Raw genomic sequence first — 1,060,491 nt, 5'->3', positions numbered from 1 at the left:
TTCTTTATTTTTTAAAAATATTTTTTGTTGGGCTGGGGAGATAGCTCAGTCGGTAGAGTGCTTGCCTTGTAAGCACAAGGCCCTAGGTTCGATCCCCAGAACCCAAAAAAACAAATTTTTTTTTGTTGTAGATGGACATGATACCATTATTTTATTTTTATGCCATGCTGAGGATCGAACCCAGTGCCTCACGCATGCTAGGCAAGCGCCCTACCTCTGAGCCCCAGTCCCAGCCCTACTTCCTCTATTTTAATACTGTTTTTCAAACTACACTGGTGCATGCTTTTCAAGTCTAGGTTCAGATCAGAGAACTGTAGCTGGCTCAACAAGCTAATTAGCAGGCATTTTACAAATAGCATGTGACTTCATTAGGGGACATCAGCAAATCTCTAAGAGATCATAATGCTTCTCCACTGGGAAGCAACTTAACCCTAGAGAATGCTGTCATAGGTCTGTAATGGCATCTTCTCTCAGACCCAGTTTGATGAATAACAACAGTTATACTTTGGTCATTTCAACAGCTCTGAGTCTGTTAGACCTTTCTATTGTGCTTTCATGACATCTTGGACTTGGGCAGTACTTTCCAAATTGGTCTCTCTGTCATTAATCTTGCCACCCTCCAATCCACTCTATACATTGCTGCCAAAACCAACTTTCAAAATGAGTTAAGTTCAGGGAGGAGAGGAAAAGGAAATACTGGGAATGATACTGGCCAAATCATATGGTTATACTGTGTACATATGCAAATATGTAACAATGAATCTCACCAACTATCATAATATGGGAGAAAAATAAAAATACGAGAGAAAATACCAAAAGTATGTCAGTAAGCTAAAAACAACAACAATAACAAAATGAGTTGAGTTCAAAAAACCCTCAAAGGCTCTCAAAGTCCAAATTCCCTTAAGCTAAAATCTAAGGCCCTCCACAATCTGTCCCTAATACACTACTTACATTATTCCATGTGCCATGAACTTTCATCCAACCAAACCAACTATTCACTATTCTCAGAATGTGTCATTCACTTTCTACCTCTTTCATTCCTTAGAAATCCTTTGCTTCTTATTAGCCAGTTAAGAAGTCTTTTCCAAAGCTACAACAAAAATGGGCCCTCATTTTTCAACTTTACCCATCCTATTAAATGTTAACATTTTTATAGTATGTGTATTGTGCCACAATTAGAAATATTTTATTTATTTTTTTATTAAAATATTTTTAATTTTTGCAGACACATTTTGATTCTTGTACACAAACGGGTTACAACTTTTCATTTCTATGGTTGTACACAATGTATATTCACACCATTCATGTAATAACACATATATAAGGTAATACTGTCTGTTTAATTCTACTGTTTTTCCATTCCCACCCCCTCCCACCCCTTTTTCCTCTACACCATCCAAAGTTCCTTCATTCTTCTCTTCCCCCCTTCCATAGTTATATGTTGTCATGCAATTCTCAAAGAAAACATTCAGCCTTTTGTTTTTTTGGGCTTGACCTATTTCACTTAGCATGATATTTTCCAACTTCATACATTTACCAGCAAACGTCATAATTTTATTCTTCTTTATGACTGAGTAATATTCCATTGTGTATATATACCATAGTTTCTTTATCCATTCGTCAATTGAAGGGCATCTAGGTTATTTTCACAACCTAGCTATTGTGAATTGAGCTGCTATGAACATTGATATGGCTGCATCACTGTAGTATGCTGATTTTAAGTCCTTGGGGTATAAACCAAGGTGTGGGATAACTGGGTCAAATGGTGAGTCCATTTCAAGCTTTCTAAGGAATCTCCATACTGCTTTCTAGAGTGGCTGTAACAATTTGCAACTCCACCAGCAATGTACAAGTGTGCCTTTTTCCCACATCCACGCCAACACTTACTATTGCTTGTGTTCTTGATAATAGCCATTCTAATTGGAAATGATATCTTAGGGTGGTTTTAATTTGCATTTCTAAATTACTAGGGATGACGAGCACTTTTTCATATATTTGTTGATCACCTGTATATCTTCTTCTGTGAAGTGTCTGCCCATTTCCTTAGCCCATTTGTTGATTGGGTTCTTTGTATTTTGGGTGTAAAGTTTTTTAACTTCTTTATAAACTTTGGAGATGAGTGCTCTGTCTGAAGAGTGTGTGGAAAAGATTTTCTCCCACTCTGTAGGCTCTCTTTTCACATTATTAATTGTTTCCTGTGCTGAGAAAAAACTTTTTAGTTTGAATCTATCCAATTTATTGATTCTTGCTTTTATTTCTTGCACTATGGGGGTCTTGTTAGGAAAGTGTGGTCCTAAGCCAATATGATGGAGATTCAGGCCTACTTTTTCTTCTATTTGGTGAAGGGTCTCAGGTCTAATTCCTAGATCCTTGATCCATTTTGAGTTGAGTTTTGTACAGGGTGAGAGATAGAGGTTTCATTTCATTTTACTGCATATGAATTTCCAGTTTTCCCAGCACCATTTGTTGAACAAGCTATCTTTTCTCCATTGTAAGTTTTTGGCACCTTTGTCTAGTATGAGGTTACTATACTTATGTAAGTATGTCTCCGTGTCTTCTATCCTGTACCATTGATCTGCCTGTCTGTTTTGGTGCCAGTACCATGCCATTTTTGTTACTACTGCCCTATAGTACAGTTTAAGGTCTGGTATAGTGATACCTCCTGCACCACTCTTCCTGCCCAGGATTGTTTTGGCTATTCTGGGTCTTTTGTTCTTTCAGATGAATTTCATGGTTGCTTTTTCTGTATCTATGAGAAATGTCATAGGGATTTTAATTGGAATTGTGTTAAATCTGTATAGGGCCTTTGGAAGTATGGCCATTTTGATAATATTAATTCTGCCTATCCAAGAACATGGGAGATCTTTCTATCTTCTAAGATCTTCTTCAATTTCTTTCTTCAATGTTTTGTTGTTTTCATTGTAGATCTTTTACCTCTTTGGTTACATTGATTGCCAAGTAATTTTTTTTTTTTTTTTTTGAGGCTATTGCGAATGGAGTTGTTTTCCTCATTTCCCTTTCAGATGTTTCATTGCTTATGTATAAAAATGCCTTAGATGTATGCGTGTTGCTTTTATAACCTTCTATTTTGCTGAATTCATCTATGAGGTCTAGAAGTTTTCTGGAGGAGTTTTTTGGATCCTCTAAATAGAGAATCATGTCATCAGTAAATAGTGACAGCTCTTTTTCTATTCGTATCCCTTTAATTTCTTTAGTCTGTCTAATTGCTCTGGCTAGTATTTCAAGTACAATGTTGAATAGAAGTGGTGAAAGAGGACATCCCTGTCTTGTTCCAGTTTTTAAAGGGAAGGCTTTCAGTTTTTCTCCATTAAGAATGATGTTGGCTGTGGGCCTAGCATAAATAGCCTTTACAATGTTCAGGTATGTTCCTACTATCCCTATTTTTTCTAGCGTTTTGAGCATGAAGGAGTGTTGTATTTTGTTGAACACTTTTTCTGCGTCAATTGAAATAGCTATATGATTCTTATCCTTAAATCTATTGACATGATGGATTACATTTATTGATTTATAGATGTTAGACCAACCTTGCATTCCGGGGATGAATCCCACTTGATTATGGTGCACAATTTTCTTAATATGTTTTTGGATACAGTTTGCCAGTATTTTGTTAAGAATCTTTGTGTCTATATTCATCAAGGATATCGGTCTAAATTTTTCTTTCCTTGATATGTCTTTTCCTGGTTTGAGTATGAGGGTGATATTAGCTTCATAGAATGAGTTTGGTAGGGTTCCCTCCTTTTCTATTTCCTGGAATACTTTGAGAAGTATTGGAATGAGTTTTTCTTTGAAGGTCTTGTAGAACTCAACTGAGAATCCATCTGGTCCTGGGCTTTTCTTGGATGGTAGGCTTTTGATGTCTTCTTCTATTTCATTCCTTGATATTGATCTGTTTAAATTGTGTATGTCCTCCTGGTTCAGTTTGGGAGGAGCATATGTCTCTAGAAATCTGTTGATGTCTTCAGTATTTTCTATTTTGTTGGAATATAGATTTTCAAAGTAACTTCTCATTATGTTATGCATTTCAGTGGTGTCTGTCATGATATTTCCTTTTTCAGCATGAATTTTAGTAATTTGAGTTTTCTCTCTCCTTGTCTTTGTTAGTGTGGCTAAGGGTTTGTCCATTTTGTTTACTTTTGCAAAGAACCAACTTTTTGTTTTTCAATTTATTGAATTGTTTCTTTTGTTTCAATTTCATTGATTTCAACTCTGATTTTAGTTATTTTCTCTCTTCTACTACCTTTGCTGTTATTCTGTTCTTCTTTTTCTAGGGCTTTGAGCTGTAACGTTAGGTCATTTAGTTGACTTTTTATTATTTTCTTGAATGCACTCCATGCAATGAATTTTTCTCTTGGTACAGCTTTCATAGTGTCCCAGAGATTTTGATATGTTATATCTTTGTTCTCGTTTACCTCTAAGAATTTTTTATTTCCCCCCGATGTCTTCTGTTATCCATGCATCATTCAATAGCCTATTATTTAATATCCAGGTGTTGGAGTAGTTTCTGCTTTTTATTTTGTCATTGATTTCTAATTTCATTCCATTATGATCTGATAGAATACAAGATAGTATGTCTGTCTTTTTGTATTTGCTAACAGTAGCTTTGTGGCATAACATATGGTCTATTTTAGAGAAGGTTCCATGTACTGCTGAGAAGAAAGTGAATTTGCTCATTGATGGATGGAATATTCTATATATGTCTGTTAAGTCTAGGTTATTGATTGTGTTATTGAGTTCTATGGTTTCTTTGTTTAGTTTTTGTTTGGAAGATCTATCCAGTGGTGACAGTGGTGTGTTAAAGTCACCAAGAATTATTGTATTGTGGTCTATTTGATTCCTGGAATTGAGAAGGATTTGTTTGTGTACATGGATGCACCGTTGTTTGGGGCATAAATATTTACGATCCTTATGTCTTCCTGATTTATGGTTCCCTTAAGCAGTATGAAATCTTTCTTTATCCCTTCTGAATAACTCTGGCTCAAAGTCCACTTTATCTGATATAAGGATGGAAACCCCTGATTTTTTACTGAGTCCATGTGCATGGTAGGTTTTTTTCCCATCCTTTCATCTTTAGTCTGTGGATGTCTTTTTCTATGAGATGAGTCTCTTGCAGGCAGCATATTGTTGGGTCTTTCTTTTTAATCCATTCTGCCAGTCTATGTCTTTTGATTGATGAGTTTAGGCCATTAACGTTCAGGGTTATTATTGAGATATGATTTGTATTCCCAGTCATTTGGGCTTATTTTTGGTTTTTAACTTGACTTGGTTTCTCCTTTGAATGGATTTTTCTTTAAGGTAGTTCCTCCCTTTACTGACCTACATTGTTGTTTTTCATTTCCTCCTCATGGATTATTTTGTTGAGAATATCCTGTAGCATAGGCTTTCTATTTGTAAATTCTTTTAACTTTTGTTTATCATGGAAGGATTTTATTTCATCTTCAAATCTGAAGGTTAGTTTTGCTGGGTATAGGACTCTTGGTTGGCAACCATGTTCCTTCAGAGCTTGAAATATGTTGTTCCAGGCCCTTTTAGCTTTTAGAATCTGGGCTGAGAAATCTGCTGCTATTCGTATTGGTTTCCCCCTATATGTAATCTGATGCTTTTCTCTCGCAGCCTTCAAAATCCTATCTTTATTTTGAATGTTAGGCATTTTCATTATAATGTGCTTTGTTGTGGATCTGTTGTGATTTTGTGCATTTGGTGTTCTGTAAGTCTCTTGTATTCAATTTTCCATTTCATTCTTCAGGCTTGGAAAATTTTCTGATATTATTTCATTGAATAGGTTGTTCATTCCTTTGGTTTATATCTCTGTGCCTTTCTCAATTCCAATAATTCTTAAATTTGGTCTTTTTATGATTTCCCATAGTTCTTGGAGATTCTGTTCATGATTTCTTACCATCTTCTCCGTTTGGGCAACTTTGTTTTCAAGATTAAATATTTTGTCTTCATTGCCTGAGGTTCTGTCTTCCAAGTGGTCTAATCTGTTGGTGATGCTTTCCATTGAGTTTTTTTATTTGGTTTATTGTTACCTTCATTTCAAGGATTTCTGTTTTGTTTTGTTTGTTTGTTTTGAGAATCTCTATCTCTTTGTTGAAATGGTCTTTTGCTTCCTGTAGTTGCTCTTTCAACTGCTTATTGGTATGATTATTCATTGCCTGCATTTGCTCTCTTATCTCATCCTTTGCTTCATGAATCATCTTTTTTTTTTTTTTTTTTTTTTTTGTGGTGCTGGGGATCGAACCCAGGGCCTTGTGCTTGCAAGGCAAGCACTCTACCAACTGAGCTATATCCCCAGCCCATGAATCATCTTAATCACGTATAATCTGAAGTCCTTTTCTGACATTTGTTCTACCGTACTGTGACTGGATTCTATTAATATAGAATCTAGATTTGTTTGGGTCATTTTCTTCCCTTGTTTTTTCATGTTATTCATGTATCTTCCCCTCTAGCAGTGCAGATCTGGGGTATTGAAGTTTTCCGCCTATAGGTTTATAGTGACCTTATAGGTTAGCAGTGCCCAGTTCAGACAGCATGCAACCCGAAACCAAATAGCCCTTATGAAGATGTTTACAATACTGTCATAATAAACAGAATGAGTTCAATTATTATCTTCAGTAAAACAAATAGATTTGCAATAAGGTCTGCAGTTTCTAATGGAGGACAAAGAGGATGTGGAGGGGTATAGGATGTAGCTGTTAATGGGATAAGAAAAGAATATATAGAAGTTCTAGATAATAGAGTGAGAGAGTAATCAAAAGAAGTTGGTTGTTAGCATGGGAAAAGGGAGAAAGAGACTCTGAGGGAACAGATAAACAAAAGGAAAAGAGAATGAGAAAAGTAAAGAAATAAAAACTTAAAATTTTTCAATAAGGAGAAAAAAGAAAATCTATACTATAACAGTCATATAGTATTCAAACATCCCAGTCTTCAGTGGTCTGATGTATGAGAGGTACCTGACAATGAGCTTCAAGTCTCTAGCAGGTGTCTCAGGATGGGATTTGCACCACCTAAAGATCGGAGCTCTGGCTTCCAGGATTATCCAAGATGGCCGCTCTGGCTTCCAAATGTGTTGGCAAATGGGGAGCTACAGCTTCGGGTGTGGGTGTGGTCAGCTGGAGGTCCTGGAGGTGGGGTGTGGTTGGTCATACAGGGATCCTGGTGGTGGGGTATGGTCAGTCTGGTTGTGGATTCCTGGATGCAGGGTGCAATCAGTCCGTCTGGGGGGTCCTGGTGATAGGGTGCAGTCAGTCGGTTTTGGGGTCCTGGTGGCAGGAAGCAGTCAGTCAATGTGAGGGCCCCGGAGGCAGGGAATGACTAGTCAGGCTGAGGGATTCTGGAGATAGGGCTCTGTCAGTCTGGCCAGGGGTCCTATGGGGCCTGGCTGTTGTCTCAAAATGGCGGCAGCCACGTTTAATCAAACCTGCGGGTACTGTGACAGTGAACTTGCAGGCAACAGCAGGCAGCTGGCACTTCACTAGTGGACTGCGGTCAGTTTGCTGACCGCTGTCAGATGATCAGGAGGTGAATCTCAGGTGGTGGGTGATGGATAGGTGAAAGGTAGGTGATGGACAGGCAAGAGGCAGGCAATAGTCGGATGACAGGTTCCTGACAGTGAGCAATCTGCACTCAAAAAGGTGTCAATATGCTGGCAGACTGCAGGTGATCGAGTAGACAAATGGGGTAAACAGCAGGGGATCGATAAGCCACAAAAACTGCCTCACCAAGAAACAGATATCCTCTGCTTGAAACCTGAGTTACAGAGTGACAAGGAACGCAGCCTTCCTTTAGTCTGCCATCTTGGATCCTCTAGAAATATTTTAATGAAAAAAAAATGAATAGACTTCAAGTTTGCCAAGTTGGCAGGTTAGATTGTTAGGGGCAATTTTGTTTCGTCGATAACTCCCAGAAAAATGCTCCTCAGATACAGGTCCCACACGAGGAACTTTTTATTTTATGCGGACAAATCATGCCCGCTCGGGGAAAGGGAAAAGGAAAAAGAAAGATGGCGGCGCAGGGTTTCTTCTCAGATATTGGAATTTCGCGGGCTGGGAGGAACCAATCGCGGAGGAGAATTACTACAGACTGACTGATGGACCAATGACATATTAGAACGTAATGTGTGAGGCAGGAAGGTTACAGCAACGTAAGCCGGAAATTCCTGTAACGGGAGAGGCGGGCGTAACGGCAGATTGACAGGTGGGTTGGGAGGCTGGGTTCCTGTAACGGGAGAGAAAGGTGGCTTTATACCTAACATTCCCCCATTTCCTTTTTTATAAAAAAAATTTTTTTTTTTTTGGGTACATGGATGAAGGTCAGTCTTCTGTAATTACTTCCTGCTGGGTATGGACGTAGAGCTGGTATCATTGTGACAGGAAGAACTGGAGACTTGATAGTTTCTCTGGAGGCACATCTGCAGCCAGGCTCCAATTCTGGAGGTACATCTGCAGCCAGGCTCCAATTTTTTGTGAGATCCTGATATTTCTGCAATACAAGTTGATTAATTGACATGGAAGTAAAGACAGGGGATGGAAGAACTGAGAAGTTGTTCCCATAACAAGGCCTAGCAAAGGCTGGAGAGGACAGGCCTTCATTTGGGAGCTTTAACATTGTCTAGGTTATCAGGAAGTGAACACAACATTTAGTAGAGATCTCTATACTTAAGCTGTTACTAGCAAACATAGATTAAGCCTACCTGTGTCTGTAGGCCTTAAACTGATTAAAAACTTCTGACTCTAGCAGTTTCTCTTGATAGTTACTATTATTTTTAAATGCCCAAGAATGGCTATACTTTGGTTTTAACTGATTTGCTAGGTGTTTAAGATCAAACTGGTCAAAGTGACCTGTTCCTGTCTGTTAAAGAGTCAGCTAAGTTTCCACAGGGGTAACTCATAGAGAACTTAATAGCAGTTTCTTAGCTCCATTAGTGCAATTGGTTAGGCAGGGTGTTCTTGATGACATGACCTTCTTTGAAAGCGTTAGGGATGTCTCCCTTTTTTCCATGACCCTCCTCTGCAGCAGATGCACTGAGTGGCTTTTTCTCTAGCAGTCTCATCAATCTCCTTGCTCAGGAGGTTGTGTGACCCAGAGTTGCAAAGCTCCTTGGAGAAGTCCTCTTGTTCCCTGGGTTCAGGCTGACTTTGAGGGCAAGACCCAAATATGGAGTTTTCTTGGCCTCTGTATTTAATCTCTAAGTTTGATCTTAACCATCAAGCAAGTCAGTCTCACCAGTCATAAAGTAAGAGTACTGGGCTTTAGCTTTAATGTCTACAACTTTACAGTTATTTACCCCCTTTTATCTAATTGGGGTTTACATTATCTGTTCTATAGGTGATGGCTTACTGTTCCAAGTTAATTTACGGTGTTCACTCTTGAAGCAGTACTTCTGCAAAATATTGATCAGGCAACAATTAGAGTTTACAAGGAAAATACAAAATGGAATTACCAACAGTAAAACATTCAGTTTGTGCAATAGCTATCTTGAATTTTGGCTGAGTTCCATTTTTGCTACTGCATATTATACTCTTTCTTAAATGTCATTTTACATATACCCTATTGATGACAGGTCCTATAATAGAATATTAAATGATAGGGTTACCATTACAGACAAGTTTAATTTGGAGAACAGCACCTTGATAAATTTTCTGCTTTAAAGGCTTGTATACCTGGAAAATATGAACACATTTAATATACAAAGAATAATGTTTTTAAGTATGTTACTCCATGGAATAACCTTATAAATTAATCAGATGTCTCTAACAAACACATTTGAGTAATCCCATACATGTTGACTCCAATTCACTCATCTTATTGTAGAAAAACCAAGATATTAGACAAGTGTACCAATAGTATTTGCTGTCTCTTTTCTGTTGAAGAAAATTCCTAGAAAAATTGATGTTAGACATTTTATAAACATTAATATTTTATTAGTTTGATCACTTAGAGACTTGTGAGTTAATTTTAAGGACATTTTACTTTTATTAGTATACCCAATTTAAATTGAACCTCATTAAATCACGTGAATTTAAAAATATTTGGATCCATTTTTAAAAACTTAATTTTTATGCACGCTTATATTTAACACAAAAGCAAAGGCCTTGTAATATTTATCTCCATTGCAATGTAATGGATGTTCAAAAATAACTCCAGAGTTGAATAAAAAGAACTGATCAAAAATCACTAACCTAGGTCTGTAGGATCAAAATTGTGAGCTCAAAAATACAGTATTTAAGTAAAACAAAGTCCTAGAAGAAAAATGATAATGGTTATTAATTAAGGCATGAGAAAATGAGAATGAGAGAAAAGTTGAAAGGGAGAAAAGTATTCTGAGTTGCAGCCCAGGAGAAATTTAAAATGGACACTTTTTTTCTTGGGTTTGAACCTGATCTCCTACTGAGCCTCTCTTCATTTACATTTCAATGTAACCCTTGACTGAGATCTGAATCTGAAAGGGGCTAATATGTTCTAGCAGAGACTTGATGCTTAGGTCCTTTTAATTTCTTAAGTCTGCAGGGAGAGCTAAGATAAGAAAGAAAAGATTTGAAAATAAGGAATTAGCCAAGAGAATGTGTTCAGGTTTTACTCCCTCCATGTCAGCCACCTCCAGTAAAGGAGCTAGAATGTGTGCACGAGACCACGTGGTTGGGGGACTTGGTGGGCTGAATGGAGGAGTGGAAGGAGAAACAGAATGAGGTGAACTCACAGAATGAGGTGAACTCGGAAGGGAAAGAAGGGTTAAAAGGTGGGGGAGAAGCCAAGAGAGGTTTAGCAAGAAAGAAAGGAAAAACAAGAAGGGGAAAAGTTCCTTTCCATTCACCAGGTTGCCCACATATGTACTTAATTATAACTAGCATAATTAGGCATATAATTTTACCTAGAATAAAGCTAGAATTTAGTGTGTCGTAAATAGACCATTCTGACTTACTATCTAAAGGACAATTTAGCTCTGATTCAGGGAATAGGTGAAGGGGTTTGAGATGATTTAATAAGCATCTCAGGGGCGAGTTTGCTGGGTTGGATGTTTTGAATTCCATGGTAATCTGAGACCCACCTGGCTAGTGGATTTGGCGTCCCAGAAACCACAGTGCCAGGCAACGAGAGGTTAGAACAATGATTTGGTCGTCACCTGAAATCAATGTTTAACCGGGCAAAGAAGCCGAGAGAGAGTTTGAAGACCTGGCCAGGATTTCGAGCAAGAGCCGCGAGGGGGCGGGGGAGCCGCAGGGTGGCGAGAGGGACGAGCAGCAGCAGAAGAGAACGAGCTTCAAACCCTGAGAAAGAATCTCAGCACCATAAAATTTAGACATCCACCCAACAACTAAGACCAATTATGAGGACCAAGGAGGTACCCCCACACCTCGGCAGTTGAGCTGCGGGAGCTGCTAGGGGTGAAGCCGCAGGGCAGCGAGAGGGAAGTGCGGGCGAGCGGAAGGCCGCAAGCTGGCGGAGGGAACTGTGGGGGCAGCCACTTCTTAAATAAGGAGGGGACTGCAGCGGGAGCTGCGGGTGGCTGAGATGTATTTAAATGGTCAGGGGCCTGCCTAAGGGGAACCCACCAATTTTGGAGTCCGGTGTTGTATGTAGAAAACTGGGCATCCAGGTAAATGGAAGGTGAGCCTGAATCTGCGGGCACAGGAGCAATCGGATGGGATTCCGCTTGCTTAGCGGAAAAAAAACCCATCCCGGGTCTTTCGGCACCAGATGTTAGCCTAGATGTTAGGCCAGATGGTAGGGGCAGTTTTGGTTCATCGATAACTCCCAGAAAAATGCTCCGCAGATACAGGTCCCACACGAGGAACTTTTTATTTTATGCGGACAAATCGTGCCCGCTCGGGGAAAGGGGAAAGGAAAAAGAAAGAAGATGGCGCAGGGTTTCTTCTCAGATATTGGAATTTCGCGGGCTGGGAGGAACCAATCGCGGAGGAGAATTATTACAGACTGACTGATGGACCAATGACATATTAGAACGTAATGTGGGAGGCAGGAAGGTTATGGCAACGTAAGCCGGAAATTCCTGTAACGGGAGAGAAAGGTGGCTTTATACCTAACATAGATGACCTCAAAATTCTCCTGCTGCAGATACCTAGAATTGCTGAATAAACATAATTACTTTCTTTTAAATGCAAAGCTGAATACTCAAGAAATAAAGCTAGACTGGGTGCCATGGTGTGGGCCTGTAATCCCAGCAACTCTGGAGGCTGAGTGAGGAGGATCACAAATTCAAGTTCAGCATCATTAATTTAGTGAAACTGTCAGCAACTTAACAAGATCCTGTTTCAAAATTAAAAAAAATAAAAAGGAATGGGGTTGTAGGTCAGTGGTAAAGTGCCCCTGAGTTCAGTCCCCAGTACATATGTAGGTACATACATATATACAATCATACAAGTTGTTGGTGTAGCTCAGTGGTGAAGCACCCCTGGATTTAATCTGTAATACTATGAAAGAAAAGAAAGAAAAGCAGGGGGAGTAAAAAGAGGAAGGAAGGGAGGGAGGGAGGGAAAATTAAATCCCTAGATGTCAGAAAAAAACACCAAAAAAACCCACTGCAATGAAAGCCTTATTTGCCTTTGGAAGTTAGACATAAGGGAAAGAAAAAATCCTTCCATGAAGAATTAATGACAAAAAAAAAAAAAAAAAAGAATTAATGACCATTGGCCTGTACTTCTTTGAGTCTAGGTTTTTAATTTAGAACTAATATGATTGAGGCTATAAAATAAGTATTTTAAAATTATAAAGCATCTAAAGGAAACATATAAGAAAAAACAAGTCATTGAAACATTAACAGGTAGAAATGCAAAACAATCAGACTTTTGGGAATCATAAATGAAAACCTACTAAGCTAAATAGCTGATTAGATATAACTAAAGAGAAAATTAATGAACTGAATGAATTTCCCAGAAGGTAGGACAAAATGTGAAGGAGAAAATATAGAAAATGATATGTTTATTGTAACTCAAATAGAGCCAGAAGATAAAGAGGGAGAGATTAAAAGATAGCCATTCAAAGAAATAATCATCGATAATTTCCCAAAAATGATGAAAGATATGAATCCTCAGATTCAAATTCAGGAATCACAATGAATGCCACACAAAATAAACAAAAAGAAATTTATACCTTTACACATCATGGTGAAATTACAGTTACCACAAAGATAATAAAATTCACCAGAGACAAAAGATAAAGAAACTACAATTAGATGAAACAATAAAGGCCTAAAGACAACAGAATAATATTTTCAAAGTGTTGAGAGAATTACAAAGCACATTTCCAACTTAGATTTCTATATTCAGATAAATTTTCATTCAAGAGTGCAGGCAAAATAAAAACATTTTCAATTTTCAAAGATTAGGAAGACTGGGGAGATAGCTCAAGAGTAAAGTCCTTGCCTTGCCTAGCATGCATGAAACTCTGAGTTCAATCCCCAGCACCAAAAAAAGTTTAAATTGGTTTATCATAGCAGAGGTCTAGGATTAGCCTGGCATAGTGGCATACACCTGAAATCCCATCAACTTGGGAGGCTGAGGCAGGAGGCTCACAGGTTCAAAGTCAGCCTCAGCAACTTAGTAAGGCTATAAGCAACCTAGTGAGACCCTGTCTCGAAATAAAAAATAAAAAGGACCAGGGATGTGACTCAGTGGTTAAGTGTTCCTGGGTTAAATCCACAGTACCAAAAAAAAAAAAAAAAAAAAAGAAAAAAAGCATAGGAAAAAAAAAACATATGGATAAATAAAGTGCTATATATTTATTCAATAAAATGCCAAGCAGTGAAAATTAATGATCAACTACATGTATAAGCATGAATAAATCTCCAAACATATTTTTTGAAATAAACAAGTTACAAAAGAGAGCATGCAACATTGTTTCACTTATAAAACATCAAGTTTTCCTTTTTAATTATTTTTGTTTTGAGACAAGTCTTGTTAAATTGCTTAGGACCTCAATAAATTCCTAAGGCTGGCCTCCAATTTGCAATCTTCCAGCCTCAGGTTCCCAACTTGCTGGGGTTATAGGCATGTGCCACCGTGCCTGGCACTGAACATTGTAAATAGGCAAAACTAGCCAAAGTATTGTTCAGGGCTACATACAGAAAGTGTCTTTTAAAGAATAATAGTATTCCATTTCATGGCTTGAGTTTTTTTTTTTTTTTTTTTTTTATTGTACTGGGGATTGAATTCAGTAGTGCTCCACCAGAGCTACATCCCCAGACCTTTTTAATTAAAAAAAAAATTTTTTATTGTAGGTGGCACAATACCTTTTATTTTATTTATTTATTTTTATGTGGTGCTGAGGCTAAAACCCAATGCCTACATGTGCTAGGCAGGCACTCTACCACTGAGCTACTACCACAGCCCTTTAATTTTTTTTTTTTTTTTTTTTTTTAGACAGTGTCTCACTGAAGTTGCTAAGGCAAGCCTAGAACTTTTAGTCCTCTTGCTTCAGCCTCCCAAGTCACTGGGATTGCATGTGGACCGCTGCCCCTGTCTTAGGTTGGGTACATTTTACTGCTGCTCTTAAAATTGTAGGGTTTTTTTTTTTTTTTTTCCACTAAATATTGAGCTTATTCTAAGTCAGGTGTGTACTGGGCTTTGGAGATATAACATGACCAAGTTAGACAAGGTACCAGTCCTCATAAATGATATTTTAGTGGGGAGTTTGGTATGAATTAAAGATTTATGATTTCCAGCTATCTTTTCTACAGAAATGGATAAACTGATACTAAAACTCATGTAGAAAAGCAAGGAATACTGAATAGCCAAAACAATCTTGAAAAACAAAACAAAACAAAAGACTCAGCCAGGCATAGTGGTGCATACTTGTAATCCCATTTCTCAGAAGGCTGAGGCAGGAGGATCACAAATTCAAGGCCAGCCTCAACAATTTAGAAAGACTCTGTCTAAAAAAAATAAATAAAAGTGGGGGGAACTAGATCAGTGGCACAACCCATGGGTCTAACATCCCTCACTCCACCAAAAAAAAAAAAAAATAGGACAAAAGATTTTAATAGGCATTTCTCCAAAGATCTAAAAGTAATCAATAAACATGAGAAATGCGCACTCATTAGTCATTAGGGGACTGCAAGTCAAAGTCATAATGAGTTACCACTTCATAACCCACTAGAATGACTATAATTTGAAAAACACAGAAAATAACAAGTGTTGGCAAGGATGTGGAAAAATTGAAACCTTCATATATTGCTGGTGGGAATGTAGAACAGTGCAGCTGCTATGGAAAACCATCTGGCAGTTCCTTAAAAAATTAAACATAGAGTTACCATATGACCCAGCAATATCTATAGGTGTGTGTGTGTGTATATATATGTGTGTGTGTGTGTGTGTATATATATATATATGTATACACATATACATATATATATATCTTTATATATATATTTCTCTCTCTTCAAGAGAATATGCTCACACAAAAACACATACATGAATGTTCATTGCAGCATCATTCATAAGAGCCCCAAAGTGAGAACAATGCAAATACCCATCAACTGATAAACCAAATGCACTAGCCATAAAAACAAATGAAGTACTAATGCATGTCACAACATGGATGGACCTTGAAAACTTCATTCTAAGTAAAAGAACTCAGACTTATTAGGCCACATATGATGGTATGACCCCAATTATAGGAAATGTCCAGAATAGGTAGATTCATAGAGACAGAGACAGAAAGTATATTAGTGGTTGCTAGGGAATGGGGTAAGAAGAAAATGGAGCATGACTGCTAACCCATATAGGGTTTCTTTAAGGGGGAGATAAAAATGTTCTAAAGTTACATAGTGGTGATGTTTGCACTGTCTTGTGGAAATACCCAAAACACTGAACTATACATACACTTTAAAATAGTAAATTATAGCCAGGAGTGGTAGCACACACCTGTAATCCCAGCTACTCAGGAGGCTGAGGGAAGAGGATCACTTGAGGCCAGGAGTTCAAGGCCAGTCTGGGTCACATAGTGAGATCCGATCTTGATAAAACAAAACAGAACATGGGGACTAAAAACAAGATGCAAAACAACAAGAAGAGTAAAATGACTTTTACTGGAACTAAAAAGAAAAAAACATGTCAATTTGTAGGGCTTTCTCATCTTGCAAGATGGTGGGTGCAAAGGCTGAAAAGCTCAACACTAAGGAGAAGAAACCTGGAGCCAAGAAGGCTGATGCTGTTGACAAGGTTAAAAAGGGAGACCCTAAGGATAAGAAACCCAAGAAAGGGAAGCCCCACTGCAGCCGAAACCCTGTCCTGGTTAGAGGAATTGGCAGATACTCCCAGTCTGCTATGTATTCCCAAAAGGCCATGTACAAGAGGAAGTACTTGGCTGCTAAATCCAAGGTTGAGAAGAAGAAGGAGAAAGTTCTTGCTACTGTCACAAAACCAGTTGGTGGTGACAAGAACGGTGGAACCAGAGTGGTTAAGCTTCGCAAAATGCCTAGATACTCTCCGACTGAAGATGTGCCACGAAAGCTGTTGAGCCACGGCAAAAAGTCCTTCAGTCAGCATGTGCGAAAACTGTGAGCCAGCATCACTCCGGGGACCATCTTGATCATCCTCACTGGGCGCCACAGAGGCAAGAGAGTGAAGCAGCTGAGCAGTGACTTGCCACTTGTGACAGGACCTCTTTTCCTTAATCGAGTTCCTCTGCATAGAACACACCAGAAATTTGTTATTGCCACCTCCACAAAGATTGATATCAGCAATGTGAAAATCCCAAAACACCTTACTGATGCTTACTTCAAGAAGAAGTTGAGGAAGCCCAGACACCAGGAAGGTGAAATCTTCGACACAGAGAAAGAGAAATATGAGATTATGAGATTACAGAGCAGCGCAAGGTTGATCAGAAAGCTGTGGACTCACACATTTTACCCAAAATCAAAGCTATTCCTCAGCTCCAGGGCTACATGCGATCTGTTGTTGCTCTAACAAATGGAATTTACCCTCACAAATTGGGGTTCTAAATTTCTTACCAAGAACCTAAATTAAATAATTGATACATTTAAAAAAAATTTGTAGGATGAAGCTGGAGAGGGAATAGGACTAAGAATGGTGGTTTAAGGCATTTTTTTAGATACATTCATAGTGTTTTATATCTTTGGGAAATAAAAAAATTAAGCACATGTGATAAAATCATAATAATTATGAAGTCTGGATTGTGAGACTAGAGTTGTTATATAATTTGTGTTGTCTATATTATTGATTAAATTTTAAAATATAAATTTATAAAAATTATAAACCTAGCATACACATATATTTATATATATTTACATGTGAATATAGCATACACATATTTATAATTTTATGTATTTTATAAATATAAGCTTATGTATATGTATATGTACATGAAAGTGTATATATAATATATACACATACATCATGTATATATCATATTATATATACTTTTTAAGGAGAATTAAGGAGTCTAAGAGCAATTTAAAATTTGGCCTAAAGTCATCTATGTTATATAAATAATCCTTGCTTAAATAGGTACTTTCTTGGAACTATAACTCCGTCTCATGCATGGATACCTACCACTTGACTCTGTTTTCCCATTTCAAGATTCTGACAATAAATTGATCCACATTTTCAGATTACCTGTCCTCAAGAGTATAACTCCAGAACAGGTTGGAACATTCTATTTGAAATAAAGTCAAAGTCCATTTGCAGTAAAGAGAAAATTTTTTCTTGTATTTGGTTGTTTAATATTTACTGTATTAATATTGTCATAGTAGGACTCAATTCTGTTTGAGATATGTAGGCTTGTGGCCAGGACTGCAGCCAAATACTAAGTAGACCAAAGGAACTGAAGAAAGAGACCTGTATAAAGACTGGACCTGAAAAGTTCAGCTATAGTTAGGGCAGATGTCATCCTGAGAATGAAGGTCAGGTGGTCTATTTGGCAGTTTGGTAAGAGTATTGGATTTGGGTTGAGATTAAAAGCCAGGCTGTGGCAACGGTACAAAAGCAGATGATCTGACCGTTTATAGATGAACCTCAGGAGTCATGCAGAGCAAGTATTCTGGAGGGAGGGAATTGTTACTAACTATTAAGATATTATGACTACATCCCAGGAGGTTAGAAAAGTTTTTTTGCATTGGTCAGGCCTTGTTTGGTTCCTAATAACAGAAATTTGCCCCCTTATAATTGGGTAACTTTGATGTTGGATGCAAGGAGATCCAGGATTTAAATTATATAATCATAACTCTTTTCTCAGTTCAGGTTTGCTGTAATCATGCTGTGTAACCAGTAGCACCAAAATTTCAATGTTGTATAACAAGTAACTTCAAAATCTCAGTAGCCTACTATAGTGATAAACTTTTATCTTATGTTCATGGGTTCACAAGTTGGCTGTGAGTAAACAACTTTTGGTTGGGCTTGGCTGGGCTCACCTGGACTCCACATTTTAGGCTAGCTACAGATCTGCTCAATGTCTTTATCCTGAAACCAGGCAGAAAGATGAGCAACTACTTGGGCATGTTTTTATTTTGTTTTGTTGTACCAGGGACTGAATCCAGGGGTGCTTTACCACTGAACTGCATTCCCAAGCCCTTTAAATTTTCTATTTTGAGCCAGGTGCGGTGGCGCAGGCCTGTAATCCCAGCAGCTCAGGAGGCTGGGGCAGGAGGATCTCGAGTTCAGAGCCAGCCCCAGCAAAAGCAAGGCGCTAAGCAATTCAGTGAGACCCTGACTCTAAATAAAATACAAAATAGGGTTGGGGATGTGGCTCAGTGGTCAAGTGCCCCTGAGTTCAATCCCAAGTACAAAAAAAAAAAAAAAAAAAAAAAAAAAAAATATATATATATATATATATATATATATATATATATTCTATTTTGATACAGGGTCTCACTAAGTTGCTCCAATTTCAGCCTCCTGAGTCACTAGGATTACAGGCATGAACCACCATGCCCAGCGAGCATATTCTTTTCATGGCAGAAAACAGAAGGTTCAAAATGATTGGTGGAAACTCTTTAGGTCTCATCTTAGAACCAGTACTCGGCCAGGCATAGTGGTGCACACCTGTAATCCCAGAAACTTGGGAGGCTGAGATAGGGGGATCGCAAGTTTGAGGACAGCCTTAGCAACTTAGTAAGGTCACTAACAACTTTGCAAAAACCTGACTCAAAATAAAAAATAAATAAAAGAACTGGGGGCTCAGTGACAAAGTACCCCTGGATTCAATTCCCAGTACCAAAAAAAGAACTGGTACACTGATCTGAGGATTCAGAAGAAAAAACCAACTCAAACTTAGTTCTTCCTACAGTGCACTCACAATACAAATCACTTCTGACACCAGATGTACGGGATTTTCTCCCACATCCATTGAAGCAGTTCTGTAGCAGATACCAGCTGGGTGTCCTCTATTCTAGTTCTGTTCTGATACTAGCCAGCTGGGTGTCCTCTATTCTAGTTCTGTTCTGATACTAGCCACCTGGAGATCCCAAAGGTTGAGGGCTTAGTCCAAGATTGTCCACCACCCCCCACTTCAGATATCAACTAACAAGACTCAGGTTGTTTTACCTGTGCTTCTGACGGACCGGCTATAAATGGGAGTTCTCACAACTCTCTCCCTGGGTTTGATTAATTTGCTTGAGCAGCTCACAGAACTCGGGGAAATACATTTATTAGTGTTTTAGTCAGCTTTTTCTCTGCTGTGATTTAAAGACCCGACCAGAATAACTGCAGAGGAGAAAAAGTATGTTTGGGGGCTCACAGTTTCAGAGGTCTCAAATAGGTCCATAGACAGCTGGATCCATTCCTCAGAGCTCAAGATGCGCTGAACATCATGGCGGAAGAATATGGCAGAAGGAAGCAGCTCACTTGAGGATCAGGAAGCAGAGAGAGATCACCACTTGCCAGATACAAAAATATACCCCCAGTGCCCCATCCCCTCCAGCCACACCCCACCTGCCTTCAGTAATTCAATTCATCCCATTAGATGATTAATTCACTGATTGGGTTAAAGCTGTGGTAACCCAATCATTTCTCCTCTGAACCCTCTTGAATTGTCTCACAGGTGAGCTTTTGGGGGACACCTCACATCTAAACTATAACAATTAGTCTACTGTAAAGGATATTACAAAGGATACAGATGAAGAGAAGCACAGGGCAAGGTATGAGGGAAGGGCATGGAGTTTCCAGCCCCTATGCAAGTGCGCCACCCTCTAGGCAGCTCCACATACTTAGCTATCTGGAAAACTCTCAAAACTCTGTCCTGAGATACCAGGATACCAGCTGTGGCCCGTTTCTTCCTCCTGGGAGAAGTATGTGTTACTATTAATTAAATAAAACTTGCTTTCTTTAAAAAACAAAAAAAAAAAAACAAAAAAACCCTGTCCTAGGAGGTTTTCATGGAGCCTGTACTACATAGGCATGAATGCTAATAGACTGGCTGGGGACACCCAGCAAGGTCTGTGTGTTCTCATTCTTCTTAGCTTCTCTGTGTAGCATTCCCACTTTCAGGGTATGAGACAGGACTGCTGGAATGAGAAAGGACTTGACTCTTTTGCTGCCTTTTCAAGGGCCTCCCTTGGAGAAGGTATTATGAGCCAGGAACTGTGAATAAAAACCAAAATATGTATTTCAATATCACACTGATCAGTCAAGTCATGAAGCCAAGGCCAGAGTAAAGGGGCAGGAATATGAATTCCTAGTGGCAGACACTACAAAGTCATATGGCAAAATATATAAAGATAGAGACACACACAAATACACAGACACCGGGGGGAATGAAGAACTGAGAATGATAATCCAACCCACCATACTATTTCTAAACTTTGCTTGTATTTGCTTAGTTCATACTGCATGCGGGGAAGGCTCTGTTACCAAAGGCAAAATGGCCATTAGTTGTCCCTGTCTCACTTTCTCCAAGCTTAGCAGTCCTAATGGGCAAAGGCCATCTTTCTAGGAAACTTTATTTTAAGGAAAAAAAAAAAAAAAATCTAAGAAGAATTCTGATTGGACTGGTATGGGTCTATACCTATCCCTGAAACAATCACCACAGTTAGGGAGACTGGAGGCCTCTGATTGACCCATCTCCACACATAATTATCTGGGGATGGGAAGGAAATGAGGTCAACATTGACAGCCTCACCACGAACACACAGAATTGTAGAGGAGCCAGGCACAGTGGCACATGCCTGTAATCCCAGCAACTCTGGAGGCTGAGGCAGGAGGATCACAAATTTGAGGCCAGAGTCCACAATTTAGTGAGACCCTCAGCAATTTAGTGAGACTCTGTCTCAAAATAAACAATAAAAAGGGCTGGGGGTACAGCTCAGTGGTAAAGCACCCCTGGGTTAAATCCTCAGTACAAAAAAAAAAAAAATTGTAGAGGACACCTAAAGGAGCCAGTGCTGGGCAGACATGGCACTGCATGCAGTATCGAGGTCTAGGCAGGGAAACCAAGTAAAAAATGCTGGAGAGCCAATATGTGGGCAGCAGGAAGGAATGCCAGGCCCTGGGCACCTGAGTTACAGCAATGGGACTTTGACTGAAGTTGTCGATGTGTTTCTTATCCACATCCACACTGTGAACTTAAGCAGCAACTGGTGGAAACATGGCCTCTGAATATCCAGATTTAAGAACTAGAAAAAAGTCAGGCATGGTGGTGCATGCCTATAATCCCTGCGGCTCTGTAGCCTGAGGCAGGAGGATCTCAAGTTCAAAGCCAGCCTCAGCAATTTATCCAGGCCCTAAGCAATTTAGCAAGACCCTGTCTCAAAATAAAAAAATAAAAAGGGCTGGGAATGTGGCTTAGTGGTTAAGCACCCCTGGGCACAAAAAAAAAAAAAAACTAGAGAAAAGTAATTGGAGGAGACACAATGTCTGTTTTGTTGAACTAATAAAAAAAGATTTTAAGGTGAAAGAATAAGTGGAGCCGAATCTCAGGGAAAAGTTATTCTATTCTAACTTCAAGATTAAGGTATCAATCATAGAGTAAATAAAGGAGCACTGCATTTGCAAAGGTATAATCACAGAGCGAGGGCCACAAGGCTGACCTTTCACCAGGCTCCAGGAAACTCATGACTCAGAACACAGTGTGTGGCATCTTTTGGGAACACATCAACAACTTTATATTGGGGAAAATATTTTTTTTTCTTACACAGGTAAAGTGAGAAACTTACATTTACGTCTTTTCAAACGAGGTATAAATGAGGGAGGGGGAGGGGTGCCAGTCTGAGGGGCATTGTGGAGAACTGCTGCTTGCCAGTATAACAAATACCTGAGATGATCAACTTATAAAATAAGAAAAGGTTTATTTTGGTTTTAGAGTTTCCAGGCCATGTTAAGGCAGATCTATTGCTTTTAGGACTCTGATGGGAGTATGGGGTGGCAGAGCAAATTGCTCGCCTCAAGGCCAGGGTCCCACAATCCCCTTCAAGGGCATCTCCCAGTGACCTAAGGACTTCCCACTAGCCACTTCCCTCTCAAAGAATCCTCCACCTCCTGATAGATCCACCTTGGTATCAATTCAGCACCCAAACTCTAGCAACACCATATAGTGAAAATGTGAAAGCAGGTACCATTAAGCTGGGCACAGTGGTTCAGACCCATGATCCCAGCTACTTGGGAGGCTGAGGCAGGAGGATCACAAGTTCAAGGCCAGCTTGGACAACTTAGTGAGGCTCTGAGCAACTTAGAACTTGTCTCAAAATAAAAAGGGCTGCAGAAGTAACTCAATGGTAAAGTACCACTGGGTTCAATCCTCTGTACCCACCCCTCACTGACAAAAAAAAGAAAAAGAAAAAGAAAGAAACAAGGAAAGCAAGAAAGTTACCATTAAGGTTGAGAGCCTAGTGAGGAGAAGGGGCATACGTGGTTTCTCCCAGGTGAAGACATTTTACAGGCAGACATCCAAGGAAAGCTGTAAAAGACCTCAGAGACCATTCTCGGTTTGGTTTATTCTCTCTCCTTCAGGAGCCTATTTCCCTCCAATACTTGGCCTCAGAAAGCACTCATCTTTCCAAATTCTTCCAAAAAAAGAGTCAGATTAGAGTGTGGGAGAAGCCAACTACTGCTTGTGGCCTGAGATTTGGGAGACATGTCAGACTCTAGAAGGTTCTGGGGGGGTGAGGCCCTGGGTGGGTTCAATCCCCAGCACAGTTGTTGAGGGGCGTGGTGGGCCAGGGGACTCTAGAATTAGTCCTCTTGTTTTTCACAAGGAAAAAAGAAAAAAAATGTGTTGAGGGATCTGTGGTCTGTGAAAGGACTATATCCCAGCAGCAACTTGTAACATGTCCAGCGACTTATTAGTTTATTTGAGGGGAATAATAATAATAATGACAGCATGTAGAGGATTCAAGTCATTCCCCATTATAATGGTCTACTTCTCTCTAAGCCAGAGCTCCTATTTACCTGTCAGATGAGCTACAATTGAAATAAGAGCACTTCTTAGATAAGTATCAAGCCAGATCAGGAATTTTTTTTTTCTTTCTTCCTTTTTTTTTTTTTTAGCTAAGCTTCCCAATCAATATCATGTTTCAATTCCGCTGAGTACCATAACATTTGCACTTCTAGGCCATTCAGACCCTGGTGCTGATTTCATGGGGCTGCTCTGGGTCCAGAGGACAGTCCCCTGCCAGGGCAGACTGGAAGGCTTCTCTCAGTAGTAGAGGCCATATAGGGTGACTTGGCCATGGGATACCTTGGCTCTCACCCAGACTGTTTCAAAAGCAAGAATATAAAAAAGTGGGTTGATCTGAGTCAGGGCCAGCAGTGATTGGGTCATGGCTACAAAGAGTTACAAAACCTGTACTTGGATGGAGAAAGGCAATTGCAGTATCTCCTCTAGATACCAGAGTCCCTCTGCCCTAGTTCTGTTCAAACTCCAAAGACCAGGACTGTCTCTAAAATCCAGAACTCAAGATAGACTCACTTGTGATACAGTCTTAGGAAAGATATTCAGGTAGGATTCTGGTTAAAAGGTCAAAAAAGCAATAAGCACCATCCACCTGAAACTTAGCAAGGGGGTAAGCTTTGGGTGGAAGGAGGTGGGTGAAGGTTTCCTGTGAGGTCTTGGGTTGTTTGTTTGGGTTTTTTGTTTTGTTTTTTTTATAGCATGAATTATTTATAAAATGCTATGCCTGTTCCCAGGTGGAAGTATTGAAGTATGCATGTGGTTTTGTGATTCTCACAGCGGCAACTTTTCTCTCTCGGCCAGCACAGAGAACAAGATAGTTTTATTGGACATTTCCATGTCCTAAGGAGAAAATTTGAGACTTGATGCCTTCATCACTTAACAGTGGTTTGGTTCTGTTGCTGTGTTTAGGTACTTTTAAATATATAAGAGTGTGTCACAGGATTTCTGTCTTGCTTTTGGTTGAAAATTTATAGGGAAAAGAATAAAGGAGGGCTTAGTTCCAGAAAATGAGGTAATAAGTCAGGTTAAGCACTGCACTTTCAAATGTCTAGCTAAAAGGTTTTAGGTGTGTCAGGTTTCTCAGTCAACTGGGTGTGTAACTTTTTTTTTTATTGTGGTAAAAAATATATAACATAATATTTACCATTCTAACCATTTTCAGTTGATAAGTTCTGTGACACAGAGCGCATTCATATTGGTGTGCCACCATTGCCCCATCCATCATCCATCTCCAGAATATTTTTTTCTTCCCCAACTGAATCTCTGTACCCACTAACTCCAGCCCCAGCCCCTGGCAACCATGTTTCTACTTTCTGTCTTTGTCTCTCAGTTTGACATCTCGAGGTATCCAGGAATATCCAGGATCTCTCCATACAAGTAGAACCATAGAGTTTTGTCCTTTCCTGACTAGCTCATTTCACCTAGCATAACAAAGTTCACCCATGGTTATTATTAGTTTTGTAACCAAACCAGGCCAATTTTCCCTTCTACTCACTATGCTAGTCACTGAAACAATGAGTTTGGCAATAGAGAAAGTTTATTCACAAGGCAGCCAAGTGTGCCATGGTGGTCTGAGGCATGGGGAAAAGTGACTGGAGTGAAGTAATCAGTGGCCTGTTTGTGCATAATTAATCTTCATGGCTCACCTCAGGATACATCCAGAAAAAGGCAGGTTAGTATAATAGAGGATGGAGTTTTTGGACTCCTGATGACAAAAAGTCACTTAAAAAAAAATTCTGCACCGATCCAAGTAAAAAGTTGATGGTTTTAACAAAAAAAGTTCTTCAAGTCCCTGAAAAGCAACCTAGGCAACTGTTATTATCATTATAACCCACAAGTCAGGTGATATCTACAGCAAAGTTAGTGGGAGACTTAATGTACAGCTCAGCTCATGACCTCCAGAATTAAGGAGTGTGTGTGTGTGTGTGTGTGTGTGTGTGTGTGTGTGTGTGTTTGTGTGTGTGTGGTGCTGGGGATGAAACCCAGGGCCTCCTGCATCCTAGGCAATCTCTCTATTACTAAACTACACCTCAGTCCCTTGGGGATTTCTAAAGTCAACTAAAAACAAGTAATAAAAGCAAGTGACACTAGAGGGCTTTTTCAGGTTTTCCCTGGGTTTCAGTTTTCTATATTTTGTTTTCCATTATTTAGACTGTTTCTATATTTTGTTTTTCTAGTTGAGGACTCCTGACCCTGAAAACAGGAAAGCAGATGGAAAGTTTGCTTCCTTCTCATTATCTTAAAATGTACTTACCTTGGCCACCCTGGACATTCTTCAGTGTTCAGTGTTTTTTCCTGCCTTGTCCACTGGTGTGGTAACACCAGCCCACACTCTTCCTCTCAGAGATTTTCCTCTCTCTGTCTTTGTCTGTCTCTCTCTTTCTCTCATCAAAGATCTCAACCTCAGTATTTACCCACCAGCCTCAGGCAAAGACTTCAGAGAAGAAGCCCTTTCTTACCCCCAGAACAGTTCTCTGCTTATTCCCCTCCCCCCTTTATCTTCTTCTTTTTCTTCTTCTTCTTCTTCTTTTTTTTTTTTTTTTTTTTTTTTTTTTTGTAGCAGGGATTGAACCCAGCAGTATTTAATCACTGAGCCACATCCCCAGCCCTTTCAAATATTTTATTTAGAGACAGGGTCTTGCTGAGTTGCTTTAGGACCTCACTAAGTTGCTGAGGCTGATACTACCTAAAGTGCTATACAGATTCAATGCAATTCCAATTAAAGTCCCAAAGATGTGCCTTACAGAAATAGAGCAAGCAATTATGAAATTCATCTGGAAGAATAAAAAACCCAGAATAGCTAAAGCAATCCTCAGTAGAAAGAGCGAAGCAGGGGGTATCACAATACCAGATCTTCAACTCTATTACAAAGCAATAGTAACAAAAACGGCATGGTATTGGCACCAAAATAGACAGGTAGATCAATGGTACAGAATAGAGGACATGGACACAAACCCAAATAAATACAATTTTCTCATACTAGACAAAGGGGCCAAAAATATGCAATGGAGAAAAGATAGCCTCTTCAACAAATGGTGCTGGGAAAACTGGAAAACCATATACAACAGAATGAAATTAAACCCCTATCTCTCACCCTGCACAAAACTCAACTCAAAATGGGTCAAGGATCTTGGAATCAGACCAGAGACCCTGCATCTTATAGAAGAAAAAGTAGGTCCAAATCTTCAACTTGTTGGCTTAGGATCAGACTTCCTTAACAGGACTCCCATAGCACAAGAAATAAAAGCAAGAATCATTAACTGGGATAGACTCAAACTAAAAAGCTTTCTCTCAGCAAATGAAACTATCAGTAATGTGAAGAGAGAGCCTACAGAGTGGGAGAATATCTTTGCCACTCATACTTCAGATAGAGCGCTAATTTCCAGAATCTATAAAGAACTCAAAAAACTCTACACCAAGAATACAAATAATCCAATCAACAAATGGGCTAAGGAAATGAACAGACACTTCACAGAAGAAGATGTACAAGCAATCAACAGATATATGAAAAAATGTTCAACATCTCTAGTAATAAGAGAAATGCAAATCAAAACTACCCTAAGATTCCATCTCACCCCAATTAGAATGGCGATTATCAAGAACACAAGCAACAATAGGTGTTGGCGAGGATGTGGGGAAAAAGGTACACTCATACACTTCTGGTGGGGTTGCAAATTAGTGCAGTCACTCTGGAAAGCAGTATGGAGATTCCTCAGAAAGCTTGGAATGGAACCACCATTTGACCCAGCTATCCCACTCCTTGGCCTATACCCAAAAATCAGCATACTACAGAGATACAGCCACATCAATGTTCATTGCTGCTCAATTCACCATAGCCAGATTGTGGAACCAACCTAGATGTCCTTCAGTTGATGAATGGATAAAAAAAACTGTGGCATATATATACAATGGAATATTACTTCGTCATGAAGAATGATAGAATTATGGTATTTGCAGGCAAATGGATGAAATTGGAGAATATCATGCTAAGTGAGATAAGCCAATCTCAAAAAACTAAAGGACAAATGATCTCGCTGATAAGCGGAAGAGGACATATAATGAGGGGTGGGAGGGGTTAGCGTTAGGGTTAGGGTTAGGTTTAGGGTTAGGGTTAAGGAGGGTGGTAAGAATGGAGGAAGGAAGGACTGTATAGAGGGAAAAGAGGGGTGGGAGGGGTTGGGGGAGGGAAAAAATAACAGAATGAATCAAACAACATTATCCTTTGTAAATTTATGATTACACAAATGGTACGCCTTGACTCCATGTACAAACAGAGAAACGACATGTATCCCATTTGTTTACAATAAAAAAAAAAAAGTTGCTGAGGCTGACTTTTTCCTCCTGCCTCGCGCTCTTGAGACCCTGAGATTACAGGTGTGCACCACCACACCCAGCTGCTGCTGCTGCTGCTGCTGCTGCTTCTCCTTCTTTTTCTTCTTCTTCTTCTTTTTTTTTTTTTCTAGTACTGGGTTGGAACCCAGGGCCTTGCTCATGCTAGGCAAGTGTTATGCCACTGAGCCATATCACCAATCCCTTGCTCTGTATTATTTTAAAGTAGTACATTCAAATGGCTAAACATATGAGCAGTAAGAATATACAATGAACAGTCAGTCTCCCTCCTACCCTGACCAGCTCGTCCTTGCTGCCCTTCTCTGTAGTCAACTGCAGTTACCTTGTTGATCTTCCCAGGGGCAGTTCACATGTGAGCAAGCACGCCCTGCCTTTCCAGATACCATCTTATACCCACTCATCTGAATCATGCTTTGTGGAAAAACACAGTAAAGAGTGAAAAATATGAAGTTCCACTGTCCAGCCTTGATAAGAACATTTAATCACAACGGTTTCCTTCCTTTAGCTTCCTTACATAAAAGAAGTCAGATGTTACAAATGAGGTGGAACTATTCTGTGGCCTTCCTAGCCACTCCTGTTCACCTTCTCCCGTTCCCAGAGGTGAGCATAGCATGGATGCACTACATTCTTTTGGTAGATATCTCATGTACATCTCATGTATCTCATCTGCCTCTAAACAACATATAGTATCATTGTCGGTGAATCGTCAACTTATGCAATAACTGTGTTTAAAATTCCTTCCCTATAGACAACCATTCAGGTTCTTTCAGATTTTGCTCGCCAAATAATGCTGCAGGAAATTTCTTGCCAATACATCTTTGTGCACACATGTTAGTGTATCTGTAGGATAATTTTGTAGAAAGTTTTCTAGATTAAAAGATGTATATATTTCTTTTTGAAACAAGGTCTCACTATATTGCCCAGGCTAGCCCTTAACACTTGTGCCCAAGTAATTCTCTTGCCTTAGCCTCCCAAGTAGCCAGGACTATAGGCTCACACCACCACACCCAACTCTTACACTTTTTATTTTGATAGATTAGAAGAAGTGGTACCAGTTTTTACTCTTACTAACAATGTATAGATATTAAACAAAAAAATGTATGGAGTACCTATTTCTCCACATCTTCCTTCACACAGTAATCACAAATTTTCATCTTTACTCATAAACAACTGAAAAATTGCTTGTCTTACAGGTTGAACTTACATTTCTTTTATTATGTGTTAGTCAGTTTTTTGTTGCTGTGACCAAAATAACCTGACAAGAACAATTTGGAGGAGGAGGAAATGTTTATTTTGGCTCATGATTTCAGAGGTTTCAGTGCATGGTCCTCTGATTCCATTGCTGGGGACAGAGGTGAGGCAGAACATGATGGCAGAAGGTCACGGAGGAGAAAAGCTGCTCAACTCAAGGCAGCCGGAAAGCAGAGAAAGAGTATGAGGAGCCAGGGACAATATATAATCCCAAAGCATATCCCCAGTGGCCCACTTCCTCCAGCCATACCCCACCTGCCTACAGATACCACCCAGAAATCCATTCAAGTTATTCATCCATCAAATGAATTCATCCACTGATTCAGTTAGAGCTTTCATATTCTAATCATTTAACCTCTGAACATTGTTCCATTGTCTAACATGAGCTTTCTGGGGGGATATCTCATAACCAACCCATATATTATAAATGAGGTTGAGTATCTTTGATGTGCTTAAAAGTCATGCATGTTTCTTCTATGATCTTTTTAAGTTCCTTTGCCCATTTTTCTTTTGCACTGGTGATCTTACCTTTTTTTTTTTTTTTTGGTACTGGGAATTGAATCCAAGGGCATTTTACTCCTCAGCTACGTCTCCAGCTTTTTTCATTTTTTATTTTGAAACAGATTCTCGCTAAGTTGCTTAGGGCCTCACTAAATTGCTGAGGCTGGCCATAAACTTGCAATCCTCCTGCCTCAGCATCCCAAATCACTGGGATTACAGGCATGCACCACTGAGCCAAGCAAATTTACTGTTTGCTCTTCTTTCCTTCTTTTTCTGTGTTTGTCAGTTTTCCATTACATAACAAGTACCTGAGACAGATCAACTCATAAAAAGGGAAGGTTTGTTTTGCTCAAAGTTTTGAAGGTTTCAGTTCATGATTGGGTGACCCCATTGCCTTCCACCTGTGTTGGGGCAGTACATCATGTGGGATCATGTGGTGGAGAAAAGCATTCATCTCATGGTGGCCAGGATGCCAAAGAAAGAAAGAAAGAGGAAGAGGAAGAGGAAGAGGGATACCAATATATTCTAGGAAGGCATGCCCTGAGTGACCTAACTTCCTCTTACTAGGCCCTACCTCACCAAGGTTCCACCACCTTCCAAGAGCAAAGTCTTGAACATATGGGTCAAACTATAGCACTTCCCATTTCTTTTATAAACCAAAATTAATCTGATACCATTTTAATCCAAACCATACCTCAGCTTTTTGTGTCCAGGGTCAGATCAACAGGGGGAAGCCAGTCCAGAATTAACTCAGCTGATCCTGGGGGTTCATCATAACCCCCAAGGCACCAGAGCCCTTGACTCAGCTTCATACTGCTGTGTGTCTCTAGAGTATCCTAAATCTGTAACAGTACTTCCTTCAACCTGAGGGAAACTTCTGGTTCCAGGCTAGTCTCCTTAAATTGAATCTGCCCTCTTCTGACCTAAACTCTTGGAGGCAGCACCTGTACTCCTCGTGGGACTGGTACAGGCTCCTTAATAAACTCCCCATTAGCCAGCCGCAGTGGTGCACACCTATAATCCCAGCAACTTGAGAAGCTGAGGCAGGAAGATCTCAAGTTTGAGACCAGCCTCAGCAAATTAGTGATACCCTATCTCAAAAAATAAGGATTAGGGAAAATAGTTCCATGGTAAAGTGCCTGTGTGTTCAATTCCCAGTTAAAAACCAAAAACCAAAAACCTCACCACCATACCTAAGTTTCTTACTGTTATAGTAGGGAAAGGAAAGAGAACAAGAACGGAATCTGGTGCCATGGCACACGCCTGTAATCCAGTGACTCAGAAGGCTGAGGCAGGAAGATCAAGAGTTCAGAAGCCAGCCTCAGCAACTTAGCAAGGCCCTAAGCAACCCTAAGTAAGACCTTATGTTTAAATATAATATTTTTTAAAAATGACTGGGTGGAGCTAAGAAAGAGCTCCTTTTGGAGAGCGCTCGCCTAGCATGCGCAAGGACCACGGTTCATATCCCTGGCCGCTCAAATGAGAAAAAAAAAAAAAAATTGACCGGGTATGTGACTTAGTGGTTAAGCACCCCTGGATTCAATCCCCAGTACCAAAAAAAGAACCAGAATGGACTTCATGGTGTTGCATTGGAATTGGAGGTTCATCATTGTGAACTCATGGTTTTGCTAATTGACTTTCTTTCTTCTTTCTTTCTTTCTTTCTTTCTTTCTTTCTCTTTCTTTTAAATAACGGAACCGTCTTATTTAACATTTCTTTCTCTCCTCCACCCTATGATGCCAGCACCCTAAACCTCATGTTCACATAAACCCACCTTCAGCAGCAGACCAGGCAAGAAGGGGAAGGAAAGTGCAATTTCGAAAGCAACACCACAGAACCAGAGTGGGAAACAAAACAGACAGAGGGCAGTGGGTTCCTTGGCTGGTGCTCTGCCTACAGACCCTCATCTTGCTCACTGTCTCTGAACAGGAAACATTCAAGAACAGAAACTCCCAGGTATTAAGTAACTGCCCAACTCTCTTGGTAGGGTCACAAGCCTAATCCCATCCATCTATCCTGGTGTCATAATGAGCTTACTATAAAACTTAAAAAATTCCACCCTGGTTTATATCCTTGTCAATTGTCCATCTCCCTTTGAGCTTCGAAACCACAAAATACAAAAACAGAAAAGCAGTCAGTAAGTTTCAAGTCAGCTGAAACCCTTTACAGATGAATCTCTTCCTTGAAGTCATCTGGCCAAACATATGCACAGCTGGAGGCAAGAGACCATGCAAACAGATCCAGGTACCCAGTGAGATCCAGTTATTCTGTGTCTGTGGATTTAAGTGATCATAATCCACCATACAATAGATGTGCCCCTTGTTGCCAAGAAAATCCATAGCTTGCTTGATTGAAGCTATAGGCATGTGTTGGAGCTGGGTCCCAAGATCCTGAAAGTTCAGGTCTTGAACAAGCCTTAATCAAATTCAGCACCTTTTTTTGGGCCACAGTGAGACTATTTGCTGGTATGAAGCTATTCCCACTGAAGTTTCCTGCTTCCTCCATTCCTGAATTGCTGATAGATGCTCTCCCTACTGAGGGCTCAGCACCTTGTGAACGTTGACTACTTCCAGGTCTGGGGTATGATCTTAAAGGCTCCCAGGCTGAACCTCCAATTCCAATTCAACACCATGAAGTCCATTCTTGTTCTTTTTTTTGGTACTGGGGACTGAATCCAGGTGTGCTTTGTTCTGAAAGGACCTCAGGTGGCCAGCCACTTTCACATGTTTCAGGAGGAACCACGGTATTTTCACCACTGGTGTCATCTGTGTCCACCCACTGATGAACATCCATGGGTGCAGCTGTCATGTCATCTGTTGTGTAAACAGTATTGGTTGGAGCCTTCTCTGCATGTCTGATTATTCCCACAATAGTGACCTGTGAAATTTCAACATTCCCAATTTTGAACACTTCATCAACCAGAGTAGCAGAAAGCAGCTGAGATATGGTACAATATGCTGGGCTCAGGCTCTTATTTCATATATCAGTTGCGATTTCTTTGGGAAAGAAATCCAGAAAGTTCCGGTCTGCTGGGCTCACCAAATGCCTCAGAACCCTGCTGCTATGACAGCATTGTTTCTACTTTTCTCTAGTGCCATAAACTCCTTCTTTCCTTTCTTCCTTCTTTCTTTCATTCTTTCTTTTATTGCTGGGGATGGAACCCCGGACCTCATGCATGCTAGGCAAGTGTCCTACCACTGAACCCCCAGTCCCATAATACATACATAGAGTTTTCAATACGTACAGGGAGATGTAGCAATACATAGGTATATATAGGGGCAAGTCATGGTTTTAATTTGCTTTTGTGTGTGCTTTAAACATTTTCCACACACATTTAGCTCATTATTCTTCCCTAGTTCATAAGGGCAGGGGTATGGCCCAGCCACTCCCTGTGTTCTTTCCCCATCTCTTCTACCCAAATACAAAGGTCTGCACAAAATAACACTATTTAAGCATTGGGAATTAAAAATAAGACTGAGAAAAAGCTAAACAAAAACAGGATCATTATTTGTTTTGGGGGACTAAGTGGCTCACCTCTCATTCTTCAGATATTCTGCACCTTCTGCTGGCTCTTAGCACAGTGGCATCCTCCCTGGAAACATTCTAGCCCTAAGCACCTTCCTGCCCTCCATGCCTGTCTTTCTCCTTCCTTTTGCCCCCCTCCCTTCCTCCTTCCATAAAGGCTAGCACATGTCAGAACTCTGCCAGGCACTGACAGTTCAGCAGTGAACCATCTGACAGGTGCAAGGGCTGTCTTCAGCAAGGGGACAATGCAGTAGGCATGATAGGTTGACATGGTCACTAAATAGCTCTGCGCCTCTTTCTCCTCCTTCCAGCATCAAACTGTCCTCAGGGAAAGCACTGTTCTTTCTCCCACTGCAGGAGAGGGCTGTTAAGTCCTCTGGTGTGGGGCTTGGGATTGGCTCGTGGGTGATGTTTTTTTTTTTTTTTTTTTTTTTTTTTTTTTTTTTTTTTTTGCGGTGCTGGGGATCGAACCCAGGGCCTTGTGCTTGCAAGGCAAGCACTCTACCAACTGAGCTATCTCCCCAGCCCGTGGGTGATGTGTTTGATTGGCATGCATGAGGCCCTGGGTTCAACCCCAGTATTAAAAAGAAAAAAAAAAAAAAGTATTCCTTGCTTCTAGCAATTTGATGAAAATAGAGGATTTTTGTGACTTCACATGCATTGACTCCCTTATCCTCATGGGATAGGGGGGAGAGGGGAGATATCATATCTTGATTTGTACTTTACAGAGAGGTGGGGACTTGCCTAAGATCATAGAGCAGGTTAGTGCCCAGCTAGTGGGAAAAGAGACTCTCAAGAGCTGGGAGGGATATTAAAGGCCATTTTACCTGACCGATCATTTGCCTCTTCAATTTCTTTCTTCCCTGGGTCCCCTGACACCTGGACCCTTTTCCCAGACAAGGGACCAGGCTGGTGGTGGTCCTGATGTAAAGATGATCATTCTGGGAACTGATTGCATTCCTCTCACATGGCCACCTCTTTTGTACTTTGCTTCCAGGGACACTTCTGGCTCTTCACATTCATCAAAGCAGATGCAGCAGGAGATATGGAGCAATTGGGCAACTACTACCTGTTGGCTGGTAGACTAGGTCTTGTGACACAAAAGGATAGGAAGACATGGTCTCCATCCCTAAAAAGTTCATGATTCAGTAAGCTAAACACACATGCAGACAGCCCTATGGTGTGTGGTAAGGGCATCACACTGGAAAGAAGCAACAAATCCCCACACCATAGGCTTCTGGAATTCTCTCTTCTCCACAAGGAAGATCTCAGGAAGGAAAGAACAAATTTAGAGGAAAAGGGGTGAAAAGTAACAGAAATTTAGGATTTTTTTTGGTACTGGGTGTTGAACCCAGGGATGCTTAACTATTAAGCCACATCCCCAGCCCTTTTTATATTTTTATTTAGAAACAGGGTCTCACCGAGTTGCTTAGGGCCTCACTAAGTTGCTGAGGCTGGCTTTGAACTCACGAACCTCCATGCCTCAGCCTCCTAAGCCACCAGGATCATAGGTGTGCACCACCATGCCTGGCTAAAACTTCAGGATTTTTGAGCCAGAATGGAATGAGGTCCACCAGCAAGACATCAGGTGTGTCACAAAGGCCAGAAGGAGTCAAAGAAGGGAAAGGAAGACAGTCATGAGCAGGGTTGTGGAGCTGCCCGGGTCAGGAGTCATGAATTTGTAATATGCTAATTGGCCCAGGTATGGGATTTTCTTTGTCCAGTTCTACATGGTTGGAAAGCTGCAGAGAGAAAGCAGCCAGTGGTGGATCAAGGGGAGGAGGGAATCAGATGAGATAATGTGTGCTTAACCGCTGAGGATGCTCCAAATGAGGAGTGCCACGGTGTAAGATGTTATCACTGCCCTGTGGTGGGCAGGAATTAGTTTGCTTATGAGTTCTGAGAAGGGTTTGCCCCAGTGAGAGAGAAAGAAAAGTGCATTTCCTGAGTGGCTCAGTTCTGCCAGCTTCACCGTGGGAACTCACATGCTGCTGAGGGCTGCTTCTTTTAACAAGGAGGTGAAGGGCAAAGCAGGATTTGCATGTGCTGGGGAGGTGGGTTCAAAATGCTTGGCCATGAGAGGCTCCAGGCAGGGGTGAGAAGGACATGAAATCACAGGAGGTCAGAAAGTTGGCGAGAATTATCCTGAGGAGGTCATAGCCAGGTTTGGGGACAAGGAATGGAATGGCAGTGGAGGAGGGTTATGGTAAGGTTGGAGAGGGGAAATGAGCATTGGGTTTTCCCATAATAAATGATGGGGTGTCAAAAAAACAAAGATCAAATGTTCTCTCTGATATTCGGATGCTAGCACACAACAAGGGGGAGGGGAGGGAAGAATAGAAGCCACTGGATTAGATAAGGGGAATACAGGGAAAGGAGGGGGGATGGGAATGGAAAAGACAGTAGAGTGAATCGGACATAACTTTCCTATGTTCATATACGAATACACAACCAGTGAAATTCCATATCATGTACAACCACAGGAATGGAAGTTATATTCCACCTAAGTATAGTATATCAAAATACACTGTACTGTCATGTAGAACTAAAAAGAACAAATAAAATTTTAAAAAATTTAAATAATAAATGATGGGGTCTGACAGTTTCCAGGGTGTGGTCAGTCTGATGAATTGCTGTCAGGAGATGGACTAATAGAAAGGAAGATAATGGTTTCCTCCATGGACCCTGTACCTTCCTCCCTTTGCAGAGGTGGTTGATGGAGATTAGGAACCAAAACATCCCTGGAGAGATGACTGAGCACAGGACAGTGGTGTGTAGAGACCTGGAGAGAGCCCCCAGCCTGGGGGTACTGGGGAGGAGGAGCCTTTAACCCAGTTATGCCAAATGACTAGGTGGGGCTCAGAGGTGCTTATAGCCCCAGTTACAGAGGTGAGAGGATCACTTGAATCCAGGAGTTAGGGCAGCCTGGGCAATAGAGCAAGACCCTGTCTCTTAAACAAACTAATTAAACCAAACTACATTGTCAGAAAAAATCAAGAATTCAGTTAAGGAAAGGAGTAGTAGGAGTATTTTACAGAAAGTAATTTAAAACTTTATAAAGTTGCCTTTTCATGGAATAGACTTGAGATAGGAATTTGGGGATACAGAAAAGATAGACTGAGTTTCAAGAGAAAGGTCCATGAACCATGGAAATGCAGAAAATATCCCTGGATCATTGCAACACCCAAGCAAACCAGCCTGTGCCCTTGCCTGCAAAAAGTAACTTGAGGACAGGGAAAACTGACACATAATTGTGTAACTCTGCACCGGCTCCACCTCTAGTCCAGCCCCTAGCAACTGTTCTATAAATATTAACACCCCACACTAAGCAGTTGCTGTTCCTCCCTCTGGAGTTATTCCGAATTCTTCCTTGCTTTACCCCAAAGCTTCTCACTCTCGAGATAGCCCACATTCTCCCTTGAATGGGTCTGCTTTCCTAAATAAACCTTTGTCTGTGTCTCTGGCACATGCTAAAATTTTTTGTCATCATGTAAGCCACCAACTCCACTGGTCCTGAGTCAAGGTGACCTCTCTGGGAACTCCTTGGACGTCCGGTGACACACACTCTTTCTCTTTTTTTGCAGTACTTGGAACTGAACCCCAGAGGTACTTTGCCACTGAGCTATATCTTCAGTCTTTTTACTTTTTTTATTTTGAGACAGGGTCCTGCTACATCACTGAGGCCAGCCTCCAACTTTAGATCCTTCTGTCTCAGCCTCCCAAGTTGCTGGGATTACAGGTGTGCACTACTGCACCTACAGATTCTTCTCTTTTAGAAACAGTTACATTCTCCAGGAAGAAAATGAAGCTTAAGTTTCAGGGCCTCTCCCTTGCCTTGTGAGACCCTGTTCAATTTGTATAGAAAATATTAAAAATTGCCCCCACCCTGATTATATAAATTTAGGCCTCCTAAGCTTAATTTGCCTCTGCTTGAATTCTATAAGTTAGGGACATGAGAGAACCTCATTGTCCTGATTTCCCAACCAAGTTCCTACCCCTGAACTGTTAGACAATAAGCAGGAGAAATGATAAGTATTTTACCAGGGAATGATTTTTTTTTTTTTGTGGGGGGTGCTAGGGATTGAAGCCAGGGCCTTGTGCTTACAAGGCAAGCACTCTACTGACTGAGCTATCTCCCCAGCCCCTACCAGGGAATGATTTTTTTTCCTCAACGTTTTTTGGCCTGCATGATACCTGAAGGTGTATTACTGTGACCTTAGTTGAGGACACAGTTACCTAATGTTCTTCAGCTCAGAGTGAAGGTTAAGTGACACGCTGGCAGGATGCATGACAGTCACATGCACAGGTGCGCTCCTCCAAGCAGGTTAGGACCAGTCACCTCCGTGTGCTCATGAATTTCTGGCAAACACTGGAACCTGGGTATCTAAGCACAGACCAGATTTGGAGGGTTGACACACCACTAGTGTTTCTCTTTCCTGAAACTTGTGAGTGCCCAGCCAGAAGTCACTGGGACAGAATGTCCCCAACTCATGAATAGCTATTGTTCTCAAAGAATTTGTAAGTCAATTGTTTTCAACGGGAGGCGGAGGCATTTTCCCAGATAAACAAGGCTATGTGTGATCTTTATTATTCAGGACAGCCCAAAAGAACTTCTTGTGTGGCTGAAATCAAAGGCTGTACAAATGGTAACAGAAACCCCACCCTGTGTAAACCCCACCCTGTGATTAGAAAGCAGGGGAGGTCCCCAACCCTATGCCCTTGATGTGCCTGCCACCCACAGCCTGGGGTGGAGGCCAGTGGAAAGAAAGAGCTGGGAGTGGGGTGACCAGACCCAGAGGACATTCATCCCAGAACTTGCAGAATCCAGCTCCATGTCCAGTCTTCAGAGGGCCCCTGGGACAGACCTGCTGCTTCTTTGCCCTTTTGAAGTTTCCTAAGGTCTTCATCCTATAGAAACAATGGCAAACAGATTGAGGACTTAAAAAAAAGAAAAAGAAAAAGAAAAAAAAATACCACATTTGAGGAAGGTGGAATGCACATTTTCCAGTTTATGGCCCTCGCAGGAAAGACCAAGGTAAAGTCAGGAAGAATGGTGGATTTCTGGATTTGTTTGGTCTTTTGTAGACCCAGAAATCCACCATTCTTCCTGACTGGATAGATCCCTTGCATTTGTGGTTATCCTTGAAGCCAGAATTAAAGGCAGGCAATTAATGTAGAGTAGGTGATCAGAGTGAGAAAATGGAGAACGATTTGAGGCCAGGAAGTTGGAAACTGCCCCTGGGAGTTTGGAATGTTCTTGTCTCCAGGGCCCTTTGATACTACCCCTCCCCAAAAGGCTGTTAATGAAACAAGCCTTGACCAGATGGATAGCTACTAATCAATGTCTCTGGGTTGCCACTCCCTTCCTATCTAGCACCCTATCTTGGCCCTCCAGCCCACCTGCCCACTGCCCCCCCCATTCCACCAACATCCCCCATTTACTATGCAGGATGGGGGGCAATGAACAAGATAAGGGAGAAGAATGCAGGAGAACAAAGGAAACTTTAGTCTATAAAAGGGGCAGGACACTCTCACTTCTTGGGATATTAAAATACCCACTATGGCCCCTTTCTCCCTCAGGGGAGAAGTCTGTTACTACTACCTTTAAATAAAACCTGCTTTATATGCCTGCCCTGGTGTGCTTCTCTAATGTTCAAACTTCAACATTTGAAGAAGCAGAACTTGTCACCAATAACGAGTGGTATTATCCTCAGTCAAAAGACATGATTCTCCAGATCTTACACGTCATGAACTTGAACTTTTTAAAGAACCGTGTTTTCTGAGCTGGGATGGAGAAAGCTCAGTGATAGAGCACTTGCCCAGTATTCACGAGACTCTGGTTTTCAGCACCAGCCCTGAAAACACAAACAACAAAACAAAACAAACCATTTTTTTTTTTAAATCTTGCCAGGATACAAGCTCTATGTACATATACTGGCATTTTAATTCTTTTCTTTTCCTTTCCTTTTCTTTCCTTTCCCTTTCTCTCTTTCTCTCTCTCTCTCTCTCTCTCTCTCTCTCTCTCTCTCTCTCTCTCTCTCTCTTTCTTTCTTTCTTTCGGTGCTGGAAATAGAACCAGGGCCTCCTGCATACTAGGCAAGCAATCTACCATTGGACTACACCCCCCAGCCTGGTATTTCAATTTTTAAAAGGCAATATTGTGCAAAAGGGTTTCACATTCATTATCTTATTTTAGGCAAAGACATTATTATCCCTGTTTTCTTGCTGAGAAACACCCGCCCCTCATCCTGGGATCACTTAGCTAATTGGTTGGGAAGCCAGGTCTGCACCAAATCCTGCATCTTTGCTGATGTTTGAGAGCCTGGTTAGTTCCCCAAAGGAGCCCAGGACTCTCATAGTCCTTGAATAGAAATGAACCTCCAGAGAATATCTGGTTTTCTCCCTGGTTCTAGACCCTACTAAATATCCTAAACATCTAAATACCTCTAATTTTCTTAAACTTCTCTAGGGAATGAAATCTGTAATTCTCAGCTACCTGTCTTGGTAACAAATAGTCACTCTGCTTAGAAAAACATTCTTTATTTCCGTCTTGGGTCTTTTTGTTTCAAAACGGAGGAGGAGGAGGGAGAAGAAAAAGGAAAGAAAGAAGTTTGGCAGAGAAAGTGTTTTTCACTACTTTGTTGGAAAAAAAAAGCATTAAAGGGCTTAAAAAAAAAAAAAAAAGAACAAGGGACTTGCCTTTGGTTACTAGGTCAATTCACAACAGTCCACAGCAGAACTGACATGACTCATGTAAGACTAGGACCATATACATTCTCCAAAGTTATTTCTCATCTTCTATGGCAGCTAAGCTTCACACAAACCCAGAGGGGCAGGTGGAGCTGGCATCAGTGCCAAGAGCTGATGAGCAAATGGAAGCCTAGGAATTTCTACCAGTGCTCCCAGGCAAATCCACAGCTGAACCAGGGCTAGAATTCTGGTCTCCTAACCCTGGGATTATAAAGTTAAATCTCTGTGTCCATCAAAAACTCATGTTGACTTTAAAAGCATAACAGGCTTTTATTCGGATCTGTTCTTAATTCAGTGCCCAAGCTGAGTTCCCAAGTACAGGATTGCTAGAGGCAGCATGATCCCTGGGGACTGCCTTAAGAGAACACAAAGTCCCAGTTGGTTTCTGCAGCTGGTCCTGGGGCAGAGTCAGCAGAGCATCTGCAACTGTACAGTAGCTGGCTTTGCCCTGCTCAGGCCTACATGGGAACCAGCAACACTCAGATGCTTCCACTGAGATATTGTCCTTCAGGTCTGTCCAGATCTGGGAGCTGTGTGATTTTCTTCAATCTGAGCATGATGCTGCTTTTGTTGCAGGGTGTATATGCAACTCTCCAGAGCTAGAGGAGCAGATCAAAGAAGCAGGCCAAGTTTAGGACTTGGGGAGGCAAATCTCCAAATCCCCCTCCTCATCTGATGATCTGATGCAGGCCCTGCTGACTTCCGTGGAGATGAGACACAGGTCCGGGAAGCTAAGTCTACACATTTTGTCATATATGAGGATTTAGAAACAGAGTTTCCTGCTTTGGGTGTGTCAGGGTATGCTAATCCAGAACAATTACCATTTCCTCTCCTAAGTGCAATCATATTTGACTTACTCTGGATCCCCATCCTCAGACCTCTAACAGCCTGAGGCCCTGGCTGCACTTCCTCTGTTAACCCAACTCTCTCTGCAAACAGTCCTCCCTCCCTGGCACCCCATAACTCTGGAGGCTTGGTGATTTCGGGGTATAGTAACCTGTCCGCAATTTCCAAACCTATCTTCTGATCAGAGTCACTCAAGGCATTTTTACCTTTTTTTTTTTTTTTTTTGGCATGTTGAGGGATCTAACCCAGGGCCTCCTACATGCTAGGCAAGCTCCTAGACCCTTTTCTAGAGGCACTGAGTCAGAATTTCTATGAGTCTCATAAATCTGAATTCTTTAATTTCCTTGTGAGACTTGTTTGTCATTCGGTTGGTTTGGTGGACTGGAGATCCACCCCAGAGCTATCACACGCTGGGCAAGCACTCTACTGCTGAATTACACCCCCAGCCTTCCCCAGGCAATTTTAATTCAGCCAGATCACAGACAAGCATTTAGCAGCTAGGGCTCACTCAGTACTGGTCTTCGGGTCCGTGAGTTCCTGCAATCCACTCTGCTCAGTTTGTTTCAAGCTTCCTCTCCCATAACATGCAAACAACTCCCTTTGACCTAGGCTTATTTCTCCCAATTGGAGAATTGGGATAAGGAGTCTTGGATACCTTCCTTCCACCTCTCTCTTTTGAGACCTTTATGCCTTCATAAACCCTGCACTGAGCACTGTGTGACAACTCTGAGTTAGGCAGACGCTGAGCTATTTTCTCTGCTCTTATGCTCCCAGTGGCCATACTTGGGAAGTGCTCGCTCACTGGGAATCACAAATAATGGTTGTGCTTTCACTTTCTACCTCTTGTCCCCTCCTGGCCCTCATTACCCAACATGCAGCAGCTCTGCCTGCCAGGAAGCCGACCTGCCAGCATGACAGCATGCCATGGCCACAATGAACCTTTGAGTGGCTGAAAATATGTTTAAAATATTTTAAATATTTTCTTGTGATAAAAATTATGTATTTGTGATGATAGAGACTTGGCTGGAAGAGTAAATTAGAAAAGGGAGTTCAGAAGCTCAGTTTGTGGCTCCATCTGCTTAACAGCAAACATGTTCAGAGCACTTCTGCTTTTTTGTCTTGTTTTGTTTGGGTGCTGTGGATGGAACCCAGGGCCCCATGCAAGCTGGGCAAACAGTCTACCACTGAGCCACACCCCAGCTGGCACTTCTTTTTTCTTTCCCTCCACATTTTGCACTTCCGAATTTTAAGTCTATGTCATTATTTTTCAAAACCTCAGACTCCTAACATCCAAGAAAGGCAATGGAAAGATGATTTCCCTTTCCCTCAGGGGAAGCTACACAGAGAACACCCTTGGCTCTCCTGTAAAACCATCCCACTATGAGGCAGCTGTGGATTTCATGCTGAATGGGAGTTAACTATTTACTGTAAATAAATAGACATGTAATTTCCCAAACTCTGTCTCCCATCAGTTTCTCTTTGCTTCAAACTATTTCATATTTTATTTAGAGACAGGGTCTCACTGAGTTGCTTAGGCCTCGCTTTTGCCGAGGCTGGCTTTGAACTCACAATCCTCCGGCCTCAGCTTTCTGAGCCGCTGGGATTACAGGCATGTGCCACTTCATCCAGCACTATCTCAGGTTATAGATTTCCCACATCATTAGCCCTCTGCTTTGCTGTTGACTTTCAATTTGCAATCTGCAAGTTCCCTCAACCAGATGCCCTATCAAGTGAAATTTCTTTGTCATTCTTCCCATTCAAGATTCATGGTTGGGCCAGGTGATGTGGTGCACGTGAATACCTGTAATCCCAGCTACTTAAGAGTTCTGAGTCAAGAGGATCACAAGTTTGAGGAAACATGGGCAACTTAGAGAGACCCTGTCTCAAAATAAAAATAAAAAGGGTTGGGGATATAGCTCAGTGGAAAAACACTTGCCTAGCATCCACAGGGCCCTGGTTTCCATCTCTAGTACTACAAAAGAGAAAGAAAGAAAAAAAAAATTTGTGGTGGCAAGATAGAAATGATCATTGATCATATCTTGAGACTTATCAGTAAATGAGTACCTCTTACTTCAGATAACTACGTTTGCAGTGGGGGAGGGTGTTTACCAGGGATTGAACTCAGGGGCACTTGATCACTGAGTTACATCACCAGCCCTATTTTGTATTTTATTTAAAGATATGGTCTCAATGAGTTGCTTAACACCTTGCTTTTGCTGAAGCTGGCTTTGAACTTGTGATCCTCTTGCCTCAGCCTCCCAAGTCACTGGAATACCAGGCATGTACCACGGTGCCTGGCTACTTTCTTTTTGTGTGTGTGGGGGGGGAAGGTGGGGAGTACCAACATAATCCTCCACTACCACGAATTATGCAGTCAGATTTCCCATATTTGGGGAAATTACAAGGGTCAGCACATCCCTAGTACAATGGTTAGACTTCACCCTAGGAAAACCACCTTCATGATCATGTGATCTCCTCTGCCAGGTAACTATGACTACATTCTTTAATTACCCTGAAATCCACTGAAGAGCCAAAAAAGGGTCTGGGGTCAGTATCAATTACTGTGTGAGGCAAAGGATGTTACTTAATCTCTCTGAGTCTTAAATTCCCCATCTGAAATATGTGGATAATAATGCCTAGGTATTGAGAGAATTATACATAATGTATGTAAAGCAGCTAGCATAAAATAAGTACTAGATAAATGGTAGCTATAATTTACACACTTCTTTAATGATAACCTTCAAGTATGCAAAATATCCAGCTGCTTGGAAGTGAGGAGCATAAACATAGCCATGACTAAGCACGTGCCTAATACACAGATGCTTCCCAGGCAAGTGCTCCACTGTGATCTTGATGTTAGCCAAACAGAATCAAGAGTTTCCCCTAATTGCATTACACTCTACACTCGATTTTTAACAAATAAGTAAAATAATGTTGATATAATTATTCTCCAATCCATCCAAGGGAAAAATCTAGAACCCAACTTCACTAAGGTCCTGCCTTCATTTTCTGCCACCAATTCGCAAGAATCCACTGCCCAATTTTTGCACTAGGCTGTGAGCTGCAGAATTCTCACTGGAACTGATGAGATAGTGACCTCATGTGACTGAATGAGGAACTGCAGACTAGACTAGTCCCGCAAGAGTGTGGGAATGTTCGGAAAGTCTGGACCCAGACCTGGTGGGGCCCGAGTATGTTCTGGTTCATGGTCTTTGTCACATAAGCAGTTAGTTCAATTCGAAAAACATTTTTCCCCAGGCATGGTGGCGTAGGCTTGTAATCCCAGTGACTGGGGAAGCGGAGGCAGGAGGATTGTGCTTTCAAAACTGAGCAACTAAGGAGGCCCTGAGCAACTCAGGGAGACCCTGCTTCAAAATAAAAATTAAAAATGGCTGGGAATGTGACTCAGTGGTTGAGCACCCCTGGATTCAGTCCCCCATACACACACACACACACACACACACACACACACACACACACACAAACGAAAAAACCCTAATTTTTCAAGTTAGAAAATAAAATGAGGTGAGGAAAGAAATAACAATGAGTGGAATTATTTCTTACTTTACAAATATGTCCTTCTTGTCCACTGGCTAAGATTCGAGGGCTAGATGGAGTGTACTCTCAAATTAAAAAGGACAAAAGAAAGCTAGCTAGAGGGCATAAGCAAGTTTTCAAATGCTTGCTCCGTTGCTCCTCAAGAGCTGTGGAAGATTCACAGAAAAATCTTTGCAATGCTTATCATCTCAGATACCCGCCAAACCCCAACCCCTACCGCCTTCCCCATCCCTCCTGCACTGGGAATTGAATTCAGGGGCACTTAACCACTGAGTCGCATCCCCAGTCCTTTTCTTTTTTTGTTTTGAGACAAGGTCTAGCTAAGGTGCTGAGGCTGTCTTTGAACTTGTAATCCACCTGCCTGAGCCTTTCAAGTCGCTGGAATTACAGGTATGAGCAAACATGTCCAGCAGATATATCTATTTGGTGGACTCAGACCTTGAAATACGAGGAAAAGTATGAAGAAACCAATTGATACTGCAGAATTATGCTGTCAAAGGGAAAAATGTTCTAAAATCATTAATGAGAATGACTGGTCCTTTGACTAGAGCACAGTATTTATCTATAGAATTTATCCCATTCTCAAAGTTTTTTAGGGAACAGGGCCTCCACACTAGTGGGCTCAGAGCTTTCTTTTTTTTTCTTTCTTTTTTTTTTTTTTTTTTGTATAAAGGATATTGAAACCAGAGGCACTTAACTACTGGGCCACATTCCCAGTCCTTTTTATTTTTCATTTTGATACAGGGTCTCACTAAGTTGCTGAGGCTGGCTTTGAGCTTGGGATCTTCCTGCCTGAGCCTCCTGAGCTGCTGGGGTTACCAGCCTGCATCACCAAGCCCAGCTTTTCAATTCTTTTTAAAACTTTCAGGACTTCTATAACTATGCACTTTCACAAATGAAGGACCCCTCAGTAAACATGAGAAATTACATAGTAAATACTTAGGAGTCTCCTTTCTTACCAACAAGCTGGATTATCTCATCTCTGGATCTAACCAGATAAATTAATAGGAACAGGAGTAGCTCCTCCCTCCCTGATTATTTATTTATTTATTTATTGGTACCAGGAATTGAACCTAGAGGTGCTTAACCACTGAGCCACATCACCAGTCCATTTTATATTTTATTTTGAGATAGGATCTCACTAAATTGCTTAGGACCCTGCTGAATTGCTGAGGCTGGCCTTGGACTTGTGATCTGCTTCAGCCTTCTGGGATTACAGGCATATACCACCCACCCTCAGCCCTCTAGCCCCTCAGCCCCTAGATAAAATCTTAAGCCCCTCTGCTCCATTGACTTGAACTGCTGCAAAATTATGGAATGGTGGAAAGAGCGCTGGACCAGCAACCCCTCCTTCGAAATTTGGAATAAGAATTTTCTTGCTATAGATGGAAATATAGTCTATTAACTCAGAGGCTGTCAGTTACCATGTTTCCCACCATGGTGGACAGAGGAAGTTGGTCCACAAAGAAAGAGAGATGGAGATGGAGGTGGAGAAAGAGAGAAGTGACCTCCGAGAAGAGAGAAGAGAAAGGGAGGAAGATACAGAGGTGTCCAGGTCAGCTCCTAAAGATTCCAGAGTCAGGGGTTGTGGGCTGGGGTTGTGGCTCAGTGGTGGAGCGCTTGCCTAGCATGTGCGAGGCACTGGGTTTGATCCTCAGCACTATATATAAATGAATAAAATAAAGATCTATCAACATCTAAAAAAGTAAAAAAAAAAAAAATTCCAGAGCCCTTAGACCCACCTCCTTCTCATCTGGCTCAAATGGATTTGTTACTTGCAACTTTGAGAGAACAAACTACACAGTGGCCTGTGAAGTTATTCTCATTGTACTTCAACTTCCTCATCTATTCAGTGAGAATCATCATTATTCATTCATTCAGCGAGTATTTATTGGGTGCTTTCTATGTACTAAGCAGTATTTTAGGTTCTAGGAGATGATGCAAGGAACATAGGAATTTTTTAAATTCCTTAATGAAACTTCTAAAAAGGATCTAGAAATAAAGTAAATATATGAAAGACATAACTTTCAAATCAGTTACCAACCACAGAGCTGGTTGACCCAACTAACAGTGTAAGTGCCAAACCTTAGAACCATGTATTCTTCAGGGCCAGGACCACTGTTCCTTTGGACTTTAAACTAATATTGGATTAAAAGGGTCTGGGGATGCAACTCTGGCAGAGTGCTTGCAGGGCACACGTGAGACCCTGGGTTTGATGCCCGGTACTAGGGAAAAAAAATCAGATTAAAAGGGTTCATCCTTTCTTTCTTTTTTGGTCCTGAATATTTAACCTAGTGGTGCTCTACCACTGAGCTACATCCCTACCCACTTTTACTTTTTATTTTGAGACAGGATCTTACTAAATTGCTGAGTCTGGCCTCAAAATTTTGATTCTCCTGCATCAGCCTCCCAAGTATCTAGGATTGCTGGCACATCCTTTCTTTGACATCTTTTCTTGACGCTTCTGCTGAAAGTCCCTCCAGATACTCTTCTTTTCATACTTAAGTAAATCCTCTTTTTTCCCCAGGGATATGACTGTGCTTCCACTCTAACACTGTAGTTTCCTGCTTGCTTTGACTGTGAGCAGATATCAATCTATTTTCAATTATCTGGGGAGCAGTAGATAATACACATAGGTGACACATTAAATTCACAGAGTTTTTTAACCACCCTTCCTCCCATGGGGTTATTTATCAAAACTACTTGGGAAGCCTTAATGAGCTGATGTGATTCCATCTTCCCTTGCTGCCTCTGGTGGAATTGCTAATGAACAGAGTGGAGAGCAAAAGGCAAGCAGCAGGAGGCAGGCAGAAAAAGACGTGGCGAGTCTACCTGATAAACGCCCAACTCTGGAACAATCTAGAAAATGTACTCGTAGGACCAACCTTCTTACTTTAAGGGAATAGGGCAAACTACCCATACTCCTTAGGTCAAACCAGGAATCAGAACATCCTTTACTTTTTCTTTTTGGGATATCCACAGTGCAGAAACTCTTATATGATAAAGAACTACAAAATTTTGCAACCATGGCTCACATGGCCCTCCTCTGCCCCTGACGTTCCTTCTAGAGAAATGAAGTTTTTCATCACCGGATAATCAGAGGATAGGGGTTTCCAATAAAGACCGTCCGTATTCATCAGCTTCTCAGCCAGAAGCAAGGAGTTACTTCTAATTTTTTACATATTCCAGGCCTCCAGTGCCTCTCCACTCCGCCCCCAAGATTAATTAAAAAAATCATTCCTGTGCACATGGGTGTACATGAGTGACAAGCACTTCTCTGCATGCATACACACATGCATGCATACACACTCAGATTCTCCAAAAACACACGTGCCAGTATAAGTAGCATCTGGCAAAGTACTGGAGCCTGTTTTAAGATGGAAACAGTTATTTGCTTCCAGCCTCTTGGGATGGTGTGGCTTTCTGCCCAAGGAAACAGGCTTCTTTCCTGATAAGCTACTGCAGCTGTAAGCTGTCTATCTCAAGGAGCAATCTCAAGCACAGGATGTCTCACTGGCTTCTAAAACTCCAGGAGATGACAGAGTTAAATAAGATGCTGATGATTAAAGAGAGGTAGGGCCAGAATTTCAAAGGCAATAACCAATTTGGGGTTCAATGCAACTAGCAACTTTTGTTTCTCACCTCAAAGAATGGAGGGTGGAAAACTAAATGAGCTCTCCAAAGTAGGCCTTGGAATCCAAGTTCTTGCAAGGCTTTGCTCAGGGTGGTTTTGTGAATGGAGTCTTACTCCAACCCTAACCTTAACCTTGGCTGAGTCTGCTTTCCTCCCTGCTCATCTACTACCTGTCCATCCTGTCTTTTAAATGGAAACAGTCAGGCATACTTTTCTCCTAATTTCAACTTGAAGGTAAGGTGAAGACCAATGGCTAGATGAATATTGCCCTGGTACATTCATATAGGAATTGGATGGATAGGCTTTCCCTGACCCATTCCAGGCAGAGGAGGGAGGTGGGATGGCTAGGACTGCTTGGTCCAGGCTGTATAATGATCTTTCCATTAAACTCCACGTTGGAGATATATATATAAAACCGAGGATTAACCCAGGGGCACTTAACCACTGAGCCATATCCCCAACCCTTTTTATTTTTTATTTTGAAATGGAGTCTTGCTAAATTGCTTAGGGTCTCACTAAGTTGCTGAAGCTGGCTTTGAACTCACAATCTTCCTGCCTCAGCCTCTTGAGTTTCTGAGATTACAGGCATGTGTCACTGGCCCAGTTTGGCTCTTTTTTTTTAAGATGTCGATAGACCTTTATTTTATTCATTTATTTATATGTAGTGCTGAGAATCAAACCCAGTGCTTCGCACATGCTGACTAGCACTTTACCACTGGGCCACAACCCCAGCCCCCGGCTTAGCTCTTAAGGACTGGAAATCCAGTGGTAATCATTGTATGCCAGCATAGGATCTCCTCAGGTTTTGGGGGAAGGTGTATCTGTCACAGGTTCTGCCCTAGAACAACTGGATTACAATTTCTGGTGCTGGAGACCTAGGATTCTGTTTTTACAAGTATACGAAGGTTTGGCCTCTGATCAAGATTTGGACGTCCTTATCTGGAATCCCTGAGGCTGGAGCTCAAATTTCCATGTCCCCTTCCTGTTCTAATCATGTACAGTTCTTGGCAGAATTCATTTTCTTCCAGCTTGGTCAATCACATTTCTATAGCCTTACTGGTCACTTCACAGACAGCTGCTACTCCACCAGGACTCAAACAAGCACCTGACAGTAGTTATAAATTCGTAGGTCAGAGGATGCAACAGTCACACTGGTATATGCACATATGTCCTCCTCCATGCCATAAAGAGAACACTGACTTACTCCACCCACTTGTCATGACTATGTAGAAATACCTCCATATAAAAGGAACTTTTTCAGTCAGGCATTGTGGTCCATGTAATCCCAGTGACTCAGGAGGCCGAGGTGGAAGGATTACAAGTTTGAGATCAGCCTCACCAACTTGGTGAGACTGTTTCGAAATTTAAAAATCTGGGGATAATGTGGTTCAGTGGTAAAGTGCCCCTGGGTTCAGTCCCCAGTACCAGAAAAAAATAAAGGGATTTTCTATCTTTGATAAATATGGAAATGACTTTCAAGGACTGTAGACAAGTCTGCCAACTAATTCCCCAGTATTTGTAAGGATGGCTTGGATTTCAACTCTTAAATACTTTGAGCCCTCTATATAAGCAACTCCCCAGAACTCTAGAACAGTGATGTAGGAAAGAATAATATGTAGCTGGGGGCGTGTAACTCAACGGTAGAGCATGCTTATCATGCACAAAGTCCTGGGTTCAATCCCCAGCACATATACACATGAAAGTCAGTATTTCAAGACCCTTATTATTGTAGTTGATATGTAACTGGTTAGTTATGATTAAGTATGGTTAAGATGGCTAAATGGCTATTAATGAAGCCAAGGGCATGGTTTTGAACTTTTATAGACCAATTAACTTCAATCACTTTCTTTTGTGGATGTTCACCATGAAAATGTGGACCAAAGGAATCTGAATAACAGTGTGAGTTTGTTCCTGGTAAAATCACCCTTTGTTGGCCTGTCATTAGGTCCCTCTTTAGCTACCACAGATGCAAGTGGCCTTCGTGGCCATGCACATCCTCAGGCAGAATTGTTAGACGGTTTTGCAATATCATTTGCTCATTAAAACCCAAGTTAATCCTTAATTCCATTATTTCCCCAGAAATAAACTTTTCAGGAAGGAAATCAATATTTATGTAGTTTCTAGCTCACCTGCAGGCTGGTTACTCTGGGGCAGCCTGGCTCCATGTCCTTCTCAATAGCTCCTTCCTCCCTTTTTGATTGATTTATTTTATTTTAGTGGTGCTGGGAATTGAACCCAGGGCCTCATGCATACTAGGCAAGCACTCTGCAACTGAGCCACATTCCTTTGTTTCTAGATTAATAACATCTTTCTCTCTGTATCCCTGAGTTATATCTTTCTCTCTTTCTCTTCTGGTCCTAGATACTGGGGTCCAAAGCTGCAGACGGCAATACAAAGAAGGCTGCAGAGAGTCTCCCCACTGCCTGGGCTTTACCAAGGATCTGGGAACACACCGGCATTAACTCAGGAAGCTGCAAAATGCAAGGAGGGAAAATGGTAGGCACAGGTGAGACTTACACTAACATTTCAGAATTCTTATGTTCATAACAGTAATAGTAATGGCTACCATTGATTGTTTACCTTTGTGCTAGCCCTGGGGGAGAATGCTTTAATGTATTACCTTATTTAATGCTCACAATATTTTCTCTCTCTCTAATCACTAGACTAGAACTCTATAAAAAGGCTCAATTTCATTACCCTCTTTTACACCATGCAGCAGGGTTCTAAAACTCAAATCAAAACTCAAAGAGGGCTGGGGGTATAGCTCAGTGGTAAAGCGCTTGTCTAGTATGCATATGGCCCTGTGGTAGATCCCCAGCACCATTAAAAAAAAAAAAAAAAAAAAAAAAAAGAATGACATTGAATCATACCACTTGAAGAGATCTGCACAAAATAGTGAGAAAAGCAATAATCAGAGAAATAAGGGTAATATTAATCTCTTAAGAAAAGATCTGGGGCTGGGGTTGTGGCTCAGTGGTAGAGCGCTTGCCTTGCATGTGTGGGGCACTGGGTTCACTCCTCAGCACCACATAAATAAATAAAATAAAGGTATTGTATCTATCTACAACTAAAATTAAAAAAAAAAAAAGAAAGAGAAAAGAAACAACCTATCATGGGTTGGGGGTGTGGCTCAGTGGTAGCAAGCACACTTGTATAGCATGCCTGGGTTCCATCCTAGCACCAAAAATAAAATAAAATATAAAAGAAGACTCATGAAAGATGATTGTGTGTCCAAATAAGGAGAGGGAGAGAAACCTCAGTGAAGGATATTTAATGTCAGAGGGAAACTGTACATCTGGGCAGAGATGAAGAGAACATGCCAGGCCATCTGGGCCTGACCTGCCCACATGTCCTGTTGTCCATGAGGCCTCCCAGCCTCCCTTGATGGATGACAGCAGCAGCAGTACAAGTTTCCTCTCCCTGTGAGGGAGGTCAGTGCAAGGTTCGCTCGGTCCCATGTTGCACCTGGGTTTCCGCAGCCCAGGCATACAGATTCAGTTAATGTCTTTCCTGACATGGTAGGTCACGTGACCCACTTTCCTCCTGGGGCAGAAATTCATAGCAAGAGCTAGTGAACTGTGGAGGAAGGGTGATTCTTCCTGGAAAGACAGGCCCCAAGGGCTCTCAAGAGGTGCAGATCCCTTTGTGGTCACCAGGGTCCAGGTGACATCAGACCTCTCTTTGTGTTGGAGAGGAATCCAGTCTTGCAAGTGTGGATTCTTAAGTGTGCACACAGAAAAACAAGGAAGCATTGGGCCCCTTACCAAACCAATCTATATTCTGGACAAGACCCTGCAGCCATCAGGATTTATGCTGAGGTCCTGTCACCTTCCACAGGGCCTCTTGGCCTTGTGGCTGGGGTAATAGGGTACTTATCTACCCAACAGACTCCAGACTTCCAGACAGGATCATCTCCATCTAACCACTGCCTCTCTCCTCAAGGCCATGATGGATAGACAGTAAATATTTCCACATCCCTACATCCTGAGAGTCCTCACCAGGGGAAGGAAAGAAGCCTGTTCTCTCTCCCACTGGAAGCAGAGAACCAGTAAAGCCCAGTCCTCAAAGATCGCCAGCGTCTCTTAAATAAGCTTTTCCTTTCCATTTTCTTCTTTTAATTATTTATCATCCATCCATTTATTTATACAAATATAAAATATATTTATATAGATTTATATAATATAGACTTTTGTGAGGCAGAGTGGAGGAGAGGGTCAGGAGAGCAGCTCCCTCCCGGGTTATTTACAGACATACTGGTCGATGATTTCGGTGCACTTTTTGCACTTGACAAAGCAGCACCAGTGGAACTTGCAGTGGCAGCGCTCCACCTGAACGCTCTTGAACTGGTCGTAGCCACGGCCACAGCACATGAGCTCACAGCCGTCCATGCCCTCTGAGGTCTTGTTGCAGAGGCGGCCCTGGGTGCCCAGGGAACCTGTGGTCTCATTGCGTAGGCAGTAGTCAGGGCTGGGGTCTACGTAGACAAGGTCCTCTGGGGTGGGCTGGTTGAAGCGGCTGTTGACCAGCTCCAGCTTGCCCTTTCGGGTGATGCGCATGGCAGCTGCGCTGTCGTACTTCTCCTTCAGCTGGTCCCCCACCTTGCGGAACTCAGCCAGCTGAAGCCAACAGGTCTTGAGGCTGCAGGAGCCTGAGACGCCGTGGCATTTGCAGGCTACATCTGCCATCTTATACACAGCCTGCAGGGAGAAAGAAAGAAAAGAATAAGGAGATTCCCTGAGGGATGAGGTCAAGAGGGTGGTGAGGGCCGGGTGCTATGGTGCATGCCTGTAATCCCAGTGACTCGTGAGGCTGAGACCAGAGGATTGCAAGTTCGAGGCCATCCTAAGTAACTTAGTGGGGCCCTCAGCAACTTAGTAAGACCCTGTCTCAAAATAAAAAATAAAAAGGGGCTGGGGATGTGTCTCTGTGGTAAAGTGCAAAAAAAAAAAAAAAAAAAAAAAAAAAAAAAAAAAAAGGATTACATAGAACACTAGAGAGGCAACACAAGACATTCTTATCCACTTACAAGAATAGCATTTGGGACACTTCCCCTGTTTACTTTATCAATTTTCGTGTTCTATGAAATGCATTACAACACATGTCATTTTTATAATCAGGGGAAAAAAAAAAAAAAAAAACTTCCTTCCTTTCTTTCTGTTTTGTTTTGCAGTGCTGGTTACCAAACCCAGGACCTTGCACATGCAAGGCAGGCACTCCACCACTGACCTACATTTCCAAAAGAATTCCATTTTTTTTTCTTCTTCTTTTTTTCTTTTTCCCTTTTTCAGTGCTGGGGGGATTGAACCAGGGCCTCATGCATGCTAGGCTTTTTTTTTTGACATGGAGTCTCACTGTGTTGCCCAGGCTGATCTTGAACTCCTGGGATCAAGCAATCCTCCCACCTCAGCCTCTCAAGTGCTGGGACTACAGGTAGGTACTGTCATGCCCAGTTCAAAATTTCCATCAAGGTCAAGGTCTCAAACAAATAAATAAAACCCCCCAAAATATGTTCAGCTTTTCCACAATCTGGAGCACAAGTCAGAAAAGAATTGAGAAAGAATTAAATGGTCCCTTTTCCTAGGTTGGTATTTGGTCACTGAGTCCATAGCCATCAGAAGTCTCCCATGAACCATCATGTCTGTAAGCAAGGTCACTGTCTTCCACCCCAGCATCTCCTAGACACTCCCTGAAAAAGCCTGTGAGTATAGAGGAAGGCAGCAGATCACGTGCAATGGGAGAGCAAGTCAGTGGGCCTACCTATGGGGTAATTCATATGAAAACAAATCTACTCCAGAAGTCACTGAACTTCAACAATGTGGCATGAATTTAAAATTGGGTTATCCCAAGTCAAAATTTAAAACCAAGAGTAGACCAGAAAGCTGCTTACAAAGTGCTTTTCAATGAAAGCATACTGATGCATTGTGTCAAATAACCCTGGCAGCAGGCCCAGAGTGCAGATGGCAGGATAAAAATGCACGTCTGCTTCGGAACATTTTCTTATGCCACAGCTATTGTCACCAACTGAGTCGGGATTCGTTTTTCAAGGGTTTCTCTTAGCTTTCTTTTCAAGAGTCCCCAGATTGTGTCTTTATTCAGTGCTAAGCAGAGACCACTGCAGGTGCAAGAATCTGCATAACCATCACCAACTCATAGGACTATTGGCAAAACTCTTCCTGATTTTTTTTTTTTCTTGGTAGGGAATTATTCCCACTATTTTATGGTGGAGAAACTGAAGCTCTAGGGAATCTCAATAATCTGTCCAGGGCCACCCAGAAGGGAGCCAAAATGGTGATGACTTCTGCACTCTAATTTTGGGACTAAAACGCGGCTTAGGGTAGGGAAGGGAAGAAACCCCGCCCCAAGGTTAAAGGCAAGCAGCCCCAGGCCCAGGGCACAAAGGAACTGACACCCATCCCAACAGGCACTTCAAAGACAGGGACTTCAATTATCCTCTGGCCCAAATCCCCTGGGCCTGAGCTGCAGTCTGACATTCCTCTGGAAATGGTCCCTGGTTTAGAGAGGGATGGCAGGCGCCTGGTGCTGCAGAAAGGAGGAAGCATTAAGGGTCTAAAACTGTGTACCTTACCACTAAGTCACTAGGGGAATCGGATAAGCATCTCTAATGGGAATAAACTCTCAGGAGACCTGGGGAAAGAGAGTCAAAGGCAGACTTTACAGAGCAAGGACAGGAATTTCAGCAAAACAAATTGGAGAGGAAGAATGTCACTCCTTCACTATTTGAACATTCATTCCAACCTTGCTCTACTACAAAGACATTGTAGCAACTGCAATATTTGTATTTTTTCATGTTTTACTATTAATCATATATAAAGCCCTTCTGTAGGAGAAGGAGTCGGGGGAATCTCAATTTTTGGCCTTCTTGCTTGCTGACAAAAAAAAAAAAAAAAAAAAATGTGGGGCTGGGGATGTAGCTCGGTGGTAAAGTGCTTGCCTGGCATATGAAAGGCTCTGGGTTCAAGTGCCAGCACTGTGATCATAAAAATAGTGATAGCTGTAGCAAATGCTTTTAAAAATGTTTTAGTCTTACTTTTTGTCCTCTGGCAATGCCTTAAGTTCCTCTCCCACATCTGTCTACCTAATGGCATGGCAACAAGCTTGGAATATGATAGGAATATGATAGGAATGTCACAAGGATTACCCATAGGCTTTTTATCTGGAAAATGCTTAGAAACCTTTGAATGGTCAAGCAATACCAACCCACTAGTCTTGCCATCAGTGTCTAAGAGGGAGCTACCAGAGACTTTCAAAGGCCAAGAGAAATTTCTGACAGAGTATACCCAAGATGTCAGATTACAGATTTTTTTTTTTTTTAAATCTGGCCATAAAATACTAGTCCAGGATATTTTTCAATCCCTGCTCCACTTAGTCCCTCCTGGAGAATCTTCTGTGTAGGTGTGAGGAGGTGGGAGGTGAAATCCCTTTGGCCTCAGATGGTGATTGATGGAAGAGGCCTGTTTCTTGAAGAAGGGATAAAAAATAGAAAGGGACAAGAATTCCCAACTGAGAGCAGACAGAGGCAAAGAGAGAGATAAAGGGCTAGGGAAGAGGTGTGGAGACTGGAGGAAAGAGCCCCCACAAGCCTGGGAGACAGACAGAGGAAGCTGGGGAAGGTGTGTAAGCGAGAAACAGGGCAGATGGAAGGGAAGGCGCTGCCCAGATAAGGCCCAGTGCAAACAAACAAACAATTAAGGGCCATAAAGTGAGGAGCCAGCAGAAGTGGGGTCAAGACTGTGACTGAAAGGGGAAGAGCTGATGTCTCCCCCTATCCCTCCAGGGCCACCTCAGCATCTGCCACAATGCCACATGGGAACTTAGCAGAGACTGCAAGTGGCCTCCGTGAATTTGACCTCTTACTAGGAAGCAATATGAGAACTTCTCTTTGCATAATCACATGTGCTCATCAAAAGATGAGCAAAGAAATATGGATGGCCATCCCTATCCTCGAACAAGATAAAAATAAATAGAGTGAGTGATACCAAGATTGTTTTATAAACAATCTACTGAGCTTCCAATGTGAGAGCCTATGGAAAATGCAAAAGATGTTAAGGACTAGGTGGTATTTGAGCTAGGAAAGACTGGCAGCTCAAAAGATACCCAGAGAAGTTATCTAGGACAATTCCAGTCTCTATGCTCTAGCTTACTCCATAATAACCACGTATCAAAGCCAGGACCAGAACTCTAAGTGCCACAGACCAACTCCCCATCCACATACCCATTTCTGACTGAAAAAAAAAAAAAAAAAACCTAGCCTTTGGATATGGGACAAATAACCAACTCTAATTTCTACTTGATGTCACACAGTGGATGATGTTAGGTCTACACAGATACTGAGTCCTGACAAGCCAACATTATAACATCCAGACTCATAGAAAAGACATATCCAATTCCATTTATTTGACATGTACTCCTATAAAACATCAGTTGATGTTTTGAACTTTCGACATAAAAAGACATTTTGAGACACATATCTATATCCTGATACTGAATCATCAGTGAACCAACATTAAACTTCTGACCTTATTTCTTCTCAAAAAATTGCTGTTCTCTTCTTTAGTTTTTCTGGTTTTGCTGTAGCATCTCACTGGGGACCCAGAGTCAGCTGGCTGGACACATCCCAAGGAAGAAGTATGTGTTGCTTCCTGAGAGGCCCTTTGCCAGCGCTCAGACATTTGCACTTTCTAAGGGGAAACCTAGAGGCACAGTCACATTGCCCTCCAGTGCCTGTCAACATCCACCACACTGAACTAGCAAAAGGCAGAGCTTCCTGCCTGCAGGTTTCCTGTGGCAAAGGCAGACCATGGCGCAGCCAGACATGTGCTTGGAGAGGGATGCTCATGAATTAGGTGCAGGCAGATAAGGAGTATGCTCTCGGCACTCCACAAAGGAAACTGTCCGAGTAAACTGCACAAATGAGAAGCCAAGCTCCCTTAATCCTGTGTTTCAGTTTCTACTAATATTGAGGCTTAAAGAAAATGGCTGTTTTAGGTGAAATTGACAAGACAGGGTGAAAGAGCCTTAAAAAGATGGCTGTCTTTTCTCACTTCCACTCATGTTAAGAAACTCCTAGCAGAGGCCGGGCACACCTGTACTGCTCTGGAGGCTGAGGCAGGAGGACTGCAAATTCAGGCCACTCTCAGCAATTCAGGGAGACTCTGTCTCAAGATAAAAAATACAAAGGGTTGGGGATGTAGCTTAGTTGTATGGTGCCCCTGGGTTTGATCCCTAGGAACACACACACACACACACACACACACACACACACAAACTTCCATCAGAAACGTGTTTGCTTGAATGTGCTTTTCAATTGGTGTTCTGGATATGTATAGTAGCAGGTCTTAAAAGTCAGCTCTTGGGAAAACCTGAGCCTTTAACAAATCATAAATCCCAGACCAGGTCTCATGGCCTAAACTGCTAATCGTCTTCTCTGTTTTAATTGCAAGGAGGATGGATCAAGCTCTGTAAGTCTGGAGACCTGTTCCAAACATTGCACCTAAGTCATACAGGACAGATGTCCTATGAAGTGACAAATGATGTTTCAAAAATGAGATCGGGACCCAGGCATGAGATTTGGCCCACACCTGTCCTCCCAGCTACTCAGGAGGCTGAGGAAAGAGGATCGTTTGAGTTCAGAAGTTTGAAGACCAGCCTGAGCAACATAGCAAGACTCTGCCTCAAAAAACAAGCAAAACAATAACAACAAAAAGTGACAATTGAATGTGCCGACAGGGAAATAGAGCCTTTGGAGAGGGATTTGTTCAATAATGGTATCTAGGTCAGCAACCATAGAACCTCCACAGCTGGATTCCTTGATAGCCAAGTCACAGCTCCTGGCTCAGCCCAGGGAGGGTCAACTGGCCTGCGGTGTGTGGGGAGGGGAGGGTAGAGGTCCTTCTTACCCTTCGACCTGCCTCGTTGTTCTGCAAGTTCATGAGCACTCGGCCCTGCTCCTCTGATCCCTTGGCAAAGTTCTTCTCCCGCTCCCGGGCATCCACAAACTCTTTAGCAAAGCGGTAGCCATACTCCACATTGTCCCCACAGCCACCCCACAGCCAGTCCCGGGGGAGGTCCTTGGGCCGTGCTGTCCGGCTGCAGCCACATGTAGAAAGCTCACCCTCACGGCAAGCACGGCTGATGGCATTTACCACCCCGGCGGCGCTCACAGCGTAGGTGAAGGCGGTCTCCCGGCTGCCTGCAAGAGGAGACAAGAGGGGTGTCAAAGGATGTCATCCTCCTTTATCGGAGGCCTTTCCTTCTTTCTACTTTCTCTTGATCCTTCCTCATGAGCCTTTCTCTGCTGTGACCCTCCCAGGGGTGGGAAACACTGTCTGGAGGGGCACCTTCTATTCCCACAGCTCTAACAGTTGGAAACTCCTCTTCACAATGGGCTGAATTTGCCTCTTTTTTACCCCTGCCTCTTGCCCTTAGTTCAACCCTATGAAGCCACACAGAATCAAAGGAATCCCTCCATGCCTGGCCTCCACTCATATTCATTACAGAGCAGTCTATAGGACCTGAAGTTTCCCAGGAGAAGACCTAAATTGAGGGAGAGTGGCATCCAGAAATTTATGCACCATGTGGGACTAACAGAATGAGACTGAGAAAGAAATCATGGAATCAATAGTAGAACTCTGCATCCTAGCAAAAATTTCTCCCTCACAGATGCAATTTCTCACCACTCTATGAGCTACACATCTGTCTTTTTTATTGCTGTCATTATCTAGCAAGGTAGTGGCAGAGACCAGAAATGGAAAGTGAACTAGAATCACAATGTCCAAGCTATCTTCCTCTCTTTTCCACAGTATCCACACTGCCTAACTCAAGAGCAGTGGGGGACCACACCCCAAGGGCAACTACAATTTCAGACACCGAGAATGGTCCCTCTAAATATCCAGATCATTTCCAATAGAAAATTCCAACTATGTTCCTTTTGATTTCTATAGCAAATCACTTAACTCATATGATTTATGTTCTACTTCAATGCAATGTTTATAAAAATAATGCTCAACCTCCAATATGCATATCAAAAATAAAAACGAGACTTCACATCCACTGGAGTAGCCATCATCGAAGATACAGCTGATAACAAGCTAGTAAGGTTATGGTACCCTTCTGTACCATTAATGGGAATGTTAAATGGTGCAGCTGGTTTGGGAAACAGTCTGGCAGTTCCTCAAAAGGCTAAACATAGAGTTGCCATATGGCCCAGCAATTCCACTCCTAAGACTGTACCCAAAGGACATGAAAACATGTCCATACAAAAACACATGAATGCTCATGTGGCATCATTCATAATAGCCAGAAAGTAGAAACAACCCAAATATCCATCTATGGATGAATGGATAAACAAAACAGGGTATTAGCCATACAATGAAATATGGGATATTATTCAGCCATAAAAGGAATAAAGTCCTGACACATGTTACAACATGGTGAACCTTTAAATCATTATACTACGTGAAAGAAGCCAGTCACCACAGGCCTCATATAATCCAGACTAGGCAAATCCATAGAGACAGATTAGTGGTTGCCTAGGGCTGGGAGTTAGGGAATGGTGAGTGACAGTTAAAGGGTGTGCAGTTTTTCCACGGGGTGCTGAAAATGTTCCAGAATTACTGGTGATGGTTGCAAGCCTTGTGAATATACTAAAAACCATTGAATTGTATACTTTAAATGATGAATTGTAAAAACAAATCAACAACAAGAATAAATAGTAAACTGTAAGATATTGTGAATTACACCTCACAGAGTTGTGATAAATAATAAGTAATACCCATGCAGACACAGATGTGGAGGTAGGGAGTGGTTCTTAGCAGGAAACACTCAGTCCTGGTCTCTAAGACAGCACTGGGCAGAACTTTCTACTCTCCCTTTCCTCCTTTCCTGTGTCCCCATGATGAGAAGTAGACGTCCCACAGTCCTGTCTTGGCAGATGAAGAGGGCAGCAGTCTCCATCAATTAACAGGTCTGCAGTGATCCCCCACTTGGCCCTACGTCTTCATTACCTCAGCACCACAGTGACATATACAACCAGACTACACTAGGTGAGTCAGTTTTTCTTAATTAGCCAGGGGTCAGCTTCTAGTCAATTGTGGAATAGGAATGCCCCAAGAAAAACCCCAATGATGGCAGGAAGTTCCACTCATGATTCAGCCAGGACTGATGTTTGAACCAGTACTGAACCACAGCCGGAGTTGAGGGATCTGATCTAGGGGCGTCAGACTGTGACACTGACGACCTATTTGGCAAGAAGACCAAAGAGGCTCTTGGTGATGCAGGTTGAGTCCCACTTTGAGGGATTTATCCCTAAGAAATCTTCCTGTAATGTAACCTCAACCCCTGACATGGTGTCCTGGGAAGGAGTCTTTGAAGCTACAGCCCATCCACTGGGAACACTCCTGTTCAGCATTCCTCAGGGAAGCCAGAGGGGCTTTCAAAGCAAACTTGTATCTTTTTTTGTATCTGATACCAGGAATTAAACCCAGGGGCACTTTACCACTGAGCTACACCCCCAGTCCTTTTTATTATTTATTTTGAGACAGGGTCTTCCTAAATTGCTTAGAGTCTCACTAAGTTGCTGAGGCTGGCCTCACACTTGGTGTTCCTCCAGATTCAGCCTCTGAGTCCCTGGGATTACAGGCATGTGCCACCACACTCAGCCTGCATCTTTTTAAAATGACTCTCATCACCAGAATGTTCTTCATATTAAAAAAACAAAATCTGCCTCCTGACAACTTCTGCCTGCTGGAACGACACTGTCTAATCCCTTTTCCATTTGACAGTTCTTCAGTGTTTGAAAACAAGTAATATGCCTTTTATGCTTTCCTTTCGCAAGTTACATATGTCTGATTTCTTCCACCATTCTTTAGCTAAATGTTTTTCAGAGTTGAATCAGCCCTCTCAGAATTGCCTTTTAAAATAATGTACTTGCAGGTGAATGTCATACACTCTCACAGTGCATATACTATGCACTCTGACAGTTCCAGTCTCTCAAGATGGTTTGGGATCTGTACATGCCCTCAGGTTCATTAGCTGTCACTTGTAGTCACTCTGCTTCTGTTGGTCCAGGAGGGGCAACATCATTAGACACTGACTGTGGGTAACTCTGCCTGTATGGGGCTGCATTTGGATTTCTGGAAGCAAAGCACTAGAGCTACTTTCAGCAAGAAGAACATGAGGCTTTAGAATGGATAAGCAATGTGGGGGGAGAGAGCTTATATCTACTTGTGAAACAACTCAGAGTGACAACTCAAACCACCTCAAATATATAAGGCTAATAAACCATCAACCATACAGCTACTGGATAGACCCTGCATCTTCTCCTTTCAGGCAGAGAGCAGAATAACATCCCTCTGTCCTCTCACTACCACAGCAGTCAGCTGCCAGGAAGGTGCCTTGGGTCTCCTCAGGGGCCAGGTGAAGTGCCAAGACTCTTCCGAGCAACTGCTGCCCTCTGGTGATGGACTTTTGCAGCAGCTTCAAAGAAGGAAGAAACCTTTGGAAGTTCCAGACCAGACAGTGAGAATTTTTCACCAGGAGCTACCCTGGGACCAGTGGGAGAAAGGGAGGACAGCTTCCCAGGAAGTATGAGCCTTCAGGAAAGCTACAAAAAGGAGTGGGGAAAAGCATCCAGTTTGTTTTAGAAGAGGGGGCAGTGAGATGTGCTTTCTTCCATGGGGTCACCTTCCACCAGTCATTCGGCCATGCAGTCTGAAAAGAAGATCATCTAGTGCTGTCACACTTTATTTCCTAGATAAAACTTCACCCACTGACCTTCACCTGAATGAAATAACACATGAAAAGGACCCAGTTAGTGGCAGGCACACATCAGGGCCTCAATAATTGTATGCTCCCTTGAGGTGATTAGAGGATGCCTCTGTATACGCAGGGATCACACTAGTGTCGTCGCCCCAAAGAAAGGACAGGAAATGCTGCTGAGACTTTCACCGGGAAGAAGGGACGAATACCAAGGGACTGCTAGAAGAATCTACAAATTGTGAGTAAATCCCACTTAACCCCAAGTCTACTCTTTCAGAGAAGTTGTCTCCTAAGACTGTTCTCAGAACACAGGAGCATTCCGTTTTATGTACCTTAGGTTGATCCCCAAAAAGAGAGCAGTAAAGTTCAAAGTGTACTTTCCCCCTGTTTTTACTTCTCAACATGAGATAGAGGAAAGAAGTCTGGAGTAAGTGGGAGTACAGCAGGCCCGCCAAGCATCCTTGGTAATACAGGGTTTCAAATCACTGGCTCCCCAAGCTCCCTGCCAAAGGGAAAGCCCAGCTCCAGGTAACTCCAGAATGTGACCTTCTGATGGGAAGCTGTCCTGGGAGAATGTGAGACAGGACAGAATACAGTGCTCCAACACCTTCCTTTTATGGCCCTGGGGATAAGACCCAGTAGGATAGGGCGGATTTCTCGATTTCTTGCCACGGAGGGGAGGATTGCATTTCAAAAGAACCTAAAACAATTAGACCTCAGATCACACCTCTATCTAAGCAATAGGGCAGCCAAAGAATCCTAGACCAGCAGTGGGAGAGAAAGGAAGGGACAGGAATCCAGGAAGACTTGGCCCTCTCATCTTTCTTCTTTAGTCTGTTCCCTTCCCCCACTTTCCCTGTCTGTCTGTCTGTCTGTCTCTCTGTCTCTCTCTCTCTCTCTCACACACACACACACGCACGCACACATGCACACACCCTTTCAAATGAAAAAGCTAACACTAGATCTGAGCTGGGTTAATGACAACTATCACTAATTTGGCCCAAAGTTTCTAACTGTCCTTGGAGGGTCCAAGTGAAAGAGGCAAACATCTCACAGATATTCAGGGCTGTAATTTTGGATTCTCTACCCAAGACTCTAAAAAGACTAAAAGGGAGGCCCTTTTTGTCTTGAGACAAAGGCAGCATGATGGGCAGATCTCCTAAGCCACTCTAACTCAACTCAGATGTTCCACCATGGGTGAGTCACATAGGGCCTGCCAGGGTGAAGTTGGAAAGCAGAGGCTATAGGGACATGGAGGATTATCCAGGATGCTGCTACTTTATATACCCGCCTCTTTCCCTTCTTGAATGCTGCTGCCAAGCCTAGAAAAAACCCAAAAGGCCCCCATCTGGGCTCTTATTTTGCCAGTCCTGGAACAGCTTAAATGAACCCAGTCAATATGAGCACAGTTTCTGTGGCCAAGCCATATTTTAGTGGCCTCTTACCTATCTGCATGACTCTGCCAAAGACAGATGTGTTGTCCACAGTGCTGCAATTCCATCGCCTCTGCCGGAATTGGTACTGGCACTCCTTAATACCCGTCTTGGCTCCCTCCCCGATGTAGGCCATGTGTTCCTGGTACAACTGGCACAATTTTCTCTGGCCAGGGGAGAGCCCAGGAAGCTGACTGCACACAGGCTGTGCACCGATGATAAACATCTCTGGTCTCTGCACCGGGTTCATAGCTAATGACCTACAACAGCAATCCAGAAAGCGGGGTGGGGGTGGGGAGAACAAGGAATGAGTGTGTGCCTGTGAGCAGTGTTAAGTCATTCATTTAACACATTTATGGGATGCTTTCTTGTACAAGGCCCTGAAGGACCAAGGACTTGTAAGGGTGAATTAGTAAAAGAGAGTTCATGTCTTAAAAGGACATATGGAAAGCTAGGCAAATGATACTTGAGATGCCAAATGCCTAAGACAAACAAGATTCTGGATCCACAGTGATCAGATAGGGAAAGCTCTTCCCCCAAGGAGAAGCCTGTATAAGGAGATGACCAGAATTTGTACTGGTCTTAAAGGTGGGGAGAAGACAGAGAAGGAGGTGGGGTGGGCAGGGCAGCTGTTCATGCAGCTGTTCATTTGAGGCAGAGGGCAAAAAAAGCCAAATTTGACACATGCCTGTTTGTGGAGTAGGAATGATTAGTTCAGTTTCGCCCTAGTGCAGGGTATGTGGTGGAAAGCATTTCCCTTCAGTGGAAATGCCTTCAAAATAGAATCCCAAGTACACACATCATAATATATTCCAAACATTTTCACTTCCATATCTCACTCCACACATGCCCTAACCCACTGTCAATCAGTTCAGGGATCTCCTTTTTTCTCATCATCTACCAGACATAATCAAGTGTTAAGTTAGATGAGAAGGCTACAGATTTGCCATCCAAATAAAAATGCAGGTGGGACACAGACCATGCAAAATAAGTAGTGATTGCCTGCCATTTCCATGTCAACTTGGCAATGATGGTGTGGTCTTAAAAACACAGAAAGACAAGCATGGTCCTGCAAATCCTTCATTTGGTCTTCAGAGGGTTCAAATAAAGGAATTTTACTCTCTGCCTCTGCTGGCAAAAATTGAAAACAAAAAGTTTTAAAACCCAGATATCAACATATATGTTTTTGAGATGGGGTCTTGCTGTGTTGCTCAGGCTGGCTTTGAACTTCTGGGCTCAAGTAATCCTCCTGTTTCAGTTTCCTGAGTAGCTGGGACTACAGGCATGTGCCATTGGAATTTTTTCTCCCTCTTTTTCCTTTCTTTCTCCCCCACCCAGTTCTGGGGATCAAACCCAGGGTCTCATGCATGCTATCAATATTTTTATTAACTCAATAAAAATAAAAAAGCTATTTCTAACAATTCATGAGGATAGGGAAAGGTCCAGGAAAAAGGGATTGTGAACAGGATCAGAGAAAAAAGCAAATGAACAAATCTTTTATGTTCAGGGAATTCTTACCTCTAGGGACTAGAGAGAGAAAAGGAGCTCTCCAACTTTGCCTGGGATGCAAGAGGCCCTTCATATTCCTATGGATAGGGTGTGATCACAACCCTTGGTGCCCCCTGTCCACGCCTTTATTACCCAAGAAGCCTTAGTGTGCAGAGCAGGACCAAAGTCCCTCTCACTCACCACCAGGAGTTGGCATCCGTCAGCAGCTGGGCCCAGCTGGAAAGCAGAGCCGCAGTGAACAGCAACAGCAGGCTGGGCATGGTTGGCCTCAGTCCGCCCCAGTACCCTGGGACGGACAGCTTCCAAAGTGGGGCTTCCTGGAGAAATGAAGGGAAAATCAGGCTGCAAATGCAACAGACAAAGAAGACTAAGAGGGAGCAGAGGGATGCAGAAAAGAGCAAAGGATGGGCTCTGGGGTGAACCTGAGTCAAATTCTCCTGAAGGAAATTCAGCCCTTTCCAACTTCTACCTCTTACTGCTTATCCTCTCATGAGAGGGCTTTTAGGACTCCTAACCCAAACTGTGGGAGCCCTACTCAGGACCTAATTCCAACGGAGATAATGAGCTGAGAAACCAAAAAAGAGGAAAGAAAACATCATTTCAAGAACAGAGTGTGCACAGTGCTGCACATAGGAAGCTGCTTTGACTATTGCAAAGCACACCTCCCCATCTTCTACAACTTCCAGTAAAAGGAGGAACATCCCCTCCACCTCTCACCCTAGTCCAGAGATCTACTTCTCTGAACTTCAGATTTTTCTTCGTAGGGGTTAAAGAACAACTGGTGAATTGGATTTAACCTATACCCAATAGGAGTCTTCCCTTTCCATCTGTATCCTTCTCTCTCCAAACAAGTTTTCTAAATCCCAACCCTTGTTTACCCTTAAAGAAGGGAGGAAGAGCGAGCACTTTCCACTTTCTCAAGGCAACTTCTCTGAGAAATGTAAAAGCCATTTAGCCAACAGGAAGCCGGTGCCCGTGCCCAAAAAGATTGGCCACCCCTACCCCTTATGCTCACTGTGTGGCGGTGGAGGAGTCGCACAGAACACCTTTCCCAGTTGCCGGCAAGGGACCCTGGACTGCGTCTCTTGCATCCAATGCCTGTTGTGAGGACGTATCTACCAAAAGCCACCACCCGTCCCGTGTAGCATCAGAGAGCCCCACATCTTTGCCTTGCGCTTTAACTAACGCCTTTAACTAACGCCTGCGCCCCAGGACCTCAAAGCCTTTGCAAACATATGAAAAATCCATGCTTCTGTATCCTGGAGCGAGCAGATAAACACACACTCCCTCCTGCTCACCTCCACCTCGCTTCTCCCTTAGCTTCCATCTGAGGCGGGACCCCATATTTCCAATGAGTCTTCTTCCCAGGACCCCTTACACCTCCAACCCTACACACACAAACACACAGCACTGCTCCAGGCTGCCCCCGCCCCCATCTCACCACGCCGGTCTCTGGGTTCTGGGTCACCAGGCTCTCCGGGAGGGGGCGGCAGGTGCTTTGGGTCATCAGCTTAGGAAATATTTTTGTCCTGGGGCCACCAGGAGAGAAAGGTGGTTTGAGCAGGATCCAGGAGTGCTGAGACAAGGCCTTTTCCCCACCCCCTTTTGGTTTTTCTTTTCGAGGTCTCATCTGGGGCGGGGGCACCAACAGGCAGGTGTGTGGGGCCAGCAGGGGGCAGATCAAAGAAGAGGCTCGCTCCTTCCCTTTGTCATGCAGAGCCAGCTCGGAAATGATCCGGCCTCTAGGCCGACTAACAGCTCCCCACACCCTACTTTCCTAACAGACCTCTCTTGCCTCTAAAGGATGCCCCCTCCCCCTCCTCTCGACCCCCCATAAATCCTCCCCCGTCCCTCAGGGCAGGAGGTCTGTGAATGCATCCACTGGAACCAAGAGAGATGGAGCAGAGATAGGGCTGGCACCAGAAGCTAATGGCTTTATGGAGGGGAGGGGACCTGGTCCAGGGTAGGGAGGACGAGAGAAAAGCTTCAAAGAGTTTCCTTGTCCAAACATCCCCAACTCCACCTACCAGTCCTTCATGGGGACTAATTCCCTCCTGCTTCTCCAATCACCACCCTGTGCCCTTCTCTCTTGCCCACCCATCATACCCCACCATAGTGGGGGAGAACATCCATCTCCCCCACTATGCTCCTCAAACACTCTACTCCCCAAACACCCTATTCCCTGGGCCAGCCCCAACTGATATCTATCCTCACACATTCCAATCACCAGATAGCTCAGTTTTCTCCCAACTGGTGACACTTCCTATCCCTCTGGTCTCCCCTCACACCAGTGTCTCTCACCTCCCTCACACCCCTCCAACAGGCTCCAGTGAAATCTTACTGGCCCCACATGTCTTAGGTTCAACTGAGGCCACACTGAGGGCCCACTGAGTCTGAGCCAAGGACAGAAGCAAAGTACCTGCTAACCGTCACTGTGGCTTTGACTGCTCCAGTGACAAGCTGTCAGACCAACAAGGGTCAGACTTCCTAAGAGCTGCTAATCCCTCTCTGACATGCCTTATAAACATGTAGGGATACAGGAATCACTCCCAGCAGCTATTCCCACCACCCTGGTCATTCTATCAAAGTCTCAGCCCGGGATATGTTATATTTTAAAAATTACCAATTAGAAAAAAAAAAAAAAGGATCTAGCATAAGTGGTAGCTTCTTTCACTGCCTTCCAGATGTGTGGTACCTGCAACTGAACATACACACACACACACACACACACACACACACATATCACACTAATCCAAGGGCACATGTACACAACATACCAATGCTCTCAAGATGCTCTGTCCTGTCCTGTCACACAAATATGAGTCACCCCATCAAGGGCCCCAGAACTGAAGCTGGGCAGCTGTTTGCGGGGCGGGGGGGGCGGGGATGTTACATTCTTGAGCAGGGTGGAAGGCGAAAGGATATCTTAGAAAGGTAAATGTTGTGATTGGTTTGTTAGTGTGGGCAGAAGGACGCTTCTTGCCTCAAGCCCACTGGGGAGGAAGGAAGCTGTGTAGGGACTGATGGTTTGGATTTAATGAGCAGGACATATGGAAAGCCTCATGTGTGGGTCACTGGTGAGATTTACAGCAGGATTCAGCCTGTGGTGGTTCTCTGTTGTGCAGGAAGAAAGATCTGGTAAATACCCAAAAGGCAGGGAAGCTGAATGCCTTCTGCTGCCTTTGTCATAACTACAGATGTCCTGGGAGATCTAAAAATTCCTCCTTCTGAAGAGGCCAACGTCATTCCATACACACCAGACCAAGTGTTTGAGTATGTGGGAATCAGGGGTCCCTATTCTTTATTAGTGTCTAAGAGACTGGGACTGGGGGAAAGGAAGATGAAGATGAAGAAAAGAAGATGAATGCTCAGTCAGTATCCTTTGGTGGGGAGGCGGGGCGGAATGGGCTGCTCAGACATCCTCTCTGCTCTATTTCATTCATTTGTTCACACATTCAGTAAATTCATTACTCAAATATGCAGTGAGGGTCAGGCACAGTGGCCAACCACTGTAATTCCAGCAACTCAGGGCACTGAGGCAGAAGGCCAGCCTCAGAAATTTAGTAAGACCCTGTCTCAAACTAAAACATCAAAAGGGCTGGGGATTCAGTGTCTCTGATTCAATCCCCAGTTCCAAAAATATATATATGCATTGAGGGGTGTGGGGATGTGATTCGGTGGTAGAGTACTTGCTTAGCATATGTGAGACCCTGGATTCTCTGCAGAGAGAGAGAGAGAGAGAGAGAGAGAGAGAGAAAGGAGAGAGAGAGAGAGAGAGAGAGAGAGAGAGAGAGAGAGAGAGAGAGAGAAGAAAGGAGAGAGAGAGAGATTATTCTTTGAAACACCTGCCCAACTCACCCTTCTCCACACCACTGTGGATGGGATGGGATAGTGGCAGGGGCTGTAACCCCCCTACACTATCCAAGTGGCATGTCCAAGGTTCCTAAAGAGATCACACTGCCCTTCTCTACCCTTGCAACCACAGGAGCACAAATTCGAAATCAGGAATTCCAGGCTCTCTTCCTTTTTCTGCTAGGACTTGGTCACCAATTTTCATTCCCTTAAGGGGTCATATCCATCCAGCCAAGATTGAAGCCATTGGCAGAAGGGAACATAGGAGCAGTTATGTGAAAGTTTAGGAGAAAGTGCGAAAAAGTTTCAGATAAGTCATAACAGTGAAACAACCAGTGTCTCCGGTAAGAGAAGATTCTATGTTGACAACATAAAATTCTGTTTAACCTAATGTGGAATCATTTGGCATACTAATCTGTTTGTTTTTGTTTCTTGCCCTCATAAGCTCTGGAAATGGTCTTGTTCATCATTCTCTCCAGCGGTTAGGATGGTGCACAATCTAGTAAGTGCTAGATAAATATTTGTTGACTGAGAGAACAGAAAAGTCCTCTTTTGGTTCTCAGGGAAATAAGAAGCAGACGGTGAAGGCCAGCCTCTCACAGAGACAGAGTCCTTTTGACCTCTCAAAGACCTGACACCATTTGTCAGCAAGAAAGCTGCTTCTATCATATCCCCTTATTTCAGAATCTCTGCTAGCAGAGATCTTAGAGATTCGAGGTCCCAGCTTTGTCTATGTCCTTTTCTCAAAGACACGAGTAACATTCAGCTTCTAGTGTAAAGTACCCTGCCGCTTGACAAGATAATGTGAAGATGTCTGATATGTTGCTCCCTGAGCTGCTTTGGTCTAACTAGGGAAAACAAAACCCACTCCGAAAGGCAGGCAGGACACAGAAGTGCCAGAGGAGTCCAAGGAGCAATTGCAGTCAGGATGTGGGATTTACATAGGGCCTGAAGAATGTGTGGGCTTTAAACAGAAGGAAAAGAACAGGAAGGATTTCACATGATGACGTGGTTTGGTCAAAGAAGGAACATTTCAAGGTATTTTGGAAGGGGAGGAGAGAGGCTGCAATAAAGGAAGACTTCAGCCATTCCCAATGTTTTCAGAGTCACTCGTTATGAAATGTAGGTAGTCCCTCCACAATCTGATATGGGTCATTCAAGAGCAATTACCCAGGAACATTCCCGTGATGATATGCCTCTAGTTTCTGGGGGCAATGCTGCAGGAACAGGGCCCAAAACTTATGGGATCAGTTACTCTGGGTGATGCTGTTTTTGATCAGGAATGGATGGTTGAATGAATAGTCTTAGAGAGCCAAAAAGTAGAGAAGTAAAGATACTAATTGATCACGCCATCTTTCCAATCCTGTTTGTTCCCTGTGCTCCAATTCTTTCTCTGGATCCAGACCTGAGATCTTGGTGTCCTTTTGGAGTCCTCACTCTCCTTAACCCTCTAAGTCAAATCAATTGCCAAAGCCCTGTGTCTCCATAGGATTATTATTATGATTATTTTCTGTGCTCAGGATGGAACCCAGGGCTTCAAGCATATTAAGCAAGTGATCTATTACTGAGCTAGACCACAGCTCTCTACAGTATTTAAAAAGTTTATTTCCTACTCTTCATTCTTATTGCCATACTCTGAGCTACCACAAGAGTCTGCTACCTGACCTCTTTTCACTCCAACAAATTGTGTCTTATGTACTCTGTGTGTGTGTGTGTGTGTGTGTGTGTGTGTGTGTGTATGTGTGTGTGTGTGATGTTGGGGATCAAACATAGGGCCTCTCAAATAGTAGGCAAGCACTCTACCACTGAGCTACACCCTCAGTCATGTCTTATTCTTATCTCTTGAATGACTAAATGGATTCCCCTACATCCATTTCTGTAATTGTCAAGGAAATATCAAGTTCCAGATTTCTCAAAGTGTGGTCCCCAAGCTAACAGCATCAGCATCACTTGAAAACCTGTTAGAAACACAAATTCTCAAGCCCCACCCAGACCAACTAAATCAGAAATTTTTGCAGGTAGTGCCTAGCAATCTATTTTAACAAGCCTTCAGGGTGATATTGGTGCACAAGAAAACTATAGAGAACCACTGTCATAAAACCATCCACAGTAATATGTAAGGAATTAATGCACCAAGTCTTTCTAGTAGCATGCGTATTTAAATGGAAATTTCTACATGCCATTGCCTTAAGTCAATGGCTCTGAACCTGGGGGCCAAGGACCTCTGGGAGTGGGGTGGGGGCAGTTTGTCACAGAATCAAAGAACTATGCAAACCAAACTTTGTCTCTAGAATGAATAAATATGTCACCCATTTCTACTCTGATAGTAGTATGTATGTGGACCCTTGAAATTGACTTATATATGTCAGGTAGTATGTCAAGAGTAGAATCTCCGAGCTGGGGATAGACTCCTGGTACAGCATGAGTTTAGCATGCACAAGCTCCTGGATTCAATTCCCAGCACCACACAAACAAACAAACAAAAAGTAGTACTGTTAACCTCTGGCTGAAAATAACACCAATGCCCACCAACAGTAGGATGGATGGATTAACTAATTGTGCTCTTTTACTATAATGAAATATTTTACACAAGTGAAAATGAATATATAATTAACATGCAATCACACGCCTGAATCTTATCAACACAATGTTGAGAAGATGGGAGTCAAAAAAGAATATATTAACCATGATGCCATTCACAGCAAAACAGTTATATTTAGGGATCCATAAATAGGTGGATAAGCCATAAAAAAAGAGCAAGGAACTGCTCACCATAAATGTCAGGGAGTGGTTTCCTCAAGGATTGGAGGAAGGGGGTCATGATGAGGAAGGGACTTGAAGAGTTTCGGGGTGCCAGCAGCATTCTATTGTTCAACCTGGGTAATGGATATGAGGTGATTCACTTTATAACAATTTATGCCCCTGTGCATATATATGCTTTATGCTATTTCTCTGCATTATGTTGCATGATACAACAAAAAAAAATTAAAACAGAAAAAGAGCTTTTGGGCGTCTTTAAACATACTTTCTCAGTGGAAAGTATAACTATCATTTCATGGGGCTTATGACCTTTGTGTGGGGCGGGGGGATTACAAAAAGGGTCCTCATACTCAAAGAGAAACCTCTGCCTTAAAGGAATGTTAGAAAATTTAGGTAGAGAGAATCAAGTGGGATAACTACTGGAGGGAGGTGGGAGGATATTGGGGACCACGCGGACCACACAGTATCCTGTGATTAGTGCCAGGCCTGAATGAACTATATACAAACTAGCAGCTACCATGCCAGGAGCATTTTGTTTTCTCTCTTTTTCTCTCCAGGAAACCAGGCTATGGCAAAACCACCTTCTGTCTCACTTTTTTTTTTTTTTTTTTCCTGTCAATGATTACTATTTAGTTCTGTAACCAGTTATTCCTTTTGCATGAGTTTCTTTTGGGTGTGTGTGCATACCCTTCTCCCTTAAAGGACATTTTTTATAGTGACCAAAGATTAATGCAATAATGTACCGAAGACTTTATCAGAAAATTCCACAGCCTCTTAAAAGAATCCCCAGATGCTCATCTTTCTGCTCAGCTCAATTAACAAAGCCTTTCCCTGCCAGCCTTAATTATTTCTCCCAAGGGTTGCTCTCTGCCTCTAGGTCTCCCCCCACCTCTTCCTCTTTCTCTCTCTCTCTTTCATATTTTCTCTCTCTCTCTCTTCACCCCTACCATGCTTTCCTGAGTGAATCTTCTTAGCCCTAAGGCATGGCAATCCTTTGTGTGATCTACTTTCCAGACAGTTGGTGGATATGAATATTAAAACCTGCCAGGGGTAGGGGTGACTTTGGAGTTTACCAGCTCCACCATATTATTTTCTTCAAGAAGTCTCATCTTTCAAATATTGTATCTTTTCTCATTGTCTTTCTAAATTGAAGGAGAAGTAATACCTTAAGGGTGTGGGGAGGTGGATAGTAGTGATGAGATCTAAATTCTGGCCCTCAAGAAAAATGCTAAACCAGAAATGTGTTGACATTCCCAGTGCTAATATATATGGTTTGGGAAGCATGGGAGGACAGCATGTCCAATCACAGGGCAGGGGGCGGGGGCACAGAAATTGATCCTGAGACCTCCACACTAAAACCAATTCTTGATGTTTCCAAGAACAGAGATTCCCCAAGCCTCTTAGTGTCTCAAGAAGTCTGAAAAGTGATCAACTCATTTTCAGACAGTAGAGCGAACCCCAAGACCCCAGCATCCTGTGCAGTTCCTGCAAGTGGCAGACCCTGGCAATTCCTCCTTGTCTTGAAAAAGCACAACTCTCTCCCAGGTGCCAAGCAAAAGTCCATTGGGAGGAGATAAAAGGAATTTTCCTTCTCCTAAATCCTGATAAATTAAAACAATTTAAAAAGATGCTCTACCAAATAATGCAGCAATGTATGACCTGTATGTAAGTCAGTGTGGTTTAGGAAATTATTCTGAGGAGCATAGTAGTCAAAGCTGTGGGCTTTGTTTTCAAGAGCTTGCAGGGGACAAGGGGGAAGGTGTTTGGATACTCTCATGTCTCTCTCTTTTTTTTTTTAAGAGAGTAAGAGGTTTTTTTAAAATATTTTTTAGTTGTCAATGGATATTTATTTATTTATATTGATATGTGGTGCTGAGAATAAAACCCAGTGCCTCACACATGCTAGGCAAGTGCTCTACCACTGACCCACCACCTAACCCTAGATGCTCTCATCTTGCAAGTAATCTAATTTTCCCTGCTCTGAAGTTCTGAGGTCTTATACTAAAGAGGAAAGCATGGATCTGAGTATGTGCCACCCTGTTCTACAAATTCCCACATATATTACACTTTACTCTTTGCGGTGCTGGGGTTGAAATCCAGTGTTTGTGCATGCAGGTAAGTGCTGTACCACTGAGCTATGCCCCAGCGCCCCCCACCTCCACCAAATTCCCAAGTTCAGATAGAGGTAGTGGAATAAGTAAATCAAGTCCTGGTCCCCTGCCAAAGGCAGGTTGACAACCTCGATCTATGCCATGGACTAATTAGAATAAAAGTATATCTTGTGCTACCAAGTAGATGTATTCCTGATTTTGCAAACTAGAGCATATTTTAAAAGGACCTGGGGAAATCATTCTATTTTTAAAAGCAGAGATCACCAAGTGGCAGACAGCCAAATCTCTTTGACTAACGCAGTGTTTTACAATTTTTGGAACATGAATGCCTTGGTGTGCAGGAGAGGGGACATGCAGGCTTTCTCATTTCCCCAAACCCCACTGCTCTCTGTCGCTGTTCTCCCAGCTGCTTCCCACATCCATTTTGCTTGGCAGGTTCCCAAAGGCTTTGGAGTTTGCTACTCTGTTCTTTAAAGAGAAAGACAGAGATACAGATAGAGATATGACAGTCATTTTTCTATACACATACTCCAAGTTTGTAACTTGTAACTCTGTCCTTTAAAGAAGGAATCCCCCCCATTTCTCTCCCTCCCTCACTCTCTCCCTCTCTCTCTCTCTCTCTATTTTTATTTTATTTGTTGGTGCTGGAGATCAATCCCAGGGCCCCCAGGGCCTTGCACAAGTTAGACAAGTGCTCTATCATTGAGCTACATTCCCAGTCCAATATATATAACAGATCAAATAGTAATTTTATTAAATGCATACTTACCCTTAATTGTTTGTAAATCTGAACTTTCATGCATGGGTTTTTTTGTTTGTTTGTTTTTTGCTTTGCCAAAAAATTGTTCTAATTAGTTATAAATCACATTAGAATGCATTTTGACATATTGTACACAAATGGAGCACAACTTTTATTTATTCTTGAAGGGTGTGAACTCTAGATAGCAGGTAGTACTAAATACATTGATACACACCAATCTGAACAGCACAGACCTCATCATGGAAGTCGACCTCTGTTTCTCCTTGTTCATCTTCCTGTTCGTATTAAGCATCAGTGCTGCCCAGGGATCTTCTGCTACAGCTCAGATCTTTATATTTTGTTGTTGTTGTTGTTCTAATTGGTTATACATGAGAGCATGCATTTTGACACATTGCACACAAATGGAGCATAACTTCTCATTACTCTGGCTGTACCTGGTGCTGAGTCACAACAGTAGTGTAATCATACATGTATATATGGGAATAACATCTATCTCATTCTATCATCCTTCCCCTCCCCACCGGCCTTCCCCTCTCCTCATTCCCCTCTGCATAATCTAAAGTTCCTTCGTTCTTCCCTACCCCCTCCCCACTATGGATCATCATCCACTTATCAGAGAAAACATTCGGACTTTGGTTTTGGGGACTGGCTTATTTCACTTAGCATGATCATGTATGGGGTTTTATGAAAGTAGTTATACTAAATTTCTTTTTTTCTAAACAATTCAGTCACTCCTTTTTCTTTTTTCCTTTGGTGCTGGGGATTGAACACAGGGCCTTGCACATGTTAAGCAGGTGCTCTGCCACTAAGCCACATCCTCAGTCCAACATTTCTATAATTCTCCTTGAAAGAGAAGTGATTGCCTCATCTACTCTAGTTTTCTTGCTTTCTAGAAATCTTCCTGAAGCTGCCAGCCTTCTGCTTTAAAAAGTAGCAATTTCCATTTGGAAAAATAGGACAGTTATTTATTTTGGTAAACAAGTGAGAGATGAACATTGCAGTGAAAGGGATGGTGGAAGGACAGCAGCCTTGGGTCCACAAAGTCTTAAATAACCAGCCCCAGCACCTGTCTTATGGCCTTTACCAGTCAGGACACATGGAAAACAGGGAATTTAGGGCTGGGCCAGGCAGATTCTAACCATAGGGTGGGAAAAGACAGACTACAAACTAGTTCTCCTCATAACTTCCTGCTTATGCAGAAATGACACCTGGTTTTTAAATTCCAGGGGGAGCGTAGGAGCTCTAAGTATGTTGGTCCTCCTAATGCCAGCCCCAGCTACTGCCCATGAGTCTCAAACCAATCCTTAGGTTGTACTACCTGCTTCTCAGAGAGAAGTACCAAGCAGCTGTGGAATGAAACCCACAGGTGAAAGGCATTCAGTTCCACTCAGGCAGCTCACCTCTCCTCATGTCCCTCTCAGATGCTGTGCACTCACATTTCCTTTGCCAAAACTAAAACCCTTGCCAGCAGTCTTCAGAGGAGGTTTGTGGGTCCCACTGGACCCTGACTTTTGAAATTAAAAGGCTTCTGTGGCTGTTTCAGGAAAAAGTATGGTCACCAGTTTAGGCCCAGGTAGGTTAAAGAGGCTTTTGGTTCACCACTGAGATTCTTTAATTTCATGGAGGCCTCTGCCAGGCTTCTCTTCCCCAGGTTCCCAACCCTCTTGCTAAATTGCTCCCTTGGCTGCCTGATTCCTTGGAAAGGGCTGTGATGGTGGGGGCGGGGGGGGGGGGCAAGCCTTGTGCTCTGTGCTGCCCCAACAAGGGGCTCAGCCAAAATGAAGGTGACACAAAGACAGCCTCTGGAAAGCACCTAGCATTCAGCAGGCACTTGATAAATTCTTAACTGCTCATTATTAACAAATATTTATTTTCAGTACTAAGGATTGAACCCAGGGGCACTTTACCACTGAGCCACATCCCCAGTCCTTTTTATTTTTCATTTTGAAACAGAGTCTCACTAAGTTGCTTAGGACCTTACTAAGTTGCTGAGACTGGCCTCAAACCTTCAATCCTCCTGCTTCAGCCTCCTGAGTCACTGTGATTACAGGTGTGTGCTACTGCACCCAGTTTAACATGTTTATTGAGAGTCTATGAGTAACTAGCATTGTATGAGTAATTAAAATAAAGTAATAAGATGTTACTCTCTTAGAACTCAATGTTACTGTGCTGTGCAATATGGTATAGCCACTGGCCACAAGTGCTTATTTAAATAAAAAATGAGTTATACATTCAGTTCCTAGTTGCAGTAGTCGCATTTCAAGTACTCAACAGCCACAGGTGGATAGTGGCTGTCATTTTGGATGGCGTGGCTTATAGATCATTTCCATGATCACAAAGAATATATGAACAGTGCTGGCTAGAGTGGAAGCCAGACAAGAAAACAAATCATCACTCATACAAAGTCAGAAGTGTCATTTGAAATCTATAGTTTAAATCTGGTGCAGTAGGGGCTATGACAGAGGTAGGTGGAAAGGACCATTAGTATGCAGGATAGGGGTAACTAACTTTAACTCACAGTCACTCTAACTCGTGGACCAGCCACAGAGATAAAACCTTTTTTCTACTCCAGTGACAACCTCTACTTCTCATCTTTATAGACAATCGTTAGGAAAAACTGACACCCTGTGATGAAGCCAATAGCAAGTTTCCATTATCAGAACTAAATGAGCACCTATTTTGTATTTGCTACTTAGAATCAAGGAAGAAATTCAGACCCAGTGGAAATGCCAGAAAGTAGTTTTCTGTGACTTGTTCAAATCAACTAGTATTATTGAGCATGTGTTAGATCTTACTCAAGGATGAGCTACAGACATTCTCTGTTATAGAGGTAAGACAAACACTGTACGAGATCATAATATTTAGCATAGAGATATTACATAGGTACACAACACCTACAACTTAATTCCAAACGAAGGGAAACTTCATAGGGAAGATAGTATGTGAACTTGTCCCTAAGTGGATACTCAGCATTCCCATAGGTAGGGACAGAGGCCTGAAAACCACATGACACATTTTGAGAATGACAAGGATACCATGCACACAGTTTCATGTCTGAAGTTCAACTATAGAAACAGAGCAAGAGCGAGAGAAGCAAAGTAAAAATCCAAAGACAGAAAAAAGCCATTAATTATTGGTGAAGCAAAGCTTTCATACTGGGGCCTCTCGTGGAGGTCTCAGAGGCCACACCAAGGAGTTTACGCTTTGTTCTGTAGCCTGCAAGAGCTGTCCAAGGCATTTAAAAAAGAGCGAGGCATCATCGGGTCTGTATGTAGGAGAACCCTGGTGATCCTGTGATGGCAATAATGATTGATGGAGTGTAGAGAGTGAGGGTCTGGGGTCGAGAGCCCAGCTCAGAGACTCATTCAATAGAAACATTTGGGGCAGAATGAGGACACAGCCTGAGTGGAAAGGAGGCGTGGCTTGTGTGTCATCCAGCCATGGAAATGACAAATGTAGGCTCTAGGAAGTAACCACCAGTACAGCATTCTATTATCCACAGAGCAGTCCTCAGATGGTTTGCGTTTGGTCACTACTGAACTGATATAAAGAGGATAGGGCTGGGGATGTAGCTCAATGGTGGAGTGTTTGCCTAGCATGCCTGAGAACTGGGTTTCATCCCCAGGACTGCAAAAGAAAAAAAAGAAAGAAAAGAGACAGTCTCTATTATCTGCATGTGGCTATAAGGAGAGTCCACTATTTCTTGCTCATCTCCAAGGTCACATTAGGCAGATGGAGAAGATTTGACCTCCATGGGATCTGGTCGTCTTACAAAAACATGCCATTAATCAGAGTCACCACTCCTGAAAAAGCAAACAGCTTGAAGTATACATACTACTGTAAGGTTTGGATATAAGGTAAATGTATCCCCCCAAATTTCCTGTGTTAATGCAGAAGGTGAAAATGTCTTCACCTTTTGGAACCTCAAAGCTATTTGTGCTGGAGAGCACTTAATAGCCACTAAAATTGCACACAGCTTGACTTTAGTGTCCGTTGCACTAAGATGTAGTCATATGACTGAATTCTACCTAATGGAATGTTAGAAGAAATGACATCTGCAACTTCCAGGTCTGGCCCATGAAAACCTCCGATGCTTTCTTTCCTTTTTGACGCAGGCAAGCATGTTGGATCTTGCATGTCCCTCAAAGGCCCATGTGTTAAAGGTTTGGCTCCCAGTCTGTGGTGCTATTAAGAGGTGGTAGAACCTCTAGGAGGTGGGGTCTAGTACAAGGAAGTTAGGTCACTGGGGGAGGGTTGTGCCCTGGAAGAAGATATTGAGACCCCTGCCTCTTCCTTTCTTTTTTTCATGTTGGAGCCATGAGATGAACAGTTTCTTCTACCACATGTTCGTGCCATGATGTACTGCTTAACCACAGATCCTAAATCAATAGAGCAAACTGCCCATAGATTGACACCTCTGAAATCATGAGCCAAAATAAACCTTTCCTCCTTATAAGTTGTTTCTCTCAAGATTTTTGTTGCAGAGACAGAAAACTGACAAATACAGCAGCCTTCAATGCCAAAGATAGAGTCATAAGACAGAAAGAAGCCCAGATCCCAAAATGACCACTTGGAGAACTGCCTGACAATAGGAACATCCATTTGGGTATTTACACAGGCTAGAAATAAACTTCTACAGTTTTAGAGCCAATTTATATTTGTTACAGGAACCAGCATGACCTTAACTAACACAAACTCTTTTAACACTTGCTCTATTTTGTATTAGACTTATCTACACACTTTTTTAAATGCCCCCTTTAGAATATAAACACTTTATTTTTCCATGTAGTTGCTGCAGTGGCTTTTAAGACTATCAAAGAGACTTTAGTTTGCAAGAATTGCTATCCCCATTGAGAAGATGTAGAAGTATCCAGCTACTTGCTCCTCTACAGACAGAGAGTCAATGAGGGAACAATACTTGCATTCCAGTTCTTTGAGGTCTATGACATCTTGTCTCTCTGAAAAGACAGAAGTCCAACATCCTTGAGGTATTAAAAAAAAAAAAATCACATGTTAAGGGCCAGCCTGGGTAACATAGCAAGACCCAATTAAAAAAAAAAAAAAAAAAAAAAAGAGTTTAATCCTAAATGAAGCTATTTACCAATAGCAAGATCTAAATAACAGCACATCATAATTTACAAATGCAATTCCAACTCTACATTACTGTGTGACCCAAGACAAAAACATACAACTTTTCTAGGTTCAAGACTTCTCAATTAGAAAATGAGGGAAGGGACTGGAGGAGTAGCTCAATAGTAGAGCGCTTGCCTAGCATGCACAAGACCTGGGTTTGAACCCCAGCACCACAACAACAAAAGAAAGATCTAAACCATAAAACCCCTACAGTCATTTCTGGTTTTAACATCTCTGGCATCTATTTACCAGTCAACCAATCTGTTAAATTGGATCATTAAGTTTATTGGAAAATTCATTACTCTTTCAAGATAAGTTATTTTTAGAATTTTCAACCTTTAATGAAAGTAAATCTTAATAAAACACTAAACTTGGTGTTAGTTTAAAAGGACAAAGCTAATTAAGATGTTTGAATACCATCATTTAAAAAAAACCTTTTCTTACGACAATTTTTCCCCCAGTGCAGGGATAAGGGCTTAACCACTGAGCTACACTCCCAGTCCAATGCTATTGTATTTTAAACTACATTTCATGGGTTATCAGTGAGGGCACATATTTTTAAGGTGTCTATTAGCCATCCGTATTTCTTTTTCATAGGTCATTTAGTTTTAAAATGAGGACATTGCAGTAGGAAAACAGGAGGAAGCATTTCTGCCTGTGTCTGTTAGCTAGCAGCCAACTCAAGGAGACTAAAGTAACTTGATCAGAAATGTCGCCAGCTCAGCCTACTTGGAATTATAGGATCCTAGCCTTGGTTCGGCCCTGTGCCTCCCAGAGTATGCCTGCCTTTCATTATGTGCTAAATTCAATGGAATAAAAGTGGCTGCAAGCATAGCATTGTGGGGTTCCATATTTATTCTCTTTCTGTGACAGCCGCATCCAATTTTCTCAGTTGAGAAGTCAAAGGGGTTACAAATTCCACCCAGGACCTGGAAATCCAGCTGGGCTGTTTGAGTTTCTTTCTGCTTCTCCATGAATAAAGATTCTACAGAGGAGCCCTAAACAAACAATGCTGCTAATGATGTGTGAGGCAGAAGGGTCCTCAAACTCAACTGGCTGGGGAGATACTGGCTTTGCCTGGCTAACTCTAGCACAAAAATTTGTTTTTGCCAAAAAAACTCTGTAACTAGATATGCACTTAAAGCACATGGACAGCGGAAGTGTTGAATCAGAAGGCTTTTTTTTTTTTTTCCCCCTCCCTGCTGTGTTTCCAAACCTAACCATGCTTTGCAGCCACAGTACTGTCCTGAAATCACCCTCTGCATCTAGGTGATATGGTGCTTGTGCAATGACTCAAATGATGGGAAAACAACAACAACCATCTTCTGCCATCTGGGTTCTATCAGCAAAATAAAACAACATTGCTGATTTCAAAAGCATTTAGAAATTCAGTTAAAAAAAAAAAAAAAAACTTTAAGAAACTGACATGGAAATTCTAATGAGGAACCTTTGCAAAACATGGTCACTAGCCAGTGCCCCATAGTTCAAGTCTAGGAAATATTAGTAGAAGTGCCTCAACAGATCACAACTAGTGGAACAAGAACAGGGAGAAAGGAGTGTTCTCAATCCTGTGCAGAAAAGCGGCTCCCTCGTGGAGGTTGCCATCTGGGATGGCTAAGCCTGAAGCTCTGATGCACCACAAACAAATGTGTGCTGATGGCACACAGCATTACCATGGTTTCCTCGTCTCTCTGGCTGCATTCAAGTAGCCTCATTTCTTTCTACTCATATGTGCCCCATTTGCTTCACCACAGAAAGCCTAGGCTATGGGTGGCACCCACAGATGAAAGCAAGAACGGGAATGTAAAAATGCATCCTGATGACAGTTTCCAGTTTGAAATGCTTGGGCCCCTAGGAAAATTTCAGTGGTAAGAAATGTGTTCATGTTTGTGTGGAGAGAAACCACACGCCCAACACTAAAAGCCAATATCAACAACCGAAAAGTCAATGGAAAACAGCACAGTATCACGAGCAAGTATAATATGACCTGATTCAGTTAAGTAGGGAGCAACCGGGGATGTGTGGGGCAGATGATAAAATGACTGCATTTTTCCAACATTAAGAAAACACTGGCAAAGGCTGAGGAAAAAGCAGAGGTACCTGTATAGCTGGGACTATAGGCACTGCCACAACATCCTCCTTACTTAAAGTCACTATTTATTGAGTGCTGACTGAATATACTGAACCAGGGGTTGAAGGATGAGGTGAGCAGAGGCCAGGACAGGTGAAAAACAACAAGAAAAGGAAGACAAAAATCTTGTTCTAGTTCAGCAGTGAGAGCAGCCAGGCCAGAAATATCCAGGGAAGGAGAGGTAATCATAGGCCAGAGAGCACTGTGGGGTTGAGGAGCAGGGCCAAGTAACCATTCCTGTTAAATTCTGGGCAGCAGCTGCTACCCAGAATCTGTACCTGTTTGGTTACCCTGTTAAAACAAACAGAACTTGTATGCAAAGAAGTAAACTTTCCTTGACCCATTAAACCTCCTCTGACAGAAACAAACAACTATTTTATTGAAACAAAACATACAGAAAGTAAAATGCACAAACCTTAAATATACAGCATGATGGATTTCTCCATATGCACATACCCATGAAACTACCACCCAGCTCAAGAACCATATGACCTGGGGCAAACCAAACTGGTATGATATAGAAAAATGTAGGAGCTGAATTCAATAGGATCTCTAAAATGCCTTTTAAAAGTTGTTTCAGGTTGGGGTGTAGCTCAGTGCAGAGCGCATGCTCAGTGTGCACAGGCTCTGGGCTCTATTCCTAGCAACAATGAATAAATACGTAAGTTGTTTTACTGTTGTTGTTGATTTGATTCTGATATTTACAAGTAGTTTGCTCTTTCCAGGGGCTAAGATATGGGAAATCAACTCAAGAAGAATCTAGGAAACAATTCTTTCCTCACTTTAGGGATCCCTCATGCCTTGGTGGCATGCATACTCCCTCTGTTTGAAATTTCTAATTTTCCTTCCTGATTGCAGTTAAATCAGTGAGTAATTCTAATCATCTGGTGCCTCTATAAGTGATCAAATGTCTATGTGCTGATCTCCATTACCATTCCAGCTCAAAGGAATTTATAGCAACTTTGAGCACAAAGGTAACATCAACAGGTGACTCCTACCCTAGGAGTGCACCTGTGTGAGAAGACTCAAAGGTGCTCTGCAGATCAGAAGAAAGATGAATTCAACCCTGACGGTCCCATGATCCCACGAAAGGGAAATTTTATCCTATGCCTTATTTTCTTCATTTGTAAACAACAACAAGCATCATCATTAAATGTCTGCACAGTGCTTTCAGAGCTTTACCAAGAAGTTGTCGCCTAATTACCAAGATTTATTATGCCAGAACATGGGCAACTCTAATTTAGGTTCCCTCAATCAGTGACAGTGAGGAATCCTCTAGCTGGGGGTGTACCTCAGTGGTAGAGAACTTTCCTAGCGTGAGCAAGGCTTTGGGCTGGTTCCCATGCTCTCCAACCCCAAAGAGAACAAACTGAGAATTTTTTGTAGGGTGAGTGGTATTAGGGAGTGAACTCAGGGTCACTCGAACATTGAAACACATCCCCAGCCCTATTTCGTATTTTATTTAGAGACAGGGTCTCACTGAGTTGCTTAGCACTTCGCTTTTGCTGAGGCTGGCTTTGAACTTGCAATCCTCCTGTCTCAGCCTCCTAAGCCTCTGGGATTATAGGCATGCACAACCGCTCCTGGCAAAGTGAGAAATTCTAATGGTTACGGTGGTAGCACTGATTATTTGAGTAAATTACGTGACCTCTTTGGCCTTAAGTGATAAGTTTAAAAATAAAAAGGAAACAACAAATATGAACCTCACTGAATTTCAGATCTGAAGATTGAGACAAGTTGTTCCAATTTTAGAAAAATTTGGATTGGATTTTCATACAAAATTACCCCCACACAACAGTGGGAACTACTGGGATTCAGGCAAGCAGAGGCACCACATGATATCAAAAAAGATGCGATTTTGATCTCTACACATGTTTTCCAGAGTGTGTGGAGTTAACATTAGCAAGGCTGAGATTCTGGCTATTTTTTAAAAAACCTTTAACTCTCTCTTCTTGGCAGAGCAGGAGACCTGGCTGTGAACTTTGCAACAGGGCCCATCCCCAAGACTCCTCTGGGTCTGACATTATGTAAGAAATGCAAATGCTCTGGTTCATCCAAATAGGTCTTTCCAGCAAACTGGCTGGGTGCCAGCACCTTTTCAAAAAGAGAATAACCTTCAAGCTCTGCTCAGTCAGGCTCTAGACAGCGGGGTCCCACGCATGCTCTGGAGTCACAAGCCAGTCTGAGGAAGATTGATCTTGACCCTCCCTTCCCCCACCTTGCCTTTTGAAATATTTATCAAGATATGACAAGCCCAGGAGGATCCTCATACAAATGACCTTTGCAGGCTGAGAGAACACAGCCTCTGGCAATGGGGAAGCAGCAGGGTCAGCTGTCCACTCCAGGGTGCTGCAAGTTTGGAATTTAGTCAGTTCTGAGTTGTCTCACAGCCTGTGCCTACTTCCCTTGGAAAACAGAATTGAAACTGGTTGAAAATATTGCTTCTTCACTCCCACTTCAGTCCTCAGAACTGACATTCCAGAAAGAGCTCAAGATGCGGGAACCATTCTATCCCACAAATATTAAGTGCATAAAACTGCACTTAATAAAAATGGGTATGCAAGACTCAGGGTGTGGCTCAGCGGTAGAGCACTTGCCTAGCATGTGTGAGGCCCTGGGTTCATCCACTTCAAAAAAAGTTAAAAAAAAAAAAAAAAGAGAGAGAGAAAGAAAACAGAAAGAGAATGTAAGAGCCTGGTCTTGCTAGAGAACTTTGCTTCTCTCCTCCTCCAGATATTCTGCCTTCCCCCATTTTCTCTGCCAGGAGTACACTAATAATTATTCCTAGAGGTCATTTCACTCTGCTCAGATTCTGCACTCTCTTCTGGCCCACATCACACTACTCTTCTCAGTGCTGTCCTTAGCTTCTGCTCACTGACTTCGTTTGCAAGAGAGGTCACCAACACCAAGAGTGGGCTGTTTCACAGGTAAAGGGCTAACAGGGAAGCAACCACTAGAGGGTGACATAATGACAGACAAGTACATTTCCTTCTGTTCAAAGTCAGAGCCAGTCACCGATCCAGATGTGGGTCAGAAGGTGTAAAAATGGGTATCAGCTTATTTACCTGCAGTATGTATGCACACGCATGCAATTGCACGCTCTCACTCTCCAGCTTTCTCTCTTTACACACACACACACACACACACATACACACACTGTTATGCTCATATATGAATACATGACCAGTGTAACTGCACATCATGTACAACCACAAAAATGGGAAGTTACAATCCATGTTTGTATAGTATGTCAAAGTACACTCTACGTATAACTAAAAAGAACAAATAAAAAATTAAAAAAAAAAAAAAACCTCACCTACTTTGGCTAGCAAACCAACCTGAGCCTTCAAAAAGTATTTCTCATAAAAGTTACACTTTACTGTGGCCAGATCTGCTCAAAAAAGAATCAACATCTCATCCAGCACCAACCATGCCTTGTATGGACCCCTCTTTATTTGGTGTCACAGTGACTGCATCCTAGCAAGCTGGAAAGCTAAGCTACTGTTAATGCAGCAAAGCACTGTGGGGTTTGTTATTGTTGTTGTTTTTGTTGTTATAGATGGACACAATATCTTTATTTATTTTTCATTTTCATGTGGTGCTGAGGATGGAACCCAGTGCCTCACATGTATGAGGCAAGCGCTCTACCACTGAGCCACAACCCCAGCCCCAACACAGTGTTTTAGAATGTGGGCTCTCAATCTAGTCCACAGAGTTCAGACACCAGTTCTATTAACCATCAGGTCTTGAGCTGGCTACTCCCTTGTGCTCATCTGTAAAATGGAGATGATAATGAACCTTCTGCATAGCTGGTGAAGATTTGCTGTCATGATGGTTAGATAAGCAGATAAATGAATCTACATAAAGAGTTTTAAAAAATGCGTGCTGCACAGTCAGGACTCAATAAACACTAACTGGTTTTTATTATGGTCTGGGATTGTACTAGGAAATTTCATGTATTGCCCCGTTCACCTTCTCAAAACTCCCAAGATATGAAAGTCATTAGACCCATCTTACAGATGAGAAAAATAAGACTCCTTGTGGCTTAAATAATTTGTCTGAAGTCACAGAATTGGTTAGTGACAGAGTCAAGATTTTAATCTGACATCTTTCTGACTAAAAAAAAAAGAATTATTTTCTCTTGCTACACTGGGGGCAGGAGCTGGGGAATTCAAATTCAGTCTTACAACCAAAGGAGCTTAAGGTTTTGTTTTGTTTTGCAGTGCTAGGGGGCCTCAACATGCTAGACAAGCACTTTACCCCTGAGCTACATCCCCAGCCCTAAAGGAGTTTATGATCTAAAGGACAAAACTGGGTGAGAGGGGAGCCATAAGCTTTTTTATATATCATTTTTAGTTTACTAAAAAGGGAGACCCTTTAAGAGGTGTATATGTGCATGTGTACATATTTGTTTGGTGCTGAGGATTGAACCTAGGGCCTCATGCGTACTAAGCACAAGCTCTACAAAGGAATTATAATTCCACAAATTTTAAAGCAGGAGAAAAAAAGCTGGATTCTGGGAGGTTGTCTTGCCAGGTGTTCTCAGCACTGGGGTCTTCAAGCCAGCAGCATCTACATCACGTGGGGACTGTCCCGGAAGCAACTTCTTGGGCCCTAATCCAGACATCCTGAGTCAGAAGGTTTCCAGGTTTATTTGGAAGCCTAATCAAGTTTGAGAACCACTGCTCTAAGCCGAAGAAAGTGTAAGAGCTGGTAGTGAAAACCTAAGCCGGCAGCACAGGACCGTTTCTTTACGGGTGAATGGAACATGCTGTTCCTGAGGTGCAGACAGATGGTTTGCTCTGACCCAAAGCTCACTGTACCAAGAGTTGAGCTTTTGCTGCCTTTCCGCTCCTCTAACCTGTACTTTACTTAAAAACAGGAAATAAGGTTTAAGAATGGTTTAAATGTCAGCAAATGTATATCTATATAATTTAGAGGCACATCTGTGCAAGGTATTTTCCCCCCACCCACAGCGCATTTATAAAAAAAAAAAAAAAAAATGGCACTTATTAGGTCCCGACTATGTGCCAGTTCTATATTAGGCCCTTCCTTTCTTGTGGATTTTTTTTTCTCTGAATGAATTCTCAGAACAGTTCTGGGAACAGAAATTACTTTCATTTCATAGATGAGGAAATTGCAGCTCAAAAAATTTAAGTCACTTTGCTGTAGGTCATGCAATGAACTATAATGAGAGAGCTAGGATTCAAACACACAGCTTCAGGCTTCAAGTTCACAGCTTTGGACTTCAAATGTGAATTTAGCTGGAAATGCTGCCTTGGGGACAGACCTGTACTGAGGAGCCCTCCATGTCACCTGGAGACTCACACAGGGAAACCACTGGACTTTCCCCCAGGAGCCAGGCAAGACACACTGAAGGGCTCCCTTCTGCCCTTCTTGCCTTGATGGCGTCACTACACTCTGTTGTCAGAGAGGGGCTCACAGTGCAAATGGGAAGAAAGCTGATTAAAATCACCGCCCCCTCCCCAAGGCAATCTTGGTTGTAAAAACAGAAGCAAAGTGCAAATCATGAACTAAAATTTTCTGACTTCAGACACTGAATACTAATTTAAGATAAATCAGGGTTAAAATAAAGATTACTTATTCTTGTACAATAAAGCTAAGAATTCCTTGAGAAGGTGATTTTTTAAAATTAACCTGATGCCTCAATGTGTCAGTGTAGGACAATATATGCTATTATATTTTTATCTTTTTCCAAATGAGGAAATAATAACATTTTCACTATATGTAATGCCCTTCCTTCCATTCAAACTTCAGGCTTTACTGTGGAGCCTCTGAACTGAAAACATTTTGTTTCTATCCTTCTGTTGGCACCTGTAACACTAACAAATACTGTCATTGTCAGCAGGTATTTTCTAGCTCAGCCGCTGGATCCTCAGTACTTGCAGGCAGAAACATCATCTTCAACATCTTTGTTTACTTCGCAGCACAGAAAATGCTGTAATTTGTATCACTATTTCCTGAATGAGTAAACACATTGGAAACCAATTTTCTAAGTGTTCAGTGCCTTGGAAATGGCTACATTTCCCACATATATTATTTTTCTGAGGTTGTCCTACTTACCTCTTTTGTGATAAGTACCCAAGGTGTTTGTCAATATTAACAATTAATAGTTGATACTTGGGATTGTTCTATTACTGCATTTCTAATCCTTTGGGTGACTGATAATATAACAAAGAGTTAACACTCAAAAGTTGCAAATTACAAAAATAAATCTAATTTCAAGAATAGAAGGGTGTGACCACTCATCTGGGCATGATTTTATTTTATTTTTTATTTGTTCTAATTGGTTATTTTATATTTTATTTTATTTTATTTATTATTATTCTTCATGGTGCTAAGGAAGGAACCCAGTGTCCTACACATGCTAGGCAAGCACTCTACCACCAAGCCACTTCCCCAATCATAGGGATGGTTCTTAACACCACCAGCTTTTGATGTCATGAGTTTTCCCATGTAGACAATACAGTTAGTGCACAGTCATCCTAATGAAAGGGCTCTAGCTGCCCAGGACTCAAACCCTATTTTTATGGTGGTGGATACAGATGATGTTGAGCCTGTCTTCACAGGATATAGCAAACTAACAATTTGAAAGAGAGTAATCAAATATTTGGGGGGATATTCCTGGCAATCTATTGATGAGAGAACACTTTGCACGCTTTTTTCTTTTATTTATATCTTTATTTCGAAACTTTTGGTTTTCTTAAAACTTTTCATTTTTATTATGTATGTATGTATTTTTTGTGTTTTTTTCTTTTTTTAAAAATGAATGTATGTATTTTTGAGACAGGATCTCACCATGTTGTCCAAATTGGTCTCAAACTCCTGGGCTCAAGTGATTCTCCTGCCTCTGCCTCTGAGCAGCTTGGGACTACAGGTGCATGCCACCACCCAGCTGAATCTTTGATTTTTTTTTTTTATTGTGGTAAAATACACATAATATAAAAATTATCATCTTAACCATTTTTAAGAGTATGGTTCAGTAGTGTTGGGCATATTTACATTATTGTGCAACCAATTTCCTGAACTTTTTTGTCTTGTAAAACTGAAACTTCATACCCATTAAAAAGCAACTCCCCACTCCCCCACCCCCAGCCCTTGGGCAACCAAGGTTGTCATTCTACTGTTTCATGATTTTGACTTCCATAGATTGCTCCTGTAAGTGGAATCATACAATATTTGTCCTTTGGTGACTAGTTTATTTGACTAAGCACAATGTCCTCAAAGTTCATCTATGTTGCTGCAAGTGTCCGAATCTCTTTCCATCTTATGCTGAATAATATTCCATTGTATGTATATACCACACTTCTCAATCTATTCATATGCTGGTGAGCATGAGGATGGCTACCTTTTGGTATTGTGAATAATGCTACTATGAACATTACTGCACAAATATTTTTAGAGACCCTGTTTTAAATTCTTTGGGGCACATACTCAGAAGTGGAATTGGGGAATCATATGGTAATTCTATGTTTACTTTTGAGGAGTGGTCATACTTTTTTCCATAGTGGTTGCTCAGTTTTTACATTCTCACCAACAGTGATGCAGAGTTCTACTTTCTCCACACTCTCACCAACACTTCCTTTCTGTTTTATTAACAGTAGTCATTCTAACAAATATAAAGTGGTATTTGATTATTTTCTTTGCATTTCCATAATAAAGAGATGTTGAATATCTTTTTACACACTTGCTGGCCATTTGTATATCTTTTTTAGAGATGTGTCTAATAAAGTCGTTTACTCAATTTTTTTTTTTGAGAAAAAGGGAAAAGAAGATTTATTGCTTTGCTAGCAAAGAAGGAACACAGGGGACTCCTGTCCCAGGGGTTCTGATTCTGACCATTAGCAGGAACAGAGGGCTTTTAAAGAGGTGACTCAAAGGTTACATTCCATGTATTCTCTGTCTGGAGTTGTAATTCATTTGTTAATTTGGGAGATAGTTATTTCTGAGATCTTCTGGTACCATCCCCAAAGTCTGGATTACTTCTTTCCTATGATGGGTGTATATTCAGGGATAGATAACTGCCTAGGATGGGGGAAAAGGGTAATTCGGTTGCTCCTGAGATTAGAAAGGGGAGAGGTTAGGGAGGAGCAGGGAGAGATGAGATGTTTATTTGTTAATAGGGTTATTTGGGGTTTTGTTTTGTTTGTTTTTGCTAAATCTTTCATTTGTAGTCAGTGAATCAAAACCTTGACCTCTCTTTTCTTTAATATATTCTAACCAAGAGGTACCCCAAGATATTCTCCAACTTCAAAAGACTTAGGAACAGAGAACATTGCTCTCAAGAAATCATGAAGTTAGAAAGGCAGCATTTTATAATCCTCGGATATCCATTTCTCTCAGTTATCCATAAATCTTAGAGAAATTTTGATATATATGAAGTCTTTCATAAGGCCATTATTATTACTGATATTAATTTCATTCATTTTGTTTCAGCAGTAATGAAGCACCTACTATGTATCAGGCATTGTGTCATGCCTGCATTAAAGAGAAAATAAACACAAAATATCTTAACTCCTTTGACCCAACCCATAAGGTAGACTCTGGGCCACTGTTTTTGGATTGATTGATTGATTGATTGATTTGAACGAAGCACTGAGAGCTACAAATCTCTTCTGAACTTTCTTGTGGGATCTTTCCTCTTAGAATGGGGAAGTGTGCATTTGTAAGGAGGCCTGATCTTTGGGCTGGGCACCTCAATTTTCCCAGGTCACACCCAGGTGACAAACACATTCTATCTTAGAATTTAGTTTTCTTTAAAATTCTTGGTAAGGATTTGGAGAAACTCCCCATACAAGACTATCGTTTCTAAATTAAACAGAAGTTCATAGTTTGTTCAGAAAATAACTTCTGGTTGCAATTTGCTGAATCATATACAACAAAATCTCAGCCTATCTTAAACAATGAACAGTTCTGCAGCATTTCCTACCTTGGTATACCTCTTTTCCAGACAGAGTCTCTCGCCCATACATATCCTCCATATATTTCTGTGTCCCAAATCTGAGGAGAAACTGGAACTCCTAAGAAGCTACTTCACGAGAAACTATCCTTAATTTGGAACCTGCATTAGGAACTATGTATAATCCCAGAGTTAAGGAAACAGCAGGACTCATTCAAAGTTCATGGTCTCACAGGGTCTTCCTACTGGACAGTTCTTTAAGATTTTATAGTCAAATCTCACTGGTTTTAGATGAGCAAACTGAGACCCATAAAGGGGTCTTTTCCCTAATGCCAAAATAAGTCACCAGGTTTCCAGATTCAGCATGGGGTTCATTTAATGCCATGCTTCTTCTTTCGCCCTAATATTAATTTCCTAAGATGTTTCTTTTTTTAAATATATATTTTTTCTTAATATATATATATATAAATATTTTTTCTTATAGTTGTCAATGAATCTTTATTTATTTATTAATATGTGGTGCTGAGGATCGAACCCAGGGCCTCACACATGCAAGTGCTCTACCACTGAGCCATGACCCCAGCCCCTAAGATGTTTCTTGATGTTGTATTTTCTTATTTATTCAATGTGAAATAGGAAATATGGTATTGCTGAAAATCCTTGTAATTTATACTTGAATACCTTAAATAAAAGGCTGGATATCAATATCTTAACTTAAACTGCAGAAAGTTTTGCTAGAACTAAGACCAAGAGGCAAGTTCTGAAGAAAGTACTTCCAGGCACCTCCAAAAGACTTTTCAGACAACAATGGCCTTTCTAGAAAAGGAAAACCACAAAGTGCCTTCTCTACAGGTCTGACTCCAATCTGCAAATTCACTCCCCTCCCCATCCTGGCCATGTGTGGTCTGGCACAATGTTTTGTGTTAAGTAGGATTAAGGTATATTAAGGTGCTTTGGATTTAGACCATGACATTTACATAAACATATCTACACCCATGTAACATAAAAAAAGTGACTTTCATGTACATTTTAAGGTAAAAATTTAAGCAGAAGTGACTGTGAAGAATATAAACCTAAATAACTCCCAGAAGAATGTAACTCTAGGTATACCCCAGAATTGTGACACTTTTTGTCACTGCTCATCTAGAATCTGATGACTCAAGGTACAGTCTATTATTTCAGTAAAGTTATAAAAAATCTATGGGCCTCCCTGGGCGTGGTTGGTGCACACCTGTAATCCTAGTGGCTCCCAGTGGCTTGGTAGACGGAGGCAGGAGGATCACAAGTTCAAAGTCAGCCTCGGCCATATAGCAGGGGCCCTAAGCAACTAAGACCCTGTTTCAAAATAATATATTTAAAAGGTCTGTGGATGTGACTTAATGGTTTAGTAAGTGCTCCTGGATTCAATCCCTGGTACAAAAAAAAAAAAAAAATCTATGGATCTATGGGTCTCATACTATATGTAATATGGATAAGATAAAAGCTTGTAAGAATTTTTTCTTCTACATTTCCTGATTTAAGAAGGAGGACTGGGTGGGGGTATAAAATATACAGTATGGCTACTAGTGAATCTGCATGTACTTGTGTTTAGTATTGGTGGCCTAGGCAAAAGACCAAAAAATCTTGTTCGGGTCGCCAAAGGATCAATGAAATCATTCTCCTTTTCTTCTAGATAAATCAGATTGTCTTGTATGTAGTTATGTGAATTCATAACTTAATTAAAAATATACAGGATCATTTTCTCTGATTCAAAAATTCTTGACTTGGGAATAATTAAATGAAACTCTGAAATCCTATCCTCTGCATGAGCATTTAAGACCCAGGGGCTGCATTCTAGAATGGAGCATTGCCCTGGTTCCATAAAACACAGTTCATAAACCAACAGACATTTGCTGGGGCATCTTCCATCAACTTGAACAGTCGTTCCATTTTACTAATAAGTATATTTGAATCAACACATACAGATACATCAGCTATCAGTACAATTGGGCCATGGAATTTATAGTCTGAGGATGCCGAGAAAGACTGATAAAACAAAGCATAGAGAAGGGTGCTCCCTTTTAGCAGCAAAGCAGACCGAGGGCATAGGGTGGCAGCAAAGTGCGGAAGTGGAAGGAAGTTTTGATGCACGAAGTACTGAGGAAAACACACGGTAGTGTCTACAAACAACCAGAAGGTGCTAGGAGGAAGTAGCGATGGATAATTCTAGAAAATTCTAAAACGAGGACTGGAACGGGTCAGCATTACACTCAACTGCATAATACCCAATTTCTTCCCAATTTAAGGCGAAAGGCTGGTGATAAAGGAACTATAGAAAACCATCCCAGCGGAGGAAACTGGAGTGTGAGAAGAGATGTGTTAAGGTGCATTAGGGACAGCAAATAAAGGAAGGCGAGCTGGGTGATGATTACTAAGTACTGATGTTGCAAGAAAAATAAAGGGAGAAGGGTGTAAAGTAAGGGTCAGGAATTGTAGGGTAACTGGGAAGGGGCTGCACCAAAGAAAAGAAGGAAGAGTGCTGGGGCGTGGCTCGGAGAGGGACTGGCTCAATAACGGGCTACGGGGTGAAAAGACTAAGGGGTGGGGAAGCGCGTTGCTGACAGCTGCTCTCGGATGGCGCCTACAGGGTTAAACCTCAGGGGCGACCAGACTGGGAAGAACTCGGTTTCCAGGGTAACGGCTCCGACAGTTCCGGCAGCGCAGGCTCGTACCATTGCGCGGGCGCACGCGGGGGGAGCCAGAAAGGGAGGAGGGGACGCGTGAAGGAACAGTCGAGCCGAGGGGTCGGTGCCGGACTCTACCAAACGCGCGGCCCGCCTGCTAGCCCCGGGGTCTGCGCCGAGCCGTGCTCGGGCAGCCGGTCGCGCGGCGTCTTCCGTGCGGGGGCCGGCAGCTCCCAAGTGCCCGCGGACGGCGGGGGGAGAAGGAACGTGCGCCCGGTGGCCCGGATTGGCCTCCTGGTCCCCCCGCCTGGGCGGCCGAGTGCGGGCGGCCCGGGGCTGGGAGGTTTGAAAAGCGGGCGAGAGACAAAGGCAGCAGGAAGCCTCCCCAGCGCCCGGAGCCCGAGCGCCCGGCCCCGGGCCCCCTCGCCGGCCCGCCGGCCCGCGCAGCAGCGGCGGCGGCCGGAGGCGGCGGCGTCGGGAGGCGGAGGATGCAGCAGGGGGCGTGGGAGCGGCGGCGGCCGAGCAGGCAGAGCGGCGCGGCCGGAGCGCGGCGTGCTTAGAGCCAAGGCAGCGGCGGCAGGCGCCGGGAGTGAGAGGCGCCTTCCCCGCCCGGGATGTGAGGACCAGCGGAGCCCGGGGCGGGGGGAGGGAAGGGCAGGGAGGCGAAGCCGACAGGAAGGAAGGAAGGACGGACGGACCAGGAGGAGGAGCGGCGGCGGCGGCCGGAGCCGGAAGGCGGGGAGGGGCCGTTCGTTGGGCCCGAGGCGGCAGCCGGGGCGGACCGCTCTCGTCGCCTCCGCGGGGCAGGAGCGGCGGGGCCCGCGCCTCCTCCCCCCAGCGCCGCGGAGGGGGGAGGAGGAAGATGGAGACCCACATCTCATGTTTGTTCCCCGAGCTGCTGGCTATGATCTTCGGCTACCTGGACGTGCGGGACAAGGGGCGCGCGGCGCAGGTGTGTACGGCCTGGCGGGACGCCGCCTACCACAAGTCGGTATGGCGGGGGGTGGAGGCCAAGCTGCACCTGCGCCGGGCCAACCCGTCGCTGTTCCCCAGCCTGCAGGCCCGGGGCATCCGCCGTGTGCAGATCCTGAGCCTCCGCCGCAGCCTCAGCTACGTGATCCAGGGCATGGCCAACATCGAGAGCCTCAACCTCAGCGGATGCTACAACCTCACCGACAACGGGCTGGGCCACGCATTTGTGCAGGAAATCGGCTCCTTGCGCGCCCTCAATCTGAGCCTCTGCAAGCAGATCACCGACAGCAGTCTGGGCCGCATAGCCCAGTACCTCAAGGGCCTGGAGGTGCTGGAGCTGGGGGGTTGCAGCAACATTACCAACACCGGCCTTCTGCTCATCGCTTGGGGTTTGCAGCGCCTCAAGAGCCTTAACCTTCGCAGCTGCCGCCACCTCTCGGACGTGGGCATCGGGCACCTGGCCGGCATGACGCGCAGTGCGGCGGAGGGCTGCCTGGGCCTGGAGCAGCTCACGCTGCAGGACTGCCAGAAGCTCACGGATCTTTCTCTAAAGCACATCTCCCGAGGGCTGACAGGCCTGAGGCTCCTCAATCTCAGCTTCTGCGGGGGCATCTCAGACGCAGGCCTCCTGCACCTGTCGCACATGGGCAGCCTACGCAGCCTTAACCTGCGCTCCTGCGACAATATCAGTGACACAGGCATCATGCATCTAGCCATGGGCAGCCTACGCCTCTCGGGGCTAGATGTGTCCTTCTGTGACAAAGTGGGAGACCAGAGTCTGGCCTACATAGCCCAGGGGCTGGACGGCCTCAAGTCCCTCTCCCTCTGCTCCTGCCACATCAGTGATGATGGCATCAACCGCATGGTGCGGCAGATGCACGGGCTGCGCACGCTCAACATTGGACAGTGTGTACGCATCACGGACAAGGGCCTGGAGCTGATTGCTGAGCACCTGAGCCAGCTTACTGGCATAGACCTATACGGCTGTACCCGGATCACCAAGCGCGGCCTGGAGCGCATCACGCAGCTGCCCTGCCTCAAGGTACTCAACCTGGGACTCTGGCAGATGACGGACAGTGAGAAGGTCAGGTGAGGGCGGCAGCACCAGCTCCCCCTGTCCTGCCCTGTTCACCCTCCCTTCACCACCACCGACCCGCACACACTCACTCGTACATTTAGACATAGTTCATGGCGATGGCTGAGATAGGGCAATGACATGAAGCCCAAGCCCATTTCTCCTCCTCCGGCGCCCCTCCTTGCTACCAGCCCCTTCCGGTTGCCTCAGGGGCTCCTCTTCTGCCACTGCCCTATTTCCCTCTCCTTTTCCCTGCGGATGGAGAAATGGACTCTGCTACTTACCCACCCACTCCTCTCTGCAGGGGATGGAGGACTGTTTTCAGCTACTGTATCCCCACTGCTTGGCATTTGTAAATGGGGTGGGGGTGGGGAGTGACTAGTCCTCTCAACACTGAGGAGTTGAGGAAAATGTCTGCCTTCACTTAAGCTTTCATTTGAATACTGTGATCTGGTTTTTATTTTGAAATGTATAAAAAGCAAACCCAACTACAACGGCCTTTTCACCCTTCTTCCACTTTGTAACTAATCCCAGTCTCTTCTCATCACTTCTCCTTTTACAGTACTCTGCTATTAACACTCATTTCATTTTTATCTGCTTTCCTTTTTTATTTTTTGAAGAAATTGGAAATCATGGTCTTTTTTTTCTGCTGAATATATTCTATATATTATATATATATAAATTATATATATATATTATATATATATGTCTGGCTACCTCGTTTTAGTTTACTTTTTTCTCTGAAGCCCTGGAATTCTACAAGAGAGATATTTTGAGACTGAAACGTTTTTGTGCCTAGACTGGAAAGATGCCCATTGGGTTTGTATGTCTTTTTGTTTTGGCTTTTTCCCAACCTCCATCCACCCAGTGTGTCCTTCTACATTCTGGCTGTAATTTTCTTTTTCTCCTTGTCCATTGGGATTTGAGGACCCAACTGTGTTCCTAAATCTTGACTTAATTTATAGCACAAATGTGTGGGAGAAATGAGAGTTGAACTGCTTTTTTGTTTGTTTGAGATGCAGATTGTGTCTTGAAAATGATTATTATATATGCAAATTATGCCCTACCCTCACCCTCTTCCAAGTTTCTTCACAAAAAGGTCACACAGTGAGGCTTCCTGTTGGAAGTACAGAGCAAAGTTGGCCTACAGAGACCCTGGGGCCCACAATGTGAAGGGGAGGAGACTGAAATTCACGTCTTATCTGTGTTCTGTTAATAAAATGGGAATTTGTGGGTTTTAAAAAGATCTGTTTCTAAATGGAGGAATAGATGACTTTATTTTGGTGGGGGTTGGGACTTGTGGCTTTAAAAAAAATCGCTTTTGAGTAGGATGTATATTTTTGTTGGATTTTGTTTGTTTGTTTATTTTTTTAGAATCCTCCACAGCAACATGCGAGAACATGGAGTTAAAGAAACCCAGAGACCTTTATCATTTAATTGTACTGTTTGTGAATTTGTATAAATAATAACAAAGATCCTCTTAAAACGTTTATATTCTTACATTAAAAGGTTAAACTGATATTTATATAATAAAGAGGAAATATGAAGTATGTTTTTAAAAAAAAAAGCACAAAAAAACCCTTGTATCTGTGAATTATTTTTAAGGCATTGTGTGTTTGGGTACATGCCAAAGTAGGAGGTGTTTGTACAATCTAAGGTAGAAAGAAAGAAGGTATAGAGTGTGGTGCATCCTATATGAGTGAGCAAGCTCATGGTTAAAAATTTATTCTGTGTAAGGTTTACCAGTGACACCCAAATAATGTTTGGTTTCTAAAATTGTGATTAGACTGGAGAATTCTATAGTTTTGGTTTTAAACTGTCAACATGGAAATTTAAAGAAACTGAACAAAATGAAACTTTTTTAAAAATTCGACTTGTAAGAGTCACAATTGCCCCCAAACTACCAGTTTTTCTTTGGGTGGAATTAGATCTAGGGGTAACACTGAAAAAATGGGTCATGAGATATGGAAGTGGCCAAGTAAGATGGGTGTCTTTACTCTTAGAGCGGGTGTGGGGAGGATGTGAAGGGTGGAGGGAGCTGAAGCCATTGTTCAGAAAAGTTAAAAGAGCGCTGCTGTCCTTGCCTGCTCCTCGCTCAGTCATGCATACTGAATCTCACAGTGTGAGCGAGGGTCTCAGTGGAAAGGAGGAGGGCAGTTCTACCCCTCTTTTTAACATTCCCCTCCAGTCCTGGCTGCATTGAAGCACTTTCCTGGGGGTTGGGGAGGTTGGCCAGGAGTTCTTGCACATTTGCATTTTAAGCACTTACAACACGGAGGCTGGCCACTCGAGCCACTCAGTTGAGGGTTCTTAGACTGAATTCGTGCAGATAAATGAATACCAACAATTCTAGCAAAGAGTTCCCTTTGGAAGACAATAACCAAATAATCTGACACCCAGTGATTGAGCCATGGAAACTGGTGACTATAAATGCTCTCAGTTGCACAGTAATTCATATCCCTGCTTTCACATAGGTTTGTCTTAGTTGTTTCGGAGGTTACTTTTTTTCCTTAACAACAAAAAAGCACTGATCCCAGTGAGTGCTGATAAGAGCAGTATCAAACTTTCCTGGATCAGCAGCTCTTTCCAGGAAGAGGGCTAGAACCCAGATTTCTCTTGGGTTAAGATTGTTTTGTAAAATTTCCAAGCCTTCGACTTGAGCATATCACAAAAGCTGCATTGTTCCTTTTTGGAGAGCCATCACAATTGGGTCTAATTGAGCCTGACACTAGATCCATCTTCCTTTTCTGTGGGGAAGGTGTGGATCTTTTTCTTCCCACTTAGGTTACAGTGCTTATTGCCTGAAGGGGAAAAAAAATGTGTGAACCCTAGAAGAAGTAGGGACTTTGAATTAGGGCCAGGTTTTTAATTTAGCATTTGACACAATTCCCAAAGGTTACACAAGCCATAGGTTCCTAGCCTATTTTTCTTCCAAAAGACTGCGTGGCTGTACAGATTCATTCAGTCAATAAAAATTTGAGCACCTCCTTAGTCTGACGGCTCACATTCTTCATTTTCATATGCAAAATAATCCTACTACCACATGTAACCTGAATCATTTTCTATTTTGTTTCCTTTTTTTTAATGTTAAAGGTTAAATATAAGATAGACTAACAGTTGGTAAATTAATGTTGAAAGTTAAGATCACGGGTCTCATGTCCTTATCCTGAACTAGGCATACTTTATATCTAGACCTTCTCAGGAAAAGATGAATAAACCACTTGTTGTCAGCAATGAAGTTCAACTGCTTATCTCAACCATTTTGGATGGAAAGAAATTATAATTATGTATAGAGAACATATGTGGGCTTTGCATAATTCTTTTTTTTTTTTTTTTTTTGGTACCAGGGATTGAAACCAGGGCACTTTATCACCAGGCTACATCCCCAGTCCTTTATTTTTATTTTGAGACAGGGCCTTGCTTAGTTGTTGAGGCTGGCCTAGAACTTGTGATCCTGCCTCAGCTTCCAAAGTCACTGGGATTACAGGCATGTGCCAGGTGCCCAGTAGTACTTGTAAATTTTAATCCTCAAAGCACCCTTCTAAAATAGGTCTCCCCATTTTCCAGATAAGGCATAATACCTGCCTTATGTTATTCAACCAGAAAGTGAAGGATTCCAGCAGGTCCACTTCTAAAGTTCAGCTCTCTTCTGCTCTGAGAAGGTTCAGTTACTGAGCAGATGTTGGTTTCCAGTGAGGTGTACCCCCAGAAAGAGCAGGAACTGTGAACAAGCTTATGCCACAGGTGCTGCTTCAAAGCAGGTCAGGATAAATTCGGGGCGTACGAGGGCTTGATCCCCACTATACCTATAGTACAGAAATGGAAGAATGTGTTTAGGAGCACCAAAGAAAGTTGCTAGCCAGGTGTGGCGCACGCCTGTAATCCCAGCATCTGAGGCAGGAGGATTACAAGTTCAAAGCCAGCCTCAGTAAGACCCTAAGCAACTCAGACCCTGTCTCTAAATAAAATACAAAAAAGATGGAAAAAAAAAAAAAAAAAAGCAGGGCTGGGGATGTGGCTCAGTGGTTAAGTGACCCTGGGTTCAATCCCCAGTACCAAAAAAAAAAAAAAAAAAGAAAGTGAGTTGCTTTGTGGGTGGTACAAAAGTTAAAAGGCACTTTCGTGAAACTTTTAGATAACTAAACGTGGTTCAGGTATTTGCTGAAACTTAAGATGTGGAAAAAATATGTAAATTTAGTGTGAACCTTACCATTTAGTAGTAATAAACCTCAACAGGAACTGTTTGGGTAGTAGTCAAGAAAAATCTTCATGTATTTTCTTACTAATTCTCAAGGGGCAACTGTAGGGTTCAGACAACTTTGCAGCCTCCTAAGGGCCATGATGGGCCTCTAGCTAAGAGTGCGGGGTGCTGCTGCGTAATTCCTGCTGAATTCCTTAGTCCTAACTGGTGGGGGAGGAGGGAAAAGCCCACTTGATTTATTCCACATTTGTCAACAGGGACAAGGATGCTTGCCTAACTTATATTTATTGAAATTCAAAGCCAGTATCAGTACAGCCTTAAATGGTGGAAGAAAACTCAAACTGATCTTTTTTTTTTTTTTTTATGGTTCAAATCAATAATAAAGATCTGCAAAAGCAAATATTCCTTTTGCTGGATATCTTTTTAAAGGTAAGAACTCTAAATAAGGACATACAGGATGTGAACTGAAGTATGGCCTGTCCCCCCAGACTGGTGCTTTCCTGAGTGGTTACTACATACATGCTGGTCTTGGCAGATAAGTTAAACCTTTCAGTTTTTTACTTAGAGAATTTGAACTTAGGTTTTCAAAGGGGAAAGGGGTTTTGGCCCCAGGGGACCACTGTGTTTCCAAAGAATAAGATCCTCTTGATTAAAAGATCAGATTTGTAAAACAAAACCAAGACGTCATGCAGCTTCTGACAACTGTCTCTTCCCAGTCCTCTGAAAAGAGAAGCCCCTGGCCTCTGATCTTTGCTCTGTTCTGCTGGGGAAAGGGAGGGACTGGAGTAGGTCATCTACTGGCCCCTTCTCTGTTCTCTTTCTCTTGCCTGCACCAAACATCACCCCTTTTAAAAGTTAATTCTGTCCCTTTAGTAGAGGGCAAGACCTAAATTTTGTGCCATTATAAACCCCTGAGGAGCCAGAGGGGTGAGGCTTTTTGATGAAATAATGTGTTATCATGAGGAAAACATAGGATTAGAAATTAGAACACTGCATTTAAACCTAAGCTCACGTTTGGGCCACATAGTTACCTCATTTTTGTCGATGTTCTTATTGCAATATTAAGTAGCAAGTTAAATTTTTCTAAAAGCAAATATGGTAAAGTAGAGGAAACTTTGGTATTCAGATCAGGAACTATTCATAATTCATAACTAATCAAAGGTATGTGCATGACTTGGTGAAGAGCAGTTCTCAGGTCTTATATGGAAATAGTGTTTCTAGACAATTAGCAAATATTTTTAAATGTCCACTGATGATCAGTGTTAGTCTTTTCCTTTCTTCCAGGGATTGCTCTGAGTTGCCTTTACCAACCCAGAATACTTGGTACTAAGTAAAGCCAAGTATTCCAGTTGAGGCACAAGATACAGTAAGCTTCCCATATTAACTGCAGCAGTCCTGGAGCAGGATGTGTTCGACGCCCCCGCTCAGTAAAGTGACAAAAGTGTGCATCCTCTGCCTGCTGTTTGTTAGCCCAGAAAAGGATACTTATTTTCCTAAAAAGGACTTAAGATCTTATTCTCTCATTACCCTCCTATTTTAATTGTTTAAGGAACAAATGCTACATGTCCTTATAAAAAACTTAAAAGAGGGCTGTTGGTGTAGTATAGCCCAGTGGTAGAGCACTTTCCTAGCATGTTCCAGGCCCTGGGTTCGATCCCCAGCATTACAAAAACAAACAAGGATTCTTATATTTGTGATTGTGAAAAATAATGAGTCTCAATTACAAAGAAGGGAACTGGATCAGTAGCAGCAGGAAAGAAACCCAAGTAAGACAGTGTTAGGAAGGCAAATGTGATCTACTGGAGGAATTTAGTTATAATAGCATGTTCAAGTTCTCTGTCTTGAAATTTTTGTTTTCTCAGATGTGTACATTTAACTTTATTAAGGGTGAAAGAAGCTTGACACGGTCAAAAAGATTTTACATAGATGACACAAGGATTCAGTCTCGAAGCCAAGGCTGCTCCAGATTTTACTGAGCATCAGAAGGTGTTTGACTTGCAGGTGGGACACTATAAAACACCACCCCTCTGTTCAGAAATGTCCAGCACTAGAGCATATTATTTTCATCAGGAGTAGAAAAACAAAAATACCCCCAAACACCGAAAGTTGTTGCTTTTTTTTTTGGTGCTGGGGATCAAACCCAGGGCCTTAGTGCTTACTGAGCTATCTCCCCAGCCCCAAGTTGTTGCTTTTTTAAATGCTTTTTTAAATGCATTATAGTTTGTAAACTTTAGATGTGTTGTGCAAGCATTACACACAGGGTTATTCAAGAAGCTGAGAAATCAGGGCAGATTGGCAAATAGTCTAAAAGGGTCTAAAGTGGTTAGTCGTATCAAATCTGTTACCTGTTGCCTGCAAAGGATTTGAGCCAGTTTTAAAAACACTGGGTTGCCTTAAATAGTAATATGCAGTACAAATCCTGGAAGTTTGTGCTTGTGATAGCCTCAAAGCCAAGAACTTACATACATTTAATATACTATGAATGTGTGTCACATCCTTTTATAAAGTAGAATTGAGTTGTAGGAACCCTAGCTTTTTTCTTTTCCTCAAGGGTAAAAAGGCTTAATTAACTTCACAAATGTTTTAGTTACAAATCCCTCTTGTCCAGAAAGAGTAAAAGGGTCTAATTTGATAGTAGGAGGCACCTTCTCACATTTATTCCTCCTCCATTTCCACTCCAGAAGGATCAAGCCTACCACACAGCTGCCTTTCAATAATTACTACTCATCACAGATCCAGGATACTGGAATTGGATCATGGGAAAATAGTTCTTTTAAGACCAGATTAATTTTTCAACAAAAGTGGGGAGTTATTCAGTATTGGTTTGGGAAGCATTATAGCTCTCATCTAAAAAGGATATGAGAAAATATTTACCACAAACATCTTTAATAATATTTCTCCTCAGGAAATCTTAACCCCAAACTGGCATTATTTATGTATACATCTGCTTCCACCTTCTAGCCCAGGGCAAGGTTCTTTGAGAACTGGTCTCTAAATAGGGAGGAACCACAAAAATTAGTCCTGATAGTCTTTAGACTTTTAAGTCACGGAGGCTAAACTTTGATAAATAGCTAATGTAAGGGAGAAATCATCAGTTAAGGCACTCGAATAAATAAATTTTTATGTTCTTAGATGAAAGACAATATATTTAGTGCCTTCCTTTTCTACTTCCAATATTTTAAATCTTAATTTCATTGCTCAAAAACCTGCTGCTGTTAACTATCAGAAAGAAACAAAGAGAGAAGGATGGATGGATGGATGGATGGATGGACAGACAAATGGACGGTAGGTGTCTCTTAAGCAAACAAGAAGAAAGTGACAATTTCTAGCTCTTCTAGCTCATTTCAAATGTACAAAATTTAGCCAGTCAGGAATCTATAAAATGATGGGGCCAGGTTCTATGGCCTCCTGAACTTTGTGGGACTCACAGCTGGCTGGTACAGGGAGCAGAGAGGGTTGTCAAGTTTCCAGAGTCTGGTACAGGAAGCAGACAGGTGAGGACTCTGCCAACCCTCCTTGACATCTATACACTTGAGACAGATGCCTAGTCATTGTGCTCAGAGTCAGATCATAACAATCAGAACCGTGTGACCCACAGAAAGGCAGCTGGTCTTTTTTCCGCCATAGAGAGGGTCTAATTTTCAATGGAATCACAAGAGGAGCTGCGGAAATGCACTACTATGACACAGGATTTAACAACCAAAGATTTCATCACTGCATGCTGTAGAAACAAAAATGTGAGTTAGGAGGCAGAAGTCAAGCACTACATGTTATTGAAAGGTAGGGATGGAAAACTGTTCTCTTTCTGAACTGTTCCTTGAAACAATGAAACAAACAAACAAAAGATTTATGGTTCTCCATTGTGATGAAGCTATAGATTACATCCAAATAGTATCGAAGTATCAAAGGAATCCAACACTATGTTTTACTTTGCCCTAAGTTTATGAAAATGATCTCAGGATCTAATATAAGGCAGTAAAAATAAGTAGGGCTGATTCAAAACTAAATATTTGTTCTTCACTGGGGAAGCCAGAAAGTGGAGAAATTAATTTTTCAGCACTTCTGCAAGCCCTGTATTTGACCAGCAGGCGGCAGCATTGTCTGGGAGTTGGAGGCTACTTCAGAGGATGTGAACCTCCTCACAGCTGTCAGATCCAGGCTGGTCATTGTCCTTCTATGAGATGACCATGTCCTCGCCTCCCCTGTAGAATTTCCCCAGGGTGTGAGAGTTGACAAGAGGAATCTCACTTTCTCCAAAAGATGACATTGAATCTTAAGGTATCAGTGAAGTAACTCCCAGGAGCAGGATGCTGAGAACTGCTTTTGGAGTAGTGTGACTATCCCACAAAGGCTCCCTGAACTATCCAGCAGCTCTCTGCTTTTGGAGCCTAGGGAAATCAAATGTCTTCCTCTAAGTCTTCAAGACCATGTCATACAATCTATGGCTACAATGTTGTATTAGGGAATTTTGGCAAATGGGAAATTTACAGTCATACTTGGAGATGAAAATTTTAAAAGAGAAAATGAGTTGGCTGTTTTATTATTATTACAGAAGAAAAATAGGAAACATTGTCTGTGATGAACATTCTAGAGATCCTTTAGGAAAAAATTTGTTAAATTTTAGGAGTATCTATTTTTCTTTTTTAGTTATTAAAAGGAATATAGTATGTTTATTGCTCAGATGAAGATATTTTCATAAAACCTAAAGGAGTTTATGAAACTGTTAAAGAAGTTGCTTGCATGATATGATTTCAGAAAACAGACATTAGGAAAGGGTAGCAGGAATTAAAACAAAGAAAAAGAATTTCTCTAACTTGGCCAGATTCCATAAAATGTCACAATAAGGGACAGGCTGAGGGCAGGAGAGGCCTCAGGGGTCTTGTTCTTTCAGCACACAATAGTCTGGCCTCAGGGAATCAAAGCATGGGTCTGAAGGGCAGCTGGCACAAATGCGGAATTAAAAGGTGGAAGACAGAAGGTGGCCATCCCCTAAGGCTGCATCTACCAAGCTGTGTTAGCCAGGTGATCCCCCAGCTGATTAACTCAGTGAGACAGTGGTCATTTCTGGTTAGAGAAAAAACAAAAAAAGAAGAAAGGAAGGAAGGAAGAAAAAGCTTCTGGCACTCAGGGGCTAGTCATGAAACACATTAGTATTCCTGGCACCATTCACACCAGTCTTACAAAAACAGAAAATCTGCCTGGGCAACTTTATGGAAACCATAGCTGAAGTATCCCATTAGTGAGTGACCATATCGAATGAACACAGATTCAGGGGAAACAACCCAAATAAAGAAAAGACATTGCAGGGGAAAGAGAAGAGAATGTATCACTGCATATAAAGCCAAGAAGCAGGAAATACAGCTGGCTGAGGACCCAGGAAGACAGACACATTGTAAATTCACACAGCCCAAATACTCTTTTGCAGACTAGAAAGTCCCGCTAGTGTGACACAATTAAATGAGGGAACAGTGTAGACCTTAACTACTAGCAGCTCCTAGAGGTGGTCCTACGGATGACCTGGGAGGGTTGCTCTTTGATCAGCTGCCCTGGCCTAGCATATGTTTTCAGTATGGGGGGCCCTCTCCATGGTGGTTTGACTTTGACTTGACACAAAAATGCCCATAGGGCCTCAAGGGCAACCCCACTACAAGCCAGAAAATGTCCTGCTCAAAGATGTGCAACTATGGGGCATGGTGGCACACACCTGTAATTCCAGTGGCTCGGGAGGCTGAGGCAAAAGGATGGTGAGTTCAAAGTCAACCTCAGAAAAAGCGAGGCACTAAGCAACTCAGTGAGACCCTATCTCTAAATAAAATACAAAATAGGGCTGGAGATGTGGCTCAGTGGCTGAGTACCCATGAGTTCAAACCCTGCCACCAAAAATAAAGAAAACATGTGCGGCTGGTATTCTAGGTGCACCCTCCCAGCAGTCAGAACAAACATTGCTTTATCCATCATCCTATTTTCACAGGAAAAGCACGCTAGAAAGGTGTGCATACATGGAAGAGTAGAAAAGTGTTTCTAGGGCAGGCTGACTATGTGGCATCCCTCAGGTAGGCCCTCCAGGTGGCAGGTGGCTTCTGTGGTCTGAACATTCCCCCTCCAACCTGCAGAACTTGGACTTCTCATATTCCATTTTATCCAAGTTATAGCTAAGGGCTCCGGCAATCCCAGGAAGACAGAACTCTGTATTTTAGATAACTTTTACCAAACTCTCACCCTGAGGGTTCCCATAGCTAGCTCAGTTTGTAAATTCACACAGCCCAAATACTCTCTTGCAGACTAGACACTCATGGCTACTGTGATCTTAACCTTCCCGATATCCATCTTATGCCCCAAATAGAGGTGTCCATTTGCCCATTAAAGGGATCCAGCATGACCACTTCCCACTTTCTTGATTTCTTCTTGGCACCTCTGCAGATTGTCAAGAGGGACACAGCATTGCTGGTGGGAGGATTTCAGGTGATGTGATGTACATAACCAGTAAAGAAGCAAGACCCATGGCTGCTACCAAGCAGGCGGTAAGCACAACTTTGCAATCCTCTGCCACTTGCATCGCCCTCCTACTCTATGCCCCAGAGTTAAAGGCTCCATGTGCCATTTTCAAGCCCGTTAGTTCTCACTCCTGTGTGCAAGTGGTTGCAAACACCTTCCCACCCTTCCACCAGGCCCAAAACAAGCCCGCTAATGCTAATCTACCCCCTCACTTGCAGCTCAACAGCTTTTCTCCTCTAAGCCCCTGATAATGGTTTTACTAAAATCCCCTTTTGATGGAAAAAAATCCCAGCTGGACATTTCAGGCCCCAGCACAATGTACAAGTCTGCAGGTCCCTTTCCCTACCTCACAAAGGCCTCTAATCAAGTGGAAAATGTGCTGGAGGCCAGAGGTTTGGGTCTGCAATTATTTTTTAAGGGATTACTAGAGAAGAATAGGGGGCAGCAAGGACCTCCCCCCACTCTGTTTTCCATTTGTTTCTGCCTTCAGATATACTGAGCCCGGAGTACTGGTCCATCTCTCCAAGCATAAGAGCCTCTCCTCTCCCTTCTCTGGTGGAAGGATATCATTTTTGAACATTATATCAAAAAGATTTGGAGACTTTGGAAGCAATATGCAGGTCCTGTTTTGACCCCATTTAAGCCCTTGTGTATAAAACCACTATTGATCAGGATCCCAAGTGTGGGGAAAGCTCTCATTCATTAACCTCTAACCTCAGCTCTGTGTGCAAAGGGGAGAGTTCACACGGTGTCCATACACTGCTGAGATTGGGAGCATTCACTGGGGCTTCCCAGGCTTTGGAGGGCAAGAGGTCATGTTCCCAACCTTGCCAGATATCCTCCTCCTTATTTATACACATTGACCCTTCCCCTCAACACTGAGCAAATATCCACCACCCTCCTGATGCTTCATCTCAGGGTAAGACATGGATTAAAATATAAGATGTTAACCATTTTAATGGGTCTACTGGAAACATCATTTAAAAATGTACCCTACAGAAGGGAGTTTGTCAGTACTATTCGTGAATGTTCATTAAGGCTTAATTGAAAAAGATGAACCTGTCATCTTGGCCCTGGGTTCTAGCGTTCTTTTTCATCATAGAGAGGCTCATCCTTCTAATCCTAGCTGGTTAGTGATGTATGCAAATACCCAGTAAAAAGGAAATGATTACAAATTCCTAAACTCATTCTGGAATGATCGGGGATTAGACTATTCAGCTCTGAAAGTTAAAAGTCAGCATATATTTCAAACTAAATACCAGGCTGAATAATAATTTTCAGGTCCTTTCTCTAAACCTTTGGTCAAAAATAAATAATATGATAACTTGATTTAAAAAAAAACAAACTCTGGTTTGTTTTCATTAGTATAAATACCTTATTGATATATTTTGCCTTATCAATTTTTTGGTTTCCCCTCAGAAAAACCCCAAACAATTGAGAACCAGATGGGTAGAAGTGCAAATATTACACCTAATATGTTACCTTTAATATTTAATGCAAATATTCTATTAGGATTTAACATGGTTTTAACACTTCTTTTGGTGGATTTTACAGGAGGTGGGGATCATTGAGTTTCCCTAAACAGAGCAAATAAGAGTGCACTCTTGTGGTTGTTTGTGGTGCTGGGGATGGAACCCTGTGCATGCTAAGCATTACTCAGCCACATCCCCAACCCAAAAGTGGACTCTCTGAACCTCCTCCCCAAATAATGACAGACAGGCTTGCTGGATCATGCCTGCTGGTTATCTCAGAAATGTGGTAACAGCGGCATTTTCTCCAGGAGCAACGAATCATAGCCCTGCTTTAGATGCAGATGAATTTCATTAGAAAAGAGATGTCACACATTCATCCAGAGATTGTAGAATGTCTCTAAAGTAAAGCCTAGGGTAGGCCCAATATGAATAAGGAACAATGGTGACATAAATCTGCATCACAGGGAGAACTGCCCCAAAGCTTCCTCCCTCAGAACTTTCCCAATCACCTTCCAATGCTTATCACCATTATTTTGGTATTTATCATTACTCTTCCACTTCTCTGCCCTTTTAATACCATGTTTCAACAGAATATCAATTTTTTTAAAGTTCCTCTTCCTTCCAAAATCAACCACAATTTGATAAAACAACAGCAACAGTGCACCTCAGATTTTTTCAGGGCAGTTCAAAACTTTAGTACTTTGGAATGCAAACATCTTTTGGACTCTCCTTAGATTACAAAGAATCCAAAAAATGAGATGAACATAATTAGAATGAATAAATACGACATGTGAGCTTTCAAATTAAAGCAAATTTTGCTCAAGGTCTAAAGAGATAAGGAAATGGTACCTTAATGTTGAAATGTTATCAGTTCAAGTTCATTGCATCAATCTGGCATACCTCCAAGAGTGGGGAAAAGTCCTTGAGTCGACTGAGAAGATGTAAAACATTAGTTTCTCCAGGTGGCATCAGTTGGGGTAGCCCGCAGTGAGAAACGGAGCCTCCCTTCTCTGTGGTGTCTCCTCTAGCTACTGTTCCTATGCTCTTGATAACCAAGGTCTATATCTCACTCCTGCTCAGTTGGAGTCTTCGTTGGATTGCTTCACATGTCCAAATGATCCCTGGTCACTCTTTCCCATCATGTCTGGGTACCCTTGACATTGTCTTCACCTAACTCAGCAACCCTAGGATCCAGAGACTTTGTTGAGTATCTCTGCACTCCTGATTCTGGAGCTGACCCAGCTCTGCTCCTGAGCCCCACCTCAGGCACCTCCCATGGGGTGCCCCACTATCATCCAAACTCCACATTCCATTTCCTGCAGATTGTAGTGGCCAGAGGAGAGATGACCATGATTGCACTTGATTGGTGATCTCCGCCCCACAGTCTTTATTTATTTTTATTTTTTGCAGTGCTGGGGACTGAATGCAAGGCCTCATGGATGCTAGTCAGTCAAACTGTCTAACATTGAGTTACAGCCCCAACTTCCAAACCACAGTTTTTAAAAATTACATTTACAAAAAACATGCTTGCCTATTTAAGATTGGTCTGTAAAGTATAGATAAATCCTTATTTTTATTTATTGCTTACTTACTTATTTAGCATTACTGAGGATTGGAACCAGGACCTTGCATACTAGGCAAGTAGTCTACTGCTGGGCCACTTCCCCAGCCACTTTTTAATTTTTATTTGGAGACACTTTTAATTTTTGTTTATTTTGAGAAAAATTGTCCAGGCTGACCTCACACTTGTGATCTTCCTCCTTTAGCCTCCCATATTGATGCAGGATGCTGTCTCCAAATAAATAAATAAAAATAATCCTTATTAAAGAAATTATCCAGAATAGGAATAGTAGAAGGCAATGAAAGATACTCTTCAATCCTCAATCCCACTCTTCTGAGGTATAAGAGGGGACTGCTTCCTGGACCCAATTCCAGCTTTCAGAGTTCCAACAGCAGCAAGGTGACCAGTGCCCCCAGTCTGGCTCTGTTAGGAGACTCTTATTTTTGATTTGTGTGAGATCTTGCAATGAAACATATCCACCCAGGTTAGCCCCCAAAGGGACAATGGCAATCAGACAACACTGGACTCTCCCTTCCCTAGTCTTTGGCTTAAGGATCTCTCTGGGAAAGATTAGGAGTATCCAACACAGCTGACAGTCGAGTGGCAGGACTGATAAAGCCAGTAGCTGGCTTTATCAGTTACAGAGTCAAGGCTACTTTTAAGAGCCTATAAAAATGCTAACGAATATTCCTTCTGAAGGACCCATCACAGCAGTCCTTCACCATCACAAAATCCTGCTGGCTTACTGGGATTCCTTATTAACTAAATAGTTAAAATGCTGAAGTTTATGAATGACTTTTTAAAAATACAAATGAGTGTGGATTCAAGGCTATCTTTCACTTAGTCAATATTGACTTGGCAGCAATTATAGACCGAGTCCTGTGCCAAGGGCCGAAGCTACAGAGGAATACCTCACACCTCCTCCTGTGGAGGTCTGCTCTCAGCAGTGGAAGAGAAAGAAGTGGGGTTGCACTGGGAACGACTCCCAAGCCACAGCCTGATGGAGCTGTGCTGCAGGCTGCAATCTGCAAGTGTGTCTTGTGTGTGTTTTAGAGAAAGAAACGCTGGGAATTGCTGCTTTAGAGTTTGGCTTTTGATTCTCAGTGCAGGAATGAGCTGGCCAGAGGCAGACAGAGGCAGAATTGGTTCCTATATACATGATGCTAAATTCCCTCTCACTTCTGAAAGCAGTAGCTCCAGAGAGTGACAATGCTCTGAATCGCTATCTTTTGGCTCCCTCACCCCACCTCCTGCCTCCTTGAGGCTGCTGGAGGTCAACTTCCACCTGATTTCACTGGTATAAAAATATTGAGGAGCAAGGAGCTAAATGAGCAGGTAAGGACCTCTGCTGCCCCCCCCCCGCCACTCTTGTGCCCATCTCCAGAACTGCCACCACTGCCTGGTGCCCACATTTTAGCCTATTCAGACCTTAACATGCACACCACCAGCTAACAAGCCTCCAGGGAAGCCAAGTTTGGCTTTATCCGATAAAGCATTTGTGAGAAGAAAAGGAAAGACTTAAGGTTTCCTCCTGCTGTTTAGGCTAGTTAAGTGTAAACAGAAAAAACCTGTTGGACTGTGTCAAGGCATTGTGTGCTATTTGTCAGATCCGTTTTGGTGTTGACACAAACACATACTTCACAAACGGGAGACATTTCTCCCAGCTGTTTCCTTAGAACAGGACCCTTCTACTGAAGATCCTGCCAAGGAAGAAGGTTCAGAGATGGTGCCAAACCTGCATACCACTTTGTAATCACTCCCTGGAGCCAAGCACAGGCAGTTCCCTGAAGACGCCACCTGGGAGACAGTAACCCTCTGAAACTTCCTCGAGCACGTGTGTGGGACGAATTGCACTACTGACTCCACTGCTGTTCTACGGAGAAACCAGGAGAACGTACCTTCGTGCGCTCCCACGACTGTCAGCTGTAGATACCGACAGGGCGTGGACGGAAGCCAAGAGCAAACTGCAGCCACAGGATCACAGTGTGCCTGGGGGCAGCGAGGACAGATTTGCTTCCCAAAGTCCTGCAGGAGCTTCAGATAGGCACTGTTGGAGGGGGAGCAGAGCCTGGGAGTACTGAATTATCCCTAACCAATGAGGAGGAGGATGTTTCCCTCAGGGGATCCTGAGTGGCACAGTGTTAGTGTTTACTCAAGTGCCATTAACCCCAGGCATGTACCAAGGTCTGTTACTTATGGCTAGAATTTTCAGGACCAAGTAGATAGCTAATCAGATAGACAGATGGGTGATAAATATTTTCTTTTTGTTCAACTCTTCATTGACAACTCCTGAGAAGCCCAACTACTTTTATCTCAAAGTGAAATAAAGAAACCCCAGGAAGCAAAGGAGGATCATGCTGTGGGAGACTTTTATTTTTACTTTAATAGAAGTTTTTTCTCCCTTGGGGTTTTGTTTATCTGTCCATATATGTCCAGAGAAAAATATTATTCTTAGAGTCCAGAGTCTGTTCACATGTGTTTGTACAGACTTTAAAAGGCAAACAAAAGGCAAGCAGAGATACTTTGGAGACTCACTGTTTAGATGACGTGTTTAGATCTTTCCCATCTAGTTCAGGAGCAACTTGTTTATTCATTACTGGTTAAAAAGTACTTTTGAAATACACTATTAAGTTCATCAAAGGTAACTCAAAAAAGAAAAAAAAAAAATCCTAACTTTTCCTTTCCTACCCAAACCTTTCCAACAGCCAGGACAATATTAGCATTATACTAAATAATGATCAGGACACCAGGGGCTGGGACCAGATGGAGTCTCCAGGGTAGAGCAGGATTGTGCTGACTGAGCACTGGCACAGTCATGTTCCCAAAGCTTTCTGCCCACATCCAATTGTTCAAGCAGGCACCAGGCACGATTGCAAAGCTTCGTGTTTTTTTAAATTTTATTTTATCTTTAAATCCCTGATGCTCTAGGATCACTGAGGCCCTGAATTTCAGATCCCTGAAACACCTTGCGCTAACTAGCCAGGGTGGCCCACGTTCCCTGCCCTGCCTCCTCAGGCACAATCCAGGTTCCCAGCCTTCACTTACTGCGCCACTGTTTCTCCAGGTGTGGTCTTTGGATGACCCACACGAGAACTGCCTGGGTACTTGCCAAAAATGTGTTTTGGCGGGGCAGGGTTCACAACCTCTCTACTCTATACTGAGAGATTTCTTCCTACAAATGTAATCGGATCATGTTGCTATCCTGCTTTCAAACTTCCACTAGCTTCCTGTTTCATAAAGAACACAGTCCCAACCCCTTACTTCAGTGCCTTAAGCCCCCAGTGGTCCCTTAGACTTCTCAAGCTTTATCTCCTGCCAGTCCTCATCCTTCTAAATTCCAGGCTCTTATTCTGGTCACATGCAAACATTTCACGTTTCTGTGCTTTAGTGAAAGCTGTCTCCCAGATTTAGACTGTTCTCCCCTCCCCATTTGGAGAACTCTTCCTTACCCTCCAAGACCTGGCTCAATGAACTCTGCAAAAGCTTCTGCTACTTCTTGTGTCCCGACAGGTTGTCTTGTAACATCTTCTTTGTATTCCCCTTTCTTCCTAGAAGATTGTCCCTCATGGGTGACGTTCAATTGACCAGTATTAAAGTACATGTTCAGCTTCCATCAGGAGCCCAGCTTTGAGTTAGGGGCTGAGAAACATACCCTGGGTTCCAGCCTCACAAAGCTTATAGATTCTTGAGGAAGAGAAAAGCGGTCAGTAATTACCATAATAGGTGTGATCAGTGGTTTGATAAGACAAATACCTAGTACAAGCAGAACCCAAATCTGGATGATCTAGCCTGGCCAAGTGTCTGAGAATGCCTCCCAGACAGTGCCAGCACTGGAAGGTTCTGTATCAATTTTCTTATGGCTGGTTTTTTTTTTTTTTTTTTTTTTTGTACCTGGGATTTAACCCAGGGGCGCTTAATCACTGAGCAACATCCCCAGCTCTTTTTATTTTTATTTTGAGACAGGGTCTCACTAAGTTGCTTAGGAAGGCCTTGCTAAGTTGCTAAGGCGTTGAACTTGCGATCCTCCTGCCTCAGTCTCCTGAGTTGCTGGAATTACAGGTATGTGCCACTGTGCCCAGCATGAATCAAATTTCTTAAGTGAAATGTCACCCAATGCTGACTACTCTTGACCCAAATCTACAGGCCCGACTATTAAACATCTCTGCTTGTGTATCCCAGACATCTCAACCCAGTACATCAAAAAATAAAGATCTTTTTTCACAAATTTACTTTATAGCCTCCATAAAAGGCACCACCTGGATGAGTAAACAATAAACCTGAGAGTTATGTATGATTCCTCTCTTTCTCTCTCTCTCTCTCTCTCTCTCTCTCTCTCTCTCTCTCTCTCTCTCTCATTAAACTCTATGGCCAACCAGAGTGTATTAGTCTGTTTCTTGTTGCTATAACAAAATATTTGAAGCTGGATAATGTATAAGGAAAACAGGTTATTCACTTCAAAGTTCTGGAGGTTGGCAAGGCACCGACTTCTGCTCCACTCTGGTGAGGGCCTCACAGTGGATGGCATTACAATGATGGAAGCAAGTGCGGAAGAGGTCAAATGAAAAGAATAGAGAGGGAATCTGGGATTAGATTTGCTCTTTTTATAACAAATTCCACATGCGAAAACTTTGTCACTCTGAGGCCAGAATTAATCTCTTCCCAGGGTTATGTCCCCTGTGACTTAATTTCCTTGCAATAGGCCCTACCTCTTAAAGATTCCACCTCCTCCCAACATTGCCATTCTAAAGATCAAGCTTCCAGCACGTGAACCTTGGAGGACACACTCAAACCACAGCACAGTACGTGTGAGCTTTACCCTCATCTTCATCTCTCCCTTCCCCCCACTACTGAGGCCTTAAGTTAATCCTCCTCATTTCTAATTTGGACCCAATTTCCAAGGGTGATTTTTCTTTCTTTTTATTTTTTATATTTTTTGGGAGTTGTAGATGGACAGAATACCTTTATTTTATTTATTTTTATGCGGAGCTAACGATTGAACCCAGGGCCTCACGCATGGTAGGCAAGCTATAGTCCCAGCCCAGCAAGGTTGATTTTTCTAACGCACAAATCTAATTCTGTCACTTCCTTGGTCACAATTGCCAATGGCTCCTTTTCACCACCATCTGAGGCCCTTGATGATCCAGCCCTGTCTTTTTCCCCATGGCTTCCCTTTCCTCCTATGTGCATGGCAGCTTTGAGCCCTTAGTCACAGTTCCTCCAGCATGCCATATACCCTTCATCCTTGGGGATGAGACAGGGACTTTCTGAGTTACCATATGGTCTAAGGCCTAAGGACAATTGATGGTGGGAAAAAAATTTCCCTCCCTCAAAACTCACTTGTATGAATTGTCATGACCTCACCTGGCAGGCTCCATCCCCACTTACCCGTCTGCAAAGCCTGCTTTTCTTGATACCTGCCTTCAAGATGTTCCTGACTCCCACAAGCAAACACGGGCATCATTCCTCTTGTCCCTTGTTATTTTAGTCACACCTCCTCATCCTTGAGGGTAAGGTCTCTGAAATCCCCTTGGTAGGAGACTCCACAGGTAAAGAACTTAAGACTTTACCAGAAAAAAAAGGGTTGGGGTGGTGAGTTTAAGACAGGAACTGTTTTTGCATTTTGGTACCCATGGCCCAAACAAAGTGCTTGGTATACAGTAGGTAATAAATATTTGAGGAACAAGTGGGATGGGAGGATCTAGGGTGGTTATGTGGTCATATGTACTTAGGCTCATCGGATTCTTAGATGAGGAAGACAGATCTATTAGTAATGACTGCAAATGAGATAGGGACAATCTTGCAGTAAGCTTGCTAGTATCAATCTTTAAAATCCCCAGAATTTACTCAAAAGTCATTCTTTGATAATCATGATGTCCTTTCCTAAGGTAATAATTTTAAAGTCAAATAAAAACCATATATGACTAGAATATTTAAAGTATCTTTTTCTCCCCTTGAACCCAGGGCCTTGCACATGGCCATGAAGCTATATCTCCTTCCCCTCCCCTCCCCCTCCTCCTCCTCCTCCTCTTGAGACAAGGATTCACTATGTCTCCCAGGCCAGCCTTGAACTTCTGGGCTAAAGTTATCCTTCTGTTTCAAGGCGCCTGAGGAGCTGAGTCTACAGGTTCTCACCACCACAACCAGGTGTCTTTTATTTATTTAGTGCAGTACTAAGATTCAATCTAGGGACACTCTACCACAGAGCTATATCCACATTCCTTTTTAAAAAAATTTATTTTGAGACGGGGTCTCACTAAATTGCCCAAGTTGGCCTCAAACTTGTGATCCTCCTACTTCAGCCTCCAGAGCAGCTGGGATTATAGGCATGTGCCAACGTGCCTGGCCAACCCTCTTTTTAAAAAAACAAAACAACACTATTTAGGTTTATGCAATTGATGAGCTGTATTGCTTAAGTTCTCTTGTCCAAAAAAGCAAAAATAAGCTTTTGAAGATATACACAAGTATATCTAAAAGCTAAGCTGTACACAAGATTCTAAAACAGTAAGTGGAGTACTGTCCAGTTGAACAGTCATAGCAATGATTGATAATTAGTGGTAAAACAAATGCTACACAGGAAAAGATCTACTGGAAATGTGGCATATATTAATTTGCTGCTGTCCCGCAGTGATCTCTCACCCAGGAATTCTGCAAACGAGGGTAGAAGGAGCTGACTTTTAAGGCAACATAGGCGGTCTGCATTCTGTCCATGCCCATCATGAATACCCAGAAAGGACACAAGTCCACCGAGACAGAGGAGAATTAACACCCCTGGGTCTCCATGACCACAATCTCAAAGGCCCATTAACTATTTAGACAGTGCTTAGGCTCATGGAGGCAAAAATCTGACTCACGTGGTCCTTAGCCTGCCTGCCTTTCCCTTGCCTCACTTTTCACCTTGTAAAGTCAGACAAAATACTAGGCATTATACTTCCATTAGATCCAGGGAAGATTAGAGATTCACAGAGTGAAATGTGCCACGACTTAGCACACGTGCACTGTAGGTCCGCACCTGGATTCCAAACCTCAACACCTCAGGGCACAGGAGCCCACATCTCAGCTGTCCACTCTTGCACGTCTTTGCCCACCCTGGGAGGAATTAAGCATCAGGAATTATGGTAGGAATTAAACATCCCTTGGAGAGCCCTCAGCCAGTAACTATCAGGAGTAGGTACATAAGGACTCCAGCCCTGGCTCCTGGGGACAGGTGCTCTACCCTGGCTGAGTTCCCCAGTGGGTTCTGGCTCACATAACCCACAGCAGTAACCAGTAACCGTCTCTCTTGATGGCCCACTCTTTACTGGCTGCCTGCCCTCTACTGTCTCACTTTCCCACTCCCTGACCCCTGCTTCCTTCATGCCATAAGTCATTGAGTTTTTGCTGAGTCACCATTTCAAGGTCAGCTTCTGGGGGAATACAAACTAAGATAATAGGTCTTCTCTGTGCAGGACACCATACCAGACAAAGCTGAGAGAGGCTTTCCAGAGAGGAAATAAAACTTGAACTTCAACTAAACACAAAACAACAGCAAAACTGGTCCTCAAGTCTTAGTCTCATAAAACCCTGTTTTATACATGAAAGAAAAGGAAAGAAAAAACCCACTTCCTGTAGGGGATCTGAGGAAAAGGGCACAGCTTTTGAGGGGTGCTGCCCCTCCCCTTGCTCCATTTATCCCTAGCAGGAGGGTCATAGCTTCAGGGAAAGTGGATCTGCCCTGGGGCATTCCGCAGGCTTCTAGGATGAGCTATCTCAATAGCTATAAAGAACCAGTGGTTTATTTTCTTCATTTTCCTATTTAATGTATGAAAGTGTGTGGGGAGGACAGAGGGAAGAAGAATAAGAATAGCGGAGAATGGGAAAAGAAGCAGGAGGAAAGGGAGGGAAAGAATGGAAGCACACAAGATGATAAAAGTCAATGGCCCGCTGGCATGGTGGCACATGCCTGTAATTTCAGTGGCTCAGGAGGCTAAGGCAGGAGGATCATGCGTTCAAAGCCAGCCTCAGCAACTCAGTGAAACCCTGTCTCTAAATAAAATGTAAAAAAGGGCTGGGGATATGGCTCAGTGGTTAAGTGCCCTGGGTTCAATCCCCAGTACGAAAACAAAGAAATTAAAGTAAATGGCTCTTCATGAACAACCATTACCTTTCTCCCACTTTGAAAAAAAAAAAAAATAGAAAAACAGGGAAGGCAAAATGAAGAGATGGAATGAGCTTAAGTTATTTCATTTCTTTGACTTCCACACATACAGTCTTCATAAATATATATACAAATGTACATAAACATAAAACATATAACTCATATAAGCATATTGATTATGTATACTAGCGTGTGTAAAGTTTTACCATCTTTTCTTTCTTGTTCTAGGCAAACTTCAATGTATTCTTCACATCCCATTCCTATGAAAATATATTTAAGATTATTATTACAACTATATTATTGAAGATAATTATTCTGGGTTATTCCTAATGTCTCAGGACTACAATTATTGCTATCCAACTCAAAGTAACCTCTGAGAAGCACACTTTAATCATACATGTGTCTTTATACTTTTTAAAAAATATTTTTGGAGTTATCAATGGACCCTCATTTATTTATACATGGTGCTGAGAAACGAACCCAGTGCCTCACACATGCTAGGCAAGTGCTCTACCACTAAGCCACAACCCCAGCCTGTGTCTTTATATTTAAAGGGGGTTTCTTTTCTTTTTTTCTGGGGGGTCGGGTGTGCATGCTGGGATTAACCCAAGGGTGCTTAACCACTGAGTCATATCCCCAGTCCTTAAAGAGAGTTTCTTATAGACAATATATTGGGTCTTGTTGATCCACTCTGACAATCTTTTCTTCTTTTTTCCAGTGCCGGGGATGGAACCCAGGGCTTTGTGAATGCTAAGCAAGCACTCTACTATTAAGCCACATCCCCCAGCCCATGACAATCTGTATTTTAACTGCTGCATTTAAGCCACTGGCCTTCAAAGAGATACAGTTGGGTTAATATCTACCACATTTGCTACCTTTTTCTCCCACCTTGTTCTTCTTTTTTTTTTAACTTTTCTAAGTGGTCACCCTGGCATTTACGATATACATTTACAACCAATTCAAGTCCACTTTCAAACAACAGTATGCTGCTGGGTGCAGTGGCACATGCCTGTAATCCTAGCAACTCAGGAGGCTGAGGCAGGAGGATCACAAGTTCAAAGCCAGCCTCAGCAATTTGGTGAGACTCTAAACAATTTGGCAAGACCCTATCTCAAAATAAAAAGTAAAAAGGACTGGGGATGCAGCTCAGTGGTAATGCACCCCTGGGTTCAATTCCTGGTACCAAACAAACAAACAAGCGATCAAAAAACCTCAAACAACACTGCTGATTTACAGGTAGGTGTGAGTACCTTATAATACCAAAATAATTTTTTTTTTAAAGTTTTTGTTATAGATGGACAGAATACTTTTATTTTATCTATTTTAATGTGGTGCTGCTAAGGATTGAACCCAGTGCCTCACACATGCTAGGCAAGCACCCTGACACTAAACTACAATCCCAGTTCCATGCAAAATAATCTTAATTCCTCCCTCACACCCCTTGTATTATCATTCCTATGTTTATACATAAGCATACACCTGTAAGCATACATAATCAAATCCATTGTTGCTATTATTTTGAACAAATTATCATCTGTTAGATCCATTATAGGTAAGAAAAATGAAGGTTTTTATTTTGCCTTAACTTATTCTTTCCCTAACGCTCTTCTTTTTTTTATGTAGATCTGAGTTTCTGACGGGGATTGAACTCAGGGGCACTGAACCACTGAGCCACAGCCACAGCCCTTTTTTTGTTTATTTTATTTAGAGACAGGGGCTCACTGAGTTGCTGAGTGCCTTGATAAGTTGTTGAGGCTGGCTTTGAACTCAAGATCCTCCTGTTTCGGCCTCCGAGCCGCTGGGATTACAGGTGTGCACCACTGCACCTGGCTTTTCTTTTTTTTTTTTTCCTCTGTAGAACCTCTCTTAACATTTCTTGCAAGGTAGGTCTACTGGCAATGAATTTCCTCCATTTTTATTTATCTGAAAAAAAACCTTTATTTCTTCTTAACTTTTGAGGGATATTTCACAAAGTGTAGAATTCTAGATTCAAGAATTTTTTTTTCTTCTCTCTCAATCCTTTAAATATTTCAGTTCACTCTTGCTTGCATAGTTTCTGAGAAGTCAGATATAATTCTTTGTTCTTCTGTCAGTAAGGAACTTTTTTTAACTCTGGTTCCTTTCAGGAATTTTTCTTCACTTTTGGCTTCCTGTAGTTTGAACATGATATACCTAGGTGTTGGTTTTCTGGCATTGATTATCCTACTTGGAAGTCTCTGAACCTCTTGCATCTGTGGTTTGGGGTCTGACTACTTGGAGAAATTCTCAGTCATTACTGTTTCATGTGCTTCTTAGATTTCTCTCTCCCTTTCTTCTCCTTCTGGGGTTCCCATAACACATGTAATTACACCTTTGCAGTTGTTGCACAGTTCTTGGATACTCTGTTCTGTTTTATCCTCCCCCATCTTTTTTCTTTTCAGGTTTTTGTTGGAACATTCTCAGAGATTTCTTTCCTCAGCTGTGTCCAGTCTACTAATCACTCCATCAAAGACATTCTTCATTTTAGTGATAGTGTTTTGTTTTTGTATTTTTTTTTTTATCTCTAGCATTTCTTTTTGGTTCTTTCTTTGAATTTACATCTCTTAGCTTACATTGCCCATCTGCTCTTTCCTGCTGTCTACTTTATCCATTAGAGCCCTTAGCATTTGAGTCAGAGTTGTTTTGAATTTCTGGTCTGATAAGCTAACATCTCTGTTGTATCTGAGTCTAGTTGTGATGTTTGCTCTGACTCTTCAAACTGTGTTATTTGCCTGTTAGTATGCTTTAAATTTTTTATTGAGCCTCAGACATGATGAGTTCCTATAACAGAACACCTGAAACTGGATAATTTATAAAGGAGTTCTATTTTGGCTTATGGTTTTGGGCACTGAGAGGGCTGAGAATAGGCAGTTGCACTTGCTGAGGGTCTCATGGTGGAAATCAGAAAAGGAAGCTGGCATGTGTGGAAAAGACAATATGAAGGGTTGAAGGGTGGACTTGCTTCATATCAATCTGCTCTCAGCCAGGCCCAGTGGTATACTCCTGTAATCCCAGTGAGTCAGGAGACCGAGGCAGGAAGATTACAAGTTTGAGATCAGCCTCAACAATTTAGTGAGGCTTTTAGCAACAAAGCGAGACCTGTCTCAGAATTTTAAAAAGGCTGGGGATATGGCTTAGTGGTAAAGTCCCTCTGGGTTCAATCCCCAGTACCAAAGGACAACAACAACAAACAACAATGAATCAGCCTGTTCTCGTGGTCACCAATCCAATCCTGCTGAAGTGAGAAAGGCATAATCCATTCATGAGGTTCCATCCCCAAGACCCAAACACCTCCCACTATGCCCCACCCCTAACACTGCCACATTATGATTTCAACACATGAACTTTTGGAGGACACAATCAAACCAGAGCAATTGGGCACAAGGAACTGCTATAAATAGACCACTAATATATGGTGGTGTGTGTATGTGGGGAACACTCCACGGTCCTGACATTGGGTCTCCATGTTTGATGATTCTAGGAAGGACAGGATGGCGAGAAGGGGCTGGGCTTGGGTTGGATATCACCCTTCCCCCATTTCAGTCAGATTCTGGTGAAATGGCTACTCCTGGGGTCATACCTTGTTAAGAACAGAATGCTCTGATGTATTTCAAAATGGTCGCTTTCCCCCTGTCCCTGACAGAAGCATGAGGGGATTTTTCTCCATTATTCACTATGAGAACTTGGGGGAGCTCCAGAAGGTAAAACTCACAAAGCTGATTTCCCCTGGAGTTTTTAATTCTCAGACTTTTCCACTCTGAGCCTCCAGCAATTCCTTAGTTACAGTTCGAGTTTCTCTACCCCAACATTGGTGCCCTTGGATTTGCTAAGGGTTTTTGTTACAGTAAGTTGTGATGTTCTCCAACTGGGGATGGTGATTTGCCCTGTGGCCCCATTTATCCTATGGAATTAATAAGAGTTGCTACTATTTACTTTATTCAGGCTTGTACTTGTTGTGAGATGGAGCTGCAACTTTCAAGTTCTGGCTGAGAAACCAGAAGCTCAAAACTTGGATTTTATGTATATTTGTGTATATTCACATATTTTTAAAAAAATTTTTTTAGTTGTAGATGGATACATTTTTATTTATTTATGTGGTGCTGGGGATGGAACCCAGTGATCCCCTCATGTGAGGCAAGTGCTCTACCACTAAGCCACAACCCCAGCCCTCATATATTTTAATATATAATATGGTAATATGTGTATTTATGCATGTATTATAAAATGTGTGTTTATATACATATATGCATTCATGCATGCATCTCTGTATAAAGTTATGTATATACATACATAAAAAGATGACATATATTTCTGAGAAAGCAAAATATGATTACACAGCAATAGCTGGACACACAAGGAATTCACAACTCCCCAAAGAAAATACATCTGGATGACCTGCCTCACAATTTCCCCACTAGACACAGGAATGTCGCTGTATTTCATTCCCTGTTCCTGCCCTGAAACAATTTCAATCACTCAACAAATCATTATCACTCATTAATAATGTTTACTGAGTGCCCAGATGTAAAAGAAATTCACTACACATTCCACAGATGCAGCTCCATCCCCAGGGGCTTCTTTCCACTTTAATGGAAGCAATACGGAATATGTAGGTCTTCCTCTTACATATTCGATTTGGGTTTGCTGCAGTTGTTTCTTGTTTTGTCACTCTCTCTGGTCCAGAGGAATAATTTCCTGGTTTTATAAACTAAGTTGAATTGCTTCATTTCCAAGAGTCAGGGGATACTTTATGAAAAATAAAGATTTAAAGAGGCCTGGGGATGAGCCTCTTCTGCATGGGAGAAAAATCCTGGAGGTGAACCAGTCAGCCTGGATGTAAGGATGAGATCCCTTATGCAGGTATCAGAGAAGAATCCCCAGGACAGCAAGAACACTTGTCAAGCAAAGGCCAAATCAATAACAAGCCAATGTTGTCCTGTGATTACAATTCTTATTGTCACAAAATCACCTTGTCAATTTGATGGACTAAAATTCTCACAGACCCCATTTCGCAGCACACAGAGACTGAATCCCTTCTTCCTCAGCTTAGTGCAGAGAGGAAGACTCTAATTTTCTCTCCCAAAGCCTTCCACCAGTCCGGTTGAAACTTGGACAGTTATGGCTCTAGTTATAACTGCTAGAGTGTTGGAGACCATTCTTGGTTGTTCTCAAGACTGCTCTCTACATCTACGCTAAAGACTCATTGATAAGAATCCTCTTCCTGCTGCCCAAAAGGACATTCCTGATTGTGGTAGTATAAGGGTCCTGGGGCATAAGCTCATTTACACACAGGCTGAACCTGGCTGACCCCGGGGGTTTTGCTGTAGGAGGTCTCCCTAAGAACATGGGAATACCACCGAGTGGTGCAGATAATGTGATGAGCAGATTTATATTGAATCACAGAGGGTTAGGAACAGTGATTTTCTAATTCAGTGACTTTCAACTTTTTTTATTTTTATTTTTTAAAGTGCAACTCTTTTCCACTAAAGTCGTATGTTGATAAAAAAAAGAAATAAAATCATGTACGTAGTTGAAAGTTGGGGTGTGGAAAGAATTTTCACTGGCCCCTAAATAAAAACTGACACAAGCACACTTACTTAGTTCAACCCCTGCATTTTATAGGTGAGGATGTGGGTGCACAGAGAGGGCAGGTAAATTGCCCTGGGTTACAGAGCTGGGGACAAATCCAGCTTCCTGATGTTTATAATCCTTCCCTCTCTGTGTTATAACACCCTGTCTCTGAGAATCTATTCTAAGCACATGGAACAACATGTGGCAATATTAAGCCACAAAAATGACTGACTCAATGCTTTCATTAAACACTGTCCCCCCATCCATTTCCTGAGAATGAGAGGTTTTAGTTCTTTGTGCCACATTAACTCCAATCGGTAATTTTGAATTCCTCTTGGCAGAAGTAATATAGGTCAGATTCCATTAAACACATATCACTACAATAAAAATCTATTTTTTTTTAAAAAAAAACAGCTCAAGCCCAGCTTACCATCTACAAAATACAGTGAGATCTAATCAGCCAGAGTTTAGTATTATACTACAAAAGAATTTGGATGGTGTTTGGGATTTTACTGTAAGAAGATTTGGTCTATATTGTATACACGGTCTCAGGTAGATAAGTCAATAATTCAGATGGCAATTGACTTCTAAGTCACTTGCCATTAAGGTGTCTGTGTATTACAAAATCCAGCATGAGGATACCGCTATCCCAGGACCCTCACGGAGTTTATCTCCACACCCCATGTGGTTGTCTTCCAGGCACTCAGGTCTGATACGCAGTTTGCTACCCTGGCACACAGAGGGCCAGCACACACCACAGGCCTCACACCTCGGCTCACCCCAGGTCTCAGGGTGGCCCATGGGAGGGGCCCTGTGGCCCCAGCTTTGCCTCTCAGGAGTCTCAGGAGTCCTTATTGAAGTACCTTTGTTCAAGGTTGTTTAAAAGGAAGAAAGATAAGCAAGCATTTGAAGGAAGTATATGTACACATTGGAAACATTCAGGGACAGGGTAGAAGCAGGCGGGGACAAGGGCATCACATTGGGAGTGGCATCTCTCTGAAAATGCCTCTGAGCAGGGGTCCCTCTGACTCACCCCTGCACTACTGAGGTGGGGGAGGGCTGATGTTGCAATTTCATGAAGATTGATCGAGGAAGCAACAGCAATGAAAAGGAGGCCACAAGGAACAAGGAAACCGTCTACATGGAGTATAAATTCAAGGCCAACATCCAAGTAAAACATCAAATTGGAAAGAAAAAAAATTACAGAAACATTTCAGACGACAAGGCTGAAACTCAGTCTCTGCACTGTGGCCACTTAGGCCTCCTCTCATGCCTGACAGCTGGAATCAGAGCCCTGTCATTTCTTAGAGACTGGGTCCCTGGCATGCAATGCCTCCGGTGCGATGGAACCCACTCGCTGCGCAAGTCATCTGGGCAGGGAACCAGGTGTGTGAGGCCAACTCAAACCCCTATCGGGTTTCTCAACTCAGATTGGAAACCTGGTATTAGAATAGTTCATGCTGGGACACTCTCTGAACCCTGCTTGCCCTGGGTCTGGCACTTCTGCCCAAAGGGAGGGGTTTTTATTGAAGCATTGAAAATACAAGGGAAAGAGGAGGAGATAGTTGCAAAGCTTTTGATGTATTGAGTCATGCGCACATAAGCATGTGAGTAGTAAGAACACTGCGTGTTCTATAACATACACAATAAAAATTTCAACAGAACAACCTTTTCTATTACCTCATGGTGCGGTAAGGCTGTCAGCGCTGAGAACCAAACTGAGGCTTTTAAACATCTGAGACTTTTAAATACCTTTGCACAATTTATTGTTTTGGAGTGACCTACAGCTTTCCCAAGAGAACTGAACACTGAACACATACATTCTACAGTTCATTGGAAGACCACTGGGGTTTAAAACTAAGGTATGTTGGCCAGGGTGTGGCTCAGTGGTTGAGTAGTTGCCTAGCATGCACAAGGCATGTTCCATCCCCAGCACAGCAAAGAAGAAAAAAAAATTCAATTATGTATAAAGATTTGCTGCATGACATTGAGCAAATTATCTAAACTCCAGACATCAGTTTCCTCATCTTTGAAATGGGAATATCATAGGGTCATGGTTGGAACACATAAAATAAGATGATGTATGTCAAGCATCTACCTTAGTGCCTTTTATGTGATAGATGCTTCATTTATTCAACCAACATTAATGAAGATCCTTACTATATGCCAGAACTGTGCTAGGTGCTGGAAACAACAGTTAGTAAAGACAGGCTCAGTACCTGCTCATTTGAAGTTTTCAGTACAGCCACCAGCTGAGTTGCTAAGTAGCAGCTCTCATTGTAGACTGCTGGCCTTAACTAAGGTACACTGGTGGTTCTATATAGATCACAAAGATAGGCAAGGTACAGACACTGCTCCTTACCTGCTTAAATCAACTGCTTAGTTGAAAGGTTAAGTGGCCCACAAAACTGGATGGCTCAGCCACTAATCATACAATCTTGGGAAAATCACTTATCAATTCTGAACCTCAGTTTCACCATAAGTACAATAAGGAGGCCGGACAGGATTCATGGTTCCCAGACTTGGCTGTGTAACAGAATGACCTGGGGGAACTCTTGAAAGTAGATTTCAGGGACCAGCCCAGACCTGCTGATCAGAACCTCTAAGTACAGAGCTCAAGGATCTGTAATGACATTTTTAGGAGGTACTAGGGATTAAACTCAAGAGTGCTTTACCACTGAGCTACATCCCCACTCCTTTTTATTTTTTATTCTGAGACTGGGTCTCACTAAGTGGCTAAGTTGCTGAGCCTGGCCTTGAACTTGTGATCCCCTGGTCTCACTCTTTGGAGTTGCTGAGATTACACGTATGTATCACCATGCTGGGCTTGTAATGATGTTTTAAATGTCCCCAAATAATCAAATGCAAATATCTTGGTCTCATGAGGTCCATGTATATAAGATACCTTTTCTTTTCTTTGCTTTGCTTTTCTTTTGTGTGTATGTGTTTTTTTTGGAACTGGGGGTCGAACCCAGGGCTTTGTGAATGCAAGGAAGATGCTTTGCTACTGAGCTATATCCCAGCCCTATAAGATACCTGTTAACAAAAAAGTTATGTGATAAATTATTGTAACACAAAGCTGAAGTTAGAAAAGACCCCAGTAGTTAGGAGAAGGCGAACACTGGGAGATGGCAGATAGTAATGCAACTTGAGCTGGGTCTTGGATGAGGACTGGAATCTGAACTTGAGGGGATGGAGAAAGGAAACCATGTGGAGAACAGAAGCCAAACATTTGGCTGGAGGACAATCTGCTTGAATGGGAAAGATGGAACATGAGGTTGGCAAGGTAGCTGGAGACTGGCTTCATTAGTTATTTCATTCATTCATTCATTTAAACATGGAATGCCTGGCTGAAGTACTAGCTAATCTCTGAGGACAGAAAGATGAAGACACAGTCCTGACTGAGTAGCTTGATCAAATGGGGCAGCATGGAAGCCGAGTGTTAAAAGAAGTGCAAGCACTGGTCCTGTGCTTGAGGGGAGGTGTCTAAGTTTTCCCTTTCTTTTAAGCTTTTGACAAATTTCATTGCACTTTTCTTTCAATAAAGTTCTTGCATTCAAAAAGAAGAAGTAGGAGGAGGAGGAGGAGAAGAAGAAGAAGAGGAGGAGCAAGTGCCAAAGCAGCCCAGACAGCTGAAAGCAGAGGAGAGATAACAGGATGTCATAGGTTGAGTTGTCACCCCAAAAAGATACGTCGACATCCTGACTTCCAGTACTTCAGAATGTGACCTAATTTGGAGTCAGGGTCTTTACAGAGATAAGTTAAAGTGAGGTCATTGGGTGGTCCCTGACTCACTACGACTGGTGTCCTTACAAAAAGGACCCATAGAAAGGGCTGTGTGAAGAGACACAGAGAACACCATGTGAAGGAGGAGGGTTGGAGCAATTCATCTACAAGCCAAACAATGCCCAAGATTGCCAGGCGTCGTCAGAAGCCAGGAGAGAGGTATGGTGCAGGTTCTCCACAGCCCTGCTGCCACCTGATCTCAGACTTCTAAGCCTCCAGAACTGTGAGATGATAAACTTCTGTCATTTGAAGCTACCAGTGTGTTACTGTGTTGCTGAAGCCCCAGGAAACTGTACATAAAGTAATGGTGTTATGATTTAGATGTGAGATGTCTCCTAAAAGCTCATGTGTAAAGCAAGAATTTTCAGAGGTAAAATGATTAGATTATGAGAGCTTTAACCCAATAAGTGGATTGATCCATTGATATGGATTAACTGGGGAATAACTAAAGGCAGGTAGGGTGTGGTTGGAGGAGATAGGTCACTGGGCATGTGACTTCGGGGTTCATATTTTGCCCCTGATGAGTGCAGTTCTCTCTCTGATTCCTGATTGTCATGACAGTGTGAGCTGTCCTCAGCCACACCTTTCTGCCATGATGTTCTGCCTTACCTTGGGCCCAGAGCAATGGAATCAGTTGAATGTGGACTGAGATTTCTGAAACCATGAGCCAAAATAAACTTTTCCTCCTCTTAAGTTGTTCTTATCAGGTCTTTTGGTTATAGTGATGGAAAAGCTGACTAAAAAAAATGGTAAGAGGAAGAGACACTGTGTGTGAGAGGTCTGAAGACCAGTTTCTGAATTACTGGATTGGCTAGTTGATTAAGCACCTAGAATGGGGTCGACCACACAACAAGAGCTCAGTAAATAGTTCCTTAGGGCTGGGGTTGTGGCTCAGTGGTAGAGCACTTGCCTACATGTGTGTGTGAGGCACTGGGTTCGATTCTTAGCACTGCATGTAAATAAATGAATAAAATAAAGGTCCATCAACAACTAAAAAATATTTTCAAAAAATAGTTCCCGGGGCTGGTGAGATAGCTCAGTCGGTAGAGTGCTTGCCTTGTAAGCACAAGGCCCTGGGTTCAATCCCCAGCACCAAAAAAAAAAAAAAAAAAAAAAAAAAAAAAAAATAGTTCCCTTGTTTTTAATGGGATGCTGGTGGAAAAGGAAAAGCAAAGATGAATTCTTAGGGAGAATGATGGAATATGGAGAACCAGTTTCAGGTACAAGGAGCTGTTCCAGATAGAGACATCCAGAGGTAGCTGGAACACAGAGTAAAACTTGGAAGTGAAGTCCTGGCCAGAGATTTAAGTTTTGAGAATCATCCCTATGGAGAAAATGGATTAGATAGAGTTAGAAGAATTATATGGGAAAAGAAAGAAATGCTAAAGGCAGACTGCTCTAATTTGGATGTGGAAAGTCCCCTGAAGGCCCATGTGTTGAAGGTATATTCGCCAGCCTATGCCACTACGGGGAGGTGGTGGAGACTTTAGGAGCCTCTAGGAGGCCCAGTAGAAGGAAGTTAGGGCACTGGGGTATGCCCTTGAAGGGGATATTGGGACCTCACCCTTTTCAGTTTCATTCTTTGTTTCCAGGCCACCTTAAGGTGCGCAGGCCTCTTCTGCCACATGCTTCCACAATGATGTACCAGGCTGCCACAGGCCCAAAATGACCAGGACCAACTAACCATGGACTGAAACCATGAACCAAAATAAACCTTTCCTGCTTTTAAGGTGTTTATCTCAAGTATTTTGTCACCTATTTTGTCTTGAGCTAACACAAGATTCACTGTCATTTAGGGTCTCAGAAAAGAACAGAGAAAGAAGAGGAGAGGAAAGAGAACAGTGGCATTCGATAAGGCAAGAAAGGAGAGGTCAGGGAGGACAGCCATACAAAGCAGACAAAGGAGACATGTTTCAAATTATTTGCTTTCCATATAACAATTGGTTTTAAAACAAAACATAAATCCATGACAAGTCTTGTGTGCTTTCAAGTGAGCAACTTCTGAATTTCTGAAATTCAAGAAGTCATGGGGGTGGGGCAGTGTTAATGTTAATCCTGAGTATTTCAATAACAATCCTAACTCGAAAAGCTCTAAGAGTGGTGCATCAGACAAATAATCTTTTACCAAATATTATGTCCGTAATCGGAAGGCTCAAAAAAAAAAAAAAGATTAGTGGCTCAGTTTTATGTAGAAAGCCAGGTGTTGAGAGAGCTGGGTTTTGATTCTGGGGAAATATTCAAATCAAAACACCAGTCATTCACTCAATACATCACGAACTACCTGGCCCTGAGCTAACAGCAGAGAAGGATAAAATCATCAAGGACCTCACAATCTCATGGGAAGGCAGACACATTATTGAATAAAGTATATTAAGGGACTGGTGGAAAGAGCAGCTTCAGGATAGAGCTCTTGCTTAGCATGCACGAGGGCCTGAGTGCAATCCCCAGCACTGCAATATAATTTATGTGTGTGTGCACTCACATGTTTGTGTGCATAGAAGTTTAAAGAAACTATGAAAAAAAAAAAAAAAAAAACCAACCACATAGAGGTTTCTCAAAAAACTAAAAGTAATACTCTGCCCCCTCTCCCGCCACTGTGCCCAGAGGGGGAACACTGAGTTGAAGATCATTCTCAAGCTTCAAGATTTATGCTCTTTTCCCTGTTGGGTTTTGGATTTGGGACCAATGCCCCCTTTCTTTCTTCTTTATTTTCCCTTTTGGAATGAGAATATTCTACCACTGTACTTTGGAAGCAAATAACTTGTTTTATTTTACAGGTTCATAGCTGGAGAGCAACTTGCCTTGGGATAAAACACAGCTCTGAATCCTAGCCATATCTGATTTAGATGAGTTTTATACGCGACTTCAGTTCTTAGACTTTTGAGTTGATGCTGGAGTAAGTTGAGACTCCAGGGGCCACTGGGACGGAAAAAATGAATCTGGCATGTAAGAAGGACATGACTTTTAGGGGGACAAGGGGTAGAATGCTGTGTAAATGTATGAAAGTATTGCCCCAAATTCATATGTTGTAACGGAACCCCCAAGTAATAGCCTTAGAGAAATGGAGCTTTTGGCAAAGTGATTAAGTCATGAGGTCAGGGATGGGATTAGGGTCCCTATAAAAGAGGTTGGAGGGAGCACTCTAGCCCTTTTCACCCTTTCCACCCTTCTGCCATGTGAGGACACAGCAAGAAGGGGCTGCCATAAAACAGCAGACAGTGAATCTATTGGCTCTTTGATCCTGGACTCCCCAGCCTCTAGAACTGTGAGAAATAAATTTCTGTTGTTTATAAATTTTTTTTAAAACCCTAAAAATAGAATTATCATGTGACCACTCCCGGTTATATATCCAAATAGTCAATAATCAAAATCAGTATTTAGAAGAGATACCTCATCTCCCAGGTATATTGCAGCATTATTCACTAAAACCAAGATACAGAACTGTCTAGGTGTCCACCAACAGGTGAATGGGTAAAGAAAATATGGCAGATACACACAACATAATACTATTCAGCCTTAAAAAAGAAGACAATCATGTCATTTTGTGATAACATGAATGAAGCTAAATAAAATTTGCTAAATAAAACAAGCCAGGCACAGAAAGATATATAAGCATGATCTCCTTTACATTTGGAATATAAAAAGTCAAACATATAGAAGTAGAGAGTAGAATTCTGGTTACCATGAGGCGGGAGTAGGATAAAGGAGGAAGAAATATTTGTCCAAGGGTACAAACAAAGTTAGAGAAGAAATTTTGAAACTCTGTTGCACAGCAGGGGGACCATAGTTAATATTTATTTATTGTATATTTCAGAACTGGCAAAAGAATACATTTTAAAGGTACTCACTAAAAAGTATGTGAGGTGAGAGATATTTAATTAGCTTGACAGAATCATTCTACAAGGTAGACATATATCAAAACATGACACTGGACCACATAAATGCACATAGGTACTTGTCAACTAAAAATAAACATTTAAAATTAATGCTCCATTAAGGGAGAAGTGGATAAACAAAATGTCCAATTACATACAATGGAATATTACTCAGCCTTAAAAAGGAAGGAAATTCTGGCATATGCTACAATGTGGATGAACCTTGAGGATATTATGCTACATGAAATAAGCCAGGCACAAAAAGGCAAAGAGTGTATGATTCTACTTAAATGAGGTACATGGAAGTCAAATTTGCAGACAGAAAAGTAAAATGGTTGTTTCCAGGGGGTGGTGGAGGGATAAATGGGTGGTTACTGTTTAATATTAATTAAACAATAGTATTAGTCCTGAACAGAATTTCAGTTGGGATCTGAAAAGGTTCTGGAGATGGATGGTGATGATGGCTGCATACTATGAATGCACCTAATGCCACAGACCTGTATGCTTAAAAATGGTTAAAATTTTTTTTTCAGTGCTTGGGTTGGAGCCCAGGGCTTCACACATGCTAGGCAAGTGCTCTACCCCTGAGATATACCTCAGCACTATGATTTAATATAAATGTCACGTTATCTCTGGTATTAAATTAAATTTTGTCTTAATAATTGGAATTCTAAGTTTCCTTTTAAAACACAGAATAAAGTATGGAGAAGTTAAGTGACTGTCTCTGCCAAATAAGTCAATGTCAAATTCAAAGAAAGAGACCAGGTGCAAGCTGCTATTCCATACATATTACATATTTTTAAGTTTTCATTATAATTAACTAGTATTTGCATCTGTAAAAATAACATTTGGGTTTTACTTTGTTACATGTCCATTTGCAGATATTTTAGAAAATATGAACAAGCAAAGAAGAATTAGCACTTAAAACTTCACTACCTAGGGGAGCCACACTTTAGCAAAGCATTTTTAGTTGGAAAATGTCCTAAATTAATTTTTCAGCACTGGATCCCTTGTCTGGGAATTTCCCACTCTTTCTGGGTTGCAGATGGCAAATTGTGATCTAAGAGGGTCAAGTGGTTTTTCCCTGCATCTCAGTCTGTCAGGAGGGAAGTCAGGCTTAAATTTAATTCTGCTCCACACCAGAGCCTCCCTGCCACTCCAGTAACTATCCAGATGATCAGAGTCATCGCCTACCACAGCCAGAGCCCCTGGCTGAAAGTACAACCTCCTCTGCGATGGTTTCAGTTATTTAAAAGCTTGAGAGCCAGCCAGGGCCTGGCCTGGGCACCGTGCAGACATCTGGGTGAGGGCTTGGCCAGAGCACCACCAAGGCAGCTGGAGACCAGATGGGCAGTGTGCTTTAGAGCCCGCAAGGCCCTCCCTCCAGGCCTTCAAAGCCTTCCTTTCAGCCTGTCCTGCCAGATTGCCCCTCTCTTTTGCCCTGCTGCCCTACCTCACTTCCGGCTCTTCCCAGAGGTAATAAGTCATCCACCTTTTTGTGTCTTTTTTCCCCATCATGTTTCTCTTCTCCTCCCATACCCTCTCTGCCACACCTGGAAGAGTTTTCCTTCTCTTGCTTGTCAGTCTGATGGTTTCCTCTAAGCCTTTCCTCAAATGCTGCCTGTCCCAAAAGGCTTCCACAGATTCCCATACTGGTGCTGTTCCTGCAGCTGCCCCTGACCAGTAGGCCACCCCAGGGAAGGTGCATTCATTGCACCAAATTTACCCAGACTGGCCAGTGGGACAGTAGTACGTGGAAGGGGGTTTCTGCCTGAAAGGTCCAGGACTGGAGAAGGGAAAAGCCTAAAACCAAATAGGGAAAGGAATGTGCAAGGTTTCCTATGAGAATTTTTGTGTGCAAGTGTCTTCAGGAGCTTAGAGGAGAAAGTGAAGCTGCTGGGTGAGGGCAGACAGAATCTGGGTAGATGTGGTAGCGCCACAGGCTAATAGGTGCAGAAGGGCACTGCAAACAGCCAGCAGCATATGTGCAAAGGCCCACATTCACGATGATGATTCCAGCATCCTGCTCAGGAAAACGGCAAGTGGCTCTGCAGGGCTCTGGTACCTACCTGGGTCCATCTGGAAGAGACATCCTTGGGAATGGAAGCCAATCAGGAAGGACTTGGAATGCCTCACTCAGGAGCGAGGGTCCAGCCTACCCTGGTACAGTCTGAAGTCCCCTTCCAGAAGGGGCATAAGCTGGTGATGATCTCACCCAGTTCTTATTTTTCATCTGGGAAAGTTCAGGACACTTTCCCCTTAGGCATCAGTTCAAGAAGAGTTAGTCATCACTACGTGCATTGCTAAAAATTCCTAAACATCATGGTGATTGGCATCCTCACCAAGGTTTCTGGTAAAGCCACAAGCATTCACTGGGATGTTTAAGATGAATAACCTCAGAGACATCAGATTCTCACACCCAGAGTTTGCTCACCTTACTAAAGATAAGCAACTTGCTCTGACAAGAGAGGGTCCCACAGCCAAGGAAGTGAGGGAAGAACTCTCCCTCCTGAGGAATTCACATTGCATATGAACACGTTAAACTTTTGTGGTTAAAAAAAAAAAAAAAGTATGTTTAATTTGGTTGAAACCAGCATTTCTTAAACTTTTTGATCACACACCAATTTTTTTTTCACTGAATACCTATTAGCCCCGAGGGAGGAACACATGTTGGAATGTGCCGCATTAGATGATCTCCAGTCTACCTTTCAGTCACTAAAATCCACTGCTTTATGGATGGAGACTAAGTCATCAAGTTGGAACTAATAATCAAAATGGAAATGGGTTTTAGATATACCAATGTTTGTTCTAAGATAATGAAACTGGTGATAGGGGAAATGGTGTGATGACATTGATGAAGGGTCAAATGGAAGGCCCAGAGGATCAGAGTGAGTAGAGAAATAATACAGAAAGCAGTAAAAAGAAGAGTCCTGGGAGGAAACCAAACTGGGCAAGAGAAAATGCTAGGAAAACCTTGAGCAGAAGAAAAAGAAGGATCTAACAAATGTGGGAAGCATGAAACAGGTTCATAGAAATTCTTTTGGCACCAGGAAAGGCTGAGATAAGGATCAGGAGACCATAAGAAGAATAGCCTCCACCTATGGTGAAAGAAACCCGAAGGCACAGTGGTCCTTGCCTGTGATCCCAGCAGCCCAGGATGTTGAGGCAGAAAGATCCCAAGTTCAAAGCCAGCCTCAGCAACTTAGCAAGGCTCTAAGCAACTTAGCTATCTCTAAATAAAATGTAAAATAAGCTGGGGGTGTGGTTTAAGGGTTAAGCACCCCTGGGTTCATTCCCTGGTACAAAAAACAAAACAACAACAAAAAAAAAAACCCACAAAAACAAACAAACAAACAAACAAAAAAAGCCCACTTCCTCAATGGGACCACGGGAGCCATGAGAAGGAACCTTGGCAGGAGACCACATAAAGGTAAGGAGAGTCTAGCAAGAAAGCACGGCACATGGTATTTATACACAAGAGCCTTATTCAGCCATAAAGAAGAATGAAGTCCTGTCATCTGCAGCAAAGTGGATGGAACTGGAAGACACTGTTAAGTGAAACGAGTCAGACATAGAAAGACAAATAAGGCATATTCTCTTATATGCGGAAGCCCCAAAATGAGTGGACCTGAACACAGAATAGTGATTACTAGAGGCTGGGAAAGGTGTTGGAGAGGGAGGAGGATAAAGAAGGTTGGATGTGATCAGTGCTCACTATATGCATGTGTGGAAATATCACACTGAACCCCATTGACAAGTTCAGTTAATCAAAAATAAAATAAGAGAAAGAAAGGATAGCACAAGCTTGGGACCAGAGGAGAGGAGGCATCGGAGAGACTTGGGGCGACTAGGAAGGAAGAAGGGCAAGTAAATGCCTTAGGCTGCACAAATAGCTGGAGGCTAGCTGGCTGTAAGTCACCCACTTAGAATGAATGGTTAACCCCTTCACCTATTCTCAATGCCTTTCCCTTCAGAGGCCTCTGGGACCTCGCTCCACTGATCATGCTCCTCCTTCATATGCCTGTACCTTTTTTCCCACCTACCTCTGAGTTTTCCTTTAACTGCTACCCCTCAAGTTACTGCCCCGTTCCTATCGTTTGTTGCCAACTTCTACAAAGCAGTTGAGAGCATACTCACAACTTTGTGGATAGACTAGCCACAGCAAATTCAATGTGTCCAAAAATGACTCCATCCATATTTCCTTCAATTTAGTCCCTAACTTAGTTCTCACAAGTGCTCAAACTGTGTCAAGTAAGTCAGACTTAAAGCCACTGCTACCTCCCATGCCTTCTTGGATGACAAGTTTTAGAACATCTGTCTCTGTGATCATCATCTGTCTGTGCCACTCTGTCATCTCACAGCACCATGATGACCTTTCCTAAACATTCCCTTTACTCAAATCCTGGGAGGACAAATCCTTACACATCTGTCCCCACTGCCTCTTTCCTGACCCAGAACCCAGTTAATAATAATGTGGGGGAGCTCATTCCTACAGAAGCCCACTCATAATTCTTCTTAACAAAGTATGCAATCCCAGGAGGCCACCAACAGTCAACGAAAGATGACAACCCCACACAATTCTATTACAGCTTAAAAACTCTAAAAGCAGAATTAAAATTTCAATGCTGTCAGTCAAACAGCAGTCATGATAGAATTGTTACTGTCTCTGAATGAGAGAACCTGGGGTCATAGTTGTTTATATTGTCACACCAACTGAATAATGTAATTTGTTGGTACTACACATGCTGAGTTTAATTGCCATATCATCAAAAGATGACACCATGATTTGTCATTGAAAATGTGAAGTTTCAACAACACACAGAAAGGCACAGATATAGGCAACATAATATAAAATTTATATTAGTGAATCAAATGTTTGTCATTGGAGGAATGACCAAGATTCCATATTTTCTTTCAAGGCAACAACCAAAAGTTTCATGGAACTTATGGATAATCTGCACAGGTAGGTGAAGCTGGATTCTCTCTTATAAAGGTATGCTTATCACAAGCTAAACAATGTACCTGGAGGCAAGAAAATGGAGAAACCCTTAAAACAGGGGAAAGAAATCCTAAAGCAAGAGACTGGCTTAATTCATACATTTCAAAGGACTATCTTAAAGGTAAGATAGTCTTATAGATAATTGGCACTATTTTTCTTTCTTTACATTATGGAAAAAAACAGACTGTAATCCCAGCTACTTGGGAGGCTAAGGCAGGAGGATCAGCCCACAAGTCTGAGACCAGCCTGGGCTACACAGTGAGACTCTGTCTCAAAAATAAATAAATAGGGCTGGGGAGATAGCTCAGCTGGTAGAGTGCTTGCCTTGCAAGCACAAGTTCGATCTCCAGCACTGCAAAATAAATAAATAAATAAATAAATAACATAACATAACATAACACCAAAAGCATCTTAGAGTCAATGAACTCTTGGCTCAAATCTCAGTAATATTTACATAGATTCTCCAGAACAACAGAAATACCTAGCAGTTCTATTTATTAAGTAATTAAGTTCGATCAACTTAATAAGTACTTATGAGGGGTTAGACATGTGGCTCAGTGGTAGAGTGCTTTCCCTAGCATGCATGAGGCTCTGAGTTTGAGCCACAGCAATGCAAAAGAAAAAAAAAAGAATTTATGACCCAATGACTTTGCAGCCATTTGAAAAGGCAATGCACATAAATTAAACAATATTTTTTTTCTTATTCCACTCTTAAGTAACCTTCAATGTGAATTCTCACAATCCCCTTTTGAGATAAGAAAGTCGATGCTTAAGAAAAGTTCAGTGACTTCCCCAAGGTCTCAGATAATAAGAGAGTACTTTGTGCAATTTTAAATTTCTCCTGTACAACATAAGTTCCTTAAAGGTAAAGACAATGCCTCCTTCATGTTAGAGCATCTTGCTACAAAATCACCAGTAAATAATTTTTGAGTCAAATCGAGGGGTAATTTCTACCAAAAGTACCTCTCTTATTAGAGTATCTTCAGCATTTTTAGTAGCTAACTCTGCTTGCCACATTGAAGAGGATGGTTAAGTAAATAACCAAAGGAAATGGAAAGAAGAAAGGATGATTGGTCATAGTAGTCTGAACAGAGGTGCCCAAGTGTCTCCTGAGTGGTGGCGCCTCCTCCTCAACAGTGAAGTCCTTAATGTACAAGCCCCTCCTGGGCTGTCCGGGCTTCTCAGATTGATGTGCAGTGCCACCAGCCGCTCTGGAGATAGCTTGAACTGTACTTGTGTTAGGCAGATTTCTATTGTTGTGACAAAATACTTGAGACAAATCAACTTAGAGGAGAAACAGTTTATTTTAGCTCGTGGTTTCAGAGGTCCACGGTTGCTTGACCCTGTTGCTTTAGACCTGAGGAGAAGCAGAACATCTCGGTAGGGAGGGTGTGGTAGAGCTAAGCTCTCGCGTCATGGCAGCCAGGAAATGAAGAGCTGACAGGAAAGGTCCAGGGACCTAATATCCCCTTTGAGGGCACGTCCCCAGTGACCTCACTTCCTCCAACTAGCCCCCCGCCCCCCCCAAAGTTTCCCCAACCTCCCAGTCTCACCACAGGCTGGGGGGACCCACTCCAATGCATGAGCTTCTGGGGGCCATTAAGATCCAAACCATAACCCCACTGAAGGACACGGGCGCTCAACCGACCAAGCAGGAACACCTTCATTGTAGAAGGAAGTCCACAGACTGCCAGAGGGTTAATCCATGTGCGCTAAATCCAGCTACAGCCCAGGGCAAAGAGTGGCCAGCCAAAGGCGTAGTGCCAAAGTCTGATACCCGACTCCCGGCAGTTACAGTTCAGGGTCTCTGTGAAGGTGATGGGGAATTCACTTTGGTCTGTGGAAACAAAGCTTCCATCACATCTATAACCACACGCACCTCGATGGCAGGAGCACTTACAGGCAGTGCGTTGTGGAGTGGCCCCAGCTGCATTTCAGGACACCCGATTTCATTTCTGCTCTAACAACCAAACACAGTAAAAGCTCAATCTTCTACACTTAGCTTATGGCATGGGTGTGAGCCACATTGCCCAGTTATCTGTCCTAAAAAGGGCTTTTATTTCTCTTCTGAAGAAAGCGCAGAGTATGTTGGAGGGAAAACAGCTCTCCACAGGAATTCATTTAATTCGCTTCACCTCGTGTACCCTCCTAAATCCTGAACCTGAGGTTATGTGTGTATGTTTAATATGGGGTGGCTGACAGAAAACGCATCCCCAGGGAACAGCCAAGGAGAAACTCCATAAGGATTAAATGGATCTGCCATGCTGAAATGCTGACAAGCCCCTGCAGCTCAGAAATGACAGCAAGTTAAGAACACAGGATTCATAGATCTCCTGAGACCACAGAAACCATCCGGTGGAAGTTACATGTGAGACAGAAAACTCAGTAAACAGGTCTGTACAGAAACAATCTCGAGGCCAAAGAGCCCAACAGTGTGGAGACCTTTGCAAAAGCTCCAGAGTGAGAAGTTCCATCATCCCTTCTCTCAGGTCTCCTGGGTCTCTCACTAGCCTATCCTGATATGGGTGCCTATAAGCCACCTCTGGACCATTTAGTCTTCTCAAATTCTGATTTGCAATGCTGCAGCAAGCTTCAGAGGGCAATAAAGTGGCAGAAGAGACCCAAAAGTACTTCCTATGACACTGTGTGGAAATGAGTGCAGTTTTCCAGTTTGCTCAGATATATCATTTCATTTGATTCTCAAAACACAGGTGAAATATTAGTGTAGACATTAGGCCCTGAGGAAACTGTTCCAAAAGACCAGCATTAGCCTAAGGGCACACAGCTAGCTCTCAAGACCAGAGCTCCTCAAGTCAGGGCCTGTCCATCTCATCTTTCATCCCAGCACCTCAAAGCATTCTAACTACAACACGATGGGCAAATGGCAGAGCAAAGCAATTTGCATGAGTCATACACACATGCAAAGCATTATCGTATTATCACCTGCTCTAGGAAAATGATTCCATAAACTATAAGGTCACTAGTGGAGGGAAGAACAGCCTGGCACAGGACACTTGACTCCACCAATGACAGACATGCCCCTGAAATAGAACTCCCAGAAATGCCTTCCAAAAGTTTAACATGATACTAATGTTTCATTAGAGGTCTTCCTGGGCCCTGATTAGCTCCAATTATCTCAAGAGGTGTCATGAAATACAAAACTAAATTATTTTCAATTCATATTTATTCAAAAGACATACACCAAGTACCAGGGACGCAGCTCAGTTGGTAAAGTGCTTGCCCAGGATGGGTGAGGCCCTGGGTTCCATCCCCAGTACCAAAATAAAAAAAAATAAAAAAAAAAAAAGACACAATGTATTTTTTTGAGAGAAGGGAGAGAAGAGTTGTCTTGTCACCACATATAAATGTTTCCATTCCAAAAAAGTTTACCTTTATTCTTGAAGAAATTTCATTCCCCCAAACTTATAAAAATGCTGTGGGTGTAGGCTCAAGTTCCTGTGGCATTTGAATGCCCCTAAGATGCTGAAGCTCCCACCAGGAGCTGCCTTAAGCAGTGCTCCCACTTGACAAGTCAACTGTCAGATGGTGTGAGGATGCACAAGACATCTGTCCCAAAGGAAGTCCCCTGGCTTCTGAGTTACTGACACCCCAATGACATCAGTGAGTGATGGTTTATGATATTTTCTACGTGTATCAGTAAACAACATTCAATACTACAAAAATATGAAGATTTACATTTTGCCAATTTAGGATTTGTTGAGATTTTCCAAATATATTCAGGTTACCTCCTCTATCAATAATGCAAGATGCCTCAGAGATCTATCTTAGCTACTTAATGTTTCCAACTTCCATCTTCAGTGGTACAATGTACCCAACAGCCAGTAACCCACAAAACAGGAGAAAGGATTTGAAAACCATATATATGTGCTAAGCAATAATATATTAAGAAGTGTTACATCTCTAGAAAAAGACAATCAAATTTAAAGCAATGGGCAAAGAATCTAGGGTTTGTTTGTTTGCGGTGCTGGGGATCGAACCCAGGGCCTTGTGCTTATAAGGCAAGCATTCTACCAACTGAGCTATCTCCCCAGCCCCCTGGGCAAAGAATCTAAATAGTCATTTCTGCAAAGAGAATGTACAAATAGATAAGCACCTGAAAAGATGCTCATCTTCATTAACCACGTGGGCGTGTGTGTTTGTGTAGTGCTGGGAATCAAACCCAAACTCTCATGCATACTAGGCATGCATTTTACCACTGATTTATACTCCCAACCCTGTTAACCATCAGGGAAATGCAAATTGAAGCCACAATGAAAAACTACTTCATAACGGCTCAGGATGCCATAACAAAATACTATTTTCTCACAATCCTAGAGACTAGCAGTCCAAGAACAGGATGTCAGCATGATCAGGTTCTGAAAGGCTTTCTTCCTGGCTTTCAGACGCTGCTTTCTCACAGTTTTCTCACACAACAGAGAAAGAGACCAAGTCTTTTGGTGTGTAATCTTATCAGGGCACTAGTCCCATTATGAAGGCCCATATGAGTCCAATTTCCATTGCTTTAAGAAAATACCAATGCTGGATAATGTAGAAAGAAAAGAAGTTTATTTAGTTCATAACTTTTTCTTTTTTTTCTGTGGTGCTGCGGATCGAACCCAAGTCCTTGTGCTTGCAAGGCAAGCACTCTCACCACTGAGCTATCTCCCCAGCCCAAATGAAATGTACTTTTTTTTTTTTTTTTTTTGCGGTACTGGGGATTGAACCCAGGGCCTTGTGCTTGCGACTCAAACACTTAGTTCATAATTTTATAGGCTTAAAATCATAGATCAGTTGACCCCATCAATTTGACCTCTAGGAGGGTCCTCTTGGATGTGTCACATCATAGTGGATGGCATCATGATGAGAGGGAGAGATCACATGGCAAGACAGAAAGTCAAAGAGAGTGGGGAGGGGCCAATACTGCCCTTTCATAACAACTCATTCTCTCAGGAACTAACTGGGGTCCTATAAGACTTTTGAGGACAGCACACTAATGACCCAATTACCTTGCATTAGGCTCCACCTCTTACAGGTTCCACCACCTCCCAACATCAACACACTGAGGACCAAGTTTCCAACACATGAATCCTAGAGGACACACTCAAACTATAACCAAACCACAGCAGGGTCCAGCCTTCATGAACTCATCTAACCCTACCTCCCCAAATCTCCATTATCGAATACTATCACAAGGCAGCTAGGGTTTTGACATATAAAGCTTTTGGGGATGTATTAGTCAGCTTTGTGTTACTACTATGAAATACCAGAGAAAATTAACTTATAGAGAAATGGGTTATTTAGCTCATGTTTCTGAAGGTTCCAGTTCAAGATCAGCTATGAGCCTCTACTGAGGGGAACAAATCACGAAGGAGGACATGGCTAAGCAAACCATTCACTTTACAAGTCAGGAAGCAGCAAGATAGATAGATAGATAGATAGATAGATAGATAGATAGATAGATAGATAGATAGAAAGAAAGAAAGAATGAGGAGCTGGGTCTTAAAATCCCCTTTTCCCAAAGGTCTGCAGCACCTCCTAGTAGTATCAGTCTGGGGACCAAACCTTTTTTGCCTTGTGCTTGCAAGGCAAGCACTCTATCAACTGAGCTATCTCCCCAGGCCCGGGGACCAAACCTTTAACACATGGACCTTTGGAGGACATTATCCATGTTCAAGCAGGGGCTGTCAGGACACAGTTCACCCACCATAGAAGAAAAAAAAGAAAAAAACGAAAGAACCATGCCTAAGCATATCACACTCCAACTGCTAAAATATCAATAAAAAAATCTTAAAAGTAGAGGTGTGGAGAGGACACATTATGTACAGGGGATGCTGACTTTAATAAAAGAACCAACTGCCCACTGGGGTGGTGCATGCTTATAATTCCAGCAGCTCAGGAGGCTAAAGTAGGAGGATCCCAAGTTCAAAGCCAGCCTCAGCAACTTAGTGAGGCCTTAAACAATTTAGCAAGATCCTGTCTCAAAATTAAAAAATAAAAAGAACTGGGGATGTTTCTCAGTGGTTAAGCACCCTTGGTACCAAAAAACCAAAAACCAAACCGAACCAAAACAAAACAAAACAGCGGCACCTACCTATAATCCCAGTGGCTCAGGAAACTGAGGTAGGAGGATCACAAATTTGAGGCCAACCTGGGTGACTTAGTAAGATCCTGTCTCAAAATAAAAAATAAAAGGGCTGGGATGTAGCTCAGTAGTAAAGCACACCTGAGTTCAATTCCTAGTACTACACACACACACACACATATGCACACACACACAGAGTGTATCAGAGTAATTGTTATAGTTTGATTTTTTGTTTTGTTTTGTTTTGTTTGGTACCAGGGATTGAATTCAGTGATGCTTTACTAAAGAGCCACATCTCCGGTCCTTTTTCATATTTTATTTAGAGACAGGGTCTCACTGAGTTATTTAGGGCCTCGTTAAATTGCTAAGGCTGGCTTTGAACTCACGATTCTCCTGCCTCAGCCTCCCCAGCCACTGGGATTACAGGCATGCGCCACACAGCACCCAGCCAGTTTGATCTTAACTGTTTCCCAAGGACCATATGCTAAAGATTTGGTGATCAGCCTGTGGTACCACTGGGAGATGGCAGAACCATTAGGAGGTAGGGCCTAGAGGAAGAAAGTAAGTTATTGGGGTCACGCCTTGAAGGGGATACTGGAACTCCACCTCCTTCCTGTCTCCCTCTTTTTGTCACCGGCACAAAGCAAACAGGCCAGGTGACCATGACCTGAAATCTGTGAGACCATGAGAAAAAAATAAATCTTTTATCTTGAAGTGGGCTTTCTCAAGTATTTTATCACAGTAACAGAAATCTGATTAACATAATATTGAAAGACAAAAGAAACAGGAGGAAGTGTCACACACTGGAGATGAAGATATGATAAATGAATTTAATTAATATGAGATACTGGATTGGATTTGGGACCATAAAAAGACAGTAGGGGAAAACTGATAAAATTGGAATAAAACTTATAATTAACAACACTGTAATAATGTTAATATTCAGTTGGATTGTACTATGGTTACATAAAATGTTAACAGTAAAGTAAACTAAGTGAAAAGTAGGCAAGAATTCTCTGTACTGTTCTTGCCACATTTTTACAGGTCTAAAATTATTTCAAAATTAAAAAAAAGGTGATAGTAAGTGTAAATAGACTAAACATCACAATTAAAAGACAGAGATCATTGATTGACTAAAATCTAGAACAACCCAAATGTCCATCAGAAGTAAATAAACAAATCGCAGCAATAAAAAGAATAAACTGCTGATCCCTGCGACAATGCAGATAAATGTCACAGATGTGCTGAGCAAAAGAAGCTGAACATCAAAGGAAAAATAAAAGAAAACCAACCCTAGTTCTGGTACAATTCTCCTGATGTAAAATTCTAGGACAGGTAAAACTAATCCAGAATGACTCAACTCAGATCAGCGGTTGCCTCAGTTGTGTGGCTATGCTGAAGGGGGACAAGAAGATTTCTGGGGAAGTAGAAATATCTTGATGACGGCAGTGAGTGCATGAATATTTATACTTGTCCCAATTGACTGACCTGTACACTTAAACAATGTGTAGATTTTATGACCTGTAAGTTATATTTCAATATGTTTGATTAAAAAGAAAAAATGGGCTGGGGGTGGAGCTCAGTGATCAAATGCTTGCCTGACATGTGCTGGGGCCTTGGGTTCAATCCTCAGCACCTAAAAACCAAACCAAACCAAAATTAAAGTAGCACTCTTACCATTCAGCTGTGGTAATATACCACAGGGGGTAAAGAAAGAAAGAGAGCAGAGTGCAGGAAGAGCATAAAACTCACTCTGTTAGGCTCTCCCCAACCCTCGACTGTGGAGGTAGGTTGAGGCTATTTTCTCAGAGGCCCATGCACACAGAGTCTGAGGCCTCCAGGCTTTAAAGCTCGACAGTAGGAAGCTTCCCTCTTGAGACTCTTCCTCCTCCCTCATCATTAACAGTATGTTTCCAGAATCTCACTTGTAAGGAAATATTTAAAAGACATCTGGTAAGGTTTTGACCAGGATTTTTGATTGGTTATAGTATAACAAGCTGTATGTATCAAAAAATGCAGTGTTATATCAGATTACTGTCAAATTGACTTGTCTGTGTAGCTTATTAATGCCATGTTTAAGTATGGAAATAATGCCAACTCTATACCTTCATCCCAGACATAACTAAGCTGTTGATTCTTTTAGCAGAACCAGTCCTAGCAATTGCACAATAGCATTGTTTTTTTCTTTTCAAGGTTGTTTAGAAGCATAATTAGAGTGAACATCTCCTGGATGCTTTCTATGTATGAGACTCTACGTTCACTTAATGTAAGCACTTTTATGAGGGTTCGTTTCATTCATACTTTATAACAGCCCTGTAAGGATTTTAACAGATGGGGAAACAGAGGTCAGATGAGTTTGGGTAACTTGCCCAAGGTCACCTCTGGGAAGTGGTCTTACAGCCAATGAGACTTTGGAGTTAGGATTGAACTGGCACCTGATACATTGAAGGACTTAAACACTGCATGTAAGAGATTAGACCTTCTCTTTCATGACACAGACATCCATGTTAACCAGGGAACAGTGGCACACTTGGGAGGTTAAGGCAGGAGGATCTCAGCCTTGGCAACTTAGTAAGACCCTGTCTTGAAGTTTAAAATAAAAAAAAATTAAAGGGCCAAGATATGACTCAGTGGTAGAGCACCCATGAGTTCAATCCCTAGTACCCCACCAAAAAATGAATGTTAGTGATATTTTATCTGACATATTTTCCAGTGCCAAGACAGTGAAACAGGGTATTAAATGGAAGGGGGTGGGTTTTGGGGCTTGCACTCTGGCTATAGAATGCAACTTCTTCTTGATCCTTTAGGATACTATTTCACCTCACCAGACAAGCTTCTACAGAGTTTTCAAAGAGTCCTAGAAATAGACAAATAGGAAGTCAAGTGCCAGGTATGAATCACCAGGTATGAATCACCTGGGGCTGTGTTTTGTCAGTGGACTTAAAGAAATCTTTGGGTCACATTTCCACTCTGCACATGCTCCAGTCCTGAAGGACAGAACAGTGCCTTATAGTTCTTCTAAACCACTTTCAAACACTCTGTCTCCCTGGATCCTAACAACTCCAGGTGAGATAGGCAGAGGGCGAGGTACATGAATCCATTTACAAGGCACTGGGAGACTTTTGGCACTTCATTTGTTGGCCCCAGATCCCTATTAACACAAGGCGAGAATCCTAAACTTGTGATTCCCAGGTGGCTGCAGGGAAGCCAGGATCCTTAATCAACAGGGTCCAGGGTCTTTGGGCATCTGGTCTTTGTCTAGACATTCCTATCTCAATTTTAACTCTTAGTCAATAGATGTTCAACATGAAGGCAACACTCTAAAAATTGCATTTGGCAAAATCAGAAGCACATTTCTATGGGAATACCATGGGAATAGCAGTAGGTCACCTTTGAAAACAGTGATGAAGAACATAACATTATTTTGCCAAATATAAAATGCTACTGATTCTAACATGCACCATTATCTTATACCATTAAGAAAGAAAAGTGCCAGGCATGGTGGTGCATGCCTGTAATCCCAGCAGCTCAGGAGGCAGAGACGGGCGGATCTCAAGTTTAAAGCCAGCCTCAACAACTTAGCAAGGCCTTGTGCAACTTAATGAGATCTTGTCTCAAAATAAAAAAATAAAAAGGGCTGGGGATGTGACTCAGAGTGATTGAGCACCCCTGGGTTCAATCCCTGCTACCAAAAAAAAAGAAAGGAGGAGGAGGAGGAGGAGGAGGGAGGAGGAGGAGGAGGAAGAGGAGGAAGAAGAAGAGGAAGAAGAAGAAGAAGAAGAAGAAGAAAAGAAAGAAAAGCACTCCCAACTTAACCATGATTTATATTGAGTTTAAGACGCACACTGATCTCCAACATGTTAAATGTGTCTTAGTATTGATGAAATAGGATATTTCAAGACCAGCTTTCAAAAATTGGGGATCATGCGCTCCTTAGGTGCCTCTAGCTCATTTTGTATTGCTGAACAGCAACAGTGCTGAGTGCTGGGCTTGCAGGGGGAGAGGAGCACAGATGACCATCACTTCTGCCATCCAAGAGCCCACACCTCAGATTAGAAGGTCTTCCAAGGAACTTTCTAGAGCCTGTGGAGCTGCAGAGCTCTCCACAGCTCCATTGGTTAAAGTAGTTGTCATATAAGTGAATTTCCACATTTCATCTGTCTCCCCAGTTATCAAAATAAACCAAGTTATAACATGCTCATATCTCCACCAAACTTTGAGTAGGGGTTTAGGCATCTTTGGTGACAATTCTCAACCTTTCACTTGTTTTTCAAATAAGAGTTGAGGAAGGAAGCTGACATTGACGGAGTATGTACTATGTGCTGGGCTTCACCAGAATTCATAAATTATCACATTTAGTTCTCAAAAAACAAAAAGCAAACAAACAAAAAAACACCTTATGAGTGGGGCATTATTATCCCAGTTTAAGGGAAAAGGAAACCAGATCTCAGAAAAGCTAAATGGCCAGGGTAAGGATAATGGAGTTATGAATGCTAAGTCAGTACTCAAACCCAAGTCCATGATCCTAAAGGCCATGCATTTCTACTGGATAGAGAATAGCAAGAGGGAAGGCAAAGACCTCTTTTTTAAGTTTTATAAAAAAAATTTTTAGATGTTGCTAGACATTAATTTTATTCATTTATTTTTATGTGGTGCTGAGGATGAACCCAGTGCCTCACACATGCTAGGCAAGTGCTCTACCACTGAACCACAATCCCAGTCCCAACTTCTAAAAGCTTAAAAATCACCACTAGACTAAATCTGCAAGGCTGACATTCTAATCAAACTACACAGCATAAAACAAAATGTCGGGGCTGGGGATGTGGCTCAGTGGCAGAGCACTTGCCTAGCACGTTTGAGGCACTGGGTTTGATACTCTGCACTATATAAAAAATAAATAAAATAAAGGCATGCTGTCTATCTACAACTACAGAAAACTTTTTTTAAAAAGTGTCTTGCTACACTCATTTGCCTGGGGACCCTTTTCACCAGCAGGGTGGCTGCTTGTGGATCAGGTTGGCAGCAGTACGATTCATCTGGGAGCAGGGTGACAGCACTGTGGGGTGGAATAGGGACAAGCCCCTGCTGAAAGAGCCACTGCCATCATTCACATCTCCTCCATAGTGACAACACTCAGGTGACAGCACAGAAATAGGACGCAAAACAGGAAACGATTCCAAAGGACTTAGGGAAGGGAAAACAAAAGAAAAGTTGTCAGGAAAAAATTAGAGACAGTTTAAAACAGTGGTCCTCAACCAGTGGGGGCTTTTCTGTGTCCCTGCTGCTCAGGGACATTTACAAAGACTGGAGACATCTCTGGGTGTCATCTCTGGGAACAGGGTGTTATTGGCATCTAGTGAGTGGAGGCTGTGGGTGTTAGTCAACATCCCACAGTGCACAGGACAGCCCTCCTCAACCCAGAATTATCAGAGCCAAATATTCGCAGTGCTGTGAGGTTCAGAAGCCTGGCTTTAGAACAACCTTAGGGAATCAAAAGGGATCCAGACATCACGCTCATCACACAGCTCATAAACCAAAAAGGCAGAGACCGCAGGGACCGGCTCTGCACAGATTCAACGACTGACCAGAAAGTAGACCACACACTATCCAGGGCAATTTTAATCTATAACTTTGTGCACCGATGTACACCAGGCCACATGACAGCACAGAATCCAGAAGTGTAAGCAGGTCCTTGCCCTTGAGGACCAGGGAGACAGCACAGAAAGAAATATATATTGGGCTGGGGTGTGGCTCATTGGTAGGGTACTCGCCTACCATGCATGGGTTCCAACCCCAGCTCTGCAAACCAACAACCCCCTCCCCCACCATGCATACACATCCCATACACACGCATCTATAAATATCTATGTGCTTGTACATATATATGCCAGTGCCAGCAGAGCATAGTGGCACATACCTATAATCCCAGCAGCTTGGGAGGCTGAGGCAGGAGGATCTCAAGTTCAAAGCCAGCCTCAGCAACTTAGTGAGGCCCCAAGTAACTTAGTGAGATCCTGTCTCTAAAGAAAATATTTTTAAAAGGACTGGGGATGTTGCTCAGTGGTTAAATGCCCCTGAATTCAATCTCCAGTGCCAAAAAAAAACAGTGCCAAATATTATCAATGATTATCCTAGGAATTATGGTTTTCATTATTTTTTTCAATGAAAATATCAAGGAACTGAAAAAAAATCAAAGTTTTTCAGTTAATATGTCTCACTTTCATTAGTTTTAATAAAACAGTGGTACAACCTAGGACCATTCTTAAGGTTGGGGAACAGGAGTGGGGAGAGACAAACCAACTTCTACTCTTTGGCCTCTTCCACATCAACAGGTTAAGACTCCTGCCTTTCATTCATTCAATTCCTCCAGCAAGTATTTATTAAACAGGCACTTTGTGTCAGGCACTGTTTTGTATGTATGTGAAAACTGACACACAGTAACAGTACATATTTATGGTGTGCAGTGGGACATTTTGATACAGGGACATAATGTATAATGATCAGATCAGGGTAACTAGTTTATCTATCACCTCAGACATTGATCCTTTCTTTATGTAAGGAATATTCAAAAATTCTCTCAACAAACTGGTGGCACATGCCTGCATTCCCAGTGTCTCAGAAGGCTGAGGCAGGAGGACTACAAGCTCAAGGATAGCCTCACAACTTCAGGAGACCCTGTCTCAAAATAAAAAAATAAAAAGGACTTGGGATGTAGTGGAAAGCTCCCCGTGGCTCAATCTGCAGTAACCTGCCACCCACCCAAATCCTCTCTACAAGCTATTTTGAAACATGATTAATTGTTGTCTACCATGGTTATCTTATGGTGCCACATCAGAACGTTAGAAGTTATTCCTCCTTCCAACTGTACCCTGTATCCACTAGCCATCCCCTCTCCACCCCTACCCGACTCTTCAGGCATGGTTCTATGTGCTCAAGATATAAAAGTATGCAAGGCAGACAAAAATTCTGCCCTTGTGGTGTTTATGTAGTAAGGGAAGCAGACAAGGGAACAAGTAAGGACATTATAAAATACACGTGTTCAATGGTGAGAGGTGTTAGGAAATAGAGCAGAGAAGAGGGCCAGAGAACAGGGGAGGGCTGCAATGTACACAGGGAAATCCCAGGAGAACCCACCAGAGTGACTCTGAGAACAGCTCTAAGGAATGGAAGGGAGTGCGGCAAGGAGGAGAGTCCTGGGGCAGAGGAAACAAGAAGGGGCAAATCCCCAGGACAGAAGCATGCCTGTTCAAGGACAAGCAAGAAGACTGCAGGTGCTGGACAGAAGAGAAGTAGCAGGTGAGCTTCCCAAGGTGAGGAGGGTCTGGTCACAGTTGAAAAGGATTTTGGCTTTTCCCTGCATGAGATGGATTTGGAGGGGAAAAGGGACATGATCTGGAAGGTTCCAGCAGGATCACTATGCTGACTAAAGCAGGAGGTGGCCATTGTGATTCGGGAGTCACACATGGATGAGACAGCATGGGATGGTAGGTGACAGTGGCCACGGTTCTGGGTATATTCTGAAGTTAGACTGGGCAAGATTCGCTGGTAGATGGGATGTGGGCAGTGAGAGGAAGAGAAAAATCAAGAGTGACTCCAGGGTCTCAGGCATGAGCAAGGAGAAGGATGAGCTGGAGAGGGCCATGTGAAGAGCAGGTCTAAGGGGAAAGGTCAGAGCAGGTGACCCAGAGAAGATCCTGCCTAAGCAATCTGATATTCCCGCCCAGGTCCAAGGCAAAGGGGCAAGCAGGAGAATGAAGATGTGCAGTTTGTAAGAGCAAAGAGCATTTACAGGCACGTCACAGAGAAGAGATGGGTTCAAGGACATAAAGGAAATCAGCTGCAGTCAGTGATGGGGAGGGCAAACTAGGAGAGTGAGGCCCCTGGAAGTCAAGAGAAGGCCGTGCAGAGGAGGCAACAATGCCACTGTCTTTGGCAACAGGAGACCTTTTTCCTCTTAGTTCTTTGCAAATTATATTCAACAAGGCTTTACTGGATCCTGGTACTGCATCCAATAAATGTGCTAATCTTTTTTTAAAAGAATATTTTTAGCTGTAGATGGACACAGTATCTTTATTTTACTTAATTTTTTATGTGGTGCTGAGAATCAAACAACATGCTAGGCAAGTGCTCCACCATAGAGTCACAGTCCCAGCCCAATGTGCTAATCTCTTACTCAAGAGGAACATCTGGAACAACAGCCGAGCGAGGAGACCCTCCTCATCTCATTTAACAGTGACTGAGAGCCTGCGATGCAGGGCCCTGGGATGGAGCACTCATGGAACTCCCATGTGTTTCCTTCACCATTCCTCAGTCTAATCACACACACAATGAAACATACCATAATTTCACCGCATAATTGTTATACCCTGGTTTTTCAGTTCAAAAATTGGTTTGTAACCTGTCATCGTGTAATCATCACATGACATAGTCTGTTCGTCATGCCACTTAAAAGGAAAACAGAGCAGCAATGTATTCACCAGTAGCATATGGATGCACACTTGCTTTCTCCAGCACTCTGAGCCTGGAGCTTAGAATTCTCAGTGCAAGTGCCTGAGTTTATTTCTGAAAGTAGACTTGGTAGTTTATTTAGAACACTGTAGTACTGACTGCAAACACATCTTATGTGAGTGACGCTGAGGACAAAGTCAGATTATAAAACCAATGACAGCAGAGCAGAATTTTCAGACCCAAAAGACTACATTTTGTAAATCCATACTTTGTAACGCTATAATAAATTTTCTCAAGAGTAATATTTAGACCATATTATAACAACTAATGTATTAACTCTTCTTAAACCAGAAAAATGTTCACTAAATTGTCACAAAGAAATGACACCCCTCCATTTGGACTATTCAATTTAAATGCATATTTATAAATATTCTGTGCCTTCTAATCTTGCACCAAAGACAGTTGAGTGATAAATTATTTCTAAGTAATACCAGCACAATTTTTATAAAAAGCTTCACTTACTGATCACACTCCATTTTTTTGCCCCCTCCCAAAAAAAATTGGCATAAAATTTACAATAATGATACCGTGAAATACACAACTAGACTTAGGATATGGGGGGAAATGACAGACTCAAAGGTTTTGGAAGACTGCACAATAGCCATTTGTAAGGAGTAGAAGTTACTTGAACCAAAACTCCTGAGTTTCTCTTTCTTCCCTCCCTCTCTCCCTCCCTTCTTCCCTCCCTCCCTTCCTTCCTCCCTTCCTTCCTTTTTTGCAGTGCTTAGGGTGAAACCCAGGGCCTCACACATGCTGGGAAAGTACTCTATCCCTGACCTATAACCTAAGCCCTTTTAATTTTTTTTTTAATTTTTTTTTTTTTTTTTTTTTTTTTTTTAAAGACAGGTTCTAGGGGCTGGGGTTGTGACTTAGTGGTAGAGCTCTCACTTCACACATGTGAAGCACTGGGTTCAATTCTCAGCACCACATGAAATTAAATAAACAAAATAAAAGTAGTGTGTCTATCTACAACTAAAAAACTATTAAAAAAAAAAAAAAAGACAGAGTCTGGCTAAATTGCCCAGGCTGACCTCGATCTTGTGATCCTTATGTCTCAGCCTCCCCACAGGCTTGGATTGCAAGAATGTGCCACCATACCCAGCCAGGAGCAATCTTATCTCCCCAGCACCTGGAACATAACTGAATCAATATTTGTTACATGACTAATTCTGTCAGCAGAAATCCATTAAAGATGGCATACTTATTAGGCGAAGGGGCCCATTCTAGCAAGGAACATGCTGTACACTTACTAATCTCATTGCCCTAAGATCGACAATAGCAGATCTTTATTGAGACCTTTTAAGTTCAGACACTGCTTTAGCACTGAGGAAGTAGTAGAGAATAGGACAAACATGATGGGGGGCAGACATTTAACAAGGGTGCTAATAAATAGACAAGAGAGCTACAGGTGGTATGATAAGTGCTCTAGAGGAAACAGACAGGAACAGAATGTCTGGGTGGGTGGCTGATCTCACACCAGGGCCTCTTTGAGAAGCTAAGACCTGATGGACAGGAGGAGCCATCCCAGGACAGAAAGGAGCAGGAGAGGGCCTGGCCCAGGGAGTGCAGCTACCTGGGTCCTAAAAGAGCACAAGAGGTTGCACATGACATAAGAAGGCCCTATCAGGCATGGGGTATGGGACAGAGTGGTATAGGATGAGGCTGGCCTGGGAGGCAGGGGTCAGGCAGGCTGCAGAGGGCTTGGTCAGCTACAATGCCAGGTCTGAGCTGAGTTTTAAGTAGCATGGAGGAAAAGGAGAGGCTTGTCAGGGAAGTGTGAAAACTCCCTGTGCATGTCAGGAATGATACCCAAAGTGTGTAAGAAAGAGGAATCTCGGGATGTAGCTAATATCCGTTCTGTTCATAATGGCTCAGTACTTGACACCTCTAAAGAGAGGCCATCCTGTTAAAGAAGTCGTGACTTTAGGTTAGGAGCAACACTGGAGATGTGGCCCCTAGGTCCTGACAAGTTAAAAGACTTGGTCCCGCCCCCTAGATGTGACAAACAGTTCCACAATGGAAAAGGGCCTGTATTGGAAGAGCCAGTGGGTCTGGCTTACCAGCTGGAAGTCCCCTGCTAGCCAACTGCATCAGGTCACTACTGTTAGGTTCCTGAGAGCATCCAATCTGATGCCTGGGGGAAGGGGGTTGGTAGGGCAGACTCTGAGTTTTAGATACATGAACTCAAAAGCTTTTAGGTGGGATGCTTTCCCAGGTTGGCCTCCTCTTTCCTAGGTTGTGTGTGTGTGTTGCTTGGGATGGAAGCTAGGACCTCCCACATGCTAGGCGAGTGCTCTACCACTGAGCTACAGCCTGAGCTTTCCAGTTGCCTTTTAAGTCTTCCCCTTTCCCTCACTCCTTTCAGTCACCTGCCTGGTTCCTGAATCACCTGGAACCTGAGTGCAAAATCCTTGACTTTTTCTTTCCACAAGATACTGCTCTGACTTACAGTGGTAGAGAAACCTGGCCTGAGGGGAAACAGAAAGTTCTTAAATCTGATCTTGTCTGTTAAATCTGACTTCAGATGAGACTTCACAGAGGTTACCTTTTAAAAATATTTTTTTCAACAAGATTTTGCTTGTTTGTTTTATTTTATTGAGACACTCTGCTGCCCAGGCTGGTCCTGAGCATCTAGGCTCAAGTGATCCTCCTGTCTCAGCCTCCCCTGTTGCTGGGACGCAGATGTGCGCCATTGCACCTGGCTTGACCTTTTAAGCTTTTGAGAAGCCGGGTACAGTGGCTCATGCCTGTAATTCCAGCTCCTAGAGAGGCTGAGGCAGGAGGATCACAAGTTTCAGGCCAGCCTAGGCAATTTAGCAAGACCCTATCTCAAAATAAAATCAAAAGGGTTGGGGATGTAGCTCAATGGTAGAGCACCCCTGGGTTCAATTCCTAGTAACCACCCCCCACCCCCTGCAAACACACACACACAAAGACTTTGAGCAATTTGCAAACACAGGGAAGGAATCAGCACTTGCTCAATAAAAAACAAAACTGTGTTTAAGATGTGGTCCCAGGATCCCTTCTTTCTCAGGCAGGGATCTGGTCATTTAGGATACATCAGAATCCAATGCTCCTATGGAGAGCATATCATTTTTCCTTCCTTCACAACAGACAATCTGGATATCTGTCCTGTCCCTGCCATTCCCCAAACCTCTATTCTCCTCTATATACTGACCAAATCAACTTCTGTGCCTGATTGGGGTGCCATAAGAATAGTTTCCTTAGACATAGGCAGGGGGTGTGCTGCAAATGATCCACACAAAATAGCCACCTTATTTATTTTGAGTGCTAGGGATGGAAACCAGGGCCTCACACATGCTGGGCAAGGGCTCTACCACTGAACCACATCAGTCCCATCACCCTCCATCTTTAATAAAGGACAAATTCGGGGCAGGCTGCCCAGGAGCTCTAGATGCCTGGCCTTCAGACCCTCACCAACGTGACCCTGATAGAGCCCTGAGAAGCTCGGGGCTTTCCACACACTGCTCACAGTAATATCTCTCAGCAACTGCTGGGGAAAGGTCTGAAGTACTGTTTCCAGTTTACAAGTAAGCAAACTGAGACAGAGGAACTCCAGCCTGCCTACTGTTACCTTGTTGATAAGCTCCAGCTACCTCCCTGCCCCTCATGCAGCATCTCCTGCTCTTGCTTGTGAACTTCCACTTCTAAACTGATGTGCAAAATCTCACTAAGGGTTTAACTGCCTTGATTGTAGGCCTCAAACCCCAAACACAATTTCTATGAAATATTTAGTAATCCATTACTCAAATTTTCCCAGGAGAAACTTCTCAACAAATATAGGTGAAGTATGTAATCTTTGAGGTGAGCCTATGACAGGGACTCAGCTGTGCTCTGACTTCCCGCAGCAGTGAAAGCCTCCTATCACAGGGGTAAGAGAAGTGGGTGGGAGTACAACAGCCTCTTGCCCACGATCTGTCCGCTGGCTCAGGTTCAGGGGACACCCACCAGGGCCATGCGACACAGTTTTGGAGCTCAGAAGCTCAAGGCTGGTATGTGACTTCTTGCCTTTAATCTTGGGCTTTCCCTCTCAAAGAGGAGAGGGCAGCGTAAGGCTCAGTAGCAAATCTGACTGCCACCAGCTCCTATCAGAAAAGTTTGTTACTTTCTATGTTTCATTTTGTATATTTTTCACTTCCCCAGCAGGACTCAGAGCAAATCTAACAACTAAACATTTGCAGATAACTCAAAAGTGACCTTTGAGGGAGCTACAGTTTGTAAAACCAGAACTTTCTAAGTCACTACCTTTTCTACCCAAGCCCAGCTATCATTTCACAGGCCTTGTTAAGTCCATTTCTGATCCTTTATAAATTATCCAGACAAGAGTAACCATTTAGGAGCCTGCATTTCTTGAGTTTAAGGAAACTACAGAGGAGAGAGGACTGTAAACCATTTAAGAATGGACTCTGGGTGCCTCCCCCCAGGAATGCGGCACCAGCCCCTAGGTCACCCGAAGCTGGAGACAGAGCCTCATCCTAATCCTCGGGATGTTGGCTAACCACAGAAGCCCTTGCCAGGCCAGAGCCCAAAACTAGGAGCCCAACTTGAGCCTCCTGTGTGACCACAAGCCCTGCCTGGGAGACCTCACTTTGTGAAACAGTAACTGTGAAGGCCCCAACCCTCCCGCCAGGGGGGGAATACAATTCCAGTCTTCTGTGGGCCAGCAGCCCCAACAGAGACCTGGTACTCAGCACAGATTTCCAAAACCTGAAAGAGCCAAAGCTGTGCAAATAGACAGAATGTTACAACTGGAAGGGGCCTCTTAGACAATCTAATCCAATGTCCTCACTTCATAGAAAAGACAACCCAGAAGATACCTACCATGCACACTCCACCTCTAAAACCAAACAAACAAAAATCTCAAGATGGTAATGCAAGGATCAGTACATATGGGTGGGTTGAGTTCTTTGCAGGTATGGAGGTGTGTGGGACAAAATGATATTCTGAGAAAACAGCCCTGTTCCTTTAAGGCTGGTACTGCTGCCATGAGCACCACAGTGACTCAGAAGGGACCCAAGATCCTGGCGGGGGCTGGGCAATGAGTAGCACAGTCCCTGAGGACCTTCAGTGGCAGCCTGAGTCTAGCTTTCCTGAAACCTCCACGCATGCATGGTACCTGGAAGGCATACAGGGGACAGTTTCCCCCCAGTATTGAACCAGGTTCCAAATCACCCATAAGGAAAGAGTTGGGAAGAAAGCCACATGGGTGGAGAAGCAGGGAGGAGAGATACCAACTTTAGAAAGTCTGAAAGAAGATTCATGCAATACAAAAAGACCCAACTGCAACCACAGGGGCGAAGAAGTCAGGAAATGCTGCCCAGTGGCCAGACCGCGAGCCAGTAGGTCCAGCAGGGACAGAGTGGGGCGGAGGGTTAAATTTAGCCAGGTAAACAGAGCAGCCCAGGGGTGGAGGGGGCCTGGTAGGAACAGAGCCATCACCTGCTCTGTAGCGTCAGGGGCATTTCTCATTGAGGGGGAAAGTTCAGAACTGAACCAAACAGGTCCATTTTCAGGGTCTTGCCAATATGCTGTGGGGGAAGCGCAGACTACACCTCAGAGATTGATAAAGGGTTGCTCAAATTAAAAACATTCAGGTCTTTTCATTTTCACCATGGTATCTATGCCCTACCTTCTGCTGGATTTTTCTGGACTCTGGGATACAGTTTAAAGAAGTCTGATAGAAAGCAAAGATGCCCATACATGGAACTCACATATGCTATTGCCACTCAGGCTTTCTATATCTATCACCGTTCTGAGTCTTGAGAGATCTGAAGGAATTATAAAAACAACCCCCCAACTACCACTACAACAAAAACTCGGAGGATTCCATTCAGGTGTGGGGCTGGAACAAACGTGGACTCTGAGGGCATATTTAGAAGATTAAGGAGTTAAATGACAGTTTGAAAAGAAGCCAGGGAGAATCAAACCAGAATTGCAGAAGGGAAAGCTTTCATGGACTTGGTGGGTTCTATTTCAGAGAAGACACAGGCGTGCCCCCATGCTACAGGTGCCAGGCTATGGCAATTCAGTGGAAACCAGCAGAACTGTCCTAGAGGTAAAAATCAGAACCCACCACCCTGGTCCTCTGCCCTTCTTGAGGAAAAACAAACCAAAAAAAATCTTTAAAAAAAAAAAAAAATCATTTGAGGGGCCAGGATTGTAGTTCAGTGGTAGAGAACTTGCCTAGCACATGTGAGGCAATGGGTTTGATCCTCAACACCACATAAAAAAGTAAATAAATAAAATAAAGGTATTGTGTCCATCTACAACTAAAAATAGTTTTTAAAAATTATTTGAGCTGGGGCTGAGTGGTGGTTTTCCTTCATTTCAAAATAGTGTCTGTTCTCTCTTTGATACAGATGATCTATAGTTATAAATAGCAAGGAGGAGGAGATACACAAGGCAATGCTGAAGGAGACCTCTTTGGGACCATTGTGAGGAGTGGTGCAACACTGGAGATCTCAGGGGCAGGAGTCCAAGGAAAGAGGCATGGTTGGCATGTTTGCCCTCTGTGCACATACATGAGGTCCTGGGTCCCATCCCCACACCACAAAAGAACAAACAAAATCTTTCCAGTTGCCGCTAGAGTAATAGGAGGATGAAATACATAGGTAAAGAACAATCCTAGATTTTTTCTTTTCACAGCAATTTTGGGAATACATTATTATTATTATTATTATTATCATCATTATTATTATTGCTGGGGATGGAAACCAGAGTCTTCATGCTAAACACATGCATAAAGCTTAACCCTTTAAGCTTTTTGGATAGAAAAAAAATTTAGGAAAGGGCTAAGCAAGAAACCCTGGGAGATTACAACCATCAAAAGTACTAAGAAGGGAACTGGTTTCAGACAATCTGGGCAAACACACACACGCACAACCATACTCACAGAACATCAGAGCCTAGGAAAGTAGGAATCCATGGGTGGAAAGGGGCTAGCAAGTTCCTTCAAGTTTGACTCTGACTCTCCTGGCAGGGAGACCCCACAGTGTGTCATATGTCTTCTGTCTGATTTATCTTTAATATGAGAAAGAAAAAGAACAGGGTGTCTCTCTCAGCAGCTACCCTTGGAGATTTACCCATATGTTGTAACTTCAGGTCCCTATTCCCTTCACCCCCTGCCCTGGTGTCAGCACCCCCTGCACCTGTTAGTACTGACACTGCTATAGCTGTGCCTCCTTCTCTGACTCCCGCATTTGACATCACCAGGAAGACCCCAGCACTGCACCACTCCTCACAATGGCCCCCAGGAGGTCTCCTTCAGCATTGTCTTGTGCACCTCCTCCTCCTTGCTATTTATAACTACAAGTCATCTGTATCAAAGAGAGAACAGACACTATTTTGAAATGAAGGAAAACCACCACTCAGCCTTCCACCTCCAAAAGATCAGTATGTTTGCCAGGACTTGTGTATGGGTCTGGACAGACATGTGGGTGCAGGCTCTGGGCCTGGCATCCACTCCTCTATGCTTGAGATCCCAGTCTTGCCTTTGATAAGTAAATTACATGTGCATTCCACCACAGGAGCAGCTCGATGCAGGAAAGGGTCCTCAAGTTTTCTCAGGTGTGCCTACTGCTCCAAGGGACCTACGCTGCCTTAGGGGCCAACCACAGAAGGGGGCAACCTAGGCTTGCACCATGGGCCTGTGTCAGTGCTGGTAGTTGTCCAGGAGTATGACCCTGCCTGCTGACAGTCTTCTGTCCCTGCACTGATGGCATGGGCACAGATGTCCCATCACAGCTCTGGCAAGTGGGCACATTCCTAGGCCACTGGAGAAGTTCAGGGGATTGGTAACATGATCTGGAGCCCTTCTCCTCCAGGTACCAGGCTGTAACTCTGCTCAGGGTGGCCGTCACTGAAAGTTGTTGCCAAAAGACAAAAGTAGTAAAGAAGGACGCCCTGTAAAGTGGAGGGCAAACTGCCTCCTCCCCACTCAACTCTGCTGAGTAACCACCTCAGGGCCTGAGCCACCTGTTTCTCTCTCTGACAGAACCAAACTTTCTTAAAAAAAAAAAAAAATTGTCTCTCACAATGATTTGCAAGGTGCAATATCCAGGAAACCTGTCTGTCACTAGAGCGCTTGACCAAATATCCACCGACGCGCCCAGAGTAAATGGATAAAGAGGTGGCTTCCCATCTCTCCCAGCCGCAAGAGAGGCAATCAGGGAAAGCAGAAAGAAACCACCACCACTTCTCAGGGCTCGACCAGCTCCGGAGTGAGAAGAATACAGGGACTTCTCGCCAGAGTTAAGGTAATCCATATGCAGTCCCGCCCGAGTCCGCTGCAGGCCGGGAGCAGACTCAAATTGAGGGTTCCAGTTGGGCCGGGTCAATCCTGGGAAGGGTTCGAGAAGCTCCAGCGGCTCACATCTCCCTGACAGTCGCGGGCAGCGCCTAGGCTCTGTCTCTGAGTTCAGGAGTGGCCGCTGCCCGGGCCATCGCCTGGGTCGCCCGCTTGTCTGAGACCCGAAAGTCGCGAGCGCCAGAGCCGCCGCGGGAGGGCGAGGAAGCCCCAACCCTACCTGCCCGCGCCGGGAGCGCGCCCTCCGCGCCGGTCGCCGCGCGCTCGCTGGAGGCAGCAGCAGCGCGGCCGAGAGCCAGGCGGCCCCAGCTTTGTTCGCGGCAGGGCTGGGTAATTTCCTTCGTCTTCGTTTCCCTTCCCGCCACCTGACCGGGCTACGCCGACGCTACAGACCCCGCGCCAAACCGAGCCAGAAGAGTCTGGTTTAGCTAGAGAAGGGCCGGCTCCCAAAGTGCGAGCGCCTGCGGCGCCCAGACCCGGCCGGCCAGCTGAGCGCCGAGGGTCCGAGAAGCAGGAGGCAGCCCAATGAAGTTTGGGGGATCCGGGGAGAGGCCGAGACGTCTCTCGGACGACGAGCCCAGGGACCGCCGCGCAGCTCCCGTTTCCCACAGTTGGCAGCGGGCACTTACCTGCATGTCCCGCCGCTTGTCAGGCCCGCGGGCTCCGGCTCGCGGCGCAACACGGCCGGGCTCTCGCAGCGCCCTGCACCTCTGGATCGGCCCGGCGCCGCGGTGCGTGGAGGCGCGGCCCGCGGGGGCCAGTGGGCGGCCTGGAGCCCTGCCCCACTGGTGGGGCCCGGGGCAGACTCTGCCCGCTCCTCTCAGCGCGCGGGCTGCTCAGGCAGCCGCACCGGACTCTTCATCCGCTGCTAGGGTGCGGGGCTGGAGGCGCGGGCGGGTGCGCCCTGCTATGGGGGTCCCACCGAGCGTCTGCCCGGCTCCTTAGGTGCTGAATCCGCCGCTGCTGGGCCCGATCCGAGCAATTCCAGCCCTCGGAGTCCGTGCTCGCTCCTGCCACTGGGAGGGCTCCCTGCTGGGCTCCAGGACCCCCAAGTTTGGCGGGCGGGAGAAATCGCGGTTGCGGAGCTGGGGCCGAGTCCAGGAGAGGTCCTGGGCCCGGGTCGCCTGGTCGGGCCGCCGCCGTCGGTCGTCCGTCGCTGGATTGCGCGCTCTTCTCCGGAGCGCAGGACCCGAGGAACTTTCAGCTTCAAGTTGGCTGCTGGCAGGCGGCGTCCGCGGCTCAGAGTGCAGGGGCCGGCTCCAGGCGAGTGGATCCCGGGGCTCCACCGCCTCCGCCCCGCCTCCTGCGCCGCCTCCCCGCCCCCCGGCAGCCGCGCCGGCCCCCAGCTCGCTCCTTCCCACCGACCGAGCCTGCGACACCCCTCCTGAGAGCTCCTCCCAGTCACAGGGACCGTGACCTCCGCACCTGCCTCCCGCTACCCGGGCGCATTCGGCAGAGCGGCCCAGGACTTTGACATGGGGGTGCGCAAGGAGAGCCCCCGCTGCCCGCAGGCCAACCACCCCAGTCCCTTCTACCGGCCCCACACGCCAGCCGCCGCCTCCTCCCGGAACTCGACCCCTCTTCGGAAAGGACCCGGGGGACCTGCCCGGATCTAGCCCTCGCGGGGCTCTCCGGAGCCTGTGCCCTGCGCTGCAGCCACGGAGCTAGAATCTCTGAAAACAGGAGAGAGTACATCAACTCTTATATTTACGTCGAACACGGTCACGAAACGTATCCTCCTTTGAATCCGCTAAGATGCTGAGTGATTCGGAAGCTATTATTTCCACCCTGTAAACTCACCTCTTGGTCCTGTGCCCTTTTGCTCCAGCAGCACAAGCAGGTCTCTGAGCCTAGGAAATCTGATGTGAAGAGGCTTCAAGTGCTTCTGTCATGGATCTGGAACTGAGTTATTCTCCTGACTCTATGGGGAAACTGAGGCACATAAAAGTGCGACGACCAGCCCTAGTCCCTAAAGGGTTTAGTCTACAAAGATTACTTTGAATTTGTTTGGCCTCAGCTCAAATAAAAGTTTAAATACTTTTATTGAGGTCCCTAAGTCCTGTTAACCATCACATCTGGTGAGCTGCCTAAGAGGGGTGCTCCAGGAGGTGAAAAGAATTAACAGATGTCCCAGGGAGCAGGAGCTCACCTGCAGCAGGCATGAATTGAGGCCACCCTTCCAACTGTCTTTTCTTTTTCATGCTGAAGACACCAGTCTCCTCCCTGAGTAAGTAGGAGGTCTCCCTGCTAAAGAAATTGCCCTTGAATGCAGTACAGTGGAGGGGCGGAAAACAATAGTAATAATCAAAGAGTTTGCCTTTTCTTAATTAGTCACCAAACAAGGTGAAAGCCTCTCTCTTTTGCAGGGGGAAGGGCAGCAGAGAGGGTCAGGGACCAGGAACCGAGCACATGGGTTAGGCAATGAGGAGCTATTGCCCTGGGGATTTTACAATAAGGATCCTAAGGGCTGTTCTAGAGAATGCTCCACTAATTAGAGCAAAAGTCTTCCTTGGAATTGTGTAGCCATGGGCTGGAAGTGCACTGTGACTTTTCTCACGTTGGAATGAATGGGGTTTATGAGACCAGGACCAGCAACTCTAAATGAGTGGTCTGTAATTGTTATGGGGGCCTGTCTTCATGGAGGGAAGCTAGTTCAATGCTTTATCTTGGGGACAGATGGGACAAGGAGGATAACTGGTATAAAAGCCTTGAGTACACTTCATCAAACTACAAAAAGGCTCAGTTCCTGTCTTCCTCAGCATAAAGCGTCAGTTCTGGGGTCAGGATCTTTGTGGGAGGCCAAGGGAAGGCCTAGTCCAGGAGACCCTGATCATTCCAGGAGTAACTTGGGAGAATCTGGGAGTTCACCTCACCAAGACGACTGAGACCAGTTCCCACCCTCGAGAAGTTTAAAGTCTAGAGAAATGGGGTGTGGGGAGGCAAACCTCTAACTTGAAGCCCAGAATGAGCACCCCTGGTGCCTTTGTCCCCAAACTGACAACCCAGGATGAGAGCAGGTGACAGATGATGGCAACCTTCACTGAAGGTCTGATAAGTCCTCTACCTGTCACCCTCTCTGCCCAAGATGAGTCAAAACTGGCACCTTAGGGAAGCTCTGTGCCCCCAGAAGAGGAATGTGTGACTGAGTCGCTGGGCAAACATGTGAACGATCAGACAGCCCAGCCATGGGCCACACGCTGGAGGGAAGTGGTGAGGGCCCCACTGCTTGAGTCACAGACTGCTGGGGAATCTGCAGCCCATTCTAGAGGCAAGGCTGGTGGGAATGTGGACACACCTCATCCATGTTTTGTCTGCTGGGTGGGGTCTCTTGTCTTCTCTCCCATATCGAACATAAGTCAAGTTGGTATGTGTGGAGGGAAGGGAAGGGGAGTAGGAGGGGGATATTTAGCCCTATGAAAATTTTTGATAATTCTTGCTCTGGTTGTCGAAGACATGCCCTCGCCCCCACACCACCCCATATAATGTCTTCACAGGCCACCAGCCACACTCAGGGTCCCGTTCAAGCCAGAAAGTCTAGAGAGGAGACAGAGTTTCCTCCATATCCTTAGACTTTGGTGACTTTCCTTTGGCTCTGAAATAGTGTGTCCTTAGATCAGCTGCTTCCTGTCGCCATCTGCAAGACTAGGACAAGGTACTTCTGGCAGCACTGCGATCAGGCTGAGCCACTAAGTGAGACCGGAGGTCCACCCTTCCACCCCAGGCTGCTTCTCTGCCCCTTTCAAAGGGTTTATTTAGGATGCATGGAAATTTTCTTGGGAGAACCAGCCTGATGAGCCGTCAAAGCCCAGAGCAAGATCAAGAAGCAAAGCTAATAACCTTTCATCTCAACAGCTATTTCACAGCCACTTGACCTCTATCACTCTTGTTATCCAGTGTTCATTTTCTGCTTGTTCTCTGGATGCGACATAGAAATCACTGTTTGTCTAAGAACAAGGGCTTTAAAGAACTGGTAGAGTATGACCTAAATATCCAGACACCATCTGTAGATTACCCCCGCCAACCCACAATAGCTGAGACAACTCAGGACATCTGGTTCAGGGGAATTCTAAGAGCTGAAGGCAGCAGGGTCGGGCAAGAAGAAAACCACATTAGCATGAGTTATAATCTGGCTCTGCATTTCCATGGTGGGGAGGGGGCGGGTTCACATTAAGATACCGGAAGCATGAAGGAATTTTTACAAAAACAGAGGAGGGCTAACCTGATGGCAGTTCTTAACACCTGTTAAATACATTGAGCTTACCTGTATATCTTACCTTTTCCATTGTATCCTAATTGAGATCCATCAGAATTATGATGGCCCTATTCATCTCTCTTGGACAGTTCTCCTCTGACCACCTCCCCAAAAGAGAGGCTGGTCCCTTCCAGGAAGGTTGCTGAACTGGCCGGCTCCTAGTCAACCCATGAGTGAAATCCACACCCACTGTCTGTGTGATCTTAGGCAAGTGATCTTGCTGAGCCTCAGTTTCCTCATCTGAAAGACAATAGTAGTAAGCTGCCTACCTTGTGCAAATGGGAATAATAAGTCTGATAATGTAGAAACTAAATACCCTGTCTCTTACATGAGTGCATATTCAATGTGTGCTAAATTACTGTATTATTACTATTAAATAGACTTGACCTGATTTTCCATTTGGCCAGTCTAATATTGTTCTCCTCAAACATTTTTTTTTAGATTTTAATTCCCCCCTTTTTTTTCTGCTAAGGGTCCCAACTTACTTACTTCTTTCCTTCTTTCTTTCTTTCTTTTTTTTTTTTTTTTCCTTTGTATACTGGGTTTTGAACCTAGGGGTGCTCTACCTCTGAGTTACATTCCCCAGCCCTTTTTTTGTTTTTTATTTTGAGTTAGGGTCTCACTTAGAGGCTCAGGCTGTCCTCAAACTTGTGATCTTCCTGTCTCAACTTCCTGAGTTGCAGGGATTACAGGTGTGCACCTTTGCATCTGTCTCAAATTGTTCCTTTAATGAATTACTGCTTCACAAATACCTACAATGAAACTGTCAAAGGTATCATTAAAAGCTGGCAAAACTGGGAGCTAAGGGCGTAGCTCAGTGGTAGAGCAGTTGTATAGCATGTATAAGGTCCTTGGTTCAGACCCCAGCACTGCAAAACAAAACAAAAACCAATAAAAACTGGAGCCCCCCAGCTGACTGGGATGGAAAGGGTTTCATTGTTTCATCACTTGTCAAGGTCCCATAAAGAGATGGGAAGTGTGTATAAATGTGGTCCTATTAATAAACTGCTTCAATGATTGACCCCCCCCATAAGGCACTATTTGGAATTGTGATTGGCAAGAAATGCCATCTTCCCTTTGAGACTCTAAAAACCCCATGTTCCTCCTTTCCCTCTTCTCAACTTTACTTAAGTCCTGTAATGCATTCTATACTGAGGGACACTAAGAGGGAAACAGGCAGTGTCTGCCTTTAAGAGAACTTTTGCTATCCTGTGTGTGTGTGTGTGTGTGTGTGTGTGTGTGTGTGTGTAGCAAAGGGAGAATAGAAGCAAGTGGAAACAGTAACAGAGGCCCCTGTCTACTTCAGGTGCCAAGCCCTGACCCACATTCTCCTCCCCACTCTTTTCCTGAGAAGTTTGGTTTATACTGGGCAGATCACTTTCCCTCTGTGGGTTGTTTTTTTTTTTTTTTTTTTTTTTGTTGTTGTTGTTGTTGTTTTTTTTCCCTTTTCTTTTTTTGGCACTGGGGACTGAACTCAGGGGCACTTTACCACTGAGCCACATCCCCAGCCCTTTTTATTTTTTTATTTTGAGGCAGGGTCTCACTAAATTGCTGAGGCTGGCCTCAGCCTGGGATTACAGGCGTGTACCAGTGCACCTGGCTTCTCTCTGTTCTGTAGAGAGCATGGGGGGTTCAATAATCCCCACGATTAAGTGAATCTATAAGTGAGTTAAAGGGAAAATGAAGAAAGATGGAAGTTTGAGTGGAAGACAATGAATTTGACTTCATATACACTCATTTTTGAGTGTCAAGAGGGCATTCAAGTGTTGACAGCAAGAAATAGGGAAATGGAAGAGAGGTTAGAGGTCAGGGTGACTGGAGATGCAGTTTCAGCGAAGTGAGCTGATAAAGATGAAAGCCAGACAGCAAGGGGTCCCGGCAGGAAGAGCTGGCGAAGAAGTTGGGCAACGTGTGTAGATAATACCTACAAGTTTAAGAAAAGGGAAGAAGGGATGGGAGAGCACAGGAAGGGGCAAGTGATGTGTTTTGCAGCAGACAGCAGAAAAAGGGGAGGAGGTGAGCTGTTCCTGTTGTTGACAGGGCTCGAGCGCGATGCCTCCCTTGGAGGAAGGGCAGCCAGTACCTCAGTAAGGGGGCCAGCATTCCAGAGCGCGGGGACCTCCTTCCTGCTCCAGAGACTGTTAGCACTCAGGACAGGCAGCTACCAAGACAAGGGAAAGGCCGTCCCCAGAGGAGGGAAAGCAGTGAGTCTCCTATGAGCTAGGAGGTGGCCTCCTGCTGTTAGAGGCGGCTCCTGGGTTAAGTCTAAGACTGGTATGGGAGTGGCAGACCTCTCAAGATTACATGCTCACAGACAGCTCCTGGGGAGGGGGCTTCCTACACTGATGGGCTCAATTGCTGGTTTATTGGTATCTCCCAGGAAAGAATTTTTAAAATACAGTTTCCCAGGCTGTACCTCTGGCCTAAAGCAGCTAGAACTTTGTGTGTGTGTGTGTGGTGGGGGGGTGGTACTGGGGATGGAATTCAGGGCCTTACACATACATAATAAGCAAGCACTATACCCCTGAGATACACCTCCAGCCCTTTCTGTTTTTTTATTTGGAGACAAGGTCTCACTAAGGTTAGCCTTGAACTTGACATCCTCCTGCCTCAGTCTCCCAAACAACTGGGATTACATGCATGAACCATGGCACCTGCTCTGGAGACTCTAACTTTTAAGCCCCCACATATCCTTCTGATCCTCAGCCCAGTTTGAGTTTCAGCTGTGGGCTCCCAACAGTCCAGCACCCAGTGAGCGGGCTTGCTGAAATGGACAAATGGAAACCTAAGAAGGACGATCCCAGGAATCCTTTCAGTTCTGTTCCCTGACTATAGTGCTTTAAGATGGAGGGTGGGGAGCTGTGTGGTTTCCACCAGCCTGCTCTTCCTCCCCTTGGCTGAGGGAGGACCAGGTGCCACAGTACTCAACCTGAACTGAGTCTAGGTTCTGGGTTCTGCCTCCTCTGCGTTGGAAAGTCAACTTTTGCTAAATAGTACTAATAAGGATAGAAAAGGTAATCCACAGGTAATTCAAATGTCTCAAGGTAAGTAATAATCTGTCTCCTGACCTGGATTATTATCAAACATTTTTATTTTTATTGTTTTTTGTTTGTTTGTTTTTGCAGTGCTGGGGATTTGAACCCAGGGCCTTGTACTTGCAAAGCAAGCACTCTACCAACCGAGCTATATCCCAGCCCCCAAACATATTTATAAGCTACTGAATTCTGCTCTGTGAGCTGGGAGACTTGGCTAAACAGTTCCTATGTGGAGCACTTGTCTGGTTGGAGGAAACATGGTTGTATTATGAGTCAGTGATAAGTGAGAATGTATCAGTGTAACAGTTACAAACAGTAACTGTTCAGAATGTTAAATTTAAAGCATTTAGCCCAACACCCTTCCTTATTCTCTGATATTTTTCAATCTAGTTATATAAGTATCCAGATTCTAATATATAACTAATTTCAGCAGCCTTCATTAATCCTTGAGTTTTTAAAATATGTTGATTAGCTGGGGCAGTGGGGTGGCCTGTAGTCTCAGCTACTTGGGAAGCTGAGGCAGGAGGGTCACTTAACCCCAGGAGTTCAGTGCCCACCTGGACAACAAACAAGACTGTCTCAGAAAGAAAAAGGTGATGAATAAAAATGACTCAGAGGGGCTGGGGAGATAGCTCAGTCGGTAGAGTGCTTGCCTTGTAAGCACAAGGCCCTGGGTTCGATCCCCAGCACCCAAAAAAAAAAAAGACTCAGAAAATAACAGTCAGCTACAATATTAATTAGACGCCAACATTTCTTCTTTCCTAAGACCTCATGCACTGACCAAGATAAAGTGAGATGTAAAAAGATGATTCCTAGCAAAAAGATGGAAATTAGATCCAGTAATTTGCCTTTCGAATTTTAAATATGCACCTTAAGCATCTTTCATTCTAAGGGAATTTTGAACAAATAAATACTCTCATTTTTTATAGGCTTAGAAGGGTATTGAAGGTAGTCACTTACCTGCTCAAACCTCAGCAGACAGATGGGAGGGAGACAGATAAGGAGAGTGTTGGGCCAAAGGCAACTCAACCCCCGCCCTGGGCAAAGGAGTAACCTCCCTCCCACCGAATGCTGAGCAGCCCTTGTAGCCATACATCTACCTTCCCTTTTCGTTTCTCAAAGCCTAGTAACATACCTGTATCCCCACCTGCCTATCTGTGGTGAGTTTTAAACAGGAATTTCTGGAAACAGAAAACTACATATCCAGTTGTAGAATTTCAGGCACCTGAGTGGAGGAGATATTTCAGGGCCCCACAGGGAAATGGGGAAGCTCCTGGGAGCCTTCCTGGTACCTTCGAGTCTTACTACCCAGCTTGCAGCCTACCCCTTGAGTCCACTCCTGGGGAATTCTATGCTCAGGGCCTCCCACCATCCCTGCCAGTGACAGGTGAACAGGAGCCACTTGCTCACCTTCTTTAATGGAAATGGAAATGTCCATGTGGGCTTGCAGTAAGTTATAGGGACAAAGGTGTCCCTGAGCTGACAGCAAAGTCTCTGCCAGGTAACAGGCCAGGCCAAGCAACCCACAATCCTCAGGATTTTTCTTTCCTGGATGAGGTTTTGATTGTGTGTTTTTAAGACGCTTTGTTGTAACAATTAAAGGATCAGGACAAATCTGGCCACAGTCGGTACTTTAAAACCTCACTTTGCACTTAAAGAACTCTCAGCAAGGCTCTGCTTGCAATGATGACAGAGAACAACGACCCAGACACAGGACACTTACTTCCTACATATGCCAAGCACATAAATATTTACTTAGGTAACAAGCAATGACCGGGTGCCTTTAATGTGGCTGGTGTGCAAAGGGTGAATCATGCGGGTTGGCAAATGGGGAGTGGAAGGGGAGTTTCTTCACTGGGGAACAGAAACTAAGAGCCACCAACAGTAGAAAGGGGGAGAATGGAGCTGGGGGAGTATGAACATGGGGCATTCCAAGAAGATGCAAGCCAGGAAAGTCAGTGGGCACCACCAGGAGGAGCCTGACCTCTGCCTCAGAGGCCACCGTTTACCAGCCCATGCCAGTGAAGTATAGAATCAGCCCAGGGGCCAAAGATGGAAGGATGTGGAGAGACCACATGCAATGGAGGGCTGGGTGTAGTTCAGTGGTAAAGCACTTGCCTAGCATGCATGAGGCCCTGGGTTTCATCCCCAGTACTGCAACATTTTAAAAAGTAAAATAGAAGAACAAGAACTTACCTGGCAAGGGCGGCTCACAATGAGAGCCCCACTAAGCGCCCACAGAGTTCTAGAAACCATGCCACCAAGAAGGTGGCCCTAGTGTGGGTCATGTTGTAGGTACAGCATCTTCTTCCACATAGGCAACCCCACAACCTGCCTCCTGGCCCAGCCCCAGCTTTGGCCACAGAACTGCACAGAAGCTGGTCTGGCCCCCTCCTCCAGACTGCTGTCTCTTTAGTGACCCCCACCACTCTGTGGGCCCAGCATGGTGGTAGGCTGCCTGCATAATCCAGCATTGGAACACTATCTTGGCAGCATGGTGCTGGAGTCCAGCATCTGGGATCATTTCTATGGCTACTAAATTGTGGGTGTTTCACCAATTGCACTGTGAAAGAAAATCTTAGTGGAGGGAGCGCTTATTTATTTGAGACAGGATCTTACTACATTGCCCAGGCTGATTTCCAACTCCTGGACTCAAGCGATCCTCCTGCTCCAGCCTCCCGAGGAGCTGGGACTACAGGCATGTGCCACCACAACTGACTGAAATGCTGGTTTTTATGTATTCTGTACCAGCATGTGGTGTCAGGAAGTGTGCAGATGGACAACTGCCTCCACCCAGGTCTAACTGCTGCAGGAGAATGGTAATAGCACAAGGACAACAATAATAACCAGTTCAAATTGAAGAGAGTTTACCATGCACTAGGAAATTTAATCCTGAAAACAACACTCCAAGGTGGATGCTCTTATGACCCCACTTCACAGATGAAAAAACTGAAGCCTAGAGAGGCCTAGTTACCTACCTATAATCACAGCCAGTAGCGACCCAGGGCAGCCTTCCATGAAGTTGTAGAGGAGATTGTCTGGAGAGATTCAGGGGATTCCTTGTTGCTATTTAGGATAAACTTTGCCCCTAACCACCAGATTAGAAAATGGTTCCTCATTCCTACTTTTCAGAACCTGTTATAGTTACTCAGGGACTGGAAATCAACAATGGCTCCCAATTCTATTTTATATTATGGGAGAGAAAGAATTGATGGGAACACTTGAGAGAATCTACAAGATAAAGTGTTTTTTATATCTAATTTGTTCAAGTTCACAGTGATGCAGGAAACTAATTTTTCCCACACCAAGAAGGTGCAAAAGGGTGACCTTTTGATTCTGAACTCTACTCCCATCCCTGGAGTGGGAGGGCTGGGAAATTTCCACGTGGTTCTTGGAACTCCAGGAAACAAAGATGAGGCCACACCCATGAGAAACAGGTTTCCCTAAGTTTGGGGGCTGATACATCTTCCATTTTAGTCTTACCTGTCCTTTTTCAACTCCACAAAGCTAGAGAGGCTGCAAAGAAAGCCAAAGACCCCACCAAATCCCAGGGTGGGGAGCTCCCCCTAGTGGCCCAGTGGACCCACTTGTTAATAGCACCCAGGTCTTGACAAAAGGGAAGGAAACTGATGTTTGAGGTAGTCTGTCATGAGAGGTAATGGTCCACTTCTAGGGCAAAGAATAAGGCAGGGACTTGAAGAAATACTTGCACACCCATGTTAACAGCAGTTGACAGAGAGTTGGCAGTAACCCAATTGTCCATTGATGGATGAATAGGCAAATAAAATGTGGTATAAACACAAGGGAATATTATTTGGTCTTAAAAAGGAACATGCTACATGGATGGCCCCTGAAGACATTATTGTAAGGAAAAAGGCCAGTCACAGAAGGATAAATACTGCATGATTCCATCTATGTAAGTTTCCTAGAGTCAAATATATAAAGATAAAAAGTAGAAGGGTGGTTGCCAGGGCCTGGGGAGAAGGGATCAGCATTTAATAGGTGCAGAGTTTCAGTTGGGGATAATTTAAAAGTCTTCAAGATAAATGGTTGTACAACACTATTGAATATACTTATACCACTGAATATATACTTAAAAGTGATTAAGGGGCTGGGGAGATAGCTCAGTCGGTAGAGTGCTTGCCTTGCAAGCACAAGGCCCTGGGTTCGATCCCCAGCACCCCCCAAAAAAAAGGATGATCCACAATATTAAAAATTTGATAAGGTAAAAGACCCTATTAAGATGATGAAAAGACAAGTTACAGACTTGTAGGGAGAAGATATTTGCAAACTGTATCTGACAACAGATTATATTTAGAATATACAGAGAACTCAAAACTCAACAGTAAAATGAAAAGTCCAATTGGAAAATGAGCAAAAGATGTTTCATGAAAGAGGATATATGGATGGCAAGTAGGCAAGTGAAAAGATGCTCATCATAAACCAACAGGGAAATGTGCATTTAACAAACCCAATGAGGGGCTGAGTGCAATGACTCATGCCTGTAATTCCAGCAGCTCAAGAGGCTGAGGCAGGAGGATCACAAGTTCAAAGCCAGCCTCAGCAACTTAGCGAGGCCCTGTCTCAAAACTTTAAAAAAAAGGGGGGGCTGGGGATGTGGCTCAGTGGTTAAGTGGCCCTGGGTTCAATCCCCGGTACCAAAACAAACAAAAAACCCAATGAGGTATCAGTACACATTAGAAGAGCTAAAATAAAAACAGTGATACCACCAGACTCTGGCAAGGATGTGGAGAAACTGGATCTCTTGTGCATTGCTAGTGGGAAAGTAAAGTGGTTCAGCCACTTTGCATAATAGTTTGGCAGTTTATGTTATCTTTTTGCAATTCTGGGAATCAAACTCTGGGTAGGCAAGTACTCTACCACTGAGCTAGAGTCCCAGCCCCAGGCAATTTCTTAAAAAATGGAACATATGCTTACCATATGATCCAGTGATTGCACACCTGGATGTCTTCCCCAGAGAAATGAAAGCTTATATTTATACAAAAACTTAATTTCACTAGCCAAAAATTTTTTAAAATCCCAGATATGCTTCAATAAGTGAATGGTTAAATCACCTGTGGTATATCCATTCCATGTGTTCCTGCTTGGCAATAAAATAGAATGCAGTTGGGGCTGGGGAGATAGCTCAGTTGGTAGAGTGCTTGCCTGTCAAGCACGAGGCCCTGGGTTCGATCCCTAGCACCGCAAAAAAAAAAAAAAAAAAAAAAAATAGAATGCAGTAATGTGGATGAGTCTCAAGGGCAGTGTGTGGAGAAAAACAAATCTCAAAGAGTTACTAGGCGAAGGGTACAAGGGGCCTCTCTATACTAAGTCTCTAACTTCTCATGGATCTTTAATCACTTCGAAAAACAACAAAGACTGGAACAAATCCACTACATCTCTTCAACAGACAAGGAACAGGTCTGGGGATGGAACTCAGTGGTAGAGCCTGTGCTTGGCATGCCTGAAGCCCTGGGTCCTATCCTTAGGGTGTTTGGGGGGAGGCAGACAGACAGACAAGGAAGAAAGGGAAGCCAGCATTATGAAATTTTTGCCCTTAGCCAGAACTGAGTTATGGAACATCTAAAGTATGTATTATCTTACTTTATAGACAATCAGCCCAAGGCATGTAGATGTAGAACTGTTTCAAATCAACGCTGTCTGACCCTAAAGCCTCTGTTCTTTTAGGGAACTAAAGTGTATATGAGCTTTCAAGGTTGAGTGCTTAAAGAAGAATAAATAGTCACAGCAAAGAAAAATTTCAGGGCTAGGAGGGTAGCTCAGTGGTAGAGCATGTTCTTTGCAAGCTGGTTTCCATTCCCAGCACAAAGAGGGAGAGAGGGAGGGAGGGAGGGAGGGGGAGAGAGAGAGAGAGAGAGAGAGAGAGAGAGAGAGAGAGAGAGAGAGAGAGAGGAGAGAGAGAGATCTGCTTTGCCTGCCAAAGTTGCCACCATCTCAGAAGCAAGCCCTGTGTACTTTATTTCATTCATCACCAATTGAGTGGATCATCATTCTGTTTGAGATCATTCACATAAGCTAATTAAAACAAACACCTACCTTCTGAAAGCTTATGTCCTTCCTTAAGCACCACTTTTGTTCTGTGGTGGCTACCGAACGAAGTTAACCTCCGTGGCTGGTGCTTGAGCGCTCCTGGTTCTGCCCAGCAGCCTCCATAATAAACGTTTCCTCCCACTGCTCCCCATGTGGGCAGTCGCCTCTAACTGAACTAGTTTTCACTGCTCTCGGTCTATCTAGATTCTGTCCATCTTTCCCAACCCATGACATGGTCTCCATCTTCACTGTCCACAGTCAGCCCAACTACTCCAACCTCTGAGGGGTCCCCCTTCCTCACACCCAAAAGCTTAGGTCTTAGGCTAGAGATGTGGCAGAACACTTGCCTAGCATGTGTGAGGTCTTGGTTCCATCCCAGCACCACGACAAACAAACAAAACTTAGGTCTATCTAGCACACAACAAGCACTCAACACAGACTAATTGATTAAGTCACTGTGAACTGTCACATACGGTCTTGCACTGATGCTAAAAGTGCATGTATTAGTCCTGCTTTTTAGATAGATGATAAGTGTCTTTTTATTTTTTGTATTCTTAATAGCCCTTAGCCCAATTTGTAACTGATTTTAAAATAGTCACTAATAATGAAGAGTCTACAACTGGACACCAACCTTAACTTGCTGGTCAGCTCTTTTGAATAGTGCAGGTCCACTTGCCATGTCTTCCTCCTGTTCCTCTTCTTTTGGGGAGAGGTTTCCTCACACAGTTCCTAAGATATGACTCTTTTAACGATGAGCCATCTCTCCTCCCTCTGGGAGTCCATTTCCTTCAGCAGTCATACCCTTCCTTGGGGGGCTGACTTGGCTCCTTTAGTTTCAAGTTCACATCTGGAATGAACTCAGATACCAGTGCTCACAGGCATGGTCATCCATCTCTAGGGATGAGCAAATTAGGAAGGAGCTGTAGAAGGTGTAACTGAAAGAATTAGTTAGTGGCTGGGGAGCAGGCTGGGCTGTTGTGATGAGTGGGTCTGACCTCCTGGTTATTCATAAATAACACACACTGGGCTGAGGCTTGAGGGAGACATGCCAGAGGGAGGAAGGTGTTAGTGAAACACAGATGACTGCAGAACAAACTTGTGGGAGACAGTGGGAAAATCTCATTCTATTACTCCCAGTTTCTTCTGAGCCAGGAGGATCTTGAGGACCTCTGCTCAATATGGTGGCATGCTACCATGAACAATTCAGAGCAAGTCTGGCAAATTCCCAGGAATCTGGGCCACCGTGCAGAATTATAAGAAGATGAAAATGAGGTCTCTCTAGTTTTTTTTCTCTAAGGCAGGGGTCAGCAAACTATGTCTCCCCAGCTGCTCTGTTAAGGTACATCCTGCAATCTAAATGACTTACATGTTTAAGTGGTGCGGGAATTGTTTTTTTATTTATTTATTTATTTTTATTTTTTAAGAAAAATACTTCATAGCTTGTGAATATTGTACTAAATTCAAATCTCAGTGTTTACAAGTTGTTTTATTGCCTATAGCTGCTTCAGCACTATGATAGCTCAGCTGCTTCAATGCAGAGACTGGGCTGTGAAACCTATAACCAAGATGGGTTATGTAATTCGAGGTACAATATTAACATGTGAGTCCATTGTTATAAATATTGTTAAAGGGGTTGGGGTGTATAGTTCACTTAGCATATGTGAGGCTCTGGGTTCCATCTCCAGCACCAAGAAAGATTAAAAAAAAAAAAAAAAAAAAAAAGAATTCCATAATGGTCACAATTGAGTGGTCAACCAAGTGTGAGACCCTCTGACCCTTAGGTCCTGCCAAACTGCTTGTGAAACCAGCCATGGTTTTACTATCTGACTCTCTACAGAAAAATTTGTCAACCTGTGCTATTGGAGTTCAAACACCAACAACAAACTTTTTCTTTTTTATTATTAATGTCAATCTCCAGTAAAAATCTAGGGGAAATTATTAAAGGATCTTTGGAAACTTTGAAAAGAAATTATTAAATATTAGGCCCCATTATGGGTTTATTAAAAATAAATTATTCCAAATTAGTTGTACTTTTTTTTTTTTTTTTTTTTTAAATAGAATCATCTAAGGGGTGGGTGGAAGGTGACTATAGAAAGCCAGGCAAGGAAATGCCATAGGTGTCCATCTTATTCCTTCCATTCAGTCAGTCATACCATATTTATGTCAAAATATCAGGAAAAAAGGAGACATTTCTTCATGCTGAAAAATCATGTTTAAAGGTGTAAATATTTCTTTTTTTTCCTGTGGTGCTGGGAATTGAACCCAGGGGTGCTTTACCACTGAGCTATATCCCATCCTTTCTATTTTTTATTTTGAAACAGGGTCTCACTAAATTGCCTAAGTTATCACTATACTGCTGGCCTCTAATTTGTGAACCTCCTGCCTCAGGTCCCTGGGATTGCTGGGATTACAGGCATGCACTGTTGCACCCAGCTATTTCTAAGTCTTCTTATTTCTCAGATATCATAATAGCTTATTTGAAAGTATTCTCAGTTTAAGAGATGGGCTGAAAGAGTACTTTATTATTTTTTTTATGTTTTTATTTTTACAGACTGCATTTTGATTCATTGTACACAAATGAGGTACAACTTTTCATTTCTATGGTTGTGCATGTTGTAGATTCATACCTTTCATCTAATCATATATATACATAGGGTAATGATGACTGTCTCATTCCGCCATCTTTCATAGCACCTCCCCCTCCTCCCCCTCATTTCCCTGTATGTAATCTAAAGTTAGGCCTGGGTTCGATCTGTGGCATCGCATTATAAAAACAAATAAATAAAGGTTAAAATCCTTTAAAAAACAAACAAACAAGCAAAAGCTCTAGCCATCAATTTACCTTTCTCCCTTATCCCCACTTTCCATCTCTAGCCACCATTATTATTATTATTATTGGGACTGGGAATCAAAACCAGGGCCCCCCACATGCTAAGCATGCACCCTACCACTGTGCTACTATCCAGTCAACTTTTATTATTTTTTAAATTAATTTTTTACATGACAAAATTTATATAACAGAGATCCAAGATGGCAGACTAGAGCAAGGCTGCGTTTCTTGTCGCTCTGTAACTCCGGTTTCAAGCAGAGGATATCTGTTTCTTGGTGAGGCAGTTTTTGCTGCTTATCGATCCCCTGCTGTTTACCCCATTTGTCTGCTGTGGTCACCTGCAGTCTGCCAGCATATTGATGCCTTTTTTGAGTGCAGATTGCTCACTGTCAGGCGTCTATCATCCGCCATTTGCCTGCCTCTCGCCTGTCTATCGCCTGCCTTTCACCCACCCATCACCCACCACCCGAGGTTCACCTCCCGATCATCTGACAGCTGCCAGCAGACTGACCGCAGACCGCCAGTGGAGCACCAGCTGCCTGCTGTTGCCTGGAAGTTCACTGCCACAGTACCTGCAGGTTTGGTTACACGTGGCTGCCGCCATTTTGAGACAACAGCCAGGCCCCAAAGGACCCCTGGCTGGACTGACTGACCCCCGTCTCCAGGATCCCTCAGCCTGACCGATCACTCCCTGCCTCTGGGGCCCTCACATCGACTGACTGCTCCCTGCCGCCAGGACCCCCAAACCAACTGACTGTGCCCTATCACCGGGACCCCAGACCGACTGATTGCACCCGGCCTCCAGGATCCCACAACAACACCAAACACACCTGACCTCCAGGACCCCTGCCTGACCAACCGCATCCCGCCTCCAGGACCTCCTGCTGACCACGGCCACACCCTGAGCTGCAGCTCCCCATTTGCCAACACATTTCGAAGCCAGAGCGGCCATCTTGGATAATCCTGGAAGCCGTAGCTCCGATCTTTAGGTGGGGCAAACCCCATCCTGAGACGCCTGCTGGAGGCTTGAAGCTCATTGTCAAGTACCTCTCATGCATCAGGCCACTGAACTCTGGGAGGTTTCATTACTATATGACTGTTACACTGTAGATTTTCTTTCTTCTCCTTATTGAAAAAATTTAGGTTTTTATTTCTTTACTTTTCTTGCTCTCTTTTCCTTTTGTTTACCTGTTTCCTCAGAGTCTCTTTCTCCCTTTTTTGCATGCTAACATCCAATTTCTTTTGATTACACTCTCACCCTTTCTATTATCTAGAACTTCTGTATATTCTTTTCTTATCCCATTAACAGCCACTTTCTGCATCCCTCTCATCCTCTTTGTCCTCTATTTGAAACTGCAGACCTTGTTGCAAATTTGTTTGTTTTACTGAAGATAATATTTGAACTCATTCTGTTTATTATGACAATTTTTTTTATTGTAAACAAATGGGATACATGTTGTTTCTCTGTACATGGCGTAAAGGCATATCATTTGTGTAATCATAAATTTACATAGGGTAATGCTGTTTGATTCATTCTGTTATTTTTTCCCTTCCCCCCCAACCCTCCCACCCCTCTTTTCCCTCTATACAGTCCTTCCTTCCTCCATTCTTGCCCCCCTCCCTAACCCTAACTCTAACCCTAACACTAACCCCTCCCACCCCCCATTATGTGTCATCATCCACTTATTAGCGATATCATTCGTCCTTTGTTTTTTTGAGACTGGCTTATCTCACTTAGCATGATATTCTCCAATTTCATCCATTTGCCTGCAAATGCCATAATTTTATCATTCTTTATGGCTGAGTAATATTCCATTGTATATATATACCACAGTTTCTTTATCCATTCATCAATTGAAGGACATCTAGGTTGGTTCCACAATCTGGCTATCGTGAACTGAGCAGCTATGAACATTGATGTGGCTGTATCTCTGTAGTATGCTGATTTTAAGTCCTTTGGGTATAGGCCAAGGAGTGGGATAGCTGGGTCAAACATTCCAAGTTTTCTAAGGAGTCTCCACACTGCTTTCCAGAGTGGCTGCACTAATTTGCAGCCCCACCAGCAATGTATGAGTGTACCTTTCTCCCCACATCCTCGCCAACACCTGTTGTTGCTTGTATTCTTGATAATCACCATTCTAATTGGGGTGAGGTGGAATCTTAGGGTGGTTTTGATTTGCATTTCTCTTATTACTAGAGATGTTGAACATTTTTCCATATGTTTGTTGATTGCTTGTAGATCTTCTGTGAAGTGTCTGTTCATTTCCTTAGCCCATTTGTCGATTGGGTTATTTGCATTCTTGGTGTAGAGTTTTTTGAGTTCTTTATAGATTCTGGAGATTAGTGCTCTATTTGAAGTATGATTGGCAAAGATTTTCTCCCACTCTGTAGGCTCTTTCTTCGCATTGCTGATAGTTTCCTTTGCTGAGAGAAAGCTTTTTAGTTTGAGTCTATCCCCGGTATTGATTCTTGCTTTTATTTCTTGTGCTATGGGAGTCCTGTTGAGGAAGACTGGTCCTAGGCCGACATGTTGAAGCTCTGGACCTACTTTTTCTTCTATAAGATTCAGGGTCTCTGGTCTGATTCCGAGGTCCTTAATCCATTTTGAGTTTAGTTTCATGCATGGTGAGAGATATGGGTTTAGTTTCATTCTGTTGCATATGGATTTCCAATTCTCCCAGCACCATTTGTTGAAGAGGCTATCTTTTCTCCATTGCATATTTTTGGCCCCTTTGTCTAGTATGAGAAAATTGTATTTATTTGGGTTTGTGTCCATGTCCTCTATTCTGTACCATTGATCCACCTTTCTATTTTGGTACCAATACCATGCCGTTTTTGTTACTATTGCTTTGTAGTAGAGTTGAAGATCTGGTATTGCGATACCCCCTGCTTCACTCTTTCTACTGAGGATTGCTTTAGCTATTCTGGGTTTTTTATTCTATTATGACAATTTTGTTATTGTCCTCATAGGGGCTCTTTGGTCTAGGATTGCATAGTGTCTGAATTGGGCATTGCTAATATTGAGCTCCCCTTAAAGAAAGGGTTTTGGAAACCTATAGGGCCACTATAAACCTATAGGGGGAAATCTGCAATACCCCAGATCTGCACTGCTAGAGGGGAAGATACATGAACAACATGAAAAAACAAGGGAAGAAAATGATCCAAACAAATCTAGATTCTATATTAATAGAATCCAGTGACAGTATGTTAGAAGAAATGTCAGAAAAGGACTTCAGATTATACATGATTAAAATGATTCATGAAGCAAAGGATGAGATAAGAGAGCAAATGCAGGCAATGAATGATAATACCAATAAGCAGTTGAAAGAGCAACTGCAGGAAGCAAAAGATCATTTCAACAAAGAGATAGAGATTCTCAAAAAAACCAAATGGAAATCCTTGAAATGAAGGAAACAATAAACCAAATAAAAAACTCAATGGAAAGCATCACCAAAAGACTAGATCACTTGGAAGACAGAACCTCAGACAATGAAGAAAAAATATTGAATCTTGAAAATAAAGTTGCCCAAACAGGGAAGATGGTATGAAATCATGAACAGAATCTCCAAGAACTATGGGACATCATGAAAAGACCAAATTTAAGAATTATTTGGATTGAGGAAGGCACAGAGATACAAACCAAAGGAATGAACAACCTATTCAATGAAATAATATCAGAAAATTTCCCAAACCTGAAGAATGAAATGGAAAATCAAATACAAGAGGCTTACAGAACACCAAATGCACAAAATCACAACAGATCCACACCAAGGCACATTATAATGAAAATGCCTAACATTGAAAATAAAGATAGGATTTTGAAGGCCGCAAGAGAAAAGCATCAGATTACATATAGGGGGAGACCAATACAGATAGCAGCCGACTTCTCAACCCAGAATCTAAAAGCTAGAAAGGCCTGGAACAACATATTTCAAGCTCTGAAAGAACATGGTTGCCAACCAAGAATCCTATAGCCAGCAAAACTAACTTTCAGATTTGAAGATGAAATAAAATCCTTCCATGATAAACAAAAGTTAAAAGAATTTACAAATAGAAAGTCTGCACTACAGAATGTTCTCAACAAAATATTCCATGAGGAGGAAATGAAAAACAACAATGTAGGTCAGCAAAGGGAGGAACTACCTTAGAGGAAAACCACTCAAAGGAGAAACCAAGCCAACTTAAAAACCAAAAATAAGCCAAATGACTGGGAATACAAATCATATCTCAATAATAACCCTGAATGTTAATAGCCTAAACTCATTAATCAAAAGACATAGACTGGCAGAATGGATTAAAAAGAAAGACCCAACAATATGCTGCCTGCAAGAGACTCATCTCATAGAAAAAGACATCCACAGACTAAAGGTGAAGGATGGGAAAAAACCTACCACGCACATGGACTCAGTAAAAAAGCAGGGGTTTCCATCCTTATATCAGATAAAGTGGACTTCAAGCCAAAGTTAGTCAGAAGAGATAAAGAAGGACATTTCATACTGCTTAAGGGAAACATAAATAAGGAAGACATAACAATAGTAAATATTTATGCCCCAAACAATGGTGCATCCCTGTACATCAAAGAAATCCTTCTCAATTTCAGGAATCACATGACCACAACACAATAATTCTGGGTGACTTTAACGCACCACTGTCACCACTAGATAGATCTTCCAAACAAAATCCAACCAAAGAAACCATAGAACTCAATAACACAATCAATAACCTAGACTTAATAGACATATATAGAATATTCCATCCATCAACGAGCGGTTTCATTTTCTTCTCAGCAGCACATGGAACCTTCTCGAAAATAGACCATATGTTATGCCACAAAGCAGCCCTTAGGAAATGCAATAAAATAGAGATACTTCCTTGTGTTCTATCAGATCATAATGGACTGTGAGTAGAAATCAATGACAAAATAAAAAACAGAAATTACTCCAACACCTGGAGACTAAATAATATGCTATTGAATGAAATTTGGATAACAAAAAACATCAGGGAGGAGATAAAAAAAATTCTTAGAGGTCAATGAGAACGATGATACAACATATCAAAATCTCTGGAACACTATGAAAGCAGTACTAAGAAGAAAATTCATTGCATGGAGCGCATTCCAGAAAAGAATGAAAAGCCAACTACTAAATGACCTAACATTACAGCTCAAAGCCCTAGAAAAAGAAAAAGAGATCAAAACCAAAAGTAGTAGAAGACAGGAAATAATTAAAATCAGAGCTGAAATCAATGAAATTGAAACAAAAGAAACAATTCAAAAAATTGACAAAACAAAAAGTTGGTTCTTTGAAAAAGTAAACAAAATAGACAAACCCTTAGTCACACTAACAAAGACAAGGAGAGAGAAAACTCAAATTACTAAAATTTGTGATGAAAAAGGAAATATCACGACAGACACGGAGATACATAACATAATGAGAAGCTACTTTGAAAATCTGTATTCCAACAAAATAGAAACTACCGAAGACCTTGACAAATTTCTAGAGACATATGGTCCTCCCAAACTGAACCAGGAGGACATACACAATTTAAACAGATCAATATCAAGCAATGAAATAGAAGAAACCATTAAAAACCTACCATCCAAGAAAAGCCCAGGACCAGACGGATTCTCAGCTGAGTTCTACAAGACCTTCAAAGAAGAACTCATTCCAATATTTAAAGTATTCCAGGAAATAGAAAAGGAGGGTACCCTACCAAACTCATTCTATGAAGCTAATATCATCCTCATACCCAAACCAGGAAAAGACACATCAAGGAAAGAAAATTTTAGACCAATATCCTTGATGAATATAGATGCAAAGATTCTTAACAAAATATTGGCAAACCGTATCCAAAAACATATTAAGAAAATTGTGCACCACGATCAAGTGGGGTTCATCCCTGGAATGCAAGGATGGTTTAACATCTGTAAATTGATAAATGTAATCCATCATGTCAATAGACTTAAGGATAAGAATCATATGGTTATTTCAATTGACACAGAAAAAGCGTTCGACAAAATACAACACCCCTTCATGCTCAAAACACTAGAAAAAATAGGGATAGTAGGAACATACCTGAATATTGTAAAGGCTATTTATGCTAAGCCCATGGCCAACATCATTCTTAATGGAGAAAAACTGAAACCATTCCCTTTAAAAATGAGAAAATTATTTTTAATGGACACTTAGAAATTCAAAATGTTTTTCACACCACCAGTTTAGTATAGTTCACTTTACCTTGACAAGATCAATCAACCACCTGTGCTGTAACCCCAGCAGCTCTGGAGGTTGAGGTAGGAGGATTACACGTTCAAAGCCAGTCTCAGCAACTTAGCAAGGCCCTAAGCAACTTAGCAAGACCCCATCTCAAAATGGGCTGGGGGATGGATGTGGCTCTGTGGTTAAGTACCTCTGGATTCAATCCCTGGTACCAAAAAAAAAAAAAAAAAAAAAATCAATCAACAAACCAATTCCAGCAGCTAACAATCCCTCCTTCTCTTCGTCCTTTCACTGTCTTCTTCTTTGTTTTCTTTTTCAGCAATAATGTATATGAGAGCTTAAAGGATTAGAGCAGAAGAGCAGTGAGGGAAATTCTAGTTTCCATTTTGAGAAGAGGATTAATGTACTTAGCCCCAACCACTTATGGAATTCCTTTAAAAATAAATTTAGAATTTTCAACTGCAGTTCTTCCTATTCATTTATGAAACGGATGCTATTGAAAACAAAATGTTCTGAATTTACTACCTTGTGCTTGGTGTGATGTCAAACCCTCTAATCCCTGTTTAGAACCCAACATATTCTGATGTAGGATATATTGGAATGCTCTTCTTACTTTTTTATTATCTGCTTCTTGCTCTGTAAAGGCAGGTACTGTCTACCTTATTCAGAACAGTATCATCGGTATTCAGGCCATGACCAAAAATAATAGTTACTAAGTAAATATCTATTAAGTATTGTCTCACAGCTAATAAATATCTGTTTCCCTGTTTAAAAAAAAATTATATAACATGAAAGTTACCATACCATCACAACCATTTTTAAGAATACACTTCGGGGGCATTAAGTACATTCACAAAGTTGTGCGACAATCACCACCATCCCTCTCCAGAACTTTTTCATCTTCCAAATTTAAACTCTGTACCCATTAAATACTTCACTCCCCATTCTCTCCTCCTCTAGCCCCAGGCGCCCAGGACTTACGTGAGGTGCCATGTATAGGCAGAAAAACTGCTATCTCTGTGAATCTGCCTCTCCTGGGTACCTCAGGTGAGTGGAGTCACACAGTATTTGTCCTTTTGTGTCTGGCCCGTTTCACTCAGGCAGTGTCTCCAGTGTTTCTCCTGTTGTAACACATGTCAAAGTTTCAGTCCTTTTAATACTGAATAAATCTCCATTGCATGTATGTATATACCACAGTTTGGTTCTTCATCTGTCCACAGACACCTTTTGGCTATGGTGGATACTGCTGCTGTGAACGTGGGTGTATAAATACCTTTGAGAATCTGCTTTCAATTCTTCTGGATGCATACCCAGAAGTGGAATTTCTGTATTTGATTTTTTTTTTTTCCAGGCACTACCATACCATACTACATCCAGAGAAGATGTGGAGACTGTGGAAAGCAGGGGAGGAAGAACCTGGGCTCAGGGTCAGGAGAACTGGGCTTCAATCTGCCTCATCACTGCCAGTCAGTGTGACTCCACATAAGTGGACCTCAGTTTCCTCCACATTCATGGAACACATTTTTATTGAACATCTAGGATTCCCCAGACATCTCCTATGCCCAGGGATATACTGATGGACAAAACAGATGTGAGGCACGGTTTCATTCAGCACTGGTGTGCAATGTGGACACTGATCTCCAGTAACAGAGATGAAGGACTAGCTCAGTACCTAACTCATCATATGCACTTAATGTATAGTTCTTTTCTTTCTCTTTAACATGGCAGCTGGGGGGCATGATGATTGAGCAAGAACATGCAATGTTCTTTTAAAAATAACCTCCTCCTGAGGTGGTCATATACATAACTGCCTTCTAATTCTCATTTTTAAAATCCAAAGAGGGTCACTGCAAAAAAAAAAAAAAAAAATTCAAGCAAATACCAGGGGTGCTTGGTATGAAAGTAGGGGAGCAATGAGACCCCATGCAGGGTGGGAGGGCTCTGATACTTGAGTTGACCATAAGGGGCAGGGGTTGGGGATGGCAAAGTAGGGACCTGTGTGGGCCACCGTTTGCTTTGGTAACTAAAGTAACTGACAGTTAACAGTGATTGTGGCAAATCTGGAGACAAACACATCTCAGCAAACCTTAAAAGGCGTCTCCAAGAGAGCTGGTGAAAGATGCAGAACATAAATACTGGGGTTTGGGGCAGGAAACTCCTCCGCCTACCTGGCCCAGCTGCAAACAGCTGGGTTTTGTGTCCTGGAGACCCAGGAAAAATTCTTTCCTGGCCCTTCTGGGAACAGATCCGACCTTGAAACTGCCCCCCGCCCCCTCATCCACACCCCAACAGGGAGAACTCAGACCCACAGGCCTGCGCCATGCCCACCCCTGTGGTTTCCTGATCCTGGTCACTCTCCTTATGAAGGAAGAACATTTTTGTGGTGGAATCTTTTTAAGTAAAGGATAAAGAAAATAAGGCAAGGGCTGCCCGGCTGGGGGTTGCAGACACTGTCCCTGAGGAGCCCTCTTAGTGGGCGGGTGCGGCCAAGGTGGGCAGAGGTGCAAGGAGGGCAGGCGGCTCCTGGGGCATTTCTTCCCCTGGCCGTCAAACGCCAGTGTGAGCAGCCTCTCCTCCCCTCCTCCCTCTCAGGAGGAGGAATTCAAAGAAACACCAGGAGGAAGTAATTACATTTAATAGAAGCCCTGGCTTGAGACACGGATTCCCAGCCAAGAGTATTTAGTGGCTATTTACAGAGACACTTGCAAACACACGTAGTTGGGGAGGCGATTCCAAAGGTGTTAGATGGAGTCCCCAGGGCCCCAGCCTCTGATCTTCCAGGTGGTAGGGACTCCAGGGGAAGGTGTCTGTGCTCCCAAGAGGTTATGCTGACTTGATTAGGAATTTGGTGGACAGTCCCAAGCTGTGTGGAAGATTTTTAACACCTTATAATAAAAGCAGTATTTTTTTTATAAAGGCAGAAAGATCAGTGGGTGTCCCTAAATCCTGTAGTCTCTGAGGGCTAACTGGCCAGAAAGAAACACTAGGGTGTGTCCATGGTAACTAAACCTGTCTCTGTTCCTTACCATCATGCTGTCTTGAGGTCTTTATGTTTCCCTAAGGTCAAGGAATTCAGAGGCTTAGCAGATTGAATGCTGATGTGTAGACTAGGATGGTTCCTCTCCCAAGTCCACAGGGCCAGAGATGAGGAAGGCTCCTGTCCTCAGCAAGCTCAGACCAGTGTGGGGTCATGAGACACTTCCAAGTTCAATGACATAAAATCACCAGAGATCCTAGGGGGCCAAAATACCCTCATACATTCTGAGTACTCAGGAGTTGAAACATCAGGGCCAGGAGCTGGGCTGGTCTGAGGTTCCTGAACTTGGTGGCCCATCATGAGAAGACATGATGGAGAAGAATTTGGGTTGGAGGACAGAGTGGTTTTCTTTTCACCATAAAATCTATTCTGGTTGGTCCCTTCCCCCTACTCTGTCCCAAATTATATTGTTCACAGTAGATTCCTGCTTGCATTTTTGATTCTTCTACTGAGTTTAGAACTCCCAAGCAAGGACCTTATTCCTATTTGTGTGTCTTGTGAGATGCTGGGCATGGTCCGTGCGCCATGGAAGAGGCAACCAGTCTTTGGAGGAGAGAGGGATCCTCAGGTTGGGTAGATAAGAATGGGGTATCCTCTGCGGTGAGGAGCCTGGTTGGTGGGTGAACTACCTGGACTGCCCTCTCTGCTTGTTTAGCAAATGTGTCTCCATGGGCAATTTTGGTCAATTCTGGGTCTCTTTGGGGTATTCTCCACTACCTTGCTATGAGCCCTTAGGCATGAATGAGACTCCTCTTCCTGAGGAAATTGTGTGAGGGAAGGTAGAAAAAAGAATAGTTTCAAGGCCCCACCTGGGCTACCACACCAGCCTTCCCTGGTGGTCGGGTGGGTGGCTCTCAGGCTCAGCAGCCCCAACTTGGTCTTTCCCGTTTGGACGCTTTGGCTCACTCCCACCCTGCTGTCTTCCTCTACTTGATTCCTTCTGGATTAGCTCAGGGTAGCATTATCCCAAAGACTCCATCCAAGTTGGCAAGAGTCACACGTTGGGCTGTTTGGCCTTTAATAAAGTTTATGATTTAAATCTTTTGCTCTTAACACCTTCTTTGCAAGCCTCAGAGGGAAACAAAAATGTTGAAGTTGTTTACTCATTTCCTTTATAACATGGAGACCCTCATACTTGGCCAGAGTTTTTGTATGTGAGTGTGTGGGGAGGTGGGGGAGCGGGGCAGGAACAGAATTAGGTTGGATGATTGTTCCTCTCTCTCTCTCTCTCTCTCTCTCTCTCTGTCTTTCTATAGAAAGATTGGCTGCATTTCAGCCCTTGGCAAGTTTCCAGAACATTAAATGAGCCCTTTAGCATAAAGATTTTCCTCTGAAGAACAACTGATACCTGCACTGCAATTGGAGTTCTCCGACCAAGGCAATGTTCAGCTTCCCTAGAAGTAAGGAAGGCACATTATGAGAGGGCTCAAGGGCCACTGAGAAGAAATAAAAATTCACAGAGATCTGGGGCATGGGAGTAGGGCTTTCAGAGTAGGGGAGGAGGGAAGGCTACAGTCGGATCCTCAAACACGATCCTGAGGCTCCAAGGTCAAAGCCCAGCTGCTTCCCTCTCAGCTGTTACCACAGGAGGATGCAATCAGGCCCACAGAGGGGACAGAGCTAAGGCTCCAGGGCCATGGGCTCCACACCCTGGCCTGGAAACAAGGAATCCAATAGCCAAGGCAGCAGATGGGACTCCTCATGACATCAGGTAGTGCAGGTCAGTGTTGTTCTGACCTGTCCTGCCCTCAGGGGAAGTGTGGTTCATAACAGACATCCTAGTTAATATTTCAGACTGAAACATTTCCAATGACACAGGCTAAAACTGGGCTAGTCATGGGAAAGAGTGGTTTGAAGTGAGAAACTGGTAGGAAGCCTGCGGTAAGCAAATTGGTCCTAAGCACTTGGTAAGTTCAGGTCCATGCTTGGACCTGCAGGGGATCCAAGAGAAAGAACAGGCATAGCCCTGGCCCTCAGGGGGCTTGTGGTCAATGGGGACACAGGAGAAGAAAAGCAGGCCAGGTGATTTGGGTGGAGGAAAGTGGAGGTCAAAGTCCTCTCTCATTTTGGAGGCTGAATGGGACACTTTGAGTGCCTTTTGCAAATTTTATTCCCTGTAGGAGAGTTTAGACATATTGGAACTAGGGATTATTTGTATGCTGTGGCTTGAACTCCATGAAGTGATGTCCTGGCCAAAGAATCCCATGCTGGGCTCTAGTCTCCCTGGGTCTCTTTTGTCATGGTGACTAACAGCCAGGGCAGACAAAGATCCTATTCAGGAGCCATCCCTGCAGGAGGACAACACAGGCCCAGATGATGAGGCAGGTCGATTGGCATCTGGGCTTTTTTTCCCTCCTAAATCAGTTGGCATATGACTCCCCTGGGGGTGGGAACTGTGGCCCACACCCAGGGAGCAGCCTCCCAGGAAGACAGGCCCAGAAGCCTTCCTGAGTTCCTTTTCTTGGGGGAGGGTATTGGGAACTGAACCCAGGGGTGCTCTACCACTGAACTACATCCCAGTTCATTTTAATTTTATTTCAAGACACAGTCTTGCTAAGTTGCCTAGGCTGGCCTTGAATTTGTGATTGTCTTGCCTCAGTCTTGGGAATGACTGGGAAGGATTATAGGTGTACATCATCATGACCAATTAGCTTTCCTGAGTTCCATGGGGACAGGGCGGGAGTTGGGAACAGTGCTAGGGTAAAGAAGTTCACCATTTCCTTACCTCTCCAAGAGACTTTCCATTCCAGGCCTTGGTGTTCCCATCTGTAGATGATTTCTATTATCTACAGAGGATTTCAAAGAGCAGGAAATGGCCCTTAAAGTAGGGTCTGGTCAGCTTGGGATAACTTTTTACAAAGATGATGATTCCATTCCCAACCATCTAGGCTTTAGGCAAAACAGTATGTGGATTTCCTCCCAGCCATGGGGATGACCTTCCCTACATGTGGCAGATACTGCCAGGAGAGTTTCCAAAACAAGTGTTGGCTCAAGCAAATTTAATGGGCCACTGGGCACCCCATATGCTGTCATGGGACTTGATGCTTTCCTGTACTTCCTCTCTTATTTAGGTATTATGTAACTGTGAAGAGAGCATCACTACCCCCATTTTAAAATAAGAAAGTTGAAGTTCCAAGAAGTCTGGTGACTTCTCCAAGGCCATCCACCTAGTCAGCATCAAAGTCAGGGTGGGAACCAGGTCTTCTCCATTCCTTGCCCACCTGCCTTCAAATTCAAGGCCCAGGTTCCCCTAGTCTAGGTCCTACTCTGCCCTGAAGTCAAGCAGCTGATTCTTTGCTATTTGGCAGGATGAGCATCCTGTTCTTTCTGTCCCCCACAGGCCTCACAAAGCCTGGAGACAGCCTTGTCTGAGAGGCGCAGCTCCTCCTGGACCAGGCGTCTAGGCAGCCCGCCCCATAGGAATGTCCAGGATGACAATCTGACAGTAGGCCTATTTGGCTTCTTTTCTTTTTCCTTAAAGGGCCAGATAGCTCCTAAACACTGCAGGATCATCTGACATAAGTACTTAGGATAAAAACCAGAGAAAAACTTTGGGATGGAAAAATGTGGAGTACCTCTGGGCGCCCACTCAGGGATACTGTTTATCTTAAAGCCTGGCCCTGGCCACTGTGGGGGCAGTAGTAGTTGCAAAACTGACACTCAGAAGTTCTTGCTTCTGGGTTGTGTACTCAGCACATGTATGCTGCACAAAATGCACGGTAAGGAGCCTAGGGATCCCAACCCAGTAAATCGTGCACAATTCCAAGTCCAAGTTTAGATCACAAACAGATCCTGACCAAAGCCTCATTTCTGACAACACTTAAGAATAAAATCATAAAACAAAACAAAAAACTCAAGCCCAAGATAAACCAAATAGGAACTATCTCCTGAGAGTGAATTCCACCAGACATGGCTTTTTGGCAAGGAAATTTCAGACATCTGATGGATACATTTTTGCACACATTCAACTCTGTTTTTCTTTTTGGTACTGGGAATTGAACCCAGGGGTGCCTCACCACTGAACTATATCCCCAGATCTTTTAATTTTTTATTTTGAGACAGGGTCTCACCAAGTTGTTGAGGCTGGCTTTGAACTTGTGATCCTCCTGCCTCAGCCTCCTAAGCCCCTGGAATTAATAGGCATGCCCTACCATGTCTGTCACAACTCTCCCTTTTCAAGCTCTTTGGCCTCACAAGTAAGGCTGAGGAGGCCAAAATAACTTTTTTTTTTCTTTTCTTTTTTTGTATCAAGGATTGAACTCAGGGGCACTTAATCACTGAGCCACATCCCCAGCCCTTTTTTGTATTTAATTTAGAGACAGGGTCTCACTGAGTTGCTTAGCGCCTTGATAAGTTGCTGAGGCTGGCTTTGAACTCATGATTCTCCTGCCTTAGTCTCCTGAACCACTGGGATTACAGGCATGCAACACTGCATCCAGCCAAAAATCTTTGATTTTTAGATTCCTTATCAGAAAAGCAGTGGTAACCCCTCATGGAGTAATTGAAGATTAAATGAGATAAACTTTGGTAGGAGTCCACCTTTCTGGCATGCAGTGGTCACTGTGCTGTGTACTCCTTAGAGGACCCTCCACACTGCCCTCCCAGCTGGCTTCTCTCTTCATGGCTTGGGGGAGGCCTTCCACCACCCTCAGATCAGCAAGGCTGCTAACTTTCCAGTGTTGACAGGATAGAAGGAAGCACCTTTTCTTTCTTTTTAAAAAATCAGCCCCTGGGAGGCTCCTCTTTAATGAGGAGCCAGTGAGGGGTGGACAGCAGCAGATGTGAGGTGATGCTCTCCCAAGCTGGTCTTTTGTTTAGGCCACAGAGCCTTTCACCATAAGGGCCTATCCTACCTCCTTCCACACCATGAATGTGGCCACCCTCCTTACTCTTCAGCTTGATCCATCCATGCTGGGCACTCACTGTCCCAGACTCCGCACACACCTTCCTGCCTCCCCTCACCCTTGAATGTCTTTGCTGGCAAAACTCATCTTGCCAGTACGAGCTGAGGATCCAAGGAGCACTGCTGCTCCTGGGCTCCCACACCAAGTGTTCCAGGGACTCGTTTTCTCCCCTAGATGGTAAGTGGTCACAGTTGAGGTGAAGAACAGACTGCAATAGAGCTGGGTCTGAGCTTCAGCCTTACCACATCCCAGTTGTCTGACCTTGGGACAGCTGCACAACCAGTGTCTCATCTGCAAAATGGGGTTACAGGACCTCCCTGGTAGGATTGCTGTGAGGATGAGAAGGGATAAACCATGCTCAGTTCTCAAAACAAAACCTGGCAGTTGGCAAACAGGCCATAGCTACTGGTCTTTTGTCTCTGGGACCTACAAACGGGGGAGTTCCAATAGTGAACCAAGTGCTATGGCGGCAATTTGTGAATTGCAATTGCTTGAGTCCTGTGGGAAGAAGTCCTCAAATGGTGATGGGACAGATATAGCAGAGAGCAGATAATTCAGTGTATTCAGGAAAATTACCAACATCCGTGAGTAGGGAGAAGGTATAATGAACTTCATACACCCAAGACCCAGCCCCAACTATTGACTCACTGGCACTCCGTGTAGCTGTACCCTTGTCCCCTCCCCAAGATACACTAGATTATTTTAAAACAATCTGCAGATGTGAAAGTGCAATTTTATAATTTATAATCTTAAAGGAGTTTTCAAAAAGGAAAAACATAACTGTATATTGTCTTCATTATGACTTGTGGCCTTACTTTACAGAGGGGAGGCTGAGAGGTCAAAAGTCCAGGACTTTCTCCAGGACCCAGGAGAGCCTGTGGACCTCAGACCAACTTTCTCAGTCTTTCCTCTTTAGGGCCTAAGCTCATAGTCATTTTTGAGCCAGCCTGAGATATTCCACCTCAAAAATCAAGTAATAGTGGTATTTCCCCAATTTAGAGAAAACCCCAAGTTAATGGATGGAATTTTCAATGGAAAGTTCTGCTCATACGTTTTCCTCAAACCCGTGATCCTTGCATCCACTTGTCTGTAATTCAGTGCTGGTAGACCACAGAGTGAACAAATAAATAGTAAAAATAAGATGAATGGAAAACCCTGGAAATGGTATAGTTTGACAGCTTTCTGTGGACACATCTGCTTGTGGTTGTGATTTTATGTTGTGGGGGATGATACACATTCTGCTAGTAAATTGTTAAACTGTTTCTGCTTCATATGATGAAATTATGAGCAACATTATTTTCTCAGGCCTATACATAGTGCCCTGCCTCTCAGGCGCTTCTCCACCTGGCTAGAGATGGAGGAGGGGACAGTGGCCATCAGGAAGCCTGCCAGAATGATGCTTGACTCTCAGTCCACAAGTCCTCTGTACTCACACAGTGGGCATCCTAGCATACATAGGAGGGAGGGAATGCACAAAGCAGACCTGCCAATTCCTTTCTGGAGCACACATAGACATCAAGCTAAGAAGAAAACTCATTCCCATGAAAGAAATCCTCCAGAATCATTTCTTACTGCTCATAAGGCCTCAGACCAGTATTAGAGTTGACAATGACAGCCATTTTCACACATGGTGGCTCCCAACTCCTTTTTACTCTTGGTGTTCACACTTTGCTGACTGACCCAGCCCATATATCCAAGTTAACACATCAGGGCACTCCCCAGTGAAGTGTGAATGTTAGTTCTGAATAAAATTCTCTTTGAGACATGACCATGCCTGCCTGCTCTGCCACCTCAGCATGAATAGCTCCACTACCCCTGGATGGCAGATGATTCCTCTAAGCTCTGGAGTATGATCTCTATTTGGCATGGGGACTGAGGTGTAAAGAAGGAAAAAGGGAGTTGGAAAAGATGTTGAAAGACAATTGGAATTCAGGTGGAAACCTAAATGTGGCTTTCTCTGCTGAGAATACCCCAGCAGGCCTGGGGATTATCATCAGAGTGTACGGTGAGTCCCCCCAACCTTGGATGTACTGATTCTTGGGTTACCTACCACTGGAGCTGACCTCTTGGGGACTATTGGCCTCTTCCTGCTTTTCCAACATTGGAGGACACATCTTGCCTGGATGATCAGACTAGGTGAGACTCAAAGAAGGATGCAGCACACTTGTTTTTAAATAACTTTATAATTTCCCGATGGATTTAGTTTGTGAATAAAAAAGAAAAAAACGAACAAAGTGTTTACAATAATTATCAAGGCAAAGTTGAACAGAACACAATTTCTTTGTAATGTTGTTTATCTGGTAGGCAACACGACTCCAGCATTCACACACATGTACAGTTGAAGGCAGCAGGTGTGTTTGCATCACAGATACCACCATAAAGGCTGCTGCTGCTGTTACTGAAAGGGACTCAAGCTACAAGGAGCCAGTACCCAGTGCTCCACAGCTCCCTACTAAAGTGCAACACGTCTCTTCTGAAGCAGGGGAGTGAATCCCAAGTCCCCATCCTGGACATCCTGATGTGCATGGCAGATTCCTAGTCCTGCAGTGAGGCAGACTGGCCCAAAAGGTTGGCATGTGCCCCCAGGTAGGTCTAGCTGCTTTAGAGGATGAATGCAATACTGTTGTGGCATGGAAAGAAGGGCTGGACCAGAGTGCTCAGGTCCAGGAGTGGATTTTCTTATTTTAGCATGATTTGCTTCCTTTCCTGAATATGGCATCTCTGGGGCCAAGAGAGTGCCTAGACCCAGAGACTTGGGGTCCAAAAAGCTTCAGGGGAAGAATCTAGGGTCTGAAGTCGGAAGGAACTGAGTTCTAGTACAATCCATTGCACCTGGATCACAGGCTCCAGGCTGGCCAGTGTTGGCCCTGTTGGATGGTCACTGGATGATATAGCACCAAGTGGGCAGGAAAGAGGTCCTGTGGCCTGCCAGGCGGGGGCTTCAGAGTCAAGCCCGGGTTACCACACAGTATAGGCACACTGAGCTGGGACCAACATGGGGGTAAGGGTGCTTCTGGGTCATCAACTTTGAAACCTCTACTCAGAGGTCCTGAGGATGTATAGAAAAATCCTGGCACAATTGAGTCTCTGAGCCCCCAGATTCTCATTCCTGTGATTTAGCAGTTGTCAGCTGCACCCAGGCAGTCACCCACCTGGAGTATGGTCACTGTGTTTCCCAAGGGGCTGGCCAGGCTGCCACCTTGGCCAACATGGGAGGACAGGGAGGAGTTTGGCTGCCCCATAGCTTGAATTCCTTTATTAACATATTGGTTTGCATTTTAAAAACACAGCTCTTTAATTTTTCAGTTCTACAACTACTTTTTAATATTTTAATATTCTCAACAATGGACACAATGTAATTGCCCCGATTCTCTGAATCACACAGACAATATCAACAAGCAGAGAAATGAAAGAGGAGGTGGGATGGGACAGAAGTCCACTCCCTCAAATCAATCCTTAAGACCACTTCTCTTCCAAAACGGGCAGGAGAAGAAATACCTACAACAGGGTCACAGCACGCGCTAAACACATTGGAAAAAATCAGGAGACACTTGGTTACAGTTTTGACACTAAAAAGTTTGAAACAGTTTTTGCTTAAAAAGAGTAGATGAAGAACAGCCATTTTGTTCAGAAGGATTCCCCTATGATGCATGTTTTCTTCTTGCCAAAATATTGTCTTAGTTCACATGGGGGAAATTGCAGATTCTTTTAAAAACATTTCTTTGAATGCTTCCAGTCACTTCCTGAGAAGCCCAGGGATTGGCAGTGATGGAGGGTTGGGCTGTGGACTCTGCAGAGGGCAGCTCACTGCAATGCAGTTCATTCTTTTCTTGTCTCTTCTCCACAGGTCTGAACTCTGCAGTGGGGAGATGAGGCTGGGGAGGCAGATGTGAAAGTCACTGATATTGCTGACAGTGTCCACTGGGACTTAGGAAAGGCCACATGAGCATCACATTCTTCTGGTGAAGTATTTCTTGCTTTGCTCTTTCCTCAAAGACCCCATGGGTAGCCAATGGGCCGGTAACCAACGGTCTATGTTTAAGTAATGCAGTCAAACAGGTGGGCACAGTGGGTCTGGAACAGCAGGCTTCCCTACTAGCAAGTCCGAATGCCAATCCAGATCATTGATGAGGGATGGGGTGTCAGGACAGCAATGGCCTAAAACTCTGTGGTGACTTCCCCTCCCTCTTCTCATTTGGGGAGTGGGTGAGCCAATGGGCTCCTCATGGAATACCAAATAGACTTCAATTAACAAAAAGTGGCAAGTCACACTGTCACTAGCAACACTGAAGACGGTCTTGGGTCCAGTCTATTTTCCTCGTATTTCTAAAGCCCAAATGTAAGGAAGAGAGACTCACTTAGATATTCTTTGACTGTAAGGTACAAACAAGAACAAAAGTTAGAGCTGAGATAGATCTGGGTATTCCCTTCATATCTGTTAGTATGTTAAAGCTCACTTGAAGTCTTTTCCCTTTCGAATTGTATCCATGTCTTGGCAAATCTTAATTCAGATACTTTTCCAATGACTCAATGAGTACCTGGGATTAGAGGTATATGAAAAAATGAGAAACTCACATGGCATTTCTTCTGTCATGAGTCCCAGGTTGGACTCCACACCCTCTTCTTCTAGTCATCTTTATGACTGATCTTGATTTGGGGTGCACATGTGAGGTGCTAAAGAGCAACAGACTTGCCAAAGGGATGAATAAAAGTGGGGAAGGTTGTAGTCAACCCACAGTGAGTCTTCAAGGAAACACACCTTCTGGAGCATGGAGTGGCCTTGTGAATGGCAGAAGGTCATGGAATGACAAGTCCCAGTGTGATGGGAGTTTTGCATTTAGTAGGTGTTAGCTCTATGAATGATCTAAACTCGGTAAGAAGCTCTCAATGCTAGAAACTGAATTAACTTTGCCCCTACAATATAAAGTCAGGCCATGTTTACTGTTAAACTTAGCTGAACTGTCCTCAGAATCATTTGAGATGCCAGATCATCACCCAAGAAGGATCAAGGAGATTTCCTGCTGTGGTGAATAGACACCAGACAGCTGATGTCTGTCCCAGAAATTGTTCTTCACTGAAGTACCTGTCACAGAGGGCTTCCTAAATCTTTCTGGAGGGAAGTGATGGGGAAGGCTGAAATGAAAGAGGAAGGAGGTACAGCAAGAAACACACCACGTGGGCAAGGTGCCAAGCGAGGCCTCTGATGAGAAGGGCCAATCAGGTGGGTTTAGGGAAGCCTCCTGATACTGTCCCTTGCTAGTCAGAGAAGCTGGCCAGTGCCAGTGCCAGGCTGCTTCTATGGACGTGGTCTCTTCTCCTGTTTTCTCTGTTCTGCTGTAGCCCTGTAAAGTTGTTTTTATATCTCAGTTCTTTACATTACAGTGGGTAAAGTGAGATTCTAATATTTCAGTTCTGAAATACTGGGGACTTTCTCTATGACTTATGGGCAGTGCAGTTAAGTAAAGAGAATTGAGGTAAATGACCACCAATGACCACTACTTACCATCTAACCCCTGCAGCTCCTGTGGCCAGCCCAGCAGGAAGTATCTCAGTAAGAGGTTTATGGGTAGAGTCCATTTAAACCTCTGATAAGGAACACTCCACAGCTTTTCAAGTGTGAAGGACTGTGTTATGGCAGGGAAGGACAGGACCTAGAGATGTGACTATTTAAGTTAATGGAACAGCTGAGGGCTGCTGTGGAAGATCCTGGAACTGATGGTTGTGTGGACTTCACAGGCAGCATTAAACTCTCAGTGAGTAACTGGGGAAGGTGAAAGGAGAAAATGCAAGACAAAAACGTTTACTCCAGCAGCTCTATAAGAAGATTTGTGTGTCTGGGGGTTCCTAGTGGTAGAGGTGGCCAAAGGGTCATATTTGTCTGGGAGTTCCTGGTGGTAGAGGTGGTCAAAGGGCCAGATTTGGGTTAAATCCTCTAATTCTCAGGGCCTGATTTTTTTTTTTTTTTTTTTAACAACTGCCATTGTCTAAGCTTGGGCAAAAGGTCCTCTGAAATGCCAATTCTTCAACTGGATTTGTTACTGTGGAGTTGACTTTCTGATTTCATCGTGGAGTTGAGTTGTATGAGGTGAATACAGTGTGTTAAGAAAATCACTATTCACAAGTGGATATTCACAGCCTTCTAAGCAGACTACTCTTCACCAAAATTGTGAACCATCAAATGGGATCCTGCAGGCAAATAAGGGATAGTCACCCCAAATGACCAATTCCATGATAGTGAGAAATACTGATTTGTGAAAGACTTTTCTAGAAGATACCTTCTACTAAGATGGGGAGTGGGTTGGGGATATAGCTCAGTGGTAAAGTACTTGCCTAGCATGTTTGAGGCCCTGAGTTCAATCCCCAGCACAGCAAGGAAAAAAAAAAAAAAAAAAAAAAGATGGAGGAGGAGAAAGGTATGCTTTTTACTGCTCTGATTCAATCAGATGTCTCAAAGAATCCACCGTACCTCTCCCTCACTGAAAAGACTTTTTCAAGGATGAGTGTCTAACATGTTGACATGCACACAGTTGGCATTTCATAAATATTCTCTGGAAGAATTGAGGAGGGAGTGTGTGTGGGATAAGACAAACTCACTTGTGTCAAAAGAAAGTCCCATGTACTGCTTGGGGCTATGGATCTGAGCGGGCAGATCAAGAATAAAAGTGAAAAGGGCAGGGCATGGATCATACACTTCAGCAGAGCAGGAGCTCGGGACATGAGTGTGGAGGCAGAAAGCATCCTGGGAGATATTTGGGAGAAACCAGCCTAAGCATCCTGGGAGATATTTGGGAGAAACCAGCCTGACTAACCCAAGAGCATCACTTTCTAGAGGAACAAGGCTGCAGGTGGTGACAACAGGGCCCATGTGTCACACCCCTCTTCTCTTTCCATTAGAGGTATTTGACGTAACAATGAAGTAAGATAAGAAGAAAGGTCTTAAAGCAAGGGAGAGGAGGGAAGAACTGTTCACATCCTCTTCCTGTGAACTGAGGAACAGCAAAGAAGGGTGAGACAGACAGAACAGGGGGGTGAAGATTTAAAACTTGGGGTTGAATGCCTCCTAAGCCTGCATGAGGCCTGTCTGCACCCTCCATGTAAAACACTACACAGGAGGAGAAAACACAGGACAGTAAAGAAAAAGAGAAAAGTTGGGTTTTCACTGTCTCTGACCTCCTTCCCCCTTCTCTTTTTGAGATTATTTTTTTTATCCTTTTAGAAGAAAGCACCCATTGTGATATTAGAACACTCAACTCTCTGGTCCACTGTGAGTATTTTCTCAGCATGTTGAACTCTGAGAAGATTCCAGATTTGTTTCTCACATCAGAGGAAGGTGAGTGGACTCTACTTCATGGACCTTTAAGAGCAGAGCCACCAGCTTCCCTAGCTCCCCAGGGCTGATGACTGGAAGGTAGTTCTTCATAGAGATGTGGTCATTTACCACCTTGGACGTCAAGGACATTAGTGTAGACACAACATTCAAAGCAGAAAGGCAGAGCAAGATGACAGACGTACGAACAGGCTGGAATCGCACTTCTTCAAGTGAGCAAGACATCATGTGGTTTGTAGTGTTTGGTGCTAAGAAGTTTCTGGATGCCTGTTCCTCATGGTTTTCCTTTCTTGGCTCCTCTCTGGGGCTGCTGGGCTGGTCACTCCCGATGAAGCAGGGTCAGGATGACTCTTCCAGTGCATTGACCACTTGCTCCAGGATGTCAGGGCAGTGGTCTGCTATCTGCTGAAGAATGGCATTGGCAAACTCCTGCAGTTCTGCATTGTCCCGTTCACCTTTTTCCAACTCATCCTGAAGCTGAAAGGGAAAGAAGTGGATTTCAGGTAAAATTAAAAAAAACCTATTTACACTGAGGTAAGAATTACTGCTTATTAACAAATGACAAATGAGGTGCTTCCTATGTGAAGTCACCCTTCATCAAAATTGACAAGAAAAGAATAAACATCAAATATCTCTTCATGAAAATGAAGAAGTTAATGACTAGTTCAAAGCCCAACGCTGGTGACCTGCAGAGGTGGCATTCAACCTTCCTCTCCTAGGTGGTGTGTTCTCTTCACTGTGCTGCAACTCCCATTCAGGAGTGGGAGGGGGCTCTGATGACTTCAGATAGAATCCTAACCTTACACAGTGCTTCCTGTTCTAGGGACATACATAATTAAAAGGACTTCTCCATCTGCTATGTACTGCTTTTATTTAGTACACTAGGCCCTTTGGTCTGCTCATTTACCTAAAGAGATTATTTTGAGATACATAAAACATTCCATTTGTTTAGGAATAAGCATATTAAAAAATATTTATATATATTTTTAGTTGTAGTCAGACCTTTATTCATTTATTTATATGTGGTGCTGAGAATAGAACCCAGTGCCTCACATGTGCTAGGAAAGCACCCTACCACTGAGCCACAACCCCAGTCCAGGAGTAGGCATATTGCTAACTTCCTATTTGCTTTTAACATCTTCTTTGACATTCCTTTAAGCATTTTAGCTGAGTGCCTACTACGTGCTAGGTAGTGAAAGATGAATGAATTTGGTTCTTGTCCTAATCCATTTAGGTTAATAGGGGAGACAAGCACATTAACAAATACAACCCAGTGCAGTACCGGCCAGGATGCAGCATGTGCTAAAGGGGAAATGTAATGACTATTTCATCTTGAAGGAGACTGAGAAGGTGTTACTAAAAGGTGCCTGACATGGACGTCTTGAGAGCCAAAGAGGAGTCTGTCTGAAAGATCAAAGACAGAAGAGGCCCTAGAGCAGAGGAGACAAATGCAGATGTGTGGAATGAGGAAGGTCATGGCACAGACCTGGGGAAATGTGAAACACGCAGCATGGCTGCAGACCAAGGTGAGGGGAGTGGGAAGAGCAACAGGAATGGAGCTGGAAAGACAGGTGAGGGCCAGGCTGTGTATGTGAAGCTAGGGAGTTCAGATGGAATCTGGTTAAAACCTAAACCCAACCACAACAAAGAGGAAGTCCAAGAGTTCTAAAATAATACAGTGACATGAGCACCTTCATATTCCTAGAAGATGCATTAGAAGATAAGAAAGACATGTTGGATTCGAGTGGAAGGGAGACTACTTCAAGGAGACTACTGTTGCAAGCCCACTAGAGTTGAGGAGGCTGAAAACTAAAGAGGGTCAAGGGCCTTGGGGAGGAACACACGCACCAGACCCTTTTCAAAGGTGAGTTCAGCAAGGAAGAACAGAGAACCATTTTTAACAATTCCAGCTGGGGAAACTGGAGAAGACTGACAATATGAGACCGTGCAGATTTTAGGAAAGAAAGGAGAGAAATGTAAAACTGAGTATAAAGTATAGTTAAGAACACTGACACTGGAGTTATGAGCCTGGGTTTCAATGTCTGCTCTGCCCATTATTAATTTATATGACCTTGACTTCGCCTCATCTGTAAAATGGGGTCATAACATTTTTAAAGAGTTGTTTCAAGGATTTAATGAGATAGTCATATAAAGTGCTGTGTAATGCCTGACACACTAAAAATACTTGATAAATGTTAGATGTTAAAATTATTATTGCTGTTGTTATCAAATAGATAAGATCACCCAGAAAGAGTAGGGAAATTATAAAGCAAAGAGAACCAAATTCTAATTCCACTACTAATCTAAATGCTCTCAGTCAAGAATTAGCAAATATAAAAAATCGAGGAATAGACCTACCAATCTTCCTTCTGCTAAATGTTGACTAAGAGACCAGAGCCTTAGAGGGTCAGATTAGACTACACTAGGTTTGATATAAATACCCTTCAAGCTGCATGTATTTTTAAAGGTGTAATTCTTATATTCTAAGACCTTGAGAAGGGACAAACTGAAGTATGTAAAATACTCACTCAAAAAGTCTTACCCGACAAATGAATGAAATTGGAGAATATCATGCTAAGTGAGATAAGCCAATCTCAAAAAACTAAAGGACGAATGGTATCGCTAATAAGTGGATGATGACACATAATGGGGGGTGGGAGGGGTTAGTGTTAGGGTTAGGGAGGGGGGGCAAGAATGGAGGAAGGAAGGACTATTTAGAGGGAAAAGAGGGGTGGGAGGGGTGGGGGGAAGGGTAAAAATAACAGAATGAATCAAACAACATTACCCTATGTAAATTTATGATTACACAAATGGTATGCCTTTACGCCATGTACAAACAGAGAAACAACATGTATCCCATTTGTTTACAATTAAAAAAAAAAGTCTTACCTGAGTGGCCAATAAAAAGATATGAAGTTCTTATATATGATACATTATTTAAACTACATTACATTTAGTATATCTATTAAGTGAAAGAAGCCAATCATAAAATACCACATATTGCTTTTGGTACTGGAGGCTGAACTCAGGGGTACTTTATCCTTGAGCTACATCTTCAGCCCTTTTAATTTTTTTTTTTTTTTTAATTTTATTTCGAGACAGGATCTTGCTAAGTTGCTTAAGGTCTGTTATGGTTTGGATGTGAGGTGTACTCCAAAAGTTCATGTGTGAGACAATGCAAGAAGGTTCAGAGAAGAAATGATTGGGTTATGAGAGTCTTAACCCAATCAGTGATTTAATCCCCTGATAGGGATTAACTGAGTGGTAACTGAAGTAGTAGGGTGTGGCTGGAGGAGGTGGGAATTAGGGTGTGGCTTTGGGTATATATCTGTATCTGGCAAGTGGAGTCTCTCTACTTCCTGATCACAGTGATGTGAGCTGCTTCCCTCTGCCACCCTCTCCCACCATGATGTTCAGCTTCACCTCAAGCCCTGAGGAATGGAGCTGGCCTTCTATGGATTAAGACCTCCGAAACTGTGAGCCTGCAAATAAACTCTTCTTCCTCTATAATTGTGCTGGTGGGGTCTTTTTAGTCATAGCTTGAAAAACTTGATTAAAACAGGGTCTAAATTGCTGAGGCTGGCCTATACTTGTGATCCTCCTGTCTCAGCCTCCTCAATTTCTAGGATCACAGACATGCACCAACATGTTTGGCTGATCCCCTTTTTACGTGGCCAGACAGGCAAATCCAGAGTCAGAAAGTAGAAAAGTGGTTGCCTGACTCAGGATGGGAGTGACTGCTGATGGGTACGGGTTTTCTTTGGGGCGATAAAATGTTTGAAAATTGATGATGGTGAAGATTGCACAACTCTGAGAACATAACAAATCTACTGAATTACATATTTGAAATGGGAAAATTGTATGGTATGTGAATTATAGCTCAATAAAACTAAAAAAATATGTAGAAAATACCTACACTGAAGGAGAGATAAAATACTACAGTTTTTAGTTTGGGCAGAAAGGGGAGAGGGAAGAGCAAATTTCTCAAAGAATGTGGCAGCTGGCAGTGGTGGATAGAAAAAGGGTCATTTCAAGTGGAAAAACAGTACAAGTAAGGCAGCAGGTAGGAAATAAATGCAGTTGGCTGATGATGGCAATTTAGGAATACAGGAATTACTGAATCTTGAAAGAAAAACCCCAGCTTTTCAAGAATGACAAAATGCCAGGGCTAGCCAGGCTTGGGCACTACCCCCTTCTATTACACAGTTTCAGTGAAGCCACACCTAGGGCCCTGTATTCCATTTCAGACACCTCATTACCAGAAAGATGGAGGCAAATTGGAATAAGTTCAAAGAAAATGGCAGGCATGACTAAGAAGCTGAAAGGATCATTTTATGAGGCAGGATTAGAAGAACTAAATATGCAGACCCAAAATGAGTAAAAACTAAGGGGAGGGAATGTGATTATTACCTACGAATGTCAGGAGGGTGTAAACAAGAAGCAGGGAGAGTGATTTAGCACCGCAGGAGAAAGTATAACTAGAAGTGATGGAATGAGATTAGGGGGAAAAGAAAAAACAACAACAACAACAACAACAACAACAAAAGAGGTAGACTATAAGGCTTTGCTTTTTCCAAAGTCTAAAGAATGGTTTGCTTGGGAAAAGGTGTTTAAAAACAGAAGGGATCAGAAGATCAAAAGTTTTAGAGAAGGAAGCATTCCTTCGTTAGCTGGAGCCACTTTCCATTTGGTAGGCCTTTCTCTGTTCTCTGGGGATTCTGCATTTTTTGAATTTTACCTGAAAGCAGTATTATATGTGAGCATGGCTGAGAAGGGAGAGGTTTCATTGACACTTGATCCATTATATGCTAGAATTTCTTGGCTTGAAAAAAAAATCTTAAGAGATCACCCTCTCCTATGAAACTAGAATTGCTTCCTCCCTCCCTTCCTTTCAAGTGCTCTACTACTGAGCCACACCAGCCCAGCCTTGAGATTACTTTTAAAATGAGAATGTTTACTTCGCCAACTTTGAAAGCAAAGTTTTGGTTATTCTTAAGTCAAAGCAATGCAGGAATGTATGTGTTTAGATCACCTACAAAAGAGGTCATGTGAAATGACCAAACTGAAAATGTAGACAGATGTGTTATACTGCACAGGTGTGAAAACAATTCCAGAGATGGATTAGTACCTTGTTACTTTAAAATATTTTGTTAATGTGCATATCACACATAAAAAGGAAGTTTCTGTATGGTTTTGGAATGCAGTAGGTCCTATGGATACATTGGGAAAGGTGTATTCTAGGTTCTGAGATCTAACTCATCAGATCTCACTCAGGATATTTTTGCTGCATTCTTTCTGTTTTTCTTTTCTGGTGCCAGGATGGAACCCAGGGCCTAGGACATGCTAATAAGCGAGTTCTCTACCACTGAGCCACACTCCCAACTCCTCTTGCTGTGGTCTACCCCTTGCCTGCTGCCCATGTCCCCCTCCCACACTTGCCTATCTTCTCCCTCCCTCCCCCTGTAAGAAAGGTCCCATTCAGGGTTAAGGCCATAAGAGAATTTTCTAAATGGCAAACATGTAACATTTAAAATTTAATGAAAAATGTTTCTTACATTTTAGTTACAATGAATTAATTTCTTCTCTCTTTTTTCTTTCCTTGTTAAGATTACAAATCCAAACAGTGGAAGTAAGACTGAGGAAACCAGTAAGTTTCCATTTCCTATTGCATTAGTTTGCATCTGGAATGACACTACCCCCGCCTCCAAAGGTGGTAGGACCTTTAAGAGGTAAGACTTCATTGGAAGCATGTAACCCATGAGGTGAGTATGTTCCTTTTCCAAGCACTTCTGCCATGATGTGCTGCCTTGCCACAGGGCCAGAAGCAATGAGGTCAATCAATCCTCGACTGAAACATCCAAACTGTGAGCCAGAACCAAACCTTTTTCTCTTTATGAATTCATTATCTCAGGTATTTCTTATAGCAATGGAAAGCTAACATACCTATTCTACACTTTCTAATAGTGTTGGGCTAACTCTATCACTGCAACTATACCGTGAAAAATACTATCTTCTTGTTTACTTTCTGTAAAACATCATAATTTGTAGGCAGCATATAAATTCATATGACTCCCCCAAGATATAGACAGTTTTCTGTTTATGTATTGACAGTTTTACATCTAGAGGAAAACAACAAAATGCTTAAAGACACTCCCAGAGTAAAGTAATTTTTACTAAGTTGCAAAACAAGTTTGTTCCCATGAACTGGTCAACTCTTCCTATAGTTTAGGCATCCTCCCTACATAAAATAGAAAATATTCACAACAAAATGTTCCTTCAGCCTCTCAGGTACCTTAGGATTTTGTGGCAGAGCTCCTTCCCCTAAAACCTTACTCTAACTCCAGACACCCTGGGGAAGGGGACCTAAAATTTACAGTTATGTATATCCAGTAGACAAAATATATTCTGCTTAAAGAAATAAGGATTTCAAAATGTGGATTAGTATGACCATGAAGGCAGTGAGTTTGCATATGGGATCTGGTGCCATCAGTGGTAAAGGCACAGTACCCATAATGACTCTAATGTTTACTGTGTAAGCACCCAACCTGGGGAAACTGTTTCTAAGGTAACACCACACACAAAACATCTCACCTCAAAATGACCCCACAACAGTCCTTGTTCCTTTTTCTTCTCCAGGCTAGTAGGGCTCCCCATTCATGCTCTTGAGCCATTCCTCCACAATCATGTTCCTTCAACCAAACCTGTTTCTACTTCTCCCTTCCCTGGGTTTCCCTATGGCTCTGGAGGATACTCAAATCCCTCCCACTCTGAGAAGACCTTTATAATCTGTATCCCTCTCAAGCTAGCTGCAATTTTTCTAGCTCATTATCAAACATCCTAGAAGAGTAGTCTATATTCACTGTTTCTCATTTCCCTCCTTAATAACTAGGAATGAACTGCTTACTGTTTCAATGAAATCATTCTCTCAAAAAATTATACTAAATTATTACCCTATATACGTGTATGAAAATAATTTTTTAAAAAATTTATGACTGTCAAAAAAGTTAATAAAGTTTAAAAAATAAAAATAGAACAAAAAATTATACTGAAGACCTCAACAATGAAAACCACAAAATTATTTAGAGAAATTTAAAATGTCATAAATGGAGGGTTATAACAAGACCAAGGATATAGGAAGAGTCACTATTGTATTGATTCTGCTCAAACTAATTTATAGGCTCAATGCAATCCAAATAAAAATCCTGGCAGTTGTGTATGTATGTAAATTGTCAAGCCAATTCCAAAACATAGGTGGGAATGCGAAAAGTTAAGAATAGCCAAACTGATCTTATAGAACAAAGTTGTAAGGAGTTCTCTTGAAGAAGAATATTACTATAAAGCTATAGTCATTAAAATATGTAACACTGGGATAAAAATAGACTTACAGAACCAAAGGAAAAAAAAATCCACAAAAGTTCTATATATATTTGGTCACTTGATTTATGATAAGGGTGGTATGCTGTACAGTGAAGACTTTTGGATATGTGGTGAGGCTCTGTGAAAAAAATGTTTTTGATTTTTTTTTTTTTTTTTTTTTTTTGTGCAGTGCTGGGGATTGAACCCAGGACCTTGTGAAGCACTCTACCAACTGAGCTATATCCCCAGCCCCCCAAAAATGTTCTGATTCCTACTCATGCCATACACAAAACCAATTCCTGTTGGGTAGTATATATAAATGTGAATGATAAAAAAAATAATGCACTGAAAGAAAACAGGAGAGATCTTTAGGGAATGCAAGGATTTCTTTTTATTACCCCACTTTTTCTTTTTTGCAGTTGGGGATCAAACCCAGGGTCTTGTGGATGCTAGGCAAGTGCTTCACCACTGAGCTACTTCCCCAGTCCCAAAAATTTCTTAAAGAGAACACAAAAAAGATTTAACTATAAAGAGAAAATTCATAAGTATAATCTATATTAAAATCAAAAATTTCTTTCTATTAAAAGACACCATTTAGAGTGAAAAGGCAGTCAATAGATGGGAGAAGATATTTGCAATACATATATGGGATAAATGACTCCCACACATCAACAAGAAAAATAACACTAAAAAAAAAAAAAAAAAGGGTAAGAGACTAGAATAGACACTTTATAAAAGAGTACAAAATATCACTTAGTATCTGCAGGGAATCTGGTATCCCCTGTGGATATCAAAATTCCCTGATGCTCAAGTCCCTTATTTAAACAGCATAGTATCTGCATATAACCTATATATATCCTCCCTTATACATCATCTCTAGATCACTTAAAATACCTAACACACTATAAATACTATGTAAATAGTTGTCATACTGTACTGTTTGGGGAATAATAACAAGAAAGGTTCATCTACCTTTGGTACAGCTGCAATTACTGTAGGCCTAATTAGAGAGTATGCAAATGAGACATGAGGCCAGCAATGCTCAAACGAGTGCCGGAGAGAGACTGAAGAACTGTGGAATGGTGGAAGGCTACAATAGGGTATGCCTACATCACTTCAGTATCATGGACTCAGTGTAGTGCTCAGTGAATGGCAAATTCAAGTATTGTTTTTTAGAACTTTCTGGAAAACTTTACCAAATATTTTGGATCTGTGGTTACCTGAATTTGAGGGCCATTTTTATGTTGGAATGGCTAATAAACATAGAAAGGTATTTGTCACTAATTTCATTAGTCATCAGGGAAAAGCAAGTTTAAAATCACAATGAGATACCATAGTGACTAACCTTTAAAAAGACAGATAAGGGTGCAGAACCATTTGACCTCCCATACACTTCTGGTGGGAGTGCAAATTGGTGTAACACTTTGGAAGACTGATACCATCTACTAAAATTGAATGTAAGCATACCTTATGACTGAACAACTGGACTTTTAGGCAATGTAAATTCACAGAGGACATGGATAAGAGTATTTATGGCAGCGCTATTTGCAATTACCAAAACCTGGGAGTAACCTAAATGTTCATCAACAATTGAATGATAAATAAATTATGGTATATTTATACAGTGGAATATCATACAGCAATGAGAATGAACAGACTATATGTATAACAAAATTAATTCATTTCATAAACATGATGTGGAATGAAAGAAGCAAGACACAAAATAATCTGTACTGCATGATTCCAGGTATATTAAATTTAGAAAGAGGTAACACTAATCTGTGGTGTTAGAAGTCAGGCCACCCTTGGACAATGAGATAGTGACTGGAGAGGTGAGACAGGGGCTTTTGAGGTGTTAGTAATGTTCTGCTTCTTGTTCCAGGTATTGTTATAGGAATATGTAAAAACTTACTGAGCTGTATACCTAGACTTTCTGTGTGCATGCTATATTTAAAACAACACAACAACTACAAAACACCACCAAAACCCAAGGATTATCTAATTATATGACTCAACAGTCTTTATACATATCTGACCCTGATATCTCCTTCTAAAGTTTCTCTCCTTGTGAGTCCTGCAGCATCCATATTCTTCTGGTCTTCCTTTGCCCATCCCAACATTTCTTCTCCATTCTGGGGTTATTCTTCCTTCTGAACACTCCCCCATTCTGGAGGTCTAAGGAGACTTTCCATTGTTTCCCCCCACAACTGTTCAGTGCTGGGAATAAAACCCAGACTTTTGTGCCTGCTAGGCAAAAGCTCTACCACTGAGTTACACTTCCAGCTCCTGTTCTTCCTCTTATGCCCTCTTCTTGGGTTATCTTGTCTAATTTTAGCTTTTAAATAATAGCAACTCACTTACTGGGCATTTATTACAGGCTAAGTATTATTCAAAGTGCTTTAGTGTGTTAACATATTTAATACACTTTCCAATTTAATGATATTTCTTTAGAGGTAGGTTTCTGCTCTTAAAAAAAAAAAAAAAAAAACTTTATCACAGAAAAATCCCAAGTGTACACAAAAGAAAATTGTATAATGACTCTTATATGCCCACATCATCTAAATATAACTATCATGCAGGTATGACAACATAATTATAACTCTAGCTCCCCTCTCTTTCTTGAGTTTCAGATTTATATTTTTAACGACTAAAGATCTCTTCATGAATATTCCACTAATACATCAAATCATACTATTTAAAAAACTTTTTTTTGTGTGATTAAATATTCTTCTAAAGTACAATTTTAATGGGGTACACTGCAATCTATTTAACTATTTCCCATGATTAGAAATTTGGTTTATTTTCAAGTTTTTACTACTATAAATATTCATGTGTTACGCTTTCCTGTATATAAGTTTTTGTATGTTTATGATTGTTTACTTAAAATTCCTGGGTCAAAGAGGTATATATCTCTTTAAAGTTTTAGACGTGGCCAAACTGATCTAAAACAGCTCACAAAAAGCATATAAGGGTGCCCCTTTCCTCATTATCAAAATAGACTGGGGAATTAAACAAACAAACCACCCAAATCTTTCCAACATGGTAGGGCTGTTTCTACTTACATTTCTTTTCATTAGTAGTAGAGCCAAAAGTTGAGGCCAATCATTTAACAATGTCCTTATTGGTCACTTCTTTGAGTTTCCTTTTAATGCCTTTGCAGATTATGTTTCTTTTGATTTCATTTCTTCATTTATGTGCTGGTCACAACCCTGACACAAGGTCTCACAACCTAGCATTGTTTGTTTCAACAACTTCAAAACCACTTCAACATGGTGCAAGAGTAATCTTTCTAAATCAGGCTGGAATAGGCTCCCTCCTCTTCCACTGTCTTAAATGACTTCCTACCTCAAGAAAGAGTGCACAGGGCTGGGGATATAGCTCAGATGGCAGAGTGCTTGCCTTATAAGCACAAGGCCCTGAGTTCAATTCCCAGCACCACAAAAAAAAAAAAAAAAAAGAGTGCACACTTTTTGGCATGGCAGTCACTGTTCTAACTGCATCTCCTGGTATATACTCACCACTCCTTGTCTTTGATTTTCCTTTGATGTGGTTCCCTCAGTCTAGAATGTGGTCAATCTTTTCTCTTATACACATATCTTCTCTAACTTTCTCATCCTTAATGACTGAGCTCAATCATCTATTTCTTTGAGAAACCTTCCCTAGTCAGCAGTGAATACTGATAACAATGTTCATTTTGTCTTCTGTTTAAAGTGTTGGTTATATGTTTAATTCTCCGACTCTCCACAAACTCCTCAGTGCATTATTTTTTTTATATATGGATGCTGTCTAGCAAAATACCTGCACATAGTAGACAATCTAAAAGTGACCAGTGATTGAAATAAAGGAATAGACACTAACCCTGGGGAAAAGCCTTGATAACTTTCTGAAGGCCTTTTATTTTCTGCAATGCTGGGAATTAAAACCAGAGCAAATACTCTGCCACTGAGCTGCTCCCAGACTCTGAAGAGATTTTTAAGATCACCTCTGAAGCATCTTCAAATCAAAACTGTCTGATGGGCTGGGAGTGCAGTTCAGTGGCAAAGCACCTGCTGAGCATATGCAAGGCCCTGGGTTTCATTCCAGCCTGCATAAAACAAAAAGAAAAACAAAACAAAACAATCAAAAAACCAGAAAACAAAATTTCAAAAACCCCTTTGGTAGAAACTGGGACACATAAACTATATACTACAGCACTCCACTCTACTTATAGTTCTCAAAAGATGGAATATAGGCACATAGAATTTGAAGGTGGCCTTTGGCAGGAATTTCCTGGCCTTTGTCTGCTGAATGTTATTATAATGTATTCTGTTCTTAGTAGCTGTTCCAGCCCTCCTTGAACTCAGACTAGTAATATGATTTCTGGAGGGACATGAGCCAAGAATCACAAATGCAATAGTAACTCCATCTGAATGCTCAAAGCAACATGCATTGGAAGTGTATGCAGCAATGGGGAAGGGGAACATGCCTCAGCCTCCAGCACTGATTAGCAGGAGCTGGACAGAGAAAGCTCCAGAGGAAAACTTAAGTTCTACAGCATCACACCAAACAAGGGCATTAATGTAAAGAGCTGGCTATATGGGAAAGCACTCCAGACCCCTTCATGCTTTCAGGGGGAAACTGGCGGAGAACACAGCTGACACTAATGGGATGAAGAATGATAAGGATGGTACCTGAGCTGGATGGAAGAACAGAAGACCAGAATGACTCAGGGACATTACTAGAACATCTGCTGCTCAGCACAGGTTGTGATTTTGGAGTAGGCTCTCCACAGCCAAGTCAAGATGTTATAGACAGCTACTGGGAATCCATGAAGTCAGAAACTCTTTTTCTTCCTCTTATTTTGTGCTGGGTATTGAACTCAAGGCCTCACACATCCTAGGCAAGTAGTTCTCAAAAGTAAGTGCACTACCACTCAGCCATACCCCTAGTTCCTAGAAATTCTTGAGAGAGAAAATAACTAAGTATTCTGAAGATTTGGCCTCATTTCAAGGTAAACAACTCTCCATGCATTGTCACAAAGGATGAGGTGAAAGGGAAGATACACTGATGGGTATAAAGAAGTAGTGGTTAAGAAAGGTCACTGGATAAATTCCTTTGTAGCTAGCAGTGACTCAGACTAAGTCCTAACTGTGGATGGTTTGGTTTTCAGCAGGAAATTACACAGAAAGGCCTAGATACATTTAAGCAGACAAAAATCTGAAATTGAGGTTTTTAAAAGGAAGGTCCCAGGATTCATAGGCCCTGAGGTCTAACTGTAAAACTAGCATAACATTGGCGCCCTGGAGGTGCTGGATCAAGTGGAAATGGTCCCTTATCCTGGCCAGGTTTGGCCTACAGCCCCATAGCTCAAATTAGCAAGCTACTTAGAAGATACAGAGACAAAATAACTTCTATTGTAGCTTTTCAAACAACTGGAATTAACTGAGATGCATTTTGCCATAAAGTGTTTTCTTTATTTTTTATTTTCAGTGATGCTGGGGATTGAACCTGGGGCCTCATGCCTGCTTGCCATAATATCTGTTGCCATAATAAAGACTGTATGGTTAGAGGGCATCTGAAAACATAGTAGGCACTTCTTGTCCAGGCAGTTGGTTATTTTTTTTTTTTTTTTCACTTTGTAGAATCCCTATAACATTTAGTGCCAGAAAACTGAAGTTACCCTTGAAGAATTTGTCCTACAATGATTTCCCACATATTAAAAACTCCAAAGTCTTCTCTTCCTTGATATTTCAAGTCCCAGCTTGCAGCTGAATTCTTCAGCTTTATTTCTATTATCTCTGCCTCCCCTGCTGCGTGTGGTGCAAAGCCTAAGCCACTGCCACCATGGCTCTATGCAAGGATGACTGGACATGGTGATGATGATGGCAAGATTGCTGTGGGGTATTTCCCTCCTTCCTCCCACTACCTGGTGCTGAACTCCTTTGCCAGGCAATGCCTGAATTTGTTTTTCTTAGAAGGAAAGGCTGTGTCACCTAGGCCAAAAGTAAATAAGGTGTTAGCTTTCTCCCATGACTAATCTTGAACAAAATGGTATAATAAAAACAAAAGTTCAGCTCCATTTGGGCCTGTATGTCCACCAAGTTCCACTGCTGGATAGTATGACACTGCTTAGCAGTCTCAAGATGCACCGCTGGCTTTCCTTCCCTTAAAAGAGAAGCATCAAGGGAGGAAGGAGGGACTGTATAGAGGGAAAAGAGGGGTGGGAGGGGGGGTGGGGGGGGGAGAAAAAAAAAGAATGAATCAAAAACTATTACCCTAGGTAAATGTATGATTACACAAATGGTATGCCTCTACTTCATGTACAAACAGAGAAACAAGATGTATCCCATTTGTTTACAATAAAAGAAATTAAAAAAAAAAAAGAGAAGCACCAAGTACTAAGCCAGAAGCATTAAAATCATATACTAACTAATGTAGTTAATATTGTCAACAAATGCCTGACACATAGCTGGTGCTTATGAATGCTAGCCATATTCTTTAAAGTAGCTAGATTTTTCAATGTTAGATCATAATACATTTTTACCGTTAGTTTTCAAAGGTTAAAAACAAAACAAAAACAAATTAAGGGCTGGGGATAGGATATGGCTCACTGGTAGAGTCCTTGCTCAACATGTGTTAAGGTTCTGACTTCAATTCTTAGCACAAACAAAAAACAAACAAAAACCAAAACTGAACAAAAAAACACCAAAAAACAAGCAAGAGAACTCCTGCTCTGCAGCTGTAGCACTGAAAACTCTGTAACTGATACTATCAGTTCCCTGACCTTGACAGAATGAAACAACTATAATTTTTAGTTAATCTGTAGAAATAAAAAGTTCATTATTTTATTTTTAACACTATCTCCTTTAGCCCAGGCAAATATCCTACCACATAGGTACCAAGCCTACAAGTGCTAGACCCAGAGCAAGCCAGTTCTGAGATTTCAACTTCTAAACCTTGAAGGGAGTTCCATTCTCTAACATTATGAGTGAGACATCGGAGGCCTGAAGAGCTACAATGGCTGGCGTAGGTTAGACTGACAGTATTTGCTTCAGGAAAACTTAATATGTATTATTAACCAAGCCCAACCAGTGGTTAGGAGATCAAACTTTACTATCTCCAGATGCATAAGCTCTCTGCAGAGAAAAAGAGCAACGCTTCCTCAGGAAAGTTTTATAAGGACTTTAGGTCTTGCTACCTACAAACCTTGAGAGTTGCTCTATCTCTCACTGTTGCTTATTCTTTTGAAGGTTACAAGCAGTCATTATTTTGTGAAAGTCAACAACTGAGACACCAAAAAACCCAGGTAAAAGCGGGCAAATGAACTGGGATCAATGGCCAGAACTCATGTTCCTTGACACCTGTCACTCCAAATTAATCATTAGCAGGAGCCAGGACCCAGCAGATAAATGGATGCAATGATTCAGTTTCAAACAGTTATCTGTACATAAACCAGCACAAACTTTTGCTTTCCAATGATTCTATTTTGTATTTGCAGATGTCACGAACATACCAATGTCTTAATTTCTATTTATGTCTAGACACTTATAAAATGTTGGCTGATTTCCTGCCTGAAACATTCTTCCCTAGCTGAGATAATCTGAGTTTTTTCCTATGTGGTACTGTGCCCATAACAACTTCCCAGATTATCTTCTTTTCTGAAAAGCTATATATTGATAAAGGTGTTGTACCTTTTCTGAATAAATAAGGAGAGGGAGTGAACAGACAAGGAATACAGACAGAAAATATGATTATGAGAGAAAAAAGTGAAAATATGAAAAAGACTCCATGAAACTCAATTGGAGATTTACATCAGTCTGATTGGCCCCTTATGAATTAAATCTTAAAAGCCAAGAGAAGGGAGAATCATCTCTTATGTAGCTATATCCCTGGCATACCAAAGGAACTGTGATATAGCACTGTAGTCAAACAAGACAGTTACCCTTTGATGGAATGCTTAGACCCAAAGGATGGACACAATAGTCATAGAAGACATAGTTAGGTCAAAGATTTCCTGATGCAGGCTTGACAAAGTGTGAAGTGTTCTAAACAAAGAAGCGGATTTCTCAGCTAGGCAGAATTTTGATAAGGTTATTTAAGTTGATTTGATAATATCTCACATTATCTCTCACAAATCTGTTAACTGAAGTGAACAGACATTCAAGTTAAGGGCCCATCATTGTAAAAATGGAGAAAAATTCCTCTCCTTGCCAAAGAGATCCATCAGAGAAGCGGCAGAGTTCTGGGAAGCACAGACTCAGTCAGGTTAGTTGGCCAGCCCTGTGTATTTGGTTTGGCTCCCAGAAATGAAAAGTGTCAAAAGGGAGAGGATGGAAAAAAGAAAGAAAGAAAGAAAGAAAGAAACCCAAACAATGAATAAGAAATCTAATGCTGAAACCAGGGCGGTAAGAACAAGGCTTTGTTGAAGTCGAGGTTTTGTTCAAGCGCTAAACTAGTACAAGGCCCAACTGTGCCAATGTCCTTGGTCATGCAGAGAAGAAAAGAAAGTTTCCTCAGCAACTGAGGCACATGCTAAATGCACCCTCTATGTCCAGGACTGCTAAGATTTGAAGCACATGGTATCTGACTGTAAGGCCAGTAGGTCAGGAAGAGAATGCAAAGACTCCCACAGAGAGCTATGGATCTTGCTGGATTTTCTTTTTTTTTTTTAGTACAAACTCGATATGTTTTCTGTTGTCTCCCGACTCCCTGGTAAAGTGACATAATGACCCTTTAGCGGGATACACATTCCTGGCACAGTAACTCAGAAGGACCATGGAACGGGTCCAATAATGACCAAAGCTCTGAGGTCATACAAGTTGCTCTGAGTGAACCTATGGATACATATGACCATCTCAATGAAGGTCAAATGCAGTGCTGAGAGGCAAGCATAACACAATGATATGGCAAGACAGGTCTGATTTGGCTGGCATGGGGAAGGACGGGGGTGGGTTGGGTTCTGGAGTTGAGTGTTACTAATTTTGGATGGACGAAGAGAAGAAAGTATGTGATGTTATGTGAAAGCTCTTGGGGAAAGCTGGGACTCAAAGAAAAATAGTCCCATAGCCCCCTAAAGCTCAGAGATGTTTGCAGTTAGTGTTTACTTAGGTGAAGAAGGGTGAGGGTGAGACTGAGACTCCAGGGACATTTCTAGTCCAATCTGGCTTAAAGAATGCTTCAGGCTCATCACACTAATGAGCACAGCTGCCCCAGAAAGTGTGGCAAAGCCATGGCATTGCAGGCCTCAAATGGCTTTGTGCTGTTTTGCCCCCACATGGTGTGCATGACCAAGCAAGAGAAGGCAAAGCCCCTACCAAAGCAAGCACGCAGGGGAGAGGCATCAGTGGGTCTTTTCTCTCAACTTTTCCTCTCAAGGAGGCAGTTACAGAGGGAGGTGGGCTCAATCCTCAGACAAAACCAAGGGAGGTAGTGAGTTCTACATAGGCAAGGGAAGATCACAGAGTCCTAGACTCACCCCTCTGCACATAACCAGTGGAGGCCAATTCAAACAAACAACAGCCCAGTTGCTCCTGCATGTGGTTCTGCCCAATTATCCCCACTGCCCGCAGGACCGCTGCCTGTGGGCTGCGGTACACTAGACAACACTTATGAGCAGAACATGAGGGTTCCACTAACCATGCAGGGAGCAAGTGAAGTGTTGGTGAAGCTACAGCTCTGCAGGAGGTTGGAGGAACTTCTTAATACTTTTTATTATCTATTAATTTTTCTCCCTAAAGAAAGCCATGAAAAGGTTTGGTTGGTGCACAGTGCCTGGCACAGATGTGCACCTAATTACTGCTGTTCCTTACTGAAAGGGAGGCAATTGCCCTTGAACATCTGCAGAAGATGTCACAGTGCTGAAGGAGAACACAATTCCTGCTACAGCATCCTCTGATAGGCTGAGAGGATTTCCTTCCCAGAATTGCAAAGAGAAGTAGTGGGGAAAGGTCTGAAGGGAAGTAAATGTCTAGTCCCTGTTCTGCTGCTTAGTGTCATCATCTTGTACAAGCTGCTCTGGCCTTGGCTTCCTTATGCGTAAAAAGAAAAGGAGAGATCAGAGGATCACTGAAGTCTTTCCAGGATTAAAAACATGACTAAATAATAGCTCATCCCTGGTTTGCCTTATAAATTAAGAGCTGAACAGCAATCCCAAATGAAAGCCAGCGGGCTATTTCTAGCTAGAGGAGACTTAGTTCTCATGAAGGCAAGCTGCTGCACCTTTTCTGAGTCTTATCATCTGGGGTCAGAGAAAACTCAGTACTTTATCCTTTCCATGATTCTCTATCTTCCTGCTAGTTACATTCTGACATCCATCTGCAGTATGCTTACTTTAAGGAATAAATGTCTATTGACTCAGATTTAGCTTTACTAAAGCTTTGGAAAAGGCTGAGTGAGTTCCCGTATGCTCTGAGTAGCCTAAAGTCAAAGAATCCTAAGAATGATTATGCTTTATCACCAGGCCTGGGCCTCAGTGAAGAGATTAATCTGTTTGTGTGTGTGTGTTTTCAGTACTGGGGATTGAACCCAGGGCACTCTACTATTGAGTTACATTCCTGATCTTTTGAGACAGTCTCACTAAGTTGCCCAGGCTGGACTCAAACTTGTAATCCTCTTGCTTCAGCCTCCTGAGGAGATAGGATCTCAGGTGTGTGCCACCATGCCTGGTTACTGATCTGATTTTTAATCTAGCAATTATGTTCTGTTTTGAACTCTTATGTCCCCTCCCCAGTCACTCACTCTTATCCTTGCTTCTATAGCCATGCTGAGGAGAAACTGACAATGTGCTACCCTTCCTAGTAGTACCTGCATTTAAAAAGGGATCATCTCAGAGAGATGCTTAATATGAAGGAGTAAAATGAACCAGTGAAATTTCAGGAATGTAGGTGGTAGAAACAGAATGAGCCTGTGCAGTGGCTCATGCCTATAATCTCAGCAGCTTGAGAAGTTGAGGCAGGAGGACTGTGAGTTCAAGACCAGCCTCAGTAAAAGTGAGGTGCTAAGCAACTCAGTGACACCCTGTCGCTAAATAAAATACAAAACAGGGCTGGGGATGTGGCTCAGTGGTCGAGTGCCCCTGAGTTCAATCCCCAATACCGCCCCCCTCAAAAAACAACAACAACAACAACAAAACAAAACAAACAAATAAACAAACAAAACAAAGAATGAGCCAGGAGCCTTAACTAATATTCCATCACACTAGTTTGAAGCTACTATCAGGTTTTTTCTATTAAACTGGCAATATGAAATTAGTACCTTAAGTTTGGCTTAGGGTTTTCATTAGCAAAGAATAAGATGCTTTCAGTCTGACAACATTAAAACCACATCTCTAACAAGAACCCATGAGAAATCCTGATCTTTAGGGCTACTAAACATCATTACAATTTCCAGCAAGAGCTATTCTCTTTAACGTTAAAAATCAAAGGTTCTCATTCACCCAGCAAGTATATGCTAGGTTGGCCATTTTCTCTTGTGCCTGGGTTGTCTTTTGTGCCAAGAGGCAAGCAAAGCAGTGAGATAACATTTACATAGTATAGAAGTATACCACAATCTTATCTCCAAAAACTTCTCGACTTCATTCATTTGCTGAACAAGTACCTCCTTCATATTTTATGGTTATGACACAGATCTTTTAGAAAGGTCCAGTTACTAAGTGCTTTCACAGACCTTGCTAGATTGAAGTAACCAACAGGCCCTGAATCTCCCCTAAGGGAGTATTGTGTAATTAGCACATGAAATGGATTCTGCAGTATCCCATACCTTTCAGCAGGCAGGACTCTGAGGTGTATTTGGAATGCAGTTTCCAGAGTTGTTTGAAACCCTGAAACAATGACCTAAGTAACAGTTATACTCTGAAGTAGTCCCCATGAGACTATTTTGCCCATATTTGTTATGAACTGATTTGAGGACCTCCCCCCACCCAACCAATATGTGTAGGTTGAGGCCTTGATTCTCAGAGCCTTAGGATGTGGCTTTACTTGGACAGGGTCTTTAAAAGGTGATTTAAGTTAAAACAAGTTTTTTAGGGTGGGCCATAATCCAATCTGACTGGTGTCCTTATAAGGAGGGGAAATGTTGACAGACACAAGAACAGTTTGGAACTGAGGATAGACAATGTGAGGTTACAGGAAGAAGGTGGTCATCAGAAAGTCAAGGAGATAGGCTTCAGGCTTCAGAAGTAACCTAATTAACCCTATTGACACCTTGATCTTGAACTTCTAGCTTCCAGAATGGTGAGAAAATAAATTACTATTGTTTAAGCCTTTTGGTCTGTGGTATTTCTTTTTTTAAGGCAGCCCAAACAAACTAACAGAATGCTGTTGGTGTACAATGCCATGGTACTTAACCATCATTTATAGCAGTTTATGTACTGAACAGTGCCTTCTGAGTTCTAACTCCAGATGTCAGGAATATATCCTCATTTGTGCCAGGGGCAACTGAATGTGGCCTGGTCACAACTTTCCTAGTTTGCACTGGAAGAGTGTGGGTGGGAGTTGGGGATCTACTTCTATTGCCCCAGCAGGATGTTCTGGTACAGGTTCAAGGGATTTCCTTGAAGACTGGGGTAATAGCAACAGTAACAAGAATGCCTCACTAGTGGCTGCTGTGGAGGGTTGGGTAATTGAGTAGCTGTGACTCTTCAGACCAGGAGATACTATAGGAAGGGAGGCTGTGGCAGTATTTCCCCAGACTTTCTGGAGGAAGCAAGGTTTAGAGTTATGGGCACAGGGGAGTCAAGTAGAGAATGGTGGCAATGTTCATCTGTATGTAAATTGGAGATTGCTTATATTTCAGGGTCCTCCTGTGATTTTACACCTGGGAAGACATGCCTTACAGGGAGAGGGGAGGAATCCCATACTTTTTTCTGTTTTTAAATGTACATAGGTTTTCCCTAGAGAACCAATGTTGCTGTAGCCACTATTACCACTGGAGAGTTTCCTATCTTCAGGTGTGCTGGGGTGACATAGTTGAGAGTCTCTGTTATATATCATTGTAGATATTATCTATAATAAGAAGTTAGGTTGGGGCTGGGGTTGTGGCTCAGTGGTAGAGCGCTTTCCTAGCATGTGTGAGGTACTGGGTTTGATTCTCAGCACCACGTGTAAATAAATGAATAAAATAAAGGCCTATCAACATCTTAAACAAATTAAAAAAAATTTTTTTTTTTTTTTTTAACCTCTGTTTTTAGAATGTTACCACTAAACCTAAAAGTCTGAAAGAAAACTAAGGTCAATTTATTCCAAACACTCCGAATGGAGTGAGAAACTTGTTTCAGAGTTTCTGAGGTTCACTGGCTTTAGGACTGCATTGCTTTTAGGTCATGTTGGTGTTTTTCCGGCATTCATTGGCATTCATTGGCATTCATTTTCTTTGCTTATTTTGGGGAGTCTTATCGTGGAGATGATATTGGAGATGACAGACCTGTTTTTAATGTACTGGACTGTGGTCACTGTCAAGACTCATTAAAATTCCATAACGGTAAGTAGCAGGAACTCTGGGGATTCAGGAGTGCTAACATTCTTTCATGGGGATACTTTGAACACAAAGGAAAAAAGGCAATTAGGGCAGCTATAAAAGCATTAAGATCTTTATAAATGCAGAGCTTTGTCATTTATGAAATATTCCACATTCATATTTTTGAACTCCAAAGAATCCAGTGCAAGGCCAGGCTAATAAAAGCTAGATTTAAAAAGGCCCTGGCATTTCTTTGCTGCAAAGCTGAAGGGACATTAAGACCTGAATTTAGAAGTGTTTTTATGTTCCATTTTATTTAGTCCTGGTAAGTTTGGGGTAGCACCAGTAACAAGGATCAGGAACTGTACAACTGTACTAGCTCAGGATGTGCAAGGCCCTGGGTTCAAGCCACAGTATGATTTAAATAAAAAAGTTGCACTAGTCAAGAAGTGGAGGGAAAGACCTGATAGATATGACAGAAAGGACAAAATATGTTAAGAAAGGAAATGGCTGGAAGATTGATTTTTTTTTTTTTTTTTTAAATGGGATGGGATCTCCATATGTTGCTCAAGCAATCCTCCTGCCTTGGCCTCCTGAGTAGTTACAGGAATAGTTACCACCTGTGCCCAGCTGGAAGGATCTTTTATATAAAATTTTGATTTATACAGGTCTCCAATTTTCTCTCTGCACAACAAGATTATTACATATTTAGTACAATGCCTGTATGCTTAAGTATGTCCTTTTATGAGTACACAGCATGTTCTCACATTGGAAGTGCATTGCAAATACTACTTAATGTTCACGTAATTTTGACTATGTAAATTCCTTATCTTCTCTATGGTCAAATTCCTACTCTTTCTTTCCCAACTTAGTGTTAGGGCATGTTATCAGAAGCAAGGTAGGAGTTCTGGGTCTTAGGGTCCAACTAAGTACCCTGTCAGACATGCCCCTCCAGCAGTGTGTCTGCTTAGCTCTTCTCCAATTATTCCATCTCTTTTCTCATTTATTTTTTAAAAGAAGATTTTCTTTGCCAGATATTTCAACATTCAACTGGCAAGATACACCGGTCTTTGCATAAAAAGGTTAATGGCAGCTGTCAGAGGAAAAAGAAAGTGCCAGAGCAGAGGAGAGAAAAAGTGAGTCTACTCCACAGCACATTTCTCGTAAATTTGTCAAGACACACACACACAGACACACACACACCCCATTCCCAAGCCCATTCCTGATACAGACACACATTTATCTTCAAAGTTCTGCTATTCTTTTCGCTGGATTGCTAGTTTTGCCTCCTGCGGCCTCTCACATGCTGCTGCTCTTAGTTTTTTTGGACAAGAATTCAGCATCTGAGCTGAGGAAACAAGTTCAAACATCACAAAAAGAGGAAAACCAGATCAGAAACATTTGGGCTGGGAACCAGAACAAAGTTTGTTATCCCACAAAGAACTATTCTTTCTTCTTTCCTCTCCCTGATGCCCCGTATGCTCTGCCCCACATTAGCCCCTATGCCCATTTGGCTTACTTGGGTGGTACAGCAACAGGACATTCAAGAGGAAAGCATGAAATGTCATGTTCTGTGACTGATGACTGCTACATTCCCTGAGTGAGGGAGATGACTTCTAGGTTCTGTGCCCATGCTGCCCCAGAACTAGCAGCCCTTAAACCAGCACTTTGAAAGGAGAGGGGTGTAAGCCAAGGAGCAATTGATCAAAATATGGAGAAAACAAATGGAAAAATGAATCTAAGGAAAGGACAAGATCTGAGCCAAGTTTTGGAACAATACTTCCTGAAAATTAAAAAGGGACCAAGTGCTGGGAAAGGGATTTGGAATCCAAAGCTCAATGACCCACAGAGTGGGCTGGCTGATAGAAGTTCATTCCAGTGTGGTTCAGTTCCTGATGGGAGGCTGGCATTTATGGTGGAAAAACAAAAAAGAATTTGTACTCAAGGGAAATATCCCATTTTTAACTTTTTAGTAGAATATATTATTTTAAAACAGGTCAAAAGGAAATTGTAGGTAGGGTATGATTTTTTGAAAAAAATTAAACTAACACTGATATATAGCCAAATGCACAGGTCTTTAAGTGTACAATTTGATAAATTTTGATAAATATATCCACCCACATGGCTATCTCCCCAGTCAAAATACAGAACATTTCCATCATCTCAGAAGGTTCCCTGGTACGCTTTTCCACAAGTTAGTAGGTAGGTAACCACAGCTGTAATTTTTATCCTTTTCTAATTTACATTTCTTGAGTGTCATATAAATGGATATAAATGTATACATATACTAATTATGTATGTATTCTTCTGTATCTGGTTTCTTTTGCTTTACACAGTGTTTTGGAGATTCATTCAAAAAGATACCTGTACTAGAAATTCATTCTTTTCATTGATGAATAGTAATCCATTATATAATATATAGTATTAGAAAAAAATCTGTTAGTGGACATTTGGGTTGTTTCCAGTTTTGGACTTTTACAAATGAAACTGCTATGAATAGTCTTTCATCACTTGTCTTTTTGTGAATATATCTTTCCATTTTTCTTGAGTAAATACCAAAGAATGAAAAATCTGGGTTGTGGAATAGATGTACATATAATTAAGAAACTGCCTAACATTTTTCTGAAGTATTATACCATTTACACTCTGACCAGCAGTGTATCAGGGCTCCAGTTGCTTCACATACTCATCAACCAAAGGTTAATCTTGTTAATTTTAGTTATTTTAGTGAGACTACAGTTCTAATTGTAGTTTTCATATGTGTGAGCATTTTTTTTCAAGTGCTTACTTTACATTATCTTTCTTTTATAGTCTGTTCAAGTCTTTTGGCCACTTCAAAAATTATGCTATTTGTCTTTTGTTACTGGTTTTCAAAAATACCTTGTATATAAACTTGTATATATATATATATATATATATATATATATATATATACATACATACATATATTTCGAATATTTTCTCCCAGTGTTTTGATGAACAGAAATCTAAAGTTTTGTTGAAGTCTGACTTAATTACTTTGCTAAGTTTATTGTATTGTGTCTCTATGCCACTGAGCTGGGGTAGTTTTAGCAATATATATGACTTTTGACCAATATCTGAAATTAAATCATATTTCTTTATTAAGGTTTAAAATAACTACCTGTTGCTAATCTTTGGTTATAGAGGCTGAATTGTATAATAAAAAACATTTGCAGTTGGGCTTGGTGGCGCATGCCTATAATCCCATGGGTTTGGGAGGCTGAGTCAGGAGGATTGTGAGTTCAAACCTAGCCTCAGCAATGGTGAGGTGCTAAGCAACTCAGTGAGACCCTGTCTCTAAATAAAATACAAAATAGGGCTAGGGATGTGGCTCAGTGGTAAGATGCCCCTGAGTTCAATCCCCAGGACAAAGTTTTACTTAAAATTTTAGAGTCACTAAGGTTTAAAACTGAAAGTTGCACTTTCAAAAAAAATCAACCATTCAACATATAGGTCACTCTGGTTTCCGACTGGTTGAGATGACCTGCATCAATCAGGCAGGATATGGAGAAGTTGACAAATATGGTGGGCTGAGGAGGGGCACTAAGTGTTTGGGATTCGACCTTAGTGTTTAAAACTCTCCAAAGGGAAACTACAATATTTGTTCTGAAATCTGTTCCATGTTTCACAAGTCTATAATCAGAGAGCTCTTCCCCATGTTAAAAGAAATATTTCTTTTTGTAATTTGATATAATCTCTCATTCTATCCTCAAAGGAAATAGAAAAAAAGGAGAAAAAGGGTCTCCTCATCATTGAGGCAAAAGCCTTCATTTATCCTATAACTGAATTTTATGTCTTTAACTTTTTAAATGTAAACTGCCCTTTCTTAACAATTGTTTATTTTCCATTACTCCTATCTTCCCCCTTTTCAATTTGTTTACCTAATTTGTTTGTGGAGTTTTTGTTAGTATGTCACATTCAAATACAGTTCTACATTTTTTTTTTTTTTGGTCGGGGTGGGGGGTGGTGGTAGTGGTGAGGTATTTTACATTCCTTTTACAATAGAATAAAAGACAACTGGGATGGAAAAAAACCTTAGAAACTGACTCAGATCATCTTGCAACCCAGAATTGCTTCTATAACCCAATTGAGCAGCTTCTCCAGTGGAAAAAAAATTGTCTCATTTATGGGTGTTTGTTCTTTTTTGTGGACAGATCTAGAAAGATTTTCTTTCTGTTAAAGTAACATCTGCTAAATTATAGTATCTACCCATTGGTTGTGAAGTAACACCAAAGCAATTTATATACACAAAGTTATTTCTTCTGGTATAGTCTGTTACTGTACCATTTTTCTGCTGCTGGAGGGTATCACCTTGGGGTCTTCTATTTAGGGTAATAATACTTGTTAAGCCCTAGATATTCTTAAGCACTACAATTTTCACAAGAGATTGAAAATCTTAACTCCAGTTTACTGACTTAAATTTTTAAAACCTTTTTATTTTGACATAATTAACTTATAGAAAAATTGTAAAAATACTACAAAGAACTCTCATACCTCCAGATTCCTTAACTGCTAACATTTTACATGTTCCTTATCATTCATTCATTCATTCAAAATCTTCTTTCTCAGTGGATACTGGTGTGTATATATCTATATAAACTGGGTGTGGTGGCACATGCCTGTAATCCCAGCTACTTAGGAGGCTGAGGCAGGAAGATTGCAAGTATGAGACCAGCCTAGGTAATTTAGTGAGGCCCTGTCTCAAAAAAAAAGATGGGGGGGCTGGGAATGTAGCTCAATGGTGAGGTACTATTGTGTTTAATCCCCAGTACCTCCCTGTCACCAAATTTTCCTTTTTATTTATTTATTCATTTATTTATTCAATCATTTCTTAATACCAGTATAGACTCATAAATTTCTATTCTATTCAATATGTCATAATATTACTACAGTTAATATTTTGATGCTCAAATCTCTATGATTTCGCAATAGGGATCCCACGTCCTTCTGATACATACCCACCATTCTTGGAACATTTCCCATCTTTCTAGTATAACGAGATGTTCTGGGATTATCTTGTACCTTTCCACACTCAGTCTCAGACACAGTCATTTCTGCAAGGAGCCCTCATTCCTTTCAGTGGAAAAGGGCATCTAGAAGCTAACCTTTGGGTGCTAAGTGAGCTCTTCATCACTGAATGTCAGAGTTTCTAGATCCCCTCAGCAGACCTAGTTAGGAAATACGTGAATATATACAGGTAGATAAGCACACACATACAGAGGAATTTAATCTATCTATTTGTTCAAAACCATGTTTTCACATCAGTGTTTCTTAACAGTAGCCTAACACCACAAGGTTTGTCTTTACCCTTTTTATACTGCTGCTTCCTTCTCCTATGATAAACCTGGGTCACACTACCCTCACATTCATTTGTTCAGTCTCCTGGGGTATAACCCATCTCTCCTAACCATGGAGGCCACCTTCTTGGCTCCAGTCTACTACTCCCACTTATGCCAGCTGATCCTGAGCCCTGGCCCTGTCAAAAATACCGGCCATGTGGGTCGAATCTTTGGTCCTAGCCAGACATACACACCAGCTGTATGGGCAGAATCCTTTGTCCTGCCAAACACACAGACCCAATAGTTGGATCCAGTTCCACTGCCAAACAAGCCAGCTATGTCATCAAACACTTGGACTCTGTCCTGCTGGTCATTTTTGCTAAATCAGTCAAATCCTTGGCCCTAGACAGCGGATTCCTTGGCCATTAGTGGGAAAGTGCAGATGAACAGACTTTTAAAATGAATTTGCATTTAAAAGGCACACAGGATATCTACATTATGGTATGTTAGGTACTATATCCTTAAATTTTGCTGCATATAGAAAAAAACTGGTTGAGAATACTATTGTTTAGGAGGTATTGCCTACATTTTCCCAAAGCCTTGAAAATGTATTCCTTACACTAAATAATACTTTAGGGATCTGAGTATTTTGGGTAGCAATATCTAGGCTCTCTCAGAGAATAGTTGTTTTTTTTTTTAATGAAAATAAACTTTAGTTTTATGATATTGCTGAGATGTTAAACAAATCTATAAAACTTATTGTTGAATAAAATGGAAAGATGCTAAAAATGTTGCTTACAGCTTGATTCTTTATGAGGACCCATGATTGGGGGGACTTTCTTTCAGATCCCAAGAATTCAAATAAACATGTTTTTGCTGAACTACTGGTTTATTTTATCTTGTGGAATACTATAAACTGCATAATAATCAAATTTTCCTCTTGACAGTGTCTGACAGCTCACTCATGGCTTCATCTTATTTTTTCTATCCTCATTTTCTCTTGATTATTTGAGTTATGGGGATGGGAATGCAGAAGAAGAAAGCTCTTTGAGGAGGTTCTGAGGGCCATCACCGCCTCTGAGAAGCACTGCTCCAAAACTACTCTCTCAACCTTGAAGACTATACAATTCAGAACTGAATTTCTACTTCTTTTATCTGCCATTCTGAAACAAGCAGCCCTGCAAACTTAAAGCTAGTATATAATACTCATATAATACTGTGAATATAATTTCTAATTTTTTTGTGCTAGGAATTGAACCCAGGACCTCAAGCATGCTAAGTACATGAGCATGTACTTACTATTTAGTGGTAGCTTAGCTACCACTAAGCTACATCTTGAGTCCCAACTTCTATTATTACATGACTTGAAAGAATTAAAATTATATAATGTGATAAAATGTGAACTAGACCAAAAAAATTATCTCAAAGAGGTAAAATAAAGGCTGCTGGTTAAAGTATACAAGATATTTAAAAACAATGCTTTCTTGGCCATAAAGACTCTCAAATATAATCTGGTCTAAATTTATTTAGCTTTTGGAACTAATAAGATCACAAAGGTAAAGTGACTCTGAATTCATTTTTTGAACAATATATGCTTGGTATGGTCTAGAGACAGAACAAAGGAATAGGACCCAAATACATAAGACTTCAAAATGTAATTTGCATGTATCCATTCACTTGCAAACCAAAATATCTGAAGTGAAATAACTATTAACTATCAGTACCAAAATCAAATCTACTTAGACCACCTGACTCTGGTTAATGTGTGTAAAACTGCAATACATAACATTTCTTCAAACTAGGGTTATTTAGACCCAGAACAATATTATGTTTCCAAGTGGGTTACCACATTCACTTTTTAACTATATGAGCCACTGCACTGGTGACAAGTTGAAAAGTTGAAGTTTATTGTTGCAGGGAAATCATGTTATTCAGAACAGAAGTGCATGAATAAGACAGCCATTGGAGACTTATAAATGTTTCCTCACCTCATTGTAAAAGTTGAATGCAATCACTTAAAGCTATGAGAAAGATTACATACACGAGTGGTGGTCTTTCCAATCTCTGCACCTGCAGATATCGAAGTTTCCCACCCTGCTGCATCTCTCTGAATCTAAGGAATTGATGTGTAGCATAGTTTCAGTATAGCCTTTAAAAAAACGACACAGTATTTACTGTAAAACACATTGTTGTCCCTCCTGAACACATCAGGGGCCCCAAATCCTTGAGCTCTCTGAAAATAACTAAGTTTGAAATTTTAAAACCAAAAAAACTGTATTATATTCAAGGGAAAAGCCATTTGACAAAAAAAGTTTTAGCTGAAAATTTCCCACCATTTTCATGATGTAACCTAAGAATCACTAACTCAACTCCATGAGTAGCTGTCAGTTGAATGTTAGCTGGTGTTGATGCTGGATTTATGGAGACACTAAGTAGATTAGTGTCTGCCCAAGAGATAGCAAAACAAAAGGGGTTGGCAAAAAATGAGGGCATCTTGTGGATACAAGGAGTTAGTGGTGCAGTGTGGAAAACCTGGACCCCTGGAATTACAATTATGAGTTATGATTGTTAAAGATAACAAATGATAGTCCAAAGCAGAGAAGATGTTTAAATTTAAAATTGACCTTAAGAAAATGTTTTTCTTAGATTAAAGCATTTCGTACTCTTAACAACATTCTACCTTTATACTGCCTTCAACTATTTCTTTTAAAGAACGCTTCATTGGGGCTCCAGGAACACATAAAATGGCACAAGATTCCCCTTCTCTGAAAAAGGTTAACAATGTCTTCTCTTCCAATACCAACTGACTAGTGGGCCTGGGTTCAGTAAATAATAATGACTGGAAACATAGCCTGAGTAGTATGATACTATGTCTTTCCAACTTGTATCACAGACAGGCATACCTACAGGTGCCATACGCTATTGGTGTCAGCTTCAGTATCATGGAAGTTAGAGGCACAGGTTTAGAACCAGATGACTTTGAATTTTCATCATCTGACCTTCTTGCCTATTTGCCCTTAGACTTCTTAACATCTCTCTGTTTCTTCATCTTTCTGTGGATTGGTGTAAGAATCCAACTTGTATCACACCTAAACAGTACTGCATATTATTTATGGACACATGTATATTAAAAAGGCAAAATGAGGACTGTAAAAAATGCACACTAATTTAGGACAGCAGTTGCTACTGCAGATGGAAAAAAAGAATGCAGTTGAGAAGGGGTATGAAGACTAATATAAGAGGCAAGAAAGTGTTTTCTCATATACTCAGTACAACACTTCTGATACCAGATTCTCCAGTGGATACCAACTGGATGTCCTATAATTTACTTCAATTCTGATTTTCCACCTATAGATAGTGTCTTTTCCTGCAGTGTAAAGGCTCAGTGCCTCAAGATTGCTCCCTTATTTCAGATGCCAGTTGGCAAGCATCAGGTTGTTACCTGAGATTCTGAATGACTGACTATAACCAGTATTCTCACAATTCCTTCTTTAGGTTTGGTTAATTTGCTATGCAGCTCACCAAACTCTGGTAAACATGTTTGCTGGTTTATTATAAAGAATATTACAAAGGATACCAATGAACACCAGATAAAGAGGTGGCAAGGTATTTGTGGGAAGAGGTGCTGAGTTTCCATGCCTTCTCTGGGCATGCCACCCTCTAGGCATCTCCATGTGTTCAGCTATCTGGAAGTTTTCTGAAATTTGTCCTTTTGTGGAGGCTTAATTATATAGACAAGTGATTATGTCACTGAACACTGGTGATCAATTCAACCTTCAGTCTGGTTCCCTTCTTAGAGGTTGGGGTGGGGGTTGGGCAGAAAGTTCCAAATTTCTAATCACCTGGTTGGTTCTGCTGACAACCAGACTCCATCCTGAGATTATCCAGAAGCCTTCTGCCCCGAGTCATTTCATTAGCATACGGAAGACACATGTCGCTCCAGAAATCCCAAAATGTTTTAGGAATTGTGTGCAAGAAGTTAGGAGCAGATCTCAAATGTTTCTTATCATATCACAATATCACACTATATTTAGCATTAAAAAGATGTGAAGCAGATATGACAAAGTAAATGGTTAATTCTGGGTGCAAAGGTAATGTTATATTAACCTATACTTTTCAGAATGCTTGAGATATTTTGTTAAAAATAAGGTGATATAAACACACACAGAAAAGAATCCAGGGTACAAACTGGGGAAAACACACACACACACACACACACACACACACACACACACAGTAAAAAAAATCACAAATGAAGGTTTTTCACGAGGAAATATTCTGGAATTCTAAGCAAATCATTTTTGTGATATATATGCTTAAGACTGTTCTCTCAGATCAAAGCATGGCCATAAAATGACAGGAAGCTTGAAACAAAGAAAATCCATATATGACTAATGATGCAGAGTCATGCTTAGAGAAGAAGGAAAAATTCCAAGGTAATGTGTGTGTGTGTTGTATTGGAGGAGGGATCCATCAGGCTGATTATTAGTAAAATATTAACTGAAAACGACAATGATAATTGCAATAACAGCTACCATCTAGAAGCATCATGATTCTTACACTAATCTTATCCATAGAAAGATGAAGAAAGAGAGATGTTAAGAAGTCTAAGGGCAAATAGGCAAGAAGGTCAGATGATGAAAATTCAAAGTTGTCTGGCTCTAAAACCTGTGCCTCTAACTTCCATGATAGTGAAGCTGACACCAATAGCATATGGCACCTGTAGGTATGACAAGCATATGTATGCCTGTCTGTTATCCATGTACCCACCTATCCAATTCAGTTCAATCCAAACTAATGTATCATGCCCGAAGAAACCACCAAAGAATATAAAATTTGGGTACAGACTTAGAAAACCAAAATGTTGAAAAGTCACTGCTATGGACAGATTTAAGGCATAGCTTATAAAGAAATTCATCATATTCTGCCATGTGGTTATCCCTATAATTACCATTAAGCTACATAGGAAGTTGAAAAAAAAAAAAAGCTTAATAGTTCCATGGGTCTAAACAATCTTCTACCTTTCAAAAATGGAATGCTTTATTTGGAGAACATGAGTGCCTGTTCTGTCAATTTTATAGCAGCAGGAACAAAACAATATAAACCATATTTCCTACATGCACCTTTATAAAATTTTGACATAATAAGACTATTTCCTAACTTTTTCTAAGGCTCTCCCTTGAATCTAGTCTTAGCAGTGATCTTTAACTTTTTAGTTTAACTGACTAAACTTTTTATATTCTAATTTCTGGATTTCTTTGAAAGATAAGGGCTAAAGGGGAATAGCTCAGTGGTAGAGCACTTGCCTATTATGCATGAGACCCTGAGTTCCATTATCATTACCTTAAAAAAAAAAGTATGTTTATTTATCTCTCCAATCTATCTGAACTCATTATTTTTGTTCTTTTTAACACTATGAGTTGTACGAAAATAAGTGCCAGATATACAAGTATTTTGTAAAGAAAGAAAAAACTTTATGAAATTGATAAAGCTTAACTAACCTGTAGGGAGAATCTGATAAAGGGATTCATGACTGAAAATAAGGTCTAACATTAGCTCTCTTTAAGTCTACCACTACTAAGTGTTTCTCTCCAATTATGCTAATGGTATTATTATCTCATTAAACCTCAAGAAACCCTAGGAGACAAGTATTATTATCCCTATTTTAAAGCTGAAAAAACTGAGGCCTAAAAGTTTAAGAACTGCTCCTGTGTTTTCAAACCAGGGAGTGACAGAGCTGGACTTTGGATCCAGATTAGTTTGATGCCACTGTCATTATTTCTTCTTTTTGCTTTTTTTTGGGCAGTACTAGGATTGAACCCAGGGCAACTACATCCCCAGTCCTTTTAATTTTATTTTGAAACAGGGTCTCACTAAGTTGCCCAGACCAGCCTTGAATTTAAGTTCTTCAGCCCTCCTGAGTAGCTGGGATTACAGGCGGGGGTCACCACACCAGGCTCACCACTTTTTTTGGAATGCTATTGTGTGTGTATGTGTATTTTAAGATACGGGAACCATTACCTTGAATACAGTCATGAGGTTTTTTTATTTCTACTTGGTCAAAAGAAATTTTCCAGATTGGGTTAGAAGAAACATTGCTATAGTTTGACTATGGTTTGTCCCCTCTGAAACTCATGTTCAAATTTAATCCCCACTATAGAACCTAAGAGGTGATTAGCATTCTGCCCTCATACATGGATTAATTCATTCATGCAATTAATGAATTAATAAGCCAATGGCTTGTTTCCAGATTAGGTCTGCTATGAAAGTCAGTTTGGCTAGGTCTCTCACACAATCCCTGACTATCCCAAGTGATACCCTGTGTTGCCTCAGAACCTTGCCAGCAAGAAGGCCATCACCAGATACAGATACGCCCTTCAATGGACCAGAACCAAAACAAACCTCTTTTATTTAAATTCCCCAGTCTGTGGCACTATATTACTAGCAACAGAAAATGGACTAAGCAAACACCTTGTTTCCCTTCTGATTCTCAAGCTATTGTTCTTCAAGGATATGAGAAGTTATCTTGTTCTCTTCTAGCTCTTCAAGTAGTCTACGATCCCTATTTAGGTAAGCACAAATTAAAGTACCAGTTACTTCAGTACCCCAAAGCTGAAGAATCCCATATCTTAAAACACACACACATATACAGTGAGTTGTTTTCTTTTCTCTTACCCCCATTTTTTTTCAATGGTACTTGGAATTGAACACAGGGGTGCTCTACCACCTTTTTATTTTGTCTCACTAAGTTGCAGAGGCTAGCCTAAAATGTACAATCCTCCTGCCTTAGCCTCTGTGCCCAGCTCAATGGGTTATATTCATCATCGATGTTTTATAAATAGTCACAAATATTGTTTCAAAAATATTGAACCAAGGGCTTAATACATTGCACCTATCCAGAAGATGAATCAGAGGGTTTTAGATAAACAGAACTTTGTGGAAACAAGAGTAAAACTTTATATATGCAAGGACCAAGAAATGTGTAAAGCCATAAAATAATTTTTTTATGCATTTTCTTTCCTTTCTTGGGGGGTGGGGATACCAGGAATTGAACTCAGGGGCACTCGACCACTGAGCCACATTTCCAGCCCTGTTTTATATTTTATTTAGAGACAGGGTCTCACTGAGTTGCTTAGCACCTCACTTTTGCAAAGGCTGCCTTTGAACTCACAATCCTCCTGTCTCAGCTGCCTTAGCCCTTGAGCCCACTGGGATTACAGGTGTGTGCCATCATGTCTGGCACATTTTCTTCTTTTACCTTGTAAACTGACAATTATCCCAGTTTGTAAAGAGTTCCACTTTTGCTGAAAATGTTGAAAGCTCTAAGAGATTAGTCCTACTCTAACAAGAAAAAGGTCTAGATAATCTATAAAATCATAACTTTTTAGAGCCTATCAGAGAGTAGAGGTTCTAAGGTAACCAGGTAAAACTGAATTCAAGGGTGACAAGTCCATCTGAGGAGAGATGAACATATCTTTGGTAGAAAACAAAAAGAGACAGTAGTCTTAAAAGTGGGTAAAGAGAGCTGGACACAGTGGTGCATGCCCATAATGCCAGCTACTTGGGAGGCTGAGGCAGTAGGATCCCAAGTTTGAGGTCAGCCTCAGCAACCTAGTGAGACCCTGTCTCAAATTAAAAAATATAAAAGAAAAAAAGGACTGGTGGTTGCAGTTTAGTGGTAATATGCCCCTGGGTTCAATCCACAGTACCAAAACATTAGTAAAGAGGACAATTTAATACCTACAATGTGAATAAATTCATTAAATCAGTATATGGGCCAGCCTGATAAGAGTGGAGTCCCTTGGAACCCCAGATAAGAAGGAATTCACACTCACTATACAACTCTTCCACTGGCCTCCACTGAGAGTTTGTTGTGGACTGGATATAGAACAGAAAACCTGAGAGAGCTCTCTCTGCGGTGCAGGTGTGCAGGGTCTGCCAAAGCTGAGGGTAGAGCAGGAGGAGTACTAGGGTAATCTGTCCATGTTCCACATAGTACGTGACCATTGGTAGTGACTGGCTGCCAGGAGAGGATGGGCACCTGGATTCATCTTTGATATGAAGTAAAAAGTAAGTGCTGGAGAGGGCAGGAAATCCCTAGTGCCCAGAGCCAGCCTTGCTCTGACAGGAAAAGTTGTGTGCTGCTAGGAGAAGGGCAGGAAACCTTCATTATCCCTGTTCCTACTCAGATTGGCTGCCACTAGAGGAGGAGTAGGGAATCCTTTCAACCTCTGAGATGGACACATAGCAAAAGCAAATTGTCACTAGGAAAGAGACAGGAAGTCCAGTAAGCCCCCAAATTATAGACTGATTCAAAGCAGAAGTCTGCTGCTACTGGGGAAGGGGCAGGAAATCACCTCATAGTCTAGACCATGAACTGTTGGTAGGGAGCTGGTGTCTGTCACTGGGGGTGAGGCAGGCATGCTGAGACTGAGGTAGGAGGATGAAAAGACCATTAATGCTTCCACTATGAGTGATGCATTAAGAAACAAGGGCAGTCTGTAGCTTGGAGAGGATAGGAGGATGGAGAGCCCTCTGTGGTGCGGGTCACATGTACCCCATTGATATGTATAATTTTTATGTTTTATGTATCAGTTAAAAAATAAATCTAATTGAAAAAAAAAACACAAGGTAGTGGAAAAATCTAATGCTTGCGGTACAACAAAGTTTAACTGTAGCAAAAACAAACTGAAACCTAGTTCAATTAGTGAGTGATTTGACTTAGTCCCAATGCTCATGGCCTAATAGAAGAAAGTATGCCTCTTTCTGGATAAAATATTACATATCTTAGTTTCTACTGCTTTATGTGAGATTTCTAGCTTCTAGAACTTAAATTCCTTATCCAAACATCCTAACTCCAGACCTCTCTTCAATGGCCATCACTTCAAAGTGATAACCTAGGCAGGTAACAGACTGTCCTTAACCCTCCTTTCTACATCAAGTTCTTGTGATACATAAGTAAGTAACTCTGGGGGAAGAATCAAGTGGTACTTCCTTCAAATGATAATGCCAAGTATCTGTTGAAGACTATTCATGTTTAACGATCTTGAATGTTAAAAGAGAATGGTAGTTACCAGGGATGGGGGAGGGGAAGGAGAAGGGGAAAGAGATGGGGAAATGTTCAGTTAGATAGGAGGAATAAATTCAAGAGATCTATTATACAACAAGCTGTTTATAACAATGTTTGAACTCTTGAAAATTGCTAAGGAGCTGATTTTATTAAGTAATTCTCATCACACACACACACATATACAAAAAAAGAAAGAAAAGCATGTGAGAAATGCAAATGTTAGCTTGATTTAGTCATTCCACAATGTACACACATCAAAACAACATGTTGTACATGATAAATAGCTTTGTTTTTTGTTAATTTAAAAAATAAATTTAGGGCTAGGGGTGTAGCTAAGTGGTACAGTAATTGCCCAGCATGTATGAGGCCCTGGGTTCCATTCCCAGCAGTGCAAACTTTAAAAAAGTAAAGAAACAAAGAAAAAGGAAAAAAGTACAAATCAACTAAATATGATATCTGGAACCATCACCTTCTCCCCCAAGAATTTTCCTAGGTTCTTATCAAAGCTCAGTTGAGAGACTTACCTGTTCCTGGGTCATCTTCTGCAGCTCATTCTCCCAAGCTGCCTGGTCATCGTCTAAGTTATAGGAAGCTGGTGGAGTGAGTCCACGAAGGATTAGGGGGTCTCGGTCATGGCAGAGGGCTGTCAGGTGTCCAATATACAACTTTAACTTGCTTCTATTTTGGTCAAGTTCTAAGAGGGGCTGAATAATCTGAGATGGAAAAAAATGAGAAAAGTCAAGATTAATCTGAAAAGAGAAGTTTAAATATTCTGTCTCCCAAGTCAAATAAAATGACCCAAGACTAAAAGCTTACTAAAAGCTTAATTACTATTAAAATCTTGAGGATTATAAAGAAAAACAGTTTCACATACTGCTGCACATTTATTCTGTCCCACCCACCACCACTCTGGGAGACAGGGCACGCTGGCCTAGGATACTAACACCTGACCTAGAGTTCTGTATTCAGGGGGCGGGGGAACTGAGCACAGGACCAACTTGTTTTTTATAGAGATGCTATTCCCAATATGGAAAGTCTCCAGTTACCTCAATTTTTCTTTTCACTTTTTTAGAGGTAGGTTTCAAAAATTGCTAGTGAAAATTGCTCATCTGAAAGCTTGGACTACATATACTTCATATGTTCCTCCACCTCCTGGAATGGAAGAAAAATTTTGTCTCTGGAGAAGGTGCATGTTTTTCTTGGCCAAGAGATGTGATGAGAGAACTCATTACTAAATCTGCCTCATCCTGGCTTAGTTCCCCTCATTCATTTCAGAGGCTATCCAATATTCTTTTAAACAGTGACTGATAAATCCTTATATAACACCACACACCTGATTCACAGCCAAGGACTCTGAAATTCTCAGTTGTAACACTGGTTCTGTGCTTTCTTAAATAACAAACCAGCTCTAAATTTCTTTTCTATTTCTTTTACCCTGGATGAATAACTATTCTGTGGCCTCCCTTTGGGATCACATTAACTGACTGCTGACTTCTGCCCCAGAATTTCACTTGACAAGCCTTGTGCAATATTCTGGCCAGATATTTGGTAGTCAGTCACAGCCTGGGGTGTTAAGGAAGACTTGAGCCCAGTCCTGCAACACAGCATACTGAAGTGCTAGAGCAGCATGTGCTTGAGGCATAGCAGCTGTCGGAGCTGCAAGCACTGCCAAAATGTTGGCCATTCTCAGAGTGTTCCCAGGGCTTCCAGGGCACAGCTTGCACCTGTTGCATGTTACCAGGCTGGCATTTTTCAACAGGACACCTCTGATCCACCTCATGAATGACGGAGCTCAATAAATCTTCAAGTCAACAGAACAATGCCTGGTATTACTTCTACAGTGACACTGATTTCTCAGTGGACCCCACAGAAAACAGATCAGAGTTCAGAGTTTAGGCTTATAGAATATAATACCTAGTTAAGCAAACCAGAGGAAAGTGAATCAATTCAACATTATTCTAATTTTTACATTTATACATACATACATACTTCTATAAGGATAACATCTAAACACTAAAGTACTACTGTAGAAAGCTCTTAGGGCTCTCTAAGAGACCCTTAATCAGCAAGTGCATGGCACCAGTTCTGCTCTGGAATTTCCTAGCTATGATAGGCATATCAACATAGTAGTCACAGAAGGAAAAGAGTGTCTCAATTAAGCAGAGGGTTTGGAGAGTGGGGAATTTACAGAGTTGTTTACAAATATCACCAACTTCTCAAAAAGTATTGTATTTTATTTTTGACAACTAATACACATTCACTGTAGAAAGTTTAAAACTTTACATATGTATACTTGGTACATCAGTGACGAAAGCATCTAGTCATGGTTTTGATACCACCACCCCCTATGACTGCAAGTAATACATCCCTATCTCATTTTCTTTCTTTCTTTTTTTCAGCTTGGCCTTCTCCATCTTCAGTGATACATTGACACCCCCCCCCCCAATCACTTTTGAGATTTTTCACTAGGTTTGTGCAATTTATTTTAATTTTGTGTGTATGTAGCTGCCAACGCAAAAATGCCACATCTGGCCTCCACGGTTGAAAGAGCTGCTATCTTAGGTCATTACCATTTTGGATTTGAAAATTGGAATAAGTACGACCACTTAGGAAGGGGACAATGCAATAAATGGTCATAATGGAAAGATCATATTCCCTATGGTAAAATGAAATTTAGGACACTAGCTCACTACTGCTATCATATGTGGAGATTTTCTTTAGGGCAGTGGGGGAGGGCGGTATGGGGATGAACTCAGGGGCACTCGACCACTGAGCCACATCTCCAGTCCTATTTTGTATTTTATTTAGAGACAGGGTCTCATTGAGTTGCTTAGCACCTTGCTATTCCTGAGGCTGGCTTTGAACTATTGATCCTCCTGCCTCAGCCTCTCGAGCTGCTGGGATTATAGGCGTGCACCAACTGAGTCTGACTCAGAGATGTTAATTTTTTAGGTCCTTATTTTTTTTTTTTGAAATAACTCTTTTTAAAAATTTGTTCTAATTAGTTATACATGACAGTAGAATGCATTTTGACATATCATACATAAATGGAGTATAACTTCTCATTCCTCTGGTTGTAGATGATTTTAGGTCCATGATCAAAAAGGGATTTCAAACTGATTTAAATGTATGTGATGCTGAAGTGCTGATGAAATAAAAATGATAAGATAGTATTTTTGCATACTGAAAATTTCAAGTCTAATTTAAAACTTAAAAAGTAACAATTTGAATTTTTTCCCCCAGGATGAAAAACTCATTCTATGCAATAGTCAGAATATTCGTCCTTTTTTTGCTCTGTCAAAGGAACATATTTAAAAAAAAAATTATAGAGCTTACTGTTTAAAAGTTTATGAAAATGCCAACTAGCACAGTCCCCAAATCTATCCATTAAAAAAATGACTTTGGCCTCTCTGGACCATATTGACCATGTCAGTCATGTGGGAAAAGTCCTTATCTCTCCCTTTTCCCCTATCTAATTTGAGTAGCCCACTTAGAAAAGAAATTGCCATTCCCACAAAGTAGAATGCCACTGTTTAATCTCAAGAGGGAAGAAGGACATTTGCCAAACAGAAAAAGGATGCCTGCTGGAATCTTTAAATTAACAGCTCTTGTACACATAAAACTTCAGTGCATTGGCAAAAAGTTCTACCAAAAATTACCAGGAATGTGGTCAGGTCAAATTGCTTTTATAGTCATGCAAAACTACTGTGTGTGTGTGTGTGTGTGTGTGTGTGTGTGTGTGTGTGTGTTTTCAGACCAAGAAAAAAATAAGTTAAAAATGAATCTGTCAAGATAACCTTCTGGGAAAAAAAGAAAAAAAAAAAAAAAAAGGTAACCTTTGGTTATACCAAATATGCCAAAATGTCAAAATTCCCAGTCCTATACTTCAAACTGCAAACTGTTAAGGAAATAAATGATAGAAAGTATTGAGGGCTTTGTTTCTTCTTACAAGAATCTGTTTGTATTAGATTCTCAAAGAGGTTTCATAGGTCAGTATTTGATGGCATATGGAAACAGAGGACAGCGGTCTGAAGGTGTTTACTTTAACCTTGTTCCCACTTGAGTAAGGTTCGGTGACTAATGGGCTCTGGGAAGACAGATGAGTCGCTCCTATATTCTTTGCTACAGAGTGTAACCAGAGAGTCTTCAGTATTTCAATTCTGCAATCTGTGAGATCTGAACACACTTTCTCAGACCAATTGACTTTTCCATACTTGATGCAATGTACAGAACAAAAGGCCAGCTCTATCAGTCAACAAGACAGTCTGCTATTCTCTACTCTTTCTGTCAGATATTTACTCTAAGTATAGGTTAGTTGGTTGCAATACATTGTAGGAAGTCATTTTGAGAGGTATGGCATATACTCATCATAAAGGCTGACTGGATGAAGAGGTACTGAATATTATTTGGGATATTGATATTATTGCCCTCAGGGAATTAACATTTTATTGTTTGGAAGATATCACTTTTTAAAAAGCAACAAGTACTGATTACTCACTGTGGCAAATTACTTTTATATCTACTATGATTCTTCTGTAGCTAGCTCACAGTACTGAATTGGCTACAAAATGTTTTGCTGTTTATTTTATTTTACCTGCTGAAATCTTCAGAGGCAGGTTCACCTGCCTATATATTGCCTATATATTAATTAGTTTTAATTTCTTCTTGGGCTATCATTCCACTGTTGTTTCTCAATGTAGAGTGCATTAAGAAAGACCTGAAAATTACTAAATTTCCAGAAACATTATTGTTTTAAATGGCATTCTTTTCCAGAGGCCCCAGCAGAGAGCTAAACTCCAAAAAGGAAAAAAAAGGAGGAAAAGGTACAAAATTCATTAATCTTGCCTCAAAGTCCTTATTCCCCCACATTACTATATTTATCTTGTTCAATAACATACTTCAGAATAAGGAAAAGGAAAGACTGTGTAGTAAGCCTCTATGTAAAGGTTTGGAGCTGTGTGTTTAGCATTCTTTAAAAAATACAATAAAACACTATAATATTTTCCTTAAACTGATCAGATATACTGCAAATCACAATGAATAAACAAATAATTCAGAAAGACATTCCATAAATGCTTTGTATCATACCATATTCAGCTTAAATTGATGAGAATATTAAGAATAAGATATAGTCCTATTCCATAAAATAACATAATTTTGGTGTTGGGTGCATATAATATTTAAATTATTTGAATGCTTTATTTTTGTTTTAACTTGAAAAAAATTTTTTTTGGTAATGGAGATTGAACGCAGGAGTGCTTTACCACTGAACTACATCCCCAATCCATCTGTTGATTCATTTGTTCATTCATTCATTAATTTTTTTTTAATTAAAAAAATATATTTAGTTGTAGATGAACAACTGAGGATCAAACCCAGCACCTCATGTGTGTGAGGCAAGCACTCCACCACTGAGCTACAACTCCAGCTTCATTCATTATTTTGAGACAGGGTATCGCTAAGTTGCTTAGGACCTGGCTAAGTTGCTGAGGATGGCTTTGAACTTGGAATCCTCTTACCTCAATCTCCGGAATTGCTGGGATTATAGGCATTTACCACCATGTCCAGTTTAACTTGAATTTTGAATTTACTTCCAGGAACCCTCAAACTGCTAAATAAATCCCTTTGCCTTGATTAAGGTTTAGTATAATTTAGCCTTAATAAACATGCTTATGAAATTCAACAAGTTTTTATTCTTAATGACCTCTGGGACCCAACCTCTTAAACAAATAGCTTTCCTTTATAATTAACAGATATTCTAAATGTTATTGGTGTTATGGTCTTTCTTCATTTTGAATCCTACCAAATAAGAAAAAAAAATTAGAATAATTCTTACTTTTTACTTCTTCTGCAAGAAACACAGTGTATGAAACATATCTAGCATGTCCACATGTAAGATAGTGGTCAAATTTCTATTAGTAGTAAGACAACTGCACCTAAGATGTCTTTACAAAATACAACAATATAATACCTATCAAAAAACAACCTTATTTTAATATTGAGAATGTAGAAATTTTCAGTAGCTTTAGATTAAGTTTGTGCTTTGCTGAAGGGATACCATAGCTGTCCTTTTTTAGAGGTAAGTCAATATACTTCTAACATTTCAGGAAACATTAAAAGCTAGCCTCGTTGAAGTTACAGGTAGGAAACTCCAGAGCTCCAAATCTTAACCTCTACTTCATACCTATTTTTCATGTGTATCTGGTTGACCCCCACAAACGAATTTTATAGACTATGATTGTTTCACATTTATCTTCAAAAACAAAAATAAAAATTCATGACAAAACAAATACTACCCCTCCCCAGAAGATTAGTTACCTATACTATAAACATTTACTAAGTACTTATCATTAGTTCTATATAAGCAGGACCCTTTCCTTAGCATCCCTTATAGAGGACTACTACTACTACCACCTGGTTAATTAATGAAGACTGTTTTTGAATCAGGGATTCAGTAGGGCACAACTCTATATCTATACAGAGAGTCAACAAGAGGAACTTGGTTACCATTAGGAATTTAGGCCCAAGGGTCACTTGGGTCACTAAGATGAATAAATATTCAACAGAAATATTACTAGCAAAAGAAATACCTGGTTCTGAAAGTAAAAAGTCTCGTCAAAGGTTTCAGATTTAAAGGGTTTTATGATTTGTTAAGGTGCACTATGAAAACTGCAAAACACTATAGATTTTGAAAAATGAAGAAATGCAGGACTCATTTTTGAAAATACCAAGTGATCATTTCCTCTTAGTTTTACAGCTCAGAAATGTGTTGCCAATTTTCCTTTAAGGATGCATTACCACTCCAATAGATGTAAACTACATCTATTGGCTCCTTCTCACAGTCTATAGGACTACAAAGAAGAGCCAAGTATGATTATCTATGAACTACAAGATTCAATAGCTTATTTGTACAAAGTCTCCCAAACAGAGGTGACTCTCTGGAGGACCCTTTTCTATGAGTAACACTTATTTCAAGGTCAGGTTAAAGGTGTGTATATGTGCATACATGTGTACACACAAGAGCAAAACAAAACAAAATGAAACAAAACAAGACATTCTCTATGTCTTGACTCAGAAAAAAAAAATACTCTTTCCCAAACACTACAGAGATAGCAAGCAGGGTTTAGAATAAAATGAATCTTGCATTCTCCATCCTAGAGCTGCTAATTGTACTCTGTCTATTCAATCTTTACTCTGTTCACATACAACCAACCCTATACCCAAATTAAATCTAAGGATGTGCTTGGAGTAGAATGCTGGGGTCAACCTAGTAGTGGGGGAAGGAAATCTGCTGAGCACATTTATATCCTCTATTCACATGCTTGTAGAGGATGTTAAGGCTGTAGGTAATCTGAAATAGTTGCTATAATATGTTGAAACTTATAACATAAATGAAAATAAAATCATTCACCAACAGGTAAGCTAACACATGTGCAAATGAAGATGGTGTAGATAAATGGGACATTAAGTGGAAAGAATGACCTATGAGGCACAGGCAAACCAAGCAAGGGCACACACAGTATGAAATCTGAAGGGAAGGCCAGATGAGAAATAAGTTAGAAAACAAAAATCAAGAAGTCTAGAAAGCCCCCGACTCTGCTGTATTCAAAAATAACAGAAGTAGAAATGTGTTCCAAATTCTTCTTCTTTGCTGTTAAGAGTTAATAAAGATGAGGAAACATCTTCAGTTCAGTGCTTGGCTCACAGCTTGCCTCTCCACAATAAATCACTTATTGTGTTTTAATGAAAAATGGATGGAGGAGTTAAAATATTAGCATGTATATATGTTCTGAATGACTCCCCTGCTGTGAAGTTCCAGGGCTACATGCTGATGAATGAAAAATGAGAGGAAAAAATCTAGGCATGGGGGAAAAATAAGGCAAATGAGAGAAGAGAGGTTCACTTTTTTTGAACAGGCAAGCCAAGTGAAGACTGATGCTGGGATTAAAAGGAATAATGAGGCAGGCAGTTGGCCACGGGCAATGTAAGAGACTTTCACCTCCTTCATGCCTGTGCACATATTCAAGTGCCGAGACTGGTAACTCATACTCTGTTCTGAACCTTTGAGATCTAGTGCTCAATGCACTGTTATAATTGCTGCAGTTGAGCACCACACCACTTCTTGGCATTATTATACACATCTGTTAGACAGAAGGATCTGAGACACTACAAAATGCTTGTTGCCTGTTGAGGAAAGCACACTAACAACCTTATCACATTTCATTTTATTCCCTCTCTAATATACAAATGCATTTGGAGTGGAGGGGATTTGCAAGTAAAGTTGCCCAGAGTAAACAAAAGTAATCTCCTAACCTTGATAGTATCTCAGTAAACAAGTATGCAATATAACAAAGGATATGAATCTAGATTATGAAGACTACATCTATTGGCTCCTTCTCACAGTCTATAGGACTACAAAGAAGAGCCAAGAATGATTATCTATGAACTATAAGATTTGATAGCTTATTTGTACAAAGTCTCTCAAACATAGGTGAGTCTCTGGAGGACACTCTTCTATGAGTAACACTTATTTCAAGGTCAGGTTAAGGGCACGTATATGTGCATACATGTATACACACAAGAGTTGGAAGAGTAGACAGTTTGCCACTAGTCATGTTATTATTTCAGTACCAGCATCAAATTAAGCACAACAGATGATGCAGATATTTAGAAGTTTACTGCTGAATGCTCACAGGCTATGGCCATTGCAGATACCACTCTGTGTCTGATGCCTCTGGCAGGCAAGGCTCATCACTTAATAGTACTGAACAAGAACTCAGTCAAAGAGAGTACAGTGGGAGGGGAAGAGAGTTTAGTTACCACCTGGAATCCAGGGGATGATATAAATGTATCTGTAGTTGTGAATAAATATCAGAAATAAGAATTTTTCTTTTTGGAGAAAGACAAGTTATATACAAGAGTTTCATCAGTTAATGCTAAAGTTGAACAAAGTTAGGAAATGAACTGTGATGGGTCAGAAACATTTGTGGTTTGATGTTTAAGCTGCATATGTGTATGCTTGAACTGGCAAGAGGGTGTGAGGACGAGATGGGAGACAAGATCTGAGCAAAATGGCCCTGAGCCAGTATGTTCAGCTTTAGAGCCACAAGAACTCTGCACATCTGAGAGGATGAGATGTTTCTGAAATGAAGTGAGACAGAAGCTAATTGCAGGAAAGCCATGGGTACATACCCTGCCACCCCCCACTCCAGCAGTTTTGCTTTGTTTCCATGTACTATTATTCTCTACCTTTTCTCTGCTATTTCCTCTCTCTCCTTCTGACCTGCCCACAGAGGAATCTTTATTTCTATGCCATTATACGTGTCCCCCTAAAAAAATCTCATACATCTGAGAAGATAAGAGAGATCTTGGTTGCCCTGACAGAGTTGTCCTTTCTGGATTTATGTCTGCTGCAGTCAATCAGGAAATCATATTTAAAAAGCAAAATCTTTCTGAAAATTTTATATGCCATGAACAACAATTTCCAGACATCAACCCTTTCACCTTGGGAGTAATCCAGGCTTTGGGTGGAAAAAAAGATTTGGGAAAAATAAGCAACAAGAATTAGAAAGACTCTCTTCCCTATCAACTTCCTCTATTTGAGAATGAACCTTTCATGCAGTCATTCAGTCTCTCTCTCAAAATGTTTAAATTGTTTAGCATAACGCAAACACTGATGGACATCACCATTTCAAGTTAGTAGTCTTTGATGCTTAAAAAATTTATTATTTGAGCATATGACAAAAGAAAGTCGGCATAGTAAATACCAGAAATCCTAGAAATTTTGGTGATGTTATATATTTTAAAGTGTATAGCCAGGTACCCTGATTCCCTCTGCCCCAACCACAGGCTCAATAAGTGTTGACTGAAGATCAATTCTTAAGAGCAACGGCAAGAGTGGCATGGTTTCTTGGAATGTGTAAGACAGAATGGGCAGAAAGAACAAACTCTACCGTCTGACAGAGTTCACAGATCCTCAGAGGAAAACTTTAGCAGAAGTGAAAAAATGGGGCATAGGCAGGTAATGCAAAAGAGAATCAGATATGGGGGTGCACCCAGACTGAAGTATGTGAAGCTACATGATCTAACAGAGTAACAAAGAGAAAACTAGACTCCTAGTTTAGCAGTAAAGTGACTTTATAGTAAAAAAGAAAAAGAAAAAGAAACAATTTAAGTTTGTATAAAATCTTAGAGGATAGAGACCAAGTTTTTACACAGAGTACTTAATATATTATGAGTATTTACAAAATAGGAAACAAGATGAAAGAATAAAATAAACATCAACTCTAGAGATCAAAGGAGAAAAGGGACTAGAGAATGCAGAAACAACTTTTCCCTACCATGTTAAGCTGTCTTGCTAGGAGTTTTTTTCCTGGTTCTCCTCCCAAGAAGTATCTTTTTTGGTATCAAAGACTAACTGGAGGACTTATTGTCTGCATGCTTTAAGCACTCTGCCCAAATGTATGTAACATAATTTTGAGGGACTCTTCATTCAGAAGCTATAATCTTGTATGAGATGCTACTGATGACAGGAAATAACCTTTCTTAGATTATCCACCAGGAGCAAAGCTTCTGCCCTTTTGCTCATTTAAGCAGTACGATCTCATGCCATTGGGTCTCATACACTTGTCATTTGTCTATCTAATAAACCATACATATCTCATATCCCAGATATGCAGCATATCAAAGAATACTGCAAAGCCATTCTGAGGTTGACAACTTCTGAGTTTGGTGCTGTATATTTGATGTAACTGAAGTTTTCAGCTTCCCCTGATTTTAATAAAATGCTCTATCTCAATGATCATATACTCTGTACATAAGAACAAAACATCAGGTCACATGTTATTTAAAACACACGTGTGTGCACATGCACAGGAATGTGACCTGATTTGCTAGCATCAGGCTCCCCTGAGCTGGAACTCCTATATCTGAGCATCTCTTGGAGCAATGACAATGTGAACCATCTAAGAAAGCACAGCTGATTGTCTAGTTCCTTGCTCTTTTCTATTCTCATGTCAGTTACTTTCATAAAATTTTGTATTAGCCTGGAGTTAAATTAACTTAGGTGATGCTTTGTGTCTTATGATCTTGACAAAGAACTACTTCTATTTGAATATTTGTCTGGCAGCAACTGCTGTGGTGTTTCAGCACCTTATAGTCCTATATTAATGCATTTAATGTAGTCTCCATTCTTTTGAACCAGGGAAGGCTGTATGGATGCTGTGGATATGGTCAGAAACATGACCCATTCAAACACTAGCCAGAAGCATGCAGGCCCTTGGCTGATGACATCATGTTAATCACTGGGTTTCCAGTTTCAGAGAATGTGGTAAAAAAGAGTGGTTTGCTTTTTTTTTTTTTTTACCCAGAGGCTGCCCTTAACCAGAGAAAGATTTGTATCACTTATGTTGTGTGCTATGAAATCTTATGCACTCTGTGAAGCAGTACAGAACCCCTGAGGAACACAGTGCAGTGGTTAAAAGCAGAGGCTCTGGAGACAGACTGTCTGGCTTGATTCTAGAGTCTACCACATTGCAACTAGGAGACCTACAACAGGATAATCTAGTAACAGTGTACCTTAAAGAGTTGTCATAATCCAAGTGCCTGTCACACAGAAACTTTCTTCAGTAATCAACTATTCTTTTCATGCATCTGTTTCACCATCTTTAAAATGGGTATAACAATGCCTAACTTTGTGAAGAACTGAGTACATGTAATAACTCTACCTGTCATGCTGACCCTGAGGACATCAACCTCACAGTTTGTTCTCGGCCTCACCAAGGACTGTGGATAGCTAAGTAAGGAATCTAAAGTGCTGAGCACAACAAATTAAGAGAATACAATAGACCAGGAGTTGGCAAATCACAATTTCCATGGACCACTGTCTGTTTTTGTATGATACATGAACTAGAAAGGGATTTTACATTTTGAAGGGATTGAAAGAAAAAAAGAATTACATTTTATGATGCACAAAAATTACACAAAAATCAAATTTCAGTGTCCCTACAAAATTTTATTAGATCATAGTCTTGTTCATGTGTTTACTTATTGTCTCTGGCTGTTTTCATACTACAACAGAGGAGCTGAATATATTGCCAGAGAGTGAAGTGTTTGTGAAGCATAAAACATTTACTCTCTGGACCTTTAAAATATTTTTGCTAATCCCTGCAACCAACCAATCCCAGACAACAATCAGAAACTCTAATTTTAAAGAGGAAATTCTTTAAAATTTCTTATAGATTTGTTAAGAAATAAATAATAATTACAGTGTTTAAAATATCTAATCATAATGAACATTACTGATATCGACAGTAATAACACAAACTAAAACACTGGTTAAATGGAAATTTAGATCTGGCAAAAGGCATAGAAATAAAACTGATAGTTACAGAAAGTTATAATTAGTAAAATCTCATGGCCAGGAAAATTCTGATAAATAAAATTATGATATATAATTTAAATTTGAAAAAAATAGATACTGATTAAAATGATTATGTAAAATAAGAAAACTAGAAAAGCTGGATATTTTAAGCCACATAAATGGAAAGTGGATCAAGAAATTAAACTGAACTGACTTATCAGTTCCAGAAAATACTCCATGCAAATTCTTTGATATTGGTATAACCTGAATTAAATATTGGTAAATCTGTTAAATGTTTCCATGGAGTCAAACACTCAAGGTTAAATATATTTAAAACACTCGCTGGTTTAATCCTGTACTCATTCTGAGTATAAGACATAGAGATGGAAGAAATTTTAGAGCTCATTTAGGTTAGCTGCTTTCGAAATGAAAAATCCAAGGTTTTGAGAAGTAACTTGACCTCTAAAGATGGTTGGGAGCTAAGTTAGTCAGTGTCAGGGAATCACTGTCTGATGATTCCCACCCTAACCAATTACAGAATATGCAGTCTTTGTTTCATTGCTTTTACCTGAATAGTTTCTGTGTGCAAGTTAACTTTCTGAACTGTAACTGGGGTTTTAGTTTGCTCTATTTCCTTCCTTCCTTCCTTCCTTCCTTTCCTCTTCCCCTCTTTCTTTTTGCAGTACTAGGCATTGCACCTGGGGGCACTTCACTGAGCTATACTCCAGCCCTAATTTTATTTTTCATTTTGAGACAAGGTCTTGCTAAGTTGTCCCAGGCTTGTGATCCTCCTGTCTCTGCCTCCCAAGCTGCTGGGATTACAGGTGTGTACCACAGCTACTTTCTAAATCATGAAAGACTGGAAACAATTTGGGACATTTCTTAGAAGAATCAAATCTTCTTGGTAATGAATACATTCCCACTTTTCAAATGCTTCCATCATTGCACCTACTCAGGCCCTTAGCATCACTCTCCAGGATAATGCAGGATGCTTGTAACTGCTCTTCCTGTTTCTAGCATTTACCCTCCTGTCCTTCCTCCACAGACTGCAGGCAGTACACTAGCTGCTGAATGTACCAGCCTTAGGGCTTGTTTCTTCCTCTCTGACACCCTGTGATGATTTAAAATAAGCCCACAGATTATTTGACATTCCTCCCTTCAAAAAGTGGCACCTAAGTTCTCCTGCTCCATTAAATGTAGGACAGTTTTAGTGACTCACTTCTATGTAATAGAGCACAGTAGAAGTAATTTTTGATTCTATTGTTATAAAAGAGAATGTGAGCTGAGGCCTGGCCCAGTCACCGGGCCTGCCCCCTCGAGGCTTGCACCCCAGCCTGCCCCAGCCCACAGTCTAGCACCAGCGCTGCAGCTGACCATCTGTCAACACATGGGGTCACCTCTGTTTGCTAGCATGGATTATTACTGACCTGGAGGCCACCATCCAGAGTGGGACAGCACCTTTCTTGGGACACTGCATTACCAAGTTCCTCTCAGGCATCAGGCTACTGAAGTCTAGGAGGTTTGAACAGTATAGTTTTATTGTAGAATTTTTTTATTATTAGTAGTAGTATGATTATTCCTATTATACCTACTATTATTCCTACTTTTTTCTTTTATTAATATTTTTCTCACTCTATTTTCCTCTTATCTATCTGTTTCTTTGGGGACTCTTTCTCTCTTTTCTCATGCTAACAACCTATTTCTTTTAATTCTGCTTTCACTATTCCTAGGACAAAATACCTCTATAGACTCACTTCTTATCTCATTAATGTTATATCCTACACTCCTCCCCATCTTCTTTGTCCACCATTAGAAATTGTGGTCCTTATTGCAAACCTATTGGTTATGCTGCAGATAATAAATGAACCCATCATCTCTGTTTATTAAGACAATACGGTTAATAACTTAATAGGAATTATTTGGGTTAAGGATACATGTTGTTTATATGTTGTGCTGCTAATATTGATCTCTCACTTCGAGGTGAGGTATTGGAAACCTGCAGGGACATTATAAGTCTATGGGGGGAAACTGCAATACCTCCAATTTGCACTGCTAGAGGGGAAGATTCACAAACAATATAAGAAAACAAGGGAAGAAAATGTCCCAAACAAACCTAGATGCTATATCAATAGAATCCAATGACAGCATGGCAGAAGAAATGTCAGAAAGGGAGTTCAGAATGTACATTATCAAAATGATCCGAGAAGCAAATGATGAGATAAGGGAGCAAATGCAGGCAATGAAATGATTGTACCAATAAACAGTTAATAGAGCAAATACAGGAAGCAAAAGCTTACTTCAATAGAGATAAGGGATTCTGAAAAAAACCAAACAGAAATCCTGGAAATGAAGGGAAACAATAAACCAAATAAAAAACTCAATAGAAAGCATAACCAACAGGCTAGACCATTTGGAAGACAGAACCTCAGACAATGAAGGCAAAATATTTAATTTTGAAAACAAAGTTGACCAAACAAAGAAGATGGTAAGAAATCATGAACAGAACCTCCAAGAGTTATGGGATATCGTGAAAAGACCAAATTTAAGAATCACTGGAATTGAGGAAGGCACAGAGATACAAACCAAAGGAATGAACAATCTATTCAATGAAATAATATCAGAAATTTTCCCAAACCTGAAGAATGAAATGGAAAATCAACTACAAGAGGCTTCACCAAAATGCACAAAATTACAACAGATCCACACCAAAGCACATTATAATGAAAATGTCTAACATACAAATAAAGATAGGATTTTAAAGGCTGCGGGAGAAAAGCAATAGATTACATATAGGGGAAACCTATATGAACATCAGCAGGTTTCTCAGCCCAGATCCTAAAAGCTAAAGGGCCTGGAACAACATCTTTCAAGCTCTGAAAGAACATGGTTGCTAACCAAGAATCCTATACCCAGCAAAACTAACCTTCAGATTTGAAGATGAAATAAAATCCTTCCATAATAAACAAAAGTTAAAATAATTTACAAATAGAAAGCCTGTGCTACAGAACATTCTCAGCAAAATATTCCATGAGGAGGAAATGAAAAATAATGTAGGTCAGCAAAGGGAGGAACTACCCTAAAGGAAAAGCCAATCAAAGGAAAAGCAAATAAAGTTAAAAACCAAAAATAAACTAAAATGACTGGGAATAAAAATCATACCTCAGTAATAACCCCAAATGTTAATGGCCTAAACCAATCAATCAAAAGACATAGACTGGCAGACTGGATTAAAAAGAAAGACCTACCATATGATGCCTTCAAGAGACTCATCTCATAGAAAAAGATACCCACAGACTAAAGGTCAAAGGATGGGAAAAAAACATACAATGCACACAAACTCAGTAAAAAAGCAGGGGTTTCCATCCTCATATCAGATAAAGTGGACTTCAAACCAAAGAAGGACATTTCATACTGCTTAAGGGAAGCATACATCAGGAAGACATTAACAATCATAAATATTTATGCCCCAAACAATAGCGCATCCATGTACGTTAAACAAATCCTTCTCAATTCCAGGAACCAAACAACCAAAACACAATAATACTAGGTGACTTTAACACACCACTCTCACCATTAGACAAATCTTCCAAACAAAAATTGAACAAAGAGACCACAGAACTGAATAACACGATCAAAACTTTAGACTTAATGGAGGCTGGGGAGATAGCTCAGTTGGTAGAGTGCTTGCCTTGCAAGCATGAGGCCCTGGGTTCGATCCCCAGCACCAAAAAACAACAACAACAACAACAACAAAAAAACAACTTTAGACTTAACGGACATATGTAGAATATTCCATCCATCAACGAGTGAATACACTTCCTTCTCAACAGCACGTGGATCCTTCTCTAAAGAAGACCATATGTTATGCCACACAACTACTCTTAGCAAATACAAAAAAACAGAGATACTACCTTGTATTCTATCAGACCATAATGGAATAAAATTAGAAATCAATGATAAAATAAAAACAGAAACTACTCCAACACCTGTACACTAAATAATATTCTATAGAATGATGCATGGATAACAGAAGACATCAGGGGGGAGATAAAAACAATTTCTTAGTGGGGGCTGGGGTATAGCTCAGTTTGCAGAGTGCCTGCCTAGCATGCAAAAGGCCCTGGGTTCAATTCTCAGCACCACACAAAAAAAAAAAAAAAAAAAAAAAAAAAAAAAAATCTTAGAGGTAAAGGAGATCAAAGATACAACATATCAAAATCTCTAGGATGCTATGAAAGCAGTACTAAGAGGAAAATTAATTGCATGGAGTGCATTCAATAAAAGAAAAAGTCAACAAATAAATGACCTAACATTATATCTCAAAGCTCTAGAAAAAGAAGACATCAACACCAAAAGTAGTAGAACACAGGAAATAATTAAAATCAGAGATGAAATCAATGAAATTGAAACAAAAGAAACAATTCAAAAAATTGACAAAACAAAAAGTTGGTTATTTGAAAAAATAAACAAAATTGATAAATCCTTAGCCACACTAACAAAGACAAGGAGAGAGAAAACTCAAATTACTAAAATTTGTGATGAAAAAGGAAATATCATGACAGACACTACTGAAATACAAAATATAATTAGAAGCTATTTTGAAAATCTATACTCCAACAAAATGATCTCAAAGACATTGACAGGTTTCTAGAGACATATGATCCACCCAAATTGAATCTGGAGGGCATACACAATTTAAATAGATCAATTTTAAGCAATGAAATAGATGAAGTCATCAAAAGCCTACTAACCAACAAAAGTCTGGGACCAGAAGGATTCTCAGCTGAGTTCTACAAGACCTTCAAAGAAGAATTCATTCCAATACTCCTCAAAGTATTCCATAAAATAGAAGAGAAGGGAACCCTTTCAAACTTATTCTATGAAGCTAATATCACCCCGATACCAAAATCAGACAAAGACACAGTGAGGAAAGAAAACTTCAAACCAATATCCCTAATGAACATAGATGCAAAAATTCTTAACAAAATTTTAGCAAATCGCATACAAAAACATTTTAAAAAGATAGTGCACCATGATCAAGTGGGTTTCACCCAGGGATGCAAGGTTGGTTCAACATCCAGAAATCAATAAATGTAATTCACCACATCAACAAGATTAAAATTAAGAATCACATGATTATTTCAATAGATGCAGAAAAAGCATTTGATAAAATACAGCACCCCTTAATGCTCAAAACACTAGAAAAAATAGGGATAGTAGGAACATACCTCAACATTGTAAAGGCTATTTATGCTAAGCGTGTGGCCAACATCATTCTAAATGGAGAAAAACTGAAAGCATTCTCTCTAAAAACTGGAACAAGGTAGGGATGTCCTCTTTCACCACTTCTATTCAACATCATCCTTGAAACTCTGGAGCAATTAGACAGACCAAAGAAATTAAAGGGATATAAATAGGAAAAGGAGAACTCCAACTATCACTGTTTGCTGATGACACGATTTTATATTTAGAGGAGCTGAAAAATCCACCAGAACACTTCTAGAACTCATAAATGAATTCAGTAAAGTAGCAGGATATAAAACCAACACGCATAAATCGAATGCACTTTTATTCATAAGTGATGAACCCTCTGAAAGAGAAATTAGGAAAACTACCCCATTCACAACAGCCTCAAAAAAAACAAAAACAAAAAAAACCCTTGGGAATCACTATAACAAAAGAGGCGAGAGATCTCTACAAAGAGAACTACAGAACACTAAAGAAAGAAATTAAAGAAAACCTAGATGATGGAAAGATCTCCCATGTTCTTGGATAGGCAGAATTAATATTGTCAAAATGGCCATACTACAAAAAGTGCTATACAGATTCAATGCAATTCCAATTAAAATTCCAATGACATATCTCATAGACACAGAAAAAGCAATCATGAAATCCATTTGAAAGAATAAGAGACAAAAATAGCTAAAGCAATCCTTAGCAGGAAGAGCAAAGCAGCTGGTATCACAAAACCAGACCTCCAACTATACTACAGAGCAATAGTAACAAAAATGGCATGGTATTGGCACCAGCATAGACCAATGGTACACAATAGAGGACACACAAACCCACATAAATACAGTTATCTCATACTAGACAAAGGTGCCAAAAGCATACAATGGAGAAAAGATAGCCTGTTCAACAAATGGTGCTGGGAAAACTGGAAATCCATATGCAGCAAAATGAAACTAAACCTCTCTCTCTCACCCTGCACAAAACTCAACTCAAAATGGATGAAGGACCTAGGAATTAGACCAGAGATCCTGCACCTAATAGAAGAAAGAGGTAGGTCCAAATCTTCATCATGTCGGCTTAGGACCAGACTTCCTTCACATGACTTCCAAAGCACAAGAAATAAAAGCAGGAATCGATAATTAGGATAGATTCAAATTAAAAAGCTTTTTCTCAGCAAAGGCAACAATCAACAATGTGAAGCGAGAGCTTACAGAGTGGGAGAAAATCTTTGCCACACATACTTCAGGTAGAGCACTAATCTCCAGAACCTATAAAGAACTCAAAAAACTTTACACCAAGAATACAAATAACCCGATCAATAAATGGGCTAAGGAAATGAGCAGACACTTCACAAAAGACAATCTACAAGCAATCAACAGATATATGAAGAAATGTTCAACATCTAGAGTAATAAGAGATATACAAATCAAAACTATCCTAAGATTTCATCTCACCCCAATTAGAATGTCTATTATCAAGAATACAAGCAACAACAGGTGTTGGTGAGGATGTGGGAAAAAGGTACACTCGTACATTGCTGGTGGGGTTGCAAACTGGTGCAGCCACTCTGGAAAGCAGTATGGAGATTCCTTAGAAAACTCGGAATGGAGCCACCATTTGACCCAGCTATCCTTCTTCTGGGTTTATACCCAAAAGACTTAAAATCAGCATACTACAGTGATGCAGCCACATCAATGTTTATAGCAGCTCAATTCACAATAGCTAGATTGTGGAACCAACCTAGATGCCCTTCAATAGATGAATGGATAAAGAAACTGTGACACACACACACACTCACACACACTCACACACACACACACACACACACACACACACACACACAATGGAATATTATTCAGTCACAAAGAAGAATAAAACTATGGCATTTGCAGGTAAATGGATGAAGCTGGAGAATAAGCATGCTAAGTGAAATAAGCCAATTCCCAAAAAACCAAAGGCCAAATGATTTCTCTGATAAGAGGATAATGATACATAACGGGGTGGGGGAGGTAAGGGAAGAATGGAAGAAGGATGGCTTTTGTAGAGGGAAATGAGGGGTGGGGAAGGGGCGGGGAAGGAAAGATAAAAAAATGAGACAAACATCATTACCCTATGTACATGTATGATTATGCAAATGGTACGACTTTCCTTCGTGTACAACCAGAGAAACGATAGTTGTATCCCATTTGTGTACAATGAATCAAAATTTAAAAAAAAAGAAAAAAAGATAAAAGAGAGAGAGAGAGAGAGTATATTTTCCTCCTTGCCCTGATCTCTTGGATCACTCATTTTGGGTCATCATGTCATAAAGACACTCTAGTAACCCTACGGAGAATTTCAAATAGAGAGGAACTGAAGGTTCTTGCCAAAGCCCAGAATGAATTATGAGTAAACTAAGCATCTTGGAATTGAATGCTCCATCTTCAGTCAAGGTTTTGGATAAATACAGTCTGAAATGACATCCTGACTACAACCTGAGGAAAGATCGATGGACCTAGTCAAGTTGCTCCTGAATTCTTGATCTACAGAAACCATTGAGACGATAAATGTTTAGTGTTGTTTTATGTTGCCAAGTTTTGGTGTAATGTTATATGGCAACAGATAATTACAATATACCCTAAGCATTATCTATGGTAGATAGTACTTCATACCAGGAGTACAGCCAAATTTGTTATGCTGTTTGTGTTTCTATGTCATTGTCGAAACTTATACCTGCCTGGCAAATGTCTATTGCTCCAAAAGTCAGCTCAAGTGATACCTCCTGTGTGAATCTTTGAGTCTTATGTGGGGACCTGGCTTTTCCCATTGCATCTTAGAAAAATTTCTCTGCTGAAGAAAATTTGTTATTTGGCATTTGCTTCATGTTCTTGAAATGCTTTTCTCCCCATGTACATGATGCAGTGGAGGCATATAGAAGATAGCTAATAAATATTTCTGAATGAATTTTATTTCTCATTTCAGTCAGTTTTAAAGCCAAAAAACAAAAGTTCTAAACCACAGTTATGGAATTATTCTATGGGAACTTGAGAACCCAGATGTAAATAAGAAAGGAGTGTGGAGAACGTGTTTTTCAGTTTGTTAAAATATGAAGTCAGGGATAAACATCCTGGTTCAACTCCTGGAAGATTTAATAATATGAATACTAGATTTTTAGGTTACTGATCTATCAACAAAATGACAATGACCAAATTTAAGATGTTTTCATTTGATATCCAGAGTGCCAAAAGCAAATTTTGAGTAATTTATTTCATATTCAGATGAAAAAGAACCCAGATAGCTTAAGACCTTTCTAGGCTTGCCAAATCCCTCCTCATGTAAAAACTTTATGATTCTAGTCTTGAAATTAAGGAAGAAAGTGTTATATATATATGTGTGCACACACACAGTTAACTATTTTTTGATGAAATGAAACGAAGTTTTGCTAACAAGTGTTTTGCCTTAAAATCTGAATTTTCACCAAAAAGAACAAGTCATCTGTTTTGAATATTTTATAGACTAAGCCTCTATTTGTGCATGGCTTTGATCTGCTGGCATAATGGGAAGCCAGTGATACAGTCCAGCTATACCTCAATCAACTGTGTTCATTTAATTTACCCCAGAAATGCTGACTGTCAGACCCAGCTGGAAACTTTAGTCTCGTCATTCTAGCATTAGGAAGAAGGAAGACACATCAAGGAAGAACAGCTCTTTTGTTTTGGTTGATGATGCAGTTTTGTGTCCAAGAAAATATTCCTTTAACCCAAAACAGACAGTAATCCTAAAGTCAGACTGTTTAGGAAACTAATTACTGGGGAGTCAAGGACAAGTTAATGAAAGTAGTACTACAGAACTGCAGTATAACAAGACTATTGTTTTATACATAGGCAGATAAAATGGGAGTCAAAGCATACTTTCCACAGCATCACTATAAAATAAAAATGTGGTATGATAGTTGTTAGGCCTGTCTTCCAAAGATGGTGTTAAAAAGGGGTCCCACATATGTTACCTGGGGGCTGGTTACTGAACCTAATGATACAACATTCTAGAAGGTGCAGCTGATATTGACTGGATCAGCCTGGACACTTATAAGTGGAGTCAGATTACAGAATAATTTGTTAGGGTGCAGGGAGAGACTAAACCATTAAAAATAGCTATTACTACTGCATAAATGTATAAATAAAATACATGTGACTTTTTAAATTTAATGTTCTCCCCATTTTTAAAAAATATTTTTTAGTTGTCAATGGACCTTTATTTTATTATTTATATGCAGCCTTGAAAACTGAACCCAGTGCTTCACACATGCTAGGCAAGCACTCTACCACTAAGCCACAATCCCAGCCTGACATGACTTTTCTTAGGGGCAAAAACTCACTAGCTTTTATTTTAAATTTTAGGACTGGGGCTGTAAGTAAGTGGTAGAGTGCTTGTCTAGCATGTTCAAGGTGGTCTACTCCCTAGCACCACAAAATGAACAAATAAAACAAACAAAAATACCCTGAATTTTAAAATATTTTGGTTAGAGATCATTGAAGTCAGGGTGTTGTATATGGGAGGCAAGTGCTCTACCACAGAACAACATTTTCAATCCTCACTAATATTTTTGTTCAATAAGTATTTGTGAGCTTTGTAGTGGCCCCACATGTTCAGATGGCTGTGGAAAAACAAGATATGAAGAATTTTATTTTGCACAAAGTGCAGGAATATGTGGTTGTCCAAGAACAATGTCCAAATTACAAATAATATTACAAACAGAAGGAAATAGTTCTTTCTTACTAGTCAAATGCTCATAATTGTTAAGGTATGAATCCATGGATCTGAGAGCATATGTTCCAGAGATGCCTAAAATACTCTTTAATTTTCAGTCTAAGAAATAAATCAAGTGAGTCACAGGACAATGTCACCTTAAATCACTCAACAGAAACCCACAAAAATGCAGGATGTACCTGTGAAATACTATAAATGCTATCTTAAAAATATTGAGTGGGGCTGAGGATGAGGCTCAGCAGTTAAGTGTGTGTTTAAGCATGTGCAAAGCCTTGGTTCAATCTTTGGTATTGCAAAACAATGGCAACAATGAAATAAATATTAAAAGAAAAATTCCTTATGCCAAATTACTTACAGCTTCATGGGGTCTAAGAAATATTTGTCTCTGACCTTGGAGCTCATGTAGTTACCAAGCCTGGCAAGAATTACTTAAACCAGTATAAAGGTAGGTTGTAGCTTCCCCCCTGCCCCCTTTCTCCTATTTCTTACTATTGTTGGAAAATTATCCTTATGTCATAAAACTCCAGAATAAAAAAATTCACTTGTCACCATGGGGTGCTTCTTAGAGGTAATTAGGTTGAACTTAATGTCTGGCTAATGTACTATGCCTCTGGGTAACTAGAGGGTAGCAGTAGTGTTGTTTTGACAGTATTTGTGAGCGCGAAAGTGACTCAATTAGTGGCTCAGAAGATTACTATCTTTTATGATTATCTTTTACTATAGGAAAAAACAATTATAGGAATGTGGGTTTTCTGTGCAATTAGAAGAATGTTATAACAGGAGATAAAAAAAATCTACAAATAAACAGTGGCGGCAATGAACCTCATGGATATCCTAGGGTTGTATCACCACCACTACTAATGTCCTAATGGTCATTTAACTGAGCACTTTCTGTATGCCACTCAAAGGGTCATGCACCCTGAATATGTTATTACCTTTTTTTTTTAATTATTTTATTGTAAACAAATGGGATACATGTTGTTTCTCTGTTTGTACATGGCGTAAAGGCATACCATTTGTGTAATCATAAATTACATACAGTAATGCTGTTTGATTCATTTTGTTATTTTTTCCCATCCCCCTCACCCCTCCCACCCCTCTTTTCCCTCTATACAGTCCTTCCTTCCTCCATTCTTGCCCCCTCCCTAACCCTAACTCTAACCCTAACACTAACCCCTCCCACCCCCCATTATGTGTCATCATCCACTTATTAGCGAGATCATTTGTCCTTTGTTTTTTTGAGATTGGCTTATCTCACTTAGCATGATATTCTCCAATTTCATCCATTTGCCTGCAAATGCCATAATTTTATCATTCTTTATGGCTGAGTAATATTCCATTATATATATATACCACAGTTTCTTTATCCATTCATCAATTGAAGGACAACTAGGTTGGTTCCACAATCTGGCTATTGTGAACTGAGCAGCTATGAACATTGATGTGGCTGTATCTCTGTAATATGCTGATTTTAAGTCCTTTGGGTATAGGCCAAGGAGTGGGATAGCTGGGTCAAATGGTGGTTCCATTCCAAGTTTTCTAAGGAGTCTCCACACTGCTTTCCAGAGTGGCTGCACTAATTTGCAGCCCCACCAGCAATGTATGAGTGTACCTTTCTCGCCACATCCTCACCAACACCTGTTGTTGCTTGTATTCTTGATAATCGCCATTTTAATTGGGGTGAGATGGAATCTTAGGGTGGTTTTGATTTGCATTTCTCTTATTACTAGAGATGTTGAAAATTTTTCCATATGTTTGTTGATTGCTTGTAGATCTTCTTCTGTGAAGTGTGTATTCATTTCCTTAGCCCATTTGTCGATTGGATTATTTGCATTCTTGGTGTAGAATTTTTTGAGTTCTTTATAGATTCTGGAGATTAGTGCTCTATCTGAAGTATGATTGGCAAAGATTTTCTCCCACTCTGTAGGCTCTTTCTTCGCATTGCTGATAGTTTCCTTTGCTGAGAGAAAGCTTTTTAGTTTGAATCTATCCCAGTTATTGATTCTTGCTTTTATTTCTTGTGCTATGGGAGTCCTGTTGAGGAAGTCTGGTCCTAAGCCTGTTATTACCTTTAATTCTCACAATAACCTTTGATGTAGACTTTAATATTACCATTTAGTCAATCAGGAATCCAATGCTTAAAGAAGAGGTTTAGTGATTTGTGGAAAGTTACATAGATACTGAGCTAGATTCAAATTAGGTCTATATGCAAGCATCCTCCTTATCACCAAGCTAAAGGTCATAAAATTAATTTAAGTGCCTATAAGGGAAACTAAAGAAAGTACATTTTTTTTTCAGTTTCATAGGTCAGATATAATTTTATACTAAAAAAGGTAAAAACTTGAGAGTACATTATTGTGTAAATATCAAGATTATGACAATATAATATAAAAACAGTAACGAATTCACTAACTAAAATGTTAACTGAGATTGCATCAAGGTGATGGGATATTATGGACAATTTTTTTTCTTTTCTATTTTGCAAGTGAAGTGGTTAGTGTTGGCTAACTTTAATCCAACTTCCTTATGTGGAAGTTCTAATATGCAGCAAGGCACTGAGTTCTCACACAAAGAGCCCCCACAGAATTTTGCAAAGTCTGCATCATTTCTGACAGAGGGGAGGGATGACAAATTTAGGAGATATGGTGAGGCCTACTCCTTTCCTGACTGTTACTGTAATGGAAAACAAGACTGGGTGTTCTGTTCTTTAGTGGTCTTCCAATTCTTGAAGACCCTGGCTGGAATTTAAGAGAAAAGGTGGGTGACTATTTGCAGATGATACAACTCTATATTTAGAAGATCCAAAAAACTTCACAAAAAGACTGTGAAAACTAATAAATTCAGCAAAGTAGCATGTACAAAATGAACATATGAAAATCAATAGCTTTCTTACATACCAACAATGAATCTTCTGAAAAAGAAACCAGGAAAACAAGTCCATTCACAATAGCCTCAAAATAACAACAACAAAACAAACAAACAAACCAAGAATAAATCTAACCAAGGAGGTAAAAGACCTCAAGGAAAACGAGAGGACACTGAAGAAAGTAATTGAATAAGTCCTCAGAAGATGAAAAGATCTCCCATGTTCATGGATAGGCAGAATTAACATTGTTAAAATGGCCATACTACCAAAAGTAATATACAGATTCAATGAAATCCCCATCACAGAAAAAAAAAAAAAATCCTAAAGTTCATTTATAAGAAGAAAAGAATATAGCCAAAGCAATTCTAAGCCAAAAAAGTAAGGCTGGAGGTATTACAATACATGACTTTAAATTATACTACAGAGCAATAGCAAAAATAACTGCAGGATAGTGGCATAAAAACAGACACATGGGCCAGTGGTACAGAATAGAAGACATAGAGACAAATCCATCCATCTACAATCATCTGATCTTTGACAAAGGTGTCAAAATATATTAGAGAAAAGACATTCTTTTTAATACATGGTGCTTGAAAAACTGATTATCCATATGTAGAAGAATGAAACTGGACCCTTATCTCTTACCCTGCACAAAAAGCAACTCAAAATGGACCAGAGAATTTGACCAGAAACTATGTAACTCCTAGAATAAAATATAGGGTCAACACTCCAGCATATAGGCACAGGCAATAATTTTCTCAGTAGGACCTCTAAAGTTCAGAAAATAATGCCAAGAGTTAATATATGGAATGACATTGAAGTAAAAAGCTACTGAACAGTAAAGGAAGCAATAAAAAATGTGCAGAGAGAACCTACAGAATGAGGAAAAATCCTTGCTAGAGGATTTATATCTGATAGAGAATTTATATCTAGAATTAAAAAAACCTTAAAAAACCTAACACAAATAAGCCAAATAACACAATTAATAAATGGGTAAATAAAGTACACAGACACTTCTCAAAAGAAGAAATACAAATGGCCATCAAATATATGAAAAATGTTCAACATCATTAGCAATTAAGGAAATACAAATCATAACTACACTGAGGGCTGGAGTTGTTGCTCAGTGGTAGAGTATTTGCCTAGCATGTGTGAGGCACTGGGTTTGATTCTCAGCACTGCATATAAATAAAGGTCCATCGACAAGTAGAGGGAAAAAAAAAAAAAAAAGCCTACACTGAGACCCACAGATTGAGAAGGCTGAAGCAGGAGAATTGCAAGTTTGAGGCTGGTACCAGCAACTTAGGAAGACCCTGTCTCAAAATAAAAAATAAAAAGGCCTGAGAATGTGAGAATGTAGCTCAGTGGTAAAGCACCCCTGGGTTAAATCCTCAGTACCAAAACCAAAATCAAAACAAAACAGTAATAAAAACAACAATAAAAAACACTCATAAGGCAAAACCAAAAAGCTACAGTGAGATTTTTATCTCATACCAGTTAGAATGGCAGCCATTAAGAATACAAACAATAATAATTGCTGGAGAGAATGTGGGAAAAAAGGAACACTTTTACACTGTTGGTGAGACTGTAAATTAGTATAACAACTATGGAAATCAGTATGGAGGATCCTCAAAAAGACTATGCATGGAACCATCATATGACCCAGCTATACCACTTCTCAGTATTTACCCTGAAGAATTAAAGTCATCTTACTACAGTGATACATGCGTATTTATGTTTATGGTAGCACAATTCACAATAGCCAAGCTATGGAATAAGCCTAGGTGTCCACTGATGGATGAATGGACAAAGAAAATGTGGTGTATATACGTACACAATGGAGTTTTATTCAGCCATAAAGAAAAATAAAATTATGTCATTTGTAGGAAAATGGATGGAACTTGAGACCATTATGTTAAGTGAAATAAGTCAAACTCAGAAGGTCGAGGGTCTAGGTTTTCCCTTGTAAGTGGAAGCTAGAGAAGAAAAAGGTAAAGAAAGGGAGGGGCAGGGATCTCATGAAAATCAAATGAAGATCAGTACAGGAAAGGGATTGGGGGGTGGGAGGAGGGGAAAGGGAAGGGGAGAAAAAGAGAATGGGGGGCAGTGAAAAGGGTTTGAGATACCACCAGACTTATGATCAGTTATCAGAGAAATACTAGTTGGGAATAAAATTTGTCACTTTGCATGGGATACCCTAATGTTACATCTCTGGGGGCCCTAAATGTCCTAGTGGCCTTTAGAAGGAAACAGAAACAGGTATGTTGAAGGAACTCTCACAAATATTTATATAGCAGGACAAGATTTTATAGTAAAAAATGGAAGATAGAATCTTGCTTAGTTCCAAACCATTCTGAATTATGAAGGAAAAAAAAAATGACAGGGTTGGGGTTATGGCTCAGTGGTAGAGCACTTGCCTAGCATGCATGAGGCACTGGGTTCCATCCCCAGCATCACATTAAAAAACTAAACAAAATAAAGGTATTGTGTCCATCTACAACTAAAAGTATTTTTTTTGTGGTGCTGGGGATTGAACCCAGGGCCTTATGCTTGCAAGGCAAGCACTCTACCAACTGAGCTATCTCCCCAGCCCTAAAAGTAATTTTTAAAAAAATGACAAGTTGAATTTAGAGATACAAAGGTAGACAGAACATGATGAGAACAAATGGAGCCAAAAATATCCTAGCAAGAGCATAATTAAAAAAATAAAGCAGCATTCTGTTCCTATTATAATGTTGAGAGAGTTTTCAAATCTGAACTAGAGTATAATATTATAGTTTACTCTATGAACTACTGTAGTTCAAAAAATGCAGAGTATCATTTAGTCTAAATTTGGCAAGAGCTGTACTAGAACAAAAATCATAGAATCCTGGAAATTTCTGAAAGTTGGTAAGTATTTGGATTCTAGAGAATGCTGATGTTTAGGAAGAGATCAACTCTAAAAATACAGAAATTGGTGTCTTCCACCAATGTTCCCATACCCTGCTCCTATCAACATTTCTCTGACTTCCTTATAAAGAATGTTGTAAAAACAAAGACTTCTTGTGTTAGACTTTGGAAAGTATGCAAATGCTGGCTATATGCAGTTCAGCAAACAGCACCTATATTAGTTGTATAGAAAAATATGGATTTACATCTACTCTCAAGTTCATTACATTACTGCCTCAAGAAAAGTATGTTAGTTATTATCAAACCCATTTTAGAGATGAATAAACTGAGGTTCCAAGAGATTAATGAATTACTTGAAGTCTCTTTCATTCAATGCTTTTTCTGTTATAGTAAATAGGTATCTACATTTTTCTTGAGTAATTCATGTTAAACAGGAAAATGGACATGTCTAAACCTTGAAGAACCCAATAGCTCTGTTATTAGGTCTACAAAAATGATAGTTGATCCTAATACTATGTCTGTCAGAGAAAAACAACTTTGGCATTTGAAGGGCTGGGATAAAGCTCTGTCCAGGTCACATACACAAATCAAAACTGCTTCACAGCCACTCTGGAAAGCCAAAATCACATCAAGGAGAAATGATATGCACTAGAACTTTGTCTAATGAGGCACAACAATTTTTGTAACCAATTGCTTCTGTTTTATCCCTTGTTATGAAGTAAGGCTGAATAGGTACAGATCACTAGAACATCCTCTTAGATTAGTCAGAGATTCAGGAATTTGGGCTGGTGAGAATGTTGGCATAGAAAATTTGTTGAACAACTTTGTTCTGTTTATCAAGGGCTTCTCTAAGTTTGGAGGGAAAGAGAAGGAAGCAGAAAATTTCCATCTACTATAGCAGGAAAATATCACTGTCCCTGCAAGAGATGTGGCTACATCATCAATAAAAAGTACTCTTACTCTGAGTCACCAACACATGACAACGCAAGTGCCTTACCACAACTCTTCATGTGTTGTGGTTTGGATGAAGTATCCTCCAAAAGCTCAAGTGTGAGATAATGCAAGAAAGTTTAAAGGTGAATTGATTGGGTTCTTCACCTAATCAGTATGTTAATCCCCTAACAGGGATTAAATGTAGGCAGGAAGGGTATGGCTGGAGGAGGTGGGTTCTTGGGGGCATGCTTTTGGGGTATGCATTTTGTCCATGGTGAGAGGAGTCCCTCTCCGCTTCCTGGTACCATGTCCTGAGGCACTTTCCTCTGTTTCACCCTTCTGCCATGATGTGCTTCAAGGCCTATCTCAGGCCTTGAAGAATGGAGACGGCATCTGTGGATTAAGACTTCTGAAACTGTGAGGTCCCAAATGACCTTTTTCTCCTTTTATTGTTCTTGTTAGGTCCTTTGGTCACAGTAGCAAAAAAGCTGATTAAAACAGAAAATGGTACCTGGGTGGGGTCATTGCTGTGACTACCCTGACCATGTGGTTTAGAAACTTTTGTTGGAGTTTTTTTGAATTTGTGGGAGAAATTTTGAGAAGTTTAGAGATGCAAGCTGGAAATGCTTCAGAGTATTTTAAGTGGAATTTAATGGGCAATCCTGGTGGGACCTCAGAATAAGAATGTTGACAGGACTGTGGACAGCAAAGACAGCACTCAGGAGGTTTCAGAGGAAAAGGAGGACCCCTATTGGAAATTGAACTAGAGGTCATTCATGTTATGTTCTGGCTAAGAAACTGTCTGCAATTTGCCTGTGTCCTAAGGCTTTCTGTGAATCTAAATTTAAAGATGATGGACTTCTTAATTTGGTGGAAGAAATTTCTAGGCAGCATAGTATTCAGGAGGTGGCATGGATATTGCTAGTGATTTTTTAGCCAAGTTTATAGTGATAATCAGTAGAAAGATCTCAAAAATTCAGGAGTTCTGCCAGAAGAGTGAGTAAAACTGGAGCTAAGGAATGTGTGGTTGTTAAAGATATCACGGCCACTAAAGAATTGCTGAACACTTTGCCCAGAGACAATAGGAAAGATGGTTTGAGGGCAATTCAGGAATAGGCAAGACTACACCCATCTCAGGTTCAAGGGTGTAAACATAAAAATTTCTTTGAGCAGAGACTAGTGGAGCACCCTGCTTGCACAAGAGTGACTAGGAAGTTTTTTCACTATGCTCAGCCAACAGGCACGCAGAGGATGCTGTAGCCAGGATTCCTGGAGGCTTGGCTACTGCTCAAGACGGTGGCATCAACCATGTGGTTGCAGGATGCTGGAGTTAGGGGGTCATGGAGGCTTCCACTGAGATTTCAAAGAAAGGCCTAGGAGGTCAGGTAAAGTGCAGCAGGGTTTGAGTCCCTGTGGGCAGCCCCTGAGAGGGTGATATGTGCAGATGTGAGGAGGAAGTCAAAACTGCAATGAAGCGCACCCCCCCAAGTTTAAGAAATGCCAGTAATGTGGAATGTCTGCCTAGGAAAACTGCAGGAATTGAATAAAGACAAGCCAACAGAGAGGTCACAGGGGCTGTAATCAGCAAAGCCACAGGGGTAGAGCTATACAACCCTTCGGAGAGAATGTCACCATTCCATGTGCCCCAGCTGCTAGACATGGAGCTATAGGAATTGTTTACCCTCCCAGCTGGATTGTGGTCTTGCTTTGGTCACATCCCTTCTTTCTACACCCCCGTTTCTTCCTTTTGGGATGGAAATGTTTATTATGTGTGTTTATATATAGGACATATGTAACTCACTTGATTTTTGCAGAAGCTCAGGCTAAGAGTTTGCACTGAGTCTCAGAGGACACTTTGGACTTGAACTTTTGGGCAATCTTAGAACTGTTGAGACTATGTAGACTCTTGAAAACGGACTAAATATATTTTGCACTATGAGATGGGCATAAGCTTTTGGGAACCAGGGGCAAAATGTTATGGTTTGGATTAGGTGTCCCCCAAAAGCTCATGTGTAAAACAGTGCAAAAAGGTTTAGAGATGAAATGATTGGGTTATGAGAGCACTGATTGGTGAATTAATCCCCTGATAGGGATTTAAAAAGTGGTAACAGTAGGTAGGGTGTGCCTTGAGGAGGTAGGTCCCTGGGGTTAGGCCTCTGGGGTTTATATTTTGTCCTTATTGAGCAGAGTTCTCTCTGATTCTTGGGTTGTTCCCAGCTGCTTTCCTTTGGTATACTCTTCAGTCACTATGTTCTGCTTCACCTGAGGAATACAGTTAACCATCTATGGACCAAGACCTCTGAAACCATTAGACCCCAAATAAACTTTTTTTTTAATCGTTTCATTTGCATTTTCAACTTTTTCTCCTCTCATTGTTCTTGTGAGGTCCTTTGGTCACAACAGTGAAAAAGCTGACTAAAACAGATCACTGGAGTGGAAGGAAGGGAACAGGGGAGGGAGGAGAGGGAAAGGGGAAGTACTGGGAACTGAATTAGAGCAAATTAAATTCCATGCTTTTATAATTATGTCAAAAACAAATTCTAAAGTTATGTATAACTAAAAAGAACCAATAAAAAATTTTAAAAAAGATTTAACCTAGACTATCTGCTTACAATGTCATTATGAGTTCTTTTTCTTCTTTCTTTACTATGAAATATTAGAACATTAGGACCATTGTTGTCAACCTAGGAGGTAACAAACCTTCTGCATTAAGTACTGTTTTATTCATAATACTATTCTGACTCTTCTATTGTTGTATAGCATTCTATCCTATTCTATTGCTGTTGTATAGCATCAACAACAACATTCTGACTCTTTGAAAATAAGAGTATGAAAAAAAAATGTACAGTCGGGTAGGGTAGTATGTGCCTGAAACCTCAAGAACTTAGGAGGCTAAAGCAGGAGGATTGTAAGTTAGAGGCCAGTCTGGGCAACTTAGGCCCTAAGTAACTTAGCAAGACACTGTCTCAAACAAACAAACAACAAACAAACAAAAAAACCATACACAGAGGATCTGGCAATCTACCACCTAGACAACACTAAAAGTTATTAGTCCACAAGTATTCTGACTGCTCCTTGATGATTTAAAGCCATAAAATAGATTTCAAGACAAAGAGTATTCCTGGCAAGAAAGAGGGTTATTTCAAAATGACATGTCAGTTTTATTAGGAGGACACAAAAATCAAAAGTGGGTAGGCAACCAACCTAAAGCTTAATACTACATGAAAGAAAAATTGACAGAATTCATAGGACAAATAGAAAAACCCCCAATTAGAGTGGAAGATTTTAATACTCTTCTCTCTGCAATTAATAGAAAGAGCCTTCCTCCCCCAAATTTCAGGGGAGACATGGAAGATCTAAAAAACTCTACCAACCACCCTGAACTGATTCTTACAGATCACAGTCAATAACCAAAGAATACCATTTCTTTCAAGGGAACAATGGTATGTTCATCAAGGCGGATCATATTCTGGGCCATGAAACAATAGCATTAATTTCCAGGATATACAAAGAACTCAAAAAGCTTAACACTAAAAACAACAAATAATCCAATTAGTAATGGGCAAAGGAAAAGTCTCAAAAAATTTAAAATACTATAATGTATATTCTTTGATCAAGTGATATTAAAGGAGTGTCAAAAGATTTTTAAAAAATTTTGTGGTACTAAGAATTGAACCCAGAGGCAGCCCTTTTATATTTTGAGACAGGGTCTCTTTAAATTGCCCAGGTTGGCTTAGAATTTATCATTCTGCCTCAGACTCCCAAGTAGTTGGGATTATAGGCACATGAGCCACCACACCTGGATTAATAGGTTTATTTGAGCAGACAGCATTCATGAATTAAGCAGTATTAGGTTGCAAGCAGTTGGAGACTGATGAGGGGACTGGAAGGCTTTTTTAAAGTGAAAGTGGAAGCAAGGCAAGGAACATATCTGGTCGGTAAAAGTGGAACAGCAGCTTCCTTTGTTTTCTTTAGTGCTGGGAATAGAACTCAAGGGCCTCACACATGCTAGGTCCACCGAGTTACAATTCTAGACCTTTATTTGGATTGCTCCAGTGGAAAGTTCCTAGTTAAGAGATTTGTTGGACAGTTTTTGATTAAGTTTAAGTATTGGAAAATCCCTGGTCAGGGGTTAGTTGGTGTCTTCTTATTGGCCTAGAATATGACCTTTTATATTAGACTGGCTTCAGATTTGCTAATGTAGGAACCCAGAGTGCTAGAGTCACTTCAGACTAAAGACCTCCTAATTTATTTTAGTTTTAATACCAGAAGTCATTAACAATAAGACATCTAGGAAAAACCTCACACTTTGAAACTAAAATAGATATGCTTGGATCAAACTTTGTTCAAGGGGGAACAATTAAGCTAGGTACAGAGGCACACACCTACAATCTCAGCTACTTGAGAGGTTAAGGTAGGAGTTTGAGGCCAGCCTGGGGAACTCTATGAAACCCTTCTTAGGTAGCAGTACAATGCGCAGTAAAATGGGAACCAATAACAGCATGGTCACAGGGTTTCTTTGAATTGCCTTTAATGAACAATCAAGTAACTTGTAGAAAAACAAAAGGTGTACTAACCCTGAGAAACAAAGGGAGCCAATTAAGAAATATTTCAGAAAAGAAAAATTGAAGTGGTTAACTCCTGGCAAGGTCTACTAAGGTCACTGTAAAGTTAGAATTTATAGCCATAGGTTTTTCACTGTATTTCAGAAGGGAAATTTCTTTATAAGCACAGGAACACTAAGGTAAAGTCACTGATCCCAATACCCAGATTAACATGGATTCACTTGTGGATGAAGCTCCCCTGAGTAAGAGTTAAAATCTGATTGGTGAAGACTGAACAAGGTGGAACTCAATTTTCCTGGCAAACATCAGGAAGTAATAAATTTGGAAGCAGTATTGTTTCCTTTGTCATTCTCTTATTGAAGGCGATCCACTCTCTTGGAGAGTACTCTCTGCCTGAGTCTTCCTAACACTAATAATAAAATTCTCTTGCTTGGATTTTTGTATCTGACTTTAAATTTTCTTTCCTTGGGACACAAGAGCTGAGGTTTGGAGTTTCAGCTCCCCATTGTGACATGACAACTGTCTTAACACATTTATTTGAGCAGACAATATTCATGAAGTAAGCAGTACCAGGTTGCAAGCAATTGGGGACTCTGATGAGGGGACTCAGAAGGCTTCTGTAAGGTGAAAATGGAAACAAGGCAAAGAACACAGCTGGTCCGTAAAAGTGGAATGAACAGCAGCCTTATTTGTTTTTTGCAGTGCTGGGAACAGAACTCAAGGGTCTCAGACATGCTAGGTTTTTCCTTCTAGAATTTTGCTTAAAAAGTTAACTAACATCAAAAACAAAGCAAAACAAAACAAACAAAAACCCTGTAAAAAAAATCCAACTCCAACTTAATTGAAGCTCTAAAATTATTTAAATGTCAGTCCATCATTTGTAGTATTTTTTTTTCTGGATCCAATTTCTAAAAGGTACTCACCAAATTTGTATCTCTACTGAAAAAACTGTCTCAACTCATCTGAAAACTCAATTCAGAGCTTTCTGTGGCATCTAGTACAGGTGAGTATCTTTGTTAAAGGAAACCCCAAATGTGAACATACTTAAAAATAATAAATTATGCAAATATTTCCTTTAAAGACCTGTCCAAAGCAGTTCAAATATAGGGAACCCAAATAGCACAAATCCTTTAATATGCTAATGGAGCAATCAAATAGCCCTGTTCCAAAGCAGAAAACAACAGGTCAAAAAAAAAAAAAAAAGCCAATGGCAGTTTTTTCTATTTCAAAAAGTTGAAAAACCTTGAGCTATTTACCTGGGAGAGGTAAATATTTCTTCACTGAGAAAGGTGTTTCCAATTATTCAGTGCATATTTTCAATATATTTTTGCCAAATAATTAGCATTACTTATCTTTTTTTAAGTAAAATATCTTAATTGTAGTAAGATACAGAACATAAAATTTCCTATCTTCACCACTTCTAACTAAAATTCTGTAATGCCAAAGTACACTCACACTGTTGTATATCATACCCTAGACTATTTTCATCTTGCAACACTGAAACTCTATATCCATTACAAACTTATTTCCTCCAAAACTTAAGTTTTTAAAAAGTACTTTGTGCCCTGAATAAAATGCATCCAGGGTTTATAATTATTTGAGGAAAGTGCATTTGTAGTTTACTAAGCCTAAAATATGTTATCAGAAAGATTAAGGATATTACGTATGAATTAATCCAACATTTATATGCTGCTACTTATTTACATGCTGGTCCTTTCCTGCTTAGTTTTAAGGAGTTTTTTTTACCAATACTCTTCAATAATTTTTTTTTTTGGCAGTGCTGGGGATTGAACCCAAGGTCTCTCACATGCTATGCAAGCACTCTACTATTGAGCAATATCCCCAGCATCCTCACCACTTTTTAAAATTTTATTCTCAGACATGAGATCACTAAATTACCTGGGCTGGCCTCAAATTTGTGATTCGCCATTTTTGGTATTATAAGTGTGTGCCACGGCTCTAATTCTTTATTTTTAAATTGGATATTCTTATGGAAATATTCTTAGGGAAGAAGAGATATCTCATCTATCTTTAAGTTCCTGGCTGAGACCCTTATAACAAAAGGCAGATTAGTAGGAGAAAAGCATTCAAATTTATTTAGTATGAGTTTTACATGACACAAGGAGCCCTCAGAAAGATACCCAGCCCCCACCAAGAAACAGGGAAATTTGTATATTGCTATGGTGTCTGAGAGTTCTGTGATGAAGAAATGTCATTGGAAGACCAAGTGACCTAAGAGTAATAAAATGAGGGGAGGTGCTCAGTGAGGTTTGTTTATTCTTCCCTGTGTGCCTCTGTCATTCAAGATAAAAGGATATTTCTTTCCTCCAGGTAAGCACCTTTAGAAGGAAAGTTTTATGACCTACTTTAGAGGAAGGTCAGAGAGTTCTTTTATGGCGTGCTTCAGGGGAGAAGTACAGGAGAAAGTCAGAGAGACTTTCCTGTTGTGGTTGTTTTCTCACATGCCAAAGTACCATGTTTTGGGGCATCATGTTATAAATGTCATTATTTATTCTCCTTCCTCCTATAATGCATAAAGGCATTACAACTTCTTTAAACAATGCTTCTAGTTAGGTTTCCTTATTAGAGGTGGGTCAAGCTGTGGCAGAATCAAATAACTTTTAGGTTCAAATCTGGCTATGTGAACTTGGGTAAGTTAGTTGACTTCTCTGTAGCCTAATTTCCTAAGTAGTAAAATACTGACTGTTGTGCCTCTGCATTGTGTTCAGTCAGAGAAATGAGAAGTTGTGCTCCACTTGTGTACAATATATCAAAGTGCATTCTGCTGTCATGTATAACTAATTAGAACAAATTTTTAAAATACTGAAAATGGTGTCTATTTCCTGCGATTGTTGTACTGATTAAGAAGAATATACCTTACAATGTGCCCATACCCTTACAACTCAGTATTTGGTACACAGCAGGTATTCTCTAAATGACAACCATCAATATCACCCATCATTTAGTTTCAATTCTCCAAAGTCCTTGTCAGAAAACTCCTTTTCCAAAAACTGTTTTTGATTTTGACACAAGTTGAAGCTGCTTGGAGTAAGGGGTGGAGAACACATCCAAATTGTTTATGTGTTCCAATGTATGCTAATAATGATAAGAAACAGTACTTCCTAAGAAGGAAGGGACTACTGAGGGACTTAATGAAGATGGAATGCAGAGAGTGGGAGGAAGCTTGGCCACGATACCAGCAGAGAACAGTTTTGAGATAGCTAATGAGAACCGCGGATGGAAGGATTAGGAGTAAAGGGAGTAGAACCCTTTGGAAAGTATGAAAAGCACAAAGAATGAGAATTTTATTCTGATCGGCAAAGGGGGGGCATGAGGGAAGTTAGAGAATCCTAAAAGGCTGAAAGGAAATTTTATGCCCAGGACAAAGAAAAAAAAAAATAGAGATAATTTGGAGGCCAATAGACAGGGCATGCTATTAAAGTGGAACTGGGGTGGTGCAAGGATAATCTGAAGACAGAAACTTTCACTCTTCTCTCCTATTTAAAGATAGCCCAGAGGAATACAAAAAAGAAAGTGGAGAAGAGAAGGAGGGAGAAAAGGGAGTAGATATCATGCTGGAAATGGCCAATATTATGGTTTGGATGTGAGATGTCCCCGCAAAAAGCTCTTGTGACAGATGATGCAGGAAAGTTCAGAGGTGATATAATTAGATTATGAGGGCTGTAACCTAATCGGTAGATCAAGTCATTTGGTGGATTAATGATTTGAAAGAACTACTGTACTGGGTGGTAACAGTAGACAGGTAGGGGGTGGTTAGAGGAAGTAGGTCCCTAGGCACGTGCCTTTGGGGTTTATATTTTGTCCCTAGTGCCTTTTCTTTCTCTCTGCTTTCTGGCTGCTCTGAGTCGAGCAGCTCTCCTCCTCTATGCCTTCCTGCTATGATGTTTTGCCTCACTCTGCACCCAGAACAGTCAGCCTATATCTTAGTGTTAAAGCAATTTAATAGCTAACATTACAGAAGCAACCATGCTGTACAAAGACACTGTTTAAAGCACTTTCTATTACCTCATTTAATCATCAGTCAGTCCTATGAGGCTGATGTATTATCCTGATTTTACAAATGAAGACAATCATTGGTGATCTGTTAGAAATAAATGTTTATTGTTTTAACAACTCAGTGTATGGTATATGTAATAAGCCTAAATTAAGTCAGCTACATAATAACTCTTCACTAAATCAGGTTATTTGGTCTAACACCTACAAGGACTCTAAAGCATGAAAACAAACCTAGGAGGCAACAACTGAGAGGACAGTGACTCAGACAAGGTTCAAGGGAAGTCAACTACTAGTAAAACTCAATGGGTAGCCGTTTGTGTGAACCCAAGTGTGTACTTTGTCTATCTGAATTGTGGGTACCCTATAGTAAAGTAGAAGTGTGGGTGGGGGATAATCATGGAATGAATAAAAGATGAAGACACCTGTTTTAGCTGGGATAGTTCCCCTTCTGGTTCCTACATGTCATCTGAACCACAGGTTACTAGAATAAAAATTTCTACCTAAAAGACATTCAGTGAACAAATGGAAAAGGTTTCTGAATTAAAACTCACTCCACTTTACTTAGCGTGAAATAATAGGAGCCAGATTCCAGGACTTCATTAGGACATTCTTTTAACTTCTTACCATTTTTCTAAGTTCTTTTGTTTGTAGATATTTTTCCTATTTCTCCTTTCTACATTTCCCTTTCTTGTACTAGTAAGGCGGACTTTAAAGTTCATTGTCAATTTTATGCTCTTGGTTTCAATGTAAACTATTTTTTCTACTCTGGATTTCATGCATTTGGAAATTAATTATACACACATAAGTGTGTGTGTGTATATATATATATACACACACATACTATTCAAATTACATATAAGTATTTTTAATCTGAGGGCCTATTAAAACTATGCATTGTTCTAGATATCAGGAATACAAAAATAAACATATTAAAGACCTTGTTTTGGCTGGGAGGGTAGCTCAATGGTAGTATGTGCTTAGCATGAAAGTACATTGCCTTGGGTTCAATCCCCAGCACAAAAACTAAAACAAAACAAGACAAGTTCCTATTTTTACAGTACTTACATTCCATAGTAAAGGAGGAAGAAAGTAGAAAGAAGAAAGCTTTAATTAAAGAGATAAGAGAGTGGTGTGTGTAAGCTAATTTAGACAGAAAATCTGTGGTCTGGAGCTCCCTGTTGGGTTGGATAAGGCTAGATTTGCATTGCTACTTGACATTCTAGGAGTCAGCAATAATGTTATTGCTATGGGCTGAATGTTTGTGTCCTCCAAAATGTGTATGTTGAAATCTTAATCTCTAATGTGATGGGATCCGGAGATGGGACCTTGCAAGGCAATTAGGCCATGATGGAATTAATACCCTTATATGAAGAAATACAAAAGAATTTGCCTCCTTTCCCCATCAGAGAGAAGCCTGCTATCTGCAAAGCAAAAAGCAGGCCCTCACTAAGAACTCAATGGTGCTGGCATCCTGATCTCAGACTTCTAGCCTCCAGAACTATAAGAAATAAACGTTTATTGTTTAAACAACTTAGTGTATGATATATGTAAAAAGCCTACATTAAGTCAGCTACATAATAACTCCTCAGTAAGTCAGTTAAACACATTTCTGTTTAGATTACATTAGACCTAATGTAATTAGGTTGTCAGATGATTACCAAATCCTGCTCAAATTCTACTTAGTGAACACCTAAGAGGAATGAATGTCTGAAAAGAGTAGGAGGCATGAAAGAAAGGCGACTGCATTTCACATGAACTTTTCCTAGGCTGAGGGCAGAGAAAAGGCACTGTCATTCTTTTTAAGTGGAGGTAATCCTTGGTCTGAGCATCTTAGGAGGGCCCTTGACAGTTAATTATTTTAAAGATAACATCACTGACTAAATATCTTTTATACAGGTGTACCACTGTGTCTGGCTTTTATAGGAAATTTACAAAATTCAGGATGTTTTTCCAAGGGAAAAAGTCCTCAACATAAAGAAGATCAAACTTTTGGTGATAAAAGGAAGATACATAAAGAGAACTATAGAACACTAAAGAAAGAAATTTAAAAAAACCTTAGAAGATGGAAAGATCTCCCATATTCTTGGATAGGCAATTAATATTGTCAAAATGGTCATACTACAAAAAGTGCTATACAGATTCAATGCAATTCCAATTAAAATCCCAATGACGTATCTCATAGACACAGAAAAAGCAATCATGAAATCCATTTGGAAGAATAAGAGACAAAAATAGCTAAAGCAATCCTTAGCAGGAAGAGCAAAGCAGCTGGTATCACAAAACCAGACCTCTAACTATACTACAGAGCAATAGTAACAAAAATGGCATGGTATTGGCACCAGCATAGACCAATGGTACACAATAGAGGACACACAAACCCACATAAATACAGTTATCTCATACTAGACAAAGGTGCCAAAAGCATACAATGGAGAAAAGATAGCCTGTTCAACAAATGGTGCTGGGAAAACTGGAAATCCATATGCAGCAAAATGAAACTAAACCTCTCTCTCTCACCCTGCACAAAACTCAACTCAAAATGGATGAAGGACCTAGGAATTAGACCAGAGATCCTGCACCTAATAGAAGAAAGAGGTAGGTCCAAATCTTCATCATGTCGGCTTAGGACCAGACTTCCTTCACATGACTCCCAAAGCACAAGAAATAAAAGCAGGAATCGATAATTAGGATAGATTCAAATTAAAAAGCTTTTTCTGGGGCTGGGAAGATAGCTCAGTCGGTAGAGTGCTTGCCTTGCAAGCACAAGGCCCTGGGTTCGATTCCCAGCACCAAAAAAAAAAAAAAAAAAAAAAAAAAAGCTTTTTCTCAGCAAAGGCAACAATCAACAATGTGAAGCGAGAGCTTACAGAGTGGGAGAAAATCTTTGCCACACATACTTCAGGTAGAGCACTAATCTCCAGAACCTATAAAGAACTCAAAAAACTTTACACCAAGAATATAAATAACCCGATCAATAAATGGGCTAAGGAAATGAGCAGACACTTCACAGAAGACAATCTACAAGCAATCAACAGATATATGAAGAAATGTTCAACATCTAGAGTAATAAGAGAAATACAAATCAAAACTACCCTAAGATTTCATCTCACCCCAATTAGAATGTCTATTATCAAGAATACAAGCAACAACAGGTGTTGGTGAGGATGTGGGAAAAAGGTACACTCGTACATTGCTGGTGGGGTTGCAAACTGGTGCAGCCACTCTGGAAAGCAGTATGGAGATTCCTTAGAAAACTCGGAATGGAGCCACCATTTGACCCAGCTATCCTTCTTCTGGGTTTATACCCAAAAGACTTAAAATCAGCATACTACAGTGATGCAGCCACATCAATGTTTATAGCAGCTCAATTCACAATAGCTAGATTGTGGAACCAACCTAGATGCCCTTCAATAGATGAATGGATAAAGAAACTGTGACACACACACACACTCACACACACTCACACACACACACACACACACACACACACACACAATGGAATATTATTCAGTCACAAAGAAGAATAAAACTATGGCATTTGCAGGTAAATGGATGAAGCTGGAGAATAAGCATGCTAAGTGAAATAAGCCAATTCCCAAAAAACCAAAGGCCAAATGATTTCTCTGATAAGTGGATAATGATACATAACGGGGTGGGGGAGGTAAGGGAAGAATGGAAGAAGGATGGCTTTTGTAGAGGGAAATGAGGGGTGGGAAAGGGGCAGGGAAGGAAAGATAATAAAATGAGACAAACATCATTACCCTACGTACATGTATGATTACGCAAATGGTATGATCTCCTTCGTGTACAACCAGAGAAACGACAGCTGTACATCATTTGTGTACAATGAATCAAAATTTAAAAAAAAAAAGTGAAAAAAAGGAAGATACAATCACTGATGTTTCTCTGCTATCTCTTTTATTGATAGCCACTATTCCCTGTTTCCATATCATAGAAATACCTGGGGACCTTGGGTCACAACTTTCAATACCTCTGTTTTGCATTCTTACCTATAAAATGAGGGCACTGGACTAGATTTGATAATAATAACAGTAACTAACATTTACTGAAAATTTAACATTTCCTTTAGATAGAGCTAATGTTGATGACAATAGCAACAACAAATATAGTAACAGACACAGATTTGCTGGTTAAGTACTGTTCAAAGCATTTTACATACATTATCCTAGTAATCTATCCAGCAATCCTCTTTGCCATGCACTAAAAATCTCATTTTGAAAGACAAAGTAACTGGTGTTCAGAGAGTTTAAGTCACTTTTCCAAGGTAAGTAGGTAGGTGAAGCAGTCTAGATTCAAAGCTGTGTAGTTTGGCTGAGAGGCATTTCTCTCACAACTCATCTACTTCTCAAAACCATTAACATCTTAAAGATGAAGAAATCGAAGTACAGAAAGATGACATGCCTTGTCCAAAGTCATACATAATAAGTGGTGATGTAAGAATCTGAATCTGGGCATTCTGCTCCAAAGTCTATACCCTGAACCATTATGCTACACTACCTTCCATTAAATGGCCTAACTGCAAAACCCCTTTTGGCTCTGTAATTGTATGATTCTCTTTTCCATCTGAGTATCAATTATCTTTAGTAAGGCTCATACTTTGCAGATAATTGGTGTCCCGCAAAAATGTTTTAGTTGTAAAACATTAAGCTATTAAATTTGATACAGAAATCATCAAGTTTGAAATTATTGTGAGAAAAACTTTTCTCTGTAGAATTAGCAAAGAAACAAATGAAAGAAACTGGACGGCAAGTTGAAACTTCCTAGTATTTTAGGGGTCATTCATGCATTTCTTAGGTAAAATTTTTATCATATAATGATTTTTGTAGCATATTTTAGAAAGTTTGAAAGACTATCATAGAACTCCAGCTTTGGTCAACTAATTGCAATTGCACTGTGTTAAACCAATGGCAGTAATAGTTTTGTTCAGTAAGCTCAATTACACAATAATTAGAAAAAGTAAAATCAAGAGCATTTGGACTCTTGCTAGGATTTGTTCAATTTTGGTAGAAGAGAAAGGAAAATAGAGACTTTTGGAATAAATGTACATGATGGTTTGTTCACTTTTGAGTCTCCCCAGTAAGTTATCTAACTGATCTTGTTTCCCAAAACATTAACATGTTTCTTCTGATTCACTAGAAAAAGGGCATGCAGGAAAAATATCATCCTGCTTATGTATGTGGGGGAGGAGCTTCCTGCTAAGGCAGGCCAAGAAGCTCCCATATACTGCCAAATGGACAAGGCAGAACAATGTTCACTTCTGGGGGACTGGTAAGTTACACTGTGTGGCTCCTACACACCTCATGATGTCAAATATGTACTCCTGTAGAGTGCAGAAAAAGACACCAGAACCCTGATTTTCTTAGCTTTAGCTTTCTCTGGCAGGTAGTACTTGAACCCAAAGAACTTTCTGGTTGATACTGTGAATTTCACCTTCATTTACACCCACAAGACAAAGTTGTTTGGAAAGCTGCCCATCTCACAGTTTACGGCCCATTTCCACAACTTACCTCTCCATCCTCCTTGGCTGTGTTCGACAGTTAAAAGGGCTACATGAGTCCACATCATTTTAAGCAGTTTAACATCAAGACAGACATTTCAGGGAGAACTGACTCCAAAACAGTGATATCATCAATTAACATCGGCAGTGAATTCAGGGAGTGCAAGGCCACCAATATGTGTGAAGTTATTAATCATAATTATTACTTTTTTAAGAAAAGGATTTCCTTAGTCAAACCTCAAGGGCATCAGATCAAAGGGTGATACTACCACAGCTGGACCATATTTTCCAGTCAATTGGCCTGGAAGGAGACTTTAGACAGTGTCCTGGCAACTGTTTAACACAGCAGCAATCTATGAAAAGGAAAAGAATTCTTTAGATTGACTTCTAAGAAAGTCTTCCTTTACTTCTTTGCTCCTCTTTATTTTTAGGGAAATTCTGAGAGTGATGTCAAAGCCTGAGGGGATGTTCTAGGTACTGACCCTGAAGAATTCAGAGTACTTTTCTACAGGTAGAAATAAATTCACAGTCTACTTTAAAAAAAAAAAAAAAAAAAAAAAAAGGACTCTGTACTTATAATTAATTACCATAAGAAGGACATCTCAAACCCAGGCTAAGGACAGAGTATTTGATCAATTTTCTCTTGCCAGTTTGATGTAAGTATGAACCTTACCAGGACACTGTAAAGGTAATTTATTAATAAAAATCATTACTAGAGTAATTTAGTCATATGCCCTGGAAGTTCTCCCAAAAATGTATAGAAAGAAATTGTGAAAGTGACTATTAACACACAACAACAAAAAAGTCACAAAATCCACCCATGTCAGATGCACAGCAACACACACAGGAATCATGTGGAAATGAAAAAAATAGAAAGCATACCAAAGGATTTCATAAATTACACAGGAACAAGATGTGAGAATGATTGTGAAAAAAGAAAAAAATTAAAACAAACAAAAATCACTTTTGTAGTTAAGGAAAGCTGTTTCTCACCGTTCTGAACAAAATGGCTGAACTAAGAGCATCTGATTGGCTATGCCCATATACCCTCCTCCTCATCCTATGGGGAGAGATGACAAAGGAAACAATGCCCCGGGGCAGCATGGGAATGAAAAAAGAGTTGGTTAGTATTAAAACAAAGATAAAGACATAATGTAGCAGAAAAGAAGTTCTTAACTTTTTTTTTTAAATATTAGGTTCTAATCCTCTGAACTATCAAAATTGGTAATTAGTTTATCAGTACAGTTCTATTCCTGCCTTTCTCAGATGTTGTCTCTGGGCAATATTATCAAGCTGGGTTTTTCTCTTTATGTTGTGCCTTTTCTTCAACCTTTCTCCATCTGTATGCCAACCCCACTCCAATTCTCTCTCATTTCATGGGAAGGATCTAACATGCATCTTAGATACACTGGCATAGATACAATTCCAGGTATTAGGAAGCAGGCAGAGAAAGCAAAGTGAGTTCTTGGCAGGGAAGGATTGCTGACATCAAGCAGACCACTCTCCATTTTGCTTTAATTAAAGACTTCCCTCTAAAATATAAGGTGGGTTTCAACTGGCTTAGTACATGTCAATATATTAGGACTATACTGTCTGAATTTCAGAAATAATAGCAATTTGGCTTTTACTGCTACTTCCATCTGTAGTATTTCTGCTACTTTTCCTAGGACAGTGCCACAACTGTCATTTATGGAGATGTTTAGCAGGGGAGTTTTTCTTGACTCTTTAGTCATATGGATGTGATTACTTGATTATTTTTTTTCCCCTTAGCCATACATTTTAAGACTGGGTGTGATGGAGATGTTGAAATCTGAGTTTTGGCAGTGGGATATGAGGTAATCTGTTCACCATTCTCTCCCATCCATCACTTTCAAGATCTTGGGAGAGTTCCCTTCTAAAAAACTGCAATAGGATATGGCTTTCTTCAGGCACATCAATGTCTCTTCTGCATTGATGAGAAACTGAAGGCAACGATTTTCCTTGAACATGACATATTAAGGGGAACTACCAGGAAATGGAGTGAAGAAATTTTTACTTTTCTTAATAGGTGATGAGCTGAGATTTCATAATCTGCAATTAAATAGAAGTAACCTATACAGAATTGTACCTCACTTAGCTCACAAAGACAGTCTTATTTTTTCTAATAAGGCACTGCTTTTTAATAAAAAAGCAGGACTTTTTTCCTCAACCTAATTCAAGGATTCTTTGTCATTCTTAAATTTTTCAAGAACCTGCAATTAAAAAATTCAAAATCATCAGCTTTCTATGTGTCAAATGCACAGTCTGTGTTTAAAAAAAATGTGAAGGAGTTTTCAGAACCTGAATTAGCTAATTACTTTTCGTCTTCTACTTTATACCCCAGAATCTGCAACACACTAGTAGAAAATACATCAAAATAAATGTGTGTTTTTTTAAAAGTAAAATATTCAGGAGAAGTCTTACCTGGTCTGGGGAGGGTTTATGATTCGTTTGACTGGAATGGGAGGACTTGAAGTGGTCGTCCTCGTAGTTGTCAGCCATTAGCTTCATTCGATTTTGTGTCTAAGAGGAAATGATTCATAAGGTTAAATTTAGATAAATCTCCTAAAGATACACTATAAAGCAATAAGTACCTTAAGAATTTCATAAGGATAAAAAGAATCCCATCTGCCATAAAATCAATTAAACAGGATTTCTGAGGACACTAGGACGTGTTTAGGCACTGTTATGGAGAGAATTATATAACTTCCAAATGCATATACTGAAGCTCTAACCTTCAATGTCACTGCTCTGTAGAAAGAATTTTTTTGGGGGGGAGGGGAAGATATTGGGGGATGAACCCAGGGGTGCTTGACTGCTGAGCTATACTCTTACCCTTTTTAGATTTTATTTTGAGACAGTGTTTTGCTAAGTAAGTGATCTGGGCCACCATGCTTGGGGGAGACAGGATCTTTAAAAGGTTATTAAGGTTAAAGAAGTCATAAGGGTGGGGACCTGAGCCAATATGACTGTGGCCCTATATGAAGAGCAAGACAGAGATAACATCTCTCTCTCTCTAATTTTTTGACATGTCAAGAAACAGAGAGAAGGAGGCCACTGCAAGTCAGGAAGAGAGTCCTCACCAGGAATTCAATCAGCAAGGACCTTGATCTTAGACCTCCCAGCCTTCAGAACTGTGCGGAAACGTTTCTATTGATTAAGTTACCCAATCTATGGCATTGTTTTTGGTTTCTTGAGCTGATGAGGACAGGAACACAAACTAGTATTGCAATTTTTTGAGGAGAGACTATATATCTGAATCAAGCACTTTATACAGTGCTTATTATTTTAAAATAAAGACTGAATTATACTATATATAGGATTCTAACTTTATTCTTATAATAGTAACATGGGAATATGTGAGGTATAGGACACATATTTCCATGTTACTATTATAAGAATCTACACATCTTTTAAAGTAACTATTCAACTTTTTTGGATGTTAGAGAACATATAGACCATAAATATCACGGGAAAAGTTATTATTTGTAAGTAAAATGATTATATAATCATCTAGAAAGTTAAAGAGAATCATTTGAAAAAATTATTACAACTTACTATAGAGTTCAATGATCAGACAGAAACTACATATATAAAATTCAATAGCTTTTCTTTATACCATCAATTGATAATTTGCTTTGAAAATCAATACCCTGAAATCTTTCTCCTTAGTCTTAAACCAAAAGAGTAGTACCCCATTGCCATTTCTCTGTGTTTACCAAAAAGGAGGAATGCACTGGTGATTCTATGCGATTGGTTAATTTAAGCCCATAATAAATGAATAATATATTTTAGAGGATCACTTTGTCAGGTATGCAATTCAGAAAATACAGATTACACTAAAAATAGAGTTAAACTCTAATATATGTTATACTAATAAAATGTAAAAACTTGAAGTTTTAAAGTACTAAAAGTTACTATCATGTGAAAAATAGTTAAAAAGAAAGAAAAATCACCTGATTCCTCTAATCTGTGATAATCACCATAAATACTTATACATATTAATTCAGTTTATTTTCTGTGAACATAAAAAAGTGCACACTCTTCTGATTTATTCTATTTCTTCTCTATTCCTACTACAAAATGTTACTTTAAAAATTACGGTATTTTATAGTATATATGATATCTGGCAGGATATGTTATCCCTTCACCAATTCTGTTTTGTCACAATTTGGTAATTTGGGGCTGTGGTTGTGGCTCAGTGGTACAGCACTTGCCTAGAATGTGTGAGGCACTGGGTTTGTTCCTCAGCACCACATGAAAATAAATAAATAAAATAAAGGTACTGTGACCATCTACAACTAAAAGGAAAAAAAGTACATTCTTAAAAAAATAGGTTATCTTTATAAGTTTTTTTTTTTAGAGACATTATAAACATTTGATTTAGTTTCATAAAAATGTTTACAGAGATATGTAGTGATGACTGGGCAAGTGCTTTAGAGTCAAATTGCATTGGTTTGAATTCTGGCTCTGCCTATTATCAGCTTGGCCAAATCACTTAAATTCTCTGAGCCTAGTTTTCTTATCTTTAAAATGAGAATAACAATAGTCTCCTCACAAGACTGCGGTGAGGATTAACCAACTCAGAAGTTTCATTCTTAGCTAAAATCAATACCCAATAAGTTTTATTTATCTATTCTCATAATAATTATTTTTTCATGTCATTAAATATTATTCTGAAATCTAATTTTTTTCTGGCTGCATAGTATTCAGTTGAATGGAAGTTTAATGAGTCCCATATTGTTGGTCATTTGGGTGCTTTTTATTTTCACCTAAGAATGTGTATGCATTTTAAAACCAGTTCTTCCTCTAGTATACAATGGTAACAAAGAAAATACAGATCAATAAATTATCTGCAATATCTAATTTCTCTCTTCTGGAATGGCCCCAATGATGTTTCTTATGATCTGAATGTTTGCATCCCTCAATATGGTGGTAAGAAGAGGTGGAGGTCTTTGGGAAATGATTGAGTCACAGATTACCCTTATAAAAGAGGTCTGAGGGAGCTTGTTCATCCCTTCTGGCATGTGAGGATGCAGCAAGAAGGTGCTACTAACAAAGTAGAGTGCGGATCCTCTTCAGACACCAAATTGGCTGAGGCTTTGATCTTGGACTTTCCAGTCTCCAGAACTTTGAGCAATGAATGTTTATAAACCACTCAGTCTAAGATACTTTGTTATAGTGGCCCAATTGACAACTAAGACAACCTTGAATATAAGTACGGTAATTTTTATTCTTTTCACATGGTATTGTATGACAAAAATAGAATCTTCTGAAAAGCAGCTCTTAGAAGAGGAAGTGAAGGATAGAGGAAAAAAGAGAGTTACATCCAGAAAGTGAGCAAAGCATCTGCATTTTATTCATTTGGTTAATAAAGCTTTCCAGGGGTTGGGGTTGTGGTTCAGTGGTAATGTACCTGCCTAAAAGTGTGGGGTACTGGATTTGATCCTCAGCACCACATAAAAATAAATAAAATATAAAGGCATTGTGTCCATCTACAACTAAAAAATATTTTTTAAGTAAAGAAAGCTTTCCATTATAGTTTTAATAGGAATGTATACTTGGTTAGTTACTTTCTTAGAGTATGAGACAATCTTTAATACTTGTTATCTAGCATTAAGTTTAAAAACTTAAAAAAGAAATCCTAATAAAGCATACACAAATCCATTTTCAAGCCAGAAAGTATTTCAAGTACTTCTTAGGAATGAGTATGTAAGCCTAAAGAAACCCATGCCAGTAGAAATGTGAGACCAAAGATTACTTTTGGTAAGCAACTGAAGGAAAGTCTTAAGAACTTACTTTTCCTTCTAAAAGACATGACAATGATCAAAGTTTAGTGTTCCTAGGTTAGGTATTCATAAATCTGGTGTGAAGTCTGTTTCTTGCATAGTCATGATGCTGCACACTAAATATCTGACAGCTCCCAGAGCATGAGATGTTACATAGACCATGTAAATGACTCTGTTCTTAAAGAGTTTTGCTCCTGTACTGCACTGTTCTCAAGATAAGACCAAAAAGCAAAAGGAGTAAGACCTTCATATTTTACTGGCATGAAAGGAACTGTCCAAATGTCTTCACTCTTGTGCACATAGCTGAAACCCCCTTGTACCAATGACATCAAGAAAAGGAAGGAAGGAAGGAAGGAAGGAGGAAAGGAAGGAAGAATGGGAGGAAGGGAGGGAGGGAGGAGAAAAAAAAAAGGAAAGAAAATGAACAAACATGCTGAAATTAAATGGCTTTAGTTAAAAGTGTGTATCTATGTATTCAGGCTTACCTATCCTCTCTGAGGAAAAAGTAGTTCATTGTTTATTTTGTTAATCTTTTCTTCCAAGATAAAATGTCAATGCCCAAACAAGGTGCTATAGAAGTTGTATTCTGTAGAATAACTTATGCCAAGAAACAGAATACATTTGTTATCTAAACCAAGGTTTTAAGGAAAAGTTTGGATTTCAATCATATTTATGTTGTTGTTATTGGTAAAACTATGAGTTATACCAGAATAAAAATATTTATTGATCCTTTAGTAGAGACCTTAAGGGACATCAGATTGAATCACTGCTAAAATTGTTATCCTTCTGACAAACAAGAATATGACAGGGGCGGCTGGTGAATACAAACGGTACTATTTCCTTTATTTTGCTTCTTCTCATCAAAATCACAACTTCACAATGAAGCAACATGGAGGATGGCATTATGTGGCCACCATGGACAGCACTGTGAGCTCCCCTCCTTTTCTAGGTCTTTTCATCATTCTAGGTATGATTCTCCATTGACATTTCTTATCTCTGTGAATGTAATCATTATTCATCAAGTTACTTACTCTAAAAATCTCAGAATCATTCTTGACCTCTTATTCCCCACCCGTCAACAATGAAGTCATAAAGCCCTGTTGACTCTGCTTTCAAAATTTCCCCCAGTAATTGATTACACTGTTTCATCCATATTATTAATAATGAACTTCTAACTGCTTCTATGTATTGCTGCCATAGTTACTATCTTCCAATAAAAGAAATTTAACCTTGACACTACTCCTGCTTTAGAAAAGAAAAACCTTTCCACTGGCAGCAGACAGCTACCAGAGTCCAGTCTTCACAGTGAACAACAACATATCAAGGCCCTTCACTATTGAGCTACATCTTACCACTCATGCCTCATTTTTCTTTTCTTTACCCCTTTTCTTTTTTCTTCTTCCCTCTTTCCCTTCCCTTCTCAGTGCTGGGTGTATCAAACTCAGAGCCTCATGCATGTTACCAAGCGCTGTGCACTACCACTGAAATACATCCTAAGTCCAAAGACTTATTCTTTTAAAAAAAATTTTTTTTAAATTGTAGATGGATGCAATACCTTTATTTATTTTTATGTGGTGCTGAGAATCGAACCCCATGTCTCACATATGCTAGGCAAGTGCTCTACTACTGAGTCATATCCTCAGCCCCCAAAGACTTTTTCTTAATATATAAAAATCATTCTATTTTTCTCCTTTACTATGAATCTAAATAGTAAACCATCCCTAAACCTCTGAGATAAACTCTAAAGGTAAAAATTATTTGCTGTTTGATAGTTGGTGGAACTTGCCTCTGAAAACAACTGGGCTTTATATTTGTTGGTAGGAAGAATTAAACTGATTTAATTTGTGGTTTCAAGGACTACTTGGGTTTGCAAATTTACATATTGGCATAAAGATCTTCATCATATTTTCCTCTAACTTAAAAAGTCTGTTTGATATGTACAGATGCATCTCCTTTTTCTTTCCCAAATGCTCTTCACCTATATCCGCTATCTTTTTTTCTTGAACAATCCATCCCACTACATTTCACATCTAAATCTTGTTCAGTTCGTAAGACTTCCTCAAGAATCAGCATTTAGTTTCATTACTTTTCTCTACAGTTTGTTTTCTGTCTCATTAATTTTAACTTTTAATTTTCTTTCTTTTTCTTTACTGGGGAGATTTACTATGATGTTTCTATGTTCCTTTTTTTTTTTCTTTTGTTATTGGGGGCTGAACCCAGAGGTGCTTAACCACTGAACCATATTCCCAGCCCTTTTTAATTTTGAGACAGGCCTCGATAAGTTGCTAAAGCTGGCCTTGAACTGGTGATCCTCCTGCCTCAGCTTCCTGAGCCGCTGGGATTACAGGCATGCACCACTGTGCTGGTGTCCTTGTCTGATTTCTTGACCTTGATGCCTAGATGCTTATCTCATTAATTTTCAATCTTATATACAAATTTAAGGATTTAGATTTTCCTTAAAGAACAACTCTACCAGTATCTCACAACTTTTGATATATTGTCTTACTACTGTTCTAAATATTTTGCAATTCCTATTTATGACATTTGCCACTTTCCAATTTTGCAATATTGCCCCTTCAAAATTTTCTCTATGATTTTTCTGAAAACTCCTATGAGATGAACGTTGTGTCTTCTCAGCCTATTTTCCATGTCTCCTAATTTCTCTTTCATATTTTCTATCCCATTTTATCTCTGCATTGCATTTTGGATACTTTTGTAGCATTACCTTCCAGTTCATTAATAAATACTTTTTTCAGATTTGTTAACCTTCTAACTAAGTTTCTAATTGAACACTGGATATTAGTTCTTTGGCAAATCTACATGTACTTTTAAAAATGTTATTGCATTTTTTAAATATCTTTATTTATTTACTTTTACATGGTGCTGAGGATTGAACTCAGTGCATCACACATGCTAGACAAGTGCTCTACCACTAAGCTACAACTGCAGCCCCTCTACATGTACTTTAAAGAAGTCTTTTCCTTGTCAGGTTAACACTGACTGAACACTGTGTGCCAAACATCACGGTAAGAGCTTAATTGATTTGATCCTCCTGCCTCAGCCTCCCAAACTGCTGGGATTACAGGTGTGCATCACCATGACCAGCTCATTTATTGATTCTTGATTTTACTTCTTGCACTTTAGAAGTCTTGTTAAGGAAGTCAGTTCCTAAGTTGACATGGGCCTACTTTTTCTTCTATTAGGTGAAGGGTCTCTGTTCTAGTGCCTAGGTCTTTGGTCTACTTTGAGTTGAGTTTTGTGCAGGGTGAGATATAGGGGCTTAATTTCATTTTGCTACATAGGGATTTCTAGTTTCCCCAGTACCATTTGTTGAAGAGGCTATCTTTTCTCCAATGAATGTTTTTGTTGCCTTTGTCTAATATGAAATAACTATATTTAGTCTCTGTATTCTTCTATTCTGTACCACTGGTCCATGTCTGTTTTGGTGCCAAACCATGCCATTTTTTTACTATAGCTCTGTAGTATAGTTTAAGGTCTGGTATTGTGATGCCTCTTGCTTCACTTTTCTTGCTTAAGGACTGCTTTGGCTATTCTGGGTCTCTTATTTTCCGAATGAATTTCATGGTTGCCTTTTCTAGTTCTTTGAAGAATGCCATTGGAATTTTAATAAGAATTGCATTAAATCTTATATAATGCTTTTGGTAGTATGGTCATTTTGACAATATTAATTCTGCTTATTCAAGAGCATGGGGTGAATCAGATCTTAATAGAAGTATTTAAAATCTAAATAATAAATATAGTGTAGTCATATGAGTAAATAGTACTTTTGCTCTAAGAGAAAAGTAAAAGAAAACCGATTTGTCATAACTGAAATTTGCTGGAGCACCAATTCATTAAAAAACCAAATAAATAAATGTGTGTATGTATCTATATGTTGTATATATACACTTTTTTTTGCCTTTTTATGAATGAAATTTCAGGGTAATAGAATAGCTGTAATAAATAGGGAAAACTTAAATAAATGATCTCAATAAATGTAGGGGTTTTCAATGACATTAAGATCTCTATGTCCTTTTGACATGACCATAAGTACATTTGCTTTCTGGCAAAAGATGTGTTTATTGGCTGGGGTTGTGGCTCAGTGATAGAGTGCTTGCCTAGCATGAGTGAGACACTGGGTTCAATTCTCAGCACTGCATATAAATAAATAAATTAATTATATAAAAATGTCCATCAACAACTAAAAGATATTTAAAAATAAAAAAAGAATGTGTTCATCTTATACATTTCTTGCCCTAGATCTAGAATTAGCCATTTTTCTGAAGAGCTTATAATATTCAGTGGGTATTATGATCTGAATGCATACCCTCCAAAATTAAGGTGTTAAAACTTAATGGTCCAATTAAGTGAGATAAGCCAATCTCAAAAAACCAAAGGACGAATGATATCGCTAATAAGTGGATGATGACATATCATGGGGGGTGGGAGGGGTTAGTGTTAGGGTTAGGGAGGGGGGGTAAGAATGGAGGAAGGAAGGGCTGTATAGAGGGAAAAGAGGGGTGGGAGGGGTGGGGGGGAAGGGAAAAAAATAACAGAATGAATCAAACAACATTACCCTATGTATATTTATGATTACACAAATGGTATGCCTTTACGCTATGTACAAACAGAGAAACAACATGTATCCCATTTGTCTACAATAAAACAAAACAAAACAAAACAAAAAAACCTTAATGGTCAACATGACAGTATTGAGCTTGGAACTTTTAAGTGTTGATTAGGCCATGGGGCTCCTCCTCTTGTGATTGGGATTTAGATTCTCATAAAAGAGGCTTAATGCAGGATTGAGTTTGCTTGTCCTTTTACTTTCTGCCATGTGAGGACTCACTGTTCCTCCTCTCTGGAGGATGCAGTAATAAGATGCCATCCTGGAAACAGGAAGCAGCCCTCCCAGATGAGCGCAGCTGCCAACACCTTGTTCTTGGACTTCATAGTCTCCAGAACTGTGAGAAAACAAATTCCTGTTCTTTACAAATTACTCAGTCTTCAGTATTTTCTTTCCTTTTCTTGTTTTAGTTATAAATTGGACACCATACCTTTATTTTATTTATTTTTATATGGTGCTGAGGATCTCACACCTGCTAGGCAAGTGCTCTACCACTAAGCCACCACCCCAGCTCCAGTATTTTCTTATAGTAGCATAATAGACAAAGATATGGGAAACTACAATCTGGATGCTGGGATACTATTGCTGCTGGGTTATCTTTGCTGCTAGGCTATTTTAGTAGAAATCTAGGAAATTGGCTTTTTGATGGTTTATTTGTTTTGTTTTTGTTTTTAAGAGGGGGAAATGGCGAATTAACAGTTATTTTAAATTCATATTTTTTCTTTTCTCTCTCTCCCTCTCTCTTTTTTTTTAGGCACTAGGGATGGAAAAACCTAGGACCTTGCACATGCTAGGCAAATGCTTTGTCACTAAGTTATATCTCAGTTTTTTTACGAAATTTTCTTTTGAGACAGTTATCACTGAGTTGCCTAGGCCAGCCTTGAATCTGTGATCTTCCTGCCTTAGCCTCCCAAGTAGTTGGGTTTATAGGCATGTGCCATTGGGCTAGGTTTTAAATTCAAATTTAAGATTACAATTCTTAATCTTAAAGACTAAGTTTTTATTTAACCTTTGATTTTATGTCTTTTTTTTTCTATGCAAAAAAATGTGATTCCCAACAATAGCAACATAATTACTTCCCATTTGTTTTATCTGTCAATATAATGCTTTTGAAATATGAACATCAATACAATTACTATCAACATATCTACAGAATGAATTTTAAAATTTCTTTGCATTTTTTCCTTCTCTTTGGAGTTTATCCTACTGAGGATATACAGAGAAAAATCTGCACTGAAAGGTTAGTTGAACTAATTCTTTGTTCTTTGTGGTTATGCCAACAATTTAATATATAATTAGATTCATTGTTTCAGTTTGATTTCAAATTTCAAGGATTACTTTTCCCCATTTTCTGATCAAATTTTATTTTTGATTATGTGATACATTCATTTGATTTCAGAATGAGAACTATATAACTAGGTACGTTCAAAGAAGACTTGCTTTTCTTCTCTATCCAGTACCCTCCTTTTTGTAGGTAACTTTTTTTGTGTAAGTTTCAATTTATTCTTCAATTCTTTCTTCTTGGAATTATAAGCAAACATAAACTCTGGCACACATTTATGCATATTACCTTCTTTCTTACATCAAATGTTGCATACTAAATATTCTGCACTGTGGTTTTTCACTGAATGGTGTATTTGGGAAGTCATTTCACATCAACAGAGATCTTTCTCATTTCTTTCTAAAGCTGCATGTTATTCCACTCTGTTGAATATACACTACAACTGAAAACTAATATCCCACCTTTGGGCATCTAGGTTATTTCTAATCTACTGTTAATATAAATATTATAGCAATAGACCAGGTGTGGTGGTGCCCACCTGTAATCCCAGCAATGTTGGAGGCTTAGGCAGAAGGATTCCAAGATCAAGACCATCAAGCCTCAGCAGCTTAGAGAAACCCTTAGCAACATGGTGAGACTCTGTCTTAAAATAAAAGAGGACTGAGGATGTAGCTTAGTAGTAAAGTGTCCCTGGTTTCAATCGCCAGTAACAAAACAAACACCAATAACTTAACCAACCAAATAAAACACACACACATATACACACACACAAATATTATAGCAACAGATTACCGTGTGTATAGGTCATTCTTTTTGAAGATGTATCTTTGGGACACATTCCTACAAATGAAGTTTCTGGGTCAAAAAGTCAATGTACAGATGACTAATTTTACTAGACAGTGCCAAATTACTTCTCTATCAGGTCTACATTTTATATTCCTACCACTAGGGTATCAGGGTCCTGGTACACTCAAACTTGTCAAATAAGTATGTTGTTAAATTACTGATTTGGGCCATATGGCACCTCAGTTTGTCTTTATCTTGTTCTGAGCGAGACTGAACATATTTCCTATCTATAAGAACCATCTACATTTCTTTCTCTGTGATCTTCTCAGGTAGGAACTTACTTACACCAGGAGGTAACATAAATTTATACTTTATACCTGCAGAAAGTACAGGTTTCAGAATTCTGATTTCTCAGAGCAAACTCTGGATTCCTTCCCAGAGAAATGGCAGAAAAAAGTTTCTTTGTTATCTACCACTGGTAGATTTTGACTGAATTCATCTTGCTTTCCCTTGTACTGCAACCCTTGAGTTACCTAATCTTCAGCAGAGGTTGAGTTCCAACTCCCCATCATGTAAGCTGCTTAACCTCCTTTCTTGTTGTAGCTGTTAAAATCCAAGTTCATGGTCAGAGCTAGACCTGATAGTTTCCCAGGTAGCTGCTGCATTAGTTAACACATTTCATTTCTGTCCTTTGACCCCCTACTTTTTTTTCTGACATCTGATGATTTTCCTTTCTCTCACATGAGCTCAACCATATATCACAAATTTTGAGACATACAGCTTATACAACCTCTTAAGGTTTGGATCAGAGGGTTTCATGCTATGTGAAATCTGACAGATTCCAATGATCTATGTATGTGTCTTTTCTTCCAATAGAGTGGGAGCTTATGAGGACTGGAACAGTTTTATTCACCTTTGTATCAGCTAGTATCTAGTCAAGAGCTACATATTTTGAAAGCTTTTTCTATTGGACTTCCTTCACTGAATTATCATTTTTCATTTAATTAAAAATGGATATAATTACTCATCAGAATTTAATCCACAGTGAGTTAACTCAGTCAAAAGCAAAACCAACATTACCAGTACCCAGATATTTTAATTAACTAGTTCAGTTTTATCCCAGATGTTTGTTATACTATTACTATTTCAAAAAAGAACCCTAGAATCCAAAGACTCTAGGTTATAAGTATCTATAAAGTTTTTTTTTTAAATGTCCTTACATCTAAATAGATTTATGTATGAAAGGGAGAACTGCTGATTATAAACATTTGCTTATGCTAGGCATGGTGGTGCATGCCTGTAACCCCCAGTGACTAGGAAGCCAGAGACAGAAGGATAGTAAGTTGAAGGTCAGCCTGGACAACTTGGTGAGACCCTGTCTCAAAAAAAATTTTAAAAAGGCTGGGGATGTAGCTCAGTGGTAAAACATCTCTGGGTTCAAGCCATAGTATTAAAAAATAAAAAAAAATTGCTATTTATTTTAAGACTCAGTGGATTTTTTTTTAAAGTTATATGTAATTTTTCCCTTTTATATCAGAGTATTCTTATACATCACCATTTATGGCATTAAGCTCACAGGATGTCTACTGCTCTTTTAATATACTCTCTATTTCCCACCAAAATCTTTCTTGTTGTTAGTAAAATGCAAAGAAAAACCCAGATGTACAGCCAACTGGCTATCAGTTCACTTCTGAGTGCAACCACTTTTTTCTGATCATTCCTTAGTTCTCAGAAGGGCCTGTGTAGGATTTCTTGCTTCTTTATCACAGAGACACAAAGCATAGCTGAGAGGATTTACAAACATGGTTAACAGATTTCCCTGAGCTTATGATATTCATTCTCAGCTGCCAGAGAGAATATTTTAATCTTAATGGTTAATTCTGATTATCTAGCACTTCCCTATATGTCATGCATGTTTTAACTTTGAACTCTGTAGCGTAACAACCTATGCTCTCTTCAAACACATACTAATATTAGGGTAAAGACATAGTCAGTATTTCTAAATTAAAGTTTTATTTTCATAAGAATTTCTATTTTCCTCCTAGTTTTGGAGAGCTGTCTTGCTTTCTGGCAAGACCATGGTATATAATTGCAGCACACATGGTGAAAAAGTCAGATTCACAAAGCCATATCTAATGTAAGTTCATGAACTTAAGTTACAGGAATGAAATATCTTGTAGGACAAATTTGCCTATATTGACCCAAGTGCAATGTCTGAAGTGAGACAGTTCCAAACCAAAGTGCAATGTTGAATTTATTCCTGATTACTGTTATGCTTTGCAGTACAGAGTCCCCCATCCTTGCAATAAACCTAAAATAAATGCTTCTAATTTTAATATATAAAGATAATTACTCCCAACTGTATCTGCTCTCAAAGAAACCAGAATGCTTAAGGATAAACTTAGCTGGATCTTGTGAGACTCAACAGCCTATCTAAAAAAAAAGAAGGAAAGGCAACTGTTGCTGTTATTCTAGGAATCAGTGAATGATGGATCTGAGAGTGTTTACCACGGTTTTATCTATGGTTTACGCCATCTGACTGGCTGAGTATACAGGAAAATTTCACAGACACAGAGGGTAAGAAATCAAGAAGTAAAACTAAAATTTTTCACACCAGCGAGAAAGAGAGACCATTAAAAATAAAATCTTAAAAGATGACAAATGCAAGAAAGTTATTTTTTTCTAGGATGATGGCTCAAACTGTTCATTTCAGTTACAATGCACCCCAACCCCACCAAATTAGTGATACAAAATAGAACAGTATAGTATTTACCCTTCACATAAAAGTATGGCCATTTCTTTAGCAAGTATATGGAAATTAAATTATTTAATGTTTTTTAATCCCAAATTGAGTGTTTGTTTTTATAGATATTCATTTTCTTTATTATTATTTTTTATTTTTACAGACTGTATTTTTATTCATTGTACACAAATGGGGTACAAATTTTCATTTCTATGGTATTTAATGTTTTAAATAAAGAAAGAAAAAACATTTTCTTCTGCTTGAAGAACAGCTAAGCAGGCCAAGGGGTGATCTTCAAAAATTCTAAGCGCTTTACACACACACACACACACACACACACACACACTCTCTCTCTCTCTCACTCTCTCTCTCTCTCTCTCTCTCTCTCTCTCTCTGAATTTAAAGAAAAAATAATCACTTTAGATCACAAAAATAAAAATTCTAAAAGTAAGTTTTTTTTAGGGAATTTTATCTTTTAACAAAATTATGGTCTATGTATGGGAAAGAAAGAATGAAACTGACTCAAAATGAAAGCTGACTATAAATTGTACACTCAAGTGCATGTTGACTTGAGTATCTCTAAATGAACCCAGGGGGCTTTCTGATCACCATGTGAGACACTTCCCTCCACCACACTCTTCTGCCATGATGTTCTGCCTCACCTTGAGCCCCGAGGAATGGAGCCTGCTGTCTATGGGTTGAGACCTCTGAAACCGTAAGCCCCTAAATAAACTTTTCTCCTAAAACTGTTCTTGTCAGGTCTTTTAGTCAAAGCACCAAAAAAGCTGACTAAAACAATTTGTAGGGGGTTTTCAAGATGGCGGACTAGAGGGCGGCTGCATTTCATGTTGCTCCAGGACACAGGATTCAAAAGAGGAGATACTGAGAGACTTGGGACCAACTCAAAGCCGCCGGGTGAGTCTCTCCCGTTGGGGAGGCGTCCCGGATGGGGCGGTGGCCCGGGAACGCAGGGAACTTTGTGAAGTAGAGTTGCTCGGCGAGACGCCCCTGCCCCGCTGGAGCGGTAAACACGGACAACTGGGATCATCGTAGAGGAGGCAGCTCAGCACAGTGCTTAGACTCGGAGCAACCACTGGGGCTCCGGGCGGCTGCCTGAGGAGGAGCTGCACGGCGAGCTGTTTGGACTCAGAGCGATCGCTTCTGAACACCGGGGGGTTGCCCCGAGGAAGAGGAGGAACATGGCGGGTCGCTTGGTCTAGGAGCGACTGCATCAGAGCTACAGGTGGTTGCCAGAGGAGGAGCTGCGTGGCGAACTGTTGGACTCAGAGCGACTGCTTCTGAACACCAGGGGGTTGCCCGGAGGAAGAGAGAAGCGCTGTGGGTCGCTTGGTCTAGGAGTGACTGCATCAGAGCCACAGGCGGTTGCCAGAGGAGGAGGTGAGTGGTGAGTTGTTTGGACTCAAAGCGACTGCTCCTGAACACTGGTGGCCTGCCTGGAGAAGGAGCGTGGTGGGTCGCTTGGTCTCCGAGCGACTGCTCCTGAACACCCGGGGGGCTACCCCGAGGAGGAGGAGGAACAGGGCGGGTCACTTGGACTCAAAGTGACTGCCTAGGGCTATAGGCGGTTGGCGGGAGGAGGAGACGCAAACTGAGTTGCTTGGACTCCTAGTGACTGCGTCGGAACACCGGGCGGCTGTCAGGAGGAAGAGGTGTGTGGCGGGTCTCTGGGTCTTGGAGCTATTGTATAGGGCTCCAGGTGGCGGCTCAGAGGAGGGGCCGCATAACCAGGCGATTAGGTGCAGAGCAGGGTCCCAGGATCTAGGCGGCTTCTTGCTGGAAGAGCTGCACAGAGACACGCCTAGGGGCGGAGCGAAGTTTCCAGGACTGTGGGCAGATTCTCTGATGAGAAGAAGCCTAAGGAGACTCGTCTGCGAAGGGTGAGGCTCCCAGGCCCAGGAGGGAGGTCCGGGTGCCTGGGAACGTTGCAGAGGAAGACAGCCCAGCCCAAGCGGTAGTTGTAGATTGAGGGGAACCTCTAGGAGGAGAACTGACCAGCGAGACCTCGCCACCTGGTGAGTCTTCCCTGCCGGGTGAGGTTTTCCCACGAGGACGGTAAAACCAGAGACACAGGCACAAACAGGCCTTGCCTCAGCACGCAGCCTAGTTCCCCTTTGGATGACCATTGGTCAACAAGTGGAGGCACCTCTGCCCACTAGCAGGGAATATACCCCACCTGAGGGTCACCAACCCTAGAGAGGCAGCTTCCTTGTAGAGCACCACATTATCAACTTCCTCCAAGACTGCAGGCTACTGAAGGACAAGAGGGGATATACTAGCAATCTTCAGGGACATTATAAGTCAATAGAGGAAATCTGCAATATCTTAATGACACACTGATTCCTGAACAATATGAGAAAACAAGGGAAGAAAATGCCCCAAACAAATATAGATGTTACATCAATAAAATCCAACGACAGCATGGCAGAAGAAATGACAGAAAGGGAGTTCAGAATGTACATAATTAAAATGATCAGGGAAGCAAACGATGAGATGAAAGAGCAAATGCAGGCATTGAATGATGAGATGAAAGAGCAAATGCAGGCATTGAATGATAGCACCAATCGACAGTTAAAAGAGCAAATACAGGAAGCAAAAGATCATTTCAATAAAGAGTTAGAGATATTGAAAAAAAACCAAACAGAAATTCTTGAAATGAAGGAAACAATAAACCAAATTAAGAACTCCATAGAAAGCATAACCAATAGGATAGAACACCTGGAAGACAGAACCTCAGACATTGAAGACAAAATATTTAACCTTGAAAGCAAAGTTGACCAAACAGAGAAGATGGTAAGAAATCATGAACAGAATCTCCAAGAACTATGGGATATCATGAAAAGGCCAAATTTGAGAATTATTGGGATTGAAGAAGGCGTAGAGAAACAAACCAAAGGAATGAACAATCTATTCAATGAAATAATATCAGAAAATTTCCCAAATCTGAAGAATGAAATGGAAAATCAAGTTCAAGAGACTTATAGGACTCCAAATACACAAAATTACAACAGACCCACACCAAGGCACATTATAATGAAAATACCTAACATACAAAATAAAGACAGAATTTTAAAGGTTGTGAGAGAAAAGAACCAAATTACATTCAGGGGGAAACCAATACGGATATCAGCAGAATTTTCAATCCAGACCCTAAAAGCTAGAAGGGCCTGGAACAACATTTTTCAAGCTCTGAAAGAAAATGGATGCCAACCAGAATCTTATACCCAGCAAAACTTACCTTCAAATTTGACGATGAAATAAAATCATTCCATGATAAACAAAAGCTAAAAGAATTTACAAAAAGAAAGCCAGCATTACAGAACATTCTCAGCAAAATATTCCATGAGGAAGAGATAAAAAACAAAGAAGCAAATCAGCAAAGGGAGGAATTATCCTAAAGGAACTATCAAATAAAGGAGGAACCAAGTTGTGTCAGAAAAATAAATAAATAAATAAAATTTAAAAAATGAACCAAATGACTGGGAATACAAATCATATCTCAATAATAACCCTGAATGTTAATGGCCTGAATTCATCAATCAAAAGACATAGACTGGCAGATTGGATTAAAAAGAAAGATCCAACAATATGTTGCCTGCAAGAGACTCACCTCATAGAAAGAGATACCCATAGACTAAATGTGAAAGGATGGAGAAAAACATACCATGCATATGGACTCAGCAAAAAAGCTGGAGTATCCATCCTCATTTCACATAATGTGAACTTCAAGCCAAAGTTAGTCAGAAGGGATAAAGAAGGACAGTTCATACTGCTTAAGGGAAGCATAAATCAGCAAGATATAACAATCATAAACATCTATGCCCCAAACAGTTGTTCATCTATGTATGTCAAACAAATCCTTCTCAATTTCAGAAACCAAATAGACCATAACACAATAATACTAGGTGATTTTAACACGCCTCTCTCACCACTGGACAGATCTTCCAAACAAAAATTGAACAAAGAAACTATAGATCTTAATAACACAATCAATAATTTAGACTTAACAGACATTTATAGAATATACCATCCAACCAAAAGTGAATACACTTTCTTCTCAGCAGCACATGGATCCTTCTCTAAAATAGACCATATATTATGCCACAAAGCTAATGTTAGCAAATACAAGAAGATAGAGACACTACCTTGTATTCTATCAGATCATAAGGGATTGAAGTTAGAAATAAATGAAAGAGTAAAAAACAGAAACTACTCCAACACCTGGAGATTAAACAATATGCTATTATATGATGAATGGATAACAGAAGATATTAGGAAGGAAATTAAAAAATTCTTAGAGGTAAATGAGAACAAAGAAACATCATATCAAAATCTCTGGGACACTATGAAAGCAGTACTTAGAGGAAAATTTATTTCATGGAGCACATTTAATAAAAGAAGTAAAACTCAACAAATCAATGACCTAACACTACAGCTCAAAGCCCTAGAAAAAGAAGAACAGACCAACACCAAAAGTAGTAGAAGACAGGAAATAGTTAAACTCAGAGCCGAAATCAACGAAATTGAAACAAAAGAAACAATACAAAAAATTGACAAAATAAATAGTTGGTTCTTCGAAAAAATAAACAAAATTGATAAACCTTTAGCCACACTAACAAAGAGAAGACGAGAAAAAACCCAAATCACTAAAATTCGGAATGAACAAGGAAATATCACAATAGACATGATTGAAATACAAAACATAATTAGAAGCTATTTTGAAAATCTATACTCCAACAAAATAGAAAATTTCAAAGACATCAACAGGTTTCTAGAGACATATGAATTGCCTAAACTGAACGAGGAGGACATACGCAATTTAAATAGACCAATTTCAAGTAATGAAATAGAAGAAGTCATCAAAAGCCTACCAACAAAGAAAAGTCCAGGACCAGATGGGTTCTCAGCCGAGTTCTACAAAACCTTTAAAGAAGAGCTCATTCCAATAATTCTCAAAGTATTCCATAAAATAGAAGAGGAGGGAACCCTCCCAAACTCATTCTATGAAGCCAATATTACCCTGATACCTAAACCAGACAGAGACACATCGAGGAAAGAAAATTTCAGACCAATATCCTTAATGAACATCGACGCAAAAATTCTCAACAAAATTTTAGCAAATCGCATACAAAAACATATTAAAAAGATAGTGCACCATGATCAAGTGGGTTTCATCCCAGGGATGCAAGGTTGGTTCAACATCAGGAAATCAATAAATGTCATTCACCATATCAATAGACTTAAAGTCAAGAATCACATGATTATTTCAATAGATGCAGAAAAAGCATTTGATAAAATACAGCACCCCTTCATGCTCAAAACACTAGAAAAAATAGGGATAGTAGGAACATTCCTTAACATTGTAAAGGCCATCTATGCTAAGCCCATGGCTAATATCATTCTAAATGGTGAAAAACTGAAAGCATTCCCCCTAAAAACTGGAACAAGGCAGGGATGCCCTCTTTCACCACTTATTTTCAATATCGTCCTTGAAACTCTAGCCAGAGCAATTAGACAGACCAAAGAAATTAAAGGGATACAAATAGGAAAAGAACTCCTCAAACTATCCCTTTTTGCTGATGATATGATTATATACTTAGAGGAACCAGGAAATTCCATCAGAAAACTTTTAGAACTCATAAGTGAATTCAGTAAAGTAGCGGGATATAAGATCAATGCACATAAATCTAAGGCATTTTTATACATAAGTGATGAATCTTCAGAAAGAGAAATTAGGAAAACTACCCCATTCACAATAGCATCAAAAAAAAATAAAATACTTGGGAATCAATCTCACAAAAGAGGTGAAAGACCTCTACAATGAGAACTACAGAACACTAAAGAAAGAAATTAAAGAAAACCTTAGAAGATGGAAAGATCTCCCATGTTCTTGGATAGGAAGAATTAATATTGTCAAAATGGCCATACTACCAAAAGTGCTATACAGATTCAATGCAATTCCAATTAAAATCCCAATGATGTACCTTATAGAAATAGAGCAAGAAATTATGAAATTCATCTGGAAGAATAAAAAACCCAGAATAGCTAAAGCAAGCCTCTTCAACAAATGGTGCTGGGAGAATTGGAAATCCATATGCAACAGAATGAAACTAAACCCATATCTCTCATCATGCACGAAACTAAACTCAAAATGGATTAAGGACCTCGGAATCAGACCAGAGACCTTGCATCTTATAGAAGAAAAAGTAGGTACAGAGCTTCAACATGTCGGCTTAGGACCAGACTTCCTCAACAGGACTCCCATAGCACAAGAAATAAAAGCAAGAATCAATAACTGGGATAGATTCAAACTAAAAAGCTTTCTCTCAGCAAAGGAAACTATCAGCAATGCGAAGAAAGAGCCTACAGAGTGGGAGAAAATCTTTGCCAATCATACTTCAGATAGAGCACTAATCTCCAGAATCTATAAAGAACTCAAAAAACTCTACACCAAGAATGCAAATAATCCATTCGACAAATTGGCTAAGGAAATGAACAGACACTTCACAGAAGAAGATCTACAAGCAATCAACAAACATATGGAAAAATGTTCAACATCTCTAGTAATAAGAGAAATGCAAATCAAAACCACCCTAAGATTCCACCTCACCCCAATTAGAATGGTGATTATCAAGAATACAAGCAACAACAGGTGTTGGCAAGGATGTGGGGAGAAAGGTACACTCATACATTGCTGGTGGGGCTGCAAATTAGTGCAGCCACTCTGGAAAGCAGTATGGAGACTCCTTAGAAAACTTGGAATGGAACCACCATTTGACCCAGCTATCCCAACTCCTCAGCCTATACCCAAAGGACTTAAAATCAGCATATTACAGAGATACAGCCACATCAATGTTCATAGCTGCTCAGTTCACAATAGCCAGATTGTGGAACCAACCTAGTTGTCCTTCAATTGATGAATGGATAAAGAAACTGTGGTAACTTCAGCTTCTGCAAGCTGGAGCAGACATATGCTTCCTACCTGAGAATCTCTGTACTTGACCTAATACTATTCAGATTCTCTTGGCCCTGACCTTGGTCCCTTTAGTCCTGTTTTAGTAAGAATTCTGCTTGGTAGGTTTGGTGAAAAATCCCCAATCCTTGATATGTGATCAAATTCCTCCTCTCTCACTTATCTCTCTGGTCTGTCCTGAGCAGGTGTTCTATTAAATTGGTCTAACAAGAATCCCCTGACCTTGATGCTTCCTCTTAGTAATTTTCCATCTATGACCCATGGCTTACTTGCTCCTTGGTCATACATCTCCACTTGTCCTTGTTGTATTCAGAATTGAGCCAGATCTCTCTCCCCTAATACAAAACCCAGTTTATTAATTAATAGTCTCCCTGATAAAAGTCTGCCTTACTGTCTATATGGTGTATCAGGAATAATTTTTTTCTTCAACACAAAAAGTATCAAAGCACACCTAAAAACTACACACAGAAAGATAAATAAAAAAAATAAATAAAAAAGATGGAGAGAAGAAGACAGATCAGTTAGGAACATTGCACCCCACAAGAATGACCCCGCTGGTAAGTTCCCTGAATTTTCCTTTTGTTTTATATACCCAGACTTGGATCTGAAGCAGCTAACAACCTGAAAATGCCAACAGAAAGCCCTGACCAAAGTCTGCTCTCTCTGGCTAAAGAAATGTAGAAGAAAAGAAAAGGGGGTGGCCCAGTAAAATAGCAAACTTTTGAGATGATAACCACTCTACTCCAAAGACCGCAGAGGAAACTGTGGCCCAACTGCCACCCATACCAGCAAAGACCAAGTGGTGAGCCCAGACCTCCACCCTGATAGGTTGTGATGAGGTGCTTCAACCTCCCAACCCCACTGAAAGGTTCCAGAGAAAGTTTGAGGAGGGAGACACGGTTTCATCCCCATCAGGCAGTAGCAACAAAGTCTCCCTTTTGTAGTATTAACTGGAGACCAGTTGAAGATTCTAGAATTCTATTTCCAGAGTAGTAACAAGGTGCCCTTTCTCTGGCAATTGTCAGAGAGGCTTAGTGGAAAATCCAGACTTCCACTACTGTACAGTACTAATGAAGCTATCCCATCATTTGCCTCATGGTGTCAAGGGGAAGCATTCTTAACCGTTCAGGCAGGGATATACAAGTGTAGCCTAGTAGACATACCATCTCACATCAAGACCTAACTCTCAGGTGTCAACAGAAGGATAAGTGAGGAACTAAGACTTATCTTCATTGGTTTCTCCTGGAGTGATGGCAAAGAAACCAACCCCCACTCCCCCAAAAAACAGGAGGTTTAAATATCTAAAGCCACATAATATAATACCCGAAATATCTAGGTTTTAACAAAAAATTCACTCGTCATATACCAAGAATGAGAAAAAGAATTAGGATGAGAGGTACAATAGGGGTTGAAATATTCACCTTGCCACCTGGGTTGGGGAAGAGGGCAGCAGCTGATTAGCCATCACACAGCTTGACTGCTATGGGTTAGAAGAAGCAAAAACCTGCTCTGAAAAACCTACCTACGTAGCTGCTCTGTCCCTAATCAAGCCTGTCCTAAGGCTTCATTCATTTCCTCTCTCCTCCTGGGGCAGGGTAGCATTGGGAAGTTCAGGGCTGAGGGTGTATGAAGACAATCTCGACTCAAATCAGTAGCTACCAGGGAACTTCTAGGGCAGGAGGCTTATCCAGTTCCAATTCTTACAGCAACTTGAGCACAGCAAAATCACAACTATGTCCATTTAATCTTCCCCAAACTCATGGTTACCACAGTTTTTAATTTGGTGGTGATTAAACTGCCTCCTATCTCTAGAACTGATGATACCTCCAGACATACTGGTAAAACTACCATCCTGAGCATGTTCAAGTAGTTACTTTGGACTTTCCCCCTTGTTTTTAGATCTAGAAAAATTCCCTTTTTATTCCACATGTAGTTCCTTCTCTTATATCAATGATAATAATAAATATTATTTTTACAACTTAGTATTTCATCAATTTAGTAATTTTTACTTTCACCAATTTGAAAAATTAAAATAATATTTTTAAATTTACTGATTTATTATTCCATACTAATGGACTGTTCCTGTATTATTGATTTTTAAAAATTCTTAACTGATGTCATACCGTCATAGGATTACAGTGTCCCAGAAATACATAGAAATAGGAAAAATTCTTAATTTATATCATACTTGCAGGATTATACTGTCCAAGAAAGAGAAATTTACTGGCTAATGATCAGATCTAATGATATCAAAACAAGTATCAAATAGGCTGACTCACCTCTCTGTAAATGTCTGCTATAAGCTAATTATCTATCTTAACAAACCAGTGTTTACAATTATGATTAGAAGGAAATGTTTTATCAAAGAAAACAAAATTTAAAACCAAATGTCTATTTGTATTTTGAAGTATAATTAATTTTATTAAGAATTACTACTACTACTACTACTACTACTACTACTACTACTACTACTTGGTACTGGAGGTTGAACCCAGAGGTGCTTTACCACTGAGATACACTGCCTTTTTAACTTCTTTTTAGTTTGAGACTAAAACTAAGTTGCTAAATTGCTTACAAAGTTGCTGAGGTTGGCCTTGAATCTGCAATCCTCCCACTTCAGTCTCCCAAGTTGCTGGGATTACAGGCAGGTGTGATAGTGCCTGGTGAAGTACAATTTAATGCCCAAATGTATAAAGATGAGTTTGTGAAATAAATGTGGCACTTAAAACAAAGAGATAAACCTATCCAAGTGCTTTTTTTTTCCTGTTCAAAAGGCATTATACACACACATACACACATTTTTGCAAAGAGATCGAATGAAGAAAGTATAGAAAATTTAAGATACTTTTGAGGGAAACAGCCAAAATAAATGAAATTAATAGGATCTGGACAGAATTATTTTCTAAGGAATTTTAAAACTTACATTTATTTTACCTCTTCAGATGTATTAGTATAGCATTTATACCTCACATCATCCTTGTTTCCAGAAACAGAATTTTGTAAGCTGTATGTCAAACAACAAAACAGCCTTGAGGTATGTAACACCTATGACATACAGTACCATAAATATTTAAAGATTTTGAACACATATAACATGTGAAAATAGATCTTAAAAGCCTCAGAATGCCATTAAAATGTCTAGCAATTTGTATCCAATAGAGTCAATTCTGAAATTAGTTAATAACAGGTTGTAAAGAAGGCAAATGCTCATTGAGTTATATTCCATAAGGTTGAAAAGAAGACAGTAGATTGAACTGGACTTAACTTTCTTATGTTCATATATGTATACACCACCAGTGAAACTACACATCATGTACAACCACAAGAATGGGATCCTAACTAGAGGAAGTTATACTCCCCATATGTACAATATGTCAAAATACACTCTACTGTTATGTACATATAAAAAGAACAACAACAAAAAAGAAAGGCTGAAAAGAATGGCATGTTTAATAATGAAATGTAAGTCAGAAAACAGTAAAAGTAAATACAACTTGCTTATATTCTCTCTAGAGTATGCTATTCCATTTCATGGTTTTAATTAGCACTTCTGAAATATACTATGTAACATATAAATATACTATTTCTAGCTCTTACCTTATCTGTAGCATTCAAATTCTCTAGCTAATTGCCTTCTTGACAATCCACGTGAGTGTAAACCATAGACAGGACTAATTCAATTCTACTAAAAAGGAGCATGTCTTTTCTTCCACAGATGGTCTTTCTTTTGGATTACTCATGTCAATTAGTAAGACCACCTACACTTAACCAAACCAGACATCTGACTCTGGCTAAGGGTCTGTGGATAGAAGTGACCTTAAGGCTCAAGTAAAAAAGAAAAACAATGGCCCCGCTAGTTCGTTCTTTCTTTGCTACAGTGACTAATAAGGCTCCATCCTGAAAGAGCTATGTTATCAAAATTTGAGTAGAGGTGGACCACTGAATTGCTGCATGGAGGGCAACCGCCTCTCAGAGTCAGCAAGACCTACAGTGGAGTTTGTATAACTGAGTAATAAACATTAACTATGTTAAGTCACTGTGATTAGGTAGTGTTTGCAAGAAAATACACAATAGCATACACAATACCCTTTTGTCTTTTTAAAAAAATTATTTCTTATATATATATTTTAGTTGTTGATGGACCTTTATTGTATTCATTTATTTATATGTAGTGCTGAGAATCAAACCCAGTGCCTCACACATACCAGGTAAGTGCTCCACCACTGAGCCACAATCCCAGCCTGTACCCTTCTGTCTTAAATGCCCTACATTCTTGTCCTTATCGCTTAATGTTTGAATAATTAGAATACACTCTTAAACAGTCTTTGTTTTTAATCTTACCACCCTCTTTGGGCTTCCCTAAACTTTCCTCTATTAACTGCCAGATTTATTAAAAAAAAAAAAAAAAAAAAAAAAAAAAAAACTCTGAAAACATCAGTGAGTTTAAAACCTCTCCATGACTTGGCATTATCTACAGGGACAAGCTAACTTGAGCATCCCTAATCTTGTCTCTTTCTAACCCAGGACTCTCTCAGTGAGCAGCAAAAACTTGGTAATAATGGACCTCTTGTAGTGTTCTGATCTTATGATGCCCCCTGCTTTGGCACCCCGGGTCACATTAATTCCTCTGCCTTAGAGTGTTTTTTTTTTTCTAGAGAGAAGCTAACTCTTATTAGTCTTTAGCATTCTTTCTCAGAATATATTGACCTCTTCTTCCCTCAGGCTGTCTAAAGAATGGTTTCTTTGCATACACCAGTAAATGGTAATTATTACACAGAAATAATTTATTTAGCATTCTCTTTCAAATAAAGGGGAAAGCTAACCCACTCAAGGGCAAAAAGCCTTTCACATTTATATTTGTGTTCCTATATCTAGAAAAATGCTGGTCACAAACACAAAAACTATTAAACTGAATTTCTGTCCCTTTCCAGAATAATTACAATAAATACAATAAAATCAGAATATAGGTATGAAAAATATACTTTTCTAACCTATCCTAATTGTATATATTTCAGAAACCTGAAGCTGTAGGAGTAAACCTGTTAACATGAAGGACTTGAGAAGCTATATCACCTACATCCATGTATTCGCTTCTTACAGCTGAAACCTGGTGGCTTAAAACAAGATGAATTTATTTTCTCACAGTTCTAGAGGTCCTAAGTCCAAAAGTAAGGTATTGGCAGGGTCACATTCTCTGTGTAGACTCTAGGGTAGAGAATCCTTTCTTGCCACCTTTAATTTCTGGTGGTTGTGGACATTCCTTGGCTCATAGTCACATCACTCCAATCTCTGTGTGTTCGTATTACCTTATCTTCTATGTCTGTCTTCCCTTCTGTCATTTGTAACTTGTCATTGTGTTTAGGGCTCAAATGGATAATCCAAAAATTCTCATCTTGAGATCCTAAATTTAATTCTACATGTAAAGACTCCCTTTTCCAAATAAAGTCAAATTGTCAGGTTCTAGGTATTTGGATGCTGGCGTAGGTTTTTGGAGGCCATAATTCAAACTTCAGCCCTTTAGTCCATCCAAATTCACCTTTCTCCAATAATAAAATTCATTCATCCCATTCAAACATCCCCAAAGTCAAACCATTACATCAACTCTGAATCTCATCTAAACAACATTAGTTCAAAACTCCCAGATTTCATCATCTAAATCATCTGAATTAGGTCTAAGGGAGACTCTGGTGCCATTAATCCTGAAGCACAACACTTCTTTATCAGTGGATGTATGAAACTAGAAAACAACTTGTCAGCTTCTAAAAATACAAGGGTGGAACAAGTATCGATAAGACATTCTTAATGCAAAAGGGAAAAACTGGAAGGGAAAAAGGAGTCAGTAGTCTTAAGCAAGTATGAAAATCAGCAAGTAAATGCCATAGATTTCGACACCTGAGCATAGTCCATGGTGACCCAAGGGTCTATCTTCTTGCATATGGTGGCCCCACCTGCCTCTGTCTCTGGGCCCCTAGTGGCTCTGTTGGCATAAAAATCTTAAATTCTTGATTTTAAGATAAATTTAGTCAATATTGTTGAATTCAGAAGAGGAGCTGCTCTGGCAGGAGTAGGCAGGGAGGGTGCCTGAAGAGAGAGCATGGGTGCTAGCTTCTAAAGTGTTGGTAATAAATTGCCCCTTAGATGCAGATACTGGTTACATGAATGTGTTCCCTTGAGAAAATTTACTCACACATATATCTATATTTCTGTGTAAATATTTCAATAAAGATTGAAAAAAATTTTTCTTTAGTTGTAGGTGGTCACAGTACCTTTATTTTATCTACTTATTTTATGTGGTGCTGAGGATCAAACACAGGGCCTCCTGTGTGTTGGGTGAGCGTTCTACCACTGAGCTACAACCCCAGCACCCAATATAAAAGATTTTTAAAAGGCTGAATAAAAGAAGTTTTAAGCAATAGAGGAAATGATCTTTGAACAAGGAGAGTCATTTCCTTTAATTATGGTTCATGTTTTTTCTTCCTAGAGTTATAATATTATAATAATGACAAGAGTGATGTTAAATTAGAATGTAAGAGACCCAGTTAGTCTTAAATCGTTAAAAGATATAGTTTAGCTGTCTTTCCTATCATATTAAAAGTAATAGTTATTTTAGTGCACAAACATCAGAACAGCTATAACTCCACTGCTGGTGATTTCAGTTACCAATCAGGAGGCTGATCCAAGCTTAGGAAATATTGCTGTGGCCACTGCCTTGATGTTTAAATACAGAGCTGTAGTTGTCAATCAGCTGAACCAGAACCAGTCGTGAAAACTGACTGCCTACAGCATATAGCTCTTCCTGGCCATTGTTCTTAAATAATAAGGCAGACAACTGAGGCAAACTGTTAAATAATGATAACTTGATTTTAAGAATCTTCCCTCTGGCAGAGATTGAAATTAAGAAGTACTGAACATACTGAGCATTGCAGACAAGAAGGATATGATACTACCATGTCTTTTCACTGGAATCAGACTGAGATCCACTGAAAAATCAAGTAGGCTTCTATGTGATTTTTTTTTTCCCTATGTGATTTTTATAAGGTTGTTCTTACTGACAGTTTGGTATTGGTTTCCTGTCTGCAATCTGGGGATGCTTGTGAGAAAGCACATGTATATTTAAACATAGTAATACCCACTTAATGTCTTTGTATATTTTTGATGAATCAGTTTAAAGCTAGGTAGGCTCAGAATGAACATATTCAAAAGTTATTTTAAGAGAACCCATAATTTTAGATTTGACCGTCAATAAGTTGTAATTTTATACAAGTCTAGGAAAAACATCACACCCAATTCAGAAAAAGCTATTCAGGAAGTAGACTGACAATACCTCAAACTTTATTTTAAGCATTTTCTACCTTGAAAACCAACTATACCACAAATACTGTTTTAGTATTAAAGCTCAATGATTAATTTATTTACGTAAATTCTTTTATTTTATAAAACTTTTGAAATGTAGGGGAGAATAAAATCCTTGAACCTCAGGGATAACAAACGTTCATTCTTTGACAGGCTTTTCAACAATAGCTTTCCTATCTCTCATATCTATGAGTTCTTCTTGAAGACTTTTTTCCCCCCCAGTACTGGGGACTAAACTTAGGACCTGGAGTGTGCCAAGCAAAAGCTATGCCATTGAGCTACATCCCCATCCAGAGCTCTTCTTAAGATTGCAAATTAACTGATTCTTGAAATTTAAAAAAAATGCTGGTGGTCAAAAGCTATTAAAATAAACATGGCACAATGTTTTGGGGCCAGATATGTGTCTGTTTATGTAAATACGACAGGTAGAATATCTTAATAACAATTATTTATGAAGGTAATTTAGGTTCTAGTAATGGGTTTTCAAACACAGCTACTTAAAAATCAGCCTATGACTTCACCTTCCCCCTGACCTACAGCTTAGCTATTCAGTGAGTCCAGTCAACAATTTCTAAGACAGTTGTTGAAATGAGAAGATATCTTTTGATACAGAATGTAAAAGAGATTTTTATCTGTGAAGATTCTGAATTAATTTTTAAGAATTGGGAGCAGCCCTTTACTAATGTGTATTTTCACTAGAATTTAAGACAAGGGTAGATAAAAGTACATTTTTTATAAGAGAGTATTATGGTATTATTAATATGGCTAAAGGTACTAAAACCTCTTACCAAAATCACATAATGATGGTAACATATTTTGGAGTAGTGATTAGGAATTATCAGCTCTGGAGTGATATAATTTGCTGTGTCTCTTACCTCAGTCACTTGCTAAGAGTGACTTAGGGCATTTGTTTCACCTCTCAGCATCTCAGCTGTACAATGAGGATAAGTATTTCACAGGGTTGTAGTGAGGATTAAATTAGTTAGTTCACATAAGGCACTCAAAACAGGGCTCAGCTGAATAAATGCTAGGTATCATTATCTTCAAGATGACTAATGGCATGAATACTGTTTTGTAGAAAATTATGTAGAAAGACAGATGATTTAATTTGGTCATGTAAACTATGGTTTCTGAAAAGGGCCCTCTGTGACAGCTCAGGTTCTAGTTTATTAAACATCATTCCTTTTGTCTTTGATGCAAACATCACTTAATTACTTATTCACTTTTAATAAGAATCTGCATTAGGTAAAAAGAGATAAAAAGAGGCAGTAAAGAATAGATTCTATGGAAAATATTGGTCTGATTCCCACTAAGGGAAATCTGACAGTCATGGTGGTGGGGAATCCCCCTCCAGCCAATCTGTCCAGTTGTACTTATGCTTAATGAGATCCTCAGACCAAGGTCAACAAGCACAGAAAAGGCAGTTATAAATCATGCCACCTGACAGACACAAAAGAAACAGAGTTAGAAGGGCACTAGCATATGGGCAGGAAACCTGGGATGATTTATTTGCATTGAGACAAATTCAAGAGGGATCAGGAAACTCGGAAGATTTATAAATTAATTCCCTGTGGCATCATAAAAGGCAGCAGTTTGACAATAGGAAGGATGAGTTAGATTTGATGCTAGACAAGAAGGGAAAAAAGAGTCTTATCAAATTGTGGTGAAGAATTTTCCTACATCTGGAACTGATGACAAAAAAAAAAAAAAAAAAAAGGAACAGATGGATAAAAGGAGACTGGGATGAATTCAGATTTCTCCCACATTTCCTAACTTCTGGATTTCACTTACCTGCAATCAAGCAGAATTCATCGAAATAAGATCTACTTCTTTACAGAATTCAAAAAAAGCTTCAAGGGGATTGTGAGTAATCAAAATTTTTCTTAATCTCAAAATGCAATACTTTGAAAGTAATAGTACTTTTATAAAATAAGCACATTGTGATAAGACAGATTTAATCAATCCTTGTATTTTTTTCTTATGCTTTATGATTGCTTCTTTTAAAACTATTCCTAATGTCAGTAATTAGCAGATAATGCAGATAAAGGCAGATGTGTTGATTTATCAAAATGTGGGGAAAAATAATTTTAGACTTCAACATTCATTTGATCTCTCCAGCCAATATTGCAGATGAGGAAGTTAAAGCCTAAATGGGTAAATTAGGCAGCTTGTGGCCTGATTTATACAAAAACAAAAACCAAATTAGTTGCCAACAACAACAACAAAAAAAAACAAACAAACAAGAATTTTACATAAAAAGCTAGGTTCTCTGGGGAAAAATGGAGGCTTAGGTAACACAGCCTTTACATCTTTTATGGTCACAATAAGCTGGAACTAAAGTGGCTGCCTCTTTAGACAAAGCATGTGGCCCCTAGTTATCAGTTCTCTCTCTCCTACTGCCTTGCAACACTTCACTCACTTTTATTTATGATATCTGTCTGTCCCATATGGTGCTAGGGGGCAGGTGCTGTAAGGTATATGAATAGTACTTTGTAAATTATGAAGTGCTGTCTGTATATTAGCTTATGGTGTTATTACTGCTCAAAGTTATACACTTAGTTATCAACAGAGTGGGAGCTATAGCCCAGGTCTCATGACACTCAATTTAGTGTTCTTTCTATGGTACCACGTTTTTTTCATATAAACAAGAAAAGCAACAATTATAGAATGGTAATTCTTACATTTGAAGAAATAAAAAATGAAAATATCTTGACTTAGAATAAAAAGTAGATAAATTGTAGAAGAATGAGTGAACATTTTCTCTTTGCACCCTGTTTCCTTATCATTTCTCATTTTCTTCAATTTATGCCAAAGGGAGTATGAATGCATGAATGAAGAAAGCACAGAATGGCAGGACATGGTGGCGCACACCTATAATCCCAGCGGATCGGGAGGCTGAGGCAGGAGGATTGTGAGTTCAAAGCTAGCCTCAGCAATGGTAAGGCACTAAGCAACTCAGTGGACCCTGTCTCTAAAAAAAATACAAAACAGGGCTGGGGATGTGGCTCAGTGGTTCAGTGCCCCTGAGTTTAATCCCTCGTACCAAAAATACAAACAAACAAAAAACCCACAGAATGGTTTTCCTAGGGCTGTAGATAGAAGCCTTGCCTAACACATGTGAGGCCCTGGATTTTGATCCCTAGTGCTAGAAAAGTAGTGCTAGAAAAGTAAAGTAAAGGTAAAGGTAAAGGTAAAGGGAAGGGAAGGGAAGGGAAGGGAAAAAGTATTGATTTAAAGGCTAGGAGATTCCAAACTACAAACATGAGTCTTGAAGCAAGGCATAAAGTACAGATTAGGCTGAGGAAGCAGAAGGCAATTCCAGAAGTAAGGATAGTGAATAGAAAATACTTTGCCACTACTTTGCTTCAAACAAATCTGGATATTATCAGCAAGAACAATCTAGATGGAATTTGTTTGATGTGGTTTAGGGGAAGAATTATACATACTGAATACTTAATATATAAAAACCTAGAATTGAAGGGAGTATAATTTTTAGATTAACTTTTTTTTTTTTCAGTGCTGGGGATTGAATGTAGGGCCTTGTGCTTGTGAGGCAAGCACTCTACCAACTGAGCTATCTCCCCAGCCCTTAAGATTAACATTTTTATTCGACCAGTCAGTCAGAGCTGTTGAATCATTAAATATGGACTGAATCACAATCTACTGTCAACTTCTGAATATTGTATACTCAAACTAAACAGAAGGTTTTCACTTTCTATGATAACAATATAATGGTTTCCATCCAGCTGATAATGTTGCACAGAAGAGGTTGATACTTATGTATACAGCAAATATAGGAAGAAGCAGGAACTGCCAAGTACAACATAAAAGGGAACCTCTAGCAGTGCCTAGAATCAACGTGCTCTCTGAGGAATGTGTTCAGTCATGCAAAAAGAACCTGCAAAATGTACTTATGTATAACAATGGATGCATGAATGCTCTCAGGGGCTAGTCTCTTTATTAAGAATTTAAACAGTTCAGTGAGGTGGACAGATGTCCACAACATTTTACTTTCCATCAATAGTTTCTGTATCCCTCCAGCTTCTTTAACACATGATATTTAATTTTCCTTTTATAGAACTCAGGAGATCTTTATAGCTTTACTATTGTGTTTTTCTTATAGAATGTAAAATAATTTTATTGTCCTCTCTCTAATTTTAAACTAATTTTAATAGTGTGAGTGGGCTTTTTCAATTGTCCCAGAATTGGTGACCAGGGATCAAAGCTGATGAAAAGTAAGAGCTGTGCAACCCATACATTATAAAGACAGCTTAGTAAGAAGCAGCAGAACAGGTACTACTGCTAGCAGTCCTGTACCTCAGCACAAGACAGGTGTGAAGGTGGTGCCAATGCTGGTGAAGGAATCCTCATATGTGGAGTACCTGTTCATTCACGATATTGTCTAAGGTAAGCAAAAGGGGCTCAAAGAGAACCACCCCTAAATATTGGGCAGAGATTTTTATCTAATTCTTTCATTTGGTATCTACTTAGGCATCAGACTTATTGATGTGCTTTGTGCATGTCTGAGAAAGAAGAAAAGAACTGGAGACAGATGAAAGGACAGACAAAGAAGTGTGAGGCAGCCTATATAGTCTTGTCATTTGGCATGGTAAAGATTCATGAATTTCCTGTGGGTCAAGTGACATAACAAAGTAGCTAGGTTTGTGTCTTTTGGTTGCTGCTTCATGCCAACAGGGTCAATTTTGGCTAGCAAAACAGTGTCAGAGGACTCTTAACACTATAGGAGGAAGAAAAAAGAGGAGAGAAAGAGAACAGAATTTGTCCCTTTTTCACTTTGGGTTCCTTCGGTGGGCTAAGAAGGGGAGAGAACATGAAACAACTTTTCCTTTATTGTTTGATCTGCTTTCCTACACCAGATTAAAATAGTCTTCTCTAGAGTTTAAGACAAATATGGAATTATACAGATGTACTTTTCTGTCTTCTTTTGTTCAGTGTGTTTTTAAGATTTATCTATATTGTGTGTATGTGTAGTTCATTTCTGTTTTCTGCTAAGTAGCATTTCATTGCATGAGTTTGGTTCATTCATTTGCTGTGGCAGCCAGCTTTAAAGATGGCCTCCAAGGATCTCATTCTCCAGTTAGTCACACCATTGTGGTGTTCCTCCCATACTGTACAAGCATTGGTTTATGCGATCAACAGAATAAAGCAGAAGTGATGGTATGTTATTTTTGAGGTTAGGTTATAAAAGATACTGGGAATTTCATCGTGGTTGCTCCCTTTTTTTCCTGTGGGTCACTTGCTTAGGGGAAAGCCAGCTGCTATATGCTAACTAATACCATAGAAGAACCATAAGCTGAAAAGCTAACAGCCACATGAGAAAATCTGGAATAGATCCTCCAGTCAAACCTTTAAGTGGCTGCAGGCCAGGCTGACAGCTTGATTGCAAACTTAGAAGGGAGCCTAAATCAGAACTACCTGCTAAGATGCTCCCGATCTTGATCCTCAGAAACAGTGTGAGACAATAAATATTTTCTTAAGCTACTAAATTTAAGGTAATTTTTATGTAGTAATAGATAACTAGTAGATGTTGGCAACTGAGATAGTTTTGTAACAAAACTTAAAATGTAGGAGTGAAGACCTAGAAAGATCTGAGGAGAGTGTTAGGGAAAATCCAAGTGCTTATAATGTACTGTTAGGTAGAAACATGAGCTTCTGGAGGCTGCCAATAGATCTTAAACAGAAGCGAGGTTCATGTTTTTTGAGATCTCTCTTATGTAGAACCAGAACTTTTAGCACTATCATCATCTGCAGTATGTAGAATATGGGAAATGTTACTTAATGAACTGAATGATCTAGCTGGGAAAATTTCCACCCAGAGCACTTAAGAAATGGCTTGGGTTTCTTCTCACTGCTCAGAGAAAAATGTGAGAGAAAATACACTAAATGTAGTCAGTCACCTTGAACAGTGATTACCTTGGTCCTTTTATGTGTTTATGAAAATTTACAAATAAAGTTAGAATTTAATTATATATATATATATATATCTTTAAAAACCTCTTATGTGTTGTATTATAGCAATATACTGAGGGTGAAAAATTAGATGAAAATGCCACATAATATATTCCCTAAGTACATATTTAGATTGAAAATAATTGTCCCTTGTGATAGCCTTTCCCCAAATTCCCCCATAGATACAGAATCTGAGGATACTCAAGTCTCTTATATAAATGTAGTGTTGTATATATCTACCTGCATTGTCTTGCACACTTTAAATCATCTCTAGATTACTTATAATGCCTAATACAATGTAAACAGATGTTATACTAAATTGTGTAAGGAGTATTGATAAGATAAAGATCTGTGGACACAATTAAAAAAATATATGTGGTCCTCCATATCCATGGGTTCTTCATCTGTGAAGTCAATCAACCATGGATAGAAAATACTGGAAATTTTTTTTCTTATCATTTCCAAAACAATACAAAATGACTGCAACTCAGGATTATATATTATGTATGTAGTCTTAAAGGCTAAGTCTCCATCATTCTTATTGGCAAATTTCCCTCAAGAATTCATTCATAATGAAAAGGTTTTAAATAAGTGGCCTATGGAAATATTTTCTTGGCTAGTTAGAAGAATTTTTCATACAACAATTTCTTCATGGAAAAAGAGAATGATAAGTTCAAAATGGTGACTTTCATCTATTGCTGCTTATAGGGACTAAAAAGTTGAGAAGTTCACAGTGAAAACCATCATGGAGTATGATTTTCAGAGTAAGTGGTAAAAATGAAAAATTAATATTTTAGAAGTAATTATTTCAGATAATTCTGAAAAAACCTAATAGGGTTCTAGTTTTGGTTTTCTCTGAAAAGTAAATTATCCTGGCAGGTAAATAAACACTGCAATCTGAATCTCAAGCAGGTGCTTAGCTATATAATTTTTAAGAATAATAGTTTTGACCCAAATAGAAATCTTAGAGCTGAAAACTTAAATGAATGAAATGAAAAATATAACTGAGAACTTCAATAGCAAACTAGATTAGGGAGAAGAATGAATTTCTGAACTTGAAGATGAGTGTTTTAAAATAATCCAGCTTGAAGGAAAAATAAAAATGAAAGAACAAAGAAAGGCTTTGGAATCTATGAGACACCATTATGTAGACAAATAGTTACAATACGGGTGGTCCAGAGAAAGAAGAGACAGAGAAAGGCAAATTAAAGGCGTATTTAATAATAGTTGGGCATGGTTGCGTGTGCCTATAATTCCAGTGGCCCAGGAAGCTGAAGCAGAAACATGGCAACTTCAAGGCCAGCCTCAGCAACTTTGTGAGACCTTGTCTTTAAAAAAAAAAAAAAAAAAAAAAAAAAAAAAAAGGGGGTGGGGGGCTGGGGGGTGGTTCAGTGATTAAGTGCCTCTGGGTTCAATCCCTGGTAACCTGCACCCCACTCCCCCAAAAAGGGCAAAGACAAAGAATTCTAAAAACAGCAAGAAGAAAGAGTCAGATCACTTAAAAGTCAATCTATGTTAGGTTAACAGCAGATTTCTCAGCAGAAACCTTGTAGTTCAGGACAGAATGGTCTCATATATTCACAGTGCTGAAAGGAAAAAAAAAAAAAAAAAAAACACTTAGCCCAGGATATTATACCCAGTAAAGCAATCCTTAGGAAAAGATAAAGGAGAAAGAGACAGTGAAATAAAGTCCTTCCCAGATAAGCACTCTGTCACCACTAGATTGGCCATACAAGAAATTGTTAAAGAGAATCATTTAATCTAAAATAAAAAAGATAATTACTATTATAGAAACACAAGGAAGAACTAAATTAACTGGTAGAGGTAAATTTTTAATCAAATTCAGCATAATCCATTATTGCAATGGTGATATATAAACTTTCAAACCTTTAGTAGGAAGGTTAAAAGTCCAAAATGTTCAATGATAACCATAATTATAAAAGATGTTATGGGCAGTTGTGGAGCCAGCGAGCGGGTGAGCCAGGCCCCCTACATGGCGGAGGTAGGCGGTGGGCAGCTATCCCGCCCAGCCAGCAGGCCAAGGACAGACATCATAACTGAACGACCCTGCCTGATCCCTGCACCTAGGTAGGTGCCATCACTGGTTGGTCGCAGTTGTGGAGCAAGCTGGCGGGCGAGTCAGGCCACTTGCATTGCGGAATAGCAGGCGAGCACCCAACCTGCCTGCCTTGCGGAGCTGGGCTGCGGGTAGCCAACTCACCCAACCACCAGGCCAAACACAGACGCCATCACTGAACAACTCTGCCCAACCACCATGCCAAGGTGTGTCGCCATAACGGAGTTAGCCAGAGGTGTCTTTATAGGCTGGTGCAGGCATTTTGAATTACTCATGAGGGCGTGGCCATCATCATTGAAAGGGCAATTCCCTTCCTGAGACACCTATAGGAGGCTAGAGGACCTTTGACAAGACCCAGGAGCCAAGAAGAGGAGGTATTGAGAGACTTGGGACCAACTCAGAGCCACTGGGAAACATACCCCACCTGAAGGCCACCACCCCTAGAAGGCCAGCTTCCTAGTGGAGCACTGCATTACCAAGTTCCTCCAAGACTTCAGGCTACTGAAGGCTAAGAGGTGAGTTATTGGAAATCTACAGAGACGATATTAGTCAATAGAGGAAATCTGCAGTATCCTAGAGTTTCACTATTAGAGGGGTAGATACCTGAACAATATGAGAAAAAAAGGGAAGAAAATATCCCAAACAAACCTAGATGGTATAGCAATAAAATCCAATGACAGCATGGCAGAAGAAATGTCAGAAAGAGAGTTCAGAATGTACATAATCAAAACAATCAGGGAAGCAAACGAGGAGATGAAAGAGCAAATGCAGGCATTGAAGGATGAGATGAAAGGGCAAATGCAGGCATTGAATGATAGCACCAATCGACAGTTAAAAGAGCAAATACAGGAAACAAAAGAACATTTCAATAAAGAGTTAGAGATATTGAAAAAAAAAAAACCAAACAGAAATCCTTGAAATGAAGGAAACAATAAACCAAGTTAAAAACTCCATAGAAAGCATAACCAATAGGATAGAACACCTGGAAGACAGAACCTCAGACATTGAAGACAAAATATTTAATCTTGAAAACAAAATTGACCAAACAGAGAAGATGGTAAGAAATCATGAACAGAATCTCCAAGAACTATGGGATATCATGAAAAGGCCAAATTTGAGAATTATTGGGATTGAGGAAGGCGTAGAGAAACAAACCAAAGGAATGAACAATCTATTCAATGAAATAATATCAGAAAATTTCCCAAAGCTAAAGAATGAAATGGAAAATCAAGTTCAAGAGGCTTATAGGACTCCAAATACACAAAATTACAACAGATCCACACCAAGGCACATTATAATGAAAATACCTAACATACAAAATAAAGACAGAATTTTAAAGGCTGTGAGAGAAAAGAACCAAATTACATTCAGGGGGAAACCAATAAGGGTATCAGCAGATTTTTCAATCCAGACCCTAAAAGCTAGAAGGGCCTGGAACAGCATTTTTCAAGCTCTGAAAGAAAATGGATGCCAACCAGAATCTTATACCCAGCAAAACTTACTTTCAGATTTGACGATGAAATAAAATCCTTCCATGATAAACAAAAGCTAAAAGAATTTACAAAAAGAAAGCTGGCATTACAGAACATTCTCAGCAAAATGTTCCATGAGGAAGAGATGAAAAACAATGATGTAAATCAGCAATGGGAGGAACTACCCTAAAGGAACAACAAAATAAAGGAGAAATCAAGTAGCGTCAAAAAAAAAAAAAAAAAAAAAGAGCCAAATGACTGGGAATACAAATCATATCTCAATAATAACCCTGAATGTTAATGGCCTGAACTCATCAATCAAAAGACAGACTGGCAGATTGGATTAAAAAGAAATATCCAACAATTTGCTGCCTGCAAGAGACTCACCTCATAGAAAAAGATACCTACAGACTAAAGGTGAAAGGATGGGGAAAAACATACCATGCACATGGACACAACTGGAGTATCCATCCTCATATCAGATAATGTGGACTTCAAGCCAAAGTTAGTCAGAAGGGATAAAGAAGAACATTTCATACAGCTTAAGGGAAGCATAAATCAGCAAGACATAACAATCATAAATATCTATGCATCCCAAACAGTGGCTCTTCCATATACGTCAAACAAATCCTTCTCAATGCCAGAAATCAAATAGACCACAACACAATAATACTAGGTGATTTTAACACACCTCTCTCACCACTGGACAGATCCTCCAAACAAATATTGAACAAAGAAACCATAGATCCCAAAAACACAATCAGGGCTGGGGAGATAGCTCAGTTGGTAAGAGTGCTCGCCTCGCAAGCACAAGGCCCTGGGTTCAATCTCCAGCACCACAAAAAACAAAAAACAAAAAACAAAAAACCACAATCAATAATTTAGACTTAACGGACATTTATAGAATATACCATCCAACCAAGAGCGAATACACTTTCTTCTCAGCAGCACATGGATCCTTCTCTAAAATAGACCATATATTATGCCACAAAGCTAATGTTAGCAAATACAAGAAGAAAGAGATAATACCTTGTATTCTATCAGATCATAATGGATTGAAATTAGAAATAAATGAAAGAGTAAAAAACAGAAACAACTCCAACACCTGGAGATTCATTAATACTCTATTGTATGATGAATGGATAACAGAAGATATCAGGAAGGAAATTAAAAAATTCATAGAGGTAAATGAGAACAAAGAAAAAACATATCAAAATCTCTGGGACACTATGAAAGCAGTTCTTAGAGGAAAGTTTATTTCATGGAGTGCATTCAATAAAAGAAGAAAAAAAAATCAACAAATAAACAACCTAACACTACGGCTCAAAGCCCTAGAAAAAGAACAGAGCAACATCAAAAGTAGTAGAAGACAGGAAATAGTTAAAATCAGAGCTGAAATCAACGCAATTGAAACAAAAGAAACAACAGAAAAAATTGACAAAATAAATAGTTGGCTCTTTGAAAAAATAAACAAAATTGATAAACCCTTAGCCACACTAACAAAGAGGAGAGAAAACCCAAATTACTAAAATTCGGAATGGACAAGGAAATATCACAACAGACACGATTGAAATACAAAACATAATTAGAAGCTATTTTGAAAATCTATACTCCAACAAAATAGAAAACAACAAAATAGAAAATCTCAAAGACATCAACAGGTTTCTAGAGACATATGAATTACCTAAACTGAACCAGGAAGACATACACAATTTAAATAGATAAATTTCAAGTAATGAAACAGAAGAAGTCATCAAAAGCCTACCAACAAAGAAAAGTCCGGGACCAGATGGGTCTCAGCCGAGTTCTACAAAACCTTTAAAGAAGAGCTCATTTCAGTACTTCTCAAAGTATTTCATGAAAGAGAAGAGGAGGGAACCCTCCCAAACTCATTCTATAAAGCCAATATCACCCTGATACCTAACCCAGACAGAGACACATCGAGGAAAGAAAATTTCATACCAATATCCTTAATGAACATTGATGCAAAAATTCTCAACAAAAGTTTAGCAAATCGCATACAAAAATATATTTAAAAGATAGTGCACCACAATCAAGTGGGGTTTATCCTAGGGATGCAAGGTTGGTTCAACAGCCGGAAATCAATAAATGTAATCCACCATATCAATAGACTTAAAGTCAAGAATCACATGATTATTTCGATAGATGCAGAAAAAGCATTTGATAAAATATAGGATCCCTTCGTGTTCAAAACACTGGAAAAAATAGGGATAGTGGGAACATTCCTTAACATTGTAAAGGCCATCTATGCTAAGCCCATGGCCAATATCATTCTAAATGGTGAAAAACTGAAAGCATTCTCCCTAAAAACTGGAACAAGGCAGGGATGCCCTCTTTCAGCACTTCTATTCAACATTGTCCTCGAAACTCTAGCCAGAGCAATTAGACAAACCAAATAAATTAAAGGGATACAAATAGGAAAAGAAGAACTCAAACTATCCCTATTTGCTGATGACATGATTATATATTTAGAGGAACCTGGAAATTCCACCAGAAAACTTTTAGAACTCATAAGTGAATTCAGTAAAGTAGCGGGATATAAGATTAATGCTCAGAAATCCAATGCATTTTTTTATACATAAGTGATGAATTTTCAGAAAGAGAAGTTAGGAAAACTACCCCATCCACAATAGCTTTGAAAAAAATAAAATACTTGGGAATCAATCTCACAAAAGAGGTGAAAGACCTCTACAATGAGAACTACAGAACACTAAAGAAAGAAATTAAAGAAAACCTTAGAAGATGGAAATATCTCCCATGTTCTTGGATAGGCAGAACTAATATTGTCAAAATGGCTATACTACAAAAAGTGCTATACAGATTCAATGCAATTCCAATTAAAATCCCAATGACGTACCTTACAGAAATAGAGCAAGCAATTATGAAATTCATCTGGAAGAATAAGAAACCCAGAATAGCTAAAGCAATCTTTAGCAGGAAGAGTGAAGCAGGGGGTATCGCAATACCAGACCTTCAACTATACTACAAAGCAATAGTAACAAAAACGGCATGGTATTGGCACCAAAATTGGTAGATCAATGGACCAGAATAGAGGACACGGACACAAACCCAAATAAATATAATTTTCTCAAACTAGACAAAGGTGTCAAAAATATGCAATGGAGAAAAGATAGCCTCTTCAACAAATGGTGCTGGGAAAACTGGAAATCCTTATGTAACAGAATGAAACTAAACCCCTATCTCTCACCCTGTACAAAAATCAACTCACAATGGATCAAAGACCTTGAAATCAGACCAGAGACCCTGCAGCTTACAGAAGAAAAAGTAGGTCCAAATCTTCAACTTGTTGGCTTAGGATCAGACTTCCTTAACAGGACTCCCATAGCACAAGAAATAAAAGCAAGAATCAATAACTGGGATAAATTCAAACTAAATAGCTTTCTCTCAGCAAAGGAAAACTATCAGTAATGCGAAGAGAGAGCCTACAGAGTGGGAGAAAATCTTTGCCACTCATACTTCAGATAGAGCACTAATTTCCAGAATCTATAAAGAACTCAAAAAACTCTACACCAAGAATACAAATAACCCAATCAACAAATGGGCTAAGGATATGAATACACACTTCACAGAAGAAGATCTACAAGCAATCAACAAACATATGAAAAAATGTTCAACATCTTTAGTAAAAAGAGAAATGCAAATCAAAGCTACCCTAAGGTTCTATCTCACTCCAATTAGAATGGCAATTATCAAGAATACAAGCAACAAGAGGTGTTGGAGAGGATGTGGGGAAAAAGGTATACTCATACATTGCTGGTGGGGCTGCAAATTAGTGCAGCCACTCTGGAAAGTAGTGTGGAGATTTCTTAGAAATCTTGGAATGGAACCACCATTTGACCCAGCTATCCCACTCCTCAGCCTATACCCAAAGGACTTAAAATCAGCATACTACAGAGATATAGCCACAACAATGTTCATAGCTGCTCAATTCACAATAGCCAGATTATGGAACCAACCTAGAAGCCCCTCAATTGATGAATGGATAAAGAAACTGTGGTATATATATACCATGGAATATTACTCATCCATAAAGAATAATAAAATCATGGCATTTGCAGGCAAATGGATGAAATTGGAGAATATCATGCTAATTGAGATAAGCCAATCTCAAAAAATCAAAGGACGAATGATCTCACTGATAAGCAGATGATGACACATATAGAGGGTGGGAAGGGGGCGAGAATGGAGGAAGGAGGGACTCTATAGAGGGATAAGAGGGGTGGGAGGGGTGGGGGGGAAATAACAGAATGAATCAAAAACTATTACCCTAGGTAAATGTATGATTACACAAATGGTATGCCTCTACTTCATGTACAAACAGAGAAACAAGATGTATCCCATCTGTTTACAATAAAAATGAATGAAAAAAAAGATGTTATGGAATACACAATATTAAAAAATGGAAGGCAATAAAATTGCAAATTATAGGGGAAAAGGGTAATCATCTGGAGTATTTATATGTGAGACCAAAGTTAAACTGTTACCAGCTTAGATGTTTTTCATAACTGTTAAAGATTTCTTATGTAAGCCCCAGAATATATTTTCTGACAACTAATTCTAATGCAGAACAAAACTGTAGTTATAAATGAGGCTGTCTAGATTTAAACCAAAACTGTCTAAATTTGTGGACTTTAGTCATTTTTAGAGTTGACATTAAAAACAGAAAACAAAACCAAATTGGAATTTAGACTATTTTGACAAGTCAAATCTGCCAAAGATACCTCTGTACAGAGTACATAGGCCTCAAGTCATATTTTAACAGTTAATACAATATGGAGGTCATGAAATTTGGAGGTTAAAAGAATACAGTTAGGCACAGTGGTGCATGCCTGCAGTCCCAGCAACTTGAGAGGTAGAGGCAGGAGAACTGAGAGTTCAAGGCCAGTCTCAGCAACTTAGCAAGACCCTAACCAACTTTGTGAGACCCTATCTCAAAGTAAAAAATGAAAAGGGCTGTTGATGTGGCTCAGTGGTAACGCCCCTCAGGTTCAATCCCCAGTAACAACAACAAGAAGAAAGAACACAAGACTAGAGAAAGGTCATATTGTGATAGCTACTGTGCTGTGGCTAAACAGATTGTATTAATGCCTTCCAGGGTTCTATCTGAGTTTATATTAAATCTAGTGTGGGTGCCTGGCAATCACAGAGGGGGCTTCTTCATGACTTACAGTCTGGACACACTGGTTGGCACCCACCACAGCACATCTGGAGTTTATTAGACAACTTTTAGTTTTTAATTATTTATTTTTTTCATCAGCCCTGGCCCTTTCCTCTGATGCAGGCTTTCCAAGTGCTGCTTTGCCATGAATGAGTGAAGGAGATAAGTTACCCTGGGGTGTGAGTCAATTGGGACCATATTAGAGGATGACCCCCAAATCTGTATGTCCCTATTGCTTTACCTCTTTCTGAGGATAGGAATCACACATAAATGCAAGAGTTTATTAGGGGAGGGGCAGCTCTATTTACTGGAGAGCCTGGTCAGTGCTGACTGCTTCTCTGATAGGAAATGGTCTTTTAGATTGAGGCACATTCTTGCAATTCAAGAACTAGAAGCTTTAAATTAAAGACGATAGGATGCGTATCCTCTTTCCAAAAGGCCTCTCCTTTGTCCAAAAGTTAGTACATACACTCAGAAGAATTAAAGAACTAAAATGTCTTTGGCAAGACTCCTTTCTTTTCACTCATAGCATCCTAGATACATTGTTAAGAGGGCAACAATGTGAAACTTTTCATATAAGGAAGATAGAAAGACCATAGGAAGGAGTCCTGAGAATTACAAACCATTCAGGGCATATAGTTAGAGAAAGACACTGCAATTATTATTATTTTTTTTTCCTTTTTGTTATACTGGGGATCCAACCCAGGGCCTTGTGCATGCTAAGCAGGCTCTCTACCACTGAGCCAGATCTCCAGTCTGTGGGAATTTTTTAACTACTGTTTTCTAATGTTATAAGTCGTAGATTAATTTCCTTAATTTTCATCTCCCAAAAACATGAAAGACAAGTAATCAAAGTCCCTGTGAGTGAGATACAGTACTCTGGTCTGCTAGGCATTCTATTCTATTTGACATGTTAGGGTGAAGATATTAAAGTTAAAGCAGGGAACTAGATTTTAAAACTTGGCTTTCTCCTTATTTTCAAAAGGGCAATCTTTTCCCCATTTTATAATTGTGATAAAATATACATAACATTACTATTTTAACTATTTTAAGTGTATGGGTCTATGAAATATATTAAACATTAAATTTTGGAGGGTTTTAAGGCTGGAAAAGAAAAGGGAAAACTCTATTTGTACTTTCAAAGACTACTCAACCCTGAATAAAAGACATCTCTTAAATTCAAACGGGAAGAATTATACTAATTTCTCCAGCCATTGTATAAAATTAAGAAATATTCTCATGGAAGATTTATGATGTCTTCTAAACCAGCCCTATTACCAATAATACTCTTGGGAAAACAAAAGTCTCTAATTATGAAAATTAACTGAATACCATTATCTGATGTCTAATATGAAACACAAGACCCTAAAGTACACACTGGCAAGAACATGTGGAGAAAATGGTGTGAAAGCTGGTGTCCTGGTCCCCTCCCTGGGCCTCACATTACTAATACCTGCTGTTTGAGCTGCTGTACCAGGCGATCCTTCTCACGTTTAAGCGCAGCCACTTCCTCTTGGGTCTTTTTCTTAGAGGATGAAAGTTCTAAAAGAGCTATATTGGCATCTTTTTCACTAATGGCAGCCAGAAGAGCTTCTTGCCTGCAAAAGAAAGAAAATGCCAACATTTTGATTTAACCCTTGTTAACAATTCTTCGAAGTTACCGTTACCCCATTTTATGGGTGATAAAACCAAGGCTTAGAGAGTTTATGCAGCTTGCCTAAGTTCACACTCGGGGTAAATGGTACAACAGGAAACCTCATTCAGGTTTTTCTGACTCTAAATGTCTTTATTATGTTGTATTGCTATATTAATTTAAGGCTTCCTACATGATGTTAAATGAAATAAGTTAGTCATAGAAGGACAAACATTTCATGATTTCTCTTACATGAGGTTATCTGTAATTGTCAAACTCATAGTATCAGAGTGTATCATAGAGATTGCCAGGGGCTAAAGGAAGGGAGAAATGGGGAATTGTGAATCAAGGCATAATGTCTCAATTTTATAGGATACACAATTCTTAGAGACCTGCTACAACATTTTCCTTATAGTTAACAGTACTGTATTGTACATTAAAAAACTTAACAGGGGTTGGGGTTGTAGCTCAGTGGTTGAGCTCTCACCTAGCCTAGCATGTGTGAGGCACTGGTTCGATTCTCAGCACCACATATAAATAAATAAAAAATAAAAGTCCATTGACAACTAAAAAAACACCAAAAACTTAACAGGGTGGATTCCAAGGTTAAATATGCTTACCATAAAAAATTAAAAATTTAAAATATATTTAACTTTTGGAAAAACTATATACATTTTTTTTTCTTTTGTGGTGCTAGAGAATTATACCCAGGGCCTGGCATATGCTAGGCAAGAGCTCTACCACTGAACTACATTCCCAGTCTAATAATGACTTAGTATTTTATTTTCTTTAAAAAAAAAAAAAAAGAGTTCCTAGATATAATTGTGTTTAAACTTGAAAAATAAACACTGTTAGTGACTTTATTTTGTTTAGAAAGAGTAGTCCTGTCAGCTATATGTGTCATCCATGTAACTCATTCATTTGATAATTCAATTGTAGCTTCCAGGCAAATTGAGACATTAACTGACACTGAAAACATTTACATGTATAAAATGTACAACAAATTGTTAACCTTAGTAAAGTGAATTTATTTTTTATTTATTTATTTTTGCAGTGCTGGGGATCGAACCCAGGGCCTTGTGCTTGCAAGGCAAGCACTCTACCGACTGAGCTATCTCCCCAGCCCAGTAAAGTGAATTTAGAAACACTATCATATGTTCTTGGGAAATCTGGAGATTGGTAATTCTTTAAATCTCATTAATGCAGTTAAGTTTAGAGTTGTAACTTTATTGGCAATGGTCCACACACTTTGAAACAGTAATTTAAACTTCACAGATTTCTGTTGGTTTGTCTAATAACTTTGTGGTTCATATCCAGAAGGAAAAGGAATGGATTTAGTAGTGAGGTGGACATAAGAAACTTGGGAAACAATCAGAGTAAAGTTGGTGAACAATTTAGTCTCACAGTCTAAAATGTATTCTTCAATAACTCATCTTCTATGTAAAAAGACAGATTTGATTTACAAGAACTATATATAAGTGGACTGAGCCTCTGACCTAAGGAAATGCTGAATCTGAGAATGCACTGCTCAAGTTTAACTCTGCTTCTGTCTTTTGTTAAGATAATTGAACTTCAATAGCAGTCATATGGAAGAGTTTTAGTTAAGCCACATACTGGGAGACTATCATTTGAATATTGTAAGGGATATTCTTTATTCTGGATGGGTAGATGTACAGAACTCTGAACAAGTAACACTAATAAGTGGAGGACATGATCAGCTTACATCATGGAAATGAAGATTTGTTTAACTATAACTAGTCTTTGCTGTTGGAAAAGAAGATCCTCATGGAATCCAGTATCACTTTCCACTATCCCTACACTATGTAATTCTAAGAAAGGCAGATGGCTTACACCAGGAGGCTCCAGTCAACACCAAAGGGATAACAACATTCTAAATATAGCCACTGGCCACTTGAAAAAAATATGTTAAGTGCTGAAATGAGCTTAAAGGTGAAGGAGTTCAAGATGGTCTAACTATGCAGTTTCCTATTACTTGCTGTCATCTGTTCCCTTTTGGGAAGCTCAAAGACTGACAAAGTTGAAATGAAAAAAGTGCTTTCTCAAAAACGGTGCTGAATTTCTTTGCACTAAGAGTCACAATCACACACGTAGTTATCAGGCAAACAGGAGAAGATGAATAAAAAAATTCATTCTATCTAAATCTAGACATCTAGGTCAAGTCATCAATACTTTAATAAATGTCAAATATAAAAGTGAAAGGATCTGAATTCTACTTTGGTACTTTATTTAAGGAAAGTATTATAATATGAAATAGTAGAATTTATTCTATATTGTTGAAGCATCTTTACTAAATTCAAAACTCTTTCATAATGGTATCATTGACTAGCTAGTGTATAGTATGGTACAGTTAATCCTCTGGGGCAAATGTCAAATTTCTAAGAATATAATATGATACATAATATAACAGGTGATTATTTGTATTTCAAATTTCAAAATTTTAAAGGATATATCTACCACTGGAGTCTAAGCCACTGGAACAATGACTTTCTAATAAGAAATAATTTGAAGGTTATATAATGTAATTCAAGTAGAGCTTTTATTATGTCATTGATGCTACTTATTTTCTTTCTTTTCTTTTTTTGTCATTGGACCTTTATTTATTTATTTATTTATTTATTTATTTATTTATTTATTTATTTATATGTGGTGCTGAGAATCGAACCCAGGGCCTCATACGTGCCAGGCAAGCACTCTACCACTGAGCTACAACCACAGTCTGATGCTATTTATTTTGTACTGAGAAATGATAATTATGCTGTATACTGCACAGAATCAAACTTTTCCTCCTTATACCCATGATTCTCATCCTCTAAAAATCCCTAGCACATGATTATACTCTTTTCATTTGAAAACTATGCTGTTGATATGAATTTCTATAATTGTATGTGCGTAGAAAGGCAACTCATAGTCAAGAGAATAAAGTATTTTGATTATATGCTGAACATACCGTATCAATTCTGAATAATGTCAATATCTCTTTTAGGCTTTCCTTTTATTTTTGGAAAGGAATGGAATTTATAGAATTGTTTTCTTGGTTACAAGTTTGGTAAATCTGAAATGAATACCACTGAAACCAAAGGAAAACCTGAATAAGTCTTGTAGTTTCACTTGTTTTTAGTTAACTTACTTTTATTGTCAATTTTAGAGGTCACGCAACCAAGAAACAGACTCCTGTTAGCTTTACTATATATAACACATCTAACATATGGGTCATGACGGTGATAGTTGCCTATATTGTTTTCCAGGAACTTGGAGATACCTCAAACTAGTTGAAATCACTGACTCTTCACTTAGGTCTGTGCAGGTGTCCAATGGGTGACCTTATGACATCAGAGGGTCCCAAATACCACCTTCAGGGAATGCTAATACTATCATTTGCTAAACATATGTCCTATGAAGAACCAAGAAGTTTGATTATGCAAGCACAGACCACAGATTAGTTCACCTTTCCTTATCTCCAATCACCTTTTCCCATGCCTCAAAATATCCTGTCCCATAGATAACCTAACCCTATCCTCAAGGAGGTAGATCTAAGAGTTGGGGCTCTTGCCTTCTCACATTTGGCCACCTTGTGAATCAGCTCTTTCATTTTTGCAAAATTTTTCCTTTTGATGATTAGCATACTGTGCAATGAGCATAAGAGGCCTCATTTGGTAACACTATCAGAGAGGACAAACTCTTAAAAACATTCTGGAAGATAGGCAAGGATGTAAAGTTAGTAAACACTAGAAGTCATAGCTCACAGTTCATATCTCATGGGAAATAAGAAAAATTGTTGATTTCCCAATACATTTGACTAAAAAGATCACATAGTATAGTTGAATTTACATGGTTAAGCTTTACACAGGACTCTCAAAATTATCTAAACTCAAAATATTTGTTAAGAATACACACTACTTTTCAGAGGTAATGAAATTCAAATTAGAAAAAAAATTGTAAAAAATCTTATTTTAGTAGCTACCTATACAATTATTTCTTTGTAAAAATATATTTTCTGATAAAGATAATACACATGCATTAAAGAAAACTGAAAGACACAAAAATATTAAAGGGAATAAAAAATATAAGAAGTAATTCCTTTGTAATCAGAATCAATGGCTTGAGATCTAAAAGTCACCCATTTTAATACTGCTAAGGATATTTTAAAGAAATTGAACCTTATTTAATAGGGGTTAATCATCAACTCAGAGCTTTCCTAGCTGAAGACTATCTACAGAAAAAGGAGACTGGCTAGTGTAGTACATTCTGACTTTATTTCCCATGAGCCTGAGGGAGTAATATGAGCACATAAAATGCAAAAGGTAATAAATGTATGTCAGAAGCCCAGAACAAAATAAAAACTTCACTGTTCTTCCTGCCAAATCACTCTTCTTGTTCTATTTGTGTCTTTTCCTTAGTTACCAAAAAAAAAAAAGAAGAAAGAAAAAAGAAAAGAAAAAGAAAAATGTGGATATAAAACCTTTCAAGTGATTTCCTGTTTATGCATGAAGAACATATCATTATTACTAGCATAATGAGTAGGTAGCAACAGAAATCCAACTTTAGGTCATTACAACAGTCAATTCCTTCTATCCCTGGTGCTTTCAACTACCAGACTAGTTGAACCTGCCCTTTGACCTGCACATTTTAATAGAATCAAGATGGCTCTAAAAGTACTCTGCTTTGGGGTTTAAGCTTCAGAAACAGAAGGACAACCCTTCTGTCCCCATCCCCCTTCTGGGAAAAGTTCAGAAACTACAGCCAAATATCAAAAGCAAATGGGGCTCTAATTCCGTTTGATAATTTCTGAATTCTTGAGAACACAACATTTGCCTTCTATTGTCAATAAAAAGAGATTGTAATCAATGTTGGAATGAAGATGATTAACAATGTAGCAGTGTATCGAACTATGCAGGTTAATAAAGTTTACCATTCCCTCTTCCTCTAAGTAGGTATTTCAAATTGAATAGCTGTATAATCATGTATTATAAATTCTGTAATCCTGAAAGTATCAGGAAAAAGACCTGATGAAATGAGAATGTGATTAGCAGCTTAGATCATTTTAATGTCATGGACATGACATGGTTTTATTTACTCCAACAGAGATTAAAATCTAGATTCTCTTATTGATACATTAAATAAACATTTGATTTTGCTGCCTTCTTTATTTGATATGTAACCAATTAGTTATCTCAAGTGTGTAGTAAATTACTAGGACATTACTTCTACTATTACTACTACTGTTTAAAATTTTCTACTTTCCTTGCAGAGGGTTCAGAGAGGATGGTAGATATACTATTTCATTTAAGCTCTATGAAAACCACAGTCTGCATGAGCTGTTATGGGCAAACCTGAAGGAAATGCCTGATCTCTCAAATGTTGGTTCCTGTGCATCATATTATATCCCTCTAGGTCACTTTCTATTTAAATATCCAGAAATAGCTTTAATGTAAAATGTCAAAATTAAATTGACTTTTCCTTTCACCATCACATATAAACCTTTCAAGGTTAACAGAAACAACAAATTCCTGTATCCCTAAGTGGACAACCTTTAAATTAATTTGATGTTTTCTTTGCTTCCCATGATCAGTATTTAAATTTTCCTGGCTCTTTCTAATAGTTTCTTTTCTCTCTATCTTCCTCTCTCTTTCTTTCTTTGTGGTGCTGTGGATTACACTCCAGGCCTGTCACATGCTAGGCAAGTGCTAGGCAAGTGTCTATTTTGAGACAGTCTCAAAAAAAAAAAAAAAAAAAAAAAAAAAAAAAAAAAAATGCTGAGGCAGAAGAATTGCTTAGGCTGGCCTTGAACTTGCAACCCTCCTGATTCAGTTTCCCATGTAGCTGGGATTTCAGAGGGTACCACTGGAACCCAGTGGTTTGTATGTGCCTGGGTCACAATAGTAGTAGTCATTACCACCCTTCTACACTGGGCTGATATTATTCTTTTTTTTTCTTTTTTTTTTTTTTTTGGTACGAGGGATTGAACTCAGGGTTGCTTAAACACTGACTCACATCCCAAGCCCTTTTTTTGCATTTATTTAGAGACAGGGTCTTGATGAGTTGTTCAGGGCCTCACTAAGCTGCTGAGACTGGCTCTGAACTTGCAATCCTCCTGCCTCAGCCTCCTAAGTCACTGGGATTACAGGCATGCACTACTGTGCCCAGTTAGGATCATATTATCCATAAAGCCTCTTCTCTGGTATTCCCATCATTCAGTTCTGTCCTACTAAAGTCATTTTATCAGGTCTTTTATCACATCAGATGCTTTAGCTTAACATTCAGAACCACCTACAATAATTTTTCAACCCATTTCTCACTGTTCTGTCATAGAATGTCAACTAATTTTCATTTGGGTTCATGCTATGCTCTGTATCTCAGGGGCCTATAGCTTTGTCTCTTTGTCTCTTTAGCAGAACCTAAAGATTTGGTTCTGCTCTTGACTAATTTCTCTCTTCAGGATTTCCTTTCAGCACTTTCATAGTTTGGATCATAGTAACAGGAAGTTACTCTGTAAATGTCCTTCAATTCTTCTATATGTGCAAGGTCTGCTTCCCTAATTAGAGTAATTTTATCTTATTTTTTTATAATTTTTAAATGTTTCTAGGAACTTATTTGTCTTTTGATTTATTTAGTCATTATTTTTTTAATTTTAATTTTGAATTTATAACATATATAATTAACAGCCAAACATGGTGGTGGTGAATGCTTGTAATCTTAACTACTTGGGAAGCTGAGGCAAGAGGATCACAGGTTTCAGGCAGCTTGGACAACTTAGTGAGACCCTGTCTCAAAAAAAAAAAAAAATGCAAAAAGGACTGGGTATATACTTGAGTGGCAGAGTGCTTGCCTAGCATGTCTGCTCCTGAGTTTCATCTATAGTACTATACAAAAACAAAACAAAAAACAAAAAATCCTCATAAAGCACAAAATTAACCATCTTTACCATTTAAAAATGAATGATTTAGGAGGGTTAAGTACATTTACATTATTGTACAACCAATCTCCCGAACTCTCTTAACCTTGTAAAATTGAAATCATACACATTAATCAATAAGAGACTGCAATCAATGTTCGAATGATGTTCCTCAATGTTCCTCATTTTCCTTCCCCCAGCTCCTGGTAACCGCTATTCTGTTTTTTATGTCTATGAATTTGACTACTCTAGATACTCATGTAAGTGGAATCATGTAGTATTTATCTTTTTGTAACTAGCTTATTTAACTTGACATAATGTTTTTGAGATTCATCTATATTGTAACATATAACAGAATCTTCTCTTCTTGTGGAGGGGGAGTACCTGGGATTTAACTCAGGGGCACTCTACCACTGAGCCACATCCCCAGCCCTATTTTGTATTTTATTAAGAGACAGGGTCTCACTGAGTTGCTTAGTGCCTTGCTTTTGCTGAGGTTGGTTTTAAACTCAAGATCCTCCTGCCTCAGCCTCCCAAGCCACTGGGAATAGAAGTATGTGCCACTGCGTCTGGAAGAATCTTCTCTTTTGATGTTGAATGATACTTCACTGCACAAACAGACCATGTTGTATTTATCCATTTGTTATTCACAGATGCTTGGGTTACTTCCAACTCTTAGTTTTTGTGAATAATGCTGCTATATTTAAAATTTAAAAAATATCTTCCTTATAGAGTCTCACTTCATGGTTCTGAAAACCAAGAGTTTTCAAATATTGTTTATTTTCTGCATTACATATACCTAAACTATTTATAATTTTTAAATTTTACTTCGAGTTGTACTATCTATATTCTTTAAATTCTGATATAATTTGCCAGTCTTCTTTGTTTGCACAAATCCTTTGCTTAAGAAATAGCTGGAATTATAGACCCCATGAAGGCAGGATTTTTGTTTTGTTTACTAATATATTACAAGTGTCAAGAATAGTTCTGGGCATGGGTAGACTTTTAATAAATAAATAGATCTTGATCCAATAGCTCCTGCAATTCTAACTTCATTTCTACCTGTTTTGGTGGTATCCCTACATGTGTTTTTTTCACTTTCATTTATTTTGAAATGGTTCCACTGTAGATTTTAAAGTGTTATTATTATTATTTTAATCCAGTAGCATATAAAGCAAGTGATCAGAGAGTTGATTAAGACATACCAAGGTCTGGAACGTGAAAGAAATCAAGACTGGAAAGAGAACACCAGTTTTTGCCAATTTACATTCCATTTAAAGAAAGAATTGCATTTTCTCTAACTAGAGAGATGATAATTAAAATATTAGTTTCAGTGCTAGATGCCACAATTCAAAGGGCAGTGAAAAAGTATATGGTAACCAAAGGAAGATGAGAGGGTGGGGTTATAAAGGGGCATGCTAATCCAAAATTTACTAAAATCTAGCAAAAAAAATTGGTATAAAATGTTCTACAGATATGTTTTGCAAAAATAGAATACTGAAACTTAGTTTCACTAGACAGCAAAAATGACACAAAGTGAGCAATCACAAAAATATAGATTTCAGTTTATAAAATGAACACCTAATGTACTAACACTTGATAGTAAGCAGAACTGGAAAGTCTAAAGAATTACTGAGCTTCCCATGACCAGGTATTTAAAGAGATTATCATAGGTACCGTATGTTGAATGGTAATTTGTTTTTGAACCTTAAGATTTTAATGTAACTAATGAGGTCAAATGATAACAATAAGCATCAATGCATGGTATGGGTAGTTAAAGATAAAATAATACAGACAGGGAAATCATACTAGACTAAGGATGTAGGAACTGTGAAAGGCCCTAATTTGAATAGTAATGAAAAAGACAGAGAAGCCTGGTGTGGAGGTACATGCCTATAATTCCAGTGGCTTGGGAGGCTGAGGCAGGAGGATCACAAGTTCAAAGCCACCAGCAACTTAGCAAGGCCCTAAGCAACTCAGTGAGACTCTATCGCTAAATTAAAAAAATATACAAAAAAAAAAAAGCTAAGAATGTGGCTCAGTGGTAAAGAGCCTCGGGGTTCAGTCCCTAGTACCAAAAACTAAACAATCAGAAAGTGGCACAAGTTATGTGTGAGGAAACACTGTGTAATTGGATGAGAGGGTTTCCACAGGGTAACAGTGAAGAGACATCCTGAAATGGCATCTTCAAGTCATGGCAAGGCATGGCATGGAATGGCAGGCTAAGGAATGAACACAGGCCATGGACTCCTGACAGGCAGATTCAAAAAGGTACCCAAAGAATGATCTGATTCTTAAAATAATATTCAGAAGCATAAAAAATTCTACAGGAGGAAAGCAAGTTTTAGATTGAGTCGGAGGCCAAGAGGAGAGTTTAGAAGATTCTGGAAGCAGAAGTCCAGGACAGTACTGCTAGAGATATGAGTAGAAATCTTATATTACAGAAATTACTTCTAAAGAAAGAAGAACAAAATGCTGCTGTCTGACTCTTGGATTCAATAGTTCCAGGTAGGAGTATAAGTGAAAAATTGATATTCCATTCAACAAATATTGCCACACAAAATGCTATCACACATGCTTTGATTGTGGGGAAAAAAATCTTTCAAATGTCACCAGATAAAGACTATTTGAGAGCAACTAATCCAATAGTATATGTGGGGGTTCTGCCTACTATAACCTTCTTGTAGCACAGTGGCAAGTTGTTTGCAGAGCACAATTTCTGAATCCTCTCATATCTTATATCTGTCTTCTTAAACACTGGAAAGGGACTAGAAATATACTGACAAGAGAAGGAGTACAGGTTATGCCAATAAGGACTGACTTCCATTTCCCAGAAGTCCTTGAAAAACAACTGCTGGTAATTATAGCTCAGTAAATGAGGCTGATTGGAAAAAATCTGGTGAGGAAAATATGTATTCATGTTTTCCTTCACTTTTGCTGAAAAATGAGCATGGTAATGTATCTAGTGCACTGCAGATTATGGCAAGCTTGTAAAAGTCAGTTTTATTGTGATACGCATACTTCTGTTATGAAGCTTCTACCTGCTCCCCAGACTGGTCAAATCTGACGTTTGTTAGGAAAACAAGTTTATACCTGCTCCATTTATTTAAAAACATAAAAATTAAAATTAAATGTAATCTAATCCAAAAAGACAGAAGGCCAACAATGCAGATGGGAAATGAGAAAATGACTGGAAGGGGGTCCCAGAGAACTCCTTGGAATTATATTCTAGCTTGATTATGGTGGCAGTTACTCTGATGTATGCATTTATCAAACTCACCAAACTGTAAGCTTAAAAGGTATCCATTTTATTGTATGTACACTGTATCTCAATAAAATCAATTTAAAAATTATAAAGATTTTCTGAATGAAGAATTTTTTAACATAGCAAACATGATAATTATAAGCACATATTTTTTATTGTGGTAAAATATACATAACACAAAATTTATCACTTTAATCTTTGTGTGTGTGTGTGTGTATGTGTGTGTGTGTGTATTGCTGGGGATCAAACCCAGGGTCTTATGCTAGGTAGGCAAGGTTCCGCAACTGAGGTACATTCCCAGCCCCATTTTAACCATTTTTAAGTGTATGGTTTAATGGCATTAAGTATAGCCACAATGTTGCACAACTTTAACCCCCATCCATCTCTGCAGCTTTTTCATTATCCCTAACAAAAATTCATACCTATTAAACTAACTTCTCCTTCTCTCCCTGCACCCAGTAATTACCATTCTACTTTTTATCTCTATAAATTTGACTATTCTAGGTTCCTCATATAAGTGGAACAATATAGCATTTTTTAATCTAGCTTATTTCACTTAGCATAATGTCTAAAAGTACAATCAGTTTTATGCTCCCATGTTTAAGCAACCTTGATACAAAAAGTTTTATATGTATTTTTCTCCAAGTCTTTTCCAAGTTATGTACTATATGCTCAAATAACAAGACAACACAAAACAAAAGAGAAGAAAAGAAGAGAAAGAGGAGGAGGAGGAAGAGGAAAGAGGAGGAAGAACAGAAGAAAGAAAAAAGAAAGGAAAAGAAAATAAAAATAAGTTTCTAGAAATCCATGATTCTACTTAGCTGTTGTTAGACTAAGAAGGAGGAAAGCGAGAACAGATGAACTGGAGAAGCACTGGACTCAGCACACAGTGGCACCTTCTCAGGAGTTCTGATATCCTTCCTTATCAAGTTTTATTGAAAAACACAGGGGCTGGGGAGATAGCTCAGTTGGTAGAGTGCTTGCCTTGCAAGCACAAGGCCCTGGGTTCGATCCCCAGCACCAAAAAAAAAAAAAAAAAAAAAAAGAAAAACACAATGTATGACCATAGCTTCTATGCTGGTAGACTGGATACTATATGATGTGGAATCTCTGTGAATAACTTGTTTTCTGCTACTTAATTTATCATTTATAGTCATATTGAAAAGACAGCTTAAGAAACTGGAGATGATATTTATAGAGTTCTAGAATTTGATTAATATTCAAGGACACAAAAATATGTCTAATCTATAGGGCAGCAGGACAACAACACCTGAAGAAGTACTAGTAACAGAACAAAACAACCTGGAGATAAAAGGTCTACAACAAAGAAAGAAATGCATGGAAAACAGAATGGTTTTCTTTTAAGAAGCACTAGGCTTCAGCATGGAAAACAGAATGGTTTTCTTTTAAGAAGCACTAGGCTTCAAGTGTTCTTCTATGAACATTAATTCTAATCTTTCCTCCCTTACTGCTTTGATTAGGTGACAGGAAATAATGCCACCCAAAAACTTTGTGTTTCCTTTTTTTTATTGTTTGTGGTACCAGGGACAGGGGTCTGGCATGTCAGAAAAGGGCTCTACCATTGAGTCACACCCCCTAGTTGCATCCTCAGCCTTTAGTGGATAGTCATGGTCTGATAAATGCAATACCATGATGGCCCAATGTTCCACACTTATTGAAGGCACTTTCATGAAAACTAATTTCATGAGATTTTCATTCCATATTCCTAACTGTGGAATCTGCATTCCAGCTTCACAGGAAACTAGGTTTATAGATCTGAATTTTGTTCTAGTGTTTTGTTTCTTTTGTTTCAAGATGAAGGGGCAGCAGCAGGGGTTTGGTTATTTAAGAACAGTTCCATTTTAGAACTCCCCTCAAAAGGTGAGAGTGGAATCCAAAACTCATTTTACTGAATCTCAGATTCCTACAAACTGTTAATTAGTCAAATACAAACAGGCACATTTTTCCAGACCAGAGACTGAAATAGCATAACCTCAATTTACCTGGTCTATGTTTTGAGTACTCTCCCTTACCTTACCTTTCATGGTCAGTTTTTAAAGCCTACATTTACTTCCTTGATGAAGTCTTCTGTTCATTCTCATTCTCATTCTCTCTCTCTCATATTCTCTCTCTCTCTCTCTGGTATTGTGATTGAACCTGGTAGCACTTCACAACTGAGCTACATCCCTTTTAAAAATTTTGACACAGAGTATAACTTGCTGAAGCTGGTCTTGAACTTGTAATATTCCTGCCTCAGCTTCTCAGGTTGCTGGGATTACAAGCTTGCAACCATCATGCCCAGCAGATGAAGTCTTCTTAAGCTATTCTGCTTCTGGTATCTTGTCTAACCACAAACAACCTTACTATCTGTACCATATTTATTTTGGAAGAGAAGAAAGTGTTTCAAACAAACCAAGATTCTATATTAATAGAATCCAATGACAGTATGTCAGAAGAAAAGTCAGAAAGGGAGTTCAGAATATACTTAATTAAAATGACTTGTGAAGCAAAGGATGAGATAAGAGAGCAAATGCAGGCAATGAACAATCACTCCAATAAATCAGTTGAAAGAGCAACTGCAGGAGGCAAAAGATCATTTCAATAAAGAGAGATTCTGAAAAAACCAAACAAATTCTTGAAATGAAGGAAACAATAAATCAAATAAAAAACTCAATGGAAAGCATAACCAACAGACTAGATCACTTGGAAGACAGAACCTCAGACAATGAAGACAAAATATTAATCTTGAAATAAACTTGACCAAACAGAGAAGATGGTAAGAAATCATGAACAGTACCTCCAAGAATTATGGGATATCATGTAAAGACCACATGTAAGAATTACTGGGATTGAGGAAGGCTTAGAGAAACAAACCAAAGGAATGAACAACCTATCCAATGAAATAATATCAGAAAATTTCTCAAACCTGAAGAATGAAATGGAAAATCAACAAGAGGCTTACAGAATACCAAATGCACAAAGTTACAATAGATCCACACCAAGGCATATTATAATGAAAATGACTAACATACAAAATAAAGATAGGATTTTAAAGGCTACGAGAGAAAAGCATCAGATTACATATGGGGGAAACCAATTTGGATATCAACAGATTTCTCAGCCCAGATCCCAAAAGCTAGAAGGGCCTGGAACAACATATTTCAAGCTTTGAAAGAACATGTTGCCAACCAAGAATCTTATACTCAGCAAAACTAACCTTCAGATTTGAAGACAAAATAAAATCCTTCCATGATAAACAAAAGCTAAAATAATTTACAAATAGAAAGCCTGTGCTACAGAACATTCTCAGCAAAATATTCATGAGGAGGAAATGAAAAAACAATAATGTAGGTCAGCAAAGGGAGGAACTACCCTACAGGAAAAGCCAATCAAAAAAGAAAGCAAAGTTAAAAACTAAAAATAAGCCAAAATTACTGGGAATATGAAATCATATTTCAATAATGATCCTGAGTGTTAATGGCCTAAACTCATCAATCAAAATTTTTCTGTGTATCAAAAGGGTTGTGGGCTGGGGAGATAGCTCAGCTGGTAGAGTGCTTGCCTGGCAATCGCAATCACAAGGCCCTGAGTCCGATCCCCAGCACCGCAAAAAAAAAAAAAAAAAAGTTTATGATTTTTAAATTTACATGTTAGGAAGAATAGCTCTTTATGATATGAGCTATAAATATCTCCCTTAGTTGTCTTTTTTAAAAGTTTGTTTATTATGCTTCTTTCCATAAAAAATTGATTTTTATGTAACACAAAGTACCAGTGAAATAATTTATGACTTGGGGATTTTGAATCATGAAAGGTTAGATAGTTCTTGCTAACTCCAGATTTTTAAAGAAAAAAATTTCAAGTTTTCTTATTATTTAATGGATGTGTTATTTAAAAAATATACTTGGTACATCCATATGTACCATGGTATATGAGGTAAGACAGGGATATTACTTTACTTATCCCTATAACATTTACTGACTACTTCTTTTTCCCAGTGATTTGAGATGATGTCTTCTTTGTACATTCAATTTCTATATGTATCTGAGTGTACTTTTGGGCATTCTGTTTTGCTAATAGACCAGTATGATACTCTTAAATTATTCAGGCTTTTAAAAATGCCTTAATGTGTTTTAGTGCTGGTCCCACTTCTATGTTTATTTTTTTTCACTAAATTTAGCATCAGGTGATATAGCTTAAAACTTAAAAAGTTTTCATTGAGGTTTTGTTAAATTTAACAATTAATTTACACAATAATATGGTCCTTCTATTTGTAGAAAGACTATTTTTTTGCCTTCAGTGGTATTTTAATTTTTATTTTTAATAGGTCTCACATTTTTATTTACATATTAATGTATTTTTGTTACTGTAATGCATGAAATCTTTTCTTCCATTAAATCTTCCAAAAGATTGTTTGAATATATGTAAACTACTGATTTTTATATGTTGATTTTGTACTTGGTAATCTAATTGAGCTATCTTAGTGTTTGTAATAGCTGTTAATACAATATCTTGAATCTTCAAAAGTATAAAAGAAGTAATTATAGTTGCACATGAGTTAGTTACCAGAATATTTAGTGCAGCATATTTATATAACAATAAGTTGGAAACACAAATAGACCAATAGGTGACTGGCCAAATATTACTATAATACCACTACATAGTGGTTTCCTATGGAATCATTAAAATTATATAGTATAAGAATACTTAATATAAAAAAATGAGACACTGTTCAAAGGAAAAGCAAGTCACAAAATACTGTAATAGTGTGATCCTATGAATGTAAAAGAAAAATTGTATGTGTGCATTTGTATGCATTTCTGTGTGTAACTTATAAACTGAATAAAGATGACACATTTTGAAAAAAAAAAAAAAGATATAGAGGAAGGCGTATGGAGCTTCCATGCACACTCTGGGTATACCCCAGTCCAAGAACTTCCACATGATCAGCTATTTGGAAGGTCCTACTGCTGAAATTTATCCATTAATTTTTGTTTGTTAGTTTGTTTTTGGTGTGGTGAGGATAGAACCCAGGGCTTTGTGCATGCCAGGCAAGTAAGTGTTCTACCACCAAGCTACACCCCTGACCCTATGTTGAAATTTAATTGCCACTGTAACAACATTTCCAGGTGGTACCTTTACGTGCAGATTAGGACAGGAGGGCTTTGACCTTACGATTAGATTAATGCTTTTTTCCCGAAGGGAGTGGGTTTGTTATCGCAGGAGTAGGTTTCTTATAAGAAGTTTCTTTTGTGCCTCTCTCTTCCTCTCCATTTTCTTTTCACTTCTTTCCTCTTTGTCTTTTGCCATGGGCTGACGCAGCAATAAGGCCCTAACCAGCTCCTGGTCCTTGATCTTGGACTTTCTAGTCTCTAGAACATGAGCCAGTAAATTTCTGTTCATTATAAACCGCCCAGTTTGTAATATTCTGTTATAGAAGCACAAAATGGACTAAGACAGGGTCCTAGACTTTGTTCTTTATGTAGTCATAGTTCCAGTGAGCTCTGTTGGGTATAGAAGTGATTCCAGGATTCTACTTAATGTCAACTTATTCCCAGAGAACAGTCATAAAAATAAAGCATGTTTTATTTGATCTAAAATGAGTGGCTATTTAGGCCTCCACCATGTCACAATAACCCAACTCAACTGAATAGGGAAAGTGCCTCTATTAACCATATTTCCACACAGAGATACAGAAAGACCCACAAGAAAGGGGCTCTCTTACTCCTTCCTGGTCCAAAAAAAAAAAAAAAAAATGAACAGAAATTAAAAAAAATTTTTTTAGTTGTTGATGGACCTTTATTTAATTTATTTATGTGTGGTGCTAAGAACTGAACCCAGTGCCTCATACATGCTAACCAAGTGCTCTACCACTGAGTCACAACCCCAGCCTTCAGAAAACTTTTTAACAGAAAACACCATCAATTCAGTAAAGAGTCTACTACAGTTTATCTCCTCCCAAATTCATAGTGATTTTTTTTAGGAAGTGGGGAGTTTAATCACTGAGCCCTATCCCCAATCCTTTGTTTGTTGTTTTTTGAGACGGGCTCTTCCTAAGTTGCTTAGAGCCTTGCTAAATTGCTATGCCTGGCTTTGAACTTGTGAGCCTCCTGCCTCAGCCTCCTGAGTATCTGGGATTACAGCCATGACCCACTGTGTCCAGCTTCTTGGGCAAAAATTTTTAGGTCTCTAATATAGTACTAATGGCAATTTAGAATTTCTGATTTCAAGGTGGCAGAGCAAAGTACTATCAGCTCCCTTCTCTTCCAGAAAATCACTCCCCTAGAATAACAAAAAACAGAAACAAACTGTTGACATAAGAAGATTTATGTTATGTTGAATGATAATACAATAAAAGAGAAAATGGACAAGGAAATTATTACTGACTTAGTACATGAAAATCAAACAGAGTGCCTACAAAGAAATGCCTATAAGAAGGAAGTAGATTTACTTTGCAGAACCCAAAAAAGATTAAGGAATGATTAGATCAATAGTTGTGGAAAGTAGTATAGCTTATTACATTGTATTGGATTTGCTTTACAATGGTAGGTCAAATGTGAAAGAAATTATTCAAAATGGAATTCTGGGCTCTACTCCTGAACTACTGAATCTGAATTTTTGGGACAGACATCTATAATCTGAAGAAGTGCTCTAGGTTATTTGGAGACGCACAGTTTTATAGGAAGATAAACTAATTTAAATGGTTAATAGTAAAAAAATATTAAGTATTCCTGATTCCCCACATCCTCGTAAAGACTGAACTTTTAGCATTTGAACTTACTCTTCCTAATTCAATAAGTACATAAAAAATCTTCCAATTCTATAGTAAAAATGATCAAATTTATTTTAAACTCAAATTCTGAAGAAAATACAGACACTCAAAATACTGAATATTACTTGACTTCAGAAATACCATGCAGCAGTGATTATAGTCTGCTTCTATCCAACAGATTATCTGAAACAACTTCAAGGGAACATCTTACAATATATGCGTGGGCAAATTTCCACTTATCTTTGTAACAAGGACTATCATAAGAGAAATAAACCAACTTAGGATCTTACACTTTTTACAAATCTGCCTTTAAAACAGTTGGCAAACCAAGGGAGTTTCTGTTGGAGATTTACTCAAATCCAATCAAAATCCCCAGTGAATTATGTCTTAAATCCACAGACTTGTGTTGGAGATCTGTGGGCAGCAAAGCTTAGTATGTGTCTCAAGAGACAAGCTAAGTGGTGGGTTCATGGTAACATCTGGAGATAGTCTGCATAAAAAGATTTACACTGGCCTTTTTTTTTCGTGTTGTCTTTGCCATTTTACAACACTATGTCCTTTATGCCTCATGTGTGATTATATAACATGAGCAGAAATTTTTAGAATATAATCTCAAATGAAGATGTAGTCCCTTCAAAATAAGATACACCTGTTATCATATATGAATATTTTTGGGATACACCATTTATCTTGCCCTCTTTCTTTAGGAAGTCTGTTTCCAAAGGAAAATAAAGTCTTCTTACATTGTTTCTCAGAACTCAGTCTCCAGAATGCCTCCATTTACATCAATGTCTGCTTTAAGAATTATTGAATGCTTTCAGCAATTAATCCCTGTACTTTGTCACTGTCCCACTGCTTACTTAACCTTTTCCAGTCTTAGATGGATAACATGTCCATACCAGCTGTCCACACGTTGCTACTGAGGGGGCTTGCATGCTTTTTCTTTAGCTTGCATTGCATTCCAAATCTATTTGCTATGACATTTGCTAGAAGAATGCTAGTGGTGTCATGGCACGCAGTTTTCCACTTCCTAGCACAATCAAGTGCTAACTGTGTCTTGATCTCACAAGATAGCTAACATTATATGGAACATCTTAGCTCTGGATTTGTTCTACACTACCTGGAAAAAATGTGGGGCTATTTCAAAGTGTAAATACCCAAGATCTTCAAGCTGTACAGAGAGCATATAAAAGCTGTAGGGAAAAATACATGATTTGCTGGGGTATGTGGAGAGAGGAATGATAACACAGGGACTGCTGAGATACTGGGGGTGACCAAAAACAAACCATGTAATTCATCTTCTGGTATTAATGATTCAGTAATTACATAATTCACCTGCTATCAATTTGCTGGTAAAAATGATCAGAACTACTCATAAGTTATGAATGAGATACCTGATGAAGAAATTACGTGGGGATGGGCCAGAGACTATACTTGAATTAGGTAGATGAGTTGTTATTTTTATCAACTGGGACAACTCTGTTTTCCCTGCATCCTCCTGTAACTTCTAGCTGCTTTTCAAATGTAAGATGTAATTCCCAAAGAATGCTTACTACACCTATTTTTCATTTTCATAAGTAACTATAAGGTATACACTGTTAGGTATAAAAAAATGGGAAATGCAGGATCTTATGATAAAAGTTTTTTCCATTAGGGAAAATATGCTAAAAAACAGTAAAGCAATAATCTTTGCCATCTGTTGAGTCATACCTTTACTTCTCAAACATACAGGAAAATGACAATTAAAAATATTATTTCAGAGGCTACAGGTTTCAGTCAGTACTAGAGGGTTTGCCCATAATGCTCAAGGCCCTGGGTTCAATAACCAGCACCAAAAGAAAAAAAAATTCAAACAGGTTCAAATTTTACTACATGCAAACTACAATTTTTAAAAAAAGTTTAGATTTGTGCTTACTTCTTAACAAAAGTAGTAAATACATTAGCACTACAGAAACAAGTATCTGTTATTTCTGATATTTCATATATGACTTTTGGGCTCTTCTTCCTCTTGAATAAATAATGCATCTACCTTACAGCACCTATATTTTGTCTTATGTTACAGCCACATACATGTTTTTACCATTTCTGAAAGCTGACTGATGGCACATTGACTTCATTGTGTCTGCTTTCTATTCAGCTATCTGGGACTGGGTTGTAGCACCTTACTGGTGCCTTCCTCATGGGGTGAATTCAGTTTTTCAATGTGTCATTCTGTCTGTGACCAGTTAGCTCAGCTGATCCAAGTAAGAGTAATAAAAACATAATGCTTTCTCTGGGTGTTTTCAGTCTTCTCCACAGTTCAAATTTCACCTATAGCACTGCAGGTCAGTAGTCCTCAAAAGTGCATTCCACAGAAGTACAGCAAGAAAATAACAAATACTCCATGAAAAAAAGATTTCATGGTCAAACATGTTTGAGGAACATTTGTCTTAATTGCATTGCTGCAGAACATAGAAGAGTTTTTGTTTTTTATGGTATAAGTTATATATCTTTAATAGAAGGCTCTATTTTAAAGCAGGGATCAGCCAACTACTACATATGGCCAAATCTGGCCCACTGCTGGTTTATGGACAGCCTAAGAGTAAAGAATGGTTTAACATTTTTAAGTGGTTAAAAAAATTAAAAAAAATTTTTGTGTCACAAAATAATACATAATGATATTTTGTAAAGATGGTATGACATTTAAATTTTAGTGTTCATAAGTAAAATTTTAATGGAACACAAACATGCTTATTTGTTTACATATTTCTGTGGCTGCTTTACTATTACAATAAATTTGAGTAGTGAGAAACTCAATGAATGGTCCCCAAAGCCCAATACATTTACAATCTGACCCTTTACTGAAAAAGTTTTCTAACCCTACTACAAAGCACTTTCCAAATTTAACTGACCATGGAACTCTACTCTTCTCTCTCTCTCTCTTTTTCCCCCTGGGTGAAAGGTCAATTAATACTCTTAGGGATAGATACTAACACTCCAAGAAAACAGTTTGGAAAGTAAGTGATTTTAAAGCTAAGTCAATGGTTCCTTAAGAGAATGCTACCAGACTGCTTTGGTCAGCCTTGTGTGCTGTGATCAAAAAAATCTGACAAGAACAATTAGAGGAAAAGTTTATTTGGCTCATAGTTTCAGAGGTCTCAGTCCATAAAGGGCCAACCCCTTACCTCTGGCCCAAGAGGAGGCAGGATATCATGGCAGATGAATGTGGTGCAGGAAAGCAGCCCAGGACATGGCAACAGGAAGCAGAGAGAGCTCCCTTCACCAGGAACAAAATATAAAACCCAAAGGCATGCCCTCAGTGATTTCCTACCTCCTCCACTACATCCTACCTGCCTATAGTTACCACCCAGTTAATCCATATCAGTGGGTTAATCCACTGATCGGGTTCACTAATCAATTCATGTATGAAAATTCTTGCATTATAGCACATGAGTTTTTAGGGGACACCTCATATCTCAACTATACACAGAATATGAATGAAGTGGTTGAAAATTCACTCTATTACTTCAGTAAAATTATGATAGAGCCAGATGACTCTACTAGGTATCTTGGATAGATTAAGTAATTCAATCCTTATCTCAAGGTTATGAATTTGAGAGAGGAGATTCTAGTTGGCAGTGTACTGATGGGCCTGAAGTTTGCCAGAGTTAAAACTGAACGTGGGAATTATCAGCACAGAAGGTAACTGAAATCACAGGAGTGCAGGAGATCACCAAGATAAGACGGGCACATACTGGTGGAAGAAAAGTCAGTAAAGAATGGGGGAATAGTCTTAGAGATACAAGAAAACAAGGAGAGAATAGTTTTTTGGAAGACAAAGAAAATCTCAGTAAGAGATGGTCAAGATAGAATGCAAATTTTCCATTGGACTCAGTTTTTCCACAGTTACTTGGAAAGTAACTTAAGTGTAATGAGTAGAAGCCACATTCAAAAGGGCAGGCAGCAGAGGAGTGAGTGTACAGCAGTGAAAAAGTAGAAAGAGACTACATAATAGTCTTTTGGGATCCCAAAGAACAAAACTAATCAAATGTTCTTAGCATAATGAGAGGCCATATAGATAAAATCCATTTATGAAAATCATTGCTTGATTTTGTTCTACTGCATTCCTGCCATGTGGCCCTCCAGACTCTGCTTAAACACATTTAATGAGATGGAACCTTAAGCTGTCTCAAAGAAGCTAAGACTAGCTCAGATGAACTAACTCTCAGAAAATTACTTTACATAATAGACCCTGAAAGCTGTGTCTTTGTAGCTTTTGTAGTTCTATCCTTTAGGATACATAAAGAAATTTAATCATTCTTCCAAATGACTGTCCTTTGAATATTTGGAAATTCTATTGTTTCCTTAGTGTTACATAAGTATTTCTCAAAACTTTGATCAAAGTGCTTTGGCTTAATTTAGCTCTTCCTTAAGCTCAAAGGCACTGAATAAAAGTCTTAAAGAGCTGGGAGACATGTATGAATGGGACATTGATGAACTGATATGCTGATTAATTTGTAAGATAGCAAATTTGGCTAGGTATTTTCATATGTAAAAACTATTCTTTAAAAAAAATCTCAATTAAATACATTGGACTGCCTGCCTGGATTATTTTGGTAAACAAAGTTAAGTTTTGAGACACTATACAAAGAGTTCAAACAATAAATATGGATCTTTCGTGGCCTTTTCATGATTAGACTGATTTTAGGAAATTTTATAGAGATCAAGCTATAACATCATCTCTTTGTAAAGCTTATTATTTTACTTGTCCAAACATGCTTCTGGATAGGAAGACTTGATTGCTTCTTATATCCTGGAATTTTATCACAATGGGAACAAGAGGTTGATTGAATATACAAGATTAAATCACACTTAAATCTATATTTTAAAAAGAAAAAAAGGGATTTCCAACTTTAAGCAGTCTTCTTCTAGAGTAAGTACCCATTGTATTGCACAGGACATAATGAATATATATTTGTATGTCCTTTGTTGTTGTTTGTTTGATTTTTGTTTTGTGGTGTGGAGGTAGAACCCAGGGCTTCATGTATGCTAGGCAAGTACTCTTCGACTGAGTTATATCCCCAGTCCTACTTGTATGTACTTTCAAAGAAACAAAAAGAAAGACCAATGGAAAGAACAAAGTAAAAACAAGTGTTACAGTCTCTAAAAAATAAGATAATTTCTAATTGAGCATATTATTTTCTCAAAATTTTATAATCATTAACTGAATATATGAGTACACTTGAGGACACCTGCTTTAAGATCTAAGACGGAAAGTAAATGAGAATAAGACATTATTTGGGGATTTACTCACAGATTTCAATGTGGTTTTTGGATTAAGATGAATTCTACTGAAAGGGAAATGAGGAAAATAACTCCATTTGCAATAGCCTCAAAAAAAAAAAAAAAAAAACTTGGGCATCAATCTAACCAAAGAGGTAAAAGATCTCTACAATGAAAACTACAAATCATTGAAGAAAGAAATTAAGGAAGACCTTAGAAGATGGAAAGATCTCCCATGTTCTTGGATAGGCAGAATTAATATTGTCAAAATGGCTATACTACCAAAAGTGCTATACAGATTCAATGCAATTCCAATTAAAATCCCAATGACGTATCTCACAGAAATAGAGCAAGCAATCACGAAATTCATCTGGAAGAATAAGAAACCCAGAATAGCTAAAGCAATCCTTAGCAGAAAGAGTGAAGCAGGGGGTATCTCAATACCAGATCTTCAACTCTACTACAAAGCAATAGTAACAAAAATGACATGGTATTGGCACCAAAATAGACAGGTAGATCAATGGACCAGAATAGAGGACACGGACATAAGCCCAAATAAATACAATTTTCTCAAACTAGACAAAGGTGCCAAAAATATGCAATGGAGAAAAGAGCCTCTTCAACAAATGGTGCTGGGAAAACTGGAAAACCATATGCAACAGAATGAAACTAAACCCCTATCTCTCACCCTGCACAAAACTCAACTCACAATGGATCAAGGACCTTGAAATCAGACCAGAGACCCTGGAATCTTATAGAAGAAAAAGTAGGTCCAAATCTTCACCTTGTTGGCTTAGGATCAGACTTCCTTAACAAGACTCCCACAGCACAAGAAATAAAAGCAAGAATCAATACCTGGGATAGATTCAAACTAAATAGCTTTCTCTCAGCAAAGGAAACTATCAGCAATGTGAAGAGAGAGCCTACAGAGTGGGAGAAAATCTTTGCCACTCATACTTCAGATAGAGCACTAATTTCCAGAATATATAAAGAACTCAAAAAACTCTACACCAAGAATACAAATAACCCAATCAACAAATGGCTAAGGATATGAACAGACACTTCACAGAAGATGATCTACAAGCAATCAACAAACATATGAAAAAATGTTCACCATCTTTAGTAATAAGAGAAATGCAAATCAAAACTACACTAAGATTCCATCTCACCCCAATTAGAATGGCGATTATCAAGAATACAAGCAACAACAGGTGTTGGAGAGGATGTGGGGAAAAAGGTACACTCAAACATTGCTGGTGGGGCTGCAAATTAGTGCAGCCACTCTGGAAAGCAGTGTGAAGATTCCTTAGAAAACTTGGAATGGACCTACCATTTGACCCAGCCATCCCACTCCTCGGCCTATACCCAAAGGACTTAAAATCAGCATACTACAGAGATACAGCCACATCAATGTTCATAGCTGCTCAATTCACAATAGCCAGACTATGGAACCAACCTAGATGCCCTTCAGTTGATGAATGGATAAAGAAACTGTGGTATTTATATACAATGGAATATTACTCAGCTATAAAGAATGATAAAATTATGGCATTTGCGGGCAACTGGATGAAATTGGAGAATATCATGTTAAGTGAGATAAGCCAATCTCAAAAATCCAAAAGACGAATGATCTTGCTGATAAGTGGATGATGACACGTAATGGGGGGTGGGAGGGGGGCAAGAATGGAGGAAGGAGGAACTGTATAGAGGGAAAAGAGAGGTGGGAGGGGTGGGGGTGGGGGAAAATAATGGAATGAATCAAACATCATTACTCTATGAAAATGTATGAATATGCAAATGGTATGCTGTTACTCCATGTACAAACAGAAACAACATGTATCCCATTTGTTTACAATAAAAATAAATTAAAGAAAAAAAAGATGAATTCAAAGAACATTCAAAATAAGTATATAAATGCATGAAGTACACATGATGATATTCAAACCATTTGCAGTTTGTCTCCAACATAAATTTCTAACCTGATGCCCCAGCCATTTAGAAGTTTTTTTATGTTCCCTAAATATATGCTGCCTCTTCCTTTCCTGGTGTCTTTTTTTTCTTATCCATTTATTTAAAATGGCAGTCTTCTGACCCCTCTTGCCCCTACTGGTTCAGCTCAGTTCACTACACATTTATTAAAGGCCTTTTATGTGATAATAGTCAAGAAAAGAGCCAAGAAAACCAAGATGTGGCCCCAATTTTGAAATGTTATACTGAGAAATTTTCTACATAACTGTAACAGGGCAGCACAATGAAGTCTTATGGTAGATGGAGATTGATGAGACCTCACAACTCTGCAAGGCAATGAGGTGGGTAAGGTCTTTAGAGGTGGGGGAGAATGGGGAGCTCAGTATGTTGTGTGGGTGAAAAACAGGAGGCCAAATGGACTTTGGATCCTTTGAAGTAATATATGCTAAGCAGCAATTTATTTATGATCTTTTGAACCATGAGGTAGAGGACTGTTTCCTTCTAAAAAATTATTTGTGAATGACACTTACAATGTTTTTATTGGCAAATAAGCAATAAATAAGCCTTCTCCAATTCAACTGGTTAGTCACGTGTACCTAAAGTTTTTCCCTTTATATTTCATTAATAAGGTCCCTCCAATAAAATGGAATTTTAGATTGTTTCAGCAATTTGTATTGTGGATACTTATGCTGAAAAGCAGCATGTACCATTATTTTATATATAATTTATGTTAAAAATTTCCAAGATCAGCTGAGGATATAGCTTAGTGCTAGAGTGCTTATCTAGCACTAGTGAGTGTCTGATACTCAACAGTGTCTCCCACCAAAAGAAAAAAAAAAAATCAAATCTCAAGAGAAAGAGAAATTAGTCACTGAATAGAAGAAAATATTTGCCACAGATAGATCTAATAAAAGATTGTTATCCAAAACATACAAAGAACTCTTAGAATTTAACAACAAGGAGATGAACAACCTGATTAAAAAATGGGTCAAAGACCTAACAGACGCTCCACCAAAGTATGAAAACAGATGGGAAATAAACATATGAAATACCACATATCATCAGGAAAATGCAAATTAAAGCCATGAGCTACCACCATGCACCTCTCAGAATGGACAAAGTCCAGAACACTGGCAATACCAACAATGGTGAGAACACAGCAACTCTCAATAACTGCTAGTGGGAATACAAAGTAGTGCAGTCACTTTGGCAGTTTTGTAGAAAACTAAACATACCTTAACATAAGATTCAGCAATTCAATCCTTATTATTTACCCAAAGGAGTCAAAAACTTACATCTAAACAAAAACCTGCACAAGCTTTATTCATAATTGCCAAAAGTTGAAAGCAACCAAGATGCCTTTCAGTAGATGAACAGAAAAACTGTGGTACATCCCAACAATGGAATATTATTCTGCACTAAAAAGAAATAAGTGATTCATCTTTGAGAAGACATGAAGAAAACTACTAAGCAAGTGAAAAAAGCCAATCTGAAAAGGCTACATACTGTATGAGTTCAACTATGTGACACTCTGTAAAAGGCAAAGATATGGAAATAAAGATTAGTGGTTGTCAGGGTTGGACAGGAGTAGGGAGGGATGAATAAGCAGTGTACAGAAGATTTTTAGGGTGATAATCTATTCAATAAGGTACTATAATGGTGGATGCACATCATTGTATTTGTCAAAACCCATAGAATGCACAATACCAAGAGTGAACCTAGATGTAAACTATGGACTTTGGATGATTATGATGTGTTAACATAGGTTCACTGACTGTTACAAACATACCATTCTGGTGAGGGATGTTGACAGTGGGGGAGGTTTGGTGTGTATGGAAATAATGGGTATATGGGAGTTCTCTGTATTTTCTGCTCTAGGATTCTGTAAACACTGAACTATTCTAAAAACTAACCTTATTAATAAAAAAATTTTAAATAACAAGTCACATTTATTCAAAAGACTGTTGAGAGGATGAAAAGATAAGGTAAAGACTAGAAAAAAATATTTGGAAACCACATATCTGACAAAGAACCAGTGTCTAGAATATATAAAGCACTCTCAAAACTTAACAGTAAAACCAAACAAAACTCCCAAACCAAGCAATCCAATTAGAAAATGGGCAAAAGAGATATTTCATTGAAAGGGAAATATAGGTGGCAAATAAGCACATGATGTTCAACATGTTCCTCATTAGGGAAATGCAAATTAAAACTACAATGAGTTATTACTATATATCTATTAGAATAGTTAAATAGTGACAACACCCAATGCTGCTGAGAATATAGAAATCAGAGTCATCCATACTATAATACTTGGTGGGCTGCCGGGTGGTCCTGCAGCTGCCAAAGCAGCGCTCAGTCTGTGTGAACCTGACCGGCGTTGGCTTGCTGCGGCAGGCAGCAGGCAGGCGCTAGGTTTGCCCTGCAGTTTGGCTCTGGCCTCCAGCCTGGGGCTGCCCATGACCAGCCCACTCTACGACTTTGCTGACCTGGCGGGGCTCCGTCCTGGGCTGTCTGGCACAGGACACACCTGCGGGGGAAGTACAGCGGGGATAACAGCACCCCCAGCTGTCAGTTTGCAATTCTAGCCAGGCATTGGTTCACTTGTCAGCCTGTGTTCAGGAGTCATTGGCTTAATCCCTACCTGGAATTTTAACTGCTGGCTGGATCAACCTTAGCCCGAGAAATTCAACTACTTAAGGGAAGCTCCCCTGCCATGCTCTCTCTCGTGCTCTCTTTCTCTTCAGTGCAGACACTGTTCCTCTGCTGAATAAAATCTCTTGCGTGAGTTCCCACATCAGAAGTGGTTTGTCTGGGCGCCTTTTCACTTTTCACATACATTGATGTTTACAAGGTAATATGATGCAGCCATGTGGAAAACAGTTTGTCAGTTTTTTTTAAAAAAAATATGAAACTACCATATGATCCTTGACATATATTCCAGAAAAACAAAACTTTAGGTTTACACAAAAACCTTATTAGTAATAACTCCAGGCTATAAACTACCCAGAAATCCTTCAACAGGTAAATGGGTTACATTGTGGTACATTCAAACATAGAATGTCAATCAATAACAGAAAGAAATGACCTGCTTATAGCTGCAACAACCTGGATGAGAATCCAGAGAATTATAGAGTGAAAAAGGTCAATCATAAAAGATTATATACTGCAAGAACCCACTTATACATTTTTGAAATAAAAAAAATAATAGAGAACAGGTTGTTTGCCAAGAGATGAGGATGTGGTAGGGAGAGGGAAGTGGGTATACCTAAAAAAAGGAATCTTTGTGGTGATAGAAATGTTTTATCAATGTCAACATCCTGGTTGTGACTTTGTATACAATTTTACATCTGGTTTTGTAAAATGTCACGATGATAGGGAGAGAAGAAATGGCTAATGAGCACATGGGGTTTCTTTATATAATTTCTTAATAATGAAATGTGAATTTACAGTTATATAAAAATAAGGTTTGATTAAAAACAGAACAGATTATTTCATGCAGGTTAAAATAAAAAAAAAAATTATTATGTTGTCCACTTTGGCAGCTCAAAATCTGACTATCCCATGTAAATCCTAAGTGCAATTCTAATAGAATCTCCTTATTAGTACTGAGGAATCCAATGAAATTCAAAAAGCTAGTCAAGAATTCTTATCATTGTAATACATTACTGGCAATCAAAACATAGATACAAAAGAGGGTGACTGATCACTGGCTTAGTACAGTGTGGTAATTCCTAAATCATAAAATATTGCTTGAAAAACTTATGAGCAACCATCTAAAACAACTGCGAGTCAATTCCAACTTACAGAAATACAGAAATATATCCAAGAGAAAACATTAGTGACCTTAAAGGTATTAGACCACATCTCAGAGGTTTGTTTTGTTTTGTTTGTTTTTTTAAAGCAATGAATCAAAGAGTTGACGGACTTAAACAGAACATAGAAAGCCTAAGGCTACATTCCAAGAAGGATGCTCAACTTCATATGTTCTAGAGCTTAAAACCCATACAGGAGGAAGGGAATACTTGGATGAGACAGGAGCTGCTGTGGCTCTGTCCTACCTCACTTTATGGATTTATAGCAATTTCCCAAGTAAATAGCCATCCCAAAGACCAAGTGAGGCTTACATAGTTGCCATTCCTACTGTGGTATGGCATAAATAAATCATGGGACTTGGGTCAGTAAGCCAGTCTGTGAAGTGATTCATGGAGCCAGCAATACCATCCCCTAGGACTGTATACTTTATTACAGTAAACCTCAGAACAAGATACAATTTCCTGACTTAAGAAGCAGCCTTTAAATAAGGACACCTGGGCAGCCCTGAAACCACTTAAAAAATACAATAGGTCTCAAGCCATCACTGTTTCTCAGGGTTGGCCTGCACTTGCCCCAGGTTTGTTCCTTTTAACGCTAAATACCAAATTCAAAATGAGTACCTTCTGAGTGAATTGCTATTGTGGCAGAACTATAGAATGAATTTTGTAATGCATCCCATCTTCTTATCTCCATTGTCTTCTCTTTTTCCCTGACTTTACTTACCCACTGAAGAAAAAATAATATTCCCCATGTCAGATTTCCCTTTCAGTCTTTTTTCTATTCTTAAAAACTCATTACCAAGAAGAGTTCCTTTTGGCACCAAAATAAGGAAAGGTCTCTGAACCCACTTTCCCTCTAGATAATTCAATAAGGAGCACTAGATAAGTGATTCTACAGATCAAGCTGCCAAGGCAGTCTGTGGGCTTGGACACCTACACTGCAGTTGGAACTATTTATACTGATGATATATACTTTAAACCAAGATTGGCAATAGCCCCATAATCTTGTTTAGGAAAACTGGAAGTAGAATCAGTTGTAAAGGTTATGTGTTTGTTGAACTCATCAGGACTTTTTACTTTAAGCTCTAAGAATAATCACCAAGCTACCTTTTATGTTCTCAACTGTTTGAATAAAATGCATAAAGTAAAACAAATAAAACCACATTCCTAGGTATCAAAAAGAACTCCTTTAAAGCCAAGATCTCAAATCATTTTTAGCTCAACAAAAAGCTATTAATCCTAATCAATCTCACTTTATGGATTTACTGAAGCCAAAGACCAGTCAGGTACTAATATTATTTTATGCTTCTTCTTGTAGAACCCTGGAAAAAAGCACCTCGGGGCTCTATCATAACCAAAGGAAGTGACTCTTATGCCCTGGTCTTCTTGGGTACACCTGAGGCAAAGTTGCTTTATTTTGGGCACATGTGGCCAACAACAGACACAAAAAAGCCAGTGTATCATTCTATTCCTTTACAATAAGAAAAGAGAAAAAGAGAAAATAAGGAGTAACTCATTTGCCTTTTCACACCTACCTAAATCAATGAAACATGCAGGTGTTCAGAAATTTGAGCATTTCTATTGGAAGTCAGTGTAAACTGTAACAATGAAATGATAAACATTTCAAGGCTCAATGCTTTCTAGTAAATCATAAAGAGAGGAAAGAAATGATTGAGAATTCTCAGCAACTAACCCCACAATGATACTTTTATTACAATGAGATCTCCCATGCAACTTAAGGGGTAGGGTCCTGAGTAGGAAAACTTGTGTGGTACAGAAATCTTGTTGCAGTACATTGTGATATATTACACATTTTTTTTTTTCTTAAGCTGATTCTTCATCATTGACTATACAGTCTAACAAATTTCTTAAAGGGAATTCAGTAACAAAGCTCTATCATGAGTAAACATTAAATTTCCAGAGACAGCAATGGCAGACATTCCTTGTTAATACAATTCTTGCATCTGTATCTTACTAGAGAAGACATCCGAACTAGGAGAAGGCAGTAAATGACCATCTACATTGGTCAGAATTGCTCTTTACTAGGTGTATTAGTTTGCTTTTTGATACTGTGACAAAATATGTGAGAAAAATCAACTTAAAGGAGGAAAGACTTATTTTTGGTTCAAGGTTTTCATGGCTGCTTGGTCTCACTGCTATGGGCCTGCAGTAAGGCAGAACATCATGGTGGGGAGTACATGACAGAACAGAATTGTTCACCTTATGGCAGCTGGGAAGCAGAGAGAGTAAGGAAGGGGCCAGGCACAAGATATATATTCCAGCAACCTAGTTCTTCCAACTGGGCCCCATCTAGAGTTTTTATCACCTCCCAAGAGACCATTCAATTATGAATACACAATGGATTAGTCCACTGATAAGATCAGAACTCTCATCATCCAATCACTTCCCAAAAGTCCCACCTCTGAACACTGCTGTATTGGGGCCCAACCCTTTAACGTCCTTTAACGGGGGACATTCTATCTACACTATAATACTAGAAAAGGTCACCAACCTTGCTAGCCTACCATCTAGCATAAACAAACATTGCAGATAACTTGCTGTAAAGTGAATCACACTCTAGACAATCAACTAAGTGAAGAGAAACATGAAAAACCTGCATTAAAAAAATTACCTTTGCCAGGTGCAATAGATGCCTTTATCCCAGTGACTTGGGAGGAAGCCTCTGTCTCAAAACAGAAAATAAAAAGGGCTGGGGATATAACTCAGTGGAAGAATACCCCTAGGTTCAATCCCCAGTACCTAAAACCAAAAGGAAACAAAACAAAACAAACAACCCAACATTCATTTCTAGATAAAACCCCTGAATTCTCAATCTGGCAGCAAAAAACGTCACTCTGTGGTTAAAGTGAAAACTGATACTAGTCACAAAATTTATTTAATATTTGTAGAAAGTTTATCTTTAAGAACCCTCAAAATAGACATGTTTATTTTACAGAATTTATGTAGAAATGAATGCATCTTGAAAATTGCTAAGAGTAGATTTTAAGTTTTCTTAAAAAAAATGGTAAATGTGTGAGGTAGTACACATATTAGCTTGCTTTAGTCATTCCATTCCACATGTATACATACTTCAAAATCTCATGTTGTACACAACACATACAATTTTTATTTTCCAATTAAAAAAATTTTGGGGGGATGGTACCAGGGATTGAACTCAGGGGCACTCAACCACCGAACCTCATCCCAGCCCTATTTTGTATTTTATTTAGACAGGTCTCACTGAATTGCTTAGTGCCTTGTTGTTGCTGACACTGACTTTGAACTCATGATCATCCTGCCTCAGCCCCCTGAGGCTGGGATTACAGGTGTTTGCCACTGCGACCAGACAATTAAAAAAAAAAAAAAATTACTACTTGATAGCAATTCCTCTTTCCAAAGTAGTTAATTTAGATTTTTTTTTTTTTTTTTTTTTGGTACCCGGGATTGAACTCAGTGACACTTGACCACTGAGCCCCATCCCCAGCTCTATTTTGTATTTTATTTAGAGACAGGGTCTCACTGAATTACTTAGTGTCTCACTTTTGCTGATGCTGACTTTGAACTTGTGATCTTCCTGCCTCAGTCTTTCAAGTCACTGGGATTTAATTTAGATTTTGTGCTTTTAAAATTGACGGATAAGTTAACCAAATTTAAAGAACTTTCTAGTTCTTTAGAAATGGAAGTGTGATTATTAGCTTTCTGAGTTGGGTCATAAGTTGACCAAATTTTTAAAATATAAAACATGGAGATTCTTCCTGTCATTAAAATTTTCCTCCCCCTCAGATTTTTCCTTTGTAAAACAGAGGGACCTGTATTAGAAAAACTATAAATTAATGAATATTTATAAATAGCCCTAAAGAAATGTGAAGTGACAGAATGAGATGTGAAAAAAGGGGCAGGTTTTCATCTAAGGAAAACTGAATATTTTCTAACTACAGTTATTTCTATAGTTTGGTATATTGCTAGATGAGAAAAAAACATCAACACTGCCAGTCAGGTTCACTTCTCATCCAGGTCACTTACTTACTGTTACAGATTTTGCCACTAAAATAAGATGTACTATAGACAGTCTAAGTTTTTAGATGTGTGTGTAAAAAAGGTCACAGAAATTTTATGTATAACATGAACACTGGCTTATTAGAAATTGTATTTTTCAAAATTATATGAAGATTTAAGATTTAGTGACAAACATTTTTTTCTTAAAAAAGAGTTTTATGTAAAACCAATATTTTATTTTTAACCCTGTGATCTTTAGACATCACAGGGTAGTTGTTCCTCCCACTTATAATGAAAAATCAGGCAAACATAAAACACATATGAAAATAAGTAAGAAAAAAGGAAAACTCAAATCCTGCATTTTGTTTGGTTATCTATGTTGCACTTCTCTGTATTTTCAATAAAAGAGTTGTAAGCTACAGATTTGATGGATATAAATTGAAAAGGACACTATCTCAGCATTTGGGAGCTCATAATCTGGGGGCTGACAAACTTTGATCAACAGGCAAGCTGCTTGCTTCTTTTGTTTGTTTGTTTTGTGGTGCTGGGGATTCAACCCAGGGCTTCAAGTATGCCAGACAAATGATCCATTGTTGAGCTATGCTTCCAGCGCTGCTTGTTTACTTGCTTTGAAGATTTTGTTTTTAATTTTTAAAATTATTTATTTTATATTATTTTTATATATAATTATTTATTATATATTAAGTTGCAGTTAAATATACCTAACAAATGAGGTCATGTAGGTAGTAACAATATTACCTTGGAAAAATTATTCACATTCCATTTTCACACTGGGCATAGTGTCACCATGTTAATTCACTAAATGAAAACATTTAGGTTACACTTTTCAAACTGCATTTTAGAGTTTCACTGAGCTTTATATTTTATAGTTATAAGTTAACTATAGTTCCTCCTTTTGCTTCTTGTAAAATCGTATTTTCTTGGCATATCTTTCATTTATTCTTTCTTCTGGGGTCCTTTCCTCCTCCCTCACTCCTAAATTCCCCAGTGTTTCGTCTTAGGTCCTTTTCCCATTTTAAACTCTTATCCATTTCCTTTTGTTTGTGCTCCACACCTACAGCCCCCAAGTGTCTACTAGATATTTCTATTTAAATGCTCCATATCTCAGTGGAACACATCAGTATCTATCCACCTGGCTTTCAATTCAGTCATCTAACGGTCTTCCATAATTGTTCCACTTCCAAATGTACCAAACTCAATTAATAACCAATAAACCATGCTTTTTCTGTCTTTTAAATATGTCTCAAAAATCTCTTAAACCTCATTAGCACTGCTTTAGCTCAGATGTCAACAACTCTAAATTTCCAGTGTTTTCCTGATTCTTATCTCTCCCTCTACATCTCATTCTCCACAGTATCTCCAGTGTCATATATGTGAAATGCAAGATGGGTATCAGTTATATGCTCAAAACATTTAGCAACTCTTTCTCTCTTCTACAGTCGGGTAGCCAGCCTCCAATATGGCTCCATTAATGCAGTCTGGTATCTGTACTCTTGGTGTGTGCGGAAACAGAATACAGCAGGAGTGATGTATCTCATATCTGAGGTTGGTTTATAAAGACTCTGTGGCTTCTGTTTTAGGTGTTGTCTTACTCTTGAGTAACCTGCTCTATAGGAAGCTAGTGGCTATGTTGTGAGCCTCCTACAAACAGTCAATGAAGAAGAAAGGGCCCCACTCAATAGCCAAATAAGTGATCCAGCCTGGACAAGGCTGCTGTCATCGTTAAGTTTCAGGTAACTGCAGTCCCAGCAGACACTTTAACAGTCACTTCATGAGAGATCCTGGGCCGGAAGCATATACCTACATGGTTCCTGAATTCTAGGCCAAAAGAAACTAAGGCATTAATTGTTGTCTTAAAGTCACTAAGACTGGGGAATTTGTTATATAGCAACACATAAATAATACATAGGATAAAATCTCAGCTCCTTAGCATGACATATAAGGCCCTCCATAGCTAAGAGTATCCCTCTTTGGTCTTAAATTCTGTCATTCCTCATTCTAATTTATCCTGCAATAGTACTGAGTTACTTGCAACTCTCAATGTGTTATCAACCTCTATCCAGCTTTCAAATTCTTTTTTTTTTTTTTTTTGGTACTGGGGATAGAACCTAGGGGTACTCAACCACTAAGCCACATATATCCTCAGTTCTTTTTATTTTTTGAGATAGATCCTCACTAAAATCCATTTTTGACAGTACATCCTCAAGAAGCTGTCCCTTATCATCAATTCCTATGTATCCCTTTATGTCTTAGAAAATTTGAGCACTGCCAGAATTCTGTGCTACCTTTATACATAGTACTTTCAGAATCAACTGCACATCACAACTTGGATTATAGCCAATGGGTAAATGGTACAGCATGGCCATACAAAGAAGCTTTATGTATATGCTCCCAAATTTGAACTTGATCATGATGTAACATTTGTTTATGTGTTCCTCCTTGACACCTAAAATAGGTATTCAATAAACACTTATTTAATGAACACACTTGTACTTAATCTGTGCTATCAACATGTTATGCAAATACTTAAAATACACAGCTTTAAGAAACAAGAATTGAGAATTATGTAGAAACAGCAATTATAATTCTCCATTCCTGCCTTTAATTATTGTAACTCCAGAACCAAAATAAAAGGAATAGTATATAGAAACATCCTGAGAAATCCATAACAAAGATAACTTTCGTTAAAAAAAAAAACCTGTGGATATAAGTCTTGAGGTTTAAATTAATGTTTCTGAACCCCTTTTACATTATGGAACACACAGAAGATGATTTTATGTATGGAAAATTGAGTCAAAAAGACGACCCTTCTCTTGACACACACCTGAAATCTATTGGTGACAGCAGCATGCTGCAGCACTTGGATCATTTATATAGTATGAACTTGTAGATTGCCTTTAAAATTAAATACAGCAATTGTCTGTAAGGGTGGCAGATTATAAAAGCTTCTCCCCAATACTTAAAATAAATAATGTACTGCAAAAATCTGCAAAATACTCACCTGCAGCAACCAGATAAGAAAATTTCAACTTTAGTTGCAAAGAAATGAAACAAAAATTTGGGTGGGGAATGGTTCCTAACCCTATTCTAAATCCAGAAACAAAACTGAGATCAGAGGTAAGGGCATGATTTTGTGAGAATTACCGATAATATTCCCAAATGTGGAGGAAAAAGGATAAAGAATTGAAAGAGTGAATCGTCAATTTAAGAAATAAAAATCAGTAGAAAATGCTTATTTATAGTAGTCTCAGTACAGGCCAGGAATACTACATCATTTCCTAGTTACTACTGAAGAATTTTGCACATGATCTGAACCCTACTCACCTTGGCCAGGATGAATACACAGTATTTATGAAATTCCAGAAAAAAAACCTGAGTCCAAGTCCTTCCACAAAGACTGCACATGGCCCTGCTTCCATATCTCTCAGGCTACAGAAAGGAAGACTCAAGTCAGTTCTCAGTTTCTTAAGCTCTTCCTCAGAGGTAAGCGAGGAAGTTTCGGACAGGGCAGGGATGGGAATATACACTTACTCTACATGAGAGGGAATACCTAAGAATTTCATAAACCAGTTGTTATTCCTCAAGTATAATGGCAAACAGACACTGTTAAGCAAAAACAAACAAACAAAAAAAAACCGAAAAGCACATTCAGTATCAAGTCTTTCCCAAAAAAGTCAATTAAAAATATAATATAATTTGACAAACAAAAAGATAAATAAACATTGATGTGGCTGTGTTACCGTAGTATGCTGATTTTAAGTCCTTTGGGTATAAACCGAGGAATGGCGTAACTGGGTCAAAAGGTGGGTCCATTCTAAGTTTTTTCAGGATTCTCCACACTGCTTTCCAGAGTGGCTGCACTAATTTGCAACTCCAACAATGTAAAAGTGTGCTTTTTCCTCACATGCACATCAACACTTATTATTGCTTGTGTTCTTGATAACAGCCATTCTAATTGGAGTAAGATGAAATATTAGAGTTGTTTTAATTTGCATTTCTCTAATTACTAGAGATGTTGAACACTTTTTCATGTATTTATTAATTGCCTGTGTGTCTTCTTCTGTAAAGTGTCCAGTTCCTTGGCCCATTTATTTATACAACTTGCAAAGCTGTATTTGGAAGGCTGGAAGGGTGTGTCCTCTCTCTCTCAACTAAAGCATGTGGATTAAACAGAATAAATTTCTAAATTAAAAAAATGAAAAAAGACAAATAAAACTAATTTAGAGATGGAAAAAATGTGGTAAAAGTGATCAACACTGAATTTAAATGTAGAACCTAGACCAAACCTAGTAAATTTAGGAATTATAAAATAAGTCACAAATGATATAAACCTTGGCAAAGCTGAAACAAAAATGTATCTTTAAAAGTTGAAGAGAAGTAGTCCTAGTTTCTTCATTTTTTAGAGTACGGGGTTAGTTAATATTGATTAAAAGAAAAGATGGGGATGTAGCTCAGTGATACAAGGCATGCCTAGTATGCATTAAGGTCCAGGGTTTAATCCCCAGCACTTTAAAAATTATTTAAAAATAAAAAGGTTTTGTTGTTAAACAGGACCCCAATCTCTTAACCTTGGAAAAGATGACTTAAGAATTCTCCTTTATGATAAAGAAATCTACTAAAATTTCCTTTTTGTTAAAGTTAATTTTTTTTATTAAAAATGGCATGTTATTAATAAGCTCATTAACCCATGCTCCCCATTTTTCCTTCTGTATATGTGCATGGGAATATTGTTCACCCACTACAAGGATGACTGCTTCCTACACAACTGACTTTTGGACTGTATTTTCTACTTCTTGAGCTTCTTTTTCTACTTTTTGCTATTGCTTAATTTACTAATAATACATAAATAATAATAAATGATTTGAGCACTATGAAACAGAAGAAAAACCACATGCTCTGGACTTCAATCTTGTTACTTACTAGTCATGTGACCCTATACAAGTAGCTGCCTGATCTTCATTGTTCTTATAATTCAAATGCCTAAACTCTCCAGAGATGTTATTAAACTTGAGACATGTGAATCTCACACCAGGCAGGCATTTAAACTTTAAATTTTCTAGGAAGTTTAGTTCCAACAATAGACAAAGGAAAAAACCTAATTACACTCTGGATTTTAGATGTCTCTGCAATTAGATCTTTTAACCTTTAATCAAGCGTCAAATGGACCCAAGTTCTATTTCCCAAGATAAGTGTGGGTTAAGGACTGTTAGCTTTGTTAAACATGATGATCCAAATATACTGCAAGGAATTCCATAGTACTTAATAAACTTTCAAGTGGTTCTGGAGTCTTTCCTTCTCAGAGAGTTCAATATCTTCTTTAAGGTGTGGGATAAGTCAATTCATTTTTGAGGAAGTAGAAGCAAAACAAAACATTCTGAAAGATGTGTAACGGGTTCTTTTTATTTAAAAAAAAATCGAATTAACTTACTAACCTAAGCATTATTCACTAGTCTCAATGCCTTTGAAAATTTTCTTCTGAATCATGACCCCACTAAATAATTCATTTTGATATTCTCTCAAAACTATACATTTGGCAGATATTCAATTGTTGTTTCTAAATGATAATTTCACAGATTCTACCATTTTCATCACACAAATTACTATCTTCTCAACTTAATGCAAAGAGAATATTATATTCCAAATGTTTTAGAACCCTTCTCCCTCGCTAAGATGTTGATTGAGTCTATGCATACTCCAAGCAAAGGTCATGAATAGTAAAGAAAAAAAAATAACTACTACATAACTGGACCAGCTATCATTTAAAAAAAATTTTTTGTTCTTTAGTTGTAGATGGACAGCATGCCTTTATTAGTTTCATTTTTATGTTGTGCTAAGGATCGAACCCGGTGCCTCACACATGCTAGGCAAGCACTCTGCCACTGAGTTACAGTCCCAGCCCCTGGACCAGATATCTTTTTAAAGTGAAATGTTTTATTAATAAAGAAAATGTTTTTTACATAAGAAATCCATAATTTAAATGAGAACCTTCAGAATATAATTTATTTCAGCATATCAGCAAGGAGTTTGGAAAAGCATTAAAGCCCTGAAATAACAAGAATCACATGACGTTAATCTTTCTAGTATTTAAAACGAAAATGAAATACAAGCATCTAAGCCTTAGATACAAAGAGAAGGGGTGAAGATGCATGACAAAGATGTTCACCATGGGTGATTAAGTGACTGAATGATGGAAGCAATGAACAAATAGCCACAAAACTCCCTAATAATTACTGAGTATCAACATCGAGATAACCAAATCTCAAGTTTTAAGAGAATCTGCTTCAAGGAAGAACAGATATTAGAGCTAGATATAATATGCTTGTAAAAGCATGATGACTGAATGGGATATTTTCATGCCAAAACAATTGGCTGCAGAACTCCGAAACTGTAAAATACAAAAAGAACACTGAGGTTGCTATAATTTGAATATCCCATGATGCATGTTAATATTATGGATACAGATATAAAGGGGAAAATATTAGTTAGACAAATGGCATTCTCTTTTGAGGGATAGAAAAAAATGGTTATTTGCTTATGGAACCTGTTTGCAGAGGGCTCTATTGACTTCATGTTGCCTACAGGAGAGGTCCCCAGAAGAGCTGTAAAGTCAGCCTTCAAGCCAGGTGCTCCAAATCTTGTCTGTTGAAACAGGACTATTTTCTTAATAAACATTCCAAAGCTGCAAGTGCCATGACTGATTAGTTTAGTGGCTGGAAGGAGTTGTGTTTGCATGTATGACAGGGGAAAGAAATAGATAACATAGATATTGGTATTTATCTTGTTAACATTCTAATTATGGAAGGTACTTAATTTATAAATTTCAGTATTCCTTACTGGATTCATATAATAGATCCTTTACTGGTCTTCTGCTTTAGTCTCCAATTTCAAACGATCCTTCCATCCCTTTTTTTTTTTTTTAATTTCTCTTTCCATACTTTTTAAACTGGTGCATTATAGTTGTATATAATGATGGGATTTGTTGTTACACATTCATTCATGCATACAATATAACAATATAATTTGGCCAATATCGCTTTCGAGCACTTCCCCCTTCCCTCCCTGCCTTCCATCTCCTGGTCCCTTTCCTCTACTTATCTCCCTTTGGTTTTCGTGAGATCCACCCCTCACCCCCATCTTTCTTTTCGTTTTTCCTCTCTAGTTTCCACATGACACAAAATATATGACCCTTGACCTTCTGAGTTTGGCTTATTTCACTTAACATAATGGTCTCAGGTTCCATCCATTTTCCTGCAAATGATGTAATTTCATTTTTCTTTATGGCTGAATAAGACTCCATTGTGTATATATACCATATTTTCTTTATTCATTCATCTGTTGATAGATACCTAGGCTGGTTCCATAGTTTGGTTATTGTGAATTGTGCTGCTATAAACACTGGTATGCATGTATCACTGTATGATGACTTTAATTTTTTAAGATAAATATCAAGGAGTGGTATATAGCTGGGTCACATGGTGGTTCCATGCCTAGTTTTTCAAGGAACTTCCATACTGATTTCCATAGTGGCTGTACTAATTTATAGTCTCACCAACAGTGTAAAAGTATTTCTTTTTTTCCACATCCTCTCCAGCATTTGTTATTATTTGTATGTCTTTTCATCTATGAATTCCCCCAACAGAGAAGTAGCAGGCACAAACTACTAGTCAGTAAATTTTAAGCTTTCCAATGTTTAAACAGTTTTGAATATTCATTCAAAGTGACTCTGGGGGGGGTGTTTCAAGATGGCAGACTAGAGGGTGGCTGCATTTCATGTTGCTCCAGGAATCAGGATTCAAGAAGAGGAGACATTGAGAGACTTGGGACAAACTCAAAGCCACCGGATGAGTCTCTCCCGTTGGGGAGGCGTCCCGGATGGGGCAGTAGTCCCAGAATGCAGGGAACTTTGTGAAGTAGAGCTGCCCAATGAGACATCCCTCCCCCTGCTGGAGCGGTGAACACAGACAACTGGGAGCATTGTAGAAGAGGCCGCCCAGCACAACACTTGTACTCGGAGCAACCCACCAGGGCTCCAGCAGCTGCCCAGAGGAGGAGGAGGAGCGTGGCGGGTCGCTTGGACTTGGAGCAACCCACCAGGGCTCTAGGGGGCTGCCCAGAGGAGGAGCTGCGCGGTGAACTGTTTGGACTCAGAGCGACCGCTCCTGAACACCAGGGAATTGCCCGGAGGAAGAGGAGGAGTGTGGCAGTCACTTGGACTTGGAGCGGCCGCATCAGGGCTACGGGCGGCTGCCCAGAGGAGGAGCTGTGCAGCGAGCTGTTTGGACTCAGAGCGACCGCTCCTGAACACCGGGGTGGCTGCCCAGAGGAGGAGGAGGAGTGCGGCGGGTCATGTGGACTCAGAGTGATGCACCAGGGCTACGGGCGGTGGCCCAGAGGAGGAGGTGCACAGTGAGTTGTTTAGACTCACAGTAACCACTCCTGAACACTGGGGGGGGGGGGCTGCCCGGAGGAGGAGTGCAGCGGGTCACTTGGACTCGGAGTGACTGTACCAGGGCTACGGGCAGTTGCCGGGAGGAGGAGGTGCGCAGTGAGCTGCTTGGACTCCTAGAGACCGCTCTGGAACACTGGGTGGCTGCCCGGAGGAAGAGGAGTGTGGCCAGTCACTGGGACGCTGAATGACTGTACGGGGCTCCAGGTGGCTGCTCAGAGGAGGGGCCACATAGCCAGGTGATTAGGTTCAGAGCAGGGTCCCAGGACCTAGGCGGCTTCTTGGTGGAAGAGCTGCACAGAGACAAGCTGAGGGGTGGAGTGAAGTTTCCAGGACTGCAGGCAGATTCTCTGAGGAGAGGCAGCCTAAGGAGACTCGTCTGCGAAGGATGAGGCTCCCAGACCCAGGAGGTAGGTCCGGGCCCCTGGGAACGTTTCAGAGGAAGGCAGTCCAGCCCAGGCGGGAGTTGTGGATTGAGGGGAACCTCTAGGACGGAAACTGAACAGCAAGACCTCTCCACCGGGTGAGTCTTTCCTGCTGGGTGAGGTTTTCCCACAAGGATGGTAAAACCAGAAACACAGGCCCAAACAGGCCTTGCCTTAGCCCGCAGACTAGTTCCCCTTTGGATGACCATTGGTCAACAAGTGGAGGCACCTCTGCCCACTAGCAGGGAATATACCCCACCTGAAGGCCACCACCGTAGAGAGGCAGCTTCCTTGTGCAGCACTGCATTATCAACTTCCTCCAAGACTTCAGGCTACTGAAGGCTAAGAGGGGATATATCAGAAATCTTCAGGGACATTGTAAGTCAATAAAGGAAATCTCCAATATCTCAGCGGTCCACTGATACCTGAACAATATGAGAAAACAAGGGAAGAGAATGCCCTAAACAAATCTAGATGTTACATCAATAAAATCCAATGACAGCATGGCAGAAGAAATAACTGAAAGGGAGTTCAGAATGTACATAATTAAAATGATTAGGGAAGCAACGATGAGATGAAAGAGCAAATGCAGGCATTGAATGATGAGATGAAAGAGCAAATGCAGGCACTGAATGATAGCACCAATCGACAGTTAAAAGAGCAAATACAGGAAGCAAAAGATCATTTCAATAAAGAGTTAGAGATATTGAAAAAAAACCAAACAGAAATTCTTGAAATGAAGGAAACAATAAACCAAATTAAGAACTCCATAGAAAGCACAACCAATAGGATAGAACACCTGGAAGACAGAACCTCAGATATTGAAGACAAAATATTTAACCTTGAAAACAAAGTTGAACAAACAGAGAAAATGGTAAGAAATCATGAACAGAATTTCTAAGAACTATGGGATATCATGAAAAGGTCAAATTTAAGAATTATCGGGATTGAGGAAGGCTTAGAGAAACAAACCAAAGGAATGAACAATCTATTCAATGATATAATATCAGAAATTTTCCCAAATCTGAAGAATGAAATGGAAAATCAAGTTCAAGAGGCTTATAGGACTCCAAATACACAAAATTACAACAGACCCACACCAAGGCACATTATAATGAAAATACCTAACATACAAAATAAAGACAGAATTTTAAAGGCTGTGAGAGAAAAGAACCAAATTACATTCAGGGGGAAACCAATACGGATATCAGCAGAATTTTCAATCCAGACTCTAAAAGCTAGAAGGGCCTGGAACATTTTTCAAGCCCTGAAAGAAAATGGATGCCAACCAAGAATCTTATACCCAGCAAAACTTACCTTCAAATTTGACGGTGAAATAAAATCCTTCCATGATAAACAAAAGCTAAAAGAATTTACAAAAAGAAAGCCAGCATTACAGAATATTCTCAGCAAAATATTCCATGAGGAAGAGATGAAAAACAAAGAAGAAAATCAGCAAAGGGAGGAATTATCCTAAAGGAATTGTTAAATAAAGGAGGAACCAAGTCGTGTCAAAAAAATAAATAAATAAAATTTAAAAAATGAACCAAATGACCGGGAATACAAATCATATCTCAGTAATAACCCTGAAATGTTAATGGCCTGAACTCATCAATCAAAAGACATAGACTGGCAGATTGGATTAAAAAGAAAGATCCAACAATATGTTGCCTGCAAGAGACTCACCTCATAGAAAGAGATACCCATAGACTAAAGGTGAAAGGATGGGGAAAAATATACTATGCACATGGACTCAGCAAAAAAGCTGGGGTATCCATCCTCATTTCACATAATGTGGACTTCAAGCCAAAGTTAGTCAGAAGGGATAAAGAAGGATATTTCATACTGCTAGGGAAGCATAAATCAGCAAGACATAACAATCATAAACATCTATGCCTCAAACACTGGCTCATCCATGTATATCAAACAAATCCTTCTCAATTTCAGAAACCAAATAGACCATAACACAATAATACTAGGTGATTTTAACACACCTCTCTCACCACTGGACAGATCTTCCAAACAAAAATTGAACAAAGAAACCATAGATCTCAATAACACAATCAATAATTTAGACTTAACAGACATTTATAGAATATACCATCCAACCAAGAGCGAATACGCTTTCTTCTCAGCAGCACATGGATCCTTCTCTGAAATAGACCATATATTATGCCACAAAGCTAATGTTAGCAAATACAAGAAGATAGAGACTTCTATTCTATCAGATCATAATGGATTGAAGTTAGAAATAAATGAAAGAGTAAAAAACAGAAACTACTCCAACACCTGGAGATTAAACAATATGCTATTATATGATGAATGGATAACAGAAGATATTAGGAAGGAAATTAAAAAATTCTTAGAGGTAAATGAGAACAAAGAAACATCATATCAAAGTATCTGGGACACTATGAAAGCAGTACTTAGAGGAAAATTTATTTCATGGAGCGCATTCAATAAAAGAAGCAAAACTCAACAAATAAACGACTTAACACTACAGCTCAAAGCCCTAGAAAAAGAACAGACCAACACCAAAAGTAGTAGAAGACAGGAAATAGTTAAACTCAGAGCCGAAATCAACGAAATTGAAACAAAAGAAACAATACAAAAAATTGACAAAATAAATAGTTGGTTCTTCGAAAAAATAAACAAAATTGATAAACCTTTAGCCACACTAACAAAGAGAAGACGAGAGAAAACCTAAATCACTAAAATTCGGAATGAACAAGGAAATATCACAACAGACATGATTGAAATACAAAACATAATTAGAAGCTATTTTGAAAATCTATACTCCAACAAAATAGAAAATTTCAAAGACATCAACAGGTTTCTAGAGACATATGAATTGCCTAAACTGAACGAGGAGGACATACACAATTTAAGTAGACCAATTTCAAGTAATGAAATAGAAGAAGTCATCTAAAGCCTACCAGCAATAAAAAGTCCGGGACCAGATGGGTTCTCAGCCGAGTTCTACAAATCCTTTAAGAAGAGCTCATTCCAATACTTCTCAAAGTATTCCATGAAACAGAAGAGGAGGGAACCCTCCCAAACTCATTCTATGAAGCCAGTATTACCCTGATACCTAAACCAGACAGAGACACATCGAGGAAAGAAAATTTCATACCAATATCCTTAATGAACATTGACGCAAAAATTCTCAACAAAATTTTAGCAAATCGCATACAAAAACATATTAAAAAGATAGTGCACCATGATCAAGTGGGTTTCATCCCAGGGATGCAAGGTTGGTTCAACATCAGGAAATCAATAAATGTCATTCACCATATCAATAGACCAAGAATCACATGATTATTTCAATAGATGCAGAAAAAGCATTTGATAAAATACAGCACCCCTTCATGCTCAAAACACTAGAAAAAATAGGGATAGTGGGAACATTCCTTAACATTGTAAAGGCCATCTATGCTAAGCCCATGGCTAATATCATTCTAAATGGTGAAAAACTGAAATCATTCCCCCTAAAAATGGAACAAGGCAGGGATGCCCTCTTTCACCACTTCTATTCAATATCGTCCTTGAAACTCTAGCCAGAGCAATTAGACAAACCAAGGAAATTAAAGGGATACGAATAGGAAAAGAAGAACTCAAACTATCCCTATTTGCTGATGATATGATTGTATACTTAGAGGAACCAGGAAATTCCACCAGAAAAGTTTTAGAACTCATAAGTGAATTCAGTAAGGCAGCAGGTTACAAGATCAATGCTCATAAATCCAATGCATTTTTTTTATACATTAAGTGATGAATCTTCAGAAAGAGAAGTTAGGAAAACTACCCCATTCACAATAGCCTCGAAAAAAATAAAATACTTGGGAATCAATCTCACAAAAGAGGTGAAAGACCTCTACAATGAGAACTACAGAACACTAAAGAAAGAAATTAAAGACAACCTTAGAAGATGGAAAGATCTCCCATGTTCTTGGATAGGAAGAATTAATATTGTCAAAATGGCCATACTACCAAAAATGCTATACAGATTCAATGCAATTCCAATTAAAATCCCAATGACGTACCTTACAGAAATAGAGCAAGAAATTATGAAATTCATCTGGAAGAATAAGAAACCCAGAATAGCTAAAGCAATCCTTAGCAGAAAGAGCAAAGCAGGGGGTATCTCAATACCAGATCTTCAACTCTACTACAAAGCAATAGTAACAAAAACGACATGGTATTGGTACCAAAATAGGAAGGTAGATCAATGGACCAGAATAGAGGACACGGACACAAACCCAAATAAATACAATTTTCTCATACTAGACAAAGGTGCCAAAAATATGCAATGGAGAAAAGATAGCCTCTTCAACAAATGGTGCTGGGAGAATTGGAAATCCATATGCAACAGAATGAAACTAAACCCCTATCTCTCACCGTGCACGAAACTAAACTCAAAATAGATTAAGGACCTCAGAATCAGACCAGAGACCCTGCAGATTATAGAAGAAAAAGTAGGTCCAGATCTTCAACATGTCGGCTTAGGACCAGACTTCCTCAACAGGACTCCCATAGCACAAGAAATAAAAGCAAGAATCAATAACTGGGATAGATTCAAACTAAAAAGCTTTCTCTCAGCAAAGGAAACTATCAGCAATGCGAAGAAAGAGCCTACAGAGTGGGAGAAAATCTTTGCCACTCATATTTCAGATAGAGCACTAATCTCCAGAATCTATAAAGAACTCAAAAAACTACACCAAGAATGTAAATAATCCAATCGACAAATGGGCTAAGGAAATGAACAGACACTTCACAGAAGAAGATCTACAAGCGATCAACAAACATATGGAAAAATGTTCAACATCTCTAGTAATAAGAGAAATGCAAATCAAAACCACCCTAAGATTCCATCTCACCCCAATTAGAATGGCGATTATCAAGAATACAAGCAACAATAGGTGTTGGCGAGGATGTGGGGAGAAAGGTACACTCATACATTGCTGGTGGGGCTGCAAATTAGTGCAGCCACTCTGGAAAGCAGTGTGGAGATTCCTCAGAAAGCTTGGAATGGAACCACCATTTGACCCAGCTATTCCACTCCTTGGCCTATACCCAAAGGACTTAAAATCAGCATACTACAGAGATACAGCCACATCAATGTTCATAGCTGCTCAATTCACAATAGCCAGACTGTGGAACCAACCTAGATGCCCTTCAGTTGATGAATGGATAAAGAAACTGTGCTATATATATACACAATGGAATATTACTCAGCCATAAAGAATGATAAATTATGGCATTTGCGGGCAAATGGTTGAAATTGGAGAATATCATGCTCAGTGAGATAAGCCAATCTCAAAAAAACAAAGGACGAAAGATCTTGCTGATAAGTGGATGATGACACATAATGGGGTGTGGGAGGTGTTAGTGTTAGGGTTAGAGTTAGGGTTAGGGAGGGGGGGCAAGAATGGAGGAAGGACTGTATAGAGGGAAAAGAGTGGTGGGAGGGTTGGGGGGAAGGGAAAAATAACAGAATGAATCAAACAACATTACCCTATGTAAATTTATGATTACACAAATGGTACGCCTTTACTCCATGTACAAACAGAGAAACAACATGTATCCCATTTGTTTACAATAAAAAAAAAAAAAAAACCAAAGTGACTCTGAAAGAAAATGTTAACAGAATTTACCTAATATATGCCAGGCTGCTCTCAAAACATTAAACTCCTTGCTTATCATACGCTATAACATGGATGAACCTTGAGGACACTATGCTAATTGAAATGAATCACAAAAATGCCAAATACTATATGATTCCATTTAAAGAGGTATCAAAAGTAGCCAAATTCATAGAATCAAAGAGCAAAATAGTGGCTGTCAGAGGCTGGGAAAAGAAGAGTTGTTTAATTAAGAATTTCAGTTTAGAAACATGAAAATGTTCAGTAGGTCTATTTGTTTATTTTTCCTCCAAATGTGTTTTTGGATATTAATAGACCTTTACTTTATTCATTTATTTATATGTAGTGCTGAGAATCAAACCCAGTGCCTCACACATACCAGGTAAGTGCTCCACCACTGAGCCACAACCCCAGCCTCTGGAGGTCTGTTTAACAACAATTTGAATATACTGGAACAGCACTTTGTTGGTCAGCTTTGCGTTGCTGTGACAAAAATACCTACCAAGGACAACTTAAAGGAGGAAACCTTCATTTTGGCTCACAGTTTCAGGTACTTAGTATATGGCAGGCCCATAGTGAGGTAGCACGACATGGAGGAAGGATGTGGAGGAAGCACTGCTCACATACTGGTGACCAGGAAACAGAGAGAGGGAGAAGATGAACCCCTGTAGGGCACTGTCTCCAGTTACCTACTTCCTCTAGCCATACCCCACTTGGTGACACTTACCATCCAGTCCATTACAATTAGGATGGACTGATTTAGGTTACAGCTCTCACCATCCAATCATGTCATCTCCAAACATTCCTGCATCAACAGGTGCTTTTGGGGGACACTTCATATTCAAACCATAACAACTATCAATTGTATATTTTAAAAATGTTTAGGATAGTACATGTTATATGCTTTTTCTGATAAATATTTTTATTTTAAAAAGACGACTGCAAGTTAAATATAAATATATAAGCATATATAGAGAAAGCTTACAGAAGTTTTATTCTAGAGCAACATCTAACACATAGTAGACACCCACAGTTCTAATGACTGACAGTGATGAATAACTAAATTTCTCTAGTAGGAAATTTGTATTTCTGGGATGTAGTTTGTATCTTTGGGAGCTTTCCTCATTTCCTGTGACATTTTCCCCATAGTACAAAATAATGGACACTTGAAGGAAAATAAAAACGTTAATATTCTTAGTTTTAAATTAATATATATTTGTTCCTCTGGAAGAAGAGTTAAAAAAAGAGAATAAAATGGCAAATATCAGTTAGAGTTAAAATAACAAGAATTAAAAAAATGTTATATCCTTAAAAAAAGAGCAGATATATAATCTATGGTATCTCATTGAGTGGAACATTACGTTACAATTAAAGATGAAGTAACATGAGCATGGGGGGAACATGCCAAATTTCAGGTACTTTGAGAGGCTGACGCAAGAGGATTGCAAGTTCAAGGTCAGCTTCAGCAACTTAGCAAGACCCTGTTTCAAACTAAAGTAAATTTTTAAAAAAGGCTGGAGATGTAGCTCAGTGGTACAGTACTTGCCTATCATGTGTGAGGCCCTGGGTTCAATCCAAAGTAAAGGGGGAAAAAAAGAGATATAAATTGACATTAGTTGACTTAGAAAGTTTTTCATATTTATTGCTAAGAAGGAAAAAATCTTTATGTAAATATAAAAACAGAATAGTTTCTACAGTTACACATCAAATATTCAGTTAGGTTTAGGTAGGATTACATGTAATTTTCATTTCCCTCTTTAAATATTTATGAAATGTCTGAATTTTTAAAAAGTAGTATTTTTATAATGAGGAAAAAAACCCTCAAGTCTTTCTACTTCAAAAAATAAAAATGTACCCCCCTTTCCAACCAAAGAACTGGAGAAAAGATTGGAGATATCAGAAATTGCTTCCTGAGGGCTGAATTTGACTTACACAAGTGTCTTATTTGTCTGCATGGCATTTTTTTCAATAACTTATATGACTTTCTTGATCCTTGAAAACATTTATATTTGTTATTACTGACTTAAGGACTGAAACCTGGACCAAACAATCATGCAGAACCTGCTCACTTACGTGGATTGAACAGTGTAATTTCTTATATTTAGTGAAGCTGCTTATAAATTTAGAGATATCCCATAAATGCAAAAGCATCAGGAGTTGGTGGGAGAGGACTGGTTACATAGTATATTGCTAAACCTAATAGTATCTTTGTTTTCACTTACCTTGGGATAAAATAACAAATGTCTAAGCATTTGAGCTTAAACTAGAAATCTTGGAACCTAAGAGGGAGAGGGTCACTAGTGCAACCCACGCAGAAATCTGGGTCAGCAAAGATATCACTACCACTACAGAAGTAAAATTATCCACAGAACCATGCAGGACCAACTACTCAAGCCCAAACCAAATGAACCATCCCTGATTCCTCCATTTCCTCCATTACCAATATCCAATCCATCAGAATGCCAAAGGTTCAACCTACAAGATACATTATAGATCTACAAGCTTTAAAAATGTAAATTTGAATCTATCACTACACTGGTTAAAATTCTCTAATAGCTTCTCACTGTATTTAGGAATAAAACTCATTACCTTCAAGGCCTTCCATGACCTGAGTCTTGCATGCTTTTCTGGGCTTATTTTCTATAAATTCCTTTACTTATTTGCACTCACTGGTCTTGTTTCTGTTTTTCAAACAAGCCAAGCTGAGTCCAGTTTGTCACCCTTTGCATTTATACCATCTTCTGCCTGGAATACTCTTACCCTACTGGTTACATGGCTAATTTCTCATCATTAAGGATGTAACAATTGAGAAAAACCTATAAGAAGCATTCCTGAACCTCCTCATCTAAAATTCCTCCCATTCCCATGACCTACTTCTAGCAGTCACTTTATATCATAGAATTCTCATTTCTTCCTGTCAATAACTATGCAAAAGTATCCTATTTATTTATTTATTTATTTTGTGGTGTTGGGGATGGAACTCATGGCCTTATTCAAGGCAGGTAAGTATTCTATCACTAAGAAACACCCCCAGTTTGGTTCATTTATCATGTGTTCATTCCCCCTCAAAAATATTAATTCTACAAGGCAGGGTCCTTATATATATTAATCGTCTGTATATCTCTAGAAATTAAGGGTACTTTTCAGCAAACAAGGGGTATTTAATAAATGTATGCTGAATGAATTAATTGAAATGAAAAATTATACCACTTGGTAAGAATTATCTGAGCTTCTCAATTATTCTTTTTTGCCTAATTTCTAGAAGCTCTTCCAGTTCATTGGAGACTCCATTAAATAAAAGAAATAAAAATAGAAAATAAACCCATAACAACTAAGTCAATGGGAAGAGGGTCAACACCAGATGGGTGAGTTCAACATATTTTTAGCTGACAGATGAACAGAACAGAAGAAACTACAGTTCAGTATACATGCAGAAGGGAGTTAATAAAAAGAAGAGAGCAGATCTTCTCCTGCAAAACTCCAAAAAGCTTTGGAACTCCAAAGCAGCATGTGTGGAAGGTACTCAAGAAGATAGAAACAAGGGATTTCACTGAGAGTCTATCTTTTGCATAGTTACAATGTCTGCTCCTCCTCACTTCCCTTTTCTTTTGTCCAGGACATGTAGCTTACTAGTTTTCCCTAGTTATAACAAAAAAGGATAACAGGCAAGCAAAGAAACCCCAAAAGAGCTACTCTGACATACTAAATAAATTAAGTGGGAAAGATCTAGAACTGTTTATGTCGAGGTTGGTGTCCCAGAATAAATTATTTTTCTTTCTTACACTTGGCAGGAGCTTCTACACTAAGTCACGTATTTAATAAATTGCACAATACCATCAACACTATTTTATTATTAAATAGATTTTGTTGTTAGATGATTTTGTCCACATTCATTCATCCTAAAGAAAATCTACCCACTGATGAGTTCTGACACTGTGTATAAAGCTACAAGTCAGTCACTGCTTTGAGAGAGACCTACCTGGGAAGCAAATCTACAAATCCTGTCAAAAGAATCTCAATTCAATCACCTACCACAATAAATCAGGTTCTTCTTAAATATGAATGGGCAATTAAATATCAAAGTCAGATGTGGAAAAATCCCAAAAGAAAAAAAAATCTAATTACCGAAGCTGGAGGAAACAATTCAGGAAAAAGAAAAGAAGATTTTAAAAAATAGCCAAAAATATAAAAGAAATCATAATCCAATCAAGATAAATTTTAGGTAGTGAAATACTGAAAATGAAGGAAAAGAAATGGTCCAAATACACATATGAACTTTTCTAAGCTCAAACAAAGGAAGGGGTAAAAAAAAAAAGTCATGGATATACTCCCAATCCAGTAGTCTTCAGAATCATAGAAATACTTCTGTTGACAATGGTTTAGTAAACTCATGCTTTGAGGTATAAAATACATAGCAATGACTGATAAAATACAGATCAGGAAAGCTACAGCTGGACTCAAATATAACTTAGGACCAGAAATGGAGCAGAGTTCCTAAGTGTGATGAGGGAGCAAAGCCATAGTTAGTAGGAATCTGGATCTGAGTGCATGCTGGGGTAGCTAGCAATCTCTCTCTCTTTTTTTTTTTTTAAATATTTTTAGCTGTAGATGGACACAATATCTTTATTTTCTTTATCTTTTTATATGGTGCTGAGAATTAAACCAGTGCCTCATACATGCTAGATGAGTGCTCTACCACTGAGTCATAACCCCAGCCTGCAACCTGACTATTACTGCATGGTGGGACATTAGCAGATCCAAGCTCCCTGCATAAAATCTGGAACTACAATTCCCTACTCTTTTCCTATCCTGTCAGTTACCTTTTAGGATTAGAGCATGGAAAAGAGAGGATAGAGTCTAAAGAACAGAAACAGAACAAAGACAATGGCTCTATGAATGAATCTCTGTGACAGTTTTAATATCAACTGGGTCAGGAAACACCATGTAAATGGAAATGTTCATGGTACCTGTTTATAAGACCCCTAAACTAAATAATTCATGTTTTCATCAACAGTGAATAGATAAGTATATAGATGAATTGCTAGAAAAATAAATACAGGCTCCAACTTTTAATAGTTCAACTTAATGATTTTTTTGACTTTATGATGGTGCAAATATGTACCCACATAACCAGTTTTTCACTTTCAGTATTAAACAAATTATATGAGATATTCAACATTTTATTATAAAGTAGACTTTGTGTTAGACGACTTTTCCCAATGGTAGGCTAATGTTAGTACGTTTAGGGTAGGTGAGGCTAAAGTAGGATGTTCAGTAGGTTAAGTGTACTAAATGCATTTTCCACTTAACAATATTTTCAACCTACGATGGGTTTTTACCAGGATGTAACCCCACTGTAAATCAACGTAACTCCACTGTAAGTCAAGGAGCATCTGTATTGTATATTCTCACAACATACAACTACATAGCATGAGATGAGACAATGTATATGAAATTTACAATGGAAGATTTAAAAAATGAGTATATGATAATTCCATTTATATATAATACAAAAACAAATAAAATTACAATTGCATTCGGAAGTCAGAATAGTTACTAATTGGGAAGGACAAAGAGGCTTCTGCAGTACTGGTAATATTCCATTTCTTTATTTGGGTAATGGGCTACATAAGTTTTCCAGTTTGTGAAAAGATTGTGAACTGAAAGTACACTCATTTCACCTACAGATATAAAATATTTCAGTAAAAATTTAGCAAATGTTACTAAAATTAAAAACAAAAACTAAAGTAGGAGAGAGTTCATTGGATATAGCTAAAGAGAGAATCAGTGAATTGGAAGTAAAGGAATTTACTTGGAACACAGAAGAGAGACATAAAGCAACATAAAGTAGAAAAAAGAAATTAAGAGATATGTAAAAATGTCTGAGAAACTCTAATATAAGCCTATTAGGAGCTAAAGAAGAAAAGAATTCTATATAGAGAATAGGGAAAAATATTTTAAACAGATAATTATTTTCCAAAAGAGAAGAACAAAATGAGTTTTTAAGGCATTGGTGTGTATCTCATTTAAATTAGTAATAACAGAAGTTCAACAGTCCAAAAGTTAGAAGTCAAAGTGAGGAGGGGAAGAAAAATGGAAAGAAGGGCAGAAGTACTGAACCTTATTTTTATATAGTGACCATTCAGAAAGTCTAAGAGAAATTGACAAAACAGAAATTAGGGTTTTAAAAAATATACTTATTTATTTTGTGGTGCTAGGGACCAACTCCAAGGTCTTGTGCATGCAAAGAAAGTGCTTCATCATTGAGCTACATCTTTGGGAATTTATAGAGTTTTAGGGTATGATTTAAAAGATAAGAAGGTAACAAAAAGGTGTACTACAATAATAACAATAAAACTATGAAAATTGGAAAAAAGGATTAAGGGGAGGCTGACAGCAGTTTAAGTGAGCTAAATCTTAATCTTCAGCAACAAGGAGTCAACAAGAAATAAACTTAAACCTTACGAGTCTAAAATTTAAAATGATGATTTAACCTCAAAAGGAGTAATTCATTCTAGTGAGTGAAACTGGGAAATAAAAAGTAGGAATATTATTACTTTTTATTATAGGTCTTTCTGTACTATTTGATTTTTTTTAGCATTGTCATATATTATGTTGCTTATATATTTCACAAGAGAAAATAACAGAAAATGTTGGTCCTGTAAAAAGAGAATGTGCTGTTCCTAGTAACCTAACAGGTGATATCGGTTCCTAGTCATAAAACAAATACTGTTTAAAACTCCAGGGTTGAATCCACTGTTGCAGGTTCTAGCTTTTAATATCCCTATCTCAGTTTTTATAATTTTCTTCCACTGGGAATTGTTAAACTATTCTCCAGAATCTCTTCAAAAGAGAAACCAAGCACACTAAAAAACTGAGGTCAAAAGCCCCAGGAGCTTTTAGCTTAAATCATTTTTAACTCCTCCCTTTTCTTCAAACTCCACATATCCCATTGTCATTAAATCTTCTGTTCATGCAACTGCCTCAGTATTTCTTCATCCTCCATCTCTGACATAACCCTAATCCATTATTTCTTTCCTGAATTACTTTAACATCCACTTTTTTGGTATCTTAATTATTCATATTTTCCCCTTTCCCAAGTAGATAGGACCCAGAAGAGCTTCAATATGTGGCAAATGGAAACCAGCATTATAGAAATGTTCCTTTCCCTTTATTAATATAATTGGGGAAATGACTCACTTTATTACGGCTTCAGTTTTCTCAACTATAAAATGAATATAACGAAGGCAGCTCTCTCACAGGCTGCTGTGAGGCTTCTGTAACTTAACATGATAAATACTCGGAAAACGTAAAACAAAAAATTTTTATTGTATTTAGTGCATTTTTTGCATTCTAAATAGAATTTCATTTATAGAAGGCTACCATTAAATATATGTGGGTATTATAAAATTATTTGAGATATTAGATAAATTTATATTAAAATTGAGAAAAAATATAACTTTTTCTAATAAAAAACCCTTTAGTTTTATTTACTTATTTATTTTCTTTATGTTTTTTCAGTGTTGTGGATTAAACTCAGGGTCATGTGCATGCTAGGCAAGTGCTCTACCTCTGAGCTATATCCCCAGCCCCAAACTAACTTTTAAATAGACATTTATTCTTTTGTCAAATGAGCTCTGAGGAGTTCTAAGAATGCCTTCCTGTATCCCTGGGGGCAGAGACTGTCCTATTTACAGTTTTACTGCCAGCATGCTGACAGTGCCTACCATTGACTCAAGGTACTCTTAATTCAATTGAAAAGAAAACATGTACACAGATGGCTTTAATTAATGGTAAAAAATGACAAACAATGAAAGTTTCTAAGTAAACTCAGAAAGGAATGATGTCCTGCTATAATATCATTCTTCATGGAAGAAGGAGGATTTGAATTTCCTCTATAGGAAGAGAAATGAAGGCATGAGGGAGTAAGGAGAGAGGGGCAGTGAGAGAGAAAGAAGTGGGGAAGAAAAGAGAAAGCATAAAAGTAAGGTGCTAAGGTCCAGAGTATGGGGAACAACGGGGAGGAGTGAGATTATGAAGAACTTTCAATGCCATGCTAAGGAGCCTAACTTTTATAATGAAAGTAATGAATAAATAGACTTTGGAAAAATTTAAGGGGAAATAATTGACCATATATGAGTTTTAAAAACCTGGAAGAAGCAGAAGGAAAGAATTGGCACAAGGGCAAACATGGTTAAAATGCTAAAATGCTGCTACAAAAACAAAAGTGATAAACTATTAGAATTCCTAAGGGGAGAGAAATAAAATGATGTTAAAATAAATTTCAGAGTTTGAATCAATAGGCTATACAACTGAAACAGCTGTAGGAGGCAAAAGAAAGTAGTTAGGAATGATCTATTAGTTTCTGGCTGCAACAACTCAATGAACGGATTAATTTATTAATGTTGAAAATACTGAGGAGTGTTTTTCTAAAAGAAAATAATGCGCATAATCTTACACATGTGGAGACTATTTGGGAATGTTTAGCTAAGAGATGATACACAGGCCCAGAGCCTAGAAGAAAGATGTGGGCTGGAGTAAACTACCCGTGTGTTTGTATTTGCAAGTAACCAGTACTTACAGATAGTAGTTGATGTCACTAGACATCAGATGAAATTATTTGGAGAAAAGAGTTACAAATGGGGGCCATCAACCTCAAGGGAGAGGAAAAGAAGCCTTCTGAGGAAAGAAAATCAAGATGTAACTGGAATTGAAAGACACTAATATATATATTTTCTTCAGTGAATTTTCTTTTCCAATTTGTTAAATTTGAAGTCTTTTGAAATGTGCTCATTCTTATGCTTACCAATAAAATCAGTTGTCATGGCTTCAAATGGTTTTTACTCCTATAGCAGAGAAAACACCAGTTGAATGAAGTAAGGAAGAAAAACCAACTCAATGTTAAATGACAAAATTAATAACTTTGACCAAACCTCTGGACACACAAACTCTTAGCATTTTTTTCAATCTCTAATCTGGTTAAAAAGAGTACACAAGGGGTTCCTTGAAATTCGTCAAGAGAAGCTAAACAGGAAAACCCTGACAGTTTGGCAATACTAATCTGTACAATACAGACTCTGGAATGTTGACACATTCTGCTATTATTCTTAATGCCTATTAAACATGTGGTTTTCCTGTTTCTTCCTTATTAAACCTGCTAAACTACTGGATCACTTGCCAGTTACAAAGATAAACGTGGATGGGAATACTAACAAGATTCCTTAAAACTTCCCAAAGTTCATGTTCTGCCTAATACTGAAAAAGGGAAGCTGAAAAACTTCTTTATGAACATTCAATAGACAGGAGATCTGTTATAATTGATGATTATTAAAAAGTTTTAAAGTTTTTCAAAACTTACTGATATTTCATGTTCAGCACATTTCCAGTAATTAATCTAAAAACATTTTGCATATTCACATTAAGCTGCCTAATATATGGGCTACAAAATGATAGTGGGCTCTCCATATCTGTGGCATCTGTATTGGTAGATCCAACCAACCGCAGTTTGAAAATATTTTTAAAAACTTTCTGTACTTAGTATGTACAGACTTTTTTCCTTGTCATTATTCACTAAGCAATACAGTATAGTAACTAGTTACATAGTATTTACATTGTATTCAGTATGAGCAAGCTAGAGATGATTTAAAGTTTATGGGAGAATGGGCACCGATCATATGTAGATACTATTCTATTTTATATAAAGGACTTGTGCATTTATGAATTTTAGTATCAAGGGGGGTCCTGGCACCAATCTTCGAGGACAGCTGTTTGAGGGGCCAGTACCAATGGAGTATATATGAAGGTGGGTGGTGGTGAAGAGATCTGTAAGTTCTTCACTGCTGTGATAACTGCCCCCACCAAGAAAGGCACTGGAAGCTTAAACTGAATTTGGAACAATGGGAGATTTACCAACATTCATAACTAAAAACAAAACCAAAAGATTTAATGTAAGTACTGAGATCATTTCCAATTAAGTTTGAGACTGTCAGAAAACATGCTAGAAATCAGAGGATTCTGAATGTCTAATCTGCCATGTTTTATGTGATACATAATTAATTCAATGGAAAGAAGGAAAGATTTGCTTTTAAAAATGAAGTCTGTATTCAAGTCTGGCTTCCAATGCTTTCTCTCCGACTGAAGTACAAGAGTGATAGAGACCTCTGATTTGCTATACTGAGAGTTATACATTCTTTGGTATCCATGAAGGATAAATTATACTTCTGATATGCATCCAGGAAACTGTACCTGTTAACCTCCTTGAAATGAATTCTATTAAACAGCAAAAATTTTGGCAGGCTCCAGAGAGGCATGCTTGCTGTCTGGGTTCCTTTCCCACCCAGCCAGTAGAGCAGACTTTGGAGTTCATTATCACCTCATCAGTACATCTGTCTGCTGCCAATAGTGAGAGAAGACGAAACCAGTCACTAATTCTGGCCTTTCTGGCTGCTCCAAAGGAAAAGAAAATCCAGACCAGATGGATATTTTTTAACCCACTATATCTACTTGCCCATTTTAATTTACTGTATCATTTATCAACTCAGAGTAGGGAATGACTGACATTAGATATGCCAATAAAGGGACACCATTTGAATACCCTATTGTCAGGACTATGAGCAAGGAAAACCCAGATATGAGTTGGGGGGAGACAAGAACACCATCCCACTTTTGATATACTGCTAATAATGGGGTCAAGTCTGACAGAGGTTCAGAGCATGGCAGGTAAGGAAGAAAATTCTAGTAAAAGGATAAAGTATATTGGGAGGTAAAAAACAACTAACCATACAGATTTTAAAGTAAAGAGTAGTTTCATGTTACACATTTAAAATAAGGAAAAGACAAATACAAAAATTACTCCTTCTAAGCAAAATATTTTCCCAATGCCTTTTCTACTTTGGAATATAGGCTCAACTCTTTATAATTTCTTCTTGGGTAAAATGTGGTTACAGTTATTTTTCTGACACTAATTTGTTATACTTTTTACCTACTCACACTCAGAGAATATTTAGAAAATGTACTCTAGGTATAATATGTAAGAGAATATATTCTAGGTAAGATTGTAATTTCCTTATGCAAACATAGTATATGATTTTCAATATTCATTAATGTTCATGGAATAATAATCTTTGAGGCCTTTTTCTAATGGTGAGGGAGTAAGACTCTTAGGAATTTGTGACCATTTTTGTACTCTGAAAAAATGTAACTATATTTATTTGTATATATATCACATATGCATAAAAGTGCTTTGAATAATTGGAGTATGTAATTATAAGGAGTAATTATCTTCAAAGTTAACTAATCTCACACTGGCTAGAAGGAAAGCTAATATTTGAAGTGAAGGCAAAACAAATTGTAAATAACTATAAAGTGATGTCTGTGGTTGCAAGTTTTCTTTTCTCTATTACCTGCCTCATAATTCAATTCATGAAGTGTTTTCACATTAAAAGCAGAATTATTCCGGTTTTATTTATTTATTTTCAATTTGTTCTAATTAGTTATACATGACAGTAGAATGCATTTTGACACACTGTACACAAATGGAGCACAACTTCTTCCTCTGGCTGAACATGGTGCAGAGTCACACTGGTAGTGTGATCGTAAGTATACAGGGTAATAATGTCCGTCTCATTCCACTGTCTTTCCCATCCCCATGCCCTCTCCCCTCCTTTCAATACCCTCTGTACAATCTAAAATCCCTTCATTCTCACTACTCCCTGAATTATTCAGTGTTTTGATACTGCATACTCATCCAAAATTATTTGTCAGAAGTTTAATATTACCTCATACCCCACAAAATACAGTCATATTCTACATAATGACATTTCAGTCAAGGATGGACTGTGTATACAAATGTGGTTCCATAAGATTCTATTGCCTATTTAACATAATAGTCCTTAGTCTGTGGAAGGATGCTCTATGATATTCACACAATGATGAGAGTATCATTGATGGATTTCTCAGAACACATCGTTGTCATTAGGTGAGGCATGGCTATATATATTATATGACAAGATGGTTCCTTCTTGTAAGACTCAAGATGATTTTATACATGTAATTTTATATATTTTATATAATTTTATATATATTTTAAAATTATATGAATAATTTTTCCTATTGTGGTGATAACGTAGCATGGCAATAACAGAAGAGAAACTAGGTTTCTTAATTTCTACAATAAAATTCTCTTTTTATCAATTCACTGTAGGGAATACAAACTCTAATATTTAATAAAAAAAAAAAAGGAAATTCATATGTGGAAACAGAAGTCAGAGATAATTGAATAATACAGCAAAATCAAGGCTCTGTTGGCAGTACTAAAATGAACAAATGAAGGTTGGCCAACCGGAAAAGCAAGTTAGAAGTTTAAGTCCAGAAAACACAAGCATGCTCAAAAGAGAAAAATGACTACTAAGGCAAGGTACAGCAGATTTAACCCAGATAACCTCAGAATTGGAAAGTTTTATCAGTTAAAAAGAGGTAAATATAAAGGAAACTGCTGAGAATGGTGGAATTATCATTACTGAAGATGTTTATACTAGAACAACACATAGCTCTCTGGAATGGGTTTAGTACAATGAATTTTTAGTAATTTCTATAAGTACTAGATCTTATCAAGATGGAAAAAGAAGAAATAATAGTTCTACTCATTTTTTCTTCACTAAAAATCATACAAATGAAAATAAGTGAATATGGATGTTGCTTGGTATAGTAGAAAGATCTAGTTGTAATCAAAGCTATGGATGCAATCCAAGTTCTGTCATTTAATTGGCCTTTTGACTGCACAAATCAGCCATCCTGTTTTTGTTTTATTTATGGTACAAGGGAATAAAAGGAGGGCCTTTCACATGCTAGACAAATGCTGTACCAAATCAGCCATTCTGAATAGCAATTTTCTTAATTTTAAACTAAAAGAATGGAAAAAGAAGAAAGGAAACCAACATTCACTGTGGACTTACTGTGTCCAAGCTCTTGGTTATTTTCACGTTTTGTTTTGTTTTGTTTTGTTTTGTTTTTGGGTGCTGGGGATCGAACCCAGGGCCTTGTGCTTACAAGGCAAGCACTCTACCGACTGAGCTATCTCCCCAGCCCCTATTTTCACATGTTGATAAAACTTATTTTATGCTTACAACTTCCTTATGAATTAGTTATTATGCTCATTTTTATAAGTAATGAAACTTGATTCAAGAGGATTAATTTGCTCCAAATCATAACTTCACAATAGGCAGCTGAGTCAGGCTTTGTATCCAGTTCCATTTGACTCTAAATTTCATAAATTTTTGAGGGAATACTGGAGATTAAACCAAGGAGTACTCTACTACTGAGCTATATTCCAATCTCCAGCCTGGGCTATAACTAGCTATATCCCTTAAATATATTTTTTGAGTCAGGGACTTGCTAAGTTGCTTAGGGCCTCACTAGATTGCTGGCCTCAAACTTGTGATCCTCCTGCCTCAGGCTCCCAAGTCTCAGGCATGCACCACTATGCTGACTGAATTCCATAATTTTAAGGAAATATTCATTACCTTTCTACCACTCCCAAAGGTGCCCTCAATTCTCTGGGCTTTTGCTGATTAGAGACTGGCCATTCCTACTGTCAATGCCTTACTCCAGATCTTCCTTCTGTCATGCTACACTAGCTCCCTCACAGGTTCTCCTGTTCCCAGTCTCTAGCCTCTCTCCTGAGAGCATGCCAGAACAATACTCCTAAGAGGTCCAAACTTTATTATTGTTCATCCTTGCACAAGGGCTCCAAAAACATAGAAAATGGCAAAACCTTTGGAAATGCAAATGTATGTCTTCATTGTCTGCCTGCAACTTTCTCTCCTAAGCCTGTCACTCCAGTCATATTGAGCAACCTGCTATTGCTCAAACACATCTACGTCTTTGGGAAGGCTGGAGACTGGCCCAGAATGTTCTTTCTGTTTCATCTACACAGAAAGCAATCTCCCCAATCTTCAAGCATAGTCTACTTTCACTAGGTGACTTCCTCCACAAGGTTATATTGACCAGCATAGAATGTTATCTTCTCCTGATCTTTATGGAAAGATTTTATCACCAGAAACAAGTAGAAATTCAAAGGCAAAAATGTCTGAAATAAGAGGAATCAGGAGCCAATTTACAAAGAAAAGGAGAGAGGTGATGAGGGGTCTAAATGAAGGTAGTAAGGCAGAGAAGGAATGAACTAAAGGGGTAAAGAGAGGTAGAAAGGAGAAGAGTCAAGGTATTAAGCTGAGGTAAGTAGACAAAGGTAGTGCCACTATTTAAGAAAGAAAATGTTGAAGGCAGAATAGGTGTACAATAGAAATAAGCTTTGGTTTAAAATTCCAGTAGACACTGATAAAAGATATGGAAGCCAAAGATACATAGATGGCAGTTAGGTCTGAAAAAGGGATTGCAGGGTGGGGCATGGGGGTATAATGAGCATATCACCTAACAATTGTATGACAGGCCCTGTTATAAGAACAGATGTATTCACTCAATACATCTTAATAATACATGAAGAAGTTTTTATTACTTTTAAAGATAAAATTGAGATAAAGATTTTGAATATTATCTTGCCAAGGTCACATGATTAGAAACTGGTAGAGCTTGGATCTAAACTCAGGTGGTCTAATTTCAGAGATCCCATATTTCATAACCTCCTATTAGCATGAGTCTTTCAACTGTCTAGAGTGAGCTTATAGATGGGAGATGACCAAACTCAGGCTGGAAGCAGGTGCTAATACTTCAGCAGTGGAAATAGACTACATCTACAAACACGCACCAAGTATCTACTATGTAACAATTAATATGTAGCAGGGCTGGGGTTGTGGCTCAGTGTAGAGCATTTGCCTAGCATATATTAGGCACTGGGTTCAAACCTCAGCACCACGTAAAAATAAATAAATAAAGGTACTGTGTCCATATACAACTAAAATTATTTTTAAAAATGTTGCTGATATTGGAGGTATTAAGATAAACAAGGAAGAATTCAGTTATAATTACTTGAAATATAAAAGAGGACTACTTATCAGAGGATTAAAAGGAATAGTTGAAGACAAATAGGAAGGATGAAACTGAGGCATCAAAGAAAGTGAGGGGGAAAATAATTTCAAGAAAAAATTTTAAAAAATGAGTAAATAGAGATGCTGGGCATGGTGGTGCATGACTATGATCTCAGTGATTCAGGAGACTGAGGAAGGAAGACCACAAGCTTGAGGCCATCCTGGGCAACTTACTAAGACTCTCTCTCAAAATGCAAAAAAATGTTGGGGATTTAGTTCAGTGGTAAAGCTCCCCTGGGTTCAATCGCCAGTATAAAATAAGCAAATGAATGAAAAAAGTAAATCATGTGGGCAACATATGCTATAAAGTGTCCACACAAAGAGTAAGAACCAAAGAGATGATCATAAGTTATTTTTTAACTTATGAAAAGAAACAAATACTGAAATTTCATACTGGAAAAACTAGCATCTCTCTTTAGTTTGTTTTCCCCAGAGGGGAAATTTCCATAATCCTAACACTGCTTTTGACTAATTCAAGAATCGAAGTGGTTCCCTGCTTGCATCAGCTGGGTACATATCAATTCAAGTACATAATGCTATCTGAGCATCATTTATTCAATCTCCTATCACAAACTCAGAAGCAGACAAGTACTTCTCAAAGCATCAAAACACAAAGAATACTTTGATTATTGATTTTATTTTATTTTTTTATTGTACACAAATGGGATACATGTTGTTTCTCTGTTTGTACATGGAGTAAAGGCATACCATTTGTGTAATCATAAATTTACATAGGGTAATGTTGTTTGATTCATTCTGTTATTTTTTCCCTTCCCCCACCCCTGATTATTGATTTTAAAAGGACTACCACTGCTGAATGTAGTATAGAAAGACGTTCTCAAAAAAAAAAAAAAAAGAAGAAAAAAAAAAGAATACGCTATTAATTTGGGTGTAACTTTTAGTCTTTTAATTATTTTATTAGCACAAAAGGAGAGAAATGCTTCACACTGTGTAAAATGATTTTCATATACTATGGAAAAGAAACAGGAAATGGTTAAGATAAACATTCATTATACTGAACATCCAAATATTATTTATGAAGTCTTCTAAAGTAACAGCATACTTTTGTACTATGTCACCTAAAGGCATGGGTAAAAGATCCTCTAATTGAAGTGCCCATACAGAATATCCATCAGACATCCATCAGGAAGAGAACAAGCTTTAGTGGTCTCAAGTTTCCAGGAATGAAACCATTTTGCCTTTAAATTATACTCCAAAGTAAAACAAATCATTCAAAGTAGAAGCTGCACTTTCTATGCTAACAACTCAATGTATCATTGATTAAATGAAAACTTCATTGTTAATCAGGGCCCACAGTGTTTGGATAGGGCAAGCAAGAGCTCCCTTTATAAGAGACACCTGTGACTCATGTGGTACCTGAGAATATATAGCACAAAATAAATTCAAGCTTGAGATAAAGTTAGGCATGTATCAGTATCAGTGAGGCCCAAAGGCTAATTGTTTTGTGTGATAAGTGCTGGAAAAAATGGACCTTGAGAAAATAAGAAGAAACCTAGCTTGATAAAACCAGAAGTACAGGCAATCAAGTTCAGCTGATGTTCCTTATTTGTGTTAGTAATATTCTACTAAGAAGGTGTGAATAATGAATTTGCAAATACTGAAGCACTGGTCCTAGGTGAATTATATGACTAGGTCATGGAAATTTCTGGTCATATTATTTTGCCACCTGATTGATGTATAATCTTATTTCATAAGTATTTCTATTTAAAGGCATCATATATTATATATATTATATTTAGTACATTTCAGGTATACTATACTATTATACTATATACTATAATATACTATGATACTATATTTATAGTATATGTAAATATATATGTAATATATATGGTTGATTAACACAACTTGCAGCCAATTGCACTATAACTCATGCCTGAATGATGCTTATCTAATACAAGTTTTCTCTGTAAGGCACATCTCAGTCTTCTTGTGCTTAGGAACACTAGACACCACTGCAGCATTATTGCTTAGGGGCATTTTAAATGGAAATCATCAACAAAAGTGCAAAAATGTGAAAAATGTGGTACTAAGCAGACCACAAAAAAGGACACTAGTTTGTACCAGGACAGCTGAAACAAGAAGGCAGAACATCACCTTGTTTGACTTCAACCGGGAACATGAACACGAAATGACTCAAAATTTTTGTCACTCTGTCCATGTCCCTGAATGACTACAAAAACATAGTATTGATTTGAAGATTACAAATTCACTGAGGAAGTAGGCACAATCACAAATATTGAAGCTGTTAATAATGAGGACTGACTGTACCTGTTTCCAAAATGTATTCAATGAAAACAAAAATTTCACTTATTTTCTACCCCACTAATCAGAGCTACTTCTAGAGTGATTTGGCAGGGGCCACTTCTTTTTGTTCCTGGTTTAGAGAAGAAGCAATTGTAGCAGCATATCATAAAACTAAATTCAGTCTAGGACAAAATATCTGAGGGATTCATTATGCTTCAATTACATCATTATAAATTCTTGAATGAAAACAAAGAATATTACAGGTAAGTAAAGTTCAAATTTAAAAATGGATCTGGACAAAAATAAGAATTCACAATTCTGTACTTCATCAGGTTATACTTTATATAGAATTCTCACTTCTCAATTCCAAAATTTTCATTTCTAGTATTCCTAAAAGGAAAGGTTTAAAACATAATCGATCCTAGTTATCATCAGTATTCTTCCGTAATTCTTCCAGCTTAATTGATTTATTTATTTGGGTCAAACCCAAGGGTGCTCTACCACTGAGCTACATTCTCAGCCCTTTTTATTTTATTTTTTTTCTGAGTCTCCTGCCTCAGCCTCCCTACTGGCTGGCATGCAAAGAATGTATTACAATGGGACAAGAAGACCATTTAGGAAGCAATTATAGAAATCCAAGCTAAGATCATCATGGAAGTATAAATTATAGTAGTAACAGTAGAAACAGAAGAAAAATCAAGTACATAGAATTAAGAGGAGTTAGTGCCAAATGGTTGTGTGCAGATGTGCTGGGGTTGTGGCTCAGTGGTACTTGCCTAGCATGTGTGAGGCCCTGGGTTCCAATTCTCAGCACCACACAAAATAAAATAAAATAAGATAAAATATAAGGTATTGGGTCCACCTACAACTAAAACAAAACATTTTTTTAGAAAAATGGTTGCGAGCAGAAAGAGAGATCAAAGATGAGTTCCAGAATTGTTTTGGAAGTAAAAAAAAAAGTAGGAAGTAATTTTTTTTTTCATTGCAATATTAAAACAATCTACAAAGGTTAGCCTAGCTTTGTAGCCACAGAAGAAATTCTAAAATAAAAATAAAGTTACTAAAAAGTACTTTTGCACATTTTATAAGTTGGATAGATATTCTATATCATATAGATAGAATGGGCCATAAGTGGAAAACTGCACACCTGCTACATGACTGTGCATGCTGTAGTCTGACTGCTGAAACTATAATGTTTATAGGTAAAACAGTCTGTTTATGTAAGGTAAAACAGATTGACCTTATAGGGTAAAATACTTAAAAACCACTGAAAAGTTGCAACTTCTTCAAAGAGTTATTAGTAGTAGAAATGCTTGTCACTAGAACTTGTGATAAAGTAAAGAACATCCATTAATGTAGTGTTGTTCTAACTACATTTAGTTGAATTTGAATAAAGGCCATTCAAAAGCTTATAAGAAAAATGTAATTATTATATTAAACTTTGGAATAAGTTATAGTATTTGCATATGTTTCTCAATAGGAATTCTTATAACATTTCAGAGGAAGGTCTACAGAACAATCAGATTAATATTGTACAAGTCACTTTAATTATGGCACCTAAAATCACTAACTTTTTAAAAAATATTTTTTAGTTGTTGATGAACCTTTATTTTTATTTATTTATATGCGGTGCTGAGAATCAAACCCAGTGCCTCACACATGCGAGGCAAGTTCTCTACCACTGAGCCACAACTCCAGGTCCCAAACTCTCTTTTTTTAAAGCAATAAAGACAGACACTTTCAGAACTACATATTTATTTGCATAAGTAAATAATTTCTCTCTTTAATAGAAGGAACACCAACAGAGTAGAGGAAAGGAATGGGTGAGCAAGCAGGGGAGGGGATAGTACTGGGAATTAAAATAGAACAAATTATATGTATTTATGACTATGTTGAAATGACCCCCACGATTATGTTAACTATAATGTACTAATAAAAAAATTAAAAATTTTGAAAAAATAATTTATTTCTTACAAATAATGGCCATCTGAAGTGGGAAACAGTTATCAGGTAAGAGTGCACCAGCAAGCTGAAGCATAACCAAGCAAACTGATACAGAGGTAAAAGGTAGAAATTAAAGTAATAGATATAAAAATCTTAGCAGAGCATAATGGAAAAGAAAGAAAAGAAGCCAGGCATGGCAGTGAATGCCTACAATTCCAGCCTCTTCTCAGGGGCTAAAGCTGAAGGATCCCAAGTTAGAAGAATAAACTTCAGTCTTTTGTAATTTGGCATTCTCAACAAGAAATGTTTTATGGAATCTTCGAGATTTAAATAATTTGAAAAGGGAAAACAGAGTGAATTTGGAAGAAACACAAGATATTTTAAAACTGTCCTGATAATATATACTTACTAATTTACCACATTGTTATTCTTGTACCAGGTATGTGTATATATCACTAATTCAATATTCATTTCTATAGGAATTACCCAGAAGCTATAACTGGTTAGCTGTATTGGCAGATAAACAGATCTAGTTATCCTACACACACACACAGGCCAATACAAAAGTACCTGCACACACCTGACAGTATATATGAACTTGGCTTAAGGACTGTATCAGTCATAGCTTCTGGAATAGATGTTTTACTCACTGAAACACTACAGCAACTCTATTCTATATTCATTTTTAGACTTACCAGTTTCCCAGTCATATTTATTTTTCCTTTTTCTGTTAACATTTTCATGACTTTTTCTGAAGTCACTGTCACAAAAGTCAAGTCAGGGCAAAGGCCTCTTTCCTACTGAAACATCATTTCTGCTTCTATAGTCACATTTAAAGAGAAAGAAGAACCAATAACAGTCTGCTAAATCTTATTCCTCTAAATATCTCAGACATTTCATACTACAGGAAGAACTTTGGCAGAAAGCATAAAAGAACTTAATTTTACTACATGCATTATGTGCTGGCCGCTGTGTTTCATACTTTCACATACAATTTCTCATTTAATTTTCACAATGCTACAAGACAGGCACTTACTAGTTTCATTTACATATATGAGGGAAACTGAAGCTCAAGAGTAAATTAAATGTTTGTCTTGTGACTTTAGTAAGACAGTGTACATTTTAATATAGTTCTCACTTAACAGCTCATGCTTTTGACACTACATTAAATACTTAAAATATTACATATTTTTCACTTTTATGTCTGTTTCTTTCATTTTCTTTTCTGCTGAGGATTGAACCCAGGGCCTTACACAAGGTAGGAGGTACTCTACCACTAAGCTATACCACCAGCTCCATTCACATGGTTAAAAAAAAAATGTATAAAAGTACATATACATATGGATATATACATAGTGTAAAAAATGTTCTCACTTTTTTTTTCATTTATCCCCACTGATCATAACAATCTGTAAGTCTACATATGTACATCTTATTCCTCCTTCCTTAATCAAATAGTACCATACTATACACACTATTTTCCATATTGCTTTTTTCACTAGTATTACAAATGCATAACCCTCTGATCCTATAATTCCACTTCTTGGACTTTCCTACAGACGTACATACATATGAAACGACTTCTGTATAAGATTATTATAATACATATTTATAAAAAATTGCATGACTACAAATTTATTATTATTTTGTAGCATTGCATATAATAGTGAAGTGTCAGAAGTAACTTAAATATCCACTGATGGAAGACCAATTAAATATAGTACTATGAAATACTATTCCACTGAAGGAGTAAGTCATGACATGGAAAGATATCCCAAATATAAAAATAAGTCAGCAAAAGTTGAAAAAATTGATATTATCCAGTACATATAACAATGTAAGGAAATATACCTTTGCAAACAGTTGGTGAAGCATATTCAGGTAGAGTCTTTTAGAAGCAATTTAGCAACAGGCATCAAAACAAAATATATATTATGTTTTTACTTAGCAATTTCATTAAAGAATCTATCCTAGAGAAAATGCTTACATATATGAAATGATGCAAATATGATGCTCTATGTAGTATTGCCTGGAAATAATCTAAATGACTCTCAGCAGAGAAATGATGAAATAAATAATGCAGTATTTATGTACTAGACATAAAGCAGTTATTAAACAAAATGTAAATCTCTGTTGACATTTAGAAATAACCACAAATATTTTTCAGCTAAAGTACAAATTGTAAAATGTATCTAACATTTTATTTGTATGAAATCAGAAAAAAATAAAATGAAATAAGAATGCCCCGTACATACATGACTTTCCATTTTTACCATATCTATAATTATTTTAAAAATGAAAACTTATATTATGAGTAAAGAAATACAACAGGCAAAGTCTATCCTTGTGATTGCCCAAAGTATGAAAACAATCAAAATTCTGAGGCCTTTATGATGAACTCAATTCATGAATTTCAGAAATGATACCAAAATGTAATTTATAAGAATTTAAGTAGAAAGACAAAATCTCAAATCTTATCTCATTATGCTGAAGTCTTCCTATAATGACTGAATGATTATTTTTAGTAATGAGTTTATGGAACTGACTAGCTATGCATGGATTATTAACCAATTAACAAGTTAGTTGTTAATTCACTTGAAAAAATACATATATATATATACCATATAGGACCTAAGAGTGGTCTTCATACACAGAGAACACAGTGAGTACATGAATAGCAAAAAGCAATGTAAGAAATCAAAATTCTATAATACTGAAATTCAAATTGAGTCACCTGGCAACAGGTAAAATCACCTGCTTCAAGACTTTCAAATCAGTTACCAGATTAGAGATGAGGTGAATGATTTAGAATTTTCCTATTTTAGATAGAAAGCAGAGCAGGCTAACAAACTAAGAGGCAGTTACTACTCTTAAAAAACAGAAAACTATGCCCATCTATAACATCAATAATATGGAATGAATAAAACATAAAAATTGATTCCTGAAGTTATAATCATAGCATAACTGGATAGTGTCACTGTCCGCTTTTAAAACTGGGCAATAAAACTGACATTGACTTGAGACCAAAGAATGAAAAATGAAGAAAATAATCACTGTGGAATATAAGATAGGAGAAATAATAAGACAAGTACCAATAAATTCAGAAGTCAGAAACATGGAAGCTATATGGGCTGAAAGTTGGGTTCTTTGTAAACTCCCTCCACCCTCACTTTGTCGAGGATGACATTTTCTGACAATTACTCCCACAGACAAAACGCTTTTTAAAAAAACCTCTTCTTCAAAATTACAAAGAACTGAGAATTATACAGTAAATTTTTGGCAATTAACTTGGAGAGACTGTTGCTGGGAGCTGCTACACCCAAACACTGAATTTCTCAGCAAACAGGGCCTGCTCTGGCCCATAAACTAATCTCTGTTGAGGGCCCCACTGAGAGACCCACATATTCTGTTGCTCAGTGCCAACACCCCTTTCAATACTCCAAAGGTTCACTTGCAACTCTGCATAAATTGCCAGTTTCTCTTGGCTCCAGAGAGAGCTTCACCTGCAGGGTTTCATTTTTCTGTTTGACACCTTAATGTTGATTTTCCTGTATACTACAAAAGGGTCCTCGCCAGTGCTTCTCACACAATTACACAATCACTCCATTGTAACTCAGAAGAGGATTAATGATTGGGTTTTATTTGATTGTAGTTTTGATTAATCCTGACTTTGTTTAATTTGTGACCTTTGCTGGAATCCCAAGGGCTGGGAATTAGAACATGCACACTGTACCACTGTACTCTGAGCAGTTTGAGCTTGCCAATTTATTTCATGCCTCATTAGCCACAAAAGCTATGAAATTTTAGTCCAAAAACAGCTCCACATTTTTTCAGGATATGGGTACAAAATCTTGTATGAGCTTTTCATTTTGATTTAAATATGGTAAGCCAATAATTAAGTCTATCCTGGTTATGCCTACAGGGTTCTAATTCCAATTGGCAGGTATCTCCATAAAACACCAAACCCAGGCAAGTCATATCATGATGCAGCTGCCCTGATTTCCCATGGCTCAGAATTAGTTTATGTGAAGAGCAGGGAAAAAAAAAATCTAATTTTTAACCCCTGCAGTAAATTACAACATTCTTCAATAAATGTTTCTTTGAAATCAAAAGCAAATCCATACAAATAAACTTAGTTTGTGTTAAATCTTGAAGATATCACCCATCATGGAAAGGGTGCTGTAATTTTATTTACTACTTGAGAATCAGGTCTTCATAACATTAAACAAAATAATTTGCAATACACACATACTTTATAAAAGCTTTACATTTTAGAGTTTCCAGAATCAACAAACTGTTTATGAACAACTACAGAAGCCCTTTTCTACGATACTCAAGTTTGATAGCAGATTAACTAAAAGATTCATTAAATAATTTAAAAATCATATGTACATTCACTGCTTTTCTGATTTTTAAAGTAAGTGAGGTTCAAAGCTCAGGGTATGAGCTGATGCCTTAAGGTCCTCATCTCATTGTCTTTTTCATATCCTTAAAGTTCTGGTTTTCAAATGTCTTAAGGACATTTGAAAGCATTAAAAACTTTAAATTTAAAAAATTTCGGGGCTGGGGAGATAGCTCAGTTGGAAGAGTGCTTGCCTTGTAAGCACAAGGCCATGGGTTCGATCCCCAGCACCAAAAAAAAAAAAAAAAAAAAAAAATTTTCTACCAATATTCAATAATTGTCTCACTTTTACCTAAAACAACAAGAGCAACCTCCTCCTCTTCCTCCCCCTCCCCCTCCCCCTCCTCCAGCTCCTTTTTTTTTTTCTTTCTTTCTTTCTGAGCAGGCTTGAAACTCCTGGGCATAAGCAATTACTCCTGCATCAGTCTACCAAGTAGCTGTGATTACAGGCATGAAACCCTGTGCCCAGCTGTACCAAGAGTAATTTTCTCATGACTTACCTGCATCCTTTTCCCAAAATCTGCAGCATTAGCTTCACAGAAATGTTTTTTATTCAAGTACCTTGTTGGATCATTTAATAGTAAAAATACATAATTTCAAAAATAACTGAAATAAATAAGTTTGGGAACAAACATAACTAATTTTTAGTAATAATATAATAGATTAACAGAGACATGCATGGTGTATTTGAAAGTAATTTAATAACTTCTAGCATGCTCTGGGCATCAACTGGTCCAGCTAAGAGAAAATAAAGTCTCAATTCATCTACTAAGTAGGTTATGGGTTAAGAGAAGGTTTTTCAAAAGAATTTCTTATATATTTAATAGTGGTCTAAATAAGAGTCTATTTGCTTTAATAAAATGTATGTATTTCAAACAGTGGATTCATGTTTTAGAAATGATATTATCAGTTTTATAAAGTGATAAGACACAGAAGTCATGCTTCACTTTGTCTTTCTGTAACTTCAATTACTCACCCCCCATATCATGTACTAAGTCCAGAATGTAAATGAGTAAGACAATTTTTAGGTACAACAGCACTAGGGAAGGAATAAGTTTGGAGATAAATTTGGGAAGGAGTACAGCTTTATATTTTAAGATTCTCTAAAAGGCTGGGGTATAGCTCAGTGGCAGAGCACCTGTCTAGCTTATGCAAGGTCCTGGGGTTCAATGCCCAAAGAAGGTGTGGGGGGGATTAAATAAGATTAATAAAATAAAGTAAAATAAAACCTATAGAAAAGTTTCTGAGTATGATCATTACTGACTAAAATAAAATGAAGAGATACCAGAAATAAAAGACTCCTTTGGCACTAGAACATTAGGCATGTCATATGTGGACATACTTTATTGAGGTTTTGGCATGGGTGAAATAGGCAAGACCAAAATGGACAGAGTAAAACAAAAATAAGCAAATGAACCAAGGCCCACAGCAAATTTTATCTTAAAAAAGAAAAGCTACTTATCTGTATCTATTTAAAACTGACTGCCATTGTCCTCATATTACAATGTGAGGAAAAAATACACATGTTCATGGCTTAGATTTTCTTTTGCATGGTTTGACAATGAATTATACATTTATTTCCAAAAAACTTCCATAAATTTAATTGTTACATGAAAGGAAAAACCTGGCTAGAGTTTGAAATTTCTCACTGAATTATCAGGTCACCCATTGTGCACTTGTCTAAAATTACAGTATAAAAGTTTCTTGATGCAGAACTGCCAGGTTGAAAATTTTGGGTACTTTTAACACTTTTGGTGCTGGGGACTGAACTCAGAGCCTCAGGTATGCTAACCACATGCTCTACTACTGAGCTTCATCACCAGCCCTAACTTGTTTATATTCTTAGTGATACTGGGTATTACATCTCTGCTATTGTGTTAGATTTTCAGAAAGTTATATTTTATTTTATTTTGTCATAAATGAGGCTTAATATTTTCTTATGGCTTTAGAGACCATCTGCATATGCATTTTAATTAATTGTTTATGCTGCCAACTTTTCTATTAGGGCCAGTAACTCCATAATGTTCTACAATGAATGAATCATCTTCCTGGGGTTAAAATTTTACCCTTCTCATCTTTTAAAAACAACAGGTTATGCAGGAAGCACTACTAAAGTGAAGAAGTAGAAGGACAACATGTCAGCAGGGTGGACTATACTATACCCTCTAGCTGATACCCAGATATAGAGCACAAAAAAAGGGGGAAAAGATTTTAGAGAGTATTTGATATTTTTGAAAAAAATGTTCAAATAGGTATAAGAAAAATCAGAATACTTGGGTCTTCACATAGATAGTGTTCATTTTTTTAATGAAGTTTGATTTACCCATAAAAGATTATTAGCCTCTTTACAGTGGTTAGTGTTCCTTTAAAGGTCTGACTCTGGTCCTATAATCCTATGTAGGCAATATGGACTTAGTATGCTTCTGAACAGGAAAGTTGTAGCACACACTGTGACTTTCTGGTTTGATAATTATTCCCTCATTCTTGTTCAGTAACAGAATCTGGACTTTGTATCATTGTCAAATTAAAACATAATTTTCAAGATTTCCTTACAGCTTTGTCTATGTGTGTGTGTGGGGGGTGGGGTCAGGGGGCTACTACATAGTCAATAAGAAGTAAGAGGAAATCTAGTGGTAGGTCTTTGATATGGCTACTGTTGGTCTGATAAAAGAGTTAGACCCACTTGGCACAAACCTTTGACTTTTTGTCATTCTTCACAGTCTACAATATGCATGCAAGGTCTCTGTGCACAGTCATTTTGCAAGCATGAGGAGGAAAGTTATACACTAAGGATAGTAAAAAAGATAGTCCAGACCTTTGTGGTATCATGGAGTCACTGCAGTAGACTGAAATTGCCTAAATATCCATTTCTTATTGAATAAGAAAAATAAACTCTAATTCTATTAATATTTTCTTATGCTTTTTTGCAATAGGAACATCACTTGGATTTTTATTAAAGGCAATACAAAAGCAATCCTAAGTGACAGTGAAGTAACCTGTCAAAAGTAATAATCTACAAAAACCATTCTATATGTCAGATAGTTTAGAGTTGAGAGAAGAGTTAGGGAAACTGGTTCTGCTTATTCAAGGACAACATGTAAATGTTAAAAGTGGCTGCAACAGAAACTACCATAGTAGAAAAAAACCTTTAAAGTAAAACTTAAAAAAAATTCAACTCATGTGAAAGAATCAAACAGTTCATAAACATGGTAGATAATTCAAGCCTAAAAAAATGTAATTTAACAGAGGGAATTATTTTACAAGTGAGGAAAAAAAATCAACCAAAGTCAATATATTAAATGTTGATAAATCAAAAACTGCTTTACTTTTCTGAAAAACAAATAGACTGTCAGAGAATCATTGTCACCATTTGTGAGTTATGAGGTCATAAGCAAACATATCACTTTCTCTTGCCTCTGGCAACTGTTTTTCTTTAGCACCTCTGCTGCTTCAGGCTACAGATCAAGTTCAAGATACCAAAAGGGCATCAAGCAATACTATCCCCAGAATGAAAACGCTATACAGAGTGTGCATACTATCTTCATAATGAAAATTCTGTACAGGGATGCGTTCATGCTCTTGATTACAGAGAGATAACCAGAGTCCCATATCTTCCCTTGGATATTGATAAAAGACTGCCAATAGTAGTCACTCACACCAGAAAATGCATTACTGATTGAAGAAATTATGCTAGTCAACCCCCCATGCCCTGAGATACAAAAGAAAAAGAAAAGAAAGAAAGAAGGAGGTTGTTGGAAGAAAAAAAGAGGATTTTGTTTCCAAATAATGAAACTATGTACCTTGAGTAACATAAAAAATAGTTTAATTTTACATAGTGGAAATTTAATCATATATAACCAATGGAAAAGTTTTTAATATTACTCAAAACTAATCAAATTTCACACCAGTTAGCTGGTAAAAACACTTATTTTTTGCTATATAATGTATCTCCACAGTAAAAAAGAAAAGCTTAGCTAGTCAAGTGAAATAGCCAAAGGAATAATTGATAACTCTATACAGTAATTGTTCTTTTTAAAACAAACAGTAGAACAGTGCTTGTAAATTTTATGTCAAGGATAGTTACCATTTCCCAGAATTTCAAGTCTAAAACAAGTTGTACTAGCTTAGTCCTGGTTGACTGGAACACTGAAAAAACCATTACAGTTTCACCTACACAGGAAAAACAAGTGACTTTTTCAGATGTTTACAGACAAATGATAGGACAACTAAGGAATTAGGTTAGAAGAATAAAAATCGTAATCATTTTCCTAGAAATAACAAAAAGCAAAGGCATGGGTAGAGCTGTTACTATCTTAGGCTCATAAGACCTTTTGCATTCATCAATTGAGACTTGTCTCATATTTCTAATGCTATCACAGTTTGATAAAAAACAATCATCAACAAATTCAATATTCTATCAATAGAACAGGGATGAGAAGTTAATGGTCAACTTTTCCTGCAGACACACAAAGTAGTTGTGTCTGTGTTAGGGCTCTTGGTAATTTGAGATTGCCCAAGCCACCAATAAGAGGCACAGGCAAGGTCCAACCCTGTGTCTGTTCAAGATCACATCAGAAAGAAAACCTAACTGCTAAAAGTTGCAAAACGCGAACTTCATTGTTGACACCTTGTATCCCTATAAAATGTTCCCTTAGTTAGAACATTCTCATCCTGGACATTTCTACACGTGTTTCCAGTCTCACTTATTTGTGAGTTGACTGGCTGGTTTGGAAGGAGGAGGTAAGCATGCTCATCTCAACTCTGTCTGCTCTTCTCTCTTCAGATATGGGTGCTACTTACAAGGTTCATCCTGGTCTACTTCCTGCCATGTGGTAAGAAGCCTGCAGTTAATAACAGTGCTAGTGGGAAGATCTAATTCAGGAAATTTGCCATTTGGATGCAAATACAAAGTCATGTTCTGTAATCAGTTTTGTCAGTAATAAACACTGTATTTTCATGTCCCTCATACTGACTTCCCTGTTTATTACTTAACCAGATTCAAATGTAGAAAGAGAAATACAGAAAATGTTTGGCAAGGGATATTTAATCCATTTGACCAAGAGTAAAACTTTAGAGGAAAAACTCCACCATTTTACTATAAATAGTATGATTTATAGCTCAGATCTATTGCTTTTCTCTTATTTCCAAATGTCCTAGCCTCTGATTATTCACTGAAATTCTAGTAATAAATAATTCAGCAATAATATCAAGAGCCTTTTAAAAGTGTTTTACATTTATAAATTCACTTAAAATCCTCTCAATGCTCTGTACTAATCCCCATTTTACATATGAGGGAACTGAGTAACAGAGAGGTTAAGTATCTTGCATTTGGTCATAGGTAGGAAATAATGAGGGCCATTTTAAAATCAAGTTGGGGCCCTGTGTCTGTGCCCTTAATTTTTTTCCTTCAGCTGAGTGGGTCTTGAGGGCATTTTAAAATTCTTTAAAAATATGCCATGTTATCTCCCCACAGATATGCAAAACTCCTTTATTATTTTGTTAACAGACTACTGAGTGATTTACCTACCCACTTTTCCTATGGTCTGACATACTAAACTAAGATGCCATGAATACTTATTATTAGATAATCTTATTGTTCTACAATATGACCTTTGATCCCAAACTGTGCACCATAGTACCTTAGGAATCTCACAAGGAAACTGCAAAACATTTTATGATTTGGGGAAAACAGTGATCTGTCAAATAATGTATAAATTATTAGCCTAAGGTAGTTTGTAGCTCAATAAGAGATTATACTACATTATTCTTCGTTATATTCTATCTTTATGAAATTGAGATTTGAATGGTTGCTGTATGTTTTAGTCTGTTCAGGCTACTATAACAATATAAACTAGGTAACTTATAAACAACAGAAATTTATTTCTCATGGTTTTGGAGGCTGAAAAATTTTAAGATCAAGACACTGGCTGATTCACTATCTGGTGGTGGTTCACATTCTGGTTCACAGATGTGCCTTCTCACTGCTTTTCTCAGAGTGGGAAGTAGTGAGCCAAGTTCTCTGGGTTTTCCTTTACAAGGCCGCTAATTCCACACATAAGGACTCCACCCTCATGACCCAATCACCTTCCAAGGGCCCCACCTCCTAACATCAGCACCTTGTGGGGGGGCTAGGATTTCAACACATGAAATTTGTGTAGGTACAGGGCACAAACATTCAGACCATAGCGCTGTGATCAAAAATATAACATAGTACTACACAGAAATCAACATGAAATAAGAAAAGAATGTGGTGGTATCTAATATTTCAAGGATTGAAAAACTGTGCTGTGTTCAACAAGTACATATCCTATTAGGAAATAATTATGGTTAATAAAATTGAAATATAATTTTTCTTTTAGTATATTATTATTAATATGCATATTATTATTTAAAAATTTTAGATGTTGATAGACCTTTTTTTTATTTTATTCATTCATTTATTTATATTAGAATTGAGAGAGTGCCTCACACGTGCTAGGCAAGTGCTCTACCAATGAGCCATGGCCCCAGCCCTATATTATTATTTTTAAGTGATTATAAATTTGTTAGGATATAAATATTTAAATTATGGGGAACCTAAGCACTATTGGAACTGTTAGGCATTTATTTTGGCTGAGGGGATCATAATCAATTTGTTGACTATGTTGGAAACAAGTGTTTGGAAACCTCTACCTATTATAAAGAGATAGATGTTGTATGATAGCTGGGCTCATGATCACAGATTCTTGAGAGGCTAAGCTGACAGAATGGTGACTTCAAGGCTAGCCTGGGCAACAAGGTAAGACCTTAATCTCAAAAACCCCAAATGAAACAAAACAAAAAACCCCAAAGTTATGTGATTATGTCTACTATTTAGGTTTGAAAAAACTTTAGTCTCTCATTGTGTATGTGGAACATAAACTGCTTTAGTTTTTCAATAAAATTCCTCAATATAGTATAATTCAATATAAGCTCTTTACCCTCCCTTTCTCTCAGCTCTCTCTCTGCTCTAATTTGCTTCAGTACTCTAGCATCCAAATAAAATGTGCCTATGAAATAACTGCCACTATTCATGCAAAAAAAAAAAAAAATCACAAGTGCAGACCATATAGCCCATCTCGTAGAGTGCCTGCCTCTCATCCTGGAGACCCGGGTTCGAGTCCCCAGCACTCTGGCATTGTGGAAATAACAAAAAAAAAAAAAAAAAAAAAAAAAAAAAAATCACAGCTAAAGAACAAACAGAAATTACTTCAATTCAGCAGCCACTGACTTGCATCCTACCTCTATTCCTGACAGAGGCTAGGATACTGCCCAATCTTAAGGGCAATACTGCTATTTTTAAAATAATGAAGTATGGTCTGACATATGTACAATGATCAAACACAAACCCAACCTTTAGGATCTATAATCTGATATTCTGAACCCTACTGTCAGTATTCAGATGGGGTTTACAACAAATCAGAGGTACTACTGTTCATATTACATTACATCTGTGATAGAGCACAATGAGATACCATAATATTTTCATTTGGTACTTTTTATTAGCCTACGGTTCAATTCAATTCTAGTCAATGAAATACACAGTACTTTCTAAGTTGAGAGCCTTTATTTATAACACAGCTTTAAAAAGATGTGATGGAGAAGGAAGACCACAGAGGGCATGACTCCTCTGATTGAAAAGCAAATAAAAAATCCTCAATTCTAAATTAAAAATCTAAAGGAATTATCTGTTTACCTAAATAGTGATTTGTGACTAAACGGATGCTCTGATATTAGCTTAAAATAAAAACAAAACACAGAATCTTCTTAGGCTTTAGAAAATAAAAATAAAGATTTAGTATTAGCAGGATGTAACAGGGATATACCCAAAGTCTAAAAGTGGTAGGAGGGGATGAAGCAGCTACAGCAAAGGACCTACTTCAAATTAATGACATTCCAGAATTCACAAAACAGAAGTTACTTCCTTAAAAATTTAATGTGTCCAGCATAGTGGCACACGCCTGCGATCTCAGCGGCTCAAGCGGCTGAGGCAGGAGGATGGAGAGTTCAAAGCTAGTCTCAGCAAAAGTGAGGTGCTAAGCAACTCAGTGAGACCCTATCTCTAAATAAAATACAAAATAGAGCTGCAGATGTGGCTTAGTGGTCTAGTGCCCCTGAGTTCAATTTTCAGTACATTTCCCCCGAAAATTTAATGTGTAGCTTCTAGAATCCAAATTCCTGGGGCTGGGGAGATAGCTCAGTCGGTAGAGTGCTTGCCTTGCAAGCACAAGGCCCTGGGGGTTCGATCCCCAGCATCGGGAAAAAAAAAAAAAAAAAAAAAAAAAAAAAAAAAAAAAAACTTCATTGTAGAATCCAAATTCCTGAAAAACAAAAACACTGGACTCATTCAAGTCTTCTCCACAACACTATAAAGTGGAGTGAGGGAGTTGCAAAGAAAGAAGAAAATATATGCTGGCTTGACCCAGAGTAAAGTGACAATTTATTTTATTTAACATTTATTAAACCCAAACATTCCTTTATTTATAGGTCCAAAATTAAGTGATCTAATTAGCTATCTTCAGGAAAAAAAAAACAAAATTAATTTACCTTTTCAAAGCAATCGATCTACATAATGTGACAACAGTTGAGATTTGCTAAAACAGCTATAAAAGATGGGATGTTAATGAGCACTGGCATGTTATAAAAAGGTCTCCAGGGATGTTCTTGCTCTGGAACCCATCAGCACTTTCCAGAATGGTGCCTGGGAAAAAGGGGCATTTACTTACATTATCCCCATATGAAACCTCTGAACTACAACCACATCAAAATATTTCTATTGTTCACATATAATTTGTTCATGCGTCTTACGTAATTATTTGGACACCTTCTAAAAGTTGGAATAACCATAAAATGTGTAATTAACAAACTCTTTAATTAGTAGAGAATCAACTATAACATGTACATCTGTCTGGTGAAGCAATTTTCTGATCAGGTTCCCTTCCACAGCTGGAAAGTGCTGACAGCCCCACAGGGTATTATTTCATCACAACTGGGCTTCATCCCTAGCAAGCAGAGTGTAGGATCTACTTAATCATATAACAGTTTAATTCTTTTTCTGGTGTCTTAGAATTGAAGTATTGAGGAGTTTAATCACTTTAGGGCTGTCAATAAAGTAAAAATAAAGCAAAAAAAAAAGACTTAGAAATAAGAAGGAATCTTCTCTATAATTTTATATGAACAGATGGAAATACACAAGCACAGTGTGACTGTCCTATCTCTCCAGGAAATTAATAGGTGTAAGAGGTTTACTCCTCTGGTTTCTACGTTAGTATTAATGGATTGAGCAATTACCACGTGGAATAAACCCCTTCAATACCACCTGGTCTATTTCCCAGCAATAAGTTCCACTACCAGGCTTGTCATGGCTCATTTAAATAGTACAGTATGCTCACTCTGTAAGTCTGCTCCTGGAGCTTATGGAGTTTAAGATATAATGAGATACGAAGGTGTTTATCATGAGTTAGAATGGAACTCTGAGCCAAAGCAACAGGAGCTGGGTATCATGAGTAGGCTGGGAACAGAAAAGGGTTTTTTTTCTTTAAGGTATCCTGGAAAAATAAACTGTCCCATAAGACACACATAATGTTTGAGGAAAGGCAAAAATTCGAAGCAGAAATAACTTACAGAAACTTAGGAAACAAAATAACATTTCAGAAATCAAGATGAGGAGCAGTAAGCACATCTTTCATCATTGCCTTTTGCTGCCTTTCCACATAAAACTTCGGTTCAATAGAATTGTGATTTATCCCATCCCATAAACAATGGCAAAAATTTTGCACAGAAACTCTAAAAAGCATCAATAAAATTCATTTTTAAGACTTCAGGAAGGAAAAGTTATGTGTCTAAAGGCTGACAAAAATTAGGAGAGGAGAGATGGAGAAAAAAACTGACAAAATGAAAATAAATTTAGTTTGAATTGGAGCTTATATTTCTAATAAACACTGTGAACTAACCTAACATAAAAGGACCCTCCCCTCTTATTTCAAGGGCATAAAAACATACACTTAAGTATAAAACATTTGCTAAATCAGAAGGGCCAATACTGAAGAAAGAACTCAAAACAGAGCACTAATGAGAATTTAAGTAGAAATGGCTCATGGGAGTAAAAAGCTAGGCTCTAGGCCTTACTAGCTGAGGATGAGGGTGGAGGTTCCAGGATTCAAGCTCAAGGGGAGATGGAGCTAACCTCTTTGTTTAAAGTTAAAGGTAGTCACAAAGGTGGCTCCCTCTGTAAAAACAGACCTTTGGGAAAACGTCCTATCAGCCCAATGAAGCAGCCAAAGACCCTAGAGCTATGGGTGGGGAAAGACTCACTTATGAGCAATCACTGATATGTGAGAGACACACAGAGTTCTATGCACAGAAAATAACATAAAAATATCCAGAAACAGTGAATGTATTAGGTGTACACAGAGACAAAGTTGACCTGAAGGAACAGGACTCCTGAGGAAAGAAGCTCCACAGAAGATAAATTCATAATCAGATATTATTAACCATACAAGAAAACATATTCCTGTGAGGGTAAGTTAAGAGTCACAACAAACAAGAGCCTTGGGGCTGGGGAGATAGCTCAGTCGGTACAGTGCTTGCCTTGCATGCATAAGGTCCTGGGTTCGAGCCCCAGCACCACCAAAAAAAAAAAAAAACAACAAATAAGAGCCTTCACACTGTAAAAATCAGCAATAACAGAACTGTGTCTGAGGGTTTTAAATAAGTATAATAGAACTTCTCACCCCCACCCCCAGGTTGGACGCCATTGCTGACACACCCCCCACCCGCCACCGAGGATGGAGGCTGGCAGCTGAGCTTGCCCTCCTGCCCCGCTACTGCTGAGGGACACTGCGCCTGACTCCATGCTGACTCATCACACCCTTGCTGGGGCTCCCCAGCTTCTTTGGAGGCTGGTACAGGCCTGAGGGGGTGGCCATCATCATTGGAAGGGCGGTGCCCTTCCTGAGACACCTACAGGAGACTGGAAGCCCTTTGACAGGTACCTCTATTTACTAACTTACATCCTACACTCTTCTCCATCCTCTTGTTCACAACTAGAAATACTATAAATAATAAAAGAACTCATTCTGTTTATTTTAATAATGTTAAAGTCTTTATAGGGACTATCTGGTTCAAGGGCTGCATTTTCTCTGAATTGGGTACTACTGGTATTGATCTCCCTTTCAAAGGAGAGGTAGTGGAAAACTGCAGGGTAATAATAAGCCTGGGGTGGGGGGACTTCAGTATCTCTGATCTTCACTGCTAGAGGGGAATATATAGAAACAGTATGAAAAAACAAGGGAAGAAACTGTCCCTAACAAACCAAGATGCTATTGTGATTGGATCCAATGACAGCATGACAGTAGAAATGAGAGAAAAAGAGTTTAGAATCTGCTAAGTTAAAATGATCCATGAAGCAAAAGAAGAGATAAGAGAGCAAATGCAGGCAATGCATGACCATTCCAGTAAACAGTTAAAAGAAGAAAAGCAGGAAGCAAAAGAACATTTCAATAAAGAGACAGAGATTCTGAAAAAAAAAAAAAAAAAAAACCAAACAGAAATACTTGAAATGAAAGAAATGATAAACCGAATTAAAAACTCAACAGAAAGTATCACCAACAGAATAGATCTCGTGGAAGACAGAATATCAGACAATGAAGACAAAATATTTAATCTTGAAAATAAAGTTGACCAAACTGAGAAGATGTTAACAAGTCATGAATGGAACCTCCAAGAATTATGGGATATCATGAAAAGACCGAATTTAAGAATTACTGGGATTGAGGAAGGCACAGAGATACAACTAAAGGTATGAACAACCTGTTCAACAAAATAATATCAGAAAATTTCCCAAACCTGAAAAAGGAAATGGAGAATCAAATATAAGAGGCTTACAGAACACCAGGTGCACAAAATTACAACAGATCCACACCAAGACACATTACAATGAAAATACCTCACTTACAAAATAAAGATAGGATTTTAAAGTCTACGAGAGAAAAGCATCAGATTACATATAAGGTGACACCAATACAGATATCAGCAGATTTCTCAGCCCAGACTCTAAAAGTTAAGAAGGGCCTGGAACAATATATTTCAAGTTCTGAAAGAAAACGGATGCCAACCAAGAATCCTATACCTAGCAAAACTAACCTTCAGATTTGACAATAAAATAAAATCTTTCCATGATAAACAAAAGTTAAAAGAATTTACAAATAGAAAAACTGCCCTTTAGAACATTCTCAGCAAAATATTTCGAGAGGAAGAAGTGAAAAGCAACAATACAAGTCAGCATAGGGAGGAACTACCCTAAAGGAAAAGCCAATCAAAGGAGAAACCAAGTCAAGTTTAAAACCAAAATTAAGCCAAAATGACCAGGAATACAAATCATATCTCAATAATAACCCTGAATGTCAATGACCTAAACTCAATAATCAAAAGACATAAACTGGCAGATTGGATTAAAAAGAAAGATCCAACAATATGCTGCCTTCAAGAGACTCATCTCATAGAAAAAGACTAAAGGTGAAAGAAGGACATTTCATACTGCTTAAGGGAAGCATAAAACAACAAGATACAACAATTTTAAATATTTATGCCCCAAACAATGGAGCAACTATGTATATCACACAAACCCTTCTTAATTTTAAGAATCAAATAGATCAAAACACATTAATAGTGGGGGACTTTAACACACCAGTGTCACCACTGGATATATCCTCCAAATAAAAACTGAACAAAGAAACTATAGAACTAAATAATACAATCAATGATATAGACTTAATGGATATTTACAGAGTATTTCATCCATCATGGAGCAAATATACTTTCTTCTCAGCAGCTCATGGATCCTTCTCCAAAACCGACCATATGCAATGCCACAAAGAAGCCATTAGTAAATACAAAAAAATAGAGATCCTACCCTGTATCCTATCAGACCCATAATGGAATGCCATTAGACACGAACAATAAAATAATGAACAAAAAACTACTCATACACCTGGAGACTAAATAATATGCTATTGAACGATGCAATGATAACAGAAGACATCAGGGAAGAAATAAAAAAATTCTTAGAGGTAAATGAGAACAATGACACAACATATCAAAATCTGTGGAACAATGAAAGCAGTGCTAAGAGGGCAGTACTTCATGCCCCAATGAAAGTAAGGACTTATTTCCTTGAGTAACTTTTTAGAAAGAAAATGTTTTGAAATACACTGATGTTTGAGGAAGGTAATGACAGTACTTTTGTTCAGCCCATATTAAATTCAGTGATGTGGACCACACTGCTAAATCCCAATGATAAAAAAGCAAAAAAATAAAATAAAAGCAAGCAAAAGCAGCAACATGAGTCTCTACCACATTTCACATTCAAACTATGATATGAAATGGATATTTCTAATGTCTATCTTTTGTCCAAACACAGTGACAAAGAGATTTCCATTTGTTTTTTTGAAAATTAATAAACAGTATCTGTACACATCTCTGAATCAATCATACTTTTTATAGAAGAGAGGACTACCCTATTTTCTCTATTACTCATTTTATAAGCTTAATCTCTAGCTCCAGGTTTTGGCTACCAGATAAAAGTATTTAGGCAATTCTGAGGATTACAAACATTTTATAAATGACCTTAAGAATTGTAAACATAAAGAAAACATAAACAAGGCAGGAAGGTAAAAACAAGAAATAATGAAGGAAAAGGAAGGAATGCAGGGTAGATGTAACCAAAGACAAAGTAACACTAAGGGGGCTACAGTATTTATTTTGAGGGGGGTACTTAGGGACAGTCAGGTAACATCAATCACAATGCCAAAACCCTGAAGAAGCAGCCATATGCTTGATGGTTCTCTCCAAATTCATATACTGCCACCTGTGAAACTCAAGATTAATTTCAAGATCAAGAGGTTTGCTATCACTGTAACTACCCTGAAAAATAACAGTATTTCTCTCCAGGAAAATGCGGGCATGTTCACAAACATGTTGAGGAGAAAAAGCTTCATTCTGTTTGGGAAATTATATCAATGACACAGGATCCTACAAAATGTGATCCTGGGGGAGGGGCAAAGAAGAGAAAGAATGAGTCCAGTCACAACTGCTTTAACATGCATGGTGCTGTGAGCCTCTGTTAAAGGGAGAAGGTCCTCTGTTTCCCTTAAGAATGGCTCATGTGTAAAACTCATGTGTACATCACAAATACTTTCTGTAGCAACTGTTCCTAACCAAATAAGCATCTTTTATTGAATTTCCTGAAATCTTAAACCAAAGAGAAAATAAGAATCTGGGTCGAAACAATGTTCAATCTGTCTTAAAGATCTAATGTGTACAATAAATAGTATAAAACCTTTTTAATCAGTCATTTGCCTAAATATCTTCCTACTATATCTACTTGATTTAATTTTTGAGGATAAAATAAATAAGTATAATTTAAAAACACTATTTAGTTATATGTAAGACGTGCATATTTCTGGATATTCAAGATAAACAACAATTCTGAAAGTCAAGCATCTGGAAGAAGATAATAAAAGTCTGCAAATAAAAAACTACAATCTAACATAATGTTTCTAAGTCCCATAGAAACTTCAGGTAAAATAGAACCTTAACAATCATTTCATTATGTTCACTTAAATACTTTTATTCTTATCAAATCCAATTTATTCATTTTTGTCTTTTATGGTTACTATATATTGTGTAGTAAGACATATTTGGTAGTCTCAAAGTTTCCTGTTATCTTGCCAAAAATTATAGCTTTGTCTTTTATGTTCAGTTCTATGATCCATTTTGAGTTTCAGTATATAGTATATGATTCACATTTTTATCTTATGAATATATAGTTGCATTTTAAATTGTTTTTTGAATAAGCAATTATGTCCCCACCAAATGCAGTGTTTGCTTTAATCATATAAATGTGGGACTATTATTGTATGCTTTATTCTGTTCCATTATTGTATGTCTACTTTCAAATTAATGATATTGTTTTGGTTACGGTGGTTTTATAGCAAGACTTCGAACAAGATAGTATAAATCTTCCACCTCTGTTCTTTTTCAACACTAGTTTTAGCTCTGTTAGATCCAATGCAATTCTATGTTAATTTTATATTCTACTTAGTTAGTTTCTATAGAAAAGCCCTTGTGATTTTGACTGGGATTGTCAAAAATATAAATCAACTTGGAAGAAACAGGTAACATGAAGTTTGACTGATCCAAATGACTGATTAGGTGCATCTCTATTTATTTATACTTTAATTTCTCTCAGTAATGTTTTGTCATTTCCAATTCAAGATCAGGCATAGCTTTTGTTAAATTTGTTAAGTATGCTGTGCATTTTGATACTATTTTAAATAATATTTTCTAAAATTTCCTGAAGTTTCCATTTGTTTGTTGCTAGTATATGGAACTAGTACTCTTACATACCATATAGCCCTCCTTACACAACCACATTGTCTATGAATAAGGAGAGATTTGGTACTTATTTTAAAATTTCACCTTTTGGAACTTCCCTTCCTTTCTTTTTGCATGAGCTAGAGTTCCAATAATATTAATAATATTGAATAGGAGGGGTTAAGCTCGAACATCCTTGTCTCTTCCACAATCTCAGTGGGAAAGTGTTCCACTTCTATCGTTATTTATGATGTTACACATTTTTCATAGGTGCTCTTTACTGAGTTGAAGAAACTGCCTTCTATTTCTAGTCAGCTAAGAGTTTTTAATCATGATTACATGTTGCCATTCATTAAAAGTTGAATATACTGAAATAATATAATTTTGTCTTTGGTTTGTTAATGTAATGAATTTAATTCATTTTTAAAAAAATATTTTTCAGTGGGTTTTTATTTATTTATTTATACGTGGTGCTGCGAATCAAACCCAGTTCCTCACATATGTGAGGCAAGTGCTCTACCACTGAGCTACAACCCCAGCCCTAATTAATTCATTTTTAATAATTACTAAACCTTGCATTCTAGAAACCCCAAATCAGTTATATTAGCTTTCTTATTTATGTTGGATAACTTACTAAGACCTCGTTGAGGACTGTTACATTCATGAGGGAGAAAATTCTGTAATTCTCTCTTTTAACTATCTTTGTCATGTTTAGATATGAGAGTAACTCTGGGTTCATAAGCTGAATTAGTATTTCCACTTTTTGTGTTCTCTGAACAAGACTTCTTTAAAGTTGGTATTATTTCTTTCTCATGAGTTTGGCAGAATTCAAAATCATTTGGGCCTAGCATTTTCTTTGTAGAAATGTCTTTCATAACAATTTCTTTGATACAGGCCTGCTCAATTTTTGATTCCTTCTTGAAGCAGTTTTGATAAACTGCAGTTTTCAAGGAATTTGTCTATATTTAATAAAAGTTGTTCAAAATATTGTTATTAACTTTACAAATGCCTTTAAAATCAGGAGTAATATTTTGTTTCATTTATGGTACGGATAATTCATGTGTCTTCCTTTTTCCTTGATCAGTCTTGCTAAGGACCTTTCTTCTAATTCTTTAGGGATCAAATTCAATTTTGCATTGTTTGTTTCCTATTTCCTTGATGTTTTGCTATGTTTATTATTTTCCTTCTTTTTATTTACTCTGGTTTGTTTTACTTCTTTTCTATTTCCTTCAGTGTAGAAACTCACATCATTGAACTGAAACTTTTTTTCTTTTTTAACAGAGACATTTAAAGGTATAAATTTCACACCAACCACTATTTGAGCTGTATAACAAAAAATTTCACAATTGAATTTTCATTCAGTTTAAAGTGATTTCTGATACTCTTTATAACTTCCACTCTGAGCCATGGTGTTTAGAATTATGCTACTTAATTTCCAAATATTTTAAGCATTTTCTAAGTATCTTATTTTTATTCACTTCTAACCTAATTTCATTGTAGTTAGAGAACAATTATGACTAACTGCAGTTTTCTGAAATTTATGGAGACTTAACTTTTATGGCCCAGTATATGGTCTATATTAGTGAATATTTCATGTGTACTTGAAATGATATTCTTCAGTTGTTGGATGTAGTGTTCCATTAATGTTAAATAGGTCAAAGTGACAGACTTCAGATCTTCTGTATTTTTTGCTTTTTTGTTGTTGTTTACTATTTCTATTGATTTCTGAGTAAGAGAAGTTAAAATTTTCAGTTATGACTGAGGGCTATAGATATTTCTGTTTTTGTGTTTATCTTTCATGTATTTTGAAGCTTTTTAAAGTATATACATGCTAAGGATTATAATGGCTTTCTGATAAAACTGTCCTCTTTATTGTTATAAGTCCTTTATCTCTATGAATAGATTTTATCTGGAAATTCTTGTCTGATATTAATACAGTCATATCAGTTTTCTTATGATTGCTGTTTCCAAGATCTACTTAACTGTGTTAGTTAGCTTTCTGTTACTGTAACAAATACTTGACATAGACAATTTATAAGGAAGAAAGGTTTACTTTTGTTCATAGTTTTGGAGGTTTTAGTTCATAATTAGCCTGCTGCTTTTGAGCCTGTGGTTAAGGCAGTACATCATTGTATAAGCATGTGGTGGAAGAAGCCTTTACCTCATGACAGCTAAGAATGAAAAAGAGGAAAGTGCTGGGGTCCTAAAATCCCCTTCAAGAACATAACCCCAGTGACTCAATTTCCTCCCCACAAGGCCCACTTCTTAAAAGTTCCACTACCTCCCAACAGTTCTACAGTCTGGTGATCAAACTTTTTAACAAATGGGATGTTGGGGAACTTTTAAGATCCAAAATACAGCAACCTCTTTCCATTCTCTAATTACAGTCTATCTGCATTTCTTATTATGTAGCACTTGAACTTATAGACAGCATATCTGTGGGTCTTACTTCTTTAAAAAAAAAAAATTCACCCAAATAACCTCTGTCCTTTAGTTGGAGTGTTTAGTCCATTTGATTTTAACTTAAATATTAATATGGCTGAATTTATATATCTCATCCACTTGTTCTTCCTGTTCTTTGTTTCTCTGTTGTCCATTCTCTGTCTATTTCTTCTAGGTAAATGAAATTTTTACCATTACATTTTATTTCCTCTATTGGTTCTTCAGGTTTTTTTTTTTTAATCCCTCTTCTTATTGTTATTTGGATGGATGACCTACAGCTGATAATATGCATATTAACTGATCAAAGTCTATGTAAACTAGAAATTGTAACACTTTGCATATAACATGTCTATGTCACATATATAACAACTTTACAATACTACAGATGGTCCCCAACTTATGATAATTAGATTTAATGATTTTCTTTTTACTTTATAATGGTTCAAAGATGATACACATTCAGTAGAAGCTGTTCTTAAAATTTCCACCTTTTCCTCAGCTAGAAATATGTAGTATAACACCCTCTTGCTATACAAGAGGTAGTGGTATTAAGCCACAGCTCCCAGTCATCCTCATAATTGCTAAACTATGATGTTTGACAGGTTAAATATATTAAATGCATTTTCAACTTATGATACTTTCAGTTTACACTAGGTTTATCAGAACCTAATCCCATTGCAAGTTGTGGAGCACCTGTATAATTCCACCACCTAATCTTTTGTGCTCTTGTCATCTTTCACTTTTTATACTACATACTATAAACTCTACTTATGGTGTTATTATTTTTGTTTTCACTTTTAAGTTTTCTTTTAAGGAAATTATGAGAAGAGAAATAAGTTTTTGAATACATCTATTTATTTACAAAGTCTGGAGCTCTTCATTCCTTCCTGTAGATTCATGTTCTCATCTGGTTTCATTTTCCTTTAGCTGAAAGAACATTCATTAGCATTTCTTATATAGTATGCTTTCCACAGATGAATTCTTTTCATATTTATCTAAAAATGTCTTTATTCAACCCAGTTTTTGAAGGATGTTTTTCTTTGATCAGAGAATTTTAATTTAGACTGGTGATCTTTTTTTTTTTGTACTTTAAAAAATACGTTCATTTCCTTCAGATCTCCATTGTTTTTGATAAGAACTCAGCTATCAGAGTTTCCCTTTATCTTCTGTGCTTTTTTTTTTTCTGGCTACTTTAATTTTTCCCTGCATATTTTGTTTCCTGAAACTATATTATGATGTTTCTAATTTTTTTTCTTTGTATTTATCCTGCTTAGTTTGTGTTTCTAGGATCTGGAAATGAAAGATTCATGCTTTAAAATAAAATTAAGAAAAATATTTCAGTCAATGATTTTTCAGATATTTGTTTCTGTCTCATTCTCATTTTAATGTTCTAGCTGAATATGTTTCAACACACTTGATCTTCTCACAGGTCACTGAGGCTCTGTTCATTTTATAAAAGTCTCTCTTCTTGTTCTTTGAATTGAATAATTTCTAATTGATCTGTTTCAAAGTTCACTAACTTTATTTTGACAGCTCTAATTTACCATTAAGATCATTCAGTGAACTTACTATATTAGTTCTCAATTTTTCATTTTTAATAGTTTTCCTTTCTATACTAAGATTTCCTATCTGCTCCATCACTTTCATAATGTTTTCTTTTAATTCTCTGCAGTATGTTTGTAAGAGTGATTTTAAGTCTGAAGTGATTTCTACTGCAAATTCTTTTCTTCACTGTGGGTCAAGTGTACTGTTTTTTGTCTAGCAATTTTTAAAACTGAATATAGATAATTGCAAATGACATGCTATAACTGGTATGCTATGACTCTGGGTTCTGTTAATCTTCTTCCAAAAAGCAATGATTTTAATTTTAGTATCAAACTCAGTTAACGTTTGACCCCTTGAACTTGTGTAGGCTTGGATTTATCCATAATTAAGGTATCTGTTGAACCACAGGGTATTTCCCAGGCCTCACAGGCTTGGTAGAATGCATCCTCTAAATCTGACTACCTTATAGACTTTCTGGGGGCTGTTTGGTTAGCCTGGATTAAACAAAGGCCTTATATTTGGTCATGGTCCCTATTCCTAGAACCTAGCTTTGCTGCTACTCTGCTAGATTTTAATAAAGAATTCTCCAATCTGGCCTGGCTTGGGACTCTAAATTCTCCAGAATGTTTTTACCTCCAATATTGCAATTCTACTAACACCTCTTAGCATGTAATCTCTGATAAGCCTTGGATAGTCTTACCTAGTGTGTGCACCTTTATTTTCAGTTAAGAATTCATGGGCATCTGGCCCCCAACTCTCTTTAGTATACTGTTTGGATATGAGTTACCATTCTGTTTCACACAGGGAATGTGCAACTAGAGAATGTACGAACCTCAGAAAGTTATATGGTCAAATTGGAGCTACCTAATTTTTCTATTCAAAGGATCTCAAAATTTAGAAAGACCTTTCCATTTTTGAATGAAATGGGGGTTAGAACAGGGAAGAAAAGATAAGGAAGAAAGCTGGACAATAACTACTCTTCCTTTCCCTTGGGAGAAAGAGAATGACAGATATCCTTTATTTTATTCCTGCACAGGTGAGGGCAATTGTGCACGTGGACTATATTGATAAAGAATTTTAAGAGCCTAAAGAGAAAAAGGATATGGGAGAGGGGTTTAATCTAAAAATTTTAGTTTTTGACTTGCCATGTAGAGATTACTCCAGTCATCTGAGGTTTTCTACCTGAAAAGGTAATTTGGAAGCATGACTTCTCCACCCCCCCATATGGTTTCTTTCGTTTGAAGTTACATTTGATGCTGAATGGCTAAAATATATAATAGTTTTAGGCTTAAGGGAAGAGAGAGACAAGGGACATTAAGAATTATTCATATTAATTCAAATTTAGGTAATAGAATTAAAAAGATTTAAGGAAAACATTCAGTTGTAATGTTTTTATCTTGTAGGAAGCCGAGCATTATGGTCAAATTTAGGGGCAGGAAGTGATAAAGAGTTCTAATAACTGTACTTACGAAATCATATCCAACACCATGCTGTTAACAACTCAGAGCCCCAACTACACTCTGATGATGTAAAGATGTTAGGAGCAGTCTGGATCATAGATTTTACTGAACAGGCAAGAGAGCTAGACATCAAGGGTAGAAAAAAGAGGAGCAGAATCAGAGTTCACCAAGGCTAGGGAAGAAGACTCAAGGTACAGATTACAGATCTAAACTATGCTTTATGATTTTCACTACCACCAATCCTGACAATGCTTTCTGTTTAAAGCTATTCTGTACAGCATATATTTTTGTTTTTTCAATTCGAGTGTAGAAAATTTGTATGTTTATGTGGATTTCCTATAGCATTTTTAAACCTCAGTATTTTAGCCCACTGTGACAAATGCTTCTAGTTCCACTTAAAGTTCTTTATCACATGTCTAATGACAAAAAAGGGGGGGGGCCTTTTGGTGGAAGCATAAATACATATGGCTTTGCAAAAAGTACACGTCATTATGTAACTTAGAATGCCTTTCAATTTAAAATTTCCTCCCAAATTGTTACTCTCGTATAATTTGCATGACTATTTACAATGTTGTGGTTAATTTACAAGACTGTTGTCATACATCCCCAAATAGAATTTTTAAAAAATGTCAGCAATCTTACAAATATTTTAAAAATGATATACTACAGGTTATAAGGAGAAAATAATTTAAAATACAGTTCATTTTGATTATTTAAGGCATAATGGATTGATCACCTATCATATCCCCAAACAGCCTATCCATTTTCTGATAGCTGTTTTCTATAGCTCACTTAATTCCAAGCATATTCTACATTTCTTGCCTAAAAGGTAAGCATTTTTTAAATTATATCACTGGACTCTTCTTAGATACACACAACTATTTATTTTCTCTTTGTGAAAACAGACATTCTTTAGGCAAAATGTATCTCATAAGTACATAATACAGATAGGTGTAGATTTCTCTGCCAGCTTTTTAATCTCAAGAGCGACTGCCATGGCATCACTGCCACCCGCACAGTCATGCCTGAGTTGAGAGATGACTAGATTGCTGTCCCTAGGCTCTCCTTCCTGCCACAGACCACCCAAGTCCTTCAACTTGTTCCAACAATGAAACATGGTGAATTACTCTGAAGTTCTAGGCATGCATATATGCCTCCTGAAGATAGTAAAAAGGCATATCAGAAACTGGTACACAGATAAAAATCAGGAGAATAATGAAGCAGAGAGGAAATTCAATCAAGAAGGTAACACCTATGAAATGTTAGAAGACGCTAAAAAAAATCGATTACAAATATGGCAAAGAATTAAATGGTGGAAGTTGTTTTGACACTCTCCATCTGAATTCACATTCCATTACCCAGATGATGTCTTCAGAAGATAATTTGGTGGCAGTGACGAATTATGTTCAACTTCTTTGAACACTCATTTGCCCCAGAAAAAGCAGAACACATGGGGTGGGCAGTATAAGGGAGCTCGAGTAGTTTTTCTCCACCTTCAGTAATTTTCCATCTTTTGGCAAAGAAGATTTTCTTCTTTTGATAATGGGACTTGATTTAACTGGATAACTAGATCACAGGTCTCATGACATTCTCTTCTACACCATTTGGAGGTAGCAAGATGGGCAACTTCAAATCTGTATCAACTTATACTAAAATGGCAGAAAAATCACTACAAAGAGAATTGTTGAAAATGAACAAGAAAAGAGTAGAAGCTGAAGGTAACAGCCAGTTAAAGTGCTTAACACTAAATGGTGTGGCAGATGGGGATGCTCTTGCAGAAGAGTGACTGCAAGAAAGGTCAGCATGCCCTGCTGGTCAGGCCTCCCTCTCTTGCCAGACACATGCTATAATTGCACCTGTAAAGAGAAAAGGCAAGCCAGGCTGCTGGTTCCTGGCAGTTCTAGGACCAATTCATGCCCTCATCAGGATTCAGAGAAGGTGGCAAGAAGAAGCAGAAGTAGAGAAAGAACTTAAAACTGACCCAAGGGAATGACCTGGAAGGCAACCCATGCACTTTGCACCTGACAGATGGGTCACACCATTGCTTAATGGGTGGGTGTGCACACAATCTAGGTAGCAGCATCCTTTCAGCACCCAATTATCCATTCTCAATTAGCAGGATTAGAAACACATGATCAAGGACCAGTCAGATTAGGGATATTAGAAGATAATGGGTGACTATGACAGATATTTGAGACACACTTCAACTTTCTTACTTTGCATTTCCCAGCATTAAATCCATTAGCATTTTCCTTTACAAGTGTTAAGGATTCATCTCCTTGTTTTCAACTATTCAAGCATCATTTATGCTACGAAAATAATTATAGCTTTAGAAGTAGGTAAGCATTCTAGTCAGCTTTTTTTGTTACTGTGACCAAAAAACCAGACAGGGATAATTGGAGGAGGAAGTTTATGTAGCTCATAGTTTTGAGGTCTCAATCTACAGACAGCCAACTCCACAACGAGGGTCTGAGGTGAGGCAGAACATCACAGGGGAAGAGTGCTGAGGAAGAAAGCATCCCAGGACATGGTGACAAGGAAGCAGAGAGAGCACTGCTCACCAGGGACAAAAATATAAACCCCAAAGGCATGTCCCAAGTGACCCACCTCCTCCAGCCACACCTACTTGCCTGTAGTTATCACCAGTTAATCCATTCAAATGGATTAATGATTAGGTTAAGGTTCTCATAGCCCAAGTATTTTATCTCTGAATTTTCTTACATGAGCTTTTGGGGGACACCTCATATCTAAACCATAACAGAAAGATAATGCTATAGTTTGAATGTCCTCCAAAGGTTCATGTGTTGAAGGCTTGATCCCTGGCTCAGTCTACTGGGAAGCAACGGAAAATTGTAGAGCTAGGGCATAATGAGAGGTGTTAGGTCACTGGGATGGGTACTCAAGGGGGACAATGGGATCCTAGTCTCTTCTCCTTTTTTTCTCTTTCATTCCTGGCCATGAGAATAACTCTACTTTCTTATATGTTCCCTAGCATAATACGCTGCTGCCTCACCTCAGGTCTAAAAGTAAGGGGGTCAACTAACCCTGGACTAAAACCTGTAAAACAAGCCAAAATAAACTTTTCCTCTTTGTGAAGCTGATTTATTTATCCCAGGTATAAGTTAAAGTTATAGAAAGTTGACTAACACAGGTATAGACAAGTAACTGAATATATAATTGTGAAATGACTTTCCCAATGGTGGTATAAGTGCTTGAAATTAGAATCTAATTTAAAAATGTAAACTAAAGGTAACATAAATTACATATTCATGGCTGCCAGGGTACCTTTTCTTTAGGGTAATCTGGTCACACATATGGTAAGCCATCAAAAATCACCTCAGATGCAAAATTATTCCTTACATTTATTCTTTTTGCTCAGCAATACCATTTTCTTGTGCTTAGGAAAAATTGGGTGAATATTTCAGGTTGCAAACATTAGCTCCTTAAAAAAAACGTAGTCTAGTGGGATTCTGCCCAGCTTCCTGAAATTGATTCATTTTTAAGATACATTGCTTCTTTGTTATTTTTATTGAGCACTGTTAGTTGCTTTAACTTCTTCTCTGGGTGCTCCCTCTTAGGGCCTCCCTTCTTCTTTTAACATGAAGATCTGTTGTTCATATTTATTTTTTCCTTTGTCCTCTTGGAAATGCAGGCATTGTAAAAGGCTTAGCCACAATTTTAAAACGCCAGCACTTTTGATCTAGCAGTGTTGAAACTGGGAATTTTTTTTGTGCAATCCATGTAGTAATGCCACAGGCTTGGAAACCAGGAACAAGTGCAATCTATGATTTAAAAATTGCTGTTATGGAAGAGTTTACATTGTTTACTTGGTTTTGATGAGGAGGTAGTACAGACAGTTGGCAGAGAGCAGACTGGTATTTAATGCTTATTGTGGAAAATGTAACCCTAAATGTATGATGTATTTTAAGTGCTACCTATGCAAATAGAATGTAAGTTAAAAAATCATTAGCACAGCAAAGGGAATATTTAGGAATGTGAAGGGAGAACCTATAGAATGGGAAAAAAAGTTTTGCTAGCTACTCATCTGACAGAGGATTTATATCTAGAATATATATGATGCAATTAATAAATGGACAAATGAATTAAACAGACACTTTGCAAAAGAAGAAAAACAAATGGTCAAAAAATACACGAAAAAATGTTCAACATCATTAGCAATTAGGGAAATGCAAATTAAACTACACTGAGATTTCATTTCATTCCAGTCTGAATAGCAGTTAAGAATACGAATAATAATAAGTGCTAGAGAAGTTGTGGAAAAAAAATGAACACTTTTACACTGTTGTTGAGAATGTAAATTAGTACAACTATTATGGACATCAGTATGGAAGCTCCTCAAAAGACTAGACATGGATAACCACTATATGACCCAGCTATACCACTTTTTGATATTTATCCTGAAGAATTAAAGTCACCTTACTAGTGATACATGTATACCCATGTTTACAGCAGCACAATTCACAATGGTCAAACTGTGGAACCAGCCCTAAGTATCCATCTATGGATAAATGGATAAAAAAATGTGGTATAAATATACAATGGAATTTTATTCAGCCATAAAGAAAAATGAAATTATGTTACTTGAAGAAAATTGGGTGGAAATAGAGATCATCAATGTTAAACAAAGTAAGTCAAACTCAGAAGGTTAAGGTTCATATTTTTTCTCTCATATGCAGAAACTGGAGAGGAAAAAGGGAAAAAAAGGTGGGGTAGAGTTCCTAAAAAAAAATCAAAGGGAGATCATGAGAGGAAAGGGACCAAAGGAGTAAGGAGGGAAGGGGGAAGTGCTAGAGAGTGACACCAGCTGAATTACATTGTTATATTGTATGCAAATATGTAACAAAATATCCTGTCATTATGTACAACTATAATGCACAATAAGAAAACATGGGAAAAAATCAGAGGGAAAGAGAGAACAGTTTTCTGAACATGTCTATAGGGTTGGTTCAGGAGATTCTAATGTTTTTCATTTTTCACTCAGGTGTTGAAATTATCTTTTAAGTAACTATTTTTGAATTTTTAAGCTCCCAATCAACTTAGTGATTTATTTAATTCCTATCAATGCACTTCATTCCTTGCTGTAAAGAATATTAAATGTAGGCTCACAGGCAGAGTGAACAAGAGGGGCAGTATATGTATGTGTGGTTAACTAGCACAATGGCTCAGGGAAGAAAATGCTACCAGTGATCTAGACACAGAATGCTACTTACTGGACGACTCTGGATTTTCAAAGAACCTAAAATACTCTTCCACCCCATTCCTGAACAAACTGGCTCCCAAGGAAATCAAATTCACAGTTTGATTAAAAATTTTATCAAACATTAAAAAAGAGTCTTTTCATCTTTATTCTGCATGTCCATATAGGGTAGGACTGAAGGAATTTGAATGCCAAGGCAATGGAGAATGAACCAACCCATCTACAATTTTTAATAGTGAATCCCAAGACCTCAGCTGATACTTGAAATGTATTACGGTTGTTATTTTATCATTTTTTCTCTCACTCTCTTTCATCCTTTCTTTCTTAAGGGAAAGGAGGTACTAGAAAAGTGGAATAAAAAATAATGGCTAACAAAACCACAGCACAAGGAAAAGAAGAACCATGGTGGGATCTGCCAATATAAATGTTCGTTCTCTTCAGGGTTGGCTAACCAACTCAAATGTGTCTAATGAACAACTGGCAGACTACCAAGTGCACAGTTTTACATCTGCCCAAACTCCTAACCACCATTTATCTGTAACAGGTGCGTGAAAATTACAATCTTAAATGCTAAGGCATGGAAAAGAACTATTAGGCCATTTCTTTTGATCTGATGAGGTCAGGATTATTCTAGACAACTAGAGTATTCTAGTGCTTTGCTGAAAAATTCCCTACACAAATGTGCCAAATGCCTTTTCCTCAGGGAAGAATATTTATTATTCTAGATCCAGAGTCACACATATACAGGTATCAGGCTCTTTACACGTTGCATTTTCCTCATACTTCTTTACATTTCAATTTCTCTACTTATACTGAGCAAGTTCTTTTGCTTGTTATCAACAATTGAATATTTAAATAATTTAAGCCTTTAAAAATGAGATGAGTCCTGCATTGACTAGAGTGAAGAATCTCATTGCCACAGGAAGGATATTGCCTTTCTCCTCTTAAATTCTACTTAACTAATTTTGCTTTCCTATAAATCATTGGCAGGAAAAACTCACAGTAAAAGCAAAGGTATTAAGTGCTTTCTGTGCCAGATATTGTTCTCAGTTTTATATATTAGTAATCTGTTGTTTAATTCTTAGGAAAACTTTTATGAAAGAAGAACTATTATTGCTGTTTTAAAAATGAGAAGACTAATACTTACAGACAGGTTAAATAACTTACTGAGGCCCTGAAGCTAATAAGTGGCCCAGAAAGAACTCAGAATCAGGTTCTTTTATTTGTAGGAAGTTTGCTTTCCCTCTCCACCCCCTACTCTGGGAGATTAAATTGGGGTGCTCTACCACTGGGCTGTATCCCTAGCCCTTTTTATTTTTATTTCAAGACAGGGTCTCATTAAGTTGCTGAGGCAACTGAAGTTTTTGGAAAGTAAGGCATCTTAGCCTAGGCCAGATGATTAGAATTTGCTCAAAATATACAGAGCAGGAGTCCAGAACATAGAAGAGGAAAGACTATTTCCTCAGTCAGCTACATAGTGAAAAGGCACTGCAAGTTTACTTGTATCTGGAACCCACAATAGTGTTTTCAGTGTAATTACACTTAGATTAACTGTATAGTTTTTAGTAGAGGCTCTATGAATCATTACTTTATATTGAAAGCTAAACCTTAAAAATCCATTTTTTAAAAATGGTATAGGAATTTCAAATTACTGTTCTAGATGGGAAGAATAGGACAAATGGTGCTCCCTACCCCTGGTAGAACCACATGTGTTAGTCTACAGGGCAGTACAAACAGACTGGGTAAGAGCTAACACCTTCTCAACAAACTAAATAGATGATTATACCTAAATTACTAATGTAATTTATTAAAAGGAAGTTAATAGACAAACATCTTAATACAATTTGAAAGTAAAAGGCAACAAGGTGAAATTAAAGTCTAAATTAAAGCCAGAGTTACTCTTAAAAACTTAAAAGATGTTATAATCTGCACGACACAAAACTTGTGAAAAATCTGCCTAAGAACATCAAGATGCCACATTAATACATCTTGAGCAACTGAAGGTGAGGTCAGCTATAGGAGCATCAGATAGGTAACTGTTCAGTCTGCCAAATGCCAACAGGAACAGACTGCACAGCAAGAGAAGTGTGTTTGTTCGATGATATGTTTATACACTATTGATAATGATTTTGAAATTGAAACTGGTACTCTTGCCTTTTGCTGGATGACATGAAGTTTTAAAATTAATTTTAATTAAAGAGCGATGTTGTTAATGTTCAACCCTCCTGTTAGGGCACAGGTGTAATTATAATGTAAGGTTTTAGTCTCCCAAATGCTTGTGAATTTTATCCAAGACAACATATTTCTTAAGGTATTTGCATTTACTCAATAGAGATTATTCATGAAAACAAAATGGTCAGCCCTCAGAGCCAGGTTTTAACACTGTATATCTAGAACTTTAATGTTTATTTTTAAAAATTTCTATACTGTTTATAGATTCCTCTATACCTTTCATTATCCCATGGCTCACTGTATATGAGTGTATGATCTTACCAGTAACAATTTTGGCAATTACAGTATTTATTTTCCAAAAATAAAACCTAGGATGGCAAGGAATAAAGTTTGAAACTGTGACCAAAAATAAATCACACACAATTCTCACTTAAGCATTCTTAAAATTCTTTCATACCATCTCAAAGTCCTAATGATAAAGGGAAACCCCAATAAATACATACCTCTATGTATCTAAAAGTAGCTGTTTGAACTGAGGGTAAAAGATCTAATAAATCATATGTTGATGTTTATAGAAAACAGAACAAAATTCCTATACTGTTGCTTTAATAAGGACTATTTCCCCACAGGAATATCACAGATGATAACTTGTTTTCCCCAACATTATCTCCACCTGTCTCCATTTTCTTAAAGACATAGAGACCTGATTTGATTTTTTTCTCATCTCTGTTTCCTAAGATGTTCTAGAATGGTTCCCAGACTTATTCAAATCTAATGATTTCACTCCCTACTGCCAAATAATTATCTCTACTACTTTATCTCCAAAATAATAAGCTTTGAATTTTGCCTACAGTGACAAAACTCTAATCTAACACCTCTTTCACTAACCTGTTCCTAACAAACATACTTGTAGTATTTTTTTCTCATAGTCATACTCAGAACTTAACCGCTACTGTCCTCAGACATTAGTCTATTTCTGGCTTCAGTTACTCATTTCTTTCAAAAGCATATCATCTATAAAACACTCTTCTCTTAACTTTGCACTGTGACCTCCCAACACATAACCACAGGTAACACCCTAACATCTGCTTCCTCAACCCTTGAGTTGCTATTATAGTATCACAGTAATCATGTCCCCTGAAAACTCCAGCTATTTACCACAGCAAGATCCTTGTCTACTCTTTTACTAAGGTGTTCAAAATTTATTGATAATTCGAAGGAGCAGAAAAGAAGAGATGAGGACAGATTAAAGAACGACTTGGGCTGAAAACATGTTATTTATTTTAGCCAGAGAGGAAGAAATAAAATACGAAGAAGGAAATAAAAGTGAATATAAATATGAGAGAATATAAAAAAAGGAAGAATGCAGAGGAGGAACCAGTGCTTAAAATTCCTTATAAAGATAAGCACTGGCCTTATAAAGGAAAAAGAACACCTCCTCTAAGACAGAAGACAGCAAAAACACAGATAACCGGTAACTAAGAGATCTAGTGTTAACTAAGAGATCTAGTGTTAGACTTGTTTCATTAATATGGGAATAGGTGTTTAGGTAAGGGTGAAGGCTGTTAGTGGCAAATGGAATTTACTGGATTATTACTGGGTATTCAAAAGAGACATATGTGTTCTAAACAGAAGGTCATAGAGGAGAAAAACAAGTATCTACTATGTAGTAGAAGATGTATACATACTTTACAACAATTATAAGCTTAGGAATCCATAAGATGTGGGGCAAACAGGAAAATAAGGTACAGCAAACTTTTGCTAAAAGTAACCATTTTGTAAAAATTGGTTTCTGTTGTGGTAAAATGTTAACTATTGAATCTGAAAGGCAGGTAAATGGAGGTTCATTTGAGTATTTTATTTTTGTATACTTTTCAAAATGTTTACAGTAAATATTTTTTAAAAGTGCCTAGTAATAGTATTGAGGGTGGTGGTAGAGCACTTGCCTAGCATATGCAAGGCCCTGCTTTTGAATCTAGTCCATGAAGGAAAAAAAAGAAGTCTAGTAGTTATATGATCTCAGAACCGATAACCCTCTTCCCCAATTATCCAACCCATTTGCCTAGATTTTCCCCATGATTTTAGGAATTTCAGAGACCTAATTAGATTCAGAAACGTATATATGAGAATACTCTAAAATTCACTGAGAAAGTGCCAAAATAATTGTTTGATCAGGATTTGTGCCACATATTGCCAAATTTGTTGAAGAGTGAGAAACACAAGCTAGCATGATGATTAGGCAAAGTGCAGGGGTAATAAAGATACAATATGAGTCAGGAGGAAAAGCATTTCTACTAAGTACGTGTTTAAATAACAAGGTTACGAACACTTACTTCATCTCCAGAACTTCCTCTAAGTGTTTCCTTCTCTCTGCCCGAAGATTGGTCAAATGAGTTTCCTTTTCTGCCAGAGACTGCTGAGTGGAAGACAGCTTTGCTTTCATGGACTCTAGTTCCTGCTTTACTTTCTCCATGGCCATCAACAGCTCCTCCACCTATAACAAAAATGGAAAGGAGAAAAAGAGAATCTTGATCAATTAAAGTCAGAGGAGTTGGACCATAGGCAACTCTTGGGCCCATAAAATTGAGGGTACACAAGAATACACAGAAATTTCTGTACTATTTCTGGATCAGACATACATATCACGATATAGCAAATAATAACTTCCTAACACTGTAAGTCATTTTAGTTTAGGTCAGAAAGAACTTAATTTGGGAGGAGTATGTACATATATAATTTTCTTTTTGGCAAGTACATATAAGTCATCAGTTCAAGGAGTCATACTCTACCATAGAAAATCCCTGTATGGATATTGTCTGGAAATGGTCCAGAAATTTCCATGGAAATAAAACAAAACACAAAAAATATGAAGAACAAAATCATAATAAATATTTATAGAAGAATTTTAGGAAATAAAGGACATAAATGTAAAAAGATTCAGTATATACATAGGTAAGTAGTTTTTCACTCACCTAAATTACCATTTTTACTGTTTACACCATTAAGAATTTCTTTTTAAATGGTAACCTTCCCCCAACACTATTAAAAAAAAGAGTCAGAATTCAATCAAACAATTTCGGGCTGTAAAAGCCTGGTAGATAGAGTTATTGCTGTTGTTGTTGTTGTTTTTAAAGGAAGACTGTGGGGGCTGAGGGGGACTATATAAAACCAGATGGAAAAAACAGAGAATGTTCTAAATACACTGGGGTGGGGGTGGGGGAGCCTTGATAGAAACAGACATGAAAAAAACACAAACCACCCAAGGCTTGTAGGGGTGGGTGGGGGAGGATGAGGGGAATGCTGAAATACAGGGAAAACAAAGTCAGAGAGCAAGATATGTACTTTTCTACTTACTCTGGGCATTTAGCTAATCAGAATTATTTAAACAGACATGGTCATTTGAGTTCAGAAGTAAAAATAATGCTGATAAAAACATGTGTCTTATCACTAAAAAATAACCTCGACCAGGTAAGCAAATAGCCAACTGTGTGGTTTATGAGAGTTATATCAGGGTGCTGCTTTTCAAGCAACAAATCTTTTCAGAGGTTGAGGTGGGATAGGGAGAGAAAGGGTATTTGTCAAGGCTTGACTCCTATATAAACCAATTTGTGTGATACTGAAACAGAGCTCTGTGGAGAAAAAACTGCAGTGATACACCAGAGTTGCTCACTGACCCCCTAGAAATTAGTGTCTCATACCTATTCACATCATGATGTTGACTGGTATCAGTTACTAAACACTCATAGAAGCAGATACATTTTGTTTTTTGGCACCTGCATTATTTTACAGAAGTAATCAAGTTGATGTCCTCAGCTAATGGGATCCTTACAGTCCAAGTTGCCACGAGAATATACTGCCGTGCAGATTTCCTTGGATATGTACTCATACCTGCAAGTTTTGAATATATATCACCCTCTGCCCTTCTAAGAGCTGCTGAAAAGACTGATTCAATTTTATCAGTTTAACTCCTGTAAAATCTTGTCTAAAATTGGGTACAAAGGTTAAGTTCTTATAACATAAAATCAGTAGTAGATACGAACCATTTGTTGGCACTCTAAAGCACGAAGCACAGAATATGTCCCTCTTTTATGGACTTACCTAAAGAGATCTCAAAAAGTTTCCCTCCCACCCTATCCTTCACCACTTCAGGCAACCAGAGGTATTAGTTTCTTAATAACCTGAAGAAATATTTCACATGTACACAAGCAGGCATACATAGACAACTTTGATTCCTCCTTTTGCTACTCAAAAGGAAGACAACTCTATATATACTCTCAAGCATCTAAACATTTTTTGCTCAACCTTTTATTTCAATACAACATAAACAGAAAAATACTCAGAGAATAAATGTGTACATTGAAGAATTTTCTGAGTGAATCCATCTACGTTAATCAGCTCACAGATCTATAAACAGAATACTATCAATACCTTAGAAACAGCCCTTATATCCCCTTTTCAGATAAAGGGTAATCACTATTCTGTTTTTCCACACTAGTTTGTATGTTTGCTTTAATTTTATACAAATGCAATTGAAAAGGCAAATCATTTTACAGATTTTTTTTCAGTGTTGTATCTGTGAGATTCATCCATATTTTTAGGTATAAATACAGTTCTGTAATTCTCATTACTCTATGATATTATACTGTATGAAAATACCAAAATTTATTAAAGATAGTTGGATAAAGAGAACTTTTTACTTTTCATTAAGTTTAATCAATTTTTCCTTATATTTTTTCTATGTTCAGAACACTTTGTACACTGAATAATATTTTTACTATTTTAAGGTCACAAGGATATTCTTATTTCCTATCTACAAACCATTTACTATTTCATGTTTAGATCTACAATATATAAATGATTGAATTCTGTATATATTGTAATGGTCAAAATTTTTTTCACTAATAGATACCTGACTGAGAACTATGAATAGCATAGACTTCAATAGGCATAATTAAGAAGAAATTTCCACCTATTTTGCAAAAAATCAGAAATTAAAGATTAATTATGAAGTATAGGAAAAATGTTTCAACAACACTTCATATTGTAAACAATAAATTTTAAACCATAGATCTCAATAACACAATCAATAATTTAGACTTAACAGACATTTATAGAATATACCATCCAACCAAGAGCGAATACACTTTCTTCTCAGCAGCACAAGGATCCTTCTCTAAAATAGACCATATATTATGCCACAAAGCTAATGTTAGCAAATACAAGAAGATAGAGACACTACCTTGTATTCTATCAGATCATAATGGATTGAAGTTAGAAATAAATGAAAGAGTAAACAACAGAAACTACTCCAACACCTGGAGATTAAACAATATGCTATTATATGATGAATGGATAACAGAAGATATTAGGAAGGAAATTAAAAAATTCTTAGAGGTAAATGAGAACAAAGAAACAACATATCAAAATCTCTGGGACACTATGAAAGCAGTACTTAGAGGAAAATTTATTTCATGGAGCTCATTCAATAAAAGAAGTAAAACTCAACAAATAAATGACCTAACACTACAGTTCAAAGCCCTAGAAAAAGAAGAACAGACCAGCACCAAAAGTAGTAGAAGACAGGAAATAGTTAAACTCAGAGCTGAAATCAACGAAATTGAAACAAAAGAAACAATACAAAAAATGGAAAAAATAAATAGTTGGTTGTTCAAAAAAAAAAAGCAAAATTGATAAACCTTTAGCCACACTAACAAAGAGAAGACGAGAGAAAACCCAAATCACTAAAATTTGGAATGAACAAGGAAATATCACAACAGACACGACTGAAATACAAAACATAATTAGAAGCTACTTTGAAAATCTATACTCCAACAAAATAGAAAATTTCAAAGACATCAACAGGTTTCTAGAGACATATGAATTACCTCAACTGAACGAGGAGAACATACACAATTTAAATAGATAAATTTCAAGTAACGAAATAGAAGAAGTCATCAAAAGCCTACCAACAAAGAAAAGTCCGGGACAAGATGGGTTCTCAGCCGAGTTCTACAAAACCTTTAAAGAAGAGCTCATTCCAATACTCCTCAAACTATTCCATGAAATAGAAGAGGAGGGAACCCTCCCAAACTCATTCTATGAAGCCAGTATTACCCTGATACCTAAACCAGACAGAGACACATCGAGGAAAGAAAATTTCAGACCAATATCCTTAATGAACATCGACGCAAAAATTCTCAACAAAATTTTAGCAAATCGCATACAAAAACATATTAAAAAGATAGTGCACCATGATCAAGTGGGTTTCATCCCAGGGATGCAAAGTTGGTTCAACATCAGGAAATCAATAAATGTAATTCACCATATCAATAGACTTAAAATCAAGAATCACATGATTATTTCGATAGATGCAGAAAAAGCATTTGATAAAATACAGCACCCCTTCATGCTCAAAACACTAGAAAAAATAGGGATAGTGGGAACATTCCTTAACATTGTAAAGGCCATCTATGCTAAGCCCATGGCTAATATCATTCTAAATGGTGAAAAACTGAATGCATTCCCCCTAAAAACTGGAACAAGGCAGGGATGCCCTCTTTCACCACTTCTATTCAACATTGTCCTCGAAACTCTAGCCAGAGCAATTAGACAGACCAAAGAAATTAAAGGGATAAGAATAGGAAAAGAAGAACTCAAACTATCCCTATTTGCTGATGATATGATTATATACTTAGAGGAACCAGGAAATTCCACCAGAAAAGTTTTAGAACTCATAAGTAAATTCAGTAAAGTAGCGGGATATAAGATCAATGCACATAAATCTAATGCATTTTTATACATAAGTGATGAATCTTCAGAAAGAGAAATTAGGAAAACTACCCCATTCACAATAGCCTTGAAAAAAATAAAATACTTGGGAATCAATCTCACAAAAGAGGTGAAAGACCTCTACAATGAGAACTACAGAACACTAAAGAAAGAAATTAAAGAAAACCTTAGAAGATGGAAAGATCTCCCATGTTCTTGGATAAGAAGAATTAATATTGTCAAAATGGCTATACTACAAAAAGTGCTATACAGATTCAATGCAATTCCAATTAAAATCCCAATGACGTACCTTACAGAAATAGAGCAAGAAATTATGAAATTCATCTGGAAGAATAAGAAACCCAGAATAGCTAAAGCAATCCTTAGCAGAAAGAGTGAAGCAGGGGGTATCACAATACCAGATCTTCAACTCTACTACAAAGCAATAGTAACAAAAACGGTATGGTATTGGTACCAAAATAGAAAGGTGGATCAATGGACCAGAATAGAGGACACGGACACAAACCCAAATAAATACAATTTTCTCATACTAGATAAAGGGGCCAAAAATATGCAATGGAGAAAAGATAGCCTCTTCAACAAATGGTGCTGGGAGAATTGGAAATCCATATGCAACACAATGAAACTAAACCCCTATCTCAAAATGGATTAAGGACCTCGGAATCAGACCAGAGACCCTGCATATTATAGAAGAAAGAGTAGGTCCAGATCTTCAACATGTCGGCTTAGGACCAGACTTCCTCAACAGGACTCCCATAGCACAAGAAATAAAAGCAAGAATCAACAACTGGGATAGATTCAAACTAAAAAGCTTTCTCTCAGCAAAGGAAACTATCAGCAATGCAAAGAAAGAGCCTACAGAGTGGGAGAAAATCTTTGCCACTCATATTTCAGATAGAGCACTAATCTCCAAAATCTATAAAGAACTCAAAAAACTCTACACCAAGAATGCAAATAATCCAATTGACAAATGGGCTAAGGAAATGAACAGACACTTCACAGAAGATCTACAAGCAATCAACAAACATATGGAAAAACGTTCAATATCTCTAGTAATAAGAGAAATGCAAATCAAAACCACCCTAAGATTCCATCTCACCCCCATTAGAATGGCGATTATCAAGAATAGAAGCAACAACAGGTGTTGGTGAGGATGTGGGGAGAAAGGTACACTCTTACATTGCTGGTGGGGCTGCAAATTAGTGCAGCCACTCTGGAAAGCAGTGTGGAGATTCCTCAGAAAGCTTGGAATGGAACCACCATTTGACCCAGCTATCCCATTCCTTGGCCTATACCCAAAGGACTTAAAATCAACATACTACAGAGATACACCCACATCAATGTTCATAGCTGCTCAATTCACAATAGCCAGACTGTGGAACCAACCTAGATGCCCTTCAGTTGATGAATGGATAAAGAAACTGTGGTGTGTATATATATATATATATATACACACACAATGGAATATTACTGAGCCATAAAGAATGATAAAATTATGGCATTTGCAGGCAAATGGATGAAACTGGAGAATATCATGCTAAGTGAGATAAGCCAATCTCAAAAAACCAAAGGACGAATGATCTTGCAAATAAGTGGATGATGACACATAATGGGGGGTGGGAGGGGTTAGTGTTAGGGTTAGAGTTAGGGTTAGGGAGCGGGGCAAGAATGGAGGAAGGAAGGGCTGTATAGAGGGAAAAGAGGAGTGGGGGGGGAGGGAAGGGGATAAATAACAGAATGAATCAAACAACATTACCCTATGTAAATTTATGATTACACAAATGGTATGCCTTTACACCATGTACAGAGAAACAACATGTATCCCATTTGTTTACAATAAAAAAAAGAAAAAAAATTTTAAATTTCATAAATGAACAATGTGAAATACTGCATGCATATAAAAGTCTTCCATATGTATATGTTCCAGGATAAAGAGCAAAACATACATCTACATACAGCAGTCCCCACCTTATCGATGATTTTTGCCCTTGGCAGTTTTCAGTTACCCATAATCTGAAAATATTAAATGGAGAATTTCAGAAATAAATGATTTTAAATTGTTTAATAAAAAAGTTTTAAATTGTGACTTTTCTGAGTAGTGTGATGATATCTCACACTGTCTTCTATCCTGCCTGGAATGTGAATTATTTCTTTGTTCAGTGTATCTAACCTGCCCATCAATCATTTAGTAATTACATTAGTTATCAGATCCACTGTCTTGGACTTTCTGGGTTTGTATTCAAATAATCCTTATTTTATTTAATAATGGCCCTTAATGTCAGTAATAAGTATTAAGTGGCAATTCAAATATGCCAAAAAGAAGTAAAATGCTTCCTTTAAACAAAAAGAGAAAAGTATAATAAGATGTTTTTAGAGAAAGAGCATATGTTCATATAATTATTATTATATATTGTTGGAATTGTTCTGTTTTTAGTTATCACTGCTAATTATGTCAATTCTTAAATTTTATCATAGGTATACAAGCACATATGTAAAAATATATGACATAGAGAATTCAGTATTATTCATGTTTTAAGCCTTCATGGAGTGGGGCAGGTCTTACAAAGTATCTCCCACATATAATCACTAGCCAGGAGCACTGAAAGTGCAGTTATCCAATTATACATATTCTGCTAAATCTCCTGTGAAATGTAATCAGCATTCTTAATTTGTGTTACTTATTCCCTTACATGTCTCTTTTTAACTTCATATATGTATATTCTTTTATGTGTGTGTGTGTATATATATACACATATATATACATACTTAAATATCCAAATAACACACTACACATTTTTATCAGTTTATGAATCTGTATAAATAAAATCTTCTTTCTTACTTTATCCAACATTGTTTTTTCATGAATATTTTTTAAAGGTCTACCATATTCCAGAATCAAGAGCAAAACAGCTCCTTATACTTGCCACTCAGAAGTGAGAAGTAATGAGAGGCCAGCAATATTGATCACTGTGGCAGTCAGATAATGGTTTACCACTAAATTGAATAGGTTCCTCAGAAAAATGGCTGATTCCAGATTTGGGGCTAGAAACATACAAATCATCTTTGCACATCTTGTGCTAGAAAGCAAGAAAAAAGAGGGTTCAAGGTAAAAGGACATCAAAATACTGATGCCAAAACCAGCTTAAGATATCACATTCATGGGGAGGGAATGACTACAGAGAAAGAGGGAAATGAAAAAAGCAGTTTGTATCCTCTATGAACATACAAAAAAATGCTCACTGAAAGAAATCCAAACATGAATACAGTACCATGTAAAAATTTGGACTTATCCAAAGAATGGAAGGTTGATTTAAAATCAATGTAATATATCATATTAAAAGAACACAGTACAAAAATCACATTGTTATCTCAATAAAAGCAAAGAAAGCATCTACCAGTTCCTAATACCCTTTTATGATTTAAAAAAACACTTAAAAATTAGGAATAGAATAAAGTCCCTAAATTGACAAAGGGTATCTATGATGAAATGTTGAATGTTTTGCCTCTAAGATTAGAACCAAGAACAAAACAAGGATATTTGCTCTCATTACTTCTATTTACCACTGTACTAGAGACAGAAAAATTAGGTCTTGCAAAACTTCCTCTAGTTGAAGATGACATGGTGTTATATATAGAAAAATCCAAAGGAATTTACTAAAAATTATAATCAATGAGTAGAGGAAGGTTGCTGGACACAAGACAAAATAGACAAAAATCAACTGCATGACCGTACAAACAATGAAAATAAAATTTTTTTAAAAATTCCATTTAAAATGGCATAATGAAATGTGTAGGTATAAATTTAACAAAAGAAATGTAAAACATATATACAGAAAGTTATAAAACATTCTTGAAAAAAATTAAAGATGACATACAAATGGAAAGATATTCAAGTACCTTCACAGAATGACTTAATTTTGTTAAGATGGCAACAACCTGCAAATTGATCTACAGGTTCAAAGTAATTTCTACAAAAACCTTAGCTGTTTTTGTTTGCAGAAACTGGCAAGATGAGCCTCAAGTTCAAATAGAAATAAAATTCAGAAACAGATGAAATCATCTTGGGAAAAAAACAAATATTGCAGGAGTCATACTTCTTGACTTCAAAACTTACTAAAAAGTTGCAGGGCTGATATTGGTATAATAAGAGACCAGCAGATCAATGAAAAAGAACTCATAGTCCAGTACAAAAACCCCAACTTTTAGGGGCAACTGATTTTTTTTAATTTTTTTTTTTTTTTAGTTGTCAATATTTATTTATTTATTTATTTGTGGTACTGAGAATGGAACCCAGTGCTTCCCACATCAGGCAAATGCTCTACCACTAAGCCACAACTCCAGCCCCAGTAACTGATTTTTGACAAGGCTGTCATAGCAATGAGGAAAGAATATTTTTTTGTTGTTGTTATTTAGATCTTTTTTTTAATTGTAAACAAATGGGATACATGTTGTTTCTCTATTTGTACATGGAGTCAAGGCATACCATTTGTGTAATCATAAATTTACATAGGATAATGTTGTTTGATTCATTGTTATTTTTTTCCCTTCCCCCCACCCCTCCCACCCCTCTTTTCCCTCTATACAGTCCTTCCTTCCTCCATTCTTTCCACCCTCCTTATCCCTAACCCTAAACCTAACCCTAACGCTAACTCCTCCCACCCCCCATTATATGTCCTCATCCGCTTATCAGCGAGATCATTCATCCTTTAGTTTTTTGAGATTGGTTTATCTCACTTAGCATGATATAGGAAAGAATATTCTTTTGAATATATGGTACCTCGACAAATGCCCCAGTCCTTCACATTTTAAATTTCCCATGCCATTAATTCCTTGACAAAGCTGGGGTATACAATGCACAATATTCTGGATTCAGTTGACCCTCTTTTTTTTGGTTGGGGGGATACCCCTTAATTTGTTCCTCCTATTCTCTTGTTTTCTGTAAACTGAAAGATCTAAAGACTTAAACAGATTTGGGTTTGAATTTTTTTTGTCTTTTTGACAGCATTACTTCATAGGTAAGGCTGTGTAGTTCACATTATATCATATGAGGAGACATGTAATGGCTACCTTTCCCATTTTTAGCATTAACATTGGTGAGTGGGTTCAGATAGTGATTTCTTCATTATATCTTTCACCAAATTCTTATGTCATCTCAGTAATAATCAGGGAGGTGAAACAATGCTTTGTTTTGGACTCTGTGTTAGTGCTGCTTTTTAAAATTCCCAGTCAAATCTATCTCCCACCATCTACCACCACCATTGGCTTGTTTTTGTTATTCTCGTTGGCTTGATAGTTATAAACATATAAATGAATATATATTCTAGACAGCAACATTTCATTAATTATATATGTAGGAAATCACCCAGTTTAGAGTTTGTTTTCCTTTTATCATGCTATTCTTCGATGATCTTAAATATATAATCCAATGGAACATTTGTTTTAGAATTTGTGGCTATTATAACCTGTTTAAAAAATCTTTCCTTATTCCCCCAAATCACATATTTCCTATTCAGCTTCACTGGTAGGCTGAATTGGTGGTTTCAATTACCCATTCCTCTAAAGTACTATCTATCCATTCACATTTTTGCCACGGCCTCATGGTAGGCAGAGGACATTGATTTTGGTTAGGCTATGTGACTTCCTTTGGGAAATGGGAATGTTAGCTTATCTGACACAAGCTAAGGCTTACAGTCTGTGTAACAGGATTGCATTTCTACCATTGCTAAGAGAATAACAAAGTAGCTGTGTCCCTATTGTATCCTAGGATGCAAAGTAGAGGAAAGGCACCCCTTTTTAAATTTTTTTGACTTGTTTCTGTAAGAATGAAATTGTTTGCTCCCTGTAAGTTTACTAAAACTCATCAATATAAATCTCTGCGTTTGAAAATTTTTATACCAATTTATTCTATTCAGGTTTTCTTTTTCATATTTAGCTGGTTTTGCTAAGTTCCATTTTTCTTGGCATTTGATCATTTAATCTAAATTTTCAAATTTACTGGCAAAGATACTCTGGTATTTTTTTAATCTCCCATCCTAGTACTTACACTTATGAATCTGTTATCATTCTAAATATTATCCATTGTATGTCTTTCTTTTTTATTTTAGTTTCACTGAAGTCCAGTCAATTTTTATAGTGTTTTCAAAAAGAACCAATTTTGAACTTTATCAATTTTTTTTCTTTTTAAATGGGGGATTGGTTGTCCATTAACCTCTACCTGTTTGGCTGCCCTGGATCTTTTCTTTATTGTGTCAAAACACAAAACTCAATGTTCAAGTTCAATAGCTTATGAAGTACTTATCTTTGAATTCCTTGCTTTTCTTTTCTTGGCTTGAGGATTTTTTTTTTTTTTTTTTTTTTTTTTTGGTTTGTGTGGGGGGGACTTATTTTATAAAGCATCTTCAACTGTTTCTGTGGAAGTTGTTTTCCTGGTATCTAATCTGCCACGTTTAAAGATGTTTTACCTTTCATCTAAAACTTTTACCTCAGAGCTTTATGTTAGTACCGTATTCTTAAAGATGGCTTCAGTTTCCCTTCCATTTGAGTGCCAGATCTACAAGGTATTTCTGCCTCAGATTATACATCTATTCAAATAAGTTTTAAAGCATTTTAGTATTCAAGGAAAGAACGGTACCATAAACCAGGATTTCCAATTAGTCACCTGATTCACTCTCTGGCTCCAAGCCAAAGAAACAGTTTCAAAGTCAATTTGAGTTACTTCATTTTCTGTTCTTTTGCAATCCAGGAGAGCACACTCAGCTAGCAACATTACATGCTACCACACAGCCCTCCCTGCATAGTATACTGGGCATCATCACTAAGAAATGAAGGTAATGAAAACTAAGTAAAAGAAAAAAAGATAAATCTTAGACTAAATAATGAAGAAATTCTTTATAATTTTAAAATATGCTCCAGGTCAGAGCACAATTTTTAATAGCAGAAGTTTTAAGACACACACAAAAAAGTCCTGACTAGAGCTGGGATTCAAGTATGTAACTTTACTGCCTCTAGTAACATATTATGGAGAAAGCTCAGGGCTTGATAGTGTGCAGTGCCAGCAGGACCAGATGGTTTGCTTAAATCACAAGCTAATAAACTTTTACTCTGAATAAGAAAGGAACAAATTATGACTCCACCACAGACCTATTTTCCTTAAGAAAGCAAAGCAATGGGGTGCTTCAGGTGCTGGCAAAGCCCACATCTTCATTTCTCACTGCCTTCTATTCTACAACAGACAGCAAAGTACTTGTAGTTTCCAAGATGCTTATGGAAAATCTTGTTACAGTTTCTTGGGAGGGTAAGAAGCCTAAGTCTCCAAAGGAAGAAAATGATTAGAAGAAAAAGGGAGTGGTTAAAATTTAAAAACCCCAAATTTTATCTAAAGGTTAAGCAGTTGCCTTGTAAGCCAGTTTGTTCATCTGAATTTACCAGTATTCTTCACTTGAACAAAATTAAAGATTAAGACCCATCTTGTTTTACAAGTGTCAAAAGAGTTACTAAGCTTCTTTTGAGCCAAGAAGCATGTATGAATTATTAGTGAGAAAATTATATATGTATACATATATGTGTGTATGTATATATATGTGTGTATATATATATGTATATATATACATATATAAATATATATATTTACTTACACACATAAATTCTGTCAACATCTTTTACCCAACTCCTTTAGGTGTTCATAATCACTGCCAATGAGAATCTGAACTTACATTTACTAATAGAGTTTTATGCTAGTGTATTTACACTAGGAATCTCTTTTTTCCAATATGTTCTTCTTGCCAGTGCATGGTAATTCTTTAACCAAAAACACACCAATAATACAATATTTTATGGAAATGGAATAACCAAACCTTTTGCCAATAATAACAACTTACATTATCTGAAGAACACTGTTCTAAGTGTTTTAAATATATTACCTCATTAAAACTTCACAATGATCCTATGAAGTGGGTATTAGATATTATCATCATCATCATCACCATCAATTCTCATTTCTATGGCAGAAGAAACAGGTTTAGAGGGTAAAATACCTTGCCCAACATCATACAGTCAGAGGAACCAAAGCTAAGATTCCAACCTAAGCAATCTGACTCCATAGTATTCACATTTCATGCTGTTATCCTTCAGTATAGCAGTGTTCAACAAAATCTGAAAAAGCTTTCTACATGTCTGATGAGTCACTCTGGGGAGTATTCCCATGCCCAGTCTTGCATCTTTCTCTCCTTTTGTTTCTCTGCCTTTTCTCTTATTCCTCCCAGATATTTAACTCATATTATGTGCCAGACTGGAAAACAAAACAGACACATCCTCCAACTCTAAAGCTTAAAATCCATATTATCTTTATGCTTAGAGAGATACAATCACTAATTAATAAAATTTATGAATATGTAACTATAAACAGTGAATATATTATACAAGTGAATATGTTTCCTTAAGACAGACAAGGAGCAGACGGGGAAGAAAAAGGCATTCCACTTAGGGCTCTATGGGTATATCAGCCCTAAGATATATCAGCTCTACAGGTATATCAGCACATATCTACCAAAGAAGACACCCCTCCCAAAAAAACAAAAACAAAACAAAACAAACAAACAAACAAAAAAACCCACACATATCTACCATAAACCTGAGAACAAGGGGAATAAGGATGCAAATGTGGCTGAAGAAGGAAGGAAGAGATGAAGAAGAATGAGATTTGGGTGTTTATGCCAAAGCAACAGAAAGGTACTAAAGGGAATCTAATTAAATAAAGGAGTAAGAAGATTTAAAATGTTAAAATCAGAATTACTAAAATAATGGACCAAGGAATCTAAGCACAAGAGAGAGAGAAAGAAAGAAAGGGCTAATGACTTAGGATAAAGCAAAAAGAGACAAAGATCTAAAACTTCAAATGATATAAAAAGGTGGTGTAGCAGGAATACTTGAAAAGAAAGCTAAAATAACAGGAAATTGTAATTAGAAATGATGCTTTAACAATGAATAGAGAGGCAGACTAGATTAAAACAAGGTCTAGGATGCTTGAGATGAAATGAAGAAAGACACTGGATACAAAGGCTACTGACCAAGAAACTTAAAAGACAACATCACGAATGGTTATCCACATGGGTATTTCTCACTCATGAAATCACTGAGACTGCAAAGTCTTCAATGCAAAGCTTCAGTACAGCTGAGTGCTGTGGCATACACCTATAATCCCAGCTAAAACTGGAGGATCACATGTACAAAGCTAGCATGGACAAATAAACAAGTCAGACCCTGTCTCAAAATACAAAAAGAAAAGGGGGTAGGAGAAAACTTCTAGAACTAATAAATTCAGCAAAGTAGCAGTATATGAAATAAATGCATATAAATATAATGCATTTCGATTCATAAGTGATGAATCCTCTGAAAGAGAAATTAGGAAAACCACTCCAATCACAAAAGCTTCAAAAAAATGAACTACTTGGGAATTAGTATAACAAAAAAGGTGAAAGACCTCTACGATGAAAACTACAGAACACTAAAGAAAGAACTGAAGAAGACCTTAGAAGATGAGAGATCTCCCATGATCTTGGAAGAATTAATTAGGCAGAATTAATATTGTCAAAATGGTCATTCTACCAAAGGCGCTATACAAAGTCAATGCAATTCCATTTAAAATCCCAATGATGTTCCTCATACAAATAGAGAAAGCAATAATGAAATTCATCTGGAAACATAAGAGACCTCAAATAGCCAAAGAAATTCTGAGCAGAGAATGAAGCAGAAGTATCACAATACCAGACCTTAAACTATACTATAGAGCAATAGTAACAAAAACAACATGGTATGGGCACCAAAATAGGCAGGCAGACCAATGGTACAGAATAGAAGACACAGAGACAAAACCACATAAACACAGTTACCTCATACTAGACAAAGGAGCCAAAAACATATAATGAAGAAAAGATAGCCTGTTTAACAAATGGTGCTGGGAAAACTGGAAATCCAAATGAAGTAAAATGAAATTAAACCTTTATCTCTCACCCTGCACAAAACTCAACTCAAAATGGATCAAAGACATAGGAATTAGACCACAGACCCTGCACCAAATAGAAGAAAAAGTAGGCCCAAATCTTCATTATGTTGGCTTAGGACTAGACTTCCTTAACAAGGCTCCCAAAGCACAAGAAATCAATAAATGGGATGGATTCAAACTAAAAAGCTTTTTCTCAGCAAAGGACACAATCAACAATGTGAAAAGAGAGTCTATAGAGTAGGAGAAAATCTTTTCCACATGCACTTCAGAAAGAGCACTAATCTCCAAAATTTATAAAGAACTTACAAAACTTAACACCAAAAATACAAAGAATCCAATCAATAAATGGGCCAAGGAACTGGTCAGACACTTTATGGAAGAAGATATACAAGCAATTAACAAATATATGAAAAAGTATTCAACATCTCTAGTAATTAGAGAAATACAAATTAAAACAACTCTAAGGTTTCATCTTACTCCAATTAGAATGGCTATTATCAAGAACACAAACAATAATAGATGTTGGTGTGGATGTGGGGAAAAAGACACACTTGTCCATTGCTGGTGGAGTTGCAAATTGGTACAGTCACTCTGGAAAGCAGTATGGAGATTCCTTAGAAAACTTGGAATGGACCCACCTTTTGACCCAGTTATCCCACTCCTCAGTTTATACCCAAAGGACTTAAAATTAGCATACTATACTAATGCAGTCATATTGATGTTTATAACAGCTCAATTCACAATAGCTAGATTGTGGAACCAACCTAGATACTCTTCAACAGATGAATGGATAAAGAAACTATGGTATATATACATAATGGAATATTATTCATCATAAAGAATAATATTATGGCATTTGCAGATAAATGGACTGGCTTATTTCACTTAGCATGGAGAGTATCATGCTAAGTGAAATAAGCTAATCCCAAAAAACCAAAGGCTGAATATTTTCCCTGATAAGTAGATGGTGATACATAATAGGGGTGGGGCGTGGGGGTAAGAGAAGAGTGGAGGAACTTTAGATTACATAGAGGGAAATGAGAGGGAGGAGGAGGCCAGGGATATGAAAGATGGTGGAATGAGACAGACATCATTACCCTATGTACATGTATGATTACATGAATGGTATGAATCTATAGTGTGCACGACCATAGAAACAAAAAGTTGTAACCTATTTGTATACAGTGAAACAAAATTCAGTCTGTAAAAATAAAAAAGTAAAGACATAAAAAGAAAATGGGGTAGGGACAGCTGGGGTTGTAGTTCAGTGGTACAGCACCCCTGGTTTAATCCCTGGTATCCTCTCCCAAAAAAAGAGCCCCTGAATTTAACCCCCCACCCCACCCCACAAAAGAAAAGCTTCAATGCTATAGCTGAATGGTATGAGCCTTGGAGAAGCAGGGATTCTTCTAAGAATATGATGGAATAATGACCTGAAGGTATAATGGGAAACAAAAAGGATAAGAGTCTATGTCTAGCTACTAAGGTTAAGTACAACTATTTATTCATCACCAGACAGAGCTATTGGCAGTAACCAAAGAAGAGATAAGATTATATTTCAGACAAAGATGGTTCAAGAAAGAACACTGTCAAGGCCTGGCACGGAGTAGAAACTCAATGAATATTTGTCAAATGAATGAATGAATTAATGAATGAAGATAAAACAAACGTGAATTCTGATAACTCAGAATGAAAATATCAGAGGGATCAGAGGAACTGGAGGATTGGGTTAAGGCAAGAAAGTACAGAACAACAAAGGGAAGATAGTGCAATGGAGCATAGATGGCTGGAGGTTAATTCTTAGACAATGTCTGATGAAATCCAGGGTGAGAGGCACAGTGAAAGTAGCTCATCTAGTTTCTTTGAAGATGGGAGATGTTGGTCTCAATGGATCATAAATCAAAGTAAGTCAGATGCCACCAAAGAACTTATAAATTTTATTTTTTAGTATACTACCCATTTAAATGCATATGACTTGCATAACAATGTTTATAACTTCTAGTCTGCTCTTTCAAAATAATAAATTCTAAGTTATTTCTGATATAATTAATGATAACATCACTGAATTCTGCATTGTATTAGGCTTAAACTATCTTTTATTACTGATTTTATGAAGGACTCAAGTGCAGGCAGGAGTCACAGATACAGAACTGAAGAAGACACCACTTTTCTACAATTCAAATTTGGGTTTTAGTAGGTTTCTTGATTTTTAAATACATTTTTGCATTTTTCCATTAAGTCAACACTGCCAAAGATTTGTGAGTATGAATAAAAATCAGTAAGTGACATTTTAAATAGCTGAAGTGTTCCTTGAGTAGGGAATTTACAAAATGTTTTTACTGTTTCTCAAAATATAGTTCACATTCCCACAGTACACTTAACAATGTTGAGTATTTCTATGAAAGCATGTGCACTGTAAGTATCCACAAAGTGGAGACTGACTGCAGAGGAGGTAAATTCATACCGATTGGCTATATTCTTTTATTGGCACAGTTTTTATGTTTCCAGTAATTTTATGTTGTAGCAACCAATTTTCTGCAACTGAAGAAATTTTTAAAAGGAGAGTGGAAACGTTAGGGTGAAAGAAATGTTTCTTTCCTTTTCAAGCTATCTCAATTTCCCTTTTCTTTTTTTTTAAGTCAAGTCAGAGGGCTTAGGTAGATTAATCCTGTAAGTATTCATCATTCTAAGTACAGCTTGAAAAATCAGACATCAATAAAATGTGGGTACACATTTTCAAAGCAATTATCAACCTGATGTTATGACTATCATCACCTTGAATCACTGAGGTTGGAAGAAGGCTTTAAGAAATACCAATGTTTAAAAAAAAATGCCAATGTTTAATCAATGCCAGTTCTATCTAGGTGACTTTGGAGACATAACGTCAAAACTAAAAATTAAAAAAATCTAAATTAATGTAATGTAAACAAATTCTTGTTTCAGTAATTATTATTTCATTAAGCATCTCCTATGATTTACTTATTTAAGCAATACAGGTTGCACCAGAATCAAATCAAATAAAAATTAATAACTTCTTGGTCCACATATGCTCCATGGTCCTTCTGTACTACTGTAAGATAGAAGAAATAATCTAAATAACAGATTGTCCTTTTGTTCTGCAGTACAAGTAGCAAGGAAGATGTGACAACCATCATGTTATACTCTCTTCTGTGTCTGGCTCTTGAGAGCTCTTTATAGTTCATTAGGGTTTGTGACAATTGAAGTAATTTAGGAAAGGAAATATAAATAGAGGAAGAATGATGATACCTCCCCTTCAACTTCAAGCTCTGTTGTCTTCTGGAAAAAAAAACGTTTTGCCTGCTTTGCTAGAAGTTATGACAACAGAGTTAGTTTTAAATGTCTATAAAATCATCCAAATTTTAAAAAGAAATTTCCCTCTTACATGAAATGATTCTACATTTTAAATGGAGAAAGTCCTATCTGCATTTTATAATGGAAAACGGCAATTCTTTCACTAGCAAAATCAACAATACAGAATGGAACCTGAAGATCCATTCTTCAAAGATCAATTGAAATGATTTAAGTAAAACAGCTTTATATTATTTCCTAAAGTTTTCAACAATAAAAACAAGAGTTAACCGCATTTTAACTGGAAATTTTAATCCTCATTTACAATGCTTAAAAAAATTGAATTACTATCTAGAAGTAAATAAAGTTGATATTTCATTATATATTTTGTGAAGACAATGAATAATTTCAATAAAACCTGTGAACAATGGTTAGAAACAAAATGTTGGCAAATGGAATGACAGTTATTTGACCTTATTAAAAGCTTACAATTAGCCGAAGGAGAAAAGTTAAAGAAATGATTTAATGTATGGCAACCAAGGGTACCAAGAGGGAACCTGTAAGCACCACATGAGTATGTGTATGACACGTGTAAAGACACACGTGCACGTGCATACACACAGATTTATTTTGGTTGTAATAAGAGGGCTCAACATTTGTATGCATTCTTTAGAATATTCTACAATAGCAAATTAATCTCAACATGAGATAGTGAATGGATGTTCATGGGGGTGACAATTCCTTCTATCTAGGTTGGCGAGAGGATGGAATCTACCCTAAAAGATGGCTAATAAACAGAACAAGAAATAGAATCCACACCATTTGACTCCTGATCCAATGCACTTTACATTAACCCTTACTGCACTTTAAATTGTTTACTAAAAAGAGGAGAGATAAAAGAAAGTGATAACTGAGTACCAAAGTAGAGCTTAGGACATGCCACTCACAAAAAATATCTGTTGAGTAGGATAAATCCTACTGTGCACATTTCTCTAGGAAAATGTATGTCACTGAAAACATCCAGGAAGATGCAGCCACGGAGAACATAAACTGCATATAAAAAGCAGTAGGAGGCCATCTGGCTCTTGTGGCTTCACCTCCAGTCACATCTTGGATGACTGCCTCCATCGTCAATAACTGAGTTTATCAAACCCCTCAGTAGGAGATAGCAGAACAAAGGCCAAACACCCCAAGAACTCATTAGAAGCAAAATATATATCATCTGTTATAGATCAGCCACATAAATTTCAGAAGTGCTTCCTAGGGCAGTAGATGACAAATAGTTTAGATGGAAGTATAAAAACCCATCTACTGCAAAAACCAGTTCAATAGACTCCTCATGTTCATCTCTGAGGTTCAATTTTGGATTGTGCCCATTTTATTTCTACTGCAGGTTGTTTTTCACTTGGTCCTAGCAGTTGAAAGCAGAGATGTGGCCCATTTGTTGAATAAAAATGAAACCTCAAGCCAAAATTTAGAGGCACAGTCTCTGAATTTCTATGACAATATGGACATTTATTACTTCATCGAACATTTTTCAAAAGGAAAAAACTATGATAACAAAAAAGACAAAAGCCAAGTGCATGATTTTAAGAATAACAGTTACAAACCACTCATGCTTCTTGAGTATTTTTGGTTATTCCAGTTTCTGGGGACTTTGTTTCTATCTCATAGTTTCTTTAGTAGTTGTCTACTGACCCCAGCTGGCAAAATTATTGAGGAAGTTACAGTGGCTAAATATACTGACAACTCAATTTTTACATTTTATGTAATGAAAATTTTTAAGAGAAATAAGAAAATAGAAGATCAAGGTGAAAGAATCTAAAGGCTTTCTAAGCTCTATTCTCCTAGAATACGTAGGATGAGAGAAAAAAATGCATATAACTAAGAAAAGGTCATGCTGCTGACTTGAAGGGGTTTTAGGTTCCAACCAATCCACATTCCCAATTCCCATCACATACTAAATGCCCATATTTTACTTCTATATTATTTGTTACATTTTCTTCTGCAAATTTACTAAATATAACTCTACCACAAGGATATCATTTAGGGTTATCAGCATTTTTAAAATAATATTCAAGTTGCTGCCTTTTACCTTGTTAATCATCAAGATGCTTGTTATTATTTTCATCTTTTTTTATTAGGAGTTTTATTAAGCTGAGCACCATGGGACATGTCTGTGTTCCCTTCTACTAGGAAGGCTAAGGCAGAAATATCTCAAGTTCAAGGCCAGCCTGGGCAATTTAATGAAACCCACACTCGGAATAAAGTTAAAAAAAAAAAATTATGGCTCAGGGTGTAACTCAGCATTAGCACACTTGCCTTGAATGTGCCCTGGATTCAATCCCTAGTACCGGCGAAAACAACACTTAAAAAACAAACAAACAAACAAACCACAACGGTTGCATTAAAACTCTGGGATCATTTTTGTTTTTTAATACAAAGACAAGACTAATTCTTTCAAAGTTGTCTCCAGCATAACTGGATGAATATGATTTTAAATATTCTACAAGGAGGAGCTAGGGATGTAGCTCAGTGGTATAGAGTTTGCCTAGCATATGTGAGGCTTTTGGTTCAATCACCAGAAACGCAAACAAAATAACCCATAAATATTAGTGTGAGATAGTTTCAAATTTTAAGACAGATCTAGAACTGGAGAAATGTCTGTTTAAACTATGCAAACTGGTCTTGAAATTCTAGATATGAGTTTTGTACCATTCTTACTACCAACATTCAAGATCTGATATTCCAACAGAGCTAAAAATTTCAGGGAAATGGAAGGGATGTTTTAAAACTAGTTTCATTTTATTCAACACCTTATTCCATATTTTTGAAGGTGGCTACAACAATGGTATAGTTTCAGTTCTTCTTTTGAACATTCATTCTCTGAGACACTGAGTTAGAGACTTGTTATTTGAATGCATTTGGGTTATTTCAATTAATAAATTAATTAAAATGGAGGATAATATTTGGTTGCCATTACTACGGACTATTATCATTCCTCTAACTAAGGCAATTTCATACATCTTTCTCAGATCAAAAGAAATCTAAACATGGAGATTTCGGCTATGACAGGGTACAGCCATTTAACAACTTCTTTCAACAAGCCAGAGATGGCAGAATTCTCTTTGAAGTGGCAGCCCTGTTGGCCTTTGAAGTCCCTTGTCAATTGCAGAATGGCTCTGGTGGGGTTTGTTTTGTAGCCAGCTGTCACCATGAAGGCAGACATGACGTATTTCCAGCAGTCTCACTTCAGGGTCTGTCAAGTGACTGATTTCATAACCAGTCACCATAACAAAAGAGATTCAAACTCCTTGACATTAGAGCAAGAGTCTATAATGAAACTTACTGGGTTCCTCTTGACAGAGCTTGATTTGATTTTAATACTGAACTGATTACACAATGACAAAGAAAAAATTATTGTGAACTTAACTGTCACATCTCTTCACATCCCTGAACAGTTTAAAATGTACTTTCCATAGCTTATCAATGACATTTCAAAATCACATCTTACCTTTTTAAAAGAAGCATCTTTGAACAACATTATCTTTGATCTATACATTGATCAAAAATGGTAACTTCTGGAGAAATCAGTAAACTGTTTTACAAGCGTAGTTATATTATTAATTTACAACTGAACTTTTTCACATGACTGAATGATTCTACACAGTTCTGAGTAACATGTTTTTATTTGTAATGCTTTTAGACTGCTTAGCTTAATCTTTCTCTATGGACACAAATCAGTTAAGGGTAAGCAAAGGAAAATAATTTATGATGTGTTAAGAAGAAACTTCTATAACCTATTAAATGCAGCACATGTAGCACTATATAAAGGAATCAGCCTTAATAATATTATAATATTTCCAAGGTGGGGAAAGATAAGACAAATACTGAAGAACCCAATGTCAAGTTCACAATGATGAGTAAGAGAAGTACCAGTCCTAGTAAAAGAAAATAAAATATAATCAAAAGATTTTCATACTAATTAGATCGCAGTTCATATACGCTCTGTAGGCTATTCTAAATTTTTATGTTTTTATGAACATGATTCACTGCTATTTCAGAGCTGAAGACCAGCTGCTACATAAGGCTTTCAGTTAGCTCCCACTAGCCCAAAGATGAACAATATTGGGCTAGAATTTTGCACATTCATTGTCTGAGTGACATAAGTTTGGTATTTTCCCCATGAAGGGCAGATCAGGGATAACAATGATTTCTAAGTTTTATTGTTTCCTTATTGTTATAATTCTCCAGAATTAATAATTTAAAATAATGCAAAATACTTTTAAATAAATCATATTTATTCTAAGTCCTTAAATGTATAATTCTGAAATCTTTGAGGGTTTTAATAAAGAAGAAAATGTGCTTTATTGAATCCAGTGGAAAAGAAGTTGCAATAGAAAATAAAAACATTTTAAAATATTATTTTGATGACTACTAAAAAAATCATAAAATTACCATTAAACTCTAAGTAATTTAAGTTAGTAAAGTGACATCACTGTCAGAATATGTACAAATGTTCAGGTCAGAAAAAAATTTATTCATTCATTCATTCACTCAATAAATACTTATTTAAAGTTGTATGTGCCAGGCATGATGGAAGATAGCTATGAAGGAAACAAAAGGAAACAGCTCCTGTCCTCAAGGAGTTTGTGTTCTCATAAAGAAAACAGTAATGGTCTCTTAAAGTAATAGGTAATAAATATATAATGATAACACAGTGTTATAAAATAACTAGGGATAAGTACAGGTTGTTGTTTAGAAATATAAGACACATTTGATCCCCAGCACCCAAAAAAAAAAAAAAAAGAAATATAAGACACATAAGTCAGACTTGAAAGGTCAGAGGTTTTATGGAAGGAAAAGGATTTATCTAGACTAAGAAACAAGGTAAGGAATGATGAGTTTGTTTCATGCATAGGAAACACTGTAATTCAAGAAATTGAAAATTATTTCTTGGGAGTCATCAAGAATACAAATAATAATAAATGCTGGCAAGGATAGAGAGAAAGAGGCACACTTTTACACTGTTGGTGGGATTATGAATTAGTGTAACTACTATGGAAATCAGTATGGAGATTCCTCAAAAGACTAGGAATGGAACCACAATATGACTTCACTATGCCATTCCTTGGTATTTATCCTAAAGAATTAAAGTCATCATACTTTAGTGACACATGCATATCTATGTTTTATGAATGAATAAAGAAAATGTGGTATATACACATAATGGACTTGTATTCACTCATAAAGAAGAATGAAGTTTTGTCATCTGGAAAATGGATAAAACCTGAAAGCATCAACTAAAATAAGCCAGACTTGGAAAGTCAAGGGTCATGTATCTTTTTTATATGTAGAAGTTGAAGAGAAAAAAGGGGATAAAATGGAGGGAGCAAGGCTGATTAAAGTAAAAAGACTACCAGACAAGTAAAGTAGAAGAAGGAGACCAGGGAAAGGGAAGAAAAAAGGGTAAAGGGAGGAAGTCGGGAATGAAACTAATCAAATTAAGTTATGGTGCATGCACAAATTCCTAACAGTGAATTCCACTGTTATGTACACTAATAACACCAATTTTTTAAAAATTTTAAATATTTTTTAGTTGCAGATGGACACAATACCTTTATTTTATTTATTTATTTTTATATGGTGCTCAGGATCAAACCCAGTGCCTCATACGTGCCAGGTAAGTGCTCTACCACTGAACCACAACCCCAGTCCCTAAAAAATTTTTTTAAATAAAATTTAAAATTAAAAAAACCCTTAAGACATTCTTTATTCTTTTGAAAAAGGATCCAATGAGCACTAATACTTTAATGTTTTCAGAAACATTAAAGATATCTAAGAATTTGTTGTTTAAATGACTTAATAATACTATTTTACAATTATTTATCACAGTAACTGGCAGACAGTAAATAATAAATGCAGGTTTCTCAAGTTGGGGAGTTTATATCAAAAGCTGTACTTCCTGTGTTACATTTTCTAATAAAAGAACAATTACATTGTTAAGGAATTATCAAAATGTAAACCTTTTTTTTTTTTTTTTCTCATTAAACTTTTGTTTTAATGGGTCTCAAAATTCTGTGACTGTAAACCTTACATAGAGAGGGAGTAAGCATACATTTTCTCTCTGAAATTAACTGGAAGAAGGCGATATATGGTAAACAGCTAACACAAAGCTAAAGAAAAACCAACCATATATTATATTCCAAGTTTATACTTTTAGCTCAGAGCACTCTTCTGATTTAAATTCACATATCCTCCTGCCTAGTGGATATCTTCATTTGAAAGAGGTCATAAGGTCATAAGCACATCAAATTTAACATTAAAGCTGAATTGAATCCCTACCTTAAATTCTTCCTCCTCCAGTTTTTTCTGTAATTCAGAAAATACCACCAATATCCACTTAGATCTGCATACTAGAATATGTGAGGATCTTCCTTGTCACATTCCTCTCCTGCCACATGCAATCAATCAGCAAGACTTATTGAGTCTATCTCGAAATGGATTTCTCCTTCTCCACTGCCATTACCCTACCATGTCCCTTTTCTCTCCTTCTAATTACTCTTTATGTAACATCTTTTTAAAAGAGGAAATAGATCTTACCACTATACTGCATAAAATGACTTAAAGGCTAAATATTATGGTTCAAATAAAACAAAGTCATTAACATAACCAACCTACATAGTCTGGCTTCTGTTCTACATAATTCATTCTTTCACTTGTTTAGTCACTCATTCACATTGCTACCCATGGAACCAATTCATTTCTACTTAGCATTCTCCATGAACTCAAGTTTTCTTTAGGCTCACTGACTATGCCAAGCTAGTTTCATTATCAGGTTCTCCACACAGGTGGTTCCAGCAGAAGTGAACTACTTGCCATTCTGTATCTCATTAATCCGTATTTACTTTTCACATCTCATTTTAAATGCCAATGTCTTAGAGATGTCCTCCTTGACCATTCACTTTAAATAAGGTCTTCTGTTATATATTATTACATACTATACTATATTTGGATACATCAATTTTAAATTTTATGTTGTTAACCTGATTAATCTCCCTCCCTAACAAATAAACTCCTCCATGAGAAAAAGGACCATATTCACTTGGTTCTCTTAAGTACTGCCAGTTTCCAGAACACAGACTCTTAATAAATATTAACAGAATGAATAATATAAATGAATATGATCTCTGAAGTCACTAAACTCTTAACCATGCTCAAGTGGCACATTCCCATTAGGTACATCTGATGGATGATCCTTTCTCATCTCTGCAACTATTCTACTCTATTTTCCTCCACTAATTCCATGACACATGTTATAAATTTAGGTGTCTAATATTATATACATATGGAGTAAAATATAAACACACACAATTATGATATCTCTTGAAAGTGACCTACTCCTTTACTGGTTTTTCGCCATTATCTTTTTAAAGGTAAAATTACAGGACTGGGGATGCAGCTCAGTTGGTAGAGTGCTTGCCTCACAAGCCCAAGGTCCTGGGTTCAATCCCTTGCACCACAGGGGGGAAAAAAAAACAGGTAAAATTACTTTTGACCAATATACAACAAATGTTTAAAAAAAAAAACACGAAACAAAACAAAACAAAAAATGACCAACTATATAAGACAGTGTTAATACTAGAAATTTTAGTACTTCTATATTCTAGTACTAGTAGAATTCTGTCAGGCTCAGAAGGAAAAATAATATCTGCTAAATATGCATGTGTACATGTAAGTATCCATCCATTCATCCATCCACCCAACACACTATAGAGCTGAGCTGCCCAATATGGTAGAGATTAGTCAGATGTGGTCTTTCAAACATTTAAAATTAAATAAAAAAGAAAATGGTCTTGTAGGAGGTCTAGCTACATTTTAAGTGTTCAACAGAAAAATGTGGTTAGAGGCTACTATCTTAGAAGAACAGATATAAAATAATTCTTTTGTCTTAGAAAGTTTTATTAGTGCTGCCATAACCAATAAAAGTGCTTCAGTAACCAATAAACAACTATGAAAAAAAATGTACATTCACAGTATTTATGTCAAAGGTGGGGAGGGGAGTAACTTCAACTAGGGATTCAAGTTCTTTCTTTTCTTTTTTTTTTCCTTTCGATGCTGGCAATTAAACCCAGAGCCTCACATGCTCTAGGTGAGCATTATACCACCAAGCAATACTCCCAACCTAGAATTCAAGTCCTTTAACAAAAAACAGTATTTAGTCCAGTAGGAGTATGAACGCTACTGAGAATTCTATCTATTTTCAGTATATGGGTAGTGTGCCTGTAGTTGTCTTTAAAAGAGAAAAAAGTAATAAAATAAATATTGCTAGTTGTAATATAAGATTAAAAAATCAAACCCTTCATTTTTTTCCAATCTTAAAATCTGTACCTTCTTACTTCTAGGAATCAGAACTAAGAAAGGTTCTAAAATCAGTATTTTGCTTTAAATAGTGCTAAGTAAGTTATCCCTCCCTCCCTTCCTTCAGGAACCACAGAACACATGGCTTAGTAAAATGAAAAGATGACATTTGGATTGGATTTCACAGCATACATTTCTAGTCACTTACTAAAACTACTTTTATGAGAACAACTTAAAAGTAAATTGTGAAAAGGACAGATTATCAAAACTCTACAGTGAACTAAGACTCTCAGAGTGCCCATTCAATTAACATATTAGTTGGCTGTGTAATTCTCAGTTGATATTGACTCTAGAATTGGTTATACAAGAAGAGGAAACAAGAATATTCTTAAGTCATAAGGATTAAAACTCAGTACATATAAATAAGAACTTTTTAACAATAAGAATGTCATCACTGATACTGAATCTACTAGGTAGGGTATGTTGATAGTAAGCTTCTTTGGAGACTTAGACCCACCAGTTATAACAATCCTTCCTGTTTGGAACTAAAGGGTAATGGCAATAACAACAGTAACTGTAGTGGCTAATGTTTACTGAGGGCCTACTCTGTACCTGACTGCTGTGATTTATACACATCCTCTCTTCAATGTGGTATATGTAATGATATATCTTCAACACTTTAAGGAATTGACCTACAAGCAACTTTCCTGAGAGCACAGTCTTAAAGTGGATGGAACCATAATTCTAACTAAGACTTCTAACTCCAGAACCTATTTGATTCACTATTATGTAATACAACTTCCCTAAACTGTGGAATGGCCTTCTGAACTGGAGAACCAAAGCATAAAAAGCTCTGTACCCAGTCTATCATTTCTGCCTTTATTCAACTGGGCTCCTTTAATGATCCTACAAAGCCTCATTTTAGCTTTCATTAGAATGCTTTTTCAGATGTAAAAGCCTGGGGAGAAAAATTGATTTGCGGGCATGAATCAAGAGTTCCAAATGTTTAGCTGGGCATGGTAGTACACACCTGTAATCCCAGCAACCTTGAGGCAAAAGCACTGCAAGTTCAAGACCAGTCTCAGCAACTTAGCAAGTCCCCTAAGCAACTTAGTAAGATCCTGTCTCAAAATAAAAAATAAAAAGGGCTGGAGATGTGGCTCAGTGGTTAAGCACCCCAGGTTTCAATCCCTGGTACCCCTCCTTGCACCCCCCCAACTATAAAAGAGAGAGAGAGAGAGAGAGACAGAGAGAGAGAGAGAGAGAGAGAGCGCGAGAGCGAGGAGAGAGAGAGAAAGTGAGAGGAGAGAGAAGAAGAGTATTCCAGATGTAGAGCTTCTGGTTGAGATTGCAGTGAAATATCAGAGTAATTCTGAATAAATGTGAATGAAAAAGAAAAGAAAACCGAGCTAAAAATAACATAAAAATGTTATCTAATGTGATAACAATTCTACTACTGTATAAATAACGTAGATAACATTTCATTAGCACAATGTCTTTGGTTCTTATTTTCAAATTCTTCCCTCCTCAGGTTTTTTTTGACTTACAAAATGATACCACCATTCTTCTGACTGGCAAAGAAATGTGAGGACCATTTTTGTTTTCTCTTCTGCCTTGTAACTCACTACATGTAACTCACTACATCTCTTTAGCTCTATTTCCAAAAGACAGTCTAAATCCATCTACTTTTCTACATCTACATGTTAACTAAGGAGTTGATTTCACCATTAACTAAAGTGCCCAACCTCTTACTTAGACTAGAAGTCTTTAAATGTTTTTTAATACCACCTAAAAGAGTTTATACAATTATAATTTTAACATGATATATAAATGTTTTATATCACAAGTTTAAGGAGAAGCAAAAAATGCAATTTCTTGGGTTCTTTAAAAATTGTTAATTAAAAAATAAAGCACCACTCTCTTTTTTAGAAAAAGTACCCAATGAAATATAAATACCAGAGTGATAGACATCCGTCATTCCCCATTTAAAAAGTATGAGGTCAAACTGTTCTTTAGACTTTCCCTTTTCTCTTGACTTTGTTTCCATTACTTTCTACCGAGAAGTTTATAGTAATGCAATTTATTTTACACTACACTATTTGAATGGATCATCCCTCATACTTTTTTCAACAAAAATGCATGCATGTATTTAAATTAGATCATTTAAAAATTTATTATAGTCATAACTGTTAAGAAAAACTCATGGATTGATTCATCACTATAATCACTAATAATATACAATAAAAACTATGAATATAATACAAAAAGTATTAAACATTTTTATTATCTTGTTAATCATATTTTCCTTAATAGAAATAATGAAACTCTTAAGTTATTTTTAGTTAGGGGGTATAGCTAAATGGTAGACTAGCTTACTGGCACGGGTTCAATCCCCAGAACTACAAGGAAAGAAAAAAAAGATATCCCTTGATAAATATTACTTATTATTAGAAAGATAGAAGGTTCAGCATAAGCATTGAGCAACCTCTTTCATGTAAAGAAAGAGGTAGGAAGGGAAGTTTTGTAAAACTAATGTTATTCAACTCCTTGTATTTCTTTAGAATTATATATTCCAAGTGACAGTTACCTACCATCAACAATTATTTATAATACTCTATAATTGGCAATAATTAGGTCCTCTGTCAATTTTGTAGGAAACAAAGAATTGGAAACAACCTGATAGAAATCGTTGCTTTCTTGATGCTAACATTTTGAATTGTCCCTTTGTCACGATGCAGAGTATTTTTTCCCCCCAAGGGGAATATAGGATAGAAAGTCAGGAGAGGTGTGCCTGTTGAAAAGTGAGGGGTGTGCAGTTGTGAAAGGAAAAATGAAAAAAGAGATTCCACACATTGTTAGTGCTACTTGAGCAGATCAATTTGAGGAAAAACTATGTTCAGAAATTGAAAAACTGAAGTCCTTTGAGAAAGCCTTCCTACATTGCCAGGTACAGACAGACACTTCAGTCTGAAGATATCTGACCTAAGCACTCTAATAACTCATCTGACCTTTCTCCCACTCTTATCATCCATCAATTCATTCTTCACCCAGCAAATGGAATGACCTTTTAAAACACAAATCAGATGATGTCATGTAAAAACTCTTCAGTGTCATCCACCACTGTTAAAGAACATGAGCTTCTTGCCAAGGCTTATATAAGGTACTGTATACCACACATTGTTCCCCAAAGTAACAGTAGTCTTCCTCAGGAATGTCCAGTTCTTATTACCATCATAATTACCTTATCACCATCATAACTGCTGATCCCTCCCCTACTCTTAATAAGGCAAGATTCTTCTCAGCTTTCAGGGATCCTGATAAATGTTCCTTTCTCAGAGGACCTTCTCTGAGTGCTCAATCTAAAGCAGGTTCTAATTCAGTCAATTTACACCAAATTATTGCCTAGTGCAGAAAACTATCCATAAGGGGGTGGTTTCAAGACCCATGTGAACACCAAAATCTGTGGTTGCTCAAGTCCCTTCTATAATAAGGATATCTGCACATAACCTACTCACATTCTTTTGTGTACTTTAAATATTCTCCACATAATTACAATATCCAAAACCAACACACATGCTATATAAATAATTATTATACTGTATTATTTTGGGAAAACCAAGAAGAGTATACATGTTTGATAATCACACTGTTTTTTTTTTTTTTTAAGTATTTTCAAACCACAGTTGGTCAAATCTGCAGATGTGAGGCTCACAGAGATAAAGGGCAGACTGTAATTATCTAGCAAACCATAGAGAAAACTGTTTAAGTTCTTGAAGGTCCAAAATTTATACTTAACAGAAAAAATCTTATGATTTTTAAAGTCAAGAATTTATACTAAACATAAAATTACAAATAATGTCAAAATGATCATTAGAAGCTGGGTGGTGGTGCACACCTATAATCCCAACTGCTTGGGAGGCTAAGGCAGGAGGATAATAGATTTGAGGTCAATCTGAGCAGCTTATTGAGAGATTGTCTCAAAATTAAATACAAAGAACGAGGGGGGATGTAGCTAAGTGGTAAGAGTTCTTGCCTAGCATTGGTTTCTTGCCTAGTATGAGGCCCAGGGTTAAATCCCCAGGCCTCCCTCCCCCAAAGGTCATTTGAAAAAAATGAGTATCACTATTAAAAATTGAGTTTTAAAATAAAAATCAGGACTCATATGTGCAAATGTTAGTTATTTTGAGAGAATATAACTTTAAGATTTCTGGAAAGAGTAAAATTTTCTTTAGGAACAGACATAAATGCAGTTTAATAACAACCAAAAAAAAGTCTTATTTACAGGCATTTTTTAAAAAAACTTTAGATAGCAGGTGAAGTTGCAAAATGACTTCATCAAAAAATAAATTTAACCACAAAGAATATCACTGAAAACATTTAAAAATTTTTTAAGTTCGTTTAAAAAATTTTCAAGCCATGGTTGAATTAAGGATATTACTCCTTCATTCCTGGCCATTCTGAGACTTATTTAGAATCTGTTTGTCCTAATTTTAAGTAAACAGACTCTCACAGTGAACAAAACACAAAACTCACCAAAAGTTGAACAAAGAAAGGTTTGGGGAAAAGTCCCCATGTGGAAAAGGTTAAAACAAAAGTAAAGGAGTCCTTAGGTTTTCCCCTTATGTTCTTTACTTAAGTCTTTCAATGTGCCACCATTGGCAGGTGGGCACCTTCCTTTATTACACAACCTCTCTAAATTTCTGACATTTGGAATTGTATGTCTAATCATGCAAGGCACAATGGTGCCTCATTCAAAAACAAACCACATATACAACTGTGATTACAATAAGCTGAAAAACGCTGCAAGGCTTATTCTCACCTTCATGAGGATGCTGGTATAAACAAACCTACTGCATTTCTGTCATATAAAAGCACGACACAATTATGTACAGTACATGATACTTGATGACCATGTGCTATACTATACTTTTTGTTATTGTTTTAGAGTATACTTCTACTTATTAAAGAATGTTTGCTGTAAAACAACATGCCAAGTTATGCTAACAGCAGATGTTTAACCCCGATCTCTTCACTACATCAGGAGGGCACAGCAAGTGACTGACCTATACCATCTAGGTCTGTGTAAGTACCATCTATGTTGGTACGATGATGAAACTGCCTAATGATGCATTTCTCAGAACATATTCGCTTAGTTAAGCAGTGCATGACTGTATTAGGAATAAAGAAACTGCAAGGAGATTCTCTAAGAATATAGGAAAACCATCAAAAAATGCTTCCCTATGGGATTTTTTTTTCCTCTTCAAACTTCAGACAATTCTCTCTTTTTGGTGGGATTTTTTCCCTGCTCAAACTTCAGATGGTTCTTTTTTATTACATTATTTTGAGGTACAAGGGATTGAATCCAGGGATTTGCAGGTGCTGGATTAGAACTTAGACACTGAACTCCAGCTCCATCCCATTTATTTTATTTAGAGACAGGATCTCACTAAATTGTTCAGGCTGACCTCAGACTTGTGATCCTCCTGCCTCAGCCTCCTTGAGTTGCTGGGATTAAAGGTGTGTGGCAATAGGTCTGGCTCTATGTCTTATTTTAATATGAGCCACAGTTCTCATAAAGTTTTACTTCACATTTTTAGGAATCAATAGATGAACATATCCTGTCTCTATTAGAGGGATTCATTTAATTTTATGTGGCTAAATTTAAGAAACAAATAACTTTATGACCTAAGAAAAAAATTAGAATAATGTCCCTAGTGAAAAAAGTTTCAATCATTTATAGCACTTATAAAATCATCTACAGGTTATAGTGCACACAATTAATACATGTAAGTAAAATTAACAGTGCAGTTAAAAGACAGAAAAGGATAAGAGTAAGAAGAGAAGAGAGGGAGGAGAGAACAGTGGGTGAAGGTTTTAAGGTTTCATTAGAACAAACATAAAAGTAGCTTCTTCATACCTTGAACCACTTAAAGCCCAAATGACTGGTCTCATGCAATATTTCACTCAACAGCTTCAGATAGGCAGTGAGTAGCAGAATGGTGGAAAACAAGATGAATAGGAAAGAGAAGGAAAAAAGCATGCAATTAAAGGCAAATTTTATATAGCCACTTTGGAAGACAGTTTGGCAGTTTCTTACAAAGCTAATTATCTTACCCTATGACCTTACCCTGCAATCCAGAAACCACAATCTTAGATTCTTACCCAAACAAGCTGAAAATTCATGTCCTCACAAACACCTGCATGTGAAGGTTTGCAGCAGGTTTATCCATAATTGTGAAAAGTTGGAACAAATGAGGAAGTCTTCAATAGATGAAGGGATGAACAAACTGGCATGACCATACATTGCAATATAATTCAGAGAAAATGAAATGAGTTATCAAGCCATGAAAAGATGGGGAAGAACCTCAAATGCAAAGGCTAAATTAAAGAAGCAAATCTGAAGAGGCTACATACACTGTATGGTTCCCAACTATCAGTAAAGAAAATGGCAAAACTGTGGAGATAATAAAAAGAGGGAGGAAGAATGAAAAAGTGCAGTACAGGAGATTTTTAGGGAGTGAAGACACTGTACAATAAAGTAATAGTAGATACATGGCCTTATACATTTGGCAAAACCCATCAAACTGTATATTATAAAGGATGAATCCTAAAGTAAATAATGGACTCATTAATAATACTGTATCAATACTAGTTCATTGATTTTACCATATATATCACATTGATGCAAGATGTTAGTAATAGGGAAAAACTGAGGTAGAGAAAGTAGTATGTGAAAATGATTTTCTGTGCAATTTTTCTGCAGATTTTAAAACTGTTCTAAAAATAAAGTCTATTAATTTAAACAAGTTAATAAAACATACTCTAAAAAAGCATATTATAATCAGCTCACACAATAGTTTAAAAAGAAAAACATAGAAGCAGATGTACAATAATGATAATATCTATTATGAATTGCCAGAACAACCATACAATCTCTGATGTTTAAGCCTTGTCATTAAATACCAAGACCAGAAAATCTTTACAGAAAATGTGTGTATGTTGCAGGGTGAGAGTTAAAAATAAAGAAAATACAAACAGGGTTAAATCAAAATCCCTCCCACCCTGGAACAATGACTGTGGTAGTTCTGCTCTGAAGCCTCTGCTATTCAGATCTATTTGTGTATTAGGAAAGTATTCCAAGACATTTATCCAGGAATAGGGCACTGAAAGATACTTATTCTACAAAAAGATCAATCTTCCCACACTTTTGTTAAGAAATATCAGTTGGTCTTTTGTTTTATACTTGGCACTAAAAAACCATATCCTTGCAGCTAACATAGCTATGAAGGGACCCCTTGGATACACACTACACTATGTCTGCCTTAAAAGAAACCCTTCTTTACTACCCAACTACCTTAACTCATTAATACCATTGGTCTGATCAAGGGGGTTCCCCAACTGATCTTGTCACCTCTAGTTTAACTCTTTTTAAGTGTATGATATTTATTATTCTTCCACAAGGAAAGGGCAAGGAAACAATTAATACAAAAATTAAATGTCATCAATCTCTGTGTGAGATAGATTCAAAAACTCAAATCAGTCTCAGAATGGGAACTGAGATTACAATCTTAGTTGTAAAAACTGTTTCTTCGATTCACACTTTCCATCTTTATTATTCTTTCCAATAAAAGATCAGAAGCAAAGGTTCAGGGATCTAAAAGAAATAAGTAGAAAATATACAAAACAATTGCCACAAACATTAACAGAATAATTCTTCAAGTCATCTCAAGATTTAGACTTGCTAATCTGGGACTCCACAATATCTGTCTCTCACATTTCCTATCAACATTAATTTGTTATAATCTTTATTAAAAAATATTTTTAGTTGCAGATGGACAAAATACCTTTATTTGTTTATGTGTTTATTTTTATGTGGCACTGAGGATCAAACCCAGTGGCCTCACGTGTGCTAGGTAAATGCTGTACCACTGAGCCACAACCACAGCTTTTGTTATGATCTTAATTGCTCTTTGGAACATAGCAAAGTACAAAATAAACTATTTGCTATTTGAAATTAACATGTTTGGTCAGAAAAAATTTTTTTCTCATTCCATTTAAAAGCCAGATTGTGCCTAATCTTATAGCAGAGACAAGTTCCATTTCATCTCACCAGATGTATTTGCTTATACTATGTTAAGAGATATGAAATGAATCCTAAATTATTGATACAGAGATCTCTGCATTAACATGAGTTAAAGAATTAATATGTATAGCTATATTTCAATTATTACTTCAGTCTAAATACTTACACTTGATGTGTGTTTTTGAAGATACAAGATGTACAGTTTGCCTCAACTACACTAATTGGGTTTTACCTTGTGTTTAACCAGCAGCATTGCTAGTAACTGTATAAAATTGCAGACCTGTTTCTCAGCATTGGTCCTGGCTGATTCCTCTTGTGCCAGCACCATTTCCCGCTCTGCAGTTATCTGTACACTTTCTCTCAGTGCTTCTTCCAGTTCTTCAATCCTGTCATCCTTCTTACGGAGACTGTCCTGGAAAATGATGGAAGACTAGGTGAAGTAAATTAATCAGTTAACCTAAGGAGAGAGCCCATTTGTCAAGAAAGGGCTATTTGTTCCTTAAATGTTCTTCCCTTTGGAAGCAAATTCAGGCCAGAAAGATATTTTCACAGAGGAGAGAATTTAAAAAGGGAAGAAAAGGAGCAAAGGAGGTTGAAGAAATTTAATATTAAGAGCAAAGGGTCAAGTGAGTTAAATAAGATAGACATGATAGACTTGCTTTCTGCAGCAGAGAGAGAAAACTATTGTGTTAGATAGCACAGGCATTAAGAGCTTGATTATTTAAAAACACAAAGTTGTTTTGGAACTGCTCTTGAAACTGAACTGAAAGTCAGCTTTGATGAACTCTCTGCTTAGACTGACTATCAAAATATTTCCTTTCCCTGGAAAGTTGGACCAGATGAAAAAGGCGAAGTAAACAGCAAGATCTTTCCTACTATATTCCTCATATAGACAACTGTTGGCAAATTAATCTTTAAAAATGGAAAAAAAAATGATGTCTTCTAACAATTCAAAAAATGAAAGTTTTTCTCTTCATCTCATATAAGAAAACTGAAAATAACTAGATCTAAGTGAATGATCTGGCTAAGAATGAGCAATTTATTTAGCCAAGGAATTTTTAATAGCCCTGATGTGCTACTGAAGTTTAAAATATAAATTCTGAAGAGGAGAGTATGTATCTATCAACAGGACACACAAATCCTACAGGATTTTAAGATCATATAAGATAGTACAAATCTTAAAATAAGAAGGAAAAATGAGAAAGTTCAAGTAGAATGAAGAACTGGATTCATCAGCTTGCTATAAGCACGTCCTCTTTAAACTCTTATAAGCCCAGATAATAATAAAGTGCTGACTTCTATAAAAATATGATACAAAAGAATAAGGATTGACTCAATATTCACAGAAAAAAAAAAACACAACGAAATGAAGCCTTAGTCTCTCACCATATCCAACAATTAAATCAAAATGGATTCAGGACTTAAATATAAGACCAAAAACTTTAAAACTACTAGAAAGAAATAGGAAAACCGTCATGACATTGGGCTGGGCAAAGTTTTTTGGTGTTTTTTTTTTTTTTTTTTTTAAATAAACCTCAACAGTACGGGCAACAAAGGCAAAAACAAACAAATAGGAGTATATCAAACTGAAAAGCTTCTATGCAAAACAGCAATCAAGAGTGACAAAATAACTTACAGAATGAGGAAATATTTGCAAACTATATATCTGACAAAGGGTTAATATCTAAAAAGATATAAGGAGGTCAACTTCATAGCAAGAACACAAATGACCCAATTAAAAAATGGGCAAAAGACCTGCGTAGGCATTTCTTAAAACAGATGAATGGTCAACAAGTACATGGAGTGCTGGCAATACAGCCTATCACGTAAAGTACCTGCCTCGAATGCTCGAGGTCCAGGTTCGAGTCCCCAGCACCTGTGGGATGGCGGAAACAAGTACGTGGAAAAAAATAAAAATAAAAATAACTGTTCAACATCACCAATCATTTGGAAAATGCAAATTAAAATCAAAATGAGATATCCTCTCACCACCATTAAACTGAGTACTATAAAAAAGACAAAATAACAAAAGTTCACAAGGATGTAGCAAAAGAGGTATTCTTACACACTGTTGGTAGAGACATAAATTATTTAGCCATTATGGAAAACAGTACTGAAGTTCCTCCAAAAATTAAAATAGATCTACCATATGATTTAGCAATTCCACCACTGTGTATATAGCTAAAGGAAAGGAAATCAATATGTTGAAGAGACATCTGCACTGTCACTTTTATTGCAGCATTATTTGCAATAGCCAAAATACTGAATCAACCTAAGAGTATGTCAACAGAGGATCAGATAAAGAAAACGTGCTATATTGTCACAATGGGAATACTGTTGAGTCATAAAAAGAAGGGAAAATGACAAAATCTGTCATTTGTAACAGCAGAGAGAATCCAGAAAGTTGAATACATAGGAGTACAGAATAGTATGGTGGTTAGCAGAGGCTGGGGAGAATTGGGGTAAGGAAAATGGGAAGAGGACATTTAATACGTACGTGGGTACAACTGGACAAGAGAAATAGTGTTCTATAGCACTGTAGGGTAACTATGGTTAACAACAGTGTATTTCAAAACAGCTAGTAAAGAGGATTTTGAATATGCGCAATACAAAGAAATGATAAATATTTGAAGTCATGGATACAACATTTTCCCTGATGTGATCATTGTACATTGTGTACAGGGAGTAATAAGATGAAGATAGCAGATACCCCTTTATCTTCACTGACAAAGTCAACAGTTACTTAGCTAGTGAGCAAAAATTGGCTCCAATTTCAGTTTGGAATCTTAATATGTATCTGGTAGGTAAACCAAGGAAGTTTCTAACTACACCTTGAATCTCTTATTTAATTTAATAAAATATTGAGTTAATGCCAAAAATTAATAGGAAAACCTTTCAATTGTACAAATACTGCATACCAAACACACCGCTAGGTCAAATATATAATCATTCTTTCAAGTTCTCACTCATTCTAGAAGATTAAATACACTTTTCTGTACTTAAATTATAATACATGTACTCTCTTTCTCTTTTAAAAACTTAAAATACTAAAGAAAAGCTCTTAAGTTCTAGAAAGCCCAAATAATTACCTACAAAGGATTAAAAAAATCAGAAGAATTGGAGTTTTTAGTGGCAACATAGAAATTTAAAAGACAATTGGGTAATGCTTTCAAAACTCTGAGGCAAAGTAATCACTTCCAATTTAGAATTTTGTTTCCAAAGTATTGATCTAATATGACGGTAGAATGCAAACTCTAATAAAAAGGCACCTCAATCACAGACTCACTCAAGAAACTACCAGCGTGTACTCTACCAACTTGAAGAAATAAACCTAGAAAAAGGAACACATGGGAATCCTGAAAAAAGGGATCCATCACAAGTGAGCAGTGAAGAGAACCTTGAGATAACAGACATCTAGAGAATAAAGTATAGACTGGAACAAAGGATGGAAATTAAAGACATTTTCCAGAAAAGAGAGTAGATGTATAGATTACCTGAGGATAATTAATAAGTGACAATATAGTTTATAACAATATTGCAATAACACTGGGAGGAATTTCATCGTTTTAGCAAGAAAACTGGGAATCAACTGGTGATGTGTGTATAAACAACTAACTAATCAAACAAAACAGCCAAGACAGGAAAAAGTGAAGTCAAAAACTAAACTATGCCAGGAAAAATTAAAATGCAAGTCATATATACTATGTGCCTCCAGCATAATAATGTAAACTTGGAGATAAGAATATCGGAAGGATGGAAAGTGGTAGGATATGTGTAGCAGTTTATATAAAAATGCTAATTCAACATCATCCACAATAAGAAGTCAGTAGATAATACCAAAATGAGAACAGTAATAAATCAACAATTTAAGAATGTAATCTAGAAAAGAAGAAAAAACAAAAGTGGTGAAAGGGCTTGTCTCAGAGAAACAGAAATCAGAGTTAAACAAAATGAGAGAGATATTGTTCCAAGCCATGAGGTATATTTCTACTTTGTTAAAAATATATACAGTTCTGATTTTTAAAAATCAAAAGCAAACTGAAGAATACATTAAAAGAATAACATGCACTACAAATAAATTAACAGGGACATGAAGAAATTCTAGAAATAGTTACAAATGTGATTATTTCAGGTACTGATAACTCTAAACATGTGGGTTAAGTATTTACTATGAAAAGAGAAAAGTACCTGTGTAAATACATCTCCAGACAGTGCTAATGGGCAAAAGAAAGTTGAAGAGTCAAAACATGTATGAATTATGAGTCATCATGCTTTTAGGCTTCTTACACAAAAGTCCTATGTGTTTTTCACAGCAATAATTTGCACAAGTGGGATAAAATTATGTTTAGAAACTCCTTCCACGTCTTTGGTAAGCATGGATACTCCAAATGAGATTTTTTTTTTTAAAAGGAACAATATAGTGCAATCAGTTCAACTATCATTCTGAAGATTCTAAAGATACTTAAAACTTAAATATGCCAATAACAGATATTTAAGGTATAGTACAAAACCAACAGGTTTTAATTTTTTTTTTACCATCCTCTTTTTCTGTGGAAATACTTTGTTTTTCTTTCATACTTACAAAAATACCAATGAGTAGATTTTGGTGATAAGAGTTTGACACAAAACTCTAGTGACAAAATTACTCCTCTCCACTAAAATTGATGGTGTATTCTGGTTTGAAGGAAAAGAAAAACCTTTTTTTTATCTTTATTTTATCTTTATTCTTGATATCTTTATTCTTGATAAAATTTTATTTTATCTTTCAAAGAGTCCACATCCCTGTTTTTATCATAAACCAAGAGGTAGTCATGCCATTTTGAGGATAAAAAGCCAGAGAAATCTATATGTAACCTTTGATAGCCCTATTTCCCTTCCATCCCTAAAACACTTCTCAGGTTTCAAGTATCTGAAGCATCTGGAAATTAGGCAGTTGATCCACTGGAACTAAATACAGATAGAAATTAAATAAAGAATAAAGTTAAGGTAGAACATGGCATACTTAAGTTTGTTGTTTTTATGTTTTCTTAATGCTACAGTTTACAATAAAGTCTTCTTAAACTCTTCAGCTTTATATATTTTGGACTATACCTTACCTTAAATGTTTGGCACCGCAAGTGTTTTGGATTTGGGATTTTTTTTTTCAGGTTTTGGAATATCTGAATATACATAAATTAGATATCCTGAGGATGGAACCCAAATCTAAATGTAAAATTCATTTATGCTTCACATATATCTTAAAGACACAACCTGAAGGCAAGTTTGTACAATATTTTTAGTGTATCTATCTTTGATGTGACCTGTTACATGAGGGCACGTGTAAAATTTTTCACTTGTGTCACATCTGCCCTAAAAGTTTCAGATTTTTAAGCATTTCAGATTTTTAATTTTCAGATTAGGGATGTTTACTCTGTATTTGTATTGTCCAATGCTGTAGTCACTACAAACCTTGGGCTACTGAGCACTTAAAATATTGGTAGTCCACTATCAGTAATGTGAAGAGAGAGCCTACAGAGTGGGGGAAATCTTTGCCACTCATACTTCAGATAGAGAACTAATTTCCAGAATATATCAAGAAATCAAAAAACTCTATTGTAAACAAATGGGATACATGTTGTTTCTGTTTGTACATGGAGTAAAGGCATACCATTTGTGTAATCATAAATTTACATAGGGTAATGTTGTTTGATTCATTCTGTTATTTTTCCCTTCCCCCCACCCATCCCACCACTCTTTTCCCTCTATACAGTCCTTCCTTCCTCCATTCTTGTACCCCTCCCTAACCCTAACCCTACCCCTAACACTAACCCCTCCCACCCGCATTATGTGTCCTCATCCGCTTATCAGCAAGATCATTCGTCCTTTGGTTTTTTGAGATTGGCTTATCTCACTTAGAATGATATTCTCCAATTTCAACCATTTGCCCGCAAATGCCATAACTTTATCATTCTATATGGCTGAGTAATATTCCATTGTATATATATACCACAGTTTCTTTATCCATTCATCAACTGAAGGACATTTAGGTTGGTTCCACAGTCTGGCTTTGTGAATTGAGCAGCTATGAACATTGATGTGGCTGTATCTCTGTAATATGCTGATTTTAAGTCCTTTGGGTATAGGCCGAGGAATGGGATAGCCTGGTCAAATGGTGGTTCCATTCCAAGCTTTCTGAGGAATCTCCATACTGCTTTCCAGAGTGGCTGCACTAATTTGCAGCCCCACTAGCAATGTATGAGTGTACCTTTTTCCCCACATCCTCTCCAACACCTATTGTTGCTTGTATTCTTGATAATTGCCATTCTAATTGGGGTGAGATGGAATCCTAGTGTAGTTTTGATTTGCATTTATCTTATTTCTAGAGATGTTGAACATTTTTTCATATATCTGTTGATTGCTTGTATATCTTCTTCTGTGAAGTGTCTGTTCATTTCCTTAGCCCATTTGTTGATTGGATTATTTGTATTCTTAGTGTAGAGTTTGTTGAGTTCTTTACATATTCTGGAAATTAGTGCTCTATCTTAAGTATGAGTGGCAAAGATATTCTCCCACTCTGTAGGCTCTCTCTTCACATTACTGATAGTTTCCTTTGCTGAATGAAAGCTTTTTAGTTTGAATCTATCCCAGTTGTTGATTCTTGCTTTTATTTCTTGTGCTATGGGAGTCCTATTAAGGGAGTCTGATCCTAAGTGGACATGTTGAAGATTTGGACCTACTTTTTCTTCTATAAGTTGCAGGGTTTCTGGTCTGATTCCGAGGTCCTTGATCCATTGTGAGTTGATTTTTGTGCAGGGTGAGAGATAGGGGTTTAGTTTCATTCTGTTGCATGTGGATTTCCAGTTTTCCCAGCACAATTTGTTGAAGAGGCTATCTTTTCTCCATTGCATATTTTTGACACCTTTGTCTAGTTTGAGAAAATTGTATTTATTTGTGTCCGTGTCCTCTATTCTGGTCCATTGATCTACCTGTCTATTTTGGTACCAATACCATGTCGTTTTTGTTACTATTGCTTTGGAGTTGAAGATCTGGTATTGCGATACCCCTGCTTTGCTCTTTCTGCTAAGAATTGCTTTAGCTATTCTGGGTTTCTTATTCTTCCAGATGAATTTCATGATTGCTTGCTCTATTTCTGTAAGGTACATCATTGGAATTTTAATTGGAATTGCATTGAATCTGTATAGCACTTTTTGTAGTATAGTCATTTTGACAATATTAATTCTTCCTATCCAAGAACATGGGAGATCTTTCCATCTTCCAAGATTTTCTTTAATTTCTTTCTTTAGTGTTCTGTAGTTATCATTGTAGAGGTCCTTCACCTCTTTTGTTAGATTGATTCCCAAGTATTTTAATTTTTTCAAGGCTATTATGAATCGGGTAGTTTTCCTAACTTCTCTTTCTGAAGATTCATTACTTATGGATAAAAATGCATTGGATTTATGAGCATTAATTTTGTAACCTGCTACTTTACTGAATTCACTTATGAGTTCTAAAAGTTTTCTGGTGAAATTTCCAGGTTCCTCTAAATATATAATTACGTCATCAGCGAACAGGGATAGTTTGAGTTTTTCTTTTCCTATTTGTATCCCTTTAATTTATTTGGTTTGTCTAATTGCTCTGGCTAGAGTTTCGAGGACAATGTTGAATAGAAGTGGTGAAAGAGGGCATCCCTGCCTTGTTCCAGTTTTTAAGGGGAATCCTTTCAGTTTTTCACCATTTAGAATGATATTGGCCATGGGCTTAGCATAGATAGCCTTTACAATATTAAGGAATGTTCCCACTATCCCTATTTTTTCTAGTGTTTTGAGCATGAAGGGGTGCTGTATTTTATCAAATGCTTTTTCTGCATCTATCGAAATAATCATGTGATTCTTAACTTTAAGTCTGTTGATTTGGTGAATGACATTTATTGATTTCCGGATGTTGAACCAACCTTGCATCCCTGGGATAAAACCCACTTGATCGTGGTGCACTATCTTTTTAATATGTTTTTGTATGTGATTTGCTAAAATTTTGTTGAGAATATTGCATCGATGTTCATTAAGGATATTGGTCTGAAATTTTCTTTCCTCGATGTGTCTCTGTCTGGTTTAGGTATCAGGGTGATATTGGCTTCATAGAATGAGTTTGGGAGGGTTCCCTCCTCTTCTATTTCATGGAATACTTTGAGGAGTATTGGAACGAGCTCTTCTTTAAAGGTTTTGTAGAACTTGGCCGAGAACCCATCTGGTCCTGGACTTTTTTTTTGTTGGTAGGCTTTTGATGACCTCTTCTGTTTCATTGCTTGAAATTGATTTATTTAAGTTGCGTATGTCCTCCTGGTTCAGTTGAGGTAATTCATATGTCTCTAGAAACTTGTTGATGTCTTCGAGGTTTTCTGTTTTGTTGTTGTATAGATTTTCAAAATAGCTTCTAATTATGTTTTGTATTTCACTCGTGTCTGTAGTGATATTTCCTTATTCATTCCGAATTTTAGTAATTTGAGTTTTCTCTTTCTTTTTGTTAGTGTGGCTAAGGGTTTATCAATTTTGTTTATTGTTTCAAAGAACCAACTCTTTATTTTGTTAATTTTTTCGATTGTTTCTTTTGTTTCCATTTCCTTGATTTCAGCTCTGATTTTAACTCTTTCCTGTCTTCTACTACTTTTGGTGTCGTTCTGCTCTTTTTTTTCTAGGGCTTTGAGCTGTAGTGTTAAGTCATTTATTTGTTGATTTTTTCTTCTTTTGTTGAATGCACTCCATGAAATAACTCTTCCTCTAAGTACTGCTTTCATAGTGTCCCAGAGATTTTGATATGATGTGTCTTTGTTCTCATTTACCTCTAAGAATTTTTTAATTTCTCTCCTGATGTCTTCTGTTATTCATTCATCATATAATAGCATATTATTTAATCTCCAGGTATTGGAAAAGTTTCTGTTTTTTATTCTGTCATTTATTTCTAATTTCAATCCATTATGATCTGACAGAATACAAGGTAGTATCTCTATGTTCTTGTATTTGCTAACAGTAGCTTTGTGGCATAAAATATGGTCTATTTTAGAGATGGATCCATGTGCTGCTGAGAAGAAAGTGTATTTGTTCTTTGTTGAATGGTATATTCTATATATGTCTGTTAAGTCTAAATTGTTGATTGTGTTATTGAGATCTATGGTTTCTTTGTTCAATTTTTGTTTGGAAGATCTATCCAGTGGTGAGAGAGGTGTGTTAAAATCGCCTAGTATTATTGTGTTGTGTCTATTTGATTTCTGGAATTGAGAAGGATTTGTTTGACGTACATGGATGAGCCACTGTTTGGGGCACAGATATTTATGATTGCTATGTCTTGCTGATTTATGCTTCCCTTAAGCAGTATGTAATGTCCTTCTTTATCCCTTCTGACTAGTTTTGGCTTGAAGTCCACATTATCTGAAATGAGGATGGATACTCCAGCTTTTTTGCTGTGTCTGTGTGCATGGTATGTTTTTTCTCAGCCTTTCACCTTTAGTCTGTGGGTATCTCTTTCTATGAGATGAGTCTCTTGCAGGCAGCATATTGTTGGATTTTTCTTTTTAATCCAATCTGCCAAGTCTATGTCTTTTGATTGATGAGTTCAGGCCATTAACATTCAGGGTTATTATTGTGATATGATTTGTATTCCCTGTCATTTGACTCATTTTTATTTTTTGACATGATTTGGTTTCTCCTTTATTTGGCTATTCCTTTAGGCTAGTTCCTCCCGCTGCTGATTTGCATCATTGTTTTTCATTTCTTCCTCATGGAATATTTTGCTGAGAATGTTCTGTAATGCCAGCTTTCTTTTTGTAAATTCTTTTAGCTTTTGTTTATCATGGAAGGATTTTATTTCATCGTCAAATCTGAAAGTAAGTTTTGCTGGGTATAAGATTCTTGGTTGGTATCCGTTTTCTTTCAGGGCTTGGTAAATGTTGTTCTGGGCCCTTCTAGCTTTTAGGGTCTGGATTGAAAAATCTGCTGATATTCTTATTGGTTTCCCCCTGAATGTAATTTGATTCTTTTCTCTCGCAGCCTTTAAAATTCTGTCTTTATTTTGTAAAGTATTTTCATAATAATGTGCCTTGGTGTGGGTCTGTTGTAATTTTGTATATTTGAAGCCCTATAAGCCTCTTGAACGTGGTTTCCATTTCATTCTTCAGATTTGGGAAATTTTCTGATATTTTTTCATTGAATAGATTGTTCATTCCTTTGGTTTGTTTCTCTAAGCCTTCCTCGATCCCAATAATTCTTAAATTTGGCCTTTTCATGATATCCCATAATTCTTGTAGATTCTGTTCATGATTTCTTACCATCTTCTCTGTTTGGTCAATTTTGTTTTCAAGATTAAATATTTTGTCTTCAATGTCTGAGGTTCTGTCTTCCAGGTGTTCTATCCTATTGGTTATGCTTTCTATGGAGTTTTTAACTTGGTTTATTGTTTCCTTCATTTCAAGGATTTCTGTTTGTTTTTTCAGTATCTTTAACTTTTTATTGAAATGATCTTTTGTTTCCTGTATTTGCTCTTTTAACTGTTGATTGGTGCGATCATTTAATGCCTGTATTTGCTCTTTCATTTCTTCCTTCAATGCCTGCATTTGCTCTTTCATCTCCTCATTTGCTTCCCTGATTGTTTTAATTATGTACATTCTGAACTCCCTTTCTGACAGTTCTTCTGCTATGCTGTCATTGGGTTTTATTGATATAGTATCTAGGTTTGTTTGGGACATTTTCTTCCCTTGTTTTCTCATATTGGTCAGATATCAGTGGGATTCTGAGATATTGCAGATTTCCTCTTATTGGCTTATAGTGTCCCTGTAGATTTCCAGTATATCACCTCCCAGCCTTCAGTAGCCTGAAGTCTTGGAGGAACCTGATAATGCAGTGCTTCCGAAGAAAGCTGCCCCTAGCCCGCTACTGTGTCCAGGACTGGGGGCTGGTTCTGCGTGGAAATCCTCTCACTGGGTGTGCCTGCTCCTAGAAGCTGGCTGTGGACGGGGGCTGCCTTGGGAAGGAGCAGGGCTGCTTGGGGAAGTCTCTCGCTGCCCTGTCCTGGTCCAAGAAGCTGCCTACTGTCCGGGTCTGCTGCCTGTGCTGAGCTTTACCCTTTGGGAGAGACTCACCCCGCAGCTCTATGTTGGTCCGAGTCTCTCAATACCTCCCCTTCTTGAATCCTGAGTTCTGGAGCGACAGGAGATGCAGTCACCCTCTAGTCCGCCATCTTGGATCTTCCTCGAGAGTAGGTTTTAAATGATCTTACTCCCAAAGAAATAAGGATGTGAAGTGATGAATTTGCTAATCAGCCTGATGTGATCATCCTACAAAGTTTACACATTTTAAACATCACACCATACAATATGAATATATAAAATTATTTGCTGATTAAAACTAAAACTAAAAGAGAGGAATTATGTGGACTCTTTGGAGTCATTCAGTTTTATAACACTTTTTTTTTTGCGGTGCTGGGGATTGAACCCAGGACCTTGTGCTAGCGAGGCAGGCACTTTACCAACTGAGCCATATCCCCAGCCCTATAGCACTTATTATTAAGAAAAGCATTAAAGTGGCAGTCTAAGGGAAAGGACTAAGTGTGATGCATTCAATTTCATTTACCTGCTCTAACTCAGACATTTCACTCTGTTTGACCAATGCAGACAGTGTAAGACTAGACATGTATTCTATGTCAGACAATGCACTTAATAACCACCTGAAGACAGTAGAAGGAAGTGTGCCATTTTAAATAGTTTATATCACTTAAGATGAAACAGTATCTCTAGAGTTTTACTCTACGTACTATTAATTTCAGCTGCACTCAACAGAATTAACACAAATGGGTTTTCCTATCACTGGACTGGGTAACATAAGCCTACTTTCAGCAACTACACATTACATGCGGTCAAATTAGAACACTTCACCTATAGAGTATAAGGTTCAAGGCAGGAGTTTTGTATAGAGGGAAGGGAGGCTATCAATGAATTTCTTATCTCCTTAAGTAAAAAAGCCCCCATATTTAAATGAGATTAGGGCAAAAGCTGCAACAGTTGTAACTATAACCTCATGCAAGCAAATTAACAAGATGTCTGAACCCATTAGCAATTCCCATTATATAACCGACTAATACATTGTCTGAACTTTGCTTATTGACATCAGCTCTGTCAATGTCAAGCTGCATTTCATGACTGCTATACTACTCTAGCCTCTACCATGTTTCTCTAAAATCAAATGTTCAATGAGGAAAACAAAGACAAAAATATAAAAAAGAAAAAGAGTCATTAATAATTTGTTGTTCCCTTCAAACATCTCCATCAAAATAATAAAAAAGGTGCAATAATACATAGAAATCACTTAATAATGACAGATCTTATTAAATGTTTCCCTTTTTCACAAGTAGGAGGAAGGCCAATTCAGATAGCACATACATTATTCAAGGTAACAGTCTCCCATTCTCTCCTCCTGTTCCCATCTCTGGCACTGACATGGTAATGAAGGACATTTATTTGAGTTCATATTAAGAGCTGCTCCCTTTGGAGTACGCACCCCTTACCAGATAGACTTTAACATGTTCTGAAAGATCATAATGTTAACTGCTATCCATTATGCTTAATGAAAAGAGACAGTAATTCTTTTCTACCTTAACCACACTGCTTATTCTGCCTCTTTTCCCCCTCCCCTCAAGCACACATATACATGCAGTAAGTTTCATTAAAATCATACAACATGTCAGAACTCATTTACCAACTTCTTAGATACTTAAGGGAAAAAAATTGGAGCCAGATGTACTGATGAAGTCAATGTTAGGGTAAGAAAGTCAGGTTAACACAGAAAGAGAACTTGGTAAAATATCAGCTACATTTTTCTCATAATTTTAAAGTCTTCCCCTCTTTTTCTAATACTCCTTAAAAAACTTTCCTCATTAGAATAGAGCTATTATAATCTCAATTATTAGAAATCAAAGTCAAAACAAAAGCAGATGTACTTCATTAAGAAAATTTAAAAGTAAACACATAAAATGATGTTTCACATAAATAACATTTACAGAGCGTATACTACAAATATAGGTTAATTAGGGTTTCATCTTGAAAATTCTGGTAGCTGGGTGTGAGAAATGTGGACACGAACATGGAATTTACCTAACTATATGGAACTACATATGGGCAAAGCTTATAAAAAGAGTAAGAATACATTTTCAAAATAAAAATTTGAAAAAAAATTCCAATTTTACTTAGAACAATAGGGGCTGGAGACATAGCTCAGTGGGTAGAATGGTGCTTTAGCTTGTGCAAGGCCCTGGGTTCACTCCCCATTCTCAAAATAATAATAATAGTAATAATAATAATAATAACAACTGATGTGATCTATAAGATGTAGACCATAACCTTTGAGGTCTTGGTAAACAGAATACATGCATGCCTGCTTCTGCTCTTTTTTTTTTTTTTTTGTGTGTGTGTGTGGTGCTGGAGATTGAACCCAGGGCCTTGTGCTTGCAAGGCAAGCACTCTACCGACTGAGCTATCTCCCCAGTCCTGCTTCTGCACTCTTAAAAAGAACTTTTTGGAAACATCACCTTCCAAATGCAAACCAGACAGGAACTTTCAGGATAATACCTGAAAGGAGTAAACTACTCATTTCACTGAAGTCAAATATAGTAGTCTACTTGTAAGTATTTTAGAGTCAAATATAACAACTACTCATCATTTAATGGGTAGCATTCTTTTAATAAGCCAAAGGATGTGGCTAAATACTGCTACAAAATAGGGTTAACCCTAACTGTAAGGAATGGTCCAGTAGCAATATGTAAGTTCTATCAATTAAAATCTTTCACAAAACTTCATTGATTATCAAATGAAACTGAATTTTTGCCAAAGGGAAAACTACCTAGAGAGTCCATTTCAAACACTGCAATTGCTTCAGATAATTTTAAAGCCTGCTTTTGCTTTCTCCTACAAGGTAAAAAGTGTTCCAGTTTGAGGAAGGATCTTTAAAAAGTTACACACTTACCAACAATTTGAGTAGCATTTCCTTTGCAGGAAAAGAATTTTTATATGTCATTTCAATAACTATCCATGGAGTTGTAAAAACAGGAGCTAATTGTATGTACACTTTTCCAAAGTAATCCCTAATTCCATTTAATATTTATCAAGAACACCATAAAAATCTCACCTATGTCCGTTCATCATCTATATAGAAAAGGCCCTACCATTGCTAAGGAAAAAAAATTATTTAAAAGGAAGAAATAAGACAGGATTAAACATTTAAGTAGGTAAAAAGGTCTAGAAAGAGGAAATCAAAATTAATTTTTACAAAAACAAGAATATGAATATAGTAAATAATTATCTACATACACTATCTAAAAAGGAAGAGTAAGTAGTCCATTTCAGAAAGAGAAAAAAATCTCTTTATCAAAATGGAAGAAACTTTTTTGTAGACAGCACATATCAAATCAAATCTTAGAGAAAACACAAATGTTTCACTGGTTCTGCATCTAAGAAAATATGCCTACTATATGTAAAGCTGATTTTCCCCTTCTCTATTTCCATCATTTTCACTTTCTTTGAACTTTATTCTTAATATTCATTGGTCTCAGGAGAGCTGACTCACAAGAGTCACTGCATTCTTTCAGCAGTCCCATTAATCTCTCTGACAGTAACCTCCTCAAGGTTAAATGCTGATACTTATCTTTGCATTAAATAAAAACAAAGCTCCAAATCACAACTGATTTGAGTTCCTTTAGTCCACTCTATTTGGCCTTATTAGAATGTGACTGGAACTTACAGTTTTGTCAAAAGATGTATTTGAATGTTACTGCACAAAGAAAAAAATACACAAAGTAAATATTCTCAACTTAGAGAAGATGACATTTCTTTTGTTAGAATATGCAAGCTCCTTAAAGGACCTTGAAACGTACAAAATTTTAAAGAATACATATTTGAATGTTGAATGTAATATCATCATTCAAAGTTCTTTTTAAATTTTATAACTAAATTTTACATTTTTACTATTTATAACTCAATAATTATAATTGTAAGTTGTAAAGCTATTTTAACATTGTTTAAGACTAAAAAGAAATTTTAAAAGTTATCCTTTTCTTATGGTAGATATAAACTAATTGAGAGGGGATAGAAAATAGGTTATCACACAGGGACAATTATAAAATAACATATGGAAAAGTGTAAGACAATAAAGCATAAGTACACGTATAGGGTAAAGAACAATGGAAAAGACAAGAAAAAAGTAGAGTTCATCAATAAAGGATAATTCCCAGGTGGAAATTTTATATAGCAAAACCTGAAAATTCATGGGAAAAGATTCAGCATAAGAACAGACTGGAAAATCAATGAAATACGTTCAAATAAAACCAGCACTATCCACTTATCTAAAACAGAATAGCTATGCTAGTGATTATTTTACTTTAAAAATTGGATTAAAAACACTTTCAGGTTTGATCAATAGGAGATTCAAAATGTTAGGTACTATGGTCTGAAAGTTTGTCTCCCCTATTAAAATTCTTAGAGTGAAATTCAATCACCAATGCAACGGTATTAAAAGGTGGGCCCTTTTAAATATCATTAGGTCATGAAGGCAAAGCCCTCATGAATGGGATCAATGCCCTTATAAGTGACTGGAAGACAACTACTTTGCCCCTTGTACTATGTGAAAACAGCAAGAAGTTGCCACCAATGAACCTGAAAACAGTCCCTCAAGAGAAATCCAATTTGTTGATGCTTTGATCTTAGACTACCCAGACTCTACAACTGTGAGCAATAATTTTCTGTTGTTTATAAGCTAACCACCTTATGATATTGTGTTACAGCAACAGAAACAAAGATACAAAGCTAAGATGTATGTGACTCAGAGTTCCTGACCTCTAGTGATATAATTAGCATTAGTTAACAATTATGGCAGAATACAAAGTCAATGGTTCCCAAACTCGGGTATAAGGGGGGAACTGACATACCAACCATTAGTATATAACATAAAGTCAGATAAAATAAACCCTGAAATCAAAGGAGAAATAAACTCTAATGGAATTACAACAGAAGGCACGATTAATTCCAACTCTAAGGATTCATGCAGGCTTCACAAAGGAGGGAGAACTTAACTCTTAAAAGATGTGTAATGGGTTAGGAGTATAGGTTAGTGGTAGATCCCTTGCCTAGCACTGGGGTTACATCCCCAGCACTGGAGGTTGGGGGAGACACACAGATGGGTAAGGGAGCTCTTAAATTCCCAAATCACCATGGATCAAATCAGTGAAGACTGCACTTCACATAAATGTTTACGTGGGAGGCTCCTGTAGTTGGGATTTACCTAATTTCATTTCTGTGTACTGCAACTACTATAATTGTAGTTACTATAACCGTACTATAACACATCTTGTAACATATCCAGCATACACGAAAATATATAACTATATATACTGTTCATATAGAGGAAATACCATTTCTAATTTATCTCCATATCCTCAGAACCCTCAGCACAATGATTATTCCATAACAGGCAATTAATACATGCTTAGCAAAGAGAACTACAGATATTCTAAAATCTGATTTAATTAAATAAAGTAAAATATGGTTTAGGGAAAATAAACAACTTCAGAACTGAATTTCATTAATACAAAGCTAAATTCTTGGGTAAGGGAAACAAAACATTTGGCAAAATTACAAGTGGAAGGGAAGACACACCATAATAGAACATCATAACATATAAGAGGAAAGGCTCATAACCAACATGTGCCTCAATGTCTTTACTACTTATGTCCTATATTAGTAATTATCAGCTAGATTTATAAAATGTTTAATGTATCTATGGACTATGCTAGAAAACTTTAGACAACCATCGTATGTATAGTCAAGTTCTGGAAAGCCACGTGCAAGAAAACATTCCTGAGAAGGTATGACAAAGATCCAAGAGACACTGAATTTTAGTGAGCACATGACAGAAAAACTGGTCAATGCAAGTACCTGGATCAGTATGGGACTATTACCTCCTAGGCATCATGGAGGAGGTCACTGTGCTACCTCTAGGCCATTATTTCTGATACACTAGGTCAGATCACTCAACTGTGCTGTTCTCCTCAGTCTCTCAGTAGCATTAACAAAATGTATTTATAGATGTTCATCAACATACAATAGGGCTAAGTCCTGCTAAACTCACTGTAAAGCAAAAATATCAGTACCATTATTTAGTCAAACCATGTATGTCAGGAGGATCTTCTGTATTCCCTACTTTAGAGATAACCGTCTCCTGCTTTCTGTGATGCTATACTCTTCTTTTTCTCTCCCACCTCAACTGGCCTCTTCATTTCAGTCTGCTTCTCAATACCATCTCCTCCTAGTCTATCCCATCTGTAAATGTTGAGGATCCTAAGGGCTCAACTCTAATCCTATGTTCCTTTGTTAATATTTTATCTATAGATGGTATTATGCCATCTATACCAATACCAATAATACCGTGGATTTAAATATAACTTTAAGCTCATTTCCAAAATTAGTTTATTCCATATTTCTCTAAACTTTAATTTTCCACATCTTTTTGCTTGACATTTCTATTAGGATAGCTCACAGTAACCTTAACATGATGAAAATGGACTTGTTCTTTTTCTCAGACAAGTCTGATCATCATCATCATCATCATCCCCAGGTTTCCTCTTACTATTATTTAGGATTAGCATATATTCAGTTACTCAGGCCAGAAGTCTCAGAATCATCCTGGAGTCCTCTCTCTAGTGCTCATATTTTATAACCCATGAGAAATTTCTGACCATTCTACCTATATATAAATCAAAGAAATAAAAAAAGGAATCTCATGAAAATAGAGGGGAGAACAGTAAAATAGAGGAAGGGATTGAGGGTGATTGAGGAGGGAAGGTACCAAGAAATGAAGTTCACCAAATTATGCTTTGTGAATGTATGACTATATTGCAAGGAATCTCACTTTTATGTATGATCATAATGCACTAATTTTAAAAAATAAATAGAAGGGAAACTAGTAGAGTAAGGGGGTGGGAGGAAGGAGAAAGGGAAGGAAAGGGGAATGAAATGGAACAAATTATGCTTATGTATGTTCATATATGTCACAATGAACCCACTATTATGTAAAATTATAATGAACTAATAAAAATATAACTCACAACACATACTTTCTTCTCTTTCCCTTTAGCTCTAAAGCTCTATTACCAACTCTCCTTTCCTACAGGCCCTTACTAGAATGTGAGCTCCTTGAGAAGAAACACCTTGTCTCGTACATCATTACTATTTCTGGCACAGAATATTGCACAGCATAAAGTAGATAGACAGTAAATATCTGCCAAACACATGCTTTCTCCATAACCACTTTGTCCTAATCATTCTTTGAAATTGGAAAAAAAAAAAACAGTACCCTCAAAAGTCAAATCAGATCCTATAAATCTTCTATTTAAAATGTTTACTACTTGTAAATTCTAAACTTATTGTTGCCTATAAGGTCCTATGTGATCTGATCCACCCCTGTCTAGTCTCTATTTCATTCACCATACTCTGATCCTTGAACAAGCCTCTCCTTTCCCTTTTCCCTCCCCCAACACCTTTCTCAACTGATCTCTCTTTTATTTTCAAGCAGTCCCTTTTCTTAAAAAGGAATTCTTATACAATGTCAGCGAGAAGTATACAATTCCAGTCACTCTGGAAATCGTAATCATCCACAAGAATGAAGGTCTGCACACTACAGAGACATGCATATCCATGTTTACCATTAACAGTCAACTCATGGAACCAGCCTAGGTGTCTGACAACAATTGGATAAAGAAAATGTGATATATATATCTCTATATACACATATATACAATGGAGATTCAATCAACCATAAAGAATGAAATTATGTCATTTGCACAAAAATGGATGGAACTGGGGAGTATTAAGCTAGGTGAAATATGTCAGGCTCAAAAAATTAAGGGTCATATTTTTCTCATATGTGAAAGCTAGAAAAAAAGGAGAAAAGGGGTGGGGGGGCGGCACACTATGTACAATTAAAAAGTAAAAAGAAAGTCTTTGGAACACTTTCTGGAATTTCAAGTAGAAAAAGAATGCAGTAGCAAGGAATGAAATAACTGCTATCTAAAACTAGCATAAATAAATCTCTCACATAATGCTAACCAAAAGAAGTAACAAATAATATGAGACTGCATTTATGTCAAGTACAAAATATGCAAAATTATATGCTATGGTTTGGATATGAGGTGTTCCCCCCAAAAGCTTCTGTATTAATGCAGGGGTGATTAGATTATGAGAATAAACTAATCTGAGGATTGATCCATTTGATGGATTAATAATCAGAATGAATTATGGGTAGTAACTGTAGGGAGGTGGGGTGTAGCTAGAGAAAGTCACTAGGGGCCAGTCTTGGGGATGGTACATTTTGTCCGTGGTGTCTCTGTTCCTTGCCCCCTCTCTCTCTGCTTCCTGGCTATGACGAGGTAAGCAGCTTTCTTCTGCCATGATATTCTGTCTCGCCTTTGGCCCATAGCAATGCTGCTGACCAACCATGCACTAAACATCCTAAATGGTGGGCCCAAAACAAACTTTTCCTTCTCTAAGTCATTCTTGTTGGGTATTTTGGTCATAGACATAAAGCTGACTAATACACACTACACTCCCCACCCACCCCGTGCAGTGGGTTGAACCCAAGGCCTGGTATGTGCTGAGCATGCACTCTACCACATAGTTATACCTCTAACCCCTAAGTACACTTTTTATATTATATATCCACAAGTTATAAAGAAAAACAATAAGGATAAAAGTCATCATGTGATGTTCTCTGGAGGAAGGGGGAGAAATGATTGGGAAGCCACATACATGCTATTTCTGAGAAGCCAGCAATAGTCTAATTTATTAAGACACTGTTTTATTTATTATGTGTGTGCACTTTTTTAAAATGTATTTTATTTCTCAGAATAAAAAGAAGTAAAGAGAATAGTAGGACCACTGCATTGTGACAAACTTCAACTTCTGTCTGGAAGACTGAAGCAAGTCATGAATATAAAACCATAATTGGCAGAAACTCAAAAACAAAAGGTTTCAATTTTCCAGATTGTTTATCTTTACAAATAAAACATATTTACCATGTCTTTATTAACATAATTAGTATAACTGATCTTCAAACACCAAGGTGGCATCTGATGAAGATTAAATATTCATTATTTATCAAAGTTCAAAACCTTAAGTATAAATAATTTCAACATGTTAAAGAATATACTTTATTCCTAGAATGATTAGAATGGAACTAATTCCTTCTAAAAGCAGAAATAAAACAATGTTTTCCTTTACTTTTCCTTTCTCATGAAAACTTCAACAGATATTTATCCAAATAAATATCCAGATATTTTAAAAATTCATTTCAGAATTTTTCTTTTTTTTACATATTTATTTGTTTGTTTGTTTATTGGTAACAGGGGTTGAAACCAGGGGCACTTAACAACTGAGCTATATTCCTAGCCACTTTTTATATTTTGTTTAGAGGCAGGGTCTCACTAAATTGCTGAGTCTGGCTTTGAACTTGCAATCCTCCTGCCTTAGCCTCTGGAGCTGCTGGTATTACAGATAGGAGCCACCGCGCCTAGCTCATTTCGCAATTTTTTAAATAAAAAACCCCAATCCATTATTTTCCTACTAATATATGATACAGTGAAAATATAACCAGTCATTTAATTACAACAGTGTAAAAAAATACTAAGTATTTTTGGAGTACCAAGTCTTTTTCTAAACTAAACATGAAGGCTTTTTTCATAGCAATACTTTGAGTAATGAACTGGTATTCACTCTTTCTAAATCAGGGTTTTAAAACCTGTTGACAACTAGTCAACATTTTGTACTGAATAAACCTTTGCTGTGGAAGCTGTTCTGTGTGTTACAGGATGTCTAGCAGCATCTCTGACCTCTACCCACTAGATGCCACTAGCATCCCTCTAGTTTGGTCAACTAAAACTGTCTCCAAATATTAACAAACAGCACTAGGGATCAAAATAGCTACTGAGTGAGAAACACTGCAATAAACGAAGCTCTATGCATCCAATTTTTCACATTGCTGTCTTAAGGGGAAAGATTCTCTCTTAAAGAACCAGGTGCTTACTCTTATATAAAGTCTCTCATGTTTCCCTAATTACACCACTACTACAAAGCCCAAAACTCTTAATTAATATTCACTGTTACAAATGATTCTTTTTTTTTTTTGATCAATACTGCTCCCGCTTAAAATTGGAATTAAAAATAATTCCCAGATATCACATGATTTTGTCTATAAACACTTCCTCTATGTACTTCAATAACAAAATATTTTAATTATAACAAAAAATTTAAACTTTGTTAATAACATTTGATATCCTGTTAACTCCCTGTATCTCCCCCACCAAAAAATATTTTTTACACTTATTTAAGTCAGGATCTAAGTAAGTTCTAAATGATTTGCAAGATATTTATGTTCTCTTAATTTAAAAAAAATCTGTAAAAATCATCTTTCTCTTTTTCTCCCCTTTCTCATATATTAGTTGAAGAAAATAAGTTATCTGTCATTTTAGAATTTTTTTATAATCTGAGACAGGCATGGTAGTGCACACTTGTAATTCCAGTGACTCCAGAGTCTCAGGTAGGAAGATCACAAGTTCAAGGCCAGCCTCAGCAACTTAGCAAGGCCCTTTGCAACTTAATGAGACCTTGTCTCAAAATAAAAAATTAAAAGGGCTGGGGTTGTGGCTCAGGGGTTAAGCACACTTGGGTTCAATCCCCAGTGTCAAAAAATGTTTTTCTTACAATCTGGGTTTGGTTGATAGCACTTCCATGAGTAATTAACATACTTCTCTGCTTTTTTTTTTTTCCCCAACTTGGCTCAATTAAATTTAGATTTGACTCTTTGAACACATATGCAAATGCATCATAGTCAGAGGCTTAACGTGTGATTTTTTTTTTCTCTCTTTCTACAGGAACTGAAGATTTATTTGATGGGTATCAACTTGTTCCATCCATTATTCAGTTCTCCAATGACATTTCATCCAATAATAACTTTAGCAGTCACTGTTGAGTTGCCTCAATCCATGTTTATTTAGTTAACTGCAAAAAGATAATTTTCTAAATTCTATAATTCCTTCTGCATTTATCAGCTGGAATTTTTCAACACTGAACCTACCATGATCCACTATCTGATTTCTCTAAAACACAATTTACCCATAAAAGGCAAGTTAACTGTCTAATTCTTTCCTTTTATTTACCTGTTTGTTCAGAGTAATGAGCTGGTCCTTTAGCAATCTCTAAATTATTTTTACAGTCTCCATACAAAGCTCTTGGATTTAAATATATTTATTTTAATCCACTGTACTCAATTCTTTTTATAACTGACTGTCCTAGGTCAATAATGGTCCCTCCTGTTGTTGCTCCTCTGTTCTTTTTTAGAAAAGTTTTTATTAGTACATTGTAATTATATGTAATAGTAGTACTCATTATGACATATTCATATATGCCAATAACTTACTCCATTTCATTCCCCATTATTTCCTTTTTCCTTTTCCTCTTCCTTCTCCCTTATCATCTAATCATCTCCCTTCTATTTATTTATTTTTAACTGGTACACTGTAATTATCCAAAAAAGTGGGACTCTTTGTAAATATTCATACATACAAAGAGCTTAATTTGGCTAACTTCATTCCCTGGTTCTTTCTCTTTCTCTCCTCTCCTCCCTCTCCCTTTCCCTAGATCTACTGTTTTCCCTTCTATTTTCGTGGGCCCTCCTCCCTTTCTTTTATTCTTTTTTTCTGCCTAGATTCTGCTTATGAGAGAATATATTCTATCCTTGACTGTGAGAGTCTGGCTTATTTCAATTAGCATGATGTTCTCCAACCATCCATTTATCAGTAAGTGACATCATTTCATCCCTATTTATGGCTGAATAGAACTCCACAGTGTGTGTATATATCACATTTTCTTTATCCACTCCTCTGTTCACAGAATGCCTGGGCTGGTTCTATAACTTGGCTATTATGAATTGCACTGCTGTAAACACTGGAATGCATGTATCATTAGAGTATGATGACTTCAGTTCTTTTAGATAAATACCAAAGAATGGAATAGCTGGGTCAGAGTGGTTCCATTCCTAGTCTTCTGAGTAATCTCCATACCAATTTCCACAGTGGTTGTACTAATTTGCAGTCCCACCAACAATGATTAAGTGTTCTTTCTCTCTACATCCTCCAAATCCTTGCCAGCATTTATTATTATTTGTATAATAGATGATTGCCATTCTGACTGGAAAAGGATGAAATCTCAATTTTGATTTGCATTTCCTTAACCTTCTTATATGACCTCAGTAACTTCTGACAGCTTAATTTTTTATTATCACATGATCCTGTACTGTAGTATTTTTCAAATTTTGGTTCAAGGACCAGAATGTCATCAACACCTATGAAGTTATTAGAAATGTAAATTCTAATTACATTTAAACAAACTTACTGAATCAGAACCTTAAGGTCAGGACCCAGCAATCTAAGCTTGAAAAGGCCTCCAGGTAACTTCAAGGTACAATGAAATCTCAGAACCACTGATCTAGAGATCGAGGTTTAGCTTATACATGTCCAGCTCCAATTCTGGAATCAGGCATTTCTCCAAAAATCCCTAGCTTCTTTCAGGCATGAACTGTATTTAGAGAATTCCTAGTCTAGGGCTAGGAAAACTCACTACCACTGAGCTGTTATATGCAATAAACTAATTTTAAAATATACTTCAGTAACACAGTAGTTAGTGAAAGGAACTGAGATCAGATCCTAAGTATCTTAACTGTAGGCCTGTCCTCTTTTCACTGTTTCTGAATGAAATACATCCATTTCTTTCATAGCAAGGCCATCAGCTATCATTGAGACACACCTTGGGAAAAGTCAGTCAACCCCTCTACATTAGTAATCCTTTATGTAAAATATAAATAATGTAATCTACCTTACTTATCTGCTTTTAAAAACAGGATATGAGATTACATATAAAAGCACTCATGGCATTACAACAATTGATAGAAGCACAGAATATCTTTGGTTTACAAAGACAGACTAGCAATTGAAAACATATTAAATTAGCAGCAGGGGAACACAAGAAATGATACAGCTAAGGGGTGAACTAAAAGAGGCTTGCCTTATTATAAAATAGATATTTTCTATAATTTAGAAAATAGTTCAAGGAGGGAGGTTAAATTGAAACCCTATAAACAGATTTAATTGTTAACCAATTTCATAAAATATAAAGATGCCAATTCAAACTTGTGAGCAATGAAATAATTTTCTGTAAACATACTACTGAAATTGTTGGGTGGGAGGGGAGAACCTCCCTATACACACGAAACACTCTAAGTTAAAAAGCAAATGTGTATTTAAAACAAAAACAAGCAATAACAGAACTTAAAAATATTTAAAACAAATTAAGTATATGCTCTCAAAATGTGGATAAATAAAGCACAAAATTCATGAAAGAAAGAGCTATAATTGGGGAAAAAAGGGGGATTTGAATTACATTAACAACCAAATGAAAATTCAAGATATGAAAAGAAACAATGTCACTAGTAATCAGAGAAATATAAATTCCAACAAAAATGAATTCTTTTCCATTTATCAGATTTGCATTTTTTAAAAGAAAGAAGAGGAGGAAAAAGAAAAATGCCAGTATTAACCATTGTTAATATTAACAGTTGCAAGAATGAGGAAAACTGACATGATGCTTCTTTTCAAAAGTTGGTGCATTTGAAGAAATTTATCCTTCTGTAAGAAGTATCGGTAAAAGTATCAGTAAAAGTTATATAAAAGAGGAATGAAAAAATAAAAATAAAAAACTAGAATCTCTGTGTTTAGAATGCACTTGTTGCAAAGCCTAAAATTAGCTTCTAGAAAATAACTCCTCCACAGTTCTCCAGTTAAAGTTTTCTAATTGTGCAATTATGGCATACATATTATATCATATCCAAAGAGAAACCAGAAAGAGAGAAAATCAATGTGACAGTGGCTTAGATGTCATACCAGGAGTTTCAGAGGCTTCCAGCATGTTTATAGGATTCCCTAAAACCTAGACCTTCATTCTAAGGTATTATTGCTGAGAAAAAGAAGACAGGCTGCAGATAAGAAGTTACTGATAAAATCACAGCCAAGTCACTTAGAACATTGTGTGCACTCAGGCAAGTGATTCAATGTCTCTAAGTCTGTTTCCCTATTTGCAAAATGTACACAATACCACTACATTACTGTGAAGGTTAGAGAAATGAATGACAAGCCTACTTTAAATACTGAGAACCTAATTGGCACTTACATGGTAGCTGCTACTATTGTTACTGGGCCTGGTTTAATCTGCAAATAATTAGGTTTAGACATCAATTATCACTCCATTGAAGAGAAAAAAATATGTCCTCTATGACTGTGAAATATACACTCTAAAATGAATATTTTTTTAAAAAGGAAGAAAAAAATGGAGGAAAGAAATATGGAAAGAAAAGAAAAAGGAAAATGGAAAAAAGGAAGAAAGCCACAAACCAAGATTAAAAATGATCTTTAATGAACAGAACTGGCAAACAGTTATACTAACAACCCTATGGTTTAATATAACCCATTCATTAAACTGACATTGAACTTACCAATTAAATGTGATCAACTTGAAGCAAGATGAACATTCTCCTATGCTGAGGTGTCCTCACAAAACTGTGGAATAAAACTTGCCTTTTCTATTTAAAGTCATTCCTTTATTGCTAAACAGTTGATCTGACAGGAAGGCAGCAAGCAGGGTTAGAAAGAGAAAAAAGGTGAGGATAAAAATGAAGAGAAAAACAACATGCAATTAAGGATCAAATCTCTTCACCCAATCCTCTCAGACTCCGTGTGCTCTGACCTGTAGCTGCTGGGAGCTATCGTTGAGATTGTCCTCTCTCCGCCGGGCCTCCTCTAGCATCTGTGCGCTCTTCTTTTTCTCCACCTGTTCCTTGTGCTTCAGATTTGCTACCTTCTTATTCTGGTCTTTCACTTGCCTATTGATAGAGAGAGAAAAATCAAGCTTTGTCATGTATGTGCACAGAAAAGAATACGTTTATGTACAAATTTACACCAGTGACAAAAAGTAATATCTGAAAATCAACAAAAATTCTTGGTGCAAAATTTTTTTCTAAAATTCCAAATTTTTTCCTATCAAAGATAGATAAAGTACTGTGTACAATGATGTTCCAGTTTTCCTCTAAGGAGCATATATTTCAGCACATACTTTATCAAGCATGATAAATTCTAAAACAAAAGAAGGGCATGAGAGGATCTGAAATGATAAAGAAACCAAGTCAACCATTTATGTTGGAAATAATGGAAGCAATCTCTTAAATCACCACACGGATATACTGTTATGGCTGGTAAACAAAGATTTTGAAATACAATATGAATTTTACATTGTTAATTCAACATTTCAAACATTCAAAATGGTATAAATAATGTACATGTATCTGAAAATAATGACATCAACATCGAGTAACTAAGCTTAAGAATTAGGACGTTCTATCTACTTCTGAAGCTTCTACTGTACCACTCTCTTACTCCAATGACTATTTCTCTATCCTCTACTGGTAAGAATAATCTCTATCTTAAATTCTGGGTTTAAAATATCCTTGTTTTTATTATAGTTTTGTCATATACACATGGACATGTATAGATTGCATGTTTTGAGCTTCATAAAATTTACCAATAAATGATTTTTTCCTTTCAATGTGTGTTTTGAGAGTCATAGTTTTTTTTAATCCCCTCAATTTTTTTCTGCAGTATAAAACAATATATATGGCAACTGTTTTAGCCCATTCCCAAGGTGATGGATAATTGGATTGTTTCCATTTTCTTGGTATTACAAACAATGCTGCTAGATACAATCTAATAGACCTTTGCAAGTTTTTCCAAGGCTTTAGTTATAGAAATTGAACTGCCTAGTGCATACAATAGGTACAACTTACATTAATTTCCAAGAGGTTTTATTAATTTATATTCTCACTGGTAAGTCATAACAATGGTTGTTACATATCTCCACATCCACTAACATTTGGTATTATCAGACTTCATAATTTTTCTCAACCTGATAGATATAAAATTGTATCTCAATATAGTTTTAAAATGCATACTCCTGACTACTGAAGCTAAACATATTTTCATATGATATTTGGCCATTCCTGTTTCTCCTTCTGTGTTTTATATCTTTTGTCCATTGTTTAATTGGACTTTGCTTTGAGTTACAGTTATACTTTATATGTTACAGTAATAATGTTTTAACTGTCACATATAATGGTCTATGTTCTTCTAAACTATGAATTACTTCTTTGACTGCTTTATGTTACCATTGCATTTATAGAATCTAAAAATTTTAATTGCTTCAAACATATCAATCTTCTCCTTTATAGAGTACAATTTTATGAGAATCTTTCCTATTTCAAATTCATAAAACTATTCCCCTGAAGATGTTATAAAACCTTGGTCTTTCACATTGAAGTCATTAATCCACCTTAAACTGAAGTTGAGTGTGCCTGAGGTAAAGATGTAATTTTATTTTTTTGAGTCTAGTGGAGGAATAAAATTTCTTTTTATATGTATTAATAATGAATTGGCCAAGCAGTACTTATAAACACTGTCATATGTAAAGTTTTTATATATTTGTGCCTATTTTAAGCTTTTTACTCTGATACATCTGTATGTTTTTGAGCCAACTTTATGCAAGCATAAGTACTATAGCTTTATAAAAATCCTCAATAAACAGCAAGGCAAGCCTCCCTGATAGCCTTCTTCAGAACTATTCAGTGCATTAATCCTCTGGTAGGGATTAACTGGGTGGTAAATGTAGACTGGTAGCATGTGGCATGTAGCTGGAGGAGGTGAGTCACTGGAGGCATGCCTTCTGGGCATATATTTTGGCTCTCTTTCTCTCTCATAAACTTTTCTTCCTCTAATTGTTCTTGTCAGGTCTTTTGGTCATAGCAGCAAAAAAGTTGACTGAAACAACCACTGTGAAAATCATATTGCAACAAGTTGGAAAACACAAAAGAAATGGATAAATTTCTAGAAACATACAGTCTACCAAGACTGAATCAAGAAGAAATAGAAATACATGAAAAATCAATAATGAATAAGGAAAAAGAAGCAGTAATCAAAAAATTCCCAAGGAAAAAAAGCTCAGAACCAGAAGACTTCACACGTGAACTCTATCAAATATTAAAGTAGAATAAATAACCAATCCTTCTCAAATTCTTCCAAATAACTGAAGAGGAAGAAACTTTTCCAGACTCATTTTAAGAGGCTAGCATTACCTCTATACCAAAATCAATAAGGGCACAAGAAAAGAAAATCATAGGCCTGGTAAACACACGAAAACCCTCAACAAAATACTAGCAAACCAAATCCAAAAGAATATTAAAGGAATCATTCACCATGAACAAGTGGGATTTGTCTCTGGAAGGCAAGGATGAGTCAACATACACAATAAACAGGATATACCACATGAACAGAATGAAGGGTAAAAATTACATGATCCTCTGAAAAGACTGAGGAAATAAAGCAGTTGATAAAGCTAAACATTCTTTCATGACCAAAACTCTCAATAGATGGGTGCAGTGGCACATGCCTGTAGTCCCAGCAACTCAGAAGGCTGAGGCAAGAGGATCACAAGTTCAAAGCTAGTATCAGCAACTTAGTAACAATCTAAGCAACTTAGCAAGACCCACTCACTAAAGAAAAAATAAAAAGGATTGGGGATGTGGCTCAGGTGGTTAAGTACCCCTGGGTTCAAGCTCTAGAACCAAAATAATAAAAAATAAATAAAAACTCTCAAATAAGGCACAGAAGTAATACACTTCATACAATAATGTCCATATATGAGAAACCCATAGCTGACATCATACCCAATGGTGAAAAGCTGAAATCTTTTCCTCTAAAATTAAGAACAAGAAAAGTGTGCCCAAAGCTGGGTGTGGTGGCTCACACCTGTAATTCCAGCAACACAAGAGACTCACAACTTAGACATTAGCCTCAGCAATTCAAGGAAACCCTTTCTTAAAATAAAAAATTTTCAAAAAAGAACTAAGGATATAGATTAGTGGTAGAGCACCCTGAGGTTCAATCCCAGTCCAAAAATGAAAAGCAAAGAAAGCATGCCCACTTTAACCACTTCTATTTAACACGGTACTGTAAGTTCCAATCAGGCAAGAAAAAGAAAAGGCAAACAAATTAGGAAAGTTAGAAGTTAAAGTGTATCTGCTTGCTGATGACACAATCTAATATACTGAAAACCCTGACAACTCCTTAGAATTATCAGAATAAACAAATTCAATAAAGTTGCAGAATATGAAATTGACATGAAAATAAGTTGCATTTCCACATAGTATACAATGATCTTTCCAAAAGAAGACATTAATCATCTCGTTTACAATAGCATTACAAGAGAAAGCACTTAGGAATAAATTTAACCAAAGTGAAAGCTCTATACACTAAACTCTAAGACATTGATGAAAGAAAATTTTCAAGATACAAACAAATAGAAAGATAGCCCAAGTTCATGGGTTGGACGAATTAATATTGTTAAATGTCTATACCACCCAAAGTGATCTACAGATTCAATGCAATTCCTATAAAAATTCCAATGGCATTTTTCACAGAAACAGGGGGAAAAAATGCTAAAGTTTACACAGAACCACAAAAGACCCTGAATAGCCAAAGCAGTCTTGAGTAACAACAAAGTTAGAACCATCACACTTTCTGATTTTTCAAACTACATTACAAATCTATAGTACTCAAAACACTAATACTGGCATAAAAACAGACACTATACACTAAGAGAACAGAATTGAGATCACAGAAATAAATCCATGCATTTACAGTAATTTAATTTTTACAAAGATGCCAAGAGGAACACATAATGGGGAAAGGATAGTCTCTTCAATAAATGGTACAGGGAAAACTGAATATCTACATATAGAAGCATGAAACTGAATCTTTATCTCACACTGTAAATAAAAATCAATTCAAAATGTTTTAAAGACATTTTTAAACATAAGATCTGAAACAAAGTGGCTAGAAGAAAACAGTGGAAGAAAGCTCCTTGATAATCGACTGGGCAATGATTTTGTTTTTTATTAATGTCATATTAATATTAATGACATATTAATTAATGACATATTAATGTCATATTAATGACACCAAAAGCACAGAGAATAAAGCAAAAATTAGATAAATGGAATTAAGGAAACTGAAAAATTTCTACACAGCAAAGCAAACAGCAGTATGAAGAGACAGCCTATAGACTAGGAAAATATACTTGCAAACCATACATCTGGTAAGGAATTAATAACCAAAATATGTAAGGGACTCAATAGCAAGAAAACTCAATTGAAAATGGGCAAATGATGCTGGGTGCAGTGGTGCACACTTGTAGCCCCAGTCACTCAGGAAGCCAGGAAGCTGAGGTGGGAAGATGGCTTGAGCCAAGGAGTTCAAGACCAGTCTAGACAACACAAGATCCCATCAGCTCCCATCTGTTAAAATGGTTGTGATCAAAGACAAAATATAACAAAAACTGATGAGGTTATGAAGAAGAGAAAATCTTGGTACAATGCTGGATGGGAACATAAGTTAGTACAGTGATTACAGAAAACAACATGGAAGTTTCTGAAAAACTATATACAGAACTATGATATGATCTAGCAATCCCACTTCTGGTATTTATTTGAAAGAATTAAAATGAGGATCTCAAAAGAGACATTTCTACTCCCATGTTCACAGCAACTTTATTTACCACATTCAAGATTTGGAAACAACCTAGGTGCCAGATGAATGGATAAAGAAAAAGTCCAACATATAAATATAAGCAATGGAGTATTATTCAGAGAAAGAAATACTACCATTCATGAAAAAATGGATAAACCTGCAGGTTATGAAATAACCCAGACACAGAAAGATGAATACTCTATGATCTCACTTATATGTAGAATATAAAAGAATTGAACTCATAGAAGAATAGTAGAATGGTGGTTGTTAGGGCATCGGGGTAGGGGAAGAGGGAAGATGTTGGTCAATAAGCACAAATTTTCAGACACAAAAGTTTTGGGAATTAATATATAGTGTGGTACCAACTAATAATATACAATACTTGAAAATTTGCTAAGTCAGGAAACCTTAAGTATCATAAACACATACACACACACACAGAGAAAACCATAAGGCAATGTGTAAATTAGCTTGACTGTGGTAATCTCTAACAACGTATAGGTATATCAAATGTGCACACTGTACATCTTAAATATACACTATTTTTGTTTGTGAACTATACCTTAATAAAGCTGGGGAAAAATATTCAAGAGGAAATGCTGAATTAATAACATTAACTATAAAATAAAATTCATTCTCTAATGAGAATACACACTATCAAGAGGTTCTATATAACAATTCCACTTTTGGCCATCTGGAATATTTATTAAAGGTTTTGGTCACAGATAATACAGTAAACTCAGACACCATTTGAACAAATTTTTTAAAGTTTTTTTAATTTGCTTTTCTTCACTCCATAATTTTCTGTGCTAATAGTTCTAATGTGCTAATAAACTCACATGAATTATATCAACTAATGGAATAAACAGATTGGAGTTTTTGCATTAGAAATCGAATGAAGAAATGGAGCAAAAGTTTGTTCTCATCAATCAAACTGCTCTTCCTCAAAATTAAGTGTCCCATAATATTTACTTACTATACACAAAGGTTTTGCTGTTTTAAGAGAGAAAAGTATTTTAAATGGTGCATACATTCCTTTTACTTGCATCTGAGAATTATTCCAGATGGTGCTGGCAACCACTATTGCCTGTAGCAGTAACCTGGTTATTTGGGACATTATGACACATAGAGTAAGGAACCCAATTAAAACCACTTAACTATTTTCTGGTCACAAGGCAGATATTATGGGCTAAGATTCTGATCCAAAGTCAATTTTATTCCTCAGCATTCCTTATTGTAATTATATTTGAAAGTAAATGATTTTTTTTTTTTTAATCCTAACTTTATCCCCCAAGTCACAGAAATAGGTCATGGTATTTTTAGTTGTGTTTCAGAAGAATTGAAGAAATTCATTTCTCTTATCCAACACACACTCCATTTTTGTGTTATGTTTTTAAAAACATGCTTAGCTGGGTGTGGTGGCACACACCTGTAAACCCAGCAACTGGGGATGCTGAGACAAGAGGATAGCAGGTTTGAGGCCTGTTGCAGCAACTTAGTGAAGCCCTAAGCAACTTAACGAGAACTTGTCTCAAAAAAGAAAAAGGGCTGGGGATATGACTCAGTGGCAAACCCCACCCCAACCTCTGGTTAAATCCCTAGTACCCGCCCGCCCCCCCCCAAAACAAACGTTTATTTTGACCTTGGAAATATTAGACATACAATTATTTTTATAACTTTATTTGTTTATTTTATATGTGGTGCTGAGGACTGAACCCAGTGCCTTACACATGCTAGGCAAGTGCTCTATCACTGAGTTACAGCCCCAACCTCAATTCTTGTGACTACTTCCACTGATTCCAAAAAGGACATGATAAAATGTATTACAGAACATGATCCCAAATATAAATGAGCATGCATGTATTAAAGAAAATGAAGCAGGAAAAAAAAATAGCACATTTTCTCATTTGGATTTTCTATAGTGTCTAAATTTTCTATAACAGACAAAATAATTTTTAAAAATTTAAAGTTGTTCTTAAATAAGATATGATTGTATCTCAAAAGAAGGTATTTGCCCATATCAGACTACACAGAATGTAATACAGTATGGCATATTTGTAGTCCCCTTATTGTTATGGTCTTGACCTCTCCTAATCCCCTTCTTTTCATATTTTCAATTTCCTTTCTTTATCTTACTTTTGCAGGTATTTTATGTTTTTATTCTACAGACTAACTATCAAGATAAAATAATTTTATGTATGTCAGACAACCAAGAAAAGTATAGAAAAATGATTAGGATTAAATCAATCCATCTCCCATTGTCTTTTACCTACCTCATCTTGTCGTGCATGTGAACACATGTGCATTATGCACATGTGAGCATGAATGTATGTAGAGTTCTGGATTCACTAATTAGAGTAAATGAAAACAAAATGATTTTCTTGCCTCACTAATATCCTTTTCAATACTGTTTTCCTCTGGCAAGGGTCACAACAAGGAATATCATCAAAATATATGTTAACAGTAAAATGGGAACGCATTTCTTGAATGTATATTTAGATGCAAGTGTTGTAAGACTTTAGCAGAATCTGTGAAATGGGGAATTTCCTTCTCTTCCCTTATAAACTGATCAATATATAGATTTAAATCTAATTCATAAGAAAACACAAAAGCTAGCAAGCCCAGACCTTAAGGTGCTACCAGAAAAAAAGCAAAAAAGGATTCAATGGCTTTTTAAAATTCTTTCAGACTTCTGTTGTGCTTAACTAATGAGTCCAATTCAAAATAAACTTACATGTTTTATCATTCTTCAAGCGGGAAAAGAGGCAAAAGGAGTATGATTTTAATAAATGAATTAAAATTCAATTCACAATTGCTAAGGTCCCAACTACTATAATGAACACTGCAGTGATGCATAATGGATTCAATTCTCTCCACTATCACACAGATAGAAGCAAATAAAAGCTTAAGAAAGAAGAAAATGATGGAAAAGAAAACGGCTTAATCTGGGTTGGTCTTTGCCACCAAAAGTTTTATAAATTGTGGTCCACCATCTTGCTATTCAAGATGTGATCTGGGACTCACATCATTAGCTATCACTGAAGAGCTTTGTAGAAATGCAGAACCTTTGATGCACACTGTACCTATTGAATTGGAACCTGAATTTTAACAAAAGTTCTTATCCTTATTAACTTTGTTAATGCTGCCCTAAGTCTCTGTCTTAAAATATAAACTCAAATTTAATTACCAGGTCATAAACTACTATTGACCCTCTGTACCAGTTTAACAGAATTTATCTTATGACATGTTAATTTGACTCTATATTATGGTGATCTATGTACATAACCTATCACACCTGTAAAAGTGCCCTCCTACAGTTTGAAGTCTGCATCTAACATATTTTCATAGTTCATAACTCCTAGCACAGTTCCTTGTGGTATATAGGTGCTCATTAAAGACTTAATGAACAAATGTATAAAATGGAAACCAATCATATCCTCTAAATTGACTAATCTACCCAAAACAGAACTTTGAGGAATACAGTCTGTTTAAAGTTCCAAAACAATGTAAGTACTAAAAAATATTTTCCTTACATATTAAACACCTAGTACAATTGATAAAGAAATTACTGCTTTCCTTCTTCGAAACTTGCTAGTGTTCTACTAAGAAATTATCGTTTGTCAGAGATTGCACTGTTGCTGGCTTTTTTGCTTTGCCAAGGAAAGATATATAATGGTGGTTTAATATGTTACTGTACCATGACAATCTCCCACACATATTTAAGAAAAATATAGAATGCTGCTATTGTTGAGTTTAAGGAAATACTAACAATCCAATTTGACACAGATACTTATTTTCACTGGAGAAGAGAAACTTAAGCTAGGCAAAGGGCTTAAAAATACACTAATTAGAAGTAAAATGATAGTGCTAGAGTATCATATTATATATCAACATCTATATTATATATAAAGCATTTCCTATTATAGAGAAAACACACACACATACCCTCTCATTTTACTTTCCTACAAGACTAATTTTATATTCATTCAGTTAATATACAAGTTAAGATATAAAATTTCATAATACTACTTAAATATCTAAACTTGGCTTAAAAATAAGAATTTCCAATTACACCTGCCAAAAACATATAAAAGAAACTAAAATTATACTTTTATATGTCTAATTAAAATATTTCTGATATTTCAAAGTCACTTTAAATTATAATTTTTATTTTTATGGAATTGCATTCTTCATTAGGAATATTTCTGAAGAAAACAGGCTATAAATTTTTAAAAAGATATCAATACAGAATATAAAAATCATTCTAAAGTGGGATTAATATAAACATTTTAACTTATACAAAAATACTTAAAATTATCAAGTTAGAATTTTTAACTAGCAAAGGAACTGCATGATAATAAGTCTCATCTTACTTTAATTTCACTTACTTCTATGTTTGTTCTCAGTACCATACTGATGTCCTTAAGAGCAAGGACTTCACTTGCATATCTCCACAGACTGAAGACAAGACCTGTCTTATTGCATTTAGTCAATGTTTACTGAAATGTTTCCGAAGAAGCTATTTTTTTCTCACGATGATTTTATTACTATTTATTTAACAAATATTTAACGAAAGATTCTAGGTGCCAGGTACTATCTTTGAGGATATGACAAAATCTCAGCACCCACTAAATTTACTGAATACTGGGAAGACAAAGAACATAAGTAAAATACACAGTAGGTAAGATGTGGATAAAATTCAATGGAAAAAATGAAAGAGGAAAAAAGATGGGGAGTTTAAGAATGGGTGGTGGGACTTAAACTTTAAAGTGTTCAGAAGGAAGTAAGGGAATAAGACACCATATTTACATACTGAGGCAAGAGTATTCCATGTGAAGGAATAGCAAAGGCAAAGATTCTGAGGTCAGAGTGGGCCTGATTTGATGATAAACAGACAGGAGGTCAAGGTGACTAACAAGATTGAGAAGCAGTGTGCTATTAGATGAGATTAGACAGACAATAATAGGCCGGAACCTCTAGCAAGGGGAAGCAAACTTTTTTGTAAATGGCCAGACTGTAAGTATTTTATATTTTATGAACTATTACAGTTTTACAACTTCTTGGTTTTTTTTTTTTTTTTTTTTCAAAAATTAAAGTAAAATTCATTCTTTTTTTTATACAAGCTATACAAAAATTGGTCCCAAAGGAGGCTGTGGTTTTGTTAATTCTGTGGTGGGTTGACATATTTGACTCCATGGATATGTTATAGGCCAGGCTATATAGGCAATGACTAAACAGACTCCATTTTACCTTGAGACTCCATGTTATGTACGAGCTTCTCCCATGGGAACTCACCGCTGCTGTACCCATCAACAGTTGCTTAGCATGACATGTTTAGCAATACAAAATGACAATTCTTATGTAATGAAAAATTTGTTCTCTTTTTGATTCCTATTTTTCCCAAACAATGCACTATGTGAACGGTGATTGTGGGGATGTTAGTAACCATTCCTTAGTTTGTACCTAAGTAAGTTCATTTTGATCCACTTAACCCTCTGCTAGTGATTTCTGATCCCATGATGTTAGTTTGTAATTTTGAATCATAGCAACAGAAACTTATGATTGATGTGATTTTTGGTATAAGAACCCCTGCAACTCTACGGTCGGGGCTGTTCTCCCAAAAGCCATTTTTGGAGCATTGTGTGAGACAGTCAGTCCGTCAGCTGACTGTCTTTATTAATAAAGACTCTCAAATTCGTACTTCTCAGTAGTGATCGATCTATTCTTAAGTTGTGCCCCAAAACAATTCCTGCTAAAAAGCTTTGAAGGTCACTGCAAAATCTCTTGGATTAGAAAGTAATTCCTTGATATCACAAAATACAAAGGATTAACTCCTAAAAACTAAGAAAAGAGTATCCTAATAAACATTCAAGTTTTTAATCAACTGAGGTAAAGCAACATGTTTGTCTATAATCTAAAACTAGTATGTATTCTCAACTTAATTGACAAAGTTTTCCCATAAATTTCAGTTGGCTTTCCTTTATTCATTCAACAAAAATTTACTGAGAAGGAAAAGAAAAAAATACAATATCTCATGTTACCAAAAACTTTTGAAAGGGGAAAACAGACAATATACACTATTAAGCAAATATCTCAGCACAGTGATATGTGCTTTAAAAAAAGATAAGTAAATAAAACAGGCAATGTAATGGAAACACTGGTTTGAGGAGGCATTATAATTTACAACAGTCTAAGAAGACAATGCTGAGGAACCACCAAAGAGCGAGGCATGCAGAGATCTGGGAGAAGAGGCAGCAAGAATCACAAATGCAAAAGTTTTGAAGATAGAAAGATCTGGTTAGGAAGGGAGAGAGAAGGGCGGGTGGCAGGCAGCCAGGCAGGTAGGCAATATGGAGGAATGTAATGAAGGGAAGTAGTAGTACAATAAGCAAGATGCTGCAGAGTCTTCTAAGTTATGCTAAGGAGGCTAAATTTTATTCTGAGTATAATATGAGAACACAGCAAAGTTTTAAGCAATAAGTGACAACATCTACTTCTACATTTGAAGAGCTCAGTCCAAGTGCCATGGAGATGAGACTAGCAGGAAAGCAAGATGTTCAAGCAAAGACACCAGTCTGAAAGCAAATGCAGAAGTACGGGCAAGAGGCAATGGTTCACCAAAAGGAGTAGAATGCAATGGTTGAACTCCAGATACATTTTTCAGTGTGACAGGACTTACTAACAGAGTTAATATGGGAAGTAGGAGGAAAAAAAAAAATCAAGGATTACTTGGTAGGTAAATGCTTAATGCAACTGGTGATAATGTTCATTATTACTGGCTATGATAATGAACATTACTGAGCTGGGGAAAACAGGACAATGGGTTTTGAAAAGGGTGGGCAAGGTCCAGAGTTCTGCTTTGGGTGAAGTTAAGTTAGCTACAGAACTAAAGAAATTGTGTACATAATTAGTATTTTATTTAGAAGACCTCACTGTACATATTAGTTTAGTAGCTACTGAAAAATTATTAATACTGAAAGTCATAAGACTGGAAGTTATCTTCCAAGAATGGATATATAAAAGAAGAGAATAGGGCTGAGAATAAAGCCCTGTAGGGTCTACAGTGTTACGGAACCAGAGATGAAAACAGCAAAGTAATGATAAGTGAAAGAGCTGTAAAATGAGGAGAATCTGTTGTCAGAGATGCTAAAAGAAACTAGTGTTTCAAGGAAGGGAATATGTAGAATGCTGCTGAAAAGTAAAGTAAGATGGGGGCAGAAAGGAACTCTTTGATCTGGCAATGTGGAAATTACTGACAACCATGATAAGGGTTAATGACTCACTGATTCCTGAACAATATGACAAAACAAGGGAAGAAAATGCCCCAAACAAATCTAGATGTTACATCAATAAAATCCAACGACAGCATGGCAGAAGAAATGACAGAAAGGGAGTTCAGAATGTACATAATTAAAATGATTAGGGAAGCAAACGATGAGATGAAAGAGCAAATGCAGGCACTGAATGATGAGATGAAACAGCAAATGCAGGCATTGAATGATGAGATGAAACAGCAAATGCTGGCATTGAATGATAGCACCAATCGACAGTTAAAAGAGCAAATACAGGAAGCAAAAGATCATTTCAATAAAGAGTTAGAGATATTGAAAAAAAACCAAACAGAAATCCTTGAAATGAAGGAAACAATAAACCAAATTAAGAACTCCATAGAAAGGCACAAAAAATAGGATAGAACACCTGGAAGACAGAACTTCAGATATTGAAGACAAAATATTTAACCTCAAAAGCAAAGTTGAACAAACAGAGAAGATGGTAAGAAATCATGAACAGAATCTCCAAGAACTATGGGATATCATGAAAAGGCCAAATTTGAGAATTATTGGGATTGAGGAAGGCTTAGAGAAACAAACCAAAGGAATGAATAATCTATTCAATGAAATAATATCAGAAAATTTCCCAAATCTGAAGAATGAAATAGAAAATCAAGTTCAAGAGGCTTATAGGACTCCAAATACACAAAATTACAACAGACCCATACCAAGGCACATTATTATAAAAATACCTAACATACAAAATAAAGAGAATTTTAAAGGCTGTGAGAGAAAAGAACCAAATTACATTCAGGGGGAAACCAATACGGATATCAGCACATTTTTCAATCCAGACCCTAAAAGCTAGAAGGGCCTGGAACATTTTTCAAGCCCTGAAAGAAAATGGATACCAACTAAGAATCTTATACCCAGCAAAACTTACCTTCAAATTTGACGATGAAATAAAATCCTTCCATGATAAACAAAAGCTAAAAGAATTTACAAAAAGAAAGCCAGCATTACAGAACATTCTCAGCAAAATATTTCATGAGGAAGAGATAAAAAACAAAGAAGCATATCGGCGAAGGGAGGAATTATCCTAAAGGAACTGTCAAATAAAGGAGGAACCAAGATGGGTCAAAAAATAAATAAATAAATAAATAAAATTTTAAAGATGAACCAAATGACCGGGAATACAAATCATATCTCAATAATAACCCTGAATGTTAATGGCCTGAATTCATCAATCAAAAGACATAGATTGGCAGATTGGATTAAAAAGAAAGATCCAACAATATGTTGCCTGCAAGAGATTTACCTCATAGAAAGAGATACCCATAGACTAAAGGTGAAAGGAGGGGGAAAAACATACCATGCACATGGACTCAGCAAAAAAGCTGGAGTATCCATCCTCATTTCAGATAATGTGAACTTCAAGCCAATGTCAGTCAGAAGGGATAAGGAAGGACATTTCATACTGCTTAAGGGAAGCATAAATCAGCAAGATATAACAATCATAAACATCTATGCCCCAAACAGTGGCTCATCCATGTATGTTAAACAAACCCTTCTCAATTTTAGAAACCAAATAGACCGTAACACAATAATACTAGGTGATTTTAACACGCCTCTCTCACCACTGGACAGATCTTTCAAACAAAAATTGAACAAAGAAACCATAGATCTCAATAACACAATCAATAATTTAGACTTAACAGACATTTATAGAATATACCATCCAACCAAGAGCGAATACACTTTCTTCTCAGCAGCACATGGATCCTTCTCTGAAATAGACCATATATTATGCCACAAAGCTAATGTTAGCAAATACAAGAAGATAGAAACACTACCTTGTATTCTATCAGATCATAATGGATTGAAGTTAGAAATAAATGAAAGAGTAAAAAACAGAAACTACTCCAACACCTGGAGATTAAACAATATGCTATTATATGATGAATGGATAACAGAAGCTATTAGGAAGGAAATTAAAAAATTCTTAGAGGTAAACGAGAACAAAGAAACATCATATCAAAATCTTTGGGACACTATGAAAGCAGTACTTAGAGGAAGATTTATTTCATGGAGCGCATTTAATAAAAGAAGTAAAACTCAAAAAATAAACAACCTAACACTACAGCTCAAAGCCCTAGAAAAAGAAGAACAGACCAACACCAAAAGTAGTAGAAGACAGGAAATAGTCAAACTCAGAGCTGAAATCAACAAAATTGAAACAAAAGAAACAATACAAAAAATTGACAAAATAAATAGTTGGTTCTTCGAAAAAATAAACAAAATTGATAAACCTTTAGCCACACTAACAAAGAGAAGACGAGAGAAAACCCAAATCACTAGAATTCGGAATGAACAAGGAAATATCACAATAGACACGACTGAAATACAAAACATAATTAGAAGCTATTTTGAAAATCTATACTCCAACAAAATAGAAAATTTCGAAGACATCAACAGGTTTCTAGAGACATATGAATTGCCTAAACTAAACGAGGAGGACATACACAATTTAAATAGACCAATTTCAAGTAATGAAATAGAAGAAGTCATCAATAGCCTACAAACAAAGAAAAGTCCAGGACCAGATGGGTTCTCAGCCGAGGTCTACAAAACCTTTAAAGAAGAGCTCATTCCAATACTTCTCAAAGTATTCCATAAAATAGAAGAGGAGGGAACCCTCCCAAACTCATTCTATGAAGCCAGTATTACCCTGATACCTAAACCAGACAGAGACACATCGAGGAAAGAAAATTTCAGACCAATATCCTTAATGAACATCGACGCAAAAATTCTCAACAAAATTTTAGCAAATCGCATACAAAAACATATTAAAAAGATAGTGCACCATGATCAGGTGGGTTTCATCCCAGGGATGCAAGGTTGGTTCAACATCAGGAAATCAATAAATGTAATTCACCATATCAATAGATTTAAAGTCAAGAATCACATGATTATTTCAATAGATGCAGAAAAAGCATTTGATAAAATACAGCACCCCTTCATGCTCAAACACTAGAAAAAATAGGGATAGTGGGAACATTCCTTAACATTGTAAAGGTCATCTACGCTAAGCCCATGGCTAATATCATTCTAAATGGTGAAAAACTGAAAGCATTCCCTCTAAAAACTGGAACAAGGCAGGGATGCCCTCTTTCACCATTTCTATTCAATATCGTCCTTGAAACTCTAGCCAGAGCAATTAGACAAACCAAGGAAATTAAAGGGATACGAATAGGAAAAGAGGAACTCAAATTATCCCTATTTGCTGATGATATGATTGTATACTTAGAGGAACCAGGAAATTCCACCAGAAAACTTTTAGATCTCATAAGTGAATTTAGTAAAGTAGCGGGATATAAGATCAATGCACATAAATCTAAGGCATTTTTATACATAAGCGATAAATCTTCAGAAAGAGAAATCAGGAAAACTACCCCATTCACAATAGCTTGGAAACAAATAAAATACTTGGGAATCAATCTCACAAAAGAGGTGAAAGACCTCTACAATGAGAACTACAGAACACTAAAGAAAGAAATTAAAGAAAACCTTAGAAGATGGAAAGATCTCCCATGTTCTTGGATAGGCAGAACTAATATTGTCAAAATGGCCATACTACCAAAGTGCTATACAGATTCAATGCAATTCCAATTAAAATCCCAATGATGTACCTTACAGAAATAGAGCAAGCAATTATGAAATTCATCTGGAAGAATAAAAAACCCAGAATAGCTAAAGCAATCCTTGGCAGAAAGAGTGAAGCAGGGGGTATCGCAATACCAGATCTTCAACTCTACTACAAAGCAATAGTAACAAAAACGGTATGGTATTGGTACCAAAATAGAAAGGTGGATCAATGGTACAGAATAGAGGACATGGACACAAACCCAAATAAATACAATTTTCTCATACTAGACAAAGGGGCCAAAAATATGCAATGGAGAAAAGACAGCCTCTTCAACAAATGGTGCTGGGAGAATTGGAAATCCATATGCAACAGAATGAAACTAAACCCATATCTCTCACCATGCACAAAACTAAACTCAAAATGGATTAAGGATCTCGGAATCAGACCAGAGACCTTGCATCTTATAGAAGAACAAGTAGGTCCAGAGCTTCAACATGTCGGCTTAGGACCAGACTCCTCAACAGGACTCCCATAGCACAAGAAATAAAAACAAGAATCAATAACTGGGATAGATTCAAACTAAAAAGCTTTCTCTCAGCAAAGGAAACTATCAGCAATGCGAAGAAAGAGCCTACAGAGTGGGAGAAAATCTTTGCCAATTATGCTTCAGATAGAGCACTAATCTCCAGAATCTATAAAGAACTCAAAAAACTCTACAACAAGAATGCAAATAATCCAATCGACAAATGGGCTAAGGAAATGAATAGACACTTCACAGAAGAAGATCTTCAAGCGATCAACAAACATATGGAAAAATGTTCAACATCTCTAGTAATAAGAGAAATGCAAATCAAAACCACCCTAAGATTCCATCTCACCCCAATTAGAATGGCGATTATCAAGAATAGAAGCAACAACAGGTGTTGGCGAGGATGTGGGGAGAAAGGTACACTCTTACATTGCTGGTGGGGCTGCAAATTAGTGCAGCCACTCTGGAAAGCAGTGTGGAGACTCCTTAGAAAACTTGGAATGGAACCACCATTTGACCCAGCTATCCCATTCCTTGGCCTATACCCAAAGGACTTAAAATCAGCATATTACAGAGATACAGCCACATCAATGTTCATAGCTGCTCAGTTCACAATAGCCAGATTGTGGAACCAACCTAAATGTCCTTCAATTGATGAACGGATAAAGAAAATGTGGTATATATATACAATGGAATATTACTCAGCCATAAAGAATGATAAAATTATGGCATTTGCAGGCAAATGGATGAAACTGGAGAATATCATTCTAAGTGAGATAAGCCAATCTCAAAAAACCAATGGACGAATGATATCGCTAATAAGTGGATGATGACACATAATGGGGGGTGGGAGGGGTAGTGTTAGGGTTAGAGTTAGGGTTAGGGAGGGGGGCAAGAATGGAGGAAGGAAGGACTGTATAGACGGAAAAGGGGGGTGGGAGGGGGTGGGGGGGAGGGGAAAAAAACAGAATGAATCAAACAACATTACCCTATGTAAATTTATGATTACACAAATGGTATGCCTTTATGCCATGTACAAACAGAGAAACAACATGTATCCCATTTGTTTACAATAATAAAAAAAAAAAAGTCAGGACTACATGTACCCACATATAGTCTATAGACTATAGACTATTTTCTGTGTAGAAAGTCTCCAATAAATATGCATCAGTTTGATTTAACTATTTAATTTGAAGCATTCATTACATGTTATACATTGTTATCATGTTCATTCATGCTGACAAAATAAAAATAATTTGAAGTTTTCAAAAAAAAGAAAAAAAAAAAAAAGAAACGAAAGAAAAGAAACAGCTCTTACTCTTTTCAGGACAAATATATAATCCCCTAAATCACAGAAATGGCACTGCCCAGGGGCAGCATCAAACCAAAGAAAAAGAAAAGCAGGGAATCTATTCTCATATACCACAGTACAATTTGCAGAGTTTTTTTCCTAAAATTATTGTCTGTTCACCAAATTATGTCAAGATAAGAATCCAGTGTTGCTGGTAGAGTCAAAATCAATTCATAAAGTCTGAGAAAACAGACCAAGAATATGACACAATACTATGTCTACACTGTGCCAAGAAATCTGAAGGTGTGGTAGGGAAACAGAAAAACCAAAGAAAACCTCTGCCTTAAAATATTGACTTCGTTTTTTGGACCTATGACAGAATGAATATATTGTTAATTTTTTTTCTCCCTTTAAAAGAAGTGTGGGATAAGGGAATGCTTCTCTATGTTGCTCACTTATGGTTTTCTCCCAGATTTATTCATCCTGAGAGAACATAAAAATGACAAGCATTTTTACAGAGGAGAACATTCATTTATTTAAAGCACTACCTTAATTTCTATTCAATGTGTAAAAACCATGTGACCTTACACTTTTGAATAAAATGTTCACAGTAAGAGAAATAAACAAGTATAACCTCTTGCACCTCCTCTATTATGTTTCTCCCTAAATTTTCTTATTGTTCTCCAATACTTCAACTTCATTTAACTTTCTTCTCTCCCTCTCCCCCTCGTTCCCTCCCACCCTTTCTTATTTGTTTGTTTGTTTGTTTTGCAAGGGTATGATGCCTCAGGCCCCTCAGAATTAGCCACAGACTCAACCTTCTTTGTCAGACCTTTGGAGGTTGCTGGTCCCAAGACCTAGGAAAAGTAATGAACTAGCATGAAAAGACAACATGACTTTTTATTTCCTGCTATCCTGTCTCCTTGTCCCACCTGAAAAGTGCTTTTTGTAGATATTCCATTTACCATTAATCTCAAGAATATGTGATGATGAATGCTGTGAATGCTACAATGTAATCATACTGTACTACCATATATGAACATGGACATGCAGAAATAATATATCATTCATCATTCATTATTTTTTCACCTTGTGATTTCACCGGGCTCAGTTTAAAACTTAATTTGGACATTTCACTGTAACAAGCACAATGTAGAACTAATATCTGCAAGTTAACTTAGGAAATCAAGGCACTAGTAAAATTACTAATAAAACCAGATCTACTACACAGATAATAGTAAACAGGTGCTTTTTTCCCCTTAGTGAAAATAAATGCTGGTGTTTGGAAAACCACCTAAGCAGTTTTCTCCATAAAATCTCCATAAGTGAGAATCGTTAAATCAAGTGGGCAGAACACTAATCAATCATTCAAGTATCCTAGTGAGTTGGGAGGGGAAAATAAAGTTACAAATTTCTGATTTAATTAATAAAGACTAGGTCTAAAGAAAGGGAGGGTGAGAGGGACAGGTGGAGAAAGAAAAAGGCAAAAAAAAAAAATTGCAACTTATACATCTGAAATTTACAGGGCAATTTATTTTCACTACAAAAACATTTATATTCCACCTCCAAGGGATCCTGATTCTATGCAAAACATAATTTACTAAAATTCAGTAAGCACACAATTGAAGTATATAAATTCAGTTTATATTCCCTGCTTTTTGCTTTTTTTTCTTTTTATTCATACTGGCTACACAGTAAAATCTAAATTCCCTTAGTTACTACAAAAAGTTTAATAATCACACGTATTTCTTCTATTCCCTCACACAGTAAGTGTACAGTTTTGAGGTTCTTGTTTTTATTTTTGGTCTTTTTAGATGTCTTAATGTCCTTACCCCATCTTTGATGAGCAAACATGCATTTACTCTTTTTTTTTTTTTAAGTTTTAGATGGACACAGTACCTTTATTTTATTTATTTATTTATATGCAGTGCTGAGGATTGAACCCAGGGCCTCACACATGTTAGACAAACGCTCCACCACTGAGTCACAATCAAGCCCCACATGCACTCATTCTTTAAGATAAAGTTTAAATAGCAGTACCCTAGCAAAGCTTTTGAGCACTTCCCCCAAAGAGAATTAAATGCTTAATCCTGATGAGGTAATGGTTTATACTGTAATAAACCATATAGTCTGGATTATATTACAATATAAAATAATTATAAAGGAAAGTGTTGTCTAGATCCCCTGTTGATAAATTATAATTCTTAAAAATATACAAATATTAAATTTAGAATTTAAAAATACAAAAGAAACTATACATAATGAATTGAAAGTTCCAAATTATTATGTTATTAATTGCTTATCTTTTTAAATTAGTAAGTATTTAATTAATAATTCATATAGTCAAATCACTATTCAAGTGTACTCATGGTACTTACTAAATGGTCTAAGTAGTTTTGAGTCACATAAAGATTCAACCTTCCTGGAACTTTTTTGTTTTGTTTTGTTAAACTGCTAAAAACAAGTTTATTTTGTACATCATAACATCATTTGAACTCTACCTGGTATAAAAGTAACATTATGTCATTAGATCTACTGCTATCCTTTTCAAACTAGTCCATAACAATTAAAATAGTAATATTTGAAGACAATAAGATCATAGCCATAGAAAAGGGTAAAAATACTGTTACTTAACATTAAGATATTCATCTAGATGATTTGTAACATGTATATAATTTGTTTTGATTGTCATCAAATTGAAATACAAAATCAAAACATGCATGGAATACTTCTAAATCTCAGAATATGTTCAAGATTCCCCCCAGGGATGTAAATCTGCCTAAGAACACAATGATAGTAAAAACAAAATTTAAGGTTTGAAGAGTTCTGAATTGAATACTGGCTTGCCATCAGCTATGTGATCTTAACCTCCTAAGTTTTATTGAGTTATTTGCGTTTAAAGAAAATGTTTGTAATTGATACTTTGGGAACTCTTACATAGAGTTATGCGTTCTAAACAAGATAATGCATGAAAAATGCTTAGCATAGGTTATTGACCTTTTTTTTTTCTCTCCAACTGAACTCTTCCTACACCCAGTTTCAACTCTAAGGTTAAGTATCATTTCTATGCATTTAAAGCTACCACTTTCTCTCTACTTGAAATGATGAATGTTGACAAGAACGAATCTTTAGTTCTTCCACAGAATTTCTCTCTTCTTTTACATTAGGTGATGAGTGTAAAAATGTACTGTAAGTTATTAGTTATTAAATAAATGTAAGGCATTGGTTTTGTTTTCCACTTTAGGTGGGTAGCCAAAATAGAAGCCAAAGTTTTCAGGCAAGAAGAATCAGGTACTAATATTACATATAGAAAAAAATTACCTTAAAGTCAGAGAACTAGGCCAAATGTTAGGCTACAGGTAAATAAGGTAAAGAAGACTAACTTTATCAAAGGGTGGATTCAGAATTACTGACTATAAAATATACTTAAAGTATTGCTCAGAAGAAAGTGGGCTCTATGGGATGTAAGAAGATCTGCATTCATCTAAATTCTGGGAGCCTGCAGGGCTTTTTACACATTTATTTCTCATTTAACAGAGAAAATTTTGGGTAAGCACTATAATCATGAATCAAACATTGAGAATGTAAGTCCATAAAAAAAAATAATTCCTGACCTAAAATACCTCCCAGGCATCCAAGCAAATATAAGATACAAGTGCTTTAAGAATAAACAAGAAAGGAACCTAACCTAGCCAGGAGTCAGAGGTGGTAGTGATACTCAGGAAAAGCATCCTAGAAAGATGGTATCTAAATCTTCCAAAGGGATTAGCCCATTTTACAGGGAATAAAATTTTAGGCAGAGAGAACAAAGGAGAATTTGTTAGATTAGGGAAATCTTCATAATTTGGTATGACTACGGCTTAAACTTGGAGTAGCAGGGGGCAAGGAGGAGTTGAAGGTAAGCAAAAGTCAAATAACTTCTTGCCAAGCAGGAATGTGTAGCTTACCCAAAGCATATAGGACTTAAATAGGGAAATGACAAAGAAAGAGTTTCCAAAATATGGGAAATAAACTGAAGGGAAAACACAATTGGAGAGGAGAATGAGAAGAATATGACAACTTTTACAGTAAAGCAAGAAAGAATATTTACCCTAAAGATGCATCAATAAACTGAACCAATAATGAAATTAAGCAAGCTAATATGGCTTTTATTTAATTGACCTTTAAATTAGATAAAGAAAGCCTATAGTGAGTTTTCCCCTCACAACATAGTCTATAGAAGTTTTTACTATATTCAAGCAACATTATCTGATCACTTCCCCAGACCATTCATTGTTCCTTCCTTCTAGTTCTCTTGGAAAGTAATCTACAAAGAACTTTTCTTTAAACATCTCAATTTGAAAAATGACTTCTGAAGGGAATCATTTTTCCCTACCACTTTCAAAATACTTAGGTTTAACATACTTAAATGATTTTTCATTTAGGAACTCATAATAACTAACACTGATATTTAGACCAAACAGCTATCTACAACACCTTAAAATTTTCTTCTGCGGCTCTTGGTAGCAAATGTCCCCAAAACAGCAAAAACAAACATATCAATGTCACCTTAAGGAAAATGAAATGAAGACAAACAAATACATTTCATCCTGCTTATGACAGAGGTCAAGTTCTGGAATCCCATCCCACTTGTACCTAGAAATCCTTGCAAAAAGAAAGAAACTACTTTATTGATCTTGTTATCATGCTCAAATCTGACAACCCACACAACAGCTAGATGGCTGAAAGTAAAGATTACAACTTCACTAATAAAGAAAAGATAAAGTGGATAATCACCATATAGATGTGTTAAATAATAATTATAATAATATGGGTTGGGGTTGTAGCTCAGTGATAGAACACATGCATAACATACACAAGGCCCTAGGGTTCAATCCCCAGAAACCCCCCCAAATAAAAAAAGTTAAAGGGAATAATTCCAACATGCATGCAAATAAACCAAATCGCCTCACAGATCTAATGGTTGCCAATTAAGATCCTCTGATATCCTCATCTGCTTCTCCCAAATTACAATCTCAAATTCTGGAAACTTCAAGCCATTTATATGATTATAGAAACTGGAAGCTTTGGGACAGTTTAGGTGAAAGTATAACCCAATTAAAATGTTCTGAAGTTTGATTCTCTCTTCCCATGCCTCACCCTCAACTTCTTGTCATTTTTTTATACTACTCAAAATGTTTTCATATGTTTTAAGTAACAAGGCAACAGGTGCCAAAGAAAACAGTGCTTTTGCTCTAACATCCTGAAATTTTAACTTCCCTCTTGTATCCATGCCAATATGAAACCTTGCAGGGCCTTTAACAGGGACAAAGAGTCACCTTGGTAACCTGAAACCGAGGAAAAGTAGATTTCTATAACAAGTTCATAGTAAGCTAGCACAGGGAAATCAAGAGATAATGCTCAATGTTTGTGAATTTTATTAAGTAAGGGGATAAATCTACTTAAGAAATGTTAATTTGCTGAAGCCTTGCAAGTCAAAGCAAGTTCAACAGACCAGCAGCATCAGCACTGGGAAGTTATAAAAATGTGGAAACTCAGGCTGACTGAATTGTTTAGAAAAAAGAAATTTAGTATAACTACTTTCATAAAATCCCTTGCATGATCATGCTAAGTGAAATAAGCCAATCCCAAAAAACCAAAGGCCAAGTATTTTCTCTGATAAGTAGATGCTGATCCACAGTGGGGGGTGGGTAAGGAAGAATGAAGAAACTCTGGGTTGTGCAGAGGAGACTGAGGGTGGGGTGAGGTGGGGATGGTGAGAATGGTAGAATCAGACAGAAATTACTGCCCCATATACATGTATGATTATACTACTGATGTGACTCAGCACCATGTACAGCCAGAGAAATTATGCTCCATTTGTGTACAATGTGTCAAAATGCATTCTACTGTCATGTATAACAAATTAGAATAAAAAATTTTAAAAAGAGAAGTGTTCAAGTAAATAAAAAATTAGAAGAGCAAAAAGTATGATACTATAGTGGACTGAAGAAAAAAACTAAGGATGTAAAAAAGTAGTACATAACTTTATGTTCAGAGGAGTCAGTGGAAAGGAAGAGAATGGAAATAAGGAAACAAGGAGGATTTAACAGAAAACAAAGTTTTGAAAACAGGTAAGAAGAAAGGAATGAAAAGAGTAGGAAGACTTAGCATGGAACCATATTCCCATCAAAATAAAAGGAAGATAGAGATGAGTGAAGATACAAATTTTGAGAGAGCTGATCACTTAAAACTCCGTTTATTTTATGAAGTGGGTGAGGTTATCAGGTAAGAGAGGACAATATAAATTTGATAGAAGGACCCTTTATGAATTAGGCTTGGATAATTAATGACAGTATTTTGATTTACACTTCACATACACTGCTTATTTTTAAAAGAGTCAAAAATAAGGGACCTCTTCAGAAATAATAGTTAGGTCCTCAACTAAAACACTGAGAAAAAATTTCAGTGAACAGAAATGGGGAAGAAACTTTCCCAACAAAGTCTTAGCTTCTTCTTTCAACTTATAACACAAATTTTTGCAACTCAAAAGATAAGTAGAGTCTTAAAATATCATTGCAGATTAAATGTGTCTTGTCATTTTCTATATGTACACAGCTGTGTGCCAAATAATAATGTTTTGGTCAACAATGGACAGCATACACTTAAGCAGTCACATGGGATTATATCGCTAAGTGTCATGATGGCCATCTTAATTTGTGTAAACACATTCTATGATGCTTTCATGATGAGGAAATCACCTAATGACAGTTCTCAAATTGTGTCCCTTTATGCTGGGAATCTAATTTGCCCTTTCTATCATTACCAATATGAACCAATAAAAGAGTACAGTATTTTAAAGAACTCGACATACATGACATCATGCTACAACAGATCAAATAGCATTCTATTAATAAAAGCTAGAAGTAAAAATCATAATAGCTCCATTTGTTGACTAACTACCCTGTGGCATATACTACTCTTTAGTGTTATTTGTATTGATTACATGTTGGACAATTATCCTAATTTTACTGATGAGAAAGCTGCAGATGCGGTATCATAAGAAAATCTAAACAATCTGGGGCTACTTCCTAGGCTACAGTACTTAGAATATAGAGTTTAGATGCTGAAATAAGAAGAGCTGGCTTCAAGTCCATGAATCATCCTTGGCTGACCCTGAAGAAAATTATGTTCCCTAACCTTAGTTCCTCAGCAGAATAATAATCTGTCCCACATAATCCATATGCTAGCCATGGGGATCCAACAGGTACTTTAGAAACAACAAATATGCTGGCACAAACACAAGCACACAGGTGTACACATACACACATACACACACACACGTACACACACACAAATTTCAAGATTATTAGAAGAGAGTTGCTAGGTAAAATGCATATGGTATTAACAAGTTCACTTTCTGAACTCTATCATAAATTCTCATGTTTAATTTACACTGCTGTGGCTCACTTGCAATAACAACTTTAAAAATTCAGGTTTCTGATTATTTTAGGCAGCTTCTTTAACTGTTCCCTTACTAAGGAAAATGAGCAAGTTATTTAATTGGCTTTGTACTTGTGTTTTTAAGCTTAAAATAGAAAGAATTCCTATAGCACTGCTGAGAAGAAGAACCAAAACAAAGAATGCAAAGCTTCTATCACAGTGCCTTGAACAGATATAAATAACAGTAATAGTAGTAGTTGCTATTTTTGTTATCAGTAGTTCCATCATTTAGCAGAATCACCAAGTAAAACCAAAACCAAAGTGTAAAGGTTGTATGTATGTGCAAATGTAAAGATTTCCCTTGGTAGAAAACTTCAAAGATTCTTATATAAATTCACAGATTATGTCAAATTTCTTTCCATCATTCTTGTTGTACTTTGACAAAAAAACACTGATGAAATGTTAATTGAATTTAAACATTTTTTTCCCATTCCTCTGGTGGTTCTTTATATCTCTAATTCTCTCAGTCAAAACCTGGTCTGATTCTATTCTTATTATTTTCACTATCTCAACTTCCGTTTTTCTTTTTGGTACTGGGGATTGAAGCCAGGGACACTTTACCACTGAGCTACATCCCCAGTCCTATTTTTTATTTAAGATAGGGTCTCACTGAAGTTGGCCTTAAACTTGCGATCCTCTTGCCTCAGCTTCCCCAGTCACCGGGACTACGGGTATTGCCACTATGCCCAGATTCTCACTCTTTCAAAGCACAAAAATTCGTATTCACTTTGCTAAAAGTGAACATTATACTCGGACATCTTATGCACTCCTAACTAGATTTTTGGCATCTTTTTCCTGAAATAAGTTCTTTCATTTTAGTACTGTTAAAACTGAAGATAATGTTAGTAAACAACATTCAATTATATCATCTTTGTTTTAGTACAAGCATACTGACCTTGAGGTGAGACTGAAGGAAGCAGCAAATCCAGGAAGAAATGTGAAAGAGAAAGTTAGAAAGAATTAATAAGGACAATATTCAGAAATATTAATCATGGACATAGACAAAACATAAAGCACGAGAATAAAGAACAGGACAGGACACAGAGCTTCTACACAGGCACTAAAAATTAGTAACTTCAGATTTTCCACTCTCAACAAGTATATTTTCTTATTAGATTACACCATCATATTTTAATCAGTTTCTAAAGGAAGAAATTTTTGTCTAAAATTTACCATTTCCTAAGACAGGAAAAAAAAAAAAAACAGTTTCTTAGCCTCTAAGCAAAATTAGAGGAGGATGTTAGCCACACTCTTCTCATTTAAATTGCTAGAACTATCATTAAGGATTTCACAACTTTAGTCAGTTCAGTTTTATACACTCCCACTTGTAAATGAGTACTTTTTCCTCCCCTTTCCATTAAGAGGATCCAAGTTATCCAAAAGGAAAGGCAGAAAGACAATGACAGCTTCAGTTATTCTACAGAATACAGAACTTCAACTTAAATAAGAAGATTTGAAATAATTTTCTCAAACGTTAAAAAAAAACTTTCCCCTAATCACAATCAATATTTCTCATTCTTAATAAAATCCTCAAATGGTGCAATCTAAAGACAATAATGAACGAGAAAGACTCTCTATAACACCAATTCATTTTGAACATTGCTCAGCAGAAGGTGCAAAGTAGTCATGCTGCTTATTTCTACATAGCATGAAGCCCCTACAGTTCATTATTGCCTTTCATAACAACAGGTAGTTTTCCTTTTGGAAAAATAAATCAATTTCACTGAAATTAGTATTATCTTCCCAATACTTAAGACTTCTAATGGCCAGTGTCATCTGGACTATCTTCACAATCCAAAATTTTTACTTTTAGAGTCAAAAACAAAAGTTTATTTGTTGAATGCAAGCACCATTTCAATTTGTATTTTAATGTTTTTAAAAAATTTGGAAACTTGTTACAAAAGTCTAATTCATTTCCTACCTAAAACTAAAGTTTTAAAAAGTCACTATAAGAATTTTAAAAGGTGGGTAAGATTTATTATCCCCATTATAATAAAGAAGAGATGAAAAACAAAAACAAATGACTTGCTCACAGTCACACTGCAGATAAATGGCAGATTGAAGGTAAGAATGTAGGTCTGCTGACATCTCACCTGAAAGTGCTTTATATGCTCTATGACACACTTCAGGATTCTACAAAAATCCAAGAATCTTTAGCATAATTATCAATATCAAATACAAACAAGGTTCAAAGGCAAAAAGAGGCCAATCTCTAAGTAGATCATTTTTCCTAATGATCTCTCTGATTTTTGTTGGTAATGACACAGTAAGTTAGAATAATTTTAGATCAATACTCACATTAACTGAAATCTCCTATAGATGTTAAAGGTTTATATAAGAGATGCATAAATCCATGGGGAAAAACTTTTTGAGTTTATTTCTGCCAATAGCAAGCAACTTTAATCATAATTTAACTTATTTTATTGTGAATCATATTTCACCTTGGCATCAAACTATAGCTCTTGGGAAATTAATTTAGGAGGAAAAAATCTACACAAAAAATAACTTTGTGATTCTAATGTTCACACTTTAAAGTAAAAAATTAAGGAAACCAATAAACACGAATCTCTCTATAAGGGCATAGTTACAAATTATAAGGTGCTGTGCCCACAAGGAACTTTGGGAAAATGACCTAATAGAAATGAATATGTAAAGCTGTGTAATTTTTTCTCCTATTAAATGAAATCAGTGAAATTGATCAAAGAAGAAGAAACAAACTAGCAACTTCCCCAGAAAGCAAGCTGAAGCAAGCAAGATCAGATAAAGAACCAGTCATCTTTAGTTGTAATACTTTAGCATCATTCTATCCCTTTGGGGATTTTCATTTTTTTTTAAACACGCATCATTTTCCTTCAAGCAGAACACACATTATATTATTATTCCTCTCAACCACCAGCAGTCCCACTTATTTCCATTCTATGCCAGCAATATTAAGAGCCTGTTCTCTGACACAAGGATCAAAGATGCATAACCACGAATTTAAAAGTAAGGAAACTTTTTCTTTCCTTCCTTCCTTCCTTCCTTCCTTCCTTCCTTCCTCCCTCCCTCCCTCCCTCCCTCCCTCCTTCCTTCCTTCCTTCCTTCCTTTCTTCCTTCCTTCCTTCCTTTTTTAAACCAAGAATGAAATATGGATGAACCTAAATCATTATGTTAAGTGAAATAAGCCAGACACAAAAGGAGGAATGTTGCATGATTCTACTTACATTAGTTATCTACAGACAAACTCATAAAAACAGAAGAATGGTAACTGCCAGAGGACAGGAGAAGGGAACATGGGAAATTAATGTTTAATAGGTAGAGTTTCAGTGTGGAAATATGAAAGGGTACTGAAGTTGGATGACTGTGATAGTTATACGACAATGTGAATTAACCTAATGCCAGTGGACACTAAAACCAGTTGAAATGGTAATTTATTTATTTATTTTTTCGTACCAGGAACTGAACCCAAGGATGCTTGACCACTGGGCCACATCCCCAACCCTATTTATTTTTTATCTTGAGACGAGATTGCTAAGTTGCTAAGGCTGGCTTTGAACTTTTGATTCTCCTGCCTCAGCCTCCCAAGTCACTGGGATTATAAGCATGCACCACATTGCCCAGCAGGAAACTTTTTCTTTAAAAAATCATCTTCTTCATGCTTTATACAGCAATTTATGCCAAAGTCATATGCAGAACTACTTGTATATGGCAGATATTGAGGATATTACACTGAATACCCATTTAGGACTTCTTTAAGGAAAAACATTCACAATATAAAGATTTCACATTTCCAGATTACATTATGCTATAGATGCTGAATATAGTATACGGCTGGTGTAAGATAATCTAAAACATTTTTCCAATGAGAAGATCTAAAAATAATTTTTAGGTTGACCTATATAAACTCAGGATGTAGATAAAACAGTCAAATATCTAATTTTAATAATAATAACAAATATATTATTTTTGTGACACATTTAAAATGGAATATATGATAAAATAATTTAGAAATACTACTTTCTTCCACTCCTGCATTCAACAAAACAATTTTGTCTACTGTCCAAGCATGTGCCAATTCAGCAAAGATGGAAGATGTACCATTACTTTATATATTACTAAAAAAAAAAAAAAAAAAAAAATACCACTGAAATTAGGCCATGCCATTACATGTACATGTATCCCAATATAAGAGATGTTAAAATGTAAAACAAAGTTAGGATTGGTGTTTCATGACAAAAAGAGGGAAAAGAAAGCTAGTATACTTTTGTTTAACCTATAAAATTAAAAGTAAATCTGCTGAACTAGGCTAAATTATATAAGAATACTTTATGCACTTTTACAGAAGGAAAATCATGTGTAAACATTCTGTGTAAATATATGTATATACGTGTTAAAAAACATATATAAAAAAACAAACATAAGACAATGTTTTCAATCTCTCTACCAAGGTATGAGAGACTATTTGAATCACCATCTTTTTAATTTCTAAAGGATCTGAATATTATGGGTGATGGCAAGATATAGGGAGGAACTGTGAGATGATTTAATGGTGGATGAAAAAGAGCACTACCTTCATTTTTTAACATATATATTTAATAGTTCCTCACTAATGTGCAGGACAGAAGCAAAAATAAAGGAAAAGGAGATTACTACGGAAAGGGATAAACTCTGACAAAGGTAGAAATTTTAAAAGGAGTCAAATTGCCACAAACAAATAACAGGAAAGAAAATTCTAATCAAAGAGAGAAGAATAAAAAAGGTAAATAAGAAAAAACTATGAATCTTCTAATTTTGACTTCCTTTGTAAGAAAAAAGTTCATTCTTCTAAGATTATCAAACTAAGAACTGGATATACCATCCTATCAACTAGCTTCATTTTGGAAGATTAATGAAAAATAAAAACATCTCCATTTTCATTACATAAAAGTTCAAACAGTACTAGTAAAATCTTTAAAAGAAAATAAGAATCTCAAAAGGTCATCGTCTTGGAGGCATTCGGTTGAAACTTACCAACTACCTTACCTAATTTCTCCAAATGCTGCCAGGAAAGTTCTCTCTCTTAAACCTACATATATGCAGGTAACATTCTCACATTAAAAAATCTCTGCTGGCATGATGGGGAAAAGGTCCTGTTCTTTTTATTCAAGCTCAGTTTAGTACATTGATTCTTTATCTACAGAAGTATAAATTCCTCTCATTTCTTTTGAAAGGTGCTAAAAGTTAAAGCATTAGCAGTTCAGACAGTTAATTCAGGGGCTAAGTACCATGGTTGAAGTTCTAAGCAAACTGGGAACACCCTTATTTTTTAAAAAACTCAAGTACTAAGCCCAACACTTAAGAATAGATCATATACTATTTTAAAACAAAGTCAGTTGTTTAACTCAGCATGCAGTTCCCTTGAAAACAATATTGTAAGTACAGCTTAAGTTTTCTTACTAGTTCACAAAATTCAAGTTTACCACGATGTAAATGCTTAGAATTAATAATAGTTCTACATAAGGCCTGGAAAAGATGGTTAAATTAGTAAAGAAGAGAAAATTAACCATCTCAAAACAGAAAAATTCCATCTATCATAACTACTCAGAAGGCAATTCAGACTTTGGAGGTGGCAACAGAAGATCTCAGAAATAACTAGCACCCATTTAACAGAGTTCAGAGTAACAGAAGAGTCAAGAGTCATGCAGGCAGATAAATGGGCACCTGGCGGCAAAGCAACTCAGGTCAGTTCCTAAGTACCTGTCCTAGAAGAGGGTATGAGCCTTTGGCCTTAGCAGATCCATAAGTAAACAGCCTCTGGATCATCTGTAAGAACCCCTTCTAGGAGGTGAGGTCATTAATGAAAAGAGAACACAAGAGGTTTCAAAGAAGAAACAGAAGACACAGACCCTAGAATTCTTAGGTACAACTCTGCTACCACCTAAAATATAGAAACAGTCATTTAACCTGTCTGGGTCTCACCCTTCTTGTCTGTATAACAAAAATCCATAAAAGAACCTCTCCTAAAACAAACCAAATTCATGATGTATAAATAGGACGTTAAAATTAACATATAGAATAATAAGATTATATTAATTTTTTTAGAAATTTCTTGTAGAAAGATAAGATCTATCTGACACAACAAGTCAAGCACACAAGCCTTGCAGAGGTCCTACAGGAAATCTCCACTCAAAATATATGGCAGTTTGCTTTTCAATGTTTCTACTAAAAGGAAAGATTTAAGCCATATTTCAAAAGTGAAATGCACCACTTCTACCACAGTACAAATTTACTTTTAAAAAGTCAAAATATATCCTCCTTTAAAGTAGTCATCTGGTTGGGGGCAAAAGTCTTCTGTTTGTGCCTCTTCTAAAAGCTGAAGGGGTAAGATTTTTTCCAGATATCTGAGTAGGAGATGAAGCAAGGGAAGATAGGGATAAAAGAAAACAAAAGAACTAAAACACAGGAAAAATAAGATTGAAACCTATATAGACATTCAAAAAAACAGCCTAACAGAATAATCTATTACTTATTTAACTGGTACCCTCAAATTATGGCCTTATTTTACTTAAGAACCAAAATGGGCAGTGAGGGAACCACTCCTGATTTGGTTAAGTAATTAAGTCAGATTTTTTTTTTTTTTTTCATTCAGAAAGTGTTAGGGAAACAAAGAGGCCCCAATCTTGGTCAGGCCCCCGTTGCTACTTCTGCTTCTAGTACATTCAGGTGATCACTTATCAGAAAAATAAATAAATTCTTTTCAAAATGATTGCTTCTTCTACAGGAAAAGAGTGGGGAAGAAAATCAGTATGCAATTAATTGTATTAGTTTGACTGCATTTAGATGCAAGTAACAAAATTATACTTTGAACTGGCTGAAATGGTAAGAAAACGTTACTGTAATTACTTCACATAATGAGAAGTCTGAAAGAAGTAGCTTCAGGATTAGTGCCTTCAGGTTCTAAACTCTACCTCTCTATGGTTTTCTTAACTATCACTCTCTGGATGTTGACTTCACTTTAGGCAGTTTATAGGCAGCCGCAGCAGTTCTGTTCATTCCATCCAGATCTGAGAGTGTCCTTGAAAGGCCTCCTTATGAAAGGAGGCCTCTTTAAAGTCACCTCAGTTTTTCTTTTTCAAATCATTCCTGCATTATGTGCTCAATGAATAAATAGCCACAAGAAATGAAATTATCCTAATTGGCTGAAATGAATCAGGAGATGTAGTTCACAAACTTGGGGTTTGTATAATTAGTGATTAGAATATATGAGAAACAATGTTTTCTTGGTATACTCTATTCTATTCTGAACTCCAAATGAAATAAAGTAAAGCAGAAAACTAAAAGCTAAGGCAAAAGGAGGGGGCTGTGTATAAATTAATTTAGAAAATGATAATGATATCTGTGGCTGAGGATAGGAGGAGATGTGCTGCAAAGGGACATTTCTGGAAGTGAAGGAACTGTTCTGTATTTTGATTGTAGTGACTAGACAGGAGTATACATTTGTCAAAGTTCAAACAATAAGGTTAAAATAGGTGTAACAAAGTTATTGGGATTTTTGTTTAAGGGCTTCTGAGGACTTCTGGATAACAGAGCCCCTCATTCAAGTGTCTCCTCAAACATTACTTTATCAGACGGGCCTTATCTGACTGCCCCACTAATAACACCTGCACTAAATTTGAACGCAGCTCAAAATAAAATCTACATGCAATAATATCCTAGTCCTATTACAATCCCTCAAATGAAGAATAGCAAATTTGGAGTTTCTTTTAATTCTTCACATCACATAATAATACTCTTATTATTCTCTACATCACTGAAAATTCCTAAATTCAATTAACAAAGGCAATTCTTGCCAACCAAATTATAAGAAATTCAAAAGAATGGCTGCCATTCTCTAAATACAGAAGTTTGTTAATGGCATATTGACTCTAATTATGTTGAATCTCAGAGTAAAACTCAGAATTTCTGCTGTAAAACACTAAACTTTGAGTATTCATTAGTCATTTGGGATTATAAAAAGGTAATAAAGCAAAAAATGTAAAACAGAACACAATATATGGCATGGGAGACAATGTCCCCAGTGTACTGCCATCACATGGGTATTTAGCAAAAAGGGATAACATAAGTGAAAGAGCAGACAACAAACAATTCTTTCAGAAGACTGAAAAAATATTAACAGAATTCTGTCATTACTTTTCTCTCTAAATATCATAAACATTATGCAAGAGAAAAGCCTATTCATTGTGAACCTAAATAGAAACTCCAACATGCTTACTTTAGAAGACCAATTCTCAATTACATTCAGTGTTCCTGAAGCTAATCTAATTCTATACATTTATGTAGGGACATTTCAAACTCTGTTTTGGTTTTTTTCTATGCAAACTATCTAAAGCTACTGGATGATGGCTTCCTTCAAGTATTAACTCAGTCAGGCTACTGTGCCCAGTGAGTCAATCAAAAGCTCATCTAAACGTGTTGCAAAAGTATTTTGCTGATGTACTTAAAGTCTCTAATGAGTTTAAGTAGGGGAGATTATCCCAGATAATCTGAGAGGGCACACTGAATCCTTTAGAAGGTCTTGGAAACAGGGCTGAGATTTCCCAAGGAGAGAAAAGAAATTCTACCCATATACCGCAGTTTTGGCTTGTGCTGACACAAGTTCCATCCTGTTCAGGACCTTCCCTTCCTGACAGCCTGGCACAGGATTTCAGACTTGCCTTCAGCCCCTACAACTGCACAAAATAATTCCTTGTAACAAATTTCTTAATATGTATGTATATTTCTCTGTGTGTACATGCCCTAGGAGTACTTTTCTCTTAAATTCCAACTGATACACAGCACAGTAAGGAGTATAAATTTAGAAGTAGTTAAGTTTACTTGGGAAAAATATTTTGTATTTGTAGGTGTATAGGTGGACTTATCTAATTTTATTTTTTAAATTACAGTCAGTTAAGAGACTGGTATAACGTTAAAATAAGTAAGTGCTATAACACTTAATCATCTGTTACAGGAACTACTATTTTCTACAGGAGTCGACATGAGAAAGGACTGTTCATTTACTTCTCCAGTCCACAAAGAATACATGGGGGAATACTTCATTATATAATGTAAATCTTTTCATACTGGAAATTCTTACTTAAGAAGCAGTATGAAATGTACAGAATACTAAATTTTTTTTTTAGTTTAAAGAAAATCTATTAATGATTAACTACTAATGATTATAATACAGTTTATTTTAATATTTGCACTTAAAAGATTGCTGAATATCCTTCAGGAATGATCTATATGCTGAATTAAAATGTGATGAAATAGTTTTATCAGTTAAAGAGTCACTCAAGTTAGTAAGCCAGAGTAAGAACAACTACATAATGACAGCTGGAAACAAAGATTAAAATAATTTCAACTAGCAGTATAGAACCTTACCAGAAAAAACACAGACTGATTTTATCCAAAAAAAAAAAGGTTAACAAAAAGATACAGTTCAGTCTGATGTATAACTGGCTGTTCTTTAATTCTGATCAAGCAAAATCCCCAGCAAGCCCCAGCAGTAGCAAGAGCAGCAGCAGCAATTTACTCTAGTATAAGACTGTAGGCCTTACATATCACTCACTTTCCCAGGAAGTCCCAAACAAACCCCCCTGACGGTGCAGGGACAGAAACCTGGCGTGGAGGATACAATTTGCGGGAGACTGGCTTTCTGAGAAACAGCATGGCCAAGAGGTAGAGGGAATACACACATATAAACACAAAGACACAAAAACCCCAATGGAATAGGACCATGGTAAGACAAATTAAAAGAAAGGTGAAGAAACTCAAAATGATAAATTACAGGGAGACAGACACCCGCACATAGGAAACAATGGAATGGCAACACAAGAAGCAAATGGTTAGTAAGAAACACAGCAGCCACACACATGCACCTCAGTATTAAATCTAGGAAAAAAAGATGTAACATAATCCCAGCTGTCTTTAACATAAAATGCACTGAATAACTCTTCAAATAAGCACAGTTCAGTTTATAAAAATGGCCTTCAAGGGCTAAGTAAAATTAAAATCTATCTTAAATCATACTACTATATATCACCACTTTTGCTTAAGACCTTGGTTCAAAAAAAAAAAAAGACCTTGGTTCAACAATGAACAGAAGATATCCCATCAAGGCAGGAAGCCTTTAGCAGTTGCTAGTAAGTCCAAAAAGAACATAACTAATCTTGGTGGAACAGAAAGAAAACTGAGCTGGAATTTAAAAGCCCCACTCTATTAGCTCCAGCTCAACCATTGTGTAATTTCAAGAATAATTTCTTTGGTTTCTGGTTTCCTCTTCCATATGATACCATAGCCGATCTCACAAACTCTGTGATGCTACTGTTTAGTCAATATCTCAAACTATGTTTCTGAGTAACAAACTACAAAGCTGAAAGCAAAAACTGAGAGAGATTTGTTTTTGTTTTTTTCATGTGTGGTTTTGTTTTATGTTGTTTTATTTTCCAGTAGGCAAAAAACTTTGTCTCAAATCCTCAAAGAAAATGACAAAGGTACATGAGTAGAGAGGCTAGAACTATGCCTTTTCCAATACACTAAAAGCTACATAGGTCACTTATAACTCTTTCTTAAAATGTGAAAAATATATGTGGCTAATAAAAGCATCTATTTCGTGCACTCTGGATACAAGATATACACTTAGTTCTGTTTCCAATTCTCCCTCACATTATGTACATCCCCCAAATCAGAGTAGGGCCAAAAAATGCAAGCTGCATGGAAGAGCATCATGCAATACTTTCAAAATGTAGATTTTTTCTTCTTTTGTTTTCTAATTCTTTTTTTTTTAATATGATACTGATGTTTGAACCTCAGCACTCATGAATATTAGGCAATGCTCTACCACTGGACTACATCTCTAGTCTTTTTTCTTTTTGAGACAGGGTCTTACCAAATTGCCAAGGTTGGCAATCCTGCCACAGTCTCCTGAGTAACAAGGTTTATAACCATGCACCACCTCACTCAGCTTCAAATGCAGATTTCTAATATAGGAAATCACATTAAAAAATGAAATTTTCTCAAGCAATTTCTGAAATACATTTAATGGACTGTCAGTACTCAATCAAATGTACCATATTTTAATGTTTATGCAGTACTGCTGCTGATTTCAGGCCCATAAAAAAAGCAAAGACAGGTATGGATTCAGATATGTATTCATGTAAATATATGAGTGTGTGTCTGTGTATACACATGGGGCATGCACATGTGCTGGAGAAGGGATACAGGGTTGGAGTTGTAGCTCAGTGGTAGAGCACTTGCCTAGTATGTGTGAGGCACTGGGTTCAATTCTCAGCACTGTATATAAATAAATAAAATAAAGGCCCACTGACAATAAAAATTTTTTTTTTAAAGGCACATAGTCTATAATCATGAGTTCTGGTGTTTTTAATATTAATTTAAAGATTATATCCATTTGTCTTATCCAGAACTAGAAAAAATGAATAGAGTTAATAGCAAAATAAGAGAAAAGGTGAGCAGGTCAAGAGCCCACATTATTCACACTTTCAGTACAGTGTAAAACTATGAGGCTCTGGTTTCCTGAAAATCAAAATTCTGTGGATAGTGAACAGGAGGAAATGATAAATTCAGAGGAAAATCACAAGCCTACCAGTAACCACTCTCCAAATTTAAAACTCAGTAAATAAGTTATGAAAGTAGTCTAAAATTGCCCAGCCCTCAAGAAAATAAAAATAAATTATTCTCAAGAACCAGGCCTCAAGGAGCCACAAAGATTTAGTGACTTCATTTTGTCACTGTCAGATTATTTAGAAAAATGCAAGTAATCAAGTGCTACTGGAAGAGCTATTTCAGTGTACTTGTGAGTTAAGGTTAAATACATAGCATAAAAGAAGAGATTGGGCTGGGGTTATAGCTCAGTGGTAGAGTGCTTGTCTAGCATGTAAGAGGCACTGGGTTCAATCCTCAGCACCACAGAAAAATAAAAAAATAACATAAAATAAATGTATTGTGTCCATCTACAACTAAAAAAATATTTTAAAAAAGAAGAGATTAACAGGCATATACTTGATCTTCAGTATAAAATAATAAAAAAGACAAAATTCTAAAGAGAACTATCTGGCAGGATCTGCTCAAATAGTCCATTTTGAAGAATTCAAATTCAGGGTCCCGTAAAAATCACATCTGAGTCTCCTAAATTATCCTAGTATATCTTCATTCTAATTTTGATTTACTGACTGATGTAAGAATTTGCTGCTCCACAACCTAGTTTAAAAATTCACAACCTCAAAAAACATCTGCTCAACCAAAAAGGTCTAAACCAGTGATATAATATTAACTCGTTATACAGGAGGATATTTGCTCATTACCTAGAAAAGTAATAAAAAGCAAGAAGTTATTTGTACTCTATCTTAGTTGGCCAGTAGAAAACTTTAATTTCTTAATTAATGAATACTTTCTCTTTTGTTGATGATATTAAAGTCAATAGTTTCTCGATTTAGTCCCAATTCTATGTTGCCTTTTTCTTTTTGGGTACCAGGGATTGAACTCAGGGGCACTCAATCACTGACTCATAGCCCTAATTTGTATTTTATCTGGAGACAGGGTCTCACTGAGTTGCATTATGCCTCGTTGTTGCTGAGGCTGACTTTGAACTAGAAATCCTCCTGCCTTAGCCTCCCGAGTTGCATTAAAGGTGTGGGTCATCGCACTCGGCCTTCTATGTTGCCTTTTAGAGACTGCAACAAAGAATTAATACTGATTTAGAATAACAAGTAGCTTATAAAGTGTTAACAAGCATTCAAGAACCTAAACTCAGAGGCACTTTCAATAAACAAGTATTCCTTCAAAAATACATACTTTATTTTTTCTAACCCAGTGAGTCCCATACAATTTCCCTCTTCTTACCTTTCCAATTCAGCTATCTTCTTATCTTTATCATTCTTCTCATTTTCCACCTCCTTCAAGATTTCCAAAAGGCGGTCCACTTCTGCCTGGGCCTTGCTAGATTCATCTTTGTACCTGGCAATCTCCCTTTCTAACTGCTGTATTCGGTCATTCATCTCTGGACTGGCTCTAGCTTCCAATGTTGCTTCATGTGCCTACAAAAAAAAAAAGTGTTCCAAGTCTGTAAGATACACACGCAGTGACCCTGGGTAAACCATGGGTCAAAGAACTATTTATATTCTAATTTAAATATAGTATTATCAAATATCTAAGAGCTAGACTTCAATTTATAAAGGTTTCCTATGTTTAAGTATTACGTAGACAAAAGGTTAATAAATGAAGTAGTTACCTCAAATTACAAATGGATTATTTTTTTAAAAAAATTAGACCTCTGAATTTTCATTATTAGGCCAAAAATCATCAAAAGTCAATTGCTATTTCAGAGTATAGTGAGATATACTAACAAGCCAAAAGACTGTTATTAATCTTGCCAAAATAGTATCAAAAAGTAAGACCAGGATTCACTGTTAATCTTACAAATAGCACCATCACTGAGACCTATTCCCCACTAGGCAGTTATTTCCATTTCTTTCTCCCCTATGTTGTTTTACCAAACATGTGAATCACAAGGTTCTAGGCACCTAGAATTATGCTGATACTTCAAGAATGTACTGAATCCCTTAAAATGCTTTGAAAATACATTAAAAGTTCAAACATATATTCCTAGAAAATTCTTTGGAAAGCTCTAATGCAAAGTACCCTAAGTAAATGAGAAACTGAACTAAATGTTTTGTGGAAGTAACAGCTTTAAATCTAAGATTAAATTCTAGCCAGGTGAGGTGGCACATGCCTGCAATTCCAGCTACTCAGGAGGTTAAGGCAGGAAGATTTTGAGGCCAGTCTGGGCAACTAAGTAGACTGTCTCAAATTAAAAATTTTAAAAGGAGGGTGGTTGGGAACTTTGGGGTATAGTTTAGTGGTGAAGTGCTTCCCCAGCATGTGTGAGGTCCCAGGTTTAATTCCAGTCCCAGAAAACAACAAAAAACAAACAAAAATCCTTTATTTAACCTCCTCCCACACATTAAATTAAATCTTTTTTTCAGTACTGGGGATTGAAACCAGGGGAGCTCTAACACTGAGCAATATTCCCAGACCTTTTATTTTTTAATATGAAGCAAGGTCTCACTAAATTGCCCAGGCTGACCTTGAACTTGTGATCCCCCTGCCTCAGCCCCTCAAGTAGCTGGGATTATGGATGAGAGCCACTGCACCTGGCTCCATTAAGTCCTTTACCAGTTCATTTGTTTAAGGCTTCACTCCTGGAGAAAAGTATTTATCTGTCTAAAACACTAGTTTCCTTAGGGTTGTGGCTGTAACTCAGTGGTAGTGAGCTTGCCTAACATGCTCAAGGTCACAGTTTCAATCCTTAAGCACCAAAAAATAAAAAATAAAAATAAAAATCATGAAATTCTGGCTTCCCTAGCCTTTAACTTACTTATAAAGTATATTTTAAGGAACAAAAACTATACAAGTTTGGAAGGTAAAAAAGATCACAGTTCTGCACTGGATTTTCTCCGATATCTAACAATCAGTTGTTCCGCACTGTTTTGCTAGTTTGGTAAGAGGCAAGTTCCTGTAGCAATTAGTCTTTTATGGGGAGGACAAGGCTTCAGATACTTTAAAAATACAATATGTCCACCAGAAAGTAGAGGAAGGAGTCTTAAGAAGTAACAGGATCAGGAGTTATTTTGTAGAAAGCTGACCATATTTATACACCAAAAGGGGGGAAACAATAAAAAGAAAAAAGACCAAAGATGCAAACAAAAGCAGGAACAACTGAGAAAGGAGATGATGAAATAGGCAACATAAGAGGGTTCAAAGTAAGGAGCACAAAAGACTGTATAAACAAACATGAAAGGCAGCTGCTATTCAACACTATTGAGAAAACATTAATTGATAATCACTTACTATAAACGTATTATTTGTAACTCTGCCAATGTAACTAGTGCACATCAGTGTTGTAGGCCTTCATACATGCTGGAGTGCCCTAACTCTGGGGTCTCAGCTTAGTAAATGTCTCTTCTGTTAAGGAGGTCCTCTGTGTCTCTGGCCTAGATTTGTGCTCTTTCATGTGTATTTCCATCACACCCTGTGATATACTACAACTACCTGCTTCAGTATCTACTTTTCCTCTTAGAGAATATACATTCTATGAGATCAAGGGGCAGATAATCTTATTTACTACTTTAACCTCACTGCCAACCTTGGAAACTGACCTAAAGTAGAAACTCAATTACTTGTTGAAGAAATGAATATGCACAAGCAGTGAAAGAGTTCCCTTTGAATTAAAACAGTTCAAAGAGTTAAGTGGTAGGAAAAGAAGAATAATTGGGAAGAGGATAAAAATAATCAATTTTTAATATAAGTGTAAGGTTAACTGTAGCCTACAGGATGATCCAATAACAAACTTTAAAGGCAATAAGCCAATTAAGTTAGGAGGGAAAAATCAAAAATATTATTAACCTTCCCTTACTAATTATAACAAATTCTATATCAGACAAGTGTACATCCAAACTCTTGCTGGGTTATGTGAACTTTAAAATGAAATTCTAAGACTATTAAACTGCTTTAAAGATCTTTACAACTTTATTTAAAAAAAATAAACTCTAAAAAAAGATTTTTCCAAATGTATCATAAAAATTTCTTTAAAATGAATTTCTGAATAGTAGAATGACATTTAATTCAAAATATAAACATGTCACATCCACAAAGTTACTGAGTTACTTCTCATAAGCATCAATTCAAAAAATATTTTCTGGATATTTAATTTCATGGCCTCATTCCCCTCATTCTTTTTCTACCCTTTAAATCTGAACTGTCAAGTAATTTGTATTTTAAAATGTATATATTTTATATATCCCACCTCTAGAATATCAAGAAGTCAACATCACTCAGCAGCAAAAATTGCAAACTTCAGTGAAATAACAGTACTACATAAATGTCACCTCTGAACAAGAAAAACTGAACCATGAACAATCCTCTTCAAATATCTTTAATCAAAGGTTAAGCTCTCTGCTCTCAAGTGCTGATCTACCAAAAACTGTCTCCCTTCCACATTATTAAAACTTCAATACACATGTACTGGAGGCAAGGGTTTTGTTCTTTTGCATTTCACATGTGTCATACTAAAATATACACAATTATAGAATAAAGCAGATAACCATGTCCTTATATAAATCAATATTTTCAAAGTATAAACTGTTTAATAAGAAAGTAAAGGTTAAGAAGGGGATCTTATTTAACAAACAACAAAACACATCTGGTTCCTTAAAAATTATTTAAAAATATATATTAAGAAAGTAAATACATATACCGAGGAAAGCTCTGATGCGTAGTACTTTCAGTAAAGATGAGACATTTATACAAATTGATCTAAATACTTTAAGGAAGTAATAGTTATTCTTTTAAAAAATTATGTCCTTTACCAACTTCTTTTGGGTCACCTTCCTTCAGTGGTGAAAATTCAGTTTCTAAACATGGCTTTTAGAGGAGATTCTACTAGCAGATAAAAATTTTAATGTGTTAACAAAATTCTACCCCAAAGTGTTGTGGTTAAAAGTCACAAATAATTTTACTAAAAGCAAAGGGAAAGAGAAGCAGCCCTGAATGAATTAACCCACTGAGAACAACAACAAAACAGATAGGGAGGAGGCAGAGAGAACAGCAGAAATGGAAACCTCTCCCAAAGTTTAGGGAGAATTTTCGTCTTTTAAAACCTTTTTTACTTTGCACTAAAACCCCAATAATATATCAGAAAGAGTGATTTTTTTAAAATTCTGAAGTTTCTATATGAGGAAGGTAAAGATAAAAGGTCATGTAGAGTCAACTTTCCACTTAGAAAACTGCAAAAATATAGAAAAACATATGAACCACATCTGTACGTGGGTTTGCCAGGTCATTTAATGGCTTGGATTGGCTGCTCAATACCATTTCTAGATACTAAAGGGACTCAGAAGAGTTGGAGAAAAAAATGAAGAAAACAGAAGGAAATGGTTGAAGAATACAATAAGCAAAACTAGAATAAAAGGTTAAAAAGCATGGTTTTTGAAAAAAAGCTTTAATAAAAACCCAAGTCTAGAAACAGGTATTAAAAAGAGTTAAGTATGCTGGGGTTGTAGCTCAATGGTAGAGCACTCGCCTAGCATGCGTGAGGCCCTGGGTTCGATCCTCGGCACCACATGAAAATTAAATATAGGTATTGCATCCATCTACAACTAAAACAAAATATTTTTTAAAAAGAGTTTAGCATTTTAAAAGTTCTCATAACTCAAAAGCTGAATTTCAATCCTTTCTTTAATAATGCTGAAGTTATCAGCTCATGCTGAAGACAAAGAATACCAAAATTCACTTAGAGGTTAGATTACCAAGGCCAGACATTTCCTACTTCAAAGTCCCTGCTGCTATTGAAGACATAACAAAAGTTTAGATCGTATAAGCTACTAAGATAATTTTAAATTACACCAAATTTAAAACCTTAATGGCACTACTCGCCCTATTCTTAAATATAGTAATGCCATGGAATTAGCAATTTTTAGAATGAGGTAAAATCTGAAACACAATATTTAACAATCATTTTGAGTCTCACATTTTACTACCTTAAATCTCAATCTTAAATTAGGAAACATGCTCTCATTTATTCTAAGAAAGACCTTTTTTTTTCTTGCCAATTTCCAGTATAAATTAATAAGAGTTTAAAAACCCTTTGCTAATATGGGACAATGCTTAAGTTCATTTGGAATTTTGCAGAAAAAAGCTATACAAGACTGGCATATTGTTAATTCGCAGACATTTAAAATCTATTCTCAATAATTCCTAGGGATAGTTAACTTACTAGTCTCATAAATTTTTATGTATTAATTTTTAAAATATTATTTCCAAATAAGACAATAAACTGCATTTTTGGTTAGTTGTTTTAGATTTTATTTTTAAATCGCAAAAATCATGTAAACCATCTTCATAAGGAAAGAATGAATAGGTCTGTTCTGCATAGAAAACTATAACAGGGTCAGCTCCAACATGCAAAGAGACTGGATGTCATCACTGCCACCCTTACAACAGCAACAATAACAAAAAGGCAAACTGAAAATTAATGACTTTTCTTAGATCTATTAGAAAATTGAGATCACAGAGCAAACTGCCACCCCAAAATCTAGAGAAACACATAAATTGGGATCTACTCATCTGGAACAAAAGCAACTCATACAAGCAAGTGCAGGGTCATTATGAGGAATTGTTAGGGGCTGAGAATGGACACCTATGAAAGAGAAACTCCTAGGGTAGGGACAATTTAGGGAGTTTCCCATACTTTCATGAACTTTAAAACCACAGGAACCCCACCAGGATCTTACAGTGAAGAGCTGAGAAATATTCTCTGTGGTCTGGCAAAGGAAGGGAAAGAGTAACAATAGTGAAATACCCTCAACCATTCTTCATCTAAAGGCTAGGGATAAAATTACCAGAGCTTTATCCCACCAGGAGGATATCTCACCTACTCTGGCTCCCTCTAGTCTTTCTTTCTAACCTAAGGGTAGAAAAACAAAACTGAGACAGACTTATAAAGATCATAGCCAGGAACATAGGCCCATATAATACTGAGACATAGGACTGTGAATCTTCCGCTCTCCTATCCCTTACCACCACCCCAAAAGGATCCAGCATAGAAAAAGTGGATTACATTTGGAAAGAAATGAAAGATGCAGACTCACTCTGAAGAGTAAAGCCCACAGTCAAAAGGAGAGAAAAGGAGATCAGAAGAATGTGCACCTATAGCAAACCAAATAGAGCCCAATTTCTAATCAGGATAACAGAAAAGTATTAAACTACCAGACTATTTAGCTCAGTTTCTACTACTCAATACATCTTTTCTGTTTTCAACAAAAAATGACAAGGCATGCCAAAGGGCAAGGGAAGAAAACCATATTCTGAAGAGATACAAAACCAGATTCTCATATTTGACATAAATGTTGGAATTATCAGAGAATTTAAAATAACTATAATTAATACAGTAAGGGCTCTAATGGGAAAATCAGAAAACATTCAAGAATAGATGAATAATTAAGCAGAGATATGGAAACTCTAAAATCCAAAGGAAACACCAGAAACCAAAAACATGTAACAGAAATGAAGAATGTTTCTGATAAGTTCATTAGTAGGTTGGACAGAGTAAAAAAGGAAAAAAAAAGAAAAAAAATATTAGTGAGTTTAAAGCTAAGTCAATAGAAGCTTCCCAAACTGAAATTCAGAGAAAAAGAAACAGCACAGAACATCCAAGAACTGTTTGGGAAGCAATTTCAAGATATAAAATATACATACTTAAGAATACCCAAAGGAAAAAAAAGAGAAAGGAACAGAAGAAATATTCTAAGTTATAATAGCTGAGAATATTCTAAAACAATTGATATATATCAAACCAGGAAGCTCACAACACAAAGCAGGATAAACATCAAAACAAAACAAAAATCAATATTAAGGCATTTCATATTCAAACTGTAGAAGAACAAAGACAAAGAGAAAAGTCTAAAAGTTGTCAGTAGAGAAACACCTATGATAAGACATTACACATCAGATTCATCATCAGAAAAAACATCAGGAAGAAGAGAGTCAAGTATTTAAAAGTGTTGGAAGGGAGAGACACCACCCTAGAAATCTAGATGCACTGTAATTATTCTTCAAAAGTAAAGGAGAAACACAAAAACTGAGGAATTCATTGTTAGGAGACACGCCCTGCAAGAAATGAAAAGTTGTTCCTCAGGCAAAGGAAAATGAGAGAGGTCAGAAACTCAGACACAGTATACATGAAGAAAGGGAGAAAAATGGACAACAAATAAATGAAACTAAAACTACATCTTTTATTTTTCTTAAATGATCTAAAAGATAACCATTTAAAGTAATAATAAGAATGTCTTGGGTGGGGCTGGGGTCGTGGTTCAGTGGTACAGTGCCTAGCTCACGTGAGGCACTGGGTTTGATCCCAAGCATAACATAAAAAAACTAAACAAAATAAAGGTACTGTGTCTATTTAAAAAAACTAAAATATTTATAAAAATGTATAAAATATTTGTAAAATATTTATAAATATTATAAAAAAGAATCTCAGTGGTGATTAGAAACTACAGATAAATGAAATGAATGGCAACAAGAAGGGAAGAGAAGAAGTAATTGGAAATATTCTATTGTAAGATACCTGTATTGCATGTGAAGCGAGAGAGCACTTACACTAGCTAAAATTATGTTGCAAACACCAGGACAACAATTTTAAGAAATTTTTAAGAAGTATAATTGATATGCTACAAAAGGAGAGAAAATGGAATCATATAAAATACTCAATTAAAACTAGAGAAAGTGCTAGAGGTATGAGCACTTGAGGCTTTGCATTGAACCTCCAGCATTGCAGGGAGGGTGTTTGGCTAATACCACAAAGGCAACAGGAGAGGGAGTAGGGGGTGGGGACTACAAAAACCAAAGCATGGAAAAGTACAATTAATTGCTTTCTGGGAGTAAAATATTGTATTGTGTAAATAATGTAATAGGAAAATATCAGAAATAAATTTAAATGAAAAGGATTAACTGCTCAAAATAAAACACAGGAATATATAAGAAGAAAAACAGACATGAATAGAAGTAATAAATCAGAGGAGAAACCCACCAACCTCCTCTACACAATTTTATGTTTTTCTCATAAATATAGATAAAAAGTCTAAAATAAAAAAGACCATAAATGACTAACCATAAGTCTCAAATGAACAAACAGAAAGAGAATGTAACAAACAAGTGAGTTAAGAATGTTGATTAATTACAAAAACGGTATGCCTCTACTTCATGTACAGAAAAACAAGATGTATCCCATTTGTTTACAATAAAAATGAATTTAAAAAAAAGAATGTTGATTAACATCACTCCTGATAGTTCCTTCTGTTTTACAAACCCTAAATACATTTATATTTCAAGTGTTAAACAGAAAACTACCTCCACCCTTCTAATGAGGAACAAAAACAAAAGACATCTGTCAAATCTAAATTGGTTATAATTGGAATCCTTAATCTCAAAAAAAAAAAAAAAACTACTTTCTCACTCAATTCAAAAGTAACTTTAAGCTACTGAATTTTCTTCCTTTCCTTAGCCTCAAAACATGATTCCCTAAATGAAGATAACATGTTACTCTAGGGAAAGAGAACAAAAGTAGAAGTCTCAAGACTAAGCTACACCCTATAGGGGACGCATCCTATAATGGCGGCTGCACCCTCATGGCAACCTCTTCCTCATGCTTGGCACTGTCTGACCCGCCAATAGTTTACCCTGACTTCCTTGTACTGCCACTCTCCCCTGGAAACTGAAAAATGTGTTCTGACCCAGCAACCAGTTATGTGTAACTCCCTGATTGGCCTGTTTATCTCCACCCCCTAAGGCCTTATATACACCTGACCCATACAATAAAGTTGAGATTCCTGCTGTGCCTCATGCACTGACAGACCTCCTGGCTCTGGTGTGTTTCCTTTGCCGCAGACACTCATCATCCTGCTCAGCCCCTATTCTCCTCAGGCGGACCCTGAGGAGGGACATCGGACCTTGTTGGCCGACAGGGAGCAACAACACCCTTCATTCATCAGTCATATGAACTGGATCTAGTTAATGTAATTGCTCAGTTCCAAATCTCATAAAGTTCCATAGGTAATAGATTTAAAAAATGAAAGTGTTCTAAAAACTATGAATTGCTATTATATATTACAGAAATATAGAGCAAAGAAATAGATGATAAATCTCTGCACCATTCCTAGCATTCCCAATGTGTTCAAGAACCACTGTTGCATATTATCTCCTTTAATTCTAATGGAAGAAAATATCACATAATTGAGATTTTTATATTGTGGTCTCACATATGATCAATTAAGGAAGCTGTATATTTTAATATTCCTTTAAACTATACATTTTCTAAGAGATTGGGGATTCTACTGAATAAATAGAGTAAGAACACTTAAAAAAATCAAGATATAAATGGTATTTCAAACTTTGGGGCCATATTACCCCATTATTAAATTATTCCACATAAACAATAGACTTACCTATTGTGCTCTTATTATTAAAAAGTAAGAAAATTGGAAACTTTTCATTAACCTTTTTCAACTGCGATTCCATTTTCAGACATTCCTCCTTCTTCTGCTCCAGAGCAATCTCCAGTGTCTTGAGCCTTGAGTCCTTCTTCAGTCCTGAAGAAGCCAGGGAAGAAGCATGCTCTTTCAGATCCAAGAGTGAAGCCTAGAAGAAGCAAGAAAAACTAGAATAAATATTAAATGGAACAAAATGCAGCTTTAAATTTGAAATTTACCATAATGGTGGCTTGCAGTTTCTTTCCATTTCGAGAACACTTATGAACTATAAAACAATATTAGCTTTAGCTTTCAAGTACTAATTAAAATGAGATGAATTTCCAAGAACAGTGACTTGGAGTTCTAACTGTACATACCCTTTCTCCCAAAACAAAAGTAGATCAAGCTTTATGAATATAAGGAGCCAACTTTAATAGCTACATTAACTTACACAGAAAATTTTTTTCCTTTTAGAAGAAATATTCTATTAGGAACTCATTTCCACAAATTTTCCTAAAAGTATTAGAAAGAGAATTGAGAGAAAGACTCTAAAGCTCCTGCTTTATTATTTCATCACATGTAACAGGGTTTCAATTATTTTAGAATATGTAAAAATACCATTACCACAAAAGAAACCAAGAAAAACAGTGAAAGAGATAGCAAAACTTATGAAATAAATAAACCAATTTACCATATCTCTGCAAAACTCCTGAAATACCCCTTGAGTTAGTCACAAAAAGCCTGCTGTAAGAATATTAAGAAAATCTTCCGTCAAATACTTTTCATATATAAAACATAAAAAACAACAATGCAATGACTAAGCAAACCAAGTAATTCCATTTTAGTGATCTTAACCTCTTTCTCTGAAAGGTCTCCTTGCAATAGGCTAACTTTTTCTTTCAAGTCTTTAAGATCTTTTTTGTAGTTATCAATTTCCTCTTGCTTCTCTCGCTCATCTCTATCCCGCTGTTCCTTTAAGCGTTCAATTGTCCGCTCCTGAAAAGAAAACACATCAACACATGAGGAAATTCCTTTTTGTACTTAATATGACTGTAATTCTGCTTTCAGCTGATAAGGTGACACTTCTATCCTCTAGTCAAAAGACTGGTAAGTTTTTAGAATTCACTTCTTAAAAATTCATCCTTTCTATAATGCCATTACAAAGCTCTGGCTTTGCTTTTTTTGATTTCCAAGTTTTCTTTTCCTTTAATCTCAATATTCAGATATCACCAACATATTCTCTTGAAATATTCTCATTTAAATTCAATTACCAAATAACTAAAAATTTATGTACACACCCATAGGACAACAACTAATATTTCTTATTTGTAATTCACACTTTGCCTACAAGTCAATGGAAACCACTCACATTCACACACCAAGAAAAGGGAAGGAAGAAGTCTGAAGTATAAAGGAGGGTAAAGAAAGGCAAAAACATTTAAACTTATTTCTGTCAACAGATGCTCAGGAAGTTAGAATGTTAAGGCAATGAAAGTACATTTCCAATATTTCTAAATACATTCAGGGAGCAAGGCTTGATTTATGTATCCTGAAGCCTTCTGAGTCCAAGAGACTTAAGGAACAGTGACCCTGATCCTTTAAAAATAATCCAATTAAAATGCTGCATAGAGATTGTCCAATCCACCTTCTGAGACATTATTAACACTGGTCAGCCGGAAGCAGTGGTGCACACTTAAAATCTTAGGAGGCTGAGTAAGGAGGATCCCAAGTTTGAGACCAGTCTCAGCATCTTTGTGAGATCCAATGCAATTTAGTGAGACCCTGTCTCAAAAACATGAAAATGGCCAGGCACGGTGGCAGGTACCTATAATCCCAGCTGCTCAGGAGGCTGAGGCAGGAGGATCATGAGTTCAAAGCCAGCCTCTGCAAAAGTGAGGAACTAAGTAACTCAGTGAGACTATGTCTCTAAATAAAATATAAAATAGGGCAGGGGATGTGACTGGGAATGCAACTCAGTGGTAAGGCACCCCTGGGTTCAATCCTCAATAGGGTAGTTCTTATTCAACCACATCTGAAAAAACAAGGTTTGCTCATAAGGCAATATAAAGTAAGAAGGCCCAGACTAGAAAATTAACAAGCACATTAATGAATAAAATCTATGAAAATATTAGGCACCAAAGTGGAACAATAAAGGAGGAAGATTATGTATTGCCTCCTGATATAGTTAATGCCTAGTAATGTCTCAGATTCCCACATTCTAGTTAACTATATTAATAAAAAGAAATTTTTTCTTCAGAAAGCAAGAAATGGGGAATATAAGGTTGATTCTTTAGAAAATTCAGCCAGTGCCCTCTAGCACAGAATCCATCTTGCCTAGGAGCAGGTGCTTAAATTGACAAGAACTAAATAGATTTGCATTCCCCTTTACACAATGTATATCGGCAACAACACAGGAGAATTCTTTTTTCCTTTTACAAAAAGGACCTCTTCTGTATTCTATATTCAGTTTCAAATCAATGAGAAATCAGGAGAAACATGACTGTGAAGGGTCCAGACCACTCACTCACTTTCTCTGCAAGGGCCTCCTCCAAAGTCGTAAGGGCAGTGTCAGTGTTGGTGGTGTCAGCCTGCAAGGATTTGACTCGTTCTTTCAAGCTGCTCATCTGCTTTTCCTTATCTCTAAGTTGCTCTTGAAGATTTTCAATCTGTATGCATATACATTTAAAAGGAAAAAAAAAGACGTTAAGAAAAATGGAAGTAGGCACAATAAAGATGTAAACAGATCAGGGTTGTCTATGTGTGTTCATGGAAATCCTTTAATTCTGAGTTTCAGAAGAACGTGCAAAACCTTAAGACTAAAATTTACAGCCAGAACAGAGAAAAAGCATACACGTAGATATGGACGTACACATATATATGCAAATCTCTAAAAAACAAGAAGGTAGCTGAGAGAAAAGACACAACACAGAGATGGGAGTGCAGACAGTACTACAGAGAAAAGCCATGATAAGTGGGATTACTTCTAAAAGGGCACTACAATTGTCAAGAAGGGTTATTTAATAATCAGTCAGGGACAGAATGACACATCAGCTGCATAAATCCTAGTGTTCTCATATTTTTGCATTATCCTTTATCAAAACAGTGTTTTCAATAAAATTTCTTATTATAGTCATGTGTGCCTTCATACATACTTATAGGCATTCATTTACTCAAAAAACTTACTGAATTCTTTATCATATGCCAGACACCGGTGACACCAAGAAAAATGAACAGACCTATTGTTGTTATATGCTGACATGGTAAGAGAGTTCTTCATTATAGCTAAGCTATAGATGAGTTTATGTGCCTTCTATGGAGACTATTCTAGAAAGCTAGGAATCTTTAGAGATTACTAAGTGCAGAAATGGTCTGGTCATTTTATTTAGATAATTCTGATGGCTGTGGAAGGGAAATTTACAGGGATGTAAATACAGCCACGAAAAATAATAGCACCATGCATCAATTCAGCAAAGAGATTATAGAAACTAAAAGAATAAGAGTCATGGGAAATAGGGAATGTATTTGAGAAACATTGTGGAAATAGTATGCTATCACTAGGGAGACTCAAATACGAAGAAAGAAAACTATTAAGCAAAAAAAAAAAAAAAAAAAAAAAAAAGGAGGGAATTCTAGAGAGATACCCCTTTTCAGTGCTAGCACTGAACCCAGGACTTTGTGCATGGTAAGTCCTCACTCTACCACTAAGCTGCAGTCCCAGGCCTAGAAAAATATTCTGAATAACTAAAGAAAAACTATCAATAATCCCACTACTCTAGAACTCACAAAGTTAATTCATTTACTCAACACATGTTAAGAGTTTCAGTTCCTGGTATCTGCCAGGCATTCTTCCAGGCATCGAGGATACACAAATAATATAAACAGACCCAAATCCCTGCCTTCACAGACCTTACATTCTAGTATGACAAATAAATGAAAGAATGAAGAAGTGAGTGAATGAATGAATGAATGAATGAATGCAGTTTGCAGTGGTAATGAGTCTATGGAAAAAAATTAAACAGGAAAATATCATCAGAGCTAGTACTAGACGTAGTACTTCACATAGCTTTCATAATGCAACATAAATGTCACCTCTTTGGGGAGACTTTCTTGCTTTTACCCCCATGAGAATCCCATGATCATTGTCTATGCTCCATTACACATATACACACACGTGTATATACACAACATATACACACAACACACACCTCTATTCTTCCAATAAGTTATACACTATAGCATGAAGCCCTGATCATATGTAATTATTTTATACATGTCTCTGTGAGTAGACATGTTGCTGCCCCTACAATCTTATTTTGTATCTTTGCATCTGCCCCATTTCAGGTCTTAAGTAAAGAATTGTTCATCAATCAGTAAATAAATAAAATGTAACTTTGGACTTTCATAAACTGTATTCAGGCACATAAACATACACACAAACAACATGCCAACTACAAAAGAACCCTGGATACAATGTTCAGGTACTTTCTTACATAAAATCATTTTAATATAAGCTTTTTAAGAACCTGTTTCATTCCACAGGAAAGAAAAAAAGAAGTCCCTCTCTAGAGTCAATAAGAATTTCAGAAATAGGGCAAAAAAGCTAAGAAAAGAGACCCAGTACATTCTAAGAGAGTAAAAAGAACATTCTATGGCTTGAATTTTCACTCTTCAACAAAGAAGTAAGTATACAGGTGAACCACTGAAATGACTGAAATGAGCTCAAGTCTTTTCAGAGCTAAAAGAGACCACAGCCTATTTGTGGGAGGAGAGTTTGTCACAAATAAACAGAATTTCATATGGATCAAAACTCATGTAAAAGCACAACCCCTACAGAAAATTTTACCACTCGAAAATTTAATATTCCATATACATACAGGATCACAATACGCTGGTACTTACATATTTAACCAGCTGCACGTGTGCAGATCATTATAGTTGCTAACACAGATCTTAGTACAAAGAAAACATATAGCCAAAGTGTTGATTAGAACTTTCTTATCAGGAAAGGCAGGACAAGAACCATTATTCAAAATGAAATTTCATCAAGTGGGGTTCATCCCAGGGATGCAAGGTTGGGTCAACAAATGGAAATCAATAAACGTAATTCATCACATCAAAGAAAAAAACTATATGATCATCTCAAAAGATGCAGAAAAAGCATTTGAAAAAACACAGCACCTCTTCATGTTCAAAACACTACAAAAACTAGGGATAATAGGAACATACCTCAACATTGTAAAAGCTACAAGACAGGGATGCCTTCTTTCACCACTTCTGTTCAACACAGTCCTTGAAACTCTAGACAGAGTCATCAGACAGACAAAAGAAATTAAAGGAATACGAAGAGGAAAAGAAGAACTAAACTATCCCTCTTTGCCAAGGACATGATTCTATACTTAGAGGATCCAAAAACTTGTACCAGAAAACTTCTAGAACTAATAAACAAGTTCAACAAAGTAGCAGGACATAAAATCAATACCCATAAATCAAGTGCATTTCTATAAATAAGCGGTAAGTACACTGCAAGAGAAATTAGGAAAACTACCCCATTCACAGTAGCTTCAAAAAAAAAAAAAATACTGGGGCACCAATCTGACAAAGCAGTTTCGTGAAAGACCTCTACAAGGAAAACTACAGAACGCTGAAGAAAGAAATTGAAGACCTTAGAAGATGGAAAAATCTCCCATGCTCTTGGATAGGCAGAATTAATGTTGTCAAAATGGTCATACTACCAAAAGTGTTAAACAGATTTAATGCAATTCCTATTAAAATCCCAATGACATTCTTCATAGAACTAGGAAAAGCAATCATGAAATTCATTTAGAAAAATTAGAGACCCAGAATAGCCAAAGCACTCCTTAGCAAGAAGGGTGAAGCAAGAGGCCTCACAATACCAGACCTTAAACTATACCACAGGGTAATAGTAACAAAAATGGCATGGTATTGGCACTGAAATAGAAATGTAGACCAATGGTACAGAATAGTAGACAGAGAAAAACACACATAAACAGAGTTATCTCGTGCTAGACAAAGGCACCAAAAGCATACATTGGAGAAAAGACAACCTTTTCAACAATGGTGCTGGGAAAACTGGAAATCCATATGCAGCAAAATGAAATTAAATCCCTCTCTCTCACTGTGCACAAAAATCAACTCAACATGGATCGAGGACCTAGGAATAAGAACAGAGATCCTGTGCCTAGTAGAAGAAAAAGCAGGCCCAAATCTTCACCATGTCAGTTTAGGATCTTACTTCCTTTATAGGACTCCTAAAGCACAAGAAACAAAATCAAGAATCAATAAATGGGATGGATTCAAACTAAAAAGCTTCTTCTCAGCAAAGGAAACAATAATGTGAAGAGAGCGCCTACAGAATGGGAGAAAATCTTTACCACACACACTTCAGATAGAGCACTAATATCCAGGATATATAAAGAACTCAAAAAAAAAATGAAAACAAATAACGCCATCAATAAATGGGCTAAGGAACTGAACAGACACTTCGCAGAGGATGATATATATTTGATCAACAAATATATTTTAAAAATTCAAAATCTCTAACAATAGAGAAATGCAACTCAAGACTACTCTAAGATTTCTCCTTACTCCAGTCAGAATAGCAATTATCAAGAATATAATCAACAATGTGTTGGAGAGGATCGGGGGAGAAAGGTACACTCATTCATTGCTGGTGGGACTGGAAATTGGTGCAGCCACTCTGGAAAGCAGTATGGAGATTCCTTACAAAATTTGGAATGGAACTACCATTTGACCCAGCTATCGACTCCTCGGTCTATACCCAAAGGACTTAAAATTAGCATACTATAATAACACAGCCACATCAATGTTTATAGCAGCTCAAGTCACAATAGCTAAACTGTGGAACCAACCTAGATGCCCTTCAACAGATGAATAGATAAAGAAAATATGGTACATATACATGATGGAATTTTACTCAGCCTTGAAGAAGAATGAAATTATGCCATTTGCAGGTGAATGGATGGAACTAGACAATTATCATTCTAAGGGAAGTAAGCCAATTCCCAGAAGTCCAAAGGCAAAATGTTTCCTCTGATAAGAGGACACTGACCCATAATGGGGAAGGGGAGGCATGGTGGCAAGGGAACAATGGAGGAACTTTAGGCAGAGGGGAGGGAGGAGAGAGGAGCGGGTATGGGGGTGGGAAAGATGGTGGAATGAGACAGAGATTATTACCCTACATATGTGTATGACTGCATGAATGGTGTGACTCTGCATTGTATACAACCAGGGAAATGAAAAGTTGTGCTCCATTTGTGTTCAAAGAGTCAAAATACATACCGCTATCATATATCAGTAATTAGAACTAATAAAATTTAAAAATAAAAAATAAAAATTTTAAAAAATAAATCTAGTTTTACAAACAAGAAAATAGAGACATGTTTTATAACCCCACCTAATACAGAAATACCCCTTACATGCATATCAAGAACAATACCCTTTTATCTCTTCCATCATTAGTCTCTAGGGAGAAATTAAGAAATTAAAACATTAATAATTCTACTTTTATAATTCAGATGTAGCTGAACTATTAAAATACCCCAATTCTTTGCTAGTAAAAAGTTCTACTGATAGGGCTAGGGATATAGCTCCATTCATAAAGTGCTTGCCTGTCAAGCACAAGGTCCTGGGTTCAATTCCCAGTACTGAAAAAATAAATAAATAAATAGATAGATAGATAAATAAATAAATAAATTCTATTGATATACTCAGGTGCGAAAGCTGCTAAGCCAGGTAAAAGATCAGTTAGCAATTCATCCCTAAGCTATTTTCTTTTTCAATTATCCAGTTGTCTAGACAGATTTGACTGCTAAACTGGAGGAGAGGAAAAGGATGGCTATTCTTGAACTCCTATTTACTGCTAAAGAGGAAGAATAAACATTCCATTGTGAAAGGATCTCACAAAATATAAAAAGAAGAGTAGACACTAAGATTGCTTCCACTGGGCACGTTGCCACCAGTGGGAAGGATCTGAAAGAGATACAGACATGTGAAAACTACCACGTAAGCACTGAACAAACCCAAAAGATGCTGTGTGGGGGTGTCTATAAAAATACTTCTCTTTTCATTTATCCAGCAGCAAGGCACCTAACAACTGAGCTACTGTTATATATCCTCACTTTAGTTGTGATTCAAATTCTGCTTTTAAGATTAAGGACAACTGGTCAATATGTATCACTAACCAGTTGGCATTTAAATGCTACCACACTATTCTTCTCATTATTCTCTTCTTTTCCACTAACCTAAAGTTAATATTAAAAAAAAAAAAAAATGAGAGATTGCTCACTGTCAGGCGTCTATCATCCACCATTTGCCTGCCTCTCCCCTGTCCATCGCCTGCCTTACATCTATCCATCACCCAATGCTCGAGGTTCACCTGCCGATCATCTGACAACAGTCAGCAAACTAATCGCCAACCGCCAGTGGAGGACCAGCTGCCTGCTGCTGCCTGGAAGTTCACTGTTACAGTACCTGCAGGTTTGATTACATGTGGCTGCCGCCATTTTGAGAAAACAGTCAGGCCCCGTAGGACCCCTGGTCAGACTGACTGAGTCCCATCTACAGGACACCTCAGCCCAAATGATCACTCCCTGCCACTGGGGCCCTCACATCGACTGACTGCTCCCTGCCGCCAGGACCCCCAGACCAACTGACTGTTCCTTATCACCGGGACCCCAGACCGACTGATTGCACTTAGCCTCCAGGATCCCACAACCACATCAAACACACCGGACCTCCAGGACCCCTGCAGGACCAACCGCATCCTGTCTCCAGGACCTCCAGCTGACCACGTCCACCCCTGAGCTGCAACTCCCCATTTGCCAACACATTTCGAAGCCAGAGCGGCCATCCTGGATAATCCTGGAAGCCAGAGATCCGATCTTTGGGTGGGGCAAATCCCATCTGGAGATGTCTGCTGGAGGCTTGAAGCTCATTGTCAGGTACCTCTCATGCATCAGGCTACTGAACACTGGGAGGTTTCATTAGTATACAACTGTTATACAGTAGATTTTCTTTTTTCTCCTTTTTAAAAAAATTTAAGTTTTCATTTCTTTACTTTTCTTGCTCTCTTTTCCTTTTGTTTACCTGTTCCCTCAGAGTCTCTTTCTCCCTTTTTTGCATACTAACATCGATTTCTTTTGATTACACTCTCACCCTTTCTATTTTCTAGAACTTCTGTATATTCTTTTCTTATCCCATTAACAGCCACATTCTACATCCCTCTTCATCTTCTTTGTCCTCCATTAGAAACTGCAGACTATATTGCAAACCTGTTTGTTTTACCAAAAATAATATTTGAATTCATTTTGTTTATTATGACAATTTTGTTATTGTCACCATGGGGGTTATTTGGTCTAGGATTGCATAGTGTCTGATTTGGGCACTGCTAATATTGATCTCGCCTTAAAGAAAGGGTTTTGGAAACCTATAGGGCCACTATACGCCTATAGGGGGAAATATGCAATACCCCAGATCTGCACTGCTACAGGGGAAGATACATGAACAACATGAAAAAACAAGGGAAGAAAAAAATCCAAAGAAATCTAGATTCTATATTAATAGAATCCAATGACAGTAAGTAAGAAGAAATGTCAGAGAAGGACTTCAGATTATACATGATTAAGATGATTCACGAAAAAAAAAAGATGATTCACGAAGCAAAGGATAAGAGAGCAAATGCAGTCAATGAATGATAATACCAAAAAGCTGAAGGAGCACCTGCAGGAAGCAAAAGATCATTTCAACAAAGAGAGTCTCAAAAAACAAACAAACAAACAAAAAAAAAAAAAAAAAAACCAAATGGAAATCCCTGAAATGAAGGAGATAATAAACCAAATAAAAAACTCAATGGAAAGCATCACCAAAAGACTAGATCACTTGGAAGACAGAACCTCAGACAATGAAGACAAAATATTGAATCTTGAAAATAAAGTTGCTCAAACAGAGAAGATGGTAACAAATCATGAACAGAATCTCCAAGAACTATGGGACATCATGAAAAGACCAAATTTAAGAATTATTTGGATTGAGGAAGGCACAGGGATACAAACCAAAGGAATCAACAACCTATTCAATGAAGTACTATCAGAAAATTTCCCAAACCTGAAGAATGAAATGGAAAATCAAATACAAGAGGCTTATAGAACACCAAATGCACAAAATCACAACAGATCCACACCAAAGCACATTATAATGAAAATGCCTAACATTCAAAATAAAGATAGGATTTTGAAGGCCACGAGAGAAAAGCATCAGATTACATATAGGGGTAGACCAATACGGATAACAGCCAACTTCTCAACCCAGACTCTAAAAGCTAGAAGGGCCTGGAACAACGTATTTCAAGCTCTGAAAGAACATGGTTGCCAACCAAGAATCATATACCCAGCAAAACTAACCTTCAGATTTGAAGATGAAATAAAATCCTTCCATGATAAACAAAAGTTAAAAGAATTTACAAATAGAAAGGCTGCACTACAGAAGGTTCTCAACAAAATATTGCATGAGGAGGAAATGACAAACAACAATGTAGGTCAGCAAAGGGAAGAAATACCTTAGAGAAAAACCACTCAAAGGAGAAACCAAGCCAACTTAAAAACCAAAAATAAGCCAAATGACTGGGAATACAAATCATATCTCAATAATAACCCTGAACGTTAATGGCCTAAACTCATCAATCAAAAGACACAGACTGGCAGAATGGATTAAAAAGAAAGACCCAACAATATGCTACATGCAAGAGACTCATCTCATAAAAAAAGACATCCACAAACTAAAGGTGAAAGGATGGGAAAAAACCTAGCACGCACATGGACTCAGTAAAAAAGCGGGGGTTTCTATCCTTATATCAGATAAAGTGAATTTCAAGCCAAAGTTAGTCAGAAGGGATAAAGAAGGACATTTCGTACTGCTAAAGGGAACCATAAATCAGGAAGACATAATGATAGTAAATATTTATGCCCCAAACAATGGTGCATCCCTGTACATCAAACAAATCCTTCTCAATTACAAGAATCACAAAGACCACAATACAATAATTCTAGGTGACTTTAACGCACCGCTGTCACCACTAGATAGATCTTCCAAACAAAATCCAACCAAAGAAACCATAGAACTCAATAACACAATCAATAACCTAGACTTAATAGACATATATAGAATATTCCATCCATCAACGAGTGGATTCACTTTCTTCTCAGCAGCACATGGAACCTTCTCAAAATTAGGCCATATGTTATGCCACAAAGCAGCCCTTAGGAAATGCAAAAAAATAGAGATACTGCCTTGTGTTCTATCAGATCATAATGGACTGAGAGTATAAATCAATGACAAAATAAAAAAAGGAAATGACTCCAACACCTAGAGACTAAATAATATGCTATTGAATGAAACATGGATAACAAAAAACATCAGGGAGGAGATTAAAAAATTCTTAGAGGTCAATGAGAACAATGATACAACATATCAAAATCTCTGGGACACTATGAAAGCAGTACTAAGAGGAAAATTCATTGCATGGAGCACATTCCAGAAAAGAATGAAAAGTCAACAACTAAATGACCTAACATTACAGCTCAAAGCCCTTGAAAAAGAAGAACAGAATAACAGCAAAAGTAGTAGAAGACAGGAAATAATTAAAATCAGAGCTGAAATCAATAAAATTGAAACAAAAGAAACTATTCAAAAAATTGACAAAACAAAAAGTTGGTTCTTTGAGAAAGTAAACAAAATAGACAAACACTTAGCCACAATAACAAAGAGAAGGAGAGAGAAGACTCAAATTGCTAAAATTCGTGATGAAAAAGGAAATATCACAACAGACACCACTGAGATACAGAACATAATGAGAATCTTTATGAAGATTTTACTTTGAAAATCTGTATTCCAACAAAATAGAAACGCTGACAAATTTTCTAGAGACATATGGTCTCTAGAAAGACATTGACAAATTTCTAGAGACATATGGTCCTCCCAAACTGAACCAGGAGGACATACACAATTTAAACAGATCAATATCAAGCAATGAAATAGAAGAAGCCATTAAAAATCTACCATCCAAGAAAAGCCCAGGACCAGACGAATTCTCAGTCGAGTTCTACAAGACCTTCAAAGAAGAATTCATTCCAATACTTCTCAAAGCATGCCAGGAAATAGAAAAGGAGTGTACCCTACCAAACGCATTCTATGAAGCTAATATCACCTTCATACCCAAACCAAGAAAAGACACATCAAGAAAAGAAAATTTTAGACCAATATCCTTGATGAATATAGATAAAAAGATCCTTAACAAAATATTGGCAAATCATATCCAAAAACATATTAAGAAAATTGTGCCACGATCAAGTGGGGTTCATCCCTGGAATACAAGGATGGTTCAACATTCGTAAATCAATAAACCTAATCCACTATGTCAATAGACTTAAGGATAAGAATCATATGGTTATTTCAATTGATGCAGAAAAAGCGTTTGACAAAATACAACACACATCATGCTCAAAACACTAGAAAAAATAGGGATAGTAGGAACATACCTGAACATTGTAAAGGCTATTTATGCTAAGCCCAGGGCCAACATCATTCTTAATGGAGAAAAACTGAAACCATTCCCTTTAAAAATGGGAACAAGACAGGGATATCCTCTTTCACCACTTCTATTCAACATTGTCCTCGAAACTCCAGCCAGAGCAATTAGGCAGACTAAAGAAATTAAAGGGATACAAATAGGAAAAGAGGAACTTAAGCTGTCACTATTTGCAGATGACATGATTCTATATTTAGAGGATCCAAAAACCTCCTCCAGAAAACTTCTAGACCTCATCAATGAATTCAGAAAAATAGCAGGCTATAAAATCAACATGCATAAATCTAAAGCATTTTTATACGCAAGTGAAAAAACAGCTGAAAGGGAAATGAGAAAACAACTCCATTTGAAATAGCCTCAAAAAAAATACTTAGGAATCAATCTCACAAAAGAGTTGAAAGACCTCTACAATGAGAACTACAGAACACTGAAGAAAGAAATTAAAGAACACCTTAGAAGATGGAAAGATCTCCCATGTTCTTAGATAGGCAGAATTAATATTGTCAAAATGGCCATACTACCAAAAGTGCTATACAGATTCAATGCAATTCCAATTAAAATCCCAATGACGTACCTTACAGAAATAGAGCAAGCAATCATGAAATTCATCTGGAAGAATAAGAAACCCAGAATAGCTAAAGCAATCCTTCGCAGGAAAAATGAAGCTGGGGGTATCGCATTACCAGAACTTCAACTATACTACAGAGCAATAGTAACAAAAACGGCATGGTATTGGCACCAAAATAGACAGGTAGATCAATGATACAGAATAGAGGACACGGACACAAACCCAAATAAATACAATTTTCTCATACTAGACAAATGTGCCAAAAATATGCAATGGAGAAAAGATAGCCTCTTCAACAAATGGTGCTGGGAAAACTGGAAAACCATATGCAACAGAATGAAACTAAACCCCTATCTCTCACCCTGCACAAAAATCAACTCACAATGGATTAAGGACCTTGAAATCAGACCAGAGACCCTGAATCTTATAGAAGAAAAAGTAGGTCCAAATCTTCAACTTGTTGGCTTAGGATCAGACTTCCTTAACAGAACTCCCATAGCACAAGAAATAAAAGCAAGAATCAATACCTGGGATAGATTCAAACTAAATAGCTTTCTCTCAGCAAAGGAAACTATCAGCAATGCAACGAGAGAGTCTACAGAGTAGGAGAATATCTTTGCCACTCATACTTCAGATAGAGCACTAATTTCTGAATATATAAAGAACTCAAAAACCTCTATTCCAAGAATACAAATAACCCAATCAACAAATGGGCTAAGGATATGAACAGACACTTCATAGAAGAAGATCTACAAGCAATTAAAAAACATATGAAACAATGTTCACCATCATTAGTAATCAGAGAAATGCAAATCAACACTACACTAAGATTCCATCTCACCCCAATTTGAATGGTGATTATCAAGAATACAAGCAACAATAGGTGTTGGAGAGGATGTGGGGAAAAAGGTACACTCATACACTGCTAGTGGGGCTGCAAATTAGTGCAGCCACTCTGGAAAGTGTGGAGATTCCTTAGAAAACTTGGAATGGACCTGCCATTTGACCCAGCCATCCCACTCCTCGGCCTGTACCCAAAGGACTTAAAATCAGCATACTACAGAGATACAGCCACATCAATGTTCACAGCTGCTCAATTCACAATAGCCAGACTGTGGAACCAACCTAGATGCCCTTCAATTGATGAATGGATAAAGAAACTGTGGTATATATATACAATGGAATATTACTCTGCCATGAAGAATGATAAAATTATGGCATTTGCAGGCAAATGGATGAAATTGGAGAATATCATGTTAAGTGAGATAAGTCAATTTCAAAAATCCAAGATGAATGACCTCACTGATAAGCGGATGATGACACATAATGAGGGGTGGGAGGGGGGCAAGAATAGAGGAAGGAGGGACTGTATAGAGGGAAAAGAGAGGTGGGAGGGGTGGGGGGAAGGAAAAAAATAACGGAATGAATCAAAAATTATTGCTCTATGTAAATGTATGAATATGCAAATGGTATGCTATTACTCCATGTACAAACGGAAACTTGTATCCCATTTGTTTACAATAAAAATAAATTTAAAAAAATGTTTGCCCAAATAGCCCCATATCATCTCATTTCAGTATTTACTATACGATTTTTTTTTCTTACATAAAAATCGTTTTTTTAATTTGTATTTAGTATGTGTGATACATATACTGATTTCTCCTGCAAGGTCATTGACAAAACAATGACACCTCTTTTTCCTTCTATTCAACTACTATCAATAACCATTATTTCTAGATCAGACTCATAATTTGTAGAAAACTCAATGTTTCTATTCAATTGTAATCAACTTTTGAATTGAAATATTTTTCCTATGAAGTCACATAATATAGAACCTAGCAATTATGAATTACAATCAAAATTTTCTCAAGGTGACAACTTTAGCTAAAATGACAAATACTTAGATAAAATTTAATCTACTTTTTGCTAATGTCTTTTGTGTGTGTGTGTGTGTGTGTTTTTAAGTGTACTTCTTGGAATTTATTGTAACTAAGTAACTCAAAAGAATGATGAAGTTCTATAGACAAAGTATCTGTACAAAGATATTCATAGAAACACTAAATATGATAGAAAACAATTGGAAACAAACGCAAAAGAGAATGAAGAAATAAAGTAACTCAAAGTAATATACAGATTTTTCCAATAAAGAATGTCACTACCATGTAATAATGTCAAAAAGTATTTGTGAAATTATACTAGATTAAAAAAAGGAGATTCCAAAATTGTGTTTGTGTTAAAATTACAACTGATTAAAATTATATATACATTGACTAAAGATTCTAAATGGTGAAAAAATAACAATTACATTAGAGTAGCATTATTAAGAACTATCTTAAAATTTCCTTAATATTGTAAAGTTGCTTCAATTAACAATAATTTTTAAGAAAGCATATTTTGGGGAGTTTCAAGATGGCGGACTAGAGGGCGGCTACATTTCATGTTGCTCCAGGACGCAGAATTCAGAAGAGGAGATAGTGAGAGACTTGGGACCAACTCAAAGCCGCCGGGTGAGTTTCTCCCGTTGGGGAGGCGTCCCGGATGGGGCAGTAACCCCGGAACGCAGGGAACTTTGTGAAGTAGAGTTGCCCAGCAAGAAGCCCCTCCCCCCCCGCTGGAGCGGTAAACATGAACAACTGGGATCATCGTAGAGGAGGCGGCTCAGCACAGCGCTTGGACTCGGAGCAACCACTGGGGCTCCGGGTGGCTGCCTGAGGAGGAGCAGCGTGGCGAGCTGTTTAGACTCAGAGCACCAGGGGGGTTGCCCAGAGGAAGAGGAGAAGCGCGGTGGGTCGCTTGGTCTAGGAGTGACTGCATCAGAGCCACAGGCGGTTGCCTGAGGAGGAGCTGCGTGGAGAGCTGTTTGGACTCAGAACGACCGCTTCCAAACACACTGGGGGGTTGCCCGGAGAAAGAGGAGAAGCGCGGTGGGTCGCTTGGTCTATAAGTGACTGCTTCAGAGCCACAGGCGGTTGCCAGAGGAGGAGGGGAGTGGTGAGTTGTTTGGACTCAAAGCGACCACTCCTGAACACCGGTGGCCTGCCTGGAGGAAGAGCGCAGTGGGTCCCTTGGTCTCCGAGCGACCGCTCCTGAACACCCGGGGGGCTACCCTGAGGAGGAGGAGGAACAGGGTGGGTCACTTGGACTCCAAGTGACTGCCTAGGGCTACGGGCGGTTGGCGGGAGGAGGAGGTGTGTGGTGGGTCTCTGGGTCTCAGAGCAATTGTATGGGGCTCCAGGTGGCGGCTCAGAGGAGGGGCCGCATAGCCAGGCGATTAGGTGCAGAGCAGGGTCCCAGGAACTAGGCGGCATCTTCATGGAAGAGCCGCACAGAGAGACACCTAGGGGCGGAGCGAAGTTTCCAGGACTGCAGGCAGATTCTCTGAGGAGAGGCAGCCTAAGGAGACTCGTCTGCGAAGGGTGAGGCTCCCAGGCCCAGGAGGTAGTTCCGGGCCCCTGGGAACGTTGCAGAGGAAGACAGCCCAGCCCAGGCAGTAGTTGTAGATTGAGGGGAAGCTCTAGGAGGGGAACTGACCAGCGAGACCTCCCCACCGGGTGACACTTCCCCGCCAGGTGAGGTTTTCCCACAAGGTCGGTAAAACCAGAGACACAGGAACTAACAGGCCATGCCTCAGCCCGCAGCCTAGTTCCCCTTTGGATGACCACTGGTCAACAAGTGGAGGCACCTCTGCCCACTACAGGGAATATACGCCACCTGAGGGTCACCACCCCTAGAGAGGCAGCATCCTTGTGGAGCACCGCATTATCAACTTCCTCCAAGACTTCAGGCTACTGAAGGATAAGAGGGGATATACTAGCAATCTTCAGGGACATTATAAGTCAATAGAGGAAATCTGCAATATCTTAATGACTCACTGATTCCTGAACAATATGAGAAAACAAGGGAAGAAAATGCCCCAAACAAATCTAGATGTTACATCAATAAAATCCAACGACAGCATGGCAGAAGAAATGACAGAAAGGGAGTTCAGAATGTACATAATTAAAATGATTAGGGAAGCAAATGATGAGATGAAAGAGCAAATGCAGGCATTGAATGATGAGATGAAAGAACAAATGCAGGCATTGAATGATGAGATGAAAGAACAAAGGCAGGCATTGAATGATAGCACCAATCGACAGTTAAAAGAGCAAATTCAGGAAGCAAAAGATCATTTCAATAAAGAGTTAGAGATATTGAAAAAAAAAACAAACAGAAATCCTTGAAATGAAGGAAATAATAAACCAAATTAAGAACTCCATAGAAAGCATAACCAATAGGATAGAACACCTGGAAGACAGAACCTCAGATATTGAAGACAAAGTATTTAACCTCGAAAGCAAAGTTGAACAAACAGAGAAGATGGTAAGAAATCATGAACAGAATCTCCAAGAACTATGGGATATCATGAAAAGGCCAAATTTGAGAATTATTGGGATTGAGGAAGGCTTAGAGAAACAAACCAAAGGAATGAACAATCTATTCAATGAAATAATATCAGAAAATTTCCCAAATCTGAAGAATGAAATGGAAAATCAAGTTCAAGAGGCTTATAGGACTCCAAATACACAAAATTACAACAGACCCACACCAAGGCACATTATAATGAAAATACCTAACATACAAATAAAGACAGAATTTTAAAGGCTGTGAGAGAAAAGAACCAAATTACATTCAGGGGGAAACCAATACGGATATCAGCACATTTTTCAATCCAGACCCTAAAAGCTAGAAGGGCCTGGAACAACATTTTTCAAGCTCTGAAAGAAAATGGATGCCAACCAAGAATCTTATACCCAGCAAAACTTACCTTCAAATTTGATGATGAAATAAAATCATTCCATGATAAACAAAAGCTAAAAGAATTTACAAAAAGAAAGCCAGCATTACAGAACATTCTCAGCAAAATATTCCATGAGGAAGAAATAAAAAACAAAGAAACAAATCAGCAAAGGGAGGAATTATCCTAAAAGAACTGTCCAATAAAGGAGGAACCAAGTTGTGTCAAAAAAATAAATAAATAAAATTTTAAAAATGAACCAAATGAGGCATTTCACGTTGCTCCAGGACACAGGATTCAGAAGAGGAGATAGTGAGAGACCTGGGACCAACTCAAAGCCGCTGGGTGAGTCTCTCCCGTTGGGGAGGCGCCCCGGATGGGGCGGTAGTCCCGGAACGCAGGGAATTTCTGAAGTGGAGTTATTCGGTGAGACGACCCTCCCTCCGCTGGAGCGGTGAACACGGACAACTGGGATCATCGAAGAGGAGGCGGCTTAGCACAGCGCTTGGACTCAAAGCAACCACTGGGGCTCCAGGCTGCTGCCTGAGGAGGAGCTGCGTGGCGAGCTGTTTAGACCCAGAACGACCGCTTCTGAACACCGGGGGTTGCCCGGAGGAAGAGGAGAAGTGCGGCAGGTCGCTTGGTCTAGGAGTGACTAGATCAGAGCCACAGGCGGTTGCCAGAGGAGGAGCTGCATCGCGAGCTGATTAGACTCAGAACAACCGCTTCTGAACACCCGGGGGGTTGCCCGGAGGAAGAGGAGAAGCGCGGTGGGTCGCTTGGTCTAGGAGTGACTGCATCAGAGCCACAGGCAGTTGCCAGAGGAGGAGGCGGGTGGTGAGTTGATTGCACTCAAAGCGACCGCTCCTGAACACCGGTGGCCTTCCTGGAGGAGGAGCGCGGTGGGTCACTTGGTCTCGGAGCCACCACTCCTGAATACCCGGGGGGCTACCCTGAGGAGGAGGAGGAGGAACAGGGCGGGTCACTTGGGCTTGGAGTGACTGCCTAGGGCTACGGGAGGTTGGCAGGAGGAGGAGACGCAAAGTGTATTGCTTGGACTCCTAGTGACTGTGTCGGAAACCGGGCGGCTGTCCGGTGGAGGAGGTGTGTGGCGGGTCTCTGGGTATCGGAGCTATTGTACAGGACTCCAGGTGGTGGCTCAGAGGAGGGGCCGCATAGCCAGGCGATTAGGTGCAAAGCAGGGTCCCAGGAGCTAGGTGGCTTCTTGCTGGAAGAGCCCCACAGAGACACGCCTAGGGGCGGAGTGAAGTTTCCAGGACTGCGGGCAGAGTTTCTGGGAGAGGCAGCCTAAGGAGACTCGCCTGCGAAGGGTGAGGCTCCCAGGCCCAGTAGGTAGGTCCAGGCCCCTGGGAACGTTGCAGAGGAAGACAGCCCAGCCCAGACAGTAGTTGTAGATTGAGGGGAACCTCTAGGAGGGGAACTGACCAGCGAGACGTTCCCACCGAGTGAGTCTTCCCTACCAGGAGAGGTTTTCCCACAGGGACGGTTAAACCAGAGACACAGGCACAAATAGGCCTTGCCTCAGCCCGCAGACTAGTTCCCCGTTGGATGACCATTGGTCAACAAGTGGAGGCACCTCTGACCACTAGCAGGGAATATACGCCACCTGAGGGTCACCACCCTAGAGAGGCAGCTTCTTCGTGGAGCTCCGCATTATCAACTTCCTCCAAGACTTCAGGCTACTGAAGGATAAGAGGGGATATACTAGCAATCTTCAGGGACATTATAAGTCAATAGAGGAAATCTGCAATATCTTAATGACTCACTGATTCCTGAACAATATGAGAAAACAAGGGAAGAAAATGCCCCAAACAAATCTAGATGTTACATCAATAGAATCCAACGACAGCATGGCAGAAGAAATGACAGAAAGGGAGGTCAGAATGTACATAATTAAAATGATTAGGGAAGCAAATGATGAGATGAAAGAGCAAATGCAGGCATTGAATGATGAGATGAAAGAACAAATGCAGCCATTGAATGATCGCACCAATCGACAGTTAACAGAGCAAATTCAGGAAGCAAAAGATCATTTCAATAAAGAGTTAGAGATATTGAAAAAAAAACAAACAGAAATCCTTGAAATGAAGGAAATAATAAACCAAATTAAGAACTCCATAGAAAGCATAACCAATAGGATAGAACACCTGGAAGGCAGAACCTCAGATATTGAAGACAAAGTATTTAACCTCGAAAGCAAAGTTGAACAAACAGAGAAGATGGTAAGAAATCATGAACAGAATCTCCAAGAACTATGGGATATCATGAAAAGGCCAAATTTGAGATTTATTGGGATTGAGGAAGGCTTAGAGAAACAAACCAAAGGAATGAACAATCTATTCAATGAAATAATATCAGAAAATTTCCCAAATCTGAAGAATGAAATGGAAAATCAAGTTCAAGAGGCTTATAGGACTCCAAATACACAAAATTACAACAGACCCACACCAAGGCACATTATAATGAAAATACCTAACATACAAAATAAAGACAGAATTTTAAAGGCTGTGAGAGAAAAGAACCAAATTACATTCAGGGGGAAACCAATACGGATATCAGCACATTTTTCAATCCAGACCCTAAAAGCTAGAAGGGCCTGGAACAACATTTTTCAAGCTCTGAAAGAAAATGGATGCCAACCAAGAATCTTATACCCAGCAAAACTTACCTTCAAATTTGATGATGAAATAAAATCATTCCATGATAAACAAAAGCTAAAAGAATTTACAAAAAGAAAGCCAGCATTACAGAACATTCTCGGCAAAATATTTCATGAGGAAGAAATAAAAACAAAGAAGCAAATCAGCAAAGGGAGGAATTATCCTAAAGGAACTGTCAAAAAAAGGAGGAACCAAGATGTGTCAAAAAATAAATAAATAAAATTTTAAATATGAACCAAATGACCGGGAATACAAATCATATCTCAATAATAACCCTGAATGTTAATGGCCTGAATTCATCAATCAAAAGACATAGATTGGCAGATTGGATTAAAAAGAAAGATCCAACAATATGTTGCCTGCAAGAGACTCACCTCATAGAAAGAGATACCCATAGACTAAAGGTGAAAGGATGGGGAAAAACATACCATGCACATGGACTCAGCAAAAAAGCTGGAGTATCCATCCTCATTTCAGATAATGTGAACTTCAAGCCAATGTCAGTCAGAAGCGATAAGGAAGGACATTTCATACTGCTTAAGGGAAGCATAAATCAGCAAGATATAACAATCATAAACATCTATGCCCCAAACAGTGGCTCATCCATGTATGTTAAACAAACCCTTCTCAATTTTAGAAACCAAATAGACCGTAACACAATAATACTAGGTGATATTAACACACCTCTCTCACCACTGGTCAGATCTTCCAAACCAAAATTGAACAAAGAAACCATAGATCTCAATAACACAATCAATAATTTAGACTTAACAGACATTTATAGAATATACCATCCAACCAAGAGCGAATACACTTTCTTCTCAGCAGCACATGGATCCTTCTCTGAAATAGACCATATATTATGCCACAAAGCTAATGTCAGCAAATACAAGAAGATAGAGACACTACCTTGTATTCTATCAGATCATAAGGGATTGAAGTTAGAAATAAATGAAAGAGTAAAAAACAGAAACTACTCCAACACCTGGAGATTAAACAATATGCTATTATATGATGAATGGATAACAGAAGCTATTAGGAAGGAAATTAAAAAATTCTTAGAGGTAAACAAGAACAAAGAAACATCATATCAAAATCTCTGGGACACTATGAAAGCAGTACTTAGAGGAAGATTTATTTCATGGAGCGCATTTAATAAAAGAAGTAAAACTCAAAAAATAAACGACCTAACACTACAGCTCAAAGCCCTAGAAAAAGAAGAACAGACCAACACCAAAAGTAGTAGAAGACAGGAAATAGTCAAACTCAGAGCTGAAATCAACAAAATTGAAACAAAAGAAACAATACAAAAAATTGACAAAATAAATAGTTGGTTCTTCGAAAAAATAAACAAAATTGATAAACCTTTAGCCACACTAACAAAGAGAAGACGAGAGAAAACCCAAATCACTAAAATTCGGAATGAACAAGGAAATATCACAACAGACACGACTGAAATACAAAACATAATTAGAAGCTATTTTGAAAATCTATACTCCAACAAAATAGAAAATTTCGAAGACAACAACAGGTTTCTAGAGACATATGAATTGCCTAAACTAAACGAGGAGGACATACACAATTTAAATAGACCAATTTCAAGTAATGAAATAGAAGAAGTCATCAATAGCCTACAAACAAAGAAAAGTCCAGGACCAGATGGACCTCAGCCAAGGTCTACAAAACTTTTAAAGAAGAGCTCATTCCAATACTTCTCAAAGTATTCCATAAAATGGAAGAGGAGGGAACCCTCCCAAACTCATTCTATGAAGCAAATATTACCCTGATACCTAAACCAGACAGAGACACATCGAGGAAAGAAAATTTCAGACCAATATCCTTAATGAACATCGACGCAAAAATTCTCAACAAAATTTTAGCAAATCGCATACAAAAACATATTAAAAAGATAGTGCACCACAATCAAGTGGGTTTCATCCCAGGGATGCAAGGTTGGTTCAACATCAGGAAATCAATAAATGTCATTTACCATATCAATAGACTTAAAGTGAAGAATCACATGATTATTTCAATAGATGCAGAAAAAGCATTTGATAAAATACAGCACCCCTTCATGCTCAAAACACTAGAAAAAATAGGGATAGTGGGAACGTTCCTTAACATTGTAAAGGCCATCTATGCTAAGCCCATGGCTAATATCATTCTAAATGATGAAAAACTGAACGCATTCCCCCTTAAAACTGGAACAAGGCAGGGATGCCCTCTTTCACCACTTATTTTCAATATCTTACTTGAAACTCTAGCCAGAGCAATTAGACAGTCCAAAGAAATTAAAGGGATACAAATAGGAAAAGAAGAACTCAAACTATCCCTATTTGCTGATGATATGATTATATACTTAGAGGAACCAGGAGATTCCACCAGAAAACTTTTAGATCTCGTAAGTGAATTCAGTAAAGTAGCGGGATATAAGATCAATGCACATAAATCTAAGGCATTTTTATACATAAGTGATGAATCTTCAGAAAGAGAAATTAGGAAAACCACCCCATTCACAATAGCATCGAAAAAAATAAAATACTTGGGAATCAATCTCACAAAAGAGGTGAAAGACCTCTACAATGAGAACTACAGAACACTAAAGAAAGAAATGAAAAAAAACCTCAGAAGATGGAAAGATCTCCCATGTTCTTGGATAGGCAGAATTAATATTGTCAAAATGGCCATACTACCAAAAGTGCTATATAGATTCAATGCAATTCCAATTAAAATCCTAATGATGTACCTTACAGAAATAGAGCAAGAAATTATGAAATTCATCTGGAAGAATAAAAAACCCAGAATAGCTAAAGCAATCCTCAGTAGAAAGAGTGAAGCAGGGGGTATCGCAATACCAGATCTTCAACTCTACTACAAAGCAATAGTAAGAAAAACGGCATGGTATTGGTACCAAAACAGAAAGGTGGATCGATGGTACAGAATAGAGGACACGGACACAAACCCAAATAAATACAATTTTCTCATACTAGACAAAGGGGCCAAAAATATGCAATGGAGAAAAGATAGCCTCTTCAACAAATGGTGCTGGGAGAATTGGAAATCCATATGCAACAGAATGAAACTAAACCCATATCTCTCACCATGCACGAAACTAAACTCAAAATGGATTAAGGACCTCGGAATCAGACCAGAGACCTTGCATCTTATAGAAGAAAAAGTAGGTCCAGCGTTTCAACATGTCAGCTTAGGACCAGACTTCCTCAACAGGACTCCCATAGCACAAAAAATAAAAGCAAGAATCAATAACTGGGATAGATTCAAACTAAAAAGCTTTCTCTCAGCAAAGGAAACTATCAGCAATGCGAAGAAAGAGCCTACAGAGTGGGAGAAAATCTTTGCCAAACATACTTCAGATAGAGCACTAATCTCCAGAATCTATAAAGAACTCAAAAAACTCTACACCAAGAATGCAAATAATCCAATTGACAAATGGGCTAAGGAAATGAATAGACACTTCACAGAAGAAGATCTACAAGCAATCAACAAACATATGGAAAAATGTTCAACATCTCTAGTAATAAGAGAAATGCAAATCAAAACCACCCTAAGATTCCATCTCACCCCAATTAGAATGGCGATTATCAAGAATACAAGCAACAACAGGTTTTGGCGAGGATGTGGGGAGAAAGGTACACTCATACATTGCTGGTGGGGTTGCAAATTAGTGCAGCCACTCTGGAAAACAGTGTGGAGATTCCTTAGAAAACTTGGAATGGAACCACCATTTGACCCAGGTATCCCACTCCTTGGCCTATACCCAAAGGACTTAAAATCAGCATACTACAGAGATACAGCCACATCAATGTTCACAGCTGCTCAATTCACAATAGCCAGACTGTGGAACCAACCTAGATGCCCTTCAATTGATGAATGGATAAAGAAACTGTGGTATATATATACAATGGAATATTACTCAGCCATAAAGAATGATAAAATTATGGCATTTGCAGGCAAATGGATGAAATTGGAGAATATCATGCTAAGTGAGATAAGCCAATCTCAAAAAAACAAAGGACGAATGATACCGCTAATAAGTGGATGATGACACATAATGGGGGGTGGGAGGGGTTAGTGTTAGGGTTAGAGTTAGGGTTAGGGAGGGTGGCAAGAATGGAGGAAGGAAGGACTGTATAGACGGAAAAGAGGGGTGGGAGGGGTGGGCGGGAAGGGGAAAATAACAGAATGAATCAAACAACATTACCCTATGTAAATTTATGATTACACAAATGGTATGCCTTTACGCCATGTACAAACAGAGAAACAACATGTATCCCATTTGTTTACAATAAAAAAAAAGAAATTTAAAACAAAAAAAAATAAAGAAAGCATATTTACATAAATACTATACTGTATGTTTTTTGGGGAGTTTACAAAAATAAGGTTACATTTTAATTTATAAAAATAAACTCCAAATGGATTCAGGTACATAATGTAAAAGAGTAAAACTAGCAAAGTTTTTTGGAAAACATAGTATTATTTTTGTTGTCCTTTAAAAATAGTGTAATTTGTTCTTTTTTTTTTTTATTTTTACAGACTGCATTTTGATTCACTGTACACGAATCGGGTGCAACGGTTGTGCAAACTGTAGATTTATACCATTCGTGTAATCATACATGTACATAGGGTAATGATGTCTGTGTCATTCCACCATCTTTCACACCCCGCCCCCTCCTCCCTCTCATTTCCCTCTATGAAATCTAAAGTTCGTCTGTTCTTCTCTCACTCCCTACTCCCCCACCCCCATTATGTATCATCATTCACTTAACAGGGAAAACATTCAGCCTTTGGTTTTTGGGGATTGGCTTATTTCACTTAGCATGATACTCTCCAATTCAATCCATTTATTATACTATTTCTATGAAATATATGGCAGAGATCCTACTGTATAAGTTTGACTATCCATAGGATCTGAAATACTATGTTATAAAAAGCTTTGAATACAACAGTCTAGAGAAAAACTGGATCCAATTTGCACATACTTGAATATAAAAATAAAAGTGATTGTCTGGAATCATGTTTAGTGGGAGAGAAATACTCAAGTAGGCCTGCTATACTTTAAAAAAAAAAAAAAAAAACCCTCCATTCTGTAGAATTCCTATAATACCGTAACAAAACAATAATGATGGTTGAAGAAAGATAGTGATGATAACAAAAGCAACCAACACTTAAAAAGAATGTCTATGTACATACCAAGCAAGCACAAGTTAAGAACTTTATGTATCTTAACTATTTAAATATCACCACAAGACTATGAGATAGCAACTAGACAATCTAGCTCCAGAAACCTACTCTTAATCACTATGCAAAGTTCTATGGTGAAAAAAGAAGAAAGAATTTCACAAAACATTTCCCCATAAACCATTTCTTACCATAATGCTTATTTTAAAACACAGTGTATCATTACTATAGTAATAGAAAAAATTTACCTCCTTCTGAAGCAAAGAATGAAAGGTAACAAACCACTGCACATATAAAAGTATTGTTTCCCAGGAGGAACACATATCCAAGCACAATACAGTAAAGCTAGTGCAGACATCCAAAGATACTTGATGCAAGAATTTCAATACCATGATGTTATTAAAATAATGTTTACCCTAACTTTTTAAGGGAAAAGGAAACAATGGATATAAGAAAGTATGTTTATTGATAGATAGGTAGACTAAGGAACACCTGATAATAAAATACGGTATATCCCATCCACGCTTTGCTTTCTGTATTTTTTACTTGGATTAATCACAGTTTGAAAATATTAAGTAAAAAATTCCAGAATTAAACAAGTCATAATTTTTCAGCTGCATGCCATTATGAGTCGTAGGATAACATCTCATGTTGTGCTATCCTGCCAGGGATGGGACATGAATCATTTGTTTGTCCCGCATATTTGTGGTACACATTACCCACCCATTAGTCATTTAGTAACCAACTCAGTTATCAAGTACATTGACTAGGCATCATATGTAGTAGCCTAATGCTATATCACAATGCCTGTGTTATGCACATAGCTTTATCTTATCACACAGGCCCTATTACATTTCACAGCACAAGAAGATAAGTACAATACAATATTTGGAGAGATCACATGCACATAACTTTTATTACAAGAACCTGTTATAATTGTTCTTTTTTATTATTAATGTTGTTACCTTACTATTCCTTATTTTATAAATTAAATTTTATCGTAGCTATATGTGTATAGGAAAAAGCAGAGTATATATATGGTTTTACTTTCAGGCATCCACTGGAGGTCTTAGAGCATATCTACTACAGAAAGGGGAAAACTACCTAGAGAGCTTACCTTCTGTTACTTATTTTTAATACTTAAAATTAATAAACTGATCATTATAGAAAATGATACATTTCATAATACCACAGGTTTTGTTCTACTTTACATATAATCTACATATAAAAAAGTAATTAGCATGTATTCAATTTCTTCATGAGTAAAATTCTGTACAGATCAAAAGAATTGGCATTTATTCTAGAGAATACATCTAACAATGATGAATTAAAAAAGAAATATTCTTATATTAGTTACTTAAGAGAAAGACATATCCTTTAAAATAACCTCTCTTATCATAAGATCATTCTATTTATTGAGCCAGAGAGAAAACGGAAATAAAATAGTTACTGTAATATGCAAAGATTTTCTTTTTTCTAAGCCATTTTTATTTTACAAAGAGAAAGAAAAACTGGAAACAGAAGACTAATGCTGAATGCAATGCTATATGCTAAATTCATCAAATCTGCATACCAATGCAGCATTGGCACAGACTTATTGGCATCTTTTGTTTTGGTTTTTATCAGCATTGCCCAGTTGTCAGGAGCTACCAGGTTTCAAGGAGAATGATTTATTTCTAGTGAAGTGGAACTGATTACTCTGCCTTTGAAACCCTAATCACTGACTAGAAGGGGAAGAGGTCTCCTCTAGAATACAGTTCTAAGGAAAAAGGAATCCCAAAACACTTGCAATCACCTGGCTTACTTTAAGTATCACTTAAAGAAAGGAACTTTCATGATGATGTCTCCACAGTCATTTTAGGCAGCATCAAATTTATACAAAGTAATTCAGAAAGGCTCTGACTTTTACTTTCTTAATTAATACTATCTTTCTTTTTAAAATTTTTTTAATTAATACTGTCTTTCACTATCAAAGGTAGAAACACAGTCTTGATGAAATGATCATAAACAGGCAAAGAGGAATCCACAGTAATTAGTAGTAAAGTTTTCCTTCTTAGAATCTAAGTTCCCTCGCAGGCACGCCTGTAATCTCAGCAACTCCAGGAGGTTGAAGCAGGAGGATCACAAGTTCAAGGTCAGCCTCAGCAATTTAGTAAGACCCTGTCTCAAAATAAAAAGGGCTGGGATGTTCAATGGTAGAATACCCTGGGTTGGATTCCCCAATACCACAAAAATAAAATTAAAAGCTAAAAAAATGAATCCAAGGTCCCTCTTTTTTTGAGGAGAGGGGTTACTGGGGATTGAACCCAGAGGCTCTTTACCACTGAGCTACATTTCTAGCCCTTTTTATTGTTTTACTGTTTTGAGACAGGGTCTTACTAAGGTGCCTGGGTCTCCCTTAATTGCTGAAGTTGGTCTTGAATCTGTGATCATCCTGTCTCAGTCTCCTGAGGCATGTGCTACCTAATCTCTGCTGAGTTGTTTATCTACCTGCCTAGACTGTGACAGAATATACTAACAAGGTACAACTATAATTTACCAAAACAAGTGGGTTTTACCTAGGCTATTTTTATTGCCCTCTATACTTTATGTGTTTGATCACATCTTTCCAGTGATTAGAAAACACAAGAACAACAAAATCCTAAGACATGCTAAGCAAAGTTTTAAACTCAATTTGGGTTTTTTAAAGTCTCCATATCAGTACAGTATTATGGTTTTTTTTTCCCTAAACATACATATCTGTGATAGTTTATAAGTTAGGCATAGTAAGAGATAAACAATAATTTAAAATAGAATAGAGCAATTATAACAATAAACTGGAAAAAAAATGACAACATCAATACTTTTGTGCTTTGGGGGCTATTAGTAAGTAAAATAATGGTTATTTGAACACAGAACATTGGGATACCACAATAATGATCTGAGAGTCACAATGTTATAGTCAATCTGATAACTGAGACAGATGCTAAGTGACTAATAGGCAGGTAGTATGCACAATGCGGATACACTGGACAAATAAATGATGATTCATGCCCCAGCTGAGGTACAAAAGGACAGAATAAGATTTCATCATACTATTCAGAATGGTACATAATTTAAAACTTATGAACTCTTTATTCCTGGTATTTTCCATTAAATACATTCATATTTCAGTTTATGGCAGGAATTGAAACTTCAGAAATTAAAACTACACATAAGGGGAACTACTATATACAGAAGGGCAGGTATTGCCCTTACGAAAATATATTCAGAGTGCTATACTCCATACAGGTTTTATTAATTGCTGGGAAAGGGAGTAAGGTACCTGACAGTCTTGTTCACTGGTAATAGAATTGGGAACCTCTTACATTAAAACAACTGGATGACATGAAGTAAAAGCTGGTAAAAATCACTATTATTGCCAGTCAAGATCTGCCTGGGAGACAATTATGGAAAAAGTTCAAATTCTTTTTATATCTGGTAGGCATATATTAAAACTGGACTAAAGTCACTCAAAAGAAAAAGAGGACACATAAATCCATAATGGTGATCCTGAGGCAGCAGCAATGATGAGACTGCACTTCAGACTTCAATTCACATCGTCTATGTGAATGGCATTTCTTGAAGTTGTTCAGTTTCAATGGCTACATAGAACAGTTTCAGATATCAGCTTACTACATTGTGAAGTATTTTTTTAGTAATTAAAGCATACCACTAGAGATAGTTTCAAAAATTTCACTGTATTATTTGTAAAAATAACAAAATTGGAAAAAATTAAACACATAACTGTGGGGGTCTCTCAGCCACGTCCCTTGTGGATGAGAAAAGAGTTAACTGCCGGAGGATGATGTTGGATGTAAATCAATCAATTACCCAGGAACTTATCTAATCAATAAAAACACAAGCACCAATACTCTTTAAATGAGAGGGGGTGTGACAGGTCTGGCCATACCAGTTCTGGCCTCTAAAAACATGGAGTAACCCAACTCTCTTTTATTTATAATCACACAAGTAAAGGGGGTGAAGACTGGGAGGAGCTTCTTCTGTGATGAACAGGATGGGGTGGAGTTAGGGGAGCATTTTCTCAGGGGAACTATCACAGACCCAGACAGGGAATCACTCCCACTCAGTGCCACATACTTCCAGGCAATCTGGGACATTCCTTCATGGTAACCAGTTCCTAGAAGCCAGACCTCTGTGTCCCATGGCTCAACCTAGTCTGATTCTGCTAAATAAGGATGGCTCCCAACACATAACTATAGAAAGTTGACTAAATTAAATATAGTCTATCCACTGGATAGAACATTGTGCAACCATTAGAGGTTACATTCTTGAGGCTCAATTATAGATATAGAAACATGTTTATTGCATGATAAAGAAATGTTACCAAAAAGTATATCCAATACTATCCCAATTTAAAATAAGGAAAAAATTAATTGTGCATATTTTTTTTCTTTGTAACTTCCACATTTCTCAAATACTTAGAACAAACATCCATCATTTTAATGATAATGACAAAAGCAAATATTAACTAAAGCTATCCAAGACATCTTAGGAAAGATTCTTTGATCATACATACAGAATCTCTAGGGGCTTTGTAAACAGTCATTTATTTAACCTATACCTTTCACAGGTTCATAATGTGAAACCAAACAAATTAGGCTGTCAGATTTTGGAAGTTTTCTCCAGTACCAAAAAGAGAGACCAGAAGACAAAGAAATCAAGACTTTCAACCCAACCTACTTGAATATAAGATCTGAAGGACACAGTGATGGAATGCTTTACTTATTTAAAATATAAATTCAAGTTCATCTCGCTAAATTTTCATTTGCCAGACCTACTTTTTGGCTTGAAAGATACTAACATGTCCTAATATTCTAACCTAATATTCTATACCACAGTGGGTTTCCCAGGGAAGCAAACCCCAAGGCAGATGCTACTCTATAAAAGTTTACTAAAGGGTACTCCTGAGGTTGATACTGGTAGAAAGCAAGAGAAGAAATCCGGATTGTGCAGAGAGACAAATTCAGCTGCCATGAAGTCCTGAAGGATTCATACAATCCCCCAAGGAGCTTTGAAGTTGTGATCCCAAGTCAAGGCAAGGAATTCAAGTTCTTGTTCCTCTTAAGGATCAGTCACCGTATGCTGATGAGAAGGGGTATGCTTTTGAGCAAGACAGGCCTCTTTATCCAAGGCAATCTCTGTGGGGCTGACAACTGAGGACTCTCCGTCAGCAGCAATTCTACCATCTAGGGGAATAAGTCCCTCAGCCCCCAGGGGTATCCAGGTCACTCATCACAGTGTCAATTATACTTAAAAGCTATACTTCTTTAGGTTAAATTATAGTTGCAATGAAATTATAGTTGCTCTCAACTCCTGTTATAATTTGAACCACATACATAATCTTTTAGTTTTATAAAACCTGGATCTCTTGTATCCCACTTGGTGGTTCTACAGGTTGTGGGTGTTTTGAATCAAGAGTTCAAGTATTAACTTTAAGAAGTGATGTTCCAGTTTTTACAAATGAGCTGTATACATTTTTACATGGAAAGAGCCCATAGCTTTCATCAGATTGTCAAACGAGTAGAAAAATCATTGACCAGTGGCTTTCTTTACAAGTACCCAGTGTTTAAAGTGACCAGCCACTTCTCTTAAAAGTTGCTTGCTTAGGTGCTTTATATAAATACCAAATTTGCTGTGAATAAAGACAGAGTTTGGCCCAGGTGGAATACAGGGAGAACAGGTTCAAACACCAGTTCCTCAGCCATATGCAACAAATAAAAAGTCCAAAGAGCTTACTTATTGAATTCACCAAATTTTTCACTGTAAAATTGTATGATTTTAATCAACTCAAAATGGATCAAAGACCCCAGAATTAGACCAGAAATCGTGCAACTCCTAGAAGAAAATGCAGGTTAAACACTCTAGCACCTAGGCATAGGCAACGACTCTCTCAGTAGGGCCCCTAAAGCTCAGGAAATACTGCCAAGAATTAATACATGGGATGGCATCAAATTTAAAAGTTTCTGCACAGTGAAGGAAATAATTAGGAATGTGAAGAGAGAGCCTATAGAATGGGAGAAAATCTTTGCTAGCTACTCTTCTGACAAAGGATGGATGTTTATAATATATAAAGAACTCAAAAAACTTTACACCAAAAAAAAAAAAATTCAACCCAATTAGCAAATGGGACAAATGAACTAATCAGACACTCTCAAAAGAAGAAATACAAATGATCAATAAATAAATGAAAAAATGTCTAACATTGTTTTAGCAATTAGGGGAATGCAAATCAAAGCTACACTGAGATTTCATCTCACACCAGTCAGAATGGCAGAATGGAAATCAGTATGGAGGTTTCTCAAGAGATTAGGCATGGAACCATTACATGATCCTGCTATACCACTCCTCAGTATTTACTCTGAAGAATTAAAGTCATCTTACTACAGTGATACATGCATACCCACGTTCACAGCAGCACAATTCACAACAGCCAAACTGTGCAACCAGTCTAGGTGTCCACTGACAGATGAATGGATAAATTGTGTTATATATACACAATGGAATTTTATTCAGTCATAAAGAAAAATAAAATTATGCCATTTGTAGGAAAATGGGTGCAATTGGAGACCATCATTTTAAGCAAAGTGAATCAAACTCAGAAGGTTAAGGGTCATATGTTTTCTCTCATATGTGGAAGCTAGAAAGGAAAAAGGAAAACAAAGGTCGGGGTGGATCCCCTAAAAATCAAAGGGAGATCAGTAGAGGAAAGAGTAGGAGGGATGGGGGAAGTGTGGGGAGCGATATTGCCAAATTCTATTATTTTATTGTGTGCATGTAAAAATATGTAACAACAAATCCCATCATTATGTTCACCTATAATGCACCAATAAAAAAAAATGCAGGGAAAAAATGGGATGATTTTTCTAATCTGAAAACTCCAGGGCAGGAAAAAAAAAATTGAGGAAGTCTGGCAATTACAGGAAGATAAAGTAGATAAAGAACAAAATACATGTCTAATGCTTGAAGCTATTTCTGGTTAGGATATCCATACTGGTATGGCAGAAAGAAGAGCACAAAAGGCCAATTCATCAAAGCTTGATTTAATAACTTCTTCAGGTGGTTAATTACTTCAACTTCACAACTACAGTTGACAAGTATCCGGGCACCTATCCAACCAACCACTCCCACAGATAAGAATGCAATGCACAATAATTCATGTCAAGTTATAAGCAGTTCTTAAGCAGAAGAAAATTTTGAGTATGTTTCAAAACTCTGATTAAGCTCTTTTTTCCAAATCTTTTGTCCCTTTCTAGATACTTATCTAAATATGTATTACTGTGACAAGTTCCTGCTACAGGATTGCCTGAGAGACAACTAAGAACAATCTTAGTCATAAGAGGCATCTCTCCCTTCCATACTGACTTAATTACAACATTTCAAGTTTAAAATGTGTGCTCAGTCAAAACAGAGGTTACAACACTCTGAACTAGAACTTGTGAAACTCTCTGAATACTAATATGGTGTACTACCAACACAGAAAAAATACACATATGAATACAAATCACTACCACTTGAAAGTTCTAAGAAATTGTTTAGTGAGGGTCAAAATTATTTCCATGTTATAAAAAAGTATTACAATATAAGCCACTGAATAGTTATTACTGATATTATACCTTAGCACTCGAAAATTAAGCATTTATCCAAAGGCTATTTTCTCTCAGGTCCATTTCCATTGCCTCCATAATAATGTCAGTAGAAAAGGTTTCTATATTCTATTAGCTGAACACTGCAAATTTTTTTTTTAAAATCCATCTTTATCCCAGGATTGCAAAGTCGGTTTCAAAATAAAAAAAAATAGTATATGGCACCATGTTAATAGGATAATGGACAAAAATATGATCATCTCAACAGGTATGGAAAAGGCATTTTATAAAATCTGATTACCCTTTCATGATAAAAATACTCAAAAAAACTAGGAATTGGCGGGAACCTCTCAACTTCATTAAGGACATCTATGAAAAAAACCACAATTAACATTATAATGAATGGCGAAGACTAAAAGGCTTCGGTAAAAGATAAAGACCGAGCAAGGATATTTGTTCTCACCCCTTCTATTCACCATCATACTACAGATTCTAGTAAGGGCAACTGTGGAAGAAAAATAAATAAATACAGCTAGGTTGGAAAGGAATAACTATAATAATCTCTATTTACAAGTAGCATAATTATATGGAAAATACTAAAGAATCCACTAACACTATTAAGAGTTTATCAGTAAGTTAAGCCCAATTTCAGGACACAAGATAAATATACAAGAACGAGTTGCATATCTGTACACCAAAAATGAATAATCTGAAAAAGAAATTTTTAAAAAATTTTCCATTTATAACATCATAAAGAATGAAATATTTCAGATTAACCAAACAAATACATATTATTATTAAAAATTTATTTTGTAATCATTACAAATATCATTACAGATATTGTAACCTAATATCATCTTTTAGGGAATAATTCTTCATAATAAAATATCACTTGTGTAAGATTAGCATCATTTAAAAATAGCAATCTACTGACATATTGGAAGTTAAATCAGACTACACCTTAAACTCTCTACCTCCTAAGATTTACCTATAAGAAATGTGGAAAAGTTGTATGGTAAATTTATATGGAGTATATTTCCTTACTCCATATAAAATATCAGTAAAAATAAAAATGCTAGTAAAAATATCATCAATCACACTTCATTTACCATGTATTGTTTTTCAAAAAAATATTTTCAGAATTTGATTATACATATTCTCCATGAACAAAAGAGTTTACTGTGTTCTATCAGACAATTATAAGAAAAAAATTTAAAAAGAAAGGAAGACGGGGCTGGGATGGTGACTCCATGGTAGAGTGCTTTGACTCAAATGTGTGAGGCACTGGGTTCAATCCTCAGCACCACATAAATGAATAAATAAAATAAATGTATTTTGTCCATCTACAACTAAAATTTTTAAAAAATAAGAAAGGAAGATAGAAAATAAGAAGAAAAAGAAAGAGAAATAAGAAAAATTACAATATCTGAGAAAATTAAGTTTCAGATTTAAGTTCAGTTAGGGCCTGACTTGAGTTTCTCTTAAGTTAACATCATCAACAGCTGGGTTCAGACTTAAAAATAATGATATTTAGAAAATATCAGAATTGATCTTTTTAAAAATTTATTTATTTTTTTATTTTTACAGACTGCATTTTGATTCACCGTACACAAATGGGGTACAACTTTTTGTTTCTATAGTTGTGCATACTGTGGATTCATACCATTCATGTAATCATACACGTACACAGCGTAATGATGTCTGTCTCATTCCACCATCTTTCATACCCCCGCCCCCTTCTCCCTCTACGTAATCTAAAGTTCCTCCATTCTTCTCTTACCCCCTCACTCCGCCATCCCCATTATGTATCATCATTGACTTATCAGGGAAAACATTCAGTCTTTGTTTTTTGGGGGCTGGCTTATTTCACTTAGCATGATTCTCTTCAATTCCATTCATTTATATGCAAATGCCATAATATTATTCCTCTTTATGGATGAATAATATTCCATTGTGTGTGTGTATATATATATGCCACAGTTTATTTATCCATTCATCTGTTGAAGTGTATCTAGGTTGGTTCCACAATCTAGTTATTGTGAATGGAGATGCTATAAACATTGATGTGACTGCATTAGTATAGTAGGCTAATTTTAAGTCCTTTGGGTATAAACTGAGGAGTGGGATAACTCGGTCAAAAGGTGGGTCCATTCCAAGTTTTCTGAGGACTCTCCATACTGCTTTCCAGAGTGGCTACACCAATTTCCAACTCCACCAGCAATGTACAAGTGTGCCTTTTCCCCCACATCCACGCCAACATCTATTATTGCTTGTGCTGTTGATAACAGCCATTCTAAATGGAGTAAGATAAAATCTTAGAGTCATTTTAATTTGCACTTCTCGAATTACTAGAGATGTTGAACACTTTTTCATATATTCTTAACCACCTATATATCAGAATTAATCTTATTTAAGTAAAATGACACCATTTTAAAAACATATTTCTCTGAATAAATTGATAAATATTGGCTTTAATAAAAAAATATATCTTCCTTCCGTTCCATTTTCTGATATGGAATAGTGAAGAAACTAACAATTGCCTTATCTAAGACTGCAAAGAAACATATAGAAATCCAAAACAGAAGAGACTTAAAGAATAAACCCAGGACCAAAAAAGACCCTTCTAATTCTACATATTAATCAGTTTGCTGCTACTGTTAAATTTAAAACTATAAATATCAAAACCTGGGGAATTGGAGAAGCAAGCAAAGCAAAATAAACAGAAGCTACAAAAGCACAGAAGAGACTGCTGACAGCATCTGCGTAAGCAAATTAAAGTCCAGGCTAAATTATCATTTATAATCAATCAAGCAAGAAGCTGTACAATTTTAATACTGATTCTGAATGCAGCTCAGACTCAAATGCTCAATTACATTTTCCAGGTCAGTGATTTATTATAAAGATAAGAAATTTACTGTAACACAAAACTACTTTAAACCATAGGGGAGAACCCTGGGAAGGAGGAGCCCAATACTAATCCCATTGTACACCATGCCTGGCCATCTGCTATTGTCCCATTGCATTCTCTGAGCATAGGTTCATTCTACAGCATACAAATGGGCACACTACCTAGAAAGCTAGCAGACCACGGGTCTGGCTGTTAGGGGCAGCCCAGACAGAGTCAAAAGCAGTCTAACTATGGGACTCAATCCAATTATTACCATAGCTATCACTGTTATCAGATAAATAATTTGTTAAAGCATATCTAGGTAAATGCCAAAGTAAAATACTGCTTCACAGAACTCTTCCCTAAACATTACAATATTTAATTATTACATAAATATGCAATTATAAGTAATATTTATGAAAGAAACTATTAGTGAATGCAGATTTCAAAGAACAAGAAAGGATGAAAAGTGTTGCCACATTCTTCTTCCTCATAGAATAGTACCTGAATCAAGAAGTAAAGTAGGTTAAGTATTGTACAGAATTAAGACATCTGGAAAATTATACTGCAATATCCCACTGCAGATAAATTTCTAATACTTTCAGATTAAAATCTTCAGGGTTAGAAGAAAGAAAACTCAAATTTTACTTGTCTCCTAATAAACTAATGGGATGTTAATGATGACTATATTCACTGAAATCTTTCTCATAGTGTAAGAACCGGGTCCCAGTGACTGGAAGCTGAGGCAAGAGGATGGGAAGTGTGAGGCCCTAAGCAACTTAGCAAGACCCTGATTCAAAATAAAATGGACTGGGGATGTGGCTCAATGGTTAAGCACCTCTGGGTTCAATTCCTGGTACCAAAGGGGGGGGGGAGCAGGGAGGTGGACGAGGAAGGAGGAGGACAAGGAGGAGGAGGAGGAGGAAGAGGAGGAGAAGGAGGAGGAACAACAACAACAACAACAACAACTGGGTATAATTCTCCCATAGACCAGGTAGTTTCAGAGTTCACAGTAACAAAGAAAAGGCATTCACAGGCAGAATTCTAACGTAAAATTTTTAAAGTACATTTTACAAAACATTTGAAGAACAGGAGTGAAATTCCAGGGCAAGACACACTGGCAAGTAATACTCCCCACCTCCCCATCTTAAGGCAAACATTCATTCATCTTTCAAGATTCAGCAGCAAACTCAAACTCCCTTGAGGTTCCTTTCACACAAAGTCAAACATAAAACTCCTTGCTTTTTGCCCCTCTGCAGACCATTAATATCATAACTTTTATACTCTCACAGTTCTGGGGCTCTTGAGAGCAGAGACCACATCTTTTGTCTTTGTACTTAGCACAATGCCTACCATACAGACAAAGGAACTATGCTGAATGCACAAATAAGGACAATTTAGAAAGATTAGGAGACTGGAAAGTCCACAAGAAAATAATTTTCACTGTGTAACTATAAATGTATTTAGTAAGGAAAACAGAACTAAACAAACCCATCCCTGAACTTCAAATGAAAATATTACCTAAACTACCCATCCCATCTTATTGCCTTCACTATCTCCAGAGGAAATTACTTTCCTGGATATTTTTCCTAAGTATTTCCCAGCCATAAAACAAAAATTACATGTAATATGTTCCTTGTGTAAATATACCACAATTTACTTCCCCATTTTCCATTAGTGAACATTCACATAGTAATTCCAGAGATTAGAAGAGTGTTTAGTTTTGTTTTTTTAATACAAACAAGAGTACTCAGAATATTCCTACACATCTCCTGGAGTTTTTCTAAGGTATTTATATCTGGGAATTAAAATGCTGGATCAGAGAATGTACTTGAATGTAATAAGTGCTTTCCAAGGAGATGAACCAATTTAAACACTCAACATCACTGTGTGAAAAATTTCTTACACATATTTCCCAACACGTTCTATTATCAGACTGGGAGATTTTTGTCAGTATAGTAAGAAATTATAGGTATAAAATGATAATATGATCTTATTTTACATTCCCCTGATCAGAGTAAAGGTAAATAATTTCTCCTATTTATTTGCCACGAGTAATTTCCTCTAATTGTGGATGTTTTATGAATACATAAATAGACTGGTAAACATGTAAAAATGTGCATTCTGCTTTAAGATATAAGGACATGTATAAACGTCAAAATCGAGTACTTTTCTCTGGAACAGAATGCAAGGGAATATTATCCAGGAGAGATCTGCCCAGGAATTTCAACAGTATCTGAAATTTCCCCTTAAGGTGAGCTACCTCAATTACTTATTTTATTATTCCTTATAATTTTTTTATCTATGAAATAATTTTTTCAAATAAAGAAAATACATAAACGTAGTCAACAAGCAAGGTCTTGGGAAATACAGCCTCCATGACCTTTCTTGGAGAAATATTAAAATAAACTCTTCGGCAACTAAGAGATAAAAGTTTAAATCTTGGCTATAGGTAAGCTATTAAATCTATTGAAACACAGAAATAAAAGCTGAAATATAAAAGCTAGAATATGAATTACAATTACAGAAAAAATATTTTCTCCTTCAAAAAGCAATACAATGTGAATATGAAAATTATAAAAACAAAACACAGCTCACCAACAATAATCAAGGAGAAAAAAAATAATCAAGGAGGAGAAATAATACATATAAACTATTTTTCATACAAAGTAGTTGTAATATTACATCCTTGGTTCCACGTTTATAATTTCCTCCCCAAGATAGGCCATAGGAGCTAGAATTGTGCCTTCCTTCTGGAAATCATAATCTTTCCCTTCTGTCTTGGCTCTGGAAGTAAAGAAATTCTTTGGCTATAAAGAGCTATCTTGTCTCATAGTACATTATAAGAACCCTATTTCAGAAGGCTCCTGTCCCAAACTCAAGAGGAAGAAATGCTTTGCAGAGAGGCCAAGAATAATCTCAATAGAGTTTGGGTTCTCTTACCCATTCTACTAGAGCTAGAATCATACCCTTTAAGTCCAATCCCATTTCTAGATGATTGTCCATCCTTCAATCATTTAATGTAGTCTCCACAAAGACTCGAAGCACAGGCTTAACAGAACATTCAAGTCAGCTGAACACATGGAGGCTTACAGGAAGGTGAACAAGAACTCAACCACATGCCAAAGAGGCACACTCCCACACAATGGAAATGGGAGCTCCTGCCCTCAGGATCCTTCCAGACATTATCTTATGCATCTCTTCATATCTGTATTCTTTAAAATACCCTTTATTTAAAAATTCAGTAAATGTAATCAGTAGAACCTGTGTTTCCCTGAGTTATGCCAGTCACTCTAGCAAATTGATGAAGACTACACAGGAGGTGGTAATTTGTAGCCAGTCAGTCCCAAGTTCCTGACACCAGGACTTGAGAATGGTGTCTAAAGTAGGGACAGCCTTGTTGGACTGAGCCCTTGACCTGTGAGATATGACACTATCTCCATGTAGATGGTATCAGGATTAAACAGAATTGGAGGATACCCAGCTGATGTCCAGTGCAGAACTAACTGCTTGTTTGCCATTGTGGAAAAATCCTCACATATTTGGGATCTCAGGAGAAACTGAATACTGAGGGTTATCGCCCCACACCCACAGTGTAGTCAATAAATGTGGCTTCATCTTTTAAATTTCTTTTAAACTGGTACATAAAAATTGTACACATATATAGGACACCATGTGATATCTCTACATATATATACACTATGTAATGTTCAAATCAGTGTAAACCTTTCTACTCAAATATTTATGCTTTCTTTATGGGGAAAACATTCAAGATACTTCCTTCTATCATGCTTTTTCTTAATGAATAGTACACTAATGTTATCTATAGTCACCCTACTATGCAACAGAATGCCAGACCTTCTTTTTCTGAAGTACCTTAGTACCTATTAATCCACCTTTCCCCATCCCTCCCTCTCTTCAGCTACTGGTAACCACCACTCTGCTTTCAACCTCAATGAGAGCAACTATCTTAGATTCCACATATGAATGAGATCATGGGATACTTGTCTTTTTATGCCTAGCTTATTTCATTAACATAATGACCTCTAGTTTCATCTACAATGTCCCAAATGACAGGATTTCAGCCTTTTTATGGCTGAACAGTATTTCATTGTATGCATGTATATGTGTGTGTGTGTGTGTGTATCTATATATATATAGATAGATACACACACAAAAAAAATTTTTTTTCTTTACTCATTCATCAGTTGATGGAACTTAGGTTTATTTACATTTCTTGACCATTGTAAAGAGTGCTACAATAAATATGTCTTTGACAGACTGATTTCATTTCCTTTGAATATATATCCAGGAGTGGAATTATTGAATCACATGGTAGTTCTATTATTATTTTTTTAATTTCCATGCTCTTTTCCACAATGGCTATACTAACTCACATTCCCACCAAGTGTGCAAGGATCCCTTGTTCTCCATATCCTCATGAGTATTTATCATCTTGTCATTTTGCCAGTACCCATCCTAACTGGAGTGAGGTAATATCTCATTCTGGTTTTGACTTGCATTTCCCTGAAGATTAGTGACACTGAGTTTTGTTTTTCTGACACACTTGTTGCCCTTTTCCTTTCCCCCTCCTCTCCTTCTCTCCCTTTATCTTGTTTTATACTGGAAATCAAACCAAGGGGCACTTTACCACTTAACTACATCCTCAGCACTTTTTTTGAGATAGGGTTTCCATAAGTTGCATAAGTTGCTGAAGGCCTCACTAAACTGGCTGAGGCTGAACTTGAATAAGCCTCCCAAGCCACTGGGATTACAGACATGCACTACCACCCTTGGCTTGCCCTTTCCTCTCTTGCAGAGCTGTGGATCAAAACCAGGGCATTGTGCATGCCAGCAAGTGCTCTATCACTGAGCTGCACATCCACCTCCCTTATGCTCATTTAATTTTTATAATCATTTAGTGTTTTCTGCTATTGAATTGTTTCAGTTTCTTACTTATTCTGGTTATTAACCCCTTGTCAGATGTATAAGTTGCAGAAATTTTCTTCCACTCTGTAGGTTGTCTCTGCACTATTAATTGCTTCCATTGCTATGCAGAAGCATTTCAGTTGAGTTCATTTCTTCTTATGTTCCATATGCTTTTCTTTTTAATTTGTTGTTCCATATGCTTTTGAGGTCTTATCCAAAAACATCCTTGCCCATCCCAATATCCTGAAGAATTTCCCTTGTTTTCTTCTGGCAGTTTCATAGTTTCACATTTTTATTTAGATTTTTAATCCATTTTGATTCTTTTAATATGGTGAGAAAAAAATATCACTTTCATCATTCTGCATGAGGATATAGGATTTTTCCCAGCACCCTTTATTGAAAATTGTCTTTTCTCCCAGTGCATGTTTTTAAAACTTTAATCAAAAATCAATTGGTTATGAATGCATGAGGTTACTTCAAGGCTTTCTCCATTCTGTATGACCATTTTTATAAACATGACTTCATTTTTTAATTTGCTAAATGAAGACAAATACAATATATTGTTTAAAAGTAACAGCTACAGGAAAACTAGGCACAAATTATAAACTTTTCCTCTTCCAAGAAACTGTTAGAATTAAAGTTACTAATGACTTTCACTTTATTCAGTTGTAACAGTCAATTCTCAATTCTCATTTTATCTAACTCATCAGCTGTAATTTACAAAGCTGATTATTCCCCCTAGTTTATTTGATTTCTGAGTTACTGTATTCCATCAAAATAGTAAAAGACTAGACTATTATTTGGAAGAGGGAAATTTGACAAAATGAGTCTTAAGTTATCTGGAAAAACAAAGTGAGAAAAGTTAAAAATTATTCCAAAAAGAAAATTAATATAGCAGAACCTTGTACTGTTAAATGGCGTAGTTTCACCTACAGTACACAAAAAAAATTGATCTTGATGCAAAAAAAGACACCGATAAATGGAAGTGAATAAAATCCAAAATTAGGCCCAAGTTGATAATTCATTCATGGCATTTCAAATCACAAGAGGAAAAAGTACATTATTCAATAAATAATATACTGACAACTAGCTGGTAACACATAGAAGTATAAAGCTAAACCATTAAAGTAATATATAAAGTTTATAAAACAAGTTTTAGGTTTAAGGGAGGAAAAACGTTTAAAGTACCAGGAGAAAGCACATATGAATTATTTAATAACCTTGGAATGCATAAGGACTTTCTGAATATGACCTAAAATTGAGAGAACACAAAGGAAAGGACTACTAACTTGGCCAAATACCACAAATTAAGTAAAAAATAAAATAAAAAATAGGAAAACATATTTGTAAAGTATGAGAGGAAAGAGTCAAATTTACTAACTATGGAAAGAATTCCTATAAAGAAGTAAAAAATAAATATATATTAAAATGTGAGGGCAAAAATGAGTATATAGATCCCATAAGAAAGAAAAGGAAGCTGAGCAGAAAAAGTAAAAATAAGTACAAAATTTTTGCAGGACAATTTGTCATCCATCAATTAGTTTGATGCACATAATATCAAATCTTGAATGAGATGCACTTATTTCATTATTATACTATTATAATAAATAAGAAAAATTCCTATAAACATCTACCTTAAAAGTTATGGAGTATGAGTTAAATTACAATGCAAGTATGACACAGAAAACCATACAGATACTTCCAAAAATGAGAAAGAGCTACATATAAAAGATTAAAATATTTATTTTTAAATTAATTAAATGTATGATTCCAGGTGATTTTTGAATATTTTTTAGTTATAGATAGACACAATACCTTATTTTATTTATTTATTTTTAATGTGGTGCTGAGGTTAGAACCCAGAGCCTCATACATACTAAGCAAGCACTCTATCACTGAGCTACAACCCCAACCCAGAATTATTTTTTCTATTAAAAAATAACAGCTGACATGTTAGCAGTCAGTAGCAAAACTACAGGCAGAATCCTCAGCAGAAATAACCCCAGGCATGTCAGCCAATCTCCATTGCTGTTTTTTATTTGATTCCTTGTTAAATGATTGGATTTTATTGCTTTGTAGCAGACAGGTGGTTCTAGTAGTTGTAATGGGGTTTGTTTTAGGAAGGGTTTGTGAGGGTAAATCTGATATATATGCTTGTCTTTATTTATATTTAAAGAACAACAACCTTGGTGTAAATATCCTAAGATAAATTTATTTCATTAAAAACAAAATTAATGCATTGTCCAAGAAAAGGAAAAAATCCTCCACTCATATAATATCTGTTGTAAAGCTGAAGTGTTTCAAAGTATCAAATTAAAAAGCAATATAGAACACCTTCTTATGAGCTAAAAACAGGCTAATCTTACAATCTAGGCACATGATCCTAGCTATTAACCCAAATGAGTTGAAATTTTATGTATACATACACACACACACACACACACACACGCACGCACATAAATCTGCACATAAATCTTTATAGTAGCTTTATTTGAAACTGCCAAAAGTTGAAAGTAACCAAGATGTCCTTCAACAGGTTAAGTGGTTAAACTGTTGTACATCCACACAATGAAATGTTATTTAGCAATAAAAAGAAATGAGCTATCAAGGCACTAATAAAGATGAAGGAATAATATTAGTGAAAGGAACCAGACTAAAGATAGTACATACTGTATGACTCCAACTACATGACATTCTGGGAAAGGCAAAACTATAGAGATAATAAAAAGACCACTAGTCACCAGGACTTGAGAGGGAATAGGGGAAAGATGAGTACGTGGAGCACAGAGATTTTTTTTAAGGCAGTGAAACTATTCTGTATAATATAGCAATGGTGGATACATGACATTATACACTTCAAAACCCAAGAACTGCAGAAAAGAGTGAACCCTAAACTATGGCTTTAACTTACAACAGATTATCAATATTGGTTCATCAATTGTAATAAAGGCAGCAAACCAAGGTAAGATACCAACATAGAAAAAACTGTGCACAGGGCAGAACAGAATATATGAGAACTTTTTGTACTTTCTGGTCAACTTTTCCATGAACCTAAAAATGTTTTTTAAAAATAAAGTCTGCTGATTTTTTTTTAAAGAGAACAAATATATTATGGGATATTCCAAAGCACAGGGAAAGGCACTCAGCTGGAGATTGTAGTCAAGGTGAGAAACATATCACCAGATGAAGTGTGAGGAAGACTCAGCATCCTCACTAGCACTCTGGGACAAACTTCTGAACAGGAGCACCACTCAGTTCAAAGTGATCAGACTATTTTGCTTCTCCAAGTGCATGCATTCTTCATATTTTGGTAACTGAAACAATTGTCTCTTCAAATTCAAAAGCAATCAGTTGAAAAGGAACCAAAATTAACTACCTCATTGATTGTCATGGTTAACCTTGGAAAATTGAGGTGTTGGCTGGATAAGACTGATTCTCCAAATCAGCTATAGTACCCCATTGTCTCTATTTTGAGGGTACAGTACTGGGGATTGAACTCAGGGGCACTTTATCACATCCCTGGCCTTTATTTTTTTCCATAGTTTTTACTGGTCATACATAATAGTGAGGTTTATTATGCCACATTTATACATGCACATAACATAATTTGATTAATCTCATTCCCCAGTCCTTCCTTTTCCCTTCCCTCCTCTCTTCTGATCCACTTACTCTACTGATCTCCCTTCTATTGTTCTTTTTGTTATTATTATTACTACTATTTCAGTTAGTACATTATAATTAAAATATAAACAGGACTCATTGCAGAATGTATATACATGCACCCAGCATAATTTGGTAGATTCTGTACCCCTGTACTTTCCCATGTCCTCCCCTCTTCCCTCCCCTGAACAAGGAATGAGACTAGATGCTTATCTCTCACCCTACACAAAAGTCAACTCAAAATAGATTGAAGACTATTTTGAAAATATAGGGTCAACAACCCAACATACAGGCACAGGTAACAACTTTCTCAATAGCACTCCTAAAGCTCAGAAAATAATTTCAAGAATTAATAAACAGGATGGCATCAAACTTAAAAACATTTCTACACAGCAAAGAAAACAATTAAGACCTCCACAATTAAGAATGTGAAGAAAGAACGTGCACAATGGGAGAAAAGCTTCACTAGCTACTCTTCTAACATAGAATTAAAGTCCAGAATATATAACAAACTCAAAAAACATAACACTGAAAACAAACCAATTAATAAATGGGCAAGTGAACTAAAATGACACTTCTCAAAAGTAAAGAAATCAACACTGTTAGCAATTAGAGAAATGCAAATCAAAACTACACTAAGATTTCATCTCATTTCAGTTAGAGTAGCAGCCATCAAAAATACAAAATAATACAAGTTGGCAAAGATGTAGAGAAAAAGGAACACTTTAACACTGTTGACTGTAAATTAGGACAACTACTAGGTAAATTAGTATAGAGGTTCCTCAAAAGACTAGGAATGAGGGGTTGGGGTTGTAGCTCAGTGGTGGAGTGCTTGTCTTATATGTATGAGGCACTGGATTCAATTCTCAGCACCACATAAAAATAAATAAAATAAAGGTATTGCGTCCATATACAACTAAAAAAACTTAAAAAAAAAAAAAAAAAAGACTAGGAATGGAACCACCATATGTCCCAGGTATACCACTACTCAATATTTATCCTAAAGAATTAAAGACAGCATTCTACAGTAATACATGCATATCAAAGCAGCACAAATCACAATAGCCAAACTACAGAACCAGACTAGGTGTCTGTCAGTGGATGGATGGATAAAGAAAATGTGACGTATATATATACAATGGAGTTCTATTCATCCATAAAGAAGAAAGGGGGAGATCCAAGATGGTGAACTAGAGGGAGGCTGCATTCCTTGTCGCTCCATGACCTGGGATTCAAGCAGAGGAAATACCATCTCTCTGTGAGGTAGCCATCCCTGCTGTTTATCCTCCATTCATCTGCCAGCATATCGCTGGCCTTTTGAACACAGATTGCTCTCTAACTGCCTATCCATCTACCCTTTGCCTGTTTGCCGTCCTGCCTCTTGCCTGCCCGTCCCCCACTGCTGATGTCCACCTGCTGACTGCCAGGAGATCACCTGCTGCCTACTGCTGCCTGGAAATCCATTCTTCCAGTACAGTACCAGCAGGTTTGGTTACACATGGCTACCATAATCTTGCGGCACCAGCCAGGGCCTGCAGGTTTGCTGCTGCTGCCACCGCCATCTTGGCATGGCCTTCTCAGTGTGGGGACACCAGCCAGGGCCTGGAGATATTACTGGGGTACCTGCAGGTCTAGGCGCACCTGAGGTCTTTCTGCTGGGTGTGCTAGTGGTCGACATCTGGCTGCCTCTTTGCAGGGTCGCTCCTTTGTGTGAGTGCATGCTGGAGGTCTCTCTGCAAGTTGAAAGGGCATTGAGATCTTGGGACTGCAGCAAGGCAGAGCCTGGGGAAGATGAAGCCCAGGTCCATCAGATTGCAGCTGGGTTTACGTGGGCCAGTCTGGGTCTGGCGAGCCTGTGGAAAGCCAGAGAATAGGGGCAGTTCCCTGAGGGGAGCACAGGGTGGAGAAACCGGAGAAAACCAGGCTCAGTGAATCCTGAAGTGTGCAGGGACAGAAGGGGTCAGCTACAATAAGTAAAGACTGGAAGAGCGTGTGAGGGTATCTTGCTATTGGCTCACCCACATAACCGGTCTGGCACCCACTGAACTGGAGCTAACATCAAACTTCAGACAACCCCAACTATTGGAGGAGAAGGGGAGTTCAGAAAATTTTGGAAAGTCAATGGAAGCAACTATTCAATTTTCCATTGGGACTTCCCCCCGCACACCTCTACCATCTTTGAATCCAAATATTTTTCATGCATCAATTTATTGAGGAATGGGATATCTGAATGGTATATTACAGTTTTGTTGTGTATTTTTATATTTTTACTTTTTTTTAAATCTGTATATATTTTTCTCTCACTTGTCTCCCTGGATTCTTTCTCACTTCCCTCATACTAACAGTCAACCTGAATTAATTCCTCCCTCGCTCTTACTATAAATTTTTACCTCTTCTCTCCTTCTCCCTCATAAACATCAGATCTTACACTATTTCTGTTGCCTCACTGTCCATCATTTGAAATGGTAAACCCTTTTACCAAACTTACTGTTTATATTGTAGACAATAATTGAACACATCATTTCTATTTATTATGACAAAACTGTAGACACCTTAATAGGAGCTATTTGGTTTAAGACTGTATATTGTTTGCATTGAGTGCTGTTAATATTGGTCTTCCCCCTTAAAGGTGAGGTACTGGAAGCCTTCGGGAACACTATAAGACTACAGGGTAGAAACTGTACTGCCTCGGAGCCATACTGCTAGATGGCAGACACACAAACAACATGAAAAAACAAGGGAACAAAGTGCCTCGAACAAACCAAGATGTTCCAACAATGGAATCCATAGACAATACAGTAAAAGAAAGGTCAGAGAAGGAGTTTAGAAAAAAGCAAGGTTGATCTTCAAAATAAAGGATAGTGTCAGAGAGAAAATACAGTAAGTGAAAGATCACTTCAATGAAGAGGTAGACATAATAAAAAGGAATCAAGCAGAAATTCTCAAAATGAAAGAAACAATAAACCAAATTAAAAATTCAGTGGAAACTATCACCAACAGACTAGACCACTTAGAAGACAGAACCTTAGACAATGACGACAAAATAAACACTCATGAAAATAAAGTTGACTATACAGAGATGTTAAGAAACCATCAACAGAACATCTAAGAAATATGGGATAACATGAAAAGACCAAGTTTAAGATTTATCAGAATATACAAGGCATGGAGATACAAACAAAAAATCTTTTCAATGACATATCAGAAAATTTCTCAAATCTAAAGAATGAAATGAAAAATCAATTACAAGAGGCTTACAGGACACCAAATGTACAAAACTACAGCAAGCCAACACCAAGGCACGTTATACTGAGAATGACTAACATACAGAATAAGGATAGCATTTTAAAGGCTGTGAGAGGAAAAAAATCAAATTACATATAGGGGGAAATCAATTCAGATTTCAGCTGATTTCTTACCCCAGACCCTCAATGCCAGGAGGTCCTGGAAAAACATATATCAAGATCTAAAAGAAAATGAATGCCAACCAAGAATCTTATATTCAGCAAAATTAAGCTTCAGATTTGAAGATGAAATAAAAACTTTCCAAGATAAACAAAAGTCATAATGATTCACAACTAGAAATCCTGCACTACAGAACATTCTCAGCAAAATATTCCATGAGGAGGAAATGGGGGAAAAAAAAAAAACAATGAAAACCAGCAAAGGGAGGAACTACACTAAAAGAAAGGTCAATCAAAGGAGAAACTAAGTCAAGTTAAAACCCAAAAATAAACCACAATGACCAAGAATATAAATCATAACTCGATAATTACCCTGAATGTTAATGGCCTAAACTCTTCAATCAAAAGACATAGACTGACAGATTGGATCTTTTAAGAAAACCCAACAATATGCTGTCTTCAAGAGAATCACCTCTTAAGAAAAGACATCCACAGACTGAAGGTGAAAGGTTGGGAAAAAAACATATCACTCACATGGAATGCATAAACAAGCAGGGGTTTACATCCTCGTATCAGACAAAGTGGACTTCAAACCAAAATTAGTCAGAAGGGATAAAGAAGGACATTTCATACTGCTTAAGGGAATCATATATCAATAAGAAATAACTATCATAAATATATGTGCCCCAAACAATGGAGAATCTATGTACGTCAAACAAACACTTCTCAATTTCAAGAATCATACAGACCACAACACAATAATACTGGGTGATTTTTAACACACCACTGGACAAATCTTCTCAATAAAGAAACTATAGAACTAAATAATATAATCAATGATTTAGACTTAATGAACATATAGAGTATTTCATCCATCATCTAGTGAATACACTTTCTTCTCAAGAAGCACATGGATCCTTCTCTAAAACAGACCATATGTTATGCCACAAAGCAACTTTCAGCAAATACAAAAAAAAAAAAAAAATAGAAATACTACCCTGCATTCTAATAGATAACAGAGTGAACTAGAAATCAACAATAAAATAAAAATAGAAACTACTCCAACCCCTGGAGACTAAATAGCATGCTACTAAATGGATAGCAGAACAAATCAGGGAGGAAATAAAAAAATACTCAGAGGTAAATGAGAACACCAGTACAACTTATCAAAATCTCTAGAACACTAAGAGGAAAGTTCATTACATCGAGCTCATACATTAAAAGAATAAAAAGTCAACAAATAAATGCCCTAACATTACCTCTCAAAGCCCTAGGAAAAAAAGAACAACAATAAAAGCAGTAAAAACAGGAAATAATTAAAATCAGAGCTGAAATCCATGAAACTGAAATAAAAGAAACAGTTGAAAAAATTGACAAAACAAAAACTTGATTCTTTGAAAAAACAAATAAAATTGAAAAACCCTTAGCTACACTAACAAAGAGAATGAGACAGAAAACTCAAATTACTAAAATTCGTGGTGAAAAAAGGAAATATCACAACAGATATGACTGAAATATAGACGATAATGAAAAACTTTTGAAAATTCATACTCAAATAAAATAGAAAATCTCAAGGACATCAACACATTTCTAGAGACATATGATCTACCCAAACTGAAATAGGAGGACATACATGATTTAAACAAATCAATTTCAAGCAATGAAACAGAAGACAGTTCTTTCCACCATCTTTTCATGCTGCCATAAATGAACATTCATGCGCATGAATGTCCTGGCTGATGCTCTCAAGAGCATCAACAATGCCGACAAGAGAGGCAAACGCCAGGTCCTTATTAGGCCATGCTCCAAAGTCATCATCCAGTTTCTATCTGTGATGATGAAGCATGGTTACATTGGTGAATTTTAAATCACTGATGATCACAGAAAATTGTTGTCAACCTCGCAGGCAGGTTAAACAAGTGTGGAGTGGTCAGCCCCAGATTTGATGTGCAGCTCAAAGACCTAAAAAAATGGCAGAATAATCTGCTCCCATCCCATCAGTGTGGTGCCCATCCAATCAGTATGGTTTCATTGTATTGACAACCTCAACTGGCAACATGGACCAAGAAGAAGCAAGATGAAAACACACAGGAGGAAAAATCCTGGGATTCTTTTTCTAGGGATGTAAAACATACATTCAATAAAATGCCTCAATGGAAAAAAAAAAAAAAAAAGAAGACACCATCAAAAGCCTACCAAAAAAGAAAAGCCCAGAACCAGATGGATTCTCAGTCAAGTTCTATAAGACCTTCAAAGAATAATTAACACCAATACTCCCCAAATTATTCCATGAAATAGAAAAGGTAGGAACCCTTCCTAAACTCTTTCTATGAGGCCAGTATCACCCTGATACCAAAACCAAAGACACATCAAGGAAAGAAAACTTCAGACCAATATCCCTGATGAACGTAGACACAAAAATTCTCAATAAAATTATGGCAAATCACATACAAAAACATATTAAAAAGAGAGTGCACTGTGATCAAGTGGGGTTCATCCCAGGGATGCAAGTTTGGAAATATACAGAAATCAATAAACACATCACACTAATAGATTTGAAGATAAGAATGATACGATTATATCAATAGATGCAGAAAAAAATTTGAAAAAACACAGCACCTCTTCATGTTCAAAACACTACAAAAACTAGGGATAATAGGAACATACCTCAACATTGTAAAAGCTATCTATGCTAAGCCCAAGGCCAACATCATTATAAATGGAGAAAAAGTGAAAGCATTCCCTCTAAAAACTGGAACAAGACAGGGATGCCTTCTTTTACCACTTCTATTCAACACAGTCCTTGAAACTCTAGACAGAGTCATCAGACAGACAAAAGAAATTAAAGGAATACGGAGAGGAAAAGAAGAACTAAACTATCCCTCTTTGCCAAGGACATGATTCTATACTTAGAGGATCCAAAAACTTGTACCAGAAAACTTCTAGAACTAATAAACAAGTTCAACAAAGTAGCAGGACATAAAATCAATACCCATAAATCAAGTGCATTTCTATAAATAAGCGATAAGTACACTGCAAGAGAAATTAGGAAAACTACCCCATTCACAGTAGCTTCAAAAAAAAAAAAAATACTGGGGCACCAATCTGACAAAGGAGTTTCGTGAAAGACCTCTACAAGGAAAACTACAGAACGCTGAAGAAAGAAATTGAAGACCTTAGAAGATGGAAAAATCTCCCATGCTCTTGGATAGGCAGAATTAATGTTGTCAAAATGGTCATACTACCAAAAGTGTTATACAGATTTAATGCAATTCCTATTAAAATCCCAATGACATTCTTCATAGAACTAGGAAAAGCAATCATGAAATTCATTTAGAAAAATTAGAGACCCAGAATAGCCAAAGCACTCCTTAGCAAGAAGGGTGAAGCAAGAGGCCTCACAATACCAGACCTTAAACTATACCACAGGGTAATAGTAACAAAAATGGCATGGTATTGGCACTGAAATAGAAATGTAGACCAATGGTACAGAATAGTAGACAGAGAAAAACACACATAAACAGAGTTATCTCGTGCTAGACAAAGGCACCAAAAGCATACATTGGAGAAAAGACAACCTCTTCAATAATGGTGCTGGGAAAACTGGAAATCCATATGCAGCAAAATGAAATTAAATCCCTCTCTCTCACTGTGCACAAAAATCAACTCAACATGGATCGAGGACCTAGGAATAAGAACAGAGATCCTGTGCCTAGTAGAAGAAAAAGCAGGCCCAAATCTTCATCATGTCAGTTTAGGATCTTACTTCCTTTATAGGACTCCTAAAGCACAAGAAAAAATCAAGAATCAATAAATGGGATGGATTCAAACTAAAAAGCTTCTTCTCAGCAAAGGAAACAATAATGTGAAGAGAGCGCCTACAGAATGGGAGAAAATCTTTACCACACACACTTCAGATAGAGCACTAATATCCAGGATATATAAAGAACTCAAAAAAAAAATATGAAAACAAATAACGCCATCAATAAATGGGCTAAGGAACTGAACAGACACTTCGCAGAGGATGATATATATTTGATCAACAAATATATTTTAAAAATTCAAAATCTCTAACAATAGAGAAATGCAACTCAAGACTACTCTAAGATTTCTCCTTACTCCAGTCAGAATAGCAATTATCAAGAATATAATCAACAATGTGTTGGAGAGGATCGGGGGAGAAAGGTACACTCATTCATTGCTGGTGGGACTGGAAATTGGTGCAGCCACTCTGGAAAGCAGTATGGAGATTCCGTACAAAATCTGGAATGGAACTACCATTTGACCCAGCTATCCCACTCCTCGGTCTATACCAAAGGACTTAAAATTAGCATACTATAATAACACAGCCACATCAATGTTTATAGCAGCTCGAGTCACAATAGCTAAACTGTGGAACCAACCTAGATGCCCTTCAACAGATGAATAGATAAAGAAAATATGGTACATATACATGATGGAATTTTACTCAGCCTTGAAGAAGAATGAAATTATGCCATTTGCAGGTGAATGGATGGAACTAGAGAATATCATTCTAAGCGAAGTAAGCCAATCCGCAATACCCAAAGGTCAAATATTTTCTCTGATAAGTGAAGGCTGATCCATATCAGTAGTGGGGCGGGAGTGGGAGGGTTTAGGGAAGAATGAAGGAACTTTGGATTGTGCAGAGGAGGGTGAGGGGAGGGATGGGGAAGTGGGGATGGGAAGAATGGTAGAATGAGACAGACATATTACCCTATATACACATATGACTACACTATAGGTATTACTCAGAACCATGTACAGCCAGAGAAATGAGAAGTCATGTTCCATTTGCGTACAATGTGTCAAAATGCACTCTGCTGCTGCTGTCATGTATAACCAAACAAATTTTTTTAAATTAATTTTAAAAAGAATGAAGTTATCAGGAAAAAATGTCTTGGAACTTGAGAACATTATGTTAAGCCAAATAAGCTAAAATCGGAAAGCCAACGGTCATATGCTTTCTCTCACAGGTAGAAGAGAGAAAGAAAAAAAGGAAATGAAAGGAGGAGGTATTTCATGGGAGATCAGGAAAACAGAAGGAACTAGCAGGGAGGGAAGAGGGGAATATAAGGAGAAATATAATGGGGCAATTGGCCAAATTATCTTGTTATATCAATTGCATGTATGAGTATGTAACAATGAATCCCATTATGTATAACTATAAGGCACCGATAAAAAATATGGAAAAAATCTGTTACTTTATTTACTTATTGACTGACTGACTCATTCATTCATTCATTCATTCATTTACTCTAATACACTGTCATATTTGGGTGAATTTTTTAAATGTACTTTTTGTTTAGAAAAGTTTTTAATTTTCAGAGGTGTTGCAAGAAGTCCACAGAAGATGGTATCAACAGTTCTGTGGGACTGGGGTTGTAGCTCAGTGGTAGAGTGCTTGCCTAGCGTATGTGAGGCACTGGAGGTTCGATTCTCAGCACAGCACATATAAATAAATATAAAGGTCCACTGACAACTTAAAAAAAATTTTAAAAGAGCTTTTGTGTACCTAGGGGCCAATTCCCCTGCTGACATCACTGTGGCTCAATAGTTACTATAAATGAGTCAAAATGAATACATAATTTATAAAAGTCCATACTTTACAAATGTCCTTAGTCTGCATGATATTAGTTTTCTGCTCCAAGATACCAACCAGGATATACCCTCTACTTGGATGTCATGTCTTCTTGGGCTTTTCTTGACTATTTCTCAGACTTTCCTTGTTTGGAGAGGTCTTGAGAGTTTTGGGGAATATTAGTCAGGGGTTTTTGAGTAATATTTCACAATTAGGATTTGCTCTTAATTGGACTAGAGTCGTGGGTTTTGGGAAAAGGACCACAGGGGTAAAGTGCCATTTTCATTGCATTATATAGGGGGTACCCATTGTCAAATGACTGATCGTAGTTAACAATGACTCCCCCCTTCTTGTGGTACTGAGGATTGGACCCAGGGACACTTTACCATTGAGCTACATTCCAGTCCTTTTTACTCTCTTATTTTTGAGACACAGTCTCACTGAGTTGCTTAGGACCTCACAAAGCCACTGAAGCTGGCCTCAAACTGAGGATCGTCCTCCTCAGTCTCCCAAGTTGCTGGGATTACAGGCAAGCACCACCAGACCCAGTTTAATTTTTTTATAAAACATTATTAGGAATCTTAAGATATTTATGCTTTTCAAGTAAAAAAACATGAGATATTGAGACTTCCCCTACACCCCCAAAAAAGGAGCAAAATGAACATGAATTTTTTTAAAAGAACAGTTCATAAATAACTGCTCAAATCAGTCTAGATTAACTATTTGTTTAATCCATTTATATGCAATTGTTTGAAGACCAGAATTGCAAATAACTTTGAATTTGTTCTTTCCTTATCAATAGGGTTTGCTTTTGAAACATTTTAGTTCTAATGTTCTTTTCACAGTTTACTTTCACTACCAAAACTATCTAGAGAAGGCTATAGGAGACCAGAAGTTCCTACAAGCTTTTCCCAGGTTTAAAAGGAAAATATAAGCCAGTTTCCTCATATTAAGAATGCGCAAAATGCATCTGAGTTCCTTGAGTAACACAAGACAATGCCCTGTACTGTCTGAGAGAACTGCTTCAAACTCTCAAAGATAACATACACATCTGTAAACTTTTCAACCAGTATCAAATGACTTGCACTGCAAGTTGTAGGAGAATGCACCATAAATTCCCCAAAGATGCCCCAAACAACCTTCACCTAAAACAAAATCTTAATTCAGTTCTTCTCAGAGTGATAGTGATAATCATGGTACTGGGTTCCCAAAGGTAAGGTTTTTAAGTGGTTATTAGGTAGGCAAATTTCTTTCTATTTATTCTACCATCACCAATACCATTCCCTAATACATCACAGAGCAAGCAAAAGCATACAAACTAAAGAATAATATTCAGTTACTCTGAATTCTTGAACAAAGATTCTGCTCTCTACATACATGACTTCCTGCCTGTCAACCTTCATGATTTTGTCTTTGTGCAGCATAATGCCTAAATTTTAAAAACAAATGAAATACAACATGAATAAAAAGAAGGTAGTATTGTATTTAAACTATCTGTTGTAAGCACCATCCTTTCTTCCCTGGTCCCACAGAAAGTTTCAAAAGCTTTAACAGTAAAAATACAACTAAAATATAAATGCTATTTTATATATATCCAATCTTTGGATAGATGTGTTGTTTTGCTACTCCTGCCTAAAATATATATATAAAACAACCTTTCATGTTATAAGAAAAAAAAACTTAAAAAAAACAACTGGTAACTCTTTTTAAATATTATTTTTATATAATAAAAACCATATACATCCTTTAGGAACTTTAAATCATCTCTAAATTTCGGGTATTAATTTTGTTTATTATATATGGATGTAAAAATTAAAGCTATATCTACCAGCATATACTGATGCAGAGAATACATCATAAACATTGCTTCTGACTACATTATTACAGTAACTTCTACAAAATAAGTAGACAGAAAATAAGCATGGAAAAGAATAGGCACAGAAGTGTTTATATTAAAAGAAGCATTAGGTCTGGGGTTGTAGCTCAGTGGTAAGAGCACTTGCCTAGCACATGTGAGGCACTGGGTTTGATTCTCAGCACCACATATAAATAAGTAAGTAAAATAAAAGGTTCATCAACAACTAAAAAAAAAACTTTTTTAAAGCATTATTAATCTAAACCAGTTTTGAAAGTAGCTACAATGTCTATTTGGTAACTGTATGCAGACAGTGTGTAACATCTGCATTTTGAGGTAATACAGTATAGTATATTACAAAGACACAGTTACTAGCCCTCTACAGCCTCCTGAGACACATGAAGAAGATAGACAAAGTAAATAACTATAATGCTTGTACAATGCTTTGTAGTATCAAAAAGTATTAATGCATATTATCATCTAATCCTTCCAACAGGGAAGTTGCTATGATGAGAAAAGTTGCATTCTGGAATAAAACTGATTCTGTGCCAATATCTGAAGGTATCATTTTCAAGCTAAACTTACTTATGCAAATGAACCCCTTAACATGTAACTGCTTGGGTCTGTTTGCTTGTTTGCATTGGATTTGTTTTTATTTTTCTTTTGGGTGTCAGTGGAATGGGGAAGCATGGGAGAGGGGATGACTTAGGGAGGAAAGTGTTTTACCAGTGGATACTAAAATAACAGGTCAAAACTAATATCTTTTAGGGCTGGAGCTCAGTGGTAGAGTGCTTGCTTGGCATCCATGAAGTTCTGTGTTCAATCCCCAAAATGGAGGTGGGGTAGGGGGGCACACTAACATTTTTTAATTTCCTTGAAGGAAGAGACTATAGTTCAGAGTACATTTCATGAAGTAAGATTAATGTCATTTTGAGAAAGCTTTGTTTTAGCTATAGTATTCTAAAAATCTGTATGAAGACACAAATGTATGTGTATATTGGGACAAATGTAAAATATAATTCTTATGTGTCATAGTCTGAAATTTTAGCCACTACTTGTGATACAGCAACAAGGATTTAAAAGCCACTGAACAAAGGTTGTAAGAATCAAGAGCCACGCACTGTGGCACACACCTGTAATCCCAGCAACTCAGGAGGTTGAGAAAGGATTACAAGTACAAGACCAGTCTCAACAACTTATCAAGGCCCAAAACAACTTAGTTAGACCCTGTCTCAAAATAAAAAGGGCTGCGGATGGGGCTCAGTGGCAAGACACCTCTGGGTTCAATCCCCAGTACCAAGGAAAACAAAAAATTAAACAAGAATATAAAGTGGTTAGCATAGTGCTGGCATTTTATTTTAACAAATTACAATTATTTCAGTATAATAAGATATTCATTCCAACTTCAAAATTCCAGTCAATTGTTAAAAACTTTTCTAACATTTTTTATCAAATTAAAAAATGTATTAATTCAAAACAGATTTGGGTTCTAACCAATGTCTTTTCTTCCAGTAACACTGATCATTTTAAGACTCTTTTAGTAGCTCCACCTCATGTTTTAAGTTCTAAAGGTAAAGCTTAGTGATGACTTCAAGACTTGAGCATTCTTCCATTCTGGTTTCCAATAAAATAATCTTAAAGAATGAGAGCCAAGGGAAAGGGACTGAATGTAAATGTTTTAAAAGCAAAATATATGTCTCTAAGACTTACAATGTAATGAAAGTGATAATCCAGCATGTCACCAACATTTTGGATATAATCAGCCTACAGTAGACAAAGATGCTATCAGTATAGTAATGGATCAAGTCTTTGTGCAAGATGCTTTCACAAACTTGCATTGTATGAGACTATATTAAAGAAATAATTTCCCTCTCCCACAAACTCAACTACAACAATCAGTAAAATTTACAAAACTAAAATTTTACTCATAATATTCTATGCCAGAAGAAAAGTTTAATAGGAAACAAAGTCCCAAAGCTTAAGAGTTATTAATCATATTAAAAACTAAAAAAGAAATTCTAATTCACTAAAAGTTACTTGGTCATATTTCTAACATTCTGTCGTACCTAATAAGAAGTAAATAGAGGCAAGCACAAAAGAAAAAAATTCACAGTGATCAAGTCATACTGAAAATTAAACTGGTTTGGAATTATGAAGTCTACTGTTTGTAAGTTCCCATATTAAAAGTAAAAATAAAAAAAGATCAACCCACTTTTATGGTTGCCAAAAGGCCATATGTGACATAATTCTTGCTATTTTCCATAAATGAATATATTCTACAAATTTTATACATTCCTAGTGAAAACACAACAGAGAAAAGCAATAGAATGTGACATTCATCAAAGTATCTATCCCTGATTTTTAAAAAAACTCATTTTTTTTAGATGGATAGTCTCTTATCCTGATATGTCTATCAATTCTAAGCCAAAAGCAAGCACCACACTTTACTGGAGAAAATAAAAGTACAATCATTTAGATCATTTAGATAATGCCAGTATTATTTAGCATGGTTTCAGATGTATTGGTACACATGAGAGAGAAATGAGGTACATACATTAAAACTGAGGGCATTAAAATTTCATTATTTGAAAATAACATAATTACGTCTGTCTATGGAAAAGTCAAAGGATCAACTAAAAATACTAACCCAATTCACAAGAGAATTCAGTATGATGACTATGTACATATAAAACTAATATACAGATATTATAACCTTTCATATATATAAACAAAAAACTAGAGCAGATATAATGAAAAATATAACACTATATATGAAAGAAAACCTAGAAATGAAGTTCATAAATATATAGATCTACATGAAGGAAACATTAAAACACTCCTGAGGAATACAAAATTTAAATTCATGAGAGGATATACTTCTTGTCAATTATTCTTAAATGAATACATTCTATAATTTTACACATTCCTAGTGAAAAACACAACAGAAAGAAGAGTCAGAGGGAGTAGCACAAGCAGATTCTAAATTTCACATAGGAAAACAGAGACCCAAAACCAGCTGTTACTGAAAAAGAATGTACCATGGAAAGGATTGTTAATATGTTATACATTACAAAGACCAAAAATTAAAATAGAGCCATTGAATACAAAGACAGATCAATAGATGAGACATTGGAAAATAGAACTTTTGAACTATGTCACATAATCATTAAAACATACATTCATAAATATAAAAATGTCTAATTATGGGGGCTAGGGTTGTGGTTCCTCTAGCATGTGTGAGGCACTGGATTCAATTCTCAGCACCACATAAAAAAATAAATAAAATAAAGATATTGTGTCCATCTACAGCTAAAAATATTTTTTTAAAAATGTATGATTACACAGGTATGTGCATATACACCCAGAGTCAAAAGCCAAACCCAATAAAATATATTTGGAATTAACAACAAACTAAAGGAGTTAGTTATTAAATTGGAAAAGAAATTCTGTAAGTTAATAATAAGTAAGCTAGTATAGGAACAGATAATTGACAGAAAAGAATTACAAAGAAAATAACATAAAAATACATTCGATACAGTCAACTTTACTTACAATGAAAAAAAGGCAACTGCACTGACTGTTTTTCTGGCACAAAGTCACAAAATTTGGTAACACACTCTATGGACAAGTATATGGTGAAATGGTACTTCCAGATACTGACAGTGGGGAAAAAATTGGTACAATCTCTGTAAAACTACTTGAAGAATGCCTCAAAATTATAAACACAAGCCCTTTCATCCAGCAGTTCTACTTCAGTTGGTCACCCTAGAAACATACCTCATACATGTTATAAATAAATACACACAACCCTTTTATTTTAACATTATTTTATGTAAAAGAAAAAATTTGAGAAAACTACATGCCATGAGCAGAAACTTTGCCAAATCAATTGCAATTCATCAATACAATGTCATCAGTAACAATGAGGAAGCCCTTGGGGAGGAGTTCCAGAATGCACTAATACACACACACACAAAGAAGCAGTTAAGAAATAGTAAGATGTGTGTTAAGACACACACACATACAGACACACACACACATTTTTGCTTGTATATGGATTATGCATCTGTTTGGAAGAATACAAGAAAAGAGATCAACTGAATGAAGAATATATGTCTGTTTTAATATGTGTAGACTGTTTCTCAAAGAATACATATGAAACAGGTAAGAGGAGGTAAGCAATGTGAGGGGAAATAGTGAAGATATAAATATCTCTAAAACTTTAAAACAATAAATTAGCTTCTACTAACAATGCAGTCAACGATATTTACAGTGACCAAACTTTACTGACCATTATTTACTGAAAGCAAATGAAAGCCAAAAAACTGCAAATATAGGACATGAGCCTCTATATAAAAGAACAGCTGAACTTGAAATTTAGTGAGGAAAGTCTTGGCTATTGTTAGAGGTTAAAAATAAACTGAGACAATGTCAAATATTTCTAATCCATCACCTCAACAGAGATGAACAAATAACAGCATGTCTTGTAACGGTTATTTCAAGGGCAGCCTTTATTCAACTAAGAAAAGGGGACAAATATTAGTTTTCTTATTTATTCCAGAGTTTGCTTCTTTCCAATAATAAAAGGGGAAAAAATTCTTCCTTTCCTTGAAATAGGCACATTATATGTTAATTAGCACAGCACATATTTCTATTCAAAATTGTCATCTTATTAATCATACAAATGGTCCATATGCTGTTCTAATTCGCTATAGTTCCAATAAAAGAAAAAAAAGGTAGAAGAAATATCTGGTCAAACACTAAGGCAATTTACACATTTTAGAAGCAGCATGAGAACACTTACTGATACTAATAGTGTTCACTTAATGAAAATTAAAAACAATATGAAGAACTGCTTTAACACTCTCCTGTAACAACAGTTCCAATTACTCAATGTAAATATATAAGCAAAGAAATGAGGAAAAAGAACTCTGACAGCATTTAGGTATAATTTAGTGGTAGGAATGAGGTGGTATGTCAGAAGTGGACTACTGAACTCCGAACACCTGCACCTTACCTTCTTCTGAAGAACATTAACCTTCCGTTCCTTCACATCCAGCATGTCCTTGAGGTCATGTATCTCTCCAGCTTGTGTCCCTTTTTCCTCAGCCATATCCTGAATTTGCTTTGTCTTCTTATTCAGCATGGTTTCCTTTTCTTCCAAACGCAACCGGAGAGCATCCACCTAAGAATATACAATTTTTACAAGTGATTAACTAAAAAGAATATAACTATTTTTGAATAGATATGTCATAAATTATGAAAAGATTTGAGTTTTGCTATTTCTGTATAATCTACAACTATTTTCAAACTTTATGTATATCAGATTCACTCACTGGTCAAAACAGATTGCCAGGTCTACCCACCAAAGTTTCAGATTAAGTGGGTGGGGGCTGAAAACTAGCATACAGACAAGTTCCCAAGTGCTATTACATTTCTTTAGAAAATCTAAAATTAGCAAGGAAACCAAAAGAATCATCAAGAATAGCGCTTATCAGATAACAGAATCTACCCATAGGCTATGATGCTTTTAGGATAACATCATGTGTACTCAGACATCCATAAAAAGCAAAAGCAAAGGTCTATTTTTCAGACACCAAGACCAACTAGCTAAAGGCTGGTACTGAATTACCTCTATCCCTGAAGTTAATAGCTGTCATTAGTATAACTTATTTAATAAGAAATCTAGTGATAATAATATTATCTCAAAATCCATTTAAAGTAAATTTCATTAAGCTTTTAATACCCCATGCATATTCACACACCAATTTTTGTTTGTTTGTTTTGTTTTTCCACCAAGGATTAAGATTTCAGCAGATAGTTACACATTTAATTGCAGCAAAACAGGAAGGTAGATTTCTTTCATCTAAGATAGTGCTATTTAGAGAAAATATGAGTCATATTTACAAGACATTTTTATTCTCCTAATAGGTACATTAAGTTAAAAAGGTACCCTTCAGTTGATGAATGGATAAAGAAACTGTGGCATATTTATACAATGGAATATTACTCCGCAATGAAGAATGATAAAATTATGGCATTTATAGGCAAATGGTCGAAATTGGAGAATATCATGCTAAGTGAGATAAGCCAATCTCAAAAAACTAAAGGACAAATGATCTCGCTGATAAGCGGATGAGGACATATAATGGGGGGTGGGAGGGGCTAGCATTAGGTTTAGGGTTAGGTTTAGAGTTAGGCTAAGGAGAGCAGTAAGAATGAAGGAAAGAAGGACTGTGTAGAGGGAAAAGAGGGGTGGGAGGGGTGGGAGGGGTGGGAGGGGTGGGGGGGAGGGGAAAAATATAATAAACATCATTACCCTATGTAAACGTAAAAAAAATAAATAAATAAATAAATAAATAAAATAAGTGCAAAGTAGGCTTTGCAGATAATTAGGCTTAACAGTCTGCATAAACATATTTTGAAATCAAAAAAAAAAAAAAGTTAAAAAGGTAAAATTTTAATAACATTTTATCTATTATTTCTATAACACTGTCATTTCAAAATATAATAGGTATTAAAAACTATTCATGAGGGGTCTTACATTCTTTTTTTAGGTTGATATTCTCATTCTTTATTTATTTATTTTATGTGGTGCTAGGAATTGAACCCAGTGCCTCACACTTGCTAGGCAAGCACTCTAACACTGTACCACAACCCCAGTCCCTACATTTTTTTTTAATACTAAATATTCAAAGTCCAATGTATATTTCAACTTTACATCACATCTCACTGGTCAATGCAAAATCTTAAGGAGTTAATATGCTTCTGTAAAACATCCTTCATCCTTAACTTGCCCAATATTATTTTTACCGTACTGTACTTAGTACTGTGGAGTAACCCACCAAGAAAAAGCAAGTAATATGAGTAATTATTCACATTTAGAATACACTGAAGGTCTCAGGAAAGATCTAATATTGTACCTAAACTACAAGGCATCTGAGATAAAGTACTGAGATATAGCATGATGGTACCTACTGTTCACAAGTGTTATGAAAATTTCCTAAGTGACTAATCTCATTTGAGACTGCTACAATTAAGTCACTAAGTACTTAGAGATTATGTTGGACTATGCTGGAAAGGAAAAACATGCAGATAAACCACACTATATTTTGCTAAACTACATTCTACCAAGAATTTCTATGCCACTAGTTTCACCAAGCCAGAAGTTGGGAAAGCTATCTTTTTAGTTCTCATTTGTAACTTTACATCATAGGTTTTACCATGGGCATTCAATAAACATTCTCTCACCCTTAATTTACCTCTATTTTACTTGAATAAAGGATATATAGTTAACTTTAGTATAGTGTAGAAAGACCCCACTAAGAACTTTCTAATTTTGAAAATCTTTTTTCTGAATCACAAAAACATATATGTGGTCATTTATACATTTTTCAACCATATATAAAACAGATTAAAAATCCTCAGAGTTCCGTTCTCAGGTACTGTATTTTTTTCCCTTGCATTCTTCCTGTGGACAATTCTACACTTTCCCATGGCCCTTTAGAAAACTGGAACTTAGAAGCCAAAAAGAATAATGGCACACACCTATAATCCCAGAGACTCAGGATGCTGAGATAGGAGGATCAAATAAATGTTCATGGCCAGCCTCAGCAACTGAGGCCTAAGCAGCTTGGCAAGACACTATCTCAAAATAAAAATTTAAGAAAAGGGCTCTGGATGTAAAGTATCCCTGGGTTAAATCCCTGGTAGGGAACAGGGTAGTGCACAACCTGGGACTTAAATAAGAAAAGATAGAAAGTCCAAGATCTCAAAGCTATAAATAAGCATTAGAGCAGGGATTGTGGTCAACAGGACTGTCTCTAGATCCTCCACTCTCAACTAGTGGTTCTGTAATATATCCCTTGCAGAGAACTGACATCATGGATTCCAGGCCTTCCATGATGTGGGGGTCCCATCCTACCACTACTGCCTTATCTTTGTCCTATACCTCCTCTCTCCATTTGTAGCAATTCCTTGCTCTAGCACCACAGCTGTTCCCTGAATACATGCCATGCTTCTTATTTTACTTCTCATTCTTCACATTTTGTCCTCTCTCACAGTTCTAGAAGACAGAAATATGAAATCAAGGAAGGTTTCAACAGGGTCATAATCTTAGGCCTGCTACCTTCTCTTATCTAAGTTTCAGTTTTTGTAGGCCTTCTGAGAGTTGTAAGGATGACTCTTTGTCTCTTCCTATCTTCTGGTGGTTCCTAGCAGCCCTGGACCTGTAGCTTCATCTGTAAAGACCCTATCCAAATATGGGCACACTCAGGTTTGGGTAGACATGAATTTATGGAGGATACTATCATCTTATTACTCATTATACCTACTGCTACAAAACACTCTTAAATGCTGAAGTATATAAAATTTATTTTTACATTAATAGTTGAGAGCATATATATATACATGTGTGTGTGTGTGTATATACACACACACTGATACATAAAGACACAAAATCACTGAATGCTGAAAACAAGACCAGAAACCTAAAATGGTTTGCTTACAAATAAGTTATGCCTGCCCTCCTGCTTATACTTTTACTTATTACTGTGTTCTAGAGGACATGGTTTTGAAGAAGCCTCAGAAGACAGAAAACAAGACAGGGCAACACAAAGCAAGGTTGGAATAGATAGCAAAATTACGAGCCTCTACTGGGCAACTGCTCTGCTATTGAATGATCCTTAAGCATCTCAGTACTCTGAACACTTTCTTACAGCACCCACTTTCAAACCCTTTGATTTCAGGACTCCTTGACACTCTTTCTAAAATTATTGAAGCTAGGCACAATAGTATATGCCTATAATCCCAGTGAATCAGGAGGTTGAGTCAGGAGGATGGCAAGTTGGAGGCCAGTCTCAGCAACTTAGTGAGAGACCCTGTCTTGAAATAAAAAACCTTAGTGGTAAAGTATCCCTGAGGTCAATGTCCAGTCTAAAAACAAAATTATTGAAGTCCCAAAGGTCTTTTGTTTATATGTTATACTTATCACATTTATAATATTCAAAATTAAAATTAGCTCTTAAATTATTTACTAATTTAAAATGAGTCCATCATGTAAGTTGAAATAACACATTACTATGGGGGGAAAACCCACTGTTTTTACCAAAAAATATGGTAGGAAGAACATGATTTTTTTTTAATTTTTGCATATCTTTTGGGGGTGGGGATGGGCACCTAAGACTAAATGCAATTTTTGTATCATCTAACAAAACTTAAAAGAAAGACCCAAAAGAACTGAACTATTTCCAAGTAATATATTCATATCACAAAATAAAGTTCAATATTATTTATAAGAATACATGAATGCCCAGCACCCAGTGAGGTAAAACTCATAATGCCTGGCACCCAATCCAAAATTACCTGACTTGCAAAGATACAGGAACATACAACTCATAATAAGAAAAGTCATTCAATGAAAACTGATCCAGAAATAACACAGATGATAGTTTGATGTCACTAACTTAGAATCTAAAGAAGCTGAACTCACAGAAACAAAGAGTCACATAGTGGTCATGAAGAGAAAAAGCTAGGGGCAGGGAAAGGAAAAGGGGAGATGTTAATCATAGGGTACAAATTTCAGTCATAAGGATTAATATTTTCTGGGGATCTAATGCATAGCACCATGATTACAGTCAATAATACTGTATTACACACTTGGAATTTGCTTGAATATTCTCACAAGGGAAAAAAGGTAACTATGTGAGGTGATAGATGTGTTAACTAACTTGATTGTAGTAATTATTTCACAGTATATACATTGATTAAAGCATCACACTGTATGCCTTAAATATATAAAGCTGTATTTGTGGAATGTCTTAAAAAAGACAGGAAGATAAGAGATAGAAATTAGAAGGATTGAAAATTCAAAGTTGAAACATAAAAATATTTTAAAAACCCAAATCAACTAAAGACGAAAACTACAATTTTTGAGGTGAAAAATACACTGAGTGAGAATACTGACAAATAAGATATTATAGAAGAAAATTTTAATAATTTTAATATTTTTCTTGACTTAAAAGAAAGAACAAAATAGACTAACCCTGCAAAATACCAACTTATTATAAGGTTATTAAAAATAACAGGATTATAAGTAAGAATAAACAAATCATTGTAACAGAGTTCAAAACCTAACTCACAACTAAAGGAAAAATGTTAAACCATATTTTATGTTCAATAACACTTACTTTGTAATATGCCATAAGATAGACCACAGATGGAGGAAAATATTTACAAATCATAAATTTCATTTTTAAAAACTTTTATCCATAATATATAAAGAGCTCTCAAAACTAAAGAAAACAAACTTTCTTTTTAATTGGCAAAAAATATAAATAGGCACTTCACTACAGAAGATAAAATGGATGGAAAGTAAACATATGAGACACTACCAAACATGATTAAAATGGTCAAAATATAGGCCATGTGTGGGAGGTTCAAAGCCAGCCTCAGCAACTTAGCAAGACCCTATCTTAAAATAAAATAAAAAGTACTAGGGATGTGGCTCAGTGGTTAAGTGCCCCTGGGTTTAATCCCCAGTTCCAAAAAGAGAAAAGATCAAAATGTAGAAGATTTACCTTAACCACAACTGATAAATACATAGAAAATCAAACTCTGTATGTATACTGGCAGTAGAAATACAGAATGGAACCATTACTTGTAAAACAGTTTGGAAGTTCCTTAAAAAATTAAACATCCATATATCTATACCACATGATCCAATCATTTCACTCCTACAGAGTGAGTAAAAGCATATGTTCACACAAAGACTTGTACACAAATGTTTACAGCAGCTTTATTTGCAATAGCCAAAACTGGAAAAATTCAAATATCTGTCAACAGGTCAACAGATAACCAAATTCTCATAAATCCACACAATTGAACACAACTCAGGAATAAAAAGGAATGCATTGTTCACGTCCTCTATAACACGGATAAATCTTAAGATGAAGTTCAGATACCCTCCAAAACATGGATTACTCAGAAAATAACTTAGATATGGAAAGAAGTCAGACAAAAAGACTACATGCTGTATGATTTCATATATGTAAACTTCTGGAAAATGTAAACTAATTACAGTAAAGGAAATCAAAGGTTGTTTGAAATTTTAAGGTGGGGAGATAAACAGTGGAGAATGGTAAGAATAAGTCGGTAGGTAGGAATTACCAAGAGGTACAAGAAAATCTGGGGGTGTAATGTAGAATATTTATTATCTTGACTATAGTGTTAGTTCCACAAGACATATGTCAAAATTTACCAAAATTTATCTTAGACTTCTCAGTCTCCATTACTGTGAGAAAATAAATTGTTCTTTATAAATTACTCAGTCTATGGTATTAAGTATAGTAGCATGAACAGATGAAGACAGATACCAAAACAGAGGGGATACTAGAATCAGGAGAAAAGAAAAGTATATTCAACAAATAATTTCTAGATAACTGGTAATTCATACTGGTGAAAGGGAGAATATTCTTATACAATAGACAAAAATGAATGTTTGGGGGGCTAGAGTTGTTGCTCAATGGTAGAGCACTTGCTTAGCATGTGTGAGGTTCCATCTGCAGCATCACATAAAAATAAATAAAGGGATTGTGTCCATATACAACTAAAAAAAAAATTTGAAAAAATTAATGTTAGGCAAATTAAAGATCTGTATGTGAAATGCAAATCTTTACAACTCTTAGAAAGAGAGGAAAATAGTTTTAAGTCACTGAGACATGGAAGGGTTGGATAAATCATAAAGAAAAAATGCTAAATATTAAATTCAACTGTTAAAGTTTAAAACTTCTGCACATTATAATGTCATTTTAAAGCACTTAATATTTCATCTGTATGTTATATGCCTAGTGTATTTCTTAGTTAGAATAACTCTAAGGTAACTAGAGGTTTATTTATATTTGCAGCGGGGGTTTTTATATTTGCTTTAAAAGTGTGAGTATTGGGTTGGGGAGATAGCTCAGTTGGTAGAGTGCTTGCCTTGTAAGCACGAGGCCCTGGGTTCGATCCCCAGTACCGCAAAAAAAAATAAAAATAAAAATGTGAGTATTTTATGAACTGGCCAAAGTTTAATATGACTCAATTTTCAACTTTGATTTTTAAAGTTGATGATCATTTACAGTCACTCCAAAAAATTTAAAACTTAGGTATAAATCTAACAAAACATGTATAGAATCTGTATGCTGAAAAGTACAAAATGCTACTGGAAGAAATCAAAGGGATCTAAGTGAGTTCTTCCCTTAAATATTCTTTGGAATGTAAAGTAAAGGTTAATAATATGCATCAAGACCATCAACCTACTTAATATTTTTCTCAGGGAGAAGGAATAAGACATTTGATTTACTTGTGACAAACAGCAGAATTACAATAAATCAAGACTAGTGAATCCAAAAGATGTCACACTAAAAATTTCCAGTTTTGGTGGTTGGATTCAGGAACACAAGCACAAGGATTAAAATTCAATGAAAAAACAAGATGAATGACATGATTACCACGGAGTCCTCTAATGTTGTCCTCTCTGAGACATAAGATGGCAAAGTCTTTTAAGTTTCCCTTTGTTTTCTTTCATCCACCTATTAAAAAATCAGGAACTCTTCCCTATGCAAAGAAAAATAGACTAAAAAATAAATATTTCAACAGACACAAGATTGCATTCAGGAGAAAAGGAAGCCACCATGGAGCAAAGACCTGTACAAAATATGAAATTCAATAATGAAGCTGCTCTATATGCCCAAAGAATTCACTGACCCTTATCCACCTGGCATTCAGGAACAGCTCAAGACAGACTGCATCATTACTAATCCTATTTGACAGTATCAGATTTGGTTCCTATTAACTGAATCCAATATAAGGCATCAGTCACCATGAGTAAAGAGGGTGTTTACTCAATCTGCTGACCCTTCTATACAGTTAGAAATGCCAAAGTCTTAGAAAAGTATACATGCCATTAATTTTTAAAATAAATCACATACTCAATCATTTGCATCTAATGTCTTTTTTTAACTTATAAGTTGTATACTATATATTCCTCCTCTAAAATGTCTAACCAGTAACCATAAGCAAAATACAAAGCAACTCATCTTAAAAAAATATTTCACTCAATATCTCCTAAATACACTATTACCTTCTTACTATAAAGGCAAAAGGCCTGCCCAGACATTTAAATTCTAGAGGAGTCTTAACTGCCTAATTTATTTGTCTCCCAGTTCTTCCAAGTATTAATTTCACAAAAATAAAAGGCTTTCCATTTTCAGATCAGGAATGACAACATGGCAGGAAAATATTCCTCATCACCTCTAAACATTTCTCATTCCAATATTACCAAAAGGACAATTACAAGAGGACAAAATTTATGAGACCCTATAATGCTGCTTTTTTATCAAAATTACCTAGATACCAAAGCTGCACTCTTACTGACTCAATTAAGTGGCCTGGAAATGTGCCAGGGATAACCAGTCATAAATAGCTGCATGCCATTTTGAGGGAATTTCAAGTATGAGACCCACAGGAATTGGTGACTGAAATGTCCAAGAATGAGAACTCTTGTGATAAAAGTAAACCTATGGTGTAGAGTACTGGAAACACAGGCTTGAATATCAATGATATTTCATATCATAAATATGAGACACAGAAATTGCCCAAGTCCATGCCCCAGTTACTAAATAATCTTTTCTTTACTAAGTATTCAATTCAAATCACCTGTGTACACTTTTTCTTCTGTTGCTTTTTCATGTGATGCAGAATTTAAATGTGCTGGTCTAGAAATCAGAGATAAAAACAACCACAAAAACCACTTTGTGACTACTAGATTAATTGCTCTGAATTCTACAATGATCTTTTGGTTTGTAGTGAACTAAATCTGTAGTATAATTTTGCATGAGGTCCACATTTTGTAAACCACAAAAAAACACATTCAGGAAAACCCCTCAAAGATTAGCAAGACACACAGTCATCACCCTAACACCACTCCTGGCAGAAGCTATAAGACTTTGTTTATTCACATCAACTGAGCTGGAGGAACACCATCCATAGTTTGCCAAGCATCAAGGTCAGTGGTAAATGAGTTATGCCAACTTCAATAAAAAGAGATTTTTCTCTACAAGGTTTTCTCTCTTAATGGAAGTCAACAGAAAAATGTCTATCCAGCTATTTTGGCATTTCACTTCTGATCCTATAAATATTAATTACCTTAACCCTGCTTTATTTTACATCAGTAAATAGATCTACCTAAGTGCACAGGAGTAGTAGTAGCAATTTATTGAATGGGAATAAAATAGCTTGTTTCCCATAATTCTTCTGTTGGCCTTGCTAACATGACCCTCTCCCTTCCCATCTCTCTGAATGAACCTTTTCAGTTTTCTTCATTGTTCTGTCATTTCCCTCTTTACATATTATTGTATACAACTTCCTCTGGAGAAATTAACTCAATCCTAAGTTTTAACCACATTTTCCATAATAGCAGTTTCCAAATCTTTATTACTAGCCTCAATACCCCAACCAGTTCTAAAATTCTGAGATTCTAATGATATTTTCTATTTAAGCTAATTTTTCCTTATTAATTAAGAATGTTTAGATTAGATTCTTTATCTTTTAGGACCTTGTGTTAGTTTTTTGCTATAACAAAATACATGAGAAAAACAAAGGAAGAAAGATTTATTTTGGTTCACAGTTTCAGAGGTTTCTGTCCTTGGTGAGCTCATTCCATTGTGAAGGACAGCATGATAGCAGAGGGAGCATGCAGAGCAGGGCTGCTCACCTTATAATGCAAGAAAGCAGGGAGAGGAAGGAAAAAGCCTGGGACAAGATACAGTTCCTAAGTGCATGTCACCAAGACCACTCCCTTCAACTAGGTCCCACTGCCTACATTTACCACCACCTCCCAATAGTCTATGAAAACATCAGTGAATTAATCCATTCATGGGGATCCAATCACTTCCCCAGAAGACCCATCTCTGAACACTGCTGGATTGGAAGTCAAGCTTCCAACACATGAGCCTCTGGGTGACATTCCAGATTCAAACCATAACAGACTTTTTCTTTTAAAGGACATTAAATGTGGTCAAACATTAAAGTATACTAAATCTGGGTGGTGTTAAATTATTTCATGCATTTTTCCTGTAACCTACAGTATTTCACCAATTTTTAAAACAGTAACATTATCTAAACTCCTAATATTAGGACTATATATGTAGCTCAGTGGTAAGGTTCCTACTTAGCATGCCATATCCTAGGTTTGATCCCCGCCAACACATACACACACACACACACACCTCCTAATTTTAAAGTTAAAGAAATCTAGGCCCAAACTAAGTCATTTGCCCAAGACAACTAAGTATAATTTCCTATCACCTTATTTCTCATTGTTATCATCTAGAAAGGGAGCAGAATGAAGGGTACTGGGCCACAGAATTAACATCATAAAGAGTATACCAGTAAACCATCTTAAAAGGCTATTTCTACAAACTACACTGAGCTCTGTTTGAATGAAGCCTCATACCTGACAAAAAGATGACAAGTTCAGAGAAACATCAAAAAAGCCACTGTATTAGTCCATTTTCTGTTGCTGATAACACAAAGCTACAGACTAAGTAAGTTACAAAGAAAAGAGGTTTATCTGGGTTCAGGGTAATGGTCCAAATTGCAGGGCTGCATCTGGTGATGGCCTTTTTGGTGGCAGAATCCCAAAGTGGCAGAGGCACTACATGGTGAGCTCATGTATATATGTCATCTAGTCTTTCTCCCTCTTATAAGTCACTAGGATAAAATCACAGGGGCTCCATGCTGATGATCTATCTGATCTAACTCTAATCAACTCCTGAAGGCCCCACCTCTAAACACCATAATCAGATTAAGTTTCTGTCTTCCTAATATCTCACAATGGGGATTAAATTCCATGCCTTTCAAGAGGAAGAAACTATATTCAAATCATAGCAACCAGAGTAGAGATGCACACCATTCCACAGTATAAAGTTTACACTTTATTAAAAAAACAAAAAAGGCAGGCTACAATTTTGCAATTTATAATCTAAAAGAGTAATGTTGATGTATCTTTTTGTTGTTCTTGTTGATATATCTTTTCCACTAACTTTTTCTTGAAATTTCTTAACAAAGACAGCTATGACTATACAAAGTATACTACACTAATAAAAATGTTGCTATTCTTTGCTTCTTCAAACCCCATAGGCAGAGTGGTCAGCCAACTGGGTTCTTCTAGACTCCTCTAAGCAAACATGTATGTAAATCTAATTGTAATTAGAATCACAGAAAGGGGCAATACTAGGATTGACAGGACCTTTAAAAGTCACCCAATTCAATCTCTCACACAAAGCCAGAAGCACCTACATACGACATCTCTAATATCTGAACACTAACAGTAACGATCAGATGTACACTTCTTGAGGTGGCTAAATTAGAAAAATTATTGACAATTATCTTTTAAAGTAGCCTCCTGGGGCTACTTTTGGGGCTGCAAGCAGAATGAATGTATTAAGAAAAGCATCCTAGCTAGTGTCCAGAAATCCTAGCACTAGAGCAGTTATTTACTTTGTGCTGGATAGTGATCCTATGTCCCACCTAAGAAAAAAGAATCAATTCTTCTTACTGTCTCTAATAATAATGCTCATCTTGAATTAATATAATTTTAAAATACAATTTCTTAGAGAAGAAAAAAATGCTACTACATCGAGGCAGCAAGGGCAATAATATTTTAGTTTATTGATAACATTAGTTTTACATATTGAATTTAGTGAGAGGCTTGTAGTATGGCATTGAGATCTGGGAAAAAGAAGTGGGCATAAATTGGAAAATTACTGAGAATATTGTTAGAATCAAATACAATGAACTAACAAATCCTCAATTATAAAAACAAGATAACAATACTTACCTTGCCTAACCCATACCTTTACTATGAGGAGCAAATAAAATAGAGATAAAACTGAACTGCTATAAAGTGTTTTGAAATATTTTAACCCACTGAATTTAAGCTTTCTTCCATAGTCAGAAAAGAGTTACCTAAATCCACACCTATTCTAACCATAACAACCTGAGCAAGTTGGTATTGTCGTTGTACTTATTTTTACAGATGAGGAAACACAGTCCTAATGAGGTGAAGAAACTCATCAATGGCCACACAAGAATGAACATAGAAGAACAGGCTTCAAGCCCAGGTCTGATTCCGAAGTCCATGCTTTTAACCTCTATTTTACTAAATCCAGAGTATCTCTGTGAAGGTCAACAGATTAAAAGAGATGTTTATAAAATAGGAGCAATTTCACATTCATTATAGAGTGCATAACACCAGAGGGCCTCATTCCAACTGCCCACAATAGGGAAGGGAGTGGGCCAAACAGGTCTTTTCCCATATCACTTTATTCCTTAAAAATTTTTAAATTGGGGCCTGGGTTTACAGCTCAGTGGTAGAGCACTTGCCTAGCATACGTGAGGCACTGGGTTTAATCCTTAGCACCACATAAAAATAAACAAAAAAATAAAGACATGCTGTCTACCTACAACTACAATAATTTTTTTAAGTTTAAATTTTAAAAAGTCCTATGACTCAAGTTTTTTTCATATGTATTTAATTTAGTGATTTAGACTGACATCTAGGATAGCTACAAAGAGGACAAAATCAACTAAAAGCAAAATTTAGAAATACATGATAAATTTCTACGTGCTGATACAAACTGCCTTTTATTGAACTCTAACCTGTGAAGTTGCATTGGAAAAAGTGACTCTTGTCAAATGTCACTTTTATATAAATGCTAATAAATAAGCATACTACAATCTTAAAATCACCCCAAAAGCAAAGGGAAGCTAGTTTTCATACTCTTATCAGATAGGGATAAGACAGTTATATTTGAGCAGTTGTCCTGATAACTGGGATAATCTATTGATGCTCAGTTACTCCCCCAATGGCTAAAAACAAATATAAAAACCATTCAAGAATGACAACAAATACAGTCTCTGTGGTACAAGAAACCAATCACAAGCCCATCTGTGTGAGACCTAGCTAATAAGAACATTATTTGAGTTGGGAAGAAAGAGAAGGATGGATCGCCAAAGGGGAAAAGTCATTTATTAGACTGTCACAAGCTTTTAAATGTTTGCATTATCATTATCCAACTGCTTAGTTCTCTGGTTCGCACACCTGCTGCCTGCAACCAGAGCTATCGCAGTAGCAAACCTAGAAGCAGGGACTACCTCTAAGACACGGGCACCCTCTTCTGAGTCTTTTGTAGTACTGCATGCACAAGTTTCTGAAATTTTTTCTTAATAAAGTATGAACTAATAACTTTGCAGGTAATGTTTTCTAAATATTTTAAATTTCTAATTCCATAAATAAACCTAAATTTAATCCAATAAAAACATGAAAAGCATATCTTCAAAAAAAATTTATGCCAAAAAAAGAAAACCAACTATGTTTTCCTAACAATCTGAGCTGATTTTATTACAAGAATTATAATAATGACAATGACTATATATAAAAACCACACTATGTTCCAGGTACTAGACATGAGTAACTAGCTTAATTCTAAAAGAAAATTTATGAGTTGCTATTAATACTCAGTTCATGTTATAAATATGGTAACAGGCACCATGAAATGAAGTACACACCCAAGATCCTGTACCTAGGAAGCAACTAACTGGTAAAGGTCAAGTCCAAACTCAAAAAATATGATTAGAGCCAGAGTCATATCCATTATTGCACTCTGGGATTTTATATCCAAAATATCTCTCTAAGGTAGAATGGAATTGATATCATGATAAAATGAAATATGACTTTAAAATGTAAATTATAAAGGCTGGGGTTGTGGCTCAGCAGTTGAGCACTTGCCTAGCACATGTGAGGCCCTGGGTTCGATCCTCAGTACCACATAAACAAACAAACAAATAAATAAAGGTATTATGTTCACCTACAACAAAAACATATTAAAAATAATGAAAAATGCACATTACTAGAAAAATAACAACTACATCACCAAATCTCACATTTTCAACAAGGCCTGAAACTGTAGAGACAAAAAAAAAAAATACAACATGAAATAGTTTGGTCCTTTTACCATGTCTTTTCCCGTTTCTCCATACTTGAAGATTCTGTTTGTCCAGGACTATGTTACTTTTATTCTTTTTCCTCCACATTCCTTTTCTTTTCCTTTTAAATCTATCTCTCCATCAGATATTTTTATAACTTCATTTATTTATTGTATGTGGTGTTAAGGATTGAACCCAGTGCCTCACATGGGCAAGGCAAGTACTCTGCCACTGAGCCACAGCCCCTGCCCGACATTCCTTTTCTTTCCCACCAAACAGCAGAACTACTCCCTATTCCTACCTAAATTATTTATTTCACTGAGCTCTTTTTAAAATATGTATATTAAGACATTCTCCAAATAGCATCACCAATTCCTTATCTGTGATCCTTGAAAATATAATAGATGAGAATTTCCTTGAGACTACTTATTCCTCCCTGAAGTAAGGGCCAACAGATGAGATAAACTAAGATTTCTGAAAACACTGACTTTATTTTCAAGCAGGATATGTATGAAGACACACTGTCTAATGATCTGTAGTTCAAAACTACATCTATTTAGAACATTTATAGATTCTACAGCTTGCCTACATACAGCTATTCATAATATTAAAAATTAAGGATGTTTTACATATAATTCAAACACAGGATAACTAACCTCATTGTCACTAATAACAATTTACAATGGATGAGAATTAAGGCTTCTATCTTCTTTTTATAATTATCCTTTCCTTTAAATATTTAGAATATACTCTGAAGTCCTAATGATGAAAGTCCTAAGTACTAAAATTGTAAATAAATATCACAGTTTTAATTTGTTAGATCTAAGAACAACTGGAACAAAGTGGTTAGATTTAAGTACGATATATCATCACACTGCTAAAGAATGAATCATAACATTATTCATATTTTCCAAATCTAAACACAAAAAAAAATTGCACAGGTGACACTTATGAACAGGTGTCAACATATCAATTCCACACACATCCCAGGATCCCTTTACCTCAGTCTGCAAGATGGCGGCTCTTTGTTCCTTAGCAGTCAAGGACTCCTTCAGCACCTCAATGTGTTGTTTACTGTCTGAGAACTGGTTTGTGAGCGTTTCTAGCTTTGTCTGTAGGGCTAGTAGTTCTGTGTCTTTTCTGGACAGCTCCTGTTTCACCTGACCAATCTGGAAAGAAAAAGAAAACACTCCAGGAAAAAGGAAATGAATAACCACCTCTCATCTGAACCTCTGACAAATTTAAATCACAATACATAAAACTAGGACAGGGGCCAGGAGTGTAGCTGAGTGGTACAGGGCTTCCCTAGCAGGCATAAGGTCCTGATTCATTTCCCAGCATGGCAAGTAAGTAAGTAAGTAAGTAAATAAATAAATATGATATATTCATCTTCTTTTATCATCTAATCTTGGATCCCACCACCACCTCCACCTCCCCTAAAAATGAAGCTTATTCAACAAACAGAGAAATTTCCAGTTTTCAGTTGTTGTCTTCAAAATATTCTTTGATACTCTTTAGAAAAGAAAGAGAGGGAAATAAAATCCCAACTCAATTAGATGACTGTGAGATAACAGTAAGCACCTAAACTCTACTGTCCTGAAAAAGCAGTAACCATTTTATTAAGTCAGACCTCTCCAGAACATGATGGACCAAATGTGAGATTAATGTACATAAACAACAGAAGAAAAACAAGAAATCTCCTGGTACTACTATTTAAATTCAAAAGACAGGGCTGCATCTCTATTTTTTTTGTTGTTAAGTTTTATTCTCATTCTTAAGTTTCATAAAAGCCCTAAAAAGTTTCTTTCAGTGCTATAAGGCATTACACACATGTGTTGTTTTAATCCTATAATTTTTATGAATTAAATGTATAGACCTTAAAAAAAAGATTTTATCTATAAAGTTCTATCACCTACAACATGTCATACCATCAAAATGGATAAAAGTATGTGACCTAAATAAAGAATGCATAAAATCTCTCTGTAAAAACCAACATGTTGGAGCTGGGATTGTGGCTCAGTGGTAAAGCACTTGCCTAGCATGTGAGACACTGGGTTTGATTCTCAGAACCACATAAAAAGTAAAAAAATAAAAATAACCTACATGTGTAATTTGAAGTTCGTTATTCTGAAAGGATAACCCATATATCAACTGATGCCATTCATTATCTCATAAAAATCTCTCTTAACATAGAAAATACTTTCTTTCAAACATTTCCTTTACATTCCTATTATTTCTAAGAATTTTTTAAAGTCTTTTATTCTAAATGTATGCCAAATAAACAGATATTAGATCTGCTTTTACATGAAGTCTACTACCCAGCAAGGTACTAAAAGACACTGTTGAAAGTATAAATTTAACAAAAAGTCAGTAATTTCATTATCACTGATTAAATGAAAAGTCCTCTTCTTTTTCTTTCTTTTTTCTTTCTGGTAGTACTAGGGACTGAGCTCAAGGGTGCTTTACCACTTAACTACATTCCCAGGTCCTTTTTTTTTTTTTTTTTTTTTTTTTTTTTTTTTTTACGTTTACATAGGGTAATGATGTTTATTTTATTTTTCCCCTCCCCCCCACCTCTCCCACCCCTCTTTTCCCTCTACACAGTCCTTCTTTCCTTCATTCTTACCGCTCTCCTTAGCCTAACTCTAAACCTAACCCTAAACCTAATACTAGCCCCTCCTGCCCCCCATTATATGTCCTCATCCGCTTATCAGCGAGATCATTCGTCCTTTAGTTTTTTGAGACTGGCTTATCTCACTTAGCATGATATTCTCCAATTTCGACCATTTGCCTACAAATGCCATAATTTTATCATTCTTCATTGCGGAGTAATATTCCATTGTATAAATATGCCACAGTTTCTTTATCCATTCATCAACTGAAGGGTATCTAGGTTGGTTCCACAATCTGGCTATGGTGAATTGAGCAGCAATGAACATTGATGTGGCTGTATCTCTGTAGTATGCTGATTTTAAGTTCTTTGGGTATAGGCCAAGGAGTGGGATAGCTGGGTCAAATGGTGTTTCCATTCCAAGCTTTCTGAGGAATCTCCACACTGCTTTCCAGAGTGGCTGCACTAATTTGCAACTCCACCAGCAATGTATGAGTGTTCCTTTTTCACCACATCCTCGCCAACACCTATTGTTGCTTGTATTCTTGATAATCGCCATTCTAATTGGGGTGAGATGAAATCTTAGGGTAGTTTTGATTTGCATTTCCCTTATTACTAGGGATGTTGAACATTTTTTCATATATCTGTTGATTACTTGTACATCTTCTTCTGTGAAGTGTCTGTTCATTTCCTTAGCCCATTTGTTGATTGGATTATTTGTATTCTTCGTGTAGAGTTTTTTGAGTTCTTTATAGATTCTGGAAATTAGCGCTCTATCTGAGGTATGGTTGGCAAAGATATTCTCCCACTCCGTAGGCTCTCTCGTCACATTTCTGATAGTTTCCTTTGCTGAGAGAAAGCTTTTAAGTTTGAATCTATCCCAGTTGTTGATGCTTGCTTTTATTTCTTGTGCTATGGGAGTCCTGTTAAGGAAGTCTGATCCTAAGCCAACAAGCTGAAGATTTGGACCTACTTTTTCTTCTATAAGATGCAGGGTCTCTGGTCTGATTCCGAGGTCCTTGATCCATTTTGAGTTGAGTTTTGTGTAGGGTGAGAGATAGGGGTTTAATTTCATTCTATTGCATATGGTTTTCCAGTTTTCCCAGCACCATTTGTTGAAGAGGGAAACTTTTCTCCATTGCATATTGTTGGAACCTTTGTCTAGTATGAGAAAATTGTATTTATTTGGGTTTGTGTCCATGTCCTCTATTCTGTACCATTGATCTACCTGTCTATTTTGGTACCAATACCATGCCGTTTTTGTTACTATTGCTTTGTAGTAGAGTTGAAGATCTGGTATTGCAATAGCCACTGCTTCGCTCTTGCTACTGAGGATTGCTTTAGCTATTCTAGGTTTTTTATTCTTCCAGATGAATTTCATAATTGCTTGCTCTATTTCTGCAAGGTACATCATTGGGATTTTAATTGGAATTGCATTGAATCTGTATAGCACTTTAGGTAGTATGGCCATTTTGACAATATTAATTCTGCCTATCCAGGAACATGGGAGATCTTTCCATCTTCTAAGGTTTTCTTGAATTTCTTTCTTTAGTGTTCTGTAGTTCTCATTGTAGAGGTCTTTCACCTCTTTTGTGAGATTGATTCCCAAGTATTTTATTTTTTTCGATGCTATGGTGAATGGGGTAGTTTTCCTAATTTCTCTTTCTGAAGATTCATCACTTATGTATAAAAATGCATTGGATTTATGAGCATTGATCTTGTAACCTGCTACTTTACTGAATTCACTTATGAGTTCTAAAAGTTTTCTGGTGGAATTTCCAGGTTCCTCTAAATATATAATCATGTCATCAGCGAACAGGGATAGTTTGAGTTCTTCTTTTCCTATTCGTATCCCTTTAATTTCTTTGGTTTGTCTGATTGCTCTGGCTAGAGTCTCAAGGACGATGTTGAATAGAAGCAGTGAAAGAGGGCATCCCTGCCTTGTTCCAGTTTTTAGGGGGAACGCTTTCAGTTTTTCACCATTTAGAATGATATTAGCCATGGGCTTAGCATAGATGGCCTTTATAATGTTTAGGAATGTTCCCACTACCCCAATTTTTTCTAGTGTTTTGAGCATGAATGGATGCTGTATTTTATCGAATGCTTTTTCTGCATCTATTGAAATAATCATGTGATTCTTAACTTTAAGTCTGTTGATATGGTGAATGAGATTTATTGATTTCCGAATGTTGAACCAACCTTGCATCCCTGGGATAAAACCCACTTGATCGTGGTGCACTATCTTTTTAATATATATTTGTATGCGATTTGCTAAAATTTTGTTGAGAATTTTTGCATCGATGTTCATTAAGGATATTGGTCTGAAATTTTCTTTCCTCGATGTGTCTCGGTCTGGTTTAGGTATCAGGGTGATATTGGCTTCATAGAACGAGTTTGGGAGGGTTCCCTCCTCTTCTATTTCATGGAATAGTTTGAGGAGTATTGGAATGAGCTCTTCTTTAAAGGTTTTGTAGAACTCGGCTGAGAACCCATCTGGTCCTGGACTTTTCTTTGTTGGTAGGCTTTTGATGACCTCTTCTATTTCATTGCTTGAAATTGGTTTATTTAAGTTGTGTATGTCCTCCTCGTTCAGTTTAGGTAGTTCATATGTCTCTAGAAATTTGTTGATGTCTTTGAGGTTTTCTGTTTTGTTGGAGTATAGATTTTTGAAATAGCTTCTAATTGTTTTGTATTTCACTCGTGTCTGTTGTGATGTTTCCTTGTTCATTCCGAATTTTAGTAATTTGAGTTTTCTCCCTCTTTCTCTTTGTTAGTGTGGCTAAGGGTTTATCAATTTTATTTACTTTTTCAAAGAACCAACTATTTATTTTGTTAATTTTTCCGATTGTTTCTTTTGTTTCGATTTCATTGATTTCGGCTCTGATTTTAACTATTTCCTGTCTTCTACTACTTTTGGTATTGGTCTGCTCTTCTTTTTCTAGTGCTTTGAGCTGTAGTGTTAAGTCGTTTATTTGCTGACTTCTACTTCTTTTTTTGAATGCACCCCATGAAATAAATCTTCCTCTAAGTACTGCTTTCATAGTGTCCCAGAGATTTTGATATGATGTGTCTTTGTTCTCGTTTGCTTCTAAGAATTTTTTTATTTCCCTCCTGATGTCTTCTGTTATCCATTCATCATATAATAGTGTATTATTTAGTCTCCAGGTATTGGAGAAGTTTCTGTTTTTTATTCTGTCATTTATTTCTAATTTCAATCCATTATGATCTGATAGAGTACAAGGTAGTATCTCTATCTTCTTGTATTTGCTAACAGTAGCTTTGTGGCATAAAATATGGTCTATTTTAGAGAAGGATCCATGTGCTGCTGAGAAGAAAGTGTATTCGTTCTTTGTTGGATGGTATATTCTATATATGTCCGTTAAGTCTAAATTGCTGATTGTGTTGTTGAGATCTATAGTTTCTTTATTCAATTTTTGTTTGGACGATCTATCCAGTGGTGAGAGAGGTGTGTTAAAATCGCCTAGTATTATTGTGTTGTGGTCTATTTGATTTCTGGAATTGAGAAGGATTTGTTTGACGTACGTGGATGAGCCACTGTTTGTGGCATAGATATTTATGATTGTTATGTCTTGCTGATTTATGCTTCCCTTAAGCAGCATGTAATGTCCTTCTTTATCACTTCTGACTAGTTTTGGTTTGAAGTCCACATTATCTGAGATGAGGATGGATACTCCAGCTTTTTTGCTGTGTCCGTGTGCATGGTATGTTTTTACCCATCCTTTCACCTTTAGTCTATGGGTGTCTCTTTCTATGAGATGAGTCTCTTGCAGGCAGCATATTGTTGGATTTTTCTTTTTAATCCAATCTGCCAGTCTGTGTCTTTTGATTGATGAATTCAGGCCATTAACATTCAGGGTTATTATTGTGATATGATTTGTATTCCCAGTCAATTGACTCATATTTGTTTTTGACATGATTTGGTTTCTCCTTTATTTGGCTATTCCTCTAGGCTAGCGCCTCCTGTTGCTGATTTGCATCATTGTTTTTCATCTCTTCCTCATGGAATATTTTGCTGAGAATGTTCTGTAATGCTGGCTTTCTTTTTGTAAATTCCTTTAGCTTTTGTTTATCATGGAAGGATCTTATTTCATCGTCAAATTTGAAGGTAAGTTTTGCTGGGTATAAGATTCTTGGTTGGCATCCGTTTTCTTTCAGGGCTTGGTATATGTTGTTCCAGGCCCTTCTAGCTTTTAGGGTCTGGATTGAAAAATCTGCCGATATTCTTATTGGTTTCCCTCTGAATGTAATTTGATTCTTTTCTCTCGCGGCCTTTAAAATTCTGTCTTTATTTTGTATGTTAGTTATTTTCATAATAATGTGCCTTGGTGTGGGTCTGTTGTAATTTTGTATGTTTGGAGTTCTATAAGCCTCTTGTACTTGGTTTTCCATTTCATTCTTCAGATTTGGGAAATTTTCTGTTATTATTTCATTGAATAGATTGTTCATTCCTTTGGTTTGTTTCTCTAAGCCTTCCTCAATCCCAATAATTCTTAAATTTGGCCTTTTCATGATATCCCATAATTCTTGTAGATTCTGTTCATGATTTCTTACCATCTTTTCTGTTTGGCCAACTTTGCTTTCAAGATTAAATAATTTGTCTTCAATGTCTGAGGTTCTGTCTTCCAGGTGTTCTATCCTATTGGTTATGCTTTCTATGGAGTTTTTAACTTGGTTTATTATTTCCTTCATTTCAAGGATTTCAGTTTGGTTTTTTTTTTCAGTATCTCTAACTCTTTATTGAAATGATCTCTTGCTTCCCGTATTTGGTCTTTTAACTGTTGGTTGGTGCGATCATTTAATGCCTGCATTTGCTCTTTCATCTCCTCCTTCAATGCCTGCATTTGCTCTTTCATCTCCTCATTAGCTTCTCTGATCGTTTTAATTACGTACATTCTGAACTCCCTTTCTGACATTTCTTCTGCTGTGCTGTCATTGGGTTTTATTGATGTAGTATCTAGGTTTGTTTGGGACATTTTCTTCCCTTGTTTTCTCATATTGGTCAGTTGTCAGTGGGACCCTGAGATACTGCAGTTTTCCACTATTGGCTTATAGTGTCCCGGTAGATTTCCAGTGTATCACCTCCCAGCCTTCAGTGCCTGATGTCTTGGAGGAATCTGATAAAGCAGCTCATCTGAAGAAAACTGCCCCTAGCCCCCTACTGGTTCCACGGTTTGGAACTGGCTCTGTGCGGAAATGCTCTCACTGTGGGCCTGCACCGTGCAGCTGGCCATGTGGGAGGAGCCCACTGCCAGAGTGTGGAAGGCTACCTTGGGAAGACTCTAGCTGCCCTGCCCGTCTCCAATAAGCCACCTCTATATGGGCCTGCCACCCGGGCTGAGCTTTACCCAGTGGGCAGACTCACCCGTGGCTCTATTTCAGTCCGAGTCTCTCAATGCCTCCCCTTCTTAACTCCTGGGTTCTGGAGCGACTGGGGGTGCAGTCTCCCTCTAGGCCGCCATCTTGGATAGCCCCGTGAAGAGAGCCTGCAGCCGGAGTGGGCAGAGCCGCCTGAAGCGGTCTCTGGCTGCCCTGCCCTGATCCCAGAGGCTGCTTGCGGATCGAGGCTCTCCGCTGGTTCGTTGCCGGAGTACGCTGTGCTGCAGTGGCTCCGGGACTCGGAGCTTGTTTTGGTCAGAAAGGCTCTCACTAGCGGGCCAGTTCCATTCCGAGAACCTGGAGAAGCTGGCTGTGTGGGCAGGGCCCACCGCCCGAGTGCGCAGGGCTGCCTGTGGATGACTCTAGCTGCCCTGCCCGGCTCCGATAAGCCACCTCTATCTGGGCCTGTCACCCTGGCCGAGCTTTACCCAGTGGGCAGACTCACCCATGGCTCTATTTCAGTCCGAGTCTCTCAATGCCTCCCCTTCTTAACTCCTGGGTTCTGGAGCGACTGGGGGTGCAGTCCCCCTCTAGGCCGCCATCTTGGATCGCCTCCCAGGTCCTTTTTATTTTGAGACACGGTCTCATCAAGTTGTCAAGATTGGCCTCAAACTTGTCATCCACCTGCCTCAGCCTCCTGAGTAGCTGGTATTATAGGCATGAGCCAGAGAACCCCACAACCCTACAAGTCCTTTATGTTTTAAAAAACTAATGCATATAAAGTACTTTATTGTAATAATCTTAGGTAAAAGGGACAAAGCTTTTACAATTTCCAAGAGGAAAAAAATTAAATTTTACTGGAAAATTAAACTTTAAAGAAACACTAAAAATAAATTTCTAATTTAGTCTTCCATTTCAACAAAAAAGAAGCATTTTTTTCATATACATGAAATCTGTTTACAGATAGTTATTCATTTATGCAACAAATATTTCTATATGCCTATTGTATGCCAAGTACTAGTAATGATGATGATATCCCTTTACCAACAAATAATTCATATTACTATTATTCTATCCCTAACACACAGTTGTACTAAAAATGTATCTGTTTTATGAATGAATATTCAGAAGAAATGTGCAAAGTATTACCACTTCCTTAGTAAAGAACTATGGCCTAAAGGTTATTCAAATTTCCAGCTACTTCCAATCATAGGAAAAAAAAATATAAAATCTCAGTTTCCTCATCATCTGCATTATTGAATAAGCTTCACATACAGTTATACTGATAGGAAAGACAGAAAAAGGAAAGAAAATATTTTAAAAGAAATTTAGAAGCATAAATTTTCCTTAAAGACTCAGAAAGGGAAAGAATATTATAAACAAGAAGAAAATATGAAACAAAAGTCATAAGCACAAGATTTTGCAGTCAGCCACACATTAGGCTGAGCAAGTTATGTGTCTCTGAACAATTACTCTGCCTCTTTAAGTTTTGGTCTCCTAACTTGTAACAGGGATAAATTATACCAATGTCACTATATTGTTTAGGGATTCAATAAAACAATGTATGAAACCCTTTAGCCTGATATTACACAGAAATGAATAACAGTAGCTAAGAGAATAAAGGAAATAATATATTATCTTCTCTAGACAATACAAGGTCAAGGTATCAGCCAAATTAGACTCTTTCAAACAAAATGGCTTTTTATCAATACTATAAAGTGGTCCATAAGCAGCAAACATACCAAATTAGCACAAGATTTTTTTCTATTCTGCATTATAGTGTTAGCCAACAATTATTTCAATAAGAAGTTTTTCCTGTCATATTGACAGATGTGTACAAAACTGAATACAGGGCAGAACTGAAGAGCTAACAGGCAGTTTCTGAAAACCAGACTGCTTGTGTAAAATCAAACCCTGACTTGTGTGTTCCTAGGCATTATTCTGTTTCCCATCTATAAATTAGGGTTGATAAACTCAGAAGGTTATAAAGAGCTTACAATAAATGTGCAATGTTAGCTATTTTATTATTATGTTCTGAAATGGAACATTAAGTTCATTAAACAGAAGGTTGAATTAGATAGATTTAGATACTTGATATGTCACACACTAATTCTAATTTACTAGATAACTCTAAAGAAACTGACTATTTTATATCCATTTGCCCTAAATAAAAATTGTTGCAAAATCACTTTAGTGAGAATTTAAAAACAATGTCTACATAAGAGGTACTATACTTCAGAATTTCAAGTTCAAATGAACTCCAGGTGATGAGCCTAAAACATATCACAATTTCTGCATGTAAGAAGAAAAAAAAAAACCACCATTCATATACAACAAGTATCTAGTAATAATCACTTGAGGGGAAAAAACAAGTTTTGAAATACTACCTATAGAGGGGCAAAAGCAACAATAAAGAACCAGGTTATAGGGCTTCCAGAAAACACAAGGGCTCAGTGCATACAGAGTGGCATATTGGTCAAACTGGTGAACAGGAGTCAGTTAAAGAGCAGAGCAGGCTGGTTAGTGCTAGTGGTGGGCAAAGTTGCCAACCATGGAGAATGAAAGTGTAAGCCACCCAGAAGCCAGAGCTGGCAGGGTCCCATTGTGGGATCACTGCACACAAAGGGGTAAATCTTACGGCAAAGACCTCAGCCTGAAGACCAGCTGCTCTCTTTTTCAGCTCCTCCCCTTGAGCCTCTTTCGAATTTAGTTCCTCCTTCAGTTGCTCTACCTGTCACGACATTGTTATTCTTTTTCACTCAGGTGTCAACTTAGGTCCTCTTATTAATTACTTTTGAGCCAGAATGGCCACTGGAAATAACAATAACTCATGTAACACAAATCTGTTCCCCTAATTCCCTCTTCAAAGGGACATAGATGGTTTCTCGGTATTCACAGGATTGTTTCTTTTTTAAATGAACTGGAATGTTCTCTCAACAAATGGGAAGCATTATTATTGCATTATTGCAGTACATTTTGTTCTCAAAGTGTAAAAAATCCAAGCTAATAGAAAGTTGGATATGTGAATTTTTAAATTCTAAAATTAACATGAAATTGTCAGATTATCATTGATAATAGATTCTTAATAGTAGAAAAATACTCTATAAACTTATATGTCAGGTGTGGGAACTACAACAAGAAGCCAGATATGTGAAAAGGAGTTACCACTATGTCATCCCTTTACACTTCTGGGAATGTTTCAGTTTTCAGTTCCAGGATATCATTTTGGGTAATACAGTGGAGAGATACTGTCAAGTTAAAATTTTACTGTTAGGGGGCTGGGGTTATGGCTTAGTGGTAGAGCGCTTGCCTAGCTCGTATAAGGCGTTGGGCTCGATCCACAGCACCACATAAAAATAAATATATAAAAATAATGATGTCTCCGGGTGGGCATGGTGGCACATGCCTGTAATCCCAGGGACTCAGGAGGCTGAGACAAGAGAATTGCAGAGTTCAAAACCAGCCTCAGCAACAGCAAGGCACTAAGCAACTCAGTGAGATCCTGTCTTCAAATAAAATACAAAAATAGGGCTGGGGATATGGCTCAGTGCTCCAGACTCCAGGAGTTCAATCCCCAGTACCAAAATAAATAAATGAATGAATAAATAAATAAATAAATGAAGGTGTCCACCTACAATTAAAAATTTTTTTTAACATTTCCATTGTTAAAATTATAATTTTTAATTAAATTACAACAAAATTGATAACTGTAATAAACTAAATCGTTCAACTTGCCTAAACAGTTTATCAACTCAAACTAAATGACTTTGAATATAAGGAAGAAATAATGTGACTGATTTTTAAATACACACTGACAAGTCTCCATGGTATCTATCTTACTACACGTATGCCTGAAATGCACATGGGAAGCAATAAGCCTGAGGGCAAATGGACCTTCTCCAAGGAATACAGCACAGAGCTTTCCTTTATGGAACTGTATTAAGGGGGAAACACAGTTTCATTTAACCCATTTCAGGGAAGAAAAAAAAAAAAAAAAGATGGATTCAGTCTCTTGGGATTTTGACTTCAAATACTTCACAAGAGGTAGAGAACTGGGAGTCTCATATAATGAGAAAAAACACATCTGGATATAATTCTACTAAATCATCTCAAAAGTACTCATAAATAGGTAAGTTAAATTATAACAAAATATTTTGTCTCATAGAAGCAATTTTCTTTTAAATAAAAACTTACAATAATGTATGATGTAGGTAATTCTAACCTTAATTCTGGGAAAGTTCCATTTAAAAGAATACTTTCCCAATGTCTGATAAAACAATAACGTAGATCTTTATCATCACTAAGGAAATAAAATATGCATCAATATTTCATACCACTCCTATGAACTAAAGTAGTATTACAAACCACTACCTTGTTTTTCATAAATTTAGAATGGCTGCGATACACTTCCATTTGCTTCATTTCTTCCTCCCGTTCTTCAGTACTCAAAGCCCCATTTGATTTCAGCATCTGAATTTCCTCTTCCAGGTCCCGGAGCCCACGCTCCATAGAGGAAATTTTTGAATCCTGAGGATAATGGAAGAATCCGACATTAAAGTATTCACAAAAACTCAGAGAAGTTGAATAACTAGGGCTTTTAAAATATTAATATTAGTGAAGATAAATAAGTACACAAAAAAATTGCTGCCAGATTTGGTGCCTTGGTTCTAAATACCTCCTTCATAGTCATCTAAGTAAGGGGAGGAGGACTCTCGTATTCACAATATGATTCTCTGTATCTCTTCCTCTAGTTCTAAACCTTTTCTATCAAAATTGAGATAATTAGAGACACAGAAGCAATGGGAAAATGGTTAAAGTTTCTTTGCACTTTATGGGTTAACAAATTTCTAGTGGCGGGGGGACAGGAAAGGTTTTTCTAACACCAATAGTTTATCATTTTACTTAGTGACCCTTATAAGGCATGTTTCTGCCCTAAGGAGAGGGAAAGAGTAAGAGGGTTTGAAAGATTTATATCATAATTTATATAACTATCTATGTATAGTAAAAATTTTATAGCATTTCATTTCAGAAAAACAAAGGTATGAGAACACTAACAAGTACTTTTTATAACATTAGCAATCTTATTCTCTATACTTCTCCATACAATTGAAATACTTAATAATTAAAAAAAAAAAAAAAACTGGGCACATTGGCACATCCCTATAGTTCCAGCTACTCAGAAGGCTGAGGCAAGAGAATCACTTGAACCTTACAGTTTACGGCCACCCTGGGCCACATAGCAAAAACCTTGTAAATAAAATAAGTAAATAAAAATCACTGGTCTTGTAAATAATCATCCTTACCACAAATATCACCTTCTAGTATTAGATCCCTCTATATTCAATTCCTTGATTTTGTTTTTCACAGTACCTAATTTATCCTCAGATTACTTGAGATGTCATCAATCACATGAAAATACCTGCATGGAATGATGAGTTTCATATTTGTAGTTGCACACATTTGTTTGCCTAAGAAATGGGGACCTTAAAGAGTATAAATTAAATAATAAAAATAACAAAGTAATAATTGCAAAAAAAAAAAAGTATAAATTAAGTATAGCTTTATTTTACTTGAAGCTTTAGGGAAAAACATCCCTTTGAGAAGCAACTTTGAAATTGACTTCCTTTCCCACTTTACCTCAAGGATTTCTTTGTTGACTTTCCTTGCCATCTTAACTCCTAGGGCATGAAGATCAAATAGTTTAAGAATCTGTCATAAGACAACTATAGCCAGCTATTTTCAGGTCTAGGGACAGGAGGAAAGGAAAAATACCCCTGTATCACTTATTGTAATACCTTTAAAAAATATATCACAGAAAAAAATTATTCTAGTCAAAACTTGAATTTTGTTCAAAATTTGTTTAAATAACAATTAAACTTCAACCAGGATTATGATTTATTCATCTCGAACCAGTTAGCCTCATGCCATCTCCCAACCTATAAGAGTACTACTTTAATTGTACTATGAAATTCCCTTTTGAAAGTTTACTATAAATTTTTCTGTCTGTATCAAGATACAGTTCCCTAAAAATGACTAAAATACTAGCCATGTGCATGTGACTAAAAGAAAGTGAAATGTAGGTTTCCACTGGGAGTTAGAAAAGAGAATCAGTGTTTAAAAAAAAAAAAAAAAAAAAAAAGAGGAAGAAGCAGCATTTTTCTAGCAAAACTAGGGTTCCAAAAGACAACAGAGCCCCCAGGTTAGAAATCCAGCTTTGCACATCACATGGCAGATCCTACCTGCCCTGGACAAAACACCTTATCCATCTTCTCCCCTATCCCCACAAAACAATGATAGAGAGGCAGCTCTTAACCAAATCAGCACCTCACTACCAAAGCATGCATCATAAAAGCTACTCCCCAGTCAGCAAGGTGGAGCACACCTGTAATCCCAGCAGCTTGGGAGGCTAAGGCAGGAGGATCACAAGTTCAAAGTCAGACTCAGCAATTTAGTAAGGCTCTAAGCAACTCTGTAAGACCCTGTCTCTAAATAAAATATTTTAGACAGGCTGGGGATGTGGCTCAGTGGTTAAGTACCTCTGGGTTCAATTCCCAGTACCAAAAAAAAAAAGCTACTCCCCAGAAAGAGACCACAACTGCAGCTCTGAAAACCATGAGGCAGACACTGACTCCCCAGAAAAAGAATCTACCAGGTTGTTGTCTGAAATTAGGTCAGAAAAAGTAATGCCTGATACTTTTAACTCATTCTAGCATCAACTCAAATGGTACCAAGTCTGGGTTTATTTGAGGGCAGTTATTCCAAACAGATTTCTCACTCCAAGAATGTGTAATAACTAAATAAGTCTTTTTGCCTTACCATGCTCTATTTCCCCAGCCCTGGCTCCCCCATCATTAATCAAGCAACCCCACTGGGCCTGGTGAAATACTCTACTCCTTGCAAATTTCCTCAGGACCTCAAATCTCCAAGGTTATCTCCCTGTCCCAAGTAAAACCTGGCTTTCCCAAAGGACATAATTTCCCTAAACTCTCTCCAATAATCTCCCTGCTCCACAAAAGGGCAAGGTAAAGAGTTAGCCTTCTCTTGGTTCCTTGATGCTATTGTCCTTTAGGTAAAAGCCCAGGTCCCTTTTCATTCTGCCCTCCTCAATGCAGTCCATCTGGGGACTTCTCAAACACTCCTGTGAGTTTATGAAGTCTTTGGCACAGGTTCACAACCTTCCATTCAATTCCCTTCAGTTGTCAATCATCACCCTAGGATTTCAATGCCAGAATTCTTTGAGATCCTCAACTCCAATAACCTCATCTTCCAGTCCATTTCACCTATTCAGTTTACAGGACCATACACTGGATTACAACATCACCCAGAACTATTACCCAGGCCTGACACATCCTCACCCTGGTTATATCGTTCTTCAACCTCACAGAGAATTCCACGTCCCTAATATTCACATTTTCTCCAAACTGTGAGTTCATCTGAATCTTCTTTCTTCCACATATAGGGTACATTCCAGGACTGTTCATTTGCATCCCAATCATTCTGCTGTACCTTCCTAGTGAAACTCAGACCCTGGGCAATTCTTCCTTGACCCTCCATTGCTAAAGAAAAAAGAAAAAATGAGAGAAAGAAAATGGGGAGAAAAGAGGAAGGGGGCAGAAAAATAAAGGATGGAAGGAAGGAAGGGGGTAGATGAAGGGTTAATAAAGGAAAAAGGAGGAAGAAAAAGAGGAGAAAATTCACCCCCCGGAAGATTACTGGGTTCTTTCACTACTGATCATTCCTTTTCCTATTTCCCCAAAGCCTATCCCAGAACTTCATAATTCTCCCAAGATCATGCCCCATTCTCAGCAACTCAGTTATTTTGGTCATGAGTTCAGCATAACATTCACTTGATCCCTTTGGTCCACCAGAATCTCTTGTTTCTCAGCAGAAGATTAACACAACTTAAAACAGACCCACTGCTAACTAATAACAATTATAATTCCCTGTTCTGTCAAAAGATGAGTAAAAAAATAATTATGTGGATCTAGGTACATTCATGTTTTGTTCTTAGGTATCAATAGGGATCAGGAAATAGCATGCAAAATAAACCTGTGGTGAATGTGAATAAGGTAAAACAATGCAATTAAACCATTCTAAAGTCTCTTGCAAGATTATATTCAAGAGTGCCAATTATATAACTACAAAGAACCCAGAAATCACTAATTTGGAGTTTGTATGGTAAATTACTTTACCATTAAGAATAAAGATATAGGACTAGAGCTCAGTGGTAGTACACTTGCCTAGCACATATGAGGCACTGGGTTCAATCTTCAGCATCACATAAAAATAAATAAATAAAATAAAGGTATTATGTTCATCTATAACTAAAAAATATTTTTAAAAAAGAATAAAGATATATACAATATAAACAGTTTTAAGGGGAAATCATCCAACTTGTAGGAGAACAGTTCTTATAACTGTACTTGAGAAGCATCTATTTACACAAAATTATTGATATACCAGTATCTAAGTATTCTTGTTGAATCAAAAAAAAAAAAAAATCAAAGTCCACAATACAAAACAGTGTGGAGCTTTTGGGGGAATATGAAGAACTTAAAGGGGATAAGAGATAGGTCCCTATATGTTAAATCTTTATAAGAAAGAACACAATTAATAGTAGCAGCTGCAGTAGCACTAGATAACTGATTGTATGTTTACTATGTGCAAGATACTATTCAAAGTGTTTTACATGTTTTAACCAATTTAAATCTCAAAATAGTCCACTGAATTAAACTCTTATCAACATTTATCAATAAAGAAATTAAGGTCAGGCAGGTGGTGCACACCTGAAATCCCAGCTACTCCAGAAGCTGAGACAGGAGAATTCCAAGTTCAGGCCCAACCTGAGCAACTCAAAATAAAAAATACAATGTACTCAGGTTGTAGCCCAGCTATAAAGCATTTACCTAGTAATGAAAGGCCCTAGATTCAATCCACACAGAAAAAGAGAAAGAGAAAAGAAACTGAGGCATGGAGACTAAGTGCTCCATGGCACACAAGTGTTATACCCAGATTTGAATTCAGGGAGTTTACCTCAGAAAGCAAGCTCCCAATCACCATTCCATACAGCCTAAAGATTGTGAATTATTCATTTATTTAAAGCAGAGTTTTTAATAGGATCTCTAGAACCCTGGGTGTCCCCTAGATCCTTTTACAAAATCTGCAGTATCACAACTATTTCCATAGTAATACTATGGTATCGTCTGACTTTTCCACCATGTTGCAACTGCACTCAAAGTATTATCGCAACAGTGAGCAAAACTGTTAGTGCCTTAGCACAAATCAAGGCAATGACACAAAAGTACCCTAGGAATCATATTCTTCATTGGCAGACATTCACAGAAAAAAATGAAAAAGAAATGAAATTTTATAAGAATATTCTTGATTAAGCAGTAAAAAGCAGTGCTTTTAATAAATCTCAACCTTCAAGTACACATCTTTTTTATATTTCATGTGACAAAACAGGGGCAGGCATGAAGCACTTCTGCTGTATAATGAAATTTGACAGTTGTCCCGAGCAACAGGACTTATGTGTTGCCCTGAGTTGAGAGCTGAACTGAGTACTTTTTCATGAAACACAATTCTTACTTGAAGGAACAACCGGTTACTGAGGATCATTATTTGGCAGGCATTTCCTTAAAAATGAAGATGTGAGGTATGGGGTCCTGAGATCAAGAAGTTAGAGAACAGTTTATTTGAAGGCAAAAGACAAAATTTTTTGGTCTGATCTCAATTATGGGGTACAGCTAAAAGGAAATTAGAACTATTCTAAGAATTATTTTCATTAAGTCTTAAAATACCCTCTCAATCTCACGAGTGAAATATTATTACCAACCATTTTCTAAAACTCACACTTGAAAAACATGACTCTTAAGATTCTTTATGGAAAAAAAAGATACTTCATGAGATTTATTAGATTCTCACTTACCTTCATCTCAATAACAGTTTGCAGAGCCTTGGTCTTGGCAGAATCGGGAGCATTTTCAAACCTCCGGTGCATCTCCTAAACAAGAGAAGCAAAGTAGAGTCAGTGCCCTCCTCCCCACAATAGGTTGTTTTTTTTTTTTGTTTTTTTTTTTTTTTTTTAAGGCAAGTGAGGGGCAGTTGTATGCAAAAGGTAATTACTCCAACCTTGTGAGTATCTGGTTTATTTCTGTGTGACCAACCCTCTCCTGTTGATCAGGGAATCCAGACTACATTCGGTCTAATTCAATCATGAAGCCACAGAATAGTCTCTGACTCTGAACATTTGGTTATTTAAAATTAGTCACACCAATATCCGAAATTACAGCATATCTCCAGGCTGGGGTGTGTTAATCTTTCACATGACTCTAAGACCTATAATCAGAACTCCAAATGATCCAAAAAGATTAGAAAAGTTCCCTTTTTAGCAGGAAAAATAAATGAAAGCTATCACAACCAGTCTGCACTGCACAAAGTTATTGAAAACATCTGGGTTGACAACATCCTTTCTATAGTATCCACCCCAGAATTAACAACCACCTATTTACCTATGATGAAGATCTCTCCAGTGAGGCTACAGGTAGAAAGAAAAAGACTGTTGAACAAGTTTCCTAAATAGTTCAACTTTAGAAAATGTCAGAAAAACACAGCTCTTTTAAACCCAAAATTTACCCTCCACCCCAAACTGTGGATCAAACCCAGGCTTTGCAAATGCGAGGCAAACACTTTGCCACTGAGCTACATCTCAGCCCTAACCCAAAATTTAATAAGTTCAGGATTGGAAGGAAAGATGTAAAGGTCTTCAAGGGTCATTCTGAAGTTATAAGATCACCTCAGGCAATTCCCTTGTCAGATTCTGTGAATGTCTCTGAATTAATGGATCAACATTTCCAAAGTACCGTGGGCTAAATAGCCCACAGAATACTCCCATCTGAACAATGCTTGAGCATAATAAAAAAGATGGATAATACTTTAGTTATACATTTCACCTAACTTATTCATTCTTGACTGACTAGGAAGAATGATTTGAGAAATCAGAATATAACTGCAACTTCACTGAGTTACCTTTTCTTAAAAGAAATGTCTTAATGAACTCACAGAAATCCTAAATTTTAGAGTCAACAAATTATATACCAGTGATTTCTGAACACCTACACATCCCTTCTAACTGCTAATACTATACCACAAATCATCACGTTTGAACATTCCCTAACCTGAAAAAATGAAATCTAAAACCTTTTTTTTTTTTTTTTTTTTTTTTTTTTTTTTTTTGCGGTACTGGGGATCGAACTCAGGGCCTTGTGCTTGCAAGATAAGCACTCTACCAACTGAGCTATCTCCCCAGCCTGAAATCTAAAACTTTTAAGTGACAATATTATGCTCAAGTTTCAAGTTCAGAGCATTTTATGATTTCAGATTTTCATATCACAGGTACCCAATTGTTGAAGACTATGTGAATATTCCAAAATCTGAAAAACTCAAAATTCTAAAAGACCCTGATCTCAAGCATTTAAGGGATACTTAACCTGTATTAACAGACCCCACCGCTTTCCACTTTCCCTCTCCCTAACTCCATATCCCTCTCCCTAACTTATATATCTAACTAGTATCACTTGTATGTTTAACAAACATTTTAAAATGTTACATGCCCAAGACTAAACTGATGGTGCCTCCAAAGCTACTCCACCCTTGAAGTTACTATGGCCTAAAACCTGAGTCTTATTCATGTCTTCCATTCTCTCTCAAGCAGAGTCAGGAAACTTATCTAGTTAACTCTGCCCTCAAAACATTCCAAACTCTAAGCATTCCTTGCCATTTTCACTGATACTATAACAATGGTCCACTTTATGCTCTGAATAGCCCTTGCTACTCTGGCACTGTTTTCTTTCTCTCCTCTCCCACCTCCCCAACCCACCCAATCTCAGCAGAAACAATTACCTTTCTTCCCCATCCTAGGCAGAGTTATCTGTCACTTGAGTACACACCCACCACAGGATGGAAGTAATTTAGATCTTGGGGATGGTACCAGAAGATCTCAGAAATAACTAGCTCCCATATTAACAACTAAATTACAACTCTGACAGAACAGGTGGAATGTAGCCTTTGAAACACCTCTTTAAAACCCCCTGTTCCCAGATGGGCAGAATCACAGCCTCTGGAATAGGAGTCCCCTGTGCTTCTCCTTTGCTTGCAAAGCAAAGCCAAAAAAAAGTGCCTTTCCTTTTTCTCAAAACCATGTCCTCATTATTGGATTGGCATCAGGGACAAAGATCAAGTTTTTGGCAACACTACCACCCAACATGATACACTTTAAAAAAAAAAAAAAAAAAAAAACAAAAAAACTTTTAATCAACAACCTCCTCCTAACTGAGCTTGCCCTCCACTGCAATGTATTCTAAGCAGAGAACCTTTTAAACAAAAGTTTGACCTTGTTACTCCTATTATGAAAACCCTGTCTTGGGTCCCCATTATGACTTAAAGTACAGCCAAAGTCTTCTTGGTAGCTTATAAAAGTTTATGCCTTATCAATCTTCCCTAATCACTATGCTTCAGTCACAAAGGACTCCTTGCTGCTCCTCAAACAAGCTGGGCATGCTGCAGTTCCCTGAGACCTTTGCACAGGCTACCTGAACTCTTTTCATTCAACTAAGGGAACATTTCATCTCCTCTTAGTCATGGCTCAAATGTCTCTTCTACATTATTAGGTTTATTAATTATGTACTAAAACAAACTAAAATCAAGAATCCTTCGGAAATTAAGGGCAACTTCCTGATAACTTTTTTCTGCATCCCATATTTCCTTACACCGAGAATAAAGCCTAAAAGACTGCCCCCCGCCACCCTCCACCACGGTAGCCCCGACTATAAAGAGGGAAGTCATGAAGTTAAGAATAGGAACTACCTGCTCTGGCCTGTCTAGCACAGGCTAACTTAAATCTGCATATCTATTTCCTGACTTTTGTCCTTGTTTGTTGCCTCTTACATAAAGCTTTTCTGGTACTTCAGTTTTCTGAAGATGGAAATTTGAAACATAAAATTTCTTCTATCTTTCTTCAAAGCTGATTTTGAATAAAACCTATTTTCCTGCCAATCTGACTCCAAACATTTGCCTCTCCTATACTATGGATCTTTTCCTTTTTGTTCCTAATGCATTCCAACCACCCAAAACAATCTATAGCACCATGAAAGAACGCAAATATTTGTCATGTCAATAAAGAATATATTTTTTAAATAAAACTGTACAATTCATTTGTGAAAACTGTTAAGAAGAAAACATCCACAGTACTATAAGAGAAAAATCAGAGGAATTTTGATGAAGTCTAGAAGTCTTATAAGATTTCCTCAGGAATACTTGAGAGCTAAAGAATGAATGAAGTTAGAGTGTAACTGCATAAGGAGAGAGAAAAACTCACAGATGTTCTCAGTCAACTAAAATTCAGAAAATGACAAGAGGAAGTTGAAAAGTTGGAGTTGCCCTGCATATTACCCACATATCACTGAAAAGTCTTTCTGAACTCCAATGTATACAAACACCCGAGCCTGAAGGCTGCTGGTCTATACCAACCATCTTTCCTTCCTCCTCTCCTGTTTATTCCTTTTGCTTTAATTGATTATACAATATCTCATAAGATCCCTTTACGCACAACAACATCCTAATCTGGCTTCTTTTCCTTCTCCTCCACTAAAATAACTCATTATCACCCATCAAATTCAGGTTGCTAAATATAATGAATGTTTCTGTCCTAACCTTCCTAGAACTCTCAGAAACATCCAGAGTAATGGCCCACTCCCTTCTAGATACTTGGTTTCTTTAGACTGTTATGGCATCACACTCCCTGATTTTCTTCTTTTTTTTTTTTTTTTTTTTTTTGTTGTTGTTGTTGTTGTTGTTACCAGGGATTCAAACCAGGGTCCCCAGCCCTTTTTATTTTTTGAGACAGGGTCTCACTAAGTTGCTTTGGGCCTTGCTAAATTGCTGAAGCTGGTTTTGAAATCCTCCTGCCTCCTGTTAGGATTACAGGTGTATGCCACTATGCCTGGCCTCCCCTGATTTTCTTTATTTCTCCAATTGCTTCTTCTCTGTCTTCTCTGCAGGTTCTTCCTTCTAAATTAAGACCTCCAAGTCTCAGGTACTCAGGACACTAAGGTGGGAGAATCATTTCAGCCATCCAGGCAGCCTGGGCAACATAGCAAGATCATGGCTAAAAATAAATAAATAAATAGATTTACTTTTAAAGATCCAAACTAAATTAGACCTCCAAATGTTATGTAGCAGTCCTAAACCTACTCTTTGCCAATAAAAACTGATCTGTACTACTTAGTTTTACATATAATGGAGATGCTGGTGGTGAGTATCTAGGCCTGCCTTCTGCTCTGATTTCAAGACTCATACCTCACTGTCCATTTCACGTCTATTTAGATGACTAATAAGTAATCAAATTCATTTTTTAATACTGATTTTTCTTTTTGCCTAGCACTTCATTTGAGATGTGTCTTCACCATCTCATTTCAACAATACTGCCATCCCAGTAGCTCAAGCTTTTCACTCCTTCCCATCTACAGCATTTCACTCCTACCCATCTACATTTCCCACAACTCATTTTACAGTAGATTCTAATTGTTCTATCTCCAAAAATATTTCTTCAATCTACCCATTTCTAATCTAGTTTAAACTTAAATTACTACACAGACTCCACCGAGTTTTCTTCCATTTTCTTTGTCCATTCTCAAGATAACACTGGAGTGATCTTGGCAAAATAGGAAAGAACATCATGGTACTAATCTGCTTCAAATCCTTCAATGAACCTCCAACTATACTTCTCCCTCTCTGCAAGATCAGCACAATAACGGGAGCTAAGAGACTGGCCCACATGTCATAGACTATTAGAAAATTATACAAGATGCATGAAACAACTGTTTTAAGACACTAGACAACAAGCAATTTGAGACTATGATAATTTGAGAGAGGAGACATGAGGTGATGGCCCAGACTTGCTGTCTATATATGATACAGGGAAAGAAAGATCAAACAGAATTTGAGACAAATCAGTGAGTAAGACTTCTAAAAGCAGTGGAAATTTATAGAGCAGAATAACACCAAGAAGAAAGCTCACCAGAAAAGCATCACTATCTAATCTGGTGGGGTACCCTTGAGTCTTTGGCCAAATACTAAGCTCTAATGTCCAGGAAAAATTCCACAAGGTCATATGAAAACTACAGAAAGAACAACTCTCTGGGAACTGGGTTGAGCAACTACCTGTACTACCATGAGCCTGAAAAAAATTCAAGTTCCAAAGAGTCAAAATGGAGTAAACACAGAGACATTTAGCAGAGACACCAGAAAGGTCAAGCCTTAAGAGGGAAGTCTATACCAAACCAGCCCTAATAGAGTTTCAAAAGTAAGTCTTGAAAAGAACACAAGTAAATTAACTCTTGTAAGCAAAACTTCATTAAGGAAGACAACAGAATGGAAGCATTCAATTATCAATGCATCCAAAATGTTCATACTATAGAAACAGATTACTACACGTATAAGCAGGAATATACAGCTTAAAACCAAGAGACAAGTCTTTTGACTGAAATAAACACAGAAATCACAAAGATGATGGAATTATCATTCTAACTAATAAGCTAAGAAATGACTGAACCACATGAGGAAACAGGGAATTAAAAGGAAATCTGTAAGAAATTTAAAGCAAATTTTTGAAAAACAGACAAAACTAAGCCATAATATTTAGGGGCAGCACTTACGAATGATATTAATTTAGTATGTTAATGTAATGTAACTATTGTAATATTAGAGATATAGATGTGATACATATAATAAAAAGCAAAGGCATGCTTGCTACAAAAGCCAGAATAGTGTTTACTTTTAGAGGGTAGAGGCAGAGTTCTGACAGGGATGATGTGCCCAAACAGCTTCCAGGTGGCTGTTAAAAGTTCTCTTTCTAGACCTGTGTAGTAGTTACAATTCAACTATAGTATATGTGTTATACTACTTTCTGTATGTTGTCTTTTTAAATTTTTACCAGTCTCTTGAAACCATCTGCTTATCTTCCATCTCAACACCTAACACATTAGTTCAGAAGGTAATAAACTCCCAAGTGCATTTAAACAAACTAACCAGCTTTCAACTTATCTACACTGAATCTACTTTCCATTCTGTAACCAGGTGATACACTGGATACATAGTAGATACTTTAGATTGGATACATAGTAGGTATTTAATAATATTTGTTCAACAAATGAGTGTAAACTTTTTAAAAATATACACAAAAATAAAATAGACCCTCTAATTGTAAACAATCTTCATATATTAATAAAATCCTAAAACCTACACTTTGACATTTCTTATTTGGTACTTGTATACACACTTGAAAATATTTAAACTGCACTTCTTTGAAATACTTCATAATTCAAATTTTTACTTTAATTTTATCTGATTTTTCCTCTTTCTTATTACCTAATTTCATCAGGTAAGTTTAAAATTCTCTACTTTAAGGTGAAACTAAGTTCAATTGTAAATTCTGCAAGCTTACAAACAGGAACTAAAAGAAAACAAACTATTTGAATTTTTAAAAATTGCATATAATAAGGACACAGGGAGAGAAACCATTCACAGGCATAAAGCTTTCCTATTGAGACATATGAAAATCCATCACTCTTAGCAAATTTATATTCAGAGGCCTTCACATTAAAGCCCATTATGAACACAACTTATAGTCAGTGAGGTCATAAACTCCACTGTCCCACTAGGTACATCAACCCTCTGACCCATGCACTGATAATAATGAGAGGAGACTTTGGCAATAGAAGTGAATGTACTGTTCAAACAAGTATAAAAAGAATATTCCATTTGTTCACTTCATTTTGCTCCTATTGGCCTGAAATTTTTCATTCAAAAAAAAAAAAAAAAAAAAAACTTTAAAGCAGGGATAGATTTATCTGGACCTTGTCACACAATCAACTGTGGTAGAGAGTAGAAAATGTGTTTACATTCTCAAGAATAATGAGTAATCTAGAGTTCAAAAACAGGAACCAAATTTCATGGTTCTCCTTTTCTTTAGTAGGTTTTGTTTTGTTTTGTTTTCTTGTTTTGCTTTTTGGTACTGGGGATTAAACCCAGGGGCACTTTACCACTGAGCCACATCCCCAGCTCTTTTTATTTTTTATTTTGAGACAAGGTCTCACAAGTTGCCCAGGCTGGCCTTAAATTTGCGATCCTCCTGTCTCAGCCTCCCAAATCACTGGGATTACAGGTATACACCACTGCACCAGCAGTAGTTTCTTTTTAAAAGCAAGCCAATATTTAATTTCACATGTGTGTGAACATTTGTAACTGAAAAGCAGTGCTTAGGTCTGAAATTTCTTTTGTTCAAGTTTTAGATTTTAGCCTTCCACACTCTTGGGTCAAGGGTAGAAGCACCAAATATGTGTAAAGCCCTTTCACTGTTCACTCCTCCACAGGAGTTCTGGGTTTGCAGTACTCACGACACAGAGGAGACAAAAATAAAGAAAGGGAAGCTAAATGGGAACCACTTTTTCAGTATCTTCATGAGGCAATGATAAGCAGTATGGCATTTTAACCCTTCAACTCTAGTAACTGCATTATGCTGAAAAATTATGCCTTCTTGCCAAAATAGAAAAGAGGGGCCAATGGCACCACAAAACAGAGGAGGAATAATAGGATGAATAAATGTGATATTCAACTATTCTCATACTACAAAAGATCAAACTAACTTAGGGACTCCCTTTTCTAATTCCACCTATTCACTGTTTTACTTATTGCTTTTCTCTATATAATCTCTATTTTGTTTCCTCCTTGTTATACTTCCAACAGGCAACAAGACTGAAAGGCATTCCTCAAATGTACCAGTTATATTTAGAATTCCTAACCTAGAACCTACTCAAACATGAGCACTTTTTTTTTTTCTATTGCAGCAATCTGTAATTTAAAACATAGCAAAAGACAACATAGTTTCCATTATATTGAGAGTTAAACCTCTAACTCTTGCTATGGTCTTTAAAACCCCCTTTATCTTTTCTTTAATTCATTTTTATTGTAAACAAATGGAATACATCTTGTTTCTCTATCTGTACATGAATTAAGAGTCATACCATTTTTGTAATCATACATTTACCTAGGGTAATAGTTTTTGATTCATTCTGTTATTTTTTTTCTCCCCCCCACCCCAAACATGAGTACTTTTAACCTTAAACATTCTATAAACCCTAACAAGACAGCAGTTGTACTAACAAGGTTTGCTGATTAAAATACTGTATGAACAAAAAAACTAGCAAAATGCAATAATGGTTTTAAACAAACTTGTATTTTATCCACCACAAGAGCTACCTACATTTTAAAGAATGGGAGCATACACATAGGTTTAAAATACATTATTGAATTAGCCTAAAGGCAATACCTGGTGTGCATATGGATTAAAGATCAAAACATTCCATGACCAACCTGGATATCCTCTGCCAACAGACTAAGAACCAAAAAGTGTAGGTCTCAAACTTGGTTTGTAACAGAATCACCTACAAAGCTTGTTAAAACTCTGTAAGTCTTAAGCACTAAGCAAGTCCAACCTGTAATTCAGCATTTGTCCAACAGATGGTCCCACTCTTCTATCAATCAAAGGGAAGGTGCTACAGCAAAACAATCAAAAAAACTAACAATATGAGTCAAACGACACTGTAATTTCAATACATACAAAATATAATAGTTAATTAAAATTTTACTTTTTCCTCTTAGGCACTTTAGGGGGAATTATTTACCTGTTATCTACAGAATCATGTTCATAAACAAAATAAAACTTTTAACAAGTAATACCATATTACCAGATATAACTGTTAGTTTAATGTTACTGTATTTCATCAAATCTAAGATGCCAGTGATTATAAGACACAATACTATTTTATATTCTGGAAATGGGGTAAATGCCTCCAAACAAATCCTGATGCAAATTTTTATTAAGAATTTCTTAATACTGATTGCAAGAATCCCAAGTTTTCACTTTATTAAAAATAATTTAATCAGATACCATTATGAACTGTTTTCATAACTTTGTCTTATTTGGCTACTTTGTTTCAATGTTGATTCACAGAATGTTTCTGAAGATACTAAACAAAATTAAAGGTAACATGAGAAATACTAACAAAGCTCATACATCAACTGAAGTGATGACAAAATGAACATCCATGAGTATATCTTTGAAAACACAAGCAAATATATCAGAACTGCTGCTTTACTGACAGTAACTATAAAATGCTATCTAGTATTAAGACTTAACTCAATTTCACCTTGTTAAGATGTGAAAAACTGCAAGTCCTAGAATGGATGAAATTACTGATTTTTTAGATAACAATCATCTCATAAATAACAAATTCTATGGACATCCTGGTACTTCCAACCCAAAATTCCTTTAGCCTTTCTTGACATATTAGTGATATAATATCATTTATGAGTCATACTATCAAGACACCACTCACTTAACCTAGATTAAATTCCTTGCTAGACTTTCTTGTTCATATCTCTTGTTCATGTCTTGTTCATACTCTCCCTCTGCCACCCCATTTTATTCTCACACAGTAAATTTTAAAAGCTTAATCAGCTCTCATAATCCCCTTAATTAGACAAGTGGAATATTTTTCTCTGGTCCTTTAAAGAAAATTGTCCTGCTATCTGCAAGGATCTTGAAGTCAGGAACTTTGCCTCCTAGAGGGCGTGGCTTTGATTTAGTTCACTGTTATCTCCTTAGTGCTTTGAACATGGTTGGTGTCTAAGAAATGTCTGATGAATGGAATGAATTAATGAATCTGGCTCTGGCTATGTTCCAACTTCTCATCTCATCAAGCCTTCTCCTTGTACAGGATGCTGCTTTTGGCCTTTTTTCCTGTTCCCTCAAAACTTCCCACCAGGTCTTTGAAACTTGTTAACCTCTCTGCGAGAAATGATTTTACCAAAATGCTCTGCAAGGATGAGATCTCTACTTTTTAAATGGTACTTCCTCAAAGACATATAACTTGTTTAAAAAATCCCCTACCCCAACATAAATAGCACTCCACCCAAGTCATTTATTTCATCTTATAATTATGAGTTCATTGTATCTCACCAGATTTTTTAATTCTAGGAAAACACAGACCATGTGTTCTGACAGAAAAAAAAAATGTATATTCAGTGCCTATCCCAACATGAAATACATACTAGAGGCTTAATAAATAACTGTTGAATGAATGAAAAAAGAGAGAGAGACATCAAGTGCTTCTAGCACCTTATTTCTTTGGAAACAATCTTTATGTAACAGTCTACTCACATTACAAAACTTTACCCAAAATATCATTTTAAACTTTGTTGATTATATCTTCTAGCAAACATGTTTAATTTTTTAAGGTTCTTGCTATGGTAAGAAGTCTTAATTGTCAAAAGATTTTATTAAGATCTTTTTGTTTACATTTTCTTCTAATATTTTTATTTTTAAAAACTCAGTTCTTTATTTCATCTGGAATTTAATGTGATGGAATTAGATAAGTGTTTTCCAAATGATAGCCATTACAACAAAACATTCATCTTATTTTTTATATTATCTCTGGGTTCAATTCTGTTTCTTTTGTATAGTTATTTATTTATATGCCAGTAACACATATTTTAATCCAGTGAATCATGTATCATGATCTACTTAGGTAAGTCATCCTGTATTCTTCTCAAAAATAAACTGCAAAATCATTTGGACATGTTTCAAGAACATTCCCATTGCAATTCTGTTACATTTATAAATTTGGGGGAAGCTGACATATTTATATTAGTGTTTCTAACTATGCAATAATGAAAATTATGTTCCATCCTTTCCATTAATGATGCTATTTATTCCATTTCCTTATCTGCCTAACACTTCCAAAATAATGTCAAATACTAATAAGCACAAACATCTTTGACCTCTTACTAACTTTAGTGAGCATTTCCAGTATGTGATCACCAGTAAGCATAATGCTGGCTATTAGTTTGAGATATGTGTTTATAGATACCTTTATTGTACTATTATTTACTCAAACCAGGCTATAAAATATCATTCAGTTATTATTTTATTGAGTTTTTTTGGATTGATTGTCAAAATATATAACATTTTAAAACAGCCAACAAACACCATGAAGTTCTCTTTTCCTTTCATCTAAAATAAATAATTATGTATTGAGTCATTCTGTCATTCATGAAATAAACTCCTTTTACTCATATAGTATTTATACTAATCCTATCATAACACTAATTCTATCTGCTAATATTTTATTATAATGTTCATATCTAAATACATAAGCAAAACTAGTTTGAAGGAGTTCAATATCGTTGTTTCATTTATTTTTTCTAGTGGGTCTCACTATGTTGCCCATGCAGATCTCAAACCATGGGCTCAAGAAATCCTCCTGCCTCAGCTTCCTAAGTAGTTGGGACTACAGGTGCACATAACCTTGGAGGTTTCATTTTTACCTTTATTTATTTTTTGGAGGGGGAGATTATTCTTTTTTCTATAAATGGTTTTGTTTTGTTTTGTTTTGTTTCGTGGTGCTGGGGATTGAACCCAGGGCCTTGTACATGCAAGGCAAGCACTGTACCAACTGAGCTATATCCCCAGTCCTATAAATAGATTTAATTATTTCTGCCAACATTTCAACTTATTCTACAAACATTTTTCAACAAATATTGTGGACTTCTCAAACACTGGCAATACACAGATAAAAATGGTTTGTGTCCCCATAAAACTCATATGTTGAAATCCTAAGTCCTCAGTGTAATGGTATGAGGAAATGGGGTCTCTGGGGGTTAATTAGGCTTTGAGGGCAATCCTATTCATGGGATTAGTGCCCTTATAAAAGAAACCCCAGAGAGCTCCTTGCACTTTGCCACCCTGTGAGAGGACACAAGAAGAAGACAGCGAGCGGTCTATGACAGAGGAAGCAGGTCCTCATCAGACACTGGTACCTTGATCTTGGACTCCCCAATTTCCAGAACTGTAAGAAACAAGTGTTTGTTATAAAAGTCACCCAATCTATGGCATTTTTGTTTTAGTAGCCCAAACAGACTAAGACAGAAAATACACAAGCCTGGTGCAAAACATTAAGTGAACAACAAGGAAGAAATATACACATAAGTGCATACATGTATGATCAATATCTATCTACACATATATACAAAGCTACACAAGGAAGACTTTCACAGAATTGAAACTTAAAAGTCTTAAAGGTGAGTATAAGAAACAGAAAAGAGAATAATCATTTCAAACTTTTTTTCCTGAAGAAATCATTTACACTTGCTCTCAAAATAATTATAAACAGTATGATTATATTTCCTAGAAGATGATGCTATGTTACTAATGGCAACTTGAAATTGTGTATTGGTATCACTGGCGAAGCCTATATTTCTTCCCACATTATGTACATAAGACTAAATATTTGTAGAGTTTCTTATTTTTAAAAACTCATTCTTAAATTCTTAGGTTTTTCCACTACTCTTTGAATTTTACCATATTTCTTATTGTTCCCTGCCAGAATAACACTGCAGCTTTCTACAACCCTTGGCTTTTCAGCATTTATGAACTCAAAAACTCAAAGAAATAGCACAGGCTGAAATATTCAGAAAAACAAAAGTAGCAGAGAGTAGTAGAGGTGAGTAACAAACCAAGAAAATTCTATGCCCCAACAGCATCAACCAGTCTCTGAAAATTAGGTGTGTGTGTGGTGAGGGGCAGGGGATTACAGAAAACTATGGGGCCAGCATATATTCCAGATGATGTCATCTCATACAAATGAGATGATGTCATCTCATACAGCAAATCAGAATAGAAATCAGCGAAACACTCAAAAAAGACAAACTCCCCTTCCAATAGCATGGTGAGAACATATAACTAGCATATTTAACTAGGCCAAAATACCGATTAAAACAAGGGGAAAAATACAAAAATAAATCACAACTGAAGAAGTGGTCACTCACCTCTCTCAGCATACTGTTCTCTTTTTCCTTCTGCTCCAAAAGGCTTTCTAGGTGGTGGACGTGCATCTCTGCCTCTGCCAGCCGTCTTGTTCTCTCATGGTCTTCCTCAGTAGCCTTGGCAGAAAGACCTTTGCTCTGTAACATCTCCAGAAGCTTCTTAATGGACTCATCCCGAGCATTCAGTGTTTGCTTCTGTGTCTCAATACGCAGCTCCATTTCCTCCAGGGTCTTTCGTAGAAGGAACAGCTCTTTGGCCTGCCGCTCATGTTCAGCATGCAGCCTCTGGAAGTTCTCCTCTGTCAGCTCTGCCACACAAGGTTCGCCTGTCCTACTGCTACTGTCTTGCTGAAACAACTGATTCAGGTCCCTCTGGATCCGCAATTCATCCTGGAGAGCCTGGATTGTCATCTGCATGTGCTAGAACCAAGAAAAAAGAAAACCCTAAATCAGCTTTTCCCCTGAAATAGCAAAAACAGAGCAGCTTGGGAAAATAGCTTGAGGTGAAAATAGCTACAAGGTCTGCTTTCAGCAAATCAGGATTCACCTTACTCTGTTTTATAGTTTCTTTAAAAATAACTGAGATAATCTGCAAAATGTCAGTAATTTAACTTGCATTTACTCTAAACATGAAGCAAGATACGTACAGCAGTTCCTTGCTTGGCATAAACTATGATAAACTAAAGACACTGTTTAAAATTAACAGAAAAGGGTTGGGGATATAGTTCAGTTGGTAGAATGCTTGCCTCGCAAGCACAAGGCCCTGGATTCAATTCCCAGCACTGCAAAAAAAAAAAAAAAAAGACAAAAGTTGTGGGGAGGTGGAAGACAGGAAATCTGGAGAAATCTGAATATATTCAATCAAAATAGCTCACCAAAAATATGAAGGATATCAAAACACAAATGACTTTTTGTAAACACTAATAATACGTTATTTAATAAGTGGTTTGCATATAACAGATTGTGCCAAACACATTTTATATGTTAATTCATTTAACCTTCATTATGATATGTTTTTTTGGTATTGTGGAAAAAAATGAACACTATATTCTTTACACATTTTAAGAGTACAATACATTGTTGATGACCACAGGTACAGTGCTATACAGTAGATCTCTACACTTTATTCATTTTAATTGTAAGTTTATACATAATGATTGGTAACTTTCAATTTCCCCCTTTTCCCATCTCCTGGCAACCACCATTACACTCTGATTCTGCAAATCTGATTATTTTATGTTCCCAACCAACATATGCACTTTGTTTTGTTTTTTGTGATATAAGGGTTTTGTTGGTTTGTTGCTTTATTTTTTTGTATTGGAGGTTGAACCCAGGGGCACTCTACCACTGAGCTACATCCACAGCTCTTTTTATTTTTATTTTGAGACAGGGTCTTGCAAAATTTCCAAGCTGGCCTCAAACTGCCTCAGCCTCCAGAATCACTGTGATTACAGGTATATAACACTATAACCAGCTCCAACATATGTACTATTAATTTCAATTTTATGGACAAGGACACTGGGTTTAGGAAAGTTTAAGTAACCCAAGGTCACATGGTGATAGAGCTGGCATCCAATCCAAAATAATCCTCACAGTCCAGTGAAAGAAACTAGTCCACACAATTTAATACTGTGCATAAATTAAGAATAACAATATAGGTTTACATTTATTAACAAAATCTATGGTCACAATATATTATCTTTAAGTATACAAAAGCAGATTATATAATAACAAGTATAGGATGATCCCAATTTTGATTTTAAAATGAGTATACATGCAAAAAGAAATCTGAAGGAATATAAACATTTGTCAATAGCTATCTATGACTATGTGTAGCTTTTTATTTTTTTACATCCTTTACTATATTATTAAAATCTCCTACAATGTACATATAATCCTTTCATAATTAAAAAAAAAACACATACACACATACACTTTTACTAAAAATAGAAAAGTCAGCTGGGTGTGATGGCTCATGTCTGTAATTCCAGAGACTTGGGAAGCTGAGGCAGGAGGACCACAAGTTCAAGGCCAGTCTCAGCAATTTAGCAAGGCCCCGAGCAATTTAGTGAGACCCTGTCTCAAAATAAAAAGTTAAAAAGGGCATGGGGATGTAGCTCAGTGGTAAAGTGCCCCTGAGTTCAATCCCCAGTACCAAAAAAGAAAAAGGAAAAGGGGGGCGGGGTGGATTTCAAAGATGACAATTTTGGTTCAGGACACTGTTCAATTTGCTATCACTTATAGAAAGGAAGGAAATAATAAAAAGCATTATTTTTTAGATTATTCATAAAAAATGAAAATATTTGGGGCTGGGAGTGTGGCTCAGTGGTAGAGCACTTGCCTAGCATGTGTGAGGCACTGGGTTTGATTCTCAGCACCATATAAATAAATTAATTAAATAAATAAAGGTATTGTGTCCATCTGCAACTAAAAATATTTTTTAAAAATATTTCTGTAAAGTTATAAAGGAAATGGTTTTTGGCAATTTCCATTTTTAAAAAACTAGAATTAGGGGAAATTTGTAAGAACATTTAATGTACTTATTTTATTCCTCTTTGGTTTTTTCAAAAACAGTTTTTTTAATACCTTTATTTATTTTTATGTGGTGCTGAGGATTGAACCCAGTGCCTCGTACATGCTAGGCAAGCACTCTAGCACCGAGCTACAAGAGCCATAAAAACATTAGATGTGAATTCACATTTAAGATGTGAATTCCCATACCTTAAAGTTCACCTGTTCAAAGTATACAATTCAGTGACTTTCTGCATATTAAAAGTTGTACACCAATCACCACTACCTACTCTTAGAGCAATTTTATCACCAATAATCCCTGATCATTAGCAGTCACACCCCATCTCCTCCTCCTCTCAACTCTTCCCTTTAATTTTGAGTCATAAAAATACACTTGTTCAAAAGTATATTTTTTAAAATGCTTGCATATGTTTTTCATCCCTATAAAGGAAAGAAATTCTGATACATGCCACAACGTGGATGAACCTTGAGTGTATTAGGCTAAGTGAAATGAGACACAGTCACAGACACGAACTACAGATTCCACTTACATGATGATCTAAGAGTAGTCAAATTTATAAAAGTAGAAAGTAGAATAGTGCTGCAAGGGGCTAAGAGGAGGAGAGAATGGGTAATTCTTGTTTAATTGGTACACAGTCTCAATTTTGCAAGTTCTAGAGATGGATGGGGGTGATGATTTTACAACAATATGAATGTACTTAATGCCACCAAACTGTACACTTGAATATAGTTAAGATGGTAAATATTATGCTATATGTATTTTACCTCAATAAAAAATTGGGAAGATGTTTGCCATAGAATTCTACTTATGGATATTAAATACTTCATTTATAACTACTAATAAATAGTCTTCATATTATGAGTGGTACTTTCATAAGTCTATCTTGTATCCAAACTTTTCCTGGGGATAAAGTGGCAAAGATGGAAATGATGGATCTGGAGGAAGGGAAAAATAACGGATTGAGACAAACATCATTACCCAATGTATATGTATGATTACACAAATGGTATGACTCTACTTCATGTACAACCAGAGAAATAAGTTTTATCCCAATTGTTTACAATAAATCAAAATAATTTTTAAAAAATTATGCACAATTTCAATTTTGACATACACCACAAATTCTCTCTCAAAGTTCCTGTACAGATTTTAAACTTTCACAAAACAATGTCTAGGAATGGCCATTTCATTTCCCCATACTTTTTTTTGCAGGAGGGTATTACTGGGGATTTGAACCCTTTTGACTGGTTATTTTAATTTTTTTATTATTTATTTTAAGTGGGGCTGAATATCTATTCATGTATCTACTAGTACTATGTGTTCCCTCTTGTGACTCAGCTGTTCTTTTCCTTGCCCATTTTATTACTGGGACATTTTTTCTTAATCTATTTTAATAAAGAGATCTTTATGTTAGGAAAATAATCTTTTACTTCCTGTGTATGTTACAAATATTTTTTGAACTCTTGTCATTCTTCTTTTCATATTGTTTGTGGAGACTTTTAAAGGGAATGGGGTCGGGTTAGAAGGGATTGTTTACTTTTGCAATACTGGAAGATTGAAACCAGGCCTTGGAATGCTAGGCAAGTGCTCCATCACTGAGCAACATCCCCAACCCCTCGTTTGTTTGTTTTTAATGCAAAGACATCAACCTTTTTAAATAGTTTCCAGCTGGCATATTATTTTATTAGCAAATAGTCTTCGAACGCTTAAAAAGCACTACTTTTTCTTACCAAGAATAAACTTAAAATAAATTAGTAGGTATTTTAATTTATGTATATGATTCTTAAAATGCATTTAAACGACAGCATATTTTAAAGACTGTTAACAGTTGCTGAAATCAAGATTCTCAATAAAAAGATGTATTAAGATACTAATTCTCTGAAGCCTAGTTTCCTTCTTTACCCTTCAAGTTACATTTCTTAGGGAATTTATGCCTAAGAAAAATAAGAGAAGTTCAACAAGGAAACAGATTTCTAGGTAGAACTATTCTGCCTTTTTCTGAATATTCATCATTAATTCACAGAAGTCAGGAGAAGTATATATTGGCTAAGGCTAACAGTATCACACTTTGGCACATATGATTAAATCTAGTGTGGCAATTACAATTTTGATGAAGAAAGAAAATACAACTACTGATGTGTCTATGAAGCTCTGCTCCCACCCAGTTCACTATAAATTTAAAACAATGCTCTGATGGGTTGCCTAGAAGGCAATTTTCTCCACTGAAATATAAATCAACAGTCCCTCTTTAGTCTACACTCAAGCTAGCTTTATAAAAATTTCTGCCAACTGCTTTGGAAGACAAAAAAGAAGTAGGCTAGAAGCCAGGCTACTCCTTCTGCAGCATATTCATAAGAAGATAAAACGAGCATACTCACATACTTTATATACATTTAAACAGATTCATTGATTTTAGTGGAAAGATCTCAATTTTAAGGATATTAGGAAATTTCTATTTCAGAATTCTGCTCTTGACATTGCAAAATTACCTTGCACTCCAAATTTTATAACAACACCCTCTAGTCTACTTTTCACTCTCACACTGAGCTTGATATGGAATGGCTGAAACAGTAAAATGTGAAACACTAAAATTTACTCTTAAGGGTAGTACTATTATTACACCAAGGTGGACCTCAATGAAACGGTAGATACAAGGAACAACAAGAGTGAAAATTCCCCATAGATGGGGACTATGACTTTTATTAGAAAAATAATTTGCCTGCAAAAACAATAGTAGATCACAACAATCCCTCATATTTTTTAAAATATTTTTGGACCTTTATTTTATTTACTTGTATGCAGTGCTGAGAATCAAACCCAGTGCCTCACACATACTAGGCAAGTACTCTACCACTAAGCTACAACCCCAGTCCCCTTCATATATTTTTGATAAATCATCAGAAGCTCTTCTGAGGTACAACTTCCAATAAATGAATGGTTTACTAGAGAACACACTGATACAATTTATCCTGATTCCTGAAATAACAGAACTAACATGTAGTCTAGAGATACACATAGAGAAAAAGAATATTTTGGACACATAAAAAAGGTCATTACAAACAAAATATCACAGAGAACTCAATGTACCACTTATTAAGGTGACTAAAGTCAGAGAAAATAAGAGTATTGTATTATAAATGTTAAATTAAGAATAATTTTTCTGAAGCATATAAACATAAAAATTAATGAAACGTTTTAAATGCAAGATGCAAAAGGGTTTTAAATTCTTACTTAAATCACCCCTCTCAAGACAGGTGCGGTGGCACATGCCTGTAATCCCAGAGGCTCAGGAGGCTGAGGCAGGAGGATGGCAAGTTCAAAGAAAGCCTTAGCAACTCAATGAGACCCTAGGCAGTTCAGTGAGACACTGTCTCTAGATAAAATATAAAAAATGGTTATGGAGGTAGCTCAGTAGCTAAGCACCCCTGGGTTCAATCCCCGGTACTAAAAATTTCAAAAAAAAAATCACCCAAGTTTCTATGTTCCTCAGGCTATGTGATATGTGCCGTCCTGACACTGTGAAAATCTCTAAAATAATACCTACCAACTGACTTGCAATTTATCTCTTTGTATTTATCTTCAATAAGCTTTCTAGAACTTAGAACTGTCATCTTTTTACCCCAGGCACACCATAGTAATTAACATAAATACTCAATCAATTGCTGACACAAGATGTACTAAATCAAATTTGGAAAAATTATTTTAAAAGTAAATGGTTACTGTTTAGTAAATGCAGTTTAAATACATGGAAAGTTATTTCTCTTCATTAAAGAAAAAGTAAATTATTCTGTAAACAATTAGTTCTATACTAGTTCATACAAGTAATTCTATCTTTCCACACTGGCCGAAATATAAAACACAATTCTAATAAAAATGCCATTATATACTCTAGGTTTTTTTGTTCAATGTTTGGCCTGATGCAAAGAGGAGCACTTTCAGATAATTAACCACCAACAATAATCTTTCATAATTTAGTGCTATATATAAATGGGTATATGAGAGAGTTCTCGTCCAAAACTAAAGCTTACAAACTGGTAAAACACAATAGTTATATACATATACTCACTTGGCAGCATCACACCCTATTACAAATTTTAAATTAACAACAATATTTGAGAAAGAGAAAAGACACAAATAAAACATTTATTTTACATGCAATATGTTCAAGTGAAGTTTCAATCTGTAGGACCACTAACAACTGAACTTAAGAGTCTTTAGTCTTTAATATATTTCTACAAAAAAATTTCCTAATTTCTACCATTTAGAGGAAATATGGGAAGTAATTTAATCAGTCTGAATCTGGGAGACTGAGATAGAGGACGTGCCTCTAAAGTCATTCATTTCTCCTAATTGCCCAGTGTTAACTCAGCTGGTGACCAAGATTTGCTTTCTGTACAGCAAAACATACTGCAAGTTCTCAATATGTAACCAAAATACAGTTCTTGGACTGACCTAAACATAAGCCAAAAATAAACAAACAAACATGAAAATACAAGAACCACACCAGAGCTCAAATGGATGCATTAAATTGTTTAATACTATTTTGAGCTAGTCTAGGAAAGTTATTCTCTAAAAGAGATGTCAGATGCAAGAAAATGAAGAAAGAATTATACTAAAATTCTAGCAACTACTTTTGTTGTTCATAGAGAAACAATCCAGGCAAAATAATAGCATCTATCTTTGTGCTCTGAGAACCCTGTATAAAAATCTAAGTGGCAAGATAACCCAGAGGAATTGGATAAATTCCCTACTGTCAAAATTTGGACAACAGGATTAGACATAATCCATTTTTATGCTAGCACAACCCAAATGGAAGTTAAGGAGTAAATGAAAATGTCAAAATGGGGAAGTCCTAATATGATGACCTCCTCAAGATAATACACAAGTGACAATTGCTTATAATACAGTTCTAGAAATCCCAAATACTTGTTAGTTACTCAAACTCCTATGCCATTGACTATTTACCCCATAACCTGTATTTATATCCCTTCCCTTTTTTCACTCCTAGTTTTATTCTACTTGTCCTTTATTCTCGGCTCAGGTATCTTCTCCTTAGAAAGCCTGTTCTAACTCCCCAAACTGAATGAGGTGAGTCTTCTCAATTTCCTCATAAATACTCTCAACATAACTATATTATTCCACTTACATCACATTATCATTTTCATCTATTTAACTTCTCAAACTGTGTGCCTTTTGAGGGTATTAACTACTACTTGCCTTTGTGTCCCCACCATATGGCACTGTGCCTGGTATACAGATGGTCCTCAAAAAAAATTTTTTTTTTAGTGTTTGCTGAATCAATGAACTAATGGGATTGTTTTTGTTTACTGGTTTTACCTATTTTACCTTTGTACCTTCCTAACTATACTGTTAAGTATTTTCAGACTTAGGATGTTTTAGGAATAACATTCTGCTCACATCTCCTGTACACCTACTCATACTCTTTAATATGCTCTTTACCCTGTATCATAAGGCTTTAAATTGGTTTGAACTGATTTCCAGGAATTTTATTGACATGATTCATCCATTGTTCTCCTACTTCATAAGACAAGGGACGTTCCCAGGATGTCTTCTTTCCTATTCTTTAAGTACAATGAAGGAATAGAATGGAACTGCAACAAATCACAGAAAGCATCACACAACTATAGTGACTATGCAGACACTACTTTCCCACAGAAGTGATGAGATTAAGTCCTGCCTCTTTCACAGAAATTGGTTCAATTTAACCATCATCTAGTTCTACTAGGGTGGGGATAAATAAGAAAGACAGAAAAAGATTTTGTGAGAGAAGCACAGAAACAAGGTAGTACCCCAAACCACAAATCACAATAGTAAAAATATCATACTAAACAACGCCAAGAATAAAGAGAGTCATTCCATTAAAAATTATTTTTTAAATTACTTTCTGAAAAATCTTGAAAGTAAAATGAATCAGAAGTCCAATTCGTAACAACCAGGTTCTTGGTAATTAGCTTGAGAATGCTCAGTGGTAATCAGCAACCAGAGGAACTACAAGGGTCTATAAAATTACTGCTCATTCTAGCAGCGTTTACTTTTCTTTTTTGGTGCTGGGGATCAAGCCCAGGTCCTCATCCATACTAAGTACATACTCTACCACTGTGCTACACTCCCAGCCCCACAGCAACATTTTCTTGTTTCACTCTCTAACACCAAAGTTTCAAGCATCTGTAACAGAAGTAAATGAGATATATACAAGATTTCCAAATTTGGTTACTGAAATATTAGTATATAAATCAATAAGAAAGAAGTACAGAGAAAAGAAAGGTTAGGTGGTAAGAATGAGTTATGAAAGCGTTAACAGCTCATCTTGGCAATGCTGTTACTGCAAATGGATTTTGTTGAATGAACACAGATTGATGGGAAGAGGCTTGGCTATCTGAGGGGAGTCCCTGCTGACATTCAGCTGTAGCATACCTTGTACAGCTGACAGAAGCCAATGTCTGTATCAAGCAGAGCTGTAACAACACTGAAGTTAACTGTATGCTCAAAGCTTATCATCAAGTTATGGAATTTTTCTGCCAAACCCCACCCCCAACTACCACTTTTCCTTTAGAGAAAAGTAAGAAGCAAGACAAGACCATACAGAGACCATAACCTTACAGTCTTATAGAAAAGCACTAATGCACAGGGCTAGTGTTGAAGGTGCTTTCATATAAACTATCACTAAAAATCAGTGGCAGCATTTAAATTAAGATGAAACAAAATTATTTATACAAATAATTATCTCTGGGGAAGAAACTAGCAAAAAGGATATATAAAGAGTATAAGTAAATCAGAATAAGTCAGTCAATATTATTCACATTTCTTCAAGACAGCATTTTTAGTAACATGCTTTCTTATAAAACTCAAATCCAGCTATTAGACTAATCCAAATGAAAGAAACTACACAAGTTAACTGACAGACTTTAATAAGTAATTCACTGCAGAAGATTAACTGATTCCAGATAAGCACATCATATTTTACAAGTGTATTTTTCAGTATATTGTACTGTATGTATCACTACTACATAAGTAAAATATAGGCAGACTGATTAGTACATAAAAGAAAATGTCAGCTAGTTCTTTAATGCTGAAATTCTAGTGTAGAGAAACTAGAGGCTTACAGGTCTATATATGGAAAGTTTTATAAAATTCTTCCAAAATATGCTTCATTAAAAGTACTGGAATTCAAGGTGTAGCTCAGGGTTAAAGTGCTTGCCTAACATGCAGGAGGGTCCTGGGTCCTGGTGCTAATCTCCAGCACCTCAAAAGGAAAAACAAAAAAGTGCTATTTACAAATACAAATCAATCAAACAACCTCATTCCACAACCACAAAGATACCATTCAGGTATTCCACCCCTCATAAAATTATCCTACTCCAACCAAAGAACTTTAGTCTTGAACTTACAAATACTCATGGTTTTTTCATGTTAAAAACCATGACTTGCAAGTTCAAGTCTAGGCCAGAAAACTTAACAAGACTCTGTCTCAATTTTTTTAAAAAGGCTGGGGCTGTAGTCCAGTGGTAAAACACCACTGCTTCAAGCCTCGGTACCTTTAAAAAAAAAAAAAAAAAAAAAAAAAAAAAAAAAACAGTACCACAGATCCAGATCTGCTACCACTAACTACTGATCTCACAACATTCCCTTTTTACACACTATTCAATCACCAATCTTCTGGGCTAGGGAGACAGCTCAGTCGGTAGGGTGCTTGCCTTGCAAGCACAAGGCCCTAGGTTCGATCCCCAGCACCGCGAAAAAAAAAAGAAAATCACCAATCTTCCAACAACTGACCCTCAATCCCATCTTTTACAAGTGCTTTTTTTTAATCCTATTTTACCTTATTATCTCTCTCTTATTATCTATTACCTTCTTATCTCCCTATATGTCCCTCCAGGTTTAGGATATCACAGAAGTCTCTTCACATCTCCACTGCTTCTACCTACATCTTTTAATATGTTGCCTATTCTTTACTATCCAACAATAAAGTTTTAAACTGCTCTGAACTGGTTTCCCACCAAATTGGTTTTGAGGAATTTTATTACATTTAACTCATTCATTCATGGTTCTCTTGATTCATAGGAAATTGCATGAATTTGCAGATGCCTGGACAAAAAGTAAAGGTACGACTTCTGTATAAAACCAGTAGGTACATGTGATGATCAAACCCAAGATGCAGGCCTCGTTAGAACCAAAGTTCACCTGATTTTAACCAAATCCTGTCATCTGGTATAGATGACTTCCTAGATGAATTACCTTAACCGAATCACTTCCCTCCCAAGACTTGTTTCTTCTTCTATAAAAGGAGTTGGATTTAGTATTTGTCAAACTTGCTCAGAGCTTAATCAGTAGATATACCCCAACTTCTACTCTTTGTTCCAAGTTCTTTATTTTACAGATTTCATTTAAACTAGTAATTGTCAGTCCTATCACATATTAGAATAACCTGGGAAGGTTTGGAGACATTCCAAAGCCCATGCATCATTCCCCAGATTCTGATTTGACTGGTCTGGGGTGACTTAGCTAAGGGTGTAGTTTACTTTCTGTTTTTTTTATTTACTTGATTTAAGACAGAGGTGAAAATTCCAAATTCTGAAAAACACAATTCTTAATGCTGCTCTTATCTCCTATAAATCTGTGACACACAGGTCCAAATTCTGAAATCTAAAAAGATCTAAAATCTAAGATTTTTTGCAAACTCACTAGAAATCTCACCAGAAAACTTGGAAAGCATAAGACTGTTTTTAGTTTTTATTTACCCTACTGTAAATATTTATACCTATGACAAAACATATACACAAGAAAAGAAACCATAGAATTACATTTATATGCAAACTTTATAGTGTTAGGAATAGGATGGTGCTAGGGGTAGTGACCAATAGAGGTCACAAAGGGGTACTTCTGATTGTTGATAATAAGAGTTTTTTCAAGTAGGTGTTACATATGATTATATATTCACATTGTAAAAATTCAAACCATACACACTTAGGGTTTGTGTGCTTGATATGTAGACTATATTCTAATGTGAATTTTACTTTAAAAATGGTATGATACCATATTTGCAAAAACAAATAAACATTTTCAGTTCTCTTCTGTAAGATATATTAAATAAAATTCATAGGAGTGGGCCCAACAGACTAAACCCCTACGGAGTTTAACTGACATAACTGAGCTTTGGATGGTTGCAGGAGGTGCTGTTAACTAATTGATTAAGTGGTAAACAAGTAACTAGATAAGGTGTAAACAACTGACTGGTTGACAAACTAAGCTGTAGCCAACTGAGTTTTCTGTGCATCTTCCGTTATTCTATAAATACTGGCAGATCAAGCTTGTTGGCTGGAGTTTTCAGAACCTGCTCTGGTCTGGGAGGTACTCAATTCATGAACTGCTCTTGTTTTGTTTTGTACAAGTAATCTCTACTAAATTTAATTAATTTGGTTCTAAGGAAATTTCCTTTTAAAACCTCTTTCACATAGCTCTACCTCTGAGTCACTATCTCCATCCCTATCTACCTTCCTCTACCATCTCTTTCTAATACCCAGGTACTCAGAGGACAACTTTTAAGAAAGAAATGTTATCACTGACTTTTTGTTAATAATTTTAAAGCTTAGATAAAACAAATTGCTAGAAAAAAATATTTACCAAAAGTCACTGAAGGAAAAACAGCAAGCATATATACACCTAGAGACTGAATTAGGAGTTTGTCTTCCCCAAAGAAGAAAACACCAGGAATAGGCAATTTCCTAGCAAATTTCTAGCAAGAAACATGTAATTCCAAATTAATACAAACTTTTCAAGAAAATAGGAGAAACATCCCCACCAGATTTTGAGACTGGGTATTGAATACTAAAACAGAAATGGCAGGAGAAAGCCAGGTACAGTCAATGTTGCTCAGGAAAACATGCAAATGAGGAAAAGAAAAAACTAACAAAATCCAGCAGTTTAAAAAAAAAAAAAAAGCATCACATACACATTAGAGAGATGTCTTTCTAGGATATAAAGTTTAATTTCATTGTGTTAACAAATTAAAACAGGAAAACTATATGGTTACCTTAACAGACAGAGGAAAGCACACACAAAAAAATCCAATATCCATTTATGATTTAACAAACAAAATCCTCCCAAACAGGACTACAAGGGATGTTCACTAACCCAATGAAGAGTATCTCCCAAAAACCTACACTAGGGGAGAAATATCAGAAGAATCCATTTTAAAATCAGGAATGAGAGAAGGATATCTGCTATTGACATTAACATGAACTTTCTTCCTAAGTTACTAACCAATGAAATAAGATAAGGAAGTACACAGGAGTAGTGACACACACCTGTAATCCTAGAGAGGAGAGGATGAGGCAGGAGGATTACAAGATAAAGGCCAGGCTGGGCAACAAAGCAAGACACCAGCTCAAATACAAAAATTTTGAAAGGGCTGGTAGTGTAGTTCAGTGGTATAGTGCTTGCCTGGCCTGCCACAAGGCCCTGAGCTTGATCTACAGTAGCACAAAAGTAAGAATAAAAAGAGAGAAGGAAAAACAAGGCATCTGAAGTTAAAAGGATGAAACAATCATTCTATAGAGAATGCATGATGAACACATAGGAGAAATTACTGACAAAATATCCATATCATTAAGCATTCAGCAAGACTAGTAAATATAATATCAACATGTAAAATTTAATTATATTTCTCCAACAGGAACTAATCCTTTAAAAGTATAATTTAAAAGAAAGAGAAACCTGTTAAGAACAAAAAAGTATATAGGATTTAAAATAACAATGAAAAGGTTACTGTTTGAGGCCAGGGGTGTGGCTCAGTGGTAGAACACTTACCTTGCATATATCAGGCCCTGGATTCCATTCCCAATACCACCACATCAACAGTCAAAGCTTTTATACATAAAATTATAAAATGTTCTTGAAAGTAAAGCAGAATATATTTGTACACAATGTTAATATCTTAATATATTCCATGGCAATCATCAAATAAGATGTGTCTAAGATTCTTTTGCATGTGATTTTGTAAAGCATCTACATACTCTTCTAAGTAGATAAAAGTATTACAAAAAATTACTGAAAATTTCTGAAAAATTAATGAAAAAACAAGAGTAAATAGTACATAAGTTTACTTCACATTTTAGCAACACCACTGGGAGCAATAAGAATGCCATATTAAAAAGAAAATAAATTTGCTTTATAGATCCCACCAAGTCTATCATATAAACTCAATATCTATATTTACTACCAATACTTCAAAATAGACATTTAACTCCTGCTATTGCAAAGATTTTTTTTTTTTTTTTTTTGAGACACAGTCTCCCAATGTTGCCAGGTTGGTCTCATTATCCTTCCTGAACTCAAAAGGTCCTTCTGCTTCAGCTTCCCAAATTGCTGGGACAACTGGTATGCAGCACTGTACCTGGCTCTATTACAGAGTTTTACTTGCCAAGTTATATTTGCAACTTGAATGCTTAGGTCTGTGATCACAGTACTTTTCACCATCATTTCAGCTGTTTTCATATTTTTAAGGGAAAGATATTTGGGTATCTATGTTAGAAAGCATCACTGATAAAATTCAAGATATATAAATTGAACTTCATCAAAATTTAAAACTTCTGCTTACCAAAAGAGACCATCAGAAAAGCCAATTGACAAGCTACCTGCTGGGAAAGATATGTGGAAGGACTTGTATATAAAACAACACAATAGTAAATAAACAAACCAATTTATTATTGTTGATGATTTTAATGAGCCAAACAGAATGCTCAAAAAGGAAGATATAGGCTAAGGTATGGCTAGATGGTAGAGCACACACTTGGCATATGTATGATCCTGGGTTCAATCCCCAGCACCAAAAGAAAAAAGGGGGGCAATATACAATTAGCTAATAAACAAATGAAAAGTGACTAAGGAAAATGCAAATTAAGATGACAATAAGATACAACTATACACCACACTTTCTTTATCCATTCATCTATTGAAGGGTACCTAGACTGGTTCCATAGTGAATTGAGCTGCTATAAACATTGATTGATATGACAGTATCACTATAGTATGCTAATTTTAAGTCCTTTGGGTATATGCCAAGGAGTGGGATGACTGGGTCACACAGGTTCCATTCTGTTTTCTTAGGAACCTCCACACTACTTTCCACAGTGGTTGTACCACTGCAGTCCCATCAGCAATATATGCCTTTTCCCCCCAATCTAGCCCACACTTATTGTTGCTTATACTCTTGATAGTTGCCATTCTGACTGGACTGAGATGAAATCTCAGTATAATTCTGATTTGCATTTCTCTAATTGCTAGTGATGTTGAACGTTTTTTCATATATTTATTGACCATTTGTATTTCTTCATCTGTGAAGCATCTGTTCACTTCCATTTATTAACTGGGTTGTGTTTTTGGTGTTAAATTTTTTGAGTTATTTATATATCCTGGAGACTAATGCTCTGGCTGAAGTGCATGTGGTAAAGATTTTCTCCCCTTATGTAAGCTCTCTGTTTACATTCTTGATTGTTTCCTTTGTTCTAAAGAAGCTTTTTAGTTTGATACCATCACATTTATTGATTCTTAATTTTACGTCTTATACTTCAGGAGTCTTGTGGAAGAATTCAGTTTCTAAGCCCACATGATGGAGATTTGGGTCTACTTTTACTTCTAGTAGAGGCAGGGTCTCTGGTCTAATGCTTAAGTTCTTGATTCACTTAGATTTGAGTTTTGTGCAGGGTGAGATATAGGGGTCTAATTTCATTTTGTTACACATGTATTTCCAGTTTTCCCAGCACCATTTGTTGAAGAAACTATCTTTTCTCCAATGTATGTTTATGGTGCCTTTGTCTAATATAATTGCATTTATGTGGGTTTGTCTCTATGGTTTCTATTCTGTACCATTTGTCTTCATGTCTGTTTTGGTGCCAATACCATATTGTTTTTGTTACTATAACTCTGTTGTATAATTTAAGGTCTGGTATTGTGATGCCTCCTGCTTCATTTTTCTTCCTAAAGATTGCTTTGGCTATTCTGGGCCTCTTAATTTTACAAATGAATTTCATGACTGCTTTTTCTATTTTTGTAAAGAACATCATCAGAACCTTAATAGGAATTGCATTAAATCCATATAGTGCTTTTGGTAGTATGGCCATTCTGAAAATATTAATTCTGCCTATCCAAGAATATAAGAGATCTTTCCATCTTCTAAGGGCTTCAATTTCTTTCTTTAGTGTTCTGTAGTTTTCATTGTAGAAGTCTTTCACCTAAAATATTCCCAAATATTTTGTTTTCTTTGAGGCTATTATGAATGGGATAGTTTTGCTAATTTCTTTTTCAATTGATTCGTCATCAACATACAGGAAAACAACTGGTTTATAGGTGTTAATTCTATAACCTGCTACTTTGCTGAATTCATTTTTGAGTTCTAGAAGTTTTATGGTGGAGTTTTTTGGATTTCTAAATATAGAATCATGTCATCAGCAAATAGGGATAGTTTGAGCTCTTCTTTTCCTATTTGTATCCCTTTCATTTCTTTCTTCTAATTGCTCTGGCTAGAGTTTCCAGGACTATGTTGAACAGAAGTGGTAAAAGAGGCATCCCTGTCTTGTTCCAGTTTAGAGGGAATGCTTTCAATAATTCCCCACTTAGAATGATGATGGCCTTGGGCCTAGCATAGATAGCTTTTAAAATGTTGAGGTATGCTCCTACTATTCCTAGTTTTTCTAGTGTTTTGAACATGAATGGATGCTGTATTTTGTCAAATGTTTTTTCTCCATCTATTGAGATAATCATGTGATTCTTGTCTTTAAGTCTATTGATGTATTATGCTTCTTAATTTCTGAATGTTGAACCAACCTTGCATCCCTGGGAAGAACCCTCCTTGATCGTGGTGTACTTTTTAATATGTTTTTGTATGCAATTTACCAAGAGTTTATTAAGAATTTTTCCATCTTTGTTAATCAGGGATATTGGTCTGAAATTTTCATTCCTTGACATGTCTTTGACTGATTTTGGTATCATGGTGAGACTAGCTTCATAGAAAGTTTGAGAAGAGTTCCCTACTTTTCTAATTCATGGAATAATTTGAGGATTGGTGTTAGTTCTTCTTTGAAGGTCTGGTAAAACTCAGCTGAGACTCCACCTGGTCTTGGGCTTTTCTTTCTTGATAGGCTTTGGATGGTGTCTTCAATTTCATTGCTTGAAATTGAACTGTTTAAATTTTCTATGTACTCCTGATTCAATTTGGGTAGGTCATATGTCTCTAGAAATTTGATTATGTCTTCAAGATTTTCTATTTTGCTAGGATATAAATTTTCAAAATAGGTTCTGATTATTTTATTTCTGTAGTGTCTGTTGTGATATTTCCTTTTTTAATCATGAATTTGAATAATTTGAGTGTTCTCTATTTGTTAGCTTGGCTAAGGATTTATCAATTTTATTGATGTTTTTCAAAGAACCAACTTTTTGCTTTGTCAATTTTTTAAATTATTCCTTTCAATTCAATTTCATTTATTTCAGTTCTGGTTTTAATTATTTCCTGTCTTCTACTGCTGTTGGTGTTGGTTCTTTTCCTAAGGCTTTGGGATGTAATGTTAGGTTATTTATTTGTTGAGTTTCTATTCTTTTAATGAAAGAGTTCAATGCAATGAACTTTCCTCCTACCACTGCCTTCATAGTGTCTCAGAGATTTTTATATGTTGTATCACTATTCTCATTTACCTCTGGTAAGTATTTTATTTCTCCCTGATTTCTTCTGCTATCGATTCATCATTCAACAGTGTATTATTTAGTCCTCAGATGTTATAGTGGCTTTTATTTTTTATTGTTGATTTCTAATTTCATTCCATTATGATCTGATAGGATGCAGGTATTATCTCAATTTTTTTTTCAATTTTTTTGTATTTGCAAAGAGTTGCTTTGTGGAAAAGGATCCATGTGCTACAAAGATGTGTATTCAAAGATGCTGCAAAGAAGAAAGTGTATTCAGTCCTTGAGGAAATATTGTATATATGTCTATTAAGTCTAAATAATTAATTGTAATTTTTACTTCTACAGCTTCTTTATTCAATTTTTGTTTGGAGGATCTATTCAGTGGTGAGAGTGTGTTAAAGTCACCCAGTATTATTGTGCTGTGGTCTATTTGCTTCTTGAAATTGAGAAGGGTTTGTCTAATATATATAGATGCTCCACTGTTTGCAGCATAAATATTTATGATTGTTACATCTTATCGATGTATAATTCCTATAATTATACATTTTTTTGTCCCTTCTGATTAACTTTGGTTTGAAGTCCACTTTATCTAATATGAGGATAGAAACCCCTGCTTATTTTCAAGATCCACGTGAATGATATGCATTTTACCTTCAGTCTGTGGATGTCTCTGCCTATGAGGTGAGTCTCCTGGAGACAGCATATGGTTGGATTTGTTTTTAAATTCAATTTGCCAGTCTATGTCTTTTGATTGATGAGTTTAGGCCATTTACATGAAATGTTATTATTGATATGACTTTTATTCCCTGCCATTCTGATTTATTTTTTAATTTGGATTTGTTTCTCCATTGATTCACTGTTTAGTGTAGTTCCTCCCTTAGATGACTTTCATTTTAATTTTTCATTTCTTCTTCATGAAATATCTTACCAAGTATGTTTTGTAGTGTGGGCTTTCTAGTTGTGAATTCTTTTAACTTCTGTTTATCATGGAAGGTTTTTATTTCATCATCAATTCTGAAGCTTAATTTGCTGGGTGTTCTTGGCTGACATCTATTTTCTTTCGAAACTTGGTATATCTTATTCCAAGACCTCCGAGCTTTAAGAGTCTGGGTCGAGAGGTCAGCTGAGATCCGAATTGGTTTCCCTCTAAATGTTACCTGCCATTTTTCTCTGGCAGACTTTAAAATTCTATCCTTATTCTGTATGTTAGGTATTTTCATAATAATGCATCTTGGTGTGAGTCTATTGTAATTGTGTATATTTAGGGGTCCTGTAAGACTGTATTTGATTTTCCATTTCATTCTTTAGGTTTGGGAAATTTTCTGGTATTTCATTGAAAAGACTGTGCATTCCATTTATTTATTTATGTCATCCTTCATCTACCCCAGTAAGTCTTAAATTTGGTCTTTTCAGATTATCCCACATTTCTTGGAAATTCTGTTCATGGTTTCTTAACAGCTTTTCTCCATGGTCAATTCTATTTTCAAGATTATATATTTTGTCTTCATTATCTGAAACTCTGTCTTCCAAGTGATCTAGTCTATTGGTGATGCTTTCAATTACACTTTTAATTTGGTTTATTGAGCCTTTCATTTCAAGGATTTCTGCTCATTTTTTTTTCATTCAGAATCTCATCTCTTTATTGAAGTGATCTTTCACTTCCTATATTTTCTCTCTGATTTCACTCCTTATACCATCCTTTACTTTGGAGATCCGCTTAACTATGTACATTCTTAAACTCCTTCTCTGACATTTCTTCCACTGTGGTGTTTATGGAGTCTGTTATCAAAGTATCTTAGTTTGAGGTGATTTGCTCCCTTGCTTTTTCATGTTGTTCATGTGTCTACCCATCTAACAGTATGGATCTGAGGCAGTACAGTTTCTACCTATGGACTCATAGTGTCCCTGAAGGCCTCCAGTACCTCACTATTTAGGGAGAGACAAATAACAACAACCAATATATACAGCATTAAACCAAATAGTTCCTACTACGACATCTCCAATGTTAATTGCCACAATAAACAGAAATGATATGATCAGTTATTCCTACAATAAAAACAGCAAAAGGGTTTACAATTTCAAATGATGGACAGGGAGAGAACAGAAATGACACCGGATGTGATGATTATAAGGCAGGAAGAGAGAAGACAAGAGGAAAAACTTAAAGGAAGAGCGAAAGAAAGAAAAATAGAGATTGACTGTTAGCAGAAGAAAAGAAAGAATCAAGGGAAACAGGTAAAAGAAAAAATAAAGTAAAAACTTAAAAACATTAAAGATAAAAATAAAAGAATACAATACAAACTAAATATACTAATTAAGCATCCTAGTCTTCAAATAACATCCATGAAAAATAACTGGCTTCAAAAATGCTAAAAATGAGGGGGGAAAGGCAAAGATGAGTATGTACAAATGTTCATGTACCATGAAGGTTACAAATAAACAGAGAAAAGAACAAAAAAGGAAAAACGAAAAGAGGGGAAATAAAATCTCAATGAAAAGTTAAAGAATTCTTTCCATTAGAGTTCAAAAGATTCTCAGCTTGTTTTCTCAGAGTTTTAGGTGGGGTTGTCTGGAACATAATGCCCCACCCTCCAGGTTGCTGGAGTAGGAGAGGTAATGGGCGGAATTCCTGGAGGCAGGGTTTAAGCTTTGGTGGGCTCCAGGCTCTTTGCTAAATGCCAATTAGTCTGGAGATTTTAAATGAGTCCACCTCTAGGGCTCAATAATTGCCTCCACACGGGAAGACTGTACCACAGGGATCTCCCCTGAGTTCCACTCCTATGGTGGAGGTGACAATTCTTAGTCCCCTATGTCACCTGTGGGTCTCCCTATTTCCTGGTCTTGATTTAGTCTCCAAATTCAGCCCTTCTGAATTCCCAGCCAGATGCCTCTCTCCCAACTGGTCCTGCAAGCAGCCATGTTGGAGGAGGAGGGACAGAGCTTGGGTGGGTTTCCATGACTAGTTGTCCCCTATGGTAACCTCTCTCCACCACTTGGTTTTCTCCTGGGCACTTGAGCACACTCTACATCATGCAGTGAGTGTGAACTGGGCCTGTATTTAGGGCCAAACCTGGGTTTGCCTGGAATCGGCTCCCTTAGCTGCCAGCTCCCATGCCACAGCTGTAAAATAGTTCCTTCCTTTGCCCTCCCCACACTGCCTGGAGAAATGGTGGCTTCCCAGTACAAACCCCTTTTGCAGTGCACCTTTCAGTTTATTCAGACAATGTCCTTGATCTCTAAATGATCTGTACTCAGACACACCTTGGGCCTCCTGAAAATGGGGGTTCCTTTAATTCCTCTATCCCTCCACTTTGCTTGTGGGGGTACTGCTCTGCCTGGGGCTTCCACCTGCCACAGTAGCACTGGGGCTTTCTTCCTTATTACATTCAACCTCCTGAGTCCCCTATCTGCTTTGAATGTCCAGTTTTAAATTCCAGAAAGGTCCCTCCCTCCACTTTTTTTTTGTTCACCCACCTTGCTGAGAAGCTACCTATCTGCTTTCTTGGTTTCATGCCACAGAACAGTCAGGAAAGCAACCTCCTATAGTCTGCCATCTTGAAACCCTCTTTCAAAAGTACTCATTTATATAAAAATGTTTGCAGCAACTTTATTCATGTGGGATGAGGGAAATCTTCTATCATCTTGATAGCACTAAAGATTACACAGGTATTGGCATTTGTCAAAATTAATGCAATTAAAATACTTCATATGTGTGCATTTCACTTCAAGTAAACTACATCTTGACAAAAAATAATGAAATAGAAAAAGTAAAAGGTATAAGATTTAAAAAGAAGTAAAAGTAAATATTCAAGAGAATTTCTTATCAAGTAAGAATGACTGCACTTCAAAGAAGGGAGGATAATTTAGTTTATTTTCAAGAAAACTTGTGCTTTGTAGTATATCATCTACCTCAATATAAGCTTGCATTCTTAAGGTAAAAGATTTAAAAGCAAAAACTTGGGGTTAGGGACTCATTCAAACACACAATAAAGGAAGGAAATCACCATTAACAATATGTCTTGTTTCAAACACCACCCCCCATATTGCTTGTTTAAAATTCATAGTGTTATTTGTACATGGTTATCTCAGCAACTTGCTTTTGTAGCTCAACAAAATGTGTTGGAGATTTATTCACATTGATACATGTAGCTCTAGTTCATTCATTTTATGAATATATCTAAAATATAGGTTCACAGTTCTTTATTCAAAAATCTAAACTCTAAAAGGCTTTCGTAACTTCTTTGAAGGATTTAATTATGAGGCAATTTATCATCTAGTTATTCCATATAAGATGAATATTAAAAAGTTTGCCATTATTATGTTTGATTACCATGTATTGCTCAGATTGGGGGGGGAGTGCAGTAATCCAGTGCCTATACTAGTTTACTTTCAAAGTCTGAAAAATTCAATATTCCAAAATATATCTTCTCTAAGTGTTTTGAAGATTGGGACTGTGTACCTGTACTCATAATATGACTAAATATCAACTTATCCATCTACCAAGGAGTAGTTAAGTACTTTTCACTATTATAATAAACATGCACACACACAAGCACACACACATCTACCTGCTTGTGCAAGTTTTAGTCAGTTTTTTCACTACTGTGACTAAAGGACTCAACCAGAACAACTGTAGAGGAGGAAAGTTTATTTGCAGGCTCACAATTTCAGAGGTCTTAGTCCACAGAAGGTCAGCTCCATTCCTCAGGGCTCGAGGTGAGGCAGAACATTATGGTGAAAGAGTGTAGTGGAAGGAAGCAGCTCACATGATGATCAGAAAGCAGAGAGAAGTCTCCACTTGCCAGATAGAAATATATACCCCAAAGCCATGCCCCCAACTCCCACCTCCTTCAGTCAGTCACACCCTATTACTTTAGTTAAAATTAATTAATCCCTATCAGGATTAATTCACTGATTGTGTTAAGGCTATAATCATTTATCCTCCAAACCTTCTTGTGTTGTCTCACACATGAGCTTTTTGGGGACACCACACCTAAACCAAACAGCACATGTATAAATGTTTCTCTCAAGAAGACACCAAGAAATGGAACTGACAGTTACACTAAAGTATGTCAACTTTCCCAGTCATTTACAATTGCCTTTTTTCAATTTAATATAGAGATAGGTACATAATACAGATGATTAAAGGAGTCAGATATCCAGCCCCAAACTTTTTTTATCTATGGAAACATTAATGATGTAGCACTAACTGTGGTAGTAAGAGATCAAGTTGCTACTTCATTAAAATAAACTAAATGATTATGCATTCGATTCTTCAATAAAGAAGAGACAGAAATATTTTCAAAGAAAGCTGTGAATTATGAACTACTTTTGCACAACCCCAACACTTCATTCTGAAGAATGACAAATATTTAAAAGAAAAAAATTCTACTCTTGGAATTTTTTTAAATATATTTTTTGATGTTGATGGACCTTTATTTTATTCATATCTTTATATGTGGTGCTGAGAATCAAACCCAGTGCCTCACACATGCTAGGTAAGTACTCCACCACTGAGTCCATAACCCCAGCGCCCCTCTACTCATGGAATTTTAAATATTCTCAATATAAAATATTCTCAATATAAGTTCTTACATGTCTCCATTTTAACAAAGAACTCCTCCAGAAAAGAAATAATCCTGTGTTTTAATTTGTTAGTTAATGTCAATTTGAAGATATTTTAGATTATTTAAGAGGTAGGTATACATAAAAAGACCACCTATGTACACAAAGAATATGCAACAGTTCCCATGAGAGCCTAAGTTGCTTAGGGCCTGGCTAAGTTGCTGAACTTTTTAATGACCTAAAATGTTTCAAATTTTAGGTTCACTAAAGTTAAAAAATGTTTCAAATTTATTTTGCTTTGTTTATTTTAATTTTTTGTAGTTTTGTATGGACAGAATGCCTTTATCATATTTGTTTATTTTTATGCGGTGCTAAGGATCAAATTCAGTATCTCACACATGCTAGGCAAGCATTTCTACCACTGAGCTACAGCCCCACTCCTCATATTTATTTATTTATTTATTTATTTATTTATTTATTTTTTGCGGTGCTGGGGATTTGAACTCAGGGCCTGTGCTTGCAAGGCAAGCACTCTACCAACTGAGCTATATCCCCAGCCCTCCTCATATTTATTTTTAATACAAAAAAAAAAGTAACCAAAAGAAAACTTGAATTTCAATCTATAGATCAAGGACCACCAAAACATGATACCCCCAGCAACCCAAGAACAACATTTATTCTAGAAGGAGAAAAACAGTCTATTTCAATACCAGAGAATTATATATTCTGGGAGGACTTTGGCCACCGTGGGAGTTCTCCCATCAACCAGGGCTAGTAATTAATATGAAAGAGCTTAGTGCAGATAGTTATGCTTGTAAAGAAAAGGAGCCACTGTTGCTGAAAAATAATCAAACAGCAGAGAATGAAAGAAAAATCACTTAAGTATTATCCTTCATTAACTGAGGAAATACTTTTACTACCTACCATATGCAAGGCATTATGATTCTCACTAAAGACACAGCAGTATGTAAACAAGTTGTCTATCCACATGAAGGCTAACATACAGCTGAGAAGACAGACATTAACCAAATAATCATAAAACTTATGCAAACAGCAGTTATAAAAGCTACAAATTCAAGATCTACCAAAAGGACCTGACCTACTTTGGGAGATTTACACTTTACCTGAGAAAGTGATTTGAGAGCTGGGTAAGATTTGAAGAATGAGTTAACTTTTGTTGACTACAGAATTCCTGCCTTTATCTGCAGGGGATATTTCCAAGACATTACCAAATCCTACATATACTGTTTTTTTTCTTTTATATACATACCTACCATAAAGTTTAGTTTATAAATCAGTAAGAAATTAAAAGCATTAATAATAAAATTAAGTAATTATAACAATATGTTATAAGTTATTTAAAATTTATAAATTGTTCCTAGAATTTTCCATTTTATTTTTGGAGTACAGTTGACCATGGATAATTGAAACCTCTAGAAGGCAAAACTATACATGGAAAATGGAACACACTACATTTAAAGACAAGATTTTCATTCTTGGAAGAGAAGACATAAGATCATGTGAAAACACTGAAGAAAGTGGGGTGAAGGAGTAATGACACATTTGAAGAACTGAGGACACTGAAGCACAGAAGAATTTAAGAAGTATAGCAGGAGTTTTAATAAATTTTAAGGGTAGTGGGAAGCCACTGAAAAAAGAAGTTTTGAGCAGGGAATCATCACCATCATCACCACCACTAATATGTATCCAGTGCTTACCATGTACCATACATATTTACCTCATTTAATTCTTACAACAATCACATAAAGTGAAAATTATGATATCCATTTTACAGATAAGAAACTAAGGTTTGGATAGACTTCAACTTGCCTAAAGTCACATAACTGGTAGAGCTAAGATTCAGAAACATCACGTGTACATTTTTAAAGGTTAAAACTGGCTACAATGTGGCAACACATTAGGGAAAGAGCAAGTCTGAAGAAAACTGAGAGACTATGCAGTGATCTGCAAAATAGTGATGATGATCAAACTATAATAGTCGCAGTGGGGACAGAAAAATGAATGGCTTAAAGAAATATTTTAGAAAAAATACTACCAGGATTGGTTGGCAGGGTAGGAACTACAGGAGCGTGAGGGGTCAAGGAAATTTCTGAGGTTTCTAATTTTAACAGCCTAACTAAGTGGTAGTATCATAAGCAAAAAGTGAGGGGAAAAAGAAGTAAGGAATAATTTGAGACAAGATCATGAAGAATTTAAGGTACCTCTGAAATGTTGAGGAAAAGTTTCAAGTGAGAAGTCAGATACATGATTCTGGGGCTTGGAGAAATGATATGAGGTAAAAGGTAAACATGTAAGCTTTGATACACAGAGGTTAACTGAAGCCACAATAGTGAAAAGACTACCAAGGAAAAGAGAATAGAGTAAGAGAAGATAGTCACAGAACTGATACTACATAAAATGGAAGGGAGAATATAAGAGACTAGCAAAGGAGATAGAGGTACAGTTGGAGAAGTGGGTGGAAATCAGGAAACACAACATCACAGAATCTAAGGGACGATAGGATCCTTTTCTTTAGGTGGAAGGACAAAGAACACAGACCAAGAAAGATATGGCTCTGGGTTCAATTTCTGGTTCTATCCAGATGAATTTAGTGAAGTTACTGAAACACTGAGCCTGAATTTATAACCTACAATATAAGCATTATAAAACTTAATTTGCAAGGTTCTTACAATAAATAGCAATAATATATAGACAGCACCTATCACATTGTAAATAGCAAAAAGTAGCAGTTGCTATGACTGTGGTGTTGTTACTTATAAAGACAAAGAGTTTGGTCACCTGGTTTTTGAACAAGGCTCTGTAAAGCCCTACCAATTCTGCAAAACATCTTTAAGGAATGCCTGGCAAAGGCAATATTGGGAGTTCTGTCTCAGTCAGAACAGCTCTTTGTTCTTCCTTTACTTTTTAAAATGTTTTGTTTATATATCAGAATATTTGCTTGAAAAAAGAGATCTGCATCTTTAAAACAAATTATCAGAAACAGGGCTGGGGTTGTAGCTCAGTGGTAGAGTGCCTAGCATGAGTGAGGCACTGTGTTTGATCCACAGCACCACATAAAAATAAATAAATAAAATAAAGGTATTGTGTCCATCTACAACTAAAAATAGTTTTTAAAAATCAGAAACAAATGACTAGTGCCAGGAATGTAGCTAAGTGATAGAGCACTTGGCATATAGAAGGCCCTGGTTTTGAATCCCAGAACAGTCCAAAAACAAAAAAACAATGTCTGGATCATCTCAATACACCCTTCAGTTCAAGTTCATCTGAATGAGTTTATAATTCTTCAGCAAAGTAAAATATGGCAGAAAAAATAAATGTCAGAATAGGAATAAAACAACCTATGTGACAACATAATCTTCTGCATAAACCTTATAATTTATAAAAATAATTATGATAATTATAAATCAGCTGTTTTTATCTACTGAAAACTGTGACTATTCATCAAAAACCAGAAAATTAGTCTCTAAATGTTGTAGACACAATAAATTTACTGTGTGACATGTCATAGCAAGAAAAACTGAAGTAGCCCTTTATTACCATAACTTTGTTCAATAAATAAATGTCTTTATTAATATTTTATTTCTTTATTTTCCAGTATAACACAAACAAACCAATCACCCTTTCAGAAGTCAATTTGTTTTTCCTGGCATATCTTCCAAAGGAAGCCCTCGTGTTCCTCATTGAGTTATCAAAGTTAAACAGCTACTGATCCATCATCAGCTCCTTTTTAACTGCTCAATATTTCTTTCATACAACTGTTGGGATACTTAAGACACAATTCAAAAGCAATATGATTTTAAAACACATAAAAAAGATAGTCTTTTAGAAACACAAACTTGTCTTAATATTTGCTGACAGAACTAGCAAGGTAACTTTTTTCTTTTCTTTTATTTTCTTTTCCTTTTGGCACTACAGATTAAATCCAGGAGTGCTTTACCACTGAGCTACATCCCAGACCTTTATTATTTCTAGATAGTGTCTCATTAAGTTACCCAGAATGGCCTTGAACTTGTGATCCTCTTGCCTCAGCCTCCCAAGTTGCTGGCGTCACAGGTGTGTACCACTGTGCTCACTTAACGAATGGTGATAACTTTCAGGACAACTGCCTTAGAATACTTAGGAGTATAAATTCTAAAGTTGTAATTAAAAAGATTACTACCAAAATTATCAGGAATACAAGCAATAATAAGTGTTGACGAGGATGGGGGGTGCAGAGGTACACTTATACATTGCTGGTGAGACTGCAGATTGGTACATCCACTATGGAAAGCAGTATGGTGATTCTTCAGAAAACTTGGAATGGAACCAGCATTTGAACCAGTCATCCCACTCCTCGGTATATACCCAAAGAACTTAAAATCAGCGTACTACAGTGACTCAGCCACATCAAGGTTTATAGCAGTTCAACTGACAATAGCTATAACTATGGAACCAACCTAGATGCCCTTTAACAGATGAATGGATAAACAAAATGTGAGGCTGGGGATATAGCTCAGTTGGTAGAGTGCTTGCCTTGCAAGCACAAGGTCCTGGGTTCAATCCCCAATACCACATAAAGAAAATGTGGTACATATACACAATGGAATATTACTCAGCCTTGAAGAAGAATGAAATTATGGCATTTACAGGTAAATGGCTGGAACTAGAGAACATCATGCTAAGTGAAATAAGTCAATCCCAAAAAAACCAAAGGCCTAATGTTTTCTGTGATAAGAGGATGCTGATCCATAGTGCAGGGTGGGTAGGGAAGAATGAAGGAACTTTGGATTATGCAGAGGGGCATGAGAGGAAGGGTGGGAGGGTGGGACAGTGGGGATGGGAAGGATGGTAGAATGAGATAGACATTATTCCCCTATATATGTGTATGAGAATACACTTCTGGTGTCACTCAGCACCACCTACAGCCAGAGGAATGAGAAGTTATGCTCCATCTGTGTACAATGTGTCAAAATGCATTCTATTGTCATGTATAACCAATTAGAACAAATTTTAAAAAAAATTTTTTTAAAGATTACTACATCTCAGTTACACAGAATTTTTAATTCTACTGCATACTGTGGTGAATATTATTAAAAATAATGGGGACCAGAAGCCAGAGGCTCCCAGCCCACCACCCCGGAGCAGAGGATGGAGCAGCCGCAGTCGCAGGGGCAGCAGCTGGGGGGCCAAGGGGCGGCACTGGGGGCTGGGGTTGGGGCCAGGGCCCCGCCTGAGGCGGGAACTGAAGCTGCTAGAGTCCATCTTCCACCACGGCCACAAGCGCTTATGCATTGCCAGCGCCTGCCTGGATGAGCTGAGCTGCGAGTTCCTGCTGGCTGGGGCTGTGCCCGTACCGCATCTCCCCGGGGTGGGTGCCTGGGGATCCCGTCCACATCCACTGCAACATCATGGAGTCATACCCTGCTGTACCCCCTATCTGGTCAGTGGAATGTGATGACCCTAACTTGGCTGCTGTCTTGGAGAAGCTGGTAGACATAAAGAAAGGAAATACTCTTCTCTTGCAGCATCTGACCTGTGTGAACTCTATAACCTCCCTCAGCATCCTGATGTGGAGATGCTGGATCAGCCCTTGCCAGCACAGCAGTGCACACAGGAAGAAGTATCTTCAGAAAATGAAGATGAGGAGATGCTTGAGGACACAGAAGACCTAGATCACTATGAAATGAAAGAGGAAGAGCCAGCTGAGGGCAAGAAATCTGAAGATGATGGCATTGGAAAAGAAAACTTGGCCATCCTAGAGAATATTAAAAAAAACCAGAGGCAAGATTACTTAAATGGTGCAGTGTCTGGCTCAGTGCAGGCTACTAACCCGCTGATGAAGGACCTCAGGGATAATATACCAATCACAGAGTTTCAAAGGCAGAAACTCTGCAGCTGAATTCGTGAATGACAGTCTATACGACTAGAATGTCCAATTCCTTAAAGTTGACCAGGGCAGCACTTTGCACAATGATCTCCAATTCCTCAAAGAGAAGGAAGGAGCTGCTTTCATCCTACTTAACTTCTCCTTTAAGGATAACTTTCCCTTTGACACACCATTTGTCAGGGTTGTATCTCCAGTCCTCTCCAGAGGGTATGTTCTGGGCGGAGGTGCCATCTGCATGGAACTTCTCACCAAGCAGGCCTGGAGCAGTGCCTACGCCATAGAGTCAGTGATCATGCAGAAGGGGAAAGCATGAGTACAGTTTGGAGCCAACAAATCTCAATACAGTCTGACAAGAGCACAGTAGTGCTGCAGGTCCTTGGTGCAGATCCACAAAAAAAACAGCTGGTACACACCCCCAAAGGAAGATGGCTAACCCTGGAGTGTCATCCCCTTCCTCCTTCCCCAGGCACCACTGGACCAGTGACCTTTGAATGCTATATTTGAATCTCACACTGCCTCTGTGGTTCCCTCCCTGTCTTTCCTAAACGTGATAGCTCTGCCTATTAGAGGACAATGATGGTTATTGTAAACACTAAGGAAAAAACAGAACTGTTTCAAGTACACAAGATTGACTACAGACCAACCAATCACCTTGCTGGAACCCTTGCTACCAGGCATTCTTAAAAAGGAACTCTCGAGCCTCCTTATATTGCTGGCAACTCAGCTGTGCTCCAGACTAGGGCCTCCTTAACTATGCCATGGATTTTTAATTTATTTTCTCTTCTTTCATGTACACTACCTTTTTTGGTTACAGTGTATAATGGATGCCTATAAAAAAAAAGTATCTTTGGGAAAACAATTACAGTTTGTTAAATTGAAGATAAAAAAAAAAAAAATACTGGGGCTGGGTATATAGCTCAGTTGGTAGAGTACTTGCCTTGCAAGCACAAGACCCTGGGTTCAATCCCCAGTACCAAAAAAAACCAAAACTGTACATCTAGAAATTGCTAAAATAATTTTTAAATGTTTTCACCACAATTAAGTATTTGAGATAAGTACTATATTAACTAGCTTCATTTAATTATTCTATATTAAATTCATAAATTATATCACTTTGTACGTACCCTGTAAATTTATATAAACTGTTAATACAATTTTTTTAATGATATTATAAGCAAGGTGTGGTGGGAAATACCTATAATCTCAGCTATTTGAGAGGCTGAGTAGAAAGACTGCAGTGTGAGGCCAGCTTGGGCAACTTTGCAAAACCCCGTCTCAAAGTAAAATTAAAACACAAACAAAAAAATGACTGGGGATGTAATTCAGTGATAGAATGCTTGCCTAGCATATGCAAGGCCCTGTATAATAGCCAGTACCACACACAAAAAAAATTTTTAAGTGAGAAAATATAGAGTTCAGAATAAGGCTGGGGTTGTGGTTCAGTGGTACAGTGTTCATTTAGCATGTGGGAGGCACTGGGTTCTAGCCTCAGCAGAACATAAAAATAAATGAAGTAAAGGTATTGTATCCATCTACAAATAAAAAAATATTTAAGAGTTTAAAATGGCAAAAACACATATATATGAAGGTATTTTTTTTCAATTCCCAAAAAGCAACTAATACTAATTTAAACCTATAATAAATAAATCTAGTACCAGAAAAATATCAACATACATTTCAAATGAACAGACCTTATAATACATAATCATTTAAGAAAAAAGAAGTGCCAGAAACCAAAAGAAAAGGGATGTATCATTCATAACACAACATTTAGAAAGCTATAAAACATTAAGGAAACACCAAAATAAATGTCTCTTCACATAAAAACACATGACTCATTTCAGGAAGACCAAGAGCTAACTGCAAAATTCAAATTAATTAAAAAAGGAAGACATTTACGGATATTCACATAAAGAACAGCTTTTCCAAGAAAAAAAAATTTTTTTAATTATAAAAAACCAGTGTCATACATTTTATACTGTTTGGAAATTTTAAAATTGTGTACACAAAAAAAAAACAAAAACTAAACAGAAAATGATAAACATTAAAAATTATTTACAGCAAATGTGACAGAAAAATCTTTATTCTCATTAAAAAGCCCATAAAAATCAAATTTCTCAAAGAAAAACTAATGAAAAAGGAATATAAAATTCACAATATGCAAATGGCCAATAAGACATGAAAAACATGAATGCAAATAAGAACAAGTTTTTAACCTATAAAACAGGTTAAACATTTTGTTTTGTTTTGTTTTCCCAGATAAAAGGCTTTTGTTTGTTTGTTTTGCAGTACTGGTGATTGAAACCAGATGTGTTTCAAGTTACATTTCCAGCCCAATTTTTTTGAGACACACTCTCCTTAAATTGTCAAAGTGCACCTTGAATTTGAGACAATCCTTGCCTCAGCCTCTCCAGTTACTGGGATTATACAGGCATGTATCACCACACTCTGCTGAGGCAAGCACTCTTTTTTTTTTTTTTTAATATTTTTTAGTTGTCAATGGACGTTTATTTTATTTATTTATATGTGGTGCTGAGAATCGAACCCAGTGCCTCACACATACCACGCAAGCACTCTGCCACTGAGCCACGACCCCAGCCCCTGAGACAGGCATTCTTACACATTTCTGAAGTCTTTCTGGAAAACAATTTCTCAAAAGATTTATCTAAAACCACCTTTCTAAACCAGTATTTTAGTAAAGAATTAAGTCCTATATAAAGTGATTTCAGTGACTTTTCTCAATTCTTCCAAGGGTAATTCGAGTAGATACAAATCAAGATTCATAGAAAATTAGTTAATTCATTCCATGTATAGGGTAAAAGTCTAATGGCATTAAAGACAATTAAGAAGGTTTGTACTGGAGTCATTAGGCAAAAACAGGAAAACTATAAGAGGAAAACTATAATCCCTTTTTTGTTTTGTTTTTCTACAGTACTGGGGGTCAAAACCAGGGCTTTGCACATGCTAGACAAGCACTCTATCATTGAGTTACACCCCAGCCAGCTCAATCCCTTATATTTTCTGAGAAAGGTTGTGTCATCCTTAAGAAGTAGAAACTGTATTACAGCTATGTTGCTTCTCTTTCTAAATAACAAGATGAATCATAAAATAATTTGAAGACATTTTAATAACTTTTTTTCATTACAAAGTAATAAATATATATGCCAAACATTTCAAGAATATACAATGAAAAAAAACTCTCCTGAAATTCCCTTGATCATCTTTGGAAAATAGATTTAACTTTTTAGAAACCTACCATAGGAAAATATTTGGAAATGTGAAAATGTATTAACAAAGATATCCTTAACAGTAAGATAAAAGACAAATATTCAGCAACAGAAGCTGGCTAAAAGTATGACATAATTTTATGCCGTCATTTAAAGTAATATTTTAAAGAATATTTAGTAACAGGGTGGACATCTCATAATCTTAAGTTTTTAAATATAAAAGATATGCTGGGTTGGAGATGTAGCTCAATGGGACAGGTGCACAAGGCCCTGGGTTCCATCCCCCACACAGAAAAAAAATTTCTATGTATATTAAAAATGTGCACACACACAAACACACACACACACACACATATACCTAAGTATAATTCCAACTGAGTATGTCTATAACAGACAGAATTACAGGAGTTGTTCTTTCCCCTGCACACATTTATGTACATATTCTGCTTATAAAATAAAGGAGACAAAATAAAAGAAATAGAATGAATATTCTCATTCAATACCTGGATTAATATTATTTTTAGTGCTCCTGAGAAAATAAAAATATAAACTTCCACACACTCCAAAGTCAGTTCCTCAGGAATAAAGTAAGTCTCCAGTCAAGAAACACTGTCCATGGTCTGGGGCCGTGGCTCAGCCTAGCAGGCATGAGGCACTAGGTTCGATCCTCAGCATCACATTAAAAAAAAAAAAAAAAGAAACACTGCCCACAACTACATGAACAGTTCACAAACTGTTTATTAGTTAATATGCTAAAACATAAAGAAATTTGCTGACCCTTCAAATGTACACTAATGAGAAACATTTATTTTTTTTTCTTTTTTCTTCCCCCCAACCCCTCCCACCCCTTTTCCCTCTATAAAGTCCTTCCTTCCTCCATTGTTACCACCCTCCTTATCCCTAACCCTAAACCTAACCCTAACACTAACGCTAACCCCTCCCACCCCCCATTATATGTCCTCATCCGCTGATCAACTACGTCCTTTAGTTTTTTGAGATTGGCTTATCTCACTTTGCATGATATTCTCCAATTTCATCCATTTGCCTGCAAATGCCATAATTTTATCATTTCTTCATGGCAGAGTAATATTCGATTGTATATATATGCTACAGTTTCTTTATCCATTCATCAACTGAAGGGCATCTAGATTGGTTCCACAATCTGGCTATGGTGAATTGAGCAGCAATGAACATTGATGTGGCTGTATCTCTGTAGTATGCTGATTTTAAGTCCTTTGGATATAAGCCAAGAAATGGGATAGCTGGGTCAAATGGTGGTTCCATTCCAAGCTTTCTGAAGAATCTCCACACTGCTTTCCAGAGTGGCTGCACTAATTTGCAACCCCACCAGCAATGTATGAGTGTTCCTTTTTCACCACATCCTCGCCAACACCTGTTGTTGCTTGTATTCTTGATAATCGCCATTCTAATTGGGGTGAGATGAAATCTTAGTGTAGTTTTGATTTGTATTTCTCTTATTACTAGAGATGTGGAACATTTTTTCATATAGCTGTTGATTACTTGTACATCTTCTGTGAAGTGTCTGTTCATTTCCTTAGCCCATTTGTTGATTGGATTATTTGTATTCTTGGTGTAGAGTTTTTTGAGTTCTTTATAGATTCTGGAAATTAGCACTCTATCTGAAGTATGAGTGGCAAAGATATTCTCCCACTCTGTAGGCTCTCTCTTCACATTTCTGATAGTTTCCTTTGCTGAGAGAAAGCTTTTTAGTTTGAATCTATCCCAGTTGTTGATTCTTGCTTTTATTTCTTGTGCTATGGGAGTTCTGTTAAGGAAGTCTGATCCTAAGCCAACACGTGGAAGATTTGGACCTACTTTTTCTTCTATAAGATGCAGGGTCTCTGGTCTAATTCCGAGGTCCTTGATCCATTTTGAGTTGAGTTTTGTGCAGGGTGAAAGGGGTTTAGTTTCATTTTGCTACACATGGATTTCCAGTTTTCCCAGCACCATTTGTTGAAGAGGCTATCTTTTCTCCATTGCATATTTTGGGCACATTTGTCTAGTATGAGAAAATTGTATTTATTTGGGTTTGTGTCCATGTCCTCTATTCTTTACCATTGATCTACCTGTCTATTTTGGTACCAATACCATGCCGTTTTTGTTACTATACTTTGTAGTAGAGTTGAAGATCTGGTATTGCGATACCCCCTGCTTCACTCTTTCTACTGAGGATTGCTTTAGATATTCTGGGTTTTTTATTCTTCCAGATGAATTTCATAAATGCTTGCTCTATTTCTGTAAGGTACATCATTGGGATTTTAATTGGAATTGCATTGAATCTGTATAGCACTTTTGGTAGTATGGCCATTTTGACAATATTAATTCTGCCTATCCAAGAACATGGGAGATCTTTCCATCTTCTAAGGTTTTCTTTAATTTCTTTCTTTAGTGTTCTGTAGTTCTCATTGTAGAGGTCTTTCACCTCCTTTGTGAGATTGATTCCCAAGTATTTTATTTTTTTCGATGCTATGGTGAATGGGGTAGTTTTCCTAATTTCTCTTTCTGAAGATTCATCACTTATGTATAAAAATGCATTGGATTTATGAGCATTGATCTTGTAACCTGCTACTTTACCAAATTCACTTATGGGTTCTAAAAGTTTTCTGGTGGAATTTCCTGGTTCCTCTAAATATATAATCATGTCATCAGCAAACAGGAATAGTTTGAGTTCTTCTTTTCCAATTCGTATCCCTTTAATTTCTTTGGTTTGTCTAATTGCTCTGGCTAGAGTCTCAAGGACGATATTGAATAGAAGTGGTGAAAGAGGGCATCCCTGCCTTGTTCCAGTTTTTAGGGGGAATGCTTTCAGTTTTTCACCATTTAGAATGATATTGGCCATGGACTTAGCATAGACGGCCTTTACAATGTTAAGGAATGTTCCCACTACCCCAATTTTTTCTAGTGTTTTGAGCATGAAGGGATGCTGTATTTTATCAAATGCTTTTTCTGCATCTATCGAAATAATCATGTGATTCTTGACTTTAAGTCTGTTGATATGGTGAATGACATTTATTGATTTCCTGATGTTGAACCAACCTTGCATCCCTGGGATGAAACCCACTTGATCGTGGTGCACTATCTTTTTAATATATATTTGTATGCGATTTGCTAAAATTTTGTTGAGAATTTTTGCGTCGATGTTCATTAAGGATATTGGTCTGAAATTTTCTTTCCTCTATGTCTCTGTCTGGTTTAGGTATCAGGGTGATATTGGCTTCAAAGAACGAGTTTGGGAGGGTTCCCTCCTCTTTTATTTCATGGAATACTTTGAGGAGTATTGGAATGAGCTCTTCTTTAAAGGTTTTGTAGAACTCGGCTGAGAACCCATCTGGTCCTGGACTTTTCTTTGTTGGTAGGCTTTTGATGACCTCTTCTATTTCATTGCTTGAAATTGATTTATTTAAGTTGTGCATGTCCTCCTGGTTCAGTTTAGGTAATTCATATGTCTCTAGAAACTTGTTGATGTCTTTGAGGTTTTCTGTTTTGTTGGAGTATAGATTTTTGAAATAGCTTCTAATTATGTTTTGTATTTCACTCGTGTCTGTTGTGACGTTTCCTTGTTCATTCCGAATTTTAGTAATTTGAGTTTTCTCCCTCTTTCTCTTTGTTAGTGTGGCTAAGGGTTTATCAATTTTGTTTATTTTTTCAAAGAACCAACCACTTATTTTGTTAATTTTTCCGATTGTTTCTTTTGTTTCAATTTCGTTGATTTCAGCTCTGATTTTAACTCTTTCCTGTCTTCTACTACTTTTGGTGTTGGTCTGCTCTTCTTTTTCTAGGACTTTAAGCTGTAGTGTTAAGACGTTTATTTGTTGATTTCTACTTCTTTTGTTGAATGCGCCCCATGAAATAAATCTTCCTCTAAGTACTGCTTTCATAGTGTCCCAGAGATTTTGATATGATGTGTCTTTGTTCTCGTTTACTTCTAAGAATTTTTTTATTTCCCTCCTGATGTCTTCTGTTATCCATTCATCATATAATAGCGTATTATTTGATCTCCAGGTATTCGAGAAGTTTCTGGTTTTTATTCTGTCATTTATTTCTAATTTCAATCCATTATGATCTGAAGAGTACAAGGTAAATCTCTATCTTCTTGTATTTGCTAACAGTAGCTTTGTGGCATAAAATATGGTCTATTTTAGAGAAGGATCCATGTGCTGTTGAGAAGAATGTGTATTTGTTCTTTGTTGGATGGTATATTCTATATATGTCCATTAAGTCTAAATTGTTGATTGTGTTATTGAGATCTATGGTTTCTTTATTCAATTTTTGTTTGGAAGATCTATCGAGTGGTGAGAGAGGTATGTTAAAATCGCCTAGTATTATTGTGTTGTGGTCTATTTGATTTCTGGAATTGAGAAGGATTTGTTTGACGTACATGGATGAGCCAATGTTCGGGGCATAGATATTTATGATTGTTATGTCTTGCTGATTTATGCTTCCCTTGAGCAGTATGTAATGTCCTTCTTTATCCCTTCTGACTAGTTTTGGTTTGAAGTCCACATTATCTGAAATGGGGATAGATACGCCAGCTTTTTTGCTGTGTCCGTGTGCATGGTATGTTTTTTCCCATCCTTTCACCTTTAATCTATGGGTATCTCTTTCTATGAGGTGAGTCTCTTGCAGGCAACATATTGTTGAATCTTTCTTTTTAATCCAATCTGCCAGTCTATGTCTTTTGATTGATGAGTTCAGGCCATTAACACTCAGGGTTATTATTGTGATATGATTTGTATTCCCAGTCATTTGACTCATTTTTGTTTTTTGACATGATTTGGTTTCTCCTTTATTTGGCTATTCCTTTAGGCTAGTTCCTCCCTTTGCTGATTTGCATTGTTGTTTTTCATCTCTTCCTCATGGAATATTTTGCTGAGAATGTTCTGTAATGCCAGCTTTCTTTTTGTAAATTCCTTTAGCTTTTGTTTATCATGGAAGGATATTATTTCGTCTCAAATCTGAAAGTAAGTTTTGCTGGGTCTAAGATTCTTGGTTGGCATCCATTTTCTTTCAGGGCTTGGTATATGTTGTTCCAGGCCCTTCTAGCTTTTAGGGTCTGGATTGAAAAATCTGCTGATATTCTTATTGGTTTCCCCCGAATGTAATTTGATTCTTTTCTCTTGCGGCCTTTAAAATTCTGTCTTTATTTTGTAAGGTATTTTCATAATAATGTGCCTTGGTGTGGGTCTGTTGTAATTTTGTATATTTGGAGTCCTATAAGCCTCTTGTACTTGGTTTTCCATTTCATTCTTCAGATTTGGGAAATTTTCTGATATTATTTCATTGAATAGATTGTTCATTCCTTTGGTTTGTTTCTCTAAGCCTTCCTCAATCCCAATAATTCTTAAATTTGGCCTTTTCATGATATCCCATAGTTCTTGGAGATTCTGTTCATGATTTCTTACCATCTTCTCTGTTTGGTCAACTTTGTTTTCAAGATTAAATATTTTTTCTTCAATGTCTGAGGTTCTGTCTTCCAGGTGTTCTATCCTATTGGTTATGCTTTCTATGGAGTTTTTTAACTTGGTTTATTGTTTCCTTCATTTCAAGGATTTCTATGTGTTTTTTTTTTTTTTCAGTATCTCTAACTCTTTATTGAAATGATCTCTTGCTTCCTATATTTGCTCTTTTAATTGTTGACTGGTGAGATCATTTAATGCCTGCATTTGCTCTTTCATCTCCTCCTTCAATGCCTGCATTTGCTCTTTCATCTCCTCGTTTGCTTCTCTGATTGTTTTAATTATGTACATTCTGAACTCCCTTTCTGACATTTCTTCTGCCATGCTGTCATTGGGTTTTATTGATATAGTATCTAGGTTTGTTTGGGACATTTTCTTCCCTTGTTTTCTCATATTGGTCAGATGTCAATGGGACTCTGACATTGCAGATTGAAACTGTAGATTTCCTCTATTGGCTTATAGTGTCCCAATTATGTACATTCTGAACTCCCTTTCTGACATTTCTTCTGCCATGCTGTCATTGGGTTTTATTGATATAGTATCTAGGTTTGTTTGGGACATTTTCTTCCCTTGTTTTCTCATATTGGTCAGATGTCAATGGGACTCTGACATTGCAGATTGAAACTGTAGATTTCCTCTATTGGCTTATAGTGTCCCTGTAGATTTCCAGTGTATCACCTCCCAGCCTTCAGTAGCCTGAAGTCTTGGAGGAACTTGATAATGCAGTGCTTCCGAAGAAAGCTGCCCCTAGCCTGCTACTGGTTCCAGGGATTGGAGCTGGCTCTGTGCGGAAAGGCTCTCACGGGGGCACCTGCTCCAAGAAGTTGGCCGTGTGGGAGGAGCCCACCACCTGAGTGTGCAGGACTACCTGGGGAACACTCTAGCTGCCCTGCCCTGCTCTGATAAGCCGCCCCTATCAGTGCCTGCCGCCCAGGCCAAGCTTCACCTGGTGGGGGAGACTCACCCTGTGGCTCTATTTTAGTCCGAGTCTCTCAATGCCTCCCCTTCTTGAATCCTGGGTTCTGGAGCAACTGGAGATGCAGTCACCCTCTAGTCCGTCATCTTGGATCACCCCGTGGAAAGAGCCTGGGGCCGGAGGGGGCAGGGTCACCTGGAGAAGTCTTTGGCTGCCCTGCCCTGATCCCAGAGGCTGCTTTCGGGTCGGAGCTCTCCGTTGGCTCAGGGACTTGTGGCTGGCTCTGTGTAGAAAGGCTCTCACTGGGCGGTCTGCTACGAGAAGCTAGCCTTGAAAGGCGCCTCCCACCAGAGGGGGCTGGGCTGCTTGGAGAAGTCCCTGGCTGCCCAGTCCTGGTCCCTGAAGCCACTTGCGGGCCGGAACTCACCGCACTGGCTCCGGGCCTTGGAGCTGGTTCTGTTCAGAAAGGCTCTCACTGGGAGGCCTGCTCCGAGAAGCTGGAGAAGCTGGCTGTGTGGGAGGAGCCCACCGCCGGAGTGCGCAGGGCTGTCTGGGGAAGACTCTAGCTGCCCTGCCCTACTCTGATAAGTCATCTCTATCCGAGCCTGCCGCCCAGGCCGAGCTTCACCCGGTGGGGGAGACTCACCCATGGCTCTATTTCAGTCCGAGTCTCTCAATGCCTCCCCTTCTTGAATCCTGGGTTTTGGAGCGACTGGAGAGGCAGTCACCCTCTAGTCCGCCATCTTGGATCGCCCCGTGGAAAGAGCCTCGAGAAATTTTTAAACGCTAATAAAGCAATACTTTTCCTTGAGCTTTGGCCTGTATGTAAATCTGTCCATTTTAAAAATCCTTTCTCCACTCAGTATCCTCAAAGTTGTAATGAATTTCAAAGTTCACACATGTAAAACTGAATCAATACACAAAATCTCCATTAATCAATAGAAACGTAATCTCACGACTCGAGAGAAGCTTTCACTTAAGCACTACATTCAGACAAAAATAACAAAGAATCTGTAAAATCATCTTATACTCTAACAAAGCATCCGTGGGAGTATATGCCTATCATTCAGGAACTCAAAGACACTGTTTGACATTTGGAGCAAGATTATAATAGGATCTTTGAAATCAAAATGTCAAACTGACACACCAGCTATGGCAATTACTCTAAAAAAGTAGCTCAAATGAGCTGAAAGTGGCAAACTCCAAAGAATACACATATAGTCTCTTTTTTAATAAAATGTAGTTTTTTTAGTATGAATTAGTTCATACATGACCATGGTAAACAGAAGACTATCATTACATCAAAGCTGTGTTGGTTCATAAGTAATTTTCCTAGGCAAAGAAGCCACTAAGAGTAGAAGGAGAACTACAATCTTCAGTAAACAAGGAAAATGCCCTCAGTTTGGCTGCTTCACAAACAGGTACCCTTTCAGCTGCACCTTAAGAAAATTTAAAATGTGCACCTGCATTTAGAGCATATCCTAAGCACTCATGGCTTTCTATTTAAGATAGGTTGCACCTCTTCCTGCACTGAGAGATCCACATCCATTGTCCTGTTCAGGCACTACAAGCAAGCATTTCTACTCAATTATTCTTGTGTGTTTTCAATATCCACTGGAGCTGCCAGCAGCCACAATAACCTACAATCCTGGGACTGCCCAAGTAATCTCCTAAGGTTGCATTTATTTTTTGTTCCTGTTCTTAAAAGTATCAGTATGACCAACCTGGTGGTCAGCTGTGATACCTGTTTTTTTTTTTTTTTTTAAAGTTGTAGATACCCTTCTTTTTTTTTTTAAATGTGGTGCTGAGGATCAAACACGGTGCCTCGTGCGTGTGAGGCAAGTGCTCCACCACTAAGCCCCAGCCCCTCACTGTGGTTTTGATTTGCATTTCTCTAATAATTAATAATATTAAGCATCTTTTTCACATACTTGTGCTCATAATCTCTCTCTCTCTCTCTCTCTCTCTCTCTCTCTCTCTCTCTCTCTCTCTCTCCCTCCCTCCCTCCCTCCCTCCCTCCCTCTCTCTCTTTTAAGGCAAGAGGGGGATGACTTGGGATTGCACCCACTGAGTTATATTCCCAGACCTTTTTTTTATTTTCAGAGAGGGTCTGAGGCTGTCCTCAAACTTGCTATCCTCCCTGGTTGCTGGGATTACAAAGGTGCACCACCACACCCAGCCCAGTGTGCTTATAATCCTTTAAGCAGCCTTTCCCTATATGTGAAGAAATCCCTGTTGTGAGTCCTGCTTCCCCAACACGAGAGTGAAAACTCAAATTCCTATAATTGTAGCTAGAACACATGTGAACCAGAGTTTGCCAATCAGACAGATGCACGAAAGACTGATATTTAACTAAGTAACATGAGGGAAGAGCTTCTATTTCCATTTTAGCTGCAGATGGTGACAAATGAATCCAGCTTTAGGAGACAGTGGTTACAAGGTCAATACATGGCTCATAGGTGGCATCCAAACATCAGTAAAGTATTTCAGTGAGGCAACAGCAGTAGTGGAAGTTTCTTCATGAACAGTGCATAGCTACCTCAAGCCTAATTTCCCACTTTACCAGCAATTCTTCGAATCACTCAATATCTACTTGATAAAGTCCTTTTCTGTTATATATCACTATTCTGGAAGAAGGGCTAGATTTAGTCAGTCTAGCTCAACTGAAAACCTAAAACACATTTCAAGTACTTACACGAAAGTACATTTAATACAGGAAAACTTCCTAGCACTTAAAAGTCTACCCAAAAATAAATAAATAAATTACTAAAGGGAACAACCAGACACTGCAAATTTAACATTAATATTACATGATCTGCAGTTCATTTAATATCAAATTTTATATTCTGTCAGTAATGACTTATATAAACATTTATATTAAATTTTATTTTTATGTTTTATTATAATAAGACATTCTTATTCATTGCATGGGATAAGAAAGAAGCATACATAATTTCACAAATATCAATAATCCTGGGCACTGAGAACACTAAAAGTATTTTGGTAGGTAGGGATCCTTCCCCCCTTCCCCACACCCCCCACACCCGCCCAAGTCAGTACTTAAGATTGAATCCAAGGGCATTTTACCACTTAGTTACATCCCCAGGTCTTTTTATATTTTGTTTGTTTGTTTGTTTTCTTTTTTTAAACGAGGTCTCACTAAGTTGCTGAGGCCAGCCTCAAACTTCTGATCTTCATACCTCAGTATACCCCAGTTCCTGGAATTACAGGCGTGCACTACCACCCCTAGCACAAAACATTTTTTCTTTTTTGGTACTGGGACCTGAACCTGGGGATATTTTACCATTGAGTTATATCCCCAGTCCTCTTACATTTAGACAAAGGTCAAAGTTGCTTAGGACCTCGGTAAATTGCTAAGGATGGTCTGAATTTGTGATACTCCCATCTCAGCCTCCCAAATTGCTGGGATTACAGGCACATGCAACCACACCCAGCACAAAACATTTTTTTTTCCTATGCTGATATTCACTTTAAAAAAAAAAATACTACTGATTAAAATAAATAGCTGACATCTAGTTAGTATTTACCACATACCAGACCCTCCCCATTCTGAATACTCCATGCATGCATTTTAACCCACTTAATCCCCACACTTCCCCCATGATGTACCATTATCTTCAGTTTACAAAAATGAAAACAGAAGTAACCCTTTGATAAGAAGTCACAGAACCTCACACCTTTCTCTCTCTCTCTCTCTTTTTTTTTTTTTTTTTGATAGTACTGGGAGATTTAACCCAGGGCCTGTGCACACTAAGCAAGTGTTTGTTTGTTTTTTTTAAACTCTATTACTTTTATTTCTAAATGTGATTTCTAAGACCATCATAGCTGAAGAGATTTCTTTAAAAAATGGGTACCTCATTGGTTGTGTTAATTGAAGGGTTCTGGAAAAATAATATTCCTGTAAAGTAGTCCCCCCACACCCCCACCCCCGAAGAAACATGGAGAGAGGTGCGGCTTGGGAGGGGAAAGCAACCAAGGATTAACCTCCCAGCAGCCCTGGGGGAAGGGGCAGATAACAATGGGCAAGATTTGAGTACTCCTCCCTCAGGGTCTGGAGTCATCTCCCCAGATAACAATGAGTTTCAACCTTTTTACAACTACTCTCCTAAATTAAAGTTTTAATCTCTTCAACTAGCCCCTGACAGTCAAAACTGCCTGTACACGATTACATCATCCTCATTGTACCCTATAAAACCAAAATCCCCTCTGTAACTGACAGCCATTTTCACATTCGGAAATGAGGCCCCATGGTGACCAAGTCCCCAAAGGAATACAGGCTTCTCTGAATCTGTTGCGGTCTGCTTCCCGTCCTTTTGTACTTACATTAAGGAACTCACAATTCTCATTCAGGATACAAAGATTTTTGTTGAAATGTCACTAACTGCCCTTCTGCCTGATGTCAGTGGAGGACAGGTAAACAAAAAGTATCACATTTTTGCAAACGGTTCAAATACTGCTGGTATTCTTCCCTTTGAAATTTTAAAAACAGGTTGAAAAGCAAGTGCTTTTAACACCATGCTAGAATTGACTACAGTGCTTCCAAAAATTGATCACCGTATATTGTAATATAAAGCCGGTACTCTGCCTCCCAAAAATTTGTCAATCTGCGGTCTGCCCAACTCCTAAGTTACAGGAATTTCCGGCCTCCCAACCACTTGTCAATCTGTGCTCTGCCCGCCTTTTACATTACAGGAATTTCCAGCTTACGCTGCCGCCATTTTCCTGCTTCCCACATTACTCCTAACATGCTAGATAGCTACAGGTTCAACAGTCAGCTTGCAAGTATTCTCCTCCGCTATTGGTTCCTTCCAGCCCACGAGATTCCAATATCTGGGAGAAGCTACACGCCATCTTTCTCTTTTTCCCTTTCTTTTCACCCTGATGCGGACGTGTTAGTCGTCCGCATAATAAAGTCTCTGGTGTGAGACCCCGTGTCCACGGTGCATTTTTCTGGGAGTTATTGGCGAACCGCAACTGAGACGAGCGACCAGGCAGCAGTTCAGTGAGAGTGCTCAGCGGCAGCTAGAATCGCCGCGGGTCCCAAGCTGCCTTACATATATAATGTCCCAAATATATTATGAACGTCTTCCCATTCTACTAATTTTTAAATGCTCAAATGGTGTAAAATACATTACATATAAGATTAATTTTTAAGTTTATGTGTAAAACACCAAACACCAAATACAGCCTAAATTTAATGTTAAATCAGTAAAATTACATCTCACTTAAATGAGAAAGTCGCACCTCAGAGAGAAAGAACCTACTCTTATGAATAATTCAATTTTTTTTTTTTTTTTAGTCAAGATCTCCCTATGTTGCCAAGACTGGTCTTCAACTAGAAATTCTCCTGCCTCAACCTTTAAAATGGCTGGGCTTACAGACACACGCCATCATGCCTAGCACGAATAATTCAATTCTTGAAGTTAGTCTGGGCCAAAATACTCTAAAATTCCACCCCTCCAAAAGTTCATGTTCATAAAACTACACAGTATGTATATTTTATAGAAACATAATTTTGAACTCCTCAAAGGCATGTGTTTCTTTCTCCCCATCTCCCTTAAAAATTTTTTTTTTAATTTAAAAAAAACTCAAAATACCCAGCAAACTACTGGGCATTCATTGTAGGGACTCAATAAATATTTGATGACAGACTGACTAGACAATGCTATGTTGAAGCACAGACTATGCAGAAACAATGGTTATCCTGTGGATGTGAATGCAGCCAGACCTCTCTCCTCTCATCAGGACACCACAGACACACTCCACAAAGAATTCCCAAATAATGTAGTGGTATACTAAGAGATAAACAGCTAGCCTGACACCCAATTTGCCATAATGCTGAACTTCTTACTCTCTAGTCAGGTAAATCACACAGGCAAAGTACAAAACAAATCAATTTAAAAGAAAAAGATTGGGGCTGTGGTTGTAGCTCAGTAGTAGAGCGCTTGCCTAGCATGTGCGAAGCACTGGTTTCAATACTCAGCACCATATAAAAATAAATAAATAAAATAAAGGTATTTTTAAAGAAAAAGATCAAGAGTACTAATGAAACACAAATTAAGCAAAAACAAAAATCCTGAAGGAATTGCAATATGCAGTTCCTACTACACACTGTGCTCAGGAGCAGGGAAAGCATTTGACCTTAGAGTAGCCATCTACAAAGAAAGAGGTCAATTATTCGGCAAGTCCTCATGAACTGAGAATGAGAACTATGAGAATTCAAATTTTAAATACATGATTTTTATAGTGTATAATGTTTTAAATAATGTCCTCTTGTGAATTTTCAGATTCTGATCTATCACTACAGGGAATCCAGTTATTAAAATATTAACAACAGATTTTTTCTGAATCTAAAAATCCCGTACCATAAAAATAACAGACGAAGTATGCTTGGACATGCTGGTCCTGATTACAGCAAACACTTGAAAGATAAGCACACACTACTCATAAGATCAAGGCTAATTTAAAGATCACATTCTCGTTTGCAAGATAAAAAAACATGTGGTTTCCAGAGAAAACAGGAAAAACTTCCAGGCTACCTGAAAACTGAAGCAAAAATATGGGTAACTAGCAAAATTTTTGGTTTCCTTTTTGTTTTTGTTTTTTTCTTTTGTCTTTTTGTCTTCCACTACCTGCACATCCTATGTGAGCTGTAGAAAAAGCTGGCCTCCAAACTACTCAAGGAAAATGGAAAGGATTACCTTTCCTAAGGTACAGTTTATGAGTGAAGATAAAAAGAGTCCTAGCAAGAGAGAATAAATAATCTAATAAAGGAAGGCAAACAGGAAAGAGTCACAAAAGACAAAGTAGGAACAAACAAGTCTGTCAAGAGGATAATTATGGGAAATACCTAATATAAAGAATGAATAGACAGGCAGATGGAGGGAGAAAAAAGGGAGGAAAATCTAGACCCTTATAAGGATTTTCATCAAAAAAATAAACCCATATTTTCCAAAGCCATATATAAATCTCACTTCAAAGAATGGTCAGGAAAATTCACAGAAGCTACCAAGTTCAGGAAAATCTAACATCAGCTTTAGGATAAAATTCATAGAGGTAATGAATAATGCCCTTCAGAAGAATATAAAATTGCATTATCTGACAAAACAAACTTGGCTGAGATGATCTCTCCAGAATGAAGACCTATTTAAAACATGATGTAAGGCGAGGTGAGATTAATCAAAACTACCCTAATTGTTCTGAAACCAAACTGACAGTACTGAATACCAACTCAGTGTTTGCTGAATAGATAATACCCATTAATACTTGTTTTTTCCCTCTGAACTAAAAGATTTGTGCAGAATGTCACTTACATTTAGGGGAATGAGTTATTTTAGAATTGAAAAAATATTTTAAATTGAAAATAGTGCTTTCATAACATTGTCAAGATTTTTATACCACCATATAGCTTACTCTTTCTCCCTCAAGGTTTCTAGACACATAAATAAATTCAGGTTATTAAGCCTGTGAACTATTCAAATGCACTATTCAAACCAAAAACATAAGATAAAATGACTGTATCTGGCAATTTCACTTTTAAATATATATCATACTTTTTAATGTTTTACTCAGATTGAGTATATGGTCTACATGATGTATTGTTTTTGTTTTGTTTTCCTTTTCTTGCTTCATTTTGTTTCCTGATGAAACAATAATGAAGCACAGTTGTCTCTTCAATAACACAGAAGTTTAGCCTAAAGGAACAAATCTCTAGTCATATTTTTTTTTATCCTTATATTCAAAAGGGTGAAATAAGATATAACAGTCTAATCAATAATGTGAAGAGAGAGCCTACAGAGTGGGAGAAAATCTTTTCTACATACACTTCAGACAGATCACTAATCTCCAAAATTCATAAAGAACTTTAAAAACTTTACACCAAAAACGCAAAGAACCCAATCAATAAATGGGCGAAGGAACTGGGCAGACACTTCACAGAAGAAGACATACAGGTGAACCACAAATACATCAAACAGTGTTCAACATCTCTATTAATTAGAGAAATGCAAATTAAAACCACCCTAAGATTTCATCTCCCTCCAATTAGAATGGCTATTATCAAGAACAAAAACAATAATAGATGTTGGTGTCGATGTGGGGAAAAATGCACACTCATATACTGCTGGTGGAGCTGCAAATTGGTGCAGCCACTCTGGAAGGTAGTATGGAGATTCCTCAGAAAACTTGGAATGAACCCACCATTTGACCCAGCTATCCCACTAATTGACCTATACCCAACGGACTTAAAATCAGCATTCTGCAGTGATGCACCCACATCAATGTTCTTAGCTGCTCAATTCACAATAGCTAGATTGTGGAACCAACCGAGATGCCCTTCAACTGATGAATGGATAAAGAAACTGTGGTATATATACACAATGGAATATTACCCAGCCATAAAGAAGAATAAAATTATGGCATTTGCTGGTAAATGGATGAGGTTGGAAAATATCACGCTACGTGAAATAGGCCAAGCCCACAACACCAAAGGTCGAAAGTTTTCTCTGATAAGTGGATGACTATACATAACAAGGGGGGGTAGAGGAAAATGGGACGGAAGGGGGTCGGGGAAGGAAAGATAGTAGACTGAGACAGACAGTATTACCCTATGTATATGTATGATTACATGAATGGTACGAATCTACATTGTGTACAATCATAGAAATGAAAAGTTGTACCCCATTTGTGTACAATGAATCAAAATGCAGTCTGTAAAAATTTTTTAAAAATTAAAAAAAAGAAAAAAAAAGATACAACAGTCTATTATCATCAAAAAGAAAGTATTTACTCATTAATTATAACAATTCTCCAGACACCAATTACATTTGCTAATTCAAGATGGGATAAATGACAAAATCCTTGCTTTTTCTTTTTCTTTTTCAGTCTTCTATACTTACATATCCCATGTGAGCTGTAGAAAAAGTTGTGCTTCATTATTTTTAACTTCTTCTGATATAGGTAAAGAATGTAGAGAAAATATATTTAAGTCTAATGCTCAAGGTGTTTTGATGGGTGTCTGACGGTGTTTCTTCCAAATGTGGTTCCCACACCAGCAGCATAAACATCCTCTAGAAATTGTTAGAAAGACAAATTCTTGGGTCCCACTCCAGATCTACTCAATCAGTAACTCTGAGGATGGTGCCCAACAATTTAAATTTTAACAAGCCCTTCAGGTAATTCTGATGCAACCTAAGTGTGGGGATTACCTGAATAGAGAAAATATCTTGGAATTCACCAAGAACAAATAAGAAAGAGGAATAAAGTGCCTGGGTGCTTCACTAATTCATCTTCCCTCTCACTGCTCTGCCCACATCCCGTAGCAGCCACTGTCTTATCTTTCAGTTCTATCCAAAGAAATTCATTTAATGCTCATTAATTGATGCTTCTTAGTCTAATCATATTATACAATTTTTTTGAAACTCTAAATATTCAACCCAAAATACACAATTACCTGAGATGCCCAGATTCCAGACCACAGCAATTAAATTCAATTTTCTGGGTGTGGGGATTGACCAAAAGCATTTTACAAGCTCCCCAGGCAATTCTAATGTGTAACCAGACTGAAAACCCCTGTCTAAATTAAAGTTTTTCTGTCTAGATAGATATTTCTCCAACTATGATGTAAAAACAACCTGTATCATTATCACCAAACTGACCTTCAAAATAATCTTCAGCAGGATATATATGACCTTTTTCTTAATAGCTATGTATCTAATTTACTTTTACAATTTGTTTAATTTTTATTTTATTGCAACTGATACGAGTATCCCATGTATGATAACAAGAGTTACATTTTAAAATAAGATTCCATTTTTTAAAACTGAGGCAAGTCGGGAGTGGTAGCCCATGACTATAATCTCAGAGACTGAGGAGGCTGAAGCAGGAGGACCACAAATTCAAGGCCAGTCTCAGCAATTTGGCAAGGCCCTAAGCAACTTAAGGAGACCTGTCTCAAAACAAAAAATAAAAATGACTATGGATGTAGCTCGGTAGTAAAGTACCTCTGGGTTCAATCCCTAGTCCAAAAAAGAAACAGAAAGAGAGAGAGAGAATTAAAAACAACTAAATAAGTAATGGTACAAAGGGCAGAAAAAAAGGGAGAAGATGGTGGGCAAAGTTTGGTTAAAGTCTCAGATCTTTGGGAATGGGTTCTAGAAATTTTAATTTTTAACAAGTGCATACATCTGATTTTTTTTTCAACTTTGAGATGGACACAATACCTTTATTTTATTTATTTTTATGCAGTACTGAGGATCGAACGCAGTGCCTCACACATGCTACTAGACAAGCATTCTATCACTGGACTACACCCCCAGCCCCACACATCTGATTCTTACACACTTAACCTTCAAGAAATGTTCTAATAAAGAATTTCAGCCTTTTGTTACTAAGCAAACAATAAGCAGCAAGGTATAAAGGGAAACTCCTTGATCCATCTATTTTCCTACCACCACTTCCTGGTCTCACAGAAGACCAGGCAGTTATACCTCCGGGGCAGGGAAGAAGTACAGCTTCTGCTTTAAGATTTATATCCCAAAATAGGAAAGGAGGAAATCAAATTATCCCTGTTTACAGATGATAAAAATTTTATTCACAGAAGATCCAAAAAGCTCCACTAGAAGACTACTACAGCTAATAAACAAATTTAGGAAAGTAGCAGGTTATGAAATCAACACATAAAGATCAATAGCTTTCCTATATACCAATAATGAAACTGCAATAAAGAATCTGTCAGGAAAACAATCCCATTCATAATAGCAAAAAAATAAAAAATAAAAAAAATAAAACAAAGACCTTAGGAATAAATCTAACCAAGAGGTGGAAGACCTCTAGAACATTAAAGAAAGAAACTGAGTAAGACATAAGAAGATCCCATGTTTATGGATAGGCAGAATTATTAATATCACTAAAATGACCATATTAGCAAAAGGAATATATAGATTGATTCAATCAACAAAATACCAATGACATTCTTCACATAACTAAAATTCATCTGGAAAAACAGAAGGTCCAGAATAGCCAAAGCAATTCTAAACCAAAAAAACAATGCTGGAGGCATGAGCTTTAGTAACAAAAATTGAATGGTACTGACATAAAAACAGACACACAAGAACAATGGTAAAGAACAGAAGACACAGACAAACCCACACAGATATAATCCCCTGATCCTCGACAAATATGCCAAGAACATATACTGGAGGGGGAATAAAAAACAGACTTTTTAACAAATAATGCTGGAAAAATTAATTATCCATGTGGATAACTAGATCCTTATCTCTCAGCCTGCACAAAGTCAATGAAAAATGGATCAAAGACCTAGAAATTAGGCCAGACACTATGCAACTTCTAGGAAAAAAACCTAAGGTCAACACTCTAACACATAAGTACAGGCCATGACTTTCTGAACAGGACTGAAGAAATACTGCCAAGAGTTAATAAATGGGATGGCATCAAATTGAAAAGTTTCTGTACAGTAAACAAAGCAATTAAGAATATGAAGAGAGAAGAAAAGCTTTGCTAGCTAGTCTTCTGAATGTATCAAGAATATATAAAGAACTCAAAAAACATTAAAAACTCAAATAACACACTAAATGGGCAAATGAACTAAATAGACACTTCTCAAAAGAAGAAATACAAATGACCAACAAATATATGAAAAAATTTTCAGTACTGTTAGCAATTAAGGAAATACAAAATAAAACTACACTGAGATTTCATCTCACTCCAGTTAGAATAGCCACCATCAAGAATACAAACAATAAGAATGAAGGAACTTTGGATGGTGTAGAGGAAAAAGGGGTGAGAGGGGGTGGGGATGGAAAAACGGTAGAATGAAGCAGACAATATTACTCTCTACATATGTATGATTACATGAATGGTGTGAATATACATTGTGTACAACCATAGAAATGAAAAGTTGTATTTGTGTATAATGAATCAAAATGTGTCTGTAAAAATAAAAAATATTTTAATAAAATTTAAAAAAAGAATACAAACAACATAACAATTCACAACAGCCACCTATGGAACCAGCCTAGATGTCCATCAATGATGAATGGATAAAGAAAATGTGGTATATATATCCAATGGAGTTCTATTCAGCCATAAAGAAAAATGAGGGCTGGAGTTGTGGCTCAGTGGTAGAGCACTTTACTGGCATTTGTGAAGTCCTAGATCTGATCCTCAGCACTGCATATAAATAAATTAATAAAATAAAAGATCCATTAACAACTAAAAAAAAGTATTTAAAAATTTAAAACATTTTAAAAAAGAAAAATGAAATTATGTCATTTGCAAGAAAATGGATGGAACTTTAGAACATTAGGTTAAGCAAAATAAGCTAAACTCAAGTCAAAGGTCATGTTTTCTCTCACACGTGGGAGCTAATGAGGAAAAGGAAAAAGAATGGGTTAGGGATGGGGAAGGTGAGATCTCATGAAAATTAAAGGAATATCAGTAGAGGAAAGGAACTAAAGAGAGAGAGGGGGGAGGTAATACTGGTCAAAATTATATTGTTATATATTGTGTGCAAGAAAAAAGAAACACAACCCCTCCTGACTTACCATTCCATCCCTTTATTATAGTCCCAAAAGTCAGGGCTCATTCCAATTTTTATATCTTTCACCCCTCTCATCCTCCTTACCAACATCCCTATATCACAGGTATCCCCACCCCAAAAAGACAACCTCCCATATTAATTTGCCTTTCTAGCTATCCTTCAAAACTAATTCTTTAAAATTGTAACAAAACACTGGTATAATCTAATCACCCTAGGTTACATCTGTGCTCTCAAATTCCAATGATAAACATCCTGTATCCATATATATGAGCATATATAATGGCATGGTTATAGGTCACCTCACTAGACAGATGATGGCAAAAGGTTTTGGTTCCTATATCAACTCTTTTCCAGTAGTAGTAGTAGTCATCACCATAGTCAATGGTTCTCAACCCTGATGGAGAATTACCTAGGCAGTTTTTATAAACCCCTACACGAAGGCTACGCCCCAGACATTATTCAATTGGGTTAGGTTATCTTGGGTTGGAGTGAAAATGAGACATAAGTTTGTTTTAGTGTTTCTCCTTGATACCAACATGTGGCCAAAATTGAAAACCACAGATCTAGGTTAAGATAGTGAGATTGCCAAAATAGATTCAGAAATTATCCACCATAGGTGTGCAATATTTTTGCCATTCCCATGCTAGTTTCATTCAGCCAAATACAGGAGATTCAGAAAGAACAGTGACTTCTTTTTTTTTTTTTTTTTTTTTTTGCGGTGCTGGGGATTTGAACCCAGGACCTTGTGCTTATGAGGCAAGCACTCTACCAACTGAGCTATATCCCCAGCCCAAGAACAGTGACTTCTGAAGACAGAAATTCCAAATTTCAGTACAGATGAGAATAATATTCAAGAATTTGTTAATTTTTGAGGTTGAGGGTACCAGGGATTGATCTCAGGGACACTTGACCACTGAGCCACATCACCAGTCCTATTCTATATTTTATTTGAAGATAAACTCTCACTGAGTTGTCTAGCACCTCGCCATTACTGAGGCTGGCTTTGAACTCACGATACTCCTGTCTCAGCCTCCCGAGCTGCTGGGCTTACAGGTGTGCACCACTGCACCCATTTACTTGTTTAATTAGGGAACTTCTTAGCCAAAAAAAAAAAAAAACTCTCTTTTTTTTTTTTAACTTCAACCTGTCAAATGCTTTCTTTTGTTTTCTTTTAAAACCAAACGCCATCCTTTAAATATATCCAGTAGTTTTCTAAAATTAAACTTCCTCAGATACAAACGTCATTTTCTTCAAAGCCTAAGATGATGTCACTTATATCCATTGATAGGGGTGATTATAAGCAAGCAAGTTAAAATGGACAGACAAGCAGGATGTGGTATGCACATGTACTCTCAGCTACTCAAGAGGCTGAAGGCGGAAGTATCCTTGAGCTCAAACTAGGCAAGTAGCAAGAATCCATCTCAAATACAGATTCAATGCAATTCCAATTAAAATCCCAAGGACGTACTTTACAGAAATAGAGCAAGCAATCATGAAATTCATCTGGAAGAATAAGAAACCCAGAATAGCTAAAGCAATCCTTAGCAGAAAGAGTGAAGCAGGGGGTATCGCAATTCCAGACCTTCAACTATACTCCAAGCAATAGTAACAAAAACGGCATGGTATTGGCACCAAAATAGACAGGTAGATCAATGGTACAGAATAGAGGACACAGACACAAACTCAAATAAATACAATTTTCTTATACTAGAAAAAGGTGCCAAAAATATGCAATGGAGAAAAGATAGCCTCTTCAACAAATGGTGCGGGGCAAACTGGAAATCCATGTGCAGCAAAATGAAACTAAACCCCTATCTCTCACCCTGCACAAAAATCAACTCACAATGGATCAAGGACCTTGAAATCAGACCAGAGACCCTGCATCTTACAGAAGAAAAAGTAGGTCCAAATCTTCAGCTTGTTGGCTTAGGATCAGACTTCCTTAATAGGACTCCCATAGCACAAGAAATAAAAGCAAGAATCAATAACTGGGACAGATTCAAACTAAATAGCTTTTTCTCTCAGCAAAGGAAACTATCAGCAATGTGAAGAGAACCTACAGAGTGGGAGAAAAATCTTTGCCACTCAATCTTCAGATAGAGCACTAGTATCTGAATATATAAAGAACTCAAAAAACTCTACATCAAGAATACAAATAAGGGCTGGGGAGATAGCTCAGTTGGTAGAGTGCTTGCCTTGTAAGCACAAGGCTCTGGGTTCGATCCCCAGCACCCCAAAAAAAAAAAAAAAAAAAAAAAAAAAAGAATACAAATAACCCAATCAATAAATGGGCTAAGGAAATGAACAGACACTTCACAGAAGATCTACAAGCAATCAACAAACATATGAAAAAATGTTTAACATCTTTAGTAATAAGAGAAATGCAAATCAAAACTACCCTAAGATTCCATCTCACCCCAATTAGAATGGCGATTATCAAGAATACAAGCAACAACAGGTGTTGGAGAGGATGTGGGGAAAAAGGTACACTCATACATTGCTGGTGGGACAGAAAATTAGTGCAGCCACTCTGGAAAGCAGTGTGGAGACTCCTTAGAAAACCTGGAATGGAACCACCATTTGAACCAGCTATCCCACTCCTCAGCCTATACCCAAAGGACTTAAAATCAGCATACTACAGTGATGCAGCCACAACAATGTTCATGGCTTCTCAATTCACAATAGCCAGATTGTGGAACCAACCTAGATGCCTCTCAATTGATGAATGGATAAAGAAACTGTGGTTATATATATATATATATATATATATACCATGGAATATTACTCAGCCATAAAGAATAATAAAATTGTGGCATTTGCAGGCAAATGGATGCAGTTGGAGAATATCATGCTAAGTGAGATAAGCCAATCTCAAAAAACCAAAGGATGAATGATCTCACTGATAAACCGATGATGACACATATAGGGGGTGGGAAGGGGTCAAGAATGGAGGAAGGAGGGACTCTATAGAGGTATAAGGGGAGGAGGGGGGAGAAAAAAGATAACAGAATGAATAAAAAACTATTATCATAGGTAAATGTATGATTACATAAATGGTATGCCTCCACTTCATGTACAGAGAAACAAGATGTATCCCATTTGTTTATAATAAAAATGAATTAAAAATAATAAGTAAAAAAAAGAAAAGAAAAAAAAGGTAAATTAATAAATAAAAGGGTCAGGGCTAAGGGTATAGATCACACAAGGTACAGGGTTCAATTCCCAGTGCTGGAAAACACACATGTACATACATACATGTGTGGACAGAGCAATACTACGGTTTACATGTACTGCAAGGCATATGTTAAAATGTAAGTTCAAAGTGCAATATCACACATCATAATTTATACTATTTTTGGAATCTGTGATACAAATCCCTGTCATTATATTCATCATACTCAATATAATTAGGTCTACTTATTAAATATCCTGTATAGACAGCACTGATAATACTATAAACCTCTATGTTAAATTCAGATTTAAAATCCTATTTTGTAATAAATGACTCATCAAAAAAATGTTTATAGTCTACATCATCACCTAAAAAGTTTATTAAAAAATGTAATAGAGTTCAGCTTTACTCTTGGTGTAACAAAGAAATAATGTTTAATTTTAGGAAGCTAGAATTTTTCTAATAAATGAACACTTGGCATCAAGAGTCACAGTTGTATTCACTTCCTGCCATAAATGCCAACAGCAAGTACATCCAATTTCAAGTTCCTCTGAAGCCAATGAGTGGGCAGAACACAACCAGAGCCAAAATGGGGAACACATGGTATTCATTCTCTGAAAAAAAAAAAAATCAGCAATGGAATACAACCAGGAGGGGAAGCCATCTGTCACCAGCAAAAGAGGTGGCAGAAGATGTCAAAGACTATAACATGCCACCTCAACCTGGGCAGTCAAGTTTTAGATTTTAATCCCAGCTAACTCTTCAAATGAGAAATAGTCTTCAAATTATTAGAGTCAAATTATGAATGGAACAGCAAGAGGAAGAAAAATCACCAACACTCTACTGAAGCCAGGTGCAGTGTCGCAGGACTGAGAAGGCTAAGGAAGGAGGATCACAAGTTCCAAACCAACCTCAGCTGTATCAAAATAAAAGGGGCCAGGGATGTCTCTCTCATGGAAACAGCAACAAACAGAAACCACACTAATGCAAAATATAAGAAACCTACCAACTAACAAATTCGCTTCCCTCTCAATAGGGAAAGCACTGGCAATTTTATCTGTATTATTTCTAGTCCCTTAACATTACATTTGCCCAAGATTTCAAGATGAACCAAGAGAGTAACTCCCCAAACATGCAAGTAAAATTGAACTACCCAAAAAAAAAAAAAAAAAAAAAAAACCCTTCACCACCATCTCAATTCACCCCACACACTTCACACAACCCCATCTTTGGAATTTCACATTTAACAAGGTAAAATCTTAGAGCAACTAATTGAAAATATTAGTTACCGGCATTTTAAAATCTGAAAACGTAGTGACATTTGACTGAAAGCCTAAAGCCTCTAGACCTCTACTTACTTAAGTCAGTAATTTATATGATCATTAGAATGCTGGAAACCTGTTTTTAAACACATTATTTGTGAAATTAGAATTGGCCACCCTAATTCCAATTTATTCACTTACTTGCTGATATTCTTTCTTTCATTCAAGCAGAGTTTTTTTAAACCTCACCTAGTCTCAAATGCCTCCTCTCTAAAGGAAAAATAGTGATTTCCTCTTGAAGACATCCATCTAACTACCCAACTACTAATAATTTAATTCTTCAAACTTTGGCACACAAAGCAACACCTTTTCTATAAAAAATAAAATAATCTCCCTTTAGAAAGATATTAAAATCTTTACATATTTTATAATCCAATTTTATCTTGGGACTAAATCAAGGACTTGGGAGTTATGCTCTCTTAAAACAACACAATAAACATTTATTTATGAGGATGATGAAACACCAAGCTCATAGCATAATTCATTACCCTAATGACACCAAAAATAAAATCAACATATGGTTCAGAAATTACAGATTTAGGGCTGGGGAGATAGCTCAGCTGGTAGAGTGCTTGCCTCAAAAGCACAAGGCCCTGAGTTCGATCCCCAGTACCACAAAAAAAAAAAAAAAAAGAAAGAAAGAAATTACAGAATTATTTGCTCTAAAGTTCAACAAAAAGTAGGAAGACATCTCAATCCACAAGCCAGTGGGGAAAACGCACTGAGTCAAACAAAAATAAACCAAATAATTGTGAAATAACCAATATTCAATTTAATTATTCCATCATAACACTGGTGGTGACTACGAAATACAGCTACTTTCCTCTTTTTGTATAACAAGGTAGCGCAGTAAAGAATGTGTTCAGTGTCCCAAAATCTGTTTCCTTTCTTGACAGTCTATAACAGAACAGAATGTGGAAGCCACATTATCTGGGCTGGAATCCTCTGCCACTACACAGCTGTATGAAAGTGGGCAAGTTACTCTAAGCCTTCATTTCCACTTCAATAAAACAACATTACCTACCTCATCCAGTTGTTAGGATGATTAATAACATGGGTAGAACACACAGAATAGTCCTTTTTCTTAGCTAACACTACACAAGTGTTAGTTATTACTTATTCTTTTGTCTAAACCAGGTGTTGACAAGTTTTCTCTGTGAAGGGCCAAATACATAAATATTTCAGGTTTATCAGATCACTCACACACTATCATGGTAACTAAATTCAACCAATGTACTATGAAAGAAGCCATAAACAACACATTAATAAGCATGGCTGGGTTCCAATAACATTTTATTTGTGGACACTAAATTTTCATAAAATCTTCACATCACAAAATATTACTTTTTATGAACAATTAAAACTGCAAAAACCACTCTTAGCTTGTGGGATGTACAAATCCTGTGGGAAGGATCTGGCCCACAGGCTATCATATGATGGATGCCTACTATAAACTAATGCTTTTCAAAGCCAGTTGATGGGCAAGTTTCCATTGATCTATAATAAAATTGCCACTGTAAAGCTAAAAGTTATTTTCTTAGAACTGTTCTTTATTTTGAGATTACGCAATTCTTTTTTTGGGGGGGGGTGGGATTCATGGAGATTGAACTCAGGAGCACTCAACCACTTATTTTGTATTTTATTTAGAGACAGGGTCTCACTGAGTTACTTAGTGCCTTGCTTTTGCCTAGGCTGGCTTTGGACTTGAAATCCTCCTGTCTCAGCCTCCCGAGCCACTGAGGTTACAGGTATATACCACTGCACCCAGCTGAGATTATGCAATTCTAATTCTTTTCATGTTACCACATCTTTCCTCTTACAAAGCACCAGTAATAGCATATGGTAAATTTTCTATTGTTTTTATTTCACACTCCCATTACAATTGCCCCTCTAGTCCCTGCTTCCTTTTTTACTTGTTTTATGTTGTTATTTTTCATTTTACTGGTGTGCAAAATCCAAGTTTAGGAATAAGTAATCTAATGCTCTCTACCTAATCAAACAAGAAAATCACTGACAAGTCACATGACATTTTCTGACACAGACTGGTTATTTGTGTGTGTGTGTGTGTGTGTGTGTGTGTGTGTGTGTGTGTTGTGGTTGCTGTTGTTGTTACTGGGGATTTAACCCAGGGGTGCTCAACCACTGAGTTATATTCCCAGCCTTGGCCTCGCTAAATTGCTGAGACTGGTCTTGAACTTGCAATTCTCCTGCCTAAGTCTCCTGAGTCACTGAGATTACAGGCATGTACCACCACACCTGGCTAGACCTGCTATTTAAAGTAATCAAATTATAATTTTTTCCATCTTGTCAACTGATCTTCTAACCTCTTTCTTCTCTTCCCTTCCTCTCAATGTTAATCTCTTCCCAGTTTCTTGGAATCCTGTGATACTCCTGTGCTTGGATAGTGTTCTCCAACTAAAACACAGAAGAATTTTAATGTAGTCTATTACATTTAATAAGTGAGTGAAAAATATTAATTTTTCAATAAATATTTTAAACAGGGATATACATTTCACTCAGTTGTCCTTAACTGCAAACACAACAGCATTTTAGCTGACTCTAAACAAATCTGTCATTTGCCAGATGTAAGAACTGAATGAATTCCTCTCTTAATTTCACTTTCTTCATCTAAAAATAAGGACAACATCACTTATGTATAAGATCATTATCAAGATTAGAAATAATGTATATAACAGCATGTAGGAAGATATCTGTAAATGCTCTATATAAGAGCCATGATTAGCACTCAGATATATTTGGCAACAATGTCATGTAAGACAACATTTTCAATGACAACTATTACAGTATTTTTAAAAGGGTACAACAGCAGACCACATGTAAAAATCAAAGGGAACATCACATGTAACACTACATGTTCAATGTCAGAGGACTAAATAATAGGAATAATGTGAGCAAACTGCACTTTTAGGTAATACACATTTATGTAAGAGTTCAATTAAATAAAAAGCACAGTAGAGAAATTAATAGTTTTAGAGTGCTTGCCTTGCAAGCACAAGGCCCTGGGTTCAATCCCCAGCACCGCAAAAAAAAAAAAAAGAAAGAAATTAATAGTTTAAACTAAGGAGTATGAGGAAATGTAAGCATCCTTTGCTACCCAGTCTCAAGAAACCTCCACTGCCTGTTAAGTCTTGTTCATACAAAAGCACAGTTAAAATTATTTGCAGAGAGTTTGGGGCCCATCTAATCACCTAGAAACCTCTTACCACAGAAAGAAAGTAAGTCAGTTTAAAAAATATGTATTTCCATCAATATTACATTCCTTTTGGGAAAATATAATTCACAGATGAGTCATGATGGAAATAAAAATGTTAAATAATGAATATCACTGTAAATGAAAACCCTGCAAGCTAATTACCCTACTCAAAGTTCCTCATAATTCCTTCAGGAATAATAAGAATGCACTGGTAGTGATTAGTTATGCACATGAAACTTATTAAGCATTGTGACCCATTTTCTAAACAGACCTTATAGGTCCCATGCTACTCTTCCCCTTCTAGTAGATTATAAGGTACATTTGTACATCCAAAAATGTTATAAAATACATTTGCATTTATGAAATATTTAACTTGATTTTCATACAACTAGTATTTATTGCACTGCATCCTTACTACATCAGGTGGTCTTATCTATAATTTTATGAATTTTTTTTAAATATTGCACCAATAAAATGATTATTATCCCCATCTGAGAACTGATGGAAATTACATGAAGGTTCTTTTCCCTTTTATGTAAACACTGTTTTTAAGTCACCCACCTTGAAAAGAACTTCAACAGTCACATATTTCTCATTCTTAGTGTCTAACTTGGTTATATGAATCAATCCTATATATAGGTTTTGTAATCAAAGTGAACAGGCAGGCTCGATGAGAATTCAGCTAGGAAAACTAATAAAATCAGGTAATTTCTGAAGAAAAAAATCTGTGGTGGTGGGATTATGGCTCAGTGGTAGAGTGCTTGCCTAGCATGTGTGAAGCACTGGGTTCAATCCTCAGCACTGCATACAAATAATTCAAAGTTCATCACCTAATAAAAATTAAAAATTTTTTTTTTAAATCTATGGAGGTTACCTTTTTATAATAAAATCCAGAGTTAGGTAACAGAGGTCCAGAAAACAGGGGTCCAGAAATAGTAAACACTGACTATGGCTGCACACCTCATAAGTGACTGGCAAAACCAGGTTTAAAGCTACAAATGTAGATCTCCTGATTTGATATTGAGTGTTCTATCACTCCACGGGTGATTCTCAAGCTTATCTAATCCAACACTATCCCTAAATGTCCCTTTTACTATCCTGAAAATGCATAAATGAACCCACTCTCACATATAATTTCAAGAAAAATTATACTATTCTATGAAAGAAAACAAAGAATATCCTAATAAAATCATATGTAACAACTACATCAAAAGACATACACTCACAAATCAAGACTTAATAGGTGACAACAATGCAACATTACTATTGACTTGATTTTCCAAAATAATAAAAACTCTAGGAAAACACACAAACAATTCAAAACACAAACTTCTATCAACTTATACAATAGTTCCACTGCTAGAAAATTTAGTATAGACATTCAAAAATGCTCTATACTAATGTACAACAATGTACATGTTTATGTAATTAAGATCTAGGTTCAGATCACTATACACACATATGTGTAGGTGAAACTACACAAATTTCTGTTAAGATTTGAAAATCACATAGAACAAGGAAGGAACTTTTCAATGTGCAGACCCTATTCTAGGAGTGCAGGATGTCTTGTAATCTTAAACTGTCTCTCCACTGCAATCCTAGAAACACTTTTTGCCCGCCCCCCATTATTCTAATGGCCCATGTTCTCACCTTTCCAACAACTGAGAACCTGGACACTATCTCTTGAAATAACTACTCCATCAGAAATATCAAGAGAATCCAAGCCTTTATCTGCTACCCTTTAAGTAGATTATCTTTTACCTGCTTCATCTCTGAAAAATGCTGTATGCCATCCATATTATTTATATATATATATATATATATCTCACAATTCAAAGATACTTTTCCTGGGTAACATGTTTTCTTAGAGAAATAAGAAATATACCTCCCATGACTCCAGAAAAGACGAGAAACACTCATTAAAGTACGCTTCTCTACTAAGATTCAGCACCTAATTTCCTTTGCCCATGAAGAAGAGACATGGGGTAAGAAAAAATAATTATTCAGGTAATCAAATCAATGAAAAATAATCAAAAGCAACTACATTTTCTGAATATACTTCTCTCCCAATATCTCAAGAGATTTTTAAATCCTATACAACCGTTTTCCCTTAGTTCCCAAAATGTTTTTATTCTAAACAGAATAAATACCACCAGGTTTACAATGTAAGTACAATACAATTGTGTTTTTAAAAAAAGTTTTACACACTGTGCTTAAATATTTACCTGTGAACAGCTAAATGCAGTAGTTTTGCTTTTATTTTCACACCCTTATCTCAGACCAGGAATAGTAATGATACTGGTATACAAAGAAAAAATAAAACATAAATACCCACTCCCCCCAAAATTTTTTTGAGATGGTGGGGGGTCTTGCTATGTCGCCCAGTCAGACCTCAAACTCATGATCCTCCTGCTTCATGCTCCAGGTGAGCTGTGATTACAGGTACATGCCATCACTCCCAACCCATCCAAAACTCAACCCCAAAATAGCTAAAACTATAATATCATTTATATATTCGACAATGAAAATACCTGAATTAGACAAATATCTCTTCCTAGACTTTAAAAAAAAACACAAAATGACTCAATGTAAACAATGAAGAAACTTAACCAGAAAAACTGTTTTCTTTAGCTATGCTTTTAAGGTATGTACTGTGAAATGGATGACAAAGTTTCTCCATAATAAAATCTTATGGCCCAAAGGATAAATTAGAGATTCATTTTTCCAAATTCCCTATTGTAGGGCAAAAATATATTATATAATAAAATAGCAACAACTTCATCATATTCCCATGCTTGTAGCATCAGAAAATAATTTATTTTTTTATTGTCAAGTAGAGAAAATATAAAATCAAAAATTTTAAAAACCAACAAAATAAAAAGACCTACACACACTGCAACTTTGATAGAAGGCAGCACATAATCATAAACTCAACTCAACATGGGCTCAAGATTCCTTTAAGTGTAGTAGGATAGGGAAAGAAGATATTGTGTTCCTCAAGCACAAACTGGGTAATAAAATGTAATGAAAATGTCTTCCAAAGATTGGCTTAATATGCACTACCTGCCAATGTACAGAGTGCTTAAAACTGAGCTCTCTCACTTGCAGAATTTTACAATGCTTTCTAGTATATATCATTATAATAGAGTCTCACTGAATAGAAATCCTTGATGATCCGCCCTCTTCTTTTTCAAGAACAAAAATTCCATGTAGGAGACTTTAGAACATCAGCCATGGCCCCCTTCTTCCTGCCGGGAGAAGTCTGTATTATTACCTTTAAATAAAACCTGCTTAATATGCTTGCCTTGGCGTGCTTCTCTAGTGTTCAACCTTCAACATTAGAAGAAGCAGAACTCGTCACCGGTAAACGGCGGTATCAGATTTGGAGGTCCCACCGAGATTTACGCCAAGGTAAGTAAGCTTCTCTCTCCACTCACCCCACATCTGTTTGAGGTGCATCTTTCTTTCTGTCTCTTTATTTTTGGAGGGCAAAAAATGGGCACCCGTCGGCTACTTAAATGCAGTTAGTGCAGCCGCCATTCTTAAGACTCGGGTGAGAGTTTCCCGGCCCAGGCAAGTTCCAATCACCTGCTCTGTAGGCATGTTTGACTGTGCTGAAGCCGTTTCCTACTTTTCTGTCCAGGCCCGGAGTGCAATTGCCGCAAGTACACAGTATCCCTAGTCCTGATCTTCCCAGGATGAGTGGAGGTGGAAGAAGGGTTGGAGCAACTGCAGGGTTCTCGGCCCGGGCTACTCTCAGGTGGACCCCAAAGGTTCCTTCTCCAGACTCCCCTCCCGACAGCCCTGAGGGGTATCCAGGGTGATCGGTAGACAATGGCACTGACGGAAAGCGCCAATTACCTTTGCCTCCGTATGGGCCATACAGTGCACAACACTCCCACACATCCACTCCCTCCTGGATGCTCCCCTTCCCTTGCCAGTCAGACATTAGGAATTCAGACTGTAGAATTAAGGCCTGGGATGATTAGTATGAAAATGCCCAGGTTCCCTTTGTTCGCATAGTTAGCCTTCACTAGTCTAGACATCTAAAGTCTCCCCATTACTGTTCCCATGCTTAAATGTGCTCACTGTGTTCTCTTTAAGCTGCAAGAGGGAGGCATTTAAAAACCCCTCCCATGTGACCCTCCAAGCAAAGGGTGTTATACGCCTAACAACCAATAGATGTCCCCTCCCCCTCCGGAGATTCCTTTAGTCTACAGGGCAAGAAGATAGGTAAAAGGCACATTTTTACTTTTGTCATCGCTTTTCATAATTAGGAGTTTATAGTGGCAGGGAGGAAAGCAGTAATGCCCTTAAGTCTGATTCCTCCCAGGGTCTCTAGCACAGGGCAAACTAGGAAACAAAAGAAACAATTGGAAAAATTAACAAAATAAATAGTTGGTTCTTTGAAAAAATAAATAAAATTGATAAACCCTTAGCCACACTAACAAAGAGAAAGAGGGAGAAAACTCAAATTACTAAAATTCGGAATGAACAAGAAAACATTACAACAGACACGAGTGAAATACAAAACATAATTAGAAGCTATTTCGAAAATCTATACTCCAACAAAACAGAAAACCTCGAAGACATCAACAAATTTCTAGAGATATATGAATTACCTAAACTGAACGAGGAGGACATACACAACTTAAATAAACCAATTTCAAGCAATGAAATAGAAGAGGTCATCAAAAGCCTACCAACAAAGAAAAGTCCAGGACCAGATGGGTTCTCAGCCGAGTTCTACAAAACCTTTAAAGAAGAGCTCATTCCAATACTCCTCAAACTATTCCATGAAATAGAAGAGGAGGGAACCCTCCCAAACTCGTTCTATGAAGCCAATATCACCCTGATACCTAAAGCAGACAGAGACACATCGAGGAAAGAAAATTTCAGACCAATATCCTTAATGAACATCGACGCAAAAATTCTCAACAAAATTTTAGCAAATCGCATACAAATATATATTAAAAAGAGTGCACCACGATCAAGTGGGTTTTATCCCAGGGATGCAAGGTTGGTTCAACATTCGGAAATCAATAAATCTCATTCACCATATCAACAGACTTAAAGTTAAGAATCACATGATTATTTCAATAGATGCAGAAAAAGCATTCGATAAAATACAGCATCCCTTCATGCTCAAAACACTAGAAAAAATAGGGATAGTGGGAACATTCCTTAACATTGTAAAGGCCATCTACGCTAAACCCATGGCTAATATCATTCTAAATGGTGAAAAACTGAAAGCGTTCCCCCTAAAAACTGGAACAAGGCAGGGATGCCCTCTTTCACCGCTTCTATTCAACATCGTCCTTGAGACTCTAGCCAGAGCAATCAGACAAACCAAAGAAATTAAAGGGATACGAATAGGAAAAGAAGAACTCAAACTATCCCTGTTCGCTGATGACATGATTATATATTTAGAGGAACTGGGAAATTCCACCAGAAAACTTTTAGAACTCATAAGTGAATTCAGTAAAGTAGCAGGTTACAAGATCAATGCTCATAAATCCAATGCATTTTTATACATAAGTGATGAATCTTCAGAAAGAGAAATTAGGAAAACTACCCCATTCACAATAGCATCGAAAAAAATAAAATACTTGGGAATCAATCTCACAAAAGAGGTGAAAGACCTCTACAATGAGAACTACAGAACACTAAAGAAAGAAATTAAAGAAAACCTTAGAAGATGGAAAGATCTCCCATGTTCCTGGATAGGCAGAATTAATATTGTCAAAATGGCTATACTACCTAAAGTGCTATACAGATTCAATGCAATTCCAATTAAAATCCCAATGATGTACCTTGCAGAAATAGAGCAAGCAATTATGAAATTCATCTGGAAGAATAAAAAACCTAGAATAGCTAAAGCAATCCTCAGTAGCAAGAGCGAAGCAGGGGCTATTGCAATACCAGATCTTCAACTCTACTACAAAGCAATAGTAACAAAAACGGCATGGTATTGGTACCAAAATAGACAGGTAGATCAATGGTAAAGAATAGAGGACATGGACACAAACCCAAATAAATACAATTTTCTCATACTAGACAAAGGTTCCAAAAATATGCAATGGAGAAAAGATAGCCTCTTCAACAAATGGTGCTGGGAAAACTGGAAAACCATATGCCATAGAATGAAATTAAACCCCTATCTCTCACCCTACACAAAACTCAACTCAAAATGGATCAAGGACCTCGGAATCAGACCAGAGACCCTGCATCTTATAGAAGAAAAAGTAGGTCCAAATCTTCAGCTTGTTGGCTTAGGATCAGACTTCCTTAACAGGACTCCCATAGCACAAGAAATAAAAGCAAGAATCAACAACTGGGATAGATTCAAACTAAAAAGCTTTCTCTCAGCAAAGGAAACTATCAGAAATGTGAAGAGAGAGCCTACGGAGTGGGAGAATATCTTTGCCAACCATACCTCAGATAGAGCGCTAATTTCCAGAATCTATAAAGAACTCAAAAAACTCTACACGAAGAATACAAATAATCCAATCAACAAATGGGCTAAGGAAATGAACAGACACTTCACAGAAGAAGATGTACAAGTAATCAACAGATATATGAAAAAATGTTCAACATCCCTAGTAATAAGGGAAATGCAAATCAAAACTACCCTAAGATTTCATCTCACCCCAATTAGAATGGCGATTATCAAGAATACAAGCAACAATAGGTGTTGGCGAGGATGTGGTGAAAAAGGAACACTCATACATTGCTGGTGGGGTTGCAAATTAGTGCAGCCACTCTGGAAAGCAGTGTGGAGATTCCTCAGAAAGCTTGGAATGGAAACACCATTTGACCCAGCTGTCCCATTTCTTGGCTTATATCCAAAGGACTTAAAATCAGCATACTACAGAGATACAGCCACATCAATGTTCATTGCTACTCAATTCACCATAGCCAGATTGTGGAACCAACCTAGATGCCCTTCAGTTGATGAATGGATAAAGAAACTGTGGCATATATATACAATGGAATATTACTCCGCAATGAAGAATGATAAAATTATGGCATTTGTAGGCAAATGGATGAATTTGGAGAATATCATGCTAAGTGAGATAAGCCAATCTCAAAAAACTAAAGGACGAATGATCTCGCTGATAAGCAGATGAGGACATATAATGGGGGGTGGGAGGGGTTAGCATTAGGTTTAGGGTTAAGTTTAGGGTTAGGGATAAGGAGAGTGGTAAGAATGAAGGAAAGAAGGACTGTATAGAGGGAAAAGAGGTGTGGGAGGGGTGGGTGGGAAGGGAAAAAAAATAAATAAACATCATTGCCCTATGTAAACGTAAAAAAAAGAAACAAAATCTTTTTCACCATCAAAAAAAAAAAAATTCCATGTAAAGTTCAAGCACTACTCACAAGATAATTTTTAAAATATGCATTCATTCTTGAAAATCTTGGTCCCCCTCCATTAGAGATATGATGGATATGGTTATAGTAAATGACTCCAAGACAGTGGGAGAACAGAACCAAATATTAATTACAAACAAAAATTGATCCTCTTCCTTTTTTAATTCTTTTATAGTAAAAACTTGGTAACTGATGAGACATAGCGGAATCCTTATAACAAAATCTCAATACAATAAGTACTGGTTATCCAACAACAATTACTAGGGCCTCTGTAGGAAAGTCCATCCACGGAATTTCTCTAAGGGTTGAGAAACAGATGCTATCACAACAAACAAAACAATAATGTTTACTATTACTCACAGTATATATACTCATTATTACTAAAGAAATAGTGTCATTTCCAAAATCATGGTGAAGAAGAACCTTCTTGAGGTCACCCTAAACAGATGAGAGAGGAGAGCCTTAGCTAAAAGTGACCTAGTTAAGACCCTTGTGGCAGCCTTTTACCACAGCCAGAGGACAATCCCAACCCCCATAAGACCTGTAGATTTATAGACCTCCGCCTGAAACATTCTTTAGTTCAGCGTCACATCACTCAGGTCTCACTCTGCTCAACTAACACATCTTTGAAGAGGCAAAAATCATTTCTGCTACACATTGAAACACTGGTTAAGAAAGGTACTTGCAGAACTGAGATGTTACTTTTCTCACTGAAAAACATTCTAACTTCAAAGACTGAAATAAAAACCTATGATTATACAGACTTGGGGATTTGGCCAATACTGTCTTTAAACTTTATGAAATTAACCTATCACTTCAAATACAATAACTGACAGTATCTCTTGCCAATAATTTTTTCCCCTAGTACTAGGGACTGAACCCAGAAGCACACTACCATGGAGATATATCTCCAATCCTTTTCCTTTTTTATTTTGAGATAGGGGCTCACTAAATTGCCAGATTGGTCTAGAACATGCAATCCTCCTGACTTAGCACCCGAATAGCTAGGATTACAGGCATGTATCACCATACCCAGCAGTTGATTATAAAATCTGAGCTTTCAAACATCAGAATACTGGAAAATTTTACTAACTTTCACAGAGGAATCCTTATAACAAAATCTCAATAAAATAAGTACTGGTTATCCAACAACAATTACTAGGGCCTCCTTAGGCCCTAGTGAGATGGGCATTTTACCAATACTTACGAACTTTTCTGATGAACAACATTAATAAATCTGATTTTTTTTCAAATCTGTCCAATGAAATGTCAACATTTGAAAGGTCTGTATAACTCAAGGAACAAATATTTTTCCAAATGACTAATACACAATGTTACAAATCCAGGAGAAAACATGTATTATTTTTATATCCTCTAACTGTAAAAGATCCATTCAAGCTGGGTGTGGTGACACAACAAGCAGATCAGGAGGCTGAGGCAGGAGAATCGCAAGTTCAAAGCCAGTCTCAGCAAGACAAGACACTAAGCAATTCAGTGAGACCCTATCTCTAAATAAAATACAAAATACAGCTGGGGTCCTGGATCAGTGGCTGAATGTCCCTGGTACAAAAAAAAAAAAAAAAAAAAAAAAAAAAAAGATCCAATCAAAGTGACAGACCAACACATTTTAACATAATAAAGTATGAAAAGCTTCATCGAAAGATTTTGGATTCCACATTGCAATTAACTTGAAAAACTACTACTTACAGACAAAATCGTTCTAAAACTGGATTTCCACACACACCCCCGCCCCCATTGCTGGTCATGGAACCCAGGCGCTCTGCATCCCAGGAAAACAGTCTGCCACTGAGCTTCACCCAGCTGCTAAAACTTGATCATGACTATGGTTGTACACCTGAGTAAATTTGCCAAAAATACTGAATTGTACAATAATTTTATGATATACAAACTAACACTCAATAAAACTGTTTTTCTAAAAGAAAAAACTACAACTAGTTGAAATTTGGTTGTGGTTTTGAAAAACATCTACACTTATCTGAAAACACTCCTGCCTTTTCCAAGTACATATTGTGTGAATCCTGATTTTCTTCATGTATTTCAACTAAAACTACACAACTGCAATAGATAGAATGCAAAACCAGATATGAGAATCTGCTGTCTCCAATTATGCCAGGCACTAAAGAGACAATACAATTTTCACTTTAAAAATACTATCTGTGCTAACATTTAATGAACTTGTTATTTTTAATAAAATAAATACTCTTTAAATTTCTACCTTAGTATCTAATGACAAATACTGATAAATATAGCTATATAAACAAAAACTGCTTGGGCTCCTTCATAAGTTTTAAAAGTAAATATGTTCTGAGGCCAGTTTGAAAATTGCTACTACAGAGGACTATTCAAGGCCTGAGGCTCATCAAACACCAGGTAACTGCAAAGCTAAATAAGTCCCTGCATATCACATACTCTAGAAGCTCAGAAGTCACCAGCCAATGTTATAATATTGTATCATGTGTACATGAACAGTGAATGATTACAGATTCCGCATATATGAAATTAATCTGAACCAGTGTCATTTCAGTATTCTCATTTCAGTATTCTCTTCAAACTGTCAAAATGTAACAGAATTTACCATGAGCCTCTTAAGTAGGAAAGCTGACAGAACAAAGTGGGAAAAGAGAGAGTAGACTCAAAAACATTACTGCTAATAATAAGGAAAAAGAAAAGGAATAAATCTATGTTAAGAACTAACTTTCCAACTCCAGAAAAAAAGAATACTTTTAGAGATGCATATGGCAGCACAAAACCAGCTCAAAAAAGCATTTCTAATCCTGTCCATAATGAAAGAACGAAATGTTTTCAATACAATCATTTCCTGCCTGAATATTTTCTGCTATTTCTCTTTTTAAGAAATTCATCATATATGAGCTCTAATGAAGCTGCTGTTAACTAATATAAAGGGCATCTATTAGCAGAAGTTTGTTTATCACAGGAACAAAAACTAATATTAACCTTTGGGCAACAGGGGTGTGAGTAACTAGGGACTGAACCCAAGGGTGATCTACCATTGAGCTACATCCCGGCCCTTTTTATTTTTAATTTTAAGACAGGGTCTCCTGAGGTTGCTGAGAGTCAAGCTAAATTGTTGAGGCTGGCCTCAAATTTGTGATCCTCCTTGACTCACCTCCCAAGATGCTGGGATTACAGGTGTGAATCACCGCACCTGACTAATCTTTTGTAATGAACGGTGACTTTCATAAATTGAAAGAATCACTCAAGTTATTTGCCATCAAAGAAAAGTAAAATAATATGGAAAAAACATAGATTGATAAGAAAATACATATACAAAGCATGTACCATCTTCTGGCTTCTCTTTTCCCCTCTACTCCTCATGCCCATAAACAGAGACGTGGAGTTTCTGATACTCAACTGACAACAGCAAATTCTTTTACGTTAACAAGAACATATAACATCCACCTGTGTGTGCCTAAAGTAACCATCTTTAGTTTCCTATTTTCAAATGATTATGAAAAACTTCTGTTCAAATATGTATGCTGAATTCACTATATCTTACTCTGAATCCAGTTGTACTTTGCCATCCCTTTCCATTGTTAATCAATGGCAAAAACATTTCCACAATCTCAGTACCATGATTCACTGCATTCTCTCTAGTCACCATAGCCTACAAACAAATCTCTCTCAAAATATCTCATGGATGTGCACCTTGCTCACCATGCCTATTACCCAGGTTCATCCAGGCCTTGTACAACAAACTTTCGCTTGCCTTCCCTGCTTTCCTTCCTTCAATCTTCTCTGCTAACACTTTACATGTCACTCATTTCATTGTTCAAGAACTCCCTAGGGCAACTTACTATTACTTTCCTCATTCTTCCCCAATAAATCAAATTAAGGAAGAAAAAACATATACTTCAAGGATGAATTCAATTATATCTCAATCGAGGTGTCATAAAGGAAGGAAAGGTGGCACAGAGTAAGGAATAGAGGGAAAAAGGGGGGTGAGAGGATGGATGAAATTCCCTAAAATTTCTTCACAAGTATCACAGCATTCTGCTCAGGCATCCTTAAGAATCAAATGACTCTTCATACATACGTACACAGTTACCAGGAGGAGTTGTGGCCTCTCAGTGACCACTTCTAGTGATGGTGAAGCATGACTAAGATACTGACTCTTTTATCAAATATAGTTTTTTTTAGAAAACACATTCCTCCAAGGAGCCAAAATCTTCAGTGGGAGGGAGCTGTTACTGGGATTGAACCCAGGGACATTTTACTTCTGAGCTATACCCTCAATCCTTTTTAATTACTTATTTATTTATTTATTTTTGAGACAGGGTCTTGCTAAGTTGCTGAGGCTGACCTCACATTTGTAATCCTCCTGCATCAGCCTCTAAGGCACTAGAATTATAGGAACATGCCACCCACCCTGGCCAGGAAGCCAAAATCTACAACCCTAATATTTTCATCTATTTTTTCCAGTGTTGGTCAAGAAAAAAGGAAAGACCTCCTCCCATATGACTGTCCATCAAATAAATTTAAAACATCGCAAGTTTTCTCTGCCTTAGTTCCCTCAACCACTTTTTACAAAGCATGGTTTCTAGGCACCTCCAATACTCTTCTGAGCATAACAGAGCACCCATAAAGGGGTGATATGTTCCAGAGGCAGTATGATTTTATAAAGCAAAATAGAACTATAAATTCTTTGATCAACATACATGTAACTAAAGACTAAATTTATTTTCTGGTTTTACACAAGAAAATTAAAAGTGAGCCTCCCAAATCACAATTAAGCTGCTGTTTGCAAAATGTACAGTAAATTAGCAAATTCCTGAAAACAATTCTATTTCACTGAGATGAAATCATACACTAGGGCTACTGTGTTGCTCAATGACAGAGCACCTGATTTCCCTATAAATAAGCCATAGCAGATATCTGTGCAAATTTTATTTGATTTATTGAATTATTTTTCATAATGCACCCCACTACATTCCAAGTAAACAAACCTATCAACTCTTCAAAAAGCAAATTTCCCATACCAATTTATATACTTTCACATGGGACAAGACCTAATGGATGGATAGCCTGACAAAATGAAAATCATTTAAAAAAAAATCAGACTCCATAGCACAGTATATAGTTCAGTGGCAGAGCACATGCCTAGCACATTCGAGGTCCCAGGTTTGATTTCCAACACTGCAAAATTCAATCAATCAATTAGACAACAATCAGAAAAAATACAGAAGACAAAAATATTAAAGTCACTTGTCACTATAATATTAAGTAGAATATACACTGCTCATACAAATTTCAATCAAAAGTGATTTAAGGGGCTGGGGAGATAGCTCAGTCAGTAGAGTGCTTGCCCAAGGCCCTGGGTTCAATCCCCAGCACCACAAAAAAAGACAATGCTTTAAATATTTTTTTAAAGAAGCACCCAAATAAATTAAAACATACGTCCAGTACTGGACACTGAACCCAGAGTCTCACACTTATTAGCCAAGCACTCTACTACTGAGTTACATCCCAAACCCTTTTTTTTATTTTTTGAGACAGGATCTCACCAAATTGCTAAGGTTGGCCTGAAACTTAAAATCTTACTGCCTCAGTCTCCCAAATAGCTGGGATTATAGGCCCAGACTGAAAAAACAGAGTTCTTATAAGATATAACCAAGAAAGAAGTATGACAATAACTGGATAGATATTGGCTAGAATAAAACATATAACTTATTCAAAGACTTATTAGCTCTGCAAGTCTACCAAGCTCACAACTGAATTTTTATTTTTCTCAAGCAAACACATGCTAAAAAGCCTTTCTTAGTCTCAGTTTAAAAAAAAGAAAAAGCAAGCTGGGTGTATAGTTCAGTGGTAAAGCACTTGCCTGCCCAATACCCTAAAATCAATCCCCAGAACCGCAAAAAGAAAAGGTGGAGGTGGGGAGCCTTCCCTGTTAAAATATAACATATATTGTTCTAACTCTTCAATCACTATTGGAAAGTTTAGTAACAAAAGGCATGAGACATAAAATCAGTAGGGTATTTTTATTTTAGAAACAGTCTTCTACAAGGACTGCACAATAACAAACCCTACACATCAGGCAATTCTAAGCAAATGTGTTTTACATTTGATAGAATTCTAGACCAAGATTTCTGTGGCCCAATGAGATCAAACATTTCGAATGGACCCAAACCCCAGTCTCAAGCTGAAATGGGAAAATTTATTTAATTATTGAAATCCTAATAAACGATCTTCACAAAGTGGAAGATGACAGACCTTTAAGGGCTATTAAGGGTATAATGAATGCAGAGTTTAATTAGGACCCGCTGCTGGCTGACTATAATCTATTAATTAGCATTCTCACTCTCTATAGCTCATTAGTGTTTCACTTTACTTTAAAATTGCACCCTTTGTTTTTTGGACTAAAGTTATACAATTTTAGGATCATGTGTTAATTACAGTGGGTGCAGGAAGAATATATTCCTGCCAGAAATGGTGTTTAATCAGGGCAAGGGGCGGACTCTAGATAAGGCAGTACTCACCCTTCTTCTGCACATATGGTTTTTTTGGCATGAAAATCCTGTGGATTGCTTCTCTTGCACTGAAATGCTAAGTACCCACAATTGTCTTTCCAGAAGATTCAAATATTTTGCCTCTGAATATAGCTTGATAACTGGAAAGGACACTGCACTGGGTTTTTTCCCCCACATAGCTTCTGAATTATAGGCATAAAAAAGTACCTCAATTAATATCAAATCAACAAGCATATGTCAGTAACTTTTCCTCAATAAAATGGACATTGCCAAGTCCCCTGATAAGAAAAACAATCTTACTGATGGGCAATATTTTCAGAATCAAAAGCAGGTATGCCAGGGGTTAGACAGCTCACTAACTATATCCAGGAACCCCAATCACTTTAAATTTTATAGATTTACACACACACACACACACAATCTATTCTAGAAATGTAGACCATTCTAGAAAGAAGTATGTATCCATGTATAAATTTTTCACCATATTCACTTTTTTTGCTCTGTTTCTGTTGTTTTGTTTCTCTGCAGTGCTAGGGATTAAACCCAGGGTTGCTTTAGCACTGAGCTACATCCCCAATCCTTTTTTTTTTTTTTTTTTTTTTAAATCTAAGACAGGCTCTTCCTAAATTGCTGAACCTGGTTCTCAAACTTGCAATCCTCCAGACAGCCTCCTGAGTAGCTGGGATTATGGGTGTGCAATTACCACAGACACCTGCAATATTTTTAATAAGACAGTGACTTACTTTAAAATTAAATGGAACTCTGATTTTTTTAATTAAAAACACTTTTGAGAGGATAATATTCAAATAGGTTTAATTGTCTAAATACAAATAACCAACTCTATATATACCACATATTACAAATTTACCAATATCATTTTTAAAAAGACCTCATATACTAAGAACACAAGACACAGTTTCTAACACCTATGCTACACTGATATTTCATCACAAAACTGAAGAATAGAAACTTATTTTTTCCTCTTCTGACATTTATAATCCAACACTACATTATAAAACTGAAAAGGTACAATTACCTTATAATGACAAACAATATATTTTTGGTGTTATATTCTCTGTCAACTAAATAAAAAGTATTTTCCCATTTTGCTATCGCATATCATTTGAACATTTATCTTGAGTCAATGATTCACAATATAAGGATACATCAAAATTATCTTGATCCTCCTGCCTCAGTCTTCCCAAATAGCTGGGATTACAGGCTAGGATTATAAGCATTCATCATCGGACCCACCTTACAGGGCTCTTTTGAAATATATATCTAAAATTTTTAATACTCTTTTCCCCTACATCTACCACATACACTGGGGTCACAGTCATAGATAATGATCAATATGAAAAGAAGTATGTTGCATCCCTAACACTACAGAAAAAAAGGACAAGAAGCACAGAGAGAATGGTTCCTTGTTCCTTTTCCCTTGTTTTACAATGGGGCTCAAGGTCTGAGGTTACAGGTCAATGGTAGAGCACATGGTCTAGAATGTGCAAGGTCCTGGATTCAAACCAACACTGCAAAATAATTATTTTAATAATAAAACAACTGAGCTCAACAGTGACACTATACAAACATCACAATTCAGTATGGCATATGGACAATAGACAAGTTTAAGAATTAGATGTATTAGCCAGGCACAGGGGGCACACCTACAATCTTGGCTATTCAAGAGGCTAAAGCAAGAGGATCACAAGTTCAAGGACAAACTCTGCAACTTAAGACCCTGTCTCAAAATCAAAAATAAAACATAAAGAGCTGGGGATGCATCTCAGTGGAAGAGCACCCCTGGGTTCAATCCTAGTACCACCAAAAAAAAAAAATTAGATGAATTAGTATATACTAAATTCTAAAGATCCCCAAGTTGAAAATCACCAGAAAAGTTTGTTTAAAATTAAGTTCCAAACTTTGTTCCCTGAGATTTTTACTTAGTTGTTATTCAGTAAGATCTAGGAATCTACGTTTTAAACAAATATAACTACTGATAGTGATGTATCAGAGCCAGCATTTAGGTACCCCCTTCTCCTTATGCTCAGGATCTATCACTGACGTCTATTTCAGTTCTTTTCTTCCTTTGCATAGTCTTAAAGTCTTAATAAGTCAAACTCACAGAATTTTCTAAGAATTTTTTTTTTAAAGAACATGTTCTTGGGGCTAGGGCTGGGGCTCAGTGGTAGAGCACTTTTTTGCCTTGCATGTGTGAGCACTGGGTTTGGTTCTCAGCACCACTTACCAATAAATAAATATTTTTTAAAAAGGTCCATCAACAACTAGAAAAATAATTTAAAAATAAATGTTCTCTTATTTTGTAAGAGATTTAAGTCAGAGATTTAAGTGCATTTAAAGTCCTCAAATTTTGAGTAATGATAAATTTAATCACCAGTTAAAATGTAAAAGTAAAATAGTTTGGGGGTTATAATGTACCTGAGAAAGAATTAAATTATAATTTCTTATTACTTTGAAATCTCTGATTCAAATGAATCCGATGATTAGTCTTTAATTTACATACTACTTCAAGTACATGAAATTTTTTTTTTAATTTGGTACCAGGGATTGAACCCAGGGGCACTTAACCACTGAACCACATTCCCACTCCTTTTTTGTAATTTATTTAGAGACAGGGTCCCCTGAGTTGCTTGCTAAGTGCCTCACTAAATTGCTGAGGCTGGCTTTGAACTTGGGATTCTCCTGACTCAGCCACCCGAGTCTCTGGGATTATAGGCATGCACCACTGTGCCCAGCGTAAATGAGATTTTTAACACTACAATATTAAGTTATCCAGAGTAAACATAATGGAAAAGAACATAGGCATGAAAAATGATTACATATATATTAAAGAGATTTAATATACAGGAGAAATGTTGTTGGCTAACATAATGTCACAGTATAACACCTATAATATTCCACTCATACAAAATTTGTTGTGTGAATGTAGAGAAATAGGTAATTAAGAAGAAACATCAAAATATTAGGGCAGTGGGCTGGGGATATAGCTCAGTTGGCAGAGTGCTTGCCTTGCAAGCACAAGGCCCTGGGTTCAATCCCAGCACCACAAAAAAAAAAAAAAAAAAATTAGAGCAATAGTGAAGTTATCAGTAGATGGGAGGATATGGAGTAACTTTTACTTTCCTGTTTTTCTGTATTCATCTTATGATCAAAAAACAAAAAGAACAGTTACCTTAAGACTGGCAAAGCAGGTCTGTAGCTTTATTATATAAAATTCAATTTACCTAAATATCTTCCAGTACTCAAAACAGATCTAATGCCTAAACTGAACATGATTAGCAGAATAGTTAAGACGATTGCCAAGTCAGGGAACACAGGCGAGGATCTCAAGTTTGAGAGCAACCTCAGCAACTTAGCAAGACCCTATCTCAAAATAAAAAATAAAAAGGGTTCAGTGGTAGAAGCATCTGTGGATTCAATTCCCAGTTACTAAAAAAAAAAAAAAAAAAAAAAAGGTAAAAGATCATTTCTTTTTTTAATATTTTAGATGTTGATAGATCTTTATTTTTTATTTTATTCATTTATTTATATGTGGTGCTGAGAATCAAACCCAGTGCCTCACACATGCGAGGTAAGCCCTCTACCACTGAGTCACAACCCCAGCCCAAGACAGATCATTTCTAATTCCCTCTGTATTTCATGGCATCATTTAAGAAAAATAAAGAAATTTAGTTGTTTATTACATTCTTTATAATTCTTATTTGCTTAACCAAAAATAAAGTATAATACCAACAATGAGGTAGTTACTTTAAAATTCTCCTCTAAACAGGCACAGTGCCACAAATCTGTAATCCCAGTGATTCCAGAGGCTGAGGCAGAAGGATCACAAGTTCAAAGCCTGTCTCAGCAACTTAGCAAGGCCCTAAGCAACTCATCAAGACTCTGTCTCTAAATAAAACTTTTTTTTAAAGGGGTGGGGATGTGGCTCAGTGGTTAAGCACACCTGGGTTCAATCCCCAATACCAAAAAAAAAAACCCAATCTCCTCTAAGAGAATAAGATAGTTTTTTTAAAATAGGCAAGTAATCCAACCTCCCAAATTTTAAGGCATGCTCTAAAAGTGTTTTAAACAAAAAGTATGTTTAAGATTTAAATTGCCACAGGCTGAATATGATTTGCTCATGTATTTGGAGTCACGAACTATTACATAGTATGACATAGCTATAGCCAAACATCGACTATAACCTGGAAGAGTTAAGAAAAGCAATAAATGAATTTTTTCATACTAAGATAGCACTTAGCTCTTTTTCTTTTCTTTTTAATTTTGAGACAGGGTCTTAGTAAGTTGCTTAGGGGCTTGCTAAGTTGCTGAGGTTGGCCTCAAACTTGTAATCCTCCTACCTCAGCCTCCTGAGCTGCTGATTATAGGTGTGCACCACCATGAGGGACCAGCAACACTAACTCTTAAACTGCAAATGTGTGTGATTTTAATGACAACCCGCACCTTGTTTTCTCAAAACAATCAATTGTACCAAGTTGCCTTCCTCCACCTTAAATTTACAGAATCAAATAACAAATACAACATGAAGTAAAACTTCCATGATTATCAACAAAAAGAAGTTACTTGTTTTAAGTACTTAAGATTTACATCATAAATATTAACTTTTTAAAAGTAATATCTGTTCTTTGATAAATATTGACTTACTTGTGATAGTTTTTTTGTTTTTCTTTTTTTTTCAGTGCTGAGGATCGAACCCAGGGCTTTGTGCTTGCAAGGCAAGCACTCTACCAATTGAGCTATCTCCCCAGCCCGATAGTTTTTAAGATTGATTTTTTGACATTATAACAAATCTTACTGATATATTTTACACTTAATAATTTTAGTAATGGATGTTAGAATGTGTGGCAATACTCTATTCTCACAAGAATTGAAAATATATATATTTTTTTTTTAAAAAATACAGTAAGTGAAAGAGAAGTGAGGGAAAAGAGGTAATAAGGGGGAACAAGGGCAGGCAAGGGTAGGGGCTGTAGCTCAGTGGTGGAGCGCTTGCCTACCAAGTGTGAGGCACTGGGTTCGATTCTTAGCATCACATAAATAAAGGCAATGTGTTCATCTACAACTAAAAATATTTAAAAAAAAAAAAAAAATGGGGGCACTGGGGTTATGACTCAGTGGTAGAGCACTTACCTAGCAAGTATGAGTCACTGGGTTCAATTCTTAGTCCCACATATAAATAAATGAAAATAAAAGTCCATCAACAACTAAAAAAAAATCTTTTTTTTTTTTTTTTTTTTTGCAGTGCTGGGGATTGAACCCAGGGCCCTGTGCTTGTAAGGCAAGCACTTTACCAACTGAGCTATCTCCCCAGCCCAACAACTAAAAAATTTTTTTAAAAAAAGAAAGATAAATTAACTAAGCAGGGAAAAATCTAACAGAAAAAAGAAATGACTGGGTCATTTTACTTATATACATGAATTCAGCCAACAAAGACAGACAGACATAAAACTAACCTGGTTTTCCTCCTGCACAACTCTATACTGTTCCTTCCAAATGGTGATTTTGGAAGCTTCATCTTTTCGAAGGGCTCGCTCTTTCTTCAACTCTGGGCTCCAGAAGGTCTTGATGCTATTCATTGAAGAACTCAATTTGCTCTCCTTTACTTCCACATCCTTCCGCAAGAGATCATTTTCCCTTAACACTTCCTTTAGCTGTGTCTGCAGATCCATGATTGTGTTATCTCTTGCCTGACGAAGAGAGTGAGGTACAGTGGACGCCATACTCACAGGAGGGAGGTGATGCTCTCCAAATGCTATGGTGTCACTAGCAACCCCACTGCTGGCTATGTTGGGACTACTGCCCATAGCAGTCATCCTAACACCATAAGGCAGACGTCCCCCAGAACGGCCAAGTGTCATGGTGCTTTTTGGTGTTTCTGAACCCACATTTTCATGGTCACTTAAGTACATAGGGCCAGATGTAGCATAGGCAGCATTTAAGGATTGTATATTCTCCATTGAAAGGGTTTTCCCACTGCCACCTCCAACACTGCTTCCAGAACTCCCTCCTGTACTATTGGTTCGACGATGACCTAAGCGAGGGGAACGGGGAAGCCTAGGTGAACGCCCAGGACTCTGGTTGCTTGGTTCCACCTTCCCAACTGAGCGAGCACTTCCATACATGGTTGCAAGGTGAACTTAGGTGCCACAAAAGATGTAAAGCAGAAAACAAAAATGGAGAGATTTCTCTATGGCTATAAGTCAGCTTAAGGCTATCAGAAATATCAGGTCACCAGCAGTCCAATCTTGAATATCTTACGCCATATCTGTAATGAAAAGATCACACATTAAATCCTTTGATAATAAATATTCCCCTTCTCAGAAACTTTCCATTTCCCCTTCTATCATCTATTTACTCATGAATTCAAAATGTAATTGCAGCACAATATATTTCACAGAAAATGCCACTATAAAAATGTTTTATGTATCTCAAGACACCATGCAATTGGAAAAGAAAAAAAAAGTTTAAGATTAACAAAGAAGAAATAAAGCTCAATATTTGAACATGATTTTCTAACAAAGAACACAAGCTTATCAACTGACATTTTAGCAGAACCAGTAACAGAATTCAATATACTGGTCAGACACAAGATCAATATATAAACATCAATACTTTTATGTACATTAGCAACAACAATTCAAAAATGTAGTTCCAAACTTGAAAAAATTCCATTTACAATATCAACAAACCTGTAAACGTATTTTTATATAAATCCAATTAAGATTTCAAGCATTTTTGTGAGATAAAAAAACATAAAACTTTACTGAATGACATGAAGAAGTACCTGAAAGAAAAGCTATCCATGTTCACAGATAAGAAGACAAACCAATAAAGATGTTCTTACCCAACTACTCAGCACAATCCAAATGAAAATCTCCAGAGAATTTTTCATATAATTCAAAAAGCAGAAGCTAAAATTCACATGGAAGAGTAAAGGTTCAAGAATAACCAAAATAATCTTAAATACATGAACAAAAAGACATAATTCCCAATTGGCAAGAAAAATTACAGATCTATAATCCAAAAATCTCTCAAGATAAATTCTTTTTTTAAACTCATTTAGAAGGAAAACCTGATCCAATCTGATATGAGGTTACATACTGTAAGATGTGTATCACTTAGTGCATCTATCAAAATATTGTGTGCGATGACAGGATACTGCACAATGCTTACTAACCATTATGGGGAAACATTCTGAGCACAGACCACCAAGATTTCTCACAAAAAATTACAAATTTCTTATAAATTTATAAAATAGAATATTCATAAAATTATAAAATACATAAATTATATAATTATATAATATAATTTCACAAAAGTATAAAAGCTATAGTAATTAAATTATGAAATCTATTATAAAGCTATAGTAATTGAAACTATAGCTCTATCCAAGGACTAGAGTCTAAATTATAGGATTCAGATTTTAAGTATAAGCTATTTTAATATATACTGAACATAATATTTAAAAAAAAATGAGGAAAAGACAAATTATTTGATAAAAAGGGTTTGAATAATGATATACTTGGAAAATAAACTGAACCCTACCTCATACAGTATAATAAAATAAATTCCATGTATATTAAATTTTTTAAACTGTGAAAAGTACCAGAAGAAAATTTAGGACAACAAAACTGAGTTAGAGTAAGGCTTTCTTAAAAACCATAAAATAAAAACGTAAAGAAAAACAATTAGTGCACTTAATAATGTCAAAATGTTTCCTTCCTTCTAACTTTAGCTCTTTCATATTGGGTGTTTTCCATGTAGAAATTCTGTTTACAGATCTTTATACACATGTTGAGTATATTTTCACCCAGTTTTGGGGTTATCTCTTAATTTTTCTTATGGTATTTTATAAAATAATATTTGTCACTTTTTCAGCAAATGGTTTAATATTATGGGCTGAATTGTGTTTCATAAACTGAAGTCTTAAGTTTCAAACCTCAGAATATGACTGTATTTACAGAGAGATGTTTAAAGAGGTAATTTAGGTTAAATGAAGTCACTGGGGTGGCTCCTAATCCAGTATGACTGGCATTCTTATAAAAAGAGTAGAAAAGACATAGAACAGACCATAAGAAGACACCAGGGAAGATGGCCATCTAAGAGACAACCAGAGAAGCCTTCAGAAGTAGTCAGTCATGCTGACACCTTGATCTCTGAATGACAGACTCCCAAAGTGGTAAGAAAATGAATTGTTATTGATGTAAGCCACCTCTCTTTCTTATGACAGCCCCACCAAACTAATATACCTCAACTTCTAAACCATAGAGAAATCAAACAGGAATTATCTGTTTGATTATCTCTTACCACACATTCTTTTACATCAACACCCATCCTTAACTTGTCTTCTCCACTCTGATAAAAGAAGAGCTAGTCTTTTCATGGTACTGCAGGGCCCATTTGCTGGGCCTTCCTCAGGAAACCTTATATAATGACTGATTTTCCTTTTTTTGTTTTTGTAACTTCAGTTTACAGTCTCCCATACTAAGCACTCTCAACTGCTTCACCCTCTCTGCTTTGTTTCTTTGTAGCAACACTCTCCTTTTTCCTGTCTTCCTCATTCTTTGTTCATTCCTTCCTTAAACGTTTCTGATCTCCTAAGTTACAGCTTCATCTCATCCTGCAATATCATCCTTAGGGGATCACTTTTCCCCACCCCCATCAGCTTTAAATATCAACTGTGTAATGAAAACTCCCAATTTACATTTCCAGTCTTAACCCTCCTCATTTGACAATCAGAACCATATATCCCACTATCTGGGTATCTCCAATTGTACTTCTCATATGCACCTCAAGCTTATGCCTCCAAACTGAATTCCACATCTAGGTCTCTCCAGTTCATGACAAAATCTATTACTGCAGCAGAAAACAGAACATGGTGGGTGGATGACTTCTATTCAAATGAATGACACCAGCTGCTCAAGTCAGAAGTATGAGTCCTTCCTAAATCCTCAATCTCACTCATGTCCCATATGATCAAAGAATATAATTCCTTCCCATCTGACTTCTCAATATCCCTTAAATCAGTCATCTTCCTTCATTCCCACAATTACTGCCCTTGTTTGTACCATCATGCACTACCTGAATTACACCACCTTTCTAACCTAACTCCCTGCCTGTGGCAAAAGTCCCCAGATCATTTCAAACTTACGGAATGACCCAATAATAGGCTGTGATATCAGTCTGGTAGATTGCAACCTATTGTGCTGTTGTTGTTGTTGTTGTTGTTGTTGTTAATAAAATAGTCATCCCTAGGTACTGACTGGCAATTGGTTCTAGGAACCCCCATGGATACTGAATCTGAAGATACTCAAGTCTCTTATATAAAATGCCACAGTATTTGTAAATAACCTATACATATTCTCCCACATACTTTAATTAAAATCAATGTTAAATCAGTTATAACACCTAATACAATGCAAATACTATGTGAGTAACTGCTATATCTTATTCTTTAGGAAATAATAACAGAAAAAAGTCTTTAGGCCAATTTTTTCCCAAATATTTTCCAATCTACATTTAGTTGCATTTTGGTATATAGAAACCACAGAAAGGGAAAACCAAAGGTAAATGACAACATAGCAGAAAATAGAATGTGTAGCCTATTTTCAGAGTACACCACAAAAAAAAATGTATGCACTATGATAAAACATAAAGCCTATTCTACTGTCATGTACAACTAATCAGAACAAAAAAATTAAATTTTTTTAAAAGTTTAGAATTTTATTTACCCTACTTCCAAGTTAATAATTAGCCTATGACTATTTCATAAATATTGACAGCACACGTGAATCTCTTGGGTTACAAATAAAGAACTCAAAGCCCATATAGCTAGCATAAGCATGTATGTATTACACCCTGTTACTCCCAACTCCCTCCCTGTTACCTCAGCCCCCACGGTGGCTCACAATCCTGAGAAATGGTCTGGGTTATTGCAGGACCTTGTGTTCTTAGCATACTCAGCAATACGTGCAGGAAACAGACCCATCAGAGAGTCACTCTAACAATTATTTGTGGTAGTTTTAAAGTATGCCCATCAATTCTTTGATACTTCTCCATTCAAGAGGGGAAGCAAAATTCCACTCTCCTCAAATATGGAGTGCACTTAAATGACTTGCTTCTAATAATGTATTACTTTCAAGACTAACTCCTAAAAGACACTGGAGCTTCTGTCTGGGTCACTGTTTCAGATCACCCGCTCTAGCAAGAGCTAACTGCTATATCATGAGGAAATTCAAACTACCCTCCAGAGAGTCACACAGTGGGGAACTGAGGCCAACAGCAGTATGAGAGAGCTCCGAAGAGGATCTTCCAACCCCAGTCAAGTTTGGGATGACTGCAGATTCAACTGATTACCACTGCAACCTCATGAGATACCCTCAGTCCAAACCACCAATTACACTCTAAATGAAACCTGATTGCCTTTTTATTCTCTCTCTTCTCAAATCTGGGTAAGTTTTAAGATAATTTTTGTACAACAAGAGATAACTAATATCACAGAAAACTATTTCCTGAAACCTTCTTTCTCTATACTGAATCACAATATTAAAATGTGCTTCATTTTGTAGGTTCTAAATAATTACGGACACCACTGATAGAATGATCTTTTCATTTCCAAATGGTTTGGTGACCCCAAAGGGTGCCCAAGGCCCCTGCTCGAGGTCCACAAGGGCACAACTATTTCCATAATAGTACGATGTTAGTGGCCTTTTTCACTGTTACTGTCTCACAACATGTCATATTACATGACATGATATTATGCCACAGACAACTAAAAAAGACTGTAGGTAGGCATGGTGGCAATGCTGCAATTTCCAGCTACTCCAGAGGTTGAGGCAAAGGATTACTTGAGCCCCAGAGTTCAAGACCAACCTGAGCAACAGTGGGATGCTGTCTCAAAAAAAACTAAACACAATTTTTTTTAAAAGTTCTATAGTATAAAGAGATGCTAGGAAAAAAATCATTCTCTAGAACTTAAGTAAGACATAATTATACACACCTACATGCTTCCTTTGATGGCTTCTCAAAATAAAAATCTAAATTTCCTGGTAGTACTAGTAAGATCTGTCATGATCTGGGCCCTCCTTATCTCTCTAAAATTATTTCTACACTGCTCTCCTTCTCCATGTGACAATAATGTATGTACACTTTCCTGAAATATCATATTTTCTCTTGCTTCCAAGACCTTTCTCTTCCCCATCTACTGCCTAACTACTACTCACTCTTACTAGCTAAGCTCAACAGTCACAATCTGACAAAACCTTTAAGCCCCCAGTCTAATTTAGGAGCTCCTCCTAGGTAACCAGGGACTTTAAAAATAATGAACTGTTTTAGTTAAGTCACTTTCTTAAGAGCAAAGGAATGTACTATCTCCATCTCTAAAATCCAGTATAATGTCCAATACAAACCAAGTGGACAATAAATGTTTGCTAAATTCACAACCAAAATCCAAGTAAAATTCACTGGATAGTTCATATACATTCAAAAAGTAGTAGAAATCCCAAAATTATCTATGGAACTTACAACTAAATGTGATGTAAAACAAGTACAATGAAAGACCTTTTAAATATTTTCTTCATTTTGAGAAACTCTTCTTTATATTTAAATTATACCCAAATTCCATAAATTGACAACCTTCTTCTTTACGTCTTCCTATTAGTTTTTGTCCTCTACTGTTCCCAAAAAATAAAAAGAAACCTACTAAAAAGGCAAGATTTCCATTTCTTTGGCAATTATCAAGAATACAAGCAATAATAAGTCTTGTCAAGGATGTGGGAGAAAAGGCACACTCACATTGCCACTGGAACTGCAGATTGGTACAACCACTATGGAAAAGCAGTATGGTGATCCCTCAGAAAACTTGGAATGGACCCACCATTGGACCCAGCTATCCCACTCCTTGGCCTATACCCAAAGGACTTAAAATCAGCATACTACAATGATGCAGCCACATCAATGTTTATAGCATCTCAATTCACAATAGCTAAACTATGGAACCAACCTAGATGCCCTTCGACAGATAAATGGATAAAGAAAATGTGGTACAGGCTGGGGTTGTAGCTCAGAGGTGGAACACTTGCCTAGCATGTGTGAGGCACTGGGTTCGATTCTCAGCACCACATATAAATAAATGAATAAAATAAAGGTTTATCAGCATCTAAAAAAAAATATTAAAAAAAAAAGAAAATGTGGTACAAATACACAATGAAATATTACTCAGCCTTGAAGAAGAATGAAATTATGGCATTTGCACGTAAATGGATGGAATTAGTACCATGCTAAGTGAAATAAGTCAATACCCAAAAAACCAAAAACCTAATGTTTTTGTCTGATAAGCAGATGCTGATTCATTGTGCAGGGTGGGTAGGGAAGAATGAAGGAACTTTGGATTATGAGGGGAGAAGGGAGAGGTGGGGCAGTGAGGATGGGAAGAATAGTAGAATGAAACAGACATTATTACCCTATATACATGTATGATTACACTATTGGTGTGACTTAGCACCATGTACAGCCAGAAGAATGAGAAGTTATGCTCAATCTGTGTACAATGTGTCAAAATGCATTCTACTGTCATGTATAACCAATTAGAACAAATTAAAAAAATTTTTTTAAAGATTTCCATTTCTTAACAAGCAAACTGTTCTTCCTTACATGAATAAAATAGGCAAGTCTGTAGTTGAGTATTAATTCCAAGAACATGGCATAAATTAAACAGGAACAGACTAAAGACTTCTCATCTTCAAAGGAAAAAAAATGTTAACACACATACAGAAATATCATGCCTGTGAAGACAAACCTGCTGTCGATCCTGAAAAAGAAAAAAAAAAATCACTAGGTTTTTTTGTTGTTGTTTGTTTTGTTTTGTTTTTCTGGTGGTGCTAGAAAAGGAACCCAGGTTTTCAAGCACAGCAATCATTCTACCACTGAGCTACATCCCAGGCCTGGAAAATCCCTATTAAATGATCTGTCTGATTAATAGTATAATCAGAGACTACAAAGTACTTAAAATCAGTTTTTCTACCCTATATTTTGAGCTTTTTAAAATACTAAAAATATCAGAACATTTGAATCTCTAAACACTTGCCAGAATCTATGTTTAGAGAAATTTCCTAAGAGCTACCAAGAACATTATCAGAAATCCAGTTTATCTTCATTTAGGTGTTAATTAACAATAGTTCCATCATCAATTCTGATTTTCATCCTCCCATTAAAAAGTTACAATGGTTGAGTTTTGGGGTGGGTGAATTCAGTAGTAGAGCACTTGCCTAGCATGTTTGAAGTCCTGGGTTCAATCCCAAGCACTGATTCCCCCGCACAAAAAAATTACAACTTTTAAGCAAGGTACAGTGATGCATGCTTGTGATTCCGGCTACTTGGGAGTTTGAGGAAGGACTGCTTTGAGCAACATATGGAGGTATCTTTATTTTTTTTTTTCTCCTGTACTTGGGATCAAACCCAGAGCACTTAACCATTGAACCACAACCCCAGTCCTATTTCATTTTGGGACCATGGTCTCCTAAGTTGCTAGAGCTGGTCTTGAACTTGTAATCCTCCTGCCGCAGTCCCCAAACAAAGGCTCTGGGATGACAGGCCTGTGCCACCATGACCAGTTAGAGGCACCTCTCTTGAAGTTTTTCATTAAAATTTTTAGAGTTTATCTATTTTAACCAAAGATTCATTCTTAGTTCAAAAACAGTCTGAAAGTCTGAAAATCCTAGGTACTCTTAGCATGAAAAAGTCTGTGAGTTTTCAAGAAAATTAAGATAAATGGAATTTGGGTGATATATGCTTATAAGCAAAGCTTCTCAAAAGAGACATACAACATTACAAAGAATTCCATTTATTTTAAAAACAAAGTTTTAAAAAAAAAATAAACTTTCTCAAATGAAGTATTTAGCAAATGCTAAAATAATTCCAATTCATGAAGTAACAGTGCTCAGGATACATGGACAAAGTAGCTTTTGTATTATCCTCTTTAGTACTGTTGCCCTTGTATTAAAGCATATTAAAAACATTACACTCAGGGTTGGGGTTGGGGTTCGGTAGTAGAGCACTCACCTAGCACGTGTGAGGCACTGGGTTCAATTCTCAAGGTATTGTGTCTATCTACAACTTAAAAAAATTTACAAAACAAAACACACAACGCTCAATTTTTTTTTTTTTTTTTCCAGTGCTGGGGATCGAACCCAGGGCCTTGTGCTTGCAAGGCAAGCACTCTACCGACTGAGCTATCCCCCCAGCCCCGCTCAATTAATAAAACAAAATTATGGCCAGAAATATTTCCTACAGAAAATGTGCAGTAACAAAAATGCAACACATACTCTTTCAATACATTTCACCGTAACAAGGGTCTTGTAAAGTAATCAATTGTCACTGTGTTCCTGAAAGTCACACATTCAAGGCCTAGCGGGAAAGGCATGGGCTCATTCAGCTTCACTATTTGAATGGACAGCTCTGGATGGATAAATGAACCTCTAAGATCCTCAGCATCCTTATCCATGAAATGGACATGGATCTTTTTCCAAGAACGGCTAAGAAGATCAAATCACTGAGTACGTATAAAATACCTGGTTCTTGGTAGGTTTTCAGTAAATGTTAGTCATTACATTTGTAGGTGTTTATCTTACACACACTTTCACACAAGTGGGAAAACTGAATGAATAAGAGCAAACTACAGAATTTCTTGGAATAACAAGATTTCAGGAACAGACTATAGAATTATGGAACTGCTACACAGACACAAAAGCAATTCAGTGGAAGTCAACTGCATGCCCCACAAAAGGAGACTGGCACATTTTCATGGCCACCACAGTCCACCCCTTGTATCACTTCTCTACAATGGCACAAGTAGCAGCTTTTGCTTGATTCCCACAGGCCTCTCTTTTTGAGAGGAGAAACAGAAGAGAAAGATTCCTGGAACAAACTACAGCTGTTGGTGGTCTCAGCTCAACTGCTGCTCAACTTCTCCATCCCTACTATTCTAAATTCCACTCATCCTCACTTTTTACCTCAGCAGATCTTGGTAGCTTACCTTGTGTTGTGATCCAAACTTTCATTCCTAAGGGCTGTAAGCTCTTGGCAATCATATTCATCACAGGCAGGGTTGCTTCACAAGTCCATTCACAGTTAAAATGGGACAAAGGAGTACCAAAAGAAGCTCAGCTGGATCACCAAGGTTCTAAATTACACCAACTGTTTCCTCCCCCATCGTGTTCATAATAGCGAAAAACTATAATCTAAATGGCTATGTATATTATTGGCTATGTATGTTAAGGCAAAACTACAATATGGGATACAATCTGTAATGGGTGAGTGTTCCTCAAAAATTCATGTGTAACTAGAACCTCAGAATGTGATCCTATTTGAAACAGGGTCTTTACAGATGTAACCAAGTTAAGGTGACTACATACTGGATTAGAAAGGCCCCTAAATGACTGACACCTTTTTTTTTATTTATTTTTTATTTTTTTCTTTGCACCAGGGATTGAACTCAGGAGTGCTTAACTACTGAGGCACATCCCCGGCCCTTTTCTGTATTTTATTTAGAGACAGGGTCTCAGTGAGTTGCTAAGTGCCTAGATAAATTGCTGAGGCCGGCTTTGAACTCACAGTCCTCCTGCCTCAGCCTCCCAAGTCTCTGGGATTACAGGTGTGTGCCACGTTGCCCAACTGACTGAAGTCTTTATACAAGAAAAGAAAGGGAAATTCAGGCAGAGATACACACTAGAAAGAAGGCCAGAGATCAGAATAATGCAGTAACAAAACAAACAAGCTAAGGATTGCCAGGAACTAGAAAGAGGAAAGAAAAAATTCTCTCTAGAATCTTCAGAGGAAGTAAGGCTTTGAGGACATTTATTTTTCAGGGTTGGGGGGCTACTGGGGATTGAACTCAGGGACATATTACAACTGAACTACATTGCCAGTCCTTTTCATTTTCTGAATTAGCATCTCACTGACTCGCCTCCCCAGCAGCTGGGATTATAGGTGTGTACCAACACACCTGGCTCTTGAGGATATCTTGATTTTGGACTTCCAGCTCTGGAAGTGAGATAACAAACTTAAGTTTGAGATCACTTGTTAAGGTGCCCGAGGAAATTAACATATTTTCTCACTGTAAATGATGCTGTATCCAGAAGTGGTGGTGTAGTCTAATTACAACTATTCAGGAGACTGAGACAGGGAATCACAAGTTCAAGGTCAGCTTAGGCAATTAATCATGACCATGCCTCAAAATAAAAAGGGCTGTGGAGTGCACGTGGGTTCAAGTTGCAGTGCAGGAAAAAAAATGAATAAATATATAAATGATGATGTGGTTATATCCTCAATGTGTAGAAAGATGTCTCAAAGAGAAACAGAAAAAATTATAAACACAGATTCCTTCTACATTAAAAAGAAAAACATATCAGGCACAGTGGCACATGCCTATAATCCCAGTGACTTGAGAGGCTGAGGCAGGAGGATTGTGAGTTCAAATCCAGTCTCAGCAATTTAGTGAGGCCCTAAACAACTCAGTGAGACTCTGTCTCTAAATAAAATACAAAAAAGGGCTGGGGGTGTGGCTCAGTGGTTAAGGGGCCCTGGGTTCAATCCCCAGTACAAAAAAAAAAGTTACGGCAGGTTACACAAGGTGGGTAGTAATATTTCTAAGAATGACCTCACATTCTCTTATATATCTGCAGAAATTACACATTTATCTTTGTGAGAACATACTATTTTTATAATCAGGACTAAAATTAAAAATTATTCAAGAATGGGTGGATTAAAGATATCCAACAAATGATATACTGGCCTAGGTACTGTAAGGATCTAGACAATGAAAACATTCACTAGGACTTCTACAATAAAATTAGAATGTTTCCCTTGTAGCCAAATTCAATGAATTCTCTTTACTTCTACTAGATCTCACACTACTGACCACTTCTATCTTCAAACTCTGACCTGAAGTCTCTGATCCTACTCTTCTGATTCTACTGTTTCTCCAAGACAATCCCTTCATCATACACTTTATTGGCTCCTCTTTCTCTACCTTTAAGCGACTACTATGGTTTATAGCTTTATCTTCAAACATGCTGTCTCATTATTTACTTTTCCTGAGCAATCTTATCTACTATTGTTTCAACTAATACCTATTCTACACAGGTATTTAGTTTAAATTCTATCAATATTCCCACTAATGACCTTTCTCTTGGACTACGGACCTACCACATACTGAACATTGCTGTCAAGATGATCCACGTGCAACTCATCTATGTTCTAGATAAACATATTTTCTCTAAAACACATCACTTCTCCTATGTTCCCTGGCTCACCAAAATTCATTTTAACTCCTTCTTTACTCTTTTGCTCAACCTCCATTAATTAATCCATCACTATGTACCATAAATTCTTTTTTAAATTTTTTCAGTTGTCAATGGATCTTTTGTTTTATGTATTTATTCATATGTGGTTGGTGCTGAGTATCAAACCCAGGGCCTTACACATGCCAGGCAAGCACTCTACCACTAAGCCACAACTCCAGCCCCCCATAAATTCTTATCTTTATAATATAGTTCGTTTCCAAAACTTCAGCTACAATTTCACCCTGTCTGAACAAGACTATTACAACAAACTTCTAAGTGGTCTCCTTCACTGTATGGTCTTCTCTTTCTAATCTATTATGATGCACAATTTTATTTTATAAACCCAGCATATTTAAGGGATGTAACACTGTGTTATCAAATAATAGCAGTTCACTATGATACAGAGATTCTGAAGTTAACATTCAGAGGCATATTAGAAACCCCAGAGGAGGATTGCTAGTTTGATAAAAGCCCCATATTCACAGGACATGCCGGTAATCTCAGTGACTCAGGAATCTAAGGCAGGAGGACAAGTTCAAGGTCACACTTAGTAATTCAGCAAAACCCTTAGCAACTTAGCAAGATCCTGTCTCAAAATAAAAATTAAAAGGGACTGAAAGTATAGCTCGGTGTTACATAAAAGTGACCCTGGGGTTCAATTCCTAGTACTAAAAAAACAAAAAAGAAAGAAAATTTTCCTTATTCTAAAGCTCTGTTTTTCCCCCACCATGCCTGAGAATCAATATGCTTTGTATGCCTTTTCATTTTTGTTTCAGCATTTTTTTACATGTAATATTATAAAATTCACCATTTCACTTTGTATACTTTATACAATTCATTGGCTTTTAGTATCTGTAGGGGACTGGTTCCAAGAACTCTCATGGATAATCCATAATACTCCAATCCCTCATTATAAAATGGTATACTTGCATATAACCTATGCCCATCCTCACATTAAACCTTAAATCATTTCTAAATCACCTACAATACCTAATATAAATTATATGGAGGTAGCTGTGATATTTAGAAAATGACACAAAAAATGAGTACATGTTCAATACAGATAACTTTTTTCTGAATACTTTTTATAAGCAGTTAGTTGAGATGTACAAATGCAGAACCTGCAGACAGACACAAAGAGCCAACTACATTCACCACCTTCACCACTATCTAACAGCAGAATATTTAACTCACTGAAGCTGGGGGTGCTATATGCCTGTAATCCCAGGGGCCTGGAAAGCTGAGGCAGGAGGATAGCAAATCCAAGGCCAGACTCAGCAACCTAAAAGTAACATGTCTCAAAATTAAAATTAAATAAGAGGTGGGAGGGAATCTTGGGGAATATATTGTTCAGTAGTAGAACAACCTTGAATTCAATCCCCAGTACCATAAAAAATAAATATCAACATCATTGCTAAAAGAGACCCCATAAATCCATAAACACCAATTTCAAGTCCTGAGGTCATAGCAATTAATAATCTATTTCCTAGATCTACAGCAGGGCCTATTCTGGACATTTCAAATACACAGAATCAAATAATATGGGGTCTTTAGTGTGGAAAGTGGAAGAGGAATAGTTGTGGGAAGGTCAATTATTTTCCATCTAGGATGTTTTCTTAACATCCTAAATCCTACTTTTCATACTCCTTATGTAATCTCAATGAGTTCTTAAAATAGAACAACAAAACAGTTCAGATCTGTTGACTAAAACTCCACTACAAAACTGATCAGGTAGGTCATGAAAAACACAAAGAGAATGCTCAAAATTTCCAGTATCATTTTTACCTATAAAAGCATTGGTCCAACAGTTAAGCACATACTGACAGAAAAAATGTTCCCCAGCCTAGCCCCACACTACAGACACCCCTCTACACCCACACCAAATCCTAGAATATACTCAAAGGTCTAAAAATAAAAATACTTCTACACACAATGATTTTATGTAGCCTTTAATTCTCACTCTCCCTGCAAATAGCTACAAGCAAAACATGAAACTGCAGACAGCAGTCTCTCACTTGTTCCTCACAGATCAGATGGATAATATTAGCTCTCAACAACCTGGATCTCCAAAGGAAGACCAAATATTCTTAAGACAAACTAGAAAATTCTTTACTAGCAACCTAGTAACCTATTTCAAATTAATTACAACTGAACAGGCTGAGGTAGATGTGCTATGAGATATTCATAAGGTGAACCAGAAAATTTAATACACTACCCATCAGCTATTTAAAGCACCATAGGTAAAATTCTGACCTAAATTTCAAAATTACTAGTCCAACCTATAGCACTGGGCTACAATCATCAGTAATTAGAATATATTATCAAAAATGCATCATAAAATTGTTTTATCAACATTCTTTTTTTTTTTTTTTTTTTTTTTTGTGGTGCTGGGGATCTGAACCCAGGGCCTTTTGCAAGGCAAGCACTCTACCAACTGAGCTATATCCCCAGCCCTATCAACATTCTTAAAGATTCTACTCATTTTCTCCCACGGGCTATCAATATTACTAGGGGCAAGAAATATGCTGCTATCTTAAACTCTCTTTGAAAATATTAATAATAGACCAAACTTTACAAATCCCATTTAAGTACAATTTGGCATAATCGTATCAAAATTGAAAAGGGCATACCATTTGAACTAGAAGTTTTACTTTTTAAAATATTCTCCATAAATGTTTTCACAGGATCAAGGATACATGTGCAATGATGTTCAATTATTGTACTGTTTGTACCATCAAGAAGAGAGAACAGTCAAGCAAGGTGGCTCATGCCTGTAATCCCAGTAACTCAGGAGCCTAAGACAGAAGAAATGCAAGTTCAAAGTCAGTCTTCAGTAATTCAGCAACACCCTAATCAAATTTAGCAACACCCTAAACAACTTACTGAGAACCTACCTCAAAATAAAAAATAAAAAGGGTTAGAGATGTAGAGATGTGGCTCAGTGGATAACTGTCCCTGGTTTCAATCTCTAGTACCAAAAAAAAAAAAAAGAGAGAGAGAGAGAAAAGCTTAAACTTCCAACAAGGAATAGGTTAAACAAATAATGTTATCTCCAAATCTAAAATACAATGCTACTATTAAGGAAATTTTTAAATAACTGTATCTGACATGCAAAGACATCTAGAATAAATATGAAATAGAAAACAAAGTAAATTATAGAATAATACAATCGTTTGAATACAAAAAGGACAAACATACATATATGTATACACACTAGAAAGATTTAGATGGTAACAAACGATTTTCTTTCTTCTTCTTCTTCTTCTTTTTTTTTTTTTTTTTTTCTTTTTCCTTTTCCTTAGGTACCAGGGATGGAACCAAGGACATTATGGCCTAGGCAAGCACTCTACCACTCAGCTACATTCCCAGTCCACAAGCAACTTCTGAAAGTCTAGCTTCTTCCCTTGCCTGTATGTTTTGTGGGTTGCTTGTTTGTTTATTTTTGGTAATGGGGATTGAACCCAGGGAACTTAACCTCTGGGCCACATCCCAGTCCTTTTTATATTTTGAGATAGGGTCTAAGTTGCTTAGGGCCTTGCTAAATTTCTGCAGCTGGTTACGAACTTGAAATCCTCCTGCCTCAGCCTCCCAAGTCACTGGGATTACAGGCATGTGAAACCACATCTGGCTCTATATGCTTTATTTTCTTATTCTTATTCTTCTTTTTTTGTTGTTGTTTAACAGTGAGTAGGTATTACTTTCACATTACAAAAAGAAAAAGTCTCACTATAGACTATGGGTTTAAATAAGGACCTCACAGCACTCAGTTACACAATAATTAATGGACATGATGCCGATGCTGATTGCTAACATCTTTGTAAGTAGTAAAAGGTTAAAAAAAAAAAAAAAAAAACCTACACATTAAAGAAAACACAGATGTCTCTGCTTCCACCCTCATCATACAACTGAATAATATGAGGTTTGCTAACACCATGCATCTGATTCTATGATTTTTTTTTTTTTTTTTTTTTGTGGTGCTGGGGATTGAACCGAGGACCTTGTGCTTGCAAGGCAAGCACTCTACCAACTGAGCTATATCCCTAGCCCCTGATTCTATGACCTTAATCTGATTCCCCAACATTGGAGCAGACATGGAAAACTATACGACAGTCGATAAAGCAACATTGTCTCAGTAGCAATAATCACCTGAGAGAGAACCATTGCTAGGAGCAGCAATAACATTACCAACTTAAAGGAGCAATCTGGACACTTGACATTGTTAACATTTCATCCCTTTTTATGAAAGGGTGAGTAACTCAGTTACCATCAGGTTAATTGCAGTTTTTAATAATTCTTATCAATCAATTAATCAAGGTAATTGTAAGCTCCATCAAAGTTCTCACCATGACAAATATCTACTCAAGAAGATATTTAGAAGTAAATACAAGGTTGCTAATCATAGTTGTTCTCTACTTATCTCAGCAATTTATGCCACTTAGTTCAAGAGACTTCCCTAATAACTCATTCTTACTAACATCCTGAGCTGGTTTTTTATTTTTGGGGGGTTTTTGTTTGTTAGTTTGGTACCAGGGATTGAACCCAGGCGTGCTTAACCACTGAACCACATGCCCAGCCCTTTTTATATTTTATTTAGAGAAAGGGCCTCACTGAGTTGCTGAAGCTGGCTTTGAACTCGAGATCCTCCTGCCTCAGCCTCCTGAGATGCCAGAATTACAGGCATGTACCACCACGCCAACATCCTGGGTTTTTTAAATCCTAAAATATCAAATTGTAATGTAATCATTAGCTTGCATTTTATACTACATCTCATCCTAAATTATGATTAGTTCAACAGAAAGTTCAACAAATTTTACCATGAATAAGCCAGGTGTGGGACTGCATGCCCGTAGTCCCAGCTACCAGGGAGGCTGAGTAAGGAAAACTTGAGCGCAGCAGTTTCAGACCTGCCTGGGTAACATATGAGACCCTAATTCCTAAAAACTAAATGATGCACTTGTTATAAATATTACCCACAAACGTGAATTCCAAAAACATAATATTAAAAACAAATGGGCTTGTTCATAAATAATATCCACAAAACTGAATTCCAAAAACATCTGAAAATCCAAAATTTTTGTAACAATGTGGTGACAAAACCAGAACTGAAGCAGTAAAAAGTGGTTCTGATGAAGGAATTAGGGAGTATCCCCTGAACACTTCCTTTGAAAGTTGAGTAATAAGACAGTGTATGCATCATATAGCCTTCCTTCATACAATATACACCTGTGTATCACTGGTTAAGATTAAATACAAGACATCATTCTTGGTAAATAAAGACACTTATAATGAGAAAGCTATATGCAGAAGTTCTAATTGTAATATTTTATTTTTTAAGGTAGACAATAGGTACACTGTTACAAATTATATAATTCTCTTTTTGCAAGTCACAAACATTTCATGATTTTAAAAAGTATGAAAAATTACAGGTACCCAAATGTTTTCTTCTTTCCTAAAAGTATTTGAGAGGTGAAAAAATTTTAAATGGGTAATGTTACAGATCTTAAAGATGTTCATATCTTAATTTTATTTGTTTTTCATGTGGTGCTGAGGATCAAACCCAGTGCCTCCTACTTGACAGGCAAGCACTCTACCACTGAGCTACAGCCCCAGGATATTCATATCCTTTCAGCCAGCATGGTTGGCACAAACTTGTAATCCCAGTTACTCCCGAGTCTGAGGCAGGAGTAGGACAAGTTCAAGGTTAGCCTCAGCAATTTAACAAGACCAGGCTTCTAAATAAAAAAATATTTAGAGGATGTAGCTCGGTGGTAGGTGCCACATATGGGGGGGGGGGGATACAGTTCTCTTAATTCAGAAATTAATTTCATGAACAGAAAAGACCAATATACTTCATCCAAAATGCAGAAAAAACTTCATGAGGTAAAAACATGCCAGCTTTATTAGTACTCATCTAATTAGGAAGTGTTTTAAGTGAAATGTTTATAACTTTAACATGCAGCCTATAAAAATAAATTTATAAGAAATATCTAGTTAAAAAAAAAAAAGAAGAAAGAAATATCTGACTTGAGTTGGGCAAGGCAGGCGTGGGGGAGGGGGGGCACACCTGCAATCCCAGAGACTTGGTTATGTTGAAACAGGAGAATCGTTAAGTCCAATGCCAGAACGCAACTTAGTGAGACTCTCAGCAACTTGGGGAGATTTCATCTCAAAAGAAAAAACAAAAAAGGGTTGAGGATGCAGATCAGTGGCAAAGCACTGTGGAGTTCAGTCCCTAGTAGCAAGAAAAAAAATACCTGAGGTGAAAAAATATTTATAATACAGAAAATGAAAAAGAATATAAACTTTAACATGCAAAATAGCCCCAGATTTGCAAATATTCATATAAACATAGTAAAACAATGGGACAAAATGTTTACTTTCTTAATAGTTGTCCTGATTTTCCAATGGTGTATATATATTGCTATTTTAAAAAGGAAAAAAGTTTAAAAGATTTAAACAGAAACAAAAGGAAAAAGTCAATGTAATTCTGAAGTGAGTATTTCCTCTTTTTGTATCTGGCCCCAAAGTCATTCCCCATACAATATGTTTAGCTAACATCACCAAAGAGAGTAGGCACATAATATCAAACCTATTTGCTGGCCCTAAACATATCATAAATTTCTTCATTCTTTCCAATACAGATGCAAAATGCCTAATATTATTTCAAACCTGAACGGATATTCTGAAAAACACTGTGAAGAAAGCAGTAAGATTCCCTAGAACCGGTTATGTAGGCAATGCAAATGGTGACCTCTGCCAGTTACGATGTATAAGGTGGGACTTATAAGGAAAAGACCTTGGAAAAAGGATTTGCAGAGTCATTAAAAATCACAATTCCTGGTATACACCTGTAATCCCAGCAGCTTGGAAGGCAGAGGCAGGAGGATAGAGAGTTCAAAACCAGCTTCAGCGAAAGAGAGGAGCTAAGGAACTCGGTGAGACCCTGTTTCTAAATAAAATACAATTAGGGCTGGGATGTGGCTCAGAGGTTGAGTGCCCCTGAATTCAATCACAGGTACCAAAAACAAAAAATCACAATTCCTTTCTTTTTTAACCAGGAAGGGTCCATTTTCTCCTCTGTGGTATTATTATCTGAATAAACTCTACAATGCACATTTTCAAAGTATAATTCTTTACATGAATACATACAAATGAAAAATAACAGAATTTTAAATTCTACAGATTTAGCCCAGAGTACTATGAAATCACAAATTTAAGAATACTCAAAGATATTCAAACAGAATGCAGTGCTTCCTAGAATAACTAAGAAGAGGAGCTGTATTTTTCAGTTTCCAGAATTGAAACAGATTTCCTATTAAAGGCTTACTTACATGAAACATTACAACAGAAATGTTATACTGCGTGTTTTTTTAAAACCTTTTTTTAAAATATTTTTTTAGTTGTCAATGGACCTTTATTTTACAAGTTATATGTGGTGCTGGGAATCAAACCCCAGTGTCTCACAAAGGCTAGGCAAGCACTCTACCACTAAGCTACAAACCTAGGCTTTAAAAACCTTTCACATCATCATATAGTTTTTAACATAGTAGCTGATTCATAATAAGTACTCCTCATTATTACAATATTTTGTTTTAAAATACACATTTTTTTCATATTTTAAAGTATTTGAAAATAGGGTTCAGCATACAATTAATAGGTACAATTAATGTAGGTTTTCTTTTTTCCTAAAATAAAATAGATTTATTAAGCTGATGGTATATCCCACAAAAAAGGGCAACTTTGAAGAAAAGTAGAATTTATTAAATGCAGTCAATACTTGCCAGAATAGTTCATTTAACCCTTTCTACAAACCTTTAAGAGAAAGATGTTATTATCCCATTTATAGATGAGAAAACTACGAGTCTGAAAGGATCAGTAAGACACCTAAGATCACATATTTATCTAACTCTAAAGTCATATTCGTAGCATATTCATCTACTATTTTACTCTCTCCAAGATGCATTTATAGATTTTTTTTTTAAATGGGGCAAAGAGAGGTTAAAATTAGTTTGTTCCAAATAACTCCATGTTCCTCAAAGTCCTTCTCACATACTGATCTGTTTCAGTACCTTTTCTGAGCTCTAGGCCTGAACTTCCAACTATCAAATAAACGCAGTTATTCCAGGGCTGCACTAAGACAGTAGTCACTAGCCATAGCAACTTCTAAGCACTTGAAACATGGCTACTGAGACCAACGAATGAATGAATAAATTTTTTTATTCCATTTAATTATAATGAAAACAAATTTAGCAAAAAAAAAAATTATAAAACTGAAATTCAACTTAGTTATTGAAAAAATTTTAAGCATGATTAGAACTGTTATGTGAATCACTTCTTTAACTGTAAATTTTATGGTTTACAGATCTAAATACAGATAGACTATTTCTGATTAAAAAAACAGTATTTGAATTTATGTTGTGTAAGTATACAATTGATTTCAAAGACTTAGTATAAAGAAAAAATGTATATAGCACATTAATTTTTTTATATCTTTCAATATCTTGAAATGGATTTTGGATGTATTGGGTTAAGTAAAATAACAATAAAATTTAAAAAACTAATTGTTTAATTCTTTAACATGGCTACTAAAATTTTTTTTAATTAAAGCTGGGCATGAAGGTGTCCACCTGCAGTCCCAGGTACTAAGGAGGCTAAGGCAGGAGGATTAGGTTAGGCTGGGAGTTCAAGACCAGTATGAGCAACACATCAAGATCCCATCTCAAAAAAAAATCTTTTTTAACTACATATGTGATTCATATTTCTATTGGACAAAACTTTGTACAGGCTACTATCACCCTCCCACTACTGCCATGGATAGCTCAATGAATAATAACATTACTCTCTCTGACTCAGTCCTGTCCAATAGAATCATCTCTGATTAAGGAAAATGTTCCACAAGTGATGATGATTTAGTGATGGTGGTGGGAACTGGCAGTAGTGGCAACAGTGTCCAATAGAATCTGTGAATAATATATCACAACCAAATATTGTGGAGTCAAAGTGCTCAGGAGACTGGAGAATATAATCTGTCTGTTTTATAATATAATTCCCTCTGAAGGAAAAGGATACCAAAAACTAGACCAGTACAGTCCAGCAGAACTTTCTGTAACAACAAAAATCTTCTATTGTTGCACTGTCTAAAACAGAAGCCGTTAGTCCCATCTTGCTATTAAGCTTATAAAACTAGATATACTTTTCTGCTTAAAACATGGATACCCTAAAATATGACTTCACAGTACTCTGGGCTAACTGCAGAAATTATTTAATAAGTCTATCATTCTATACTTGTGTGGCTAGTTAACTGAAGAACTGAATTTTGTATCTTATTTCACTTAAATTAACTAGTTAGATTAACAATTAACCAGTCATATGGCTACTATACTGGGCAGTACCAAGTCTGGAGTCACCTTTGTCTCCTCGCTGCCCATCACCAATTCTTGCCTCACAAAACTAAACATACACACAATAATGAATTACACAGTTCTGTGTTCCTGAAACCTTTCAATTTTGTATGCTTCTCTATCTCCACTGTTAATGCTTCATTCTTTATCAGGAATAAGGCCACAGCCTCCAACTTGATCTCCTCACTTAGTGATTCCTCCTATCTACTCTGTAAAAAGCAAATATAAACATGTTATTTCCTTTACTCCAAAATCTCCACAAAGTCTTGCCATTACCTCAAGGTAAAATTTCAATCTTAACATGAGTCCTTCATTATCCAAACCCAATCTCAAGCCTCATCTTTCCCACTCTTTCCATCTTCCTCTTCTTGTCCATGTCATTAACATTTATCACACACAATTATAATAGCATGTTTACTTATTTCCTTCCCATCCCCAGCATCCTCAGGGCACAGACAGTGTCTCAAATATTATCTTGCAAAATGGAGTAAAATATACAGAGTACACAAAAGAAGTATCAAGTCGGATCTATGTTGCCCAGCCTGTCTCAAACTCCTGAGATCAAGCAATTCTCCTACCTCAGATTGCCAAATAGCTAGAACTATAGGCACACACCACCCCCAGCTTAGATGTGCATTCTTGAACAACTATGAAATTTAAAATTTTGTAAAACAGATATTTTTGCTGAATTATTTAAAATAATTCTAATATTGAATGGGCTAAAAATCAATTCCTAACTCTTGAAAGATCCTGATATGTAATTTAAAATATAGTATAAGGGGCTAGGGGTACTGCTGCGTGGCATAGCACTTGCTTAACATGTGTGAGGTCCTGAGTTCAAGCCCCAGTACCAATAAATAAATAAATAAATAAAGGCATGAGGTTGTGGTTCAGTATATATCACTTGTCCAGCATGTGCAAGGCCCTGGGTTCAAACCCCGTACTCCAAAAATTAAAATAAAATACAGCATACAGATACATACTTATAATATAGAAAGGTAATAGTTATATTTATACTTTGTTGGCATGTATGAATTTGAACCTAAGAAATCATTTCTGCCCATTTTCATAAAAACTTCTGCTTTATCAAAATTAAACATTATCAGAAAAAGTCAGGAATAAGTGGCACATGCCTATAATCCCAGTTACTTGAGAGGCTGAAGTAGGAGGATTACAAATTTAAGTCCAGCCTGGGCAATGTAGTAAGATACTGTCTCAAAATTAACAGATGGTCACAGTGGCACACCACTCTAATCCCAGCAATTCAGGAGCCTGCAGCAAGAGGATCTCAAATTCAAGGACAGCTTCAGCAACTTAGTAGGACCCTGTCTCAAAATTAAAAAATTAAAAGGACTGGTGATGTAGCTCAGTGGTAAAACACCCAAGTTCAATCCCACCAAAAAAAATAAAAAATAAAAAATAAATAAAAATTCTTTTATAAAAAAGTATTAGAGGGATTGGGGAGATAGCTCAGCTGGTAGAGTGCTTGCCTCACAAGCACAAGGCCCTGAGTTCGATCCCCAGTACCGCAAAAAAAAAAAAAGTATTAGAGCACTTGCCTAGAACATGTGTGGCCCTGGATTCAATCCCTAGCACCAAATTATTTCAGAAAATCAATTTCTCTATATCCTGGCCAACATTAAGTATCTCAATCTTTTGATTTCAGCCATTCTTTGTGGGTGTCCAGCAATACCTCCTTTTGGTATCTCATATCTAATGATAGCAAGCACTGTTTTGAAGTGTTTACTACTAAGTCAGTGAAGTGTTTATTCAAATTTTTTGTCCATTTTTCAGGAGGAGTTGTATTAGTATTCAGAGTAAGAATTCATACATTCTAGATGCAAATCCTTTATCAACATGATCTGTAAGTATTACATGATTTGTAAGTATTTTCTCTCATTCTGTGGTCTTTTTTGCTTGTTTTGGTTATAGGTGGACACAATACCTTTGTTTTATTTTTATGTGGTGCTAAGATCAAACCCAGGGCCTCACACATGCTACACAAGCACTCTACCACTAAGTCACAACCCCAGTCCTCTGTGGTCTTTTTATTTTCTTAATGATGTCTTTTGAAAACAAACTTTTAATTTTGATAAAGATCAAATTATCCCTTTTTTTTTCTTTCTTTTTTTTTTTTTTTTTTTTTTGGGTGCTGGGGATCGAACCCAGGGCCTTGTGCTTACAAGGCAAGCACTCTACCAACTGAGCTATCTCCCCAGCCCCTCTTTCTTTCTTTCTGAAACATACTTTTGGTATCCATATCTAAGAAATTCTATCCAGGTAGGGTAGTACACACCTGCACTCCAGTTACTCAGGAGACTGAGGCAGAAGGATCACAAAGCCCACAATGTCAAGACCAGCCTGGGCAATGTAGCAAGACCCCAACTCAAGGTAAGGAAGAACAGAAAGAAAGAAGGACAAAAGGAAGATTTTCCTAACTCAAAGATCTTCTATGAGGTACAGTTTAGGATTCATGTTTTTGTACAGTACTCTTATTTAAAAGGCTATCCTTTCACTCACTGAATTATCTGGATGCTTCTGAAGAAAATGAATTAACTAACCATACATGTCTAGGCTTATTTTTGATCTATGTATCTATTCCTGTACCAATTCCATTTTGTCCTAATTACTGACCTTAACAGTCACTGACCATGAACACCAAGAAGACATTTCTGAAAAACATGTGAGCACTTCCTCTACAGATATTAAAACATTCTACAATACTACAGTAACTAAGAAGGTGTGGCACTAGACCAAGAAAGAGGAAACAAAGGAACAGTCTGAATTTATTAAACAGCAGTAGAAAAGAAAGGAACTGGCATTAAATGGTGCTAACTAAATCAGTCAGCCAAAGGGGAAAAAATTAACCTGAACTTCTACCTCAGAATATACACAAAAGACAACTATAGCAGTCCAAATAAAAGTATGACAATAACACTCCAGAAAATTATTAAAGAGAAAAACTTCATGATCGTACAGAAAGATTTGCTGGTTTTTTATTGTTGTTTGTTTGGTTGGTTGGTTGGTTTGGTACTGAAGATTTAACCCAAAGGTGCTTTACCACTGAGCTACTTCCCCAGTTCTTTTATTTTGAGACAGCACCTCAGGGGTCTCAAAAAGTTGTTGAGGCTGATATCAGGCTGGGTTAGAACCTGGGGTTGCAAAGATTACAGGTGTGTGACACTGCACCCAGTAAGAAAGATATTTTAAACAGGGCCAGGCACAGAGGAGCACACCTGTAATCCCAGTTGCTAGGGAGGCTAAGGTAGGAGGATTGGAGTTCAAAGTCTGCTGCAGCAATTTAGCAAGGTGCTGAGTACCTCAGCAAGACCCTATCTCTAAATAAAATATTTAAAAAGGCTGGGGATGTGGCTCAGTAGTTAAGAACCCCTGGATTCAATCCTGGTACAAAAAAAAAAAAAAAAAAAATTTCTTAAACAGGACATAAAAAGCACTAACCAGGGGCTAGCGTTATGGCTCAATGGTAGAGCACTTGCCTCACTTGTGTGAGGTACTAGGTTCAATCCTTAGCACCACATAAAATAAACAAATAAAATAAAGGTACTGTGTCCATCTACAACTAAAATAGATTTTTTTAAAAAGCACTAACCAGGGGCTGGGGATATAGCTCAGTTGGTAGAGTGCTTGACTCGCAAGCACAAAGCCTTGGGTTCAAATCCCCAGCACCGCAAAAAAAAAAAAAAAAAAAAAGCACTAACCAAAAAGGTTCAGATTATTTGGACCACATAAAAATTCAAAACTCCTATTTTTCAAAAACATTAACGAGAACCAAGATGGAAAACTACACAGTGAATATTTGCAACATAAGTAATCCAAGGACTTCTATACAAAATACGTAAGAAACTCCTAAAAATTAATTAGAAAGACAAACAGAAAACTGAACAAGACATCTGAATAAGCATTTCCCAAAAGAGGTTTTCCCAAAAACTAAGAGACCAGTTTTTTTTGTCCAATGAATCTATGCTGTACATGCAACCCATCCACTATCACTCAGCGGCTGTCTAGACTATCAAATCAACTGTCCCAGTACGGTGTTCAAGTAACCCTTACATAGTTATTTAATGCTACATCATAATTAGAAAAAAACTAAAATAATATAAAATAATATACATAAAGCAGTGATCAGATGAAAACTGTCCATTCATCATATAACACATCTGTATCTGTAATCTAAGCTACCTGGGAAGCTGGAGGCCAGCCTCAATAACTCAGGGAAACCCCATCCCAAAATAAAATGAAAAAAGTCTGGTGATATGGCTCAGTGGTAGAGCATTTCCGTAGTATGCCCAAGGCCCTAGGTTCAATTCTCAGTACTATACAGCAACAACAAAAGGTGAACCCAGTGGTGAAGCCTGTAATCCCAGCAATTCAGGAGGCTGAGGGAGGAGGACTACAAATTCAAGGTCAGCCTCAGCAACTTACCAATACCCTGTCTCAAAATAAAAACTAAAAAGGGCTGGCAATGTAGCTCAGTGGTCAAGCACCTCAAGGTTCAATCCCCTGTACCAAAAGAAAAAAGAAACATAGGGGCTTACTTTCCTTCTTTGGTGAACCACTAAAAATGACAGTTCAATCATTGCTACCCTCCTGAAGCAGAGCACTGATCATGTGACTCCTAATCAAAATCTATGATCACAGATTGAAAGGAATTTTCAAAACACCTAGCAAACACTCATTCAATGCTTGGAACCCAGCACAGGATGCAATACTTCACAAAAATATTCACACCATCACTAAACAGCAAAGATTTTAATCAAAAAGGAATAGTAAAATGGAAAGCAGTGGAGACCACCCCCCCCACTTTATTTCTGGCTTAAGCAAAAAATAATGTCACTGAATGAATTAAGAAACACCAAAGAAAGAGCATACATTCAGTTTTGGACATATTAAGCTTAAGAAACATCCATAGTAGATGAAGAAAAATGAGGAGGGGATGATATGATCCCCCCAAAATTCAAATATTTAATGAATAGATAAAGAGTCAAAAAGTTACAGAGAAAGGGTCTAGGAACCAGTAAGAGAAACAGAAGCATACTCTGAAGATCACCCCCCAACCCCCAGAGAAAAGAGAGCTTTACAAAGGAAGGAGAAATCAACTGTCAAAAGCTGCTGTGGTAGGCAGTCTGGAAAATGGCTCTGAATGATCTCTGCCTCCAAATGTTCATGTCATTGTGAAATTCCACCTTCAGTGTGTTGGATCTAGTGACAAGCTTGTAATGAACACAATGCAGCAAAAGTGATAGCACATCACTTCCAAGATCAGGCTATAAAAAGACTGGCTAATATCTCCTCTGTTCCCCCACAGAGGTCTTGATAGGAGAAGCAAGGTGCCATGTTTTAGTAATCCTATGCAGAGACCTGAATGGCAAGGGACTCATTTCTCCAGCAAATGGCCCACAAAGACTTGAGGACTGCCAATAGCCACATGAGTGAGCCTGGAAATAGAACCCCCGCCCCGCCACCAGTGGAGCTCTAAGATGACTGGGGCCTTAGTCAACACCTCTCCAGCCTGATGAGAGACCCTGAATCAGAGGCACCAACCACACCCAAATTCCTGATCCACAGAAACTATGAAACTATAAAAGTTCTGTTATTATAAGTTTGAGAATCGTATGTTATGTACCAATAGACAACTAGTATGACTGCTAAGAGGTTAAGAGGAAACAGAAAAATAGCCACTGCTGATGTTCAAAATTTCATATTTTCATTGGCTATTTTCAGTTTCAGTAAAATAATGGAAACAAACATAGAAATAGGTTGAGAAGAAAATCAAAGATGAAGAAATAGAAATGTAGAAAACTCTTTCAAAGAAGTTTGGCTACAAAACAGAGAATAACAGAGCACTAAAGTATGAAATTGGAGGAGTTACGTTAAGATAGAGACTTTTTAAGTTTAAAAGAGGATAATAAAAAGCCAATCTAGTGGAAACTATACTCTCATGGAAACTCCTATAAAAAGTCTCAATCTCCTCAAAATTTCCTCATTAACTCTGCCTTAAATGAAAACTGGCTTTCTAATCAGGACACCTCTTGCCATGTAGCCCTTTCAAGAGAGGCTATTTGGTCTCTCACAGGCCCCACACAATATTGGGAGATGAAGTTAGTACCTTTCTTTTTCCCAATGACACTGCCATTCCTCCACCCTCATGAAAATCCTTACTCTAACTCTGATGCTAATCAGCAACACTGTCTTCTACCTCCACCTCTTCACTATCACCTAACAACCACCTGGACATTCCCCACACTCAGGGACTATATGGGCAACAAGTTAACAGTTGTCACAATCCTCTATGCCACACCACTCCTGCTACCATTCCGCTCATTTCAATACACACATGCTTGGGTCATCTAACATTAGTTCCTCAAATTCTTCATCCCCAGTAGCAACTGTTTTCTGGGTCTAGTCACTCAATCAGGTGTGAATTAACTTAATATAATTATTTTCCATTCATTCTTCAAATATTTACTAAGTACCTACTATTTGCTCAGTAGGGAACATATAACGGGGACTGGAGATATAGCTTAGTGGGTAGAATGCTTGCCTCAAATGCACAAGGCCTTGGGTTCAATTCCCAGCACCACAGGGCAAAAAAAAAGAGAGAGAGAATGTGTTAGAGTTCACTTAACAGTTACTGACCTCATGAAATCCAAACTTTACTTCATATTTTCTAAAAAGACATCATGAAATAAATCTAGCTGAAGTCTAACCACATAACTACTACATTTCCTTTATTTAGCAATCAAGAAACTGTATCAAGCATACAAAATCAGAATTACTGTCTGATGTGACTTAATAAATCCGTGTAGGATCCTAGTAATCACTATTTCCTTTGATAAGAGCTCTAAAACTACCTTTCAGATAATCTATTCTAAAGTAATAACAAAGTTCAATATTAGTTTGGAAGATATATTGTATCTTTATGCAATTTTAGAATAGCTAAAGGCTATTGCACAGAATGGCTCTGGGAGGTAAAACAAGAAACCAGAACAGTGATGGCCTACAGGAAAAAAGAGATAGGGAAAAAGACTTCTTCCCCAATATCATTTTGTATCTTTTGATTTGGTACATATTACCTATTTTTTATAAAGTTAAGTATACATAGACTAATACAATTATAAATACCATGTACCTTCATACGAGTACACACTTCCAGTGCCTATCTTGTTCTGCAAAGAAGAATGAAATAATTTTTAAAAACCAATCTAGGGGCCAGGTACAGTGATGCATGCCTATAATCACAGTACTTGGAGGCTGAAACACAAGGACCAGAAGTTAAAGGTCAGCCTCCAAAACTTAACAAGACCCTGTCTCAAAATAAAATAAAAAGGGTTAGAGGTGTAGCTCAGTAGAAAAGGGTCTCTGGATTCAATCCCCAGTACTGGTGGGAAAAACAAAACAATTTGGGGGAAGTAAAAAACTGAAACATTCTTAATACTTGTCTCATCTATCACTAAAAGATATTTAGTCATCTCTCTATTGCTAGATATTATAGTCAAGCAGAATTCGCTTACTCAACACTCTGACACATCTTTAAACAATGAGTAGATCATTTCATCCTCCCTGAAAACTTCCTTTCCTTCACTTCCACAACATCACTCTCCCTGAGTTTTTCTCCTTACTCACAGACCTCTTATCAGCCTGCTGGGTTACTCTTCATTTCTCCAGTGTATCTAGAAGGCAAGTGCCATGAAAGTAGGTGTTTCTGACAGCTTTGTTCACTGCTGTATGCCCCAATGCCTAAAACAGCACTTAGAACCATACGTATTAAGTAACTGTTGAATAAATGAATCAGTGTCCCAAGTTTCAGATGTCTGGATCTCTTCTCTACCTCAATCCACTCTCCTGATGATCTCACCATCTCTTCATTTTACATGCCAGCTGAAAATCAGCAAATTCTTCACTCTTCCTAGACATTTTTCCTAAACTTGTTTTTTCCCCCAAACATGTTCCACAAACTGCCACCTCTATCTCAGTTACTGACAACCTCATTCTTCTAGTTCTTCAGGCCAAAAACTTGAGTTATTCTTTACTCTTCTGCTTTGCTCACATCCCACACCCAACCACCGGCAAACACTATAGGTCTACCCTCAAAACAGACCCAAAGTCCAACTACTTCTCACACTTCATCTTGCTATCACCTGGGTCACAGTCACTCTCATCTATAGCACTGCAAGAGAACCTCCTGACTTACTTCTACCCTGCACCCCAGCTCTAAAGTCCCACAAAGTGGTCGGAGTCATTCTTTTACAACATAAATCAGATTATGTCAATCTTCCACAGCAGCTCCCAAGTTTTACTCAATGTAAAGCTTAGAAGCCTTCCTGGTCTACATGCCTCCTGCAACCTTGTCCCCATTCCATAACCTCTTCTCTTGCTTCATTTCTCTTCATGGCACTTATTAACATCTAAAATTCATTTACAGATTTATTTACCTGTTTTATCATCTGTTTCCTCACCTAAAATGAAAGCTCCATGATGATCCAGATTTTTATTCACTTTGTTCACTGCTATACTGCCAGCACCTAGAATACCTAGTATGTAATACATGCTCAATATGTATTTATTAAATGAATGAATAAATAATGTTCATGGTAAAAACTTCAAAAGATGTTAGTGAACCAGATAATTATGTGCCAGGGCTATCGAAACTATAGAACTAACTCATTTAACCAACCTATGAAGTTAGGTATTACTGTTATTATTCCCATTTTGCAGATGAAGAAATTGAGATACAGGCTAAGGGTAAGAAACTAAGGTTAAGCAGTCTGCCTCAGATCATACAATGGCAAGGTCAGGATTTTAACTAAGGCACAGTGACTCCAAGAGCACACAATCCAAGACATGGAAAGACCTGAATAGGCACAGATAGAATTAAATTATATTCTATAGCATGACTATGCTAAAATTATTTTATATTTCTCTGAAAACTGATAATCAGTGTACTGATTATTATTTGACTAATCACAATATTTTGCTCCCTGATCTTTCTCTATCAGTGTTTCTAAATACACTACATATAAAATGCTCATTTTAACAGCACTCATGCTACTTCTAAAAGCATAAACATAATGCAAAACAGAGTGCTGTTGACATGAGAACATTCATTTTTAAGTTTCTAATACTAATGCTGAATTAACAAACTTAACATACTAATTTAAGGATTTAGCAATGAAGAGGAAACAAAAAACACCTCATCAGAGTCAACAAGGAATCACAAAGAATGATTAGTAAGCAACATTTCTTAAATAATGTAATACAGACCAGGCACAGTGATGTGCACCTGTAACCCCTGCAACTTGGGAGGCTGAAGCAAGAAGACTGCAAGTTCAAGTTCAGCCTGGGCAACTTAGTAAGACCTTGTCTCAAAATAAAAATTAAGAAAGGGTTAGGAATGTAATTCTGTGTAAGGTACCCTGGGTTAAATTCCCAGTACTCCCCCACAAAAAAAAAAAAAAATTATAGGATTTTTTTTTCAGTCATAAGAAATTCTAAACAAGTCACTAGGTTGCTTCTAAATTGGACTTTCCTCCAAATTACATGATTTCATCCCTGTGAAGTGAATATTCACACCTCACATCCAACAATGCAAATATCATTTAGGAGTATATACACACACTTTCACTCAATATCTTAGTTCACATTTGTCCCAATTAATTAAATCACTGTACAATCTAAAAGCCAATATGAAATATGTGGATTTTAAGTTTTCCTTCCAATTAATCCAAAATCAAAATTAGTCACTATATCAACTTATAATTCAATCTGTCTGAACATTTGTTTAATATTAAATTTACAATTATAAATTGAAACACACATTCTCACTTAATAGATTTATTATATACTGTTTCCTCTAAATCTCTTTAAGCAGAAGTATTTGCAAGAGGAAAATGGTCTGCTCATTAAGTAGGCATGTAAAAATGGCAAATGATCTGCAACTACTAAAACCAATCTGTATATTTCTCTTTTGGGTTCCAGGAAAGCACTTTCCTGGCTAATTTCCTAAATATATTGGGTAAGCCTTGGGAAAAGTCACTGCTTAAATTCAATCTCATGATGGTTTCTCTTCCTCCATAAATGAATTATTGAGAGACATGCCTACGAACATCCATTACATAATACATGTCCATCACAGGACCTATTCTCTGAAAAATAAATAGCTTAAATAGCTTAATTCATAGGTAAGATCAGTGAATACTGTAATTTAACAGGAAGCAGAAAGCCAGAAGATTCACACTTACTGTCCTAAGTTGTGAAACATCAATGTGAACATTAGACATTGTTAATTCAGTGACACATCTCCAACAAAGTGAGACACATGCTCCCAAATGTTATTAGAGCATTTTAAAGCACTTAACTTTAAGAACATGTCTCAGAAACTGAGGAACCTACCTTTATAAAAAAAAATATATATATATATATCCATTTCATTTTTAAAGTGCTGAATAAAGACATAAATACATCCACAATTGAGAAATAAAAATAATCTCCAAGATTTCAGTGCTGAACACAAAATGTCTAAAATGTCCAGGTCTACTGAAAAACAAGCTGTAAAAGACAGCTGTGCCTTGAAACATTTAAGCATATTTCATACAATTAACTTCAAAAGAACTGTTCAAATTGTTCATTTTGCCCACTCAAAGCAGTCAACAACAACCACCTGCAACTACTACTCAGAAAAATGTCTTTCAAAGTAATCATCTGAGTCTCAGGCCTCCTCTTAAGAGGCCAGAATAAAAATTGCTTGGGAAAAAAAATTTTTTTAACTGATATAAAGAGATCTTCTAGGAACAGGGTTAAGAAAACTGAAAGACAACACCTTTAAGGAGCTAAGAGTAAATGAGAGCTATTTCCTAAAGGCTGGTGCCAGAATGAAGTTGTCTAAACCCAAGATCTCCCTCTTTTTGGGTCTAAAACTTCAGATCCATCCATGCTCACAATTTACCCAATCCGAGGCAAAAACACAGGGATTCACTTCCCTTCCTCAACCCCTACCCGCCCCGTCAGGAAAAGAAAATGAAACAACCAAGACGCTAAAGTAGAAACGTGAGGTTTAGTGCAAAGCTTCTCCAACTGCTTGAAAGGCAACATCCACAGCTCATCCTCCTTTTGAAATAAAGCCCTTCGTCTTCTACCTCACCATTTAAAAAAAAAAAAAAAAAAATCATCTTCAACATTTTACATCATCCACCTAAACCCACAGATCCACCATGACCGCACACCAACCACAGAGCTCCCCACTACCTCTCGTGGAACATCACACCTCATACCCGCTAAGACCCGGGTCCTCCCAGGGTCCAGAGCCCCCACCTCCCACCTTAGCCCAAGGTCCGCACCGCCACCGCCTCAGCTCCCGCCCAATCCCGAAGCTCGGCTGGGTGGAGCCCGCCGGTGGGCTGGGGTGGGCTGGGGTGGGCTGGGGTGGGATCCGCCCTCCCGTACTTCCCCATCCCCCCCAGCAGGCAGTGGAGGGGGAGGGGGTCCTGACGCCTCACCTACAGCTCCGCCCCTCCCCGGGGGCGCTCTGCCCTGCCCAACTAGGGCCGGGGGCGAGGAGCCCGGTAGGAAAAGCAGAAGCCTCAGCGCCAGCGACAGGCGGGAAGCGCGAAGTCTCGCCCGACTTCCGAGCTGCCGCCACCACGGCCGTCTCACCCTCGTCCGGGCTGCTTCTGCTGTTGCTGCCACTGCCGCCCGGGCGCCCCCGCCGCAGCCACTACCACAGCCGCCGCCGCCGCCACAGCCACGGCGCGGCCCGGGCACCCGCGACGTCACCGCGCCCCGCCCCCTGCGCGAGACACCTAGCCCCGCCCCCAGACCCGGCCTCGCGACGCGCGTGCTCCTTACCCGGCTCCCCTCCCTACTCTCCCTCACCCTCTTGGGAACTCCACTTGGGGTCCGCAGCATCTGGGCGCCTCCCGAGGCGCGCCGACATAGGGTCCGACAAGAAGAGTGACTTGGGGCTACGGTGGTATCTCGGCGCTGAAACCGAGTCGACGGCGCGGAGTGTACACACGTACACACGGCCCTGCGGTCACCGGAGGGGAGCGCCAGGGCAACTCTGGCGAGAGGCGGTAGGTGGGAACGAGCCGAGGCGGCGCTTGTCTCCTCCTGCTTGCCGTAGGAAGTGGACTCTTGGAAGCCCGAAGAGCGGACTCGCCTCTTTCCCAAACCTTACAGTTGCTCCACCCCCTCTTTCGCGGCCCGTTACAGGAATCCGGCCACCGCCACCACCGTGGGGAGTACTTAGTATTGTGTCTAGAGTCACGGCTGCGGTGGGCAGCCTTTGTCCAAGGGGCCTTCGATTTTCCTCTCGCTCTTAGCTTTTGTGTCCGGAAAGCCAAGTGCTCTGATAGGAAACACGGGGGCTGTCCATAGGGGCATCGCAGAAACCCCTCGGCACTGTAGGTCGTTTTCCTTTGGAGATTATACCAGGACAGGAGAGCGTGGGCGGAAATTAATATCCGCATGCGGTCCCTGCGCTGTGCCAAATGCTGGACTACGTTACCTGTTTAATTTAGCCCTTACAACACCAAGGCGAATCTACGGGCAACCGGTCCCTAGTTTGAATGCAACCTAATTTTCTCATGCTGAATTGCTGTCGGTTTTCGTTTTGTCAGAGCCATGCCAAGAGGTTTACAGCAGCCATTAATTTAAGGATGTAGATAAATTATCACTAAACCGACCGAGTGGTGTGAATTATATTTATTCCCCGCCTCTTAGTGTTTATTAAGATAAAATGCCTTTGAGATGAGAGGAATTCAGAGTCGTCATTTCATTCACACCTCCCACCACCATAATTAACTAGTTTCCACTCCCTCACAATTTCATTAAATCCTCCCCCCCCCCCCGTCTCTCTTTAGTATTCTCATTCATTCACCAAATTCTGTTTGTTCCCGCCTAGGTTCTCTTAATTTTTCACTCCCAGGATACACTTGGATCATTGCAGCTCTTGGGGACCTGAAGGCTCCCCCTTCAGTACTTCCAACATATGACTACTAATTGTTAAGAGGATGTGCTGCCTGACAAGGTGACTGTATAGCCGCCATGAGACTGGCATCCTATACTAATTCATTTCCTGGATATCCAGGTACTTACCTAAGAAAAGAAAGCCCTTTTCCTTTTAACTATTTGCAAGACCTTATCTCAGCTTTAAAGTCTAATGGAATTTCCCTTACCAGGTTTTGGACTTGGCTTGGGACCTGTCACCTTTCTTCTTTCCAGTTTCTGCCTTTGGTAATGGCAATATCTATTCTATGCATGCCCCACCATTGTATTCTCTTGAAGCACATAACTTGTCTGATTCACAGCTGGAGAGGAATTTTGCCTCAGGATGAGTCAAGTCTCACCCATACCTGATTTAGCTAATACAGATTGAGTATCCTTTATCTGAAATGCCAGACTAGAAGTGTTTCAGATTTGGCTTTTTTTTTTTTTTTTGAATACGCATATATATAAAATGTGCTATCTTAGGGATGGGACCCAAGTCTAACAAAGTTCATATGTTTCATATGTACCTTATCTTGAAGGTCTTTTATGTAATTTTTTTTTTTTTTTTTTTTTTTTTTTTTTTTTTTTTTGTGGTGCTGGGGATCGAACCCAGGGATCTGTGCTTGCAAGGCAAGCACTCTACCAGCTGAGCTATCTCCCCAGCCCCGTAATATTTTAATAACTACATAAAAACAAAGTTTCGTAGAATTTTCCACTTGCAGCATCGTGTCAGCACTCAAAATTTTTTGGATTTTGAAGCATTTCAGATTTCTGGATTAAGGATGCTTCACCTGTATTTTTCTGCTTAGTTTTGTTTTGTTTTTAAAGATGGGATATCCTTATGTTGCCCAGGCTAGTCTGGAACTCCTGGGAACTAGGGATCCTCCTGCCTCAGCCTCCTAAGTGCTGAAATACAAGCATGTGCTGCCACATCCATCTTAATCTGTATGTAGACAAGACTTTGGGCTTATCTACATACAGATTTCAAATACAGTTGAGCTACTGAAATGGTTAAGACTTTTGAAGCTGTTGGTATAGGGTGAATGAAATTTTCATGTGAGAAGGACATGAATGGTGAGGGTATGGAGAGCACAGCATTATGGATTGAATTGGGTTTCTTAAAACTCATGTTGAAATTTTATACCCCAATGAGATCATACCCAATCTAGTATTTTGGTGTGACAGCCCTAGCAGACCTATATAGATTGTACAAAGAAAATGAAAAGACAACACAGAATGGGGAAAAGTTTTGCAAACCATGTATCTGCTATTCTGTCTAGAGCATATAAATCAGAATTAAACAATAAAAACACAATACCATTTAAAAATAAGAAATACTGAATACAGTGGCACTTGCCTTTGATCCCAGTGATTCTGGAGCCTGAGGCAAGAGGATTAAAAGTTCAAGGCCAACCTAGACAATGTGTATCAAAACCCTGTCTCAAAATAAAATAAAAAGAACTGGGAATATAACTCAGTGGTAGAGTGCCCCTGGGTTCAAGCCCCAGTACCATTAAAAAAATATATATTTTTTTTAATTTTTAAAGGAAAGAATCTGAAGAGATATTTCTCAAAATATATTCAAATTGCCAATAATGACATGAAAAGTTCCTCAACACAGTCATTAGGAAAACACAAAACTGAAACAAGATACCACATTAAACCCATTAAGATGACTAAAATAGCAGCTTGGAGGCTGAGGCAAGAGATCTGGGGTTCAAAGCCATCCTCAGCAACTATGCAACTCAGTGAAACCCTGTCTCTAGATAAAATACAAAATAGGGCTGGGGATGTGACTCAGCAGTGGAGTGCCCCTGCATTCAATCCCCAGTACCCTCCCCACTAAAAAAGATGGCTAAAATAAAAAAGACACCTGATAATGTGTTGGTTAGGGTGTGGAGAATTGGAACCTTCATATATTGCTACAGGGAATGTAAAATGATATAAACATTTTGTAAAATAATCTGGCAGTCCTTTGAAAAGTTAAAAGTTTCCCTATGACCCACCAGTTCCACTTCTACGTATATAACCGAGAAAGTGGAAAACGTCCACATGAAAATCTGTACATGAATATTGCAGCATTATAATAAATATACAGTAGAAAAACATGAGGTGTTTATGTAGGAGAACCCCTAGTTTTTCATTCATTGCTGGCTTGCAAGAAAATGAGGGTGTTATCCTCAAAGACTTAGTGGCCTATAAACAACATTTTTTTTTTCCTCACTAGTTTGGAAATTGATAGCTATTGGAAGTGGCAGAGATGAGGGTTGGCTGCCCTGGCAGCACTCTAGGCACAAGTCAAATTCAAGTCAGTCCCACATGCCTCCTATTCAAGGACCAGAGTAAAGGAGTAGTATTTTTCTCATGGTGAAAGGCAAGCATATGAGAGACAAAACCACAGAACTCATGTGACCAGAAGTCCTATGTGCTCACATGTTATTAACAAACCAAGTCATGTAGTCAGGTCCAACATAATGGTGTAAAGAAGTATACTCTGCCCATTCATTCCATAGAGTAGAGGGAGAGAAGGAAAAAGGGAAAGAAAATGAGTTGGCCCTACCTTTTAGAAAATTTAATACAAATTGTGCACTCCACTAATGCATATATCTCATGGTTAAAACTTAGTTTGTACAAAATCAAATATAAAAATTTAGTATATTGTCATTCTTTGTCTGAAGGCAGATAAGAAATACAGCCCTGGGGCTGGGGCTGTAGCTCAGTGGCATAGTGCTTGCCTAGCACGTGTAAAGTACTGGGTTTGATCCTCAGCAGCACCACATAAAAATAAATAAAAGTATTCTTTAAAAAAGAAAGAAAGAAATACAGCCTTAATTCTGGATTGTCATGTACCCAGTTAAAATTACGAATATCTATTACTGCCAGTCACAGTAGCTCACACCTGTAATCCCACTGACTCTGGAGGCTGAGGCAGGAGGATGGGGAGTTCAGAGCCAGCCTCAGCAATGTAGCAAGGCCCTGAGCAACTCAGTTAGACCTTTTCTCTAAATAAATATAAAAAGTGCTGGGGATGTGGCTCAGTGGTTAAGTACCCCTGGGTTCAATCCCTTGTACCAAAAAAAAAAAAAAAAAAAAAAAAACTATTACTAAAAACCATGAATCAATAAGTGGGATGGCAACAAACTAAAAAGCTGCACAGCAAAGGAAACAAGAAACAAGAGAATGAAAAGAGCCTACAAAATGGGAGAAAATCATGGCCAGCTACTCCTCTAACGGGATTAATATTCAGGATATATAAAGAACTCAAAAACAACACACACACACACACACACACACACACAAACCCAATCGGTAAGTGGTGCAAAGGAACTAAACAGAAACTTGTCAAAAGAAGAAACACAAATGGCCAACAAATATATGAAAAAATATCAACATCTCTATCAATCAGGGAAATGCAAATCAAAACTACACTAAAGTTTCATCTTACTCCAGTCAGAATGGCAATGATCCAGAAACAAACAATAAATGCTGCTGAGGTTTGAGGGGGGAAAGGAACACTTATACATTGTTGGTGGGACTACAGACTAATAAATTCACTCTGGAAAGCAGTATGGAGATTCAAAAAACTAGGAATGGAACTACCATGTGATCCAGCTATTACACTCCTTGGTATTTTCCCAAAAGATCTAAAATCGGCATATATAGTCACCTTAATATTTATAGCAGCATAGTTCACAATAGCTAAATTATGAAATCAACCCAGGTGCCTGTCAATAGGTTAAGAAATTATAATAAACAATGGAGTTCTACTCAGCCATAAAAAGAATGAAATTATGGTATTTGCCGGTAACGAACGGAAATGGAGAATATCATGCCAAGTGAAATAAACCAAACTCAGAAACTAAAAGGTCAAATGTTTTCTCTCATGTGGAAGCTAGAGTAAAGGAAAGGAAAGGAGGAGGGAAGGATAGTACAACTTGAAAATAAAGGGAAGATCAGTAAATTAGAAGGAAGAGATTGAGAGGCAGAGTGGAAGGATGGGTAAGAGGGGGCCATGCAGAATGGATTATTTAAAAATCATGTTATGTGCTATGTGATATACCACAAGGAATTTCATCTTAATGCATAAGTAAAAAGAACCAATCACATATAAACAAATAGACAAGTGAAAGAAAGTCTAGTAAATAGAGGAAGGAGAATGGGAGATGGGAGGGAAAAGAGGGAGAGAAAAAGGGGGAATCGTGAACTGAAATTTAATTCTATACATGTATGAGTTTGTCAGGATGAACCCAACTACTATGTATAACTATAAAACTCTAATAAAAAAATTGACAATTCCCTTATATTCCTAGTTCAGCTTTTCTTTAAATCATAAGAAAATACTATAAATTTTTTTATATTTCATTTTTTTCCATTTGGTATATGCTTTATTCTGTTAAGGTTTTGAATTAAATATAAAATGATGATAATGAAAATATTTAATAATGGAATACATTTGAATCAAGTTATGTAAAAAGCCAGCCGTGGTGACACACACTTATAATCCCAGCAACTTAGAGAGGCTGAGGCAGGAGGATCACCTCAGCAGGTTCAAAGCAGCCTCAGCAATTTAGCAAGGCTCTCAGCAACCTAGCAATACCCTGTCTCAAAATGAAAAAGACTAGGATTGTGACTTAGAGGTTAAGCATCCTTGGGTTCAATCCTTGGTACCAAAACAAGATATATATTAAAAATTAAAAAAAAAAAAAGGAACACTACCAGGCAGGTGCCATCATGCACACCTTTGATCCCAACTACTCCAGCCTGAGTAACTTAACAAGACACTGTCTCAAAATACAAAATTTAAAAAAAAAAAAGAATTTGTAGTACTGACTCTACTACTGATTTACATCACCAGCACTTTTTATTTTTATTTTGAGATAGGGTCTCACTAAGTTGCCCAGGCAGGCCACCAGCTTGTGATTAAACTGCCTCAACCTCTCAAATTGCTGGGATTACAGTGTGCATCACCATACCTAACTCAAAATGTAAAATATAAAGGTCTGGGAATCTAGCTCAATAGTACAGCACCACTGTGTTCAATCTTCCTTACCGGCATGGTGGGGCAAGGTCTATTACTGAAGTATGTTGAAAATGACTATTGAGAGTAATTATCAGCCTGTGCCACAACCTAAAAAAAAAAAGTCACTGAAATTACAAAACTTCATAGACACATTCAGTACATCTGAAGAACAAGTGAAATGGAAGATCCAGCAAAAGAAAGTGCCTATAATGTAGCACACACAAAAAAAATAGAGATGAAAATATGACAGATTAAAGACAAGAGGATAAGAAAAGTCGTTTTCCAGTTTAAATCTATTTAGAACTCCAAGAGGAAATACAGGAGAATAGAGGTGAGTTTATTTTTTTTTTATTTTTTTATTTTTTTGGGGGGCGGTACTGGGGATTGAACAGGGCCTTGTGCTTGCGAGGCAAGCACTCTGCCAACTGAGCTATATCCCCAACCCCATGAGTTTATTTTCAAAGTGATCACATGTTATTTCCAAACTGATAAAAGACATATATCCATAGATCTGAAATCCCTAAGAATACTAAACAAGATAAATGAAAATGAATCCTACCTAGAAATATTTTAGTAAAATTTAGAGTGTAGAAGACAAAGACCTCATCTTAAAATCAGTTGTATTGGTGTCCGGGGCTGCCTATAACAGAGTACCACAAACAGGAAGGCTTGGACAATCGAAATTTATTGTCTCACAGGTCTGGGACTGGGAGTATAGCTCAGTGGTGGAGCATGTACTTAGCATGCACAAGTGTGAGGCCCTGGGTTCAATCTCCAGCAACAACAAAAACACCAAAAAAAAAAAAAAGTTATGGAGGCTACCAGTTCAGAATCAAGGTATCAGGGGGATAATACCCTTTGAAACCTGTGGGGATATTCCTTCCTTTCCTCTTCCTGGCCTCTGATGATTTCCTAATTCTTTGCTAAGAATTGCAAAGTTGCAGCACATCGGTCTCTGCCTCTATTATCACGTGGAATTCTCCCTATGTGTATCTGTATCTTTTTCCTGTTTTTACTTGTTTTGTTTTGTTCGTGGTTGGTTTGTTTTGAGACGGGTTTCTCTGTGTTGCCCAATCTGGCTTCTATCTCCTGTATTCAAGTGACTCTCCTGCTTCAGCCTCCCAAGTAGCTATGACTATAGGCATATGCCACTGTGCTTGACTTTCCAGTCCTTCTAAAGTACCATTCATTTGGTATTAAGGACCCACTCATCTCCAATACCTTCTCATCCTAATTATGTCTGCAATGACACTACAGATTCTTCTTATTTATGATGTGTTGAGCAACCCTATAAACTCATGATACATTGAAAATAGTTTGAATCCATAATGTATTTAATACATCTAGCCCATCAAGCATCATATCTTAGCAACACAGTACCCTGTATCAGTTATTTCCTCTCATGATTGCATGGCTGACAAAGCTATAGCAGTAGCTTGCTGCTGTTGCTCAGCATCACCAGAGTATTCATATCTCATATTGCTAGCCCAGGTAAAAGATCAAATTTTAAAATTCAAAGGATGCTTTCTCCTGAATCCACATCACTTTTGCACTATCATAAGTCAAAAATTCAGAAGTTAAACCATCATCAGGTGAGGACCATCTGAGGTACTGTGGATCATAACCTCAACATATCTTTCGGTTTTTTTTTTTTTTTTGATAGATGGACACAATACCTTTATTTTATTTATTTTTGTGGTGTACTTACCTAGCACGTGTGAAGCCCTGGGTTCAATTCCCAGGATCCAAAAATTTTTGGTTTAATTAATTAATTAATTAAAATGAATAAATTAATTTAAAAGATAAAGGAATTTTTTGGCTTTTCATAAAATTACTGAATTGCTTTCCAAAACAAACAAATAAATAAAAACCAATAATACAGACGGTACCAGCTGTAGGATGCACCTTTGAAGAATTATACCTCAAACTTTTCCACAAATTTTGTTTTATTTTTTGAGACAGGATCTCACTAAGTTGCCTAGGCTAGCCTCAAATTTGCTATCCTCAGGCCTGGGGTTGTGACTCAGTGGTAGAGTGCTTGCTTGGCATGTGTGAGGCACTGGGTTCGATTCTCAGCACCACATAAAAATAAATAAAATAAAGGTCCATTGACAACTAAAAAAAATTTTTTTTTAATTTTTATCCTCCTGCCTCCGCTTGCTGAGTCAGTGGGATAACGAGCATGAACCACCATGCCTGGCTTCCATAGATTTTATAAGAAGGATAGCAAAATGGGACTGGGGCTGTAGCTCAGAGGCAGAGCACTTGCCTAGCACATGTGAGGCAGTGGGTTCAGTCCTTAGCACCACAAAAAAATAAAGACATGCTGTCCTTCTACAACTACCAAAATTTTTTTAAAAAAAGAAAGATAGCAAAATGGATTATTTTTCATCTCACCCGTGGACTTTTTCAGATTTTTCCATCTTTTGGCTCCGACCTATCCTTGGCTGTTTACAACCAAAGGCAAATTTACCAACCTATTCTGTACACTTAAGTGTCCTACCTGCCCAAGTTCATGATTCTAAGTCCTATTTTCTAGCTTTTATGTTAGTTAACAAATTCTTACACAAGAGGGAAAGGCAGTTTTTTCTGCCTCAATGACAATGGCATTTAAAAAACATCATGCCTCTCCCCACTGTTTTCTGTATCCTCTAATAATTGTAAACAAACTCACAAAAGTTGATAAAATCAGCACTTGTATTGGTTATTTTGCAGGCATCACAAGAGAAGTATTAGTCCCCAATAAAAGTTAAAGCATATAGATTTCTCCAACTAAAAGAGCTGCTGCTTAGCTTTCAAAAATCCATACTTTGCATTTGCAAAGAAAAAAGTCATGAAAAATGGTGATATATATGCACATCAATTCACTTCTATATACATACATCTGGATTTAGAGCAACTTTGTAACATCAACTGTGTAACACAAATAGGTAAAGATTTCTTGCATATACGTCACTTATACATGTCCACTTAAGAAAATTCCATGCAATTATGTTTTCATAGAAAGAGTAGTTGTATGTAGCCACATATAGGTGCACACTCATGCACACACATTTTTTATTTTGGTTCAAGTCTCAGCAAGGGATGTACCTAGCTTTAGTTATTTATAAGCAAAGTTATTAATATAACATTTAAATTGCTATGATAGCCCATCCAAGTAACTCCATTTTGGTTTACTTCCTTCAGATATCTCCTTGTCCCATGAACCACCTACTCCCAAATGTTATTTCAGAGAACCATTTGCAACCACCTCCTCCCGAATGCCCACTTCCAACTGTCTTTCTAAATCAATGTTTCATAGTCTTAATCTGTTCCTTTTCTTCTCAGTTGTCATTTTAACCTAAGAGCTAATTATCTTTGTCAACCACCATTCCTCATAGACAAACTTTCAAACTCAAAGAACGGTGGACAGCCTTCTCGTAAAAAGACACGTTACCTCATAATTTCTTATAAATAACTTTCTTTTTATTTTAAACTGTGGAAAACTTCCTGACTGCCTAATATTGTGCTAAATAAGAATCCAGTGACTACCCTTATTAGCAAAATGAAACAATAAAACAACCCAGAAGCAACATGACTCTGGAAACAAAGAAAAATATTATAATTATTTCACTGGAAATGAAGATTGAGTATATGAAGAAATTTCTCAGTTCACCCTGATAAGTTTAAGTCAACAGAATGAAGACAAGAATTCCTGAATCATTATTGCCCATAAATATAGCTTGTGCTGGTTAGTTTTCTGTGGCTCTGACAAAAAGACCTGCAAAAATCAACTTAATGGAGGAAAGATTTTATTTATGTTCACAGTTTCAGAGGTTTCCATCCATGGCCACTTGACCCCATCACTGTGGGTGTGTGGTGAAACAGAACATCATGGTAAGGAGTATGTGGTGGAATAGAACTGATCGTTCTGTTCATGGCAGCCAGGAGCTACAATGAGAGAAAGAGGAAAAGAGCCCAGGGACAAAATATACCCTTCAAGAGCACACCCCCAATCCCCTACTTCCTCTAATATGCCCCATCTTCCAAAATTTCCACTATCCCCAATAGACTGTTAAGTTATAAATCCATCAATGGATTAGTCTATTGATGAGGTCAAAGCTCTCATAATCCAGTCATCTCCCAAAGGTCCCACCTGTGAACACTGATACATTGGGTATCAAGCCTTAAACTCATGAACTTTTGGGAAACGTTTAAGATTCAAACCAAAACACACCTACATAGTGTCTAGTGTATCTCTTTATATAGTATCTTCATTTTATTCTCAGATTTTGTACTCCACACAATGTTGTATATACATACTAAAATTCTTGTAATTAGAACAACTATGGGCAAAAGTAACAAATTGTGAGCATATATATATATATGCATATATATTTTGATGTAAGTGAAATTTTTCATATTTTATATAATATATGACAAATATAACATAATTAGTATAACCTACCAAATTTTCATCTAAATATAAGTATTAACCATTGTATTGTGGTATGAATCAATTATTGTAGGAATAATGTTAAGTAAATCCTTGATTGGGGTTCATGGGATGCAAATACATATATATTCTACAAGAGTGACTAATTCAGCTAGGTGAAGTGATAGATGCCTGTAATTTAAGCAACTCAGGAGACTGAAGCAGGAGGATTTCAAATCTTTGCAAATTAGCAAGACCCTACCTTAAAATGAAATTAAAACAAAGAAAAGGAAAGACTGGGGATGCATCTCAGAGGTAGAATGCTCTTGGATTTAATCCCCAGTACCAAAAACCAAGCCAAAACAAAACATAAACATAAAAATCCTCACTAATTCTTCATTTTTCACAAATATTTATTGATTTCTACTATGTGCAAAGTGTGATATCAGAATACATTGGACAAGTTCCTTATCCCTCATTTTTTTAAATCAATTTTTTTATTTTTACAGATTGCATTTTGATTCATTGTACACAAATGGGGTACAACTTTTCATTTCTATGGTTGTACACAATGTAGATTCACACCATTCATGTAATCATACATATACATAGGGTAACACTGTGTCTCATTCTATCTTTCCTTTCCCCACCTCCTCCCGCCCCATTTTCCTCTACACTATCCAAAGTTCCTTCATTCTTCTCTCCTCCCCCACCCTCACCACCCCCTACTTGTTATGTATGGTCATCCACTTATCAGAGAAAATATTTGGCCTTTGGGTTTTGGGCTTGGCCTATTTCACTTAGCATGATATTCTCCAACTCCATCCATTTACCAGCAAATGCCATAATTCCCTACCCCTCTTGAGTTTACATTCCTGTAGGAAAAAAAAACGTGTTTAGGGACTTCTCAGGTCTACTGAGTATGCATACAGCCCAATGTATACATTCAAAGCTTTTTGGCTGTAGCTCAGAGGTAGATCACTTGTATAGCTTGCATAGGCCCTGGTTCTATCCTAGCACAGCAAAATAATAATAATAGTTTGGAGCTTCTCAAAATCATGAATATTCTCTAACTTTCCTTTTAAGCTTTAGTTTAGCCTATTATTTGCTCTATGTTATTCACTATAGATAGCACTAAACATAAAGCACTGCCTCTAACAAACACCCAGGTCAGGGGTGGGGTTAACTCTGAATTAGATCCTAGTCAGATCAAATAAAGGCAGGCTTACAACTGGAGTCTTCCAGGGAAGTGCAAGAGAGATTGAATAATGAGAATTCAATAAGACTGAAGCTATGAAGGAGCTCCAGCCCTGTTCGGCCCTTCCCAGAGGCTCACAGGTATCCAGTTGCATCAGGATCTTGGACTGTTGGTTTTCAAGGCTACCACAGATTTGGAGAGAGGGAAATGGAAATAGGGCAAGTTAAAACATCATAAATCTCTTTGTTCTAAGATTTGATCATTGTTCTTGAATAAGTGATTCCCAGCTTACAGAAAGCCTTTGATTAATTTCCAGAGTTCTGTCAATTCTGACCTCTTCTGTCAGTGTTTTAGTTGCTTTTATGGAGGGAAGACTGTGGAATTTCCTTACACCACCAGTAGATGGCGTGTAGCTTCTCCCAGATATTGGAATCTCGTGGGCTGGAAGGAACCAATAGCAGAGGAGAATACTTGCAAGCTGACTGATGAACCAATAGCTATCTAGCATGTTAGGACATAATGTGGGAAGCAGGAAAATGGCAGTAGCATAAGCCGAAAATTCCTGTAACGTAAGAGGCGGGCAGAGCGCAGATTGACAAGTGGTTGGGAGGCAGAGTATCGGTTTTATATTACATTCCCCCATTTTTGATTTTATTAAAAAAAAAATCTTTTTGGGTACATGGATTAAGGTCAGTCTTCTGTAATTACTTCCTGCTGAGTGTGGACGTAGAGCTGATTCAGGGGAGAGATCATCGTGGCAGGAAGAGTTGGGGACTTGATAGTTCCTCTGGGGGCACACCTGTAGCCAGGCTCCAATTTCTGTAAGATTCTGATATTTCTGTAATACAAGCTGATTAGTTGACATGGAAGTAAAAAGACAGGGGGCTCCCCTTTTTTGGCTGGCATTCTATTGGAAGGAAAAATTTAGTGGTTAGGAAATTACAAACAGGAATCCTGTCCTCATGGCTGGGCGTGGTTGTTTGGTGTCTCTGGTTTCCAGTTTCTGGAATGGGAGAAAGGGTGGAGTGCTTCATGATCTTCAGTCTGAGACGAAGGGGTCCCACAGGAGTAGCCGAGTATTGGTTGGAAGAAGCCTGTGGATTAGGAACTGGAGAGGGGTTAGCATTTGACCAGAGATGAGGGCTATCTCGGAATCCCTGTGGGAGAACTGTCCAGGTCATCTAGGAAGAAATTCAAGTGAAAGGGTCAGTCCAAGGAAAAGCAAAGAGATTTAGCACTGAAAAGTATGTGGTGGAAGAAGGGATAAAAGAAAGCAGGGTGTAAGGATTGGACACAATGGGAAAGATGGGGACCACTGCTGAGTTAATGATGCGGGAGGTCTTGCACTAGATGGTAAGATCCATTAGGCTTCCTAACAACCAGGATGGGAGTGTTATAAGGTGAGTTGGCAGGGCACAGGAAGCCTTTCTGCCTTAAATCCTGGATGATTGGTTGAAGTCCTATAAGGCTCCTGCAGGGAAGGGGATATTGGGCCTGGGCTGGGTAGGATGTTGGGTCCTTTAGATGAATGAGTACAGTGAGCATTTAGTCACAGAGGGTGTATGAGTGTCCCAGACCTTGGGGTCAACCAGGGAGGGAGGAAGGGGATATGAGGACTCTGTTTGAGCTGTATATTCCTGTAGAGTCATAAGGAGAGGAATAGGAGAGGAGTCTTGGCTGAGGCGCATGGTGGGTAAGAAGGAAAAATAGAGGCACCCAATTTGGTTAGGATGTCCCTTCCCAGAAGGGGAATGGGACATGAAGGAATTATCAAATGTAATGAGTAAAACCAATTTGTTCTATATGGCAGCTTATTGGAGGAGTTTGTAAGGGGTTATATGGTTTTTCCTTCTGCCCCGACAATAGAGGATTTGGCAGGGGAAGTGGGTCCCCAAAACTCCCGCAGCACTGAGAAGGTGGCTCCAGTGTCTATAAGGAAAGGGATCTGCCTGCCTGCCACCATAAGGGTTACCCGGGCTCCTGAGTGGTGATGGTCATCGGGTGCAGAAGTCCCGGGCCCCTTCAATCATCCATTGCCAATCCCAGCAAGTCGCCGGGGGGAGGGGCCAAGGATGACCTGGCACTTCTCTGAGCACCAGGGCAATCCATTGCCCAATGTCCCAGTTGGTGGCATTTGGACAAGGACTTGGGGGCTGCTAGGGGGTTGGGGCAGGCTCGTGCCCAGTGGCCCTCTTGCCCGCACTTGAGGTATGAGCTTGGAGGTCTTCTGGGAGCTTGGGCGCCCCTAGCAGTGGACAGTTGGGCAGGTCTAGCTGGCTGAAAGGCTTTGGCCAGCATTTGGTATTTTAATTTTTGTTTTTTTTCTTCCTTTCCATTATAAACCTTGAATGCCACTGCTAGAACCTCTGGCTGTGGGGTAAGGGGCCCCCTATCCAACTGCCTCAATTTAACCTTTATGTCAGGGTAACTTTGGGAAAAGTAATAAGTCATAAGTAGCTGCCGTCCCTCCGGAGTCTCAGAATCCTGGTTAGTGTACCTGAGCATGGCCTCTGAAAGGCGGCTTAGAAATGCTGACAGGTTTTCATCTCTGTCCTGTATTACTTCCTGAAGTTTGTCATAGATAATGGGTTCAATAGCAGCCTTTCGTAGACCTGCAAGGACGCAGGTTTGAAACCTATCCCGCTGTAGACACCCAGCCTCGGTATTATAGTTCCATAAGGGCTCCCTATCTGGTACTGCTTCAGCCCCAATGGGGTGGGTTGGGGTCGATTGATGAATCTCATCTGCACAATTGTGTGCCTGTTCCCAAACTCTCCTGCGTTCCTCAGGGGTTAGGGTGTTGGACATGATCATGTAAATGTCATGCCAGGTAAGGTTATAAGACTGGGTAAGGTACTGAAATTCCTTAATGAAGGTTGCAGGGTTGGTGGTGAAGGAGCCTAGCCGCTTCTCTATTTGGGACAGATCGGACAGTGAAAAGGGGACATGGACTCTGATTACTCCCTCCGCGCCAGCCACCTCCCATAAAGGAGCTAGGACATGTGCACGAGACTGCGTGGTGGGAGGACTTGGTGGGCTGAGTGGAGGAGCAGAAGGAGAAACAGAGTGAGGCAAAGAAGAGGAATGAACAGGGGCTTCTGCAGTAGGAGGCCTGTAAGGAGATAATTCATCTGCTGGATCAAACTCAGAAGAGAAAGAAGGGTTAAAAGGGGGAGGAGAAGTCAAGAGAACATGTTCAGGTTTTTGGGGAGAGCAGAGATTAGGTTTAGCACGAAAGAAAGGAAAAATATGAAGGGGAAAAGTCTCTTTCCATTCACCAGGTAGCCCACATATGTACTTAATTATAACTAGTATAAAGCTAGAATTTAGGGTGTCATAAATAGACCATTCTGATTTACTATCTAAAGGACAGTTTGGCTCTAATTCAGGGAACAGGTGAAGGTGTTTGAGATTGTTTAATAAACATCTCAGGAGCGAGTTTGCCAGGGTGGAAGTCTTAGATCCCATGGCAAAGACTGAGAAACACCTAAGTTAGTGATTGGGTGTCCCACGACCACGTGTTAGGCAATGAGAAGGTAGTACACAGGTCTGGTTGTCACACAGTACCAGTGTCTACCAGGCAATAGCTGAAAGAGTTTGAGGAACTGGCCAGGATTTCAAGCACGACGAGAAAATAAGCCTCAAACCCTGAGAGAGAATCTCAGCACCATAAAATCAGGAATCCACCCGGCAAATAAGACCACTATAGGGACCAACTGTAACTTTGAAAGTCGTGGCTAGGGGTACCCCCACACCTCAGCAGCCTCGAGAGCCCTGGATACTCAACAGTCGCTTCTCAGGTCAGCAGAAGTGTGTTTAAGTGGTCTAGGGGACCTGCCTAAGGGGAACTCACCAATTTGGAGTCCGGTGTTGCATGCGGAAAACTGGGCATCCAGGTAAATGGAAGGTGAGCCTGTATCCACGGGCACTGGGGCATTTGGATGGGGTTCCGCTTGCTTAGTTAGCGGAAGGACCCATCCCGGGTTTTGGCACCAGATGTAAGGCAGCTTGGGGCCCCCGGTGATTTTAGCCACCGCTGCACGATCCCGCTGAACTGCTGCCCACTCACTCGTCTCAGTTGCAGCTCACCAATAGCTCCCAGAAAAATGCACCATGGACATGAGGTCTCACACAAGATTATGCGGACTACTAACATGTCCGCTCCAGGATGAAAAGAAAGGAAAAAAGAGAAAGATGGGTGTAGCTTCTCCCAGATATTGGAATCTCACGGCTGGAAGGAACCAATAGCGGAGGAGAATACTTGCAAGCTGACTGATGAACCAATAGCTATCTAGCATGTTAGGATGTAACGTGGGAAGCAGGAAAATGGCGGCAGCTTAAGCCGGAAATTCCTGTAATGTAAGAGGCGGGCAGAGCGCAGACTGACAAGTGGTTGGGAGGCAGAGTATCGGCTTTATATTACACTTCACATGGTTGAATCTTACACATGCAATGTCATGTAAAATAATACAGTGTAAGTATGACTTCATGAATATACAGTTCAGAAACAGGTAAAACTATGTGCACAAGGGTGCACATATAGCTGACAAACTCTAAAGAAAACTCTAAGGACATTATAACCATAAAATTCAGGATGTAGCCCAGCATTGTGAGGTGTGCCTACAGTCCCAGCTACTAAAGAGTTTTAGGCAGGAGGATTGTTTGAGCCCAAGAGTTTGAGACCATGTTGGGCAACATATCAAGATTCCATCTCAAAAGAAAAGAAAAAGAAAAAGAAATTAAGAAATAAGTAAAATCCAGGATGGTGTTTCACTAGAAGGATTGGGCAGGGGTACATGCTAGGCTTCTGTGTTTCCAGTAGAATTGTATTTCTTGACCTAGGTGATGGTTACATGAATGGTAGTTTCACAACTACTATTAGTTAAATTGTATTTAAATGTTTTATGTACATTTCTTTATCCTTCCATCCTTTCTTCTTTCTTCTTTTCTTGTTCTAGGAATGGAACCCAGGGACTTTGTGCCTGCTATAGCTCACTGAACTATACTCCCAACCTCTTCTGCATATGTCTTTCTTCTTCTTCTTTTTTCCCCATTTGGTACTGAGGATTGAACCTCGGGATGTTCTACATCTGAACAACATCCCATTCTCAGCCCTTTTTCAAATTTTATTTTGAGCCCAGTTCTCGCTGTGTTACCCAAGCTAACCTTCAGTTTGTGATCCTCCGACCTAGTCTTCAGAGAAACTGGGATTATAGGCCTGCACCACCACATTCGACTTCAAAATAAAATTTTGAAAGGGCTGGGAATGTACCTTAGTGGTAGGGCACTTGCCTAGTATACATGGGACTCTGGGTTTCATCCCCGGCACTACACACACACACACACAAGGAGTCTCTGCCACAGCAACAATTTGATCAAGAAGCACATAGAGGGCTGGAATCGTTACTCAGTGGTAGAGCGCCTGCCTAACAAGCGTGAGGCACTGGGTTCAATCCTCAGTATAGGGCTGGGGAGGTAGCTCAGTTGGTAGAGTGCTTGCCTTGCAAGCACAGGGCCCTGGGTTTGATCCCCAGCACTGCAAAAAAAAAAAAAAAAAAAAAAAAAAAAATCCTCAACATAAAATAAAAAGTAAATAAATAAAAGTACTGTGTCAATCTACAACTAAAAAAGAAGAAAATAGAGTAATCTTTAGGTATCAAGAGGACTTATGTGGCATAATCATGATGCATAACAGTACAGAGCAGACATAGATGTTAATGAAGATTCTGAGACAGTGAGAAATGTTAAATTATGTGTGCCAATCTTCTGTAAAGAAAGCAGAGATGTATATAACACACTTGGTGAAGATATATATCCAAACCATTAAATGTTAACAATCCAGAGCCAACCTAGTATCCAAAAATTTAGTCCCAGATAGCTAAAAATTTGCTACACTATACTAATATCTTTAAAAAGAAATCTATCTGAAATTTTCCCTCAGAGTTTGCTCAAATTCAAATTTCAAGGGACTGGGGTTCTGGCTCAGTGGTAGAGTGCCACTTAGCATGCATGGGGCCCTGGGTTCAATCCTCAGAACCACATAAAAATAAATATAAAAGTACTCTGTCCACCTACAACTAAAAAATATATATTAAAAAAAATTTCAAGGCAGTCATATATATTCCTTTTGGGAATCATTCACAAAGAATTAATATAAAATATAGGAATATCTGCTTTAATCTGAAAGAAGTCAAAACAATAGCCGTAATATGAAAATGAATTTAATCAATGCAAAATGTAAATTTAGTTTAACAATTCTGCTTAGATCTATTTTGATGTTTCTCCCAAATGCTAATAACACAATTTATTTTGAAGAACAGACAGCACATTCTTTAGTGAAGTCATGTGCTTATTCATGAAAAAAAAAAAAAAATCCTTTGGTTATATAAACAGTAAATGGAACCACTATTTCAGGAGCCCAGAAATGGAACAGTAAGTGACTTCAATTGTGCTAACTCATATACAATAGGTTTGAATGAATTGCTTTAATTTTGGTAGTTATTAGAAATAGATAAAATAAACGTATTATAGAATGTGGATGGATGGATAGATGGATGGATGGATGGAAAAAAAAAGTGTCAGTTGAATGTCATTTAAATGAACCATACAACAGTTAAGGATAATATTTGTAGTTAAAGCAAAAATTCCCTTGGAAATTTTATAAAACTAAAGAAAAATTCCAACTCCTGTCTTTTCCTCCCAGTTCCCATCCAATTCATCAGCAAATTCTTGGGCTATGCCTTCAAAAGTTATCCAGAATTCAACTTCTTCTCTCCATTTCTAACCCAAAGCTACCATCTCTCTCTCAGATTATTAACACAGACTTCTAATTTGTCTTTTTGTTTAATATCTTTTTCCCCTTTAAGTATCAACATAGCTGCCGGCAAAGATCCTTTTGTAACTTATCTAGAGAGCTGGGCATGGTGGCTGCACACCTGTAATCCCAGTTACTCAGGAGGCTGAGATGGGAGGATCACTCAAGCCCAGAAGATCAAGGTCAGGCTGGTCACCATAGTGAGATCCCAACACAAAAAAATAAAAATAAAATAATACCACTTCCCTCATTATGCTCTAGTTCTGTTGCATTTTTTTTTTCACAGAATTTACTTGTACAAGCAATACTATATATTTATTTGTTTACTATGCCTCTGCCTTCTGGAGTACGAGCTCCATGAAGACTGGAGGTTGTTTTGTTTTTAACTCTGTCTTCAGTGCCTATACCAGTGCCTTTCAAATAGGAGTGACTTAATAAATATTTATTTAGTGATAGATGAATAAATGAATGAAAAATATTAATACTTTTACCGTGGCTGTTAAAATATTTGAAACTGAAATGTCATACCACATTCTATGACAAACAGAATAAACTCATGTATTTTATATGGAAGCATAATTTAACAAAATAAATGAAAATTTTTCTTTTAAAAAATCATTCTATCCTAGAGCCAATCTTCATCTACACTTCTTAAATCTAGCAAGAATAAGTACATACAAACATGCTCAAATATCTGTAATAAAAATTCTAGGGGCTGGAGGTTTAAGCTCAGTGATAGAACCTGTGCTTAGCATGCAAAGGATCCTGGATTTGATCCCTAACACCAAACAAATAAACATACAAACAAAATCTTTCTTCTTTGACTGCATATCTCTCTCCAAATACCATCTAGTTCCCTGATCACTTACATCGCACTTTTGAAAGTGTGGCATGTAGTTTCCATCTTTACTACCTGACTTTTCATCCTCTCAATTCTACTCAGGCTTCCAGGTAACTGCTCTTGTCAGAATTATCCAAAGAATCCTGTTTCCTTACTAGCAGTCACTTCTTATCCTTATCTTATCCTGTCTCTTCTCAATGTCCTATACAGTTGACCATTTGCCCCTTTTTGAATCATTTTCTTCTCTTTGCTTCTCTAAAACACTGAGTTTTCTAGGACTGCCAAAATAAAGTAACATAAACTGGATGGCTTAAACAATAGAAAATTATATTCTGGAAACTAGAAGTCTAAGATCAAGGTGTCAGCAGGATTGGTTTATCTCCTTGGCTTGCAGGCAGACCACCTCTTCTCTGTTCTCACAAAGCCTTTGCTCTGTGGTACATCCTTAGTGACTTTCTTTGTGTCTAAATTTTCCCTTGTTTCAAGGATCCCAGTCAGATTGGATTATGATCTATCTCAATGGTCTAATTTTAACACAGTAACATCTTCAAAGATTCTATCCCCAGTTTTGTTTGTTTTTTCAAGACTGATTCTCACTACATTGCCCATGCTCAAGATCCTGGGCTCAAGTAATTTTCTTGCCTCAGTCTCCCAAGTAGCTGGGACTACAGGTTGGCATACCACTGCATCAGGCTAATACCCTTTTTTGTTTGGTTGATTGGTTGGGGTTTGTTGTTTTGTTTGGTACAGGAGCTATAACCCAAGGCCTTGCACATACTAGGCCAGTGCTCTACCTCTGAGCAACAGCTCTAACCCAAAAGATTCTATATCTAAAAATAGTCATATTTTAAGGTATTGAGGGTCAGGAAATCAACATGTGAATTTGAGAAGGATATAATTCATCTCTTGACTTTCTTCTTTACCTCAGTGGCCATGTGCCCTAAAGGCCCATTCATTAAATGCTTCATCCCCAGAGTGGTTCTATTGGGAGGTGGTGCAAACTTTTTAACAGATAGGGTCTAGTAGAAGGTATTCCAGTCATTGTAGGCATTCCCTTGAAGAGAATAGTAGGACCCCAGTTCCTTTTGCTTTATGTATTTAATCCTGGACATGAGGTAAACAGTTTTGCTTCTCTATCCTTCCCACCATGACATGCTGCCTCACCACAGATCCAAAAGCAATGGATCCACCCAACTGTGGACTGAAACCTCCAAAATGGTGAGCCAAAATAAATCTTTCCTCTTTATAAGTGGGTTATCTTAAGTATTTTGTTACAGTAATAGAAAGCTAACTAACATATCTTTTGTTTTCAATTTCCTTTGCTCATTCTTTCTCCTCTCTCTTGCCTCTATACATGTTAGATTGCTCAGGGCTTAGTCCTGGGCTTCCTTCTCTTTATCTCTATTTTATTCTTACATCATCTCATCCACTCCATGCTTTTGAGTAATATCTGTGTGCCAATAGCTCCAGCATATATTTTTCTAGTTCTGCTCCCTGCCCTGACTCCCAAATCTCATATTAGGTTGTCATTTCCATCTGGATGTCAATAGCTCATATATTCATATTCAAAATAGAAGTATTGAGTTCCCCCAATCCTGTTCCTACCTCTATCTTCCCCATTTCAACAAATAGCACCACCATCATCTACTCAGTTACTCAAGCCAAAATCCCAGACATCACCCTAATTCCTTTCTTTATCCCCATTATCCAAACTATGGGCAAGACCTACAGGTTTTGGCCTGGGTTGTGGCTCAGTGGTAGAGCGCTTGCCTAGCATGTATGAGACACTGGGTTTGATTCTCAGCACCATGTAAATATAAATAAATAAAATAAAGGTATTGTGTCCCTCCACAACTAAAAAAAAATTTTTTTTTAAAGAAAGACCTCTTCTTTTTTTTTTTTTTTACAGCGCTCAGGGCCTCATGCAGGTCAGGCAAACACTCTACCACTGAGCCAGCTCCTCTATAGATTCTCTATGAACACATGCTCCAGATTTGTTGTCTTTTCTCCAACTTCACTAAACCACCATCACTCAACTTGTCTCCACACTTATTACCCTACAATCCATTCTCCACAAACAACCAGAGTGATGTTTTTGTTCAGATCAGGTCATTTCCCTGCTTAAAATCACCAGAGTCCATGTTCCTTTATGGGTGTCACCTCATGAATGTCCCTGTAGCACTATGAATAGAACCCAAAAGTTTTTTTTTTAATTTTTATTAGTTGTTGATGGACCTTTATTTTACTTACTTATTTATATGTGGTGCTGAGATTCAAACCCAGTGCTTCACACATGCTAGGTAAGCACTCTACCACGGAGGCACAACTCCAGTCCCCAGAACCCAAAAGTTTTAACCTGGCATATAAGCTATTCATGAGTGAGGCCATACCAGACTGGAAGAATTCAGTGTTCCACTGGTGGGTGAGGGGATACAAGAGGAAAATTTTTATAAGGTAACTGTAGAAGCAAGGCAAAGAAAATGCATTTGATTGATTAAAGTAGAACATCCCAGCGGGTTATAATCCCATGGACTTTGGAAGCTGAGGCAGGAGAATCACAAATTCAAGGTCAGTTTGGCCATTTAGAGAGAACTTATTGCAAAATAAAATATTAAAGGAGCTAGGTTCAATTCTCAGTACCAGGAAAAAAAATGTGTGTTGTGGGGGTAGTACCAGGAAAAACTAGTTAGAGATTAGTTGGAAATTTCCAATAGGCAAAGTCTCTTACTAGATTACTGTATGCTGAAATTAATTCTTCAAAATTTTAATGCTTAAAAAATATACAATTAAATAAAACCTACTAAAAATCATAATAAAAGCATTTGGGATAATACTAGGATACTTACATTAACAAGTTTTAATTTTTGACTTGGGACGTTGCTTACGATGGAGACTGCGTTAAGTACGCATGAGGCCCTGGGTTCAATCCCCAGCATCAAGGAAAAAATTAATATTCCTAAATTTATCTCTTAGCATGAGCCAGAATTGCTCTTTCAAAAAACTTAGCCATACTGGCTTTTCCTTGTCACTCAGGTGTTCATGTAGAGTCATCAGCAAGCATCACCCCCATTTAATGTCATCATAACCCTTTACCTGATATTTTATCATTCTTTTCCCTAGAAGTCAGTAAGTGTAGACTTTATCTACCTTGTTCACAGGTGTAGCTTTGGTTTTGAGAACAATACTAACTCATGAGAGGGGTTGATAAGTATGTGTTAAATGAATAAAATCTGGATCAGACCTGGGTTTGAGTTCTCCTAACTAATGCTCCCTAACCTTGCTAATTACTTCACCTCTCTAAACTGCTGCTTCCTTAACTGAAATGGTGATCATAAAAGTACCAGTAGCCAGGCATGGTGGTGCATGCCTACAGTCTTAGCTACTCAGGGGACTGAGGCAGGAGTATTGCTTAAGCCCAGGAGGTCAAGGCCAACCTAGCAATATAGCAAGATACCATCTCACACACAAACACACCCATATACATACACATGCCCAAAGAAGAGGTCAGTTCTTAATGTTGGTTTTTGTGGTTTCATTTGTGGCATTAAAATCAAGGGTGCTCTGCTACTGACCTATATCCCAACCCTGCTTATTTTTTATTTTGAGACAGGGTCTCTCTAAGTTGCTCAGTTGGGCCTTGAATTTGTGATCCTCCTGTTTCAGCTGGGAGTAGCTGGGAGTACAGGTGAACACCACTGTGCCCAGATAGTTCTTAGTTTTGAGAATTAAACAGGATAATGCATATTGGGCATTTACACTGTTAATAATCAGCATTAACATTATTTGTATTTTTTCAGAATTGATCTGTGAAAGTACTAAGTTCCGGGCCTCCATACTTCTTTCTCTGGTGAGTTGAGTGGCGGTGACTTGACAAGCTGTGCAGCTGCCATCATACAATTGATGAGGGCAGGAAACACAAAGAATAGTTATCCTCTGGGGATCATGGGCAAATTCAAAGAAGCAAAGTTATTACTAGATTTAGAATATTACTAGATTGGAACCTGGCCAAGTTACTAATACTGCCACAGAGACACTTAAGGAAAGTGCCCCCCCACCTCCTCAAACCAGACTCTGTCCTGTCCCTGAAGCACCCCACCCACCTCCACTTTATGTACAGGGACCTCTGAATCATCACATCCATTCTGCACCACCCAGATCCTTCCATTTTTAGTTCATGTTCTATGGGAAGCACATGGGAGGCTTGCCAACCACTTCATTTCCGGGCCCAAATAATTAGCATTCTGTAGTACATTATATTTTCCAAAAATGGCTGTATCGACATCTCCCATTCCAGAAGTTCTTATATTGTGACTTCAACATGCTCCCATTGAGAAGGCACGTTTTCTTCTGAGGCCAGGAAATGAAAAGTAGTGCAGCTGTCTGCTATTCTGGAATGCCCACTCTCAGTGCCCAGTCATGTGCCATGAGAAACCCCAAGGGAACTGTGGGGAGGCCCAGGGGGAAAGGAACGAGGGCTCCAGCCCATCACCCTGACTGCTCTGGGCAGAGAGCTAGTGCTTCCTTACCAGCCATGTAGTGAGTCCTCTGTAAAAGTAGATGCTGCAGTCCCCAGTCAAGCCACCCAGCTTATGCCATGGAGTAGGGTTCAGTGAAGCTACCCACAGTGAGATTCAGAAGAAATATGTTTCCTTCTCCAAGTGGATATCCTTTATAACAAAGGAGTAAATGTTAATATGCAGGAAACCCATATTTGCCAATGTTTAGGCCAAAATGGCACTTTGTTGCTATTTACTTTCTTTTTCATTTTTAGAGACATATGCTAACTATGTTGCCCAGACTTGTCTTAACTTCTGGACTCCTGAATCTTACTACCTCAGTCTCCCAAGAAAGCTGGAACTATAGGTGTGTGTCTAACAAAATGGTAATTCTTAATAAGTCAGAATATTATTTCCTTCTTCAGATTCTTTTAGTTCTTCAACTTACAACACTATTATTTCCTCCTCCTTAACTTCTAATTTGTTTTAACTAAAGGTATTTTGTCCAAACAGGGACCACTGTCTACATGAATTTTTCTGGGGGTGGAGGTACCTGGGATTGAACCCAGAGGTGTTTAACAACTGAGCCACATCCTACCCGTTTTTATGTTTTATTTTGAGACAGGGTCTCACAAATTGCTTAGGCCCTTGCTAAGTTGCTGAGGCTGGCTTTGAACTTGTGGTCCTTCTGCCTCCACCTCCAGAGTTACTGGGATTATAGGATTGCACCCCTGTTCTGTTTTGTTTGTTTTTGTTTCATGGTGCTGGAGGTAGACCCAATGGATCTTGCATGCTAGGCAAGCACACTATCACTGAGCTATATACCCTCAGTCCATCAAGTGGACTGATAGGAAGATGTGTAAGTGAAAAAGAAAACATTACTGGAGACCATGTATTAACTATTAGATACTAAATTGTATGCCTTATATGTTAATTCACCTCATCCTCCCACAAGTCTAACTGCTAGATGCAATTTTTTCCCATTTTAACACTAAAGAACCTGGCGCAGTAGTGCATACTTGTAATCTCAGTGACTTGGGAAGTTGAGGTAGGAAGATCACAAGTTCAAAGTCAGCCTTAGCAATTCGGCGAAGCCCTAAGCAACCCAGGGAGACCCTGTCTCAAGATAAAATACAAAATAGGTTTGGGGATGTGGCTCAATGGTTAAGTGCCCCTGGGTTCAATCCCTGGTACCAAAACAAAAACACTAAAGAAACCGAGGTTCAAAGGTTTGAAACAAAATGCTAACTGCAAAGCTGTTTGAGAATTTATGCTTGCTTACACAGTTTCAAGTTTTATACCCTTGACAGCAGAATCCAGGAAGAGAGGTGAATGTTGACTCAAGTTGATTGTATCAGAATGTGTTCAGCTATAAATATCAGAAATTCTAGCCAACAGTGTTTTCATTCATAAGGACATTTATTGTTAACAAGAGGCTTGAAAATAAGAGTCCAGAATTTGCACTTAGGCTCTAATCAACAGTAGTTACATAATTTGTGGGGTCCAGTGCAAAATGATCATTCAATGCCACTTGTTAAAAATTATTAATAGCAGAGACTGGGGGTATAGCTCAGGAGTAGAGGGGGTGCAAAGAATGTGCAAGGCCCTGGGTTTAATCACCAGCACCTGAAAAATACTAATAATTTCAAGATAGTAACACAGAACATTAAACCAAACCAACCACAGAATTTTTGTCAGTGCTGAGACCTGTGTGACTGGGCCCAGAAAGTTGAAACTGCTTGTAATATCAAAACTCTGGGTTGACATCTGCTATTGTCTCGTCCTTTCTCACTTGAATACAAGATGGTTGCTATACTGCCAAAGAGAAGAGGATGGAAAGAAAAGTTCTCAGGGGTTGTGCTCGTGGTGTTTTGTTGGCCAGAGCTGAGTCATGGGAGCTGTTCAAGGGAGTGTGCCACAGTGGACCGTTCATCTAAGACTTAACCACTTAAGAAGAGTACATTACTATCCCCAATCAGGTTCACTTAGCAAAGATGAAGGACTGGGGTGATGGTTATTGAGTAAGGCATCACCAGATCTTCTAAAAATACTTTTTCAAAGAGTTGGTACACACTAAACTTTCCTGTATCCTATGGTCCAGCCAAGTTAGATTATACCCTGAACAAACTCCTAATTTCATGCTTTTGCAACTTTACTTATGCTTTTTCCTCTTCTTAGATGTTCACTGCTATGATTTCAAGCATATATAAATTTTCAGTTTATTGAAAATGTCATTTTTGTCATGAAGAATTATCTGGTTCCCCCAATAGGGTGCAATTGTTTTCACCCCTAAACCCTTAAGCACATTTAACTTTAAATTGTAATTAATGGGTATATTTATCTTTTTTAAAAAGTTCTTTCTTGCCCTTACCTTTTTAAAAAACTTTATTTTTTATGTGATGCTGAGGATTGAACCTTGTGCCTCACATGTGCTAGGCAAGCACTCTACCACTGAGCCACAACCCCAGCCTGGGGTTTATTTATTTTATTACCCCTTGGTGTGTGTGTGTGTGTGTGTGTGTGTGTGTGTTGTCATGATCAAAATAGGAAGAAGAGTTTATTTGGGGGCTCATGGTTTCAGAGGTCTCAGTCCATAGACTGCATGAGGCATCACCTCATGGGGCAAGTACCCAGGAGAGGAAAGCTGCTCAGTTAATGGCAGGGTCAGGAAGCAGAGAGGGAAGAGATCCTCGGGACCATGCACCATTCCAGGGCACACTCCAGTGACCCACCTCCTCCAGCAACTCTCCCCCACATGCACTACTGCCTACAGTTACCACCCAGTCCATTGAATTGATCATTTTATCTCTGAATACTCCTGCATTAACAGGAGCTTTTGAGGAGCATCTTACATACAAATCATATTACCCCTAGAGTGATTATTCTTTTTTTTGCCAAGCACTTAGTAAGGTATCTTGCTGATCAGGTCATAAAAATGGGCACACTACCCTAGCCAATTGAGCAGTCTTCCTCTATAATTTTTTCAAATTGGGTCTAGAAAAAATAAACCCCTTTCTTCACTTAGTCAGAGAGTCCAGAAGTTGCAAACCTGGAATGCTTCAGTCACATTCCTCAAGGACCCCTAGGCAATGTCATATTTAATGGAAAATTCTTCATTAAAAACCTAAATAAGACCTAAAATATCTAATTACTCTATCAAGGTTTAATTTAGAATTTTAATAGAAGATGTAAAAGACAGTTTTTCTGACCTACAGCCAGAGAGGAATTTTTAAATAAAAATTTAAAAGCACAATCTGAAAAGGAAAGATATCTATGAATATTATTGCATAAAACTTAAGTATTTCTGTTTAAGAAATGACACTATGAACATAATTAACAGGCAGCTAAAAGAATAAGAGAAAATATTTATAAAGTCAAAATCTGACAAGAGACTAACAAGCAGAATATCAAAATATACCTGCAAATCCACAAGAAAAAGGAAATGACCACATAAAGAAGTGGGTGATTGATATGAATTTAGTGGCTTAATACAACAGAAGTTTATTTTCTCACAGTTTGGGAGGCTAGAAGTCCAATATCAAGGTCCTGGCAGAGCCATATTTTCTACATGGTTCAGGAGGGGATCCTTCCTTGCCTCTTCCAGTTTCTGGTAGCCTTAGGTGTTCCTTGGCAAATGACATCCTCATGTCTGTGTCCACTTTCACATGGCCACCTTCCTTCAGTTTCTTTCTCTTCTCTCTCTCTCTCTCTCTCTCTCTCTCTCTCTCTCTCTCTCTCTCTCTCTCTCTTTCTCTCTTTTATTCTTTTTTTTTGGTATTGGGGATTGAACCAGGGCACTTAACCACTGAGTCACATTCCCAGCCCTTTTACTTAGAGGCAGGGTCTTGCTGAGTTGCTTAGGGCCTCAATAAATTGCTGAGGCTGGTTTTGACTTTACAGTCCTCCTGCTTCAGCCTCCTGAACTACTGGAATTATAGGTATGTGCCATTATATCTGGCTTGTCTCTCTTTTTAAAAAAAATTAAAAAAATTTTTTTAGGTGTAGATGGACACAATACCTTTATTTTATTTATTTATTTGTTTATTTTATGTGGTGCTGAGGATCAAACTCAGTGCTCACACATGCTAGGCAAGTGCTCCGCCACTGAGCTACAACCCCAGCCCCTTTCTCTTCTTACAAGGTAGGGCCCACCTAATTATGACCTCATCTTAACTTCATTATCTATCAAGACCCTGTTTAAGTTCACAGTCACTGGACCTGGAGACAGACTTCTACATATCTTTATGGGGGACAAAATTCAACCCACAACAAATAGAAACAAAAACTATCTCAAAGATATGGTGCTTAGGGGCTGGGGTTGTAGCTCAGTGCTAGAGAGCTTGCCTAGCACATGTGAGGCACTGGGTTCGATCCTCAGCACCACATAAAAATAAATAAATAAAATAAAGGTATTGTGTTCATCTACAAGGAAAAGAAAATATTGAAAAAAAAAAAAGATGTGGCACTTAGCGGACAGAAAAAAAGAAAATGAAACAAAATAAGATATCACATTCATGGCTTACACCTGTATCCCAGCAACTCAGGAGGCTGAGGCAGGAAAATTGCAAGTTCAAAAAGTTCAAAGCCAGTCTTAGTCTCAGCAACCTAGTGATGCACTAAACAACTTAGCAAGATCCTGTCTAAATTTTAAAAAGAAAAAAAAATGTGGCTCAGTGGTTAAGTATCCCTGGATTCAATCCCTGGTACCAAAAAAAAAAAAAAAAAAAAAAAAAAAAAAAAAAATATATATATATATATATATATATATATATATATACATTTGATAACTAAAATATATATATCTCCCAAAATTACATATCAGAATTTCTAGGATACAGTAACTTCATAATATAGAGCAGATTTTAGAGGAAAATTTATAATTTTAAATGCTTAGTCAAAAGAAGAAAGCCTTAAAATCAAAGACCTAGCTTCCACCATAAGAACCTAGAAAAGTGAAAGGCAAATTAAACATAGTCATCAGAAGAAAGGAAGTGATAAAGATAATAGGGAGCTAGGTATGGTGGCACACACCTGTAATCCCAGCAACTGTGGATGCTGGGGCAGGAAGACCTCAAGTTGGAGGCCAGCCTGAGCAAATTAGTGAAACCCTGTCTGAAAATAAAAGAAAAAGAAAAGGGAATTGGGGTGCTGCTCAGTTGTAGAACACTTGCCTAGCATGGGCTAGGCCCTGGATTCAATCCTCAGCAGCATAAAACAAAACAAAAAAGGAAGTCAACAGTGACGTGGCATGGTGTTGTGTACCTGCAGTTCCTGTTACTTGGGAGCCAGAAGAAGGAGGATCACTTGAGCCTAGCAGTTTAAGGCCAGCCTGGGCAATATGGTGAGGCCCCATCTCATTAAAAAATAATAATAATAATTTAAAAAGGTCTTTCCTGTGGCTCAAACTAGCATGTCATGCAATAGAAGAAACACATCAGAAATAGGGAGAAAAAGAAACTATGAAGTCTGCAGAAGTCCTGCATTTCACCTTCTAGGGTTCATTTACTCAGTAAATATTACTGAGCATCTACCATGTGCTCACCTATTTCAGTCAATTATCATACTGAATCAAAGAAGACAGCTCCATGGTTCAGCTATGTAACAATGCAAGGACTTGAAGCATAGGTCCCTCCCTAATGGCTTTCCTGAGTTGCTTTCATTAAATCATGAAACACTGCTTCAAGTGTTTCATGTTGGAAAGGGACATGGAAGCCATTTAGTCCCAGGCAGTAAATACAGAACAAGATAATTTTTCATGATATAGATTTTTCTGCACAAAATGAGGTAATAAAGTTGCTATTGATCACTGATCCTCCTCAAGCAAAGAAACCAAGAGGCAATCCTCTCTGACTATAAAATGCCTTCTCTCAAAGGAGCAATAATTGAGTTAACAGATATGGAACTAGACTTATTTTCTGCAGAAGCTTTAAAAAAATGCAATAAAAATAATTGTTTTACATTTGTTAGAGCCCTATAGTTTATAAAGCTCTTTTCAGTACTAATAATTATGTTTCATATCTGTAAGGGAACTTATAGTTTACAAAACTCTTTTCTTCACAAGACTTTATTTAATCTTCCCCAAAATACTGTGAAGTGGATAAGACAGACAATATCTCCATCTGAAAAGGAAATTCATTTTAAAATAATTAAAATTGTTTAAAATAATAATTTTTTTTTGTTACCAAGGATTGAACCCAGAGGTGCATAGCCACATCCCCAGCCCTTTTTATTTTTATTTAAAGACAGAGTCTTGTTAAATTGCTGAGCCTGGTTTTGAATTTGTAAACCTCCTGCCTTAGCCTCCTGAGCCCACTAGGATTACAGGCATGAACCACTGCACCCAGTTTAAGATAATTTCTTAAAGAATTTGTTAAAACTTAAAGAAAACTTGCAAAGATATAACTCATTTGCATATACCTTATAATCTGATTCTCTAGTGGTTAACATTTTACCACATTTGCTTTATTTCTCTCCTCTCTCTCTCAAATGTTTTTTCTAAACTGTTGGAAAGCTACAGCCTTTTACACCTAAACACACCAATGTGTATTTTATAATAATCATATCCTATCACATAACATTGCCACGTTATGGTTTGGATGTGAGTTATCCCCCAAAAGCTCACGTGTGAGACAATGCAAGAAGATTTGGAGAAGAAATGATCGGGTTATAGCCTTAACCCAATCAGTGATTTAATCCCCTGACAGGGATTAACTGAAGTGGTAGGGTGTGACTGGAGGAGGTGGGATTTGGGGTGTGGCTTTGGGTATATATTCTGATAAGTGGAGTCCCTCTCTGCTTCCTGATGATGTGAGCTGTTTCCCTCTGCCACATTCTTCCTCCATGATGTTCTGCCTCACCTCAAGACCCAAGTAATGGAGCTGGCCTTCTACAGACTAAGACCTCTGAAACCATGAGGCCTCAATCTTTTTCTCTTCTACAGTTGTTCTGGAGGGATCTTTAATTCACAGTAGTGAAAAGCTGACTAAAACACCACATAATTTTCAAAATCAGGAAATTAACTACAACTAATTTACATAATCATTCAAATTTTGACTATTTTCCCAAAGCTATCACTTATTAAAAACAAAAAAATTCTGCTGGGTGGCGTGGCACATGCCTGTAAGACCAGTGATTTGGAAGACTGAGGCAGGAGGATCTCAAGTTCAAAGCCAGCCTCAGCAATTTAGTAAGGCCCTAAGCAACTTTGTGAGACCCTGTCTTAAAAAAAAAAAAAAAAAAAGGTTGGGAATGTGGCTCAGTGGTTAAGTGCCCCTGGGTTCAATCTCTAATACACCTTCCTCCCCCAAAATTCTAAAGCTGAGCATGGTGACATGGTGCTGTAGTCCTGGCTACTCAGGATTCTGACACTTAAGCCCAAGACTTCAGGAGCAGCCTGGGGATAAAAGAAGACCACATCTCAAAAAGTAAAATTCCAATCCAGGTTGTATTCAGTTGTCATGGCTCTTTAGATTTCCATCTGGAACAGTTTCTCAGGATGTGTTTGTTTTTCCTTAAAATTGTTATTTTGGTTTTTGATTTCTTTTTTTAATGTCAGATTTTTCTTATATTTTATGATCTTCATTTTTTAATGGGTCCAGATCAGTTATTTTGTAGAATAGTCTCATTTCAGAAAAATTCCAGTATTTTATTTCTTTCTTTCTGTAGTGGGGGTCTTGCTATGCTGCTCACACTGGCCTCAAATTTAGTACCCTTGTTCTCAACCTCTAAAGTACCTGGGATCACAGGTGTGTGTCACAATGCCCCACCATTCCATCTTTTTAAGGAAAAAAATAAGACTCAAAAAAGTTTGATATGCCAGGTATGGTGGCACAAGCCTATAATCCCAGTGGCTTGAGAGGCTGAGGCAGGAGGATCACAAGTTTAAAGCCAGCCTCAGTAAAAGTGAGGTGCTAAGCAACCCAGTGAGATCCTGTCTCTAAATAAAATATAAAATAGGGCTGGGGATGTGGTTCTGTGGTCGAATGCCCCTGAGTTCAATCCCTGGTACCAGAAAAAAAAAAGTTTGATGGGTGATGAGAGTGTTGCTCAGTGGTAAAGGGCATACTTAGTACGCACAAGGCCCTGGGGTTCATTCCCAGTGCAAAAACAAAAAACAAACCCAAAACAGTTTGAAAGATAGGCAATACACAGCTGTGATGCAAATTTGGGTCTTTTGATTTCAACACAATTGACCTATATGTCTATAATAATAACTTAATTAACTCGTGCATATATCACTTACTTTTGTATATAATGATCTATCAACACAGATGTTTATACATGGGCAGATTGACCCAGGTGTGGTAGTCAGCTTTTTGCCACTGATACCAAAATACCTGACATTAAAAACTTAAAGGAGAAAAGATTTATTTGGGGGAATGGTTTCAGAGGTTTCTATCCATGGTTGACTGGCTCCATTGCTTTGGGCCTCAGGTGAGGCAGAATATCAGTGCAAGGATATGGCAAAGAAAAGTCACTTGGCTTATGGCAGCTGGGAAGCAGAGAGACAGTGTGACAGAGAGGAAGGGGCCAAGGACAAAATACAGTCCCCAGTAACCTACTTCCTCCAACCATGCCCACCTGCCGACAGTTTCCACCACCTCCCAGTAGTCCATTCAGCTATTAGTGGATCCACAGAAGAGGTCATAGCCTTAATGATCCAATCACTTCCCAAATGCCCAACCTATGAATGTTGCTGCTTTGGGACCAAACCTGCAACACATGAGCTTTGTGGGGATGTCCCATGTCCAAACCAAAACATCAAGCAAGTGTAAACACTGAACAGGGAGCAATAGAGAACTGCAAGGCTAAGAGAGGGGTGTGAGTTTCATTAGGACAGGAACACCATGTCTTCTACATTGGGGTTACCTCTGTGGTTTCATTTTCAAAAAGGTAACCTGCTCCTAGGAACTTAAAACACTATTTAAAGCTTACTTCAAGTAATGCTGAATGAAAGAATAGATAAGAGAAGTAGAGACATACATTGTTAAGCTGAAGCAAGAACCCCCACAAAAGAAACCCAGAAAAAGCAGTTTTAAAGAATTCAGTAAACTGCAGAATGGTGTTCTGGATATTACATCAGATATATCTATCATTCAACAGTCTTACAATTAGATCAGACACATTGGTATAAAACTCCAGCCCACGTGCTACTTCCTTCTTGGAGTCTTCTTGCTGTCTCTTCAGATGTAACATCATCAAAATTTCACTTTCTGGGCTTCTCATTTACTACTTTTAGTTTTGTGATAGCTATTTATAATATGTATCTTTTTTTAAAAAAATATTTTTTGGTTGTAGATGGACACAAGATATTTATTTATTTTTCTGTGGTGCTGAGGATCGAACCCAGTGCTCTGAACATGCGAGGCAAGTGCTCTACCACTGAACCACAGCACCAGCCCCTGATATGTATCTCATATCTCTACTTAGAAATTCTGGCACCAGTGGCATACACCTTAATCTTAGTGACTTGAGAGGCTGAGGCAGGAACTTGGCAAGTTTGAGGACAGCCTGGGCAATTTAGGGAGACCCTGTCTCAAAATAAAAAGGGGATGTAGCTCAGTGGTAGAGCACTTTCCTAGTAGTCAGGAGTTTCATCCCCAGCACCACAAACAGTGGGGGGAAACCATTGCCTATGTGGTTTCTGGCAAACCACTAATATCTTTCTGTACCACTATTTCCATATCTGAAAAATGGGGATTAGTTCTTTGATTCCAATATACAATTATTTTAACACTTTCACTTTTCTGAAATTGATGCTTTTTGTTTGCCTGGTGGCAGTTGTGTCATTGATTGTCAGTTCATACTGTTTACACTTGAAGTGAGTTCTGAGCTACTTACAATGTCTCTCAAAAAGATTACAGTATAAAGGGGCATTGAAACATTTTTGTTGCCAGGCACAGTGGCGTACACCTGTAATCCCAGTGACTAAGGAGACTGAGGCTGACCACAAGTTCAAATTCAGCCTGCGAACTTAGTGAGACACTGTCTTGAAACAAAAAGGGCTGAGCTGGGGATGTGACTCAACGGTAGAGCATCCCTGGGTTCAATTCCCAGTACTGAAAAAAAAAAAAAAAAAAGATATCTTAGAGTCAGTGGTATCTCATTGGTTATTTTTTAGGTTATTGTAAAGATTATAAAGATTAAAGGCATTACTGTAGATAAGCAGTTTAGAACCTGGCCTGGCACAAAGTTAGCACCAGATAAGTACTATTGTTATTAAATTTTTATAAACTTGGTAGAGTGCTTGCAAAGACCCTGGGTTTGATCCTCAGCTCTGCAAAGGAATTTTAAAAATTAAAAAAATAAATTTTTATAAACTGAGTTACCATTCCTTTCAACAGTGGCACCATCCAATCTAACTTCTAACAGCAAGTAATAAGCAGTAGGTTTGGGGGGTTGCAAAAGGAAAGGGCTGGCTTCAGTGTTGCACACTTGTAATCCCAGCGACTCTGGAGGCTGAGGCAGTAGGATTACAAATTCAAAGTCAGCCTCAGCAACTTAGTGAGGCCCTGAGCAATTTAGCAAGACTGTTTTAAAGGTAGTTTTCTCCAATGTGAAAACATGGCTTTTTTTTTCTCTTTTTTCCAGTACCAGGTATCGAACCCAGGGGCTAACCACTGAACCACATCCCAGTCCTTTCTGGTTTTTATTTTGAGACAGAGTCTCACTGGGTTGCTTAAAGCTTCAATAAATTGGCTGAGTCTGGCTTCCAATTTGCAATCCTTCTGCCTTAGCCTCCCAAGTGGCTGAGATTACAGATGTACATCACCACACCCTGCAAAATATGGCCTTGGAAATTAAGAATCAATGCAATTAAAGTGGAGGAAGGCCAATGAGAATAGAGAAAGGACTTAACAATATCAGTTTTTTAAAACTCTGAATGAAACTGAATGTAAACATAAATAAAATCTATAGAAATAAAAATATAAAGGCATGGAGACAACACCAGTCTTATATCTCTTTTAACTCTCAATAGTTTCAATGCTGACCCACATTTCTATTGTTTCTCCCCTCTCTGGCAGGAGGTCTACCACTTTAAAAAATATATCATTTATAAAAGACTTCATCCTGAACACTGACAGATTTCTGCAAGAACAAGAAGAAACTGACAGGGTTGGAGTTGTAGCTCAGTGGTAGAGCACTTGCCTAGCACGTGTGAGGCACTGGGTTCAATTCTCACCACCATATATGAATAATAAATAAATAAATAGTCCATAGACAATAAAATTTTTTTAAAAAAAAATAAGAAGAAACTGAGTGCTTCTCCAAACTTCCTTGCCTGCAGTTAGAAATACTGAGGTACCCGAAACAAAATCAAACTCGTGCTTGAAAGTGGGTGGGGCAGGCATTTGCTTCTGACAGAAAGGTGGTGCTACAAAACCTGACTAGCAAGTGCCTGGGCAGCCTGTGCTGTGTTTATATACCTAAGGCAGTGCTGCCCTTCGCCTTGATTGGAGGATTCAGGGGTATGAACCACGTGATTGGCTAATTTTAAAATTAGGGCAGGCAAAAGGGAAGGGCTATAGTTAAAATGGCTACAATTGGATCCAATTAAGGTTGAATACTATATTCTGAAAATGGACCACCAGACTATTTCTCACACTGCCACTGTGTCAGATTGACTAAAACAACTTTCCCCAGGAAGTAGCTTATTTGGGAAAAGATGTTTTACATTGAAGTAGGGTAGTTCTGACCCAGCTGACTCTATCTCTGAACCACTGGTTTGGATAGTCTACTCCAGGTAGGCTCTGAGAAATGATAATTATGGAAGGAAGGCAATACAGAGATTTTCTTTTCACAACTGTTCTCAAAACTTCTTTTTTCTTAAGAAACAGGTAGTAGAGCTGGATGCAAAGTCTCATGCCTGTAATACCATCTGCCTTGGAGGCTGAGGCAGGAGGATCACAAATCTGAGATCAGCTTGGGCAATTTAATGAGACCTTGTCTCAAAATGAAAAATAGAAAGGGCTTGAGTGGTAGCCCCTGGGTTCAAATCCTAGTATTAAAAAAAAAAAAAAGAAAGAAAGAAAAAAGAAAAGAAAAGAAAAAGAAAAACAAAACAGTAAAATATAGAAAATTAAAGGTATTACATACAGCATTTTGACTGAGACCCACACCTAAGTATTTAGTGTCTCCTTCCTATTATATCAACTACTTCTGTTCAAAATATAATTGATCAATCATTAAATTTTTACTAGTCTTAAGAAAAAGTTAAAAGTGAAGTAGGATAGAACACATAAGGATATGTAGAAAGGAGACAAGCAGGACAACACAAGATTGGTCATGATTTAAAACTCTTTCACATGGATTAAGAATGCAGATGTAGCCAGGCATGGTGGCACATGCCTGTAATCCCAGTATCAGGCTTCAAGGCAGGAGGATCACAAGTTCAAAGCCATCCTTAGCAACTTAGCGAGGCCAGCCAGTGAGACCATATCTCTAAATAAAAAATAAAGAGGGGTCTGGGGTTGTGGCTCAGTGGTAGAGTGCTTGCCTAGCATGTGTGAGGCACTGGATTTGATTCTCAGCACTACATATAAGTAAATAAATAAAATAAAGGTCTAGTGACATCTAAAAAAAATTTTTTTTAATAAATAAATAAAGAGGGCTGTGGATATGAGTCAGTGTTAAGTGCCCCTGGGTTCAATCCCTGGTACGAAAGAAAGAAAGAAAGAAAGAAAGAAAGAAAGAAAGAAAGAAAGAAAGAAAGAAAGAATCCAGATTTAAAGGTCACCTTCACATACCTTGATCAAAAACAACACTATTAAGTCAATTAGTAGGACTTATCCACAGGTATACCAATGCTGCACTGTTTAAATTCACAAAGAAAAATGCATCAAAAACACAGAGGAAAAGAAAATGCCCTGCCATGTCCTGGTAATGGTTAATGGTCAGAAAATGACCTCGTCCCTGTCATGGGCAGCATGTCCAGTTAAAAAAACAAAGGACAATTGGAAATGTCCTCTTAGATCGCATCTCTGTAATTTTACAGTATAAATATGCCTGAGGTGTCCCCTGGCTCTCATACAAAACATAAACTACATTGACAAAACAAATCAAAAGCCATTAAAATAGGAAGAGATAAAAATAACTTCACAAAAGTCATTTTTTTATCAACAGCATGAATGTTTTTATTTTCTTACTCAGCATGTCATTCAATAAACATTTACCAAGTATTTAAACCTAATAACCAACTCTGTATTAGCATCCATACTAATTAAAATTTTCACTTTTTAAAATCAACTCAAATCCTTCAATGCATAGTAACTAAAAAGTGATAATGTGTATGTTCTGTGAAAAGTATCCTCACTACAAAATCACTGTTAGGTCAATTACAACAAACATAGCTTTAAAAGAGTTATTTCTGGGGGTTTCCAGGTGTGGCTGAGTGCTAAAGCATATGTGTAGCATACACGAGGCTCTGGATTTCATTCAAAGCACTATCAAAAAGCAAAAGCAGACAAACAACAAAAAGTCCTAAGTGAGCACTCTACTCCTGAGATACATCCCCAGGCCAGAAATCCTTATTTACTACTGACAGAATATGAGATACAAATTGTTCTCCAATGCAGGCATCTTCATTATTTACCTCTATCAATATTATAAGTGTATTTACCCTTTGATTAAGCAGTTCCAGTTCAGGGGATTCAATTCATAGAAAAACCTCTACACTTCACACATGGACAGGGTTTTTCACTATGGCCTTTTTCTTTAGAAAGAATGTTGGAAACAAACCAATTTCCTCATGTAGCTGTCTGGTTAAAGATCACCATCCACATGATGAAAAGCAATGAAGTTGAGGGAGAAAATAAGAATGAACTAAGGGAGGAAGTCCTTTATGTTATCCATCTGGAAATATCTGTGGCAAGCCCCAACTGCTTGATAAACTGAACCACTGCTGGTCTGTGCCTCAGATGTTAGGCTAGCTTTTGCCAGCACTTCAAAAGTCACATGACCAGTGCACTGTCAATGTCTGGGTCATCACTGTCACTGAGGGTTAGAGCCAGCACCCACCTCCCAGATCAGACACTGATCATGGAGGGACCCTATCCAGTCCCCTCAGGGAACACAGCCCTGTTGCCTTGGTGAACTAAAAGTCTGCTCTACAGGGTTACCTAGAGAGGAACAAACAACTTTATCTTTGAGGATACAGGCCAACTTCATTAAGGAACCAGGGTAAAGATTTCCTCACATGAACATTTCACAGGCAGGGAAACTGAGGTTCGTTTAGGAGAAAGACAAGGGGGTTCATGAGTAGGAAGGCCATTCAGAGCATGTGATTCCACAGGTCCCACCTGAGCTTGTACTGAAGTGGGGACTTGAACTTGCGCAGCCAAGCACCTGTTCCTGACTGTCAGGTCACATGCCTGTGATCTGCATTCTCATTTAATCTTTGCATAAGTCAACTTATTATGAAGGGGGCCTGTGCATCATGTCCGTTGCTGTATTCCCAAATCTCCAGAATAGATCACAGGAAAGCACTTACTATTTCCTAAATAAATCAGTGTGTTCCTCCTAAAAGCACTACAAACCAGGTGATCTTATATTACACACAAGAAGATGGAAACACAAAGTATTGTGTTTATCCATCCATCCATCCATTCATTCCTCAGGCTCCTGTGTTCTCCCTGTTGCAAATTAGAATACAACCATGAACCCCTGACACATTCCCTACCCTTGAGGCTCACAGTCCAACAGGTGGGACAGCATCAAACCCATGGGCCATGATGGGGCTTTAGCTGGAACCTCCTCTACCAAAAGATCTAGTACTAGCACCAGACTTAGAGCCAGAACCAGCCACAGAACCAAAGGCACCTCCAGCTCCAAAGCCAAAGATACCTCCATTCAGCTGCACACTTTCTGACACCAAACTGTAGTGAGAATCAACCCCCGAGAAGGAGTTAATTCTAGAACTGCCCCAACACTACTGGGTGAGATAGAGCCAGTTCCAGGACTTTTGTTCCAATTCCACAGCTAGAGCCCCACTGACTCTAGCATCCTCCATAGCACCAGTCCCAGAGCTAGAGCCGGCCCAGCACACCCTTCACCAGGGCTAGATCCAGCACCAGAGGCTTATGGCCCTCCTTTTTTTTTTTTTCGGGGGGTGGGTTACTGGGGATTGAACTCAGAACACTCAACTGCTGAGCCACACGCCACATCCATAGGCCTATTTTGTATTTTATTTAGAGACAGGGGCTCACTGACTTGCTTTGCTCCTTGCTTTTGCTGAGGCTGGCTTTGAACTTGCAATCCTCCTGCCTCAGTCTCCTGAGTCACTGGGATTATAGGCATGTGCCACTGCTCCCAGCCATGGCCCTCCCTTTGATGGCAGCTTTTTTGTTTTAATTTTATTTTTTATATTCTTTATGGCTTGTTATATTTTATACTTAAAATTTACATATACTAAAATTTGTAACCATTTAAAATCACTTTTAATTATACCATTCAGGGGCATTAACTACATTCAAAAGCTATGCTGCCATCAGCTCTATCTTCAGCATCACCCCTGGAAAATTTTCGAAAGCCAGATCTAGCTGCAGAAGCAGTGACAGAATCAAAAACAGTTACACTTCTGTCTAGAGACATTTCTATTGTTAGATGTGGTGCCAACTGTCAATAGCCATAGAGCTAGAGCCAGCCGACAACCATTGCTAGCTGCAAATCAGGACTAGAGTCAGCTCTGTAGAAGCTCTGGAGAAGAGCTAGCACCAGTACAGGATCGTCCATCTCCGGTGGAGCTGATGTCTGCTCTGCTTCTGGCATCCTTGCTAGAGGCAATGCCACTTATAAAACTAGAACTGAGTCTAGCACCAGGCATGTCGGCAGCTGTGGAGCTCCAGCCAGCTCTGCACAAACTGCACAGGCTCCTGCGCTAGTACAAGATCCATCTAGCTGGGAAACTGGAGCCAATTCTGGCAGGTCCCTCCAGGCCTACTGCAATACCAGTTGAAATAGATCTTTTTTATTTTTACTCTTTTCTGATTTTTTTTCTGTTACCTATCTTGTTTTAAGTATGATGTTCAAAAATAAGAAGCAGCTGACGTTAACTACACTAAGCACTTTATGAGACCCTGTCTCAAAATCAAAATGGTTTAGGGTGTAGCTCAGTGGTAAAACACCCCTGGGTTCAATCCCCAGTACAAAAAAAAAGCAGAAAATGACTACTCACACTTCCCTTCAAAGCCCCTTTCCTTCCTGGCACCCGACTTCCCCAACCTGCACCCATTTTAGCAGAGGCTAGGAGATCTCTGGGGTCAGCTGTGGGCCAAGGTCATTTTTCACCAGGTCTGCACCTATTACACACATCCAGCAGGTGGCGATGCTGCCCCTTCTGCATTAGGCTGCAGGAGAAGGGCCACAGACACAGAGTATACTGGTGAGCTGGGCAGCAGGAGCATTTCCTTGGTGCCCTCATTCACTCTTGCATGGGCACAGACTAGCCCTAAAGGGCTATTTGGCCATCAGGTTTCTCTGGGTTGTCCAGGTCTCAGGCCCAGCCTAGGAAGAGGCATATCCAGCACCGTCCCTTAGTATCTGAGAGGACATTGAGACAGGCATCTTCCCTGGCTGGTGCTCAGGCATTATGCTGGGATGGGTAGGGTCTCATGCCCACTCAGCTCCCTCCAGCTCTGGGATTCTGTGGCTCTGAGAAGACCACCTGAATGGGGCTCCCTGTTTCCTACCTGCAGTAGCCCCCAACTCCTTGCTGGAAATCAGAGCCAAATAGAATATGGTCCAGATGTCATCCCAAGGGGCACCCTACACCCCAACTTCAGCCTTCTGGAGCTTTTCTTACTCAGGGACCCTTCAGCACCCTTCTGAGATCCCCTGGCCTGCAGAACCCTACCTGGAGCCCTGATCTAGGATGTATTGACATCCAGAGTTGGGCTCAGAGGTCACTTCTTGGGGTTCCTGTGCAGAAGATAGTAGAGATCCATTAACTTGAGTTCAGTCCCAAGCTGGGCCCCACCACAGCCTGTGCAAATGCACATGAAAGAAAAGAGCAAGTGCCATACTGAAAATACAGCCTAGGGCTCTAGGGAACCCTGAAGTCACTAGGTGTTGTTAGGAAGAAGTTCAGGGACACCAAGATGGCAGAAATGGAGTATTAGAAACCACTGGAGGGGCTGGGGAGATAGCTCAGCTGGTAGAGTGCTTGCCTTGCAAGCACAAGGCCCTGAGTTCGATCCCCAGTACCGCAAAAAAAAAAAAAAAAGAAACCACTGGAGGACAAGACAAGAAGATGAGTCCCATTTCTGTTTATAATACATCCCATTATCATGACAACTCCTGCTACAGGTTTAAATTTTAAAATGACTAATGGAAATAAAGTGGGCAGTATTCTAATTAGGTTTTCTAAAGTAACCCATGGTGGGGGATTGGAAAATATTCTGATCAGCTATCATAAGATAACCAATGGGAGAAAATGGGGTAAAGACTTCAATCAGATTCATCTAGGGAAGAGAACGCCCGTAGTTCAGACTGTAAGACCCTAACTTCCAGACACTGGGGCCTTGAGCCTCTGTTGCATGTGATCCACTCCGTTCTACATAACAGAGTGCTATCTTCACCTTCAATAAATCTGTACTCTATCTGTTACTTCTGTGGGTCTTGCTCAATTCTTTGTTCATGACACCAAGGACCTGGACTTTGGACATCCCAACGGTAATGTGACAGTTTGACATATTTGATGCCATAGAAATGTTATAGGCCAGGCTATGTGGGCAATGACTAAACAGACTATTTACCTTGAGACTCCATGTTATGTAGGAAATACTACTCCCATGGGAACACCCCACCTCTGTACCCATCATCAGTTTACTTAGCATGGCATTTGGCAACACAAAATGGCAATTCTTATATAAAGAAAAATTGTTCTCTTTTTGATTCCTGTCTTTCCTAAACAAGGTACCATGTCGGATGATGATACATAATGGGGGTGGGAAGGAGGCAAGAATGGAGGAAGGATGGACTATATAGAGGAAAAAGAGGGGTGGGAGGCATGGGGGGAAGGAAAAATAACAGAATGAATCAAACATCATTACCCTATGTAAATGTATGATTACATAAATGGTATGCCTCTACTTCATGTACAACCAGAGAAACAAGATGTACCCCATTTGTTTACAATTAAAAAAAAAAGCATAAGGTTATGGGTTTGTTAATTATCTTGACTTATCCTTTCTGTAATGTACACATATATCCAAACATCATGTTAGATTTATGGACTATCCATAAATATACACAATTTTAAACTGTTGATTAAAATTTAATAAAGTAATTTTAAAAAAATGTACCATGTCAACAGTGATGTCAACAGTGATTGTTTAGATGTTAGTAACCAATCTTTAATTTGTACCTAAGTAAGGTCATTTTGACCCACTTCCCCTTTCTGCTTATGATTTTAGATCTCATGATGTTAGTTTGTAGTTTTGAATCATAGCAGTAGATACTTATGATTGATGATTGACTTATAGTATAAAACCCCTACAGCCCTATGGTTGGGGCTGTTCTCCCAATAGCCATTTTTGGGGCATTGTGTAAGATAGTCAGCTGACTGGCTTAATAAAGACTCTCATTTGGACTTCTCAGTGGTGATTGGTCTGTTCTTAAGTTGCAGGTAACAGTGTGGGTCTGAGAGTTTCAGTGCGGTGGTATTTCTGCTGGAAGCAGAATGACAAGAGGTAATCAGCCTTCCTCAATTCTGGGAGAAGTGTTCCTGGAAAGGCTCAGCAGTGTAGCAATTGGGAGGCAAAATTTTGCTAGGGAAGAGGCCAGTGTGCCTGGAGAGAGCCTGGGTAGAGAGAGGAGGGGAAGGACAGACCCAGGGCCTAAACACATTAGTAGCTAGCCACTGCTGCATGACAGCATCTAACTCGCTGCTGACATTCACAAATGGTGATGATGTCACAGTTTCTAAACACTGGGATCCAGGACAGCTCAGCTGGTGCTTCTGCTGAGAGGATTGACCTCCAATCTCATTCCTCTGCTATTGGCAGGATCCAGTTTGTCTGAGACCCAATGCTTTTGTTTTTTTTTTTTTTTTTTTTTTTTTTGGTCCAGGATACTTAGGGTCTTTGTCCCTGGGGACAGCTCATAATATCTCAACCTGATTCCCTACAGGGATTAGAGAGAGAGGGGTGGGGGGAAGTAGGAGAGAGAGGGAGCCAGTAAGAAATCAGATTTCCTGTAACTGAATCATAGAAGTGATATTCCATGTGGCTGAGGTTATAGCTCAATGGTAGAGCACTTGCCTAACATGTGTGAGGCATGGGGTTTGATCCTCAGTACCCCTAAAATAAAAATAAATAAAATAAAGGTATTGTGTCCATTTACAACTAAAAAATTTTTTTAAAAAGAAGTTACACCCCATGATCTTTGCCAATTTCTGTTCCTGAGAAGTCAGAGGTTGAGTTCAATACAAAAAGAGAAAGGATTAACAGTATTGGGCACTAGAAGACTTTTTAAGATGAGAAGAGTCATTGGGTCAATTCTAAATCTCAGGGAATGCCTTTGGAAGATCTATGCTAGAGGGGGTCTATCTCTGAATTTCAGTTACTTCACTTCCCAAAGGTTCACGAGCTTCTCTACCATGCCTGTCTCCAAGGTCCACACTCTGCCAGGCTCATCCAGAGTTGGGGATGATTCATTTTCACCATTGGGTGGGACCAAGAAGGGAAAGTTCTAATATAGAAACAATAGCAAACTGCAAAATGACTTATTGCTATACAGTGAAGTGAAAACAGCTCCAAGACACACAAGACCATCCCAAAGACCACCTGAGACACTGGCTGCTTCCCTATAGAGGTAGGACAGTCACTAAAAGGAAAAGGACAAAGAATGACCAGCAACTCAGTCCAAATCTGGGTCCCACAGAGCCATCTGGGGTAAGTCACTTTCCCTCTTGGCTGTGTTTCTGCTTCCCCCTGTGGCAGCAGACTTTTCAGCCAACATGGAGTTAGAGACAGCTGGTTTAGACAATGCAGAGCCAGACCCCATTCCACCTCTGGCAACATTTGGTCTAGTCACAGAAGATCCTGAACAAGTTGGGGCCACCTCTGGGGAGATTCAGTCCTCTCGCCTTGTGGCAGCAGATCTTGCAGCAATGGTAAATCTAGAACTTGCAGGTTCAGAAGCAACTGAGCCAGACCCAATTCCACTTAGGGTATCACAGCTTCAGTCTGCCATGTATCTAGAGCCTTCTCAGTCACCTCCCTCAGTGTCAGCTCCTCATATTCATTTAATGCCAACCTCTCTGTCACTGCTGTCTTTTCCCCTCTCCTGGGAAATTGTCCTGTGCATTTTTTCTTATATTCATTTTTTCCATTTCCAGCATGATATTTTAAATATTTTTCCTGATTAAAATTGTTTCTTCATTTCAATTTGTATCCTGAATCCTCTCAGCATATTTTGTAACCACTGCCTAGCGGCAGACTGGAGTCCCAAGCAGAGCACACATGGGTTTTATGGGGAGGAGACGTGCAGGCCTCCTGGAGTAGGTGAGACAGAAGCTCTTTTGTTTGGGGGAAGACATATGACAGGGTGGTCTAGAGACAGGTGTCAACAACTCAGGACAGTTGATGTAATAGGTTGGAGTAGGTGAGCTGTAGGTCCTGTACAGACCTGGAAGTAGGAGATCTAATGGCAGGAGTTCAGGGTGCTATGGATCCCGTCTCAGACCATGGCATGTGTTTAAGTTAGGAGCTAAAGTATTTTTCCTTTTCAAGGATTCAAAGCTTTTATTTTTATTTTTTATTTTAGTTTTTTAGAGTCATAAATTCTTTTTTTCTTTTAAATTGTAAACAAATGGGGTACAACTTGTTTCTCTGTTTGTACATGAAGTAGAGGCATACCATTTGTGTAATCATACATTTACATAGGGTAATGATGTTTGAATCATTCTGTTAATTTTTCCTTCCCCCCTACCCCTCCCACCCCTCTTTTCCCTCTATACAGTCCCTCCTTCCTCCATTCTTGCCTCCCTCCCACCCCCCATTATGTATCATCATCAGCTTATCAGTGAGATCATTCGTCCTTTGTTTTTTTGAGATTGGCTTATCTTACTTAGCATGATATTCTCCAATTTCATCCATTTGCCTGAAAATGCCATAATTTTATTATTCTTTATAGCTGAGTAATATTCCATTGTATATATATATACCACAGTTTCTTTATCCATTCATCAATTGAAGGACATCTAGGTTGGTTCCACAATCTGGCTATTGTGAATTGAGCAGCTATGAACATTGATGTGGCTGCATCACTGTAGTATGCTGATTTTAAGTCCTTTGGGTATAGGCCAAGGAGTGGGATAGCTGGGTCAAATGGTGGTTCCATTCCAAGTTTTCTAAGGAATCTCCACACTGCTTTCCAGAGTGGCTGCACTAATTTGCAACCCCACCAGTAATGTATGAGTGTACCTTTTTCCCCACATCCTCGCCAACACCTATTGTTGCTTGTATTCTTGATAATCGCCATTCTAATTGGGGTGAGATGGAATCTTAGGGTAGTTTTGATTTGCATTTCTCTTACTACTAAAGATGTTGAACATTTTTTCATATGTTTGTTGATTGCTTGTAGATCTTCTGTGAAGTGTCTGTTCATTTCCTTAGCCCATTTATTGATTGGGTTTTTTGTATTCTTGGTGTAGAGTTTTTTGATTTCTTTATATATTTGGAAATTAGTGCTCTATCTGAAGTATGAGTGGCAAAGATTTTCTCCCACTCTGTAGACTCTCTCTTCACATTGCTGATAGTTTCCTTTGCTGAGAGAAAGCTTTTTAGTTTGAATCTATCCCAGTTATTGATTCTTGCTTTTATTTCTTGTGCTATGGGAGTCCTGTTAAGGAAGTCTGATCCTAAGCCAACAAGTTGAAGAATTGGACCTACTTTTTCTTCTATAAGGTGCAGGGTCTCTGGTCTGATTCCGAGGTCCTTGATCCATTTTGAGTTGATTTTTGTGCAGGGTGAGAGATAGGGGTTTAGTTTCATTTTGCTGCACACGGATTTCCAGTTTTCCCAGCACCAGTTGTTGAAGAGGCTATCTTTTCTCCATTGCATATTTTTGGCACCTTTGTCTAGTATTAGAAAATTGTATTTATTTGGGTTTGTGTCCATGTCCTCTATTCTGTACCATTGTTCTACCTGTCTATTTTGGTACCAATATCATGCCATTTTTGTTACTATTGCTTTGTAGTATAGTTGAAGGTCTGGAATTGCGATACCCCCTGCTTCACTCTTCCTGCTAAGGGTTGCTTTAGCTATTCTGGGTTTCTTATTCTTCCAGATGAATTTCATGATTGCTTGCTCTATTTCTGTAAGGTACATCATTGGGATTTTAATTGGAATTGCATTGAATCTGTATAGCACTTTTGGTAGTATGGCCATTTTGATAATATTAATTCTGCCTATCCAAGAACATGGGAGATCTTTCCATCTTCTAAGGTCTTCCTTAATTTCTTTCTTCAATGATTTGTAGTTTTCATTGTAGAGATCTTTTATCTCTTTGGTTAGATTGATTCCCAAGTATTTTATTTTATTATTTTTTTCCCGAGGCTATTGTGAATGGGGTAGTTTTCCTAACTTCTCTTTCTGAGAATTCATCACTTATGTATGAAAATGCATTCGATTTATGAGCATTGATCTTATATCCTGCTATTTTACTGAATTCACTTTTGAGTTCTAAAAGTTTTCTGGTGGAATTTCCCAGTTCCTCTAAATATATAATCATGTCAAAAGCAAATAGGGATAGTTTGAGTTCTTCTTTTCCTATTCGTATCCCTTTAATTTCTTTGATCTGTCTAATTGCTCTGGCTAGAGTTTCAAGGACAATCAATGTTGAATAGAAGTGGTGAAAGAGGGCATCCCTGCCTTGTTCCAGTTTTTAGGGAGAACGCTTTCAGTTTTTCACCATTTAGAATGATATTGGCCATGGGCTTAGCATAGATAGCCTTTACAATATTAAGGAATGTTCCCACTATCCCTATTTTTTCTAGTTTTTTGAGCGTGAAGGAATGCTGTATTTTATCACATGCTTTTTCTGCATCTATCGAAATAATCATGTGATTCTTGACTTTAAGTCTGTTGATATGGTGAATGACATTTATTGATTTCTGGATGTTGAACCAAACTTGCATCCCTGGGATAAAACCCACTTGATTGTGGTGCACTATCTTTTTAATATATTTTTGTATGCGATTTGCTAAAATTTTGTTGAGAATTTTTGCGTCGATGTTCATTAAGGATATTGGTCTGAAATTTTCTTTTCTCGATGTGTCTCTGTCTGGTTTAGGTATCAGGGCGATATTGGTTTCATAGAATGAGTTTGGAAGTGCTCCCTCCTCTTCTTTTTCAAGGAATATTTTGAGGAGTATTGGAATGAGCTCTTCTTTAAAGGTTTTGTAGAACTCAGCTGAGAACCCATCTGGTCCCGGACTTTTCTTTGTTGGTAGGCTTTTGATAACTTCTTCTATTTCATTACTTGAAATTGATGTCTTTAAATTGTGTCTGTCCTCCTGGTTCAGTTTAGGTAATTCATATGTCTCTAGAAACCTGTTGATGTCTTGGAGATTTTCTATTTTGTTGGAGTATAGATTTTCAAAATAGCTTCTAATTATGTTTTGTATTTCAATCATGTCTGTCATGATATTTCCTTGTTCATTCCGAATTTTAGTAACTTGAGTTTTCTCTCTCCTTCTCTTTGTTAGTGCGTCTAAGGGTTTATCAATTTTGTTTATATTTTCAAAGAACCAACTATTTATTTTGTCAATTTTTTCCATTGTTTCTTTTGTTTCAGTTTCATTGATTTCAGCTCTGATTTTAACTATTTCCTGTCTTCTACTACTTTTGGTGTTGCTCTGTTCTTTATTTTCTAGGGCTTTGAGCTGTAGTGGTAGGTTGTTTATTTGTTAATTTTTTCTTCTTTTATTGAATGCACTCCATGAAATAAATTTTCCTCTAAGTACTGCTTTTATAGTGTCCCAGAGATTTTGATATGATGTGTCTTTGTTCTCATTTACCTCTAAGAATTTTTTTTATTTCCCCCCTGATGTCTTCTGCTATCTATTTATCATTCAATAGTGTATTATTTAATCTCCAGGTGTTGGAGTAGTTTCTGTTTTTTATTTTGTCATTTATTTCTAATTTCAATCTATTATTTCTGTTTGGTCAACTTTGTTTTCAAGATTAAATATTTTGTCTTCAATGTCTGAAGTTCTGTCTTCCAGGTGTTCTATCCTATTGGTTATGCTTTCTATGGAGTTTTTAATTTGGCTTATTGTTTCCTTCATTTCAAGGATTTCTGTTTGGTTTTTTTTTCAGTATCTCTAACTCTGTTGAAATGATCTTTTGCTTCCTGCATTTGCTCTTTTAACTGTTGATTGGTGTGATCATTCAATGCCTGCATTTGCTCTTTCATCTCATCATTTGCTTCTCTGATCATTTTAATTATGTACATTCTGAACTCCCTTTCTGACATTTCTTCTGCCATGCTGTCATTCGATTTTATTGATGTAGCATCTAGGTTTGATTGGGACATTTTCTTCTCTTGTTTTCTCATATTGCTCAGGTACCTACCCCTCTAGTAGTGAAACTCTGAAACAATGCAGATTTCCTCTATTGACTTATAGTGTCCCTGTAGATTCCCAATAACTCAACTCCTAGCCTTCAGTAGCCTGAAGTCTTGGAGGAACTTGATAATGCAGTGATACACAAGGAAGCTGCCCTCTAGGGGTGGTGGCCTTTAGTGGGAAGAGGCACCTGCACTTGTTGAGCAATGGTCAACCAAACGAGGACTAGACTGCAGGCTGGGTCATGGCTGGTCTGGGCCCGGGTCTCTTGTTCTTCAGCCCTGGTGGGAAAGCTTCACTGGGCAGGGAAGACCTACCTGGTGGGGAAGTCTCTCTGGGTAGCACTCCTCCAAGAAGTTCCCTTCGGTCCAGAACTACCCCTGGATTGGGCAGCCCTCCTCTGTGACGTTCTCTGGGGTCTGGACCTACCACCTGGGCCAGGGAGCCTCGCCCTGCGAGTGAGTCTCTCGCTGGGCCACCCTCCTCTGGGAAGCTGCCTGCGGTCTGGTCCTGCCGCCCGGGCCGGGGAGCCTCGTTCTGCGCCGAAGTCTCTTGCTAGAGGGCCCTCCTCTATAATGCTCCCAAGTTGTCCAGGTTCACCGCTCCAGCAGGGTAGTCTTACTGGGCAACTCTACTCCATGAAGTTCCCTGCGTTCCCGTACCACCGCCCTGTCTGGGGAGCCTCGCCCAATGGGAGAGACTCACCCAGCGGCTCTGAGTTGGTCCCGAGTCTCTCAATACCTCCTCTTTTTGAATCCTGAGTCCTGGAGTGACATGAAATGCAGTCACCCTCTAGTCCACCATCTTGAAAGTCCCTAGAGTTATAAATTATTTAATGACTGATTTGCCCATTTCCTGGTGCTCAAGAGCCAAGGCTGCTCTCTAGGAATTTTGAGCACCACCAAGGCAGAGCAACCAAGGACTCCAAAATGTAAGAGTGAATCCTAGAGCCAAATGCTATGTTTTATTTTTTTGGCAGTCGGTACTAGGGATTGATTGTGAGGCAAGCACTTTACCAACTGAGCTATATCCCCAGTCCCAAGAATTCGAAGCTTTAATAACATTTGGAAGCTCATGGAATGCCAGATGTCCTATTAATAGCCTTATAACTTCCATTTTTCAGCCCCACCCCCACTGAGCCCATCCAAACCTGGAATTTGCCTCAGGACAGAACAGGCCTCTGGGCATAAAAGATGAACACAGACTTTACAGTTCTGTAGGTGAAGTGCCTCCCCTTCTGAGGGGCACAGTCAAAATAAATACAGATAACATCAAATCCAATTCACTCAGTAGGACCCAAATAAACAAGGAAAAACTTCAGTTTAGCCGTAGCAGCCCGGACTTTCTCACCTGGTAGCCACTACCTAGGTTTCAGTCTGAAAGTGTGGTGATGGGGTTGGGGCCACATCACCCTTAACAGCAAAGCTCTTGTGGCTGCAAAAGTGAAACTTTGGGCTAGGTGTGGTTGCACGTGCCTGTAATCCCAGTTACTTGGGAAACTGGGGTTCAAATAGCTGGGAAGGTGAGGATCAAGACCAACCTGGACAAATTAGCATGACGTCTCCCAAAAATACCAAAGGCCTGGAGATGATGCTCCATGGTAGAGCAGCCATGGTTTCAATCCCCACTATCTCTAAAAACAGAAGAAAACAAGCAAACCAAAAAAAAAAAAAAAAAAAAAAAAAAAAAAAAACCAGAAAAAAACCGAACAAACAAAAGACAAAACACTAACAACATGGTGCTTGGGGGGGAGAAATATGATCAAAAGCAATGAGGAACTAATGTATAATTTTTCTTCCAAAAACACTTTGCTATCGCTTAAGAGTTTAAATTCATCAGAAAAGAAAAACCTCTCTACATTGGTCAGCATTCAACACGCACCACTCTAGGGCTAGGTATCCATCCAGTGTGGCCAAAAGATTACAAACAGATGTTGCCTGCAGTATGAAAGCTGCCATTTGAAATAAATCTTCCAGTGATGATATTTTGAATGTTTTAAAGGGGTTTTTTAAAATAAAGATTCACATCAGTGGAAACAAGTTGAATCACACAGATAACTCTGTACATACTCATACATGCAACTGTCATTACAATTAGACTCACTAGGAGATATATTTTCATCCAAAAGGAGTCACTTGAATAAAATGGTCAAAACTGAACTGAAGGAAAAGAGATCTGAACAGGAAGTAATCCCAGATTGTTTCTTATCAGACATTTAAGCATTTACAACATCTTTATCTTCCATTATTTAAATGAAAGCAATTGATTACCACTTAATACAGCTCATACAGATCTTAGTGTCCATTTATTCATTCTTAGTCTGATTCACTTTCTTGAGTATGGAGTAAGGTTATTACCCCTTCTCTTCAAGCTAACGTAGAAGATCCCACTGTAACAAAAACAAAGGTAACAATGTTGAGTACATCCCAACCATGAGGACTTGACGTATCCTGGAAGCTGGTGGATTTTGCTCTGATAATGTAGTCCTAGTGTGGATATAACTGAGAGGTGACTTTAATTCAGAGAATGTTTTCCCATTGTTTTCAAAATATTTGTTGTAAGTGATAGAAACCCCTTTGCTAAAAGATGAAAATCTTCCTTCTCTACAAGACACTTGGCACATCAAGGTCTCATTGAATATTCCAGGCACTCAGCAGGTCTGATCCTCCCTGCCCTCAGCTCTCAGGATCCAGCATCACCTGCTAAGGTGCTCCAGGATGCCTCAGAGGACCTCGGCTCCTGCTCCTGGGTTCATTTTCTAGCAGCATCATTAACTGTGCTGACTGAGACCTAGAACATGGAGTGTCCTTTCAATGTGATGATCAGGTTTGCAGAACCTGAAGTCAAATCAAATAGTGTGTACTTACAAAGAGGATAAGACTGATGATCTGAAATGATTTGCCTGAAGTCAAAATCATTGGGTTACCACATGAATAGGAAGACGAATATCTTCAAGTTTCCCTTTCTTGCCACCTTCAGTGTGTTTTCTTCAACGTATTGCTTCTGGAGAAAAGCACAATTTATAGACTAGAATTTTGGTCCTCTTCCCTGATAAAGAGTAGATTGGCTAAAAGATAGGCATCAGGAGGGTAAAGAAGGAGCCAGAACAGTTCAGAAGGATAAACTGAGCAAATTAGAGCTGCAGTAAGCAGAGGTAAAGGAGCTTCATCCAGAAAAAGGAAATACCTGCTGCTTAAGTAAAATGCTTGTGTTAACTTGATTACCAAATTACCATTTAATTACAGCATTTGGGGGATAATGAGAACATTAGAGTCAATAATAAGTTGAACTGAGTCAAGGATTGAGTTACAAACAGGCTTTATTTATTTATTGTGTTTTTCCATATATGTAAAACATCCAGGGTAGGCAAATCCAGACAAAGATTAGGGTTACCAAAGGTTTTAGTGGGGGGAGGAAAATGGGAAGTGAGTTCTTAATGAGCACAGAGGTTATTTGGGGGGCAATAAACATGTTCAGGAATTACATAGTTAGGGTTGTGTAACATTGTGAATATACTAAAAGCCACTGAATTGTCTACTTTTAAGTGGTCAAAATAGGGAATTTTGTGATTTTTTTATCTCAATAAAAAGTAATTGAGGGCTGAGGTTGTAACTTGGTGGTGGAGCACTTGCCTAGCACATGTGAGGCACTGGGTTTGATCCTCAGCACCACATAAAAGTAAATGCAATAAAGGTTTTGTGTCCATCTACAACTAAAAAAAAATTGAGAAAAAGCACTGAAGACACTGTAAACATTCTGAACAAATATTTTGGTGAATCACTTTTAGCTCACAACTTAATATATACACTGTGCCCTTAAAAATCCCTCTCTTGTCCCACATACTTCTGTGGTAATTTTTCCAATAACAGGAGGTTCAAAAAGGGATTAAGAAATTAGTCCAAAATTCAACCAATTTCACTGAATTTCATAGGACCAGCAATGCAGAGACTCAGGTCCTCTAGGAACCGACAGTGCATTAGGTCTCATACCATTTCCGGCCATTTCTTTTTTTTTTTTTTTAATACTTTTTAGTTGTTGTAGATCTTTATTATTTTATTTATTTATATACATGTAGTGCCGGGAATCGAACCCAGTGCTTCACACATGGGCCACTACCCCAACCCTCCTGCTATTTCAGTAATTCCCACATCAGCAAAATGTAGCTGGCCATGTCCCTCTATAGAGTTAGTCTCATTTTCTACAGAAATTTACCCAAAACAGGTAAGCAAGTGCCATTTGCAAGGCTCTGCAGGGTCCAAAGGAGCTTCCACACTTAGTGTACCAGGGCTTTCTCTTATAACATTTAAATACTGGTTTGCTTGCAGGCCACATTTCACAATGACTGAATGCAGCTGACAACTAGTAATCTGTAGTGCAAAACAAATATTACATTTATAAATAATAGTCTTTCTTGAAAAAAATTATTGTCCTGAACCCTGCGACAAAATTAAATTGCAAACTATAGACTATTAAAGTCACTGAAGAAATCTTAACACTCAAATGTACTAAGTAACTACTACTCACCCCAACAGCATTATAGCAAACTGTGTTAAAGACAAGAAAGATTTCTTTGGGAATTTTTGGAAGCCAGTACAGTTAAGTTTGAATTAGTGCTACCTAGACTAAAATCTCTTTTAACAATCTCTGCACACTTTAGAAGTCAAAATCACTCAACTCACTCACGGCGATCAGGTGGCACCCATACTGGAGCCTGCTAGAAAGGAAAAGTGTCCAGTGACATATGACCATGGCAGCTTGTGATGAAGACTGAGGACTATCAGAGCTGATTTTGTTTGCTTTGCTGTCATAAGTACTTTGCTTATTTATACTGTTGTTCCAAATGTAGCAGCTCAATTCTATTATTATTATTATTATTATTATATTATTATTATTATTTTGGCACCAGGGATTGAATGCAGGGGTGCTTAACCACTGAGCCACATCCCTAGCCCTTTATTTTTTATATTTTTTTAGTTGTAGATGGACACAATACCTTTTTTTTTTATTTATCTTTTTATGTGTTGCTGAGGATTGAGCCCACACATGCTAGGCAAGCACTCTACCACTGAGCCACAACCCCAACCTCTAGCCCTTTGTTTAATATTTTATTTTGAGGTAGGGTTGTGCTAAGTTGCTTAGGGCCTCACTGAGTTGCTAAGGCTGGCTTTGTACTTGTGATCCTCCTGCCTCAGCCTCCCAAGCTGCTGGGATTACAGGTATATGCCACCATGCCTGGACGATTCTCTCATTATTTTTAACCCAACAGGAAAACTGATTGTCTCTGATTGTTTGTAGTTATGGGCATATTTTTGAAAGTTCATTAGAAAGTGGAAACAAGAGAGCAATTCAACTAACACTCTTTCATTAATTTAATTAATTTTATTTTATTTTGGTACTGGGGATTGAACCCAGGGGCACTTAACCACTGAGTCACGCCCCAGCTTTTTTTGTATTTTATTTAGAGACAGGGTCATGCTAAGTTGCTTAGGACCTTGCTAAGTTGCTAAGGCTGGCTTTGAACATGTGATCCTCTTTCATTAATTTAACTGTTTTCATTAACTGACCTAACCAACATTCATTTAACATCTACACATACAAAAATACAGAAGTAGTAACAGCAATTAAGACTCCCGAGGAGTTTACAAATTAGCAGTGGGTTGATTAAAATAACTTACTTTGACTTTGAATAAAATACAATATGATACAGAATTTTTCAGATCCTAATGACGTGCAACACAGAAATTCGGTGTGATGAACCAAAAATTGACCCTGACATCAATGGTACACTCAGCTGGCATATGCCTTGTCTCTTCCTTCTCCACCACCACCCTCCACCAAGATTCTCTCTCTTTCTGTCTTTTATTTTTTCCAATTACAAAGTACACCTTGCTTGATATCTGATTCTAGCCATAAGCCACAGATTAGAGACTATATAGATAGTCTGAGGACTATCAAAGCTGATTTTGTTTGCTTTGCTGTCATAAGTACTTTGCTTATTTATACTGCTGTTCCAAATGTAGCAGCTCAATTCTATTATTATTATTATTATTATTATTATTATTATTATATTTTGGCACCAGGGATTGAATGCAGGGGTGCATTCACATGGTAAATCTTTCAACTGCACAAAGAGATTATATCTTTGGGCAATATTCAATCCAAGGATAGAAATGATACCCCGAGTCCCTGTCTCTGAGGTTTGCCCACCTTATCCCCCAACTCCACTTCCCTGAGAGGAAGTGACCCCATCCCCCCTTTTCTCCTATAATAAATGCAGTATTTTAAAAACCAGCCTGGGACTGGGTTTGTGCCTCTGTGGTTGAGCGCTTGCCTACCATGTGTGAGGCACTGGATTCAATTCTCAGCACGACAAATAAATAAATAAACAAATAAAATAAAGGTTCATCCACAACTAAAAAATATATAGATGTTCTCCAGGAAGTCTCTGGGGCCGCCGCCACCCCCACCGGGACTCCCAGGACAGGCTTCCCTTCTCCACGAAGTGCCTGGTGCGCGGAGAACTAGCAGCACCTTGGTGGATGAATTAGAGTCATCATCCGAGACTTGCTTTGCTTCTCTCGTGAGTCAGGATTATGTCAATGGCAACGATCAGGAAGAAATTCGAACTGGTGTTGATCAGTGTATCCAGAAGTTTCTAGACATTGCAAGACAGAATGCTTCTTTCTAGAGAAAAGATTGCAGTTGTCTGTCCAGAAACCAGAGCAAGTTATCAAAGAGGACGTCTCAGAACTAAGGAATGAATTGCAGTGGAAAGATGCGCTGGTGCAGAAGCATTTGACAAAGCTAAGGCATTGGCAGCAGGTGCTGGAGGACATCAATGTGCAGCACAAAAGCCAGCCGAAGTCCCTCAGGGCTCCTTGGCCTACCTGGAGCAGGCTTCTGCCAATATCCCTGTGCCTCTAAAGCAAACCTGAGAGGGGTCTGGCCTACAAGGTAGCCTCTTGAAGACAGTTTCACCAAATCTCTCTGTGTGGATGTGACATTTTAGAAGAATTATTTGCCAGGGAATGAGTTGGTGTTAATTTTGTTTCCACCTAAAAATTTCCCTGATTTTTGTGAACTGTTAATTACTTGATTAGTTTATAAAATGTTATGGCTTGGTGAACCAAGTGAGGTTTGGTTTTATTTGTAGCAAAGTTTAGACTTAGTTTGATGACACAGATTCTTTCTTTCTTTCTTTCTTTTTTTTTTTTTTTTGCTTGTTTTTAAAATTTTTATATGACTTTTATATAGTTTTTTCTAGTTGTTAGTTTGTTATTATCTGAGGGGGAAAATTACAATACTCCAGAATCAGGAGAAGGAGTTTGTTTTAGTCCTTTAACACTTACTACCCATTCATGATAGTAGAGAAAAATATGTAAATTTGCCGTCTCAAGACTTTGAACTACATCAGGAAGAGGAATCTAATGCAATGTTTGTAATGCTTCCATAGTAGCGCAGATATTTTGTAAATTTTTTTGTAAATGGGTCAGAAAAAGGGTTAAAATATGCTGTTAGTGTAGTAATATTACAGTAGATTCTTAATTTGATGCTGCCTTTTGTTTAGGTGAGTTTGTGTTGTGTGGTGTTGCCTGTTTGATGGGGAGCTGTATTAGGAGCGTGCTGTGCTAGATGCCTCGCAGTAATGAACCAGTGTGAGTAACAAAGGAGACCCAGTCTCTAGCACAACAGCTGGGACACAGGTGAAGTACGAGGGGTCAAAGCTTGGTCTGATTCTATTTCTTTTGAATTTTGTGGTGTTTGCTTGTGTTTTGTTTTATTTTTTGAAGAAAAGGCAGTTTATATGAAGGAAGAGTCTTGCTCATGAATTTGATTGCCAGGGACTAGGGCCTTGGGGTGGAGATGACCTACAGAGTGAACCTCGGCTCCTTCACCTCCATAGAGAGCCGGGGGCTCCTCTTGTTGAAGGAGGTTTTCTGTTCTCTGTTGTATGCTTTTCTTAGATTACATCCCTTCAGCCAGTACAGACACTCCACTGTCTTCTGAGTAGTCGGTAGGTCTGTAGTTCTTTTGTCCTCTCCGACAAGGAAGATCCTTCCCCACATGCTTTGATATCGACTCTTGTTCCTGGTCTGGCCTGGATGCCCCCTGGTCGAGAAGCCTCCACTCCATTCCAAGGCACAGGACTTTCATTCCTTCCACTGCCTTGTGGGTTAGTGTATGGTATTTGTTTCTGTGCCTCTTGCTGCATTGTATGCTCATGGGAAATAGGCATTACTCCTATTAGGCACTGAATATACACAAAATGTATTTTACATAATACTTTGTTCTCACTTTGTGTATATATATATATGTGTGTGTGTGTGTATATATATTACTCATTTTGTTTGTGCACTTTGAAGATGATATTTGTTTTGTAGGACTATGACCTGTGTTGATCAGCCTGAGGCTAGCATATCCCCTTGGATGGAATGTATAAGTCGAAACTTAAAAGTTATTTTTTACTCATAAGGGTTTAACCTGGTCATCTTATGCTAATTAGAAGCTCTGATTGGCAGCTTTAGGTTTCTTGATTAAAATCCTAAATAAACTAAGTTTGAAGCAGTCTTTCAATGATAAAGGTGTTTTTGGTGAAAAGATAGGGAACTGTTCCACTTGGTGCTTAGTGAAAATGTTTTGAATTAGTGTGTATACAAGTTATTGTCATTTCTTTATATTAATTCAGAAGTTTTCTGTAAAATAAATAACAATTTTTCAATATTAAAATATATATATATTAAAAAAAAACCCACCAGCCCATTTGGCTATGATCTATAACACACCTTGAACACCAATTGGTGTGTTTAGAAGATGTCCACGGTAGCAAAGTAAGAGGTGAATCAGGGACTAAACCTGCACAAAAACACTCTTGGGGAGTGGGTCTACAAGGGAGCCAAGGAATCAGGGACAGGGAGATTTCCTCAGGACTAGATTGGTCAATTGGCTTTTAAAATCAACCTGAGTCAGGGTTGAACTTGAACTTCATCTGGAGACCCCTGAGCATGCCCAGGTGTTGGGCAGCCTAGAGGAGGAATTAAGGACACAGGCTCCAGATCAGACTGTTTGATTTCAGATCCTGACTCAATGCTTAACAACAATGGCAACCCCTCTGTGACTGTAACTCCTCATGTGTAGCTAGAAGAACAGAACAGCGCCTACCTCTTGGGAGTAATAGGAGAACAAGATCACAATTAAAGAGCTCAGCCCAGTGGTTAGCTCACAACAAACTCTGAGTAAATGCATGCACTCTATCTACTCTTTTCAGGGATTTCCTGAACTACCAGTCAGTTCCTAAACTGAAATGTCAACATGACAACTACTACTATTTGGCTGGACCCTAATGGTGGACCCACAAACATCCCTATGAGGGAGTGGTATTATCTGCATTTAGAGTTGAAGAATAGAAGGTTGGAAGGATTCAGAAACTTATCCTAACTATTCAGTTAATAAGTGGTAGAGCAATTAGAGCCTTGATCGCATCCTAATAAAGTGTGCATTGTTTTATCTACCTCCAAAACTTGAAAATATTTAAGGATAATGTTTCAATCCCCTAGCAAAAGTGTGTGTGCCTTACTACTGAGTCACATCCCAGTCCTTTTTATTTTGATAGGGTCATGTCTATTGCAAGTGATCTTGAACTTGCCATCCTCCTGCTTCAGCCTCCCGAATTGCTGGGATTGCGGATGTGGGCCACTGTGCTAGAATAGCATTGCCACCTGTTGAAAGAAATTGTTCTTTTAAAATTCCCCAGTCTTCTTCCACTAAATTAGCACAATTATCTATAAAATCAGAAAAATCTGACAAATTCTGACAAACTATTAAAACTCCCAAATTTGTTTTTTTAAAAATATTTTCCTAGTTGTTGATGGACTTTTATTTTATTTATTTTTATGTGGTGCTGAGGATTGAACTCAGTACCTCACACATGCTAGGCAAGCACTCTACCACTGAGTTACAACCCCAGCCTTCACTTTCTTAATAGAATACAAAACAAAATGATTGGGTAAATCGTTGAAACCACTTTAATTAAATGGCTTTAGAAGTTCAGAAGTACTCTGATCTCTGGTATATCTGTATATCAAGTGATTTTTCTTTGACAATTTGTGTTTGATCCTGCAGAAGAATCCACATACTCTAATTGGCCTGTGTAACATCTCTCTTTCCCTATGTTGCTAGTGTGAACAAAATTGGTAAGAGAGCTGAGGTTGTTACTCTGTGGTAGCATGCCCACCTGGGATGCATGAGGCCCTGGGTTTGATATCCTCAGCACCACATAAAAATAAAATAAAGGTATTGTGTCCACCTACAATTAAACAAAATATTTTAAAAAATTAACAAGAGATAATAGTCACTCCAAATATCCTCTCCAACCATCTCTTACACTATTTTGGAAAACTTGCTGTCACTGAAGTGCTCTAAAAGAAGTGTGTCATGGTAACTGATCTCACAGGCCATCTTTTGCAACTCTCAAACTGAGATCCAGAAATATTCTATTTATTCAGATTTATATCTTCAAATACTTAGAGACCTAAAAGTTTCAAGGAAAACTGGTACAAAGAATGCCAAAGACTATTTTTAAAAAAGGAATAACAATTTGAACCAATAATCTCTCCCACCCCTAGTACTGGGGATGGAACCAGGGACTCACACATGCTAAACAAGTGCTTGGGTTACATTGCTAAACAATTGGGTTACATGCTAAACAAGCGCTTGGGTTACATTTCTAGCCCTTTTTATTTTTTTTAATTTTATGATTCTATCTTGCTAAATTGCCCAGGCTTGTCTCAAGCTTGTGATTCTCCTATCTCAGTCTCACAAGTAAGCAGGATTGCAGGTGTGTGCAGAGGTCCGTTGTTGTCATTCTAAAGCCAGTAGAGACAGCAATAGAAAGCTATACTCTGCTTCTAGCTCTGAAGTTAGTTATGTTTAAGCTGTGTGCTCTTAATTGAGTCCATGTTTTAAATTGCATTTCAGTTAATTATTCTTTTATTTTGCCCTCTCATTGCACTTTGAACATACCTCCCTCACTCACTGCACACAACGTGCTGTGGAGTTATTTACTTTTATTCTCTTTTAAAACAAGTCTGAACTCATAAGGGCCTATATTCTATTCAATGTTGTATACTTAGTGTGTAGCATGGTGCCTAGCACAACACATGCAATCATTTAAGGCCTATTGTATACTAACATTAATCTCTGAGAGACTAAAATAGCATTATAGATATTACTCATTTTTTTTTTCATTTTGTGGTGCTGGGGATTGAACCCAGGGCCTTGTGCTTGGGAGGCAAGCACTCTACCAACTGAGCTATCTCTGCAGCCCGATGTTACCTATTAATCATCAGAAATTCCTTATAAAATGGGTCAGGTGTAGTGGCACATGACTCTTATCCCAGCAACTGGGGAGTTTAAGGCAGGAGGATCACAAGTTTGAGGCTAGACTTAGCAACTTAGGGAGACCCTGTCTCAAAATCTAGAAAAGGCAGGGGATGTAGCTCAGCAGTAAAGTGTCCCTGGGTTCAATTTTCAATTAAAAAAAGAAAGAAAGAAAGAAAAGAGAAAATCCTTATAAAATGAGTAGGTACTATTAATGATTTCATTAGTAAATTTGAGCCTGAAGAATAGGTAGGAAAGTGATTTCTCTAAGGCCATGTTGTTAGGCAAAAATAAACACTAGTGGGTCATTCTGCTTATCTTGGAAAATGAAGAGAAAGAATATGAGTTGGGTTGGGTGGGGTGCTGCATACCTGTCTTTCCAGTTACTCAGGAGACTGAGACAGGAGGATCACTTGAGCCCAGGACCAGCCTGGGAAATAGTGAGACCCCATGTCAAAAAGCAAGAAAAAGAAGATGAGTTGGTGCTACCTATGATCACTGCTCCACACACCAGAAGCATCAGCTTTGCTATGCCACACAGATGCTTAAAGGGCTTATAGAATTATGTCACTCTCATACAATAGGGAAGACCAGTAATTATGACTGAGACTCTTTCATGTCTACAGTATAGAAGTTGGAACTATATGACCAAGTTCAAATTTGATGAAATTTATGTCTATGATTGAAGTAATTAGGACAATTTACATATAGCCATGTTTCTTTTTCTTTCTTTTTTCTTCTGTTTCTTTACTTTTTTTTCAATGGTGCTAGGGATCAAACCCAGGACCCCACATATGCTAAGCAAGTACTCTACTCTTGAGACACACCCCAATCCTTTCCATTTTCATTTGATGTTTCCAAATTTAAGATGTCAAGATTAGGCCAGGTGCGGTGGTGCATGACTGTGAACCCAGCAAATCAGGAGGCTGAGGCAGGAGGAATGTGAGTTCAAAGCCAGCCTCAGCAACTTGAAGTCCTAAAGCAACTCAGAGAGCCCCTGTCTCCAAATAAGATACCAATATGGGCTGGGGATGTGGCCAGTGGTTAAGTACCACTGAGTTCAATCCCTGGTACAAAAAAAAAAAAAAAAAAGTCAAGATTATCTTAAATGAGGTCATGCAAAGCATTTCAGTGGATACAACAAACATTTTTCCCCTTCAGTTTTGCTACTTCATACAATGGCATGATCAACAGAAAATTGTCTGGCATTTGCTTGGTTGGAAAATGTCATTGCTTTATAAAAACAACAGCATGCAGGGCAGTTTCTACTTTGTCAGTCAATTTACAATAACCACTTCTTTGCTGCTTTTTATTTAAATAAGGATGCACATGGAACTGAAAATTTAGCTGTCCAATTTTATTCCACTACTTCACAAATAAACACAAAGGGGCTAGGATGTAGCTGAGCTCTAGAGCACTTGCCCAGCACACATTAGATCACCTGTTCAATGTCCATCACTGGAGGAATAAGGAAACAAACAAGCAGAACACAAATAAACATAAAGGACAGTGTCAATGTGCTGCAAATCTTGAAATAGTAGGCATTATTTGTTATCCTTATTAGATTCAACTCTTTAGACTGAAAATGTGTACTTTTTCTCTTAAGAGCCATAAATTTCCCTAGTGTTTTTCCTCTAATTTTGCTGGTCTGGATTCCAGAAGAAAAGTGAAGAACTCCTCCTGTGAAATGTAAAAGTGAAAACTGTAAAGTACTCTGTTGGATTATACAAATGTTTGCCAGTTGTATAAACTGCAGACAGTTGGTTTGCTAAATGACACTGAAGAAAATCCCAACCTAGTGGCATTACTTAGGCCAATTTTTTATAACCAAAGAAAATTATACACCAGCATTTGTAGGCTAACTATTAAGAGGTAGATGACACTGACACATAAAAGTGCCAAATACATAGTCCAAGAGTTTATAAACTAAGTTCATGCATTATTACCTCTAAGAGTAAATAGCATGTATAAGATAAATCCCCTCAAGTACTTACAATAGCATTTCAGGTGGAATCAGTCATATACAAATACAATCCAGTTTCTCTGCTGGGTGAAGTATATAATTTAAAGTAATTTTAGAAAGTACTGAGAAGAAAACTCTTAGTCTTTCAGTGATTGATAGTGATTTAAAAGCTTTCCTTGGCTGGGGGCAGTGGCACACATCCATAATCCAGCAGTTCCTGAAGCTGAGGCAGGAGAATCTCAAGTTCAAAGCCAGCCTCAGCAACAATGAGGTGCTAAGCAACTCAGTGAGATCCTGTCTCTAAATAAAATATGACATAGGGTTGGGGATGTGGCTCAGTTGCTGAGTGCCCCTGAGTTCAATCCCTCGTAGCCTACCAAAAATAAAAGAGTAAAAAATTTCCTTGAGGCTGGGCTTGTGGCTCAGTGGTAGAGTACTTGCCTAGCACATGTGAGACACTGGGTTTGATCCTCAGTACCACATAAAAATAAATAAATAAAAAAGGTGTTGTGTCCATCTACAACTAAAAAAATTTTTTAAAGAGTTGTCCTTTTAAAAAATCACCCAGAATGTATGACCTCTGTACAAAGAAACAAAAAAATTCTAAATTATCATGTTTGATTATATTTTATTATATAATTTAGAATGAAACATAACTGGTTAAAAGTTTTCCAATTTTACTCATTCCATTGACAGCATTTTTATTTTAATTTACTTTATTTATTTTTTATATTTTTAGCTGTAGATGGACACAATATCTTTATTTATTTTCTTATATGGCACTGAGAATCAAACCCAGTGCCTCACACATGCTAGGTGAATGCTCTACCACTAAGCCACAACCCCAGCCACTATTTTATTTTTTTTTTACACATGAAAATACAAGTGTTATTTAATAGTCTGTATATTTACCTAATAGTACTTTGCTTTTTTGATTATAGTCTGATAAATTATGTTTCATATAAATAATTAGTAACCAATAAGCAAATTCTCATAAAACCAAAATATCTGTAAAAAGCAAACATTTCAACAATTATCAGATTGTACAGTTTTTTAATTCATTATTTATTTTTCTTTTTTTTATAGCTTTATTGAGGTAAAATTTAAGTACAATAAAATGTATATATTTGAAGTATACAATTTGATCAGTTTTGACATGTATGTAACCAATACAATCAAAATAACAAGCATTTCCATTACTTTTTTAAAAATTTGAAATCATGCAGACTGTGTTTCCTACATGATTTATTACATTAGAAATTAATCACCTTAAGATATATGACAGCATTTGTTAGGGCAGGACACCCAAAAAATTCTCACAAGACAAAGTCTCACATTCAGTAAGCAGAGTTTGTTGACAGGAATGGCCTGCCAGGTTGCCCAACAGAATGGTGCAGCAAGCAAGGTTGCAAGAGAGGTTTATATATCTTAGGACAAGGAACTAGAGCAGGATAGTAGTTTACTCAAGGTGCAGGTGGTTTCCAAAGCTGCACAAACCTTTTTTTTGTGGGTAAGGGCTGTTAAGGATGGGGTGTTTCAAGAACAGGGTGCTGTTAGTTCCTGTTTCTTAAAACGGGGTACAGACTAGAAAATGGAGGCACCTTACAAGATGGAGCTACTCTTGTTAAGGATACTATCTATTATTCTCCCCCTTTTTGTTATAATACAAGGAAATGGGATGATGGTCAATCTTCTGTAACTGCTTCCTGCTGAGACAGGGCATTGAAAGTCAGGTCTTATAGTAAGCAGAGAGTTGATGGTACTTTCCCAAGAACAGAGGGTTGACTGGTGGGTGAAGACTTTCACTAGTTCCTGGAAGAATTTTTGGTGGCAACTGAATAGGGATGGACCTATGAGAGCAAGCATAAAAATCATTATTAGGGGTCTGATGAGGGGAAACCACCAAGGGCCAGATACCTTCAAGAAAGTTCCAGAAAGATGCTTGTTGGCTAATCTGGCAGTGCTTTTCTATATTAGCTCTAATTTCTGCTATCTTTCCAAGGACCACTTGGGACTGATTTGCATAGTAGCAGCATTCTTCTCCCAGAAAGAGGCAGGTTCCTCCCTTTCCCTCAGTGATGAGATCAATGGCTTGCCTGTTTTGGAGAACAACTGAGGCCAGAGAAGTTATCCATTGTAATGTTTCAAGGGAATAAACTACCCTTTTGAGGTCATCTGCAACTTCCTGTGACAATGTATGGTATAGATGGGTGACTGCTCCTATACTGGCAGTACCTGTTCCTATGGCAGCAAAGATGCCTGAACTGATGAGGATGGGGGCAGCTATTGATGGCTTAGGCCTGTTAGGCCCCAGAAAGTAATAGGGGGTGAAGTTGAGATCAAGGGCTATTTCCATCTCGCCTTCAGAGTAGACAGTGATGTCCAGAGAAAGGAACATGGTGAGGCAGGGAACAGAGGGAAATAGGGGACCCAAGCACAGAAGCACAGTTTGTGCACAGAGGAAGAAGATTCCTCGATCTGCCTATGTGGAAGAATTAAAGGATATAGTAGAATTTCATAGGCCTGTGGAGGTATTAGTGACTGGGCATAATAAGCAAAAGGTGGACTGTGTCTGATGTAGCGAGACATTGGAGTATATGGGAGTAGAGTTATACTGAGCAGGATGGTAGATGCTAGTCTGGTTCCATGTTAGAGAGAGAGGGTATGCCACCATTAAGGATTGAGCTATGGGGATGCACAGCTAGCAGGAAGAGTTAGCATATGAATTAGTGGTGTTGACTAAGTGGAAATGTTCAGGAGAAGTGATAGGATGGGTATGGCTTGGAAGGAAGAAGAATTTTTAAAGTCTGTTGGATCCTTTTAATGGGGGAAGGTGGGGGTGGCTGGATATAAGTTTCTAGGATCTTTATAAGGCCATAAGGTTCTCTGCCTTTACTGTCCACCCGTATTCCAGCCTGTACAGCAGTGCTCCATAAAGTATTGGAAGGATCTTTTATTTTGTACATAATTGGATTGCATCGAGACAACTGGCAACCCCTGAGGTGAGAGGGAGGAGATGGAGGTTTGATGTAAGGGAGGCAGAATGGGAGAGAGGGCAACTCCAGTAGGGACAGTATCCTTCCTGTGAATTGTCACAATCGGCATGTTTTCCTTTTTGTTTATGCTTGAAGCATATGTACTTATGATTTGTGGCATAACTATGTTCCCAACTAAGACCCCCGCAGGAGCCATACCCAGTGGTGGGTGCACATGCATCAAAGTATAAATCTATATCCTCTGAGCAGCCAGAAGTGGAGCATTTGGCTTGGTTTAGAAGTATGGGGGGATCAAATCCTGTGGCATAGACCTGGAAGGCGTAGAAGTCTGCTGAAGCCTGAGTAAGAGGTAAAAAGCAAAGGAGAAGGAGTGTATTTCCTCAGGAGTGAAGCTGCTGAGGGTTCCTTGGAAGTGTAGGTCTGTAACACATTCTTGGAAAGAGGGAAGTTGGAAAAAGGGAGAGTGAGATAAGATGAAAGTGGGGCTAGCTCATTGCAAAGAAGGTATATGAAGCAGGGGAGTGGGAGGGCAACACAGGGTATTGGCTGGTGGTGTTGGAGAAAAGTAACAAAGCCAAACTAATATCAAATAAACCCTTGAAAGCCTATATAAGCAAGATTTTAAAAGTATAAATGGAATTTTTTTACTAAGAGTCCAATCAATAGGAGTTACTGTTATCAAACCTGTAGCAAAAACCAAGCAGAGAACTATATATATGGCTAGAATTAGGGGGTGGCGATGCACTACAGTATAAGAGTTGTTTTAGAGGGTAAAAGAGTCCATTTATCCTGGTGGTTGTTAGAACATCTGGGATCTCTATGGAGAGGTATCAGTTGGGTCTTCTGGGATGTCCCAGAGGCACAAAATGTGGTTTCAGGTGGGCCCTGTGAGAGTAGATCAATAAGGGGTCTTGGATAAGGCCATTTGGAGGTTATGGAGATGAACCTAAGATGATTGACCCTCTAGCTTAGCTGCAGCAGGGGCAGTGAGAATGACCTTAAATGGGCCTTTCCACTTTTCTTGTAAGATTCCTGGGTTGTGAGGAGAGGACAGATACACTAAGTCTCCCACAAAGACGACAGGTGTGGTCTCATCAGATGAAGGGAATGGGTGTGGAAGGTGGGTGTGTGCCATTTTTCCAGAGGGCTGCTCTAAGATAGGCAAAAAGAGACTTAAGGATTTCAGGGGGCACTGATGGGGAATGTGGCTGAAGGGAAGTGGGAATGAAGGGGCATCCATATAGAAGCTCAAAGGGGATGAGCATGAGGGGTTTCTTTGGTATAGAGCTCAAAGTCTAAGAAGGGTTAAGGGAAGGAGTTTAGTCCAATCTAAGTGTAACTCGAGGGAGAGTTTGGTGAGAATGGCTTTAAGGGACCTGTTGCTAGGTTTGAACTTTCCTAAAGATTGGGGGTGATAGGGAATGAGAAAGTGTCATTTAATTTGAAGTGCCTTGGCCAGCCCTTGTGTAACTGATGAGGTGAACTCGAGGCCATTGTCAGACTGGAGTGAGGCTGGGAGGCCGAATTGTGGAATCTCTGGACATGAATGGATAGGAGGAGTACAGGTGTTGGGGTCTAGTAGGAGAGTAGCAGTGTTGACTGGGGGACATGTGGCAAAGGTGAGAGTTGGGTCTTCTATTAGAGAAACCTGCAGGGTCAATATTCTGGAGGGTGACATGGTTTTAAAGCTTTTTGTAGGTAAGGAGTTCAGATAGGCTGTTATGAGAGAGAACAATTAAGGGTGACCTGAAAGTTAGTTTTTTACTTTCTTGTATTAGGAAGACTGCTGATGCAAGGGCATGAAAGCAGGGGGCTCATTCCTGAGTGGTAGGGTCCAGTTGTTTTGAGAGATAGGCAATGGGGGCAAAAGAGGAGCCCAGTTGGTAACCAAGGACACTAAGGGCAAAACCCTGTCTTTCAGAGGCATATAGGATAAAGGGTCTTGAGAGGTCAGGCAGCTGTAAGGTGAGGTCCTGTAACAAAGTTTGTTGGAATGCCTGAAAGGAAGTAGTGACCACATGGGTGGGTTAAGGGTTTCTTGTAGTGAACTCTTGGTGGTCTCAAAGAGGGGTTTAGCCAGAAGGCCAAAATTAGATATGCAGGCCCTCAGGTATCCTGCTGGCCCCAAGAAGGATAAAATCTCTGATTTTGTAGTTGGGGGTGGGAGAGAGACCAGTAAGGCCTTGCAATCAGCAGTAATGACCTTTTGGGTTGGTGTAATGGTTAAAACTAGGTAGGTTATCTGGGTATAGGAAATTTGGGTCTTTTGAGGAGATATCTGATATCTATGGTTTCCTAGGAAATTAAGAAGGAGGATGGTGTGTTGTTGGTCAACCTTCAGGAGGGACTACATATTGGAGTGAGAGATCTGGGGAGAGATCTAAGGTGGCAAGGTCCTTGGCCAGGGCTTGGCCAAAAACATGGGGACTGTCTCAGAACCCTTGGGGGAGAACCATCCAAATGAGTTGTTGGGAAACATGGACATCTGGATTAGTCCATGTGAAAAAGCAAATAGGTTTTGAGATTGTTGGTGGATTGGGATAGAGAAGAAGGCATTCTTAAGGTCTAGAACAGTGAAATATGTGGTGGAGCTAGGGATGAGTGACAAGAGGGTGTAACGTTTGGGAACCACAGGGTGAATGGGAGTCATTGCAGCATTAATTAATTGCAGGTCTTGGACTAGGCAATAGGTGCCACTGGGCTTTTTGACAGGAAAGATGGGGGAGTGTGTGGGGCGAAGTAAGTCCTTCCTGAGAAGGTCTGTGATAATGGGTTTTAAGCCTTTAAGGTGTGTAAGGGAAATCTGGTCTTGAGGCTGACAAGGGAATGTATTCCAATCTTTTAGGGTGATGAGAAAGGATTCATGGTGGTCTGCAAATGCAGGGTCCTGGAGAGTTCATATTATGGGGGTCTACTATGGCAGGGGGAAAATGGGTATGGACACTCAGGGAACTCAGTGAAGCTGTGGGGAACTGAGAATAGCGAGGAGGGAATGGGAAGAAGACAATGAGTCCTGAGATTGTGGCTGTGAGGTTATGTGAAATAGGTTTTAAAGTCGCTCTGAATCTTGAAAGAATGTTTCAGTCTAGGAGGGGTGTAGGGCATTTAGATATAACCAAGAAAAAGTGTGTAAAAACTGTTCCACCCAAAATGCAGGTAAGGGGATTTGTCTTTTGTGGCTGGGAGGGAGAACTCTCCAACCTGACAATGGAGGTAGTGAAGGTCTGGTAGGTCCCCAAAACTTTGGTAAAGCCAAAAATGTGGCTCCAGTATCCACAGGAAAGAAATGGCCTACCTTTGATTGTAGCAGTTACCCTGGGCTCCTGTAAGGTGATGGGTGCAAGGTAAGGGAGTCCAGGGTCCCTTCATTCTTCCACCAGCAAACCTAGGAGGTCGGTTAGTAAGGAGGAGTGAGGTGGCGGATCTGGACTCCCTCCTAGAGCAGCAGTAGGACAATCTGGCCCAGTGGCCCTCCTGTTTGCACTTTGGACATGGTCCAGGTGGGTGACAGGGCCTGGGGCAGGCTTGTGTCCAATGTCCCTCCAGGACACATCTAAGACAGGGCCCTGGAGGTCCTCTTGGTTTTGGCCAATAAATGGGGCCTGAGGGTTGGGGAATTTGGCCCTGGCAAAGAGCTTGTGCCAGCATTTCAAATTTGGCCTTATCTCGCTGCTCAAGGTCGGATTTTTGTTGTTCTTCCTGGTATCTGAATACCTTAAAAGCCACATTAAGGATTTCAGCTTGGGGAGTTTGGGGACCATTTTCTAATCTTAGTTTTTTTTTGGATGTCGGAGGCTGATTGACATATGAAGTGGGTCAGAAGGATGATGGCACTGTCAGGAGTTTTAGGGTTCACTTTTGTAAATTTTTGTAATGCCTCTGTAAGGTGGTAAAGGAATCAGGCTGGATTTTCATCCTTTTCCTGTTGGACTTCCCAGAGTTTTTCAGAATAAACAGTCTTTTGAGCAGCCTTTTTGAGACCAGTCATTAGACAGGTTATCATTTGGTCTCAGAGGGCTCAGCCAATGGTTTGATAATTCCAATTAGGTTCCTCAACTGGGACAGCTGTGGTGCCTACAAGGTGAGCAGGGGTGTCTGGATGGACCTCATCTGCATGTGCCCTAGCCACTTTCATTGTCTCTCCTCTGGGAGGAGGGTAGAGGAAAGGATCAGGTATGTATCATGCATGTGAGGTCATAGGATTGTGCTAAATATTGAAACTCCTTGGTAAAAGAGCCAGGATCTGTGGTATAGGACCAAGTCTCTATTTGGGATAGGTCAGAGAGAAAAGGGAACGTGGACCCTGACGATACCCTTGGTTCCAGAGACCTCCCTGAGGAGAAAGACAGAGGTGAATTGGGAGGAGTGTCCATGAGAGCATATATGTGGGGCTTGGGAGATCTGGGCTGGGAGGTTCTTGGGGCACCCGAGGTGCTGAGGGGGTTGAGGGGACTGGTGGTAGGACTTGTTGAGCAGTGGCTTGGGGCATTGATAAGGAGGGGGTTTGTTGCTGGGTCAAAGGCTGGAAAGGCTTCAGGATCTGGGGTCTGGGAGTGCTCCCTAGGTAGCTTGGTAGCTAAGAGAAGTTGTGCGGGGAGCAAGAGGAGTAGAGAGAGGGTTTAGAGCAGAGATAAGAAAAAGCCTGAATGTAGGGAATTTCCTTCCATTTGACAGTGCTCACAGAAGTCATATAAATCCCTAAGAACATTAGGGTCAAAAGTGTCATTGAGTGGCTGTTTGGAGTCATTATCCAGATCATATTGAGGCCATGCTTGGCTGCAGAGAAAAATGCGCTTATGTGGCTTAAGGTCGGGAGCCAGTTGGAGAGGTTTGAGATTGGTTAACAGGCATCCCAAAGGAGTATCTGGGGGAATGTTTGATGGATTTATCCCCATGGTGAGATTCAGTACTGGGAGGAGGAGAACCAGGCCTCCCTGAGGTCTCTGGCTCCCAGGAGAGATCAGTAGAGGAAGCTGCCCTGGGAGGGTCATCACCATCGCTGGGAGTTCCTGACTGTGCTCTTGGTGGAACCTGGTTCCTGAGAGAGGTGGGTTAGAGGGAACCTAGACCTGGCAAGTTGCTGGGGTTTAAGCAGAGGAGCTGTTAGGTCCCGGGAAGGGAGACTTACCAAGGGGGTGTCCAGTGGAATTAATTGGCCGGTGATGGATGGATAAAGGAAGGGCTCTGGTGGGGGATTCCCTGTGAGATTAGGGAATCCCTCTCAGTTGGGGGTCCACCAAAGCAGCTTGGATCCCCAACCGCAGAGCAAGGTCGATGGTGAAATACACCCAATTGAGTCAGGGCACCAAAATGTTAGGACAGGATACCCCCAAATTCTCACGAGACAAAGTCTCACATTCAGTAAGCAGAGTTTGTTGCTATGAATGGCCTGCCAGGCTGCCCAATAGAATGGCACAGCAAGCAAGGTTGCAAAAGGAGAGGTTTATATATCTTAGGACAAGGAACTAGAGCAGGATGGAAATTTACTATAGGTACAGGTGGTTTCCAAAGTTGCAAAAACAGGTTTTTGTGGTTAAGGGCCTTTGGGGCTGGGTATTCCAAGAACAAGGTGCTGTTAGTTTCCTGTTTCTTAAAAAGGGGTACAGACTAGAAAATGGAAGTGTCTTACAAGATGGAGTTATTCTTGTTAAGGGGTACTATCTATTAGTGTTAATTTATAAACTAATGTTTATATTTAGTTCAGCTGCATTTATAGCAGATCTCATTTTCAAACTGGCAACCATCTTCCTGAAGTGTAAGAACTCTATTTTTAGCCACAATTTTATTTTTTATTTTATTTGTTTTTCTTTCCTCAGGTTTTTTTTTTTTTTTTTTCTCCCTACTTTCTTTTTTGGATCAAACCCAAGTATGACTCTCCAATAATTTTTTTTTTTTAAACCAGTATAGCTTCTCTGATGGGTAAGAAAGTCAGAGTTCTGTTAGAAGAAGTTTTTTCCACACTTGCTGGGGCTTTTCCCCAGGTGGGTTTTCTGGTGTCCAGTGAGATGTACATACTGTATGAAGCTCTGTTGACACTGAAGGCATTTAAAAAGCTGTTCTCTGGTATGAATTCCCCTACAATGGGGACAGTTGTGCACTGCTAGAAAGCTCTCATATGTACCGTGTCTCCTACCTGTGTGAATCCTGAGGGGATCAAGGTCAGACTAAGGGTTTTCCTAAGCTCATGGCATCTGTGGAGTTTCTCTCTGGAGTGGCTGTTAGGGCAATTCTTCCAGGTGAAGCATTCCTCATGCTTCTTACAATTATAGGCTCTTTAGCTGTGAGCCAGGTCCAAGATTTGCCTAGGGTTCTTCATCCTAATGAGCTCTCTGATGTGTAATTATATTTTTCATGGTATCACAACTTCTTGCCTGATCAAGACAGTTGTGAGGCTTCTGATGCATGAGGAGGGTTGAGCTCAAGAGCTTTGTCACCCACATTACAGATATATGGTTTTTCACCAATGCGTACTATCTGATGTTGAAGAGTTAAGCTCTGATGAAAGCTTTTATCACACACACTGCACTTACAATGTAGTTCCTCCGTCTGAGTTCTCATTTTCCGTTGGGCAACAAAGTCCATACCTAAGGGGAAGCCACTCTCACATGTAGACCACTAATGTGGTTTCTCTCCATGTGAATTTTCTGATGCAAAATAAGGTCTGAGCTATAGCTGAAGCCTTTCTTGTACTCAAGGCATTTAAAAGTATGAGCGTGAGTTGCCTGGTGCCTAATGAGGTTGGCACTGCAAGTAAAACACCTCAAGCATTCCAAGCATTTATAGGACTTCTCACCTGTGTGGACTCTCTGGTGCACAATAAGATCTGATTTCTGGCCAAGGCTTTTCTCACAGGCACTATACTTACAGGGTTTCTCCCTGGTGTGAACTCTTTTATGTACAATGAAGGCTGAAGAGTGTCAGTAACTCTTCTCACACTTATTACACTTGTAGGGCCTTTCCCAGTATGTGTTCTCTGGTGGCTAGTAAGGTCTGATTTCCCTCTGAAAGTTTTTTCACACTCCAGACACTTAAATGGCTTCTCACCTGTGTGAGTTCTTTGGTGACTTATTAGGTTGGTACTTTGACTAAAACACTTGTTGCACTCGCTACCCACATATGACTTTGTATGACTTTGCTGGTGAACAAGATCAGAGCTGTGACCAAAATTCTTGCCACAAATGTCACACGTATAGAATTTTTTTTTTTTTTTTTTTTTTAACCTGCATGTATTCTCTGGTGTCCTGAAAGGGCAAAGTGGTGCCAAAAGTTCTTCTCACATTTGCTGCATTTATAAGGTTTCTCATAATTGTTGATCCTCTGGTGGGAAATAAGATCTGAGTTCTGGATTTAGATTCTCTCACATATAGCACATCTGTAAAATTTCTCCCCAGTATGGGTTCTCACACACATAATAAGAGCTAAGTTTTCACAGAAGTCTCGTTCACATTCAAGGCATTCATATATTTGATTATCTATTGGAGTAATCTGATGCACGTGATTAAAAACCTCTTTACCCTTCTGAGGACATATATGATATACTTCCCTTTTTTGAGTTCTCTGATTCCACCTCTCTTCTGAAGTGTACATTTTCTATGGCTCTCTCCTGGGGAGTTTTCCACTGGTCTTCTCAACCCATCATTGCCTTCTTAGTCATTTTCTTGATAAGAACTTGGAAGGTTCATCTATAGCAAGTCTTTCAGTCATGAACAGTTTGCCACTAGAAGTTCCCAGCATCATATACATGGATTTCTTACTTGGTATTTCCAATCCATAAGAAAGATTCAAGATTGTCTTCCTTTTGGCTCTAAAATGTCTTTAATCCAGAACTGCTTACAACACTCAAATCCTCCCTCTCCTATGATTCCAGCTATTGGGCAAGCTGAGGCAGGAGGATCACAAGTTCGGGGGCAGCCTGGGCAACTTAGCCAGAACCCGTCTCAAAATTAATAAAAACAGGACTTGAGGTGGTAGGTCAGTGGTGGAGCATTTTGCCCAGCATGTGCAGGCCCTGGGGTTCATCTCCAGCACGCCCCGCGCGGTCCCTCGGCCTCGGGGGAACTTCCAGTGCCTCTCCGAGGGTTGCATTCTGTTCACGGCCACCGCAGGCTCGGCAGGGGGAGCAACGCACCGGCTTCCGGAAGGAAGGCGAGCGGGTCTGTAAAGCCGGCAAGACTCAGAGTCGCTCCAGCCGAGCCGCTTGGCTGGCTCCGGTAGTCCACGGGATCTTCAGGGCCCACCAGGCCGGCTGCGCGCGGAGCCCTCGGGACAGAGCTGGGAAGCGGCCGCCTCAGCCCCGCCCTCAGCCACGTGACACCCGCTCTGCGACCGCAATCTTATTTTTAAAGATTAACGAAATGTTTTAGCTATACTGTTTCTACTTTATACTCACCAGTTACGATATTAGCAAAGGTCTAACGTCTGTGAAAAAAAGTGATCCTTCACTTTCCCCAGTCTGGCTTGGTCCAAAGGCTTGTCCCCTCCCCACTCATTTCTGACCTCCCTGGGGAAGCGCAGGAGTTCAGACCAGGTCCTTAGGTGTCTGAGGTGGAAGGTCTGACTTTAAGTGCGTATAAAGACAAGTATAAGATGAAATAAGGCAGGGCTGGGACTGTAGCTCAGTGGTAGAGCTTGCCTATCATATGTGAGGCACCGCGTTTGATCCTACCACATAAAATAAATAAGCAAACATAAATAAATAAAGGTATTGTGTCCATCGACAACTAAAAAAAATATTTAAAAATAGACGAAGTAAGGCTTAGTGCAGGTGTTTCAGTGCCCTAAGTTATGTGACGAACAGTACTTCTTGACAACCTACAAAAGATGAGACATTTTAAGGTGATTGGAACAGCTCAACAGCTAAGAAGGCTATCTTTCTGCACTGATGGGCACTGAAGATGAGACTCCAATGCTCCGTTTATTACTAAATACACAAATTTAATAGAAAAGATGTCACTAAATTAAAAAACTAAAAAATGTTTTAAGAGCAATTTACATTGAGGGAAATATGGTTCTAAGGTATTCTATGTAAAGAGAGATTACAGAGAAAGGGAATTGGCAATTGAGATACTAAATCAATTCTGTGACTACAGTTTTCATGATAGGTAAAATACTGTGTTTTTTTGTTTGTTTGTCTGTTTTTTGAGGTGCTGGGGTTTGAACCCAGGGCCTTGTGCTTGTTAGGCAAGCACTCTACCAACTGAGTTTTATCTCCAATCCCCTGTGTTTTGTTGACAACATTTCCCTAAAATCACCAACTCTATAGGGTTCTCCTTTATGTTAAGCTACTATTGGTTATTAGAGGAAAGAGTCATATAAAGCAAATTAGTGAACAGCATACCAGTTATAGAAATTCAGGTAAATGAGTTGACAAATCCCCCAAATAGCAAATTGAAGTCCTTTGTCAAAAATAGTTACAGTATCATATAGATTTAGCCCAAATCAGCAATTTATGGATTAAAAACCTGATTTTATGAATTAAGTTCTGGAATAGATGACTTTCTTTAGTAACAAGAATATTTTCCAGTAATTTCCACCACGGAAAGATTCATTGACTATGATAATGCTGCAAATGAGAAAACAATCTGGGGGAATATACCCACAAGTAGTATGATCTGACAAAATAAAAGACTGATACCAGGTGAACCAAAAATCTGAAAAAATGGTGTGAAAAATGACAAAGTAACATGGTGGAGGGCAGAGTTATATTTTAAAAATTCCACATGACTTTGACTTATTAAAATATTTTACATTAAAAAAATTGGCATGCATCTGAAAAACAGGCACCTTTTTTGAAATCCCTACATTGCAAATTCTGACTGTGAGCATCATTCAAATGTTTGCCAAGGAAAGTGAAGAAGCCTCTTTCCATGAGATCACATGTGGTGGGGTGGTCCTCCCAGTTTTCTCTGTCTTATACCAGATGACAACCCGGAGGTCTGTGCAGCATTATTATCTGGAAGGGAAGAGACTGTAATTTCCATTGGTTCAGAAACAACCGGCTTTAGTTTTTTTTTGCAGGTACAGTTTTATGAAAGTGGAGAACTTTGAGTGTGTCTTCTACTTTGAAGCACTGTCTTCTTTCCTATGTCTATTAAGAGAATCTTCCCAAATCTTTAATATTTCATTGACTGTAAGAATATAATATATATTCTATACTTTTGGTCTTGGTTCACCCAGGAATCTGCCTAATTGTCTTTTGACTCTGGCCTTCTCCTAAACTTCCCTCACAGCAGCACCGCTGGTCACTTCTTTGGGGTCTATTCCTATTCTTAGGACAATCTACTAGTAGGGGTGCCAACTGCCACTCACCAACAGCATCTGGTCCTCTTACTCAATTTGGAAACACAGGCAAGCCACTGCTTCTTGAAGCCCTTGCAGTCATATTTCCACCTCTGTTTGGGCTTGAATTTCACCACTCTTACTGCTGCTACTCCCACAGCCATGGATGTCATGCCACTGCCACCCACTGGGGAGTAGGAGTGCCAACTCTGGCTCAGGGCCTGCTCTTAGCTGAGGTCCAGTGAGTGGAAAGGCAGCAAGGCCCTTTTGTTGTTGTTGTCGTTGTTTGTTTGTTTTTAATACCTCAGAGTGTTATCTTTTGAAATTCAAACTGATTATATCACATCTAAATCTCAATAAGATCTCTTCTCAATACAATACAAAGGAAGAAACACCCCAAAAGTGAAGAGGATGAAATCAATTCACCACATGAGTCATAGTGAGTAGAAGAAATAAGAAATAGGTAAAAAGGAGACATAAAGGAAGGACAAAGAAATAAAATTTTAATTCAGAAATTGTGGACACTTTTCTAAACCTGTTACTCCCTAAGCCAGTCTTTTCCCCCAGAACTGTCACTTCCAAATTCCTAAGAAATCTATAAATCCATTACAATAATTACCTTGAACACTGTTAATTAACCCCCAATAAAGATTAAGAGAGATACAATATTTTGAGAAACCTATAAATAAGTGTGATTTTTCAATGCTATCTACTGATTAGATAATGAAGATCATGTTAGCCTGAGATTGATCAGACCACCATAAACTGTCTTGAGATTACCAGACTGATAACATTGCTTCCCATACCCACCCACTAAGTTTCCTTTAAAAGAAGAGCTGGGAACCCCCAAAAGCATCATCTTACTTCTTGAGATGGCCCACATTCTCCCTCCCTTTCCCTTTTTTTTTTTTTTTTTTTTTTGTACCAGGGATTGAACCCAGGGGCGCTTAACCACTGAGCAACCCCAGACCTATTTTGTATTTTATTTAGAGACAGGGTCTCACTGAGTTGCTTAGAGCCTCGATAAATTGCTGAGGCTATTTTTGAACTTGTGATCTTCCTGCCTCAGCCTCCTGTGCTGCTGGGATTACAGGTGTGTGTCACCGCACCCGGTTTACATTACCCTCAAAGTGTGCATCTCACAAGATAGCCCACTTTCTCCCTTGAATATATGTCTGTTTTCCTAAATGAAACAGATTGAAACTGGGGGGGGGGGTTTCCCTTTATATTGACAGCAATTTCTCATGCTGAGAATAAAGACTGACAGGGTTACAACCCTCTGACCTGGGGGACTCCAAGGAACCTGAGAGTGTAGATTAGCCACTGATCGGCTAAATCTGCCTACTATGTATTATGTTAACTTTTTAGGGCTATGACTAAGATACCCAACAAGAACAATTTAGGGAAGGAAAAGTTCATTTTGTTTGGAAGGTTTAGTCCATAGTTGGTCAACTCCAGTGCTCTGGGCCCAGAGGCAAAATATCATGACAGAAGAGCCTGGCAGAGGAAAGCTGCTCACTGCATGGTAGCCAGGAGTAGAGAAAGCAGAAGGGGCTATAGGGAAGATGCACCCTTCCAGGGCACACACCCAGTGACTCACCTCCTCCAGCCATTCCCCACCTTCCTACAGTTACCAGCCAGTTAGTTCATTCAAACTGGGATGGACTGATTAGGTTACAACTCTCATAATCTAATTATTGCAGCCCTCTTCTCTCATTTATTGTGTGGTGCTAAGGATTGAACCTGGGGCTTCCTACAAGCAATCTATCATTGGGCTACATCTTCAGCCCCAATATTTTTGTTTTAATATGTATGCTTTTTACCTTAATTGAAGTTATACCTTTTTGTATTTATTATATATCTCCTTTTGTGAAACATTGACTTGCTTGTTTTTCTTATTGTTTGTACTTATACATATGAACCCTCTTTGACATTCATAGTAATATTTCCCTTCTTTCTTGTTTACTTTTTTGGTTGTTCACTTTTTTTTTTTCAGTGCTGGGAATGGAACCCAGAGCCTCATGCATGCTAGCCAAGTACCCAACCAGCGAGTTAAAACTCCAGCCTTCTTGTTGACCTTTTAACAGGTTTTTTTTTTTTCTTTTTTCACTAACAGGAGTTTTAAAAGTTTTAGGTAAATAGCTGCAATTGTCTATCTTTTACTTTATAACTTATTTCTCAACTTTTACATTTAGTCCTACGTTTTGAGGTTAGATATTCGACTACATATTTTTTTTAACCTTGTTTAATGTGTATCTGTGTTTAACACTTCAACCTTGAATTCCACTGTAATTAATTTTGTTGTACATTTTGATAAGAATTAAAGTTGGGGTGCAGTGGCACATGCCTGTAATTCCAGCTACTGGGAGGCTGAGGCAGGAGAATATCTCAAAATATTCTTGAGACCAGGAGTTCAAGAACAATCTACGCAACATAATGAGGCCTCAAAAATACAAAAACAAGAGAATAACAACACAAAAACAAAGAGCAACAACAAAACTAACCTTTCTCCCTAAATGGTTCACTAATTGAAAAATCAACAATTCTTTCTCAGTTGATATGGAATACCCTTTATCAAATTATAAATTATTTATTCATTGGTTTCGATTTGAGGCACCACGTGGTGTTCCTGGGAAGAATAACTAGTCATCCTGAAAAAGACCCATTCGGGTGCCTTACTGCCCAGATTACTCACACGTCTTTTTAAATAATGGTTTTGACCGGCACGGTAGAGCACGCCTGTAAGCCCAGCGGCTTGGGAGGCTGAGGCAGGAGGACATGAGTTCATAGCCAGACTCAGCAACTTAGCCGCGACCCTGTTTCTAAATAAAATATAAAAAAGGTAAAAAAATTGTTTTTCAGTTCTCAGTACATATGCTCCTCGATTTACGATGGTTACCTCACTGCAAATTGAAAACATCGTAAAACCGGATCGTCTGTACTTAACTTTGGGTTCTTATGACTAAAGTTTTCAAACCGTTTTAGGAGCACTGTTAATAGGATCTGTAATCGTCGTTCATTGCAAGGTACAGTTCTGGGGACAGCCTAAAGAAGACTTCCACTCCCTCAAGTCGTCACCGAGTCATTTCCCTCTGGTCCTTATTAATTTAAGAGGCCATCGGATGAAAACCGGGCGCGTGCGGTAGTTTCAGGACAGGAAAGAGACTTCCTTTGTGAACAGATGTGTACACACCGCCTGTTTACTGTGCCTGCCTGAGGTGGACTCTGGAGGGCTCCGATAACCATTCTTCGTAAAGTCTTGTTTCCTTTTCCTGCTACATCTCAAGCGTGCAACGATAGGTACTGGGAGGTGGCCGCAGATCCAGAAGCAACACTAGTTAAGTTGGAGGTAGAGTCAGGGGAAAAACTGGAAAGCCAGGCAGCCGCAGTGATCCCCACGGCGTTCCCAACTTGCTTTACGGCATCCGACCGATTGCTTTGCGCCTCTTCTGTCTGTCCGACTTGATTTACAGCTCCTCCTCCTCTCGTCTTCCTCTGCAAGGCACCCCCCCTTGAGTTAGAAGCTTCTTCCCAGGGTCCCTTGCAACTCTTTCCCAGTCTCCTTTGCCGGCCCGTCCAACCTCCCTACTACTTGGTTATAGCCTAGACCAAGCTTCCTGCGTGCATCGCGCGCTGCCCGAGGCGCGTAAGTGGGGAGGTGGGGGCCAGCTTTCCCCGGGGTGGTTCTGCCTGGGGGATGTGGAGCGTGGGACCGCCCAGATTCGGATTGGAGCTCTTAGGGTAGCTGTTGACTTTGCCCTGTGAGTTTCCGCCTATAGATGCAAGTCCCTAGGCCTGTACTAATTCGTTAGTGCCGTCCGGAAAGGGTCGGGGATTAGGGCTTCACGACAGTTCGGTGAGGACGGTGAGGACTCTAGTTTCACACGCGCCAGGATCCCGGGGGTGGATCTTCTGGGGTTCCCGGCGCAGCTCGAGGCGCTCTGTAAATGCTGTTTGTTGATAGGAGTGTCGGTAGCTGAATGGAGTTGGAAGGAGTAGATGGAAGTTGGGAAGGAATGGTGGATTTAAAAGGAGCTTTTGACATTTAGTTTAGCAGTGTATTCAGCCTTTCTAGATCGTAGAAAAAACTTGAGGCACGATTCATATACATACCGCTGTGGTTTTTAGTATATGCACAAGGTTTGTGCGACCATCACCGTTATCTTACTACAGAACATTTTTGCCACCCAAAGAGAAACCGAGAAACCTATTAGCAGACGTACCTTAGATTACAGGCATGCATCCCTGTGTCTGGCTTGATTTTGCATCATCCGTCTACAATTCTTGTCTGTGAAATTACCAGCTCTTGATATACATGAGTGGAATCATACAAGATTTGTCTTTTTGTGTATGGTTTATTTCATGTAGCATATTTTCAACGCTATTCGTTCGTATTTTGCGTGTATCAGGACTTCATTCTTTTTTATGAACTAATAATCGTATGGATATGCCACATTTTGTTTCTCCCTTAGTTGATGGAGATTGATGGCTTCATTGACTTTTTAAGGACTTTTATTCCCTACAGAACTAGCAGTCTGAGGCACAAACATTTTAAAATTAAGTTCTCAGAAACCATCATTTCACTCTGGTTTGGGGTCAGGCCTTTCAGTGCCTACAGGTTTGTATCTTTTAGAGTGGTTTGTTTTTTAAAAGTCTCATATTCTCAGTTCAACACATATGCTACCATTAATAGTATAGAAAACAAGTGAAGATGTGTTTGTGTGCATGTCTTCTGAGGGTGGGAGAAACTGTCAGAAACTGCTGTTTTGTCATGTATGCTGAGACCTGTTAACCCAGGTATGTTATCTCATAGCTTATCTCACACTACCCACAGTTTATGGATGCAATATAAACTTCACAAAAGGTCTTTAACATCCAGTATAAACTGGGTGTAGTTAAGAGATGAGCATATGAAAAGCTGAAGAGTTTATCTAAAAATAACTAGTCAATCTTCATTATTCATGGATTCTGTATTTGTGGATTTACCTACTTCCTGAATTTTATTTGTAATCCTCCAAATTAGTACACTTGGTGCTTTCCTAAAGTATGTAGAGTTGTTAAAAATTTGAGGGCTGGGGATATGGCTCAGATGTAGAGTGCTTGCCTCACAAGCACAAAGTCCTGGGTTCAATCTCCAGTACCACAAAAAAAAAAAAAAAAAAAAAAAAAAAAAAAAAAAAATTGAGTTGCCCAATGCACATGTTCCCAGCTGAGATCAGACAAACAAGATGAAGCTTTCTTAATTGTCCTTTGGTATTATACTTAGTACCCTGTTTGTTGGATTTTTGTGCTTTTATTGCTGAAACTGGCCTGGAACTTGCGATCTGCTTGCCTCATTCTCCCTGAGATTACAGGCAAGCATCACTGTTTCTGCCTTGCCTTCACTTTTTTTTTTTTTTTTTTTTTGGTACCAGGAATTGAACGCAGGGGCATTTTACCACAGTTTCACATCCCCAGCCTTTTTTGTATTTGTTTAGAGACAGGGCCTTGCTAAGTTGCTGATGCTGTCTTTGAACTCAAATCCTGAGGTGCTGGGATTGCAGGCATGAGCTACCTTTCCCAGCTTGATTTCACATTTTTAAAATGATTTCCAAGCATAGTGCTGAAGTGCTATCTAGCATTCCTAAGTGCAGGAAGGCTGTGGTATGCTTTACTGGGAAAAGATAAGCTTCTTTCAGACAAGTTTATCAGGCCCGAGTTGTAGTGATGTTGACGTGAGTTCAGTATTAATGATGTATATTAAATAAGGTGTCTTTAAACAGAAACTCCCAGTTATTTTTGACCTGTATTTTTCCTTGGATAATTGGTTTAGTATTTACTGAGTTAGTGTTCACTGTGGCTATTTAGAACATAAGTACTGTGAATAATGAGAATTGACAGAATGACCAGTTTAATTATTGATGAACAGAAAATCTAGTACTGGTGGGGGCTGGGGAGATAGCTCAGTCAGTAGAGTGCTTGCCTTGCAAGCACAAGGCCCTGGGTTCGATCCCCAGCACCCCCCCCCAAAAAAAAAAAAAAAAAAAAAGAAAATCTAGTACTGGTATTTTTCAATTTCATAACTTTTAACATTGTTTTTCTACTCTAGTCATTTTTAATTCTATGTTGGTAGTTTTGGAGAGAGGCTGAAATAAAGCTAAAATGCTTTTCATTGTGTGGTATGGTGATTATGCTAAATGTTGGGAATTCAGTGATTAGTGTATGGACCCTCTGTTCTTAAATGGCTGAGTGTGTTAGTACAGCAAAGATGTAATTATAGTGTGGTATATGCTTTGAAGTATGCTAAAATGCTATGGAAACATAGGATTAATTCTGTTTAGAGTGTGCTGAGATGCATAAGGCTTCAAACAAGAAATGACCTTTGAGAACCTTTGAGATTTCTTTCTTTTAACTTAAAAAAATTTCTGTTCTTTTACTAATTTTTAGGTGTCACAAATATTACAGCACTATGAACATTAATTAAAATATAAGAAAGAAACTCAATATCCCATTAAGGTGTTCTTGATCTTCACAATCAGAATCCTATTCATCTCTGAGTCTCAATTTTACCTCCTGTAATACAGATCCAGAGTCTGTCTTCTATGTTTCATGTAGAAATGTTGTAATTAAGCCTTTATCATTTCATCTGTGGGTTGTTATAACCTACACTCCTAACTGATCTCTCCCTGGTTATTCACTGTTGGTTATTCACTGTTAACAAAGGGCTTTCTACGTTTTAAATATAATCTTGTCATTCTTACCTTAAAAATTTTCATTGCTCTCTCATGGCTGACAAAATAAAGTTTCAGTTTTTTTTTTTTTTTTTTCAGGGGGTGGGGGCAGGTACCAGGGATTAACTCAGGGGCACTCTACCACCGAGCCACATCCCCCGCCCCTGTTTTGTATTTTATTTAGAGACAGAATGGCACTGAGTCGCTTAGTGCCTTGCTTTTGCTGAGGCTGGCTTTGAACTTGTAATCCTCCTGCCTCAGCCTGAGCAGCTAGGATTACAGGTGTGTGTCACCATACCCAGATAAGTTTCAAGGTTTTTTATGGTGGCTCATATTACCCTTCATGATCATGCCTTCCTGTGTCTTTAATAAAGATAAGAAGAGAATATAAAAGAGGAAAATTTCTCTTTGTTAATGTGCCTCATTCCCTTTTAGTACTTCCTTCCTTTTTCCTCAATTAATTAGGAATGCTTTTAGGTTATAAGGAAATGGGCAAGAATAAAAACACATTTTTTGCCAGTCTTGTTTACTTTTTTTTTTTTTTTTTTTTTGGTGGGGGGATGCTGGGGAATAGACCCCAGTGTCCCATGCATGCTAGTTTTTTTACCTTTTTAATATCTTGAATTCATTCATTTCTTGATCACAGCTACTATCCTAGTCTGGGCTCTTTTCCTCCTACCACTTACAATTTTTGGGGGGGACATATTTTTATTTCTCTAGGGAAAATATCTATCAAAATTTTTGGGTCATATGGCAGATATAAGTATAAAAGAGTATCTTGAATTAATTAGAACAAATAAAAAATATTCATAAAAAATAAAGAGTATCTTGATGACCTGAGGCTTGTTGGTGTACAAAGGTATCTTAGGGCTTAAAGTAGTAATCACTAAAAGAAACACCTGATTATATCAAAAGTTAAAACTTTTGCTCACAGACAACTCTCAGAAAATGAATCGATAAACACAGACACCAATCTGAAAAAGGACTTATACCTGAGATATATAAAATAAAACAGGGGTTCAAGGCCTGTGAAGAATCTGCTGCTTGACCCTCTGGGTCTGTGACTCAGTTTTTGGAGTCCTCTTCCTTTTTCATGAAGGATAGTGTGTGTTAGCAGCCAAATGTCAGCAGTGATAGTTCCAGTTGCTTCACATCCTTGCCAGCTTTTCATGTTGTTAGTCTTTTTTATTTTTAGTCATTCTGATGGGTGTGAAGTGGGATATCATTTTAGTCATTCTGATTGGTATAGAGTGGGATGTGGTTTTAGTTTTAGTCCTTGAATATTAATGATGTCCAGCACTTTTTTCCTGTTATTTATATTTATATATCTTTGTGAAGTGCCTACCTAAATCTTTTGCTCATTTTGGAATTCTTTTTTTTTTTTAAACTGAGTTGTTGGAATTCTTTATATGTCTTTCTTATCCTGATACCAGTCCTTTATTAGTAGTTTTCTATTCATCTTCTTAGATAAACTGGTTTTACATTTTGATGTAGTCAATTCATTATTTTATTTCTTTTTTCTTTGGGTGCTGGGGATGAACTCAGGGCCTCATGCATACCCTGCAAGCACTCTACCACCAAACTATCCTGCAACCCACTTTTCTTTTATAGTTACTGCTTTTTGTTTTCTAAGAAATCTTGACTACTTTCAATTTGTGATTATATTCTTTTACATTTTCTTTTAAATCATAATTTTACTTTTTATGTTCGAGATATGAACCATCAGTAGGTTTTCCGAATATTGTGAGGTATCACACAACATTAAAATTTTTCTAGGGGCTGGGGTTGTGACTCAGCAGTAGAATGCTCACCTGGCATGTGTGAGGCACTGGGTTCAATCCTCAGCACCACATATAAATAAATAAAATAAAGGTATTGTGTCCACCTGCAACTAAAAAATATATTTAAAATTAACAAAATAAAATTTTCCTATATAGATGTTTAGTTATTCCAGCGACACTTATTGAAAACCCTATTATATTGCATTTTGAAAGTAAGATGACAGTATAAATGGTGGTTGATTTCTGGGCTCTCTTTTGTTATGTTGGTTAATCCTAGTGTCAGTACTATCTGAAATTGATACCCTGCTGCCCTGTTGACATGTCATCCATGTCTTTTTTTTTCCCCAGTGCTAGGGATTGAACTTGGGTCCTTGTACATGCTAGGCAAGCCCTCTACCACTGACCTGTATCCTTAGCATGTTTATTTCCTCATGATTAGAGTCATGATTAGATTGGTCGAGTTGTAAATTAGATTGATGTTCAAGTGATATGACCTTCTCAATGTATCCAGCAGAAAGCACATGATATGATTATTACTAGTCACATTAAGTTTAATTACTTAATTGAGGTGGTATCTGCCAGATTTCTCCATTGTAAAAGTGTCTTTTACCCCCCCCCCCCTTCACCTGCAAGTGCACGTAGTTTATTTGGAGATGACACCAGCATACTCTGGTAGAGGAAAGGAGAAGTAAGATAGGAACAGAAAGGCAGTCAGCAAAGGGTAAGCTATCAAGCCAGTTTCAACCAAACCCAGTTCCACTGAGGAACTCTGGAACCAACATAGAGGTCATGGCTAGGTGTCATCCTATAGAAAGGGTAAGAAATTTAGTGTATTTAAACACCAGCACTGTCAGTCATAGTTTGAGGGCTGCTGCCAAAGGGCATCAACTGTCAGGCACTTCTAAGTTGCCATGAACAGGGGCAAATATAGGCTGTGGATGCCAAGGAAAATTCTCAGGTAAAGAAATGCAGATGTTGGCATTTAGAAATGAGGCTGGAGTGGTAAGAGCTGAAAGGACAGTTTCAGTGTCTATAATGTCTGCTATGCTAACCCAGAACCTCAAGCTTGAGGCAAAAATTTATGTGCTCTTATTTTGTCAGGAAGCAGAGGTGGCGGGAAAGGAGAGTGAAGAGAGAAGCGAGTTTAAGTCAACTCAAGGGTGCGTTTCCAAGTTGGCCACCCCTTGGTAACAAGTACAACTGATTGCTTGACCTCTTAAAGCTGTCTCCCAGGAGGATGTATAAAATACTGCATCCAGGACAATACACCAAACGAATTTACCCCTCAGCTTCTGCATGTTATTGGAGAAAGATTTGCCTCATGTTACATTAACTCCCTGGAGCCTCCAAATTATGTGTAGGTGGGTATCAGGTGGGATCTCATGGGCTCCCTCAAAGGCAAGAAGGAAGCCAAAGGTGGGAAGTAAGAGGCATCCAGCAAGAGTAGGAAATAAGAGATTGCAGGATTGTGCCTGTGTACTGGTGGTTATTTGTCAGTCCAATAACACCTGGGGTGGACAACATGGCAACAGCCTCAGAATTGGCAAGGCCAAGAAGATTTAAGATGTTGCATAAAAAATGTCTGATGTATTTAGATTCCATTTTTATTTAACAAATATGTACCCATATGCATATATAATACCCAATCCCATGTAAAAGAAGACATCAGCTATCACTTGATGGTGGGATCCCTTGGAACTTGACTTTCTCCCATAGTCTTTGATAAGTGTTTAAAGTTTTTTACAGTAAAAATATTTTAAGTTTATAATGAGAAAATGGCTGTGGACAATTTTAAAAAGGAAGGTAAAACAAAATTTTTTTCAAGGTAAAAGAAATTAGATTAAAACAATAAGATACCATGTTTACCTTCTGGGTAGGGATAAGATTGTAGTTTCCTTCAACAAAAGGATGAATCTTTTAAGATATTGTTCAGAAAAATAGAAGTAACTGTCTTTTCAAATGTGAGAAACATAACTCTTGCCTTATAATAAAATTAGTTTCTAAACAGTTTAAAAATGCACTTTATAGAGCCTACATTGTGTATTTTTTCATTGATGTATGCATGCATTCATTCATTTGCTTAGACAACAGTTGTTATTTACCAGACACTTCTTGACCCCCTGATTTTAGCCAGGATCTGTGCTAGTCACTGGTAAAGAAGAATAAGATTCCCTATCTTCTTGGGACTTGTTTTAAAGTTAGGGACAATGGATTGTGAGACAGTACTCCCCAAATATTCAAATGCTTTCTTATATTTCCCAGCCTCCTCCGCAGTTGGGGCTTTGTGTGTGACAAGTTTTCTTCAGTGTACTGTGACCAGAAGAGATCCATGCCACTTCTGGACTGCGGCAGCTGTGATCTGTTTTGACTCTTCTAACTCTCTCTATCCCTTCAGTGATAATTGGAGGTCACATATGCTAGATGACACAGCAAAAAGATGGGTAGGACTCCAATGCTGCATCAGACCTGGCCTGACTGAGATAAATTTCATTGTGTGAAGCTGTCCTTCCTCCTCCTTTTTTGTGGTAAAATATACATAATATAAAATTTACCATTTTAAAACATTTTTATTTTTAAGTACACAATTCAGTGGCATTAAGTACATATACTAAGTTTACTCCTTTGTATTTTTTTTTTTGGGTGCTGGGGATCAAACCCAGGGCCTTGTGCTTACAAGGCAAGCACTCTACCAACTGAGCTATCTCCTCAGCCCCACTCCTTTGTTTTTAACTGATAACCTCAGGAGTGCTCATTTGAGACTTTGTGTTTATCATGTTGTTCAACGACTGTTTAGTATCCATAGATAATTACTTTTGTAAGCTATTATATGTTAGTGTAATAAACTTAGGAGGGTGTTACAATATTTTATTTTACAGATGAAATTGGGGCAGATAGAGGCTACATTATTCCCCAGTTTAAGTAGCTCACCTGATAGAGCTGGCTATTTAACATTTCTGACTTTAGACTTTGAAGCATGCTTTATAGCAGTGGTTGGCACCATATGGCCTATGGGCAAATCTGCCTTTTGTTTTTGTATATAAAATTTTATTGGGTTACAACATGCCCATTTACTTATGTATTATTTATGGCTGCTTTCACACTTAAAATGCCAGAGTTTAGTACCTGTGACAGATTATATTGCCTGAAAATATTGCCTGAAAATCTAAAATATTTACTCTGTGGCCCATTATAGAAAAAGTTGTGTTGATTTCTGCTTTATAGAATAGATATTTAAGGTTTTTTAAAGCCTTTTTAAAATATATACATATTTTAGTTGTAGATGAGCCTTTATTTTTATTTATGTATTTTCATGTGGTGCTGAGAATTGACCAGTGCCTCACATATGCTAGGAAAGTCCTCTACCACTGAGCTACAACCCCAGCCCTGATATTTAAAATATTTATTAAAATAATACATGCACATATGTGAACACTGAAATAGTACTAGAAGTTTTATTTTTAGACACCCCTGCTATACTATTCCCCACTCTAGTCCCATGCCTCTGAGACAGTCTGGCATTTATTATATTGACATTCTGAACAATATTATTATTCCCCTATTTCCTTTTTAGCATTTAAAAATTTTAATTTAAACATAATTATAGATACTTAGGAGATACAGTGTGATATTCAATGCATGTTTGCAATGTGAAATGGCAATATCAGAGTAGTTAGTGTATCCATTACCCCAGACCTCCCCTCTTTCTTGTTTTAAAAATCATAGACACTAATTATTGACTAACCTAGTTAATTATCATAGTTTTTAGGCCACTGTCTTAGTTTTTAGCGACTAAATTATAAATTATCGTTTTAAGCTGAAATAAGTTTTATGATTATTTAAATAATTGTGTGCATTTTCATCATAATGTATGCATGGAAAATGAACATGAAATTATCAATAGCTAGTATTTATTTAGTACTTACTATGTGCCAGGCACTATTCTAATGCACTTTCTTGCAGTATCACATTTACTTTTTATAATAGCTGTTGGATATGTAGGTACTACTATTATCTCAGTTTTGTAGATGAGGAAATATCTTTTAGAGAGATTGTGGGTCTTTCCTTGGTCAAGTGCCTACTGGTGTGATAGAGCCAGGTTTCCACACTAGAACCTGAACTCTTAAACGTTATATGTAATGCCAGGTGGAATAGTGTACTATCGACAATCATGAGTTAGTAGTTCTATTAGCAAATAATCTGAAGATTTAAAATATGTAAATTTGCCGAGGCTCAGCTTTGAAACAGTTTCATTTGAGACAGGTGTAGGACAGTTCGGTAGTGGGCCAATTAGTTGTGGACGATTTTTCTCTGAGGATAATTCTATTTTCTAATGGTCTTTATTAATTTGCCTAGTCTCAGTCTAGTGCATTGGCTTTTAAACTTGAACATGCAGCAGAATCACCTGGAAGTCTTCTTAAAGCCCACGTTATTTTCAGTAATTCCTGAAGCACAGCTTTTCTGAGCAGGTCTGGGGTGGGACCTGAGATTTGCATTTTCCCAAGTGCTGCTAGTTCAGGGTCCAAACTGGTTTGTTGCTGTTTCTATTTTTTCTGCATGTTAGGGATCTTACATATTGCTTCCCCTTGATATTTGTTTCCTTTCTTTTTCTTTCGAGATGGGGTCTTGCTGTGTTGCCCAGGCTGGTCTTGAACTTCTGGGCTCAATCAATCCTGCCTCAGCCTCCTAACTGGCTGGGACTACAGGCTTATACCTCTTGCCTGCTCTATTGTTTCCTTTCAAGTAGTCCATATAGTAGGTAGTTATAAGTTTTTTTCTTTTTAAACATTAAAATATTCCCCCCCAGCTTTATTGAAATGATTAACAAAATAATAAAGTATATAAGAGGATGATTTTTTTTTCTTTGTTTGAGATGGGGTCCTGTTGTGTTGCTCTAGGCTCAAGTGATCCACCTGCCTCAACCTCCTGAGTAGCTGGAACTGTAGGTGTGCACCACACACTCAGCTACAACATGATAATTTCATATATATTGTGAAGTGATTACAAATAATCAAGGTGGTTACCACATCTATCACCTAACATCATTACCTTTTTTAGGCAGTAGTAAATTTATTGTTTACTTTCCCTTAGAATTTGTGTTGTTTTATTTTCTCTCTCTCTCTCCTTCCTTCCCACTCTCCTTCCTCCCTCCCACTGGTACCAAGGATTAAACCAGGGGCACTTAACCACTGAACTACATCCCCAGCCCTTTTTATGTTTTGAGATGAGGTCACACTAAGTTGCTTAGGGCCATGCTGAATTGCTGAGACTGGTTTTGAATTCGGGATCCTCCTGTCTTACCTTTCACCGTGTGCCACCATAACTGCTGAGTTTTTCACTTGTAAATGTAATATATTCCTGTTGTAAAGAACACCTGTAATAGCATCACCAGAAGAGCAAAAATGTTAACAAAAAGGTAGAAGCAGACTCTAAAGGGTTTTCAGTGACTTGGCAAACCATAACTAACCACTGAGGAATCTTGTCTTTTATTGGAGCAGTGTTAGAAACACATAAATAAAGCAACTCAAGAGACTTTCGCACATGGGAGTTTGATCTCATTTTCAGTAAAGGTTCTTTCCTTTTAACTTTAGCATTCTTTGAGACCTATTTTCTTTTTCTTTTTTCTTTCTTTTTTTTTTTTTAACCTTTCATTTATATAGAAGCTAACCGGAATCAACATGTCTGGGACCGAGGAAGCAAACCGTGGAGGGCATGACAGCCATCGTCCTGCTGGTGGCAACTCTGTATTGTGCTTTGGACAGGTAACTGTGGTTTTTTTTCATCTGTGGAAAGATTGAGGTTAAGTGAGAAGAGTTATAATGAAAGAATATGTAGAGCATCATCATGCATGTGTAAGCTGTTACTGTAGTTGACCTTCTCCCCTTATTTTTCCTGGGGATTGAACCCAGGGCCTTGCCTATGCTAGGTAAGTGTTCTACCACTGAGCAACACACCTGTTTTCTCCTTTAGAAGGACTGCTCAGGGGTCTTTGCTTAACTGTGAGTGCATTTTGGCATTCTCGCATCAAAAAATATACACCTTAGATGTAAATTTATTCATTCATATGATAAGAGATTTTGTCATATTCATATGACATAAAATTTAAAATGAAGCAAAGACTGTATGTGGAAGGTCTCCCAACTTCCCCATTACTCCTGTCTGTGTGTCTCTATGTTTCTTTCTTGGAACATCCACAGTTACTGGGGTCACATTCTTATGCATGGAAAAGAGATTCTTTCTTTGTCTACCCAAACTATCTTTTTACTACAGTTTATTGGTAAATATTTATTTCATTTAAATAGGGCAAAGGTGCTGGGGATGTGGCTCAGTGGTAGAGTGCTTGCCTTGTATGCATCAAACCATGGGTATGATCCCCAGCACCAAAAATAAATAAATAAATAAAAATTAAAAAAAAAAAAAGAAAAAGGAACTGACAAAGGGACAAAACCCAAAACTACAAGTAGAACAGGCAAATGGAGGTACAATTTTCTATCCTGTTTCCCTTTTCCTTACTTCCTTGCCTGCTTAAACATATGCAGACTCTGAGGTGGGAAGTTTCATTTCTTGATTTAGCTAGAGAGGACTGAGGGTGTAGCTCAGTGGTAAAGCACTAGACTGGTCTGTGTGCAGCCCTGGGTTCCATTCCTAGTACTCAAACAAACCAAAACCCTAAACCCAAAAACGTAATTTAAGCTTGAGGAAGTTTAGTGAGGTTGGCTGTACCTAATAACTCATTAGTTCCAAAAATTTGGTACTGGGACTCTTGGGGTTCATAGGACCTTTTCAGAGTCTATGAGATCAAAATTAATTCCATAATAACATTAAGATATTGGTTGCCTTTTTCACATACCTTCTTTTATGAATGAACAGTGATGTTTCAAAACTGTATAATATAATGGTATCATTGCTCTGATAGCTAATGAAATGTGTGTCTTAAAAGTTTCTCAAAGTTAATTACTGATATTGATAGGTATAACCCATGTAAACAAAAACTCTGGGATCCTCAGTCCTTTTAAAAAATTTTAACTAATATGTAAAAATTGTACATATTTATGTGGTACCGTGTGATGTTTTGATTTACATGTACTTTGTGTGCTCAATACTTTTTAAGAGGAAAGGGTGCTGTGACAGACTCACTGATGTAAGGAATGGTAGAAATGTCAAATCTGATATCCCTTTCTGGATTGTAGTGCCAGTACACAGCAGAAGAGTACCAGGCCATCCAGAGTGCTCTGAGGCAGAGGTTGGGCCCGGAATACATAAGTAGCCGCATGGCTGGAGGAGGCCAGAAGGTAAGGGAGGCGCCATGCCTGGACAATCTTGCCAGCTCCCTCTCTGGGTCCTCATAGATTCAGAAAACTCTTATTCACTGTTAGTGGATATTTTCTAGTGCTTCTGGGTGGGTGGGTTCCAGCTTTCACTGTCATTGGAAGTGTTCCAAGCATTGCCTTGAGACTTATGTAACTGCCATGTTAGGATTTTTACTAAGTCTTTAAAAAATGTTCCCTTTATCATTTGCCTCTAATTTTTCTATTACTGCTACTACTACTACTGCTGCTGCTGCTGCTGCTACTACTAATTCTTCTTTTTCTCTTCTTCTTCCTCTTCCTCTTCTTTTTGTGGTGCTAAGATGAAACCCAGGGCCTCTTGCATACTAAGCAAGCACTCTACCACTGAGCTACACTCCCAGCCTCTAATTGTAACTGTCATGTATGTTTTTGGTCTTCCATAAAATATGTCAACCTGAGATTTGTACCTTTTAGAAAAATGTGGGTTTTGGAAACAGGTAAATGAATATCTTTCCCCTCTGAGGCTAGTAACTCCTCTCAGATGGACCATTATTTCTAAGTGACTTCTTATAGAAGAGCCTTTGAAATACATTCATTGAGAATTTCTCTAAAAAGTTTAGCCAAAAAAACACTTAAAAATAGATTAAGTAAATTTTTTCAAAATATTTTTTTTTTAGTTGTAGATGGACACAATACTTTTATTTTATTTATTTATTTTATGTGGTGCTGAGGATTGAACCCAGTGTCTCACATGTGCCAGGCAAGCACTCTACCACTGAGCCACAGCTGCAGCCCCAGATTAAGTAAATTTTTATTTATATTAAATATGCCAAGAAATTTTAACTAAGTTTTTTCTTAAAATTGCTTTTTCTAGGTGTGTTACATTGAAGGTCACAGGGTAATTAGTTTGGCCAATGAGATGTTTGGTTACAATGGCTGGGCACACTCCATCACACAGCAGAATGTGGGTGAGTATGCTTCCTGGCAGTGCTATCTGCTCCATTCCCCTTACTTTGGCACTGTAAGGATGTAAGGCAGGTGGATTTGGTTGCCAGCAGAAGGAACATGGGTGAGTCACAGGGATCCTCATCAACTGGTTCTCTTTCCCTCTCCTAGATTTTGTTGACCTCAACAATGGCAAATTCTACGTGGGAGTCTGTGCATTTGTGAGGGTGCAGTTGAAGGTGAGGGTGAAGGAGCAGACCTCCTTCCCTGGAGGATTGTAGGGTGGTTAGAGTGAGTAGGGAGGGGGGAATGTCTGGACTATCACACAGACACGTTGGAGAGCAGGCTAAGCGTTGTGGTTCAGCCATTGTTCCTGGGATGGTGGTGTTCAAACATTTTGACACATGTGTCCCCAGAAGAAATAAAAAAAAAAAAAAAAAAAAATATATATATATATATATATATATATATATATATATATATATCTTTTTAGTTATAGATGGACACACCACCTTTATTTTATTTATTTATTTTTACTGGTACTGAGGATTAAACTTGGTGCCTCACATGTGCTAGGCAAGCACTCTTCCACTGAGCCATAACTCCAAACTCCCCAGAATTTGAAAATTCACCCCCTCAAAAGAAAAGAAAAATTCTGTCCTGTCCTCTCTCACATTTTTAGGTTGACAACTTTTTCTTTCTTTTTTTTTTTTTTTTTTTTTTTGGTAGTACTGGGGATTGAACCCAGTGGATCTCTACCACTGAGCTACATCCCAACTGTTTTTTTTTTTTTTATTTTGAAATAGGGTCTCTGGTTGCTGAGGCTAGTTTGAACCTGCAGTCCTCCTGCCTCAGCCTCTCAAGGCTGAGATTACAGGTGTGTGCTACCATTCTCAGCTTAAGTTGACACTTTAAAGTTTTCACATATATAAGTAAGTTACAAAAGGCAGACTTATGGCATATTGTAAAATTTGACTTTTTAAAATAAAACTGTTACATCTTTTTTCTATTTTAATTGTATTTGTTTATTTTTTCAGTTCCCAGGATTCAACCCAGGTGCCTTCTACCACTGAGCTACATTCCCAGCCTTTTAAAAATTTTTTTGTTTTGAAACAGGGTCTCACTGAGACCTCAAGGCTGGCCTGGGAACTTGGGATCCTTTGGACTCCTGAGTCATGGGGACTATAGGCGTGCTCCACTGTACCCTGATCATGACTGGCTATTATATCTTTTTAAACACATAGTGGAATCTAAATACTGTAGGGGATTGAATGCCATCATTTATTTGAAAATATACATGAGCAAGCTATTCTTATTTCTTTTTTTCAGTGCTGGAGATAAAATCCAGGAATTCACACATGCTAGGCAAGTGCTCTATACTGAGCTACATCCCTAGTTCTTTTTATTTTTTATTATGAGATAGGGTCTCACTAAAACTTTCCATCAATCCTGCTGTCTCAGCCTCCCAAGTAGCTGGGATTACAAATGTGCACCACCATTCCCAGCATAAAGCAAGCTATTCTTTTTTTGTTTTAATTGTAGATGAATACAATACCTTTATTTTATTTATTTATTTTTTAATGTGGTGCTGAGAATGGAACCCAATGGCTCACATATGCTAGGCAAGTGCTTTACCACTGAGCCACAACCCCAACCCCCAAGCTATTCTTTAATCAGCAGAAATGTTACATTGTTCCTGCTTTATTTGAACTCATATTTTCAATGTTTCCCCATTGATTTTTATCCTAATATGTATTTATGATCAAAAGTTTAATGATAATTATATTATACTTCTCTGCCTCTGGGTGCTGTGGGTTTTGGTACACGTGTATATGTATAAAAAATATATATTTTTAAATTTCTAGTGACCTTGTGACTTTAAATATTAAAGATTTCTTCTGGATCAGGTTATTAGTTATTATTGACAATTCATCAGACAATGGTGTTTATGTTGAAAAGACAACGTAAGTATATCAAAATTCTAATAAAAAGACATAATAAAATTACATGGAAAATGTCTGTTTTAAAAAAATATTTTTTAGTTGTTGATGGACCTTTTATTTTATTTATATGTGGTACTGAGTATTGAACCCAGCATCTCACACATGCTAAGCAAGTATTCTACCACTGAGCCTAAACCCCAGCCCAAAAATGTCTATCTTTATTTTTTAATGTATATATATTTTTAGATGTTGATAAGCATTTTTATATTTTTCATTTATTTATATGTGGTGCTGAGAATAGAATCCAGTGCCTCACACATGCTAGGCAAGCCCTCTACCACTGAGCCAGAACCCCAGTCCCGAAAAGGTCTATCTTAACAAGATGGATGGATGGTGCTGTTTTCTTTTCAGTTAGTTTGTATAACCACAGTGGAATATTACTTTTTTTTTTTTTTTTTTCATAGTACTGGGTATTGAACCCAGGGCCTCAGACATGTTAGACAAACACATTTCCACTGAGGTACAGTCCAACTCTTATTTTGTTTTGAAAGAGTCTCACTAAGTTGCCTAGGGTGGCTAGATCACTGGGATTACAGGCATGTTCCACTGTGCCTGGCATTACTGATTTCTTCTTCTTTTTAAGAAAAAAATTTTTGTAGTTGTAGATGGACAGCATGCCTTTATTTTATTGTTTATTTTTTTATGTGGTACTAGGGATCGAGCCCAGTGCCTCACATATGCTAGTCAAGTGCTGTGCCCCTGAGCTTCAGTCCCAGTCCTATTACTGATTTCTTGAATGAGTGTTCATCATTACTTATATTCTGACCTCTCATTTTTATGAAAAGTACTTAAAAACCTTGTTCACACAAATAAGTAGGTGGGAATTGAAGGAAATTTATTATAGTGTCCCTCATTTCTTTGAGTGCTTCCTGATTTATTTTTAAAAAATCAGAGTGTCGTCATTAAGCGTTGTATTTCTCTATCAGCTAACAGTTGATGAAAGTTAAGAAATGGATACACCTGACATTAAAAAAAAAAAGATTTGCTATCAAATCAGAACTCATTACATTAAATATGAAATTTCAAATTATTCTTTCATATGGTACTCCAGAGTTTTTATACTTTAGGGTAATGAATCTTAGAAAGATTTGGGATGGGTTAGAAATATGCCTTCTTATGTAATAGACTTGGGAAGGGAGAATCATCTTGATGCCCTGACACTTTCAGGTACATGAGGTCTAGGAAATAGTTCTGGAAATTGATGTCTTACAATTGTGTGTGCCCTGTCCACTTCAGCCAGGCTTCTGGGTTCCATATACCCAGTTTGAACACTGCTTCTTGAAATAAAGAAACCTGGGCAGTAAGAGACAGGACTACAGCTTTTCATGTTAGAGTCAACTTCTTTTCCACCCTAGGATGGTTCATATCATGAAGATGTGGGTTATGGTGTTAGTGAGGGCCTCAAGTCAAAGGCATTGTCTTTAGAGAAGGCCAGAAAGGAGGCGGTGACAGATGGACTGAAGCGAGCACTCAGGTAAGGAGAAGGGGTTGGGGTCTAAACAAGCCTCATGTCAGCTCTTGTTTCAGAGCAGTTTCCTGGAAAAGTAACTCATTCACATGGGCAAAAAATCTAAATAACGTGAAAAGATAGGTCTTACTCCTACTCTTATACCTGCCTATCCTGTTTTCCTATTTTCATTTGTGTTTCCCTGGTTTTTATGCTGAGGTCTTCCATGTTGGAGAATAAATGGTAGAATACTATATTCTCTTTTCTGTGCTTGACTCCATAGGAACATGTCCTGGATATGCTACAACATGAATATTGTGCTAGTCAGCTTGCTGTTACTATAACAAACACTTGAGATAAATCAACTTATAGAGAGAAAAGTTTTGTTTTGGCTCACAGTTTGAGAGTTTTAATCCAGGATTGGTTGGCCTTGTCACTTTTGGGCCTATGGTGAGGCAATACATCATGGTAGGGATTAAATGGTGGAATAACCTGCTCACGTTATGGAGGAGAAATGCAAAAAGAGATAAGGAAGAGAGAAGTGTCCCATAATCCCCTTTGAAGACTCTTGTGGTTTGGATGTGAGGTGTCTCCCAAAAGCTCACATGTGAGACAATGCAGGATGGTTCACTGGAGAAATGATTGGGTTGTAAGAGTCTTAACCCAATCAGTGAATTATTTTGTGATGGGATTAATTAAAGTGGTAGGGTGTGGCTGGAGGAGGTAGGAATTGGGGCGTGGCTATGGTGTATGTATTTTGTATCTGGAGAGTGGAGACTCTGCTTCCTGATCACTGTGATGTAAGCTGTTTCCCTCTGTCATGCTTTTCTGCTATGATGTTCAGCCTTACCTCGAGCCCAGAGGAATGGAGCTGGCCTTCTATGGAGTAAGACCTTTGAAACTGTGAGCCCTCAAATAAACTTTTCCTCCTCTATAATTGTACTGGTCAGATATTTTAAGTCACAGCAGCAAAAAAACTGACTAAAACAAGGACAAATCTTCAATGACCTTAAACCTCCTATTAGGCCCCAATTTGTAAAGTTTCTATCACCTCCTAATACCACCTCTCCAGGAATCAAGCCTTTTAATACATGGTTTTATGAGTGGTTCTTAGTCTTTTCATATTCACTGTCTCTCTTCAAGGGATTTGTGTGTTATACTCACTGTTGTATTCTCAGAACCTAATCCAGGATGGTAATGTGACAGATGTTCAGTAACAATTTTTGAGTATATGTTAGAGTCCATTTCTTCTGATACAGTCCATTTCTTCTGTATACAGTTGTAACTCTTTTTTTTTTTTTTTTTTTCAGTTGTAACTCTTGTTCTTTGAAATACACATTTAACAATTCTGTTTTGCGTTTTCCCCTCTTACCTTTAGGAGTTTGGAAATGCACTTGGAAATTGTATTCTGGACAAAGACTATCTGAGGTCATTAAATAAGCTTCCACGCCAGGTATGTTAGAATGGCTGAATGGAAGTGGGTATAGTAAGATATTATAGCAAATTCTCTTGGGTTGTGGGTTGAGTATTTGGGGGATGGAGGGAGAAGGGAGGATTTAGCAATTTACATGGTCTTGAATGTTTATTTCAGATATTGAATGTTAGTGCTTGCAGGAATCAGTCACTTCGTTTTATAGATGAAGGAATTGAGGCCAAGAGAATTTCCATTACCTGCCTCACATAAAGAGAACGGTGGTTGGGAATGGTCTGTGAGTCCTCAGAATGAGCACAGAGTTCTTTGCTGCCCACTGTCACTTCCCAGACAAGCTCAGCCTTCTTTCTTTCCCATAGCTCTGGTGTGTTTAAGGTGCAGATCTCCATTCTTTCTCTAAGTACCTGTCATGTGGTGTGAGCATCTGCCTTAGGAGCAGGGGGATCTTGTGGAGCATCCTGGAGTCACTCAAGATCCTGGATGAGTTTGCCTCTGGGGTGTTCCTCCTACCTGGTGGAGAGTTGCTGCTTTCTCTGTGGCCTTCTCTGCCCCATGGTACTTGCCATGCTGCTACCAGGATAACCTTCCCCACCTTTTTATCCTGGAGCCCCTAGTAGAGGTTAGTTGGCATCTGTCAAAACTCTATAAAATCTATTTTAAAAATCATTTTTAAACAATATTAGATGCACATTGCTAATATTTTGTTAAGAGTTTTTGTATTGGTGTTTACAAAAGATATTAGTCTGTAGTTTACTTTTTTTTTTTTTTGTGGTGCTGGGGATCGAACCCAGGGCCTTGTGCTTGCAAGGCAAGCACTCTACCAACTGAGCTATCTCCCCAGCCCTGTAGTTTCCTTTTTTATTGTGGCAGAAAGCACACAAAATTTACCATCTTAACCATTTTTGTATATGTTTATGTAGTATTAAGTATATTCACATTGTTGTGAAACTGATCTCTGGAGTTTTTCATCTTGAAAAACAGAAATTCAGTTCCTATGAAACATTTCCCCAGGGGCATTCAACCACTGAACTATATCTCCAGCCCTTTTTAAAATTCTTAAAATTTTGAGTCAGAGTCTTGCTAAGTTGCTTAGAGCCTTCCTTCCTAAGCTGCTGAGGTTGGCTTTGAACTTGTGATCCTCCTGCCTCTGCCTCCTGAGCTGCTGGGATTACAGGCATGTGCCACTGCACCAGGCTACCACTCTACCACTCTAAGTTTGACTACTATGGTACTTCACATAAGAGAAGTCATACAGTTTTTGTCTTTTTGGACTGGCTTATTTCATTTAGTATTAATCCTCACTGTTTATCTGTGTGATAGCATTAGTCAGAATTTCCTTCCTTTTCAAAGCTGAATGATATTCTATTTTATGTATAATCCATGTTTCGTTTGTCCATCCATCTGTGGATGGGCATTTGGGCTACTTCTGTTTCTTGGCCATTGTGAATAATATTGCTGTGACCATAGCTGTGTAAAAGCCCTTGGCAACCCTGCTTTCAGTTTTTTTTTGACACATACTCAAGTGGCATTGCTGGATTCTATGGAAGTTTTATTTTAAATTTTTTGAGGAACTGTCATACAGATTTCTATAGCACTTGGACAGTTTTACAGTCCTATTAACAGTACATAAGAGTTCTGATTTCTCCATATCCTTGGTATGTTCTTCTTTTTTAATAGTAGAAATCCTTTTTTTTTTTTTTTTTTGGTACCAAGGATTGACCCAGGGGCACTCAACCACTGAGCCACTTCCCCAGCCCTATTTTGTATTTTATTTAGAGACAGGGTCTCACTGAGTTGCTTAGTGCCTTTCTTTTTGCTGGAGCTGGCTTTGAACTCTCGATCCTTCTGTCTCAACCTCCCAAACTGCTGGGATCACAGGCGTGCGCCACTGCTCCTGGCTAATAGTAGCAATCCTAATGGGCATGAAGTAATATTTTTTTGTGGTTTTGCTTTGCATATCCCTGATAATTAGTGATGTTAAATATGCTTTCATAAACTTCTTAGCCGTTTGTATATCATGTTAGGTACTATTTAGGTTCTTTGCCATTTAAATTATATATATATATATATATATATATATATATATATATATGTTATATATATACTTGTAAAATATATATGTAATGTATATGCATACATTTATTGATTAAAAAACTTTTTTGGCAATACAGGGAATCAGCCCAGGGTGCTCTCCATGGAGCTACATTCCCAGACCTTTTTATTTTTTGGGATAGGATCTTGCTAAGCTACCCCAGTTGCCATTCTCCTACCTCTGCCTCCAGATTATATGTAGACTGCACCACGGTGACTGGTGACCTGTGATGAGTTTCCTGTTTCTTTGATTGGGTTTTGCTTCCTTGCTTGTATGTCTTGTGATCTTTTACTAAGATCTGAGTATTTGAAAAACCAAGCACCTTTCCAGTGTTTACATACTGGCTCTGGGGGGTGGAAGACCAGACGTTCACCACTTGTCCTGGCCAGGGGTTCTGGGATTTTTCAGACCTTTTCTATCTCCTGCTCCTCCTGATGTCTGCCTGTAGCTCTAAAATGCTGTGGTGCCCACCTGTTTTCAGTCCCTTCCAAATTCTGCTGCCATTAGTCTGCAGGGCTCTGGGTAACAGGGTAGAAAACAATGCCTCAGGCAGCTCACAGATGAGCCAGAATACTGGGTGTGTGGTCCACTCTTTGTTTTCCATCCTGACGGAAGCTCCCTGGTGTGGGAGGTGTTCTCCCAGTTGTGCTCCTCTGCACAGGGTAGGATAGTGGCTGGACAAGTGGGCATCACACTGCAAATTTTCTTACCCCTATTGCTGGAATGGTGTCGCACTTTTATTGACCTAGGCAGTGTGGCTTCTCCACTGGCTCCAGAGCTGTCACTAAGATATTCTGGTTCACATATTTTGGGTTTATCTATGGGAGAAAGAGGGCTCCTACTCTGTCATCTTGTTGATATCACTTACATTTCTCATTTTTTCTTTTACAACGTAATGAATTTATATTTAGTATAATAATTCTCACCATGGGGATGTTACTCAGTTAATACAAAGGTTTTTTTTTTTTTTTTTTAACATTAAATGTTTTCTCCATTTCAATATTGATACATTGAATACATTTTTTCCAAACTTTTTTTTCCCCTAAAGATAACGTTCCAATTTTGGCTATATATAAAATATGACTTGAATATTCCCTTTTTGGAGCTGTGGATGCTGAGTCTGAGTACACATGACACCGCCTTCCGGGAAGCAGCCATTACAGGAAGCTGTTTTTTTTTTTTTTTAAATGAATTTAAAATGAGGTGCAACATACAGACAAACTGAACAAGTCATAATAGCACAGTTTGATGAATTTTCCTAAATGAACAGTTTTTACCTCCCGGGAGAGAGAAAAAGAACTGTACCAGCTTTCCAGAAGCCATCTGTACACACCCCTGTCACTACTTAACTTTCATCTTTTTTAGTAATAACCACTGTCTTGTCTTCTGTGTTATGACTTTGTGCCTTTATATTTTTCCTGTTTTTGAATTTTATCTAAGTGGAATTTTCTTTAAGTAATCGATTGAAGTGTTAAAAGGTACATACAGACATGGAGACAAGTGCACATAACATCAGTGTTCAGCTTGATGGATTTTAAAACCACATAACAGCCTCTGGATCAAGATACCTTACCAGTATCAGAGAAGTCTCATTTGTATTCCTTGCAGTCACTACCAAGGAAAGCCACTTATTTGTTTTTTGGCAGTGTTAGGGATGAACCCAGGGCCTCACAGATGCTAGACAAGCTTTCTGCCACTGAGCTACATCCCCAGCCTGTCATGGAGAACCACTTTTAACAATAGATTTGATTTGATTGTTAGGTGCTTTCTGTAATCATATTGTCAGAATTCTTGTATCTGGCTTTCCTGCATTCTGTCTGTGATATTCATTCATGGTGCATGCAACATTTTCATTGCTGTATCCAAACTATAATTTTCATTTTCAGGTTATCATTATTAAAATGTAGTAGTTTTAATCTCTTGTATTCAAATAATTATTCATCAGCATCAATTTTATGAATAGAAAGATACATTCTCACTAGGCGTGGTGATGTATGTCTGTAATCCCAGAAACTCAAGAGGCTGAAGCAGGAGGATTGGAAGTTCTAGGCCAGCCTTAGCAACTTAACAAGGTCCTGTCTCAAAAATAAAAATAAAAAATACAAAGGGCCAAGGATGTGGCTCAGTGGTTAAGCGTACCTCAATCCCTGATACCAAAAAAAGATATGTTCTCCCTAGTAAAAATGTTTTAGTTGTACCACATCACACCTTCATCTTCTTCAGTGACAAGTGTCGTGTTTGTAGGAGCACTGCTGTCAGGGAGGACTGAGAAGGTACAGGTCTCCCCAAAGACCACCAATCATCTTTTCTATGAAAAAGGGATAAGGGGACAGCATAAGACAGGTCAACCTGCCAAGGAAGAATTCAAATTAGGTTATACAGACTGTATAAGTCAAAACAAAGATGGGTTCTTTTTTATAAAAAGTTTATTAATATAGAAAGTTATAGATAAAAAGTAAAATTGTTTTACTCTTCCTCATGTGGTTGTAAAGATGCCCTGTGGTAGAGCACTTGCCTAGCATGTGTGAGGCACTGGGTTCGATTCTCAGCACCGCATATAAATAAGTGAATAAAATAAAGGTCTATCAACATCTAAAAAAAAAAAAAAAAAAAAAAAAAAAGATGCCCAGCACAGTGAGTGGCACATGCCTGTGGTCCCAGCTACTCATGAGGCTGAGGTAGAGGGATTGCTCGAGCCCAGCAGTTTGAGTCCAGATTAGGCAGCAGCAAGACCCTGTTTGAAAACAAAATGTCTTGGAGGTTGTGGATCCTTTTTCTCAGCCTTTCAGGACCTAGGAAGAATGATGGATAGGGGATTGGCAAAAGTCATTTTCTGAGAATCTTAGTCTATAAGGAAGGGAAGAGAAAGGAAAGGGGTAAGTAATTTGAGGAAATTTTTTTTCCCTCCTCTCTTCCTTTATTAGTTGCCTCTTGAAGTGGATTTAACTAAAGCAAAAAGACAAGATTTTGAACCATCCGTGGAACAGGCAAGATATAACAGCTGTCGACTCAGCATGGCTCTGGGACCTCCAAAACCACAGGAGGTGACCTCTCCTTGCAGACCAAGCCACCTGGATGATCCCCACATTGTACTGCAGGGGGACAAGGCCAGCAGCTCCCGGTAGGGGCCCAGAGTCCCTCCCTTTCCTCCTCTGCCCCCTCTGTGGCTTAGGTTGCTGCCATTTCTGCTTTCGGAAGCAGCAAGTTGGTTGTATGTCTCCTCAGGACCTGTGTCTGTTGTTGTTAACTCAGGAACTTACCTTCTTGCTCTTCCGATGCAGAAGCCCGACACCCTGCACTGTGGAGAGTGATGCCACGTACCAGCGGAAGCTCCGGCAGCAGCAACTGCAGCGCCAGTTCCGGGAGCAGATGGAGAAGCAGCCGCGCGCTCAGATGCCTGCTCCAGCGGTTGAGAGGAAGAGTGAGGGTGTGTGAGGGATGGGACCAGGGACATGGGGTGTACTCTGAAGGAGGAAGTGGGGACAGGATGAACTAATTCTGTAAAGGCCAGTGACAGTGTGGCTAGCTCTAGGCCAGACCCCATGAAGGCTTCTCTCAGGTAACACAGGATAGATGAGTCCAAAAATTAAGATGGTGAAATCTGCTATGCACTTTGAGATTTCTGAAGACAATGGTGTGATTTTTTTTTTTTTTGGATGGGGGGAAGTAAATGGGCTATGGCATAATCTGGAATTCAGAATTTCAGGGCAAGAACTTTTTTTGGCTTCAGATACTTTGTCTCTGCATTAGAAAGTCATTTTTTTTTTTTTCTTCCCTAAATGGCTTTGAATATAAGGCAAATTGGGTTTGTAGATAATGGGAGCTTTTGACAGATTATCTAGCAATGAACTTCAGTTTATTTCAGAGTTCAGATTCAGTAGGAGTAGATTTTTTGCAGGTGAGAGCAGGGGGTGGCCCAGAGAGTGGAAGCAAAGGAAGGGAATGTCCCAGACCAATTTTTTGCCCATTTTCCCCACAAATGATGAGGATTCAGAGGATGTATTTTGTGTTTTGGTCATTTTCTCCCTCTCAGCTTTTTATACACTGAGACTCGTATAAAAATAGAAAAATACTGTCCTTGGCATATCCTGAATAATGAGTTATTCCAGAGGCTTAGCTTTTGACCATTGCAGGAGCTGTCCAGGTGGGCTGTGCTGGAAGCAGACTGCCAGGGCTTTCCCCAGCCTTATTAGTCAATAAGAACCATCGCTTCAGGCTTCAGCCTGGATGGCTTCTAATAACCCTTCTATTTTTTTATTCAGTAAGCAACATATGTATATGTATAAATATATATAAAATATATAATTTATAATATATAATTTATAATTATATAATATGTAATATTTATATATTATATATTTTAGTTGTAGTGGACACTATACTTTGATTTTTATTTTATGTGTTGCTGAGAATCGAACCCAGTGCTTCACATGAGCTAGTAAAGCACTCTACCACTGAGCTATATGCCCAGCATACTCCTGTTTTTTTCTATTAAAGAATAAACTAATTTTTGCTTGTCCTTCTTAGGTGAGAAGGACTGAACAGTAGAGATCTGGAGGGAGGACTTGAACTCAGGAAGTTGAGTTCCCTTCCCAGTTGAGCTCCCTTCCCAGCTGAGCCTCTGTACTCTCAGTCAGTTTTGCATTTCTGAGATGGCTCCCTCTAATCAGAGGGCAGTTGACCTGATCTCTTAATTCCACTTAATCTTCTATGCCTGACTTGTTTTCTCTCCTGTGTGAACTCTAGCAGCACTTCCTGCCCCTCCTGTGACGCATAGCACCCCTATAACTGCTGACCCAGAGCCACTCAAGGAGGAAGTCGTCCTTGCAGGTAAATGACTTAAGAATGGATCAGTAAGTACCCATGGAATCCTTGTAAGTTACTGGGCTGTATACTTTTGGTAGTCACAGAATGCATCTTTTTAAAAGAAGCATAGGGCTGGGGAGATAGCTCAGCTGGTAGAGTGCTTGCCTCACAAGCACAAGGCCCGGAGTTCGATCTCCAGTACCGCAAAAAAAAAAAAAAAAAAAAAAAAAGAAACATAAAAAGTCCTCATTTTTGGCTGGGTTTCGTGGTACATGCTTGTAATCCCAGGGACTTGGGAGGCTGAGGCAGGGGGATCACAAGTTGGAGACCAGGCTTAGCAATTTAGTGAGGCCCTCAGTAACTTAATGATATCCTATTTTAAATTTTTTAAAAAAGGGCTGGGATTGGCTCAGTTGGTAAAGTGCCCCTGGGTTCAATCCCCAGTACCCAAAAAAAAAAAAAAAAGAAAAATGGAAAGAGGACTTCAGGTACACTAAGGAGGCTCTGACTGATATGCTTAGCTCTTCTGTTGTCTCAACAAAGGGAAGCTTTAGTGTACTTTTAAGGACAGAGAAGAGAAAGATTGTGAATTCCATTATTGGGTATTCAAGACTTGGAATTTCTTGTGACCATTTTTCCCAGTGCTTTCTGTGAGAAGACTCTTAACTGACAATTTGCTTTTCTGTGATCTCTGTAGAGAACCTTGAAGATAACCTTGAAATGTGGGATCTGACTCCAGATTTAGAGGACATTGTGAAGCCTTTATCTAGACCAGAACCACCCCAGACCTCTGCTATCCCAATCCTGAACAACCAGGTAGTGACCCAGGACAGGATGCCACACAGTCTTCTTCACCAGAAGACACAGGAAAAATCTGGACTCTGGCACCCACAGGCTTACAGCATGAACCAGCATGTAACAGGTAGCAGTGAGATGTGTTTAGGTACAAACTTAAAGGGAGATCCTGGGCTTAATTTGAATTCTAAAGGAAGGATGCTATTTCATTTTAAGAAATCAGATAGAATCATTCCAAGGCAATAAATAAGCAGTGCAAGTGAGTAGAAAACAATGGGTTTAAGAGCCAGAACATTTTCTTGGGCTCCTGACTTCAGATGCTACCCTTTTTTTTTTTAATCCTAAGATAGAAGTAGGAAGCTTAGACATGACTGCATTTAGAGCTTCCCTTCTAAAAGTAGGTCTGTCAGGCACATGATGCTGCTTGGTCTAGGGGTTAGCAAAGGGATCTGCCCCCCTCACAGTAGTTTTCATTCTTGGGATCTTAGTCTGAACTAGGATCATTAACTAATGTAATCTATAAATTATTAGCTATCTAGTCCTTAATTTTAAAACTTGGCAGCTGTGTTTAAGCCATTCTGTCTTCCACAGGAGACTGTGAATCTCATAGGAAGAGCCAGGACATGAAGAAAAGGAAATTGGATCCATCTTAAAATGAGACTCGGGACCTAAAGAACTTGGAAAACAGCTTTTTGGTCTTGAAATTATTCATCATTCCTGGGGAATGAACTTGATTTCCAAGGATTACCTTGATTCATTTTGAACTTTATCAGAGGACTTGACAGTTAAGTCTATTGCAGAGAAAGCTGAGCACTTTAAAAAAGCTTGTCACACACTGCAATGGGGAGGCCAAGGACAGATGAAATACCTTTCTTTGGCTCTTCAGGATTTTTATTTACTCCTAAGCTATTTAATGTTAATAAAGTAGACATTTTAGGACTTGCCCATGGCTACCTGCCTTCAACATGTAGAGGCCATCCTTAGTCCTAAGTGTCAGCTTCAGTGGTTGTTGCATTAAATTATTGAGTGGTTTTTTTCCCCCTGGGGCATCTTATTTTTAATGTTATCTTTGTACTGTGTATCCTGAGAACAAGGCTAGAGTGGTGCGGTTTACTATTTTCTCTCAATCCAGGCTGCAGTCCTATCTAATACAGTACCTCCCCTCCTTCCAAGACTCCCAATGGATGTCTGGAACCACGGATAATACCAAACCTTGTAATTTAATACCTGTCCCACCTTGAACACCTGTGGCCATAACTTAAATGTGGTTTGTGTGCAACAACAGAATTGGCACAACTCTTTTCTTCTTTATAACTTCAAAGATAGAAGATTGATATACTGTAGATCTTAGCAACTGTAGCATACATTTTTTTTTTTTTTTCTTTCACCTTCTCTATGGAAGCACGTTTAGGCTTCTCTACAGCATATCCAGATTGCCAGCATCACTCTTAACACTTCATGGACATTAAGGGTTATTTGAACTGCGATTCAAGCACAGCAATAATGCCAAAGTTGATCTGATAACTTGAGAAGACAGAGTGACTGATGGGTAGATAATGCATATAGCATGGATACACTGGATAAAGATATGATTCATGTCCTGGGTGGGAAAGCCTAAGATTTCATCACATTATTTAGAATGACAGTCAATTTACAACTTAGGAATTGTTTGTATCTGCCTGAAATCTTGGAAAGCAAAACTGTGGGTAAGAGGGGGTGTACTATATAATCTCTCAGTTGTGGGTTCATGACATTAACAATTCTGCATCCTTTCCAAGACCAAAATTTTTCTTAAGCAAAGCAATGATCCAAGATCAAGGAAAAGGCCTTCTGAGAAAGCAAATTTATTTTTATTATTTTTTTTTGCAGGGCAGGGTGGGTACCGGGGATTGAATTCAGGGGACACTTGACCACTCAGCCACATCCCCAGCCCTATTTTGTATTTTATTTAGAGACAGGGTCTCGCTGAGTTGCTTAGCGCCTTGCTTATGCCGAGGCTGGCTTTGAACCCAGAGCCTCCTGCCTCAGCTTCCCGAGCTGTTGGGAATTACAGGCGTGTGCCATGGCACCTGGTGTGAATTTACTTTTTTTTTTTTTTTTTTTTTTTTTTGTGCTGGGGGTTGAACCCAGGGCCTTGCGCTTGCGAGGCGAGCACTTTACCAACTGAGCTATCTCCCCAGCCCAAATTTACTTCTTATAAAATAAATACTAGTAGCTATTAAATTGATTTTTTTCACAGTATTTAAATGTTTCATAATTTTTACAAAATAGTTTACAGTTTTACTTTTTTAGGTGCATTCTGGGCCTAATCTTGAAGTAGTGACTTGTTATTTTTTGGATCCCAGACCATTGCTAGTGGTGTCTCAATGTGAAAGTAGTGGACAGCTGCTGACCTTTCCTGTTCCTTCGGAAGAGGCAGCAGCCTGCCTGAATTTGCCTGTCTTCTAAAAGACTTTCACCTTTATACATGTTGCATGGATTTGGTTATGTATTCCTCTTTTGATTTTGAGATCCTTAATGTCTTCCTCAGAAAAAGTATCACTTTCCTTGTTAGCAGCATCTTAGTTCAGGGCAACATTGCTGCTAAAGTTCCCGAGGGTTGGGAAGCCACTTGTAAATTGCACAACTCAAAACAGCCAATGAGAACACGAAAAAGGCACTTGCTAGAAATAAAACCCACGGCTCAACAAAAGCAAGTTTGGTTTATTTGAATGGTTTCATTAAATAAGTCTACAAAGGTAACAAACTGAAGCACAAAGCGCAATCTTACAAGAAGCGCAACACCCAGAGTTAGTGCAAAATGTACAATTAACGGCTGCTGAGAAACCCCCAAGGTTTGAATTCAGTTTGTTTTTTTAAACAGTGTACATTGTTAAATAATGTAAGGAAAACATTTATAGTTCAGAAAGTTCTTTTTAATGTGGAAAAAGATACTCGAAGGGTACTATTAACAAAAATAATTTAAACAGTTCAGTAGCACTAGTTCATTCCTCTAGGCTTCAGTTATTTCATCCACAGGCAGGGGAAAAATCAACAGTAAATAAAACCAGTTCTTATTTTTGTGTGAGTGAAAAGACCTCAAAATTGCTAAACCAAAATAACAAAACAATGTGCTGCATTTGGCACCCTCATTCCTCTGGTAGAAACTTATCATTTCATTCACCTCAAGTGATCCATTTCTCATTTACTCGCCACCTTCTTTGTTCTCACTCTTACCCTCTCCCCAAGAATTATAAGCAAAGAAAAATAGTTCAACACTTCTGAAGCAGGGCTTGGAACCCTTGCCCCTTTCATTTCTACCTCCTGAAAACCTTTAGTTCTCATTTGCATCTCTGGGCCTAGGCCAACTTAATAAAGAAAACAGGACCAGGGCCAAAAAGGAACAAAAAAGATTGGATAGCTACCAGGCTCTTCTTATCATGGAGGCTCTGGGGATGTGCCACTGAGGTGGGTGAAAGGTTGAAAATATGGCATGTCCCAACTAAGTCAAGAGAAGCAGCACCCAAGAAAGAGTCCTAGTTTCTTTCCCCACGTTCTGAGAATATCCCAAACATAGTCAATTAGGACAGTACTTCTGGAAAGTTCTGAAAATAACAGAACTGCACATTACAACTAGGCATAGCATTAAATAATACTGGTTGGTTGCAGTTATGTAAGGGGAGTATGTAAATGAATATGTGAGAATATTAGTTATAAATGTAGAAACAGGTGGCACGATAGATTATGATCCTGCAACCATTTGGACATCATCATAGAGAAAATAGAAAAAGCATTCTTTGCTACAATGCTTATTAAGTCAGAAGTAGGTTCACTTTCCATAGACTAGAGTACCCCAAGCTGAGAAATGCATGGTGCAGGTACATAAGGAGAGCAGCCCAAATGGTTTTTGTTAGAGCAACTTTCTCCATCTGTGACTTTTCACTATCACTCTTCCCACCTTAAAAACGAGCTCCCCCTCCCCTTCTCTTTATGTTTAATTTCTTCCAGGTCTCATCTGTTCAAGCCCAGCTCAAATAAGTAAGGTTTACCACAATCTGGCCAGGCATCAGGTATCTTCAAAACAAGTGTGTTCCCCTTTTAATTAACCTTTCTTTTTCTTTCTCTTAGCTCATACCTCCTTTAATCTTTTAAATTGTGCAATTTTGTTATAACACCCCTCCTAACTATTCCTGAAATAGAACTTTCTGCTTTCAACCACTGATGTCAACTTCTCACCTTACTCATACCTGCTCTAGACAAAACTGTTGAATGACTTTAAAAAAAAAAAAAATACTCTTTTCCCTTTGGCATATCCACTGCTGGGGTCACATGGACCTAAATGTTCTTTCCACAGGCCCTTTGTTGATCTGGAATCTGGTAATTGATGCTAATGGCAGAAGCAATAGAAGTCCAAGGCACTAAAATATCCAGCAAGCAATACTGGGAGAACAGAAGTATTCAAGTACAGTAATTTATACAATTTTACATTCACATTTATTTATCTAATACAATGGAAGTACAAAGGAAAAAGTTAAAGTGTCTCAATAAGTAAAGGACAGAGCTAGCTTTTTTTTGTGTGTGTGAACTTTTTAAACCTTTCATATTTTACTCTTAAAACTACTGTTGTCCAACAACATTTATATATCACAGTGTTTCCACATCAAACTGATGGCAAAGTTACATGTCCGCAGGGAACGTATTTTTTTTTCCTAATTGCTAATGCTGCAGTCAAAGCTGCTAATATCTTTTGCTTAAAGCACTAATGACCTATTATAAGAAAGGGTTGCAACCCCAGTCCACTGATATTTTTCACCGGGTTCTAAAAGAGAAAAAAAAGGGGGAGGTGGGGAGCAGAGTAGGAGAGGACCCCATTTTTTTTTTTTTTTTTTTTTTGTCTGATGGTTTGAATTCTTGAGGGAGTAAGGGATTGGGGGCATGTATCACAAATAAGAGCTCCACCCACTTGCAGATACAGATGGGCACTGGATTTACATTGAGCTCTCTTGTAGCTTCTTGAAAACAAGATTCTCTTCTAGCCCTAGGCCTCACTGGTGGGTGTAGATAAACAGGAAAGCATAGACTGAAGCAGCCCCTTCACAAGAAAGTTGCTCTCTCCTTGTCCCATTCCAATAAATGGAGTGGGAAGGAGAGTCTCCATTCTGAGGGCTCAAAGCAGTATTACAAACATTCCCTTCTGGCAAGAAATAACCAGTTAAATGCAGCACTAGTAGTTAGTATATAGGCTACTTCCCCATCCCCCCACCCTCCCTTCAGCATTCCATCTCCTGCCCCCAGATCTACTCAGTTAATGTCTCTAGGTCTCACTAAGTGGTCCGCAGGTTGGAACCCGGGGGGTTGCTGATGGATTTCTGCAAATTGCTGATGTTGAAATTCTGCAAGGAGGCAGTCCCTACAGGCTGGAACTGGCCAAGTGGCTGGGGTGCTGGGCCACCCGTCCCACTCCACTGAGTGCCAAATGGGGCAGCTGGAAAACCATACTGCTGTGGGGGGCACATAGATTTGGTGAAGTGACCTAGAGAGGTAGCTGATGCTGCAGAGATGGGGGCAGAGCCACCCAGGTTTGAGGGTCATGGAGATGCACAGCTGTCCAGGTGCAGAGAACTTCCTTGCCATTCCAGGGCCCTGAAAACAAAAAACACTTAAAGTTTGGTGGGGGTATCAAATTCACAGGAGTAAAATGGGCAGTCTAGCAATACAATTTTAGAGGTGAGGCTATTCTAATCTAATAGAGCAAAGCAAAGCAAAACACAACAAAGTCCTCCGTAATATTTACTGGCTCTCTACCCACCAAGGAGTGAGAAGATACCATCCCTATTGGAAGAGGAGGATGGTGTGTGTGTGTGTGTGTGTGTGTGTGTGTGTGTGTACACATGCACATGTAGTTTAGAATGTTAAAGGAAAGAGAAGAAAAAAACAAACTAACCAATAAGGAGTCAGGGATTCAGGGAAGGAGAAGTAAAGGGCACCTGCACAATTTTCATCTGGTTTTTCTAAGTGGTGGCACTGCAAGAAATTAGGAAAATGAAAAAAAAAAAGGAACCCTTACCTCATAATTCATGTGTCCTTTGCTTCCTCTCCTGCCTGAAAGATTCATGGCATCTCGGGCCCAGTTGTCTACCAGTTTGTGCAGGTCATCTGTGAAGGTGCCCTTCCTGCTGGATGTCATGGCAGGAGGCTGAGCTTGGGCAGCTTGGCTGTTCACTGTTCCCCCAACGGTGTTTGTGCTGCTGGTTCCTAGAGTTATAAAGCAGTGACAACAGCACCATTAAAAAAAGTCTCGATTATTAATTCCAGGAAGAGGGAAAATGTCACGGGATGATGAATGGCAAGCACAGAAGGGGGACAGGAATTGGGAAGCCATGCAAGAAAGATTCCAAGGTTTTATTTAGGCATTTGTTTTGGCACTAAAGGGTAATGAAAACCGTTTCTCTTCAGTAGCTGCAGGTAAGGATGAACAACTCAAGAAGATGGCAGGTGTGAAGGGCAGGAATCTCTTTCAAAGCCTCTTAGAGTACTGGAACTGTCTGCCAGTGCTCTATTCCCACATCACACTGGTGAGAGTATTATATGGTCAACAAGGAGAGCTGCTGTGGAAATTTGCAGAATGCAGGGCAAAAGAAGGATTTCTTGTGCACTGGACAGGTTGAAGTAGGGGTAGAAATGCAGAGATGGGTGCTTGGCTATGGAGAAATGGGGTTCTCAAATCATGTGGATCCTGCCACATTCTTAAATAGAAAGTGGTATTAAGAGAAGTAGCATGCTCTGTTTAAAAAATTTTTTTTCACTTGGATACATGAACATAAATTTGTAAATATTAACTTGGAAAGAGTTAAGCCTTCAACCTCTCTCAATTTCCCATGAGTAAAGAACAAACATTAGGCAAGCGAGGTGACTGAATCTTTCAACTTCAGGAAGATATGTTTTCCTGAACATGATCTCAGTTTCAGTTGGTTCAAGGATTCTTACTCCTTCTCCCCATCTTCCCAGAATAGCAAGCACTCCATGTAGAAGCAACAGGACAGTTCAGCTGATGCAGGGGTGCAGAGGGTAGAGGAAGCTTTCAGGTTATGATGAAGGAATTCTATTTCTATGGTTTGATGAAAAAGGAAGAAGGAGTCTGTGTCCTGCCTGATTTCGGCTCTGCTGGAGGGCACACTGAAGGTTTATTCGAAGAGGCAAGTTTTAGGGAAGAGGGAAAGAAGAGTCATGGTCTTATTATTATTATTTTTCCTCATCCCCCACTTTCTTACCAGATCTCGCATTTATTGCAGAATAAATAAAAGCTACTAAAGTAAGTTGTGAGCCAGTAGGCCTGACGAAACCCAAGTAATGCTGGGGCTAAATAAATTCATGCGTTTTCCTGTTTTCAAGGTCAAGCAGCACACCAGAGCACAGCAGCACACCTGAAGCAACACTGCCACTTACAGCCCTTCATAATCCATTGCTGGTCTCAAGTCAATTTGCTATCTTTCCACTCAGGGAATGGCACATACAAGCATGTCTATACTAGAAGAACAGTTAATTCTGAGGTGAAGGTGCAGAGTGAGGAAGGTCACATGCTGCTTACCACCATGGCAAGACACGGAACTACTGCAGTGTGAGTGACAGCTCATGTGGTGCCTGGTGGAGCCACAGGGTATTGTTATTGCACAGAGGGTATACAGAGGGAAGAGTCAATTCCCTTAAAAGTACAGGAAACCCAAGTGGAAAAGTACAAAAGCACAGGAAACAGCCTTCCTCAAATAGCAAATGTGAGACAGAGGGGAAGGGAAAAGCACAGGCAATGAGGACGGCAGTCATGATAACAAGAAAATCCAGAGAGCAAGCAGTAGCATGCATGGGACTGGCATCCTGCTTAGGGTGAATACTGCATAGTGAGCTGAATGAGTGGAATATCAAAACAAATGGAAATCATGAATTGGAACAGGGCTGTCCACTGCCAAATATGATAAGCCGAGTGGAGGTGAGCACCGCTTAACCACAGAGAGTTCATGCTGGGAGTCACACCTCTCTAGTCTGATGCTAGTTGCTCTTGATAGTGGGAGGCCCCTTCAGAGCTAAAGTTCACTTTTCGCTTTAATCTGTATTACTCAATATTGGAGTCTGAAAGAGGGGCTTATGACATGAGGGAGTGCAAACCATACAGTTAATCTTTTTACTCTGACTTCTGTAAATAGGGCTTCTAGTTAAAAAAGGAAATGAACATCCCTTTCTGATGAGAATTTACCCCTAGGAAAAGAAAGATTGACTATAAAATAGACTTGACTAGTAGAGAGGCCTTCTGGAGAGCATGCTAACTGACCTCAAAACCTTTTTCAGTCCTTCTGAAAAGCCCTAAAAAGTGGTATAGACTTTACCTTCCCCAAATTCTCTTGTTAACTCTTGCTAGGTGGCTTGCTGAGTGGTTGAATTATCTGTACTTAAATGAACTCTCCAAAGCAGCAGTTCTCTCTGCACTAATCTACGAGCTGTCTCCCACCATGATGTGAGGGCATAGGCCTCTGCCCACTTTGATAACTGATAAGTTTCTACTGGGGCAGAACAGTGCCTGGTACATACCTGCTGACTAAAGGGCTCTTTCCTATGGGAGCTAGGCACTCCCAGCTCTCATGAATATCCACAGGCACTACCAATCCATGACTGTCATAGAACTTGGCTTATATGGAGAGAGCATTGACTATGAGGTGGTTTCTCAATCTGATATTATAGCCAGGAGTTAGCAATAAGCATGTTAAAGAATACATTAGAAAAAGTGCAGAGATAGATGGAAGTTAGGAATCTGGAATTATGAGGCTTCAGAGTTCAAAGAACTCATGGATAACAGGCTTTGCAATCAAGGACCAAAAGTAACAGAAAGAAAAGATAATTACTACAGAGCTGGTTGCAAGGACAAACTTTTTTCACCATCTTCCCTGAAGCACAAGAGAGAGCAGTGTGTTAAAGATAAAGAAACATCAGTATAAAATCTTTAGACTCTCCAAACAGCATACAGAGGCCCAGCAAGAGAGAACAGGAGGGGAGACAGATGTGTGGGACATGGGGCCTTGACACAGACAAAATTCTATAGGTTGTTATCTAACTGGCTGTTAGCCTTTACACAGCTATGTGACAGACTGTATTGCCTGTTGAAATTTGTTGATTTTCCACATCCAATATCTGTTTTTAAAAGGGTAATGCTCTGCATTAAGATTCTGTGGTAGGGGAGGATTCTCCAGTCCCTAAGGTCTCACTGCTTGAATTTCAAGCACTCAAGCAGTGTTTTCACTGATATTGTCTCACTTCCTGTTTCTCCTGCTGGGTTGTTATAAATAAAGCACTCAATAAAATTAGTAACACTGTTACAATTTTAATTTAAATTGGCTATTATACTTCCACATTCTAGATAAACACACTAATAACCCCTTCCCTTCCAGAAAAATCCTTAAAAGTACGTAGAAAACAAGCAACCTTTGAACATAAACAGAGCATTAAGCCAAGCCGTGCTTCAAAACCATTATTATTATTTTCAGAGTACAGAATAATGTAACCCAAACTAGTAAGGTTCCCAGCTCCTTAAAATACCTGTTTTCCCCCATATTTTTAAGTCTGCCTCTTAGAATTTGTACAGCAAGCTTATATATTACATCCTGATGTGTCTAAGATGGATGGCCTCTCATTTAGCCCAAAGGGAAGTGAAAAGATTTACTACTTATAAACACTATTATTTGTAATACCACCTACCTTTAAAAGTATGGTGAGAACAGAATCATAGTGATACTTATCATCTTATATTTCCACAAAAAGAAGTGTTAGTTTTCTTTCTTCCCTTTCAAAAGAAAGGGAAACATGTAGAAATATATGCACAGACACACACACACAGCATTTCAGTCTGTATATCATGGGCCTGACAAGTCACATTTTATTTCAAAACACCTGTCTCCTACTACTAATGTCCTTTCATCCTTTTAGCTGGACATGCAAATTAAATGCTTACTGAAGAGTCAAGATGCTAATAAGCATAGTCCAGGCAAGTTTAACCAGAAAAAATATTGATGTGCGTGTTCTCAAATCATACATGCTTGGAAAACTACCAAACTGGGTAATGCCTTCCACCCTCTTCTTTGTTAAAAACCTCTGGACTAGTGACATGTGAAGAGTGTGGTAAAAGACCACTTTAAATAGAGCCAATCCATTATTAACTCAGGCGATAAAGAATAGGGAAACTAGAAGGATTTACATATGTGTCAGTGAGGGAAATGGAAATTAAATGTAATGCATAAAGGTACTTTGAAATCTGGTCACTAGGACAAAGGACAGTGTAAATTCTTCCCACCATGAAGAGGCCCAAGGATCTCTGAACCATATACTCAAACACTGATGGCCTAAGCACATGCATTTAAAAAGCACTTCGATAACCACACCAGAAGTTTGAGGCCTTAAAGATAGCCAAATTCTAACAAGCTTTTTTTTTTTTAAGTTGAGCTTTGTTTTTGAAATTTTTATTTTAATATACATTTACTGATCACCTACTAAGTGCCAGATAGGCACTGGCTAATCAGAGAGAAACCATGACTGTTTGCCAAGAGTTAGTTATTTTTGTGCACATGATCTTATCTGATTTATATGCCCCAGGAGATAGGCACTGTCTTCATTTCACATATGGGGAAGATGGGTGCCTTGTTTTTAAAAAGAAGGCTAGAAAATCCCAGCAATCAGATTAAAAAGGTAACTTTCATTTGCAGGTGCTGGGCTTTGGTCATTAATAGAATAAATGCTTTATCTTGGAAAACCCTAGTAAAAACCCTTTTTGAACGACTAATCTCATAGGGATAGAGGATAGTAATGGATCCAATGAGACTTCTAGTATCTTTTCAACTAGTAGATGCTTAGGCTTAATTGAGGAGAAAAAAAGATTCCAGCCTACTCTGCAAAGAATGGAAAAAATGGTAAACTTTTACCTGCTAAGTGCATCAGTGGTTAAGATGCTTTCTGTCACTTTAAATGCCAGGGAGGGAGATAATACTGAATATGAGTAGGGAGTGTGGTCTTCATTACTCTCAATTACTCAGCATAAAGTCTTGATATCGTATCTATCCTGGATCCATAGCTATCATGGCTTAGAAAGAAGCAATTCTATTAGAGTCATTTTGACATCTACAGAAACCCATTATTATTTCTCTATCTTTTACCATAATTAACATAGGGACCCAAACTTCTGAGGGCAATAAGTATTCAGCCAAGCCACTGACTAGATGATACACAAAGAGACAAATGAAAATGGACCGCGTGACATATCAGATCCAAGCAGCAGAAAAACAAGGACAAGGAAGGAGTAAAGGTGTTACACACAAAGAGCCAAGCAGGGCGTACTCAGAAATCGGGTCCTCCTGCCACCAGGTTTGAATGTCACCTGCTCAGATGCACAGTTAAACTTCGCACAGCCTGTGAGAGGGGGAAAACGGAAGAACAGAGAGAGGAGAAGAGACAGAACACAACTACAAGATGTTAGAAACTTGAGGCTTGAATGGTGAAAAGCACTAAGATGGCACACAGAAGAACAAGCTTCTGGGAAGGTCAGATACGTAAGACAGGAAATATTGGGCCTTGGTTCCCTCCTTTTGCACAATATTGAAGCTCCTCTCAATTGGAATGATTTTGGTTAGTTTGTGTTCCTTTACCAACCAAATACAAGAAGAAATTACCAAATCTCTAATTTCTAGTAAGTTGTGGTAAAGCCAATTTTTTTCCCACTGTTTTTTGCCCAGATACTCAACTCCTTTCAAGTCTTATTCTAATGTTACTGAAAGTTCCTTCCTCTTCAGGAATGGTTTAAGCCATGATTATTAATGAACAAAACTATATTTGGAAAGAAGAGATTATGGATGAAAATTAAACAGTAGGGCTAGTCATCTTAGTTTATGTCACTCCCATACTTAAAAAGTCTACACTTGCTAAGAAAACACATTATTTTTCAGAAACTGCTAAAATTCCTTAGAATTTGGTTCAGGAAATCTCAGCCTAGCAGTAAAGCCTATATCCCAAACCCAAATAAGTTATTATAAAGGCTGTAGATAAACTTTTACAGTAATCCCTTGCAAAATAGCTATCTCACCTGATGGGAGCAATGAACTCAATGATTCTGATATCACTCAACTTGCCTGCTGAGCCCAAAGATACATCAGTGTATAACATGCAGACTGTTTAGGTCAGCTAGTGACAATAGGTTATTCATTAGGCATTTCTCCCAGGTATGGCAATTTCTCCATTTTAATGTTTCTGGAAGATGATGGTTGCTTGATCTCTTCCTTACCTTGTCCTGGAGCAGAAAGGCTTGGTACTGAAATGGCACCATCACTGGTGAAGGCTGAGTAGAGGTTGTCACTGGAGGGAGATGGCTTAAGAGGCTGTAACAGCTGATTCTGCCCAGTCTCTGGGATGTTGCCAGGAGGGTGAAGGGTCTGCTGGGGGTGCAAGACTGAAGCTGCACTCTGACCAGACAGGTTACCTGCCAAAAGACCAAATGGGCTGAGGATACTCAATAGGCACTGTTCTGTTTTTCTCTCTCTCTCTTTTTTTTTAATACTTTTTTAGTTGTAGGTGGACACCTTTATTTTACTTATTTATTTTTATGTGGTGCTGAGGATCAAACCCAGTACCTCACAAGTGCTAGGAAGCGTTGTACCGCTAAGCCATAACCCCAGCCCTCGGCACTGTTCTTATTCCTTCAATTTGTCCCACTGAGTGATTAATCATGGGTCAAAATACATATATATGTAAAGATTCCATTCTGTATTTCTATAATCATTTCCCCTCTACTAGAAAAAGATGACGGATCATTATACAAATATGTTGTTTGGCAGAGTCTTTGCTTAGACATTTTTTTTTTTTCCTTTAGTGGTACTGGGGATTGAACCTAGGGGTGCTCCACTGCTGAGCTACAACCTCAGCCCTTTTATTTTGTTTTTAGACAGAGTCTCATTAAGTTGGTGAATCTGGCCTTGAATGTGCAATCCTCCTGCCTCAGCCTCCTGAAGTGCTGCTGGGTATACAGTATTCAGCCAAGTAACTGACTAGTTGGCTTTGCTTGGACTTTTTTTATAAATGTGCACCAAATGAGATACAAAGAGTTATCAAAAAATGATGTATGTGACTAAAGAGTAATGAATATTTAAAATTTTCTTGGTAGGCAGCTTTAAGATGCTAGGTCAATAATACTAAAATCTGACTAACTTCTGTTTCCTAGTTACTAGTTGAAATAGAAATTCATTCAAAAAGTATGTCAAGGACTGGGGTTGTAGCTTAGTGGTAGAGCACTTGCCTAGCATGTGTGAGGCACTGGGTTCAATTCTCAGCACTGCATATAAATACATACATACATGTCCACTGACAACTAAAAATAAATTTAAAAAGTACATCAAATTGAGGTTAAAACTTGGAATGGACCTACCATTTGACCCAGCTATCCCACTCCTCGGCCTACACCCAAAGGACTTAAAATCAGCATACTACAGAGATACAGCCACATCAATGTTCACAGCTGCTCAATTCACAATAGCCAGACTATGGAACCAACCTAGATGTCCTTCAATTGAGGAATGGATAAAGAAACTGTGGTATATATATATACACAATGGAATATTACTCAGCTATAAAGAATAATAAAATTATGGCATTTGCAGGCAAATGGATGAAATTGGAGAATATCATGTTAAGTGAGATAAGCCAATCTCAAAAATCCAAAAGACGAATGATCTCACTGATAAGCGGATGATGACATGTAATGGGGGGTGTGAGGGGGGCAAGAATGGAAGAAGGAGGGACTGTGTAGAGCGAAAAGTGAGGTGGAAGGGGTGGGGGGAAGGAAAAAATAACAGAATGAATCAAATTTAATTACTCTACATAAATGTATGAATATGCAAATGATATGCTGTTACTCCATGTACAAACAGAAACAACATGTATCCCATTTGTTTACAATAAAAATAAATTTAAAAAAAATAAAAAAACCTAAAATAAATAAATTAAAAAAAAATTGAGGTTAGAATCTAAATTAGCTGATCTAGCTTATAATCTCTATTAATGGGTTGTGTGAACTGGTCCTAATATGCTAGGGAAAAGGTTGGGTATCTATGAAGACTTCCAGAGAATGGAAAACTACTAAGAAGTTTTTGGCTGCTCTCCAATATACTTAAACCAGACCTGGAGTGCAATATGAAATAAATACTTATTTTAGCCTTTTTTTTTTTTTTTTTTTTTTCACTTTGCAACTAATTACCTGTTAACTCTACATACTTCATTAAGGATAAAAACTCACTATTCCAATTAAAATAGACCATGATCTATTATAGCAGATTATAATTTAAATATCTTTGACTATAATCACTGGTAAATTCTTTATCTCAATACAAACAAAATGAAATAAAAAGCTGCATCAAGGATGTACCACTTAGACACACTCAAATATCTATGCCTTTCACAATCATCCCACTTGCAATTATGATCAACTCAGCCATTAAATGAAGATTCTATATTTATTCCAAATGCCCAAAACTTGGTTAAATGTGGGTTATATGTGTTAACAGGCAAAGTTAAATGTTCATCCTTAAGAACAACTATAAATGAAGACTATTAGTACCAGGAACATTACAATAGAAAAGCCATTGTAGTCACCCATACTACCTCTACATATTTAAAAAAAGATTTAATAAATACAGGGAGTAAAGAAGTCAAGGAAGCAAGAATTTGGCTTTTGCCAAACTCTTAGGTCACATATACAGTTGGAGACAAAAACAAAAGATGGCTGACTTGGTCCAGGGCTTTTTTGTTTACCTGAAAGCTGTGGGCTTTTATTTCCCAAGGAACTGCTGCGACTAGATTTACTGCCTTTGCTTTTAGTGGGTCGCCTTCTTCTCCCTGAAAGGGGAGCAGCTGGGGGAATAATGACAGCAGGGGGAACCTTGCCCAATTTGGTATACAGAGATTCAATTTCATGCTTCTGGCGACTCTGCAGGTCCTGAATCTCTTTAAGATGTCTACAAAAGATAATGAAACATAATTAAAAATATTATAACCATTTTTGTTAAAAAATAATTAAATATATCTTAAAATCTGCATTTAAGTATTTAATTAGTTATGCATCCTTTCCCTGAATGTACTATGATGAGATTCTAGTTTATCAACTCACCTTGTTAGTCTCCATTATGCAAGACATATTCCATTAAGTTCCTAGCTGTTACGGTTTGGATGTGAGGTGTCCCTCAAAAGCTCATGTGTGAGACAATAAAGAAGGTTCCGAGGAGACAATGCAAAAAGTGGGTTGTAAGAGTCTTAACCCAGTCAGTGAATTAATTCTCTGATAGGGATTAACTGAGTGGTAACTGAAGTGGTAGGCTAGGGCTGGAGGAGGTGGGAACTGAGGCATGGCTTTGGGATATATTTTGTATCTGGCATGTGGAGGCTCTACTTCCTGATCACCATGTTGAGCTGCTTTCTTCTACCACACACTCTGTCATGATGTTCAGCCTCACCTTGAGCCCCAAGGAATGGAGTCTGCTGTTTGTAGACTGAGACCTCTGAAAACCATGAGCCCCCCAAATAAACTTTTCCTCTCCTAAAATTGTTCTAGTTGGGTCTTTTAGTCACGGCAGTGAAAAAGTTGACTAAAATACTAGCCAACCACAAATAGTTGATAAGGTGTTATGGAAACAATATTTCCTTTGATCTTTGAAGTGTATGCAGGACAGGTGAATTTATTATTCTGATTCAATTTGATAAATAAAATTAATAAAACTTGTCAACATAATCATACTTCCCAATGCCATTACCAGGTTCATTTGGTAGCTAAACAAACAGCCAGGAAAGATTAACAGTGATGTTTTAGTCAGCTATTTCGCTGCTGTGACTAAATGACCCAACCAGTACAGTTGTAAAGGAGGAAAGGTTTATTTGAGGGCTCACAGTTTCAGAGGCCTTAGTCCATAGAATTTTGGCTGGCTCAAGGTAAGGCTGAACATCATGGTGTTAGAGGGTGGTGGACGGAAGCAGTTTACATCACAGTGATCAGGAAGCAGAGAGAGACTCCACCTGACAGACACAAATATATATACCCCAAAGCCATGGCCTACCTGCCTCCAGTTACTGCTCAGTTAATCCTATTAGGGATTAATCCACTGATTATGTTAATACTCTTAAAACCCAATCATTTCTCCTCTGAACCTTCTTACACTGTTTCATATGTGACTTTTGGGGACACCTCACATCCAAACCATAGCAAGTGATCAGAAATGCTAATAATAAAAATAACATTATAACTTGAGTAGAGCTTTCCCAAGATCAAGAACTTGCTTCTGACCATACAGTGGTCAAATACAATTAACCACTGTGTTAGGATAGAATTCCCCCAAGTGATGAGGGGTACTTTCACTGTGATGGTTATCGACCATTGTGCATGAGTAGAATAAAAGGCCAATCATAATGATATAGTGTTCATAGCTAATCTGGGACCTGCCACTGACATTATTTATATGCAGTAAACACTTTGAAGATATGTTTCCATTTATTGAAATATTCAATTTCTTCTATTCAGGGACTAAATTATGTTAAGTCCTAGGATTTCAGAATACTAACTTGCTTAGAATTAGGGAGAGAGTACTGTCCCTGCTTGGATGAATTCTTGTATTTTTAAGAGAAGCAAATTAAAAAAAAAAAAAAAAAATGGGGTAAAGATAAAATTGAAGAATGTATATAACTCAGTGTAGGATAAAAGAAATAGTATTTGACTTTATTAGAGAATGGAGAAAATATTTTCAGAAATAGATTTGAAAGGAATCTTGCAGGACAAACAGGAGTTGACGTAGAAAATGGAAGAATTAAGCATTGTTTGAGGATGGGGGCAGGACTGGGAAGAGCAGTCTGGCAGGAATTCCAGGCAAAATAAATCAGATGAATAAGGCTACATTGCTAGTACAGGGAACTTTGGAAGTGTCCTTTATTAATCCAATTATAATGTGGTTAATATGCAATGGAGCAAAAAGTGTGAAAATACTGGGATTATTAAATATGGATAAACTTTGGATAAAAATCTTTTCTAGAGAGTAAACTTAATACTTGTTAACTTAGTAACTTTTTCTTCTCTCTTGCATTAAAAATAACTCACTTTAGACAAGAGACTTCTATAAAGTATTAATATTCCTGATTATTGATTCAGAAAATTCATTGTTTATAAACATTTAAGAAACACCCAAAATAATCTCATGTCTGAAGTGCTTCTCCAGAAATAAACACAAAAGCAGATGGTGAAATTCTTATTAATGAAAGTGAAGAATATAATGAAAATAATTAGTTTTGACATGGCCACCTCACATATTGTCGTTAAATGGAAACATTTCCAATTACAATGACTTTGACTATTTTCCTTTGGATCAACTGTATTGTTCCAGAAAAAGAATTCAGATGTGTGATGATGATTCTGGGTATTGTTTTTATCTTTCTTTTAATCTTTTTTTTGTTTTTTATTTTGTTGTCCTCATTTTTATTATTCTAGAAAATTTTGAGATGTGAATAGTAAACTGTAATTAGTTGGTGTGATTTTTGAGCTCTATAATTGGCCTTCAAGCAGTACTTTTTGTTACTTAAACAAAGTGGGCTAATAAAATATGCACAATAAAAAAATAACATTAGAGATAATATAAAGGTGCTAAAGAAATTCCATAACTAGAAAAGTCTTGGGTTCTGATGAGAAGACAACTGAATGAACTATATTCAAATAACTTGAACTTTTGCATATCATCTTATCTTTAGAAGGAATACCACATCCGCATATTGTAGTGAAAGGACCATTAATCTTGCCACTAGGATCCAATGTGCCATTAGTCTTTCACAGGATAAATATACTTACTTTTCTCGTAGTCGTCGAAGCTCTAACTTTAAGTCTTCGTCTTCAATGTCTGACTCATTGTCACTACTCATGTAAGAGGAATTGAATGAATTACTAAGGCTTTGACTTAGATTCTGGATGGGAAGACTCTTCGAGCACAGCTGACGGGGAGAGTGTGGGCTACCTGAACCATCATCCACATCCCCCCTTAGAAAAGCAGCCTCCACGTCAGAGGATGGCCCATTTAGATGTGAAGGCTCTGACAGTTCGGGCTTTTCTTTCTTTGGTATCACAGCAGGGAGAACAGCTTGTTCTGAATCCCTAAAAGGAGGAGATGTCACTGGTCCCTCTTTCTTTGCTTCAGCAATCTTGTCCTCAGTTCTTGATACAGAGAAACGACCCACTTTGTTTGCTGTAGTTGTCACCTGAAAACGTCCCACCTTGGTAGGTTGCCCGGTTTCTGACTTTGCTTCTGAGGCAGGAGTTTGAGGGCACTATCTGGCACATCTGAGGAGACACCATGGATTGCTACCCCATTAGGATCTGGCTTCACTAGGGTACTCTCTGGACTACTACTTGATAGCACTGAGGACTCTGATGTGCTAGACTCAAAATGAATAGACTTTGCATCTTCTGACTTATTTTTATCCTCTTTCTGGGCATCATCCATTGCAACTGAAACCTGATGGAAAAAGAGAACAAAGTATGTATGATTGAAAACCGAAGTCCCTAACATTCAATTTCTAGCATGGACTATTAAAAAAAAAAAAAAAAAAAAGAACCACTTTATTTTCCAGTCAATGAACAGACTGAACCTCTACAAAGTCTTTCTATCTTTGACTGCAAAAATAAATCAAATATCATTACAAAGAACAGCCATCTGTACTGAGATGTAGATTCTGAATGGCAAATTAACTTGACTAAATTAAATAATTTATTTTCATATCTCATGTCACATACAGGATGTGGATTCATGCCTTAGTCAAAATGTAAGTAAGTAACAACAGGTTATAGAATCTTAAAGGCCACTTGTGACTAGATTATATCCAATATGTTGAATGCCAGGCAGCTAAGTTTTAAAAATCAGTATCACTACTGGGTGCAGTGGTGCACACCTGTAATCCCAGCAGCTAGGAAGACTGATACAGGAGGATCAAGAGTTCAAAGCCAGCTTCAGCCAACTTAGTGAGGGCCTAAGCAACTTGTTGAGACCTGGCTTAAAAAAAAAAAAGTAAAAGGAACTGGCAATGTGGCTTAATGGTTAAGTGCACCTGGGTTCAATCCCTGGTACCAAGAAAAATAACAATAAAAAGAAAAACAAACAAATAAAAGCCACTAAAAGGTACAAAGGAGGATCCAGAACCTTGTCCTGGTTTGTCCATGTATTATAGATACAAACTTGGCTCAACTACAAACTCACAGAACTTCAGTTTATAGTCAGGATCAGCGATGCTGGGCTATAACCCCAGCTACGTGGGAGGCTGAGGCAGGAGGGTCTCATGTTTGAGGCCCATCTAGGCCACTTAAAGCCAGAATCTGTCTCAAAATAAGGTAAAAATAAAAGGGGGCTGGGGATGGAGCTCAAAGTCTCAGAGGTAGAACACTCCTGGGCTCAATCCCCAGTATGGCCAGAAATGAAAAAATAGAACAAAACAGACAGAAAACAAAAACAAAAATCCCCCAAAACAAAGAACAACAACAAACAACCACCAAAAACCCCTCAGTTTGAAAATGAGAAAAATATCACCTACTATCCCCAACTCCAAGGGCTATCATAATAATAATATGAGAGTAGCTCTGAAAACAGTTTAAAAAAAATATTTGCAAAGCTTGTTTAATTCTATGTACTAAGAGCAGAAAATGCTCATTGGTTGGATCAGATGAGAAAAGAAAATATGGTATCTTTTGATGCTGATTCAGTATTTTCACTTACAGAGTTAATCTTAATTATCCTAAATATAAAAAATGTTTTTACATAAAGATGTTCAGCTAGGCGTGGTGGAGCACACATGTAATCCTAGCAACTCAGGAGGCTGAGGAAGGAGGATCTCAAATTTGAGACCCTATTCTTCAAAATTAAAAAAATAAAAAGGCTGGGGAATATAGATCAGTGGTAGCATGCCCCTGGATTCAATCCCCAGAACGGTAAAGGAGGAAAGAAAAAAGATGTTCACTGTTACTTTCCTTATTAAGTTGGAAAAATTAGAAATGACAAACAATAGGAGAATGGTTAGGCAAACCAATTACCATTTGGGGAAAAAAGAATTAGAAAATATTCAGAAGAGAAGCAGCAGTCTGCTTTAGAAAGAACAAATAATCTTGTGGGATGGGTTGAAAAGTTAGTATGAGTATCTATTGTTTCTTCATATTACTTTTATGACAGGAAAATGGCAGTTATCAGGTGCTACATAAAATAATTATATTAGACTGGCAATTATGTTCCAGATAGGTAGATAATAATTTTATTATATACACAACTACACTGAAAAAGAGGGAATCAAGGCAAAGTAATGATTGTCATACCTGAAATCTCCCCATCTTAAAAACACCAGTTCCTGAACTAGTTGCTAGGACAGGGCCTTCTGTGCCTTGGGAAACTGAAATAAATACATAGAAAAGGAAAATAAATTATCATCTTTTTTTTTTTTAGTTAGCTTCTATTCCTTTGGCCAGAAATATAGGCTATTAAAGAGTTGCTTTAAAATGAAAACCAGTTTAAATTTATTTTCTCAATGCAACACTTAGGTGAAGTCCTAAAACAGGATAGTACAGTTCTCAGAATCATTCATAAGTAGTTTAAACAACTTCAAAGCCACTCAGGTCCTTTTCCCCAGGGACAACTCTTGTTTTTATTCTAGATATTATAGGCATATTTCAGTATCTATCTTCCTTAATATACAGCTAGAATATTGATTTATGTTTCCATGCAATGATCTTAGAGAGTATTTCCTATCAATGCCTCATTCTTTTTAGTGGATGCGTAAGCTTTGAATTTTATGTATGTACCATATATGTATTTTTCAGTGTACCATATTTTAATCAGGCTTCTACCAATGAACTTTTAAATTCTTCAGAATTTTTTGCTATTTAAAAAGGGCTCTAATATATAGTCTCTTAAAAGATATGTGGACTAAGGAATGAACTATTAAATGATTTGCATTTAAAACTTGGACAGACACTATTAAATTGATTCCTAAAGACTTACCAGTGGTAACTAAACTCTTAAATTTACCAGTGAGAGGTGAGAAATGTTATCATTTATACTTTTAATTTCTGTTATCATTGAGGAAGTTAAGTATTTTCATGCCTAAATTTATTTTTCTGTATATTTTATTTGTGGTCCACGCTGAATTTTAGGAACCCCCACCCCATCCCAATACTGGAGATGGAATAGCCCCACTACTGGCCTTGAACCTGTGATCCTCCTGCCTCAGAGTCCTGAGTTGCTAGGACTACAAGTGTGCCCACTGTGCCTGGTCAGATTCTATATATTAGCAAAACTAGTCTCTTCTGTGATAAGGACAAACTCAGACACCCCCACAACCACATATGTATTTCCTCAATTTTTCATTTATTTTTGTACCCAATGGCATTTTTACTCATTCAACAAATTTAAAATCTATTACTACTCACTTTAGGTTGAGCATAAACTTAACACTTTCATCTTTATTAGTGGATTAGCAAACTATGATCAATGCACCCAATTCAGTCTACTGCCTGTTTTCATAAATTATACTGGAGCATAGCCAGACTCAATTATATGTGTTAGTCTGTTGCTGCTTTGGAGTTCTACCAGGAGATATGAATAAGATGTGATAAAGACTGCACCCTGAAAAGTCTAAAATATTTACTATCTGGTCCTCAAAAGAAAAGTTTGTTGACTCTGCTCTAGACAGTTGGGGAAAAAAATTAAGGAAAATACTTCTCTGGTGTATTCTTATAGTACTATTTTTATGCCAGTTTTCATCTGTGATCCATTCAGACTTTTTTTTTTTTTTTTTTTTGGACTAAGCTAGTAATTCACCTTTAGTTTTTCTCAGATGGCTATTTAGTTGAAATATCCCATCTGCTTGATGATTTAAAAGGTTACTTTCTTTACATTCTACATTCCCTTTTATGTGGTGCTAAATTTAATTAATCAATTTTATTGTATATATTTGTGGTGTATGTTTTGATATCTAGTTTCCTTTATTCTGTCCATTTCTAGAATTTCTAATCTGTTCCACTTATTTGTAAGTTATTTGCTTTAAAATGAGTCAGTTCAAAATATAATTGCCTTGAAAATAAAACCAATATTTAAACTAGTTAATTTAAATTTTATATTTAATCTCTGTACAAATGTTATTCTGGCTTCTCAAGCTGATCTCTACTCTATATGTTCATTGTCACAAAAGCCAAGAATTTAGTTGTAAATTGACTTTTATAAGTGTGCTTCGATTTCCTAATCTTGTAAGGATCTTGCCTAGCTAAGAACAAAAGGTCTTATGCTAAGAAACTATCACTGCCCCATGTATAATAATCTCCTTGTTCCAATAACAACACAAAAGACTCATTGATCTGCTAATATTTGTTTGTTTTATTCTTGGTACCGGGGATTGAACTCAAGGACACTCGACCACTGAGCCACATCCCCAGTCCTATTTTGTATTTTATTTAGAGGCAGGGTCTCACTAAGTTGCCTAGTTCCTTGCCATTGCTGAGGCTGGCTTTAAACTCTCAATCCTCCTGTCTCAGACTCCCAAGCCGCTGGGATTATAGGCATGTGCTATTGCACCAGAATAATTTGTTAATATTTCATGCTTTAGATATCAATGCTCCTCAGTCATGGAAATACATAAAAATGTTTCTTGTAACAGTCTCAAATATACCCACAAGCTAAACACTGTGCCTTTGAAACAGTAACCTCTATTATCAATCATAGGCAGGACTGGGAGTAGTAATAAGGAAGAAGGATGTTTCTCACCATCCTTCTGAGGCTGTGCTCCTGCTTCTGTAACTGCTGTTGGAGCCACCATGGACACAGGCTGCAAAACACATACACATACAGATACCACAAAATCTTTAGCTTTAATCATTTTTATACTTTTGACCTATTACCTTTTCTCTGGTCTTTAAAAAAATGGAAGAAAGATAATATACAGTGAAGAAACATTTATGTCTAAAGGAATTTTCTTTTACAACCAAAAAATAAGTCTGATGTAAACAGTTTTTTTTTTTTTTTTCTGGTACCAGGGATTAACCCAGAGGCACTTAACCACTGAGCCATGTTCCTGAACCTTTTTATTTTGAGACAGAGTCTTGCCAAATATACCCACAGGACCTCACAAAATTGCTAAGGCTGGCTTTGACTTGAGATTCTCCTGCCTCACCCTCCAGAGTTACTGGGATTATAGGCATGTGCCATGCCTGGCAAAAAGGCAGTTTTTTATAAAAGGAAATTTGAGTCTTAATCCTTCTTTATTGCTTTCTTAATTTTTCTCACAGAACACTTGAAAGCATAACTTTACATTCATAGAAAACTAGCTGTTTCCTTTTTCTTTTTTGAAATGGGAATCTCGTTATGTTGCCTAGGCTGGACTTGAATTCATAACCCTCCTGCCTCATCTTCCCTAGTAGCTGGGATTACAGCTGTCACCTACTGAAAAACATAAATACAAAATGCGTAAGACTGATCTGAGATATACACTAATCAGAGATACATAAAAAGTATCTTTCACATCTTTTCCACAGTTACACAATAGGGTATTAATCTTTAATTGATCTGTCTCAATTTTGCTGTTTGGAACAAGCAGGGATTCTGAATAGGTGTTAAAGTATTAAGAATTATTCAGGTTACATTTTGTGTTGCAGAAGTATACATTCAGGTTATAAGATTTTATCAAGGTTTTAAACACTTACATTAACTGCAGATGTCACTGTAATAGTCTCTGGACTAAGTGTTCTTCTCAGCTGTGCATCAAGATCTTCTAGAGGTTGTTGTGACTGAGCAAAAAGAGTTATGGTAGATGTAAGTTCTTTGGGCACCTTCAGAGCTACTATATATAACGAATTTATATAGGACATATTATCTTATGCTTTACATTATAACATTTGTTTTTACTGAAAATAAAACCTAATAAACCAAAATTTATATAATGCTATGATGATCAAGACTATGATCCTCTATCAAGAGTATTTCAACTATACTTCTGTTTTTGCAGCTTCCAAGTCTTATCTTCTGCTTGATGTCACTTGGTGGTAGAAAAATTTGTCCTCTCTTTAAAAATATATTCTGAAACATTTATTCCAAGTTCCTTATTTTCTTTCTCAGTTTTATACACCTTTCTGTATATTCCTAAGAGTAAAAAATGACATTAACAGGTCCAGCCACTATCAAGGGATATTAAAATCCCAAATGATACCATGTATACTTCCACCTTACAGATGGCAGCAAGGAAGTCTGGTTATTCTATCCTTTTAACCATGCCTCACTGCCATGCACCTCTGGGGCATATCCTTTTCTTACCCTTCACGGTCTCTACTTGTACATCTATCTTGGTTTCTATATCAACCTGTTCTTACATAAACTTCATTTATGCTTCTGCATCTATCTTCAGGCACTATCTACTTACCCTTCCTTATCCTCTATATTTCTCATGATAAGTTAAACTCCTGAGCAATCTGAATGTATATTTTTCTCTTCTTTTTAAAGACAGGGTCTCACTGGATTGCTCCGGCTGGTAAAACTGGATTCAAGTGATCCTGCTGCTATAGATAAATGCACAGGACCACGCAAGGCTTTTGAATACATGTTTTTAACAAGAAATTGATTTAGACAAATTCCCAATTTTTAGGCACTTTTTTTTTTTTTTCAAAACCTGGTGACTGTTGGAGTAAGTTCTCTGTTGGAGTTATGGTTTTCTTACTACAATTCCAAATAAATTCCTAATTTAGTTTCAAAGTTTACTAGCTTGTGCCATGTCAGAAGCTTTTTCATGGTTATAATAGACTGACTCATAACAAGTGCTCTGCTTATGAAAATTCAACTAAATGTGTTAGTAATGAGGTGAAATTATAAAGTTAGTAAAGGGAAATAATAATTTAAACATTACAGATAGTTCTGACCACTTTTGTACTACATTAATAGGAGTAAACATGAGAAGGGAATCTCAAATTTATGTGGCTGTTCTTAGTTCCTCTATGAGCAATCTTTCAGAGAAAAAGGGTACTCTTTCTTTTCCAGTGAAGAAACTTTAATAGTTAATTATTAAATGTACATATGTATATATATGTATTTTAGTTATAGATGGACACAATACCTTTATTTATTTATTTATTTTTATGTAGTGCTGAGGATTGAACCCAATGCCTCACATACCCAGCCCCATAGTTAATTTTGATTACATACATTTTTTTATGTCCACAAGGCATACTACCCTTACATTTAAGACATAATTTCCCTATTCTACAAAAGTGTAAATGATAAAAAAAGTAATGTTGTCTGGCAAAATGTTAAACTTTGACATTTTCTTCCCACATGAAAGATGAAAAAATACAAATAGCAAATTCTAAACAAAAGAATAATGAAGTTTACTTTAAGTGGTGTCTGGATCATCATCTACATTTAAAAAAAAAAATATTTTTAGTTGTAGATGGACACAATATCTTTATTTTATGTATTTATTTTTTATCTGGTGCTTAGAATTGAACCCAGTGTCTCACACATGCTCTACCACTGAGCCACAACCCCAACCTACCTACATGGTATTTTTTTTTTTAAATAGACTTTTTAAAAATGTTGATAGACCTTTATTTTATTCATTTATTTATATTTGGTGCTGAGAATTGAACCCAGTGCCTCACACGTGCTAGGTAAGCACTCTACCACTGAGTCACAACCCTAACCCCCCTAACATGGTTTTTAAAAGAAAGGTGTTATTAAGTCAAAGCCAAGAAGGAGCCAGAAGCCAAGATCATGCAATGGAGAACTTAAACAAGCTTGTGAAGGAAAGTAGGGGCATAGAAAGAAATCTGCCAAGTTTTGGGGCACCTGAGTTAGTGAAGGTCCAGGAAAAGGTGGCAGCTGCTCGCTAGGCAGAATACCAGCTGGAAGTTCAGTACCCACTGGCAGCACCTATAGACAATGAAGGGAAATTCAAGTCCATGAGACACTAATAGTAAAGATCGCATGCTAAAGAGCAAATCAACTAATTTGATTACAGAAGCTTAAGAATAAAATGTATATAGTTATCACCTAAGCTATACTCTAATATCAATCTTAAATAAAAAAATATAATAAAATAATATTATTAAAAGGGTTACTATGAAATACCCTTGAAATGAATGAAAATATAATGAAAGGTTTTTCTTTCGAGTAAATAAATAGGACAAAGTCTATATGCACGTAAGAGGCACAGATACTTCAGATATTCATTTGATACAGTATCACCAGGCATCTGCTAAGATGACTTTTCTGAGAAAAATAAAAATAAAAGTAAACAATTCCGAGGTTGACTTAGATAAAACCAGAGGCAAGTTTGATAAGAAAAGGCATCAAAAATCTAATACTATCAAGTAACTTCCAAGTAAAGACTCTAGACAGTCCCTTACATAGGGTGAATGGTTTGACTTAAAATTTTTTGAATTACAATAGTGCAAAAGTTATATGTTAGTAGAAACCATACACTGAAATTTTTTCCTTTCCTTTTTTTGTGTACTGGTCATTGAACCCAAGGGTGCTTTACCACTGAGCTTCATCCCCAGAGTCATTTTTGTTCTGAGATGAGGTCTTGCTAAATTACCCAGGTTAGCCTTGAACCTGTGATTCTCCTGCCTCAGACTCCCGAGTTGCTGGGATTACAGGTGTGTGCCATTGCACGGAATTTTCTGGGGGGTGGACAGGGTCTCACTATACTGCCCAGTAGGCTGATCTTCAACTCCTGGCATCAAGTAATCCTCCCACTTCAGTTTCCTCAGTACCTGGGACAACAGGCATTCACCATCATGTGAATTTTGATCTATTCCCAAGCTACCAAAATGTGGGATGATACTCCTTTGTGATGCTGAGCAGCAGCAGTGAGACAGCTGTGAGACAACATCACAAGGGTAAACAACTGATATTCTACCATGTTTGTGTTCCTAAGCTACAATGTTTAGGCAGGTATACTAAATGCATTTTTTAACTTAATATTTTCAATTTTTGGATGGGTTTATTATAGGTATATAATCCTATTTTAAGTTGAGAAACATCTGTATTACTCCACTGTAAAAGAGTTTCACAACAATAGCAATCAATGCAGAAAGATGGCTGAAATACAGAATATAGTAGCCATAACAAGGTTATAGCCTTGTTATTTTTGGAAAAGATCAGTGATGCTGAAGATGGCAGAATGAGAAGAAATCTGTCACAGCGTTATTAGAAAATATGGTCTTGTTATTTTATTCCTAGGATTAGACCGATTCTTCCTCTATCACTTTCAGTTTTTATAAACCCCAAATTGTTCATATGTGGAACCCATAACAGCAGAAAATTTCCTTTATTCTCAATTGAAACAAAGTGGCAAACTACTATTAGTATGTTGACAGATATATTTAATTCCTCTTTGGGATACTGATTAATTTATACTAATTCAAGAGAAATGTCTGCATTATACCTGATAATATACATTTCAAAAAATGGAAAAATCTTGTGTTCATGCCCTGAAGTTGTTGTCAATTTTTTAAACCTGAGCAACCACTATAACTACATTTATAACCTGCAAAGCTTTGTGACTACATTATTAATTTGCAAGGCTGAATTGAAAAATGCATGAATGTGATTTTATTTATCTAATTATTTTAACAAGAATCTTACCGGAGCCTTAGTTAAAGGTGGCTTTGAGGGAGCAGTTCCAGGTTTCACTCCTGATGTAGTGCTGACTGGGGCTGAAACATAGCTACCTGGGGTAGAAACTTGCCCAGGTGTGGTCACTGACATAACTGACAAACCAGCTGTTCCTAATGGCAAATTTGTTGGTGGTATGCAAGTACTCGTAGTGGAAGTCATGAGTTTGGTTGGTGCAACAGCAGTGGTTGGGATGCCTGGAGTGATCGTAGTCTCTACTACTAGTGACGTCTCTAGTGAGACAGAGGCATGCTGAGCTCCAGAAGAGCTGTGTTCACTGAAAAGAGACCGCAGTTTTTCCTCCAGAGTCTTTATGTCATCAATCCCAGGAGCTTTGGGTTGGGTATCAGCATCTATTTCTGGACAGTGAGTGTGGGGCTGGTTGGGAAGCAAAGCTGGTTGAGGCTGACTATGAATGAGAGTCTGCTGTACAGCAGGAACATTGGCAACAGGTTGTACCAAGGGTGGGATACTGGGTACTTGGGGTAACATAGGTGTAGCAGTAGGTCCTGCTGCTTGAGGAAGGACAGGAGTAGAAGCTATCACTGATGGGATGACTAAAGGATGCACTCCACCAGGCTGAGAAATAGAACTAGCCACTCCTACTCCAGGAGAGGAAGAGGAAGATGGTGCAGAGAGGGACAAAGCTAATCCAGTTGTACTGCTATGAGATGTTTTGTCCAGTGAGTGTGCACTAACCACCACTGTTTCAGCTAGGGTGGGGGCAGAGGTGCTGCTGCTAAGCTGAAGGGATGGCTGTGAAGTTATGGTTGGGAATGGAGCGGAGGTAGAAACTGATGTTACTGTAGCTACCCCAGTAGTGCCTGCTGCCTGCTGAGATAACACAACTGGAGGCTTAGCACCTGGGGCAGCAGCACTGCCCACTGCAGACGTTGAAGTTGTTGAAACTGTCATAGAAGGCAAAGTGCCTGTACTACAAACAATGCTCCCAGATGTGGGGGCCTGAACTGGCTGGGATGTTGCAGACATTGAGACAACTGCAGGTATGGTGACACTTGAACCCACACTAGCAAGTACAGGTGACTCAGAAACAGGAGGTACAGGGAGACCACTTGATGTAACCACACCCGTGCTGGTGGCAACTCCAGCAATCCCTTTTTCAGTGGGCACTATAACCTCAGCCTGAATTACTGATGTGGAAATGTCATTAAGAGAGCTGCTTGATACAGGGACTGATACTGAAGGTGCAGCTGCTACTGTGGTTGGGCCTCCAGCAATACTACCCAAGAAAGGAGGAAATGTTGGTCCTGTGTGACTGAAGTTCGGAGGTGCTGTGTTGGGTCCTTCAGTCATTTGGGCATGTCTAAGTTCAGAAAAGGCCTGCTGGAGACTAAGGGATGAAGCAGAGTGAGACAAATTCATTCCAGGACCCTGAGGTGTAGAGGCAGCAACTGCAAAGGAAAACAAAAATATACAAATATTTATAGTCCTTCATAATTATAAAAGGATGGATTTAAATACTGTACTAACATCCTATTTTTTGATTATCAACAATGTCATATTATCAACAAGGTTTAATATTTCTCCCAAGAAAATGACAGGTTCTAAAACAGCTAAGTTGAATAGCAGTTTGATTAAATAGTCAGCTTGTGTGAATATCTTATTTCCAGAAAAAAAAAAAAAAATGGAGTAATCTGAAAACATATATATTAATTCTAAAAAAATAAACACATAATACAGTATTAGACATCGGTTGCATCTTGTATGGCTAGCTTTTCTGGCTTTTTCTTTAATCCTTTATTTAAATAATTCTCTACTCCTTATGTTTATTTGTTGTTTAAAACCTTGATTTTCTACTTGTTTTTATTATCTGTGTCATCATGAGCTACTGCTTGATGACCAAGCTTTCACCATAACAGATGATGCTGTAGGATTTATGTTCAGTATATAGAGAATCAATCCTCACCTGTATCTGATATTTCACTGGTGAAAACTTTGGATTCTCGTAATCTACTTTCTGGCACAGGACTCACTATAAACCGTCTTCCAGCAGAATGAACAACTTGAGTTAAAGAACTGGTAGGAACACCTGAATAAAACAAATCACTTAATTGCATTTTTGTTATATAACTGTAACCAGCATGAAACTTTAATATTTCACTATTGACACATACGGCTTCTTAAGTCAAAGGTAAAAAACAAAAGAGAAAAGAAATTCACCGATTTGCTGTGGCATGGAAGACGTGGGAACTGGTTGTTTGAATTCTCCTTCCAATTTCTAAAAAAAAAAAAAAACCAAAAACAAACAAAAAGTAAGTTCATTTTCAAATGTAATCTCAATAATTAGACAAAGCAAATCACCATGTGAAATGAACATGATGCTTGTTCTCAGGCACAATGGGATATAAATTTGCAAGGCAAATTTAGCACTACAGATATATTTTATATAAGTAAAGCTTCCCTATGGGATTGGTGAACCTACCTGAGAACCTGAAAAACCATAATCATCCTTTCCCTGAAGACTCTCCAATCCCTGGTCACCCTCTGGTTCCACACTGACATCCTCACTGAGCATTTCATCAGCTTTTTCAATAATTTCCCGCACTTGATCCACAAACGACTCTCTCTCTATTGCTAGAATAAAGTCATTGTTCACCTGTAAAACAAATGATGTCTTTCTGATCAATATGACATATTTGAAGCTTTAGGCCATTCAACTACTACTTTCAAGACTTTTACCCCATCTGCAATATCTAGTGTATTATTATTTGTTTGGTATTTAAATTAATTAGCTCTTCCCTCCTTTTTTCTTATTGTGCTGTTGGTGATCAAACCAAGTGCCACACATGTGCTAGGCAAGTGCTCTACCTCTGAGCTACATCTCTAAGTCCTATTTCTTTCTTTGGTACCAGGGATTGAACCCAGGCACTTAACCACATCCCCAGTCCTTTTTATTTCTATTTAAAAAAAATTTTTAAACTTTTTTTTTCCTTTCTTGTTCTAATTGGTCATACATGACAGTAGAATGCATTTTGACACACTGTACACAAATGGAGCATAACCGTCTTCTACTTTAAATTTTGAGCCAGGGTCTTGGTAAGTTGCTTAGGACATCGATAAGTTGCTGAGGCTGGCTTTAAACTTGTGATCCTCCTACCCCAGCCTCCTGAGTTGCTGGGATTACAGGCGTGCGCTACCACACCAGGCTCCAGTCCCATTTTTATATTTTATTTTATATTATTTTATGTACTTTACACTTTATTTTGTTTTATGATAGCATCTCATTAAATTGGCCAGGTTGGCCTCAAACTTGCAACCACCCTGTCTCAGCGACAGTGCCTGGCAGCTCTTTTCTTTTTAAGAACTTCAATACTTAGTATTGAAATATGAATAATTACAAATTCTACACAAAAATATCTCAATCACAGGTTAGGTGAAATACTTAACTATAAAACATGAATTACAAAATATTGGATAGTTGCCTAGGGCAATAGATATTAAGATGAAGTACTAAGGGAAAATTTGGAACTCCAAATGCAGACATACCATAATTGTTGCTATCTCCTCAGGGTTGTCACCATCTAGGTCGAATTTGAATGTAACCATTTTCCGATTATGAGTCTCTAACTGACATTCTACAACCCGGTCTCCTTTATTTGAAACCTGAAAAGAAAGATACTTCATTTCAGAAGACTATACTTGGTTTTATTACTGACTCTGAGAAAACATCATTCAGACTATCACATTTATGTCTGAGGACACATGGTATTACTGTAACTTAAAGCACTAATACTTCAACTAATACTTAAACTGGCAGCAAGAAAACCTGTAAGATGATGTCAGCCTTTGAGCCACTTATTTATCTTCTACTGTAGAGTCTAGAAGGAATATGAAGTCTTTTTTCTATAGACTAAAACACTCTATTCTTCTTGCCTGAGCCCTAAGAATTATTTAAATGATATTAATTGCTGACTATCAGATTTATGAATTATACTTTCTGAAAAATGTGACAGTCAAAAGGAATTGTATGGATTAAATGAAAAAAGGTGCTATATAAATCATATATTGAGCAAAGATAAGGGATCTTTATTTTATGAAATGAGTGGTTTTGATTTGATGACCTCAAAAACTCTTCTCTGTGCTAAGTTCCTTTAACAATATCAAAGCCGCAAAGTCATCAATACTTACATTCAAAATTCTCAATTTTGGGCGTGAAGTCTTTTCGTGACGAGAGCGACTTCTTACAGATTTTCGATAATGCCGTTTTGCTGTTCTCCCTTCATGCCTTCCACTGGATGATGGGGCATTCTCATTGCCATCACTCATACCTGAAGCAACATCTGAATGTGTACTTTGAATAAAAAAAAAAAAAGTTCAGTTTACAATATGAGATTTTAGCGTTTGATATTTTAATGTTTTATACATCCCATTTACAATCAGAAGAGAATTTTGATTTTACCTACCTGTCTATAGAGGAAACCAAAGTGACAGGTTGGGTAGGCTGTGGCTGTGCTACTGGAATTGGCTCTGGAGGAGCAACCTGAGAGACTCCCTGAGTACTCTGTGAATGGAAAGGATAATTCAAATCTTGGTGGTAATATTATTTATAATGATAAATGATAAATGATCCCCCAATAAGATCCCTCTTTTTCCTTCTATCCCTCCCCTAAGTCCTAGAAGCAGTAAATTTACTAGTTATTCTTAATATTCAGCATCTACAGAAAGTGATCTGAAAATTCCAAAGGAAGTTTCTAAAGCTAGTTTCTGGTAAAGACTGCACAATGTGAAGTCAGCCAACCTATATTGCTAGGCAATGTGAAACTACAACTTGCCATGCAGCCAGCATCTTGTCAAAAGTGTGCAATAGGGCAGGCAGAGCAAAGTGCAAAGATGAACTCAGACCTTTTTTCCTAGTAGGGCAAAAATGATTGCTGAGAGCACAGTAGGATAAGATGTTCTTATGACTCCCAATGGTAAGAGTTTGTGAAAGGACAAGAACAATGGCTAAAGTACTAGCTAAAGAAGTGAAGTGCTAACAGGGTTAATCTTCTCCAAGGCACACTCACTTCCCAACAGAACAGCCAGTGGCAACAAGGCCCCCACATTGGCATTTCATTCTGCTGTAAGAAAAAGTCATTCAGAAGTTAGTTTGACATGGTCTCCAACTTAGCTCTTACCAGGGGAGTCTGTTTCTCCTTTGTTATTTTAATCCCATCATAAATATGTTTTTTATATAAACATGCAATAATTCCATTTACCTCCAGAACTGCTTGCTGGGAGGATGTAGTGGGGGGTTGTTGTGCTAAACTCACTGCTGGTTGGGACACTTGAACCTGTCCTCCTACACCGCCCACAGGAACCAAAAGATTTGATTCCACATAAGGCTGCACCACTGTAGGAAAATAACCTGGTGTAGCCAATGCTTCTGTAGGCATGGGAGGGGATAGGATTGTAGAATGGATGCAAACAGAAGCCACGTTGGAAGAGGGAGCAATATTTGAATCTCCTGGGTATTGTGGTGGCAGTCGAGGTGGGAAGCCCTGTGATAGAAATGAGGAAGGTGAGTTAGTGCAGGTTGGGACATCAAATTAGCAAATCAGCAAGACATGCAAAAAGGAGAGGGCAGGAAGCACACAGCAAAGAAGAGTAGCCCATTCTCTTACTAATAATCTAAAGAACACTTAAAGATCATTCTTGAAATGAAATGGTAGACCAGTTCCAGTTTGGGAGCCAGCTTTTTACAATCATATTTTAAATTGCTGGTTTTCCCCTCCTGGAGATTATTTAAATAGGAATTATAAACTTAATTCCTTCTAGAAATATATCTACTTTTTAGCCAATCTTACGAGGAAGAATGCAAACTCCTCCTAGTATTAGCCATTCCAATCATATATGGAATGTTAATCTTCTAAATCTAAACCCTGAAATTTTTTTGTTGATATCATGTTGCCAACTCATACTCCATCTATATACAAAAAAGCAGCCAGGTATACTGTGGCTAACCATATTTAGCATTCAATCAGCTTACAATGAACACTGAACCATTTTTCTCCCAGGTTGTGTATTAAGAAAAATGGGTAAGGAGTCATCAAACATTACTCTTAGAATTTTACTGTTTTAGCTTCTCTAGTTAAGATCAGAACCTTTGTTACTGTTCTGATACTCAACTAGATTTTTAGGTTTTTGGTTGTCTATTGTCAAAATCCAACCCTCTAATGCTCTCCTCTTTTGCTAGCTAACACAGTACCTGGTATAGAACATCTCCAGAGGGAAGTGAAACCTCAGCAGCTTGTCCAAGGTTAGCTGGTATTCCCATGGACTGAACTGTTGGTTGTAGAAGTTGTGGGTGAACCTGACTTGGCAGCTGAGTCACAGGCTGCAGAAGGGTTGGAAGCTGACTAGGAACCACAGTTGATCCCCCTGGGATCGCAGCTGCTGTAGCAGATGAAGCCAACGTGAGCAGAGGCTGATTAATGCCAGCTGCCATTGTAATGGGAAGGGAGGAAAAACCTGTCTGAGCTGTAGACACATGAGGAGTTGATATGGGAATTTGAGAGACAGGGTACTGTGGGAGTAAGGAAGTGGGGAGTGGCTGTCCCATAGGAAGGAAATGAGCACCAGAGTGGCCTGGAACAACTGAGGATTGTGATGCAACTGGGATCTGAGGTTCGCCTTGGACAGTTGGTACTGGCTGAGAAACTGGAAGCTGAGAAAGTAAAGAAAAACAAAACAGACAGACTATTTTTTTTTTTTTTTTTAAGTAAGGCTGCTGAAAGCAAGATTTGTGTATTAGCCAAAAAGAGGGAAGCAAACAAACAAAACCCTGCATACATTAGTTTAAGTTAATATGCCACATAACAACAGGAAAAAAGAATACTAGGATTTAAAAAGGATACAATAAACTGGTTACTGTTCTAAACTTTTCATTGTAGAAAAATCTGGTAATGCTTCATCACTAACTATAAAAAATGAACCTTTCCATAGGCAAGGGTTTTGTCACTGTTTTGTTTTCAATAGTTTTATTGGCAGATATTTTACATACCATAATTCATTGGCATGTTTCCTATCCCTAAATCTAGAACTGCTATTGAAGTAGCTAATGAAATTTGAAAGCAGTTTCTTCCCAGTGGAATTAGACTCTGTCCACATTACTTCTACAAAAGTGTAGCCACTCTATAAAAGTAGGTATAATTAACATATTTCACTGATACTAGGACAAAATAACCTTTCCCTACTACCTGGTCATTTTTAACATTTGAAAAATTGGGATATATCTTACAGTTGGTGATGTGTTGGTATGTACTCAGTGGTACATAAAATAATGGTGCATTTTATATTGATGGTATTTCAAATATGAAATATTACAGTAAAGGTACACTGTGCATGTACAAGCACCATGGTACCCATAGATAAATTGAATAAAGGTCATTCAGAAAAGTATACCTTCTACAAGATACTTTTCAAGTGATTAGAAGGACTACACTTGGAAGAAAATAAAAAAGCATCATTTCATGTAAAGAGCTTTTATGACTTACTGTCAAAAGGCAATACGGGAGAAAACAGTCTAGAAATCCACTTGAAAACAAAGCATAATTGCAAACCTAGACTATCAGAGCTGAATATCAGATACACCGGACACATTTCTAGAGAATGGCATAGGTTCAGTTACCAGAACTTTTATTTAACCCATCAGGATTTTGTGTGTGTGTGTGTGTGTGTGTTTGTGGTACTGGGAACTGAATTCAGGGCCTTGCACATGCAAGCATTCCACCAATAAGCTACGTCCCCAGTTCTTTCTTAAAAAATTATATTTTGAGACAGTGTCTTGCTAAGTTGCCCATGCTGGCCTTAAACTTGATCCTCCTGCCTTAGCCTCCCAAGTAGCTGGGATTATAGGCATTCACTACTATACCAGCTAACCATTAGGTTTTAACACCTCTAACCCTATTTTATACTGATAAACCTAAAGTAAAACATCCTTAGACTCTTGCTGCTGTCAGTATATATCCATTTGTGATGCATATGTGTAAACAGAGTGAATATTTACTTCATTATTGCAGTGAGATTAACCAACTTCAATGGATATTTCACTATTATAAAGGGTGGAGGTCTATCTATATGAAAGGACAAATTATATGTAGAGCCTCTTTAACATCTTTTCAGAAATTAAGAGTTTACCTGTTTTCCAGCTGACACTTGAGGCAGGACCTGTGGAGCTTGAGGTTGACTCACTGGCTGTGCAGTCGTGGCCTCAGTGGAGGCTGTCGTTTGTGGAAGTGAATACTGTACTGTCTGTTGAGGAGGGGCTGTATGCTGTATTCCCTGCTGTTAGGAATAAAATACGATGATTCAGTTCTTTGTTTTTGGGAGAGAGGGTGGGGTCTTGCTTTGTTTTCTGGGCCAGTCTCAAACTCCTGAAGTCATGTGCTCCTCCTACCTCAGCCTCCCATGAGTTGGTAATATAGCAGTGCACCACCCTGTCTAACTAATTCACTTTAAAAAAATATTTTTTTTAGTTGTTGATGGACCTTTATTTTTAAATTTATTCATATGTGGTGCTGAGGATCAAACCCAGTGCCTTGCACATGCTAGGCAAGCACTCTACTACTGAGCTACAAGCCCAGCCCATGATTCACTTTTTTTTTTTGGGTGCTGGGGATCGAACTCAGGACCTTGTGCTTACAAGGCAAGCACACGATTCACTTTTATTTCAAATCATTAATAGTATGTTTCTAAGAAGTATATTTAACTAAGGTCCTCAGGATCTGTTAATGATAATTTAACATAATAACCAAATTCATCAATTCCTCTTACATGTTTTTCTTCTGATGTTCTTTGTGATGGTATCATTAGGAAAAATTAATGAAGGTTCCCAAACTTCAGAAACCACTGGTTCTTAAACCAGCATTGCCCTCACTCCAACAGTAGATCTTCACAAAGAGATTTAGACACTATATCCAAATAGCTCCTTACCCCAACTCCAGATGTGTACCCACTTTTCCCCTTATCTTTTGGAATCAGCTCTCACTTTGGCTCCTACACTAGACTAATCTAGTCTCCTCCTCTAATCTCTTTTAGTCTATTTAATCAATTATAAAATCTTATTACAGTTACAAAATAGTGAGAAAAGCATAGAGTTTTGAATGAGGAGATAGTTTCAAATTTTTAGTTTTACCATTTGCTAGCTATGATACCTCAGACTTCTCATTTATTGCAAATATGAAGTTTCCTTTTTTTGAAAACAAGAATGCTATCATTCAACTCAAAGTGGAGCAAAGGGAATGACATCTGGGAATTAACTATGTGCAAGGCCTGTACATGTAATTTTACCCAAATACTAGTATTTACTAGTACTAGTATTTACCCAAATACTAAATTTTGTAAAAAAATCTAGCAAACAAAACAGAACTATATCTCTAAAATTAATGGCTTCTTTTGCCAACAAAAATCTGAACTTTGCTGGGCATGGTGGCACACACCTGTGATCCCAGTGACTGGGGAGGCTGGGGCATGGGGATCACAAGTTCAGGGCCAGTCTGGGCAACTTAGTAAGACCCTGTATCAAAATAAACAATAAAAAGGCCTAGGGATGTAGCTCAATGATAAAGCACCAGTGGGTTTGATTTCTAGTACCCCACCTCCAAAAAAACAGAACAATCTGAACCTTATAACTTCCAAGGTTTTGTAGTACTAGTAACCATATTTAAGTTTTTCTTTTAATATACAAATCAACACTGTTTATAATAAAAATTTTAAGTGAGTCAAATGAAAATACTCCTAATCCTATTCTCCAGACGCAACCACTGTTAGTGGTTTGGTATATTGCCTTCATGGATTTTTTTTTTTTTTAAATGTACAAATAGTCATTTACACAGACCTCTTCTGTTGTTGAAACCAAGTCCTTTCTAGAAATAATAATCTGTTAATAATGAACATTTTGGTTGTTTTTCTTTTTTTTGCTACTTAAGAATAATGTTACAACCAATAGTCTTTTACTTGTCCTCATATATCCATACAAATAAATGGTTACTGCTTATATAGAGATAAAATATCAATTTGTATATTTATTATGTACCCATAGCTACCTTAGTGGTTGTCTTGGATTTTGTTAGGTGACAAATCTACAGAATTTTGGGGTTTATTTTTATTCCTTACTTCTTTCTTATTATATCAATTGAAATTAACAAATTATCACCAAACTACTGAAATAACAATGAAAGCAGTCATGTTTGCTATTTATTTATTGGTACTAAGGTCTGAACTCAGTGGTACTTATCATTGAGCTATAACCCTAGTCCTTATCACTGAGCTACATTCCCAGTCCTTTTTATTTTTTATTTTGAGACAGTGTATTGCTAACTTGCTAAGGGTCTCACTAGGTTGCCAAAACTGACTTTGAACTTGTGATCCTCCTACCTCAGCCTCCGGAGTCACTGGGATTATAGGCATGTATCACCATGCTTAGCTGCTTTTTTTACTCCTATTATCCTGACAGCATATCTTACTTTAACATTAAAAAAAAAACCCAAGAACAAATGGCTGTTAAATTGTATGAAACTTTCCCCTGGAACCTAAGATATATAATGTAGCCAACTCTAAATATAAGATAATTTCTTTATTTTCCTAATGAAAAGGAGACGCTAAAAAAACAACTTTTTCAATTTGAATATATTCAAACTTTAAGGAATGTGAATGAAGCATCAATAATTATCTAACTCATTAATTTATACATTGAAATGAGATCAGTTATACAAATATATTAATTCAGAAATAGTTTCCCCTCCCTCAAACTCTTCAAATATTAATTTTTAAAATTAATCTTAATTTTTTTTGGTATAACACTTTCCCTTCAAGTTGTGTCTTGAGGTAAAATTTAAAGTAACAAGCATCTGCTTGAACAGTATTAGCTTTTTGCATTTGTTTTATAGGTTTATATTCATGTAACCCTTGTATTAACTTCTTTTTTGTTGTTATTGTTGTAGATGGACAAAATACTTTTATTTATTTTAATGTGGTGCTGCTGAGGATCAAAGCCAGTGCCTCACACAAGCTAGGCAAGCACTCTACCACTGAGCTACAACCCCAGCCTCTATATTAACTTCTTAAAGTAGTCTTTTAATCAAGTTGTGTATAATGACATATGCACTTAGAATAGTGAAATCATTCTCTTAAGAATTAAGGTCAAATTGATGTTTAATCTCTTAGCTTAAAAAAAAAAATCACAATAAATCAAAAACCCTATCATTTTAAAGTCTCTATAGGCACAGTTGTTCTCAACTGTTTTATCTCATTAACATTTTTTGGTTGTCCAAAATAAAGAATGAAAGCTATGTAATATGAGAGTATGATAAAGGTTTGAACTCATGGTAATTCTCCTTTTTTCAAAGGAATAAATTTGAGGGAAAATAATCCCCATTTTATATTTGGATACATGGTAAGCACAGACTCCAACTATCGTTAATTCAGAATCATGTTCACATCAAAATCTGAACTCTTATCAAATTCTTTCCTGAACTTACATCTTCACATACCTATGTTCTGGCTAAACCAAACTGAAGGATATATTTGTTTCTGCCCCACATTTTTCAACCTTTGGAAGACTTCTATCCTGCTCATGCCTACCCTTCCCCATTCTTCTTATGGGCCACAATAATCCTTATTCCTATATTTGAGTTTCACAGAATCTAATAAACCATCTCTTCCATAAAGACTTTCTGATAACCCCCTTCTGCTCAGGAGAGATATTAATTTCTATTTTTGGACATACTTGGGTATTAGTTAAAAGGTGAGCTGTGGAGTCATATTATTTGGATTTTAACTGTTTAACTATTTTCACTTCTTGTAAGTTTAGTTAAATTACCTAAACTTCTCCAGGTTTCAGCTTTCCCAGAAGTAACAAAGAAATAACAATATACCTTTTAGGTTTCATAGGGAATAAACAGAAATATAGACAAAGTACCTTGTTGTACAAATAATGCTAGCTTTTATCCTTATTTGTTTTGTAAAGTTTATATATGTTTACCATATTGTTTAGGATCCTTGAGAGAGTCATATCTAGCCCATTTTAGAACTTAAACAACTGTAATTGGGTAGAGGTAATAGGAGTGATGGGACTGTCAAAAACCCAAAAGTCGAATGTTTTCATTGATATGTGAAAGCTAAAACACAATAAATGGGGGGAGGGAAAGAAGAGAAGTTCAGTAGATTAGACAAAGGGGAATGAAGGGAAGGGAAAGGGGATAGGAATAAGAAAGAAAGTGAAATGAATCTGATGCAATTTTTCTAGGTACATATATGAAAATATTTATGTGAATCCCACCATGGTGTACATTCACAAGAATGGTCCTAATTAGAATTAAGATATACTTCATGCTTGTATAATTTTATCAGAATGGATTCTATTGTGATTTATAACTAAAAGGAACCAATTAAAAAAAAGTCAGCAATACATTTTATGAATAAGTTGCCTCACTCTTTACTTAGGACGACAAGCATCTATGCTGGTTATACTTCATAACATTCTGGGCAGGTGAAAAGTACCTGTCGACTGCTTGTGAATAATCACACTAGCTAATAATCAATACTTCAATCAAGCAGGTATGATTCAGCATAACAGGCCAGCATCATGCCATGCCTAAAAATTCCTCATGAAATGTTCAAACAGCTTATGTAGGCTATGTACCATTTGTTGGATGTGGCTGATTGATAAAAAAGGTTCACACGTCTAGCTGAATAGAAAAGTAAGAATAACTGAATACTCTAGTTGCCCCTATGGAAAAAAGTATTTATTGAGATAACTCACCACCCTTGCTTATGGGCACAAAGTTTTCAGAAGGAGGAAACTATTCTGGTACCACATTTACTACTTTCCAGAAATCCAAGAAATAAATTTCAGTTAAGGAGCATTTCTTACCTTACTTTATAATAAAATTAAAGATGTTTTCCTAAGGTGAGGTTGGGGTTTGACAGTATAAAAACAAAAGTCACATCTAAAAACAGACTCTATCTTCATAGTCCATAAAATTTTCAACCTTCTTATTCCTTTTAAAATATGGAAACTTAGTCACAAATAAATGTAGTTTTTTGAATATCTTTGCAGAATCATATATCCCTAAAGAACTTCTGAAATAACTTTACAGTTATAGAAATACTGAATTTTAGATCATAATTTTACACATAAATTTAGGAACCTATTTGGAAGAAAGGTCAGGAGTAAGACAGAGTATGTAATTTCTGATCTGTAATTTCTATAAGAGGTGTTGGTCACTGAGTAAATGCATGTATAAATCAAACCAATCCATTCTCTTGTGTACAAAATGTGTTAAAGTGATTTTTATCTTGTATAAGTAAAACCTAATCTGAAACTAGTAATAAGTCCACATGTTTGACTAAAACAGTGCAATCTGTAATAAGAATTAAAAGCTTTGTTTCAAAATGTAATGGAAGCAGAGTCTAATTTATAATTTGGTGGTTAAAAATTACCCTTGGGGAACTATTAATGAAATACTTCATCATGAAGTTTGTATTACACAGAGTGCTATGAATTTTATTTGAAATACTGATAAATATTCAATTATGCCAACAAAGCATTATTTCCTTGCAATAATTACCACTAACAAATGTTAGTGGTGAAATACAGATTCTAATTTTAGGATTATAAATTCAATTGCTGAATATATCAGTACTGCACTAATCTCTTGAGCTCTTTGGACCTTCTGGAACAAAAACCCCCAAATCAGAAGTTTAATAAAATGTATTTTTTTGAAAAATAATCTTCCTACAGTAGTTGTTCTTCTGGTTTTCATTTGCTGTTTCTTCGCATAAATCTGATATTCCATCCTACTACTAGAAATTAAAAAGGAAATCAGAATTACTAGAGGCTGGATGATGAAACAAATGATAATATGCTCTTATGTGGATGAGTCATAAACAAACAGAAACAAATTGATACTCTGTATTGTCAAATTATGTTAAGAACCATATAAGAAAGCAGATAAAGTAGTAACAATTCCTTTAAACTTTAACATATGTCTACTAAATTGTTTAAAAGTACATTTAACAAAGGAGATTTCCTAAACTGCTACTCAACACAAGAAATGCTATGCCTGTTAATTTCCGTTTCAAAAACTTAGCAAGTCATTCATATCAGGAATTTAAAACACAAAAGATCGTAGGGCAGTGTTTTGGTTACTAGTAATTAATTAAATACTTTGTTCTCACCTGCTGAGGATGTTGGATGGGCTGGGAAGATGGAACCCCTGCTAAGCTACTTGAAGATGGTTGACCCTGGCTCTGCCCCTGTGCCTGAGGGAAAGAAGTGAATATGACAAATTAGAGAAGGCCTAATGTAAGCACATACAGGTCAGTCTTTTGCAATAAACATTTAAGGTCCTGAGAAGTTTGCTTGATCAAAATGAAACATTAGCTTGATTAAGTATGGGAGAGGTCTCTGGGCTATCTTTTGTAAGAGAAGTTTAGAGAAGGATCATATTATAGTACATTTTTTATCTCATCCCATAGGAACATCACTGATGATTAAAACCTATCTTGTTTAGGCTGTAATTTTGGCCAACTAGAATATTCAGATTCATAGTAAAATTATTACTAGAAACACACACATGCACACACACACCCTGAAAAAGTGGTAAAACTATGAGTGTGAAACAATTTTAATCTGAACATTTAAAGAAAAAGCACTTAATAATTTTAATTTTTTTTTTGCTACTTCTTGTAGTGCCATAGGAACTTTTTTGGAAAAAGGTAAGAAAACTGTTATAATCAACTGCTAAGCCTATAATAATAGTTGTCACCCAGAGAACATGTGGAGTATCTGGAACCATTTCTGGTTGTTAAAACTGGGGGAGATGGCTGTTGCTAGTGTCTAGTAGGTAGGGATGCTGCTAAATATCCTACAATGCCCAGAAAACATGCCCTCACAACAAAGAATTGTCCAACCCAGAATGTCAACAGTGGTGTGTCTCAGAAACCCTAACTAGAATGTTCCAATTATCAAGAAGTTCAACTAAAATAAATGAGAAAGTGAGAAATACAAGCAGGACTATATTCATGGGTAGGTTAAGGAAATGAACCTTTGTGTTTTCATTTTCTCTGAAAGTTACCATAATACATCACATTTCACTGTTACACGCATGCATTTCTTTAGCAAAACGTTTGTAAATTAATGATTTTGCTTTTGAAAATTTACTTTGAAAAATTTAAAGAATGACTAATAATACATTAATATTTACAGTAAGGGTTGACAATTTGAGTACTGATGGGAATAAAAAGCATGCCCATGCAGTATAGATTTAAGATTTTTTTGCTTCTTCCTACTCTAAGAAATTGGTATTTCACGTACATTTATAGTTATTTATGCCTTTGATGGGAAAGGACACAGGAATACAATAGGAGAAACATATAAAATGAATTAAAAAAGGGGAATACTTAGAGAAGATTCAAATGATGCCTTGAATATAAATGCATAGTCTCCTACAAAGATTTAAAAAGTTGTTGCTGGGCACAGTGGTACATACAGGCGAGGTGCTAAGCAACTCAGTGAGACCCTGTTTCTAAATAAAATACAAAAAAATAGGGCTGGGGATGTGGCACAGTGTTCAAGTGCCCCTGAGTTTAATTCCCAGTACCCCCCCATAGTTGTATACATTTGATAATATATCAAAAAAATGTATGAAATAGTGACTCTACTTGCCTGTTACTTTGTCTTTATTTGCATGAGAGGATATATGCTCAAACTCATGAATAACTAAATTGACGGGGAAAAAAAAGGGCTTGCGATGGCTAATGTTCCTGATTTTGTAACATGTATCCTAAACCTCTGAACAACAAAAACACACCCATCACGTACTAGATTCTAACTTGGTTGCTAAAATTAGAATCAGTCCTTAATTTTATGGATAAGTATTTTATTTGAATCTGTAATACATAATGACTTGTTTAATGCCATTTCAAAAAGGCATCTTTTGTTAAGTTGAACTTCTAAGATGTTTCCTTTTGATGTCTTTTTAGATTCTCCAAACTAGTAAAAAGTCTATGGATTAATTCTCAATCCTACTCTAAAAAAAGTTTCCCCTATATTCCTTTTTTTTTTCTCATATAGAAAAGTTACCCTTTTGTATTGTTTTCCAAAAAATTTGATTGGAGGAAGAAAGTAAAACTCCATATTTTAGTGTACCTAAATAATCAATGCTGAGTCAACCTTACATTTATAGACAAGTGAATTTTCAGTGTTATTTGAAAATACCACATATGGGAATAAAAGTCATTGATTTTGATGAGTGACTAAAATTCTAGTTTTTGTGTTCTCTTTTGCAAGGGTCTGCAAATATTATAGTAAATCAGGTAGCTTTTCCTTCATATTTTGTAAATGCGAGGAGTTTATAGCCCTGAAGAGATGGGGAGAGTGTACTGAAAAAAAAAAAAAACAAAAAACAAAAAAAAACCAACATTCCTCATAAATCCATGATTCAGGGAAATGAGGGATAGAAAATTTAAATGTAATGGTGCATAATAGGGTACTTTAAAAGAATCGTGGAAGTTTTCCTATAACCTGTGGATGGAGTGCAGATCCTCCTGAAGAAAATGAGGCAGATAAGACCTGCTGAGATGTGGTTCCTTGGGGAAAACAGAAGAAAAGTGGGGATTCTTGTAACACTGTCTGAGGCAGACGGATAAAGGGTAATGAGACGTCAGAGCCAGAAGGTGCAGCTGTTACCCCTGTAGGGGGAGGTGACTGAAAATCACTGAGATCTGAAGAAGTGATTTGTGAGGAATCACTGGAATACTCTGGGCTTCCTATTGGCCAGTTCTGTCCCATAGGCTCTACCACAGAAACGGTCAATTCTGGGGTATGATAATTACGCTGTTCTTCAGTCACGGGCTGTAGGTAGCTATGTAATCCAACTGACTGAGGAGGCGGTTCTTCCTGATTTGAGTCCACTGCAACCTGTCGACTTCGGTAAGCACGTTGGGGTAAAATTCCACCTCCTTCTCCTGAAGAAGAGCTTGATGTTTGAGCATGAAATTCAAATACACAGTTGCTTCTGCTCTCATTGCTATGAGTTAACACAGCGGGTGCAGAATGAGGAACAAAGACAGGGTGAAATTTCAAACGCGTAGCATCTGTACTGATAGGTGTAGAAATACTAGAGAAGGGAGATCCTGGACTCAATCCAGAATCTAATCTTAAATTCTGAAGGTGTCCTACCAGGAAAGCCTGTCCAGATGGAAATTCAAAGACAGAACTTGAAGGAGGGACCCCTTGTACTGGCTTCTGTTCAGGTATGTGTTTCAGAGGACTTGAGAGTACTGGTGAGTGTATGAAATGCCCTCATACTGTTCTGCCACCTGGGTTTGGTAAGGTAACCCCTGCTAGATACACTGCTTCCTGAGGAATAAAATAGTGCGCTTCTTCTGGAAGTACTAGTCCAGGTCTATAGTCATTGCAAACTTGAGATGGCTCAAACATAGGATGGACCTGTATCTCACACAGCTCTCCAGTTACTCTACTGGTTGTAGTACCCAACATAACTACAGCCTCTGGTGTCCAGTTAGTTGGGCTGCCACCAGGTGGAAGAAGATTTTGGCCAACAGTCCTCAGCAGGGGTTGGAAGTGGCGATTTTGGGCTTCCAGGAAGGAGGTGCTCTTACGTCGCTGGGAAATGGCTACTTTCGGTGGACAGGTGGGAGGTGGTGAAAAGAAACTGGACGTTCATGAATAGTTGGGAAAAATATCTGTGATTCTGGGTATGATGGGGTACCCCCCACACGGATGCGCCATGGACTGAGGCTGTATCAACATGAATAAGACAAGTAATTCATACATTCATATGTGAAATTACATCAAACATGCACAACTGGATAGTTCTGTGTAACCCTATGAAATGGTTACACCAAATTTAATGAAGAAATAACAATGCTTTCAGAAAATATGTGCATAATAAAAATCCATTAAATACATCCAGGGTCAAAGAAATCAACCTGTGGGACTCTTTGCATCAGATAAGAGCTGCTTTCCCACAACTTTTCTCTCTCAAAGCAAAAAGAACAAATTAAACTTCCTAAGTGATTATTCTATTTTATTCACAAAACATTCACTCTTAAAACTTGAGTTAAAAGGCAATAAGCCAACTATTTGTACAATGTTAGAAGTGTGCTTCAATTTAAGCTATTGCTTACGTCTTTCTATTGTCTGTATTCTTATACTATGCTATGTCAGAGGGTTCATGTTATTTTTTATCAACCAACATACTTTTAATTAGAAATCATAGGAAGATTTTTAGTGGATAATAAAAGATGAACCCAGTGGTAGTAATGTCTTTCTCATCTACCCCAAACTAGATATAGTTAACAATTCTGACACATGAACAATGTTATAGATGCAAAAATCACCAAAATTTCTACTTTTCTGATAACTGATAGTTGAATATCATGCACATCTTGCCCGATGCAAATAATACATACTGCAATAATTCACTATCATAGACTCCTTTTTATAAGAGATCAATTTCATTCTTCCAATAGAGAAGACCACCATTATATTAGCAAGAAGCACAACTGTTCACAATAGCTAAGAGTGGATTTTCATTTTGAATCGGAATGCTCATTTTCCTGCTGTTTATTAAGGTGTCCCAAACTCATTAAACTTTGTAAACTAAGCATTCTCCAAAGTAAAAATCTGAGGAGTCTCGGTTACTAGTTCAGAATGTTAACTATGTACTCTGGAAAAGCAGCAGCAAGGTCCCACAGCAATTAAAGTAGTTTAAAAAGACAGATCTTATGTAGACATTAATGGAGCCAAAGAAAGGCATGTATACTACATATGCAATCTAATGTATTCATTGGTGTCAAGGACCCACCCTACTCAACCTAAAAAAAGCACTCCCCTGAGGGAGCAATTTGTGGTCATTTCACTAATATTTTACTCAGATTTCTTTTAACACATTAAAACCAAATACTTTTCTCCTCAATTATTCTTCACTGAGTATGGTTTAAAAAAAAAAAAAGTCATCCAGTTATATTAGTAAGCAACTCTTAATAAGGTGAGAGGGCTGTGGTTACAGCTCTGTATAGGCCACTTGCCTAGCATGTGTGAGGCACTGGGTTCGATCCTCAGCACCACATATAAATAAAATGAAGGTACTGTGTCCATCTACAACTAAAAGGAAATTGATTAATAAATTAAAAAAAACATAAACTGAAGAGAAATGCAATTGGGTAATGTTTAACAATTTACTTGGGGCTGGGGATAAAGCTCAGTTAGGAGAGGGCTTGCCCCAAATGCACAAGGCCCTAGGTTCAATCCCCAGCACCACAAAACAAAAACAAAAACAAAAACAAAAACAAAAAAAACAAAAAAAGCCAAGACTTTTATTTAAGTCAACAATTAGTTTAAAATTAAATACTAAACATACCTTTTGTTATGATAAGAAAATGAAAATCTTTTATGTAAGTAGAGGAGAAGAAAACACAATAAAAGCTAAATTTTATTGGGCATATACTGGTGTATGCAAGGATATTAAAGCATTCTCTCTCCTAGCCTCCTTGCTTTTTAATCCCCCTTAAAGCCTAATTACGAAAATGATTCCTATAGGATTAACTGGTGTCCTAAAAGCATAATGTATAACCAAATTTATAGTTTAGTTTTGTTATTTATTTAAATTTTATTAGAATTCTTGATGCCTGGATGTATTCATTGGTAATAATTTTTCATTTGTCAGAAAGTTTACAGTTACATACAGTACTGACAAAGAGGGAAGGCAGGCTGGAGCGTCGGTGCTTGCGCTGAGAGGCAGAGTGCATAGGCAGGACACTCTCCAATGCTTTAGAAAGCTTTTCGGCAAAAGTTTCCTCAGGGGCAGTCCGAAGGAGGGAAGGAGAAAGAGGTGCAGACAACACTGGTGGTGGGGTGGAAGGAGCACTGGGAGAGATGCGGGATAGAAAGGGAACAGCAGAAAGATGGGGAACACAAACCGACATGCTACGGCCACGACGAGGCTAAACAGAAAACAAACACACATGAAAAACAATACTTTGAAAAGAAAATAACCAAATGTACAGTGATAATAGGGGCATAGCTATCATAAGAAATGTTCCACCCTCCCCAATACCATAAAGTCAAATTTTTTCTTAGCGGAGAGAGAACTCCACAAAGCACACCTGGCAGATCACAACTCTTCTCTATTCTGTTGGTCAAGTACAAGTTTTCTTATAAATGATAATACTGAGAAATTATTATCCTAACTATTATGAAATAATGCCAACTGTTATAAACGTATGAATAAGAAAGATGAACTGAAGGCAGCAGACAGGGAAAACAATATCAGTTTACAATTTCTGCAAACTTTGTAAGATTAGACAAGAATGAATCTATTAATTTAAAACACAAGATTTGAAAGAGGTGAAGTCTGGATTATTTTGCAGTCATTCTAGGGAAACTTGAGAAAAGGATTCTTATTTCTATCTTAGAAGGCATCAGACTAAAAAAGTTTTTGGCTTACAGCATTTTATTTATTATACTTGCCAATTCTTCTCAGCCTAAAAAAGTCATTATCTACTAGGAAAAAGTATACCTTTCAGGAAGAAATTCACACCTAGATATAGGAACTATTCTGAACTTTTACTAAAGTTGTTAGTGAAAAAAACATCTTCAATTTGAATTTCTAAAGAATAATGTAAAAATTATTTAGGGTATATCGGAGATTCAACTTAGGTTTACAAAGTTTGAGGCACCTTAAGAGAAACGGTTTTAACATAGATAGAAAGCAGTAAGTCTAATACTATAAGGCTGTCTGGAGCAAGTTTGTTAATTTTCTTTTAGATTTGATGAACTATATGACTAATTATATTTTCTTTTCCAAAACTGGTTGCATAGAATGCTTTAAGCAGTATTTGTGGCCCACCAGTAGCAAGTATTTAAATAATCATTTAATTCCTGGTTCCATTTTTTTTCCATCCTTATTTCTCTTTTTAATTTAATCCCCTGGATAAATCATCATAATACTTTCACAGACTATTGTCATTAAAAAGCAAGAAACAGTCTTCTTTTTGGAACAGCAAATAAAGGTATGTTAGTGTCTAAATGCTTAATATTGTCACAAATGATTATTCCATTTCCTTTTCTAAAAGAGGCCAATGTTCAGAACTCTGATGAGGAAAGCCAAGAGATTAAAAGTCCTATTTTAAAAACTGAATTGTAATTCAGGAAAAAATCAATTAGAGAGGTAGAAACTGATAAGAAATTCTGATAGTATCTGCCAGAACACAAAAAAATGTATCTTCTATGTAGTCTTAAAAGTTCTTCTACCCTATTTTTTTAAAATGTTAAAAGAAATTAGTACATAGTAGTTTCCTTTGCATTTTTTAGCTATTCATCTTCAAACCTAGTCAGACCAGATTAATGGACATTGAAACAAACATCTTTTATTCCAAGCTGTAGCAGAAAAGATCAGAGTAAGCAGAATATTTTCAAAGAAAGATTTTCGATTAATGAAGAGCAAGAATTCCACAAAGTTCAGTTTAAAAGCTTTCTGAGAAGAAGGGGGAAAAAAAATCAGTCTGCTTAAAGATCTTGGTGAACAAGTACTATAAAATGACCAGTTACTTAATTCCATTTTGAGGCAGATGAATGTATTTTGTTCTCCTCTCTGAAAACTTCAGAGACAGTCAACCAAAGAAACGGGGTATTATATGATGAGCTACTTTACATTCTCTACATGAAAAGCAAGAGTGGATGATGATGTGTGCATATATAACACACACACACACACAAAGCATAAATTATTTTAGGATGTGCCCTTTATAAATTGGTTCTGAAAATAAATCAGTATAAAACAAGATACCAAATAAAGATAATAAAAACAAATGAACATATACTGTGGAAGAAACTTGTGTCCAACACAGACTTTAAAGGCAGGAACACGCATAGCAACTGATAAGTAACTAAACACAAGCGCTAAATTAAATGATAATACAAATAAAGAATTCCTTTACTCTGGAGTACTCACATGCAACATTCTATAAGGATTTGAAGGTCTTACCTGTTTTTTATACAGTAAGAAATCTTACAGAAAATACTTAGTAGTTATTTTCATAAATAAGCTTTTGAAAAACTCTTATCACCCCACCTGCAAACCATCTGTATGCCTAACTTATGCTGCTTTGAATAGTTTTAATTCTTAAATGCTGGGGAGAATATTACCTTTGCTCAAATGCAGACTAAATCTTATACAAAGCTGCTTCATGTAGACAGTTCAACTAATTCTTACACATAAATGTATACAACATACCCTGCTTCATTTATTCTAATTTCCTTACAAAATACAATCATCCCTCAGTACCTGTAGTGAACTGGTTCCAAGACCCACCAGTACTGAGGCAAATTGGTTTTTTAAAATACATTTTAATAACTGAATCTACCAATGTAAAACCTATGAACATGGAGGGCTGACTGAACTCCATTTATGATTTCTATTTTAGACAAGTTGCTATTTGGATAGTAGAAAGACTCAGAATTTAACAGATTATCTATTGGCTCTCATTATGGTATTACTCTCTCTCATGCATTTACTTACCATACTTGAGGGTGGATATACTCCATGGGGCTGAGATGCTTGGGCAACGGAAGCTGTATGCCCTGGGACTGTGCCGGTAGCATGTGTCTGTTCATGTTGGGAACCATATGAAACTGTCTGTTGGCTGCTCACTCGAGATTCTGTGAAGACGGAAGATCCCTGACCACTGTCAACTGTCCCATCAGCTAAAGGTGAAACATCACCAAAAAAAAAAAAAAAAAACAGAGAAAGACAAATTACAAAAGGCTCACATTTTTCCCGACACATTTTAGACTCATTACATTGGAATGAATTGGTTGTTCTTTCCAGAAACCTTACTAAATTAAAAATGAATAGCAGGGATGGGGCTGGGGCTGTAGCTCAGTGGCAAAGTACTTGCCTCGCAGTGTAGGCACTAGGTTTGATCCTTAGCACCACATTAAAAAAAAAAAAAAAGAATAAATAGATATTTTGTCCATCTACAACTAAAAAAAGTATATTAAAAATAACAAAGAGCAGTCATAGTAAATTTCTGTATTTATGAAAGTCCCATTTGGAAGGCAAGTTCTAATGTCTTTTATCTGAAGAGTACGGGAAAATGGAACACTAAACTTTCAGTCTTATTTATGGAGAACTGTGGGTTTTCAGTATTAAGCAGTTAATTCAATCAATGACTACTGGTCTCATTAGTTTTCAGTCTATATGCTATTTAGTTTGCTGAAAGTTCTAAACCAGATGAAGAAAATTTTAAGTAGCTAAACTTGTTCATTCTTCATTAATTTTATTTGTTTTAAGGAATTGAGATGTAGAAATCTAGAAATTAGAACCTCCAAGATAATGAAACTTTTAATTTTTAAATTTTTTTTTTGATTCACTGTACATAAATGGGGTACAATTTTCATTTCTCTGGTTGTACAATAATGAAATTTTTGTAATTATTTTACACCTTAATCAATCTTCTCAATGTCTATCCTACATTGCTTCTGTTCTATTAGTTATGAACATAAAAATAAAGAGAAGCTAAATGACAACCACCTTGAAGATAAAAAGTCAGTTAGGAACTGGGAATATAGCTCATGTCTAACACGCATGAGGCCCTTGGGTTTGATCTCCAACATGGGAGGGGGTGGGGGTGGGGGTCAGTTAGAAGCATCATTAGCTTATCGTCCACTTTCCAGAAAACTTACATAATACAGATATACTAGGTTGCTGGTACTGTAGTTGTTGATGTTGATCTGCCTCAGGCTCTTCAGGTTCTACTTGTGTAGAAACTGAAGTTGAAGTGGCAGAAGCAGCAGGTATGCCAGTGCTAGCAGAAGGGACCTGCTTGATTCCAGTCTGGGAAGCACTTGATTGTTGTTCAGCCTGCTGTCTGAGACTGCTCTCTTTCCTGTTTTCTCTTTTTCTTGCTCTTCTCGCACCAACTGCCGCTGTTCTCGTTTTCTCTTAATTAATGACACTCTGTCTTTGATAGCTTTAGCCATGGTCTTATGATCACCTTCACAGACATACCCAGATTCTACCTACAGGGAAAAAAAGGGAATATAGGAAAAAACAGGCTATCAAAAGAAAACCCCAAAATAAATGAAATATGTGATGTAGAAGAGTAGATAAGAAGGGGAAGGAATTATTCTCAAGTCTAGTCTTAAACAAATTGTGAAATTACTGATCTGCATTATATACATCCCCCAAACATCATGGTACATACTCAAAGGGTGGGTGTCATCTTTGTAGAAATTCACAAGTAGATGTACTTATAACAATTAAAATAATGAGGAAACTAAACTATGGTATTCAATTCCATTCACTATTTCCATTTACAAGTAATAATTATTAACCTGTGCTGCTATTACTTCCTTTTACTAGGCAACTGCTTACACAGATAAAACAACTGTAGCAAATATCTGAAGGTTTTTAAAAGACCAAAAATTCTAAGTATCTCTTTCATACCTGACCCCTTTTTTCAGAGGTAACTACTACTGAAAGATGCTTATAAATACTAGAAGAGAAATTCTATTCCGTTTCTTTGAATGATAATTGGCTTCATTAGGCAAGCCTCATTGGTGAGGGTTTCCAGTTGGAAAAGTGGTCTTTTTGACATACTTCAAACAAGGATACAACCACAAGCTGCCTGTTAATGATTAACCTTGAAAACTACCTTCATAACAAAAAATGGTTTATAATCCTATGTTTATTTTTAAAGGTTTATTTAATGACTGGTTATAGGCTAACCAATATTTAGAAACATAACTTTATTCTAACAGAAGAATCTTAAACAAATTAGAAGTCATTCAACCTTATAGACTTCAGAATGCATGGCAGTTCATTCTCATATCCATCTCTGTTTTCCTCAAATAAAAACAACTTTTTAAAAAGGACTATAAATTCAACACCCATTATCAATAACAGCACAAAAAGTACAAAGAAGGCATTTAAAGGAAAATCACAGGAAAAATCCCACTATTCAAAGATAACATTCGAGGTCAACATAATTTATTTTAATGAGATATGTCACATACAACACTTCATAAACTGCTTTTTACTAACAATATCAATGTATATAAATCTACATCATCTTTTAAATGGCTGATCAGTGCCAATTTACCATTTCTTGAGCAACATCTTCTGGCACATCTCTCTCCAAGTCAAGGAAAATTCAATAGCTTCATTGTCTTTGTACTTTCCCTTTAATTTCTTAATATCTTCAATACGCAGCCATAATTTAATAGCTATCTTTTCTCCATCATCTTCTTCTGCTAATTCTACCCGTACCCCTGTTTCCTCCTGGAAGAAGGCATGGTTCAAGAGGTCTTTGATGGAATATCTTCCAAGAGAGAAAAACAAAATGTCATAGTTTAAAAAAATAATTTTCAAATGTGGCTAATTATTTATAAAGAAAAAAAAACTGAACAGAAAAACAAGGGAAAGTTAACACATTTCAACACGAGTCCATTTGAAACATCAAAACAATCTGATTTATAAACAAAAGAGCTGATAAGGACTATTTTTAAATAAATTATCTAATCTCATTGTTACAGTGTACTGGCAATGGCAAATAATGCACAGAATATCAAAGTTTCAAAATATCAAATAACAATTTATACGGCATTTTGTAAGTAGCAAAAATCCTATGTAGGATCCTGACCAGTATCCAATGAGATATCTCCTGACAATTAGGAAATGAAGGCTCAGCAGTTGAGAATCTTGCTCACAGTTCTAAAAGTTGTAAATGATGTAATCAAAACCAGAACAAAATCTTCTAATTCTAGTTTGGTACCTTTGATTACAGCAACTTTTATCTAGCCAACAAATAATTTCAATTCCTTGTTCAACAATCTGTGAACTAGGCAAGCAAGAAGGCTGATTGTGAAACAATTTTCTTCAGATAAAATGGTTTCCAAATACCAGTAATCTAATAATTAGTCCATCCAGAAAAGACACAGAGTAATATGTTTTAAGACACAAAACAAATATTTCTTTGTTTATACTGAAAGGTTTTAAAAGAGATTTTTAGGACTCAGTTAATATAAAAATAGAAACTCAAACTAAATATCTATTAAAATGTATTGAAGATCATGTTAAACTCTTTCAAATAATAAAGTTATGAAAAGAAAATGAGACTAAAAAGTGAAGATATGGAATTCTTAAATTTGGTTGATATACCTGATTGCTCCCATTCTTCAGGAGGCAGATTATGCTCAATTTACAATTGATATTTGTCTTAGGTTTGGTGTACTTTTTCATTTTTGGCAGGTATGGGCAGATGGTGAGGGTAGATCAATTTTCAAAACCAGATATTGGACCCTTGCCATACCTACTGGGTGAGGAATCAGCTACATAGCAGATCAGATACTTGCCACTCCTCTGAGAAAAGTACTATGTTAGTACAAATAACTAAGCTAGATCACCTCCTAAGCCTTGAGTGAAGTCTTCTCCTTTTACTCAAAGGAATTCTGATGTTTTGCTCTTCTTCAATGCTGGCATAATAACAGCATTATGATTTTTTAAATTTTTAATTTTTTTTATTTTTTACAGACGGCATTTTGATTCATTGTACACAAATGGTGTACATCATTTCGTTTCTATGGTCGTACATGATGTAGATTCATACCATTCATGTAATCATACATGTACATAGGGTAATAATGTCTGTCTCATTCCACCATTTTCATACCCTCCCTCATTTCCCTCTATGTAATCAAAAGTTCCTCCATTCTTCTCTCATCCCCCCACCCCCATTATATATCATCATCCACTTATCAGGGAAAACATTCAGTCTTTGATTTTTTTGGGATTGGCTTATTTCACTTAGCACAGTATTCTCCAATTCCATCCATTTATTATGCCATATTCTTCTTCTTCTTTATGGCTGAATAATATTCTATCCCGTGTATATACCACAGTTTCTTTATCCATTCATCAACTGAAGGGCATCTTGGTTGGTTCCACAATCTAACGATTGTGAATTAAGCTGCTCTAAACATTGATATGGCTGCATTACTGTAGTATGCTAACTTTAAGTCCTATGGGGATAACTGGGTCAAAAGGTGGGTCCATTCCAAGTTTTCTGAGGATTCTCCACACTGCTTTCCAGAGTGGCTGCACCAATCTGCAACTCTATCAGCTATGTAAAAAAAAGTGTGTCTTTTTCCCCACATTCACACCAATATCTATTATTGTTTGTGTTCTTGATAATAGCCATTTCATCCTACTCCAATTAGATTAGCATTATGATTTTAAAGAGCCAAGTCTCTGTCCCACATCATTTAGAATTCAATGAATAAAGGACTAAGGAACAGATTTGCTGCATGAACTCTAGAGTTCATTCTCTGATGCTATAAGCAGTTCTAACAGGATGTATAAACCATGTTTTAAGGTAATCCTGGTTTACTTAAACTCCACTGAACACCCCCCCCCCTTTTTGAGGGGGCAGTACTGAGGACTGAACCCAGGGACTTGCTCATGCTAGGCAAGCACTCTACTACTGAGCTACACCCCCAGCCCCTGTAAATTTTATTTTGAGACAGAATTTCACTAAGTTGCCCTGGCTGGAACTTGTTATCCTCTTGCCTCAGTCTCCCAATTTGGTGGGATTACAGGTCTGTTCTAGTATATTTAATTTGAATAGATTAAAGAGAAAGAACCTTATTTATAAAAAGGTTAAATGGCATAAATGGAAAAACTAATCCTAAGAATTAAATACACTTCAGATTAAGTATTGTACTCAGAGACATGTTTTAGGTGTCAGTTTAAGCAACATCTAATCTTACCGTTCATCTTTGTTTTGCCTTATACATCCTTCGATGATTTCCTTCACTTCTGGAATTGCTACTTTGTCAAAACTGGCTGGCTTCACTCCCTGAAAACCATAAAAATTGCCACAGAAATACATTAATGAGAGTAGGGTCTTTAAACTTTGTTTTAAAATTTCCACTTAAATTCTACTAGGTTGCCTTCTTACCATTCTGGCTTTTTTTCTGATTTGCCTGTAGGAAAAAAGGTAGGCAATTCAGCTTCTCAGAAGAAAACAAGAAATAGTTTGAGAATGCATTTACTTACTTTTGTATGTGGCAATGAAAAAATTTAGGCTAGAATAATATCTTCTTTGGGTAAAGGAAACTACTGGCTAAAAAAAAAGTCAAGTGGTTAGATCTTTTGTTCAATCTTACAAGCTAACACATGACTCAATATAGCATTTTAATTATTTTGAACACTGAACATATATATATGTATATATGTGTGTGTGTGTATGATTTCACATAGTTTTGGCAGGTTTTATATTATTATAGTATTCTTTTTAAAAACACAAATAGTATAGAAGGAGTTATGGTTTGTCTAGGTTTGACATGATAAGTAAAGAGCAAACTGTATTGCATAAATAAAATATAAAGTTAAAAAGTGAAACATCAGACCCACATGAAAGATAAGCATTGTAATTCATTTTAGAAGAAATTCATTACTACTATTCTATGTAAACATTATAATGAGTAGCATCACAGTGATAGTGTAGAACTTTCCTAAAGTTTAATTTCTTTGAAAATAAAACTTTAAGCAATGTATGGAAGATAAACCTAAGATAGTAGAACAAAACACTACTTTCTGGACCAATGGGGTGGAGGGGAAAAAAAATCTCATTATTCACTCCCATCTCATACTAGTAACTATATAAATTAACAGTTAAAGTAGCTACACTAAATAGTGCTGTAAGTTCATAAATACATATATGACAGATGGCCCTGGGTGGGAGTGTTCAGAAAAGCTTACTGAAATGCACAAATTCTAATCATCTGTATAATCTCAGGGACTGATATAGTATAACAAAATTAGTAACCAGCTAATAAATCACAGAATAAAAAAAATCACTCAATCTAAATGAAATACAACTATTGTCCTTTTTCTGTGGTTTTTTCATTTTCGCTTTGTTAAATATAATCAGTTACAATCTGAAAATACTATCTTGATTTTTTGAGAGACCACATTTAACTTTTATTACAGTATAGTTATAACTGTTCTATTTTTATCAGTTTTTATTAATCTTGTTCACCTAATTTATTAATTAAACTTTATCATAGGGTTGTATGTCCAAGAAAAAAATGTGACTATATGTAGGGTTCTATGCTATCAGCTGTTTAAGGCATCCACCTGAATTGTACACCAAATGGTTAGTGCTAGTCTTTAAATACCAAAGTTGTATCCAAAATGGATAATTCTTATTAATAACCCACTGTGTTATCCTAAAAGTCCTGATTTGAAAAATTCTACCTCCAGGAAATGTAGTAGAGCTGATCCTAAAGTTAAATTCATGTATCTAAAAAGTCTGGTTCTGAGATTGACTATAAAGATCACTATTTGCATTTTCTTCCATCTTCTTATTTTTCCAAATTCAGCTCTAAGTTTTTCCAAATTGTCCATGTTGTAGCATAATTCTAATGAAAACAAGAAATTATGCTGCCTAAAGTAAAAGGCTGCTTTAATAAATCAAACTGGTATTTCAAACTTATTAAAAAAATAGAAACTCCTAGGCAAGTTCCATACTAAATGTTCTTGGTAGCAGGGGGAAAAAGAAAAAAGAAAAAAAGAGTATTTTGTTTTCACATTAGTTTTTTCTCTACAATAAACTTTAAAGTGTTATTTATGAGAATAATGGGAAGAGCCATCTAAAATGCCGTATATTGTTTGTAGAACACTTACTATAGACAAAAAAAAAAAAAAAAAAAAAAAAAAAAAAAAATCACCTAAAAGACGGTTTGGTAAAATAGTTTGGACTGTCCTACATAGATGAACTTTGCATATAAAGAGTTTAAAAAGTGCTAAAGAAAATATAGAATCTGATGAGGAAAATCTTTCTTCCATAAGCACATACATTTCAGGGGAATGTATTTGGTGTACTGGCAATAAAATTCTAAGTTAATAAAGCAAACTTATACCAATTCTTCTGTTTCGACCTAGCACAGGTAGGTTGGAAAGACAAAATAAATTAACAGAAAACTGAATTAAGTATGAAATGAACAGCAGAAATAGTCCTGTGCTTCAGATTCCTTGTTCAGAAAATGGTCATAATATCTGCCAACATACCCATCTATAGTCACAGAAGCTGGAATCCAAAGTCATATATAGGTTGAAAGTTCTTTGAATTATTAAATTTGCTGATCCAATACTAACTTTGAGCTTAAAGGCAATCAGCAGAAATATACGAAGATTTACTTAAAATAAGTAAAATAAGTAAAAATTCTCTTGAACCTGTTTTCATCCTTGTTTGTCCTAAGAATAAATAATCCTTTGTTAACTCTATCCACATATTCATGTCTTTACAAACAGAAATTTCTACTTACAAATAGGAATACTAGTTGAATAAATATATAGAAGATAAGCAAAACCAATAACTGCATAATATAACTTCAAATCTATAAGGTTATGCTGCTTTTTTTAAACTTATAGCACAATTTAAGTACAGACCATTCCACACCAATGCTATACAACACATTCAGATGCCACTGTTGCCTTAAAAAAAATATTGATTGCTTACTGCTACCCACTTAAGATACTGAAAAATCTTAACAAAAAATTTCACCAGTCAGCAACCACCAAGAAATCAAGATTCTAAATAACCTAGAAGAGGATTGTTGAATAATTTCATAAGCAAGAGTTATAAGTTGCATATTAAAAGATGATCAAGAAAAATGTATGCAATGAGTACTTCACTGACCCTGAAGTGAACTACAGAAAAGCCATCTGAGACATAAATAAAACAGAAACCTGATAAAATAAAGATACAATCCAGTTTTTGGTATACTCGCCAAACTTGTTCTAAAGAGAGGAGAACTTCATGTATTTTTAATAACTGATGCTTTTTTAAAAAGTTCATCTAGTTTACTTATTTAGGTATTGGGGATTGAAATCAGGGGTACTTTACTACTAAGCTACAACTCTAGTCCTTTTTATTTTTGGAGACAGAGTCTTGCTAAATTGCCCAACTTATGATCCTCCTGTCTCAGTCTTCTGAATTGCTGGGACTATAGTGTGTACCGCCATGCCAGGTTGTTGATATTATTCTAAAACATGATTTGAAGCACTGGAAAGAACAAACCAATAATAACAAAATATTTTTATGATAAAATTTTCATCTTACTTCCTTTTAGTTTACATACTTCAACAAAGATGATAAGTTCAAAGCCCCACAATGCTCCAAGTGCCACCTCCTTTTTAAAAATTTCTAACTTACCCCAACTCAGACCTGTTCAAACCAGAAAAAGCAAAGTATCACCCACCTAATCTTAATGAGACTGGAAAACACAAAACTGGAAAGAGTACTAAGGTACATAAATCGGGCTACTCTTACACAGAATAAAACTACTAAACTTTACTAGGGACACACTCTAAGTCAGCAACTCCTGGCCCTACAAGTATTCTTGTCTTACTTTTGAAATTCACAGGATCTCTCTTTGGGCAGTAATGACTTTTTGTGTGTGTGTGTGGGGGCGGTGGGGTTCGTGAGACAGTGGCTCATACCCACTTGAGATATTTTCAGCATGACATAAAATTATGTACTCTTAAAAAGGTCACTTCTGCACATTAAACGGAGTACCAGAAAAATGAACAATGTGACCCCCATCAGGTGTACATCAAGAGTTGATATAAGTGTTTATCAAAAGCTTAAGTTTCAAATGTGCTATGATAACACTGATTAAAGTTCTCTGGTTTTTCCTAACCAAAGAACATTAAGTATTTTAAAAAGTATTCTGAAGTTAACAATTTCAGTACTCTGAAACTTTCTACACATATCATCAAAGAGATCACAATATGCCCTTCATATAGATTGGAAATTCTTACCTACCTCATTTACACAATCCTTTTGAGGGCAGCAGCAGCAATGAGAATTTACGATGACAAATACTGAGAAAAAATCTTTCTTTGTAAAATCCATCAGAAAAGGCAAAACGCACTTGTTACAGTTAGAGAAAAATGAGGGGGAAATGGATAAGATGTAAATCAATAGTCACTTAGCCCACAGCATAAGGAAGGCAAACAGCAAAGTCAAACTGAAGCACAGTTTCTCGTTTAACAGCCATGTTTCCCCAACTCTCAGACATGAGTTCGCTCTGCTCAGTCAACAATTTATTTATTTAGATTGGCCTTTTAGACAAAAACTACATGCTGAATGGCAGGGAAAACTATTCTGCTACTGTTGCTTCTGTTTCTCCTCCAACAGCAACAGATTCCTGAGCAAGCAAAATGAGACTTTTATCTGCTCAGAGCTCCACCTACTGCATTCACAGGTTCTGCCTCCTTGACAAAGCTCATCTTGGAGGCTTACTTATATGCATACTAGAAATCCACTTTGAAAGTATGCATTTTAAAAAAATAAAACGAGGATTAAATTCAGTGAATAAAGTGTAAATTCAGAATATGTAGCCACAAGAACACTGGGCAAAGAATCACAATACTGGGTTGAGTTCTTAGTTCAACCTATCACGTAACTGTGTGACCTAGACCATATCTCTTAAACTCACTTAAAAGGTAGGGATAACAGTTGGGTGCGGTGGTGCACACCTGAAATTCCCAGTGGCTCAGGAGGCTGAGGCAGGAGAATCAAGAGTTCAAAGCCAGCCTCAAGTAAAAGTGAGGCTCAGTGAGACCCTGTATCTAAATAAAATACAAAATAGGCTGGGGGTGTGGCTCAGTGGTTGAGTGCTGAGTACAAAAAAAAAAAAAAAAAAAAAAAAAAAGTAGCGATAACAGGCACTCTGTTTACTCAATTTAAAAAGTGGTGACATTAGCCAGGTGCGATGGCATACACCTGTAATGCCAGTAACACAGGAGGCTGAGACAGAGGATCGAAAGTTTGAGGCCAACCTCAACAACTTAATGAGATCCTGTCTCAAAATAAAAAACAAAAGAGCTGGAGACACAGTTCAGTGGTAAAAGCAACCCTTGGTTTGATCCCCAGTGCTGCCGTTAAAAGTGGCAATATGAAATGCTTTACCACTAGCTCGTGAAAAAAATAATGTATCAGCCAGGAATTAGTTAACCAACATGGCAAGATATTTTTCTATTTCCTTTCCCTTCTACTAAAAGCTTCAGTAAGCATAAAAACATTTTCATTTGCCAGGAAGATCTCATAGACCCACATAAAAACTACTTTGATTTTAATGATTCAGGAAAGGTTTTTCTTCGTGGCATTAACAGTGATGGTGGAAAAGCATGTTGTAAAGGATAAAGTCCTATCCCCTATAACTGCGTAAGCTTGAATCCCAATCAAGACAATGGATGCAAAGGCTCCAGTCACCAACAGTAGTATGAGACAGGGACTTAAAAGCAGTTTGGCAGGAACACTTCCAAAGGTTGGAAATGTACTAACTGTAATAGGATTTCTCAAAGCAGCTGCCACTGATCTCTGACCCAACACAATTGATTGCTACTAACTAAATGGACTAGGATATTAAGTATTGGGCAGAAACACAGCCTTACCTTTAAGTGTTTAAGGAAGACTGCTTAGGATTATGCTTGACTAAATTGAAGAGCTACAAAACCTTGTTTGTTTGAGCCTTGTTTGTTCCCTGTTTCATACGTTATAAAGATGTGGGTAGGTTTTAAATTTTACCAGGCAAGGAATAACTAGAACCAAATCAAACCGAACTGTTATAGCTTTTTTTTTTTTTTTGACAAGGTTATGATATAGATGCAAATATCTAGGTTCTAGAAAAGTCATCTTTCTATAAATTAAGTTCTCAACATATACAATGAAAATACCATTCACCTACAAATAACAAATTCTTTCTCTCAAAGTTAAGTGCCACTCTCTGGATTTTCCCTTTTCTTTGAATGATGTCATCATTCATCATGGTCCAGAAAAGAAAGTTTAATCATCCCTGGATGCTTCTCCCACAATATTTAAGATTTGTCTATGAGCTCTTGAAACAAAGATAAATGTTTTAAAAGATGTAGTACAGTTCCACTACTAGCACTCTTGCTCCTAAGAACCAAAGATCTCTAACAAGGCAAAATGAGATTTCTACTGCCCTTTTTATTAACTCTCAAAACCACTGCGCTTCCCCCTCCCCCCAACATTACAACTGTGAACGCCGAAGTCCTGAATGCTAAAGTTTCATTGCTAAGTTAGATCAATTTAGGATGGGCCTAATTATTTCCATTCTGTCCACCTTCAACTTATATTTTACATTGTGACTGCCAACCATCTGACTCCATTTTATCATCTGACATTTAATGACTTTAGGTCATCATTTAATTTATATCACATTACTAAAAAACTGATTAATAGCTCTCCACATTTATAAGATAGCCACAGAATCATAGATCTAGTAAGAACTTGAGTAAAAAACCCTCATTCAAATGAGACAATTGTAACTCAGAAAGATTAATGTCACAACAAAGTCAAAATTAATGCAGTAATTCAATTTGTGACTACTGAGAGTTTAATCTAGTCTCAAGGGTGTCAGGCATCTACTAGACAACATTGTATTACTTCCAGCACATAGAATAAGAAAATATGGTCAATATTCCAGTGGGCAAGGATCTAATTACAAGACAATGCCAAAAGCAGAATCCGTTTCCCAGTGCCTAGTTCAATGTTACTACTATGCTTTTTAATTTCATTACTGTGGCATTAAAAGCCCTCACAATCCAATTTCTACTTACAACCTGGCTCCTAGTTCCCCAAATAAAATCTAGTCAAACTGTTTTCTTGCTCACTGAATATTTAATACCTGTTTCCACTAACAAGAACACCCTTTTTAGCCAAGCAAGGTGATGTACGCCTATAATCCCAGCTACTAGGGAAGTGAGGCAGGAGGATCCCAAACTGGAGACCAGCCTGGGCAACTCAGTGGACACCCTGTCTCAAAATAAAAAGAGTTGGGCACATAATTCAGTGGTAGAGTGGCCCTGGGTTCAATACCTTGTACTGACAAAAATAAACAAAAACTCTTTCTTTTCCCCTCAAGGAGTCCAGTCAATTGAATTACTTGTTTGTTTACTGAACACTTTTTTTTTTTTTTTTTTTTTTTTTTTTGCGGTGCTGGGGATTGAACCCAGGGTCTTGTGCTTGACAGGCAAGCACTCTACAAACTGACCTATATCCCCAGCCCTGTTTGCCGAGTACTTAATACACCTTTCTATCAACAAAAATACCCTTGCTTTTCCCTCCCTTTTTAAAAAAAGCCAATTGAGTCTTATGCGTCTTTCAAGTTATACCTGAAATCATACCACTAAGAAAATTCAGAAATTACAAAGCATTCATAAGAATCTTTTAGTATTCAGCATGTGAATTACTTCCACAATCCCACAGTGTTGGGGACTCAAACCTGGGCCTCCAGCATGCGAGTCAGGCACTCCACGTGATGGGCTATACCGCCAGCACGTGAATTACTTCCAAGCTACCAAAAAGTCATCTTTCCATACTCGATCCGTTTTTATTCTAAAGTCTGCTGCCTGTGAATTACTGATTAATATTCAGGGTTGATAAATAAAATCAGCTTTCCCAAGGAATTCTGAAATAAGAATTTCACACCTGTTCTTTAGAACCTAAAGCCCTGGGAATGATACCTCAAACTGTCATTTTTAATCTTATATCACAGTAATGGAGTGTCTCTGAAGTCATGTAAAATGTTTTCAAGATACAGAAAGTTTTCTTTTCCACTTATATTCCAAATTTATTGGACAGATACAGGAACAAAATTTATTAAGTTATTTCAATACATTTTTTTTCCTAGCAGAACAAATTCTACCTACAAAGAAACAGTTTCCTTCAACTTCCAAAATCTATCTAATCAGGAATCAGTTTCATTTCTTTTTATTTAAAAAAGAAAGGTGAACTGCAATCTGTTATATAAAAACTAAAAGGAATTTTACCCTAACAGCCTTAATTCTGTTTTTCCCAGACAGAATGTTCAAACCTGGCAATTCAAAGGCTAATTGAATCAGTGACAAAGTAAAATTACACAAACAAAGTAATTAAAAAAATCTCCATTATTTCTAACTTGGTTGTTAAGGGGCTGGACTCAACCAGATTCTTATTGGTATGAACCATTAGTTTACAGGAATTTGAACATACCTTATGATCCTGCTGGAAAACAAGCCTTTTAAAACACTCTACCAAATTGAGCTAGCTTTATCAAAGGAAATTAGCTTGCCTCATGAAAAATTTCCCAAGGCTCAATTACTTTCTGGACACGTGAAAGCCTGTATGTTGGTCCAACCTCAAATGCACTATCTTTCATATAAAATGTTGAGGCCATTGCATACTATAGTTTTCATTCTTTACTAGCAGATGAAACTTGTGCAATGTACACTGCTTCTCTAACTTGGATGTTCTTGTTACTAATGGCGTAGATTTTTAAGATAAAACTACAGCATGTACCTAAAACGTTTTTCTATGTTAAATAAGGATCATGAACCTTTACAAAAGGGCTGAAAACTGCAGCAACCATTATTATATCTGTTACCCAAATTCCCTAAATTTTTTTCCTCAGAAGATTTACCTTAAGATCTAGGAAAAAAAAAAAAAATTAAAAAGAACAGGTAAAGAATAATAATGTTAAGGTTTGTATTGAAGTCCCTTGATTTCTGACTCTATTATTATCAAGATCCCACATATGTCCTTAGACAAATGGTTAACTTCTTTTTCTAATCTGTGAAAAGATGTTATCTACTTATCAAAATTAAAAGTTAAAAAAAGATAGTATTTTAAGGCACTTTGCAAGGTGATTGACAAAAAGATTACCAATATATGTTAACTCATTCTCCCCCATTTAAAGCTTTACTTCATCAAACACATTAAATTTCATGCAATTTGCTATATGTCACCAGTTAAAAGAATAGGACAAAAGACAACTTAATTTCACTACAAAACATGTCACAATGTCAGTTATAATAATGGCAATCAATACCTAACAAGTACTGACTGGTAAGTGCATGCAAAGGCACTTGCTATGTTTTATATGCCTTCTTTATTTAATACTCAGAAATACCTCAGGCTCAGAGAAGTTAAATAACTTGTCAGTCTTACAACTAGGAAACGTCATTTCTGGAATTTTAACTCAAGCAGATCCAATGCCAGAGACCATTTCCTCCACAAGAACTGAACATTTTGTTTTACTACCTACAGTTTTGTATTCATGTACTCAAATACTGGCTGAGTGCCAATGACTTGTCAGTTGCAAAGTACTAGGGATACAGCAAAGAATAAGAAAAATAGAACACCCAAATCAAAAAACTTATATTCAAATTGGGGCTTCAATGTTAGATTGTGATGAAAGTCATGAAGAAAATTAAAATCTGGAAGAGAACAGAAATAAGAACTTAAGAACACTGTTTTAGACAGGGTGGGTAGGAAAGACCTCTAATCACATTAACACTAAAAGCAAAGACCTAAACCAAGGCCTGGTGACCCATGCTCATAGTCCCAGCAACTCAGGATGCTGATGTAAGACAATCATAAATGCAAGGCCACAAATGCAAAAATGGCTTGGAATAAAACATAGTTGGTAGAGCACACCACACACCCCTCAATTTAATTATTACTATGGTCGTGGTGGTGGGTGGGGGGAGGGTGGAGAAGCAGAGACCAGAATGAATTACTAGTATGACAACAATCTATTATCAGTACTTTACAGAATATAACCAAAACCATGACCTACCCTCTTCACATGAGCCTTTACTTAGGTTTAAAAGTCCTCAGATCACAGACTGACACTGTAACACATATTTAGGAATTCAATATAACATTTTGATATAATCAGGGAATCTGAAGCCAGAACTTTTGTTCTTGTATCAATAAGTAATCTTTTGCTAAACCATCTGGGGTCTCAGACTATTTATTTATAAATGGTAGAGAGTGCTTACCTCCCGCCTTAAATCCAGGGCTGTTGGAAGAATTTAACTACATAATATATGCAAGTGTCAATGCAACATCTGGTTCATACTGTACATACTTATTAATGTTTGCAATGCTATCACATATTATTGTATGTCAACGTACTACTGCAGGGTCCAACATGTAGTAGTGGATTGATCTGAGGAAAAAGGAAACCTGTCCTTGAGAGGCATAGTTCTGGAGGTAGGGAAATAGTTAAATATCAATATAATAATTATTAAAACAGAGGTAGAATACACCTTTTCTACTGTTCAACTTATTATTTTTACTTTTTAAAAAGCAACAATTAAGGTGGGGGATTAGATATCTTAAAAATCAAAAGGAGATCAGTAGAGGAAAGGGATCAATTGGTGGAAAGCAGTGAGGGAGGCTGGAAATGCTAGGGAGTGATGCTGGACAAATTTTATTGTTCTATTGTGTGCATGTACGGATATAAGAAATCCCACCAATATCCAATAGTAAAATATTTTAAGCTTTGTGGATTATACAGTCTGTTGTAATTATTCAACTATAGTCCTACAGTACAAAAAGGGCCATTAATAATGTTAGAAAAAGAGTGTGACTGTGTTCCACATTATTGTATAAAATATGTAAATTTCTCAGATAAAATTGTAATTTTTATTACTCATTTATTTTCATATAAATGTCATAAAAAATTGAAATAGTATTTTGCACATAGTGATCTCTGTTAAATGTCCTATTACTTCATTGAAGAATGGTATAATATACACTAGAGGGAACTAAGGGGACAGGAAGACTACAAAACAACAACAGGAAAAAACCACAGTGTTTCTTTGCACTTAAACTACAAATGAAAAGATTAAGAGGAAAAATGATAAGAATAATGTGGTTGTCTTCCCATCCTCAGGTCAGCTGAATTTTGTGGAAGTTTTTGCAATGACACATTTTCATTCTGCCATTCATTATTCATGTTTTCATGCTTATCTTTGCTTTAATTCCAGAGTCATGTCTTGGTTTTATTTTATACAGTGATTTTCCTTTCTTCTGCCTATGCACCTGTTCAGCTTCTTTTACTCTCTCTTATAGAATAAGTTTGTTATCTTTCTTCCAAAAGTCTTTAAAGTCAGAGCTGAATTCATACCAGATACTGAAGAAAACATTTGGGGACATCTCCTCTCCAATTTTTTGTTTCATGAAGAAACAGGCTGTAGTCTCCAAAAAAAACATTTATGAGTTCTGTCAGTGAAGTCTCTTCTGTCTTTTGGTCAATTTTAGCTTGAATAATAATTTGCTCCATGTTTTGCCTGAAAGCTGCATGTGGGGGCTGGGGTTGTGGCTCAGTGGTAGAGCACTTGCCTAGCCATGTGTGAGGCACTGGGCTCAATCTCAGCACCACACATAAATAAATGAATAAAATAAAGGTCCATTAACAATTAAAAAATATTAAAAAAAATAAAGATCAAAAAAAAAAAAAAGAAAGAAAAAAGAAAGGCTGCATGTGCTCTTTGGAGGAGACCTCATACACCTTCCCAACTTCAACCTCCCAGGCTTCTAAGTCTTTCTTCAGTTTTCTGAGATCTTTTTGAAAATCTTCAGACTTCATCTGTGAGGCCTGAAAAAGGTCCTGCGGTTCTGACAGTGGAAAAAGACACACTCTTCTTTTTTAGCATCCCCATCAAAATTCCAAAGATAATATGAAAACAATATATGACAGAGGTTTCTCCTATTGTCAGTGATTTTGACATTTTTTTCAGCTTTGGGAGAATGTCTTATCCAAAGCCATCTGTCTGCCCTGGAGTTTCATTTCCACCATTCGTGTAGTTGCCAAAGGCAAGGACCAAACCTAAAACCTGTATAACCCTGGGTCATTTTTAAGGTCTCACATAATTTCTATAGTAATATCAGTTTGCAACGAATTGAGCAAATCCTTTCTGAAAATGTTGACTGGAACAGGGATGCAAAAGACTTGCTCTGAGAATTGGGGATTAGTGACAGTTCATAAAGAACTGTTTGGGTTTGTCCATTTTCTTTGTCTTTGGAGGATTGGCCATGCTTTTCAATTTTTTTCCAGTTCATCTGACTGTGCTCTCAATGATGTGATCCAATATTATGAAGACCCTATAGGTTCCACCAAACAACTTCTTGACTTGATAAACACATTCAACAAAGTAGCAGGATACAAAATCAATAACTTTTCCATACACCAATAATCAACCTGCTCAAATTTGTAAATGTTATAGTCCTAAAACTTAAAGTTATGTATTTAACCTCATGATTAGTTTGATTTTGTTAGATCTTAAGTACATAAACTTAAAATGGGCATTTATTTTCATAAAAGTAGAAAAGAACTACATTTTATTTTATTTTATTTTATTGGGTACTGGGAATGAACTCAGGGGCACTTGACCACTGAGCCACATCCCCAGACTTATTTTGTATTTTATTTAGACACAGGGTCTCACTGAGTTGCTTAGCACCTTGCCATTGCTGAGGCTGATTTTGAACTCTCAATCCTCTTGCCTCAGTCTCCTGAGCCGCTGGGATTATAGGCATGCACTACTGCACCTGGCAAGAACTCCATTTTAATTCACAAAAAGATTATCTCTCTAATTCATCTACTTTGGCTATCTCTCCTTTATCTCCTCATTTCAGACTACCTGTCATTTCCCTAGATGATGGTGACAGTCTTTGAATTGGGGTTTCAGCTTTCAGTTTCCTCACAAATTTCTCCACTTTGCTGCCGGAATCTTTCTAAAATTAAAGTCTGCTTGTATAACACCTTACCTTTATTTACTTTTGGTACTGCGTATTGAACCTAGGGGAGCTTTACCACTGCCATATTCCCAGTTCTAGTTATATTTTTTAAAAATTTTGAGACAAGGTCTTGCCAAGCTGCCAAAGCTGGTAAGTCTCCCAAATTCTTGGGATTACAAGTGTGTACTACTTTGCCTAGCATCACCTACCAAACTTTTAAGGTGGCACAATGGTTCTGCCAGTGCTCTAGAATAAAATCTAAGCTTTCTTTCCTCCCTTTTCCCTTGCCTCTTCCTTTCCCTACTTCCAAACCTGATAAATAGATATACAAAATTATAGATCTCTCACATGCAATACTTAGTCCTTTCCTATCTTTTCTTTCTCTAACCTGTCCAAACTAATGAGGTACCACTACTATGTGCTTTTGTTCGAATCGAACAACTTCGAATCGAATAATTTCAAAAACACTTTTTGTTCTTGTTGATGTACCTTTATTTTACTCACTTATTTATATGCAGTGCTGAGAAATGAACCCAGTGCCTCACACGCTAGGCAAGTGCTCTAAAATTGAGCCACAACCCCAGCTTACAATATCTTTTAAAGAGTATGACAATTATCTTCTTTACTTGTCTGCTCCCCTTGCCTAAAAAGCTTTTTAGAGACAAAAACTGTGTTTGATTTAGTAATATTTAATACCAAGGATTTAGGAAAAAGTCTGAACACACTGAGAGATTCAATATGTAATGGATTAAATCATGAAGAGTTTCAGAATTAAACTGCATTCCCCAAAAAGAAATGGTATAGTTCTCACTTCAGTAACCTTACAATGTCACTTATTGGAAACAGGATCTTTGCAGAGGTTAACTTAGTTAAGATGAGGTTATCTGTGAGTAGGTGGGACCTTAACCCAGTGACTGGTGTGCTTATAAGAACAGAATAGACACAAGGCAATTGTTGCAGAGATGGGGGGGGGCAGGTGTGGTTTGAAATAATGCAGTTAAAATTCAAGGACTGCAGCAAACCACCAGAAGCTGGGAAAAACAAAGGAATGATACTCCCCTACTGTTTTTAGAGGGAGCCAGGACCAGGACAAAACCTTGGTTTGTATTTTTGGCCTCCAAACCAAGAGACAATGAATATCTGTTGTTTTAAGCCACTCAATTTGTGGTACTCTGTTATGGCAGGCCTAGAAAACCAGCATCACATCTGTGCTTAAATACTGAATATATCAATTTAGAGTTCCAAGGGCACATAATTTCTTGTATCCCTCCACACCACTAATCCCAATCCTTCCCTTGAAAGTTAGGTAAAAATCAGACATTGCGTATAGATTTGGTGAGGTAAGTTTGATGTGCCACAATTTAATTAGCTTATATATTTGGCAATCAAGACATACAGAGCAAAGAAATAGAATTGAGATTTCATGTGCATTATGGTCATCTGATTTTCAGCAAGAGGCACTAAGACCACTCAAAGGGGAAAATATCAGTTCAACAAATAGCACTAAGACAACTGGATAGCCAAAAGCAAGAGTGAAGTTGGATTCTTATCTCATAATCTATACAAAAAGCAACCAAAGACCTAATTGTAAAAGCTGAATCTCTAAACCTAGCAGATGACACAGGAGTACATGTTCATAAACACAAGCTTGGCAATGCAGTGTTGGACATGACACCAAAACACATACAAAAAATAAACTACATAAACTTGATCTCATCAAAAATTAACAATTTTTGTGTGTTTCAAAGGACACTACTAGTAAAGTGACACTATTAAGAAATGACAACCCCCAGAACAGGAGAAAATAACTGTAAGTCATATGTTTGTAACAGAACTTATCTTTAGAATATGAAAAGAACTCAATAATAAAAAGACAACCCAATTAAAAATGAATATAGGATCTGATCTGAATGTTTCCATCAAAAGGAAAACATATATTCAACAAGCATATGAAAAAAGTGATCAATATCTTTACTGATCAGGGAAATGGAAACCAAAATCATAATAAGATACCACTTCAAACTACCAAGATGGCTAGAATCAAGGTTAAATAACAACAAGTGGCAACAAGGATAAATAGGATTATTATGCTTCACCTCAAAATATGTACAAATATTGTGTGTTAATTAAAATAAAATAAGGGCTGGGGTTGTGGTTCAGTGGTAGAGTGCTTTGCCTACCACATGTGAGGCACTGGGTTCAATCCTTTGTACCACATACAAAAAGAAGCAAACAAAATAAAAGCATATTGTCCATCTACAATTACAAAAAGTTTTTTTTTTTTTAAATAAAATAAAATAGTGTCTGGGGCTGTAGCTCAGTGGTGGAGCACTTGGCTTGCAGAAGGGAGGCACTGAATTCAATCCTCAGCACCACATAAAAATAAAGGTATTGTGTCCATATACAACTAAAAAATTTTTTTAAAAATAAATAAATCAACACTCTCTTGCCCTGATGACGTGCATTCGCTTGGAAAACAAATTCCTTAAATGGTTAAGCAGATTTAGCATACTACCTAGTAATTCCAGTCTAAGGTATATAACAGAACTGAAAACAGATATTCAGTGGAAAACTTGTACATGAATATTCACAGCAGCTCTATTCACAGCAATTCTATTCATCACAGCCAAAAGGCAGACACTGTCCAAAATGTCTATCAATGGATGAATGACTAAACAAACTGTGATATGTATACACAGCATTATATTACTTAGCCTTAGAAAGGAATGAAAGGGCTAGAGATATAACTCAATGGTAAATGCTTGCTTAGAATGCATGAGGCCCTGGATTCATCCCCAGAAACAAGGAGATGGAAGAGAAAGGGGAAGAGGTGGGGGGGGGGTGGAGAGAGAGAGAGAAAGAAAAGAATGAAGTACATGAATATTTGCTACAACATAGATGAACCTTTAAAACATTCTAACTGAAAGAAGCTAGTCACAAAAGACCAACTATTATATGATTTCATTTATACAAAATATCCAAAATAGGAACATCTATAGAGAAGGAAATACCAGTGGTTGCTTACTTGAGGGTACTGGGGTCCTGTGCATAAAAAGTAACAGACAAAAGGTAAAGGGTTTCTTTTTCAGATGATGAAATTATTCTAAAACTGATTGTGGTGATGGTTACACATATCTGTGAATGTATTAAAACCAATGAATTACCTGTAATTCCAGGTATTCAGAAGACTGGGGAAGAAATACAGAAGTTTGAGACCACCTGGGCAACTCAGCAAGACTGTGTCTCAAAATAAAAAGAAAAGGGGGCCAGGGATGTAGCTCAGAAATAGAACACTCTTGGGCTCAATCCGCAATACCATCAATTGATCAAACAAAAGAATTATATACTTGCAATGGGTCAATCAAACCATATAAAATATCTCAATAAAGCTGTTAAAAACATAAAGGCACATTTTTATTAGGCACATATAATAAAAAAAGAAAATTATTCCTAATCAAGACTCTGACCTGGCACTTTCTGCCATTCAGAGAATCAATGACTCAATCAGATCAAAGATCTTTTAAGATTCAATAAAAGCAATAAGTACAACACATTAGATTAACCAACTTGTAAAAGAATTCACTGAAAGTCAAATTTAAAAACTACAGAAAACCTATAACTTAATCATGTGTAATCAGGTTTTACATGGAATAATTTGTCAAATATTTGTGATTTTATTGAAAAGTTTGGGGAATAAAATTCTAAAATGGAAGATTTTGGAACATTTATTGTAAACAATATATTTGAGTCTTCTTAAACTTTAAAAAAAGATAGTTATTGCTACTATTTTCCCAATCTTTTATGGAAGAAACCCATTAAATCATTTTGAAACATCAAGAAGCTATTAAGATGGGAGACATTTCAAAGGTAATCAAGTTACATATTAAACAATGTTTTTAAACTTTTTCAAAGGCATTTTTATATAATTTCAAAGCATTTGCTTGTCACAACAATCTTAGTTGTGGTATGGCAATTAGCCCACCATACTCTTATGAGAAAATTAAGACTCAGAAGTAATTGCCCAAAGTCACATCATCTTTTATTGTTCAGTAACATCATTCATACAACAAGTAGACCTATAAATTAACCTTGATATGTAACAACTTTTGGCATTTTTCCCTTAACTTTGAATCTATTAGCTCATATTTTCTCCCTCATTACTTGGTTACTTATTTTCATGAAGATTTCAGATTTGGTATCTAGTCATGCATTTCAGGTAGCAAGAATGATCAAATTCATTCTCCAAACAATGCACCCAGTTTAATTTCTCAATTCTAAACATAAACCTTATTATAATTTTAGCAGTTATCACCTTTTTCACACGTGAATGTAAACTCCATGCAAACCACAACTTTTTAAACAAGCTAATGTTCACAGTATATTTCTTGGTTCTAGTTGTACTTAGCACATAGAACAAATTAAATAAGGTTGGGTGTGGTGGTGCACACCTGTAGTCCCAGCAGCTTGGGAGGCTGAAGCAGGAGGATCACACGTTCAATGACAGTCTCAGCAATTTAGCAAGGCCCTAAGCAACTCAGTGACCCTACCTCTAACTAAAATACAAAAGTAAAAATAAATAAATTAAATTAAATCTGTCAAGTGGAAAGGATACTAATAAAATTAATTTTTCTCCAGTGAAGTCTAACTCAGTTGTATAAATAAATAACTATATTCTACTCTTCAAATCCTCGTAACCAGAATTGAGAATATAGAATCCTGAGGACTAATAAAGCATATAAACTATAAACTATAGTTTGTTAAGAAATTATGTCAAAACTTATTCTTTTCTCCTTGCATACACAGAGACAAGTACATTTATCCAATAAGTATTTGTCAACACTAAAGAGGAATTCTGGAGCTTGGTGCTATTTCTTAATGATTATTATTTCCTGAGTAGTTAAAAACCCCATAATGTTATTTCAAAACTTTATCATCATCATCATCTTTGAAAGCCATTGTTTAGTCTATACCCCTCAGAAGATAACTTAGGGGCTGGGGATATAGCTCAGCTGGTAGAGTGCTTGCAAGCACAAGGCCCTGGGATCAATCCCTAGCACCGCAAAAGAAAAAAAAAAAAAAAAGATAATTTAACTCATATTTCATAAAAAATAACCAGGACCTACCATCAGTATCAGTATCAGTACCAGTCAGTACCAGGTAAGCAATCTGTAACGGAGTTACGGGCGTCTTTTTTTAATAGACAGATAAAGAAACAAAGTAAAGGGAAACTGGGTGACTTGTTCAAGACAACACAAGTGAAGCAGGGATGTGAAGTCAAGATATTTTTGAGTACTGGGAATGAAATCAGGGGCACTCACCACTGAATCACATCCCAGCCCTATTTTGTATCTTATTTAGAGACAGGGTCTCACTGAGTTGCTTAACGCCTCCCTGTTGCCTAGGCTCGCTTTGAACTTGAAATCCTCCCATCTCAGTCTCCCGAGTTGTCGGGATTACAGGTGTATGCCATAGAGCCCAGCAGGGTAAAGTTAAGATTTTGTCTGTCCCAAAACATCATAATATCTGATTTCATCTTGAGGGCAAAAAACAACAACAAAATAAAAACCCCTTCCTTTATCATGCCCGATATCAATTAGCTACCCCATCCTCTCGCTACTGTAATTTCAACTTCTCTCTTCCTTTCTTGCTCCAAAAAACCTAGGGTTATCTTTAAAACAAAATAACATAATAGCAGCAAAAACAAAACAAAACAAAAAAACAAAAAAAAACAAACAAAAAATACATGGAGAGTCACAAGTTTACCTCCTAATTACTGACCCCTAATTCTTTGCTCTGACAGGAGACAAGATTAACAATTAGGGGAGATAGATTCATCTACTTAGTGATTTTTTTTTTTTTTCTTTTTAATGATACTGGGCTTTGCTCATGCTAGGCATGTACCATCATGATTGATTGTTATCTTTCCTTCTCCCTTTTTGACAGTTCATACAATAATTCTTTTTGTAAAACCTTCCCTAATCCATAGTAGAATTAACCATTTTGTTTTCAATGTTCTTACTGACTGTCTCCATTAAAGTACTCACTATGTTTACACACTTATCTTCTATATTAAAATTAGTGTTCTGAGAACAGGAGATATGTATGTTATTCATCTTTAATCACCTTCATTATTCATTTAGAATATCTCTTAGATGCAAGCCTTATTTATTCTCATTGCTAAAATTTGATTTCACATCTAACTTACACTGTGTGTTACCTTACAGAAGTATTTTATGTTATGAATTTACAATTCATTTTACTTAAACTGGTTGAACTTTCTTGCTATCTCTTTCTGGTATTAAAGAACTTCTGGGTGAGATGATGCATGACTACAATCCCAGCAGCTCAGGAGGCTGAGGCAGGAGGAGAATTGCAAGTTCAAAGCAGCCTTAGCAAGTCAGCAAGACACTGTCTCAAAATAAAACATAAAAAGGGTGGGGATGTGGCTCAGTGGTTAAGTACTGCTGGATCCAATCCCGAGTACAAAACAAAATAAAACAAACTAACAAAAAAAAAAGAAAAAAAAAAAAAAAAAAAAAAAGAAAAATCTTCCAGGTTGCTTATGCCAAAACAAGTACAAATTAAATTCCCTTTTTTTTTTTTAAAAAATTAAAGCCAGACCTTGCACATGTTGGTTAAGCGCTCTACCACTGTGCTATATCCCTTTAAAATGTTTTAAATTTTGAGACAGGTCTCATTAAATTACTCAAGCTGATCTGGAACTTATGATCCTCTCACGTTAGCTTCTTCATTAGCTGGAATTATAGGCATGCGCCACCAAGTCCGGCATAAAATTCTTAATATTATCTTTTGTTAGTCTTCATCTTTTGGCAGGGGAAGTTAGGGGGATTCCTTTTTTTGAGGGAGGGGTAGGTTATAGTTTTAAACAATGATGGGATTTGTTGTTAAATATTCATACATGCACACCATATAACAATATAGTTTGGCCAAATGTCACTCTCCCGCATTTCTCACCTCCCACCCCCGGGGTCCCTTTGAAAAAGGACTGGGGATGTAGCTCAGTAGTAAAGTAAGTGCCTCTGGGTTCAATCCCCAGTACCAAAAAAAAAAAAAAAAAAAAAAAAAAAAAGTGCTGGGGATTCAGCTTAATGGTAAATCGACCCTGACTGAGTTCAATCTCTAGTATATATTTATGTTTCTATGTATCTATCTAGCTATCAATCAATAAAGTAAGCAAGCAAACAATGAATTAATCTATGAATAGCTGAACAGACTACGGGGAGGTAGAAACTAGTTGGAGGAAGCAGTTGAGGGGGGTGGGGGGGGAGGCGCATGCCCTGGAAGGATTTATCTTTTCCAGACCCCTTCTCCTCTCTTCTCTGCTTCTGGCTACTGTGAGCTGAGCAGCTTTCCTCCCCCATGCTCTTCCGTCATGTTTTTGCCTTGGAGCCAGCTGACCATGGACAGAAATCTTTTGAAACCCTGAGCCAAAATAAAACTTTCCTCTTTTTAGCTGTTCTTGTAGCCTAAAGTTTGTCAAGGCTTTTTGAACAGTGGCTCTCAAAACATCTGCCTTAAAATGCTTTACACCAGTAAAATTATTGGGAGCCCAGCAGGTTTTTGTGTGTTCTATGTAACGATGTTTACCATGTTAGAAGTTAAAACTTAGAAAGTGTGAAGGTATTTATTAATTCTTTAAAAATTATAATGAGTCCACTATGTTAATAATATAAAACATTTAACATTCTAAAATCCAGTATTTTCCAAACTAAAAAAATTTTTGCTTTTCTTTTTAATATATGGTTTAATAGAAGACAAATGGATTATGACAACTGTACTTCCTCTTCTGCAATTTCATATATCATATAGACTCTAGAAAATACACAGTTTACTCAAGTAAATGCTAATAAAAGGGAAAAATTTTTACATTGTTGATATGACTACTTTAAGAAAAACTTCTCTTTACAGAAATATGGAAAAGAGAATAACAAGTCACAGCAAGAGGTAAACAGATAAATTAAGAAATATCACATTCCTAATAATTAATCTAAATTCTTCAGTGAATTCATGACATGCAGAAAATGAAGGTAACAGGCTAAAACAAAACAAAATACTTTCTGTGAGCCTTGATGGGACCTATTTTAAATAGACATCATTAAAACAATGGGAAAAAATATCTGAATATGTTTAGAGTACATGATCCAGAAATCACTGTTAATTTTGTCTGGTATAATATGGGTATATTAGAAGATATCTGTACCTCTTTAGAGAAGCATAATTAAGTACGTAAAATGAAATGATGAGTCCTAACAACTACATTTCAGATTTCATTTGGACAGCTAAAGGAAATAATCTCTGTCAGGACACATGAACTATCATGGATAATTTAAACCATAGTGAGTCATTAATTTATACCTTAAATATTGTGGGTAGTCATTTACAATTTAATAAATTAAAATACCAAATAAAGTCATTCAGTGAAAAATATGTGAACAAATTAATTTGACAAAGCACGAAGCTATGTGGTAGGAGGGAATGAGAGCTCAGATAAATTAATAGGGGATTGCAAAGTAGGTGCTGAGAGTGTGGTTTTAAACATAAAGTATATCTCATAATAAAGGTTTGAGTGAACACAAGGAGGGACAGGACAAATAGGTAGTTCTTTTATCTTTGCTCTCACTATACCATGAGCCTTGCACATAGCTCAACACCTCCCCTTCCCCAAATCTTATTTCGTATACTTTCAACTACTATTCCCTTTGGCATGGTTGGGTGTTATCAAGCTTGGGAACTCTTAACAGTTAGGAAGACTTACACTGGTCACTCGACGGTAGATCTGCGCAGCATTTTGGCATTCCGAGTATGGATATTCAGATGTGGCCATCTCAAGCATGCACATCCCAAATGCATAAACATCAACGGATTCATCATATTTCTCCTCATACATTTCAGGGGCCATGAACTCTGGGGTACCTTAAATTAAAAGAATGATTCACACTCAATGCGAGCAGAAGCTGCAGTCGTTACTCACCAGGGGGAAGAAGCAGAGGGGTTGACCTGTGAGAGAGAAAAAATTGGAAGAGGAAAAAGAGGAAGAACATCTTCTTAGTCAGTCTGTTCCATCCAATATCTTATAGAAGATCTTCCACTGTAAGGCCTTTATAAGAAACTTAACAGGGTCAAGTAACTGAGTGTTTATGTATTGTTTAAGATGGATCCCTGTAATACAATATATCAAAGCAGACTCTTGGCTAAGATATAAACTAATATATGGAAAATAAATGAAAGGAAAGGGTAAGAAACTAGCAGGGAACAAAGTAGATATAATGGCAAACTACCTACATGTGAAAGATTCAAAAAAAATTAAGTACTTGTCTGCCCCCTACTGTATGGTAGCTGCAAATGTCATTAACACTCCACCTATCAGTTTCACTTTTTAAGGAGGCCTTGCAGTGAAAAACCCCAATGTTCAATACATTTTTAAAGACAATAAAATCAAATGTAATTGTCTATAAAGGCCACTCACCAGAGTCCTTTATTTCACATACTTACCATTACACCTGCAGTATATAAACTTACTGCAGATAAAGGAAACAGAGTGAGGGATATCCTAGAGGCAAAAAACAAATATATACATGCACAAATACAGAATGATTTATAAGCAAGAGTGTGTGATCCCATAAGACTAGGTTCTGCAATGCTTTTGAATAATTAAGTCTTAAATTTCAAATTGTAAGCTTACACATTATGTATAAACAAAATAAAAACTACCTTGGGCCAGGGATTTCTGGTAAAGATGGCAAAAAGGATATTCAGCGTCAAATAATTTTTTTCATTCTTCATGTTATTGTATTATAAGAAAATGTAAAAACAGCATTTCAAATCTTAGTCACATAACATTCCAAGGAGCACACTGCGAGCAAATTACATCAGTAATTTGCCTTTCCTATTAATATTTAGAATTCAAACATATTTCATAATCAGTGAATTTCTTTGTGTGAAGTAGGATGTCTGTGAAGATTTTAAGTTCTTAAATTATAATAATCACTTTAGAGAGTGAAAGTTTATCATAAAAAGAATATAATTGTTTTCAGTTATGAGTAACACATGATTAAAAGTCTGAAAGGATAGCCTTATTCTTTAGATTACTGATTCTCAACAAAGGGCAATTTTGCCCCCCAAACAGCAATGTCTGCAGACATTTTTTATAATAATTAGGGATAGGTAGACAGAAGGTGTTGCTGCTGGCATTTAGTGGGTAAAGAGCAGAAGAATGCTGCTAAATAATCCCAAAATGCACCCAACAGTTCCTTACAACAATTGTCCAGCCCCAAATGTCCAAAATACTAAGGGTGAGAAATCTATTTTGGATACATTGTAATTTCTGAAGAGTAGAAGTAAGAAAAAAATAGATAAAACCAACTTTTCAGAATAAATTCATACTTTCATATATTTAGATAAAATTTTTAAAAGACAGGTCTTTTCCAAATATAGATCCAAGGTACATTTTAGAAATCAAACTACATAAATTTCATTCCATTAATAAAGAAAGTAACACACTGAACACACCATATAAATAGTACATAAAATATTAAGTATCCAGAGAATGATTTATGAGATTGATACATGAGGTTTTGTCAACAAAGTTCATCTTACTTTTCCCCATGTAATTTTATAGAACATTAATAATCTTAAAGATGATTCTAGAAGCATAAATACCGAGAAACCCCACATCTCATAAGTAGAAATGATTACCTTCTAGGTTTAAGCTATGAATTTCTGAAGGTTTATTTCATGTCAGAAAAGTTCTGACAGGGTCAGGTTTCTGAACAGAAATAATGTCAGAAGGCTAGACAGGCTCCATGGTACTTGAAACATACCTATCACACTCTTGGCAAAAGAAGCTCGCTTCAGGGTTGCCAGACCAAGGTCTCCAATCTTGACTGAGCCCGTAGGGCCAGTGATAAAGATGTTGTCACATTTAAGATCCCGGTGAATAATAGGTGGAGTTCGAGTGTGAAGAAACTGAAGTCCTTTAAGGATCTGCCGGCACCAACTTCTTAAAACTTTGATCTTCATCACTTTAAACCTTTTCAGGTACCTGGAAAAAGAAAGTACACCAAAAAGGTTATCAATGATATGAGTGTTGCTTTGAAGAATTCCATTAAATTCTAGCATTCCTGAGATGGAATATCAAATTTAGAACATTAAGATTCAGTAACCTGGTTAGCGATACTTCTAGTAAGGTTAAAGACTTTGAAATAAAAATTCTATTAAAAAACAGAAAAATAATTCTTCTAAGTACTTTTTCATCTGAACAGTTAAGAGTATTAGGTAACTAGCTTTTTCTTAAAAGAATGGGAGATCAAGTTGGTTGTATCAGCATTAGCAATAACCAAATATTTTAGAGAACAAAATATTTAATTAGCAGAAAATCCTAATAACAAAGCACAAAAATGAATTCCTTAAAATTAGTTCACTATTAAAACGACTAAGAGATAGACAGAGTTCTACTTCTGGTAATGATGCAGCTCCTAATGGTTGCAAATGTATTCATAAATTCTAGTAAAAAAAATACAAAACAATGATTTGATGGTATTGGAAAGCGATCAAAATCAGTCACAGTTTGGAGGTGAGTTCAAACAAGGATAAAGAAAAGCAATACTTGAACTTTCTACTTTCTATACCTTTTCACAGGAGAGAAGGTCCCAGTCTGACTATAAGGTCAGCTAAAATTCAGGATCCGCAGCACGAAAGACATTGTTGTCCACCAGAACTCTGCCATGATAGTCTGTTCAAGACTAACCAAATGTGACTATTTATATTTAAATGTAGAGTAACTAAAATTTTAAAATACTGTTTCTTGGTTGTAATAACCACATTTCAAGTGCTCAAAAGCCACATGTAGCAAGCAGTACCCTTTTAGTGCATATATTAGAAAATTTCCATTACTGAAGAAAGTTCTATCGACAGTGGATATCTTGAAAAGAACGGAGGAAATTCCAAAAAGTAGAAGTAGATTCTGCATATTCTCTCTGCCCAAATCTCTAGTAGATCTTTGAAATATGTATATGTGAGATAGAGTCCATGCAGTCCAGCTAACGCTAGCAGAAAGGAATAGAAATTTCTAATGCTACCCACAGTTGGTAAGATAGTTTGGGAATGCATTCTGATGCATGTTTTATTGGAAATATACAATGGGACACTGAAAAGCACTAATAATGTTAAATATACAAGAATAGATTTTCCTCTTAATATCTTTAAAATACCTTTGACTACTTAATGGGAAATCTAACAGTTTGGGAAGGTCTATAAAATATGTAAATGCATGATATGAAAATTGTATAAAAAACAAAGAATCAAAAGGAATAAGCATAATAAATTATGTAAGAATTTTTTAATATTTTATTTGAAAGTATACAATATGAACAAACATCATTACAATATGTACATGTTATGATTACACAAATGGTGTGACTCTACATCATGTACAACCAGAGAAATGAAAACTGTACCCCATTTGTGTACAGTGAATCAAAAATTTAAAAAGAAAAAGAAAAAGAAAAGATAAAGTAACTGCATGTGCTAGTGCACACCTGTAATCCCCTGACTTGGAAGGGCAAAAAAGGAGTATGGCAAGTTTGAGGGCAGCTTGCCCAACTTAGTGAGATTCTGTTCTCAAAATTAAAAGGGCTGGAGATATAACTTAGAGGCAGAATGCCCAGAGTTCAATCCCCAGTACTACTAAAACAAAACAGACAAAACAAAAATAAGCCAAATTGATAAACTCTAAAGAGATTTAGAAAAAAAAAAAAGTCAGGTGCAGTGGCACATACCTGTAATCCCAGCAGCTGGGGAAGCTGAGGCAGAAGGATCATGAGGTCAAAGCCAGACTCAGCAACAGTAAGGTGCCAAGCATCTCAGTGAGGATCTGCCACCCCCCGCCCACCGTCTCTAAATAAATACAAAAAAAGGCTGGGGAGTGGCTCAGTGGTTGAGTGCACCTGAGTTCAATATCCAGTACAAAAAAAAAAAAAAGAGAGAGAGAGACTAAACAACAACAAAAGTCAGAGCAAAAAAGAATTATTACAACTGACACAGACTACTATGAACATACCAACAAGTTTAATAACCTAGACAAAATGGACAAATTCCTGAATATATGCACCTTACCAAGACTGAATTATGTTTAAGTAGAATTTATTCCAAGGATCCAGGGACAGTTCAACATACACAAATCAATAAACATGATACACCACATCAACAGAATGAAGGACAAAAACCATATGATCAACTCAATAGATGTAGAAAAGACATCTGATAAAACTGACTTCCTTTTGTATTAAGAACTCTGAACAAATTAGGAATAGAAGCAATGCAGTTCAACCTAATATGGATCACAAACAAAAAGCCCACACCTAACATCATACTGAATGGGGAAAAGCTGAAAGTTTTCTAAGATCTATTACAAGAGAAGGATGACCACTTCACTTTTATTCAACCTAGAATGGGAGGTCCCAGCTATGGCAATCGAACAAGAGAAAGAAAAAGAGAATCCAAATTGGAAAACAAGAAGTCAAATTGTCATTGTTTGCAGGTGACATGATCTTAGACATAGAAAACTGCAAAGATTCTACCAAAAAACTATTAAAACTAATAAATAAATCTGGCAAAGTTGCAGGAAATAATCAACATACAAAAATCAGCATTTCTATACACAAACATCGAATTATCTGAAAAGGAATTACGATTACTACAAAAACAAAGCCTTGAAATCTGATATAGCCAAAGAAGTGATAGTGAAACTACACAATGAAAATTATGAAGCACTGATGAAAGAAACTGAAGAAGACAACACGAAATATTGGAAAAACATCCCTCATTCATGAATTGGAAATATCAATTTTGTTAAAAGGTCCATAATAATCTCAAAGCAATCCATGTATTATGTAATCACTATCAAAATATCAATGACATTTTTCAAAGAACTAGAAAAAAAACCCCAAAATTTGTACGTAAACACACACACACAACACTCTCTGAAGAGCCAAAGCAATCCAGAGCAAAGAGAACAAAGCAGGCAATGTACTACCTGACTTCAAAACATACTACGAAGCTACATAATCAAAGCAGCACGCCACCGGTATAAATACAGACATACAGAGCAATGGAAGAAAACAGAGAGTCTAAAAGAAAACTCACACATCTACAGCCAACCAATTTTGATAAAGGTACTACGGACAAGCATTGGACAAGCATTTTCTTCAGAAAATGGTGCTGGGAAAATTGGATATCTACATACAGAAGAAGAAAATTAAAACTTTTTCTTTCCATATATGAAAATCAACTCACAATGATTAAAGACTTAAGTGTAAGACCTGAAACCATGAAACCACTAGAAGAAAAACACAGGTGATGCATCAAACAAAAGCTTTTGCACAGCAAAGGTAATAATCAACAAAATGAAGAGAAAAACTACTGAATGGGAAAAGATATCTGTAAACTATAAATCTGACAAGGGTTTAATTTCCAGGCTACTTAAGAAATTTAGCTGGGCACAGTGATGCTCGTCTGTAATCCCAGCAGCTCAGAGGATCATAAGTTCAAAGTCTTCCTCAGCAAAAGCAAGGTGCTAAGCAACTCAATGAGATCCTGTCTAAATAAAATAGGGACTGAGGATATGGCTCAGTGGTTGAGCGCCACTAGAATCAACTGGACATAACTTGCCTATGTTCATATATAAATATCAACTAGTGTGTCTCCACATCCCATCAAGAATGGGATCTTATTTAGAATTAGTTATACTCCATGTATGCATAATGTGTCAAAATACACTCTACTGTCATGTACATCTAAAAAGAACAAACAAACAAAGAAAAAAGGGAACTGCCAGGCAGGGCAGAACATGCCTATAATCCCAGCAGACTCGGGAGGCTGAGGTAGGAGGATCACAAATTCAAGGTCAGTCTCAGAAACAACTTAGTAAGGACCTGTCTCAAAATAAAAAATTAAAAGAACTGGGGACATTACCCTATGTAAATTTATGATTACACAAATGGTATGCCTTTACGCCATGTACAAACAGAGAAACAACATGTATCCCATTTGTTTACAATAAAATAATAAAAAAAAAAAAAAAAAAAAAAAAAGAACTGGGGAGGTAGCCCAGTGGTAAATGCCCCTGGGTTTAATTCCCAGTACGCAAATTAAAAAAAAAAAAAGGCAACAGACTTATGCACATATTTCTCAAACAACATACAAATAGTCAGCAGCTATTTAAAAAAATATTCAATATTGCCAGGCACAGTGGTGCACCCTGCCATCCCAGTGACTCAGGAGGTTGACGCAGAAGAATCACAAGTTTGAGGTTAGCCTCAGAACCTTATCAAGAACCTTAACAACTTACACACTGTCTCAAAATAAAAAATAAAAAGGACTTGGCACTGACAGTGGTCAAGTGCCCTTAGGTTCAATCCCCCAGTACGCAAAAATCAAACAAAAACACCTCAATAATGTTAATCAGTACAGGAATGCAAATCAAAACCACAATGAGATATATTACCTTGCTCAATTTATAGTGGCTATTATCAAAAAGACAAAAGATCCAAATACAGGCAAGTATGTGAATAAAAGGGAATCCTTATATACTGTGGTAGGAATGTAAATTAGTAGAACCATTATGGCAAACACTAAGGAGGCTACTCAAAAAAAAGAAAAAGAAAACATGGAACTACAATTTAATCCAGCAATTCTACTACTATCTAAAGGAAATAAACATACCCAAAGGAAGTGAAATCACTAAGTTGAAGGGACATCTATCTTTGTACATGTGTCAATTAAAAATGCCAAAAGTTAAAAAAAAATTTAACACATCAAAATAGTTATCACTGAAGGGTAGGGTAGGGGCTGGCTGGCAAAGGACTTAAGAACATTTTCTAACATGATGGAAAAGTTCTGAGTTGGGTACCATGGCACTCACCTGCAATCCCAGAAGTTCAGGAGGTTAAAGCAAGAGGATCACGAGTTCAAAGCCAGAATAATAAAGGAGGCCCTAAGAAACTTAGTGAAACTCTGTCTCAAAATAAAATATCAAAAAAAGGACTGGGGATGTGGTTCAGTGGTTAATCACCCCTGGGTTCAATCCCACCCCACCCCTGCAAAAAAACCTGTTACACAAATGAATGCATTGGTCAAAATTCAAATATATAATTCTGACTTAAGCTTTTTAATGTAAGTAACTTTCACTGGAAAAAGAAAGTTTATAAATACTGTAACTCTGGTTAATGAAATGCATACTAAAAAGCTTATGGGTAAAGTATAGCTATATGTATTGTTTGTTTTGGAATAAAATACAATAGATTGATGGGGGATAAATAGATGCACACACTATGGTAAAATAAATGTAGCAAAAAGTTCATAATGATATAATCTAGGGGGTGAGAATGTAGTTATTCATTATAGTTATTTCAACTTTTCTGTATAACTGAAAATTTTTATGATAAAATACTGGGGGATATATATTTGTCATTACGCATCCTTATAAATTTCTTATTTTTAAACAAAAGAGTAGCTTAATGTTAACTTTATCATCTCTTTCTCTTTACTACCCCATAGCACTTCTCTACTTACAAAAAACCTATCTATCCTTTAAGGCCTAGTTTTAAATAATTTTGGTAAAGATCTTCAAGATGATTCCAGTCAGGAGGAAGAAGTCATACCTTCCTTACAGCTGCTATTAAAATGGAAATTACACACATGCTTTGACTCACATTTCATTTTAGGAACCTATTCTACAGGACACGTGTATAACATGGTGGCTATAACATTGTTTGTAAAGAGAGAACATGAACAAGAAAGGGTTCCACAAAAGAAGTTCCACAAATGGAACTTCTCCAAATTCAGAGAAGCTATATGATACAACTAAGAAATGGTGTTGAAATATTAATTAAAGCTACAACAACCTGTCGACTTGAGAGAAAAAAAGTGGCACATAGGACACTGCCTTTTTTTTCCCTCCCTCTTTCTTTGAGACAGGGTCTTCAGTGCAGACAGGACAATGCCTCCCACCACCCCCCATCCCCACTTTGAGACAGGGTCTTGTTATGTTGGCCTGGAACTTGGGATCCTGCTGCCTGTGTCCCCAGAGAAATACTGTACCTGACCAGGTAGGGCACTTGGGGGTGGGGAATCTGAAATGTTCTTCCTTATGGCTGATTCTTACCAACTGACTCAGAAGGAAAGTCCTACCCTTATAATCAGAGCTTCAGTTATCAGCTGAAATATTTTAAATCAACTCACAGTTAAGTAGGGATCATTATAATACCTATTCTAAAAACTGGAAAACTAAATGCTGAGAATAATGGTTGCAAGTGGTAGAGCACAGTAAGTCTTAGCTCAACAAAGAGAATATCAATAAAGAGAAATTTAAAATAGAAACAAACACAAATTTGGGAGCTGAAAAACACAATAACTAAAGATTTATTAAATAGTTTAAAAAACATATTTGAGCCCATAGTAGCAGCAGCAAACTTTGGAAGATTGGTCAAATGAAAGTATCCAGTCTGAGGGTCAGAAAGAAAAAATAGTGAAGAAAAATGAACAGAGCCTAAGAGACCTGTGGGACACCATCCATCAAGCTGACCAAAACATGAGCAATGAGGGTCCCAAAAGATAAGAAGACAAGGGAACAGAAAGCAAATTTGATAATGGCCACAAATTTCTCACACTTGGTAAATAACACTAATCTAACACTAAAAAAACTTAAACTCCAAGAAAGATAAATGCAAAAATATCCACAATAAGACATGTTCTATTAGAACTGTCAAAAGACAAAGACTATGAGAGAACTTTGAGAGTACCAATAGAGATGTGATTTACTGTGGTAAGTCAATTTCTCAGCATAAACTCTGGAGGTCAGACAGCAGTACCATGGCATATTTAAAGTGCTGAAAGATAAACAAAAACTGAGGGATGCCGGATATGGTAGGTAGTATGCACCACCTGGGAGGCTAAGGAAAGAGGATCTCAAGTTTGAGGCCAGCCTCAGCAATTTAGAGACCTTGTTGTAAAATTAAATTAAATTAAAATCAAGACTTGGTTGTAGCTCATTTGAAGAGCATTTCCTAGCATGTGTGATGCCCTGGGAGGGAAGGGGGAAAAAAGGAAGGAGAGAAGAGAAGACAACAGAAGAGGAAAAAAAGGAAGGCTAAAGAGAGTCCTTCAGACTAACATAAGAGCTGGACAGTAACTTGAAGCCATAAGAAGGAATAAAATCTCTGGTAAAGACAACTATATTGTTAAATATTAAAAACAAAATTAATGTGTTTTGGTTTATAATTCTTCCTTTGACTTCCTATATAACTGAAAAGACAAATGCATAAAATGATAATCATAAATAAGTTGATGGGCACACATCTACAAAGATAATTTGAGATAACATGAAACGGGATGAAAGCTGTATGGGAACAGAGATTTTTGTATGCTAGCAAAGCTAAAGTTGGTTTCCAACTAGATTGTTAGGAATTTACAATGTTAATTGTGATCCTCATGGTAACCACTAGGAAAATATCTGAAAATATACAAAAAAGGAAATGAGAAAGGATTCACAAGATATACCACACACAAACACAAAAAAACCAATCAATTAAGTACAAAAGAAAGCAGGAATGAACACAATAAAAAAGGGTACAGGATGTAGAAAAAAACAGCAAAATGACAGAAACCATTCATTACCACTAATTATAGTAAATGTGAATATGCTAAACTCTCCTATCACAAGAGAGTTCAATGGAATGAATTTTTAGAAAAAGAGCTAACTCTATGATGTCTACAAGAGACTAGCTTTAGATCCAGAGATACAAGTAGGTTGAAAATGAAAGAATGGAAATAGTTATTCCATGCAAATAGTAAAAGGGTAAAGAGACTAATATTAAACAAAATATACTAAAAGACTGATGTAAGAGATAAAGAGCATTATATTTTGATAAAAGAGTCAATTCATCAAGAAAATATTACAATGGTAAATACATACAAACAACAGAGCCCTCAAATACACGAAATGAAGCAAAGCAAACAAAGACAAAACTGAAAGGAGGCATGGTAGTTCTATAGGAACAGATGAAGACTTCAATACCCAACTTTCAATAATGGACAGAACATCTACATAGATGATCAATAAGGAAATAGAAGACTGGAACACTATAAACTACTTAAAGTTAACCTACATGTACAATGAATACACCACTAAATGAGCTGAATACAGTTTTTCTCAAGTGTTCATGGAACATTAAGAAATCTCAAAAAAAAAAAAAAAAAGAAATCTCCCAACAGCTAATCTCAGCAACTCCAGAGACTGATGCAGGATTCCAAGTTTGAGACCAGCCTCAGCAATTTAGTGAAACCCTGAAACAAAATAAAAAATAAAAGGGTTGTGGTTGTGACTCAGTGGTTTGGCGCCCTGGGTTCAATCCACAGTATCAAAAAAGAAAAATTAAGAAATTTCCCCAAAAAAAGAAAGTACAGGATCAAATGTCTTCACTGGTAAGTTCTACTAAACATTTAAAGAGAAATTAACATAAATCCCTATCAATGCTTCCAAAAAGTTAAAAAAGAGGAAATATTTCCTTCAATCATTCTATGAACCAGGATTGCCCTGATAATGACGCCACAAGAAAACTAGAGACCAATGTCTCCTATAAATATAGATGCAAAAATCCACAACAAAATATTAGCAAACCGAATCTAACTATGCAATAAAAGCATCATACTCCATGATCAAGTGGAATTCATTCATGAAATGCTGGTGATATTTCAACACTAAGAACATAAATAAATCAACACAATCTACCACATTAACAAAGAGGAAAAATACCACATGACCATCTTGACTGATGCAGAAGAGCATTTGGGGGGAGGGGTGGACAGAACAAATTTGGAGAAGTCACAGTGCCAATTTTCAAAATTTACCACAAAGCTTCAGTAACTGAACAGTGTGATAGTGGCATAAAGATAGTTATGTGGACTGCTGGAATAGAATTCATAGCCTGTAACCCCAGTGAATGAGAGACTAAAACAAGAGGATCGAAAGCTCAAAGCCAGCCTCAGCAACTTTGTGAGGCCCCAAGCAACACAGCAAGACCCTCTCTCAAAATAAAATATAAGGACTGGGATTGTGGCTCAGTGATAGAGCACTTATTTCACACAAGCAAGGCACTGGGTTTGATCCTCAGCACCACATACAAAACTAAATAAAATAAAATTATAAAAATAAATAAAATATTAAAAGGGCTGGGGATGTGGCTCAGTGATTAAGTGCCTCTGGTTTCAATCCTTGGTGTCCCCCCTTCCCACAAAGATAAATATATAAAAATAAACTTTTGTACATCCTAAGACATTATCAAAGAAGTAAAAAGATAAAGTTTAGAATGGGAGAAATAATTGCAAATCATGTATTTCATAATGGTCTAGCTTTCAGAATATATGAAAAACTTTTACAAATTAACAACAAAAGCAAATTCAGTTAAAAGTGGATAGAAGATTTGAAAAAAAAAATTTTCTGAAAGATATAAAAACGGCCAACAGGTATGTGAAAAGTGAAACAACATTATCAGAGAAATTCGAAACAAATCCATAATGAAATCTAATAAGATAGCCATTAAAAGCCAAAAACAAGTTTGGTAGTTTCTCAAAAAGTTAAACATAGGTCTCAGGGTATAGCTTAATGACAGAGAACGTGCCTCACATGAATGAGGCCAAGGGTTCAATTTCTAGCAGTATGGGGGGAAAAAGTTAAACTTAGAATTACCATATGACTCAGCAATTCCACTCCTAGCCATATATTCCAAAGAGATGATAGCATGTATACACAGCAGCATAATGGTGCTGCTATGAAACAGTCAAAAGGTAGAAGCAGCCCAAACGTGAATCAGCTGATGAATAGATAAATTGAGGAATTTCTATGCAGTGGAATATTACTTAGTCATAAAAGAAAATGAAGTTAGTGTTATGCTATACCATAATGATCCTCCAAAACATAAGTGAAAGAAGCCAAACACAAAAGGTCACATCACATACTTTATGGTTTTATTACCTTGCTGGATATGGTCAAATGTTATATAAAGTCCCAGCTAATCCAAAGGCTGAGATGGGAGAATATTTGAGCCCCGGAATCTCAGGACAACCTGGGCAACATATGTAAGATCCCATCACAGTTGGTGGTGACCAGGGAATAGAGGAAAGGGGAAACTGATGTCCATAGATAAAAACTTTGTTTTAGATGAAAAGAGTTTTGGAGATTGCACAGAAATGTGCATGTATTAACACTATGAAACAGTAAGCTTAAAAATGGTTATGATAGTAATGTTTTTTAAGCCCCCTCCCTCAATCCCATGGATGGATACTAGCTATCAGCCAGTCCAATTCCTATTTTCAGATGGGAAAAACTGAGGCCCAGATAAATATAGCTACTTGTCCCATATCACAATTGGTCAGAAGCAGAGCTGAGGAGAACACAGGATTAACTGTAGTACTCTTAATAAACCCTCCTGCTACCTTACCTCTAAGGCACAGAAACTGAGAGATAACGATGAGAAAAGAAAACTTTTAACTTATAAAGAAAAACCCCTAAGAATTTAACGTGCAATTAAAAAATACATAGCATGGGTTGGGGAAATGAGGAGTAACTGCTTAATGGGCACAAAGTGTTCTGTGGAAATGATGAAAATGTTTTAGGAACTTGATAGATGTGAGGGTGAAACAATACTGTGAAAGGACTAAATTCCAGTGTAATCTGTATACCTTAAAATGATTTACTTTGTTATGTGAATTTTACCTCATTTTAAAAAATAAAACTAAATTCATTCCATTTCCTCAGCCAAGTGATCTAATCCATACCTTCTCATCTTATTTTTCTGGTATGGGTGTTATATTTGTATTTATATATGAGGAATAAAAACACAGACTCAAAAAGTCCACAAAGCATATTTCTGGAACTGATTCTTGTTACATTCACCTGATTTGCCTCTCCAAATGCTGGTAATGTTTCTAGTTATTCTGTACATATTCTTCCAGATATGAATATGGATATGTTTAATCTACTTGCTTAGAAATCATCAACATAAGTCATTACCTTCTCAAATATTGTTTTTCTCATTCCCTAAAAAGCTAATTAAACCTAATAAGCATTTTCAATCTACATCTTATTCTTTTAAATATTTTCTATCTTTTTTTCTACTTTCTGGTGCATTGATTTCTTCATTACTCTTATTTTAATTTACCATTGTTTAATCACTGAATTTTTTATTTTAATGATTTGTTCTTATTTCTAGAAGTTTTTCTGATCTTTTTCAATTATGCTTGTTCTTTTTTTTTTTTTTTTTTTTTTTTAAAGAAATCCTATGATTTCCTTATGGCTTCTATGCCTTCTTTTTTACTTTATATACTTCTTTAATATATCTTCACTGACATCCTTATATACTTATTATATGATCACTTTTAGTCTTGTCCATAGTATCTTTAATTGCTACAGTGCTACTATATGGTTCTGTATGTTTACCTTTATTGATGTGATTTATACTTCTACTGTGAGGTCATCTTCTTTGGAAACTATTTTGTCTATGGATGGTGTAACCAGTGAACTATGAAAATGTCCCTGGAAGGTTTTTTGTGTTCTTGATCAATATTGACATGCATTCTTTGGCTTGGGTTTCCTGCACCAAGCAGGTACTATTAAACATTAGAAAATCATTTACATAAGAGGTGGGAGAATACATACTAGAGAGGCAAATGGGGAAAAGAAAATAGGAATTTCTATTTTTCATAGGCCTCTCCTCTCATTCACAGTCTTGGGTAGAAGGGCAAAATTCTTTGTAGTTTTCACTGGGTGAGTTCTCTTTTTTGTGTATTATTCATTTTGGGGTTTTTTGTTTGTTTGTTTTTGACATTGGCTAAGTTCCAGCTCCCTTCTCTACTAAGACTTTTTGTCCTTAAATGGGCATTAAAACCTTAGTAAAACTCCTCAAGCATGATGCCTGGTATGAAATCCCAACAGACTATTGGGACATCAGCTCCTGTTTTGGCTCTGAGTTATCTTCTCCTTGCTTTTTATCTGGAGGTTGCCCTTTCCTTTTGAAACTTGGAAATGTATTGAAACAGCATAGATTATATTCTACATTTTAGTTTATTGATGGAAGCCATCCGTTCTACAGGGGCTCAGCTCACTACATTACCAAAGTGTCTCAACATGGTGTTTTAAACAAGTAAACCATTGTTGGGTACTCTTAGGCATGCCTGACAGACTATTACTGATAAACAACTAGGTATCTATACCAGTGAAAAGAATCTCAAGATACAAACATACATACAATTAACCCACTATTCTTTTTTCCTTTTTTTTGTGGATACCAGGGATTGAACTCAGGGGCACTTACCCACTAAACCACATCCCCAGGCCTATTTTTTATTTTAATTAGACACAGGGTCTCCCTGAGTTGCTTAGCACCTCCCTTTTGCTGATATTGACTTTGAACTTTTGATTCTCCTGCCTCAGCCTACTGAGCCTCTGGCATTACAGAGGTGCACCACCATATCTGGTCACTATTTTAAATTCATTCAAATATTTATCCAGTGCTAGGTGGTATAGTCCAGCAGAAGAAAGAGGTATGTGAGTAACAAGAAGCCTGGATGAGCAGGGAAAAGATGTTGCCATAAAACAAAGTCAGAGAAGTTGAATAAAAATATTAAGACTTTTCAGGGGAAAAAAACCCCAAATATTTGGCTTTTTTGCCGTAATAATCTGGAGTACTCAAGGGCACATGCAAGTAAACATACTCAGGCAATATAAGACTGTGTTTCAAAAATCTGAAATTAATCAGTTCAGTAATATTAACTAAAAAGTAATACAAGATAAATGTATAAGCACAGTGACAATTTTTAAAAATCCAATTCCTCCATAACAAACTTATACCACATAACTTACAATATGATCCCCAGTACAAGTAGATACTATTAAGAAATGTGGGATTCTAAAGGTATTCTCCAACTCTTAAAGCTCTTCACAATGGGTAGGAATTTTTGCATGCTGTTTCCCTATGAGGGATGATAGGTCTAGCTATTCTGCCTTCAATTTCTGACACTATAGGACATGAGTTTAAAAGTATTCTTAAGTGATAACTGTCATAGTATAATTTTTGGCTGACAGAACAGTTTCAAAGATGTAGCAAAAAAACAGTATGAAAGTTTTAAAAACAGGCTTTCTTCAATAAGTTTTATTTTCATTTTAACCACTAGAGGGCTATCTTAACATTTGATTTCTGGCCCCTCAGTTTTAGAAACACCAATCGATATGACTTAAAATAACAAGGTTTATTCTATAATAACTTTTCATTTCAATAGTTACCAATAAATAATTATCAACTCACTTTATATATCAGAGAACCTTGGGGGTAGAAAAATATACAAGTTTAATAATGTTTGGAAGGATTATTCCTTCCTTAATAGCCTGGGTAACAAAAGAGGCTTTGCTGGACTAAAATAAGAAAAATCAACTCTCCTCACACTTCTTGGTCATCTGTTATAATACTAATGGACTTACGTTTTAAGTGTTCCAGATGTCATCAGTTCAGTCACCAAAACAATGCACTTCTTTCCTTTTACTGTGGATTCCCAGGAATCATAGAATCGAACAATATTGGGATGCTGAAGGCCCTTTAACATTTCAGCCTCTTCTTTAAATCTCTGCCTTTCAGACTTTGTTAATTTTCGATCCTAAAATCAAAAACCAAAACAGAATGTAGTTTAAAATTATAAAACATGGTTTAAAATTATAAAATAGCAGAGTTAGATGCTAAATATGTGCTAAATCATGATCAACAGCATTAAAATAAAACAAACACTAACATTACTAGTAACATTCATTAGTCTGTCTTAAGAGTGTGAGAACAGCCACATGCCACCATGCCCGCCTGTAATACCAGTGGTTTGGTAGGCTGAGGCAGGAGGATCACAAGTTCAAAGCCAGCCTCAACAACTTAGTGAGGTCCTCGGCAACTTAGCAAGACCCTGTCTCTAAATAAAAATACAAAAAAGGGCTGGGGATGTGGCTCAGTGGTTAAGTGCCCCTAGGTTCAATTAGGTTAAGGTGTGCTTAAGAGAATTTTGGATTATAAAGTCATGCTTGAGATTATTTTAGTATCTCTACTGTTACTGTGTGCCTCGAACACAATTTCATAAGGTACAGTTAACTTGTTACTTCCAAAATTGGTCATCAGTTGCCACAGATAGGCTTCTGAGTGATAGAATGAGTGTGGGTTTTGAAGACAGAGAGATCTAAATAAAAACTATAGTTCTATCTTTGCAATAATTGGAATTTTCTTTATTTAACATCACAGGATTGTTGTGAAACTTAGGTAAACTCACAGGTATGATTTCATCAGATGTTTAAAAGTATCTGATTATTCATAGAAATAATTTATTTCTTATCTCAGACAAGGTAGGAGAAAAGCATGTAAATTATTTGTCCCTTGACAACATTCCATACAAACTGAATTGTTTTGTGAATTAAAATCGAAACTGTCCTAGCATATGTAAAATGTCTGATATGTTGTTAAATAATTCAACATTATAGATCTAGCTTAAAGCTCCCTATGTAAGTAGTTTGCCCTCCTCATTCCTACTCTTTACCCTTGAATTACCACTATCCTGAATTAAACCATCTGGGTTTTTATATCTCATGTAAAATATCTGAATATATCATAATTTATGTAATCACCTACTGAGGAATCTTTAGGCTCTTATTTGTTGTTAATACTGCAACAATGTTGTAACATTAATTTTCTTGAGCATGTATATATAACTATCCATAGAATATCAGTTCCTTTTTTTTTTTTAAGTTGTATATTGACACAATACCTTTATTTATTTTATGTGGTGCTCAGGATAGAACCCAGGGCCTCACACGTGCTAGGCAAGTGCTCTACCACTAAGCTATAACTCCAGACCCCAGAATATTAGTTCTTAACATGTGTCCACAGATTCATTTAAAGTGGGCTCACAAACTTGTATGAAAATAAATATTTTGTTAATCTTGAATTACAATTAACATATCCTTTAATTACAATTTAACATATCCTTTAATTACAAATGTAAACAACATTCAGCATTACCTGTGATTTTGGTCACCAATAGACCTAGATATTTTCATATCACATAACAAAAGGTTACAGATTGTTCAAAATCATTTACACGAATCATTATTTTGAAATATGATAGTTATTAAACTTACTACTGGATCTCACCATGCATTAGAGATGCCTGCTGTGTGATAACTAAAAACATTGATAACTTTTAATATAGTTTCGTTTGTAATCCTGTGTTTTTGTTATGTCTGAATGACATTTTGAAATCTTTTTTTTTTAAATATCTTTTTAGTTGTCAGTGGACCTTTATTTTTATTTGTTTATATATGGTGCTGAGAAACAAACCCTGTGCCTCACACATGGGTAGGTAAGCGTTCGACACTGAGCTACAATCCCAGCCCAACATTTTGAAATCTTAACCCCCAAGATTATGATAGGAGTGACCTCATCAGAGGGCTTGAGGGAGCCAGTTAATCCCTTCAGCTCTCTTTGCCATGAGAGTGTGCAGCAAAAGGCATCATCCCAAAGCACAGACACACTGAATCTGCTGGTGCCTTGATTTTGAACTACTGAGGTTCCAGAAATGTGAGAAATAAGACTTCTATTATTTATAAATTGACCCCATCCAAAGTATTTTGTTACAGTAGTCTGAATGAACTAAAACAGTCTCCTGGTATATAAATGCTTGACAACACTTGGTAGTATCAGACATTAACTTTTTTGTTAATCTGATGAGTATAAAATTATAACTTGTTGTCAATAGTAAGTTTGAGTAATCTTGTTTTCTTTCCAGACTACTTAGGATTCCTCTTCCGTAAGCTGCCCACAGAAGACAAATTTCAAGTTTCTTTATCTAATTTGTAAGAGTTCTTCATTTATCCTGACATCAATCCTTTAATGGTTTTATAAATTACAAATATCTTTTCTCAATTTGTAGTCTGTACTTTCACCTTGCTTAGTAATGCCTTTTGACTTACAGACAGATTGAATTAAAGTGGTTAAAACATCTTTTACTATGTGCAAGGTGGGTTGTGTGTCATCAGTTCTAAACACTGAGGCCATGATTTTTCTTCTTTTCCTTTTTAAAACATCAATTTGTTTTGTTTGCCACATTTGGGGAATCTACTGGGTGAGGAATTTATTTCATTAGGTAAAAGAGGAATTGGTTGTTACTTTTTTCTATATCATCAACCAATCTCCCCTACCCCAGTCCAATGAACAATTCTTTCTCTCCTGGTCAACCCATATAAGTACAGTTTTATTTCTGGACTCTACATTCAATTCCAACAGTCATCTATTCCTGCACTAACAGCATACTTTCTTAATTACAAGAGCTTAAAAATACCGCAGCCCTAGTAAGACAATTTCCTGCTGTATCCTCTCCAATGCAATCTTTGAAATCATCTTGGCTACTTTCCCAGGAAAAGAGTTAACTTTTAAAATATGGAAATTACAGCGTAAATCAGTTAAAACTATTGTAATATGCTGGGTACAGTGATGTGTGCCTGTAGTACCAGTTATTAGGAAGGCCGAGGCAGGAGAATTGCTTAAGCCCAGGAATTCAAGATCAGCTTGGGCAACATAGTGAGACCATGTCTCAATAAAACAAAACAAAACAAAACAATGACAACAACAACAAAAAAACCCTATCAGAATATTTTAAGAATTTTAACTAAAAATATGTTACTTGGAATGATATTAAGACAGTATATTCTTTCATTCAATATATTTCCCCATGTAGCGTATATTAATTTTAAACACTTTTACTGAAGTATAATTTGTCTATCACAAAAGTCACTATTCCAATCACCCCATCCCCATTTTACACATTATTTCCCCCTAATATTTTAGTATTTACCTCATTATTCCTTAAGTAATCACCTTTATAATTATCACTTACACAGTATGTGCTTATATTTACCCATATATCTTTGCTCACCATTCCATTTTACTCCTTACTCCTTTTCTCTGGGTTCAGCTATCTTTTTTTGAAATGAAATCTACTTTTCAAAATTCTATCAGTGAATGTCCATTAGTGGAAGAATCCTAGGACATATTAAAAGTTTATTTCATCCTTATTCTTGAATGATAGTTAAGGTGGATGCAGAATTCTAGGCTGGTTTATTTTCTTTCAGCATTTTCAAGATATTCAACCATAAAAGTCAGTATAAATGCCATTAGTTGTAGGTTATCTGTGTTTTCTCTCTGGTTGTTCTGAAGACTCCTTTTCTCTACTGTAACCTCTCCACCACGCATCTAGTTTTATTTATATATAATGAAACCATTGAAGTTTTCAAACCAAAAGTTCTAAGTATTTGTCTTTTTAACAGTCAGGAAAATTCTCAATTATTATCTTTCTGAATACTGCCTCCACCCCTCTTTCATTCTCTTCTTTGTAGGTTTTTTTGTATGGGGGGATAGGGGAAGAAGAGGAAGAATGTGTATGACCTTATTCCATCCTATCTTTTAACTTCTTTTAGCTTTTCTTTCAGCTACTTTTTGACAATGTTCTCAGATCCACCTTCTTATTCACTAATTCTGTTATTATACTTAACCTACTATTACCTCTTTTTTCTTATTATTAATTAATCTTCAAAGGCAAGAGGGGTGCAAAGGACATATGGCAGGGTCTCATCTCCTGCTCCAGAAATAAAGGAGAGATAATGATATACCAGACACTTCCAATGGATCCTACAAGTCTGGGAGGGCTGGGGTATATATTTGGACATCCAAAGAAAATAAAACATAGGGTCAAGCAGTTAGTCTGTCACTAAAAGTACCCATCCAGGGGGCTGGATTAAGGGAACTCAAGACACCACTCCTTTCCCTACTTTCCCCATTAGCATCAAAAACAAAGCTAATGGAGAAAGGGGGGGGTGGGCAACAAAAAAGTCAAAAACTGAAAAAGGCTAGGTAAATCAAAGGTTTCAGTAGGAGAGGGATTCTCTGGCCATCTCACAAGTCCCAAATGCCTATAGGAGAGATAGTTGTCCTTTCCCTCACTTAGCAGTAACCCTACACAAGGATCTTTCTATGATCCATGCTAATCAGTTCAATTTGCAATGATCCCCTCCAACCTCCATCCACTTCATTCCTGCTTTGTGAACAGACAAGTTTTTCCCAGCACCCTCCTTGGAACTTTCTCTCTAGATCTTGCTCCATCTCAAAATACAACTGAAAGACTGACCTCCTCTCTCAATGCACCACAAAACCCCACTTTCACATCCCTTTATTACATTTATTCCAACTGCCCAACCAAAGGCTGTGCCTGTAACAATGTAAGTCATATTCCCTGCCCTCTGAGATTCAGATTCATGGTGGCAGAGCTACTGGACCCTTGGTTATCGCTGAAATCATGCATTTTTCCACAGAAGAGACAGCCAAAGGACAAGTCAAAGTATCTGAAAAGCCAAATGATGGGAGGAAGGTGGTGATTCTCTAGCATTTAATTTCAATTCATTTTCCAACAGCATCAGTGTATTAATTTCTTATAACTCTTTTAAAAGATACTCAGTTTGGTGGTGAGCAGAGAGGGGTCTCACTTTGTTACTAAAGCTGGTTTGTAACACCTGGGCTCAAGTGATTTTCCTGCCTAAGCTTCTGTTAACTGGGACGACAGGTGTGTGCAACTGCACCTAGCTTAAAATATAAAGGCTCAATTCCATGTCATTTTATTTGAGGTAACCAGGAGTCTAATTTTGCCAAAGACTTTGGCTGCTGACATTTATTTATAGTGGTTTCTTCATGTGATTTACAATACTGGATGATGGGGTTGGCTTAAACTGTGATTTGTCTGTTGGAATCCCATATATTCTCAGTTGTTAGTATATCCCTGTATACAGTTTCTGCACTTATTTAGATCTAGTGCCTCAGAGATATTATTAGTCCACCATGACTTCATCAATAGATTTAAATTTGAAATCTCACACATGTGTGACTGCATTTCCTTGGCTATGAAGTCTCAGCATAAACTTTTTCAGCTGACTTGAAAATTTTTTTCTTAGAGCTCTTTTCCCTGTCTCAGAAACAAAACTTTTCTCTGGTATGTTCTTTCATTAAAGTTGTAGTTCTTCAAGAAAACTGACTTTATTAGATAACAGTTCCAATTCCTGCTTGGGCTCAAGATTTCATCTACAGTCAGATACCAAAACCATGCCTCATGGTCAACAAGATTGGCAACTATTGCTAAAAAGCCTTTTAATATCCACTTACATTTTCCCTACTTTAGTTTTTAGTCTCAGTTTTTAAACTTGGGAGATCAACTTTACACTATTATAAGCTCAATTATGCATTTGAAAGAATAGTTTCTGTTGTTTCAATCAAAAAATTTCAAAATATCTGATGTTTTACAGTGGTTCTTTTTTAATCAGCTTGTCTGGTTTTCCACTTACTGACAAAAGGGATTCTCAAAATATACTTTTTAAGTGTATCAATTTAAAGAAAGTTTAGATAGAAACAATAAAAATCTAGGTCACTTGTTGACCCTTATACACTCCTAAACCTTCTGAAGATTTAGTATAGCTGAACCAATAATCTTAAATTGTGAAAAGTCAATCAAATTATATTAGTAATCACATGAACCAAATGAAGTATATTTACCTACACTAAGTGATATTTTTAAAATTTTAATATATAATCTACCTGTTTAATGGTCTTTTTAAAGTACTCCTATCTTCTGTAATTATAACACTCATTTTCATTTTAGCAATTACTATGTATATTTTCTAAATGTTTGCTTAAATTTTAACAAATATGTGGATGCCCTGTGTCACACAACACAGGATATGATGAATATCAGAAACAAGGCTCTTGTTATCTAGATCTTACAATAAGAGGAAGTCATGATCTTATTCAATATAGTAAAGGGGAAAAAATATGGTGCATTGACAGTATATCACAAAAGATCCAACCTCTGTGTGTGTGTGTGTGCCCAAGCTAGAGTTGCAACCATAATAAGAGAAGAACCATTACTGGCAGGTCAACCGAAGGATCGAGTTCATGAACATGAAAATCCTCATAGTTCAATTCACATGCTTCTTCTTTCTTTCTTTCTTTCTTTTTTTTTTTTTTTTTTTTTTGCGGTGCTGGGGATCGAACCCAGGGCTTTGGGCTTGCAAGGCAAGCACTCTACCGACTGAGCTATCTCCCCAGCCCTCACATGCTTCTTTACATGGTTAAGACCATAAGAATCTGTTAAAAAAAAAAAAAAATACTAACAACAAGTTTGGAAATGTGCCTTATAGACTGGAGGCAAGGGCACTCAAAACTCTAATGATGGGCTGGGGATATAGCTCAGTTGGTAGAGTGCTTGCCTTGCAAGCACAAGGCCCTGAGTTCAAATCCCCAGCATGGCCAAAAAACCCAAAAAACTCTAATGATGAGCTATGAAATTTAAATCTGTTTATTTAAATTTACTTATTTACCCACAGTTTAGAACTACTGGAAAATATATACAGTAAGTCATTTGGAATCTTGGGACCATACATTATACAAGATAATGTAGTACAGTACAGAATATTAAAAGCTTAATGTTAAAAGTTTAAGTAAATAATTTGGGTATACAGCTTTCACAAAATTCTTATATAATTTAAAATAATACAGCATATTCAATTGTGAAGTGTTTTCTCTCAACTGGAATTTAACTTTAGCCAGAAATTATCACTAGATATAAAATAAGGCTGTAGCATAAATATTCCACATTGCAACTTTTAATCTAAAGTCTACTTAAAGGTTGTTTGTTTCATACCTACATTTCCACGTTTTCAAAAATGTTTTAAAAATATGTAAAGTTTGTACATTCTTTCTGAACACTTAAAAGTAATTTACTTATGTTTTTCTCAACTGTCCCATCCTACTCTAAGATATCCCCCTTTCTCCTAGATCCCTTAATAATCTTAAAACTAATTTTTTCCACACAGACTCTTGTTTTCCAGTCCCTTGTTTTCTGAAATTATGGATGCCAGAATGTTTTTAACACAATTCTACAATATGCCTATTAATTAATTCTTAGAAATACAATTTTGCATATTATTATGAACAATTCTGAACTCAGAATATGACACACAGCTGGAGTTCTAACTTTGTAAATATCTTTCTACAGACTGTAGGAAAAGTTGCAAATTACGGTGACCCAGAGGCACTTCTCCAACCCTTTAGCCTAATTTCTTGCTACACTAATTTTTTCCATTTTCCCAACATGTCATGCTCCTTCCCACCTCAGGTTTTCATATATGCTGTTCCTGCTATGTAGAATGCCTTTCTACCAAACTTTTCTATTGAGTTAATTCCCAGTCCTTCAATTCAACCACGTCAATGTCATTTCCTTGGTGACATCTTCCCTCACAGCCTTCAATTCTAGGGTTAAATCATTCCCACTCCATCCCATTTGTTTTTATAAACTATGTGTAGTACATGCCTCTTTTACATAGCATGTAATCACAGCAACATATACTGAATTTTATCCCCAAAGAATAAGCCTTTGGAGGCTTGTGTTCATGAAAAAGCAGTGACAAAATGACTTTGTGCTCTATCTTTAGCACCAAATAACCTAACATAGTGGCTTGTTCAAAACTTATTTACTGAATGAATTCATGGATGCCATTCCCCTATTCCCCTCCTCCCCTCTCTCCCAAAAAGTGTGGTGCATAAACTCAGGTGCATCTCTGTTAACAAGCAGTTAACATTTCCCCAGGGATAAAAGAAATTCCAATGACCTAAAAGAAAGGTAAGAATTGGAATTGGACCTCTGAGTCTCAAATACAAACCAAACACAATGACCAATTACAAAGGTCCAAACTAGCACTATTTTGATTCTTAAAAATAACTTGTAAAAGTTCATTGTAATAAAGCTGCCAAAATGTTATTTATAGCACAATTTAAAGGGGGGGGGGCAGCAGATTTCTTCCTCATTGAAAATCTACAACTAATTTTCCTTGAGAATACACTAAATGGCACAATCTAACAAATTCCAAGGATATATTTAATTTCTGTATCTCTTAATTTTGCCATGAAGTAACCTAAGATGCTATTTAATGTAGTTATTATAGATTTTTACCCTTTTGAAAATTAAGGGGTCTAATGCCATTGATTAAATTTGCTAATGTAATTTGTTTTTGTTGTTGTTTTGCAGTGCTGATTGAACCCAGGGGCCTTGCACATTTGCAAATGTTCTACCACTGAGCATATTATACCCCAGCCTGAAAGGTTTATGATCAGAAATACAGTTGCATGAGAATAGATTATCACTAAGAGGAGGAAAAATACAACCAAATTATTTGGGGCTTCTTTCAATAACTTGTCAACTTGTTCTATCTACAACCAAATCTATTTTTTTCTAAGAACATTTTTACAAAGTATCTCAGAGAAGTACAGTATTTTACTTTCATAAGACTTTTTAATAACAATAATGTACATGAAAACTAGCAAAAGCACATAAATCAATAACAAGTTTTTAATATTAATGGTTGTCAAGTGTTTCCTATTTACTAACTGGTTGTTTTACTTCATTTAATTCTCAAAAAAAGAAAAGAAAAGAAAGTCCTGTGATGCTGGTTGCAGTAGCACAAACACACTTCGCACCACCAGCCACTCAGGAGGCTGAGGCAGGAGGATCCCATGTTTAAGGTCAGCCTGAGAAATTTATTGAAACCATGTCCCAAAATAAAAAGGGTTGAGGATGCAGCTCAGGGGTAAAGCACCTTTGAGATCAATCCCTAGTACCAAACCAAACAATACCTGTTGAGTTATTTTACAGATTAAGAGACTCAGAATAGCTCCCTGAAATTCACATAGAAAAAAAGATTTGGTTCAAACCTCAGGTTCCATTTGCTATACTACACAAATATATCCTAAAAAATTTGGAAAGCTTTTGAAATTATTTTCTTCTCAAAAAATTCCTGGTGATATTTCTGTTAACTAGGAATTGTTGAAATGGACCAGGTACTAGAACTATATCTGAATGTAAAATAGTAGGAATCCCTATTATTTAAATATTAGCAACCATCAATCAAATTACTGTGAAATATTCTAAAAGAATAGCAATAAGCCATTAAATGAGATTAATAACTGATTGGCCAGTATTACTTTTTAGAACCTTTTCTCTGGCATTATCATACTGGATATTCCTGGAACCTTGATATACTACCCTAACTGTGGCATTTTTGACCTTCAGAATAAACCAGAGCTGATACAGCTAACCTACTCCATTCATTTCATTCATTCTTTCCACCTACATTAAATTGTTTTGACAGGCTAAATGAACAAAACTAAGCATCACTGTCACATGACCTCCCATAATAACATGCACAGTTCCAGACTGCTGGGGGGGCAGGGAGCCAGGCAACAACTAAAACAATTGTTCATCTCTGTGCCACACAAATAACAGTAATCACAGTACTCAGTAGATGATTTGCTGATGTAATTTCTTGAAAAATATAATGCTAATATTTAGAGCAACTTGCACGAATCTTCCTTTGTTTTAAAGAAATTATTTCATTTTAAACATACCCTAACAGACATTTTCTCTCTTTACCTTCAGTATTTTCTAAAGTATCACTCCTATCTTTATGTATGGCCTGTTTTATTTGCAACAGAGGCAAGTCTTCTAAACCAATTTTGAAACTGAAGCAGGGAGACTGGTTTTCATTAATTAACCTTAAATTGTCACTTTACAAGCTAATAGCTGTACGCCAAAAAATATCTGGTTCTCCAACTATTACTAACTTCTATAGTATTTTATTTAGCAATATTCAGAGTTTTACTGCTAAATTAAGACCGCATATGATAAATCTACATATCAAAATATGGGTGGAGAAGTATCTGGAATTCCTTGATTAAAATATTTTAGGTCAATATTAGAGCCCTCCTGCCTTATCACTTTCTGCACCACACTGACTTTGCAAGACCTGGGCATCCATTCTATTTTTTTTTTTTAAGTAATACTAATTGATGTTGGGTATTAGGATACAGAAATAAAAATTCACCCTCAGGAAGAGAATACAAGAATCTGAAACTGCTTCCCAATGTAATATGGATTTCAGCTTACCATTTACAGGGAATTTTTTTTAGAATTATTCTGTAGTTTTAAAAAAAATGAATCACATAAATATTTATTTGAGTGTGGCATATTTCTCTCTCACAGGCCTACAAGGTATAATAGATATTCAAAGATAAAATATAAGTTATAGGTAGGTAATTTATTTTTAAAAACTTCAGAAGTTTTGGTCTAGAAAGTTGGGAAAATAAGTACTAGAATCAAAATGATGATTCTCATGTATAAACTATTCAAAACAAAAAAGACTAACATGGTTTTAAAGGTGTTTTGAAATGCAATATGAATTAATTAATTAATTAATGCCAGATCTGCAGATTAAATTCAGGGAGAAGATTTCTTTATAACCCTCCAAGCTGGTACTCTTTTTTTTTTTTAGTAGTAGTTCCATGGACGTTTGTTTATTTATTTATTTATATTTGGTGTCAAAAATCAATCCCAGTGCCTCACACATGCTAAGCAAGTGCTCTACCACTGAGCTACAATCCCAGCCCCATTCTGCTACTCTTACACCTGAAACTGGGTCTATCCCATAGAAAGAAAGCTTACATTAGTTGAATTTTTCTGAATAGTTAAAAATATACATAATTATGGCAGAAGGCATATAAATAGGATACTATGTCTCTTGTTCCTTAAGGAATCTTCCAAGAATTATTCTGAATAGTTCAAGTTTCAGGGAAACAAAAAAGTCTCCAAAAAAATAGTAAAGAACCTAGTTTTTCTACATTCTCCACGAGTTCCTTCTTGTCACTATGGCTCTTCTTTATTGCATGTCATATATTTACAGAAAAGTTTCCATTTCAAAGCAACAAGAAAAATCAACTAACAAGAAAGATGGAAGTACTTTCTCAAACCAGATGTGTAGTAATTTGTAGGTCCTGGTAATTAAGCACCCTTCACTTAATCCCAACCTAAATCTGGGTTACAAAAGTGTAAATTTGAGACCTAAGATTCTCTTCACCCCTCCTGTTGAGGCACCAAAACCACACAGAATTCTAAAATATTTAGAACTTAGCATGTACAAAAAGTCTTAGATTAATGTTAAAAGTATAACAGATACATGTAAACAGCTGAACCACAAAAAGAAGGGAAACATTTCTTATAAGAAAATGGCAAACTAGCAAGGCAAGGCAGTGTACAACAGTGCACACCTATAATCCCAGCAGCTGGGGAGGCTGCGGCAGGAGGATCAAGAGTTCAAAGCCAGTGTCAGCAAAAGCAAGGTACGAAGCAACTCAATGAGACCCTGTGTCTAAATAAAATACAATATAGGGCTAGGGATGTGGCTCAGTGGTCAAGTGCCCAGTACCAAAAAAAGAAAAAAAGGCAAAACTATTTTCACTAAATGATTTACAGTATTTATTACATAACAAAACTCAGAACAATTCCTAGCCATTTGCATAAATTTAAAGTTGCTTTAGGAAAGTGATTAGATCAATTTGAATGTGAAGGCAACTGACTAAAAAGGGGTAAACTTCAACTATTCCAGGTCCCAGTGTCTTATGCAGTACTGAAAATTTATCAAGAAAGCAAACAAACTGAGAAGGGGAAAAGGATAACTATGCATAAAGACAAAGATGAAAAAATTCTTGCTAATTATATAAGAAAGAAACTTTATACTTTAGAGATAAATGTTGCTTTGTAGCAGATGGGAGAAAACAGTTTCCAAAGTTTTGTTGAATGACTGCCAAAGGGAAGGCCAACAAAACCCAAACTAAAAACCGCAAATGAAATAATTAGCACTGCAACTTAGTAGGTCACCTTTCAGAAAATTGCACCACAGTAGAGAAAATGTGGTGGTGTGCATCACAAAGACAATGAGCATCTCAAAGAATTCACTGACTTCTGATATTCAAAACTTGTTTCATTTTGTTCAGAAAGAAATCAAGAAAATGTCTATTATATGAAAACACAGTGTGTTAGGTTTCAATATACATGACAAGTATTCACTTAAGGACAATAAGAGGGAAAACTCATAACACTCCCAGTTCATGTTAACTTTATTTTTATTTATTTTTGTAGTACTGGGCATTGAACCCAGGGGTGCTCTACCACTGAGCTACATCCCTAGCACTTTCTATTTTTTTATTTTGAGATAAGATCTTGTTAAGTTGTAGAGAATGGACTTGAACTTGGGCTCCTCCTGCCCCAGGTCCCACAGAGCTATTTCTTTAACTTGATATACATAAAGTATTAACTTTTCTAGGACCCTCTTTTTATCAGTTCAGTCTCAACCACTCTCTTCTTTCTCATATGTATTTGAGAAATAAGGAGTACATATTTCAAATTTATAGGAAGACCCAGCCCAGAGAGCAGTAAGATTGAAGAGTCATCAATAACAAAAACAGAAAACTCAATTTAACAACAAATGTAACCTGCCATAACAGAGTTTAGTACTGAAAACAAATACTTGATGATATCTTCATGCCTGGCAAGGCCTGACTTCTCAATGTAATATTTTACTAATTCTGAAATTCAATTTAATATATCTAAATGTCTACTGGACATTTTAAAACCAATGTATCTTCAAGCTTATAAGTTTCTTACACAAATCAGCTTATCTACTTCAATTTCACTATTTCTATTTGTCTTTCCAGGTGGCCTCTATAATTCCATTATTCCTCATATATCTCATCATTATCTATTGTTGCAAACTAGTAAAAGTTACAATTCCCTCACATCAAAAAACTACTGATTAGTCTTTTCTTATACTTCAATCTACTCCTTAGATGCCAGAAAACTATTTTTATCACACCAAGTCCTATGCTCAAAAATAGTGAATGTGGAAATAACCAATTTATTTAAGAATCTTCAGAGAGAACTTGTTAAACCAGGATTCTAGGTTACTACCCTGGCCTAAGTGGAGCAATCTCCACATAAGGAACTTCAAGATCAGCAAATTTGGGAAAAACTTTATTACATCAAATTCAAATTCCAAAGCCATACAAGATACCACAGTCTCTTTCAACTTTTTCCAAAACAACCTACCATACAAGAACAACTCCCATATTTTACCTGAATGCTCATTTCTTCTTTTGTACTCCTTTTCCTAAAGTAACTACCCATGAGTCTTAATTTCCTTTCCTGTAAAATGGAAAGACCATCCTTCTTGACTAACTAGGTATTATTTCAAGGATTAACATATTGCATGTAAGCATACTTTAAAAAACAAAAAGAATTACACAAATTATGAACATTATTTTATGGCAGCTACTTCATTCATAGTAATTTATAGTGATTTATTCTCCTATACATACTCCTAAACATAACTCACACTTGGTAATTTTCACTGGAGTGAAACAGGCTCTTGAAGAAGTCATCAGAAGTTAGAATTCTCTTAATTTGGTACTACAAACTTATTGGTGATGGCTAAAACAATTTGGTTTCTGATTTAGACAATTCATTAAAAATTAATATATGTATATTCTGGCTCATTCAGTTGACCAAAAATAATTCACTAAGCAGCTTGTTGTTTGATCACTTTAGTAAAATGATACTCTAAGTGGTGATTTATTAATTCAATGTATTATTAATCTTTTAAATAAAGTAATTTTGGCTACAGACAGATTGGCTTGTCCTAATATTAGCAAATTTTCCTAATCAACTATTTACTCCGAATTCCTTCAATAGTTAAAATATTTTTGCAGCTATAATTTGTAATTAAGAAATATACTCTTATAAGACTAGTTATAAAGGAAGACTGCAATAATTTGGCTTAGACTATCAAAACATATATTTGACTTGCACAGGTTTTAATTTGCATTTAATTTGAAAACTGGTTTTGATTTTATAGTTACCCCAAACAAAAGTATTTTTGATTTTTCATTACAAATATAAAGAATAAAAAAGTGTTGGCCAAGGATATGGATAAATTGGAACCCTTGTGCACTGCTTAGGTTGTAAAATGTCACCGCTGACATGGAAAAGAATATGATGGTTCCTCAAAAAGCTAAGCACAGAACCAGACATGGTGGTGCATGCCTGTAACTCCAGTGACTTGGAAAGCTGAGGCAGGAAGATAGCAAGTTTGAGGCCAGCTTCAGAAACTTCAGGAAAGCCTTTTTAAAAATAAAAAAGAACTGGAGATGTAGTTTGACACCCCTGGTTTAATCTCTAGTACCAAAAAATTAAAAACCAAATTAACAACAACAAAAAAAAGTTAAGCAAGGGATTACCATGATCCAGCAATTTCAATTCTAAGTACGTACACAAAAGAACTGAAAAGTAAGCAACTCAAAAAGATATCGACTATGGTTTGGATATGAGGTATCCCACCAAAACTCCAGTATTAATGCAGGGATATTCAGGAGAAATGATTAGATTATGAGAGCTGTAACCTGATTAGTCTATCCTAGTTTGAGTGGACTGACTAGGTGATGACTGTAAGCAGATGAGGCTCAGAGGTGAGTCTCTATGAGTATACCTATGGACTTTTTATAGTACATCCCAGCTCCTTAGCTATGGGTAATGTGTGCTTTCTCTCTGCTTCCTAGACGCCACATGCAGAGCAGCGTGCCTTTGGCATATTCTCTAGGCAGGATATTCTACCTTACCTTGGGGCCCAAAGAAAAGAAGTCAGCCACTATGAACTGAACCTCTGAAACCATAAGCAAGTTAAACTTTTCCTCCTCTAAATTGTTCTCGTCAAATACTGTGGTCACAGCAGTGAAAAATTAACAAAATGCCCAAATACCAATGTTGAAGGTAATATTCTCAATGGCCAAAAGGGTAAAACAACCCAAGTCAATCAACAGATGAAAAGAAAACAAATATGCATAATGGAATATTATTTAACTTTAAATTTGGAATTCTGATGCAATACTACAACACAGATTAATTTTAAAGACATTATGCTAAGTGAAATAAGTCACACAAGACATATGCTAAGTTAAATAAGTCAAACATGAAAAGACAAATACTATGAGTCTACTTGTATGAATTACCTATAATAGGCAAACTGATGGAGACATTAAAGTAGAAGGTTACCAGGGCTAGGGTCAGAGGACAATGGGGAATTAGTGTTTAATAAAGAGGTTCATTTTGGGATGAATCTGAGATATGGCTCTGGATATGGATAGGGTTAATTTGTACAATAATGTGGGGGTAATTATTGCCACTGAATGATATACTTTAAAAGGGTTAAAATGTGAATTTATTTCCTATTTATTTTGCTGAAAAAGGCTAAACATTGCTTGATTGTGAGAAGCCTTGCTCTTGACACTTAAGGCAAGAAATGAAAAACAAAATTCACAAAAGGGGAGGGGGAGGAATGGGCTACTACTAGGGAGAAGCATATTGAGAACTTCAAAGGAAGAGGGTTCTATTTCTTTATACTAGGTAAGTACTTGATATACATGATGAAATCTTCATGTGTATTCTTTTACAATTAAGAGAAAGAATGTTTAATGATTTAAAAATCATTAAATGATTTTAATGATTAAAATCATCAAATTAAATTTAATGATTAAAATCATTAAATTAAATTTAATGATTAAAATCATCAAATTAAATTTAATGATTAAAATCATTAAATTAAATTTAATGATTTTTAAAATCAACTCAAGTATGAGAAAAGTTAAAATTTTTCTTATTTCTTATTTGCAAGGCAAGTAAATAAGTCTACCTTAACAGTGACCCCCTGATAAGTATAACTAGAACCTAAGATCACTTGTATTAATATTGTTACAACTTAATCCAATTATCTTACCCAATTGATTGATTTAACATCTTTTTAGGTCACTATTATGATCAATGGGAATACAGGGGGAATTTTTTAAATTTATGTAACTTTTTCAAGTATATAGAATGCAGAATATTAAAATACCTATATGTTCACCTACTATGTTTTTTCATTTCTTAATGTTTTGCCATATTTGCTTCAGATTATTTTCTATAAAATAATACAGTAGTCCCCCTTTGTCCATGGTTATGCTTTTAAGTTTCAAGTTGCACACAACTATGGTCCAAAAATATTAATGGAAAATTCCAGAAATGAACAATTCATACGTTTTCAATTACGTAGTGTCTTGAGTACTGTGAGTTACTCAGAACTGTCCCACTCCATCTTGCTTAGGACATGAATCAGGCTTTTGTCCCAAGAATCTCCTAATAGCCTGTGAAGTTATTTGGTTGTTCTTGATTATCAGAATTGACTGTTCCAGTATTTATCTTCAAATAACCTTTATTCTACTTAATAACGACTCCAAGTACAAAAGTACTGAAGATGAAGTCCAGATACGCCAAGAAAAGCAAAAAAAAGAAAAAAAAGAAAAAAGAAAGAAAAAAGCTTTCCTTAAGTGAAAAGGTAAAAGTGTATCATAGGTATGTATAAATAGGGAATAGGGAAAAAAAGAGTATGTATAGGGTTCAGTACTACTCTCAGTTTCAGGCATCCACTGGTGATCTTGAAACACACACCCCTTGAATGAGGGCAGATTTTTGTAGTAATGATAAAACCACCACTATCACCACCATTGTCCTCACCATTCTTTCTCTGCAGAGCTAGCTACTATCTGGAATATGGCATCTATCATACCACTATATATTTTATAGTTTTACAACATAAGTACATATTCATGAATGACATAGTCTACCTGTTGTGTATATTGATTTTTATATAAATATTACCTCTTATCTTTCTAAATCTCATTACTTTGCTTATGATCTTTTTTAATGAACTAATTTTCCCTATCCCAACAGAGAAGGCCATCCTCAGAATATAACTGAAATATGAAACACAATTTCTACAAGTTAATGGCATTAACTGTAGATTTTCAAAGTAACCATTATTTGTCTAACATAGTTTGCAATACACCCTTTGAGCCAGGTGTAGTGGCAAATGCCTGTAATCCCAGCAACTCAGGAGGCTGAGGCAAGAGGATCACAAGTTGGAGGACAGCCTCAGCAATTTAGCAAGGCCCTAAGCAATTGAGTGAGACTGTCTCAAAATAAAAAATAAAAAAGGGCTGGGGATGTGCCTCAATTGTTAAGCACACCTGGGTTCTATGCCTGGTACCAAAAAAGAAGAGGAACCTTTGAATTAGCATAGTTAAAAAAGTTTCTTCTCAATCTAGGGTGAAAAGAATATACACATTTTACGTTAGCTAAATCTTGTTCATCACTTTTAAAACAGGATACTAAAAAGAAAAATTCTTATTTATCAACCATATCCATTAATTTTACAAAACTAGTTTTAACTACATTCATTTATGGCCTCAGGTTAGTTGGAAAGTCTTATTAACAAAAAGAAAATCCACACTTGCTATAAAAGTATCTTGTTTACTGTCCAGATTGACACTATAGTTTTAGTTCATATCAAATCACAGTATTTTCATTTAGAAATCAATATAATTCTCCTGTCTTAACCTTTAATCCTTGCTACATCTCAGGTTCAATTTCAATCCCTTATACTTCTGGACTTATATTTGAAGAAGAAACTGAAAATTAAGTAAGAGTGGTTTTTTTTTTTTTTTTAATTGTCTTATTTCTAGTGGGAAAAACCAATTCAAAATCAGGTTTGTTCAGTATTGGGGCTTCAACAAGTCAGCTATGTCTATATTGATCATAATGAAACTTATTTTGAACAAGGATTGCTCTTCCAGACTAGGTGTTTATGTTCCCATTGTCTCCCACACAGAGGCAAGTCAAATTCCCATCTCATATTTTCAACTATAATATCTGTAAACAGCACTACTGCCAATGTCAGTTTCTAGCAAACGTATATAGTAAAGTTGTTTCTTAAGACTTCGGTCATTTGTCTGTTTTCACTTTTTTTTTTTTTTTTTTGCCAAAACTAATACCAGCTATAATATCTACTTAATATTTTTATTTATAACAATCATTATACCCACTAACTCTTTGAGCAACCTCAAACCAATTAGTATCATTATTGGTTATTTAAACATTTGAAAATATTAAATGTTCAGTCATATACTACCTAAAAATACCTTCTATTTCTAGAAGTATGTGGAGCATAGTTTGGGTAGCAATGCCCAAGTACATTATATGTACACTCTCAGTTCCTATTTCCCCACAGCCCTCTCTTCCTACCACCCCAATTTACTTCTATGCTTATTCATTAAAAAAAACTGTGAGGGGAACTTGATGGTTAATCAGTTTTCTGGTTGGGGTGAGCTATAGTCTGACCTTTGAACAAATTCTGGGGATAGCAAGAACTGTTCCCCTTTGATCTCCAATTCAAAAATTTAAATAAAAGCCTCTCCCTCTCTCTCTCTCTCTATATATATATATATATTTTTTTTTTTTTTTCAAACAAATCTATATGATATAGATCTGCCCCCTCGGTATCCCTGATGGATTGGTTCCAGAAGACCCCAGCCACCACACCAAAATCCATAGATATCTAAGCACCTTATATAAAAGGGCAAAGTATCTGCCTATGACCTATTCACTTCTGACATCTAATACAATGTAAATACTGTGTAAATAGTATTTTTAGGTCCTTCTACTACTCTTGAAGAGTAGAATATTATTTGAAGGTGAATTCTGATTAATTCAAAATGTGTCTTATAAACTCTAGAGCAACCACTAAAAATATATTAAAAAATGAAATGCAATATTAAGTCAGGGGCGGAGATAACAAAACAAACATGCTAAATTAAGACAAAGGCAGACAGTAATTTTTTTAAAAAAATGGAACAAAAATAGAAGAGCAACACTATCAATAATGTTATTAAATTTAAAAAGCCTGTTAAAAGGGAATACTATGAAAAACTTACATGGCAACAGACTAGATAATCTAGAATGAAACAGAAAGAATAACTGGAAAGACACAAACATAGAAACTGACTCAAGAAGAAACAAAATCTGAACAGACCGATAACAAAGTAAAACACTGAATGAATTATTTTAAAAAACATTCCAAAATGAAAAACCCAGGTCCAGACAGCTCACTAAAGAATTCTATCAAACATTTAAAGAATTAAAATCAATTCTTCATAGACTCTCTCAAAAAGTAGGAGAGGAATTCTATGGGGCCAAATATTAACATAATACCAAAACCAGATAACAACATCTCAAGAAAATTAAAGAGCAATATATACCTCATAAATACAGGCACAAAAATCCTTACCAAAATACAAGCAAACCCAATGCCCAAATGATCACCTCAGCAGATACAGAAAAACATTAAACAAAATTCAATAGGATCTCAAGTTCCAAGTCAGCCTCAGCAATATAGTGAGGGCCTAAATAATCTTTTATAAAAACATTCAAGAAACTCAGAAAGGGAATTTCTTCAATGTGATAAAGAACATCTAGGAAAACACCATAGCTAACATCATATTTAATCTTTTTTAAAAAAAATAATATTAATGATAAAATGATGAATGCTCACCCACTAAGTTTAGAAACAAGACAGGAATGTCTGTCTTGCCACTTCTACTTAACCTTGTTCTGGAGGTTCTAGCCAGGGTAATGGGGGAAGGGTCGTGAAGTGTGTATAAAAAGTCCACACTACTCGAAGTTATAACTTCAGCAAGTAGCTGAATAAAAGATCAATATACAAAATCGGTTTTATTTTTATAGACTTACACTATTTCTCTATACTAATAATTCAAATACGATTTTTTTAATTTCCTTATACAATAGCATAAAACATAACTCATTAGAATTTTACAAGAGATATTACATGCTGAAAACTACCAAACATGTTTGAAAGAAAATAAAGACCTAAATAAATGAAAGACATCTGTGTTCACAGTTGAGAAAACTATTAAGATAACAATACTCATTAAAATATTACTCTAGATTTGATACAGTCCCTACCAGCCCCCATATACCTTTTATTCTCCTATAAATTTACTTACTGATTCTATATAAATGCAAGATATCCAGAGGTCAAAACAACCTTGAAATAGAACAAGATTAGAAAACGCATGCTTTTGTATGAATATGACAACAAATTCTATCATCATGAATAACTACAACGCACCAATTTTTAAAATGTGGGAAAAAAGAAAATTCATGCTTTGTAATCTCAAAACTTGCTACAAAATATTACAGTAATCAAAACAGTGTGGTACAAGCCTAAGAAGAGACATAAAGATCAAGAGGATGAACAAGAAAGTGTAGAAATCAAGCCCCAACATCTACAGATCGATGAATTTTCAAGTCTTTTGAAAAAATGGTGCTGGACAATTGGATATCTAGTTGCAAAAGAATGAAGCTGGCTCTCCTGTTCACATCATACAGAAAAATAATGTCAAAATGAATTAGAGTCCTAAATGTGAAAGCTAAAACTATCAAACACTTAGAAGAAAACAGGAGTAAATCTTTCAGATCTTGGGTTAGACATGGTTTCTTAGACATGAAACCAAAGGCACAAGTGACAAAAGAAAAAATAAATTTAAATGAACTTCACAAAATTAAAAACTGGGGATGTATGTATCTCAGTAGAGCACCTACTTTCCTAGCATATGTGGGGTGCTGGGTTTGTTATCCAGTATTCGCCCACACACATACAAAAGGTGGGCTGGGGAAGTAGCTAAGCAGTAGTGTCCCTGGGTTCAATCCCAAATACCAAAAACAATAACACAAACAGAAAAACCCATGTGTTTAAAGGGCACAATGGAGAAAGTAAAAAGAACAATCTGCAGAAAATGTATGCAAACCACATCTCTGATAAGACTTCTATCCAGTCTACATAGAGAACTCTTGTTAACTTTACACAAAGACAAATAACCGAACTTAAAAATGGGCAAAGGAGCTAGAAGCAGTAGTGCATGACTATAATCCCAGCTACTACTGAGGCTGGAGGATTACAATTCCAGGCCAGCCTGAGAAACTTGGTGAGACCATATTTCAAAATAAAAACTAAAAAAGGCTAGAGACAGCTCCCCAGGTTCAATCCCTAGTACCACACCAAAGAAAGGTGGGGTGGGGCGCGGGGACAGGTCAAAGGCTCTGAAGAGATATACAAATGGCCATAAAAAGATGCTCATGTAAACCAGGCACCAGTGGTACACACCTTTAATTCCAGAGACACGGGAGGCAGAAAGATCAAAACTTTGAAGCCAGCCTCAGCAAGTTAGTGAGACCCTGTCTCAAAAAACAAAAAGGGAGAGTGGGGAAGTGCCGGGAAATAATATTGGCCAAATTATATTATTAGGCTGTGTGCATGTACAAATATGTAACAACAAATCCCACCATTATGTACAACTATAATGCACCAATTTAAAAATGTGGAAAAAAATTAAAAAATAAAAAGAACTAGGGATGTAGCCCAGTGGTTAAAAATATCCAACTTCAATCCCCAGTGCCACAAAACAACACATGCTTATGTCATTAATCATTAAAAAAAGAATGTAAATCAAAGCCACAATAAGATATGACTTTACACTCATTTGATGGCTAAATAAGAGACAACAGGAAAAGGTTGATCAACATCAACAGGTACTAAATTACAATTAGGAGCAAGAAGTTCTGGGATACTATTGTACATTAGGGTGGCTACTAATAACAATAGTGTACTGTACAAATCAAAAAGCCAGAAGAAAAGGTTTTGAAAGTCTTTACCATAAGAAATGAAAAATGTTTCAGGAAAAAACATGTGAACATGTTTGACCTAATTTAAACATATTATACCCCATAAATATGTACAGTTTTCTATTTTTATGTTATCAGTTTAAAAATGAATTAAAGTTTCACACATAAAAATATTGGGGAAAAATAAACATCATAATCTTAAAAAAAAAAAAGACAAAAAACAAGTGTCAATGAGGATGTGGAGAAATTGGAAAGTTTCATTCATTGCTGTTTGGGATATAAACTGGTGCACCCAATTCCTGTCCCCCAACCCCCAGTGCTAAGGATTGAATACAGGATCTTGGCACAAGGATACAAGCTCTTCCACCACTGCCCTACATCCCCAGTTCCTGAACCCTTAATCTTAGAACCATTATTCCACCAAATAATTTCCTTGGTTTTCTCATCTATAAAACAGGAATGACAACATATTATAAGAGGATCACGGGTGTTACTAAAAGAACTAAGTGGGTGGGCAACGCTATAGACTTTCTAGATTAGTTAACTATGTAACTGCTTCTACACCATTTTCTCTAATAACTCAAGATTAAAATGCAAGCCTCAATGAAATGACAAGGTCATGAACTTTCAGGGTCACTTAGACCCAAAACCCCAAAGGTTAATTTCCAAAATCAGGTCTATGACTTCCCAATGTACTATGAGTATACTATAATTTTTCGTTGTTATTTAAAATAATCCAGACAAATACATAAAATTATCTTCAGATAAGAAAAAAATTTATAACTTAAGTCAACAGAATACCCAGGGTCATACAAATATTATGTTGCCAGAAAACTATTTTATTTATTTAGTTAGTTAGTTTGGTACCAGGGATTGCACCCAGAGGTACTTAAACACTGAGTCATACCCCCAGCCCTGTTTAAAAATATTTTGAGACAGGATCTCACTTGCTTAGGGCTTCACTAAATTGCTGAGATTGGCTTGAGCTCGTGATCCTCCTGCCTCAGCCACCCAAGACACTGAGATAACAGGCACATACCACCACAACTGGCCAGAAAACTTTATTTTAATCCTTAGATTTAAAAAGCCACAAATTCCATGAGAACTCAATCATTGGTTAGAAGGAATAAAGAAGTCTGACAAAACTAGAGGAGACAGAGAAAGTTATGTTCTCAAAAAGAAAGAATGAATTTTGATAAAATAGAAAAGTAAAAAAAAAAAAGTATTTAAAATGGATAGCGTAAGTACAAATGTACCTTAAAATTAAATCTGTAATCTACACAAACTGCCTTTAAAAACCTCAAATCCAAAAAGATGCTAAAGATTTTTAGTGCCATTAATTTGTTATGGCTAATTCCAGTATTGTGCCTATTAACAAAGATTAAACAAAAAGTTTAAAAAATATATATTATTTAATTATCTGTACTGAAGACCAGCAATCGTAGAACTTAATGTGCACCTAACTCCAGCTCTTATCCAAAATAACAGTCATTTGTTTCTGTTTGCAGAGGTTAATGTTTAACAATGATGGGAGCTAAAATTCATATAGTCACTGTATTTTCATATTGTAGCAAATATTATTAACAGTTTGTTTGACTTAGCTAAATAAAACAATCTAGCAGGCTATAAAACTTTTAAAAAATGAAAGAACAGAAAATATAGCTCTTCACTAGAAAGGCAAGGGCTTTATGAAACCTAGTTTTTTTTTGTGTGTGTACTGGATCACAATGTAAAATGTATTTTTTAGAATGGGTCTCAGTCATAAAAAGTTGAAAGCAATTGCAAAGCTATCAATCCATATAAAACACTATTCGTTCAGTAATTGGAGGGGGGTCGCAGAAATCAAACTGAATTGAAGCAAAAATTCTCCCTTTTAATTAAAAGTATATTTATGGCAATAGTCTAAAGCTCTTTCTACTGTACCAGTTATTTTGCTCACAGGAAAACAGACTTACCCAAGGTTATTCTTCTATAGTTTACATAGAACCTAATCTTCTAGCTAAAATCTATTAAACTAAATTAGGTTGCAGAAAGCCACTTCTGCATTTGTGTGCTAATTCTCAATCTATTTTGGTTTCAAATAACCAAAAGAAACTGCATCTTAATACATGCAACCATTTCCTCAAGTACTATTCTGTGAGATTAATGACCATGCCAGCTCTCCCATTAAAAAAAGCTTTTTCTAGCTAGTTACTTGGTACTTAGCTTTTTATGGCACTTTTCTTTTCCCATTATGCTCAGTAGTGCATGCAACTCACTACATTTAGGAATGCAACACACTTCATTTGGGAATGCATAGCCATGGCCAAGATATAACTGAAATTTTCTTAAATTTCCTGTATTCTCTCCAAATTTAAAAGCAAAGTACTACAAAACCTAATTAAATCAAACTATACGTTTGTGATCTGTGTATCTCAGTATTAAAACATAAGAAATATTAGCTGGGTGTAGTGGCATAATCTTGTAATCCCAGCCACTTGAGAGGCTGAGGCAGGAAGATCCCAAGTTTGAGACCAATTCAACAAGGCCCTAAGCAATTTAATGAGGCCCTGTCTCAATAAATGATAGGGATCTAGTTCAGTGATAAAGCGTCCCTGGGGTTTAATGTCCAGTACAAAAAAAAATTATATTTTAAGAGACCTCATTTAAAACAGTAAAAAACTTAAGTACACTCAAATATTTCAGTCTCATTGCCTAATAAATCTTTACCAGTAACTAAATCAGTGTATAGAAAAAAAGAATTAAAGTTAAATCTGAATCAGACTAATTCTCCCTATAAAGAACTAAAATGATAAAACATTTCAAACAGCGAGCAAATTATGACAATTTCACACTATTACAAAAAGGTTTATTACTATATTCTCTTTCCTAATATTCATAATAAAAGCATGTCATTTGCAAAGACCTCCTCCCAAAAAGTGCCTCCAATTAGCCCTATAAAGAACATTAATTGTTCACCATTAAACAATTCAGCTAAATTCAACAAAATTCTAAATCTTTAAAAATTGCTCAGCATTGAGAATGGCAAAAACATACTGAGCCTTAGCTAGTCAAACTAGTCAAGCAATAAAAACTTCAAACAAATGCAGGCAAGAGAAAAATGAGAAACGAACTCAGATACAGTGTCCTTTTTATCTAAACAATGACAAAATGATCAAATCAGCCTTAATTTCTCAATCCTGCATTATACACAGTGGTGGAGACATCAAAAATCCACATTTTGATTACACAGTTCAATAAATTCACAAGGCTGCATGCAAGTTTTAGAGGAGTAAAGAAAATTTATAAAGGATGTGTGTGTTTGTGTGTGTGTGTGTGTGTGTGTGTTTATTTATATGAAACTCACACCAACATTACCTACATTGCTTTCCCAACAGGGAACTTTGAATCTGAAGCCAATACAACTCTTATATATGTCAAATATAAGGGCTGTCAAAAACTCATGCACCAATTTTTCTAAAATACACTGAAAATAGGTAGGTTATTCAAGTCTTTGGAGGGAGAACAGACAATACAATCATCACTGTCAAAAGAAATAAGCAATACTTTTAAAGCTGAGAATGCCCCTTGAACTTGGAAGACAAAATAAAACTCAGACTTCATCCATTTTTCATTTTTAGAGTACTAAAAAAATTCCTGGGCTGGGGTCGTGGCTCAGTGGTAGAACGCTTGCCTAGCATGTGTGAGGCACTGGGTTCGATTCTCAGCACCACATATAAATAAATGAATAAAATAAAGGCATGCTGCCCATCTACAACTACAAAAAAATTAAAAAAAAAAAAAATTCCTGTAAATTTCTCATTCCCTGAACACTATTCCCCATTACTGTTTGCTCTTCTCATAATGTTCATTTCTCCCTCAGATCTAAGGCATGTATTTTTGAATATCTTTAGATCCTATTCCCACTCCATCCCTCTGTGGAGGGGGGGGTTCACCCTAAGAGAGAGAAAAATCATACCTGTCTTAACTATACTACCACCAGTATTACTAAGAAGAATTGAAAATTTCTGAACTAGAGATGTAGTTCGGTAGTAGAGTACTTGCTTAGAATGCCCAAGGCGCCCTGGGTTCAATTTCCAGCAACACACACATGCCTGTATGTATCTTGTCCCATACTACTTTATATTATAATAAATTATGCATAATCTCAAACTCATCACAATGTGTGTTAGCCTCATGAATATTTTCTCCCAACTTCAAGAAATCATTTTTTAAAAAGACCTTTATTTTTTAAAGCAGATATAGGTTCACAACAAAATTATAAGAAAAGCGAAGATTTCCATGTATCTCCTGACCCCACACATGCACAACAATGTTCTCCATAATTAACATCCTCCACAGTAGTTACAAGTAATACACAAGTCACTCTTTAATAACAAATTACTTATCTAATATGATGATCAACTAATCATAGTACATTGACTTTTTTCTAGATTTATTTTGTATTTACTCTAAAATAACTTACCATTAGCTTTTCTATACAAATTTCAAGATTTAAAAATTTTTAAAAACTCAAATAACAAATCATAACCAGATATAAAAAACTGAATGTGATACCATAAGACAAAAGCCCTCTTCTGGTTTCCCACAGATCAAGAAAACAGTTTTAGCAATATTTAATCCTAATAATAAGCAAAAATGGTAAAAACTGCTTAGGCTGATAGAACTCTTCTTAGGTGAAAATATTGTAATTTCAATCATTACATAGCCAGGAATCAGCTACTACTTACAGATTTTATAGCTAAGGCACTAAATAAATATGAGGCTTAAAGTCCTTCTAAAGCAAATAATGTATCTATCACCAAAAGTTTTGCATTATTTTAGTCATATGTCCATGAATATAACTCAAAAGTCATTTGAAGCTTAAGTTTAATAATACAAATTGGTCATATTACAACAGCATACAAAGGCAGATGACAAGTATTCAAAGTCCAACATTCCAAAGTTTCCTGGATCTATGGCAAAGAACTTTTTAAAATAGCATTAATATGTGTTTCACTAAGCAAGGACAGTGAGCGTCAATAAATACTATTTACCACTTGTTATTTCAAGAGAAATACCAGAAGCTTTGCTTCCAAGGTTTCTCCTCAAATGCTTCCCAGTTCATAATATCACAATACTTGAGAAATCATACAACTGTGTAATAGTTTTTTGGTAGATCATATCTAGCTCTAGCTCAAAATTCCAGCAGACTATGTTTGGTCCAAAGTAACACAAGCATGGGGCACGGTGATACACGACTGAGACAGGAGGATCACAAGTTCAAAGCAAAAGTGAGGCACAAAGCAACTGAATGAGACCCTGTCTCTAAATAAAATACCCAACAGCGCTGGGGATGAGGCTCAGTGGTCCAGAGTGCCCTTAGTTCAATCCCCAGTACCAAAGTAACACAAGCATCTACCTGACAAAATCTTATCTGTCAGATGAAAATAATTAACTATTTTTAAGAAACCTAAGTAAAAGGTACAGATGCTGACTGATTTTATTCGGAAAGAATAATGACTGAAGCCAGGCACAGTGGCACATGCCTGTCATCCCAGCAGCTCAGGAGACTGAGGCAGGAGGATTGCAAGTTTGAGGCCAGCCTCAGCAACTTCTTGAGGTCCTAAGCAACTTAGTAAGACCCTGTCTTAGAATAAAAAATAAAAAGGGCTGAGGATCTAGTTCAGTGGTAAAGTGCCTCTGGGTTCAATCCCCAGTAGCCTCTCCCCACCTTAAAAAAAAAAAAAAAAGAACAGTGACTCAAAGTAAAACCACATATCAATGAATGAGTTTAACATAAGCACATGAATTCTCAATAAATCACAAAGAGGTCAGTTGGTTCAATTTTATTTCCAACACTTCTAAACAAATACCTACTGAGTGAATAGGTCTTTCTAAACACTCTAGCTAACAATTATGACAATTCTCTACAGATCACTTTCTTTCTCATACATCCTTACTTTCTTTCACTGCCTCTTGAAGTCCCCATACACAGCAATGACACACTGAGACCTCAATTTTAACTTCACATATTTAAGATGTAGCAACAAACTTTTTGAATACTGAAAAATCATCATTTTGGTCTTTGGGTCACAAACAAGCTAAACTATATATTTTAGTGTGCAACACAAGATAATTATAAAATCAGACGCATGCTCAGCCTTTAAGTTAGGAGTTTAAAAAGAGAAACAATGATCTGAGTTCAATTCCTACTTCTATCAATTGCTAGTTGTGATCTTGGCAAATTATTTCAACCTTATATGTAACATGGGATTAATTTCTTGCTATTAAATGAGAAGATACGTGTGAAACACAGTGCCTGGTCCACAAATAATATCAAATCTGCCACCTTTTACTCACCATTCCCAAAATATGAATCCTTTAAATATACAACTCAATTTTTTTTTAATTAAATTGCACCTTAGACCTTGGAAATATAACTCATTCTAACAAGACAGAAATTTAGACAACTGATTTAAAAACTCTTATTATAAGAAACAGTATTAGTTAATGTGTCATTTTCCTTACTATATCAAGTAATGTCTTCATTTACTCTCTAAATACTAATACAGAACATAAAAATCAGTGAATAAACACCAATATAAATGCAACAGTAATATTTTAAATATTGATAAAAAGGTAGTATAAGCATTTTTTAAAAATCTTTATGCATGGGCTAGAATTTGTATCTTAATACTATAACATAAATATATTCACAAAGCAAAATAAGTTCTTAAAAGTCATTATCAGGAAGGTAAGAAATCAGAAATTCACTTATCAACTTTAGAAGGAAGATTCACTATATTTTAATGAAGAAAAAAGAATAAAACCAGATGATGAAGAAACAATGGGATGGCATAAAGAGTGCTATACTATTGGTACTGCAAAGAAAAATATTTGCAGAAAATATAAAAGGATTATTAATTCTGATATAAGTAATTTGTAAAAATTGATTAGGGGAGAAAATACATCAAAAGACAAACAAAATACAATTAGTAATCAAGTATATGGGAAAAAGTTTTAAAGAAAACTTGCAAAGCAATGAGAATACTTAATGTAATATTGATAAATGGGCAGTGAAATGAAAACTCTCAGTACACTAAAAATACAAACTCTCACAAAAACAAACTGGCAATACACAGAGTATTTAAATGCTCATACCCTTAGAATCAATAATTCTTTCCAAATTTAATCCTAATAGTTCTGAACAAAGAAATCTGAGGTACTGATTTTTTATTGTTGTTCACAAGACAATAGTAAATTCCTTTCTCCCATTCCAAAAGCTATGGCCCCAAGGCTAGGGACATAGCTCAGTTGGTAGAGTGCGGTGCCTCACATGCACAAGGCCCTGGGTTTAATCCCCAGCACCACATACACACAAAAAAAGCCCAAAACCTATGGCCTCTAGCCTTGGGGTCATTTGGTTACATCAGAAAAAGCAACTAGTTGCGGTGGTAGAGGCCTGTAATCCTAGTTACTTGGGAGGCTGAGGCAGGAGGATAGACAGCTTAGGGCAGTAAACCTCAAAAAAATAAACTAGTAGAACAATTGGAAGACAATCCCTTCAGCTGTCTATTGTTTTAAAAAATCCTGACCCAAAGAAACCTAGACTAAATTATGGAGGGAGGAGATAGAAGGAATGAAGTTTGAAAAGTTAACGCTGGGGGGAAAAAAAAGGATTTGAAGATTTATTCAGACCCCTATAATCATCCCTCCAGGAGCTACAGGGAGAGGGCAAGATGATGTTGAAATAAAAATGTAAGAACTTTGCTCAGGAAAATTCTGCAAAAGATCCTATTATCCAAGGTATTCTATAACTTGGGCTTCACAAGTGGGCATGTCAGTGACAAGAAATGTAGGTAAAACAATGGTAAGACCTTTCCTGATAAAGTTCTAGACTTACATGGAGCTCTGCAAGGATGAAAATGATGAGGGGAGGTGTGCAGGACAATAATGACCAACTAAACAAATCGAGGACATGGCATAAATTACAACTGATTTTAATATATCAGGAATACGATATTTCATAGTTATAACCTTATGGAATTAAGAATTGTGCCAAACTATATTTACAATAGAAAATAATTTAATATTTATCATGGGGAGGGATAATGCAAATTATGTTGTAACCATATAAGGAACCATCATACAGCTGTTAAAAACACTCATATATGGGGCTGGGGTTGTGGCTCAGAGTGGAGCCTTCGCCTAGCACACATGAGGCCCTGGGTTCGATCCTCAGCACCACATAAAAATAAAATATTGTGTCCACCTACAATCAAAAAATTAAAAAAAAAAAACTCATCCTAATTCTTATGTTACAGTGCATTATAAAATTACCAGGATATAAAAATTATAAACACACACAAATCTAGTTTTCCACCAGAATGTAAGTTCCAGAAGGACAGGATTTTCATTCTCTATCTGCAACCTAAGATAGCAACAGACACAAAGGAGTTCAATAAATATTTGTGGAATAAATATAAAACCCATCATGAAGGGGAGGGAGATCAAAGGAAAACATTTCAAAGCAATATATCAGCACTGTCTTTTAGTGATGGAACTTTAGTGGGGTTATTTTAGTTATTATTTTTCCCTGTTTTCTAAGATGTCTCTGAGTATATATTACTTCCAATGGCGGGGGGGACTGATTAGGAAGTAGTTTCCTTTAAATGCATTAAGAATTTCCTATATTTTTTAAAAACATCTTTAGTACACGAGAATAGACTTAACCAAAAAAATTAAATAAAGGAAGTAGACTTAAGTTATCTTAAGTGGGTAGGAAGTGGAAAAAGCACACTAAGCCTTTTTCCCCTGGTAGCTTCGTCAATATTCAAAACTAAACTTCCTCATACAATTTTCAATATATTTTCAATGTTATTAAAGTCCCTAACTCTTGGCTTTTCCAAATCCCTGAACCACATGGTAATATTGTCTAAAAACAAACCACTGATTTAAAGTATTCTGATAATACCCCTAAATGATTTGAGAGGCAGCAAATAAACTCTCTTGCAAATCTCTAAACAAAGGCTGAAAGTGGAAAAACAAAATTAGCTTTGCAATATATCAAAATGATTTTTAAATTTTTGTTCAGTGATCAAATACACCACTGATAAGTTCCTAGACTGAGTTTTAACTAAACATTTGCATTTCCACAAATGCAGACATTCTAATTAACTGCAAACATTCTAATTAATTTTCTCTTACTGAGAATTAGAAAATAATATATACTCAACACTCATATTCAAGAGTTGTAGATATGAGCTTCAAAATCAAAACATAAATTAACTGATGATTTCAAAATTGCTTTTTCAGTAGCATAAAATATCAAAAACCATAGGTACATGTATAAAAAAGTTTTTTATCTAAAATTTCAAGTTTGAATCATGGGAAATGGTTTTTCTAAGAAATACATCAGGGTGAACTATGATACTGCATCAGAATTATATATACACATACCCTCTGAATTATGATTATAGTATACAAACATTTTGTTGTTTATTTTACCTAAAAATCTCATTTTATTGTACTTTTCCTATTTGATAAACAGGCATACTATACTACCATAAAGTATGATCACAGCTATAAAAACAAAAATCAGACACACAGAATTGTACTACAAGCATTATAAATGGTAACAATGTTTATCTCTGGATGATGTTACTGACTGTGGGTGATTCTTATTTCCTTTTTTTTTCCCTCTCATTTCCTCATTTTTTATAAGAATATAGCATTGCTACAAATATTTTAAAAATCTCTTTTGAAAAAACAAACAAACCCTCTTTTTGTGTGTGATTTAAGAATGGTGGGGGTGGATCAGTTATGGCTTAATTAGTGGTTTAATCACCAGAACTGCAACTCGTCCCCACTACCTACCAAAAAAAAAAAAAAAAAAAAAAAGTTGCTGGTGCATGCCTATAATTCCACCTACTCTAGATGCTGTGGCAGGAGGACAGCAAGTTCCAGGCCAGTCCAGGCAACTTATCCAGGTCCTGTCTCAAAATTTTAGAAAAGGGCTAGGAATGTAGTTCAGTTGCAGAGTACTTGCTAGGAATGGGTGAAAAGCCCAGGGTTCAATCCCCAGCACGGGGGCAAGGGGGTGGGGGGAGAAAGAAAGAATGTACAAAAACTAAGGTAGAAATAAAGTGTATAACTCAGAATATTTAGTTAAAATCAAATTAACATGTAGCTACAAACAAGGACTATCAAAAGACTATAAAAGGAAATTATGGTCATTGAATACTGTGGTCATTGAATTACCATTAAGAGTTTGAAAAGCATGGTACTGGCATCTCAAATACATACCATAGAACTTTTTTTAAAATAAAGCAGTCAACCATATTTTCACTAATATCTTTTCACCCTTATTTTTTTGTCGAGGCCCAACTAATTGAAGAATTTAATTATTTTGGAAAAACAGTTCAACTACAAAAAGTTTCCTTTTTATAAACAAGATATCAAAAATCAATTTGCCTATTTCTCAGTATCAAGATATAAATGAGCACTAAATTAGTTAACAAGTTTAAGGAGCAAAAAAGGCCAGAATTAAAGGATATAAAGCAGCAAGTTCATACATTCAATATATATACGAACATGCACTAGTAGTTTACCTAAAATAGACAAAAATATTTACCAAATATTTTAAGGTATTTGAAGAAATAAGTGAGAAATATTATTTCTGATACAGATATCATAAATAAGAAAGATCATTCCCGATACAGAAGATCAGAAGGGAGAAATATCATTTCTGATACAGATATGCTGATAAATGATAAAAATTTAAACAGGGGTTCCAGTTATAATAATCAGGTACAAAATTAATACAAACCAAAAGACAACATTTTAAAATCCCAAATTTCTGTTTGGCAAAAGCTAAAGAATTAGTTTACATGAAAGAAATCATAAAAAGGAAGGTACTAAGATATTTTTTAAAAGGAAGTAGCTTACTGCAGCATCAGCTCTTTTACAGCATTTTATTTAGCTTTAGCTTAAGTCAATGATAGTCAACAGAAACAATGTGGAGCTAAGTGCAATTTTAAATTTTCTAGTAGTCATGTTAAAACCATAAAGAAAGGAGCTGGGATGAAGCTCAGTGGCCTCTAATATGTGCAAAATCCTGGGTTTGATCCCCAATTTGGGGGTTAAAAAAAAAAAAAAAACATGAAATTAATATTTGTATTTATTTAACCAATATACCCAAACATTATTATTTCAACTTGGAATTCATTTTCTTAACTGAAAAAAAAAAAAAAAAAATTGTGGAGTTATACTGGGGACCCTGAACCCAGGGTTTTGTAAATACGAGGGGAAAACTAAGCTACTTGCCTAGCCCCTCCCTCTTTTTTTTTTTGAAACAGGATCTTCCTCCAAATTTTGATCCTCCTGCCACTTGATTAGCTGGGATTATAGGCATGAGTTACTGGGTCCTGCTGAAATGTCTTAACATTCCTTTGTTATCCTAAATTTTCATCAGAAATATTTAACAAGTTGGGTGAGAAGGCACGTGCCTATAAATCCCAGTCACCAGGGAGGCTGAAGCAGGAGGACTCCAAGTTCAAGACCAGATTGGGCAATCTGACCTTGTCTCAAAATAAAATTAAAAATTTTAAGAAAGGTCTGAGGATATAAATCCGTGGCAGAGCACTTACCTAGCATGCTTGAGTCTCTGAATTCAACACCCTAGTAGCCTAGTATGGAGGGCGGGGGGCGAGGCAAGGAAATATTTGACCTGTATTTCGATTTCATTCAATTTATAAGCCATAAAATAACTTTATCATTAGATTTCAGTTTATAAAGTAGATTCACATAAGCCAACTCATTCCAAGCATACTTAAAAAATCTTATAATTAAATTGGTTATCAGTTTTTAAATTTTAATTAATTAAAACTGAATAAAATTTAAAATTCAGAGCCACAAAATGGTGGGTGCCACAAGCCTGTAATCTCAGGGACTCATCTGTAATCCCAGCAATTTGAGAGGCAGGAGAATTGCAAGTTCAAGACCCTCCTCAACAATTTAACAAGGCCATATCTCAAAATAAAAGGACTAGGGTATAAAGCTCGTGGTAGAACAACCCTGGTTCAATTCCCAGTACCGCTATGCACACAATTTAGTTTCAGTTCCTTAGTCAATTTTAGCTACATTTGCTACATTTTAAGTGCTCAATAACTACATGAGGCTAGTGGCTACCATAATGAACAGCAAAGCCCTAAGATATAATATATACTATAAACTGAAAAACTAATGAAAGACAACTTCTGGGATAGTTTGGTGTTCAAAGAGAATGGAAGTTTTTAATAACACTGGCTCTCATTGTCAACACGGCATGATGTACACAATGATAAAGGCAAGTAAAATTAAAAAAAAAAAAAAAAAAACAGAAATACACTGAACCCAATAATTAAATTCATAGCAGTTATCTGGGTTTATAGGGAATGACTCTGGATGTGGAAGAAGAAAAACTCTACTCCATTACTACAATCTTCTGTGACCACAAAAAAAAAAATAATAATTTTCTTTGAAAGCTAAAAAGCTACATCATATCCCCAAATGCAGCAGCAAAAAGAAGGTGAAAGGACAGAGAGTAAGGGTACTGCTTCAGAGAAGAAGATAATAGAGGAAGCAGGGATGGCAGCCCTGCTGCAATTAAAGACCTGCCTAAAAAAGGAGGCTCGAGAGAAGGGACATCACCCCAAAGGCATTAAGAGACTGGATATATTCAGGGGGATTTTGCAAATTAGTGCATATATTTAGAGAACAGAAATTAGATTTCTTACTCTTGAAGACATTAATGTGGAAAAGGGGGAAAACAAGAATGAATCCTATGTTGAACTGGAAATAGGAGGTATCAATGTGAACTCATCACTTTTAATACATATACATATAGAAATAAATATACGCACACACAAAATTTTTTAAAAATATTTTCTAGCTACTCTGATCTGAATGTGTCCCCCAAAATTCACATGTTGGAAATTTAATCCCCAATGCAACAGGGATGGGAAGTGGAGCTCTGTCCTCATGAACGAATTAATGTTTGCTCTACCTGGACTTTCTGGAAAGGGTTTGCTCTTTCTTGCTTTCCTGCACTGTGTGAGGATCCAGCAAGAAAACCCTTGCCAGATGCCAATGCCTTGATCTTGGCCTTCCCAGACTCCAGAACTGTGAGAAAATAAATTTCTGTTCTTTATAAATTATCCAATCTATGGTATTCTGTTACAGCAGCCAAAGAGACCAAGAATCAATTCTTCACTGAAAGAACGTAGAAATAGCAATGCCCTAGGCCATGACCAAATATGGCACCCAGATCTTGTTTTCTGAGTACCACCTTACACTAAAAGGAACCAGGGCTCCAAGAGACATGGCTAGTGTGGCCTGGGGTGGTAATAAAATGAATCTAGAGTATCTTGTGCAGAAAGCAAGGATGTCACCTTTTTGTTGTCGTGGTGCACACCTGTAATCCCAGAGACTGGGGAAGCTGTGACTGAAGGATCACAAGTTCAAGGCCAGCCTCAGCAAATTAGTGAGACCCTAAGCAACTTACCAAGACCCTATCTCAAAATAAAAAATACAAAGGGGCTGGGTTTGTAGCTTGGTGGTACACTTGCCTAGCACTGATGAAGCACACTGGTTTTGATCCTCAGCACCACATAAAAAACAAATTAAAAATAAAAGTTAAATTCTTTAAAACTTAAAGAAATAAATAAGTAAGTAAATAGGGATGGGGCTATAGCTCAGTGGGAAAGCACCCCGGGGTTAAATCCCCAGTACCCCCCAAAAAAGAAGAAAGTAAGGATGTCATCAAAACTTTAATAGAGACAGGTGCAATGGCCCACACCTGTAATCCCAAGGGCTCAGGAGGTTGAGGCAGGAGGATCCCAAGATCAAAGCCAGCCTCAGCAAAAGCAAGGTGCTAAGCAACTCAGTGAGTCTCTAAATAAAATACAAGAAAAGGCCTGGGGGATATGGCTCAGTGGTTGAATGCCCCTGAGTTTAATACCCGGTACCCCCATCCTCCCCCACCAAAAAAAAAAAAAAAACCCTTAATGGAAACATTAATAACAAGGCTACAGAAGGCAGTTTCTAGGAAATAAGAAAAAAACTGCTATATTTTATACTATTTCATAGTCAAGACTTGGTTTTCCTGAAGTATTACTATCTCAGAGGATGTTAAGAAAAAAAATTACAATGTGTCACATTTAGGTAAGTACTTACTGTGGAAGAAGTCAACTTCAAACAGATGTTTAAAACATTAAACTAACAATGTATTTGCACCACCAAGTATACACTACTCATTAAAGATTTGTAAGACTATGATAGTGGTGATTATGGATAGTATATAGCAGTTTCATTTCTGTCCTTATAAGAAGGATAGAAAATGGTCAAGATTATCATACAAAGCAAACTGTTATAAGCTTAGAATATATAAGTATAGAACACTCACCAGCAAATATTGCTATGCTACTTATGCCCTCCCCCCCCCCGCAAAAAAGCTAGGGAGACATAAAGAATACAACACAAATAATTTGTCCACCAAAAGTAAAATCTAAACTAGCATCTCCAGCATCTCTTATGAAGCAGGTAGGGTACCTAGTTAAGCAGAACAAGTATTTAAGTGGAGAGTCTACCATTTATAAACTGCTGATGGCCTTTTTTCTTTTTGTCTAGGTAGGAACAAGCAAAGCATCTAGGAGCTATCTTCTTGTTCTGTGAATTGAGTTGACCCTTCTGAGTTAATTACCTGAAGCCAACAGACCCTGAAAAAAGCATGTAGTAGGTTCTATTTTTGACTTGATAAAAGCTATCCCGACCAACAGTATTAAATACTGACCCAAGAGAAGGTGTGTAAAAGTATGCAAAATACAAAAACAAAAACAAAACAGAGAAAACCAGGTGTGGTACACATGCCTGTTAATCCCAGGGGCGCAGAGAGGCTGAGGCAGGAAGATTCCAAGTTCAAGGCCAGGCTCAGCAACTTAATAGGACCTAAGCAGCTTATTGAGACACTGTCTCAAAATTTTAAAAAATTTTTAAAAGGGTTGAGAATGTGGTTCAGTGGTAAGTGTCCTTGGGTTCAATTCCAAATGTATCAAAGACCTCGGAATTAGACCAGAAACTATGCAACTCCTAGAAGGAAAAACAGGATGGACACTCTAGCACACAGGCACAGGCAACGACTTTGTCAACAGAACCCCTAAAGCTCAGAAAATAATGCCAAGAGTTAATAAATCGGATGGCATCAAATTAAAAAGCTTCTGCACAGCAAAGGAAACAAATAGGAATTGGAAGAGAAAACCCACATAATGTCTAGAATATATAAAGAGCTCAAAACACTTGACACCAAAAAAAAAAAAAAGTAACCCAATTAATAAATGGGCAAATGAACTAAACAGATACTTCTCAAAAGAAGAAATACCAACAGCCAACGAATGCATGAAAAAATTCCAACATCATTAGCAATTAGGGAAATACAAATCAAAACTACACTGAGATATCAATCTCACACCAGTCATCAGGAATACAAACAACAACAAATGCTGGAGAGGATGTGGAGAAAAAGGAACAGTTTTACATTATTGATGGGGCTGTAAATTAGTACAACCACTATAGAAATCCTCCTCCACAATGAAGATTCCTCCAAAGACCAGGCATGGAACCCACCATATGACCCAACTATACCACTCCTCATTATTTATTCTGAAGAATTAAAGTCATCTTATTACAGTGATACATGCATAGCCATGTTTATAGCAGCACAATTCACAATAGCCAAACTATGGAACCAGCTTAGGTGTCCATGAACATATGAATGGATAAAGAAATTGTGATATATATATATATATATATATATATATATCACACACACACACACACACAATGGATTTATTTATTTATTCAGCCATAATGCCATTACAGGAACCAGAGACCATCATGTTAAGCAAAATAAGTCAAACCTGGAAGATCAAGGGTCATACGTTTTCCTTCATACACGGAAGCTAGAAAGGAAAAAGGAAAACAAAGGTGGGGGTGGATTTCCTAAAAATCAAAGAGAAATGAACAGAGGAAAAGGACCATGGTGGTGGGAGGTGGGGATTGAGGAGGGAAATGTTAGGTTGGTGATACTGACCAAACTATATTGTATATTGTGTGCATGTACAAATTTGTAACAACAAATTCCATCAATATGTACAACTATAATGTACCAATTTTAAAATGGGGGGGTTAACTGCCTCTGAATCAGTTACACTGGTAATAAAAGTCCCTCCACCAAATATATACACATTAAAGGAATCCACCTTGCAAGATTGGAGAATTAAAGTCTAAACCAATACTTGAGAATTAAAGGTTGATTTGTATGGTAGCAAAAGCCAGAAGTCCCTACTGACCTATCTATTCTACTACACACAAATATTTTGAAAAATCTGACATATTTTGAGGTGAGACGTTGTGTTCCCAAGCATGGATTATACCTGGTATAAAAGAACATGGGATTGTTTGACCTAAAAAAAAAAAAAGAAAGAAAGAAAGAAAAGAAATTATGTTAGTACAAAGAACACCCAGGAATCCAGATCTATGGGATGATGTGCTCATACTCTGTACTGGTAGTTACAGAAGCAAATGATATTACCTTATACCAAACTGGTGAATTATCACGCAGGATCTCAAATCCCAGAAACACATATGAAACTAGTGATAAACATGGATTATCTTTAAGAGAGTATTTCAGGAAAAAGCAAAACTCTTAACCAACAGTCTGTGAAACTTTCATAACCCAATGCTAGTCATCAACAAATAATAAATAATAGTAGCATGCCGGGCATGGTGGTACAAGCCTGTAACCCCAGGTACTGTGAAAGCTGGCTCAAAGTTAGCCTCAGCAATTTAGTGAGATCCTAAGCAATTTAGCAAGACCCTATTTCAAAATAAAATATAAAATAGGCTGGAGATGTGGCTCAGTGGTTAGGTGCCCTACGTTTAATCCCTCGTACCAATAAATAAACAAATAGTACTTTCTATCAGCTTTAAGATACCTTTGTTTAAATCAAGTGCTCTAAATTAAACAGCACCAACAAATTACATCCCAACAAACTCAAAACAGCACATTATTACTTTATTTGTTCAGAATCACTAAGAAAAACAACCAAAGCCAAAAAGTAAGACCTAATCAGCACAAATACAACCTGCTAATGATTTTTACTAATACCTATTCATAATTAAAACATCTAAACCAACTCTAACAAAAATGGCAATTTAGTTACCCAGTTCAGAAAATACCAGAAGCAACCATTAATAAGGAGACTGATACAAATGTGCCAACAGCAACAAGCAGTGACCACTGACATAACAGAAGGCTGAGTTGTGGGAAACTGGGACAACAAATATTCTTCCAAAACCTTCATAGTTCAAGAGTATAAGGGTAAAATGCCCACCAAATAATCTTTAAGCACACTCTTGTTTAATATAATAGTTGGTACTCTTAGTCATTCTCTGAAGAGATTCAGATCCTCCATTTAAAAGAACAAGGAAACGATACACTTTCATAAGAGTTTTACCAAATTGTTAATTCAAAGTCATAGTACTCGGAGGATAACACTTCAGTTATATGGAAACATTACTGCAGGTAAGGGACCATCTTATTCCCATTACAATACTAAATAAACATGCCAGAGAGTTTCAAACATTATTTAAATGAAATTCCATTTGGAATTCATAGATACAAGAACCAAATCCTTCTCTATGACATGTCAAAATAAACAGTGAAGGGGGAAGGAAGTAACAAGGTTAAAAAAACAAAAAAAGAGAAAAAGTCACTAGTATCAGTAACTAAGAAAATTATCACTTCAATCAACAAAGTAGATAAAACTAAGTCACATGGATGCAGACAATCCTTATGCACAGAAGTTTAGATCAAGAATAATGACAATAATAAAACAACTTAGTCTCCTCCTCACAGAATCTATACATCTACACTGCCTAAAAGATCATTTGAGTGGAAATGTTTCAAGAAAAAGAATAAAAGGTATAAGATGCTCCACCATGAATTATAACTGCTAAATGGAGCAAAAGATATAAAATTCCACAGAAGTCAAATGTTCTGGTTTAACTAGACATAGTGGAAAGAATGAGAACCCATGTGATCTTAAATAAGTTATTAAACCTCAAACACAAAATTAACAAAATATCTCCCTTGAATTGCTGTATTACAATCAATACAGGCAAAGCATGGTGCCTGTCTCAGAAGTAGGAGCCTAACAGGTAGGTAAATAATTGTTAACAATTATGAATACATTTCCAGATTAATTATCAAGGAACACTTTGCAAACACTACTAAATGCCAAGTCTAAAGAAAGTAATTGTATGTATATGTGGTTTTAAGCTTCCTGTTGTTTTTTTTTTAAAAAGTCCATTTTAACTAGGAAAGATATAATTCAGAACCTTCTATGTAATGAATTTTACTTAAAATCTGATAGTCTCAAGTGACACGCAAAGACAGTAATTCACAGATATTCCATTTATAAAGTATACATCACAATACTTTATGCATAAAAGCAAGAATGCTAGAGATTATAGAAGAGAAACAAGTAACTATTTAAGAATCAACACATTACTCCAAACACTGCAAGTAAGGATTCTGGAAACTTATGGATAAATGACATGAAATATGAAAATTTATTTGGATTGAATTTAACTGTCCACAAAGAACCAAAGCTAAAACAGTAACTAACTTAGAATAGATTCTTATGATAGACAGTAAGAGAAAGATGATATAAAACCATAGTTCACTTTCAATGCTTCACCTTCAATTCATCTCACCCTTGATCTTATCCAATCTTACCTGGCCACAAGAAATGGACTTCACTTACTTTCTCTATTTCCTGACCTCTAGAAGCCACTCCCTAAACCTACTGCAAATATGTAATCCCAATCTGTTAATCTTTATCACTACTAGAAAAGGCACACATCAATAATGACTTAATTCACTAATTAGTTTTATCTCCCATTGTTTGGTTTACACACTAGTCTTTCTGATTAACACAAGATCATCCACTACCTATATGTTGATCAAAACAAAACCGAACCACCCCCCACAACAGATCTGTCTCTGAGAAACTGAATCTCAGTGGCACAAAAACATATACAGAAATGATAGTAAGGAGTACAGGTTTTTCTTTTTTGAGAGGGAGGAGGAGTATTGGGGATTGAGCTCAGGGGCACTCTAACTGAACCAAATTCCCAGACCTTTTCTTGGGCTGGCCTCAAACTTGCACTCCTCCTGTCACAGCCACCCTAGTAGGATTACAGGTGTGAACCATCAAGCTTTCAAGGTTTTTCTTAGCTTACACAAGTATGCCATTTATATTGAGCATATTTCCCACTCTTATTTATATTTTTTAGTGGTACTGAGGATTAAACACAGGGGTGCTCTACCACTGAGCTAAATCCCAAACCATTCTTTTTTTTTTTTCCTTTTGAGATAGGGTCTCACCAAACTGTCCAGGCTGGCTGTAAACTTGTGATCCTTCTGCCTCAGCCTGCCTGTGATAACTAATGGCTTAGGTGAGGTGTCTTTTCTAAAAATCATTATTAGCATATTCATTTAGTACAGCACATTTAATATAGCAATTTTACAAGGTCACTAGTCAAGTCACAATCGTAGAAAGTTAATTTTTATGAAAGTCTACCTGAAATTTTTTAATTAATACAAATTAAGGTAGAGATACTGTAGTTAAGTCAACCAGAAAACCAAGCAGATTACTGATACTTTTCCTTTCACATAAAGTATCAAAAGCAAAATTCTTCAAATCTCCATACAAAATTAAATCTGCCAACTGTCAAAGATATAATCCTCTTCCAAATAAAAACATTCTTAAGAGGTTCTGAAAATTTTTCTTCAGTCTGAAAAGCTATCCTGTCTTAGATTTGATAAGATCACTAAACTGACAAAATGAAAAGCTCCTAAAACCTTTATCTAAGAAGTCTAAAATATTCAATTTATAAAAAGTGACAACTCATACCCTTCAAACTGAATATATAAAGTACTTTTTATGGGCATGGGGATGTAGCTCACTGGTAGAGCACTTGTCTTGCATGTAGAAAGCCCTAGTTCCATCCCCAGCACCACACAAAAAACAAAGTACTTTATACCTTATAAAATATTACATTTTTCAAAGTGCCTTCTAAAAGTATTTCAGTTGATCCTCAACAATATTAAATCAGTTGAGACCTGTTGCTAATAAATCAGCACTACAGGTTAAGTTCCTTACTCAAGATCAGATAATCCGGCAATCTAGAACCCCAAGTGTTCTGCCTTGGTGTTCTTATTCATTATACAGTACTCCATTACATTATAGTGACCTTTCCAGAGACTAGTAAACAACTTCAATTCAATTCAATATGATAAAGACTAAGGATTACATATGAGATCCACCAAAGGGAAAAATATTTTCCAGGTACAGGCAAAAAAATTGAGACAAAGATCTTAGCAGATTCTGGCAATAAGAGGTTCAGAAAAAGTAAAAGGTCATGAAACTGAATGTCAGGCAAAGGTCAAGTAAAACTTAGAAAATTGAAAGCACCAATGACATGTTTAACTCAGTGTTCCTCTGCTAAGAGTAATACCAACAGTAATAGTTTTCTATTTTCAATCATAAATGTAAATAAATAAAATCTTCATAGACTCCCTCCCTCAAAAGGACAACCTAAAGTAAGACACTGTATCATTATAGCTATTATTTTTGTGTCAGGTCTTGTCTTACATGTTTTACACATATTAATTCATTTAATCATAACTATATAAAGTGGATGCTCTTTACACTCATTTTACAGATAGGAAATTGTAGCACAGAACTTGCCCCAAGGTGACACATTATGTAGAAGAATAAGGATTTGAATCTAGCAGTCTAGTTCTTAACTATTATGTTATATTGCAGAAAAAAGTCCTCTTTGAATCTAAATTGAAGTTACACTAAGTCTTACCTATTCCTAAAGACAGATTTGCCCTATGTTAAAACAAAAAGTCTCAAATAAAATGCAAGTTACTACATATCAATGTAACTTCGAAAACTGGTATAAGCAATTACTTCACACATACCAAGATTTTCAGAAATTATAATATGAACATAACTACTCTTGTAAATAACAGTTTCAGCTGAAACAATTTTAAAGACACCAAAAAAAAAAAAAAAAAAAAAAAAAAAAAAAGCAGGTGTAGGGTGATTTCTGAAACAGGAGCCCTGTTTTAAAATTTTTCCCACAGGGTTGAACTAGGATGAATTCCAAATGACCAGATCTTACACTTAAACGTTAGCATCAAGAAATAATGTCACCAGGCAACAATGACTCTCAATTTGTTTTACACAAAACAATCTCTTTGCGAGTTCTTAGACTAGGAACAATTGTGTTACTCTGGGTCTCCTCCACACACACACACAAAAAAGGTAAATAAGAGAAATTGAAAGCATTTAAGCTCCTAAGACTAAGAAGGAACTATATCTTAAAAAAAAAAAAAAAATCAATCTAAATTTAATTCTCAATTCCTGCACCACAAAGCTATTACCTACAACAACAATCCACAAATATTTTAAATCAAATCTTATCTAATAAAAATCATACTGTCTCTTAATTCTGTTCTATCCTGCTTAAAAGGAACAAAGGAGCCAGGCACAGTGGCACATACTTGCAATCCCAAACAACTAGGAGTCTGAGGCAGGAAGATTGCAAGGTGGAGGCCAGCCTCAGCAACTTGGCAAGGCTCTAAGGACCTTTGAGAGACCCTGTCTCAAAATAAACCAAGAAAAGGATTGGGGATTTGGCTCAGTGGTTAAATGACCCTGAGTTCGATACCTGGTACCAAAAAAAGAAAAAACCAAAAAGAATAAAGTGTCATTTAAAATAAATCACCATTCTTTAATTGCATAGTAGCTACCCTTACCTTACTTAAAGATGTGATCTGAATTTTGCCAATATTTCCTCCTAATCAGTAGTTTGAGAACTTAAAAACAATCTCAAAAGACTATTGCCTGAAATCTAGTTCCCAGGATTGAAAGTTACTACAGATTCTCATCCTAAAAAAATAAAATGGAAAAAAATCTGTCACTATTCAAATGGGGAGACCATTCAATGAGTTATTTTAAAAACTACAGTACTGCCATGCCCAGTGGAGCATGCCTGTAATCCCAACTGCCTGTATTCTCAGTGACTCCAGAGGCTGAGACAAGAGGATCCAAGTTCAAGGCCAGCCTCAGCAACTTACTGAGGCCCTAAGTACTGAGCAAAACTCTTTCTCAAAACTAAAAAAAATAAATAAATAAAAATTAAAAGTGCTGGGGATGTACCTGAATGGTAAAGTATCCTGGGTTCAATTCCAGGTACAAGGAAAAATTAAAAAAAAAAAACAAAAAAAAAAAAACGAACTGTACTACAGAAAAGTACAGAAATAAATTATGGTTTCTGAGTCACAGAACCATCTCCCATTTCTGCAGTACTACTATACTTTTCATAAAACATTGGGGTGGGAGGGGGGCAAGAATGGAGGAATGAGGGACTGTATAGAAAGAAAAGAGGGGTGGGAGGGGTGGGGGAAAGGAAAAAAATAACAGAATGAATCAAAACTATTACCCTAGGTAAATGTATGATTACACAAATGGTATGCCTCTACTTCATGTACAAACAGAACAAGATGTATCCCATTTGTTACAATAAAAATAAATTTTAAGAAATAAATGATTCTTTTATCAGAAAAAATAAAAATAAAACACTGAGATCATACACTCAATATATTGACACGAAACTTAACTTAAAAGCCAGAGAATCAAGTAAGCACTAGGGCCTACTTAGAGCTAGAGTGTAAACAAAAATTATGATCTGACTTCCCCTTTCAGGTAGTTCTGGAAACAATCTCAAACTTACAGTCTAGGGGCAAACTGGGGAAGTGTGTTTAAAATAAATAAACTATTCTTAAATCACTGTATTAATGTTTTCTTAAATATATTTTAGTTGTAGATGGACATTTTTTTTTATTCTTATGTGGTGCTGAGGATCAAACCCGGTGCCTCACTGAGTCAATTTGCTGTTTCTTAAAAAACAACATCCCTCCCTAGAAAAGAAATGTAACCTCTTAAAACACAGCCCAGCAGTAACATTTTCTGACCATGGCAACTTGGTATTAAAAATTAAGGCATGCCATTTGCCTAATAAATTCAGGTAAAGAAATCTACATCTTACTCAAAGTACCTCAGTTATTACGTAAGTATCAAAGTATTACCTAGGTATTATTTATCAAGAACTGATGGAACTGGGGTCGTGGCTCAGTAGTAGAGCACTTGCCTAGCACATGTGAGGCACTGGGTTTGATTCTTAGCACCACATAAAAATAAATATCTAAATAAAGGTTTGTCCATCTACAACTAAAAGTATATTTAAAAAAAGAATTGATTTACTATATAATTATGCATACCATAATTTAAAAAAATAAGCTTGACAGAAAGTAGTTTGATTTTTGTATCACACTCACTAATCCCCCAGTCTATTTATATCTTCATTTAAAGTGATAAAATCAATACCCAAAACAGAAGCCTGAAATGTGCCATAAAGAATCAGAATTCTCTAGAAATTTATAGTCACTTCTACCTCAAAATATTTCTTCATTTGAAATTACTAATTAGCCATCTATTGAACTACAAATGTTTCAATACAACCCAAATTATTAGATCCTAACCTGTTTAATTTTTGCTAGTTATCAACCTATTTATATACTCTATGACCTAGTTGGTCATGATAACCTAATATTTCTTCTAGTTTCAATACACTAACTTTTTTTTTAAAACCAGGGATTGAACACAGAAGGCCTCAATCACAACCCCAGCCCTTTTTATTTTTATTCTGAGACAGGGTCTTGTTAAATTGCTATGACTGGCATCAAACTTCTGATCCTCCTGCCTCAGCCTACCGAGCTGCTGGGATTACAGGCATGCACCACCTTCCACAGCTTACACTAAGATTTTAATTCTAACAACTGAACACAGTATTTCACTTGTCTTGCTATAGAAAAATATACATGTTAAAAGTATATATTTAGTGAAAAGCTTTCCTTTCTTCCCAATGCTTAAGTAATCCTTTGACTTGTCCTTTAATTCAGATCCAAAGACAAAATTCAAACACTCATCTAATATGCTTTATTAGACATGTACTACAAGTGTCCTTGTCAAAAAAATAAAAATATTGCCCAACTACTACTATAAAGAATCCCTGGGCTACAATAATCATGTAGCACAAAATGAAAAATTATAAAAACATGGGCAAAATGACATGGAAATATCTAAACCAGGTTACCAACTCAATGTGCTACGAGATTCATTTGGTTCTGCAGTCAAATCCTGAGCTGGCTTAAAATTATTATGTGATGTAAGATTTTCCTTAGTTTGATCATGCTCATGCCTAGATAAAGAACTAAAAAATCCCAAAAGTTATGAGTCCTAAGAAAACTGGGACACTTAGACAAAGTTCTCATTATGACATCAGTCAATTGAGTTTTTTGCCCTGTATTATTAGTTTCCAGATAATAAACTATCAGAAAATTCCAAGTGATAAAGGGAAAACACACACTGTACAAAGGCTTAAAAGTGAAATAATTCAAATTAACAAAATTAATCCAGAAAATGCCCAACGTTTCATTGGGTTCAATCTTTAAAAACAGGAGACCAAACCACTAAAAAGTACCTAATGAAATATGAAATTATAACAAAAGAATAAATTCCTGGATGAGTAGCTATAGGCATCACTGGTACAAAAGAGAAACAGGTGTCTTCCTGTAAATTTTTACCTGCACACCAAAAGAAATCACACCTAAGTTTTTGAGTATGACCAACAGTACAGTTTGACAAGTTTTTTAAAAAAAAGTCTGTCACCTTTCCAACTCTAAATCACTCTAAAATTAATGAGTAGTTTTTACTTCACAAATTTCCATATCAAATGCAGAATTTATGAAATTATGGTGTATGCCTGTAACCCCAATGGCTTGGGAGACTGAGGCAGAAGAATTTAAGTTCAAAGTTAGCCTGAGCAATTTAGTGAGGTCCTAATCAACTTAGTGAGACCCTGTCCCTAAATAAAAAAGGGCTAGGGATGTGACTCAGTGTAAGCACCCCGGGGTTCAATTCCTGGTACCAAAAAAAAGAAAAGAAAAGAAAAAAAATAAAAGAAAAAAGAAAGAAATTACTACGTTCCTAAAGAACTTGTCAGTTTTTAAGTTTACTTCCATATGCTGTTTTAACTTTCACGTTTGATATGGCCTTGGTCAGTTGCAAATACAGACAATAGTCTGTGTTCACTCCCCTGTGAGCTCAACAGTCAAAGCAAGGTACTACAAACGTCAAGCAACAAGTAGTCCAGTGTTTAAACCTAGAATACCACTTGTCCATCAGAATGACATATCATTATTTAACAGGAAAATCTCCCTAGGAGGTTAAAAAAAGGAAGCATTAGTAACTCCTTTGGATTCTTGGAAAAGTTTAGCTGAAAAATCTTTTTTAACAAGATTAAAACGATGATAACATTACAACTCTCAAAGCACTTACACAATTTTGCAAGGCTCCTGAGGATGTGAATGAACTGAAGACATTCGTTTTAAGCACCATTCAGATTGCTGCTAGCTACCATATGTGTTAAGCAGCAACAGCAAACACATACTGTACCTTAGTATTCAAAAGGAGCAGAGTCTTCATAATTACTTTTACTAATGCCTGTGCTGCCATCAAATAAGATATATTCAAAGGAACAAGGTCCTTCTTATTCTAAAAGAACAACCTTGTCTCAGGAATGAAAACACCACTTCTAACACAAGGACTTCAAACACAAGGGCAGATCATCCTTACCGAGGCTCTGATGAAACTGAAATGCACAAGGCAAGAAGAATATTTTTTCCTAACTCAAAAACTTCCCTGTTAATTCCAAGTTTCCTGCCAGACACTAAACCAATAACAAGGAAACCATATGTTTGTACTCTTTCAGCCCCTGCCTAGTAACGAACCCTAGCTACCAAAATTTTTTATCTTTTCAAACACCTAGGTACATGCTTCACATTCTCCCAATTTCAACTTCTTTCCAAAGCTGGCCTCACCTTTCCACTCAGAGTCAAACAGAATTACATGTGAAGGGTGAACTCGATAAACTGGCTTAACAGAGCCAAGTTTGGGACCAAGGACCGTAAAAGAAGTAGGTGGGGCTTTACCTGCAGTTCACACCAGGCGACTTCCACAGTGGTTTCAGTGTCCAGGCCTTTGTAGACTGTTTTAAAGGAGCCTCTGCCGATTTCGATGTCAAACTTGAGAAAGCGGCCGTCATTGGACATTCCCACGGCCCTTGGTCTCCAGCTCTTCGATATCATCCTGTTGCTGGCTCCGTTCCTCCTGTGGCTCCTTGGTGCTGCCGCCACCGCTACCACTTCCACTTCTCGCCGGCGGTGGCTCCTCTTTGCTCCCGAGGTTGGGCTGGGAAACTGGGCGGTCTTTGCTGGTACTGCTTGGGGCAGTCGAGATGGCAGGGCCCGCGACAGATTGTTCCTCAGGGGCAGCAGCGACTGGGGGCTGCTGGGCCACTTGGGAAGCGGCGGTAGCAGTCAAGGTCTCCTCCCGGTGGGGCTCTGACGGAGCACTCTGCGGAACAACCGCTGGGACGCCGGCCTGAGGAACTGAGAAAGGGAGGCCGGGCAGCTCCAATGCAGTGGCATTGGAGTCACAGATGACGCTCCGTCGGAAGAAGCGGTGCTCGGTGGTGGTAGTGGTGGCGGCCGCCCCACGGCTGTCCTTGTCCATAGTGTGGCGGCGGCGCCGGTACTCCTCCGTCCTGCCAGTTCCAGCGTCGGTCGCCGCAGCCCCCAGTTTCTCGCCCACGGAGGAATCTGAGCTGGAGCCATTCTTGGGGGCCGGTGCCGGCGGCGAGAGAAACAGGGAGCCTGGAGTGCTGCTCTGCTTCTCTGCAGCGCCGCCAGACATGGTTGGTACGCTGGGTGAGGCGAGCCGGCTGGATATGTGAATGAAAAGAGGAAGAAAGGACCACCCGCAGGAGCCGCGAAGGTCTGCAGGACACCGCTCCTACAGCGGGTTCGGAGCGACCCGGACCGGACGACTCCCCACTCAGCACTGACAAGGCGCCCCGAAGGCAACACGGGACACTGGGCCCAGCTGCGGCTGCTGCTGCTGGCACCGAAGCTGCTGCGGCTCACGAGGCAGGCTCGTCGGCGGGAGATTCAGGAGCTGAGCCACTAGGGTTAGCGCCGCACGGTCCGCATCCATCCTGCGGCGCGCGGTGGCCGGCAGGGCTGTGGCAGCAGAGGCGCCGCAGTCATGAGGGGCAGGGTGAGGGAAGCCGGCACCCAAGTGAGGCGAGGTGAGGTGAGACGAGGCGGATGCTGCGGATGCGGCGACCGCTCAGGTCCCGCCGCCGGCGCTCGCCGAGTAGGGCGGGCTAGGCCCTGAGGGCGGCGGCACCGCGCGGAAGGGACGAGCTCCGACGCCCGGGCGGTGGCAGCCCCAGGGCACAGGGGTGGGAGGGGCCGAGCAGGACGAGGGAGGGCCGCGGCCCGGGCTCCGGTCACTCGGCAGCCGCCTCCTGCCGCACGCGCCCCCAGCGAGGGGGACCAGTCTCACAGGGAGCCCATCGCCCAGATGCCGGGAGCCGAAGCTTCGAAGCCTCGGCGCCTGAGGAGCGGGCCCCCCCTTCCCCGAGGCCTCCCCGCCCGCCCCGGGCCTGGCAAACCCTCGTCCCCTCCCGGGCCGGTGCCGGGGGCTGACGGAGGGATGGGAACGGTGGGGAGGGGAGGGCCGCTCACCGCGGGCCCGAGCTCCGCTGCTTCTCTGGGCCAAGAGTAGAGGAGACCGAGAAGACCGGGAGAAGGGGATAAGAAGAGAAAAGAGCCGTCACCCCCACTAGGCGCCTTCTGTCACCGAAGATGGGGGTACGATTGGCCGAAGGAGAACAGCAGCGTCCGCCCGGGAAACTCTCCGCGCTAAATGGCGCCGGAGTCTGAAGCCTCCACACAACCCGCTCGGACCCCGCCCCCCGCCGCCCGGGGCGGCCCCACCCCCACCGTGCTCGGGGCTCTCGCGCAGGCGTTCCAGTCCTGAGGCGCCCTGGGACGTGTAGTTTGCAAGCAGGAGACGCTAGAGAGGCTGAGGAAAAAGGCGCCTACGACTTCCGTGATGCCCTGCGGCTGCTCTAGCCTGATGCCTCCTGGGAATTGTAGTTTTCTTTGGAAACCGCCTCTTCTGAAAGCCTGATGGGAGCTTCATCGTGGGTAGCTCAAGCCCATCCTAAAGTCAGCTCTCGCCAGGAAAATCATTATTCAGGGACAAATTGTGGAAGGAAAAAAAGTAGAATAAAGAAGAGGGATGAAGAACAAGAGAAGAGGCTCCCATCATGCTCTGCTATAAGAGAGCTCTTAGGATTTCCATGCAATGAAAAATGATCTGTTATTCATCTTTAATGGAAAGAACCGCAGTAGTGTTGAGTGACTAGGGGCATGGGGGTGGAGGGGAAGGGCAAAGGAGAATAACTAGATCCTGAGCTAGTGGGGGGTGGGGGATCAACAGCTCATAGAAAACTTTGCGAAAGTTGCACATGGAATTAATATTGATTAAATGTATTAGAGAAGGAAACAGGAAGAATTATCTTCCATCCTCCTCCCCACCGCAGCAATTAATGCCACATTCTCAGCTCCAACCACAAAACATATTCTGAATACAAAAATGGGCTGCCTTACTGAAATCCAGAATCATAGTGAACTCTTCTTTTCCTGAAAAGGAATGAACTGAACCGGTACGGGGGCGGGGAGATGGGTTCGAAGAAGATAAAAGTCTATGTATCCTTGTGTCTTTGTCTACAAACTTGAAAAGGGTTAAGTTGACTTCTGCCTTTGTAGTTGAACCTTATTTTCCATCTTTTTTTGTTGTTGTTTAGGAACTTGGTCTAACACACTCTCTCTCTCTTTCTCTCTCTCTCTCTCTCTCTCTCTCTCTCTCTCTCTCTCTCGCAGCACGAATGTACATTTATAATTTATACCAAGGCATTTGGACTCAGGAAATCTGGATCCATACGGTTCACATAAACGGAATGCTTTTCCTCAAAGCATCCTTGCACTCCTTGGACCCCTTTGCTCCTTGCAACCACCCAAGGTTGTATAGGTGATGAGCACCAGGGGGCACCAGACAGAGTAGGAAACCAGACTTGCTAGTCAGATGGCAGTTGAAGTTAGCCCAGCCGGTAAGAGCGGGAAGCGCTTAAACGTACGCAACCGCATAGAGCGTGGATACGCTTCAGCCTCTCCTCAGCGCCCGCTATGGAGCGAGCTCAGAAACGCACAGGTAGCGGAGGACAACGCTGAGGAAGTAGTTTCAAAGTAGCTAGATACAAAATTCGTTAGCACAATTTATCTGGATAATCTTCGCTTAGAGAATTCTTGTTGTACAATTCATATTAATTCAGCAAGTATATAAAAAAGTTAACGCTATTTTTTTTCCAAAAGCTACACTTTCAGTTTTATAAAAAAGTTGGCTTTAAAACAATGGTTGTTAGCTTTCATGAAGGTGCAGGTTGTGGACATTTTACAATGCAAATTCAGTAAAGACAACCCAGAGTACAAAAATATGCGTGTTCCTATTTTAGAAAATAAATCTTTCATTTGCTATGCTAATAGTAAGTCTATTATGTAGTTAATGGTTATCTCCAACCATAAACCTAATGTAAGCAAGGAAGAAATGACTCAATTACATTTTCGTTGTACTTCTTGAAGCTGCTTCTTAGACCTCGCTCAATTGTTGCTTTCCTAGGAAAAAGTCAGCTTCTAACATAAGGAAACTAATTATAAACTGGTGAGTTAAAAGGAGATCATCAAATCACAATGTTCACTTTTTCCCTCCACAAAAAAAAAAAAAATTAGGATGTTTCTGTGTAAGTGGTTATTAAAGGATTTTATTGCCTATTCCTGTTTACTGAGCCCTGAAACTTCAGTCACACTGCATTGAACACAAGTTCCTTAACAATCACCATGCCCTGTCAACATGACTTTTCAACCCAGAAACACCTAAATTTATGGTAAATAATTGAATTAACTGTTGACTTAAAACCACACTTACCCACATGATGGCTTTTCCTATTTGTGTAATGTTAGCTTTACTATGAAAACAGATACAATTTTGAGTATAATCATATTGTGTGCAATGGTAGATTCAAAGGTTATACTGTGTATTGTGAAGATTTTACTTTAAACACTTATTTGCTTAGTTTTCTTTTTAATGCTTACCAGCCTCCAAGTATTATGTTATTTTTCTTTTACTCATTACTATAATCCCTAATAGTATTTTTCCTTTCTGTTATTTCAATTATCATGTAAAGAAACAACTTCTCTTTCATCCATATAAACCATCAATTGACAGAGGAGAGGTAGCAGAAACCCAGGCTATAGTGAATGCACTAAGCTCAGAGCCTTGACATCATGACATTTGGATGTATAAGAATACAAGTATTTTATTCTCTCTCATTATATTCTTTATTCTCTCTAGTTTTTGTTCATTTTCTCATGTTGATCAATGTTTCTATTTCCCATGCATTCATATTTGATGTTTATGTGGTCCCTGTCATTGGTAACTAGCTAGCAATGAAAATCAGTGACAGCTTTGATTTAGACAAAGTCTAAAATACCCTGAATAAGTCAGGTATGGTGGTGCAAGCCTATAATCCCAGGAGCCTGGGAGGCTGAGGCAAGAGGATCACAAGTTCAAAGCCAGCCTCAGCAACTTAGTGAGGCCCTAAGCAACTTAGTGAAACCCTGTCTCAAAATAAAATATAAAAAGGGCTGGGGATGCTGTTCGTGGTTAAGCATTCCTGGGTTGAATTCCTGGTATCAATCAATAAATAAATAAATCCAGAAATTAAATTTGTACTATGTTGAGATGATAAGGTACAGAACAGTACCTTCTGACTGTATATGAATATCATATATAAGGAAAATACCATTTAAAGTCTGTAAGGCAAGATAATAAACAGTGTTTAGACAATTATTCACTTGAAAAACAAATTAGGTCAGTATCAACCTCACACCATTCACAAATTAATTTCCACATGCATTAAAAAGGGCTGAACTTTTTTTAAAAAGCTAAGAAGGATTTTTTAAAATATAGACAATGGGAAAGGAGAGTGCTTCAAAGCACAATCCAAAGGCCATAAAGAAAAATATGTAAGCTGGGTGTGGTAGCCACATGTCTATAATCCCCTCTACTAGGGAGCAGAGGTAGGAGGATTGCAAATTCAAGGCCAGCCTGGGCAATTTAGTGAGATCCTGTCTCAAAGTACAAAAAAAAAAAAAAAAAAAAAAAAAAATCTGGGGTCTGGGGATGAAGTTCAGTGGTAGAACATCCCTGGGTTCAGTCTCTAGTACCAAAATGAAAACAATACAAAACCAAGAAAATATATGGTAGTATCAAAATTGAGAACTCAGTTTAATAATACACAAGTGACAAGCTGGTACAAGCTGGCAGAAAAACTTTGGAGCCTGTATGATGAAAAACCAATATCTAAAATATAAAAATAACACCATAAATCACTAAGATAAAAATCATGTAGAAAAAAAGAGAGGCATGAAAAAATAATTGAGAAATGAGGAAATGCAAATGACAGAGATAAGCATGAAAAAATGTTGAAACTTGGTAAATAGGGAGGTATAGATTAAAATAATATTTCTCCCTCTTAAAATTGGCAAAACTTTGGGACTGAGGTTGTAGCTCAGTGGTAGAGTGCTTGCCTAGCATGTGTGAAACACTGGGTTTGATTCTCAGCACTACATATAAAAAATAAAATAAATGTCCATCAAAGACTAAAAGAATTTTTTTAATTGGCAAAATTTTAAGAAGTTATCATAGTAAATGTTGGCAAGGATTGGGAAAATTTATTCTTTAATTATAGCATAATTAATACAACCTTTTTTGAGGACAGTTTGTTAGTGATTATTAAGATGTACAATATGCATAGTTTGATTTCCTCTTTTTGGTCAGTACCTTGGAGAAATGCTCCTACATGTGTACTAAGAAACATCTGTAAGATTATTCACTTTGTCTATAACAAATCAAATAATCTAGATGTTCATCAACAAAAAATAGTTAAACTATAATATATCCAATTTTGGGGACACCTACATATGGTATAAATATTAAATAGGACTGGGGATGTAGCTTAGTAGTAGAGTGCTTGCCTAGTAGGCATAAGGCCCTGGATTCAATTCCAAGTACCAAAAAAAAAAAGAAAAAGTGAAAATATCCAGTTGTAGGATAATATGCCCTAGATTATATCTTATATGTTTAAAAGAAAGCATGTTTCTATGTGTACTTTAATGCACAGAGAATTTGTGTTGTATGATTTTTTTTTTTTTTTTTTTTTAATCAAGGGTTGAATCCAGGGGCCACAACCCCAGCGCCTTTTTTCAGTTTTTATTTTGAGACGGGGTCTCCCTTAGTTTCTGAGGCTGTCTTTGAACTTGCAATCCTCCTACCTCAGCCTCGGAGCCCGGGATTACAAAAGCATGCCACCATGCCCTACCAACCACTGTATAAATTTCTCAATATTCATATTTCTCACTTATTGCAGACAATTTGAAAACTATAGAATAAAATATGAAAAGAGAAAATCATCCACAAACTTTATAGCCAGAGATACTAGCCTTTAATATTTAAGTGTATTTCTTCCCATAACAGATTTTTTAAAATTATAATTAAGTTGTAAGCACTTCCACTGTCAGTAATATTCTTTGGAAAGATCATTTCGATGACTGCATATATAATATTCCATTATATGGCATCACCAAGTGTAAGTTTATTTCATCATCTGGAAAGAACATTGGGGAAAATTTTTTGATAGGGTCTTGCCATGTTAATCAAGCTGACCTTCCTGCCTCAGCCTCCTGAATAGCTGAGACTACAGGAACACACCATTGTGCCCAAATGGGTCCTACACACACACACACACACACACACACACACACAATTTTTTTTGCTTAGGGTCTTGTTAAATTGCTGAAGCTGACTGTGAAATTTCAATCCTCCTGCCTCAGCCTCCAGAGCCTGGCTGGGGAAAACATTTTAAAGTGGGAATACATAGTATGTTCCAGCTCTTAACACATTTTTGCAGGAAAATATCAGAATGACCTACGAAGAACATATATTACAAAATATACCCATTAGGGTTTTTACTACTATCCCACAGTCAACCTAGGTATATTTTTGGTGAGAGAATTCATTCAAGCAAAACTATACTACAAGAAATGTTAAGAAGCAGGGGCAGGGAGCAGTATTAGTATGCTATAGAGGGGTTAGAAAGTTTGGATTTCAAAAAGGAATGAAAATACCAGGAAAAATAAATATATTGGGAAATATAAAAGGATTTTTTTAAGTGTGTTAAAAGGTAAGTTTCAAGGAAGCATGATAATGAGTGATATTCATATATGATATCTGTAGAAGTACATATATATAACACAGCCCAAAGGGCAAGAGGAGAAATGGAAGATTACTGCTCTTAGGGTCTTATACTATATGAGAAATGACATAATATTATTCGTTGGTAAACTCTAATAAGTTAAAGATGCATTTGTAAATACTGAAGCAATCACTAAGATCATAAAATAAGGAAGCATAGTTAATAAGCCAATAGTAGATATACAACTGAATCATTAAAAAAAATACTTAATTCAAAAGAATGCCAGGTTAGGAATGTAGTTCCAAAGGTAGAGTGCTTGCCTAACAGGCACAGGACCCTGGGTTTGATCCCCAGCACCGCAAAAAACAAAAACAAACTCTCTTTCTTTCTCTCTCTCTCTCTCTCTCTCTCTCTCTGTCTCTCTCTCTCTCACACACACACACACACACACACACATACAGAACAAGAGAATACATGGAACAAGTAGAAAAAAAAACCAACAGGAGGATTTCAACTCAACATACTGACAATGACATTAAAATTAAACGTTTTAGCCAGGTGGAGTGGTGCATGCCTGTAATCCCAGCAATTCAGGAGACTGATGCAGGGTGATCATAAGTTCAAGGCCAACCTCAATACCTCAATAATTTAGCAAAGACACTATCTCAAAATAAAAAAGGGCTGGGGATGCAGATCAGTGGTTAAGCAGCCCTGGGTTCAATCCCCAGTACCAAAAATAAATAAATAGATTTTTTAAAAAAAATAATGTTTTACAGATGAATGGTAAAGAAAATGTGTATATACACAAAATGAAGTTTTATTTAGCATAAAGAAGAATGAAATTATGTCATTTGCAGGAAAAAGGATGGAAATGGAGAATATTATAATAAGTGAATAAGACAGACAGACAAAAATGGAAGATACTGGGGAATTAAATTGTCCAAATTATGTTATGTGTGTGTACAAATGTGTCATAATGAATCCCACTATTATGTATAATTGTAATGTACCAATAACATTTTTTTAAAAATAAAATAAATGGTTTAAGGGAGACTGAGGCAGAAGGATCACAAATTCAAGGCCAGCAAACTAGTGAGATCCTGTATAAAAATAAAAATAAGAAGGTCTGGTAATGTAACTAAGTAGTAAAGCATTCCTGGGTTCAGTATTAACAACAACAACAAAAAACCAGTAACACCCTCCTACATGTTGCCTATTTAAAATAAGTAAATGAATGAAAACATTAATCAAAACAAGAATGGCAATATTAATTAAAAAAAAAAAAAAGAAAAAACCCAAGGACTTCATGCTTGCTAGGGAAGCACTGCACCACTGAGCTACATCCTCAGATCTTTTTATTTTTAATTTTGAGATAGGATCTCACTAAGTTGCCCAAAGTGTCCTCAAACTTGCCATCCTCCTACCCTAGCCTCTGGAGTCACTGGGATTACCAACTTATATTTTTTAATTTTATGATGATGACTTTACTGAATATACTTTGCTTATTAAACTCCACAGTCAAGTTCACTCTGTAAAAGTATTTAGCAAATTCAATAGCAATAGTAATATTACCAGTTTTCAATGTCTGTAGGTGTTTGGACTAATTGAAGGTAGGATGAACTTGCTCTCTTAGAATGGGAAGAGTGGCTCAGTGGTAGAGTGTTGTGCTTAGCATGCTTGAAGAGCTATCCCCAGCACCACAAAAATAAGTAAATCAATTAATTAATCAATAAATAAATAAAAAGAGAAAAAGTTCCAGGTTCTATGATAGTGGGTAGTACGCCTCAGTAGATAGTAGTATACATTCTTTTAAGATGATAATATTCCTTATACAGTAGTTGCTTATTTCTCAAACTCAATCACATAACTCATAAAATTTACATAAGAAAATAGGAAAAGAAGATGAAGAAAAAGAAACCTGGGCCCACCAAGGTCAGTAGTAGATAAGAGCATAGTTAATGGATGAGCCTGCACAGACCTGGACTCTTCATTGAATTGACTTAGTAATAAGGTGGTATGCAGTTTTTACTGTGGCAAGGTACATCAATCTGCTCCCTTTGGAACTTACTTCTTGTAAGGTTTCTTTATGTTCTCTCCAGGGAAATCTTCAAATCATTATTTCTTTGTCCCTCTCTTGTTCTTCCTTACCCTTCCTAATAACTTCTAAATTCCCATTATGTGTATATCTCGATTAGGTTCCCAGTGTAGAGAAAATGCATGTCTAATTTCATATTTTGTATGCTGTATAATTTTAATTCTTCAACAATGGTGCCAAACAATAATAATAGTCATGATGTTAATAGGGAGCTAGGATGTGGTGTGAGATAGGAATGTGGGGTGGGGGGATGGGGGTGTAGCTTAGTGGTAGAGTACTGGCCTAGCATGCTAGAGGCCCTGGGTTTCATCCCCAGCGCAGAAGGAAAAGTAGAGTGAGGGAAAGGAATGCTGGGGGCGGGGGAGGGGGGGTGCTGGGGAGGGCTAGATAAACACAAGATAATATTGTTTCACAGCAGAGTACATGTTAGAAGTAGCTTCTCAAATTAGAGCCCTTTCAACTGCCAGGCTGAGTTTAGCTCTTTATCTATGCATCTTTACCACTCTTATCACTAAGCTTTGACAGAAGTATTAAGTTATGACAGAATAGAATTGGGGACTCTTATCATCTGTGTCTGTCTACAACAAGCCCAGACAGGTTGAAGTGTTGGATTAGCTACTGAAAAGATTCAGGACGTAAGTGCTAAGCCTTGATTAGAAAAACAAAATCTGTCAGATTTTGCTCACAGGTAGTCATTAGGAGGCCCAAAAGGCTGAACACTGGCCCAAAGAGAAATTCAAAGCCCCTGTAAAGAGCTAACTAGCCCTTATCTGCCTGCCAAATAAATTCTTTTAATTCTTTTTTTTTTTTTTTTTTTTTTTTTTTGGTGTTGGAAACTAAACCAAGGGCCTCACACATACTAGGCAATTATACTACCACGGAGCTACATCCCTACACTATTCAAATTTTTTAAATAGGGAAAAAAGAGCTGAGGAGTAGCTCAGTGGTAGAGTGCTTGCCTACAATGCACAAGGCCCTAGCTTCTATCCCTGGCACCCCAAAAAGAAATATATAAAATGGGGGTGAAATCTTATCTTTTCAGACAACTTTGATACATGGTCATTACCTAAGGAAAGATAAAATTAACTGAGATGTTTTCAAATGTAGAGATCCTCTCAAGAGATATCTTCTGGTCACAAGTTACATGAATGAACATCATATAATGGTTTGCTGAAAAACTAACAGGAGGTTATTATTGACATTCCCACATGTTTCTACAATCAGATGGAAGGAAGCCTGCTGAGAATAAGGTTTATGCTTCATATTTAAATGTATCTTCTACAATGTCTATGAGAAGGTGCTGAACATTGTTTAAGTGATTGACACAAACCTTAAATTTTAACTTTTTGTATTGAGGTCCACCCCTACATTCATACATACACATTGGACTACATTGGACTGTTTTAGGAGTTCAATATTTATTTAATGAATTCATAGAAGAGAGTCATTGAAAACAATTATGTGTGTTGCCGGTCATAGTGGCACATGACTGTAATGCCAGTGACTCCAGAGGCTAAGGCAGGAGGATTGAAGTTTGGCCAGCCTCAGCAACTTAATGAGACCCTGTCTCAAAATAAAAAATAAAAAGGGATAGAGATGTGGCTCAGTGGTAAAGCACCCCTGGGTTCAATCCTCAGGACCAAAAATTAAATGAAATAAAATTATCTCTTCAGAAGCCAGGAAGACCATGTTTTCTTACTTTTTGTTTTATTATGTTCTTTTTATTTACTTTTTTACAGTGCTGGGGATCAAACCCAGGGCTCATGCATGCCAGACAAGCACCCTACCACTGAATCATATCCTTAGCCCACATGTTGAAAGTAACTTTCACTGTTTTCTCATTTCAGTAGTAATCCATACTCTTTTTTAAATATAGAAAACAAAGATAAGACAAAAATATAAAAATAAAAAGAACTCATAATTCTACCACAGAAAGATCACCACACTAACTTTTTTTGGGGGTAGGCAGTGCTAGGGATTGAACCCAGGGAATCACACATGCTAGCAAAGCACTCTACCACTGAGCTACATTCCCAGCCCCCACGTTAACATTTTATGTAATTCCTTTCAGTATTTTTTATGTGCTTTTATGCATGTGTATATTTTTCTTCTCTTCTTTTTTAAACTGTACATTGGCATCTTATAATTTTTTTACCTAACAGCATACTTTCATATCACTAACACTTTATTGCTAATATCATTTTAAATGATAGCATTGTCTTCCATTATATGGCTGACTCAAAATTTATTTAAACACCACCCCATTTGGGGATTTTAAGTTGTTACTCATATTTCATTATTATAAATAGGATGCATTTGAAGATCTATCTTTACCCCAGGTCTGAAAGTGGAAATTCTGTTGGCGTGGAATAGAGATGGGGTTAAAATGTGAACATTTACAGAGATCTCCTTCCTTTCTCCTCAGACTCACTACATCAATAGACCTCCTTTAAGAAAGTTTATCGGGCCGGGGAGATAGCTCAGTTGGTAAAGTGATTGTCTTGCAAGCACAGGCCCTGGGTTTGATTCCCAGCCCCACCAAAAAAAAGAAAGTTTATCCTTGCTGGGTACAGTGATGCATGCCTGTAGTCCTATCTATTCAGGAAGCTGAGGCAGGAGGATCACTTGAGACCAGAAATATAAGGCCAGCCTGCAAAACATAGGAAGACCCTGTGGGAGGGAGGAGGAAAAGCTTCTTATTTAAATATTAAACACAAGACACAGAACTTCATATTCCTTACCTCCTCATCCCATCTTGACCAAGCCAGTCATCCAATCTCCCTAACTCCATTTTATACTCATTCCTCCTTTCCAAAATTTGCTTTCCTTTTCACACTGATATCAATAACAGTTTGCTTTGTAAAAAGACCACTCTGAAGTTTTACAATCTGATAATCCCATTACATTTCAATTACATATAGAACATACATAATTGGACTAGATACAAGTACTAGAGCATTTTCCTGAGGAATAGTGTGATGACCCAAATGAATTTGGGGTTTTTTTATTTGTTTTTTTGTTTTTTTGTTTTTTTCCCGAAGAACTCTACCACTGAGCTATGTACACCCCAGCTCTCCAAATGAACTTCTTAATGAGACTGTTTGTGGGTCTGAGCTCTATGTTAAAGGCTTTTATTCCTACTATTAGAAGCTCTGTAATGAGCCCAGTTGGAAAACCCAGTAAGGAGGGGGGATGACCTGCTTGTCTGTGTTGTTCTTGGTCACATTTAAAGCCTTCAAAGTAATATTTTTTGTTCCATGGCCACTGAGAATAACAAAAGTTGACAATGGGGAAAAGGTGGGGAAGGAAATAAGTCGGAAAATATGACAAATGAGAGCCAAGTTCCATTTTAAAGGTCAGAAAATCCATTTAGATATTATGATAACTTGTCAGCCTGTAACACACTATAAGCTTTTAGCATTTGTATAATATTAACTGGGGGTTTTAAAGACCTTCCTGATTCATTTTTATATCTTTTTATGTAAAAATAAATGCACTAGGGATAGTCAATATTGTATCAAATGAAGTTTGACCTGCTTAATCCTGAGAAGAGTTCACTTCAGTTAAAATCCCTCATCAAGACTTGTTCCTGTATGTACAGCTGGTGACTTATGTGACTTAATATAAATAAGACTGGCAGTGATCCCCATATTTAATTTAAGATTGAATAGTTTTCTAGCTGGGCTTGCATGTCAATATTTTTTAAAGGTGATGCAATGGCACACTCAAGCTGGTTATTTTACTGTAGTTCTAATTCATTTTATTCTTTTTTGTTGTCAGGGGATGGAACCAAGGGCCTCCTACACGCTTAACAAGCACTCTGCCACTTTTTCCTTGTTTCTTTCTCTCAAACTCAAAATTCCTCATATAGTCAGTCATACTCCTTTTCCTGCCATCCCTCTGATGTAGGAAGGAACCTAGGGTACAACAAATGGGGAAGCTGAGACACCTTAGAAAGGAGAAGAGTTTGACTCTAGAGTCAACTAGTCAGTGACTAAACTTTACTAGTAGGCTCTCTAAAGTCCAAATATCACTTCCATCTAGACACAAGGTATTACATGTTAGTGAATCTTAGGATATTTTCCCACTTACATTTACTAGCAAAAAGAAACTCGCCTATCTTTTGTGTGTGTGTTGCGGGGAGGTGTTGGGGATTGAACTCGGGACCTTGTTCATGCTAAGAATGTGTTCTACCACCAAGCTACACCCCTGGCCCCAAGCTTGCTTATCTTAAAGAATACTTTGCTGGGCAAATAGCAAGTGCTTAAAGTGTTCTATTTATTCTCTTCAACTGAAACAGTGTGGAACCAGGGTAGAAATCCTAAGAGAAACAACGAAGCTTGCAGATGATTATCAAAGGTTCAATGTTCCTTATACTGAGCCTGGGATTTTTAAAATATAGGCTGTATATGAACATGAATCCTCTAGAAAAACTAACTGGGTTCAAACTCTGGTTCTGTAACTTAACACCTGTTTAACTTCCCCAAGTTCCTTAACCTCCCTCAGTCTTTTGCCTTATCCATAAAATGGGGATGATAATAGGACTCACCTCATTGGGTTAATAGACTCAATGAGTCAGCAGATATAAATCTTTAGAACAGTTCCTAACTATTCATAAACTCTATATATGTGTTAGTTATTATTAATGTGCTATTTTCAAAAATCTTAGAAGTATAATTGTTGCATAAAATGATAAATATATGTATCAAACCTAGAACTAACTCCTTGTAATAATCTTCATTTCCTTTTGTGATGAAATATAAACTGCTAAACCAAATAAATGCTATAAGACATAGTATCCTTTTATTTTTATCAAAGCTTATTACAATGTCCTTTAGGATATTTTTGTAGATAAGATGGAGATATATGAGCTGGTACTGGGTGCAGCTCAGTGGTAAAGCACTTGACAAGCATGCATGAGGTTCCATCCCCTACCACACACACAAAAGAACTGTAAGATTAAAAAAAAAAAAAATATATATATATATATATAATAAAAAAAAAAAATATATATATATATATATATGACTGTTATATCAGAGGGAGGTCCTCAGACACATGCCATGAAACTCTTGTCTTGTACTACTCAATGTTTTAATCAACAGCTTCAACAAACTGAGGTTTTAAAGGATCTCATTAGGCCTGAACAATGAACTTAAATAACGCAAATAAAATTTTAGAGAGAGAATATAGTCTTAAACTATATTTAAGTAATCATTTACACAAGTAAAATTTGAAGATATTTGACTAGTAATTAAAAACAAAGAAAAAGAGAGGGAGGGAGGGAAGAAGGGAAAAGGTGGCTCATCATTTGTCAAAATTAATAAGCTAAATAATCAAATGAACAAACCTGGGATAAAATAAACCTTAGATATTATCATCATTAAATTAAGATAGGTGATAGACTCATTATACTTTATAAATACTTTTTAATAACTGGGGCCTAGCTCCCTGAACCACCTAAGTAAAAGAAGAATTTGGGGTCTACATTCTTTTAGGGGAAGGGCACATAGTTTTCATTTGACTCCCAAAGGTGTGTTTGAACCCTCCTCCATCAAACAACAACAACAACAACAACAAAAACAAAAGCCTCCTCAATCAGTAATCTATAGTATAGTGTTCAGTTCTGAGCATTATTTTTTATTGAAGATATTTTCAAAACGTGTATCAGTATTTCCCAGGACAGAACACAAAAGGCTTGGAAATCATTTCTATGAATACAGTTGAAGAAACCTAGGAAATAGTATGTATAAGAAAATTTGTACTGGGGACATGATGAATTCTTCAAATACCTGAAGGACTAGTGTGTGTAAACTGGATTAGACCTATTCTGTGTAACTCCAAAGGGCAGAAGGCTGGAAGTTACAAGGAGACAGATTTCAGCTTAATGTAAGCAAGAGCTTGCTAATGATTAAAATTACCCTAAATTGGAATCCATTATTGTGTGAGCCAGTGAACTCCTTGTAACAGGAAATGTTCAGGCAGAAGCTGATGACTGCTCCTGGGTCACGGATATGAAGGGAAATTTCCAGATTGGACAGTAGGATGGAATCAACGACATTAAGGACCCTTTAAACTCTAAGAATCGGTCATTCCCTCATCTTTATCATTGTTGGCCACAATCCTAGCATCACATCCCCAAGTGAGAATCAGAAGTGTTTTTCTCTACTTGTGTTTTTTTTGTTTGTTTATTGGTTGGTTGGGTTTTTTGGGTTATGTTCAATGGAGTGTATTAAAATAGTACCTTACTACAGAAAAAACAATGACTTAATTAGTGTCTTAGAAGAAACCTGAAGCACCTTTAGAGATAATCTAGTCCTTTTCTCCATCCCCACCCCCTTTTTAAAAGTAGACAAAGAAACTGTGGCCTAAGGAAACAAAATTATTGACCCAAGATCCTGACATTCTTCTACTAGCCAGGCTTTTAAAGCTACAGTATTACTTTTTAAAAGGGCAAATGTTTGTAGATTAAAAAAGACTTCAGACTCTGTGGAATTTTCCTGGTGATAAGTATTTGTTACAAGATCACAATATAGTATCATCCCCCCATTCGTTATTCAGCCTCAGATGAACTATTCAGACCTTTCTTTATGTCCTCTAAGTCTTCCCATCTTTTAGAGTTGTTTATTTGTTATATAAAAGGAGAAAGAAGCTTGGGGGAGAAAATTGCAGGGAAGAATGCCGGCATAAAAATGATTGGCTAAAATTAGAATTTTAGCTTTCCCATTATCAATTAACCCACAACAATACAACACATATTGAGAACCTATTGTATGCAGGCATTATGATAATCTAAAAAGCTATTAAAGGGATTGTAAAAACCATGTTATACCTCCATCAAATTTGCATTAAGCCTAATATAGCCTTGTAGAAGTTTAGTATAAGGTCACAATATCTTTTTTTCTTTGTTACTACCAGGATGGGATGGACATAAATTTGTAGCTGAGCTTGGTTGTCTGCACATCACATTCAGAAAACAAAACTCTCTAGTCATTATGAATAAACAATGAGTAATTGAAAGACTCATAAATATGGGTAAAATATTCGTGAAGTAACAGAATGAAATTAATAAAACGCTTAATTTAAAAAACAACAAACCCATAGAATATTATATTTGATGGTAAGAAACTGAGTGCTTTCTCCTAAGACCTGGAATAAGGGGGAATGTCTGCTTTTGACAGTTGTATTGAAAGAAAGAAGTAAATACAATATTACTGGCATAATATTGTATGTATAAAATCCTAAGAAATTCACTGGAAAACTATTAGAAGTAAAAGTAGTGAAATCAGTAATTTTACAAAATAGAAGATCAATATACAAAATTCAGTTGTAGGCTGGGGATGTAGCTGGGAATGTAGAATGCTTGCCTAGAATGAGTGAGGCCCTGTGTTTGATTCCTAGCATAAATAATAATAATCATAACAAATAAATTCTGTACAGTAGCAATAAGCAAACCAAAAATGAAATTCAGAAACAATTCCATTTACAGTAGTATAAAAAAGAACAAAATACTAAAAAACAAAAACAAAAACAAAACAAAACAAAACAAAAAAACCTTAGGAATAAATTTAACATATGAAGGACAAAACTGCCAGGTATGATGGCACAGCCTGTAATCCCAGCAACTCGGGAGGCTAAGGCAGGAGGATCACAGGTTTGAAGCTAGCCTCAGTAATTTAGCAAGACTCTAAGCAATCTAGCAAGGCCCTGTCACAAAATAAAAAAGACTGGGGATGCGGCTCAAGTGGTTAAATGCCCTTGAGTTCAATCCCTCCTACCAAAAAGAAGAAGGAGAAGGGGAAAGGAAAGGGGGAGGGGGAGAAGGAGGAGAAGGAGAAGAAGGAGAAGAAGGAGAAGAAGGAGGAGGAGGAAGAGGAAGAGGAAAAGGAGGGGAAGAAAACTCATATTTAAACACTTAAAAACAGCTGGACATAGTGGCACATATTTATAACCCCAGCGACTCCAGATACTGAGGCAAAAGGATTACAAATTCAAGTTCAGACTTGACAACTTAGACCCTCTGTGACTGAGCAAGATCCTGTGTCAAAATTAAAAAATAAAAAGAACTGGAGATGTACCCTGGGTTCAATCTCCAGTACCAAAAACAAACAAACAAACAAAACCAAAAAATTAAAAATTAAGAAAACATTTTAAAAAGACATTAAAGACCTAAATAAAGGGACTGGATTTGTGGCTCAGTGGTAGAGCACTTGCCTCACATGTGTGAGGGAGGCACTGGGTTCGATTCTCAGCACCACATATAAATAAATGAATAAAATAAAGATCTATCAACATCAAAAAAATTTTTTTAAAAGACTTAAATAAAGAGAAAAACATTTCATGTTCACTGTTTGAAGACAATGTTATTAAAATGGTAATTGTACTTCTCAACTAACTCCAGATTCAGAATGATCCTATCAAAATCCTAGCTGACTTCTTTGCTAAAATTGACAAGTTGACACTAAAATTAGTTTGGAATCTCAAGGGAATAGTCAACATAATCTTGAAAAAGAACCAAGTTGAAGCACTCACCCTTCCTGATTTCAAAACACACTGCAAAGCTACAGTAATCAAGGCAGTGTGGTACTGGTATAAGAATCAATGTATACATCAAAGAAATAGAATTGAGAGTCCAGAAACAATTCCTCATATTTATGATCCAATTGATTTTCAACAAAGGTAAAGAGAACTTTCAATGGGGAAAGATTTACCTTTTTGACAAATGGTGTTGGTGCAATTAGATAGCCATAGGCAAACCAATGAAAAGGAATACCTACCTCACACTATACATAATCTCAAAATGGATTATAGACCTAAGTGTAACAGCTAAAACCATAAAACACTACCTCAAAATAAAAATTAAAAAGACTGGAGATGTAGCTCAGTGGTAGAATACCACTGGGTTTAATCCTCAATACCAAGGGAGAGTGGGGGAGACAGATACTTCAATTTTAAAATAGGCTAAGAATATGAATAGACATTTCTGAACAAAAAATATACAAAAGACCATTAGTGCTTGAAAAGATTGCTGAATAGCATTAACCATCTGTGAAATCAAAGTCAAAACCACAATGAAGTACTATTCATCCACTGAGATGACTATAATCAAAAGGAAAGATAATAACAAGTATTGGTGAGGATGTGGGGAAATTAGAGTCCTCATTCACTATTGGTAGAATATAAAGTGGTATAGCTGGTTTGCAAAACAATTCAGTAGTTCCTCAAAATGTTAATCCAATTCCAGCAATTCTAGTTGGATCCAGCAATTCCACTCCAAGATATATTCCCAAGGAAATTAACACATGTATATCCATACAAAAACATGTACATGAGCCGGGCGCAGTGGCACACACCTAAAATCCCAGTAGCTGGGGAGACTGAGGCAGGAGGATGGAGAGTTCAAAGCCAGTCTCAGCAAAAAGCAAGGCATTAAGCAACTCAGTGAGACCCTGTCTCTAAATAAAATACAAAATAGAGCTGGGGATGTGTCTCAGTGGCCGAGTGCCCCTGAGTTCAATTCCTGGTACCCCACACTCCAAAAAAAAAAAAAAAAAACCTGTACATGAAAGCTCATAGCAGCATTATTTTTAATAGTCCCAAAATGGAAACAGCCCCAAAGTCCATCAACTAATGAATGGATATACTATGTGGCAAATCTATACAATTGAATATTATTTGGGCATTAAAAGAATGAATTACTGGTAAATGCTAAAACATGGATAAAGTTCTTCCATGTCTCTATTTAACATATTAAATCTTTCCTCTAGCATTTTGAACCTGTAAAATAGAATTATAATAACTATTTTAACTGTCCTTGCCTACTAAATCTAATATCCCCATCAGTTCTGACTCAGTTTGATTGACTAATTACGTTCCTCATTACAGGTCATAGTTTCCTGTTTAAGTGCTCAGTAATTTTTTATTTAATGACATTCATTGTGAATTTATTTTGAAAGGGACTAGATATATTTCTAGTAGTCCATTTAGTATTTTTTCTGTTTTGCTTTTTTGTTGTGGGAGGTGGGGAGTTGGAGAGAATATTGGGGATAGAACCCAGGGGTGCTCTATTACTGAGCCACATCCCCAATCCTTTATAGTTTTTATTTTGAGACAGGGTCTAACTAAGTTGTCCAGACTGGCCTTGAACTTGTGATCCTCCTGCGTCAGTCTCCTGAGTTGCTAGAATTACAGGTGTACAATACCATACCTGGCCCACTGGTATTCTTGAGTTTATTCTGGTACATAGTTATTTGGAAACAGTTTGATTCTTTAAAGATCTTGCTTTTCTCAGAGCAGTCAATTGTACCACCAACCTGAACAAGTTTTCCCCTTCCCATCCCATTCACATCTGCAGGAAGTTTCAGGTTTTACAATTTTGCTAATTTGACAAGTGGAAAGTTGTGTCCTGATTCTTTAATTTGTACTTTCACTTACTTATGAAATTGTATACCATCTTCTTATATGCATGTCCTATTTATTGCCTGATTGTGTCTTTTCATTTTTCCTAAGGGCTCTTGGTGGTTTTAGAAAAATAAATTCTAGAGCCAGGTGTGGAAGTGCACTCCTGTAACCCTAACAACTTGATAGTTTGGGAGGCTGAGGAAGGAGAATTCAAAGTTAGAAGCCAGTCTCAGCAACTTAGACTGTGTCTCAAAATGAAGGATAAAAAAGACTGGGGATGTGGCTCAGTGGTAGAGAACCCCTGGATTCAGTTCCCAATACCAAAAACAACAACAACAACAACAAATTCTATTAGTTCTTTAAAAAACAACAATAACAACACAATTTGACCTTTGGAGTGGGGTTAAAATTTGCTTGGCAGAATCGGAGCAACATTTAGTCTAGGGTCAATTTTGCCCCACGACTGAGGCAAGACCCTTCTGAATATTTTACCTAATGTCCTGTGAATGATAGGAGTACCAAACTGGCGGGTGGGAACAGGCACCACTTCAGGCCCCATGTGAGTTCCAGCTGTTGTTTCCATGATTTTTCATACATTCATGAGCTCTTTTTTTTTGGTGCTGGGGATCAAACTCAGGAACTTGTGCTTGCAGTGCAAGCACTCTACCGATTGAGCTATCTCCCCAGCCCTCATGAGCTCTTGAATACTCTGCTGAATACCCAATGAGCACCCTCTGAAGATCTCTAGATTTGGTTGCTGCTAGTCTTTTTTTTTTTTCTTTCTTTGTGCAGATCTTTCCTGTTATTCTACCCTGCAAACCTTAGCTATTTGGGTTTCCCTGGACTCTCAGCTCCCTCCATCTTCTCATCTCAGGGAATCTGCCAGACTCTACTTAATTTCTGCCTTTTGCCACCACCTGGAAACTATCTTCAGACAGTAAACAGCTTAATTCATTTGCTTTCCATCTCTGGGGGATCATTGTTCTTCATAGCCTGATGTCCAATGTCATTTAAAAAAGTTATTATAATATATATATGTATATATATATGTGTGTATATATATATGAATGAATGAGCTGGGGATATAGCTTAATGGTAAAGAGCATGCTTAGCATACACAAGTCCCTGCATTCAATCCCAAGCACTAATAATAATAACACAATGACAACGACAGTAACAAAGAAACATTTAAAAAATTTTTTTCCAGGTTTTCAGTTATATCAAGAATCTGGATAAATTCCGTCACTGTTATGCTATCTTGGCTACAAGTAGAAGTCTACAATCATGCTATGTTTAGCAAAAAGATAGACTTAATTTGTTTATATAATCCAACCATCAAAAGGAAGAAAGTACACTGGCCACAAGGTTAACTGCATCTATCAACTCAAATTACACTTTCTCTCACTTTCTGTCTCTCCATCTCATCTCTCTCTACCTGAATATCATAGCCACATTCTAGTGGAGGGCATGGCCATTATCAGTTCTAGAATCCCATCCTTACAGCCAGAAAGCCGAGAGCAAAGAGAGGACTCTTTTCCATTTCCAACTTAACCCTATGAAAGAAAGAGTGACCTGATGTATATGCCTCCCACATCTACGTCTTGGACCAACCATCAAGGTCAGAAGTATATGTCTAGAAAGAGAATCCAACAAACAAAAAACACACATCATCTACATTGCCATTATCCACATAAGTTTGAGAATTTTAAGTATTTTCTTGGAATAATTTCCTAGAAATGAAATTTCTCTGTCAAAGATTTTAGACATTAGGCTGGGAGTATAGCTCAGTCGTGCTTGTATAGCATGTGTGAGGACCTGAGCTTGATCTCCAGTCCTATAAAAAGGGGGGTGGGTAGGGAAAGTGATTTTTTTAATATGTTGTCAACCTGTACACCAAAAAGTTTATCCTATTATATTATCCCATCAAAATCATGTAATAATACCCCTCAGTAATACCAGCACTGTTTTTTATTTGTTTATTTGCTTTTAATGGTATTGGGGATTAAAGCCAGGGCCTTGAGCATACCAGGCAAGCACTCTACCAATTGAGCTACATCTCCAGTCCAGTATTGGCTGTTTTTATTTTATTTTTTTTACTGCTGCCAAGCCAACAGGTGAAAGTGGTATTTCACTGTTATTTTAATCACCTGTTCTTGATTAGTCCTGAAGTCAAACATTTTGCCACATTCATTCACATAGTGGCTCTTTACTGAGTGCCAACTATGCCCCATGTAGCAAATTTTAAAAAAATTTAAGTCATCTGCCTTCATTTTGCTTTTCATACCTTTCTGATTTATAACTTTTTAATACTTTTGTGCCAAGTCTATCAATCATTTTCTTCATGATTTCTGCCTTTAATGCTAATACAGGTTTCACACACTTTATCTGGCCACATTTGGCATGTCAGTCAGTTTCTATTTAAAATTCTCCAAGTCAGCTTTGGGCATGTATCTCTTCTAGAGATTAAACTATTCGTGCTTCTCACAAGACTCCCAGGGCTGCAGGCAGGCAGGCAATTCAAAACATGGTTTCTCCCAAAAGGCTAATTAAGAGAGGCAGTACTTATACTGTTTACCAAGTTCATTAACAACATGAGTTTCAACCAGATAGTCTATTGATGATGCTTTCTGATTATTAAGAAAATTAATAATAAATATATTATTAAATATATTATTAAAATAATAATATTAATAAGTCAAATAACACACTTCTCATTGAAGACCTTTTAAAATGTCATTGACAGCTAGCTTATTTCCTGGTAGTCTATAAAGAAAGCAGACCAGTTTCCTCTACCAATGTAGATCTCCAAGAGCTCCTATCAACTCATTTATCTGGAAAAAAGGTGCTTTTACCTTTTAATCAAATACCTTGCATATCCGGTAAGAGTAAGCACCAGAACAGGAAGACTGGCTTATTAGCTATGTCAGAGGGGGCTTCTAGGGTTTCCTGCAAATTTTGCAGTTACAAACATAATTTTTTATAACCTGTAAAATACACAATACTTTCCTTCTATCTTTTGCCTAGTAATGTCCAGTGGAAATTTCTTTGATGATGGAAATGTTCTGTATCTATGCTATTCAAGATGGTTACTCAAGAGCTAAGGGGATAACTCCAAGACTACTTGCCTAGAATCTACAGATCTTGAATTCGATTCTCAGCACTGAAAGAAAAAAAAAAAAAGATGATGACTCAGCTGAGCTCAGTGGCACACCTGTAGCCCCAGCTACTCGGGAGGCTGAAGCAGAATCCCTTGACCCCAAGAGTTTGAAGCAGCCTGGGCAACATCGAGTAGTGCAAGACCAAGGATTAAAAAAAAAAAAAGAAAGAAAGAAAGAAAAAGTAACTAGCAGCTATTATGTAAATTAATTTAAATCTGAATAGATTTTTTTATTGTATACAAATGGGATACTTGTTTCTCTATTTGTACATGGAGTCAAGGCATACCATTTGTGTAATCATAAATTTACATAGGGCAATGTTGTTTGATTCATTATTTTTTTTTCCCTTCCCCCCCTAAATCTGAATAGTTTTGTGTAGGTTTATCAGTTTTAACAAAGTACAGAATGCATTATTATCAGTTACAAGTCAGCTTGGTGGCACACTCCTGTAATCCCAGTAACTTGAGAGGTTAAGATAAAAGGATCAAAAGTCTGTTTCGTTTTTATTTTTTTAAATTAGAACTATATAGTTATGTGTAGTAGTTCGGTTCATGGAATTCAATTTCAGTTCATGATCCACACCCCCCAGCCCCATTTTTCCTGAGGATCTCAGGTTTGAGGACAGTTTCAGCAACTCAGCAAGATTTTGTATTAAAAAAAAAAGAAAGAAAGAAAGAAAGAAAGGTGCTACAGTTGTAGCTCAGTGGTAGAGCACTTGCCTAGCATGTGTGTGGCACTGGGTTCGATCCTCAGTACTGCATAAATAAATAAAATAAAGGTATTATGTCCGTCTACAACTTTAAAAGAAAGAAAAAAATAATAAAAATTACTGGGTTGTAGCTCAGTGGAAGAGCAACTCTGAGTTCAATCCCCAGTACTGCAAAAAAATAATTTGTGGGACTGGGGATCAAACTCAGGTCCTCACACATACTATACAAGCACCACTCAGCTATATTCCCAATTACAAATACTTAACAGATGACTCTGTAGTTTAAGAAAACCACAAGTGTTACATGTAACACAATTATACTACAGAATTATTCTTTTTATCTGAAATTAAAATTTAACTGGGCATCTGATATTTTTATCTGTCATGTGGTTAGTGGTTACTATATTGAATAATGTAGGTATGGAACATCCTGTTTCTTGCAAAGCTCCTCAGAGTTATTCACAAACTCCAGTAGAATCTAGATCAAGGAGGGAAAAAAGATTATGATCATATTTTGGCAAGAAAAGTCACCTTACTTCTGAGAGAAGGTTATTATATGTCAAATCCAGGACTACTAAGGCAGTGAACCTCAAGTCAACCATTGTTTATTGGAGACCTTCTCCGTGAGAACACTCAGCTATATACACACACCAGTGTGGACATAAGAATTACTTAAGACCTAGGTCCACTTAAATTAGTTAGTGTCTTTGCTGTATTGGATGTTAACTTTTTTTTCTTTTTCTTTTTTTTTTTTTTTTGTACTAGGAGTTGAACCTAGGGGTTCTTTACCACTAATCCATATCTCCAAACTTTTTTATTTTTTATTTTAGACAGGGTCTCACTAAGATGCTAGGGCCTTGCTAATTTGCTGAGGCTGGCCTCCAACTTGTAATCCTCCTGCCTCAGCCTTAGACAATAACTATTTTTTTTTTTTGTCGTACTGGGGATCGAACTCAGGGCCTTGTGCTTGCGAGGTAAGCACTCTACCAGCTGAGCTATCTCCCCAGCCCGACAATAACTATTTTTAATATCATCCTTCATTGTGAAGAAAAGAAGGAAGAATAAGCATTTAGATCTTCTTCTGTAGGAATTCATAATCTGGTAGGAAAGTCAGACATCTATGCTATTTTCTTATTTTATTTTTGGTCCTGGGGATCAAAGCCTTACACCTGCTAAACACATGTTTTACAACTGAACTACATCTCCAGGTCCAGACCACAACTTAAAAATAAACAAAATAAAAATTTATTTAATATAAAACAGATTCTGTATATATACAATGAAACCTCTATGGTAATACAGGGATTCACCACAGAAGAAACCATGGGGTGGGGTTGATATTGTTGTTTGAGTTTTTTTGTTTTGCCAAGATCTAATAAACTTTTATCTTCTTTCCATCCAAGGACTTGAGAAGCTTTACAAGTAAAACTTTTAGACTCCTGTAGGATTAAATCAAGGTGGATATATTTGTGCTTGTATACAAGAAAATTTTGCCTATGAGGTCAGGCACAGTGGTTCTTGCTTGTAATCTTAGTGGCTCAGGAGGTTGATGCAGGTTTGAAGCCAGCCTCAGCAACTTAGCAAGGCTGTAAGCAACCTAACAAGACCCTGTCTCAAAATAAAAAATAAAAAGGACTGGGGATGTGGCTCAGTGATTAAGCACTCTTGGGTTCAATCCCCAGTTCCAAAATGAAAAAGATAAATTTGACTACTTTCTGCAAAGAGAGTTAATGAATCCCTCAGTCAGGACTCCTAAGCCAATGCCATGCAACTGATTTTAAAAAGACATTTTTAGAGTTGGGGTTTGGGGTGTAGCTTGGTGGTGGAGCATCTGCCTAACATGCATGAGGGCCTCGGTTCTTTCCCCAGCACAAGGAAAAAAACAAAACAAAACATTTATTAAGTTCCTACACTGTGCAGTGGATGATTCCCCAGGCTACTGGATCACTCTTATTCCACCTACCTACTTTCTATGCTCAAAAAGAGACATACAGATTTCTCTCTCTCTCTCTCTCTCTCTCCCTCTCTCTTTGCAATGCTGAGGATTGAACCTAGGGCCTTGTGCTTGTTAGGCAAGCACTCTACCAAGTGAGCTATATCCCCCTCCCCAAATTTCTCTATTAACTATTACTACCATAGCTGGCCTCTATTCTGAGGGTCATTCAGACCTTACAATATCCATCTGCATTGCAGAAAATTACCAATATGTCCCTTTCCCCTACCCTTTCCAAATTTCAACTCCTAGATGAGGTTCTTCCATCTTCCCCACCTCATTACTACCCTCTGGAGAGCAACAAAATTCTCTTAGATTTCAAACTTTAAACATGACTCGCTGCTACCCAGCAGGTTATTGGAGAAACTCTGATTCTCACAGCTGCAACACTAGCTGGGAATGGCTTCAGCAAGTGAGCTGCCCTGCATAAGGTTACACCCTTTCCCTGGGGGCAACCAGCATCAAATGACTGGTCAATAGGGAATACCAAGGCCAGCCCCGTACTTTGTCTCACCGTGGGCACTGCCTTTCAGAGTTCCACACACTGGGCCGGAAACTTTACTACAACTTGCACTTTAATTTCTTCCTTCTGGGTCCCTTATTCCCTAGAGGTGTAGCCACTCTAAACTCCCAATAAAAATAAATATATTAATTCATTAAAAAAATTTTTTGCATGCACATCTGTCTACAGGTCTCTTTCTGGGGAGCCTTACTTAAGATACAGGTTGTTGAAACATCTCTTAAATAACCTTCCATATTCCTAGGACAAACTTGAAACTTTGTTGAGATTGACTTTTTTCTACTGCTTGGGAAAAATGAGAATTGGTCTGCCTTTTCCAGACAGATGTGCAAACTTCACAAAGGCAGGAGACGCAGCAGTTTTTGGAATGAGAGAGGAATTTTCCGGGGTTGGTTATGTTAAGTGGGAGGATCAGACTGGCAGGTGCCTGTAATTAGTCTTCCCATTCCTCAGGAAAGTACAGAAGATCTTTGAATACCCTTAAACTCATCCAATCCTGGCCAATAAAAGTCATTCATTACAGAGAAGGGATCCTAAGAACCAATTTCACTCTCTGTGAAGAATAACTACTTCTTCCTCCTTCCATGAGGTTTCTCATTTATCCCACTTCTGATGATTTTCTTGTAAGACTGGAAGTTGCTCTGTGGAATTCTGGAATTGAATTTAACACCTCTGATTCACAACCACTTAACCCTGTGGAATTTGACTAACATCTCTTGTATTGCCAGCTGTCATCCATTCATCTCTCCTCTTGGTTTCCTCTTCTTTTCAACTTAGCTGCAAAGTGGGAAAGAGGGTAATTCCTTCTCACATGAGAGTGGCAAGTTCCAACTACTTGTGTACCAACCACTGTCCCAAGTACTTCACATTATCTCATTAAATTACATAGAACCAAACAAAGTATGTACATCTGCCCTCTGTCCCTAACACACACAACACCAAGGTTCAAAGAGTTATGTAATTTAATTCTTTGCGACGTGGAACCTCCTCTCCATAGGAAGTAAGACTCAGTCAGGTCTTCATGGGACTGTGAAGCAGTGTCTTAGATTAATCATAATGGTGCTAATGTCAGTCTTGGTAGAACTTGATTTGATGATGGTCAGACTGATTTTACTCCAAAATCCTTTATAGCCTTAACTGTTCTAATGCTACAGGGCAGAAGAGATCTGAAACAGGATGGTCTATAACATTCTTGTATCACCAGCTGATTCATGAATCCATTAAAGAGATGTTTACTGCATCTTTACTGCTTATAGTATGCAGGAAGCATCATGGGGGGATTCGAGGACCCAGTAGTTGAGAGCATAATCTTACAGGGCACTGTTGTGCACACCTACAATTCCAGCTACCCGGAAGGCTGAGGCAGGAGAATCAAATGTTCTTGAGGCCAGCTTCCACAATTTAGGAAGACCCTGTCTCAAAATAAGATTAAAAAGGCTAGGGTACGGGGCTGGGGCTGTAGTTCAGTGGTAGAGCGCTTGCCTCGCATGTGTGAAGCACTGGGTTCAATCCTCAACACCACCTAAAAATAAATAAATAAAGATATTGTGTCCATCTACAACTAAAAAAAAAATACTAAAAAAAAAAGGGCTAGGTTATGGCTCAGTGGTAGAGGGCCTCTGAGTTCAATAAGTTCAATCCCCAGTATCATAAAGAAAAAGAAAAAAAGACTTCATTATTTAGTGGCCATGTGGCCTTATACCTGTCTTCAGGTTTTGCAGTAAGAAAATGAAAAACATCATCTTCAGTAAAATGAAAATAAAAATGCTTGCTTCATGGGAAGGAGTTGTGAGTTTTAAACAGAATTGTCTGTGTAAAGAGCTTGGTATTGAGTAACTGCTTGATCAGTGGTAGCTGTTATCTTATTATAGGACAAACAAAGTAACTGAAGAATAGATCTGGATCTCAGAAAAAGCAGTCTAGGAGGGGAGATAAGATGTGTGCATAAGTAAGCATAGCACCAATTTAGAAATTGATGGTTGATGCGGAGGTAAAAATCATGTGTAATGAAACTAAGAGGAAGGAAACCTTATCTAGATAAGGAGGTCAGAGGAGTCTTCTTGAATGAAATAAATTCAAGTTGATGAATGCTATTCACACTCTGCAATATTAAATCTGTGAATGGCAACCCTGTTGCAAACCAGTAAACACCAACCAAAGCCTAAAATAATGCCAAATATAGCCAGGCACAGAAGCCCACACCTGTAGTCTCTCAGGTACTTGGGAGACTGAGGTGGGAGGATCACTTGTGCCCAGGAGTTCTGAATCAGCCTGGGCAACACAGGAGACCTTGTATTTAAAAAAAAAAAAAAAAAAAAAGGCAAATAAACTACAATCCAGAGTACCATGCTGTGGGGCCGGATGCCCATTGGACAAGATAATGCACCTATGAGCTCAACATAAGGCAATACATGTCCAACCCAAAGATCTGCTTCCCAGTCAGCTCCCTGAGGGTCATCTGACCCACGCAAGACAGAGACGTCTTGACTAGTGACCTTAATCAGGACTAACTGCGGAAAAGACTCCAAATTAATGACTGTTAGTAAGGGTTTACCAAGTGTCTGCCATGAGTTCTAAACTGTAGGTATGGGAATCCCTTCCCCACACAGAAACACAAAATTGACCCCTCTCTCAGGAGTTTGTATAATCTAGTTAGGAAAGTAAGCTTAACATACTAAACGATTTCTATAGCAGTTATTGTTCTTTTTCCTGTTCATAAAAGCAAATAAATTCACTCTAGAAAATTCAGGAAATGATGTAGAATAAAAGCAAAAGCTTCCCAAACTCTACTACTCAAGATTAACCACAGTTATCAATTCAAATTATAAACTTCTATTACTTCCCTCACCCCAGACAAGCATATTACCCCTATCTTCACCTCACACTTACTCACAGCAGGAGGTTCTCAGACAAGTAGATCATATATTTTCCTATTTCCTCTTTCCCTTCTGGCTATGTCTGCCTGGGAATGTGATTTGGCTCAAGGTACAGAGAAGGGAGTTATTTTAAAGTTGTTCCAGGTCCTCAATGCAGCCATCAATCAACAGACAACTCTTAAAGACTCCTATTTTTTGCTCAGGTATGGATCCTTGCTTTGTAAGAAGATGAGAAAAGGAAGTGATTGACACAGCTCCCATAGAAAATGTGAAGCAGGATTCCCATTTGGGCCGGGGAGGGTTCAGTAAAAATTATGTTGCATGTGGGAAAATGATTTTCTCCTGTGACTGTAACTCCAAACTGCACTGAATTTTTATGGTTGTTGTTTTGTAGGTTTTTGGTCTTTGTTTTTTTTATAGTGCCCAGGATTGAACCCAGGGCCTCAGGCTCACTAGGCAAGACTTATACCAATGAGCAACACCCTCAGGCCCCAAATTGTATTGAATCTGAGAGTTCATATCAATAATATGCCTGTGTGTGTGTGTGTGTGTGTGTGTGTGTGCGTGCGCGCACGCGCATGCATGTGTGCCTGAGTACATGTGTACATGATTCTGGATAACTAAGAAATTCTCATTTTGCTTTCTCACCTGCTGACCTGTACTAAAGGGAATGCCCCCTGTGGGGGTAGTGTAGACCAGGCACCCTGAGCTAAGAGCCTCGCTCACATAGTGTTAGTCTGTGCCATGCTGACAATTTTAATTAATTTTCAACATGAAACCATTGGAAGATATGATATAAAAATCTGGAATTCTAGCTTCTACTGAGAGAAAAGACAGAGACAGAGGGGTGGATGGAGAGGCAGCAGAACAGAGAGAAAATCTGGCAATTTTAGTTCCTTTTTAAAAACAAGAAAATTAGCCCTTTGAATGTCATTCCCTGTGGGGTCCCCCTCCCCAGTTTATTTGTCTTTTGAATTTGGATGTGTGTGTTTGGAGAAGGGAGAAGACAGAGACTTGCTTTGTTGCCCAGATTAGTCTCAAACTCCCAGGCTGAAGCAATCCTCCTGCCTCAGCCTCTCTAGTAGCTGGAACTATTGGTATGTGCCACAGAGCCCAGCTTGAAGTTACTTCCTTGGTGTTGTGTTTTGTTTTTTACTTCTATGTAGAAATTTAAAACTTCTTATATAGTCAAATTTATCAATCATTTCTCTTGTGTTCTGAATTTTGCATATTAGAAAGATCTTAGTTGTCTGTTAGTTTGCTAGGGCTGCAATACCCAAACTCCTTGCTAGGGCTGCAATACCCAAACTCCCCAGACTAGGGGCTTAAACAAAAGAGGTTTACTTCTTCACTGTTCTGGAGGATGGAAGGGCAAAATCAAGGTATCGACAGATTGGTTTCCTCTGTGGCCTCTCTCCATGATTTATAGAGGGTGGTCTTCTCCCTGTCTTCACATGGTGTTGTCTGTTTCCTGATCTCCTTATAAGGATACCAGTCATATCAAATTGAGATTCACTCTCATGATTTCATTTTAACTTTACCGTTTTAAACATCCTAGTTCCAAATACAGTCACATTCTGAGGTGGACAGTTAGTATTTCAACATACGAATTTTGAGAAAACAATTAACTTATTGCAAAGGTTTTTGTTTATTTGATTTTTGTGGTACTGAAAGTTGAACCCAGGGGCACTTGACCACTGACTATATTCCCAGTCCTTTTTGTTTTTTTTATTTTTATACAAGGTGTCCCTAAATTTTTCATGCTGGCCTTTAACTTTTTTTTTTTTTTTTTGGTGAGGCAATAGAACAAGTGGGGATTGAACTCAGGGGCACTTTGCCACTGAGTCACATCCCCAGCCCTTTCTATTTTTTATTGTTGAGACAGGGTCTTGCCAAGTTGCTTAGGGCCTTGATAAGTTGCTGAGGCTGGCCTCAAACTTGTGATCCTTTTGCCTTAGCTACCCAAGTCACTGGGATTATAAATGTGTGCCACTGAGCCTGGCTTTTTAATTTTTATTTATTTATTTATTTGGCACTGGGGATTGCACTGGACCACTGAGCCACATCCCGGCCCTATTTTGTATTTGATTTGGAGACTGAGTCTCACTGAGCTGCTTAGCACCTTGCTTTTGCTGAGTCTGGCTTTGAACTTGTGATCCTCCTGCCTCAGCCTCCTGAGCCACTGTACCTAGCTATTTTTATTTTCTTTAAATAATTTTTTAGTTGTTGATGGACCTTTATTTTATTTATTTATTTATATGCAGTGCTGAGAATCGAACTCAGTGTCTCACACATGCTAGTCAAGTGTTCTACCACTGAGCAACAACTCCAGCCCCCCCTTTTTTTTTTAATTTTTAATTCTCCCATGTTTTCTTCCAGTACTTTTATGGTTTTATTTTTTAAATTTAAATCTATGATCCATGCAAGGTAAGATGGCACATGTCTATAAGTCTCACCCACTAGGGAGACTGAGGCAGAAGGATTCCCTTGAGCCCAGGATTTCAGGGACAGCCTGAGCAACACAAAGAGACTCCATCTCTTCAAATATTTAAATAAATAAGTGACCCAATTGGGATTCGTTTTGGTATAAGAAATGAGATAGGAATTCAGTTTTTTTTTTTTTTTTTTTTAAGAGAGTAAGCTAAATGTTCTAAGTCCATGTATTTCCTTCCAAATATTGAAATGCTGTCTTGCTTTATACTAAATTCTCATGTTTTGGGTCTATCTATAGACACTATTTTATACCTCTAATATGTCTGTTCCTGTGCCATTACCAAAAATTTTTTTTTTTTAGTCTGAAACATTTTATTGTGCTCACAGACCAGAAATTTGAACAGAGCAAAGAAAGGATGAATTGTCTGCTTTACAATGTTTGGACTGAGCTGAAAGATTCAAAACCTAAGTATGACTCAGTGGTTAAGGGCTGAGATAATCTGGAAATATCTTCATTTATATGTCTGGTGATCGATGTTGGCTGTTGGTTGTGACTTCAACTGGGTTGTCAGATCAATCACCAATCTTGTTTTATAAATGTGGCCTATCTGCATGGCCTAGTTTAGTCTTCCCTACAGCATGGCTGCTGGCTTCCAAAAGCAAGCATTGCAAGAGAGCAAGTTAGAAGGGTGTGGTGTGACCTTAGAGGTCACACAGCACAATTTCCACCATACTCTGTTGGTCAAGGGTATTGGTTAGGAACTGCATTTGTCTGCTAGTAACAGAGAAGGCTTAAAAATAGTGGCTTAAAAAAACAATAGAGGAGGGGCTGGAGTTGTAGCTCAGTGGTAGAATGCTTACTGAGGCCCTGGGTTCGATCCTCAGTGCCACATAAAAATAAAATAAAGGTATCGTGTCCATCTACAACTAAATTTTTTTTTTTTTAATAGAAGATTATTTTCTCCCAGAAAATCTCAAGTCCAGAGACAGGTGTCAGTTTAGCACTTTGTTCAGTGGTTCATGGATGCCAAGGATGCAGTTCCTCATAATCTCAGATGACTTCTTAGCCTCTGGTGATAACACCTGAGTTCCTGTTAGAACTGTAATGATGACTGAAAAGTGTAGGGTTTTAGCTGGTCACACTGCCATCAAGGACAATACATAATCTTTTGCTATATAATGAGGGAAACATAAAGCTCAAATAAGATATAGTATCTTATTAGGTTGGATTTAAGCGGCTGCCACCAAATTTTAATTATAATTCTTTTATAATTTCAGTCTTTGAGGTTGTATCTTGCCTTGTTCTTTTACTTTTTCAGAATTTTCATCACTACTTTTGTATGTTTACTTTTCAATAGATGAATTTAGGAAAACTTTACATTTTTTATATTTTTTTAACTTTTTTTTTTAGTTGTAGATGGGACACAATACATTTATTTTGTTTAGTTTTTTTATGTGGTGCTGGGGATTGAACCCAGTGCCTCACGTGTGCTAGGTAAGATATTGTTTATATTATTGAGAGACAGCATTGTATACCTTTCTGTACTGCTTGGATTTTTAACCATGTATGTGTGTGTGTGTGTGTGTGTGTGTGTGTGTGTGTGTGTATGTTGTACTAGGACTGGAACCCAGGGTCTCATGCATGTTAGGCTGACACTACCACTAAGCTACACTCCAACTCTACATGGATTATTTTTTGTGACCAGGAACTATTCATTTTTACTCTTAAAGAAAATTAAAAATAGGATTGGAGGTTTACTTCAGTGGTGGAACATGTACTTAGCATGTGTGAGTGCCTGGGTTTAAACCCTAGCACACACAAACAAATATATAGATGGATAGATAAATAGGTAAGTAGATATAGGTAAAATAAAAAATAAAGGAAAATGGCAGAGGTAAACAATGATTAGCAGAGATAAATTTATCTAGAGGAGCCATTTTGGGGTTCCTTAAAATCTCCACCCCACAATTATAACTTCTCTTTTGTTTATGGCTAAGTCGTGCTTTCTCACAGTTAGAACAAAATAGATTCAGCAACACATTTTGACACAGTCTGTGTTATATTAATGAGAAGTATTATTTCTCCCCTCTGCTCAGTCTCATTTCTTCAAATCGAAAAGCTGCACTCCTTTCTCAGAGGCTGTCTAGGCTGAGGGAGGCTGACTGTGAACTTGGCAGGATTCCCTAACAGTCTCTGGCCAAAGCTGTCATTGTCTGGTTCAACTGAAAAGGGTCAGGTTTCCAGTGACAAAGGAGCTGCTGCTTGGGATCCTCTTCCACAGCCTCACCAGGACCCAGCTGCTTTTCTCTCCCAGCTCAAGAGTCTTTGCTGCCCCCTCCTGCAGCATACAAGCTTAAGGGGAGATCTGCAGCAAGCTGCACAGACCCTTTGAATGATCTTTAAGTCTTCAACATAGTGAGGAAGGGAATTAGGAGTTAGCTTCTCTTTAAGAGTAACTAAGTTCTGCCCTTAGGTACAAGCATGCACCACCAATTAACTAAGGCCTGTATTTCCTTTCTGTCCCATTTTCTTCCACTCACTCATTTATTGAGTCATTTGTTCATTCACATGTGAGACTGATCATAGTGTAGTATAGTATAAGGCAGAACCTGGTCATCCCTATGCTCATAGTCTTCCATTGGATTTTTACCTCAGAGTATGAACTGAAGTCTTCTACTTCCAGTTCTGCATGATCTGTCCACCAACCCTCCATATCTCCCCCTTATTCACTCTACTCGAGCCCCAATGACCTGCTTGCTATTCCCTCAGTGCATGGAACACCACCATTACCTCAGGTAGCCACATGTTCTCACCTCCTTAAATTCTTTACGAAAATGTCACCAATCAGTGTAGGAAGATAGTGTAGATAGAGTAGATGTAATGTATAAAGCTGCTCCCCCGCCCAACAGGTGCAGCCATTTTCCCTGCCTCCCAACCACTTGTCAATCTGTGAGCATCCTAGCTAGCTACTGGTTCATCAGTCAGCTTGCAAGTATCCTTCTCCGATATTGGTCCCCTGTTAGCCTGGCAGAATTCAATTGCTTTACTGTAGCTACCCGCCATATTTTCTCATCCTTCTGTCTCTCCTCCTCACTTTCTCTATCCTCCTGGCTTTCACACTCTCTCTAGCGCCCGCCCTTTCTCATTCTCTTTCTTTTTTTTTTTTTTTTAAATATTTTCTTAGTTGTCGATGGACCTTTATTTTTATTTTTTATTTATTTATTTGTTCATATGCGGTGCTGAGACTCAAACCCCGTGCCTCACACATGCCAGGCAAGCACTCCACCACTGAGCCACAACCCCAGCCCTCATTCTCTTTCTTTTCCTCTCATTTTCTCTCTTACCCTGCAGGGAGACACTCTGTTTGCTTAATAAACTCCCTTATGTGATTTCCCGAGTCAGGCATGGTTTCCGTGGGCCCTGGGACTGAGCCCTGCATGGTTTAGTTAATTCCCATATCATACTACTAGAGTTTGAGTAGAAGACCAGGAGCCTGCCAAAAGCAAGAGGAACACTCTTGAAGACCTAAGAAGAGGAATACAAGGAGAGTGTGGTATCACTGAGGCCAAGAAAGGAGCTTGAAGGAAGTGAGAGTTTTGCCAGGTGTGGTGGCACAGACCTGGAATTTCAGCTACTCAAGAGGCTAAGGCAGGAGGAACACAAGTTCCAGGCCAGCCTGGGCAATTTAGTGAGACCCTGTCTCAAAGTAAAAAGGGCTGGGGATGTAGCTCAGTGGTAGAGCATTTGGCTTATTGTGCATGAAGCCCTGGGTTCAATCCCCAGTACCACCCACCCAAAAAAAAAAAAAAAAAAGTTGAGAATTCCTAGTTATGACAAATGCTGCTGAGAGTCAAATAGAAGAGTCCAGAACACTATTCATACATTCAAGTAATACTTAAGCCACATATTATTTATAAATACAACAAAAGTCATCTCTCAGTGGGGAGACAAGAAAAATCCTAGAGAGAGACCAAGAGTCAATGGGGATAGGAGTAAGAGAATAGCAAGAGATGAAGTGAATTAATGACACAGGAAAGGGAAGGGATACTAAAGGAGCAAAGTTTTTGAGAAGTGGAGAGGAGATGAGGCCTGGGACCAGGATGTAGGGAGGGAAATATTCATTTCAAAGCTAATGAAACTGAACTCTTGGGGTCACTTGCCTGGGCCCCTTTCAACAACATTTTTTTTTTTTTTTTTTTTTGGTACTGGGGATTGTACCCAGGGATGCTTAACCACTGAGCCTCATGCCTACCCCTTTTTATTTTTTTATGTTGAGACAGGGTCTCACTAAGTTGCTTCTGACCTCATTTAGTTGCTGAGGCTGACTTCAAACTTGTGATCCTCCTGCCTCAGACCCCTGAGCCCCTAGGATTATAGGCATACGTCACCATGCCCAGCCAGGACCGACTTTTGATAAGACAAGTGCCCCGGTGTTTCTAAAACATGAGAGATGACAGGAAAATAAAACAACCAAAATTGTTTAACTGGCACATAATATATATCGGAGGTACTCTTGGAAATTCTGTCCTCCAGTTTGAGAACCACGGGTCTCCTTGACACATTCAAGTACCTACTGGGGACTAGGAAGCTTTTGGTCAATGTCTGGCTTTACCTGCATCATGCTTCAAGGGCATGGGACCTATATAGTTTCATGGGTCCCAATCCTTGGTTTAAGGTCCCACTGTCACTGTCTTGAAATTTCTCATAATAGTTGCATAAGGGTCCCACATTTTCATTTTATACTGGGCCCAGGAATTTCAATAACTGATCCTAGTCAAGTGATCTTGTAGCTGTTTATTATGACCTTGGGCAAGATGCTTGACTTTAAAGAATTGAGATATGATTCACATACCATAAATACTTGAATTTCTTGTACCTAGATTTCCTCATTTTCAAGCACCATAATAAATTTCACCTGCTTAGGTAGGACATGTGACAATGAAGGTGAGGTTCTGTGACCTTTTCAATGAGGTGACTCTTTCCATTAAGTATGCTCTCATACTTGTTGCATACCACAATTTATCATGCAGTAGTTTCTTTCAGCTGCCTATGTGGCATTTATTTTATTTTATTTTTGATGCTGGGGATTGAACTCAGGGACTTCCACGTGCTAGGGAAGTGCTCCATCACTGAGCTGTTCTCCATTCCTAGGCATTCCAGGGCTGCTTAACCACTGAGCCACGTCCCCAGTCCTTTTTATTTTTTATTTTTTATTTTGAGACAGGGTTGCCAAGTTGCTGAGGCTGGCCCTGAACTTGGAATCCTCCTGTATCAGCCTCTGGGACATTCCTATTCTTAACTAACATTAACATGATTTTTTTCCCCTTCCTTTTCATACCCAACAAACTTTTTTGAAATAAGACCTACATATATCAGTCACATTGTACTCTTTGCCAAGTGGTCTCTGCTTGTTAGGGTTTAAGTCTATCAATGCTTCCTCTGTGTGCAAGGAAGAGGTGATACAAATTCAAGATGCAATTGAGGAACCTAAATGCTTTGGGTGCCGTTCTTTTTATGAAGGTGCCTAAGACAATAGCTCCCCAATTAATGAGAAAGAGAAAAAAGAGACCCAGTTTGCCCCTAACATTTGTGTGGCCTGAGCCACGAACACAGATGAAAAAACAAATTGTAGATTTAATATTTAAAATTTATAAATTAAACTAACAAATTGTTAAAATCTTCTGTTCTTCTGTCTTGAAAAATATGTTTTCGTAATAGTGACCAAGTTTAAATTGAGAATTTTGGGCAGGACCTGGTGTCACATGCCTGTAATCCCAACCAACCCTGTAATCCCAACAACTCAGAAGGCTGAGACAGGAGGATTGCGGGTTCAAGATCAGCCTCTGTAATTTAGGTAGACACTATCTCGAAATTTAAAAAAAAATTTTTTTTAAAGGACTGGGATATAGCTCAGTGGTAAAGCATCCCTGCGTTCAATTCTCAATACCAAAAATAAATAAATAAATAAAATAATAATAAATAAATTGAGAATTTTAGGGCTGTTTAGAGTTCTTGGCTGTAACATGATTGTGTGAGGTAAGACAGATTCTGATCTTCTCCACTTTTTTTCCCATCCCTGGCTCAGAAAATTTTAGAGGATGAGAGAGAAGTAGTTGTAGAGGAACAGAAGGCAGAGGGAATCAAGAATTTTCACATCTCATCCTAGACCTGAGCTGAGTTTGTGAGGACATTCTAGATTTTATTATCATGGTGTGGATTCATTTCTTTGTCTTGGAAAATACTAAGCCCTACCTCAGGAGTGCTATGACCCCAGAAGGAGGGCTTGGGTCAACTGCAGAAAGAACTCAGGTTGTTCTCTAGTAGGCATGCCTTGTACACCACTAGTTCACTCTCACCTGCCACTGAAAGTTCTTTTCCAGGAATGACTGTCCCACGGCACCAGTTTCCTTTCAGGACTAAAAGGCAAAACCCAAAGCGAAGGTTCAAGAAGGGAAGCAAAGACCAGCAGGAAGTTTTGAAGTATGAATCCTAAGACACTATTATTTTCTAACCACTCTGCAGGTGACATCAGCGTATGTTGCTTACAAGAACAGACAGGAGTAGGTGCTTGCCGTCCAAACACAAGGTACATGTTGTGGAGCCTAGAATTTCCAGAGGAAGTTGTGGTGAGGAGAGAAGTGGTGGTGTGATGAATGGCTCTGGGTTTCCACCCTAAAAGAATGTTGGGCCACTATTGTCATCAGCAGGTTGGTAAATAGAACTTAGCTTCTGAGAGTTGTCTTGCTTTCTAGTATTTTTAATAAAGAGATAATAAGAAGCAAAGGGAACTTCCAGGGGACATCTTACAGCCAGGTGGAAAGAACCTTTCTTTCTTTTTTTGGTACTGGGGATCGATTCCAGGGGCACTTAACCACTGAGCCATCCCCAGCCCTTTCTTATCTTTTTTGAGACAGGGTCTCACTAAGTTGCCTAGGCCTCACTAAGTTGCTGAGACTGGCTTTGAACTTGTGATCCTCCTTACTTTAACCTCCTGAGCCTTGGAAAGAAGCCGTCTAAGAATAAAGACCAGACAGGATAAAGCAGAGCCAATAGATTCAGGAAGACAGTGAGCATGAGCAATCTGATGACAGGGACCCATCCTTGCTTGAAGCTTATGAACATACAGTTAATAAACTCTTCCCTTACTTTTTTTTTTTTTTTGTCTAGTTTAATTTGGTGTTTTGGTACATTTGCTATTGCTAGCAATACCAGATATGTTGTAAAGAAAAAAAGGCTTATTTGGGTTCAAGATTCTGGAGGTTCAAGAACTTGCGTCTGGTGACAGCCTTCTGGCAGGCAAGGTCCCAAGGGAGGACCTCTGTGCATATGTGTCTCTTCTGGTTTCTCCTTTTTCTTATAAATCCTCTGGGAGCTGTAGCTGTAGCTTAGTCATACAATGCTGGCCTAACGTGGGTTCTATCCCCAGCACTGAAAAAACAAAAGAGAAGTCACTAGGATTCAATCATAGGACTTCACCCTAATGATTCTATTTAATCCTAATCAGTTCCCAAAGGCTCCACCTCTAAATACTATAGTCAGATTAAACTTCCATCCTCTTAATACCTCACAGTGGGGATTAAATGTCAACATGTGGAGCCTTGGGAGACACTCCAACCTTATCCAAACTACAGTAGTTGGTTTTCTGCAATTATGACCTCTGGAGTAAAACTCTATGAGCATGGAGGATTGAGATGAGTTTGGTAGAAGAGGGAAGATATGCACAAATCACCCCTCATCTGTGAATATGGTATAAATCACTTCTATCACTTTGAATAAGAACTGCTTCTTATTCTTCTCAGAGAATCTATATGAGCACCTGACCAAGAAGGATTGGGGAAAAGATTCTTTCTGATCCTGTAACCAAATGCAATGAATTCACCTCTTGGTAAGTACAAAATCAATAAGCATAACCAGGAGATAAAAGAGCAGAGAGAGGTATATTACTTGTAGCAAATAAGGAGGATTGGGGATAATTCTTAAAGGGAATCTTTTCTTCCAACAAAGAAAGGAAGGGGGATTTTATAGGGGAAACATACATATTCCTGTAGGAAAGACTCAGATGTGGAAATATCCCTGAGCATGCTCATTTCAAGGCCACGTATCACATGTTCAAAAAAAGGCAAATGCAAATGCCTCTGGACAGAGAATTGAGCATTATCATAAGTAAAGTTTACTCTGTGTCAACTAAAAAGAATAAGTCAAGCAACTTGTCAATCTGGGTAAATTCCTTGTAAGTGTCTTTAAAGGGCCTTATCTAAAAAAAAGAAGGAAGGAAGAAAAAAAGACAGAAAGTTGAAGTTACTTTAAGACAGTAATTTAAAGGGATAGTAACTTTCCTCCCATTCCCCATAAGTATAGGAGCTTGCCCCTAAAAGTGCCTGCTTAGTGGCTAATCACCCCACTCTTTCTTTTCCTTGTAAGAATGCTTTAGCACTAGACTACATCCCTAGTTCTTCATCTTTTTTATTTTGAGATAAGGACTTACTAAGTTACTTAGGGCCTTAACTGGGTTTCTGAGGCTGGCCTTGAACTTGCTATCCTCCTGTCTCAGTTTCTCTAGTCACTGGGATAGCAAGCATGCACCACTGTGCCTGGCTCTTGTTTATTCTTTCTTACTCTACCATTAATGAAAGAGAATCTAAATAAAACCCCGTAGCTTCACTTGCTCTTAGTTGACTTAAAAATAACTAATTTTGGAGGTCACACAGAAGGGTGTTACATTATTAGTTTCCAACCAGCTTTGTTGTAGATAAAACCTCTGACATCTGAGTTATGATGACAACAATCACCTCGTTACTTTTCAGAGATTGAAGGATACTCTTGTGAAAACCCCAATTCTTTGCTTGGACCTGCAGATGTCTGAAGGATGACTGGAATGGGATGAAAAGGCTTGGCTTCTCTGCCTTCCTATTGTGTTTTTACCTTTGTTTGCTTTGTTTTTTACTTGTATTACTTGTAGCAAAGAACGTACTCAACTTTGCAGGTAGATGTGGTGATCATTTGAGAAATATTTTGTCCAGAAGCAGAGTTAATCTGATCTAGACTTGCCTGGTCTCTCTTTTCACCTTTTGAGGGTAAAGACACCTACCAGCAGCCATGACAGGAAGCACTTGACCATGGAAGGAGTTCCCGCTATTCCCAGAAAGAATGTGACTATTCCTCCCCTTTATTAACCTCCCTCCCTCCCTCATTATTCCTATCCTATATCTGTGACTCCTCAGCTCCCTGGAGGGGAGATGCTGATTTGCCAGGAGAGCTCTCGCTTCTTCATTCTTTGACCACTGAATAAATCACTTTCTTGCCAGACATCATGGCACATGGCTGTGATCCCAGGGACTCAGGAGGCTGAGGTAGGAGGATCATAAGTTTGAGGCCAGCCTCAGCTACTTAAAATAACTAAGTTTCTTCTCTTGGTGCTTTCTCTTTGAGTCACTGGCTATATCAAGCAGCAGCAGAATCAGACCTTTTCTTGGTTACACCACCACCTGCCAACCACCATCAACACACTCTGTCCATTAGTGTACCTGAATCTTTCCTGTTATGTAAGGAAAGCAAAGAAAAGCTATATATATGTCCACTATGTATATGTCCAGCTGACAGGAAGACCCAAGACCCAAGAAAAAGGGCATATTGTCTTAATTATCTGATCACATACAAACACTTATTGAGTGTAAGTATAGTTACATGGCAGATGTGGGGAAGAAGAAACCCTTCCCTCAAGAATATCTGAATAATTGGGAGATAAAACCTAACTAGTATTTAGAAAAGTTAAAAAAAAGAAATTACAAGCATTTTAGAAAGTAGTTTGATAGTTTGGTTTCTCAAAAAACAAAGCAAACAAAAAACAAAACAAAACAGAAAACCATGACCCTGTTATTGGATCCAGCAATTCCATTTCTAGAGTTAAACAAAGATTATAAGAAGCCATTGTTTTGGACTGAGCTCCTGCATAGGCTGTACTTAAGATAAAAATTAAGTGCAAAGTTTCATGTCACCATACTAACCTGAAACTTACCTGTCCATCTGCCCTTCCAAGAAATGGAAAAATAAAGAAATTGGGAAATTGGAGTTAGAGAGATAATAGCCAAATTTCCCAAACAGGTCAGTTCAGTTGGCATGAGAATGAAGTTCCCTCTGTCATAATCCTTACGGAAAAAAGTTAACCTAAAGTAACCTGATGTTGGGGCTGGGGTTGTGGCTCAGTGGTAGAGTGCTTGCCTTGCACATGTGAGGCACTGGGTTGAATCCTCAGCACCACATAAAGATAAATAAGTAAATAAAAATATTGTGTACATCAACAACTAAAAAACATTTTTAAAAAATAATAAAGTAACCTGATGTTAACCAATCAGTTACTTTTCTATTGTTCTGTCTCCCTGTCCCTGTCTTACAAGGAAATCTTTGAAATGACCAAATCACATTTTGTTCTTTGTTTCTGCCTTTCTTTGTCTATAAAACCAATCTTTTGTACTCAGCTCATTGGAACACAATCTATTTTATGGAGTGAAGTGTTGCCTGATTCTGGAATTGTAATTTTATCCTTTGACACTAGGTGTTTACTTAGTAGAAACAAAAACATGTGTCTACAAGAAAACTTGTACATGAGTGTTTATAGCAATACTATTCACAATAGCCAAAAGGTGGAAACAATCCAAATGTTTATCAAACAAGGAATGGACAAAGTGTGATACATCTATCGGGCATGGTGGCACATACCTGTAATCCTAGTGACTCAGGAGGCCAAGGCAGGAGAATTGCTAGTTCAAGGCCAGTGTCAGCAATTTAGTGAGGTAGGCCCTAAGCAAATTAGGGAGACCCTGTTTCAAGACTAAAAATAAAAAGGGATGGAGATGTGGCTCAGTGGTAAAGCATCCTTGGGTTTAATCCCTGATACAAAAAAAAAAAAAAAAAAAAAAAAAAAAAAAGCAGAGTTGGGGATATAGCTCAGTTGGTAGAGTGCTTGCCTTGCATGCACAAGGCCCTGAGTTCAAATACCCAGCACTGCAAAAAAAAAAAAAAAAAAAAAAAAAAAAGCAGTACATCCATACAACAGAATATTATTCCATGGCATATTATTCATCCTAAAATGTGGACTCCAAGAATTAGGTCAGAATTGAAGTGAACTGTAGGACATTTAGCTCACCTCAAAGAACTGAGGTCAGGAGGAAAGAACCTCAGAAGTGTTGATACATGTTACAACATGAATAAGCCCTGAAAACATTTTGCTAAGTGAAACAATCCAGACACAAAAGGCCACACACGAATGGTACAATTCTATTACTATTGAATGTTCAGAACATGCCAATTTGTAGAGCTAAAAAGCAGATTAGTAGTTGCCAGGGACTGGGAGCCGGGTGGGAGTTGGGGAGTTGGGAGGGAGTAACTACTAATAAATACAGTTCCTTTCTCCTCTCCATACTGAGGTTTGAACACAGGGTCATTTTAACCACCAAGCTACATCCCTAGCCATTTTTATTTTAATTTATTTTTTTATTTTGACACAGGGTCTTGCTAAGTTGCTTAGGGCTTTGCTAAATTGCTAAGACTAACTTCAAACTTTTGATTCTCCTGCCTCAGTCTCCTGAATTGTTGGGATTACAGACATGTACCACTGTGTCTGGTCCAAAATATGGATTTATATTTGGGGTGATCAAAATGTTTAGAAATTAGATAGTGTAGTGATTGTATGGCTTTGTAAATCTACCCAAATCCACTGAATTGTACATGTTTAAGACAAACAAACTTTTAAAAAATAACTTAAGGGAAGGAATATAACATAGCACTATTCGCAAAGTTATCGCACCAGCTTTCCAGTAGAGCAATGCATTGTGAAAGAGGCTTGATGACAGACAGGAGAAATTATAGTTCCCAGTCAATGGACAGCAACTTTAAAATAGCTGATCCCATAAGAGTGGCTATTTCAGACTCTAGCCTTCTCTTAACCCAATACAGAAACCATGTGTTTCTTTCTTTCTTTCTTTTTTAGTTGTAGGTGGACATCTTTATTTTTATTTATTTATTTTTACATGGTGCTGTGCATTGAACCCAGTGACTCACACATGCTAAGCGAGTGCTCTACCACTGAGCCATAACCCCAGCCCGTGTGTTGCTATTTTACATTGCCAAATCCTTACTGACCCCCAATGATAAATTCCTCTTAGTCTTATAGCCCTACTTGCAAAAAATAATTTGTTCTTTTAAGACTTGCAAAACAAGACAAAACAATAACAATAAAACAAGGAATATTAAAAGGCAAAAGTTACTCTATTAGCATGTGCTCTTCCTGGAAAACAGTCTTAGACCAAAACTTGAGTGAGAGTATTGGGGGAGGGTAACCCCACGGAATTAGGGAGAGTGAAAACTGGGAAAGAATAGAAAACCAGTATATAGGTGTATTCTCACATCGGTCATTTAGGAAATACACTCTATCACTTTAGGAACTTCTTAGGAGGCATGTGGAATGGCTTCAGAATTTCCCCCTTGAGGCAAGGAAAGAATTGTTTCTGCATGCATTGGTCAAGGTTTGCTTCCATGAGGCACTGAATCCCCCTGCACTGCTAGGGTGTCTCTGTATGAGTGATGAGGGGGTTTTGTCCACTACCTTGGTCTCTGAGTTCTGCGGCAGAACACAAGAATCATGCCCAAGAAAAATTGGTTGTTGAACTGGGAGTGTATCTCAGTGGTAGAGCACTTGCCTAGCATGCTTGAGGTCCTGGGTTCAATCCCCAGTAAATAAAAACAAACAAACAAACAAAAAAACAGTTGGTTGTCTTGGTAGTAGCTGGAGTAATAGTAGGCCAATTAATAATTTAAAAATATTATAGAGATCATTGTAAGAGGTCAATGATAGAAGGGAATTATCCTGGCTGAGGCAATAGGACATCATGACTTAGATAAAACTGGATTTGTAATATTAATAGCGTTCTATATAATACTTACTTAACTGTAACATATGTTTCTTATATATTACCATTTAAGTAATTCCCCCTTTCCTTACTAGCAGGAAGACTAAAATCACATAAACATAAAAGAAAATAAGCCTGGCAAGAATAGTCTTTTCCACAAAGGTACTGGGAAAGCTGAATATTCACATGTAAAAGAATGAAGTTGGATCCATACTTTGCAGCATGTACAAAAATTAACTCAAATGATCAAAGACCTAAGCATAAGAGCTAAAACTAAAGAACTCTCGAAGAAAACATAGAGGGCAAATTTTCATGGCATTGGTTTAGTTAATAATTTCTTGTATATGACACCAAAATTACAAGCAACAAAAGGAAAAACAGATACACTTGACTTTATGAAAATTAAAAACGTTTGTACACAGACACAAAACAACACTGTCAAATGGGCTGGGATTGTAGCTCAGAGGTGGTGCACTTGCCTTGAATGTGTGAGAAGCTGGGTTCAATCCTTACTACCACATAAAAATAAAATAAAATAAAATAAAATAAAGGTATTGTGTCCATCTACAACTAAAAATATATTAAAAACACTATCAACTGAGTAAAAAGACAGTCCATCAAATAGGAGAAAATATTGCAAGTCATATAAGGGATTAATAACCAGAATCTGTAAAGAAATTCTACCACTTAACAGAGTAACCCCAGCCAACTGCTAACATGAAATAACTTCTCAAAGCATTATCACTATCAGACTGTGTAACTATAGATGCTCCCTTTGATAACACCGGTGAGAACTACCTCTTTGGTAATTTGAACCTGATTCAAAAATGGGCATAGGACTTGAATAGAAATTTCTCTAAAGAAGATATACAAATGGCCAACAAACATATAAAAAGATGTACCACATCACTAGTCATTAGGACAAATTAAAATCACAATGAATTATAACTTCAAACCCATAAGGGTAGCAATAATCAAAGAAATAAAAAATAACAAATATGGTGAAGATATAGAGAAACGATAACCTTTATGCATTGCTAGTAGGAATATAAAATGGTGCAACTGCTATGGAAAACATTTCAGTGGTTCCTCAGAAAGTTAAACCTAGAATTACCACATGATTCAGCAATTTCACTTCTAGGTGTATACCCAAAATAATTGAAAGCAGAGATTCAAACAGATACCTATATACCAATGTTCAGAGTAACATTCACAATAGCCACAAGTTGGAAACAATCCAAGTGTCTATCAATGGATAGATAGATAAATGGATAAGTGGATGAATAAATTAAATGTGGTATATGCATACCATGAAATATTGTTCACTCTTGAAAAGGACTAGGCATAGTGGCACATGCCTATAATCACAGCTGCTAGGGAGAATGAGGCAGGAGGATTGCAAATTCAAGGCCAGCCTGGGCAACTTGATAAGACCCTATCCCCAAGCAAAATTTGAAAAGGGTGGGGGATGTAGCTCAATGACAGAGAACTTGCCTAGAATGCATGAGGCCCTGGGTTCAATTCCTACTACAAAAAACAAAAACAAAAACAAACAAAAAAAAAAAAAAAAAAAAAGAAAGAAAAGAAAGAAAGAAATTCTGCTATATGCTATAATGTGGATGAACCTTGAAAGCATGCTAAGTGAAATAAACCAGACACAAAAGGGCAAATATTGTATTATTCTATTTATCTGAGGTAGAATAGGCAAATTCAGAGAGATAGAAAGGAGATTAAAGGTTACCAGGGCCTGGAGTGTTACTATTTAATGGGTACAGTTTCTAGTTGGGGTCATGAAAAAATTTTGTAAATAGCTAATTGTGATGGTTTTGCAACATTGTGAATGTGTTTAATGCCACTGAATGCACACTAAAATATTATTAAAGTGGTAACTGTTGTTATAAATATTTGACCACAATGAAAAAATAACACTGAAAACAACAACAAAAACTAGAGAAAAAAACAATACTAAAATTACTTCAAAGGGATCCCCTTTAGCAACATCTAAGGCAACCTATACCATTTTAAATTTATAGGGCAATTGTTTTTTTGGGGGGGATGCTCTGAAAAAGGGGATCAGGTGAATTGAATTTATGAGCTAGACAGGTAGTTCTCACCTGTGCATCAACTAGAGCCTCTATGGCTACAGTGCTCGGTGGAGACATTGAGAACATTTTGAGAACAGTAGTCTCAGAGTGGCAGTTGGCTGGGTTTGAAATAAAACACCACTGAAGTTTAAGTTTCCTCTTGATTGTTTGTTTGGCTCTTCTTTCATTGTCCTGAGCCAAGGCCATGGCCAGAGCACCACCTGGCACCCAAGGAATCAAGAGAGACTTTGATCCACTATCACAGAGTCTCCTCAGTTCCTATCCCTGGCTGCTAGAATCCTTTGGCTGATACCTGCCTATTGTTCCTTCTGTCATCTTCACTTCTCAAAACTTCAGTCTTTGAACCCTTCTAGGCATTTTTTTTCCCTCTAGAGTTGCTGAATGGGGCTTCAAGAACTGTTTTTCTGGTTCTTCCTGTTTAACACCTGCTATTACAATTGCCCTCTTAGAGTCAAAACAAATGGTTTTTCCTTCCAGTTTCCTCTAGCTGTGACACGTAACCAACTCCAACTGGTGAGCAAACACTTTTCCTGCTGCCTTCAGATTGTGCCTTTGTAGGACCCAAGCAATGCCTGTCCCCCACAGCCACCGCATAGTAACACTGTGGCAGGCACTCCTGCATTTAACATTATTTTCCTAAGAACTTGCAGCTCCCCTCCCCTCACTTTTCCTCCCTTCCCAGGTCTTGCTAAGTTGTCTAGACTGGCCTTGAACTCTAGTCCTCCTGTCTTAGCTTCCCATGTAGCTGAGATTCTGACTTACTCTTCCGTGGTTCTTCAAGGCTTTATCTTTCTCTGATCACAAACTTTGGGGAAAAATTAGTCTCTGTCCTTCCAAAGCTTACACTGAGCAGAATTTTGGATCTACTATCATCTTCAGAGTTGCACACACTGGAACAAGTTTGATAAATGTTAAGTGTTCCCCAAGTTTCTGCGTTTGCATTTTTAAACTATGGCAAAAAACACGTAACATAAAATTTACCATCTTATGAAGCTCAGTTTTAGAATGATTACTTAAAATGTGCAATATCCAGCAGTGCAAAAAGTAAAAAAAAATCCTAATCATTTTTTTCTTTTATTTTTTCTCTTTCTCTCCCCCGCCCCCTGCCCCCACTCTTTTCTCTCTCTGATACTGGAAATTGAATCCAGGAGTGCTTGGCCACTGAGCCACATCCCCAATCTTTTTTTCTTTTTTTCCTTTTTGGTACTGGGGTTTGAACCCAGGGGCGCTTAACCACTGAACTACATCCCCAGTTGTTTTCATTTTTTATTTTGAGACAGGGTCTCACAAAGTTGCTCAGGGTCTTGCTAAATTGCTTAGGCTGGTCTTGAACTTGCCATCTTCCTGCCTCAGCCTCCCAAGCTGCTAGTTTACAGGTATGTGCCACTGCCACTACACGCAGCTCATCTTAATCATTTTTAAGTATGTAGTTCAGGACTGTGAAATACACTTACTCTGTGTGCAACTAATCTCCAGAATTCTTTTCATTTTGCAAAACATAAGCTCTAAACATTAAATAATAACTCCCCTTTCTCCTGTCTCCCCTGCTCCTCGCAACCACCATTCTACTTTTTATCTCTATGAATTTGGTTACTCCAAGCACCTCATGTAAGTGGAATCTTACAACATTGGTCTTTTTTGTGACTGTCTTAGTCCACTTAGCATAATGTCCTCAGGTTTCACCAAGTTGTGGCATACATTAGAATGTTCTTGCCTTTGAAGGTTGAATAATACCTCATTTGTGCATGTACTATCTTTTGTTTATTCATGCATCCATTATTTGGGTTGGACATTTGGGTTTCTTCCACTTTTTGGCTATTGTGAATAATGCTGCTATGAATCTAGATATACAAATATTGCTTGGAGACCCTGCTTTCAATTATTTTGGGCATATACCCAGAAGTGGAATTACTGGTCCACATGTAATTATATTTTTAACTTTTAGAGCATTTGCTATGTTGTTACACCAGAGTTTGTTTGTTTGTTGAACTGGGGATTGTACCCAGAGGCACTCTACTACTAAGCCACATCCCCCAGCCCTTCTGTTTTATTATGAGAAAGGGTCTCAATAAATTGCCGAGGCTGGCCTTGAATTTGGGATTTTCCTGCCTCATCCTCTCAAATTGCTGGGATTATGCACATGGGCCACCACACCCTGCAGTTACACAGTGTTTTAGAGAGCTTAGTGGAGCTGCAGCAGTGGGTGGTCCAGTGCCTGATCTCCATGGTTGCCTGTGTCTGTCCCACAGGTCCACTGGAGGCAGCCATTCTGCAAAGTCGGAACTGACTCTGAGCCCCAAGGTACTGTAGCTGTGCAATGAGAGTGGAGGTCACAATGTCCCTCCAGGCAGCAAGATGTATTTTCTCAGGGCAATGGTGAGCTCTTGTTTAGAGGATCTGAGCCCCCTACAAAGGTTGGTCCACATGGTGCCTCCGAGGAGCTGGCTGGGCTGGTCCATGCTCTGGCCATCTAGGCTCCAGCACCTGCCCAGTAGGACACCAGCCCCCTGTGCCTGAGTGGGAGCCAGAAAACTAGAGTAACTCTCAACCCCAAGAAAGGATGAGGATCTAGCTGGGTGCGGTGTGGTGTTGTACACCCTATAATCCTAGTGGTTTTGGAGGCTAAAACAGTAGGATTGCAAGTTCAAGGCCATCATCAGCAGTTTAGGGAGGGCCTAAGCAATTTAGTGATATTCTGTCTCAAACTAAAAAACAAAAAGGACTGGGGATGTGGCTCAGTGGTAAAGTGCCCTTGAATTCAATCCCCAGCAACCCCGGCCCCCAAAATGAAGATCCAAATGGGCTGGATGAAAAGAAATAGTGAACACCTACCTCGATACCATGAGTTTTAAGAGCAAGGATTTCTGAGCTCCTATTCTGCTGGCAGGTACATATTCTTGGGAGAGAGCCGCTCAAGGCAGGTCAGAGTTAATCCTACAGAACATTTACTACTACTCTTGCCTGGATTATTTAGGAAGGGCTGGCTAGTTGTTCTATGTTAAATTGTGACTAAGGAATTGAACCAGTCATGAGGAGTTGAAAACAATCCTGTGCATTAAAAGAAAAATTACCATTAAAAAAATGTTTCAAAGGAAAACAAAAATCAGCTGGAAAAGCAGGATTAAAGTGATATAAGATGATAAGTCTGGTATCATGAATAGTTTTTCTTTTTTTCAGTTTTCTTTTTCTTTTCCTTTCCATTTCTTTCTTTTCTTTTTTCATAACCCCCTCCCCACCTACCTTTCTATGCACCTCTTTCCTTTCATCCTAGCCTGTAAAGACTGTACTCTTTCGGGTGTCCTAGGCCTATGTAATAGTCTCAAGTTGGGCTCTCAAGGAAAGGAACTCTGAGACAGACTTGTGTATGGAATGTTTATTAAGGAGTCCCTCAGGACCATAACTGAAGAAGGAAGGGGAGGAAGCAGTTTGAGTAGAGGGAGGAGCATGCAGCCCTGAAGGCAGCCTTAGCCAACGCCATGGGGAGCCCTGGAATGAAAAATGGCTCAAGTTATCCCACGTTTGACTGAAACAACAGTCATTATACCTCCTGCCTTTATTGGTAATTGAATATGGGCTTCCTTGGGAAGGACCTGACCTTGGGTTAGGGGGTCATCCATCTACAGCTAAGACAATCCCTGAAGTATTCAGCCACATTCCCACAAGTGTGGCTGGGGCCACAAGTCCATCCTTAGCGCCAGGTTTAGGTGGCGTATCACCATATCCACTGCAGCAGCTTTTGGGAAAACCTGTTAAGGGAAAACTTTGGTAGGACAGAAGGTCATGGGCCACAGGCACTAGGGAAAATGTGGCAGGGATAGTACAAAGTTTGTAATTCACTGTGCATAAGAGGACCCAGGAGTGGTAGCTAGTAGCACAGATTCTAGAGTCAGACAGCTGGGATTTGAATTCTCGTTTTTTGTTTTTTGTTTTTTTTCCTGGAACTAGCATTTCTTTTTTATTTCTTTTTTATTTTTTTATTTTTATTATTATTGTATACAAATGGGATACATGTTGTTTCTCTATTTGTACATGTGAATCCTCGTTTTGCTACTTCCTTGCTGGGTAGCCTTGGTCAAGTTACTTAACCTCCCTGTGCTTTCTTTATGAATCCATAGTAGAATCTACCTCATAGGACTGTTACAAAAATTAAACGACTTAATATTTATAAAGTGTTCAGGATTGTGTGAGTGTCATGCACATAGTATGCTTCCTAATGAAAAATATAGAGATTTTTATGAAGGCTCTGAATGCAAATAAGGTTTTTAGAATTTGTGAAAGCAGCGGGAAACCCAAAGGAAGTTGAAGGGTTCAGATACTTAGGTGTAAACTGAACAATGCAAACAAGCAAGGTAGCACTAGGGGATGAGAAATGAGAATCAGAGAAAATATTAAAAATGTCGGGAAAAGATGTTCAATTGAACATTAAAATCCAAGAGCAACAAATGAAACAAGTTGAGAACATTGTTAGGTCTGAATTTGGGCTACTGTATATGACCAAGAGCGGAGCAACTGAGACAAAGGGCAGCACGCCACACTGCGACCAAACGGGCAGGAAAACTCCACTGACTCTTACCTCCACCTGTCACTCAGTAGGACCCCCGCCCATTCCGGCCTATAAAGACCCTGCACAGCCAGGGCCATGTGCGATTTTCTCGGGGCTCCCTACCCTGATCTGTACCCTTGGGGGCTGGGAATTTCATTCCAGAGCCAAATTCCAATAAAGCTTTCTGTCGATTTTATTTGGCCACTAGCCGTGCCCCCCCGAGCTTACAAACATGACTGAGAAGTTGATTCTCTGAATATTCTGAATACTTAAAGGCTCCAACTTGAAGCAAAATTTCTTCACGTTCCCACTCCTTTATCCCATTATATGTCACTTTCCTCCTGCCCACTATTCAAGCCAGGAAGACCAACTAGAGACCCTAGAGACCAACTGCCAGGAATTGTCATTATAGGCACGTTTCAAATGCAAATATAGTACTCTCTATTAATAGAATGTAAATGTTGCCATGAAGCCCGTCAAGATGAGACTGGATCAATACACCAAGAATGTGCATAAGCACATTATTCCATCAAGTGGTGGCTGAAGACAAAGAGAATGTGCTGCAAGAGAAAATAAGAGCATCCAAACCCATAAGCATACTATTGAGAAAACACACTCTCCCATCCTCTTTCACAGTGGGGCATCAAGTGTCCCAAGGGAAAAAAGAATAGTTGACAGGAATGTAATGGAACTGTCAAAAACACAAACTGCAGACCCTGATGATGTACACAAACATCACATTTTTCAATAACATAAAACGAAGAAAAATTAGACTGTTTCTGTCCACTTAACTGACAATGATCTTTAGTTGTTCTGACTGAATGAAAAGACTTGCCACTCTCCAATCCATGTGAGTAGGACTTCTCCCCTAAACATTTTAGCCGTGGTATGCTTACACTGAAGACTGTAGGATTCCGCAGCACTTATCCCACCCAAATCTGTTGAGGATAGAGTTCTTTTTGTTCTAAGGTCAAGGCCATTTATAAATTCTCAGTGTGTGTGTGGTTCTGGGTTGTATCGAATTTGGGACTCCTCTGCTGGTTTCCCAGCATAACAGGACATCTTTGAAAGGTGGCTATGCTTCTGAAAAATCACAGGACTAGAGGAGAAGAGCAAGAACTGAAGAGCAAGTTCAGAGTCCCATTTTTAGCTGCTATGCCAACAACGGGAGTATTATTCTCATCCTTCCATTAGAAGAATCCATTGTTCTCTGGTTACAACAAGAGTGAGCTAAACAGCAGCTGGGAGGCCCTGGCTCTCCCTCTGCTAGTCCTGAGCAATGAATGTGAGAATGGGCATTATTAGCACAGAGGGTCTGACAATTCTGGAATGACAGCATTGATGAAGATGGGAACATTGGATGCACTTTTTAAAAACAAAATATTATCTGCTGGGATAGTAAGAGAAAGCTGAACTGTTAAAATAAGAACTGTTACTAGTAATTTCCTGTATTTTGGCATATGAAATAACTAGAGAAACAACATGGTTTTACATATAGTTTATAGATGATTAATGTATTTGCTAAGTCTTTGAGTCAGTTTTCAAGATTTTCTCCCTTTTTTTCACATTTTGATTTTTGTGGTTCTTTTCTGTGCTTTACACTCTCAGATTCCCTTTAATATATGATTCTCATGTTTCATAGTGCTTATTTTCTATGAGGTTACTATGAATACTGAAATATTGCTCCTGGGGGCAATACCTGGGAGTCTTAGGTCACAATATTTTCATCAACCAGTTATGTGTATTTCTGTTTAAATGTATATTGTTAGAGATAAACTGTTGATTTTTTTTAACAATGAATTTATGGACAACAGCACTATAAATCATGCCTAAATGAAGCTTATTTAACACACTTTTTTCTCTGTTAGGCACATCACAGTCTTGTACTTAGAAATGCTAGATAGTTCTTCAGTACCACAATGGAGGGGACCCATTTTTTTTTTTTTTTTTTTTTTTTTTTTTTTTTTTTTTCAGTGCAAAGGATCGAATCCAGGACCATGTGCATGCTAGGCAAGTGCTCTACCACGGAGCCACATCCCTCAACCCTGGGGACCATTTTCAATATTGTAATTGTACCTGGTTGTAACTTAGTGGTACAGATGCTTAGCATGCATGAGGCCCTGATTTCAATCACCAGAAGTAAGAAAAACAAAGAACAAAAGAACTACAACACACCAGGCTGGTAGTGCATCCCTGTAATCCCAGAAGCTCCAGGCAGAGACAGGAAGCTCAAAAGTTCAAGGTCAGCCTTAGCAACCTAGGGAAGCTAAGCTTCAGCAATTTAGTAAGCAACTTAGTTGTCCTAAGCAACTTGTCTCAAAATAAAAACCAAAAAGAGCTGGGGATGAAACTCAGTGGTAAAGTTCCTCTGGATTAAATCTCCAGAAACCCCCCACCAAAAAAAAGAACTAAAACAAAAAAACAACATAATCACCAAGAAAAATCACCAAAAAATGAAGAACATAGCACTAAATATTCTGTACATTGGAAGGACCTTTTTTTATGGTGTAACAACTTTGTCTGACTTCACCTGAGAATGTGTATTGCTGTGTTTTTGGAGAGTCAATTATTTTTACTTCGTGTTTATGTCCATGAATGACTGCAAAAGTCCTGTGAGAATTGATTTTGGGATAACAAATAAAATTTAAGGAGTAGGCAAATTCACAAATACAGAATCTGGGAATAATGAGGAACATCTATAACTAAACTCATTCAGCAATGCAAATATTTTGTGGGTGAAATCTTGCAATGGAACCAGAGATCAAGAAAACATGATCAGATCTCAGAGATAGAAAATTCTATTCTAAGGGTACTTTGGGATGTATTAAGCCTTCATATACAAAGATGACACTGCCACATTGTCCTGAGCAGTAAGAGAGGAATCAAATTTGGTTCCAACAAGTGGATTTTATTCATGCAATGCACACTCAACGTTCCAAATAATAGCAAGTCACAAATACATTGAAGATTCACTCCCTTGTTCACCTAGAGTCCAATCCTCATGGACTTAACTGAATGCAACATCTCTTAGCCAAGAAGTCAGTCAACAAGACCAAGGGGATTCTTCTCAGCCGTAGCCTCTCTCAGATCCTCACGTGTCTTTGGATGTCCTTGGGTGTCCAGTAAGCTGGAGGCTGGGTGGCAGTCGTCGCTGCAGGAGAGGTGATCAGTCGTCTGGCCTCGGTGACAATGGTCGATCAGCAATCAGTGATGGAGTAGACAGCAGCTGGGGCAATCAAGAGACAGAGTCCTCTGGTCACAGTGCTGCTGACAGTTTGCTCCAAAAGTCCAGGGGTTTAAGTAGTGATTTTCAGCCCAGTCATGCTCTGGTCTTCATTGATAAAGACCAGAACACGAGTATACTAGGAACCACCACTCAAATCATAGATAAAAGTTCATATTGGCATTGTTCAGGAGTGTCATCCTGCCACACAGCAAGTTTGTAACCAGGTGCCTTTATTTTAGTTTTACAAGTCCAGACAAATACCAAATACAGCTTATTATTACTACATAACTCACAACTATAGCAACTCCTATTATTTCCTTGTCTCATTACACACATTCCCCAGTCCACTGTCATTAGAACATGTGCTGGGAAAAGTATTAGCTCTAAGCGAGTTGTTCTCAAGCTCTGGTCCTGCTGGACCCACAGCATCAGAATCACCTTCTCAGAAATGCCAGTTCCCTGGACTGTATACTCAAGGTTAAGAACAGGAGCTCAAAGCCATCCAACTACCTATTCCCTCTTGTTAATGGTCTGTAAGAGACCTGATTTATTGTCCTTTGATGTGGACAGATCTGGGCTTGAGAAGAAGCCCAGAAGAATTCCACTTCTGTTGGACTGATGGTGGATGCCTGTAATCCCAGTGACTTGGGAGACAGAGGCAGCAGGATCACAAGTTCAAGGCCAGCCTTAGCAACTTAGCAAAGCCCTCAGCAACTTAGTGAGAGACTGTCTCATTTTCTCTCCCTCTGTCTCTCTTTCTCTCTCTCTGTACTGGGGATTGAATCCAGAGTCACTTTACTACTGAGCTATATCCCCAACCCTTTCTTCTTCTTTTTTAAAATTTTTATTTTGAGACAGGGTTTTGCTAAGTTGCTGGGGTTGGTCTGGAACTTGTAATCCTCTTGCCTCAGCCTCCCAAGTTGCTAGGATCAGAGTTGTGCGCCACTACACCTTGCTCTAAAAATCCCTTTCAGTTGACTTGCTAGGGGTCTTAAAGACTTTATTTGAAAACAGGTATCAGGCTACTGCCAACCATGACTCCAACTGCCTCCAGGTATAGTTGAGGGACAATGTAGGTCTCAATTTGTCAGCCTTTTATCTTGAACCATGCTGTAACTAAAATAAAAATAGAGCTTAGCAAGTTGTGTTCAAAGATTGGAACTTTCCATATTGGAAGAATTTTTTCCTTCAAAATTGCCCGTTTTGGTTCCTGCTATGGTTTGGATATGGTTTGTATGTGTTCCCAAAGTTTCATGTGTTAGGGGCATGGTCCTCACTGTCATAGAGTTGAAGTGATGGGAACTTTTAAAAGTGGGGCCTTAAGTAAACTGGGGTCATACCCTTGAAAGGAATTGTGTTTCTCTGACTTACAAAGTGATCTCTCATTCTACACTCTTGCCATTTGTGGTGCATGCACTTGAATGTCCTGAACTGTGGGCAAAATGAACTTCTTTACTTTATAAAGTTATCCTGCTTCAGGTATTTCATTGTAGTAATGGAAAACTGACTGATACAGTTTCTCTATAGGACTGTAATTCATCTTTGGCTATGTGTAGTAAGCCTATCTTCTATCTAAACTCTACTGGAGTCATCTTGTAGACCTGCTGTGCTGCCGATGTATAACCTGCTTTATTTCAATCTCTACTCCTTTCTCCTGAGCACTAGCAATGACCAATAGATTAACCAACATTTAAAAAGAGAAAGAGAAACTTACACTCTTGGAATTTTAATGATAAACCCAAAGGTACTTTAATGGTTAAAAAAGTTACCCTATTCTAAGATAGGGAAATTCAGATTTCAAGACACCTCACTAGCCTTCCCTAGACTTCCTCTTACTCCAATCCATCTTAATTTTTTGTTTATTTATACTTCAACTTTGACTCTGCTTCAGTTAGACAAACTGATGGTCATTTCCTTCCCCATGCAATTTCCTTCTCTGAAAAATAGAACTGAAGAAAGCTGAGACCTGGAAAAGAGAAATAATTTACCTAAATCATATTTTATCCCAGTTATCTTTCTCTAGCATCCTCACTCCTGTCATTATCATAGGCCCTTCTAATGAACCAAACCTGGTCTTTTACTTTCCACCAAATCCTCAAATGTCAGGGACCAAGAAGTTCTCATTCTGAGAATATTCTGACCTTTACAATAAGCAGCAGCGCCCCTCCCCCACTCCTGGCTGATAATTCTGACAGTATGGCGCCTATGGTGCCGTCCCTGCTTCTCTTCCGGGACTTCACCTTCCCGCCGTTGCGAACCTCACCTTCCCGCCGGCGCGAACTTGCAGCCTATCAGGAGCCCAATAGAAGAACACAGCCAACCAGGCTGCACCTCATCATACCCCTCATTCCCTGAGCATATAAATACCCCTGTGTGAACAATAAAAATTTGCAGCTTGATCAGAATTCCTGTCTTGCTGTCACTCCCTGTGTCTCTTGTCCCTTCATTCCTTCTCTCTTAGGTTTGCCGTCCGCGTTGATGTCCCGCGGGTCGGGACACTCAAACATTTCAAGTCTCTTTTAAAGATTCATCTTTAAGAAACCAGATCCAGCTGATCCTTACCTAGCTCAATTGCCCCATTTATTCCAAGATCCTCTTTCTCTCCAGGCATAGGGTTATAGAAATTTTTGAGTTAGAGGATCATCTTGTTTTTAATGTGATGAGTTTGAGATCTCTAAGTTAGTCAAGGGACAGAGCCAAGTCTAGAACCTAAGTCTTTGAGTCCTTAGCTCAAGATTCGTTCTACTCCTTGGAAATTACTATTTGTGCTTCTTTTCACTATATTCTCATATTTCTTCATAAGATCTATCCTTCTAATTTTTTAAATCTCTACCACCACCATCACCACCACCACCGTCATCATCACCATCCCTTTATCTTCTTCACACAGTTTTGAGTAATGTGCTTTATAACCTTTACTGATTGCTTGGCTCCTTAAAAAATTTTTTTTGAGATAGAGGTCTCACTGTGTTGACCAGGCTGGTCTCAAACTTGTAATCCTCCTGCCTCAGCCTCCTGAGTAGCTGAACTCTTTTTCTTTAATATCCCAAATGATTGCTGTTTTATCACTTTGTGTGTGTCCATCATACTCGAGCCTCAGGAGGCCAGAGTTGGTACAATGGAAGAAGCATAGCTATTGACAAAGGAAATCCAAAGCTTTATATCTGAAATGTCAAATATTAAAATACAACTTACTGAACTGAAAGAATAGGAAAGCTGAGGACCACGCTAATCATAATATCAGGAAATGTGAGTCCACTCTTGCCTAATAGAAGTCATAGGAACCCATGAGTATGAAGATTCTGAATTCAGATGGGCCTGTCAATTGCTGATAGGGTATCATGCTGACCTTGGCTGTCATACACATGACAGAAATGAACTCCTGACTCTAACTAGCCCAATATCACTGTTCTGTGGCAGCCCCACTACTTGTCCTGTAGGGACTAAAATGGTGAAGTGATATAAAGCATGGGCCTAATGGTCATGTTGATGAAGTTGAGAGAACAAAGCAGAACTTCAGAAAAGTAGAGATGAGAGGCAGTAATCTTGGGTCCAGACTCCCACCCCACCTCTTTGTGTGGTCTATACCAAACCCCTTCTCCTCTGCTCATACTTGAACCAGTTGAATGTGTTTCTTTTGCAACCAAGAAGTCTTGACCAAAGCCCTCATTTTTTCCATGAAGCTGAAAGATGAACCATGGTTGTCAAGTACTCAAAAGACTGTGTTTCTTCTCTGTCGTAGACGTTGCTTGTCAATCTGTGATCTTCTGTGAAGCAGATCTCACAGTCACAGTTAGTTATTGGTTCCATCCTCTGCCCAGCACCAAACACAGCAACCATCCCCAATCTTTAGCCTTCACTAACTTCATTTCCTCTCAGTCACTTCCTTCAGAAAAACCTAGGGGAGGCTTATTTGGTTGGGGACAGAAACAAGCTCAATGCTTTGTTAATGTGAATCTAACTGGCCGTTTGCTTTTTGCCTTTATCCTACCTGTTGGGAGGAAGAGGGTTATTGGTCCAGCTTAGTCACTAGCACCCCACCTTCATGATTTTTGACATTTTCACATATACCTATATTAACATTTTCTTAATTTAAAAAATGGACTTTTAAAAAATCTTCACCTATAACCTTCGTGAATGAATCCACTATGGGTCTGCTATACATGTTGTATTTTTTCTAATATACATTAAAATGCAAACCTATTACAATTGAAAAAAAATTTTTACTACTTTATATTATCTTAAGAACCATTAATATAGTGTACGTTTTAGGACTAGACAGACCTGGTTCAGGTCTTAGCTCTGCCTCATAATACTTGTATGTCTTTGGATGAGCAACTTTCTCTGGACTCCAATTTATGGCTCAGTGGTACAGCATTTCCCTAGCATGCATAAGGCCCAGAGTTTGACCCACAGGACCATAAAATAAACAAACTCCAATACTGCCGTAAGTAGGTATTCCTAAGAATTAGGGTGAGGGTTAGATGGGATAAAATTTATGTATTTACTTACTTAATTTTTTTTTTTTTTTTAAGAGTCAATCTCGAAGAATACAAATAATCCAATCAACAAATGGGCTAAGGAAATGAACAGACACTTCACAGAAGAAGATGTACAAGTAATCACCAGATATATGAAAAAATGTTCAACATCCCTAGTAATAAGGGAAATGCAAATCAAAACTACCCTAAGATTTCATCTCACCCCAATTAGAATGGCGATTATCAAGAATACAAGCAACAATAGGTGTTGGCGAGGATGTGGTGAAAAAGGAACACTCATACATTGCTGGTGGGGTTGCAAATTAGTGCAACCACTCTGGAAAGCAGTGTGGAGATTCCTCAGAAAGCTTGGAATGGAAACACCATTTGACCCAGCTATCCCACTCCTTGGCCTATACCCAAAGGACTTAAAATCAGCATACTACAGAGATACAGCCACATCAATGTTCATTGCTGCTCAATTCACCATAGCCAGATTGTGGAACCAACCTAGATGCCCTTCAGTTGATGAATGGATAAAGAAACTGTGGCATATTTATACAATGGAATATTACTCCGCAATGAAGAATGATAAAATTATGGCATTTGTAGGCAAATGGTCGAAATTGGAGAATATCATGCTAAGTGAGATAAGCCAATCTCAAAAAACTAAAGGACGAATGATCTCGCTGATAAGCGGATGAGGACATATAATGGGGGGTGGGACGGGCTAGCATTAGGTTTAGGGTTAGGTTTAGAGTTAGGCTAAGGAGAGCAGTAAGAATGAAGGAAAGAAGGACTGTGTAGAGGGAAAAGAGGGGTGGGAGGGGTGGGAGGGGTGGGGGGGAGGGGAAAATATAATAAACATCATTACCCTATGTAAACGTAAAAAAAGAATAAAAAAAAAAAAAAAAAAGAGTCAATCTGGCTATGTTGCCCAGGCTATGTTGCCTCAAACTGTTGAACTCAGGTGATCCTCCTGCCTCAGTCTCCAAGTACCTGGGACTGAGGCATAAGGCACCACACCTAGCTTTTTTAATTTAAAAAAAAATAAGTTTAAATGTAGTGAGATTCCACTGCTTAGCACAAGACCCAGCACACAGTAAGTCCTCAAGGGATGTTAAGGATTATTGTCAATAATGTACCCTCTGCTCTACTTTGCTTATTCCTCTTTATTTCCTTTTTTCCCTTCTCAATCTGTTTGAAACTGACACAAACATGAAATGGGTTTGTTTACTGAAGTATATGAAATGTGTACAAACCCCTTCAGCATCAAGATCTAGGTGTGGAGCAGCCTCTAGTTTCAGGTTTGTAGTATCTAATGATGTGGCTTATCATCCCATTGATGAGATAATGAGATAATGGCAGTTTGTTTCTATATAGTTCCCAAGGTGTGTAGAATCCTTGTGGGCATTATATAATGTCTCAAGTAGATGTGGATGGACAGGTACAATGTCCTCATTTTTCTGGTGGGGAACCAACGACATTCTGAATGGCTCCTGGTTCACAGGCCAAGATATTGCCTTAGAACATTCTCATGTTGACCTGGAAGGTGTTAATGGAAGTGAACAAAAGAGTATTCTGTGCACAAATAAATTTGTGGACACCGAAGTTTTAAAAGTTAAAACAGATTTCTCTTCTGCAGGACTTATCAATCTTTAATAAAAATGATAAACATTATGATTCTTCAACAGAGAGAAAACATAAATCATTTTCAAAATCTATTAAGTATACCTACTTAGGAATTATTTTTTGGGAAGGGGGCAGGTACTGGGAATTGAACCTAGGTGTGCTTAACAAGTGAGCCACATTCCCAGCCCTTTATATTTTTTGAGATAGGGTCTCACTAAATTGCTCAGGTGGGCCTTGAACTTGCAATCTTCTGGCCTTAGCCTCCCAAGTCACTAGGATTACAGTGTGCGCCATCATGCCCGGTCATACTTAGGAATTCTTAAGATAGGAATTCTTAAGATCCTCAGAACACTGGTTTGGGAAGCAGGACCTTCATTGATTGTATTGGCATGAATTCTACTCCTCCGACTCCCTTCTGTTATAAAAGCAAACTGCTCTTCCTTGCTAAATCCAAACCAAAAAGTATCTGAAATAATGCTACCCCCAGATCACCTAGTCCTAACCCAAAAATTAAGATTTCATTCCTGTATTGCTTATTGCCACACTCCTGGGGAATAGATTTCCTCCATAGCTCATCCTTGATCACCTGTTTGCTGATATATAATATTTCAACTCTCTTTTGGTTCTTCACTTCTTTAGTTAATTTGCAATTTTCCTTTTCTTAAAATTTTGAGAAATTTATATAACATGACAAAATAATTGCTTCTAATTTTTAAAAGTAAATATTGACAGAAAAAAGAAATGTATATATACCTTATCCAGAAAGGAAGACAAATCCTACAGACTGAAAGACAATAATACTTCTAAAGTGGTTCTTACAAATGGAATCAATCAGTTCTTTCTTTCTTTCTGCTTTTGCAGTGCTGAGGATCAGAACCCAGGACCTTATGCTTGCAAGGCAAGCACTCTACCAACTGAGCTATCTCACCAGACCCTTAACCTGTTCTTGAAACAGTCTATTTTTCAGTTTTGAAGTGATTCCTTTATGTTTTTTTTTTTTTTTTTTGGAGCTGGGGATCAAACCCAAAAACCTTGAGTGTATTAGGCAAGGAAACTACCATTGATCAATATGCCCAGTTCGCCTTCATTTTTAGTTTACAGGTGAAGAGTATTATGAGTCCTTGAAATTATCTTGACCGTTTCTTATTTGGGTGTTTTTAGTTTTGGGGTTTGTTTGTTTGTTTTGGTACTGGGGATTGAACTCAAGGGTGCTTTACCACTGAGTCACATTCACAGCTCTTTTAATTTTTTATTTGGAGATTGGAGATAGGGTCTTGCTAAGTTGCTTAAAGTCTCACTAAGTTGCTGAGGCTTACCTTGAATTTACAATCCTCTTGCCTCAGCCTCTTGAGCTGCTGGGATTACAGGCATGCACCACTGCACCTGGCCCTCATTTGGCTGTTTAATATAAAACACTGTGTGGGAACAAAAGAAAGTGATAAGGATTGGAAGCATCTGCTTTACAAATATGAAGTAGATCCTAAAATACATACTCACCGGGAGAACTCCTGTATTATACCACAGTGGGAGATCAGGACTAATCCCAGGTTATAGACTCACCTTGGTTATATCAGACTTAGAAAGGGGACATGTTAAGTACTGAGAAATTTTCTCCTGCAGATGAGGCTTCCTAGTTAGAGGAGGAATGAAGCACAGTCAATGTGAAGAACCTGAAAAGGCAACAGTAAAGGAGGACTTATGCTTTGTTCATTTTTGCTTTCTGAAAAGAATTGAGATAGCTTGAAAGAAAAACATGCATATTATAAAGTTAGAACCAGATTTTTATTTTATTTGCAGTACTATGGATTGAACAAGGACCTCCTGCATGCTAGGTAAGCACTCTATTACTGAGTAACACCTCCAGCCCTTTTTATTTTACTTTCAGACAGGGTCCCCCAAGTTGCGTAGGCTGGCCTCCAACTTTCAATTCTCCTGCCTCAGCCTCTCCAGTAGCTGGCATTACAAGCAACTGCCTTGCTGGGCCTTTTAGATTATTATCTATTTCTGAATCATGCCCCATGTCAACTGTAGATCTTTTGGGACTCCTTTGTACATTTTCCTTACTTCAGGACCTAGCTGATGAAGCATTGATGATTACTATAGCAAAAGAAAAAAGAACACAGCAAATTGTGCAAATGGTTCTTAAACCTTTTGCCTGGAAGTAACACTTCCACTCATATTTTGTTGGCCAAGGTAAATCATCAGGTCATACTTCATTTTAAAGGAAATAAGGATGTAGAAGATCCATAAGAATTTTACGTAGACACAATAACTATCAGAATCCCATGGCCCCAAACCATTTCCCTTGCCACACAGAGGCTGCTCTGTCATGAATGTGATGCATATTTAGACCCTATTATATATTTTTACAATAAATACAGTATTTTATATGAACATTATAGTTTTAGTTTATGTATTTTATAAAATATTTGTGAATGCCATCATACTTTTATAATGTTTTATTTGTGTGTGTGTGTGTGTGTGTGTTACTGGGGATTGAACCTGCGAACTTGGACTTGCTAGGCAATCAGTCTACGATCCCCAACCCTATAAAAATTTTTTTTAAAGACAGGGTCTTGCTATGTTTCCCAGGTTGACCTTGAACTTGTGATTCTCCTGCTTCAGTCTCCCAAGTAGCTAAGATTACAAGTGTACACCCTACAATGTTTTAAACTTTTTAATTAACATTTTACTTTTAGGATTTATCTATGCTAAATCATAGACATCTGATTCATTTACTTAATTCCACACTATAAATACACTGTTGTTTCCAATTTTTATCATTACTGTTAGCTGCTAAGCAGGTATTTTTAGGGACAATCACCAATTACATTGCAGGGCTGGGTGGAAAACTGCTGTCCCTTTAAGTAACTGTTAACAAATCTTCAAAATTGATTTTTTTTTTTTTTTGACTCAAGTAAGGCCTTCCAGAGAAACTTACTAGGAGCCAGCCAAAATCTCTGAGTCATCCCAACCCATACTTTTTATGTGACCTAGAGTAAACTTTGCTCATTATAATACTAAATTCTCCACCCAGAGGCATTCCTATTGGTCATTTTTTGAACATGCAATGTTTAGAGTATGATCTTCAACTGAGCATGCTCAAGAATGTGCCCACCCTACATGTGGCAATGAGTCTTCCTTGTATGAATATGCAAAAGTCTCCCCCGTAAAAGCCCCTTGCTTAGGGAGCCATTGCATTGAGAAATATCTCCAGTGCTCCCCTTACTTGCTGCAAGTAACAAAGCTTTCTTCAGTCATTTATTTCCTTTATACTTAAGGGTTTTGCACTCACCAAGGGCAAACCCATTGCATTCAGTTACATTACTAATAGTGTGGTATTGTAAAATATGTTTGGGAAATTCCCTGGCATTCTTTCTCAATTGGGTTTAATAATACAAACCCTGATGTCATAATGCAACCGCTGTTTGTAATAAATCAACTTCTCGCCTGTGCAACTAAAATGATACTAGTTATATGCCATCCTTGGAAACAGGTACTCTATTTCTATGTTCTATAGTTCAGAAGAAGAATGTCGGTTAAGGAAGGTCATTTGGAACCCTAAAGTAAATGTGAAGTCTCAAACTACAGATATTTCCAAACTTTCTAGATATTTTCAAATTATTCTAAAAAATGGACCTTGTAATTTACCCTTCTGTCAGATGTGTATGAGTTCTCATTTTCCTACATATGAACCAAGCTTATTATTGTCAGACATTTTACTTCTGGTCAGTCTTATGGATGTGAAATAGTGTCTCATTGTCAATTGAGATTGCATTTCCTTGATTACTAGTGAAGTGGAGCATTTTTTTCATATTTGACCACTGAGATTCGTTTTCTGTTCATTATCTGTTCAAATGTCTGGTCCATTTCTCTGCTGGGTTATGGGTTTTTTTTTTTTTTTCTGTTGATGTATTCTTTATAATTTGAATTTGTTGCTTCACCTGTTACATATGTGGCCATCTTCAGGCGATTCTCATGTAGCTTCCACCTACACATCACCCACAACCACCATAGACATCACTTCTATCTCAAACGTTTTGTATTTCCTTGTAATGACTCTCTCTTTATGTGTTCTCTCTCTTTCTCTCTCTCTCTCATCTAAGCTAGGAAATTTTAAACAATGCTACAAAGAGTTTTATTAAATATATAGCTCCTTTTTATTTTTTAAAATTTGTTCTAATTAGTTAAACATATAGTGGAATGCATTTTGACACATTGTACACAAATGGAGCACAACTTCTCCTTCCTCTGGCTAAACATGGTGTAGAGTCACACTGGTATTGTAATCATATATATATTGGATAATAATGCCCATCTCATTCCTCCGTCCTTCCCATCCCCACACCCACACCTCTCCCCTCACTCCCCTCTGCACAATCCAAAATTCCTTCATTCTCCCCACCCCCCATTATGAGTTAACATTCGCTTATCAGGGAAAACATTCAGCCTTTGGTTTTTTGGGTTTGGTTTATTTTGCTTAGCATGATATTCTCCAGCTCTATAGTTCCATTTTTATTGTTGTTGTTGAAGTACTGGGATTGAACCCAGGAGTGTACTACCATTGAACTGCATCCCGGTTCTTTTTATTTTATTTTGAGACAGTGTTTTGCTAAGATGCCCAGACAGGCCTAAAACTTGCAATCCTCCTGCCTCAGCTTCCTGGGCTACTGGGAGTATAGGCATGAGTCACTGTGCCTGGTTAGAGGCATTTTGTATATCGCTTTTTATTCCTAAGTAACTGCTTCTGTGAACAGAGGTATATTCTGAACTTGCCTAAATTACAAGTGATATTTGAATGGACAGATCTGAATAAGGCTGTGTTTGGTAAAACACAGCTATATTGTTATCCAAACATTATGCTGTCCAATGCCTTCCTCATAGAGGCCATCTTTGATCCATTACTAACAGTAGAACTGTTAATAATAAGCTGACTAGTTCTTTAAATGAAACAGGATTTGTGGTCACCTTCTAATAGACCAAGGCTGGGCAGTCAGAGGTGCCCTGTGCCATGAGTTGGCAGTATCTTGAAAAGAGAGAATTAGCTTAAAAGATGTTCTAAGTGCAAAAATAGTGTAGTAATTATAGGAGTGAGTGGAGAGTCCAACTTTTCTTAAAACATCAACATTATTAAAATAGACTAAGTGTGGTGGTGTGTTAGGATCATGAAGTTATTTATGGCATTTTTTTCTTTCTCTACTTTCCAAATATTCTATAATAGATTTATACTCTATTAGTTAGTCAAAAATCATAATGAGAACTCAAACTGAAATGTAACCCATTAGGAGGCTCAGTTTCTCAAGTAGGCAGGTGTTCACTTTAAGTGGGAAGAGCAATCAAAGGCAGAAAAGTGTAAGGGTCTTTCCCATCTGCAAGCATTTGAAAGTAAAGTTGAAAGTGCTGGAATGCCGCAGGATTTTCTAGGTCGGGAGAGGAATTGACCAAATGCTGAGACTAAGAATGTATTGAAAAATTACTGGTGAAGAAAGGGGAGGAGTGGAAAGGAGCAGGAAGGAAAATGGAGGCCTAAATAAGATCAAGGGTGTCCTGGAATAGAAAGCAAATTTTGAAAAAAACATCCTCTTGATTGTTGGGAATATGCAAAGATATCCTCTTTAATGTGCAGGACATTCAGAGCAAGGAGAGTGAGATGTTTATTTCCACTTATCAGGCAGGAGACAAGAATCAAATATACCATTTTAGCTTTTGCCAAGTCTCCACCAGCCATGTGCTCCTGCTTTGGCTCATTGGTGCTTTGTATTTAACATAATCTTGCAATGAAATTATTCTTAATGTGTTGTCATCTGGTCTTCAGTGTTTCTCATAAATAGCCACCATATTTCTCATGTATTTGTTTTTGTTTTTTGCTTTTTTGGTACCAGAGATTAAACCCGGGGGTGCCTATCCACTAAGTCACATCCCCAGACCTTTTTATTGTTTATTTTGAGATAGGTCTCACTAAATTGCTGAGGCTAGCTTTGAACTTGTCAATTCTCCTACCTCTACTCTTCAAATATTTTATAATAGATTGACACACAGAAAGCACTTGATAAATGATCTTATTATTTCAAGGAGAAAATATAAAAAGTCAGCTTCCTGTGTATAGGACTGCACAGTTGCATGAATACTTGGTTTAATGCTGTGCTGTTGCCCTCTTTTAATAATTTTTGAATAAGAAGACCTATCTTTTCATTTTGCACTGAGTCCTGCAAATTTTATTTCCTGCACTTGCATGTACAGGAAAACATTAAAAAGCAATAAACCAAAATACAAACAGTGTTTATAAAAGCTGCCTTTTATTTTCTCCCTTATCCTTTTGTATATTCTACATTTTCTATAATGAATGTATATTACTTTCTGACCAGGAAAAATAAGTGAATATGTACATATTCTTTTATAAAATTTCCTCCCCATTTTGCAACTGAGTGAAACCAAGGTAACGAATAGGAAATGACTCACCTAAGATCACACAGCAATCAGTGTCACATTATGACAATGCTCAGGAAACTGTGCTTCCATTTCTGCACCCAACTTTCTTAGGTCTGTGTTACCAACAGTTTTTCTAACGAGTACATTTTTGGGCATCTACTTGGTTAGGGGACCTAGCACTATGCTCTGCAGAAGGGGGTCCACCCTTGGAAGACCAGGATCAATTACTATGTGCTCATCTGCTGGACTCACTGCTAGGCGAGGTACAGAAGTAAGAAGTAGGGCTGGAGGTGTAGCTCAGTGGTAGACCGCTTGCCTGGCATAGGCAAGGCCTGGGTTTGATCCTCAGCACCGGAAAGAAAAAAAAAATCTCAGAAGTAGAAACACAATCCCTGTTCTCTTAGGGCTTCTAGCAGATTCTTACAGTTGTATATGAAATAGTAACATCAGTAAAACATGCAAACTCTAAATGTAAGAACAGTGATAGAGTGCTTGCTTAGCATGTGTGAGGCACTGGGTTTGATCCTCAGCACCACATAAAAATAAATAAAAGAAGGTATTTAAAAAAAAAAAAACCTAGTTATTAAGAAAAAAAAAAGAAGAAGAACAGTGGTGGGGGCAGAAGAGGAAGAGGTTGCCAGAGGAGTAACCACGAACACTTGACAAAATCTTTTCACTAGCATGTTCACAAAGAAAAAGGCTAGAAGCTTTGCTCCTTTAAATTTTCCCCAGCTACCATCTGTGGAGATGTCCAAAGGGGAAGCAGATAAAATGTGGCGGTAAGTGTGCATTTTGCATATTCCATAGTTCACCTTCATAGCTGAAGGTCTTCTTTGAGAAACTGCTGAAGAGGTTATTTCACCTTCACAGTAGCTCCAGCAGCAGCTCACCCCATGCTTTGGCATTTTCCCACTGCACTTTCTCCTGTTCCTTTGGCTGGTAGTCCAAATCTGAATCATTTTTGTGCTGTGGCCCACCTTGAAGGTCCTGTGAACATCCATGCATTTTATCCCTCTTTTTCTAACCCTTTCTCCTCCAAGAATTGAACTTACAGTTCAAGTTCCTCTCAGCAGCACAGTAAATCTTCAAAGACTAAGTACCTTTAAGGAACTTCTTGTGATATCTCTGGGCAGAGAAGCTCTGGGCTGATATAAAGGAGGAGAAGGGAAAGGCTCAGGAGGATAAAACAGCCAGGCTTATCCCAATGATATTAATATTAGCTTCATGTATTGGGTTCTTCTTCCTCCATGTCAGGCAGGTAATTTGCTTTACATTGATAATCTGATTTAATTCAATCCTCACAATGATCTTTATAAATTAGATGCTGTAGTCCCCATTTTTACAGGGCAAGAGGAAGAAAAATAACTTTCTCAAAAACATAGCTCGTCAAAACCCACAGAATGGAGTGTTGTTCACTAGTAGAGTTTGTGCTTAATGTACACAAGGCCCTGGGTTCAATCCCCATCATCAAAAAACACACACACACACACACACAAATAATAATAATAATAAATGACAATAACAGAACAAAAACCAAACAAAATAAAAAACCCTACAGAACATACAATACCAAGAATGACCCTTAATGCAAGCTATGGACTTTAGGGGATAATGATGTGTCCAGGTTCATCGGTTGCAAAGTGTGCCCCTCTGGTGTGGGAGGTTGATAGCCTGGCAGATGGGAAGGGAAGCGGGTGTTTAAGAACAGTCTGCACTGTCTGCTCAATTTTACTGAGAACCTAAAACTGCTCTATAAAATAAGTCTATTAAAGCAACAACAATGGGAGCTGATGGCATAGGTACTCAGCAATAATGTTAGCCTGGCATGAATGAGGCCCTGGGTTTGATCCCCAGCACCACAAAGCAACAACAACAACAACAACAACACAGCTAGGAAACAGGACCACTGTCTTTGGGAGACAGTTTTTATTATCAATGACCTATTAAGCTCCACTGCACAACAGCAATAATAACTCTGTGTGTGTGTGTGTATGTGTGTGTGTGTGCATGCGTGTGCGTGTGCGCTTGGTGTGAGTTAAGGATATATGTTAAGTAGCATCATGTGGAGAAAAATAAGAATGGGAAGAAAGAAATTTCAAATTGAGTCCTGGTTCCATCACCTTCTGTGTGATCTTGGGCAGGTCACTTTTGTTTTAGATCCTGCTTCTGTGAATTGCAGCTAGGTCATTTGAAGGACAAATGAAATTATGTACAAAGTCCTCTGAACCTGTAAGGGACTATACCCAGATTAGTTATTACATGCTCACTCATGAGTTATTATACTTACACAGTCACATGCACTTATCTGTGTGGTTAAAGGGGTAACCAGGAAACATCAATTATAAATCTCTAATTCCACCTTCACCACCAAGCTGCTTCTATCATCTTTGTGTTGAAGGGGTTGGACTGGTACCTTCATCTTGAAGGGTTTTTGAATTTTTCATCTCTGATTTCCACTCCATTCAGAACTCCACCACTGTGCCCCCTCTCCATCCTACCCACCCTAGAGAATCGTGTATGGTCTCTTCCTTCTTATACTTTTTGTGTTGGAAGAACATGAGGACGACCCCTATGGCCACCTTCTGACGTTCATCCTCCCTACACCCCAACTGTGAATCCCCTGTTCTCTTTGGGAAATAGTACAACAGTCACACTCAGATTCCTCTGAGGAAACTTTTGTCAGTAATAAAGACCCTGTGGGCAAGCATCCCATCTGTTACTGAAATAAGTGGACATAATTTGCTTTTTAAACTTTCTTATTCTTATTTATACACATACTGACACAAGTGTATGTGCATGTATGTACATACATATATATATATATATACACATATATACATGTGAGATATATCTATCTATACATACATGTGAAATGTATATCACTTATACACCTCACTTCAAGACTCGAAAAACTCCACATAATTTTGGGTGACTTGTAATCCTCGACCCTAACACAATCAAAACCCCCTGGAGACATAAACCATGCCACCTGTCCAGAATTCAAGTTGTTCCCAAGAGGTACCTTGAGGGATGGCTTGAGAAATGGATGGTGAACAAGCAGGACAGATTCGAGCAGCTTTACTTTAATCTGCTTTATATTAACATCCACCTAAGACAACATTTAAGAAAAAGGGTTTCAGTGGTTTAAAAAGTTTGAAAACCACTGAGATCTTGCTCTTCCTATTACTGAGATCAGTCATTACCTACCACACACCACCAAGAGAGTGCCAGACGCCTTTGAGCTTCATCACAGGGATGAGAGGTAAGAAGTGTTCCACATCAACAGAGGAGGCTCTTTTCCTAATCAGTCATTGGAGAGTGAGTCACAGTTAAAATCCCCCTACTCTGAATTCGAAAGAACAAAGGGAAATTTTGCTTACCACAACCAAGAGTATCCCCAGGTCTCACGGGGCATTCCCATGAGCACTGTGTACCCTGAGTTCCTATTTATGTCAAATCAGGCTTTGGCCTAATGAACATCTATCAAGTTGAGAGCAGCAAGAAAAGAAGTGGTAAATATGAATTGGCCACTGCTAAGCAATGTTTTGAATAGACCTATTTTGGCCTAGAGCTGTATTGGCCAAT

The 1,060,491-nt window shown here is 37.7% G+C and overlaps 5 protein-coding genes, 2 non-coding genes and 6 pseudogenes across 17 annotated transcripts; 6 read left to right on the top strand and 7 right to left on the bottom strand.

Moving 5' to 3' along the window:
- Positions 1-16,121: 16,121 nt before the first annotated feature.
- LOC124983494 (60S ribosomal protein L6-like) lies at positions 16,122-16,981 on the top strand (annotated as a pseudogene).
- A 14,647-nt stretch (positions 16,982-31,628) lies between these two features.
- LOC124982729 (replication protein A 32 kDa subunit-like) lies at positions 31,629-33,025 on the bottom strand (annotated as a pseudogene).
- A 9,908-nt stretch (positions 33,026-42,933) lies between these two features.
- On the bottom strand, positions 42,934-43,097 carry LOC124984083 (U1 spliceosomal RNA). The gene has a single exon (XR_007108551.1). It is a non-coding gene; the product is annotated as a U1 spliceosomal RNA (small nuclear RNA).
- Positions 43,098-51,059: 7,962 nt separating this feature from the next.
- Wnt5b (Wnt family member 5B) lies at positions 51,060-159,216 on the bottom strand. Of its 2 annotated transcripts, XM_047550741.1 has the most exons (6): positions 158,550-159,216; positions 156,508-156,635; positions 64,696-64,832; positions 63,019-63,266; positions 57,715-58,007; positions 51,060-52,494 (listed from the first exon to the last, which is right to left on the bottom strand). In XM_047550741.1, the coding sequence occupies exons 3-6, from the start codon at positions 64,773-64,775 to the stop codon at positions 52,036-52,038; spliced, it is 1,080 nt and encodes a 359-aa protein (XP_047406697.1). In that variant the 5' UTR covers positions 64,776-64,832; positions 156,508-156,635; positions 158,550-159,216; the 3' UTR covers positions 51,060-52,035. The 2 variants fall into 2 exon arrangements, with proteins under 2 accessions (XP_047406697.1, XP_047406696.1); XM_047550740.1 differs by lacking the exon at positions 156,508-156,635 and having other exon boundaries at positions 158,550-159,215.
- Positions 92,913-95,540, top strand: Fbxl14 (F-box and leucine rich repeat protein 14). The gene has a single exon (XM_047550739.1). The coding sequence runs from the start codon at positions 93,708-93,710 to the stop codon at positions 94,908-94,910; it is 1,203 nt and encodes a 400-aa protein (XP_047406695.1). The 5' UTR covers positions 92,913-93,707; the 3' UTR covers positions 94,911-95,540.
- A 34,912-nt stretch (positions 159,217-194,128) lies between the features above and the next one.
- Positions 194,129-744,465, bottom strand: Erc1 (ELKS/RAB6-interacting/CAST family member 1). Of its 10 annotated transcripts, XM_047548601.1 has the most exons (21): positions 744,211-744,465; positions 711,411-712,222; positions 633,473-633,889; positions 620,457-620,531; positions 614,900-615,055; positions 613,176-613,259; positions 603,582-603,749; positions 588,572-588,739; positions 530,277-530,414; positions 528,604-528,744; positions 527,777-527,917; positions 518,567-518,760; positions 515,274-515,360; positions 506,604-506,615; positions 480,604-480,739; positions 455,029-455,160; positions 420,540-420,700; positions 319,620-319,764; positions 276,301-276,399; positions 231,256-231,444; positions 194,129-196,051 (listed from the first exon to the last, which is right to left on the bottom strand). In XM_047548601.1, the coding sequence occupies exons 2-21, from the start codon at positions 712,077-712,079 to the stop codon at positions 195,914-195,916; spliced, it is 3,450 nt and encodes a 1,149-aa protein (XP_047404557.1). In that variant the 5' UTR covers positions 712,080-712,222; positions 744,211-744,465; the 3' UTR covers positions 194,129-195,913. The 10 variants fall into 10 exon arrangements, with proteins under 10 accessions (XP_047404557.1, XP_047404559.1, XP_047404558.1 ...); XM_047548603.1 differs by lacking the exon at positions 515,274-515,360; XM_047548602.1 differs by lacking the exon at positions 613,176-613,259.
- Positions 322,462-322,534, bottom strand: Trnaa-ggc (transfer RNA alanine (anticodon GGC)). Its single transcript has one exon. It is a non-coding gene; the product is annotated as a tRNA-Ala (tRNA).
- LOC124982275 (40S ribosomal protein S15a-like) lies at positions 577,818-578,220 on the top strand (annotated as a pseudogene).
- Positions 661,413-662,584, top strand: LOC124982142 (ubiquitin-conjugating enzyme E2 Q1-like; annotated as a pseudogene).
- A 55,015-nt stretch (positions 744,466-799,480) lies between the features above and the next one.
- LOC124981914 (mediator of RNA polymerase II transcription subunit 28-like) lies at positions 799,481-799,988 on the top strand (annotated as a pseudogene).
- Positions 799,989-819,141: 19,153 nt separating this feature from the next.
- Positions 819,142-820,039, bottom strand: LOC124981905 (diphosphoinositol polyphosphate phosphohydrolase 2-like; annotated as a pseudogene).
- A 3,176-nt stretch (positions 820,040-823,215) lies between these two features.
- Positions 823,216-850,002, top strand: Rad52 (RAD52 homolog, DNA repair protein). Its single transcript, XM_047551607.1, has 14 exons — positions 823,216-823,312; positions 829,259-829,518; positions 833,815-833,916; positions 835,345-835,446; positions 836,318-836,411; positions 836,560-836,627; positions 839,747-839,865; positions 840,378-840,381; positions 841,220-841,291; positions 846,287-846,483; positions 846,644-846,789; positions 848,109-848,192; positions 848,866-849,090; positions 849,555-850,002. The coding sequence occupies exons 3-14, from the start codon at positions 833,833-833,835 to the stop codon at positions 849,614-849,616; spliced, it is 1,257 nt and encodes a 418-aa protein (XP_047407563.1). The 5' UTR covers positions 823,216-823,312; positions 829,259-829,518; positions 833,815-833,832; the 3' UTR covers positions 849,617-850,002.
- Positions 850,003-851,646: 1,644 nt separating this feature from the next.
- On the bottom strand, positions 851,647-991,978 carry Wnk1 (WNK lysine deficient protein kinase 1). Its single transcript, XM_047550993.1, is given in 33 exon segments — positions 851,647-854,527; positions 854,529-854,585; positions 855,010-855,197; positions 861,253-861,447; positions 863,772-863,974; positions 866,839-867,307; positions 867,310-867,499; positions 869,341-869,414; positions 871,781-871,841; positions 872,716-872,799; positions 874,847-874,930; positions 876,650-878,091; positions 878,607-878,729; positions 878,861-878,918; positions 879,123-879,296; positions 880,187-880,303; positions 880,829-880,991; positions 881,104-881,201; positions 881,899-882,180; positions 882,888-883,346; positions 884,819-884,965; positions 890,861-890,944; positions 899,230-899,414; positions 900,396-900,600; positions 900,603-900,731; positions 901,814-901,857; positions 901,860-902,032; positions 904,479-904,567; positions 926,091-926,248; positions 928,156-928,376; positions 941,865-942,037; positions 990,171-990,299; positions 990,301-991,978. Coding segments are annotated over 33 exon segments (7,152 nt in total). The 5' UTR covers positions 990,934-991,978; the 3' UTR covers positions 851,647-854,266.
- Between the last annotated feature and the right edge of the window lie 68,513 nt (positions 991,979-1,060,491).

Source organism: Sciurus carolinensis, chromosome 4 (assembly GCF_902686445.1).
Source record: "Sciurus carolinensis chromosome 4, mSciCar1.2, whole genome shotgun sequence".
In the NCBI taxonomy this organism is placed as follows: domain Eukaryota; kingdom Metazoa; phylum Chordata; class Mammalia; order Rodentia; family Sciuridae; genus Sciurus; species Sciurus carolinensis.
This window is presented reverse-complemented; position numbering and strand designations above follow the sequence as displayed.

Coding starts and splice junctions, on each gene's coding strand:
- Fbxl14 (XM_047550739.1), top strand. CDS start 93,708: ATGGAGACCCACATCTCATGTTTGTTCCCCGAGCTGCTGGCTATGATC.
- Erc1 (XM_047548601.1), bottom strand. CDS start 712,079: ATGTATGGAAGTGCTCGCTCAGTTGGGAAGGTGGAACCAAGCAACCAG. Junction 613,260..614,899: donor CTAAATTTATGAAAAACAAG/GTAGTGGTTTGT, acceptor ATGTCGTGACAG/GTAGAGCAACTGAAGGAGGA. Junction 530,415..588,571: donor TTAATGTTCTTCAGAAGAAG/GTAAGGTGCAGG, acceptor ATATGCATACAG/ATTGAAAATCTTCAAGAGCA.
- Rad52 (XM_047551607.1), top strand. CDS start 833,833: ATGTCTGGGACCGAGGAAGCAAACCGTGGAGGGCATGACAGCCATCGT. Junction 836,412..836,559: donor CATCACACAGCAGAATGTGG/GTGAGTATGCTT, acceptor TCCCTCTCCTAG/ATTTTGTTGACCTCAACAAT. Junction 846,484..846,643: donor GACAAGGCCAGCAGCTCCCG/GTAGGGGCCCAG, acceptor CTTCCGATGCAG/AAGCCCGACACCCTGCACTG.
- Wnt5b (XM_047550740.1), bottom strand. Junction 63,267..64,695: donor ACGGATGCCAACTCCTGGTG/GTGAGTGAGAGG, acceptor TTGCTGTTGTAG/GTCATTAGCTATGAACCCGG. Junction 58,008..63,018: donor TGGCAGAGTCATGCAGATAG/GTAAGAGGCCAC, acceptor CTCCTCTTGCAG/GCAGCCGGGAGACCGCCTTC.